The 1,153,433-nt window shown below is 44.2% G+C and overlaps 13 protein-coding genes across 21 annotated transcripts; 4 read left to right on the forward strand and 9 right to left on the reverse strand.

Annotated features, from left to right (window-relative positions):
• The first annotated feature begins 1,112 nt into the window (after positions 1 to 1,112).
• On the forward strand, positions 1,113 to 236,593 carry LOC119945126 (ABI family member 3 binding protein). Its single transcript, XM_038766152.1, has 55 exons — positions 1,113 to 1,165; positions 1,619 to 1,737; positions 88,270 to 88,449; positions 110,232 to 110,300; positions 114,052 to 114,184; positions 119,580 to 119,761; positions 121,127 to 121,182; positions 126,484 to 126,532; positions 128,682 to 128,753; positions 130,063 to 130,155; positions 131,662 to 131,730; positions 137,139 to 137,213; positions 137,925 to 137,999; positions 138,932 to 139,003; positions 139,383 to 139,457; positions 144,209 to 144,283; positions 147,838 to 147,912; positions 148,418 to 148,492; positions 149,666 to 149,743; positions 150,533 to 150,604; positions 151,449 to 151,523; positions 154,522 to 154,593; positions 154,887 to 154,961; positions 158,354 to 158,428; positions 162,277 to 162,321; positions 163,001 to 163,102; positions 164,206 to 164,253; positions 165,692 to 165,772; positions 168,162 to 168,245; positions 173,031 to 173,114; positions 173,703 to 173,777; positions 175,201 to 175,251; positions 176,509 to 176,592; positions 177,303 to 177,362; positions 179,020 to 179,067; positions 181,675 to 181,749; positions 185,525 to 185,599; positions 185,817 to 185,861; positions 186,280 to 186,351; positions 188,440 to 188,499; positions 189,363 to 189,410; positions 189,913 to 189,984; positions 191,370 to 191,447; positions 195,769 to 195,834; positions 207,369 to 207,461; positions 211,851 to 211,958; positions 217,130 to 217,261; positions 218,368 to 218,436; positions 219,618 to 219,827; positions 223,682 to 223,790; positions 229,038 to 229,117; positions 230,688 to 230,717; positions 231,535 to 231,696; positions 233,551 to 233,673; positions 235,039 to 236,593. The coding sequence occupies exons 1-55, from the start codon at positions 1,113 to 1,115 to the stop codon at positions 235,152 to 235,154; spliced, it is 4,629 nt and encodes a 1,542-aa protein (XP_038622080.1). The 3' UTR covers positions 235,155 to 236,593.
• A 41-nt stretch (positions 236,594 to 236,634) lies between these two features.
• TFG (trafficking from ER to golgi regulator) lies at positions 236,635 to 267,235 on the reverse strand. Of its 3 annotated transcripts, none has more exons than XM_038766069.1 (8): positions 267,144 to 267,235; positions 253,206 to 253,415; positions 249,488 to 249,571; positions 244,975 to 245,121; positions 242,922 to 242,999; positions 240,972 to 241,112; positions 238,870 to 238,965; positions 236,635 to 237,479 (listed from the first exon to the last, which is right to left on the reverse strand). In XM_038766069.1, the coding sequence occupies exons 2-8, from the start codon at positions 253,387 to 253,389 to the stop codon at positions 237,106 to 237,108; spliced, it is 1,104 nt and encodes a 367-aa protein (XP_038621997.1). In that variant the 5' UTR covers positions 253,390 to 253,415; positions 267,144 to 267,235; the 3' UTR covers positions 236,635 to 237,105. The 3 variants fall into 3 exon arrangements, with proteins under 3 accessions (XP_038621997.1, XP_038621995.1, XP_038621996.1); XM_038766067.1 differs by having other exon boundaries at positions 242,835 to 242,999; XM_038766068.1 differs by having other exon boundaries at positions 237,106 to 237,479; positions 240,984 to 241,112; positions 242,835 to 242,999.
• Positions 267,236 to 282,336: 15,101 nt separating this feature from the next.
• TMEM45A (transmembrane protein 45A) lies at positions 282,337 to 318,527 on the reverse strand. The gene is made up of 6 exons (XM_038766256.1): positions 318,407 to 318,527; positions 305,605 to 305,800; positions 304,606 to 304,818; positions 302,479 to 302,663; positions 294,755 to 294,900; positions 282,337 to 284,596 (listed from the first exon to the last, which is right to left on the reverse strand). Exons 2-6 carry the CDS (start codon positions 305,792 to 305,794, stop codon positions 284,503 to 284,505), a joined length of 828 nt encoding a protein of 275 aa, XP_038622184.1. The 5' UTR covers positions 305,795 to 305,800; positions 318,407 to 318,527; the 3' UTR covers positions 282,337 to 284,502.
• Positions 318,528 to 329,269: 10,742 nt separating this feature from the next.
• Positions 329,270 to 344,679, reverse strand: LNP1 (leukemia NUP98 fusion partner 1). The gene is made up of 4 exons (XM_038766101.1): positions 344,586 to 344,679; positions 337,701 to 337,972; positions 332,418 to 332,672; positions 329,270 to 329,685 (listed from the first exon to the last, which is right to left on the reverse strand). The coding sequence occupies exons 2-4, from the start codon at positions 337,854 to 337,856 to the stop codon at positions 329,506 to 329,508; spliced, it is 591 nt and encodes a 196-aa protein (XP_038622029.1). The 5' UTR covers positions 337,857 to 337,972; positions 344,586 to 344,679; the 3' UTR covers positions 329,270 to 329,505.
• TOMM70 (translocase of outer mitochondrial membrane 70) lies at positions 344,459 to 378,635 on the forward strand. 2 transcript variants are annotated; one of them, XR_005456146.1, is made up of 13 exons: positions 344,459 to 344,741; positions 363,046 to 363,219; positions 363,400 to 363,526; positions 365,149 to 365,258; positions 366,342 to 366,490; positions 367,616 to 367,823; positions 368,712 to 368,846; positions 370,081 to 370,188; positions 370,693 to 370,809; positions 372,425 to 372,522; positions 373,588 to 373,710; positions 375,848 to 376,759; positions 377,859 to 378,635. XR_005456146.1 is itself a non-coding variant. In XM_038766100.1 (12 exons), the coding sequence occupies exons 1-12, from the start codon at positions 344,478 to 344,480 to the stop codon at positions 375,999 to 376,001; spliced, it is 1,767 nt and encodes a 588-aa protein (XP_038622028.1). In that variant the 5' UTR covers positions 344,459 to 344,477; the 3' UTR covers positions 376,002 to 378,635. The 2 variants fall into 2 exon arrangements, 1 of the variants encoding a protein (XP_038622028.1); XM_038766100.1 differs by having other exon boundaries at positions 375,848 to 378,635.
• Positions 378,636 to 380,204: 1,569 nt separating this feature from the next.
• Positions 380,205 to 399,114, reverse strand: NIT2 (nitrilase family member 2). 2 transcript variants are annotated; one of them, XM_038766281.1, is made up of 10 exons: positions 399,049 to 399,114; positions 394,453 to 394,571; positions 389,000 to 389,120; positions 386,311 to 386,399; positions 384,650 to 384,743; positions 384,115 to 384,189; positions 383,127 to 383,205; positions 381,838 to 381,936; positions 381,168 to 381,223; positions 380,205 to 381,030 (listed from the first exon to the last, which is right to left on the reverse strand). In XM_038766281.1, the coding sequence occupies exons 1-10, from the start codon at positions 399,053 to 399,055 to the stop codon at positions 380,939 to 380,941; spliced, it is 831 nt and encodes a 276-aa protein (XP_038622209.1). In that variant the 5' UTR covers positions 399,056 to 399,114; the 3' UTR covers positions 380,205 to 380,938. The 2 variants fall into 2 exon arrangements, with proteins under 2 accessions (XP_038622209.1, XP_038622208.1); XM_038766280.1 differs by having other exon boundaries at positions 399,004 to 399,077.
• A 312-nt stretch (positions 399,115 to 399,426) lies between these two features.
• Positions 399,427 to 447,646, reverse strand: TBC1D23 (TBC1 domain family member 23). Its single transcript, XM_038766154.1, has 21 exons — positions 447,593 to 447,646; positions 447,160 to 447,238; positions 444,917 to 445,280; positions 427,984 to 428,095; positions 427,173 to 427,278; positions 426,294 to 426,498; positions 423,236 to 423,359; positions 420,405 to 420,529; positions 420,255 to 420,301; positions 418,765 to 418,868; positions 418,365 to 418,487; positions 417,348 to 417,440; positions 415,204 to 415,374; positions 412,653 to 412,695; positions 410,674 to 410,783; positions 409,249 to 409,391; positions 408,498 to 408,542; positions 405,791 to 405,879; positions 403,096 to 403,231; positions 402,323 to 402,517; positions 399,427 to 400,984 (listed from the first exon to the last, which is right to left on the reverse strand). Exons 1-21 carry the CDS (start codon positions 447,644 to 447,646, stop codon positions 400,903 to 400,905), a joined length of 2,550 nt encoding a protein of 849 aa, XP_038622082.1. The 3' UTR covers positions 399,427 to 400,902.
• Positions 447,647 to 447,791: 145 nt separating this feature from the next.
• LOC119945243 (mitotic spindle assembly checkpoint protein MAD1-like) lies at positions 447,792 to 488,173 on the reverse strand. The gene is made up of 12 exons (XM_038766337.1): positions 488,092 to 488,173; positions 483,497 to 483,562; positions 472,638 to 472,805; positions 470,152 to 470,251; positions 462,924 to 463,216; positions 460,238 to 460,340; positions 457,782 to 457,900; positions 455,546 to 455,647; positions 454,437 to 454,678; positions 452,860 to 452,923; positions 450,903 to 450,965; positions 447,792 to 448,803 (listed from the first exon to the last, which is right to left on the reverse strand). Exons 5-12 carry the CDS (start codon positions 463,188 to 463,190, stop codon positions 448,612 to 448,614), a joined length of 1,152 nt encoding a protein of 383 aa, XP_038622265.1. The 5' UTR covers positions 463,191 to 463,216; positions 470,152 to 470,251; positions 472,638 to 472,805; positions 483,497 to 483,562; positions 488,092 to 488,173; the 3' UTR covers positions 447,792 to 448,611.
• Positions 488,174 to 488,262: 89 nt separating this feature from the next.
• LOC119945242 (cell cycle control protein 50C-like) lies at positions 488,263 to 502,146 on the reverse strand. Of its 2 annotated transcripts, XM_038766335.1 has the most exons (7): positions 501,777 to 502,132; positions 500,770 to 500,880; positions 496,858 to 496,959; positions 494,862 to 494,952; positions 494,327 to 494,467; positions 490,854 to 491,063; positions 488,263 to 489,775 (listed from the first exon to the last, which is right to left on the reverse strand). In XM_038766335.1, the coding sequence occupies exons 1-7, from the start codon at positions 501,981 to 501,983 to the stop codon at positions 489,588 to 489,590; spliced, it is 1,050 nt and encodes a 349-aa protein (XP_038622263.1). In that variant the 5' UTR covers positions 501,984 to 502,132; the 3' UTR covers positions 488,263 to 489,587. The 2 variants fall into 2 exon arrangements, with proteins under 2 accessions (XP_038622263.1, XP_038622264.1); XM_038766336.1 differs by lacking the exon at positions 494,327 to 494,467 and having other exon boundaries at positions 501,777 to 502,146.
• A 4,437-nt stretch (positions 502,147 to 506,583) lies between these two features.
• CMSS1 (cms1 ribosomal small subunit homolog) lies at positions 506,584 to 770,316 on the reverse strand. 3 transcript variants are annotated; one of them, XM_038766080.1, is made up of 11 exons: positions 770,171 to 770,316; positions 621,250 to 621,297; positions 529,333 to 529,424; positions 524,040 to 524,111; positions 521,903 to 522,032; positions 513,319 to 513,378; positions 512,353 to 512,455; positions 510,951 to 511,011; positions 510,190 to 510,277; positions 508,071 to 508,159; positions 506,584 to 506,874 (listed from the first exon to the last, which is right to left on the reverse strand). In XM_038766080.1, exons 1-11 carry the CDS (start codon positions 770,238 to 770,240, stop codon positions 506,791 to 506,793), a joined length of 897 nt encoding a protein of 298 aa, XP_038622008.1. In that variant the 5' UTR covers positions 770,241 to 770,316; the 3' UTR covers positions 506,584 to 506,790. The 3 variants fall into 3 exon arrangements, with proteins under 3 accessions (XP_038622008.1, XP_038622009.1, XP_038622010.1); XM_038766081.1 differs by lacking the exon at positions 621,250 to 621,297; XM_038766082.1 differs by lacking the exons at positions 621,250 to 621,297; positions 770,171 to 770,316 and adding an exon at positions 536,235 to 536,300.
• Positions 672,666 to 682,114, forward strand: LOC119945022 (filamin A-interacting protein 1-like). The gene is made up of 4 exons (XM_038766032.1): positions 672,666 to 672,917; positions 673,671 to 673,844; positions 678,523 to 678,701; positions 681,989 to 682,114. The coding sequence occupies exons 1-4, from the start codon at positions 672,666 to 672,668 to the stop codon at positions 682,044 to 682,046; spliced, it is 663 nt and encodes a 220-aa protein (XP_038621960.1). The 3' UTR covers positions 682,047 to 682,114.
• Positions 713,218 to 744,544, forward strand: LOC119945073 (filamin A-interacting protein 1-like). Its single transcript, XM_038766079.1, has 3 exons — positions 713,218 to 713,318; positions 741,397 to 744,184; positions 744,284 to 744,544. Exons 2-3 carry the CDS (start codon positions 741,512 to 741,514, stop codon positions 744,362 to 744,364), a joined length of 2,754 nt encoding a protein of 917 aa, XP_038622007.1. The 5' UTR covers positions 713,218 to 713,318; positions 741,397 to 741,511; the 3' UTR covers positions 744,365 to 744,544.
• Positions 770,317 to 772,256: 1,940 nt separating the features above from the next.
• On the reverse strand, positions 772,257 to 903,479 carry COL8A1 (collagen type VIII alpha 1 chain). 2 transcript variants are annotated; one of them, XM_038766373.1, is made up of 5 exons: positions 903,344 to 903,479; positions 829,111 to 829,239; positions 777,867 to 778,170; positions 773,927 to 775,814; positions 772,257 to 772,394 (listed from the first exon to the last, which is right to left on the reverse strand). In XM_038766373.1, exons 3-5 carry the CDS (start codon positions 778,165 to 778,167, stop codon positions 772,379 to 772,381), a joined length of 2,205 nt encoding a protein of 734 aa, XP_038622301.1. In that variant the 5' UTR covers positions 778,168 to 778,170; positions 829,111 to 829,239; positions 903,344 to 903,479; the 3' UTR covers positions 772,257 to 772,378. The 2 variants fall into 2 exon arrangements, with proteins under 2 accessions (XP_038622301.1, XP_038622299.1); XM_038766371.1 differs by lacking the exon at positions 772,257 to 772,394 and having other exon boundaries at positions 773,712 to 775,814.
• Positions 903,480 to 1,153,433: the final 249,954 nt, after the last annotated feature.

Below are 1,153,433 nucleotides of genomic sequence, written 5' to 3' on the forward strand. Positions count from 1 at the left end.
CGCCTAGGTTGGGAGCATCGTGTGGGACGGGGGCAGTATCCGATCTGTTACGTTTGTTTCTATCCCGTTGAGGAACCCAGTGGTTGATACATCACGATTGCTTAATAAAGGTCATAGTTAACTAGGCAGAGACTCTAGCAGGGATGATTGTAACCCTCTCTTCAGTCGTGATCCCCTCAGGCCGGGAGCTCTAAGGCAGTGGCACGGTGGTCATCTTCTTTATCCTCACTCCAGTTGTATTTCACTTTGCTTCCTGGATTATTTTTAAAAGAACACAAAAAAACCAAAGCGTTCAGTCCACGTTTCCCCTTCCACCTCTGTGTCAAACAGAAACTCTGTGCCATTGGCTTTAAAACACTCAATCACCTTGCCCCCTCCTACCTAACTTTCCTCACTGAGTTCCTTTCACAACTCACCCTGCTCACTTCGCTCCTCTAATTTCAAGCTCCTCACTGGACATAGATCTCATCTACCTCACCACCGACCCCTCGCCCGTGTCCTTCCTATAGCTTGAAACTTCCACCTCCTTTACATGTAACAGAGAGTGGTGAGTCTCCTCCTTATTAAAATCCCATTTCTTCCAAGAGGCCTTCCCTAAGACCTAATTTCCCCTACCCCCTCTCCCATCTGTGAAACAGCATTATCTAGTGGCTAGAACACGGGTCTGGGAGTAAGAAGGGCCTGGATTCTCATCCCGGCTCTGCCACTTGTCCGCTGTGACACCTTGGGCAAGTCACTTAATTTCTCTGAGCCTCGGTTACCTCATCTGTAAAATGGGGATAAAGACTGTGAGCCCCATGTGGGACAGGGACTGTGTCCAGCCTGATTAGCTTGTATCTCCCCCGGTGCTTAGAATAGCGTGTGGCATATAGTAAGCGCTTAACAAATGCCATAAAAAAGGTGTGATATCACATACGTTTCCTTCCCCAGAATTCACGAAGGCCACTGGGGGCCATCCAAGCTGCAGAATGGATTGGCATGGTGTAGCCCCGTTCTGATATCCACTCCTTACTCCTTTCCCTCTTCCTGCCTGGCTACTTGAATTTAATCCAGCAAACACAACAAGCTTCCCATTTCAGCCCTCTGAAATAGAGACCCAGGAGGATTTAAAAATGAATTCCCATGGTCACTGCCTTTATCTGACCAACCCCCGCCAAAAGAAAGGGTCTTAAACCTTCCATGTCCAGATCAAGGGCTGGCTGTGAGGTTCCGGGACAAGGATGGGGGAAAGATTCCTTCAAACGCGTCACACAGCAGACGAGTGGCAGTCGGGATTAGAATCCAGATCCTTCTGACTCCCAGGCATGTGCTCTATCCACTAGTCCACGCTGCTTCTCATTTGTTAAGTGCAAGATAACTGGGTCCCCAAAGTGGCCTTACAGTCTAAGTAGGAGGGAGGACAGGCTTTGAATCCTCATTTTGCAGATGAGGGAACACAGAAGTGACTTATCTAAGGTCATACAGCAGGCTGGTGGTAGAACTCAAGTCCTCTGATTCCCAGGTCCGTGTTCTTTCCACTAGGCCACCTTGCTTCCCATCTTTCCTCCCCTTCGCATCTTTACTTCTCCAATCTTCCAAAACCTCACCAATGATCTGAATTTTCTCTTTGCCCCTGCAGGAGCTGTAGATGGATACCCCCAAGAGAAAGTGGACAGGGATCCTCGGCTGCCAGGCTGCATCTCCCAGATCCTAGAACTCTGTACTGCCGAACCCCACCCTTCGCTGAGATTCTTTCAGGTACTGTGAACCAGTGATCTTTGAAGTAGATTATTTTTTCTTTTATGGCAGCAGTGTGGTGCAGGGCTCGTAAATCACGAATGTGGAATTCAGCCAGTCCAAAGATAGATTATAGATCAGTAGAGGACAGAGCAAAGAGCATTTACTTTAAAGTGAATTGAATTTTAACCTCTTCTTCCGATGAGATGTTTGTGAGGGTTTATACACGCACACACTCACATGCATACACAGATAGATGCCTAATATAAGTGTGTGTGTCTCTCTAGCTATATACATAGCTATACATAGATATATACATATCTACATCTATATGCATATCTATATTCATTCATTCAATCATTTATTGAGCGCTTACTGTGTGCACAGCACTGTACTAAGCACTTGGGAAGTAGAAGTTGGCAACATATAGAGACGGTCCCTACCCAGCAACGGGCTCACAGTCTAGAAGGGGGAGACAGACAACAAAACATATTAATTAAATAAATAGAATAGTAAATATGTACAAGTAAAATAGAGTAATAAATCTGTTCAAACATGTGTACAGGTGCTGTGGGGAGGGGAAGGAGGTAGGGCGGGAGGGAAGGGGAGTGGGAGAGGAAGGAGGGGGCTCAGTTTGGGAAGGCCTCTATTGATATAGATAGATCTATATCTATCTATCATCTATCTATCTATCCATCTATCTATGTGTATATAATCACTCTTGAAAACTATTAGGATTTTTTTGGTCTTATTTTCAACATGGTGTGTTGATTGTCAGGTTTTTTTTTAATGCAAGGCTTACATCTATTTTAAGAACTACTTAAAGTGTGTATTGATCTCTGAGCATTTTGCAGCCTGTTTCCATGAAAGACTGGAATTTAGAATTGTTTTTCTACAAAATTCATTTATTTTAGAAGGGAAATAATTGCTTTGGTTTCTCATCCTCTTTAAAATCAGTTCTGCCGGCGTGTTTATCTCTTCTCCCCAATTCTGACACTAACAATATGGAAATTTGGAAGCTTCAACTAGGAGGATTATTTAAGGTTTTGCAAATATTTTCACAATTTTTGTTTACTACGCTTCCTATTTTAAATTCAGGTGTGTAGATCTTTGACAGGTCCATCTGTCTTTTTATGAAGTATTCATATTGCTAATTAGAGGAAAAGTGGGAATAAAATATAATAATCTTCCCAGTTTATAGCTAAGGTGAAGTGAATATAGAGTCGTCTTTAAATTGCTAAGCAAACAAAAAGTCCTACTAAAAAAAAAATCAATTTCATTTGGATTTTTTAAAAATGATATCACTTGTATTAAAATGGTGCATTTCAGAAGCTTATCTGAATTTTAATATATGATTAAAAAATTCCTAATATACTCAGAAATTAAGTCTTTAGCAATCTGGATAATGTTTAGTCTAGGAATTCCTTTTTTCTAGGTTTTCAAAATGAGGGAAATATAGTTTTGATAGATCTTTATTCATAATTTCCCACTGCAATAGCATCCATTTCAATCAAGGGAAACATTAAGGATGGGTTAGGGGAGAGGGAGAAGAATTATTGTATTGTATTTTCCCAAATACCTAGTACAGTGCTCCGCACACAGGAAGACCTCAATAAATATGATTGACTGAATTGATGATGTATGGGCTTTTAGGCTCCTTTCCATTCTTTGGAATATCATACTAGCTTCTGTGGTTTATTATAATGAATGACTTGCTGCCCTAAAGCAAAATAAGTGAATTAATTGCTTCTACCTAATAATTGTTGCTTATCCAGAAGAGTTCATGATCTCACTTACTTTTTTATGGTATTTTTATTACGAGTTTACTATGTGCCAGGCACTGTGCTAAGCGCTGGAGTAGATGCAAACACAGTCCATGTCCCAAGTGGGGCTCATATTCTTAATCCCTGTATTACAGATGAGGTAACTGAGGCAAAGAGAAGTGACCTATCCAAGGTCACACAGCAGACATGTGGCAGAGTCGGGATTAGAATCCAGGTCTAGAATCCAGGACAGACTTCCTGTCCCATGCTGTAGCCAATTCAGCCAAGTTTTTAGTTTATTAAAAGGATAGTAATTGTTTGTAAAATTATGCCAACTTGAAAGGGATCATAACAATAAGGATACTCTCTAAAAAATATTTTCATGCATTCTATGTCCATATGTAGCTCATTTATTTTGATCTAATTCCATAACCTGTCCATCGCAAGTATTTTATTCTAATTTAATTACTCATAATGTCCAAGCAGGTCAGAACATTCATTAAGTATAAATAGGTAAGATTTTCCAAGCATACCGTGTTCTTTCAAAGGTACTGATGTAGATAATGCAGTTGAAGGCAAGCCTGTTTAGCTACCTGGGATTTTCCAAAAACAGTTTCATTAAGTTGCTACAAACCTAATGGACAAACACTAGTCTGGCTAGCTAACTCTGTGTGTGGATTTTTAAAACATTTTTTTTTGAGAAAACCTATTGCGTGGTCTGTTGCAGAGGAGATTAAATTGTTGGGAACGCTTCCCTCAAAAATACAGAAAGTGGATTTTTTAGAAGCGTAAATTGGGATTATAGTAATAATAATTGTGTTATTTAAGTGCTTACCGTGTGCCAAACTATGTAGTAAGTGCTGGGCTAAATACAAGATCATCAGGTCCCACTTGGGGCTCACAGTCGGAGGGTTTTAGGGTTTTAAATCCCCTCTTTGCACAGAAATGTGACTTGCCCAAGGTCATACAGCTGGAAAGTGGAAAACCTGGGATTAGGTCCTCTGATTCTTAGGCCCACCGTGCTCTTTCCACTAGGCCTCGGGCTTCACATAACTCTTGTGTGCACGTGTGTGTATTCCAGAGACATGGAAATATAACTTTGAAGTAAACGTTTGCATAGTTACTGAACCGTTATGTTTTCTCCTACTCCAGTCGAATATACAATGAATGTCCAGTGGGTCTTTCCAACTAATATGTCGAAATGCCACCCGTCAACTACATTTAGTATCTTACTTCCTTGCATCTTGGAGAGATGAAAAAGAGCTTCCCTCTCGACTGTAGACTCCTTGTGGTTAGGGAATGGGTCTGCTAATTCTGCTGTATTCTTCCAAGCTCTTAGTACAGTGCTCTGCACGTAGTAAGCACTCAGTAAATATCATTGAGAGTTTCTGCTCTTCTGGACATCAACTGGTTCTTCGTATATGTCTCTCAGAGCAAAATGATCTGGAGAAATGTGATTTCTTAAATTTCCAATTACCATTTTCTCCAATAAAGCCCCACGGGTTACTTATCCTTCCAATTTCTATGATTAATTGAAGGGATTACAAGGTTCTTTTGTAACCTACAAGTTCAGCAAGCTGCAACCGGCCAGGAACACGAAGTAATGGTCAGGTCTCTTTATTCTCTCCTAGAGGTAGAAAACAATTGCTCCTCACTTGAAGAATCTATAACTCCTTTAGATTGAGTGCTTCTTACATTCCCCTTCCTTCCTGGTGTTCTTTGAGGTCAAAGCTTTTGGAAGGGATCAAAAACTGGAAACCTGGGGGGAGAAAATGACAGGTCATTGTTTTATGTAGAAAATAAAACTATCACTATGGTATCACAATTTGAGCTGGATGTGTTTGCTGCTACCCTGTTTGTCTGGTTATGGAGGCCAGCAGGAAAAGAGCCAAACACAACAGCCTTACAGAATTGGCCTCTCATTTAAAGAGGGAAGCGTGGATTTGGGGAAGAAAAAATTAGCAAGCCCAAGTGCCATGGTCTTCATCAAAAGGTTTCATCCTATTCCCACCTGAAAGCAGTAAGTTCCACAAAGGCCAGTTGATGTTGGGATTTTCCCAGAATGAATTCCTTTCCCAGATAAGGTACCTGACTGGAACCAGAAAGTCATAGAAAAACGTGGCTCTCGCTTGGAAAGTTTGTCGTTAGTAAGGGTTGAAGGATACCTAGAGCGAAATGGATCCACAGAGGCAAGTTGCTTTCTGCTCCCTGGTTTGCCAAATCTGAAACCCAAAGCTTGGCAAAAATGCCCTTTGCTGTGGCGTGGTAGGAAAAGGAAAGACTAATTTTCCAAAGTATTCCTGCCTCAAATCGAGCCATGGGTAATCAAGCTCACACCCTTTTCAGTAATTTTCTCTCTGGAACAACCCAACATTGGGATTTGAAAGAAAAAGGAGGGGAAAAGAAACATAACATAAAATGTTTCTTGGAACCCTAGATAAGTCTTGCAAAATAACAGCTTGACCAGCTAACTGTGAAAACATCAAAACCACATGGATTAAATTTCCCCCAAACAAGCACTGGTTTGAAATGAAGGAACGTGTCTGGACCGGGCAGCAGGTGGTCTTTTCCCAATTCATTTGAAAAGCTGAATGGCTCTGAGCTCGTTTACTGTACCGCAATTAGTATTATTATTACTTTTAGAAAAGCAGCATGGCCACATAGAAAGAGCAGGGGCCTGGGAATCAGAGGACCTGGGTTCTAATTCCAGTTCCTCCATTTGTCTGCTGTGTGACCTAGGGCAAGTCACTTCACTTCTCTGGGCCTCAGTTGCTTCAACGGCCAAATGGGGGCCATGCTTGTTCTCCCTCCTACTTAGACCGTGAGCCCCATGAGGGGCCTGATTATCTTGTAGCTACCCCAGTGCTTAGTACAGTGCTTGGCACAAAGGAGTTTAACAAATACCATAGTTATTATTCCTACCTGCTGGGCACTTGCCAGCCAGGAGTTTGGTGGTGTGGGTTACAGTTCCAGGCAGGTGCCCCCTAAGCCAATTTCAGCATTAATGGTACCTTTAGTTAGTTAATTCATTCAATCAATCATATTTGAGCCCTTACTTTATGTAGAGCACTGTACTAAGCACTTGGACACAAATAGAGACAATCCCGACCCAACAAGGGAAGGGTTTAATGAGAAGAACAGGGTGTTTTAACTGTGTGGAGGCAAGGATTTTCGACAGGGTGTATGTTCGCCAGGGCTTTTGAGGCATCCTGGATTACGGCCGACATAGAGGGTGGTGAAATGACAGAAGTACAGTGAATCGAAGTGCTGCATCTCCACAGGCCTAGTGATCGATCCACATGAAGCCCACTGCTGGGTAGGGACTGTCTCTATATGTTGCCAACTTGTACTTCCCAAGCGCTTAGTACAGTGCTCTGCACACAGTAAGCGCTCAATAAATGCGATTGGTGATGATGAAGCCTCTGTTGATAGGGACAACGCCTTTGGATGATATTTCGCCCGTGTGGAAGGTCCTAGAGTAAGATAGACGGATTAAACAGCGGATTGAGAAGAGGATTGAGAAGCAGCGTGGGTCAGTGGTAAGAGCACGGGCTTTGGAGTCAGAGGTCACGGGTTCAAATCCCGGCCCTGCCACTTGTCAGCTGTGTGACTTTGGGCAAGTCACTTAACTTCTCTAGGCCTCGGTTACCTCATCTGTAAAATGGGGATTAAGACTGTGAGCCTCCCGTGGGACAACCTGATCACCTTGTAACCTCCCCAGCACTTAGAACAGTGCTTGGCACATAGTAAGCGCTTAACAAATGCCACCATCATCATCATCATTATTATTATTAAACAGTACGTAATAATAATGATAATAATTGGGGTATTTTTTTAAGCTCTTACTGTGTGCCAGGCACTGTACTAAACACTGGGGTAGATAAAAGATAATCAGGTTGGATACGGTCCTTGTTCCACATGGGGCCCACAGTCTAAATCTCCATTTTACAAATGAGGCCACTGAGGCACAGAGAAGTGAAGTTACTTGACTAAGGTCATACAGCAGACACACGGCAGAGCCAGAATTAGAATCCCGATCCTCCTGACCCCCCATCCCGTGCTCTTTCCACGAGGCCATGCTGCTTCTCAGCGCCTTGTTGCAGCTTTCTTGCAGCTGAAAGCTGTTCATCTATTTTCAAGTCCACCCTTCTAATTCTATTTATTTTAGGGATAGAATAATGCTAATGTTTGCAGCTTTGCTTCATGCCGATTTAATAGCAAGTTTGATAAGAGCCTGCCAACTGTTGTAAAACTCTCGCCGATCCAAATGGGAATTTTTCCACTGCCAGAACGTCCCTTGCCGAAGCAAACCATTAATTTGTTGTTGAAGATTTTTATTATTTTCATAGCTGGCAGAGCTGAGGGGAGAGGAGGAGACACCCCAGTAATGACAGTTATTTTCTAGATTTGTGGAACCTACAGGCAACTGTTCAAACCCACTAATGTTAACTGAGAAGTAGCGTGACCTAGTGGAGGGAGCACTGGCCTGGGATTCAAAAGGACCTGGGTTCTAATCTTGCCTCGGCCACTTGTGTGCCGTGACCTTCACTTCACTGTGCTTCAGTTACCTCATCTGTAAAATGGGGATTAATCAATCAATCGTATTTATTGAGCACTTACTGTGTGCAGAGCACTGTACTAAGCGCTTGGGAAGTACAAGTTGGCAACATAAGGCTGTGAGCCCCATGTGGGACATGGGCCGTGTCCAACCTGACTAGCTTGTATCTACTCCAGAATTTAAAAGTGTCTGGCACATAGTAAGCGCTTAACAAATTATTATTAAGTGCCTTCGAGTCGTTTCCGATTCATTGCGACTCCATGGATATACTTTCTCAAGAATGTCCTATCCTCTGCCATAATCCGCAACCTTTCCAATGATTCTTCCAAATGGTTTTTCCAAAGCTTAACAAATACCAAAAACAAAAAGCAACGAAAAACTGATCAGTGTCCCCTCTCTTTGTGATGGATGTGAGCAGCGTGGCTCAGTGGAAAGAGCCCGGGCTTGGGAGTCAGAGGTCATGGGTTCAAATCCCGGCTCCGTCACTTGGCAGCTGTGTGACTTTGGGCAAGTCACTTCACTTCTCTGTGCCTCAGTTCCCTCATCTGTAAAACGGGGATGAATCAATCAATCAAGCAACAGAATTTATTGATCGCTTACTGTGTGCAGAGCACTGTACTAAGCGCTTGGAAAGCACAAGTTGGCAACATATAGAGACAGTTCCTACCCAACAGTGGGCTCACAGTCTGCAGCAAACCTTGTGACTCCCAGGCCCGTGCTCTGTCCCTATGCAGCAGACAAATGGCAATCAATCAATCAATCAACAGTATTTATTAAGCGCTTACTGTGTGCAGAGCACTGTACTAAGCGCTTGGGAAGTACAAGTTGGCAACATATAGAGACAGTTCCTACCCAACAGTGGGCTCACAGTCTGCAGCAAACCTTGTGACTCCCAGGCCCGTGCCCCGTCCCTATGCAGCAGACAAATGGCAGCAAACCTTGTGACTCCCAGGCCTGTGCTCTGTCCCTATGCAGCAGACAAATGGCAATCAATCAATCAACAGTATTTATTGAGCACTTACTGTGTGCAGAGCACTGTACTAAGCACTTGGGAAGTACAAGTTGGCAACATATAGAGACAGTTCCTACCCAATAGTGGGCTCACAGTCTGCGGCAAACCTTGTGACTCCCAGGCCCGTGCCCCGTCCCTATGCAGCAGACACATGGCAGCAAACCTTGTGACTCCCAGGCCCGTGTTCTATACCTGTGCAGCAGACAAATGGAAATCAATCAATCAATCAATCAACAGTATTTATTGAGCGCTTACTGTGTGCAGAGCACTGTACTAAGCACTTGGGAAGTACAAGTTGGCAACATATAGAGACAGTTCCTACCCAATAGTGGGCTCACAGTCTGCGGCAAACCTTGTGACTCCCAGGCCCGTGCCCCGTCCTATGCAGCAGACACATGGCAGCAAACCTTGTGACTCCCAGGCCCGTGTTCTATACCTGTGCAGCAGACAAATGGAAATCAATCAATCAATCAATCAACAGTATTTATTGAGCGCTTACTGTGTGCAGAGCACTGTACTAAGCACTTGGGAAGTACAAGTTGGCAACATATAGAGACAGTTCCTACCCAACAGTGGGCTCACAGTCTGCAGCAAACCTTGTGACTCCCAGGCCCGTGCCCCATCCCTATGCAGCGGACAAATGGCAGCAAACCTTGTGACTCCCAGGCCCGTGTTCTATCCCTATGCAGCAGACAAATGGCAATCAATCAATCAATCAACCAACAGTATTTATTGAGCGCTTACTGTGTCCAGAGCACTGTACTAAGCGCTTGGGAAGCACAAGTTGGCAACATATAGAGACAGTTCCTACCCAACAGTGGGCTCACAGTCTGCAGCAAACCTTGTGACTCCAAGGCCCGTGCTCTGTCCCTATGCAGCAGACAAATGGCAATCAATCAATCAATCAGCAGTATTTATTGAGCGCTTACTGTGTGCAGAGCACTGTACTAAGCACTTGGGAAGCACAAGTTGGCAACATATAGAGACAGTTCCTACCCAACAGTGGGCTCACAGTCTGCAGCAAACCTTGTGACTCCCAGGCCCATGCCCTGTCCCTTTGCAGCAGACAAATGGCAATCAATCAATCAATCAACAGTATTTGAGCGCTTACTGTGTGCAGAGCACTGTACTAAGCGCTTAGGAAGTACAAGTTGGCAACATATAGAGACAATTCCTACCCAACAGTGGGCTCACAGTCTGCAGCAAACCTTGTGACTCCGAGGCCCGTGCTCTGTCCCTATGCAGCAGACAAATGGCAATCAATCAATCAATCAATCAGCAGTATTTATTGAGCGCTTACTGTGTGCAGAGCACTATACTAAGCACTTGGGAAGTACAAGTTGGCAACATATAGAGACAGTTCCTACCCAACAGTGGGCTCACAGTCTGCAGCAAACCTTGTGACTCCCAGGCCCGTGCCCCGTCCCTATGCAGCAGACAAATGGCAGCAAACCTTGTGACTCCCAGGCCCGTGCTCTATCCCTATGCAGCAGACAAATGGCAATCAATCAATCAGTCAATCAACCAACAGTATTTATTGAGCGCTTACTGTGTCCAGAGCACTGTACTAAGCTCTTGGGAAGTACAAGTTGGCAACATATAGAGACAGTTCCTACCCAACAGTGGGCTCACAGTCTGCGGTAAACCTTGTGACTCCCAGGCCCGTGCCCCGTCCCCATGCAGCGGACAAATGGCAGCAAACCTTGTGACTCCCAGGCCCGTGCTCTGTCCCTATGCAGCAGACAAATGGCAATCAATCAATCAATCAACAGTATTTATTGAGTGCTTACTGTGTGCAGAGCACTGTACTAAGCGCTTGGGAAGCACAAGTTGGCAACATATAGAGACAGTTCCTACCCAACAGTGGGCTCACAGTCTGCAGCAAACCTTGTGACTCCCAGGCCCGTGCTCTGTCCCTTTGCAGCAGACAAATGGCAATCAATCAATCAATCAATCAACAGTATTTATTTAGCGCTTACTGTGTGCAGAGCACTGTACTAAGCACTTGGGAAGCACAAGTTGGCAACATATAGATACAGTTCCTACCCAACAGTGGGCTCACAGTCTGCAGCAAACCTTGTGACTCCCAGGCCCGTGCTCTATCCCTATGCAGCAGACAAATGGCAATCAATCAATCAACAGTATTTATTGAGCACTTACTGTGTGCAGAGCACTGTACTAAGCACTTGGGAAGTACAAGTTGGCAACATATACAGTTCCTACCCAACAGTGGGCTCACAGTCTGCAGCAAACCTTGTGACTCCCAGGCCTGTGCTCTGTCCCTATGCAGCAGACAAATGGCAATCAATCAATCAATCAACAGTATTTATTGAGCGCTTACTGTGTGCAGAGCACTGTACTAAGCACTTGGGAAGTACAAGTTGGCAACATATAGAGACAGTTCCTACCCAACAGTGGGCTCACAGTCTGCAGCAAACCTTGTGACTCCCAGGCCCGTGCTCTGTCCCTATGCAGCAGACAAATGGCAGTATTTATTGAGCGCTTACTGTGTGCAGAGCACTGTACTAAGCGCTTGGGAAGCACAAGTTGGCAACATATAGAGACAGTTCCTACCCAACAGTGGGCTCACAGTCTGCAGCAAACCTTGTGACTCCCAGGCCCGTGCCCCGTCCCTATGCAGCGGACAAATGGCAGCAAACCTTGTGACTCCCAGGCCCGTGCTCTGTCCCTATGCAGCAGACAAATGGCAATCAATCAATCAGCAGTATTTATTGAGCGCTTACTGTGTGCAGAGCACTGTACTAAGCACTTGGGAAGTACAAGTTGGCAACATATAGAGACAGTTCCTACCCAACAGTGGGCTCACAGTCTGCAGCAAACCTTGTGACACCCAGGCCTGTGCCCCGTCCCTATGCAGCAGACACATGGCAGCAAACCTTGTGACTCCCAGGCCCGTGCTCTATCCCTATGCAGCAGACAAATGGCAATCAATCAATCAATCAACAATATTTATTGAGCGCTTACTGTGTGCAGAGCACTGTACTACGTGCTTGGGAAGTACAAGTTGGCAAGATATAGAGACAGTTCCTACCCAACAGTGGGCTCACAGTCTGCAGCAAACCTTGTGACTCCCAGGCCCGTGCCCCGTCCCTATGCAGCAGACACATGGCAGCAAACCTTGTGACTCCCAGGCCCGTGTTCTATACCTGTGCGGCAGACAAATGGCAATCAATCAATCAATCAACAGTATTTATTGAGCGCTTATTGTGTCCAGAGCACTGTACTAAGCACTTGGGAAGTCCAAGTTGGCAACATATAGAGACAGTTCCTACCCAACAGTGGGCTCACAGTCTGCAGCAAACCTTGTGACTCCCAGGTCCGTGCCCCATCCCTATGCAGCGGACAAATGGCAGCAAACCTTGTGACTCCCAGGCCCGTGCCCCGTCCCTATGCAGCGGACAAATGACAGCAAACCTTGTGACTCCCAGGCCCGTGCTCTGTCCCTATGCAGCAGACAAATCATCATCATCAATCGTATTTATTGAGCGATTACTATGTGCAGAGCACTGTACTAAGCGCTTGGGAAGTACAAATTGGCAGCATATAGAGACAGTCCCTACCCAACAGTGGGCTCACAGTCTAAAAGGGGGAGACAGAGACCAAACATACTAACAAAATAAAATAAATAGAACAGATATGTACAAATAAATTAAATAAATAAATAAATAGTGTAAAAAAATATGTACAAACATATATACATATATACAGGTGCTGTGGGGAAGGGAGGGAGGTAAGATGGGGGGATGGAGAGGGGGACGAGGGGGAGAGGAAGGAAGGGGCTCAGTCTGGGAAGGCCTCCTGTAGGAGGTGAGCTCTCAGCAGGGCCTTGAAGGGAGGAAGAGAGCTAGCTTGGCGGATGGGCAGAGGGAGGGCATTCCAGGCCCGGGGGATGACGTGGGCCGGGGCTCGATGGCGGGACAGGCGAGAGCGAGGTACGGTGAGGAGATCAGCGGCGGAGGAGCGGAGGGTGCGGACTGGGCTGTAGAAGGAGAGAAGGGAGGTGAGGTAGGAGGGGGCAAGCTGATGGCCAGCCTTGAAGCCCAGGGTGAGGAGTTTCTGCCTGATGCGCAGATTGATTGGTAGCCACTGGAGATTTTTGAGGAGGGGAGTGATATGCCCAGAGCGTTTCTGGACAAAGATAATCCGGGCAGCAGCATGAAGTATGGATTGAAGTGGAGAGAGACACGAGGATGGGAGATCAGAGAGAAGGCTGATGCAGTAGTCCAGACGGGATAGGATGAGAGCTTGAATAAGCAGGGTAGCGGTTGGGATGGAGAGGAAAGGGCGGATCTTGGCAATGTTGTGGAGCTGAGACCGGCAGGTTTTGGTGACGGCTTGGATGTGAGGGGTGAATGAGAGAGCGGAGTCGAGGATGACACCAAGTTTGCGGGCTTGTGAGATGGGAAGGATGGGAACAGAGATGGGAAAGTCAGGGAGAGGGCAAGGTTTGGGAGGGAAGACAAGGAGCTCAGTCTTCGACATGTTGAGCTTTAGGTGGTGGGCAGACATCCAAATGGAGATGTCCTGAAGGCAGGAGGAGATGCGAGACTGGAGAGAGGGGGAGAGAGCAGGGGCAGAGGTGTAGATCTGGGTGTCATCAGTGTAGAGATGATAGTTGAAGCCGTGGGAGCGAATGAGGTCACCAAGGGAGTGCGTGTAGATCGAGAACAGAAGGGGACAAATGGCAATCAATCAAATGGCAATCAATCAATCAACAGTATTTATTGAGCACTTACTGTGTGCAGAGCACTGTACTAAGTGCTTGGGAAGCACAAGTTGGCAACATATAGAAACAGTTCCTACCCAACAGTAGGCTCACAGTCTGCAACAAACCTTGTGACTCCCAGGCCCATGCTCTGTCCCTATGCAGCAGACAAATGGCAATCAATCAATCAACCAACAGTATTTATTGAGTGCTTACTGTGTGCAGAGCACTGTACTAAGGGCTTGGGAAGCACAAGTTGGCAACATATAGAGACAGTCCCTACCCAACAGTGGGCTCACAGTCTGCAGCTAACCTTGTGACTCCCAGGCCCGTGCCCCGTCCCTATGCAGCGGACAAATGGCAGAAAACCTTGCGACTCCCAGGCCCGTGTTCTATACCTATGCAGCAGACAAATGGCAATCAATCAATCAATCAACCAACAGTATTTATTGAGCGCTTACTGTGTGCAGAGCACTGTACTAAGCGCTTGGGAAGTACAAGTTGGCAACATATACAGTTCCTATCCAACAGTGGGCTCACAGTCTGCAGCAAACCTTGTGACTCCCAGGCCCGTGTTCTATCCCTATGCAGCAGACAAATGGCAATCAATCAATCAACCGTATTTATTGAGCGCTTAGTGTGTGCAGAGCACTGTACTAAGCACTTGGGAAGTACAAGTTGGTACATCCCGTGCCCCGTCCCTATGCAGCAGACACATGGCAGCAAACCTTGTGACTCCCAGGCCTATGCTCTATCCCTATGCAGCAGACAAATGGCAATCAATCAATCAATCAATCAACAGTATTTATTGAGCACTTACTGTGTGCAGAGCACTGTACTAAGCACTTGGGAAGTACAAGTTGGCAACATATTCAGACAGTTCCTACCCAACAGTGGGCTCACAGTCTGCAGCAAACCTTGTGACTCCTAGGCCCGTGCTCTATCCCTATGCAGCAGACAAATGGCAATCAATCAATCAATCAATCAACCAACAGTATTTATTGAGCACTTACTGTGTGCAGAGCACTGTACTAAGCGCTTGGGAAGCACAAGTTGGCAACATATAGAGACAGTTCCTACCCAACAGTGGGCTCACAGTCTGCAGCAAACCTTGTGACTCCCAGGCCCGTGCTCTGTCCCTATGCAGCAGACAAATGGCAATCAATCAATCAACAGTATTTATTGAGCGCTTACTGTGTGCAGAGCACTGTACTAAGCGCTTGGGAAATCCAAGTTGGCAACATATAGAGACAGTTCCTACCCAACAGTGGGCTCACAGTCTGCAGCAAACCTTGTGACTCCCAGGCCCGTGCCCCGTCCCTATGCAGCGGACACATGGCAGCAAACCTTGTGACTCCCAGGCCCGTGTTCTATCCCTATGCAGCAGACAAATGGCAATCAATCAATCAATCAACCAACAGTATTTATTGGGCGCTTACTGTGTCCAGAGCACTGTACTAAGCGCTTGGGAAGCACAAGTTGGCAACATATAGAGACAGTTCCTACCCAACAGTGGGCTCACAGTCTGCAGCAAACCTTGTGACTCCCAGGCCCGTGCCCTGTCCCTATGCAGCGGACAAATGGCAATCAATCAATCAGTCAATCAACAGTATTTATTGAGTGCTTACTGTGTGCAGAGCACTGTACTAAGCACTTGGGAAGTACAAGTTGGCAACATATAGAGACAGTTCCTACCCAACAGTGGGCTCACAGTCTGCAGCAAACCTTGTGACTCCCAGGCCCATGCTCTGTCCCTATGCAGCGGGCAAATGGCAATCAATCAATCAATCAACAGTATTTATTGAGCGCTTACTGTGTGCAGAGCACTGTACTAAGCGCTTGGGAAGCACAAGTTGGCAACATATAGAGACCGTTCCTACCCAACAGTGGGCTCACAGTCTGCAGCAAACCTTGTGACTCCCAGGCCCGTGTCCCGTCCCTATGCAGCAGACACATGGCAGCAAACCTTGTGACTCCCAGGCCCGTGCTCTGTCCCTATGCAGCAGACAAATTGCAATCAATCAATCAATCAATCAACCAAGAGTATTTATTGAGCGCTTACTGTGTGCAGAGCTCTGTACTAAGCGCTTGGGAAGCACAAGTTGGCAACATATAGAGACAGTTCCTACCCAACAGTGGGCTCACAGTCTGCGGCAAACTTTGTGACTCCCAGGCCCGTGCCCTATCCCTATGTGGCAGACAAATGGCAGCAAACCTTGTGACTCCCAGGCCCATGCTCTATCCCTATGCAGCAGACAAATGGCAATCAATCAATCAACAGTATTTATTGAGCGCTTACTGTGTGCAGAGCACTGTACTAAGCACTTGGGAAGTACAAGTTGGCAACATATAGAGACAGTTCCTACCCAACAGTGGGCTCACAGTCTGCAGCAAACCTTGTGACTCCCAGGCCCGTGCCCCGTCCCTATGCAGCAGACACATGGCAGCAAACCTTGTGACTCCCAGGCCCGTGTTCTATACCTGTGCGGCAGACAAATGGCAATCAATCAATCAATCAACAGTATTTATTGAGCGCTTATTGTGTCCAGAGCACTGTACTAAGCACTTGGGAAGTCCAAGTTGGCAACATATAGAGACAGTTCCTACCCAACAGTGGGCTCACAGTCTGCCGCAAACCTTGTGACTCCCAGGCCCGTGCCCCGTCCCTATGCAGCGGACAAATGGCAGCAAACCTTGTGACTCCCAGGCCCGTGCTCTGTCCCTATGCAGCAGACAAATGGCAATCAATCAATCAATCAATCAGCAGTATTTATTGAGTGCTTACTGTGTGCAGAGCACTGTACTAAGCGCTTGGGAAGTACAAGTTGGCAACATATAGAGACAGTTCCTACCCAACAGTGGGCTCACAGTCTGCAGCAAACCTTGTGACTCCCAGGCCCGTGCCCCATCCCTATGCCGCAGACACATGGCAGCAAACCTTGTGACTCCCAGGCCTGTGTTCTATACCTGTGCAGCAGACAAATGGCAATCAATCAATCGATCAATCAACAGTATTTATTGAGCGCTTATTGTGTCCAGAGCACTGTACTAAGCACTTGGGAAGCACAAGTTGGCAACATATAGAGACAGTTCCTACCCAACAGTGGGCTCACAGTCTGCAGCAAACCTTGTGACTCCCAGGCCCGTGCTCTGTCCCTATGCAGCAGACAAATGGCAGCAAACCTTGTGACTCCCAGGCCCGTGCCCCATCCCTATGCAGTGGAGAAATGACAGCAAACCTTGTGACTCCCAGGCCCGTGCTCTGTCCCTATGCAGCAGACAAATCATCATCATCAATCGTATTTATTGAGCGATTCTATGTGCAGAGCACTGTACTAAGCGCTTGGGAAGTACAAATTGGCAACATATAGAGACAGTCCCTACCCAACAGTGGGCTCACAGTCTAAAAGGGGGAGACAGAGACCAAACATACTAACAAAATAAAATAAATAGAATAGATATGTACAAATAAATTAAATAAATAAATAAATAGTGTAAAAAATATGTACAAACATATACATATATACAGGTGCTGTGGGGAAGGGAGGGAGGTAAGATGAGGGATGGAGAGGGGGACGAGGGGGAGAGGAAGGAAGGGGCTCAGTCTGGGAAGGCCTCCTGTAGGAGGTGAGCTCTCAGCAGGGCCTTGAAGGGAGGAAGAGAGCTAGCTTGGCGGATGGGCAGAGGGAGGGCATTCCAGGCCCGGGGGATGACGTGGGCCGGGGGTCGATGGCGGGACAGGCGAGAGCGAGGTACGGTGAGGAGATTAGTGGCGGAGGAGTGGAGGGTGCGGGCTGGGCTGTAGAAGGAGAGAAGGGAGATGAGGTAGGAGGGGGCAAGGTGATGGCCAGCCTTGAAGCCCAGGCTGAGGAGTTTCTGCCTGATGCGCAGATTGATTGGTAGCCACTGGAGATTTTTGAGGAGGGGAGTGATATGCCCAGAGCGTTTCTGGACAAAGATAATCCGGGCAGCAGCATGAAGTATGGATTGAAGTGGAGAGAGACACGAGGATGGGAGATCAGAGAGAAGGCTGATGCAGTAGTCCAGACGGGATAGGATGAGAGCTTGAATGAGCAGGGTAGCAGTTGGGATGGAGAGGAAAGGGCGGATCTTGGCAATGTTGTGGAGCTGAGACCGGCAGGTTTTGGTGATGGCTTGGATGTGAGGGGTGAATGAGAGAGCGGAGTCGAGGATGACACCAAGTTTGCGGGCTTGTGAGACGGGAAGGATGGTAGTGCCGTCAACAGAGATGGGAAAGTCAGGGAGAGGGCAAGGTTTGGGAGGGAAGACAAGGAGTTCAGTCTTCGACATGTTGAGCTTTAGGTGGCGGGCAGACATCCAAATGGAGATGTCCTGAAGGCAGGAGGAGATGCGAGCCTGGAGAGAGGGGGAGAGAGCAGGGGCAGAGTTGTAGATCTGGGTGTCATCAGCGTAGAGATGATAGTTGAAGCAGTGGGAGCGAATGAGGTCACCAAGGGAGTGCGTGTAGATCGAGAACAGAAGGGGACAAATGGCAATCAATCAAATGGCAATCAATCAATCAACAGTATTTATTGAGCGCTTACTGTGTGCAGAGCACTGTACTAAGCGCTTGGGAAGCACAAGATGGCAACATATAGAGACAGTTGCTACCCAACAATGGGCTCACAGTCTGCAGCAAACCTTGTGACTCCCAGGCCCGTGCCCCGTCCCTATGCAGCAGACACATGGCAGCAAACCTTGTGACTCCCAGGCCCGTGCCCTGTCCCTATGCAGCAGACACATGGCAGCAAACCTTGTGACTCCCAGGCCCGTGTTCTATACCTATGCTGCAGACAAATGGCAATCAATCAATCAACAGTATTTATTGAGCGCTTACTGTGTGCAGAGCACTGTACTAAGCGCTTGGGAAGTACAAGTTGGCAACATATAGAGACAGTTCCTACACAACAGTGGGCTCACAGTCTGCGGTAAACCTTGTGACTCCCAGGCCCGTGCCCCGTCCCCATGCAGCGGACAAATGGCAGCAAACCTTGTGACTCCCAGGCCCCTGCTCTGTCCCTATGCAGCAGACAAATGGCAATCAATCAATCAATCAACAGTATTTATTGAGCGCTTACTGTGTCCAGAGCACTGTACTAAGCCCTTGGGAAGCACAGGTTGGCAACATATAGAGACAGTTCCTACCCAACAGTGGGCTCACAGTCTGGAGCAAACCTTGTGACTCCCAGGCCCGTGCTCTGTCCCTATGCAGCAGACAAATGGCAATCAATCAATCAATCAATCAACAGTATTTATTGAGCACTTACTGTGTGCAGAGCACTGTACAAAGCACTTGGGAAGTACAAGTTGGCAACATATAGAGACACTTCCTACCCAACAGTGGGCTCACAGTCTGCAGCAAACCTTGTGACTCCCAGGCCCGTGCCCCATCCCTATGCAGCAGACACATTGCAGCAAACCTTGTGACTCCCAGGCCTGTGTTCTATACCTGTGCAGCAGACAAATGGCAATCAATCAATCAATCAACAGTATTTATTGAGCACTTACTGTGTGCAGAGCTCTGTACTAAGCGCTTGGGAAGCACAAGTTGGCAACATATAGAGACAGTTCCTACCCAACAGTGGGCTCACAGTCTGCGGCAAACTTTGTGACTCCCAGGCCCGTGCCCTATCCCTATGTGGCAGACAAATGGCAGCAAACCTTGTGACTCCCAGGCCCGTGTTCTATCCCTATGCAGCAGACAAATGGCAATCAATCAATCAACAGTATTTATTGAGCGCTTACTGTGTGCAGAGCACTGTACTAAGCACTTGGGAAGTACAAGTTGGCAACATATAGAGACAGTTCCTACCCAACAGTGGGCTCACAGTCTGCAGCAAACCTTGTGACTCCCAGGCCCGTGCCCTGTCCCTATGCAGCAGACAAATGGCAATCAATCAATCAATCAATCAATCAACAGTATTTATTGAGCACTTACTGTGTGCAGAACACTATACTAAGCGCTTGGGAAGCACAAGTTGGCAACATATAGAGACAGTTCCTACCCAACAGTGGGCTCATAGTCTGCAGCAAACCTTGTGACTCCCAGGCCCGTGCCCCATCCCTATGCAGCGGACACATGGCAGCAAACCTTGTGACTCCCAGGCCCGTGCTCTATCCCTATGCAGCAGACAAATGGCAATCAATCAATCAATCAATCAACCAACAGTATTTATTGAGCGCTTACTGTGTCCAGAGCACTGTACTAAGCGCTTGGGAAGCACAAGTTGGCAACATATAGAGACAGTTCCTACCCAACAGTGGGCTCACAGTCTGCAGCAAACCTTGTGACTCCCAGGCCCGTGCCCCGTCCCTATGCCGCAGACACATGGCAGCAAACCTTGTGACTCCCAGGCCCGTGTTCTATACCTATGCAGCAAACAAATGGCAATCAATCAACAGTATTTATTGAGCGCTTACTGTGTGCAGAGCACTGTACTACGCGCTTGGGAAGTACAAGTTGGCAACATATAAAGACAGTTCCACCCAACAGTGGGCTCACAGTCTGCAGCAAACCTTGTGACTCCCAGGCCCGTGCCCCGTCCCTATGCAGCAGACAAATGGCAATCAATCAATCAATCAACAGTATTTATTGAGCGCTTACTGTGTCCAGAGTATTGTACTAAGCGCTTGGGAAGCACAAGTTGGCAACATATAGAGACAGTTCCTACCCAACAGTGGGCTCACAGTCTGCAGCAATCCTTGTGACTCCCAGGCCCGTGCCCCGTCCCTATGCAGCAGACACATGGCAGCAAACCTTGTGACTCCCAGGCCCGTGCTCTGTCCCTATGCAGCAGACAAATGGCAATCAATCAATCAACCAACAGTATTTATTGAGCGCTTACTGTGTGCAGAGCTCTGTACTAAGCGCTTGGGAAGCACAAGTTGGCAACATATAGAGACAGTTCCTACCCAACAGTGGGCTCACAGTCTGCGGCACACTTTGTGACTCCCAGGCCCGTGCCCCGTCCCTATGCAGCGGACAAATGGCAGCAAACCTTGTGACTCCCAGGCCCATGCTCTATCCCTATGCAGCAGACAAATGGCAATCAATCAATCAACAGTATTTATTGAGCGCTTACTGTGTGCAGAGCACTGTACTAAGCACTTGGGAAGGACAAGTTGACAACATATAGAGACAGTTCCTACCCAACAGTGGGCTCACAGTCTGCAGCAAACCTTGTGACTCCCAGGCCCGTGCCCCGTCCCTATGCAGCAAACAAATGGCAATCAATCAATCAATCAATCAACAGTATTTATTGAGTGCTCACTGTGTGCAGAGCACTGTACTAAGCACTTGGGAAGTACAAGTTGGCAACATATAGAGACAGTTCCTACCCAACAGTGGGCTCACAGTCTGCAGCAAACCTTGTGACTCCCAGGCCCGTGCTCTGTCCCTATGCAGCGGACAAATGGCAGCAAACCTTGTGACTCCCAGGCCCGTGTTCTATACCTATGCAGCAGACAAATGGCAATCAATCAATCGATCAATAAACAGTATTTATTGAGCACTTACTGTGTGCAGAGCACTGTACTAAGCGCGTGGGAAGCACAAGTTGGCAACATATAAAGACAGTTCCTACCCAACAGTGGGCTCACAGTCTGCAGCAAACCTTCTGACTCCCAGGCCCGTGCCCCGTCCCTATGCAGCAGACAAATGGCAATCAATCAATCAATCAATCAACAGTATTTATTGAGCGATTACTGTATGCAGAGCACTGTACTAAGCGCTTGGGAAGTACAAGTTGGCAACATATAGAGACAGTTCCTACCCAACAGTGGGCTCACAGTCTGCAGCAAACCTTGTGACTCCCAGGTCCGTGCCCTGTCCCTATGCAGCAGACAAATGACAGCAAACCTTGTGACTCCCAGGCCCGTGTTCTATACCTATGCAGCAGACAAATGGCAATCAATCAATCAATCAACCAACAGTATTTATTGAGCAGTTACTGTGTCCAGAGCACTGTACTACGCGCTTGGGAAGCACAAGTTGGCAACATATAGAGACAGTTCCTACCCAACAGTGAGCTCACAGTCTGCAGCAAACCTTGTGACTCCCAGGCCCGTGCTCTGTCCCTATGCAGCGGACAAATGGCAATCAATCAATCAACAGTATTTATTGAGCGCTTACTGTGTGCAGAGCACTGTACTAAGCGCTTGGGAAGTACAAGGTGGCAACATATAGAGACAGTTCCTACCCAACAGTGGGCTCACAGTCTGCAGCAAACCTTGTGACTACCAGGCCCGTGCTCTGTCCCTATGCAGCAGACAAATGGCAATCAATCAATCAGTCAATCAACAGTATTTATTGAGCGCTTACTGTGTCCAGAGCACTGTACTAAGCGCTTGGGAAGCACAAGTTGGCAACATATAGAGACAGTTCCTACCCAACAGTGGGCTCACAGTCTGCAGCAAACCTTGTAACTCCCAGGCCCGTGCCCCGTCCCTATGCAGCGGACAAATGGCAGCAAACCTTGTGACTCCCAGGCCCGTGCTCTGTCCCTATGCAGCAGACAAATGGCAATCAATCAGTCAATCAATCAGCAGTATTTATTGAGCGCTTACTGTGTGCAGAGCACTGTACTAAGCACTTGGGAAGTACAAGTTGGCAACATATAGAGACAGTTCCTACCCAACAGTGGGCTCACAGTCTGCAGCAAACCTTGTGACTCCCAGGCCCGTGCCCCGTCCCTATGCAGCAGACACATGGCAGCAAACCTTGTGACTCCCAGGCCCGTGCTCTATCCCTATGCAGCAGACAAATGGCAATCAATCAATCAATCAATCAACAGTATTTATTGAGCGCTTACTGTGTGCAGAGCACTGTACTATGCGCTTGGGAAGTACAAGTTGGCAACATATAGAGACAGTTCCTACCCAACAGTGGGCTCACAGTCTGCAGCAAACCTTGTGACTCCCAGGCCCGTGCCCCATCCCTATGCAGCAGACACATTGCAGCAAACCTTGTGACTCCCAGGCCTGTTTTCTATACCTGTGCAGCAGACAAATGGCAATCAATCAATCAATCAACAGTATTTATTGAGCGCTTACTGTGCGCAGAGCCCTGTACTAAGCGCTTGGGAAGTACAAGTTGGCAACATATAGAGACAGTTCCTACCCAACAGTGGGCTCACAGTCTGCAGCAAACCTTGTGACTCCCAGACCCGTGCTCTATCCCTATGCAGCAGACAAATGGTAATCGATCAATCAATCAATCAACAGTATTTATTGAGCGCTTACTGTGTGCAGAGCACTGTACTAAGCGCTTGGGAAGCACAAGTTGGCAACATATAGAGACAGTTCCTACCCAACAGTGGGCTCACAGTCTGCAGCAAACCTTGTGACTCCCAGGCCCGTGCCCCGTCCCTATGCAGCAGACACATGGCAGCAAACCTTGTGACTCCCAGGCCCGTGCTCTGTCCCTATGCAGCAGACAAATGGCAATCAATCAACCAACAGTATTTATTGAGCGCTTACTGTGTGCAGAGCTCTGTACTAAGCGCTTGGGAAGCACAAGTTGGCAACATATAGAGACAGTTCCTACCCAACAGTGGGCTCACAGTCTGCGGCAAACTTTGTGACTCCCAGGCCCGTGCCCTATCCCTATGTGGCAGACAAATGGCAGCAAACCTTGTGACTCCCAGGCCCATGCTCTATCCCTATGCAGCAGACAAATGGCAATCAATCAATCAACAGTATTTATTGAGCGCTTACTGTGTGCAGAGCACTGTACTAAGCGCTTGGGTTGCACAAGTTGGCAACATATAGAGACAGTTCTTACCCAACAGTGGGCTCACAGTCTGCAGCAAACCTTGTGACTCCCAGGCCCGTGCCCCGTCCCCATGCAGCGGACAAATGGCAGCAAACCTTGTGACTCCCAGGCCCCTGCTCTGTCCCTATGCAGCAGACAAATGGCAATCAATCAATCAATCAACAGTATTTATTGAGCGCTTACTGTGTCCAGAGCACTGTACTAAGCCCTTGGGAAGCACAGGTTGGCAACATATAGAGACAGTTCCTACCCAACAGTGGGCTCACAGTCTGCAGCAAACCTTGTGACTCCCAGGCCCGTGCTCTATCCCTATGCAGCAGACAAATGGCAATCAATCAATCAATCAATCAACAGTATTTATTGAGCACTTACTGTGTGCAGAGCACTGTACAAAGCACTTGGGAAGTACAAGTTGGCAACATATAGAGACACTTCCTACCAAACAGTGGGCTCACAGTCTGCGGTAAACCTTGTGACTCCCAGGCCCGTGCCCCGTCCCTATGCAGCAGACACATGGCAGCAAACCTTGTGACTCCCAGGCCCGTGCTCTATGCCTATGCAGCAGACAAATGACAATCAATTAATCAGTCAATCAACCAACAGTATTTATTGAGCGCTTACTGTGTCCAGAGCACTGTACTACGCGCTTGGGAAGTACAAGTTGGCAACATATAGAGACAGTTCCTATCCAACACTGGGCTCACAGTCTGCAGCAAACCTTGTGACTCCCAGGCCCGTGCCCCGTCCCCATGCAGCGGACAAATGGCAGCAAACCTTGTGACTCCCAGGCCCCTGCTCTGTCCCTATGCAGCAGACAAATGGCAATCAATCAATCAATCAACAGTATTTATTGAGCGCTTACTGTGTGCAGAGCACTGTACTAAGCGCTTGGGAAGCATAGGTTGGCAACATATAGAGACAGTTCCTACCCAACAGTGGGCTCACAGTCTGCAGCAAACTTTGTGACTCCCAGGCCCGTGCTCTATCCCTGTGCAGCAGACAAATGGCAATCAATCAATCAATCAACAGTATTTATTGAGCACTTACTGTGTGCAGAGCACTGTACAAAGCACTTGGGAAGTACAAGTTGGCAACATATAGAGACACTTCCTACCCAACAGTGGGCTCACAGTCTGCAGCAAACCTTGTGACTCCCAGGCCCGTGTTCTATCCCTATGCAGCAGACAAATGACAACCAATCAATCAATCAACAGTATTTATTGAGCACTTACTGTGTGCAGAGCACTGTACTAAGCGCTTGGGAAATACAAGTTGGCAACATATAGAGACAGTTCCTACCCAACAGTGGGCTCACAGTCTGCAGCAAACCTTGTGACTCCCAGGCCCGTGCCCCGTCCCTATGCAGCAGACAAATGGCAGCAAACTTTGTGACTCCCAGGCCCGTGTTCTATACCTATGCAGCAGACAAATGGCAATCAGTCAATCAATCAATCAATCAACAGTATTTATTGAGCACTTACTGTGTGCAGAGCACTGTACTAAGCGCTTGGGAAGCACAAGTTGGCAACATATAGAGACAGTTCCTACCTAACAGTGGGCTCATAGTCTGCAGCAAACCTTGTGACTCCCAGGCCCGTGCTCTGTTCCTATGCAGCAGACAAATGGCAATCAATCAATCAATCAACAGTATTTATTGAGCGCTTACTGTGTCCAGAGCACTGTACTAAGTGCTTGGGAAGCACAGGTTGGCAACATATAGAGACAGTTCCTACCCAACAGTAGGCTCACAGTCTGCAACAACCCTTGTGACTCCCAGGCCCGTGCCCTGTCCCTATGCAGTGGACAAATGGCAGCAAACCTTGTGACTCCCAGGCCCGTGCTCTGTCCCTATGCAGCAGACAAATGGCAATCAATCAATCAATCAACCAACAGTATTTATTGAGTGCTTACTGTGTGCAGAGCACTGTACTAAGGGCTTGGGAAGCACAAGTTGGCAACATATAGAGACAGTTCCTACCCAACAGTGGGCTCACAGTCTGCAGCTAACCTTGTGACTCCCAGGCCCGTGACCCGTCCCTATGCAGCGGACAAATGGCAGAAAACCTTGCGACTCCCAGGCCCGTGTTCTATACCTATGCAGCAGACAAATGGCAATCAATCAATCAATCAACCAACAGTATTTATTGAGCGCTTACTGTGTGCAGAGCACTGTACTAAGCGCTTGGGAAGTACAAGTTGGCAACATATACAGTTCCTATCGAACAGTGGGCTCACAGTCTGCAGCAAACCTTGTGACTCCCAGGCCCATGTTCTATCCCTATGCAGCAGACAAATGGCAATCAATCAATCAATCAATCAACAGTATTTATTGAGCGCTTACTGTGTGCAGAGCACTGTACTATGCACTTGGGAAGTACAAGTTGGCAACATATTCAGACAGTTCCTACCCAACAGTGGGCTCACAGTCTGCAGCAAACCTTGTGACTCCTAGGCCCGTGCTCTATCCCTATGCAGCAGACAAATGGCAATCAATCAATCAATCAATCAACCAACAGTATTTATTGAGCGCTTACTGTGTGCAGAGCACTGTACTAAGCGCTTGGGAAGCACAAGTTGGCAACATATAGAGACAGTTCCTACCCAACAGTGGGCTCACAGTCTGCAGCAAACCTTGTGACTCCCAGGCCCGTGCTCTATCCCTATGCAGCAGACAAATGGCAATCAATCAATCAATCAATCAACAGTATTTATTGAGCGCTTACTGTGTGCAGAGCACTGTACTAAGCGCTTGGGAAGCACAAGTTGGCAACATATAGAGACAGTTCCTACCCAACAGTGGGCTCACAGTCTGCAGCAAACCTTGTGACTCCCAGGCCCGTGCCCCGTCCCTATGCCGCAGACACATGGCAGCAAACCTTGTGATCCCAGGCCCGTGTTGTATACCTATGCAGCAGACAAATGGCAATCAATCAACAGTATTTATTGAGCGCTTACTGTGTGCAGAGCACTGTACTACGTGCTTGGGAAGTACAAGTTGGCAACATATAAAGACAGTTCCACCCAACAGTGGGCTCACAGTCTGCAGCAAACCTTGTGACTCCCAGGCCGGTGCCCCATCCCTATGCAGCAGACAAATGGCAATCAATCAATCAATCAACAGTATTTATTGAGCGCTTACTGTGTCCAGAGTATTGTACTAAGCGCTTGGGAAGCACAAGTTGGCAACATATAGAGACAGTTCCTACCCAACAGTGGGCTCACAGTCTGCAGCAAACCTTGTGACTCCCAGGCCCGTGCCCCATCCCTATGCAGCGGACAAATGGCAGCAAACCTTGTGACTCCCAGGCCCGTGTTCTATCCCTATGCAGCAGACAAATGGCAATCAATCAATCAATCAATCAACCAACAGTATTTATTGAGCACTTACTGTGTCCAGAGCACTGTACTACGCGCTTGGGAAGTACAAGTTGGCAACATATAGAGACAGTTCCTACCCAACAGTGGGCTCACAGTCTGCAGCAAACCTTGTGACTCCCAGGCCCGTGCCCCGTCCCTATGCAGCGGACAAATGGCAGCAAACCTTGTGACTCCCAGGCCCGTGCTCTGTCCCTATGCAGCAGACAAATGGCAATCAATCAGTCAATCAACCAACAGTATTTATTGAGTGCTTACTGTGTCCAGAGCACTGTACTAAGCGCTTGTGAAGCACAAGTTGGCAACATATAGAGACAGTTCCTACCCAATAGTGGGCTCACAGTCTGCAGCAAACCGTGTGACTCCCAGGCCTGTGCTCTATCCCTGTGCAGCAGACAAATGGCAATCAATCAATCAATCAATCAACAGTATTTATTGAGCACTTACTGTGTGCAGAGCACTGTACTAAGCGCTTGGGAAGCACAAGTTGGCAACATATAGAGACAGTTCCTACCCAACAGGAGGTTCACAGTCTGCTGCAAACCTTGTGACTCCCAGGCCCGTGCTCTATCCCTATGCAGCAGACAAATGGCAATCGATCAATCAATCAACAGTATTTATTGGGCCCTTACTGTGTCCAGAGCACTGTACTACGCGCTTGGGAAGTACAAGTTGGCAACATATAGAGACAGTTCCTACCCAACATTGGGCTCACAGTCTGCAGCAAACCTTGTGACTCCCAGGCCCGTGCCCCGTCCCTATGCAGCGGACATATGGCAGCAAACCTTGTGACTCCCAGGCCCGTGCTCTGTCCCTATGCAGCAGACAAATGGCAATCAATCAATCAACCAACAATATTTATTGAGCGCTTACTGTGTCCAGAACACTGTACTAAGCGCTTGGGAAGCACAAGTTGGCAACATATAGAGACAGTTCCTACCCAACAGTGGGCTCACAGTCTCCAGCAAACCTTGTAACTCCCAGGCCCGTGCTCTGTCCCTATGCAGCAGACAAATGGCAATCAATCAATCAATCAATCAACAGTATTTATTGAGCACTTACTGTGTGCAGAGCACTGTACTAAGTGCTTGGGAAGCACAAGTTGGCAACATATAGAGACAGTTCCACCCAACAGTGGGCTCACAGTCTGCAGTAAACCTTGTGTCTCCCAGGCCCATGCTCTGGCCCTATGCAGCAGACAAATGGCAGTCAATCAATCAATCAATCAACAGTATTTATTGAGCGCTTACTGTGTGCAGAGCACTGTACTAAGTACTTGGGAAGTACAAGTTGGCAACATATAGAGACAGTTCCTACCCAACAGTGGGCTCACAGTCTGCTGCAAACCTTGTGACTCCCAGGCCCGTGCTCTATCCCTATGCAGCAGACAAATGGCAGCAAACCTTGTGACTCCCAGGCCCGTGCTCTATCCCCATGCAGCAGACAAATGGCAATCAATCAATCAATCAACAGTATTTATTGAGCGCTTACTGTGTGCAGAGCACTGTACTAAGCTCTTGGGAAGTACAAGTTGGCAACGTATAGAGACAGTTCCTACCCAACAGTGGGCTCACAGTCTGCAGCAAACCTTGTGACTCCCAGGCCCGTGCCCCGTCCCTATGCAGCAGACAAATGGCAGCAAACCTCCTGACTCCCCGGCCCGTGCCCTAACCCCATGCCATACTGCGTATCTGTCGATGGTTATCGATTGATATCTGCTATGTACTGAGCGCTCGCTTGCTTTGCGGAGAGCCGTGTACAAAACGCTCGGGAGGGTACACTCCAACAGAGTTGGTAGATGGGACCCTCCCTTCAAGGCCCTACTGAAAGCTCACCTCCTCCAGGAGGCCTTCCCATACTCAGCCCCTTCCTGCCTCTCCCCCTCGTCCGCCTCTCCATCCCCCCATCTTACCTCCTTCCCTTCCCCACAGCACCCGTATATATGTATACATGTTTGTACATATTTATTTCTCTATTTATTTATTTATTTTACTTGTACATATCTATTCTATTTATTTTATTTTCTTGGTATGTTTGGTTTTACTCTCTGTCTCCCCCTTTTAGACTGTGAACCCACTATTGGGTAGGGACTGTCTCCATATGTTGCCAACTTGTACTTCCCAAGCGCCCAATACAGCACTCTGCACACAGTAAGCGCTCAATAAATACGATTGATGATGATGTATATATGTTTGTACAGATTTATTACTCTATTTATTGATTTATTTATTTTACTTGTACCTATCTATTTATTTTATTTTGTTAGTATGTTTGGTTTTGTTCTCTGTCTCCCCCTTTTAGATTGTGAGCCCGCTGTTGGGTAGGGACCGTCCCCATATGTTGCCAACTTGTACTTCCCAAGTGCCTAGTACAGTGCTCTGCACACAGTAAGTGCTCAATAAATACAACTGATTGATTGATTGACCCCTGCCCACAAGGAGTTTAGAGGAGGAGTTGGGCGTTAAAAACAGATTATCTCAGTAAGCACTCAATAAATACAATTGAATAAATGACTCCCCACAGCACATATGTATCTATCTGTATGTATCTGTAATTTATTGTAATTATTATTGTAATTTATAATAAAGACTGTGAGTCCCCTGTGAGACAACCTGATCACCCTCTATCCCCCCACCCCCCGCCCAGCTCTTTGAACATAGTAAGCGCTTAACAAATACCATCATTATTATTATTTTGTCTGGTGGAATCATCTGTGGATTTTGCTATTATGTATACAGCAGGTGAATTGTGTGGCAGCCTGAATCCATAATTCTGTTGCCTTTTAATGGCTCTTGGATGCACGGTCCTACTCCTCTCCAGAAGGGCTTGGGAATTCTCATTTTGGAGTCACAGGTGAGACTGGTTTGCCCTTAGATCACTAGCACAAGACCATGAAGATGAGGCATGGCTTCTTAGTGTGGGTCTTCCTGGTTGGCCCAGGAGAATCCTTGATTGGCAGTTGTGTCCAGGGGTTGTTGGCTACCTTGTCTTTATTCCCCTCCTCACCCCCTCCCTCCATAAAGGTGATGAATTCAGGACATAGTAACCTGAGCCTGGTTGGTTCAGTCATTGCTTTTATTGGTTTTAGGCCTTTAAATGCTTTCTCTCAAATCTGGGATTTGTACAGCTGTTTCCTCAACCAGACTGAAAGGCTTGGAGTTGTTGGGGTGTTTTGTTTTTTTTCCCCCTCTCTCAAATGATCTCAGCTTTTCCCCCCAGACAGGACTTGTTATATGTTATATGTTGCCACCTTGTACTTCCCAAGCGTTTAGTACAGTGCTCTGCACACAGTAAGCGCTTAAGAAATGCGATTGATTGATTGATTGACTTGATTTTGAGGTAGAAGATAGGTGAATGGCAGGGCCCAGCCAGAGAAAGGAATTTGTCAATTCAAAGGCTTCAGCCTCTGTTCACCTAGGCATATGAAAGAGCTTCTTAGCTATAAAGACACTGTAAAGTCCTTGTGGGCAGGAAACATGCCTGCTAACTCCATTTTGTTTTACTCGCCCAAGGGCTCAGTATAGTACTCTATGTATAGTGAGGGCTCAATAAATGCCACTGATTGACTGGAGTAGCTTTCTGAGGGAAATTACAGGGTCTCTCTGGATATCTTAAAAAATCAATGGTATTTTATAGAGCACTTACTGTGTGCAGACCACAGTACTAAGCACTTGGGAAGGTGCAATGTAGAAGCGTTGTTGGAAATGTTCCCTGCACATAAAAAGCCTGATTGGGATGGTTGAGAATTAATACCTGGGGGCAAAGACTGGACCCTCCAATTCTATGAATTAGAAGGAAAATTCTTGGTGTACATTTAACAGGTTTGGCTTTATAAAGCACAGTATTTTTTTTAGGTTATTCCAATTAGTCATAAAAAGTAAAAGTGTCTATTTCCTGGGTGTGCTTTTTTGTTGGGGTTTTGGGTTTTTTTTGGAAAATAGGTCTCTCTACTGTGCTCTCCAGCCCACATTTTCCTTGCAATGGTTCGGCCTTAGAGTGATCTGAATAGTTTTTCTTTTTGCTCCCTAAGGCTAAGTAAATTTGGCAAGTCCTCGAAAGCGAATGGGAAGCCTCCAGCGGCACTTTTGAGCGTGGCTAAATCTGAAGCTGCTTGAAGACTATAGCCAAATACGATAACTTTTCTCTTAAAATAGATCTGAAGGGCTGGAGTTCTTTCTTGGACTCTCAAAAAAGCAAACTCCAAGAACCACGTGTGGTCCTATTCTCCACTGCTCTCTCTCCCTCAGCAGGTGCTCTAGGATTGACAGGAGCTGTAAGTCCTCCTGAAGAGAAGCAGCGTGGCCCAGTGGCTAGAGCCTGGGCGTCACAAGGACCTGGGTTCTAATTTCGGCTCCCCCATTGGTCTGCTGTGTGATCTTGGGCAAGTCGCTTCACTTCTCTGGCCCTCAGATCCCTCATCTATAAAATGAGGATTAAAGCTGTGAGCTCCATGTGGGACATGGACTGTGTCCAACCTGACTAGCTTGTATCTACCCCAGCGCTTAGTACAGTGACTGATACATAGTAAGCACTTAACAAATACCATAAAAAAAGGGTATCTAGACTGCAAGCCCATTCTAGACTGTAAATCCCCTGCACAGCTCCATTCATTCATTCATTCAATTGTATTTATTGAGCGCTTACTGTGTGCAGAGCACTGGACTAAGCACTTGGGAAGTCCAAGTTGGCAACATATAGAGACGGTCCCTACCCAACAACAGGTTCACAGTCTAGAAGGGGGAGACAGACAACAAAACGTGGACAGGTGTCAATACCGTCAGAATAAATAGAATTATAGCTATATACACATCATTAATAAAATAAATAGAATAGTAAATATGTACAAGTAAAATAGAGTAATAAATCTGTACAAACATATATACAGGTACTGTGGAGAGGGAAAGGAGGTAGGGTGGGGGGGATAGGGAGGGGGAGAGGAAAGAGGGGGCTCAGTCTGGCAGTGCACTTAGAACAGCGCCCGATGCATAATAGGCACTTAATAAATGCCATTATTATCATCAGTTTTGCAGGCCATTTTCCACTTGACTGTGTCCTGTAAAATTGGATCAGTCTTGCAGGCTACAGAAACTCACAGTCCAGGGGCTGAAAGAAATCCATCGGCAGAAATAATATGTTGATAAACGAAAAATGAGACCGCAACTCTAGGAGGAGGCTTATTTAGGTTCCAGCTGCCCACAGTCATCCAGCGATTCCCCATTTTTGACGCGGATAAGTAGGAGAGGCTCAGGATGACCTTCAGCCCAGTATTCAGAGATGTGTACACAGATACAGTCGCAAAGATACAGGCAATGAACTCCGAATCAGCAGAGGCAGGCATCCTCTAATTGCCGTTCAAAAGATTTAAGGCTGCAGACAGAGCCAAAGTGGAAGATAGTTTTAAACTCTTAAAATCCAAAATATGGGTTTTTCGGCCATAAGAGCGGAGCTGTTCCAATTATAAAGCGGTTGCCCGGATCTGTACTTGTCTTTCAGCCTGGGTGGCTGCAGAAACACAGAAGGGAGAGCAGAGGTCTTGCCCAGGGTGCGGAGTCAGTTTAGGTCATCCTCCACAGAGCCCAGTGGAAATGGAGGCAGCAGCTGGAACAAAAAGCCGCCTTTGCAGATTTGCAAAAAGAAAGTGTCACTTCTTGCCGGTTCTGAGAAATCCTTTTTGGCCTACAGAATTGTCCCTGGACCTGCCAAGATTTATCCAAACCACCTCCTCTGCTTTTCTCCTCTGGCCTTTCCCATCCCACCAGCCTGATTTCTTGCTTGGTCTTGGTATCCTGTCACCGGGATGGAGGATAAACCTAGAGAAGCCACCTTGAGCAGCGTGGCTTGGCGGAGGCTCTAGAACAATAATAATGATGATAATAATAATAATAATAATAATGGCATTTGTTAAGCGCTTACTATGTGCAAATCACTGTTCTAAGTGATGGGATCTGTGAATCCTCCCGAAGAGAAGCAGTATGGCCTAGTGGATAGAGTGCGGGCCTCGGGGTCAGAGGACCTTGTTCTAATCCTGGGTCTGCCATTTGTCTGATGTGTGACCTTGGGCAAGTCACTTAACTTCTCTGGCCCTCATCTGTAAAATGGGGATTAAGACCGTGAGCCCCATTTGGAACAGGGACTGTGTCCAACCTGATTAGCTTGTATCTACCCCAGTATGCAGAGAAGCAGCGTGGCTCAGTGGAAAGAGTGCGGGCTAACCACACACTTCACTTCTCTGGGCCTCAGTTACCTCATCTGTAAAATGGGGATTAAGACTGTGAGCCCCCATGTGGGACATGGACTGTGTCCAATTCGATTAGCTTGTATCTACCCAGTGCTTACTATATTGTCGGGCACATAGTAAGCACTTAACAAATATCATAAAAAAAATTCTTCACAAATTTCCAAAGGCAAATTGCTATCATTCTGAACTTCCATGTTGTCTACTTAATGAAGGAGACTGACAAGAAAAATGTCTCTGGGACCTCATCCTGTTGCCTTGATTGCAATAGGCTAAGGTAACCCGAATAAATGCGGTATCAGGACAATGGGAGAAACTTTCCGTTTTTCTTAAACGTACTTATTTGACAATCTAATTTCATTCAGATCCTAAGCTTGTAAATCCAGGTTCATTTTAATCACCATAACAAATTATTTAGCATTCTTTTGGACAAGAAGTCTGGGAAAATGTGTTCAACGACTGCAAATTAAATCATTCTGGTAGATGCTGACATTTTGTGTTCATTGTCTGAACACTTACTGACTTATTGCCCATCACGCAACAAGAAATTTGTCTTCGCAACTAGGCAATACTTGGAAAAAAGAGGATTGGAGATTCCCGTTACTGGCATTTAGTGAGTTTTCTCTTTTAATAAACAAATTAAAAATCCAACTGGAAGGCAGTGAGCAATCTAGCAGATGTTCGCCACTTTGTTTCTGGCAGTGGATTACTGTCACGTCGCTATGAATACCATGTGAGGTAAAAAAAAAAAAAGATCAAGATAATCTAGCAAATGACCCCATATCAATCAATCAATCATACTTATTGAGCGTTTACTGTGTGCAAAGCACTGCACTAAGTGCTTGGGAGAATAACATGTAGTAGAATTGGTGGACATGTTCCTTGCCCCAAATGAGCTTGCGGTCTAGAGGGAAGTATAGACCTTTATCTATGTACCATGTGCACAAACCCAAACTGAAACTTTACCTGAAAGTCTCAGTTGTTGACAGGATGAAAGTCACGTGGGAGTCACCAGAACAGGCCTTGGGCAAGTCGCTTAACTTCTCTGAGCCTCAGTTTCCTCATCTGAAAAATGGGGATTAAGTTCCCATTTTCCTTACCCCTTAGACTTAGAGTCCCATGTGGGACAGGGACTGTGTCCGACCAGATTATCTTGCATTCACTCCAATGCTTAGTATAATGTTTGGCACATAGTCATTGCTTAACAAATACCCCAATTGTCATTATTATTATTAGTAGTAGAAAATTAGTGCCAGCGCAGGCGTTTTATATGAACTATGACACGCTGAGCTTCTCCCCGTGAGCCAAGAAATGTCCCAGGGTATTTTCCGTCATCTGAGTATGAGTTTTTGGTGACAACCGCATGGTTTGCTGCACATTCAACTTGTTCCTTGTTTCACTGCAGCCGTCTCTCGCCACGCTGTTCGTATCTTGTGGGTGATGGGGCAGGATGAGGGTGAGTAGGCTACAATCCCCACACCCCGCAGGGACAGACCAGAGGGGCTGGGTGGTGACTCCACCTAATGATCCCCATAGCTTGGCCCTCCCCTCCATCACCGCTCCCCGTTTGAATCATTCTGGTTTCTTCCGTCATCCCAGTGGGGTGAGCCATCCCTGCTTAATCCAATTGACCTAGACATGTTGTTTTGAAAGGTGTCCAGTTAATTTTGGGATCATTTCTTAGAAACAGGAAACTTTTTTTCCCCCCTAAAGTAAACTCAGATGTCTGAGTTTAGTTCTAAACTAAAAATCCACAAGCTGTGAGTGTAGTAAACTTAGCAAAAATGTGTGTCCTCTTATTTCTAGCTCAAAATTTAGCATGGTTGCGAAAAGGAAGCTACTGAGTTGAGACTAATGATTTTACTATGGGATTGATTGTTCCTACTAAAGGAAAATTTGCATCTTGTTCCTACATTCTCATTGTAGGCCAAATTGTAGATTTATTTTATTTCCCTGGCGGTGTTGGCTTTGAGGAAAACATTTCTCTGTAACATGCCCTTGAGGACATTGTGTTACAAAGACAATCACGTGTACACTGCCATGGGATTTTTGTAGGTATTAAACACCAAGTAAAAATGTCAGAGAGATTTTCCTGGGAAATTCACTTATAAAGCCATCGATTTTTGAAGGAACTATACAAGAGAACATCTGCGTTGTCAGATTTTGGCAACTCAGTGCAAATATGCGGTGCCAGATGACATCCTCTGAAACAATTTACATTTATGGATTATTCAGTCTTTGGGGAGAGAACCATTAGCACGATCTGAAATCTGATTAATAAAAATACTCAAATACAAGACAGGGCAGGGGTATTACAATGTTTGAAATAATTCAAGTACAGTTGATAATGGTTTCCAAATCTGCCCTTTCAAAGACACACAAATGAACAAAGAAGAAAATTAGTCTAAAAAGGTATTAAATCAAAGTCCTTTTGAGTAGAAAAATGGAACTCTTAGAGATCTGAATCACTTGTCTGAATTTCCAGATTTACTCTTCAGGCATAATGACATTACTAGATTAGACCTTCTGAAATGTTTGTTGTTTTGTGGTATTTGTTAAGCACTTATTATGTGTCAAACCCTGTTCTAAGCCTCGAGTAGATACAAGTTAATTAAGTTGGACACGATCCCTGTCCCACATGGGACTCACAGCCTGAGCAGGAGGGAGAGCATGAGAACTGAGGCACAGAGAAGCCAAGTGACCTGCCCAAGGTCACACAGCAAGCAATTGGAAGAACCGGGATTAGAACCCTGGTCCTCCGACTCCCAGACCTGCATTCTGGGAATGTGGGAACGAAGGGCCATTTCGGTGGACTCTTTCAGTCAAATATATGATGGTCCCTCCTGGTCTGGTTTAAAAACTATCCACAGTCAGTCAATCAGTGGTATATATAAGTGCCTACTGTGCAGAGCACTGTACCAAACGCTTGGGAGAGTACAACAGAGTAGGAAGAAATGTTTCTTTCCCTCCAGGAGCTTACAGTCTATGGGTTTGGCTTGGCACTGGCCTCAGGGCTTACATCTCAGCAGCTCCGTGGAGTCTTTACCAGTGTTTGCAAGATTTGATGAAGAAGGCTTGGAGAAGCTGAAGGTTCTGTCTCTTTCCAGACAGGCTGGATCTAATTATCAGGTACAAGCCTGGCCGTAACTGAGCATAGACTGGTCTTCACTTGAAAAGAAGGTTTTCCACATGCACTCCAGGGGAAGGGATATGGAAGCTTCTTGTAACTTTTCCCCCGCACCTCCCCTGGCAAGATGACCAACTTGGGGCATTTCGCCTACTTTGGTTGAGCTTTAGATGCTTGGACTGTGAGTGACTGAACACTAGTGAACAGTGGAGTCCTATGGCCACAAGAATCCACAAAAATCTGCAAACTTTTTCACCAGAGCCAGTATTGACCGCTTGCCCCTCTAGCCTGTAAGCTCACTGTAGGCAGGGAACGGACCTACCAGCTCTGTTGTACGGTACTCTCCTGAAAAATGCCATTGATTGCCCGATCGATTAGCCCTGCTGATCTTCTAGGGATGGTGCTAATGATTTGTAAAGCAGCTGAGAGGCAGGCAAAGGGGTAGTCTGGATAATCATGATAATAATTGTGGTATTAAAGTGCTATATGCCAAGCACTCTATTAAGCACTGGGGCAGAGTCAAGATAATCAGGTTGGACAGAGTCCCCGCCCCACATGGGACTCACAGTCTAAATAGAAGGGGGAAGAAGTGTACGCTGAGAGTTTGTTGTAGTTCCATTATGGATGGAAATTGCGGTGGAAGTGTAATGGATTTGGAGGGAGCTAAGTGTTTGAAATCTGAGGCTTTGAAATGTTATTTCTCGGTCTGGGTGCACTGTAGAATGTGTATGAATGGGAGACTTCCTGGCTAGGTACTGGCCAGGACCAAAGTTGTTTATCATCATTATTATTATTAACTATAATAATAATTATTATTATAGTACTTGTTAAGCACCTGCTATATGCCAAGTATAGTTCTAACCACTGGAGTAGATACAAGGTAATCAAGTAGGACACAATCCCTGTTTCACATGGGGCTCACACTCTTAATCCCCATTTTACAGAAGAGGTAACCGAGGCCTGGGGAAGTGAAGTGACTTGCCCAAGGTCACACAGCAGACAGGTGGTGGAGCCGGAATTAGAACCCAGGTCCTTCTGACTCCCAAACCCAGGCTGTAGCCACTAGACCACACTGGAAAGTCAGCAGCATCTTTGTCATGTACCACGCAGGCAGGAAGGAATCAACTTCCCTCCAGGCTGCGTCAGCTTGCTGGCAGTTGGAAGTGAACGCTCTCCTTGGGTCTGAGCAACCTCTAGCCCCATTACAGTAAATACCTTCTCTTTTTTCCCAGACATATTTAGGGGAGGTTCCCAGCTGTTTTCTCTGAGACATCATCCCGAAGGACAGTCGGGGAAGTCCACCCTGGTTCGGGGGAAGCCAAACCCCGAATCTTTCATGATTAAAAAGTGCTGAGCTGTTTTTCGACCAAGTTCCTACCTGGCAGCATTATTTCCACTTAAGAACGGCAAACATCTGTGGAGGGGGAATAAATATAACTGATGAGTGAAAAATTCATCCGAGTTAAATTTCCATGTCTAATTTCATTTGTCAGTTCTTGCATTTTTTTAAAAAAAGCCCTCTAGTGTTTTCTTGTTTATACCAACTGTGTGGTAATGCACTCTCCCAAGGTCCTTGTACAGTGCTGTGCACACAGTAAGCTCTCAGTAAACATGATTGATATTCACATTTGGCTTGCTGAGAAATCAGCTGGTTTCTCTGCAGTTACTGTGCCTCTTCATGCACATGCTTTTAGCACAGGCTTGGTTCTTTCAGTCACTCGGGACAGCACAGAGATTTCAGACTTCTGTCTTCCCTTTCATTTGCAGGTGGGAATTTATTATTGCGGTATTTAAGTGTTTAGTAGGTGCCAAACACTGTACTAAGTGATGAAGTAGTTAGAAGATAGGGCAGGTGCAATCCTTGCCCAAAATGGGACTCCCTGTCTAAGTAAGAGGGAGACGAGGTACTGAATTCCCATTTTACCGAGGAGGAAACTGAGGCACAGAAAAGGATGTGTTTAGAAGGGCTACACTTTTTCCCCTCCACCTCAGGGCAGTCAAATTCCTGAAGTAGTTAGAAGATAGGACAGGCGCAATCCTTGCCCAAATTGGGACTCCCTGTCTAAGAGGGATAAGAGGTACTGAATTCCCATTTTACCGAGGAGGAAACTGAGGCACAGAGAAGGATGTGTTTAGAGGGGCTACACTTTTCCCCCTCCACCTCAGGGCAGTCAAATTCTTGAAGTTGACCCTGGGTGGGAGTTAAGGGAGAGGAGAGAGTTTGGGATATCTCTAGACTGAAAGCTCGTTGTGGGCAGGAAACGTGCCTACCAACTGTGTTATACTGTACTCTCCCAAGCGCTTAGTACAGTGCCCTACACGCACTCACTAAATATGATTGATGATTGTGTTGAAGGCATCGTGTTGTCACTTGCATTAAGTTGGGTATGCACCCTCTGGACTCTAAACTACCCCTAGTCTGTAAGCTCGTTTTGGGCATTCATTCATCCAATCAATCGTATTAAGCGCTTACTGTGTACAGAGCACTGTATTAAGCGCTTGGGAGAGTACAGCGATAAACAGTGACATCCCGTGCCCACAACGAGCTCACGATCTAGAGGAAAAATATTAGACTCATCTGGGAATGTGCCTGCCAGCTCTGTCATATTGTACTCTCCTAAGTGCTTAATACGGTGCTGTGCACACAGTAAATGCTCAGTAAATATGCTCAATCGATTGCCTCATTAACATTATTCCACAGTGTCAGCCTGGTGATATGTCATCAGAGGGACCAGCTAGAGACAAAAAGTGTCACACTAGTAACCTGCCTTGAGTCTGAAACTTTGCATCCCCAAGAGACCAGGGGAGCAGTGAGGGCCAAGGTGGGAGTGGGAGAAGAGGGGAGACAGCTAAGACGAGAGAGTCAGGAGGGCTCAAATGGCTAGAAATTTACTTAGGAAATTTGACAAGAACTCTGGTTTTCCGCTGCGATGTGCCGCATAATCTTGTTGAAAGGAAAGAGTGAACATTGGAGTTCAATTCCCCCTAAATTTGGGACCTCTTTATTATAGAGGCCCAGTGAAAAGAGTGCAGGCTTTGGAGTGGGAGGTCATGGGTTCAAATTCCGGCTCCACCAATTGTCAGCTGTGTGACTTTGGGCAAGTCCACTTCTCTGGGCCTCAGTCACCTCATCTGTAAAATAATAATAATAATAATGGCATTTGTTAAGCGCTTACTATGTGCAAAGCACTGTTCTAAGCACTGGGGGGGTTACAATGTGATCAAGTTGTCCCCCGTGGGGCTCTCAGTCTTCATCTCCATTTTTACAGACGAGGGAACTGTGGCTCAGAGAAGTGAAGTGACTTGCCCAAGGTCACGCAGCAGACTTGTGGCGGAGCCGGGATTCGAACCCGTGACCTCTGACTCCAAAACCCGGGCTTTCCGCTGAGCCACACTGCTTCTCATACTTCTAAAATGGGGATTTAAGACTGTGAGCCCCCCGTGGGACAACCTGATCACCTTTTTTAGACTGTGAGCCCACTGTTGGGTAGCGACTGTCTCTATATGTTGCCAACTTGTACTTCCCAAGTGCTTAGTACAGCTCTGCACACAGTAAGCGCTCAATAAATACAATTGATTGATTATAACCTCCCCAGTGCTTAGAATAGTGCTTTGCATACAGTAAGTGCTTAATGAATTCTGTCATCATTATTATTATTATTATTATACATCTGAGAACATGGTGGGAGCTACGTTAAGGGTACATTGAGCACCCTGCAGCCCAGATGTAGAAATTTGAGCACTTAGAGTGAGCAGGAGCTATTAGGGGAGGCTGGTCAGTTGAGCCAGGTCAGTCCCAATTCCAGAATACTTGGGTAAATTTTTCTAAAATTGTTCATGGCTGCTTACAGAAATCTGGAGCTACCCCAGTGAAATTGGACCGTCTGGTCACCTAGACACACATCGCAGCAGAGAGGCAGCTTCCCTGTGTCTCTAAAATGCTTAGGTTTTGTTTTTTTGTGTGTTTGTGGGGGTGTGTGGCATTTAAGCTCTTACAAGTGCCAAGAACTAAGTGCTGGGGTAGGTACAAGAAGCTCATTGTGGGCAGGGAATGTGTCTGTTTATTGTTATAGTGTACTGTCCTAAGCATGTAATAAATACAGTACTCTGCACACAGTAAGCACTCAATTAATATGATTGATTGAATGAATATGAATACAAGATAATCAGGGCAGACACGGTCCCTGTCCCAGTGGATTCAGAGTCTACACAGGTGGGAGAACAGACATTTAATTCTCATCCTACAGATGAGGGGATTGAGGTGCAGAGAAGTTAGGTGATTTGCCCAAGGTCACTCAGCAGGTAAATGGTAGAGCCTTGCTGCTGCTGCTAATAATAATAATAATAATGATGATGGTATTTGTTAAGTAAGTGCTTACTATGTGCAAAGCACTGTTCTAAGCACTGGGGGGGATACAAGGTGATCAGGTTGTCCCACGTGGAGCTCACAATCTTAATCCCCATTTTCCAGATGAGGTAACTGAGGCACAGAGAAGTTAAGTGACTTGCCCAAAGTCACACAGCTGACAATTGGCGGAGCCAGGATTTGAACCCACGACCTCTGACTCCAAAGCCTGGGCTCTTTCCACTGAGCCACGGTCTCATAAAAAAAAAAAAAAGCAAACCTTCCCTTTTACAGTTCTGTATATCATTGTGCATAAGATAGACGCAGCGTGGCTCAGTTGACTGAATGGAAAGAGCCCGGGCGTTGGAGTCAGAGTTCATGGGTTCAAATCCCGGCTCCGCCAATTGCCAGCTTTGTGACTTTGGGCAAGTCACTTAACTTCTCTGTGCCTCAGTTCCCTCATCTGTAAAATGGGGATTAAGATTGTGAGCCCCCCGTGGGACAACCTGATCACCTTGTAACCTCCTCAGAGCTTAGAACAGTTCTTTGCACGCAGTAAACGCTTAATAAATGCCATCATCATTATTATTATTATTAGAAGAAATATTTTCCAGAGTTTCTTTGCCTAAGGACAAGTTGATTTAGCTTTAGGTCAGGCTTTTGTGTTTTTCTTTGAGGATTTTTTAAAGGGCTAGTGTGTCATTTTCTTAAACAAGGGAAGGTGGATGAGGATCTTTAAGTGCCCCTACCCTGCAAACCCAAACTGAACTGGAAACTGCGAGGAGGAAGAGGGGAGGGAGGCAGGGGGAAAAACATCTTCTGGCTGGAAGTGCTGAGGACCCACTGAGCCTCCGTTTCTACTGAGGAAACGGAAGCTGAGCTCTTCAGAGAACAAGGGAAAAAACTGGGAGCAAAGAGACTTATCAAAGGCTTTTTTGAAGTAATAATAATAATGATGGCATTTATTAAGCACTTACTATGTGCAAAACACTGTTCTAAGCACTGGGGAGGTTACAAGGTGATCAGGTTGTCCCACGGGGGGCTCACAGGCTTAATCCCCATTTTACAGATGAGGTCACTGAGACCCAGAGAAGTTAAGTGACGTGCCCAAAGTCACACAGCTGACAAGTTCAATTCCTAGTTATCTCTTTTGATTCCTGAGTAAAGCTATCTGAATAATAATACTACTAATAATAATAATAATAATGACATTTATTAAGCACTTACTATGTGCTGGGGAGGTTATACTTCTAAGTGCTGGGGAGGTTAACAAGATGATCAGGTTGTCCCACGGGGGGCTCACAATCTTAATCCCCATTTTACAGATGAGGGAACTGAGGCACGGAGAAGTTAAGTGACTTGCCCAAAGTCACACAGCTGACAGTTGGCGGAGCCGGGATTTGAACCCCTGACCTCTGACTCCAAAGCCCGTGCTGTTTTCACTGAGCCACGCTGCTTCCCAATAAATAAATAAAGCTAGTCCAGCTAATTAATAAGTCAATGGTATTTGTTGAGCACTGACTGTGTGCAGAGCACTGTACTAAGTGCTTGGGAGAGTACAACAGAGCAGGTAGACCAGTTTCCTGCCCGGTAGAGGAGAGCATCAGATATCCATACCTTCAAATTCCTGTTGAGAATAAAAAGAAGAGGGTACCCAAAATGATTCAAAACTCCCCGAGGGGGTGAGGATGTTAGTGCGAGGGGGAGACATAGATTGAAGTAATAATAATATTTGTGGTATTTGTAAGCATTTACTATGTGACAAGCACTGTACTAAGCGCTGGGGTAGATACAAGATAGTCAGGTCCCACATGGAATTCACAGTCTAAGTAGGAGGGAGAACCGGTAATGAATCCCCATTTTGCAGATGAGAGAACTGAGCTTAGAGAAGTTGTGACTTACCCAAGGGCACACAGAAGGTAAGTGGCAGAGCTGGGATTAGAACCCAGGTCCTCTGACTCTCAGGCCCTTGCTGTTGTCACTAGGCCATGCTACTAGAGAAGCAGCGTGGCTCAGTGGAAAGAGCCCGGGCTTTGGAGTCAGAGGTCATGGGTTCGAATCCTGGATCCACCACATGTCTGCTGTGTGACCTTGGGCAAGTCACTTCACTTCTCTGTGCCTGTTACCTCATCTGTAAAATGGGGATGAAGACTGTGAGCCCCCGGTGGGACAACCTGATCACCTTGTATCCCCCCCCAGTGCTTAGAACAGTGCTTTGCCCATAGTGAGCACTTAAGAAATGTCATCATCATCATTATTATTATTATTACTAACTACCTGATGGTTGGAATTGGGTCCAGACAAATGAATTTTGTTCCTAGAGTGAAGGGCAGAGGGTAGGCTGAAAGCTCCTGGAGGGCAGAGATTGTGTCTCCTAATTCTTTTGAGTTTTCAGAGTAAGCCCTCAATAAATCGCATTGCTTGATTTCAGAAAGGACACTTGATTGATAGTGCATTAAAGCATTGACCTGTTTGGAGTTGAGAAAAAATTAATATGAGGCGGAAAGTTTTCAGAAGAATGGGCTGATTGTGAAAAGATAATAATAATAATAATGATAATAATAATAATGCCACATAGCGCTTACTATGGGCAAAGCACTGTTTTAAGTGCTGGGGAGGGATACAAGGTGATCAGGTTGTCCCACGTGGGGCTCACAATCTTAATCCCCATTTTACAGATGAGGTCACTGGGGCTCAGAGAAGTTAAGTGACTTGCACTTAACACAGCAGACATGTGGCAGAGCCAGGATTCGAACCCTTGTCCTCTGACTCCCAAGCCCAGGCTCTTTCCATTGAGCCATGCTGCTTCAGGGTTTCAAGAAAACCCAAAACAGCATCTTGACTTAAAAATAATCCACATAATGAAAGTTCAGCTCATGAGACTTTTTGGAAATGGGTTTCAGAAGCCAAGAGAGTGATACTAGAATGTGTTCTCTGAAGCCGAAACTTCAGAAAATCAATCATTCAGTGATTCTGAAATTGAAGGAGTTTTACAGAAACTCAGTTGCATTGATATGGGACACATACTTCATTTGATCACCCCAGGGATCAATCTAATGAATCATAAGACAAAGTTCTGCCATCTTTTTCTTTGGGAGGGATTGTGTGGTGGGGATGACAGTCCTACATGCTAAGACAGAGATTAATCGTTTCAAAAAATCGTCTTTTTTTTTTTCACCATCTGCTACATACTTTGGGGATTGCATAACTCCTTGGACAAAATTCAGTGTTTCTGGTAAAGCTGAAGGGAAATCTCTGCGTTTTTTTTTTTTTTTAACCGCTGAACTGCTCTGTGCTGGAAGAATGAATATCCTCACTCAAAACTGATTTGTGACTTTCAGAGCTATGAGAAAATTGTAGCTCTTCTGTAGGAAGAACTTCACAGTCAAGTTATCAAGAAGGTCAGGGCACATGCGATAGAGGGCATTTTGTTTATTATGGGCAGTGAGCGTTTCTGCTTATTCTTGTACTCTCCCAAGCGCTTAGAACAGTGCTCTGCACATAGTAAGCGCTCAATAAATATCTCTGGTTTTTTGTTGTCCCGGCCTTTCTCCCATAGGACGGTAAGCAGTTTGCGTATCTGCAAATGCCCGTGTTATCCGAGATTGTGTTGTCTGCAGTGGCTTCAGAGGGAAATAAAGGGTGAGGGCAGAGGTGTGTTTAAAAAAAAATTGCAATACACAGCTTCTTTCATAGGTGAAGTTGAAGAAGGTGGTGGGAGGAAAAAAGCTTTTTTCCAGAATCTGCATGGTCGAACCTAGGGCATTCTAAGAGGTGGCACAGCATGGGCATACAACATGGGCATGCAAAGCTTAGGACAGTGCTTGACATAGTAAGCGCTGAACAAATACTATTGTCATTATTGTGTGCCTGATATTCCAGATCCTGCCCGTGAAAAGCCTTTATTTGAACCGTGTGAACCACTATCATCATCATCATCATCAATCATTTTTATTGAGCGCTTACTCTGTGCAGGGCACTGTACTATGTGCTTGGGAGAGCGCAATACAGCAGAGTTGGTATCACTATCACTGCAGGTTCTCCACCGTGCAGTCTCTGGACTGAGGTTCCTGTTTTTGATGTGAGGCATCATCACCGTCATCCTCATCACTTGACACTTTTCTCTGATTCGCCATTGGATAATAACAGCAACTTTTGTATTTGAGTGCTTAATATATGTCAAACGTATACAAGATAGTCAAATAGATACAGCCTCAGTAGGAGGAAAAACAGCTCCTGAATCCCCATTTAACGGTGCCGTGCACACAGTAAGCGTTCAATAAATGCGAATGAGTGAGATGTCAGAATAGAAGCGAAAATTTGGGGCCATTTGAAATCAACAACTCTCATCTCTGTGACTCAGGAGTGACGTTATTGCTCTTGACATGCTTGGGACTCTTCAACAATTTACGATTCTGACTGACAATAGTTTTTCAGGCCTCTTCGAGAGGCTCACCTTCCTTCCATGGCACCGTCTTTAACACTGCACCTGCTACTGAACCCCGCCTCTACATCCTTCCCAAAAGACTGTCTTGTTGGCAGGGTAGGGAATCCTTCCGAGAGGATTCAGCGTGTTACGACATTTCCTGCCACATTTAGATTTTGGAGCCAAAAATCAGGCCCTATTTGATTCCAGGATAATTTATGAGTGCTACTATGTGCTCTTCGATCAGTTGGAGTCAAGACATCTCAGATAAGATGCTTTTCAGATTGAGAAGGGAAGTCTGTTCAGTCCCACTGCCTTTTAATATGTGTGCAAATCAATCAGTGATATTTACTGAGCGATTATCGCATGCAGAGCACTGTACTAAGTGCTTGGGAGAGTACAGACTGCGAGCCCCATGTGAGACAGGGATTGTGTCCGACCTCTTTTTTTAAAAAAATGATATTTGTTAAGCCCTTACTTTGTGCCAGGCACTGGAATAAACACTGGAGCCCTGGGCTACATAATGAGCTAACCAGGCTGAGCTGCCCCACATGGGGCTCACAGTCTTAATCCTTATTTTACAGATGAGGTAAGTGACTTATCCAAGGTCACACAGCAAACAAATGGCAGAGTCTAGTTTAGACACAGGTCATCTTACTCCCAGGCTTGTGCTCTTCCCATTAGGCCATGCTGTTTCTCAGTTAATTTGTATCTACCCCAATGCTTAGAACAGTGCTTGACATGTAGTAAGCACTTATCAAGTATCGTAATTATTATTATAGTACAACAGAGTTGGTAGTCACATTCCCTGCCCGCACGGAGCTTACAGTGTAGCGAGGAGTTTACAGTCTTGTCGGTCAGTCAATCGTATTTATGGAGTGTTTACTTTGTGCTGAGCACTGTACTAAGTGTGTGGGAGAGTACGCTATAACAATAAACAGACATAGTCCCTGGCCCTAACTAGCTTACAGTCTAGATAATGGTGGAGTCTCCGGCCAGGAAGGATGGAAAAATCTTGGACCCAAGACATCAGGACTGAGAATCCAAATGGAAGAGTTGACTGAAGTGCAGAAAAAAAAAATCCTCCGTTGCAAAAGTCACGTGAAGGCTTTCTGTGAGCAGGAACTGTTTTTAGCCTAATAATAATAATAATGGCATTTATTAAGCGCTTACTATGTGCAAAGCACTGTTCTAAGCACTGGGGAGGTTACAAGGTGATCAGGTTGTCCCTCGTGGGGCTCACAGTCTTAATCCCCATTTTACAGATGAGGCAACCGAGGCATAGAGAAGTGAAGTGACTTGCCCAATGTCACACAGCTGACAAGTGGTGGAGCTGGGATTTGAACCCATGACCTCTGACTCCAAAGCCCAAGTTGTTTCCACTGAGCCACGCTGCTTCACTTAATAATAGTGGTATTTGTTAAGCACTTACTACATCCCCATTTTACAGACGAGCAAACCGACAATTGAGGCGACTTGCCCAAGGTCACACAGCAGGAAGGCGACAGAGCCGGGATTAGAACCCAGGTCCTCTGACGTCCAGGACGGCCACCAAAATGACTCCACCACCAGTGTCCCAGGTCTGTGAGTGGAGGCTTGAATCAATCAGTGGTATTTTTTGGACGCTTACTAAGTGCAGAGCACTGTGATAAGCACTTGGGAAAGTACAACACAACAGAATTAGCAGATGCATTCCCTGCCCACAACAAGTTTACAGGGACAAACTTCTATGACTGCCGATCCAGTCTTCTCTGATGGAGAGGGTTTGTTTTGAAATCTGCAATTTTTAAGAATCATTTCTATTTTTCAAGTATTAGATCAAACCCCCTGGAGAGGGTGAATTCTAACGTTCAAGCCAAACCAAGTCCTACCCTTCCCAAATGCTGAAAAGCAGCATGTTCTATCAATCAATCAATCGTATTTATTGCGCGCTTACTGTGTGCAGAGCACTGTACTAAGCGCTTGGGAAGTACAAGTTGGCAACATATAGAGACAGTCCCTACCCAACAGTGGGCTCACAGTCTAAAAGGGGGAGACAGAAAACAAAACCAAACATACTAACAAAATAAAATAAATAGAATAGATATGTACAAGGAAAATAAATAGAGTAATAATAATAATTATGGCATTTTTAAGCGCTTACTATGTGCAGAGCACTGTTCTAAAGTGGAAAGAACACGGGCCTGAGGGTCAGAGGACCTGGATTCTAATCTCTGCTCAGCTAATAGTCTGCTGTGTGTCCTTGGGCAACCCACCTAACTTCTCTGGGCCTCAGCTACCTTGTCTTTAAAATGGGGGTTAAGACTGTGAGCCCTACGTGGGACAGGGACTATGTCCAACCTGGTTATATTATATCTACCCCAGAACTCAGTACGGTACCTGGCACGTAGTAAGTGCTTAAAAAATATCATTTAAAAAAATGGCCATTTGTCACCCCATGCTTAGAACAGTGCTTGGGTCAAAACAATTATTATTAAGTAAACTTGCTCAGAAGTGAAACACATTTATCAGTCAGACACTGCACAGGGGTTTCATTTAATGCGATCCCCTTTGGACTGAGTGGGAAAGGGAACCAACCCCCCACTTTTTGAAGAACTAAGGTTGAAGTTCTGAAGCTCATTTTACCTGCACCCCTTCTCAACCATGAACTGACCACAGTGAACAATACCAACCTGTGGAGTGATTTAGCAGTATTGGGGCCATCAGCCGTTCCCTTCCCTAGATCTGCCCAGATCTGGCCACTGGTTTGGAAACTGGACCTCATTTCAGCAGCACGGCTGGACTCCTGTACTTACAGAAAGTCGGGAATGCCCAGCTGACACGGAGGCTGAAATTCTCAAGCCCGAGGGCATTTAGTCTGACCAGCCATTGGGTCAGCTGGAAGGATGACCAAACATTCATCCAACTTGTTGGTCATCTTTCCCACAAGAAATCTGAGGTGAGAAAGACCTAGTAAATACTTGCGGCCGCCTCTCAGTCTTTGCCAAAATAATCTCGCTTGTGAACTTGAACCAACGTGCTTTGAAATGACTCGAGAGAAGTCTCCCGACACTTTTTGGTTGGAAAAACCGACACAGTGGTCTGTGCCAGAGTCTTAACAGAAATACATTTTTGATATTCTGACCAAGCTGACTTTTGAACAATCTTGTACTTCTGTAGATGGGAATTCAGTACCTCTTCTCCCTATTGTGATTCTACCCCAGCACTTACTACTGGGCTTGGCCCATAGTAAGCGCTGAACAACTACCACAATTATGACTATTTTCAGAGTATCCACCCCCATCTTCAAACATATAGGTTTTACATCTTGGAATTATCCAGAAATCCTAAATGCGTGGGAGAAAGAATCAAATAATGGATCACTGCGCTAGGTACTTGCGAAAAGTACAATAGAGGCAAAAGACAACCAATACCTTAAGAAGCATATTTTAAGGGGGTCAAAATGCAAACTCTGGAACTCAAGACTTGTTTTATTCTTTTAAATATTTTTTTTTTCTGTGCAAGCCTTCCCTTGATAGCACTGGCTCTGGAGACCAGTCAGTAATGATGTCAGTGCTGGGCACGAATGCTATTTGCTGTTGGAACTTTGGCAATAACATTCTTAAAGCATTTGCCTGCCATTAAGTGGTCTGCTCCCCTCTCAGGGTGGCACCTGGAGAGTTTCCAGTCCTCTATCAGTCTTGACTACGGGAGGGAGAGTCAAGCAGAGGCCTACCCATTCCATTCCAATTTGTACTTCCCAAGTGCTTAGTACGGTGCTCTGCACACAGTAAGCGCTCAATAAATACGATTGATGATGATGATGATTCCTAGCTTGGGCAGAGGCTAGCGAGTGGAAGGCCATCTGCTACAAGTCAAAACTCACCTGTGCTGGGCAGCAGCAGCATGGTAGAGAGTCGAGGGTGGAGAGTTTACTGCACGGAAGGCGACAATGGTAAACCTCTTCTGTATTTTTACCAAGACAACTCTATGGATACTCTACGAGAACGATTGCAGATGGAGGTGAGGTGTTCTGGGAGAGATGTGTCCATGGCATTGCTACCGGTCGGACGCGACTCGACGGCATAAGACAGGCGATCTGCGTACATGGGCTTTCAGGGTTCCCTCCTACTGTCACCAAAATCAATGGTCAGATCGATCAATAATTCAATGGTATTTGTTGAGCACTTGTGCAGAGCACCAAGCACTTGGGGAGATATCTAAACTCACTGTGGGCAGCGACCGTGTCCACATACTCAGTTCCATTGCAGTCTCCCAAGCACTTAGTACAGTGCTCTGCACCCAGTAAGTGCTCAATAAATTGATTAATCGATTGGAAATATCCCTCTCTGTGCTGTAATTTCCCGATGACATTTTTTAAAAACTTTGCTGATAGTCAGCCCATTTGAATTAATAAAGCAGAGGGCTTTTGAAAGTTGGCTGAGGATTTGTATGTTTGTGTTTTCCCTCAGACTAAGTGATCGCCAGTTAAACTCCGGTGTCCCTGGGAGACATCAAAGAACAGTCAGCCAGTAACAGAAACCAGGAAGCTATGGAGCAGAGGGGAATTGGAGGAAGATTTTCTGCATGTTCTAGTGACTCTCTCTTTTTTAAAATATATATCTTGGGGGGGAGGAGGTGGAAGGGTGTGATGTCATCCTGTCTCCTCCCCTAGTGAGTGAGTGAACCTCCAGTGCAAGTTTAGCAGCCTGTCACCCATGAGAGGAGAGTCCTACTTAAATGCAGCTGCAGCAGTGTGAAGGGATACCCATCTGCTTCACTCACGGTGTGAGTTTGTGCTGGTAACCATGCTATCCAGCCTGGCCTTCCTTCTTTTCTGTGGAAATATTGCACTAACCCGGGGAAATGCACAGACATTGCCAAAAGGCAAGTAGCTCTGACCGTTTTATGCTTTGAAAATAACTTGCTTTAGTTAAGAACACTCGCTACCAAATGTGCCTAGAGTAAGAAGGATCTGCTTGTGGGGTCAGCTGGCGGCAGGGGCAGAATTCACGCATGGGAGAAAGTTCTTTTAAGTGTTGAAAGTCTCGGAAAACCTCTGCAAATCTCCGTCAAAGCGACAGAGTTTACGTCAAACTTGGTGCTTCAGCTGAAATGCAGAAAGGGAAGGAAAATGGCATGCTTTGTCTTTTAAAGTGAAAAAGGTGTTTTTTGCATTTGAAAAGTTGCATTTTAAACGATAGTGCAGAATGGATGTGTTTGTGTTGATTAGCAGACTTGCTTTTTTTTTTTTCTTTTTGGGACAGAATTACCACCCTGCTAGTTAGGGAATAAAGGCAGGTTTCAAGCCTATATTTTCCTGAGTGAAAACTGGGGGCCAGGGACTTAAGGAGATTTTGCATATACCTGTAAAGGGAGGGTTAAGAAAAGCCTAGGCACAAAGATACCAAAAAAGGATTACATGCATGCTAGTTTAGCTATTTCCCTCTGCTGGAGTTTGGGGAAAAAGAGTTTTCAGTTCTTAACTGGACACTCCCTCTTCCCCATGTTAAGTTTCTCTCTGCTTAGTGCTGGAATTTTGTTTGTTGCAAAGCTGTCAGCTGGAGGAGAACATTCAAATACCACGTTTCTGAATTTCCATCCTTATGGCAGTCCCACAGCACGAAAGCAGGACTGGTCTGGTTTTAGGCATAAACGCTGCTTGCACTGCCGTTCGTCTGCTGCCCGAGTCCCAAGTCAGACCCGTGAACTGGAAAGGCGAAGTTTTCCATTGGCAGCCCATTCCAATGAGAGAAACGTTAGGAAAAGCCATTACCTGGGAAGTCCACAGTGAGGAGAAACGGGACCCTGCTCCCTGGCTTACGGCATAGGTGCTGGAGGGAAGGAAGGGAGGGGGGCCAGGAAGCAGGACCAGGTGCTTTCCCGTGGCAGAATTGGCTGGGGATTTCTGCTCCTAAAGTAATGAGTTGGGTCGTCGGCCCACAGCCTGTTTCCTGAGTCTAAAGCAATAATCCCAAGAGGCTTCGGTGGGGGGGAGGATGTATTTGACTGCGCTGGATGGTGAAAACCAACATTGGAGAAAATGCTCTTTCGGTGTTCGCAATGAACCACTTGAAACAATAAATCAGTGGTATTTATTGAGTGCTTATGGTGTATAGCACACTATACTAAGCACTTGGGAGAATAATGTATCACAGTTAGTGGGCACATTCCCTGCCCACAAAGAGCTTCCACTCCAAGAGCTTTTTTTTTTCCCACGCCATAGGCAAGCACATCTAATTCCTAGGGCTCCCCCGGCTCATAAGAGCCCAGGCGTAACCTGTATGGGTGTACCATCTGCTTTCTGGAAGGCTGAGCTTTTCCAATGCCCTAGTCCTGCAGAAGACTTTGTTTTACTTCTATCCTTGACGATGGGATGGTGGCCATAGCTACCAGTTTGCTGGGTTTTTATGGTATTTGTTAAGCACTTACTATGTGTCCAGCACTGTTCTAAGCGTGAGGTACATGCAAGATCATCTGGTTGGACACAGTCCCTCGCCTTCATAGGGCTCATCCTCTGGACTGTAAGCTCCTTGTGGGCAGGGAATGTGTCTGTTGATTGTTATAGTGTAGTCTCCCAAGTGCTTAGTACAGTGCTCTGCACACAGTGAGCATTCAAGAAATACCACTGAATTCACTCATTCATTCAATCATTTATTAAGCGCTTACTGTGCGCACAGAGCACTGTACTAAGCACTTTGGAAGTACAAGTTGGCAACATATAGGGACGGTCCCTACCCAACAGCGGGCTCACAGTCTAGAAATGAAGGGCTTACAGTCTTAAATCAGAGGCAGGAGGATTTATTCCCAGTTTCTAAAGATGGGGAAGTTGAGGCACAGAGAAGCCCAAGATCATGCAGCAGATGAGTTTCAGGGCCAGGATTAAAACTCAGGTCCTCTGGTTCCCAGGCCCATGCTCTGTCCACTAGGCCACACTGCTGGTTCTGCGAACTTTGGGCAAAACCAAAGGCTAAAGTGATCATGCTACAAAAGCTGGTGGTTATTACCTCTTGACACATTTTTCCTCTGCTAGGAATGGTAAGAATCACAGTGGTTAAACTAGAAAGGTACAGGTAAACGTTTCGTGTGACGTCTGTGGCTTGCGTATGGGTTTTAGCTAGGTTTCTTTTGCCATATGCCCAACAAGAATAACTAACTGAGAAGTTCTAATGCCCTTGTTTGCTCTTTGAAACTCAAAATTGCTGAAGCTGCCTTTTGTGACATCCCTGTTCTCTTTTCCTCCCGGCCTTTTGGGGGCTGTTGCAGAGTCAGGTTTGAGGAAATGCACTTCGGAGGTTGAATGTCACCTTCCTGCTGCCTTTTCTCAAAAGAAAGCCTTTCACCTAAGGATCTCCAAAACACATAGTTTCTTTAATCAATCGGTGGTATTTGTTAATAATAATAATAATGATGGCATTTGTTAAGCGCTACTATGTGCAAAGCACTGTTCTAAGTGCTGCACTGTTGAATGCAGAGCACTGTACTAAGTGCTTGGGAAAGTAAAAATACAGCAAAGGTGGTTGACCCGTTCCCTGCCCACAATGGGCTTACAGTCTAGAAGGGAAGGATAGTTTTGATCTGATGTGTAGCTGGAAAAACTGAGGTGGGAATATCATGAATCCCGTTGTTGGGTAGGGACCGTCTTCTAGATGTTCCCAACTTGTACTTACCAAGCGCTTAGCACGGTGCTCTGCACACCATAAGCGCTCAATAAATACGGTTGAATGAATGAATTTAGCAGCAAACTAATTGAGAAGCTGTGTGTCTGTCTCCAAAGTTGCTTGTCCACTGAAGCCTAGTATCACAGAGATGCTGCCACAGTCATTCTCCCATAGCAGGAGAGACTGTACCTGGCTCTCAGTAAGATTTGCCTCAAAAATTTCAGTTGCGAACACTTACCACCCAACCGTCTCTGTGCCTGCCATGAGGAAAAAATAAAAAGCCACAGGGTAGGGTTCAGAGAAGAGGCACCTGAGGTGGAGGTTCATCCTTAGCCAACAGCACGGCTCTGCAGCTGTCCTTGTGTGGGTGTGTTAATATCCTTCTGAAGGCCAAAGGGATTACAGGGATTCATTAGAACCACTTTCTAAAATTTTGCATGACTGAGAAGAGAGAAAAGGTGTTTTGTTTATGCTTTCTTAAAAAAACGGCATTTGTCAAAGTGCTTACTCTGTGCCAGGCACTGAACTAGGCTCTGGGGTAGACACAGGCTAATCAGGTTGTACGCAGTCCATGTCCCACATGGGGCTCACAGTCTTAATCCCCATTTTACAGATGAGGTAATGGAGACACAGAGAAGGTAATCGACAATGGACAAATAGTGGAGTTGGGATTAGAACCCAGTCCTAAACCCCAGGCGCTATCCTCTAGGCCATACTGCTTCTCAAAAGTGAGAAAAATGAAAGTCAACTGGCATGGAAGTTTCATTGGGCAGTTCGGAGTGCAGAAATACGGTGGCAGTTTCTCACTGTCCTGAGCAGTCACTTTGAACAAATCATTTAACCTCTCCGAATGTCTGTTCCTTCCCTGTGCAATTGTGATTCCTGTTCCCCAGCCTCTCTGCATTCGATAACAGGGGGATGTTTCTACCAACTCTGTGTACCGATGCTCTCCCAAGCAACTGGCATCACAGTAAGCGCTAGATAAAAACACACTGATTGATCAGTGAGTCAAAGATCTCCAGACCGAATGCTCCATCTTGTAGATTTTCAACCCAGGGTGTTTTCAACAGACTGGGGTGGCTACTGAGTAGTGAAGGGGCACTTAATAATGTGGTATTTAAGCGCTTACTATGTGCCAGGCACTGTACTAAGCACTGAACTTGTGGGTTGCTTCTGCTGCTGTGGTTTTCTGAGCCCCCCTGATGAGCTGGGAGCTCTAGGACCCCAGCAAGAAATGGAACAGCAGCAGCAAGAGCAAGGGAGTAAAGAAATCCTCTTCATCCTGCCTTCCACCACCAACACCATCAGTGTGGAGGGCATGTCTTTCCCCAGAACCCAGCAAGAAATCATCCAACAACCCCAGATGCCTCAGACAATGGTATTTTTTTTAAAAAAAGTGGTATATGTTAAGCGCTTACTAAGTGCCAGGCACTGTACTAGGCACTGGGGTAGATACAAGGCAATCAGGTTGGACTATACAGTCCGTGTCCCACATGAAGGTGATGATGATGGTATTTGTTAAGCGCTTACCATGTACCAAGCACTGTTGTAAGTACTGGGGTAGATATAATCAATCAATCAATTGTATTTATTGAGCGCTTACTGTGTGCAGAGCACTGTACTAAGCGCTTGGGAAGTACAAGTTGGCAACATCTAGAGATGGTCCCTACCCAACAGTGGGCTCACAGTCTAGAAGGGGGAGACAGAGAACAAAATAAAACATATTAACAAAATAAAATAAATAGAATATGTATGTACAAGTAAAATAAATGAATAGTCAAACATAAGTTCCCCCCAGATTTAGCAAAATAAAATCAGAGACTTACTGGTTATAAGGTTATCAGGTTGTCCCACATGGGGCTCGCAGTCTTAATCCCCATTTTACAGATGAGGTAACGGAAGCACAGAGCAGTGAAGTGACTTCCGCAAGGTCACACAGAAGACAAGTGGCAGAGGCAGGATTAGAACTCAGGTCCTCTGTCTCCCAGGCCTGTGCTTTTCCACTAGGTCTCACTGCTTCTCTCCTGTTCTTATTGAGTGCTTATATGATAAGTGCTTAACAAATACCATTATGATGATGATGATTATCATCATCATAAGCAGCGTGGCTCAGTGGAAAGAGCCCGGGCTTTGGAGCCAGAAGTCACAGGTTCAAATCCCAGCTCCGCCAATTGCCAGCTGGGTGACTTTGGGCAAGTCACTTCACTTCTCTGTGCCTCAGTTACCTCATCTATAAAATGGGGATTAAGACTGTGAGCCCCACGTGGGACAGCCTGATCACCTTGTATCCCCCCAGGGCTTAGAACAGTGCTTTGCACATAGGAAGCGCTTAACCAATGTCATCATCATTATTATTATTATTATGGAGCTAACAGTCAAGAGTGGAAAATAGATGGGGAAATAAATTACAGACAGAGGAAGGAGCAGAGTAAAAGGATATGGACATAAGTGCTGTGGGGTTGGAGATGAGATGAGCATCAGTGTGCTCTGGGGAGTGAGTGTTGCCAGCAGGAGCCAAAGCAACTTCTCCCCAGCTGTTTCTCAGATTCCCTCTCTCATCATCACCACCACTACTATCCTGAATTAAAGGAGTCATCACATTCCAGCTGGATTAATGTAAGAGCCCTCTTACTGGTCTTGCATCCAACCTCTCCCTTCTTCCGTTTTATCCAACATACAGCTGCTCAGATCATCTTAAAGTGCTCTTTAGACAGTCAGTCAGTGCTTACTGTGTGCCGAGCACTGTCTTAAGCGCTTGGGAGAGTACAAAGAACAATATAACGGATATATTCCCTGCCCACAATGAGCTTACAGTCTGGAGGGGGAGACAGACATTAATATAAATAAAATGATTTTTTTATGTACATAAGTGTTGTGGGCCTGGAAGAGGGGAATGAAGAAATGGAGCGAGTCAGGGTGGCACAGAAGAGAGTAGGGGACGAGGAAAGGAGGGCTTAGGGGAAACACCGTGTCCCCCTCAAAGCCTCAAGGGGATGCCCATGTATCTCCACAGTTGAGCAGAAACTTTCCAACTATTGGAGCCAAAGTTTTCTCTGGCAGTCTCCCGATTGCCAGTCTACTCTGTTCCCCATCACACTGCCTCCAGCTTTCGCTCTTTGTTCCTTCTGGGCAAAACCTCTTCCGACTCTGAGCCTGTCTCTCCATTCTCCCATCTCCGACCCCTAGCCCCCATCTCTCCGGGTGGTATTTATTGAGCACTTACCAGTTGAGCTGATGTGAGAGAGTAAATAGACAGGATCCTGCTCTCAAGGAACTTACAGTCTAGCCAAGTTCCCCTAGGAATGGACTCCCTCCCTCATTACATTTTCCAAAGCATGGCTTTCCCCTCTGAGAGAAGACGATTCCTCCAGGAGGCATTTTCTTTTGGGTGATTAATTCCTGGTGGTCTTCTCTTCAGCACTTTAAGTATTTAAGCGTGTAAGTGTTTAAGCGCTTACCATGTATCAAGCACTGTTCTAAGCGCTGGAATAGATACAAGTTATTCAGGTTGGGGACAGTCCCTGTCCCATATGGGGCTCACAATCTAAATAGGAGGTAGAACAATTTTTGAATCCCCATTTAACAGTTTAGGAAACTGAGGTAGAGAGAAGTTGAATGACTTGTCTCAGGTCGAACAGCAAGCGAGTGGCGGAGGGGAATTAGAATCCAGATCCTCTGACTTTCCCCTAAGCCATGCTGTTTCTCTATATGTACATCTCTTTATGATTCATTATTCATTCAATTGCCTGCTTTTTTTAAAAAAAATTCACTTGTACATTTTCACTCTTTTATCTAGTGCATGTTTGGCAGTGTGTCTGCTTGTCTTCCCCTCTAGAACGTAAGCACCTTCGGGGCAGGAACTGGGCCTTTATCTCCCCCAACAAGAATGGGCTTGTGGAAGAATTTGGGGAAGCGGTTGGATCAGAGAGAGATAGGAGGAGAAGGAGGTAATTTAGTTGAGCAAATTCTGTCATTCTCTAAAGGGTATGCTAATGAGTTTATAAATAATTTATCTAGTATTTCCATGTCCCAGGCGCTTCTTGCAATGTGCTGAACTTGAAAACGAGTTATCTTTGAGCACTCAAGAGAGCACTCCCAGTCTCTGGGATGCTGGGCCTCCCTCCACCCTTCCTTTGCCCTCGAAACTTTCTGGATGAAGAAAGAGAAATGGCATTATTGTTTTTGGAGGTTACGGGTCATCCCATCTTGCTGTGTAAATATTCTCCAACCACTCATCCCACTGTGGTCTGGCTCCCACCCGACCGTGGAAGGCTCCCAAACCTCAGCTCAAAACAGGATTTGGAGGCTGAGCAGAAGAAGAGACAATCCATTTGTTCTAAGGCCCATATGGGAAACTGGCTTGATGTTCACCGTTAATGTTTATTGAATGCCTGCAGGGCCCACCTTCTGTCTGAAGAGGATCCTAAGAATCTTCTTAATGGTCTCAGGGTAGTGTTTTACTCCCCACCTGTTCTAGCTTTAGATATTGCCCCTCTCCAGGCCCCAACTCCCTGATCTTTTGGTTAATACCGCCAGAAGCAGCATGGCGTAGTGGCTAGAGCCCGGCCCTGGGAATCAGAAGATCATGGGTTTTAATCCCATCTCTGCCACTTGTCTGCTGCGTGACCTTGGGCAAAGTCACTTAACATCTCTGGGTCTCAGTTACCTCATCTGTAAAATAGGGATCGAGAGTGTGAGCCCCACATGGAATGGGGACTATGTCCATCCCGATTTGCTTTTGTCCACCCCAGTGCTTAGTACAGTGCCTGGCACATAGTAAGCACTTAGCAAGTACCATAATTGTTATTATCCCCACCATCTCATTCAATCTTGATTAGATGCCCAGAACACACACTAGGCCCTTGGGCAATGCGGAAACCACCGGATTAAGTATCCATTGTGGCTCGAGGAGCTTCTCCTTCAGCCTGGCCTAGAGGAATGAGCACCACAGACTGAGAAGTCCGAGGACCTGGCTTTTAATCCTGGCTCTGCCACTTATTTGCAACTCACTTAGCTTCTAAATACCTAGTCCACTCATCTGCAGAATGGGGATTCGATACTGTCCTCCCTCCTATTCAGTTTGTAAACTCCATGTGGGATCTGATTATCGTGTATCTACTCCAGTGCTTACTACACTACTTGGCACATGGCACTCAACAGATTCCACAACTATTATTATTATCATTATTACAGAGCATGCGCCTGAGAGTCAGAAGGACCTGGGTTCTAATCACTGTTCTGACACTTGTCTGTTGTGTGGCCCAGGCCAAGTCAATTAAGTCCTCTGTGCCTGTTCCCACTGTGACCCCTATGAGGGACAGGGACTGTGTCCAACCCTATTATCTTGTATCTACCCCAGCGTTTAAGCACATAGTAAGTGCTTAACAAATATCACTACCGCTATTATTGTCATTAGTATGCTCACGGTTTGAGTTCGGAACAATCGAGGGCTCAGGGCAGTCCAGGGCAGCAAGCCAGCCATTAACAAAAGGAACAAGGGCTGGCTGGTCACACAGAGAGCTCTCTCCCCTCCTCTTCCTCCTCATCCTATATAAATAGTGACCAGAAAGCTAATGAAAGGCTTCCAGTGACGCTAAGCTGAATGGAAGTTGGAGGATAGACTGATTTTGGGGGCTCAGGGCCCTGACCACCCCCCTGCAATCCCTTCCCTACAGAAGCCCACCCTGGGGATTGCCCAATTTCCAACCCTAGTCTGAATCCCAGGGGGCCTGCCCAGAGGATGCCCCATGGCCGGCCTGAAGGTCATCGTCTCACTGTGGCTCAGTGGAAAGAGCCCGGGCTTGGGAATCAGAGGTCGTGGGTTCTAATCCCGGCTCCGCCGCACATCTGCTGAGTGACCTTGGGCAAGTCGCTTCACTTCTCCGAGCCTCAGTTCCCTCATCTGTAAAATGGGGATTAAAGACTGTGAGCCCCATGTGGGACAACCTGATCTTCTAGACTGTGAGCCCACTGTTGGCTAGGGACCGTCTCTATATGTTGCCAACTTGTACTTCCCAAGCGCTTAGTACAGTGCTCTGCACACAGTAAGCGTTCAATGAATACGATTGAATGAATGAATAAATGAATGAATCACATTGTATCCCTCCCCAGCGCTTAGAACAGTGGTTTGCACACAGTCAGCACGTAACAAATTCCATTATTATTATTATTATTCTCTTCCTCCTTTCATCCTGTCCCTTTCCCTCTCCCTCGGCCCCTACTGTCTACCCTTCCTTCCACCTCCCCTCCTTCCCCCTTTCCCTAAGGAGGAAAGTACAAACCAATCGATCAGTGGTATTTAACCAATCAATGGTATTTATTGCATGCTTACAATGTGTAGAGCACTGTACTAAGTGTTTTGGAGTATAGAATGCAAGATAATTAGCAGACACACTCCCTGCCCAAAATGAACTTGTGGTCTAGAGACAAGTTTAGAAAAGTGATGATTGATCTTTTTTTGTTTTGGTATTTGTTAAGTGCTTATTATGTTCCAGGCACTTTTCTAAGTGCTGAGGTAGATACAAGCTAATCAGGTTAGACAGAGTCCAAGTCCCACATGGGGCTCACAGTCTTAATTCCCAAGCAATGTTTAGAAAAAAATAATAAAAAAAACTGTCATTTCATACATTTGTCCCATATCCCTGATATAGATGTTTAAGTGAAGGATTCAGAGGTGACCCTGACAAGCTTGTGACCTCCCCTTTCTGCACTGCTGTGCTAAACTCCATGAGTAGCCTCTCTTTTGTGACCATTTTATGATCGTGTTTTTCTTACGTGCTCCAAAAATCCTTTTAAGAGCTTCGTACCAAGGCAAAGCACTCAAATTTTCCCAGCTACATTTCTAATTATATATTTTTCCAAAATCTTCTCAACAGTTTGATTGCTAGGCTATCGTCTCTCGGATATTTGACTTCCCTCATTTTTATGTATCAGTGTGTGTGAGAGAGACCGTTTTCTTGCTAAGAATTGGTGTGATGAATTAAGGCAAAACATGGTAAAAAGGATTAGGAGAATGAATGACTGTAGGGTCAATGCTGGGTCAGGCCAGTGTCATCAGCGTCTCAGTGGCCTTTGGAATATTTGGAAAGATGTAAGAATGCTGGAAAAGGTGTGGCGATGACCATTGGGAGGGGAATGGGGCACCACAGCTCTGAGAATGTCAGTGGTATTTATTTATTTATTCATTCATTCATTCCATCATATTTATTGAGCGCTTACTGTGTGCAGAGCACTGTACCAAGCGCTTGGGAAGTACAAGTTGGCAACATATAGAGACGGTCCCTACCCAACAACAGGCTCACAGTCTAGAAGGGAGAGACAGACAACAGAACAAAACATGTGGACAGATGTCAAGTCATCAGAATAAATGGAAGTAAAGCTAGATGCACATCATTGACAAAATAAATAATAATAATAGTAATAGTGGTATTTATTTATTGAGTGCTCACTGTGTGCAGAACACAGTACTCTGCGATTACACTAAGGATTGACTGAAAGAGTTTGGGCCCTACAGTCTAGAAAGTCGCATGATTTGGGGCAGGATTTCATTTATTCATTCAATCGTATTTATTGAGTGCTTACTGTGTGCAGAGCATTGTACTAAGCGCTTGGGAAGTACAAGTTGGCAACATATAGAGACGGTCCCTACCCAACAACGGGCTCACAGTCTAGAAGGGGGAGATGTAATTGAAACCTGCCGAATCCTGAAGAATGTGGATAGGGAGAGCACAGGATTGTGATCCGCCAGTTTCCACAACAGCAGGATCAGGTGGCCAGGTTTCAGTTGGAAGGGGTAATAATAATAATAATAATAATAATGGTGGTGGTATTTGTTAAGAGCTTACTATGTGCAAAGCACTGTTCTAAGCGCTGGGTCGATACAAGGTGATCAGGTTGTCCCGCGTGGGGCTCACAGTCATCATCCCCATTTTACAGATGAGGGAACTGAGGCTCCGAGAAGTGAAGTGACTTGCCCAGGGTCACACAGCAGACATGTGGTGGAGCCGGGATTAAAGGTTTAAAATCAACTGAAGCAACACTCCGTTTTGTGGACAGGAATCATAGAAGTGGTGCAGGCTGACCTATCGATATGTTGGATGAATTCATGGATGGAAAATTCAGATTTGGTTACCCTTAGGGAAAGTTAGAGATGACTAATGGTTCATCCCTAACCGTCAGGCAATCTGTTGTATTAACTCATTCATTCATTCAATCGTATTTATTGAGCACTGACTGTGTGCGGAACACTGTACTAAGCGCTTGGAAAGTACAATTCACATGGAGCACTTTGCGGCTAAGTGGCAAGAGCCCAGGCTTGAGTGTCAGAGGACGCAGGTTCTAATCCTGCCTCCGCCACTTGTCAGCTGTGTGACTTTGGGCAAGTCACTTCACTTCCCCCTTCTAGATGGTGAGCCTGCTGTTGGGTAGGGACCGTCTCTGTATGTTGCCAACTTGTACTTCCCAAGCCCTTAGTACAGTGCTCTGCACATAGTAAGCGCTCAATACATACGATTGATTGATTCTCTGTGCCTCAGTTACCTCATCTGTAAAATAGGGATTAAGACTGTGAGCCCCCCCGTGGGACAACCTGGTTACCTTGTATCTACCCCAGCACTTAGTGCTTGGCGCGTAGTAGGCGCTTAACAAATATCGTTATTATTATTATTACCAAGTGCTTGGTAGAGTACAATATAACAGAATTGGTGGATGCGTTCCCTGCCCACAACGAGTTTTCAGTGTACAGGGGGAGATAGAAATTAATATAAATAAATTACAGAAATATACGTACATGCTATGGGAGTGAGGGAGGGGTGAATAAAAGGTGTAAATCCAGGGGCAAGGGTGATGCCGAGAAGATGAAATGAATGCTCACTCAGGGAAGGCAGTTTTAATAACTGCCTTTTAGTCCAGAAGTGCAACAATCACTTTATTTACCCCATTTACTCCTTGGGACCACCCTTAAGAGACATAATACTGGGTTGTTTGGACCACTCTCTGACTCAAGTCAAACTTCATCTTGTGTATAACAGTTCAAGTATGTGCTTTTATTTTTCTTTCTTTCAAGCGTAAATTTATAATGAAAGCTCCCTGGCAAATGGAAGGAGAAAACATACAGGAAAAGTTTGGCATTTGCCAAAAATGGAACTTGACTGTGTCATACTAAACTGGAAAAAAAGTGCTTTAGGTCTTGGAGTTGACTAAGATGAATAAGGAACGGCAATTTAAAAAAGAACTAATTTTCTTATTTCATAAATCACAGAACGCTAGAAAGTGGGCTTTGGAAGCTGAGTCACCATCTTGGAAGCTGAGTCATTAGAGACCTGATGGGTTGCGAATCTCCTTGCTCGCATTTTTCTGGGTTTTGTCTTTCCCATTACTCCTTCCCCATGGAAGGCATTTCTAGAATGATGATTGTGCTGAGGGACCTTGACTGCCAGTAAACCAAACCCTGAGTGATTTAGTCTATCATCACGGGCTTATCGTTGTAGTAATTATCATGTAAGGCACTGCACCTAGGGGAACCCAACATTGCCTAGTGGATAGAGCACGGGCCTGGAATTCAGAAGGACCTAATCCCGTCTCTGCCGTTTGTCTGCTGAGTGACATTGGGCAAGCCACTTCACTTCTCTGGGACTCAGTTCCCTCGTCTGTGTAAGGGGGAGAGGAGGACAGAGACCAGAAACGGGAGTGTCTAGGATTGTAGGAATCCTTTTTTCTCTGAGTGCAACAGATTGTGCCTTTGGAGACGGAACTCCAGAGAAGTTGCCAAAATGTTGCCGGCAGAGAGCACTGGAACACAGTCGTATTAGAAGTCTGCAGGCAAGGGAGTTCGGGTCAAATTTTCCTTATCCTTTCACTTTCCCAGATGGAGCTAGAATGTCCCCAGCCAATAAATTTCAGAACCTGGCATCAAATGACCGGAGGAACGCTCCCTCTTTTCCTCCCTCCACCCTTCGAACTTTCTCCCTTTTTTTCACCCTCTGTCTCAAATCTTTCCCATAATCTCATTTTTCCTGGCTTTTCCTGGTTGTTTTGTTGGATTAGCACTACAAGGAATATCATTTTCTTTCCCAACTTTCCTGTCCTTAAAGCACCTAGCTAAATAGCTCAGATTTGTTTGAGTACATGGAAATTACCATCTAATTAGGCAAGGCATCAGGATCTTGAAAAGGAAGTACTTGACGGGGGCATTTGAATTCCCTTTAGACTTCCTCCTGTGAGGTGGGGAATTCTAGTGGCTTCAGTTGGGCAGTCTGAGATCTAGCCTTGGCCCTGACACTGTTTGCTTCCCCCAGAAGCCTAGGTGGTTTACTTCACCTGACCAGACTCTCAGACCCTGGGGTAAGTTGCAGGACAAGCAGAATAATTATTGTTGGGACGTTAGTGGCTAGAACACGGGCGTAGGAGTCAAAAGAATCTGGGTTCTAATTCTGGCTCTGCCACATGTTTGCTTTGTGACTGTGGGCAAGTCGCTTAACTTCCCTGTGCCTCAGTGACCTCAGCTGTAAAATGGGGATTAAGAGTGTGAGCCCCATGTGGGACAGGGACTCTGTCCAACCTGATTAACTTGTATCTACCCCAGCACTTAGAACAGGGCTTGGCACATAGAGTCTAACAAGTAAGCTGAGCGTAGGCAGGGAGTGTGTCTGCTTATTGTTAGAGCGGGCTCTCCGAAGCGCTCAGTACAGTGCTCTGCATGCAGGAAGCACTCAATAGGATTGAATTAATGAATGTGTCTAGGTTCAGCTTCAAGAGAATTAGTATTTGTTTCTGGTTATTCCTGGGGGGTGTGGAGGGGGGTGTGCCTGTTTACTTGTTTTGATGTCTGTCCCCACCCCCCAAGACTGTAACCCCAGTGTGGGCAGGGATTGTGTCTCTTTATTGCTGAATTGTACTTCCCAAGCGCTTAGTACAGTGCTCTGCACACAGTAAGCGCTCAATAAATAAGGTTGAATGAATGAATGAAAGTACCATAGTTATTACTATTATTGCCACAGCCAAGCCAGGTACAGAAGTGTGCTATAACCCATCCTGAGCACCCTCACTGCCCCCTTGGTTGTGGCGAGGGGCATATAGACAGCTGCCCTTCCTCCCCTCCACTTGATGGTAAATTCCTTGAGAGCAGGGAATGTGTCTCTTCATTGCAGGCTTTTATCCAAAATACACTCTCAATGAATGCTATAATTAGTGTTAATTTTTGACAGTATTTAAGTGCTTACTATGTGCCAGACACTTTACTAAGCGCTGGGGCTAATCAAGTTGGACGCGGTCCCTATCCCACATAGGGTTCACAGTCTTAATCCCCATTTTACAGATGAGGTAACTGAGGCACAGAGAAGTCACATTACTTGCCTAAGGTCGCACAGCAGACAAGTGGACCAGAGGGAGAACTTGGGCAAGGGCCCAAAAGCGAGGATGGAGAGTCTGAAGTATAGTAGGAAGATCGGTGGTAGAGGCGTCAAGGTTGAGTTGTAGTTAGAAAATTAGCAGGGTAAGGAACAAGAGGAAAAGCTGATTGCCTTCAAGTTAGTGGCAAGAAGTTCTTTTTTGATGCAGGATGGATGGGCAACCATTGGAGGTTTTTGAGGAGTGGGCTGAATGTTTAAGAAAAACGATCTGGGTAGCAAAGTGAAATACAGACTGGAGAGGGGAGAGACAGGAGACAGGGAGATCAGCAAGAAGGCTGATGCAGGAGTCAAGGTGGGATATAATAATAATGATGGCATTTGTTAAGCGCTTACTATGTGCAAAGCACTGTTCTAAGCGCTGGGGGGGATACAGTGTGATCAAGTTGTCCCATGTGGGGCTCACAGTCTTAATCCCCATTTTTACAGATGAGGTAACAGGCTCAGAGAAGTTAAGTGACTTGCCCAAGGTCACACAGCAGACTTGGGGTGGGATATGACAAGTATTTGGATCAGCGTGGAAGCGGTTTAGATTGCGAGGAAGGGGCGGGTTCTAGAGACATTGTGAAGGTAGGACTGACAGGATTTGGTGACACATGGAATATGCAGGTCGAATGAAAGAGATGAGACACAGATGATACCAAAGTTACAGGCCTGTGAGATGGGATGGTAGTGTTGTCTTTACTGATGAGAAAGTTGGTGGGAAGACAGGGATTGAGTGGGCGGATGAGTTAAATTTGAGGTGAGACAACCAAGTAGAGATCGCCTAAAGGCAGGAGGAAATGTGAAGCTGAAGGGAAGGAGAGAGGTCAAGAGTTGCAGATTTGGGAGTCATCTATTTAGAGATGGTGTTTGAAGCCATGGAAGCGAATGAGTTCTCCAAGGGAGTGAGTGTGGATGGAGAGTAGAAGAGGAATCAGAACTGAGCTTTGAGGAATCCCACAGTTGGGGGCGGGAGGCAGAGGAGGGGCCCGCAAAAGAAGAGAAGTGAATTGCCCAAGGAACCACTGTGACAGCTCGCTGGCTTGAAGGTAGATTTGAGGAGTAGGTTGAAAGAGTGATGAGGTGGGATGAAATCACGAGGGATTTTTATTATTTTGAGACTATAGAAATTGTTATGATGCTTTGCTCTTCTGCTTGGTAATATAACAGGAGGCCAAGTAACTTGAGAAGAAAAACTAAATATGATATTGACCAGAAACAGTCCTGCTAACCTGAGAATAATGCACCATTAATGTGCCAATTAATTTGACAGTTCACTCTAATCATCATAAACATTTATTGAGTGCTTACATGGTGCGAAGGCCTGTCATCGCAGGGGAAAGAGACAGAGACGAATAAAAGCACAGGCCTAGTCAGCAAGAGGCTCAGGCTCTAAATAATTTCTGCTTGGATGGAGGAGGGTGGGAAAAGGGGAACTACAGATCTTGATGCTTCTCTAGGCTGAACCATCACTGGTCCCAACTGAATCAGCTTTTGTAGCACTGTTAATGTGGAGGCAGCAGTACTTTCTCTTTGTAAATTCCCTCTAGATTGTAAGCTCGTTGTGGGCAGGGAACCTGTCTACCAACTGTGTTAGATTGTACTCTCCCACGCACTTAGGACAGTACTCTGTACACCATAAGCACTCAATAAATGCGGTTGATCAATTGAAGCAGGCAGAGCAGGGGTCATACCAGCCTTCAGACTGCAGACCCCGGAATCCCAAGGGACTAGAAACTCAGTGCCGCTTGGATAACGTCTCCCATTTATTTTTTTTGTTGTATTTGCAAGCTGCCTTCCATCAAACTTGACCCTTTTATCAAAGAGGAAACCAAGGCAGAGAGTGATTGATCTGCGTGAGGCTTATAGGATGGTTCCCGATGGCCCTGGTAGAAAATGTAGGTGACATCACCGGCATTACATCAGATGTGTAGGGTAACCTAATAGTGTCATTGTAGTACTAATGGTATTTGTCAAGCGCTTAGATGTACAGAGCGCTGTCCTAAGCCCCGGGATATTATAAGTGTCGTTTCCCAGAAGTGATTCCTGGAGAGCTTGTGCATGGGGAGCTTTGAATCCCTCGCTTGCCCCAGAAGAATTGTATTTCCTTCCTGGGCCCTGTTGAACATGGATGCCACTTCCAAGCCACAGAAATCAGGGGCAGAGAGAAACTGAGCACTAAAATATTTTTAAAATTGGACATAAAGGTGCCTGGTGCCCTTTGTGTAGCACACAGGATCAGAAAACCCGAAACCAGACCATTAGCCAACCGAGAGATCCATGTTGGAATGGAGCCTGTTCAGATTTTGCCTGAAGTCGCACACTGACAGCGTGTTTAATGCCACACTCCACCCTACTGATATTAACCGAGCAAATTTGCAAATAGCGTACCCAATAGGTAAAGGAGAATTCTTTTCCCAAAGGACTGACACTCTTGGCCTGAAATAAACGTGAACTTTCTCCCTTACAAGGGCATCTCTTTGGAGCTGAAGATGGAGGGTAGTTCTCCCGCTAGGCTTCCCGACTCATCATGTTTCAGAATAACAGGCACTCTCTTTTATAGTCCCCCAGATTTGTCAGCTGAGTTACATTATGTAACACTTGCTCTTAACCAGGGATTAAACTTCAGCATCTGTTTTCACTTATGTCAGAAGATGAAGACAAAAACTGGTGTTTTCCACAGTCATCATAAGCCATGCTCAGATGCCAACTCCAAGGTCTTTGTGGTCGCCCAGAAACAGCCATCTCCAACTTTCCTTGTGAGAAGATGACAGCTGGCAAAGAGGTCATTAGAGTAAAATGTTGAGTAAATGTCCTGGATGTTCGATTAGCCCATAATTAAAAGAGATCAGCACCAGTAAGCAAAATGTGCTGGAAGCATTTTCTGGGGACTTTCCTTTGACTGCAAAAGGGTTCGTAGGTTCCTATGTCTTTTTTTTTAAAAAAAAAAAAACCCTAAGGCAAGCATTTTCCAAAACACATTTGTCATGTTGATTTATTGGAACCGATTTTGAGCAAGTGAGTGGGCAGCTTCCTCTCTCAGCAGAATGATGCTATCCCCTTGAGACTTGGATTAGACTGTAATCCACAGAGGAAATGAAACTTTATCCGTTGTCAGCTGCGTTGGACAAAGGACAGGTTGATCAGTGCCTGTTAGGATGGTAGGATACGCCTTTAGGTGCTGGGGGACGGCCAGTAAAAATCAGGAAACACTGCAGCACAGGGCAAGAGGGCAGAGACCAGCGGCTCAAGATGAAAAGAGATACAGGTCTGTATGAAAGAGGTTCCCTGGTAGATCATTAAGGCCTATAAAGAAGTCATCTGTGGCTCAATAAAACATGCGGTTTGTCATTTGTAGCCCAGGGAAGGCACACAGTAAGACTCAGGGCAAATGCACCCTGTTTCCACAGTCCTTCGGATATACCGAGGTTGAAGGTGTAGAATGCCTTGAGAGGTCAGTGGAATTTTCAAGTAATAATAATGATGATGGTATTTGTTAAGCGATTGCTACGTGCCAAGCACTAAGCGCTAGGCTGATTAGTTGGACACGGTCCGTGTCCCATGTGGGGCTTGCAGTAACAATCCCCATTTTACAGATGAGGGAACAGGCACAGAAAAGTTGAGACCTGCTTAGGGTCACACGGCAGAGCCGTGGCGGAGCCGGCATTAGAACCCAGGTCTTCTGATTCCCAGGCCCGTGATCTATCCACAAGGCCACACTGTTTCTCTTCCTGAGCCTTGACTCCGCAGCCCGAGTCCAGGAGCAGCAATCAGTCGATCAATGGTATTTACTGAGCACTTCCAACAGACTGCCGCAGATGGCACGAGCAGCAGGGCCATCTTTTAAATAGGGATGACAACTTGTTTTGTAGAGTTTTTCTACTTGTTTGCAGTTCATGGTTGATTATCTGCGTTTTGGCATGATCTGTGCATGGATCTGTCTAATAATAATAGTGGTATTTAAGTGCTTACTGCATGCTAGGTACTGTAGTAAGTACTGGGGTAGATACAAACAAATCGGGTTGGACACAGTCCCTGTCCCACGTGGGGATCACAATCTTAACCGCCGCCCCCCCGCCCCCCGCCCTTTTTACATATTAGGTAATTGAGGCGCAGGGAACTTAAGTGATTTGCAGAGCAAATGAGTGGCACAGAGCAGATTAGTGGCAGAGCTGCATTTAGAATAATACTAATAATAATAATGTTGGTATTTAAGTGCTTACTATGTGCGAAGCACTGTTCTAAGCGCTGGGGTAGATACAAGGTAATCAGGTTGTCCCACGAGGGGCTCACAGTCTTTATCCCCATTTTATAGATGAGGGAACTGAGGCCCAGAGAAGTGAAGTGACTTGCCCAAAGTCACACAGCTACGTGGGGGAGCCGGGATTTGAACCCACAACCTCTGACTCCAAATCCCGGGCTCTTTCCACTGAGCCACGCTGCCCAAGTCCTTCTGACTTTCAAGCTAGTGCTCTATCCACTAGGCCATGCTGCTTCTCTAACTTAGCCCCGATAGCTGCATGTTGACCATTTTTGATTCACCGCCTGGGTTTTGTATTGGATGTCTGATTTCAAACTGTGCCTAAGAATTTCACAGGGTGCCTGTTTTGAAATGATTGAGTACGTTTACATAAGGATCCCTCCGCTAAGTTTTAAATAACACTTCTTCGATGTTTTGTTGGACCCTGGGTGCTCTTTCAGCCACAGTTTACATTTCCAAACTTTAATTGTTAGAAATCTCACTTCTCTGTCGGTATCTCTCCTTCCTTTCTCTCCTCCTTCTCTTCCTTTCATTCTCGTGGTTCCACACTCATTTGAAGAGAATCAACACCTTGACCACTTCCCTGGAGGACAGGAGTCTTAAGCTGATTTTGAAGCTGAGGAGGAATTTCTCAGGTGTGTGGACAGAGCGTAGCATTCATTCATTCAGTCGTATTTATTGAGTGCTTACTGTGTGCAGAGCACTGTACTAAGCGCTTGGGAAGTAGCATTGCAAGGAAGGGAAAATCAGTCCATCACTGGTGTTGATTGGACACTTCCTAAAGGCAGGGCACTGTACTAAGCACTTGGGAAAGTACAATACAGTTTGTCGACATGATCTCTATCCTCAAGCAGTTTACAGTGGGAGCTGGGATGTTAACCTCACTGGATCGAAAGAGTCAATCAGGTCAGCAACAGATTTTTCATTCTGATGTAGAAATCTTGCATTAACTAAGGCTGATTAAAAGCTTATTGTAAATACGGAGTGGAATGTATTGGTGTTAACTTGAAGCAGGGACTCAGAGAGCTGGGAGCGACCTTAAGAAGTCAACTGGTCCATCCCCCGGCTTCGAAACAAGTGCATGGCCAACCCACACAGGGCAGGGCGCCTGTCTTTGGGCAGAAACTTGGAGGATTAAGTACTGGAGGGAGGGAGCCAGTATGTTGTAGCAGAACTGGCGAAAGACAAGTGAGTACAAATCAAGGGAAGGAGGAGGGAGAAGAAAGGGCACCAAGGTGATGTGCAGGAAGAAGCAGTGTGACCTAATAGAGCACCAACCTAGAAGTCAGAAGGATCCGGCTTCTAATTCCAGCTCCACCACTTGTCTGCTGTATGACCTTGGGCAAGTCACTTCTCTGTGCCTCAGTCACCTCATCAGTGAAATGGGGATGAAGACTGTGAGCCCCACGTGGGACATGGACTGTGTCCAACCTGATTAGCTCGTATCTACCCCAGCACTTAGAACAGGGCCTGGCACAAACATAAACACTCAACAAATATCAATAAAATACCAAATATCATTTACCGATTAATGTTCCCAAGGTTCCAAACAAGGGTTTCATAAATACATAAACCGTTATAGGGTGCTCGTTTCCCACTGTGCCCCAGGAATTGGGTACAGGAAAGAGGCAAATCATTAGCATTATGGGATAAAAGATTGGAGATAAAGGGGAGAAAATATGCCACAGCTCACCGCTGGCCTATTTTCACCTGAAAATCGGGACTGCTTCAAGTATTCTGTATTTCCATGCAGAAAGTGGGAGTTTCCGGGCATGGAACTATCATCCAGTGGCCTGCCAAGATGGTAGCACTTTCTTTTTGGGGTTTCCCAAGGGCCTGAGGCTGGGGAGCACTTTGAGATGTGGAGGGGAGAGAGACTCGCTCACTTCATGGCTCTTGCTCGGACGGGCACTGAGTTGGCAGAGCAGATGTTGCCGGCTTGGGCATTTGCTCTGATTCAAATGTGGAAAAATCAATGCAGGATGCACCTTTCCTTCCTGTTTTTGAGCTGATAAATCTTTTGACAATGGGTCAGAGATGAAAGTGTGGTTCTGAGGTGCCAGAGACTATCGTGAGCCATTATTCATCATCTTTAGAGATTGGCTCTCTAATCATAAGTGAATCAGGCTAACCAGCCTATCTCTGCAGTTAAATATTTTTATTTATATTAATGTCCATCTCCCCCTGTAGACTGTAAAGCTCCTTGTGAGCAGGGAGCAGGTCTACCAACTTTGTTGTATTGTACTATCCCAAGCGCTTAGTACAGTGCTCAGCACATGGGCACTCAGTCAATTACCAGTAACTGATTAAAAAAGATGGTATTTTTCTGTTAGGAAAAGACTCAGGTTCCCGTCTCACATTCAGTAGTTTGACCAGATGCAAAGCGGAGGCCTCTAGGTTAAATCAAAAGAGTTAAAATAATTGTGCTATTTTTTATAACATTTGTTAAGCACTCATTCTGTGCCAAGCACTGTTCTAAGCGCTGGGTAGATACAAGGTGATCAGGTTAGACACAGTCCCTGTCTCACAGGGAACTCACAGTCTTAATCCCCATTTTACAGAGAGTGAATAGAAGCTTTATAGAGAGTGAATTGGACTTTTTTTCTCATAACAAAACAACAAAACATGTGGACAGGTGTCAAGTCGTCAGAACAAATGGAATTAAAGCTAAATGCACATCATTAACAAAATAAATAGAATAGTAAATATGTACAAGTAGAATAGAGTAATAAATCTGTACAAACATATATACAGGTGCTGTGGGGAGGGGAGGGAGGTAGGGTGGGGGGGATGGGGAGGAGGAGACGAAAAAGGAGAGGTTAAAAAGAAAAAGGGGGAAAAGGGTGTGTGTATGTGTGTATGGGGGGGGACGGGGAGCAAAGCATTTTTATGACTTGAATATGAGTGTGTTCCAGAATAGGTAGAGCGACCACAAGCTGGTTTGCAGATTGGTTGACTAGCTGTAGCCAAGTGAAACAGGAAAGTTGACGTTTCACACTGAATCCTGTTGGTATGAAGAGCGTCTGATTCGTGGCTTCACAGTTGCCAGGTGTCGGTCCAGAAGGCCGTCCGGCGATGCCATCATCCTAAAGAAATGCAGCTTCTCAGGCCAAGCCAAAGAGAGGCTGGTATAGTAGGAAGATCTTCTGATGAAATATATGTCCAGATGGGTAGTCACCGGATTGGCCTCCCAACCTAATTCCATGAGGAACGGGAAAGGAGGTCCCTGTCTGGGGCTTTGAAAATGGAAAAAAGCAGTGAGGCCCCTAGGTTAAATCAAAATAGTTAAAATAATTGTGCTATTTTGTTATAATATTTGTTAAGCACTCATTCTATGCCAGGCACTGTTCTAAGAGCTGGGTAGATACAAGGTAATCAGGTTGGACACAGTCCCTGTGTCACAGGGAACTCACAGTCTTAGTCCCCATTTTACAGATGAGGTTACTGAGGTTACAGATGAGGTTACCAGCTTTCTCTCACTTTAGGCTAATGTGCTGAAAGAGTGGGACACCTCTCTAACTCTTAACAAACAACCCATACAGGTATGATAAACCTCAAATCTGGGGGACGTTTTTGGTAGTTTTGTGTTTTCCCTAGACCACCTTGGTTCCACTCCAGCAAACCTAGCCTTCCTTTTTGAAAAGGCCAGAGATGGAAAATGTGATCAAAAAAACCTTGTGAACGAGGACTCCTGTAAACTGTAATGCACCTGAATTTTCAGTTTGCGGTGAGGTAAATCTGACACACCTCCCGTGACCACAATAAGGAGTGATCAGCCGTCTTTTCAGATTTCGAAATGAGGAAATAGGGTTCCTCTGGTAGCTTTGTCACATTTCAGAAAGGCTCCTCTGGACTAATGAGTAAATGACTTAGGCCTTAATCATCTTTTAAGTTGATTGAATGTTGGCCATTTAATGTGTTAAGTTTCATACAGGTTGTCCTGGTGGGAGGTCACGGATCTCTATGTGGGACTCTGTGTTTTGCGGAGGCAATTTGTGGTGCAAGCCAGATAATCTAACTGCTTCTAGGTAAAGAGAGAGGGCAAGATCGGAGGCAGCAGTCCTAGGGTTTAGAAAGCGATCTACTTTGAAGCCTCCGTCCCAGCGTGAATTAATGAGCAGGGAAGTGGAACAGGGAAAATGGAACTGGAAATGGTTTGGCAAGCCATTAGCTCTTTCGATTACAATAGTATCCATGGAGATGGTTATTTTTCCTGTTCAAAGAGGACAGTGCTAGTGGTCTTATTTTCTGGGCGTGAGAGCTTTGTTAATTGGCCACAGCCTATCTTGCTGTGGTTCTTACCAAGGTTAATGATCTGAGGATTTCCTTGTTGGACTGTATAACACTCAAGCTTCCAAGTTCCGCTTTTTCTGTGTTCGGAGGTTATCGCTAGAGTACCTTTAATGAGCCGTGACTCAATTCAGAGGTGGGAAGCTTTTCCTGAACACACTGAGCTATGGAGGATACAGAGGTTACCAAGCCTTCCTACTAACCAATATGCTGGGGTAGTGATGCAGTCCGACAGCTTGGAGCTGCCTTGTATAGTCTGACCCAGGTGCCGAAAAGAGGAGCAGGGAAGTGATGATCAAGGACTTCCAGGAATTCCATAGAACCTTGGGCCCATCCCAACATTGAGTAGCACATGTTGGGCCATTCGTTTTCCACTTTGAGAACTCAGACACGTACTATTTGATCTCTGACAACCTCCTCCTTCAGTGTGGTGGCAGCTAAGGCAGGTGGGCATGACTTCTATTAGTGGGGAGGACAAGATGAATAATATCTTGAGAAGCACAGGCCTGGGATTCAGAGGACCAGGGTTCTGAGATGTGACTCAATTCAGAGTTGGGAGGCTTTTCCTGAACACATTATGCTATGGAGATTTAGATTTTGAAATTTGAAGCTTCTCAGCCACGAACTTGCTGTGTGATCTTGGGCAATTCTTAGTGCCTCAGTTCCTTCATCTGCAAAATGGAGACTCAGTACTTATTCCCCCTCCTACTTAGACTGTCAGCCCCCTGAGGGGACATGATTATATTAATAATAATAGTAATGGCATTCATTAAGCACTTACTATGTGTAAAGCGCTGTTCTAAGCATTGGGGAGGTTACAAGGTGATCAGGTTGTCCCACGGTGGGGGGCTCCCAGTCTTCATCCCCATTTTACAGTTGAGGTAACTGAGGCCCAGAGAAGTGAAGTGACTTGCCCGAAGTCACACAGCTGACAAGTGGCAGAGCTGGGGTTTGAACCCATGACCTCTGACTCCAAAGCCCGGGCTCTTTCCACTGAGCCACGCTGCTTCTCTGTATGTGATGCTGTCTTGAAGAGCTCTTGTTGGCACAGGTATGACTTAGGCACAGAGAATCAGCTTGTCCTAGCCCTGCTCATAAGGTTTCAGATTTTCTATCTCTATGCATAGTGAGGATATCAAAATATATTTTTTCCCCTGAATTCTATCACCACTTAGCAAAGTAATATGAGCCTGCAACAAATATAAATATGACTAAAAGTCAGATCAGAAATCACTGAGGCTTTGTGTGGTTTTTTTTTCTATCAAATGTAGCCTGAGTATAGGAGGTGGCCAATGCATGAATGATAGAGTAGCTGCGATTTCTCACCCAACATTGCAACAACAGTTACTGTATCCATTGCCAAGACAGCATGTCTTTGCATTTTTCTCCTCAGGACATTCAGAAAGCAGTAGATCTCCCCAGGGAGGAAGAAGCAGAAAGAATAAGGGTGGGGTAGATTGAAACTGCCTGTCAGAGGAGAACCAGGTCCCAAAATAAATGTATGGAGGCGAAGAGATTGGATGAAACAATTTTTGCTAAAATATCATATGATCATTCCACTGAAACAGATCCAAAATTACTCATTGTAAGTCTTGATCTGATGGTGTTTGGTGGGGCCCTAACCAAAGGAAAATGACAGCATTTTATCATTCTCCTCCTTCATTTGCCAAAAGCTTAGAGATATCACTTTTGTTTCGGCCTGAAATTAACCTTTTTCATTATTCTACGTTTTGCATTTTCTTATATCCGAACGGGGAACTCCTTGTTGCTAAAAGCGCTGGACTTTGTTGACCTGGAACTTGACAACTCCAAGTGATTGCTAGACCTTTGGGACTGGAGTTTTCCACTTAAATTGGGGGCGTGAATGTTTGTCAGAAGGAGCACGTCGTAGTGAAGCTGATTTGGCAGTGTTCACTCACTGACTGGATTTAAACATTGCATAAGGAGGACGCTGAGGCAGTCAGCCACATCATTTCCTTCTTTACCTAGCTTTGGCTCTAGAACCCCTGACCCGCCTGCAGAGTGTAGACTTCCCTTGTGGGCAGAAACCATGTCTATCTACTCTTTTGTAGTTTCTCAAGGGTTTAGTACAACACACTGTGCACACTAAGAGAGCTCAATAAATACCCTTGTTTGCTTGATTGCTGGTGAAGCCTCTCGTTTCTTGTCCAGGTGACTTTTCTCCACAAATGCATAGGAACACGGCTCGGTGGTCATCAATCATCATCAATCGTATTTATTGAGCGCTTACTGTGTGCAGAGCACTGTACTAAGCACTTGGGAAGTACAAATTGGCAACATATAGAGACAGTCCCTACCCAACAGTGGGCTCACAGTCTAAAAGGTCAAGTTGTTACTTGGCATTTATTAATCAGAATATTGTGGTTCCACTTATAGAGGAGTTTAGACATGATTGTCTTTTTGTGTGCACCTACCTCAATATTGTCTATAATCCCTGTAGACTAAGCTCGTTATGGGCAGGTGTGCTAGTTCTATAGTATTGTACTTTCCCAAGCACACAGTGCAGTGCTCTGCACATAGTAAGTGCTCAATAGGTACCACTGATTAAGAGTGGTGCTGGGAGATTTAGAGGAAGTGTATGAGAGTCGTCCTTACTTAGTCTAAGATTTAGGGTTGGACTTGCTAAGATTCCTTACTTTTCCTCTGGGAACCCATTCTGGACCACTTTTCCTTGAGTGTATCTAAATCACTCTTTCACCTTCAGGTGTTTTCAGTCTGCACAACTTTCTGTGGGAACAGGTTTTGTACTCTTACCACTTGCAGATTGAACAAGTGTTTCTTTCTGTTTGCTTTCAACCCTCCACCTTTGAGTTTTCATGGGTGTCCTTGCATCCTGATAGTGAGGGATGAGGTGAACCACGGTTCTGTGTATGCCTTGTTCAGACTCTGATAAATGAGAGGGGCAAGTTAAAAAAAAAATCGATTTTAGTCTTTCCAAACTGAAGAGTCCCAATATTTTCCTAACAGCATTTCAATGTGTGAAAAAATGCCCCTGCTTTTCATGGATTTTTTTGGTGAAAAATTCAGGCTATTATAACCTGTCTATTAATTTTTGCTGGGGTCTTTTATTGGTGGCTATACAGATCAGAGTTTTGAAAGCTTGAAGCTGATCATTTTCCCCTTTTGGGCAGATTCCAGTGTTTATAACTACCATTGATTTGTCTAGAATCTCCTTTCCAGCTTTCATTACTATAATGGGGATTATTGTCCATCTGAAATCATTTGGGGAAAACTGCTGTATTTTTCTTTTGAAATTGCCAGGGGTGGAAATGTAAGACATGGTAGTAGTTTAGTTGGAAATCATTTTATATGAGACAAGAGGAGATGAAAAGTTAGTATTTGTTCTTACCATAAGTCACTCATAATTTCTGGAAAAACTTGAGAGAAAAGCCCCAAGTTGGATTTGAATTCATGGACAATGTTTGGGAAAGTTTGTCGAGTAATTTTGAAATGACAGGATGAGAAAACGATATTGCTCATTTTTTAATCATCACTCCACATTTCTGGACAAACTTAAGGAAACAGTTAACCAATGATATTTATTGAGCACTTACTATGTGCAGAGCAAAAACTGCAGAAAAAAAGCAAGTAGGCTTTCAACTCAAGGACAATTTTGGGGGCAGTTTTAATAACAATTTTGAAAAGTGAAGCCATTTTGAGACTATCTAAAGTGAGCTAACCATCCACTCCACATTTCTGTCTCTGTAGCGGCCTCAGTTGCCATTACAAGGAAGAAGAACATATTCTGCACATAAAAAGAAATGTGATATTTTTCTTTTTAATTCATTTAATTGACGGTGACCGACTTGGGTTTAATCAGAGAATATGCCTAAGTAAATACGTCCACGGGAGTAGAAGATGCCATTTTGAGGTGGGGCAAATCTCGCTACCTGGAACAAGATGTGGATTTGGGGCTGTTATGAGTCAGTGGCATTTATTGAACACCTACCTGTGCAGAACACTGTACTAAGTGCTTGGGAGAGCATAATACAGCAAAGTTGGTAGACACATTCCCTCCTTTTAAGGTGCTAGGGCATCTAACGCTTTGTTCCCTTGAGAGCTAAATTAAAAGAGTAGCTAAGGGGATTTTAGTGCTCAGGTATCACCGTGAAGGTAAGGAATTCAAAGAGGCACCTGAAACCTAATTCTAGTGGAAAATGCATGAAATTGGGATCCATGGTTCTGGTCTACCTTGGCCACTGGTCTGCTGTGTGATTTTGAGCAAGTTGCCTACCCTCTCTGAGCTTTAGGTTAAATGTAGATGAATTCTCTCCTTAGACTGTGAATGGAGGGCACGGACTGTGTCTGATCTGATTATCTTATATTTACCCTATTGTTTTGTGCCCCACTTGGCATGTAATAAGTGTTTAATTATTATTACCATCATGACTGTTACTACTACTAATAAATGCAAATGAGCTTGACATCGAGGACCTTGAATCTTGTATTTCCTCATTCTTAGGTAGCTTCAGTTTCCCCAGAAGTGTAAAAATACTGAGTCGTACTCTTCATTTTTGCATGTAGCACCCTTGAAAATGATTCTGTGTTTGATGCCTTTTGGAAGCTCCAAAAGGCTGCTCTGTTGTAAATAGACCATCTGCTCCTTGTCAGCAGAGATTGTGTCTTACCAACTCTATTGTATGGAATTTTATCAATAAATGAATGGCATTTATTGATCTCTTTCTCTGTCCAGGGCACTGTACTAAGCACTTGGGAGCATACAATACAACAGAATTAGAAGGCACATTCCTTGCCCATAACGAGCAAGAGCTGAGTATAGTGCATTATATACACTAAGCACTCAATAAATGCCATTAATTTAGTGACTGTTTTGAGGGGGGAAATCCCTAGGGAAAAAGTTATCCATTACCTGTGGTGGCTTCCTCTCTACTGTTTCCACCCCAACCCCCAGCCTCCCTGGTGGTTGGGGAGAACAGAAAACTTGGGGGAAAAAAGTATACTTTAATTGTCATGGCTTTCAAGTTCCATCAATACTATTACGCCATGGCTGCTGCTGATTATCTGGAGTGGTAAGTTGTGGGGGAGAAGGAAAGATGGATGTAGAAGACATCAGCCCCGTTTAGAACCTCAAAGTGTGTTTATAGAATAATAATAATAATGGCATTTGTTAAGCGCTTACTTTGTGCTGAGCACTGTCTATTTAGAAGAGATGAAAAGAGACAGTTGAAGTATTTCCTTTCAATTGTAGGAATGGCCACCAGTTTGAGGCTCAAAACTGAAAGGAAGAAAATATCCCCACCTTAAACCGTTGGCAAAATCATACTCCTTTGAGATAACAATCAACATTAAACCGCTGTGAGAAGCTATTTATTTCCAGCAAGGGAATTTTGTTTTCAAGTTAATGTCCAAATTAGTGTCCAACATCCCATTAAGTACTATATATGAGTGGGGTTTTTTTTTTTAGTAGACTCAACTCTTATCTCTAGGTTAGGTGGTTGTCATTCATTGTTAATTATCAGCTCCCAAGTACCACTGTTTAAACAAACACTTAAAAAGTGCTTTATTGTATCTTTGAAAATAGATGTATGAATGAAAGATATATCTTCATCCTTCTAGAGAACTTCACTTTTATTGCAGGCTAAATATTCAGGGAAAAGAAAACCTTCAGCAGCTTTTGGGTGTGTATGAAATTAAGTTGGCAAGAGTAAGACAATGAAATCAATTGTGTGGCTGAGCACCGACAGTGTGCTGAATGCTGTACTAAGTGATTGGGACAGGACAGTTGAGCTAGAGGTCATAATCCCTGTCCTCAGGGAGCATCACAATCTAAGGATCAGCAGAATTCCCCTCGCTGTGGGTACTCTGAGCTGATCACTTAAACCCTTTCGATGATTTTCATGATCAGTGACAAGCAAAAAAATGTTAGTATGAAATGGAATCCTGTTTTTTAGAACTCTTAAAGAGCATTTTTTATGACGTGATTTTTCCCAAGATAAACTACATCTGTAATATCCAGTTGCAACTTAAAAAAAAAGTTTTATAACTGAGACTTAACAAGTACCTAAGCAATGCTATTCCTGGGTCAGGTCCCATGGTCCACCTAACCAGTCATCTGTTTCTGATATTGGCCACAGGATGCATGGCAGAAAAAAGCTCTAGTGTTTAGGGTGGGCCATCCAACATCCATAAGTTGTTCTTCTACATCTTAAATTCGCCCACTTTGAAAAAGGAGCCTATAATTGGTCCCCAGTCTTCTTGACCTAAGTGATACTCTGCACTATTCAGAACTGATGTTCTGAAATTCTATCTGTGGTAAATATTGATGCACACTGGGTGAAGTTTCGTTTTATTTGTTTTCACTCCACCATCTACAGGCTTCTGTTCTGGGGGGTATCTTTTTTCCTGGAGTGAAAAAATATGATGGATAGCAATTTTGGATTTGCTCTGTCCTCTCTCATCATGATTTTTTAGACTTCACTTCAATCCAGGTCTTTCTGTGTGACCATGGGTAAGTCACTTGCCTTCATGCCTCAGTTTCCTCATCCGTAAAATGGGGGTTAAATACTTGTTCTCTCCCCCCACCCCGGCCCTTAGACTGTGAGCCCCAAGTGGGTCAGGGCCTGTGTCTCATCTGATTACCTTGTATTTATCCCAGTGCTTACCACACTGCTTGGTGCGAGGTAAACACATAACAAATTAATTCCACAGTTATTACTGATAACTGATTTCCTGGACACCTTTTACCTGTTTCCTGTTTGATCTGATTCCTTTAAGTCCCAAGTATTTTAGCCAGTGCAGATTTTCATGGTTTCTGTATGCCTACTAAACGTGCAAAATGTCGCGGTCTCAGGTCTGAGATCATTTGTGTAGGAAGCTAGAATAAGGGGCAGTTATGCCAATGGGTGTGCCTGGAATTACCCCCCAAGAATGGGAAAAGGAGAAACCTATTTAAAGGGCATTTCTGGACAGTCCTTCTCCTTTTGGGGGCCGTTAGAAGGGAATGGAGTTAATGCCTCATTAGTAAAACTAAAAATACTGCCAAGCCATGCTTAAATGTCATTCCTGGCATGGCAAACCTGTCTCATTCAATCATCTGTAATTACCAGACAGGGAGGGACTGGTGTTAGGGAGAGCCTTACTTTTGATAGACTCAGAGTACCGTTGGCTGAAATGGAGCTGAACTGTAAAAACAAGGATGGGCAAATACGTATCCAGTGTCCCATTAGGAAAAAAGGTTCATTATTTTGCAGTCTTGCATTGTGTGTTTTATAGTCAATCCATCAGTGGTATTCACTGAGCATTCTCTGGGTACAGAGCACTGTACTCAGTGTGTGGGACTGTATGACAGAATTGTTGTAGAAGGGAAGTTTAGAGGGGGAGACGGATGGGAATATAAATAAATTGTGGGTATGGACATAGGTGCTGTGAGGGTGAAGGTAGGGTGAATATGAAGAGCTTCACAGATCCAAGTGTATAGATGATGCTGAAAGGAGAGAGAACAAGGGAAATGAAAGTTTAGTCAAGGAAGGCCTCAGAGGGGATGTGAAGGCTTTGAAAGTGGAGAGAGTGGTGGTCTGTCATATATGGAGGAGGAGGGAGGATTCTAGACTGGGCAGCCCGTTGTTGGGTAGGAACCCCCTCTATCTGTTGCGGACTTGTACTTCCCAGGTGCTTAGTACAGTGCTCTGCACACAGTAAGCGCTTAATAAATATGATTGAATGGATGAATGTGGGCAGGGGTTGGCGATGAGATGGATGAGATCTGGGGCTGGAGGGAGGGGGAGGAAAGAGAGAGAGAGAGAGAGAGACTGGGTAAGTGCAGGCTTTCTGGTAAGTGGAAGACACTTTCTTTGGCCTTTAAGCTTTTAAAAGAGGTAACTCCTGGTCCACTTAAATATTCTCCCCCAAAGAAACAAAGCCGATCTTTGACTTTTTAGTCCACCATTTGCTGCTGCCTCTCTGCCCCACGAAATCCAATGAGCCAATTTTCCAAATGGATTCTTGACTTTAAAAGAAAGTTCGCTGCCTCTGTGAATGTGCATTCTAAGAGCCAGTTCTGCTGAAGTGTTGAAGGCAAGGCAGGAACCTCCCGTGAGGTGCTCGGTGATTTCTGGTCAGGCAGAGGCATGGGGCTGGATTAGTCTCGGGGTCAGGGAGCAGCGACTCTAGTCTTGTGCTTCAGGGTCCCAAGGGGCAGCTGCTCGATCGGTCGTCCTACTGAGGGTGCGGCTTTGTGGCTGACGTGACTGCCTTTACTTGACTCAAAGCCCAGTAGGAGAGCGATGGCAGAAAATCAATTTCCCCTCTTCAAACCACTCTCTCATCTAGTTTTAAAGCTTCCCCAGCACCCCCCAGTCTAGCCTTGCTTCAGCCTTCAGACCTGAAAAAGTCTCCAGTGCTTAAAAGGTGGCAGGAAGGAATGGCAACAGGAGGTGGAATTAGAGAGAATTTTTTCATGATATTTAAGCACTTACTACGTGCCAAGCACTGTTCTAAGTACTGGGGTAGGTACTAGCTAATCAGGTTGGGGCAGCCCATGAACCTGGGGTTCATAGTCTTAATTCCTATTTTACAGATGAGGTAATTAAGGCCCAGAGAAGCAAAGTGAGTTGCCCAAGGTCACACAGCAGAGAAGTGGCTGAGCTCAGTGCTTTGCACATAATAAGCGCTTAATAAATGCCACCATTATTATTATTATTATTATTAAAGTCCAGGTCCTTCTGCACTGGGTCACAATTGACAGGTGTCTCTACGTTGCTGCCAACTGAACCCGTTTAAGATTTCTGGACACAGTCATCAGAGGATGAATAGCTTGTTTCTGGAGGAGTTCAAAAGTAGGCAGGTCTTTGGGCGAGTGAGGCCCTGGGTTTACTGGGGTGTTTTGTGTTGGGCAGATTTTTGGTCCCTTTACTCAGGGGGATGATGTGGAGGTACCCAGCTCTGTTGCATTCTGGGTTTCACCCTGCCCTGTCGCAGTGTTAAAAGCATGACTCTGAGCGGCTACATCCAAAGAGCCTCAGATACGTTGGGAAGCTTTTCTATCTCAGAAGCGTGCAAACTATCTTAAAAAAAAAAATTTAAATAAAATCATGAAGGTGTTTCTGTAAATTGAGCCACAGATTCACAGCCGAAGTTTATAGTCACTTGGAAGAAATTTGGTCACAATTCAGCCCGCATCAGCAAAACCCTTCCGAGTGCCCCACATCACCCGGTGGTATTGGCTTTGACAGTGGGTTATAGAAGTTGTTTCCCTGTAGACTTAATTATAACCCCGGTCCTTATGGTCTCATTGGCAGGATTGCGGTTCAGCCTGAAGGTCTACGATTATGTGTGGTAAGGCATGTCTGTAGACCAGAATTAATTTGAGCGACTATTAAGTGCAACGGACAGTACTAGGCACAAAGTGATTTATGGGTTTCAATTCTCTACCCAAACCCTAAATTAGTTGACACTCCTCTTCTAATTGCAGCCTTTTAAATCTCCCTTAATTCCTTGATCTTTCCCAACATAGACTTCGTAATATTCTCAGCAGCGAGATTGTCTGCCCGAATAACCCAACCCTCTAAAACCCATCCTTTCACCAAAAAGCTTATCAAGAAGAGTACTGTTATTTTTGAGAATTCCTCCTTTGGGGATCAGATACAGATCTCCAGCAATGCCGCATATTTGGTAGTGATGTTTATACAGCTTCGTGCATTCATGTTGTATTTATAAAGAGCAAGTGTGTTCTAAAATGCCCCGTTCAAAATACCACACTTTGAACTCAAGCCACACGGCCTATTATTTTATCGGTGGTAGTTTCCAGAGAGCTGTTGCTGTTGGAATCAGGCTGGCCTTCTCCCAGGAAAACTAGTTTGTTTTTTTTCTCCTAGGACAAACAGTGCATGTTAGAATAAGTCAATTTGGCTTATGGGGCTAAATGAAGTATCTTACATGATGCCATCGGAGCCTTTTTTTACCCTGAGAAGCCACATGGGGAATGAATGGATTGGTTTGTTGTGGAATTCCAGCAGATTCGCTGAGAAAATTTGGGGTTAACTTCCAGGATTTAAAAAGAAGGATGTTTCCTCCTAATAGTGTTGCTCTCCCACCATTGACAAGTTTCTTACACCCTTACTCTGACTTTGTCCTCACTTTACTGTAACGGTAGACTGTAAGCTCCTTGTGGGTAGGAATCATGTCAACCCACTCTGTCGTATTGTACTTTCCCAAGTGCTTAGTACAGTGCTCTGAACATGATGAGCAGTCGCCTTGTGGGCAAAAGATGGTGTCTACCAACTCCATTGTATTGAACTCTCTCCAGTGATTAGGATAGTGCTTTGCACCCAATAAATACTATTGATTAACTAAGTTTGTCTGCAAAGAGGTGGTAGAGAGTGACGATGGATCTGGCCAGAAAGCTTCATAGAAGATCACCCATAAATTTCCAGAGGAAAAAAAATCCTATTCCATTAAGCTTGTCAGTAGTCAGAGAGATCATGCACATTTAGATGGACTTCTACTTCGAAAGTGTGATTAAATTGAATCTTTTCATCAGCCTCAACCTTATTATTTGGTTGTGTTTCTGATATACGCTTGAAGTTGACTGCTAAATTTGCAGATGGTTTAGGGAAAACAACGCCGAGCGCTTCAATCATCAAACCAGACAATACAACGAGGAATAGTCTTTTTGTGCATACGTTGGAGTTGGGTCTGTGGGCCCCATATTAGTCTTTTCAGTCTCACGCACACTCATGGGTGAATTTCACCGTCTGCAGCACTGTCTTTGACCACAAAGGCCAGCTCTGATTATACAAGTGTTTTTCTTCAGAGGAAAGTGTTTAGTTAACGTGTCCTGGCAGTGCTTTCCATTTCTAAACCATCCATCCATCAGGAAATCTCTGCTGCTTCAATCTCTGATCTACTCCCTGGACTCCACCTAGTTTTGGCACCTGAAAATATTTGATTTTGACTGAACCCTCCTTTTCAAGGCCAGATATCTTGCCGATGGGAATTGTCTTCCCAAATCTCTCGTAGGCAGGGTGGCTTTTCCCGCTGAGTCTCAGGACAACCCAGCACAGATCTTCCCACAGCCTTTCATCTCCCCTCACACCTCATCTTCTCAGGAAAATGGCTTCAGCAGTGTCAGAGAAGGAAGATGTGTAGATAGAGGGGAGGAATAGTGGTGGAGGACTCGCTCTAGAGAAGGGGAAGATTTTACCCATGCCAAATCTTGGGGTTCCAGTTCAACAATCCCCCAAGAACCTAGATCTGACCCTGCTCATGAGGTAATTTCCTCAGACAGCGACACTGTTTCTGCCGGGCCATTTTTGTTCAAGAGCACCAACTTTCTAACCGAGGCTTGAAAATACCAGGTGTTTTGCACTGCAATAGGGGCATGGTTCTTGGAGTGGAGTTAGGGGAGAGAACTGAAAAGATTTTGTTTCAAAAGTAGCAAGAGTGTCTTCCGCCTCACCCTTAGGCATTTAGAGGCAGGTTAAAAGCATTTTATTGTGAGTACTAGTGGCACAGGATTAAGTTGGCAGCTGAGCTCTGATCATAATCGCCTCCTTTCCTATGACCAACAAAACTGCAGGACTTTGGTTCCGGGAAGAGATTTTTTTAATGGTGTTATTCAAGCACTCACTACGTTTGAAGTACTGTTCTAAGCGCTGGAGTGGATCCAGTATTATCAGATAGGGGGTAGTCCCTGTCCCACATGGGGCTCACAGTTTAGGGAGGGAGATCTGATCCCCATTTTGCAGATAAGGAAAATCAATCAATCAATCAATCAATCGTATTTATTGAGCGCTTACTATGTGCAGAGCACTGTACTAAGCGCTTGGGAAGTACAAATTGGCATCACATAGAGACAGTCCCTACCCAACAGTGGGCTCACAGTCTAAAAGGGGGAGACAGAGAACAGAACCAAACATACCAACAAAATAAAATAAGTAGGATAGAAATGTACAAGTAAAATAAATAAATAAATAAATAAATAGAGTAATAAATATGTACAACCATATATACATATATACAGGTGCTGTGGGGAAGGGAAGGAGGTAAGACGGGGGGATGGAGAGGGGGACGAGGGGGAGAGGAAAGAAGGGGCTCAGTCTGGGAAGGCCTCCTGGAGGAGGTGAGCTCTCAGCAGGGAAAATGAGGCACAGAGAAGGCAAGCAACGTGCCCAAGGTCACCCAGCAGATAAACTGGGGCTGGGGTTAGAACCCAGGTTGTCCGGCTCTCAGGCCGTGCTCTTCCCATTAGGCCACACTGCTTCTCGTTGCATCTTGCCATTGTACCTTGGCCAAGTCACCTCCAGCAGCAAAGATGAAGCGGTCAATTTGTTTGATATGCTGGTGTCTAGGACACACAACCATATATCACAGTGCAGCCTGACAGACATGCCCCGTCTTCAGGTTAACTCCTCTTCCCTTCCAGATTCAATGTTCTGCTTCCAAAGGCTGCTCTGGCCGGGCTGATACATCTTTTGAGGACAGGAGGGATAAACAGCAGGAGCGTGCTACCCAAATAGCTGGATTTGGGGGCAGCTTTAAGTGGCAAAACATTGGTGGATGCCATCGGAGAAGGTGCTGGGATGTTGGGCTTTGGCAGAAGCACGATGTTAGTCTATTTTCGACTGCCAGCCTCAACTGATGAGCTACCCACGCAAACCGTTCAGTAAACAATTTGTGTCTTCAAGGGTGTTCACCCACGTTGTGTAATTATCCACAAATAGTGTGTTGTGGATGAGCTAATGATACAGTGCGATCTGAGTCCTGGAGGACGCAAGTGAGTAGGCGGCTGGCTGGAAATGACAGGTGGTGTTATCCGTGCTCACGGAAAACTGCGGTTACTCAAAATTGAAGCTGTGATAGGCAAAATGGGGCAGAAAATTGAGCCTGGATACTCAAATTGCACTTGACGAGGAAAACCTGCGTTTTATTGTAGCACTTGGAACTCCAGTTTAGAATAAATATGTGATTGTGTGGTCCATAATAGGCTATTAAAGTGGAAGGTAGTCACTAGGTTAGGGCTATGCTGAGTCACATTGTAATGATAATAATCATAACTGTAATCATAACCATAATTGAATATCTTTAAATATTAAATTATAAATATCTTTAAATTAATGATCTGTATTACTGCCCATCTCCCTCTCCATAGTGTAAGCTTGTTCATTCATTCATTCAGTTGTATTTATTGAGAGCTTACTGTGTGCAGAGCACTGGACTAAGTGCTTGGGAAGTACAAGTTGGCTTGTTATAGGCAGGGAGCGTATCCACTAAATTTGTTGTATTGTACTCTCCCAAGCCCTTAATACTGTGCTCTGCACATAGTAAGTGCTCAGGAAATACCGTTGATTGACTGAATTGTGCTATTTAAGCACTTACTCTATGCCAAGCACTGTGTGAAGCCCTGGAAAGATACAAGATTGATAGATAAGCATGTCAGATACAGTCTCTGTGCCACGTGGGGCTCACAGTCTAAGAGGGAGGTTAGGAGAGCTGGGATTTTGTCCCCATCTAAAAGGTGGGGAAACTGAGGCACAGAGGAGTTAAGTGAGTTGCCCATAGTCATCAACCAAGCAAGTGGCAGAGCCAAGATTTCAGAGGTCCTCGTCCCATGTGATGACCGTGTTCATGTTTCCTTTGCTGCTACGACCTACTGGACAGAGAGGACGATGATGAGTTATGACCGGGGTGCTTTCAGCCCTCTCCTCCTGCCACAGTAATAAGGATGGCATCCGTGGCTCAGTGGAAAGAGCCCGGGCTTTGGAGTCAGAGGTCATGGGTTCAAATCCCAGCTCCGCCAGTTGTCAGCTGTGTGACTTTGGGCAAGTCATTTAACTTCTCTGTGCCTCAGTGACCTCATCTGTAAAATGGGGATTAAGACTGTGAGCCCCCCCATGGGACAATCTGATCACCTTGTAACCTCCCCAGTGCTTAGAACAGTGTGTTGCACTTAGTGCTTAATAAATGCCATTATTATTATTATTTAAACTCCACCCCTCTCTGCACTGTGTCTACAGAAGTGGTCATGCCCACCAAGCCTATAACAGGGCCCCAGTGGACTTAAGGCAAGGTCAGTTTTCCTCCTTTGAATAAGGGGGATTGGAACAGTAACCCATTTCAATCAATCAATCAATCGTATTTATTGAGCGCTTACTATGTGCAGAGCACTGTACTAAGCGCTTGGGAAGTACAAGTCGGCAACATATAGAGACGGTCCCTACCCAGCAGTGGGCTCGCAGTCTAGAAGGGGGAGACAGACAATAAAACAAAACATGGAGACAGGTGTCCAGTCATCAGAACAAATAGAATTAAAGCTAAATGCACATCATTAACAAAATAAATAGAATAGTAAATATGTACAAGTAAAATAGAGTAATAAATCTGTACAAACATATATAAAGGTGCTGTGGGGAGGGGAAGGAGGTAGGGCCCGGGGGATGGGGAGGAGGAGAGGAAAATGGGAGCTCAGTCTGGGAAGGCCTCCTGGAGGAGGTGAGCTCTCAGTAGGGCTTTGAAAGGAGGAAGAGAGCTGACTTGGCAGATGTGCGGAGGGAGGGCATTCCAGGCTGGGTGGGGGACGTGGGCCGGGGGTCGATGGTGGGACAGGCAATAACGAGGTACAGTGAGGAGAACGCCCGGGTTCTTGCTCCTGAAGTTTCGGGTCCGAGTTTCATCCATCATTTCCGATGGGAGGGTCCATCATCATCACCACAAACACTGCTGTTGCATCTCATCAATTACAAGTGGGTTAATAAATTACACTTCTCCCAAAGTCACCCCCGCTTCCTTTGGGTGATCCAGCCCAGAAAGGGGAGTATTCTCTGTGAGGGTTTGCTACCATGATAGCTCTCTTGGGACAGAGGAATAGAGTCGTGTATGGGCTTTTCTGTGGCCCTGACTACCAGATAGTATCTCATTATGGTTTCTATTTTGTGTGTTCAGTGGGATTCAAGCAATTCTTGAGTGTGGGATTTCAAGTTCACCAGTCCCTTTAGACTGGAAGCTCCCTGAGGGCAGAGATAACACCTACCAACTGCACTGTACTCTCCCAAGTGCTTAGTACAGTGTTCTGTAAAAAGAAAGAGCTCAATAAACACCACTGATTGTGAAATTGAGTTGCTTAAAGTTATTTAGTTGAACATTGCCATTTTGGAGGTGTCATGGCCCTAGGGAAAAAGAGTATGAGTCAGGGAGAAGGGAGACATAAATCCTAGACTTAGTCCTTTTCAGCCTCCCCCCCTCACCACCCCCGGCCCCCAGACTGTAAACTCCTTGTGGGCAGGGAATATGTCAATAAACTCTGTCACACTGAACTCTGTTATATTGTATGTTGATAGTGCTCTGCACACAGTAAGCAGTCAATGAATATGATTGATTGGCAACCTCAAACAAGCCTCTTAACCTCTGTGGGCCTTTATTTCTTCACCAGTAAAATGGGAATGATAATACTACCTGACTTTCCCTAAGAATGAGGATGAAATAAACTGGTAAGAAAGACTTTTGGAAAAATAAAAGTGGTATACAAATTCAAGGCAATGAATATGATTCTGTAGATCATAGCGGCCAACTTCCAATCCTCAGAATGGAATTATCCTGAGCCACGGAGAGTGACACATCTGTTTTTTCCTGCCCGAACAGGTAAAACGCAAACTCTCCGAGTCCACATCAATACTACGAGTGACTCCATTCTGATGAAGTTTCTTCGACCAAGTCCGAATACAAAACTGGAAGGCTTCGTCTTGGGTTACGGCAGCAGCTCTTATCCCAATCAGTACATTCCACTGCCGGCAGAAGGCAAATCCTCCGAGGCTGTAGTCGGTAAGACGTTTTGGCTGTCCTTGGGGGTCAGGGGAATAAGTGGCAAGAAAAATGAAGAATGGCATTCTCTTCTGGCTTCTCCTTATGCACATACAAATAACATCAAAGACTGCCATTACCAATGGTTATCCAAGGCTGCATTCAGCTCCTTTGGTTGAGGGGATTGGAGATGTTTTAGTGTTGGACCAAAGGAGTGAATACCGTAGTTTAACAGCCTTAAGCACCGCTATACTTCATTTTGAACTGGTTCACTCTCTTGGGGAGTTTTGTGACGCTGTGCCAAAATGAAAGGTGCCAGCTGTCATCTGCTGCACTGTGGTGATCATGATGGTATTTATTAAGTGCGTACACTGTGGTACACTCTGGAGTCGATCAGCTTCCCAATCCCGCCTGTAGCAAACTGGCTTAACTTTATGGTTGTACATATTTATTACTCTGTTTATTTATTTATTTATTTATTTTACTTGTACATTTCTATCCTACTTATTTTATTTTGTTGGTATGTTTGGTTCTGTTCTCTGTCTCCCCCTTTTAGACTGTGAGCCCACTATCGGGTAGGGACTGTCTCTATGTGATGCCAATTTGTACTTCCCAAGCGCTTAGTACAGTGCTCTGCACATAGTAAGCGCTCAATAAATACGATTGATTGATTGATTGATTGATTTAGAGGGCATCAACCTGACAGTTGCAAGCCAGGTCACTTCATCCGTAGTGGAGAAATCTTAGTCTCTGAGTGGGAGGGTGTGTTTGTAAGAGAAAGCCACTAGTATTATTATTATTATTATTACCTGGGTATGTGAAATGGGCCTGGAACCCCAGTACCTGGACTCCTGGATCCTACCCCTGAACTCAGTTTCCCCAACCTCCCCGCTATTGCTATGGTCTCGTAGCTCACCTGAAGTCTCCCTTCCATTCAGGTCAGTGTGCCTGTCTCTGGCAGTGTGACATAGTGGATAGAGCACAAGCCTGGGAATCAGAAGGTCTTGGGTTCTAATCCCAGCTCTGTATTTGTGTGCTGTGTGACCTTAGGCAAGTAACTTCACTTCTCTGCACCTCAGATACCTCATCTGTAACATAAGGATTGAGATTGTAAGCCCCACGTGGGACAGGGTCTGTGTCCAACCTGATTTGCTTGTTTCCACCCTAATAATAATAATGGTATTTGTTAAGTGCTTATTATGTGTAAAGCGCTGTTCTAAGCTCTGGGGAGGTTACAAGGTGATCAGGTTGTCCCACGTGGGGCTCACAGTTTTAATCCCCATTTTAGAGATGAGGGAACTGAGGCACCAAGAAGTTAAGTGACTTGCCCAAAGTCACACAGCTGACAGGTGGCGGAGCTGGTATTTGAACCCATGACCTCTGACTCCAAAGCCCAGGCTCTTTCCACTGAGCCATGGTGCCTGGCACATAGTAAGCGCTTAACAAATGCCACAATTATGTTATTATTCCAACAGACAGACTGAGTTGTTAATTGCCACCTACCCCTGCTCCCCATACCACTAGGGAGTCAGGTGTTTTCAATCCTTTTTATTATTATTAATTTGAGGATCAAGCCTTCCTCTGCAGTCGCTCCCACTGTCAAGCTCCACGGCTCAAAACCTGCACCAAGCTTCCTTGTGGCCTGTTAACAGAACAGAAAGGGTCCAGACTAAGTAGGGTGTATGGAGTTCCTCTAAAAAAACAGTTTGAGATTGTGCAAAATCTGCACGGTTCCACCAGACGACACCTGTGACACCACACCGCTCTGTTGTGTGCCCAGCCGTGAGCTTGCTCTGAAACTGAGAAGGAAGGGCTGTCAGTGACCATCCTACCTCTAATCTTAAAACCTCCCTCCAAACTCATCACCCTGGCTCTGTTTTAATCCCCCTCTCCTTAGGCCCAAGTTGAGTTTCGCTTCTCCGCTTCCAGAGTGCTGAGGTACATTGTGAGGCTGGTCAGTCACACAACTGATCTCCACAGGCTCCCTTTTCAGGTGGGCCTTGCCAGGGCCGGGATCAGACTTCGAGCATCATCCAATTTTAATATCTGTCTCCCCCACTGGACTGTAAGCTCCCTGTGGGCAGGGACCATGTCTTCCAATTCTGTTGTACTCTCCCAAGTGCTTAGTACAGTGATCCGCACGCAGTAAGCACCCAATAAGCACCATGGATTAATTGATCCGAAGTCCTAGAGGCAGCCATTCAAAAATTGTCTGCAGACAACTGCTCACTCGAGAAAGCAAATGATTACAAATCGCTTAACCAAATCAGCTGTAAAGGTAAATTAACGGGGTTATATTATTTGCCTTTGAGTCTGCAATCCTTTAAAACTTACGTACACACAGGGTATCTGATGTAGATTCAGGAATGCTTTGCACATAGTAAGCGCTTAATAAATGCCATCATTATTATTATTATTATTGATCCCATATACATAGCATTCTTCCCGTGAGAAAATGGGCTCCATTTAGGGAACACATTTACCAACTCTGTTGTAGTGTACCCCCCTGAGTACTTAGAACAGTGTTCTGCATGCTATAAGTGCTCAATAGATGCCCTAGAAAAAGACTAGCAGCTTTTGGATTTGGCACACACTTTTTAGGAACCAATTCTGTTGTACGTTTGAGGGCTGCTTAGGCTAATATTTCATTCAAGGTCACTAAGGAGTCATCACGTGCTGGGTGTTTTACAGAACAGAAAGATACTGTCCCTGTTATCCCGGAGCTTATGTCCTGAGGAAGACCCAAGAGAGGTTGGCTAATGTGGCTTTTGGCACTATGAGAGTGGGATTTAGAGGGTTGTGTTAGCCATTAACACTTTCACTCGGAAGCGTTCTCCCTCCTCTTCAGACTGCGAGCCCCAGTTGGACAAAGACTGCCCGATCTGATTATCTCGTATCGACCCTAGCACTAAAACAGAGTCCTTGGCTAGTAGAAAGTGCATAACAATAATAGTAATTTAACAATGTAGGTGTTTAAGCACTTACTCCTGGCAAGCCCTGTGCTCACCAGATGCATTACAATCAGATCAGAAACAGTCACTGTCCCACTCAGGGCTAGTAGTGTAGGAGTGAGGGAAAGCTGGTATCTTATCCCCATTTTACAGATGAGCAAGCTGAGGCCTAGAGAAATGAAGTTACTTGCCCAAGGTCTCACAGCAGGCACGTGATAGAGCTGGAATTAGAAGCCAGGTCTCTTGACTCCAGGCCTGCTCTCTTACCACTAGGCCACACTGCTCATTAGCAGAGTGTTTTCCAGGCTCTTAAGTCCATCAAAATGAAGGAGGAAAACGAGTTCGTCCTTAAGAATGGAAGTTAAAAATCTGAGACTCCCAGAAACGCGAGACCATAGGTGGAAATGGTTAAGAATCTAGAGACATCTTTTCCCTTGACCCAATTTCCCATCTAATATTAAGAGAAATGCAAGCTTTGATGGCATGGACCAATTTGTGACCAGGATTAAGCCCTGGGAGTTTGACAGTGGCGTGGTTGATAACTGTTATCATCATGGAAATCAGACATTCCTAAAATAATAAAATAACAATAATAATTGTGGTATTTGTTAAATACTTACCATGTCCCACGCACCACACTTGAGCACCGGAGTTGACACAATTTAAGTAGACACGGTCCCTGACCTGCAAAAGCAGCCAGCAAATCTCTCTCTTCTCTGACAGTAGAGATTTCTGCATTTTCCTAGAGCAGAGCAATTTACTGCCCTCTTTATGGAAGACAGCTGCGGATTTCCCAATGACTCTCTGGTCAAAAATCCACTTTTATTTCATTAAAGGAAGTTTTGTAACCGCTGCTAAGTAGAAAAAATGTCCTGTAATAGTGCTAATCCTGGGGCATTTCAGGAGGAAATTAAAAGCATTGATATGTACCGGGGAATTGTTTATTTCAACAACAACAACAAACAATCCTCTGTAGCACATTAAAGTATAATTCCAGGATGTGACTCAGCTTTCTAGTCTTCAGAGTGCTGTACATGAAATAATGATCTTCAGATAAAAATGTTTGACAATTAATCCTTTTCCACAGAAAGAATGGTTGCTGAAGGGTTCTCTATTTTCTTCCAGGGACTGAGTAAATTTCAATTGAGTCTAGTGCTTTATGCCTGTTGCTAAATAGCATTTTCTTTGAACTTTAATAGTTTAAAGCCCTATTACTAATAGAGTATGGGTAAACCCATTTCCGTGAAAGGTGTCTCCAACTGCAAAGCATGAGAAGCAGCAAGACTTAGTGGGAAATGTGTGGGTTTGGAAATCAGAGTACACGGGTCCTAATCCCGGCTCTGCCACTTGCTTGCTGTGGGATCTTGGACAAGGCACTTGACTTCTCTGTGCCTCCGTTTTCTCAGCTGCAAAATGGGGATTCAATACCTGTTCTCCCCCCTACCTAGATTGTCAGCCCCGTGTGGGACAGAGACTATCTCATTAGCTAGCCCCACACTTGACTTAGAAGAGTGCTTGACTTATGGTAAACATTTAATAACTACCACATTTATTTATTTAAAATCTGCTTTGCATCACAAGATGCTATTAAAAAGATATGACTATCTTGCTCTGCGGCCTGATTAGTAATGTGTGGCTATTCCTGAGCTTTAGAAATAAAGCCAGCCAGCCTTGTGGGGTAACAGACATTTGAACTTTTGGACATTTGATATTCACCCCAACCCCACGGCACTTACTATACATATCTTTAAATTATATGTTTTAAATTACTTGTGTATTCACGTTAATGTCCATCTCCCCCTCTAGACTTTAGGCTCGTTATGGGCAGGGAACGTGTTGGATAATTCTGTTGTACTCTCCCAAGCACTAAATACATTGTTCTGCACATAGTAAGTATTCAATAAATGCCATCGATTGATTGGGGCTGGAGGGACCAAGAGAGGCAGTCAGTCATATTTATTGAGCACTTAGTGAGTGCAGAGCACTGTACTAGGCTCTTGGGAAAGTATAACAGACACATTTCCTACCACAACGAGCTTACAGCCTGAATAATAATAAAAACGATGATGATGGTATTTGTTAAGCGCTTGCTATTTGCCAAGCACTGTTCTAAGCGCTGGGGGGATACAAGGTCATCAGGTTGTCCCGCGTGGGGCTCACACTTTTAACCCCATTTTACAGATGAGGTCACTGAGGCACAGAGAAGTTAAGTGACTTGCCCAAAGTCACACAGTTGGCAAGTGGCAGAGCCGGGATTCGAACCCATGACCTCTGACTCCCAAGCCCGGGCTCTTTCCACTGAGCCACACTGCTTCCCAGCTCCTATCGCTGGGCAGGTGAGTGACCACACTCTCCCAGACAGATGTCTTGGTTTTCCTTAATATTCTCCAGAGATGGGGCCTCTGTTAATTTACTTCAGTGTTTTCCCATATTAAAAGTCAAGAGGTTCTGTTCTAATTTAAGCCCATTTCCTTTTGTCGTCTTCTCTGTGGACCTAGAGAAGCGGTCAGTACCCTGCCCAAACAATCCTTTCCTATTCTTGAAGGACTGTCTCTCGATGTTGTCACCTTGTACTTCCCAAGCGCTTAGTACAGTGCTCTGCACACAGTAAGCGCTCAATAAATACGATTGATTGATTGATTGATTGATTGAAGTTAGCCCATGTGTGCAGGTGTGGCTGAGAGGGTCACTGTGAGAGCCACAGTGCTGGCCACATTAGACAGAAAAGCCAACTTTTGTGTTGATGTGGTAAATGTTTGCAGTTCCTGGGGCTGTTTTCTCTTTTGCCTCCTCGTCTCTCTTGGAAATGAGTGGTGGTGTTCACTCAGACAACTGGCTGTTAACTCCATTTAGGTATTTAATGAATCCTTAGGCACAATCACATATGCCCTTATAATTGTGGTATTTAAGTGCTTACTACGTGCCAGGCACTATACCAAATGGTGGGGGTAGATACAAGCTGATCAGATTAGACAGAGTCCCTGTCCCACTTGGGACTCACAGTCTTACTCCCCTCTTTCCATATGAGGTAACTGAGACACAGAGACTCGTAACCTCACTGCTTGTTGAATGTCCCAAGGATGAGCCCAGGATCTTTTAGACTGTGAGCCCACTGTTGGGTAGGGACTGTCTCTATATGTTGCCAATTTGTACTTCCCAAGCGCTTAGTACAGTGCTCTGCACATAGTAAGCGCTCAATAAATACGATTGATGATGATGATTGCAAGTGTGGCTTTAGCCGGGGTAGGGAAGCTAGATCTCCGTGACTGGAGAGGTTTTGTGAAGAACCACAGATAAATGTCCTGCTTCTTTTTCTGCCCTTACATTCCTGCTAGTTGAGAAGTAACCCCTATGCTCACGGCATGGTTCTACACACACAAATTGTCCAACTAACTGAAGCGTGGTATTAAGTCTGAGCCTGGATTTTCCAGATTTCAGGCCCAATAAACCTGGACCTGATACGTTCCTATGAATAAGCCAAAGTGTTTATTTGGAAGTGCTAATGAACAGAAAACTAAGTGCAAACCAATACACACTCACACTCATTCTCGGCCACAGCTGCAACACGAGGAGCCAGGCTTAGCAACTCCAGGAGAAAATTGGAACCACAAGCTAGAGATGAATTTTGGAAAGGTTTCTGAGTGAAAAATGTCTCCTTCTGCCCTATATCTGGTCTAAATCCGAGCTGGTTTTAGCAAATTTAGAGTGGTCCCTTGCAGATTCAGGCTTGAAAATGACATTTTTCAATCAATCAGTGGTATTTTTGAGTGCTTACTGTGTGCAGAGCTTGGAAGAGTACAGTGCAACACAGTGAGTAGATGCCTTCCCTGCACACAGTAAGCTTACAATCTAGAGGGGGAGACAAACATTAATACAAATAATTTTTAATACATAATTTATAGCCTTGTACATAAGTCGAGTGGGGTGAATACCAAATGTCTAAAGGTCGCAGATCCAATAATAGTAATGGTGGTATTCATTAAGCGCTTACTGTGTGCCAGGAACTGTACTAAGGCGCTGGGATGGATACAAGCAAGTTGGGTTGGACACAGTCCCTGGTCCCATGTCTCCCAGGCCTGTGTTCTTTCCACTAGGTTAAACTGTTTTCCTGACAAGCCCTCTTAGAATTCCAGGGAATGGCTGTGGGAATTAGCACAAGACGGGAACCTTGATTCTGAAAACGAGAAAAACTCAGTCAAGTAAAAAAAAATTTTTTTTTTAAAGTGGCGTGATGTTTTTTAATATAAAATCTTCCATTGCTAGGTTAGATTAATGGTCAATTCAACCATAATCGGCTTCCAGAAGTGGAAATTGGGGTGTTTGGAAGAGCTGTGTGGGAAATTCATGCTCACGAATAGGGATTGACCACCTAATGTCACTAATTTTCCTCCTCTCCATCCCTAACATTCCTTAGAGTGTAGCCCGCACCAAATGTCATCCGCTTGTCCAGAGCCCAACCAAATTGCGGCTCTGCAAGCAGAACTCCAAAATGGGCACCCCATCATGCCCTCCCCTGGTACTCTCTCCCTGCTGCTGCTTCTGCCTTCTTTTCCAATGGAAAACCTGATAAAAGAAGGGCCTTTTGGGGCCTGTGTGAGGCTATTAAAGAAGTGCGGAGAGGCAAAGTGGAGTCGGAAGAGGCGATGAGGTTGGGGAAGCAGGAAGATGGTGAGACTCTCCATTGCCACCCTGACTTCTGTCACTGTGGTCAAGGGGATAGTTTCCCCCTAGGTTTTGAAGAAGCAGCATGGCCCAGTGGAAAGAATGAGGGCCTGAGAGTCACAGGACCTGGGTTCTAATCCTGGATCATTCACTTGTCCGCTGTGTGACCTTGGGTAAATCTCTTAAATTTTCTGCGCCTCGGTTCCCTTATCTGTAAAAATGGGGATTAAGACTGTGGCCCCGACATGGGGTATGGACCATGTGTAACCTGTCTAGTCTGTATCCACCCCGGTGCTTAGTACAGTATCTGGCACGTAGTAAGCGCATAACAAGTACCAATATAAGTTGCAAATGCTTTGAGTTTCCAGCTCCAATGGTTTTGGGACAGTCACTCCTTAACCCATGGTGGCTACAAATACTGTAGCTGCTAAAAGAAGCAGCATGGTGTAGTGGTTAGAGCATGGGACTGGGTTGTAATCCTGGATCGCCACTTGTCTGCCTTGTGACCTTGGGCAAGTCACTTCACTTCTCTTTGCCTCAATTACCTCATCTGTAAAATGGGGATTGAGACTGTGAGCCCTGAATGGGACAGGGACTGGGCCAAAGACTGTGAGCCCACTGTTGGGTAGGGACTGTTTCTATATGTTGCCAACTTGTACTTCCCAAGCGCTTAGTACAGTGCTCTACACACTCTAAGTGCTCAATAAATACGATTGAATGAATGAAATGAATGAATTTCCTTATACCCACCTCAGTGCTTAGTACAGTGCCTGGCACACAGTAAGTGCTTAACAAATGCCATAATTATCGTTATTATTACATCCCTGGAAAATCCCATTGTGGAAGAGGAGGGGGGATCATGTGGGTGCGTGAGCAAAGTGGAAAGGAAATAAATGACCAAATAATTTTTTGGACTCTAGTCTCCTTTAGCCCTGTGTAGAAAGCCACTTGAAAACATTGGGTAACCAGAAAAAGTTAAGCATTTTCTAGGAATTGAGAGAGATTACAAAACATATCTAATCCATTTCCTAAAAGAAAAATGGATCTCGTCACAGAGACGAGGCTAGGGGCAACCATGAAAACAGTGACTTCAGTCTCACAGATGGAAGCCGGCAGTAGAATGGATGTCATCGACCCTTTTCAATTGCCATCCACCTACATCTGTAATAAGTCGGTTGTATTTACTGGGCACTTACCATGTGCAGAGCACTGTACCAAGCACTTGGGAGAGTACAGTATAACAGAGCTGGTAGACCTATTCACTGCCCACAGTACTATATCCACTTTATGCAGAAAGCTTTAAGGTGTATAACATTATCCTGAGAATGTAGCATATTAAGTCTCTTCTCTATGTCTCAGGTTTCTCACCAATATCCAATGGGGATTAAATACCTCTTTTCCCTCCTAAGTGGACTTTGAGCCCAATGCGGAGCAGGATAATCTGGCCCGATTATCTTCTATCTATGCCAATGCTCAAAATATTGCTTGGCAAGTAGTAAGCACTTAAATATCATGGTAACTATTATTAGTCGTAATGTTGTTGAGAGAATTTGACTTTAGTGCCTTAAAAATGAAATGAGCCCTCCAATTTCACAAGACATCTTAAGAGGCCCAGATCATTTCATTTTTTTCCATAACTGTGGATTTCTTGGAATGTTTTGAAATGCGACCCACTGAGGTCTGAATTTCATCTTGACTTTGAACCAGGTCTTCCTTTTCTAGCAACTGAAAATTCCTCATGAATTTATAAAACAAAGTGTGTTAGCTTAACAGAAAGGAGGTCACGCATTCTTAAACACTTTATCCTGAATTGAGGTCAACCATAAAATTGTTCCTCTTCAAAGAGATCTCCTTGCTGTACTGATTTTTTTTCCTGTTTTCAGTGCTACCTTTCAGAGTCCCAGTCGTCACACAGCCTCGACTCAGTGAAAGCAATGCTTTCCCTGATGGCTTCTTGTCCACTGCATTAGTCTCCCAATAGTCTATTCATTGAGTCTTTCAACCATTAACCAACCAAAGGTATTTATTGAGCATATTCAGTGTGCCACACTAAGCGCTTGGGAGAGTACAGTATAATACACGTGATTCCTTCCCACAAGGACTGTGAATTATAGTGATTCTGCTCTTCCTATTTGGTCTAGGAAAGTCACGATTCTTATGCTTTTGAGGCAAACTCCTAAAAAAACATCAGTGAAAGAAAACAGCATGGTTTATTCATTGTCACATTTATTGAGCACTCACTGTGTTCAAAGCACTGTACTAAGCACTTGGAAAGTACAATTCAGCAACAAATAGAGACAAACCCTGTCCATAACGGGCTCACAGTCTAGAAGGGAGGAGACAGGCATCAAAACAAATAAACAGGCATTACTATAAATAAATAGAATTATAGATATATGCACATCATTAAAACAAATAGAATTATAAATATGTACATGTACGCAAGTGCTGTGTGGGCGCGGGTAGAGCAAAGAGAGCGATTGGGGGCGATGGGGAAGGGATTGGGAGAAGAGGAAAAGATGGGGCTTAGTGGGAAGAACACAGGCCTGGGAGTTAGAGAACCTGGATTCTAATCTCGGCTCTGCTGGGTGACCTTGAAAAAGTCAGTTAACTTCTCCGGGCCTCAGTTCCTTCATCTGCAAAATGGGGAGTCAAAACCTGTCCTCCCTCCTACTTAGGTTATGAGTCCCGTGTGGGACCTGATGATATTGTATCTACCCCAGAGATGAGATAGTTATAAATAAATTATTTATTCATGTTAATGTCTCTCCCTCTAGACTGTAAACTCATTATGGGGAGGAAATGTGTCTGCTAATTTTTTTTAATGGTATTTGGCAAGCGCTTACTATGTGCCAGGCACTGTTCTAAGTACTGGGGGAGATACAAGCTAATCAAGTTGAACAGAATCCCCGTCCCACTATGGGGCTCACAGTCTTAATCCCCATTTTACAGATGTGGTAACTGAGACACAGAGAAGTCAAGTGATTTGCCCAAGGTCACACAGCAGACAAGTGGATTAGAACCTAGAACCAGGCCCATGTTCTATCCATTGTCATACTGCTTCATTTATTTGTACTGTCCTCTCCCAAGTGCTTAGAACAGTGCTCTTTACATAGTAAGCGCTCAATAAGCACCATTGGTTAATATGGTGCTTGGCACATAATGTTTAATAAATACCGCATTATTATTATTATTATCATCATTATAAGTGAAATCGCTTCTTAGACTGCTTTCCTTCAGATACTCCTTTGAAGCTGCTGCTGTAGCCCTAAAATGCTGTAGGGATCTGGGGCAAAGAGGGAAAGGGCATGGATTCTAAAACTTAGAAGAAAGTGAGAACCATTCAGGAACAAAATCTTTTCAAACTCTTGTTGGGTTTTCAAATTTCCTTTACTTTGAGGGATTTGTCCCCAAATCCAGCTCTCCCCCTGAAAGACTGCCTGGTATTCTCTGTCACCCATTTTGACAAACAGTGAGTTGTATGGCAAGAGGGCAGCTCTGAATCCCGAGATTTTAAGACAGTAATGTTAATTTTGCTTGGAATCCCTGCCCAGGCACATCTGACTGAAACGAACTCATCACTAACGCCTTGACCCTGATGCCAACGGCAGCATTTCTTCAAAGTTGACATCGCTCCCTCAGTATTAACATTTGACAACTGATTTCCTAATCCCCAATATTAAAGAAAACATAGCCGAACCCGGCTCTTCCTTTGTAGATAACGTCAGGCTAAGCGATGAGTTCACTGGAAAACGGGCGTTTGTGTACACAGGCTGCACTTCAAAAGCAAACCTTTGCCAACCTTTATAAGATGATTATTAGGCAACACCCAACACTGAACATCTCTGCAGGGAACATATTTCAAAATGCAGAACAGAAGAAAACCACACACTATAAAATCAACACCCGCAAATTTAGTACAGGACTGCCAGACTGGAAGAGGGTGGGTATTGGGGGATGGTGAAGGAAAATGTTGTACTAACTTTGGCCCCTATTTGTATATGAAGTCAGGGAGATGTCAGGGTACACCTCTTTACAACTAGTCTGGGTTAATTTGTTTTTTTGGTTTTTTTTGTTGGGTTTTTAAAAATGGTATTATTTCTACTCTTGCAGTCTTACTACAGTTTTGCAAATACAATCAGTGGTAAGGACTAAATAATGTCTTCTCATGGGAAATTATGGTATTTCAAAGTTTTATTCATATATTTACAAAATATATGATATAAAATCACAAGTATTACTGTAGAAGAGGCAGCTGGTTTTCTTGAAGGGTAATTCAGCCTAATAATGTAAAGCACTGCTCTGTCTGATTTTTTATTACTGTTTTTAAAAAAAGAAATAGTAGTACAGTTAATAAAAATAGGTTTGGGTAGAATTGATCAGTAACATCAATCAATTCATGCATGCTGTGACTAAGTCTAAGGGTTTATTCTAAAAGTGGTTAGTCACCATGCCTTTCTGTATTTTTTTTAAATATATGGAACGTCTATACAAGGTGCGAAATATGTGATCAGAATGGATTGATATTATATTATCTTTTAGACTGTGAGCCCACTATTGGGTAGGGACTGTATATGTTGCCAACTTGTACTTCCCAAGCGCTTAGTACAGTGCTCTGCACACAGTAAGTGCTCAATAAATATGATTGATGATGAAATGCTGTTCTAAAGTGCTGGGGTAGATGCAAGTTAATCAGGTTGGATACAGTCCCTGTCTCACATGGGGCTCACAATCTAAGTAGCGGGGGGGGAATTGTCCACATTTTACCGCTAAGGAACCTGAGTCACAGATAAATTAAATGACTTGCCCAGGGCCACACTGCAAAAAATTGGCAGGGCTGGGACTAGAGCCCAGATCTTCTGATTCCCTGTGTTTTTTCCACTAAGCCATGATGCTTCTCACATGGAAATTAGGCCCGCCCCTAATTTCCAGGAAAAATTACCATTTGCTTCTCCCAACCCTGCCTCAGCCCTAGAATAGTAATAATAATAATTCAGCACTTATTATTATGGTATTAATTGCCTAGCACTTTACTAAGCCCTAGGGTAGAAACAAGATAATCAGGCCCTATTCTCTCTCCTAATTACTCTGCGAGCCCCATGTGGAACCTAATTATTCTGTATCTACCTCAGCCCTTAGTACAGCGCTTGACATACAGTAAGCACTAAACAAATACCACAGTTACTATTATTATTCTTATTACTTGTCCAAGGTCACCCAGAGCAGCAAGTGGTGGAAGAGGTGACATTTGAACCCAGGTCTTCTGACTCTCAGTCCTATGATCTTTCCACCAGGCCACAGTGCTCCATTCCTGATCCGTTTGCGGGAAGGAATGGGAGTGGGAAGAGGGGGCGAGGGCAGAGCACTGAGGGTACTGGGGGAGGGTGAAGGGTGGAGGAAGCGAATGTGAGCCAAGTAGAAAGCTTCATTCCATAATAATAATAATGGCATTTATTAAGCACTTACTATGTGCAAAGCACTGTTGTAAGCACTGGGGAGGTTACAAGGTGATCGGGTTGTCCCACGTGGGGCTCACATTTTACAGATGAGGTGACTGAGGCCCAGAGAAGTGAAGTGACTGCCCCAAAGTCACACAGCGAGCAGGGATTTGAACCTATGACCTCTGCCTCCAAAGCCCGGGCTCTTTCCACTGAGCCATGCTGCTTCCCAGAGTGATTAATTCCTTTGGTTGAAGGGATGGGAGAAGGCCCAAGGGAAGACAGGGACCCTGACTCCTCTCACCCAGCGCTCACTCCCATTCCCTCGCTCTCAAAGCCACCCTCCCCTTCCCGCTCACAGGAGCTAATGAGTGAGCGGTTTTAGTGGGATGGTGTGACTTCCTCAACTCTCACCCAAATTTCCACTCACTAGTCTGCGCTGTCTAACTTGAAGTAAAATCCCAAGCCTCGGGTTTATGAAGTGACCTTAAAATAAATGCATTTCCAGTTCCATAGGTCAGAAAAGCAGCAGTGTGGCCTAGTGGGGAGAGCCTTCCCACTCTAGTGTCTTCTGGGAGTCAGAAGACTTGGGTTTTAATCCCAGCTCAGGCGCATGCCTGCTGTGTGACCCCGGCAAGTCACTTCACTTCTCTGTGCCTCAGTTTCCTCCACTGTAAAATTAGGGATTCAATATTTGCTCTCTCAGCCTGTGAGTCCCAGGAGGGACAAGGACTAGATCTGACTCGATTAACATGAATGTACCACAGTGCCTGATGCATGGCAAGTGCATAATAAATGCTATCATCATTATTATTATTATTAATAATAATGGTAAAACACACAGAGGGTGTGTCCCATGTGTTCCCAACTCCAGAACTATGAGTAAATTTGACATAGGCTCGCAAATGTCAGATTACGGATGTGTGACGCCAGTTGACATCACACAGATCGTGGATCAGTTGTACGTCATCTCTGTGGGGGTCTATTGGATAAAAGTATACCCTGTCGACTCATTTCAGGTAAATATGTTGAAACCTCACTAGATATTCTGGCTTCAAGTTCTAAACCACATTTTCCAAAACAATGCTTGTGCAATGATTTAAACGTAGTATTCCTTATGGAATGGCCTACCATTAATCTAATTCAAGAGGTTCCACTAAAGTGGACAAAACCAGACTTGCAAATAGTTTCCTTCCTTGGCTAGGCCCGTAAAAATTCAATCTGGTCTGAAAAACTTACCTAGCCCACCATATCATATTTCCCAAACCCACCCTCTCTTCTAGCTCTCCCCATCCCTTTCTACATTATTTTTAATGGCATTTGTTTAACGCTTACTATGTGCCAGGTTCTGTAATAAATATTACAGTAGATTTGAGATAATCAGGTTGGATGCCGTCCCTGTCCCATATAAGGCTCACGGCCTTTATCCCAATGAGGTAACTGAGGCACAGAGAAGTTGTGACTCGCCACAACGGACAAGTGGTGGAGTGGGAATTAGAACTCAGATCCTCTGACTCCCAAGCCTGTGCATTTTCCACTAGGCCACCGGAATGGAGAAGCTCAGGTTTGATAAAGTGCTGCTTACCTTCAAGGGAGATGGGAAGTCAGTAGACCTGGGCTCATAACCCAGCTCTCCCACTTGACTGCTGTGTGACCTTAGCAAGTGACTTAGCTTCTCTGTACCTCAGTTTCCTCGCCTGTTAAAAATGGAGATGGAATCCTTCTCCCTCCTACATCCCATGCGGAACAGGGACTGTGTCCAACCTGATTAGCTTGTATCTACCGCAGAGCTTAGTATAGTGCTTGGCACACAGTAAGTGCTTAATCAATCGCATTTATTGAGCACTTTTTTTGCACAGAGCACTGTACTAAGTGCTTGGGAGAGTACACTGTAATAGAGCTGGTAGGCAAGTTCCTTACAATCTAGAGGGAGAATAAAATACCATTTTAAAAAAAGGCTGGATAAAATGTATCATTAAAAATGAAGCTAATTATTTTTGCATGTCAGAAAATCTCCTCATAAGTTATCACAGACAGCATCCCATCTGCTTGCTCTTCTGCTTGTCCTGGACAGCCACCAGAAATAGTTGTTTCCCTTCCATTTCTAGGAACTTGCTAAACCCACTTCATTTTGGTCTCCTAGAGCTCAGTTTGGTTGTGGGACTTTCACCTTCCTTAACTGTTCCAAGATGCGTCTTTACCTCCCGGGATATTAAGCCACTGATCTGCAGGTGGAAACTAGCCTGGCTTATCGATCCTGGATTTCTCTGACGATCAATCAGTGGCATTTATGAAATGCTTGCTCTGTGCAAAACACTGTTCTAAGTGCTTGTGGGAGTGGAGCCAAGGAAGTTCTCCAGTAGTTTTGAAGTCATGTTTCCCCTCTCCTGTTGAAGAAACTTCACATGTGACGTTGGCTGAAGCAGCCCGCTTAGAGACCTTGTTTCGGTTTGATTAGGAGAGAAGATGTTTGGACTTGATGCAAGCTATGATCCCTTAAGGTACTTGGGGGATGGGGGCGGACAGTAGCCCCTGAAATGATGTAGTCTATACCCAAACTTTAATCCCGCTTAGAACATGGAATATGTTAGAATACGGAAGCCATTTTAGAATTAACAATGTTCATGCTGATGATGAACAATCAATAGTATTTACTGAGCATTTACTCTGTGCAGAGCACTGTACTAAATGCCTGGGAGAGTACAGCCCAACAGAGTTTGTAGAAGATGATGGTGCCCAGATTCTATTTAAAGTAGAGCACTGCTTTGTCCAGGGAATGAGGACAGACTATGCCAGCCTCATTCACGAGAGTTGAAAACACTGGGGAACCAGAAAAAGTTAAGCATTTTCTAGGAATTGAGTGAGATTACAAAACATATCTAATCCATTTCCTAAAAGAAAAACGCATCGTCTTCTAGTGCTAAACACTCTCCTCTCCGAGTATTTTTTGCAGATAAGTCTGTCATGTAGGCCGAGGGGTTGCAAATCTTGGATCTGTTGCCAGAAATGTAATGTGAAGTCGTGACCCCTCTTCTCTAGCGCAAGTACTTCCAGGCTCCCTGCTCGATTCTACAAGAGTTTCATGGCATGGAATGAAAACAATTTAGTGCTTTTGCTTGAATCACCTCACTTCATTGTTTTCAGGAGAGAGCAAAGATTACCAAAGCATTTGTACACTGGAGGTTTTGACTTGGGGACAACAGCCAAGCACCGCTGGCGGTGCTTGAAGACTGTTGGACTTGTAGAAACTAGTGAGCTTGCCTTTTGTACTATACAAAGTGAAGACCACACAATAGGATTGAATAAGAAAATAATCCCATCGGTTCAAAAGTCTTAGCTGTTGCCCCCTGCTTCTCCGTGTATTTACGTTTTCATTTAAAATAAGCTTTATTATGGTCTGCTGGTGAGGCACAAATGAATTGATTCATGCAAAGGAGCAAGAAAAAGTTTTGAATAAGCAACATATCTGATTCTAAGAGATCTGGTGTATGATGCTTGAAGACTATTTGGGTGGGAGGTGGGTACAGAATGACTTCTCTTTGTAAATTGACTCTATTCAATTTTGCCTACTTAGGATCCCAGACATGTAATGCTATTTTGGGGGTCAGATGATTGGTCCATTCAGTCCAAGATTCTAGCTCTGACAGGCTTTAAAGAATGCTGCGAAAAACCTGTAATAATTGACTTCCTTAACATCCAACTTCACGAGTAGAGATGGACCACTGAAATTCTAAGCCATTTCCTCTACATCCCCAACTTTCCCCCTAGTGAACCGTTACGGACTATTCATCCTTAACCTCAATCAATCAACCAATCCAATGGTAGTTTTTATTGAACGCATACTAAGTGCAGAGCACTCTACTAAGCACTGGGGAGAGTTTGGCAGGGTAAATAGACGTGACCCGTATCCTAAAGGAGCTAACACTATATAGGGGACAGAGATTCCAAAATAATTTCCAGAGAGATGGAAAAGGGAGTCTGCTCACAAATTCATGCTTGAATCATGGGATGTGAAAGATATGTACATCTGTGCAGTGAAAGGTGGTGCAGTGTGGCTCAGTGGAAAGAGCCCGGGCTTTGGAGTCAGAGGTCATGGGTTTGAATCCCGGCTCTGCCACTTGTCAGCTGTGTGACTTTGAGCAAGTCACTTCATTCATTCATTCATTCAGTTGTATTTATTGAGCACTTACTGTGTGCAGCGCACTGTACTAAGCGCTTGGGAAGTACAAGTTGGCAACATATACAGGCGATCCCTACCCAGCAGCGGGCTCACAGTCTAGAAGTTCTTCACTTCTCTGTACCTTAGTTTCCTCATCTGTAAAATGGGGATTAAGTCTGTGAGCCCCATGTGGGACAACCTGATTACCTTGTATCCCTCCCAGTGCTTAGAACAGTGCTTGGCACATAGTAAGCGCTTAACAAATGCCATCATTATTATTATTATTAGTGAAGAGACCCAGAACTACTAAAATGGGCACCGTGGGGAAATAACCATGGAGATTGGAGACGAATCAGGGAAGGCTTCTTGGAAGAGATGGGATTTCAGAAGGGCTTTGTCAGATTTGAAATGGAAGGGCATTCCAGGTGGGGGAAGGACATGAGCAGGAGTCGGATGGCAGGAGAGATGAGAATGAAGCCCAGTGAGTAGGTCAGTATGAGCTGGGGAACTGTGGGAGAAGAGAGCGGATTGAGTGCCTTAAAGCCCATGGTCAGTAGGTTTTACTTGATGCAGAGAGGAATGGACAACCATTCCTTGAGAAGCAGTGTGGGTCAGTGGAAAGATCACAGGCTTTGGAGTCAGAGGTCATGGGTTCAAATTCCGGCTCCACCAATTGTCAGCTGTGTGACTGGGCAAGTCACTTCACTTCTCTGTGCCTCACTTTCCTCATCTGTAAAATGGGGATTAAGACTGTGAACCCCAGTGGGTCAACCTAATCACCTTGTAACCTCCTCGGTGTTTAGAACGGTGCTTTGCACATAGTAAGCGCTTAATAAATGCTATTATTATTATTAGAGGGTTTTTTTGGGGGGGGAGGGGGAAGTATACATAATTTCTTTTCCAAAAAGTCCTAGCAGAAAAATGAAATGTGGACTGCAGGCAGGGAGATAGTGAAAGAGGCTCTTGCAGTAATCAGGCTGAAATTTCGCTCCCTTGATCTCTCGCTCACGCACACACACACACACACACACACACACACACACACACACACACACACACACACACACAGAAAGGCTGTTTGGATGGAAAGGAGAGGGAGGATTGTGGAAATGTTGGGGAGGAAGACCCAATGTAATTTGGCTGAATATGGGAGTAGGAAGAGAGGGAGGAATCTGAAAAAAAATGCTAGTTTTATAGGTGTGAAAGATGAAGAGGGTGGTGTTGTCAAGTGTAATTCTGGAGAGGAGGGAAGATGGATAATTCAATTTTGGATGTTGAAACTATTGATATTTTTGACTTTACAGAATCCCAAAGTAATGAATTTTGTAAAATTCTCCCCTCTCCCTCTTTCCTGCTCCCTCACCCTGCCGTATAATGGATAGGTGTGACACCTGGGATAGGAAGCAAAACACCAGATGCCTTCTCAATAGCTCTGTGATCCTGGGAGAATATTCTACTCGCCCTTATATCAAGGAGTTGGTCTTGCTAATGTCTTGTCAAAATAAATTAATTCATTCATTCGATCGTATTTATTGAGCGCTGCCTGTGTGCAGAGCACTGTACTAAGTGCTTGGGAAGTATAAGTTGACAACATATAGAAATGGTCCCTACCCAACAGCGGGCTCACAGTCTAGAAGGGGGAGACAGACAACAAAACATGTTAACAAAATAAAATAAATAGAACAGTAAATATGTACAAGTAAAATAGAGTGATAAATCTGTACAAACATATATACAGGTGCTGTGGGGAGGGGAAGGAGGGAGGGAGTTGTACTAAGTTCTCCAGGATTTGTAGAATTGGAGTAGGGAAGAAGGGGAAAGAATTGGCCGTCACATGCTGAACCCCCAAATTCCTAGGGGTGCTAATGGGACCCGTGAAGGTTTGAGTAAAGGATGGATGTCATGCTAATTTGTCACCTCAGGGATGGAAAAAAAATGGCATTGCCTTTCCTAAGAGTATGAAAAGGTCATTAATAATAATAATTATTATTATTTTTTTAAGCACTTACTATGTGCAAAGCACTGTTCTAAGCACTGGGATAGATACAAGGTAATCCGGTTGTCCCACGTGGGGCTCACATTCTTAATCCCCATTTTACAGATGAGGGAACTGAGGCTCAGAGAAGTGAAATGACTTGCCCAAGGTCAAACAGCAGACAAGTGGCGGAGCAGGATTAGAACCCACGATCTCTGACTCTCAAGCCCGGGCTCTCGCCACTAAGCTACGGGAGATAACCTCCATTAAAAGTGCTTAGCAAGTGCTTACTATGCGCCGAGCAATATACTAAGGATTGGGAGCATTTAATAGGATTAATAGACTTGATGCCCGTCCATGGTCAATCAACCAGTGGTATCATTCAGTGCTTACTGTGTGCAGAGCACTATACCAAGTGCTTGGGTGAGTACAATATATAATAAAATTGGTAGATGTGATCCCTGCCCATGAGGAGCTCTCATACTAGTGATCTGTGTGTTTCCTTTCCTTGGAAAAATGCCATTTTGTTTAAAGCAGTTATTTTATTTCCAGGTTCATATTATTTGCATTTGGGTCTGTACCCTTTAAGCGCTTGATATTTACCCCACTCTCAGCCCCATAGTACATATCTCTTATTTATTTTGTCTATCTCCCTCTCTAGACTGTAAACTCCTTGTGGGCAGAGTACGGGTCTACCAACTCTGCTGTATCCTCCCCGTCACTTAGTACAGTTCTGTTCACACAGTAAGCGCTCAATGAATACCATTAAATGATTGATCGGAAGTTACGGCCCAGGTATTTGAAGAGAAACATCCACCTTTCTGTTCTACGCATTGACTGTTTTATGCATTAACTTTCTTCCCATTCTCTTTTCTCCTTTCCCTCCTTTCTCCCCACTCATCTACACTACGGTATCTTCACCCGAGAATTCATAATCTTCTGAAATTCATTCATTCAGTCATTCAGTCACATTTATTAAGCACTTACTGTGTGCAGAGCACTGTACTAGGCGCTTGGGAAGTACAAGTCGGCAACATCTAGAGACGGTCCCTACCCAACAACGGGCTTACAGTCTAGAAGGGGGAGAAATGGGAAACGCCTTCATAGAGTCATGAAATGTTTCCAGGAAAAATGACTGGTATAGTTAGGCAGCGTGGCTCAGTGGAAAGAGCATGGGCTTTGGAGTCAGAGGTCATGGGTTCAAATCCTGGCCCTGCCACCTGTCAGCTGTGTAACTTTGGGCAAGTCACTTGACTTCTCTGTGCCTGTTACCTCATCTGGAAAATGGGGATTAAAACTGTGAGCCCCCAGTGGGACAACCTGATCACCTTGCATCCTCCCCAGTGCTTAGAACAGTGCTTTGCACATAGTAAGTACTGAACAAATACCATCATTATTATTATTAAGGCAGCCATAATGCCACTGACCAATTCAAAAGCTATGTGCAATGCAAACAGTACCTTACAGAGAGATATGGATCACGACTTGCTTGACATTGTTTAAAAGAGCAATGGGTTTATGAAAAAAACAGTTGTAATTTCCTCCTGGAACCCACCTCCTAGCTGCACATTTGAATCTTATAACCGCTAAAAAATAGGGAATTAGGAATACTCACGGCCTCTAGGAAGACAGTGAGGCTTTCCAGACAGGGCTACATAGGAGATCCATGTGTTTTCTGTGAATTCTTTTTCCCCCTCTTCCCCTTCGGAAGTTCCAGACCCTGGCCACGAGGTAACATGTGGTTCCTCAAGGTTTGATGACCGGTTGACTGATGGGGCTCGGCAGGTCCAGGAAACTGATTTGTTAAAGCTGCCCTTCCCTTTCGTGGAAAGGAAAAAGTCACAAGAAAATGCTTCCTTCATCCCATCCTATTCGCTTTGTTTGGATTGAAATTTTTTTCAAGTGTATGTATGGACAGAAAGGAGGGCTGGGGAACTTCCATAATGTGGCATTTTATGCCCTAAAACAGCGGTGGGCAAGTTGCCAGCCATGAGAAGCAGCGTGGCTCAGTGGAAAGAGCCCGAGCTTGGGAGTCAGAGGTCGTGGGTTCGAATCCCGGCTCTGCCACGTCTGCTGTATGACCTCGGGCAAGTCACTTAACTTCTCTAAGCCTCAGTTCCCTCATCTGTAAAATGGGAATTAAGACTGTGAGCCCCACGTGGGACAACCTAATCACTTTGTATCTCCCCCAGTGCTTAGAACAGTGCTTTGCACATAGTAAGTGCTTAACAAATGCCATTATTATTATTGTTATTAGCCCGATCCAGGGAACGCTTGACTTGCCAAAATGTCCTGCACTCCCATTTGGGTCAGGATCTTGTGGCGTAGTGGATAGAGCGTAGGCCCGCGAGTCAGAAAGTCATGAGTTCTAATCCCAACTCCGCCACTTGTCTGCTTTGTGACCCTGGGCAAGTCACTTCACTTCCCAGGGCCTCAGTTCCCTCATCTGTAAAATGGGGATTGAAAATGTGAGCACCACGTGGGACAGGGACTGTGACAACCCAATTTGCTTGCATCCACCCCTGTGTTTAATACAGGGCCTGACACATAATAAGCACTTTAAAAATGCCACAATTATTATTATTACTACTAACGAATAATGCTGTTCTCGTTTCCAGAAGCGGAACCTAAATATCTGATAGTGGTGCGGCCAGCCCCGACTTCCAGCCGGAGGAAGACGTGCTCAGGTAACGTCCCTTATCCTGACTTTGATTTCCCTGCCTTTTTAAAATTCTTGCTGAAGGTAGTTCTTCCTTTAAAGCTGGAATTAATTGCCTCTGAAATGTGGGTGTGAGGTGGGATATCCCAAGCTGTTCTGCTTGGTGCTCGGAGATGGGAGGAAGTCACTTCCCAAGGTCTGGGGCTCCTGGAGACCTCATCAACTACCCAGCCTTTAGGGATGCTCCCTATTCTGATCCCGGCCCCAGAGCGGTGGCCCTAATAATTATGCTGTTTGTCGAGCACTTAATATGTGCCAAGCCCTGTTCTAAATGCTGGGGTAGATATGAGAAGGAGCATGGCCTAGTGAATAGAGCACGAACCTGGGAGACAGAAGGACCTGGATTCTAATCACAGCTCCGCCACTTGCCTGCTGTGTGACCTTGGGCAAGTCGCTTCACTTCTCTGGGCCTCAGTTCCCTCATCTGTAAAATGGGGATTAAGACTGTGAGATCCTCCGCTGCTAACCTCCTCACTGTACCTCGTTCTCGCCTGTCCCACCGTCGACCCCTGGCCCATGTCCTCCCTCCCAACATCCACCAAGCTAGCTCTCTTCCTCCCTTCAAAGCCCTACTGAGAGCTCACCTCCTCCAGGAGGCCTTCCCACACTGAGCCCCCATTTTCCTCTCCTCCTCCCCATAATAATAATAATAATAGTAATGGCATTTATTAAGTGCTTACTATGTGCAAAGCACTGTTCTAAGCACTGAGGAATAATAACAATAATAATAATAATAATAATAATGGCATTTGTTAAGCACTTACTATGTGCCAAGCACTGTTCTAAGTGCTGGGGTAGATACAAGGTCATCAGGTTGTCCCACGTGGGGCTCACAGTCTTAATCCCCATTTTACAGAGGAGGTAACTGAGGCACAGAGAAGTTAAGTAACTTGCCCAAAGTCACACACTGGCAATTGGCGGAGCTGGGATCCCCATCCCCCCCGCCCTACCTCCTTCCCCTCCCCACAGCACCTGTATACATGTTTGTACAGATTTATTACTCTATTTTAGTTGTACGTATTTACTATTCTATTTATTTTGTTAATGTTGTACATTTAGCTTTAATTCTATCTGCTGTGACGACTTGACACCTGTCCACGTGTTTTGTTTTGTTGTCTGTCTCCCCCTTCAAGACTGTGAGCCCGTTGTTGGGGAGGGACCGTCTCTATATGTTGCCAACTTGTACTTCCCAAGCGCTTAGTCCAGTGCTCTGCACACAGTAAGCGCTCCATAAATACGATTGAATGAATGAATGAATACAGAGACTGTGCTGAACCTGATTTGCTTGTATTCACCCCAGCGCTGCCTTGCACGTAGTAAGCGCTTAAGAAATGCCATCATTATTATTATTATTATTATTATTAGTGGAGAGGTTTTTAAAGGGCCACACTGCCCAGGCCATCAAGAAACAGTAATGAACGGACTCTGTTCTAACCTCTAGAACCAACAGTTGTGAGGAATCTCTTCCCTGCCTTTGCCCTCCCTGTCAGTTTCAGACTCCAAAGGCTTGAGACTGTTATTTTGTAGGAAAAATGTGCTGCTAGGATCCATCCATCTCCCCACGGCCAGGGGATGGTAGAGCCGACCAGTCTGGCCTGAAAGGCGACAGGCGTGGAAGACTTAACCTGGGCCTCAAAGAAATCAGATGTAGAGAATGGTATGACTTAAGGAACATGAACAGTCCTTCCCTGACCCGTCTCTGTTAAAACACTCCCACGAGGTTTAGTAGTAAGTGTTTGTGCTGGGGTTCTAACCTCACGACAGCTGGGCTGAGATCCTCTGACCAAGTACTCGGAGAGTGTCCAAGAGACACAATGCGCGCTCCAAACCATCACAGGGGGTGAAGAATTCCTGACGCTAGACCCCAGGGGTTCAAAATTTGAAGGCAATTGTCTTGTCCCATTGGTACACGTGTCCCTCAGCTTTTAGCGTCCTAGACGATGGAAGAAAGGAATTTTTATTTTTCAGGAAGAGGTCAAAAAGCTTATTTAACATAAAAAAAATCCAAACAAAACTATTCATACAACTTGGCAAGGGTCCTGTGAGGAAAGCTCATTTTGACCTTTAGACTGAAGTCCGAGGCTAGTATCCTGTTTCCGTGAGCCCACTGTTGGGTAGGGACTGTCTCTATATGTTGCCAACTTGTATTTCCCAAGCGCTTAGTCCAGTGCTCTGCACACAGTAAGCGCTCAATAAATACGATTGATGATGATGATGAAGCTTCTTGATGGACTTCTTTTTTTTGTTAGAAATTGTTCAATATTTCCAAGCCTTAAATTCAAACCCAGGGGAAATCTAATAGAATGTTGACTCCTTTAGCACATTACATCTCCACAATCTTTCAGGACTGCTTTAATGTCAATTTTAGCTCAATTTCAATATCAATTTTAATGTCAACTTTAATACCCAACTCAGTTAATTGTTTTGCCTTGCATCGAGTGCTTTCATTCCAGTGGCCCAGAGTTCCCTAAGGGAAATGCTTTTTATTTTCTTAATCTGCACTAGAAGGGGATGTGATAAATGAGGAATAATTGAAACTCACAGCCGACCCCTCACCCACTTCCTGCCTCTGGGATGGATCTCCCTCCCCCTTCAATCAATCATATTTATTGAGCGCTTACTGTGTGCAGAGCACTGTACTAAGTGCTTATATCTGACAGACATCACTCTCTCCACCTCCAAAACCTTATTAAAATCACCTCTTCTAAGAGGCCTTCCCCAACCAAGCCCTCATTTTCTCTTCCCCCTCTCCCTTCTGCGTTGGCCTTGCATTTGGATTTATACCCTTTAATCAACCCACCCTCACCCCCACAAGCACTTATGTACATACCAGTAATTTATTTTATTATCTGTCATCCCCTCTAAACTGTGAGCTTATCATGGGCTGGGAATATATGTTGCCAACTTGTACTTCCCAAGTGCTTAGTACAGTGCTCTGCACACAGTAAGCGCTCAGTAAATACGATTGAAGAAGAAGTAATATGTTAAATTGTATTCTCCCAAGTGCTTAGTGCAGTGTTCTGCACATAGTAAGTGCTCCGTAAATACAACTGATTGCCGTTCAAGGGTATAATTCAAATGATAATCATTCCCATAATGCTCATGTACTGCTAGAAGGTGTATTCACGGTGGAGTGCTCCTGTGATTGAGGTCCTGGATTGAGCATCACACAGTGAAAATCCCCATTTTATGTCTTGTTAATTTGGTCAGTGGGCAAGAGGAAAAATGTCTCCTCACTGAGCTTTCTCTGGACTCCAAATTCGTTTGGAAAGAGAATCGTTTTTCTCCCTCTGAGACCCACCTGTGTTCAGCTTGAATGGAAAAGACATTCTGGGGTTGTTTGCAATTCCTCCATTGCTTTGGCAAGCTGCTTCCCCCACCCCCTCCACCCGAATAATGGAAGTATTTTAAGAGAAGCAGCATGGCCTAATGGATAGAGCACAGGCCTGGGAGTTAGAAAGGACCTGGGTTTTAATCCGGGCTCCACCACTTGTCTGCTGCGTGACCCCGGGCAAGTCACTTAATGTCTCTGTGCCTCTTTGCTCATCTGCAAAATGGGCATTAAGACTATGAGCCTCACGTGGGGCGGGAACTGTATTCAACGTGATTAGCTTGTATCTATCTCAGTGCTTAGTTCAGTGCCCGACGCATAGTAAGTACTTAACAAATACTAGAAAAAAAAAGTGTCCCTGAAATAACCGAATACGTCGCTTCCACAGGTAAATCCCGTCAACGGAAACCTCTTCATTTGGTAGTGGGCACTCTGTCGCCCAGCTCAGTGTTCCTGTCCTGGGGTTTCCTCATCAACCCACAACATGACTGGACTCTGACCAATCACTGCCCTAATGACAGGTAACTCACCTGAACTCAAACTGGACTCGGTTTCTTCATCCTCAAATGAGTGCGGGATGTTAACCAGAGTTTTAGAAAGCAGGAGATTAGAAGAATCCCTAATGAACAATGAAGAGTTAAATTGGAAGTACAGCCGTTGACACAACGATGAAAAAAGAAAAAAGAATCTAAATAGGGCTATAAAGTAATTTCCAGGCTTACCATGGGGGAGGTCTGAGTTAGTAGAGCCAACATTGCGAGGGTTTGGATCAGGTTATGATGATATGACTTTACCATGGTGGTAAAGTCAAAGTTTTCTTCACACACACAAAAAAAATTGATTGGGGGTTTAAAATTTTAAACTGCCAGGGAAACTCAGAGTTTTATGTTCAACAGTCTGTCTTTCTGGTTCAAAAACAAAGGCTGATGGAAATCTCAACTGCCAACTCTTAGTGAAACATTTTGAAGAATGAATGTAGATGAATCAGAAAAATGAAGATTATATTGCCCTTAAAATATCTTCGGTTCTGAAAAGAAGTGCCTGGGGAAATGTGGATGGGTTTTTGCCAAACCCACATGGTTGGAAAAAAAAAAATAGGAGGTGTTTAAAGAATCCTAAATACCTCGGTTTTCACCCATCAATAATCCTGTAATTTGTTTAGTTTGGGAAATAGATGTAATCCTTGCAAGTGTGTGCTCTCTTGTGAGATGGCTCATATGGAATGGTTGGGCCAAAGTGCCAATGATGTGAAAGGAAACGTGCTTCATCTTTTCCTTCATTCTCTTCTAAGTTCTTTTTTTTAAATTTCTCATTTTCCAGCTTTACTCCTCCGCTTTGGACTCTAGAAGCCAGGAGGGTTTTAAACTTTAAAATGCTCTGGGGCAGTTTAATCAAATTCGTCTATTTGATCTGTTATCAACTATTTACATTAATGCCTGTCTCCCCCCTCTAGACTGTAAACTCATTGTGCGCATAGTAAAAATTACTCATCTCCATGAGTTCCTCAAACTTCGAACCAATCCATATAGTAAAGTTGGCTTCATTCCACTCACTGATACGTTCAGTTTGTTATAGCGATAATCCTACTGGTAGAATTGTCAAATTTTTCGAACGCCTGAGAGCCCGTGGAAATAGTAGATTTGGACAGGTGGTCTTTCTGGCTTGATGTGTGTGAGATGACGTGTAAGATAATAATAATAATGATGGTATTTGTTAAGCGCTGGGGAGGTTACAAGGTGATCAGGTTGTCCCAGGTAGGGCTCACAGTTTTAATCCCCATTTTACAGATGAGGCCACTGAGGCCCAGAGAAGTTAAGTGACTTGCCCAAAGTCACACAGCTGACAACTGGCGGAGTGGGGATGAAGAGGGATGGTGGAGGGAAATTAAGCTAATTGCGAGGAGTCTTTGATGTGGAAGGAAATGGGAAGTCAAGGGAGATTTTTGAGGTGTGGGAATATGTGCTCAATTACCTTTCAGGTACAGCAGTGAGTAGTAAATATTTGAGGAAGAAGAGAACTGGAGATGGGAAAACCAAGGAGGAAGTCAATACAGCAGAGTGGCTTAGTGAAAAGAATGCAAGCCCGAGCGTCACTGCTCATCTTTAAAATGGGGATAAAAAGCTTGTTCTACCTCTTATGAAACCGGGACTTTGTCTATCCTTATTATTTTGTGCCAAACTCAGCACTTAGTAGGGTGTTTGATGCGTAATAAGTGCTTAACAAATGCTATTATGATTGTTATTATTACTACAGTAGTCAAGGCATGATGTGATAAGCACGTGGAAAATCCGACAGGATTTAGGACAAGATGGATATGAGAAGTTGCAGGTTTCTGAGTTAGGGAAGATGGTGGTATTATTAGCCAAGATGGGAAAGTTAGGTGGTGGAGAGGATTTAAGGGAGAAAGCAGCACAAAGAGAGTAGCAGCGTGGCCCAGTGGAAAGAGCCTGGGATTTGGAGTCAAAGGTCATGAGTTCAAATTTCGGCTCCGCCAATTGTCAGCTGTGTGACTTTGGGCAAGTCACTTATCTTCTCTGTGCCTCAGTTACCTCATCTGTAAAATGGGATTAAGACTCTGAGCCGCCCATGGGACAACTTGATCACCTTGTTACCTCCCCAGCGCTTAGAACAGTGCTTTGCAAATAGTAAGCGCTTAATAAATGCCATCATTATTAATACCTTCCCAAGGTGCTTTGAAAATTGTACTGCTACTTGTAGGGGAAAGACATAGAGCATTCTCAATCATCTATGTTATGCTTTATCCAGGTCTCTTCCTGCATTTCTGAGATTTGGGGATTATCCCTGGATTTCAATTATCCTCATGATCCAACTAGTTATTGGGTGATTGAGTTAATTGGGTAAATGGATTATGCAGACCCAAAGACAATCTCTCTTCCCATTTCAGGCAGTGATACTGGTTCCAGAAAAAAAAGCTGAGAGTATTAACATGTCAGAAATTCGATAAATTCCATGCCCCCGACTTAAACCCCCAGAATCTTAAATTAGTCTAATTAGAAGCAGGTTCAGAAAGTCTATTGATTTTGAGCCAGATTCTCTTCTGAGCTATGCGTGCAGCTGCTATTTAGAATTTGGCCCAACACTGCAAGTTTCAATAAGCACATGGTAGCTGGAGGGGAATTGCGATTTCTTAAGAACTGGTACAGTCGAAGTTCTCCTTTGGGAATATGATCTTGTGCAACTCTTGAAACCTGACTGCCTTTGGCATCTCCCCGGAACAGCAAATTGTGTAGTTTTAATCCCTTGAACTTTAGAGTTTTGGCACCCCACGTAAACTGACTGCGGAAAGAAATTCTTCGCGGTTTTCACAGCCCGTAATTTATCCTACACAAATGCAAGTCGCATTTTGTTGAATGTTTCCGTTTACATTTCTGAACTGGGATGGTGAAAAATGGTTTCCCGTTTCAAGGCTAACCTTTCTTCAGCACCTCCTTGGCTAAGTTGCTGATGACAACTACTGTTTTTTTCTAAATCTTGGAGGTCTCAAGGGGAGTCTCATTTTCTCCCATATTGTGTGTGTCTGAATTCCTTCTTTTCATAGGTCTGGCACACCACTACCTCATCCTCAGTGTTTTAGAACCACATCGGAGTCCACATCGGAGAGTGAAAATAGCTTAACTTTAGAAATTTCTGTGTTTCTCTGCCCTTCTTCTGCTGTTTTCTGTCTAACCAGAAGAGAAGACTTTTTCCCCGTGCCAATCTTTATCCCTTTCATACTTCTGATCATTTAAACTTTGAGCCCCACATAGGACAGGGACATTTTGTCTGCCTGATTATCTCGTATCCATCCCAATGCTTAATGTATTGCTTGGCACATAGCCCACACTTAAATATCATAACAAATACCGTAATAATAATGTTTCCTGAAAGAATTGGGGAGGGGTTGGGCAGAGTGAGAGGGGGTAGGTATAGGGAAAGTATGAGGTAGGAAAGGGGCACAGACAGTTTTCATTGTTGCTCAAAACGTGCACCTGAGAGACCCATCATATGATGCCACTGGGCTCCACTGATGCTGCCTTGGGACTATAAACCATAAGCTCCTTGTGGGCAGGCATCACATCTACCAACTCTGTAGCATGGTACTTTCCCAATTTCTTAGTACCATGCCCTGCACATGGTAAAAACTCAGTAAATACCATTCAGTGAATTATTGAGGGAAACAGTTTTGCCTAGTTGAAAGCTCGTAAGTCTGGGAGTCAGAGAGTTCCTGCTGTGTGACGTTGGGAAAGCCACTCAACTTCCCTGTGCCTCGGTTCCCTCATCCGAAAAATGGAGATTCTATACCTGTTCTCCCTAACACTAAAACTGTGAGTCCCGTGTGGGACCTGATTATCTTGCGTCTACCCCAGCACTTGGAACAGTGCTTGGCATACAGTAACAAATACCATCAGTACTATGAAGCAGCGTGGCTCAGTGGAAAGAGCCCGGGCTTGGGAGTCAGAGGTCATGGGTTCAAATCCCGGCTCTGCCACTTGCCAGCTGTGACTCTGGGCAAGTCACTTCACTGTGCCTCAGTGACCTCATCTGTAAAATGGGGATTAAGACTGTGTGCCCCAAGTGGGACAACCTGATCACCTTGTATCCTCTCCAGTGCTTAGAACAGTGCTTTGCACGTAGTAAGCGCTTAACAAATGCCATAATTGGAGAAGCAGCGTGGCTCAGAGGAAGGAGCACGGGCTTGGGAGTCAGAAGTCATGGGTTCGAATTCCGGCTCTTCCACATGTCTGCTGTGTGACCTTGGGCAAGTCACTTAACTTCTCTGAGCCTTGGTTACCTCATCTGTAAAATAGGGATTAAGATTGTGAGCCCCATGTGGGACAACCTGATCACCTTGTATCCCCCCAGCACTTAGAACAGTGTTTTCCACATAGTAAGCACTTAACAAGTGCCATCATCATAATAGTAAAATACTGTTATTACAATTATTATTATTAATAAGAGGATCTCCTTCTGCCTGCGCCCAGACCAACCTTTCTTCCTTGAAGAGCACAACTCAGACTTTAATGAATAATAAGACCATAGTATAACTCTCTTGTGTCTTACACCTTTGTAATGTCAACTCATTTTGGAATTAGCTCTCTTGGAGCCTTTATTTTTACTGTACCAGTCAATATTCTGAGGCCAGTGCCAAATGTCCCATCATTTTTCTGCTAAACCCATTGCAGCCCAACCACCTATCTTACTTTTTTTAGTAGTGCTTAAGCTAAACTACATAACCCATCTTTTATTCATTCTGTAGTAATATGTGACATTTTACTTTGTTTAAATAATAAAAATAGAGAAGCAGCGTGGCTCAGTGGAAAAGGGCACAGGCTTTGGAGTCAGCCGTGTGACTTAAGTCACTTCACTTCTCTGTGCCTCAGTTACCTCATCTGTAAAATGGGGGTTAAAACTATGGGCCCCCGGTGGGACAGCTTGATCACCTTGTAACCTCCCCAGTGCTTAGAACAGTGCTTTGCACTTAGTAAGCGCTTAATAAATGCCATCAAAACAAAAAATTGTGGTATTTGATAAGCACTTAGTATAGGCAAAACACTAAGTGCTAGAATAGATTCAATCTAAGGAGATCAACAATTATGAGAGTTCACAGTTTCATTAAAGACGAGGTAACTGAGGCACAGAGAAGTTACGTGAGTTGCCCAAAGTCACGCAGGAGACAAGTGGTGGGGCCAAGATTAGAACACAGATGCCACTATTTGTTAATTTCAGCTTCATGGTGGAAAAAATAGTGAGTTTTCTTAGGGAGTTGGTGGTAAATTCTGATACTTTTCAAAGCTCAAAGAGTTCGGTAGTGATTTGAAGTTTTAGGCTTCTTTGGGATTCTTTTTATGAGCCGTATATCTGCCCTGTGGAGTAGTGATGTGAGTTAACACTCAGTTTAATTGCTGCCCTCAACAGATTTTATACAGTCCGCTACAGAGAAAAGGATAAAGAGAAGAAATGGATCTTCCAGCTCTGCCCAGCCACGGAGACAGTCGTTGAAAATCTGAAGCCCAACACGATTTATGAGTTTGGAGTGAAAGACAACATGGAAGGGGGAATCTGGAGCAAGATTTTCAATCACAAGACTGTTTTAGGAAGTAAGTCCTGATGAGCAGTAAGTAGGCTTCTCATCATTTCCATTCCGGTTCTGCCTGTAGCTGGCTGGTGTAAGAGTAGATTGCACACACATTGTTACTGTGTCTCCAAAACCTTTCTGTAAATTCCAGTCTACTGGGACACAGGGCAGGGCAGTAACTGATGTGTTTCCATGCCCCGTTGAATAGTGGGTTAGTTTGTTTTCTAGCACTTGGTTGGTGGATCAAAAGGATTAGAACTGAAAACTTCCAAGTTTTCAGTTGGGATTATGCCCAGTTTATCTTTGTACAGAAACACTCTGGGTATGTCACTCCCTTCCTCAAAAATCCCAAGTGGTTGCCTGTCAACCTCCGAATCAAGCAAAAACTCCTCACTCTTGGCTTCAAGGCTGTCCATCCCCTCGCCCCCTCCTTCCTCACCTCCCTTCTCTCCTTCTCCAGCCCAGCCCGCACCCTCCGCTCCTCTGCCGCCGCTAACCTCCTCACTAGGCATCGTTCTCACCTGTCCCGCCATCGACCCCCGGCCCACATCCTTCCCCTGGCCTGGAATGCCCTCCCTCTGCACATCCACCAAGCTAGCTCTCTTCCTCCCTTCAAAGCCCTACTGAGAGCTCACCTCCTCCAGGAGGCCTTCCCACACTCAGCCCCCTTTTTCCTCTCCATCAGCACCTGTATATATTTGTACATATTTATTTCTCTATTTTACTTTACAAATTTATTACTGTATTTTATTAATGATGTGCATATAGCTATAATTCTATTTATTCTGATGGTTTTGACACCTGTCTACATGCTTTGTTGTCTGTCTCCCCCTTCTAGACCGTGAGCCCATTGTTGGGTAGGGACTGTCTCTATACGTTGCCGACTTGTACTTCCCAAGCACTTAGTACAGCGCTCTGCACACAGTGAGCGCTCAATAAATACGATTGAATGAATTTGAAGAAATATAGCAGCACCTCAGTTGTGTTTTAAGAGTCTCTATATCAGCGTATAATGGTATTTACTGAGCACGTTCTGTGTATGCAGAGCATAGTACTAAGCACCTGGGAGAGTAAAATATAACAGAGTTGGTAGATACAATCCCTGTTTACATTTATCTATTTTGAAGCAGAGCCAGGCTGATCCTACAAGAACTCTTGAAATCAATAGATGTTTTGAGCTTCCAGAGGACAGGGAATTGTGTTCAGTTAACTTATTATCACACTGCCAGGTAGGCTTCTAATGTTGAGTCTCTCTCCTTAAGAGGAAGAGTTAAAAATTATTTCAGAGAGGAAATCATTCAGGTTGGCTATGCAAATGATCATTTGGCCTTGAGTTTGGACAAGATGAAAAGGAAATAATGCTTGTTTTTTTTTCCTGTTCTATCAGCAAAAGGCAAAGGAAATGGGAAAATCCAAAGCACCATCAGCCAGATCCATACTGCAGTAAGTACCATATGTTGGCTAATCAAAAGCTATATAATCAGAATATTACTTACTGTTACATTAAGTGTATTTGTAAAGGTCTGTCGAAAGTGGAGAGGTGACTAGAACAGCCAGTTGATAGCCTTGGGCAGTTATCAAAACTGCAAACCAGATCCTATATCTCTGTAGTTTTATGCAGGGGGGTTATTGTCTGTTTTTTTTTTTGTGGTGGTTGTTTCAATTTCAGCTGAGAAACACCAGGTTCTGGGAGAGAAAAAATGTGTTATGTGGGACAGCCAGATCGAGAAGACCTTAATGAGGCACTAAACCAACCCACATTATGCTCTTTGCCCTAACCTGGTTTAATAAGCTGTTCAATTTTTGTGTGAATATCGAAATCTGTGGATCGTGCGTTAGGTGGTGTAGTGGAGGCTATCAGGTGACGGGCGTTCCTGGGATAAATAGGAAAAGCATGTTTAAGTCTCAGATAAAAGCAACTTCAGTGAGGGTCAAACGTGAGGAGAGAGGTGATGCTGAAGATACAGGAAAACCTCTGGAGAATCTGGTTAAGGGAAGGCTCGGTGCCTTGATCTGGGAACTGAAGGAATTGAACTGTCCTTGAAATCCATCAACTCGAGTTTCTCAGGAGAAGTTGTCATTCACAAGTCATCACCTACATTGCCGAGACCTTCCAGAAGCTAGGAGAGCTCTACCTGGGCAGTTGCTGAACTTAAATCCTGAAGAACGGCTGATGGGATAGCTCTTCTCAATGTCTCCTGAAGCCTTAAATCCTGAGGAATGGCTGATGGAAGCTCTTCTTAATGTCTCCTGAAGCCTTAGGAAGATAGAGAAAGATTCCCTGGTATGGCTTGAGGGACTCCAAGGGGATTCAGAGACAGGAGGCAAGTTTAGAATCTCCCTGCAAGCTCCTTTACTGAATCAGAGTAGGTGACTCCAGAAAAACTGGTTGCCGAGGAGATTTTCATATAATTGATTGATCGCTTCCCATCATTGGTAGGGTATTTCAAATTCTGAAGCAGTACTGCTTAGTGAAAGGAGCATGGCCTTGGGAGTCCGAAGACACGGCTTCTAATCCCAGCTCTGCCATTGCCCTGCTTTGTAATTTAGCTTCTCTGTGCCTCAGTTTCCTCATCTGTTAAAAGAGGATTAAATAATACCTGTTCTCCTTCTTTCATATCGTACTCCTTTTGTAATTCTCCTTGGCACTCACGGTGGGCTTTTTTTTAATTATTTTTTTTACAAAAAGGTCATTCAGTAGATACTGTTGATGTTGATGATGGTGGGGGGTTTTTTAATGGTATCTGGGATTCCATTAAGTGTATTTAATGTAGTGTATTATGTAGAGTATTTAAGTGTATTTAAAGTGTATTTAATACCACTTATTATATTCCATTCATTCAATCATATTTATTGAGCGCTTACTGTGTGCAGAGCAATTCCAGGTACTGTGCTATGCACTGGGGTAGATTATAATCAATAATAGTATTTATTGAATGGTTACTGGGTGCACAGCCCTGTCTAAATGCTTGGAAGAGTACAATGTGACAGAGTTGGTAGACACAGATAGTGCTCACGGTCTTAATCCCCATTTTACAGATGAGGTAACTGAAGCACAGAGAAGTTCAGTGACTTGTCCAAAGTCACACAGCAGACAAGTGGTTGAGCCAGAATTAGAACCCAGGTCCTCTGGCTCCCAGGCCTCTGCTCTCCCCACTTGGCTTCACTGGTAGAAGTGGAAGGAATATATATACACAGGAAAGAAAAAAAACAGAACAAAACTATTTCAGGCAAGACCAGAATAGCAGTGTGTAATAGTGAGGCCATGCTCTTGAAAGAGGTCAGAGTGTTCTTTATTTTTTCCTAAGTGAACTAATTGTTGTTTGATGGGCGTGACTTCATAGAAACATGCTTGTCCCCCGATCCACTTATATTTAATCTCACGTCTCATGTCAAAAGAGATACATTTTATCCTTCCCCCATTTTGACTGATGCATCTAAAGAAAGGACATTTCTGGTGTCAGGGGAACAGGTATGAGATGGATTCCTCAGCAGGATTGAGAGGCAGAACAAATATTTGTCCCGGTGATTTTTATTCCCCTTACCCACCATAAACAATGGGAGGGAAGCAATCAGTGTAGGAAATGACTTCCTGCCTCTGTGATTCGGAGCCCAAAAGTTTATCACTTCAAGCTGCAAGGTGGAGTCCCCTTTGACTCTGGCCAGCAATGCTGGGGTTGGAGCCTGAATCTCGTGTTTATTTACAAAGCGAAACACAACCTTCACTCAAAGTTACAATCGGATTCATCCACTAGTCGTGGTTCAGGATTTCCATCTGATCAGGAGAGGCAGGCCCCTGGCAGGGACATCTGTGTTTCTGGGTGTCTCTGGTTTGGCAAAAATCACAGTTTAGGGAAGCCTCCCTTCCGGGTACCCACCTATGTTGCCCTTTACATTTGAAACTTGATTTGGCACGAAGAGGTACCTTTTTTAGCCAGAACTAAAAGTCAGTTGTGGAGTCTGCATGGGGTCTGACTCAGTTCTTGGGATCAACTTCCAATTACGAAATTCTTCTTTTAACCCAAACCTGCGTAAGGCAAAGCTAACTTCAGGCCAACATTAGTGGGAATCCTGTGGTGAAGCCCGAGGGCAATGCCATGGGAGCCATTACCTCTTACTTCAGAGCTTGCCCTTGGAGTTGTGATATGTTTAGCCTTTTCCGTACCCCCCAGCTCCATTCCCCAACCTCAATGAAGCATTCCCCAGTGGAAGGAGCCCGGGCTTGGGAGTCAGAGGTCATGGGTTCAAATCCCGGCTCCGCAACTTGTCAGCTGTGTGACTTTGGGCATATCACTTAACTTCTCTGTACCTCAGTTACCTCGTCTATAAAATGGGGATTAAGACTGCGAGCCCCACGTGAGACAACCTGATAACCTTGTATCCTCCCTAGTGCTTAGAGCAGTGCTTTGCACATAGTAAGTGCTTAACAAATACCGTCATCATCATTGTTATTATTTAGTCTCTCTGTTCCTATTCCATTGCCAGACATTGCCCCTCTAGGCCATCCACACTGGATGAGGAAGGGAGAAATGCTGGATAGGCCCCAGCAAAGAGGAAAGGAATGGTACTTCTCTCTCTGCCCGTATCATAATCACATTGCCATGACGCTGTGTAATCCCCTACCCATCCTCTCTTCCCCTCACGTGAGGGAAAATTAGCCTAAATATGCAGCAGAAATTCCTTATTAATACTTTCCAAAGGCCAGGAGAAGAACTTAATGATAATGGCATTTGTTAAGCTCTTACTGTGGGCCAGACACTGTTCTAAGTACAAGATAATCAGGTTTTCAAGGGGTCGGGAGAGGAACCTTAAAAGAAGAAAATAATTTTATATGCTGTAGATCAAGAATATTTAAGAGTACTGAGAGTAATAAGCCTTCAAAGCGCTTAGCACCCGGTAAATACCATTGATTAATTAGTTGATGTACGGAAACCTCAGGAAGATTGGGAGACCATAAAACAGGGCAAACAGTAGCAGATGACCAAAGGACAACCTTTATGGGGACACTTAGGGCAAGGAGTGTGGGCCATGCAGAAATTCATTTCCTCAACCCCACAAACATGGAGTGAAGGAACAAACTCACTTCCTTTCACACTTCCATCTAAACAGTTTTTGTGAGTTCCCATTAAAGCCCACTAAGAATTGGAAAAATATTTATCAGCTGGCATTCTAAACATTGGAATTATCCCTCCTCCCTAATGTCCTTTGTGTGGCATGAGTCTAATAATAATAATAATTATAATGGCATTTATTAAGTGCTTATATATGCAAAGCACTATTCTAAGCACTGGGGAGGTCACAAGGTGATCAGGTTGTCCCACGGGGGGCTCACCGTCTTAATCCCCATTTTACAGATGAGGTAACTGAGGCCCAGAGAAGTTAAGTGACTTTCCCGAAGTCACACAGCTGACAATTGGTGGAGCCGGGATTTGAACCCATGACCTCTGACTCCAAAGCCCGTGCTCTTTTCCACTGACCCACACTGCTTCTCTAATTTCATTCTGATTTGATCTTCTCTGTTTTGTCAAATTTTTCTTCCATCTTCTCAAGGAGTATCCTCAATTTTGGTGAAAGGAAAAGTGGTGTCAGTCTATACAGACAATATTTATCCAGTGTCTTTCATTTTACCAGCCCCTAGTTGTCCCTCAAGACAGTGGGTGCTTAGGTGATTAGAAACCCTGTTGAAGCTGTTCAAATTAGAGCCTCTGCTTACTAAGGTAAATTCCCGAAACATATTTGGGCCAAATCTGCCCTGTGGAGGTGTTCTAATCAAGTTTTCCTCTGCTCACCAGAAATCTAAAAATCTTTCACAACAGACATGGTGTCATCTTCAGTTATACCCAATGGAAGTTCAAAGCCAGGTGTCATATTTATCTCTTTTGTTTAAAATAAACCGTGAAGATATTTAGACTGTATAAAGACCATAAGATAGCATGCCGTTGTGTTTTTCTTTTGCAAATGGATCAAGCTTTCAGAATTGTGGGATTTAGGGGGGAGAGAGGGGACCTTAGCCAGCATTTAACTGAACAGGACTATTGGTTTGGAACCTGAGATGAAAGAGAGGCCATGAGGAATTATTAAAGGCTGTCAGAGCGATGACAAGCAGACAAAGCTGGAAAAGAAGAAAAAACACCACATTTTGCCATTTCTGGTTCCTTGAATATCAAGGAGGTTTTGGTAGGATATAAATTCTTCTGCCAGTCCCATTCCCTACCCCAGTCCAATCTAGGAGCCATTCTCATCCCCAGTTTGCATTCCATACCTACAAACCAACCTAACCTTGGCCTGGCTTCTCTTCTCCGTCTACCTCTGGTCTAGCTCAACCACCTTGAGCCAGAAGCAAGGTGACTCTCCAAAAAACAAGTGTCTTGAAGGAACTCTTAGCCATTTTATCACTGAGGAGAAAAAAGAACTGTGAATGAAATGAAAAGCCATCCCTACCTACTGTGGACGGCCAACAGAGGTTGGAGGGGAAAAGTAATGTTTTGTGATTTTGTGAGTCTTTTAGACTGTGAGCCCACTGTTGGGTAGGGACTGTCTCTAAGTGTTGCCAACTTGTACTTCCCAAGCACTTAGTACAGTGCTCTGCACACAGTAAGCGCTCAATAAATGCGATTGATGATGATGATGATGATTGAGACTGCAGAACACACTGTGGCTGTAGAAAGGACTCCGTCTAGTCCAAGACTATGAAATGATCATCGTTCTGATTCAGGAACTAACATCATTTTCCTTTCTTTTCAGCCACCCTATATTGCAAAGAAGCTAATTCCCATTACAGTAATCAAACAAGGTAATTTGTATTGCTTTCTGCACTAGATGTTTATGGGAGGACTAGAAAAAGACCATTCTGTTGTGAAGCTAACAAAAATTGGAACGTGTGTTCTCTGATTAATGCGCTCTGTTTGGCTGAAGGCAGTATGGTCTGGAGGCGGGAGATTGGGGTTCTGGTCCTGGCTCTGTGACCCACCCATTTATTCTTACATGAAACATAAGTTTCTTCCCGCACATTGATTTCCAGGCATTCCATCAGCTTTTCTCCCTCTTACCTCCCCAATTTCTTCTCCTACTTCATCCAGCACAGTCTCATAACTCCTTCATCCCTAATCCTCCTAACAGTTTTTGCTCTGGATCTCCTGTCTCTGACTCATTGCCCACATCTTTTCCTCAGCATGGTTCTTCCTCCTCCCTCAACTCTATTAGACCACACGCCCTCTTACTCTCAAAGCTTTCTTGGAAAGTCGCTTCCAAGAAGCATTCTCTAACTGACCTCCCCCCCTTTCCCAGTCATGTGTCTTTCAATTTTTTTTAATGGTATTTGTTTGTTAAGCAACCCCTGGAAAAAGCATGGTCTGGGGAGTCAGAGGACCTGGGTTCTAATCCCGCATCTGCCAATTACTCGCTGCATGACCTTGGGCAAGTCACTTAACTTCTCCGTGCCTCAGTTTTCCCGCTCTCCTTCCTACTTAGATTGGGAGCCCCATAATAATAATGATGGCATTTGGTAAGCACTTAGTATGTGCCAACCACTGTTCTAAGCGCTGGGGGGATACAAAGTAATCAGATTGTCCCATGTGGGGCTCACAGTCTTAATCCCCATTTTACAGATGAGGTAACTGAGACACAGAGAAGTTAGTGCTTGGCACATAGTAAGCGCCTAACAAATGCCATCATTATTATTATTACTAAGCGCTTGGAAGAGCACAATGCAACAGAAGTGGTAGACCCATTCCCTGCCCATCAGGGGCTTACAGTCTAGAGGGGGAGACAGACATTATGATAAATTATGAATACGTACTAAAGTGCTGTGGGACTGAGGGGGTGGTGAATAACAAGTGTTTGTGATATCAAATACTGTGATATCAATATCATCTGTATATATGTATATATGTCTGTACTCTATTTTACTTGTACATATCTATTCTATTTATTTTATTTTATTAATATGTTTTGTTTTGTTCTCTGTCTCCCCCTTCTAGACTGTGAGCCCACTGTTGGGTAGGGACCGTCTCTCTATGTTGCCGACTTGAACTTCCCAAGCGCTTAGTACAGTGCTCTGCACACAGTAAGCACTCAATAAATACGATTGATTGATTGATTGATTGATTGTGACTTGTCCAAAGTCACACAGCGTGACTTGCCACAGTCACACATTGAGCCGGGATCAGAACTCATGACTTCTGACTCCCAAACCTCTGTCCACTGAGCTACACTGCTTCCCCATGCGGGACAGGGACTGTGTACAACCGAATTGACTTGTATCTTCCCCACCATTTAGGATAGTCTTTGAGACATTGTAAACACTTAACAAATACCATAAAACAAATTATGTGCCAAGCAATGTACTAAGCACTTGGGTAGATACAAGATAATCAGGTTGGACACACTTCATGTTCCACATGGGGCTCCCAGTCTTAATCCCCATTTTACAGATGAGGGAACTGAGGCACAGAGAAGTTAAGTGACTTGCCCAAGGTCACACAGCAGACAAGTGGCAGAGCTGGGATTAGAACCCAGGTACTTGGAATTTCAGGCTCATGTTCTACCCACTAGGCCACACTTCTCTCTCACAATTGATGATGATGGCATTTGTTAAGTGCTTATTATGTGCAAAGCACTGTTGTAAGTGCTGGGGAGGTCACAAGGTGATCAGATTGTCCCATGTGGGGCTCACAGTCTTAATCCCCATTTTACAGATGAGGTAACTGAGGCTTAGAGAAATTAAGTGACTTTTCCGAGGTCACACAGCAGACATGTGGCAGAGTCAGGATTAGAACCCAGGACCTATGACTCCCAAGCCCGTGCTCTTTCCACTGAGCCACACTGTGATCCATTTAGGTCAAAGAGTCCCAAAAAGCACACATTCAGCCTTTGTTTTCATTACCTCCTGGTTTGGGATCTTTTACTGCTTTCTAATTCCTGCACAAATTGTGTTTCCTCAGTGATACAGAATGTCACACACCGAGCCTCTTCAAAATCTCCGGACCGGACTTCCCTAAGAGGAGCCATTCTAGGTGATTGCTTCCCGAACTGTAACCTAATCATTTGTATTTATGGAGTGCTCACTGTGCGCAGAGAACTGTACTAAGCGCATGGGAGAGTGCAATGGAACAGATCTGGTAGACACATTCCCTGCCCAAAACGAGCTTTCAGCCTAGCTAGAGGTCCCTTTAGTACCTGGATCTCTGGGTGTTAGTGATTTTCATTCGTTCAGTTTGCTTTTCCTGGTATTGTCTAAAGGAAGAAAAGAATCTTGACAGTTTGCCCACGGGCTTGTGTGGGTTGGAAGGCAGTAGGAGATCAGAGACTTGCTTTGGGCTGATGGACTTGACTGTTCTGTTCTTTATAAAATGGACAATATGTCGGTCCTTTTTGGGGAGGACTCTTTTGCTGTTTGAAGTATCTGGCACTGTTTTTGCTCCTGCCTCCTTGCCTCATTATGTGTGTGTGTTTTCATGAAAGAGAAAGCTGGCCTTAAAATTACAAGATGAGGCTACTAATCCATGCATGAGGGTGCTTAAAGGACAGTCTCTTCCACTCTGTAGAGCTAAATATGTAGCAAGGCACTTTTTCGAGCCTGCCGCTCAATGAATCAGTCAATGGCATTTATCGAGCGTTCACTGTGTGCAAAGAACTGTACTAAGCACTTGGGAGAGTACAATATAACAGAGTTGGTTGACATGTTCCCTGACCACAGCGAACCTCAGTTTGGATGAACGGAGCATTCCAAAGGAACTCGATTTAACAAATTGCCTCCTTAGCAACCAAGAATCCCACACTGGGCTGCTTCTTACGTAGGACTTGAGTTTGGGCTCAGAGGGGAGGGGAAAGTGATTCTAACCATCAGCTGGGTACGGGTTTGATTCAGACCTCCAGTCACTTTGATAGATTTCACTGAGCCATTCACACGCTCATCCTCCCCTTTTTCAAGAAATCATCATCATCTAGGGTGCACAGGATGTGAAAAATGAAAGTCATTGCAGATCTAGTCTTAGCATGTTGACCACTACCGTGGTTGGAAGCTATTAGTCTGGTTTCTCAAATCCCTCAGGTCAATTTTGATCTCAGAAAGCTTGGAATCATTTTAAGAAGTCATGCCGGGGAAATTTTACTAGAGAAGCAACAAGCACTCTAGCATAACAGTACATAACTGTGAGACTCAATTAAATGCTATTTGGTGGTAAAGGACTCTAATTTACGGTATCCACTATTTAAAGTGGATTTAAAATAAAGAAAAGATTTAAAGCTTTATCCTGCTCCAAACTTTATCCACAGTCCTTCCCATTAATGTAATTTAACATTGTCTTGTGTTTTTCTGTGCAGTTCACCTGATTGTTCCAGGTCTTAATGAAACAAGTCTGAAACTCCCTTCATCCATAATGTTGGACATTTCACAGGCAGTCAAGACACAGCTTGGTAAGTAGATCGGTTCTAAATTAGCTTTTGGTTAAGTTCAAAGTATTTTATGCTGGGGATTCTGAAGTTACACTTACCTTGCCCTCAACATGTCTGTCTTCCTCTAACAACAACAACCACAACAACAAGAATCATAATCATAGTATTTGTAAAGTGCTTACTATGTGCCAAGCACTGTAGCAAATGCAGGGATAGGTACAAGATAATTGGAACAGATACAGTCCCTGTCCCACATAAGACTCACAGCCTAATGGGGAAGGAGAACATGCATTTTATTTCCATTTTACAGATGAGAACACTCGGGCACAGAGAAGTCAAATGACTTTCCCAACGTCAGGCAGGTGGCAGAGCCAGGATTAGGACCCAGGTCCTCTGATTCCCAGGCCCATTCTGTTGCCACTAGGCCATGCTGCTTCCCAAATTATTTTTTGTATTGTTATTTCTTGATGAGTTTAGGTGGGAGGAATAAAGCTGTGAGGAGTAAAAGAATACTTCATTCTTGCTCAGGGGTGTTTGCTCAGAGGCAGACCTTCCAGAAAATCCCAAAGAAGATTTCTCCTCTTTCCCTCTTGTACTCTGAGTTGGGTGGGAAAGGGATGTTGATGAAATAAGCTCAGATGGGCAGTGGGAGGATAAAAATATTGTCAGGAGAAGAGGGCTCAGAGGGCATCACTGAGCCCCGTGTGTGCTCAAACAGAACCAAATGATTCAGCAAGGCCTAGTGGAAAGACAGTGCTAAGTGCTTAGTATAGTGCTCTGCATACAGTAAGGGCTCAATAAATTATGATTGACTGATGGAAAGAGCACAGACTGAAAATTAGGGGTCCCAGAGAAAACACCGTGACAGAAATGCTGACTTGTTTGAAACTACTTGTTGGCACCTGAAATCCACTAAAGTGGATTTAAAATAAAGAAAAGATTTAGAACTTTATCCTGCTCCAAACTTTGTCCACAGTCCTTCCCATTAAGTCTTGAAAGTCTGTTGACCCATAATCTGGTTTGATAATGAAGTTGCCCCTTCCTCCTTAAACAATAGTTTTGTGGTCACTGTTTGCTAACTCGCAGACACTAGCCGTGCAATATTATATCTGAATAGCATTTTAAAGTCAAAAAATAATAGTGAAGTTCATTCTCTTGAAAAATATCCCTGAGAAACGTCCGTGTCTGTAATTGAAAGGCCGTGAAAAAGGATGTTGAAAGGCCAGAAAATCATGACTAGCACCAAATCTAATTCTTCTTTGGAAAAAACTGAGGTGCCTTTGCCCAAGTATTTTAGCTGTGAATTTTCTTCCTCCTATACCACTAAACTCCTGAAAAGACTAGAGTAGTGAGTTAATGAAGGAATGTTTGGGGCAGATCAGTTTGCTAAACTGTGACTCCTTTGGGCATGGTGTAGGTGGGTATCAACATTGAGGGAGTTTGTCTAGTGTGTTGGTTGGTCCTGGAAATCTGAATTGGGAGAATGATCATCTCCTTGGAGCTAATTATTTCTCCTCTTATGTGTAGGTAACGAGAGCCTGGCTTTACCTGCTGAATCTAAAACACCAGAGGTAGAAAAGATCACAGCCCAGACAGGTAATATGAACCCTTCGCTTCTTTTGTAGGGAAATAATACTGTTCTTTTCAAAAAGGCAAATGGCTTGACTGAAATGGCCTGCCCAAAAGCTCTATTTCCCTTGGGCTGAGGGATCTCTGGTCTGTTTTAAGGTAGAGTTCTGGTTTGTTTGCCCCTAGGTTTGGGCTAAATTGAAAGAAGGTGTGCATTTGGGTTCTAGTTCCTCTGTGGAGGAACACGATCCTTGTGTACAGAGGCAAACAATGATGTTTAACGGAGGTATTGGTGGGAAGCAACAGGGCTGCCTGAGGGAACTTGGCTTGATGAGCAATGGCAGACACTAAGGAGCCTTCACAGCTGTCTTTCCAAGGTGCTTATGGATTGTATCACTGAGGGGCTTCAGGGGATGGTGGTTGGCCAGAAGTTGGTCTGGGCAGAGAATACAGGAGGGAAGGGTAGTTGGACTGCTGCTCTGAGACTCAAAGGGTCATTGTGGTGCTCCTACCTCCAGAAGGAGAGAGATCCTCAGAAGATTTGCAATGTCCTTCCAAGTTTAATTACCAGTCTATTTATTCCAGGGCTCTGTCTCCATCAATGGAGGAAATGTCATTTAATTGCTCTCCTGGACACCCATCCTGAGTTACACAGACCACCTAACACCTCTCATTTCCCCCATCTATCCACGTCCCTAACTTTCACTTTAGTGATCTGTTAGGGACCTCTTGTCCATGAATCCATTCAAAGCCTTCTTACACATCTAGACTGTAAGCTCATTGTGGGCAGGGAATGTGTCTGTTTGTTGTCGTACTCTCCCAAGCACTTAGTACAGTGCTCTGCATTCAGTAAGCACTCAATAAATACTGACTGACCTGTTGATATTTTGGGACAGCACAATTTCCAATGGGAACAAATTCCATACGCTTGATTCCTCCTGAGTGAAGGTTTCCATTGATTGTTTTTTGAACCTATCACCTCAAGGTCCAGTGCCCCTCATATTAGAGGGGATTTTTGTTTAAGTGGGATTCTTAAGTGCCTACTGTGTGTCAGGCACTGTATTAAGCGCTGGGGTAGATACAAGCTAATCAAGACAGACAAAGTCCCTGTCTCACACAGGGCTCCTATTCTTAATCCCCGTTTTACAGATGAAGTAACTGAGGCACAGAGAAGTCAAATGACTTGTCCAAGTTCACACAGTAGACAGGTGGCAAAGCCAGGATTAGAACTCAGGTCCTTCTGATTCCCAGGCTCATGTTCTGTCTACTAGAACCCACTGTTTGCTCTAGAGTTGCAGGGAGGTGAAGTTATGAACAGGAAAGTGGAGCTTGTGTGTTAGATATAAGCCTAATTTTTAAAAAAATTACTGACAATTCAGAATCAGAAGGTATTCGCCTTTTTACTAGCTCACGGGTTCACCAGTCTTCAGACCACTGTGTGGGATTTAGAGATGACACTCTTTCCCATGTAGCGACTGCCAGCTGCCTTCTAGTTGGAATGGCTATCTTCTTTGGGAATTTTTTTAAAATTTTAAAGACCAGATGGAGCTAAAAAAACCCTTAATTGACAAATTTGAGAGAGGTCCACTGAGAAATCTTTCTGCTGTCCCCAAATGACAGCAATGAAAATGACAATTTCTCACAGCAAGAAATGAGAGTGATATCAATCTGGGCAGTAAGCTTGATTCTCATGGATAAGGATCCCCCAGCAAATATTTATGAGTGTTTGAGTTATATGGCTGTGGGGCTTTCTTATGACTTTTCAAATCTGCATATTCCTTTGCTGTTTATCAGTGGATATCCTGTTCACTCTATCCTTTTTCTCGGAGCTCAGAGCAAGCAAGGATCCATTCTTAGCCGTCGGAAGCAAAGAGGTGGAAGTAGATATATTTCCACATCTCAAAACACTGCCTGGTCTCTTCCCACACCATTCTAAAGAGGGGAAACTAGGATTTCCTGGGAATGAATTGGGAACCATTCCAGTTTGATAAAGTTCGACATGACTAGAAGTTTGAGGGGAGAATTTGTTCTGCTTTAGAAGTCGAGGGCAACTTGAGAAGCAGCGAGGCTTTGAAGGTAGTGCACCTGGGGTCTAATCCCACCTCTGCCTCTTGTCTGCTGTGTGACCTTGGGCAAGTCACTTCACTTTTCTGTGCCTCAATGACCTCTTCCGTAAAATGAGGTTTAAGACTGTGAGCTCTATGAGGGACAGTGACCATGTCCATTCCGATTTGCTGGTCTCCACCTCAGTGCTTAGAATAGTGCTTGGGCACGGTTATTGTTATTATTATTATCTTTGGGGGTCCATGGAGCCTCAGAGAACCTCTTTCATTATCTATCCTCCCTTGGCACAGTAGGGGATGGGAGTTTTCCACAGCTTGGGCTCTCACTCGCCTTGTTCTCCGCCAAGCTTTTCTCAGAATTTTCCCCTTCAGAACCTCTTCTGCTCACATCACCACTCAGATTTCTCAATGTTTGCATGATTACTTCACGTCCTCACCCTGTAACTCTGCCTGGCCTCATCCCTCACACCACTGTTCCAGATTTCACTGCTGCGATTCGCTTCCTTTCATTTGTGGTTTCCTCCAAGCCTTTGGTTTGGGGCAGGAGGCAACTCATTTGATATAGTGTTGGGATCCATCACTGGAGTGTTATGACCAAAGCAGTGATATTCTGATCCACTTAAGACACAGGCCAGTTGTATTAACTGGGTGATACAAACAAGTGCCACTGAGTAAACCTCTCTCCCCAGGTTGAAAGCACTTTTTTAATAATGGCATTTATTAAGCACTTACTATGTGCAAAGCACTGTTCTAAGTGCTGGGGAGGTTACAAGGTGATCAGGTTGTCCCATGGGGGGCTCACAGTCTTAATCCCCGTTTTACAGATGAGGTAACTGAGGCACAGAGAAGTGAAGTGACTTGCCCAAAGTCACACAGCTGACAATTGGAGGAGCTGGGATTTGAACCCATGACCTCTGACTCCAAAGCCCATGTTCTTTCCACTGAGCCACACTGCTTCTCTATTAAATGACCCCAGAGGATATTGGGACATTTTCCTGGTGGCCTGTGGAATAAACTAGATTTTTTGATCTTTCTCATGAAGGTGATGTCACCATTTTTCTTAAGCCTCACTTCCAGAGGCTAGACATGCTGGGAATTTTCCTGGCCTAATGGGTGGAGATAGTTGGAGCAGATCAGGAGTGCTTCTTTTTCTGCCAACAATTTCTACCTCAAAGAACAACGTATTCTAAATCAGAACTACTGAAAATGAGCCACATGCACACCTATATACAACAGGGGTGAGCCCTGCTAACCCCTCAACATATGGATATCTGAACATAAAGCAGCATGGCTCGGTGGAAAGAGCATGGGCTTGGGAATCAGAGGTCATGGGTTCAAATCCTGGCCCTGCCGCTTGCCATCTGTGTGACTTTGGGCAAGTCACTTAACTTCCCTGTGCCTCAGTTACCTCATCTGTAAAATGGGGATTAAGACTGTGGGCCCCACGTGGGACAATCTGATCACCTTGTATCCTCCCGAGTGCTTAGAACTGTGCTTTGCACACAGTAAGCACTTAGCAAGTACCAAAATTATTATTATTATAAAACTGGATTCATTTCATGCTATGGAAGAAAGGTCACCATTACAGTTAATTTCAGTACATTTCAATCCTGAAGTGAATCTAGACTTGAAAGCTATGAGGAATAACAGGCTTATTTCTCCCCTGAACCCATGTACTGGTCAGGGGTACACACTCAAAAGTCCTTCTATTCCAGCACACAAGCATTAATAGCCCATTCTTTTTTTTTTCCTTTTTAATGGCATTTGTTGAGCACTTACTTTGTGCCAGGCACTGTACTAAGCACTGGAATAGATATAAGTTAATCAGGTTGGATACAGTCCATGTCACACGTCGCACACGGGGTTCGCAGTCCTAATCCCAGTTTTACAGATGAGGGACCTGAGGCCCAGAGAAGTTAAGTGACCTGCCCAAAGTCACACAGCAGACAAGTGGCAGGGCTGAGATTAGAACCCAGATTCTCTGACTCTTTGTCCTGTGCTCTTTCTACTAGGTCACTCTGCTTTTTACATTATCTAAAATGCCCCAAGGTATACTTAAAATTTTCCCCTTCTTTCCCAGTTCCTTTCCACTTTCCACTCTAAGAAACAACCCACCCATGAGTACTTTTATTGTCAAAAACATTCTCAACCCCTCCTTCCTATGCAGCTGCTTTCTGTTTTGTTCTCCCCGGTCAGTCAGTGGTATTTATTGAACACTTTCTTTGTGCAGAACACTATTCTAAGTCCTTGGGAGAGTTAGAAGACCCAATCCCTGCCTTCAAGGAACTTACAGTCTAATAATTGGAGTCTTAGATGATGACTTAGAAATACAGCAGGTTCCCCAAGGTCAGGTTCTTTTAGGGTTCAAGCTTCATCCGGTTTTTTCCATCATTTTTGTATGATCATAAACGTCATCATTCAGTGTGTGTTGTCTCTCGGAAACCAGGCAGAGGCCTGGGTTTGGACTGGTTTGGTTTGACCCCTACTATTCCTGTTACCCGCCTCCAAACACCATTTTCTAGATGATACAAAGTTTTGGGCCTCTTGGATTCAGAATGGAGATAAGTAGAATCCCTCTGCCCCCCATCCAGTGAGCTGGGGGATCTGGGGATTTGCAGTGAAACTCTGGGAGAATTCCTCAAACTATGCCTTTTGTGGAAAAAGAGAGATCGACACATTCTAAGAAATCATTTGAATTGTACATAGGTTTTAACCCATCAACTGTGCGGACAGCTGAGTTGATCCCAGGCTGATCTTTCTCGGGATTGGGAAGGGGCTCTTTGAGGTTTCACAGGGCAGATACATAAGTGTGGTATTTGTTGAGGGACAAATGATACTATGTATTAAGCACTGAACTAAGCACTGGGCTAGATACAAGATAATCAGGTCCCACATGGGGCTCACAGTCTAAGTAGGAAGGAGAAGCAGGTATTAAATCCCCATTTTGCAGATGAGGGAACTGAAGCATAGAGAAATTAAGAGACTTGCTCAAGGTCACACAAGTAAGTGGCAGACCTGGGATTAGAACTGAGATCCTCTGACTCCCAATAACTGTAATAGTGCTCTTTCCATTAGGCCACACTGTTTCTCCTGGGGAAGCAGCTGAGTGTGGGTGGGAGCCAGGATGTTGGTTTTATTCCTGAGGGTCTGGGGCAAATAGCTTGACCACTTCTTTGCTTAAGGTGCCTGAGAGATCAATAAGTCCCTATTTTCCAAGAGTTCTGGGCGGGTGAGAGAAACCTCACCCCTGAGATGAAATGACTTTCTGCTTACTGCTGTTAGTGTGATTTGTGAATATTCCATGCTCTTCCTGGCTTTGGGGAGGATTTAACATTTTACCTCTCTTGGTAAAGGTAACTTTTCATGTTGCAGTGACCATGGAAACGATCCCAGGACCCGCTAGCCCTGCAGGGTCTGATGTCCCAGAAACAAGAGAAGCACCTCCAAGTAACGCACCCTGCCTTTCTTTCTTCAAAATATGCCATCATACAAAGCCCTTCTAAGCCTCCTGCATTCTAATCTTTCCTCTTTACAAGCGCAGTTACTTCTCTGCTTCTTGGTCCATGCAAGACTAGCAACATCTCTAGGCCGTTTGCACCTATAACTCTGCTTCCTACGAGGCTTGTTCAGTTTCTTTTGCTGCCAGCTCGAACGTGGAACGAAAGGCCGAACAGCTGCCCTCTGAAAACTAACAGCTAGAGTGGGGAGAAAGCTTGAAGTCATGTGAGTGTGTTCACGTGCCTTAGAATGGCTTTTGGGAGCATTGTGTCATTTTAACCTTGGAACATACCCTAAAAATATGAGACTCTTGGATTTGTTCCCCAACTTCCTCCGGGCCTCTTGTCAGATGCTTCTTGGCTAGGCTTTCAGATGGAACCCGTTCTGATGTCTTCCTTTGCTTGAAGGAATGAGAGAAGCAAGGTATCCAGAACTGCTCTTGAGGGGTTGGTTCTTTCACCCCACCCACTGGCATCTTGTTTCTTGCTTCTAATTTTAATGGCCGGATGAATGCCTCAGAAGAAAGCATAGCTTTCCCCATGGAATGACATTCAGGGGTTCTCAGAGATTCTCATCCAGTTTGGGTTTGCAGCACTCCCCACGATCGCTGTATCCGACCGCCAAACCTGAAAATATTAACGACTCTCTTCTCCGATGTAGCTCCCAGCGAAAGCAGCCTGGAGATTTCCCAGCCTCTACTGACCCCTAAGTCTGAATTTCCACTGAGCACGCTAGGTAAATACTGGAAATGGGTTTGGGGATTAACTCCATAGCAGGCTCAAACATTCCCAGCCAAGTTTCCTCGGATCCAGTTTGGCCACAGCCAGCCTTATCTCAGGGGAGCAGAAGGCGAGATAAACTGATTGAGGTGTTCTGGAAATTAATTTATTTTAATAGCTATGTAGGGTATTTCTTAAGCACTTACTATGTGCCAGGGACTGTATTACGCTATGGGGTAGATACAGGATAATCAGATTGGGACACAGTACATGTCCCATGAAGAGCTCACAATCTCGATCCCCATTTTACAGATGAGGTAACTGAGGCCTAGAGAAGTGAAATGACTTGCCCAAGGACACACACCAGACCAGTGGGGGAGCTGGGATTAGAACCCAGATCGTTCTGATGCCTCGATCCGGTCTCTATCCTCTAGGCCACTCTCCTTCTCACTTCCAAACCTCTGTTAGTTTCTTAAATTGAGGGGAGAGAGCTGAATTATCTCTCTTCTCCTAGAAGTTCAGTATTGATGGGACATAGTCTGTGGTCAAATAACATTGCACAACTTGAAAGCCAGTGGGGCCTTTCCCATATTGTCTTTTAAATATCACTCAATCCATTTTTCTCTTGAATAAAGGGTAGCAATTGCAATGTATCTGCAAGTCACCTTCAGCCTTGAAGATAGCTCTTGTTCAGTGAAAAAACATTTCCATTTTTGTCACAACGATGTATCCCAGAGGCTGGACTGGAGATCCCATCCCAACTAAATTTGTCTGTTGTCTTGGCATCTCTGAGGTCACAACTGAGAATCAGTGGGAGTAAACGAGAAAGAAATACACTTTTTTTCGCCTGTTAAAGAGCAATTTTTTTTTCAGGCCCAAGTTGGTGTTTATTTTCTCTTTCAACTCAAACCTCGGGTCATATAACTCTGTGTGTGCATCTAATTCCAGATCCCAACAGTATTCCAGAATTTCCTCAAGTGAAAACATCCCCCCCTCCTGAAAAACCCAAGGGAACACTTGGTAATGCCAATGTTTTCAGCTCCATGGGTAAACATGTGGGTGGCCCTTCTGACTCCTTGAAGAAGGTTAATTTTCTTGGATTATCTTTCTTAAATTGGCAGGGCTGATCAAAGACAGACACTAGGACTCAAACGAGTTTTGTGGACATGGTTTGTTTGCTCAGGGGCCATTCACTGTGAGATTTACTGGGCTAACTGGGGCGACTTTCCGCGGTTCCAGCTCTTAACTTTATCTCGTCACGTTTCACAAAACCACATCCGAGACTGACTTGTAGGTTTTCTTGCATCCTAAAATGGGCACGCACCACAAAGAGACATCTCTGACTCATTTATGTAGACCCTACCATAGCCATCAACAAATGCTCTTTCTCTTTCCTTAGCTTCAGACGAAATGCCGTGGATTACCTCGACCCCCAAAATGTCTGAGCCTCCAAAATATCTCCATCCTGAATCTGGTAATTGCCGCCTTATTAAAAGTTTTTTTTTAATTTCAAGGACAATGTTCAAAGCTGCTGTCAGATGGAAATCCTTAAGTGAATTCAAAACACTGAAACCTCCTGGATTGGTGCAGAAATTCCAAGAGCCTTTTCAGTTTGTTTTAGAGAAACCAGCATTAAGAGGTTGAAAACTCATCTAGATCATGAACCGTAAAGAATCTCCATGTTTTTCTCTTTCCAGAGTTCTCTGCCACTTCAAATAAGCAGCAGCACTAGTGACTGTGGAGCCAATTTGACAGCAGAGCAATCTTATCAGCTTGATTGTCCCATATTTTGAAGGGTAGATAGCACCATATTGTCCCATATTTTGAAGATCGTATTAAAAGGACCCGGTTGAGAGCTGATATTTCTGTGGTCATAGATATTTCTGTGATCTGTTCCGTATAACTCCGTAGGCTGAATTTCCTTACTCTCCAAAATATGGAAGAGTTTTGTTCGGTGCTTCCTTCGCTGGAAAATTTAAACTTTTCGTTGCTACCTCAAGCACAGAAAACTATAAACATTGTCTCAGGATTGGCTCTTTTAGTCGTGAAAACTTTCAACAAGTGTTTTAGACTAACTCTCCATCAGAATAGACATAGAACCCTAGAACAGATATTGCCCAAAAACTAAATTCATTCATTAAATACAAAGAAGTTGCTCACTCTGGCTTTCATCTGGGGTCAGGGGGATTCAAATTAATTACCTAATAGATGAAGAAAGGCAGGCAAGCAGTTCTTAGTGCAAAAACCTCAGACTTAGCATTCAATTTTTGTGCCATCTTAATAATTTTATTATACTTTTAAAGGTAAGAAGAATTAGGTGTAGTTTGATAACCAGATGGAAAGCCTGAAATGGAAATGGGAGCAATAACTCAAATTAATTTACCCAAGCCTGCTTCTGTACTGCAGCTGGCTTCCTGGTAATAAGCTTCAATTTTATTCTGATGAAGGATGGGTTAAGGAATTAAAATAGAATGCACCATTTGAATTTCATTCATTGAATTGGATGTATTGAGCGCTTACTGTGTGCAGAGCACTGTACTAAGCGCTTGGGAATTTTCTAGGCTTTTTTCACATTTATTTACTCACTGCTTAATTTGTGGTGAGAACTAAGACTGCCTCTGATTCTTTGCTAAAATAAAATCTGATTAATCTCTGTTTCCAAAGACTTCCCAAAGTTTCAGAATCCAGCTGTCCTTAGAGGTCAGGGAAGAAGCCAAAAGCTCCTTATTCTTGGATCCCATTCTGCAATGAATTCTGTTTGACTGCCTCATTTGTCAAAATTTTTATCCCCTAGGAAATTATATTGTACTCTCCCAAGCACTTAGTACAGCAAATGCTCAATAAATACCATTGATTGATTGATTGAAACTCGGGAGGAGGAGTTGACTTTGGGGTGTGGAGGAAGAAAGGCTACTAAGAAAAGAGAAGAAGTAAAGATTAAGGAATAGAAGGTCAGAGAGTTACCTACAGCATGTTTTACTTACCTGTAACCACCCTGTTGGGTTTGGGTCTGGAATGGAAGATAATTAAGTGCATACAGGTGCTTCATGAAGCAGCCACTCACAAAACAATCACATTTTCAAAGGCTCATAAGCTGGATTCACTGAGAGGTTTGCCGGTACTGACTCTCATCAGTTGACACACACAGGCTCATTGGCTCAGGAATTTAAATCCGGATTACTTTGTCCCCATTTTTGAGGTAGTACAGTTGCTTTTTCAAGACTTGACTTCTAAGACATGTGCGTTTGTGTACCTGGTTCACTCCAACAAACGCATTCATTCACTCAATTCACTCAATCGTATTTACTGAGTACTTACTGTTTGCAGAGCACTGTACTAAGGGCTTGGGAGAGTACATTACAACAATAAACAGTCGCATTCCCTGCCCACCATGGGCTTACATATTTTCTGTAAAGCCTTCATTATTATTGCTCATGGCACTTAAGTGCTTTTTTACTAATGAAACAATCAGTCGTATTTGTTGAGCACTTGTGTTGCAGAGCCCTGGAGAGTACATTACAATAATAAACAGTCGCATTCCCTGCCAACAACCATCTTACAGTCTGAATGCTGAAGAAAGCTTTTTAAGTAGTTCAAACTAATTATCTTCAGAAGATGATCCTAGCATAGATTGATAACTTTTCACAGTTCAGTGATTTATGCTGGGGAATTAGCATTGATTTAAGTTTCTCAATAAAAGCTCAAGGAGCATATTTTCCTATTTGCTGACCACTAGCTAGTACTAGCACAAACGTAGCCCCTTTTTCTGTGAATATCTCAAATTGTCAGAGGTCAGTACCCTTCTGTTCTACTCTAGCTCTGAAAACGAATGTGATCCTTCCAACTTAGAGATCAATCAACCGGTGGTATTTATTGAGTGCTTCCTGTTTGCAGTGCACTGTACTGAAATCTTGGGACATTATGCTACAGCGGTGTTGGCTGACATAATCCCTGTCCAAAAGGAGTTTATAGTCTACAGGGGGCAACAGACATTAAAATAGATTAGGGTTGGAGGAAATAGTAGAGTATAAGAATATTGACGTGAGGAGCGTAGGGCTGGAGTATCAAAGTGATTAAGGGGTAGGGTTGATTGGACCTAGCAAAAATGTCAAACAAGCCCAGTTGTTTGCAAGATGCCAACTGATCTAAGGCCCGCAAAGAGAGGGGTGAGTGAGAAAGCACTGTTACAGGACCACTAATTAGAAATCAAGAGCGGCAAATAATTTCGGCAAATAATAGAGGCCCCTTTGTTGACCTCATGTTTGGTTTCCTTATCACTTTCTTGTAAATAACTGTTTTCAGCATTCATTCATTCAAGCATATTGATTGAGCGCTTACTGAGTGCAGAGCACTGTACTAAGCACTTGGGAAGTACAAGTTGGCAACAGAGATGGTCCCTACCCAACAATGGGCTCACAGTCTAGGAGCGGGGTGACGGACAACAAGACAAAACATGGACAGGTGTCAAGTCATCAGAATAAATAGAAATAAAGCTAGATGCACATCATTAACACCATAAATAGAATAGTAAATACAGTAAATATGTCAGCACATTCAAGACCAGCCAATTCAGCATTTTACACATCTATGACAAAGATATCCTTCAATCGTTGAAAAAGAACTGAACTTGTGTGTATAAGTGTGACTGTGTGTACACAAAAGAATTTATTCCAGATATCAGGATTCAGCATTCCAAACCAGCAGCCAGACTGAATTTGTTACCCTTCCCCTTAAAGTCTAGCCTTCCTTCCTTCTTTGTACGTTTCCCTCTCCATCTTCCCCGGTGCATTTTTATTTTCACTTTTTCCCCAACAATCCCCTAGCCCCCAATAGACAGCTGTCTCAAGCCCCTAATATCATTCTGGCCCCATTCTCAGCCCCACCTCCAATTCTTCAAAACTACTGGGATGATATCAAATTGGGGTTTATTTGTCAACCATCCAATGGCCAAAGTACATATCAATAATAATAATAATAATGATGGGTTTTTTTAAGCACTTACTATGTGCTAAGCACTGTTCTAAGTGCTGGGGAGGTTACAAGGAGATCAGGTTGTCCCACGGGGGGCTCACAGTCTTAATCCCCATTTTACAGATGAGGGAACTGAGGCACAGAGAAGTTAAGTGACTTGTCCAAAGTCACACAGCTGACAATTGGCAGAGGTGGGATTCGAACCCATGACCCCTGACTCCAAAGCCCGTGCTCTTTCCACTGAGCCACGCTGCTTCTCAATAGTACAGTATTAGAACAGAAGATCCACCTGTTAACATTTAAAAAGGAGAACCTTCTTACAAAGTTGTTAATAGTCAGGAAATCTAAATTAGGTGTCTAGTTTAATCCTCGATAATTTAAAACTGCTTTTGTGAATCTTCATTTTTTTCCCCCTGAACATTTATGGGCACATTCATGCGCACACATTGCAAACATATGTAGCCATTTGCATCGAATCACTCTGAAGAAATTTCCAACATCCTTTCGGTTCAAGCAACCTATGGGAGTCAAAGTTGTGCCATTTTACCATATAGATTAAAAGATGAACAATACTTTCTCAATTTCCAAAAAGACAACGAAACAAGCTGTGTTTTTTTTCCCATTCAAGCTACAGTTTGACAGTTGTTGCCATAGCTATAAGTTCAACGTTGTCCCTTTAATTCACTGTTTCGTGCTTTCTTAAATGCAGCCGGCATTGAAGTTTTGCATCCATCGCTGGGCTACGCTTCCTGCTCCTCCTTGCTCCGTCTCCTTTCTTCCCTTTTGTTTTTATCCCTTTAGCCTCTACAGACACAAGGGCCAGCTTGGCTGCTATCACACCAAGATCACTGGCATGTTGGATCATTAAAGAATTTTGGTGAATGACCCCTGGCCCCAGAAGACAGTGAATAAGAGTACACATTTAATCAACTTATTGAGGGTTGTTGTTCACGGGGTACCTCTTTAAATCACTACAGTTTGTCAAATTGATATTTGTATGTGTTATCTGAAAATGGGTTTCATAACAGTCCTAGCCACGGCTAACCATTTTACTCAGCTGTCAAGGAATTAGTGAACATGACCCTTTGTTCTTTGAGAGCCTTTGAAATAGCTCTGTTTCAGACACAGGACCTTCCTGGATGGCTGGTACGTCAGTTGAGAAGAGAAGTATACTGCAACTGTTGACTGAGGTTTTCGGGCCTCTGGGAAATGATGTCCATCTTTTTCCCGATCTGTTTCTGTTTTTCTCTTCAGCCTTGCCTGACTTGACGTATGTCACGTCCTCTCCTCCACCATCCGAAATTGCAGAAGCCACTGAGGCAGAGCCTGGTAAATGTGCTACTTTATTTTGAATCTACACAGGGTTTGGTGATGATCCTGTATCATGTTGCCTGGAATAAAAAGTGGCTAAGCTGCGTTTTGGGGTTCAGTGGATGAAGAAGAGTGGATCGGGGAGGAATGGAATTGAAAACAGCAGTGTGTGTTAGAAGTGGCGATGGTCACTGTATTGATCAGTTGAAGAAGGGCGGGAGCAAAACTGGAAAGTAGAAAAGGAGTGAGTGGAGAGTAGTTCTGGGGAATCAAAGTTCAGAGAGGAATTAGTCTAATGCCATTGTTGGAATGGAGTTAGAGTGAACAAAATTGGGATTGAATGGACTAGAGATCATGTTGGCAGAGAGAAAGCCTGTCAAAAATATGGTTCATAAATATCTAGAATCTCACTCAATGTTACTGCTATTGCAGAGGATGCAAGAACATAGCTTAGTGATGTTAACATATTTACTACTAATAATAATGGTATTTGTTTAGCATTTACTGTACACCAAGAAGTGTACCAAGTGCAGTGCTTTGCACATAGTGAGCGTTAATGTCATTATTATTATTATTATTATAAGTGCTAGGGTAGATACGATGAAATCAGATCAGTCATAGTCGTTTCCACATGGGTCTCGTGGTCTAAGGCAAGGAGAATAGGGTGTTTAAACCCCATTTCACAGATCGGAGAACTGAGACCTGGAGAAGTTTTGTGACTCACCCAAGGTCACAGATAGCAGGCCAGTGGCAGAGCTGGAATTAGAACCCAGAATTCCTGACTTCCAGGATTGGGCTCTGTCCATTGATTGAGACAAATATGGGTCACTGACTAAACTGAGATCTCTGCAGCCCACAAATGGTTCAAATAGGCCTGAGGGCAGGTGCTCATCAACTTTTCTCAGTATTTCTCCTATCTCTGTTGTAAGAATTGTATATGGACAAGAGGACTTTTTAGTTCCAAAATAGTTAAGAAACTCTTCTCTGGGTACTCATAAGGACCTTTGGTCCACTTTCACATTGTCCACATTATCTCTTGAGGGTTTGCAAAATGCTTGAATTTTTTTTAATAGTATTAAGTGCTCACCATGTGCTGGGCACCGTATTAAGCGCTGAGGTGGATACAAGATAATCGGTTTGGACACACCCCTGTCCCACAGAAGGCTCACAGTCTTAATCTCCACTTTACAGATGAGGGAACTGAGGCACAGAGAAGTTAAATGACTTGCCTAAGGTTACACAATGGACAAGTGTTGAGGCCGGGATTAGAACCCATGTCACTGGACTCCCACACCTGGGCTCTTTCCACTAGACTGTGTTGCCTTGCCCTTAATTCTGAAATCAGCTCCTGCACTGTCATATCATTAACTCATCTTCATTGCTTATCTCTTTGGTGCCCGAGTACATCGTGGCTTTGCAGTCTCAAGTTTTTTACGCATTTCCTAATGCTACAGAGAGCACCAGTATCGGGCTTCTGATTCTCGGCGTAATTTTATTGAGAACTCATCTGGGTGTCTGAATGTGCACATCCGTACTTATTTAATTCTCTCTACTGCAGTCACTTTCCCAGGAAAAGAGGAAGCATTCCTTCCTCTCTCAAGCTCTTCAGCACAATGCATATGCTGACATGTCCTTTCCCCCCCGCCCTCATTTGGCTGTTGTTGCTCCCTGAAGCCCCAGTTTCCTGCTGTGTTTCCTTTGATGTGTTTGTATATAATCATGTCTGTGTGTCAGAAGCACTTTTCTGTCATTTCTCTTTTTGGAGCTCGCTCTGCTTCCTTCCAAAAGAAGCATGAAACTAAGTGTAAGATTGAATGGCTCAGTGAAGGCCAGATAATCTTTCTCCTGGGCCTCTCAGTGTAGAATGCCTTGCTTTCAAGGGGCAGCACTTTTAAAGTGTTAGAGGGAATTGTCTGCTTGTATCTGACTGCCAGGACCCCATGTGCTTTCTGTCAGTCAGTCAGTCGTATTTATTGAGCGCTTACTGTGTGTAGAGCACAGTACTAAGCCCTAGGGAGAGTACAGTGTAACAATATGACAGGCATATTCCCTGTCTACAATGAGTTTGCAGTCTTGCAGACTGTTATCTAAACACTACTGCTCTTGGTTCTTAAAGAAAGTGGACCTTGACTGTGTGTGTTCCTGGTTTTTCCTATCCGTTGCAGTTGCCCAAGGCTTAGAGAAAGTTGCACGGCCTAGTGGTTAGAGTTTGGGCCTCGGAGTCAGAAGGACCCGGGTTCTAATCCCACCCTGCCACTTGTCTGCTGTGTGACCTTAGGCAAGTCACTTAGCTTCTCTGTGCTTCAGTTATCTGTAAAATGGGGATTGAGGCTGTGAGCCCCATGTGGGACATGGGCTGTGTCCAATCTAGTTAGTTTGTATCTATTCCAGCTCTCGGTACAGGTCTTAGCACACAGTAAGCACTTACCACATACCTTTTTTTAAAAAAAACAAAAACAAGAAGGAATTTTTCAAGCCATAAATGAACAGCATGCTATTGGCACCATCCTTGACACCAGCTTCAGGGCTGGCTGTTATACTGTCTTCTCCCAAATGCTTAATAATAGTGCTCTGCACAAAGTGCTCAATATATACCCCTGATTGATTGATTTTGAAAGTGGATTTCTGGTTGAAATTTATCTGCCTGGTATTAATCAGCTGAACATTCACAGCACAGTCTTTGAAAATTCTCATTTTTTTTTCTTTTAAGCAGTGTTTGTTTTCTCAAGTCTGATAGCCCTCCCGAGCCAGCAATATCAGTTCTATCATGTACAACTCTATTGTTAGATGCAGCGTGGCTCATGGAAAGAGCACAGGCTTTGGAGTCAGAGGTCATGGGTTCAAACCCCGGCTCCGCCAATTTTCAGCTGTGTGACTTTGGGCAAGTCACTTCACTTCTCTGTGCCTCAGTTACCTCATCTGTAAAATGGGGATTAAGACTGTGAGCCCCCCATGGGACAACCTGATCACTTTGTAACCTCCCCAGTGCTTAGAACAGTGCTTTGCACATAGTAAGCGCTTAATAAATGCCATCATCATTATTATTATTATTGCTAAGCCTGAAACACTCCACCAACCTCAGTTGGGTGACTTTTAGACATTGGATGAAGTAACTTTGCATTGCTATTATCTGACCGTATAAAAATATTCTGTGGTTGTAAGGGTTTTTGGTCTAGAGCACAGTCTTTCAGGTGCTTAGAACCATTGGATCTCCACAAAATGTCATCTGCTTAGATTGGAAATACATTTTCTGACATAGCAGAGGTGTTTCCATTATCCGGCCTGCTCACTGATTTTACTGGAGAGGGGAGAATCCAGTAGAAACAAATGGAAAACTAATAAGCGGCATTTTGACGAGGCTGACAGAACTGGGTCGCTGCAAATTTTGGAAATTTGAGATCATCCTTAAAGACCTAATGAATCACTAGATTTGAAAAGGGATGGTCAGCAAGTGTGAAGAGCCCATTTATATGTATTTTCCGTGCCCATAGACATCATTTATTCACGAAGAATTAGACGTTTATTCCTGGGGCCCTCAACTGTCATGTAACTGCTGACGTTTATTCCAACAGCAACAAGTGAATCCGTTCTGAAATCTGCCCCGCCTTATGCTTCTGGTGTTCTTGAATGGCCAACGGCAACACTAGGTAATGTTTTCGCTTCAGGGTTGCACTTTGTTTTTCAGTGAAGGAAAGTCCATGTGAATGCCTGTCTTCCAAGAACTCGTTTCATTCCATCATTGGTCATTGCGGACCTTTCTGCTTCATTTTTCCTTATGGCACCTGATGAGACCTTCACTCCCTCTTCTGAACTTTTCCTTTAGGGCTCTCATAACTTAAAGAAGTGAAACAACCGGCCATCTCCTGTGCATGGACCTTTTCCACCATCCTATGGTCATTTCCATTTAACTGCCCTCCTGGGCATCCCAGACGTCTTTGATGCACTTTATTTTTGATCGTTGAATAAGCATTGCTGCTATTTTATCTTCTTTCCTTTCTGAACAACCATCTCATCCGTTAGTTTTTGAGACTCCATAATGGGTTTTGTTTTCACCACAGGCTCTTGGCATGTGCTTTTTCATCAAACAGCAGCATGTTAAATCTTTCGAAGGACCTCATGCTAACTGGTGTGGGTGGGGATTCTTTATTTCAGCTTCAAAAGCAACCCCCTTTGTGCTTCATGAACTGAGAACCTCTGCCAGCCCTGAAATGCAGCAAACGACGTCTGGTAAATGAGCTGACAATTATGGAATTTTTCATTTCAAACACTGAGAATTTCCCAAGAAAATCTAATCCAGTTCCTTCATAAAAAGAATCGACCTGTAGCCTTTTCTTCCCAGTAGGCTGGATTCTAGGGCATGCTGTAAGGCCACGGAGGTACTTTAGGGTTCTCAGGAGGGAATGAATGAATAATTGTGTTTGAGTAAGGAGAGGGTTCAACTGGGGTCACCATGGTATGTATAACAACTTTCATCACAATCTGTCAGTGGTTTTGGCCCAGCACCATAGTGGTCAACCCTGCTCAGGGCACAATCAGGGCTCACCTGAAAAAAAAATCCTCAACACCTTGGTTTCTTAACCTTCAGAGCCTTATTTACAGTTCAACAAAGTTGGGATTGCTGCAAGCCACACGTTTGTGGTTGTACAGAGAGGGATTTGGGAATTCGGAGCTTATATCCTTCTCAGTATCTCTGAGTTGGCCAGTTAACCCACTTGATTAACACAGTGGTTCTGTGTTCCCACTTTATTCCCCTTCACAGCATACCTGGTGTCTGGGGATTGCTCATGACAGTAATAATAATTGTGATATTTAATTGTTGACTATGTGCCAAGCACTATACTAAGTGATGGGATAAATATAACAGAATCAGGTCAGATACAGTGCCTGTCCCACGTGGGGCTCCCATTCTAAAGGGGAAGAGAACAAGTATTGAATCCCTATTTTACAGATGAGGAAACTGAAGCACTTAGAAGTTGCCCAAGGTCTCATAGTGGGCAAGAGGCAGAGCTGGGATTTGAATCCAGGTCCCTCGATTCCCAGGCCCGTACTTCTTCCATGAGGCCACACTGCTTCCCAGTAGCATAGAAGGCAAGGCGAGAAGCTAAAAGAAATCAGAAATGGTGCCTGGGATGTGGGAAAGTTAGTTGTGTGTGACCTTACAATGTCTTTCCCTGAAAATGCCCATTTAACCATCCTGGAAGTCTGTCCACACACTTCCCTTTCAGCCCCTATTTGACTCATTCCTTAGTTTCTGAATCTTAGTCCGGCTGAATTACTCCTGCCCAACCACTAGATTTAAGTGCAGTCAGGGCCCATTTCACTCTTTCGCCCAAGATGAGCAGGAGTCCTGAGGAAAACTCACTTAAAGAGGAATTGCATAACCGAGTCTACTTCTTTCAGCTCCCAGGCCAACCAAATCGATCCCTACGACACGTAAACCAAAACGCACCAAGCCCAAACTACCGCAACGCAAACCTGGTAAATTGTTTCTTTTAAGTGTTTTGAGGTTCAAACGTAGCTCGTACTTTCTATTTCAGAGGCAAGAATAGGGTTTCTCTGCAACCCGCTGTTTTGAACTTACATAATGCGGTAAAATAACAATTGTGCAATTCAGGACTACCTGAAGTTATTCTAACAAAGGCAATAATAAATTCAATTAAAAAGAAAGTTAAGCTCCCAGTGACAGTGACAGTTCAAGCTGGCATTCTTGAATATGAAAAGTATCAAAATTGTCTCAGTCAATCAGTCAATAGTATTTACTGTGCACTTGTGTGCAGAGCTTGGAAGTACAATACAGCAGAGTCGGTGGCTTCGTTCCCTGCCCATGATGAGCTTACAGTCTAGAGGGGGAATGCTCTATGATGGCATAATGAGGAATTATACTGTATTTAGAGCCCGTGATGAGATCAGATTTTTCCTTCATTTTGCTGAAACTCTAGTGACTCAAGAATAATATGAAACTTGTATATCCTACCTCAGGAATTATTTATTTTCCATAATTTTTATGCTCAGCATTGTGCAGAACATAGCCACAGCCTTCGATTCTTGCCAGTCTGTAGTCTAAATATATTTTGGAATGACATCTGTTGTTGTGACCAAGTGCACAGGAAGAATTTTTTTCCCCTGTTCTCCACTGAAAACTGTTTCTACATTGTCTGCATGTTCGACATTTGTAAGGGTTTAGAAATAAGCCAACAGATTTCTTTTTGATAGAAATGTTCTTTCTGCCACTTATATTTCTGAATCATTTTTCTCTTCATTAAGCAGAAAAACCCAGAGTTTTGGAAACCACTCCATCTAAAGTTTCTCAAAGCCCTCAGCTACCAGGGACAACACTGGGTAAAAACAGTATTTCTTTGTGGATTTCTAGTTCCATGTTTCCTTTTCATCAGGGAAAATCTTGTGTGCTTGGAGAATTTTTGGCATATTTAGGTCAGGGAGTTGGAAAGTTCAGCAGCCTATGAAACCGCTATCAACATGGAATCGGTCCAAATGGCCCAATTGGTTTACATTGATCATTTGTGGATTTAGCCACATCTTTAGGTAGCTGGCAGTGCTTGCTCTTTAGCAACGTCGAAATGCTCAAAAAATCCAAGGTTATGTCCTTTCTACCCGATAAATGAAGTACTCTGGTTATTTGTATATGCTTGGACTCCAACTCCACATTAGATCTTGTTTCTGAAAATCATTCTGTTGTTCTCAAGACATTGTGCTTCCAGTCACAATATGATGGTATAGAGTTTGTCTTTGGGTAACTGGAGCTTTATGATGTAGTTGGTTTTGTTTTTGTTTTCTCTTTTTGGAAATGTAACATTGTTTTCCTGGAGCTCAGAATGGCTGCTTACAAAATATACACAAGAATTGTGCCGTAGTTAAATATTAGCACTCTTTTTCTCATTTCAGGCTCCAAGTAGTCTTCAGTTTTTGAAGTTGTAATAACAGCTGGGATTGACTTTGGGATCCAACTGTACTGACATGATCAATTTTTTTCCCTATGGAAAATCATTTTATGGTGGATTTCCAACAAAACGATTAATTCATTCTTTCAAAAATCCCCCTGAAGAGCATTTGTATGTTTGCCCTTGTTCTCACTCTCTCCCTGTTTCCTGTCCCTTCTTTCTCTATTTCCTAGTAGATCATTATGAAAACTGTAAGAATTTATAATCTTGCTTCTTTTTTCCAGCTCCCAGTACAACACAATTTATCTCTTCAAAACCTAAAATCTCCTCCAGCCCCGAAGTTTCGCAGCCCAGCACTGGTAATGACAACTAACTGTTCTTTATTTTCTAACAATAGGGCCCAAAAATGGGTTTTTTTGTGCCCATTTTGAGAAAAAGCATTTGGGAATTGGGGTTTTTTTTTGTTGTTTTTTGTTAGTCATCCCCATGGAAACTGCAGAGATGCGATAATATGATCCCATTCTAGCCAGCCTTTACTGATATAACCAGCAATACTGGTATTTCTCTGAACAGAGAAACACGTCCATCACAAAAGAGCAAAAGAAAACAAAAAACAAAAAAAAACCCTGGCAATTTCATGAGCCGGATACTTGGGGAGTTCACTGCCTGGGACTGAGATATGAAATCATTATCTAAATTACTCAGCCAATCAATAAGTATGACCTTGTGGCTAGAGCACAGGCCTGGGAATCAGAAGGACCTGGTTTCTAACCCTGGCTCTGCCACTTGTCTGCTTTGTGGCCTTGGGCAAGTCACTGAACTTCTCTGTGCCTCAGTTACCTCATCTGTACAATGGGGAGTAAGACTGTGAGCCCCATGTAGAGTATGGACTGTGTCTAGCCTGATTACTTTGTATTTACCCCAGAGCTTAGTACGGTGTCTGGCACAGAGTAACTGGTTACAAAAAAAAAATAAAAAAATTAAAATAGACTAGGTACTGGAGATAGAAATTGCATTTTGAAAGGGAGAATATTTATTTACAATTCCCTGGAAGAATGCCCCATTTCTGTTGCTTTTTGGTTCAGTCAATCCCACAAAGGTTAGAAAGAGTAGGATTTTCCTATCATTCTACTGAAACTCTTTTAGTTGTAGGAGTAGTAATAGTATTTAAGTGATTACTAGGTGCAGAGCATTGTACTAAGCACTGGGAGAGAATAGACAGGTGGGAATTAGACACAGTCCCTGCCCCTTGGAAATCTATTTTCCTAGAGTCTAGATCAGAGTAGTGTTGCAGAGGAAGTTCAGGAATTAAAACACAATCTTTTCAGTAGATGGAGATATTTAAATTATGTGGTAGGGTTGAATTACTGGTCATTTGATTTCAGCCCCTAGAAAATGACCTACAATATAGTTTATAAATTCTAATACCTTGAGAAGCGGCATGGTTTAGTGGAAAGAGCATGGCCTTGGGAGTCAGAGGTCATGGGTTCTAATCCCGGCTCTGCCACTTGTCAGTTGTGTGACTTTGGGCAAGTCACTTAACATCTCTGTGCCTGTTACCTCATCTGTAAAGTGGGGATTAAGACTATGAGCCCCACTTGGGACAATCTGATAACCTTGTATCTAACCCAGCGCTTAGAACAGTGCTTGGCATATAGTAAGCGCTTAACAAATACCATCATTACTATTACTATTATAAGCTGTATTGTTGAATCAGTCTCTAGGAAACTCTTAAGATAGGTTTAGATTTTGGAATGTGCTTCTGGTGACTCCTTTTCCTTTTTCATTCAGTCAGTGGTATTGAGCTCTTGCTTTGTTGCAAAGCACTGTACTAAGCACATGAGAGAGCATTTGACTCGTCTTTTGAGTCAGAGGTCATGGGTTCAAATCCCGGCTCTGCCAATTGTCAGCTATGTGACTTTGGGCAAGTCACTTAGCTTCTCTGTGCTTCAGTTACCTCATCTGGAAAATGGGGATTAAGACTGTGAGCCCCTGTGGGACAACCTGATCACCTTGTAACCTCCCCAGTGCTTAGAACAGTGCTTTGCACATAGTAAGTGCTTAATAAATGCCATTATTATTATTATTATTATTATTATTATTATTATTCCCCACCCATAACAAGCTTATAGTTTAGAGGGTAAAGCAGGGTAAATTGTAGTTAACACCTTAAATCTCACAAATTTTAAATCCCTGTGAATTTTTTTAAAATCCTGGATTAATTAGCACTTCATTATTAGAAGTTTTAATTAATGAACATGTAGAATGATTGAAATGCTTTGATGTTATTCTCGGTTTAATTAGTAAGTCTTTTGAAGTAGTGTTTCCCATGGAAATGGGCCCAAGGAGATAGTTGCAGTCAAATAATAAAGAATGAATAAGAAAGCATATTTTAAATAAATAATAAAGAATAATTCACCTCTGATGAATGAGAAGTGGAAATGAGATGTTTTAGGTGGAGGAGGTGAGCAGGAATTGAGAAAGGAGTTAAGTGGCAGAAATTGGGTAGTCAGGCACATTTCTTGGTTGTCCTTAGAGAAACTGTTGTAGAACTGATGTAGAAAGTGGAGTCCAGTGCTCTGCACATAGTAAGCGCTCAATAAATACAATTGAATGAATGAGCAATCTCAGAAAGAGGGAAACATCATAAGATACCAACCCAACAATGTGGCTTGGACTAGCATAGCTGTGAAAAAAAATCCCTAACCATGTAAGCCCCATGTAGGACAGGAACTATGCCCAACCTAATTAACTTTTATCTACCCCAGTGCTTAGAACAGTGCTTGACATGTAGTAAGTGCCTAACAAATACCAAAAGAAAACCCTAGAAAAATTATCTGTGTAAAAATGTGCTTGTAAAGATAGTCAGTGCATTGAATGTAATGCATTAATCACATATTTGACTCTGGTATGAAAGGGAACTCGATAGATAAGAGAAGAAATGGCGATGCATGTTAGTTATTAACTTGTATTCAGAGTTGTTGCTGAAGTCCTTATTTCTGCTTACTGCAAGATGAAAATGTGAAAACATGACAGGTTTTTTTCCTAAGTTTTGGATATCATAGATATGTTATATCAGCATCTATGTTTTCTTTGCAGTCATTTCCCCAAAACAAGAAATGTCTTTGAAGAAATTCACATTCATGCACATAAATCAGGGAGGGTCATACTTATTGCAACATGACTTTGCAGTTCCTGGTCTTTTGGAAAGCCTTTTCATCTGAGATTTTTTTAGATGTAGCTTGGTCTAAAGAAAAATGATAAAGCTGGTTTCTTTTGTTGTTTTTGTTTTGTTTTGTTTTTTAGATTTCTGGTTTCTAAACATTTCTGGGTTTTCCCCCTTTTTTCTCTCAACAGTGTTAAGCTCAGAAGCAACACCTAAGCCTAAATCTACCTCTATTGACTTTGAAGGTCCCCAGGCAACAACCGGTAACAATGATCTCTCCCCCAGATCACTGCTTTTGCTTTTGCTGTATTAGTTCGTGATTTAAAAGAGGGCTATCCTCTTCTATAAGATCATCAGCCATTCTTTGACTGACTCCTCCAGGTCAAGGCCAAAGAGAGCAGTTAAGCCAGTAAACCCCAGTTGCCCAAATGAAGCTATATTCCCACTCTCTAACTCTTCTGTTTCTCCATTTCAGGCTTCCCCTATGTGCTGATTTGAGTTCCACCACTCTGATCCCTGGAAGGCAACAGTTCTAATCCAGGTTTTTTTATTGCAGGGCCCAGGGAAACAGAGTACTTTACTCCAAAGCCAAAACCACCGACCACACCCAAAATGCCTCTAACCAAAACCGGTAATTACATTATTTTTGAAATCCCTTATTTAAATTGAGGTTTAATAAATCAGTGCTGGAGATGTTCTTTTGCACTTGAAGCCTTCTGCTCCACCTCAAGAAAATGAAATCTCAATTAATTTAATGTAAGGAGCATAGTTATTTAACGTATTTACTCAATCACACACCTTACAGTGAGGAGATGTATGAACTGCAAAAATATTTCAGGTTAGCCTCAAACCCACAGTGTGTTTCTCTGCCAATGGTTTGGTGATGAGGAAAGGAGAAGCTGTAAGTTCTTTTTAAATGTTCTCATCGGGGAGCCTGCAATTTCTCGCAGGCTGGGTACATCACGCTCACTTGCATTTCATGAAGTCAGAATTCCGTCGTGAAATTTAGTATTTTTTTTTCCAACTGGTTCTCCTCTCCCCTCCTCAAGCCCTGCCCTCCTCCTCTTCTCTCCATTCTTCCCCTCACCTCTCGCTCCTATCTGTAAAACCTGATTTGAGAAGTGTGGACGCGTAGTAAGAAGGGAACATGAAAGGTCAATGAAAAGAATGAAGAATGGAGTTTCTCTTAGTGAGTGGAAAGTAAGGGTTTCTTTCTCTTTCCTAATCTGAGGTGGTTGAATTTTACGTGTTTATGTGGACGAAATTGCCTTTCGTCAACTCCATGTTAGCTAAAATTGATTTCTCCTTTTACAATTCCTCTTTGGTATTTTTCTCAATTCTTCTGAAGTCTAGTTCCCGGCAGTAACTCTTCAGTTTATTTAAATAATCTTGCATCAAATCAAATGTTTTTTCTGCCTTTTTATAATTTTCAGTGTCAGGTTTTTCTAGGCTACCTATTTGAGACAGTGGAAGCCTTGAATATCCCTGTGAAGTTGAATTTTACAGTCCTGCCAAATTCATATAGTGACCCCGCCGCCCCCCAACCCTCCACCGCCAAGTACACTAAAATGTGGGTGTATATTTACCCAGAAAGGAGACCCTGTTTAGGCAAAACAGAAACTCGATTCACACTGGGGATTCTGGGCTGCCTCCTGATTTGTTTTTCCCTGACACGTTTCTTCTGCTTTAAGCAAAACACAATTTGTTTCTTCCTAGCCTAAATGCGCCCAGACACTTAAGGAAGTAATTACACATTGGTTGGCTCCAGGAGACCTTTGAAAGTTTCTGATCCTTAGCCATTACGTGAGTGAATTAGGCTACCTCACAGTCTGGCCCTTTTAATGTCCTTTTTCTCCTCTGGCATTAATTGCACCAATTTGTCCTTCATTTTGGGAAGAAAAAAGCACTGATAGTTTGCTCAGAATAAAGGAGCCAAAGCCTATCTGTTAAGTGAAAAGCTTGAACCAAATATTGTGTTTGAATATTTAAGTTTAAATGTTTCTATTCCCAGGTGATGGTCACTCCTAAATTGTCTAAGTTGAGGTAAAAATACATATGAATAAGGGCATGTGTACTATAATGAAATCATTAGAGGTGGTTACTGGAAAGGCATTTAACTTGGGTTATAATAGCAAAACATTTTGACCTGCCATTGTTCTTGGGGAGCATTAGATGGGAACAACTGAGAATAATTTGCTGAAAATATCCATTCTATCTGTCAAAAACAAATACACAATTTACTCGACACCTGGTATTAATATCCTACCAATCAATCCACAATATTTACTGAGTTTCTATGTGTACAGAGAACTGGGAATCAATCAATCAGTGGTATTTATTGAGCACTAACTGTGAAAGACCACTGTACTAAGTGCTTGGGAAGGTACAGTACAGACTTGATAGATATGTTCCCCTGTCCACAATAAGCTTGGAAGAGTATAACAGAGTAAATATGTGTGTGTGTGTGTATATATATGTATATGTAGATATATATATATATATATAATTCTATTTATTCTGATGGTATTGACACCTACTTGTTTTGTTTTGTTGTCTGTCCCCCCCCTTCTAGACTGTGCGCCTGTTGTTGGGTAGGGACCGTCTCTGTTGATGAATTGTATTTTCCAAGCGCTTAATATAGTGCTCTGCACACAGTAAGCGCTCAATAAATATGATTGAATGAATGATTTGAATGAACTAGACCTGATCCCTGCCCTCATGAAGTTTAAAGAGGCAAACACTTAAAAAAAATTACAGACAGGAAGAAAAAGGGCCTATGCTTATAAGCTGGAACTTAAAGAGTAGGATGTGTAAGCTATGTACATTAAATGTCCCCAGGGGTTGTGTGTACACCAGCGATTAGGTGGGGGAGCAGTGCTAAAGTCAACTTGATTTAGTCTGATATAGCCTGGGGAGATTATTCATTCATTCAATCATATTTATTGAGCACTTACTGTGTGCAGAACACTGTACTAAGCGCTTGGGAAGTACAAGTTGGCAACATATAGAGACGGTCCCTACCCAACAGCGGGCTCACAGTCTGGAAGATTAGCCATGAATAGGGAAAGGCTTCTTAGAGAAATTGTGATTTCAGAAAGATATTTGAATTTGTTTTTGAAGCTGGAATATTTGGGAACTTTTTCATCAGTACTTTACATGAATATTTATACTGGCATCATGATCTATTGGAAATAATACATTCCAGATATCTTTAGCTGTTACTTTTGTGTCACCTACACTGTTCTGGAGACCTCCTCCCTCATTTTGCCTGAGGCTTTTCTACATAGAGTTACAGGGATAGAGAACTGATCTACTGTGTTTTCACGTTGTAAAGAGCAATGTAGGGAGGCAGCAACTTTGACACCAATCATTTTTCTAATGTATAATGAGCAGCACCAACAAATGAAGTAAATTTTAGCAAGGAAGTATCGTTTCTCCAGTTTACTGTCATATTTTCATGGAATTTTTCTGGCTTTTTGTATTTGGATGAAGCCCTGAAACCTGGTAGATTCTTTAATTCAGCAATTAAAAGCAGCAGTAAGCGATGATATTTCCTTGGCTTGGACTGTGGACTTCTCATCCGAATGGTCCTCTCACTGCCTAAGACTTTTCAGTAGTTTAGCCTTATTCTCCCACTTGGAAGACACAGGGTTTTCCCATCAGCACTTCCAGTGTCATTATTATCCTTCCAGGAATGTGCACCCATTTCACTTAAATCTCTGTTCTTTAGCCCAGTTTGAAGGGGTTTAGTCTGACCTTTCCTCTTCTCTCACTGCTTCTCATCTCCTCTTTTTTTTGACAAGTTTTAAAGATGCCAGAGTGCCATAATTTGTTTGATCTGAATTCACAGCTGACATTTTGAGAATAAAAACCCCTTAACTAAGCTCCTTCACATTCACTCTTTGGTCCCGTGCAAAAATTTCTTGCCTCTCTGCAGCCGTGGGCATGTTCTGTCTTTATTTTGCACATTTGGGGTTTACTCTGATTTAAGCAGTAAACACTTTATCCCTTTTTTTCTTTCAGTTCCTAAAGAGACACCTCCTGTTCTCCCAAAGCCAGAACCATCCCCAAGCTCAGAAGTGCCACAGATTACACCTGGTAAATGCATCATTAGAAGTTAACCAAGAGGGGTCAGGGATGACCATAACACACCATTGTGGTTATGCAGATTTAGACTCTGGAATATGGAAGGGTAGGAGTAAAGAAATCACTGTTGGGGAGGGCATTGACAAGAGGAGGGAGCTAAGCTTGGAGAGGACTTCCCAGGTTGTCAGAGGGACTTCAGGGAGACATCACTGTTTAAGAATTTGGTCGTTTTCCAGGAATTATGCTCCATGTGAGAATCAATTAATGGACGTTATTGAGTGCTTACTGTGTGCAGAGCATGGTACTGACTGCTTGGGAGAATACAGTGGAATTGGTAGACACGTTTGCTGCCCACATCTAGCTTACACGCTAGAATCCCCATAGTCCTGGGCAGGGGTGGCCCTGCCTAATGCAGGGATGAGGTTGAGGGAATGAGTTCATTCAATTGTATTTATTGAGCACTTACTGTGTGCATAGCACTGTACTAAATGCCTGGAAAGCACAATTTAGCAATAAAGAGAGACAATCCCTGCCCACAAAAGTCCATAGTTCCACTGAATTCCAGGGACTTGCCACAGCCCTCTTCCTTGACCTGTTTCCCCTACGAAATGAACAACAGTCATCCGGACCCTTTCCTTCCCATCCCTCTAGTCTTCTCCATTTTTTCTGCTTGAATTTTTAAATTAGAAGGCACACAATGTCATCCTCATTATCACTGTCATCACCTTTAACCCACCATCACCAACTGCAACTTATTCAGTGCCTATTATATGCATGAGGCTGTATTAAGGAGTCATTAATTGGCCAGACAGTTTAAAAAGTGATACATGAGTGCTTGTTTGGGAGAGGATCACTTCACTGCAGTGTCATACACTGATATCACTTTTCAGTCTGTTTTATTTAGTGCTGGACAGTCGAGGGTGACTCGGTAATGATATTTCCTTAGAGAATGGTGATTTGATGGCGGAGTTTACTCTTGTATCATTATGAGCTTTTCTCACATTCCAAAAAGTCATCTTTCTTCATCACTTCTCATTGCCACCAAAAAGCATGATCTCCACCAGGTACACCAAAATCTTCCCTTCTCCTCTCCAAGCTTTTAGGAATCTGGATTTGCCCTACCTTTATAGTGATGGATGGTAACATGGGGTCTCTTCCCAGCCTGTAGAGTTGGCGGGGGAAGGAAAGGGGGAGGTGGGAGACTGCCTGACAGGAACTGGATTTTCTCCATTTCCATCAGCATAGCTTCCAGACAGAGCTGAGAGGGCTGCATGAGATGTCTCAAAGAACAAGCCTCTCTGCCTGTCACTCTCTACTTGGCTCCACTACATCTTCTTTCTCCTGCCACCTTGGCCATTCGAATGAAGGAGGGGAGGTCGCTGTGGGTGCATGTTGAATACTATGTTGACCCAAGACCATTTCCCCACTAAGAGGAAACATTTGCTTTGTCCTGGGAAGTTCCTGCCCTGAAATGTCTGCTCTATCTCACCCTTCCTCCTAGCCCTTTCCCTCAAGGCCTGCTGACCATAAATCTCCCCAACAATGAGCCCCTCTCCCCTACCACAGACAGGGGTGGTGGCAGACCAGTTAAAAAAGTTTTTTTTTTTACTTGCACTCTTGATTTCAACCTAGTCTTAATTCTGGGCAGATCGTTCTTAGCCCTTGATAGACTCCTGGCAGAATGATCCGACCTTTCCAGAGCAATTGTTGATGAGCTGATTTCAGGATTGATTGGCAAGATGACAGCATGCCCTCTCTCTGCTGGACACAGACATCCACCCACTTTGATTTATTTCCCATGTCTCAGTTGGGAAGCTTCTACCCACTTTCTCTCACTTTCCACCTCACCAAGAACACGTAGCCCAGCTCGTTACCGTTCAGGGACACACTTGACTGGTAGTTTGTTTGGAATCTTGCTTTGCTTTTCTGGATGAAATTCTACTTTGCTTCTTTGCCCCCCACTCCCATTAAGGGTCTTTCAAATGGGCACAAGTGAGGCAAAATAATTCTTGTGTGGCAGCAATATTGTTAAAGTCATGAAAAAGAGAACACTGGAGAGTCCATTTATCTTCATCAGGAATCAGGGAGACTAATGCTTGGTGGATTGTGTCTTAAGATGCACCAACATAGTTTTAGGACGGAGCAAGAAGTTTAGCATCCCTGGAACAGTGCCGGGCTCACTCCAGTTCAGGAATGAGTGCTCACCTTCTGATTCTTCATCAGAGAGAGCCAACTGAGGAGGTTATCCCAGTTCCTGTCCCAGGCAAAAAGTTTTCATTGCTTCTCTGGGATCCTAAATTGGCACTGAATAGACTGTTACTTGTGAGTGAGAAGCCCAAATGAAAATGGAGGTCATTGTCCATTCTCAATATTTTCAGGCATTTCTCTTGGATAGTGCAGTGTGGACCTTCATTTCCATCTCAGTTTGCTCCTTTTGTCAGCATGACCATTGTGCTCAATAATGATCTGAGATCACAAAGCAGCACTGGGTCACTGACTCTTCAGGTTCTCCAAGCAAAGGTATTTGTTTTTTGGCGGCATTTTAGAAGTGCTTACTATATGTTAAGCAGTGTATTGAGTGCTGGGGTAACTGATTTTACAGATGAGATAACTGAGGCACAGAGGAGTTAAGTGATTAGCCCGAGATCACACAGCAGTCAAGTAGCTGAGCTGGGATTAGCACCCTGGTCCTCTGACAAGCAAGCCCATGCTCTTTCCTTGAGGCCATGTTGCTTCTCTTGTATTTAAAGATAGATTTGTTCCAATTTTCCAAATGAAATAGACTTGAGAAGGGTGGTAAGCACAAGAATCTTCAGTCTAGGAGAAAAATGAAACTCTTCTGAGGTCAAAATTTTGGGATCCAAAGTGGGCTTCGGTTGGGATCATGCTTTTAATCCATATCAACTCCGTTCATGCTTCATTTCATCTCTCTCACTGACCTGGCTTCTTCCCACTTTGGCTGCAACCCAGGCCACCTCCTCCCAGGCGTGGCTAAGCATGTGAGGCCGCCACACTATACTGTAATTTAGGGTCAGAGTGGGGAGCACTTGGGCATATTGTCCCTCTAAAGATTACAGTCCCCTGATCATATCATGACCGTCCCGTAAGGAATCAATCAATTGCATTTATTGAGAATTTTCTGTGTGCAGAGCACTGTACTAAGCACTTGGGAGAGTACAGTGTAGCAGAGGTGGTAGATATTTTCCCTGCCGACAACAAATTTACAGTCTAAAGGGGGATTCTGAAAGTTACCACACTGAGGTGGGCCTTTTTTATGGTATTTGTTAAGCACTTACTATGTGCCAAGATCTGTCCTTAGCACTGGGGTAGATACAAGGTTATCAGGTTGGATACAGTCCCTGTCCCACATGGAGTTCACGATCTACGTAGCAGGGAGTAGGATTTAACCACCAATGTACCGATGAGGAAACTGAGGCACAGAGAAGTGAAGTGACTTGCCCAAGGGTACACAGCAGATAGGTGGCAGAGCCAGAATTAGAACCCAGGTCCTCTGTCTCCCAGACTAGGCCACACTGCTTCTCTATGCCTAACCCCACTCTCAGAGGCAGTATAGTGTCTCATTAGATGGGTTTCTTCTATTGTTAAAAATATTCTATCTTCCTGATCATTGGAAATTCAATCTTCCCCAGGTAAACATGAGTATCCTCAATTTGGGATTTTGTTTTCTGGTTTTGCCTTGCAATTGGTTGTAGCGTCTCATTTCGATGGGTTTCTTCTATTGCTAAAAATACTGTGTCATCTTAATGATTAGAAATTCATTCATTCCCAGGTAAATGTAAGTATCCTCAATTTTGGATTTTTGTCTGTTTCTGGTTTTGCCTTGCGGTTTCCTAATGGAGGCTTGGGACCTGAAAGAGAGGGAACAACCACCTCGGTGACAATAGGTAACATTTCTGACCAAAGAGGTGGATTTTGTTTCTGTTTTCCTTCTCTGTCTTCTCAGTCGTTGTCGCTTTCAAATTTCCTGATTGGCTCACATTGACGCCCTGACCATTTTCTTTGGCACTCATCATCCTCCGTGTGTGTTTCTCTTTGGAACAAAAACTCATAAATACTTGAATTTCTCTTTAGCGCATTCATGGTCTGTGACTCTGTAAAGTTATATGCCATGGAAGGAAGTTGTCTGCTCTGAATTTAGCTTGATACTAGACCTACTCTCAAGTCCTTTGTGTCTTGGCATAGTCTTTTCCTTCCAAAGCTGCGTTCTTAACTTCACTTGGCTGTTCATTCCGCTCAACATCCCGCCAGTCTTTTCAAAAAAAATCTATTAATCTATTGTTTTCTTGTCTAGCTGCATGAAGTTTTATGTTTCAAGTTTGAAAAACAGAAGGGTCTATATTTTTCCACTCTGGCAAGGATTGACTAAATAATAAGCAAATACTCAGCCCAAAACTTGGTGTGGGTTGAAGGGATTAACCACAGCAATCTGCAACTCAGGAGGCTCTATTTTCACATCACATAAGAGGAAGGGCTTGCTGGCCCTTGAGGTTTGTATGGAGCCCTCACCCCCCACAACTCTCAAGGTTGTGACTCCTACAATAACTGGCTACTTTCTTCCTGTAGCATCCAAAACGACCAAACGGCCACGACGTCCTCGCCCTCAAACTCGTCCTCGTCCTAAACTTAAAACCACACCGAGCCCTGAAGCAACTCAGACCAAACCTGGTAAATCTGCCTTGCGTGCTTTAGCAGAGCGAGTTGGCTAGCATGGAAATCTGTTTTTGGCGGGCTCGGCATTTCTGATCAACAGAGTTGATGGACGGTTCTGGAAGCTGTCGCTTGTTTTCCGAAAGATGATGTTATTTATGCCGAGTATTCTCTCCCGAAGGCTGCCGAACAATGGCTTGAACTGCCTCTCCCCAAGAAAGGGTGTGGTAGAAATGAGATTTGGTTAGGGTTCAAAGTCAGATGCAGGCCCATTCCCAAAAAAAGAAAGGATAGGGAAACTGAGAAAAGTCAAAACTGCAAGACAGAATGGCAAAAGGCTACTGACGGTTTATCCTGCGGCCTTTACTCCTCTCCTAGTTGGTGATATTGGCCTAAGAATTGAGAGATTAATAAATCAGTCATTGGTATTTGCACTATAATGTTAGAATTTAATAGTATTTAAGCATGCTAGCTGGAGTGAGGTGGTGAAGGCCTGAAGATAAGTAGTAATAATAATAATAATATGGCATTTATTAAGCGCTTACTATGTGCAAAGCACAGTTCTAAGCGCTGTGGAGGTTACAAGGTGATCGGGTTGTCCCACGGGGGGCTCACTGTCTTAATCCCCATTTTACAGATGAGGTAACTGAGGCCCAGAGAAGTTAAGTGACTTGCCCAAAGTCACACAGCTGACAAGTGGCAGAGCTGGGATTTGAACCCATGACTTCTGACTCTTTCCACTGAGCCACGCTGCTTCTCTAGTAGGGGGCAGAGTACTGACCTTGTACCTTAATCAATCAACAGACATATTTTGATTGATTTAGCACTTACTGTGTACAGAGCATTGTACTAAGCACTTGGGAAAGTACAATTCAAGAGCCGGGTGAGGTTATCCCTGCCCATCGGTAACTTAAAGTCTAAAGGGGTAGAGAGAGAGAGAGACATTGAAGCCAATGTAAAGGAGTGTCTGCATGAGAGTTGGGGAAACTGCTTGGGAATTCAACTATGCCAGATGATCAAAGGAGTACCTTAATTACCCGATGACCTTCTTATATCCAGTGTTTAAGGGAAGTATCTTCATTATCAGTGGTATATCTGTGCTTTGTTTGCTTTTGATATAGGCTTGGAACCTATTACATATAAAGCTGAATCCTCAAAGGCAACAATAGGTAATGAATGCTCTGTGCTCTGCCTTAGTGGTTGGCGATCCCCTTCCCAGAATGTTCATGGTCTTGGGTCCCTCCCTCCAAGACCATGGCCACAGAAGAAGCTCGAGGAGTTGGGGGGAGGAAGGAATGGGGGGGGGGGTCCCCCAGCTTCTACAGGACCCGTCCTGTAGCAGGAAGCAGTTTTCCCTAGAGATGCCACCACTCCACAGGCCTTCCTTCCTTCCTCCCTATCACCTTCATTCCCTCCTGTTCTCCTTCTGAAATTGGCCAAACCAGGGCCAGCTGGGATGCCCGCCCTGTCTTCTCTGGCTCGGGTGACATCAGCAGTTGGTCATGGATCCTTCAAAACTCTCTAATGTGGTCCTCTATTGCTCTCTTAAGCACTGATTTTTTAAGTTTTTTCTTATTTTTCTGACCGATCCTGAAGTAGCTTCAGCCTCTCGTCATCAGCAGGGCATGTTCTTATGGTAAACAGCTGTCTGTTCTGTAACATGACAGACATGTCATTCTCCCATTTCCTGGTCTTGGTCACGAGTCTCCTCTCCCTCTTTCTGAAGCCAGCTTCCAAAAGAGTCTGGTATTTCTGGCCTCTCCCAAGATGTGATCAAATGCAGGTGTTTCACACCCCAGCATCCAAATTCCAGTCAGTTCATTTAACTTCGGACCTTCCCTTTAGCAGCAGGACATTTTATGTTTGGGAATTGAAGGTTTTTTCACAGTTAAATCCAAGTGCCCCAGTGTTGTTCTTAGTGCTGAGAACAGTGCTTGAAACGTTAGTAAGCACTTGCCAAATACCACATAAAAAAAAATAGCCACATAATTTGTAGTTTGGACATCAAAGACTCATAAACTGGCTCACGGTCTTGAATGTTATATAACTATCGTGGCTATACCATTATCATTTACTAAAATGAAAAAGAAATTGGATGCCATCCTATTGTGATTACCGTAATTATGTAACTCATCTAATAGGTCCTGAGAGTATCGAACTGCAACTCCACAAATTTGTTAGCTCTTCTAGACTACGTAAAAAGTGAAGCAAATCTAAAATGCTCTGACTGTGCAGTCTTCTCTCCTGGGTAATAAAGCCATGCTGAGAAATAATGGCACAGAGAAAGCTTGTTTTTACTTTGAGGCTGTAGGCACACAAAAGCAGTGAACTCTCTTTCATCGCTAATGACCTGAGAGAAGTATTAGAGGATTCTTGAGTGAGTGACTTCGAGGGGAAAATCAAGTGTGGAACGATGCACCCTAATTGGGGAATTATTTAGAAATTTTTATGAATGAAAAATTTGGTTAGCTTTTCCATTTCCTGGATTTCAGTGACATCTTTTCTTTCAGTATGCTTGTGCCTCTCTGTATGTGTTCATCTGTATGAAGGAATCACAATATTTACAGTTGGAGTTATTACACTAACCCTAGACTCTTTTTCCTGCAGCTCCAAAGCCAACAAAACGACCACGTTTGCGTCCCAAACCTCAAACCACAGCAACCCCAGAAGTGTCCCAGATCAAACCTGGTAAAAAAGAAAACAACATTTTTCAGAGTTCTGACCATTCCATAACCAACAGCAAACACTTTAGAGTGACTTATCATCATGTCTCTATTAGTCATGAAATGGAAAATAGGGCTCGTGGAGAAGAGATTAGAGCAAGTGGAATGGCTTAATTTGGAGAAGCATAGGCCATGAAGTGCGGTGACTTTATAACAGTCCACAGGCAGGTGAAGAGTTTTTATGAGGAAGATGCTGTCCGTGTCTTTTACGCAGCAAACAAGGAAACTGATTTCAATTAAAGCAGGGGCAATTTGTGCTGGACCTATGGAACAGGTCACCAAGGGAGGTGACAGTGTCTTTATCCCTGAATATTTTTTAGGGAAAAAAATCAGATAACTAGTTGTTACAGTAGTGAAGATAATAGCTAAGTTATTGACCCACCTGGAGGCAGAGGGCTGGAGTGGATGACCTCCCAAAAACCATTCCAGCTCCAGGATGATGTCAGTTTTTATTAGACATGTCTTTCAGGTCAGCTGATGAGGGCAAAAAGAGTGATTTCGGTCATACAGTCTTCCCAATTCTGTCCTTCCAGCTTAAGAGGAGTAAGAATGAGGAGGGAAGGCCACTCTTCCCCACCTCAATCCTCCTCCTTTATTCTCCTCCTGGACTTCGTATATGCCCGGTTTATCGGGTTAGCGATCTCCCTGCCCAAATGTCCCCTCATGTTTCAGAAATAATGGCAGAGTGAGATCTGCCACTCACGTGAAGCAGGCAGATCAGGGAATGAGGACCTAGTTGAAATGAATTCAAACCTTGATATTTCAGATGATTTTGAATAAATAGAGTCACTTTTACCTAGCACCATGGTAATGAGGGAGATATGACCGACAAACTAATTCTAGTACTTCTGGGCTAAAATATGATGCCCTTTCCAGGGAGTGGTCTTCATTTCCTTTGAGGGTTCATCAGTTTACTTTTTAATCTTTCTATTTCTAATGCAGTCCACAGGCCAGTTCCACTTAGGACTGAGACCCCGACGGTAACCATAAGTAATAATGGATCCTAGCCTCTCCGCAGTGGTTAGCTATGCTTTTCCCTCTCTTCCCCACAGTTTCACCTTCTTCTTCTGTGAAATATTGTCTTGCCATCGCCATTCACTCCTCTCCCTGAGTTGTTCTCTGTCTGTGACTCTGACTCTTGGGGCAGTGGGAAAATATTCCCTCTGCAGTGGGGCAGTTTACCATTGCGATCAATCATCCTACCACTGCGTGTGTCGGAAAACCATTTTGAGTGTTTGTAAAACCTAGCTAACATTTCCACCACATTTTCTGGGAGCTCTTTGTTATTGTTATGGAGAGAGGACAGGCGGGTGGAGTACAACGGCTGTTTCCTAGTGGCCTATGAACCATATTAAATACAGCCCAAGGGATTTTCAGAAAATTGGGAATGTAAGTGCTAGAAGACACTTACATTTTCCAGGCTTGGGATCTCCTCTGGACTACATTTGGCCTCCTTTTCCCTTGAGCAGGGCTCAAAGCAGCCTCCCTTCCTGTTCCCTCTCATTTCTACTGCCATTTCCATCCTGCCCCTGAATTGTTCATGTGTCTTTTTGTTGTCAAAATCTTTATCTATAACTGGTTTCCAAACAAGCCTGGGATTTCCCACCCTTGTTAGAACCATATGAGTTGGGAATCCTTTTCATCACAGCCCCAAATTCTGTGCACACTAAACTTTCCACCTTACCAACAGCTGCAGAAGATAATCTGCTACCCTAAATCAGGCTAGTGAAACTGTTATGACTCAGTGCCCTCTTGCTCCTAGTGAATAGCGACACTGTGGTAATATTAAAGCATTGGCAATGGCGCGATTATGTACTGAGGATAGAACTAACAGCAACTTTCAGCTAAGAAAGCAAATGAGTGATTGGCCTGCTCCTTAGGAAAAAAGAATTGGAAATCCCAGCTTTCAGGCTTGCAATTGGTATGATTTCATTATGCAACTGAATCATTCTGGAGCATAAGACATGGTTTGGTAATGTTCAAGATAATTGACTTCATTCCCCACAGGATGAAAAACAAATGATCAGTTAGAGTTCTATATCTCCAAATCACCTGAAACACAGGTTTTCCCCATTAAAAATACAACTGGTAAATGTTTATGGTTCTGCTGCTTTAGAATTATTCCCATTCCTTGCCCGTGCACTTTTAATTAGAGGAGAATATTCTCCAAAATTTGAACATCAGCCATATTTGGGTGGAAAAATAAGCACACAGCACTTTGGCCAAACAGGATCATTTTTTTAAATTTCCCAAGCAACGAAAAAGATGGCTAAAATCGAGTGGAGGTTTGAATGCAACCTTAACCCTGATGTTCTACCCAAGCATAGTATTAACCCCAGCATGTCTTTCCGTAGCTCCAAAGCCACCAAAGCCGTCGCCGCATCCCCGCCCCAAACCTACATCAGCATCGAGTCCAGAAGCTTTGGAGACCAGGCCTGGTAAATGTTTTTTGGAAGTTTGACTAAATGAGAATGGAGACTGACACCCAGATTAAGTCGTCAGGAAACTAAATATTCGAGCTCCAGACCAGTTCTTTCTCCCCAGTCGTGGGTACCTCGAATCCAACATCAGACCCTGGGTCAGGATATTTAAAGTGACCCCCTCACCCCTCTCCTGACTCCAACTCATGATGGTTGTTGCCAGGTGAGGGGAAAGGTCACTTTCAGGATCATTTTTCTAACCTTTGCGATGTTGAGCTAATGTGTTCTATTTGCTTTTCTTTTGCATCTTTTGGTTGGTTTTTGATGAAGTCTCAAAGTCTGCTACCATTCAGACTGAAGCGGCAGTAACAGCAATAGGTAAAAAGGGTATTGCTAACTTCAAGATAGGATACGTTGGTCTTTCCTTCTCATCTTTGCAAATATTTTTCTGTCTGATGGTCTTGAATCATCATGTCCATGTTTGTTGCTCTCCAAAGACTTAAATCAAGGTGGCTCTCTCCTGAGTAGAGTCGTTCACTAGCCGTTCGGGATAGCCATATGTGTGCGCTACCGCCCAGCCAGAAAGTTCTCTGCCCAAGCCTTTGCTCTTGTCTAAGTCTTCTCCTTCTTTGTTTGAGCCGGCTGAATGCCAGATTAATCTTGGGACATTCATGCATTGCTTGGACTGATCTAACGAGAAATTCTGCTCAGCTTAGCATCATTATTTCCTCAGAGCTCCTTTGGACATCCTGGCCCATCAAGATGGATGTGTGAAGCGGGCAAAGCGACTGCTATCTAGCTCTAGAAAGTTCTTTTGCATTTTAATATGTGTGTCCTTCCCTCCTTTGTTCTGAATTCAACACTGCTGGCTGACTCTTCAGCCACCTTGACATTGTTTCCCCCTTTTCATTGAATTCATCTGTACTTATTTGTATTTCTTCCTGTTTCAGTCACAGAACTGGTTACAGTTAGAACTGAGCCTCCAGCAACAACAATAGGTAATTCCATATTAATTTCTCAGAGAGTTTGGCCTCATATGCTTCTGTTCAGCGATGAGTTACTTTTCAGAAGGTTGCCGTCCATCATCCCCTATTGCCATTCGACTCTTTTTGTGCGGCATTTGAACTGCTGCAGGAGCTTCCAAATCCAATCACCTGTTTAGCAGGATCATGCTTGCCACCACAAAAAAGTTATCTTCACTGCTACAGAGCTAGAGGCAGTGGAATTTCCACGCCAATCAGAAAACCAATCATCTCCCGTTCAACTAATAAACAGCAAATTATTTTCCTCACAATATTATTTTCATTCAAACACTTCACTAGCTTCATCTTCAGTGCTGTGTTTTGCTTATTCTTTTCTTCTGCAGCCTTTAAAATGTGATTCTTTTTGGTTTTAGGTTCTGCCTATGGTCAAATTTAAAATTAGCTCAGAACTTAATGATGAAACCATGTAAAGCTCTCCAGTGCCATTTTCTCATATAAAATATTTTCTGTTTAATCATTTAATTTTGAGGGGTTTTTTTGTCTTATTTTTAAGCAAAATCCAGGTCTTCATGCTGAACAATGGAAAAATCATGTTTTTTATTCCCTTGAAAACTTTTTTGAAAATTTTGTAGAAACTCAAAGACTCAAAAATAGTTATATAACTCAAAGTTTGACATATTAGTTCAGTCATTTATAGCTGTTGTGTTCCTTTTCTCCATGAGAAGATTTTATTCAAAAAAATTTAGGTTTCAGAATTTTTTGTTGCTGGAAGTTTTGCTGCTAGCCTAAAGAGGGGGGGGAAAAAAGGACGAGAAACCTTCACTTTTTCCTCCTTTCTTCCTCAGAAGCAGCCTCAGATGATCTCCCAAACATTTTTGAATTAAACTACCTTTTAGGAAAAACTAACTTTGAATCCAGAAAAATTGAATCAAGGAGAATAGTTTTTCCCAAAGATACCAACTTAAAATTTCTAGAATGAATGGACTCTGTAATGCTCAACCAAGGCATTCGTGACTATGACCCTTCTTATAACCCAGACACTTTTCTTTCTTCAGCTCTCAAAACCACAAAGCCGCGGCGCAAACGGCCCAAACTTACAAAGACGACACCAATCCCAGGGGTAGCACTGACCAAACCTGGTAAATAATTTCTTCAGGGTTTCAGGAAAGTATGCTGGTTAAAGCCCTATGTCTTAGAAGAATGAATGTTTGAAAGCCTGAAACAAAGGAGTGAACATAGATAACTGGTACAGTTCCATTTCTGGATATGCTGACTTATTTTTCTGGTTTCCTGCTAACTATAATTATGGTGATTATTATTTTATTATTAGCTGTCTCCAGTGTTTCATGCACCATTGGTGCAGCCTTTCAGTATGAAGAAGGCATATGCATATGCATGAAAAGGGAATAAAAGCCAGAAGAGAAGGACATATTCTGTATGGAAAAAAGACAGGAATTTTATTTTCTATTGTTAGACCTTCTGTTCTTCAAGATGTTACTCACACATATTAGGATTAGAGTTTAGGCTTCTCCCCCTTCTCAATTGTCCAGCTCACCACTCCAATTAATTGGAGATAACCTCCTCTTAGTTTGGAAATACCAGCCATAATCTGATAATGGAAACCTTTTTTTTTTCTGGAACAGTTAGTAATTGAATATCAGTTTGGAGCCCAGCAGGGCTGTAGGCTGGAATTAGGTAATTAGTCTGAGGGAGGTAATTGTTGTGGCTGGCTGATGTAGCTAAGCGGTGAGGTTGATAGCCATTCTGGCAAAGCAGGCAATCTAACAGCTTCAGAAAAGAATATGGAACCTGTCCAGCTAAACCAGATCTTTGATGTTGTGTGGGGCAGGGATTTGTTTTCTTTCCCTTGCAGAATTAAAATCCAGGTAATATGTGGAAGGCTCACAGTTACCCCTGTCAAGTAAAATTCATTCCAAGGGAATTTTCCAATCTCTCATAACGTATTTTTGTCCACTTTTCCTTAGTTTCTGCTGTTGTCTTTGAACCCAGTACACTTAGACCGGAAACTCCAGTGACGACTCTAGGTAATGAGGAAAATGGTGACCTTCAGGGAATGGCTACCAGAACATTTTCCCTCTCATCACTCCATCACTCTATCCCTCATCATCTTTCTTTGCAAAGACCTTTCTTTGCAAGCTAGCATCGTGTCATCATCCATCTAGGTCAGGCCTGGGCAGTTATTGGCCTTGTGGGTCAATTACTCCTTTCTGAAAGTGTTTGCGGGACAACTGTGATGAGTGGATGGTATTGGAGTCAGTGGTGCCCAACTCTTGGTATGTCTCAGCATGCTACTGTTCTCGGAGTCGTGCCATTCTGGAAGGTGGCCTAGTGTATCCGCCGCTGGCCAGGTAGGATTCACGATGCGTAAAAGTCGCAAAGCCATGTCAGCCCAACCCCAGGGGTTGCATTTTTGCCCACCCCAATCTCCATTATTCTCCAAGTAAATGGTGGGGTTATGTTCTGACAATTCAGTGAATCTATCTGCTCTTGACCTAACTTGAAGATGCCTCATCATCCTGTTCTCATCATGTGTGTTGTGTGTTTTTCATTGAAGCTTAGTCTTCCTTCTGGAAACAGAGCTTTAAAAAAAAAAAAAAACCCAGGCCATCCACCTATCCTACATTCCCATTTCATTCCAGCACCCCGTTTTGTTTGTGTACTTGAAAATCTAACTCTCATTTCCTCTGCACACTTTTGTATGTCTTTTGTAATCTAACTCGCTAAATTACAAAAGACATATTGTAAAAGACAGATCTAAATTTTTGTAATCTAAAAATCTAAAGAGTTAGATTTTGAAAATCTAACTCTCATTTCCTTTGGACACTTTTGTGTGTCTAGCTTTTGGTACTTTGAACAGCTGTGTTGAATTTTATGTTTCTCTATTATTCTGAAGAATGATGTGTCCTTAAATTACCCTGGCAAATGGTCGAATGAAAAATAAGTCAAAATTTAATACTTTTTGAATGTGAGGGTCTACCACTTAATGTACTTTGTCAGTGTTTCATTATTTCAGTTTTTGCCATTTCATTTCAAGACTCTGAAAAGAAAAATGAATCGTAAGAATGACCAAAAATTACAGTTTTAAGCTGAGGGGTTGGTCTCTGAACACACAAAGTGGTCTATACTCAAACTAAACCTTATCTAATTCAAAATTAAAGATCTGATAGAATTTTCATCCATATGAAGCTTACTTGCTTTTATTACAATTAGAGTACTTTGGCTATGAGCTCTGAGCAGGACAGGGACTGTGTCCGACCTAATTAACTTGTACCTACCCCAGTGTTTAGAACAGTGTTTAACTCATAGTAAGCGCTTAACAAATACCAAAAAAAAGAGTAATAGGATGTATTAAGTGAAATGGCATTTAACAGTCATTATTTTCCATTTAAAGTTATTTGATCTGTTCATAGTAAATATTAAAAGTTATTATTTGTAATAGCATCTATTAACAGAAATAGCATAACACAGCTCTCCCAAAAGTGTAGAAATATTTAAAGATGTAAAATCCACTCTTCCTCTGTTCTTGAATTAACAGATACAATGTTTGAGTTATATGCTGCTGTCTGAAAATAGCCTCAATGATTTCCCCCAAATTTTTTTATATGCAACATTTTAGGAGCAAAAAGATTGATTAAAATGAAATTTTAGTCAAATTCAAATTGAAATTCAAATTTTCAGCCAAATTGAAAATTCCAAATTTCAGCCAAAGGCCAGGAGGCAGTTCTGAATATCAGAAAATGGAGGTCTCCGCTGTTTCTGGGCATTTCTCCTAAGGTAACCAGGCATTTTCTTTCTTCAGCTCCCAAAGCAACAAAGCGAACACGTCTTCCACGACCCAAACGTAAAACCACCCCAAGTCCAGAAGCTCCTCACACCAAACCTGGTAAATGTGTTCTCTGTTTTAGCAGATACCTAACCTGAAAAAAATCTGATACTGATCTTTGTTATATTTTCAGGAATATTTATTTGTTTTTTGAGACTTAGGTGAAAGGTGTTGGCCCATACTGAATATTTATTATGCCTTTGTACACCAGTGCACCTTTGGGCCATGAATGCAACCAACAGATTTCGGTAAATCACTGCCTCTCCTATGTGAGAATCTTGGCTTCCATCCATTATTTCTTTACATTCTAATGTATTCTGCTCCCAAAGTTTGTTTTTTATTTGGTTTTTGGTTTGGGTTTTTTTTTTGGTATGGGACAAGACTATGTATATTGAGATATTGGAATCATGTAGCCAGATTTTCCCTTTTTTTTTTTTTTTACAGAGATGTGCTTTCTAGCAGTCTATAACACAGAAACTGACCTTGGAATAACTTGGAAGCACTCTTGCTTTCTGCCATTTTGTTTTGATTGGGTTACTCGTCTTCCTATTCTGAGTCCTAAACAAGTCTGGTAATCCAGCTGCTTCCTACATCAGCAAGGAATAGGATGTCCCATAACCATCTAACAATTTAGGTGCTTTTTTTCAGCTTTGGTAGAAGAAACTAGTATCCTCCCCAGGTCTACGACACCACCAAGCCCAGAAATGCCAAAGACAGAACCTGGTAAATGAACTGGTATCACTGTCATTACCATCATAAATCATCATCTTCATCAGTCATGAAGACCCTACTAGGCCTCACATATGAGTTAAAGCACAGCCAGTAAATTCTTGATTAAATTACAAGGCTTATTTGTGATCTCATGTTGGTATTCTGTACCAAAGTGGACCGGTTAAGTACCGATTTTCTAGCCCCGGAGGCACAAAACCTCTGTTCAGTTGTCCTGTGTCCAATTATGATGGCAATGTAACCCCCAAAATAATATATTTAGGGATGGGAAAAAGGGGTTCCTGCAACTGTGTTGGTATCTAAGCATAAACCCGGCTGCATCATAAAGTTGGAAAGGGGATGATAGGGGCCTTTCTGTCTTCTATATCCATTGCTGCCTCCCCATGCTTAGTTCGAAGTGAAGAATCAAGCTAGCAGAGTCATCATTTCATTCACATAAAAAATATATTTGACCAAAGCATTATCATCCCCCCCACCACCACCACACACACGCACAGAGACTGGGCTTCGGAGTCTAAGGTTGTGGGTTCTAATCCCTGCTCCGCCACTTGTCTGATGTGACCTTGGGCAAGCCACTTCTCTGTGCATCAGTTACCTCATCTGTAAAATGAGGATGTAGATTGTGAGCCCCATGTGGGACAACCTGATTACCTTGTATCTACCCCAGTGCCTAGAACCGTGCTTGGCACATAGTAAGCATTTAACAAATACCATAATTATTGTTATTATTATACACACACAGCAAGAGAGAGTTTGACATCAATGGGATAATCTGTTTCCTGTAGGGGCACCTTTGCATCCAATCAGATATAAAAGGTCTAGATTTCCATTAGTATGATGGAGCTCCCCATATTTCCCTATAGAAATTCAATACTAAACTAAGAAAAACTGTATTCTATATAGAGTTCAGCCTATAGCAAATGTATAATCCTTGCCCTGTCAATTTTAAAATAGAATGGAGAAGGCAGGAAGGCCTGCAGAAAGCAAGAATATTTATATTTACCGTTATTCATCAGCTAACTGAATCAGGGGAGAATTTGAGCATATCAAAGCATAGGGGGAAATGAGTTCTAAGAGAATTTTGACTAGAAGAGAGATGGCTGAGTAACTCTTCTGACTATGAGAGTTTAATTCAGAAAAACAAAGCATAAAATGGAAGACTGTCTAACGAGTAACTTTTACCTACCCTAGTGCTTAGTAAAGTGTCTGGCACATAGTAAGAGCTTAACAAATACCATTTTTTTAAAAAAAGAAGGGTTAGCTGATTGTTTTTGATATCTAACTATTCTGTACTCAGCTTTCCAAGAACTGACAGTAAACACTGAGCAAATTACATACCCTGGGTATGCCTGTTTCTCTATCATCAGTACTTAATTTTGAGGTTATTTAATTGACTTTATATTGCTTATTTTTGAAGTAATCCTGCAGCACATACCAACCGAAGTCCAACTACCGAAGACAGAAATAGGTAATGCAATTTCTCTAGAGTGTGATCGCATCATGAGTTGTTTCTCATCACTTGGCTTTGGACATCACATTTCACCCTCCTTAGCTTAAGAATGTTTACTGTACGGACTGTGGAAGTTTCCACCATCCAATATTAAGCATAATTGTGCTGTTGCCTACAGCAGCTGAGCTCATCTGTTCTAAGCTATAGCTTGGACATTCTTCAACATCCCACGAATTTCTTCCTTTGTTTCATCTACGACTTCCACTTCTTCTAAAGCTTTGTACCACCAAAGCACTCTTTCCTCCACTTGGCCTTTCTAGCATTCCACCAAAGTTGCTTTTTAACCTTGTAAACCTGATTTTTGTCATCTCCATTAACTGCCTAGCTTAATTTTACCTCTCTCCTGAAGGCTTGAATATAGCATATTATATATTCTACTGAGCATAGGACTCTATTAGCAGAGTGATTTATTGATGAAACACATCTCTGTTGTAGTCACTTTTAGCTTGCAGTTAAAGCTTCCTAATTAATAACAATAATAATAACAACAATAATAATACCCAGCGAAAGTACAATCTAAAATTCATGATCTTTAAAGTGGGTGACATCATTCTCATGACTGATTTAACTGGTCGAACTTGCTATAAAGCTGCATCAATTGTGGGATTTTTAAGTTCAATTTCTGGGCATTCTGAAACCAAGGGGAAAACAGGAAACTCAGAATTCAGCCAGAGAAAAGGAATCAGAGGTTTCCAGTTGGATATTGAAGCGGTGTTGCCTAGTGGAAAGAGCATGACACTGGGAGTCAGAGGACTTGGGTTTTAGTGTGTGTCTCTATTCTGTATTTTGCAAGAAATTGCGGCAACTATAGAAATTTCTGCAGCACCAAAGGAACCCATCCTCGAAAAGGATGGAGCTGGTATTTTCAATCCCTTTACAAAAGAAAATTTAAAAAGACAGAATTCATCAGCAGATGTTTCCCTTGTGACAATTAGGCCCTGCAAGCATCAGACGTTCAGTTTCATTGCTTTTGAGTTTCCGGGCAAGAAGTAATTTAGTATTTCCAGGGTGGTGCAAAATTGTTGATTTGGTTCTGCTTTAGTATTTGGTGGAAACCATCGGAGTGGCAGTGCTTCACCCCAAACAGTTGACAATCAGAAAGGTTTGGCTAACCAGAGAAGAGGTGCTTGTGTAGCAGACTGACATGTAATCTGGCCCTCTGACCATGTTTTCATCCACAATCTCAAAACTAACCTTGCACTTTCTTCTACCCAGCTCCCAAACCACTCAAACCAACGCGGCCTTTTCATCCCAAACGTAAAACAACTCCAAGTCCAGAGGCATCTCTTTCCAGACCCGGTAAATAAGGCCACAGGATGGCTTTTCAGCTTACTACTACTCTCCACTTCAGCTCTCTTTTTGACATATGGGAATGCGAGAACTGACTCCCTGTCCGCTTCACAGGGGCTGTGAGAAGATAGATGAGGCGTTGCTTGTAAATTACCTCACGGTTATCGAAAGAAGGGTGTTCAAGAGGTCATTAATCAGGGCACTTCGGGTCCAATTACTCAAAATATATCTGCTGTGGCATTCGCATCCTTAACAGAGAGCTAAAGTCATTCCCTAACAGTGTTTTCAGATTCATTCACTAATTCAATAGTATTTATTAAGCGCTTACTGTGTGCAGAGCACTGTACTAAACACTTGGGAAGTACAAGTTGGCGACATATAGAGCCCCCAACAGCGGGCTCACAGTCTAGAAGATCTGGCACTTGTTGAAACGGTGATGCATTTGACTAGGATTTGGCTGTGTTTTCTTCATCATTGACAGTGGTTGTTATTGAACACTTTCTATGTGCAGAGCACTGTACTAAGCACTTGGGAGAGCACAATATAACGGATTGGCAGACATAGTCCCTGCCCACAGCGAGTTTATGGTGTAGAGCTTTCAGCTTAAAGTTTCAGCTCTTGAGATCCATTCATCCCGAGGCATTTGTTTGGATGTACTTGTTGGGATAATATTTATTTCTACCTTTGATTATCTTTACTGTTTTTGTGTTTTTTGCTAGTTTCTGGTGTAACCCTGGAACCTATTTCATTTAGCCCCGAATCGCCCAAGACAACGCTAGGTAATGGTATTCACTCGGTGGGACTGTAACTTGGCAACTGCTTTCCTCTTATTCACCGCCGCCGTCATCCCAGATCCTTGTGCTTTGTTCATTTGTCCTGCTATGTAGTCTCTGGTCATTGAGATTCTGTCTCACTCTAACTCATTTGCAGGAGTTCAAGCCTGGTGCTTTACTATAGTCAAGGCTAGAGAAGCGGCGTGGCTTAGTGGAAAGAGCCCGGGCTTGGGAGTCAGAGGTCGTGACTGCTAATCCCGGCTCTGCCACTTATCAGCTGTGTGACTTGGGCAAGTCGCTTCACTTCTCTGTGCCTCAGTTCCCTCATCTGTAAAATGGGGATTAAGACTGTGAGCCCCATGTGGGACAACCCGATTACCTTGTATCGACCCCAGCGCTTAGAACAGTGCTTGGCACATAGTAACAAATACCATCATCATCAAGACTCCTCTATTATTGTGCAAAGTCTCTGCTATTCTTCTCCACTCCATGCCGGAGGTTGGAAGGCGATTTCAATACTGCAGCGATAAACGGTTATGTTGTTGTCTTAATATACGTCGGCAGATGTGTTCTACTTTCTCTTGCTACTTCGGATCTCCCTTCTGATATCAGAAACTCTCATTCATTTGTTCAATAGACATGTTACAGCTCAAAACTGCTCCTCTTCTGTCCTAGCATCATGTGTTTTTGTGCTACCCAACATAGTTTCATCGTTTTCTGCGCACGTCTTTGCACACTTCTCCACACACTCCATAAGGGGTTTTTACGTTGCTAATTGTAGAACTATTTGTAATGACTAATTGGGGTTTTACCTTAAATAGACTATACGTGACTTTTGTTCATTTTTTTCAGTTATGATAGTTTTTCTGTGGGCAGCTAGAAAAATACAGTTTGTAGTGTGTGTCATATTTGGAGATGCCTTGAGAGAGCAAAAACTTGTGTGTTCCCTTTCTTCTAACCTCCATATAAGTATTTAATTTAATTCTTCTTCTAAATCAAAACAATGAAGGAAAAAGCCATCTTCCTGGAAATTCTAAATGTGGAAAATGAAGGTTTACTAGTTTTATTTTTCACGGAATGATCAGCAACTGAAAATGCAGCGACAAACAGGCTACAGATTTTTCGCCACTGCCACTGTGCCTGCAATAGGACTGTTGCAAATTCTTTGGAATTGCAAGTGGTTTTTGTAGCACAAAACCAGGGCCCACACCTAAACAATGCTAAACTTAGCAGTGCCACAGTTTGAAACTGATAATTGTCTTCTCTGTTCCTCACCTCAAGATTCCTAATATTGCACAAATCCACTGTAACTGTGTCTGGATTTTGTTTCTTGCAACAGCAAATGTTTGCTCATAATTACTCCAGATGTTCAAGTGAAAGATGGATGAATCTCCAAATAAGAGCAGAAGGTTAAATACAGTCTTGTTCCACAGAATGATAATTCTCCATGAAAATCAAACTCTAAATATCTTCCCTTTATTCCCCCTCTTTGGAAAAAAAACAACAACCAAATCCTGTGTCTGAGTAATAGACTTTCTTGCTCATCAGACTGCAGTTCTGTGTCTTCAAGAAATAGCTGGTTGTGATCTTCAAGAGTGCGTTTCTTGGCCCTGGGTCTCCCTATATTTTTTTTTTAATTGATCATCTTTCTGTTTTACTACAGTCCTGGAATCTACTGGCTCTGTAACTGAACCAACCACTGCCACAATAGGTAATAATGGAAATTCAGGAGATGAACCCTGTTTGCTTTTTACCCTTGTTGTCACCACAGTTGTCACAGCTTTCCTCTGACTGAATTCATCCCGTGGCCTAGCCCCTTTCCATGAAACTTCAAACTCTTTCTGGATCTCCTGCCTTTGACTAATGAACCATCAAGTCTCTTGTCCTCTTAATGTTTAAGTGGGAACCACATCTCCCTATGTTTACAGGAGAAAAGTAATCTTATCTGAAGCATAGCTTCAAGTTCTTGAAGTTCCTGCTCTCATGTCCCTCTGTTTTCATTGTCTTGTCTTCGGCTGAGTTTTAAATGAAGCTAAGACTCTTGTTCACACTGACTTCCATTACATTCATTGTCATCGTCTCCATTTCACCTACTTGCAAAGCCGTCTGTCTCCATTAGCCGCATGCGATGGGGTGATTAGTTTGTGAGCTTGAGCGATAGCATGGTTGCCACCTGGAGTGGCACTCTTTTCGTCGATTAAGAATACATTTGTAAATCTCAAAATGGATGACTGAAGAGACTTTTATGGTGAACCCAAAATTCAAAGTAATGTTGAATGCTGATTTAGAGTCTATACTGCATTACTAATACAGTTCATTTTTAAAGGAAACATACCAGTGATGTGGCCATTTGATATGATTTCCAGAATCTCAGCTTTTCATTTTGAAACTTCCAAGAGGATTCATTCTGAACCTATAGATGTTCTGAGCCTCTAGATTTTGGCATATGCTTTCCAAAAACTGTTTTTTAGCTGATGGCCGCGCTCACAATGCCAAGCCTGACGATAATCCGTGGCATTTTCTCTCTATACAAAAGAAATATCTTTCCCATCTGTCTTTCAAACCTATAATATGGCTCATCCCAGCTGTGACTAAGCCCAAAGGTGGTGAATCCATTACTGTGACTCACAGGGCTGAGTCTTAGAGTAAATCTTTAAGATTTGAGAGAATGGTTTAGTGAGCTTCAACTGGGGTATGACTCCAGGAAATCTGACTTCTAAATCCTATCCTGATATTTGGTGTCTGTATTATCTTTAATTTGATTTCTCTATCTAGGCAGTGGTATTCTGTCAACCACTGAACACAAAGGAATTAAATGAATAAGGAAATGGAGGTTGTTTTCTTATTGATCGTTGGAGAAACATTGTAACTGATTTATCATTGTAACTAATCCATGATGGAAATAACCAAATGTCTCGGTCTGTAGAGAATTAATTGGTTTTATTATGGTACCTGGAGATAGCTACGGTTTGGAGTGACACAAACGTTCATCCATTCATCCGATAGTATTTATCGGTTGCCTGTGAGGTATAAAGCATATGCCTTGAGGGGAGGCTACCATCAAGGAGCTCATGATCTTTAAAGGAGGCCAGGGGTTTGGAAATGGCCACACAAGGAAAGATTGTGTACATACAAATACAGAAATGCAACTCAAGGACAATGATCAATGATACCTATATCTACTAGACAGCTAGTAGACACGCTTTACCTAATTTTTGTCATCATCGAGCTGATGTCAAAAAGCACATTTCTCTACAACTCAGGTTGGGAGGAGGAGAGGACAATCTTAACTTGACTTCAATCAATCGGTAGCATTGATTCGTTGAGCCTTACTTTGTGCAGAACTCTGAGCTAAGCTCTTGGGAAAGTACAGTACAACGGAGTTGGGAGATGCAACCCCTACCCACAAGGAGTAACACACAGTAAGCCCACAGTAAGCACTCAGTAAATACCATTGATTGAACAGTGCTTTGCACATAGTAAGAGCTGAACAAATACCATCATTATTATATTATTATTCTTAAAAGGTTTCCAAGGAAATACTTCCCAGAGGTCTTTCAGTAACCCATTCCATGTTTAATGAGTCTTACTTCCAGGAATGTTTAAAATGTGTTCTTTTTTTCAAGTCTCCAAATTGTTATAGGTATTTGTTATTCCCCATAATAACAATCACGCCAGTCTGGTAAATATTGAGTTTCTTCCACTATGACCTATTGTTCCTTTTACTTTTTGAGATTGGGTTTGGGCTTTTGATAAATGCAACTGTTGGAATTTCTTTTTGCTAAAAACAATCCAAGTGACTTTCACAACACTACTTCCTCTGTAGTAGACTGATTTTCATTTGACCTCTCTACCTCCTACAAAACACACACACACCCCACACACCCCCAGCAGAGGGGATCTCAATAAGATTACAGGGTCTCCTGGCCATTTATCAGTCCATTTATTCATTTTTAAGGTACATTTGGAAATTGTCGTTGTTTTTGTATCTAATTTTTCCAACAGGAGAGCCGAATCTTCTAAGGCATGTCACGCTACTGACCAGCTTCACTGCTTCTCTCTTTTTACCAATTTTCTCCTACTTCTTCTTTAAGCCAGCCATGAAATGGACCCAGAAATCTCACCTATAGCCTCTCTTGTCTAACCTGAAATTGTTTGATACCCATCTTCTTTATGAATCTCATTCTCTTCACATTTCTAGCAGAGAATTTGTTGGGGCTGAGGATTTGCACCATGTAGAGTTGCAGTGTCCTGATCTTTTGTGGTCTGTGAAACCCTGAATCCTGGAAGATTCAACAACTCGTGTCCTTTCTTTCAGTTCCCAAACAGACACCGCGCGTTCCGCCCAAACCCAAAACACCGCCAAGTTCAGTCACGCCACAGACCAAGCCTGGTAAATAAATACATAATTTCATACTTCAGAGCATGGGTCGTTGAAACTGTTGAACGTTTTGCTGCTTTTAGCTTGGGATTCTTTAAATGGTTTAAATATGTCTGAACAAGAAATGTTTCTTTGACTTCTCCATTAATCTCTAGAGAAATGACCAAAGACTGCTTTATTAGCATTGCCCGTGTGTCCTTGAGCTAGGGTTTTCTCCTATTATCTCATTTGGGATGAGGTGGGGGTGGAACAGAATGCGATATGGCCAGAATTCCCACTTCTGGCCCAGGGATTAGCTAGAGATCTTGGGCATCCGCATCCCTGGCCCAAACCTCCTCCTAGACGAGACTTGCCCTGTTAGGAATGCTTTGACTTTGTAAAATAGAATTCCTTTGTAGACTTGGTTTATTTTTATTTTTTAATATGTGAAGGCAAAGGGGATAAATAATGCAAGCATTGGCAGAAAATTGGTTGAATTAATCTGGGTTTAAGAAGTGTATGTGTAGCCTGAGCGGAGGGAAGCAGAACTAGAGAAGGATTGAAGTGGAAATGAGGGAGGGGGAAAGAAGGAAATAATGCCAATTGGTTGGAAAATGTGGATTAAGGAGGCCTCCACCCAAAAGAAGTAGAGTGAGAAATCAATCAAATCTGTGGTATTTATTGAGCACTTATGTGCAGAGCACTGTATTAAGCACTTGGGAGCAATACAGCAGAATTAGCAGGCATGTTCCCTGCCCATAAGGAGCTTACAGTCTAGAGGGGAAAACTCAACATGTCTAGTGGGCAGAGCACGGGCCTGGGAATTGGAATGACTAATCCAGCTCTGCCTGATGTCTGCTGTGTGACTTTGGGCAAGTCACTTAACCTCTCTGTGCCTCAATTACCTCATCTGTAAAATGGGGATGAGAGTGTGAGCCCCCAAGTGGAACAGAGACTGTGTCCAACCTGATTATCTCACATCTACCCCAAGCTTAGAAAAGTGCTTGGCACATAGTAAGTGCTTAACAAGTACCATTGTTATTATCACTATTATTATTATTATTACTATAGCATTAGTGAGCAAAATGCCATCTTCGATATACTGAAAATAGATGATCTAGGCAGCAGCAGGGAAGATTTATTGGCACACAGCTCCTCCTTCTCTGTTTTCCTTTCTTGAAAAATGAGAGCACTGAATCAGGGACCTGCCTTTTATTTTCCATCATTAAATTGCCTCCGAAAAACTCATTCAGTACTAAATTGACATTATTCTCCTAATGAGATTCACGGCTGCCAATAAATTACCGTTCAAACTTCCAAAAATCCATCTTGAGTTGATTCACTGGGCTAAATGAAGCCAGGTTAATGGAGGGGCCGCAATTTCTGGCTTTAAAATACAGCAGTGACTGCCAAACTGAACAATAGAGCTTCTGATAATGGGCTCCACTCCCCTGAGCTTCAACCTCCCATGGGGAGCCTCTCCTGTGGAAAACTTTTGTCTTCCCAAAAGATTTCCAAGCTTGGGAGCCCCACCTGATGCCACTGAATGATTTATGGAGACCCAGTTGTCGCAGATCCAAAAGGGGATCTCCTCCTTTGTCATTTGTTGCAGCAAATCTACATTCAACTAATTTTTTTATTGTATTTCCTAAGTGCGCCAGGCACTGTTCTAAGCACTGGAGTAGACATAAGTCCATCAGGAACCCAGTCTATGTCCATGTCCCACATGGGGATCACACTCTTAAAATCACACTCTTACTCCCCATTTTCCATTTGGGGGAGGGACTGAAGCACAGACAAGTTAAGTGACTTGCCCAAGGTGACATAACAGCCAAGTGGCAGAGCCAGGATTAGAACCCATGTCTTTCTGATTCCTAGACCTCTGTCCATAAGGCCTCGCTGCTTTGCTTTAAGAAATGGGGCAAAGTGTTAGTACCTCTCTCCCCTATCCCATTTTTCCAAAGAAAGGTTTGGCTACTTCTACACTGCACAGAACAGAAGGGGAAATTTTTTTTGGATTCCACGTGGACACCTAATCCAGAGAAAATAGGTGTCAAAGAGGATTTGGGGTTGTCCACGTAAATCAACGAGACTAGATACATGTTAGACTTCCAATTCACTTTGCATGTGCACATCTGGCCTGTGATTGTTCTCATCCCAGTTTTCTCTTTCAAAATGTAAACTTTGAAAGGTATCCACAGCCCTGAAGGTGTATTTGCAGGTACCCATAATGCGAAATGCAAGTGTTTATGTAACCGTGGCAAACTTCAGCCTTTAATGTTAATACTCTCCATCAAAACTGAATGAGCCGCTCATTTACCCAAAGGTCATTGTCAACAACTGTGTAAATCTCACAATTGGAATTAAGGCTGTCCACTTCGAAGAGGTAAAAGTTCTCCAGTTCAGAAAGTCATTCAAAAGGAGGATTCAAAGAAGACTTCCTTCCTCATTTGTTTAGAAGGAAGAAAACAGTTCTGGGCAGATTAAAACAAATCTATTTCACAGTTCACGTTGAATAGCTAGAAATTGAGAAACTTAGAAGAGAGCAAAATTAGGTCACTCCTTCAGAATTCTTATTCTTTTGTGATTTGGGCATGATTTTACCTGCTTAGCTTTGGTTTTCATTTCTCCCTGTGGTAATAATGGGATGTGTCAAGTTTTTATTATGTGTCAAGCCCTATTCTAAGCACTGGGGTAGACACAGAGAGATGCAGTCCCTGTCCCACAAGGGGCTCACGGTCTATTTGGGATCGTGTTCCCCCCATCATCTACAACCGATAGGTCTTAGTCTCTGGGAATCTCAACCCTTTGGTGTTACCCCTCTCTCTAGTCTGGAGACAACAAAGGAAGAGTGAGGGCAGATGGCTTTGGAAGTTAAACTTGCCTGGCTTAAATGAAGGAACCTCCTTGTTGAAACACAACTGATCTATCTGCCAATAACTCCACTCTGAAGGTCCGGCAGGGTAGACATCCTCTCAGCTGGGAGATTCCATGTGATCGACTTCCAGCCCAGATCGTGGCCTTCATTGAGTAGCAATAGTAGTGGCAGCGAGAATAGTAGTAATTGTTAATAATAGTGCAAGTAGTATAGTGTACTATATTGGGTGCAATGTACTGTTCTGAGCACTCCTTGTCAGCTGATGGGGGAGACAGACTTAAAAAAATTGAACAAAAAACATGGTCCAAATAAACAGAATAAACAGTGGAATCTTAAATTGAATGCAATTAGATATGAAAGGGCTGAGATGTATATAAATGTTTGTGTAGTAAGAAGCAACATTATCTAATGGAAAGAGCACAGGCCTGGGCGTCAGAAGGAGCTGGTTTCTAATTCTGGCTCCGCCACTCATCTGCTGTGTGACCTTGGGCAAGTCATTTAACTTCTCTGTGTCTCTTACCTCTCTGTGAGCCCCACAAGGGAGATGGACTGTAATCAACCTGACTGGCTTATATCTACACCAGCACTTAGTACAATATCCAGCACAGAGTAAGCACTTAATAAATACCAGTAAAAAATGCATAAGCGTTAGACATGGTTAATGGGTTTATACAATCTAGTGCTCTGCACACAGTAAGTGCTCAGTAAATACGACTGAATGGATGAATTTAGAGTACTGGGAATGAATCAAGGAATGCTTTTGGGTGAGGAGGGATTTTAGAAAAGCTTTTCTACATAAGTAGATTATCTATCTAAAGCCCATGCCAACAGATCCAAATATTTTCTTCTGCCCATTTCGGGCTGGGATATTGGGGCATCAGATCAAATACAGACTCCCAAACACCTTATAACCCTGGGTCTTTCTTTTAGTTTCCAAAGAATCGCGATGGGTCTCTTCCAAACCAAAGTTGTCACCGCGCTCAGAAGTGTCACAGACCACACCTGGTAAATGCATCATTTTCTCTTTCACACCAAGAACATCTATCTGCCCAACTCTCCTGGGTAGCAGAGGCCTGTAGCTAGCAACTATTAACAATGTCTTTCAAGAGGTAGCGTTTCACGCTTAGCTTCCTGAACTTGAACTAACCATGGGGAAAGAGACAGCAGACAACCAATTCGCTACAGGGCCTGCTGCATTTTTTTAAATTGGTTTTTTTTGCAGCCCAGAAAGTCGTCAAAACTGAACCCTCAAGGACCACGACAATGGGTAACAATGCTTTCCATTTTCATTTCAGAAATCCAGGTTAAATACACCTCTGCCTCAGCCTGATCATTTGCATCATCACATCTTACCCTCTGATTTCATGTTTATTGGCACTGACAATTCCCAGCTTTTTTCTTCGCAGGCACTTTTATCACTCGCTCTTGCAATGGGAATCAAGCATGAATAACAGAACCAGTGAAGGAGGTTCAGGCTGTATCTTTAAACTTCTTTGTGGCCTTCCTAGCTTTATCACCATTATGTTCATTAACAGTTCTGGGCTGTGGTATTCCTCTGCATGAATAGTAGCCATTAGAAAGGTAACAAAGGTTTGTCTTCTTTTAGGCCTCAGGCTGCTGTGGCTGTGTAGTACACTGTGTTGGGTTTGCACTCCACGGAACATAACCGAGGTCTTGTTTTCCAGCTCCTGAAGAGAAAAGTGTTCCTTCTCAACCTAAGTCAGACCTGAGTCCTGATGTACCTCACATTACTAATGGCAAGTATACTATTGCATTTCTCCAGTCTGGAAAACAGATCCCTTAGGCCAAGTTTATGCTTTGGGGGATTTGTGTGACTTCTTTAAGTGCCTTCCATCCTCCCAGGAGTTGTATTTCCATCGGGAAAATCCGGCTCAGTGTTCAGCTTTCCGGATCAAGCCCTGTTCAAAATTTAGGGCCCGTTTCTTCTTCGAGAGGAAAGAAAAACTGTGCCCCCAAAAGCTCTCACCATGGAGATGATTCGTTTTCACTGAATGGCAAAACTTGGACTCCTGTTCTGCAAGACTCTTGAACTTTGTTTCTCTCAGGAATAGGAATGAAGATTTCAGGCCAGTTTGTGTTTACTGCATTTCTTTATAAGGGATATGCATGCTATTCACCTGGTGAATGTTTTGGACAATTGTTAGGAAGCAAAGGTTAGAGACTGAGAGAGAATAATAATTGTGTTATTTGTTAAGTGCTGACTATGTGCCCAGCAATGTACCAAGCGCTGGGCAGATAAAAGATAATCAGGGGCTCACAGTCTAAGTAGGAGGGAGAACAGGTATTGAATCCTCATTTTGCTGATGAGGGAACTGAGGCCCAGAAAAGTGAAATGACTTCCCCAAGGTCATACAGCAGACATGTGGCAGAGCTGGGTTTTCCTGGGGGAGAGAGAATATGAACTGGTGCTGCACAGACCAGCTCCAGAACATATAATTGTGCACAGGTCCTTGGACCCGATGTCTTTAGTCTAAAATGAATCTCATCCATCATGTAAGGTGGCGATTCAGGTACTAAACGTTCCACAACTATTCTCTAAACTCAGAGGATACTGGCTCAGATAAAAGTCAGTTGTAATTTGTAAATCATCCACCAGCTGGTGATTGATAAAAATATGGGCTACCCATAGCTCATTTCTCCATTGAAAAGCCACACTGGAGTCAGACCATTTCCTTCGTCGTCATCATCACTAGTAATTATTGGACAACTACTGTGTAAGGAGCACTATGCGGAATATGAACTGTGGGCAGAGCACTGTTTTAAGTCCTTGGGAGCAAGTGATAGAAATAGGAGACATGATTCCCTGCCCTTCAGGAGTTTTTAATCTCCGAGGACCATTTTCATTGTTTCGTGTGATTCTAGGGGATCACACTACCTCCAGCAGCCTGGCTTTCTCTTTCTCTCTCTTGGAGAGGAGGACTGGGAAGGAAGGAGAAAGAGCAGGCTGTATATGAAAACTGCCATATATGATATATGATATCATATTTATATATATGATATATATATAAATCCAGTTTTTCTTTTTTTCTATGGCATAAAGTGCTTACTATATGCTCAGGCACTGTACTAAGCGCTGGGGTAGAAAGAAGGTAATCAGGTTGGACGCAGTCCATGTCTTAAATGGGGTCTCACATTCTTAATCCCCATTTTACAGATGAGGTAACTGAGGCCCAGAGAGGTTAAGTGACTTGCCCAAGGTCACACAGCGGGCAAATGGAAGACCTGGGATCAGAATTCAGATCCTTCTGACTCTCAGGCCCGTGGTCTATCCACTAGACCTCACTACTTTCCTATGCACAGTGCATAAGCTTTTTTCCCCATCAAGCCTCTTTTTTAAATCTTTCTCATTTTGGCACTGAAGATGTTCGCCTGCTGGATCCATTTCCTTCGCAGATCGTTGTCTTTACTCTGTAGTTTCTCCTTCTCCTGAATCCTGTAGATCAGTGTCAGTGGGCCCCAGAGCATAATGAAAAGTAGATAAACACTTCAGTTGAACACAAAAGATCAGTCTTCACAGAAAGCACTGGATGTCAAACCATCCTCTTAAAAATCACATTTGCCATAACTCCTTCTTTGTCTCGAGTGAGTTTTAAAATGAACTTGAGCCCCTGCCACTGTGCTTGCAACCAAAGACTTCCTAAAGCCATGTTCTTTCCGTTAAAGAACATCCCAGCCTTCATGCCGCGGAGCTTGGCTGAACCGTGACAAAAGTGAAAATCTCCTTCTTCTCCATTTCCCAGTTGAGAACCGTTATGTCTGCTGGTTGTCGGGAGTCAGGTGTGAAGCAGAACACAAGGTTTTATAATCTGGGCTTTTTCTTTCAGTTCCTAAAGATGGCCACATTCCACATAAACCAAGCCCAGCTGTTTCTCAGACTAAACCTGGTAAATACATTATTATTGTTTTGCAAGGTAGTGAGAAGGGTTCTTTCAGAGTCATTATTGGATAAGATCTGGATGTTTTTGTTGGAGAAAGGCTTGTATTTCAAAAGTTTGCATATATAAAATATCAGTGGCTACATTTCCTTTTTATCAATCAATCAATCAGTCGTATTTATTGAGCGCTTACTGTGTGCAGAGCACTGTACTATGCACTATGGATTGTATTCCCCGGATGTCTTTCTGGGATCCTTCCCTCTTTCACCTGAGAGCTTGTGAATAGTAAATGTGACATTTGCTCAGCATTTACTATGTGCCAAGCACTGCACCGAGCACTGGAGTAGATACAAGATAATCAGTAGGACATAGTCCCTGCCCCACATAGGGCTCACAGTCCAAGTAGGAGAGAGAACAGATCTTTCACCCCGTTTTACAGATGAGGAAACTGAGGCACAGAGAATTTACATGACTTGCCCAAGATCATACAGCAGGCAAGTGACAGAACTGGGCTAGAACCCAGGTCCATTGAATCCCAGGCCTGTGCTCTTTCCATTAGGCCACTGCTTCTGGGTAGTTACAGAGTTTCAGAGTTTCATTGTTCCAGAGATTGGGAATGCCGGCATCATTTTTCATTAGCATTACGTGTCCTCGGAAATGAACTTTAAAAAAAAAAAAACGAAAAACCCCTCTCTTTGGCTTAGCAAAACAACCCTTCTGTGATATTTAAATATTTTCTGGTAATAAAGCATAAACTAATATCTAGAAAGAAAGGTATGCTCTTGAGTTGCCCATCAATATTTTCACCAGCTGGTTTGTTGTTTTTCTTCGTTTTGTTGTGTTTTTGTTGTTTTGGTTCATTTTTGGCGTAGTCCTGGAACCTGTCACGTTTAGAATGGAGCGTCCAAAGTCAACCACGGGTAATGGTTTTCCCTTATTGGGAAGTTCTCTTCTGTGGGATTTCTTTGTAGGTACTTTAGTTCCATGCAATCATCCTGTATTGTCATTTCTTCCCATTACATTGCGCTCCTCCTAGTGTGTGTTTCCTAGTGTCCTAGCTGGCTTTCACCATTGAAGACTTTGATCCACTTATTTGCTTTTTTTCCCAAAGAGAAGGATCGGTGTGAGTGAACAGCAAAGCTGGCTTAGGTCGAAGCATGTCCATACTGGATCCATCACCATTTTCAACTGTCATTAAATTTTGAGGATTCCACTTCCTGCTTTGTGTCATCCAGATTCGTTGGGTTTGGCACCACATTTTGCTTGAAAATCTCATGCATGCTTCACCTTAGTCTCCATGATTCTTCTAAAGATTTTCCTTTCCATCGCAGGCCCATGACCATTTTTCGTGCAATTAGCCTAGGGCTGGATTCAAAATTCTGGAACAGGAACCAATTTGTAAGCCCCAATTCTTTCTTTTAGCTCCTGTCGGGACCCAAGTTATTCCCCGTAGACCTAAAACTTCAAGCCAAGACGTGTCTTCAACTACTCAAGGTAAAAGTCTTCTTTTCAACAGGTCAGTCTGGACAGGAGGTGTAGGGTGATGAAGAACAGAAAGAATCTCTTCACTCAGTGAGAACCATCATAACTCACCCTCCAGGACTCTGTCAGAACCAGGACTGAATAATGATTTTTTTAAAAAATGGTATTTCTGAAGCCCTTTCTATGTTCCAGGCACTGCACTAAGTGCTAGAGTAGATACAAGCCAAGTTTGTTAGACATGGTCCCTGTCCCACATGGAGCTCACAGTCTTTATCCCCATTTTACAGATGTGGTAACTAAGGCACAGAGAAGTAAAAGTGACTTGCCCAAGGTCATACAGCAGACTTGTAGAATTACGCCTTGTAGAATGACAGTTGCCATTTTGTTCGTGATGTAAAAGAGCTACTTCACACTTCTTTCATGTCTGCTTTATAACTAATGTAAGAAAACTAGGCAGTAAACTTCCTCAAAGGGGGATCGTGTCTACTAGCTCTATTGTTCTCTGCCAAGTGCTTAGTACAGTGCTCTGCACTCCTTAAGCACTCAGTAAATACTGACTGATTGCCACCAGGCAAAAAGATCTACAAGGAAGGCAGAGGTGGGAAAACAGACTGAAGTTTGATATGTATTTTATGAACAAGAAATAAGAATAACGTTAAAAACATTACGAGCAAGAGGATAGAATATGATTTTTGAGGGAAAAATTCCTAATTTACAAAAAAAGTATCATAGTACGACTATTCTAGAGGCCACCTGATCACGAAAGTTGGGAATTAATAAAGGATTGAGAAATTAATAAAGCTGAGGTCAGTAAAACTAGTGGGAGATTTGAATTATCCTCACGGAGATTGAAAACTTAAGCAGCTATTGAAGCAGAGGTAAGATTCATGGCTAAGATAGGTGACTATTTCCTGGAACAATGGAACTCCTAGAAGCCACAGGAAATGACGATATACAGGATGTACTTCATTCATTCAATCGTATTTATTGAGCGCTTACTGTGTGCAGAGCAATATACTAAGCGCTTGGGAAGTATAAGTCGGCAACATAACTTCTGAGTCGTAGCCAGATCTGATGCAGGCAGGACAGTGACAGGGACATTACAGTGTCAATAATGAATCCAACTCTTCCCCCAAGGTAGCAGCAAGCCGGAAAAGGAGTTTTTTTTTCCTCTGGGGAAAGGATCATCTTCCCTTCTGTGCCCTGATAGTTTGGGGAGCAGCAGGACGGGACACATGCTAGCCACTGACGGATTCTGACCACACCTGTGCTCTCCTCAGCCACACATTTGAGAAACATCACGCAAAACTTAGAATGAAAATTCCTTTGACAGCTCTAGTGTAAGGAAACATTAAAAAATCGATTTAGCGCTCTCAGAACATGTGTTTTTTCTCCAGCAGAAACCACCCAAACCACCCGAGAGCCAGTAACTACTAAGACACCTCGCACTCTTTATCGGACAAAGTCTACTCAAGGTAATATGAATTTTTCACACCAGAGAGTCTCTTCTTTAATATTTTTGGCCGGAAACAGTTTTCTTCTCCAGAAGACCATCTTACTAATCAAGAGTTCATTCTTTTCCAGTGGCAGATGATTCTGGCCACTGAATTCACTAACTGAATCCACTCCAAATCTAACCATTCAAATCAGTTGCAGATCAAATCAAATTGCAATTCCCCACGATGCTGAGGAGATTAATCTTCCATTAATTCAGTTCAGTCTCTGGGTTATGATCTATTTGGAGCGAGTGAAGATGCTAAACTTGCACATATGCACATTTCTTTATAAGGAATTTCAAGAGAGTGGATTGAAAGGATGAACTTTTATCCAAAGGATATTTTCTTTGTTTCAGTCCACTGTCCTTTAACCTTCTAGTTACATTCTTCTAGTTGGCCTAAGGCGTTTTTTAAAAAACAAAAACAGTTCTTCTGTGTCCTTCGTTAAATTGTGGGCTCCTTAAGGGCAGGAAACATGTTTATGGCTCTGCTGCTGCTCTCTGACCCAGGTACAATCAATCAATCAATCAATCGTATTTATTGAGCGCTTACTGTGTGCAGAGCACTGTACTAAGCGCTTGGGAAATACAAGTTGGCAACATATAGAGACAGGCCCTACCCAACAGTGGGCTCACAGTCTAAAAGGTACAATGTTGTAACTTCTCCAGTTCCACATCTCCAGATGCACTTGGGTATGTCAGGTCAACTGCTTTGGCCTGCGTGGCCTGTCCTTTCTTTTCCATCCTGTCTGGTTTTCAAGGAAATCTATATTGGTGGAACAAAATTAAACTCCAGACATTCGCCTCATGTGAGGTGAAAATGTTTCCACATCAATTGTGTTTTGTTATAATAATAATAATAATAATGGTATCTAAGTGCTTACTATGTGTCAAGCACTATTCTAAACGCTGGGGTAGCTCAAGTTGTCCCAAATGGGGCTCACAGTCTTAATCCTCATTTTACAGATGAGGTCACTGAGGCACAGAGAAGCGAAGTGGCTTGCCCAAGGTCACACAGCAGAGAAGTAGAGGAGCCAGGATTAGAACCCACCTCCTCTGACTCCTAAACTCTTGCCACTGTGCTACGCTGCTTCTCCCCTTTAAATCTAGGTGGGATTAAGAGCATCTTGAGAGAGTCATAGCGTTGAGGACCTCCATAATCATTATCATCCTCATCATCAGTGGTGTTAATTGAGTACTTCCTGTGTGCAGAGCACTGCACTAAGCGCTTGGGAGGGTAGAATTCAACAGAGTTGGTAGACATGTTCCCTGCTCACAACAAGCATACAGTCTTGAAGGGAACGAGCTTATGGTCTAGCAGCAGGCAATGAGATACCTTGGCTTGAACTGAATTGATACATTGGGACTGTGAGATGAGATGGTGGAAATATGACTCAGTTTTGTCGAGCAACACACCCGTGCTTGATCTATTCAGGTTGCTCCCTGTGATTCTCTGGCCCCAGTAGAATAAAGAGTGATTGAAAATGCAAACAAAGGGCTGAAAATGTTCAAGAATTCCACAGAAACACGGTTCCCTTTTAAATCTTTTCTCACCTTCATTTCGATAGCAAAGTAAGTTTCTCTGCCCCACAGGCTACTGATTTCCAGGTATCCATTGTTGCCATGGAGAATGAGGGCTTATTTTCCCAAAAACCCTTAACTAACACACACACACACACACACACACGCACATATATATTCTGGCACAGACCTCTGGTCAAGACAGTACTCCTCGCTGATTTTATTTTCAAGACTCCGTCATGGGTGCCTCTGAATCCATGAACTCTGAACCACGGGAGGTCCAACGAAGGCTCGAGAACTCATTTGCTGATTCCCCTGAGCCTCGGTTTCCACGAGGGCATGCTGCATTTTTCAGCTCATAGCTGAGAAAAGCCCAGTGGTGATGCCATGAGTCAGGCACTGTTGTCCTCCCCCAATGCTCCTTGCCAAGAGGCTGCATGGAGGTGAAGGAGCAGAACTTTGACCGAGGTCAGTGGAAAACTTTATAGGAGGAAAATCTGTTCAATTTAAAGGAATTCCACCACATTTTAAGGGAAAACAGAGGAACTGGATTGCACATCAATGGAGGGACATTTCCATCCTCTGAGAATTAATTTTCCACAAAATTGGTACACGGTGTCTTTGATTTACCACATTAAGGAAGGTTGAGACCTTAGCTCTGCAGAGAATTTCAATAAACCCGGGCTGATGTTTTCGGACTGTAGTCTGGCAAAACGCTGCGAAACCTAATCTTTATATTGGAAATGTCAAGGCATGGTTCACATTTTAACTCATTTTGCAGGTACATTTTTTAGTAGTAGACGATATGCATTGCTGATTTTATGGGTGTGTATATAGATAGCTACACTCTAAAGTGAACAAAGTCATTCAAATGATGCGGTCTAGTTCTCAGGTGGCAAGAAACATTATTTCCAGGCTTCGCCAGGCCATTCTCAAAATTGATGGCAGGTAACTTTAAGAAAATATAGCAAGAAATAGTTTTCCACACAGTATAAATTCAGCTCGAGGCATTCGCTGTTTTGGAAAGTACATGCACAAAATGGACAAACAGCATTTACTGAGGATTAACTATTTTAAACTCAGGTTTGGTCGTTTAGGTGCATTATGCCGATGAGGTTGTCTGCCAAAGAACCAGGCGAGACAATGGATTTTAACAAGAATTTGAGCTCATTAGAGCTTTAAGAGCCTTGGATTTTCCCTGAAATTTGGACTTTTCCAACCCTAAGTGCAATTAACTGTGGCCAGAATGCAATTTCTTAATACAAAGGAAAAGACTTGCTTATAAAGAGGGCTTCTGGCCTAATGATTTTGGAACAAAACAGAGACCAGAGCTGTAAATTCTAGTTTTGCTGCTCACTTGGTTAAATCCCACATGAGCAGGGAGCTATTTTTCCATTTACCCTGTGGGGTGCAGAGGGGATTAAGGATTAATCCTGTAAACCACATTGGTGCTTGGCAAATGCAGGCACTCTTTCCTTTTTTTTTTCCCTCTTTTTTTTTTTCCTTTCTTAGTAAATCCTTGAAGGTTTTCTGATTGTCAAATCACGTTAACCCCAAGAAATCTGATGTGGGTAATAACACTGATTTAATGGTGTCAAAATTTTAGAAAAGTGTTTAGATTTTTGTAATAATAATAATGATAATGATTGTGGTTTTTGTTAAGCACTTACTAAGTGCCAGTCACTGTAGTAAGCGCTGGGGTAGATACAGAGTAATCAGGTCAGACACAGTCCCTGTCCCACACAGGGCTAACAGTCTCCATCCCTATTTTGCAGATGAGGTAACTCAGACACAGAGAAGTTAAGCCATTTACCTAAAATCACACAGCAGACAAGGGGCAGACTTGGGATTAGAACCCAGATCCACTAGGGTAGAGCAAAATCCTGGGGATGAGATTTTCTCCATTTTCATTTCTACTGTCTTTATTGGATTTCTTTATTATCATCTGACCTTAATCCTGATTGCTTTTTTTTTTAATGGCAGTGGAGGAGGGTTATGCTCTAACTTAGTCACAGAAAGGCAGAAACTGTTACACCTGAATGCCTAAAACATTTAGAGGCCAAAAACTCTCATTTTTGAACAACTCAAAATTGTGATCCAAATTTCTGCCTTTTCATTTTTGACCTTCTATTTTCTACAGCTGGAATTTAGTCCTCCCCTTTAAATGATACCAACAAAAATTGGAATCTTTTTCTCACTATTGCTATTAAACTTCACAAGACAGTCTTTCTGGCCAAGCTGAAGTGCACTTGTGTCTTTTGAGAGTTAATCTGTTGTACTGTGTAAAGCATGTCTGAACATGTTTAAGCATGTGTGCTCTAGGGCTGATTTGATTCACCACCCTAAAGCAAGGTACAGCTTCAGTCTGGGTCTCTATTGCCTACATTGGAAACTTCAGAAACTGGAGTTCCACTTCCATGTGGGATCAATGCATCCATTTAGAGAAGCAGCGTGGCTTAGTGGATAGAGCACAGGCCGAGAAATCAGAAGGCCCTGAATTCTAATCCCTGTTCTGCCACTTGTCTGCTGTGTGACCTTGGAGAAGTCATTTAACTTCTCTGAGCCTCAATTTCCTTATCTGTAAAATAGGGATGAAGACTGAGAGCGCCATGTGGGACATGGACTGTGTCCAACCTGATTAGCTTGTATCTACCCCAGAACTTAGCACAGTGTCTGACACAAACTAAGCACTTAAAAAGTACCATTGAAAACAAGACAGGGTCCTATTAATTGGTTACCAGAAATATCAGCTAGTAAATCTGAAATTTTCTTTGTTTCAGCACCACGTAAAACACTTTCACCCCCAGGGAGACCCAGGCTACCAGATAAGCCACAGGTCAGACCTGGTAAGTGATTTCCTTGTTCTAATTGCATTGGTATTTTAAACGGTGGTTGTGGGTTTCTATATCCTGGGATTGGCGTCCACAAAGAATCTAAAACAGCCTTCCCCCTTGGCTGCAAAGCTAGTTGGTTGTTGCCTTTTTGAGGTATTGTGCTTTCCCGTTTATATCAGGTCTAGCCTTTAAAATAGCAAGTTTCTAACTGGTCCTTGATTTAAATGTATAGGATTCATTATTGGCCCCCTGCACAGTGATCATAAATATAGTCACATAATCAAAACCATTTAGAATTCGAATACCAGTAATAGCAGTGTCTAGTTTTAGCTACCCCAAATTGATTAAACATTTTTTTCAAGGGGCAGCAAGGCTTGGCACTTGAAGCAGTTCCCTGGCCTGCTCTGTGCCTTCTGAGAGTAGATTTCCCTTCAGTCCCCTTGCATGAGTTGAGGAATCTGCAATCTCGTGATATTCTGCCCAGTTTGTCTCATTTTGAACCTGAAAAGGACTCGATGCTCCAAATAAGTGGAATAGATGTGACTGTAAATTGGCACTGTGCAGTCTGAATTCAGTGACTTTCTCTGTGCATCATGCTAGTTGCATGAAAGATTTCATTAAGCCGTCTAGATGGTCACCCCGTGCTATGATTCTATAAGGGCTTTTTGCTTTGCTTCTGTTGCGTGATCGTAAGGGGTCATGGATGGTTTCAGAGTAGCAGCAGATAAAGGGTATTCTCAATGGTGTGTTGCAAGAGGCACATCAAACAAGTGATTCAGCTCTTCGTGGGTATAATGCTTTTTCTGGTCACAGATTTTCAGCCAGTGTGTGACTCCTAATACGTCATATTTCAATGAACTCGTTGACAATCTCGTGCCTGATAGGGACTGTACTGACCTAGGTGCCATGAGCAATAACAAGAGATACCAAATAACTCCTACTTTCAAGGAACTTACAATCTAATGGAAGAAACAGGACAAATAAAAATGCACAAATCTAAAAAGAAACAATAAACACAAGCAGTGGAAGGTCCAAACTATCTCAGATGCATAAAAAATGCAAATGACCAAAAAATTTGAACTTAATTTACCAAAGGAAGTGCAAGAGTCTGTGGAGGGGTTAGAATCTCAGGAGCTAAATGATTAAATGCCATTAAGTCACGTCACCTGTTATCCTCTAAAAATTAATATTTCTTTTTTGTCCCTTGTCAAATTGCCCCAAAGTCTGTCTTTCAGTAACAAGTGACTCATTATTTCAAAATACTGCGCTGTTTCAGAGCCTCTAATTCTCTGTTTTAACTGTCAAGACTGAAGATTTTTACAATCAGTTTTGAGGTTTTCACGTTTGGCTCTGGTCTTATGTTCCTTAAATTGGCTTCCAATTTTCCAGGGAGCTTGGTTTTTCTTGTCCAACCATTTATACCAAAAAAACACCTGAACTGCTTTTCCCCTTCCTTTCTGAAGCTGCAACTGGACAATTTTAAGATCTGGCAGGACTAAATCATACGGGAGTCCCCACAGAAACAGGCTGACTGCTGCAGACAGTAGTAAGAAGCCATTTCTGGGCCTGTTCCCACTGTCTGGGCTGAGCCCAGGGGAATTAATGTGTCTGTCCTTGGGTCTTTAAATTGTCACTGCCCAGATATGGCATGTCAGGGAGGGAGAGGCCAGATTACTGTGGGCCGAGGTACGGCCACAGCTGAAGATTGTCACGCTCATCGGAGATCAGCAAATGAAAGTATCCATCATCGATCATATTTAGCGAGCGTTTACTGTGTTCAGAACACTGTACTAAGCGCTTGGGAGAGTACAACATAACAGAGTTGGTAGAAATGTCCCCTGCCCACATTGAGCTTACAGTCTAGATGACTGAAATGCTCAAAGTGCATTGAAAATCATCAGACTCTGAACCCAACATCTTTATGATCCTGTCATTGGAAAAGCCTGGAGTGGATGAGTGAAATACCGAAAACTTAAAATAACCTTTTATTATTATTATTAGCAATAATAATAATAATTGTGTTCTAGATGTTCCAGGAACTGAACTAAGTGCTGGGGTGGATGCGAGCAAATTGGGTAGCACTGAGTCCCTGTCCCACATGGGGCTCAGTCTTAATCTCCATTTTACGGTTGAGGTAATTGAGGCCCAGAGAAGTGCCCAGAGTCACCCAGCAGTCCAGTGGCGGAGTCAGGATTAGAACCCATGTTCTTCCGATTCCTTGGCCCATGCTGTATCCATGAGGAAACACTGCTTCTACTTGTATTACTCAAATTTCCTGCCAATGGTTATGGACAAATGATGTTGGAGAAAAACCTCTGCAGGCCTTTCTTAAAGGCTTCCTTAAAGTAGACACTCTGACTAGGCCATTCAGAAGAAACAGAGTTCCAGGCAAGGGGGTCATCCCTAATATAATGACCCTTCAGTGATTTCCAACACTTTCAGCAGCAGCACTAAATATTGAGAATTACAGCAGAAGTACAAGTTAAAGTGCCTGCCTCCAAAGAGCTCACTCTCTAATGGGAGGAACTATAAGTGAATCAATCAGTAGTATTTATTGAGTGCTTACTATGGGCAGAGCGCTGTACGAAGCACTTGGGAGAGTACAGTAGAGTTAGTAGACTCATTACTTGCCCTCTAGGAGCTTCCAATCTAACAGGGGAGACGGGCACTAAAACAAATTGCAGGTAGGAGTAAGCAGTAAAGGTGTGTAGACTAGGGCAAATAGCTGGTTGGGGAAGTGTGGGTTGCCCAAATACTTGGGTGATGTAGTAGTGTTGGTTAAAGGGAGGTGAGAGATTTATCAGGGAAGGCCTCCAGGAGGAGATGAGATTTCCAAAGGGCCCTGAAGAGAAAGAGAACAGTAGCCTACCCTAAGCCATCAGGCAAAATGAATACTAACACAAATAATTTGGTCTACAGGGTTTAGCTGCAGAAGCCCTGCTCTTTGTCAGTTACTTCCCCTTTCCCCATTAAAAGCAATTCTGCAGAGGAAAGTGAAATGGAGAATTGAGACGATTATTCTGGTAACTCGAGCCCCCACAAACGAACATTTTTACCTTAACTTCAGTTGACTTTGAAATTAAAATGAACCCAATGTCTGCCTCAACTTTGCAGATTACTTGTGTAGCAATAATAACTGTAGTACTTGTTAAGCACTTACTCTGTGCCAAGCCCTGGATTACTTCCCAAGCGCTTAGGACAGGGCTCTGCACACAGTAAGCACTCAATAAATACGATTGAATGAATGAATGAGTAGATACAGAATAACCAGGGAGGACACAATCTCTATGCCACTTGGGATTCTCAGTCTAAGGAGGAGGGAGAATAGTTATTGAATCCCAGTTTTACAGGTGAAGAAACTGAGGCACAGAGATTTAACCAAGGTCACACAGCAGTCAAGTGGCAGAGCTGGGATTAGAACCCAGGTCCTCTGATTCCCAGGCGTGGGCTCTTGCCATTAAGCCAGGGAAGTACCCAGATTATCAAGTGGATCATTAGGCCAATTTGATGGGAACTTGAAGAAAAGCCAACCTAAAGGCATTTCTAATGCTCTTTCATGAGCTCCAAAACATTCCCCGAGTTCATTAAAGTTTACCAGTCTGCTCAATTCTTCAGCCTCACGAAAGGGCACAGGATTCATTTCCAGCTTTGCGGGATTGCCAGGATTTTAAAGGGGTTTGAAACAAAATTGACTGGATCCTGAGACATCCAGATTGCCAGGAACCACTGAAGAATGATACCCCCTCCCTCCACTTTGCCTTGACATTTATGCAGGCCCATGTTCAGTGACTGGGGTGGGATTGGGGTGAGGGCGTCCACGTGCCAGTGTGGTCTCTGTGGCCTGCTGGATCGGTGTGTTTGTTCAAGCTAGAGAAAATTCAAGAGGGACTTCTTCCCCAGGGTATTTTCAAATCCAGGCCCCAAGACAGTGTTCCCTTCGAGAGAGTAAGGAATGTAAACACACTTGGAAAATTAATGAATTTCTGAAAGGTTTTTGGATCGGAGTTCATTTGGGTCAGGGGGACTACAAAATCAGCGCAAAATTCAGACCTCAGCTTTTCTGCCGCTGCAGTGGTCTTTGGCCATCTTTTCTGATTTCAGTTTGCCTAGATGCTCTGGTGTAAAAGTAACCCGAGAGCCAAGACAATGAAGGGTTGTTAAAACACCTTACTGTCAGATTATGAGATTCAATCAGTTTTGTTTAGTAATCATCATCATCATCATCATCATCAATCGTATTTATTGAGTGCTTACTGTGTGCAGAGCACTGTACTAAGCGCTTGGGAAGTACAAGTTGGCAACATATAGAGACAGTCCCTACCCAACAGCGGGCTCACAGTCTAGAAGGGGGAGACAGAGAACAAAACCAAACATATTAACAAAATAAAATAAATAGAATAGATATGTACAAGTAAAATAAATAAAGTAGAGTAATAAATATGTACAAACATATATACATATATACAGTACTTGTACTTTAGTACTTGTAATTAGGCCTATAACCACAGCCTCAAGCAGCGTGGCTCAGCAGAAACAGCCTGGGCTTTGGAGTCAGAGGTCATGGGTTCAAATCCGGCTCCGCCAATTGCCAGCTGTGTGACTTTGGGCAAGTCACTTCACTTCTCTGTGCCTCAGTTACCTCATCTGTAAAATGGGGATTAAGACTATGAGCCCCACGTGGGACAACCTGATCACCTTATATCCCCCTAGCACTTAGAACAGGGCTTTGCACATGGTAAGCGCTTAACAAATACCATCATCATTATTATTATTATTATACAACAGATGTGGTTATAAATCAGGGTCTTCTTCTAGGGGGTCTTCAGCAGCATTTGACTGGGTGGGCTGTTTCCCCCTGAAGCTGGTTATAGTTCATTCACCATTCAGTTGTATTTTTTGAGCACCTACTCTGTGCAGAGCACTGTACTAAACACTTGGAAAGTACAATACAGCAATAAAGACAGACAATCCCTGCCCACAAATGGGCTTACAGTCTAGAGGGTGGAAGACAGACAACAAAACAAGCAAACAGGCACCAATATACGTAAACAGAATTATAGATATATGCATATATGTATAAGTGCTGTGGGGCGAAGGGGGGTAGCGGTGAGTGAAGGGAGTGAGTCAAGGTGACACAGAAGGGAGGGAAAATGATTCTGATCACTGTCGGTATGATTTTTAGAAAAATAAGGCACATAACAGGAATGCTAAAATGATCATCCTCTTTCAGGACTTTGAGGAGTAAAAGAAAGGCAATAAGGAAACCTGACTTATTAAATTTTTCCCTGTATAGAGGAATCCAAACCAAGTTTAAGAAGGTTGAATTCCTGTCTCTCCTCAGTCCAGTGCTTACTTCACTCTGCTGCCCAGATCATGCTTCTAAAAAAAGTTCAGTCCCGGTCTCCTCACTTCTTGAAAATCTCCGGCGGTTGCTCATCGAACAGAAACTCTTTACCATGAGCTTAAAAGCACTCAATCAGCTCGCCCCACCCCGCTGACTCCTACCTTACTAATTTCCTGCTACAATCCAGCTCATACTCTTCGCTCCTTAAATGCCAACTTACTCACTGGACCTCAGTCTCATCTATCTCACCAAGGACCCCTTGTCCTCATCCTCCCTCCGGCCTGAAACTCCTTCGCTTTTCATATAATAATGATGGCATTTATTAAGCGCTCACTATGTGCAAAGCACTGTTCTAAGAGCTGGATATCCAGCAGACCACTACTCTCCCCGCTTTCAAAGGCTTTTTGAAATCATTTCACCCCCAAGAGGCCTTTCCCAACTAAGCCCTCATTTCCCCTATCATTCATTCAGTCGTATTTATTGAGCGCTTACTGTGTGCAGAGCACTGTACTAAGCACTTGGGAAGTACAAGTTGGCAACATATGGAGACGGTCCCGACCCAAAAATGGGCTCACAGTCTAGACTTTGCCTATGTACTTGTACTGTATCCTTTAATCACTTGATATTTACCCCACCCTCAGTCCCACAGCACTTTTTGTACATATCCGTAACTTAAATATCTACCTCCCCCTCTAGACCATAAATTTCTGCTGGGCAGAGAACGTGTTTACCAACTCTGTTGAACTGCACTCTCCCAAGTGCTTAGTATAATGCTCTGCACACAATAAGTGCCCATAAATACCACTGATTAATTGGATTAAAGTGATTCCATATCATTAAAAACTTAGGTGAAATTTGGAAATAAAGGTCTTTGGGACAGAGGATGCAATTATCCTGTCCCAAAAAGGATAATGATTCAGTGACAATCCCATCTGGCACTGAGCTTTGAGCACTATGCTAAGTGGGAGAGTAGCAGCGTGGTTTAGTGGAAAGAGCACGGGCTTGGGAGCCAGAGGTCGTGGGTTCTAATCCTGGCTCTGCCACTTGTCTGCTGTGTGACCTTAGGCAAGCCACTTAACTTCTCTGTGCCTCAGTTACCTCATCTGTAAAATGGGGACTAAAAATGTGACAGCCTGATCACCTTGTACCCCCCCACAGCGCTTAGAACAGTGCCTCACATATAGTAAGGGCTTAACAAATATCATCATTATTGTTATTATCCAGCACTTAGAACAGTGCTTTGCACATAGTAAGTGCTTAATAAATGCTGTTATTATAATAAATACTATTGAATGAATGAATGGTGCATTTTACCACCAACCACTGGATTTCTGTAAGTGATAACCATGCTAGGCTAAGAAGCCATCAATCAATCAATGGTACTTACTGAGTGCTTACTTCATGCAGAGCCATTGTCTAAGAGTTTGGGAGAGTCCAGTACAACAGAGTTGGTAGACACATTCCCTCCCCAAAATGAGCCGTCATCTTGCCGTTGCAAGATCCCATCTTTCCGCAGCCACCCTGTTTCTTGGCCAGGATTTGCAGCAGGAACTTTCCCATTGCTCTTATTTCTCAGGGTCATTTGGGAAGATCACCAGATGTTGCATCCTCCCTAGCCCCTTCCTGTTCGACTCTTACGGGAGAGAAACAGTTCCTTTCTATTTCCCCAGCATGTGTCATGTAAAGTAGATAGTCCTTGGCAGATGGGGAAAATTCATATGGTTCTAAAGCTTAGAATCCCCTAGCTGATATTAGAACCATAAGAAATATACCATGTACAGAATAGGAACCTCCTGGGCATTAAACAATCTCTCAGATATTCTCAAATGTTTGTACATATTTATTACTCTATTTTATTTGTACATATTCTATTTATTTTATTTTGTTAATATGTTTTGTTTTGTTGTCTGTCTCCCCCTTCTAGACTGTAAGCCCGCTGTTGGGTAGGGACCGTCTCTATATGTTGCTGACCTGTACTTCCCAAGCGCTTAGTACAGTACTCTGCACACAGTAAGCGCTCAATAAATACGATTGAATGAATGAATGAATAATATTCTCATTCCGGCTCTTCCAGTCTCCCTCTCCCCATCTCCTCCTTTCTCCCTATCTCACTCCCTTTCTTTGTCTCCCTCTCCATTTCCCTCATCCTGAATCTGTGTGTGTGTGTGTGTGTGTGTGTGTGTGTATCCACCCTCCCTCTTTCCCTTTTGGTCCTTTAAAGAGGGAGTTGCTTAGTTTGGCTGTCGAGAGGCATTTCTATCATATGCTGACATGGAGACTGCCCACGCTGCGGCCTTCCTTCCTTGCTAGACTCCGATAGGAGGGAGCCAAGATTCACTAACACACACCTCCCGCCCCCGCTGAGGACTTTGGCAGGACCGCAGCCCAGATGCTGAAGTGCGGAATGTGTTTTTCGAGGATCAGCGGCGGATTCGGTGGTGGCGGGACATACAGTCTCCTGGCTGCTTTCACTGCTGATTCTTGTGCCAAGGGTTAAAGTGCTGGTGGTAGCGGGCAGTCAGGGGCCCCTGCTGAATACCACTGCTTCTTGATCCCGAGATGCCTTTGAAGACGTGTCCCCTTCTAGACGTGTTCATATGTTGCCAACTTGTACTTCCCAAGCACTCTGCACACAGTAAGCGCTCAATAAATACAATTGAATGAATGAATGAACCTGTGACGCTTCTGTCGTCCGACACTTTGCTTTAGGCACGAAATTGAAGAATGGAGATAGATGTACAACTGACCCCTCATGGAGAAGCCAACTCCTGGTTTCTCCCTGGCCTCTAAAAACCTCCCCCCATTTGGAGGTTTTCTTCCGTTGAGCTCTGCCCAGCCATCTGTGAGCCCATTGTCGGGTAGGGACCAAACTTCTCGGGGTCTCAGTTCCCTCATCTGTGGAATGGGGATTAAGGCTGTGAGCCTCATCTGGGAGATGGACTGTGTCCAACCAGAATAACTTGTATCTACCCCAGGGTTTAGTACAGTGTCTGGCACATAGTAAGTGCTTGACAAATACCATAAAGAATGAGGTTTTAAAGCCTGGAATTTTGTCTGAATAAGATCAGCATCAATACCTGCACGAATATGTGTGTATTCTGTTACCTGGTTTAGATTTGTTTTTTGGTGCTTGAGAGCAGAGATGACATCCCCTTCCTAGAGTGGCCCAGTGGATATAGCACAGGCTTGGGAGCCAGAAGACTTGGGTTCTAATCCCTGCTCTGCCACACGTCTGCTGGGTGACCTTGGGCAAGTCACTTAACTTCTCTGGGCCTCAGTTACTTCATCTGTAAAACGAGGATGAAGACTGTGAGCCCCATATGGGACACGGACTGTGTCCAATCTGATTAGCTTGTAGCTACTCCAGTGCTTAAACAATACTAAACAAAGTAAGCACTTAACAAATACCACAATTATTATTGTTAATATTATTATTATTATTTCCTTTGTAAGTCCCCAGCTTGTTTTGCCTGATCGATTGCCATCTTCAGCTTGGGAGAGGTCAAGATCCAAGGAGTTGCAATCCATTGGAGGGTCACACTTGGGTTATTCCAGAGGCAAGAGATGCTTGGAGACTTTAAGCTCGTCTCTAGACTTTAAATTCATTGTGGGCAGGGAACGTGCCTATCAACTCTGTTGTACTCTCCCAAGTGCTCAGTACAGTGCTCTGCACGCAGTAAATCTCAATAAATACCATTGATTGAAGCAAGGGAAGGGACCGGATAACCTCTGAGGCCCCTTCCAGTCCCACAGTTAATCAATCAATCGTACTTATTGAGTGCTTACTGTGTGCAGAGCACTGTACTAAGCACTTGGGAAGTACAAGTTGGCAACATATAGAGACAGTCCCTACCCAACAGTGGGCTCACAGTCTAAAAGTTCTGTAATTTGACAGAGCACCTGTGAATTCAAGCAATAGAGAAACAATCCAGTTAGCATTTGAGCTGTGAGACTGATAGCTGCAGCCAAGGCACTGCACTGACCTGTGCTTTCCCTTGGCTAAATAAATGAAAATGGAAAGGCTTTTCTTTCAAGATTGTTGGCAGACAGAACTTTCGGTGGTGTGATTCTTCAGCAACCAGCCAGTGGACAAAAGAACCATTAACTTCTGGATTTATTGAAGATTATGATCTTATTAACCGGTAGGCGGGTCATAATGACCTTTCCCTATTTAGTTTTGTTGCATAAAGTTCTTTTTTTGTGTGCAAATGAATTTCACTAGACACCTCTGCCAGGGACTCTCCACTCAATCAACGGTACTTTTTGAGAGCTTACTGCGTGCGAAGCAATGTACAAAATGCTTAAGAGGGGACAAATGAGGCTTAAAGCACAGGGTCCCTCATTTTCCAGTCTTAGCCTTCTCTTCAGCGGGTTCTCTGAACTTCAGTCCACTCCCTTAAGCACTTATTCACCCCAGGACTTGCATACAGCTCAGTCTGTAATTTATTTTAATGTCTGTCTGTACTTCTAGTCTGTAACCTCCTTGTGGGCTCTAAGGTACTGTGCTCTCCCAAATGCTTAGTCCAGTGCTCTGCACACGGGAAGCGCTCGGTCGATTGATTGAGAACGAAGTTGTCAGCGTGAAAACCTGCTGTAGCCTCTTCTGCTACGATGGTACCTTTTTCTTTAATTTCATCTAGCGACGAAATGATTGTCTAGGCTTCAGAATAGGTTGGCTGTCGGGAGTCATTTCATTCACTCTCTGTGAGGTTTTTGCCCCTAAACATTTTTCAACAGAGTTTCTTGCCTGTAGGATGCCAAGGATTCTTCACTATGCATCCAATATATGCTGTTCAGCGCTTAGTCCAGAGCTCTGCACACAGTAAGCGCTCAGTAAATACGATTGAATGAATTATAGGTGTTTAAGAGTGCTTACTATGTGTCTAGCACTGTACTGAGCGCTGGAGAGCAGTTGTGGGCTGGAAAGGGGTGCAGGCGTTACAAGTGAAAGGCTTGTGGGAAATTTAAATGAAAGAAGGAAATGTCCAGGGAAGGGCCATTTAGTAAATTACGGCAGTGAACACCCAGGTCATGTTCGTCCAAGCATGGGGTTTGGGGAGGGTGGGAGGGAGAGTGGGTTCTGGGTTTTTTTTTTCTTTAAAAAGATGAAGCAGGACGGTGCAATGGAAAGAACGTGGGCCTTGGTGTCACAGGACCTGGGTTCTAATCCCGGCTCTGATACCTGCTGGCTGTGTGGCCTTGGGCAAGTCTCTATGCCTCAATTTCCTCATCCAAAAAATGGGGAGTCAATATCCATTCTCCCGCCTTACACTGGTGCAAATATCTTTAAATTGTTTGTGCATATTTATTACTCTATTTATTTATTTTACTTGTACATATCTATTCTATTTATTTTATTTTGTTAGTATGTTTGGTTTTGTTCTCTGTCTCCCCCTTTTAGACTGTGAGCCCACTGTTGGGTAGGGACTGTCTCTGTTGCCGACTTGTACTTCCCAAGCGCTTAGTACAGTGCTCTGCACACAGTAAGCGCTCAATAAATATGATTGATTAATTAAATTATATATTCTAAATTATGTATTTATATCAATCTCTGTCTCCCTCGCTAGACTATTAGCTTGTTATGGGCAGGGAACCTGCCTGCTAATTTTGTTGTATTCTAATTATGTATTTATATCAATGTCTGTCTCCCTCGCTAGACCATTAGCTTGTTATGGGCAGGGAACCTGCCTGCTAATTTTGTTGTATTCTACTCTCCCAAGTGCTTAGTACAGTGCTCTGCACCCAGCAAGTGCTCAATAAATACCATTGATTGATTTTACCCAGTTTCTTTTCAGGTCAAGAGAGTCAGGAGGCACCAAGCCACTTACGGGACAGGGAATGTGTCTGACCTGATTGACTCCCTGACTAAGCCCTCTTTTCCTTAACTTCAAATCCCTTCTGCGTCACCCTGACTTTCTCCCTTTATTCACCCCCCTCCCGGCCCCAAATCACTCATGCACACATCTGTAATTTATAGTAATGTCCGTCTCCCCCTCTAGACTGTAAGCTCACTGTGAGCAAGGAATGTGTCTGTTATATTATTAACATTGTGCTCTCCCAAGCACTTAGTACAGGGCTCTGCACACAGCAAGAACTCTGCAGTTAATGTACTTACTCCAACATTTAGCACAGTGCTTTGCAGACAGTAATCTCTTAACTCATTTCATTTGATTTGATTTCATCCCGCTCTCTTCATTTGTAGGTGACAAACAACCAGTGCCCGTTGACTTCGGCAAACCATCTAGTGGCAGCAAAAACACTACTTTGGACTCTCCTGACCCTGAAAAGAAACTGGGTAAGATCAATCAGTGGTATTTATTGAGCACTGTACTAAGCACTTGGGAGAGTAGAATACAACAAAATTAGCAGGCAGGTTCCCTGCCTGTAACGAGCTAACAGTCTAGCGAGGGAGACAGACATTAATGTAAATAAATAATTTAGAATATAAAATTTAAAGATATTTGCACCAAGTGCTGTGGGGCCGGGCGTGGGGTGAATATCAAATACCCAATGGTCACGGATCCAAGTGCATGGAAGACGCAGCTGGGGAAGAGAGGGCTTAATCAGAGGAGATGTGACCTTAATAATGCTTTAAAGGTGGGGACAGTAGTTGTCTGGGGTGTATTGAGGGGAAAGGATGCAACATTTCTTCTGAAATTGTGTGATTACACAAGGAAAATATGGTTTTTTTTGCCCTGGGGGTGGGGGAGATAGCGGTATCCCAAGCACTGAAAGTCGCTCAGCTGTTTGACAGCGAATGTACCAGGCCACTGGGGACCTTCTACGGAGAGATGGTTTAGCAATTCTTTTCAGATCAGTGTGTGAGGAATCAACTAGCTAGGCATGGCTGTTTTTTCCACTGTGGGATGATTTTAGTATCAAATGAGGGGGTATCTAGAACATAGCATGGAAAGGACACTGCCTGGCCTAGAGGAAAGAGCACAGGCCTGGGGGTCAGAGGACAGGGGTTCTACACCTGGCTCTGCTAATTTCTTGCTGGGTGACCTTGAGCGAGTCACTTAACTTCTCTGTGCCTCAGTTTCCTCAACTGTAAATTAGGGATTAAATACCCGTTCCCCTTCCTACTTAGACCGGAGCCCTATGCGGAACAGGAATCGCATCCAACCTGATTGTCTTTTATCTACCCCAGTGCTTAGGACAGGACGTGGCACATAACAAACACCACAGGAATAATAATAATAAAAGCGTGTAGTCCCTGGTCTGTCTCCTGGAACCTTAAAGCAGAATACCACTCTGCTTAGCATATGTGCAGCTGAAAGCGAACATTTAGTCTGGGATACCTTGCCATGCTGCTTCCTCACTGCCTTACTCACATGAATCTGCGAAATACCTACTTTTTCTGGATATTAACTGGTTTTCCCAGGTTCTGAATTTATGAGGTTGTCCAATACATCACAGTGTACCTTTGACTATTGCTGCCCCGCCCAGAAATTAGAAAGGTTGCTATAAGATGTGTTTATTTGAGCCTGGAGACATGGTTAGCCCCCTTGTGATTCTTGGCGCTCCCAGGATTTTTCATTTATACCCCATTTTTCAAACTCTGCCAACCGAGTGCTCACTGTGGAAGCTAGTTTTAAGAGTCCCGTAATCCAACAGTGATAAAGGCCTGAATCAATCAATCAATCATATTTATTGAGCGCTTACTGTGTGCAGAGCACTGTACTAAGCGCTTGGGAAGTACAAGTTGGCAACATATAGAGACACTGTAATTGGCTGTGTTTTTGTCGACTGCACCGCACGACTGGTTTGTGAATGGATCCGCTTTTACCGAGCTGGGAGGCCAAAAGGAGGTTGGCATCCCTTGACTTCCACTAAATGGATATTTACTCTTCTCTGCCCTGGGAGAAGGGGGAATTATCAGGGAACCCGGCAGCCTGGAGGGTCTTAACCAGTCCTGTGGCTGGCTTTGAGGCTGAAGATGTGATATCCTAATAATAATAATGATAATAATAATAATAATAATAATGGTATTTATTAAGTGCTTACTATGTGCAAAGCACTGTTCTAAGCACTGGGGAGGTTACAGGGTGATCAGGTTGTCCCCCTGGGGGCTCACAGTCTTAATCCCCATTTTACAGATGAGGTAACTGAGGCACAGAGAATAATAATCATCATGGTAGTTGTAAAGCGTTTATTATGTGTCAAGCTCTGTACTGAGCGCGGAGGTATCTAGAACACAGATACTCGCATGGGGCTCAAAGTCTCGGTAGTATTGAATTGAATTATATTCAATTGAATTGAATTGAATTGACTTCAATAGTATTGAATCTCCATTTTGCAGATAAGGGAACTGAGGTCCAGAGAAGCCGAGTGATTTGTTTAAGGTTGCACAGCAGCTGCGTGGCGGAGCCACGATTAGAACCCAGGTCCTCGGGCTCCCAGGCCTTGGCTCTTTCCACTGGACCACATTGCTTCTGCCAAAAAATATAACATTTTGCAGCCCCTCTGCCCTGAAATAGAAACACTGTGTGTGTCGGTGATTCGAGTTGCCCTAACTTACATCTGTGTGTTTTCACGCACTAATTTTTTTTTACTCAAATCAATCAGTAGTATTAACGGAGCGCTGTTGGTGTGCAGAGCACTGTACTAAGATTTGGGGAGCGTGCAGTAGATTTAGTAAACGTGATCCTTCCCTCCAAGACCTTACCATCCAGTGGCAGGGGCCGGCCACTAAAAATGGCCCGACAATTCATTCATTCATTCCATCGTATTTATTGAGCACTTACTGTGTGCAGAGCACTGCACCTCCTTCCCCTTCCCACAGCACCTGTATATATGTATATATATTTATTACTCTATTTTATTTGTACATACTTATTCTATTTATTTTATTTTGTTAATATGTTGTGTTTTGTTGTCTGTCTTCCCCTTCTAGACTGTGAGCCCGCTGTTGGGTAGGGGCCGTCTCTAGATGTTGCCAACTCGGACTTCCCAAGCGCTTAGTCCAGTGCTCTGCACACAGTAAGCGCTCAATAAATGTGATTGAATGAATGAATGGGAAGTACAAGTTGGCAACATCTAGAGACGGTCCCTACCCAACAACGGGCTCACAGTCTAGAAGGGGGAGACAACAAAACCAAACATGTAGACAGGTGTCAAGTCGTCAGAACAAAGAGAATTAAAGCTAAACGCAGTTCATTAACAAAATAACTAAAAAGCATTTACAGAGAGAAGGATGAAGGAAAAGTGGATGTGGAGATGAGTTAGTGCCCGAGTAGATTATTGTAAGTTATGTGCACAAGTAGCGTGGCTCAGTGGAAAGAGCCCAGGCTTTGGAGTCAGAGGTCGTGGGTTCAAATCCTGGCTCTGCCACTTTTCATTCATTCATTCAATTCATTCAGTCGTATTTATTGAGCGCTTACTGTGTGCAGAGCACTGGACTAAGCGCTTGGGAAGGACAAATCGGCAACATATAGAGACGGTCCCTACCCAACAGCAGGCTCACAGTCTAGAAGGGGGAGACGGACAACAAAACAAAACATATTAACAAAATAAAATAAATAGAATAAATATGTACAAATAAAATAGAGTAATAAATACATACAAACATTTATACATATATGCAGGTGCTGTGGGGAGGGGAAGGAGGTAAGGCAGGGGGGATGGGGAGGGGGAGGAGGGGGCTCAGTCTGGGAAGGTCTCCTGGAGGAGGTAAGCTCTCAGTAGGGCTTTGAAGGGCGGAAGAGAGCTATTTATTAAGCGCTATCTATGTGCAAAGCACCTTTCTAAGCGCTGGGGAGGTTACAAGGTGATCAGGTTGTCCCACGGGGGGCTCACAGTCTTCATCCCCATTTTACAGATGAGGTAACTGAGGCCCAGAGAAGTGAAGTGACTTGCCCAAAGTCACACAGCTGACAATTGGCGGAGCCGGGATTTGAACCCGTGACTTCTGACTCCAAAGCCCGGACTCTTTCCATTCATTCATTCAATCGTATTTATTGAGCGCTTACTGTGTGCAGAGCACTGTACTAAGCGCTTGGGAAGTACAAGATGGCAACACATAGAGACGGTCCCTACCCAACAGCGGGCTCACAGTCTAGAAGGGGGAGACGGACGACAAAGCAAAACGTGTGGAGAGGTGTCAAGTCGTCAGAACAAAAATAATATAATAATAATGATGGCATTTATTAAGCGCTTACTTTGTGCAAAACACTGTTATAAGCACAGAATTAAAAAAATTAAAGCAAAATGCACATCATTAACAAAATAAATAGAATATTCCACTGAGCCACACTAGGACTGTGAGCCCCACGTGGGACAACCTGATCACCTTGTATCCACTGAAAGAAGTGCTTGGCACATAGTACGCGCTTAAGGAATGTCATTATTACTATTATTATGTGTGACTTTGGGCAAGTCACTTAACTTCTCTGTGCCTCAGTTCCCTCATCTGTAAAATGGGGATTAAGACTGTGAGCCCCCCGTGGGCCAACCTGATCACCCTGTAAACTCCCCAGCGCTTAGAGCAGCGCTTTTGCATGTAGTAAGCGCTTAATAAATGCCATCATCATCATCCGGTGCCGCAGATTGTGTGAGTGTAGGTGGTCAGATGGCACGCGATTCTTTCCGCCCCCTTTAAATGGCGTTTCTGAAACGTGGGCTTGGTTGGGACTGAGTCGCCGGGTGATGGATTGTCATGAGTGTCTGTTTCGTTGCCTGCCAGCCTCGCCCCCAGGCATCCACCGCCCTCCCGTGCCACCCGCCAAACCCACGCCCGCGCGGAGAAGGCCCCTACCGCCAAACAACGTGACTGGGAAGCCAGGAAGCACAGGTAGGGATCCGCCCGTCCCAGTTTTCTCCTCCATTTTCCTCCTCGTTCAACTGGGGATGGCGCAGTGGGGTTAGATCTTCATTCATCTGGATGTGAGTCGATCAATCAGAGGCATTTATTGAGGGCTGACTCTGTGCGGAGCGCTTGAGAGAGAGAGAGAGATCGGCACTAGGGTGAGCTAAGACCCCCCTCATACAGCAAGAGTGAAAAGATGTCTCCCGCCGAGACCGTACCCTGGGTTTGGGCCTCTGCCCGTTCATCATCGTCATCGATGGTATCTCTGGTGCGCAGAGCGCTGTGCTAAGCATTTGGGAAAGTACAATACAATGAGCTTACAGTCTAGAGGGCACCGTACTAAGCACTGGGATGGATTCAAGGTCATCAGACTCACGTGGGGCTCACAGTTTTAATCCCCGTTTTACAGATGAGGTAACTGAGGCCAGAGACGCTGCGTGACTTGCCCAAAGTCCCATAGCAGACAGGTGGCGGAGCTGGAATCGGAACCCAGGTCCTCTGGCTCCCAAGTTCATGCTCTTTCCCCTAGGCCACATTGCTTCTCCCCCTACCTCATCCAGGGAGTAGCATCCCATGGAAGATTTTTTATTTTCTCCCCCTTTTAGACTGTGAGCCCACTGTTGGGTAGGGACTGTCTCTATATGTTGCCATCTTGTACTTCCCAAGCACTTAATACAGTGCTCTGCACAGAGTAAGCGCTCAATAAATACGACTGATTGATTCAGCTCCCTGAGCTTTCCCTGTTAAATCATGGTAGATTAGACTGGGAGCCCGCTGTTGGGTAGGGACCGTCTCTAGATGTCGCCAAGCGCTTAATACAGTGCTCTGCACACAGGAAGCGCTCAATAAATACGACTGAATGAATGAATGAAATGTTGTCTGGGTATTCTCTCCATCCAATGGATCAGTCAATCAATCGTATCTATTGAGCGCTTACTGTGTGCAGAGCACTGTACTAAGCGCTTGGGAAGTACAAGTTGGCATCCAGCTCTCATCCTAGCTCTCTTCCTCCCTTCAAGGCCCTACTGAGAGCTCACCTCCTCCAGGAGGCCTTCCCAGACTGAGCCCCTTCCTTCCTCTCCCCCTCGTCTCCCTCTCCATCCCCCGCATCTTACCTCCTTCCCTTCCCCACAGCACCTGTATATATGTATCTATGTTTGTACATATTTATTACTCTATTTATTTATTTGACTTGTACCTATCTATTCTATTTATTTTGTTTTGTTAGTATGTTTGGTTTTGTTCTCTGTCTCCCCCTTCTAGACTGTGAGCCCACTGTTGGGTAGGGACTGTCTCTCTATGTTGCCAGCTTGTACTTCCCAAGTGCTTAGTACAGTGCTCTGCACACAGTAAGCGCTCAATAAATATGATTGATTGATTGATTGATCCAGGGGGTCAGGCAGTTAATACTAAGCAAAGGGGCAACAAGCATCTGTAGGGAGATGGGGGCTGGGCTGAGTGAGCCCACTGTTGGGTAGGGACTGTCTCGATATGTTGCCAACTTGTACTTCCCAAGCGCTTAGTACAGTGCTCTGCACACAGTAAGTGCTCAGTAAATACGATTGATTGATCAAAAGAGAGGGGAAAATTGTACGATCCACAGCTGGCTTTCAGCTGGTTAAGGTGGGTCTCCAGTTGCCTGAATTTCCAGACCTGTTTTGTTGCCACGAGTGTCCGGTGAGGTTTCCAGGGGGTGTATGGCTCGCATAGACGACAAGAAGTAGATGTGATTAAATGCCAAGCTACATGGAATCTGCCCTAGAAATAGAACAAAAACAGCACCGTACTAAGCACTGGGGTGGATTCAAGGTCATCAGTCTCACGTGGGGCTCACAGTTTTAATCCCCGTTTTACAGATGAGGTAACTGAGGCCAGAGACGCTGAGTGACTTGCCCAAAGTCCCATAGCAGACAGGTGGCGGAGCTGGAATCGGAACCCAGGTCCTCTGGCTCCCAGGTTCATTCTCTTTCCCCTAGGCCACATTTATTTTATTTTGTTAGTATGTTTGGTTTTGTTCTCTGTCTCCCCCTTTTAGACTGTGAGCCCACTGTTGGGTAGGGACTGTCTCTAGATGTTGCCAATTTGTACTTCCCAAGCACTTAGTACAGTGCTCTGCACATAGTAAGCGCTGAATAAATACGATTGATGATGATGATGATGATGCTTCTCCCCCTACCTCAACCAGGGAGTAGCATCCCACGGAAGATTTTTTAAATTTTCTTTTATTTCATATTACAAAAGTTGACTCTACAACCAGCTCACGAGAAAATCTTTACGTTACAAATGTTATTCTGCAATTCCATCCCCTCCCATCTGCCTCCCCGCCCAGATCATTACTTTTTTTCAGGATCTTTGCACCCCCTCTCATACTTTCCCCCATCTCATTGTAACTCCCCCACCAGCAAAAACCAATTCCCGTCGCAGTCCTCCGCTTGCAGGCTTTGGTTTTGAAATTGTCGGATGGTTTTTGCTTCCAACTGGGGCCGGACGGTTCCTCTGGATCTCTAGCGGAGTCCCGGGCTGAGTGAATGAGTCATCCACATTTCTAAACATCTGTACCGCGGCTGTCCCACGGAGAGCCCCCGTTTGACTTCCAGCACACAGTTTCATTGTGCGGCAGTGTATTCTCAGCTGTAAATCGGACAGCTGGGATGACCTGCCCCTTGTTTGGTCACACACAACCCTTGTCGGGGCCTCCTCCTCCTCCTCCATTAATCCAGTCGACGATGGTTTCATCCCCAGCCCACCTGTGACCGGAGGTTCGAAGGGGAACCGGGAATCAATCTGTGGCAGATAAACCCATTTTTGAGCTTGTCTGGTCAATCAATCAGTTGTAATTATTGAGCACTTAGGGCACTGTAGCGGACCACAACACAATAGGGTTAGAAGACGCAATCCAAAGTGGTATTTTTTGAGTGCTCACTTCGTGCAGAGCTCAATAAATACGATTGAATGAATGCCGAGCATTGTACTAAGGGTTTGGAAGAGTACAATAGAATAAGGTTGGTAGGCATGATCAATCCGTGATAGTTATTGAGCTCTTACTGTGTGCAGAGCACAGTGCTAAGCGCTTTGTATGATTCATTCACTCATTGTCGTATTTAAGTGCTTACTGTGTGCAGAGCATTGTGCTAAGCACTTTGTGTGATCCATTCATTGTCGTATTTAAGTGCTTACTATGTGCAGAGCATTGTGCTAAGCACTTTGTGTGATCCATTCATTGTCGTATTTAAGTGCTTACTATGTGCAGAGCACTTTGCCAAGTGCTTTGTGTGATTCATTCATGGTCGTATTTATTTAAGTGCTTATTGTGTGCAGAGCATTGTGCTAAGCACTTTGTGTGATTCATTCATTGTCGTATTTATTTAAGTGCTTACTATGTGCAGAGCACTGTGCTAAGTGTTTTGTGTGATTCATTCATTCAGTCATATTTAAGTGCTTACTGTGTGCAGAGCATTGTGCTAAGTGCTTTGTGTGATTCATTCATTGTCATATTTATTTAAGTGCTTACTATGTGCAGAGCACTTTGCTAAGTGCTTTGTGTGATTCATTCATTCGGTCGTATTTATTTTAGTGCTTACTGTGTGCAGAGCATTGTGCTAAGCGCTTTGTGTGATTCATTCATTGTCATATTTAAGTGCTTACTGTGTGCAGAGCATTGTGCTAAGCACTTTGTGTGATTCATTCATTGTCATATTTAAGTGCTTACTATGTGTAGAGCACTTTGCTAAGTGCTTTGTGTGATTCATTCATTCAGTCATATTTATTTAAGTGCTTACTCTGTGCAGAGCATTGTGCTAAGCGCTTTGTGTGATTCATTCATTGTCGTATTTATTTAAGTGCTTACTATGTGCAGAGCACTTTGCTAAGTGCTTTGTGTGATTCGTTCTTTGTCATATTTAAGTGCTTACTGTGTGCAGAGCATTGTGCTAACTGCTTTGTGTGATTCATTCATTGTCATATTCATTTAAGTGCTTTGTGTGATTCATTCATTCAGTCATATTTATTTAAGTGCTTACTGTGTGCAGAGCATTGTGCTAAGCTTTGTGTGAGTCACTCACTGTCGTATTTAAGTGCTTACTATGTGCAGAGCACTTTGCTAAGTGGTTTGTGTGATTCATTCATTCAGTCATATTTAACTGCTTACTGTGTGCAGAGCACTGTGCTAAGCGCTTTGTGTGATCCATTCATTGTCGTATTTAAGTGCTTACTATGTGCAGAGCACTTTGCTAAGTGCTTTGTGTGATTCATTCATTCAGTCATATTTATTTAAGGGCTTACTGTGTGCAAGAGCACTGTACTAAGCGATTGGGAAAGTACAACCCAACAATAAACCGTGACATTCCCTGCCCACAACGATTGCTCACAATCTAGAGGGAGGGCCTAGAGGGGAGGAGACTGACGTCAATATAAATAAATTAAATGACGTATATATACATAAGTGCTGTGGGGAATAAAGGGAGCAAGTCAGGGTGATGCAGAAGAGAGCGAGCGGGAGACGAGGAAAAGTGGGGCTCAGTCTGGGAAGGCCTCTTGGAGGAGATACAGCCTCAACGAGTATGATCTCTTCAGACCCGCAAGGACCTTTCAATTTAGTGGGGCCCTGATCACTCAGTCCTCTACCCCATCACCTTTGTAAGTTAAAAACAAATCACTGTACAAGTTAGAACCAGAAAAGGCTGCATGGAACCATAATCCAGCCTCCTGTGCCCTGCCAAATGGTCTAATAAAAATATGATCCCTCAGAAATGAAAACACAGCTCCTCTATCTATAACAAAGGGACCCGGCATAGTTGAAACTGGTCAGATTCATTCATTCATTCGTATTTATTGAGCGCTTACTGTGTGCAGAGCACTGTACTAAGCGCTTGGAAAGTACAAGTTGGCAACGTATAGAGACGGTCCCTACCCAACAACGGGCTCACAGTCTAGCAGATATGTGTCTCTCACCTAATTGCCCAGCTGAACTGGGACGGGTGAGATGTGTGCGTCGCTCAAAATACTCTGAACCGGGAGGTGGGAAAGCTATTCCTGAAATCAGAGAGCTTCTCCGCCCTTCCCAGTGCGCCCGCCCGCCAAGCTTCCCCGACTCACCAGCGTATGAGAAACGTGGCTGGAGGGAAACAAACCCACGGTTCTCTGTCTTTCTCAACTAGGGGTCATGTTGCCATCACGAGTTACTTCCCCTCCTTGGAGGATGGACGTCAAATCCACTGGAGCAGCTGCCCCTGAGGAGATTGAGACTCAGAAAAGACAACCGACAGCCTCGGCTTCCAACGCAGAATTTGGTCAGTAGGTCGGCTCGTCTCCCAGGATTTGGCTGGATATGGTGAATCAGTGCCTTTCTGTGTTAGAAGCAGCAGCGTGGCCCAGTAGATACAGCACAGGCCTGGGTGTCGGAAGGACCTGGGTTCTAATCCTCGCTCTACCAATTGTCTGCTGTGTGGCTTTGGGGAAGTCACTTCACTTCTCTGTGCCTCGTTTCCCTCATCTGTAAAATGGGGATTAAGAACGTGAGCCCGATGGGGGACAGGGACTGTGTCCAACCTGATTATGTTATATCTACCCCAGCACTTAGAACAGTGCCTGGCACATATAAGTGCTTAGCAAATATCACAATTATATAATTATATTGTATAATTATTATATAAATATTATTATTATTAGGTGCCTTCTCACAATTGCTATTCATTTTGCTTCCTTTTGGGGAAAAACTAAACTTGTGCTTCCAAGGGAGCTTAGAGAACTGGGTATGAGGGTCTTCACACTGGCACAAGCAAAGCTTGCTTGGCAATACTATTCCCTTGGATCTGTTCTAGGCTTTCGCTGCTCCCAAAGCGCTTTCATGTCAATTACCACGCTTCGTCATCATCGATCGTATTTATTGAGCACTTACTGTGTGCAGAGCACTGTACTGAGTGCTTGGGAAGTACAAGTTGGCAACATATAGAGACAGTCCCTACCCAACTTCCTCCTCACAATGTCCCTGTGAGCGGGGAGACAGGCAGGGATCCTTTTCTGAGGCACAGACAAGTCAAGTGACAGCACTGGCAGAATTAGAATTTGAACCCAGGATTCTTGTGGGTTTTAGGAGACAAAGGAGCGATTCTGTAGTCTGGAAATCCTCTTGGAGTACTTGAGTCAGAGGTAGCTACAGCCATAAAGAGACAGTCAATGGTCTCTTTCTACTTGGTCTCTTTGGGGGCTTAGAGGAAGCGTTTCGACATTGCCGTGTTGGTTAGACTGTCATTTTAATAACAGGAGAGATCAGAAATGGCCACCTGAGGGTGATTCAGTGTGGGTGGGGCTCCCCTCCTTCCCCTTAACCCCCAGGCTCAGAGCGTCAAGAGACTATCTATGTTTCCACCACAATACTTGCATTTGTCTCTCTCAGGCAACTCAACTGACTCCAGCTCTAGCCCTACGTCACAGACTGACTTTCAGGGAAAACAGAGGTTCACTGGTAAGTCAAACCGATCCCCAGGCCCTGCCCTGGATTTGAATCAGTCACACTTATAGAGTGCTTAACGTGTGCAGAGCACACATTACCTAAAGCTTACTGAGCCTGGTTTGAAACGAGCCCGCCGCTGTCATTAAATGGGTTCAGCCTTTCCCTTGGGGGAGTCTTTTTCCGTTAGAATTGGGAAACGTCTTGTAGGATAGTAGCCTGGGAGAAGGGAAGCGGCCTCTGCAGGAACTGAACGAGACCCAAATCCAGGGCGGAAGGATGAAAATAGTTTGGCTCCAGAGGATGTATTTTTTTTTTCCCCATCTCCCTCAGAGGCGGAGGAGCAAGTAAAGAACACAAAACAACTCGGGGCGATTCCCTAAAAGCCTATACGCTATAGAGGAAGAGCCAGCCGATTCCTCCAGGTAGTTTCTCTGCTCAGCCAACAGAAGGGCACATAAAATCAGTCAGTCAAGGGTATTTACTGAGTGCCTATTCTGGGCAGAGTGCAAAAGAGGTAACAGACATGATCCCTGTCCTCAAGGATTTAAAATTCCAGCAGGGAGACGGACACCAAAATAAATTACAGATAACAGGGTGCGGGAGAGTTTCAAGATGTGTCCTTAAGACCTGGGGGTGGGCTGAAGGGAGAAATTGAGGTCCAAGACCTTAGGTGACATGGAAGAACGCAAAGAAATGCTTTGCATTTCACGTGAAGAAATCTATTTTGGAAAATTGTGGCAGAGGGGCACCGCCATCAGCAGTGAACCCTTCTAAGTGTCGCTGCCCTTCAGGTTGGAGGTGATTGTTCGGTAAAAGTTAACTGTTGATCGCGGTTATCCATTTGCAGATCTCTGTGCCCCGTCTTCTGCAGTCTGCATCCATCTGGAGGGCAGGCACCCGGGCTTGTTTTTTTCTTTTTTTGGTTTCAGTTCCCCCGTTTCCTAGCACAGTGGCCCATGAACTGAAGGCACGAGCAGATATTTGCAGAATTAATACAGTAGTATAGTCATAGCAGCGTGTACTGAGTGCCTGACAGTGTGCTTGGGAAGTTCAGAATAACAGAGAGCCGTTCCCTGGGCACACAGTGCTCTGCTAGAAGAGCAGTTTGGACTGCAGCCAGCCCTGGTGGAGTTGGGCCTGCAAGCTCTATGAAAGTCCCGGTAATTGAACGAAGATGATGCTTGCTTCCCCAGCTCCTCACGTGCGCTACATACCGAAGCCCGAGGACGTGCCCTGCTCCATCACCGATACCCTGCACCGGTTCCCCAAAGAGGAGGGATCGAAGGAGAATGCCACAAGCCCCCCGCAGAGCCCTCCGACCAACCTCACGGTGTTCACGGTAGAGGGATGCTCGTCGTTCGTCATCCTGGATTGGGAAAAAGCGCAAAACGACACGGTCACGGGTGAGTTCTCCGTCCGAGGGGTTTGCGTGGGCCTCGTAGCGGGACTGAATGGGTCAGATGGTCGTGATATCAATCAATCGATCGATCAGTCGTATTTATTGAGCGCTTACTGTGTGCAGAGCACTGTACTCGGCGCTTGGGAAGTACAAGTTGGCAGCATCTAGAGACGGTCCCTACCCAGCAGTGGGCTCACAGTCTAGAAGGGGGAGACAGACAACAAAACAAAACATATTAACAAAATAAAATAAATAGAATAGATATGTACAAGTAAAATGAATAGAGTAATAAATACGTACAAACATATATACATATAGACAGATATCCGTCCGGTTGGTTCGTCACTCGGAGATGCTGAGAGATTAGCTGGAGTGGCCACCCAGCAGTCAATCAATCAATCCATCAATTGTATTTATTGAGCGCTTACTGTGTGCAGAGCACCGTACTAAGCGCTTGGGAAGTACAGGTTGGCAACATATAGTCAGGGGAAAATGGGTGTATGGGAAAGACTGGGAGGGCTGCAGCTTTCTGGGTGTTTTGGGTTGTTGTTTTTTTTTAATGGTATTTGTTAAGCAATTACTATGTGCCAGGCACAGTACTAAGCACTGGGGTAGCTACAAGCTAATCAGATTGGACTTTCATTCATTCAGTCGTATTTATTGAGCGCTTACTGTGTGCAGAGCACTGTGCTAAGCGCTTGGAAAGTACAACTTGGCAACAAATGGAGACGGTCCCTACCCAACAATGGGCTCACAGTCTAGAAGGGGGAGACAGACAACAAAACAAAACATGGAGACAGGGGTCAAATCAGACAAAATTAAATAGAATTAGAGCTAGATGCACATCATCAATCAATCAATTGTATTTATTGAGCGCTTACTGTGTGCAGAGCACTGTACTAATCATTACATCATTAATAAAATAGAGTAGTAAATATGTACAAGTAAAATAGAGTGATAAATCTGTACATAAATAGATATGCAGGGGCTGTGGGGAGGGGAAGGAGGTAGATGGAGAGGAAAAGGGGGGCTGAGTGTGGGAAGGCCTCCTGGAGGAGGTGAGCTCTCAGGAGGGCTTCCCATCACCTCTCCTCACCGGGCTGGGCCTTAATCCATATCTCTCTTGGGGCTCCCAATCTTAATCCCCATTTTGCAGATGAGATAACTGAGGCACAGAGAAGTGAAGTGACTTGCCCAAGGTAGCACAGCAGGCATGTGGCGGAGCCAGGATTAAAACCCAGGACTTCCTGACTCTCAGGCTCGTTCTGCATACAGTAGGCCGTGCTGCTTCCCAATTTAAATTTCACTTTCTGTGGAGAACCACAGTGCCGTCTTCACCTAGGTTTTATTGTGAAAAGCCGCGTGGCTTTTCACAATAGAAAATAGAAAATAGAAGCAGCGTGGCTCAGTGGGAAAGAGCCCGGGCTTTGGAGTCAGAGGTCATGGGTTCAAATCCCGGCTCCGCCACTTGTCAGCTGGGTGACTTTGGGCAAGTCACTTCTCTGGGCCTCAGTTCCCTCATCTGTAAAATGGGGATGAAGACTGTGAGCCCCACGTGGGACAACCTCATCACCTTGTATCCCCCCAGCGCTTAGAACAGTGCTTTGCACATAGTAAGCGCTTAATAAATGCCATCATTATTAAAAGCCGCACCTGTGGTGGTTTTCAGTGTCCAGCACTGACAGCCAGTGGATAGAGAAGCAGCGTGGCTTGGTGGGAAGAGCCCGGGTTTGGGAGTCAGAGGTCGTGGGTTCTAATCCCAGCTCTGCCCCTTGTCAGCTGTGTGACTTTGGGCAAGTCGCTTAACCTCTCTGTGCCTCATTTGTAAAATGGGGATTAAGACCGCGAGCCCCACGTGGGACAACCTGATTGCCTCTTATCTACCCCAGCGCTTAGAACAGTGCTTGGCACGTAGTAAGCGCTTAACAAATACCACCACTATTATTATTATTCTCCCACAGTTTTCCACTGCACCTTTAGGCTAGAATTCTCTTGTGGGGAACTAGGGTGCTCCCTTCCAACGATGAATCTATCTGCATAGAACACGATAGGATTTTGGAAGAATCAGGGTGTGCCCTCGTGTCATCATTCAAAGATTGAATATTGTTATTTAACTTAAGATTTGTCACCAACACAAGCCCCGTGTTTTTGAGGGACTGCATTTATTAGTTATTTGCTAAGTGCCGAGCACTAAGGTGAATATTAGATAACCGATTCGGACACTGTCCCTGTTCCCACACGGGGCTCACGGTCTAGGGATGAGCAAGAAGAGATATCTTACCCCCGTTTGCCAGATGGGGAAACTGAGGTACAGAAAGGTTGAGTGACCTTGTAGGAGGTGGGGTGGACCTAGCATTAGAATGGGGTTCCCCAGCAATCAATGGTATTTATTGAGTGCTTACTGTGTGCAGAGCACTGTACCAAGTACTTGGGAGAGTGCAGTCTGAGTTGGTAGACGTGTTCCCTGCCCACAGTGAGCTTACAGTCCAGTAACTTTCCACTGATAATAATAATAATAATAATAATAATAATATTCTAAGCGCTGGGGAGGTTACAAGGTGATCAGGTTGTCCCACAGGGGGCTCACAGTCTTCATCCCCATTTTACAGATGAGGTAACTGAGGCCCAGAGAAGTGAAGTGACTTGCCCAAAGTCACACAGCTGACAATTGGCAGAGCAGGGATTTGAACCCACGACCTCTGACTCCAAAGCCCATGCTAGGCCACTCTATCTTTCATTTTACCCCTTTAAGTCCCTAAAGGAGAATGTTACCCCTGCATTTGGGACATCTCTGTCCCGAATCAAAGAAAATGGCCCATTTGTGACATCCAATAGGTTGTTTTTCTCCCCAGCCCTTGGCTCTCTCTTTTAAGAAATGAAACCCACCATTTAAGCCCCCTGGGCAACAGCAAAATTACCTGCTATCGTTGGCTCAGTGGCAGCTAATTTATAACTTGGAGAAATCTGGGGTGGGCTTACATGGTTTTATGGGTTTTCGTCTTGGGAGGGGATTTCCAGATGGCATTTGAAAAAATTTCCCCCAAACGTGGGGTCTGAGAGCATTGAAGAGGAGACGTATAGTTTGTTAATCCTTCTAGTGATTCCCTTAGCAGCCTTGTCATTGCCCAGTATCTTCCACGGGAGAGATTTATAGCAACAGAAATGGTTCGTTCACGGAAAATCTGAAAAACCTCAGCAGCGAGAGCAAATCTAAAAGCTTTTCCGAGGTGGCTGCTCGCTAACAGCGGCCGATACCCTATGACAAGCTACATTTTTACATCTGTAAAATGGAGGTTCAATTCCTGTTCTCCCTGCCCCTCGATCTGTGAGCCCCTTGTGGAACCCCCCTGTGCCTGATCTGATTGTATTTTAGCTACTTCTGCGTTTAGCACAGTGCTTGGCACAAAGTAAGAATTTGACAAATACCACGCATCATTCTTATCATTAGTTCAAAGATGCTTCTTTCGAAACTACCCTGCTTGCTGATTCCATTAGCCGAAGGGCGGATATTAACCTGGAGGCCTTGGTTGTGAGCCAATTAGTAAAGATTAGGAGAGTTTATAGCCGTGCTCCCGAGGGAACTGGTTACCAGAAGAAGATCCCAGTATCATATAATCAATCAATCGTATTTATTGAGCGCTTACTGTGTGCAGAGCACTGTACTAAGCGCACTGTACTATGATATGTACTAATCATATACACTGTGAGCCCACTGTTGGGTAGGGACTGTCTCTATATTTTGCCAACTTGGACTTCCCAAGCGCTTGGTACAGTGCTCTGCACACAGTAAGCGCTCAATAAATACGATTGATGATGATGATATAAAGATAAGAAGCCCGTGTGTCTTTCCCTTTTCAGAATATGAAGTGATCTCCAAGGAAAATGGATCCGTGGCTGGGAAGGGCAAGACCATTCAAATGACGGATCAGACCCACTCCACGGTGGAGAATCTCAAACCAAACACCAGGTAAGACTCGAGGCGGCTTCCCCGTTGTTCTGGATTTGGGTCGACAGACCCCCAGTTCAATGAAAACCAGGTTTTCCTAAGTCAGCTTTGAGAGGCGCGGCGAGGGACAGGCAAATCCAAGGGGCTGGAGTTGATCCCGAGGGTGGGATCGTAGGGGATGTCCGTGCCTCACGTCGTGATGAGCGAAAAGCTTAAGCTACGGAGAAGAGGGAATGTTGGATGCTAAATTGGGTTGGTATCAACTTTGTAATATCAAACAGCAGTCACGCACTGACTCTCTACCTTCTTTTGAATCAGCGATTGAGGCTGATTTATATTTTCAACCAATCAATCCAGTTTCCCTGCAGTGGATCATCGTAGGGGTTCCAGGACATTGCAGTTACGTATCCCACGGCTCCATTGCAGCCACAGCTCAGTTTCTGGGTCTCTGCAACTGTACTGTCGGCAATATCTTCTACTTTATGTCTAAACGCTAAAAACCCACGTAGAGGCCCCTTGAAAACATAGTAATGTGGAGCTGTGGGACAGTGGTAAATTGGAATGAACTGCAGATGAAATAGTAACTCCCAACTGGTGGCTCAACACAGTCCTGGCAACAGGGAATTGTTTTCTGGATATTTAACTTTGCGAGGGTGAATAGAGTGAACAGCAGGCTCAAGTGGCTGCATTTTTTTATGGTATTTGTTAAGCGTATACTGTGTGTCAAGCATTTTTTTAGGAGCTGAGGCAGGTACAAGTCAATCAGATCAGACATAAGCCCTGTCCCACATTGGGCTTATAGTCTAAGTAATGCCGGGAGTCCAATATTGCCGCAAAAAGGATGGCTTTGCCACCTTTTCTTCAGTCATCTGGGCTAACTTGGGCTTGAAACTGAAACTTGGAAAAATCTGCCAGGGACAGTGTTCCTAGTGGGAGTGAGAGAGCCAAAGAAAGCACATCATTCAGTAAAGGCCTGATTGATGATCTCCTCTCTCTTCCCTGGCAAAGCGGAGAGTAGATGTTGGCTTGCCTTTGTCTAGGTCATTGATGGGGAAAATGCAGTACAGAAAACACTGTACTAAATGCTTGATAGAGGAATAATAATTGTGGTATTTATTATGCACTTACTTTGTGCACTGTTCTAAGTGCTGGGGTAGATACAAGGCAATTGGGTTCATTCATTCAGCCGTATTTATTGAGCCCGTACTGTGTGCAGAGCACCATACTAAGCACTGGGGAGAGTACAATATAACATTAAACAGACACATTCCCAAAGTTCCTGTCCCACATAGGGCTCACAGTCTTAATCCCCAGTTTACAGATGAGGAAACAGGCACAGAAGTTAAGTGACTTGCCCAAGATCACGCAGCAGACAAGGGGCACAGCTGGGATTATTCATTCATTCATTCAATCGTATTTATTGAGCGCTTACTGTGTGCAGAGCACTGGACTCAGAGCTTGGGAAGTACAAGTTGGCAACATCTAGAGACGGTCCCTACCCAACAGTGGGTGCCCAGTCTAGAAAGGGGAGACAGACAACGAAACAAAACATATTAACAAAATAAAATAAATAGAATAAATATGTACAAGTAAAATAAATTCATTCATTCAGTCGTATTTATTGAGCGCTTACTGTGTGCAGAGCACTGTATTAAGCACTTGGAAAGTCCAAGTTGGCAACATCTAGAGACGGTCCCTACCCAACAGCGGGCTCCCAGTCTAGAAGGGGGAGACAGACAATGAAACAAAACATATTAACAAAATAAAATAAATAGAATAAATATGTACAAGTAAAATAAATTCATTCATTCAATCGTATTTATTGAGCGCTTACTGTGTGCAGAGCACCATACTAAGCACTTGGGAAGTACAAATTGGCAACATAGAGGGACGGTCCCTACCCAACAGCGGGCTCCCAGTCTAGAAGGGGGAGGCAGACAACAAAACAAAACATATTAACAAAATAAAATAAATTAGAATAAATATGTACAAGTAAAATAAATTCATTCAATCGTATTTATTGAGCACTTACTGTGTGCAAAGCACCGTACTAAGCGCTTGGGAAGTACAAGTTGGCAACATATAGGGACGGTCCCTACCCAACAGCGGGCTCCCAGTCTAGAAGGGGGAGACAGACAATGAAACAAAACATATTAATAAAATAAAATAAATAGAATAAATATGTACAAGTAAAATAAATTCATTAATTCATTCATTCAATCGTATTCATTGAGCGCTTACTGTGTGCAGAGCACCGGACTAAGCGCTTGCGAAGTACAAGTTGGCAACGTATAGAGACGATCCCTACCCAACAGTGGGCTCCCAGTCTAGAGGGGGGAGACAGACAACAAAACAAAACATATTAACAAAATAAAATAAATAGAATATGTACAAGTAAAATAAATTCATTCATTCATTCAATCGTATTTATTGAGGGCTTATTGTGTGCAGAGCACCGGACTAAGCGCTTGGGAAGTACAAGTTGGCAACGTATAGAGACAGTCCCTACCCAACAGCGGGCTCCCAGTCTAGAGGGGGGAGACAGACAGCAAAACAAAACATATTAACAAAATAAAATAAATAGAATAAATATGTACAAGTAAAATAAATTCATTCATTCAATCGTATTTATTGAGGGCTTCCTTCTGACTGTTAGGACCATGCTTTAACCACTAGCCCACCCTGCTTCTTAGGGTGCAAGCTTGGTAGATGTGTTCCCTGCCCGCAGTAAGCTTACAGTCTAGAGGGGAATGGTGATGGAAGGCTGGAGCAGTCAGCCACTCCTGCGACCATGTTTTCTCAGCATGAACAAGCCCACGCTCAGGGATACAAGGAGGGAACCCTTGTATCCATGCCCAGTTGTGCGTCCTGGATGAGGGTCCCAGGCACCAGAGGCAGAGCTGTGGGGGGCGGAGGGGGTCATCCAGCTGAGGAAAGAGGTGGGCGTCCTCCAAAGAGCCGGCCCTCCCCATAGTCCCCAATATCCCCCACTGCCCCAGATGAGAGCTGCTTACACAAAGGAAATTTTAAAAAGCCTATAATAATAATAATGATGGCATTTATTAAGCGCTTCCTATGTGCAAAGCACTGTTCTCAGCGCTGGGGAGGTTACAAGGTGATCGGGTTGTCCCACGGGGGGCTCACAGTCTTCATCCCCATTTTATTTTATTTGTACATATCTATTCTATTTATTTTATTTTGTTAATATGTTATGTTGTCTGTCTCCCCTTTCTAAACTGTGAGCCCACTGTTGGGTCTCTATATGTTGCCAACTTGTACTTCCCCAGCACTTAGTACAGTGCTCTGCACACAGTAAGCGCTCAATAAATACGATTGATTGATTGATTGATTTACAGATGAGGTAGCTGAGGCCCAGAGAATAATAATAATAATAATAATAATGATGATGGCATTTGTTAAGCGCTTTGTTAAGTCCCCACCTGGACTCCATACGGCCCCAGAAAGGTCGGCGGTGGTCATCGTCCATCCCGGATGATGCAAATGGGCAGAGGAAAAAAAAAAACAGGGGCTTGCATCTCTGGAACATTTTCAGCCCGAGTGTCCGCACTTTTCCTGCAGAGTTGGGAAAACACTAAATATTCCGCCAGATAGAGAAGCTAGACAAAGGAAGAATTCACTGGGCAGACCAGAAGTCCGTATGGTACAGCAATTTCCTGTGGAAAAAAAATACTCCGTAGGATCATTAAGATCAATCTAGCTTATCTAATCCACCCAAGTCCTTTTATTGTCCTTGTGATTTGGGGGGGTCTCTGTGAGGCGGATTCTTCCCGTATGGAGGTGCGAGACCTTCCAACTCTGTTGTAGTGCACTCCCCCAAGCGCTTAGTACAGTGCTCTGCATGTGATAAGCACTCAAAAATATACCATGGATCGACTGGGACATTTTAGCTGCTGTTTACCCTGGTTGATTGTTGCCAGCTTGTACTTCCCAAGCGCTTAGTATAGTGCTCTGCACCCAGTAAGCGCTCAATAAATATGATTGATTGATTGATTGATTAAAATTTTGGCTAATCTATCTGAGATGGAATGTAGACTGCCCCTTCTTGAGAGCCACGGACGATTCTGGCTGGAAGAGGCAGACACGTGTGATGTCTTTTGCTGTTTTATTTGTGAAGGTTTGGCCTTCGTTGGTTCCGAGTTTGCCACCTTGACTATCTATTTCCTCATGCTCCTCTGATTTGGATAAAATAAGAGGCAAAAGTGCCAGGTAATTTACCTTGCTTTCACTGGATGCGTGCACAGTAGAAGAGCAGTTCCTTAATCCTGAAAGCAACTGAGTGGATTATTCACTCTAGCAACCTATCAGGAAATGAACTGTTCTCTCAAAGTATTAGGCTTCACGAGTCCATAAAATAAATAGTTCTTCCTTTCACACTACCACATATTTTTTATTAGTTTTTATTAAAACTCTCTGGCATTTAGGGAGAAGGAAAGGTGCAAAAGACTGCAGTTCAACTAAATTACAATACAGTCTGAGAGATTCCTCTTTTTCCGCATCAAGGACCCAACTGGCTGCAGACTAAACTTCACGGACTTCATGTACAAAGTTTCCCCTCTTTTCCCCCGCCTCACATCTGCCCTCCTTTTCCCTCCAAGTATCCTCCCAGCTCTGCTTTCAGTCAATCAATCGTATTTATTGAGCGCTTACTGTGTGCAGAGCACTGTACTAAGCGCTTGGGAGCTACAAGTTGGCAACATCTAGAGACAGTCCCTACCCAACAGTGGGCTCACAGTCTAAAAGGGGGAGACAGAGAACAAAACCAAACATACTAACACAATAAAATAAATAGAATAGATATGTACAAGTTAGAGTAATAAATATGTACATAAAGATGTAAATATGTTCTCCTCACCTGTCCTCCCCTTCATCTCTTATGCCTGCCTTTCCCTCTTCCTTTCCCCTTCTCTTTCCCCCTTCCTCTTTCCCCCTTCACTGTCAGAGTAACAATTTCTGGATTTCCTAACAGCTTTCTGTACCAAACATGTAGTAAAAATATATATTATGGGAAAAACAGACCGTGCGAGAATGTACCTTGCTCCTAAGAGTCAGTGCGAATTTAATGCGGAGCACTGTGATTAGTTTTGCTGATGGATAAGGGATGTTCAGGTCATCGGCTGCCCTCAAGGAGCTTACAATCTTCAGGCAAAACTTCCACATAAAGGGCCAAGCCGGGGGAAAGAATGTCATCTCCCAACAGTCAAAGACGTGGGGCGAGCTCACCCGCTTTCCTTTTTCTTTCTTCCCCAGCTACGAATTCCAGGTGAAACCTAAAAACCCTCTCGGCGAAGGGCCAGCCAGCAACACGGTGGCATTCAGTACCGAGTCAGGTAAGAGCCAAGATGTTGATGCAGAGTAACTAGTCAAGGAAGGCGAATTCACCCGTTTCCAAATCTGGCGCGATGAGAAACCGTGCGGGGAAATTAGGGTGCACCACTCCTCTAGCCCGCCAAAGAGCAGAAGCCAACTGGGGAAAGACTGTGAGCCCACTGTTGGGTAGGGACTGCCTCTATATGTTGCCAACTTGTACTTCCCAAGCGCTTAGTACAGTGCTCTGCACACAGTAAGCACTCAATAAGTATGATTGATTGGCAAGGATGGACACACGAGCTCTGCTGGGCTTGGCTTTATTACCGTTGTTTGCTTAGGAGGAGAATCCAGCTGTCCCTTTGCAAACGGCTCATATTCTGAGTCAGGGACTGTGTGAGCTCAGAAAGCCTTGGGCCCCCAGGTATATATGTATATATGTTTGTACATATTTATTACTCTGTTTATTTTACTTGTACATATCAATTCTATTTATTTTGTTAGTATGTTTGGTTTTGTTCTGTCTCCCCCTTTTAGACTGTGAGCCCACTGTTGGGTAGGGACTGTCTGTATATGTTGCCAACTTGTACTTCCCAAGCGCTTGGTACAGTGCTCTGCACACAGTAAGTGCTCAATAAATACGATTGATTGATTGATTGGAACAAGCCTGCAGAGGCATTCTGATAGCCCACCTTATTGGACATCTTTTTCCAACCGCTGAGTTGTGCAGATTTTCAGTGTGGCTCACGGGACTCACGCTTCCTTAACGGACAGGGTGGAACCGAAAGGTAGGTCTGTTTGGCAGCAGCGGTCTGGCTGTTTCTTCAAATTTCCACCTTGAGAAAACTGTTTGTCCTTCCCAAGCGCTTAGTACAGTGCTCTGCACACAGTAAGCGCTCAATAAATACGATTGATTGATTGTAAACGAACCTCTTTTCAATAGTGTGGGTGGAGGTGATTGCCCTTTTGCAGGTCTGTGGGAAGCAGCACAGGCCTGGGAATCAGAAGGACCTGAAGGAGAACGTGGCTCAGTGGAAAGAGCACGGGCTTTGGAGTCAGGGGTCATGGGTTCGAATCCCGGCTCTGCCAATTGTCAGCTGTGTGACTTTGGGCAAGTCACTTAACTTCTCTGTGCCTCAGTTCCCTCATCTGTAAAATGGGGATTAAGACTGTGAGCCCCCTGTGGGACAACCTGATCTCCTTGTAACCTCCCCAGCGCTTAGAACAGTGCTTTGCACATAGTAAGTGCTTAATAAATGCCATTATTATTATTATTATTAAGGACCTGGGTTCTAATCCCAGCTCTGCCCGTCTGCTGTGTGACCTTGGGCAAGTCATTTCACTTCCCTGGTCTTCAGTTACCTCATTTGTAAAATGGGGTTAAGACAGTGAGTCCCATGGGGGACAGGGACTGTGTCCAACCTGATTAGCTTGCATCTACGCCAGTGCTTGACACATAGTAAGCGCTTAACGAATACCATCACCATCTTTACTATTATTATTGTCTGTGGTGAGAATAGTTTACTGTTTGTTCTGCACTGCTGCACGTTAGCGACCGCTGCTTGACCTGATGTCTGTTGTCTCTCTTCGCAGCGGACCCAAGAGTGAGCGAGCCGATTTCAGGTGAGCATGTGGTATCCACTGGGTAGAAATCCATATGTTGCCAACTTGTACTTCCCAAGCACTTAGTACAGTGCTCTGCACACAGTAAGCGCTCAATAAATACGATCGATTGATTGATTTCCCCACCGGTACCAGCTAAACCTAGCGTGAACCTGCTAGGGGTCAGCTCAGTCCACCGGCAGCCCTCGTGTCTTACGTCTGGAGCTCCTGAACCCACTGTTGGGTAGGGACCGTCTCTATATGTTGCCAGCTTGTACTTCCCAAGCGCTTAGTACAGTGCTCTGCACACAGTAAGCGCTCAATAAACACGATTGATTGAAATCTTTGCTTGAAATAAACAACGGGCCCGTCTGCCCTGTCCCCAGCAGCAATGGGATCGGGGGTTGGGACCTAATCTGCCTTCCCGTTCGCCAGGGCTGCTCCTGTTTTCCCAACCAAGTTAAATCAAATTGATATTAAAAGATGTCAGGCACCATGCTGACTTTACTATCTCCCTTCGTGTTACGAGAGATTAAAAATAAAAAGATCCGGATGAGCTTAAAACCACTTCCTCCACCTACTGCAGAAACCTCTCGCATAACGAAAAACTACCTTTTTCACGACTTTACTGCTCCCATTATTATCTAGAATGTGATATCTTAAACCCCCTAAAAAATGAAAGCAAGTCAGACACCATTGAGTTAATTTAAACTTGTACATCCTGTGGCTTCGTGTGCTTGTAAGTAGCGTTTCAAAACCCCAGTTTTAGCTAGGTTGGGCCACGTGCTGGAATCAGTGGATCTACAAGTCCAATCAACAACTGTGTTTTCTTCCGCAGTGGGAAAAGACGCCATCTGGACTGAGGTCCCGTTTAATTCGGACTCATATTCGGAGTGCAAAGGCAAGCAGTACGTCAAGAGGACTTGGTATAAGAAGTTTGTGGGCGTCCAGCTCTGCAATTCCCTGAGATATATGATTTACCTCAGTGACTCACTCACAGGTAAGAGAAACCTACTGAATGCACAAACCTGATCCTTGGGAGGAACCCATCAGTCACTCTCTGGCATGTTTCCCCAAATTTACAATGCTCAGCTGAATTAGTTTTGTAGCACTTTTCCTCTGGAAAACTCAGTGTGTTGACAGTTATGCAAATATGGACACTTCAGGCTTTAATTCCCACCTTCATTCTGCCATGGACCTATCACAATAGAAAAGGGATGGGTTTTTGGTTTTCTTCCTAAGACAAGAAGCCCAAAGATCTCAGTCATAAGTGCAAGGCGACCAATTTTCAAGAGTGCGGCTCGTTATGATTTTCACTCCCCATTTCCCATCCAAATTTCAGAAGAAATCTCTGTCAGTCGAGTAAAACCGTGAATGCCAAAGGCATTCAAGTACTTAAATTGGTAATCCTGGAGCTAGGATGGTTACTCCTCCTCCTCCTCCTTTGCCCTTAGTTCCCTTCTGCCCCTGGGCGAGAGAAATCTGTCTGGTCCCCAGGCAAGAAAGAGCAAAAAGGCCAGCTCAAGATGGGTGACTCTCACAATTACCTCACAAGCCCTGACCTCTCTCTTAACTTTCTCATCACTGTAGACGACACCACTATCCTCCCAACCTCACAAGTCTGTAGCCTTGTCATTGTCCTCAACTCATCTCTCTCATTCCACCCACATATTCAGCGTCACCCAATCCTGCCGGCTCCACCTTCCCAACTTCGCTAAAACCCACCCTTTCCCTTCCTTCCAAACTGCTACCGTGCTGATAGAGGCACTTTATCCTATCCCACCTTGACTACTGCGCCCATTTCCTTGCTGACCTCCCAGCCTCCTGTCTCTCCCCAATCCAATCCACGCTTCACTCTGCTGCACGAATCATTTATCAACAAAAAACCTTTAGTTGACATCTCCCCACTCCTCGAGAACCTCCAATGGCTGCCCATTCACCTCCCCATCAAACAGAAAACTCCTTACCGTTGGCTTTGAAAACTTTCCAGCTCGCCCCCTCCTACTTTACCTCACTAATTCTACTACAGTCCAGCCCGCACACTCCACTCCTCTAGTGCCAGCTTATTCACTGTGCCCCGATCTCATCCATCTCACTGCTGATCCCTTTCCCACATCCTCCCCCTAGCCTGGAATTCCCTCCCGCTCCATCTACGCCAGACCACCACTCTCTCCAACTAAGGTCACATCTCCTCCGAGAGGCCTTCCCCGATTAAACCCTCTTTTCTCCAGTTTGCTCTCCCTTCTGTGTCATCTAAGGCACTTCAGTCTGTGACCTTGGACACTTGATAGTCACCACATGCCCAACTCCATAGCAGTTATGTACGTATCTTTAAATTATAGGCTATCCATGTTATTGTCATTCTCCCCACTCTAGACCGTGAGCTCACTGTGGGCAGGGAATGTGTCTGCTAATTCTGTTGTACTGTACTGTCCCAAGCACTTACAATTGATTGATTAACCTACATCTCCTCCTGCCTCCACCTAAAACTTAGTATGTCCAAAGCTGAACTCTTAATCTTCCCTCCCAAATCCTCTCTCCTTTCCCACCCCTCACTCCCAAGCTCCTGCTTTATCCATTCGGCCGTGCTCCTTCCCAGAACCTCTACATAACCTCCAGTAGCACTCAGGTACGTATTCCTTTTTTCTCTCTGCTTCTCTGTAAATTAATCTGATCTCTGACTCCTCACTTGCAACTAAGCTCCTTGAGGCGGGGGACCACATCTAATTCCACTGTATTCCGTGAAGTACTTAGTACCACGAGCACCATGGTAGGTGCTCAGTAAATATTACCGATTGATTAGTTTGGCTGACCTGTGCCACGCTGGCTCATCGCTGCCTCTCTTTCTGTGCAGGGAAATTTTACAACATAGGAGATCAGAGGGGACAGGGAGAGGATCACTGTCAGTTTGTGGACTCCTTTTTAGACGGGCGGACGGGACAGCAACTAACTCCTGATCAGCTGCCCACCAAAGAAGGTAAGTCGTCAAATCAATATGCACCATGGATTGACTGTAGCCACACTCACGGAGAGCCCTGTTTCAAGGGTGGGGACTGACTACGAGGGGAGAGAGTTGGCTTAAGGTTTGGCTGTCCCTTCCTGGTGCAGGAAAGTGTTCTTTTCAAACTTCTACCTGCCGCCATAAACATGCAGAACTCTTTAAAAAAAACACGGCCTGGAGCCTAAATGAACTGCATGAAGGCCTCCTGTCTCCTTTTTGAGACGGTTTTCCCGGGAAGGTTCAAACATGGCACTGGGCCCTAACTTGTAGGTTCTTGTCTGCTCGGTGAGAAAAGAGAGGCTGGAGTTTATGGAGATTCTCCATTCATCTCCTACGGACTGAAGGCTGCAGCTCAATGAGAATAATTATAATTGTGGTACTTGCTTGTACTTCCCAAGCGCTTGGTACAGTGCTCTGCACACAGTAAGTGCTCAATAAATACGATTGATTGATTCTCTGGGCTTCAGTTACCTCATCTGGAAAATGGGGATTAAATCTGCGAGCCCCACATGGGACAACTTGATTACCCTGTATCTACCCCAGCGCTTAGAACAGTGCTTTGCCCTTAGAACAGTGCTTGACATATAGCAATAATAATAATAATAACGATGGCATTTATTAAGCGCTTCCTAAGCGCAGGGTGGACACAATCCCTGTCCCACATGGAGCTCACAAGTGTAAGTAGGAAGGAGGATTTAATCCCCATTTTACAGATGAGGCACTTGAGCAGAAGTGACTTACCCGAGGTCACACAGCAGACCGGTGGTGGAGCTGGAATTAGAACCCGGATCCTCTCCCCCCCAGGCCCGCGCTCTTTCCACTAGGTCACACTGCAGTGATTTCACTCAACACTCTGCCTCTAGCCCCATCATCCTGCCTCAAAGGGGAAATTTCAGACCAGTTTTCGTCTGAGAGCAAAGAGGCTCCAAAAGCAAGGATACCCTTCGCCCCCTCCTCGAAGCCATCCACCGGCTTCACCCGTCCCTCTGCGTCCCGCAAAAATGCCTCACGGCTCTCCGCCAACTCGCCCCATCTTCCTCCCCTGATCTTTTTGCGGTCAGCCTGGCCCCTCGCTCCCCAAATCCCCGCCCCTTAGGCATGTATGTTACTCAGTTTCCATTCCATCACTCTAACGACTCAATTGTAAGTATTTTTCTATCTGTCCCTTTAGGGTGCACACTCCTTGTGGGCAGAGAACGTGTCGCTTCCCAAGTGTTTAGCACAGGGCATCACGTCATTACCAGGTGGTAGGTGAGGGGCAGGGGGACCGACCCACTGCCGTCACTGGAACGGGAGATGACATAATCACGGTCTGTATCCTAAACCAAACTTTCTGTTTAGGCTACTTCCGGGCAGTTCGCCAGGAACCCGTCCAGTTTGGAGAAATAGGAGGTCCGACCCATATCAACTACGTCCAGTGGTACGAGTGTGGCACGACGATTCCCGGAAAATGGTAGCTGCCGGAGCGGGGACGGCGCCTCCCGTTCGGCCGTGAAGGTGTACGGTATTGGCCGTCTGGGCCTGCCTGTTTACTCTCTCTGAAAGTTTAAAAATCTAATTAAGGGCAATATTCATAGTATAGATTGCTTACTATATCGGGTTTTACAGAGTCATTTAAAGAAAGCGAACTATAGACATTAACAGGATAAAGTCTTGGGAAGCTGGCTCCCTGATCGTGGCATTTTAAGAGATGCGGTTTGTATATTATTTATCACAGTGTTGTAATAAATGTTTCGAGGCACATTTATGGCAAAGTTAATGTCTAAAGCTGCAGTATAGGTTAATTTTAAATACAATGTTCACTTTAATCATTGTATAGGAAAATCAGGTAATTTTGTGAAACTCCATTCTCCTGCTACCATTTAAATTTAACTTATTGGCCCAATCTAGCTTCCATTGTGACTAAAAGTAATTATTCCGTATTTACCTTAAGCCAGACTTAACCCTCCATGTGATAACTTTACATACACGTCAGTTTCTAGAAAACATGGAGATTGAAGCTTTTCTGGAAAAGCTTACACTTATTCTCAACCACATGCTAAACTAACGTAGAGATGCTTGTGAAATGAAAGTTTATCTAAGTTAAATTTCAGCCTGTCCTGCATACTTTGTACTCAAAAATTCAGTGTCCCGGCTATTTTCACTATGCCGTAGAGTGAGAAAGAGCCTCTTCTTCAGGCATTGCTCAGACTGCGACAGTTGAGTTCCAAGCTCGGATTCTGAAGTATGAGCACAAAGATGAAATGAGATCTACAATGTACAGGTTGTTTACTATATTCATTTTGTATAGTTACCTGAGAATGAATGAATGCAAAGGAGGATGAGCAGAGTCTGTTTTCCTCAGTGGGGAGAGGGGAGGCCCAGATCCGCTCTGCTTAACGTTCCTAGTTCATCCCCAAACTCTTCCTGAGCTTTATTACAAGGACTCCTCAAGTTCTTCCCCTCCAAGGCTATATTTTGTATTGTCAAGCACTCATGTACTCTGCAATAAAGAGATGTAGTTTTTTTAAAGAATTGCATTTTTCATCACTAAGCTGCCACGGACAGTCGACCACTGAACCGACTTCTGACTCGTACAATTTCACCAGACAGCCGAATGGACACTAGCGCTTCCCTTCCATATCCGATCGAGATGGTAGACTTCCGGACAGAACCACAGGTAAACCTACGTGTCAGTTATTCCAGTCGCCGCTTTAAGCACCCGTCTAGTTTTAGCCAACGCTCGTGTTTAAAGCAGACCTCACAGAAAGATTTTTCTCTCCACTGATTGCTTTTTCCTGGCTCCGAGTGAAACTTCTCTAACAGCTCTGTTTCTCCGGAGACTTGTGGTTTTAAAACGTCTGCGCCTCGTTTTGAGACTTTAACAAACTCACCGACAAGCGCTTCCCCGCAAACATCCTGGACGTCTCGATCAATCACGCTACAAGTGACAAGGAATGGATTCGATCGTTTTATTAGCCTTTCGATGTAAATGTTACAAGTTTGTACATAATACCTAGTCCCCCGCCCCCACCCCCAAATGGATCTAATTTAGTACATCACGTTAATAGTAAAAACAAATCTGGTCAATTGGCTAAGTCCCAAACTAGCATTTTAAGATCCTTCTGACGAGGCAAGCTAGAAATGCCAATCACTTTACACACATTTAGGATAGTGTTCCAAAATAAACTAGGAAGCTGACGTGATTGAAAGCTGGGGCTGGGTGGGGGGGGGAGGGGGTGGTTGGGGAGATTCATTTTGGTCTTTTGTTCCAGCAAATTATAGTTAATTTAACGACAACAGTGATACCGTAAAGAATGCGCTGCTCATTTTTGCTTTTCCGTCTTTCGGAACAAATTAGAAGGTGATATCGGAGTCTGGCGGTGGAGGGGAGGGAGAAGAGAGAGCGGCGACGCTTTCAAGCCCAGATTATCGATAGCCGGGCCCGGGCTGGGTGTAGCCCTGGCCGAAGGGCGGCCGGTTACGGGCGTAGGGGTTCGGGCCGCTCGGCGGAGGGGTCATGGTAGTGCCAGGAGGCGGGGTGAAACCGGGCCGGGGTTGGTAGGCCCCCGGTTGGCTCGGGGCCATGCCCGGCTGGGAGGCGGGGGCCACGGTGTAGGTAGCCTGGGATGGCTGGGTGGCGTAGCTCTGAGGGGGATAGGTGCTCGCCTGGTATTGCTGGGCAGGTTGGGCGGGCAGCTGCTGGGGCTGGCCTGAAAAGCCCGGAGGAGCGGGGGCCTGGGACGCCGGGGCCTGGCTGTAGCTCTGGAACTGCTGCGGGCCGGCTGGCTGACCGTAGCTGGCTGAAAAAGGCAACGGGAAGAACATTAGCGCGTTCTGGGCGAGGGGAACGGGCCGGCCTCTCGGGGAAATTCTGTTCCTTTCGAAAATAATAACCACAATCAGGACTCTCAACTGACCAGAAGCTTAATTTTAAAAGACACAGTGGATGACACTAGCAAGATAAGAAATTCCTTGCTTGTATTATTTTGCAAATATCAAGAGACGTCTGATGGCAAAAAGAGCAAGGCAAGGGGAGGGGGGGGGGGGCACGTCTCAAATTCCACAGCAGAACAAAAACGTGTTCCGTCACAATAACCGAGTGCCTACGTCATGAAGGACAGAAGAGGTAAAGTAGAATTCATTAATCCACTAAGTAAGGCAGTTCAGATAAAAGCAGCCTCACCTACGCCCTGCAAAGCACGGGGTTTTGTGTTTGTATATGGTGCTACTCGCTGCAAAAAAGCAGATATTCCAAATGCTGAAAAGACATTCTATGGTGCTGAGAGGTATTTTATAGCTTGTTCTTACGAATAACCCACTGCCTTAACAGTTCCTACAATTCTTTAGCTCCTTCTGGGAGTCGTCATTTTTTTTTTGCCTCTTTTCAACGTTGACATCTTTAAAATAACAACTATTTTCCCAGTCAAAACACATACTCTAGTCACACCCCCACCCGATCATCACACGATTCAATAATTTCCTGAGACCTGTGCCCCGGGGGATTGTTTTCTTTGCTTCATACGCAATTTATTTTAATCTGCTTCATTTGAAAAGTTGTAGCTCTACCATGAAACACACCTGCAGCTACTTGCAATGAAACCTCTCCATTGACTGGAATCCTGTCAGCATTAAACACCAGATACATAAGAGAATTATTAAGATATGCACATCTTTGAACGAAGGACGCATCGGGGTATATTCTGAACTCGCCTTGGCTCTTGAACGATTTCAAAAGGTTTCTTTAACGAAAGAAACTTGAACCTCAGTCTAAAAACGGGTAAGGGGAACTGGGGTTCCGCGGTTGGATTGCGGAATTCACACTGCGGCTTCAGAGAAACTAAAGATCACAACCCCAACTTTTAAAACCATTCTGAGTTTCTGATTTCTGCAACAATTATACCGTGGCACTACACTCACAGGTATTCTGTTTGGGAGCGGAGGAAATTGCTTTCCTCCTAAGAAGGTTCTAAAATACGCTCTTAACACTTGACAAGTTATTTAGGAAAAATACCTTAAATTTCACTTATCTGATGGGTCGCTTTGCCCGGGCTTTCTGGGTTCCAATCCCGGCTCCACCTCCTACTTACAATAGTGAGCTCCAAGATGGACGGCGACTAACCTGATTATCTTGTGTCCCCAGGGCTTGGCAAGCACTTACATACATATACAGCACCAACCCACGCTGCTTACCTCCTGCATACTGCATACCATACTGTTGTTGAGGCTGAGCCTGGGGCTGCTGAGTACCATAGCCGGCCTGGGGTTGGTACTGTTGGTACATCTGTCCTGCAAGTTAAAACCACAGGACAACGTTAATACCAAAAGCTGAAATAACCGCAACCTCAGGGTGACAATTCCTTAGGCCATGCCTTTCATGGAACCAATCTTCAAAAGGGACAGGGTGGCCACACAGCTGTTGACCCTTCTTCTATTACCTCTATTAAACGGACAAAAGGAAGAGGATGGGGCTTGATTGTGAATCCCTTTCACCTGTGTTTTATGGAGGACAAAAGAAACCTCACTTTGCTGAGGTGCTGTGCAGAATGTTCAGGGGCACAAAATTTCCTCACTGATGCACTTGTTTCATGGCCGAATAACCTGGAGCCCCTCTGTGCTATTAAAGATGAAAAAAAGTGCACTGAGTCGCTTCCATTAAGGACACAGCTAGAGCTATTCATAAACTTATTTTCAATAGCAGCAAAAGGATAGCATTTGGTTTTCCCAAACACTCATTCATTCATTCAATCGTATTTAGTGAGCGCTTACTGTGTGCAGAGCACTGTACTAAGCGCTTGAGAAGTACAAGTCAGCAACTCGATGTGAGCCCACTCTTCTATAGAGACTGTGAGCCCACAGTTGGGTAGGAACTGTCCCTATACATTGCCAACTTGTACTTCCCAAGCGCTTGGTACAGTGCTCTGCACACAGAAAGTGCTCAATAAATACGACTGAATGAATGAATGAATTAGCCAGAGTAGCCACATCCTATCAATCAATCAATCATATTTATTGAGCGCTTACTGTGTGCAGAGCACTGTACTAAGTGCTTGGGAAGTACAAGTTGGCAACATATAGAGACAGTCCCTACCCAACAGTGGGCTCACAGTCTAGAAGGGGGAGACAGAGAACAAAACCAAACATATTAACAAATTAAAATAAATAGAATAGATACGTACAAGTAAAATAAATAAATGAAGAAAGAAAGAAAGAAAGAAAGAAAGAAAGAAAGAAAGAGAAAGAAAGGAAGGAAGGAAGGAAGGAGAGAAAGGAGAAAGAAGTGAAGAGAGAGAGAGAGAGAGAGAAAGAAAGAGAAGAAAAAAGAAGAAAGAAAGAAAGAAAGAAGGAAAGAAAGAAAGAAAGAAAGAGAGAGAGAAAGGAAGGAAGGAAGGAAGGAAGGAAGGGAAGGAAGGGAAGAAAGGAAGGAAAGAAAGGAAGGAAGGAAGGAAGGAAGGAAGGAAGGAAGGAAAGAAGAGAAAGAAGAGAAAGGGGGGAGGGTGAGAGAGAGAGAGAAAGAAGAAAAAAGAAAGAAAGAAGAAAAAGAAAGAAAGAAAGAAAGAAAGAAAAAGAAAGAAAGAAAGAAAAAGAAAGAAAGAAAAAAAAGAAGAAAGAAAGAAAGAAGAAAGAGAAAGAGAGAGGAAGGAAGGAAGGAAGGAGGGAAGGAGGGAAGGAAGGAGGGAAGGAAGGGAAGGGTAGGAAGGAAAGAAAGAGGAAGGAAGGAAGGAAGGAAGGAAGGAAGGAAGGAAGGAAGGAAGGAAGGAAGGAAGGAAGGAAGGAAGGAAGGAAGGAAGGGAAAGGAAAGGAAAGGAAAGGAAAGGAAAGGAAAGGAAAGGAAAGGAAAGGTAATATGTACTAACAAATATACATATATACAGGTGCTATGGGGAAGGGAAGGAGGTAAGACCGGGGGATGGAGAGGGGGACGAGGGGGAGAGGATGGAGGGGGCTCAGTCTGGGAAGGCCTCCTAGTTTGGACTGGATTTCAGCTGAGTTTTACACCAAGTGTGATCTAACTGAAACTGTATTAAAAGTGCTGCAGCAGTGATTTTCCTATTGCCACAGGTACAGAAACCTGCTACCAGCCGGCATGTTATTCAAAACCAGAGCACCATCTGCTGTTTTCTGAGGGAAATTTGATTCTTACAAACTTCCCACTGCCCCCCAAACATTGGTGGGCGGCACAATGAAAGCCTTCCGTTTGTTCACTCAACATGCAAGGTTCTGACCCAGTCCTAGTCATCTGTCACGAAAGAGACCGCTGAGAGGATGTCCCCCAAGAGGTGTGTTCTCTGTACCTTCCATCTGACCTGCTTGTGCCTGGGTTCCCGAATAGGGAGGCTGCTGGGGCTGGACGCCGGGTGGGTGGGCTGCCGAAGAGGAGGAAGCGATGCTGTCCGGTGTTCCTGACCGTTCCTCTGCGGGAGCGCTGGGCGGTCCTGAGGAGAAACAGACACACCTTTCTCAGAACGGGTCCCGGCTTCTGGTTGCAAACCCTGCTTCACCCCCCACCGTCTCCCGCTAGTTCCTTCCTTGCTCCCCTCCTACAGCTATCCACAGCTGCAGCCTTCACATCCACCCCACTGGAAGGGGCAACTGTTTAGCCCCTGGGTTGGGGCGCTCACACCACGGCCCGCGCTTCTCCTGTCCAACTAGACCGGGCTGACTCCTACCAACGGGCGCAGACCTCTGTTCCAACAGGCAGACATTATCTACAATCGAGTCAGCAGAGCCAGGGATCCCGCCACTTGTCTGCTGTGTGACCTTAGGCAGTCACTTAACATCTCGGTGCCTCGCTTACCTCATCTGTAAAATGGGGATTAAAACTGTGAGCCCCACGTGGGACAACCTGATTACTCTGTATCTACCCCAGTGCTTAGAACAGCGCTTGGCACATAGTAAGCGCTTAACAAATATCATCATTATTATTCCCAACTGCTATGGGGTTTAGAGTGAAAAACACAGCAGATGTACCATTTCACAGCCTCACACCTCACCTAAACACCTCCAGTGACGGGTGTAGCAGATTGGAGTCAAAAGCGTGAGTGCCCCTATCCTGGTACCCTAGCCAACCATCTTTTAATGCCTCCTGGCAGCTAGCTATGGGGAGATAGGACAGTACCCTGGGTGAGAGTAAAGGTAGCACAGTGCAATCTACGAGCAATAATGAAGAATTACTCAGGCGCAAGGCCCTTAAGAGTTTTATGTGAGGAGGCAGTAGCATCCTGGATGTCTGGCCAGCCCGATGAAGGAGTGTGCTACTCACCCTTAAGGGGGAGATGAGACTGAAAAAAAGGCACCTCTAAACACTGCCTCCTTCACCCAAACTTAACTGGGCTGGCCAGGACCTCACAACTGGATAGCTGTACATGTGTAGCATGAAAAACAACAGAAACAACTTCTAATTAAGAAAATAACCAAAACATCCTGGAATTGGTGGGCTCTAAATGATGATGAGAAGTGGAAAGGGGGTGCTAGAACGGTGGTAAATGAGAATAAACAAGGGGACCAAAGGGAATTTAGAGATAAGTGCTGAATTCACCTTATTCTGGGGAGGCCTCCCCTCTTCAGAAGAATGGCTATCAGGTGGCTCCATTTGCCATTTATTTATAAATAAATAAAAGCAAGAATCACAGCTTACTTCATTCAAAAAGCTAAGGAAATATTGTATGGCAAAATCGATTACCATCCCTGGTTGGACAGATGATTTCTCAAGGGTTCTTACACTTCTGTGATGCTTTGTCTTAACAGCACTTGCCCAAGGAGGTTCTACATAGACGAGTGACAGATCCATGATGAGGCATTTCAGTCAAATGCCTAAATCACTGTCAGACAAGCTACTGGGTTGGATGGAGCATTGAGCTGACTCAATATGGCACAGCTTTCCTTATTTTTTCTAAAAAAGGCAAACTGTACACTGCCCACATTGTTTGTGTAGACATCTGAAAAAGGTGAATAGCTCTGAAAAGGAGGTAACCAAGGAAGAGTATTTTTCAGCCGGAAAACCATTTACACACTTCACAAAGAGCACTTTAACTACCGGAGCCTCGCCCTCAGAAACTAAAATGTTCATACCAAATATCACTATAATTCTGAGCCAAGATCCTAGGACATCTCCGATTTCAATTTTTTTCTGTTTTTAATAAAATCTATTTTCTCACCCGTTTGGTCATCTGCAAGGCCAAATGCTGACATAACATTTTTGTTGATTTCATCTTGATTTTTTAATGGATCAAAAGCAGACATACTTGCTGCCATCACTTGGGTCGACTGCTTCCCAGAAGCATCAGAAGCAGCAGGTTTTTCTTCCCTGCCATCCACAGTGTCTAAAAGAACGGGAGGGGGTGCGGGGGAGGAAAAACAACACATCACTACATCACACAAGAAAAGAAATGCCTTACTGCTGAGTTTGTGAATACTTCCCATTTCCACCCTTGAAGGAAATACACCCAGAGATTATGCCCACTAAAATACCTTTTAAAAAAACTGAGGGGAAAAAAAAAATCTTAACTACAACTGAAAGGAAGACTACTTCCCTATTTGAGCACAGACTTCTTCCAAACACAAACAACTGAATAATGTTATACGATTAACAGGCCACATCTCAGGGACCCATTTTCTGAAACATCATCTGGGCCGGGCCCCCTCCCAGGAGCGCTGCCCAAGCGGACAGCGGGAGCAACAGGGAGCACGTTTTTCATCCTATCAATCATATTTATTGAGCGCTTACTGTGTGCAGAACACTGTACTAAGCGCCTGGGAAGTACAAGTTGGCAACATATAGAGACAGTCAGTCCCTACCCAACAGTGGGCTCACAGTCTAAAAGTCTAATCCTATCTACATCAATGAGGACCACAGACAAGACAAAGAAATCCCAGCCCGCTTTTCTTCTTCCTGCTAATTGGAAGTCCCAGTACAAAGGCAGGCCTTTCCCTCTCGGTGGTCCTCCTGCATGGGGCCGACTTTTCACATTGAGAGGTGGTCCTCCTGCATGGGGCCGATTTTTCACGCTGAGAGACGGGACAGATGTGGGCCACAACTTTGAAGGGGAGAAACTTTGAAGGGGAAAACGCCTCTGGGGCGTTCAAGGGGCCTGGTTAGCCCAGGTGGAGACACAAAAAGCTCCCCAGCAACACTGGAGTCCAGTAAGACATAAAGAGCTGAGCTCTGGAGCCAGTGAAGGCAAGCGGAGCCACTGCTTCACCTGCGGAGTCCCTACTAGGCTTCGGGGCAGGGTTGAGGGGAGAGAAGCCTCCAGCCCAGATAATTCCAGCCCCATAGTCAGCAGAGGGGCAAGAAGCCCTGACTCAGATCCAGAGGCCCTTGCTCAGATCCAGAGGCCCTTGCTCAATTCCAGGGCCGAGGGAGCCATGCAGTCCCTTATTCATCCCCCCTCCCAGCCCCAGAGCACTTATGTGCATATCTGAAATTTACTTATAGTAATGTCTGCCTCCTCCTCTACAATTCTGTGGGCAGGGAATATGCCATTCATTGTGCCACTGTACTCTTCCAAGGGCTCTGCACACAGTATGCGCTCAAAAAATACGACAGACTGACTGGCATGCAGTTTGCAAGGAGAAGAAGGAAAAGCCTGGAAAAAGGGTCTCTTTCCCTCCCATCCTGGTCAGTGTCTAAGTAAAAGGACAAAAGTTGACATATGAAAAGTACAAGGAGTTTTTAAAACACCCAGTTCGGCTGCAATACATTTTGTTACAAGATTCAGCTGGAACGCTACTGAAATATTAGAGAACTTTCTTGCCCCAAGTCAAGGAATGTCTGTAGGCATGACTTGACGAGCACCGCTTGCCTGGGTAACGTGACTCAACTTTTCCTATGACACGCAATACTCCGAGAGGAGGCAGAGTGGCCTGGTGGAAAGAACCTGGGGCTGGGTGTCCCAGCTCTGACACTTCAGCAAGTCAAAACCTCTCTTCACGTCTCAGTTTCCCCATCTACAGAATGGTGATAAAATAGACTGTGAGCCCCACGTGGGATAGGGACTGCATCATACCTCATAACCTGGCACCTACCCCAGTGCAAGCAATTAATAAATATCACTATTAAAAAAAAAAGAAAAAAATAACACTATCAATGATATTTATCAAGCGCTCACTATATGCAGAGCACTGTACTAAGGGCTTGGGAGAGTACAATACACCAGAATTGGTGGACACATTCCCTGCCCCTAGCGAGGTTACAGTCTAATACTACCACATTATAGGAGGGCTGAGTGCATTTAGCTTTACCAGAAAGTTGGCTAATCCCAAGCAACAAAACAAGAGCGTAAGATCACAGCCTACCATTTTCAGGGAGACTGGTGGAAAGTCCTGGTTCAACAGGTGGTTCTAGGCTGTCCAACAAGCGGTTCACTTTGTTGCGAAGTTCTATCAGTTCTTGACGGAGGTATTTCACCTGACTCGATTCCAGAGGTCTCGGCTGTCCGTTAACTAAAAACCCAAAAAGCGTATTAGTATTCTTCAAAACAAAAGCACCATACTGAAGCACATACGCATTATACGTACACTGATTTTCAAAGCTTTACAATACACGCGCCTTAGCTGAAAGGCTAATGCTCGCCCAACGTTGCTCTTCAGAAGGAATTTGACATCCACAGTGTTCGTAATGAGAAGCACGTGGCAATTGTCCAAAAGGGTCAGGAAAAAGTGATCACAGCTGCTTCCCAACTGAATTGGTATTTCGCATTTTCAGTAGAGTGCACTGATACTTAACACTGCAATCTTTTTCAGTCGCCCCCCTCCAAGTTCCAGTCACCAGAAGATATCCCAAGTTGAATGTTATGTACCTCAGCAATTAGTTAGTGTTTAGCAAAACACTCTTGGGGATCACTTTCCCAAGAAAAGGCCCTAGAAGAATATAATCTATCTTTTTAAATAGTAAAATGTATCAGGTTACTATCAAGATCGTGATTTCCATTGAAAACAATGAGAATTTTTTTCAAAGAATCAAATCAAACGTCCTCAACGTCCTACTCCTATTGCATTTTTGCACTCTGCAACTTCCTGTCATCCCCCATGTGATGGCAAACCCCTCTTGGGCAGGAACTGCATCTTTCCTGTCTAGTGTACTCTCCCAAGCACCTAAGCAATTACTCAATAAATACTATGGACGCAAGATACTTTCACACCATAACACTTAAAGACATTGCTTATGCATATCTACAGGTGGAGGAGGAGACCCTCAATTTCTTTCCATCATCATAAATGGTATTCATTGCGTGCTTTTTTTCATCCATTTACCTCCATTTAGGGGGAAGGGTATGTTTTAATCTATAGTCGATAAGTCCCCACAGAGGTCAGAACCGCCGAGAGCCAATGGATGTTCAAAAAACTGCTGAATGGTAGTTAAAGCAGCAGCATTGTAAAAGCACCTAAATATCTGCCGGCCATTTGGAGGAGGCTAGGCAGAGGATCACAACGCTTGGCCCTGAATCCCTGTGTCACGGGGACTCTGGGGTCCGCAGGACAGTCTGGCCGGTGTCTCAGGCGGCTTTCCAGTTGCCATCAACCATCGAAGGACAAAAGTCCCCACCCCAAAGAGGACATGCCCTCCCCGCGTTTGAGACGGTGCAAAGGTTTGCTAACTTTTGCCTTGAGCAGTGAGGTGCCCGGGCACTGCCCCAACTAGCAACTGTTTTGCTACTTCATATATCCCCGTTGACTTGGCCCACTGAATTTATAATTTACTGTTGCTACCACTTTGTTCTTTTTCTTCTTACAGGCTTTTCTCTGCTTTGAGTGTGAGCTTCACGCTGTCTTTACCTCAGAGGGTGCTTTGCACATTATGCTTAATACGTACAAACGGCTAACTTGTTTCTCATAGTTATGAAGGAATGTTTTTTCACAATCAAGAGGCATCCGCTGTAGTCAGGCTGCCACGGATCATTTCTAAATTTCTAGTGCCCCTTATTAATTCGGTGCTAATATGACAGACGCTGACTCGATGTTCACTGCTGATGAAATGACTTGACTCCTGGGGAAGAGAAGACAAAGGTACATCCTTCACTTTGTCTCCAACTCCATTTCCTAACAGGGCCAAGGAGCCCATTCCAGCTCCACGACATCTGCACTCATGTCGGCTTTGAAGTGGGAGAAACTAGGCGCGCGACAGGGTGGAAAGGAAAGTGGGAAGGGGAAGGGTCCCTCAAGAAACGACCTACTTTTGCTGGATAGATATCCAGCAAAGCAGATATCCAGACAGATATCCAGTGAAGCAGTGTGGCTTCGTGGGAAGAGCACAGGCTTGGGAGTCAGGGGTTGTGGGTTCTAATCCTGGCTCCGCCACTTGCCAGCTGTGTGACTTTGGGGAAGTCACTTCACTTCTCTGTGTCTCAGTTACTGCATCTGGAAAATGGGGATTAAGACCGTGAGCCCCATGTGGGACAACCTGATTACCCTGTATCCACCCCAGCGCTTAGGAAAGCGCTTGGCACGTAGTAAGCGCTTAAATACCATCATTATTATTATCCTACAGGATAAGGTATAATACAGATTAATATCTCCCAATTTTCCAAGCATATGTAAGAAGAAAAAACTGCAGTTCTCTAAGTAAATTTTAGAGCCATCCCAACTTAATGCTTTCCTTTTTGTGATCCTCTTTAATTTTAATGTGGGTAATGCAGCACTCCCTCACTTGAATACAGCTTGCCCACAGTTTGCTGCTGCTTAAACAACTTCCTTCCTCTCCTCAACCTGAGAAAGAACTGTATAGATAATAATAATAATAATAATGATAATAAATGGCATTTATTAAGCACTAAGTGAAAAGCACTGTTCTAAGCGCTGGGAAGGTTACAAGGTGATCAGGTTGTCCCACGTGGGGCTCACAGTCTTAATCCCCATTTTACATATGAGGTCACTGAGGCACAGAGAAGTTAACTGACTTGCCCAAAGTCGCACAGCTCACAATTGGCGGGGCTGGGATTTGAACCCATGACCTCTGACTCCAAAGCCCGGGCTCCTTCCACTGATCCACACTGCTTCTCTACTATAAGGTCAAGGCCCAGAAACAGTCAGGTCAAAAACTTTAAACTATGTTATACTCGTACAGTCTTTTTTAATCAAATGTCAGCAGCTCCAGGGTCCATGTCGCGTGAAGTGGGGACTCACATGAAGAAGCCACAAACAACTTCCTCAGGTCAGGGCACTGACCCTATGTTCACCCCAGTTCCCCAGTGCAATCACCAAATGCATAGGAATTTTGGTCCTCTAGGACTGTAAAATCCCCATGGGCAGGGATCATGCCTAGAACTCTATCGGATTGTACTCTCCCACACATTTAACACACAGTTTTGCCCACAGTAAGCACTGAACTAAAACCACTGATGGACAGATTCAGGAAATGTCTCCCCTGAACCTTGTAATCTTCCCCTGTATCTGGACAGACACAGGCTGATACTAAATCAGCCAGTCAATCGTATTTACTGAGTGCTTACTGTGTGCAGAGCACTATACACTAAGTGCTTGGAAGAATACAATATAACAGTAAACAGACAATCCCTGCCCACAGCCTAGCTTACAGTCTAGAGGAGGAGACAAACATTAATATAAGTTATAGATAGGTACATAAGTGGTGCGGGGCTGGGCAACACAGAAGGGAGTGGAAGAAGAGGAAAGGAGGGCTAAGTTAGGGAAGGCCTCTTGGAGAAAATGTGGCTTCAATAAGGCTTTGAAGCCATGGGTGGGGAGGCGGCAGGGGAGAGTAACTGTCTGTCAGATAACTGATAGAAGAAGTTTCCCTAATCTTGCCGTCACCTTATATCCAGGACACTGAGTGAGTACATGGGTTCTGAGAACTAAGTATCATGATATCAATCAGTAGTATTTATGAAGCACCTAGGCGAAAAGTGCTTGGAAGTGTACAAGAGGGGTATAAGAGATGCAATCCTCCACCAATGTAAACAGTTAAATGCTTTTTTTCAACCCTTTGGATTTATGAGTTTCTATTCTACGAAGATACTTAAAATCTTCCTGATTATTCCCAGGTATTATGAAAAACATCAGCTCTTTCAAGAAAATTAAAACAGAGATCAAAATGTATCTGTTATATTGTTCATTCATTCATTCATTCAATCGTATTTATTGAGCGCTTACTGGGTGCAGAGCACTGTGCTAAGTGCTTGGGAAGTACAAGTTGGCAACATATAGAGATGGTCCCTACCCAACAGCGGGCTCACAGTCTGTACTCTCCCAAGCTCCTAGTACAGTGCTCTGCACATAGTAAGAGCTGAATAAATGTGACTGACTGACTGAAAGGCAGTAGATGCAGTGAGTCTCCATCTTGGTCCACAGACGGCTTCCACAGAGCAAAAGTTTGAACCCTGCCTGTGAACGAACATTTTCCCATCTACTCTGCTTGTCAAGATAAGAAAATAAAAACTCTCTCCTACCTCTCAACCTGGTTCTTCCATTATTATCCCTTGGGCCCCTCAAGCTCACTACCAATTTGTCCCACCTGCCTCATCATGAGTTTAATTTTCCCCTCTTCATCCAGGCCTTTGCCTCCCTGCCCCTCGATTTGCAGAACAGCAGCGTCCTGTTAAATGAGATTGTCTGTGCCATGTTAGGCAAGGCCATCGGTTTGCATTGTGACCAGTAGCTATTTCAGCACCTGGATTACTTTACTGAGATGTAAATGCATTTGAGCAACACAATCTTGTCCCATGAACCACTGGGCAGATCCTTGCCCATCACAGTGAGAATAGCCACACTAAGGAATGAATCACACACACACACACACAACAACAAAATAGGATAAATAACTTGGTTAACTGCAGATGAGTTTTTCCACACTTACCGAACAGTGTCAGTTTCAGGATCCTACTGCATTGAATCGCAAAGGAAAGATCTGAGCTGTCGAAAATAGTGATAAGATCGCCATCTGCAAATATTTAAAAACTATCCGTTATATATTAACCAGCAGTAAAATAGAACTAATCCTTAAAATTCAAGTTGACAGAGTAAGAGCATGGATTCTACTTTAAGAGCTTTTCCTTAGCTCCATTTAACAGGAAACCAAAATAAAAATTTTATACAGTTGAAACCTCTTTAATTCAGATCCAGAGAATACAGAGTAGTGTGGCCTAGTGGATCAAGCATGTGCCTGGGAATCAGAAGGACCAGGCTTGTCTGCTGTGTGACCTTGGGCAAGTCACTTCGCTTCTCTGAACTCAGTTATCTCAGCTGTAAAATGGGGATTAAGACTGTGAGCCCCAGGTGGGACAGAGACTGTGCCCAACCTGATTAGCTTGTATCTACTCCAGTGCTTAGAACAGTGCTTGACACACAATGAGCACTTAAATACCATCAGAATCATAGCTGTCAGAAAATCTCTAGACTGTACGCTTGTTATGGGCAGGGATATCTATCTATTTGCTTGCCTGTAGTTTTTATATGTGTATCTTTGTAGATATTTGTATTTGAATACCTAATCTTGTGGGAGGGAGAGAAAGGAAAGACCTAGATTTTTCTCAATCCAAATTAAACTGCTTCCTTACTACTTTTTATGCCCCTCTACCTGCCCCCAAAATCAACAGTGTTGAAATAACCCAAGACTAAGGTCATACTGGTTATTTTGTTAATATGTTTTGTTTTGTTGTCTGTCTCCCCCTTCCAGGCTGTGAGCCCGCTGTTGGGTACGGACCGTCTCTATATGTTGCCAACTTGTACTTCCCAAGCGCTTAGTACAGTGCTCTGCACACAGTAAGCGCTCAATAAATACGATTGAATGAATGAATGAATGTGCTTGCTAACTCTGGTGTATTGTACTCTCCCGAGTGCTTAATGCAGAGCTTGGCACATAGTAAGCACTCAATATAGTCCACTGATTGATAATCTCAGCTCCACCACTTGTCTGCTGTGTGACCCTGAGCAAGTTACTTAAGTTCTCTGGGCCTCAATTCCCTCATCTGCAAGGTGGGGATTCCACACCTGTTCTCCCTTCTATTTAGACTGTGAACCCTACCTGATCATCTTTCATCTACCCCAGTGCTTAGTACAGGGCACAGCACAAAGCAAGTACTTAAATACCACAATTATGACTATTATTATTACAGCACTACAGTTCACTGCGCTGTAGTCACTTTGGGGACAAATAGGTGTGCATTGAAAATTCTTGCCTCACACAAGAATGCCTGCCCCTGCCCGCCTACTTACTGCACCAGTGGGAACATGCCTGGCAACAATGAGCAGAGGGCAAATGGCAAATTGCAACCCACTAGTATTACAATTAATTCCTGGGCACAAATCCTCAGTCCTCAGATCCTGGTCACTAGACTGAGGCTCATCCATCACTTAAAGGTGGAAGATTCCATCCAGGGAAGTTTTACTGGAACTGCAAATTAGGGATCTGGCCTATTCATTCAATCGTATTTATTGAGTGCTTACTGTGTGCAGAGCACTGTACTAAGCACTTGAGAAGTACAAGTCAGCAACTCGATGTGAGCCTATGTTCACTGATCCAAAATAAAGCCAGTTTGATTTTGCCCACTACTACCCGCTGGAATGCATGTCCCTTTACTACAAACTGGAAAATCCCAGAAGCACATGAACTAAAATGGCACTTCACTAAACTGTCAAAACAATGCATATGATAAAGAGAGGGATTAAGCTTGTGTCTTCACAGCAACAAAAAAAAAAATTGGCAGAAATAAACAGGCGAATAATGTCCAAATCATTTCTGCCTTTATTCACTCTTTGGCTTTCATCACAAGTAATGCTTCTGCTGTGCTGAGAAGTTTCCATTCTGGGCAACTATCTTATTAGGCAATGAATCAGATTAAATGTAAAAAAGTATTATGTACTTGCTATGCGTTACACACTAAGTGCTAAGGTTCACACTCCTTTTAATGCCTTCCTAGAACTGGCGAACAATATGGGGAGGGGAGTGGAAAACCTCAAATCAAAAGTAGTTTGGAAGAAGGAACTTCAATCAGAGCCTCCCCCTGGCAATAAGACTACATCCTACGGCACCCTGCTTCAAGGCAATGTAACCCAAATAGGGATTCAGGGAAGAAAGGACATTTCCAGCAACTCATGGGATTGAAAGAAAATCTTTGGTCCCATACAAGGCTGAAGGAAAGGAAATCTCCTCTCCACCCTCCCAAGGGCATCCAGTGAGGGGATTTCCCAGTTTTTTCAGGGAACTCCTAGGGCCATGCAAGGGGATTCCAGCCCTCAAATCCCAAATAGTAATTCCAAGTAAATACTTGGACTCCTTTGAGGCCTGCACTCAAGTGAAAAAAGATACTGTGGAGTCTTGCTGATATACTAAATTCTCGCAGGTATTTGCCATGATAAATTACAGCATGGCCTAGTGGAAAGAGTATGGGCTGGGAGTCTGGAGGCCTGGGTTCTGCTCTGCTCTGCTTGCCAACTGCTTGCTATGTTACCTTGGGCAAAACCCTTAACTTCTCTGTGCCTCCATTTCCCTCATCTGTAAAATGGGAATAAAATACCTGTGTTCCCACCTACTTAGACTGAGAGCCCCAAGTGGGACAGGGACTATGTCCAACCCGATTAGCTTCTATCCAGCACAGCGTTTAGAATAGTGCTCGACACATAATAAGCACTGAATACAATAATACAAGTAAACTGGAAAGACCAATTCCTTATCCAGCCTCCTCCCATCCAATCCTGTAAAACTGGATTTGACATGAGACTTAAAAGCTTGGACAGCCTGTGGATTTTGAAGCTTTCAAACCCAAATCATTTGTAAAACGACATTCTGCTGAGATCATCTTCCGACCCAACCAGTACTGCAGTACTCAACTGATATGGTGTTTCAGAAATCCAGTTCACAAATCGAGTAGGTAATATGTCTGTTTATTGAATGTGTCTGTTTATTGATGTATTGTACTCTCCCAAGCACTTAGTACAGTGCTCTGCACAGAGTAAAGCACTCAATAGATATGACTGAATGAATGAATGAGGAGCACTTGAGACTGATTTAAAGGCAGAGGTTTCACCCAAGTTTCATGGCCCTTAACCCTTAAAATCAGTTTGGATTCAACCCAGAGAAAAGAAAGCGCACATCTGGGGCCTACCATTAAATATCCAAACAAAACAAGAAAAAAAGTCGTGATGTTTCTGATCCAGAGGCTTTTTGAAACATTTTCCCAAAACCGAAAATTCTAACTGGCCAGATTGTACTTGGCAGCAATCTTGACTTGTCCAAGGGAGAAAGAAGGACTTTATTTCTCTTAGATCCAGACTCACCGCTTCAGCATCTGGCCCCATTGAGGCTAGGCTGCATGCCTGGTTTTACATTGATTCATTTAAGTCCTTTAATGATGCCAAACAGTGACACTTTTCTCATTTGTAAATAACAGTAAATTAACAAAACTGGAGTTACTAGAAGAATGCACATACACTAGCAGTTGTTCTAGAGTGGCACAGTACATGAAAGCTGATTGGAAAATACTGCATGTTAAAGACAAATTGTAGACCTTTGCTTACTGCCAATTTAAAGGATTAGTATTTCTGTCTTCTCCAGTACCATTAAAAAGAATCCTTACCTTCATCTTTATACTTTATTGTAACTTCATCGTTGCTCAAAAGTTTTCCTCGAAAAACTCTCTGCATCATCAGCACAAGCTCATCATAGGTGATATCCTCATTATGAATGGGAATTCTCCGAATATCCTCCCCAAGTTGAGCTTTAATAATTAGCTTTCCGCTTAGGTCTAACTGTCCGTTCATGGTGGACTCCAGGTTGTTCTACCGTACTGCCAAAACACAAAGAGAAAATCATTTTACAATGCGTTTCCGGGCACATAAAATTACTAAATATTGAGAGAAGCAGGCCTAGAGGAAAGAGCACAAGCCTGGGAGTCCGAGGACCTGTGTTCTAATCCTGCCCGACACCTGCCTGCGGCGTAACCTTGCAAAAACTCAGGAAAATCACTACACTTCTGTGCCTCTGTTACTTCATCTATAAAACTGGGGATTAAGACTGTGAGCCTTATGAAGGACATTGCCTGGCACAAAGTAAGTGCTTAACAAATACCAACAAAAGCAAAACAAAACAAAAAACTGTGGGCATAAAAGAGAAACCAGCAATTATAAAGATCAGTCCTACATTTTGAGTGTGCAATGGTTTCTAACCAATGAACCATAATTGAACCACTGAACCTTTCAACAGATCCAGAGAATTTTAGGGAGCCACTACCTTTAATTTCATTACTCACTCCCCAGGTTCTGAGTAGACCCATGAAATAAAGTAAACCAGGCACTTTCCAACTCCCTTAGGCCTCCTGTGGGCAGGAGAGAAGGGGAAGGGGATGCTGACAAATGAGCATTTTCCTTTGTTCTTTCTACCCGTGACAGCAGTAACCAGCCCAACAACTGGAAAAAACTCTGTCTGGGAGAAAACAAAGTTTGAATATTAGGCCAGAAAGGTAAATATCTCATTTTAATTATTCGCCAGAGTTTAACAATTTTAAGAACACAGATTAGAGACACACACATCAAACTGCTAATGTCTTCTTCAGAGGAATACTTAAATGACAAGAGAAAGAGTGTGATTGATGATATCAAGAATACCATGCCATATTTAATTCTCTTCTGACTTGCCATTCTTATAAATGTGAACAGTCCTAAAATTAATTTTTAAATTTGGCTTCTGTTAGGATCAGGATTTCTAACTAAAAACAGACAGTGGACTTTTTTAAAAAGTATTTTAAGTTGATATGGATGGTATCTTCCTTTCAGAATCAGAAATTAACTCGGCAGTCAATCCTTAGTCCCTACAATATTCTTGTTAAGACTGAAAGCAAACATTACTAATCCATTTTATAAAAGGACAATTAGGGTTGACAGAAGTAGCTTTTTTTTTAATGGTGTTTGTTAAGCACTTACTATGTGCCAGGGACTGTTCTAAACACTAGAGTAGATACAGGTTAGACACAGTCCATGTCCCACATAGGGCTCACAGTCTTATTCCCCACTTTACAGATGAGGTTACAGGCACAGAGAAGTTAAGCGACCTGCCTAAGGTCACAAAGCAGTCAAGTGGCAGAGCCAGGATTAGAGCCTAGGTCCCTCTTACTCCCAGGCCCAATCTTTAACCACTAAGCCACGCTTCTTCCCGACTTGTCCAGTGTCAAGTCAAAGATCAAACTTGCTCAAATTTAGGATCCAGACCAAGATTATTATTATTATTATTATTACATTTGTTAAGTGCTTACTATGTATCAAGAACTGTTCTAAGCGCTGGAATAGATACAAGATAATTAGGTCAAACAGTCCCTGTCCCACATGGGGAGCAAGCAGTGTGACTTAGTGGGAAGTGCACAGGCTTGGGAGTCATTCATTCATATATTTATTGAGTGCTTACTGTGTGCAGAGCACTGTACTAAGAACTTGGAAAATACAATACAGCAATAAAGACAAACAATCTCTGCCCAAAACGAGCTCACAGTCTAGAGTCAGAGGTTGCGGGTTCTAATCCCCGCCCTGCCACTTGTCAGGTGTGTGACTTTGGGCAACTCACTTAACTGCTCTGTGCCTCAGTTTCCTCAACTGCAAAATGGGGATTAAGACTGTGAGCCCCACCTGGGACAACCTGATAACCTTGTATCTCCTCCATTGTTTAGAACAGTGCTTAGCATGTAGTAAGCGCTTAACAAATACCATCATCATTATTATTATTGTGGGGCAGTTTAAGTAGGAGGGAGTAGGATTTAATCCCTATTTTACAGATGATGGAACTGAGACACAGAGAAGTTTAAGTGACTTACCCAAGGACACAAAATAGAGAAGTGGCAAACCCGGGATTATAACCCAGGTCTTCCGACTCTCAGGCCGTGCAATTTTCATTAGGCCATAAGTGGCAAAGCAACTCTGCTAAGTGCTGGGGCAGACATGAGATAATGAGACTGGACAAAGTCCCTGTCTCACAATCTAAAGAATCAAGACCACTTCTTTATATGCTAAATCTGCCACCAACATCCAGTTTCCACGCCCCATGCTCACCAGCCCTGCCAAAATTCTCTGTCAGCACTTCTTTTGTGATCAGAAGGGGAACAGGACCAGGCTGGAAAACTGTAGGGAAGGAGGAAAGGTAAATATGATCCCCTCCCTCAGGCTGAAGGAAGTGAATTACGGTAAACTGGCTCTACTTGCTGTCAACTATGCTTTCCTGGTCCCGCTTCCCCATCTGTTTCTGGTTTTGGTGCTGTTCTCTCACCTTCGTGCTCTCATCCTAGTCCCTGGGGACTTCAATCTCCACATTAACAATCTCACCGACTCCCTAGCCACTTGCTGCTTCTCCTCCGCTGACCTCTTATTACACCCACTTTGACCACTCACCAGCATGGGTACCCGATTGAGCGAATCATCTCTCTCGTCTATGTCTCAGTTCCATCATCGGAAGTACCCCACCCTTTAAGTCCACCCTCATCAATTCCCTCGACCTCCTATACACCATCGCTCTCGTACTTGAGACCCACAGACCTAAATCACTACCATGGTCCATTTTATGCATTCACACAGCTGAATGTGGATGGTGGAAATGTAGGCTCCGGGTGGACTTCACCACTACATATTCACACTCCTACTTAAACTCTTCTCTTCCTCCCTCTGATTCACATACCAACAACCCGCAATAACTCCTCCGATCTTTCACCTCTGCTACGTCGAAAGATCCTTAGGGCAGGAGTCGTATCTACTTTACGATTCGTTCCCAAGTGCTCAGAACAGTGCTCTGCACACAGAAAGTGCTCAATAAAGCTCCCATAATTGATCACCACTACCTGCACCTCTGACCCTATCCCCCCACCTCCTACTCTCCTCCCACCTCTCACTGTCACCTTCCTCTACCTTCAAGCACACACAAATCCCCATTTAAAGAAGTCCTCTATTGAGCCTATAGCGCTACAGCTAATGCCCCATCTCCCTCCTCCCACTCCTATCCATACACAGCCACGGCCTTCAATTTCTTTTCACCAACTCTCCCCAACCCTATCTCGTCCATGACCTCTCGCCCATGTCCAGCCTCTGGCCTGGAATGCCCTCCCTCTTCATATCCAACAGAAAATGACTCTCCCCTCCTTCAAAGCCTTATCCAAGGCACATCACCAAGAGCCTTCCCTGACTAAGCCCTCCTTTCCTTTTCTCCCACTACCTTCTGTATCGCTTTGACTTGCTCCCTTTATTCATCCCCCCTTCCCTGCCCTACAGCACTTATGTACATATCGGTAATTTTATTTATATTAACATCTGCCTCCCCCACTGTAGATCGTTGTACGCAGGGAATGTGCCTGTTATACTGTTATATTGTACTCTTCCCAAGCACTTAGTACAGTGCTCTACACACAGTAAGCGCTCAGTAAATATGACTGACTGATCCCCCCGCTTCACCAAAACTGCTCTCTCCGAGGTCATCATTACAGCCAAGTCCAAAGGACTATACTCCATCCTGATCTTTCTTGGTCTCTCCACTGCTCTGGATGCCAGCAATCCCTTCCTCCTCCAGGAAACATTATCGGACTTCAGTTCTGCTGACACAGCATTAGCCTGATTTTCCTCCTGACTCTTGTATCACTCCTGTTTTGTTTGCTGGCTCCTCCTCCTCTGTCTCTCAGCCTCTTCCCTAGGCTATGGCCATGGCACTCTCCCAGATCCTCTGCTCTTACACCCACTTTTCTCAAGGAGCTCATTCCCTCACATGGCTTCGACTACCATCCCTATGTGGATGACTACCAAATGTATCTCTCTAGCCCTCCCTGCTACTCCGAACTCCAGTCCCACATCTCCTGTGCCGCCAGAGCACCTTCACTTGACTGTCCTGCTGACACCTCAAACTCAGTATGTCAAGAGATAAACTCCTCAATGGTTCCCACTAAACCCGTTCCCTACCCGTCTTTGCCAACTCAGACGACACCATCCTCTCGGTCCCTGAAGCCCAAAACCTCAATATCCTTCTTGACTCTTAGCTGTCGCTCAACTCCCATATCTGGTGCAGTGTCAAAGTCTACTGGTTTTTCCTGACCAACATTTCTCCAATCCATCCCTTCCTCTCTACCATCCTAATACATGCTCTGGTCTTGCAAAACTAGGCCACTGCACTGGCTCCCCTTGCTGGTCTTCCAGCCTCTCCCCACTCCAATCTACTACACTTCATGCTCCTGCACAGATCATCTTCCTGAAGCATCACTCAGTCCACATCTCTCCGAAGAACCCTACACTCTCTGCTTGAGTTTCCTCACATAAAACAAAAACTGTTCACAGTTGGCTTCAAGATTCCCCACCACTTGGCCCCAACATACCTAACTTCTCCCTTCCCTTTCTAATCCCCAATTTGCTGCCTTCGTTCCTTCCAAGTCAGGCTTCTAATAAAATCTGGCCCTCAACTTTCCTGCCTCCATACCCTCTTTCACTCTGTTTCTCCGGCTTGGTTGTCCCTTCCTTCCAGCATCGGGTAAACCATAGTTCTTCCCAGATTCAAATCCTTTCAAAATCCCACCCTCCTAATCGATTAATTGCCCAGCTCCCTAAGCCTTAGTATGCCTACTGTGGCGATTCTGAATTTATTTATGCCTTCCTTAAGCACTCATTATCTATGTCCACTTTATCTTTGACTTCTCTAGTAAATACTTTTGTCTCCCCGATGAGAGTGTTATTCTGTACTTTCCAAGCTCCTGGTATGATGCACTGCACCAAATGGGCACTTAAAAAATGCTACTACTACTAAAGGCCAGCAAATGCTATTTACAGAGTAAGTACTCGATAAATATTATTGAGAGGCAGCCTTCCTGGACCTCCTGTCTTGCTGGTCCCTTAACCAGAAAAGCCCTAACAGAAGGCTGGTCTGGAGATGATCCCATGCTAACCACATCAGAATCAATCAATGGCATTTATTGAGTGCTTACTATGTGCACAGCACTGTACTGAGCGTTTGGAAGAGTATAATAAGACAGGTAGCAAACTTGATCTCTGGCCACTCTGAGCTTATAGTCTAGAAGGGGAGATGGGCATAGAAGTAACACAATTGTTCACTAAAGTTGCCACATGCCAAACTGCCATATCTAAAAGGCACACTTGCCATACTTTGCCTTGCAGTGGTTTGCCCGGATCAAATCCCTAAAAATAAATAAGCTCACCTACAGCCTCACTCTGAGCCTCTATTATGAATGCAAAGCAGACGCAATCAAACACAAGTTCAGTTAAAGTATAAGCAATCCTGAGATGACACAAATTTCAAAGCTGAACTTGCCTATGCTTTTAAAGTAACTTTTCTTCCATTCTGAGGAAATGAATGTTTTAATTTTAGCAAAGCCATTTGATAATCGACGGCAACACCTTCAGCCAAACGTGCAGGCACCCCGACAAGAAAGGTTTCTCCATAAACACTGTAACAAGTTTTACGATCAAAGTCTTCCAACTTAAATGTTTAAATTTTTGCTGAAGTATAGATTGAGACTGCCTATCCCACATAAAAAGGATTCCATTTATGAACGGGGGATGTGTGCTTGGATTTTGCATTTACAATCTGCCCTCCAACGAACTCAGTACCCATGACAAAATACAATCACCCTCATTGTCAGCATGCAGTTGTAGAGAACTTTGTAAACACCTAGATCAATTATGCTGGGGGCAAAGGCAGGACTGGCGATAGGAGGCAAAGGGGAGATTCTCCTACTGGTCCAGACAGGGTACAGAGTCCTGACTGGGTCATAAAAAGGGGGGCTGGGATTAGGCCGGGACTGGAACTTCAAGTCCCAGCAGTCCACAGGGCCCAACAGGAATGCACCAACATGACAAGCACAGTCAGTCCTGAGGACTCATCCTCCTCCACCCTTCCAGGCAGGGCACCAAGCCAGATCAGTCCTTCTCCTCCCCAATGACAACCACGGCAACTCTATGCCAATGAATCCCAAATCCACCTCTCCGGTCCTGACCTCTCTCCTCTCTGCAGTCTTGCAGCTCCTCCGGCAGATGCCCTGCAGTTCCGCAGACATCTCTAACTAAACAGGTCCAAACCAGAACTCTTTATCTTCCCACCCAAACGTTGTCCATCCCGTCTTTCCCATTTCTGTACACAACACCACTATCCTCCCCACTTCACGAACCCACAACCTTGGCATTATCCTTGGATTCATTGCACATCATCAAATCCTGTGGGTGTGTAGTTCAGAACTGTCAGGAACCTACTCCAAAGAGGGTAATGGGAGGTCAATGTGATATTCTCCCATCTTCCTGAATTGTTTTTTAACCCTGGTCTAATTTAATCTTACTCCATGGTCTTTCACGGCCAAGATGACTTTACAAATACCATCCACAATTTCATTTGTCATATTAAACACAAAACCTTCCCACCAGCCCAAGAGAATCTAATTCAGAGTTGCTACAAACAACAGATTACATGGTGCCGAATTTCTCCAAACAATTTCATTTTCCCAAGGGAACCATCTTGGGACAGCACCAACATGGCTGTCAATGATTTCAAAACCCTGCACCCCGTTCAGGGGCAAGAAACCTCGTCCAATCTCCCCATGACTCAGAAGCAAGAGATAAGCATGAACACCACTCACTTGGCTGCTCAGTGAATGGCCGGCATTGCTTTAGAGCTCTTCATTACCAGAGTTAGCACTTCTGCATCCCTTTATCCCCTCCCCAGGTCTCCTCAGCCATACCTGGAGTAATCAGGGCCCTGGAGCTAGGGACCGGATTAGGGCACAACATCTCATAAGCACCGTTTATAAAGCGCTTACCATGCACACAGCCCCGTACTAAATGCTTGGAGAGAGTATAATATGTCACCATTATCATCATGAATAGTATTTACTGAGCTATGTGCACAGCACCATTCTAAGCATTTGGGAGAGTATAGCACAATGGATGTGGCAGACTCATAATGAGCTCATCTCGGAGGACTGAAGACAAGTTCCAAGACCACCATCCAGCAGCCATGGCCTCTCCCTCTGGCCCCGATCCCAGGGCCAGCGAAGGAGGAAAGGCACAGGAGGGACTATCTTTGGGGTCCCTGGGGCTTCTCCCCACCTTCACAATCTTATTAAAAGCCCATCTCCTCCAAGAAGCTTCCCCCGACTAAGTCCTCATTCTTCTCCCTCTCCCTTCTCCGTCCCCCTTGAACTTGGATTTGCTCCCTTTATTCACCCCTCCCTCAGCCCCACAGCCTTTACATCCATCTCTGTAATTATTTATATTAATGTCTGTCTCCCCTCCAAGACTGTAAGCTTGGGCAGGAACTCTGCACAGAGTAAGCGCTCAATAAATACCACTGATTGATTTTCATGCACTTATTTCCCGGAACAGGCCTACTCTACTGCATTGTACTATCCCAAGAGTTAGGAACAGTGCTCTGCACGCAGTACGTGCTCAATAAATACCACTGATTGAGAAGCAGCATGGCACAGTGGACAGAGCATGGGCTTTGGAATCAGACGGTCATGGGTTCTAATCCCCGCTCTGCCACTTCTCTGCTGTGTGACCCTGGGCAAGTCATTTCACTGCCTCAGTCCCCTCCTCTAGAAAATGGGCTTCAGAGCCTTACTGAAGGCATATCTCCTCCAAGAGGCCTTCCCAGACTAACCCCTACTTTTCCTCATCTCCCACACCCTTCTGCGTCACCCTGACTTGCTTCCTTTGTTCTTCCCCTCCTCCCCCATAGGACTACATATATGTCCTTTTATTTATTTATATTGGTGTCTGCACATTTGTTTTGATGTCTGCTTCACCCCCGTCTCCCCCTCCCCGCAGACTGTAAGCTCTTTGTGGGCACGGGTTGTCACTCTTTATTGATGTATGGTCCTTTCTCAAGCATTTAGTGCAGTGCTCTGCACACAGTAAGCGCTTAATAAATACGACTGAATGAATGAATGAGACTGTGAGCCGTGAGCCCCTCATAGGACATGGACCACGTCCAACCCGATTTGCTTGGATCCATCCCAGCGCTTAGTACAGTACCTGACACATAGTGAGCACTTAATACCATCCTTTTCATTATTTTCGCTCACTCATTTCCACAAAGAGCCCCTCCAGGAGCGTAAGCACTTAACAAACAATAATAATAATAATGATGGTCTTTGTTAAGCACTTACTAGATGCCAAGCACTGCTCTAAGCATTGATTGTTAATGATACTATTATTACTATTTTCGCTCACTCATTTCCTAAGGCCCTCCCACAGCATGAGCACTTAACAAATAGTAACTGTATTTACGCACTTACTATGTGCCAAACACTGTTCTAAGCACTGACTTTTAATAGATACCATTATTATTATTATTTGCACTCATTTCCCCAGAGAGGCCCCCCCAAGAGCGTGAATGCTTAATAATAATAATGGTATATGATAAGTGCTTACTATGTGCCAGGCACTGTTCTAAGCGCTGATTGTTAATGAGATACCATTATTATTATTTTCGCTCACTCATTTCCCCGAGGAGCCCCCGCAAAGCATGAGCGCTTAACAGTAATAATATAACACGATGGTATTTGTTAAGCGCTTCCTATGTGCCAAGCACTGTTCTAAGCACTGACTGCTGAGATACCATTATTATGATTATTAAAGCTCTTTGTGCAGTGCTCTGCACACAGTAAACACTCAATAAATACGATTGAATAAATGAATGAACATTATTTTCGCTCACTCATTTCCCTGAGGAGCCCCCCACAAAGCGTGAGCGTTTAACAATAAAGTGATAATGGTACTTCTTAAGTGCTATGTGCCAAGCACTGTTCTAAGCACTGATTGTTAATGATATAATTATTATGACTATTATTTTCCCTCACTCATTTCCCAAGGAGCGTCCTTCCGGCAGAGCGTGAGCGCTTAACAAACAGTAATAATAATATAATGGCATTTGTTAAGCGCTTCCTATGTGTCAGGCACTGCTCTAAGCACTGATTGTTAATGATACCATTATTATTATTTTTGCTCACTCATTTCCCCAGAGAGCCCCCGCTGAGAGTGAGCGCTTAACCATAATAATAATAATATAATGGTATTTGTTAAGCGCATCTTATGTGCCAAGCACTGCTCTAAGCGCTGACTGCTGGGGTACCATTATTATTATTTTCCCTCACTCATTTCCCCAAAGAGCCCCACGGAGAGTGAGCGCTTAACAGACAATAATAATGATATAATGGTATTTGTTAAGCACTTCCTATGTGCCAAGCACTGTTCTAAGCGCTAACCGCTAATGAGATACTATTATTATGACGATTTCCCCAAGGTGCCTCCCCAGAGCATGAACGTTTAACAATAATACAACAGTATTTGTTAAGTGCTTCCTATGTGCCAAGCACTGTTCTAAGCACTGACGGCTAATGAGATACCATTACTATTATTACTATTTTCGCTCACTCATTTCCCCAAAGAGGCCTTCCCAGAGCGTGAGCACTTAAACAATAGTAATAATGGTATTTAAGCGCTTCTATGTGCCAAGCACTGTTCTAAGCACTGATTGTTAATGAGATACCATTATTATTATTGTTTGCACTCACTCATTTCCCTAAAGAGGCCACCCCAGAGTGTGAGTGCTTAACAAACAATAACGATAATAATAATGGTATTTGTTAAGCACTTCCTATGTGCCAAGCACTGTTCTAAGCGCTGATTGTTAATGAGATACCATTATTATGATTATGAGGCTGATAATCCCAAGAGAAGCAGCGTGGCTCAGCAGAAAGAGCCCGGGCTTGGGAGTCCGAGGTCATGGGTTCAAATCCCAACCCCACCAACTGTCAGCTATGTGACTATGGGCAAGTCACTTCACTTCTCTGGGCCTCAGTTCCCTCCTCCGTAAAATGGGGATTACGTCTGTGAGCCCCATGTGGGACAACCTGATCACCTTGTATCTCTCCCGGGGCTTAGAACAGTGCTTGGTACATAGGAAGCGCTTAATAAATAATAATGTTGGCATTTACTAAGCGCTTACTACATGCAAAGCACTGTTCTAAGCGCTGGGGAGGTGACAGGGTGATCAGGTTGTCCCACAGGGGGCTCAATCCCCATTTTACAGATGAGGTAACAGGCACACAGAAGCTAAGTGACTTGCCCAACGTCACACGGCTGACAATTGGCAGAGCCGGGATTTGAACCCAAGACTGCCATTATTATTCACTCAATCGTATTTATTGAGCACTTACTGTGTGCAGAGCACTGTACTAGGCGCTTGGGAAGTACAAGTTGGCAACATATATAGACAGTCCCTACCCAACACTCATTCATTCAATCGTATTTAGTGAGCGCTTACTGTGTGCAGAGCACTGTACTAAGCACTTGGGAAGTACAAGTTGGCAACATCTAGAGATGGTCCCTACCCAACAGCGCGCTCACAGTCTAGAAGGGGGAGACAGAGAACAAAACAAAACATATTAACAAAATAAAATAAATAGAATAGTAAATATGTACAAGCAAAATAAACAGAGTAATAAATCTTAGTTGTCTGTCTCCCCCTTCTAGAATGTGAGCCCGCTATTGGGTAGGGACTGTCCCTATGTTTCCAACTTGTACTTCCCAAGCGCTTAGTCCAGTGCTCTGCACACAGTAAGCACTCAATAAATACGATTGAATGAATGAATGAATGAATGAAATCTGTACAAACATATATACAGGTGCTGCGGGGAGGGGAAGGAGGTAAGGCAGGGAGGATGGAGTGGGAGAGGAAGGAGGGGGTTCAGTCTGAGTTTATTTTTAATGGTACTAATTATGGTACTAATAATAGTAATAAAAATAATAATAATGGTATTTGTTAAGCACTGCCTCTGTGCCAAGCACTGTTCTAAGAGCTCTTAACGAAGTACTATTATTATGATGATGATTATTGTCACCAGTCCAGTGCTCTGTACACAGCAGGCGCTCAATAAATACGATTGAATGAATGAAATCTGTACAAACATATACAGGTGCTGTGGGGCGGGGAAGGAGGTAAGGCGGGGGGGCTCAGTCTGGGTTAATTATTATTAATACCATCAATAATATCGGACATCCGCCAAGCTAGCTCTCTTCCTCCCTTCAAAGCCCTACTGAGAGCTCGCCTCCTCCAGGAGGCCTTCCCACACTGAGCCCCCTCCTTCCCCTCCCCATCCGCCCACCTTACCTCCTTCCCCTCCCCACAGCACCTTCATATATATATATATATATATATATATATACATACATATACATATACATATATCTGTTTGTACATATTTATTACTCTACTTATTTTACTTGTACATATTTATTCTATTTATTTTATTCACATGTTTTGTTTCGTTGTCTTGTCTCCCCCTTCTAGACTGCGAGCCCGCTGTTGGGTAGGGACCATCTCTAGACGTTGCCAACTTGTCCTTCCCAAGCGCTTAGTCCAGTGCTCTGCACACAGTAAGCCCTCAATAAATACGACAATGAATGAATGGAAAGTTGGCGACACGTAGAGACGGTCCCTACCCAATAGCGGGCTCACAGTCTAGAAGGGGGAGATGGACAACTAAACAAAGCATATTAACAAAATAAAATAGATTAAATATGTGCAAGTAAAATAAATAGAGTAATAAATCTGTACAAACATATATACAGGTGCGGTGGGGAGGGGAAGGAGGTAGGGAGGGGGAATGGGGGGGAGAGGAAGGAGGGGGAAACGCTTAACAAATACCATCATTATTATTACTATCATTTATTATCTTATTATTATGATTATAATTATTACTGATTATTGCCTTAATAATTATTAATAATACTGACATTTATTAAGGGCTTCCTATGTGCAAAACACCGTTCTAAGGGCTGGGGAGGTTACAAGGTGATGAGGTTGCCCCACGGGGGGTTCACAGCCTTAATCCCCATTTTCCAGATGAGGGAACTGAGGCCCAGAGAAGTGAAGTGACTTGCCCAAAGTCACCCAGCCGACAAGCGGCGGAGGCGGCATTTGGACCCATGACCTTCCCAGCCTGAGCCCCTTCCTTCCTCTCCCCCTCGTCCCCCCTCCATCCCCCCCATCTTACCTCCTTCCCTTCCCCACAGCACCTGTATATATGCTTGTACATATTTATTACTCTATTCATTTATTTATTTTACATGTACATATCTATTCTATTTATTTTATTTTGTGAGTATGTTTGGTTTTGTTCTCTGTCTCCCCCTTTCAGACTGTGAGCCCACTGTTGGGTAGGGACTGTCTCTAGATGTTGCCAATTTGTACTTCCCAAGCGCTTAGTACAGTGCTCTGCACATAGTAAGCGCTCAATAAATACGATTGATGATGATGATGATTGACGTGATTTTTGGTAGGGTCTAATGATACTCTACTGAGCCCCTTCCTTCCTCTCCCCCTCGTCCCCCCTCCATCCCCCCATCTTACCTCCTTCCGTTCCCCACAGCACCTGCATATACCTGTATATATGTTTGTACATATGTATTACCCTATTTATTTATTTATTTTACTTGTACGTATCTATTCTATTTATTTTATTTTGCTAGTATGTTTGGTTTTGTTCTCTGTCTCCCCCTTTTAGCCTGTGAGCCCACTGTTGGGTAGGGACTGTCTCTACATGTTGCCAACTTGGACTTCCCAAGCACTTAATACAGTGCTCTGCACACAGTAAGCGCTCAATAAATACGAATGATAATGATGATGATGGTGATAGGGACTGTCTCTATATGTTGCCAGCTTGTACTTCCCAAGTGCTTAGTCCAGTGCTCTGCACACAGTAAGCGCTCAATACGATTGATTGATTGATTGATTGACTCCAAAGCCCGGGCTCTGTCCACTGAGCTGGTACTTCCCAAGCGCTTAGTCCAGTGCTCTGCACACAGTAAGCGCTCGATAAATACGATTGATGGATTGATTCACGCTGCTTCTCTATTAGTAGAGGCCTTCCCAGACTGAGCCCCTTCCTTCCTCTCCCCCTCGTCCCCCTCTCCATCCCCCCATCTTACCTCCCTCCCTTCCCCACAGCACCTGTATATATGTATATATGTTTGTACATTTTTTTACTCTATTTATTTACTTTATTTGTACATATCTATTCTATTTATTTTATTAGTATGTTTGGTTCTGTTCTGCCCTTTTAGACTGTGAGCCCACTGTTGGGTAGGGACCGTCTCTAGATGTTGCCAATTTGTACTTCCCAAGCGCTTAGTACAGTGCTCTGCACAGAGTAAGCGCTCAATAAATACGATTGATGACGATTGATGAGTAGAGGGAACTGAGGCCCGGGGAAGGGAAGTGACTTGCCCAAGGTCGCACGGCTGACGAGCGGCAGCAGTAGTAGGCGCTCAATAAATACGACTGAATGAATGAGTTTCCCCAATGGCGGGAGGGGGGGGCCTTGAAACAGCCGCGGCCCCCTCCGCCCCCCGCGGGGCCGCGCGTCGCGCGCACCCGGGCCCGAGCTCGCGCCGCCGACCCCTCCCCCGCCACAAGGGCGAAGGGGGAATGGGACCGGGCGGGGGGTGGGGGGGGGTCCCCGGTTCCTCGGGACCGTGAGGGGCGACATCTTTACCTCCTCGCCACCACCGGGCCTTCGTGGCCGAGGCGCTCACGGCGGGCGACGTCCCTCCTCACAGCCGCCGACCGCCCTCCTCACGACGACGACGTCCCTCCTCACGGCCGGCGACGACCCTCACGCACGCCCTCGTGCCCGCCCCAGCCAATCAAACCGCCCAGCGCGCGCATGCGCGAGCGCGCCCACCCCCGTACGTGGCAGGCTGCGCCTCTCCCGACCACGCATGACGCATGCGCGGTAGGGGGGGGGGCGGCAGCCCCGCCTATGTTCATTCATTCATTCGGCGTTCCGAAATCCGAGGCAGGTCGATAGGGCGCATGCGCGAGAGGCCGGCCGAGGCGGGGCTGGAGTTCGCGCCTGCGCAGTGGGGGGATAGCAATAATAATAATAATAATAATAATAATAATAATGGTATTTGTCAAGCGCTTAGTATGTGCCAAGCACTGTTCTACGCACTAGGGTAGATGTAATGCAGTGGAGGGATAGCAATAATAATAAGAATGATAATAATAATAATGGTATTTGTCAAGCGCTTACTATGTGCCAAGCACTGTTCTAAGCACTAGGGTAGATATAATGCAGTGGAGGGATAGCAATAATAATAATAATGATAATAATAATAATGGTATTTGTCAAGCGCTTACTATGTGCCAAGCACTGTTCTAAGCACTAGGATAGATATAATGCAGTGGAGGGATAGCAATAATAATAATAATAATGATAATAATAATAATAATAATGGTATTTGTGAAGCGCTTACTATGTGCCAAGCACTGCTCTAAGCACTAGGGTAGATATAATGCAGTGGGGGGATAGCAATAATAATAATAATGATAATAATAATAATGGTATTTGTCAAGCGCTTACTATGTGCCAAGCACTGTTCTAAGCACTAGGATAGATATAATGCAGTGGAGGGATAGCAATAATAATAATAATGATAATAATAATAATAATAACAATGGTATTTGTCAAGCGCTTACTATGTGCCAAGCACTGTTCTAAGCACTAGGGTAGATATAATGTAATGAGGGATACAGGGTCTTAATAATAATAATAATAATAATAATAACGATAGTATTTGTCAAGCGCTTACTATGTGCCAAGCACTGTTCTAAGCGCTGGGGTAGATATAATGTAATAAGGGATACAGGGTCTTAATAATAATAATAATAATAATAACGATAGTATTTGTCAAGCGCTTACTATGTGCCAAGCACTGTTCTAAGCGCTGGGGTAGATATAATGTAATAAGGGATACAGGGTCTCAATAATAATAATAATAATAATAATAATAATAATAATAACGATAGTATTTGTTAAGCACTTACTATGTGCCAAGCACTGTTCTAAGCGCTGGGGGAGTTGTAATAAGGGATACAGGGTCTTATGATTAATAATAATAATAATAACGATGGTATTTGTCAAGCGATTATTATGTGCCGAGCACTGTTCTAAGCGCTGGGGTAGATACAAGGTAATAAGGAATACAGGGTCTTAATAATAATAATAATGGTATTAGATAAGCACTTACTATGTGTCAAGCACTGTTCTAAGTGCTGGGGGAGATATAAGGTAATAAGGGATATCAGAGACTTAATAATAATAATAAATAATGATGGTATTTGTCAAGTGCTTAGTATGTGCCAAGCACTGTTCTAAGAACTGGTGTAGATATAAGGTAATAAGGGATACAGGGTCTCAATAATAATAATAATACTTATGTTATTTGTTAAGCGTTTACTACATGCCAAACACTGTTCTAAGTGCTGGGGTAGATACAAGGTAATAAGGGATACAGGGTCTTATTAATAACAATAATAATAATAATGGCATTTGTTAAGCGCTTACTGTGTGCCAAGCACTGTTCTAAGCGCTGAGGTAGATATAAGGTAATAAGGGATATCAGGGTCTCAATAATAATAATGATGATGATGGTATTTGTTAAGCGCTTACTATGTGCCAAGCACTGTTCTAAGCGCTGGGGTAGAGACAAGGTAATAAGGGATACAGGGTCTTATTAATAATAATAACAATAACCATGGTATTTGTCAAGCGCTTACTATGTGCCGAGCACTGTTCTAAGCGCTGGGGTGGATACAAGGTAATAAGGGATACAGGGTCTTATTATTAATAATAATAACAATGGTATCTGTTAAGCGCTTACTATGCGCCAAGCACTGTTCTAAGCTTTGGGGTAGATAGAAGGTAATAAGGGGTACAGGGTCTTAATAATAATAATGATAATGGTATTTTTTCAGCATTTACTATGTGCCAAGAACTGTTCTAAGCACTGGGGTAGATACAAGGTAATAAAGGATACAGGGTCTTAATAATAATAATAATAATATTGGTATTTGTTAAGCGCTTACTATGTGCCAAGCTCTGTTCTAAGCGCTGGTTTGGAGTCATGATAAGGTCCCACCTGGGGCTCGCAGTCTAAGGAGGAGAGAGAACAGGTATTGAGTCCCCAGTTGGCAGATGAGGGAACTGAGGCACAGAGAAGTTAAGTGATTGCCCAAGGTCACACGGCAGGTAAGTGGCGGAGTCAGAATTAGAACCCTGGTCCTCTGACTTCAAGGCCCCTGCTGCTTCCCAAAGACGAGGTCAAAGATGAGGCAGTCCTCTGCCCACTGTTTGGTGAGTTCCCGAAGCATCTCGGACAAAAGGGTCCATCACTTGTCTCAAAGAAATGACCCTCCAGTGCAACGGATTTTCCATTCATTCTTATTTATTGAGCGCTTACTGTGTGCAGAGCACTGCACTAAGTACTTGGGAGAGTACGTTATAATAATAAACAAGACACATTCCCTACCCACAACGAGTTTACAGTCTAGAGGGGGAGACAGACACTAATGTAAATGCATAAATTACAGATACGTACTAAGTGCTGTGGGCCTGGGAGGGGAGATGAAGCCAGCGCTAGCCACACTGAAGCAGGCCCCTTCACCCCCCTTTCCCGAGGGGAGCAGGTGCCGGCACCTCCCCTCACCAGGGTCCGGGCCTTGCTCGGGCCCACCGCTCCCTCCACTTCTGCTCACCTCATTTCGCTTTAGTTAAAATAATAATACTAATGATGGGATTTATTAAACGCCTACTATGTGCTTCAAGGCCCTACTGAGAGCTCACCTCCTCCAGGAGGCCTTCCCAGACTGAGCCCCTTCCTTCCTGTCCCCCTCTCCATCCCCCCATCTTACCTCCTTCCCTTCCCCACAGCACCTGTATATATGTATATATGTTTGTACATATTTATTACTCTATTTTACTTATACATATCTATTCTATTTATTTTATTTTGTTAGTATGTTTGGTCTTGTTCTCTGTCTCCCCCTTTTAGACAGTGAGCCCACTGTTGGGTAGGGACTGTCTCTATATGTTGCCAATTTGTACTTCCCAAGTGTTTAGTACAGTGCTCTGCACATAGTAAGCGCTCAATAAATATGATTGATGATGATGATGATGAAAGCTGCATTACTTGCAGCTTTCCTTGGACATTCTAACTGTTCATTTGGCATTGGATGTTTTGGACTCTCCGGGACGTACATTTTCTGCAATAAGGTCTGCGCGCTAATCTTCATCCCATCTCCCACCCGGTAATCTGTAAAACCCTTCAAGGTACAGGGAGCCTGGGCCAATCCTTCCAAAGTCAATCCCCACCAACACTAAGAATCAGAGCTCTGCAAGAAGCGGTGAGAGCTCAGTTGATTCAGAACCAGAGACTGATAAAAGCATCGAGGAGACACTCCTGTAGTGCTGGAGAGTATGCCAACCTTCACCTTTGACCCGAAATCTCCGATTCTTCCCAATATCCATACATCCCAAAGGTTGTTGCTTCTCTGGGCCCTTCTTTTACCCCAGTTCAGCAACAACTCTCTCCTCCCAGTGAATCATTTTTATTGAGTGCTTACTTTGTGCAAACCTCTGCGCTAAGCACCTGGGAGAGTGCATTATAACAGAGTTGGTAGACACGTTCCCTGCCCAAAACAAGCTTACAGCCTAGCTGGGGAGACAGACGTTAAAATAAATAATTACGGATTCATTTATGGCTGAGGGTGGGGTGACCAGAGGGTGCGAATCCAAGTCCATGGGTGAGGTGGAAGGGAGTGGGAGAGGAAACCACTTCTGAGAAAAGATTGTCAAGCGACGGTCACTGTCATCAAAAAGCATTCACTAAGTAGCCATGTGTTCACAGTGTGAACTGGGCAGTGGTACAAATCAGGCTAAAATAGGGGTGTTGGCAATGTCATTAGTACACCAAAACATAGTGTGGACATGTTTATTCCAATGAGCAACTGCTTAGTACAGCTCTCTGCACACAGTAAACACTCAATAAATACGATTGAATGAATTTACCATTCATTGAATGGTAATTTAATTTACCATTTAATTCAATGTAAATGTAAATGTAAAATTTACGGTTTTACAGTTCAGTGGTAATTTAATTTACCATTGAACCAATGGTGCCCTCCCCTCTTTCAGCGGGTTCCCCAATTTTGAGGTGGGGAACACTGAAAGTGAGCCCCAGTGATGCAGACAGGAATCCAAAATAGTGGACCACTGGTGACTCCTGAATGCCACAGGTTTTTGGAAGCAGCAAGTAGTTATCTCTGGGATCTTCTTGCCAGCCAAGTGTTCTCTCTCTTCCTTCTCCCAGTCATTTTGAATGGGCAAAGACTCTCTTCCCTGTCCTCTCCTGATGGGAGGTGGATGAGCAACCAGTAGAGATTTTGGGGGAGTGGGGAGATGTGCACTGAAGATTTTTTTTGGAAAGTGATCCGGAAAGCAGAGTGAAGTATGGAATTAAGTGGAGAGAGACGGGAGGCAGGGAGGTCAGTAGTCAAGGCGGGATAGGAGATGTACTAGGATCAAGGTAGTGGCAATTTGGATGGAAAGGAAAGGGCGGGTTTTAGCAATGTTGTGAAGGTAAAACCGACAAGATTTCGTGACACTGAATACGTGGGTTGAATGAAAGAGGTGAATTGAGGATATCTATTATTACTGTCGTACTTGTTACGTGCTTGCTGTATGCCAATTACTGTACTAAGCGCTGAGGAAGATACAAGTTAATCAGGATGATGCCTAGGTTACGGGCGACAATCATAGCTGTGGTTTACATGGCCGAGAATATCAAAGTTCAGAAAAGGATTATCTTCCTTCCACGTGTACCAAATTCTCCATTAAATAAGGTAGATAAGGATTGGACTTAGAGAAGCACAGATGATAAGCGATTTCACATGTGGAAGTCTTTTAAGGCTAGATTCGTGTTTTGGCAGTGTAGTTTTCCAAATGTGCCCAGCAAATAGGAAACAAAAATTTAAAAAATCTGCAAAGCTAAGGTCTGATCTGGTGCTAGCTCAGCTTCTCTGTTCATTCTGCCATTTGCTGCACTCCATTTCTTGTTAAGAAGCAAATTCTCCAAGGGAGAATCTAGCTCTATCATAATGAGTTTTAAAATGCTGTCAGAGGCTAATTTGGACGCAGCTATCCTGCTTTTCCAACTGAAACTAAATATATTGCTATTCACGATGAGTGGGGACTCATCAGAAACCAATGTCTGTAATGGAGGTTTAGGAATACTCCAAAATTTCCAGAGATATATGGGCTTAATTACATAGCTTGGCATTGTGGTTCGCTTTTCCCTTCATCCAAGTGTGGGGTGGAGAGGAAAAGAAGGAAAGACACAAGACAGAAAATAACTCTCTTCACAACCCCACCCAATTTCTTGTCTGATGCAATGAAGGGTTCCATATGCCATGTGGCATGCAGTGTATTGCCGTGTCATACTTGACGTAGCTCATCAATTTAGGGATTTCTGTATGTCAACGCACTGCCTAACTAAAATATGGATAGTGAATTCTTTAGAGAAGCAGCGTGGCTTAGTGGAATGACCACGGGTTTGGGATTCAGAGGTCGGGAATTCTAATCCCGGCTCTGCTGGGATTTCTATGTGCTTGTAATATTGTAATATTAACATGTACTATGTTACTATATGCCAGGCACTGTTCTAAGCGCTGGGGTGGATACAAACTAATCAGGTTGGACACAGTCCCTGGCCCACATGGGGTTCCCAATCTTAATCCCCAATTAACAGATGAGGTAACTGAGGCATAGAGAAGTGAAGTGAGAGAAGCAGCGTGGCTCAGTGGAAAGAGCCCGGGCTTTGGAGTCAGAGGTCATGGGTTCAAATCCCGCCTCTGCCAATTGTCAGCTGTGTGACTTTGGGCAAGTCCCTTCACTTCTCTGGGCCTCAGTTCCCTCATCAGTAAAATGGGGATTAAAAACTGCGAGGCCCCCCGTGGGACAGCTTGATCACCTTGTAACCTCCCCAGCGCTTAGAACAGTGCTTTGCACATAGTAAGCGCTTAAGAAATACCATCCTTATTACAGGGAAGCAGCGTGGCTCAATGGAAAGAGCACGGACTTTGGAGTCAGAGGTCATGGGTTCAAATCCCGGCTCCGCCACTTGTCAGCCGTGTGACTTTGGGCAAGTCACTTCACTTCTCTGGGCCTCAATTCCCTCATCTGTAAAATGGGGATTAAGATTGTGAGCCCCCTTGGGACCACTTGATCACCTTGTAACCTCCCCAGCGCTTAGAACAGTGCCTTGTACATAGTAAGCGCTTAATAAATGCCATTATTATTATTATTATTATTATTATTATTATTTACCCAAAGTCACACAGCCGATAAGTGGTGGAGCTGGGATTAGAACCCAGGCCCATGCTCTACCCACTAAGCCACACTGCTTTGTGGGTGAGTTGCGGCTGCTACTGCTCCTGTATCAGGGAGGGGGATTGGAGACAGGGACGGAAATCATGAGTTCATATTTCCACTTCCATATTTCACCATATTTCTGCTTCCTATTTGGAATTTTCCTCAAAGCGCTAGCTGTGTTCAAGCACTTGGAATGATGAACATTAACTACATTGAAGATGTGGACAAATATTTTCACACATTTGATAAGTGGTAAAACAGACCCAGAGGGAAGCAAACACAGCTCATTAGATGAGGCAGGAAATATGCTTGGATGCGAACCCACGATTTTTGGCTTAATAGCTTAGCACACCATCTGCTAACCCACAGCTTCGTTCTCCTTGTAACTTCTGGTTTTCTGCCCTCTTTCTTTTTGGTTTGTGATGTTTGCCTTTGGAAGATGCTGGACATATTTTAGGAGCTGTGAGTTCTCAGGCGAATTGAGTATAAGGAGGATGTCCAAGTCTGGTTCCCCTTCTCTCCCCTCCCTCACCATCGCACTTCACCTGCGTAGAGGAGGTGGAAAGTGTGGGGTGGCTGAGACACATGCGGGAGGTGATGTGGTGAGAAGGGAGTAAGGCCAGGGTGTGGAGGGAGTGGGATAAAATGGTAAAGTGGGAGGAATGAGACTGATGAGAGAGAATTGGAAAGAGAGTGAAGCAGAGGGGCTCTGTCTCTCTCTTGGGAGAAGGCTTTATTTTGGTCTCTTTCGCTTTACCTCTGTTTCTATCTCTCTCTCCCACCTTTCTTTCCCTCCATCCTCCAGTGGACACCGAAAACATCAGGCAGGCATGGTGCAAGTGTCAGCAAGCAGCTGGAGTGGGCATGAAGAGGGATAATAATATGGACAGAGGTCACTGGGACCAGAGGAGGGGAGGGGAGAAAGCAAGCCAGAACAGGGTGGCCTGGGAAAAATTGGGAGGGAAAAATACAGAGAGAAGCAGAATCAGGAGGGCAGGCAGAGAGGGCGGGCAGTGGTGGGGAGGATCAAGGGAACCAGACTGGGGGCTTTGGAGTAGAAGGGGATATAACTTCAAATTTTCTATGAAAATCACAAGCTGCTTGGGGTAAGAAACAACAAGGGCCTTGGAAAGTAGAATCTAATTGGTTAATGGTAAAATGATCAAACATTATCCAGAATAAGGAATAAATGAGTGGCAAGTTCTAATTGCTTGCTTTCGGAAGGCTTACTCGTCCCGTTGGGCTGTGGCTACTATTAATCAATCGATCTCTCAATCTGCAGTATTTACTGAGCACTTTATTTTGTGCAAAGAACCGAACTAAGGGCTTGGGAGGTTACAGTAGAGCTAGGAGACACGATCCCAGCTCTCAAGGAATTTACAGTCTAATGGGGGAGACAGACATTAAAATAAATTACAGTGTTATCTGTTGTGGGGACTGGAGTCCAAGTTCCATTTTGTTTCACATAGCTTAAGGTTAGAAAAAACTCACCTCATAATTCCCCAAAATGCTTGATCCCTGCAAATCTGGCTGTACTTACACTCACATTCAGGCCTCGATACCCAACTCATGCTGACTTTTTCTGACCCACAGACAGGATGTCCAAACTGTAGATTTTTCCCCCAAGACATTTAAAGAGGAAGCTGAACCAGTAATCTAAGCCAAGGCTGCCCAGTTTCCTCATATGCTTGACACCTTTATTTTAAAAAGCATATGAATAAGGCAAGATTCTGAAATCATCAAAAAAATCACAAAAATAACAAGAGAAGCAAATGACTATTACACTGCAGAAGTCTGACAGAATTAGCAGAGTACACAACTTTAAACTTCCCTATTTTAACAAAAACCTTCAATCAAGACACATCTCTTCACAGGTCATTCATAAGCCATTTATCTAGCCAGAAGCCACCGCTACAGGCCCTGATCTATCAGATTCCTGACTTAAGATTTGGCCTTCAAGAAGTCATTCTCATATGTATCCCAAAGCTATGTTGGATAAGTAATTGGGTGAGATGCTATTGTCACCCCTGTTTTAAAATGGAGAAACAGAGGCCCAGAGTAACAAAATGGTTTGTTTGTGATTTGTAATTTTTTCCCCCCAGATTACACAAGCCAAGGCCAGGACCTCCCTCCTAAGTACTCAAACAGTGACCCCTAGACTATGAAACGCCTCCAAGAACCAAGGTTCTTGGTTCTGCACTGCACTAAGCGCTTGAGAGGCTGGCTGATGAGGTGAACTAAAAGAGGGGAGGGAAGGAGAAAGAATAGGAAAAAAGGAGAGAAATTTGAAGGATAGAAGAGTATTGCCAAGGAAGGAGAGAATAGAAAGGGTGAGAAAGAAGTGTGTGATAGGGAAGAAACATAAATTCTACCTCCTCCAGAAGGTTCTCTCTGGTTAAACCGATCAAGTTTTCAACCCTCAAGCATCATCATGAACCTATCTCGCCCACTCCAAGCATTCTTATAATAGCTGTGAAATCAGTGGTCTCTCCTTGTACATTTCTTTTAATGGTATTTGTTAAGCGCTTACTACGTACCAGTCACTGTGATAAGCGCTGGGATAAATACAAGATAATTAGGTCCCACATATGACTCACGGTTTTAATCCCCAGTTTACAGATGAGGTAACTGAGGCACAGAGAAGTCAAGTGATTTGTCCCAGGTCACACAGTAGACTAGCGGCAGAGTCAGCATTAGAACTCAGGTCCTTCTGACTCCCAAGTCTGTGCTCTTCTATTAGGCCAGATTGTAAATTACTTGAGGGTGGGGAGAATGGGTGTAATTGAACATGTATCTTAAGCCATTCATTCATTCAATCAGTCGTACTGATTGAGCGCTTACTGTGTGCAGAGCACTGTACTAAGTGCTTGGGAAGTACAAGTTGGCAACATCTAGAGATGGTCCCTACCCAACAGTGGGCTCACAGTCTAGAAGGGGGAGACAGAGAACAAAACATATTAACAAAATAAAATAAATAGAATAAGTATGTACAAATAAAATAGAGTAATAAATATATGTACATATATACAGGTGCTGTGGGAAGGGGCAGTTGGCTTGAAGAATCCCTTTGCTCCCATGCTTCTGCGAAATGGAAAACTTGGACCCAGAGGAATAATAACGCTATTTGTTATGCAATTATCATGTGCAGAGTAATGTACTATGTGCTTATATCGGGGCACACACAGGATAATCAGATCCTTGCCCCACAATCAATCAATCATATTTATTGAGTGCTTACTGTGTGCAGAGCACTGTACTAAGCGCTTGGGAAGTACAAGTTGGCAACATATAGAGACAGTCCCTACCCAACAGCGGGCTCACAGTCACATGAGGTGCACAATTTAAAGAGGAAGAAGAATGGGTATTTCACCCCATTTTACAGGTAGTAACCAATAATAATATTTGTTAAGCACTTACTTTGTGCCGATCACGGTTCTAAACGCTGGGGTAGATGCAAGATAAACAGGACTCATGGTCTAAATAGAAGGCAGAACAGATATTGAATCCCCTTTTTGCGGGTGAGGGAACTGAGGTGCAGAGACGTTAAGTGATTGGCCCAAAGTCACACAGTAGACAAGTGATGGAGTCGGGATTAGAACCCAGGTCCCCTCATCCCCTGCTGTTTCCACTGGGCCACGCTGCTTCTCAGATGAGGGAACTGTGGCCCAGAGAAGTTCAGTGACTTGCCCAAGGTCACGCAGCAGCAAGAAGTGGGTCTCTACCACCCAGCTCCTTCATTCATTCATTCATTCAATCATTTATTGAGTGCTTACTATGTGCAGAGCACTGTACTAAGGGCTTGGGAAGTACAAGTTGGCAACATAGAGAGACGGTCCCTACCCAACAACTGGGATCACAGTCTAGAAGGGGGAGACAGACAACAAAACAAAACATGTGGACAGGTGTCAGGTCATCAGAAAAAATAAATAAAGCTCGATGCACATCATTAACAAAATAAATAGAATAGTAAATATGTACAAGTAAAATAGAGTAATAATAAATCTGTACAAACATATATACAGGTGCTGCGGGGAGGGGAAGGAGGTAGGGCAGAGGGGGATGGGGAGGAGGAGAGGAAAAAGGGGGCTCAGTCTGGGAAGGCCTCCTGGAGGAGGTGAGCTCTCAGTAGGGGAGGTGAGCTCTCACTTCCCTTTCTCAACGGAAGACAAACCAAATTTGGAGGCCCAGATGATTCCGTCCAGGGAAAAGAGAGGAACCCATAGGGTCTGACTGATGTTCCCTGGTATTTTCTTACCCGCCTCCAGTTAGCAAAGCAGGGAGAGGCTGGCCTTTTAATTTCATGTGCAACAGGATATTTATTTCTTAATGTCTAAGGCACGAACCTCTCTCGCAAGAGGTCATTCATTTGTTAATGTCTAAGACAACATCCTTGCCTTTAAGGCCATCATAAGCACTGCCAAATAATTAACAGGTTTATTGAGAAATGCAGGGGTTTACAGTCTTGCAATCTTGAGTTCCTCTCTTTCTGAACCGGAGATAAAGCTATTTTATTACTCTTAATTTGTGTCTGAAACACTTTTTAGTCTCTGGTCACTAGATTGGTGCCCTCCAGAAATCAATACTACATGCAGAAAGCTGCTTTATCTTACCCTGGCAGCAGCAGTTCAGCTCCTCTGCCTTGTCCCTACAATTAAACTGTGGCAACTCATTACACCATTAATGGCCCCCTAATTTGCTTTGTATGGAGAAACCTTCTCCTCCTCCTTCCTCCTGCCCTGCCCTTCTCTCCCCTCCATCTCCATCTCCACTCCATCTCCCCTCTTATTGGGAGGAGTGGAGTGCAAAGAGCAGGATAACTCTTTAAAAGAAAGACACCATATAAAGGTGGGGACCTTCTAACATTTGGAACAAACTTCTTGACAGCTTTTCCCTTGCAAGACAAGCCTGGAAGTAACAAAGAGGAAAGTCATAGATTTTTTTTTCAAATGTATTGCCTTTAAGTTTTTGGGTGGGGTTTTTTTGAGTAAAATGAATTGTATATAATAATAATGATGATGATGGCATTTGTTAAGTGCTATGTGCAAAGCACTGTTCTAAGCGCGGCGGGGGGGGGTGATACAAGGTAATTGGGTTGTCCTAGTGGGGCTCACAATCTTAATCCCCATTTTACAGATGAGGTAACTAAGGCTCCAAGAAGTTAAGTGACTTGCCCAAGGTCACACAGCAGACATGTGGTGGAGTCAGGATTCGAACCCATGACCTCTGACTCCAAAGCCCCTGCTGTTTCCACTAAGCCACGCTGCTTCTCATAATAATAATAATAATAATAATAATAATGTCATTTGTTAAGCACTTACTATGTGCAAAGCACTGTTCTAAGCGCTGGGGAGGTTACAAGGTGATCAGGCTGTCCCACGGGGGGGCTCACCGTCTTCATCCCCATTTTACAGATGAGGGAACTGAGGCCCAGAGAAATTAAGTGACTTGCCCAAAGTCACACAGCTGACAATTGACGGAGCCGGGATTTGAACCCATGACCTCTGACTCCAAAGCCCGTGCTCTTTCCACTGAGCCACGCTGCTTCCTGTAAATTCAGAGTAGAGTAACATTGCCAAAACATCCACTTTTATTCATTACTGAGAGTCTCTGCTGTTGTCTTCCCTGACCTACACATTCCTTATTGCCTAATGCCCACTAAAACTCAGGGACAGCAATAAGTTAGGTGGTGGTAATAATTATGTGGGAAGCACTCAGATATACTGCAATCAGATCAGACATAGTTCTTGTCATACGAAGTCATAATAATTATGTGGGAAGCACTCAGATATAATGCAATCAGATCAGACATAGTTCTTGTCATAGTCTAGACGGCTTCTAGACTGTGAGCCCACTGTTGGGTAGGGGCCGTCTCTATATGTTGCCAACTTGTACTTCCCAAGCGCTTAGTGCAGTGCTCTGCACACAGTAAGCGCTCAATAAATACGATTGAATACGAAGTGGTTATAATTATGTGGGAAGCACTCAGATATAATGCAATCAGATCAGACATAGTTCTTGTCATAGTCTAGACAGCTTCTAGACTGTGAGCCCACTGTTGGGTAGGGACCGTCTCTATATGTTGCCAACTTGTACTTCCCAAGCGCTTAGTGCAGTGCTCTGCACACAGTAAGCACTCAAATACGACTGAATACGAAGTGGTAATAATTATGTGGGAAGCACTCAGATATAATGCAATCAGATCAGACATAGTTCTTGTCGTACGAAGTGGTAATAATTATGTGGGAAGCATTCAGATATAATGCAATCAGATCAGACATAGGTCTTGTCATATGAAGTGCTCACAGTCTAGACTGTGATCCCACTGTTGGGTAGGGACCGTCTCTATATGTTGCCAACTTGTACTTCCCAAGCGCTTAGTGCAGTGCTCTGCATACAGTAAGCGCTCAACAAATACGATTGAATATGAAGTGGTAATAATTACGTGGGAAGCACTCAGATACAATGCAATCAGATCAGACATAGTTCTTGTCATACGAAGTGGTAATAATTATGTGGGAAGCACTCAGATATAATGCAATCAGATCAGACATAGTTCTTGTCATACGAAGTGGTAATAATTATGTGGGAAGCACTCAGATATAATGCAATCAGATCAGACATTAGTTCTCATCATCCAAAGTGCTCACAGTCTAAAGGGGAGGGAGAACAGATGAGGAAATTGAGGCGTATTGACTTCCTCAAGGTTAGTGAGCAGGCAAGTGGCTGATTTGGGATTTAGACCCTAGATTCTTGACTCCTATACCCAAGCTATAGCCATTAGAGCACACTGCTTCACATGGGGCAGCTGAGACAGTTTTCGGCAGCCAAGGCCCACGTGAAGCCTGCCAGCCTTTCTACAGCCACAGCAGATTAGCCGTCTTCTCCAGATGGGCCTTTTTCTCTCTTAGCTGGGGAAAATGAAATTAGTTGATTTAAGGATCTCACATCCTTTCAGGAGACCTACCTCGGCTCCGTGGAAAGAACCCAGGCTTGGGAGTCAGAGGTCTGCTCCGCCGCTTGTCAGCTCTGTGACTTTGGGCGAGTCGCTTAACTTCTCTGGGCCTCGGTGACCTCATCTGTCAAATGGGGATTAAGATTGTGAGCCCCACACGGGTCAACCTGATCACAGGCTGTGATCAGCCCCATGTGGGGCTCACAGTTTAAGTAGGAGGGAAGACAAGGAAAACTTGTACTTCCTAAGCGCTTACTACAGTGCTCTGCACACAGTAAGCGCTCAATAAATATGGTTGAATGAATGAATGAAGAATTGAATTTCCATTTTTCAGATGAGGGAACTGAGGCACAGAGAAGTTAAGTGACTTGCCTGGGTCACACAGCAGACTAGTGGCAGAGCCAGATTTGGAACCCAGGTCCTCTGACTCCCAAGCATATGCTCTTTCCACTAGGCCATGCTGCTAGTAGAAAAAAATATGCAGGGGTCCTCCTTAAAGGGTATATAAATGAATGTATCACATGTATATTGACACATGGATATAAACCATTCAAGATACTACCTTCTCATTGTACTAAGAGCTTGGGAAAGTACAATATACTAGAGTTGGTAGGTAAGATGCCTGCCCTCAAGAATCTTACAAATTCTACAGGGTACTAATAACAAATATCATCATTGTTGTTGTTATTATTAAATGCTTATGGGTCAGCACTGTTCTAAACACTGAGGTAGATACAAGCTGTCCAGGTTGAACACAGTCCCTGTCCCACAGGGGGCTTACAGACTTAATCCCCATTTTACTGAAGTGGTAAAAAGGGGGACTGGAGTTTGGAGTCTACTTACACCAATTGACACCAAAGCATCTTCAGAATAGGTAGTTCCCAAAAAGAAAACATCCAAACTTAAAGCTTGATTTCCTAACAACTTCTCCCAGGGAAGAAATAAACAGTTCAGGATATACACTTGAGGAAATTGTAGAAAGCAGCCTGTATTTGCAGGAACTTTCCAAGAAAAACCCAGCTAATTAAAGCACGGGGCACAGGATGTCCAGGATTATTTTATCAGATCTCTTTTCATAAGAAGTTTGCCCCAAACCAGTGATACAAACTCTCCTTCCAACCCCCATCCTCAACCTACCTTTCATTTTCAAGACTGTAAGTTTGTTGTGGGCAGGGAAGGTGTCTACCAACTCAGTTGAATTGTACTCTCCCAAGTGCTTAGTTTGGTGCTCTGCTCACAGTAAACAATAAATACCATTGATTAAAGAACTTCCATTTTCTGTTGTAAGGTACCTTTCATGCTCTACTATTTCTTTAAAAACTATTTCCTTATAAATATTTTTAAAACCTCTTAATAAGACACCTCCCAAGGTCATGGAAGGAAACAGTCTCAAGAGCAGTGCAGAAAGCAGAACTCCAACAGAATATGTTTTCAGCATTTCAGCTAAGAAAACACCAATTTGTCATTCCAACTCATGTTTGCAATACATTTATTAACCATGTTACTTCATAACATGATGTCCTTGTTTACAAAAAAAAGTCCAATGCAGTGATAAAATCATGACAGTAATGACAGTACCTGCTCATTTGAAAGACACTGTTTGAAAGACAGTATTCAGATAGCACCAAGGTCTTTACCTGCCCAGCTGTGCTAGAAATCCATTATGGGCCATCTCCTTCAGAGATCATTTCTGTGGCGGGGGAAACTTCCGACCGCTCCCAAAGGCTCCCTGTTGGAATAGCTGGCCATCTCCACATGAGATTCCACCACTGATAAAGCCGATAATAAGAATTCTTACAGACATGGACATCATCTGTCTGTCTGTCTGTGCCTCCGACTGAGACCTGTTTAACCAAGTCACCCCCTCCGGGCTTGTGAAAATTCACTGCAAAAGAGAACAGTGTGGAGACACGGGGCAAAACTGGGGTGGAAATGTGACATGAGCTGAGCGTCCTAAGTGATAGACGACAGGGGGTTTTATCATTGCCTGGAACCTGCTGAGCAATTCGTTTTTGGAAATGCATCGATCCCATGTAATGGAATGAAATACCCCCTCGACTGAGGTGCCTGTTTCTTTCTGAACCATAAGCACGTTTGAAAATGTGTCTTGCCTGTGTGAAGTTTCGAAGCGTCCTTTCACCAACCCTCCTGACTGTTCAATCTGGTATTCACCGTCGGATTTGTCAATGGTTCTGGATGCTGGGGGGTGGTTGAAAGGCTCAGACTGCTTCAAACTCTCTAGAAGCCTCTCTCTCCTTCCCCCCAGGGTGAAGTCTGTCTTCACGGGTTTCTCCCACCCAGCACCCTCGTTTTACAGAATCCTGTTCTCTGGGAACGACAAGATAGCTAGACACAAAGCAAAGGAGAGCAGCTTCCTTGCCAGGTAAGACTGTCCACCATTCCATACCCTTGAGCTCAACATTAGGCCGAAGTCAAGGCTAAGCCTCTCATCTTCAAGGCCTGCCTCTCGCCTTCTCTGTGATGTTAGCTCTGCATCTCCCAGGATGTAACAAAACCAGAACGGCAGCAGACTCACCCTGTGGTCCTTTCAATCTGTCGGCTCAGTGTCAAAACGTGCAGGGGATGATGCAACAACATCTCTTTTCCCTATCTCACCTTAAACGCGAGCCACGATCCCAGAAGTCCTGTCATTCCCATTCCCCCTGCCCCATCAGGGGCCCCAAATGTAGCCTTGTTTTTGCTCCCGGGCTCTCAGTTTGGACCGAAGGAATACGCACTCATCTCGCCAGAACAGGGCCGGGGCTAAGCGTCTGGAAACCACAGAAAAGCCTCCAATGGGCAGCCCCGGGCCTGGTCTGGAGGAGAAGGGGTGGCGGGAATGGAGGGCAGGGATGAGAGAAGGATTTCGAGAGTGAAACTAGTTGCTGCTGCAGTAGTTCCCCTCCTTGAATTTTCCTCTCCCAAGACTGAACGGAGAAGACACTGGCTCCACCTGCCCTGCGATGTCCCGCACACTGTCAGTCGATCATATTTATTGAGCGCTTACTGTGTGCAGAGCACTGTACTAAGCACTTGGGAGAGTATAACAATAAACAGACACACATTCCCTGCCCACAACGAGGAGCTGCAATCAGGACGGGCAGGTAGGGAGACAAGAAAGAGGCAGGGAAGAACTCAGATTTCCAGTGTCTGGGGGCTACTGGCTTTCACCCATGGGGGCCCTGTCCCGTGCACAGAAACCCACTAAAAATAACGTCCCAAGCACTCGCTACGTTTACCTGTTCCTCCGACTGCCCTCCTACCCCTAATAAAACCTCTTCCAAACTCTACTGAGGTTGGGGTTTGAGGTAACGGTCCAAGATGCGGACAGACAGCGTTGGGATGAGAATGTGGAACTCCAGGTTCAAGGTGGAATCCATTTTCACAAGGATAGTTTGGATAACCTGAGCCCTACTCGGGAAAAGCGAGACATGACACTTCCCGTGCCATACCGAACCTCAGGGGACTGGGCTTGAAGCCTGCTGGATGTCATGCGAGAAACCAGGCCTAAACCAACATATCTAAAGACTGATCAGTCGACAGGTTGGGAGGCTACAGCTGATGGAATCACATAAAGACACGAATAAAACCACAGATCAAGACAAAGCAGGCCCCCTCAGCAAAATCGAAGCAATGGTTAACCTAACCACAGACAAGGATTGACTGGTGAAGCCGGAGTCCTTAATAAAGTTACATTTCTTCTTCAGATTCTTGGTCACGTTCGGCTGTTTTCAATAAACCCATCTCGGCAGGATAGATCTGCTTGACTCTCGACCTAATCAACCTTTGGAGAAGGGCACAAAAACACACCGTGTGATTAGATGAATGTGTTTATAATTCATTCTGGGATGATAGCCATAGTAATCCTCCTTAATAAGGCCTGAAATGGATATTATCAATTCGGTTCTAGTTTTAGAAACGGAGAACACTGAGTTGTAAAGCAACTTAGGAAGCTGAACTTTTAAAGCTCACCACCTCCTGACCTATCGCCTAAGTCTTCAACATTTGGCACTATCAAACCTGCATCTCGCTGACTAAAGATGGACAATAACCCCTTAGAAAAGATTCTACATCACCCTCATTTTGCTGCCAACCTCTCTTGTGGGCAGGGATCACCTCTACTTTCTCTATCAAATTATATTCTCCCAAGTGCTTAGTACAGTGCTCTGCACCCAGTAAGGGCTCAGACACAACCGGTTGGTTACTGCAACTCCACAGTGCCCTTTCTGAATGATTTCACGATTGATTTAAGGTGAAAATTCCCTGACAAACCCACTGCCAGTCGTGATTACAGCTGCTCAACTGGAAAGTTTCCCCGGGTGGAGGAAACCTTAAGTGGGCAGGGAATGTGTCAGTTTGTTGTTGTACTCTCCCAAGTGCTTAGTACAGTTCTTTGCATGCAATAAGTGTTCAATAAATATGACTGAATGAATGAAAGCGGAAAGGGGAACAGGAGATCCTTAGTCTGTTACAGCACTGGCTGGCACAAAAGCTAAAGGGGATGTTTTTCCCTCCAAGTTTCCTGGGGCTAAAAGACAGAGAAGGGAGAAAGAGGTGAGAATCTATGGGGAAAATAGCTAATTAATTTTGGCTTTGGACACTTCTTCATGCCCCAGCCTGACTTCCCTCCCTCTCCCAGGCAAAAAAAACAAAAACAAAACACACACATAAACACACACACCCCATCCCCACCCACCCCCGAACAGGAAAAAGCAAGGAAGGACTATGGATTTGCCCCACTGCCTCATCTTTAGTTTCATCATGCAACATTGGGACGGTTACACCATCCTGCCATCCACCTTCCCTCCTCCCAAACCTCAAAAGAGGATGGTGTAATCGTTCCTATGTCGGGCAAAAACACCCAACAAAGATGAAAACAGATTTCTGTCCAGTCTGCAGTCTTGCTGGGTATCTCAGGCCCCAGGAGTACTGACGGCTGTGAGGCTCTCTTGAGTCCAGTGTTAAGTGTGGGGCAGAGTATAGCAGTCAACCTGTCGGGTTTTTATACACCCATTCTTACTGGAGAAGCCATTGTTGGGGAGTTTGGGGGGGAAACTGTGAGGAAAGGAGAAGCTGCGCTGTCTGCAAATTCCTTCTTCTCCTTCCTTCTTTCTTTCTCCTCTGCTTGAAATAGGTTGAAGGAAGCCTTCCCGTGAGAGGGCTGCCGAAGCCTAGAGGAAAAGTAACAGCCCCGAGAGGCTGGAGGCCTGGGTTCTACTCCTGGCTCTGGAGTTGGGATCTTAAAAAGATCCTAATTCCACAAGTGTGATTAGAACTCACAACTTTGTTATGCTGAGGTAACCTTCTCTCTGATCTCCCATCCTCCTGTCTCTCCCCGCTTCAGTCTATACTTCACTCTGCCGCCCGGATAATCCTTGTATGGAAATGCTCTGGGCATGTCACTCCCGTCCTCAGAAATCTCCAGTGGTTGCCTGTCAACCTACGACTCAAGCAAAAACTCCTCACTCTTGGCTTCAAGGCTGTCCATCCCCTCGCCCCCTCCTACTTCACCTCCCTTCTCTCCTTCTCCAGCCCAGCCCGCACCCTTCGCTCCTCTGCCGCTAACCTCCTCACTGTGACTTGTTGTCACCTGTCCCGCCGTCAACCTCTGGCCCACGTCCTTCCCCTGGCCTGGAATGCCCTCCCTCCACACATCCGCCAAACTAGCTCTCTTCCTCCCTTCAAAGCCCTACTGAGAGCTCACCTCCTCCAGGAAGCCTTCCCAGATTGAGCCCCCTTTTCCCTCTCTTCCTCCCCATCCCCCCCAGCCCTACCTCCTTCCCCTCCCCACAGCACTTGTATATATTTGAACAGATGTACTCTATTTTAATTGTACATATTTACTACTCTGTTTTGTTAATGATTACATATAGCTTTAATTCTATTTGTTCTGATGATTTTGACACCCGTCTACCTGTTAAGTTTTGTTGTCTGTCTCCCCCTTCTAGACTGTGAGCCCGTTGTTGGGAGGGGACCGTCTCTATATGCTGCCTACCTGTACTTCCAAAGTGCTTAGTCCAGTGCTCTGCACACAGTAAGCGCTCAATAAATACGACTGCATGAATGAATGAATGAATGTAATTTATATTCACGTTTGTCTCCCCAGCTAGATTGTGAATTCCTTTAGGTCAGAGATCATATCTACTAACTCTGTTGTACTCTCCCAGACACCTCGTAGGGTATTCTGCACAGAGGAAGCACTCAACAAATTACTACTGATGCCTGGAGAAAAATGGGGATAAATGGGTCATTTTGGAGACGTGCACATGCTCCTTCACGCCACAAGGGGGAGACCTGGAGCTAGGGATGAGATTTCTTACAATACAAAGCTTCCCAGGAAGAAGGAAAGAAAGAAAAAGAAAGAAGAAAGAAAGAAAGAAGAAGAAAGAAAGAAAGAAAGAAAGAAAGAGAGAGAGAGAGAGAGAGAAAGAGAGAGAGAGAGACATATATACATATATACAGGTGCTGTGGGGAAGGGAAGGAGGTAATATGGGGGGGATGGAGAGGGGAACGAGGGGGAGAGGGGACGAGGGGGAGAGGCAATTGATCGATTGATTGCCATTTGTCTGCTGCATAGGGATAGAGCACGGGCCTGGGAGTCACAAGGTGTGCTGCCATTTGTCTGCTGCATAGGGTTAGGGCAGGGGCCTGGGAGTCAGAAGGTTTGCCGCAGACTGTGAGCCCACTGTTGGGTAGGAACTGTCTCTATATGTTGCCAACTTGTACTTCCCAAGCGCTTAGTACAGTGTTCTGCACACAGTAAGCGCTCAATGAATACTGTTGATTGATTGATTGATTGATTGATTGCCATATGTCTGCTGCATAGGGATAGAGCACGGGTCTGGGAGTCACAAGGTTTGCTGCCATGTGTCTGCGGCATAGGGATGGGGCACGGGCCTGGGAGTCACAAGGTTTGCTGCAGACTGTGAGCCCACTGTTGGGTAGGAACTGTTTCTATATGTTGCCAACTTGTACTTCCCAGGCGCTTAGTACAGTGCTCTGCACACAGTAAGCACTCAATAAATACTGTTGATTGATTGATTGATTGCCATTTGGCTGCTGCATAGGGATAGAACACGGGCCTGGGAGTCACAAGGTTTGCTGCCATTTGTCCGCTGCATGGGGACGGGGCATGGGCCTGGGAGTCACAAGGTTTGCCGCAGACTGTGAGCCCACTGTTGGGTGGGAACTGTCTCTATATGTTGCCAACTTGTACTTCCCAAGCGCTTAGTACAGTACTCTGCACACAGTAAGCGCTCAATAAATATTGTTGATTGATTGATTGATTGATTGATTGCCATTTGTCTGCTGCATAGGGATAGAGCACGGGCCTGGGAGTCGCAAGGTTTTCTGCCATTTGTCCGCTGCATAGGGACGGGGCACGGGCCTGGGAGTCACAAGGTTTGCTGCAGACTGTGAGCCCACTGTTGGGTAGGAACTGTCTCTATATGTTGCCAACTTGTACTTCCCAAGCGCTTAGTACAGTGCTCTGCACACAGTAAGCGCTCAATAAATACTGTTGATTGATTGATTGATTGATTGCCATTTGTCTGCTGCATAGGGATAGAGCACGGGCCTGGGAGTCACAAGGTTTGCTGCCATGTGTCTGCGGCATAGGGACGGGGCAGGGGCCTGGGAGTCACAAGGTTTGCTGCAGACTGTGAGCCCACTGTTGGGTAGGAACTGTTTCTATATGTTGCCAACTTGTACTTCCCAAGTGCTTAGTACAGTGCTCTGCACACAGTAAGCGCTCAATAAATACCGTTGATTGATTGATTGCCATTTGTCTGCTTCATAGGGATAGAGCACGGGCCTGGGAGTCACAAGCTTTACTGCCATTTGTCTGCTGCATGGGGACAGGGCACGGGCCTGGGAGTCACAAGGTTTGCTGCAGACTGTGAGCCCACTGTTGGGTAGGAACTGTCTCTATATGTTGCCAACTTGTACTTCCCAAGCGCTTAGTACAGTGCTCTGCACACAGTAAGCACTCAATAAATACTATTGATTGATTGATTGATTGCCATTTGGCTGCTGCATAGGGACAGGGCACGGGCCTGGGAGTCACAAAGTTTGCTGCCATTTGTCTGCTGCATAGGGACGGGGCACGGGCCTGGGAGTCACAAGGTTTGCCGCAGACTGTGAGCCCACTATTGGGTAGGAACTGTCTCTATATGTTGCCAACTTGTACTTCCCAAGCGCTTAGTACAGTGCTCTGCACACAGTAAGCGCTCAATGAATACTGTTGATTGATTGATTGATTGATTGCCATTTGTCTGCTGCATAGGGACAGAGCGCGGGCCTGGGAGTCACAAGGTTTGCTGCCATTTGTCTGCTGCATAGGGTTAGAGCACGGGCCTGGGAGTCATCATCATCATCATCAATCGTATTTATTGAGCGCTTACTGTGTGCAGAGCACTGTACTAAGCGCTTGGGATGTACAAGTTGGAAACATGTAGAGACAGTCCCTACCCAACAGTGTGCTCACAGTCTAAAAGGGGGAGACAGAGAACAAAACAAAACATACTAACAAAATAAAATAAATAGAATAGATATATACAAGTAAAATAAATAAATAAATAGAGTAATAAATATGTACAAACATATATACATATATACAGGTGCTGTGGGGAAGGGAAGGAGCTAAGATGGGGGGTGATAGAGAGGGGGACAAGGAGGAGAGGAAGGAAGGGGCTCAGTCTGGGAAGGCCTCCTGGAGGAGGTGAGCTCTCAGTAGGGCCTTGAAGGGAGGGTCATCATCATCATCATCAATCGTATTTATTGAGCGCTTACTGTGTGCAGAGCACTGTACTAAGCACTTGGGAAGTCCAAGTTGGCAACATATAGAGACAGTCCCTACCCAACAGCGGGCTCACAGTCTAAAAGGGGGAGACAGAGAACAAAACCAAACATACTAACAAAATAAAATAAATAAAATAGATATGTACAAGTAAAATGCATAGAGTAATAAATACGTACAAACATCTATACATATATACAGGTGCCGTGGGGAAGGGAAGGAGATAAGATAAGGGGGATGGAGACTGGGACAGGACGGAAGGGGCTCAGTCTGGGAAGGCCTCCTGGAGGAAGTGAGCTCTCAGTAGGGCCTTGAAGGGAGGGTCCCATCTACCAACTCTGTTGGAGTGGACCCTCCCAAGCGTTTTGTACAGGGCTCTCCCCAAAGCAAGCGAGCGCTCAGTACATAACAGAGATCAATCGATAACCATCGCTAGATAAGCAGCATGGCATAGGGATAGAGCACGGGCCTGGGAGTCACAAGGTTTGCTGCCATTTGTCTGCTGCATAGGGACGGGGCACGGGCCTGGGAGTCAGAAGGTTTGCTGCGGACTGTGAGCCCACTGTTGGGTAGGAACTGTCTCTATTTGTTGCCAACTTGTACTTCCCAAGCGCTTAGTACAGTGCTCTGCACACAGTAAGCGCTCGATGAATTCTGTTGATTGACTGATTCATTGATTGCCATTTGTCTGCTGCATAGAGATAGAGCACGGACCTGGGAGTCACGGGGTTTGCTGCCATTTGTCCGCTGCATAGGGACGGGGCACGGGCCTGGGAGTCACAAGGTTTGCTGCAGACTGTGAGCCCACTGTTTGGTAGTTACTGTCTCTATATGTTGCCAACTTGTACTTCCCAAGCACTTAGTACAGTGCTCTGCACACAGTAAGCACTCAATAAATATGATTGATTGATTGAATGATTGCCATTTGTCTGCTGCATAGGGTTAGGGCAGGGGCCTGGGAGTCAGAAGGTTTGCTGCAGACTGTGAGCCCACTGTTGGGTAGGAACTGTCTCTAAATGTTGCCAACTTGTACTTCCCAAGAGCTTAGTACAGTGCTCTGCACACAGTAAGCGCTCAATAAATACTGTTGATTGATTTATTGATTGATTGATTGATTGCCATTTGTCTGCTGCATAGGGATAGAGCACGGGCCTGGGAGTCACAAGGTTTGCTGCCATTTGTCCGCTGCATGGGGACAGGGCACGGGCCTGGGAGTCACAAGGTTTGCTGCAGACTGTGAGCCCACTGTTGGGTAGGAACTGTCTCTATATGTTGCCAACGTATACTTCCCAAGCGCTTAGTACAGTGCTCTGCACACAGTAAGTGTTCAATAAATACTGTTGATTGATTGATTGATTGATTGATTGCCATTTGTCTGTTGCATAGGGATAGAGCACGGGCCTGGGAGTCACAAGGTTTGCTGCCATTTGTCTGCTGCATAGGGTTAGGGCAGGGGCCTGGGAGTCAGAAGGTTTGCTGCAGACTGTGAGCCCACTGTTGAGTAGGAACTGTCTCTATATGTTGCCAACTTGTACTTCCCAAGAGCTTAGTACAGTGCTCTGCACACAGTAAGCGCTCAATAAATACTGTTGATTGATTGATTGATTGATTGCCATTTGTCTGCTGCATAGGGATAGAGCACGGGCCTGGGAGTCACAAGGTTTGCTGCCATTTGTCCGCTGCATGGGGACGGGGCACGGGCCTGGGAGTCACAAGGTTTGCTGCAGACTGTGAGCCCACTGTTGGGTAGGAACTGTCTCTATATGTTGCCAAAGTATACTTCCCAAGCGCTTAGTACAGTGCTCTGCACACAGTCAGCACTCAATAAATACTGTTGGTTGATTGATTGATTGATTGCCATTTGTCTGCTGCATAGGGATAGAGCGCGGGCCTGGGAGTCACAAGGTTTGTTGCAGACTGTGAGCCCACTGTTGGGTAGGAACTGTCTCTATATGTTGCCAACTTGTACTTCTCAAGCGCTTAGTATAGTGCTCTGCACACAGTAAGCACTCAATAAATACTATTGACTGATTGATTGATTGATTGCCATTTGTCTGCTGCATAGGGACAGAGCACGGGCCTGGGAGTCACAAGGTTTGCTGCCATTTGTCCGCTGCATAGGGACGGGGCATGGGCCTGGGAGTCAGAAGGTTTGCTGCAGACTGTGAGCCCACTGTTCGGTAGGAATTGTCTCTATATGTTGCCAACTTTTACTTCCCAAGCACTTAGTACAGTGCTCTGCACACAGTAAGTGCTCAATAAATGCTGTTGATTGATTGATTGATTGATTGATTGATTGCCATTTGTCTGCTGCCTAGGGATAGAGCACGGGCCTGGGAGTCACAAGGTTTGCTGCCATTTGTCTGCTGCATAGGGTTAGGGCAGGGGCCTGGGAGTCAGAAGGTTTGCTGCAGACTGTGAGCCCACTGTTGGGTAGGAACTGTCTCTATATGTTGCCAACTTGTACTTCCCAAGCGCTTAGTACAGTGCTCTGCACACAGTAAGCGCTCAATAAATACTGTTGATTGATTGATTGCCATTTGTCTGCTGCATAGGGACAGGGCACGGGCCTGGGAGTCACAAGGTTTGCTGCCATTTGTATGCTGCATAGGGACGGGGCACGGGCCTGGGAGTCACAAGGTTTGCTGCAGACTGTGAGCCCACTGTTGGGTAGGAACTGTCTCTATATGTTGCCAACTTTTACTTCCCAAGCACTTAGTAGAGTGCTCTGCACACAGTAAGTGCTCAATAAATACTGTTGATTGATTGATTGATTGATTGCCATTTGTCTGTTGCATAGGGACGGAGCACGGGCCTGGGAGTCAGAAGGTTTGCTGCCATTTGTCCGCTGCATAGGGACAGGGCACGGGCCTGGGAGTCAGAAGGTTTGCTGCCATTTGTATGCTGCATAGGGACGGGGCACGGGCCTGGGAGTCACAAGGTTTGCTGCAGACTGTGAGCCCACTGTTGGGTAGGAACTGTCTCTATATGTTGCCAACTTTTACTTCCCAAGCACTTAGTAGAGTGCTCTGCACACAGTAAGCGCTCAATAAATACTGTTGATTGATTGATTGATTGATTGCCATTTGTCTGTTGCATAGGGACGGAGCACGGGCCTGGGAGTCAGAAGGTTTGCTGCCATTTGTCCGCTGCATAGGGACAGGGCACGGGCCTGGGAGTCAGAAGGTTTGCTGCAGACTGTGAGCCCACTGTTGGGTAGGAACTGTCTCTATATGTTGCCAACTTGTATTTCCCAAGCGCTTAGTACAGTGCTCTGCACACAGTCAGCACTCAATAAATACTGTTGGTTGATTGACTGATTGATTGCCATTTGTCTGCTGCATAGGGATAGAGCGCGGGCCTGGGAATCACAAGGTTTGCTGCAGACTGTGAGCCCACTGTTGGGTAGGAACTGTCTCTATATGTTGCCAACTTGTACTTCTCAAGCGCTTAGTATAGTGCTCTGCACACAGTAAGCGCTCAATAAATACTATTGATTGATTGATTGATTGCCATTTGTCTGCTGCATAGGGACAGAGCACGGGCCTGGGAGTCACAAGGTTTGCTGCCATTTGTCCGCTGCATAGGGACGGGGCACGGGCCTGGGAGTCAGAAGGTCAGAAAGAAAGAAAGAGAGAAAGAGAGAAAGAGAGAAAGAAAGAAAGAAAGAAAGAAAGAAAGAAAGAAAGAAAGAGAGAGAGAGAGAGAGAGAGAGAAAGAGAGAAATAGAGAAAGAAAGAAAGAGAGAGAGAAAGAGAGAAATAGAGAAAGAAAGAAAGAAAGAAAGAAAGAAAGAAAGAAAGAAAGAAGAAAAAAGAAAGAAAGAAAGAAAACCAACAAAGTGGTTGATTTTCCTGTACAATCACGGCAGTTTGCAAGAGAGTTGGACCAGCAGAAATGGGTGTAAGGGAACACTTTTTTAAAAAAAATTAAGCTAAGGCGCAGGTTTGTGGGTGGCACATATCTAACAAGGGGTGAGGACAGGGCTGTACATTATCAACAGGAAGAATTGGATGGGGGGGATGTTCAGAAATGCTAATAGACAAACATATAATGGCAGGCGGTGAGGGAAACCCCATTGTCATGTGGCTGTAAATGGAGCAAAGAACCACCACACTGACTATATTACCCTTCAGAATGATGTCAGTTGTCCCAGAATGTGAATCATCGCTTTGTGTTGAGGTTAGAGTGCTGTTGGGAATTAGGGGAAATTCTTCTGACAACAGAAGAAGCAGCATGGCCTACTGGAAAGAGTCCAGGCCTGGGATTCGGAGAACCTCGGTTCTAATCCTGGCTTTGCCACTTGTTTGCTGTGTGACCCTCGGCAAGTCACTTAACTTTTCTGTGCCTCAGTTACCTCATCTGTAAAATGGGGATTAAGACTGTGAGCCTCCCATGAGACAGGGACTGTGTCCAGCCTGATTTCCTTGTGTGTACCCCAGTGCTTAGTACAGTGCCTGGTACATAGTAAGCACTTAATACCATAAAAAAAGGTAAGTGAGAACCACAGTCATCCAGCAGACAAGAGGCGGAAGCAGGATTAGAACCCGGTTCCTCTTACTCTCAGGCCCCGTGATGTTTCCACTGCTGCTCGTCTTCTCTTACTAGCATGGGGAGGCAAAATGGCTTAAGGGAAGGAGCACAGAATTGGAAGTCAGGAGACCTTGGCTCAGGCCCCAGCCCTGCCTGGCCCTCTCTGGGCCTCGGTTTCTTCATCTATAAAAGGGAGGTGAGATTTTGAGAGCCTAGTATGGGCCAGGGATTACAGCCAGTCTGATAATCTTTATATCTAGCCCAGTGCCTAGCTCATAATAAACTCTAAATAAATACCACAATGACCATGTAAATGCACAAGAAGATGCTATCTTTCCAGGGATGTGCAGGGCCCTTCATTTAAGCCAGTAGATTTAAGAATCTCATTTCCCTACGGGTGATTCATGGTTATAATCCCAAGCAGAGAGGGTTTAAAGAAAACCAAAGGAACGCTCATTAAAACCCTGGGTAGGGTCTGTGTCTAAGAGAACTTCAAAACCAACTACCCTTTTCCTCGGAAGATGCTGTCAGGGAAAACTCAGAGCCAAGAGCTCCTATGGACACCCTGCTTCAAGGAACGGACGCCTCGCGACCAACCCGAAGGAAACTTACCAGGTGATAAGAGCAAAATTCACGCCCAAGATTAGGAACGTGAAAGCGTAGTGCCAGCAGAAGCATATAGTCAGGAACAGCATGTTTCCGTGGTCCGACTGGTTCCACTCCGGACCGTCGTTGGGGGGATAGAGGACAAAGCCGATCTGAAAGAGGAAGTCAAAAATCACAAGAAGTACCCCTGAGTGATTTACGGATCCATTACGGAGGCAGTACTGAACGCTGGTGAGCCAGACTTAAATTATCTGTACCCTCTTAGCCACATCAACTGTAGACTGACTGTTTCAGACTTATACGATACGAGTCCGCGGCCAAATCAATCAATCAATCGTATTTATTGAGCGCTTACTATGTGCAGAGCACTGTACTAAGCGCTTGGGAAGTACAAATTGGCAACATATAGAGACAGTCCCTACCCAACAGTGGGCTCACAGTCTAAAAGGGGGAGACAGAGAAAAAGAACCAAACATACTAACAAAGTAAAATAAATAGAATAGATATGTACAAGCAAAATAAATAAATAAATAGAGTAATTAAAGAGAATTAAAGAGTAATCAAAGAGAAATTAAAGACCTAAATTGAAAGAGCACTGGCCTGCGATGGACTGACTGATTGATTGCTTCGAGTCGGCAGATCTCACTTCTAATTCTGGCTCCGCCGCTTGCCTGTAGTGTGACCCTGGGCAGGTCACTTAACTTCTCCGTGCCTGTTTCCTCACTTGTAAAATGGGGATTAAATACCTGTTCTTCCTCCCCCTCCAAATGGGAGCACTGTTTGACGCAGGGACTCCGTCCAATATGTTTAGCTTGTATCTACCCCAGCGCTTTAGCGCACAGTGAGTGTTTAAACAAATTCCATAATTATAATGACCATCATCAACAACGATAATAGTACCTTGTTACGTTGTCCGAACAACTGGTAAAGAAACCCTAAAAAAACCTGTTTTCATTCATTCATTCAATCGTATTTATTGAGCACTTACTGTGTGCAGAGCACTGTACTAAGTGCTTGGGAAGTACAAGTTGGCAACATAGAGAGACAGTCCCTACCCAACAGCGGGCTCACAGCCTAGAAGGGGGAGACAGACAACAAAACAAAACATATTAGCAAAAGAAAATAAATAGAATATGTACAAATAAAATAGAGTAATAAATACGTACAAACACACACATACACACATATATATATATATATACACATATATATATATATATATATATACAGGTGGTGTGGGGAGGGGAAGGAGGTAAGGTGGGGGAATGGGGAGCTAACATGAACTGTTTTCATGTTAGCTGAAGAGATCTAGACTGTGAGTCCACTGTTGGGTAGGGACCGCCTCTATATGTTGCCAACTTGTACTTCCCAAGCGCTTAGTACAGTGCTCTGCACATAGTAAGCGCTCAATAAATACCAACGAATGAATGAATGATACAGGTCAATAATTCAATCTGTCCAATAGTCTATTCGCTCTGAAGAATTAGAGCTAATCTGGGTAATCCAGGGAAAAATCATTTTTGCCTAAAGTACAACTTAGAAAATTGTCTAAATTTTCTGCCTTTTGGCTGGAGAGAATTGGTAGATGGGTCAATTACCCTTAGGCCCACTTCAACTATATATACCAAATATATGCATCCCTTATCTCCTTCTCCAGCCCACCCCGCACCCTCCGCTCCTCCGCCGCTAATCTCCTCACTGGGCCTCGTTGGAATGCCCTCCCTCCGCACATCCGCCAAGCTAGCTCTCTTCCTCCCTTCAAAGCCCTACTGAGAGCTCACCTCCTCCAAGAGGCCTTCCCAGACTGAGCCTCCTTTTTCCTCTCCTCTTCCCCATCTCCCCACAGCACCTGTATATATGTTTGTACAGATTTATTACTCTATTTCACTTGTACAGATTTACTATTCTATTTCGTTAATGATGTGCATTTAGCTTTAATTCTATTTGTTCTGACGACTTGACACCTGTCCACATGTTTTGTTTTCTTGTCTGTCTCCCCCTTCTACACTGTGAGCCCATTGTTGGGTAGCGCTTAGAACAGTGCTTTGCACACAGTAAGCACTTAATAAATGCTATCATTATTATTATTATTATTAGGGACTGTCTCTGTATGTTGCCAACTTGCACTTCCCAAATGCTTAATACAGTGCTCTGCACACAGTAAGCACTCAATAAATACGATTGAATTAATGAATGAATATATAATGATAATAATAATGATGGCATTTGTTAAGCACTTACTATATGCAGAGCACTGTTCTAAGCGCTGGGGGGGATACAGGGTGATCAAGTTGTCCCATGTGGGGCTCACAGTCTTAATCCCCATTTTACAGATGAGGTAACTGAGGCTCAGAGAAGTTAAGTGACTTGCCCAAGGTCACACAGCAGACATGTGGCGGAGTCGGGATTCAAACCCATGAACTCTGACTCCAAAGCCCGTGCTCTTTCCACTGAGTCACACTGCTTCTCTATCACATATGTTATATGCATATTAACAACTATATATATATATATATATGTATATATATATACACATGAGAGGAGAAGCATGGCTTAGTGGAAAGAGCACGGGCTTTGGAGTCAGAGGTCATGGGTTCAAATTCCGACTGCCAATTGTCGACAGCTGTGTGACTTTGGGCAAGTCACTTAACTTCTCTGTGCCTCAGTTTCCCTCATCTGTAAAATGGGGATTAGGACTGTGAGCCCCCCGTGGGACAGCTTGATCACCTTGTAACCTCCCCAGCGCTTAGAACAGTGCCTTGCACATAGTAAGCGCTTAATAAATGCCATCATCATCATCATCATGAGAAGCAGTGGGGCATAATGGATGGAGAACAGGCCTGGGAATCAGAAAAACCCGAGTTCTAATCCCTGCACTGCCACCTGTCTGCTGTGTGACCTCTGGCAAGTCACTTCACTTATCTGGGCCTCAGTTTCCTCATCTGTAAAATGGGGATTAAATCCTACTCCCTCCTACTTAAACTGTGAGCCCCATGTGGGACAGGGACAATGCCCAACCTGATTGACTTATATCTACCCCAGTGCTTAGAAAAGTGTTTGACACATAGTAAGCGCTTAACAAATGCCATAAAAAATACCATCGGCATTAATTTGGGCCATTTTGCAAAAGTTAACCAATTTTTCATGATCCTAGAGGATTTTTCCAGGGCGATGCCTGAATCTTCCCCCAAACTTGCTCCAAAGCTTTTGCATTTCCCTCCCTGGCCCAAAAGAACTCTGGACAGAACTTGCACCACAGCTATAATAATAATAATAATAATAATAATAATAATAATAATATTTGTTAAGCCCTTACTATATGCAAAGCACTGTTCTAAGCGCTGGAACTCAGCAGCAGCAAGTCCGGGGGGGGATCACTCCTGAAAATAAAAAAAGCTGGACCCCAGAGCATCCAGCTCTGTATCAGTACCCGTCAGTGGACAGATCAGCCGAAAACCAGACTGCTCGGTATAAAATTAGTCATGTGGCCACCCTATAAAAAGGAGAATGATGAGGGTATGTATTAAGCACTCGGGTGCCGAGCACTGTGTTAAACGCTGGAGTCAATCCAAAATAATCAGATTGGACAGAGTCCCTGCCTATATAGCACTCTCAGTGTTAAAGGGAGGGGGATCAGGTGTCTTATCCCCTTTTGACAGGAAACTGAGGCCCAGTAAAATTAAGTGATTGGCCCAAGGTCACACAGCAGACAAATAGCAGAGCTGGAATTTAGAACCCAAGTCTCCTAATCCTGGGCTCTTTCCATTAGGCTACGCTGCCTAGTTTGTTTGGTTTTTTTAGTACTTGCTAAGCACTTAATGTTCCAACCACTGTACTAAGCACTGGAGTATACACAAGGTAATCGGGTTGGACACTGTCCCTGTCCCACAGGGAGCTCACAGTCTAAATACAAGGGAGTAAGATTTAATCCCCATTTTACCAATGAGGTGACCGAGGCACAGAGAAGTTAAGTGATTTAACCAAGGTCACACAGCAGACGAATTGCAGAGTCAGGATTAGAACCCAGGTCCTCTGATTCTCAGGCCCGTGCTCTTTCCACCCAGTTTATACACATGGACATTTTTTTTTATAGTTTATATATAAGCAAGGCTATCCAATTAACTACCAAGAGTAGTAGGAATAATATACCAAGAACATATCTTAAGATACATTCTCAGCATAAATCAGAGAACACAGGACAGCCCTTTCATTGGTTCTATAAGCGTTCTGCTGTAAAACATTCATAAGCATCAGGTGGAAAATGTACCAAGAAAAACAGCAATAAATACTTCTGAGGCAGTGAACATTTTTCCCAAGGCAAATATTGGAAAATATCACTGTAGAAGGTTTCATTTCTCTATCTTTCTCTCTCTGTCTCTGTGTGTTTGTGTGTGTTTGCTTGCTTTGGGACTGAATGTTCAGGGCTTTTTATAAAATTCCAGACATTTTTAAAGCATTTGGTCTGGCCAGCAGGTAAAAAGGGAAACCAGTCTAGACATAGTAGTGAAAGAAAAGAAATATTAACATCAGCTCCAAGTTAGGACTTAAGTACTGTTGCCCTAGAATTCCTGTTCCCTCACAACCAGGAGGCAGTGGTTAAGGAAATGGAAGTGTCAGCTTGGATCAAATTGGAATCTATTAAGTGCAGAGCACTGTACTAAGCTCTTGGGACAGGACAATATAACAGAGTTGTTAGACATGTTCCCTGCCCTCAAGCAGCTTACAGACTAAAAGCCTTTTATCCTCTGCCTACAAAACAAGTGACAAACAACTCGAGCGAGATTTTTAGTAGCTATGTTACTCCATTCAAAATGAATGACCAACTACAATAAAAGATAATCATTATTTCCTTAAAGAAAAGGAGCAAAAATGTACGTTCCCTCTGAGCCTGGTTCCATTTTAGATTCCACTCCGATCTATGATATCCCTGTGTGGCGGGAATTGTGGCTGGGAATTTCAGAGCCAGGCCTGCCCAGCTTGGTTTTACAGAAGACAGACACCCACAGCGACATGTGACAGTTCTGAAGAACCTACCAAAGAGTACATAATAATGTTGGTATTTGTGAAGCGCTTACTATGTGCAAAGCACTGTTCTAAGCACTGGTACATGAACCTCAGGAAGGGGAAGGAGTCGCGGAGACAGGGGAAGAGTCCCTGCAAGTGTGGCCTGGTGGCAGGAGCGCAGACCTGGGTTCTAATCCTGAATCTGCCCCTCCTCTGCTGTGTGACTTGGGACGAGTCCCTCAGCTTCTCTGGGCCTCAGTTTCCTTGTTTGTAAAATGGGGGTTCAATATCTAGTCTCTCTTCTACCAGCTGTGTGAGCCCTGTGTAAGAAGGGGGTTGTGTTTGACCTGATTATGTTGCAACAACCCAGCGCTTAGAACATAGTAAGCGCCTAACATAAATCACTTCTATCAATACCACAAGCTCCAGATCCACGGCATATGGCCTGTCCTGGATTATAATTTTGCTAGACATTAGCAGCAAAGGAGACAGGGACAAAGGAAGCATGGGAGAGCTACTCAGACCTCTCTCCCTTTCCCCTGTCTCCTCTCTCTCCTCTGTTTCTCTTCCCTCTCCTAATTCCTCTAATTCCATGCCCTTCCCAGGCACCTAATTGCCACTGGAACAGGAAATGGGCCAAACCGGACAGGTGTCACATGTGTGACACTCAGAAGGACCTGGGCTCTAATCCTGGCTCCGTCGCTTGCCTGCTGTGCGACCCTGAGCAAGTCGCTTCACTTCTCTGGGCGTCAGTTCCCTCCTTGGTAAAATGGGTATTAAGATCGTAAGCTCCTTGTGGGACGGCAACTGTTTCCAACTCGATTTGCTTGTACCCACCCCAGGGCTTAGTAATAATAATGATAATAATGATGGTATTTGTTAAGCGCTGAGGAAGTTACAAGAGGATCAGGTTGTCCCACGGGGGGGGCTCACAGTTTCACAGTTTTCACCCCCATTTTCCAGATGAGGTAACTGAAGCCCAGAGAAGTTAAATGCCTTGCCCAAAGTCACCCAGCTGACAGTTGGTGGAGCCGGGATTTGAACCCGTGACCTCTCACTCCAAAGCCACTGACTCTCATCTCTACACCTCCTCGTTCTCCTAAACCTGCATTCAGTGACTCAGTGACTCTTTCCCCGGAGCCCCGCTGCTTCTCAGTGCCTGGCTCACTGTAAGCACTTACAAATATCATCATCATGCGGGTAGTGCCGCCATCCCGTGAGATGTTTTTGGCACCTGTTTAAGGGTCTCAAAAGACCACCGAGAAGCAGCATGGCCTAGTGGAGAGAGCCCGGGCCCGGGAATCAGAGGTTCTGCTGTGTGACCTTGGGCAAGTCACTTTACTTCTCTGTGCCTCAGTGCCTTCATCGACAAAATGGGGATTCAATCCCTGGTTCTCCCTCCTACTTAGAATGTGAGCCTCAGGTGGGACCAGATGACTTTGCATTTTCTCCACCGCTTAGAACAGTGCTTGGCATATAGTAAGCACTTAACAGGAACCACAGTTATCATCATCATCAATGGGACTTAAAGTCTTAGGTGCCCATCGGTACAGCTGCCCAGATGCGACAAATATACAGATATATTTGTTTATATTAATGTCTGTCTCCCCTCGTAGATTGTAAGCTCATTGCATGCAGGGAATGTGTCTGTTTATTGTTATATAGTTATATATATATAACTATATATATATGTTATATATTGTTATATTTTATGTTATATGTTATATATTGTTATACTCTCCCCCAAGCACTTAGTAGAGCCCTCTGCACATCATAAGCACTCAATAAATATGATCGACTGACTAGATGCCTGCTGCCACCCTGCACCCCAAAATGACCTAATGAGGAGGGAAGGGATCCAGTCCCAGCTGGCTTCGCCCCGACCTATGGAAATGGGGTCGATGGTAACTTGCACTTCCCAAGCGCTTAGTACAGTGCTCTGCACACAGTAAGTGCTCAATAACTACGATTGAATGAATGAACGATGGTAGCCAGGAATTGATATTGGGTCATGCAGGGGTCAAACTCCTCCCCAGGCCCCACCAAGGCGAAGCTTTTCATTCATTCATTCATTCAATCGTATTTATTGAGCGCTGACTGTGTGCAGGGCACTGTACTAAGCGCTTGGGAAGTCCAAGTTGGCAACATCTAGAGGCGGTCCCTACCCAACAGCGGGCTCACAGTCTAGAAGGGGGGGAGACAGACAACAAAACAAAACAGGTGGACAGGTGTCAAGTCGTCAGAACGAACAGAATTAAAGCTAAGTGCACATTGTTAACAAAATAAATAGGATAGTAAATATGTACAAGTAAAATAAATAGAGTCATAAATCTGTACAAATATATATATACAGGTGCTGTGGGGAGGGGAAGGAGGTAGGGCGGGGGGGGGGATGGGGAGGAGGAGAGGAAAAAGGGGGAAGGCCTCCCGGAGGAGGTGAGCTCTCAGTAGGGCTTTGAAGGGAGGAAGAGAGCGAGTTACCTGCCTCTAGTTGATCTGACAAAGCCCCACTAGACTGTAAGCTCGTTGTGGGCAGGGAACGTGTCTGCCAACTCTGTGGTACTGTACTCTCCCAAGCGCTCAGTCCAGTGCTCTGCACACAGTAAGCGCTCCATCAGTAACCCGATCCACAGCCAAATCCCTGTGTCCCAGAACGGGACAGGAAACAGGGGGGAATGAATGCAGGTTTAGGAGAACGAGGAGGCGCAGAGATGAGGTCGACTCACCTGCCAGAACCAGCTACCTTGCAGCAGACAGAAGCTGACCCGGAGGAGCTCCAGACCGATATTGCTCCGGAAGAAGAACTCCAGGAACGTAATGAACGCCGCGCCCACGACAGACAGCACCAGCAGCTGATGGATGTAAACGTCCAGCATAGCTCGCCCGTGTGTGTGGAAGAAAAAGATGAAACCTGGGGACGGAAAAGGAACTTGGTCTTTCTAAATGCAACTCAAGCCGAGTGTGCTCTTAAGGGTTTCCAGCCACGCATAAAATTCACGTACTCATTATAATAATAATATTAATGGTATTTGTTAAGCCCTTACTATGTGTGAAGCACTGTTCTAAGCGCTGGGGGGTGATACAAGGTGATTAGGTTGTCCCACGTGGGGCTCACAGTCTTAATCCCCATTTTACAGATGAGGGAACTGAGGCACAGAGAGGTTAAGAGACTTGCCCAAAGTCACACAGCAGACAAGTGGCGGAGCTGGATTAGAACCCATGACCTCTGACTCCCAAGCCCGGGCCCTTTCCACTGACCCACGCTGCTTCTCGGCCGAAACCTCTCACAAGAAACTTGGTCTTACCCCTGCATGAAACGGATTAAACCTTCTCAAACTTCTGTGACTGACGGTCTGAACAGTACCGTGATCTAGTGGATTGAGCGCAAGCCTAGGGGGACAGAAGGGCCTGGGTTCTAATCCTGGCTCTGTCACTTGTCCACGGTGTGACTTTGGGAAAGTCGCTTGACTTCTCTGAGCCTCGGTTACCTCATGCGGATTAATACTGTGAGCCCCATGTGGGACAGGGACCGTGTCCAACCTGATGAGCTTGCACCTGCCCCAGTGCTTAGTACAGTGCCTGGCACATAGTAAGCACTTAAATACCACAAAAAACCATAAATTCCATACTGTGAAAAGTCTGAAACCCTACTGCTCCTTTCATGCTAATCAACATCATCTTTGTCGTCTTTATTTTCCTTTACCTTTCCTTACGTGTCTGCTCTGCACACAGTAAGCGCTCAATAAATACGATTGATTGATTGTTGCTCTATTCCTCACCTTGTATTTCTTACCTAGCTAGTACTACAGTGCTTTGCACATAGTAAGTGCTTAACACACACTCCTCCTCCTCCTCACCACGCTTTCTACCTATTTTCCAAGCCCTGGAGGGTCTCATTCATTCCACCGATCCACCCAACTAAGAGAAAGCTTCCATATCTTTGAAATTCAATGCTACCCCTCCTCTCTCCTCCGCTAATCAGTAAAATGTCAGCTATTTTTCTGTTTTATTTAACCAAACACCAACAGAAATAGCCCATGGCCAAAGAGTGCAGTGCTTTTTTCCTCCCATCAGCAGGCAAGATGCCATGTTTCACTTCAAACAACTGGAATAAAAGAGAGTTAGCACAGCCTGTGGGTTAGGATTCTGGGAGCTTTCTAGCTGAATCTATTTGCTGAACTGAGACAAGTGGTTAACTGTGCTTCCATTTTATCGGCTGAAAAAAGGGATAAGTAACAGTCTCACAGCCAAACCCACTTCATAAAGTGACATAAAGCGCTTAGTACAGTGCTCTGCACATAGTAAGCGCTCAATACGATTGATGATGATGATGACATAAAGGTGAGAGGGTCAAGTATTTCAATCCAAAAAATAAGTAAGCATAATGAAGAGTTGATCCAATCTGCTCAAAGGTAGAAGGCTGATTTCACACCCTCTTCTCTCCCCATTCTAAACCTCTAGCCAAACCAAAAAGGGAGACATCTCCCAGTGTGAATGCAGGCAAGCTAGCATAACAAACTGGTTTAGGCAGGGCTACTATAAGAGGCAACCAGAAAAGGATCAGTTGGACAGGCACTATACCCGCAAATTTCGAACCCATTTCACTACAGCTCTAAAACCATGACCCTACTGCTCGGTCATGTGAGAAACGAGTGGCTCATAAGTAAAAAACAACAATAGGAATTATTAATCATAATAATAACAAAAAGGTGAAGGGGACAAAACAGCCACCCTTTTGACTTCTAAGCTGTGAGCTCCTTGTGGACGGAGAACGTGTCAGCCAACTCTATTGTACTGTCCTCTCCCCAGCACCCAGTAAGCACTCAATAAATACTGCTGATTGACAGACTTACTTTCCACAAAGAAGGCATTTGACAGCATCAGCTTGTTCAAGGAAAGAGGCAGCATGTTGGTCGTGAGGCACAGGATGTCTACCAGGCCGGAGATGCCGAAGAAGAAATACATCGTGGCGTGCTGCCAGCTCATTAGGTGATCCCAGTGTTTCTCCTCATAGTTATACAGGTTCATGTGGGGTCCATCTGGAACAAACTGCTCTGCCGTCATGCCTGCAAGGGATCGATGAAAATGACGAGACACCCTCTCTAGAACCCCATTTTCCAAAGGGGATCGCTGAAAACAGCAGTCCTTTCTAGACCCTCATCTACAAGGGGATCCGTGAAAGCGATTAGCTGTCCTTTCTAGAACCCCATCTGCCAAAGGGGAAGTGGAGAGCCACAATCCTCACTCCACACTTCGCTCCTCTAATGCCAATCTTCTCACTGGACCTCCACCGTTTTTACGTATTAATTATTATCCTTTTTATTTTATTAATGATGTATATATAGCCATAATTCTCTTTGTCTATTTTGATGCTATTGATGCCTACTTGTTTTGTTGTCTGTCTCCCCCTTCTAGACTGTGAGCCCGGTGTTGGGTAGGGATTGTCTCTATCTGTTGCCGAATTGTACTTTCCAAGCACTTAGTACAGTGCTCTGCGCACAGTTAAACGCTCAATAGATACGACTGAATGATTGAAGAGTACGACTGAACAGATTACACCACGATTTTACCATTTCGAGGGGAAGGCTGATTAAGCTCCCATAGAAAAGCTAGGGAATTAGAAACTAGAGATGGTTTGTGTCTTTCTGATTTAAGAGCTATAAAACGTTTTGGGTTTTGTTTTTAATCCACCTTCCAGAGTGGAGTCACCTCTCAGTTTGGAGCCTTTAAAACGAACAGAATCTGTAGTTATGAATTTTGGGGGCGGGGGGGCAGGGAGGGAGGGGTAAAGATGAAAGTGAGGGAAGAGAGGAAGGAAAGGGGAAGAATAAGGTGGACAACAGATCGCTCACCAATTAGCGCCATGGAGACTTTCACTGCTCCCTCAATAATTTCCACTCGTCGAAATCCCGCTTTGGATCCAAGATAACACGCCCGCTTGTTCTTCTTGCAGACGTATTTCAGGGTGAACTTTATATTCCACCAAAAGCCCATCAAAAGGAAAAAGCTCCCAGGGAGGGCATGGCCTCTGAAACTCCCCATCGCGCCCTATCACAAAGAAAGAGAAGGAATTTAAGTCTGGAAGCATAACCGACCAGGGGCGGCCAATAGCTGGAATCATCCTTTAGCAGTGGGGGGATTTCCGATGGCATGAGGGTTGACTGTTGCCAGTGGGAAATTCATTCATTCACTAAGCACTGGGATTGTGGGAAACCTCAGCAGAGTGAATCATGTGTTGGCCCTGAGCCTTGAACCCAGGACAGATGCTCGGTGTACTAAAATCTTAACTGAAATGCTTCCCGACCCCACACCGCCTCTTTGAAAACTTGGCCATTTTACAGAGTCCTGAAGAAGGGACACAGCAAGGGCTTTGAAGCAGTGCAGCTTAGTGGAAAGAGCACAAGCCTGGGAGTCTAGAAGACCTGGGTTCGAATTCTGGCTCCGCCACTTGCCTTCTGTGTTACCTTGGGCGAGTCGCTTCAGTTCTCTGTGGTTCCGTTCTCTTATCTACAAAACGGGGATTTGACACCTGTTCTCCTACCTACTTAGAATGTAAGCCCCGTGTGGAACCCGATGATCTTGTACCTACCTCAGAGTTTCGGACACTGCTTGGCACATAGTAGGCGCTTAATAAATACCACAATTATTATCACCTCTCTAACTGTGGGCTTTAACCCAGTTCTCCCTCAACGTCGGGGAACTGGAGCCAGGCCAATCTCCTCTGCCAGCGTTAAAGCCACACCAAACCTAAATTCTTGTCCTGGGTTCTGGTCCCTCTTCTCCCTTCTTACCAATCAAGGAGGATACCTCCTTCCCTTCCCCACAGCACCTGTATATATGTATATATGTTTGTACATATTTATTACTCTATTTATTTATTTATTTATTTTGCTTGTACATATCTATTCTATTTATTTTATTTTGTTAGTATGTTTGTTTTTGTTCTCTGTCTCCCTCTTTTTGACTGTGAGCCCACTGTTGGGCAGGGACTGTCTCTATATGTTGCCAACTTGTACTTCCCAAGCGCTTAATACAGTGCTCTGCACACAGTAAGCGCTCAATAAATATGATTGATGATGATGATGATGATGATGGTGATGCCTCCCCCCCAGATACACTTGCTGAAGGTTCTAAAACCAATAATACCAAACTACTCAAACTGCCATCAAATGCATAGGATGTGATTCCCCTCTTGGAAAAGCTCTCTGCTCCAATCAATCAATCAACGACATTGATTGGGCGCTTATTGTGTGCACAGCACTGTACTAAGTGCTTGGGAGAGTATAATATAAAAATAAACAGACACACTCCCTGCCCACAAGGAGCTTTCATTCTAATCGTCCTCCCTCAACGCATCCGCCAAGCTAGCCAAGCACTGTTCTAAGCACTGGAGTAGATACAAGGTAATCAGGTTGTCCCATGTGGGGCTCACAATCTTAATCCCCATTTTGCAGATGAGGTAACTGAGGCGCAGAGACGTTAAGTGACTTGCCCAAAGTCACTCAGCCGATAAGTGGCGGAGCCGGGATTAGAACCCATGACCTCTGACTCCCAAGCCCGGCCTCTTTCCACTGAGCCACGCTGCTTCTCACACCTGTCCTCCCATTCCCCTCTGTGTCTATCTGATTTGCTCACTTGATTCATCCACCCTCCCAGCCCCACAGCACTTACATTCATATCTGTAATTAATTTATGAATATTGAATGTCTGTCTCCCCCTCTAGTCTGTAAGCTTGCTGTGGGCAGGGAATGTATTTATTGTTTTATTGTGCTTCCCCAAGCACTTACTACGGTGCTCTGCACACAGTAAGCACTCAAAAATGATTGAATGGATGAATAATGAATGCCCTCTACCCCTTCCTTCTGCATTAGAAGCACTTACTACAGTGCTCTGCACACAGTAAGCACTCAAAAATGATTGAATGGATGAATAATGAATGCCCTCTACCCCTTTCTTCTGCATTACAGTATCACAAATTCCCATGGAGTGTGTTCTCATCATCCTCCCTAGGTTCATACCTGCCTTAAATATAGGGGTGCGGGGGTTTCTAGCCTCCGCAACATGTTTTCTCTAAGTTTACCCTTGTATGTTTATTCTTTTTCCCCCAATACAAATACAGGCACATACCTCTGCTCTCAAGTATATGCAAAGAAAACATACAAAAAAAAAATAAAGCCTGTTTTAAGAGTAAGGAAGAGAGAAAAGGCAACTTGAATAAGTCTATTCCACCTTCAGTCCATGTGTTCTTCCCAAACTCAAATCAATCAATTCAATCAATCAATTCAAATCAATCCCAAATTCAAGTGAAGGATAGAGAGCTGACTTTTACTTCCATGTAGATACACTCCAGAAGAGAACCTGCAGCCAGAACTCCACATTGCTGGACAACTAGAGTTCTGTGCTCCACGCCACCTTTGGCAAACAGCGCCCAAATTGCCTCCTTCCATTCCTTTTCCTAATCCTCTAGTTCCCTGAGAGACAACAGGCAACCTCCGGAGAGGGCAAACTCCTCATTTTACAAAGCTAAACCCTATTCCTCAGGGAAGAACGGGAAGAATGTTGTTGCTCCCCTTAACCACCGTGCAGAAACAAACTGAAAAATTCCGGTCATCATTTTTCATTAACAGGCACCAGCATGTTAAATAATAATAATAATAGCTCTATTTGCTAAGCACTTACAGTCCTCTAGACTCTAAGTGCATTGTGGGCAGGGAATGTGTCTGTTTATTGTTGCATTATACTCTTCCAAGTGCATCCCCTCCCCTCTCCATCCCCCCATCTTACCTCCTTCCCTTCCCCACAGCACCTGTATATATGTATATATGTTTGTACATATTTATTACTCTATTTATTTATTTTACTTGTACATATCTATTCTATTTTATTTTGTTAGTATGCTTGGTTTTGTTCTCTGTCTCCCCCTTTTAGACTGTGAGCCCACTGTTGGGTAGGGACTGTCTCTATATGTTGCAAACTTGTACTTCCCAAGCACTTAGTACAGTGCTCTGCACACAGTAAGCACTCAATAAATACGATTGACTGATTGACAATGAATGACTGTCATCACCAGAAAGTCACCAAAGATGGGTATACGTGATAGTAGTACTGCATACTCAATACTAGGGTTGATACCAGATAATCAGGTCAGATACAGTCCCTGGCCCAATTGGGGCTCATATACTGTATGTCTGACATGTAGCAAGTACTTAACAAAAACCACACACTTCTCCCAAGCCTGGCCTCAATACCAGAGAGAAGCTCGCGGGACTGAGAATCCAGAATTCCAAATCCAGAATTGCTAAATCCCATTTTTGGAAGGATCTGGCATCTAGGGATGGCCACTGAGAGAAAAGGCTCCCTTCGCTTTTAACTGGGGGAGGAGGGATCCTGTCGTTTCTAAAATGTCCGGCTCTATTTTCACTGAGGTTGCAATCACCTCTAATTCCCACCTGGGTATTTCCTCCCAGCGCTTAGTACAGTGCTCTGCACACAGTAAGCAGTCAATAAATGCGATTACTATCACTAGCTTGCGCTGGGCTGTCTCCGTTGGCCACAGGCAGGAAGAAAAAGAAAGGAGAGAGTCTGTTTCAGTGTCCTGACAGACATGGGTAGGAGCAGCAACGTTTCCACGTTAACATGGATTTCCCAACACCAACCGAAGGCTGTCCTTAGTGCTGCAGAAACCCACATCTGCCCATTCCTTCTTCGACCACCCAACTCCATTTCCTATCAATTCCCCCACAAGTCAACAGGAGCAAGGGAGACAGCAGAAACCACCCCTGAGAAACATGAATGAATTAACCCCAGAACCTGAGGTCTCGTTCTCCCCTTGACTTCAATACGAGCAAAAAGTAAGCCGCGTGGAGACAGGAACCGGAGTGAGAGGGTGAAGGCGGGAACCCTCGACGTCCACCTCTTCCAAAACTAAAACCTTCTAACACGGTAGAGTCAACCGGCTGCCCCTAAGACATCGGGGCCTCTCAATCTGGCCGGAGAGCGAGCCAACGCGAGATGGAGACTCACCTGCCCCACTGGCCTCCCAACTTCCCCCGGGAGCCTGGTCACTCAATTGAAAGTTCACTCAAGTCGCCGGCCACAGGATGTGCATTGAAGCAGGTGCTAGATCTTCTGGAACAATGGGGAAATTGCCAAAGCATCACCCTTGCAACAGCGTGGAGGAAACGTCTTGCCCGCCTCCCACTCACATCGTTCTCTCTGGGTGTAGTACTCCACTCCAATGGCCAACACCTACTACCTGGCCTTATTCAAATGACATCACCTGGCTAGTGATGTCAATGATTATAGTCCCGAGACGTGCAAACCCTGGCATTTGACTAGCTTGGCTCCTGGAGGACAAGAAAGCACCGCCCCTGCCAGGGGGAGAAGATCTAGTTGAGTCCACCCAAGGACCATGACTCAGAACTCAGTTGTCCCCTCAAGCCCACACGTGACGACTTGGTTTTTCCTTGCGAGAAGAGAGGTGACTCAACTAGTTACGGGTGGAAGGGGCCCTCGGCAACTGTGCATTTAGCCAGCCTCCCCCGGCCCAAACTGCCTTTTTGCACAAGAAATAAGACCTGACAGATCAGAGGCTTGCTGGGAGAATTTCAGGTTGGGCCACGCCACCCTACTGTAGACTTTACGAAATTATTTTTCAATGACATCAGAAAGAACCAAAGAAATCTTAAGCAGCTGATTCATCCAAACACCCAGAAGTTATCAGCAGGTTTGGAGCACGCCTCGAAGGTGAGAGGGGAGTCAAGGAAAACGAAGCATCATGAAAATTAAATGTTAACTCTACTTGACGAATTAGGATGGTACCTTTTCAGAATGGGGGCAGTCATTTCTTTACCCACCTCTGAATGCTCTCCCAAGGGGAGAACTCAAATCTGAGTATTTCTAGGTCTCTTATTAGCACTGCTTTCCCAGCTCTCCCTGGCCCTGCTTAAAAAAAATAGTCCTAAATGGACTTTAGGTTCTTCTTGGGGGAGGAGGAAGAAGAAAGTTGGGAGAAAAATAAGATTCCTTAAGATATCTCAATCATGTTGATCTAGAAAACTGGAGCTGGTTGGGGACAGGGGCTAGTGGGGAACACAGTTTGGAGGAGGCCAGAAAATAGCAGGACTTTAAAAACTTCCTCCAACCGCCTTTTTTCCCAGATACTTGTCTCCTTGAAACAACCTTTTTCAAGCACTAATGTACAGTTGGGGCTTCCCCTATTGACAGAAGTGTCATTGTTATTTTCTTAAAACTACTGAATGGCCTACAAGCAGAGAATGGACTACAAGTAGAGAAGCAGCGTGGCTCCGTGGAAAGAGTCCGGGCTTGGGAGCCAGAGGTCATGGGTTCTAATTCCGGCTCTGCCACTTATCAGCTGTGTGACTTTGGGCAAGTCACTTAACTTCTCTGGGCCTCAGTTACCTCATCTGTAAAATGGGGATTAAGACTGTGAGGAGCCCCTCGTGGGACAATCTGATCACCTTGTATCCCCCCCAGAGCTTAGAACAGTGCTTTGCACAGAGTAAGTGCTTAACAAATGCCATTATAATTATTACAAAGAAGTGACAGAAGAATCAGATCCAGCTTGCAGTGGAAAGTTCCAAGTTCAATTCAGGGATTGAGACAGTGGACTGGGTTTTTCAATCAGTGGTATTTATTGAGCCCTACCGTGTGCAAAGCATTGTCCTTAGCACTCGAGGGAGTACAAGACAGTAGAGTTGGTAGACATGTTCCTTTTCCAGAGGACAGGAACCCCTTTTGAGCAAGAGAAAGAGGGGTTTTTACACCCTGAAAAGGTTTCCTTGCTCCCCAAAGGAATAGACAGGGAAACACATTTCCTCCCTCATTCACCCCCCCAGACTCAGCATTACCTTAGATATATTGTCTCCCCTTCAAACTCCCCCCTAATAAATCAGTACACTTGGTTGCTATTGGCCTTAGGGAAATAATAATGATAATGATAATGGTGGTATTTATTAGGTGTTTACTATGAGCCAAGCACTGAACTAAACAGTGGGGTAGATACAAGATAATCAGGTCTCACTTGGGGTTCAAAAGTCAAAGTAAGAGGGAGAAGAGGTATTGAGTCCCCATTTTGCAGATGAGGAAACCGACTTACGTGATTCTCAAGAGAAAACAAGCAGGGTAGTTTCTCATTCTTTCACAGACATAGCATCCTCCTCGTATTCCTGTGTACCAGGAGAGCAATGTACTTGGAAAAATCAAAATACAAAGGGGAATGACAGCTCAGGGAAATCAGAGAAGTAGCCAAAGCCTGAGGCAACCTGGGAACTCAAGGAACGGGTTCCAACTCTTAATTCTTTCCTAGGGCTTAGTATAGAGAAGGAGCGTGGCTCAGTGGAAAGAGCCCGGGCTTTGGAGTCAGAGTTCATGGGTTCAAATCCCGGCTCTGCCAATTGTCAGCTGGGTGACTTTGGGCAAGTCACTTAACTTTTCTGTGCCTCAGTTCCCTCATCTGTAAGATGGGGATTAAGACTGTGAGCCCCTGCCCCCCCCCCCCGCCCCGGAGAACCTGATCACCTTGTAACCTCCCCAGAGCTTAGAACAGTGCATTGCACATAGTAAGTGCTTAATAAATGCCATCATCATCATTATTATTATAGGGCTCTGCACAAAGTATGCACATAAAAAATGCTATTCCTACTATCCCAGGTTGGCTGCTAGGAAATGGCTAGCCTTCTCCTGAGACACAGAGAGACAACTACAAGGCTCAGGCCACTATTGCTTATTAGCTAATTGTGGAAATGAGGGAATTAAAGTCATTACTAGACTCCACTAGTTAACCTCCGTGTCAGTAAAGAAAAAAGGACTCGTTTGCTCCACGTACACATATATAATGAAAAATTGTCTCCGTGTGTGTTACTCCTGCGAGCTTTGTTTGGTTCAGGAACAACTCCTGGTGGTGACTGGCTGGGACGGCTGAGCCCGGGAGAAAGGCAGGAGCAAGAACCACAGGAAGGCAAGCAAGAGGAAGAGTAGAGGGGAGGAAGAAGGAGAAAGGAAGGAGCTAAGAAAGCAGGAAGGTTCCGCCCAGAGACTCTGGAGCTTTTAGGAAAATTGGAGAATAACTGAACTGGTTCTTGTAGGAAAATTGGAGAATAACTGAACTGGTTCTTGTAGGAAAACTGGAGAATAACAACTGGTTATTGGGAGAAAAGGCCGGCTGAGAAGGGAACAGAGGCATAGGCAGAGCTAGGTCAGTTAGAAAAGTCACAAGTGGTCACTAGACTGGCACAATCCTATCTTGCCCCCTTCCAGGGTGTTAGGAATCATCTGCGGAGGGGGTGGTTCTTGGGCCAGTAAGTTAAGAAGCTCTGTTAGGGGAGAAGGTTCTTTCACTGGGACCTGGGAATGAGATTGAGTCCTGTTTGGAGAGACTTGAGTCCTGGTTGGAGAGACTTAAAGCTTGCTCCTTTGCGAGTGGTAAGTTATTTCTCTATCTGAGCTACAGTTGAGATAAAAAGAGAAGGCTAGTGGGGGTTAACTAAGGCAGAGGTGTTTCTGATGGGCCACCAAGTTAAACCCAGGTTTTCAAGGATTTCTCGAGCAGCTTGGGCCCGAGTTTACGTAATTAGGACAAGGTTGTACTGGGATGGTATCAATTTAAATGGAGAGAAAGCCTTCTAGTCCCGCTTGAACTCTGAGCAAGGTCTGCAGACCTTGGGCAAGTCACTTAACTTCTCTGTGTGGCCTTGGACAAGTCACTTCACTTCTCTGCGCCTCGGTCACCTATCTGTAAATGGACGTTAAGACTGTGAGCCTATGTGGGATGGGGACTGTGCCCAACCTGATTAGCTTGTGTCTACCTCAGCACTTAGTACAAAGCCCTACTGAGAGCTCACCTCCTCCAAGAGGCCTTCCCAGGCTGAGCCCCCTTTTTCCTCTCCTCTTCCCCATCCCCCTGGCCCTACCTCCTTCCCCTCCCCACAGCACCTGTATCTATGTTTGTACAGATTTATTACTCTATTTATTTTACTTGTACATATTTACTATTCTATTTGTTTTGTTAATGATGTGCATTTAGCTTTAGTTCTATTTGTTCTGATGTCTTGACACCTGTCCACTTGTTTTGGTTTGTTGTCTGTCTCCCCCTTCCAGACTGTGAGCCCACTGTTGGGTAGGGACCGTCTGTATATGTTGCCAACTTGCACTTCCCAAGCACTTAGTACAGTGCTCTGCACACAGTAAGCACTCAATAAATACAATTGATTGATTAATACCACTATTATTATTATCTTAATATTAATATTATTATTATTATCTTCTAGACTGTGAGCCCACCGTTGGGTAGGGACCGTCTCTATATGTTGCCAACTTGTACTTCTCAAGTGCTTAGTACAGTGCTCTGCACACAGTAAGCGCTCAATAAATATGATTGATTAATTAATACCACTATTATTATATATTATTATTATTATCTTCTAGACTGTGAGCCCACTGTTGGGTAGGGACCACCTCTATATGTTGCCAACTTGTACTTCCCAAGCACTTAGTACAGCGCTCTGCACACAGTAAGCACTCAATAAATATGATTGAATGAATCTTCTCTCTCGCTCGCTCTCTCGCCTATTCCTCAGAAAAACTACTATATTTAACAAATACCAGGATTATTATTATTTATCAAGGCGGATAGTCACTGCTGGATATTTTCTTTGCGGGTGTCTTTACTGTAGGGGATAAATTGCCAGAGTTCAGTTCGAGGATTGGGTCTTCATAGAGCCTAATGTCATTTTACAAGCAACAACTGAATTTGTTGTAATTTTATTTTCGAATGCTTACTGTGTGCAGAACACAGTACTACGCACTTCGGAGAGAACAATTTGTAATAATTTAACAATCAGAGGGGCCCCCCCCAACACAAAGAGAAGGGTAAAATTGGCGAATTTTGCAGTCATGTACAGATCACTTGCATAACTGTAAAACTGGCCAATTTTTCCCAACATAGCAATCCAGATCCTTCAAAGAAATCCACATTATTTGGACAAAGTGTAAAAAGTTAAACATTTCAAAGGAGGAGTTTATCTTTGAGTCATTGCTCTCCATTTTCTTTTCTGTGTGGTATGAAGTGCTTACTATGTGCTAAGCAATGGGGTAGACACGAGGTAATCAGACACAGTCCTTGTCTCACATGGTGTTCATCTTAAAAATGAAAGAGAACAGGGATTTCATCCCCATTTTACAGATGAGCAAACTGAGGTACACTGAAGTTAAATTACTTGTCCAAGGTCACAGAGCAGACAAGTAGTGGAGGCAGGATTAGAACCCAAGTCCTCTGACTCCCAGGACCACTAGGCTGCTTCATCTTAGTCCCATTACTCTTAAAATTAAAAACCAAAGAAGAGAACAAAGTTCCCATTACTTCTTTATCAATCAATCAATAGTATTTATTGAGCGCTTACTGTGTGTAGAGCACTGTACTAAGCGCTTGGGAAGTACAAGTTGGCAACATATAGAGACAGTCCCTACCCAACAGTGGGCTCACAGTCTAGAAGCAGCGTGGTTCAGTGGAAAAGAGCCCGGGCTTTGGAGTCAGAGGTCATGGGTTCGAATCCCGGCTCCGCCACATGTCTGCTGTGTGACCTTAGGCAAGTCACTTCACTTCTCTGAGCCTCAGTTACCTCATCTGGAAAATGGGGATAAGACTGTGAGCCCTACGTGGGACGATTTAATCACCTTGTATCCCCCCCAGTGCTTAGAACAGTGCTCTGCACATAGTAAGCGCTTAACAAATGCCATTATCATTATTATTATTATATTATAGAAGGGGGAGACAGAGAACAAAACCAAACATATTAACAAAACAAAATAAATAGAATAGATATGTACAAGTAAAATAAATAGAGGAATAAATATGTACAAACATATATAAACACTGAAATCAAAGATTGAATGGGGATAGATGCCCTAGCCTAGTAAAGGTTTAGGAAACTAAGGTTTGTCTGAAAAAAGGGACAATCTTGCATGCTTTGGGCTCATTTCAATGGGAGTGTTATCTTCCACTGCTTTTTCCAAACTTGGGATTTAAGGTCTTTGAGCCCCAACTGATGTTCCCCACATCAATTGCTATGACCGACTATTATTCAGCGAATCCAAGATTATATTTTTAACACTAATCACTCTTATGTGGCATCAACACGTCGTTGTAAATAAAACAAATAAAAAACCCCCTACAAAGCGGGAAAGGCCTTGGGCATCTGTGAAAGAATGGGTAGGGAAATGAAAATCAATCAATTGTATCTGAGTGCTTTACTGTAGGGACTTGGAAGAGTATAGAGAAGCAGCGTGGCTCAGTGGAAAGAACCCGGGCTTGGGAGTCAGAGGTCATGGGTTCGAATTCCGGCTCCACCACTTGTCAGCTGTGTGACCTTGGGCAAGTCACTTCACTTCTCTGGGCCTCAGTTCCCTCATCTGGAAAATGGGGATGAAGACTGTGAGCCCCACGTGGGACAACCTCATCACCTTGTTTCCTCCCCAGCGCTTAGAACAGTGCTTTGCACATAGTAAGCGCTTAACAAATGCCATCATTATTATTATTATTATTATAATAGACACATTCTCTGTTCACAACGAGCTTATAGTGTAGCGGATGACACCCTGAGTCCAAAAATGAACCCCTCTTCTCTCAGTGAGAGAAAACAAGGGAGAAGTGGGACAACTTCCAGTTAGATTATTGTCATGGGGATGCTAATACAATTCTTGCCCCTTGCCACCAAACATTTAGAAAAAGGCAGTTAATTGTATTTATTAAGCACTTGCTGTGTGCAGAGCGCTGTACTGAGCGCCTGGGAGTGGACAATATAGCAGCATAACAGTCACATTTCCTGCCCACCACGAGCTTATAGTCTAGAGGGGGAGAGGCGGTATAAATAAATAAAATTACAGATGTGAACACAAGTGCTGTGGGTCAGGGAGGGGTGAAAAGACGAAAGGCCTAAATGGGTTTTTGCCAAGCAGACTGAACTAGGACGGTATGGAGGTTGCAGATAAAGAGTTGCTACTTGCAGAAGTTTTATTTTTGTTTTTTTCCGCCACCCATAATAATGATGGCATTTATTAAGCGCTTACTATGCGCAAAGCACTGTTCTAAGCACTGGGGAGGTTACAAGGTGATCAGGTTGTCCCACGGAGGGCTCGCAGTCTTCATCCCCATTTTACAGATGAGGTCACGGAGGCCCAGAGAAGTGAAGTGACTTGTCCAAAGTCCCACAGCTGACAATTGGCAGAGGCGGCATTTGAACCCGTGACCTCTGACTCCAAAGCCCAGGCTCTTTCCATTGGGCCACGCTGCTTCTCCACAGATAGGAACATAAGTTCTGGGGGCAGGGAGGGGTGAAATGAAGGGCCTAAATGGGTTTTTGCCAAGCAGACGGAGCTAGGACCGTATGCAGGTTGCAGATAAAAAGTTGCTACTTGCAGAAATTTTGTTTTTGTTTTTTTCAGCCACTCAGCCCTCAGGGCTTTGACGGACAGAGGGTTGAACTAAGGTAGATCAATACAGGGAACGATTCCATCAATAAATGGTATTTATTGAGCGCTTGCTGTGTGCAGGGCACTGTACTAATTGTTTGGGAGTGTACAAAACAGCAAAATTCATTCATTCAATCGTATTTATGGAGCACTTACTTTGTGCAGAGCACTGTATTAAGCGCTTGGGAAGTACAAGAGAAGCAGAGAAGCAGCGTGGTTCAGTGGAAAAGAGCCCGGGCATTGGAGTCGGAGGTCATGGGTTCAAATCCTGGCTTCGCCAATTAGCTGTGTGACTTTGGGCAAATCACTTGACTTCTCTGTGCCTCAGTTCCCTCATCTGTAAAATGCGGATGAAGACTGTGAGCCCCCTGTGGGACAACCTGATCACCTTGTAACCTCCCCAGCACTTAGAACAGTGCTTTGCACCTACTAAGCGCTCAATAAATGCCATTATTATTATTATTATTATTATTGTTCTCTGGGCCTCAGTTACCTCATCTGTCAAATGGGGATGAAGATTGCGAGCCCCCTGTGGGACAACCTGATCACCTTGTAACCTCCCCAGTGCTTACAACAGTGCTTTGCACCTAGTAAGCGCTTAAGAAATGCCATCATTATGATTATTATTACAAGTTGGCAACATATAGAGACTGTCCTTACCCAACAACGGGCTCACAGTCTATTCATTCATTCATTCAATCATATTTATTGAGCACTTACTGTGTGCAGAGCACTGGACTAAGCGCTTGGGAAGTCCAAGTTGGCAACATCTAGAGACTGTCCCTACCCAACATTCATGAATTCATTCAATCGTAGTTATTGAGCGCTTACTGTGTGCAGAGCACTGGACTAAGCGTTTGGGAAGTACAGGTTGGCAACATCTAGAGACGGTCCCTACCCAACAGCGGGCTCACAGTCTAGAAGGGGGAGACAGACAACAAAACAAAACATATTAACAAAATAAAATAAATAGAATAAATATTCATTCATTCCATCGTATTTATTGAGCGCTTACTGTGTGCAGAGCACTGGACTAAGCGCTGGGGAAGTACAAGTTGGCAACATATAGAGATGGTCCCTACCCAACAGTGGGCTCACAGTCTAAAAATGGGTTTGATGCTGAGAACAAATGCCATTATTATTATTAATAATAAACACTTTACCCACCTCTGCTCCTAGGCACCGCTGTCTTTGGGGCACTTTGGCACATTCAAAGCAGAAGTCTGGAGTTGCAACTTGGTTGCCACTCTGGTTGTTACTTGTTGCTCCGGGAGCCCATGGGAGTCAAATGGGTTTGATGCTGAGAACAAATGCCATTATTATTACTATTATTATCATTATTATGAAACACTTTTCCCACCTCTGCCCCTAGTCACCGCTGTCTTTGGGGCACTTTGGCACATTCAAAGCAGAAGTCTGGAGCTGCAATTTGGTTGCCACTCTGGTTATTACTTGTTGCTCCGGGAGCCCCTGGGAGTCAAATGGGTTTGATGCTGAGAACAAACGCCATTATTATTATTATTAGCATTATTATTAAACACTTTTCCCACCTCTGCCCCGAGTCACCGCTGTCTTTGGGGCACTTTGGCACATTCAAAGCAGACGTCTGGAGTTGCAACTTGGTTGCCACTCTGGTTGTTACTTGTTGCTCCGGGAGCCCCTGGGAGTCAAATGAGTTTGATGCTGAGAACAAATGCCATTATTATTATTATTATTAATAATAATAATAAACACTTTACCCCCCTCTGCTCCTAGTCACCACTGTCTTTGGGGCACTTTGGTACATTCAAAGCAGAAGTCTGGAGTTGCAACTTGGTTGCCACTCTGGTTGTTACTTGTTGCTCTGGGAGCCCCTGGGAGTCAAATGGGTTTGATGCTGAGAACAAATGCCATTATTATTATTATTATTATTTTTATTACCCACCTCTGATCCTAGGCACCGTTGTCTTTGGGGCACTTTGGCACATTCAAAGCAGAAGTCTGGAGTTGCAACTTGGTTGCCACTCTGGTTGTTACTTGTTGCTCTGCGGTCGAGTGGGTTTGATGCCGAGGCCAAGTTTGCCGCCTGGAGTCTCGGGGACTTGAAGGAGGAAAAGAAAAGGATCAAAAGGAGAGAAATGCAATGGATTTCCTTGGGATGCAGCTGCAGCTGCAGCAGCAGCAGCAGCAACAGCAGCAGGGCGGAGCAGGCCCACAGCTGGTCCAGCTGGGGCTCCGCGGGGCCTGGCAGCGGCCCAATCTCATTGGCGGACGCCGCTGCGCTCTGCGCGCTGATTGGTCCGCCTCCCTGTCCGTCATCCCTCCCGGCCCCGCCCCCCGCCGCCCCCTAGCGGGGGCGCGGGGGCGCTGCAGCGCGGGCCGTGATGTGGCACTGAGGGGAAGGCGAGGCCCGGGCGCGATGGCGGCCCGTGGGGACGCCTTCTATCCCTGCCCACTTATTAATAATAATTACAATAATAATGCCATTTATTAATTGCTTACTATGTGCCAAGCAACGTTCTAAGCGCTGGGCGGGTGGGGATCCAAGGTTGTCCCACAGGGGGCTCACAGTCTTCATCCCCATTTGACAGCTGAGGGAACTGAGGCACAGAGAATAAGGAGGGAACTGAGGCACAGAGAATAATAATAATGATGATGATGACATTTATTAAGCGCTTACTATGTGCCAAGCACCGTTCTAAGCGCTGGGCGGGTGGGGATCCAAGGTTGTCCCACAGGGGGCTCGCAGTCTTCATCCCCATTTGACAGCTGAGGGAACTGAGGCACAGAGAATAATAATAATAATGATGATGGCATTTATGAAGTGCTTACTATGTGCCAAGCACCATTCTAAGCGGTGGGGGGGGGACCCAAGGTTGTCCCTCAGGGGGCTCACAGTCTTCATCCCCATTTGACAGCTGAGGGAACTGAGGCACAGAGAATAATAATAACAATAATGACATTTGTTAAGCACTTACTATGTGCCAAGCACCATTCTAAGCGCTGGGGGCGATCCAAGCTTGTCCCACAGGGGGCTCACAGTCTTCATCCCCATTTGACAGCTGAGGGAACTGAGGCACAGAGAATAATAATAGTGATGATGGCATTTATTAAGCGCTTACTATGTGCAAAGCACTGTTCTAAGCCCTGGGGAGGTTACAAGGTGATCAGGTTGTCCCACAGGGGGCTCACAGTCTTCATCCCCATTTGACAGAAGAGGTCACTGAGGGTCAGAGAAGTGAAGTGACATGCCCAAAGTCACACACAGCTGACAAGTGGCAGAGCCGGGATTTGAACCCGTGACCTCTGACTCCCAAGCCCGGGCTCTTTCCACTGAACCACGCTACCACCGTGTTCTTTGTTGGGCACTCACCTGGGTCAGAGGGTGCTGGACCTCTTCCTTCCCTCTTGCGAGGACGTCACATAACTCGCACCCTGTCCCCAAAGTGGCCTAGAGGGCCTTTCCTCAGCAACTTGGAATCTGGGCACCTTTAACATGATAACTGTGATATTTATGGGGTTTTGTAATGGTATTAAGCTTTTACTATGTGCCAAGCACTGTACAAAGGGCCGGGGTGGGCGCGAGCTAATCAGTTTGGCCCAGTCCTTGCCCGCGTGGGGCTCGCGGTTTTCATCATCGTTTTACAGATGAGGAAACTGAGGTCCTGGGAGGTGGCTGGATTTGTTCAGCTCATACCATGTACCAGACATTCATTCACTCAATCGTCTTTATTGAGCACTGTACAAAGGGCTTGGGAAGTACAAGTTGGCAACATATAGAGACGGTCCCTACCCAACAAGGGGCTCACAGTCTAGAAGAGGAAGACAGACAACAAAACAAAACATGTAGACAGGTGTCAAAGACACTCTACAATGCGCCAGGGTAGGCGCAAGCTAATCAGTTTGGCCCAGTCCCTGCCCGCGTGGGGCTCACGGTTTCCATCCTCGTTTTACAGATGAGGAAACTGAGGCCTGGGGAAGTGACTTGATAATTGTTGGATTTGTTAAGCTCCTACCATGTGCCAGACACTGTCCAAAGCGCCGGGGTGGACGCAAGCTAATCAGTTTGGCCCAGTCTGTGCCCGCGTGGGGCTCATGGTTTTCATCCTCATTTTACAGATGAGGAAACTGAGGCCCAGTGAAGTGACTATAATTACGTTATTTGTGTAATCAGGTTGGACACAGTCCTTGTCCCACATGAGGCTCAGAGTTTTCATCCCCTTTTTACAGATGAGGTAATGGCCAGAGAAGTGAAGGGACTTGATAATTGTGGTATTTGTTAAGCTCATACCATGTGCTGGACACTGTACAAAGCGCCAGGGTAGGCGCAGGCTAATAATTTTGGCCCAGTCCTTGCCCGCGTGGGGCTCACGGTTTTCATCCTCGTTTTACAGATGAGGAAACTGAGGCCCGGGGAAGTGACTTGATAATTGTTGGATTTGTTAAGCTCATAGCATGTGCCAGACAAAGCGTCGGGGTGGAGGCGGGCTAATCAGTTTGGCCCAGTCCGTGCCCATGTGGGGCTCACGGTTTTCATCCTCGTTTTACAGATGAGGAAACTGAGGCCCAGTGAGGTGACTTGATAATTGTTGGCTTTGTTAAGCTCATGCCATGTGCCAGACACTGTACGGAGCGTCGGGGTGGGCGCAAGCTAATCGGTTTGGCCCAGTCCGTGCCCGCGTGGGGCTCACGGTTTTCATCCTCATTTTGCAGAGGAGGAAACTGAGGCACAGAGAAGTGAAGTAATTTATAATTACGGTATTTGTTAAGCGCTTACCATGTGCCAAGCACTGTTTTAAGCACTGGGGTAGGTATAAAGTCATCAGGTTGGACACAGTTCATGTCCCACATGGGGCTCACGATTTTCATCCCCTTTTTCCAGATGAGGTAACAGGCCCAGAGAAGTGAAGTGACTTGCCCAGAGTCACACAGCAGGCAAGTGGCGGAGCCTGGGTTAGGAACCAGGCCTTTCTAACTCCCAGGCCCGGGCTCTATCCACTAGACCACTCTTCTTCTCTTCTCTGCTTCTCTTTAAGCGCTCACTAGATACCAAGTACCGTGCTCAGTGCTGTACAAAGAAGGTCATCAGGTCCTGGATGGGGCTCACGGTCCAAGTCAGAAAGAGGAGGATTGAATCCCCCTTCTACAGATGGGGAAACCAAGGCTCAGAAAAGTTAAGTCACTTGCCCAAGGTCACACAGCAGGTAAGTGGCGGAGTCCAGATTCGAACCCCCTTCACTTATTTTTTTCCTATCGTCATATACCGCCTCTGGCCTATCCCTTGAAACGCTGCCTGTGTTGAACATTGAGGAAAATGCCAAAATGATGATGACGATGGTGGCATTTGTCAAGCGCTTACTATGTGTAAAGCACTGTTCTAAGCGCTGGGGGGATATGAGGTGATCAGGTTGTCCCACGGGGGGCTCGCGGTCTTCATCCCCATTTTACAGATGAGGTCACAGAGAATAACAATAATAATAATAATAATGGTGGTATTTGTCAAGCGCTTACTATGTGCAAAGCACTGCAAAGGTGATCAGGTTGTCCCACGTGGGGTTTACAATCTTAATCCCAATTTTACAGATGAGGTCACGGAGAATAATAATAATGATGGTATTTGTCAAGTGCTTACTATGTGCAAAGCACTATAAAGGTGACGTGGGGTTTATAATCTTAATCCCTATTTTACAGATGAGGTCACAGAGAATAACAATAATGATGGTATTTGTCAAGCGCTTACTATGTGCAAAGCACTGCAAAGGTGATCAGGTTGTCCCACATGGGTTTTACAATCTTAATCCCTATTTTACAGATGAGGTCACGGAGAATAATAATAATGATGGTATTTGTCAAGCGCTTACTATGTGCAAAGCACTGCAAAGGTGACGTGGGGTTTACAATCTTAATCACTATTTTACAGATGAGGTCACGGAGAATAATAATAATGATGGTATTTGTCAAGAACTTACTATGTGCAAAGCACTGCAAAGGTGATCAGGTTGTCCCACGTGGGGCTTACAATTTTAATCCCTATTTTACAGATGAGGTCACAGAGAATAATAATAATAATAATGATGATGGTATATGTCAAGGGCTTACAATGTGAAAGGTGATCAGGTTGTCCCACATGGGGTTTACAATCTTAATCCTTATTTTACAGATGAGGTCACGGAGAATAATAATAATAATGATGATGGTATTTGTCAAGCGCTTACTATGTGCAAAGCACTGCAAAGGTGATCAGGTTGTCCCACGTGGGGTTTACAATCTTAATCCCAATTTTACTGATGAGGTCACGGAGAATAATAATAATGATGGTATTTATCAAGCGCTTACTATGTGCAAAATACTGCAAAGGTGATCAGGTTGTCCCACGTGGGGTTTACAATCTTAATCCCTATTTTACAGATGAGGTCACGGAGAATAATAATAATGATGGTATTTGTCAAGCACTTACTATGTGCAAAGCACTGCAAAGGTGACGTGGGGTTTACAATCTTAATCCCTATTTTACAGATGAGGTCACGGAAAATAATAATAATGATGGTATTCGTCAAGTGCTTACTATGTGCAAAGCACTGCAAAGGTGATCAGGTTGTCCCACGTGGGGCTTACAATCATAATCCCTATTTTACAGATGAGGTCACGGAGAATAATAATAATAATAATAATGATGGTATTTGTCAAGCGCTTACTATGTTCTTGGAAGCAGCGTGGCTCAGTGGAAGGAACCCGGGCTTTGGAGTCAGAGGTTCAAATCCCGGCTCTGTCAATTGTCAGCTGGGTGACTTTGGGCAAGTCACTTAACTTCTCTGTGCCTCAGTTACCTCATCTGTAAAATGGGGATTAAGACTGTGAGCCCCCCCTGCCCCCGTGGGACAACCTGATCACCTTGTAACCTCCCCATCATCATCATCATCAATCGTATTTATTGAGAGCTTACTATGTGCAGAGCACTGTACTAAGCGCTTGGGAAGTACAAATTGGCAACATCTAGAGACAGTCCCTACCCAACAGTGGGCTCACAGTCTAAAAGGGGGAGACAGAGAACAAAACCAAACATAAAACATAAAACCCAACAGTGCTGGGCACGTAGTAAGCGCTAAACAAATCCCATCATCATTATAATTATTATTATTATTATTCTCTGTGCCTCAGTTCCCTCATCTGTCAAAGGGGGATGCAGACTTTGAGCCCCACTGTGGGACAACCTCATCACCTTGTAACCTCCCCAGCGCTTAGAAGAGTGCTTTGCACATAGTAAGTGCTTAATAAATGCCGTCATCATCATCACCACCTTCCAACTCTTGCCTGAGGAAGATATGGCATCACAGAAGACTAATTAACAACCAATTCTGGTGGTTTTTCATTCTCCCCCTCCTTACTCCACACCCTCCTTGGGTTCTCTGCTCCTCCCTTCTATGAATCCATTCTTTTGTCTTCATCTCATTGAGGGGTAGATTGCAGAACCGCGAGGGCCGAGGCCGTGAGCTCTGGGCGCAGCGGTAATTAAACATTAAGGAATCATAACTTGATAATCATTCAGGAATCGTTGAGAAGCAGCGTGGCTCAGTGGCTCAGAGGTCATGGGTTCAAATCCTGGCTCCTCCAATTGTCAGCCGTGTGATGTGGGGCACTGGCTACCCAATTGTACCATGCCTCTCTCCCACATAATAACAATAATTATTCAATTATTAAGCGCTTACTATGTGCTAATTACCAGGGTAGGTTAGAGAAGCAGCGTGGCTCAGTGGAAAGAGCACGGGCTTGGGGGTCAGAGTTCACGGGTTCAAATCCCGGCTCTGCCACTAGTCAGCTGTGTTACTTTGAGCAAGTCACTTCACTTCTCGGTGCCTCAGTTACCTCACCTGTAAAATGGGGATTAAGACGGTGATCCTTACATGGAACAACCTGATCACCCCAGCACTTAGAACAGTGCTTTGCACATAGTAAGTGCTTAACAAATACCAAGATTATTATTACTATTCAAGGTAAGCAGATCAGATGTCGACTCTGTCCTACAGCAGGCTCAAAAATCTATCTCATCCCCATTTTGCAAATGTGAATCCTGAGGCTGAGAGAGGTTTAAGTGACTCACCCAAGGTCACACAGCAAGGACCGTGGCGGAGCTGGGACCCAAACTGAGGTCTTCTGACGTCCAATTATGATCCCTTCCCCAGCCCTTAGTGCTTCCCGCGTTAGAGTTTGAGCTTCTGCACAGCAGAGACTCTGTGCTTATTCACGTATCACGGTCCTCTAGACTCTAAATTCCTTGTGGGCAGAAATCGTGGCTACCAACTCTTGTATTGTCCGTTCCCTAGCGCCTTAGTAGAGTGTTCTGCACACGGTAAACACTCAATAAATATCATTCAGAAGCAGCCTGGCTCAGTGGAAAGAGCCCGGGCTTAGGAGTCAGAGGTCATGGGTTCAAATCTCGGCTCCGCCACTTGTCAGTTGTGTGACTTTGGACAAGTCACTTCACTTCTCTGGGCCTCAGTCACCTCATCTGTAAAATGGGGATTGGCTGCGAGCCCCACGTGGGACAACCCTGATTACCTTGTATCCCCTCCAGCGCTTACAGCCGTGCTTGGCACATAGTAAGCGCTTAACAAATACCAACATTATTATTAATAAAATAAAAAACTAAAAAAAAAAAATGAATAAAAAACACAACTCTTCCAGGGTTAAGTATGTAACCCTTCGCTATTCGGTGACTTGATCTTACTTAAATCGCTGAGAAGCAGCGTGGCTCAGTGGAAAGAGCCCGGGCTTTGGAGTCAGAGGTCATGGGTTCGAATCCCAGCTCCACCACATGTCTGCCGTGTGACCTTAGGCACGTCACTTAACTTCTCTGAGCCTCAGTTACCTCATCTGTAAAATGGGGATTAAGACTGTGAGCCCCACGTGGGACAACCTGATCACCTTGTATTTCCCCAGCGCTTAGAATAGTGCTTCGCACATAGGAAGCGCTTAACAAATGCCATTATTATTATTAGTAGTAGTAGTAGTAGTAGTAGTAGTATTGATTGGTCATGCTGGTGAATGAATGAATGACTTCCAGGTTCACATCTGCTCTCTGGTGAATCGTACTGATAAAGCCAAAAAACCCGGCCACACAGAAAAATGCCGTGGAAAACCAAGTGGATTACCAGTCGATTGTGTTTATTGAGCACTTACTGTGTGCAAAGCTCTCTACTACTCTGTGCTATATTGGACTCTCCCATTTGGTTCTGCACTCTGCTAGAAGTGTACAATATAACAGAGCTGGTAGCTATGTTCCCTGCCCCTTCCTGTATTAAACACAAAATCCTCTATTTCCCAGCTTCACTGTGCCCCTAGAACTGGCTCTTATTTGGGGGAATCGGCCCCTATCCAAGTACTAACTAACTGTCCCACATCTTCCAGTAAGTTCTGGGCCGGTTTGTTACATACATTTACATACTTCGAGTTGGGGCTTTTTGAACATGATAACGAAGATTTATTATGGAAGTAAACCTAGTTAACCTAAATGATATGCAAATATGTGCCCCACGTCTTTACTGGAAATGATCTAGTAGTCCTACGTGACAGAGAGCTCAGAGGAGAGGGATTGTTTATACAGAAATTGCATGCCCACACTAGGGTGTGGCTAGCTTTAGAAGGCAAGTGGTTAATGGGTAAATCATTCATTCATTCATTCACTCATATTTATTGAGCGCTCACTGTATGCAGAGCACTGTACTAAGCGCTTGGGAAGTAGAAGTTGGCAACATGTAGAGACGGTCCCTACCCAACAGCGGGCTCACAGTCTGGAAGGGGGACAACAAAACAAAACATGTGGACAGGGGGCAAGTCATCAGAATAAATAGAAATAAAGCCAGATGCACCTCATTAACAAAATAAATGGAAGAGTAAAGATGTACAAGTAAAATAAATAATCATCCCTGGCTCAGTTTCAAATTGGGAAGAGATAAGGGCCAATTGGGGAGTCCCTATGGAAGGGCCCAGGGAGGTAGTGGGAAGCAGTGTGACAGTGGAAAGACCATCAACCTGGGAGGACGTGGGTTCTAATCCCTCCTCCTAGACTTGCCTGCTGTGTGACCCTGACCAAGTTACTTAACTTCTCTGAGCCTTAGTTCCCTCATCTGCAAAGCGGTGATTCAAAACCTGTTCTCCCACCTACTTAGACCGTGGGACCTGATTCTGTGTCTAACCCCAGTGTTTAGTACAGTGCTTGGCACGTAGTTAGCACCTAACAAATACCACAATTATTACTATTATCATTATTATTAAGCCTGCGTGACTGCATGTTCTTCCCTTAGCTTTTCTAAAGGCTCAGCCCTGCTTCCCCCTCTGCCACCAAAGAACTCCCATAGTCTCTGCCACAGAAGGGAGAGACTGGGCTCCTTTCATTTATTCATTCAATCAACTTGTACTTCCCAAGCGCTTAGTACAGTGTTCTGCACACAGTAAGCACTCAATAAGATTGATGATGATGATGATTCAATTGTATTTATTGAGCACTTACTGTGTGCAGAGCACTGTCCTAAGAGCTTGGGAAGTTGTGCTCCTGACTGCATATTTTTTTTTTTAAAATGTATTATTGCTAGACTGGGTGGCTGGCATGTCTTAATAATAATGATGGCATTTATTAAGCGCTTACTATGTGCAAAGCACTGTTCTAAGCGCTGGGGAGGTCACAGGGTGATCAGGTTGTCCCACGGGGGGCTCACAGCCTTAATCTCCATTTTACAGATGAGGTAACTGAGGCCCAGGGAAGTTAAGTGAACTTGCCCAAAGCCCCACAGCTGACAAGTGGCTGTCGGGATTTGAACCCATGACCTCTGACTCCAAAGCCCGAGTTCTTTCCACTGAGCCACGCTGTCTTCTAATTATTTTTCAGTTTTCACTCTCCTTCTCCCTTTCTCTTCACTCGTGAGTCTTATTTCTGCTGTGTTTGGCAGTGGGGATGTTCCAGGATGCATAATATGGTTCTAGTGCACTTGGATTTGCTCCCTTTATTCACCCTTCGGTCAGCTCCAATTTATTTACATAACTATAATTTATTTGTATTAACGTCTGTCTCCCCCTCTAGACTGCAAGCTCGTTTTGGGCAGGGAATGTTCTACCAACTCTGTTATATGGTACTCTCCCAATACTTGGAACAGTTCTCTGCACAGATAAGCATTCAATAAATTTTTTTAAGCACATTTATGTGCTTGCTTTATGCCAGACACTGTACTAAGCGCTAGGGTAGTTACAAGCTAATCAGGTTGGACACAGCCCCCGTCCCACATGGGGCTCACAGTCTTAATCCCTGTTTAAAGAAGCAGCATGGCTCAGTGGAAAGAGGGCGGGCTTGGGAGTCAGAAGTCATGGGTTCGAATTCTGCCTCAGCCACCTGTCAGCTGTGTGACCTAGGGCATATCACTTAACTTCTCTGGGCCTCAGTTCCCTCATCTGTAAAATGGGGATGAAGCCTGCGAGCCCCACGTGGGACAACCTGATCACCTTGTATCCCCCCCTGCGCTTAGAACAGTGCTTTGCACATAGTAAGCGCTTAATAAATGCCATCATTATTATTATTATTGTATCCCCCCCCAGTGCCTAGAACAGTGCTTTACACATAGTAAGTGCTTAACAAATACCATCGTTATTATTAATCCCCATTTAACAGAGGAGGTAACTGAAGCATAGAGAAGTGAAGCGTTTTGCCCAAGGTCACACAGCAGACAAGTGACAGAGCCGCGATTAGAACTCAAGTCCTTCATACTGCCAGGCCTTTGCTCTATCCATTAGGCCGTGCTGCTTCTCTGAATACAACTAATTGATTCATAGTGATAAGCAAGTGGCATGCCTCTCTAGCATCATAAGACACTCAGAGCCCAGGTTCCACGCACAGACACTAGTCATCGCCATCTAATTAACACTTTTAATAATAGCTCCACCCAGTTTCATGCACACAATCACCCCTCTGCTGTCCTCACGTTATCGCACCCACTGCAACGTCCATAAAACATTCCTCTGGGGGGGAATGAAATCAAATCAGAAGATAACCCACAGCCCGAGAGGTATCATACAAATGAGTTTTATTCGGGATTAAAGGAGAGGGCGGAGGTATTTGTAAGTCCTTTATGTGTCTAGTTTGCTTTTCCAGGATTGTTCTACCCTGTCTTCCACTAAAAGAACCATGAAGGAAATGACATTTGTTCGACTAAGATGTTAAGGGGAGTGCAAGAATGCTGGTTTTAGGGGAGAGGGGCCGGGGACCCCTTCATCCTGCTTCCCACATTGAACTTGACCTAATTTCACTCCGCACTAACCCGGACCGTACGGCTGCCGAGCTCTTCATCGCTCTTTTCGGCTGGGAAGGCCACGCTCGCCTCTCCCTCTTTCTCGAATCCCTTCCTCTCCCCGACTCTCTTGTGGGATCTCGGCTTGGTCCTCAGCCCTTCTCTCTCCTTCCTCGCCTTCCCGCCTTCGGGTTCCTGAAAGAGAAGGAGCCGAAAGGAATTCCAAGAACTGGCAACGCTTGGGGTTTTATGGCAATAAAACAGCGTGGAGTGTTGCTGGACTTTGCTTCCTGTCGAGTCAGCCTGGCGTTATCTTACGTTTAGTTAATAATAACTTTGGTATTTATTAAGCGCTTACTAGGTGCCAGGCATTGCGTACCAAGTGCTGGGGTGAATGCAAGTAAATTGGGTTGGACACAGACCCTGCCCCTCCTGGTGCTCACAGTCTTCATCCCCATTTTGCAGATGAGGTAACTAAAGCACAGAGAAGTGAAGTGACTTCTCCAAGGCCGCACAGCAGACAAGCAGTGGAGCCGGGATTAGGGTAGCTCTGTTCCATTATTGGTTCCCCATCCATCTCCCCTCCATCTGATGTCTGAAGTTCCTCTTATCCTCAACAGGAGTCTATGACTCCTTTTTTGCCAGACAGGCGGTTCCCTACCCACAGTATCTGCGGGGAGAATCAATCAATCAATCAATCGTATTTATTGAGCGCTTACTGTGTGCAGAGCACTGTACTAAGCGCTTGGGAAGTACAAGGTGGCAACATATAGAGACAGTCCCTACCGAACAGTGGGCTCACAGTCTAAAAGGGGGAGACAGAGAACAAAACCAAACATCCTAACAAAATAAAATAAATAGAATAGATATGTACAAGTAAAATAAATAAATAAATAAATAGAGCAATAAATATGTACAAACATATATACATATATACAAGCATGACTTGTTCTATAGGTAGAAATGGAGGTGCCGTGAGATGAGAAGCACTGTGGGCTAATGAAGAGAGCAGGGCCTGGGACCTAAATTCTAATCCCTGCTCTGCCACCTGTTTGCTGTGTGACCCTGGGCAAGTCACTTCACTTCTCTGGGCCTCAGTTCCCTCATCTGTAAAATGGGGACTCAAGCCCACTCTTCTAGACTGTGAGCCCACTGTTGGGTCGGGACCGTCTCTGTATGTTGCCAGCTTGTACTTCCCAAGCGCTCAGTACAGTGCTCTGCACACAGTGAGCGCTCAATAAATACGATTGAATTATTGAATGAATGTGAGCCCCATGTGGGGACCTGGACTGCTTCCAAACCGATTACTTTGTAGCTACCCTAGCGCTTAGAACAGTGCGCAACACATAGTAAGAGCTTAAGAAATATCATTTAAAAAAAAAATAGGCCATTGGCCTAGGTACCCTCACTGTTTCCGTAGCAGAGCTAGGAAAGGAACCCCAGTTTCTTTTAATAATAATAATAATAATGGCATTTATTAAGCACTTACTATGTGCAAAGCACTGTTCTAAACGCTGGGGAGGTTACAAGGTGATCAGGTTGTCCCACATGGGGCTCACAATCTTTTTCTCCATTTTCCAGATGAGGTCACTGAGGCCCAGAGTAGTGAAGTGACTTGCCCAAAGTCACACAGCTGACAAGTGGCGGAGCTGGGATTTGAACCCATGACCTCTGACTCCAAAGCCCGGGCTCTTTCCACTGAGCCACGCTGCTTTTCACCTAAGCATTGGGCATCTGGTCCCCTCCTTTCCTTTCTGCAAGTGCAGTGTGGCGTAGTGGATGGAGCCCGGGCCTGGGAATCAGACGGACTTGGGTTCTAATTCCAGCTCCACCACTTGTCAGCTGTGTGACCTTGAGCAGATCATTTCACTTCTCCGGGCCTGTGAAATGGAGATTAAGATTGTGAGCTCCATTGGGACGGTGGCTGCGTCTAACCTGATCACCTTGCATCTACCTCAGCGCTTAGAACAGGGCTTGGTAATAATAATAATAATAATAATGGCATTTGTTAAGCGCTTACTATGTGCAAAGCACTGTTCTAAGCGCTGGCACATCGTAAGTACATAAATACCATAATTATTATTATTATTGTTAGAGCATTTAGAGTGATCATCATTCATTCTTTCAATCATATTTATTGAGCGCTTACTGTGTGCAGAGCACTGTACTAAGCGCTTGGGAAGTAGTAAGTTCCCTCTAGAAAATGAAACACCCACCATATCCCCGGGCTTTTTCTAACCTTACCGTTTCCCCAGAACCACCCCGGGACAAGACTGCGTCAGGCAGTGGGATTTATTGAGTGCTTACTGCGTGCACAGCACTCGCGCTAAGCGAGCGTGTACAGTGATTGTAAGCTCACTGCGGGCAGGGAACGTCACTACCAACAGCGTGGCTCAGCGGGAAGAGCCCGGGCTTGGGAGTCAGAGGTCATGGGTTCTAATCCAGGCTCCGCCAATTGTCAGCTGCGTGACCTTGGGCAAGTCACTTCACTTCTCTGTGCCTCAGTTACCTCATCTTCTGTAAAATGGGGATTAAAACCGTAAGCCCCCTGTGGGACAACCTGATCACCTTGTAACCTCTCCAGCGCTTAGAACAGTGCTTTGCACATAGTAAGCGCTTAATAAATGCTATCATTATCAATATTATTATTATTATTACAAATCGGCAACATATAGGGACGGTCCCTACCCAACAACGGGCTCACAGTCTAGAAGGGGGAGATGGACAACAAAATCGAGGCAGTTCCTTAAAAAGAATAGTTCAGGCTTTGGGGGGAGGAAAGGACCTTTTTCCGGAATCCTAAGGGATCCTAAGTGACTCTGCGAAAGGCCCTTGGAGGTTGTCAGCAACGGGCCGGCTCTGGGTGAAAAGAAGCAGCATTTCTTAGGTGGTTACACAGAAACGGCCCATGCCGCTTTGTTACCTACCAGAGAGACAGAGCGCTTGGCTCTAACGCAGAGCTGCCGCTCAGAGGACTCTGAAAATTCCTGGATGGAATAGGATCGCCCACCGTATCCTCGTGGCTCCTGGAACGAACCAGTCGGTGGACACGTTCTGCAGGCTTTTCCGGGACGGCGGCTCCGAAATTCCTGATCCTCCTGAGAGTGCCGTCGGAGCTGGCCAGAAGATGGGGTTCTGGAGGACCCCGGGAGCCTGGGTGTATGGAGGATGGAAAGCTGGGCCTGCCCCAAAATAAACACGTGGGTTCTGCGTCAGTACGAAAAGGGAACGATGCTAGCGGAGCTGAGCTAAACGACTTTTCCATCAGATGGCCAGGCCAACCCCAGGTCTGGGTTCCACTGCCAAGCTTGCCCAGCGGTGCGTGAACCGAGCTGGACAGTTAAAAACTGCCACTGCCCACTTCTCGGCCACTGGGTTGTGGACGTGTTCCGTAACCCTTACGTTGGGTGGTATTTCACTGCAAGAGTCTAGCTAATAAATTTTTGCCTTCCTGGGCAGCAACCAAGTTGCCAAGTCCTGAAGAGGACTCTGGGAGAACCGGATCGAATACCTTGTTTGGGCAGACATACGGCCAAGAGGCTGGGAATTGTTGCCTCAATTGGTTAGGGAGAGCCTCTTTTTTGATCATTGAAACCCGACTTTTAAATCCGGCAACCCTTGAGAAACAGCTTGGCCTAGTGGAAAGAGCATGGTCCTCCTTGCTCTGTCATTTGTCTGCTGTGTGACTTTGGGCAAATCATCATCATCATCAATCGTATTTATTGAGCGCTTACTGTGTGCAGAGCACTGTACTAAGCGCTTGGGAAGTACAAGTTGGCAACATATAGACAGTCCCTACCCAACAGTGGGCTCACAGTCTAAAAGGGGGAGACAGAGAACAAAACCAAACATACTAACAAAATAAAATAAATAGAATAGATATGTAGAAGTAAAATAAATAAATAAATAAATAGAGTAACAAATATGTACAAACATATATACATATATACAGGTGCTGTGGGGAAGGGAAGGAGGTAAGATGGGGGGGATGGAGAGGGGGACGAGAGGGAGAGGAAGGAAGGGGCTCAGTTTGGGAAGGCCTCCTGGAGGAGGTGAGCTCTCAGTAGGGCAAATCACTTCACTTCTCTAGGCCTCAGTTACCTCATCCATAAAATGGGGAATCAAGCTGAGCGCCTATGGGGGATAAGGAATGCTGCTTGGATATCCTGTTAACAACCATTCTTCTCTCATTTTCCACCCAGAAGAGTTCTGCGGTGAAAAGCAGCGCTTTGAAGTTGAAAGACCAACTGGGTTCTAGTACTTCAATGCAGGTGATCTTGCATTTGATTTTTGAATGTGTCCGGTTGGCAATGCTGATGAAATTGTCCCAGAAGCAGTTTCTGGTAGGTCAATCAATCAATCAATCATATTTATTGAGCGCTTACTGTGTGCAGAGCACTGTACTAAGCGCTGGGGAAGTACAAGTTGGCAACATATAGAGACGGTCCCGCTTTCCTAGCCATATCCTACCTGCAGTTTCTTTTGATGCGTGTCTCCTGGCTAGATTGCAAGTGCCTTGAGAGCAAGATTGCAATGACTTTATTGTACTCTTCCAAGCACTTAGCAGAGTGCTCTGCACCCAGTAAGTACTCAATAAATACCACCTATGGACGGGTAGATGACTGTCGAAGCTATTTCAAAACCTCAATACTGCCTTACTCTCTCTCTCTCTCTGCTTCTGTGGCAGCCCAAGAAGAGGTGGGAGGCCCAGAGGGAGGAAAAAGAAGGATCTTGATCCAAAGCCCAACAGAGGTGGTGGAAGAAGGGTTGAATCAGGCCTCAATCTGATCTTCTTCCTCCTCTGCACCTAGTGCAACTCACCACTTTCTCCTCCCCACCTCCCCCGTCCCAGTTCTGCTACTGTAAGTGAGAAACGGTACTGCTTAACTGGCCAAATGGTAGAGGATAAGGAGTTCAGTGTTTCCACCACCAACAGAAATTTCCCACTGGCTTAATGTACCACCTTTCTAGAGCCAAGAACCACAGTCGATGCGGAGCGGATTCCGGGCTTGTAATGTACCTTTAAGGGGTGGAGGCTAGAGAGCCTAGTAATGGATGATTGAGCCGGAGGGAAGAAGGCAAATGGACATTTCTTTTTCTTTTTTGGATCCTCTAAATTCATCAGTCCGGTGGTGAGCAAAGAAGGCAGTCTGAGGGGGTTTTATTTGACGACGCCTGATTCTCTTAACCTTTTACACCCTACTGTTCTCCATAAAGTTCACCTGGGCATTGAAGCCATATTTCTTTGTTTGCATCAAGATTACACATTTCAAGAACCCAGCCTGAGAATAGTTTTCCTTTGGGCTGGCCGATCCCTATCCCTTGAACTTTGTAACCGCCCCTTGTTCTTTTAGGCTTAATCCATTTCACTGATTTAACCTTGGGTCCCTAGGCTCATACAGCCTGGTAAATGTAGGTGTGGTTGTTAAACTGCCATGGACCATCTAACTACAGCATTCTTTCTTCTCTCTCCATAAGGGGCATACCATTTAAATCAATCAATAGAGTTTACTGAATGCCCACTGTGTGCAGAGCATTTATCAAGTGCTTGGAAGAATGTGTCTCTGTTGGTAGAAGTCATAATCCCTGCCCCTATGGAGTTTATAATCTAATGGCTTCAAATTGAGGTAGGGAAGGAAAAAATTGAAAATGACACTGAAAATTTGAGGGTCTTTTAGTTTCTTCTTCCAAGGAGTCGGCACATTTGATCCGATTTGTTCTCGCATTGTTGGAAGGCAAGAATTATCACCTCTGTTTTGAAGGTGGGGAATTGAGAAACCAACTGGCTGAGTTGCCCAAATTGAGGAACTTCGTGGTAGATGCAGGACTGGAATCCAAACTTTCTGACAGCCATTCCATACCCTTTTTATTAATTAATGAACCTTCTTTATGGTATTCTGATCCGTCTCTAAACAGATGATGACAACGGTAAGCGTAAAATGTATGGGTTTTTTTTTTAACGGTACTTTGAGCAGCAAAACCTCATTAATTAATTTAGAACAAAAAGGGAGGGAGAATCGTCTGAATGACTGAAATGTCTGAATTGTATATTTTTAAAGTGCAGTTTTACTTTTTTATGGTATTTGTTAAGCACTGAACTATGTGCCAGGCACTGTATTTAGCACTGGGGTATTCATTCAGTTGTATTTATTGAGCGCTTCCTGTGTGCACAGCACTGTACTAAGCGCTTGGGAAGTACAAGTTGGCAACATATAGAGACGGTCCCTACCCAACAGTGGCCTCACAGTCTAGAAGGGGGAGACAGAGAACCAAAGAAAACATATTAACAGAATAAAATAAATAGAATAAAAATGTACAAGTAAAATAAATAAATGAATAGAGTAATAAATACGTACAAACATATATACATATATATACATATATGCTGTGGGAAAGGGAAGGAGGTAAGGCGGGGGGCATGGAGAGGGGGAGGAGGGGGAGAGGAAGGAGGGGGCTCAGAAGCGGCTCCATCCATTTGGCAAAGCAAACATCATCATCATCATCATCCTCATCTTCCAGGCACAGCCAGTTTTAAAAAAAAGAGCTGGGGGAGATGTCTTGCCACAGAAAGCTCATGGTCTTAATCCCCATTTTACAGATGTGGTAAAATAAGGCACACACAGAGAAGTGATTTGCCCAAGGTCACCCAGCATATAAGTGGTGGAGCTGGTTTTAGGACACAGGTCTTTTTGATTCCCAGTTCTGTGCTCTATCCACTAGACAACACTGCTTCTCACTGTCTACTTCAGGACTGTGTCTCTGTTTTTCTGTGACGTGCCTGGAAGGTTTAGTTTCCAGGTGTCTTTACTGGCCTGCCTTTCTCTGGCTGTCTCAACTCAATTTACGGCAGCTTCTGGAGATTCACGGAATGCTCTTCTCTTTGCTGACTGCTCCAGGCTCCCGCGTATCTCTTGCTGGCTTGCAGATTTTCCGAGGCTTTGTAAACCACCTGCTACGATACAAACACTACTTTCTCTAATAGTGGAAAACAGAATTCCTTTTGGCAGCAAGGAAAGGGGTAAAAAAAAGGAAGCAAAGGCCCAAATGATCATGAATTCTATATTGATAAAGTATGTGGTAACGAGAGCTCACTGTGCATTGTATTCCATGGTTTTCCTTGGTTAACTTTTTAAAAACAAAGGCTCTCTGTGTTTTACATCCCCTCAGAAAATCCCAGACAATAAATACTTTAGTTAGCAAATGGCTAAAGTGGGATCTTCATTTGTGTCTGGTATTGCAGGGAGAGAATTCTGTGTATAGTCAAGACAGCCCAGGAATGTGTCGAACAGGACACCTATTATTGAGCATACAAGAATTTCATTTATCAATGGTCATATGCTTTAAGAAAAGCTGCAGCTGCTATGCCTGTGACCTGAACAGGATAAAATTATGTCTATTTAAAGTTTGCAAGGGGTACCAAAATTTGTTTGTTTTTTGGGGGGTGTTTTTTTGTTGTCAGAATCACTGGTCTTGGTTGTTAATTTCCATAGGCTCTGCCAACTTGTCTGCTGTGTGACCTTGGACAAGTCACGTCACTTCTCTGTGCTTCAGTTGCCTCATCAGTAAAATGGGGATTAAGACAGTGAGCCCCATTGGACTGTGTCCAACCTGATTAGCTGGTATCTAGTCCAGGGTTTAATACAGTGCCTGGCACAAAGAAAGAGCTTAACAAACACCATTGTAAAAAAATCCAGTCATTTATTGAGCACTTACTATGTGCGGAACACTTGGAAGAGTACAATGTAACCAAGTTGGTAGGCGTATTCCCTACCCACAATGAGCAATGCAGGGTGTGTGTGTGTGTTTGTGTGTTTTTGACGGACAGGGACAAGGGGATGGAAGGGATGACTAGGAGACTGCTGAGCTTCCTTTCAAATCTAGGAGTCTCTCCTTTTCCCTCCAGGAATATTTTTCCGTCCTCATGCTCAGCTCAGGATCGGACTCCACGAGCTAAATCCTGCATCGCTTGAACCTGCCAATCTGGGGGGGCGAAGGCCTATCAAGGAATGGAGTCCCATAATGAAAATGAGGAAGAACATGCCTTCAGCCTATCTTTCCTCCGCGAGAACTCAGAAGTGCTGAAGGATTGCAGGTAGATTAAATCCATTCCCGCTCTGGAAAACTGGACCAGGCCACCAGCATTAAAAACCACCAGAGGCAGAGGGTCTTCCTAACGTTTCCCCAGGGTCCTCTCTCAGGTGAGAACTTACCGGGGAGGGCAGAGAGGCCCTTCTGTCACTGAGGCTTTGGGAGCGGCATCTCCGATGGGCTCGCCCTTCTCGCTCATCCATCCAGCTGTGGCCCCAGAAGCTGCTCATCCATTTGGCGAAGCAAACATCATCGTCGTCCTCATGGTCCATGCTCATTCAGTTAAAAAAGGGGGGAGCCTTCTCACGAACCGACGAGAGCAATGGTCGCCCACGGGCCACCCTCACCCAACTAAAGGGCAAAGCGGTGTCCTGGCCAAACGGAGCCTGTTAATCTGATCAGAGAGAGAGAGAGAGAGAGCGCGCAATATTGATAAAATAACCATATGCTCCATCAGACAGCTTCAGGAAATGTCTATTTATATGCCAGTCCTCTACAGCTATCCATCCCAGGATAGCTCATGCCACGCTGTTAGAGGGCGGCTACCCTGAGTTGCCTAGTTTAGCATGAACTTTGCAGATCTGTGCATCTCTAGCTGTCGATAACGGTGGAGGGCTGCCCTCCGTGACATGCCTGCAAGGCCCAGGGAACATTTTGAAACGGGGCCACTTTGGAAAGACAGCGGTGGACATATTCACGGTGGTCTGAGAGACCCAGCCGTAAAAGGCGGTCACCAGGCACCAGGAAAAGATACCCAATGCTGCTCTCCCTCCTGAGAGTGAAAGGGAAAGGATGCTGTCTAATGCAAAACTGAATTCTGATAAACAGCAGTCAGGTTTAAAGGTTAAAGGAGAATCTGACCTGGGGCCCAGGGGTGGAAGGCAGAGTTCCTCTTTTTGAAAATTGTAGCGAGGTTGACACAAAGGAGTTGACAGAGGGTCTGAAGGCTTAAAGCACGAAACTGCGGAAGAATTAGCAGGATAACAGATGTAGTGAAGGGTGATCTGCCGTTCTCTTTCTCTACCAAGGGCGGCTCAAGAAGAAATGAGCTTAAATTGCAGTGTGAGGAATTTAGATGAAGCATAAGGAAGGAGGTCGTGGTAGTGAGGCTGGTTAAGCCTCAGAGTGGATTATTAAGAAAAATGCTTTTTGGGAGAGCTTTAAAAAGCAAGACATTGTAGATTCTTATGTCAGAGCTAGATTAGGTGTAGAGGTGGGTGTGGAAATGGTTGATTTTGTTTGTTTGTTTTTTAAGGTCCTTTCCAGCCTGGTGAATCTATCTGAAGATCGACCTTATTCATCCATTTAAAGAGTTTGGCACCCTGCAAACCCAAACAATCACTAACACTGGTCAAGGTCAAATCTAGGATGAATCTAATGACAGCGCAAAACTGGGGGGTGGGATGGGGTCATGTTTCAAATTCTTATTCTATTTCTTGCTTGCTCTCAACCCAATTTCTTTTTCACAGGATCTAACTCCCTTAGGGTCTGTGGGCTTGTATGGATTTGTGAGAGAGCAGTAATCTTTCCTGTACCACAATAGTGAATCTGGAACTGCTGAACTGTTCTGAATTCTGAGTGAATATTTCCATGCGTTTTTTTTTCTACCCATCACTGTTGAGAGAGTCAGGGTTTGTATCAAAGCTCGGAAAAACGCTAGGTTCAATCACGACGTCAAGAAGAATTTTGTCTCCTGTGGTAAAGAATCTTGTTATTTAGGGAAGGTAGCTTTGTTTTTGAAAACCGGTCTTTGACCTCTTTTTGTTCTGTTTCTTTTCAAAATGGTTCAAAGAAATTAGGAACTTGTGATGAAACTACAGCTGGCGGTTCATGTAAATTTATGATGTAAATTCATCAGACACACTGAGGGCAGATGGGAGAACATTCAGGAATGGGTCAGCTTGGCCCAGGGACAGGAATAGACCATCCCACTGGATTACATTTCAACTCAATTTCATGTTTAGCTCCATGGAAGAGGTACATATTGCACTTTAAAGCATTTAGATCTGCTTTAATCCACTGTCATCGGAGGTCGGCTCTCTCTTTTAAGTACCGCAAAGAGCCAAGGGTTTGCAATTGAAGCCCGAGATGAAGGGCTCCAACGGCATTGATCAATTAAACTGGAATCACATTGAAATAGATTCAGTGAATGTTCCTTTCTGCTGTCTCATTATCCTATTATGGGAAATGGGAAAATGGACTACTCCAGGGGCAAATCACCTCCCGCCCCCCGCAAAAAAGGAGATGATAAAAAAGAAAGAGTAAAGAACGAGCTAACTGTCCCAGGGAGGCTAAAAAATAAAAATTAGCCAGCCAGTAAGGACCGGATCATCATCATCATCATCAATCGTATTTATTGAGCGCTTACTGTGTGCAGAGCACTGAACTAAGCGCTTGGGAAGTACAAATTGGCAACATATAGAGACAGTCCCTACCCAACAGTGGGCTCACAGTCTAAAAGGGGGAAAAGGGGGAAAGGGATCCAGTCCCTGTCCTCAAAGAGTTTGAAGCCAAATGGGGAAGACAAAATCAAAATCGAAATCAATGCAAACCTACAGACATGAATAAAGATGCCTAAAACATAAAGCTATATTTCAATCCATCAGTGATATTTATTGAGCGCTCTGTGCAGAGCAGTGAACTGAGCACTTGGGAGAGTACACAGGGTTGGCAGACACGGTCCCTGCCCACAAGGAGCTTTCAGTCTACAGCTGATATAGATAGTTGTCCTTTGTATTTGAAAAAGAAGGCTCTGAGGTGAGGGGTTAGACCCAATCAATCAATCAATCCTATTTATTGAGCGCTTACTGTGTGCAGAGCACTGTACCCAAGCGGGAATTTCCGTCCCGAGCACACCTTGCAGACACCGAGACAGTCTCCTGTGTTGTCATGATCACCGTTTTCCGCCCCTGGTGCTGTTTTCTGCTCAAAAAAGTGGGTCGGTCTGGGAAAATGAACTCCCAGTTAATTAATTCGCTGGGATGCGGCACCGATTGAAGCATTTTTCCTGTTCTACTTGCTTTCAGCTCCCTATTTTTCAGAAGTTTGGGTAGCCTGCTGTCATCTGGAGGAGCAGCGTGGCTCAGTGTCAAGAGCCCGGGCTTTGGAGTCAGAGGTCATGGGTTCAAATCCCGGCTCCGCCAACTGTCAGCTGTGTGACTTTGGGCAAGTCACCTCACTTCTCTGTGCCTCAGTGACCTCATCTGGAAAATGGGGATGAAGGCTGTGAGCCCCGCGTGGGACAACCTGATCACCTTGTCACCTCCCCAGCGCTTAGAACAGTGCCGTGCACATAGTAAGCGCTTAATAAATGCCATTATTATTATTATTATTATTCAAATCCCGGCTCTGCCAACTGTCAGCTATGTGACTTTGGACAAGTCACCTCACTTCTCTGTGCCTCAGTGACCTCATCTGGAAAATGGGGATTAAGACTGTGAGCCCCGCGTGGGACAACCTGATCACCTTGTCACCTCCCCAGCGCTTAGAACAGTGCCTTGCGCATCAATCAATCAATCAACCGTATTTATTGAGCGCTTACAGTGTGCAGAGCACTGTACTAAGCGCTTGGGAAGTACAGGTTGGCAACATCTAGAGACAGTCCCTACCCAACAGTGGGCTCACAGTCTAGAAGGGGGAGACAGACAGACAACAAAACCAAACATATTAACAAAATAAAATAAATAAATAAATAAAATAAATAGTAGTAAGCGCTTAATAAATGCCATCATTATTATTATTATCCGTTCTCCTCACGCGTCCTACCCAGTGCAGCGGTGTTGAGGAGAGCGTAGCTTCAATGCCGGGAGATTGACTTGGCTTCGGGATTTGGTCGTTGGTGACCCCTGATGTTACCACCTGCATATATGTATATGTGTTTGTACATATTTATTACTCTATTTATTTATTTTACTTGTACATATCTATTCTATTTATTTTATTTTGTTAGTATGTTTGGTTTTGTTGTCTGTCTCCCCCTTCTAGACTGGGAGCCCACTGTTGGGTAGGGACCGTCTCTCTATGTTGCCAACTTGTACTTCCCAAGCGCTTAGTCCAGTGCTCTGCACACAGTAAGCCCTCAATAAATACTATTGAATGAATGAATGTTTATTCTATTTATTTTATTTTGTTAATATGTTTTGTTTTGTTGTCTGTCTCCCCCTTCTAGACTGGGAGCCCGCTGTTGGGTCGGGACCGTCTCTAGATGTTGCCAACTTGGACTTCCCAAGTGCTTAGTATAGTGCTCTGCCCACAGTAAGCGCTCAATAAATATGATTGAGTGAATGAATGAATATTTATTCTATTTATTTTATTAATATGCTTTGTTTTGTTGTCTGTCTCCCCCTTCTAGACTGGGAGCCCGTTGTTGAGTAGGGACCGTCTCTTTATGTTGCCGACTTGTACTTCCCAAGTGCTTAGTACAGTGCTCTGCCCACAGTAAGCGCTCAATAAATACGATTGAATGAATGAATATTTATTCTATTTATTTTATTTTGTTAATATGTTTTGTTTTGTTGTCTGTCTCCCCCTTCTAGACTGGGAGCCCGCTGTTGGGTAGGGACCGTCTCTCTATGTTGCCGACTTGTACTTCCCAAGCGCTTAGTATAGTGCTGTGCACACAGTAAGCGCTCAATAAATACAATTGAATGAATGAATGAATGAACTTGTACTTCCCAAGCGCTTAGTACAGTGCTCCGCCCACAGTAGCGCTCACTAAATACGACTGAATGAATGAATAAATGAACTTGTACTTCCCAAGCTCTTAGTACAGTGCCCCGCCCAGTCAGCGCTCACTAAATACGATTGAATGAATGAACTTGTCCTTCCCAAGCGCTTAGTACAGTGCTCTGCCCACAGTCAGCGCTTAATACGATTGAATGAATGAACTTGTCCTTCCCAAGCGCTTAGTATAGTGCCCTGCCCACAGTCAGCGCTCACTAAATACGATTGAATGAATGCCCTTGTACTTCCCAAGTGCTTAGTACAGTGCTCCGCCCACAGTCAGCGCTTAATAAATACGATTGAATGAATGAATGAACTTGTACTTCTCAAGCGCTTAGTACAGTGCCCTGCCCACAGTCAGCGCTCACTAAATACGATTGAATGAATGAATGAACTTGTACTTCCCAAGCGCTTAGTACAGTGCCCTGCCCACAGTCAGTGCTCACTAAATACGATTGAATGAATGAACTTGTACTTCCCAAGCGCTTAGTACAGTGCTCCACCCACAGTCAGCGCTTAATAAACACGAATGAATGAACTTGTCCTTCCCAAGCGCTTACTACAGTGCTCCGCCCACAGTCAGCGCTTAATACGATTGAATGAACTTGTACTTTCCAAGCGCTTAGTACAGTGCTCCGCCCACAGTCAGCGCTTAATAAATACGAATGAATGAATGAACTTGTACTTCCCAAGCGCTTAGTACAGTGCTCTGCTCAGTCAGCGCTTAATACGATTGAATGAGATGAACTTGTCCTTCCCAAGCGATTAGCACAGTGCCCTGCCCACAGTTAGCGCTCACTAAATACGATTGAATGAATGCCCTTATACTTCCCAAGTGCTTAGTACAGTGCTCCGCCCACAGTCAGCGCTTAATAAATACGATTGAATGAATGAATGAACTTGTACTTCTCAAGCGCTTAGTACAGTGTTCTGCCCACAGTCAGCGCTTAATAAATACGATTGAATGAATGAATGAACTTGTACTTCCCAAGCGCTTAGTACAGTGCTCCGCCCACAGTCATTGCTTAATAAATACGAATGAATGAATGAATGAACGAACTTGTCCTTCCCAAGCGCTTAGTACAGTGCTCTGCTCAGTCAGCGCTTAATACGATTGAATGAATGAACTTGTACTTCCCAAGCGCTTAGTACAGTGCTCCGCCCACAGTCAGCGCTCAATAAATACGATTGAATGAATGAATGAACTTGTGCTTCCCAAGCGCTCAGTACAGTGCCCTGCCCAGTCAGCGCTTAATACGATTGAATGAATGAATGAATGAACTTGTACTTCCCAAGCGCTTAGTACAGTGTTTTGCCCAGTCAGCGCTTAATACGATTGAATGAATGAATGAACTTGTACTTCCCAAGCGCTCAGTACAGTGCGCCGCGCACAGTCAGCACTCAATAAATACGATTGGATGAATGAATGAATGAACTTGTCCTTCCCAAGCGCTTAGTACAGTGCCCTGCCCACAGTCAGCGCTCACTAAATACGATTGAATGAATGAACTTGTCCTTCCCAAGCGCTTAGTACAGTGCCCTGCCCAGTCAGCGCTCACTAAATACGATTGAATGAATGAATGAACTTGTCCTTCCCAAGCGCTTAGTACAGTGCTCTGCTCAGTCAGCGCTTAATACGATTGAATGAATGAACTTGTACTTCCCAAGCGCTCAGTACAGTGCACCGCCCACAGTCAGCACTCAATAAATACGATTGGATGAATGAATGAATGAACTTGTCCTTCCCAAGCGCTTAGTACAGTGCCCTGCCCACAGTCAGCGCTCACTAAATACGATTGAATGAATGAACTTGTCCTTCCCAAGCGCTTAGTACAGTGCCCCGCCCACAGTCAGCGCTTAATAAATGCGATTAATGAATGAATGAATGAACGGTCGTCCGCCCTCATAAGCGAGGCCCCGCCCACCGCTCTGCGCACGCGCCGGGGGAGGGCGTGACGTCACCCAGCGGGCCGGCCGCGGCCGTCCAATCGGGAGCCGGCCTTCTCCTCCGGCAGCCAATGACGTTGCTTGGCGCGCGCGCGCGCCCCCCCCTCCCCGCGCGGGGCGGGTGACCGCGCTCCCTCCCCCGGAAGGGGCCCGCGCGCGCCCGGGGACCGGAAGCGCCCCCTCCCGTCGTGCCCCGCGCTTCCGGCGGCGTCGGTCCTGAGGCGGGCGGCATGGCGGCGTCGAAGGCGGCGGAGGCGGGCGCGCCGGGCGGGCTGCCCCGCTGGCAGCTGGCCGTGGCGGTGGGGGCCCCGCTGCTGCTGGGCGCGGGCGCCGTGTACCTGTGGAGCCGCAGCCGGCGGCGGCCAAGGCGGCCAACGCGGCGGGGGGCGGACGGCGCCCAGCGGCCCGGAGAGCGGAAGACCCCCGAGGGCCGGGACAGCCCCGCCGCCCCCAACGCCCGAGGACAAGACCCCGAGGAGCGCCCCGACGACACGGTCTGCGGGGGCGCATGCGCGGGGGCGCGCGCCCTGGCCGGGGGCGTGGGGGGGGGGGGAGAGGCTCGTGCGCAGGCGCACACGCGCGCGCCCCCCAGGGCGGTCGTCTCGTGCGCGTCTCCTGCGCATGCGCGCGCCGCGAGGCTCGACGGCAGCCGTTCAACTTTTTTTTTTTTTTAACGGCATTTGTTAAGCGCCTACTACGCGCCCCGCGCTGTTGTAAGCGCCTCAGAGGTGTCAAGGCGACCAGGCGGTCCCACGGGGGGCTCTCAGGCGTCATCCCCATTTTGCAGATGAGGGAACTGAGGCACAGGTTAATAATAATAATATTTATTAAGCGTTTATTACGCGCCACGCGCTGTTGTGAGCGCCTCGGAGGTGTCAAGGCGACCAGGCGGTCCCACGGGGGGCTCACAGGCTTCATCCCCATTTTGCAGGTGAGGGAACTGAGGCACAGAATAATAATAATAATAGTTATTAAGCGTTTATTACGCGCCACGCACTGTTGTAAGCGCCTCGGAGGTGTCAAGGCGACCAGGCGGTCCCACGGGGGGCTCACAGGCTTCATCCCCATTTTGCGGATGAGGGAACTGAGGCCCAATCATAATAATAATGTTTATTAAGCGCTTACTATGTTCCACGTACTGTTGTAAGCGCCTCGGAGGTGTCAAGGCGACCAGGTGGTCCCACGGGGGGCTCCCAGGCTTCATCCCCATTTTGCGGATGAGGGAACTGAGGCACAGAATAATAATAATAATATTTATTAAGCGTTTATTATGTGCCACGCACTGTTGTAAGCGCCTCGGGGGTGTCAAGGCGATCAGGTGGTTTCACGGGGGGCTCACAGGCTTCATCCCCATTTTGTGGATGAAGGAACTGAGGCACAGAATAATAATAATAATAATACGTATTAAGCGTTTATTATGTGCCACGCGCTGTTGTAAGCGCCTCGGAGGTGTCAAGGTGACCAGGCGGTCCCACGGGGGGCTCTCAGGCGTCATCCCCATTTTGCGGATGAGGGAACTGAGGCACAGAATAATAATAATAATATTTTTAAGCGTTTATTACATGCCACACGCTGTTGTAAGCGCCTCGGAGGTGTCAAGGCGATCAGGTGGCTTCACGGGGGGCTCACAGGCTTCATCCCCATTTTGCAGGTGAGGGAACTGAGGCACAGGTTAATAATAATAATATTTATTAATAGTTTATTACGCGCCACGCGCTGTTGTAAGCGCCTCGGAGGTGTCAAGGCGATCAGGTGGTCTCACGGGGGGCTCACAGGCTTCATCCCCATTTTGCAGGTGAGGGAACTGAGGCACAGAGAATAATAATAATGTTTACTAAGCGCTTAGTATACGAGTAATGGCATTTATTAAGCGCTTACTATGTGCCACGCGCTGTTGTAAGCGCCTCGGAGGCGTCAAGGCGACATCCCCATTTTGCGGATGAGGGAACTGAGGCACAGAACAATAATAATAATATTTGTTAAGCGTTTATTATGCGCCACGCGCTGTTGTAAGCGCCTCGGAGGCGTCAAGGCGACCAGGTGGTCTCACGGGGGGCTCACAGGCTTCATCCCCATTTTGCAGGTGAGGGAACTGAGGCACAGAGAATAGTAATAATAATAATGCTTATTAAGCGCTTAGTATACTAATAATGGCATTTATTAAGCGCTTACTACGTGCCACGCGCTGTTGTAAGCGCCTCGGAGGTGTCAAGGCGACCAGGTGGTCCCACGGGGGGCTCACAGGCTTCATCCCCATTTTGCGGATGAGGGAACTGAGGCACAGAGTAATAATAATAATATTTATTAAGCGTTTATTATGTGCCACGCGCTGTTGTAAGCGCCTCGGGGGTGTCAGGGCGATCAGGTGGTTTCACGGGGGGCTCTCAGGAGTCACCCCATTTTGCGGATGAGGGAACTGAGGCCCAATCATAATAATAATAATGTTTATTAAGCGCTTACTATGTTCCACGTACTGTTGTAAGCGCCTCGGAGGTGTCAAGGCGACCAGGTGGTCCCACGGGGGGCTCTCAGGCGTCATCCCCATTTTGCAGATGAGGGAACTGAGGCACAGGTTAATAATAATAATATTTATTAATAGTTTATTACGCGCCACGCGCTGTTGTAAGCGCCTCGGAGGTGTCAAGGCGATCAGGTGGTCTCACGGGGGGCTCACAGGCTTCATCCCCATTTTGCAGGTGAGGGAACTGAGGCACAGAGAATAATAATAATGTTTACTAAGCGCTTAGTATACGAGTAATGGCATTTATTAAGCGCTTACTATGTGCCACGCGCTGTTGTAAGCGCCTCGGAGGCGTCAAGGCGACATCCCCATTTTGCGGATGAGGGAACTGAGGCACAGAACAATAATAATAATATTTGTTAAGCGTTTATTATGCGCCACGCGCTGTTGTAAGCGCCTCGGAAGCGTCAAGGCGACCAGGTGGTCTCACGGGGGGCTCACAGGCTTCATCCCCATTTTGCAGGTGAGGGAACTGAGGCACAGAGAATAATAATAATAATAATAATGCTTATTAAGCGCTTAGTATACTAATAATGGCATTTATTAAGCGCTTACTACGTGCCACGCACTGTTGTAAGCGCCTCAGAGGTGTCAAGGCGACCAGGTGGTCCCACGGGGGGCTCACAGGCTTCATCCCCATTTTGCGGATGAGGGAACTGAGGCACAGAGTAATAATAATAATATTTATTAAGCGTTTATTATGTGCCACGCGCTGTTGTAAGCGCCTCGGGGGTGCCAGGGCGATCAGGTGGTTTCACGGGGGGCTCTCAGGAGTCACCCCATTTTGCGGATGAGGGAACTGAGGCCCAATCATAATAATAATAATGTTTATTAAGCGCTTACTATGTGCCACGCGCTGTTGTAAGCGCCTTGGAGGTGTCAAGGCGACCAGGCGGTCCCACGGGGGGCTCTCAGGCGTCATCCCCATTTTGCGGATGAGGGAACTGAGGCACAGAATAATAATAATAATAATTTTTATTAACGGTTTATTACGTGCCACGCACTGTTGTCAGCGCCTCGGGGGTGTCAAGGCGATCAGGTGGTTTCACGGGGGGCTCACAGGCTTCATCCCCATTTTGCAGGTGAGGGAACTGAGGCACAGGGAATAATAATGTTAAGCGCTTAGTATAGTAATAATGGCATTTATTAAGAGCTTACTATGTGCCACGCACTGTTGTAAGCGCCTCAGAGGTGTCAAGGCGACATCCCCATTTTGCGGATGAGGGAACTGAGGCACAGAATAATTAATAATATTTAGTAAGCGTTTATTACGCGCCACGCACTGTTGTAAGCGCCTCGGAGGTGTCAAGGTGACTAGGTGGTTTCACGGGGGGCTCACAGGCTTCATCCCCATTTTGCAGATGAGGGAACTGAGGCACAGAGAATAATAATAATAATAGTTATTAAGCGCTTAGCATACTAATAATGGCATTTATTAAGTGCTTAGTATGTGCCACGCGCTGTTGTAAGTGCCTCGGAGGTTTCAAGGCGACCAGGCGGTCCCACGGGGGGCTCTCAGGCTTCATCCCCATTTTGTGGATGAGGGAACTGAGGCACAGGATAATAATAATAATATTTATTAAGCGTTTATTATGTGCCACTCGCTGTTGTAAGCGCCTCGGAGGTGTCAAGGCGATCAGGTGGTTTCACGGAGGGCTCACAGGCTTCATCCCCATTTTGTGGATGAGGGAACTGAGGCACAGGATAATAATAATAATATTTATTAAGCGTTTATTACGCGCCACGCACTGTTGTAAGCGCCTCGGAGGTGTCAAGGCGACCAGGTGATCCCACGGGGGGCTCTCAGGCTTCATCCCCATTTTGCGGATGAGGGAACTGAGGCACAGGGTAATAATAATAATATTTATTAAGCGTTTATTACGCGCCACACTGTTGTAAGCGCCTCGGAGGTGTCAAGGCGATCAGGTGGTTTCACGGGGGGCTCACAGGCTTCATCCCCATTTTGTGGATGAGGGAACTGAGGCACAGAGAATAATAACAATAATGATGTTTATTAAGCGCTTAGTATACTAATAATGACATTTATTAAGCGCTTCCTATGTGCCACGTGCTGTTGTAAGCGCCTCGGAGGTGTCAAGGCGACATCCCCATTTTGTGGATGAGGGAACTGAGGCACAGAATAATAATAATAATATTTATTTAGTGTTTATTATGTGCCATGCACTGTTGTAAGTGCCTCGGAGGTGTCAAGGCGATCAGGTGGTCCCACGGGGGGCTCTCAGTCTTCATCCCCATTTTGCGGATGAGGGAACTGAGGCACAGAATAATAATAGTAATATTTATTAAGCGTTTATTACGTGCCACGCACTGCTGTAAGCACCTCGGGGGTGTCAAGGCGACCAGGTGGTTTCACGGGGGGCTCTCAGGCTTCATCCCCATTTTGCGAATGAGGGAACTGAGGCACAGAGAATAATAATAACGTTTATTAAGCGTTTAGTATACTAATAATGGCATTTATTAAGCGCTTACTGTGTGCCACGTGCTGTTGTAAGCGCCTCGGAGGCGTCAAGGCGACATCCCCATTTTGCGGATGAGGGAACTGAGGCACAGGTTAATAATAATAATATTTATTAAGCGTTTATTATGCGCCAAGCGCTGTTGTGATGCCAATTTGTACTTCCCAAGCGCTTAGTACAGTGCTCTGCACATAGTAAGCGCTCAATAAATACGATTGATTGATTGATTCATTGTTGTAAGCGCCTCGGAGGTGTCAAGGCGACCAGGTGGTTTCACGGGGGCTCTCAGGCTTCATCCCCATTTTGCAGGTGAGAGAACTGAGGCGCAGAGAATAATAATGATAATAATGCTTATTAAGCGCTTAGTATACTAATAATGGCATTTATTAAGCGCTTACTATGTGCCACGCGCTGTTGTAAGCGCCTCGGAGGTGTCAAGGCGACATCCCCATTTTGCGGATGAGGGAACTGAGGCACAGAATAATAATAATAATATTAAGCGTTTATTACGCGCCACGCGCTGTTGTAAGCGCCTCGGAGGTGTCAAGGCGATCAGGTGGTCCCACGGGGGGCTCACAGGCTTCATCCCCATTTTGCGGATGAGGGAACTGAGGCACAGAGAATAATAATAATGTTTATTAAGCGTTTATTACGCGCCACACGCTGTTGTAAGCGCCTCGGAGGTGTCATGGCGATCAGGTGGTTCCACGGGGGGCTCTCAGGCTTCAACCCCATTTTGCGGATGAGGGAACTGAGGCACAGGATAATAATAATATTTATTAAGCGTTTAGTATGTGCCACACGCTGTTGTAAGCGCCTGGGAGGTGTCAAGGCGATCAGGTGGTTTCACGTGGGGCTCACAGGCTTCATCCCCATTTTGCGGATGAGGGAACTGAGGCCCAGAAAATCATAATAATAGTAATGTTTATTAAGTGCTTACTATGTTCCACGTACTGTTGTAAGCGCCTTGGAGGTGTCAAGGCGATCAGGTGGTCCCACGGGGGGCTCACAGGTTTCATCCCCATTTTGCAGATGAGGGAACTGAGGCACAGAGAATAATAATAATGTTTATTAAGCGTTTATTACATGCCACGCGCTGTTTTAAGCGCCTGGGAGGTGTCATGGCGATCAGGTGGTTCCACGGGGGGCTCACAGGTGTCATCCCATTTTGCAGATGAGGGAACTGAGGCACAGAATAATAATAATAATATTTATTAAGCGTTTATTACGCGCCACGTGCTGTTGTAAGTGCCTCGGAGGTGTCAAGGCGACCAGGTGGTCCCACGGGGGGCTCTCAGGCTTCATCCCCATTTTGCAGATGAGGGAACTGACGCACAGAATAGTAATAATAATATTTATTAAGCGTTTATTATGTGCCACGCACTCTTGTAAACGCCTCGGAGGTGTCAAGGCGATCAGGTGGTCCCACGGCGCGCTTACGGTCTTCATCCCCCTTTTGCAGATGAGGGAACTGAGGCACAGGATAATAATAATGTTTCTTAAGCGTTTATTACGCGCCACGTGCTGTTGTAAGCGCCTCGGAGGTGTCAGGGCGACCAGGTGGTCTCATGGGGGGCTCCCAGGCTTCATCCCCATTTTGCGGATGAGGGAACTGAGGCACAGAACAATAATAATAATAATAATATTTATTAAGTGTTTATTACGCGCCACGCACTGTTGTAAGCGCCTCGGAGGTGTCAAGGCGACCAGGTGGTCCCACGGGGGGGTCTCAGGCTTCATCCCCGTTTTGCGGATGAGGGAACTGAGGCACAGAGAATAATAATAATAATATTTATTAAGCGTTTATTACTTGCCACGCACTGTTGTAAGCGCCTCGGGGGTGTCAAGGCAATCAGGTGGTCCCATGGGGGGCTCTCAGGCTTCATCCCCATTTTGCGGATGAGGGAACTGAGGCCCAGAAATTCATAATAGTAATAATGTTTATTAAGCGCTTAGTATGTGCCACGCACTGTTGTAAGCGCCTCGGAGGTGTCAAGGCGATCAGGTGGTCTCACGGGGGGCCCACAGGCTTCATCCCCATTTTTCAGATGAGGTCACTGAGGCACAGAGAATAATAATAATAATATTTAGTAAGTGTTTATTATGTGCCACGCACTGTTGTAAGCACTAAGGAGGTTATAATAATAACAATCATAGTGATGGTATTAAGCGCTTACTATGTGCCACGCACTGTTGTAAGCGCCTGGGAGGTGTCAAGGCGGTCAGTTGGTCCCACCGGGGGCTCACAGGCTTCATCCCCATTTTGCGGATGAGGGAACTGAGGCACAGAGAATAATAATTATTATTATTATTAAGCGCTTACTATGTGCCACGGCACTGTTCTAAGCGCTGGGGAGGTTGCAGTAATAATAAATGATAGGAAGCACTCAATAAATATGATTGATTCTCATTCTTTGGGAAGTTCATCTGCTACCACTTCTATGCAGCCGACTTCCAAATCTACTTGGCTAGCCCCAATCCCTGTCCTCTGCAATGTTACATTTTTCCATCCCATGGAGCTTCTCCGAAGAGATGCTCCGCGTGTGCCTCAACCTCGAGTTTTCTGTCCAGAAGTGAATTCCTCATCTTCCCTTCCCTCTCCTCCACCAACCTTCCCATTTTCCGTGTGTCTCAACTCCATAATCAGGACATTCTCTTCGACTTCTCACTCAGCGCTCGCACTCAGTCCGTCATCCCCGTACCCTCCATCCAGACGGCCATCACCGTGGTCTTGGAGCTTGTCATATCGTGGCTCGACTGCAACCAGCCAATTTTTTTATGGTATTTGTTAAGCATTTACTACGTGCGATGCACTTTATTAAGCGCCGGGACCGGTGCAAGCTTATCGGGTTGGACACAGCCCATGTCCCACAATAGTCTAAATCCCCATTTTACAGATGAGATAACTGAGGCACAGAAAAGTTAAGTGACTTGTCCAGGGTCCCACAGCAGACAAGTGGCAGAGCCAGAATGAGAACCTAGGCCCTTTGCCTCTCGTGCTCTATTCACTAGGCCATACCGCTTCTGTATTTATTGAGTGCTTACTTTGCAGACCACTGTATTAAGTGCTTAAGACACGTTCTTGTTGATGTTTGTCTCGCCCCCCACTCCCAGGCTGTAAGGTCCTTGTGGACCACAAACAGTAAGTGCTCCAGAAATATGATTGAATTAATGAATGAATGGGGTTAATAAAAGTTGCGAGTGCAAGAGTGAAGCAGAAAGGAGAGGGAGTAGGGGAGATGAGGGCTTTTGGAGGAGACGTGGTTTTTAATAGGCTGTTGGATACGAAGGCGTAGGGAGTTCCAGACCAGAGGAAGGATACGAACAAGGGGTTAGGGGCGAGAGAGGAGAAATCAAGGCACAGCGGGTAGGTTGGTGTTAGAGGAGCAAAGTGCATGTGCTCCATCGTAGCAGGAAATCAGTGAGGTCAGCTCGGAGAGGACAAGGTGATTGAGTGCTTTAAAGCCGATGGTGAGAAATTTCTGTTTGATGCAGAGGTGGATGGACAACCACTGGAGGTTCTCGGGGAGTGGGGTGACACGGACAGGTCCCTTTTTTAGAGAAACGATGTGGGCAGCCGTCTCCAGTCGCTCTCCTCTCTAGTCCCTCCTTCACTCTGCTGCTCAGGATATCTTTCTTATCTGTCCTAACTGCAAGCCTCCTCCTCCTCCTCCTTAAAACCCTTCCCCTCCGTGTCAAGCAGAAGCTCCTGTCCGTTGTCTTTAAAGTTCGTAAGCAGCTCTCTCCCTCCCATGCATTCTTTCTTGTCTCACCGAGCCCCAGCTCACAAGGTTTGTTCCTGTCAAGTTAAACCTGCTCTGCTGTGCCCCTCCACTCTGGCTCTCCCGCCTTCGACATCTCACGCACAGCCTGTTCCGTGCTGGGTCTGCCTCTGCCCTGTCCTTTCTCATTGACCCACCACCTCGTAGGCAGACCACGGCTCTCCCCGTCTTCAAAGCCCACAGCTCCTTCAGGAGGTCTTCCTAGATTACCTTGTAATCTCACCCCTTCAGCCCTTCCGCACCGCCTAATCATTTGGTGATTCCCAGCCCCCAAACCCATAGGTGTTAATGTAATATTCATCCTGGGTCTCCAAAGGCGGGGAGTCACCAGACCAGAATTTTAATGAATTCCGCTTCATTCCTGATTTTTCTGACTCTCTCCAGTTTACACTCTTTGCCCATCCTTTGACTATCTCACCGTAAGAGCCTCCCGGCCCCAACTCCCATCCATTCTGACCTCAGCTTCCCGCACCTCATTCCTTCTCCCTGGGATCTGCCAGACCACAGCTCTCCCTCTCTTCCAAGCCATCAAAAATCCCACCTCCCCCAGGAAGCCTTCCCCGAGTCATTCACAGCACCTCCATCATGTCAACCCCAACCTCCACCCTTATCCCTTAGGTGTTTTTATTCCTGTCCTCAGCCCTAATAATCAAAATAATATTTATGGTATGAAGTGTGTGCTGTGTGCCAGGCACTGTACTAAGCGCTAGGGTGGATGCCATCAAATCGAGTTGGACACGGTCCCTGTGTCACTTGGGGCTCACAGTCTTGATCCCCCTTTTACAGATGAGAGAACTGAGGCACAGAGAAGTGAAATGACTTGACTAAAGTCACGCAGCAGACAAGTGGCGGAACAGGGATTAGAACCCATGGCCTTTTGACGCCCAGGCCCCTGCTCTATCAACTACGCATATATGCTTATAGACAACCATATTTTGTTTTGTAGGTTCAATTATTTATTGAGCTATTTCATCTGGATATATTTGCACTGCAAGGATTATTCTTCCTGCCCCTGACATTTTAAATGCTCTGGTGTGTCTGCACTTGTGTATGAACTCCTGGTGGGCACAGATTGTGAGTTTTATTTGTGTTTATTCTTTCAGGTGCTTAGTGTAAGAGCATGGCACTCAGTGAATATCACCGATTATATCAGTGCACGTTGTACCACTAAGCAGAAGGGATTGCCCTGGGTCGCCTAACTTGCCGAAAGTTATAGTTACCTCCTTGTGCCTTTGGGACTTAAGTGAAGTGAGTAAAAATGATCCAGTTAGCTAATCAAAGTGATCCAAAACTAGACCTTACGGAATTTTGTAGTTGGGTCAAGCTCAATTTGATGCTTGCTTCATGTTAGATTTACTCTCAGAGTGTGGCAAATTCTTTGAGAAATCATTTCATTTTTTCTTTTTTACTTAATTGTTCTCCAAAGAAGTTGCCATCGGATCAAACTTTGGGATGACTGCCATCTCAGTCCTGATTTTCAGATCATTTTCAGCCCCCGTTCTCTGGGGCCATAAGAAGACAGAATTTTCTTGTCGAGGTAGGTGGCCCCAACTCCTTCGGCCAGAACGGGTGTAATATTTCCTTTAAATAGCGGGCAGTGGGGAGTGCGGGAAAGTAGGTGGGATTTTGTTTTGTTTTAAGTTCTCCTAAAATATGGATTTTACAGGAGTCAGCAGAAGCCAGTTGAAAGGCTAGGTTTCACCATCAAAATGGGGGGGAGGGAAGAGGAGAGTCGAAGGGACTGCCAGGTAAGGACAGAATCGCTCCCTAGATTGCGAGCTCCAGGGCAGGGACCTTGCCTCTTAGCATTCTCCTGAGGGCCAGCAACAGTGCCAAACTCAGGCACCATCGAAAGGTGTGGCAAATTCGTCTGCTCCCCTGGGTTTCCGTGGGCAGTTGGAACTGAGTTCATAGTAGCCGCTGTGCTTGGAAGTGTTCCCCTGCACCCCCGTTCCTTCTCCCGGGAGCCGTTGTTCCCAGGCTCTCCTAGATGGGCCCGGCACAGACCAGGCAGTGGGCAGTGGATCTCGGGCCCAGGGTCTAAAAGACCACCCGCTTGCCTCTGAGATGAGAGACTCTAAGCTCACAGTGGGCGGGGAATGTGTCTACCCACTCTGTTTAATTATACTCTCCCAACCGCTTAGTACAGTGCTGTGCACACAGTAAGAGCTCAATAAATCCTCCTGATTGATGGTCAGGGTTGGCTGTTCTCTTCCACTGTGCTGGGCCTCCTCAGCGCCCTTGCTCCTCAGGTGCCCACTGGTGACTTGGATCCCATCTTCCTCTTCCTCCCTACCTGGGTTCCTCTCTCTGGTGACCGGGGCTCCAGATGCAGGACATGAGATGCCGCTGTTTGAGATCTGGTGTGTGTATTTAGCCCCTTTGACGTGCTCAGAAATGTCGCAGTGAAAGAAGAAAGCATACTCGTGACAAAGCTTTTTTAGTTAAACTGTATAAAATATCAGTAAGATTTAGCCGCTGTGTAGGACCTTCCACGTCGGCGTCATCATTGTACGTGTTCATTTTTTATGAAAGTGTTGTTTTCCGTAAATACTGTGTGTTCCGCTTTTTCCCCCCCAAGTTCATCATGACACCCGGGAACACTCACAAAGGAGGGGTGGCTGGGGAAAAAGTGAAACAGAGCAGGGCAGCTGACTCCCAAGATTTAGAAGCAGCACGGGCCTAGGAGTTAGAGCACCTGAGTTCTAATCCTGTCTCCTCCCTTTGTCTGCCTTGCGACCTTGGGCTAGTCACTTAACTTTTCTGTGCCTCGGTTCCCTCATCTGCAAAATGGGGATTCCGTTACCTGTGCTCTCTCCTGAGGCTGTGAGCCCATGTAGGGCCTTGCGTCTACCCCAGTGTTTAGTACAGTGCTTGGCAAATGCCGCCATTATTATTATCATTATCGTTGTTAGGCACTTAATACAGTACTCTGATCGATAGAAGCCAAAACTGGATCCATGCAGAGATCCGATATAGGCAGATGCTTCCACCTTCCCTTTAGTTTTTCCTAATTCTCAAAATGAACTGATACCAAGGTGGAGGTGGGCAGAGCGAGCCTACCTGATTCTCGGCTACTTTCCCAGGGAAAAAGTCATTCACAGAGATTGGGGGAGTCTACCATACTCCCCCCACCCACCCGGGGGGCTCAGCCCATGGACCAAATGAATTGCCACTTCACTGGTGTCCAAGAAGGTGTTGAATTGCTTCTAGTCAGCCATTGGCTTTCAGGAGAGCACTAACTGCTCAATTCTGCAGCTGTTGTTGGACCATCTGCCCTACCAATATGCAAGTCATCTAGGGCTTTGGAAATGATATTGTGGAGCGCAGTTGGGCTTCTGAGAATAGATAATCTCTCCATTTCTATCCCTGCGGCCAGTACATTTGCACCCTTCCTTGCCAGAAACACTGGCAACTCATCTGTAGCGCTCTCAAAGCGTGTAATTTTGTTCTTTTATCTCCTTGGCCCTTGTCGACTTGAGGAGGAGGAGAATGGTTGCAGTTAGGTTACCATCACAGAAATGATGGTTGCCACTGCACGGCGTGACTGGACGCCCGTACGGAGAATGGACGGGTCCTCGGCCACAGCTTGTGCATAGTTATCTGAAGTGAGGCAGCTGCCAGCTGGGGGGGTGCCGCAGAAATGCCCCGAGTCCAGCTTGGAGTGGGCGGGGATAGGGATGTCAGAGGTAGGGTTCAAAAATGGTTTGGAAGAGCAGGAGTCCGAGGACGTAGCCGCTGCGGCCACAGACCGAACGGTGGTCTTTGTGGAGATGCTGCGGAGGGGTGAGTTGACTCAGAGTTGATCCTCTCAGCCCTCCTGGCACCCACACCGACGTGACTGTCAGTTGCTCAGTCATAAAACCCAGGCATCGCTGTGCGCGCATATCGACTTGAGTCATGCTGTAGCTTTGTATCTGTCAATTATGTATGTTGGAAATGCGGTAAACATTTCAAAATAATGGAAGCCTTTAAAAACACAGAGTCTTTCCTTGGTTGGAAGCACTTAAGCTTTAGAGTGGTCAATTATGATAAAACAGATTTCATCCCACGAAGCAGTTCAGAGCGCTAGCTAGCACTTCCATGGCAACAGAATACAATTTTAGTAAATTATTTCAACTCATGACCAGGAGGAGGAAATTCACCTCCAAAAGGTGAGCGCTTTTCTTGGCCCTGAACCAAGTCCTTATTTTTAGTGCCCAAAGTCTCCAACAAATTACATCTAGGATTCAGCATGGCTTAGTGGAAGGAGCACGGACCTGGGAATCAGAGGACTTGGGTTCTAAACGTGGCTCCACCATTTAACTGCCATGGGACCATGGCCAGGTAACTCTTCTGTGCCTCAGTTTCCTCACCCATCAAATGGGAATTCTATTTCTGTTCTCCCTTCACATTGTGAGCTCCAATCAGTGGATTGTATTTGTTGAGTGCTTACTGAGTGCAGAGCACCGCATGGTATAATAGAGTCGATAGAACAATACATGCCCAAATCGAGCTTATGGTCTAGAGGGGGAGGCAGACAGTAATAGAAATAAATAAGTTATGGATATACACGTAAGTGCTTTGGGGCTGAGGGAGGAGTGAATAAAGGATGCAAATCCAGATACAAGTAGAAGGGAGTGGGAAAATAGGCAATGAGGGCTTAGTCGGGGAAGGCCTCTTGGAGGAGATGTGCTTTTAATAGGGCTGTGAAAGCGGGGAGAGAGATCGTTTGTGGGATGTGAAGGGGGAGGAAGTTCCAGATCAGAGGTCATGAAGTGGGCGAAAGGTTGGTGATGGGATAGTTGATATTGAGGTCCAGTGAGTAGGGTGGCATCAGAGGAGTAAAGTGGATGGGCTGATATGTAGTAAGGTAGGAGAGGGGCAAGGTGATTAAGTGGTTTAAAGCCTGTGTTAGGGAGTTTCTGCTTTATGTGGCGGTGGATGCGCAACCTCTGGAGGTTCTTGAGTGGAGAAACATGGACTAAACTGTTTTTTAGAAAAATGATCCGGGCAGCAGACTGAAGTGGGGAGAGACAGGAGGCAAGGAGGTCAGCAAGGAGGCTGATGGAGTAATCAAGGCAGAGTAAGTGGTCAGAATAACATGGTAGAAGTTTGGATGGAGAGGAAAGGGCCCCAGACTTCAGCGATGTTTTGAAGGTTGAGCCGACAGGATTAGGTGACATTGAATACGTGGGTCGAATGAGAGATGAGTCAAGAATAACACCGAGGTTACGGGCTTGTGAGACAGGGAGGTTAGTGGTGCCTTCGACAGTGGTGGGAAAGTCACAGGAAGGACAGGGTTTGGGTGGGAATATGAGGAACTCTGTGTGGTTCAGGGTCTGATCTGATTTTCTTGTATTTAAACACCTAATACGGTGATTGGTGCTTAACAAATACCGTGACAATTCCATATCTTCCCACCTTAATTTAAACCTGGTTAAGCAGTTCAAGGGTGCATTTGAAGCTCACTTGTGTGGAAATTAATCATCCTACCTAATTGAAACACTCCAAGCATCAATCCTGGAGTCATTGAGTAAACTCTTGGAATTATTATGATTTAATAATGAAGTGCTGATTCAGCTTTTACTCCGGTGGCTATTTCAAATATTGCTTCTAGGAGTAAGTTGTCTGCAGGCAGAGTCATAGGGCTCTCAGCCAATTAAAACATCACAAACTCAAGGAATTGGCTCTCCCCTTCACCTTCCCTGATCATGCCTCTGAGGGGCCTGGCTCAGCCGATGGTTGTTTTCAAGGTTCTTTTGTTGTTTTTGTGTTCTTTTTTTAAAGTGTGGCCAGGCAGGGAGGCTTTAAAGTCTTTCAAACTGTAAATGGTTTTCCAGTCGAATAAATATTTTGTATTGGCTGTCCATACACCTGTGGAGAGTCTTTAGGCCCCCACACCTCTCCCCAGCTCATCTTCCAGACTGGGAAGAGGTGATCTTCTTCATCCCCCTCCCTCATTGAAAACCCAGAGGCTCTGCTCTAGATTTTAGGTTTCCATTTTTTTGGAGGGTGGAAGGGGAGGTGTATTTGCTTACAGCGTGTCAGGCACTGTATTAAGTGCTGGGGGTCAAGCTAACCAGGTTAGAGACAGTCCATATCCCACAAGGGGCTCAGTCTTAATCCCCATTTTACAAATGAGGGAGCCAAGGCAGAGAGAATTGAAGTGTGACTGACTTTCCCAAGGTCACACAGCAGGCAAGCGGCAGAGCTGGGATTAGAACCCGGGTGCTTTGGACTCTCAGGCCTGGGATCTATCTGCTAAGTCACTCCGCTTCTCAAGTTACTGCTGCTTCTTACTTTTGAGGACGTTACCATGGCAGTTTGATCAATGGTGATACCTGCCCAGACCCAAGCAAGGAGGGGAATGTACCCCTCAGACCGACACCTGTACAGATATTTCCTCAACATCCAGAAACTCAAGTTAACCCCACGGTTCCGCGTTCTAGATTGCGAGCCCATTGTTGGGTAGGGGCTGTCTCTGTCTGTTGCCAACTTGTACTTCCCAAGCTCTTAGTACAGTGCTCTGCACACAGTAAGTGCTCAATAAATACAGTTGAATGAATGAATGGATTAATCCCCACCTTCTAGAATATGTGTAGAAACAGCAGAAACTAGTGGGATTTCACTGTTTTCCTTTTCCGGCAAGTAGCTAGAGTCTCTCTGGACCGACTCCTGAAAAATATCGCTAATCAGGTACTCACTGCCAGAGAATTACATTGTCACTTTAGACTGTGTCTTGGTTTGGCAAACGTGATCGTTTTTGCACTCCAGATGAACGTTAAGAGCAATATCCAGGTTGTTCTGCAGCATTTGTAGATAATTAGTAAATCATTGTAGATCGTTACTGGCCGTTGGTAGGGACTAAACAAGTGTGGATAGGCAGTGTTTATCAGCATTCCGATGCTCTTCCACAGTACCCTGGCCAGATGTGCTCATTTGGATCATTTCCTTATTGGAGAGTTTCTCTTTCACCCAATGAAGTAAAACGAGCTTTTGTGCAAGCATAGCAAATCTATTGTTCAAGCTCATGGGGCCTGGGCCGCCCAGGAACTCGTGCATGAAGAGTCCCTAAATCGGTCATTCAGCCTGGAAGCACACCACCAGAGCTTTCCTTCAGTTGAAAGAGGATGCCGCCAGCAGGGAGCTGAGGGGGTCTGAGAGCGAATCTCTTGTGCTGTGTCCCCCAAAATAAGCGTAGTGCCCATCTTCTGGTCCCTTGTCATTTGGGTGAGCTCAGCTAAGACTTCAGTGGTTAAGAGGGGAACGGGATGGTCTCATGCGGGAGGCTTTTCCAGTCATGGTGAGAGTTTGTGCTGAGCCAGTCACACCGTCCTGCCCACCCGGCTTTCCCCCCGCGACACGTGTTGTGAGACGGCTGGAAAGGAAAATAAATGTGGCGTGGAGCCGCCGAACAGGCTACCGTCGCCTAGACCTCAGCAACAGCCAGCAGCAGCGGTAGGAGAGCCCATGCGCCCCAACCCATTTGGGTTAGCCAGCTTACGATACTCGTGATGGCACTTCCCCCCACATTTTCTTGGAAAAACAAAAGGAAAAGCAAAAAGGCCCAAACCCCCACAGCCGACAGCCACAAAGATAATAGTCGTACAGAAGGCAACCGGACAGAGCAGAACAGGCAAACGTGGCCAACCCGAGCATCCCGGCAGGGCTCAGGCAGGCAGCGGTGCCAGTTTTGACGGACAGTGGCGGCATCAACAGAGTTCTCTCCGATCCCAGCAACTCTGGGTAGCAGCAGGGCTTAACGGGAAGAGCCCGGGCTTAGGTGTCCGCCACTTGTCTGCTGCACTCTGTGCGTCAGTTACCGCATCTGTAAAATGGGACTTTGAGCCCCATGAGGGATATGGACTGAGTCCAATAATAATAATAATAATAATGGTATTTGTTAAGCGCTTACTATGCAAAGTGCTGTTCTGAGCGCTGGGGAGGTTACAAGGTGATCAGGTTGTCCCACGGGGGGCTCACAGTTTTAATCCCCATTTTACAGATGAGGTAACTGAGGCACAGAGAAGTTAAGTGACTTGCCCAAGTCACACAGCTGACAGTTGGCGGAGCTGGGATTTGAACCCAAGACCTCTGACCTCCAAAGACCGTGCTCTTTCCACTAAGCCACACTGCTTCTCGCCTCTAATCTGATTAACATGTATATATCCAAGCGCTCAATACAGTCCCTGGCACGTAGTAAGCACTTAGCAAGTACCATCAAAGTAAAAAAAAAACCCACCATCAGCTACCACCTCGACCAGAAAAGATGTCTTCGAAAGAAGGTGCATCCAGATTCTGTCCCCGTGTGCCATCCTTCTTTAGGCCATACAGCCTTGCCCAGGGCTGTGATGTCAACTCCATAGCCGTCCAACCCATGTACCGGGCTTTATGGGAGACAAATTCCCATCCTTACCTGGTCCCCTTGGCCACTTCCTCACAAGCTCCCGTTTCTGGGTTAGGCCAGTGGAAGGACCCAAAAAGAGAAATGGTTCACTGCCCTCCTGTTGCCGGAAAAGGAAAACAGTGAAATCCCACTAGTTTCTGCGGTTTCCACACATCTTCTAGAAGATGGGGATTAATTAATTCATTCATTCCTTCAATTGTATTTATTGAGCACTTACTGTGTGCAGAGCACTGTACCAAGTGCTTGGGAAGTACAAGTTGGCAACGTATAGAGATGGTCCCTACCCAAAAAGGGAATGTGTCTGTTTATTGTTGTATCGTACTCTCCCAAGCGTGCTCTGCACACATTAAGTCCACGTGTGTGAGGCTCACTTCCAGTAATGCAGTATATTGGCATGATTCTGAATTACCGTCGCAGAATCGGCAAAGAACCAGGAAATTACAAGGGCTCTGAAAAAGATAGCTTACGAACCTGCCTCCGGAGCCCCTCACACAAAAAATTAGATAAAGGTGAACACTGTCAGTGAATTTCACTGCCTTGGCAGGCACTCTGTGATCATGTCCAATAAACTCAGAATCGGAAATTTAAATTTGGCTTTAGGATCCAGATTGAAGATGTAAAAAGCAGTCATTTCATTACTAATAATGGTAATTGTGGTATTTGTTAATAATAATGATGGCATTTATTAAGCGCTTACTGTGTGCCAAGCACTGTTAAGCACTTACTGTACGTCAAACCCTGTTCTAAGCACTGGGGTGGCTACGCGGTAATCAGGTTGGACACAGCCACCGTCCCACATGGGGCTTACAGTCTTGATCCCTATTTTGCAGATGAGGTGACTGAGGCACAGAGAAGTTAAGCGACTTGCCCAAGGTCACGCAGCGGATATGTGGCAGAGTCGGGATTAGAAACCCACATCTTTTGACTCCCGGGCCTGTGCTCCAGTTTGCTAGACTTTGCTGGCTGCTGGCCTCTCTCTGATAGCACAGTGATGTAGCCAACGTGGATCCAGGTTATTTAATGTATACTTAGAATAAGAAACAAGGTCCTCCCGAGGAACAGAACCACTACCAATCATGTTGCCCGAACCTCAGCTTACACGTGCACTCATCTTATTCTGGGCTATTTTTCAGCCTTTGGGTGTTGGGTGATGTAGTAATTAGGTGCTAGAGGCAAGTATTTTTGTAAGGGCCTACATCCTATAACAGAAACCATCTTCAAATTAGCTGGTAATGCGGCATTTCAGACCACCATTTTTACGTTGGTCATACTCCTTGCATCTTATATTGCTCTTTTAATATTTAATAAACCAGCCGTTATCCAAAATTCCCATTTTAATACATCGACTTCGATTGGGAGAATAGCTTCCTTTCTTTGGCCGGTGTATTAAAAACTGGGAAATATGTAAGGGCCTGTTGTGCAATCTCTTGATTTAGGAATGCATTTTGGTTTTCTAGAAGGTTAAGGAAACTCATTTCTTAGAGCCGTTAAAAAGGAATCAGCTGCCAAACCGTCTTTTCAAGGTTTGCATGTGCTGTCATTTGAAAACCATGCGTCCTCATTGCTCACCATGAATTGTTTACTGTATCTGTCCTCCAAAAAAATCAGCAATCTTTCTCTCCTTCTCAGAGCCCTCTGGATAGAGCTCAGGCAGCGAAGAACAAAGGCAACAAATACTTCAAAGCAGGAAAGTATGAGCAGGCCATTCAGTGCTACACAGAGGCTATCAGTTTGTGCCCTATGGAGAAAAAAGTGGACCTTTCTACATTCTACCAAAACAGAGCTGCTGCCTTTGAACAGTTGGTAAGAGCCCTGAATCCACATTTGTGTTTCTTTAGTGCACACTGTGTTTTCTGAAATCAAGATATGTTTTAATACGATTAAAGCTAACAACCGACTTGGCCGTAGTTATTGTGAAACTGTGGGGTGGGTAGATTAAGTCTTGCACTTTTTGGGCTCATCAGAAGTGCTTTTCATTTTCAGCAAAAATGGAAGGAGGTGGCTCAAGACTGCACTAAGGCCGTTGAGCTTAATCCCAGATATGTGAAAGCGCTCTTTAGGCGTGCAAAAGCCCATGAGAAACTAGACAATAAGAAGGAATGTTTAGAAGGTGAGTAGCCTGTTTTTTATGTAGCAGATTTCAAGGTCAAAACTTATTTTTTCCTCCTTGAGTTCATGATAACTGCTTTAGGCTTTTGATTAAAACTAGGCATCGTAAACTGGCCAGAAGGCTTCTAACGCAGTATTCCCATTCGTGGACCCCAAAACTGAAGCGCTGGGCTTTTGGGTGTGAAAGAGGGGTGGAGGTCAGCAACTTGGTCACATACTAAAGGGATTTTGAAGAAATTGGGGGACTACTGCCTCTCTGGCAGTAATGGAGCGTTTTCTTTTCAGTGAAACTGTGACATCGCGTTACGGCCCAATTTTAGCCAAATCACGTACGTGGAATCAGAGAAGTCTTGGAGGGGCTTTTTGCTAAACTGGAAACTGACGTAGTTTTAGACCTTGAATCATTGTGCAGCACTTTCGAGCCAGTGACCTTGGTGACCTTGTCCCTTGTTAGGTTCCAGTGAACTTCCTCTTCCATTCACTCTTGTTTTTTATATCAAAGAAATGGCTCTAGGTGGCCGAGGTGGTAAAATGCTACAAGCAGGAGGAATGAGCTGGTGCGGTGCCTAAAACAGTTTTTTGTTTGTTTGTATTTTAAACAGACCATGGCTTGGGAGAACAAAGTGGAAGTTGTTAGGAAGGTAAATTGCTAGTCAGACGTAGGACCCAGAGAATTGCTTTCCTTAAAATGGGTGCTGCAGCATCTGAAAATTTGGAGATCCAATACTGAAGCAGCACTAGTTAAATCAGGTTTGAATTTCCAGGCTGGGTTTCCTGACTGAGTTCAGCTTCAGAACACTCAGAGCAGTAGAAAAAAGTTATAAAAAGCCCACCTGCTTCCTGCTCAATGAGAAAACTGTTCTCCAGTCTCAGAAAATGTCATGAATCGTAACAGTGAAATAGCAATCCTTTTTTATCTTGAACCCTGAGCAGAGCATTTTCGTGAGCCCTTGAGAGAGTACAACAGACGTCAGTCAGTCGATTTTATTTATTGTGCCCTTAATGTGTGCAGAGCACGCTTGGGAGAGTACGATACAACAATAAACAGACACATTCCCTGCCCACAATGAGTTTACAGTTTAGAGTCTGCAGACGTGATCACTGCCCCCGAGGAGCTTAGTGGGATCTGTAGACTAAAACCAAACCCATGTTGCCCACTTTGAAAGGAGAGAGCATTTCCCAAGCTCATATTTAACATTCTCCCAGAGCGGAAAGACCTCGGGATCAGCTCTACCTTAGGCCTCATCCCTGAATCATCCTCTGGCTCCTCCGCTTGAGCTAATGACCCAGGATTTTTCCAACCAGATTGGACCCTGTTTTCTTCACCAGGACCCTAGTTAGTAGACCCCGTCTCAGTTTGCCGCTGGAAGTTTATTTCCCGTGTCCCCCGCTGCCCTGTCTGTCAAACCAAGGGGCAGAAATTGTGGGGAAGGCCGTTTTAAACATCCAGCTAAGCTTGTGGCTTCTTAAAGCATTAGATTGCAACCGAGTGTGTGTGAATAGTATGCACAGGAGTGTTCACATCTCCTGTAAGTATTTCATTTGGGTTTCTGTGGGTAGGAGGATTCCTTCTGATGATCGTTGGCACAGTTAATATCACTTTGGTTTTTCCTCTGTTCCTAGATGTCACAGCAGTCTGCATATTAGAAGGTTTCCAGAATCAGCAAAGTATGTTGTTAGCTGATAAAGTTCTTAAACTCCTCGGAAAAGAAAAGGCCAAAGATAAATACAAGGTAGGGCTGCATAATGACCCGGGAAGGTTCAGGTTTCAGTTTTCGAGGCTAGGCGGTCCGATAACTGGACCTCACTCCTCCTGGATTTTACCCCTCCAATTCGTTTCACGACCGAGAGTTTTTCTACCCTTCTCGTCTCGTGCTCTTCTGTGTAAGTGGTGGTGGAAAAGAGCTTTTTGGCCTCTTCCCATGTGGCACCAAACTCTTGCAGTTTGGCCCCCCACACACACACATACACACACACACCCTGAGGTGTGTGTGTGTAGTTACAGGGTTACTATTCGTCCTTTTAAAAAAAAATAAAATCTTTCCCTTGAGTGCTTACAGGTGGTAGAATTTTTCCCTTCAAGTAAATGTGGTCCTCAACATTTGAGCAGCTGCTGAGTTTGTGCCCCCCACCCCCATCCCTGATTTCTGTGATGTGGAAAAGATGCAGACCCAACTTTCAAATTTAGCCATGTTCGTCTGGGTTTTTCTGGATCCTTACTGAAGACCTTTAGTGAGAATAAGCTCTAGCAGTTCCCAGGGTGGTGGTGATGATGATGATTATTAGTGCTATTGATTGCCTCTATTAAATGCCAAGATGATTATATGACAGTTGATTCAGCCTTGATTCCTGGCCTAGGAAGAGCTCTTGGTCTAAATTGGGAGGACACGTGGTAGAACAAATGAGAGGTAGGGGTTTTTGCTCACCCTCGCTCCTGTGTGAGCCATGATGTTATCCAGGAAGCCCCAGCCCTTGGAGCCTCTGGGAGGAAAACCGGATTGCGTGACCAGGGCCATCTCCCTGCCCTCCATCCACTCCTGCGGTGTCCGGGGTTCATTGTCCACAGTGCCCGGCAGGATCAGGGGGGCACTCCTTTTAAATCCATCCTTCCTTCCTCTCCATTCACACTTTCCATCCGGAGCGCCCGAACCTTGAACTGTTCTGACCAATCTGAAAATGAAACGCTTTAGATTTGGTCTGGCCTTTGTCACTCTCACACTAGCTTTTAAATATGCTTCCTTGTTCTCATATTTGGCATCAGAGTCATGTTGGTGAGCCGTGGGATTGACTGATGAATGCCGTTTGGTCTCTTCCAGAACCGGGAGCCTCTGATGCCATCACCGCAGTTTATCAAATCGTACTTCAGTTCCTTCACCGATGACATTATATCCCAGCCACTCCTCAAAGGGGAGAAGTCTGATGAAGATAAAGACAAAGAGGGAGAAGCTTTAGAAGTAAAAGAAAAGTGAGTCAGCCCACTCACCCCGGCTTTCCTTTCTGGTAGAGAGACTGGATAGAGTACTGGCATTACGAGGACATAAAGACTATTATTGGGCCCGATCAGTGGACTGGGTGTCCCATCTCCAATGGCAACAGGCCACTCTGAAGAGCTGTGTGGGCTGTCTTCCTTGACTTCCATTACTTAGGGTAGGGATGGACCACTTACTGCTCATAACTTTTCCCTGAGTGGCAGGAATCTGACCGTAGGGGTCCCAACTTACCATTTTGAGGTTGGGGGCGAAGGGGCCCAGGGATTTTATGAGGGGAGGGATGAGGACAGGAAAGACACAGGATAACTCTCCCCACTTTCAAAGCCTTATTGAAGGTACATCTCCTCCAAGAGGCCTTCTCTGACTAAGCCCTCTTTTCCTCTTCTCCCACTCCCTTCTGTGTCGCCCTGACTTGCTCCCTTTATTCGCCCCCAGCCCCACAGCACTTGTGTACATACCTGTAATTTATATATATTAATGTCTGTCTCCCCCTCTAGCTCATTATGGGCAGGGAATGTGTCTGTGTGTTGTATCGTATTCTCCCAATCGCTTAGTACAGTGCTCTGCACACAGTGAGTGCTCAAAAAATACGATTGACTGCAACAAGCTAATAGGCCAGAAAGCCACCATTTTTGGTCTTTTCAGCCACGATTGGAAACTCTCAGGTCTTGTCATCTCAGAAAGCTGTGGGAGGCCTTCCCCCACCCCGCTGGAGTGGGCAGACACCTGTTCTCACTGAGCCAAGCGGGCTGTGCTGCTACTTTGTATGGCAGTTGGTCCTGTGGAGAAGCGGGTTGGCCATGCTGTTTCCTCCTAGACCCCCCAGCACTACCATCAGACATCTTTTACTAGGCAACACTCTGTGCCTGGAAAGCCCCACAGTGGAACAGTCACTTAACCAATGTTGGAAAGCAAGTCTGGTTAGAGTGTGGTATGAGCTAGGTTTGCTGCTCTAGGAACCTCAGAGACGGTCAATGGAATTTATAGAGCACTTACAGAGTAGAAATTGGCCCCCGCCCAAGTTTTCATTTTGAGGCGCGACGCACGTTACCAGCCTTTTCCCTCAATAAACACCTCCTTTTGCTCTGATTTATTTCTAGCTCTGGGTATTTAAAGGCTAAGCAATACATGGAAGAAGAAAATTACGACAAAATCATAAGCGAGTGCACAAAAGAGATCGACACGCACGGTAAATATATGGCAGAAGCACTGCTTTTGCGAGCAACATTCTACCTGCTCATCGGCAACGCCAACGCTGCCAAGCCAGATCTGGATCACGTCATCAGTTTGCAAGATGCTAGTGTCAAGGTAAAAACATTTTTCTAAATTTTTGCTCCGGTTGCCTTAGGTAAAAGGTAGTGCTTTGGTTTGATGGCCTTAGGTGGTTTAAAAGAAACCCCCAAAATGGATGAATGTGATGAAGCCAGGTTCAGTCGTATTTGGCTTTACACTGGCTCTTCTTAGGCTTGTGACTTACTCCTGCCGCCCGCTACTTATTAGTTTGAGCGAGATCCACACGGTCCCTCCGGTCACACCAAGTCTGCCCCAACGCCAGAATGCTCTGATGTCTGCGCATGGAAGCAGGTTGTCTATTACCAAGTGGACAATCCAAATCTCACGTCAGGGTATTGAAGAGAAGGGTAGGAGTGAATATAAGAAATAGAAGATTGCAGTACAAACCATAAAACAAAAAGAGAATTAACCAGAAAGGGGTGGGGCCGGGGGGGATCACGACGACTCAGTGCAAAACAGCAGGTTAACTGCCCACAATAAACAAGAGGTAAGACCACAATCAGTCAGTCGTATTTATTGAACGTTTACTGTGTGCAGAGCACTATACCGAGCGCTTGGGAGAGTATAATGGAGTTGGAAGATGTGTTCACTGCCCTCAATGAGTTTATAGTCTAGAGGGAATTATGGGTATGTTGTGCCACACACCTATGTATCATGGGTGTATTATGCCAAACATAATACACCCAGTGAACAACGAGCAGCTAGACCAAAATGGAGGGGGATCAAATACAGATGGCTGGGGGACAACTAGGTGCAGAACACGCACGGTTGCCCCGGCGTCGAATAGCTTCCAGAAACCCCTAATCAAAGCATCTGCGCTTGTCTAGAATAAGGGGAACCGATGAGAACCAGCAGTCCAGCAAGTCGTTAACAGTCACATTTGCTTTTTCTTGGGGGAAACAGCTTCGTGCAAATGCCCTGATCAAACGAGGCAGTATGTATATGCAACAGCAGCAGCCTCTGCTGTCCACCCAGGACTTCAACATGGCTGCTGACACCGACCCCCAGAATGCCGATGTCTACCACCACCGAGGACAGGTGAGGACTACAGTTGCTAGCCAGTGTCTCCTAGGCTACGGACCATAACAGCTTAAAGGGCTTCCAAATCCATAGGTCCACGCACACCTCATTATTAGATACTGTCATTTGCCACTGGAAGACCAAACCAGTCTCCGGTTTCCCCGGCCAACCACCGACTATAATTTTCAGTGGCCACTCTGTTTGACTGGCCCTTGTTATTCATAGCCAACATCTGTCATCTCAAGCCGGCTGAACCTGGCAGCCTGGCGTATTTCCTGCCTTTGTATCAGCAGTTCATTAGCATTAATTGTAACTGCCCGAAGCTCACTGTTGTTGCTGTTTCCAAGGTAATGCTAATGAACTACTGAGGCTGGAGAATCTGAAGCCACAGCCCAACCTGCTTGGCAGTGGCTAAGGATTTTGTTTGCTTGTTTTCCACACACCTTGAATTTCACCCCTGTGAAGTGGAACACTTCCCGTCTCTATTTCATAATAATCTTTTGGTCTTGCCGACCACAGGAACTTGGACGAACCCAGCCTCTCCCGTTGGTCCGGAAAATCTGTAGTATAGATTGGGACGTACAGGAAGCGTTTGAAAACAGGGCTTTCTTTGGTAGCATACTTTTAGGTTTGAGCAACTTCCCCACTGTGTTTCCTGCATGGGTACACTCCAAGGCTTATTGTGCACACCGAGGGCACACTCCTGGCCTTATTGTCCGTGCAGAGGGTGAGCTCAGGGGACTGAGCATTTCAGGAGCGGTTAGAGCACTTCCCCACACCTTAAATTCAAGGAAGGGGAAGGAATTAGGGACGAGAGGAGGGCAGGGGAAACGTGTGCGTTCGGCACATCTCCTGCAAAAGTGAGCGGCAGTCATGATTGTCTCAAAGCAATCACAACTATAGGAAGAGAACTCAGGTAAATCCATTTGAACATGAGGGTACATGTGAATTTAAGAGGTGATTTGGGGTGAGAATCCATAACTGATCGTAAGAGTACCTGATTTCAGCAGTGATGCAAACCAGATTGAATTTTTACACGTTCCTAATTTGAACGATGACATTACATTTCCAGAGTTTTTTTTTCTTGGCATAATACTCAGTAGTGACTGCAGCCTAGTCAATCAGAACCTCCCAGTTTTCCACTTTTAAAATATAATGGCATGTTTGGTTTTCATTAGAGCCTGGTGGATATTTAACACACAGTAAATGTTTAATGAGGAGTCAGCCTGTGGTTTCTCTGTTCTCTCTTTAGCTGAAAATCCTGCTTGATCAAGTGGAAGAAGCCGTGGCAGATTTTGACGAATGTATTCGGTTACGTCCTGATTCTGCCCTGGCACAAGCTCAGAAGTGTTTTGCCTTGGTAGGTTTTGAGACCAGATTTCACTGTTAATGGATCATCCTTGTAGAAAACTGAATCCATCTTATTCACAGACGCTTTAAAGTGGGGAAAAGTGAGGGGGCTTTCTGTATGTTCAGTGCCATCAGATGCAGTGTGGTTATGGCACTGGTAAGGGCCGTGGAAAATCTTTGCCAATCCCTCCAATTCCAAAAGAAGTCTTGTGTGTTGATTGGAATGTGCCCTCGTCAGATTGTCAGGGCGATTTCATGGTAATGGCACTAAACGCTCTTTGGAGCAAAGTCACCAAGTGGCTGGGAATAAGTACCTTTTGATAGAACTGACCAAATCAAGCTTCTGGAATTCCCTCCCCAGAAAATCATTCTTCAGCAGGGCCTTTCAAGATAACTTGTCCTCTCCAAGTTCATTGTGAACTTGTCCCCCAGCTTCATTGAGTTTGAGCGGCGGGTTATAACTGAGCGTGGAGTGATTGGTGTTTTGATTTTTTCGTTTTCGTTTTTTGGACAGTATCGCCAGGCTTACACAGGGAACAATTCTTCACAAGTCCAGGCAGCTATGCAAGGCTTTGAAGAGGTCATTAACAGATTTCCAAGATGTGCGGAAGGCTATGCTTTGTTCGCCCAGGTGAGTGAAAATGCCATTTTAGGCCCTGTGCAAAGAAGCAAAGGTTAAAAATTGGGGAGGAGGACTAGAATTCCACTATGGGGGGCAACCCGGGTTGTTTAAATGACCGACTTGGTTGCAGCTTGTGACGCCAAACGTATATCGAGGTTCATTTCTGGTTTAATTTGGGTGACTTCTGTGGGAACTCAAATCCCTTTCAATGTGAGGAAGACCCCCAACTCTCCTGGCTACCAGCTTCTGTCTGGGCCTTGAGCTTGGTGGAACCCTTGGCAAATTCATCTCCATTTAACTACTGATGGGTAAGGAAACACATCCCACCTAAGTTCCTTGGCCTTACTCACGGAAGCAGTGTGGTCTAGTGGAAGGAGCACAGGCTTGGGAGTGAGACGACCTGGGTTCTTACCCTGGCTGTGCCACTTGCCTGCTGTGCGGGCAAGTGCCCAAGTGGTTTGGGCAAGTCACTTCACTTTTCTGCTTCATTTCCTCATCTGTAAAGAGAGGGCTCAAGACCTATTTAAATTGTGATTCCCATATGGGACGGGGGCTGGTTTCAGGCCCAATTATCTTGTATCTACTCCAGTGCTTAGTGTGGTGCTTGATATATGTAGTCAGCGCTTAACAAATACCACTATTATCATTATTTTTACTATTATTAAATCCCCCCCCTCACCTTTGAGAGGCTGTAAATGTAACCTGAGGTAAAACTAGCAATGAGTGCACCTCTAAGGGGGTTTGGAAGGATGGTAAAGTTGAGCCATCTCTGCCTCCCCAAGTAGTGTTAGCAGACACTAGGTATTCTGATTTATTCAACCAGCTAAGAGTTCCCTCTGAAGTCCGCTGAAGCTGTGTGACTTGAGGACTCTAAAACCAGAAAGCGAAAATGTTAAGTGAAAGATTGGGAACTTGGGTGTTATGTTCCTGAAGCCACATTAAAAGTCTTTTAGGTCCTTGTTTTCTGGGTTGGTTTTTTCCCCTTAGCTTGGGATGCTAAGTCTCTGGCCCTGCTGCATCATGTAACTTGCACTGTGTCTGGCTTTTCATTTTTCCTCCTTTAGTGCCTTCATTTATTCATTGAATCGTATTTATTGAGCACTTACTGTGTGCAGAGCACTGTACTAAGCTCTTGGGAAGTACAAGTTGGCAACATATAGTGACGGTCCCTACCCATCAAGGGGCTCACAGTCTAGAAGGGGGAGACAGACAACAAAACATGTAGACAGGTGAAACATCCTTGCAACCTTTATTCCGGGAAGCCCATCATCTTGGGTTTTTTGCATCGTCCCAGCGGGTGCCTGCCAATTTCTGTATGATTGTCATTACTCCACTTACATTGTTGCTCGGGGCCGGGTGTGGGGGGTCCTTAGGCAAAATGTTGGTGAGCCTATGGCCTAAAAGGAAGGGGGAGGATTTCAGCATGTAAACCACCCTGAGTGTGGAGAGTTAGAAGCCTGATCTGACATTTCCTCCCAAGTCCTTTATACAGTGCTTTACGCACAGTAAGCACTTTTAAATACCAGTGATTGATATGAAAATTGTACCCGTCACAGGAAAGCTTAGGGGTAATGGCCTTGATGGTCTGCCAAATTTAATTCAACCGAAATATCTCTTCCCTCAGGCATTAACAGATCAGCAACAGTTTGGAAAGGCAGATGAAATGTATGATAAATGTATTGTCTTGGAACCTGACAACGCCACTACTTATGTTCATAAAGGGTAAGTGCAGGGTATGTCATCGTCCTCATCCTTGCATTCAAAGAGTGAAATTCCTGCATGCGACTTGGTTGTACAGCTCTCTTTCCTGATGACCGTACCGTAGCAGTTTGGCCAATCTTTGAGTTGCCCTTTCAAGTTAGGGCAAAACTTTTCAACCCTTGTAAATTTACTCTCAGCTGTACAACGACACCGGTTTCAATCTTGCATTTAGTTGCATTTTCGGCCTAGTTCCCAGGGCGGGGTTAACGGGACAATGAAGGGCCTGCGGGTACAGGGACTGCAGGGGAGTGGGTGCCTTTAGCACTGTTTTAAATGTAGCCAAAGTGGAGGGAAGAGGGAAAGATTAAAGAAGGGTGGGAGGGTGTGGTTGGGGAGGCTGAAGGGCAGAGAGGATCAGCACATCCACTTTCCTCTTTAATTTCAGATAAAATGCATTAATGTCATTTTATTGCTCATATATAACTCCTTGTGAGCAGAGAATACATCTATCAACTCTGTTGTATGCTCAGTAGAGTGCTCTGCACACAGCAAGTGCTCAAAATACGATTGATCGATAACTGAGTATATAATTTTGGTTCCAGAGCCGTTTTTCCCACAAGGGGTTGGTTTGTATTGTTGTATGTTTCTCTCCCTAAGGTGAAAAGGGCATTTGAAACCCAAAGAGCTAATCATTTGTACAGTTAAAAAAAAAAAAAATCAATCAATTACCGGTCCCCAACCAGTAGAGAATAATTTTTATAAATGTGATACTTTTAGTCATTAATGACCCATGCATGTAGCATAGCACTGTAGATGCTCCCATTGAAGAGGAATTGGGAGTTAGGGAATCTTCATTTTATCACTTCCTGTAATTACAGACACTGAGAATTCTTTTTTTTTAATGTTAAACTCCTTGCCCATTTGGGCACTTAAATGCTACCTGACAAGACCAATTCAACTTCTGAAACTGTCATAGTGCCAGTTTAAAACACTCAGTTCTTATTAGTCCATTTTTCTTCAGGTGGGCTAGAATGTTCTGTAAAGTTGCCAGAAGGAACCACAGTTAATCTGAATGTTATTTTGCAGTTTACTTCAACTTCAGTGGAAGCAAGACCTAGATAAAGGATTGGAGCTTATCAGTAAAGCCATTGAAATTGATAACAAATGCGACTTTGCGTATGAAACAATGGGAACTATTGAAGTGCAAAGGTAAAAATGAGATCTTCACTCTGTTCCGTAGAAGCTTTATCATTAGTTTTCCCCTTCAAACTGCTACAGTTCAGGAATCCCCTGTTGTTAATAATAATAATAATAATAATAATAATAATAATAATAATAATTTGTCTTCTATGCGCTGGGGTAGAGATTTGTATCTCACATTGTAACTAGGAGGGACAACAGGTATTAAATCTCCATTTTACAATGAGGGAACTGAGGCCCATAAAAGTGAAGTGACTTGGCCAAGGTCATGCAGCAGGCAAGTGGCAGAGGCAGGATTAGAACTCAGGTCTTCTGACTCTATGCTCTTTCCAGTAGGCCATGCTGCTTATCACCATCAATCGTATTTATTGAGCGCTTACTATGTGCAGAGCACTGTACTAAGCGCTTGGGAAGTACAAATTGGCAACATATAGAGACAGTCCTTACCCAGCAGTGGGCTCACAGTCTAAAAGTGGTCTCACAGTCTAAAATGTTGCACTGCTGTTTGTTTTTAGAGTTCTTTCAACATTGTCTTGAATCTTAAGGGCCTGAAGTGACTCAGACACATCCCTCCTCTTAACTGTCTTCCCTCTTCAGCATTTGAAATTTTTTAACCGACTTGAAGAGCGAGATTAATCGATCAGTGGTATTTGAGTGCTTATTGTTTGCAGAGCACTGCACTAAACCCTTGTGAGAGGAGTGTGTCTGTTTATTGTTGTACCCTCCCAACCGCTTAGTACAGTGCTTTGCCCACAGTAAGCAGTCAGTAAATACCATTGAATGAATGAGGACAGCAGAGTTGGTTCCTGCCCACAAGGAGCTAACAGCCTAGAGGCAGAGACAGACTTTAAAATAAATTACAGATCTGTACAAAAGTGCTGTGGCGTAAAGATCAATTGCCCCCCATTGCGATGGCTGACATCTCTATTTGGCATCAGAAGTGCTCTCCACATAGTAAGCACTCAGTAAATGCTATTGATTGATTGATTAGATTATGATCTTTAGTTAATAAAAGATGACTTTGCTGGATATGATACGAAAGGTACTTTTAAAATCAATGCACCCAGCATTGTTTACATTTCTATTTCTATTCTTTCTATTCTTCCTTTCTATTTGATCATTAAACATAACTTTATGGCAAAGCTTTACCTGATTTAAATTCCACCCAGGGCTCCACTGAGACTCACAACCCACACATGTGCAAGTTTATGTTTACCCCTGGGGGATAATGAAGTTTCACACTGCGATTTAGCGGAACTTGAAATTTTCAAAACTCAGGCTTAGCAGCTTTTAATATTACAGTCACTTCAGATAAAGGATCCAGAAGTGAGTCGAGGTTTTTATGAGATGTCAGTGGAACTTGCCAATGGCTTATCCTGCCAATCCCAGTTTTGCCACTTATAGGTTTTGTGACCTTACGCTTTAAGCGGTTAGTACAGTGTTCTGCACACAGTAAGCGCTCAATAAATACGATTGATTGATAAGCGCTTAGTACAGTGCTCTGCACACAGTAAACGCTCAATAAATGCGATTGATTTAACTTGTGTGTTTCATCTGTAAAATGGGAATTAACCTGTTCTCCCTCTACGCACAATAATAATTAGTGCCAAGTAAATACCATTGATGTTAATTGCTTATTTAAATACTTATTCACTCTTCTGTTCTGATGGAGGTAGAGATTATTAAATTACTGTCTTGTGAAATTTGTTCTATTTACTGCCATTCACTTGATGAGTAAAATAGTAGTGTGAGCCACTTAATAGTATAAAAGCTTGGGCTTGTCTCGATTTTTCCATATTTTATTTACTTCAGGGAGCACTTTAATGGGTCAGTATGTTTACTCCTATTTTTCCAAATAATACTGTTAAGAAATGACTTGGATTATCTTCAAAACTACCCTCCCAGCAACTCTCCTTGATGATCCTCTGGCTTCTTCACTAAAAGGAAGAAACTGACCCAAAAGTATGATGTTGTGTTGTGTGGATGCAGTGTTAGAATCTGTGAAAAGTTAGAAACTTTAGTTAGTAGGTCCAATTCAGCGGGTTCCAGCCGCGCCAGTCACTTGGTACTCCAAAGCGTAGTTAGGAAATGGTCGTTTAGAGAGTGACCCATCTGTTCCCTTTTCTTTTTTTTTTCCTCCTTTCAGGGGAAACATGGATAAGGCCATCGACATGTTCAACAAAGCGATTAACCTGGCCAAGTCCGAAATGGAGATGGCCCACCTGTATTCCCTTTGTGATGCTGCTTATGCCCAGACGGAAGTTGCTAAGAAATATGGATTGAAACCACCGACGTTGTAAAAATCATTGGAAAGAAATACGACCCTCTTGTAGTTTACCTCCTCGTCGTCCGAGCCCTAAAGACCCGTATCGCAAACTCTGTTGAATGGTGGAACTTCAGTTTTTCCGTTTGTGGTGTTGTCATTTGTTACATCTGTTCAGTGTTTAGGTGTTGTGGGAGTGGCTGTCAAGGAAGTTTGCGGTGTTGCAGTTTTCCCTCCCATGCGGCTGGGTGCCTGTGGAGGTTAGCGAATCTATTTGCACAGGGAGCAAAGGATCTCTTTTGGCCATGCAAATAAAACCAGATTTCTCTTGGTGGGCTTTTTTTTTTGTGTGGGGCAGGGGGGAGGAGGCAGGGTGTGAGATGGGGCTTGTTTTTCTTTTTGTATATACGTAATATATGAAAATTTTACAGCATGCTGGTTTTAAAATATAGTGAGTGCTGTAAGAGATTTCTTTGGTACGTAATTGATGCTTATGGGTGTGGTTTGTTTTTTGTTTCTTAAAAAAAGTCCAGTTGGGAGAGAACCAATTTAGTGGGCATGCATAACCCGCTGCTTAGCTGGTCTGGGAAGGCGGGGAGGCAGCCACGCATCCATTTTTTTACCATGGCTCCAAGGGAGGATACTAACTATCTTGTCCTCAAGTCCAAAGCAACCGTTTCTCCGCAGTACCTTAAGCAGAAGGGGGAAAACTGTCCTGAGCATGTTTGCACGTTGGAGAGATTTAGGAAAAGAACTCAGTAGTATCCCAACCTATGGGAGAGTGGCCCAGACAAGGTAAGATGAAGTGTGTGTTTGCATTGTGTGCGTTATGAACTTAAGGCCGTTCAAGCCTGAGACATTTTCTGCATTCGGTAGTCCTTCTTATTTCACAGGGCATGTTTTTGAAAGCAAATTTCCAAAACGTTGGCCACGGGGGCGGCCGAAGTAAAGACGAAGGTGAGGGTGATTACTGAATTAGCTCCTTAGAGCTGGCTAGGGCTTGTTGCCGTAAACCTAGCTTGTCAGATGTGTGTTGCTGAAGACTCTTACGGTTGTGCATGCTAATGAAAGCTAGTGGAAGTGACTCCAGGATTACTTACAGGGGATACTGTTGTTTAAAATCCTCTATTATGTGACCTTGCCCCTCAATCTACAGGTATTTCTAATTAAGGAGATGTCCCTCTCTTCTCAGTGGGAACTTTGCAGCTTATTGTCTCTCCGCACCGCACCCCAGCCCATTTCTTCGGGTTGCCATTTTGGGTAGACGAACCTGTGTCTTAAAGAGGAGATTTCTATCTTTTAGAACCTCTAAGAAGGAAAAATGAAGAGTTGCCGAGTGCAATTGGCTTTTGTTGGACCCGAAATCCTCTCCATTTATGGAGGCAGCCCTCTCTAGAAGGGGCAGTGTTCTTTGGATGCTTTGCTGCAAAAATTACATGGGATAATTAACATGGCCTTAATGCCAGCGGGAGGGTTTTGAGTTTACCAGGGAGGAAGGTGACACGAAATAGTTGGGAGTGTTAAAATGTAAAGGCTGTCGCTATTCCACGTGACAAGCCGTTTGTCAGAGTTCAGGAACGGTCCACTCATCTCAATCTTCCTGAAACCCCTGATTCTCTAAAGGGTGCTTTTGTTTTGTTTTTGCATGGCCTTATTTCCATTGACACTGACATTATAATTTTCTTACCCTCAACCCCCTTCCTCTCCCCTGGGTGGATGGGGGAAGGAAAAGAAGCATGTGCCATTCAATTATGACCATTCCAAACCATCACAAACCAGTTCTTAAAATATTTGAAACTGCACCGAAAGCTAATCTGTTTTCTTTTGCAAATGACCTCACCTGTAAATTCACCAAATAAATATTACAGTCAAGTATATTTCTACTTATTTTCAGCTGGTCAGCCCCGGAGAGAGAAACACACATACCAACTGATTCGGCCAGTGCTTGGAGGAGAAAAGGGGCCCAACAGACTTTTAAGAGGTCTGGGCAGACAGAGCCTGGAGTTTTTCCCCTCCAAAAATTGATCACCTGTTGTATCCTCCAAGCATCCTTTGGTGACTCTGTTGGAAATTTAGCATTGAGCTAGGTATGTTCATTTTTCTTTTTTAATGTAAGTTAGGTATGGGCATCCGTGCAGAAGTTAACAGAAAAATGGTCTGGACAAGGGGCCATAGTGGCACCTCACTGGATGATTGGCATAGGTGTGACAGGAAAGTGAGTTTTACTTGGTAAACTCGAATGCTTTATGTGTTGGGGGTTTGATTTATCTTTAAAACCCCTCTGGACTAGTAAATTAGGGTGTTAAGGATGGGAAATTGGTTTTGTGGATATTTCTTTCTCCTGTGGATTCAGCGCACAAGGTTTTGAGAGGGACCTAATGTTGCTACTTTAGAATGCTAATAATGGAGGCCTGGTGTGGGAATTTGAGAGTCAGGAGTCCTGGGTTTCAGGCTGAGCACTGCCTCTGGCCTTCTGTGACCTCAGGCATGTTGCTTCACCTTTCTTATCTGAAAACAAGGGATAACAACACCTAACTCATAAGGAGTTGGAGAATAAAATGAAATATTGGGAAAGGAGTGGAATGTAAACAAAACATACTCAGAACCGTGCCCTTTGGGGAATTTAATCTGTGTAAAACTGAATAGGAATAAAGGACGTTCTACTAACCAACTCTGTATCTGCTCCCAGGTAGCCCCAGGATCTTTCTCCTAAAAAGCCCAAGTTGGGGGGGCGGTGGGGAGGGTCACTGTTACACCTCTTCTTGGGACGGGGAAAGAAGAGGTGGGGATAGGCCCCAAGCAGGATCACCTCGGCCCTTTCCAGTTCCCCCCAGCCTCTTGCAGGGCTTAGAAAGAGGGGCCTCTATTTGCCACCTTTCTGTCTTGGATAGTCCAGGCCACGTCAGACCTACGTCACGTCACGTCAGAGAGTGCAGAAGGGGTAAGTGACGCTTGTTTTTCTTCTTGCACGGTGTAAGCTGTTGGTCCCCGTGGGCCATAGAGCTATTTTCACGAGACTGGGTCACTGTTGTCCTCCAGGGCCAAACCTTGGGTGTCGAGGGAAGGAGAGAGGGTAGCAGTAGAGGAGAGAGATGTTAGGCCACCCCAGTGGGCACCTGGCTTTTCTCAGTCCCTCAACAAAGTCAGGAGCGTGGAAACCTGGGCACGACTTGCCTTGGGAAGAATGAGATTGAAAGGAGACGGGTCCTCAGTGCTCAGAGCAAAAAAAACACCCAAGTGTGGAATCCTGTTCTAAAAGCATGGGTATTCAGCTGAATGAGACAAAAAGGCAAAATGATCAGACGTCAGCATTTATTGAGGGAACATGGTGATTGGAAGCAGACTAAAAGTAGAGGGTGCAACCCTCTGCCCTCCTGTAGCTTAATAACCTACCCCCTCTTCCTAATATTACCCCCATTAATGTAAGGAAAAAACAAGCAATGCAGGCATCTTAACCTAACCACCCTGCTGTCCACTACTCCTCCTTGCTGAATTTGTTACCAGAGGAGAAAGTAGACTTGGGGTTGTTAGCCAAAGGTGCTCTGCAAAAAACTAGGAAGGAGGGAAGTAACTTTGCTTTGCAGTAACCCTTCAATTTTACATTTGTATGGCCTGTCACCTTTGCAGTTCCTATACACACTTAGCTTTTCACATCAAGGTCTTTCAATTGTTGTGATGAGAGAGCCAGAAGTGTAGCAGCCTCCTTACCCTTAATATCAGAACTGTCCCCATTTGCCCCCAACTTCCTTCTGCTTCTGGCATCAGGTGTTGGAGAATGATCTATCTGGGTGATTGCACAGCCCAAGACTGACCCTTGGCACTTTTCCCAAACACAGACTAAATCCTCTGCTGAAAGTAGATACTTTTAAACACTTACTTAGCAGAGAACGGGGACAGAACATCCACCACAAATTGATTTTTTACATCTCTCCTTCCCTAAGGACTGTTTAGTGATGGCACCTGAATGTTTGGGGAAGACATCACAGACATTATTTGGTTGTTCCGTCCTCTCCCGACCACTTCGTCCGGGGCTCTGCGAACAGTAAGTGCTCAGTGACTGATTACCACAATTTTAAATTGAGAAGCTGATGATCAGTCCACTGTAGCATTGCTTCGTGTGCTGAACCAACCAGCTGGGCTCCGGGGATACGTCCAGAACGGACCCTGGGCCCACAGCGTAGGCTGTTGGAGAAATCAGGACCTGGTAACAATTTTGTTAAAGAAAATTGCTCTTGCTCTTGCTCTTGTGACTCGTGACAAAGAGTTAACAGTAATCCCGCACAGGAAAGGAAAAGGGTTTAGGTAGCCTTAATAACTTTGCATCTTTCTTTTCTCCCTTCACCTTGGCCTTGAATCCAAGTGGGAGGTTGATTTGTGAGGAAGCGGATTGCTTGCCTCAGTGGAAGCGATCGGCTCATTTCCCTAGTCTGTGGCTCCCTGTACCTAACCCAGCTTCCCCTCACAAGGCTCCAAGCTCAAGGGCAGCAGACCCTGTGGCTAATAGAAGGTCTGGAATCAAGTCTCAGGAAAGGGAAGACAGGTGGAACCGCTTTCTTCTTCCACCACCTGCTTTCCTTGAGAAAGACACGGTGGGGAACTGGTGACAGAGTCAGGAGAAGAGCCGAAGTCTCTCGCTCACACTTGGACCAGAGGAACTTTCCCATGTACAAGGCATCCTTACCCTAAACTGCAGGCTGAAGTGGTGGAGTCTAGCTCACTGGCCTTGTTAGGATCCAGTTGGCCGTACCACGAGGCTCATTTAGCTTAAGGCACTTGAAAATAATCATTCCGGTTTTTGGATCACGCGACACCTCCGGGGTGAGGAAGGAAGCATGGTGCTGAGTTGGGAGTAAATACCGTCTGCTGCTCTGGCTCAGGGGCTTCGTTAAAGGTGGGAGGAGAAAACAAAGGTATACCAGCAGACCCGAACAATTCCCCAGCATCACACCTCCCTTGTGACTGGGAGACACCAGCTCAAAACTTCTTTGCTTCTTTGGCGTAGACATCAGGGCGCCGCTGGCTAAGAATGGGTATCTGCTGGCGGACTTCAGCCACCTTTTTGAGATCTGTAAAGCAGCAAGGAAGACCAAATTACGCTAAATGGTAGTGGGGGTGGGGTGGGGGAGGAAGAAAGCCCGCCGCATCCACAGCAGTGCGGAGGGAGTCCCAAAGAGACAGCTGAGCTAGTAAAGGCAAGTCTTACCTATGTCTGTGTGAAGAACCGTTTCCTCCGGGCCAGCTTTGGCTAGGACATCTCCCCTGCAAAGAAATCCCAAGTGTGAGCCTTGCGGAAATCCGGGAGTGGGGTAGCAGCAGGTAGCGGTGGCGGTGTGGCCTCTGGAAAATGATGCTGGTCGAGGCCAGGTTCATCAGCTGGGGGAAGGAAGAGCTTGGCTCTTTCAGCTTGGCTGAAAGAGAAATCTCCCCTGCCTTCCTGGGGCTCAGAAGAAGGTTCAAAACTAGACCGCACCTGCCCTACGTAGTGATCCCATCAGAGGAAAAAATAGTATGGGTTTAGGGGCTTTGGGGTGGCGACAAAAGCCCAGCAGGACTCTGAAATAGTCCAGTGCTCTGCACACAGTAAGCGCTCAATAAATACGATTGAATGAATGAATGAATGAATGAATGAAATCACCCTCTTAGGGGGGCATGGGCTCAGTCACCAGCCAGCCAGCGGGGCCAAGACGGGGAGGGAAACTGCTGCTGCTCCCCTGGCCCGCCCTTCTGACCCCTCCGGTCCAGTCCGGTCCCGGTATGGCACTAAAAGGGCGGTGAAGCTTGCCCCCTCTACCCTCCTCCCTCCCCGCTGGCCTCGGGGCTAACATACACACTGTACCAGACGCCCCCCTTTCCCCCGGCTTGTCTCTACTCACCAGGGGCCTACCACGGTGCTGTGTCCCCACGCCACGTAAGAAGCCTTTTCATCTCGAGCAGGAGAGGTTGTGGCCACGTACAGCTGGTTGTCAACGGCCCTGCATGTGGGGATGGCGGGGAGGGGGAGAGGAGGACAAGCGTGACAGAGAAAGTCAATATCTCATTGCAACTCTCCCCTTCAGCACAAAACTCACCCATCTAAGCTCTGAGAGGAGTCTCTCTGGAGGTCAATCAATCAATCGTATTTATTGAGCGCTTACTAAGCAGAGCACTGTACTAAGCGCTTGGGAAGTACAAGCTGGCAACATATAGAGACAGTCCCTACCCAATAGTGGGCTCACAGTCTAAAAGGGGGAGACAGAGAACAAAACCAAACATACTAACAAAATAAAATAAATAGGATAGGTACAAGTAAAATAGAGTAATAAATATGTACAAACATATATACATATATACAGGTGCTGTGGGGAAGAGATGGAAACAAGGCAAAGTTGACACTGCCTTAAAAATCCCAAATGTCTTCGTAGTAATAGCACTGTCCTTTCTAGGTGGGAAAGAATATACCCCAGGACACCCAGCAACCAAATCACACTCAGTCAATCATTTACGGAGTGCTTACTGTGCAAAACACTGTACTGAGCAGTTTGGGAGAGTACAATAAAACAATTACAGGCACATTCCCTGCCCACAACAAGCTTACTGTTCCCCAATTGGCTAAAAGAAGCAGCGTGGCTCAGTGGAAAGAGCACAGGCTTTGGAGTCAGAGGTCATGGGTTCGCATCCCGCCTCCGACTTCTCTGAGCCTCAGTTACCTCACCTGTAAGCTTACAACTGTGAGCCTGATCACCTTGTATTCCCTCAGCGCTTAGAACAGTGCTTTGCACACAGTAAGCGCTTAACAAATGCCATTATCATTATTATTATTATTAATAATAAAAGGACTTTATGGGTGACTATCAACTCCCTAGCCACCTTCTGCCTGTGTCAGAGAATAGGAAGCGGGTGGAAACAAGACTTGTCGTGTGAGTCTGGGCCTGCCCTAGGGCGGAAGAGGGGCAGAAAGACACATCCCAACAGCATAGTCCAAAAAGAGAATATTTAGGTTTTGCGCTTAGTGCTCTGAACTTAGAAAGCGCTCAAGAAATACTATTCACTGATTGACCACCACTGCATGAGCACTCTAATTCTGTAGTTCTGTCCTCTCCCATGCATTTAGTACAGCACTCTGCACGCAGTAAGCCCCCTTAAATGCCACTGATTGCCCACCCGCAAATGGCCCAGTTCTTACCGGCCCCGCTGCAGCAGCTCCCAGTGGGCCGGTCCCGTCGTCATGTTAAAAGCACCCGGGTATACCAACAGCTGGCATCCTGAGCCAAAGAGGAAGAAGAAGAATTAATAATGATGGTATTGGCTAAGCGCCTACTATGTGCCAGGCACTTTACTAAGCGCCGGGGTGGATACAAGCAAATCGGGTTGGACGCAGTCTCCGTCCAAGCCAACCGGCCCCCCTCCATCCTCTGTCCCTTTGCGCTGCTTTCCCGCCCCGATCCTTACGGGTGCCATTCGGGGGCGGCCCCGGGCAGGGAGTCCCCAACAAGAGAAGCAGCGTGGCTCAGTGGAATGAGCACGGGATGTGGAGTCACAGGTCATGGGTTCAAATCCCGGCTCCGCCACTTGTCAGCTGGGTGACTTTGGGCAAGTCACTTAACTTCTCTGGGCCTCAGTGACCTCATCTGTAAATCAATCGATCGTATTTATTGAGCGCTTACTGTGTGCAGAGCACTGTACTAAGCGCTTGGGAAGTACAAGCTGGCAACATATAGAGACAGTCCCTACCCAACAGCGGGCTCACAGTCTAAAAGAGTGGGCTCACAGTCTAAAAATGGGGATGAAGACTGTGAGCCCTACGTGACAGCCTGATCACCTTGAAACCTCTCCAGCGCTTAGAACAGTGCTTTGCACAATAGTAAGCACCTAATAAATGCCATTATTAAGTTGAATTGATTGGGGGCAAAAGGAAAATCATGTCATTTGAGAGAGTCCTTTGGGCTCTGTTTATTCTCACTCTTCTCCAACACCATCCTGGACATGTTTGTCCTCTGCTGGACAGAGAGAGGAGGGAGCCCACATCAAGTCTGTAGCCTTTCCCTGGCTAGAACTCACCAAGAGGGATGTCCTCAGCTCTTTTCAAGTCAAAATCACAAGGGGACCGGAGACTGGGGGTGGGGGGAGCTGCGACAGTCACTCAAGCGAGCCTCGGAGTCACATCCACTCACCTCTCTGGGTGTAGATCTGAGCGAGCTCAGCAAAGCGGATGTCATAGCAGATCCCCAGTCCCACTTTGCAGTAAGCTGTTGCACGGAGAGAAAATGCACAAACTCTTAGGCCCCAAGACCCGGCAGGAGAAACCGAGATCAGCCCTGCGGATTCCCTGGCTAGCCGCTTCCCGACGTTTCCAAGCGGGCCGCCTCAACCCCGGGCTACACGGGAAGTTAAAAGGAGGCCAATGTCGTTCAAAGCTTTCAGGGTGGAATACTTCCCTCCGGCATCAGACTGCCAGGATGGACTACGGAAGAAGTCACACCGTGTGATCCACAGTTCCCTGCCCCCCGATCACCTTGTAACCTCCCCAGTGCTTAGAACAGCGCTTAGTAAGCGCTTAATAAATGCCATTATAAAAAAAGCAGATAGAGGGATGGAGAAGGCATGCAGAAACATGAGCAGCACTGCGAGGGGGCGTGGGGATGTTGAAGGGGATGCTAATAATGAAAGGGCAAGCAAGGAAGAGCTCCAGGAGGCCCCTGTACCTACGTGTATCAAACGTAGACAGACTGTCTCCGGGGCTCAGCGTTTCCGATTCTTGGAAGCGAATCTTTCCAGGAACATCAATGTCAAACAAGTGAATCTGTTTCCAAAATAATTAACACGGTTTACGCTTTCGGAGGAAGCCTCCCAGGAATTACAACCGCACTCCGCCGGCCTGGAAGCTTATGGGCAGGGGGTCATGAAGGCGCTCAATAAATCTCCCTGCCTGGAATGGGAGGAGTGGCCTATCCGGAACCCCTGCCCCATCTCATCAATTCCTCTTTCTACAGCTCCCTGCCACAGAAAACAGCTACTGCGTGAAACATAAAACATTCCTCAATTGATTTGGATTTTGTTTTTTGGCTAGAAAATCTGCCAATGCTTTCTAAGACTTTTAAAGACCATTCTAAAGGTGTCTCCACTGGCCTACACCAATGATTTTTTCTGGGAAAGGTCTTTTTAAGAAGGCAAAAAAACTACCATTCTCTTCCAGGGTTTTGGCTTTCAGGGAAGTTACTGACAGGGTGAAAGGGGAATTCCCTCTGAGAGCCTCCAGGCAGCCGCTTAGTAGTCACTTTTGTTCAACCTGTCCCTCCGGGGTGGGAAAGGAAGACGGGGTTCCCACTTTGGCGAGCAGCCCCCCGACGCTGTCCCAAAGATACCTTTTCCCAACGGGGACAAAATGCAACCAAGGTGCCAATACCTACCCTAACTGCTCCACATCCTAGGAACATTCAGAAGAGTCACAAACCCCGACAGTTTCCTTAATGCTCACTGTCTCCCCGGACCGGTGCATAGCACAGCCAAGGCGGAGCAGAGAGCTCCAGTCCCAGGGACCTCGTGAACGCCCCGGCAGAGCTCAGGCATAATGGGGCTTCTCAGCGCTTACTATGTGTCAAGCATTGTGTTAAAGTGCTGGGGCAGGCAGGGTAATCGGGTATCAGGATAACATAATCCGACAGATTCGTGGCAGAGAAGGGAATTTCTTCCTCCCTTCAAGGCCCTATTGAGAGCTCACCTCCTCCAGGAGGCCTTCCCAGACTGAGCCCCTTCCTTCCTCTCCCCCTCTCCATCCCCACCCCCCATCTTACCTCCTTCCCTTCCCCACAGCACCTGTATATATGTATGGACATATTTATTACTCTATTTTACTTGTACATATCTATTCTACTTATTTTATTTTGTTAGCATGTTTGGTTTTGTTCTCTGTCTCCCCCTTCTAGACTGCGAGCCCACGGTTGGGTAGGGACTGTCTTGGGAACTTGTACTTCCCAAGCGCTTAGTGCAGTGCTCTGCACACAGTAAGCGCTCAATAAATACGGTTGATTGATGCTGGGTGGGCTGGCACCAGTCAACACCTCTGGGGCTTTTCATGCCTGTTTCTGAGCTAAAACTCAATACTCGAGCGGCAGCGAATGAGCCTACCAACCGTGCCGTATTGTGCTCTCCCATGCGCTCAGTACACAGCGCTCTGCACACAGTAAGTGCTCGATAAAGATGATTGATTGATTGTTGCTGCCCTGCGGGATAATGCCCCCAAATTACGTTTGAGTTGAACAAGAAAGCCCAGGGGCCGCCACGTTTCTTCTGCCACCCGTAAGCTGGGACAGCGGAGGGAGGTGGGGTGGGCGGGCAGCCCCCTTCGCTGGGCTCGCTACTTTCCTCACCTTCCTGTGCTTCACCAGAAGAGACCCGTCGGGACCAAACACGGTGCACGTGTTGTACAGTTTCCCGGCATCCTCTTCAGGAATCGAACCTTTCATTGCGGGTGGGGAGGGGGGAGAAGAAAATACGTATTTGAACACGGAAGTTAAAAAAAAAAACGACTTGATAAAGCTTCACCACACAGTAACCTCCCCAGCGCTTAGGACCGTGCTTTGCACATAGTAAGCGCTTGATAAATGCCATCGTTATTATTATTATTACGATGACAGTAAATAATTCACTCATCAGGATTCATTCATTCATTCAATTGTACTTATTGAGTGCTTACTGTGGGCACAGCCCTAAACTTTTGGGAGAGTACAACAGAACAATAAACAGACACATTCCCTACCCACAACAAGCTTAGAGTCTAAAGGACAGGTGAACATGTTATCAATCAATCAATCGTATTTATTGGGCGCTTACTGTGCGCAGAACACTGTACTAAGCGCTTGGGAAGTACAAGTTGGCAACATATAGAGACAGTCCCTACCCAGCAGTGGGCTCACAGTCTAAAAGGGGGAGAGCTCTAGATTTCATCTGCCAGCAATCTCCTCAGGGTATGTGAAACAACTAGCTAAAACAGCCAATTTCTCCAAAATCTGAACTCTACACGAAAGCATGGAATTAGGGCATCAATTAAGCACTTGCTGTGTACTAGACCCTGGAACAGATACAAGATTATCCGATCAGATACGGGCCTGCCCCACGTGAGGCTTACACTCGCTCGCCCCTCCTTTACAGTTGAAACCGAAGCCCGGAGAGGTTACGTGACTTTGCGGGACTCGGTCTAGTTTGGCAGCCTGTACTGATTGCATTGTCATTTGTTCGAAAATACTTCACCTCTGGAATGGAAATAAAGTCTTCTACACAGAGCTTGGGGAGAGACAAGCTTAGCCGGCCCAGCTGGGAGACCAACTTTGACTCACACGAGCTCGATCCGGACAAGGAATGCGTCTGTTATATCGTTCTCCCAAGCACTTAGTCCAGTGCTCTGCACATGGTAAGCGCTCAAAAAATACGACTGACTGACTTCCGAATCTCAGCCCGGGAGAGCTGACAGACTTCTCCAGCCATCGGGGAAGAAGCGTCAAGGATAATTCGGGGTCCATCTCCCCCACCAGATCATAAAACTTGAGGGCGGGGATCATGTCTACCACTCCTACTGTATTCCCGAGAGCACAGTACAGTGCTCTGTCCCCAATGGGCGCTCCACTGGAGCAGGATGATGCCCGAATCCACTCCCGCAGAAATCTGGGTCTACACTGGAAGAGGGATGAGAATGAAGCTTGCTTTATGGCTGATATTTTAAGGTAGCCGAATCACTGGTACAATGGGGGAAACCGCCTCACAATATCACATTTTAAGAGGTTTTTTTTTTCTTAAGCAGGATAAACAGTTGCCCTCCTCCAAAATACCCTATATCAGAAAATAAACCTTCAAAAAGAAGAAAACTACAGCTTCCCGACTGGCACTGTCTTCCTCCCAAACTAAAGGAAGGTCTCTCGGTAGGTGTGTTTCAGCTCCCTCTGTTAGAAGGCAGGGCGGCATAGCCATTTCTGACAGGCACAAAAGTACTTGGCTTTTACCCACAGGGTGCTTGGCCTAGGGGAAAGGAGCTGAGAGAAAGAAGAGACCCGAGTTTTAATCCCAGTTCTGCCCCTGGCCTTGTGTGACCTTAAAGCAAGTAAACTTGGCCTCTCACTGCCCTTGTTTTTTCCTGGAGATCCCCTGTTCTCCCTACCTCTTGGACTGTAAACCCTACATGGGTCAGCGACTAGGTCTGATCCGATTAGCTTGTCTCTACCCAAATGCAGTGTTTGAGACAGAGGAAGCACCGAATGAACAACAGAACTAAAATACCATTCTTGCTGTTTGCAAACGTTCTCCCAGAAAAATCGGCCTCGACCAGGGAAACTGGGTACGATCTCTAAGAGTTTACAGTTGCCAACAGTTTCTACTCTGAGTTCGCAGTGATGGAATTTATATGCCCTGCTTCACTGAGGGACTTGGGTTTTAATCCCAGCTCTGAAGCATTGAATGAACAACAGAACTAAAATACCATTCTTTGCTGTTTGCAAACGTTCTCCCAGAAAAATCAGCCTCGACCAGGGAAACTGGGTACGATCTCTAAGAGTTTACAGCTGCCAACAGTTTCTACTCTGAGTTCACAGTGATGGAATTGATATGCCCTGCTTCATTGAGGGACTTGGGTTTTAATCCCAGCTCTGACGCTTTCTGTGTGTGACCTCGGGCAAGTCACTTCGTTTGGCCTCAGTTCCCTCATCTGTAAAACACCGGATTAAGACTGTGGGACTACGTCCCACCCCATTTGCTTGTATCTATCCATCTCGGTGCTTAGTGCGGTGCCTGGCACATAGCGCTTAACCAATACCCCAACTACTGGGTGGGAGAGCCGTAAACAGGATGATGGGTTATTAAACTTTTACGTACACACACTTTTTTACACAAACACACATATGGGCAGGGAATGTATCTATCAATTGTGTTGTACTGTTCTCTCCCAAGTGCTCCGCATACAGTAAGCACTCAAATACTGGCCTATATACATATCTCCTCTCTATGATTTTAAAAATATAAACGTATACATTTACCCACTCAAACCCAGAAACACAGATCTCAGACAGCTACCTCCAATGAGATAAATGCCGCACTCCTTTGCTACTTCAGAAAGCTTTTGTGTGGATTCCCCGGGAATTTTCTCTGCATATTGCTGAAAGTACTTAGTGCCATAGGGAGAATTGAAGCACTCCTAGAATTGAGAAGAAAAAATAAAGAGCCACAGAAAAAACACAACAGTTTTACATAACCTTCCGTTAAGGGCAAGATCAAGTTTTTCTTGCAAACTTTTTCACTGAAGACCCTCTTCAATTCAGGAATAAACCCCGAGAATCACTACAAATTTTGAAGTTTGAAATGTCCACAGTCCCTTGCTAAGGCCGTGAGCGTCTGGTACAGTTTCCGTCACACAATCAATGCTTAGAAAATAGAGTATTTGTAGGAAGCTGTTCTTTAGAGCAGTACTCATTTGCCATATATGTTGTGTGCACAGACTTTCTAGTTTTAACAAAACACGTCAACCTGGATTCTGCCTAAAGATAATGTTAGGCCTCACTTACGAATCCCCAACTGAATTTATCTTTATTTTAAGGCTTCAACCAGGGACGCGGTGTCAAATTGGGCACTGTAGTTCTATTACCTAGAAGAGCCAAAGCCATAGGACGGTCTTGCAGACTGTGAGCCCATTGTCGGGAAGGGGCCGTCGCTACATGTGGCCGACTGTGCTTTCCAAGCGCTCAGTACGGTGCTCTGCACACAGTAAGCGCTCAGTAAATCCGACAATGAATGATGAAGCACTGGGGCACATGTGACACAACCTCTGTTTTTGTAACTGGGGGCCTGAAATCGCCGTGTAACCAACATGTAGTCAACACGAGCATTTGTGTGGTGATGCAGTTATTCCGAGGACACCTACAGCCTTACAAAATGACAACGTCCCGGGCGGGCACCGCTACGACGACATCGTTGCATCCCACCCTACCCGAAATCCCAGCTTTTTTAGAGCAATAGCTGGGATTGCCAGTTTGCCGGCTACTTCTGTCGTGTTGTCCCAGCCCGAGCAGGGAAGGGGAAGAGGGAAAGGGAAGGGGGGAGAGGACGAGGGAAGGGCGGAGGGAAAAGGAAGGGCAGAGGGAAAGGGAGCAGCGGCCCCCCGGCCCTGGTTGTTCCCGTTTCCCCGTGGGAGAAAACACCAGCCGTGATCACGCAGTGAAGCAGCAAGGACCTGGGTTCTAATCCTGGTTCTGCCACTTTAATAATAATAATGATAACGGCATTTATTAAGCGCTTACTGTGTGCAAAAGCGCCGTTCTAAGTGCTGGGGTAGACACAAGGTAATCAAGTTGTCCCAGGTGGGGCTCACAGACTTAATCCCCATTTCACAGATGAGGTCACTCAGGCACAGAGAAGTTAAGTGACTTGCCCCAAGTCACCCAGCTGCCAAGTGCGGAGCCGGGATTCGAATCCGTGACCTCTGACTCCGAAGCCCGGGCTCTGCCACTTGTCTGCTGGGTGCCCTGGGGCAAGTCACGTCACCTCTCCGTGCCTCAATTACCTCATCTGTAAAGTGGGGATTAAAGCTATGAGCCCCATTGTTAATATGTTTGGTCGTCTGTCTCCCCCTTCTAGACTGTGAGCCCGCTGTTGGGTAGGGACCGTCTCTAGATGTTGCCAACTTGTACCGTCCCAAGCGCTTAGTCCAGTGCTCTGCACACAGTAAGCGCTCAATAAATACGATTGAATGAATGAATGAACGTGGGACATGGACCAGGTCCAACCTGATTAGCTTGCATCTACCCCAGCGGTTAGTACAGTGCCTGGCACAGAGTAAACGCTTAACAAATACCATAAAATAACATGAATAAAATAAAACAACTTCTCTGTGGCTAAGTTCCCTCATCCGCAAAATGAGGACTCAATACCTGTTGGAGAAGCAGCGTGACTTTAGTGGAAAGAGCACAGGCCCGGGGTTAAGAGGATTCTGGATCCTAATCCTGCCTCTGCCACATGTTGGCTGAGTAACTCTGGGCAAGTCGCTTAACTTCTCTGTGCCTCAAGCTCCTCATTTGTAAAATGGGGATTAGATCTAACTCCTTCCTATCTACACTGTGAGCCCCACGCGGGACAGGGACTACGTCCAGCCCGATAACCTTCTATCTACCTCAGTGTTTAGAACAGTGCTTGGCACATAGTAAGCACTTAATGCCCTAACAACAATCATAAAATTACTGTTATTATTACTACCGCTTAGGCCGTGAGCCTCACATGGGATCTGCCTTTTACCGACCTGAGCGTTTTGTTCGTTGCTTGGCACATATTAAGCGCTTAGCAAATACCACAATTATTATTATTATACGGTCCGGAGTGCTAGTTGAATTTTAAAACATCACCTCCCCTGCTGCAGCTTCAGAGAACCACTGGAAGGGTCAGAGTAACGCAGTCCCTCTGTGGCCCTCGCTGCCTCCCAGACGGTAAGTCGGGCGGGCAGAACGGGGTTTCCTCAATGAGGTCGGGGAGCGCTTGACGGCAAGGATCAGGACGACCAACTGTAGTGGACTTGCCTCTCCCAAGCGCTCAGTACGGTGCCCTGCGTGCAGTAAGCGTTCAATAAATACCGCTGCTTAAGCGAAAAAGGAAAGGGAAAGAGGGGAGGAGAGCGGCAGGGCTGCAGCGTCCACCCTGGCCACAGCCCGAGGGACGGATGGACGGGCGAGTGGCAGCTCGCCCGTCGGGACCGTCACCGACTCGGGGTGACTTGCCTAGAATCAATCAATCGATCGTATTTATTGAGCACTTACTGTGTGCAGAGCACTGGACTAAGCGCTTGGGAAGTCCAAGTTGGCAACATCTAGAGACAGTCCCTACCCAACAGTGGGCTCACAGTCTAAAAGGGGGAGACAGGGAACAAAACATGGGGACACACCTACCAAATGCGTGATGGCCCATGACCATTCTCCCCCCACCGCAGGCAGCTCCACCATCCTTCCCTGTCTCCCAAGCTAACCACGCCACACAATCAACCTGTCACCAAAACCCGTTGAATCTCCCTCCGTGTCGCCGCTAAAAATCCCTCTCTCCCTCCCTCCCTCCCTCTCCATCCAAACTGCTACTCTGCCCATCTAAGCGCTCAGCCCATCGCGCCCCGAGTCCCGCATCAGCCGCCTCCCTAACCTCCCTGCCTCTGGCTTCTCCCTACTCCGGCCCTCTTTTCTAAGAACGGCTTCAGTCCACGTCTTCCTTCTCCACAAAAACCCCCACCTCCGCATCACACAGAAAATCCTTACCGTCGGCTTCGAAGCACCTTGCCCCCTCCTACCTCATCTCGCTGCTCTCCTACTCCAACCGGGCCCCCACGCTTCGCTCCTCTAACCCCAACCTACTTCTTAGCAGCGCTTAGAACAGTGCTTTGCACACAGTAAGCGCTTAATAAATGCCATTATTATTATTATACCTCCATCTCGTCTGTCTCCCCAGCAGCCCCTCGCCCACATCCTGCTTCTGGCCCTTCAATCCCTCCCGCTTCCCGTCTGACAGCCCACCACAGTCCAAAGCCTCATTAAAATCCCACCTCCTCCAAGAGCTCTTCCTTAAGCCCTCATTTCCCCTCTTCCCGCTCTCTTTGGCGTTGCCCTTTCCCTTGGATGTGTATCTTTCATTCACGTTGTTTAAATGTCCCTCTCCCCTTCTCCTTGTGGGCAGAGATGATGATGATGGTATCTGTTAAGCGCTTACTATGTGCAAAGCACCGTTCTAAGCGCTGGGGGGGATACAATAATAATAATAATAACGATGGTATTTGTTAAGCGCTTCCTATGTGCAAAGCACCGTTCTAAGCGCTGGGGGGATACAATAATAATAACAACGATGGTATTTGTTAAGCGCTTACTATGTGCAAAGCACCGTTCTAAGCGCTGGGGGGGATACAATAATAATAATAATAACGATGGTATTTATTAAGCGCTTACTATGTGCAAAGCACCGTTCTAAGCGCTGGGGAGGTTACAAGGTGATCAGGTTGCCATCTCCCCCTTTTAGACTGTGAGCCCACTGTTGGGTAGGGACCGTCTCTATATGTTGCCAACTTGTACTTCCCAAGCGCTTAGTCCAGTGCTCTGCACACAGTAAGCGCTCAATAAATACGATTGATTGATTGATTCCCAAACGCTTAGTACAGTGCTCTGCACACAGTAAGCACTCAATTAATACGACTGAATTTTTGTGCAGATTTATTACTCTATTGTACTCATACATATTTACATATTTACTATTTAATTTATATTTACTATTTACTTTTATATTTTCTATTTACTTTGTTACTGATGTGCATCTAGCTTTACTTCTGCTTGTTCTGATGACCTGACACCCGTCCACATGTTTTGTTTTATCGTCTGTCTCCCCCTTCCAGACTGTGAGCCCGTCGTGGGGTAGGGACCGTCTCTCTCTGTTGCCGACTTGTACCTCCCAAGCGCTTACTGCACACAGTGAGCGCTCAATTAATACGACTGCATGAATGAACAAATTAGGTTGTCGCACGGGGGGCTCACGGTCTTCACCCCCATTTTACAGATTGAGGGAACTGAGGCCCAATCAATGAATCAATCAATCGTATTTATTGAGCGCTTACTGTGTGCAGAGCACTGTACTAAGCGTTTGGGAAGTACAAGATAGCAATATATATTATATACAATATATATTATATATGTATATATATTATGTATTATTGTCTCTATATAGAGACAGTGACTTGCCCAAAGTCACCCAGCTGACAACTGGTGGAGCCGGGATTTGAACCCATGACCTCGGACTCCAAAGCCCGGGCTCTTTCCGCTGAGCCACGCTGCTTCTCTTCTGCCACCTCCGAAGGGACGGGCTCTCTCGCTCGCCAAAGTAATGATAATAATAATAATAATAATGATAATCATAATAATTGTCATTTGTTAAGCACTTACTATGTGCAAAGCACTGTTCTAAGCGCTGGGGAGGATATCGGGTGATCAGGTTGTCCCACGTGGGGCTCACAGTCTTAATCCCCATTTTACAGAGGAGGTGACTGAGGCCCAGAGTAGTTAAGTGACTTGCCCAAGATCACACAGCAGACATGTGGCCGAGTCGGGATTCGAACCCACGACCTCTGACTCCAAAGCCCGGGCTCTTTCCGCTGAGCCACGCCGCTTCTCTAGTACACGGTGCTTTGAGCGCATCAAGAGCTCAATGTGTGGAAACGTGCGCACGCGCGGTGGGGAGCGCGTGTGCTGTGTGGAGAAGCAGCGTGGCTCAGTGGACTTTGGAGTCCGAGGTCACGGGTTCAAATCCCGGCTCCGCCACTTGTCAGCTGGGCGACTTTGGGCAAGTCACTTCTCCGGGCCTCAGTTCCCTCATCTGTCAAATGGGAACAACCTGAGCACCTTATAACCTCCCTGGCGCTTAGAACAGGGCTCGGCTTCATAAGCGCCATCGTTATTATTACATCTGATGGACGGACGGACGGACGGACAGACGGGCGGACAAGGGTCCTCCCCACTTACCGGCAGAGACACAACCTGGGCTCCTTGGGCTGCCGCCTCCCTTATCAACCCAGTGGCTCGGGCCAGGTTTTCCGCCTTGACTGACGAAACTCGCAGCTGGATGAGCGCCAGGCGGAAGGCTACGGGCAGAGAGGAGAAGGAAAGGAGCCGGGAGTGGACGCCTCCGACCCCCAGCTTCTTCAACCCGCCCGGCTCCTCGCCCGCCAGCTTTCACCGTCCTGGCCTTGCGCGAAGGGCAGGTTTGGATCGTGGGCAAAAAGCAGCACGGGCGAGTACGGAGCCGCTGCTCCGGCAAACGCGTTTGGGCAAGAGGTAGCGGATCTAAACTGATCTGAGCGTGTCTGGAACTCCTCCCCCTGGGCTTCAAGTCTCTCCATCCCCTCGCCCCCTCCTACCTCACCTCCCTTCTGTCCTTCTCCCTCCCAGCCTGCACCCTCCGCTCCTCCGCCGCTCATCTCCTCACCGTTAGGCCTCATTCTCGCCCGTCCCGCCATCGACCCCCGGCCCACGTCCTCCCCCGGGCCTGGAATGCCCCCAGTCCCTCCGCCCACCCGCCAAGCTCACTCTCTTCCTCCCTTCAAGGCCCTGCTGAGAGCTCACCTCCTCCAGGAGGCCTTCCCAGACTGAGCCCCTTCCTTCCTCTCCCCCTCGTCCCCCTCTCCATCCCCCCCATCTTACCTCCTTCCCTTCCCCACAGCACCTGTATATATGGATATATGTTTGTACAGATTTATTACTCTATTTATTTATTTATTTTACTTGTACATATCTATTCTATTTATTTTATTTTGTTAGTATGTTTGGTTTTGTTCTCTGTCTCCCCCTTCTAGACTGTGAGCCCACTGTTGGGTAGGGACTGTCTCTATATGTTGCCAATTTGTACTTCCCAAGCGCTTAGTACAGTGCTCTGCGCATAGTAAGCGCTCAATAAATACGATTGATTGATGATTGATGACGGAAGATGGAGACGCGGCGGACGCTTAAAATGACGGAAAGTATTCGTTTTATCTTGTTAATATGTTCTGTTGTCCGTCTCCCCCTTCTAGACCTCTGTTGGGTTGGGACCGTCTCTATACGTTGCCAACTTGGACTTCCCAAGCGCTCAGTCCAGTGCTCTGCACACAGTAAGCGCTCAATAAATACGACTGAATGAATGAATTAATACTACAGGTGGATTTAACTTTTTTTTTTTTTGGCCAAGGAACCCGGCTGAGAAGCCCCTTGACTTGGGCTGGAAGTGATGCCCGCTTTGGAAGACACCCTACACCCTCCTCCTCGGGGGCCCAGTCTTCTAGACTTCACGTGAGCCCATTATCGGGTAGGGACCATCTCTATATGTTGCCAACTTGTACTTTCCAAGCGCTTAGTACAGTGCTCTGCACACTGTAAGCGCTCAATAAATACGATTGATGATGATGATGAAGACTGTCTCTAGATGTTGCCAACTTGAACTTCCCAAGCGCTTAGTACAGTGCTCTGCACACAGTAAGCGCTCAATAAATACGATTGATGATGATGATGACCATCTCTAGATGTTGCCGACTTGGACTTCCCAAGCGCTTAGTACAGTGCTCTGCACACCGTAAGCGCTCAATAAATACGATTGACGATGATGATGACCATCTCTAGATGTTGCCGACTTGGACTTCCCAAGCGCTTAGTCCAGTGCTCTGCACACTGTAAGCGCTCAATAAATACAATTGAAATGAACGAATGGGGCTCTGAGAGGCGAGGGGTAGTTTAGGGGAGACAACCGGGAGAGATTCTGATTCTAGGAGCTATGAGGGGGAGGCTGCCAAGCAATCAATCAATCAATCGTATTTATTGAGCACTTACTGTGTGCAGAGCACTGTACTAAGCGCTTAATCTCTCTTGGTTTAGGATCGATTAAATGTTCTTAAAGTCTCTCTCACCTCCACGGTTTCGGGAAGTCCCGCGAAAACTTAACAGGGAGTATTTAAAGACGATTCTTCCGGAAAAGGGGTCAGGAATGATTTACGCTGCTCCTTTCACAACGGGGCAGGAGGCTGATTTAAAGGGCTGGCTTGATGAGGTCAAAGCGCTCAATAAATACGATTGAATGATTGAATGAATGAGTGGGATACTGAGAATCAAGTGGTACGAACAGGATCCTGCCTACTCACTGTACTGTACTCTCCCCAAGCGTGTAGCACAGTGCTTGGCACGCCACAAGCCGTCTCCTCCTTCTAATCAATCAATCAATTGTATGTAGTGAGTGCTTACTGTGTGCAGAGCACTGTACTAAGCGCTTGGGAAGTACAAGTCGGCAACACATAGTGACAGTCCCTACCCAACAGTGGGCTCACAGTCTAGAAGGGGGAGACGGAGAACAAAACCAAACATACTAACAAAATAAAATAAGTAGAATAGATATGTACAAGTAAAATAGAGTAATAAATATGTACAAACATATATACAGGTGCTGTGGGGAAGGGGAGGTAAGATGTGGGGGGAGACTGTGAGCCTGCTGTTGGGCACGGACTGTCTCTATATGTTGCCAACTTGGACTTCCCAAGCGCTTAGCCCAGTGCTCTGCACACAGTAAGCGCTCAATGAATAGGACTGAATGAATGAACAAGCGGTCAATAGGTGCCACTGATTGATCGGGTGAAGCTATTCCTCGTCCACGGGCTGGGCCTTTCCTCCGAATATGTTCGGCAGCTTTGAAAACACCTTCTCTACTAAGGGTCTTTGGAGGGGTGGGAGGGGAAAATAAATAAGGAGCTCTTCTGAAAGGCGGCCAGGGGTCAGGGCAGCGTCCTGATTTGTCCCCGAACCCGGACTTTGGGCCTCCCGGCACCGGCCGAGGTTAAAAGTTAACCGGCAGCTCGGAAAACACCTTCTCTACTAAAATTCCTGGTAGGCTGGGAGGGGGAAATTAATAAGGGGTGTTTTCTGAAAGGCGGGTGGGGGTGAGGGCAGTGTGTTGATTTGTCCGGGGCCCCTGGACTTTGGGCCTCCCGCCGCCGGCCGGGGTGAGAAGTTGGTGGCCCAGAGGCTCTGCCCCCTGAAATTCTCCCCCTACCACCCTGTGAGCCCACCGTTGGGGAGGGACTGTCTCTAGGTGTTGCCGACTTGTCCTTCCCAAGCGCTTAGTCCAGTGTTCTGCACACAGTAAGCGCTCAATAAGTACGACTGAATGAATGAATGAATGAACTTTGACTGGGCCGGGGGCGTCGCAGAGGGTTGGCAGAGACCGGGGCGGGCGAGGGCGAGCGGTGGCTTGGCTGGAATCAGCCCCCCGAGCAACGCGGTGCTTGGCGCGTAGTAAGCGCTTAATACCGCCTTTATCACTATTACCGTTATCTTGCCAACTTGTCCTTCCCAAGCGCTTAGTCCAGTGCTCTGCACACACACACAGAGTAAGTGCTCAATAAATACGACTGAATGAACGACTATCCATCACCGCTCTTTTTGAAGTGCTAAGAGGCCGGCCGGCCGGCCGGCCAGCGGCCCGTCCCCCGCTACACTACGTTCCCCCCGACCGCCTCCCCGCCTACACCGCGCTCCCCCAACCCCTCCCCCCCCCCCCCAACCCCTTCCCCGCTATACCGCCCTCCCTCAATCCCCTCCCCGGTTACACCGCGCTCCCCCAATCCCCTCCCCGTCTACACCGCGCTCCCCTAACCCCGTCCCCCGCTACACCGCCCTCCCTCAATCCCCTCCCCGGTTACACCGCGCTCCCCTAACCCCGTCCCCCGCTATACCGCGCTCCCCTATCCCCAGTTACACCGCGCTCCCCTAACAACCCCGTCCCCCGCTATACCGCGCTCCCCAACAACCCCGTCCCCCGCTATACCGCGCTCCCCTAACAACCCCGTCCCCCGCTATACCGCGCTCCCCTAACAACCCCGTCCCCCGTTACACCGCGCTCCCCTAACAACCCCGTCCCCCGCTATACCGCGCTCCCCTAACAACCCCGTCCCCCGCTATACCGCGCTCCCCCAACAACCCCGTCCCCCGCTATACCGCGCTCCCGTCCCCCACTATACCGCGCTCCCCTAACAAATACCGTCCCCCACTATACCGCGCTCCCCTAACAAATACCGTCCCCCGCTATACCGCGCTCCCCTAACAAACACCCGTCCCCCGCTATACCGCGCTCCCCTAACAACCCCGTCCCCCACTATACCGCGCTCCCCTAACAAATACCGTCCCCCACTATACCGCGCTCCCCTAACAAATACCGTCCCCCGCTATACCGCGCTCCCCTAACAAACACCCGTCCCCCGCTATACCGCGCTCCCCTAACAACCCCGTCCCCCGCTATACCGCGCTCCCCTAACAAATACCGTCCCCCACTATACCGCGCTCCCCTAACAACCCCGTCCCCCGCTATACCGCGCTCCCCTAACAAACACCGTTCCCCGCTATACCGCGCTCCCCTAACAACCCCGTCCCCCGCTATACCGCGCTCCCCTCCCCGGTTACACCGCGCTCCCCTACCACCACCGTCCCCCGCTATACCGCGCTCTCCTAATCAATCCGCTCCCCCCCCCCCGCTCCCCCCAACCCTTTCCCCGGCCATACCGCGGGTCCCCGGTCCCGTCCCGGGGGGGACGAGGTGAGACTCACTGGCCATGGCGTTGCCGTACGCTGAGCCGGGCGCACGGGGACCGGAAGTGCCGCCGCCGCCTTCGCCACGAGGAGCCGGAAGCGCCGCGCGGGGCGCGCCGGGAAATGTAGTCCTCAGCCCCCCCAAACACACACACACACACACACACACACACACACACACACACACACACACACACACACACACACACACACACACACACACACACACACACACACACACACACACACACACACACACACACACACACACACACACACACACACACACACACACACACACACACACACACACACACACACACACACACACACACACACACACACACACACACACACACACACACACACCGGCCCCCGGGGAATAAAGTCCACGTCTTTCTTTACACGGTCCTTTATAAACGGGGACACGGACGGATTTACAGCAGCGGTCGGAAAAAGAAAACGAAAAAGCCCCCGGCGGGGCCGGGCCCCGGCTCGCGGACCAATGTCCTCTACCTTCCCAGTCCGTCGGTTTTGAGTTACCTAGGAAAAGGAAATCGTTCCCGGGATTAAGGTGCTTCGTCATCACTCGATTCCTACCAAAATAACTTAGGAGCTAACCGGTATAAAGATCACTGTAGCTATTTCCACCCCATCCCGTAAAGTACATCGGTTTCAGGCCGCGGCCTCCGGAACTACAGCCTGGCTTCGACCCAGAGAAGCCGAGGCCTAAACCGTAATTTCGGGCTCCCTCTTCTCCAGCGGGGCTAAAACCAAGAGCTGTGAGACGCGGCCGGTCTCTTTTCGATTTTGTGGCGACATGGGGGACGATGGCTTTTCTACAGAAAAACAAAAAACAACAACCCAAAACCGCTTGAGCTTTCAAAAGGAACAAGCACGCGACACACAGAACTCATAAAAGGGCCGGCAAGGTCACGGTGCAGCACTCACATTCCTCGACTTTCACTTAAAAAAAGGTACCATCAGTCTCGTCGCAGAACCGCGGCCTCGAATGACATGATCTCTACATATTGCGTTTCAGCACATCCCATATAAATGGTAAGCGAAGACTCCCACGCGCCGCCGTCGCCCCTCGAGGCCTCGACTGAGCGTCCCATATGCTCACCTACTCGTTACAGGCTTTCAAGCTACTAAACATGTATAACATGTAATTGCCCCGCAGGAACTCGGTATTGAGTATTTCAAAAGCCTCCATCTGTCCCCGCTCCTGTACGGGGAAGCACTCAGGTGGCACAGAAAAGACAAACGGCTTGTGGTTTCTCACTGTGGCTGCATTAATGACAGCTGGAGTCTCCACGATCAGTTGTTGGCCACTTGGACTCCAACCCTTTTAAGAACAAAGTACGGTAAGTCTTTTACTCAGCCGAGTCATGTTTTCAATCTGATACTTCTCAATGGGTAAAACCAGATGTCCTGGCAATAAAGACTCTGAAAACGTTTCTTCCGATGGCTCACAGTTGAACTATGAGCTCAGATGGTGTGCCCGCGCACACACGCACACACATATATCTGAAAGTGCCGCACGATCACTTAACCACTCAAACTGAACTTGTATTCTGCCTTCCAGTTCCCGCTAGGGTACAGGTTGGTTACCCTAAAGCCACTTAAAACTGATCTTTATAACACCAGTATGTCACTTGTACACGACTGAAAACGCAAAGGAAATACAAAATTTAAAAAGAACGATCCAGAAATGGACTTGAATCATTTAACCTCTCAAAAAAGCCTGTTGTTCAAGCACAGTCACGATGGGTTAGTATTGTCAAGACAGGTGTGTCCACATCTCCCTCGGGGGGAGAGGAGGGGAAGGGGGTCATCTCAACCTTCTCCAGTTGTTCCAGTCTTTAGTTATTAACTCTCCAAGGCATCCAGCACCTTCATGATCTGTTGCTTTATGGCTTTGGTAGCATCCCCGGCATCTGGGATCAAATACCTGCAAGAAAAGAAGTTTGTATCAATACAGGGACACACCACAACTAGGCTTACTCCTCGCCTGCCCCCTTCGGGATAAAACTCAGAGAACTCACACCTTTTCAAACGAGAAAACAGAGGGAAGAGAAAGGGATTCCTCTGTTCTAGTCATTGGGGTATCACTTTCAAATTTTTCTGTTTTAATCCAGGGCCTGATGCTCGGGAGATAAACACTAAGGACATTATCCCAGCTGGGACTCTTCACTGCTCTCCGGCAAACCTACTCACTGGTTAGGTCGGTACCACTGTCAATTCACGGGGTCGCGTTAGTTTGGGAGCAATCCGATAGTCTGAAAACCATCAGGATCAATGAGATGGAGAGGTGAATGTGGAACAGCGCAACAGAAAACCAGGCAGAACGGCACAACGAAGGACGGTACCACTGTCAATTCACGGGGTCGCGTTAGTTTGGGAGCAATCCGATAGTCTGAAAACCATCAGGATCAATGAGATGGAGAGGTGAAAGTGGAACAGCACAACAGAAAACCAGGCAGAACATCACAATGAAGGACGGTACCACTGTCAATTCATGGGGTCGCGTTAGTTTGGGAGCAATCCGATAGTCTGAAAACCATCAGGATCAATGAGATGGAGAGGTGAAAGTGGAACAGCGCAACAGAAAACCAGGCAGAACGGCACAACGGAGGACGGTGACCGTTTGTGCCCCCCGGGTGAACTGGACTACCGACAATCCTCGCTGAGCACACACCACTTGTAAGCTCGCTGTGGGCAGGGAATGTGTCTGTTTACTGGTACACTGTGCTCTCCCAAGCGCTTAGAACAGTGCTTTGCTCATAAGCGCTCAATACTACTGACTCAAATCCACTGGTCTTTGAAAAGACAAAGCACAGCCTGAATGAAATGTCAGTATAAACGCACAACGCAACCTAACAAAGGATTTCACTGTGTACATCTTTTTTTTGGAAATGCTGCATACCCAGAGAGCTGAACTAAACGGGAGCTTAAAGCATCTCGCTACTCTTCTTGCTGGATGCAGGTGAATACCGAAGAGACACCCTGACCTGGAAGCTGACAGAGTGGAATCCGATACCGCTGACCGGTTTTAAATAATCATCAGCACTTCGGTGCACATTAGCGATACCGGGGTTTGCTGGAGAGAAATGAATTGACCAGTACACCACTGCTTCCCGACTCAGTTTTCAATAGTCGCCGAGAGACGATATGACGTAGCATTCCATTAGAGTTAATTAATAATAATCCCCGTTATTAGTTAAGGGCTCATTGCGCGCCCAGCACTGGGATGGACAGGTACAAGATAAGCCAGAAAAGATCGACTCACCTTTCAACTGCCAGGATTTCTATGCCGGCAGCACTGCTGTTTCCGTACTTGAAAGTGATGAGCTCGGGGTGCTTCTTCTTCGATGTGATTTTTACTACGGAGTTCAGTGCCTGACGAGACTGAATGTAGGCCAACCCCTTCCGCGACGGGATCTCCCGCAAACAGTACATGTGGGTGGCGGTTACCAAAAGGTGACTTGAAGGCAAAGAATATTACAATAGTCAGCGGGACAGTATTCAATGCCGGAAATGAAGCGCCCGTACAAACCGCCCAAATCACACACCACTGGAAATTTGTACGTGGTTAACGGCAGTTTGCCCGAGGCATTTGCACGAGGTGAATGTGTTGAATTCTTAAGACTACGGAGGGGACTTTCTGTGGTGAATGATTCTTGGTAAAAACCAAGAGACCCTTTGAGAGGCCCCATACATTCAGATGGCTTAAAGTAACCGCTTCTAGGTAACCGGAGGAACTCGCACCTTGCTTGTATGAGTCGGTGAGGACCCTGAAAAGCGCTCGGAGCCCACCACTGAACGCCCCCCAGCCCCTATCCCCGCCCTCTCCAATTAGACACCTGCGGGACTATTTCCCAGTAATAACCCTGACGGTCCCTTACTGACACCAGAAGGAACAGGGGGTAAAATGAGTCACCCACAGCTGACTCCGCTGCCCGCCTACGGAACTCCCAGAAAACCAGGTAAGTTTAGCTGCACGACAGTCACTTGGGCAAATCTACGTTTCGTTTCAGGACGAGGGGAGGCGACGAACCGTACCTCGGAAACATGTGCCCATTTTCTTTCACTTCATTGCAAGGAAAATGATGCTTGACGTCTGGCTTGTTGATCCAAGTCTGAATGTTCACAACTTCTTTTCGGTCGTCATCTGATATTGAGGAGCTGTCGATTTCATCTATACGGGCGTAAAGCAGATTGTTGTAGTGGTAAGAACATTGATTGAGCACTCACTGGATACCCAGACTGAGCCCCCTCCTTCCTCTCCCCCTACTCCCCCTCCCCATTCCCCCCCGCCTTACCTCCTTCCCCTCCTCACAGAACCTGTATATATCTTTGTACAGATTTATTACTCTATTTATTTTACTTGTACATATTTATTCTATTTATTTTATTTGGTTTATATGTTTTGTTTTGTTGTCTGTCTCCCTCTTCTAGACTGTGAGCCCACTGTTGGGTAGGGACCATCTCTATATGTTGCAAACTTGCACCTCCCAGAGCTTAGTACAGTGCTTTGCACACCGTAAGCGCTCAATACGATTGAATGAATGAATGAATACCCACTCAGCCCTGTACAAAGCAGTTAGTACAAAAGAAGCAACAATAGCCCCTGACCATGAGGAGCTTATTCTCTAATGCAGGGGGTGGAGGGAGCAGAAAAAACATATTTCCAGTGTAATCAAAATAAAGAATTGAATGTCCAGTTGAATGAAAGCAAACATGAGTATAGCTACATCCACAGATAAGTGCTAGAGATGACTGATGGACTTATAGGACTTGGGATCCTGGGAATAAAGTCAGCAGAAAGGTTAGTATGTTTGGTTTTGTTCTCTGTCTCCCCCTTTTAGACTGTGAGCCCGCTGTTGGGTAGGGACTGTCTCTAGATGTTGCCAACTTGTACTTCCCAAGCGCTTAGTACAGTGCTCTGCACATAGTAAGCGCTCAATAAATACGATTGATGATGAATATCGGAAAGGGCTGCAGTCTGTTGGATTTGGGAAGGAAGGGAGTTCCAAGCTGAGCAGAGGCGGGGCAACGGGAGTGAGGGGACGGAGGTGGGAGACTTAAGTCTGAGGTAATAGTAGGAAGGTTAGCTTGGGAGTAGTAGCAGCAGCAACAGTATTTATGAAGTGCTGACTATGTGCAGAGCACTGTATTCGGTGCTGGGAAAGAGGGCACCGCTGGGAATTATGCACAGATCCTGTGCCTATGGAAGGAATGAAGTCAGTTGGTTGAGCAGGAGTGGGGGGAGAGAGAGCGGCTACGTAAAGCAGAGTGAATTGTGGCAAACAGTCTCTTTGCTTGATGTGGAGAAACACGGGCAGCTAGTGGAGGGCTCTGAGGAGCGGAGATGTGTGCAGATGGATGCTTCAGCGAGGACGATCCGGGAAGGAGCAGGCAGTAGAGAAGGGAGGCGGCGAAACTAGAGGTGGGGAGACCACTGGAGAGGTTCACAGACCATTCTAGCCACAATATAACCACAGCTATTTGTATGGAGAAGAAGGGGAGGGTGCAGGAGATATTCTGTGGGAAACAGTAGGTTTGGCAGTAAGCTGAGCGTGAGAGTTGAAAGAGAGTGAGAGGAGTCCAGGAAGACCCTGTGGTTGCTGGCTTCTGGGCTTGGGAAGATGTTACTGGCTGAGGTGGGAAAGTCTCGAGGAAAAGATGAGTAAAGCCATCTCTCCTATCTCAACCACCTCTTTAAAAAAGGATCCTTGTGGGCTTTAAAGCTTGCTCTCGTTGCCACGTTTCCCCATTAGCGGCCTGAGGAGGGTCAGGAGGATCCTGAGTGAATCAAAGAATCTCAGGGCGAGAGGCCGAGTTGGACGTGGGCATCCATGCGCCGACGGCAGGGTCCCCGCTACTTGAGGGGGTACGGGGGAATCGGGCCGTGGAGAAACAGCAACTTGCAGTCCCAATCCCAAAGAGGACCTCCACCCTACGACCTGGATCTCGCTAGAACGGACCCGTATGAATCAACTCACCTAACAGACCTCGACTTGCAGGCGGGGATCGTCTCTCTCATCTCTGTTGTACTTTCCCCGACCACTAAGTTCAGTGCTCTGCATACAGCAAGGGCTCGATAAATACCATTGATTATTAGCACTGCTATCATTATTATTATTATTATTGTCATTATATGTTGAGAGATCCAGTCAACATTTCTCCGGCCAGTAAGTGACCCTCAAATTTAAGGCGCTATTGAAATTCCCTGTTTTGGGTCTACTTTTTTGCTTCAGAAATTAATAATAATAATAATAATCTTGGTATTTGTTAAGCACTTACTATGTGCAAAGCACTGTTCTAAGCTCTGGGCAGGATACAAGGTGATCAGGTTGTCCCATGGGGGGGTTCACAGTCTTAATCCCCATTTTCCAGATGAGGTAACTGAGGCACAGAGAAGTGAAGTGACTTGCCCAAAGTCACACAGCTGACAAGCGGCGGAGCCGGAATTTGAACCCATGACCTCTGACTCCCAAGCTTGTGCTCTTTCCACTGAGCTACGCTGCTTCTAGAAATCTTATCACATCATTCGGATGAACAAGCGTAGATGAGAGGACTGGACGAATGATTAGCACAGTGTGAGTCCCTTTCCTCCCCTGGTTCATTTTGCTCCATCCCATGAAGCAGACACACAAGGAGCTCACGCCAACACGATGGCTGTGGACCACAATGACTACACAGAGAGCAGACAAAAGTCAGGCCCACCGACACCCCAAATATACAGAATTCAAACCTGTGTCGTATTCCTCTTCGTCCCCAATACTAAACACAGGTTTCACCCCCCGGTAGGGCTTGCCCACGCGATCGCTGCTGCTCACGTGCCTGTAGCGGTTGGAATTCAAGGGTGATGAACAGAGTCAGCAATAAGATATCGAGAGGCTTCTCTCGAGCACCATTTTAGCAACCCCCATGCAAACCAATGTGAATGTTGGGGCCCACCCAAGAGAAACATGAATTCGTACAAGAGCTTGGTCAAGGAAATTGAAAACAGCTAAGCAAACCATCAAGTTAGTGAAAGGGGAGCATGGGGTTATTTGCTAGGCAGAATGCTCTCAAACCTGTAAGAATGAAACCTGAAGGCATTATTCACTCTAAAGCCAACTCCCGGCCATACACGAGGGGCCCAAGAGATTAAATCCCGGGGGCGATGGGGTCAGTTCATCGGTCTTAAATCAGTAACCTGGAACATGCGCACTTGAGCCACGAGTGGTGATGGCCCTCTCTGAAATGGATTCATGGGCTGGGATCCCACCCACCGTGCACAAACATACCAAATACTAACCACCAAGGCTATTTTGCCATCTCTTGGGCCTACTACGAGATGGGAAAGGCTCAAAATAGGTTTTTTCCCCCACAAAGTTCTCATGAGAGCCTAAGGGAACAGCTAAGGGGAATCTATTCAAGATACATTACGTATCCCTATTGAAGGCCTGGTTTTGCAGTCATAAACCACAGATCAACTGTATGTAGAGTCCATTTAAGAATCGGTTGACAGAGCCTCAGTGAACTATATAAATTGTGGATGCATCACAGATTCCTTAAAGACCATCAAGCATTAAAAAAAGTCAAATCAAATCCCTCCTTTAATTTCCCAGTGCATTTATAAAGTTTTATCAGCACCAGGAAGCCAATAGGAAAACATTACACATTCCAGAGTTTTTGCTGCTGGACGAATGATGGGCACACCTTTGAAAATCTAGATTCAAAGGGTTCAGTTTTTTTACAGAACAAAAACGTAGTGCTAATGCCAGAAACAGACTTCTAAGCAAGGCTAATACAAGTTTTCTGTGATCACAAAACACTACAGGAAAGTGACACAGATCTCTTAAATGTTGTTAAATAAAAAACTACCACGGCCAGAAAAAGCTAGAAAAAGAATGCTTGAATGAATGACCTAACAGGAAAACAAGCATGAATAACAATGACAATCCAAAGATAGCTAATCTTCATTGAGGGATCTGAACTGTCGGGAGTCATAGTTTCGCAGATAAAAATGAAGAGTAGAACTCTGTGGGTATCTGATAGAGTGGTGCTAAGCTAATGATCTCTTGTGCACAAATTATTTCTAATTTCCAAAATCCCATAGCAAGCGTTTTAAAAAACCCAGCCTTATTTACCATTCGTTGGGCCAAAACTGCCCCCTACTTTTATGGAGCAGTTTGCAGATGGAATTCCTACCTGGGTACTTAACACTTATTTAAAGCTAGCAGCTCATGCCATGGGTCCTATGACATATTCCCCCCTAAATTACATGGAGCAAAGTGGGACGAGGAGAATGGTCATATGAACAATAACCTTAGAACTGGAGTACAATAAAAAAAACAACCCACTACATTAAGTGTGGGATTTGACAAAAGTAATGATCCTACCATAGATAGGATATATATATATATATGCATACATATATAATTAGATCTTAATTGAATCCCTGATAATCCCTGATAATAGGATGTTCTAAATGAAAGAACATCCAACTATGTACTGTTTCCCACTGGAAGGGATTTAATGCACTCAAGATCCAAATAATTGACCTAGACTACATATTTTAAAGTGATAGAACACATAATAGTTACATGATCAAAAAGCAACAGAAGTATTTTTTGTTGTGTTTACTTAAATACATATTTTCAAAGTGTTCTTCCACATCCTATTTAGCCAGAGAATGCTTTGTCCTAATGGACAAGAGCTGCACCATCATCTAACTCTAAATTGAAATGGGTTTTAATCACTCTAATGCAGTCAAAACCCTTCAATGAAAGGAGAGGAGAGGAAGGGAAATGTTTAAACCAAAGTAAACTTTACCACACGATCTCAAAGTGAGGGAGTGTGTTAAGAAATACAATAGTGCTCTCACAAAACAGCATTAAAAATGTCACGCGGGAGGGCTGTACTCATGTTCGGCTGGACTCTACGGATACACAGAGATCAATAAATGACATCATGATTAAAAATTCAAGTTAGGAAAGTTTCTATGAAAAATTGACACCATCTTCTACAGCACAATCTTGTTTATAAAGCACGGACAATTTTGATATGTTAAGGACACTATAAGCTTCGGGAAATCTCATGAGATGAGTGCTTTTTGCTTTATGGAATTCCTTTTCATTCTAAATCAGAAAACAAATGCAACCCCCCCCCCCCCAAAAAAAAAGAAAAGGATCGGCAGAGATGGAAAATTGAGAGAATCAAATCCAAGAGACAAAGGCACATGAGAAATGAAAGACACCAAGGCAAAAATATGAGCACAGCCCAACAAGCAGCACTGCAAATAGAAATGGTTAAAAACGGCCGAAGGAAACAAAGGCCAATGCAAAGCTTAGCCCTTTAACCGCAATATGGAATCTCAGGTTATGTCAGTGTAGGTAATGCTTACAAACAGTAGGAAGTCATGCTAAAAAGAGACATGTGGTTTAGTCGGACTGCTCTACTCATTCGCTTACCGCTCTGTGCTTGTTCTGTCTGGCCAAGGAAGATTGAAAGACATTCTATATCAAGTTGGGGGCAGAGGACAGGACAAGATGATTATAAAAAATTAAAATCCTAGCTACAAAATAAGTTTTTGGTACAATCAATCTATTCAACGTTTGAAAGAAAACATTCAAGTAGGAAACACACGAAAATGTTCTCTAAAAAGGAATTATTTAAAAAAGTGTGATGTGCTATTTAGAGAAGAAGAATTTCTGTGTTAGGCAAATGCAGTACGTCCCCCGATTTTCAATGCCACTGACTTCCGAAAACTGCATCTTGAGTCAAAGCCCTGTAAATCAAAGCCAGTTCTCTCATAGAAAGCAGGTTATAGATGGGAGCTCGGTACCTGAATCAAGATCCGATCCCAATTTTTTTTTCCAAGATTACCTATAGGAATTGTGCACCAAACGAATGGATTCCGACTGAGTCAGAGAGGGTCTATGAAAGGGTAGCCGGCTTACTTCATCGGAAGTTGCCCTCCTCCTCTTGCTCTGCACCCCACTCCCCATTTCAAGCTTCCCCCCTTACCCCACCACCCAATGCTGCTTTAAAACTGTTTCCCCAATTCCCCGCGGCTCCTGACAATTGGCTCCCTGAAAGAGAAGTTTCCATCCCCGGGGAAACTAATGCACAACCTAAAACAAAGAGGATACGCCTCACAAATCTTCACGTTGACACTAGAAACCATCCACCGTTAATCTCGGTGCTCTGAAGATGACCCACCTGTCCACGGGAGTAGATGTATTTTCAATGAAGCTGATAACCTTCTCTTTCACATTGACGGATTTTGTCTTCAAAGCCACGGTCATTTTGTTGACCAGAGACTTCATTCCTTTCCCTTCGGCAGAGCCGTTAGGAGAATCGCCCTGAAAGAGAAATACTGGAGCTAAGGATTAATTGCTCCCAATTCCGCTGTTGTTCCAGAGGAAAGAGAATCGGGGAGCCCTGGGTTCTAGCCCCAGTTCTGTCCGTAGCTGGCTAACCAGGGTGAAGACCACACATGAGCTTCGTGACGTGCTGCACCCCTGCTCGCCGGTTGCGCTCCGAGAGCCAGCGGCAACGTGAGTGACAGACGGGTACGGGGAGCACCCCAACAATTGCTAGCACTAGAATCAACTCCTCTGCCATAGTTTTCAATCCTCGAGTCTCAGGACCAAGACCCAGCCGTCGCTACCGGTGTGGGGGCTGACCAATTACTCCAAAAATACACGCGGAGGGGGCTCCAAGTGAAGCTGGCGGAGGCAGAACTGAGGAATATGAGACGGGTCAGAATGCTATAGCATATTCTTCATTGGGAGCTAGGGATTGATTTCTTTCCTTGATAAGACATAATTCCAGTCTGCTAGTGGGCTGTTTTTTGTTTTTTTCCCCCAAAACCTGCCTCTCAACCAGGTGAAGGGTTTCCTGACGCTGGGCAGCCCTCTCACAGAAGCTGGTGTGATCGGAGGCTCAGACCACGCTTAGGAGCTATTGTGGTCCTTACCAATAGGGAACTGGCTGAGTTAAACTTCGAAAGATTTGAGAGCAGTTAAAAATAAACTCTCAACAACAACATATTTCAACCTTTAAATTAGGTGTAAGGGAGCAGGAGCAAGCACCAGTCCCCCGCAACCCTTCTTGCTGTTGAAGATAGAAAGGATCTTCCTCCAATTCCAGTAGAGAGAGCTGATTTGGTTTCCAACCATAGTAAATCAGATATTCTAGGGATTCTGAATTCACAGAATCCCACTCGCTACCTGACTGCTTAAAAAGCCTACACTTGTGAAAGAAAGCATAATTGAACACTATGGCAGGTGGAAAGATTTTAAACCTAAGACAACACAGCTTTTTACCTCTCCTTACACTTTCTCTGAAGCTTCTTACAGACAGCAAGCGAGAAAAACACCTGCAAAACCAGTACAGTTTAAAGGGTACTTATAATTTGGAAGGTTTTCATTTAGGCTATGGAAATAAGAAGTGAGAAAGATTTTTTTTAAAAAAATCAATGATCCAATTTGCCGCTTTTGTCTGTGGGGAACTGGATGAGAAAAATTCTAGCTTCCTAGAACCAAATTAAGACAATTCCTTTAGCTCCCTGTCCCCTGCCACAAATCCCCCAGCTTCTGGAACATATCAAGCCAGATTTTACATGTACAAATCTACACTTACATCAAAAGATGAGTTTATGCTGCTCCTTGACCCTGAGGTACTAGCAATCCAGTGGCCATATCCATTTTCCGGTCCATCCACATTGATGTCTGCTAAATGCTGCTGAAGTGCTAGGGAGAAAAAGCAGAAACAGAGATTAACTTTCCCTCGGGGACTGCAGCAGTTTTTCCTGCTCTGTTACCTAGCCCTGGTCTCTACAGAACTTTCTTCTGTCTCACCCCTTCTCCAGTGTACCCCATTCCTTCTGAAGCCTTATCCTGCTTTGCAACATGCTGTCCATCCCTCCCATTTCAAGCTTGGCAATATTTAGAAATTCTATTCCCCACACAGACCGACAATAATAACATAACCACCTTGGGACTTGAAATGGCCCCTGTCGAACTCCACTTACGACCCACAGGTTGGCATGAGCTGCTTCTCATAACCCTTTACTGGGCGCAACCTTTTAGCTGTTTAAAACCTACTAAACGGCTGTACGACCTATATCGGGGGTCGGCAAAGTATGGCACACAGAGTGACTCTCTCCAGCCTGTGGCGAGTGGCAGAAGCAGGTCTTACGCAGCTCTGAGTCCCGTCCATCCAGATAATAATAATAATTATGGTCTTTATTAAGCGCTTACTATGTGCCAAGCACTGTATTAAGCACTGGGATGAACACTAGCAAATTAGGTTGCACACAGTCCCTGTCCCATGCGGGGATCACAATCTCAATCCTCATTTTACAGTTGAGGTAACTGAGGCCCAGAGAAGCAACGTGACTTGCCCAAGGTCACAAAGCAGACAAGTGACAGAGTCAGGATTAGAACCCATGACCTTCCGACTCCCAGAACCGTGCTCTAGCCACTACTCCATGCTGCTTCCCAAGCGCTTAGTACAGTGCCCTACACAAAGTGAGCGCTCAATAAATACCACTGATTGAGTGACTGACTGATTGACCAGAAGCTCTTCGGGCAGAACTTGTTCTTCACCAATTCCTTACTTGTCATCTAGTACCCTTGTTCTTTTTCTCGAGTGTTTCTGGGAGGAAATCATATTATTAACCTATATTTTACAAGGCCACTCCTTTTCCATTTCCTTTTTTATGGTACTGGTTAAGCGCTTACTATGTGTCAAACACTGTTCTAGGAGCTGGGGGAGATATATGTTAATTAGGTTGGACACAGTCCCTGTCCTGCTTGGGATGCAGTCTAAATAGGAGGGAGAACAGGAGAAATAAGGCACAGAGAGGTTAAGTGATCTGCCCAAAGTCGCACACCGAGCAATTGGCAGAGCCGGGATTAGAACCCAGGTCCTCTGCCTCCCCAGGTCCATGCTCTTTCCACTGAGCCATGCTGCTTCTCATTTTCCTAAAATGTAAGCATGATATTGGCCCTTTTCCAGGCTTGAGGCATCTCCCTAAACTTCCACGGTGTCTCAGAGGTGATCTTCACCATCATACCTTAGAGTGGACTGCGTGGTGTTGAGCCTAGAGACCTTGACCTGCTCATTTCTTTCTGTATCACAGAACACAATTTATTCAGGGCCCCAGTAGTTTGGTGCCCCTCTAGCTTTTCAACAAATCTATTATTCCAACTTGTTTTCCAATCAGTACTGTAACTGCACAGTTCACTTTCTTAAGGAATGAAGACAAACTCCATCCACTTGTAAGACTGTAAGCTCACTGTGGGTACTGAAGATGCCTACCAACTCTATTGTATTGTACTCTCCCAAGCACTTAGTACAGTACTCTTCACACAGTAAGCACTCAATAAATGGAGCCCGTTGTTGGGTAGGAACCGTCTCTATATGTTGCCGACTTGTACTTCCCAAGCGCTTAGTACAGTGCTCTGCACACAGGAAGCGCTCAATACGATTGAATGAATGAATAAATGCCACTGATGATAATACGCTCACCCCAGATCCAGAATTAATGGTCAAAACATCAAGGTTCTTTTACTTGATGGGATAACAGTAAAAGGGGTTACTGACTACAGCCTTACCCATAAATCCTCCACTGGCAATGCTGACGTATTCTTTGTTTTTCTGAAATTAGAAATAAAGTTGCAATTACTCTCAAAACTCACTGATTTTAAAAATAAGGCCATGGGGCACTTACTTTAGGATTTGACATTTCTATACTTTTTAAGGGAACAACTTCTTTTGGCCCGAAAGTGAGACTAGCACGGAAATATACAAAATTCTCAGAGAGATAGAGAGAGAGAGAGAGAGAGAGAAGCTTGTGGTGTGACTGCCTCTTTCCCACTGTGCACTCAACTACCAGGCTTGCACGCTCTAAACATTTGTTTGGACTAGAGTAAAACATAAATGAGGAGCAGTGTGGCCTAGTGGACAGAGCTATGAGCCCACTGTTGGGTAGGGCCGTTTCTATATGTTGCCAACTTGTACTTCCCAAACGCTTAGTACAGTGCTCTGCACACAGTAAGCGCTCAATAAATATGAATGAATGAATGAATGAATAGAGCATGGGCCTGGCACTCAGAAGGACCTGAGTTCCAATCCCAGCTCTGCCACTTGTCTGCTGGGCGACTATGGGCAAGTTACTTAACTTCTCTGGGCCTCCGTTACCTCATCAGTAAAATGGGGATTAATACTGTGAGCCCCACATGGGACAACGTGATCAACTTGTATCCCCCCCAGCACTTAGAACAGTGCTTGGCACATATAAGTGCTTAAATACCATCATCATGATTATTATTATTATTAGCTTGAATCTACCCCAGTGCTTCTGTGCCTGGCACATAGTAAATTTATAACAAAAAACCATTACAATAAATAAATAAATATTTTTGAATACTTGGAATTTACTTTGCACAGGGAGAGTTCTGAGCTATTCACTCAGTTCCTTCATAATGCATGTTTTTACTTTGCATTTTGGAAAAAATGTTGTCATGGAATTACAGAAAGACTGGTCAACAAAGCATGTCTATCTGATAGTAGCAACAGTAAAAGAATTTACTACTTAAATTACTAAATATCTACTAGGCACAAGACACTGTACTAAGTGCTGCAAAAAAAAAAACTTGGTTGAGGATTAATCAAGTTCTCTCATTCTCAAGCGGATCTGGATAGAAGGATGAGGGTGGAGGTGATACATGAAACAATAAAAACAAAACATAAAAGTCAAGGACAGTCATATATACAGAAATAATAATAATTATGGTATTTGTTAAGCGCTTACTATGTGCCAGACACTGTACTAAACGCTCGAGGCTATGGCGAAACAGAGCCCACGTGACTCAGAATCTAAAGGGTCTGATGGCAAAGGTGATGTGGTGTGGAAGAAATGGTTGTTTGTATGCTCACAGCGTGGACTAAGGTACATGCTCTACAGTAACAATAACGTTGGTATCTGTTAAGCACTTACTGTGTGCCAGGCACTGTACTAAGGGCCGGGGTAGATGCGAGATAATTTGTTCTGAACTGATTCACTCCACACTGCTGTTTGCAAACTACAACTTTAGGTAAAACTGCCCTTTCATTTGCAACGGCAAGGGCCTCTTTCGGCACAGGGCATTTTACTCGGCTCTGTCTCCTCGACAAAAGCTACGGCATTCCTGACGGCTGCACTTCGGACTCTGCTGTGCCTTCCAAGATATTAGCACCTACATCTTATTAAGGCTGGGCTTGCCATATTTACTTGGCTGCCCTTATGCAGGAAAAATTTCCTGTTGGCCCCACAAGGGCCCGGGGCCCTAGAGCGTATCTACATTTTTCCGGGGGACCATGAGCTAGCTTGTCTTGCTACAGAACCACTGTGTTCCCCTATTTGATTTCCAGTTAAAAAGGTGCTCCTTTCCATTCTGAGTCTGCCCCACCACCCTCGGTGAAGCAACTGCCCTTCTTGCTTATTGCTGTCCCAGCATCTACCGTTTAAGATACTACAAAACTTGCCTAGCCAATTTGCCTTATGATGTCGAGTCGTTTCTGACCCAAAGCGGCTCCATTACCTGTCAAGTTATATCTGACGACACTAGATTGTTATCACTAAGAATTTAGGGGGCCATAAAAGATGGTAACAGCTTGAGTGATGTCCTTTATATCAGGGAGGGTGGGGTATGCGTAGCAATAGTATTCAATTAGAATTTTAAGTCCAACCCTAACACAGCCAATTTAATAATAATATCAATAGTGCAACTTCTTTCTTAGAAAATCATACATTCTGAACAGCCCGTTTGGGAACCTTCCTCCACTTGCTCACCTATGTGGATTATTCTTTCTGTAAGGGAAACCTGTTGGGGAATGTTATTTTTCAAGCAGAACGGACATTAAGCACTTGCCTGTTAAAACCCCACTCTAATGCAATAGAGGATAAAAGTATTTTCTGAAGAAAAGGGTGCAGAGTTAAATTTCTTCCCAAGTGGCAGGAAGACCACAAACTACCATAGGTCAAGCCCACCTGAGCCACCCAATCACCTGGGGTGCAGTTCCTTTGGCGTTAGACTTGGGGAGAAATCACCAGGAGCCAGAAAAGGGGAACCGCTAGAAAAGCTACACTTGTCCCCAAAAGGGGGATGGCCTGCATAATCATACCTGCAAAAAGTGTGCGAGGACCATGTTCATATACATGTCTTCTTCTTCCCTGCCACTTCCCATGAAGCACAGGTGTTCCCCACCAGCAACAGAACCCGATTCAATAGACTGTTTCTGAGCCTCTAACAGGGATTTTACAGACTGGGCAAACTCTGATGGATTCTGAAGCATCTAAAGAAAAAAGACAAACGATTACACTGCCGTATATTTTCGGGTATCTGATAGGCATCTTACCAGAAGGAGCTCCAAAGGTAAAATAGCCAAAATAACTGAGAAGGCGAATCACTACTTTCCTGTGAAAATACATCTGCTTCATCAGTTCTAATATAGGCCGTTAATAAGAGAAATGAAAAAAGAACATGGTGGAAGCAGAGAAGTTATTAATATGGGATAAAAGTGAGGCTATAGGCTATACTGCTATAAAAGGTCAAATATTAAAGATTTGAAGCATGCTGAAAGATACTGATTTATTACTTTGTTAAGATCGAACTTTAAAAGGACAGAGATTTGAATAATATAATTTGTTTCCAAGATCTAACATTTAATTATATTTATACCTGCAAAAATGTTGACTTCTCTAAGATCCATATAAATGGAAAAATACATTGTCCTTTGCCTCTAAATATCATGAGGTTCCAATCTCCTTTTTGAAATTTAACCTGGGAAACTGCAGTACTTATAAACAGCTTATAACAGCTATTAGAGGGTGCCTTTGTGGCAATTTAGCAATGGAGAGGTAGGTGCACCCCAAGTTCGGGGTACTAGAAAAAAGGACGATTGCAGATTTGATTCATCTTTTGTGCCTTTATATTTTTATGCTACATACGCATTCATTTATAGTTGAGTCTGAAGGTTTTATGTATTTTACTTGATTTGAGTTCAGTGATATTTACATGTACTTCTGTACTTCCCAATTTGTCTTATTTCTTTTTTCCCTCAGTCACTATATTTGTTATTTCATTTGCTGTTTTTACTGGGGGGTTATCAACTTGTTAATAATGCTGTACTTCTATGACCATTTTATACCACTGGCTTTGGCAATTCAAAACTACTTTAGAATTGTTTCAGTATGTTGTGGGGCACACTGTAAGGGTAAAAGAAAAAAGTATCAAAATATTTTTGAAGCAGAACTATATCTGATTGACAGAAGTCTTGTAATAACAAAGACAGATAAATTGTTAAAATATCTTAAAGTGTTAAACAAACATTCAAATGCATAAAAATCCAAGGAATGAGCAACCAAAAAAGCTAGTGCATGAATCTAACAACACAGCAAATATTGGAAAAAAACAGGCCAGTAACAAATGGTAGTTTGTAAAATACACTCAATATACTTCATAGTAAACAGAATACATAAAAAGTATACTTTCAAAAGTTGAAAGAATAACATCTATATCACAGTACACATATAAATTGCAAATGAAACTTAAAATTGAAATGGGTTTGGTGGGACACCGGATAACCAAGGCACCTAACTTTGGCTGGATCAACCTTGCTAAGAAGCACATCTTTGAGCCCCTGCTGGTATAGGTTGGGTTTTGGGAATCCAGACCACTTCAGAGAATTAATTTTCTAATAACTTTGACAGAAAGAGCTAGTGATCAATACCAAATTCCTAAAGTACACTGAATTTTCCTGGGTTTTCCAATTGTGCATGTTTCAGACCTATTCAAAATATCTCTTTGGCCTCGCCAAATCTCTTGGAAGATTAAACTGTGTCTTAGGATATTTGATCAGCTCATAGTTAGAGATATTCTCACTCCCAAGATACTACATTTTTGCTTTTAAAGAGTCGGAGAACACCACAATCACCTTAGAAATGTAGCCAAATATTTAATTCTCAGCTACCATTTTTCTTTTATTTGTGCTGAGAAACAGCTCTTGACAATTACAAATTTTCAGGCTATTGAACTGTGCTCTTTACATCCCGTAAAGGCTGGGTGAATCATTTTGAGAAGAATTACATGGGAAGAGAGTTCTTCAAGAACCTGCTTCGCATATATCAATACACTTTAAAAAGAAATCAATAACTGTGAGAGTGCAGTCACAACTGGGATCATATTTTTTTCTTTGGGGCTGCAAGAAATAAGAAAAAAAATGCTCTGCCTCTTCCTTTGCCAGTTTCACTCAAGATTTATACTAACCAGGTCTGAGTCCAAGTGAAAAGCTGTTGATAAATGTCCAGCGTTATACTGTTCTGCGGGACGACAATCCACCACAAAGAACCGCACTCCTAGCTGGGAGGGAAGATTAAAAGCGTCAGGGGTTTGCCAATTGAAAATGTTCACTGTTGGTTTCAAATTGTACAACTCATTCTGGCAAAGAAACTATTGTTCTAACACAATCAATCAATCAATGGTATTTATGGAGCACTTACTATGGGCAAGGCACTGTAATAAACACTTGGGAGAGTACAACAGAGTTGCTAGGCAAGGCCCTTGCCAACAAAGAGCTTAGTCTAGAGGAGGAGTTTATAGTCTGGAGTCTAATACAATGCTTGAAGACAAATTTGAGATGACACATTAAATAAAAATGACAGCCTCTAAGCTGGGAATTGTTTCAAATATAAAAAATGATACGGAAACAAGTATGTCCCTTGGCATCCCAAAGCACCCCCTCTGGCACTAGGAATTGGAAATCTAAGCTACTGGAGGGGTGTCAATTTCTCATTTTGAGCCTGGAGGTCAACTGGGGTCAGAGAACTGAGGGGGCAAAGAACATGGGTGGAAGAGATGGAGGTCAGAAGAGAAAAGAGGGCAAAGGAAAGAGGATAAGAGGGCTGGTGTACCATCTCCTACACTGTTAAACTCCTTCATTTTGTTGTCCATTGGAGCCAAGGCCCACTAAAGGGGAAAACAATTTAACTTCAGTCTTCCTTAGATTTTTCACCATTCTACATGAGTCCATGTACACGTACTCACTGATGTACCATTATTCATTTGACAATACTTAAAAAAAATGTTCACCTTGATATGACCCCTCCAAGCTTTAGCAGCAGGACAATTCACAATAAGTATTCAACTACCAGCAGATTTAAACATTTGAATGAACCTCTAATCAATGAGGAATATCTTGGGCTATCAGGCTTTGGAAGAATGCCTGGAAATTTCGCTCCTTGCATTCTGAAAGAGAAAAATCACTTCTTTCTTTCAAGTACTGACCCCCTGCTGCTGATTTGCTTGAAGAATCTCAGCTACTGAAATGGCCAGACAAAGGGCCTGACTGACATCTGAATCTTCATCCTTGATTCCCAACAAGCTGCTGCCAAAGAGACTGAGGTTATCCTGTTGGGAAGAAGGTGAGAAGAAACACAAGTTATGCACAACCAATTTCACCACAATCCTGGTTGCAGATATTACCTTCTTTACTTGGAACGGCACCTCAACCCCTCTGCACCAATAAAACACATTTCATTCACATCTTAGCTCAAAGGGGGCAAAAAACAAAACAAAAACCTCCAAAGGAGACTCCCAATAAATTTACAAAATGCTGACAAATGCCTAACACGGCTGCAGACTTGGAAAATGTACTGAAGTGCTGAGTTAGGTTTGCAACCAATACCTTTCTAAAAGAAGCTGGAGTTTTGCTGTAATAATACTGTGCCAGAGAGAAAAGATCCTCTATGTCTTCTAGATCCAAACTGGATGGGGTATTTTCCAAGAACTCTGGAACACAAGTAAATTAAGAACATAACTTTTAAAAGAAAGGGGGGGGTACTCAACTCCCGTTTCAAATTACACCTAGTACTTATAAATTGTGCACTGAGGAATTAACTTTTTGTCTGCACTTTTTTCAAACGGTACTTGTTAAGTGCTTACGATGTACGCCAGACACTAGAGTAAGCACAGGGGAAGAATCAAGTTAATCAGGTTGGACATAGTCTACGTCCCACATGGGGCACTCAGTCTTAATCCTCATTTTACCGATGAGGGAACTGAGGCCCAGGGAAGTGAAGTGACTTGCCCAGAGTCCTACAGCAGACTGGAGAAGGCCTCCAAGGACTTCCAGATTAAGTCCCCCCTTTTCCTCAGCTCCCCCTCCCCTTCGTCACCCCAATTCGCTCTCTTTGCTCCACCCCTCCTCCCCGCCCAACGGCACTAGGGTAATATATGTACATATCTATAATTCTATTTATTTACATTACTGCCTGTTTAATTGTTTTGCTGTGTATAGAGCTATAATTCTATTTATTTATATTGATGCCTGTTTACTTGTTTTGATGTCCGCCTCCCCTCTTCTAGACTGTGAGTCCGGTGTGGGAGGGATTGTTTCTCTTCATTGCTGAATTATACTTTCCAAGCGCTTAGTACAGTGCTCTGCACACAGTAAGCGCTCAATAAATACGATCGAATGAATGAATGAACAAACCCAGGTCCTCCAACTCCCTGGCCCGAGCTCTTTCCACTAGGCCATGCTGCTTCCTGTACATACGCTCCATCTCTCTTAACTACACCTAAACTTTGGACAGTGAAAGAGTTTCAACATTTGTGATTAACATTTGACAAGTGGCAAATGGATTTCTACCACAATATGGATTTTCACTACTCATCAAGGATGGAACATGAAATTCATGCTCGTGACTTTGGACATGAGGACTACAGCATGTGTTTTTCTAATGTGAGGTTCATGAATATAGAACCCACATTGTAGAATTCACTATACCTCCCTCATGTGTATTTTTGGGAGCTGAAGAGAAGGAAGAAGGCGAGAGGGTGATAATCAGAATACACAAATAATATATGTTTTGCTCATTTGGAGCCACTAATTTTGACCCGACACCCTGAGAGAAGGATGGGGTGGGGAGAGAGGGAAAGAAGGAGAGAGAAAGCATGCACACACATACATTTTTCTGAACATTTAATGTTGTACTTTAAACTGGCAATTAAAGGCTGTTAATCCCCCTTGGGCAGGGAACATGTCAACCTATTCTATTCTATTGTACTCTCCCAAGCGCTTAATGCTGTATGCTCTGCAGACAATATGCGCTCACTAAATTCCACCACTTTACTGGGAATTATGTTCAATGTTTCTATATACTGAATGGTACTTACCAATGACTTCTTCTTTGCTGTCTGACTCTTGGGCTAAAATAACTTCTCTGGGAAAAGAATACAAATTAGCCAAGTTAACAAGCAGAAGCGATTGGCATTTTGGAGGGGAGGAACGGAAAACACTAAAATATGAAACCAATTGCTACTCACTTTGCATTTACAAGGATGATTAACATGAGAAAATAAATAAAGAATGGATCTGCTTGCTGTAGGTATCCATCCCATATTGCCTGAGTGACTTCAACTGAGCAGTAACATGCAAAAAGGCTTCCAAGCTGCAGTCAGGAAATGTGATGAGAGAAAGCAAACAGTTAGGAAATATTTTAACAGGGCCTCAGAATTTCTAACAGACAAATAAACTAAAGTAAAAGGATAAAAACCTATGTCACCAAGCTAAGAAGCATCGATAAGTACTTAGTGCCTACTGATGTGAGACAGAATCACGCAGTGTTGGGGGGTGATCATACAGAATTGAGTTTTAGTGACCAAATACAAGAGAACTTTACCCAACATTGATCAATATTCAACATGGATTATCTTATAAGCTGCAGGACAGAAGTGCCAGTACAAAGTGGATGGATGTGCATGCACTCTTACTCACGTGACCTTCCTACTCTGTGCAGGCCACAAAGGTGAACTGGTTTTAACTGCAATCCTCCAAAACACACACATTAGCTAATACTTGAAGCCCTTTCACAGTCTCGCTATATATGTTGCAGGTAGCATCTTCTCAGTCATAATTTAAAAGTATTTAACTTTCACTGAAATACCACATTACAGGTCGGACTACTCTTTCCATATTGTTTTCTTTTTACATTGGAAATGGCGTTTAAAGAGCTCTTCAGGAGAGTGGGATGCTACTGAAAGCTCTCTTCTTGGAAAATACTACTGCAAAGGTGAGTGCTGCCAAGCTATTCAACGTCACTCCTCGCCACCTCCCGCCAACCCTCTAAAACGAAAGAAAATAAAAACCTATTAAACTTCTAAGATCAGCCCAGCCTCGGCCTTAAGCAATATGGGAAGTGGCAACAATTACTTTTAAAAAGGTTTAATGAGGGAAATAAAATAAGGGAAATAAAAACAAACAGCATACGTCCCTGCTACCGTCTTTTTGAACCGTAAGTAGATCACTGATAGAAAACAGGGCTTCGTTAAATTTAAGAGAACTCATTAAAGAGATTTCAACCCCTATTCATCTGCAGGACCCAGACTACTCTTCCTGTCATCAGCAGTCTCCTGGTAGCCAGAAATGTAGGACTGGTATTCACAACTAATGTGATATAGCCCTGCATGCCACAAGAACAATTCCCAAGCATTTGGAGTTTCCAAGGGCAGCAGCAAGAGCTACAGGAGAAAAGTGAGCCCAGAGATCCAATTGATATGTTTTAACTGGTGGTGCTTTTGATAGCCAAGCAATGAAAACTTGAGAAAAGTTGCTACATTTTAGGAGCGCTAGCCTAGTTTCCCTCCCTGGGCGCTCCCTCACCCCATCTCCACCCCTGTTCCGGCTCTCCCTGCGGCTAGATAAGCATTCAATAAATATGACTGACTGACTGGAACCAACTTCTACAATGGCTTCAGACTAGGTTAAACTCAAAGAGGCAAGAGAGGAAAGCCAAGTCACCAAAGATACCTCCATCCAAGAACTGAAAGCGCTCCTACACTGAACACCTGGGAGGCAGTGTGGTTTGGTGGAAAGAGCAGGGCCCTGGGAGTCAAAGGACCTGGATTCTAATCCTGACTCTACATCCTCCCTGAGGGGTGACTTTTGGCAAGTCACTTTAGTTGTCTGGACCTCAGTTTCCTCATCTATAAAATGAGGATTTAAATACCTGCTCTCTCATATTTAGACTGTGGGCCCCATGTGGGAGGGATTGGGTTCCATCTGCACATACTGTACCTACCCCAGTGCTTACCACAGTGCTTGGCACTTAGTAAGCACTTAACAAATACCACCATTATTATTTATCTGACCTGAGCTAGAGAAACATTGAGAAGATTTTTTTTAAAAAAGAGGTCAGATTGATAAATTATTTCTCCCCACACCCAAGAATGATGTGAAACAAGTATTTCAAAAGCTGAATAAGTGATTCCTTTGGTCTTTACGTATACTGAAATCCCCACAACTTTAATATACTATGCAAACACATCATGACAGCATGTGTGTGTCCTAAGATAAGGAAAGATGCATAATTTCTAGGAGCTATGTGACTGTCAGTTCACATATTCAGTTCTAAGCTTAGAACCATATGTACATATTAGTAAAAGACGTGACGTCTGATGTGTAGATAGAAAAATTCTCAAAATGGAGCTGAGGGATTACAATACTTCCATTCTAAAAGAAAAGCTCTTTCTAAGGTATCATTTCCCTTTTAGGAGAAAAATGAAGGGAAAAATTTAGTCAATATGATTGTCTTTATATATATGTATATGGTATATATATACTTCCAATACCGATCATTTTCACAAGTTTTCAGACTTTGGTCAAAAGATACAAAGTTCTGTATAAATAAATTTTACCTCTTGGAATGACCCTGCTTTAATTAAATTTCTATTCACAAATCCCTGAAAAGATGGCCAGCTATGTATTTTGGCAATGCACTTAGTAACCATTTCTAACTTTTAGTACTAGGCACATTTGACACTACTTTGTGATGAAATATCAACAGTTTTACTGGGTACATTCAACGGTTAAATCAACCATTCCTAAATCTTACTGTTGATCTGGCATATGTAGAACTTCAAAAAATTCTACTACCGCCCACCCCCTACCCACTCCCCCCAAAAAAATTTCTTCTGAGTTTACTGATTCAGGGTATGAGCACGAAAAGGTACTTAAAATGCCCATTGCCATTTCTAAATCCCTTCAGTTTTGGTAGGCCCACAGTGGACAGAATTTTTTTTCTTCCCCTTTCCACACTACTACTCTAGCTTTACAGATATCTTTATTTCATTAAGTATCCCTACTTTCACTTAATTACCCAGTTGAGTGCATAGGAGTCTGGAGTCATCTTCTTTGTATCAAGAAAGGAGCATAGTTCAGGCTCATGGTACTGGATGAGCAATCGAAAGAGATGAAATGGTCTCCCTTTCAGGAAACAATCCCTAGAAAAGCAAGTGGGACAAGGTTTCCACCAGAATAATACACTGAGTCAGTCTCTCTTTCTCTCTCTGTAACACACACACACACACAAACAATTTCAACAGACACTTGAGAGTAACACTATGTAAATCAACAGTTACCTGATGGAAAAGAAAAAAAAATCCCAAATACCCGATTAGCTAAGAAATACTGGTATACATCTTTATCAAGTGGAAACCAATACAGATGCAATGGAGTTAACAATCACTTGAACCAATGCTTAAAAAAAAAACCCACTGTGAATGGAGTTTATTTTAACATTTAGTGGCACTTCATTAAGAGTGCTTTCCTCTTTAGCGATTATAATGAAGGCTACAGTGAAGGGGGGAAAGTTTCCATGTGAAAATGTAATGAAGTGCAAATCTCATGACTTTTTAACTTGAAAGAGATGTTGATATTATTTTCAAAGGGCTTGTTTTCTATTAAGTAGAACTAATATTTGGAAAACCATTTCTAAGGATTCATCCTCAACGAAAAGGCCAGAGCCATCCAGGAACACATGGGGATGGCCACCGTTACTGCTTCCACAGTACCTGGCAGGGAGAGAATATACCTGTTGCTGGGAGGGGAAAGCAATGCAAAGTAGGAGACTCCAACTCCTGGACAACGAGAACATAGGAAGTGCGGGAGAGAGACTGGTTTCTCAAGAAGGCAGGGATCGTGTTTACCAACTCTGTGGCATGCACTCTCCCAAGTGCTTAGTACAGTGCTCTGCACAAAGTTGGCGCTTGGTGGAAACCATTGATTGATTCTGGTCTACCACCCAGGACACAGATACCTTTGCTGTGCTGAGCTAAGTGGGGAGGACTGAATTCTACATTATGTGCTATCCACAGACTGGAGTAGTCCAGATTCAGCTTCACTATTTTTGTACCCAACATCTGAACCTCAATAAACACCTAATTGTGAACATGTTTCAGTGCCTTGGCTTATTCTTTGAGTTTAGTTGGGACACAGAGACTTCTACTTTGTGAAGTTCAAATATTTCACTGTTGCTCATCTGTTTTCACTTCCTCTTCATTAGGAGGGAACAGAAACCGGCTGTAGAAAGAGCTTCACAAAGGCGCAAGGCAGATGCTTGAATATTAGCGGTCTGATAGAAAAGGCTAAGTCTGAATCCCATTCACTAGAAGAAAATGTTTTTACTGTTCTATGGCAGTTCTAAAAAACAAACCTGTAGTTTTAAGACTTTTTTAAATAAGTTATTAAGCTGAAGAAATAAAGCATTTCTTTATTGGCAAAACTTTTAAACTGTTCCAAGATCAGTCCCACTTAATTCATTAAGGATATTTTTCTTAAGGGTGGCCTTTTATTTCTCCTGCAGAAAATTCTCAACAGCTGAGAAACAATAATCAGCAAATAATAGAAGGAGGACCCGAAAGATTTTCTTTACAAAAGACTATACTTGGTTAAAAACACAACTGAGGGAGAGCTGAGAAATGGAGGGCATAATAATAATAATAATAATAATAATAATTGTGGTATTTGTTAAGCACTATATGCCAAACACTGTTGAGTGCTGGGATCGATTCAAGATAATCAGGTTGGACCCAGTCTCTGTTCCATATGGGGCTCACAGCGTTAATCCCCAATTTACAGATGAGGTAACTGAGGCACAGAGAAGTTAAGAGACAGATATGAGGCGGAGCCAGGATTAGAATCCACGTCCTTGGACTCCCGGACCCGTGCTTTTTCCATTTAAGCCCTTCTGCTTCTCAAAAGAGATGAAAGCAGAAATTGATAAAACCATTATCACCACTGAATGATGGTTCCTATAATCACTAAATTTCCAAATCTTTTTTAAAGAAGTTAGGGAGTCTACTTTTTGTAAATACCCACACCACAGTCCTTTCTGAAAGATAACTATCATAACTGTCTCCCTCATCATCATCAATCGTATTTATTGAGCGCTTACTGTGTGCAGAGCACTGTACTAAGCGCTTGGGAAGTACAAATTGGCAACATATAGAGACAGTCCCTACCCAACAGTGGGCTCTTCCTTACACGCAGGATGATTCTTTAATTTAACAATGGTAGGTGGCCACAGTGCTATCACTCCATTTACATTAAGATGTCAAGAACGTAAACTAGATTGTAAGCTCCTCTCTACGGTGCAAGCTCCTTGAGGCCAGGGATAATGTCTTCCACTCCCAAATGCTCACTTAGTACAGAGCTAAGTAAGCACAGTAAGCACTCAATAAATACCACTGATTTTTAAACAAAAATATAGAAAGTAGCACTAATCAATATATGAAAACATTAAACTCCTTATGAAATTTTCTTTGAAGTGCTTCACCATAACTTTACTATAAAGATATTTTTTCTCCAGGAATATATTGTCTATTCCCTTTAGACTGTAAGCTCCTTGTGGGTAAGAAACATGTCTATCAACTCTGTTATTCATTCATTCAATTCAGTCGTATTTATTGAGCGCTTACTGTGTGCAGAGCACTGTACTAAGCGCTTGGGAAGTACAAGTCGGCAACATATACAGTTATATTGTACTCTCCTAAGAACTTAGTACAGCGCTCTGCACACAATAAGCTCTCAAGAAACACGGCTGAGTCTGGAATAAGAGACGCATAAGTTGAAGAATACTAATTTTGATTTTAAAAAGGTCAATCCCTCTGACTTCATTAAAAAAATCTCATTCTAACTAAAGAGATTTTTAATCTTCAATAATGGCCAGTGGGTTTAGAAACATCTATATTGTACCTCCCATTTTGCACTGATTTAAGGAAATATGTGTAAAAACACACAACTCTGTAATTTTTTAAAAGACTGGATGCTAAAGTAAAAAATAAAGGCAAGGTTCCTTGAAAAAGGCATTTTTAGGCAAACATATATTCATTGAAGGCTTTCAAGATTGTACTTAGCATGCAAACTATTTTTTTTACCTGGGAATGTACTTATTCATGATGGCATAAAAGCAGTTGTATAAATCACAGCGAGGAAGATGAAGATTCACCAGTGGCTTGAGCAGATGTATCCAGCCAAGGCAGGTACTATATTTAACATTACGCGATTTACAATAAAAAGTAATAACGGATTCAATATCTAAAAGTAATACTGATGTCTTCTCCTCTGGCACTGAAAGCTGGTCTGAAAAATGATACATATCAAGATAATGTGAGTTACTTTCAGAGGAAGAGAGTTGGCTAATAACTGTCTACGCAATATTCGAGAAACCTAGTGCCACTCTTTGCTACTGTAAAGGGTGACATAAAGAGCCTAAAGACTATTTTTAAAGATAGGTGAGTACATTTTCCTTAAAAGTTGGCCAACTTTGGCAAGAGTTGCTCTTAGGTTAAAGGTCTGAAAACCAAGACTGGAAATTTAACACTAACTTCAATTATTGGTCTCCACTTTAAGCGAGATATGGGTTGAAAGAGAAAAAGAAAACACAATGGCTGTCAACTTAAGAAGCACTAATGTGTGTCAAGGATTCAGTAGCAACAGAAACACAAACATAATTAATGGTGGCAAAATTGGGTATGCATTAAACAGGAATAACTCACTATAATCTTCAAGGAGTGTCTAAAACATGAATCACTCACCCTTCCTGGAAATCCCTAAAAGATTTTCCATTTTCATGCAAACACTTCTTTAAAGAATTCTAAAATGTATCTTCATTCAAAAATGCCCACTATCAACTTGGAACTATTAAAATAAAACCAAACTGTTGAGACAATTCTACAGAAAACGAGGCCTCTAACGATAAATTCAATCATCACAAAACTTAAGAAAGGAATACTGAAAACAATCTGCAAACCTACCAATGAGTTCTTGACAATCCTTGTGAATTGTGATCTGTTCAGGTAAATCTAAATTACCATCCCAAGAGGCTAAACTGTCACCTTTCCCCGCAACATTTAGAGCAATCTGGAAGAAAAAAAAAAAAGACACCCAGAAAGTTTGTTTGAAAACGTCTCCCAAAGGTAATTCCTTATACTTAGAAAACATTCTATCACTTAACTTGGGAGAGGTACACAATATTTCAGAAATCAGAAGACAGATGGATTTATTTTATGTGCTTTTGCTGACATCATGTTTCTACAAGTCATTCTTGGTGTGAAACTTTGGCTTTACTACTTCCTATAATTATTTTTCCTATTGCAACTTGAGTGGCTTACACATGGCGTAGTATCTGAAGTTTTGTCTCAGAACTCAACTCTGTGCCCTAAGGTTTGGTTATTTCCACAAAAAATACCAAGAATACCACCTTGAATTTGTATTGCGTTTTTGTTTTTTTTGAAGTGCTTTAACATCAATTACCTCATTTTATCCTCAAAACACCCCTCTGGGGTCAAGGGAGGCAAGCAGTATTAGCCTCACTTTCCAGTGAGGTTCAAGGAGGTCAGAGCTGCGACTAGAACCCAGGCTTCCTGATTTCCAGCTCCATTCACTACCAACTGGCCAAAGAGGAAGGAATTCAATATCCACCTTCTTGGATTCATGAACTGCTTGCAAATATGTTCAGAAAACCCATGAGGACAGACCAGTAAAATCAGACAAACATAAAACTTAATTTAGTATTATCCTGAAATTGCTTTAAAACTACATACTGTTTTTTTCTTGCAAGCCCACCTTCCAAACCTTTGCCCTGAGGTCAGCAGGTACTGGTCGCCCTTGAATTATGCTTCTCAGAGTTTCAAGGTCACATCCTCCTGCTTCTAGAGCTTCTCCCAGATCTTTTTCCCTACCAAAAAAAAAAGTCCTGTCAACAAGATACATTTTTATTGTAGATCATTTTCATACAGTCTTACAGTCTACCGAGAGAGACAGACAATTAAAACAAGTTACGGACAGAGGAAATAATAGGATACTTACCTAAGTGCTGTGGGGCTGGGCCTGTACTCCCCCAAGTGCTTAGTACAGTACTCTGCACACAGTAGGTGCTCAATAAATAATCAATCGTATTTGTTGAGCACCTACTGTGTGCAAAGCACTGTACCAAGTGCTTGGGAGGGTACAATATAACAGAGTTGACAGACACAGTCCTTGCCCACATATTACTGATTCATTGATCTAATCAGGAAAGCACTGTACTGCGCTCATCCTATGATGTGATGACGGCAATGTTCTTTTGGAGAAAAATAATTTAGTATAGTGCCTGGCACGTAGTAAGCACTTAATACCATAGTTACTATTATTATTTCCTTGGTGTTCAGTGTCTTATTAGCACACCTGATATTTTCCAAAGGTCCAGAAAAAGATCAAAAGGGCAAGCAGTTTCCAAATTAATTTAAAACTAGATTAAATGTACTTTAAAAATAAAGAACACTTTCCAGGCCAGCTAACTAATGAACTGTAGTGAAGTATGCCTCGTATTGGAAAAGTTAAGTTCCTGATGGCCCACGTCCTCCCCCTGGCCTGGAATGTGCTCTGCACATAGTAAGCGCTCAATAAATACGATTGATTGAATGCCCTCCCTCCACACATCCGCACAACTTCCTCCCTTCAAAGCCCTACTGAGAGCTCACCTCCTCCAGGAGGCCTTCCCAGACTGAGCCTCCTTTTTCCTCTCCTCCTCCCAATCCTCCCGCCCTACCTCCTTCCCCTCCCCACAGCACCTGTATATATGTTTGTACAGATTTATCACTCTATTTATTTTACTTGTACATATTTACTATTCTATTTATTTTGTTAATGATGTGCATCTAGCTTTATTTCTATTTATTCTGATGGCTTGACACCTGCCAACATGTTTTGTTGTCTGTCTCCCCCTTCTAAACTGTGAGCCTGTTCTTGGGTACGGACCGTCTCTATCTGTTGCTGATTTGTACGTCCCAATCGCTTAGTACAGTGCTCTGCACACAGTAAGTGCTCAATAAATACGATTGAATGAATGGTGGACAGTGAATGCGTCTTTTGCTCCTGTTATCCTTTCCCAAGTCCTTAGTTCAGTGCATTATACTTTAAGCGCTTAGTACAGTGCTCTGCACATAGTAAGCGCTCAATAAATACGATTGATTGATTATACTTAGTAGGCACTCATAAATACTGTCACTACTACTACTTTCAAACAAAAAGTCTGAAAAGTCTGCATCTGAGGGAGGGGTGAATAAAGGGTGCAAGCCAAGTGCGACGCAGATGCAGAAGGGAGTAGAAGAGGAGGAAATGAGGGTTGGCATTATAGTGCGTAGGTTAGCATTAAGCTGGTCCGGTGAATGACCTTGGTCACTTAACTTCTCCATGTCTCGGTTACCTCATCTGTAAATGGAGATCAAGACTTTGAGTCCCATGTGGAACATGGACTGTGTCCAAACTGATTAGCGTGTATCTACCCCAGCACTCTGTACAGTGCCTGACACATAGTAAACGTTTAGTGCCATAAAAAAGTGCCTTGTTCCCACAGCAGACATGCTGTACCGAAGCTGCCGTTTTTAAAGAGAGATTCTTAAAGTTTTTCAATAAAATGAAAAACAAGAGGAATTTCATTTTTCAGTTTTACAGTGAATTCCTTGTTCTCTTGACCTCTTTCTCTGTAGCGCTTGTACCCAATGACTTCCCATCCAGGCACCAAAGCCAGCGTTTAGGGGCAAGCTGCCAAAGAACTACGTGGAACTGAGAACCCAGGATGGCCTCACCTCTGTTGTTACAGCTGCTGCCTGTGCCTTTCATGTTACCCCTGTGAACCGCAGGTGCAACAGTGACTTTGTTAGATGTAGGAAGTGAAGATACCATATTTAATTACCATTAAATACCATACTTAAGAAGCGTAGCCACTTCTTTTACTTAAGGACTCCTTTTAACCTGCAGTTTCAAATAGCATCAACCTACTGGACACTTTAAAAGATAGGGAGGGATTTAGCCACCAGCCTTATGGCATGAAAAAACACGGTTTTCAAAAAGCACTCAAGCTCTCCTGCTGACTCTGCAGGGAAACTAGACAGCAACCCAAGTGAGAAAGAGAAGGTGAGAGAGAGAGATGAGAAAGATGGTGCGCTGACCGATTCTGGTGGCAATCTGGGCCCAAAGGTTTCAAAACCATTTGCTCCTTTCACACCATTTCAGTCCCCAGTGGCATCTTGGTTGGGTAATCTGACATTACACAAGGGAACTGCAGCTTCCGGCCCTGCCCCATGCTATCACCAGGAGATAGATACAAAAAAGATGGAATGAATTCAGTGTACAAGTTTCAGAGGCGGTCGTTAAACATGAAAGAATTCTGACACTGGCTAAAGGGGGATGTGAATTTCAGGATGACACCCACAAAGGCACCTCCTCCCCGTCACCCCCCGACACCACCCAGGAGAAAAATGCTGACTCTCCATGGAACAAAAAAGCCTAGCACTGTTTCAGGCTTCCTACTCTGAGGCTTATTCTGGAAATGTAAAGGTCTCAAGTTCCTATTGTTGATTGGACCTTGTGCAAATCACTGAACGGATCATTTAGAAAAGGAAGCTGCATTCCACCCAATCTTTCCCCCGACTGATGGTGGGGGAAGATGAGAGGGAAGCAAAGCTGAACTTGTGCCAGGGTTTGCCATCACTCCATTCCAGGACCCTCAGGGCAAAGCTCTGGTATTTTTCCAGTGCTCCAGGACCTTTCCGTCAATCATATTTACTGAGCGCTTACCGTGTGCAGAGCATTGTATTAAGCACTTGGGGGAGTACGATATAACAATTAATGGACACATTTCCTTCCCACGACAAGTTTATAATCTAGAGGGGGTGGTACTGGCCTGGTCTGTGACCGTAGGAAGCTGAATAGGAACGGAATATCCTTAAGAGGCACAGTACTTCTGCTTTTCATTCTCCCATCTTCCATTTCCCCACTACCACTCTCAAACTTCCTGGGGGGAAGATTGCTCTATCATTGGGGTAAGTGCCACCATGCTAGCTTGCCAAGCTTTATTACCTCTCCCGATGCAAATTAAGCACAGGATGGACCATGAGGAGGGAATGACAAAACACAGGGGTGGAACCGAGGAAAAAGGAAGGTGGGTTTAAATGGGGTGAATTATAAAAGTGACATATAGTTCCCTACAGATGACACCCTACCCAGTTAAGGATACTATGGCGAGGCACACCCAGTGTAGGCTAAAGACACGAGGACACACCTATAATGCAACTCACCCTTTGTTCATGTTTCTCTCTCAGCCGGGGACACCTCAAAAGCCCTCCCCAGATCCCATCTCGGCCAAGGGGGCTTCCTGATGAAATTACAGCCCCAGTAGGTGCATCACTTCCTCCGCCTCATTTGGCACTAGGTACTTGTCCCTTAGGGTGTTTTAATTGTTCAATGCTCCAGATGAGTCTGTCTCCAGTCCTGGCCTCCTCCACCACCTACATTCATACACTGTGAGTCCCTCAAAGGGTCAGGGTCCATCTTTAATTCCCACTGGCATACACTTCTCAGCACTTAATACAGTGCTCACACAAAATAAGCGCTTAATACTGTTACCCCTGCTATTTCATTCATTCATTCAATCGTATTTATTGAGAGCTGTGTGCAGAGCACTGTACTAAGCGTTTGGGAAGTACAAGTCAGCAACATATAGAGATGGTCTCTACCCAACAACGGGCTCATAGTCTAGAGGGGGGAGACAGACAACAAAACAGGACATGTAGACAGGTGTCCCTTACACAGAATTTATATACAAATGTATATAAAATCATTTAATCAGCTATTTCATCAGGACTACTTCCTGTTATGCCTTTTTCTTCCTCTTTCTCCCCTGGTTATTTGTAAGTACATTTTTCTTGTCACTTCCCATTAGGTTGCAAGTTCCTTAAGGGCAGGAATCATGTGCCTTGTTGCTGCTCAATTCTCCCAGACGTTTAGATGGAGTCTTATCCCATCTATTCCAATAAATACCACAGACTGATTATAAACCCTAATTGACTGCTCTTATCTTGGTAATCACTTTTACTCCAGGGCTAAGATGAGAGTTCAAAACACAGCCCTAAATTTGAAGGTGACTAATCTTTAACTTAAAGTCACTGGACTTTAATTCTCCTAGAGGCTTTTAGGTTTCTTCTCTTTGTGTGGAAACACATTTTTTAGTCACTGCTTGCTTGAAGCCCCCCAGAGTCTGACTCACACCTCAGGGCTGTGGGGGCAAGGGGTGGGAAATCACCAGAAAGAGGGAAATGCCAGGCTGGGGCTATGCCATGAGGAGTGAAGGTTTCTAACGTAGGATGTCTGGTGGGATGGACTGTCTCAGCAGGAATCCTGAAAATAATCAGCTCACAGGAATAGCAAAAACCAGAGGAGCCTCTTCTCCCCTCCTTTCTGTGTCACCCTCGCAGCTGGATTTGCTCTCTTTATTCACCCTTCCCTCAGCCCCACAGCACTTATGCACATATCCATAATTTATATTAATATCTGTCTCCCCCTCTAGACTGCAAATGCATTGTGGACAGGGAACGTGTCTACCAACACTGGTAAATTGTACTCTCCCAAGTGTTTAGCAGACTGCTCAGCACACAGTAAGCGCTCAATAAATACCACTAATTGATTGAACACCTAATGCACTAAGGCATTAGTGCTCTGCAGTAGACACCTTGGCCATAAATGGGCTTTGTACATACAATTATTGTGTATTTCTCCTTGTGCTGCAGCCATGCCTGCCCATTTCCTTGTTGCACCTGCTGTCACCAGAGGAACATGACTGACCGGGCTGATGGAAAAGAAGTTACCGGACAAACTCCTTGCTCCATAGTCAATCCTTTCGAACAGCTTTTGTGATTGAACTGAAGCTCGTCCATTATTTAATGACATCATCATCATCTGCAAGTGATACGGCTGATTCTGGAGCTACAAAGTAAACCGTACTTTGAAGACAGGGGGTGGAATATAAATGTCCATCAGAATTGCATTACTATTTGTGGGGGCGGTGGCAGGGGGAAGGTTAAAAAATAAAGCAGTAAAAAACACTTCAAGCCTTAGCATCACGCAGGCCAGAAATGGAAAGTGATCCAAGTCACTGGGCCATCTTGCCTAGCTCTGAACTCTTGGGCTTGAAAAGATGCAATGCCCTAGAGGGAGAGGGATGAAGGAGATTCAGGGCAAAGTCACTGAACCAGTGCAATCCGCCACCTCCCACTAACTTTGCCAATGGACAGACTTCAGCGTCCACCGTCATCTTAGGTATTTAGCAGAGCTCAATGGAATTTAGAGGAGAAGGTAGAAATTTCATCCCGCCCTTTCCCCCCCCATCAGACCTACAGAGCACCGATGCATCTTTAGCCACTTTACAAATGGAACAATCCTCTCAATTTTATCATATAAGTCAGGGAATAGGAGGAGGCGGGTGACAAACTCAATCATACCCAAACTTGTGGTAGAACTGGGTCTAGATCTCCTGATTAATCTAATTTCTCTTCAAGTGAGTATGTAACTCAGCCTGCTGGAGCTTGCCAGGGCAGGGTAGGGGAAGACTCAGGGTCGCACTGTGACACCACAGTAACAAACTATGGTGATGAACCTGTGCGTTCTAGAGTGTACTGCATCTGGCCCGCTGGTCCACGCCGCCATCACGTTTTTCCTCCCATCTTCCAGACTGTTCCAGTCTAGGCTAAGTGATCCTGCTGGGAGGCAGAATTCCCTGGAGCTGGAGGCGCTGGGTTGAAGCCGCCCGCTGGGGCGTAGGAGGTGTCTCCCTCCCTCTCCCCACCTCTCAGAGAGCAGATCGACTCCCTGGCAGGATCCTGGCCCAGGCTGGCCAAGGATATGGCTGGCAGCAACACAAAACATCAGTGGTATTTACTGAACACTTCCTAAATGCAGAGCACTGTGCTAGGCGCTTTGGAGAGGCGCTGCTATCTACTGGGCCACTCTAAGTAAGAGGTCTGGGGTAGTTATCCAAACCACCCACTCCAGCCCTGGGTTACTGATGGAGATCAATGAAGTGCACAAGCCTTTCTGGCTACTAAGTAAGAACTTCCATATAATTAAGCAGCATGGCCTAGTGGCTAGAACACGAGCCTGGGAGTAAGAAGGATCTGGGTTCTACTCCCGGCTCTGCTACTTGTCTGCTGTGTGACCTTGGGCAAGTCACTTAACAACTCTGGGCCTTGGTTACCTCATCTGTAAAATGGGGATTAAGACTGTGAGCCTCATGTGGGACATGGACTGTGTCCAACCTGACTAGCTTGTAACTACCTCAGAGGTTAGTACAGTGCCTGGCACAGATTATTATTATGGCACTGTTAATAAATACCATAATAATAGTGGTAACACTGATAATAACACCCCAGCACTTAGTACACGGCCTGGCACATACTGAGTAAGTAAAGAATGTCTTCAAAAATAAGGTTTCACCCACAAAGATGTCAAATATTTGTTTGCTTAACTAGACACAGAAACCATTCATTAGGTCTTATTATCTAACTGAGGTATGAGGCTTAAAAGCAATGCAGCATGTTGGTCTGCTTTATTTATTCATCCCGGTATTCACTTTGGAGTACTCCTTAGTACCCCAAGCTCAAGACACACAGATGGCAGGAGAACCACTCCTCTGAATGCCCACCTTTTGGAACACAAAACACCCTGAGAGGTAGTTAAAAAGGGCAGGATTCTTTGGCTTTTCTGAGAGGATGTAAAAAGGGCAATCTTCATTGGGGACTATGAAAGGCAATTTTCTAAGAAGAATTTAAAGAGGAAATGGGAGTGATTTGGCTTAGAAGGGAGATACCATCCCTGCCTATGAAATGTGGAAAGGATAAAAGTAAAAGCGGAGAAAAAATGGTCGGTTGGCCTAGAGAGAGCAAGAGGCTGGAAAAAAAATAAAAGAGGGAGGAGGAGATACAAAGCCATGGAGCTCTGCCCCGGCCAGATTTTGGGGTCTTAGCGCAAATGTCTGGGCTCCTCAAAATCTGCCTGTGGCAGGGCTGATACATAAAGACATATAAAGGCCCACCACTTTTCCTCCCTAATCTGGGGCGCTGCTTTAGGAATTTTTTTTTTTTGGAAACGTACCTCTTCCCTGGGCAGGTTGGCCCTTTCCCCATTCACAGACACCCTCCCACCCCGGGACCGCAAAAGCCGTGGGAACCAAGCAGGGTCCAGACGGGGAGGAGGGGAGGCAGCCTAGCCCCAACCTGGTCCTAGTGGCTACTGGCCTCTCCGGCCACCCCTTAACCCCAGCTGGCCCAATCTCCATGGTGGTCCCAGCCAGTGGGTTACGAGGAGAAAGGGGGCTGACCCGTCCACGAAGCCAAGAGGAGACTCCAGAAGTGGCACTAAGGGGTGGGAGGGAGGTGGGTGTAAATAGGGAGTCGACCTGATGGCCGGGCTGGCTGTCGCCCCACCAACTACCGTATTATAGCAACCTCCCGTATACGAGTTAGTGGCTTAGAGAAGGCTAGTGTTGTGACACAGATAATCATGTCAGAAAATCAGAATCGGGTATTAATTCACAAAAATGGGTATGCACTTTGTCTTAGTGTCAAGAAGGCACCGATTTCAGTGCTCTCCACTCCTTTCATTTTAGGGAACTGTGCACCTCGTGTCCTTTCCTCTCCTACCCTGACTGCCCAGTGCCAGTGGGACTTGAGCATCGGGAGCAAGAGGGCTGTGGTGAGCCTCTGGAGTTTGGGCGGGTGCTTACCCAGCCCGGCCCCAAGGGCTTGAAACCTACTAGACTCGAGGTCTGGCTCCAAGCAGAGCGAAGTTCAACAAATCCATTCTTCATTTGGTCTAGGACGGCTACTGAAGGTATAATCTTTCTTCACGGGTGCAACTACTTCAGCGACTCAATCGATTTTCTCTTACAGCATTAGGCTCACGATCTTACTCTTACAGCTCAAATGCACTTCAATTATCAAGCTCGAATTCAAGGTGTCCAGAGCATGCTAGAAAAACACAGAGCTCCTTGGAATGACTTCTCTTGCTCCTTTCCAAATACATCACTTTTTACGAATAATTCACTGAACTTTCCACTTTGTCACAAAATTGCAAACAAAAAAGCCCCTGCAAAAACTAGCCCTTTTGTTGATTCCAACAAGTATTTGAAAGACATGCTTACTAGAGTTCAATACATTCAGAAAAATCCCTTCAGACAGTCACCCAGAAGAACAATATTCAATTAAACATTTACTTTCATAACTGTCTCCATCGCAGAAATTCCCCACCGGTTTTTGAGAAGAAAATAAAATAATTTCCGTACTGGAGATCTATAAGCCACTGGGGAAGGGAGCAGACTACTACTGCAATGACTGATTAAGCATGAAACATTATATCTGATTTGGGGCTAGGAGGGATAAGGCTTTTTCCAATCCCTGCAAAAGAACAGCTGAAGCTTTAAAGCAAATGATTTGTTTAGCAGTCACTATCTTAGCGTGGATTACTGGGTCACCCCCTCCACCCCCTCCCCTCTTCTAAATCCAGCTAGTTGGAACTCAGCCTCAATGGATACTAAATTCACTGAGGTGAGTACAGGCTCTCTGAAACTCTATATCCTTTAATTGACGGTTAACTTACTGTCCTTGCACTGATGCCCAGACATTAAAAACACAATCCCTGCATTCATTCACTGAATTATTGCTCTGGCACTGACTAAAACTGTGAAAGAAAGCAGAGGCAGCAAACTAATCAAAGACTAGAACACACTGAGTCCTTACTTGTGTAGATCACTGTGCTTAGAGCTGGAGAGAATGTAACTGAATTTTCAAGAGCAATCACTTGGTCTTATAACCCCACAAGGCAGAAATTTGTTCTGGTTCTCTTTTCAGTTTGAATGGATAAACTCATCCCTAATACTTTTATTCTGGAGACCGTCTCTCCCATTAAGATAGGTTCCAGAGCTCTTATTACCATTTTCAGTGATATACGTTACTGGAGGAAGATAATGAAAAATATAAAATATTATACTCCATAGAAAGGGAAAGCACTGTTCTTTGTAATACCAGGACCCATCAATTTTGCAACCTAAACAACTCTGCTTTTCTGCTTGTGACTGGGCATCTTTCTCAGAACATACTTAGCAATTTGTATTTTGTCTCTATAGGATATTCTATATTTCCAGGGAGCATCAGCATGCAAAAGATGCTTATGCAACAGGAAAATAAATGCCTACAAGTCTATATGCTCTAAGAAGGAAGAGAATTGGAGTAATATGAACTGACCTGGTGATTGGGACCTAAATAAGGCAAAGAGCTAAATTAACTCAGAAAATTCAGAAGACTTTTTTTAATCTATTAGTACTGCTCAATATAGCCCAGGGAAGAGGCTGACTGACTTAGAAAGAAAACACACTCATCTATAATGGGGAACAAGAAATGAGAAGTTAACTAAGCTACTTGCTAAATCAAAAAACAAAGATCCACCCCAAAAGTCTACCATCACTTGGAGATATTTAACTCCAGGAAAGCTTTCTCTCCAAACCCAAGAGTCCAAAATACTTGAGACACTGTGGGAAAAAATTTCTTGAAAAATGTATCAATAGTATCTGAGAACTACATCTTAGAACTGGACAAATTCCAACTGGGATAAATATACCAGCCTAGGGGCCCTGTCAAATAAGGAGGATGGAAAGGGGATGGAGTGGGAAGAGAAGGACCTGGAGAATGTGCTGGTCATTTCAGGGTGGCCAATAAAGGGTCCAGATAGGACTCTTCCCAGATCCCAACCACTTCCCCAAGATCCTGTAGGTCAACATTTCCCCCAGCCCTTAAATGGACCACAACTACCTGCAGGTTGATGTATTTGCTACATTAATATGGTAGAGGTTTATGTAAATATCACAGATTTAAAAATCTTCTTCAGTTTCTGACCTACGTAACTTTTCACACTATGCTACTTGAGAGATTGCCCGTGGCTGTCAAATCTGCAAAGCCAACAAACCACCCAGCCATGGTTTCTTTCGGCAGCGAATGCTTTCACTACTAAAAACACGGGAGCCAGTGGAGTGCTGGCAGTGCAAATTGTCTGCCCCGCCTCCAGGATTCCCAGGAGGGTTTAGGGGATTTTTTTTTTTTTGGTGGGAGGTGATGGGGGAGAGGGAGGGAGATGTCAAGGTTACAACTACCCTGGAGCCATGAGCTCTCCAAGGTCACCTCTATTGGGATGGGCGAATCCCAGAGTTCCTCCAAGCATCCTGATCTGTTCAGTGGGGGCCACCACCGCCCTTCCCCATCCCCCCTGATGCCACACTGGCCAATAGATGGTCCTTTGGACTGTGGCCTGCTGGAAACTCTGATGCTAGCACACCACAAAAAACTTCTGGTGGCAGGAGGGGTTTGGCACATCAACTGTCAAGGGCTGCCACGTTCCTACTTCAAATGGTTGATCGATCCAGTGCAGGATGAGGTGATCCTAAAATATGGCGATAAACTGACTGCAGACTGTTGCAAAGTGACTAAGCTCTGGAATGCAATCAGTAAAACTGGGATAGGGATAAAACGGCTGCCGGTGAAGCCGAGGGAAGTTCTAGGAAATGACTTCACTTCGTTCAAATTCAAGAAGTTCCATGAGGAACCACATTGTAGACTTGAAAATAATAGATCAAAGTAGTTTGGGAGACTTAAGGGAAGAGGAAGACAAAACACACCCACATATACACACAAACACACCCTACAAGGTTCCAATCATTCCCTCACAACATGACATGGGTTTCATTCAACTGTGCCAGGCCAGAAAATTGCACCCTACTCTCCTCCTTTAAGACAAAGGACAGCTTATTTGCATTTGAATCACCCAGTGGACAGAAGTACTTTCATACACAGTTCTGGAAGTGACAAGATGTGGGAGTTGCTGCCTGGCATGGAATGCAACAACCCCCCAAGGTTGACCACTTCACTGGGTAGTCAGGAAGCCAGACAGACCCCCCCAGTGACCCCAAGCAGTGGGAAGGGTCGCTACTGTTGGGGACAGTGGGGTCCGGCTCTGCCTTTCATCTGGGGATGATTACCACAGAGAGAAATGGGCCCCTGAATTCACTTCCTGGCAGCCTTATGCAGCTGAATTCTGTGCATATTCTGAGATCGACCTCAGGATCCCGTTATTTCCTTTTTGGTTCTCACTGCTGCCATTACCTTACACCATCTCTACCAAACACATATTCCCCCCAGAATAAACTCCACATACTCTCTACAAATGAAGGACTGGCTCCTTGTATTTGTTCACTCATTAGCATTTATTTAGTGCTTACTGATATGTAAAGCACTGTACTAAGAGATACCTCCCTCAGCCCCTTTCTTTGCCTCTTGGTTCTCACTACTGTCATTACCTTCCACCATCTCTACCAAACACACATTCCTCCCAAAATAAACTCCACACACTCCCGCTACAAATGAAGGATTTGTTCCTTTTATTCACCCCTTCCTCAGCCCCACGGCACTTATATACATATCCGTAATTTATTTAATGTCTATCTCCCCTTCTAGACTGTAAGCTCACTGTGGGCAGGTAATGTTTTTACCAACTCTATTGTACTGTACTCTCCCAAGAGCTGAGTACAGTGTTCTGAAAACATATGCTCACTAAATACCTGCCTACCTCTTCTAAAACAGCCCTAAGATGCTGACCCCTATTCCTGGGGCCAGCAGGAGCAGAAGTATGCTTTCCTTCATCCCCAGGATTTTGAGGGGGGTTGGGGGGACCGCATACTCATGGAAATGAGAGTGTTCATATAAAGACATCAGAGAAGTAAAACCTTACTGCTAATTTACAAGGAACTATTACCTTACTAAAATACAAAACTAGGGTCCATTTGTAACCTGACAAGCAGAAAAGGGATTTATGCCATGCCAACTAGGTTTAGTATAAAACGCAAATATCTGAATAAAATGGGCACCCAGGTCTTCATAAATCACTCTGGAAACATTGTCAGACGTCTGGGATTGGAAGATAAAAAGCTTGCTCTAGAGCAGATTTAAACGTTTAGCCACAAAATAAGTCATTTCTATTCTGTAACCCATTGGACTGGAATTAGAAAGCTTTGTCAAATTCAAACCCTCTCTGAGTTTCATCCACACCCAAAAGCAAAGTCTCAATCTAAAACTTAATGTCCCAGTTAATGAGGTTGATAAACACATTCCAACATTACTTTCGAAGAGACGAAGATCCTCTGGATTGTAAAATCCCCGTGGCCAGGGAATTTGTCTACCAACTCTGTTGTATTTCACTCTTCCAAGCGCTTAGGTTAGTGTTCCACGTACTGTAAGCATTCAATAAATACCACTGATGGATTGCTCGGATAGGGTGGAAAAACAATTCTCCTGGGCATTTAAAATCAGGACTATATTTCTGAGGACATAAACACCAATCAATGGTATTTATTGAGCGTTTACTATGTGCTCTGCACATACTAAGTGCTTGGGAGAGTACAATACCATTATTTAAGATTCTAGCAGTGAAAGCTTCAATTCAATTCAGTGTTTAAGGAGTAGCTGGACATTTCTCTATACCTCTCAAAAGCTTTTTTTTAAAATGATCAGCTTAATAGGTGAATGGCTATTATGCAGAAAGTTGTACATCAGACTCAAGATATCATTTTGATAGTCTGGGTCTACAAATGTAAAACTCCAAAATACTCTGGTAAGATAAGATTCCCTTGAATTAAATTACATGGTGGGCAGGAAGCTGTTACATTTACGAGAAGCAGCGTGGCTTAGTGGAAAGAGCCCAGGCTTGGGAGTTGGAGGTCATGGGTTCTAATCCTGGCTCCGCCACTTGTCAGCTGTGTGACTTTGGGCAAGTCACTTCACTTCTCTGTGCCTCAGTTACCTCATCTGTAAAATGGAGATTAAGACTGTGCGCCCCACATGGGACAACCTGATTATCTTGTATTTACCCCAGTGCTTAGAACAGTGTTTTGGCACATAGTAAGTGCTTAAATACCAACATTATTATTAACAAAATTATTCCAGTGATTATAGATTGTTAAAAATGAGACCCACCAGGCCAATGTTTCAGCTACACTCCAGGAGAAAAACAAACAGAACCCTAACTTCCTTCAGTGGAACACAATTTTCACCCTTTCTGCCTATGAATGGTCATTACTTCACCAAGTTTTCGGGTGTCATTTCTTCCCCCAGTTTTCTAGATTTGCTTTGAGTTCCCCTCCCGCCACTCCCTTTTCACAGTAAATATCTTGAGAAGTTCACAGTCATAATTACAATTAGAGTTTCTTCAAATGACATTTTGAATCCTGCCTCCTACATAATCCAAAGATTCTGAAATGTGAATTAAATCCCCTGTGCTGCATTTGCCAAATGCTTCAGCAATTTTTTTGGGGGGATGGCTTATTGTTCTCAAGACCGTAAATCTACTCAACTCTCATTAGCCCTAATAGGAGCTTCTCTAAATCACAGGAGATTTCTCACAATTTTCTGAAAGCTCGTTTAGATTTTTCACTTCCTGCAAAGTGAAACACTGGAAAACAAATCAAAATGAATCCGCCACACTGAATCGTTACAAAATAGCTGTCCGGGGTTTAAAACGGAACGGGTCGCAACGTATCAACCGCAACGGACAATTATACTCAGTTCTGCTGCAACTGACTGTTTCGTTAAAAGTTTCAGGATGCAGGTTGGACAGCATGTGATGGCACGATCGGAAGCCGTTCTGATAATGCTCATCTGAAAACAGCGTGCAAGACGCATTCATTCGTTCAGTCGTATTTATTGAGCGCTTACTGTGTGCAGATCACTGGACTAAGCGCTTGGGAAGTGCAAGTCGGCAACGTATAGAGGCGGTCCCTACCCAACAACGGGCTCCCACTCTAGAAGGGGGAGACAGACAACAAAATAAAACATGTAGACAGGGGTCAAAATCTTCAGAACAAATAGAATTAAAGCTATAATTGCGCAGAGAGTCGGAACAAATGGTTCGCGAGCACGCGTGCGGAAGGCACAGGAAGAGTATCAGCCCCTACATAAGACAACTGGGTGAATATCTTAAAATCCTCACGCTGAAAAGGTGTCCCCAAAGCTCCTGGACACCTGTGGGTCAGAACCCCTTATCTACAGCCTATAGCTGAATGCACACACATTCTCAGAGAAGCAGCGCGGCTCAGTGGAAAGAGCCCGGGCTATGGAGTCGGAGGTCATGGGTTCAAATCCCGGCTCCGCCACTTGTCAGCTGGGTGACTCTGGGCAAGTCACTTCACTTCTCTGGGCCTCAGTGACCTCATCTGTAAAATGGGGGGGAAGTCTGTGAGCCCCCTGTGGGACAACCTGATCACCTTGTAACCTCCCCAGCGCTTAGAACAGTGCTTGGCACATAGTAAGCACTTAACAAATACCATCATCGTTATTATCATTATTATAATTCTCTGGGCCTCAGTTCCCTCTCTGTAAAATGGGGATGAAGCCTGTAAGCCCCCCGTGGGACAACCTGATCACCTTGGAACCTCTCCAACGCTTACAACAGTGCTTGGCACATGGTAAGCGCTTAACAAATACCATCACCGTTATTTTTATTATTCTCGGGGACTCAGTTCCCTCATCTGTAAAACGAGGATGAAGCCTGTGGCCCCGTGGGACAACCTGATCACCTTGTAACCTCCCCAGTGCTTAGAACAGTGCTTGGCATATAGTAAGCGCTTAACCAATACCCTCACCGTTATTATTATTATTCTCTGGGCCTTCAGTTCCCTCATCCGTAAAATGGGGATGAAGACTGCGAACCCCCTGTGGGACAACCTGATCACCTTGTAACCTCCCCAGTGCTTAGCACACAGTAAGCACTTAACAAATACCATCATCATTATTCTTCTTCTTCTCTGGGCCTCAGTTCCCTCATCTGTAAAATGGGGATGAAGACTGTGAGCCCCCCGCGGGACCACCTGCTCACCTCGTAACCTCCCCAGCGCTTAGCACATAGTAAGCGCTTAACCAATACCATCATCATTATTATTATTCTCTAGGCCTCAGTTCTCTCATCTGTAAAATAGGGATGAAGCCTGTGAGCCCCCCGTGGGACAACCTGATCACCTTGTAACCTCCCCAACGCTTGGCACGTAGTAAGCACTTAAATACCATCATCGTTATTATTATTATTCTCTGGGCCTCAGTTCCCTCATCTGTAAAATGGGGATGAAGACTGTGAGCCCCCCGTGGGACAACCTGATCACCTTGTAACCTCCCCAGCGCTTGGCACGTAGTAAGCACTTAAATACCACCATCGTTATTATTATTATTCTCTAGGCCTCAGTTCCCTCATCTGTAAAATGGGGATGAAGACTGTGAGCCCCCCGCGGGGCCACCTGATCACCTTGTAACCTCCCCAGCGCTTAGCACATAGTAAGCACTTAACCAATACCCTCATTGTCATTATTATTAGTCTCTGGGCCTCAGTTCCCTCATCTGTAAAATGGGGATGAAGCCTGTGAGCCCCCCGCGGGACCACCTGATCACCTTGTCACCTCCCCAGCGCTTAGCACATAGTAAGCACTTAACCAATACCCTCATTGTTATTATTATTAGTCTCTGGGCCTCAGTTCCCTCATCTGTAAAATGGGGATGAAGCCTGTGAGCCCCCCGCGGGACCACCTGATCCCCTTGTCACCTCCCCAGCGCTTAGCACATAGTAAACGCTTAACCAATACCCTAGCCTCTGGGCCTCAGTTCTCTCATCTGTAAAATGGGGATGAAGACTGTGAGCCCCCAGTGGGACCACTTGATCACCTTGTCACCTCCCCAGCGCTTAGCACATAGTAAGCGCTTAACCAATACCCTCATCGTTGTTATTATTAGTCTCTGGGTCTCAGTTCCCTCATCTGTAAAATGGGGACGAAGCCTGTGAGCCCCCCATGGGCCAACCTGATCACCTTGTAACCTCCCCAGTGCTTAGCACACAGTAAGCGCTTAACAAATACCATCATCGTTACTATTCTTCTTCTCTGGGCCTCAGTTCCCTCATCTGTAAAATGGGGATGAAGACTGCGAACCCCCTGTGGGACAACCTGATCACCTTGTAACCTCCCCAGTGCTTAGCACACCAGTAAGCACTTAACCAATACCCTCATCGTTATTATTATTAGTCTCTGGGCCTCAGTTCCCTCATCTGTAAAATGGGGATGAAGCCTGAGAGCCCCCCGTGGGACCACCTGATCACCTTGTCACCTCCCCGGCGCTTAGCACATAGTAAGCGCTTAACCAATACCCTCACTGTTACTATTATTAGTCTCTGGGCCTCAGTTGCCTCATCTGTAAAATGGGGATGAAGACTGTGAGCCCCCCGCGGGACCACCTGATCACCTTGTCACCTCCCCAGCGCTTACCACATAGTAAGCACTCAACCAATACCCTCATCGTTATTATTATTAGTCTCTGGGCCTCAGTTCCCTCATCTGTAAAGTGGGGACGAAGCCTGTGAGCCCAGCTGATCCCCTCGTGCTTAAAGCAGTGCTTGGCACGTAGTAAGCGCTTAATAAATGTTGCCAACTCGTCCTTCCCCAGCGCTTAGTCCAGTGCTCTGCACACAGTAGGCGCCCGATAAATACGATTGAATGAATGAATGAATAATCAATGCCATGACGACGATGATGATGCTGACGATGAGGCTGATGAATGGTGGCTTTCCCGGGGGGCCGAGGGAGGCTCGGGCCGCTCCCCCTCACACTCACCAGCTGTCGCCGCTCGGACCCTCCGCCGGCGGCGGCGACAACGACGACAGCAGCGATGGCGGCGGCGGCGCTGAGGAGGAGGACGACGACAACGACAGCGGCGACGACGACGATGGCGCCGCTCCTTCCCCCTCAGCCATCGCTGGGGCCGTCCACGTCACGGGGCCGGAAAGCGCGCCCGCGACGTCGTAAAAAGAGCGCGTGACGTCACGACGCCCGACTACATTTCCCAGCGGGCAGCGCGCGCGCGCGGCGTCGCCACCCCCACCGCCCGCCCGACTACATTTCCCAGCGGGCACCGCGGCGGCCCGCCAAACTACACTTCCCAGCGAGCAACGCGGCGGGCGCCTCGCGTCCGGCCCAGCTGGCGAAGGGGGGCGGGGCCAACGACTCATTCATTCATTCACTCATTCATCATCAATCGTATTTATTGAGCGCTTACTGTGTGCAGAGCACTGTACTAAGCGCTTGGGAAGTACAAATTGGCAACATATAGAGACGGTCCCTACCCAACAGTGGGCTCACAGTCTAAAAGGGGGAGACAGAGAACAAAACCAAACATACTAACAAAACAAATAGAATAGATATATACAAGTAAAATAAATAAATAAATAGAGTAATAAATATCATCATCATCATCAATCGTATTTATTGAGCGCTTACTGTGTGCAGAGCACTGTACTAAGCGCTTGGGAAGTACAAATTGGCAACATATAGAGACGGTCCCTACCCAACAGTGGGCTCACAGTCTAAAAGGGGGAGACAGAGAACAAAACCAAACATACTAACAAAACAAAATAAATAGAATAGATATATACAAGTAAAATAAATAAATAAATAGAGTAATAAATATCATCATCATCATCAATCGTATTTATTGAGCGCTTACTGTGTGCAGAGCACTGTACTAAGCGCTTGGGAAGTACAAATTGGCAACATATAGAGACGGTCCCTACCCAACGGTGGGCTCACAGTCTAAAAGGGGGAGACAGAGAACAAAACCAAACATACTAACAAAACAAAATAAATAGAATAGATATATACAAGTAAAATAAATAAATAAATAGAGTAATAAATATGTACAAACATATATACATATATACAATACATTGATAATCAATCAATCGTATTTATTGAGCGCTTACTGTGTGCAGAGCACTGTACTAAGCGCTCGGGACGTAAAAGTTGGCAACGTATAGAGACAGTCCCTACCCAACAATGGGTTCACAGTCCAAAAGATCAATCAATCGTATTTATTGAGCGCTTACTGTGTGCAGAGCACTGTACTAAGCGCTTGGGAAGTACAAGTTGGCAACATATAGAGACAGTCCCTACCCAACAGTGGGTTCACAGTCTAAAAGATCAATCAATCAATCATATTTATTGAGTGCTTACTGTGTGCAGAGCACTGTACTAAGCGTTTGGGAAGTCCAAGTTGGCAACATATAGAGACGGTCCCTACGCAACAGTGGGCTCACAGTCTAGAAGGGGGAGACAAAGAACAAAACCAAACATACTAACAAAATAAAATAAATAGAATAGATAGGTACAAATTCAATCGGGTTGATTGAGCACTTAGTGCAGTGCAGAGCACTGCACTAAGTGCTTGGGAAGGTGCAAAGGAACTTGGGAGCATTAACACCTTCAAATGGAAGATGATCTAGATTGGGAATTATTTTTCAATCAGAAGAACATCGACAGTATAAAGAGCAAATTCTAGGCCCCTTCTCATACTTTGCCCCCAGTCAAAAGTCCACGGGGGAGTAGGGGTGAACTCTCCACATGGCTTCAGGGGGCTTCTTCCAAATTCATTCATTCAATCGTATTTATTGAGCGCTTACTATGTGCAGAGCACTGTACTAAGCGCTTATGAAAAAGACCCAGCATGCAGCATCCAGTAGCCAGGCCACATATGCTCAGCAATTTTTTTTTTAAATGTCGATACCCAGGATCACTGGGCGCACCTGAAATGATGTCAAACCAAACCGGGAGTTAAAAGAGTAAAGCAGCAAGTATTTAGGCTTACACTGATAGCTTTTGCTTCAACAAGTATGAAAAATGGGCAGCTGAGTAACTCATTCGGAGGTATACACTCTGTAATACATTAGGCCCGACTCGTCTAGTCTATTCAAAATGTCCTTGGATGAGTCCAAGAATCTAAGCCTTTCTAGATATTCGTCCTGCTTTTTGAAAATAAAATTTGTTTATTACCCCCCCGAAAAATTTCTTCTAAGAAAACCTACCGAGACCTACATTTTCATACATGGTCAGCCCCAAAATTAGTTTAGTGATGAGCACAGCCAATTCTATCCTCTCCCATATCTGGCAAGCGAACGGTTGGCTGAGACTTTCACATCTGTTTTCCATTCATTTAAAAATGATAAAGCAGCTTGCCGAGAAGAGCGAGCAACTTCATTTCTCCATTAAGTTACTATTAGTTGTCCTTCCTAAGTGAAGATGGCACTACGGATGGTGCCATCCTCCATGCCAAATCACCCAAACACCTAATCTTTGATGCGTGAAAAATGACTTGAGGAGAGACTTGTACAGTCCGGTCCACACAATCCCTTTCTCGCGGTGCAGAATGCCCCACAGTTTGCTAGGATATAATTAATGCTAAATAAAGGAAGTCATAAAATAGTGCTGGGCCACTCATGATTACTAATATATTTTTACCAAAAGGCTAATTTCTTTACGGCCTATAGCGTTCTGCACAGCTGCTTTAGGCATGCCGCAAATTTATATTAAAGGCATGCAAAATGAAGTGATACAAACTCTAAGCATGGACCAAAAATGAAGCCAAAAAAGCTCTATTCCCCAAATTCCTTCAATGGACAGGGGTTTGAAGATAATTTTCTACAACAAAAATGCTAATCGTGAACGGTAGAACGGTTAAAGTGACAGAGGCAGCAGCCCCTTATACTCTGCAGAATATTAAAACGTTTATTCAGAATACCTCTTCTGAGGCGGGAAGCACTGACTGTCACATTACAAGTCATTAAATACGAGGAATAAATACAAACAAAAATCTGAAGTTCTAGAGCTGAGGAGGTGGGATGAAGGGTGAGACTGGACCCTTCATTACAATGTAACTGTACACCCAATACTTAATTTGGATATTTCATCCTAGCAGATCTGACCTCTACTCTCCCACCTGCTCCTGCTATTTATATTCTTTTGATCTCACCTTCCCCTTTTAGCTCCTTATGGGCAAGGAACACGTTTTGCCTCCATTGTGCTTGCCAGAGCGCTTCAAAAAGTGAGCTGCATTCAGTAGACCCTCATTAAATACCACTTCTCTCATAACACAGGAGCTGTGTTCTTGTAGAATCCCTTGCAGGGGAAAATGTGTGTCGCACAACTGATGTTGATGTTCAACATCAAGCGCGTGTCACGACTGTTTCTTCTGACACTGCGCTGCACGGAACTCAAATAGGCTTGTGTTGTTCTAAGAACGCCGCCGGCGCCTTCTAGCTAGAACATGGAAGTTAAAACTCATATTCTAGCAGAAAAGAATATCTTCTCCTAGTTCTTTCCATTTCTACATGGTTTCGAAAAAGGATATCCAAACCCTGGATCCACCAGACGTGAGCGTATCTTTCAGCTGTCTCTGCTTTCCTTGAATCACTTGAGGTATTCTTGAAATGGTTTCAAAACCACTGATATTCTGAAGTCCTGCAGGGGGGAAAAAACCTTCACTTCTCTAGTTTTTGTATTATTCTTTCCCTTGCTAAAAAGACTTCTTTCCGATGTAAAATGCGCTTTAGTCTTCTCTGTAGACGGTCTTCATCGACCTCTTGTTCATTATCGGCTGACAGAGAAGCTTCTGCCCTCTCCTTTAGGGCCAACAAATGGCTTATTTGAGCTTTCGTATTATTCAAGCATACCTAGGGAAGAAAAACACACCGCGGCATTAAGGCAGGTAACAGAGAAGGATGGATTAAAGTTTGGCTTACCCTGTCTTCTGAGATGCAAGAATCTGATCAAAACATCTGGAGCCACCCCTGCTGAAGTGCTCATTTCTTGAGCTCTTACTGTGTTCAGGGCACACACTAGGGAGAGTGCCCCAGAATTAACAGACAAAATCCCTGACCTCAAGGGGCTCACCGACTAAAATGAATTACGGGTAGGGTAAGCAAGAGACAGTAAGGATATGTACATTAGTGGCGTGGGGAGTAGGGAGAGCAGGGCTCCCCTAGGGAAGGAAAATAAGGCGGGGGAGATGAGAGATCAGTTAGGGAAGGCTTCCTGGAGGAGCAGGCTGTGAGCCCGCTGTTGGGTAGGGACCATCTCTATATGTTGCCAACTTGTAATAATAATAATAATGATAGCATTTATTAAGCACTTACTGTGTGCAAAGCACTGTTCTAAGCGCTGGGGAGGTAACAAGGTTATCAGGTTGTCCCACGGGGGACTCACAATCTTAATCCCATTTTACAGATGAGGGAACTGGGGCACAGAGAAGTGAAGTGACTTGCCCAAAGTCACACAGCTGACAATTGGCGGAGCGGGATTCGAACCCACGACCTCTGACTCCAAAGCCCGGGCTCTTTCCACTGAGCCACGCTGCTTCTCCTAGCCTCGCTGCTTATTATTATATTATTAGAGGAATCAAGCGCAGCTGGATTGTTGTGGGAGATGAGTGAAATAGGAAGTGGGGAGAGAGTGCTCCTGAATTCTAACAGGAATTACAGCCCTTTCATTGCAAAGTTTCCTCTGGCTTAAGCCTCTCCCGTCAATCAATCAATCAATCAACCGTATTTATTGAGCACTTACTGTGTGCAGAGCACTGTACTAAGCGCTTGGGAAGTACAAGTTGGAAACATATAGAGACAGTCCCTACCACCCTCTGGGAAGTACTTGATAGAGGGATTAAATCCACTAGAATTTAGCATTAAATGATTATGTCTAATTAGCCTAGATAATGCAGACATATTAACAGTGTGCTTTTCTGCAGACTAGATAACTAAGTACAGTATTTACTTATAGTAGGTACGCACGAAAAACATCAAATTTCAAAATACTACTTTAATGGGGAAGCAGCATGGCTCTGTGGAAAGAGCCCGGGCTTGGGAGTCAGAGGCCATGGGTTCTAATCCCGACTCCGCCACTTGTCAGCTGTGTGACTTTGGGCAAGTCACTTCGCTTCTCTGTGCCTCAGTTCCCTCATCTGTAAAATGGGGATTAAGACGGTGAGCCCCACGGGGACAACCTGATCACCTTGTATCCTCCCCAGCGCTTAGAACAGCGCCTTGCACATAGTAAGTGCTTAACAAATGCCATTATTAATTAATTTAATGGTACATGCTTGCATTTCTATTTGCTCAAGTAACATATTTGTTGTGCTTTTCAATATAATTATCTCATCTTAGTCAATTTTTTTGGAGCCGGGCTGTACAGAGTAATGCATTTTATATCATTTCCTAGGGGAAAATATACCTTGTTTCAGTGCTTTAGCCTAACACCCTATTTCCATGGAATCAACTAGGAGAGCAAACTGGGGTTCAGCAGTGTTGATGTCCTTCTTCTCAAATGGGCTCATATAGGCCTTCTCATACCGCTCAGCGGAAAGAATTCCACGATGGGCTTGAAAAGGATTCAGCTAAACTTCGCGGGAGCTGGAGTCCAGCAAGGGAAACTTAATGGAGACCTACGTCAATTCCAGTATCCAGCCTTTGCCCACCACTGAACTAATGTAGAGCTCAGTTCTGAGTGATGACCTATATATACTGTGCACACAAATAGCAGTTTCATCACCCTGCACTTTTAAAATTATCAACCTGAAAAATCTGATTGGGACAAAAAAGACAAAACAAAAACCTTAGCTTTTTTGATTAAGTATCCTGCTTACCTGGCGGCAGGCACGAATGGGTTTAAAAGCCTGCTCTGTCATTAGTTGTTCTTGAAATAAGCACGAATCAGAGCTGTGCTCCTCTACTTCACCAAAATGGAAAAAGAAACAGAGTACACGACAATCTTGACAAACCTGTACTGTCTTTACTTGGCTTTGAACTTCTTCTACTTTACGTTTAAGATCATCCACCTCTTCCTAAAAAGAAAAACAAAAGTTCTGTAGACCGACCAAGATTCTAAATATCGCCAACCTGAAGTTTAGAAACCACTACTTTCTGACATTTGGTAAAATCAGACATCACTTTAAGTACTCCTCCTTGATTAGAATAGGGCCTGGTCTTTTATGAAAAGCAGTTGCCGAGGAAAGAAGTTCAGAGTCCAGGGGAACTGCCCACCCTGTTTTTGCATTTTGTAATAGATAGCAATTTGGAGCTAGCTGTCCCCTAAGAGGATTTATTTTTCCATGACTGTATTTCTCACAATGAGGCCCTGGATCCCCAGTGATACTGAAGTTGGGTCGTTACTAAGGACACTAATTGGGACCAAACAGTGTTATTTGGAAAGGTTTCCTCACTTGTAAATGAAAATTCACTTTGACTTTAGAGGCATTAGGACCAAAAAGTGCCTTCAGAAGCCCAAGACAAGCACATCCAAGTGGAATGATTTGAAGGAAAGCATAGGGACCATTAAGATTTTGGTTTTTAATGGTATTTGTTAGTGCTTACTCAGAACCAGGCAATGTATTAAGCACTGGGGTAGATACAAATCTAGATTTCAAATCCCCGCTCGCATTCGCTTGGGGCTCGCATTCTTCAACCCCATTTTACAGACGAGGGAACTGAGGCACAGAGAAGTGAAGTGACTTGCCCAAGGTCACACAACAGACAAGCGGTGGAGCTTCCAGGTCCAAATCCTTCTGATTCCCAGGCCCGTGCTGACCGTGATCTGCTCGAGAGGGTGGCTTGGGCTGCAAGAGGGCCCAAATCCAAATAATTTTGCATTTTGGATAGAGTGCGTGACCTTGGACAAGCCATTTCCCTTCTCCAAGCCTCAGTTACCTCATCTGTAAAACGGGGAGTAAGACTGTGAACCCCATATGGGACATGGTCTGTCCAATCTTGTATCTATTCCAGCACTTAGTAACGTGTCTAGGATATAGTAAGCAAGACTGTGAGCCCGTTGTTGGGTAGGGGCTGTCTCTATATGTTGCTGACTTGTACTTTCCAAGCACTTAGTATGGTGCTCTGCACACAGTAAGCGCTCAATAAATACGATTGAATGAATAAATATACCATAAAAAGGAGCGAGATGACAGAATTTGGGAAGGTTCTTCTGGACAAAAAGTGAGGTGGTGTTGAAAGGAACTGGAGTTCCTTTAGACTGTTCCTTTAGACTTTTAGACTGTGAGCCCACTGTTGGGTAGGGACTGTCTCTATATGTTGCCAACTTGTACTTCCCAAGCGCTTAGTACAGTGCTCTGCACACAGTAAGTGCTCAATAAATACAACTGATTGATTGATTGTGCACAACAGACGTGGTAGCTCTTTGAGGGCTAAAAAATCAATCCATTAGCATCATTCCTTGAGCACCCACTGTGTGCGGAGCACCGTACTCGGCCCTTGGGAAAGGACAATACAACCAAGTTGGTAGACGTGATCCCTACTCACAAGGAGCTTACGGTCTAGAGGAATGCCAGTTTCCCTTAATGTGGGATTGTTCAAGAATGAAAATGCACATTACATGCCTACTGTGTACGCTATGGAAGCAAAGGAGGAAATGGTCTCCTTAGGGGATCGGGGAAATGTTCTACAGTTTTTTGAGCTGGATTCTCAGTTTACTCATCCCTGTGTTTGGATGAGACTTGAGAGCTTCCGACAAGGCTGGAAAGGGTGAAGAGATTTCCAAGAAGAGCTGAAATGACTTAAAATTGAATCTGACCTATTAGCTCTTTATAAATCTGCTCCTCCCCAGCCGCGGCCCAAGCCAACTCAAACTGAAAATCAGTCAACTGTATTTATTGAGTGCTTACTGTGTGCAGAGCACTGTACTAAGCACTTGAAACTCATCGATATGCACCCAAATGAACTTACTTGTGCTTGCTGTAACTGGATTTCGGCCTTCTCAATCTGCTGTTGGCAAATTTCTCTTTCCAACCTAAGGGGGAAAGAAAATAACTCTCTCACACATCGTTCGGGTGGATTTTACAAGCATATCTTTGGGACTTGTCTATAAAATTTCTTAGCTCTGCAGGCTAATTAACTATTTAAACATTACTAGAGATATACCTACAAAAATGCTTAATGATGTACTGTAATTTTCTTATCGAAACCAACACAGGTTGTCAAGGAGCTAGGAGAGTAATCATTATTATTATTACTTTGGTGTTTGGAGAACATTATTTGCAAAGGTTTTAATGGGTCCATCAAAACCTAAGAATCATATAATCTGGGACTACTCTGAACCCTCCCTCTACAAAATATTACACACCCTACAAGAAGATAGTTATAATTCTATTTCACACAGCCATAATTCTATTTCACATAGCTATGATTCTATTTATTCATATAGCTATAATTCTATTTATTCTAATGGTTTTGACAACTGTCTACATGTTTTGTTTTGTTGTCTGTCTCCCCCTTCTAGACTGTGAGCCCGTTGTTGGGTAGGGACCGTCTCTATATGTTGCCGACTTGTACATCCCAAGGGATTATTACAGTGCTCTGCACACAATAAGTGCTCAATAAATATGATCAAATGAACGAATGAAAATATAGACAGCACACCATTATTGCTATTTGTGGAGAGTCCAAGAAACCCTCCTTCAACAAAATATTACATACCCTATGAGAAGATAGACAGCACATCACCATTATTGCTACTTACAGAGAGTCCAAGAAACCCTCCCTCAACAAAATATTACACACCTTACAAGAAGAGAGACAGCACATCACCATTATTACTACTTGTGGAGAGCCCAAGAATTTTCCCCATTCATAATAAAATAGACTAGAGTTTATGTTTATTAAATTGAACTGATATTTATAGTGCCCAGCCAGTAGGTTTCCTGATTCATCTCTATGAATTCTATATTTTAAGAATATTATAAAGACTTCTAGAGAACCAGCTTGGCCTGGTGGATAAAGCACAGGCCTGAGAGCCAGAGAACCTGAGTTTTAATCCCAGCTCCACCCCTAGCCTGCTGTGTGACCTTGGATATGTCCCTTAACTTCTCTGTGCCTCAGTTTCCTCAACTGCAAAAATGGAGACTCAATAGCTGTTCTCCTTCCTACTTGAGTTTTAGCCCCACGTGGGACAGGAACTGTTTCCGGCCTGATTAACTTGTATCTACCCCAGTGCTTGACACATAGTAAGCATTTAACAAATACCGTTTTTTATTAAAAAAAGGATTGCAAGGAACCAACCTGCCTGTACTGGACTAGGCTCTAATAAAACCTCCTTCATGTTAAGTTCTTTGGTGTCTGTTTCCAGCACAGTAACATTGCTCGTGAGACCCTAGATCCTTAGAGGTAGAAGAACCTCGTTGTGGGTAGGGAATGTGTGTGTTCATTGTTCTGTTGTACTCTCCCAAGTGCTTAGTACAGTCCTCTGCACCCAGTAAGTGCTCAATAAATACAACTGAATGAATGAATAGGCAAGATTTTCCCACCTGATTTTCTCCCGGTGCGGCTGAGAGCGGCCCAGCGAGGAGGACGGTTTTCTCCTCAGTTGGTTCCGGGCCTGACGCTGATCTTGGAGTTGAGCCGTTGGCTCCTCCTGGAAGTGCTGTAGGACCACTGGATCCAGCTGCTCCAGGACGGCCCGTGCTGCTAACTTGTCTACCGAGGCAGGGTTCGTTTTCTTGGCCAGGAAAGCTCTTCCGAGCTGGACTGCCCTCTCGTAAGGTATTTTCTGAAATTCACCACTGTCAGGGCCAGAGCAGCCTCCACTTTGGCACTAGATAGGACCTCGGCCACCCCTGGCTCACTCGTCTGAGATGGCGGCCCTGAGCTCTGCCCTGGCAGGTAGCGGGCCCTAAACTTCACCCTGAAAGACTCAACTCCTCCCATCCCTTCCCCTGCCCCTCTAAGTATGTGAGCAAGAGGAAAGGGGCAGAGGCTTCAACTAGCTCCCCTCAACCCCCACGCACCGAACGATCCAGCACGTGAATGGGGATGTTGCACATATCTCAGGTGGGCTCAAAGGGACCGGAGCTGAATTGCCTTTCAGAAGGAAGGTCGGTGCAAAAGAAATCATGGGGTTGTGAATGGGGGAAGACTAATTTGGAAGTTACGTGTTATAAAATTTTATGAGAGAATACTCCAAAACAGAGAGGGCCAGAGGGAGGGGAAAAAACAGTGAGTAAGATGGGAATATCCTCCTGTAACTCTGAAAAAAATGGGCATTTCTGTTTCTTTAGAAACAGAAAAGAGTTTCAGAATGTTGACTACCAGTGCTTAAATGCACCTTTTCAGAGATCTCAACACCTATTTTTCCCTAAGCAACAAACAAAAACTCCTCTCCCAACTATGAGTCAAACAGAAAACTCATCACAGTCTTGAACTATTAACGCACTTGATCATGGAGTTCAACATTTTGCTAATGCTTTGTCCATGACAAAATGAAGATTTTTTTTTTGCCAAAAGAGGGCGAGGGGATGGGGGACAGAAACATAGAGAATGGAGAAGGATAAAGTGCATTAAAACTGCAATGGTCCAAAATGGAAAGAAACTAACCATTTGCAGAAATCACGTCAGACCAGCAAAATTAATTAGTTACCATGTTTTGAATTTCCCGTTGAATTTTCTCCTTTTGCTCAACAAGAAGATCTTTTCTTTGACTCATTGCATTCGCCTTCTTTTGTAATTGTAAATATTTGGCCTATAAAAGAAGAGGGCTTAATTTAGTCCAACCTAAAATATTCCTTATCTTGAAGGACTACGCTCAGCATAAAGTTCTTCATATCTAGAAAATGAGATAGAAAAGACAAGGACGTCTCCCCAAATGGTGATTTGAAAATCACTATCATCAGCATCGTCAACCTGTACCTGTGGCTACAACAAAGCAAAACAGATCAATCCTCCTAGCAACTAGCAATTGATAGCATTTGTCCGCTGAAGTTCTAGATCTGCAGGGTCACACGCTGAAAGCAGAAAGGGAAAAGGGGAAAGAGGTAATATGGAGTGAAGACATGAAAGACAAGAGAAAGGGTGATGCCCTTGGCCTATAAACGTCTCAGAGGCAGGGATTGCATCTTTGATTTCTTTCATATGTTCCCCCAAAAGCAGCCTGGACCAGTAGAAAGAACACGGGCCTAGAAGTCCGAGAACCTGGGTTGTAATCACGGCTCTGTCACTTGTCTGCAGTGTGACCTAGGGCAAGTCACTTCTCTGTACCTCAGTCTCTTCACCTCTAAAATGGGGATTCAATACTAGTTCTCCCTCCTACTTAGACTGGAAGCCCTATGTGGGAAAGGCACTGCCCAATCTGATTTACTTGTATCTACCCAGTGCTTAGAACAGTGCTTGTAACATAGTAAGTACTTAACAAATACCATAATTATTATTAATCTAGTTCAATAATGCTGCTAATGATGATCACTAGGGAGACACCAGCAGGGCCACGTGCGAGAGAAAACAGGATGGGGTTGAGAGGGAGAGAAGAGAAGGAAGTTGAGGGAATCATCATGGAAATGAAGGACAACCCAAAGGGGACACCAGGGCACAGTGACCTGGAGGGGTGAAAGAACCACCACCTTGGGGTGACAGGTAACGCTTAGTACAGTGTTTGGCACATAGGAAGCGCTTACCAAAAAGCATAATTCTAATTATTTGACTTAGGAGACGGCTGGGAGGCAGGGATTTTCCCCCTCCCATCACAAATGTCACAAGCAGTTTAACGTTAAATAATGAGTTCCTAAGCACAGTACAGTGCCCATCCTGACATGCGATATGTTAGCCAACACCTAGGTTCTTGACTATCCAGTAGTTCATTCAATCGTAATTATTGAGCGCTTAATGTGTGCAGAGCACTGTACTAAGTGGTTGGGAGAATACAGAACAACATTACAGCTCCTTAAATCTTGAGGATAATGTTCACACCCCAAAGAGAGGCAGCGTGGCCTAATGGATAATGCACAGGCCTGAGAGTCAGAAGGACCTGGGTTCTCATCCTGGCACCGCCACTTAATAATAATAATAATGATGGCATTTATTAAGTGCTTACGATGTGCAAAGCACTGTTCTAAGCGCTGGGGAGGTTACAAGGTGATCAAGTTGTCCCATGCGGGGCTCACAGTCTTAATCCCCATTTTACAGATGAGGGAACTAAAACCCAGAGAAGTCAAGTGACTTGCCCAAAGTCACACAGCTGACAATTGGCGGAGCCGGGATTTGAACCCATGACCTCTGACTCCAAAGCCCGTGCTCTTTCTACTGAGCCACGCACTTGTTTGCTGTGTGACCTTGGGCAAGTCACTTGACTTCTCTAGGCCTCAGTCCCCTCATCTGTAAAATGGGGATTAAGACTGTGAGCCCCTTGTGGGACAGGGACTGTGTCCAACCTGATTAGCCCGTATCTAATAATAATGTTGGCATTTGTTAAGCGCTTACTATGTGCAAAGCACGGTTCTAAGCGCTGGGGGGGATACAAGGTGATTAAGTTGTCCCACGTGGGGATCACAGTCTTAATCCCCGTTTTACAGATGAGGTAACTGAGGCTCAGAGAAGTTAAGTGACTTGCCCACGGTCACACAGCAGACATGTGGCGGAGCCGGAATTCGAACCCATGACCTCTAACTTCAAAGCCCGTGCTCTTTCTTCCGAGGCATGCTGCTTCTCGGTGCTTAGTATGTGCCTGGCACATAGTAAGCGCTTAACAAATACTATTAAAAACGCCCCAAAACCAGTCCTACCACTTCCAGGTTACCGAACTCTGGTTGTTCTTGGGTGTGAGGGAGAGGTAAAGAGGAAAGAGCAAGGGGCTTTACAGAGAGTGAAGAATGGATTTACCTTACCTTTAATGTCTCAGCCTCTTTCTGATTTTTCAGTCGTTTAAGAAACGTCACATCTTCGACATGTGGCTGGTAATCTTGCATCTTGCCAAGAATCCCAGAGACATTCACGTCACCCAATCCTGGAGATAAAAGGTAGCTTTTGAAAAGTAGCAACATTAAAATAATGATAATGTTGGTATTTGTTAAGCGCTTACTACGTGCCAAGCACTGTTCTAAGCGCTGGGGAGGATACAAGGTAATCAAGGTTGTCCCAGGCGGGGCTCACAGTCTTAATCCCCATTTTACAGATGAGGAAACAGAGGCACAGAGAAGTCAAGTGACTTGTCCAAAGTCACACAGCTGACAGACGCCAAATGTCTTTCTACGTCAAGTTGGCCATCAACTGATTGGAGGTGGCATCCTTTAAGGCAAACGGGTGGGCCTCGGGCCTGAGTCCCGGAGTGTAAGGGGAGAGTGGGAGGGCGGTCAGGGGTGCAGAGCACATTGCGCAGTGAATGTGCAGCCTTTGCCTACATTAGTTAGCTAACAGGTAGAACCAGAACTAGAATGATGGGGTAGAACAGTGGGGATGGGACTAAAATACACACGGCCGCCTTGAAGGAGGAAGGTATGCTGAGGGGAGGGGAGAAGGGAAGGAAAAATCAGAAGTGAAGGAAGATTAATCAACCACTGGTATTTACGGAGTGCTGTGTGCAGAACGCAATATTAAGCACTTGGGCGATGTGAATCATCCCTCAGATACAACGGGGGTTGTTTATACAGTGGGAGCTCACCTCCTCCAAGAGGCCTTCCCAGACTGAGCCCCCTTTTCCCTCTCCTCCTCCCCATCCCCACCGCCCTACCTCCTTCCCCTCCCCACAGCACCTGTATATATGTTTGTACAGATTTATTACTCTATTTATTTTACTTGTACATATTTACTATTCTATTCATTTTGTTAATGATGTGCATCTAGCTTTACTATATTACTATTTACTATTTATTTACTATTCTATTGATTTTGTTAATGATGTGCATCTAGCTTTATTTTTATTTATTCTGGTGACTTGACACCTGTCCACATGTTTTGTTTTGTTGTCTGTCTCCCCCTTTTAGACTGTGAGCCCACTGTTGGGTAGGGACTGTCTCTATGTGTTGCCAACTTGTACTTCCCAAGCGCTTAGTACAGTGCTCTGCACACAGTAAGCGTTCAATAAATACGATTGATGATGATGATCTAGCTTTACTATATTACTATTTACTATTTTTACTATTTACTGTTTATTTACTATTCTATTTATTTTGTTAATGATGTGCATCTAGCTTTATTTTTACTTATTCTGGTGACTTGACACCTGTCCACATGTTTTGTTTTGTTGTCTGTCTCCCCCCTCTAGATTGTGAGCCGGTTGTTGGGTAGGGACCGTCTCTATATGTTGCCAACCTGTGCTTCCCAAGCGCTTAGTACAGTGCTCTGCACAAAGTGCTCAATAAATACGACTGAATAAATGAATGAAAGGGAGATGCAGTAGTATCAGTCATTTACCCCCTTTTAGACTGTGAGCCCACTGTTGGGTAGGGACTGTCTCTATATGTTGCCAACTTGTACTTCCCAAGCGCTTAGTACAGTGCTCTGCACACAGTAAGCGCTCAATAAATACGATTGATTGATTTACCCACTGCGTCTCTTCCCCTAAATCCAGTTGGGCTCACTGCTGCCTGCTGCTTCTCTTGGGGGTAATACAAAGGTACAGCAAATATGGCCCAGGCACAGGGACAGAGACTGAGGTAGACTCCGTTCGAACTTCCTGCAGAGGCTGTTGGGACTGCCATGAGCTGCTCTGGAAATCAGCCTCAGCTTTTTTTTATGGCATTTATTAATAATAATAATAGTGATAGCATTTATTAAGTGCTTACTATGTGCAAAGCACTGTTCTAAGCGCTGGGGAGGTTACAAGGTGATCAGGTTGTCCCACGGGAGGCTCACAGTCTTCATCCCCATTTTCCAGGTGAGGTCACTGAGGCCCAGAGAAGTTAAGTGACTTGCCCGAAGTCACACAGCAGGCAATTGGCAGAGGCTGGATTTGAACCCGTGACCTCTGACTCCAAAGCCCGTGCTCTTCCAATGAGCCATGGATTTATTAGGCACTTACTATGTGCCAGGCACTGTATTACACGCTGGAGTAAATACAAGCTAACCAAGTTGGACAAAGTCCCTGTCCCACATAGTGCTCACAGTCTTCATCTCCATTTTACAGATGTAGTCACTGTGGCCCAGAGAAGTTAAGTGACTTGCCCAAGGTTACACAGAAAACAAGTGGCAGAGTCAGGATTTGAACCCAAGCCCATGGGAGTCTGTACAAAAGGCCACACTTTTTTTCAGCTTTAGTGGAAAGCTTATCATCTTAAACTACAACTGGGTAGCACTGTTTTCCAACTTGGCTGGAGTTGACCAGTCTAGGTACCGAAATACTTGCCATGGAAAGTCATCTCGCTTAATCTTTTCTTTGTAGAGGAAGCGGTGCTATGTTCAAGTTTCAGGAGGCGACTCGGACATTCACGTCCCTCTTTTCGTCTTTCCTGAGAAGATAGAAGGTAATTTCATATTGGGAATGGGCTCTTCCACAATTTCTGCGGGGCAGGAAGGGATCGATAGGAACACGTAACCACTGATGTGGGAATTCACTTCCCTCTTTTCGTCTTTCCTGAGAAGATAGAAGGTAATTTCATATTGGGACTGGACTCTTCCATGATTTCTGCGGGGTAGGAAGGGATCGATAAGAACACGTAACCACTGATGCGGACATTCATTTCCCTCTTTTCGTCCTTCCTGAGAAGATCGAAGGTAATTTCATATTGGGACTGGACTCTTCCATGATTTCTGTGGGGTAGGAATGGATCGATAGGAAAACGTAACTACTGATGTGGACATTCGCTTCCCTCTTTTTGTCTTTCCTGAGAAAATAGAAGGTAATTTCATATTGGGACTGGACTCTTCCGTGATTTCTGCGGGGTAGGAAGGGATCGATAGGAAAACCTAACTACTAATGTGGACATTCACTTCCCTCTTTTCGTCTTTCCTAAGAAGATAGAAGGTAATTTCATACTGGGACTGGACTCTTCCATGATTTCTGCGGGGTAGAAGGGGATCAATAGGAAAACATAACTACTGATGTGGACATTCACTTCCCTCTTCTCATCCTTCCTGAGAAGATAGAAGGTAATTTCATACTGGGATTGGACTCTTCCATGATTTCTGTGGGGTAGGAAGGGATCGATAGGAACACGTAACCACTGATGCGGACATTCATTTCCCTCTTATCGTCTTTCCTGAGAAGATAGAAGGTAATTTCATATTGGGACTGGACTCTTCCATGATTTCTGCGGGGTAGGAAGGGATCGATAGGAACACGTAACCACCGATGGATCCACTCCATAGCGAGGGCAGACTCCTCTCCCGCAAAGCGACTTCACTCCCCTGTGCCCCTTTCTCCTCCCTCCCTTCTCTGTCGTCTCAACCCCAGCCCTGGAGACAAGGGCAGACCAGGGTTGGGGGTGGGGAGACACGACAGAGGTAGCCCATTCGGTAGCCACAGCTGTTGCTATGAAGCAGCTGTGGCTTAGGGGCACAGTGTAAAGATGTCATCACGTTACACCCCAGTTCCGCTTGGTTCTTCTGTACCAAAAAGTAGCCAGCCGCTAAACTGGGATCTCAAGTCGGCGTGGTTAATGTGGGAAGGAAGAGGAGCCTGGTGGAGAGCCTCTTGAAGCTCCTGTTTGGGTCTTTCTAGTAGGTCAAATCTAGTAGGGCAGCAGCATGGTGTAGTGGATAATAATAATAACAGCATTTAATAATAATGGCATTTAATAAGCGCTTACTATGTGCAAAGCACTGTTCTAAGTGCCGGATAGAGCATGGACCTGGGAATCAGATGGTCAGGGTTCATACATTCATTCATTCAATCGAGCGCTTACTGTGTGTAGAGCACTGTACTAAGCGCTTGGGAAGTACAAGTTGGCAACAGATCCCAGCTCTGCCACTAGTCTGCTGGGTGACCTTGGGCAAACCACATCACTTCTCTGTGCCTCAGTTACCTCGTCTGTAAAATGGGGCTTGAGACTGTGAGCCCCACATGGGACAGGGACGGTGTCCACCCTGATTTGCTCACATCCACCCCAGCGCTTAGTACAGTGCCCGGTATTTTAAAAATGCCGCAATTATTATTATTCAAATAAAATTAAGGATGAGCTATATAAGAAACCAATCCTGGATGAGAAGGTCCCAATATCAAGAATGTGGGATCAATGTAAGTGAGAGAGGGGGAAAAAAAAAATCAGTCTTCCCAGTCTGATGAGAGGAAACACAACTCTTCAGGGTCATGATATTCAAGAGAAATGAGCCCAAGAGAACAAGCCAGAAAGGGCTAGAGCCATGTGGGGCCTATGAATGTGTTTTGTCTCTATCTCTCAATGGGTACTTTGCTTTAAGCATGCAAATCATTTAGGTCTGCCCCATATTCAAGCGCCTAATCAATCAATCAATTAATCGTATTTATTGAGCGCTTACTATGTGCAGAGCACTGTACTAAGCGCTTGGGAAGTACAAATTGGCAACACATAGAGACAGTCCCTACCCAACAGTGGGCTCACAGTCTAAAAGGGGGAGACAGAGAACAGAACCAAACATACCAACAAAATAAAATAGGATAGAAATGTACAAGTAAAATAAATAAATAAATAAATAGATAAATAGAGTAATAAATATGTACAACCATATATACATATATACAGGTGCTATGGGGAAGGGAAGGAGGTAAGATGGGGGGATGGAGAGGGGGACGAGGGGGAGAGGAAGGAAGGGGCTCAGTCTGGGAAGGCCTCCTGGAGGAGGTGAGCTCTCAGCAGGGCCTTGAAGGGAGGAAGAGAGCTAGCTTGGCGGAGGGGCAGAGGGAGGGCATTCCAGGCCCGGGGGATGACGTGGGCCGGGGGTCGACGGCGGGACAGGCGAGAACGAGGTACAGTGAGGAGATTAGCGGTGGAGGAGCGGAGGTTGCGGGCTGGGCAGTAGAAGGAGAGAAGCCTAAGAAACAGCTGGATGCTGGTTGGCCATGAATGACCTCCTGCCAGGGCCGGTGGGAGAAATTTTGATGGCGGTGACAATACCTTGTCTCTAGTCCCAGGAGACAGAAGTAACGGAGAGGCAGGCCCTTGAGGCTCTTCTCTGCTTCCATTCTGTGACACCCGTCCTCTTCTCCTTCCCCGATGTTCTGCATGCCGGTCCCCTCCATCACATGCTGTGCTGGCGGTCTCTGCGTCCTCTGGCGATGCCGGCTTGGCTTGTTGGGGTGCCGCCCCCGGACACTTGGGCGCCGTCTGCAGTGGCAACTGGGACGGCGTCCAGTCCAGATGTGGTCCTCTGACAGATGCCATGGTGGCTTTCCTTGGACCTTAGGTTCCTAAAATGAAAGAAAATTGAGTCTCAGTGCTGACACCAAAGGGCAACGGGGTCCCTCTTTAAAGAGCTCCACACACACACAAATTACTACTTACTCCAAATGGAGAGAAATCAGGCCTAAATGTATTGCTAGTACTTTACAGACGAGATCTCAAAAAATGGGAAACTGAATTAACGCCACCAACTGAACTTCCCACCTCCCAGTGTAGTGCCTGTCAACCTACGGATCAAGCAAAAACTCCTCACTCTCGGCTTCAATCGTATTTATTGAGCGCTTACTGTGTGCAGAGCACTGTACTAAGCGCTTGGGAAGTACAAGTTGGCAACAAATAGAGACAGTCCCTACCCAACAGCGGGCTCACAGTCTAGAAGGGCTCTCCATCCCTTCGCCCCCTCCTCCCTTCTCTTCTTCTCCAGCCCAGCCCACATATTTCCTGGCTCCTATGCCACTGCTAACCTCCTCACTGTACCTCATTCTCACCTTTGGAAGCTTTGTGCTTAAAACAGTGCTTGGCACATAGTAAGCGCTTAACAAATGCCATCATTATTTTATTATTCTACATGTGGTTACATGGGTTACATGGGCGGGACATGGAAGCTTAATGCCATCATTATTTTATTATTTTTTTGTTCTCTGTCTCCCCCTTTTAGATTGTGAGCCCACTGTTGGGTAGGGACTGTCTCTATATGTTGCCAACTTGTACTTCCCAAGCGCTTAGTACAGTGCTCTGCACACAGAAAGCGCTCAATAGATATGATTGATTGATTATTCTCCATGTGGATACATGAGTTACATGGGTTACATGTGCGGGATACGGAAGCTTTGAGCTTAGAACAGGGCTTGGCACATGGTGAGCGCTGAACAAATGCCATCATTATTTTATTATTCTACATGTGGTTACATGAGAAGCAGCCCGGGCTTTGGAGTCAGAGGTCATGGGTTCAAATCCCGGCTCTACCAATTGTCAGCTGGGTGACTTTAGGCAAGTCACTTAACTTCTCTGTGCCTCAGTACATCTGTAAAATGGGGATTAAGACTGTGAGCCCCCCGTGGGACAACATGATCACCTTGTAACCTCCCCAGTGCTTCGAACAGTGCTTTGCACATAGTAAGCGCTTAATAAAATGTCACTATTATTATTACTATTAGTGAGCGCTGAACAAATGCCATCTTTATTTTATTATTCTACATGTGGTTACATGTGCGGGACATGGAATCTTTGCGCTTGTAACAGTGCTTGGCACATAGCACTGAACAAATGCCATCATTTTTTTTTTATTCTATATGTGGTTAAATGTGCTGGGCATGGCAGCTTTGCACTTAGAGCAGGGCTTGGCACATATTGAGCGCTGAACAAATGCCATCATTATTTTATTATTCTACATGTGGTTACATGCATTACATGGAAGCTTAGCACTTAGAACAGGGCTTGGCACATAGTGAGTGCTGAACAAATGCCATCATTATTTTATTACTCTATATGTGGTTAAATGTGCTGGACATGGCAGCTTTGCACTTAGAGCAGGGCTTGGCACATAGTGAGCGCTGAACAAATGCCATCATTATTTTATTATTCTACATGTGGTTACATGCGTTATATGGGTTACATGTGTGGGACATGGAAGCTTAATGCCATCATTATTTTATTATTCTCCATGTGGTTACAGAATAATAATATTGGTGTTTGTTAAGCGCTTACTATGTGCAAAGCACTGTTCTAAGCACTGGGGTAGATACAAGGTAATCAGTTTGTCCCACGAGGGGCTCACAGTCGTCATCCCCATTTTACAGATGAGGGAACTGAGGTCCAGAGAAGTGAAGTGACTTGCCCAAAGTCACACAGCTGACAAATGGCGGAGCCGGGATTTGAACCCATGGCTTCTGACTCCAAAGCCCGGGCTCTTTCCACTGAGCCACGCTGGTTACATGAGTTACATGGGTTATATGTGTGGGACATGGAAGCTTTAGAACAGGGCTTGGCACATAGTGAGCACTGAACAAGCCATCATTATTTTATTGTTCTACATGTGGTTACATGAGAGGGACATGGAAGCTTTGCGCTTAGAACAGGGCTTGGCACATAGTGGGCGCTTAACAAATACCACTATCATTATTGTTATTATTTGTGGGGAGACTACTCCGGATGATGATGATGGTATTTGTTAAGTGCTTACTATGTGCAAAGCACTGTTCTAAGCGCTGGATCAGCAAGGCTCAGTGGAAAGAGCCCGGGCTTTGGAGTCAGAGGTCATAGGTTCAAATCCCGGCTCCGCCAATTGTCAGCTGGGTGACTTTGGGCAAATTCATTCATTCATTCATTCACTCAATCGTATTTATTGAGCGCTTACTGTGTGCAGAGCACTGTACTAAGCGCTTGGGAAGTACAACTATTAATAATAACTATGGTATTTGTTATTTTATAGGTATTTTAATCCTGGGAGCCTGGTGTTGGGGAGGGATCGTTTCTATCTGGAGAAGCAGCGTGGCTCAGTGGAAAGAGCCCGGGCTTTGGAGTCAGAGGTTGTTCATTCATTCAGCTGTATTTATTGAGCGCTTACTGTGTGCAGAGCACTGTACTAAGGTCATGGGTTTGAATCCCAGCTCCCCAACATGTCTGCTGTATGACCTCAGGCGCGCTTAGAACAGTGCTTTGCATGTAGTAAGCACTTAACAAATACCATCATCATCATCCAGAGTAGTCACTTCACTTCTCTGGGCCTCATCTGGAAAATGGGGATGAAGACTGTGAGCCCCCCAAGGGACAACCTGATCAGCTTTTATCCTCCCCAGCGCTTAGAACAATGCTTTGCACGTAGTAAGTGCTTTATAAATGCCATCATTACGATTATTATTATTATCGGCACCCCCCCTCCACACACACACAGTCACACACTTACTTACTCCCAGACTGAGCCCCCTCCTTCCTCTCCTCCCTCCCCATCCCCCCGCCTTACCTCCTTCCCCTCCCCAAAGCACCTGTATATATGTATATATGTACGTATTTCTAATTCTATTTATTTATTTGTACATATTTATTCTATCTATTTTATTTTGTTAATATGTTTTGTTTTGAAGAGCAGCGTGGCTCAGTGGAAAGAGCCCGGGCTTTGGAGTCAGAGGTCATGGGTTCAAATCCCGGCTCCACCACTCATCAGCTGCGTGACTTTGGGCAAGTCACTTAACTTCTCTGGCCCTCAGTTACCTCGTCTGTAAAATGGGGATTAACACTGTGGGCCCCACGGGGGACAACCTGATCGCCTTGTAAACTCCCCAGCGCTTAGAACAGTGCTCTGCACATAGTAAGCGCTTAATGAAAAAAAATGCCATTATTGTTCTTTGTCTCCCCCTTCTAGACTGTGAGCCCGCTGTTGGGTAGGGACCGTCTCTAGATGTTGCCAACTTGGACTTCCCAAGCGCTTAGTCCAGTGCTCTGCACACAGTAAGCGCTCAATAAATACGACTGATTGATTGGCTGAATGAATGAATGAATGAACTTACCCACCCGCCCGCCTCCGCCGCTCTCCCGTTCCGCTCATTCAAACCCGGGCCGCTCCTCCTCCTATTGGCCGCCGCGCCGAGGCCGGGAGGCGCTGATTGGCCAGCTGCCTCCCCCTTCCCACGCCCTGATTGGCGGAGAAGGGGGACGGCCACGCCCACCCCGTTCTCGAGGCCTGGCGCTCTCCCCTGCCCCCTGCTGTCCCGCTGGAGACATTGCGCCTGGACCGCTGAGGAGAATACTCATCATTCATTCATTCAATCATATTTATTGAGCGCTTACTGTGTGCACAGCACTGGACTAAGCGCTGGGGAAGGACAAGTTGGCAACATCTAGAGAAGGTCCCTACCCAACAGCGGGCTCACAGTCTAGAAGATTCAATCCTATTTATTGAGCACTTACTACTACTAATAATGTCTCTAGACTGTGAGCCCGTTGTCTAGAAGAGTCAATCCTATTTATTGAGCACTTACTACTAATAATAATGTCTCCATTCATTCATTCATTCAATAGTATTTGTTGAGCGCTTACTATGTGCAGGGCACTTTACTAAGCGCTTGGGATGTCCAAGTTGGCAACATCTAGAGACGGTCCCTACCCAACAACGGGCTCACAGTCTAGAAGATTCAAACCTATTTATTGAGCACTTACTACTAATAACAATGTCTCCATTCATTCATTCAGTCGTGTTTATTGAGCACTTACTGTGTGCAGAGCACTGGACTGAGCGCTTGGGAAGTCCAAGTTGGCAACATACAGAGACAGTCCCTACCCAACAGTGGGCTCACAGTCTAGAAGATTCAATCCTATTTATTGAGCACTTACTACTACTAATAATGTCTCTAGACTGTAAGCCCGTTGTCTAGAAGATTCAATCCTATTTATTGAGCACTTACTACTAATAATAATGTCTATTCATTCATTCAATCGTATTTATTGAGTGCTGTGTGCAGAGCACTGTACTAAGCACTTGGGAAGTACAAGGTGGTAACTTCTACAGATGGTCCCTACCCAACAGCAGGCTCACAGTCTAGAAGATTCAATTCTATCTATGGAGCACTTACTACTAATAATAATGTCTCTAGCCTGTGAGCCCGTGGTTGGGTAGGGACCGTCTCTATATGTTGCCAACTTGTACTTCCCAAGCACTTAGTACAGTGCTCTGCACACAGGAAGTGCTCAATCAATACGATTGAATGAATGAATAATAATAATGATGGCATTTGTTAAGCGCTTACTGTGTACAAAGCACTGTTCTAAGCGCTGGAGTAGATACAAGGTGATCAGGTTGTCCCACGTGGGGCACACAGTCTCAATCCCCATTTTACAGATGAGGGAACTGAGGCCCAGAGAAGGTAAGTGACTTGCCCAAAGTCACACAGCTGACAAGTGGCAGAGCCGGGATTTGAACCCATGACCTCCGACTCCAAAGGCCGGGCTCTTTCCACTGAGCCACGCTGCTTCTGTGTGCAGAGCCCTGGACTAAGCGCTGGACTAAGCAACATATCCCCAGATCCCCAGATCCCAATGCTTTCTCCAGTCCGCTGCCAGGATGGGAGGGGAAGGAGGGATTTGGAATATCACTCACCAGTCCCTCCTCTAGCCACCAAAACCATGGTAACCACCCATTCAAGATCTTGGTTGGAAAGGGCCTGGTTTCCTTCTCTGTAATTTCTGTCCTCGGTTTTCTCCTTATCCATACCAGCATCTGGGCAAGAAATCTCTGATGAGACCAAATAGCCAAAAAAGAAAACTTCAAGCCTGCACCGTATGGGTATCTGGGCAAAAAATCTCTGAAGAGACCAAACAGCCAAAAAAAAAACTTCAAGCCTGCACCGTATGGGTATCTGGGCAAAAAATCTCTGAAGAGACCAAACAGCCAAAAAAAAACTTCAAGCCTGCACCATATGGGTGCCCAGACAGACACAAACTCTGCAAAAAATATGCGGAAATATACACATGGCCCTTCTGGGTCATTTGGCTGGGGGTTGCTCTGGAGACCGTCTGACGGGGTCTCTGGAAAAGATCTGGGGTTTCTCATGTTCAAAAGCAGCGGTTTATGCAGCCACCGGCTTTTTGACGGGCTTGTCTCTATTTCAAATTGGGCAAATTATGAAAAATATTCTAAGCCGAAGGACCTTGGGGAAATAATCATATTTTATATTATGTACATTATTATTATTAGTGTGTGCTGCCCAATCTCCTAATGGTTGGAGTGTCCGGTCCCCTTTTCCTCCTTCCCACACAATTCCCTCACTCCACTCCTTTGAGTGGCAATGGTGGAAGTAGAGGCCAGCCTGGTGCCTTTCCCCTGTCTTCAACCTGATTCCCCGGCAAAAGATGGGAAAAGTTGAGGCAGGGGAAGAGAGGTACAAAGGCTTACCTCTGGTATTTCATTCATTCATTCATTCAATCATATTTATTGAGTGCTTACTGTGTGCAGAGCACTGGACTAAGCGCTTGGGAAGTACAAGTTGGCAACATATAGAGATAGTCCCTACCCAACAGTGGACTCACAGTCTAGAAGACTGCCAGAGACCCCACACTACCCTTTGTGGAACCTCCTTCCATTTGTTTCCAACCACTTTTTCCAAGCTACTGTGCCAGAGTTTTTTGGAATTCTGAGCTGCTCTCCCAGGTGAAAAGTAAACATTAGCCAAATCCCTCCCACCCCAGAGCTTACCTCAGTGCTCTGCACACAGTGCACACTCAATAAATACTGCTGATTGATTCAGGAGGTGTCAAAAACCAATCCCCCTTCCCTCAAATCCTTTGCTGGGGGTGGGGGAGGAGAAGGGAGGCACCTGTGTTGGCATGACATCATGACTGCCCGTGATTCCTGAGGCTTTTTATACATATTTGGGTCACAGTCTCCAAAGTGCTTGCCAAGACCACATTCTCTACTTCTTCCCTGACCTCACATCTGCAGGTTTAATGAGCCTCCTCTCTAATTTCATCCTCCGGGTCATAGTTCAGGGCTTTGCCTCAGCGCACGGCGCCCATGCCTCCGTCAGCTGGTGAGATCACCGGTTTGGCCGATCCCCAGGCTTTCGGAATGGCCCCTTTACAAATTCTCGGGAACGCCAGCTAATGTGGAGTCTGGAGGGGAGAGGAGAGGAAGAAAGAACCTGGACTCCATTAACCTTCTGGATTCTTTTCCAGTGTCTTCCCAGTGGCTTAAGCAGGATTTGTCCAACTGAGAAGCAGCATGGCCTAGCGGAGACAGCAAGGCCCGGGAGTCAAGAAGGAACTGGGTTCTAATCCTCCTCACAAGTCATTTCACTTCCCTGGTTCTTGGTTCCCTCATTAGTAAAATGGGGATTGAGACTGTGAGTCCCACGTGCGGCGACTATATTCAACCTGATTACACCGTATATACCCCAGCACTTAGTACAGCGCCCGGCACACATTAAATGCTTTACGAATACCATGAACAAACCTGCTTTCCTGACAACTGCAGGTGGTTGCTCGAGTCTCAAATCCAGGCAGGCTGTCAGTCAGACGTGCTGAAAAGCTATGAGCTGCGTGTGCCCCAAAACCTGTGAGAGTGACAAAAATCAGATGCTTTTAGTCATAATTATCCATTTCCCTTCAACAGCAAAGTAGCAACTGAGTTTTGTGGCTATGAATTGGGCCGCATTAGTGGGTGGAAGAAAATGGAATGGGGAAGGAGGATGTGTTATTTATTAGCAATAATAATAACAGTGATGATAGTAACCATGTTACAGTAATATCTGTTGCCAACTTGTACTTCCCAAGCGCTTAGTACAGTGCTCTGCACACAGTAAGCGCTCAATAAATACGATTGATGAGGATGACTACCAGGCCCGTGCCCTAACCCCACGCAGCAGACAAATGGCAGCAAACCTTGTGACTCCCAGGCCCGTGCCCCGTCCATATGCAGCAGAAACCTTGTGACTACCTTTTAGACTGTGAGCCCACTGTTGGGTAGGGACTGTCTCTATATGTTGCCAACTTGTACTTCCCAAGTGCTTAGTACAGTGCTCTGCACATAGTAAGCGCTCACTAAATACGATTGATGATGATGACTACCAGGCTTGTGCCCTAACCCCATGCAGCAGACAAATGGCAGCAAACCTTGTGACTCCCAGGCCCATGCCCCGTCCCTATGCAGCAGAAACCTTGTGACTACCTTTTAGACTGTGAGCCCACTGTTGGGTAGGGACTGTCTCAATATGTTGCCAACTTGGACTTCCCAAGCGCTTAGTACAGTGCTCTGCACACGGTAAGCGCTCAATAAATACGATTGATGAGGATGACTACCAGGCCCGTGCCCTAACCCCATGCAGCAGACAAATCGCAGCAAACCTTGTGACTCCCAGGCCCGTGCCCCGTCCCTATGCAGCAGAAACCTTGTGACTACCTTTTAGACTGTGAGCCCACTGTTGGGTAGGGACTGTCTCGATATGTTGCCACCTTGTACTTCTCAAGTGCTTAGTACAGTGCTCTGCACACAGTAAGCGCTCAATAAATACGATTGATGATGATGACTACCAGGCCCGTGCCCCAACCCCATGAAGCAGACAAATGGCAGCAAACCTTGTGACTCCCAGGCCCATGCCCCATCCCTATGCAGCAGAAACCTTGTGACTACCTTTTAGACTGTGAGCCCACTGTTGGGTAGGGACTGTCTCTATATGTTGCCAACTTGTACTTCCCAAGTGCTTAGTACAGTGCTCTGCACATAGTAAGCGCTCACTAAATACGATTGATGATGATGACTACCAGGCTCGTGCCCTAACCCCATGCAGCAGACAAATGGCAGCAAACCTTGTGACTCCCAGGCCCATGCCCCGTCCCTATGCAGCAGAAACCTTGTGACTACCTTTTAGATTGTGAGCCCACTGTTGGGTAGGGACTGTCTCAATATGTTGCCAACTTGGACTTCCCAAGCGCTTAGTACAGTGCTCTGCACACAGTAAGCGCTCAATAAATACGATTGATGAGGATGACTACCAGGCCCGTGCCCTAACCCCATGCAGCAGACAAATGGCAGCAAACCTTGTGACTCCCAGGCCCGTGCCCCGTCCCTATGCAGCAGAAACCTTGTGACTACCTTTTAGACTGTGATCCCACTGTTGGGTAGGGACTGTCTCAATATGTTGCCAACTTGGACTTCCCAAGCGCTTAGTACAGTGCTCTGCACACAGTAAGCGCTCAATAAATACGATTGATGAGGATGACTACCAGGCCCGTGCCCTAACCCCATGCAGCAGACAAATGGCAGCAAACCTTGTGACTCCCAGGCCCGTGCCCCGTCCCTATGCAGCAGAAACCTTGTGACTACCTTTTAGAGTGTGAGCCCACTGTTGGGTAGGGACTGTCTCGATATGTTGCCACCTTGTACTTCTCAAGTGCTTAGTACAGTGCTCTGCACACAGTAAGCGCTCAATAAATACAATTGATGATGATGACTACCAGGCCCGTGCCCCAACCCCATGAAGCAGACAAATGGCAGCAAACCTTGTGACTCCCAGGCCCATGCCCTGTCCCTATGCAGCAGAAACCTTGTGACTACCTTTTAGACTGTGAGCCCACTGTTGGGTAGGGACTGTCTCTATATGTTGCCAACTTGTACTTCCCAAGTGCTTAGTACAGTGCTCTGCACACAGTAAGCGCTCAATAAATACGATTGATGATGATGACTCCCAGGCCCGTGCCCTAACCCCATGCAGCAGACAAATGGCAGCAAACCTTGTGACTCCCAGGCCCATGTTCTATACCTATGGAGCAGAAACCTTGTGACTACCTTTTAGACTGTGAGCCCACTGTTGGGTAGGGACTGTCTCTATGTCGCCGATTTGTACTTCCCAAGCGCTTAGTACAGTGCTCTGCACACAGTAAGCGCTCAATAAATACGATTGATGATGATGATGACTCCACCTCCCAGGCCTCTGAACTTACGTCTAGTTAGTAGGAATCCCATTCCTGGTGGACTGGAGGCCACCGGCGAACAGGACAACACTAGATGGTGCTGCGGCGGCTCTAATGGAGAGGTGGAAGCTTCACTGCTGGGCACAGAACTCCAGGGTTCTTGCAGGACAGAAAAATCTCCAGTGGCTGCCTGTCAACCTATGAATCAAGCAAAAACTCCTCACCCTCGGCTTCAAGGCTGTCCATCCCTCGCCCCCTCCTACCTCACCTCCCTTCTCTCCTTCTACAGCCCAGCCCGCACCCTCCGCTCCTCAGCCGCTAACCTCCTCACTGGGCCTCGTTCTCGCCTGTCCCACCGTTCGACCCCTGGCCCACGTCCTCCCCCTGGCCTGGAATGCCCTCCCTCCGCACATCTGCCAAGCTAGCCTCTTCCTCCCTTCAAAGCCCTACTGAGAGCTCACCTCCTCCAGAAGGCCTTCCCAGACTGAGCCCCCTTTTTCCTCCCCCCCTCCCCATCCCCCCACCCTACCCCCTTCCCCTCCCCACAGCACTTGTATATATGTTTGTACAGATTTATTACTCTATTTATTTATTCTTATTCTTTTAGACTGTGAGCCCACTGTTGGGTAGGGACTGTCTCTATATGTTGCCAACTTGTACTTCCCAAGCGCTTAGTACAGTGCTCTGCACACAGTAAGCGCTCAATAAATACGATTGATTGATGATTTATTTTACTTGTACATATTTGCTACTCTATTTTGTTAATGATATGCATATGGCTGTAATTCTATTTATTCTGACGGTTTTGACACCTGTCTACATGTTTTGTTTTGTTCTCTGTCTCCCCCTTCTAGACCGTGAGCCCGTTGTTGGGTAGGGGCTGTCTCTATATGTTGCCGACCTGTACTTCCCAAGTGCTTAGTACAGTGCTCTGCACACAGCAAGCGCTCAATAAATACGATTGAATGAATGAATGAAAGAATTTTGTTTCACAGAAGAGAAGCAGAGTTCCTCTTTTGATCATGGCGTTTCTGGGCCTAGGAGCACTTCAGTACCAGACCAGTTGATGTCACTCCCCAATATTCGATTCCCTCAAGTTTGCAACCACAAAAAAGGAGTAGAAACGAACCAAGGGCAATGAGGATGACAGGTTAAATCTCTCCTGGCCCAGTGCTACCTACGGCCTGCTCGCCACTTCCAGGAGTGGGAGGAAAATGGACAAGCAACAGGCTTCTGCTGCTCCAGTTACCAAAAAGGGATCCGGTTCCTGGTTCCGGTCTAGGACGGGAGGGACCGGAAAGGACCTCGTCTTCTTGTGGCCATTCACCTGGCTTTAGGCTAAACAGTCCGGTTTTCCGCCATTCTCGTCTGGCACTGGACTCCTTTGTGTTTGGTGGTTTTATTTTAGGCCCTCAGCTTCCCTCCGGCTTGGCTCCTGCCACCGAGTTCCTCGGTTTGGGCAGGGTGTCTGTGTTTTTGGGGCCTGGGAACTGAATGCACAAGAGGTGGGGGGTGGTCAGTACAGTGCTCAGCACACATTAAAGCGTGAAATAAATACCGTCGTTCGATTGACTGAATGTCCTGTCTCCTTCAGCTTCACCCCAGTTTTGTTCCGGCTCTTAATTCATGCTTTCATTCAGAAAATGAAGAACCTAAAATTCCGACACCTTCCCTTCAAAATCTTCTTAAGCAAGTCCTTAAAGAGGATTAGGGAGAAATGAGGAGGTCAACCCTCAAAGGAGTTCATGAAAAATGGTCAATGGGATCACACAAAGAAACCTAATTACTCTGAGAATCTCCTTATTCGTAATCAAATGTCTATGGTCATTTCAGAAGGGGATTATCTACCCTAAGAATTTCTCTTGGGCCCAGAAATTACTTGAATGAGTGAGGATAGGCTGATGGAGCAAAGGGAAGAAAACATGAAAGAGCCTTATTAACATGAATCAAATCTGCTCTGAATACACACAAAGGAAAAAACCCTGGACATAAGTAACAGCATTTAATGTGTGATGTGAAAGCTTCCCCTCCTTTAAGCAAAATGGAATCGTCCCCCTACACTTTTTTTTAACAGCATTTATTAAGCGCTTACTATGTGCAGAGCACTGTTCTAAGCGCTGCGGAGGTTACAAGGTGATCAGGTTGTCCCACAGGGGGCTCACAGTCTTAATCCCCATTTTACAGATGAGGGAACTGAGGCACAGAGAAGTTAAGTGACTTGCCCAAAGTCACACAGCTGACAATTGGCAGAGCCAGGATTTGAACTCATGACCTGTGACTCCAAAATCTGTGCTCTTTCCACTGAGCCATGCTGCTTCAACCAAGCTCTAGTTTCAAACCACTTTTGAGATTCCAAGAGGTTCAGGTAATTTTGGAATATGCATTTCTGTTGGGATCTTTTGAGTTGAGAGGCAGCCCTATAGAGCTGGCGAAGCTAAGACCGTGATTGGGGTGAGATCAATGGGCCAATCAGCCCCAGATCCAACAGCGGTTAAGAGGAATGACTGCAGGTCCACTTTAATGTTTAGGGCTGGACCATTTAGCCACTTTAATTTTTCCTTTGACATCCAACTTTTCCTCCAGAGTCAGAGTTCATCAGAAACTCTTGTCCATGAATCTATCCAAAACCATCTTGATAAGCGCATAAGTGCCTTTTTTGAGAAATTACCTTTATCATTAGGCTCCTCATTACATCCTGAACCACGACTGGGATAAGCGCTTAGTACAGTGCTCTGCACACATTAAGCACTCAATAAATGCGACTGAATGAGTAATCATTGTAAATCCCACTATATAAACTGGAAAATCCATCCCTCGTGAGTTACCTAACGGTTCATCGTAAATAATAATAATGACGGTACTTGTTGAGCGCTTACTACGTGCAACGCACTGTTCTAAGCTCTGGATGAAAGGTTAAGCCAGGCAGTCAAAGTAGGCAGTGTGGTCTAATGGAAAGAGCACAAGTTTGGACTCAGGAATTCAGCATTGTAGTTCCAATTCTGCTGTTGGCCTACTGGTCACCTTTCTGTGCCTCTGTTTCCTCACCTGTGATATTCTGAAGACAAAGGAAGAGAGCTGAGTTGAAAACCCTTCGGAAAAAAAAAATTAAGTGCTAAACAAATTTAAGGAATTATGATTAGATTTGGGAATTCCTTCTTTTCAGTCCCATACTCAGTTCAGGCACACAAAGGAGGCGTTGGTGGCTAGCTTCTATTGGACATAAGAAGACCTTGTTTAAACTATAACTCCTAGACTTGGGAGTTGGACCTATTTAAAGTATTCTGTCAATAATCTGCTTCAATGTTTACTGAAATTTTATAACCCATTAAACACTAAAAAGGGAGAAAAGGCTGTTCTCTTTTAGATCATATTGTCCCAATAAATAAATAAGAATGATTGACTGATTGAGATTCTATTTGGACCCGTGCCCTTGGCTACCAGCCGGACTTGAAACCACGACCTGCAATGGAAATATAAAGCAACTCACCTTCTGGACAACCTCTTGTCCAGGGAATCAACTTACTGTATTGGCTACCAATCAATTAATCATTCATATTTATTGATTACTGTGTGCAGAGCACTGCACTATGCACTTGGGAAAGTCCCTGCCCACAACGAGCTTACAGTCTAGAGGGGGATTCAGAGATGAATATAAACAAGTAAATTATGGCTCTTTGCTATAGGGCTGAGGGAGGGGTGAATAAAGGGTGCAAAATCCAAGTGCAAGGGCGACAGAAGGAAGTGCAAGAGGAAATGAGGGCTTAGTCGGGTAAGGCCTCTTGGAGGAGATGTGCTTTGAATAAGGTTTCGCAGGTGGGGAGAGTGATCGTCTGTGGGTGGAACGATAACTCAGTTGGGGTCCCTAACTTCAAGAATTTTCACTTCCACTACCACTCTCGGTGATGTCAAGTAACCATTCATGTTCTGTAGGGAAGAATGGGATGATCAGTTGTAGAGCATTTTCAGACTTTTAGGGCACAAATGCCAAGTGGTATTGGATCTCTAGGGTACTCGACGACACTGTTAGCATACACTACTTCCACTGATGCAGAATTATCCCAATGTGTTTCCACTTTATACAAGTTCTCCCATTAATGTAACTCAAACCTGATGGGGGCTGGCCACAACATGTAAATGCATCAGTTTTTGTCATTAAAGTATCATCTCTTGCATGTGTTTAAAAGTGATGTCTAAGGTCAAGAAAAAATTCCTACTCCTAAGAAGATCCTTTTACAAAAAACATTCCCCCCTCCCGTACTTATGTTAAAGGTGAATGCCAAAAAAGGCCCAGTCTCAGACTTCAATTAGTAATACAGCTTGCTGGGCTGGTTCTACCCTACCAAACTGATCTGAATATCAATGATCCTATCTATTAATTCTATTGTAGTGTTCTTTCCCAAGCACTTAGTAGAGTGCTCTTTGTACAGTAAACACTCAGTAAATACCATTGATTAACGGATTGATTATCTTCCCAACCCTCCACATTATTCAGTTCACAACTAGATCATTTGTTCATGAATCGGGGCGAAAGATACCCTGAAAGATATCTGGACTTTTCACAGGATCTGGAAAAAAAAAAAGGAACTAGTGCTGCCAGAGGATTTTCATTCCTTGCAAGTATTCCAATTGTTTCCTATCAGATTGAAAGGCCAGGCTGCTCTGAAGCATACGCATGACCCAGATGGACGTGGCTACTTGGATCTGTTATCTTGAGCAAAACATTTGGATAGACTTCATCATCACATATTTCATACCCCTAGTCACTCCACCTTTCTATAACCAAACTGAATCAAAACCCATCCTTTGTGGATGAAACTCCAGTGCTTTTCACTCTAGAGACTCCTTTTGACTTCATAGATTTTAGGTTGTGAGACCCTGGAGGGTTAGGGACCTGTGTATTATTCCTCAGAGCTCAGCTCAGTGCTCTGCAAATAGTAAACGCTCAATAAATACTGTTATTACTAGTATCGTAGATAGCTGAGCAAAACACGTAACTTCAAGGTCCCCGTGTAGACTCACTCCACAGTTGCCAGCTAGGAGAAGATAAGCAATTTTTATAGCCAAGACTTCCCAGAGTTCAAATACAATCCCTTGCTCCTAGGAGAAGCCAACATATGAGCACACTTCCTTTAAGCATGTGGTAATTTCCACGATTTTATTATCAGGCTAACACAGACCCTAAAATCACATTCCCCAGACACCTAATGGATTGCTATCAACCGCTTTCCTCCTAGTGAAGAAAGAACACACTAAATCCTAGAACAAGGATCAAGTGGGGAAAAACCAAGACGGACTTATAAAGCAGAAAAAAAAATATTCGCTTATGGCAAAAGGGACGTTCGTCACTTTCCAACCTCCTTCTGAGCCTTCTTTTGGGTGTTGTGAGCTTTCAATGCTAAAGCCAGAAGTTCACCTTTGAATGCTGGAAATTTAAGTGGGAAGATTCCAAAGCATATTCGGGGGAGAGAGACAGAGACAGAGACAGATAGCAGGGAAGGAGGGAAATGAGAGGAGGTTGATTTGTTTAAAATGAACGTAGGAGAAAAGAGTTGCCAGTGGGCCTTTTTCCCCACAGGGGCAATCTCTACTTCACTGCGGCTCCGGATCGAGGACTTTTTGCAGAGTAAATGTCCGCTGTGGCTTTGTGAGTCCAGCTCGGGCTGCTGACTAGCAAAGCTTGTCAAGTCCTGGAAAATGATACTGTCCAAGAGACACACAAGGGAAGGTGGGCGTAGGGAAGTGGAGGATGTGCTATTGTGAAAAGGCCCCTGGGCATAGCCTCAAGCATAAACTCCTTTCCTCAAGCCAGCCAATCTGTTCTCTCTTTTATTTTTTCAGTTTAATGGAAGATATTTAACCCAGCAGAACTGGAATTCCTGTCCTCTTGGCCAAAGTGCCTGACGCCAATGCATTCCCATACAGCCCTGTCCCAAATCAGGCCTTCACTGACTGGTGAAGAGAGGCATTCTCAGAGGGCCTTTTTCTGCCTGAGTTATTGCTTCCAAAGCCTCCTCCAATGGTCTCCGGAGAGGTTGAAGTAGTAGCCAAACTGCTCAGATGGGCTGTGGCCAACCTTCATAGGATGGGCTCAGCACGAGGAGATTCATGGCAAACGTCTATGAGGCTAAATAGGGAGCAGCTGTCCAAAGGACCCTAGGACTAAGTTCAATCCTCACAGAGAATCCCCTGCCACTCTGCACTATTATTGGAGATATCCACTCAGGCCATATATAATTATTCCACTATCAGCCCATGATTTCACATAAAGAGGATGCATGATCCAGGGGGACAAAGGCCAGATTCCTTAGACAGTGGAAACTCTGTCTCTACTTTTGTCTGAGGGGTTGGAACAGTCCAAGAGGGTATAAGGCCCAGAGGTAGACTATTTTCCGCTTCCTTTTCTGCTGTGGGCACTGAGTTGACTAATTGATTCTTTGCCCCAAATAGCCTAATAGGCACATGGTGAATTATTTTATTGTTCCGAGGGTCCCTCGAGGCTGTGGAAACGGATACATCATGTTGAAGAGAGCCCGAGATTATCTGTCTTCCTTTCTTAAAACCTCAGCCCGATCACACATTATCTAGCGTGCATGGTATGTGGATGATTCTATTTTGGGACTTTGGATGATTTTTTTTTTTCCCCTTGAGTTTTTCTGAGAACCAGAGTTCCAAAGAATCAGTGCAGCTGAGAGTTATCCCCTTCTGAGCTTGGGTAGTGTGGCACCAGTTTCAAAGAGGTCACAGGCGAGTTGACTGCATGAGACCACCAATGTGTGGACCAAAGAATCGGTTCTTTGTGGTAATGAAATGCTCACAATTGTGTAGATTGTGTAGGATGATGCAAGGGCGGGCAGATTCTTCAATGGGGTCACCCTGCTGATTTAGGGGATGGTGGTTAGTACTGGTACTGGGTTTAGGGCATTTGGGACTTGTTCAAATTGGGCCAGCCTTCTGCCCCAACTCTCTTTTTGGACAAAAAGGCATCGGAGTTGAACATCACTGTCTGCATGGTATTCCTGCATGGCTCTGGATAGAGAACGGGCCCAGGAGTTGGAAGGACGTGGGTTCTAATCCCGGTTACACCGCATGTCTGCTGTGTGACCTCTGGCAAGTCATTTAACTTCTCTGTGCCTTGGCTCCCTCATCTATAAAATGGGGATAAGAGTGTGAGCCCCCATGTGGGACAGGGACTGCATGGGAACCTAATTTCTGAGGCTCTTTGTGAGTTTGTGCAATCTGCATGGCTGCACCAATTTCAACTTTAAAACTGTATGTTTCAGAGGACTAAGATCAGAGAAGAATTCCAATTCATAAAATAATTTTACTGCAACATTTGTCCTCTGAACTTGCATTCAAGGTGAATGCCAAAATGTTAAATTTTAACATTTAAAATGTTAAATGTTAACATTTGGCTAGTCTGAAGATACCTCTTCCCTGGGACATAAACCGATTTTTCTTCGGCTACAGCCAAAGTTTTCTGGGTGGCAATCACACATTTTCCTAAAGAGGGAACTGGGCCAATCCCTCCAGGGGTGGTTCCTTTGACTAGGTCTTCAGGGACTCCCAACAAAGTAGCTTTACAGTATTATCCTCAGGTCTTGGGTGGCAGTGGACTTGAGGGATATTAAACTGAAAGCTGCAGAGTACCGCAACCGATTTATCACGGCAGGTCCTGAAATCAGCATGTGCTCTAAAGCTTTCCTGGTTGTCACTGGCAGCGTTCATTCGTTTTCATGTCTGCTAAAGATGAATCACATTGCAGCTCAAGGAGAAAGCCAAAAGGAATAGGCATGGGGGGAATGCTTTTTTTTTTAACAAAATACTGACCACTGAAATGAATGAATTCTAATCACTTTACAAGAAGAAGATGATCAACGGCAATCTGATTCCACCAAGCTAATATTTGATTTGTCAGATTTACTTTCTGCTGCACGTGTGCCTGGTTGGTTTGGCTCTTCACTATTCGTTTTCAGCCTCTTAGTTTCTTTCTTCTCCCCAAATTCCTTACAGCTTGTTATTTTCCTGGTATTTAAATGTTTGCTAAGTGGGAGCAAGTTCAGCTACGGGATAGAGCAGGGCCAATGGGAGCCTAGATTGGGAACAGAGGAGGAAAGGGGGTACCTCCTATCGTTTTGGGGGTGTTTTGTGGGCCTGGAGCCACATATTTACTATTCTATTTATTTTGTTAATGATGTGCATTTAGCTTTAATTCTATTTGTTCTGACGACTTGACACCTGTCCACATGTTTTGTTTTGTTGTCTGTCTCCCCCTTCCAGACTGTGAGCCCATTGTTGGGTAGGGACCATCTCCATATACTGTCAACTTGCTCTTCCCAAGCACTTAGTACAGTGCTCTGCACACAGTAAGCGCTCAATAAACACGACTGAATGAATGAATGAATCCTACAGAAGCCCAAAATAACCCTCCACTGATTTGCTGTTCCAGACCCAACATTTTAAAAGAAACAGGCAGTCCTCACAGCTGGTACCTAAAAACCGCATCTTAAATCTAGGCATTGTGTGAGCCCCTGTGGGACAACCTGATCACCTTGTAACCTCCCCAGCACTTAGAACAGTGTTTTGCACATAGTAAGCGCTTAACAAATACCATGATTATTATTATTGGAACCAATTTTCTCATTGGAACAATGCCACAAATGGGGGATTGGCTCCTGAATCAAGGTCCACTACTCTTTTTTAATTGTAAGTACCCATAATTTGTGCCCTCAATTATAAATCGGTAGAATAGGCACAACACCGTATTTATATTGAGTCAAAGAGCTTCCCCAACAGGGAAGCCAACTTGTATTTCATCAGAAGTAAAATGGACTTGTCAACTGTACCCAAAGACTCTGTCTGGTAAGCAAATCATTTTCCCCAATCGCCCCTCTCAGGTCTCTTCTGGTGTATACCCTCACCCTTTCTAAATTTTCCCCTCAGTTTATTACCCCGCCACTCCCACTAAGGCTTTAAAAAAATATTTTCTCATTACCCCACGGCTTCCATTCACCCCCTGTCCCATGTTCCCGGAGTCTGTGCCATAAAATCAATCAATGGCATTTACTGAGCTGTTGGTGTGTGCAGGGCATGAACTAAGCACTTAAGAGAGTACAAGAATCTAGTGTTGTGAAGTTAAAATCTATGGGTTGTAAACCTGAAAGAGGGTATACCTATATAGAGAAGCAGCATGGCTTAGTGGATAGAGTATGAGCCTGAGTGTCAAAAGGACCTGGGTTCTAATCCCAGGCTCCACCACTTGTCTGCTGTGTGACCTTGGGCAAGTCGCTTCACTTCTCGTTTCCTTGGTGACCTCATCTGTAAAATGGTTATTAAGACTGTGAGTCCCATGTGCGACATGGACTTGTCCAACCTGATTAGCTAGTATCTATCCCGACGCCTATTACATAGTAAGCTTAACAAATACCATAAAAATCTAGAAATCCAGTAAGTGCCACATTATTAAACCTTTAGTTGAGGATTTCCAGGTCAGAGTGAAACCTTGGAAATGGTCTCTTATCTACTTACCGAGGGTGAAGAGCAATCATTTCTGGATGTGCAGGAAGAAATGATGATTTCGCTCATTTTTCTGCTTCTGAACTTTCACAGGGGAGAGAAGATTGGTTTAAAAATGCTGGCTAGGGCTCATGTGCTTTTTACACTTTTATATAAGTGAAGAGCTCCCCAACCAGTGGTGATCCCCCAAGACTCAAATAATAATAGTAGTAATAATGGTATTTGTTAAGTGCTTACTATGTGCTAAGAACTGTTCCAAGCGCTGGGGTAGATACAAGGTAACCAGGTTAACCCACGTGGGGCTCACAGTCTTAATCCCCATTTTACAGATCACTGAGGCACGGAGAAGTTAAGTGACTGGCCCAAAGTCACACAGCTGATAAGTGGCAGAGACGGGATTAGAACCCATGAATTTGGACTCCCAAGAGTCTGCTCTTGCCACTAAGCCACACTGCTTCTCCAATCCGATAGACAGTTGCCACAGATGGGGTTCAGTAATTGCCACCTAGTGAAACTTTATCATGAGGAAAATACAGGCTTACCCTAGTGTCCCCTATATTGACCATCCCAAGGAGTCAGGAAGGCCACGTTCTGAACCCAGCTCCACCATTTGACTGCTGCCTGACTTTGGATGAGTCTCCTAACTTCTCTATGACTCATATTCCTCAGGAGTGAAATGGGGATAAGACGCCGTGGCCCTCCCTCTACTACCGTGAGCTGCATGTATGACAGGGACTGTGTCCTTGTTTCTGGTGTTTGGCACATAGTAAGTGCTTCATAAGCACCTTTGTTATTGTCATTCTCCCTCCTCAAGTTAATTCATGGGGCCTGGAGCGGGTGGGCTTTCTCTCGGGAAAGCCTGAATGAAATTCCTCGAAACTCAACTCATCTCCAGCCCGAAGAAGGGTTTGCATTGCGGAGGCCACAGGCAGTCCGCCAGCCCAATCCACAGCCTTTAAGCCATGCAGTTCCCCGAGAGGGTCATTTTAAAACTTTCCCAAAATTTACAGGAAAAAGCAGAAACCCAGGCTGGGCACCTGCTGAAGAGCCATGCTGACAGCTGGCTCTAGAGGAAAGCCACATGAAGCTTCTTGCCAGCAAGGCAATGGCTTCAGTACTTCCTTCCCAAATGCCGTAAAAATGAGACAGCAAACCGACTCCCACTTTCTCTGGAAGCAGCAGGCATGGGGTGGCGGGGACAAATCGAAAGAAGAAAAATCATCATCTGACTTGCTCCTGAGCCTCCGTACATTTTCTGCAACGTCTCAATCCGTCCCTTGGACAGCCAAAGGATTAGAATCGGGATGTTTACAGGGTCTTTCTGGAGAGGGAGGGATGTGTTCTAAACAGGTCAGTTTTGCTGCACCTTGACTCACCAAATCACAAGTCTTGCTAGTTCACCTCTCTCTTCTTCCCCCTTCATGGAACATTTCCACTGATTCCTGTTTGGAAGAAATAAAACAGGCCGTATTCTTACCTTAAATGGCGCGTTGCTACACGGTAGAAAGCGCATACTTGGCTCAGATAAAGAAAGTGACCAGGACGTTAGGAGCCAAGAACGATCGGGTGTCCACCCCACCAAGCACATCAGATGGTATGCCGAGGACCTTCCAGACAGAATCCCCTGCCTTGGGTGCATTTTCTGGCTACAGGAGTGGAGAGTGGGTGGACAGATGCCCCTCTTCTCTGTGCTCAGCAGTGTAAGGAAGAATAAGACTGCTTTATAACAAAAGCACGAAACAGGAATCCCTACCTGTCCCCACCATTTTGGTAAAATTTCAGACACCTCCAGGTTGGAGCATTGAGGGATTCTGTAGTTCTACTCCAAGAAAATGAATTGCCCCTACCTGCTACTGGATTTCCTCAACTAACACCCAATCCTCTAGACTGAAAGCTCGTTATGAGAAGGGAATGTATCTCCTAATTCTGTTGCACTGGATGCTCCCAAGTGCTTAGTAGAGAGCTCTACTAAGTGCTCAATAAATACCAATGATTGCTTAACGAAGCCTTTCCTATAAACTTCTAGATTGTTACCAACTCAGAATGCACTTTCCCGACCACTTAGTGCAGTGCTCTGCCCATGGTAAGCACTCAATAAGTATTACTGATCAATCGCTGTAAATAAGCCACAAGGTCAATTAACAATCTTGAATAAAAGATACTGATGATGATGATGACGGCATTTATTAAGCACTTACTATGTGCAAAGCACTGTTCTAAGCGCTGGGGAGGTTACAAGGTGATCAAGTTGTCCCATGGGGGGCTCACAGTCTTCATCCCCATTTTACAGATGAGGGAACTGAGGTCCAGAGAATTGAAGTGACTTGCCCAAAGTCACACAGCTAAGTGGTGGAGTCGGGATTTGAACACATGACCTCTGACTCCAAAGTCTGTGCTCTTTCCACTGAGCCACGCTGCTTCTCCAATAATAATGGTATTTGTTAAGCACTTACTATGTGCAAGGCGCTGTACTAAGCGCTGGGGTACATACAAGCTCACTGTGCCTCGTCCTTGCGTGTCTCGCCATCGACCCCCGTCCTTTACCTGGCCTGGAATGCCCTCCCTTTGCACATTCATTCATTCATTCAATCGTATTTATTGAGCGCTTACTGTGTGCAGAGCACTGTACTAAGCACATCCGCCAAGGTAGCTCTCTTCCTCCCTTCAAAGCCCTACTGAGAGCTCACCTCCTCCAGGAGGCCTTCCCAGACTCAGCCCCCTCCTTCCTCTCCCCTTCCTTCCCCTCTTCATCCTCCCCACCCTACCTCCTTCCCCTCCCCACAGCACCTGTATATATGTTTGTACAGATTTATTAGTCTATTTATTTTACTTGTACATATTTACTATTCTATTTATTTTATTTTGTTAATATGTTTTATTTTGTTGTCTGTCTCCCCCTTCTAGACTGTGAGCCTGCTGTTGGGTAGGGACCGTCTCTAGATGTTGCCAACTTGTCCTTCCCAAGCGCTTAGTCCAGTGCTCTGCACACAGTCAGTGCTCAATAAATATGATTGAATGAATACAAGCAAATCAGGTTGGACACAGTCCCTGTTCCACGTAGGGCTCTCAGTCTCAATCCCCATTTTACAGATGAGGTAACTGAGGCACAGAGAAGAAAAGTGACTTGTCCAAGGTCACACAGAAGATTAGTGGAGGAGCCGGGATTAGAACCCATGACCTTCTGTCTCCCAAGCCCGTGCTCTATCCATTATGCCACGGTTGGTGCTTGGAAATAGGTTCAAGAAGTTCATTCACCCAGTAAAGCTTTGTCGCCGTAATTTTCACTTGCCCTCCACGGCAATTGACATGTTCCAAAACCCTCAGTACATCTCCTCTTTCCAAATTGCCCTCCCTGGGGTTGGGGGGAGATAGGAGACAGAAACCATTCCCCAGCCTGCCCGACAGCTCCTACCGAAAGCAAATGGGATCAGCCTTTCCCTTTTATGCATGATGTTCATTCATTCAATCGTATTTACTGAGCGCTTATTATGAGTAGAGCACTGTACTAAGCGCTCAACTAAGGTCCATTGAGTGGTCACCCCATCTCTAAGGCTCCTGGCGGGCAATCCCTATCGAGGCCGAGAAGCAGTGTGGCTCACTGGAAGGAGCCCGGGCTTTGGAGGCAGAGGTCATGGGTTCAAATCCCGACTCCGCCACTTGTCAGCTGTGTGACTTTGGGCAAGTCACTGAACTTCTCTGTGCCTCAGTTCCCTCATCTGTAAAATGGGGATGAAGACTGTGAGCCTCACATGGGACAACCTGATCACCTTGTAACCTCCCCAGTGCTTAGAACAGTGCTTTGCATATAGTAAGCGCTTAATAAATGCCAAAAAAAAGGCCAGCCTCCTTTCATGATCAGTGCCCCAGGGATCCAACAAAGGACTTCTTGCCTTCATTCCACCTTTTCTGCAACAAGGCAGTTTTTTGTTGTTGTTTTTTAAATACGGTATTGGTTAAGTACTGACCATGTGCCAGGCACTGTACTAAGCACTGGGGAAGATAGAAGCTGGGGAAGGTAATCAGGTTGTCCCACATGGGGCTCCCCATCTTCACTCCCATTTTACGGATGAGGGAACGGGGGCACAGAGAAGTGAGATGATTTGCCCCGGGTCTCAGAGCAGACAACTGGCAGAGCCAGGATGAGAACCCAGGTCCTTCTGACACCCACACCCGTGTTTTATCTAGTGGGCCTCGCTTTTTCACAGTTAATATGGCAAGCCTCCTGTCCTGGGGCCACAACAGCATCGAGGTTTTACCTGGCATCACGGGCACTGAGGATGTTAAAAGAATCAAGACAGTGATGGTATTAATGCCGCTGTCAACCCCCGGCCCACGTCCTTCCGGCCCGGAATGCCCTCCCTCCACACATCCGCCAAGTTGGCTCTCTTCCTCCCTTCAAAGCCCTACTGAGAGCTCACCTCCTCCAGGAGGCCTTCCCAGACTCAGCCCCCTTTTTCCTCTCCTCCTCCCCTTCCCCCACCCTACCTCCTTCCCCTTCCCACACCACCTGTATATATGTTTGTACAGATTTATTACTCTATTTCTTTTACTTGTACATATTTACTATTTTTCTAGACTGTGAGCCTGTTGTTGGGTAAGGACCGCCTCTCTATGCTGCCGACTTGTACTTCCCAAGCACTTAGTACAGTGCTCTGCACACAGTAAGTGCTCAATAAATACAATTGAATGAAATTCTATTAATTTTGTTAATGATGTGCATATGGCTAGAATTCTATTTGTTCTGACGATTTTGACAACTGCTTACATGTTTTGTTTTGTTGTCTGTCTCCCCCCTCTAGACTGTGAGCCCATTGTTGGGTAGGGACCGTTACTATATGTTGCCAACTTGTACTTCCCAAGCGCTTAGTACAGAGCTCTGCACACAGTAAGTGCTCAATAAATACGATTGAATGAATTAATTAATTAATGACAATAAAGAGGTAAGAAGGATCAGACCACCTTTGAGGGGAGAGAGGGAGTTCTGACAGCAAAATGTGCCCCAGGCTGGGGAAACATCTGACTGCCTGAGGGTTTGGCTGGTCCCTCCCCGCTTTTCTCTTCTTCCAAACTGAGCCTCCCTTTCAGGAGGATTTCTCCTTGGCCATCTAGAGAAGCAGCTTGGCTTAGTGGAAAGAGCCTGGGCTTGGGAGTCCAGAGGTTGTGGGTTCTAATCCTGCCTCCGCCACTTGTCAGCTGCGTGACTTTGGGCAAGTCACTTAACTTCTCTGTGCCTCAGCTACCTCATCTGTAAAATGGGGATGAAGACTGTGAGCCCCATGTGGAACAACCTGATTACCTTCTATCTCCCCCAGTGTTTAGAACAGTGCCTGGCACATAGTAAGTGCTTAACAAATACTATTATTATTATTATTATTATTATTGTCTAAGTCATCGGTAGCAGAAGAGACAGGAATACGAGAAAAATGTTGGAAAAAGGGCAGTAGAGGAGTGAGAGGAAAATTACAAAGGAATCAAATGAGGATGAGATGGGTGAAGGGTGCTTTGTAACCTTTAGAAGGGAAGGTTTTTTATAATAATAATAATATTTGTTAAACACTTACACTTACTACATCAAGTAGTTTCCTAAACACTGGGGAATAGAGGCAAAATAATCAGATCGGACATATTCCCTGTTCCACGTGGGGCTCACAGTGTAAGGGGGAGGGATGACAGGTATCCCCATTTTACAGATGAGGAAATTGAGGCACAGAGAATTAAGTGACTGTTCCAAAGGCAAAAAGAAAGGAAAGTGGCAGAGTACAGATTAGAACTCATGTCTCCTTACTCCCAGGCCTCTGCTTTTTCCACTAGGCCATGCTGCTTCTCTTCATGGGAGTTTACAGTGTGTATGTGCGAGTGTGAGACACAGAGAAAGGAAGATAGAGAGAAAGGGGGAGAGAAAGAGAGGGAAAGTGGAGTAAGGGGGGAAGAGGGAGAGAGAGAGAGTGAGAGAAAGAGAGAGAATTCTTACCAGATGAATAGATTTCTCTTGCTGACTTGGAGCTAGCAATCCCACAGCAGCCCTCAAGAAGTACTCTATTATATAGCCTCATTTTCTTGAACTCTTCAGTTTAAAGCAGATTCATTTCTTGTTTGCCTGATGATCTCAGAAGAACATTCTCCAAATACTCAGACTCCAGAATAAGGCCTTCCCAAGAGTTTAATTTAGGAGAGAATCCCAAAGGGCATGGATGGGTAGGGATGCTGCTTTAGATAAGTGACCAGACAACAGTGAGGGAGTTAGGCAATCATCGCTCCTCAAAAGCCTGGTCTTTGCTTGGCCATTTCTGGAAATTTACAGGTACCCAGGGATAGAATATCAAAGGATTCACTTTTACGTATGGCAGGGAAGCTTTTCTGATTCCAGTTCAGACTGGCAAACAGGCCAGTCTGGAGAACTGATAATAGGCAGACACACTTAAAGTCATGTGAAATGGGAGATAGAAGGTGAGCTATGCAGGAGGGGAGGAATCTCACAAGATCTAAGATGGGGTGCTCTCTTTTTAGATGGAAATAGAAAGGTGGAAAAGAGATTCAATGATAAATATCAGAAGGTTAGAGGGACTTGAGGACCTTATTGTCATTTAATCCCGAAGCGGGGCAATCCAACTTTGTGGAGAAAAATACCCAGCACCTCCATAATTTTCTTTCTCTTGTCAAGTTTTAGGGTGGAGGGCACCCACAAACATTCACTTCCCGAACTCACAATTGCTGGGTCAGTTCAGGGTCAGAAATTGGAATAAATGTTCTCCAGCCAGGCTAGACTGGTGCCCCCCTGGGGCTTTTATGAGTTGAATTGATGAACTTTGATTCACGATGACTGGTTAGGGGTTATTCAGTTCCACAGGAGAGAGGATGCCCTGGTGGGGGGCTCCCAGGATTTTAAGGGGGGTCCTAGCTCCTCTGGAAACATGGGTTGGCACTCCCCATGATCAGATCGGCCCCAGCTATTGCACGCATTATTCTGAATACACCAAGTCACCTCTGTGCGTTAGAAGCTATTCACATCTGAGAACAATTTTGGCTCCACCTTAAAGGCACTTATTATGGGCCAGGTCCTCTGGTGAAGAAGGACGCGGAGGAAACTGAAATTTTCGGGGAGCCAGAAAAGGCATCTTTCCAGGTCAGGCGCTGACTCTTGTGAAGTGAATAAACTCTTCTGGGTTCTTCTGTGCATATCTTCCCTTGAGAGTTGATGCAACTCACTCTTTTCTCCCCAGAGCAGTTCATTCCCCTGGGCCTGTGCCATCATCACTAGACTCAAGTAATCAAGCTGCTCAGTGTTGGTTTATACCCGCCCCCCGCTTCCCGATCCCGCTAGCACTGTCCTTTGTTGCTGAGACTCCAGGTCACTTTGGTCAGGGCACCCAGCCAGAGGTCTGCCCTCAAAGGCCCGGGGCTCTGACAGGTTGCTGCAGGCATCTCTGTCCTGCCTTTCTTAGGAGTTGAAAGAGCTCCTCGGTCCCCTTAGCGCTGATAGTGGGTTTTTCTCTTTTTCAGCTTCAAGTGGATGGCCAGCATGGTCGAGCCTGCCAACAGAGTCGCCGCTCCTGTCGTGATGTAGGCCACGCCTAAGAAGATGTTGCTTCCGCCGCTCCAGGTTACCGTGGACAGGAGCACCCCTTTCTCCCCCTTGAACCTGGTGACGGGGAAATCTGAGCCACTGTTTAAGGGAAATATGGTATTGAGGACCCCCGATACCCATGCTCCCATCCCCATCGTGCTTCGCTCTCTCTTGGGTGCCAAAGGCTGAGGGCACCAACCCTGGGACACCCACTCGGGAGCACCTGGGCATGCTGGGCTCCCCTCCCAAGGAGACCCTCTTCCCCTGAGACGGCTTTGGGGTGCTTTACTACAACCAATGAGCCTGGAAAACTCGATAAAGCGATGAACTTTTTTTTTTTTTTTTTTGTGGTGGGAACCCCAGAAGAGAGTGCAATCAGTACAGCTCTTCAAAAGGCAAGCAGCCGCCCTGGGGGGAGTGTTTGAAGTGGGGTCTTCTATCATTAGCATTTTAATGATGTCATGTTAATTGTACATAAGGCCTGGGGATTTTCAACATCTGGTGGTTTTTGTAAACCAAAATAATAAACAAACAAAGGCGTCACATAGCAACGGCATGGGAGAAAGCAGCATTTCCCAGCAAAACTCTTGAAAGGCTTCAAGTCCCTTGGCAACATAGTATTCAAAGACTCCAGGGGACTTTACTGGAAATCAGCCTTGATTTTTCTTTAGACCCACTGGCCCTCAGGCCTTCTCTCTGTTTACCTGCCTGTGAGGGTTTTTCTTTCTCTCAGGCGTTATACACTGATGTCACCATCACTGATGCCCCGCTCATAGGAGGGATATCAGGCCTCTTCATGAATGAGAGGTTTTCTGTAATGCTTACTCAAGCACAAACACATTGGCCACAGCCCTGATCAAATGAGGTTGCCCTCAAAGTCCTCCTGGTTTTAGCGGTGTCCATGAAAGCAGTATGGCCTAGAGGACAGAGCACAGGACTAGGCGTCAGGAGACCTGGGTTCTAATCTTGTTCATAGTTCTCTGTGCAAAATGGGGAAAAAAATAACTGTTCTCTCCCCCGATTAGACCACAAGCCCTAAGTAGGGTGGAGACTGGGTCCCATCTGCTTACCTCTTGTTCACCCCGGCGCCTAGTACTGTGCTTGCCCATAGTAAGCGCTTGACAAAATGTCACAACTATAAGGAAGGCCAAGGCAAGGCAAAAGGATACTGTAGGATATGGTGAAGCTGTAATTCCCAGCAGGAAGGCCCTCAGCAAACTGTTGGATTCGGCTGAGGCGGCGGTAGAGGTTTTTGAAGGTGGGGAAGGCCGCCACTCGCATCCAGACAATGAAGTCGTCGTTGGTGAAGCCGTTGTTTTTCCAGTCCTTCTCATCCAGCTCGTAGATGGGCTTGTTCCAGTAAGGAGGCCTAGCCGTCCCTGTAGGGGGACGGAAGTGAGGAGGGAGGAGAAGAGCGGTCAAGTCATCAGTCAAGTTGTGCCTAGCCCCGTGACGGGCTGAACACGAGTGGCAGCTTTCCTGTGTTCTTAAAGGAATACAAGAAGAAAGAACACAAAGATCAAAAGTATTTATTGAGCACTTACTGTGTGCAGAGCCCCGTACCAAGTGCGTTGGGAGAGCCCAATACAGTATAGTAGGGTAGAAACCGATGCTACTGGAATATGGAGGCCCAGAGTCTACAGGGTGAACAGCACAAACGCACACGCACGGCTAGTCTCCGTTCCCAGTAAAAACAACCGCAAGTTACCCTTACCCTTCTAACCTGATCATCTTGTATCTATGCCGGTGCTTAGCTCTGTGGTTTGGCACCTGGTAAATACTCAATAAATACCATAATTATTTTTATTATTATAGTTGGCATAAGATACAAGTAGTCATGTTACCAAATCTGTTCTACGCAGAGCACATTTGTCCAAGAAGCTAAAAAACACTGTAAAGACATCATCTTACATCACTTTCCAACACCCTTAGGGGACAGGTAAATAATGAATATTACCTGTTCATTCTGCAGCTAGGGAAAGTGAAATAGAAAGGAGTCAAAGGGATTGTGTCCAACCTGATTTGCTTGTTTCCACCCCAGCGTTTAGAACAGTACCTGGCACATAGTAAGTGCTTAACAAATACCACAATTCTTTTAATGAATTTTAATGAAGAAGAGATCTCAAAGGACTCAGGTTGATAACTGCATTATTACTTGTTCACAATTGTAGCAATAGTAGCATGTACTGAGTGCCCTCTTGGTGCAAGATGCCATTCTAGGGAAGTACAGAACAAATAAGCAACACATTCCCTGCCCACAAGAAGCTTACACTCTAACAGGGAAGCTGAACGTCAAACCCGATCAAATGAAAAAGGTCATCCTGGGGAGCTTGGAGGAGAAACCAGTCTCTTCCCAGCTCCCCACAGCTCCTGACTCGTCTGTTGCTTCCTTTGGGGAGCAGCCAGTCAGCTGTGGAATGGTCACGAACTCCCGAAGTACGGACGGAGATTCCTTTAAGCCACCAACATCTTTGCTGCTTAAAGTGAAAGGCAGGGGGCTTTATGCTAAGAGTTTCTGGAGTCTAGTTCATTCATTCATTCATTCAATCAATCAATCGTATTTATTGAGCGCTTACTGTGTGCCGAGCACTGTACTAAGCGCTTGGGAAGTACAGGCTGGCAACATATAGAGACAGTCCCTATCCAACAATGGGTTCACAATTAGGTCATCCCCACAGTCCCTGTCCTGTATGGGGCTCACAGTATAAAAAAGAGGGAGAACAGGTGTCCCCATTTTACAGTTGAGGAAAATGAGGCACTGAGTTCCACTGCCTCTCGCACTGGCTGCGGGTTCCCAATTCATCTCTGTACAGAACACATGGTTTCACTAAGGGACCCTCTCATCATCTAAAAGAGAAAGACCATTAGGACTTCTCCTTGGAGGAATTACTAAAATAATTACAACTCTGCTTGTGCTCTCAAAATTGCAATAATGATCCAGCCTCATCTCCCAAGATGGGGGTCTTTTGGAAAAGGGGCCAGATTTCTCTGTGACTAAATCTGTTTCACATGCCAAAATTCTAGCGAACAGCTGAAGGGATGTTTAGGTAACAGCATGCCGTTTTGTAGAACACTGTTGCCGTTTTTAGCAAGATACAACTTTCCCCAGGCCCACAACACCTCCTCCAAAATAATAATAATAATAATAATAATAATAATAATAATAATAATGGTATTTGTTAAGCGCTTACTATGTGTGAAGCACTGTTCTAAGCACTGGCGTGGATACAAGGTAATCAGGTTGTCTTACGTGGGGCTCACAGTCTTAATTTCCACTTTACAGATGAAGTAACAGGCACAGAGAAGTTCAGTGCCAAAGTCACACACCTGACAAGTGGCAGAGTCAGAATTAGAACCCACGACCTCTGACTCCCAAGCCCGGGCTCTTTCCATTAAGCCACACTACTTCTCTAAAAGAGGGGGCCTGGTCCCCTTGAACATTCTCAATAGAAAACCCATTTGTGGGATTGAAAAATCCTCAAAGACAGTGTACCCCTACTTTTCGTCCTCAGAAAAGAGACTTTAGCTTAGGGAACCTTCTAGGGTTTTTAGTCTAAAATCTGTCTGAGAATATTTTATATTTTAGGCAGCTGCCTCTATGAAGCAGGCCACCTTTTAGATAGGTTTTACACTGAGAGCTTGCTGGATGTGTGACCTTTGGCAAGTCACCTAACACCTCTGGGCCTCAGTTTCCTCACTTGAAAAATGGCAATTAAATATCTGCTCTCCCTCCTAGACTGTGAGCTTCGGCTGGGACTGTCTCCGATCTGATCTGGAAGAAATTCAAACCTCAGGAAATTCCCTATTCAAAAATGAGCCCAAAATTTCCCAAACAGACAGGATCCCCATTCCCAGCCATTGCCAGTATTCTTGCTCCCACTGTTCAAGTTGAGCAGACAAAAGGCAGGCTTCACTGTTGTGTCATCTTGAATCCAGAAGGTTGAGAGCTGTATTGTATTGCTGTATTGTACTTTCTCAAGCGCTTAGTACAGTGCTCTGCACACAATAAGTGCTCAATAAATACGACGGCATCATCCTGTATTTACTAGAGTGCTTACTGCAGAACTTGGCACAAAGTAAGCACTTAGACACTATCATCATCATCATTATTAGAGCCATTCTACCGAAAAGGAATACTCAGTTCTCACTACATATTTTGGATAAAATGGGGTTAGGAAATCAGAGAATGTTTTCTGATAACACACATCTTTCAGGCAAGGCTGTAACACGATGTTGGCCATGATACACCGACACTACAATGCACGCTCTTCTTAACGAGAATGCAACCTTGTGTTTAGGAAGACTGAATGCTCACTACTAAGTGTGGGCTCTGTGGGATATTCACTTTCCTAAAGTTATGTGAGGGGAGGAAAAGAAGACTGGAATTTCCTTTCCCCCTGACTGAGCCTGGCCCCAGAGTGGACTCTTCTAGCATGCTGACAGCTCCAGATGGACTCATCCTTCGCCCAGCATCCTAAATCTCCCATAAGTTAAAGGGCCAACGGGAAGAAGATGGAGATGCTCCTCCCCTAAATGATAACCTGGAAGAACCTGAGAACCAAATTGGGTGATGGAGATGCCTCCCCCCACCCATCCTCTCGAAAACAGATCCAAACCATTCTGTCAGGGTAAAGAGTGTTACCTGCAAAGGCAGCGGACAGGTTTCTGGACTTGGGGTTTTGGAACTTCACGTGCTTATCGGTCCACCATGTAATTCCACTCTTCAGCAATGGGACTGTGATACGGGTGGAGTCGTTGGGGTGGTAGAAGAGTAGGATGGTGTCTGTAAGCAAATCACCTTTAGGGGCAGGTTACCTTGTGACCCCTGGGAAACTGAAACAGCCACCCAAACCTCTGAGCTAAAGAAATAATGGGAGGAGATTTCGGACAATGGCAATACATCATAAACGTTAGGAGAAAAAGGCCATTCACGTAGAAACAGGTGAATTCTGCTCTATTCCCATCCTGGTGAGTACTGTTTGACTGGGTGGAGTCTTCCACCTTGGACTTTTAAGGACCCTGGTATTGGTCTTCATGTTTAATTTCCAAACCCTGTGGCCAGGTGTATTCTGGAAAAGGGAATAAACCCAGGCTACAGCTGGGCTGCTCGGGTGGCCATCTGCACAGTTAAACAGCTGACGCTCCAGGAAAAGGCTTGGGCTTTAAAAGAAACTTACCGTTGAACATGCTGTTGGCGATGGCACCACAAGGAGAGATGGGGGTCCCATTGGCATACGCTGTGAAGGGGGCACAGGTGCTCTCGACCTTCTGGATTCAAGATGACACAAAGGTGAAGCCTGCCTTTCGTCTGCTCAATCTGAACGATGGGGGCGAGAATACTGGCAATGACTGAGACTGGGGAATGCTGTCTGTTTTTGAAATTTGGGGCTTATTTTTGAATAGGGAATTTCCTGAGGTTTGGATTGCTTCGTGTGAGCACAATGGAGCGTGCCAATTGTCTCTGAATAGGGAAGACTTCAAGACAGGACCGATGGGGTTAAATATCACACCCAGAGGGCCGTCCCCAGGGAAGTGCTCTTCCAGAACGGGTGAAGAAGGCCACGCGGTCATCATTTTCACATGACTACAGCCTATGGCTCACGTCCAGGAAGAGCTGCCACAAGGCTTTCCTTGGCAGGGAGTCCAATTTTCTCAAGAGCAAAATGGCTTAACCCCGAAACGGCTCAAAGCTTCCAGTGAGAATGGGCCTCAGATTGAGCAATGCACACTTGTCCAGTGAGGTATCACTAGCAACGAGCTTAAGTTCTGTGTCCCGTGCATAAATGCAGACGGTCGGTCCTTGGCTGTATGCTATCGTGTTTGCAAAAAAGGCCAGGAACTGTTTTCACTTTTGCCTCCTTGTCTCTATTTGTTCTCACCCACAAGGGTGAGCTCTCCAGGCACAGTCGACTGGTTAGTTGAGTTTAATTTTGGTGAGGCAGATCATTTTGGGGGACAACTTTTCTAGTCCTCTCCCATATGTGGGGCAGATGGGTATTTCTAAAAAAGAGATAGTGGGGCTGCAAGCTAGGGTGAGGTGGGGAGCAGCAGTGGTGGCTCAGAGTTAAAGCAGGGAAATTAAGGGGGTGCTGAAGTACAGAGAGGATAGGGCAGAGGAGACACCTGTGGGGGTGACGAGTTTGGGGTGCGGGGAGAAGGGGAGTACTGCTGAGCAAAAGAAAGGGAAGTAAAAGAAGGGCAGGGTGGGATTTGTGGCATAACTGCCTGGACAGTTGGATAGGTATAGGTGGATTCATGGCATGACCGCTTTTCCTCGGTGAGATGCCCATTTCACAGAATATCAAAGCCACGGTCCAAACAGCATGCTGTTCACCCCATGCCTATTGGTGGGGAAAGATCCCATTCATTCATTCAATCGTATTTATTGAGCGCTTACTGTGTGCAGAGCACTGTACTAAGCGCTTGGGAAGTACAAGCTGGCAACATATAGAGACGGTCCCTACCCAACAACGGGCTCACAGTCTAGAAGGGGGAGAGAGACAACAAAACAAAACATGTGGACAGGTGTCAAGTCATCAGAATAAATAGAAAGAAAACTAGATGCACATCATTAACAAAATAAATAGAAGAGTAAATATATACAAGTAAAATAAATACAGTAATAAATCTGTACAAACATATATACAGGTATATTCCCAATTCTTCCATAATCCCAGCCCTGAGTGCTCTCCCTGGCCAGTCAAGTACAGGACAAGGACACCGTCCTGGGAGAAACAACATGACCTATGGAAAGAGCAAGGACTCAGGAGTCAGAGGACCTGGGTTCTAATACTGGCTTTACCATTTCCCTGCTGTGTCACCAAGGGCAAGTCATTTAACTTCACTGGAGCTCAGTTTCCTCATCTGTAAAATGGGCAGGCCATACCTGTTCTCCGTCCCACTTAGAACATGAGTTCCACTTGGGAAAGGGACTGTTGCTGAGCTAATTATCTTGTACCTATGCCTCTGTTTAGTAGCTTAGTACAGTGCTGGGCACATAGTAAGTGCTTAACGAGTATCATAATTATGACTTATTATTAGCATTGTCTATCTTGTATCTACCCTCAGTGCTTGGCAGAGTACTTGGCACATAGTGCTTAATACCTCGATAATCATATGTACATATACACACAAATGCCCACCAACAATCCAGTGGAAACAATGCAGGCTTACCTTCACGTTTTCTCCCAATAGCTGGGCGTCGCTTCTGGATATGACATATCGACGATGGTTCTGATAGAAGTTGTGCAGTTTGTAGTACAAGAAAACGTTACCCTGGAGGGAAGAAAGACACACGGAACAGGGAATAAGAAGATAAAAGTGAGGCATTAGTGAGTATGAACAAGAATGATATGATGGCAAGGAACTAACTGAGGAAATAAAAGACCCTTTCCATCCAATGGATCTCCCAATAACCGGCCAGGGTGAGTTGTCAAATCCCAGGGTAGCCAGCAGGTCTTAAACTGCTAAATTACCCTCCTTGTGCTAGTGTGAGGACTGCCCCGCTACTTTCGGCTTTCTCTCTTATCCTGTGCATTTTTCACATCCAGATTTCATTTTCCCCATTTCCAAACACCAACAGCAAGCTTCTGTCTAAAGCCATGGATTTTTCTAAACAAATCAGAAAACAGCCCTTAGGATGCCAGTGCAGGTACATGAGAAGTAGCGTGGCTCAGTGGAAAAGAGCCCGGGCTTTGGAGCCAGAGGTCATGGGTTCAAATCCTGGCTCTGCCAATTGTCAGCTGCGTGACTTTGGGCAAGTCACTTAACTTCTCTGTGCTTCAGTTACCTCATCTGTGAAATGAGGATTAAGACTGTGAGCCCCCCGTGGGACAACCTGATCACCTTGTAACCTCCCCAGTGCTTAGAACAGTGCCTTGCACATAGTAAGTGCTTAATAAATGCCTTCATTATTATTATTATTATTTAGGGTGCAAGAGTGTAGGATGGTCATTATTCCTGGGGGTGAAAGCCTCTGATTCAGCACCCCAACAGAAAAGAGAAAGCTGACCCCCTAATTGTCTCAATGTGTCCAAACTGGAGGCTGGAAGGACCATAACGACCCATGGCCTGCTTTCCCAAGCAGTGTGATTTGGCCTTGGATCAAAAGGACTCCATTACCTGGATGCAGCCAGGTGATGGCTTTGAGCAGGGGCGGGCTGCATACTTATTCTCTGGACTATAAGCTCCTTGCTATGGGAAGCAGCGTGGCTCAGTGGAAAGAGCCCGGGCTTTGGAGTCGGAGTTCATGGGTTCAAGTCCCGGCTCCGCCAATTGTCAGCTGTGTGACTTTGGGCAAGTCACTTCACTTCTCCGGACCTCAGTTACCTCATCTGTAAAAATGGGGATTAAGACTGTGAGCCCCCCATGGGACAACCCGATCACCTTGTAACCTCCCCAGGGCTTAAAACAGTGCTTTGCACATAGTAAGCGCTTAATAAATGCCATTATTATTATTATTATTATTGTGGTCTGGGGTCATGCCTACCAACTCTATTGCACTGTACTTGCCCAAGTAAGTACTCCATAAATCCATAAAAATTGACCGACTGATTGATTCCCCAGTAGCCTGAAGAGCTGGAACCAACTGGGCTGAAGGAGTGTCCAGACCCTGAGTGTTCATCTCCCTTTCCTAATTCCCACTCCCTCCCCATCCCCTGTCCCAGAAGAGCAGCACCACTTCCTCCCCTTGCCTTGAGAGACATTCCACCTCCGTATCCTGAACCTCCTGGGATTCTGGGGTCAGTAAACGGGAGTAGTATCCAGTCCCGGGCTCACCTGACCCACAGCAAATAGAAATTGCTGAGTGGGAAGGTTAGGAAGCCAAGGTCAGAGGGTAGAACCTTCCTGCTTCCCACCTAAACTGCTGACTCCTCTCATCAGCTCACCCGAAAAACGTCATACGCTCTTTTGAATATATAAACAGGGGGGTCGTTTACTGCTGGCCCAACATCCAGATGATGGGACAGACTTTACGTTTTCTTTGGAAGCTGGACTAGGGGTGCTCTTTAATCCAAGTTTGGGGGCCGTATAAATGGGAAAATAAAGAGGCAGAGGACACGCCATACTAGGGACGGAGGTGCTGTAATAGCATGTCTCCGCTGATCCCTTTTCCCCAAGATTAAGGTCAGAAAAGGCCTTCACAACAATCACTTCTCTAACTATCGCTGGTGGCAGGTGAGCTTTATGGAGCTTCCCCTCTTTAAATCCACTGGCGCTCAAGGCAGTTTTTCCTGGTTTAAATACAGGGAGGCTTGCATGGGTTTGCTCCCTTGCTGGTTTTTCCACCACGAGAACTATACTCTAATTAGCTCACTGAATGCCCTGTGATTCCCCTAAATAGCTGGTTGGGTTTTATGGGGAAGTTTTTCCTTGCAAGAAATGGTTAGCAGCTGGTAACACTTCATCTGATTCTGGATCTACAAAAGCACAGAACTTTCAGATGGTGACTGCAGCCAATTTCCCTTAGGATTTTTCTTCAAGTAGAACTAATTTTGACTTTTGGGGGCAATTTGGGAGGAACAGAAAGCCCTCTGTGTTAAAAGCAAAGATTTTTTTCATCAGGGGACTTTTGTTGGGCATCACCTGGCTTGAATGCCTGAGATTTCAGTGTCTTAGGAAGTAGCAGGCTCAGTCGGAATAATTTGCTGTTAACTCAGAAATGTGACTTTCTGCCGTCCTCCCCCTGCACCCCTGGGACTGTTACAAGGCAAAGGGGATAAAAGACAAGAGATGCTCCTGAGGAAAGAGCTCCTGCAAGTTCTGGTTGGGGTGTTACAAATCTCCAGAAGGGTAACTAGGGTCACTAGCTGGGAAAATCGGGGGTGAGATGGTACGTGCCCAATCACAAAGTGGCTGTCAAGGAAGACAACTAATATATGGCTTTTCCATGGATCCTTGGTTGCCACGGTCCAAGTCTGAACATTGTGTTGGATAGACCACTGGTCAGAACTAGAGGATTGCATTACCACTTGGTCTGACAGTCTTATCACTGTGGTATCTGCTAAGTGCTTACTATTTGCCAAGCAACGTACTAAGCGCTGGGACGGATGCAAGATATTCAGGTCCCACATGGGGCTCGTAGTCTGAATAGGAGGGAGAACAGCTATTGTAACCCCATTTTGTAGATGAGCGAAATGAGGCACAGGGAAGTTAAGGGACTTGCCCAAAATCACACAGCAGGTAAATGGCGGAGCCAGGGTTAGAACCCAGGTCCTCTGCCCCCCAGGCCTGTTTTCTTTCCTCTAGGCCACGCTGCTTCTTCTGACCTTGAAGGTATCCCAGGAGCTCCTGCTGAAGAGGTCTGTGGGATAGTGAATGCCAGCTGAACCAGGAAGGAAGAATATGTGCTCTCTCAACTGATACTGGCTTCAGCTTGGAGTTGGATTTGTGGGAAGGAATGGAGAACTAGTTATTGGACAGGATGGGCCATACGGTGGGGAAAATGGGTGCCAAGGCTCTCGCGGGTCATGAGACACATCCTGTGCAGGCAGCCTCTGTTTGGGAGGCAGAGCTCTCGCCGTGGGAAGGTCACTTCTCTGCCGCGGATGGACAGCCCTCTCCTCCCACTGGTCCCCGGCCGTAGTTCTCCAGAATCGATCCTCTCCCCATCTGCCCTTCTCCCAGATCTGACTGAGATGGGAAATATTGCTTGTGGAAGAGGGAAGAAAGCATCCAGTGCTACCAAATTTGACCATTACCATTGGTCAAGAGGCACTTGACTCACTAGGGGCAATTCGCCACAGGGAGAGCTCAGGCCCACTCCTGCCAGAGCCTGATGGAGAGACTCCACAGCTGGAGTCTACCAGGGACCACTCAACCTGTGAGGCCTGGGATGGATTTAAATGAGACACTTGAAACTTAGGAGACCTAGGAATGATGGTCAGTCAGTCATATTGGCTGGGTGTTTACTGTGAATGATAGGGTAGAAATGTCATCAGAAAGTACATTAACTAAGGGCCAAGGCTAGTTTTCTTCAGGGTATATACCTATGGATGCAGTCAGGCTGTGAAGGAGTTAGGGAGGGGAAGCTCTGTCTTCCTGGAAGTTCTCAAATAAGGTTTGGGATTCTTGATTTCCATTTACCTTCATTTTCTTTGAAATGGAGAAGGGGATGGAGCAGTCGCACTCTTTCTCAAAGTTAGAAGAATTTTCCCGCAACTTGGAGCAATTTGAGCATATTTCCGTGTAATTTATCTGTTGGGCAGAAAAACAAAGCAAGGATGACTTGTTATTTAACGGGTGAGCACACTGGATTGCCTAAGATGCAACTCCTATGCCCCCTGGGCCTGGTGCAATTCCCATTCAGTATTTGCTCAGCCTATTATTAACAGTGCTCTCCCCACATCCTGAGACATAGCGTGCCAATAAGATGTCTGAACTCAAGTGCTGCTTCTGCTATTAACCCTAAACAAGCCACTCACTTTCTCCTCCTGTTCCCCAATTTCCTCATCTATATAATATCTAGATCTAGCTGCGGTTTTCTTGCTCAGTTGTCAGCTTCCTAATGAAACAGTGACCCTGACTACAGTACGCTCACAACACGAATGCTAAGGCATCAGGTAAACAAACTGCCTGCACTTCATCAAGTTATCCCTGTGTCTAAATAACAACAGTAACAATTAGAATTGAGGTATTTGTTAAGTGCCATGGTAGTCAGTGGGCAGGCAATTAAATGGCTCCCGCTCAGCTCGACACCCTCAGCCATTTAATTAAAAGAATTGTGGTATTTGTCAAGCACTTACTATGTGCCAGGTACTGTTCTAAACCCTGGGGTGGAAACAAGCAAATCAGGTTGGACACAATCCCTATACCACGTAGGGTTCACAGTCTTAATCCCCATTTTAATCCCCAATTTACAAATGAGGTAACTGAGGCTCACAGAAGGGAAGCGACTTGCCTAAGGTCAAGTGGCAGGGCTGGGATTAGAACCCAGGTCCTTCTGATTCCCAGGCCCATTCTCTATCCATGCCACTTCTAAGCCATTTCTTCCAGTTCCTTGCCCATCTCATCTAATTCCCCCCTGCAGGGCTGCGGGCTCACTCCCACCCCGACTTCTTGATCCCCTTTACCCACCACCGAGCGGATCACACCTCAATTTCCTGGACACTCTTCGCGGAGAGGATGAGGAGGATGCCCATGCCCAGACAGAACCCGCCGATGGTGAAAAAGCCCGAGAGGACGGTCGAGGCTGTGAGCACAGGTTTCCAGGCTGGCAACTGCTGCTGCTTCAGGGCGGTGTTTTCGGGACACTTGGAGGTAGGGGTCCCGGCACCGGGTCCGCTTGCCTTGTCCTTCATCCTGGCCTCCCGATTCACGAGGAAGCTCCGCTCCCTAAAAGCTCCTGTATCGCAGGAACCTGCCTGGCCCAAGAAACCTTTTCGTTGGTGCTTCCTGACCCCTGGCTACTTCCTGGTGTTATTCATTAACCGGGGACGCACTGGGGCCCGGGCTCAGCTTGGCACACCTCAGGAAGGGCGTGCCGGCCCACTCCAGCTCCGCCGGCCTCTCTGGGTGACCTTTAGTCGGGCTCAGGGGGTCGGACCTGCTGGTGCTTTGTCTGCCGGCCTCAGACTCCGCTGGTCAGCAAGCAGCCTGTGAGAACTGCACTCTGGTAATGGAGCATAGCTGCAGGCACCGGCTGAAACTGCATTCATGAAGCCTGATTTCCCACCATCTTCCCGGACAGTCCGCCCCCTGAACACCGGCTCGAGAGTGAGCGAGAAAGACCACTCCAGCCCCCAAGGCCGTGTTTCTGTCCCGGTGGCTGAAGCCGACATAGAGGAAGACGGGTCCTGGCAACTTCCTTCCTAACAGGATTCAAACCGGTGGGGGAGAGCAGGGATGGACAGGCTGTCCAGTGACATCAATTCCCAACTCCATCAGCCTTGGCCATGGGGTCAGGAACAGAAGGACGGGTTGTTCTGTTCATGCATAATCCCCACCCTCAAAGTGAGGCCAGTTTCCTTCTCCTCCTCCCCTAGTCAATCAACTAATCAATCAATAGTATTCAATGAGTGCACCCTGGATGCAGAGCACTGCTAAGCATTTGGGAAAGTACAGTACAACAGAGTTGGTAGACACAATCCCTGCCCTTAAGGAGGTTATAATCTTAGCCAGACAACCCTGTAGTCAGAGCACCGAACAAGTACTGGCACTGGCAGATTAGCCTTCCCAGCATCCTTCACTTCCTGCAGCGGAACTGCTCGTGAGCTCATCGGCTATCAGACAATAAGGGGAAAGAGGAGGATGTGAAAAAGGCGCAAAGTCACTGTTGAGATTATCGACCCTGTAATAATGGCAAGTGGTCTGCATGGGGTGGTTTCCATTTTTACAAAGGGCGTATTAGTCCACTGAGCATCGCTCCTAGCAGATGAAAACTATCTCACAGGAAGCGGAAAGAACACTAGACTGGGAGGCAGGAGACCTGGGGTCTAGACCCAGCTTCCGCCACTTGCCTGCTGTGTGATCTTGAGCAAGCCACTAAACTTCTCTGGGCCTCAGTTTCTCCATATGTGCAATGGGGATAAAATACCTGCTCTCCCTCCCCCTTAGACTGTGAGCTGCATGTGCTCCGGGGAGCCGATCATTTTGCATCCACCCCAGTGCCTAAAACAGTGCTTGGCTCACAGTAAGCACTTAACAAATAATATTATACATTCTCTGTACCATATGTTAAACATCACTACCCGACTCTTTAATCTTTGCTAGAGACTGTGACTTTGTCTGACCCGATTATCTGGTATCTACCCCAACAGTTAGTACAGTGCCTGGCCCAAAGCAGGCACTTAAATACCGTGACTATTACTAGAGTAATTCAAACTATAACCTCACAATATTAACCTTAAATTTTGGTACCCTACACTATAGAAGGAAGTCCACTGGAAAACATTAAAAACCAAAATCGATAACAAAATAAAAAATTCAAAAAGCCTGCTTCAAGTTATTTCTCCACCCTAGCTGGGCACACAGAGGCAGAGGCAGTGACAGAGAAGCAGCGTAGCCTAGTGGATACAGCACAGGCCTGGGAGTGAGAAGGACCTGGGTTCTAATCCCGGCTCCATCACTTGTCTGCTATGTGACCTTGGGCAAGTCACTTCACTTCTCTGGGCCTCAGTTACCTCATCTGGAAAATGGGGATTAAGACTGTGAGCCCCATGTACAACAGGGACTGCGTCCAACTCAATTTGCTTGTACCTTGTTCAGCTCTTAGTACAGTTGCTGGCACATAGCGCTTAAAATAGTACAATGATTCTTATTAGATCGGGGCTAGATAGAGATGAGGAGACAGTGGACCCCGCTCCAGCCACCATTCTCCCTCCCATCCCATCCAGACCCATGGCTGCCACTATTCTCGTGGCCCCAAGTTCGGCAGGAAAATGGGATTGCAAGGCAATGGATGGGAAAAAGGAGTTGGAGAAGGGCAGCTGCTGCAGCAGCAAATACAGCTAAAAAAAATGAAATATGATTGATTCTAATTAAAGGTATCACAGAGTGTGGTTAAGGGAGGGCCAAGAGGGGTCCCGAAAAGCCTCCAGGAATAGGAGAGGGTGGACCCGGAGTGAATTCATTTACCAACGGCGGCTGGGCATAATGTTAGAGTGCACGGAATGGTCGGCTAAACGTGGCCGCCAATTAGATAGGGCAGGGCAGGAAGGGAATTGATTTAAGCAATTCAACATAACATCAGAGGTGGAGTTTAGGAATCCTAGGGCATGACAACAAGCCGTATTACATTATTATATTGTGGGGCTGACTGGACTGTGGAGTGCTTGGAAACTGGGGTGCAGCAGTATTGCTTTCTGTTTCTAATCCAGAACCGCCTGGTCTGGAACCCCAGCATTAAAGGCGGCCTCTCTCCCTCTCAGACTTTGAGTCCTCTGTAGGTCAGGCACTGTGCCTTATCTAATTGAACAGTAATTAGGCCCATAAAGGGCACTTAACAAATACCATAATTATTAGTATTGTTATTAGAGGGCAGAGTCAAACTGGAAACCAGCTTGGTGCTGCTGGGGCTCCAGGGAACCCCTCGTTCTAGCTGAAGCTGAGGGGGCAGGCAGTCCTGGGCTGGGGTCTCAGGTTTGGCCTCCCCAGTATGTGAGGAATGCAGCGGACGTTTCCAATTGATTTGCAGTGTTTGCTCAAGCCCTTCTGGACGAGAGGTTGGGTGAAGGCAGGACAAACTGTGACAAAAATTCATGGGACCCACTCACTATAGAGAACCCCCACCCGCTCTGTCTACGACTAAAATTTCCCCCAGAGGAGTTCTACCCTCACCCCCGTTTCCTCACCCTGGTGTTTCTCTGCTCTCCCCTGTAAACAAGCCTTTCTCTCTGCAGAACCACCCTCTTCGAAAAACAACACACACATACACGCACAGAGAATCTCCTTCCCGCTTCCATCCCCCTCTCACCCTTTCACATTCCAGCTCGGGAACATTCAGGGAACGGCATCTGAAGAGCGGGGAGGTATGAGCAGTATTGTGTAACGCTTCCCTTGGGAAAACTCTGCTCAGAAGAATGCTCACTTAAGTGGTCACTGCAATCATGAAAGAACACTGAGCTAGAGGAGGAAACCTGCTAGGTATAGATAGGCAGTCGTGAAATGGGGGTGGGGGTTAGGTGTTACAACCTAACGGGGGGCATTGAGGATACCTCTAGGGAAAATCACGGGGTACAAGCAGGAGTTGAAGTGGTCTACGACGAAGAGTGCAGTAGGGACGGCTGGCCTGAAGTCTTTACAGGGTAATATGAGAAGAATAGTTTTCTCCTTGAGAAGGGAAAAAGACTGGTCAGGGATGTCCAAGCCCAGAGTTGACAGAGTCAACTGGCAGGGTAGAGAGCCGCCTGACAGAACCTGGCTGTTCGTCCCCATGGCTCAGCCCTTTCAACTTGCATCCGTCTTCAGCTATGTATAGGCAGCGTACAAAATGCTCTGAGTTGGAAAAACCCCAGAATATGATGATACAAAATGTTGCTGGGGAGACTCCCTTCAAGCCAGAGAAAGGGCAAGGAGCCTCATGCATAGGATTACTCTGCTGAGAAGATCTGTACCCCTGGCTGGGTCCCCAGCCATGGGGCTGACACCATCCTTGGCTGATTCAGGCACACTTGGATGTAACAGGCTGCCGGCAGCAGCAGTACAGTGATTTAGGGCACCCTAAGAGGCTCTCTGGCAATTCAGAAAGAAACATTTTTGAAGTTCTGTGGGCTCTTTTTCATCTTCTATCCTCCTTGCCTTCACTTTCAAAACACCTCTCATATTCCCTCTCATGAACATTTTCAAGTGCCTTCCTAGCTCTAGCCCCACTCTGAAGTGGCGAATTCAGCTAGCATCGGTCGTCTAGTTGACCTCTCTGGCCAATCCCTCCTGCTGACAAACATAGTCACTCTCATTACCTCAGAGGGAAAAATCAGAAGTAAAATTATAGTACCTCAGCAGTTCCTTGAATGGACTTTCAATCCAGAATGGAGTGGGGTTTCTGCCTGGGCAGCCGAGTTGTCTATTCAGCTCAATTACTTGATAGAACAGAAATGATTTTCCTTTGCCAGCCTTCTTTTGAGCCCTCAGCCCTGGTCCAGCAGTAAGAACTGAGCTGTTATGTGGGTCTCCAGCCACTGCAGCCCTAAAATAGAGGTTTTAAAATCAAGATTTGGTCAAGGATCTTACAGGCTGCTGGCAGTAATGATTGCTTTGCTATTCCCCTCAAATTCACAGCTGGATCCATCCTCTCAGGACAGAGATGGTGACTTTTTGAGTCTAAGTGCAGTGTTCCCATGCCTCTCTGCAAGTTATACTAGGAATGGCAGCATCAGGCTGTTTGGCAACTAAAAGTTCTCAGACACGCAATAAAAACCATTTTTGCCTGGCGCATAGTAAGCGCTTAACAAATTCCCTTAATTATTATTATTATTATTGTTACATTTTATTAGAAAAAAAAAGAGATGGAACAAAGCTAATGTCTCCTTTCTGTTAAGCATCCTATAAAGCAAAAACAGAATTAGCCCTGACTGGTGGTGATTCAATGCTGGAGATTAGAGACTTGATGGAATCCGTGGCCCCAGTGTCCCATGTGTGATGAGCTTGAATCTTCATTTGGACAGGACTTCAAAAAAGACCCAGCTTCAAAGATTCTGTCCTGCACAGCTTTATCACTCTCATTTCCAGAAGTTCAATGGTGTCTTTCCTTATCTGAACAAGAGCAAAGCAAATGGACACACACCAGGTTAAGTTGAGCGGTGCTTCAATGCATTCATTAAAAGCAACTCTCTGCCTTGCTGCTATTTCCCCGGCTGTTATTCCAAGCAGTGTCACGGTGGGAGATTCTCCAAATACACATCTGATCTGGAGGTGAGGTGGTGACTTGAGGAACGGAGAGGGAGCCCCAGAAAACTTTCTGGGTTTCTGAGTTTCATTAAAACCATGCTTACAGTCACAGTTTTCAAAATCTTTTGGCAACGTAGTTTAGAAGGCTGCTTTCTGTGCTCTTTTATGCCTTGAGTCACAGTGTTGAGGCTAACGACATGTTTACATATAATATTACTTTTATCACTACTACTAAATAGCCATAAAATATGTATAGCCTACAATAAAAATATATGGTCACCATATATTATTGTACAATTGGGATAATACTGACTGTCCAGGTGCTCAGTTAGATTTGATGTCCATACAGAATTAGGAACAAAAATATTCTTCTAGGATTCTTCCAGAACGACTGTTCCCCAACTAGGGCCACTGCTGTTGGCCCTGATGACCTGAAATTACTGGCAAACACATCTGATACTACAACAATCCACTTCTTACCCATCAGCCCCTGAAAAGCATTCAGTAAGTATGAAATATAATCATTATATATTTGGCACAAGGAGTCAGAAGAAATTTTCATTGAATCTCCCTTGGACATTGGATTTCTTTGAGATACACGACGATCCGCAACATTAGTCAGTGTCTCCCCCAGAGATTGTGAGCAGTGTGAGAGACCCGAAACAATATATGGAAACCCAATGAGCTATCAAAAGACCCTATACCCACACAAAATTCCAGCTTTAAGTATCTGTGACAGACTTAAGGTCTTCTGCTTCAGCTGACTCTTACAGCTGGGGCATAGGTGCCTGGATCTCACTGAAAAGTAAACACTTCAGCCCATCTAACCACCAAAAGTCAACATCAAGGAGAAAGAGAAGTGTAAAAGCTTGTAGGATTATGGGTAAAGGGTTAACTTCCTCCCTCTACATTCACAGTTACCTCAGAAACAAATGCCAGAAACCAATTAGAAGGCCAGAATATGCTGGCTCTTGGTGTCGGGGACTTTATTACCACGCATATACTCAAAAGTTCAAATTTAAAGCCAACGTGATTAAAAACAATCGTGGGTTACACTGTACCTCGGGAATATCCATCAGTCTCCTCAACTTCTGATCCCTCCAGTTCCAATCAAAAACCAGATATTTTAAGGAGTTCAAATTCAGGCCATCTGAAAAGACAGGGAGGGTTTTTCACATGACATAGGCTTATCAAAATTATTATTATTATTTTTTCTTTTAGTTGCTTTGGCCTACTTGGCTGTCCTCTCTCCAGGCAACTAATCTCTGAACATTAAGTGCTCTCCTTACTTGACAGAAAACAAACTCGACATGCTTTCAAACTTCCTCACCACGTAATTCCACTGTGGGATTTGAAGATAAATACAAAGGCAGAGACACTACCATTAAGCCCGCCAAATGCTCCTAACCTTGCCAGACAGTCATCCCGGAGCCTCTGTGACCCCAAACCACAGGGGTTGAATTTTCCCTGCTAGCCACGACTGGTAAGCTACAGTCTCTGTAGGTTTTGGTGAATTACACCTCGGCAGAGATGAGCCAGACTCCATGAGAATGGATCTGGACTGGGAGATGACTGGGAAATCTCCCGTAGGCTAAATCCATTTAGGACCATGGTAATCATCTGTCCCCTTTGGCAATTCAACTTAAATGTAAGGGATCCCCATTGACATACAGGCTCTTGTCCTGGAATCGGAGAGAGGGGAGTGAGGGTGGAGGGGTTGGTCTCCTTATTCCTCTGCCAGAGTCTTTTTCGGCCACATATGTCTCCTCTCTGCCCATGTTCCCTCCACTGTATTCACTTCTACCATCAGTTGACTCTCCACTATCATTTACTAATTCATCCTCAAATCCTACCTCCCCCAGAGCCTACCACAGTTATAAAGAATGAACAATGAATCCCAGCTCTCATGAGAACTGACAACATTCTTTCAAAGGAACATCAACAATATGTACAATAAAAACTGATTTTTCCGAACTGCAGCTGGCCAAACTGACTCAACGAACACCCAAACCAAAGGTAACCTAGATAAACTGGAAAAAAAGCAAGCTTATATAGCTGAACTAAACTGGTGTCTCTTTTTCTGAGGTATGATTACAAAATGGAGATTGGTTAGCATAACGGTTGGATTGCTCCTATTAAGTTCCACCACAGTATCGGATAATCAACTTCCTACTGTTTGTAAGCGATCCCCAAGGCCCTGAAATATTGTAAAGAATGAGTGATACATGCTCATGTTTTGCTTCATTAAATTCACGTCCCTATAGGAGGTACAGTGCCTTTCATCTGCTTCATACAGCACATGTACTGTAGTGAAAAGCAACATTGCCCCACAAAATACAAACTATTTGCACAATTACTACAAAAACAGTCATCGTCTGCTGAAATGCTTCCTATAGGGAGAAGGTCACTACAAATTTTTTCCATAATACATGAGTTCAATTTCAGTAGATTTAAAAAACAGAACAAATCAAAAAAACTGGATGTGGAACTGGGAAGAGAGAAGTCCTGATAATGCAGCAGGAAGACTAACCCTGAAGGTATCCTGGAGGATAACTACTTTCCAGGGAGGGGAATAAATGATTTCCAAGGTTACTTCGAGCAATGTTCTATCTTTAGCTCTGCTGTACTTGAGAACGATGAGCTCAGCACAGGCGACTCTTCTGGGTACAATCCCATCTTGTTCCCCCTCGACACCTCTACTTTCTGCTCCTGAGAAGCAGCATGGCCTAGTGGGAAGAGCGTGGGCCTCAGGGTCAGATGACCTGGGTTCTAATCCCAACTCCACTACATACCTGCTGTGTGACTTGGGCAAATCACTTAGCTTCTTAGTACCCCATTCCTTCATCTGCAACATGGGGATTCAATACCTACCTATTCTCCCTTCAACTTAAACTGCGAGCCCCATGTGGGATCTGATTATCGTGTTTCCATCCCAGCACTTAGCATACAGTGCTTGGCACCTAGTAAGGGCTTAACAAATATCACAATTATTATTATTTTTATTATTTTGCTTGAGAGTTTCTCATTCCCCACTCGCTCAAAAGAGTTGTATCACTTTCAGGGTGATACTGAAAGTCTCTATTACCTGACCCTCACTCTCCCTCCTATACTCTCCTTTTCTTGTAGTGTGTTCAGTCCAACTCCCTGGCCCTGAGAAAGGTTGACCCTCTCCTTTCCTACCTTGCTGAACCAGTGCTTTGATTCTGCCAGGAGTTCCCACTGCTAGATGGATGACACTTTTCTCCAGCAACCTCACCTGCTCCTGAATCTGATCCACGATGCACGCATGAGGGAAGAAAGAAAAGAGAGGGTCAGCGTGTTGAAACCAGCTAGTCCAAAACATAATCCAAATCAAAGTATTGAGGAAAGGGTCTCGGGTGTAGCATATGTAGGCTCAAACTCTGGTCAGGTTGAGAACCCCGGACATCCTCTTGGTCGCTAGTGCCCTGTGGAGGGAATGGAACTAGACCGTGAGGGAATCTGAACACCCAAGTAACAGGGGCATGGGAACCGAAAGAAAATGCTCTGTGCTCCAGTTTTCCTATCTGTAAAACAGGGATTCAATTCACCCCTGTTCTTCCTCCTACTTAGATTGTGAGGCCCACCTGGGACTGGAGGGTTCGAAACTGATTATCTTGTATCTACTACAAAACTTAGTATAGTGCTCGGCACATAGAAAGTGTTTAACAAATGTTATTATTATTATTTTTGTTACAACTACTGACAGTATTACTACCACTACTATTACTATTAATAATAATAGTGATAAAACTCCAGGTGATGGTTAAATACAGCTTCAGCAGGCTATGGGCCGATGAGAAGGCCTTGGTGAAATGGAGCTGAGGAGCAGTGGATGTGCTCTAAGGTTGACCCCAGTGGTTTTCCCTGCCTCTAAACAACAGCCCTCTGGTCCAGACAGGGCACCATAGATCTTTGCTCACCTTTATGTGCTTTGCAAACAACTTTAGAACCTTGCAGTCTCCTTTGAATGGAGCCATTGACCTAGTGAGAAAAATAGAAGGGGTCAGGCAAACACTTTTCAACATGCAGGTTCCCAGTTGCATTGCTTTTCAAGCACAAATGCCTGGAAGAAGCATAGTATTTGACTTGTAAACCCAAAGAACCTCCTACTAAATGACAAAAAAAATCACCTGTCAGATCCTAACCTTGTAAAAAGTAACACTGGAATTTTGGTCAGTTTGGAGCAATAGGGATATTTATTTTTCTCCCTCAAAACATCTTAAGAAGTGTTGCTGGCTCAAATCAGTTAGAAATGTAGTTTTAAGAGGCCCTCTTTCAGACCCACCTCTTTTCAAGCACATATTGAGTGTGTAATGGCATTTTCTAGGAATAGAAAAAAAGAGTTGAAAACATGAAAACATGCTCTTTTCAAAGCAATGAAATGTCAAGATGAACCCTGGCGTAGCCAGACCAGCAAGGGTGAGTGGATGGCAGTGCTGTGGTGCAGTTTTGATACCACAAACAATTTTTAGAGCAAAGCTCTTGCTGTTTTAAGACTAGGAGAACTCTAGAGTTGTTTTACACGAGCATTTCCAAGGGCACAGCTAGAACATCCACTCCGCTCACTGGCAGAAGCCTTTTCGGACTGAGTTTAAAAGGACCGAGTTGCTAAGCCACAGGTTTTGGATGTTTCAGTCCACTGGGCTACACTGCCTCATATTCAAGTTCTGTATTCATGGGTCTGTTTCATGGTCTGCATGCCTATTAACCGCTGGCAGTCCCGAAACGCTGTGGCTTCTTTTGACCTTCTGACCTTCCAAGAAACAGAACTTATTCATTCATTCATTCAATCGTACTTATTGAGCGCTTACAGTGTGCAGAGCACTGTGCTAAGTGGTTGGGAAGTACAAGTTGACAACACCTAGAGACGGTCCCTACCCAACAACGGGCTCACAGTCTAGAAGGGGGAGACAGACAACAAAACAAAACATGTGGACAGGTGTCAAGTCATCAGAACAAATAGAATTAAAGCTAATTCTATTAAAGCTTATCAAGTGGCAGTGAATGAACCACGAAGGCGCCACTGTTTAGGGGCTTGTAATGGAGTCGGTGGATAATCCAGGCTCATTCATTCATTCAATCGTATTTATTGAGTGCTTCCTGTGTGCAGAGCACTGTACTAAGCGCTTGGGAAGTACAAGTCAGCAACACAGATGCCCCAGCTGCTTGAGAGTCCCTCCAAAAGGATGGGGCCAGAAGGTTGAAACTCTAATGGGTTAAAGTCAAGTTTGGGGGCCGTTATCTGTAGATTGCATTTATCCATGTTCCTCATTCGCATGGCTGAGCCACCTTTTATTGGAAAAGATGGATAAAACTGCTCACCGCATGACTTCCAAAGCACGGCGAGCAGAACTGCAGATGATCAGCATCAGCACCGATTTCTTCTCCTTGTGGTTTTTGCGGAGCTTTGCCCACTTGGGACAGACTGCAAAAAAGAGCCCAGAAAATCATCCTCGAAAGGCATCAGGAGCAGACCAGTGGGTCCCCTGTTTGGAGGGATATTTATTTTTCTACCTCTACCTCTAAACATCTTAAGAAGTGTTACTGGCTCAAATCAATTAGAAATGTAGTTTTAAGAGGCCCTCTTCCAGACCCACCTCTTTTCAAGCACATATTGAGTGTGTAATGGAATTTTCTAGGACTAGAAAAAAGAGTTGAAAAGGAGATGAAAATCATCCTCAAAAGGCATCATGAGCTGACCAGTGGGTCCCCTAGTTAGAGCCCAAATTGTTGCAGGGACAGAGGATACCACAAAACTAATTATAATGTTAGGAGTATTTACATATTCTGAAGCTTTAATCTAGGCTGAGGATGGAAAACACAGACTCAGGAAAACCAACTTAACAATACCCAAAACATGAGGTATCAAAGGACTGGGCAGATATAAAATCATACATAACAAGCCGTTCAAAAAGGATGTTCTTTTGGGTGAGGAGGTGGCCCATTTGAAAATCCTTCACAAACAGGAGGGTGGAACGGCTTTAAAAATTAAATATGAGCCAAGGACGAGAAAAGAATCATCGGCTTAGTAGTGTGACTCGAAGGAAATTGGCATCTATGTCATCATGATCAAGCAGTGAGCCAGTCAAAAGCCAATGTCAAAATGTCATTTCTCAAAACTTTTATTTCAAAATGTAAGGAAATTAATTTCGCATTTGCATAGCATAGGTTTTTAGCTCACTGAGAAAATACATCAAATCAGGCGGGATTCCAATGATCCCCAAACGTTACTTCTGGAATGAGCTGAGAAGGCCGAAGAAAAAACGCGAAGCAAAAGCATTTACTCACTTTCCTTTAAGTACGAAGAAAAACTGTGAGACAGGTCGTTGGCTGGGAGAAAACACGAATCTGCAAACATAGAAAGAACCCAATCAACCAAACAGTGGAGTGGATTAGATGTTGATGGACGGGTCTCCATGGAGATCTTTAAAAACTTAAAAGAAGTCAAGTGAAAAGCCTGGTTTACAGCATGATTTCATGGCTCACCAGCATCCAGCTTTTTTTTTTTTAAGTTCTGTTTGAATTATAAAAAGAAACCAGCTTTGTCTTGACTCTCCCAAGGGACTGCTCCAAACTGCTTCTAACTGGCGGTGAAGAAAGCTAATGTACCTGGAAAGCATTAATGAAAACACCTCTTCACCAAAGAGCCGGCCCAGGCTGCTCAACACAATTGTTTCCACCCACCTCCCTCGCCTCCACAAAGACCTGAAATCACTTATTCTCCCATCAACCCAAGCATACGGGTGACTCCCACTCTGAGAAGAACTGTGAGAAATCTGGATCGACTTTCACGGGATAAACCACTGGAAGGAAAAACAAAACAAGACAAAACACACCCACCAAACAAACCAAGACCAAAATGTGCACAAGGCAAATCCTAAACCAGATTTGGTGACAGTGACTTCCGTTGTGTTTTCTCTGAATTTGCCAGTGGTGGTCATGTTGAATCGATTACGTCAGTGAACAGAGTTGTCCACACACTTCATTGCATTTGGTTCCCTGCTGCCCTAGCTATAAGGTTCTGTAAGGGACACGGGCTTGGTGGGGAAAGATGATCTTACCCCACCATCTATGCAAACCTGGGAGAATGTCTTCTTCATGATGGCTGTGGGGATTAGATCTTGCAGTGCTTAAATCTGTAATGAAAGGAACGCCAGGACACTCTTCTTCCATTTGAGATTCGTAACGATTTTGGGGTAGACAGTGGGATGATTGCCATTCTAATAAAACTGCTTTGCACATACCCAAAACAATTTATTCAAAAGAGCAGCCTTCTAAAGGGCTCGGTCGATGTTTACAAAATCTAAAATATGGATTTTATATTTACTTTCAAAATGAACTACCAAGCCCAAGGGTGCCAGGGCAATGAAGTGCCAAGGCCAGAGGTCCAGGATTAAGCCCTGGAGCCAAGCTCAAAGGCCTCTGTTCTGTTTTAATTTCCGAGTTTCACCCCTCATGACTGTATTGTTTAATTCCCCAAAGCATTTTGGACTGCTTTATTAAAATGACACACAGGGGCTCATCACGGACCTCAAACAATGCTACAGACATTCTGTTTCATTTTTACCTTCAATGACCATGGGAGAGCATGACGTGTTTTCATCTTCCAAAAGGCTGCAGAAAGTAAGAAACTACCCCTATTATCTCATAAATCCTTCCCATGTGGTAGGTAGAGTCTTAAGCAGGACTTCAAAAGAGGGGGAAAAAAAATGGAGTCACCGCCAAAAAAAGGCCTTAGCTGAAGCCCAGGAGGAGCATTTATTACTTCTGCTCAATGTGATGAAGCAACCCGGTCAGAGCTGCTCTTTGCAGGGTCCAGAGGGCCGATGGGAATGACTTCTGACAGCTGTTGGAGCTACTTGGACGTCTACACGTTAAACACAAGATCCGATCCATATGGAAATAGGCTGCCCCTCTGGCCTAAAGCTCTTTCTTATTGGGCTGGAGACAGGTCGGAAAAGAGGGGTGGGGGGACTACACACACACACACACACACACACTTATTTCTCCAAATCTAATGCATGTTTTTCGAAGAACCATACATCATAGGGGAATCCGAAAAATTCTGAGGCCAGGCCACTTACACTAATCAAGCTTGAAGACAGAACCATTTCCTGACGGAGGGAGGCAAGCAAATAAAACTTGATCGAGAATAGGGCAGAATTCCACTAAACAGCCCTATTTTGGCTGTAAACAAACTCAAAAGACCATCATTAAAGATGAAATATGCGTATTAAAACTGAGCCGTAAATAGGCTGAGACATATGGAGGTGGCTAGGAAAGATGCCTTTTCTCAACTCTAAGGGAGCTCAGTGCAAAGTCAAGCTTCAAAACACTGAATTCAACACAACTAGAAGTCTTTAGAACTGATGGGATCTCAAAATAGAAAGCTGGGTTCTAATCTGTTAGACTGTAAGTTCCTTGAGGGCAGGGACCATGTCTATCAACTGTACTGTACTTTCACAAGCACTTAATACAGTACTACTACTAATAATAATGATGGCATTTGTTAAGCGCTTACTATGTGCAAAGCACTGTTCTAAGCGCTGGGGGTATACAAGGTGATCAGATTGTCCCACGTGGGGCTCACAGTCTTCATCCCCATTTTACAGATGAGGTAACTGAGGCACAGAGAAGTTAAATGGCTTGCCCAAAGTCACACAGCACACAAGTGGAAGAGCTGGGATTCGAACCCTTGACCTTTGACTCCCAAGCCCATGCTCTTTCCACTGAGCCATGCTGCTTCAAGTAAATAATAATAATAATAATGGTATTTGTTAAGTGCTTAGTGTGTGCCAAGCACTGTGCTAAGCACTGTGGTAACCAGATTGTCTCATGAGGGGCTCACAGTCTTAATCCCCATTTTACAGATGAGGTAACGGAGGCACAAATAAGTCAAGTGACTTGCCCGAAGTCACACAGCTGACAAGTGGCGGATCCGGAATTAGAACCCAAGACTTCTGACTCCCAAGCCCGGGCTTTTTCCACTAAAGCCTCACTGCTTCCACTGATTGATTACTCCTGGCTCCATCACTTACCTGCTACGTGACCTTGGGCATGTCACTTAATTTCCCTGTGCCTCAGTTTTATCATCTATCAAATGGGGGTTAAATACCTGTTCTCCCTCCCCTCCTCGCCCCCGAGTCCTGAGACTGAGCCCCACGTGGGACAGAGACTGGGTCTCATCTGATTATATAGTATAAGCCGAGCACAGTGCCTGGCCCAAAGTTAACACTTATTGTTACTGGGAAAGAACACTGAGCAGCAAGTGAATAATTTAAATGTCGTTTATGGTTTCGTGTATTTGAGAGTGAGAGGTGATGATGAAAGCTGGGACCATAGTTCCTGCCTGGGATCATCATCATCAATAGTATTTATTGAGCGCTTACTGTGTGCAGAGCACTGTACTAAGCACTGGGGATGCACAAGTTGGCAACATATAGAGACAGTCCCTACCCAACAGTGGGCTCACAGTCTAAGAGGTAGTCAAAAGGTTTCTGCTGCATAGGGACGGGGCATGGGCCTGGTAGTCACAAGGTTTGCTGCCATTTGCTGCATGGGGTTAGGGCACGGGCCTGGTAGTCATCATCATCAATCGTTTATTGAGCGCTTACTGTGTGCAGAGCACTGTACTAAGCGCTGGGGAAGTACAAGTTGGCAACATATCGAGACAGTCCCTACCCAACAGTGGGCTCACAGTCTAAGAGGTAGTCACAAGGTTTCTGCTGCATAGGGACGGGGCATGGGCCTGGCAGTCACAAGGTTTGCTGCCATTTGTCTGCTGCATGGGGTTTGGGCACGGGCCTGGGAGTCATCATCATCAATCGTATTTATGGAGCACTTACTGTGTGCAGAGCACTGTACCAAGCGCTTGGGAAGTCCAAGTTGGCAACATACAGAGACAGTCCCTACCCAACAGTGGGCTCACAGTCTAAGAGGTAGTCACAAGGTTTCTGCTGCATAGGGACGGGGCATGGGCCTGGGAGTCACAAGGTTTGCTGCCATTTGTCTGCTGCATGGGGTTGGGGCACGGGCCTGGTAGTCATCATCATCAATCGTATTTATTGAGTGCTTACTGTGTGCAGAGCACTGTACTAAGCGCTTCGGAAGTACAAGTTCGCAACATATAGAGACAGTCCCTACCCAACAGTGGGCTCACAGTCTAAAATGTAGTCACAAGGTTTCTGCTGCATAGGGACGGGGCATGGGCCTGGGAGTCACAAGGTTTGCTGCCATTTGTCTGCTGCATAGGGTTGGGGCACGGGCCTGGTAGTCATCATCATCAATCGTATTTATTGAGCGCTTACTGTGTGCAGAGCACTGTACTAAGCGCTGGGGATGTACAAGTTGGCAACATGTAGAGACAGTCCTTACCCAACAGTGGGCTCACAGTCTAAAAGGTAGTCACAAGGTTTCTGCTGCATAGGGACGGGGCATGGGCCTGGGAGTCACAAGGTTTGCTGCCATTTGTCTGCTGCATAGGGTTGGGGCACGGGCCTGGTAGTCATCATCATCAATCGTATCTATTGAGCGCTTACTGTGTGCAGAGCACTGTACTAAGCACTTGGGAAGTACAAGTTGGCAACATATAGAGACAGTCACTACCCAACAGTGGGCTCACAGTCTAAAAGGTATTCAAAAGGTTTCTGCTGCATAGGGATAGGGCATAGGCCTGGTAGTCACAAGGTTTGCTGCCATTTGTCTGCTGCATAGGGTTGGGGCACGGGCCTGGTAGTCATCATTATCAATCGTATTTATTGAGCGCTTACTGTGTGCAGACCACTCTACTAAGCACTTCGGAAGTACAAGTTGGCAACATATTGAGACAGTCCCTACCCAACAGTGGGCTCACAGTCTAAAATGTAGTCACAAGGTTTTGCTGCATAGGGACGGAGCATGGGCCTGGGAGTCACAAGGTTTGCTGCCATTTGTCTGCTGCATGGGGTTAGGGCACGGGCCTGGGAGTCATCATCATCAATCGTATTTATTGAGCGCTTACTGTGTGCAGAGCACTGTACTAAGCGCTTGGGAAGTACAAGTTGGCAACATATAGAGACAGTCCCTACCCAACAGTGGGCTCACAGTCTAAGACGTAGTCACAAGGTTTCTGCTGCATAGGGACAGGGCATGGGCCTGGGAGTCACAAGGTTTGCTGCCATTTGTCTGCTGCATGGGGTTTGGGCACGGGCCTGGTAGACATCATCATCAATCGTATTTATTGAGCGCTTACTGTGTGCAGAACATTGTACCAAGCGCTTGGGAAGTACAAGTTGGCAACATATAGAGACAGTCCCTACCCAACAGTGGGCTCACAGTCTAAAAGGTAGTCACAAGGTTTCTGCTGCATAGGGACGGGGCATGGGCCTGGGAGTCACAAGGTTTGCTGCCATTTGTCTGCTGCATAGGGTTGGGGCACAGGCCTGGGAGTCATCATCATCAATCGTATTTATTGAGTGCTTACTGTGTGCAGAGCACTGTACTAAGCGCTTGGGAAGTCCAAGTTGGCAACATATAGAGACAGTCCTTACCCAACAGTGGGCTCACATTCTAAAATGTAGTCACAAGGTTTCTGCTGCATAGGGACGGGGCATGGGCCTGGCAGTCACAAGGTTTGCTGCCATTTGTCTGCTGCATAGGGTTAGGGCACGGGCCTGGTAGTCATCATCATCAATCATATTTATTGAGCGCTTACTGTGTGCAGAGCACTGTACTAAGCACTTGGGGAGTACAAGTTGGCAACATATAGAGACAGTCCTTACTCAACAGTGGGCTCACAGTCTAAAAGGTAGTCACAAGGTTTCTGCTGCATAGGGATGGGGCATGGGCCTGGGAGTCACAAGGTTTGCTGCCATTTGCTGCATGGGGTTGGGGCACGGGCCTGGTAGTCATCATCATCAATCATATTTAGTGAGCGCTTACTGTGTGCACAGAACTGTACTAAGCGCTTGGGAAGTACAAGTTGGCAACATATAGAGACAGTCCCTACCCAACAGTGGGCTCACAGTCTAAAAGGCAGTCACAAGGTTTCTGCTGCATAGGGATGGGGCATGGGCCTGGGAGTCACAAGGTTTGCTGCCATTTGTCTGCTGCATGGGGTTAGGGCACGGGCCTGGTAGTCACCATCATCAATCGTATTTATTGAGCGCTTACTGTGTGCAGAGCACTGTACTAAGTGCTGGGGATGTACAATTTGGCAACATATAGAGACAGTCCCTACCCAACAGTGGGCTCACAGTCTAAAAGGTAGTCACAAGGTTTCTGCTGCATAGGGACGAGGCATGGGCCTGGGAGTCACAAGGTTTGCTGCCATTTGTCTGCTGCATAGGGTTGGGGTATGGGCCTGGGAGTCACAAGGTTTGCTGCCATTTGTCTACTGCATGGGGTTAGGGCACAGGCCTGGGAGTCATCATCATCAATCGTATTTATTGAGCACTTACTGTTTGCACAGCACTGTACTAAGCGCTTGGGAAGTCCAAGTTGGCAACATATAGAGACAGTCCCTACCCAACAGTGGGCTCACAGTCTAAAAGGTAGTCACAAGGTTTCTGCTGCATAGGGATGGGGCATGGGCCTGGGATTCACAAGGTTTGCTGCCATTTGTCTGCTGCATGGGGTTGGGGCACGGGCCTGGGAGTCATAATTATCAATCGTATTTATTGAGCGCTTACTGTGTGCAGAGCACTGTACCAAGCGCTTCGGAAGTACAAGTTGGCAACACACAGCAACGCACAGAGACGGTCCCTACCCAACAGTGGGCTCACAGTCTAGAAGGGGGAGACAGATGACAAAACATATTAACAAAATCAAATAAATCGAATAAATTTGTACAAGTAAAATAGAGTAATAAATATTCATTCATTCATTCGCATTTGAGTGCTTACTGTGTGTAGAGCACTGTACCAAGCGCTTGGGAAGTACAAGTTGGCAACACACAGAGATGGTCCCTACCCAACAGCGGGCTCACAGTCTAGAAGGGGGAGACAGACGACCAAACAAAACATATTAACAAAATAAAATAAATAGAATAAATTTGTACAAGTAAAATAAATAGAGTAATAAATATTCATTCATTCATTCGTATTTATTGAGCGCTTACTGTGTGCAGAGCACTGTACCAAGCGCTTGGGAAGTACAAGTTGGCAACATCTAGAGACGGTCCCTACCCACCAGTGGGCTCACAGTCTAGAAGGGGGAGACAGACGACAGAACAAAACATATTAACAAAATAAAATAAATAGAATAAAGTTGTACAAGTAAATTAGAGTAATAAATATTCATTCATTCATTCATATTTATTGAGCACTAACTCTCAACACCAAGAGAGACCTCGCTAGATCTTAAGCACCGTAACATCACACTTACCAACCTGGACAGGATTTAGGGCAAAACATTTTTCCAAGCCCAATTTCCAGCTCCTGAAAGCTCAAAGCACCCCACTGCCTTTGATGTTACAATTGCAGTATTCCAGACAAGGTTTCTGAATTACACTCTGCACCCATATTGCTTGACCTCTCTGTATAAGGCCCTGTACTAAGTGTTGAGAGGGAACAAGACAAAAGTTGAAAAAGATATGGTCTTTGCCTTCCTAAGATCTTATAATTCAATGGGGGAGACCAACAAATGTACAAATAATGGGCCAAATCATCAGTAATCCAAGTGTATACGGAGAAGCAGATGGAGCATGGGCCTGGGAATCAGAAGGTCATGGGTTCTAATCCTGGCTCTGCCACTTGTTGGCTGTGTGACCTTGGGTCAGTCACTTCCTGGGCCTTGGTTACCTCATCTGTAAAATGGGGACTGAGATTGTGAGCCCTACATGGGACAGGGACAGTGTTCAACCAAATTTGCTTGTATCCACTCCAGAGCTTAGTACAATGCCTGGCACTATTAACTGCTTAACAAATACCATTATTATTATTATTATCATAACAAGGTGACAAAACAATCCAGAGAGAGAGAAAGCTGGCCCATCATGGTTCCCGTAAAGATTTTCAAACTGGGAGCAACAATCTCCAATGAAAAAAGTGGATCATTTAATCATCAAGACTTGCTAAATGGGTCATTTTTCCTCAGATACTTCAGAGACAAAGGAATTGAAGACGCGTCTGAGAAAAAAGATGGGACTAAACTTGTCCAATCAATAAATTGCACAATCTCCGTAGCCTTTGGGGCCACCCTTACTTAGTATGCAGCAGAACGACACTTGGGTATCTGCTCTGCATAATGCGAAAAGGAAAGCTAGGGATGTAGAGGGAAAAGTTCAGCTTGGGAGCTGATATTTTCCTGTACATTGGCTGAATGCCATAGTGGGAAGCCAATATGTTTCCCAAAGCTTCTTGTTGCCAATGCTGGAGACATAAAACTGGGCTTGGGTGGACCATTCATCTGAACCAGAAATGGCATTGTTTGTGGTCTTGCAAATGCTCCTATAAATACCTCTGTTGGGCCAATCATGAGACCTCTTGCCAAAAGTCTGCCCCAGATTCAAGTTACAATTGGGATGAGGTTCAATTTGGTTAGTTCTTTGATGTCTAAGGTCAAAAACTCAGGAAGCAATGCAAAAAACCTACTGTCTCTAGGGGAAAAAACAATTCTACATTTCAATCATGCCATCAGTGGTATTTACTGAATGCTGTGTGTAGGGCACGGTACTAAGCACTTAGCACTGTACCCTTGATAGTTTGAAAATCAGATAATCCCTTTTTCCTACCAACCTCTCCTCTGTATGCATGAAGGTGTTGGGTTCCTTCTCAGTCCCCAACATCTTCATCATTTCAAAGCTGAGTCCTTGAGCAAGAAACAAACCTTGCTCCGATAAATCAGAACCGAGAACATCGGTTGCCAGGGTCTCATCCTTGTGGCTTCAACCTACCTGGAAGTATCAGTTCTTCTAGTTCAATCACAGAGCGCTTGGTGCCGAAGTGTTCTCTGATCAGCTTCTGCAAGTCCTCTGGGGCACCTGGCTTGGGCTCAGATTTTGCAAGGACATCAGAAATCTTCTTCTAAAAATTTGGGTGGGAGGTTGAGGGAGACAAAAACAGAGCAATAGGAACTTTAGAATGGAATCTGAGCTCTCCACGTCATCAGAAAGGAGCGACTTCTAAGTCATGCCCAACTCACGGAGTTTAGCAGGGAAGGAGGGGGTGGAATTTGTAATTCAGTGAGAGAGGCTCATGCCTTCAGTTATTTTCCAGGGGTTAATGAGGACAAATAAATGAACTATCCAAGAAAAATAACTTGATAGAAGTTTGTCATAATGACATTCCACAGTGTGACTTGCAGACTCTCATCTAACAGGAAGGAGGAAAGGGAACCTTGATCCTTGAGAGGCAGCATGAAGATTTTCCTTTAACAACAGGATATTTTCAGGACAAGAATCTGCCTTGCTCCCAAGGAAACTCCTCCAAAGGTCCTGAGGCCTGAAGGCCAGCCATAGGCAGCATACAGCCTCATTAGTTGATTCCCTCTAGCCCACTACCCAGTCCAGTAAAAGCAAAACATTCCAGAAGAATATCTGTATCAGGCATATCAACAGGTCCAGAGGTATAAATTAAAAGCTCTTTATTCAGTGAAGGCCACTACATTTATTGATAGAAATTGTGAACACCAGATAGCTCCCCGAGACCCTCAACAGTTTGTCAAAACAGGATGAGTCACCTTTCAGTCGAATTAATTACCCATCCTTGCTTTAGGCCTAGCCCACTTTCTAAGGCAGGAAAACACACGATCCTTTAGAGGAGAACCTGTGGGCCAAGACGACCCTGTGACCTAGGCTGGGATCCTGAGTTTGGGGAGGGGACTCCCTGCACTCTGCAGACGGGAACATGGAGGAATGAGTCCTAAGGCTCTCCAGCTGCTCCTAGACCCCACTTGTCTCCACTCCTGCTCCTTTCCAACTGTTACCATCCCATCATCGTCTCTCACCCAGCCAAGAATAAGGCAGCAGCCAAAAGGACTGAATATTGAAGATGTATCTTCTGGGGACCCAGTTTACACTGACCGTGTGGGGCTTTGGTTCTGGCCTTGATGACTATACACTCCAGCACTTCTTTGAAGGCCATTAAGGTGTATGAACTGCCATGCAGAGTGTGAATTCTTGCTTTTTTCCTAAACTGTGCCAAATCTCAACAATCCTGGGATCTCCCATTTTTCTTCTTGGCAATTTCTTCTCTCTCACCCCTCTGTGTTTTGCTATGTTTGAGTCCACTTTTTCTCCAACTTCCAATCCCATTTCTGCGGGCTCCCTCTATTAGTTCCTGCAGCAGTCAAGACTCCTTTGAGGGGTAGAGAACACTCCTCCCACTTTTCCTCAGTTCAGAAGTCCAGAGAGTCAATGATGACTCTTGTTTCTCTGGGGCCAGGAGGCTTTTGCCAGAGTCGCATGAAGCTTCAGTGGGTCCAAAGAGACAATTGTGTTACTTGAAGAGTAACTGCCTGAAGCCATATCATCCCTAACCCTTTTGCCAAGATAATGGCTGGGGTTTTTTTAGGCAGACTATACATCTCTCACACAGCTGCTTCTAGAAAGAGGTGATGATCTTTGAACCCAGGATTTCCACTGGTCTGGGATGGGGTTACTACACTCTCACCTAGATGCACGGAGATGAGTTAGATCAGGGCTGCTTAACTGGAGGGGGCGGGGGTCCTAGGACTCAATGTAACTTGGGAAGGGGCCGAGGGGCCAGTAAACAGATGCTCATTTAACCCTACGGCAGCTCTGACCTCAGTCCCCTTAATAAGCAACCTTAAAAATCACTTTAAAAATCCTTGTTTTTCCTTGGTCGCGTTAATGCACTCATTTTACTCCATGAGGCTAATTGCATTTTTTGTTATTTTTCAGACACCTTCAACTAAACATGTCACTTCCCATGGTCTCCACAGGCATGTGGCCCACATTGGGTGAGACGTGGATTTTCCCAACCCCATGACCTGTGGCGCAATCCTAATCTCAGAGAGGGAGGCTGCACCTAAAGAAAACCCAGCAGAGATTCAAATCCAAGAGTACCTACCTTTCGCCTCCTTTTGGCTTGAGGGGTACTCACTGCCTTCTCCTCTGGCTGAATCAGAAAGCATTCTTTAGGCTGGAAACACAAAGGGACAAAAAGTCAGGTGAGGAGGGGCAGGCATAAAAACCTGATTTCTGCTCAGAGAGTTTTTCCACTGTACATCTTCCAAGGTGCCTTTCTAGCACTGTAGTTCAGTCCATGGGGGAATGGGCTATTTGGAGAACAACAGCACATGGAGGACACATGCATGGGTGGGAAGTGAAAGTGACCAAGGAGAAAAGGATCATATCTCATAGGGAGGAGACCATCTTTGCTGGCAAGCCAGCATGGAGAATTTTACACTAGGTTTATGGGGTTGGCCAAAAAAGTCTTCCTGCCAGTAATCTGCAGCAAGGCTGGAAAACTAGGGGAGGTTTGGGAAATGTGGGTTTTTTTTCTTAAAATGGTATTTGTTAAGCACTTACTATGTGCCAAGCACTATACTAAGTGCTAGGGTAGATACAAGCTAATCAGGTTGGACACAGTCCCTGTCCCACATAGGGCTCACAGTCTTAATCCCCATTTTACAGATGAGTAACTGAGGCACAGGGAAGTTAAGTGACTAGCCCAGGTCACAGAGTTGACAGGTGGTGGAGCTGGGATTAAAACCCAGGTCCTCTGACCCTCAGGCCTGTGCTCTTTCCACTAGGCTATGCTGCTTCTAAATTCCAAGAGAGTTCCAAGAGAGGACAGAGAGATTGGAGAGGAGAAATCTTGTGACTACCCGAGGGCCTAAAAGAATGGGAAATTTTGGTCCATGGCTTCAAGCAGATCCAAGCCCAGCTGGTAACCTGGATGACTTCAGGCCTCCGAGTTATTACCTCGGACCCCTTAGCTACAGGCCTTAGACAATGGATTATGGTGCAGCTGAACATGGTGAAGAAAATCTCTGGATCAAAGGGATTAAAAATTCAAGGCATATTTTGGGCCGGGGGACTGGTGGCAAAGGGAGGAAAGTGGGTGAGTTCAGACCAAATAACAAGGAGGAGGTGGGCTGGGCCCTTTTGATTAAAAAGGCAGTGCTGGAGGCTGTGGTATAAGTGGTGGGAGAGCCACTGGGCCACCCGCTCCCTTCTGGGTTTAGGAATCTTAAACGCACAGGAGAACTGGTTTTCCACTGAGAATTCCTAGGTGGGGAAGATAGAGCTTTCTCTGTGTTGCAGGGTGTTGATGGAGTTTAGAGAATAGTGTCACATACTGGTTGGAGAATAGTGTCACATACTGGATGGGATTCCCGATAAACAGAAAGTTGAAGCTTTGAGTGATATACAGCACATTTAATTTAAATTTGTTATGAAGATGGTAATGGTTTCTAGAACACCCAACTACAAAACTATTCCCCTCAACCAGAAGCTAGGCTGAATAATAATAATAATAATAATGATAATAATGATGATATCTAAGAATGACTATAACTGAAAGGACAGGCCTGGGCATTGTGTTGGGCCTGCAGGTAACTCCAGACTCAATTATAACCGATGGAAAAACACTAAATCTCAAGAGCACATGAAATGAAAGGCCACTCACCGTTAACATGTCTATTCTAAATGATGTTGACTGTTCCATGCATTCTTTCAAACAGGAATAGAAAAAAACACCACCAAAAATGCTTACTTGTGCCTGCATTAAACCTTACCTATAATTTCTGAAAAGCTTACTGTTTTGCCTCAAGATGTGATGAAAGTTCTTCTCACCAATAGCTCCCAAAATAGCTTGCTTGTTACCTGACCTTTAAGTGCCCTACCCCATTCTGTGCTATTTTTATACCGCATTTTCAAAAACTTCAGAAAAACAGGAAATTTGTGCTAAGACCTTGATTTATAAACTAGAATGCCTCGAATTCCATGTTTATTAATCATAAGCAGAACACAAAATGTTTCCTGTGCTGCTTTTTTTTATGCAACATTTCAAAACAACTTACCAAGAAAGCTCTAAAACATAAAATGAAAACAGGCTTAATTTTTATTTGATTCAACTCCCACTCCACTAGGTGTGAATTCAGTATGAGTACTGATAACTCAGGAGGAGTAATCTGATTGATTTTACGAACCAAACTAGCCTCATCATTACTGATGAACTCGCTGCTAACTAAATGAGCTCCTTAGGGAAGATGATGGATCAAAATTAGAGATGGTCATAAATCCATTCAGAGCTTTCCTGTCTGGTCACCACACACATGGTTAAAGAGTTTCTGGATTTTGGATCCGCCAAGAGAGAGGCGGTTTTGCTTAGTGGATAGAGCACGGGGCTGGGAGTCAGAAGGACCTGGGTTCTAATTCTGGTTCCACCACACGTCTACTGTGTGACCTTGGGCAAGTCACTTCACTTCTCTGGGCCTCAGTTACCTCATCTTTAAAATGGGGATTGAGAGTGTGAGCACCTTGTGGGACAGGGACTGTGTCCAATCTGATTTGCTGGTATCTATCCCAGTGCCTGGTACAGTGCTTTTCACAAAGTAAGCACTTAACAAATACCACAATTAAAACGATAATAATAATGATGATAATAATAATATTGGTTTGAAAATGACCAGGAATCAAGGGAAATGGAAATCAAATTTCAGATTATACTTGGTAAAAATATGCATGCTATCAAAACTAAAGGCATTCTAAGCTTTCTTTTCCTTTTCCTAACATTAACGTAGAATCTCAGATTGAATATTGCCAGTTGTGATTCAGTAGCTGTCTCCAGGTGCTGATATGACCCACCTTAAAGCTGGGCTGAAGCCACTGTCAGTCGTACGAGGGTGGGGCTTTTGATAGGACTAACATAGGCCAGGCCTCAACCTGTGACCTTAAGCTAAAAAGCCTGATTCCAATCAACAGATGGCTTAAGACCTATTTTACTATCTTGGAGTATCGGGTCCAGGGAGATCAGGCCTTGGAAAAGCCAATTCCATTTTCTTGCTTAATGAATGGGGTCTCTCTACATGACTGGGCTCAGTGTGGTGTGAGATAATTGATGCTTTTCAGGCTAGAAGACAGAGCGCTCAGACAATCCCATGTAATTCAAATATCTGGAAATGACATCAGTTACGAGAACACAAAGTCGCTGAGAAAGAACAGCAAAATGGGCACACCAAATCCTCTGAAGAAACAGGGAAGCCGTATTTTTGAACTGTTGGTTTAAGCTCTGAAGGGAGGTTAGACTGTGAGCCCCATGTGGGACAGGGACCGTGACCAACCGGATTATCTTGTATCTACCCTCAGATAATAGTAATAATAATAATAATGGCATTTGTTAAGTCCTTACTCTGAGCAAAGCACTGTTCTAAACACTGGGGAGGATCAAGGTGATCAGGTTGTCCCACGGGGTGTTCAAAGTCTTAATCCCCGTTTTACAGATGAGGTAACTGAGGCCCAGAGAAGTGAAGTGACTTGCTCAAAGTCACACGGCTGACAATTGGCGGAGCCAGGATTTGAACCCATGACCTCTGACTCCCAAGCCCGTGCTCCTTCCACTGAGCCACGCTGCTTCTCCCAATGCATCCCAAGGTCCTTCTGTGGGTGACTTACAGCTTCTATCTGACTTAACCCCTGGCAGACTATAAAACAACCAGGCCCACAAGACCTTGAAATGACCCCGAATGTCCAAAGGGCTAGATCCTATTCAAATTATCCAATGCCCCTTCTGCTACTTTCATAATAAAATCCACTACTATGGAGCCAGACAATTAAGGAGAAAGAAGGGTGGCAGAGTGACCTTAAGGAATAATAATGGGTGTCAAAGTCGAGTTGGGTGTCAGAGTTTACTCTGGTTTAAGAGCAGATTTATTGTTCAATTAAGCAACGTCATGGGTTTGCTCTTCTTTCAAAACAGGGATGACGAAATTTGTTATGACAACCATCTCTTCAGAAAGATACCACGCTACACAACAGTGCTTCCCAACATTTCCACTGAGGAACGCTTCTAACACCGGGCCCCTGGCCTAAGCACTGCACTGGAGATGGTGGAGATCCCCGATTTCAATTCCACTATTCCAAATGGCTCCAGCTCTCCAAATGGAGAGGAGTTGGGGGCTGGGAGGGGGGAGGGAGAAAATTCCTGCGGCCATTACAGGAAGCAACTCAGGGGAAGCATGGAAGGGAGAGGCTGGATGGAGTGTAGAAAGGAGATTGAGACTTAAGTGGTCAGGACAGAGAAAAGAGAACAGCAGCAGTGAGGAGCAGAGGGAAGCCAGAGTGGGAGTTGACTGCATTCCCAGACTGGAACCTGGGGAGGAGGATATGGAAAAACCCAAGGGTGGAAGAATCAGTGTTTGAGGAAGGAGGAGTGAGAAGACAATTATGGCAAATATCTCTGGCACTGATTTGGGGTCCGCTGATCTCGTGAGGAGCAGAGGCTGGCCAGCAGAGGATCGGGTAGTGGAGCCATTTGAAGGATAAGGTTGCATCTAGGATAAGAGTCAAAAGAAGGCACAGCCAGTGCCTTTCTGAGTAGCATTTTTGGAAAGCCTTGATACTACAGACATTTGCACACAGCAAGTGCTCAATAAATACCAGTGATTGGGGTTAGGGAGCTTGAAGAAACTGTGACACATGCCAGAGGTGAAAGATTGGGCTGAAAGTTTGAGGAAAAGGGCAATTTGCCATATATTTTGAAAGGAATATTTGAAGGACGAAAAGCCAAGACCAGCTGGAGGAAGATTTCAGGAAGAAGGCCAAGTCTTCGGAGAAACAAAATAGATGCTAATTTGGTCCTAATTGAATGGTGATGTACTTTAACTCAGCTGAATCAGTAGCTTGACGGCAGAGAGGCATGCATTGAGGAATGACAATGGGACTTAGAGCTGGGCCCCAAGAGAGCTGGACTAGAGGAGCAGGGTGGACCAGTGAAAACAGCATGGGCCTGGGAATCAGAAGTCCTGGGTTCTAATCCTGGCTCTGCTAGATGCCTGCTGTGCGACTTTGAGCAAGTTATATAACTTCTCTGAGCTTCAGTTTCCTCATCTGTAAAAGACGGACTCAATATCTGTTCTCCCTTCTACTTAGACTGTGAGCCTCATGTGGGACAGGGACTGTGTCTAACCTGATTAACTTATATCCCAGCGCTTAGAACTGTGCTCGACACATAGTGAGGACTTATCAAATGTAATAATAATAGTAATCGTCATCATAATAATGATCATGACAGATTCTCCACGAGGATTCCTGGATCTGGGAAAGTCTAGAGAGTATTGACATCCATCTAAGGGGAAGAGATCAACTCCTTTCAGTTAATCGTAAAACTTCTCTAGCTCCTGGACAGTTACTGTTACCTGCTCAGGCCTGACAGATGCCTCTTCGGGTTCCTGCTGCATCATTTCTGCTTCACTTGTAGCTTCTTCCTTTCCCTCTCCATCTGACTGTCCTATGGGAAAAAAAAAACCACGTTGGAAAAGAAAAGAAATCTGTTCTGTTCTCATTATATTAAAAACCGGTGGGCCAAAGGGGTCATCTACCTTGCACATTAATAACGGGGTTCAGTTGACAACACTGGGGACCGTGGCATTCCTGAAACCTGGTAGGGCTGCTCTACCTGCGAGCCTGCTCAAACTTAGCACCATCAGCCTCAGAGACAGCAAGCCGGTAGGGGCCACAGAGAATATGGAAAGTCGATGGGTTGCCTTGTCCCGAGGGTGGGGCCTTCAGCTGGCAGGCGCAAGGATCTTTCTCTTTCTGCCCCATACACGCACAGAACACCCCGATTCATCTCGGGAGAGGTGCTGAGGGGAGGACTAAAAGCGATGGGGTTTTGCACCCAAAGAAATATGACATAAGCTTGCCTGTGGGCTTATCCCTTTCACAGAGTGCCCAAACCTGAGTCTTTCAATCTCCGTTCTAAAGACTTTCCTTCTGGCTCTGCCGATTGTCAGCTGTGTGACTTTGGGCAAGTCACTTAACTTCTCTGTGCCTCAGTTCCCTCATTTGTAAAATGGGGATTAAGACTGTGAGCCCCCCGTGGGACAACCTGATCTCCTTGTAACCTCCCCAGTGCTTGGAACAGTGCTTTGCACATAGTAAGTGCTTAATAAATGTCACTAGTATTATTATTATTATTAAAAACTCTTTACCAGGGCAGGCCATCCACCTAGAAGGATGGCTGATCATCCCATTTCCTGTCTTCCCTTTAGAGACACCCAGGCGCTAGATTTTGCATGCCCTCTACTAACTTCTGGGGCACGGGATTTCTCAGACTGTTACCATTAGTTTCAGTCCTCAGCCTTATAGGTCTGATGTCCTCTAGCCTGGCCACTCTAAACCACATTTGGAGGCTTGTTTATCCTAATTTGATGTTTAATTACTGAGATGAAAAGGAAGGAAGGTCTTCAAAGAAAGTGATGTCAAAACAGATCTCCGGAAATATTTTTAAACGATCAATGCTTTCTCTTTTTAATCTCAAGTCTACACAACTCATCAAAATCTGGCATGTGAAAGTGTAATCTGCATTCAAGCAATCTGGTTTAAATAAAACAACAACATGTTCTTAAAGGTCAACCGTTTTTATACCTTTAGGAATGTGGCTATACCGATTTCCCAACCACTTCATTTAAATGTTTGTGGTCCCTTCTTTATGCTAAAAGACATTCTACCTGAAATGTACAAACACCTGAAGCAGGCCCATTACTGTTTACTGATTACCATTTACTGTCACCCTCCATAAATCTGTGGGGGACCTGAGCTAGGGTATTGTCCCTTATGTTCCCACAGGGAAATCTGCTCTTCTGAAGACAAGATGCTCTCTCTGTGATTTCCATTAAGGGAGTCCTGAAAGGAAACTCTTTTTCCTGAGCTGCCGTCTAGCCCCCACAGGAAGGTGCACGATCTGGCAGGAGCCTTCCCTCACCCTTAACCCTCTGCGTCGGCTCTGTATTGAGGAGATTCACCGAACCGCCTACGGCAGCAACAGATTTGGTGGAGATCTGGCTAGGCCTTCCTGCACCTTCTCAATGCCTCAACCCCCTCCTGAAAATTCCACTAGTGGGGGAAAAAAAAACCCAAAACCAAGATTTTTCTTCGCAGGAGTTGGTGTGAGTTCAGTTATCCTGGAAATGAGGGGTAAAGTCAAATACTGTCCCTCTTCTTCCTCCCCAGTTCCTATCCACCGACACACCAACCAAGAACAAAAAATGTTACTTGTAGGGTGTGGCCCTAGGGAAAAGGTCTCCTCAAATGGAGCTCTTATTCCAGTTTCTTAACAATTTGCCACTACCCTATGCCTCCTGCTGTGCTGTGAACAAATGACGTGGGCCTCTTGCTGCCCAACTGTTTGACAAGAGGCAGAAGAGAAGATGTTGAGAAGTGTAACTTTTCACCTAGAGATGGGAATCCCCTGTCTCAGGAGCCAGGAAACAAAAGGGATTGGGGCCTGGGGGAGGATGTGCCTTCCACCGGCTCTGAAGAGAAAGAAAACGTGTACGAAAATGGGGGATGGATAAAATGGCCCCTTTGAGGTTCCCAACTAATCGAACGGCTTCATGGCTCAATGCCGTTTTCCTCCTGTTTTGTGGCCTTGACTCGTACCCTTGGAGGAGAAGGCTGGCTGTTCTCTGGGGAAGAGAACATACATGGAGAAACAAAGCTGAAGGCAGAGGAGTTTCGTGCTGAAAATCCAAAGCCCTCTGCAGACATAAATCATCCCAAGGAGCTGGAATGTCAAACTTGGCCGGGAAGAAGTCGGTGAGGCTTGTGGCCCTGGATCAACGTGAGAGGCCCTGGCCTTGTAGCTCTCACCAGGGATAATTAGGAGACGACTGACACAATCCCCCCAAGCCCAATATGTGACCCCAAGGCTGAACAACAGCTGAGCCTCAGGGCCACGTGGACACTCTCCCTTTCATTTCTTTCAAAAGAGCAGAGAGGCCAGTGGAGCACGCAGAAACTGCTGGGGGGAAGCAAGTCACCAAATTACAGGTCTTCCTTGAGAATGCAGGTTGTACAGAGAAGCAGCGTGGCTCAAGGGAAAGAGCACGGGCTGGGAAGCCAGAGGTCATGGGTTCTAATCCCGGCTCCGCCACTTGTCAGCTGTGTGACCTTGGGCAAGTCACTTCACTTCTCAGTTCTCTCATCTGTAAAATGGGGAGGAAGACTGTGAGCCCCACGTGGGACAACCTGTTTACCTTGTATCTACTCCAGCGCTTAGAACAGTGATTGGCACATAGTAAGTGCTTAACAAATACCAACATTATTATTATTATTACAGCAAATGGCCCCTTACATTTCCCCTCTGAGCCCTGGCCCATGAAAGCTCAAAATTTAGTCACAGCAGACCAGTGGGCCTAAAATACATTTGGCTGTAGGTGAGGATGAGCTTTAATGAAATTGGAAATAAATGAAATAAAATTTAATGCTTCTGGAGACTGCTGCCTGCTGCTCCCAGATATTTCCTAACTGAAGTGGTTGGAACTATGAAAGGGAGGATAAGAGCCTCCAGACTGGAAAGTACTGTACCTTACCCACAAGCTCAACTAAAGCTGAGAATGCCTCCAAACCAACAAAGACGCAGTTCAGACAGACTGACCACAGCCAGAAATGAGAGTGTCAAGTGGGAGTGAAGGTATGGCAGTGGGTATTAGATGACAAAATGTCTCCCCGCGGACATCAGAAAATTCAGCCTCTACTGATGGTTTCTAGGCTATGAAATGCTTGACTTCCAGCTCAACAACCCATGACCACACCAGGTAGGGGGTCACAAAAGACATTTTCTCTACTTCCGCTCACTTTATGGACTAGGCCATTAACACTTGCCAGGTCTGATCCGCACCACAAGATGATGTAAATATTTTTAGGGCCCCCAAGATATTGGTTTCCCCCACAATCTGCTTTGGGAACTCTGATGGTGATAACCATGCTTGATTTAGTGCCAAACACCATTTGGGACTTTGCCACTTCCCACCTACTCTGGCCTCTGAGCACCCGCAAGGAAATCCCCCTGAGAGCACAAAGAAGATAATCCAGCTGAGCTGAGAGTAAAGCCACTAGCATCCCCGGGCAGCAGATGTCAATCAGAAACCTCCACCCAATCAAGAAACCAAAGGGTGCACTCTCACAGCAAAATTACCCCCCTTTCACAAGCTCAACAATCAATCAATCAATCAATCATATTTATTGAGCGCTTACTGTGTGCAGAGCACTGTAGTAAGAGCTTGGGAAGTACAAGTTGGCAACATATAGAGACGGTCCCTACCCAACAGTGGGCTCACAGTCTAGAAGACTGTGCTAATAATGGATAGCTGGCCGAGTGTGCTGAAATAGGAGGAAAAAAAGTTTCTAAATCAATCAGACACCTGGCTCAGATGGTGTTCAGATCTAGAATACTAATAATAATAATGATGGCATTTATTAAGTGCTTACTATGTGCAAGGCATTGTTCTAAGCGCTGGGGAGTTTACAAGGTGATCAGGCTGTCCCACGGGGGGCTCACAGTCTTCATCCCCATTTTACAGATGAGGGAACTGAGGCCCAGAGAAGTGAAGTGACTTGCCCAAAGTCACACAGCTGACAACTGGCAGAGCCAGGATTTGAACCCATGACCTCTGACTCTAAAGCCCGGGCTCTTTCCACTGAGCCACGCTGCTTCTCTGCATCAAGAAGCAGCAAGAAGCAGGAAGGGAATGTACTGCTCAGATACCTGAAGACTCTAACATAGGCATTACTAAGGAAATTCACGAGAACCCTGTGACCTTGTAGATAGAGCACGGGCCTGGGAGCCGGAAGGACCTGGGTTCGAATCCTGACTCTGCCACGTGTTTGTTGTGTGGCCTTGGGCAAGTCACCTAACTTTTCTGTGTCTCAATTACCTCATCTGTAAATTGGGAATTAATATTGTGAACCCCATGTGGGACATAGGCTGTGTCCAACCTGATTAGCTTGTATACTATCCCAGAGCTTAGTACAGAGCCTGGCACATAATAGATGCTTAACAAATACAATAAAAATAAAAAAACCCACCATTATCACTTTCTTCAGGAAGACAGGATAGTGGTGACATACAATAATAACAAGCAGCAGCGTGGCTCAAAGGAATGAGCACGGGCTTTGGAGTCAGAGGTCACGGGTTCAAATCCCGGCTCTGCCAATTGTCAGCTGTGTGAACTTGGGCAAGTCACTTAACTTCTCTGGGCCTCAGTTACCTCACCTGTAAAATGGGGATGAAGACGTGAGCCCCACGTGGGACAACCTGATCACCCTGTATCCCCCCAGTGCTTAGAACAGTGCTTTGCACATAGCAAGTGCTTAACAAAAGCCATTATTATTATTAATAATAATAACAACTATATTGGTTAGGTGCTTACTTTGTGCCAAGCACTGTGCAAAGGAATGCAATGAAAGGACAGGAAGAAATCCTCTAGAAACCTTTCCTTTGTTAGGAGCTAGACCCCAGTCCAAGATTCTTGACAGTCACTTAAACATTCTTTGTAGATCCTCCTTTGTGCAAGGAATGGCATTCATTCATTCAATCATATTTATTGAGTGCTTACTGTATACAAAGCACTGTACTAAGCAGTTGGGAGAGTACAATACAACAATAAAGCGACACATTCCCTGCCCACAATGAGCTGACAGTCCACAGGGGGAGACAGACATTAGTATAAATATCAGCACAGTTTGGGGAGAACCATAACTTTCCTTTGGTGTTCCAGTTCTTCAGAGTTTTCACGAAAGAGTTTTTTCTATAATCATTACAGCATTTACTTAACCATATCACTTAGCCATTAGAGAAGCAGTGTGGCCTGGTGGAAAGACAACAGGTTTGGGAGTCAGAGGACCTGGATTCTAATCCTGCCTCCGCCACTTGTCTGCTGTGGACCTTGGGCAAGTCATTTAACTCATCTGTGCCTCAGTGACCTCATCTGTAAAAATGGGGATTAAGACTGTGAGCCCTATATGGGACAGGGACTGTGTCTAAGGCAACCATATTCTCTCTACCCCAGAGCTTAGTACAGTGCCTGGCACAAAGAAAATGCTTAAATGCCATAAAAAAATGCTCTGTACCAGGCACCGTGCTAAATGCTGGGTTAAAATCAAGATAATCAGATGAGTCACAGATCCTGTCTCACTCAGAACTAACAATCTATGAGCAGTTCAATCAATCAGTGGTGTTTATTGAGCACTTACTGTGTGAAGAGCACTACACTAAGTGGTTGAGAGAGTAAAATAAACTAGGTAGACCCATCTCTACTCTCAGGGATCTTACAATCTGGAAATTCCTGTTAGCTCTATGAATTCTCATGCTTGAAGAGCCTTGTGGGCATTATCATCAATACCATAATTTATTAAGTGCCTAATCTGAGCACAGCACCATACTAAGTGCTGGGGTAGGTACAATTTAATCACGTCGGACACAATCCCTGTCCCACACAGGACTCATAGTCCAGCTAGAAGGGAAGAAGAGGAACTGAATCCCCATTTTACACAGATGAGGAAACCGAAGCACAGAGAAGTTAAGAAGAGAAGTTAGAGAAATAGCAAGGCACGGAGAAGTTAAGAAGTTAGAGAAGCAGTGTGGCTTAGTGGAAAGAGTCAGAGGTCATGGGTTCAAATCCTGGCTCCACCACCTGTCAGCTGTGTGACTTTGGGCAAGTCACTTCACTTCTCTGGGCCTCAGTTACTTCATCTGTAAAATGGGGATGAAGACTGTGAGCCCCACGTGGGACAACCTGAGCACTTTGTATCTACCTCAGCACTTAGAACAGTGCTTGGCACATAATAAGAGCTTAACAAATGCCATTATTATTATTATTAATTACTACGTGGCTTGTCCAGGGTCACACAGCAGACAAAGTGGTAGAGTCGGCATTAGAACCCAGGTCTTCTGACCTCCGGGACTGTGCTCTTTTCACGAGGCCACGCTGCTCTTTTAGTGCTATGTGCCTGACACAAAGTACTGGGCACATGACAACCTAAAATACAAATAAAAGACATGGTCCATCTCCTTCAAATTTGCAATCTAATGGGAGACACAGGCATCCGCAAAGTGCAACCGTACAACAGGTAAAAGAGTAAGAGCAGAGGCATGAATGTTAAAAAACACATGGAGGCCATTAAATACATGAATAAATGACAGATACATCCAAGTGCAAAAATTCCGCTCCTTGAAGCATCTTAATCTGAGCCATAACTATAGTTTTGACATTTAGATTTCGACAAGTAAGATTTCTACTCAACATAAATTAAGAACCTTTTCGTAAAAGTCCATTTCAATAACTCTTCACTCCTTCAATATTCCTTCCAGGTGCACAGAAATTCCTGTGGTTTCAGAGAGGTCTATGAATGGAAAGAAAATGAGTGTGTCTAGGTGAATGGGGTGGGTTCCAAGACGTTCTGCGCTGTTGATTATATCTTTTGTATGGAGGCATTAGCTAACTGTCAAATAGCCATGATGCTCTATTGCTTAGATACAACATTAGCACTTTGCATTCTAGACTAACCCGCTGGATGCAAAGATGTGCGGATGGGATTCCAATTCCTTCTCTGCCAGGGTCAAAATATCTTATCATCCCCTTTTCTCCCCTGCCTGAGCTATGGGGAGCTGTAATTGGGAAACCCAGAACCCCAAGGACGGAGACGTTTTAAGGGTTCAGACAGGCTGCAATCCAACAGAAAGCCTATTTTTACTCTGCCATTTCCCCTAACTGCAATTTCTTTTAATGGTGTCTCCTAGACTATGAGCTCCTTGTGAGCAAGAAACATATCTATCAACTCTACTAGCTGTTGAAAAAGGCTGGATTTGGCTCCGGATATAGATACAGTCTTCTGGGTAATTTGAGGGTAACTCGCAGAGCTGCTGATTTTACAGTTAAAACTATTTATTGAGAAGGTCCATTGCTTTGTACTTCTATTAGCAATAACAAGATCCAGGAGGGGTTGTTTCAGAGGGTTGCTGGGACTTCAGTCCCCACGTGTGCATAGGAACTCCTGCACATATGCAATTTCTGCCGCCTCCTCTGTGGTCAAAGAAGAAGGGATCGATTCAGATCTCTCTGCACTCTGAAGATACTAAATTGTCTTATAACTGATCAAATGAAGACAGAGTCTAATCAGAGAAGATCTTGATTTCAAGGTCTGAGCAGTGTCACAGTAATTGATATGCGACTGTCCAGATTGAGGTAGACAACAGCATTTCAGTTTACAAAATTTGAGAAACAGTTGTTTACCCATTCCTGCATTTAGAAAATAGGTAACCCATTTGTCTAAGGAGTTTGTGTAAGCATTTGTACGAAGTTTATTTACTTGAAGAAATATGAGACACGGCGAGTTAAGCGTTTAGTTTTATAAGAGATACTGGACTGGTGTGAGAAAAATAAAGACAGAATTGCACACAGTCATGGCTCCAGGTTTCCATTTGAAAGGTAAAAAGAAAACAGGGAAAACAATCAGCACAGGAAAAGGAAGATGAAATGAGAAATGGTGGAGAAAAAGACTGTCGCGCAAACTGCAGACTGATCCAAAGAATTCAGTTCGGATCCCTGGAAAAGTGACTTTTATAAATCCAAGACACTAAAGAGAGACAACATTATTCTATGGAGGAATAATGAAAACATGGAAAAGTCAGTTGCCTGTAACAGTCTGTGAGTATTAAGTTTCCCTAAATACAGTGAAGTGGCTCCCTTGAGAGATGAAACTACCTGGTAAAGCTATTACAGACTCCGAAGGAGAATTCTAGTCTTAAAGACAGAGCTTATAAACAGGTAATAGACAGAAGCCTAGATTTTACATTTCCCCTGGAATGTTTCCATGTTCCTTTTGATATAATTAGACATCCCCCACACTTCATGCACATAGTCAAGACACCAGTCTTTCTATTGATCCTGAGGGGACAGTACAGCTCTGAGAATCAGGAGATATATTGGTCAATCAATCGATAGTATTCATTGAGCGCTTACTGTGTGCGGCTCAGTCAGTCAGTCAATCGTATTTATGGAGCGCTTACTGTATGAAGAGCATGGTACTAAGCGCTTGGGAAAGTACAATACAACAATAAACAGACACATTCCCTGCCCATAAGGAGTTTGCAGTCTAGAGTGCGTGGACATTAGTGTAAATAAATTAGCTACGTGCATTAGTGATGTGGGGCTGGGAGCGGGATGAATAAAGGCTGCAAGTCAGGGTAACTCAGAAGGAAGTGGGAGAAGGGGAAAGGAGTTGTACTAAGCACTTGGGAGAGTGCAGAGTGGGTAGAGTATGTGCCCGGGACTCAAAAGGTCATCTTTGTTCTGATTTGTAGAAAGAAATCAAGGCGGGTGACACTCATTAGCTCATTAATCAGCTGAGAATATCTCCAGGAATCAGAAGGGAAGAAAGAGCTGTACTCCAGCAGATGGAAAGACAGGAGGGACAACAGGACAGGTTGTAAAGAAGGAAAGATCAGAGGAAGAGAAAAGCGGTGGGGGGGGGGGGGGGGGGGAGGAATGGGAGAGAGGTCAGGAGAAGAAAGAAAAAAAAAATGGATACATTTCAGATTATGTTCCCCTCACCTTAACTTTAAAGTTGCCCCAAGTGCCCCAGTTACATAACTCTCTTCCGAAGTCCTTGGGGGCAGTGCTAAGAGTTAGGCAATGATACCATTTTCTCCTCCAGGAAAGCTTCCCTAAGAGTGATTGGGGCAGGGGGAAAATATGAGGGACGACTCTAGTTAGCACATAATAAACCGAGTTTACAATTGGCTGACTTCCCTAGTTAGTGGTGATTATCCACAGACCTTTCTTCTTCACCATCACCACCTTTGAGTCATTTCACTGTAGGTCAGAGGTCCACCAGACAATGGGCAGGGTCAAAGAGATTAAATTCAAATCGATCCATCTTCTAATAACAATTGTGAAATTATTAATTGAACTAAGCGCTGGGGTAGATGCACAAGAATCAGGTCAGACATAGGCTCTGTTCCACTTATTACAGACTCCGAAAATGGAATGATGGGGACAAAGGTTGGAGTTAGTACTTAAAAATACAAATTTTTTGATTACCTGTGGGTTTCCCTTATCCACATTTCCTCTTTCACCCCTAACCACAGACGTGGGAGAGTTCGCTAAATGGCCTCTCATGAGAGCTCACGGGCAAGAACAGAAGACATAAATAGAAAAGCAAGCTGGCATAAAGTGATAGATGAACGGAAACTTCTGACCTTGTCCTCTGAAGTCATACATTCTAGACCGCTCTGTCATATGAGCTACAACCTACAGAGGGGCAGATTAGATTCAGGTTGCAGTTTAAGGACAGTTCAGCCTGACAATCACCTGACCCATCACAATGACTGCATCACAAAAGGAATTATTGCTTTTAGGGCCTGGCCTAGCCTAAAATTTTAGGGGGGAGAAGGGAAGTACACCCACCTTGGAATCGTAGGTCACTCCCCTATCTGAAAAGTAACTTGAGTGGAATGAGGAATCAGATATGGGAAGCACCTCCCTGCCACCAAAAGCCAATTGGAATTGCAAAGCTATTTATGCGGTGAAAAGACAAATATTTCAAGAAATTAATCTATTTATGTACTTTTCCAAACCTACAGATGGAAATGTTCAGACCAATATCTGTTTAATCAACTCCTTCCACAGAAAAGTATGGAGGACAACAGATATGGCTTCCCGCTTGGCTCCCTTCACACTGAGAGGGAGCGTGGCCTAATAGAAAGATGGTGGGCCTGTGACTTGGCATTATGAACCAGAGGCCATTGCAGTCTTCGGCACTCACATAAGAATAAGATAAGAATGTGAAACCATCAACATTATCATTATTATGTTAAACCAATGGCCCATCCACCCTTAGGGTTAGAGAATGGACCTTCTAACAAATTTGTCCTTCAGCTGAGAAAAAGCTTTCTAATCCAACACTCAATTTTTAGGCAAGCCAATTTCCAGAAAGTTGTTCTGTGGGCTGGAATTTCTCATGCTTTTTCTTTCCCTCAGAGCTTTCAGTTTGGGAAAGTCTCCAAGATGTGCTTTCAATTTGAGCAACTTGAACAACAAACTCTTTTCTAACCTGATGCTCTTAAATAACACTTTGCAGATCTGCCTTTTTTTCAAGCGGGGATTCATTTTACCCAACAGTGCACTCCAGCCACCTTAAGTGAAAATCAATGGGGACTGCTTGAAAGTTAACCTAATGCTATAAGACAGCTTGGGGAGGGAAGCAGAATGGGGGTATCCACTACTTCCTCTCTCTCTGGATTTGCCACAGCTTGAGCCCTGTAGTAGTTAGTCTCTTCAAAGCTATTCACACACTGGAAAGAACTTGGGAAATTGGCAGGAATTCAGGCAACCTTCCACTTGGATATGATGTTGGGCTAATCTTTCTACAAAGGGGGTCAGGTCAGGATCAGGGGTGATTCAGTGGGCCTGAGGCTTGATTCAGTATCCTATTAATGCTAAGTTGGGGCAAAGCTTTGAGGGGAAAAGGAGAGAGGGGGGAGAAAGAGAGACAATTAGTTAATGGGATTAGGAGCCATTCTGCAAATACAGAGTCCGTGCTCCAGAGTGTAAGGTCTTCATAGGCAGGCATTGGGTCTATCAGCTCTACTGTGCTTGCTCAAGCGTTTAGTACAGTACTCTGCTCACAGTAAGCACTCAGTAAACACCATTGATTGCCTGTTGAATTCATTCAATCGTATTTACTGAGTGCTGTGTGAAGAGCACTGTACTAAGCGCTTGGGAAGTACAATAAAAGCAACAAGGGTGATGCCTCTCATCCCTAGCTCTAGAGTGGAAACATGTCTAATTCCTACCTCTGTTTTCTCTCTTAACTGCACAGTACAGTGCTCTGCACACAATAAGCACTTAATAAATAGTCATTCCATCATATTTACTGAATGCTTAATGTGTGCACAGCATCATACTAAATGCTTGGGAGTGTACGATATCACCATAAACAGACACGTTCCCTGTCCACAATGAGTTTACAATCTTCAGGGGGAGACAGACATTAATATAAATAAATAAATTACAGATATATACAAAAGTGCCGTGGGGCTGGGAAGAGGGATAAATAAAGGATGCAAGGAAAGGGCCACGCAAAAAAGGAGTGGGAGAAGAGGAAAGGGGGGCTTAGGTAGGGAAGGCCTCTTGGAGGAGATGTGCCTTCAACGGGGCTCTGAAGTAGGGGAGAATAATTGTCTGTTGGATATGAGAAGGGAGGATGTTCCAGGCCAGAGGCAGAATGTGGGCGAGAGGTCGGCGGTGAGACTGACAATAGTATTATTACTACTATTAGTTTGGAGGTCCCTGAAGTTCTCTCAGTGGGTTTGCATTTATGCAGCTTACTAAAGCCACTAGAGCTGGACGGTTAGTAAAGTAAGCTAATAACTGAGAACACCCCATGGAGAGGCAGTAGTCCCAAAATTTCCAAAGATGGTGATGTTGCTCTCTTCTCAAAGACGATGATGGAACAGATGTGAGCCGCTGGAGGGGTAAAAGTAACAGTCTTGGAGCCAAGCTCCCTGGGGTGCTTGTTTGAGGGTCAGAGGCACAGAAACGCTCTTCTGCAAATCAATCAATCCATGGTATTTATTGAGCGTTTAGTCTGCAGAGCACGATAATAGTCACTTTTTTAAATGGTATGGGGTTAAGCGCTTACTCTATGCCAGCCACTGTACTAAGGGCCAGGGTAGAATCAAGCTAATCAGGTTGGACACAGACCGTGTCCCACATGGGACTCACAGTCTTAATCCCCATTTTACAGATGACTTAACCGAGGCACAGAGAAGTGAAGTGACTTTCCCAAGGTTGACGCTGCTTCTCCACCCAGCAGACACATGGCAGAGCCGGGATGAGAACCCAGGTCCTTATGACTCCGAGGCCTGGGCGCTATCTGCTAGGCCGCACCGATTTCTAGGAGAGGACGATAAGCTAGAGTGGGTAGGCACGATTCCTATCCTTGAGGATGACATTATCAAATTCCACTGGGTTCTCAGCATGATACAATGATGTCAGCATGCAGAGCTCTGTGAGCACTGCAACAAGATGGTGTCATGTGGAACTAGGGAGTTGGCTGTTTTGGCCCCATGTCAGCAAGGCTGAGTGTCTGAAGTTGGCCCTGTTCACAACAGCTGATGTTGCAGGGTGAAAAGTTCCAAAATCGTACGCTTGGGCTCGGAATAATCCCCGAATGACGAAGGAAAGAGAAATTTCATTTAAAGATGCTTTGGGTTGAAATCAAGGATTTCTAATGGTTTAAACCTTGCACATTCACCTCATGGGGCATTGCTCTCACCCACTTCTGAAAAAAAAATGGGAAAAGATATTTACACAAGACTGAACCAGCATCACTCTGGTTCCACCACGCTGAAATCCAACAACACTCTGGTTAGGGTCGTGGTCAAGCTGAGATGATCTGAACCAATATCAACCATGATCTAGTTCTGTTAACTCCAGAAGCGGCCCTTAAACAATCTGCTCAGATGATCAGAGATGGTGCAAAGCTTAATGTTTAGTCAGTCGTATTTATTGAGCACTTACTGTGTGCAGATCACTCTACTAAGCGCTTGGGAGAGTACGATGCCACAGAATTAGTGGACAAATTCACTGCCCATAACGAGCTCACAAGCACAGAGAGAAAACAAGCCTTTAGTCAGTAAGGTTCATCGGCAGAAAATTGTGCCCTTTGCAGTTTCTTCTAAACTAATGCTTGTATTCTTCTGCTGGCCAGTTTTGACCCCATTCAATCAATCAATCAATCGTATTTACTGAGCGCTTACTGTGTGCAGAGCACTGTACTAAGCGCTTGGGAAGTACAAGTTGGCAACATTCAGGAGTTAAGGTGCCAGCCAGCCCTACTGGGGACCACCATTCCTGGATCATCTCTATCCCTTCAACCCATTCACCTCGCAGTTTATTGCTGAAGCGTCGCAGACGCACAGAGGGAAGAGCGCTCAGCAGAGAAACCGAGGCACAAGGTTGCTGGGTTTGAACACTTATTTCAGTGGCACTTGAGCCAGTGAAGTGGGAATTACATAATGGTGCCAAAATAGACACCCTCAGGAATGTGCTGTAGCCGGGACAGCTGATACCGTGACCATTCGGTCACATTGCGACGGATGAAATGGACCCTGCTTTAAGCAACTCAAAAAAATGGGTTGTTGCTTTCTCACATTCAACAAACAAATCAAAGCACAATCCACCTCATCCAGCATCTAGAAAAAGGACCAGAAAGGAGGAGACTGAAATTTTAATTTTCACTGTTCTAACATCACCCATGAACAAATGAGACTATTTACTCTGCGATGTTTTTTGGACATTTGTTACGATACATATAAACACACTGATTTACTCAGATCTTCTGGGGGCCGTGGTAACATGGAAAATTCATTTATTTACTTGAAAAAAGCATGGGGTTTCACTTCCTGCCCCTTAGGGAAATTAGGATGATAGGTCTAAAGGGACAATGAGAACAAGCATCTAGGAAGCCACAGCTCCATAGTAATAATAATCATGGCATTTATTAAGCGCTTACTATGTGCAAAGCACTGTTCTAAGTGCTGGGGAGGTTACAAGGTAATCAGGTTGTCCCACGTGGGGCTCACAGTCTTCATCCCCATTTTACAGATGAGGTCACTGAGGCACTGAGAAGTGAAGTGACTTGTCCAAAGTCACACAACTGACAAGTGGCAGAGCTGGCATTTGAACCCATGACCTCTGACGCCAAAGCCTGTGCTCTTTCAACTGGGCGACGCTGCTTCTCCATCCATTCTGGTTTAGAGTCATTATGTGTTCGGTGCACCGGAGAGCTCATTAGAGGCTTTATAAATCATGGGGAATGCACTGCTTGTTGCCAGCAAATGAGACCAGGGATTAGTATTGTTCAACTATTCTCCTGCTGTAATGGCTACTACTGGATGCCAAGGAAGGCACAGGCTAGCCCTCTTTCTCTCAGTAAGAGTTCAGCAGGAACTCCCTTGTTAAGCCTTTATATTATAAACTGCCAGTGGTCTTCAAAAAAAAGGCCAAGATCCTTGGATGCAATGTGCTCTATAACTTATTATCCTTAAACCTTCAAATTTCAACCCGCCACCACTCCAAACGTGTTCTAAAATAGATTTGGGGCAGAAGGCCCTCCCCCAGCTATCTACCTGCTGCAGTGCACTCGATCTTTTTACCACTCAAGTTGTAAATATTTTATAGTTTTCTCCCCAATTTTCCGGATAAATTCTAGAAGCAGCATGGCCTAGGGAAAAAAGCACAGGATGGGAGCCAAAGACCCTGAATTTTACTTCCAGCTGTGCCACCTGCTGGCTCTGTTGCTTTGGGCAAGTCAACTTCTCTGTGCCTCAGTTTCTTCACCTGTAAAACCAGTATTAAAAGCCTATGCTCTCTTCTGTTCTTGTCTATGAGCTCAGTGGAGACAGAGAATACTCTCTTTCTACCCCAGGGCTTAGCACAGAACTTGGCACAGAAAGTGCTTTAAAAATTCTACAATTATTTTATTTTTTAAGCTTCTTGTGGGCTGGGAACACATCATTTCTTTATTCTGCACTTCCCAAGCACCAGGGCACCACACCAAGTCGGCACTCAATAAATGTTTCTACTACTAGGCCCGGGACCAGCAGGGAAGCAGATTCAGAACCTTTTCTGAAAGTATGGGAAAGCTCCCAGTGATGGAAGAGGGGGATGAGAATCTTTCACATTTCATCTAGATATCCCATTGGGTTCACCCCCTATGTCTAATGAAATCTTAACTCTCTTCAGGATAATAATGAGGATATGTTAATAATAATAATTGTGGTATTTGTTAAGTGCTTACTATGTGTCAGGCACTGTACTAAGCGCTGGATGGATAAAAGCAAACTGGGTTGGACACAGCCCATGTCCCTCATGGGGCTCACAGTTGTAATCCCCATTCCACAGATGAGGTAACTGAGGCACAGAGAAGTTAAGTGACTTGTCCAAGGTCACACAGCAAACGAGTAGTGGAACCGGGATTAGAATCCAATTCCTTCCAACTCCCAGGCCTGTGATCTAGCCACTAGGCCACTCTGCTTCTACTAGGCCATGCTGCTTCATGGATTATTGAAGACTGGGCTCTCCAAAAGGGCTATCCCTTGTTTTCCCTCACATACATACACAGTTATCAGTCAGATCAAGCATCACCACTAAGTTGCTGAAAGGAACGAAGTCTGAAATGAAGACTGAGGACTGTGAATGGGGAGAACAGGCATTTGAGTCACCACCTCCTACTCCATCCTCAAAAGAAGCAGCACACACTGCCCCAGGTTACAACGTTTCCAAACCTTCCTTATTCAAGCCACCTCTCCATCAGGCCAGAAGAAGCGTCATCTAGTGGAAAGAGCACGGGTCAAGGAGATCCTAGATCCACCCTTGCCTGCTTTGTGTCCTTAGGCAAGTCACTTGACTCCTCTGTGCCTCTGTTCCCTCATGTGCAAACTGGGGATTCAATACCTGTTCTACTTTCTATTTAGAATGTGAACCGATGTGGGACCTGATAATCTTGTATCTATCCCTGAGCTCAGTACAGTGCTTCGCACATGGTAAGCACTCAACAAATACCACAATCATTATTATTATTATTATTAATACTACAAGAGCAGATAGCTCAAAGGAACAATATAATAGTCTGCATAATCTCCATCTGGAAATCCATCACAGAGAAGTCATGCTCTCATTTATTCTTCGTGGACAGAGCAGTTGAAGCTCACAAGCCGGCATGAAGAGAAGCAGCATGGTCTAGTGGGAAAAGCCCAGACTCTGCCACTTACCTGCTGAGTGATCTTTGGATAAACCACCTAACTTCTCGGGGCCTCAGTTACCTAATCTGTAAAATGGGGACTAAGAGTTTGAGCCCCACGTGCATGGACTGTGCCCAACCTGACTAGCTGCATCTATCCCCGTGCTTTGTACAGTTCCTGGCACTTAGTAGGAGTTTAACAAAGCAGTTAAAGCTCACAAACCATCATGAAGAGAAGCAGCATGGCCTAGTGGATAAAGTGTGGTCCTGGGAGACAGAAGGACTGGCTCTGCAACTTGTCTGAAGGGTCACCTAAGGCAAGTCACTTAACTTCTCTGGACCTCAGTTACAGCATCTGTAAAATGGGGATTGAGACTGGGTCCAACCAGTCTGATTACCTTATATCTATTCTAGTGCTTAGTAAAGTGCCCAGCACATAGTCAGCGCTCAACAAATACCATAAAAAACAAAACAAAAATACTACAGAAGCCACAAGAGGGGACTCGGCTTACGATTTTGGCTGAACCGTCCAAAGGAACCTTGCTACGGCCCTCGCTTCCTGGCTGGGTGCTTCCAAATATAAAGTGGTATCTCTTAATCTGAGCTGAAGATGACATACCTGCTTCTACTTGCCTGCTCCTGATAGATGGCCCGTTGCTTCCTGGCCCCCTCCAACTGCAGCCCAATTTACTACGAGCGGACGCTGTGCTGACAAGGTCATCTCCCGTGAAGGTATGAAGAGTGTGTGCCGGCTATATTTAGTCCTGGGGGCCTGTCCCTATCAGGGTCTCTGCTGTCACTATTTTCTGGCATCGACTGAGGCTTCAGCTGCAGAAGCTCCTCCATTCTCCAAAGCGAAGCAGAGAAGGGGTGAGCAGAGGGAAAAGAAGGGAGTAGAGCTGGTGGTTCCAGATCCTACAGATCCTCCACCTGAAAAGGCCACTGGATTGGGAGTTCTGGGAAGATTTCACAGGGTGTCCGAATGGTGGGTTCGAGAACCTGGATTTGTCCACTTGGGAATCAATACGGAGGAGGAGGAGCTGCCCAAGATAAATCCAGGGATAGCAGTCAGAAGGAAGGTAAGAAAATTGTATTCCAACTTCCTGGTTGTGGCAGAGAAGGAGAAGGGGATTTGTGCCCTTGTAGTCCAACAGATGGGATTCTTAAATATCACATTGTACACATGGGTTCTACTCGATTTCCATCTGTTTCAGAGCAGATGTGCTTGACTCAGATACAAGATTCGGCTAAAGATGGACCCTATTGTGTAGGCTTCTAAGAGATGCTGGGAAAATCTTGTAATAATTTACTTCACTGCAAGGCATGATACTAAATTGACACTGCTAAATTATAACTGGGTCGATCAGTAAAGAAATCAAAGCAGCACTTTACATCTCTATAAATGTGGCAACTTAATCAGTTTTGTGATAGCCACATGGGTTGCAATGAGGGAAAAATGTGGTAGGTTTAACTTGATCAAATGATAACGGGGGGAAAAAAGTTGTTCCTGATGGAAATTGATAAACTCTGTAGAATATGGTTCTGGTGAATGTTGAGGGTGATTTTTTTTTTAGAACTTTACCTAAAGGCTCTGCTACTGTGTGGGAAAGTTGGGTAGGTTTGTCTGAGGTGCAAGCAAGATGTAGTGGTTGCGAATTCATATTGGATGGAGTCCTCAAGAGAATGCCGGAGTTGAACATAACCTCTGGGACCTAGTGGATAAAGTTTGGGTTTGGGAGCCAGAGGACCTGGATTCTAATTCTGACTCTGTCACTTGCCTACACTTGCCTAGAGAAGGAGCGTGGCTCAGTGTAAAGAGCATGGGCTTTGGAGTCTGAGGTCATGGGTTCAAATCCCAAGCTCTGCCAATTGCCAGCGTGTGACTTTGGGCAAGTCACTTCACTTCTCTGGGCCTCAGTTCCCTCATCTGTAAAATGGGGATGAAGACTGTGAGCCCCCCACGGGACAACCTGATCACCCTGTAACCTCCCCAGACTTAGAATGGTGCTTTGCACACAGTAAGCGCTTAATAAATGTTATCATTATTATTATTATACTGTCTGACCTTGGGCAAGTCACTCAACTTCTCTGTGCCTCAGTTTCCTCAACAGCAAAATGGGAATTCAAAACCTGTTGTCCCTCCTATTTGACTGTGAACCCCATGTGGGACAGGGAATGTATCTGGCCTGATTTTCTTGTATCTACCCCAGCATTTATTGACACATAATAAGCACTTAACAAATACTATTAAAAAACCCCACAAGAATAGGCCAGCCTAGGAACGGTAAAGCTTTCCTTACATTGGGAAGATTAAAGTAAAGCCAAAAAAAAAAAAGGGAGGGGAGGGAATATACAATAGAGGTCTGAATAAGAGACTCAAGGAGAAATATACCCCCAATCTGAGAGGTGAAAACTACTGGATTAACAGACCAGTGAGACATCACCCAACAGCTTGCATGCTGAGAAAAACATAACCTATCCCGATGTAATAGGGTGAAATGATGCCAAAACAGAACAGCACAAGAGCAGCGCAATTCCATTTTATATGGCCGGAACCCCACAAAATGATACCACTAAGTACCTCCTACTGGTTTGCAGGAGAGAAGAATTTAGCATCAGTTAAATGTGGTTCAAACACCTGTGGCTTTGAGCAACGTGAAGGCATTTTAACAGCTATACCGCAGGACTGCGGAGCTTGAGATGCACTATTTTCAAGTTTTCCTTTCCCTTCCTGTAAATAATAGGGAGGAACCAATAACCAAATGCTTAAAAAAATGTGGTTACTTAACCATAAAAGACAATACTTCAAAAACGTGGGATGTACTGAGAGTGAAAACCCAAGTATCTCTTATACTATCCCCGTTTTGATAAATGAAATATCAATGTGTCCTCTTTTCCATCAAAACGTTTTAATGACCCAGAAATGAATCCATAGGTTGCTAGAACTGCCATGGGAGCAAATGTTTTATTTTGGGCTGTTAAGTTAAACAAAGGGTCCCAAAATACTTCCACCTATTACTCTTAATGGGGAGAGAAACCTTTCTGGTGCAATTTTTTGTAAAGGAAGGGGTTTTTACATTGAGTGCCAAACTTTTTCAAAGATCCTCTAAACTGCAGTGGGTGGGGCAATGGTGATTTTCTGTGAGTCTGCTCCAGAACTGAATTTCTCCCGGGGAACTGTCTCCTCCAAAGATGCCTCTACACTTCAAAATTAGTAGCCATCCCAGAAAACTGAAGTTCCTCCTTTTCCCCCCAGTATAAATGCCATGAGGAATGATAGCATTTAGGCTGTTGCTCCTGGGGAGAAGGTCTGTTTATATGGCCAGAGAACTGCCTCACTGCAACATCATCCATTCCTAAAGCAACACTTCAGCCTGAGGATGCTGAACAGCATCTTTGGACTCCACGACAGCAGACTGTGACTCATCTCTTCTACCCTGGCTGGTCCAAAATATGAAGAAGAAAAAAAAAAGGGAGGTGAGGAATTTCTGTGACTATAGTGTTTGAATAAAAACTGCATATATTTCACCATCCAAAGCAGAAATTTCCACCCCTTATTGTTGCTAAAAAAAACCCTTCAAACACTTCAACTGGAGAAATTCTACACATTTCTCAGAGGAGAGGAGAAAAAAATCCACTCAGTTATTTAATATTTCTGTCTTAGTTGCTGCTCAAGTCCCCATGGTTCAGTGTTACTATTACTCTTGAAGACGCTGGTTGAAACAGAAGCAGGCTGCCGAGAGAGACGTTCAATATTACTGAAGAAAACCAGGGTTCCTTGTGGGTTGTCTCCCACCAGGAGGCTTTGCTTGTTTCCCTCATTGTTCTCCAATGGAAGGAACTCCTACAGCCAAAGGTGTTTTACCTACTTGAAACAGAGCTTTTCAGCAACTACCACCTCTGGGCAAAGGTCGAGAAATCAACCCCTGTTCTGAAGCTGGATATGTGCAGGTTTGGGGGAAGCTGACATTTCTTTCCATGATTGGAAATGTTAGACAAACAAATTACATGCTGACACTACTTAATCCTCCAGAAGATTGATTCAGACAGTGAGTCTCAAAGGGGGACATTAGGAAGAGAATTACAATTATGTTTCCAGAGGAGGCCTGGGATTGAAATTTGTGCCTCTGAGTTTCAATTGGACAAGAGTTCAAGATGTCCCTGTCTAATCAGTCAAAGTGAGACATTAAATCACCAGAACCCACAGAGCAACTGAAACACCTGGAAAAGCAGCCGTGACCATCCATCATCTTGGGTGAAGAGGCTTCCTAAGAATAACGTGTTACTAGGGCTTGCGAATGCAGGCACTGTTGATGCTCTGAGGCTGTACTACTGGCTGGGGAGTGGGAAGGAATTGGGGGGAATGGTGAGGAGGAAGACAGGGTGAGCAGATTGAGGTGAGCTGACAGCAGGGCCCAGAATTATCGAGCTGGTCTACACAGAGGTGGCAGCTGCATAGCCTAGTGGACAGAGCCCAGGCATGGGAATCAGAAGGACCTGGGTTCTAATTCTGGCTCCACCACTTGTTTGCTGTGTGACCCTGGGCAAGTCACTCAACTTCTATGTGCCTCAGTTACCTCATCTGGAAAATGTGGATTCAGGCTGTGAGCCCCATGTGTGACAGGGACTGTGTCCAACCTGATTTGCTTGTATCTACTCCAGCGCTTAGGACAGTGTTTGACACATAGTAAGCACTCAATAAACACCATTGTTATTATTATTATTGTTACTATTACTATTATTATTATTGTGACTATTGAGAAGCAGCGTGGCTCAGTGGAAAGAGCATGGGCTTGGGAGCCAGAGGTCATGCGTTCTAATTCTGGCTCCACCACTTGTTTGCTGTGTGACTTTGGGCAAGTCACTTTGCTTCTCTGTGCCTCAGTTACCTCATCTGTAAAAGGGGGATTAAGACTGTGAGCTCCTCGTAGGACAACCTAATCACCCTGTAACCACCCCCCCAAGCACTTACAGCAGTGCTTCACACATCATAAGCGCTTAACAAATACCATTATTATTATATTATTATTATTATTATTATTATTATTATGATGTCCAGGAGAGGCTCTTAGGATTCTCCCAGATTGCTAATGAAAGTGGAGTTTTTTGCTGGTGGAAACCACCAACTTTTCTAAAGCAGTTCATTATAAGTAACAGAAACTGGTTTCCCTCGTTGGTAAATTGTAGCCTTCCCCTGGTTTGTGAAACACCCCCTTTTATGTTAGAACATAAGTGAGTCCCAAATGTGAGAGCCATATCCCAGTCAGGCAGATCCAACCTCACTTTTGGGGAAAGGGAAACACACACATAGGATGCATTCATTATATACGTCTGATGTCTCCTTGGCCTGCAGGACTCTGAAGTCCCAAGTATACATCTCATGTGTCAGTTTTGCTGAAGATTCTGCCTGAAACAATGTGGGTATTAGGAGGGAAACTATAGAAAAAGTAAAAGATAATGGGTCAAACTGACCTGGGTCCAGACAGGTCCCCTTTTTCTGAGGTCTGGTGGAGGAGGGTGAGAACTATGGGCCAAGTCCAAAAGGAGATAGTGAGGGGGGGCGGGGGGAGAGAGAAAACAAGAACAGGGAGAGATGGAGGAAAGAGTAAGTTAGAATCAAGAGCTGTGAGAGAGAGAACAAAGTGAGCCCTTTGTAACCCACAAGTTTCTGCAGCATGCCAAAAGTGATAACTGTTTTTCAAGAGACAGTTACACGAATGCCAAAGATAAAGTACAAGGGTTCAAAGCCCTCCAAGTCCTACTGGCCAACACTGGCGGGGCCAACTCAGCTATGGCCAATGACTGGTAACCGGGCTGTCAAAGGTGGCAAGATGAAAGAGTTGGTCTAAAATTCCACGCTCCGTCAAAGACTCAGGTCCAGTGGAGCCAGGCCTGATCTGACACTGGAGTCAATCAATGGCATTTATTGAGCGCTTACTTGTGCAGAGCACTGTACCAAGCACTGGAGCTGCAGGTTTGCCGAGCAGGGGGAATGCCCGGAGATGGTAATCTTCCCAGGGCGTCACACCAGATATCACACTGACCTTGGAGAGGAGTGCATGTGTCTGGAGCAAATGATGGGTCCAGAGGTCCCCCTATTTGGGATACTGAAAAATTGCCATCCTTCCGTAAAATGGTGCTGGATGACTGGTGGGATGCCATTGCCCTCACAAGTTTGTCCTTGTCCAGTACACAGGAGGGCCTGAGGTGTCAACCCGACTTTGACTTAGGGAAGAAGCATGGCCTAATGGTTAGAGCACGGTCCTGGGAGTCATGAGGACTTGGGTTCTAGTTCCGGCTCAGCCACTTGTCCGCTGTGTGACCTTGGGCAAGTCACTTCACTTCTCTGGGCCTCAGTTACCTCATCTGGAAAATGGGGATGAAGAGTGTGAGCCCCATGTGGGACAGGAACTGTGTCCAACCTGATTAGCTTGTACCTACCTACCCCAGAGTTTTGTATAATGCTAGGCACAAAGTAAGAGCTTAATAAATACCATAAAAATACCATCATCATCATTATTATTATTTGACTCCAGGTAGTGAACTTAGGATTCAGTAATTTCAGACCCCAGATGTGAATGAACAATTTTCCTTACCGGAGAGGCAAGCAAATGGGGTAGGCATCAAATGTAGGAAGTGCTGAACGTTTTCTCCTTTTTTCAGGAACTACCTCTAAATCGCAACTGCACCACAGTGTTTAGGCTCAGGGAGCTGGTTATAGGTATTCTATCTGCTACTGAACATCTCCTAGAGAAAGAAGGAATTTCACATGACTGTGGTGGGAACAAGAGGATTGGATTTGAGAAATAAGTGGAAGTTCAGGGAACCATAGTCAGGTGTTTTTCCAATACTGCTAAAGGGGAAAAAGGTTTGTAAAAGATGCCACTGAACATTGCAGCAATCCCCAGAGTATCCACGGCAATACTGTATCTGCTGTTAAAATAGAACACTATTCCACGTGATGTAAGTCTAGAAGGGCCAACGCATAGCTGACCTGCTTTGGGAGCAGAACCCGATCTGCCCTGATGTCCCCAGCCCTGAGGGTGGCTGCATAAAGTGTGCTCTGTCCTGGGCACGGACAAGCTAGACAGTATGCAGTGGATCCAGAGTCTCTGCAGAGTTGGGAAAATGGAGTGTGGAAAGTGCTTGCCAACATCCGGGCCCATTTGGGCCGAAATAAGATGGTACTGGAGACCACGGTTGTTTAAACGTCGGCTTCTGGGATCGCCGTTCCTACAGATCTCTTCTCCTAGTGGACAGAGACCATATCCACAAATCCTAACATACTGTATTTTTCCAAGCACTTAGTACAGTGCTCTGTACACAACATTTGATAAATCCCTTTGATAGTGGTGCTGTATACGTCCTGGCTCTACTACAAGCTACATGCATGAAATCTCCCATGGGGAACGAAAGTCGAGGAGCAGGAGAACCAGAGCGAAGTAAATTGATTATAGCGGTTATGGCTTTTACTCCCTCACCCTCTAGACTGCAATCTCATTGTGGGCAAGAAACCTCTGTTATACTGCAGTCTCCCAAGTGCTTAGTACAGTGCTCTGCACACAGTAAGCACTTAATAAATATGATTAATTGATTGATCCCTGCAGTTACGTTCCCCCTGGAGCATGACAGTGGGGTTAGAGGGAGACCCAGAGCTGCTTAAGTATCAAAATGACCAACAACCCATGTCTTTTGTATTTTGGGAATCAGCCATGCGCAAATTATCAATGCCCTAGGTTACTGCTCATTAAACCTGAAGGCTGAGAATGGCTAATACTTTTTTGTTTGCTTGTTTATGGTATCTGTTAAATGCTTACTCTGTGTGCCAGGCACTGTACAAAGGGCTGGGGTAGATACAAGCTAATCAGGTTGGACACAATCCATGGCCCACACGAGGCTCACCGTATTAATCCCAATTTTACAGATGAGGCAACTGAGGTAAGACTACAATTTAAAAGCACCCACTAGCAACCATATTTAAATAGTCTGGATCAATACGACGGACACGATGCCTTTTTTTTCCCAAATGTTCCAAGGAAGATCTCTTCAGAAAACAACCAAGAGGGGGACTGTGGCAGAGGGCAACGGGAGAGCAACAGCGTCATTACTGCAGTGCCACTTTTCTCCCCCTGCCTCCCCGCCACCATGTTCTCTGGCTACTAGTCCGGTGCAGACGGAGAATTCCTGGCAACTCTGGCTAACGGGACCCCGGGACACCAGGCAAATGAGGAGAGGCAAGCAGAGTTTTCCTCTGGGCTATGTGCCACTGCATTTGTGCAGCTGATAAAACAAGATAACATGAGCCTTGGCAGAACTGTGTGGGTAGTCGTTATTTATGGGGAGCCATCATTACATAAAGTTCAACCATCGCTGGACAAGGGTCCCAGTGCCCAAGCCACAAAGATGCTTTTCTTCTGCACGGGGAAATACAGTCTTCCTCATCCAGCTACTTGTTTTCGGAACAAACACGTCCATTGTTATTGGTCCAGTCTGAGGCCATTCTGTCTGTAAGTCTGAGTTGCTGTTTGTAATGCAGCAGGGAAGTGACAGTCGGGACCAGAAGTGCCAAGCAGTTGTTTCTAATTGCGGTCAGGCTCCCATGGCAGAAACATTAAGTTTCTCCCACTGACCACAAGACGACCCAGATAATCCAGAATGCTTATGCCCTCCCCAGACAACAAAAGTCAAAGTGATCTGCAAATGGGGCTGCAGGAAGGCAGGCCTGGAGGCATTGGAGTGGGCAGAAATGGCTTTCCTCTCAGCCGGCTTGCTGGTGGCCTCTTGACCCTTGGCCTCTCTACAACTCACTTCTATCCAGTCCCAAGGCGGGGCCTCAGCCAGGAAGGAAAAGGCTGCTCTGGAAACCCAACTGCTGGGTTGGATTGGGAGAAGCTGGATTGGGAGAAGCTCATACAATTACAACCCTAGGCACAATACATTCTAAGATTGTTTTCAGCTTCTGGACTTAAACTAAAGACGACAAAAAAAAAAACAACACAAAACAAAACAAAGCAAAAACCACTCCAAACTTGTTAAAAACATTTTCAAGTGAAGAATCTGGACGTGGATTGCTGACTGTGATTTTCCATAGGAAATGTTATAAATGGTCACAGTGCACAGTTTAAAAGTTATGGAAACAAATGTGTTTAGAAATTCCATTCATCATCTTCAGGGCTCATCATCCTCAGTGAACCTAATTCTCTCCCTTGGCACCTCCCCGCTTAGTGTGCAACTCTTCATTCCCCCAAATTCCCCTTTTTAGCCGCGTCAGTTTACGAGAAAATAGGTTCATTTACAAAGCCGCATTGTTCACTGAAAGAGGAGTCTCTAAAAACACGCCAGAATCTCCCAAAAAGGATAACTCACTTTTCAAAATGCCTTTCCTTTGCCCATGTAAACTAGTGCTGCTCCAGGGATAAATGATACATCAGATAACGGCCATCCTTGCAAGAAAGTTTTGAAAAACTTGGTGTGGATAAAATATTTTGGCTACTTCAAAGCTATCACTGGCCCCACATAAGCCCCCTCAGTGTCTTTCCCTGCCTCTTCAACGGCCGTACTGATCGCGTGCCTACCGGATGCTACGCTGATTTATGTGCTTGAGGAAACGAACGCCAATGATGGCTGAGCCTTGACCTAGTCACTTAGACTTCAGGTTTGAGGACCCATGCAAAGGAATTGGTTCTAGTGCTAGTGGTTTGTGCAGTGCCACTCACATGCTGTAGTCCCTGCTAGTCAAATCCCAGCCGGGACAATGGGCGCAGCCAGCGAGTAAGCTGGAAAGGTTGCGGCATGCTGTGAAGTGCAGGGAATGCTGGGCCCTAGTGCTATGGGCCTCAGTCACCTTGCCCCCTCCAACCTTACTTCGCTGCTCTCCCACGACAACCCAGCCCGCAAACTCGGCTCATCTAATGGCAACCGGCTCACTGTATCCCGATCTTGTCTATCTTACTGCCGACCTCTCACCCACATTCTGCCGCTGGCCTGGAATGCCTTCCCTCTTTATATCCAACTGAAAATAATCTTTCCCACCTTCAGAGCCTTACTAAAGGCACATCCAATGGGTCTTCCCTTCCTCATTTCCTCTTCCACTCCCTTCGGCATCGGCCTTGCACGGGATTTGCTTCCTTTCTTCTTCTTCTTCTAATAATAATAATAATAATAATTATACTTGTTAAATTGACTGATTGATTGACTGTTTGCCTGGTAGGTAAGTGCCAGAGTGGCTGCCACTATGGTCTTCATTGCTCATGTTAGCTCTCCCCATTTTGGGGATTCCTGCTGAAGCGGCTGACTATTCGAGGTGCTCTAGGTTTTTTTTTAACGACACTTCTTAAGCACCTACTGTGTGCCAGGCACTGTACTAAGCGCTGGAGAAAACACAAGATAATTAGCTTGGACACAGTCACTGTCCCACCTAGGGCTCCCACTTTAAGGGGGAGGGAGCAGAGAGAGTGAATCCCCATTTTATAGATGAGGTAACTGACACCCAGGGAAGTCACATGACTTACCCAAGGTCCCACAACAGGCAAGTGGTAGAGCTAGGATTAGAACCCAAGTCCTCGACTCCCAAGCCCAGACTCTTTCCTCTTGGCCAGAAAACATCACCAATGGTGATTTAGCCCCAGTAAATATTAATACATAGTGTGAACAACTCAATCAATGCCATATAGAAGCCCATACCCATTTCTTCTGACCCTGTGCTGCGTTCCATCCAGGTATATGTGCTTTGCTGGAAGACTGTTGCCTAAAACCCTAACAGCATTTTATCCCGAGCCTGAAGCAAAAACTCATGTTATAGAAGAAGAACTGAATGTAAAAGCCATAATCCTGCTCCCTAAACTAATCTAGAGTTTGCCCACCTGCTGAATCACTGCATTCCATGTCCCAGCGGGAACACAACTGGCGTGAGGGAGCAGCGTGGCTCAGTGGAAAGAGCCCGGGCTTTGGAATCAGAGGTCACGGGTTCAAATCCCGGCTCTGCCAATTGCCCGCTGTGTGACTTTGGGCAAGTCACTTAACTTCTCTGTGCCTCAGTTGCCTCATCTGTAAAATGGGGATTAAGACTGTGAACTCCCCATGGGACAACCTGATCACCTTGTAATCTCCCCAGCGCTTAGAACAGTGCTTTGCACATAGTAAGCGCTTAATAAATGCCATCATTATTATTATTAGGGAGGATGAGGGAGTGCATCTCATGCTGCACAAATCATTAGCGCTATAATCAACTCCACTGTGCAGGGTCTAGAGTCCAAAGTCTCAGGTTTGAGGCTTGTCCATCATTTCTGATTGGAGATTCCCCAGGAATTTCCAGAGCCATCTTTCTTCTCACCCGACTACTAGGGAACCAACAACAAAAGTCCTTGTTAGACTCCTTTAGGTGAATGCTAATTAAATAGTTACATTTTTCTGTCCCTGCACCAAAATATACTCACACTACATACATATTTTCTGAAATTGCCAAACATGTACAAACCCACTGAACAATCAGTTCAATCACTGAGTTAAGGAAAGACAGCCCAGAATGTCTTCAACGAACCAAAGAAGAACAGCCCCTGCTAGAAATTCCAAATACATAGAGATGATAAACTCAAACTTCTAGTACAAATGTTTGAGTGGAAATTGCTCCATTAGAACACACACACTTGGACTGAGCCATCCATTTTTTTTGAGTTGAAATTTAATTTGCAGTGCCAAATGTCAAGGAAACCAGCTAGTGATTTTCATATCTGTGCAAAGTGAGTATATGGAAGAACTATTTCCTATGAAAATGCAGGAATAGTGTAAAAACAGGAATAGTGTTCTTCTATAGCCTGTAGTTTCCACCGGACGTTTCCACCTTTGTTTATGAAGTCAGATCATGTCGATTACCGTCCTTTCAATAATAATTGGAGATCCTTTGGCAGGAGTAGAGTGTGTAACTCCTGCCAAGGAGTTAATTTAACAATATCAACTCAGTACAACTATACCAACGCCAACCGCAGACACACACACACACACACAACGCTCATGATTATTAATATGATTATTCACCATAATGAACCTGAGTACTTATTGATTGACCTGTTTCAGTTTTCCCTCTGGTCTCCAGGAGATAACCTGGTATCCCTTCCTCCTGCTGTTGGGTAACCTGTGCAAGAAAGGTCAACAACTTGGCAATAACATTCTATCTGGGAGCCAGGAGACAATGTAGTCACAGACTCGGGGTTATTTTGCCATACCCTTTCCCTAGGTCCACTTAAGTCCAGCCACTGTGGGGATCTGAAAAATACCTCAAGTTGAAATCTTGCAATTCCTACTGTCCTGGTTAAGTGACTAATGACCTTTGACCACCTTTCAACCTTCTACATGGTGCGTGAACAAGAGAAATGTTTTCCTTTGCCCACTTCCGAGATTCTCTCCTACAGGAGGTGGTCTCTATGGGCTGCATGGGGCCTAGTGGAAAGAGCATGGCCCTGGCTGGTAGTCAGGGGACCTGAGTTCTAATCCTGCCCTCACCACTTTGTCCACTGTGTGAACTCGGACAGCGCCCTTCACTTCTCAGTGTCCCAGTTCCCTTCTTCTACAAAATGGGTATTCAATTTCTCTTCTCCCTTCTACTTAGACTGTAAGTCTCACGTGGGGACCTCGTATTTACCCCAGCACTTAGTATAGTGCTCAGCATTTACTAAAAACTTAATACCATTATTGTTGCTATTATTAGTATTACTCTACTCCAAGATCATCAGTCCCTGAAAGTCAGTGGGGCATTCAATCAATCAGTAGTGCTTACTGAGTGCTTCAGCCTCTGACCTGGAATGCCCTCCCTCTTCACATTTTACAGACGATTACTCTCCCCTCCTTCAAAACCTTACTGACGGCACGTCTGCCCCAAGAGGCTTTCCCTAAGCCCTCTTTTCCTTTTCTTCTGCTCCCCTCTGTGTCACCCTGACGTAGTCTCTTTTATTCACCCCCTCTTCCAGCCCCACAGCACTTACATACATATCAGTAATTTATTTATTTATATTACTTATATATATTATTTATTATATTTATATTATATTGCCATTTTAAGCGCTTAGTACAGTGCTCTGCATACAGTAAGCACTCAATAAATATGATTGATTGATTGATTACTGTCTGTCTCCCCCTCTAGATTGTAAATTCACTGTGGGCAGGGAATGTGTCTCTTATAATGTACTCTCCCAAGTGCTTAGAACAGTGCTCTGCACACAGTAATCACTGAAAAAATGACTGAGGTAATCCAGGCTTACCACCTGGATTTTCTGAAGAATGGAAAATGCAGCTGTGTAACTGTCTTCTCAACTTGCTGTTTCAAAGTGAGGATTCACACTCACAGGCATCAGAAAATTCCGGTTCTTCTTTATCTGCCGTTTCAAGGAGTTTCCATTCACACTAAATGAATCCACATTCCCGTTTCCCCACTAAATAACCGTGTCTACTCGCCACTCTCCCGGCTGGAATAACAAATCTCGGGAGATTACTGTTTGCTTTGTGGCTCTGCCCAACTACCTCATGCTGAAGGCTCCTCAAAACTTTGGAAGCATGGCTTCCACCGCTCAGTGGTTTGGGTTTGTACTGAGGCACCTGGTGCAGAGCCAAGGGCCATTCAACAAATAGTTGACAGTGATGATGTCAGTGACTGGAAGAATCTTAAAGTCAATCTTGCACGACGTTGAAGGCCTAGGTCAGTGCCTTTCAGAGAAGGGCCGACAAGATCCTATAGCTTCTCTGTAGTTCACAGAGGGAGGCTGAAGGCTAGAAGATATGAGGAGTGAGAGGAAAGGTGAGACAGAAGGGCTATTCTGAAGAGACAGGTGAGACCCAATTGATAGATGGGGAAACTGAGGCTCAGAGAAATCAAGTGACTTGCCCAAGGATACACAGCAGGCAAGTGGTGGAGCTGGGATCAGAACCCAGGTCGCTGGGCTCCCAATCCTGTGCACTTTCCAAGTGCTCAATAAATAGAACTGAATGAATGAATGCTTCCCTGGGGACCTAGAAAATGGGGTCCCAGAAAGTTTATCAGACACAACTCTAGGTGGTAAAATCGAAGAGCTGCTTGTTTAGGTGAAGAGCAGGTATGCCAATGTCACGGTTCCACGAAGCACTGTTGAACATGGGAACTGAGAGAGAGAGAGAGAGAGAGAGATGCAGTGTAGCCTAGTGGAAAGAGCACAGGCCTAGGAGTAAGAGGACCTGGGTTCTAGGCCTGGCTCGATCTTTTGACTGCTGGGTGACCTTGGGCAAGTCACTTAACTGCTCTAGGCCTCAGTTCCCTCATCGGTACAATGGAGATTGAATACTTAAATAATAAATAAATAAATATGGTACTTGTTAAATGTTCACTATGTGCCAAGCACCGCTCTAATCTGTCTTGGGGTAGATACAAGTCAATCAAGTTGGTCAGTCCCAGTCCCACATGGGACTAACACCCTTTTTACAGAGGAGGTAACTGATTTGCCCAGGCGGAGTCCTTCTAATTCCCGGGTCCATGTTCTACCCACTAAGCCACACTTGATCTCTCTCCTAATTATAACTGTGCGCCTCATGTGGGACAGAGACTGTCCGACCTCATTATCTTGTATCTACCAAGGCACTTAGTACACTGCTCGACACTTAGTAAGCACTTACCTAATACCACAGTTATTATTATTATTATTAGGGGGTGGCCAGCTGCTCTTTGCTTAGAAACTTCCCTCCAACGCTTTACAGGATGCTCAGGTGTCTGGCTCTGAGCAAGTCTTGGTTCGGATGCCCAAGCGGGGAATGGGGGAAGCCAGCCAGCTGTTCACGGTCCCAAACCCCTCCTTGGAGTATACACCTTCTGCCTCTCCTTGGCTTGGCCTCAAAACCACGCTGAGCACCTGGGAACCAAACCCTCCTCCCAGTGCCAGGGATGTACCCCCTCGTTCCCACAACAATGCGGCACTCCAGTGGTTGGCTGGGAGAAGACGGCGGCAGGCAGATCAGCCTGGCAAGTAGCAATCGGGGAGGGACTGATTTCCACCCGCCCAGATTTCCAAATAGACCAAGAGGTGGAATTGAAAAGCAGCTCCTGGCACTACAGCAAAGGAGAAACTCCAACCGGCGCCCGCTATGGAATAGACTGTCGACGGCACAGAGGTCCATTAAGTTGCCCCCACTTGCATGGGTAGGATCACCCTGTCACCAGCCCTTCGTATATACAAAATCAAAGGAAAAAAAGTGGCGATGCGGGGAGACGGATCACGAGTCTCCTGGGCAGAGCAGGGACCTCCTCAGAGAAGGTGAAGGGCAGGTGCTGAATGGAGACCTGCAGGACTGCACTTCGCACTATACCCGTTCGGCAGGAGAAGACCTACACCCACACCCACAAAATAATTCCATTTCCCTGACTGGCCCTATGGGTACCGACAGTTGGGTCAATTCCACTCAGGGTATCGCAGGTCTCTAGGAAAGTTGGCAAAGTGGCCACCTGTTTGCTTCCTAACACTGCTGGCCGGAGAGGGAGGGAGAAGGAAAAAGAAAAGATGGAGGGGGTGGATGGCAAATGGTCTCAGGGTGGGATGGGCATAGTCCCGAGCCAACCCAGTTCCTTGCCCACATCTGTCCAGCGCAGGGAGCCTCACATGCACTTGCCTGGGTCCTAATCCTTATGCTCTGACGGGGGTACCTGTGGGTCAAATCGGGTAACTTGTGGGACCTGAAGATCTCCAGGGTTGGGAAAGGCAGGAACTACAGAGGGAAGATGAGCACATTAAACCTGAACCTGGATGGAAGATGGCTACGGAATTTTGCCTTTCATAGGCTGAATCTACAAGAGAGAGATCAGAGTATGTTTGTCTCTGGATAGCGGGAAGGGGAGGTGGGGCCAAGGGAGAACACACATTTCTGGAGAGGCCTGAAACCCGAAATGCCCTATGGCCTCCGGGAACTCCGTTAGACCGAGCCCAGCTCCTGCCCAGCACGACTGGTGGAAGTCGACTCAGCTCTTCTCCATTCCATCTCCTCTCTGTCAGCGATGGCAAAGACAGAAACCCGGGGGACCTGAGTGAGTTGAAATGCGAGGATTAGTTGGAAAATTAGATAGCCAGTAAATTTTGTAAAGTTGGAACTGAAGTTAGACCATGTTTATTCTTCCAGTGACAGAATAATTTATGAAGCCTATTATTCTGTAATATGGTAGGAATCAATGTTCTGCTACACACTAGCTTTCAACTTGGATCCCCTTGCCTTCCTTATAAAACCCCAGGTCTTTCCAAGCAAACACTATATAATCCTGGAGTTTATAAAGCAGACCATCCTGATAGTTCAGGGTGGCTTTTTTTTGGTACCTTCCTCTAAGGGATGGTGCGGCTCACATCTGAAATCTCCAAAGAACCTCTTGCTGGGAGAGTGTTTAATGGTGATGTCCTTAGGGAGCAATTTTTCAAATGACCTCGGGTTTAAAGTTACCTGAAAATCAAAGCTCCTTTGCAAACATGTAGCTCCTGGCACAGGTTCAACATTTCTTAAAATGCAATTTCGACTCTCCAGCGTGGAGGCCGCACAGTTGGCTCGGGGAAGGCTTGCTTAGAAAGAGACATCCAACTGCCCAAGGCAGGCAGGTTTATTATAAGATCATTAGTAAACCTGAGAGAGAGTTCACACGAGAATAGCCGCTGAGCGATGCACAGAGGTCTCCTAAGAAGGATGTTTATTAGAGCTCTAGAAGGGTAACTACCAGGCTCCAACTCTTCCCTCGGCCCTCACTTGGAGTTCTGTCTCAAGGAAGGAGAGGTACGCAATCAATGTAGTAGTAATGGCACTTACTATGTGCACAGTGCTCTATTAAGCCCTGGGAGATAATACATAGTTAGGAATTAGACTTTGTCCCAGTCCCTCTGGGGTTCACAACCAAAGGTGAAAGCCTTTGCCAAAGGGAACCTGAACTGTATTTCATGGAAAAGGAAACAGTGAGGCCCATTATTCTTCAGCGTGAAGAGAGAACGTGCCTGGAAGTTAGAAGGACCTGGATTCTAATCCTGGCTCTGCCAATTGCTTGTTGTGTGACCTTGGCTAAGTCATTTAATATCTCCATGCCTCAGTTTCCTGAACTATAAAATGGGGATACCTGTCCTCCCTCCTACTTAGGCTGTGAGCCTCAGGTGGGATAGGGACTGTGCCTGACCTAATTAACTTGGACTTACCCCAGCGCTTAGAACAGTAAGTGCTTCACAAATACCATTAAAAAAGGGGAAAGTGTGGCTTGGCAGTGGCTTTCCCAAGTGTGGTCCAATCTAGTGAGTGGGGGGCTGAGGAGGGTCTTCCCCTCCACAAACCATTATGAGAAGCAGAAAGAAGAATGCCCTGGATCTACTATGAGGTGACAAATACCAGTAAACCCATCCAGAGATTGGCCACCATAAACCCAACTACCAAAAACAGAGGAAGAACACCAGCTTTTGGGGACATTTCAGAAACTGGTGACTGAAGAGCTACCCAGAAGAAGCCACTAAAAGACAGAGCGTTAACCTTCCACCTTACAATCCAAGGCCAGCCTGATAGAGGCCCAGACCCATGGAATTCATATGTGCATTATTATAAAAGACGGTTTCAATTACTTTTTACAGTGAGCTAATGTTTCCCTATCTTAAAGTCCTTGTAGTGCAGGACAATTAAATTTGACTCTTGAAAAGACAATACCAAACATCTGCCATCATGCACCCATGCAAACAAAGACCTTCCTGTCATCGGCTGCATGAGAACGGATGAGATCACGGGCGTGTTTCTACGGTGAAGCGAAGCTACCGTCCCTCCGCAAATCACTCCAGTGGGTAACCGCAGACATGGAAGACTTGAGCAATATTACGTGTGGCCAGCATGGTCCGGCCTCACAGTTTCTATTGAGCAAGGCTCTCCTGGTGATTCCCAGGAATCACATCCAAAAATCTCCCTCCTTGCCTACTCCCAAGGGAACGGGGGCTTGGGTTTCCTACAGCACTACGAAGCCACAACGATAAGCATTCCTCCTGGAAAAAAGGAGAAAGTCTAGTTGGGAGAATCTGCCTTGGCTTTGGTAAACTATAGAGTCAAGGTGTGGTTTTCTAAAAACAAGGAGATAAAGTTAACTGGCTTCATCACAGAAGGTCTGTCGAAACCTGGGTTTCTCAAGGTGAGGACCACAAGGCAACTCCAGTTGGTCTGGCCTTCTCTGCCAGGAGGAAAATGCCTCTTCGCTCCCAGTCATGCAATAGGAGGCACATGCCCGGTGTGATTTTAACTGCTTCACAAACCTGTTCTAAACTTGGGGCATGAGACACCATCTCCTTTCTTCCTTTGCTGGAGAGCAGGGGGTTGGAGGGCTCTTGAGGATCTGAGGAGACCCTAGGGGACCTCAGGCTGAAAAGCCTGAGGGCCACTGTCTTAAACATCATTTGGGGGAGGTTCTAAAACCTTTGCTGCTAAACTGGAGTGTCCCTAATTTTTATTCATTCATTCATTCATTCAATCATATTTATTGAGCGCTTACTGTGTGCAGAACACTGTACTAAGCACTTGGGAAGTACAAGTTGGCAACGTATAGAGACGGTCCCTATCCAACAACAGGCTCACAGTCTAGAAGGGGGAGACAGACAACAAAACAAAACATATTAACAAAATAAAATAAGTAGAATAGTAAATATGTACAAGTAAATATGTACAAGGAGGGCATTCCAGGCCAGGGGGAGAACGTGGCCCGGGGGTTGACCGCGGGACAGGCGAGAACGAGGCACACTGAGGAGAACGAGGCACTTACTTAAACTGCGACTTAAGCTTTCAAACGCAAAGTGCCCTGTATCAGAATTCACATTGTACGTCACTTTTATCGGAAGATTCTGTGGAATTTGGAATCAATTCACAATTCCTATGATTGAGTCGAGCTGATGCCACAACAAAGTCAAAACCTAAGGAGAGGTTCAGTTTAGGTTAAAGGGGCCAATTTAATCAACAGGAAAGAACTGTTAAACTAAGAAAATTTCCTGGATGGTTAGGCATGTGGGTGAACATATAATAGCATTAGGAAAATGTAACCGAACCTTAAATAAATTAAATAATCTTCTTCTGAACCCTGCTTATGATCACATATATGGTCAGGCATTTGGAAAGAAAAACAGTGAGAGGCACAGACTTCTCCCTTAGCCACTGAAAACACAGACTGTATTTTCAAAGTAGGTTGTGGACTTTATACAATAAGGTCTGCTGGTATCTATTTATTGATCTGGCGCGGCGGACAGGGGATGGACGAAATGGACCTCAAGGTTCCTTCCTACACTCTGAATTTGAAGATGCCTAAAGGGAGTTCCTAGAGCAGCTTAGGTGAAGAAAAGAGCACATTCTTTTTCCGCCGGGGTGGGGGGAGATCAAAAGGCAAATCTGGATTTATCTTCAAAAAAAAAAAATGCCAGGGATTTAGGAATAACTCACTGGGAGTTATAACCATAACCTCACAGTCTCGCCCTCGGCTAGTATATTTTGCTCCCTGAAAACAAGCAGTTTCCAGATTCCCACCAGATGGCTCCAGAGTGGGAGAGCAAGGGCATGCAAAGCCTTGTGCAATCCGTCTTGTTTGTCTATTTAGGAGAGAGCTCCTCTCGGCATCCAAGGGGCTCTCCATGTTAAATAATTGCTCTGCATGCACTTTAATGGCTGAAGGCTTGTTTTGGCCACAGGAGAGGGCCACACAAAGTTCTCCACTGATCAGGCAAACACTCTCGCCTCTCTTGCTGCTTCTTGCGGGCTCCCAGGAGTTCCCAAGGTAGATCTCAATGGCTGTGCACCGCTGTGGAGCTCTGAAGACCCCTCGGGGTACAGTGCCAGGAGTCAAACACGGCTCAACTATGGCCAAGGGTGACTTGAAGCTATTCAGGCTGAAGCAGCACAACACTGGGACAGACACAAATAGGAAGACGGGTTGGGTAGGGGCCGTCTCTATATGTTGCCAACTTGTACTTTCCAAGCGCTTAGTACAGTGCTCTGCACACAGTAAGTGCTCAATAAATACGATTGATAATTGACTGATTGATGAAAATCAACGCCTTCAGACATACATAGTCATTAAAAAGAAAAGAGTACACAGAGGAATAACAAAAAAAGTGATACTGAGAGTTAAATGTAAGCTGATACAACTTTCTCTACAGCAGCAATCCTTTAAAATGTTTCCCATAGGCCCAAGAATACCGTGACAGTTTAAATGTTAAAAAGAAAGGAAATGAGGCATTTCAATTGTGTGTGGCAAACAATTAAGCATAGCAGACCCATTAAGTGCAATAATGTGGGTTTAGAGCTTTGGTTCATGAGAAATGATTTCGGTCATTGTGTAACTCCACATTAAACTATTGTACGCCCATCCAAAGGCCCGGATGAGCCTTGGACCTGACTCCAAAACCACCAGATCAAGGAATTGTTTCTAGTGCTAGTGTTCTGCACAGATTCATTTGAAAAAGTTGTATTTTTAATGTGCACGGCCAATTTTCATCAATAGTTGATGGTATTTGTTAAGAGCCATCTGTCAGGCACTGCTCTAAGCGCTGTGGTAGATGCAAGCTAATCAGGTCGGACACGGTCCTTGTTCCATATGGAGCTCACAGTCTTAATTTTAATTAATCTTAATTTTACAGATGAGGTAACTGAGGACCAGAGAAGTGAAGCAACTTGCCCAAGGTCACACAGCAGACAACTGGCAGACCTGGGATTAGAACCCAGGTCCTTCTGACTCCCAGGATGTGTTCTATTAACTAGGCCATGCTGCTTCTACAGTGTTACATCAATGACAAGTGTTATTGGAATGAGAGCTGTAAATTACCCTTTCAAAACACCAACCTATATTTTTTCCAATTTCAGTCCAGACACTTTTGGTGTTTCTCTTTCTTTTTCTCAAAGAAACGTTTGCTAGCATATGTTTTTGGAGAAGGGAGGCAAAAATGTGTTTCATTGAAGTTCTGGAAAGGGATAGAGACATGGTCAAGAATCACCACCATCAATGGAATCAGAGCGCAGGCTGGATGCAAAATCCAAATAAAGTACTTAATTCTTGACCCAATTAAATTAGCCACAAAGGAACAACAATACCTCAGCCATAAATCATCACCATTTCCTTTGCCTGAAAAGTAAAATACAGGGTAACCTTTGGACAGAATCAAATAGGCGTCTCGATTGAACATTCTGAATTTCTGGCATTCTGGGTGACCTGTCAGGGAGATGCTGCCCAGACAGACAAAGGCAGGTTGTCCTAATTATCCTCATGTGCAACTAGAGAGGCTGCACATCAGAAGTTAGTTAAAATTGGTTTGATTAGTCAATTTCAGGAGAAGCTAAGTTTCTGCCAAAGTCTTGCCCGGGCCACTGTCCAAAATGTGGCTCCAAAATGCTGAAGCACAAAGTTCTGAGCTCAAGTCTGAGCCCTGCTCCACTCTACATCCCGTGGGTGTCTGTGCCCCAAAGCTGATCTTCTTTTGGGCGTGAGGGACGGGGGAGATGGGGTTGGGAGGTCTCCTGCAAAGACCATTTTACAGGCTTGCTCCCTTGAACAATGAACCCGTCAGGAGGTAGGGAGTGGCTAGTTGGCAACTCCAGAAAGCCCAGCTGGTGTTTCATTTTCCTACAGTCTAGTGACCAAATGTTAGCAGAAGTTTTCTTTTTTCCCCTCCTGCTCCCTGACAGCCAGAAAAATTGCCAGCACCAAAGGAGAAAAGTTTATAATCCACAATTCCTTTTATGGTTACTTCTTTCCTGGACAGCAGGTCTGCATTTTCTCTCCCTTTTGTATTAGGTTTGAGTTTCTTTGAAAAATCAAGACTTAACTCTTCTTTGGTCCTCATCACCCTTGTCCTATTTAGTTGGGCCTGTCACCCACATCACGATCATCAGGCTGGGCAAATGGTATCAGCACTGCTTTAGTTGAGAAGCCAGGCAGCATGATGAGGGATATTTATTGATCACCCCTTGGGGGCCTGGCCTCAAGTTGTCTCATCCTGTCCCAACCCACAGCTTCTAGGTGAGTGTGTTCATTCTGGCAGCACCCAGAACGCTAGGCAACACAGATGACATCAAGGCCCTGGGCTGACAACACCGTGGCTCATCCTTATCTCTAGCTGAAACATGTAACTTCTTGGACTCTGGACCCTCCCAGCCTTCCTCCTTAATTATATCAAGTCAGTGTCCCACAGTATTTTACTCTCCAGATATCCAGGCCTCAGAACCAGCCTGCTCAGCACTGCTTTTCTGTGTGAATACAGGCCGATCCCAGCATCACTGCTGACCCAATCCATCTCTGCCAGGTAACAAGCCGGGGAAGCCAGCAATCTGGTTAACTCTCTTGGTGGGCCTCTCCAGCCAGAGCCAACAATCCACAAGGAAAGAACTCTTGGCACCCAAAGGCAAATGGACAGAATTTGAAGAGAAAAATCTCAACAAAAAAACCCATCTTTCAAGAAAAAGTGAGTCACTGCAGATGATGAGGGATCAATTTTTTTTTCTCTGTGAAGCATGGAACTCAACATTTGTTCATTGTGCTTTACCTATTTGGAAGATTCAGAAGGCTGAAAGGTACAGTTATCTTGGTGTTGAGCTGACCCAGCTGCTGCTATTTAGAAATCATAAGGAGCAAGGGAGTTAGGTAGGCAACACTATAAAAGTGCCCTTAACATTGCCTAGCTAATTCCAGGGCTTAAATTCCTGTGTGGTGCCAAGAAAAATGCCACTTAATTGCCAAAGTGAATGTAGACTCTAACAGGTATCATTTGCCACACGTTTGACATTAATAAATGCACAAACAGCATCTTGAAAGGCTGAAATTGTTCCTACACCTCGGTAAAGCACTCCACTGTAATTTCACGAGCACAAACATCCATATACGATAAATCAAACCTCAGAGCTATAACAGAGGTAATTTGGCTGCCAATGAAGTACTTGGAACAACAGGTTTGGGCTGTCTCTACAGAAAACCTCCATCTAATCAAACCAGGCAGACTAAGGCCCACAGGGTAAATCCTACAAAGAAGGAAAACTTGGGAAATTTATGAACCTCTGCTGAAATATGCAACATTAAGTCAGGGTACAGCACACACACCCGTCCACAATTTGATACACATACTATATTTTTTCCCCAAAGAAAATTTGTTGGCACTTGACAAGAGCTGAGAAAGGGTGCTTTGTGAAAAGTTCCGGAGGAAGTGAAAAGGCAACACATCTGTTATCTCTGCCTGAACTTAGATGAGAAAGACCCCTGTAGACCATCTGCTTCGCTTATTTTATACAGGCGACTGTAGCCCCTGAAAGCACTAGAAACATTCTGGACTCCGAGAACCATGAGCGTGCATCCAAGATTCAAACAATCCTCTCCAGGAGGACATTTTTCCAAGTGAAAGAACAGCACTGGTTAAGCACACAATAATTTACTGGCGAAGGAAATGGATGAATTATTCAAGCACTGTTAAAGGGCTACTTCAACTGTTAGCATATCACACATGCAAATGCTAGGCTAAACAGTGAAACACAATTGCCAGCCAAGGAAAAGAGCCTAAAAGTATCCTGACTTCCACTTGACCTGAAAACCTCATGTGAAGAATGCACTTCAGAGGGAGTCAATACAAGGCTTTTGGGTATTTCTGATGAGGGCGAAATTGAGAGCTTTGTAAATGTACAGAAACACTCCTAGTTGAGATAAACAGTATTGTGTCTGCTGTCCTCTAAAATGGAGATAATTGAAATTACTCAGCTTTAGAAGATGTTTACATTTTCCTCTGCAAATACACAATTCTCTCCTCTCAGCAGGGATTAAGACACCCTCCTAGCTCTTCCTGACTTCTTGCCCTCCTCACCTAACAAAGAGCAGAGCGTGGCCCAGGCCTCAGTGAAAATCATATGCCGGGAGGATTTAAAAAAAAAGCCAAAATGTTCTGTTGGAGAAAGTTGGAAAGAGGCATACACTGGTGTATGCAAATGAACTTTAGTGGGAATCCTGCTGCATATCTCCTCATTCTTCTGGGCTCTGGGCACCTCTCTCAAAGGAGGGGAAGGGAAAAAATGATATGTACAACCTGGATAATAATAATGATGATAGTAATAACAGTAATGAACGGCATTTGTTAAGCGCTTATTATGTGTCAAGCACTGTCAAGTCCTGGGATAAGTACAAGCTAACCAGGTTGGACACAGTCCCTGTCCCACATGGGGCTCACAGTCTTAATCCCCATTTTACAGATGAGGTAACTGAGACCCAGAAGTGAAGTGACCTGTGCAAGGTCACACAGCAAACAAGCGGAGAAGTCAGGATTAGAACCCAGGTCCTTCTGGCTCCCAGGCCCGTGCTTTATCTGCTAGGCAATGCTATTTACTATTATTAGTAATAATAACGGCATTTGTAAAGTGCCTCCTATGTGCCAAGCATTGTGCTAAGCAGGACGGCAGAGACATGGTAATCAGGATGTACACAGTCCCTGTTCCGCCTGGCGCTCACAGTCTAAGGAATGGGAAAGGAATGGATTTCGAGAAGCTGGATTACAGGAAAAAGAAAAATTCAGAACCTTGATAGGACAGGGTAATTCCAATGAAATAATTCAGTCTCACAAACATCACTATATGAAGAGTCAACCCAAGGCCAATTCGGCTACCCCGGACACTCTATTTCCCAGGAGCCCCAGCACTTCTGCTATAACCACCCCAGGGGCAAGGGGTAGGTAGGAATGGGACAATGAAAGTCTGGATTTTCATGGAATGAAAGCGGCAGGCACACTTGTCTCGTCCTGGACCTGGCCGAAGTGGCCTGTAGGGAAATCTCGGGGGAAAGTCTAACCTTAGGTCATCCTTAATGCAGTCTGGAGCATAGCCTCTTAACTTTGCTCCCGTGTCTAGTGGACTCCAGCCTGGTCACTGTACCTTGATCTCATCTAAACTGTCACCGACTCCATGCCCATGTCCTTTTTCTGGCCTGGAGCTCCCTTCCACTTCACCCACCAGATGATAACTTTCCCCACCTTTAAAGCCCTCTTAGAATCACATCTCATTCAAGGAGCCTTTCCACTCTTCGCCCTTCCTTCTGTGTTTTCTATGCACTTGAAACTGGACCCCTTAAACACTTGATATTCACCTCACCCTCAGGCCCACAGCACTTATGTACTTATCTCTATATTCTGCCATTTCCCCAATCTGTAATTTATTTGAATGTCTGCATCCCTGACTTGTCTGTAAGCTCCTAATGGGCAGGAATCATGCTTACCAACTCTATCAGAGTGTACTTTCCCAAGTGCTTAGGATGGTTCTCTGCACAGAGTAAGCACTCAATAAATACACCACTGACTGACAGGAGATAAGAGGCACTGTTACACAGGTTACTTTCAATATAAGGACAAAGGCAAAAGACACCATATTTACAAACAGTTTTCATTTATTTGTGAAACTTACTGTTTATTACGTGCTAAGCACTGAGTTATGTGTTGGGATAGATTCAAGATGATCAGATCATCATCAGTATCATCATCAATGATGGTATTTACTGAGTGCTTATTGTGTGCAGAGCACTGTACTAAGTGTTTGAGAGGGAACAATATAACAGAGTTGGTAGGCAGGTTCCCTGACAACAAACAGCTTACAGGCTAGAGGGAATAATTATTGGAATTTTTTAAGCACTTACTATGTGCCAGGTACTATACTGAGTGCTGGGGTAGATACAAGATAATCAGTTTCCACCTGGGGCTCACAGCCTAAACAGGAAGGGGAGCAGATACTGAATACCCATTTTGCAGATGAGGGAACCGAGGAATAAAGGAGTTAAGTGACTTGCCCAAGGTCACACAGCAAGTGACAGCAGGTAGAGCCAGGATTAGAACCCATGTCCTTTAACTCCCAAAGCTGTGCTCAGGATTCACAATCTGAGAGATAAAGGTGAGCTGATATCTTCTCCCCAGTTAACAGATGAGGAAGCTGAGGTGCAGAATTACTTGCACAAGTTCACGCAACAAGCCAGTGACAGAACAGAACTAGGATTAAGACTCGGGTCACCTGATTTCCAGTCCCATGCTCGTTCCACTAGTACATCCTACTTCCCATTACTCGACTCCAGGTCTCCTAGAGAATTATATCTTAAATTTTATCTGGAGGAAAAAATCTGAATAAAAATGCCTCCAATATGCTTGGCATTGATTTTTTGTCACTACAAAAATAAAGGAATTTTAAAGAGTAGTAGCAGCAACAGTCAGAAACTACAATCACAAGTTGACTCGGAAGGCCATTCCAACACCACAGTTGGAGTTGCTTTCTCTCCAACAATAGTTTGGAAAGACTCTTCCCCCATCATTTTCAATCCCACTCCCAACACTTTCACTCATTTATTGAGTGCTTACTGTGTGCACAGCACTGTACTAAGCGTTTGGAAGAGTACTCTATAACAATAAAAGGACATGTTCCCTGAACACAACCACCAAAACAGAGTGTGTGTCTGTGTGGCTCATGCGCCCACATCCTGGCAATTGATTTTGCTGAATTTCTGAAACTGCATCGCCACCATCTTCTCAGAGCCTCTGAGACAAGAAACCAAGTGTGCAAATGGTGAGCAGCTTGAAATAGTCACATACCAAAAGGCCATATTTCTTGTTATTTAGCACATGAGTGGAGCAAAGAAACAGCTGAAGGAAGGAGGAAAGTAAACAGAGACCAGCAGATGCACTTAAACAGTACGGATGAAATTAAAACAGGGCCACTAGAGATCCACCAGGCCAAACTGGAGGAGGATCAGAAAGGTTGCTGGGTCCAGCTGCAGGAAAACCTATCCAAATTCCTTAGAAACTGGAGGACCTCATGGGCAGATGTTCCTTCCGTTTTTCAGAGGGAAAACCTCTCCAAAGCATTCAGAAAGACCTGGAGAGGATTGCATGTTCGAAAACTGAGGAGAACCCTCGAAAGCTCAGCGCCCACACCCTTCCGGCCTTAGGGGCCATTTTGTTTCTTGGCTGCCACAGAAGTTAGATTCTAGACAGGGTGGGCCGGGCCAGGGATAACCAATTCAGCTCAGACCCGCAGTTGACCCAGATTCTCCGAAGTGAGGGTAGGGGAAATGTCTGTCTCAGTGACGATAGCAATCTCTCAATCAACAGTATTTACTGTGTGCTTACTGTAAGGCGCCATACTAAGCGCTTGGGAGAGCACAACAGAATTAGTAGGCATTGCCTGGCCTCAAAAAGTTTACATTTGATCAACTAAGCAGTGTTGCCAGTAGGCCTTTCAAAACCAAGTCTTTTAGATATGGATTTTGGTTCTATACAAATCATTTCATCATTTTCAGTGCCTTGGATGGATATCTATATCTCTCCAGGCACACTAAGCCCTCTGCTGTTAGTCAATGGACCCTGACTTTAAAAGCTCCCGAGTTAAAAGAAATTTCACCATCCTTACAGTTATTAAATCATAATTCCTAAAGCGGTGACTCTTGGTTAAACCCCTGATGCTGCTAAAAGCAATCAGATCCACTCTGATTTTCCCCTCTACACTGCGAGCTCGTTGTGGACAGGAATGTGCCTGTTTGTTGTTATACTGTACTCTCCCAGGTGCTTAGTACAGTGCTTTGCGCACTGTAAGTGCTCAATAAATGTGACTGAATGAATGTATGAGTCTGGCTCAGCACGCAGAGAGTGGAATTACAAAAATGGTAGTCACATCATTTCCCAACCAAGCCTCCATCGGTCTGCCTTGCTCCCTTCTCCAGTGACTGGATCATTAGAGACCTAGACCCTCCACTCTCGTTTGCCCTTGTCCCATCCAAATTCCCAATTCACGACTCAAAGGAGGCTATCAAACAAAGATGGAACCAGTCTGGGAGGATAGGGAATAGGTTGAATTGGGAAAGGACTGTGGGGAAAAGTAGAATCAGCTTCCCTGACGAAAACCGAAACTGCACCCCACCCTGAGAGACCTTTTGTGGCATTTGTTAAGGGAGAAGGGTCTTGGTTAGAGCAGTGAATACAGATCGAACAGGATAACTGAATTTCCTGTTAGCCCAGGACCACTCTACACAGAAGGAGCAAAATTCTCATAAGGATTGAGACTCTGTCAATATTAATAACAATAATAATGATGGCACTTGTTTAGCACTTACTATGTGACAAACACTGTTGTAAGTGCCCGGGTAGATATACGCTAAGTAGGATTAGCCAAGAGAACCACTTCACGCCGGCAACGCGAAAGAGGACTTATTACAAAGTTAAACTCTTGAATGTCTGTTATAAAGCCAATAAAAATTGCCTTCTGTTCCTAATAGCCTACAGTTGGGACCCATAAGGGCTCATTTCGACACTGACGCTCTCGACTGATTGGGACCAGAATAATAAAATACTAAAATAATTTTATTCTGCAATTCCATTCCAAAGATTCAGCAAATCCTAAAAGGCTAAGACAGATTCTAATTCATACAATACTTCTTCATCAACAGCCTGTAGCTTGTTAAAAACAAAACGGGAATCGGAAGTTGGCACAGTGTGCTTTCAGATGGCTGGGCTGGGTCGTGCAATTTCCATGTAAAAGAGATACAATACTAATGATAATAGAGAATTTGGTTACTAAGTAACATAATATGAAGTAATGAGTCTGAACCTGTCTAATAACATAGCCAATTTCTTAATTTCATTAGAAAGCTTCTTTCATCCTCCTCCTCAGCATTTATTGAGCACAGATGGAGAACTGAGTTCTGTACCTAATAGAAGAGAAGATATGATCCTAAGAAGGGGTACAGTCTTTAATTAAACTGAACATGCTTACACATCAGGATACACGTTCTCGCTTCAACCCCCAAACTTAACCAAGCCACATTTTTTACTATTGTCTGGTCCATAACTAGTGCTTAGACCACCATCTTCAACCTCCCCTGATGGCTTCTTCCCTTCTGCCTTTAATAATAATGACAATGGTATTTATTAAGCGCTTACTATGTGCAAAGCACTGTTCTAAGCGCTGGGGAGGTTACAAGGTGATCAGGTTGTCCCACGGGGGGCTCACAATCTTAATCCCCATTTTACAGATGAGGTAACTGAGGCCCAGAGAAGTTAAGCGACTTGCCCAAAGTCACACAGCTGACAATTGGTGGAGCCGGGATTTGAACCCATGAACTCTGACTCCAAAGCCCGTGCTCTTTCCACTGAGCCACGCTGCTTCTCCAACTAGTTCCAGCCTTTATATAAATGGCCTCAGGTACGCTATTTTAAAAAACTTTCTCTGTCTCCCAAGGCACCATCCAGCTATTACTCTTTCTCCCTCTTTCTCTTTTTTAAATGGTATTTGTTAAGTGCTTACTAGGGGCCAAGCGCTTTACTAAAGCCTGGGATAGATATAAGTTGGTCGGGTTAGACACAGTCCATGTCCCACGCGGGGTTCATAGCATTAATCCCCATTTTACAGATGAGGTAACTGTGGCACAGAGAGGTTAAGTGACCTGCCCAAGGTCACACAGCAGACAAGTGGCAGAACTAGGATTAGAACCCAGCTCCTTCTGACTTCCAGGGCTTTGCTGTATCCACTATGCCTTGTTGCTTCTCGTGGCCTCTTCCCATTCCTGTCCAAACTCCTCAAAAGTGTCGTGTACTAGAAGCAGCGTGGCTTGGTGGAGAGAGCTGGAGTCTGGGAGTCGAAGGACAGAGGTTCCAATTCTGGCTCTGCCAATTGCCTGCTGTGTGACCTTGGGCAAGTCACTGTGAGAGTGACACTGTCAAATCTCCCCCTCTAGAAATCTTTAGGAACAGAGTCGTGCCTGGAAGGAGGGGGCGGATGAGCGAGAGGGTGATCTAGGATCCAATGCTTCTGATCCCCTGTGAAGGGGCTCCAGGGACACTGTGTTAAGAGACCAGCAAGTCTAACACAAATGAAGGTCACTTTGGCTGCTGACAGACAAATAACCTTGGCTCCCCTTATTCTTGCAAAAACAGAGTGAAATGTCAGGTTGCATTACAGTCGCATGCCTCATTATAGTTCACCCAAATCAACATTATGCATCTGCTTCGGGGGTTGCTTTGGCAACTGTGACACACACACACACACACACACACACACACACACACACACACACACACCCCCTGAAACAGGAGCAACCTTGATCCTTACCTTATTAGGGGAATATTCGAGTGGTAAGACCCCCTGCAAGCTAGGATATCTTGTACTTTACCTCTATTCCAAAATTGCTGGCTCCACTGTAGAGGAAGTTGAACTAATATGGCCCAAGCAATTACACACTTTCCTAATTACTAACAGATCCAAAGCACTGCCTCCTCCACACTTGTGCTCCATGCCAATGACAAAGGAAGGGCAGGGCACCAACTTTCCTTTCCTAACTTAGTGCTCCGCCAGCTGTCAAGCTCCCCCAGAAGGGTTCCCCAGAGGCCCCGCCAGTCGGTAGGGGGGCAAAGTGAGTGAAGGGGAGGGGAGGGGATGCGAGGGTGCAAACGGCAGCCAGATTTTCCTCAGGCAGCTGGGGAGGCCAGAAGCAGCTTGCTGGCTGCCTGCCACAATCCGTTTGGGGATTCTGGGACACAAGACTCTTCCTTTGGCCTTATAGGAAACGCCACAGCAATTTTTCAGGGAGACAAAGATTGGGCCTGCTTTAGTTCCAGGGCGAGGCCACGGGGAGTGGCAGAAGGCCGATGTGACCGTTGGATAGATGGGGATGCTTTGAGCTCATCATGACTGCATTCTCAACCCTAGTCATATTCATGAGCCTTTTGAAAGGGTTGTAACCAACTTCTCCTAGATTCTGCTTATTTTTTCCCAAAACCCAAAGTAGAGCTACCGGGCCATTCCATTTGCAAATGGTCATCTCCCGTTTTAGGAAAATGTTTACTAAAAATGAGGTGGGCCACAGTGTGCTCTTTTAATGCTGGCACCCAGGATGCCCACACCTCAGCTAAGAGACATTTAGGATGACGATCACAACAAGGAGTTCACAGTGAAGCACTGCGCCTGGGGAGGTGGAGGGGTTTGCAGTACCTTTCATTTGGGCTAAAGCACAAGAATTCCCACTTCCTCATCCCAGCTAATGTGCTCAGTGACTCTGGAAAGTTACTGTATTTCCCTTTGCCTCAATCTTCCCTTCCTCACACTGGGGATAAATTATGACTCTCATGAGATTGTGATTTTAAAGTTTCCCAGGATTCCCCATTGAAAGTCACTCTGAAAAATTCAAGGTGGATTATTTAAAATGGGCTTTGCTTAGGGCACTAAGACATGGAAAGGCGTCAGGCTGAAATGGATTCTTGTCACCACCATAGTTACTGCAACTTCAATACGGTTTACAGTGATTATTCAATAAGTTGTGCAATAGCTGACATTACACTGGAGAGCACGAATGAGCCGAAATATAAACTGCTACATTCAATTGTATCTCCCATTCTCTTCTTAAATCTGACCTTCTTTCTTTTTGGTTTTCCCCAAGTCTGCTCACTGGTAGCACGGCTACAAACCTCAATTCGCTCTCACCCACTAAGTTTTGGGAAATGCTCCATGTTTCAGGGCCAGAATTGCTGGATGGGAAAGTTTTCTCCCACTTTTCTTGGCTGTTAAGCAATAAACAATTTTTGGGAAACATATAAAGATAGGATGATGGTGGATGCCAACCATTTCTATCAATTAATACTATTTTTATTGAGTACCTATCACCATAATAAGAGCTTGGGAGAGAAAACAAGTGGTAAAAGGAGCACTCCCTGCCTTCAAAAACTTTCAATCAGACATGGCAAAAAGACACATAACCTACAGATAGCGGGAAACAGAGACCAGAAAGAAGGAAGCTTATGTGGAAAAATGTATTTAAATAGTAGAGAAGGTAAAGCACTAAGTACAAAAGTATGATGGGCAGTTGGGAATGCAAAAGTGCTGAGATGAGAAGAAATATTACTTTCCATCTAGAGGACATAGTCTTTCTGCTAACATTTACCTGCAAACAATGGGTCACAGCTCTGTTTAACACATTTCTTCGCAATTCCAGAAAACAAATAATAAAACATTACAAGAAAGTCCAAGAGCCCATGCGAGGATGTAATTTTAAAATATGTAGCTGGTCTCCAAAAAAGTCTTTGTTTGGGGAATATACTCTTCAGATAACCTCATCCAAATGGCCTTGCTCCTTTCATCCAAGAACCTCCCTGGTGAAACAAAGCTAAAGTCATTCTGATTTCTCAAAGGCAAGGCAGGAAATGATTTTATGAGATTTCTTCCTCTCTGATCAATAGTTTGAATATTAACCCCCATCAGAGTCTATCCGCCCAGGATACATCCCTAGGCAATAAACTAGAGCAGAGTAATAAAACGTTGACTAAGCTTGGATATTATCCAATGTGAATAAATGATCTTATTAAACATCATTACCGATGATCTGGAAAAGAACAGGGAGCGCATTAAAATTGGTACAAAGTGGCGAGAGGAGAGTAGGGGCCGTGGCAACAGTAAGGAAGGATGGAGAGAGCTTATGAGAACATTACACCCAAACTGACGAGAAATAAATTTGTGTGTTGAAGGAGGAGGGGGACAGAGAATATAGGTTGGCTCGATAGACTATGAAAACTCTGATACTCATTGGGAGGGTAGAACCTAGAAAAGAATGTTCAAGGAAATCTCGAGGACAGTAAATTGTCAAAATTGATAAGTGCTTCAATTAGCGTGATATGACGGCCAAGTGCAGAGGTAATGGCAAGCTGTCTGCGAGAGGAAGATGCAGGAACTGTCACAGCATTCAAGGGCAGGATAGCAACTCTCGATTCCAACAAACAGAGGCAGCATTGGTACTGCTACCTTGGGTTTTTTGACCCCTTCTTCCCAAAATGGAAGAGCACTAGGGGGATTTCCAAAGGAGAAGTGAAAGAGCTTTAGGGGAGGACGGAACCGCTCTCCCCTCTGTGTTCACTGTGCACTTGTCTGTGTAGCCCCTTAAGCACCTTCGTGGTTCAGTGGAAAGAGCGTGGGGTTGGGAGTCAGAGGTCATGGGTTCTAATCCCAGCTCTGCCACCTGTCTGTTGTGTGACCTTAGGCAAGCCACTTAACTTCTCTGTGCCTCAGTTCCTTCATCTGTAAAATGGGGATTAAGACTGTGAGCTCCAAATGGGACAACCTGATTACCTTGTATCTCCTCCTGTGCTCAGAACAGTGCTTGGCACAGGAAGTGCTTAATAAATACTTACCGTTATTATTATTACTATTCAGTCTAGCCCCACAGTACTTACACAAATATTCTTATACTCTACTATTCCTGCTATTTCTTTTCTATTTCAATGGCTGTCTCCCTAGTAGACTCGCAGCTCTTTGTGGGTAGGGATTGCGCCTACCAACTCTGTTATACTGTACTTTCCCAACTGGTGCCCTGCACCCAATAAACCCTCAATAAATACCACTAACTGATTAAGAGAGGGTAATAGGCCCAGTGTCACTAAGCGCCAATCGAAGGGGACAGTCCATGATCAGTGGATCAGCTCATTCACAGTCCAGGGAGGGGCACCGACGTGTGGATTTCAGTGGGGGGTGGAGTGGGTGGGGGTGCAGACTGTAGTCTCTCTTGCATGGGGGTGGGCCCTGAACCACTCACAGTGGCTCAGCCATCATTAGCATCAACCTCCCTTCGGCTTAAGAGCCCTAATGGGAACGATAATAATAATAGTATTCATTAAGGCTTACTCTGTGCCAGGCACTGTACTAAGCGCTGCAGTGGATACAAGCAAATTGGGTTGGACAGAGTTCCTGTCCCATGTGGGGCTCACAGTCTCAATCCCCATTTTACAGATGAGGTAACTGAAGCACAGAGAAGTGAAGTGACTTGCCCAAAGTCACCCAGCTGACAATTGGCAGAGCGGGATTCGAACCCATGAACTCTGACTCCAAAGCCCGGGCTCTTTCCACTGAGCCACGCTGCTTTGATTGACTGGTTGAACCTCATTCATTCATTCATTCAATCGTATTTATTGAGAGCTTACTGTGAGTAGAGCACTGTACTAAGTGCTTATCCCAAGCCCCAACTCACTCTCCCTCCCTCCAAAAGGCCAGCTCAGGGTAGCTCTGGTCTTTTGCCACCAATTAAGTTTCCTGGATACTCCTGAGCTCCTCTAACCTCTGTCCTCTCTTGTTTCTGATTACCAGGAAATAGTTTTTATAACTTCTCCGAGGATAGAAGCTTATACACTGAAAAGTGGGTTATGGAAGGGAAGGTCTTTCACACTGAAGCCTTCCACCTGAAGTTCTAACTCATTATCCTTGGACTCTCCTCCAGTGGGCTAACAGTTTACCATTAGCTCTGCTATCAGTATCACTCCGGCAGTGACTCCACTTGGTGAATATCCTGTTTTACTCTCTATGGATTTATGATTTTTCAAAGAACAGACCATCTTAGTAAAGAGCGAGCCAGTGGTTGATGTACGTTAATTACTGCCAGAGTCATTTTCGGGCTTTGACACTCCTGCTACTCCTCGAAGCCAAACTTGGAAAAAGTTGGCTTTGCTATAAATCACCACGCCAGAAATTAATTCCTAACGTAGACCAATAAAATAAAAAGCCATAAAACCGGAGGAGTTCAAACTTCCTAATGTAGACTTCATGCGTTGCTGTTCAGGGAGGGTAAGAAGGACAATTGAGGAAAGGAACAAAACCTGAAAAGGACAAGAGGGAGTGTGTCCTTCCTTACTGTTGAACAGTCTTTAACTTCTCTTCAGGAGTCAGGAAAACAGATTTCTTTTCAATTTGCAGAATTCACAACTTGATTCTATACTGAGCAACGGGGCTGTTGAAACAGGATTAACTGCCCACAGAACAGGCAACGGAAGGGGAGATGTTTAAGCCATATTATAGAGGGGAGGAGAGAAAACACAGATATCCGGCTTGAGTGAAATCAAGGCCACTGCTGGTTTTTATGAAACAGTAACATTGGTTTCTCCTCTTTTTCCCCAAAGTGCAGCAACTGTATTCAGTAGCAGTTGTTGCTTTGGGCTACAGAATCAGCTCCTGAGAACAGCAAAGCATTCTCCTTCTCAATCTACCCAGAGTTCTGGCCAAGAGTAGATGGGGGTCCTTGATTTAGAGCTCTGGTACTAAATCTGAGGTAAACAAATCCTGGATTCTTTGCTAATGACAACAGCCTATCAACTCCTTTTGAGGTTACAGCATAAGTAAACAGGATCTGCATCACTTTTTCCAGTTGTGGAAAGGGGGACAAAAAAAGATTAGGAAAAAAAAAAAATCTCCCACCACAGTTGAACGGGGTAGTTAGTAGTTTTCTGTTCCCTGCTTGGACAATTTAACGAGACACAATAAAGATAAAGGCGGGTGCTGGGTTAAGTTAAAATTCATCTGAATGCTGACTAATAACCGTTCAGACAATCAGGCTGAAAGTGAAAATGTGCTTTACTGCACAGCCATCTTTAAGGGAGGGCAGCCAGCTCAGCTGCTATGTTCTGTGTTCGGGTGACATAGAGAGCAGGGTCCCTGAAGAATCATTGAAAATATAGTAGCAGTAGTGTTTATTGAATGCAGTGCACTGCACTAGGAGCTCGTGAAGGCGCTTAGCTTGCAATAGTGGTGGTGGTGGTGGGGTGGCTTGGATATATATACTGTGCTATTTGTTAGGTGCTTATTTTGTGCCAGGCACTGTACTAAGCACTGGGTGGATACCAGCAAATCAGGTTGGACACAGGCCCTGACCCATGTGGGGCTCACAGTCACAATCCCCATTTTACAGATCAATCAATCAATTGTATTTATTGAGCGCTTACTGTGTGCAGAGCACTGCACTAAGCGCTTGGGAAGTTGGCAACATATAGAGACGGTCCCTACCCAACAGTGGGATCACAGTCTAGAAGGGGGAGACAGAGAACAAAACTAAACATATTAACAAAATAAAATCAATAGAATAGATATGTACAAGTAAATAAATAAAAAAATAGAGTAATAAATACGTATAAACATATATACAGGTAAGGTACAGATGAGGTAACTGAAGCACAGAGAAGTGAAGTGACTTGCCCAGGGTCACCCAGCAGACAAGTGACAGAGCTGGGATTAGAACCCAGGTCCTTCTGATTCCCAGCCTTGTGCTCAATTCACTAAGCCAGGTTGATATGGGGGGGGTGGGGGGTCAGAGAGTCTTCAGGTGGTCTTCGAGGGCTCAGGGAGCCACAACTGATAAGTGATGGCCACGAAAGTCTTTCCTCTATCCTCAGTCTATCCGTCCAGCATTGGACAGTAGCAGGAACCACCATGGATAGCTGTCAACAAGCTGGAGGCCACTGCCCAACACGCATTTAGGGGCTTCTAGTCAGCTTTATGTCCCAACGTATTCTTTCCAAAATGGCAAATTATTTCAAACGTATAAGGGAAAAAGGACTTTCCTTCTTTGGCATGCTATTTACGTCTTAATTTAAGATGATGTTCTATTGCGCCTTCAGTTACTCATTCACAACACTGATTTCTAATTTGGCTCTGATTAAAGTTTAAGACATCCGGTATTGCATTTGGTAAGAATGACCTAATCTACTGCCATTTTTCTGCATGACCGTTCCCTAATGACAACGTTCTACAGCACGCACCCAGGGAGCGTGCTCTACTAGGGGTAAACACAAGCCTGGAACCAAAAGAATTCTTGTTTGTAACTGTTCTTTTGATAGTTGAAAAATTAACAAAAAATCGAAAACTCACCCAGTGCGCTAGAAATAATACAATTATAAAGGCCTGCCCAGATAGGCTGTTTAAGCTGCTTTACAAATTAAGTTTGCCCAAACTTGCTTGAGTTATTGTGAGATCTTTGGAACCCCCAATTTCTCATGTTCAGAGCAGAATTCAGTGCTTCATTCTACCACAAATCTTACTTTGCCGCTTACACCCACGCTAATGGACTACTTTTCCCTCAGTTCTCAAATCTCTTGGCATGAAAGTGGTCTGTCCAAACAGGTTCCTTGTGTTTTTATTGGTTCCTCCAGACCATGACGACATTTCCCGATAGGCTATGCCAGGAAACTATTAACGTCTGTGAAAAAGAAGCAAAAGTCTTCAGAGCATAAACCACGTTCGGTGCTTCATAAGACTGGCCCGTGGTTCGGCCACTGGTCCTTAAAACATCCTAAGGCAGTTTCCAGGAGAATGTCCAATGCGGACTAGCCCACTGATCCATCACCCTCTGCTGGGAAAGCAGTGATGGAGAGAACTGGTATTTCTTCCTCACCTTTCCCTGGCCTGTTTGAAAGATTTTGCTTCACTGGTGTGGGGCCAAGAGATTTTTCTGATCAATAAACAAGTAATGAATTCACGGAAAGAAGAAATTAGTGTTTACAGGGCCCATTGTGAACGAGACAGCTGTGAAACGTTCTTCTCAACAGCGGCACAGCTCACTGAACCGTAACCTGACCAACTCGGCTGCTTAGCCGGACTGGTTAATCACAGTCTGCTGCTGATTGGTGCTTCCTTTTTAAATACTCAAACAGGAAATAGGAAGTACAGAAACTGGGAACACAATAAATGGTGGCAGGTTAACTAGCTGCTCGGCCTTTTCAATAGCACTGGTCTTTGATGCCTCTAGAAATAGGAAATTTTTTTCAACAGCTTCAAGCAAAGACAGTTTGGGCCCTGGGATAAGTTCCTTTCCTCATTAAAAGTACCACGTAGAATACTTCCAAGCAGCAAACAGACTCATTATGCCGGAATTTCGAGGACCGCTAGAGGACAAGCTGCTGCTATGGAGATGACTGATGTGATGTGAGACATTGACCTGAGGAAGGTTAAACGAACCCATCATTTATCACTGTGGGCAGGGAATACGTCAGTTTATTGTTGTACCGTATTCTCCCAGGAATTTAGTACAGTACTCTGCACACAGTAAGTGCTCAGTAAATACGATCAACTGACTAAAAAGACTAGAGTTTCTCATCTTCCCCAATCCCCTGCCTATACTCAGTGGGAAGGGCAGTAAGCAACGGCCATACGTGCAAGAGCAGGAGGGAGAAGTACAAAGCAACTGGAGAACGTACAAGGGACATCGTGAACCCCTCAAATAATCAAGCAGAAGCTGACACTATGAACAGAACAGACTTCATTGCTCATAGCAGTTCCCTGTTTCAAAAGTGATTTTCAAAATGTAATCTGCCACGATTTATTCTTGAAGACTGAGGCCATTCCTTGAGAGATCACACTGCTCCTTACCCAGACATTTATATAAACTGGAAATACCAGGGCATCCATCTGTTTTCAGGCTTCTAGTATGGGGAGAAGCAAAATACTTTGCCCAATATCATGAAACTGTGAGCTATGGAGCAGGGGCTAGAGTTGCTCTATGCTATGTTTGGGGAACACACCCTTCACATTTATCCTTGTTTTAATCAACATTAAGCATGACATCATTATTCAAGCCATTTATTTAGTCTATTTCCAAACATACCACATGACAAATGACTGGATTTATAAACAAAACATTTCAGTCCCATAAAGAATTTTTGCAATTGTGGACAGTACGGAAAAATGGATTCAAGCGACTCCCATCAAAAACTGAGATACGTTTTTCGATAAATTATTTTTCATACTGACCTAAAAGCAGTGAAAGAAAAAGCCCATTTTGGGAGCTGTAGTGTACACTCCTGAATGTTTCTACTCACCACACTGGAAGGGATATTAGAACAGCAGTAAAACCAATGTCTCCAAGACAAAAATCTGAGGGAGTTACAAAATCACGAAGGGTGTAGACAGTACAAACACAGAGCTGTCATTTACCAGGCTCCACGATGCCAGGACAAAGAGACATGCACTGGAGCTTGAAGGTGATGGATTTAAAACAGAAGCAAAGAATATTTCTTCATGTTGGTGGTAAGCATGTGGATTTAGTTACCATAGGAAGCTTCATGATAGATTTACCATAAATTCGCTGGTGAGCAGTCAATGATGGGTTATTAAGGGGAAAGGTTAGTGGCTCAGATTAGAGTTATAAAGCTTGAGAAAAGTTGAACAGATACCTAGAGGTAGGCGCATGATTGTTTTTTAACTTGGTATTTGATCAGCGCTTAATATGGGTCAGGTGCTGTACTAAGCACTGGGGTAATAATAATAATAATAATAATAATAATAATGATGGCATTTAATAAGCGCTTACTATGTGCAAAGCACTGTTCTAAGCACTGGGGAGGTTACGAGGTGATCAGGTTGTTCCACAGGGGGCTCGCAGTCTTAATCCCCATTTTACAGATGAGGGAACTGAGGCACAGAGAAGTGAACTGACTTGCCCAAAGTCACATGGCTGACAATTGGCGGAGCTGGGATTTGAACCCATGACCTCTGACTCCAGAACCCGTGCGCTTTCCACTGAGCCACGCTGCTTCATTTGAGGTGCTCAAATGATTAACTTTGAGACTGCAGGCACACAGTTTGTAAAAAAGAAAGAAAAGCCTTGCATTGTTATAAATCAGGCCTTAGTTCAAAGCCTTTCTAACTAGAAATTACTATAAGTGCACAATAAAAGCTATTGATTTATTCACTAATTACTCAGAGTCCACTTACATGTAGTACTAACCCAGGAGCCTTAAGAAGCAAGCATAAGAGTCAATAATGCCATGTTTCTTGTTCTCCGGGGCCACACAAGACAGACAACAGAGCATGCCATGATTGCAAGACCAAAGACTTTACCAAAACCCAGTGATGTATTTCGTTCAAATGGAGAAACACAAGCCATGTAAAGTTAAAAGAAAAAAACAATCAAAAAAACCCCAACTCAAAAAGCTTGAGTTACAGTTACTGCATTCAGTATACTTTTACAAGCGTGATGCAAGCGGGGACCTCCCTTTAGAGATGGAGTTTGGTTTCCTTCCCTAGTGATGCAATGACAAGCTGAAATGTGGGATGTTGACTCCAGAAGGGCTGGCCTTAACACGGAGTCATCCACCTGTCATCCGTTCCTGCCCGAGATATAGCTGAGCCACAGATATATCTGCTTCCCAGCTCTCAGCTCTGATTCAAGGCTGAGGAACAAATTACCCTCTCTCAGGAGAGACCTACTGTTCAGCTTACACCCTTGAAAAAGAAGGACAATTGCTACTAGTCAGATCTCTCCTACTGTGAATGCATTTGAGCCAAGCTCACCAAATGCCTAGAGTCATGGAGTGCAAAGAACATTGAGTTCACTTACCCTGGAGCACAGCTTGATGTATATGTGAGATGGCCGAGTCACAATCCATCAGTGGTATTTACAGAGTGCTTACTATGTCCAGAGCTCTGTACTAATTGCTTGGGAGAGCACAAGAAGACAAAATTAGCTGATACGTTCCTTTCCCATAATGAGCTAAGAGCTCTGTACTAAGTGCTTGGGAGCCTACAAGAAGACAAAATGTAGCTGATACGTTCCTTTCCCATAATGAGCTAAGAGTCTCAAAATTTATAGCTACACAAATAAAGATCTAAATCGATTATGATGTTTAGTGTGTGTATACAGAACTTTCTCCCCCTGGGTTTCCACTTTCAAATTCACTGATAGGATCGAGATGACACCCTGGCGGCAACAAGGGCAGAGAGAGAGAGAGAGAGAAAATGAATGATTTTAAAAAGTGAGTGCATACTTGGTTAAAGAGATGATGCTACTGCTGAGAGGCTATCCATGAGTCCATATGTAGCTGAAAAGGTCTTTTGCCTGCCTGACACTCTATTCCACCTACTCCGTAAGTAAAGACTGCCCCTTGTCAATCTGATGCTGCAGAATTAATCAGAATTTTAGCCCTGAAATAGCACTTCATATTAATTGGGGCATATTCTGTGTCTTTAGAGTTCTAAAACTTGTGTTAGTTTCACATAATTTGAGAAAGAAAAATCTGCCAAATAAAATAAACGTTTCACACCAATCCCTGGAAATTATCTGGATACTGAAACGGAGGCATGGCTTTGTCTGGAAGAGCTCTGTCCATTTTACTTGTGGGTTAGTGTTTTTGGAGCACACAGAAAGTGCTTAATACTATTATTAGAACTAATGCTTCAGCAATTCCTTAAGATACAAAGGGGTAGGATAAAGGGTCTTTTAGCTTTAAGGTTGTTACCACTTGGGTTTGTCCCAAACAGTCAGGAAAATCGTGTGGTTTTCTCTGATTAACTCTTGCCTCCCTGAGCTTAAGTTTCCTCATCTGTAAAACTGGTAAAAGGTATCTGTTTTCCCTATCTCTCTGATTGCGAACCCTGTGGGAGGCAAGGACTGTGTCTGATCACGTATATTCCAAAGTGATTGGCACAGTGATTGCCTAATGAGTACTCTCCCAAGCTCTTAGTACAGTGCTCTGCACACAGTAAGTGTACAATACCATTGATTGATTGATTAATAATAAATAATAATAATGATAGCATTTATTAAGCACTTACTACGTGCAAAGCACTGTTCTAAGCGCTGGGGAGGTTACAAGGTGATCAGGTTGTCCCACGGGGGGCTCACAGTCTTCATCCCCATTTTACAGATGAGGGAACTGAGACCCAAGGAAGTTAAGTGACTTGCCCAAAGTCACACAGCTGATAAGTGGCGGAGCCGGCATTTGAACCCATGACCTCTGACTCCAAAGCCCGGGCTCTTTCTACTGAGCCACGCTGCTTCTCTACTAACATTATGTTCCCAAAAGTTTAGTGAGTAGGTGCTTCATAAATGCTGCTGTCCCAATAGCCCCAAATGCAGCCTTCTGAAGCAGGGTCTAGAAATACGGCCAAAGACGCCGCAGAGAACTTTACGGAGACTCTGTCCCAACCTGCCTTAATAACCTCCAGAGACACTTGTTGAAGTTTACAATCTCAGATTAAAATTCCTCCAGGGAGAAGAGTAGCAGTTAATATAATTAACCTTTCTCAGAGGGATAAACACGGCTGAGTAAGTCCTTTGGGGGGGTAAACCCCCCCCATCAAAATGAGAACCTATGGGAGCTGACGTTCACCCTCAGGAATCCGTTCAGCGTGCATGTGTGTGTGTGTGTGTGTGTGTGTGTGTGTGCGCGTATTTGGGAGGGGTGGGGGGCGAGGGGGGTGGAGGGAGAGAAGGCCAGCCAGGACCCTGTCCCCAGGACTGGGACTGAACTAACCTCCTCCTGAATGGTAGCGGGGAAGGCAGAGGGAACTTAGGAAATGCATAATATATACCACTCTGATTATCATTACCTCCCTGGGCCGCAGTTTCTTCATCTGTAAAATGGGGACAAGATTTCTGCTTTCCTTATCTCTTAGAATGTGAGTCCTGTGGGAGATGGGACTGTTTCTGATCTTTTAATTTCACCGTATCCTCTCAGGTACCTAATAAAGTGCTAAACACCCAGAAGATGCTCAATAAATGGTAATGTCTGAGTGGCCTGGATTCAATGTGTTGTGCAGATCCTTCCATTCTAGGGCATCTTACTTTAGACGGGGGAGTAGGGGAAATATTTAAGGGAAGGAGGGAGGGAGGGAGGGAGAGAGAGACACACACATGCTCTCCAGGATACTTCAAGACCACCCAGGAAGTGCTCTGACCCAAAAAAGAGTCCTACTAGGGTAGCCTAAGTGTGCGATGGTCAGCCCGGACATGCTGTTGGAGCGTTCATAAGCTGGAATGGTGTGTGTGTGGGACCCGCTGTTCCAAAACACACTGGTGTGAGGTGACATCTGTGGGCACACACCCTCCATCTGCCTCCCAGCTCTTTTAAGTTTAGGATTGAGACGGCTTTGCCTTGAGGCCTGTTTTCTTATACCCAGTGGGCTCTGGAACCATCGAACGGCGGGAAGCACAGGTCAAGCTCAAGGATCTTCAATCGGACTCCTCTTTGCCCCATTCGCCTCTCTCTGTGGGTGGCAGGGGTATGGCCAGTGGACTTATCTGGGGAGTCCAGTGAAGGGGCACAAGTCTCCAAAGAAATGATTTCAGACATAAAGACACAGGGCCGAAAAAGAGATGAAAAGAACAAGAGGGTTGATGACCAGTGTGGAGGCTGAATTCTGCAGTTCCATCCAACTGAACTCGGGCATTAAACTCATTATTTTTAAAGCAAATGCAAGCCAGCTCAATCAACGGTATGGAATTGGGCTCCTTCTCACACTTCTTTTGTGCCCTTTAAACAGCATGTCACTGAAGTTCGAAAATAGACTATTGTGTGCCTATGGTAACTTTCATTCTATGACACAAAAGAACATGCATTTCAACAATTGTCTAAGGCCATATTTAAACAATTAGACCAGTAGAACGTGCCGAGCCACATGCACTCCGGTGAAAGAGACTTTAAAACCAATGAAAAAAGAAGACGGGAAGAGAAAACGATGGAAAAGATGGAAAGAAAATGTTATTAAGCCCCCCACCCGCAAGAGCATCCCTAGGATAAAGGAAGAATGGCATTGCAGCGTAGTTGGAAGGCCCACCCTGCCCTGGCATGGTAGCCTGGGGGCACCCTGCTCTGGTTAAGGAGTCAAACCCAGATGCCCCGAATCACAACCATGGAAGCATAGGGTAGTGGCTCTCTGATGCTTTGGCACCTCTCTTGGCATGACAGAGGCGAGCAATCTCTCCAAGGAGTTTGTGGGGGGCTGCGGTCATGGGGGTCTTTGAAGAAACAGGCTGTCTGCATTAATGGCTTGCTTTCAGTAAGTTCAGCTGCTGGACCCCTGCCCACTCCCTTCTGCTCGCTGCCAGTATTCCGGGAGGCTGTAATGGCTACTACTGTCCCGGTGGGGAAAAGGGAAAAATCCAGGGTGCTGTTGTCCTCTAGGTGAACTCCAAAAAAGCCATGCAATTAGTCTGTAAGCTTCTTCAGGGCAAAGACCAAGTCTTCTACTTTCACCGCATGCTCTCAGGTGCCAAATAGAGCATGCTGCACACAAAAAGCGCTTAGACTTAGTGCCCTTGATGCCTTGGATTCAATCAATCAATCAATCAATCGTATTTATTGAGCACTTACTGTGTGCAGAGCACTGTACTAAGCGCTTGGGAAGTACAAGTCGGCAACACATAGAGACAGTCCCTACCCAACAGTGGGCTCACAGTCTAGAAGGGGGAGACAGAGAACAAAACCAAACATACTAACAAAATAAAATAAATAGAATAGATATGTACATGTAAGATAAATAAAGTAATAAATATGTACAAACATATATACATATATACAGGTGCTGTGGGGAAGGGAAGGAGCTAAGATGGGGGATGGAGAGGGGGACGAGGGGGAGAGGAAGGAAGGAAGGAATGTGCTCTGCAGAACATTTCATCTTAAGGCATTCTCAGTCAGCCAGTCAATTGCACTTATTGAGCACATACTGTGTGCAGAACACTGCACTAAACGCTTGGGAGAGTACAATACAACAATAAAAAAAACACATTCCCTGCCCACAACGAGCTTATGCAATAATAATACACAATTTTTGTTTACTAGGTGCCAACGACTGTGTTAAGGGCTGGGGAAGATTAAAGATGATGAGACACAAACCCTGTCCCATATAGCGCTCACAGTCCAAAAGGGAAGGAGAAGATGTATTTAACCCCATTTGACCAATGAGGAAATTTAAGTGGCTTCCCCAAGGTCATACAACAAGCAAACGGCAGAGCGGAATTAGAACTCAGGTCCCCTGACTCCCAGGTTGGTGTTCTTTCCAAAAGACCATGTTGTTCGTAAGAGCTAGTTAAAGGGAGCGTGTGGGGAGGGAGAGCACAACCTCATCTGGGGGAGGAGTGTGTGTGTATTGGGGGGCAGGGACACTGTAAACTGCTGCTTTCCTGGAGTGGTCTGGGGGTCGCTCCTTGACTTTCAAGAACTACAGATGGCAAATACATTTCCACTGGTGGCAAAAACCTCAAAAGGCAAAACGGATGCCTCTTCCCAATATTACCCTTACTCTCAGAGTTGAGAGACCCAGTTTCATGTCAAACCATTTCACACCAGAACCATGTAAGTGCCTGAGGAGAGCTGTTTCCTCTCCAGGCTGCACTGAGCCCCTAGTCTTTCGACAGGAGGCCCATTTATTTCTACGAGTGACTGTCAGTTTGATTTGGCAGAGGCGCAATTGGCCCTGGCTGGCCTGTGGTGAGCTTGGGTCTGGTGTTACTTTCCAGGGATGTGTCCTTCAGATGATTAGCCATCATCCTCAAAGCCCAGAACGCTTCAACTGGACTGAACAAATGTACCATCTCCCAGAGGCCGCTTCCTCGTGGGTTCTAATCCCGGCTCCACCACTTGTCAGCGGTGTGACTTTGGGCAAGTCACTTAACTTCTCCGTGCCTCAGTTACCTCTTCTGTAAAATGGGGATTAAGACTGTGAGCCCCACGTGGGACAACCTGATAACACTGCATCTATCCCAGTGCTTGGCACAAAGTAAGTGCTTAACAAATACCATTATTATTATTAGCTCCTTACTGAAGACTTAGGACAATTTCCTTCCCCTCATTAAGTTATAAAATTAAATTTAGAAGACCTTGTCAAAGTTGACCAGTCATCTTACAAATTATGACATTCAGTTCAGAAAAAAAACATGAACCCAGTTGGCCTATTGAGCTGATTAGGGAACAGGGAAAAAATGCCACATTTTTTTTTTGATGAGTTATCGTAAGACCAGAAACCAATGATAACAATGATAATAACAATACTTCTAAAGTTCTTACTATATACCAAGCACTGTACTAAGTACTGGGGTAGATACAAGATAATCATATCAGACACTGTACCTGTCTCAAATAGGACTAACAGTTTAAGGAGGGAGGAAGAACAGGCATTTATCCTCCACTGGCCTTCTCGCATCTTTTCACATCTTGTCTTTTCCTCCCTCCACTCATTATGTCACTGCTGCCCGGATTATTTTTGTCAAAATGAATACATAACTTTGGGTTCACGTCACCCCACTCCTTAAAAACCTCCAAAGATGGCCCATCCACCTTGCAACACACAGAAACTCCTTATGATCAAATATAAAGGACTCGATCAGCTCACCCGCTCCTATCTTACCTGCTGATTTCCTAACCCACACACTTTGCTCCTCCAGAGCCAATTTACTCACTGTACCTCGCTCTCGTCTATCTTGCCGCCGACTCCTTGCCCACGTCTTCCTTCTGGCCTGCAACTTCCACAGACTACCACTCTCCCTACCTTCAAAGTCTTATTAAAATCACTCTCCTCCAAGAGGCCTTCCCTAAGCCCTCATTTTCCGAACTCCCTTCTCCGTCGCGTATGCACTTGACATTTACCACTTTGCTCTGAATTCAATATGCACTGGATAACCACACTCGGTACTTACGCACATAACTGTAATTTATTTTAATGTCTGTCTCCCCCTCTAGACTGTAAGCTCTAGCAACTCTGTTGTATCGTACTCTCTCAAGTGCTTGGTACAATGCTCTGCACACACTGATTAACTGATTGTGAGTGGGCAGGATGGGTCAGTGGACGTTCGGTCGGGGTGGGTGTTGAGAATGGGAACCGCGTTTCAGCCGTACCATAAAAAGGGAGCAGACCTGCGAGTGTCTCGTGTCTCGGTTTTTTCACCCAAAGAATGGAAGTAGTACTGGCCGCTTTAGCGAGAACTTGACACTTTTTAAAATTGCCCACCATGTCAGGCAAGTGACAGGGCCAGGATTAGAACTCAGGTCCCCGGGCCAGGGTTCTTTCCACTGGGCCATTCTACTTCTCATCAGCATCAACTTCATCAAGAAAACTAGTCCCAACAGCCAATCATCCGATGCTTTGACATCTCGGAAACAGGGATAAAACCTGCTGTGTAGGCTTCTCAAAACCTCATTGCCTTCTGCAGTCACAGGCTGGGATAAGAGGAGAGGGAAGAGGCTTGGGAGAGACCTGAAAGGCTTTTCACAAGAACCCAGCTGGGCAAAGGAAAGCAAATCTTGAACTTCAGCTACACAGGGAGGGGAGAAGCAGAAAGAAAATTTGAGAGAAAAAACGCTTAAAAGGGAAAAGGGTGCGAACCAAGAAATACATCGTAAAAACAAACCCTTTAATAGCAAAGTTTTGAGTTAAGTCCCTTTAGAAATCCTTAAGAACAAAAATACATATGCAAACAATGTTCCTACAGCTTTTATGAGCCAATTAATCACTTGACTCCAGCCACAAAGACATTTCTTTACCTCTTGAGGATCCCCCATGATTTTCAAATAGCGATTTATTTAAGGGCTAACCGTCAAAAGTCAACTTTTATGATGGAAACTGCAGGGGGCTGCCAGTCCCTGATTCTGGAAAGCAGTCTGTGAGTCGGGGGATGCTTCAGCATGGTGGGAGTGGGGAAGCAAAGAGGATGATTTTGTTCCACACTCCACAGTAACTGGAAGATGATTCCACTTCCAGAGAGATTGCTGCATAAGACAGTGATGTCTCCTGATGCACACAGTAAGCGCTCCATAAATACGATTGATTGATTGATGCTTTGTGGGAGTTTTTTAGATGTAAAAAGGAACACCACCAATGTCTGAACTGGAGCTAAACTGTAATGACATGCTGTGTGGGAAAACCTTCTGGTTGCTAGATAATCGTTCACAACAGCAGTGAGACAAACAGCACAAAAGCACACACACACACACACACACACACACACACAGAGTCAGGATGATGCAAAATGTATATGTGCCTGAAATAAGCAGCGTGGCTCAGTGGAAAGAGCCCGGGCTTTGGAATCAGAGGTCATGGGTTCGAATCCCGGCTCCGCCACATGTCTGCTGTGTGACCTTGGGCAAGTCACTTAACTTCTCTGAGCCTCAGTTACCTCATCTGCAAAATGGGGATTAAGAATGTGAGCCCCACGTGGGACAACCTGATCACTTTGTACCCCCCCAGTGCTTAGAACAGTGCTTTGCACATAGTAAGCGCTTAACAAATGCCAACATTATTATTATTATTATTATTATTATTAATAAATGCAACTGTACACATGAAAAGTGGTTTGAAACAATCAATTTCCTAAGGGGTGACTCTGAAAGTTTAGCAAAAAAAACCCCAGAAGCCAACAACAGCAACAACAACCAAAACCAAAACCCCCAACAAAACTCTTGACTCCTATACAAGAGTCTAACTGGGTCATTCTTTTCCATGAACCATTCACTGACAGGTTTCCTTCTGCTCCCTGGAATCATAAAATATGCAGTAAGGAATAAGGTTGTGGTTGCACTGCAACAGAGAAGCAGTGTGGCCCAATGGAAAGAGCAGGAGCCTGGGAGTCAGAGGAAATGGGTTCTAATTCTGGCTCCACCACTTGTCTGTTGTGTGACTTTGGGTGAATCACTTAACTTCTCTGTGCCTTAGTTTCCTCATCTGAAAAATGGGGATTAAGATTGTGAGCCCCATTTGGGATTATTTTGTACCTTCCCCGGGATTTAGTTCAGGGCCTGGCACATACTGCTAAACGAATACCATTAAAAAAAAATTATCCATCCCACACAGCGAGTCTGTGAGCATTTCTCCTTCAAGACAGGGCCCTTGGCAAAACTCCATAAATCAGGGGAATATTTAAAAATAAAAAACCCCCACTAATTCCTATAGGCGATGGCCTTATAAAGAAATCATGACAAAGAGGAGTGGGAAGGCAGGCAGATGAAGGGAAAACTTCTTATACCAAATAAAGGAGAAGTTCCCATCTTTGGCAATAGCAGTGTTGGATAATAAACCAAGCGACCCTCCTTCCAGCCTAATCAGACCATCGTTCTACATCTCAGGAATTCACTCACCCTGGGGCCAATATCCTGGTTTTTCTTTTTTTTTCTTTTCAGGCAACCACACAGTGCATGTACGGGTAACTGAAAAAGGGACAAGTGGGGAGGGGAAGGAAGAGATAACTGAGGGAGAAGAAAGAATTACAGAACGTGAATCGGCTCCTGCCCTTGGAGTTATTACACTCTAATGAGGGAAAATTAGACAGACACAAAGCCTTGAATAAATTTATGTTTCTCTCTTTTATATCTCATCCTGGGGTGATAAGCTTCCCAGGGCTGAACATCAAGGGGATCTTGGCCTGAGAGTGCCATCAAAAGGAGGAATTTTCCATTTCTGTTGTTGTTAACTGGGAATTATGGCTTCTGACTGTTTGGCTGCAGTGTGGGGGGGGAAGGTGTATTCACTCTCTTTTCCATTCAGATAGTGGGCCTGGTTCATTACAGTCTGCAGCAGGATCACCAAAAAGACTAATCAGCACTTAGAACAGTGCTTGGCCCATAGTAAGCGCTTAACAAATACCATCATTATTTATAATCTTGCTGGGCAGAGAAGGGCGATGAGATGGTGGCTAGGATCTAATCCTTCGCCTTTCTTCTTGAAGATGGTGATTAAGGACCCATGACAGTTCTTTGGTGTTCCCCGTGGAGAGAAATTCCGTGAAGGCATTTGAACAATATAGCTCGGCCATGCCTGTAAATCTCCTTAGGGACATCAACGGGTCCCAGGTCATTCAAGGCACTCCATCAGCGCTATCCCTTCTACTTACGCCCCAGCTTACCCACTTCACCCTCCAAAGCCAACCTACTCACTTTGTCTCATTCTTTCCTCTCTCCATTGAACTCTTGATCACATCCTTGCTCCTGCCTCGAAATCCCTTTCCCTTCCCATCTGACAAACTACTACTCTCTTTGAAGCTCTCTTCGTGTTAGTGTCTGCCTCCCTGGCTAGACTGTAACACCCCCTGAGGGCAGTGATTGTGTCTAACTCTAACCTCCCAACTGCTCAACACAGAGCAACAGCTCAAAATATACTATTGATTACACCTTAAATGGGGGTTACATTTTAATGGAGGGTACTAAGCCAGGAAGAAAAGAAGTCCTTGACTAGGGTTCTCTCTCCTGTTTCATAAGAACATATGACCATTTAGCAGTGCCTTATGAAGACGATGATGGCTTTATTAAGCCCTTACTATGTGTCAAACGCTGTTCTAAGCGCGGCAGTAGATACAAGCTAATAGGGTTAGACACAGTCCCTGTCCCACATGGGGCTCAGTCTTAATCCCCATTTTACAGATACAGTAAAAGGCACAGAGAAGTTAAGTGACTTGCCCAAGGTCACACAGCGGACAAGTAGCAGAGCTGGGATTAGAACGCCCATCCTCTGATTCCCAGGCCCATACTCTATCCACTAAGCCATGGGAACAGCAGTGGTCCATCTAACTTAGTCAGTAGTCTATCTGCAGCACTGGCCCCGGGATGCTTGGGGGTGGTTGTCTTTTTTTTCTTTGTTTTGTTTTGTTTTTTTAATGGTATTTCTTAAGTGCTTACTATGTTCCAGGCTCTGCATGAGGTGCTGGGGTAGATTCAAGGTAATCAGTTTGGGCAAAGTCCATGTTCCATATGGGGCTCACAGTCTTAATCCCCATTTTATAGATGAGGTAACTGAGGCAAAGAGAAGTGAAGTGACTTAACCAAGGTCACACAGCAGACAAGTGGCAGAGCCAGGATTAGAACCCAGGTCCTTCAGAATCCCAGGCCTGTACCCTATCCTCTAGGCCACATTGCTTCTCTGAAACAAAGAACAGATAGCTAAACTAACACTTAACCTCACGATAGAAATGGGTTGTCTAACATTCCTAACTTTTCTCTCTCAAAGAGGGAATGAGAGGGATTTAGGATGACACAGACTCCACATTCCTGGAACCCCGGCACAACTTGGCTGTCCGGTTCCTTATCCCCATTTTAACCCTTCGCTTCAAAATGTTGCCTGACCCACTACAGTAGACACTTGTAATTTTAGGGAAGGGAGAGTTCCGGGAAATCTAGACAGTCACTCATACGTCCTAGGAATTTCAGGGGTCTAAACTGTGCTGGTTAGGCATACAACCTTCACCCCATTTCACCCCTGCTCAATGGTCCATCCGTGCCCCCCCCCCACCCTTGAAGCCCAAATGTATACAACACATTCTATTTTCTAGTAAAGTAATTGTTGATTAATGAATCATCTTTCCTGTAATTTTTTGTAGCCTTAGCTGGCTGGGTTCCTTGGCATTCCTGAAGGGGTATGTAATGGAAAATTTGACCTCACACTTTTTTTGCTTTTTCTAACATCATACAATGCTGATATATATCCATGCTGCAAAGAAGAATCTGGGGATGGGGTGCTGCATGCAGAGAAAAGCGCAGCGAGGAAGAGAACAAAGATGCATTAAATCAACTGGAAAGTAAATATTTAGTTCTTTGGACGTGATGTTACATTCATCTTCTATTGCAACTCATTTGTTACAACATGGGATGTCACAGGGTTTCCATCATCATCCTGTTTTTTTCAGGTGATTGTAAACGGGCCTTAACATGCCATGCTCAAATAAAACTCAGCATCTAGGCAATTTATTACTCATCTATCCGGTACAGAACCTGGTGATTTCAGGTGGGCCAAATGGAAGAGGTGTGTTGCTAGATTTTCTTTCCTTTTCTTACACCTGAGCGGGGAGGTGGAACAACAACAAAACCAAACCAAACCCAACGACAAAAATGAAAGGGGCAAGCCAACCAGCCCTCACACTGTAGCATTTGGAGAAAGCCGGAGTGTATCACGGCAGAACCGGTTATTTTCATTATTTTTGCAAAAGACTATCTTGAGTGGAGCTGTATGAAATGGACCTCCTCTACCCCAATGTGACCTTGGACAGTTTACTGGCTGAAAACAGAAACCGTGTGGCATTTTCCCGGGTAACTAGAATGCACCCAGCACAAAAGCAAATGGATGGCTTCCCCAAAATACCTAATCCAGATTGCAGGGAAAGGTGATACCCAGCCAGGCCCTGACTCAAATTTTCTATCCCTGAGACATACTGCAACTGGGGAAAACATCAAACGCTTGGGCTGCGGCCTCTAATGGTGCCGAGAGATCTCAGCCCTGCCTCTCCCAGAATCGCCAAGGCCCACTGCTCTAAGGTTTCCTGATCATTCCCTATGGGAGACTCACACTGCTCAAAGCTCAGGGCCCCGTGAAAAGAGGAAAAGGCCCCACTGGTTTCAGGACTGCACGAGCTAACCAGACTCTCCTTTTTTGGCTAATTGTGTGTGACTGTAGGTGTGGGGAAGGGTTTGGAGAGAAAAGGAGGTGGGAAGAGAAGGGCACACAAATCACTGCCTATTTGTTACTCAGGTCGATGGAGAAACTTGCCCAGATGTTTCTTGACGTTACCTAAGTTGCTTCACAAACCACTGTCAAGCCTAGGCTCTTCCTTATTAAAATACCAGTGTTATTAACTGGGACCATACATATGCTTCTCTAGGGGGAGCGCTTTAATATATCATTTATGAGTCTTCTGAGAAGCAGATTTTATTAGACTAAAGAGAGAAAGGGGGCCCAGCAGAGACCTGTGATAGGGAGCAGACTGCATGAGGATTGATCTTAAAACCACAGAACATACCAATTAGCGAATGATCTTCACTCTCTTGAGGGTGATGTAATACACTGAGTAACTCACGGCACTAGGATTCCTGCCTTATGGATGCTTTACTACCCAGCTCAGTGCTTGTAGAAACACCAAATCATAAGGTCTCCCATCGTAGAGTAAACAGAAAGAGGAAGAGGGGAAAAGGGTGGAGGAGACTGTCACTTGACGGGGGGCCGAGGGGGAGAGTTCCACTGCAGGTCTGTAAAATGTGGGTGGCAATATTTCACATGCTACCTTCAAAAAGAATCACTGGAAAGTAAGGATGGACACTTAATATCCTGTTTAATGGCAAGTACTATAATTAATTCTGTGATATCTTAAAATGGCTTATATCCAGCAAGAAAAGCTTTCTATTTAGAGACCTCAATCCCCCAAAACATCTATTTGAATTAAGCTGCTTACTCTGCCTTGCTCCTACCATTCCTGCATCCAACGCCTTGTTCACAGCCTTCCTGTTGCTTGGAACTCTCTCTCCCCGCTTCATATGTGCCAGACCACAACTCTGCCCAACTCCATAGCCCTTCTGGAATCATCCCTCCCTCCAGGAGGACTTCCTCAATTAATTTCTCTGCTCCTCAAGTCTGATCCCCCACCCCATCAGTTCTCCTTCAGGACATCTGTGCCAACTACACATTTACTCATTCATTCATCCAACCGTATTTACTGAGCGCTTACTGTGTGCAGAGCACTGTACTAAGCGCTTGGGAAGTACAAGTCGGCAACTTATAGAGACGGTCCCTACCCAACAACGGGCTCATGGTCTAGAAGGGGGAGACAGACAACAAAACATGTATTAAGTGGTTACAATGTGCCAGATACTGTCCTAAGCGCTGGGGTAGATACAAGCTAATCAGGTTGGAGACAGTCCATTCCCAAGTGGGGCTCACAGTCCAAACCCCCATTTTGCAGATGAGGGAACTGAAGCACAAAAAGTAACTTGCCGAAGTTTGCACAGCAGGCAGGTGGTGGATCCAGGATTAGAACCCAAGTCCTCTGACCCTCAGGCCCATATTCCTCCTACTAGGCCATGCTGCTTCTCTGGAGCACTTTTTTACATATCCTATTACTTAAACACTCACTCACCTACATCTCCAACTTCCTTCTTTCTCCTATCTGTAATTATTTTGTGTCTGTCTTCCCCAATAGATTGACACTTCTTGAAGCAACAGTCTCACCTATGACTTCTATTGTATTCTACTAAGCACTTAGTATGGAGCTCTTCATGACATAGGTGCTCAGTATACACTGACTGATGGAAATACAACACACTGTGCAGCTAACCTTGAGATTTTTTACTTGGTAGAGATGCTTTGGCAGGACCAACAAAACCCTATGCTGTATGCCCAATGGCCCCTGCAGCCTGATCCCCTTGTACTAATGGTGATGGAATATTGAGAAATGGTACCTCAGAAGTTTGGAATGAGGGGGTGAGGGAAGAGACATGATAGTGAGGAGAGAGGAGGCAGAGGGTAAAAGGGTTGGGATGGAGGGAGGGAAGTTTCCAGAAGATAGGTGAACTTTCAAAGTAGAGAGACTATCTCTAAGTGACAACCAGTTCCCAGCAAAGAAATATAAATCTGCCATCAAGAATGAAGAAGAGGTAACAGTCTGAGTGCTAATATCCTTCATTCCATTCCCAAATCGTCTTGTGTGACTTTCCACACAGGAAAAAAAAAATACCCTTTCAAGAGGAAAAAAAAGGAGCCACGTTTCAGCAAATGTGCTGAAAGAACTCTAGAGACAAGCTAAAAGAAGGCATGTTAATGTGATTCATACATAGTGATAGATACTACTGGTGGAGACCATTAAAATAATTAGAGGAATAAATAAGAATACTATACTTCTGTCAGTTTCTCTTTTCAGTGGAAGCCTTCCAAGGATAAAACTTTGCAGCATGGAGATAGTCAGGGAGGGATCATATAGATAAATGTCATTACCAAAAACTCCATTTTGGCTGGTAATCTGAGCCTCTTTCCCCTCCAAAGGTTCCCCCACTTCCCCCCAGCCACATTATGAATGAACCCTTGCCTGCACCTTCTGGTAGGAGCACTGAGGAGTAGAATAAGGGCCAAAGGGAGAAGGCCTGTCTACCTAATGAAGTCAGGCCTAGAACGACGAAGAATGAACTAGTGTTCATTCACATAGTCAGCACTGTCCCTCTGACAAGCTCAATTTTTTTGGTTTTTATATGGCACTTGTTAATCGCTTAGTATGTGCCAGGCACTGTACTAAGCACTGGGAATGCAATCAGGTAGTTCCTGTTCCACATGGGGATCACAAAGTCCCAAAGAGATTAATTCGGGAGACGGCAGTCACCTGACTTCAAGTCCTATCTGGCCCAGAAGTCCCAGTCTCAGAAATCTGGGTTCGGGAGTCCGAAGTCTATCCCAAGCACCACCACTGTTTCCCGTGTGATTGTGGACAAGTCCTTTCCCTCTTTGTGTCTCCATTTCCTCATTGGTACAATGAGATTAAAAATGTATAAGACAAGGGGGTGGCTTTTAGCCAGAGGGTAAGGGTGACTTTTGCAGAATGTTCATGGCTGGAGGCAAGCTGTAAATCTGGCAGCGTTCTCCCATCTGAGTCCCGATTCCTCCCCTCTCTGAAACCCACCAGTCATTTTATTTTTATGGTATTTGTTAAGCATTTACTATGTGCCAGACACTGTACTGAGCGCTGGGGTACACACAATACAATCAGATAGTCCCCTTTCCACATGGGGATCACAATCTCAAGTAACTGAGGCCCAGAGAAGTAAAGTGACTTGCCCAAGGTCACACAGCGGACAGGTGGCAGAGCTGGGATTAGAACCCAGGTCCTCTGACTCCCAGACTCGTACTTTATTCACTAAGCCATGCTGCTTCTCTATCTTCGTTTCTGAATGAAGATACAAAATCACTTCCATCTCTGGCATGAGGAATTTCCCAAGGTTTACTGGGTAAAATGAGGTCCTCGCTCCCTGGCAAACACAACCTTGCCTAAATTAAGGGATTTTCATTTGAAAACAGTTGAAGTATTAAAAATCAGCCGTTTTCAAAGAATCCACCTCAAACCCTGACAAAAAGATTGAAAAATAAGAAAGCAAGAAAATTGGGCATCTTGGCCTCTGGAATAATACGACTCAGTGACTCCTTCTTGTTTTCAGTTTGAGGTCTTTTCAGTTCATCGTAAACTGAGGCATCGGCAGTAGAGTCACGGGGAAAGGAAAGAGCCCAAGAGAAATCTCTGAGACAGCCTCTGTTGCAAAAAATATTTATGCAGCTCATTGACTTCAGAATGTAAATTCTCCTGAGATTCTTCCATTTAGGCCGCCTCCTTACTGGAAAAGCTTGGTCTGGAGGCATTTTTTCCCCTTTCAAAAACACTGCACATTGAATTATTTTATCAAAATTCTTCCGAGAATGTCTATTTTGGATTATGAGGCTTTACCACCATAAATCTAAGTTCCCTGCCTTACCTAAATAGTAGACATTTTCTGTCAAGGCCTTTAAAAATATGTGTCTGCTAAAGTTTTCACTGATAAAGAACTCTGCTCATGGGACTGTTTCCAGCCTATTGAGGCAGGGCACCAGCACTCTCAGAACAGTTTTCTCTAGGATCTAGGCAAGGGAGGCCCCATTTCAAGGCTCGGGAGAAATTCCTCATTTTGTGCTCATCAATGGCTCAACTGGAGTTTTCCTACTGCTAGTCTTAAATTGCTAAAGAACCCTCTCCGTGCCTGGTTGTGTACAACATGCTGATATTATGCGGCACACATCGTAAAGGGAACAGACCAAACAACTTCCCGATCACCGCCATGAATGTATATTTCACAAGACCAAAAGAAGTCCATTAGCACGTATTTGTCTCCTGACTATAGCTCTTTTGTATTCCACGACTTCCAAAAGAGACTTGGGAGAGGGGATAGAAAAATAAATGGAAATGAGGCAGATCACTGAGTTATCTCACCCCACGGTCTCCATAACGGCCATCATCCAAACTTGTAAATTTCACTCTAGGACGATGGAAATTTAGTTTTGCTCCTGCATATGTGTGTTAATGGATTATTAATGTGGGCAAGAGACAATGTGGGGAACAGAATAAGAGCAAAGAAGGTTTCTTGAAACGTTTAGCCATACTGAATGTCTGCCTGTGGTTTCAAAGGAATCTGGATCAAGTAACATGATTCGTATGTGAAAAGGCTACACAGAGTTTGAGTACCGTATACCCATGAAACAGCCAATTCTTTGCACTTTGAATCCACCTTTAGAAAAAGGGGAATGATTTCTTTGAGACTCACATTTGGGGTATTTCACCCCAGGGTCCTAAAATAAAACTCTGGGCAAAATACGGTTTTGTTGGGGGATTACTCTAACACCATCTGAATACTAGCAGCTGCAGTAAAACCTGGTGTCCTAAAGGTCACATTAAGAACCTGCTGCATGAGATTGATGAGTTTTTCCATTTTTAAATCAACTAATGCAAACCCCTACTTCCCAACATCAACTTTTCAACTGTTTTTTTTAATGGTGGAAGAGAGTAGAGGCCAAGGAATACATAGGCTTTCGAGGTGATGAAGTGCAGAAGAGAAGCTGATTTGCTGCAGGAGACAGTCACGGTGAAAGTGTTTCCCTGTCATGAACATTAGTCTTGGCCTTCGGCGAGACAACAGAGGCCACCATGAGCCACCAATTGCAAAGGGGACGTGAGAATAGGGGCTGGAAACCCTCCTCAGCTGCTGCCGCTGTAGTCTCTGTGGGGTTTTCACTGGCTGTCAGATGAGGAGTGGGGCTGAGGGGAAGCATTCTTTGAGGGCAAGTTCAGACAGTGTGATTAGTTCAAGGATGCAGCCTGCCTGAAACAGGGCATGGATGTGAAAGGACGCACAGACTAAGCCTGTTAAAAGATGGAATTGAGTCTATCGGTTTGCCAAAGCAGGGCACGTTCCCCAGATTGAGAACATAACACAGCTTCTCTTCCCCTATTATGGTGCGAATAAGCATTTTATTGTCCTATGAAAGACACAGAGGTAGGACTCTCAGGCTGAAAATGGCAAAAACTTTCCTGTTATTGCATAGCGGCAAAATCTACTGATGCTCTCATGGGAATATGACCAAGTCCCATAATTGAGGGTTTTTTCCCTCATTATTGTCCCAATAAGATTGTATTGCAGGGTTTATTTTTTTAAAAGTAATTGTATTACCTGACAGGATGACTAGAGTTAAAATGAAGTTTTCTTACAAAGCACACAGGGGTTGCTGTAACATGCAAACAAATTTACATTTCTTTCCCACCTGACAGTTCCTATGTTCATTTGCACACAAATGAGGAATGTGTGTGACCTTTTAGGAGTAATGGAATGGGACAAAAATATTTTTTCAGGCACTGGTCAGACAACACACCCTCAAACTTCTGAATGGGGTGCCAAGGTGCTGGTCTGCGGATGGTATCAAATGCCTTCGTGAGTTCTAAGAATACAGTGAGGAGGTCGTTATTATTCCCCACAATTCTCCTACATCTGACAGACAGCAAAGACTATGTCAGTTACACCACACCGCAATCTAGAACCATATCATCGTTCTGGGAGACGGTATTCTTTAGAAACTGATCCAGTACTCTGGCTAGGATCTTGCCAGGAGCAGTGAGAAGCCATGGTCATTTTTCTAGTCAGTTTTCTTGTAAGATAGTGATGACTGTAGAGTGTCTGAAATACTGTGGCATTTCTTTACCGCTGGGGAAAATGGATGCAATAGCATAAGCAAACATAACCAAGTCGCATAACCACGGCACAGTTCAGTGAAGAGGGGCTACTAAACACAGGAAAGCCTGAAGCCCAACATCAAACCAGGATGCCTACTGACTGCTGACAGACAACAGTGACTTTTCGGAGCCCAGACCTCAAGGAGATCGTGGGAGCAAAGAGTAGGATCAGAAAGAGCAGCAGGTGCTACAAAATGAGAGCTACAACCACCGAGCGAAGGATGATTATGTGGGTGCTCAGTGGAAGGAACTGTGCAAAGCCAAAAGCTCTCTTTGGCTACATTTGCACACAGATGAATAGCTCTCCATCAGTATGGCTTCTTCACGCTAGGAGAGTTTGCGAGCAAACTTTCTGTGGGAGCAATGAGTGAGAGTCAGGCTAGGAAAATCCCCATATACATCAATTTCCATTAGGCCCTTTGAGATACAGGATCATAAGCTCACAGAGGAGTAAAAGAAACAGAAAACAGTTTTTCTGCCTTCCTTCCTTCCTCCCTCTTTCCCAGTAGCTTACTCACCTCCTGAAGGTAGAGCAACTTTGGTAGGAATCCAAGGCCATGTTGGAGATTGGGGTCTCCTTTTTTGTGGAATAAAGGGCTGGGGAGGGTGGATGGGAGAGAAGGGCAGCAGAGAGAGAGGGAGGTTTCTGAAGTCTCAAGAATGCATCAGATGTAGAGTCCGGAGCTGAGAGCAACCTCAAAATGCCCACGCTCTCCTTGGACTTCCCATAGGTAGCACTAGGTTGAGTTTTTTAACAAAGTCTTGGGGACATTAAACCCTAAACCCATGGAATCCCCTTGCTGACCCCTGCAATGTATTGGACCTGATTCTTGTAATCCAACAGTTTCCGAAGTCTCCCTGGTCTTGCCTTCAAAAATACCATACACCTCTGGTTCTCCTCATATTCTTCTGGACCTATCCATGCTCTCTAACTGTGGGCCTTCTGCTCTTCTTTCTCAATATTCGCTCACTTGGGGTCTTCAGCCACTTTCATAGTTTCAATACCTACTTATATGTGATTGTGTTTTTCCACCTGTGACCTTTTGTTTCTAATTATGTATTTCTTTGTATACATGGGATGTTTCTATACCTGGAAGTCTAGCCATCATCAAGTTTAATCTGTCCATAAAATAATAATAATAATGATGATAATAACGGTACCTGCTAGGTGCTTATTATGTACCAGGTACTGTATTAACTGGATACAAGCAAATGGAGATTGGTTGGATATAGTCCATGTCTTAATCCCCATTTTACAGATGAGGTACCTGAGGCACAGAGAAGTGAAGTGACTTGTTCAAGGTCACACAGCAGACAAGTGGCAGAGCCAGAATTAGAACCCAGGTCTTTCTGACTTCCAGGCTCTTGCTCTATCCACTAGGCCACGGTGTTTCTCTATCTGAGCTCAATGTTGCCCTTCCAAGTCCTCAGCTCCTCTAATTTCCATATCATTATCCTCTTGTCCCTCCAGGACAAATCTTGATGGAATCATGAACTCCTTTCACTGTTCCTTGCCAATTAATCATGAAGTCCCGTGGATTCTGAGTTGTTGAGCAGTTCTCAAACCAGATCACTGGCTGCCTGCAATGAGACTGCTATGCCTGGCCTCCTTCGGGAATCATATGCCTTTTTGTGCCCACGACCCCTAGCAGCTTACTAGTTTCAAAGGCTGGGAGTATTGGTCTCTACGGTATATATTTTTAAAAGTCTATCCATGGGAAAATAACTGAAAAAATTTAGAAAGTTCACAAGGGAAGGCTCTTAAATTCCAAACTGCTATTAAAATATGGAGAGCGTATCTAGGCTTCTCAACCTGCTCCTTGGGATACCATGGGGCCCAAAAATAACAGAAAAGTGCTCTTCCACGGATAAGTATTATTTGGGTGCAACACATTTATGAAGAAATCTCAAGTGGCTGATACATAGTAAGTGCTTAAAAATACTGAGAAGCAGCGTGGCTCAATGGAAAGAGCCCGGGCTTTGGAGTCAGAGGTCATGGGTTCAAATCCCGGCTCCGCCAATTGCCAGCTGTGTGACTTTGGGCAAGTCACTTCACTTCTCGGTGCCTCAGTTCCCTCATCTGTAAAATGGGGATTAAGACTGTGAGCCCCCCTGGGACAACCTGATCACCTTGTAACCTCCCTAGCGCTTAGAACAGTGCTTGGCACAGTAAGCGCTTAATAAATGCCATCATTATTATTATTATTATTACTACTACCAACAACAGCAATAATAATGTTAATAAAAATATATCCTAACATATAAGACAATGGAAGATGGAAATAAAAGTAAAACTGCCAGCTAGGCTTCCCCAATAAATTCCTAAAACCATCAGTGACATTAACTCACAGCCACCCTTAAGGATAGGAAAAACAGCCACTTTTTTTTTTACCTATCCTTAGCATCTTTATCTATCTATATATGTATATATATTTATATTCAATAATACTGAACATTGTGGCATTTGTTAAGCGCTTACCATGTGCCAACCACTGTAGCAGATACAATGTAAGCAGATCAGACACAGTCCCTGTCCCCCATAATGCTCATGGGCTAAGCGCGATGGAGAATGGGTATTTAGATCCCTACTTTAAGATAGGGAAACTGAAGTACAGAGAAGTTAAGTGACTCGCCCAAGATCACAAAGCAGGCAAGTGGCAGAGCCAGAATTAGAACCCAGGTCTCCTGTCTCCCTGGTACGTGCCCTTTCCAGTAGACCACGCTAATTCTCAGAACAGGGCTTTTGAAGTACACCCACAAGGAGTGGGAGGCAGAAGAAGAGCTCGCAAAAGAGACTGAAAAGGAATGGCCAGAGATGTAGGAGGAGAACCAGGAGAGGACTGTGTCAGAGAACCCAAGGTTAGATAGTGCTTCCCGGAGAAGGGAGTGGCCCGCAATGTCAGTGGCAGCTGAGATGTCGAAGACAATTAGCATGGAGGAGGGGAATTTGTTAGATTTGGTAAGAGGAGGTCAGAGTGGAGTCAAGAAAGGATTTAGAACAGTGCTTTGCACATAGTAAGCACTTAACAAATGCCATCATTATTATTATTATTATTATTTGGAGGAGAGGAAGTGAAGGCAGGGGGTGGTTCAAGTGCTTAGTACAGTGCTCTGCACATAGTAAGCGCTCAATAAATACAACTGAATGAATGAATGACTCTGAAGATGGTCCTGCAGCTGTGCAAGCTGGTAGTGAGGTGGGGAGACAGCATCTCGAGGAGGCAGGGTGATGAACGCTAAGATGCTCTGTGCCCAAGCAGGTTGACATGGTGATGTCAGAGTTCTGGGACTGTGGCTGGAGGCAGAACTAGTACCGTCTCCCACATGTGAGTTTCCCATACTCAGCTAACCAACTGGGCGAGGCAGCAGGCTTGACCGGTCAGAAGTTTTTGGACAAAATTGTCTTTTCTCGAAAATCTCAACGAGGAAAGCACATTTACTTGCTATTAACAGGGTAAGAGATGAATAATGGACTAGAATGTGCTGACATTCAGGATAGAATGGCAGAACACCTTTTAGCCATCTTGCAAATATGGCTAGGATAGAGAATGACCTCTCCACCACCCTTCCGCCCCGGACCAGACCCTTTTTATACTTCCCTTATCCAATTATTTGTATTCCTGGACAGAGTTATCAATCTCATGCCTTGCACTAAACCTTAGCCGTAAAATAGGATCAGTGTTCACATTAGGAGGACCTGAAGGAGCAAAACTAAGGGGGGGGGGGGGATGTGTGTTAATTAGTAACACTAAAACTATAGGCTAAGTCAACATCAAGACAGATACCTTATAGTTATAAATCAGAAAACACCCTATTAAAATCTGCTTAGGGTACATATACACTTTCGACCAGGACACCCAGACACAAGTACCACGCAAAATGACAGACTTCATTTCCATTCCTCTCCACACCCGCTGGCCAGCAATGTGATGAGGGAGCAGATAAATGTTCCGGCATTGCAATTCAAACCCCCTGGATACAGTGACCATGTCTAACTCCCATCTGGGTGTCACCTCCCAGCTCTAAATACAGTGCTCTGCCCAGAGTAATCACTTACCCAACACTACTATTACTAGTATTAATACAATTGATTGATTGATACCACAGAGAAAGTAGCCCCTTTGCCTTGCAATGGCTTGGGAAGAAACTCTTGCCTCAGAGAATATGGCCTTTGGGAAACAGAAGGGCTTCTGGTGGCCCCGGGACTCAAGAGCAATGAGCCCCAGCATCCCATCTGACTCTTTCGGTTGCCAATCGACTGGATGGGAAGGTTCTATTTCAGGCTCCAGAGTTTCCAAGCAACAGGAAGCTTTTTTAAACAAGACTTGGGGCTATTTGAGTCCCCACCAGTTCTTTTCTGGGGAGTAAATCATTCAATCAGCAGTAACATAAATACATTTTACCAGGATGAGGGGTGGGTGGGAAGGAGGGGAGTGGAGGACACTCCAAAGAGGGACTTAGGGTCACAAAACCAAACTAAGATATGCCGAGTTGAGGCATTCCAAGTTAAAAGTAATAGTTTCAGCGGCGAGACCAGACCTGTAATTTTCTGCAGCATGCCATGACATCATAGTTTACGTGGGGCCAACTCAATAAATCAAACTTTACCTAATTAGAGATTCTTCTGCAAATCTACATTATTAGAGCAAATAATTAAAACAGATCGGCCATAATGCAAGCCAGACGTATTTACAAAAATGTTCTCTTTTTCAAACCCCTCTAGCCTCACTACTGCTTACGGATCTTTCACATTCAGTAAATTATAGACTGAGCTTTCCTTTTAGTCTGACTTCACTTTCAAGGAATTCTTCAATTAACTTTACGTTGCTTTAAGCTGTTCATCCAACGAGAAAACAATCTGTGGTTTCTGACTCCTTTGCAGGCCAATGGCTGCCATCCATGTTTGACTTTTCAGACATGCTGTCTTTTCAGAGCCAGGCTCTGTTTGCAGAAAACCAGCTAGTTGTCATAGCATTTTGACAAGCATTGTAGCAAAACAAGGAACAATACTTTGTGGCGGGTAAACTGGTAGAAATAATTAACTACTGCAAGGTTGGCTGTTGCTTGGAGGGGCAAACAGCCTACATCCGAGAGGGCAGCGCTATGGGCAAAGTGAGAAACCCCAGAGGCCCATCGGCATGGAAGGTTTCACCGCTGAACAACGCTCTAGTCCTACACTCCATCCATCACTCATCTCTTTTCCTCATAACTGGGGAGGGGGACCAGCGTGAGAGGCCAAAACAACTAAAATTCATTGAAGACCCCCAAGAGGCTAGACTACCTCAGAAGCCAGTTATCCTGATGTTGAAGCAGATCTCAGTTTTTATGTCCCTAATGGTGAGTTGCAGGAAATAAAAAGCATGGAAAGACAAAGATTTCTGTTCAACAATTGGAATTTTCTCAGGTCTTACCAGTTCCGCCATCCTGCTTTTTCCACCTTTACCTTTCCTCATCGGTGATTTCAAAGAGGAGCAATGACAGTTGGACGTAGGATGGCGACTGGTGACGAGCTCCTGTGGAAAGCCAACCCCTGCCAGTTTAACTCTTCAAGTTAGCACCACACAGCTGGGTCAGGCACAGTGGAAACATCTATCCATCCTCAGACGCCTGCCGACTGTGGATCTCCCGATCCCTTCCCCCACGGACACAGCTGTAGAGGCCGACGCCGGGCCAAAGGAACATTCACTTCATCTGCGGCCAACGGCGAGATAAATGGAAAGTACGGTCACGGCTAACAGGAGACAAAGTAATCTCCCCTAATGTCCACTCTAAAGAACAGGTCAACACTGTCCAAGAGTCATGCTCGCTGATGGTCCGTGACTGCTTGTGGAAACCAGAAATCTTTCTGAAATGTGGAAAGCAAAGTTTGTCTCGAAGGGGTCAGATTGTATCAAGAGGGCAGCTGGAAAGCAGAGGCATGGAAGGTGAAGTTAGAGAGGGGTGGTGGCGGCAATGGCCCGCGCACTGCTCCATGGCATGCTAGCAACAGCTACTGGATCACAGTGAAGCTCTCCTATTGCAACCTGGACAGTGCCAGATCCACCACTACTGAATGGCAGGCTGGCTGCGGGAGGCCTAATAATCAAAATAATGATAATTGCGGTATGTGGTAAGTGCTTACCTATGTGCAAAGCACTGGTCTAAGCTCTGGGTAGAGACAAGATAATCAGGTCCCACATGCAGCTCACAGTCTAACTAGGATGGAGAACAGGTATTGAATCCCCATTTTGCTGATGAGAACTGAGGCCCAGGTCACTTGCCCAAGGTCACACACCAGACAGGTGGGGGATTCAGGATTAGAACCCAGGTCCTCTGATTACCAGGCCAGTGATCTTTTCACTAGGCCAAGCTGTTTCCTAGAACCTCTAGAGTTGGTGTAATTCTACCCTTTCCCATTATGGCAACCATACCACTAGTAAGAGGCTGTGCTTTGGTGGCCTACATTTCTAGAAGGGTCACAAGGAGAATAAGCATCGCCTGTGATCAGGATGGACTCCAAAAGCATGCCGTCTCTCCTGACCAGACGCTCACTGTCCTCGCCTGAAAATTCTGAGCATCTAAAGGGTGCTAAACCACCACGTCGCAGTTTCGTTGATGTTGAGAGACAGAACAAAACTGAATTGCTACAAACACTCAACTTGAGGGCCTGTGTTTTCCAAAAGCCGAGCTGGAGGTACATCCTGGCTCTGAAATGTGGCCCCCCATGCTGACAATTCTCCCACAAATCCCAGTGCTCATTACTAAAAACAAACTCCCCTCCTGGCTGTAGTCTTTCTGGCACCTCTCCCCTTTGGCTAAGATAAAACATCTAGGAATTCTCTCTCCAATGTGCCTCCTTGGTGATTCTGAGAATCTGGGATGAGATTCTTGGCTTGGGATCTGAGGCTTCGAAATGTAATGCTTTGGGCCACAAGCTTGCTCTTCAAGTAACTCACTGAGAAGTAGTGGCCTAGAGGAAAGAGCATTGGCCTGAGAGTCAGATGACCTGGGTTTTAATCCCGGATCCACCACTTGTCTGTGTACTTCCCAAGTGCTTAGTACAGTGCTCTGCACACAGTAAGTGCTCAATAAATATGACTGAATGATTGAATGAATGACCTTCAGCAAGTCACTTCATTCCTCTGTGCCTCAGTTACTTCATCTCAAAAATGGGGATTAAGGCTATGAGCCCTAAGTGGGACACAGACTGTGTTCAACACAATTATCTTGCACCTACCCCTGCGCTTAGTACAGTGATTGGCACACCGTAAGTGCTTAACAAATACAACAGTTATTATTATTATTGCTATAATAGTTTAAGATCCTAGTCTTGGAAGGCCAAAACAACAAACTGAGGTGGGGAGGAAAGACCATGGATAACACCTAAAATCACATCTCCTCCAAGAGTCCTTCCCCTATTAAGCCCACTCATTTCCCCTACTCCCCTACTCTCTTTCCTATGCACTTAGAACTGTGCAGAGAAGCAGTGTGGCTCAGTGGAAAGAGCATGGGCTTGGGAGACAGAGGTCATGGGTTCAAATCCCGGCTCTCCCACAAGTCTGCTGTGTGACCCTGGGCAAGTCACTTCACTTCTTTGGGCCGCAGTGAACTCATCTATAAAATGGGGATTGAGACTGTGAGCCCCACGAGGGACAACGTGATCACCTTGTACCCTCCCCAGTGCTTAGTACAGTGCTTCACACATAGTAGGTGCTTAACAAATGCCATCATTAATTAATTAATTAATTATCCTTTAGGCACCTGATATACATCCCACCCTAAGCCCCACAGTACTTCCGTACATACCCGTAATTTATTTTAATATCTGTCTCTTCGCCTGGACTGTAAAGTCCTTGTGGGCAAGGAACAAACGTGTCTACCAACTCTGTTGTATCGTACCTGACCAAGTGCTGAATATAACATCCTGCACATGGTAACCTCTTGATAAATACCATTGAGTTGATTGATTGATCGGGGAGGCCTCTTAAATCAGTGGCAATCAATGGTATTCAGTGAACACTTATTGTGTGCAGAGCAGTATATCTAACCACATGATCATTGCTCACAAGGAGGAGAAGCGAAGGCAACCAAGCCCACAAAAGGCAGGAATGTCCTGTCTTGGGAGCACTGGGGTGGGAAGCAGGAAAACAGACTTTCTAACAACTGTTCATGGAGTTCCTGTATGGCCCAGGTTCTCTGATTTTCCGTGCTTCAGCTATCCATTTTCCTAGCTGAGGCAGATGGCATACACTGCCCTGGGATGGTCTTTGAACATTTAAGCTGGGAATGCCACATTAATGCATATAGCATTACTACTCCAATCTTGCAGTGCCAAGACAGTTTTTACTGAAAAATCAACATGGGAGGATGTTCCGATTCCACAGTGGTTCACATGGGTGGAGGGGCCCTCACCACCAGTAGTGTTATCACCTATTAGACTGGATGGCACCAATACTTCTACTATATCACTATAATCAATAAAGGCATGTATTACCATGATTAAGCTTCCCTCCTACTGCTATGAGCTCAAGGTAGCTTGGGGCAGCTAAAATGACTTGCTTTCTGCAAGCGGTGACAAGTACAGGATTGCCAGCTTTTTTTACAAATTGACTGAAGTTTTCCACTTCTCCATTAAAAACTGGCCACCCAGGTGATTACATTAGTACCACTGGCCTCTCTATAACCCAAACTCCTACTGACTGGCCCAGAGATTGTGGCTTGTTGTTCATTTGTATGTGAGCCACCAGAACTTGCAAAAGATACTCTGTATAAACTGGGAGTAACCAGGGACCAAGGCCACACTGAACCTAGTGTTTCCTGCCCCTAGATCTTCAGCCTTCTCAGTCTCGGGAAAAATAGCAATTACCTTGAAAGAACCTTATCTTGACAGAGGACTGATGAGCCTGGTACATGATGTGCTCTGTTACTAAGAATGTTTCTACTCAGAAGGCCACAGCTCTATTGTGTAATGATTCTTTTTGAAGCTCTGTGATTATATGGGAGAAATACTACAACTCTCCAGTATAAACCTGCGCAGATTTTGCTATTGAACTTGGGAGCCACGCTTCCGGCTGTAAACACAATTCCTGCTAGAAAACCACAGAACCAGAAAATGAATAAGCTACCTTCAAAAATCTACATGTGCTATCCCTTCTGCTTCAGGCACTAAGCCGAGAGATGTAAAAAAAAATCCAATTAATAAAAGGGTGGGGGGAGCAATATAGTGAGTGAGGGCAGAAGGTGGAATAGACATTTGAAATGAAAAAGGTCACAAGGTGGTATGATAAACAAATCCCATGCTTAAAAAAATCTAATTCCAAGTTACATGAAAATTTATGATTACGATAAGGTGTCTGAAGGGGGAAAAAAAGCTGAACTACTGATGTTCTAATGCTTAGTGCAATTACAGGCAGAGGATAAGGCATTGCCCAGAAAATCAAATCACATGGAATGGAAAAAAATCACACTGGGCTTTGGATTTCAAACCATTACTTTTCTCTGGACTCTAACCACTGCGTTCAAATGAGAAAAGGATGAAATAAATAGGTTACTGGGAGAAGGGTCTTTTCCCTGTACAGCCCAATAAACCAGGAAGATAGATGGTGATGACGTAACATTAGTTTTTCATTAACTCCTGAATTTCTACTTCAAGAATGGAAACAAAAGCAGTCCCACAAAATCCTCAACACAATGGTAAACATGAATCGTTCACACAAACATGAATTCCATGTTACATTTAAACAGATCAGGTTGCTTCTCAGAACCTGGGTTCTAATTCCAGCTCTGCGACCTTGGGCAAGTCAATTAACTTCCCTGTGCCTGTTTCTTCATCTACAAAATGGATATTCGATCTCTATTCTCTCTGTTCCTTAGACAGGGTGCTCCATGTGGGACAGAAACTGTATCTGACCAGATTAGCTTGAATCTATCCCAGTGCTTAGTTCAGTGCCTGGCACACGGTAAGGATGCAACAAAAGCCAATATTATTATTCAATTCATTTTTTCTCTAACCTATTTAAACACACAAAAGGAGAAAGAAGGTACAGTAAACAATAAGGGTTTCCTTTTCCTCTTGCACCTCAAAAAACAAACCATTTACATTGTCCCCAAATGACACATAATTTTGACTGAGAAGATACGAAAATCAGCAATTCTCTAACTCCGAAGGACTATAGTGGGTACATATGCCCTACTCCAGAATTACCCCGTGCCTGGGTCTCAAACCGCTGACCTTTAAAAACCCACAGCAGCCCGATTAAAGGCCTCTGCTGCACTGTGCCCAAGCCTGGCCATGTTTGGCAAGAAGCAGGATGATGTACTTCTTAGTTGACAGACTTTTCTTCTGAATTAATTGTAAAGTGTAACATATGATGCCTCTATTACATGGCAATAATTGCATGCACTACCATTAAGCAGGGAAGGAAACTTTCGGCTGCATATGGGGCCCTGGGTTTCAATGACCTGGGAAGAGGAGTTGGATCCCCGCCCCGCCCCAAATCTATCTGCTGAATCATGCTGAGTCAGTTGCTTTGGTTCTAAGGGCTCCAGTTTTCCCATTCGTAAAATAGGATAATCATGCCCTGCTTAATGGATGTGGTGAGCAAAGGATGGTTTCCGGGCGGACAAAATGCTTTCGATTCCCAATATTAAGTTTTCACATGGACTACTTTGGGTTGTGCTTGACAGAATGGGGGAAATGGAAGGGACCCTGCCCCTGGGGAATTTACCACCAAATTCAGACTGAGTAGACCAACAGCCAAGATGAGTTAGATGTATAATGATTACTGTTAATGTTGCTATTATTATGACACTACTAATATTACTATTCAATCAATCAATCAGTGGTATTCACTGAGCATTTACAGCGTGCTCAGCACTGCAGGTGGGAAAATACAACAGAGTTGGCAGGTGCAAATCCCTGCCTAAAAGGAGCTTACAGTCCTCAGGGGAAGACAGAGTGTCTAAGAATATTTACATAAGTATTGTGAAGCTGGGGTGAGTATCAAAGTGCTTAAGGGGAACAGATCTGATTGCATAGGCAACACAGAGGGGAGAGTGGGTAGAGGAAATGAGGACTTAGGCTAGGCCTTAAGGAAGAGATGTGATTTTAATAAGGCTTTGAAAGTGATGAGAGTGGTGGTTTAACTTCCTCCTCAAACCACCTGTTCTCCTGGTTCTCCTCCTATCTCTCTGACAGCTTATTTTCAGGCTCTTTGGTGGGCTTCTCCTCTGCCTCCAACCCCTAAATGTAGGTGTCCCTCCAGGCTCAGTTCTGGGTCCCTTTTTATTTTCCATCTACACTCACTCCCTTGGAGAACTCATTCGTTCCCCAAATCTATATCTCCAGTCTGAAATCTCTCCCACTGTGCAGTCTCACATTTCCTCCTGCCTTCAAGACATCTCTACACGGATGTCCTGGCATCACTTCAAACTTAAATGTCTAAAACATAACTCCCTATCTCCCCACCCAAACCCTGTCCTCCCCCTGACTTTCCCATCACTGTAGACAGCACCAACATCCTTCCTGTCTCACAGGCTCATAACCTTGGCATTATCCTTGACTTGTCTCTCTCATTCAACCCAAATATTCAAGCCATCACTAAATCCTGTTGGTTTGACCTTCACGACATCATTAAAATCCGCCCTTTCCTCTCCATCCAAACTGCTACCACGTTAATCCAAGCACTTATCCTATCCTGCCTTTATTATTGTATTGAACTCCTCCCTGACCTCCCAGATGATGGTGTATACAGAGGAAAAATAATAATGAGGTATATTCAGCCAAAATCGCAGTAACATAAAGACCTCAAAGCATCAGCAAATTATATTCCTATGGCTCCTCACCATGAGAAGCAGACCTATCCTTGATCCAGTTCCAACCCTTCCAACAAGGAGCCGGACTCACTAAATAGCTAAACTAAGGCCAGTAGGGAGAGTCCAAAACAGAGTCAGTCCCTCCTCACACCCTGCCACCCCAACTCCAAATCACTAAACTCATTTAAGTTTCAATTCCAAATGCTTAAAAGAAAAATTAACATTCTACTCTAAAATACATACATTTAGAATAAGTGAGAATTATAGTGTGACCTTTCCCTAACATGGAGTTTTAAAAATGTAAACCCTCATTACAGGAGAACTGACTGTACCTATATTTGCCTATATAATATGGTGGAGAGAGCACTTTAAAGACACAATGAAACAAAACCTGGCAGAGCAGAGGACCGAGCAGCCTGTCACACGGCAATGAGAATTTGAGTGAATGCCTAATAATGGAGGTTTCTGGAAGATAGTAACACCAAGGGAAACTCTCAAGGCAAAGGGGGTGACAAATTAAAGAGCACAGCAAGATGCAATCTTTATAAACGCATGATTCACCACCAGTTAGGTATTGGTCTTATTGGCCATATGCACAGCACATGGATAAAAAAAATTCCAACTGTTAATGAGTGCCATCTTCCAAGTGTCATCTCCCACTCCCTTCTGAATCACTCTGACTTGTTCCCTTTGCTCTTCCCCACTCCCAGCCCCACAGCACTCTGTACATATCTGTAATTTTATTTATTTGTATTGATGTCTGTCCCCCCCAAACCCCACACCTCTGGACTGTAAGCTTGTTATGGGTAGGGAATGTGACTATTTGTTGCACTGCACTGGCCCTAGGGCTTAGTACAGTGCTCTGCACACAGTAAGCACTCAATAAATAGGTTGAATGAATGAATTAACCCAAGGACAGCTTTATAAATGGTTGATATAGATGTATGTACACAGCTATTAAATGAGGAAGAGTCTAGCCTTAGGAGGAGTGTAAAATGTCCTGAATAAAAAAAAAAATGTGAATTCTGAGTTTCTAAATCCAGTGTCACTGTGCCCTATGACTTGAATTTCAAAAACCAGATCTCTAATAATAATAAAAAGTATGGCATTTATTAAGCATCTACTATGTCCTGAGCAGATACGAGGAAATCAAACTGGACACAGTCTCTGTTCCACAAACTATCTTATCCCAGTTTTACAGAAGAGGAAACTGAGGCCAAAGAGATTAAGCAAATTTCCCAAGGTTACACAGCAGGCCACTGACAGAGCTGGGACTGGAACATAGATCTTCTGACACCTAGCTCCTTGATCTTTCCTTGAGGCCATGCCACTTCCCACATTCCTCATTCTTCTCTTCCCTGGAAATGATTTCCAGAACATGGGGAGAATTGGAAATCCTGATACTAGCTATTAAGAATTTTGAGAAAGTAGATACAGTATATACTTAACTTCTAGAGAAACAATGTAGCCTAGTGGGAATAATAATACTAATAATGGCGTTTATTAAGTGCGTACTATGTGCAAAGCACTGCTCTAAGCACTGGGGAGGTTACAAGGTGATCAGGTTGTCCCACGGGGGGCTCACAGTCTTAATCCCCATTTTACAGATGCGGTCACTGGGGCACAAAGAAGTTAAGTGACTTGCCCAAAGTCACACAGCTGACAACTGGCGGCGCCGGAATTTGAACCCATGACCTCTGACCACAGATCTGGGAGTCAGAGGACCTGGGTTCTAACCCTGGCTCTGCCATGTGCCTGCTGTGTGACCTTGGGCGAGTCACTTAACTTCTCTGTGCCTCAGTTACCTCATCTGTACAATGAGGAGTCCATCCTTCTCTGACAGGGAGCCTCATGTGGAAAAGGGGGCTGTGTCCAACCTGATTAACTTGTATCTACGTTTAGGACAGTGATTGGTACATAGTAAATGCTTAACAAGTACCTTAATGATTATGAGTGTATTGGCTATCATGTGTTTCCTCGGACAAATGCTTTTCAATGACAGTAGGTGACCTGGCCACCCTGCCGTTACTGAATTGGCAGGCAAGGATACCCTCTCTCTGGACTCTCTTCTAGTCGACACCAGGCCAGAAGAGGGTCGTGACTAGCTATGAGACACGATCCTTTAAAGAGCATTTCAGGTCGGTTGTTAAAATGGAGGGGATAGGTCTGACTATGAGACCCCCCTGGGATTAAATACCAAGTGAACAGATAAATCAGGGGTATTCGAAGAAGACCCCAGCTCCCCTCACCCTGCATCTGATCCTACAGCCGGGGCTTGGTCCAGGGCAGAGAAGGAGAGCTTCCATCTTGGCAAGCCTTTCTGCTTTCCGCCCCTTCCCTCGCCCCTAGATTGATGGGGCCGCTGTGTTCTCTATATAAGGGGTAGCATGGTCTGCTATTGTATGTCACTCCCTTAGTCTAGAAAGACTCCACTTGTCCGCTTTGTGACCTCGGGGAAGTCACTTAACTACCCCGTGCCTCAGTTCCCTCATTTGTAAAATGGGGATGAGGCCTGTGACCCCTACGTGGGACAGGGAGATTGTGACCAACCTGATTATCCTGTAACTAGTGCTTAGTACCGAACCTGGCACATAGTACGCATTTTACAAGCACTACAGTTGTTATTATTATTATTAGTCTGACCACCAAAGAAGAAAGTCCAGACCTTAGTTAGGGAAAAGACAATTGCTGAGTCGGCTGCTGGCCCGGTACATTTGGGAAGGTGGGAGAATCAATCAGGGAAACCGCCGGGGTGAAGGCATTCCATCTGCTTGTGGATCCAACTGGTGAGAGCATTCTGCTCTCTTTGCCTTCTCTAACAGAGCCCAGTGTTTTACAAGGATACTTGTTGGATCAAAAAATCAAGACCTCAGCTTGCTGTTAACACGCTCTCTGGTGTTTTCGTTTGGCAATCTTCACAATAACTTGTTTTGCAACTGGGCGAAGTGGTGAGGGGGCCACATTTCCGATGGAAACCCTCCATGTTGAAACTAAACCGCGTATCTAAAACATCGTATTTGGCTTCCTATGAGCACATGAATTCTGCCTCCAGAGTCAGAACATATAATGAGCCTCCACAGTTTTGGAGGGCATACTCATTCCCAGATGTCCTTCTCTTTACAACAAGGTTGTTGATTCCTTTAAAGTCACACATGGACCCAGAAGGCCCCTAATTTTCCCCTAAAGTTAGAAAGGCCTGTAATATGATTCTTGCTTTTTCTTTAGAAGAATTGGTCTTCTGGAGCAGACAAAGGACATTCTGTTCGGTTTGGGCTTTTTCATTTTAGTGATGGGCACATTGGAGAGATTCCCAGGAAAAAATAATACAAAATTAATTTCTTCTCGTGCGAGTCACTGTGAGTAGTTGGCGGGCGTTCTGAGTGGTTGGTAAACTATGAATTCTACCAACTTTCTCCTTTTTGGAAAAATCTGAGCGGGCAAGAGTGGAATCTGAAAGATCATTTATGGAAGAACAAATGAAACACGTGGTTTTAATGTGCATATACAAACGGGCTGTACTCGAGGAACAAATTTGGGTTCTGAAACCACTAGGCCACCCAGAAAATCTTTTCCAAACGTTTGGGGTTTAATCAAACTCATCCTAGATCCCCAAAACACATTTCTATCAATCATTCCTTCCCTTTTAAAGAAACATCTTTTAAACATAAATGTAATCCCCAGAGCAGATTCACTTACACTGAAAAAAATAATGTGTCATGAAATAGAAAGTTCTCTTTCTCTAAGAGATTTAATTGGGAATGATCCTAAGCCCCAAGCCCTTAATTCTTGATAAGGGTTCATATAATAATGATAGTACTAATCATAATAATAATGATAATAATGACATTTATGTACTTGCTATGTGCCAAGCACTGTACTCAGCACTGGGGTAGATACAAGATAATCAGGTCAGTCACAATCCCCGCCCTATATGGGGGCTCACGGTCTAAGAAGGAGGGTTCAGGATTTAATCCTCATTTTGCAGATGAGGAATCTGAGTCACAGAGAAGTTATTTGTTCAAGATCACAGAGCAGACAAGCGGCAGAGTCAGAATTAGAACCCAGGCCCATGAGTCTGATTTCCAGGCCATGTTCTTTCCACTAGACACCACTGCTTCCCCAGTAAAACTTATTCTGTTCCTGGTAAAGAACCAAATCAATCTCTGTTGACCAATGACACATACCTGCCCAATGAAAGCCCTCTTAGTTGGGATAAAGCAATTTAAGATGCTAATAATAATAATAATGATGAAAATAATAATAATAATAATAGTGGTATTTGTTAAGGGCTTACTATGTGCCAGGCACCATATTAAGTGCAGGAGTAGATACCAGATAATCATTGCCCCAATGTACAAAGGAAACCAATTAGTTTTTCACAGGGAGATAGAGTCAAATACAAGACAGATACCTACACTTAACAGGGTAGGTGATTTAACACTGTACTGATTTCAACATGGAAACACTTTTCTGCACCCTCTTATAGTTTCTTCTTATTGAGAAGTACGGGAGAGTTTTATAAAGGCAAGTTTGGTTTTCTATGATGTTTGAATTACACCTTTGATAGCATTAAACTCAGCATGGCGGATGGGAGGAGCTGAAAATGACATTCTTTAGGGCAAGATAAGGGGGCAGAAATCCTGCCCTTAACACGGTCACCAGGATGCAACAAAGAAGACCTCAATCAACCTTCTTGTTCTGGTTAAGTACTTAGATCCCCCACAATCTTATCTTCTTAACTAAACAAAAAAGGCAGCTGGGAAGGAGCCAGGAGCCCATAATATTGTCAATAAACTTGGCTATAAAGGAGCAGCCCAATCTTTCACTCACCCCAGCTAGTCTGACACTGAAAATGTATTTGTGCTTTCTTCTCAAAAATATTTTCAGTGGCACTAGTAAGCCCTAGTCGTGTTTACCGACTCTGTTGTGTCGTACTCTCCCAAGGGCTTAGTACAGTGTTCTGCGCACAGTAAGTGCTCAATAAATACCACTGACAATGATCATGGGGACTTGCCAAAAGTTAATTTTATTTCATAAAGTAATCTACTCCCGTTCAGAAAAAAATCCAAAAGAATGTGCTCTACCCTCTCTTTTTAAATTTGAGTTTGTTCCAGAGGCTTTGACAACATTGAGAATCTCAATACCCTCCCCCAAATATAGAGCATGATATAAGCATATAAAAATTTGATATCTCTGGGGTGTGGCCTCAGAATCAAAAAGATTACCATCCATTCCATGGGAGTCTTTTAATTCTTTGAAGAATGAACTATGCCTCCCCAAACTTATTAGAAATTGCTTTACTGAATCATATTCAAGGAGGACACAGTATGAAGAATTATGTGGCTCGAAGTAAGACAACCACCCACGTCACACCATTTCCACAAAACTGGCAATTTCTTGAGAAACAGCATATTTTCATGGAATATAGCTGGAAAAGTACCTTTCTAACTTTCTGAGATTATTTTAAACTATGCTTTATAACCTTTCAACATAACCATAAATACTTGACTTTAACCTGGCCTTGAATTTTTTTTTTTTGGAGGGGGGGAAGGGGGTGGCGGCGAAGCAAGGAGAGGGTGGGCTTTATGAATGAGTGCAATGGTGTGAGGACTACTGGGCGTCAGTGCTGTGGGAAAATCCTGTCGGAGAAACTGCAAAAACAAAGAGTTTACCATATTTAGAAAAAACAGCGAAACATTACCGAAAGGAAAATTCCGTCCAAAGCAGAGCACAGCAATATGGGCCTTACCTATAAAAAAGGAGAGAGAAAAGGAGAAAAAAAATGAGAACCAATTCCAGGGCTCTACCTCCAAAATACTCAAGATTCCAAAACATTCCCAGGTATCCTGACAACCCATAGACAATCCAAAACAAACAGTAACTGCACCAGGAGAGGAAGTGGTCATTTCTTTAGAAACGGTAATTAATGTTAAAGAGGAAACCACAAACCATTCCACACAGGCAGTCGAGAAAGGAAGCTGAATTTGATTTCAAATAATTTGGATCAGAGGCCCATTTAGGAGGCAAATGAGTAAGACACCTAGTAGTGCGGACGAAATGCACCTTGCTAATGAAAGGCCAGAGTGCCCGGACCACTGCCCTAATGAGGAGGGGAAGCTGGGTCCAGCTCACCTAAAGGAAGGATCTGTGTTGGCCTACTGTATTTTCGCAAGCTGAATTTTTCTCCCCTTCCTCACTGTTTGAACTGTTTGTTGTTGTTTTTTCCCCAGTGTGAATATTGATGGTCATGACAGGTGCCAGATTAACAGCCTTGGGAAATTAAGTGCTTCATTCATCCAGGGAAAAGGCACAACCTGGGCAGAAGAAATGAAATTTCCCTTTCATGACTACTGCAGCTGGGTTTCAATTCCGACCCTCAGAGCCCCCTTTAATCTGACATCGCCCTCCCTCTCCTCACCCTCCACAGTTTTGGTGGCCCACTGGCCTCCAGGGCCCGCTGGCTCAGCAGCGAGGCCACCCAGCACCTGACTGCGGCTGGCTCTAGCCTGGTTGTGAGTTGTGTATTCAGGGGCCTGGCTTTGCTTCTTTCTGGCTGCCAGCCATTTCACTGCTCATCGGTGCCTCCGTCTACATTGGGCAGGGGAAATGAAGAGATGAAACTCAACCCAGTCAATCTTACTTCTTGTTAGCAGTTCTGGAAATGTGTTGGCAGAAGAGCAGGTTTAAGCCCCTGGATAAACTGAGGATTTCTTTGTTATCTGTGGGTTTCAGTTATCCACTTCATCCTCGCTCCTCATCACATAACCACTCTCACCTTCATTCTCTTGGATTCGCAAACTTGGAACTTTGCCGTCACCCTTGACTCCTTGTTTCCTTCTAAACTTCCTATTCACTCTGTTGCTAAATTCTGCCTGTCCTTTCTCCCCTATATTTCTTGGAAACATCCCTTTTTGGCCAGATGGCCACCTCCCTGGCTCACCTCCTCAACTGCCTGACTCCAACCTCTTCAGTCTACACCACACTGAATCACCTCCCTGAATTCAGCACAGGTTTCTCCCATTCTCAAAAAACTGCAATGATTTCTCTTTTCCTTTCCCATCAAGCAAAAAAATCCCTGACCACCGGCTTCAAGGCTTTCCACCAGCTCTCTTTTACCCAACTGCTCTCGTCACCTGTTACACCCCAGCTCACTCTCTCTTTAGTCCTCTCAAGTTCATCATCTCACTGCCCTGAGCATCTTTCCCATTTCCAGACCTGTGCTCATGGCTCCTACCCTCCCTAAACCCACCGGACCATACCTCTCTCCAAAATCAAATCCCTCCTGCAATCTGGCCATCTCCAGGAAGCAGTCCCCAATTAATTTCCAACTCTCCCAAGTTGTGTCATACCAAAAGTCTCTTCCCCTCTTATGTATCTTTAGCACTTATGCCTACAACAGTGCTCCACCTTTCCCCCCAAACCTTCTCTTCCTCCTAGCTTTTCCTAACTCAGCAGAACACACCACCATCCTCTCTGCTCCAGAAGCTCACATCCTTGGTGATATCTAGACTCCACAATACCCTTCAACTCTTGTGGGTAGGAATCTTGTCTACCAAATCCAGTATATTGCACTCTCCCAAGTGCTTAATACAGTGCTCTGCACATAATAAGCACTGATCGACTGATTAAATTTTCAGATAAATCCCATCAGCTTTTCCTAGACAACAACTACTGGATCCGCCTTTTCCTCTCCACCCAAGTACAAGCTCTGGGCACATGATGGCTAGACTACTGAATCAGTCCCTTCATGGTCTCCCTGCCATCAGCTTATGTGTATTCAACTGTACATTCAGTTATTTATTTTGATGGCTCTATTTCTAAATTGGCTTATGTTCATCATCTCTGTTAGAGTATAAGTTCCTTATAGGGAGGGAACAAGCCATTTCTTTATTTTGAACTTCCAAAGTGCCTAATCAGTTGGTCAGTCAATCGTATTTACTAAGTGCTTACTGTGTGCAGAGCACTTACTAAGTGCTTGGGAGAGTACAATATAACTATATCACAGACACATTCCTGTCTACAACGAGCTTACATCCTAACTCAATGCATCACATTCAGACGGTGCTCAATACAGGCTATGGTTACCTTCTATTATGCATACACCTATTTACATATTCTACTGCTTATTCATTTATCTACCTTTTGCTTCCAATTTATAGGTAAAATGATGCCTGCCTGTTTCCGCTGCTAAACTGTATGCTCCTTGAAGGGAGTGATGGGGCCATTTATCTCCACTATATGGTGCTCTGGGACATAACCAGCATTCAATAGATGCTGTTGATCTGACCTTCCGCATTCATGCACATTCGAAAAGAGTCAGTGCCCAGGGATCCCTCAAAATTATACTAGGCCTACAAGAACTGTGGTCTAGGGTAGGTAAGGCCTTTTCCAAAGTGTGAAAAGCACTTGGAGCATTTCTTCAGGGACCAGCTGCTCTCTGCCATGCATAGCACTGACAGCATGATCCTGGAGAAGTGTGGCATATTTTTCACACTGGTATGTTTTTTTTTTTTAATTCAACTGGAAAGGAGGCAGAATTGTTTCCTGTCTGTGCTGCTAGTGGAGCCTGTGCCTCGCTGTCAGGGAGATAACAACTGTGGTTTGTTAATCATCAACTGCTCCTGGAAAATATTCAACAAGCAATTAATAACCTGCAAAGACTTGATGGATGATTTCCTGATGGAATTTTATCTAGCATGATAAAGGTGCCAGGCTGAAAACCTCATTTGAAGCAAGTGCCAAACTTGTTGTTATTTTCTTTAGGCTGCCAGCCCTCTCCCGGGCCTCTAGTGCGAAGGAGGCCTCAAGGAGCCGGGGTTACAGAGAGCCATGGCAACCAGCTGGAGAGCGATGCTCTCGGGGCAATTCACAAGGAAATCTTGGGAAGAGACGGTTGGTGAGCTGCAGGCTCCTGTTTCCTCTTTCGCCTTTTCTGTCAGGCGAGTCTGTGCAACAGTAATATGGGTGTCAGCGGGCTGAGGCCAAACGCTGCTGTTGCTTTCAGTCGCGCCTTCTGACAAGAACGAGGGATGAAACTCAGGTCTGAGACCTCAGGACAGTGAACCTGCATGGGGAAAGTGAGGGTGGTGACAGGGGTTTGTGCAGCACCATTTCCACTCTCTCTTCGCTGCCGGTCCTGCTCCCGCTGGGCCATGGATCGCAGCCAATGAGGAGGGCAGCTCCCGGAGAAGGGCATTAGCTTGTATCCACCCCAGCACTTAGAAAGGTACGTAAGCCAGAGTAATCACTTAATAAATACCATTAAAAAACTGAAAGGGCACGTAAGGCTTTTGCGTGTGTTGGATCCACTGATAGCTGAGGTGACCACGCTCAGCATGTCCAGGCTATGCCAAGGCACTGGGCCTAAAGGGAGCTGTTTTGGTTGCCATTATTTATATCAGTGTCCGTCTCCCCCTCTAGACTGTAATGCTGTTGTGGGCAGGGAGCATGCCTACCAATTCTGTTACACTCTACTCTCCCAAGCGTTTAGTACAGTGTTCTGCACAGAGTAAGTGCTCAATAAATTCCATTGATTGATTGCCACCCATGCGAGCTGCATATTTTTCAGGGTTCCTGTTGGACATGAGCAGTGTGGTCTACTGGATAGAGCACAGGATGCGGAGTCAGGAGACCTGGGTTCAAATCCCAGATCCACCATTTGCCTGCTCTGGAACCTTGGCTAAGTCATTTACGTTTTCTGTGTCTCAGTTCCCCATCTGTAAAATGAGGATCAAATACCTGTTCTCTCACCTCCTTGGACCGTGAGCCCAGTGTGGGACAGGGACAGTGTCTGATTAGGTTCTTTTGTACCTATGCCAGTGTTTAACACACAGGAAGTGTTCTTGGCTCTTTAGTCAGGGACCTTTGCCACTGATGGGATGGCCCCAGCGGGCATTCCTCTATTGCTGTAGCCGCACTAGAACCCAAGTCTCCCGATTCCCAGAGCTGGACTTTTCCACTGGACCAACAGCAAGGCTTGGCAATAGATCCAATGGGGAAGAGGAAACGGGACTCCTGCTTTTACAGCTGAAGCTTTGGGAAAGCCCTTTCCTCAGTGGCTCTTGGAAAGCAGCTGAGTTGAAATGTCTGACAGAACAGCATTTCCTGCTGTCTGGGTTAGGAAATAGCTTGCCACCATACCCCACTAGAACAACAAATTACAATCACCTGTCACCTCCATGGTTCTAAAGAGGAGTTCAAACTTCAAAGGAGGAGGGAAGAGTCCTCACGGACTCCCCTAAGCCCCCTGCTCTCGTCCCAAGACCCTTTAACCTCACTGGAAATGAAAAGAAGGCAGAGTCAGGCACATCCTCCCAAAGCAGCTCCTGGTGGGCACAATAAAAACCAAAGACCCAACTGAAATTTTCTGTGACATCTTCGTATCAAGTCTTTCGCTAGACCACCTTAAGGCTTGTAGGTTAAAGGGATGGCCGGTTCACGAAAGGTGCCTGATGCCACCTGCTTGGGCTAGCAGTCACACTCTCTCTCATTAAACATGTTTTTGCAAGCCGGTGCCTCGACTCTGCTCGGACTCTGGGACAAACTTGTGTTCCAGGGCTCTGTGCGCGTGACTGAGGGCAGAGTCTGGCTCACAGTTCGGTGCTTTATTGCCGGCTGCATCTGCTAGTTGGTTTCTCCTGGCAGGGCTTGTGCTTGCTTCCAGCACCACTATTTCTCTCTCTCTCTCTCCCTCTCTCACGCTGCCTTCTGCAGCCTGGTGACAGCGATGCGATCGCGGTTTCCACTGTTCTCTATTTCACATGCACCGCAGAGCAGAAAGTGGGAAAAGGGAGGCAACAAGCCATATTCTCTGGGGACACATCACAGAGGCTCGGTCCTCTAAGTTGTCCGATAATGCATCCTCCCCTCAGGACATGGTCACTGTCCTGCCTGATGGGCCAAAACTTCTGGCTGCATGCTTAGGACCACCACAGAGGGTCACAGAAGTCATACAGGAAATTGCAGGAACTCAGGTGGAGGCTCTCGTTGTTTCATTGAAGAGGAGCCACAAAACCTCTTCACTCAGGTCTCTGCTGGATGCAGGTGTCTACAGGTGATACAGGAAGTTCTTTTTCTTCTTATTTCCAACACCAAGGAGCCCAAAGAAGGATCACCAAGGGACCACCAAGCACGGGCATTCAGACAGTCATCACCAGCTAGCTGGGGGGCTAAAAAGAGCCCCTGGAATGTGGAACACTGCCCTTCAGATTTTGGGTAAATTGCACGTGAAAGTAAATCCCTGGGCAGAGTCTTAACAAAGAAAGCTATTTTTATTCTTCATGATGCCTCCTGCATGGTGAATATAAACACGCTCAGAAATTAAGCATTAGGTAATCAAATAACTCAAAACAATGCACTATAGTTCTAGCCTTTAAAATGGCTTGGTTACTTTGGCTCCCTTGCTACAATTGTTAATTTGATTACCTGATCTAAGACAGTGTCATGAACATCTGTTCTTAGCTTTACTTTCTTAATTGAAGTAGCAAACTGCAACAAACACCAAACTAAAAGCAGAGCGCCCCGGCGCTTTGAGAACAACATTTTTGAGGTTGGGGAGGGAGGGTGGGGGGAGGTAAAACCACAAACTTTGTCTTCCAACTTCTCTACCAAGAAAGGCTCGAATCTCAAATTTCCCCAGGGATGAGAACAGAGATCAAAATCAGGGTTGGAAAAACACGCTCCATATTCGTCTTGCAGTTGCCAGGACATAATTGTGATATTCCCACCCAGTCCACTGCCCACTGCTTTGTTTGGATCCATCTTTACTGATGCAAAGTTCTTCCATTCCCAAAATTCCACGGCTTCTCTATTCTTCTGAACTTTTCCATCTCTCCAATGGCGGTTCCAATTTTGGTCCAACTGTTCATTACTTTTCTCTGTCTCCTAATAATTTTACTGTTCTCATCTTCATCATCAATCAAGAACCTATTGTGGACAAAAGACTTCCCTGAGCTCTCGGGGTGGCTAGCACACTAGGGTGAGCATTGAATGAGGGGAAGAGCCCTGTACTGTAGCACTAGTAATTATGGTACTTGTTAAGCACGCACAATCTAAGTAAAAGGGAGTAGGACTTTTAATCCCCAGTTAAGTGACTTGCCCAAGGTCACAGAGCAGACAAGTTGTGGAACTGGAATCGGAACCCAGGTGTTCTGACTTCCAGATTATGCTCTTTCCACTACAGCAGAAGGTGCTAGTAAATTCTCACTGAGCATCTACTGAGTATAATGCACCATACTAAGTGCTTGGCAAAGCTTGCCCGTCTACTTGCCTTGCTTTGTTATCTGTCTCCCCCTTTCAGACTGTGAGCCCGTTATTGGGTAGGGACCGTCTCTATATGTTGCTAATTTGTACTTCCCAAGTGCTTAGTATAGTGCTCTGCACACAATAAGCGCTCAATAAATATGACTGACTGAATGAATAACCTTTCCTGCCCTTAAAGAAGCGCCGACATGAATGAAGAAGGCAGCCGTAACAATATGCAGTGGAAACTGAATACATTTTTTGGTTAAACTGATAAATATACTGAGCTCCAACTGTGGTCAGAGCACTGCAAAATCTGGTACTAAATGCCAGGGAAGCAGCTTGGCCTAGTGGATAAAGTACAGACCTGGGAACCAGAGGACCTGGGTTCTAATCCTGGCTGTGCCAACTGCCTGCTGTGTGAGACCTGTTCTCAATACCTGTTCTCCCTCCTACTTAGACAGTGAGCCCCAGGTGTACGCCCAACCTTATTAATCTGTACCTACCCCAGCACCTAGAACAGTGCTTGATACAGAGTAAATGCTTAACAAATACCATTCATTCTGTCACTCTTCACCCCAGCAAAAAACCCTCAAAAACTTGCAATGGAAGTACAAGACATAGGCTGCCGTTGTCCTTGGAGGCACCTCCAATTTCTCTCACTGCCTTACAATCCCTAAGTCTTACATTCATTCAATCGTATTTATTGAGCGCTTACTGTGTGCAGAGCACTGTACTAAGTGCTTGGGAAGTACAAGTTGGCAACATATAGAGACGGTCCCTACCCAACAACGGGCTCAAAGCCTACTTAAGTCTTACTTGAGAGAGAGAAAAGGTAAAACGAATCATCACCAGTTAGTGTGAAATATTTAAGCCCAATCACATTTCTCTCTTACTGAATACCTTACTACTGATTTTCAATAATAGTTGAACTGCTTCAGTCTAATGCTACATTTTGTCAGAAGCAGCATATTCTATTGGAAAGCGCAGGGGCCTCAGAGTTGAGGACCTGGGTTTTAATCTCGTCTCTGTTACTTGCTTATGTGATCCTGAACTAGTCACTTGGTTTCCCTGCATCAATTTTTTCATCTATAAAATGGGATTAATTCGTATTCTCCTTCCCCCCTGTCTGTGAGTGCCATTTGGGACAGGGTCTATGTTCGATTTGACTGTAATGTATCTATGCTAGCACCATGCATAGTGCTTGGCAGATAGTAAGTGTTTTTAAAAATACCATTATTATATAACAAGAATAATATTGATGATGATGGCAAGTTTGGATCTCTTCTGGTGTAATCTGTCCCAGGAGGGAAAGACCAGCAGTAGACACAAGAGTCAATCAAATCCAAACGGAATACACATTCTTTTGCGGGGGAGAAACCTGCAGGCAACGAACACACTCAAAACCAAGGAAACTAAGACCCGCTGAAGAACAGAACCAAATCCCCTTCACGAGGTAGTCTGTGGCTACTTGCGTCCAGCTCATAAACCCAAAGCCCTGCTCTTCCCCCCAGTTTGTTCTTTCTTTACCACGGTCCCCTGTCCAAAGCACATTTACTGTTTTCAAAAATATGAGGCTTAAAACAAAAGTGCCTCTAATCAGATTTGGCCCAAAGGGGAGAGAAACACAGGGTGAGGTAAGTGTGATCCTGCCCTGCGGAATTACAGGGGATGGCAGGGCTTCAGCACATGAGTCACGCAGACACTAAGCAGTATACAGCGAGAGATAATTCTCAGGTAAACTTTGCCTGAGCCGCTACGTCATCCCGCTCTAACCTTTCTGCATCAATCATGTCACCCAGATCCTGATGCAACCCAACAAGAATGTCTGATTTGCAAGCAGCGAAGAAATGCTCCCAGAACACACACACACACACTCACATATAGAGGCACACACGCACGCACACACTCACTGGAGAAGGTGAAATGAACATGAACTTCAATTTTTTTAAAAAAATTTGCTTCACTCTTAAAAAATTCCTGCTAGAAATGTGGCCTCTATAAAATTCACTGTTCACAAACCAGGGACTTATGTTTAAATAGGTGATGAATATGTTCCAGAGAACTGGAAATCAATCAATCAATCATATTTATTGAGCGCTTACTATGTGCAGAGCACTGTACTAAGTGCTTGGGAAGTACAAATTGGCAACATATAGAGACAGTCCCTACCCAATATTGGGCTCACAGTCTAAAAGGGGGACTGGAAAGAGAATGAATTTCCCCACAAAGAGTCCGGAGGGATGAGATGGGTGACACCAATGCTAAAGGGAGTTTGGCCATTCTTACTGTGTGGAAAAAAGGCCCTGTGGGCTGGCTAGTTTCCTAAGGCCACTGTTCTTAATTCCCTATCTGATAGACACAGGAAGGCCAACAGCACCGAGAAAACCGTAATAAACACTGAGTAATCATTTTAGAAGACTCAGGTTTGTGCAGGTCAGGGAGTTTTTTTGCCCTCAATTATCCAGGAAATTATAGCTGCATATCTCCAGCTCAAACAACCGGGGCTCATTTTCCTTACCTAAAAAGGAACAGAAACTAAATTCTTCCTGAAATGAGAAATTGGAATATCCCACATCTGAGATGGAATGGACCATCTTAAATCATCTTCGTTTAAAGCCCAAATCAGCCCAAGTCTGGGAACCTGAATCTCAACTGTGTTTTTAGACTTCGGGATGCCGTGATTGCCTCCCCCCAGCATTACTGCTTTCTGTCTTCCACGCTCACTCCTGCACCTCCCGGATGGGGCCAGCAAACTCCCACGCTCATTACCAATAATTTACAAAGGAATCTCCAAATCCAAGTGTTTCAGGCGAGTTGGGAAATGAGGCAATGTTGCTGAAGGAAGTGATGGTAAACGAAACCAAACCCACCAAGCTTCACCCAAAGGAGGTATGAGTTGGAACAGGTGGGAGGAGGAGAGGGTATGCACGAGACCTCCTTCCTCTCCTCCCTCAAAACAGGAAAGCAGGCCAAAGGGTCTGTAAAGCACCTGGAGAGAGTGAAGCACAGCTTCCAGCTCTGCAGTTGCTCAGATGAATGATTTATGGAGTCTGGCAGCAGGCTCAGGCCAAACTGGTTTAGATTCAAAGGTTCCAACTTACAGGTATTCTGAGAACTCACCTCACACCTGCCGTGAGCTCTGAGCCACCTGGGAGACAATACAAATGACTGGGTGGTGCCTTACTCCAACGGGAGAAATGGGAAACCATCTCAGCACACCTCCTCCTTCACCTCAAATCTCCCTTCCTTCCTTCTCTATTATTTTTCCAGAATACACATCACCACCAAGGGGTCGTGGCTTCTTGATTTTTTTTTCATACGGAGCGGCTTAAGCACTCATAAAACCAAGTTCTCACATGTCTAGGCTAACTGGACTGGTAATAATTTTGGGTTTTGATTATGGTACTAAACTGAATCAAAGCGATGGAGCATATAAAAATCTACAGTAAGATGCCCTTGCTACTTTAAAGCCCCAATCCTGCCACAGTGACAGGCCTACTACCTACAGAAGCAGGCCACTTCTTCCAGTGAACACTAATTTGTGATAACGTATGTCAACCCACTCATTTCCCTGACACCCCTGAATCACCTTGGCCAGTTCTGGTACCTGTTACCTAATCATGGCTCTTGCTCATTGCTCTTAAGAACCAACTGCCAGTGACCAGGTTGTTGTAAGCTCGCTAAGGGCAGGGAATGTGTCTGCTAATTCTGTACTTTCCCAAGTGCTTAGTACAGTACTCTGCGCATAGTAACTGTTCAATAAATATGATCGATTGATGGTTAACAATGCGACTGGGAACAATCATTAAGAAAACTGACCAGCTTCAAGTTGGGAAGGTATATTCCACCTTATTAGTCACAGTATGTGACAAGGGAACAGCTGTACGCTATGATGGGAAAAAAATGGGAACTGAATTGCACTTTCTAAATCCTTTGCAACTCATTTTGTTATCAGTTCTGCTAACATCCCCCATTTACCTGCTTAACGTTGGACCCCAAAGTGTGAAGATCTAACCCGAAAAGCAGCAGCCGTTAATGGATATTTAAAAATGCTGACACTAATGGTGGGTGGGAGGGGATGCCAAATGCAATCTGGGGAAGATGGAGGGATAGAGAAGATGGAGTTAAAGGAAACTTAGATGTGCAGAGAAACAGGGAACTCCAGGGTCTAAACAACTGTCTGCTGTTGATGCGGTGGAGAACAGAAATGGAGTTGTAGCCCAGCAGGGTTCTTCAGGCTAATCAGTCCCTTAGCCTCGCTGCCCATCGGGAAATCTTTCAACCGTCCCACAGAGCTGTTGGACAGTTGTGACAACCTACTTCAAAGGCTCACATTACCTATCTATTTTTTTAAATTAATTTTTTTTTTTTATTGAGACCTTGCTGAGCCTCTGGCAATCCGGAATGCAAACGAATAACCAACTGGCAGAACTACTCTGACATGTTTGGGCGTATATCTGACTCAGAAGGGTGGGCTCGTGCGCTCTACCCTGAAGGCTAACAGATTCAAGAGCTGTTGGACCACAAGGTGCAAAAACTCTCAAGACAAATGTTTACACAATAAGGGCTTATGCACACACACACACACACACTCGTGTGAATGTGTGGTAGGTAGGTGCAAACTCTCTATTACTTGGGATCAGCAGACTGGAGTTGGCTCAGATAACTAAAAACTACAGAGAGGAATTGTCTTTGACGTAATGGACATTTTAGGCACTCTTCAGCCTCGCCCACCTTGGGTGCTACTCTCCACTGGCCACACGTGATAGTGGATGGAGTTGGAGGAAAATCAAGGGAGGAGACTGCAATGTGAGACATTAATATACAACTCAGTATTCACCACTTTAGCCCAAGAAGGGTTCTAGTTTTCTATCTTTATGGTCAGAGAATGAGCAAGGCAAAAGCGGTGGAGAAAATGGCAAAGACTTGCTATTGCTCCACCTCAATCAGGCTTCCTCTTCTGGCCAAAGGCCAATATCCCAGCCCACTGGGATCACCCGCTACAAGGACTACACAGCCACAGGAAAAATTTACATCCTATAACTTCTTCCAAAACCACACCGGAGCTTCCAATAATGTTTAATTGCAAATTCAATAATAATAGCACTAATGATTGTGGCATTTTTAAATGCCTACTGTGTGCCGGGCACTTTACTAAGTGCTGGGGTAGTTGTTAGTTAATGCAAGTCAGACACTGTCTCTATCCCACAGCCTAGGTGGAAGGGAGAATAGGTATTTAATCAGGATTTTACCAATGAGGAAACTGAAGCACAGAGAAATTAAGGGACCTGCCCAAGATCACACAGAGCAGGCAAGTGGCAGAACTGGACTTAGAATCTAGGCTGCCTGCTTCCCAGGCTGTGCTCTTTCCACTAGGTCATGCTTCTTGGTGAACTATGGAAGAAGAGAATCAATCATATTTAGTGAGCACTTACTATATGCAGAGCACTATGCTAAGTGCTTGGGAGAGTACAAAACAACACAATTAGCACATACGTTCCCTGCCCACTACGACCTTACAATCTAGAGGGGGAGACAGACAACATCATGAATAAGTAAATTATAATACATAATTTTAAAACCAATCAACCAATGGTAATTATTATTATTTTTATTTTATTAATGATAAAAATAATAATGGTACTTGTTAAGCGCTTACTATGTGCCAGGCACTGTACTAAGCACTGCCATAGATATAAGCAAATCTGAGGATGGGTATGAATAAGTTTTTAAATGTCAAAGTTAGTCAATGGAATTAAGGGATCAAGCTCTCAATCAATTGTATTTAGATTGCCTCTTTGATCTCTGATCCATCACCTAGTGAAGATACCAATGGACCATGAAATGTCCAAGGGGCAAGCAGGAGATAAGAGGAAGAGAAACAAATATGCCTGGGTTCCAGAGTAATCCAGAACTTTAACTTTTATGATAAATTAAAATATTTAAAGATGCATAAAATTTTCCCCAGTCTGAGAATACTCTTTCTAATGTGACTATAGTGATATCTTAGGAGACTACAATACGCAATAAATGAATCAGAATTATTCTATGGAGAGAAGTTATTTTTCAGATGGTAATAACTCTTGGCTAGATAAACTCTCATTACAAGAGTGGAATGCTAGAATGTTTTCTTCCATAAGATTAATTGTATGTTCTCAAAGGCAGTGGATTATACTGAAGAATTTCAAATAACTCTTGAAGCCAGAACTGGTATTTTGATTGTATAATAGATTATATTTAAAGTATTAAATTTTGATTTTTCATTTTAATGCCATTTTCACAATAATTGAGTGATTGCCAAGTGCTTACTATTACAGGACACAGCTCTTCCCATATGTTAAGCCCTTCCCAACTCCTTGAGAAGGCTTCACTTCCTCATTTTCTCCCAATTACCACCGCAGCACCTTTGCACTACTGAGCAATTAGGCACTCAAATCCCCTCCACTGCACTTCTGGACATGTTGATTTACATACTCAGCAATTTGAAAACCTGCTTTGCCACTTATTCTTCTTTTTAGTCCCTTCTTTCCCTTCGTTTCTGTAAACTATCTGTGTGTCTCTTAGTTCTATTGTACAGTCTTTAAGGGCAGGGATCCTTTTCTCTGACAAGTGCAGTACTCCTCACCCTGCAGGTGCTCAATAAATAGCAGAGACTGGTGACTAATCTAAGTGGTTTTTGGCAATAATGGCTGTGCTGTCCATACACTTTTATTACAGCTGACTTTATTTGAAGCACTTTTTGATGCACCCGGTACTTTTCCTGCTACCTTACGAAATATTTACTAGAATATTTTCTAGGTCTAAATGTTCTCATTTGTAAGCCCTTAAACTGTTTATGACCTCTGGGGTGCCTGAAATCACAATCTGCTTTCCTTCAGTCCTCTCCAGGGGCCATATGTTCACTCTGGCTTGTTGATTATGGGCTAAGTAATGGGCTTCCAGCCCTATCTTTTTATAGTGTTTTGTTTGTTTTGAGAGAATTCAGTGAACAGAGCTGCCAGATTGACAGATGCCGACAGCGCAATCTACTTTTCCACAGTAAGTGACTTAATCAGAAAGTAACCTTTCTGACTTACTCCTCATGTGAGTGATAAACTAACACTTTGCATTGACCAGTCAATTAGGAACTCATTCCAGACCTTCAAAAATCAAAATCAACTGATGGACACTTAAATGTTAAAAAAACAAACAAAACCTACAAACAAAAATCCCCACCAAACCCCAAACTCCCAGGTATATAGCAACAGCCCCAAATGTGACAGTCGTCATTCTCACGGAAGCTACCAGAGGTCCGCAATACACTCACCTCTCTTATAACGTGCAGGTTAAATTCTTGAAACCTTGTTCTAAAGTTTTAATTATTATTATTAAGGCATTTGTTAAGTGCTTACTATGTGCCAAGCACTGTTCTAAGCAATGGAGTAGATATAAGCTAATCAGATTGTCCCATGTGGGGCTCACAGTCTTAATCCCCATTTTACAGAAGAGGTAACTGAGGCACAAAGAAGTTAAGTGACATGCCCAAGTTCACACAACAGACAAGTGGCTGAGCCAGGATTAGAACCCATGAGCCATGACCCAGTTCCTTCCAAAATCACATTACATTTTATCCAGTCAATCCATTTATTTAGTGAGCCCCAAGCAGCGTGGCTCAGTGGAAAGAGCATGGGCTTTGGAGTCAGAGGTCATGGGTTCAAATCCCAGCTCCGCCAATTAGCTGTGTGACTTTGGGCAAGTCACTTAACTTCTCTGTGCCTCAGTTACCTCATTGGGGATTAAGACTGTGAGCCCCCTGTAGGACCTGATCACCTTGTAACCTCCCCAGTGCTTAGAACAGTGTTTTGCACATAGTAAGCGCCTAATAAATGCCATTATTATTATTATTATTACTATGTGCAGCAGACTAGTGCTTAGTATACTAAGCACTCAGAAAAGTACAATACAACAGAGTTGGTAGACACATTCTCTGCCCACAAGGAGCATATTCTACAGAGGGACAGATAGAAATTAAAATAAACTACAGATAGGGGAAGTGGCAAACTGTAAGGATATCCACCTACATAAATGTTGTGCTGAGACTGGGGTGAGTATCAAATGCTTAAGAGTTACAGATCTGAGTGCATAAGCAACACAGAGGGGAGGGATTTCAGGGCATGGTAAGGGAAGGTTTCTTGTAAGAGATGTGATTTTAGGCGGGCTCTGAAGGTGGGGAGAGTGGTGATCGATCGGATATGAAGAGGGAGGTAGTTCCTGGCCAGAGGGAGGACGTGGACAAAGCGTTGGCAGTCAGAAAGACATCAAGGTTGGTGTTAAGGGAATGCAGTGTGTGGGTTACGTTGTAGTATGAGATCAACAGGGTAAGGTAGAAAGGGAACAGATGATTGAGTGCCTTAAAGCAGATGGTACGGAGTCTGTTGGTTGAAACAGAAGTGTACGTAAAAAGAGGTCTTCTGCACTCTTAACTTTCTCTATGCATCAGTGAGGACTTCCTGGACCCTTTCTGAAGAGGAGAGAGGTAGCAATGGTGTCATTGAGCACCTCTTGTTTATGGGCAATACTTAGGTGTAAGAGGCAGTTGAGAATGAATTCCAATCCCACTAGCAACTTTAATTTACAGAAGAAAAAGTTCTAGACTGTAAGCTCGTTGTAGGTAGGGAACATGCCTTCCAAATCTGTTGCATTGTACTCTCCCAAGTGCTTAGTACAGTGCTTTGCAAATAGTACACACTCAATATATACAACTGATTGTTCCAAAATATTGCTAATTCAGTGACAATGTCTAAAACTTTATCTGAGCCCTAACCTTTATTGCTGGACATTTTATAGAGTTAGGTCAACAAGAAAACTATCTCTTCTTCATCTCTGTCTCAGTTTGGAATCCAGGATGCCCCAAAAATGGAAGTCCAGGGGTCATCAGGGACCCAAGTAAAGAGACACAGGGAAGGCTAGGGAATGAAAGAGCCAGAGGGGCAAGTCACAGATGCAAGAGGCAAAGGTTCAGTGCAGAGAAATTCTCTGGCTACCAAGCTGTTCCTGGTCAAAACATCACCACTCCCTGAGGGCCTACAGCAGTAAATCTTCACTAGTAGAGTTGGAAGTAGGGAGGAAGGGCAGTAGAAGGGAGTTGGTGACTGAAAAGACAGATGGTCTCTCTTCCTGTGGCCACCTTCTTTCCTTTTCTCATCCATACCTCTCTCTCTCCTTCCCTTCCTCTCTTTCTCTAAATGCACACACTCTCAAAATGCCAGAGTGAGCCAAATTCCCTCCATTATACAATTATTCTTTGGTAGCAAGTTGGGCAGATGGAGTCCTGGAGTAGTAAACTAATGATCAAGGCTCCACGTTTTGTTGTCTGTCTCCCCCTTCTCGACTGTGAGCCCATTGTTGGGTAGGAACCATCTCTATATGTTGGTGACTTGTACTTCCCAAGCACTTAGTACAGTGCTCTGCACACAGTCAGCGCTCAATACGATTGAGTGAATGAATGAAATGAATGACTCCAGCAAAACTCAGTTTGTGCACCTGACTGTATCACTGAACTAGTTGGTTCAAGCAAGCTCCCCCCCTACTCTTCACTAGCATCTAGTCATAGAGAAGTTGATGGGTGACAGCAATGCTTCCAGGGCTGTGCTGTCAGCTCTAGTTTGGGGTGGCTCCTTTGGAGATACATGCTGCCATTTTAGGGTGGCCACTGAGTCTGGACTTGGGCAATCCTAAAGGCTTGGGAGAGGCTTGAGAGGCCCTTCCGAACACATTCTATAAGAACAGATAGTAATTTACAATGGGGCGTGAGGGGGTATCTGATACAAGTTAGCTGCCAGTTTGAGTTTTTTTTAACAGTGAGATGCTACTCTAAATTTAAAAGATAAACTCTGCACAGCTATAGTATCTAAGAATCTGTGGCACTGCCTTCAAAGCAGTTTTCAAAGCAAATGATATTCAAGACTTAGCAATCTTTTTTTATGGAAGGGGGGTCCTACTCAGCATTTTAGGAATCAACTCTTTTCAAGAATTTTTTAACCAATTAATACTACTTATTGCATGTTTACTAGGCGTAAAGCACTGTAATAAGCACTTGGGAAAGTACAATACAATAGAGTTCATAGAAATGTTAGAGAGGAGCTAACAGTCTAGAGACAGAGTAGAAATATCCTCGGTAAAATGAGATCATGGTAATAATAATGATATTTACTAACCATTTATGTACCAAGCATTGTGGTAAATGCTGGAGTGAATATAACATAATCAGATCTTCAGCAGAATCTGTAAGGATGAGTCATGGTGGTGATTTTTTTGTATGTATCTTCTATCCTCCTCACAGAATTAAATAAACAAAATGCCAGTTGCTTTAGCGTTACTATTTAGGAAATTATTTTTGCTCCTAGCTCACCACACAGGCATGAATTCTAAATGGAATTGCAAGAGATGTTCAAAATTATTTCTATGTCAATTATGCATACTCACAGATTGACTAAGCTTTCAGAAATTCAGAACTTTCAGAACTAGTAATTGAGGCACATGTTTATATACTAAACCTCTGAGATTTATATTTTAAAGTTCTGGTAAATACATGTGTATTTATGTGTACACATGTGTATATTTATACACATAGCTTCATTAAAAAGTACACATTATATGTGAGCCCACTGTTGGGTAGGGACTGTCTCTATATGTTGCCAACTTGTACTTCCCAAGCACTTAGTACAGTGCTCTGCACACAGTAAGCGCTCAATACGATTGATTGATTGATTATACACATAAATACACATAGCTTCATTAAAAAGTATCTTGTCAGATGTCCAATCATGTAGGTCAAAATGATGGACTTTGCAGATTCATTCATTCAATAATATCTCGAGTGCTGACTAGGTATATACATTGAATAGCAATCAATTAATGGTATTTATTGCACACGTGTGCATAACACTGTACTAAGCTCTTGGGAAAGTACAGTCTTCTTAAGGCACCACATAGACTAAGTTATTCTGAATACTTCTGAATGCCTTTGAATTGTCTCTTCAATCATATTTACTTTCTTGAAAAGTGATGCAAGATTTTTCTACCCAAGATTTTAGGTTGATGATGAAGAAACCATAATTTATTTTTCACCTGTTGGGCATCTAGCAATACTACATTGGACTGTCAAAGTTCACTGGGACCCTCGATGGACAATGACTTCTCTGAATGAGATGCAATTAACTTATTTCCATCTGCATTATCCATTTCAAAATTAGGCTAGCTCTCCTAGTTCAAACACTTCAGGGGGTCTCTTCAATACCTGATGCAAACTCTGAGCAGAGTTTCTTCCCGGATTCATTTATTGTTGAGAGGGAAGAGTGTCATTTATATACCAGTACTGCTCTCTCAAAAGTCAGGCCCGATCGGGTATAAGAGAGGGGAAGGTATCAAACAGGTTGCATCCTCAGAGTGGTTGTGGTAATACAGGGAATACCTGAACCCTACTTTCCCGCCACAAAATAAATGTACTATCAGCTACTGGAGGACTGGTTACATGTGTAGATTATGCACGCCCATCGCTCTCTCCCTTCAACTTTTGCCTGCATTTTGGACTCTTCACTAGCACTTTTACCACAAGCACCAGCAGGGAAAATAAAGTGAGAAGAAACTCAACTCCACCCTTTTTTGCTATTCGCTAGCACTTCCAACTGAAGTGTGTTGGGGGGAGGTTGTTTGAAAGTGTGGTTCAAGAATCTGGGATAAATCTGAGGATTTCAATTATTACGTTATCTATTGATTGTATTTAGTGAGTGCTTAGTAGGTGCAGAGCACTATACTAAGCACTTGGGAGAGCGTGATTACACAATAGCGTTGACAGACACGATCCCAGCCCTCGAGGAGTTTATAATCTGCGCGGAAGTCGGGTGTTCAAGTAAATTACAGATAGGGGAAGGACAAGGGTGGGGAAATGAGAGACTGGTCAGGGAAGGCTTTTTGGAGAAGACATGATCTTATCAGGGCTTTGAAGATGGGGTTGGTTGCAGTCTGTCAGATGTAAAGGAGCAGAGAGTTCCAGGCAGGAGGGAGGACATGAGCAAGGGGGACAAGTTGCAATAAATTGGTTGGTGATAAAGGAGCTAAGTGTGTTGTAGTGGGAGGGGAGCGAGGGTAGGTGGGAAGGTGAGAGGTGATGGAGTGGCTTAAAGCCCACAGTAAGGAGTTTCTTAGATGCGGAGATGGATGGGCAACCACTGGACATTTATGAGGAGCGGGGATCATCATCATCATCATCATCATGTAACCACAGCATTCTCCATCCTTGATGAAGTGCTATCTTTTTCCGGTGTGGTTGTTGCCTGGGGGCAGTAGCCAGGTGCATTTACTACAAGCAAATATTTGACTGGAATACATGGCCTCTGTGAAACAAAGTAAAATATTCTTCAATCAAACTTCCCACATAGAATCCCAAGTGTTTCATTCCAAAGGAAAGACATTCTGGTGAATAAAGCATTCATTCTTCCCCAAAGAAGACCCCACGGCAAGCCTCCTCAAAGGGCTCTAGGAGGAAGTATATTAGCAGGATACAGAATGATCTGTCAGTGACTGAGGAAAGAGGACAATTCTTCATGTCAGAAATGTAGCAAAAAATCAGCAAACGGTGGTTGAATTTCACAAATCTTTCGAGTTCACAAAGGAGTTATCCAGAATACATGAGCTAATGCAGACTAACTGGTGCCTTCTGCTTGTACTCTGTCATTATCTATCAGTAATAGATGGTTTAATCCTAAAAATATATTACGTGGTTTCCACTCTTGGCTCCAAGCTTACAGATGGAGAAGGTGAAATACAAATTTTGATTCAATTTGACAAGACTCCCTATATAATAAATAAATGAGTCGCTACTGGTAAAATTATACCCAACGTATGCGTTTTTGGCCTCCCCCAAGGAATTACATTCCACTTCCTGTTTTCATCTGTTTTAGGTCGCTGAACCTTTTCCAAACATCCAGAATTTTATTACTTAACCTTCAGTAGGATAGGATTTGATTTTTCCCATCGCTTCTTGATTCCTATCAATTCAGTTGTTGAATAGGAAAAACGCCTCCATAAAGCAAAGAAATTAGCAAGCTAGTTCCATTGCCTAATGCAAGCACCTCGCCTTTCCCCACCCCACCTTTCTGCCTTTGTCCACACCCACCCTCTTTTAATAGGATTTAGCAGTGGTGTTTCCAGTTTAGCTGTCAAAATACCCCCAATTCTGAAATAATTTCTTTTTTTTAATTCCCCAGGTGTAAATTTTGCTGACGCCATTACGGAGCACAGGGCCGAGTCAGGGCACTGGGTTTTACTCTAGGCTTAGATGAACTACTTAACTTTCCAGTTCCTCAGTTTTCCTACCTGAAAAATGGGGAATGTGATAAGTAGAAGGTGAGGATGAGTGGGAGTCAAAGCGATGGATGCATTTGGAACTCTTGGGAAACGGGCCAAGTATATCGTTCTATTTTTCCTTCTTCTAATTAGACTTCAGAGAAACAGAATAGTGAACTTCCCTCCTTTTTAGCACGTGGACTGCAAAAGCAGCAGAGGCCCTTAACCGGAGCGCTCTTCAAAGGCATTTTTGATGGTTGGTTGCCCTTCTTGACAACCGACTGCTTGAACATCTAAAATTCCCAACTTTCCAGCTACTAACTCATTAAGTTTTAATTGGCGGACATTTTCGGCCTGTACTACTTCCGACGGTAAAAAGTCCCACATGTCAACCATTTCTGTGGAAAAAAAAAATTCCTTTTGTTTGTTTGGAAATCTTCCAGCTTCAAATGGATGCCCCTTTTGTCTTACTATTGGATATTAGGCAAATAGCAATTGTGTATTTGCCCTTTTCACAGCCTTAATGATTCTGTAAACTTCAGTCATGCCTTTGCCTTCCAAACTGAAGAGCCTTAATCTTTTCAGCCTACCCTTACACAGAAGCTGTATCACCCCCTGATCATTCTGGTTGTCCTTCTCTGTACTTTTGAGAGAATTCCCTCCTGCTTCCACATTTTCTCTGGAGCAAGGCATGCATCACGATGCAGTAGAGTAAAAAACATGCTGTCTTCAGCTGCATAGCCAAATTACATGGATTTATTTGTTTTTTATTGAGGAAAAAATGAGTGTTTCATAAGGGCCGGGCTGCTCTATTGTCACCATGAATAAAAAAACACACATGCATTTTTGAAGAATTAGGAATGATCCTACTATAAGAATAACATATGACATAAAAGAGGCCACGCAGATGATGGGTGGTCTGTTCTTTCTTGCTTAAACAGTTCATTGATTTCAATACTAGGCGGGGCAAATTTTCTCTTTCCACCCGACTGCACACCTTCCACTGAAGAAGGGGGTGGGAAGGGTAAGCAAGACTGATATCGGGTTGAAAAATAAAAACTAGGAAAGTCGTGAAGAAATGCCGTTGTGAACAAATAGAGAAAAATTACATTGTGATTATATGAAAGAATGGATCCTCATAAACTGCCACGGAAGCAAAACTCATTCCGAAGGGATGAATGAAAGGGCAGCTAATGTGCTATTAGGGCAAACAGGGGGATAAAAGTGGTTGGAAAGGGCACCACTGGATTGGGATATGAAAGGGCTGTATTCGAGAAACAACCGATCTTGGACAAAACCCAAAACTCTCCCAACGTGAGGAAAGTGAATTCTCTCTCAGCACAGTGTTTCCCTACAAAAGTGAATTTCAAATTCACACATTACCTCACAATCTTCCAGCCAGCAGCCTCCTCTGAACGGAGCTCTCTCTAACACCCCTCCTGGAGCACCACGGTCTGTTGTCTTGTCACTATAAATGCAGAACATTTATAGTACAGCTACAAGCTAAGTCAACTAAGCTGCTAGGAATGTATTAGTTCATAAAAATTGACCAATTAAGGGATTGTTAGGTCTTTGATTAGCATTATAATGAAACTGCCTTCTGAACTCTTTGTTTTAAATTACAGGACAACTGAAGGAGTGGGTTTTCGGACAAGACTAAGGTAAGGAAATCCACCCTTGTGGAAACAGTATCACGGTCTGTTCGTTGTGTCTGCAAACCTGTTGCGCCGTTTTGTGTTTACTCCAAACTACATCTGCTGCTGTCTCTCTATGATGTCGAGACCTGGCTGAGTCTTGGCAACCATAAAAAAACAGTCTGGTCTAGTGGAAAGCTCATGGGCCTAGGAGCCAGAGAACCTTAATTCTAATCCCGACTCCGCCACTGGTCTGCTTTGTGTCCTTGTCACCTTACTGAACATCTCTGCACCTCAGTTTCCTCATCTGTAAAATGGGGATCAAATCATTCTCCCTTCTTCCTAGATTGTGAGCCCCTTGAGAGACAGGAACCGTGTCCAACATGATAACCTCGTGCCTACCCAAGGGCTTAAAACAGTGCTCGGCACAAATAAAATGCTTAACAATGGGATTAATGAATTAATCCCAATCATGAACCCCAAGAACCAGTATTCACACCCTTGTGCTTGCAGGCCGCCTGGGTTGGTAAGAGAAAGATTCAGTAAAATTGTCCTTCTAGCCAATATGAATCTTACTGCCAATAAAAAGGTAGATTCAAGAGAAATCACAAGTGAATGGCAGTTCTTCTAATGTACATGGTTCAGCAAAATGGCATTCAGTTTGAGATTCAAACACAAAGATAATGAGAAACAGTTTCTTGGACAGACACATTACTTTCCTATATACATTCTAGTGTATATTTAATTTTACCACCTAATTTCAATTAACTCTAATTTTGTAAAACCAGCCCCGGGAGAGGCAGCATTTTTCTGATTTATGTGACTGACTGAGAAGTGGACTTTTCAAAAAAGCATTTTTTATCCCCCATTTTCATTTGCTGAGGGCACATTACCATTACGTTCTCATTCATGTGAGAATGAGGGCATCTGGAACTGCAGAGCGGTTTATGTCAGCTGTTAGACAGGACTCTGAAGCAACAAGAATCGCCCTTTTAACTCTGTAAGGTCTTGCAAAAATAAATCAAGCATAGATGTTGCAGGACTGGAACTCAAACGCCCCATTCAGCACCAGCCTTCCTGGAAGTGATTTGACGAGATGCCCACTGGCATAACTGTTCGGCAGGGCTCGCCATCTCCAGGGAAAAAACTGTAAATTCTACTTTGCCTCCTGTTGTACAGCTTGTGGACAAATCCCAGGATGTCTATTTTTTTTAGGAAAATGAAAACAACCTGCAAAATCTATCAAAATTCTTAAGTGCACTTCGGATTCCTTTGGGGCGCCCTGTTTATTGGGATTTACAGCACATCCCTAAATCAGCCCTTGTACTTCTCCGAGGGGACGGGGGCACCTTTGTAGCCAAAGACAGACAGTTCCTCTAAAGAACTGATGGAGTGTGATGATCGGGAGACTTCTGCTCATGGGGTCTCAAAATCATGCAGAAAAGAAGACAAATGGCTCTAGACAGTTTCTGATAAAACACTCTCAGGACATTTACACTGACCCTGCAGAAACACACACCAAACCCAGTGGAATTTGTCAGGATACAGCTTCCACCGGACCATCGATGGCACAGAAAAGATGAACCGGGTTGGCTTATGTCTCTGGTTTGTTACGTGAAAACAAAGGAGCCCTTCTGAACTAAAAGATCTTGAAATATGGATCACCTGGCGGGTCGGACCACCTCTGCAGCACCGGAAACTTCGCAATTAATAGAGTTCAGTTCAGTCTGGGATAGTCTGACCCATCAACTGTAAATAGAAGAAGCAGCGTGGCCCAGTGGAAAGAGCACAGGCCCAGGAGTCAGAGGATTTGGGTTCTAATCCTGGGTCTACCATTTGCCTGCTATGTGACCTTGGGCAAGTCACTTACCTTCTCTGGGCCTCAGTTCCTTTCTAAGTAAAATGGGAATGTCCTACACAGGCCTTAGACCACAAGGGCTGCGTAGGACATTCTGTACTCTACCGAGCACTTATTACAGTGCTCTGCACACAGTAAGTGCTCAATATGATTGCCTGACTACCTGGCACAGGGCCTCTGTCCATCTACTGTAATGTACTTGTATCTATTCCAGTGCTTAGTATAGGGTTTGGCATGTAGTTAGTGCTTAACAAATACCACAATTAATAATATTATTGATATTATACCACTTATACTTGTAGCTTCTTCCTCATTGCGTTGTGCTTTTCCTAATTTTCCAAGCTGCACTGCCTGAGAGTGAGAGCCTTGAAGACCTTATGATAGGCAACTGGCCCGACCAAACCTCAAAGAAACAGCTTGTTTTACACAAATTTGGAAACGGTTAATTCAAACCAAAAGAAATTAGACCTAGCTTGAAAGTGTACCCTGAATATTCTGGCACCCAGCTCAGCTAGGATAAGTGACAAGTCCTTTAGTTACAAATTATCCTCCTTATACTAACCAATGGGAAATATAAATGAAATAATCCCCTAGTCTGTCTCTGAAATCCCCACCTTGTAGATGATGACAGTGTTTATTAAGTGCTTACTATGTGTCAAGCACTATGGTATAAGGACTGGTGAAGAGTGACCTGATTTTATCCCCCAAGATGCACCCACCCTCTTGCCAAACCTACCCTCCTCTATAAATTAGAGGGTAATCAATCAATCACGTGGCTTAGCGGAAAGAACACGGGCTTGGGAGCCAGAGGTCGTGGGTTCTAATCCTGGCTCCACCACTTGTCAGCTGTGTGACTTTGGGCAAGTCACTTCACTTCGTTGGGCCTCAGTTTCCTCATCTGGAAAATGGGGATTAAGACTGTGAGCCCCACATGGGACAACCTGATCACCTTGTCTCTACCCCAGTGCTTAGAACAGTGCTTGGCACATAGTAAGCACTTAATACCAACATTAATTAATTAATTAATCAGTGGTATTTATTGAGTGCTTACCACTCACTCAATTGTACTCATTGAGCACTATGTGTAGAGCCCTGTACTAAGAACATGGAAAAGTACAATATAACGGAGGCAGCAGACACGTTCTCTGCCCATAACGAGCTTATGGTCCAGAGAGAATGTGGCTTAAGATAATGCATGACAAAAATCTTATATTTACGAAGCACCTTTCATCCGGAAAATCCCCTAGTATTTCACTGAATGAAACAGCTTTACTTGAAAGCTCCCTTTTCACGTCCTTTAGCATCAGGCTTGCACCTGTGCACCATGCTGGCCTAAGTTGAAAAGACAGTTATGATTGACATCTGACAGAATAATGGCCCCTTAACCCCCTCTGAACTGGAAAAAAGGAGGCAGCCATGCAGGGCGCATCCTGGCACATTTCTCACTTCACATCACAGTTTAAGAATGGGTTTTCTTTTTTTGTCAACCAAATTCTTGCAGTATTAAGAGCAACTACCAAGGTGTGCGTCAGGTGAACAAATGCACTTATTCTCCCCTTGGGTTCTATTTAGCAACTTTAATGTAGCAGCAATTTTACCACATAGTGACCCAAAACATCCATAAAATGAGTAAAGAAAGTTTTCACAGCAATTACGACTTGCTCATTTGCTCCTGCATATTTAAACAACCAAATGAGACAAAACACCAACCTTTTGCAACATTACGGATTTACTGCTCCCGGGGAACTGAGCTTCTAGTAACCCTGATTTAGCCTGAGTTTTCCCACTTGGAGCTTTAAACCTGTTTCGTACCTGGGAGGGAGAGGAAGACGATGAGTTTACCTAGGCCTGTTTTGAACTGGCTGCCTTACGGAGCCCTTCCGTTTCAACTTGTTCACAACTTGCTAAGAAACATCTTTTGGGATTGAAATTGATATGCCTCATCTAGGCCCCTAAATGGCATTTTTCTATTGAGAACGTGTCTGCTAACAATTCTGAAGTTCATTTCAAACTCCCACCTTGCACAGCAGGCAAAGGGAGGGAAGAGGAAATCAATTTCTTTCTCCTTTCTTGTCTTCCCTTACGATTCAGAAATGACTGAATTTTCAATCTCCAACCTCGTATGGGGCTACCCCGCCAAAAGGTGGGACCCTCGTGCAGATCATTTCATGAAGTATGAAACAGGCAATAGCCCCTAGAAGATGCCTTGGCTACTCGCTGAGTTCACAGGAGGCAGGACTCCATCTGCCCAGCTATCACATGATGCCATCTGAGGGCACCCAGCTGAATAGATCACCAACTCAAAACTCCAAGGCCAAGGTACCAGGCAGAATTCCCCAGGTCGGAATCTGTGCAGGAGGGCAACAGACAGAACCTGGCCCTCCGCTTACAATGGTGGGTTCCAGGGCGGGCACGTTTGAATCCTTGGTTTACTTGTTGCAATTAAAAAAAGAAAATAAAAATAATGAAACCCCAAACAAGTAATTGCATCTCTCGTGGGGACCTCAGTTGGGCAGAATTCCCTAGTGAATGCCAGTAACTCCCCTTTCTTTCATGCAAGAGATTCCATCCTAGTGTGCTCTCTGGTCCTAGGCTGCTTGGCTTGGGGGAAAGAAAGAACTTAAAGTGATATGCCTTGGTCAGATAGGCTATCCAAAAGTAGAAACAAGCAACCCCTTCATAACCGGGAAAGCCTCGGGACACAAGCACTAGGGCTGGAGGGAAAACTGCCCAGGATGGCATAACAAGAGAGCTACCCTAAAACATCCATCACGCCGACAACCTGCACCTTCTGCTTTCTATAGAAATCGACCCAAACACACACACACTCAATCAGAAGCCCTCCCTACAAAATTGCCTGAGCACTTGGGTCTGTTTCTTTAAGCACTCTGATACTCACCCTACCCCCAGCCCCATAGCATTTATGTACATATCCCTCTACTTTGCCTCTTTCCCTAGCTATAATTTATTTTAATGTCTGTCTCCCTGACTAGACTGTAAACTCCTTGAACGTACAGATGTCTACTGACTCCACTGTACTGTACATTCCCAAGGGCTTAGTACAGAGCTCTGCACAAAGCGCTCCATAAATACTGGTGATTGACTGCTCTGGACCCACCACGCACAAGAGGTTCCCTCTCCCCATCACCTCAGCACGCCCTCCTCGCATCTTTCAAGGTAGTCTGGGCTGTACTCGGTTGGGAGTTTGGGGGGTGAGGAGTGGGTGTCCTGAGGCCGTGGGGCTCCCCATCAATATGGACAGTGTTCTTTGAAGCAGCAGAAGCAGTTAGGGAAGCAGCATGGCATAATGGATAGAGCACGCTTCTGGAAGTCAGGTGGTCATGGGTTCTAATCCTGGCTCTGGCCGCTTTGTTTGCTGTGTGACCTTAGGCAAGTCATTTCATTTCTCTGGGTCATCTGCAAAATGGTGAATTTTGAGCCCTATATGGGACAGGGACTGTGTCCAACCCGATTTGCTTTTATCCACCCCAGCGCTTAGAATAGTGCCTGGCACAAAGTAAGCATTTAACACATACAATAATTACTGTTATTAATATTGAATACCAGTTGAACATTCTCTCAGGCTCTCAGTTTCCTCCACTCCCGAGGGCCCACCAGAGCCACACTCTAGCCTTGTTCTATGACTCTTCCCTCATTTATTCTTTCCACATGGGATCAGGGAGGGTTTCAGGGACAGAGGAAAAGAATGGGAATGTGATCAATGGTTTTCCTTCCCTCCACTTTCCTCAGAAGTCTTCTCCACAAGCTTTCCTAACCTCTATGGCAAAGAACACCAGATCAATAGATCACTCAATCAAATGGTATTTACTGAGTGCTTAGGAGGGGCTGGGAGTCAGAAGGACCTGGATTCTAATAGCTCTGCCACTCGTCTGCTGTGTGGCCTTGGGCAACTCAATTAATGTCTCTGCGCCTCAGTTATCACATCTGAAAATGGGGATTAAGACTGTGAGCCCCATATGGGACAGGAACTGTGTCCAACCCAATTAGCTTGTATCTACCCCAGTGCTTAGTACAGTGGCTGGCACATAGTAAGTGCTTGACAAATATCACAATTATTATCATTACTATACACAGAGCACTGTAACAATTTCTTAGGAGAGTGCAAAATGAAAGATTTAGTGGACATGTTCCCTGCCCATAACAAGCATACACCTGGGCTAAACAGAGGAATGGGAATAATCTCCAATGGGTCACAGTATTTGAACACCTGTGTTCAGAGCACTGAACTAAAACAGTTGGAAGAGTTAGTACAGTGCTCTGCACTCAGTAAACACTCAATAAATACGATCGAATTGAATGAATGAAGAGCACGCTACAAGCCAGAGGAGTTTACCGACTTAATGTGGAGACACAAATCATACCAAGGATCTAAATAACAATATAGAGGTACTGAGGATGGCAGCAGGTAATTGATTGCTAAGGGGTGGCTGTTCGCTGCAGTACCATGAGACTTTGGAACTTAATTGAGGAAGTCTTCCGTGAGAGATAGTCTTTTAGGAGGGCTATGAAGATAGGGGAGCTTGAGTCCGGTAGAACTAGAGGGGAGGTTCCAGGGCAGGGGTGGAAATTGTAAGAGCCGGGGGCCAGGGAAGGACAGCCACGTGCAGGCTACATTTTGAAAGTGGACTTCTTTTCAATGAACTACAATTCAGAACCTTTTACTTCTATGGGAGTAAAATTTACATTAGGGCCCTTACCGGCAAGTTTTGTGGGGACTTGGAGTTCCTCGAAAGAAAAGGCTAAATGCAGTCAACGCCTTATAATTAACTAAGTTCACATTCACATGACAGACTTAGCCTTCCCTTGGCCAACCTACAGGCCCCATTTTCACAAGTTCTGAGAGTCTGATTCTAAGAGGCTTTCACCTTGGCTACTTTTTTTTTTGTATGGCATTTGTTAAGCACTTTCTATGTGTCAAACACTGCTCTAAACGCTGGGCTAGGTTCAAGTTAATTAGGTCAGATGCAGTGCCTATCCCACATGGGACTCACACACAGTTTAAGCTGGAGGAAGGACAAGTATTTACTCCCCATTTTTCAGTTACGGAAACTGAGGCACAGAAGTAAAGTGACTTGTCCAAGGCTATAAAGCAAGCCAGGCCTGTGCTCTTTCCACTAGGTCACGTTGCTTCCCTTTCATAAAGGACTTCCAGAGCTCGTTGTGAGCAAGGAATGTGTGTTTATTGTTGTATTGTACTCTCCCAAGCGCTTAGTACAGTGCTCTGCACACAGTAAGGGCTTAATAAATATGATTGAATAAATGAATGAATGAATGACCTCTTCAGAGCTGCCTCTGGAGGTGGGGAGGGAAGAGGAATGAGTGAAGTGAAGGCAAAGTAAAAGCTGCAGATGGGGGAAGGGATTGAATCTCTTTGTCTCCATCCCACTTGCCCTACTTAATGCTGTTTGCACTCTTGGCTCTCAGAAGTTAGGGATCAAAAGACACTGTTTGTTGAAGCGGGCTGTGGCCTGGAGCTTACAGTCTCACAATAAAGATATTCAAAGAGAAACAGCCTGCACTTTATTGCTCCAGCCCTGACAGTCACTGAGGTTGAAATCCTCATCTCCCAGCCCAACGAAATAGTCCACGAGAAGGGAACAGGGAGAAAAGATGTGGCTTCCTGTAGGCTCACTACAGGCAGAGAACATGTCTGTTAATTCTCTTGTATTGGACTCTCCCAAGTGCTCAGAACAGCGCTCTGCATCTAGTAAACACTCAAAAAATACCACTGATTGATTTTTCCTGTGTTATTCCCTGGCCTCACCTACTATAATATTCAGTATCCATGAACTAGGCTGGTGACGGCGGTTCAGTTCACAAGTCCACGGAAACCTGAACGGTTATCTACCCTGGAAAGAATGACTCGGGCAGCTGTGCCCAGAGGTCCGCCACACCGGCCGAATGAAACCAGGTTGTCACCGCCATGTTATTACTGTAATAACTAATGCCCAGGAGGAGAGTGGATTAACCAGTTCTAAATCAAACTGGGGGGAAGCGGTGAGGAGGAGGGGGTGCACTGAAGCTGCAGTACGACATTCACTCCTAAGGTTTTATGACATCATCAAAACCCCTCGATGAATTTACAATCTGGAAATCCCTCCATGGCCTTCATTTTCCACATGTAAATCCCTGGAACCTAAGTAAACTCTCTAATGCCTCAGTGAATGAACAGGCTTAGTGTGCCCCCTGGAACCAAGGCTGGGTTTACCCACAAAGGGGCAAAGATAGATGTCTTCCCCATCTCACCTATGGCAGGACCCAATCTCTTTCCTAGAGCAGGTTTTTCAAATTTTACAACTAATTGTCAGCTTCCAGTTCCCGAGAAAGGACATCTTTTTCTACTCAGTTTATTATTTGGAAGTTTCTCTGTTTCCACAAGAAAACTACCGAGACTTCAAAATGAGTTCAGTATTGCCTGCTCCTGGCTCCCACCCCTTTAGATGCTTCCTCCTAAATACTCTCAGTCTCCCTGAAGCCGTCAGGAAATAAGAGATGGGGGCTATTACTACAGTGCTCCGCGCTCAGTAAGCACTGATTGATTGATATTTTGTGATGCACTAACTCTTTGCAATCAATCGATGTATTGTGTGACCACTTACAGTGACACTTACAGTGTCAAGCACTGTATTACATGCTGAGAGTAAATACAATATAAGCAAATTGGACACAGTCCCTGTCTCTCATGGGACTCACAGTCTAGTAGGAAAGGTAGAATAGGTAATTAAGTAACCTGCCAAAGTCATACAGCAGGTAAGTGGCAGAGCCAGGATTAGAAACCAGGTCTCTTGACTGCCAGGAGTACAGTGCTCTGCACACAGTAAGCGCTCAAAAAATATGACTGACAATGAATGAATGTCCTGCTCTGCACACAGTAAGCACTCAATAAATACAGTTGAATGAATGAATTGGGCCATGCTGCTTCTCCACGGTCTTACATTTAAAAGAAAGTCATCCACACATCCATATTTTTCTATCTGTAAATTATTTTGTGACCTTTTTCCGAGTTATAGAGAAGCAGCATGGCTTAATGGATAAATCATGGCCCTGGGAGTCAGAAGAACCTGGGTTTTAATCCCAGCTCTGCTGCATGTCTGCTGTGGGCCCTTGGGCAAGTCACTTAACTACTATGGGCCTCAGTTACCTCGTCTTTAAAATGGGAATTAGAGTGTGAGCCCCATATGGGACAAGGACTGTGTCCAACCTCATTAATTTGTATCTACCTCAGTGCTTAGAACAGTGCCTGGCACACAGTAAGTGCTTAACAAGTACCGCAATTATTACTGTTATTGTTATTATTATTATTAAAGTGTAATCTCCTGGAGAACAGGGATCATGTCTCTACCTTTACCATGCTCTTCGAAATACCAGTGCAGTGCTCCAGACCCAATAGGAAACCCATTGATTATCATTTCATATCTCTGTCATATCCTCACAGCTGACAGGGAATAAACTCAAGAAGCCAGCTGTGTTAGTTCAGATTGCTCTTGCTGACCCCTCAAGAACTGTAGGAGCCTGAAAAACAAAACAATACTGTACGTATCCCAGCACTACTTTACTCTGATGGTGACCCGGAAAAGTTGGTTGGGGAAATTTCTTCCCCGAATAGATCTGCCAATTGTCAGCTGTGCAACTTTGGGCAAGTCACTTAACTTCTCTGTGCCTCAGTTACCTCATCTGTAATACAGAGATTAAGATTGTGAGCCCCCCTGGGACAACCTGATCACCTTGTAACCTCCCCAGTGCTTAGAACAGTGCTTTGCACATAGTCAGTGCTTAATAAATGCCGTTATTATTATTATTATTATTAATCATAACATCGACAATAGGAGAGAACATTAAGTTAAATGGGATTAGACGTCATCAAAGCCTAAGAGTGCTGATGGTGTCAAATACTTCTGTAACAACGGCTGCTAAAACCTGTGCTTCGGTCTGAATCTGCACTGTGAATCGGGGCATGCCTTCCGCATCAAGTCCCAAAAGACTTTGGCTAAGATGTTCCAGTGGAGAAAAGAATTGAGATATCTGGGTAGTTTCTGTAGGCAACCCTCTCAACTTTGTTCTTGAAGATGGTGATTAGGGTGGCGTCTGAAGTCTGGCCCTTCCTCAGTGCCTGGACACCCAGATGGGCCTTTCCTCAGCATATGAAACACTACAGCTCAGGCAGGAATGCCATCAGGTCCAGGTGCTTTCTCATTTTAATGGCTTTGACTGTAGTGGTGGCTTCCTCCAAAGTTACAGCTAATTTCAGGTTTCTCGGTTTTGGCATCTCTGCAGACCCCTCTTTGTCTGTGGTATGAAGAAACGGGATTCTTTCCTTGGACGCGGTGCTCCCTTTAGCGCTGAGTAAATGCTCTTGATTTGGTGTTAATCGGCATATCCCTGGATATTTTCGGTTTAGGCCCCAACCACGTACTTTCCATGTCTCTAGGTTGGGGCTGGGTCTCACAATGCAATCTGCCACCGGCCTCCCTTTTATTATCAATCAATCGATGGTATTTACTGGATGCTTATTGTGTGCAGAGCATTGTACTTGGGAAAGTGCAGTACAACACAGTTGGTAGACGCAATCCTTGACCACAAGGAACGTACAGTCTACGCTCATGAGAAACCGCACGTGGTTGATGTACTTCTCGATGAGCTGACCAAGGGGAAGGTTCCATATTTTGGTAAGTGACAACAGCTAAATGGGGAACAGAAGTCAGGAGATTGCCTGGGCTGTGCTGGAAAACTGAAGAGTAATGCTTTGCTTCTAATCAGGGTGTATTTGAGCTGGACAGCCCGAGGCCCAGTCTCTTTCGGATATCATATTTTGAGCAATCAATCATCAGTGGTAATTACTGGGTGCTAACTTTGTGCACAGCACTGTACTAAGCACTTGGGGGAGTACAATACGATAGATCTGGCAGACACGATTACTGCCCTCAAGTAGCTTAAATCTTATGGGGGAGGCAGACATTAAGTAAATGTAAAGGAAGCAACTGAGTAGTCCTCCCAGCCAGTTCCCAACAAAGGCTATTTCTGCTCCTGGCCCTCATCCACATAGTCCTCCAAGCACACCTATGCTATCAGAGTCAGAGTACATCCAGCATCAATCATAGGTAAAGAACTCACCAAGAGAGAGCCTAGCTGAAGCCCATGGTCTTTCCTTTCCGTGCCATTGCAGCCTGGCTCTCCAAAGGACATATAGAAAGACTTTGTGTTTAAAAAACAAAAAACGTGCCACGACCCCACATGACTTGACATTCCAACTAAGTGAATCGGACACACGAGAAGCGAGCACAGTGTGTCCGCAGGCTGGTCTCTACGCCGCTTCCTTCTTTCTGGACTGGCCAATTTAACTTTACGGCTTTCAAGAAACTTCCCATTAGAAGAAATGGTTTCAACTCTAGATTTACTGCATTTTCCAAAGTTACGTCACCTGGACTTCTTATATTCCCAAGGGACTTGGGGGTCCACATTGTAAACTGCTAAAATATATATTAGTGAACATCAAGGCTGATAAAATCTGCAATCTGCGTGTGCGCGCACACACATACATACACACACACACACACACACACTGTTCACCTTAGATGGTTATTTAGAAAAGTCTGCCCTTTTTACACTCTACTTTGTTGGCTTGCCAAACACGCAAAGTACATCTATTTAAAAAACACCAATTAAAAATATTAACATCACAGAAACATATAAATGATGGTTCCAGAGCCAAGGGTACATACATTTATTTGGACTCACATGGTAAGTAAACAGAAAATGAATAACAGAAACCGCTACATCATGCAAAAGTAAGTACAAACAGTCCTGAAAGTGAAAGTGAACTCCTAATTTGGTATGCCCCCCTTATCCTTCCTCAAAAAAGAGTCCATCCTTTAATCACAGGGTGGCTGACAAAAAGAAGTAAGGGGAGGGAGAGCCTGGGCTTTCCATAAAACATTTCTTTGGGTAGTTGACTTCAAATTGTAATGCGGGGCTTGGCTTGCAGTATCTTTCAACTCTCCATCTGGAACAAATTCTCTATAAAGCCTCCTTATCTTATTTAGCATTTAAGTGACATTTTCTATTTGCAAATTTCCCTTCATTTCAATTGCTTATCAGTTCATCTCTCAGCCCCCGGTAAAATTGGTAGGATTCCCATTTTACCGATTAAGAACAGAGGGGCAGGAGAGCAAATGGACTTGATTGAGGTCTGTCAGGGAATCACATCCAGGAACTAAATTCTTGGAGTAGTGATGGTCTCCGCTAGCTTCAAGAAAGGTTTAAGGTGTATCGTATGTGTGAGGTGGTGGGGATGTCTTGGAGGAAAGTGGAGGAATGCTTGAAACATACTAATGGGCCCATCTATCCCTAGGGTGGATCAATAGGGTCAATTACCACAGGTCCCTTCCCTTGAGCTTCCCTTTCCTTCCCAGAGCTCCAATTACGAAGCCCTTCCTATTAGGAAGTGGAACTCTTCCATGTGGGACCAAATCAGTCTGGAACTACTGACTCGATGGACTCAACATGCATGGCTTAAAGGGCAGAATTACTGCAACGGGACAGCGATGTGATGAGAAAGCCCAAATTCGAGACATGACTGGCCCTGCTCTATATACGTCTACAAGGCCACGGAATGCCCCACTATTTTAGATCAACAGCCTGGCTCCCCACTTGTCCAAGCAAGCACAGAGCTCCAAATGTTCACATCTGAGCTACGAACGGCAAAGGGAACTGCCCGGAATATCTATTAACGGAATCTTCAGTTGTTGTCACAGGCCTAGACTCCAGAGCCCTATTCTCCAATGATGGGGTATCACATCACAACTCCAGAGGTACCCTCAACAGGCAGGATCTCTAGGGAAGTCTGTGCTGGACATAGAGCTGGTCTGAACTCCACTGGGCTTCAGGCTGCTCTCCTGGACCCCAGAGGATTTTGAGATGCGGGGATTTTTGGCCTGCGCATCCTGTGGCAACCCTGGGTCAGCCTGACATCATGATAGTCTCGCCCCTTTTCCCCACCCAGACTGGTCAACTTCTTCTCTCCTCACCACCTGGCCGGAAAGAATAATTCAATCCCTAAAGCCAAAAAAACTACTTAAAATAGTCATAGACTCATATCACAATATGAGAAAATAAAATTAATTAAAAATTAGGAAAAGCACTGATCTACCCTATAGTTCTGATGCAAAGAAGAATTCAAGTGACAAGTGAATATGTTAAAATAATCATGCTTTAAGGATTAGAAATACATGGATAGAATGCATGGGAATCTGGCAAGGCAATCTCACTGAGCACCATAATGGCAAAGGTGTCAAAACAGATTTCTGCTCAATCTGGGAAATTTGACTTGTTAACACAAAGGGATTCAATCTATCAATATTCCAGTGTGTGATACTCATTACCTTTAATGCCTTACCCAGACAAGGTTCACACAGCTCCACAGGCATTTTTTTTGTTGTCTGTCTCCCCCTTCTAGACTGTGAGCCCGTTGTTGGGTAGGGACCATCTCTATATGTTGCCGACTTGTACTTCCCAAGCGCTTAGTACAGTGCTCTGCACACAGTAAGCACTCAATAAATATGACAATGAATGAATATGCAAGAGAGAAATCTGCCCAGAGCATTCAATACACAGGATGAGAATCTGGTCCCCACAGCACCTGTATATATGTATATATGTTTGTACATATTTATTACTCTATTTTACTTGTACATATCTATTCTATTTATTTTATTTTGTTATAATGTTTGGTTTTGTTCTCTGTCTCCCCCTTCTAGACTGTGAGCCCACTGTTGGGTAGGGACTGTCTCTACATGTTGCCAACTCGTACTTCCCAAGCGCTTAGTACAGTGCTGTGCACACAGTAAGCGATCAATAAATACGATTGATCGATTGATTGATTGATTGGTCCAGCCTTTTTATCACCTTGAAATTGATGTGGCTCGCCCACTGGTAGTGTGATGGGCTATAACCTCAGAAATCGGGAAACTCCATATTCCTAAATTTAATACATCCCTCTTAGGTCTTCTATCTGATCAATATTCACTCTAGTTTTATTACTCCACAAAGTCCAACACTTAAGACAATTATTTTCTCTGGGTCCCTTGTTAAAAATCAAATAATACAGCAGGGTTTATCTGCTACTAGTGATTGGTATCTTTGATTTGAAAACAAATTTTACTGTCCCTCTCCCCACCCCTCCCATCCAACTGGAAGTCTGGATTCTTGATGGCAACACTTCTAGGCCAAACACCCACTTATGCTTGCACAACCACCTGTAACACTTACATACACATCTTACATACCCTATTACTTGGGCACTTATTCACTACACGTCCACTTCTCCTTCCTCCTTTTTGTAAATGATTTCAGTGCCTGCCTCCCCAGATAGACTGTTAACTCCTTGAGGTCAGATGCTCAGTCTATGAACTCCCAAGCCCTTTATTCAGTGTTTTGCACACAGTAGGTGATCAATAACTACTATTAATCAATCACATACTTTCTTGGAAGACTGTTATTGGACTGTCTCCTTGGTAGGTTGGGCACATTATCAACACAGGCACTTAATGTACAGATTTTATACTGGGTTTCTTCCCCCTACCTGTAGTTTATTCTTGTACTGCACTCTCCCAAGGCCTTAAAGCAGTGCTCTGCACAAAGCAAACACTCGATAAATACCATTACTTGATTGACTGATTTTAACATCTGTTTTCTCTGCTAGATTGTTTGCTCCTTGAGGGAAGGGGTCAAGTCTACCAACTCTACTGTATCTTCAAGCACTTAGGGCAGTATTTTGCACACAGTAAGCACTCGATAAATACCACTGATTAATTGATAGGCTGAACTGGGCACTAATATTCACACTCGCTTACAACATCAAAACATCACTGTTTGCGGGATCTGACCAAAGTTCACATCAGTCAATGGCACTGAGTGCTTATTGTGTTCAGAGTACTGTACTAAGCACTGGGGAAAATACAATACAAAAGAGTTGGTAGACAATATCCCTGACCACAACGATGATGATGACGATGATGATGGTATTTGCTAAGCACTTACTATGTGCTAGGCACTGTACTAAGCGCTGGGATGGACACGAGCAAATCAAGTTGGACACGGTCCCTCTCCCATGTAGGGCTCCCAGTCTCAATCCCCATTTTACAGATGAGGTAATTGAGGCACAGAGAAGTGAACTGACTTGCCCAGGGTCACACAGCAGATCAATGGCAGAGATGGGACTAGAACCCGTGATCTTCTGACTCGTAGGCCCGTGCTGTTTTCTCGGAGTGGATTGCAGCCTATAGAACTAAACATAATTTTTGAAGTGAAGGATGGTAGGGAACCTGACAAGACCCTCTCCCAGTCACTCCCAAAGTAGAAGAGGCTGCCCCCTCCAGCTAAACCACTGTTTGGGGCACAAGGCAACTGACATCATGCCCTGTGTAAAGCCTGTGTGGTGAATGTGAACTGGGGCGTCTTCCTTCCTACCAAGGCATGGTGTTTTATAAAACCTGTGTGGCTATTTCTGCCTCAATAAAATTAGCGAACATGCTAAGTTTCTTGCACAAAAGAGGTGATCTCCAAACAGCTGTTCGGCAACACGAACTGGGGAAGAGCAGCCACATGGATTTTCCCAGAATTCCTGGGCAAGCTGGAGCTGCCTAAAGGGGGCGGGGGTGGAAATTGGTTCCATTTCCAAGATATTCGAGGAGTCTGTGGTGTGGTTTTCCCTGTGCTGTCAAAAGACGCTGCTGGGAATAGCCTGAACTAGACCAGGCACAAAAAAAAAAATCACCTCCCTCCTCCAATTTATCTATGTCAGAGGACTTCTTATCATTATCCCCACCACATTCATTTCTTTCCCATGGAGGAGCAGAGACCATCAAGATCGGAAGCTTTATATGTGTTTTAAATGTGAAATCCAAAAAATTCCATGGAGAAAGACAGCAATGTTAGTTTTTTGTTGTTGTTGCTGCTGCTGTTTGATTTCTTTTTTTTTATGGTACTTGTTAAGCACTCACTTTGTGCCAGGCACTGTATTAAGTGCTGGGGCAGATACAAGATAATCAGGTTGGACACAGTCCCTGTTCCACTTGAGGCTCACAGTGTAAACCAGAGGAAGGAGGATTAAATTCTCATTTGACAGATGAGGTAACTGACGCACCGAGAAGCCGTCCAAGGCCAAGCAACGGGGCCAGAATTTGAACCCAGGCCCTCTGCTTCCCAGGCCAGTGAGTGCCATGCTGCCCCCTCCTTCATCCTGAGCATTAACACTACAGCCCAATGACAGACTTGGTTTTAATGGGTATTTGTTAAGCACTACTGTGTGTCCAGCACTATTTTCCGTGCTGAAGTAGATACTAGGGTAATCAGGTCAGACACGGTCCCTCTCTCACATGGGGCTCACAGTCTAAGTAGGAGGGAGAACTGGTATTGAATGGCCAACTTCACCCAGAGAGCAAAAGGATCGATTTTGGGAAAATTAAGCCCCACACATGACTTCTCTAACTCCCACTGGACACCATGACACATTTAAGGGAGCTTGTCTTTTCTAGGACCCGGCCTCGCGTGCAATGAAATAAAATGGCTCTTTGGGAATACGGTAGCTTCTGCTATGCAATATTAAAGCCATTTGACTACATTTATTCACGGTTGGGATCCCGAATGCCTCAGAGATGAGTCCCAACGCCAGGGAATGTCGAGTGGGGGTCAGGCTGGCTGGAGAGTTTCTTTGTCTCCTGCAGCTGGACAGATAGAATATGACTGCAAAATGAACAGCTGAGACAAATGTTGCTTGCGGTCTGCAGCACAAAGCCCTGATTTGGTCATTACCAAAATAATTGGACATGGCGCTCTCGCTAAAAATAACTCCCTTGAAATCTGTCCCAGATTGATTTAGGACATGGAGGAACCGAGTCCGGGTTCGAATGGACAATGTGGTTCCCCTTGTTAAAGTGAGGCAATTAGTTCACGCATACAGTAAAACTTTGTTACCAAGTCACTGGCTTACAACATCAGTACTGTTTCAGCATCCCACGACCCTGGGGCCCTGCCGCCGTTCCACTGAATTGCTCCAAACCCCATCCTCCGACACAGGCTCCCAGACACCCGCTGGAGTCAACGAGACTTCGATGCACGTACTGAACCCCAAGGCAGAAATCTGTCTTCCTGGGTCTGGTTCTGAGTCTGTTAAACACCTGTGGTCCCACCCTTTCTCCTTACAACTCTCCACTGGCCAGCCTAGTCACCAAGCCTCCTGGAGATCGGCTTCAACTATTGTCTTCAATTAAGAAACTCAACGTGGTTCCAAAACAAAGGCTTCCTCGCTGCTAGATTCGGATTGCCAGCCGCAGATCAGGCCACATGTGGCATAGGGCAAATGCACAGGTGTCTGCTAGCTTCGGTAAATTCCTTTGGCACTTAGCTCTGGGAGTCAGAGGACCTGGGTTCTAATCCTGGCTCTGCCTCAGTTTCCTCATCTGCAAAATGAGGATTCAATACCTGGTCTCCCTCCTACTGTGATCCCCATGTGGGGCAGGGACTAAGTCCAGTCGGATTCATTTATAGTTACCCCAGCATTTAGTATGATGCTTGGTACATAGTAAGCTTTTAACAAATATCACCATTATTATTATTGCAGAAGTAGGCACCTTAGGGTACAGACAGAAAGATGCGTCTCTGACCTTCTGATCCCTGTCAAAATCCTCTTTGGATCCACCTCCAATACACCCTAAATTTAGTCAGCCCCCATATGAATCACTGATTTTCACACTTGAAAATGTGAGAATTGGCATGTCCTAGTGGGTAGGAACACAGAACTGGATGGCAAGTGACCTGACGTGGCTTAGTGGGTAGAGCATGGGCCTTGGAGTCAGAGGGGCCGGGTTTCTAATCCTGGCTCCACCACTTGTCTGCTGTGTGACCTTGGACAAGTCACTTAACTTCTCTGGGCCCCAGATGCCTCATCTGTAAAAGGAGGATTAAGAGTGTGAGCCCCATGTGAGCCCACTGTTGGGCAGGGACCGTCTCTATGTGTTGCCAACTTGTGCTTCCCAAGCACTTAGTACAGTGCTCTGCACACAATAAGCGCTCAATAAATAAGTGCTCAATAAATACGATTGATTGATTGATTGATGTGGGGACTGTGTCCAACCTGATTAACTTGTATCTACCCCAGTGTTTAGAACAGTGCTTGGCATATAGAAAGCACTTAACGAGTACCATAATTATTATTATTATTATCCTAGTTCCACCACTGCTTGCCAGGTGACCTTGGGCAAGTTATTTAACTTACCTGTGCTTCACTTTCCTCATCTGTAAAATGGGGATTAAATACCTGTTCTCTTTCTCTTTTTGATTGTGAGCCCTTATGTGTGTCAGAGAATAACCGAGCCGATTGTCTAGTAGCTACCCCAGCCCCTTCTGCAGGGCTTGGCCCATAGCGAACACTTATGCATAGGACAATTATTATTATTACTACTGTCATTATTATTAGCAAGGCCATTCCTGGGTCAAATCCAGCTAAGCATCTCATCTCCAATTATGGCTCCAAATGGCACTTCGGGAAAGCTCCCTCATACCAGTTCGTGCTTAAGAAAGAACCAATTAATACTTAAACCTTTCCTATAGTGCCCATTATAGGCCTCTCTCATCCAAATGTTTCCAAATCTTCTTTAACTCTGTCGATATTGTCTGCTGGCACAGTTTCCCGTCACAACTCCCCCTCTATACTGTAACCTCGTTGTGGGCAGGAATATGTCTGTTTATTGTTCTACTGTACTCACCCTGACTTGCTCCCTTGACACCTGTCCACACATTTTGTTTTGTTGTCCATCTCTCCCTTCTAGACTGTAAGCCCGCTGTTAGGTAGGGACCGTCTCTATATGTTGCCGACTCGGACTTCCTAAGCGCTTAGTACAGTGCACTGCACACAGTAAGCGCTCAATAAATATGATCGAATGAATGAACAACTAAAGCCTTGTTCTTTTTCCTTTTCTGGCTTTGGAAGCTGCACTGTCAGTGTACTACCTACATTGCAAATTGTACTACCTACCTCGGCAGGTGGAGAAATGACAAGTTTATAAAACTGAACTGGAAAAATCTCTATTTCCAGCATCTGGATGATAGCTATTATTCATTCAATCGTATTTATTGAGCGCTTACTGTCTGCAGAGCACTGTACTAAGCGCTTAGCACTGTACTAATGTTTTACCTTGAGCCTTATGGAGGAGCTAACAGAAGTGTAATCATCATTTTAATGTCTGATAACATCACTTAGGCAATGTTATTTGTATTAAAAAAAAAAGCCTCATAGCCTCTAGTTACACTGTGTCATATTAGAAGCAGTGCGGCTTACTGGAAAGAGCATGGGCTTGGCAGTCGGAGGACTTGGGTTCTAATCCTGGTTCCGCCACTAGTCTGCTGTGGGACCTTGGGCAAGCCACTTAACTTCTCTGTGCTTCAGTTACCTCATCTGTAAAATGAGGATTAAGACTAGAAGCCCCATGTGGGACAACCTGGTTACCTTGTATCTACCCCAGAGCTCAGAACAGTGCTTGACACATAGTAAGCACTTAAACACCATAATTATTCATTATTATTATTATATTAGTTGGCACAGCAAGCCAACTGGGATGCTCTATATACATACACATATATAAATATATAGGTCACTACATACATACATGTAGAGATCTACATATAAAGGTATATATATATAAAGATATAATTATCCTGTGTATTCAAAAATGACAATACTCTTGGTGAAATTCACCTTTGAACACATGTATAGTTATAAAGGCCAGTGTGAGACAGAGTCCGGGCCACATAATGCACACAAAAAAATATGTCCCTTGAAGTGTTAATGTTTTCAGGGTCTGGTTTTGTGTTTTCTTTCTTCATATATGTGGTATTTGTTCAGTCCCAACTCTGTTGTATTATACTCTCCCAAGTGCTTAGTACAAGAGCTCTGCTCATAGTAAAGGCTCAATAAATACCATTGATTGACTGACTGATTGATGTGCACTGTTCTAAGAGCTGGGGTAGAGACAAGATCATCAAGTCGGACACAGTCCTTATTCCACATGGGGCTCAGAGTGTTTTGCCTCCTTGTTTCTCACTCATGAAGCTTTTACTCAGAAAGGACCACTCCTTTCTTGAGAGTAGTATGACATGTTGGTCTCTCCACAACAACTGACTTCCAGTTTTCGTGAGCAGTGGTGGCACGGTCTGAGCATTTGTTTTACCATGTCCTTCGCATGTTTCCTCTTGTTTTCAGTTCCCTGATTTCAGCTCTCCCTACAACAGTTGTTTAAACATCCTGCTGAAGTCCATTCCCCTCACACATCCCACTCAGGGGAGCTCTACTGAGGTGAAGCATAGCCTCAAACCTTCTAGGGAACACGACAACATAAGGCAGTCGGGCAAATAACAGAGCAGAAAGGAAGGAGTGTGGCCTGGAACTGTTCTCCTTGCTTCCCACTGGCTGTCTCTGCTGTGTCTCCTTATATAAACTCGGTTAAGTTTTGTTCTCCTCTCCTTCAGTCCAACAGGTGATTAATGTATTGAGGATGGCTTTATCCCAAATTCCAACATTTAAGAAGCCAAAACAAATGAAGCAAGGGGCAGAGGCTCACCTTAGGTCAACAAGCTAAAGATAACTTTAGGAAACTTTCCCCAGAAGGTTAAAGAGTAATTCTTACAATGACTACAGTATGAAGAATGGCCATTAACTCTGCTGACCAAGCTAGCTGAGGGAAAAACCAGCAGAGAAAACAGGAGAACCTCCTTACCTGGAGAAATAAACACCCGGAGCTTCACTGCCACAACCTGAGCAAGGCGGACATCAAAATGCGTAACTGGTGGGCAGGGTAAAAGGTTCCAGAGGGTCAGGGCTGGACGAACTGAAACGGCTGCTCATAGATGACTCAAGAGGCAGCACCTGAGAGCTTTTGGACGGACAATTCCAACTGCTGTTTCCCTTGTGCCTCGCACTCTCTTCTCAGCCAAGCCCACGCTCCCTGCTGCCTCCTCCCTTCAATTCCACCTCCTCCCCTCCTCAGCCCAACTCAGCAAGGACAAGGCTGAAAACCCGCCTTGGCCAGTTGCTCAGGACCTGTATTTGGCTGGAAATTATAATCACTTCCTGATTGAGATACAGATTCAATTTGAGGCTGCCAACCTCTGTGGCATGGGTCACACTTGTCTTTATGACAACATAAAAGTGGCTTCATGTTTACTCAGGGCCACTGGATCTTTCTTTTCCAAGGATGTTACCATTTGAGTGAATAATGAAGCAGGGCTCTGCTGCAGCTGATAATACCCCCAAAGCAAATTTACCTCCGTTCTGGACAAATATCTTTAGCTTAGGCTGTGAAGTACGAGAAACGTCGCAGTAAATCAGTATTCAACCAAGTGAGCTTAGAATCCTCTTGTTTGGAGAATCCCATGAGAGTGATGGAGTCTCCATGCAAGAGTGAGACCAGGATTTTCGGTGCCTATAAGGTTACTTTAGCCATTGGGCAAATCGAGCGTTGTCTCGGGGCCACCGCCTTCCGGGATTTGGCTGCTCTGCGGCATTTTCCTATCACCCCTTTCTCCATCTTGCTCCTAGACACACACCATACACTATTTACTATTCTATTTATTTTGTTCATGATGTGCACTTAGCTTTAATTCTATTTGTTCTGACGACTTGACGCCTGTCCACAGGTTTTGTTTTGTTGTCTGTCTCCCCCTTCTAGACTGAAAGCCCGTTACTGGGTAGGGACCGTCTCTATTTGTTGCCAACTTGTACTTCCCGAGCACTTAGTACAGTGCTCTGCACACAGTAAGTGCTCAATAAATACGATTCAATGAATAGTGCTACCAGAAGAAGCGCTGGCTAACATAGGGACTTGCAGGGCTTGAAGCCCACATGCATGGAGTGGTGGGAGTGTCTGGTCTGAACCCTGCCTGCAGGAATCGGTTAAAGATCAGTGGATCGTCAGGGATGGTGTGTCAGCAGGCCAAAACAATTACTTGAGAGATTCTTTAATACCGTTACTTTACTTTAAAACAGAACTGACATCTCTATCAAAAATGGCCAAGTGCAATTTTAGAATGTGGAGGCGCGGAGCTAATCAAGACCGACAAAGGTCGTTCAGACAATTCACATCCAGATAATTCAATAAAATCTGGTTTGGCTGTGGGACAGATCCAATTTTCTTGATGGTCCAAATTTTCATCTGAACTGACTACGGTTTGGATTTCAGGCTGATCAGATGACTGCCATTCAATAATTGGCTTTCTACTGTATTCTAAAGCCAAAAGGTCATTTCCACTTCATTTGCCTGTTACACATGCCTGCCAGCTTCCTTTGTAAGAGCACACAATTCCTAGTTCAAGGTTCTACACCAAACGGGAGTGCAAAACATGTCCTTGGGGATGAATGGAGAGGGAGAAAGAGAAAGGAGCTGGGGCAGTGGATGGGAAGGGAGAGGAAGAGGAATAGGGCTGGGGCGAGGAGAAAGTTGGATCTGGAACTGGTGCCTTAAACTATGATGATGCACAGTCAGCTGTGAAAATGACCTTAGCCATTGGTCAATGATCTGTCCAGAGAATGTGATCAAAGAAGGATGTCTTCTTTCCTAATTCATGGCTGTACTACCAGGAATCCTGACACCACGGGGCATTGGCCGGTATGTTGGGAAATAGGAACGTCATTCTGAATGTTCTCTGGGCCAGATTACTGATGTCACCGATAATTGTACTCTTTTTCCTGTGTTCTAAGAAATTCATTGTTGCGTAACTGGTATATATTTAGGGATCACCTAGGGCTCTGTACATTGTGATGATCACCCCAAAGAGCACAGATGAATCATAAAACGATACCCAGAAGCATACAAGGCTTGAAAAGGCCTGCTGCAGATATTTCCAAAATCTGTTTTTCGAAACTTCTGTGGCCTCTGAAATTGTTTATTTGAAACAACAAATAAAAAGTGAACTATCACCTTCCAGTCCATGTTCTGGGAAGTAAAAGCTAGAGTGCATTTCTTCTAAATGAAGTCATCTGAAAATACAGCAGCAGCCCTCACTCAGGGCCAAACCGGGAACGGTCTCTAGTCGTGGTATTTACAGGTCCGTTTCCATTCTGCTTTCATTTCTAGGTTCCTCACAAAAAAAGGCCTTCACCCCAGTCAGGAAGTTTGGAGGGGATGAAAGAAGAGAAGGAGGGAGGGAGAGAAGGACGAAGGGAAGAGGAGGAGAGACAAGGGGTGAGGGAGAAGGAGAAACAAAGGAGAACAGGACACCCCGTAAGTTGAAAGTTGACATTAAGCCCTAATGAAAGGACCCACAAATGCCTTTGATAAAAACAGAAATGTGTTTTTTTTCTGGGACAAAAATCAGATTCCAAAGAAACCCTGCTAACAGCATACACTCTAAAGTGTGTCCGAGGGTTAAGCCAACTACATGTCACACACTCTACAGCTGGCAAACCACAACTCCAGGAATGACACCCAGCTTTCTGGGAGCAGCATGCCTTATTAAAGGCTAAAAGTAATAATGTGAAACCAGCTGCAGCCACGAGGGGCTAAACAATAATAATCTCACGTAATGCTAACACAGCTAGGGTACATGGTTCACATTAATGCTGCTTACCCGTGAGGTAGGTAAGTAACATTAAGCGAATCTCTTCTTCAGTGTATTTAAAAAAGCTTTGAAGTAAGAATCCCTGTCATGAATCCCTGGTTCCACAGTCAGTATCTGAGGGCAGGACAGAATTCAAAGCCCAGGCCTGAAAGCTCTGAATACTGGACTAGTAAAATAAGCAAAAATGAGAGCCCAGAGTTTAGCTGTGGAATACAGTGGCCATTTGATTCCATATATGAAATGCGCAGAATAATAATAATAATAATAATAATGGCATTTATTAAGTGCTTACTATGAGCAAAGCACTGTTCTAAGGCAGAAATACGCCACCCTCTTGATACAGCCCTCAGCAAGAAATAGGTGCTCAATAAGTATTATTGACCAATCCACTGATTGCAGTGGGGACTAATTGCAGAGGGGAGAGGGAAGTTCAATGGTCAGGTTTCAAGGAAATGGCCTTTACAAGCTTGTCCAGAAATTTCAGACGCTGAACCCGGGAACTGAGAAGAGAGAAGCCATTACAGAAGGTATATAGCCATCAAAAGGACCGTGCAATGTAATGGATGAGGGGCAGTGTAGTCTAGTGGAAAGAGCCCACGTCTGGGAGTCGGGTAAACTAGGTTCTGGCCTCAGCTCCACCACTAACAGGCTGTGTGACTGTGGACATGTCACTTAACCACTCTGTGCCTTCGTTTCCTAGGGGTGAGTTACCTGGTCATCCTTCCTCTTTGACTGTGAATCCCGTGTGAAGCAGGGACTGCGTCTGATCTGATTAATCTGAATCTACCCCACAGTTTGGCACTGAGCCCGTCACACAGAGATAAAATGTCAAAGGAGTTCTAACCACGGGAAGGTAGAGCTGCTTTTTTGAACTCCAAATGACTTTGGCTGACTTGAAGGGATTCTTTTCTCATTTAAGGAGATGTTGCCCAACATCTTCAAGAAGCACTGAACACGTAATGGAAAATTTGGACACATCGTCTATTTCTATCCCGAGATTTCTATATTTTCCTTCTCCTTCCGCCCCTGCCCTCCACCGTCCTCACAATGTGCCCTACTAAGAAATGCCATGATGTCACTCTGTTCCACAGAAACCACAGTCCTGGTTACATGCTCCCAATCATCAGCCCAAGTTTTTCTAGTCTTATCTTCTTTACTAGCAGACACTGGGGAAGTCAAAGATGAGGTCAGTCCCTGCTTCACGTGGGATTCACATGAGGTCGAGAAATAGGGAAGAGACAACCTAATAGCAATAGAAACGTTAAGTGACAGGTTCCCTGCCTACAAGAAGCTTACACGCTAACGGGGGAGGCAAACATAATTATACTTACAACTAAAGGGGGCAAAATAAATGTTGAGCAGACATGTGTACACAAGTGCTGAGGCGAGTGTAAATAACTTCATAAGTGCTAGAGTTGGTCGAAGGGATGATATGGCTCAGGGTGCTGAGAAATTAACTGGGGAAAGGTTATTGGAAGTATTGGGGATTTTAGAAGGAATCAGCCCAGGGGACAGCTGGGGTATGTCTGACATGGGCAGGGAGGATGTTCCAAGCTGGACCGGAGGTAGAAGAATCACCCTGACGGTAGAGGACTGCAAGCTGGGAAACAGCAGGTGATGAGATAAGATAGGTAAGGATTGAAGCCAATGCCGGGAGTTTTTATTTGATGCAGAGTGACAGTGAGACAGTGGAGGGTTCTGAGGTGAGATGCATGGTGAACGATGCTTCAGGAAGATCAGCGCCATAGCAAGTAGTATACAAAAGGACAGAAATGCACAGTGCATAGGAACCATACAGCAAGGGATAAAGTACTTGCAATGCTCATCATCATTTTCAGATCAGGTAGTAGGTACTCATTATTATCATTATTATTTGCATTTTTATGATAGTTATCAAGTCCTTTCCATGTGTGAAGCACCCACTTAAGCACTGGGGTTAGGAAGACTGGCAGAAAGGCAACTTTGAGCATGATGTGGCTCATCTAGGTCTGTAACTTTTCAAAACCAAAAGCTCTGGACAGGAGAACTTCCTTTGGGCCACTGGCCTTACTTAATTACATCCCCGGATCCTCTATTTCTGCAGCACTTTGCCAGTGAGAAGTTTCAAAATTAGGAACAGCATTTTTTTAAGTTCACAGAAGTCCTGAGGCAACCCTGTACCTTTAGACCTACTCCACTGCTTAGGCCAAGACCTCGATGAAGAAACAGCCAGCCCTGCAAAGAGAATGCTCGTATGACTTTATTTAGCAACATGTGTATCTTGATTTCTACCATATTCAGTAATAAGGCAGTCAATGCCTTTTTTAGTCACTGAGGTTGACTGCACCTGGCTTGTCTTAGTCTCTGAGTATAAGAGATGGGGCAAAACCACATCAAAGCCGAGAAAACTTTACTTTGTATTTTGGAGTTGACAAAAGCAAACACCCAACAAGTCCTTCTCCAAAGGAACATGCTTCTTTTTTCCTAATGTGGCCACGCAGTCCACAACCTGGCTGTTTAACAACTGAGCCTGATTCAAATTCTATTTATAGTCATTTTTTTTTCCTGTTGGATCACGTTTACCATGAGACAATGAATACTCAGGGCCCTGACATGCTCTGCTAAGATTTATGCTAAAAACTGTCTTCTCAATCCCTTCCTAGAGCTGAACTTCACCTACAATGCTCAGGGCAGAGGGTGAAACTCAAATGAACAGCTTCCAAGCTGTGAGAAAAGAGGGGCAACACACTGAACAAAATCGTATGCCACCAGACTTCTCCACGGTTGGGATATTTGGATTCACTGAGCAATGGATCATTTGCCACCAGCCCCAAACTCCCATCTACGAGCACATCATTATTCTATCACGAGGCAACAGCCACCAGAAAAGATGCTAGTGTCACTCTGGCCTAGAGAGAGAACAGAACCCGTGTAAATACTTCTAAAAGGGAACATCATTTTCAAGACCTAAACCAGAATTGTCATGTGTGTGGGGGTGTGTGTGGGGGGCGGGTGTCGTCTGATCACTGACAATTTGGTGGCACCCCAGCCCTTCTTCTCTCAGCTGCAATCGTGCCAAAAAGCCACTTGTACAAGTCTGGCCACAGGGAAGTACCCTGAGAATTTAAAATCTTTGGATTTTCCCTTCCAAGAAATGTGACTTTTTAGGACCCACTCTAAAAAATCAGCCCTAGAGTTGCCGCCACCACCCCTTCACTCTCGAGATTAGCACTCCATGTGGCAAGAGAATGATCCAGAATCCAGCTAGTCAGTCTTGCTTCAAGAAGGCCTGGTTCTGGGAGTTCAGGAGTTTGCCTCCTAGCCTCTTCATTCTGTCTTAGAGTAGGGCATTTTCTGGCAACAATGAGGTCGTCTATAAACTATCTGCTTAACACACTTTCTGGGTTAGTGATCTAAACTGGATTTTGATAGATAACAAATTTAACAATAACAATGTTATGTAACAGATCTCTAACTAAAATCTGATTTTCAAGCCACTTTGCCCTTGACTACCATTTTCAACTACTCAAAGACAACCTCCCTCCTCTCCCAGGGGCCCCTTGCTTCCCTTCCCTGGTTCAGTTTTCTCTGCTACGCAAAGCCCTTTTTGGAGAACCCCAAGCCAACTCCAGGAAGGAAGCGTCTTTCCCAAGGGTCCTAATCTCTGACCCTCCAACATGGAGAAAGTCTTCAGCATTCCAACTTGAGGCCCACTCAGCCCTTTCTAAATTAAAGTGGCTGTACTTCTCCACTAGCCAGCCAACTAACCCCTAATCCCCTCTGAATAGCCATGTTACAAGGGGAGTCACCAATTACATCATTGGTTCCTATGGAGATTAGCGTTCTATTGCTGGGAGGGAGGAATTATCTGTTCTGGAAGCTTCTAAATGTTTACCATTCAGTGGGACCTAAAGCAATTCTATTCTGTTTCCTAGGCTTTGGTTTCTCTTCAGTAAAATGGGTAAAGCAAGACATACCCTCTTCCTAGCTCAGAGTTGTGGTGAACATTAATGAGGGAGTGGAAACGTGGCACTAGAAGGCAGACCCTGGGTTCTAGTACTGACTCCACCATTTACCTGCTGTATGACCTTGGGGGAGTCATTTAACTTTAGTGCTTCAGTTCCCTCATCTGCAAAATGGGAATTCAATACCTGTTCTTTATTACCTCCTACTTAGACTGTGAGGCCCGTATGGGACCTGATTCTGGTGTCTACCCCAGTGCTTTAGTATAGTGCCTGGCATGTAGTAAATGCTTAAAAACCACAATTTTTTTTGTCTGCCAACTCTCTTGTACTGTACTCTCCCAATAAATACCACTGATGGACTGATGTAGGAAACATGTATTAATGAGGCAATACGTAGAAGCAGCTTGGCCTAAAGGAAAGAGCATGAGCACTAATCCCAGCTCCACCACATGTCTGCTGAGCAACTTTGGGCAAGTCATTTAACTGCTCTGTGCCTCAGTTTCCTCATCTGCAAAATGGGAATTCAATATGATCTTCTTCCTCAGACTGTGAGTCTCATGAGGGACGGCGACTGTGTCTGACATGATTATCTTGGATCTACCCATGCATTTAATACAGTGCTTGGCGCATAGTTAGCACTTAACAAATACCACAAGTATGCATTTGTCATTTTATGTTTTTTGGAAGAAATAAAAATTGGGATAAAGTTTTATTGGCAGGTATGGTAATATGAAAACAGTAAGAAAAAGTTACCGAGTGGGGCTTTTATCTTACTTATTCGACATACTTAGACCATGCTCATGTGACAGAGAATTGGGCGAGTACAAATAAAGATGTACTAAATGTCACTGAATGTATTCTCCCAAACACATAGTACGTGCGCAATAAATAACACTACTTGATTGACTGATTGAAAAGCAATTTAGGAGGCTTCTCTCTTTGTCAACAGTCTGACCCATGTGGTAGTTTGACAGAGCTCAACACTCTTGAAACCAAGCTGTGCTATTATTTCTCCTAGGCCACATTTGGTGTCCTTAGAAACATAGTCATCTTTGCTTGATGACAACATGCCCACAGTGCATTCATGGTAATATCTTTATTTGGTCATACTAGACTTAAGATTAAGATGATTTCTTCCCCCCTTCCTCAAAACTGCCAGGCCCTATTCTGCCTCATTGATAAAAACAGGAATTGAAATCAGGAATAAGGTTTGTCCCACTACTGCATGTAAAGAACGGCAACTCTCTCTCACTTCCTGTTCCCAGAAACTCGCAAACCAATACTGGTACCTCAATACTTTCTCTTCTTGAATTCATCCATTTCAACAACTGAAGACACATTAAATGTTAGGCAAAAGAAACCAAGTACCGCATGACAATGCTCTCCAAAAGCATCACTCAATTCACTTCTTGGTTTTTTTGTCAATACTTCATTGCTTCTCATTCGTGACCATCTGTTATAGTTGGCAGTTAGACAAAGAAACCAAAGTATTCTAAATATGCAATACATCCATCAGATCTATAGCCACTATGGCTACAAAAACACTGGTCAGGGTAAAACAAAATAAATGTCAGCGTTAGCTTGCATTATTCGACAGATACGTTAATAGTCAAAGAGATTATTTTTTCAGCTCGTTGTGGGAGGCAATGTAACTGTTATATTGTACTCTCCCAAGTGCTTAGTACAGTGATCTGCACACAGTAAGCTCTCAATAAATTCGACTGATTGACGGATTGATTCAGAAACACTCAAATGGCTTTTTAATAATGCTGGAGGAACACATCCCTTTTCAAATACTTCTCCTCACTGCTTTCAGATCTCAATATATGCACACTTAGGTGTTTCCATCAGCTACGGAGGATTTACCAGAAAGAGCATATTACTGTACGTCACCATTTCCTGATTATCCCCATGAAAAATTTAAAAAAGGACAATTGAGGGCCCTAATTAAAATATACGGCAACGGCTGTAACATAAATTTCTTATTCTCCACTTTTCGGCTTGTTATTTCTGGATATTAAAAAAAAAGATGTTTATTAAGCACTGACTATGTGCTGTAGTAGATACAAAATAATCAGATGGTTCCTCCCCGACAGTGTCTTATCCCCAATTTTCAGATGCGGAATCTGTGCCACAGAGAGATAAGTGATTTGCCCAAGATCGTATGGTAGTGTCTGACGGTGGCCTCCCTATCCTGTACTCTTTCCAGGAGGCCAGCCTGGCTTTATTCACCTGAGGAAAGGCTCAGAGCCCATCAACCTATCTACAAACATGTGTCTTCTTCCCATGGGATGTGGGAAACAGAATGGCATTAGGAAATATGCAAATCTTTCAAATAAAACAGAAATGGGGAGCAGGGGAGATAACTCTCCCCAACAGTGACAGAAAATTCATGTTCCAACACTAAGCACACACAAGAATGCGTGTACCTGGTGAAACAGAGGTGTAGTCCAATATCTCTCTGCTCCTTTCAGCAGGCTAAAAAATGCGTTCCAGAAGCAGTTACCCTGAAGATCCAACCCGGACGATGCTGAGGACATCCACGGCTAAGACACCATGCCCTGCGGCTGGAAAACTGGGACGGAGTCAACGGGGGAAGGTCTATGCTGCTGAAACCAACACCATTCTCAGAAGTCCCAGGACTGAAAACCCACGGAGGGACTCCTCCCCGCAAAGAGACAATCTCTCCCGAGATGATCTGCTATTTCTTCTCAGCATCCTGGAAGGGGAATTACAGGTCAGCTGGGCTTTGGGAGGTTGTTCTCAAGATTTCAATTTGGAAGCTGGGAATTTGGTGCAGGTCCAGTGGAAAACCATGAGAAGTGTGCACTTGTGTGCACACAGCAATGTATGTACACACACACACACACACACACACACACACACACACACACACGCCTTTTCTTCCAGCCAATTCATCATGTTTAAGAGAGCTGTCATTATGACATGCCATTGGAATGCTTGTTGTGAAAGGTCAAATCCTCTGCATCACGCTGCTCAGGAGCTTCAGTGCACAAACACGTATCAAACAATATTAGGTAGCTTCAGGGTTGACAAAAACGGCAATAGCTGCTTTTGTACCTTGTGTGAACTTGCTTCTAGAATTGCCACACTGCATTAACCTGGACAAAAATCCCCTAAAAACAGCTGTCTTGGAGAAGGGTTTTTTTTTTTTCCTAGTTCAGAAAACTCAGTGGAAGAAATTTTCTGCCATGCTTCAGTAAAGAGTATCACATTACCCTCCAACAAAATATGGTACCCCAGAGTCTCTTGCTGATCCCTGTGGGTTTTTTAAAATTCCGAAGTGAGCCTAGTTTGCTACCCTTTTGAATAGTGAATTAGGCCCAATATTATTTAAATATTTAGGAGAATGGAGAAAAAGAAAAATCAAGGCCCAAGAAAAAAAATTGTCGGCTACTGTTAGAAAGCCCTTTGCTAAGCATGCTGCTTCCTAAAGCCAGTTTTCTGAAATACCTTATCTGTTCTACAGGCTCGAGATGAAGTCATAGGGGTTTTAAAGGCTGAAAAAATGGACTTGGCTTTGTTGGAAGCTCAATACGGCTTTGTCACTCCCAAAAAGGTGCTAGAAGCTCTACAGCGAGATGCTATTCAAGCAAAGGCAGCTCAGTGGCAGGAGGATATCTATGAGAAACCGATGAATGAGGTATGTACCACATAAAGGCTCTGAATAGGTGACCAAAGAGGTGATTTCCGACTGGAGAAACAGCAGCCCAGTGGCGTAGCGGCTTTATGGTTCAAACCCTCCTTCTGTCATTTTTTATTTTATGCCATTTTTGCTCTCAAATACGTTTAGCAGAAGCCCTTAAAGTGGAAAACCAACGAAGGCAGGATGCAACGTGCAGAAATGAAATACCTCATGTTCTAATGGGAAGCGAAGGTGAACTCACACATGCTCTCGCAAATCATGAATAGAAAATTCTCTACGCTTTTTCCAGGCTGCAGACTGAAACCTACAGAACGATATACAGTTCATTTCATACTAATACACACACGCACACACACACACACACACACACACACAGTCAGGAAAAGGGAAGGAGCAGAGCTTGTTTCTGGGATTGTAGGATAAAATCTCAGGCTATAATCTAAAACAGAGAAAGTTCAATTGCAGAGGTTAATTTCTTTGAAAACACTGAGGTATTATGTCATAGAAAGTTTGAGCTTGAATGGAAAGGATCTGAACAGCAGTCCAAGTAATAAGACTTCTAATAAACATATAGCTCTGCCTACTATTTTGCATACGTTCAAACCCCCTTTTTCCTTCAAAAACGTAATGGCAGCAAAAAAAACTTTTAACGCCCACTTCTTTGGCAATTACAAAGGCAAAGGAAAACATTACTCTAAACATGGCTGCCGTGGCACAGATGCATGGCACTCTGTCAGCCCTGTAGTTTGCTGACCTTTTCTTAACTAACAGGGCTGTTCTCTCTAGGGCTTGCCCCGAGCCATCGGTAACTGACTGGTTTTTAAAGCAAGGAAGGGATATGTTCCAGACCAAAGTGAAGAGAGGAAAGGCAAGTGCTGGATCACTCTCCCCAGAAATGATCTCTAATGTGCCGGCTACTCTAGCCCCGGATGTCTCCTGAGGACACGCTGCCCGTCTTGCCAAACCGTGAAGCGATTTGGTCATGTGGATCGGCATCTCGGGCGGGTTAGCATGAGACCACCCAAACTCTGTTGACTTGTAACTTAATCCAAACTTAAACATGAGGCGCCAAAGCTGCAAGTCAAGTGTATTAAACAACAATCTGGTTCCCAATAGATTAAAGGATAATTTGGCAATCCAGAATCACTGACTCTTCATGGACAAACCCTTCTGTATTGCTTCAATTACCAATGAGCTGAGACACAAAACTAGACCATCGCTTGTGCATAATTATTTAAAACACAAAATAATCTGATGGACATCGCGTCCGTATGGCCAAACACGAAAGAAACCAACTGATCAACAACACAACATGTGCCTGTGAACCCAATCAGAAAATTTAAAAATTGAATCAAAATCAGCCTAGACAGAATATTTTAAACCTATCAACTCTGAAGATGCTTTTAAGCACCAGGAAAAATTTAGGACTTTCCTCAGCAAGGCACAGACTAATCAGAGTTGAGCCAAATGGTCATCCTAGATAGTAACTTTCTGTCCCAAAATCCCTCTCCTGCATTTCACGAGAATGGACTCCAGTGAGATTTTTCTGCCCTCCTTTCTATGATCGGGGGTCTTTTGACATCTGGCTCTAAGACAAGCTATCATATTGTCACCTCTGTTCCACGTACACCTGGCCTAATGCAGCTGGAAGGAAGTGGGCAGTATTTCAATGCTAGGAGACCAACTTTATTCTAAGACTTGCTGCTTGTGATCCTGTCCAGTCATATGAATGATGCTCAAGAACACAGATGAGGTGTCTGTGGGGAGGTCAGGTTCCCACACCACAGTGGCTGGACAGTCCTACAACTCTGAAGGCCTTTAATTTGGCCTGAAACAAAATATCACACTGCTATCACCACAGACTCTTTGACAATATTCAAAGGATAGCCTGGCCTTCTAGATTTTACTTCCTTGTCTAGTGTTGCTTCATTTGGTCCAGGCGCTACCTAGTTAACAGGAGTCTGGGACGAGTCTTAACTCTGCGTTGCAAATATAGGTTTTTGGTTTTGTGTACGGAGGTCCAGGCACAGAATGCTACATCGTTTCGGTACTCTTTCAACATCACAAGCCCATAACGCCCGCTTGATTTGGCAAAGCCATCTTCGATCATGTGTATGTCTTCTTGTAGAAGGGTCTCTAGGGCACAGTTGCTTATGAACATACAGAGTTACTTCCTGGCCCGAGGTTATCAGTTAACGAGAAGTCTTCCGGGATAGGCAGACTCAGACAGTGAGTGGGTCATGTCTGTGCAAAACAATTGCAGGCCAAATGCACTCAAAATTCCTACCTACCCTGCCAGGCCAAAGTGGAACTAACCTCAGGAGTCCTCGATTCTCATTCATGTAGCCTCAAATTTTCTGAGGGGGATGCACAGTTCCAAAGACAGGCAAGTCCATCTATTTTGAATTGTTTCCCCTGCCATGAATCAGAGAAAGCCAAGGGTAAGAACCATGGAGAGTCTAACTAAAGTACAGCAGATGTGAAACACGCTTTCTTATGTTTCCCTTTTAGATAGGCATGGGTGGAAAAATCTTATTTTTTTAAAAATTAAATCACTCCAAATTTGTTAGCAACACTGACCAACCTTCCTTTAGATCCAGCCTGAGCCTCCACTGGACTGCATGAGGATGTTCACAAAGGGAGCGAGACCCTTTACGCCTTAGTTGGTAAAGCTTATTGCCATGAATAAACATGAAACATGCTTCCCAGCACAACACCCCTGGATTACAACCGAGGTGTTCCACTCAAGACTCATTTAGAGAAACAGTGGGCTGAATTTCACTTGAAGTCTAGTCTGAAGACCAACATCAACATCCAACACTTGTCTGCTAAGTGACCTTGGGCAAATCACTTAGCTTCTCTGTGCCTCAGTTACCTCATCTGTAAAATGGGGACTAAGACTGTGAGCCCCATTTGGGACACGGACTGTGTCCAACTTGAAGACCTTCTCTCTACCTCGGCGCATAGAACAATGCCTGGCACATAGTGCTTAAAAAGTACCATTTTTAAAAAAAGTATTTTAGAGGTGGAAAGTTTAGGCTTTTCTTTTCCCCATCACAAACAAAGGAAACATTCTATACAATTATGTCTGAGGATATAGGAAAGAACTTGGTGTTTGAATAGGGTTCTGAGCTTCTGGGCAACTCACAACTCAGCAAGCTGCGATCATCAGAATACACTGAGTCAATTTTACAGGAGCTCCTCCCTCCAGGCTGACCACTGAGGCCCAGAAGCTCAAGATAGCTTGCATGTGATTATAATGACTTAACCTGATCACTCATAACCTAATTAAAATACGCCACGATCTATTAACAAAATTCTAAAGCTGCTATTTCAGCTTTAACTATCAGCCTAAAGCCTGGAAAAATGTTTTTTTTTCTTTCAAAACTAAATGAGAATTCCTCCAAAACTATGTGTTTTGTTTGTTCTTTTGTCATTTCTCAAACTACCATCATAGACGCATCTTTTACATGCTTTCTCTGGTATTCGACAGCACTTACCCGTAACTTTGTTTTTCTTCAATACTAGCTTTGGCTTGCAGGCTATGACCACAATCGATTCTGCTCTGGGAAAAGTATTCACTAGTGAATAGTGACTAATCGGATAGGAGAACAAAACTTGGCAGTCAGGAAGTTGTGGCTAGGCTTATTATTTCTTTTTTGTTTCCAAAGCTAAATTATACAATATGTTCAAAAGCTGCCAACACTCAAAACGCACACCTAATTTTTTTTTTAAAAAAAAACAACACAACTTGTTTTCAGCATTTAGGATTTGCAAATGGCTTATGGAAAGGTGTCTAGTTGGGGGGGAGTAAGACAGTTATGAGATTTAGATTGCCTCTTAATTGTGCTGTATGTTCTGTACCAGCTTTCAATCTATAAAATGGGGGATAATACCTATTGATCCCACTTTATTATACGCTTAGCATTTTGTAGGGGGAGCACCATTGAATTTTAATGCCAGTGTGTTTTATGGTGCTTTCTGACATGGAAATAATGTTCTGGTTTTGCTGCTGAGCAAAATTTGCCTAGCCTCAATGACCTCACTCTCATTCTCTCTCCCCTCTGCCTCAATGTCTGAAGTGATTCTGACTTGAATAGAGAGATTAAACAACTCTTTGATCTGTCTGGCATTAAATAATAGGAGCTCTCTAATGTGGGAGCACAAAGTGTCCTCTTGCAGAACAGGAAGTGAATGAACAATAACACTAAAATTCAAATATTTACACCATCTAAAATCTAATCGATAGTATTTACTGATATACACTTATATTATTTGATCTTATACCTATCTTTACCGTGTATTTATCTATCTCCCCTGTTAGAGAAAAGCCATACATATGGTTGGTTCTCTTTTTTGGATATTGGGACTGCATTAATGAGCTCTAATATGCTTTACATGATTTTACTCAGGAAACCTATAGTTTGGGTAACTCTTCCACTTACCTCTATTTATATAGAACCAATTAATAACACTAACAGGAATGCATTAGCACTTGTCATTTACCTTAGACAGATGCCGTGAAGAATAATTAAGAATTTCATGCACTACTGATATGAACAATAAACTATGAATGACATGAATGGAACCAAAGTAAAATCTCTTTAGAAGCAAGTCCTTTCAGGCTGAGATCAATCTGCTGAAACTAACACCAAGGTACTTGTTTCTTTTGTAGCTGGACAGAGTTGCTGAGAAACAGAAAGAATCCTACAGACGGATGCTGGAACAGCTTCTGATGGTGGAGAAAGCTCACAGGCAATCGGTACGAGAGCTGGAGGAAGAAAAGCGGAAACACAAAGAGTACACGGAGAGGAGTGATGAATTTATCAGTTTACTGGAACAAGAATGTGAAAGGTAAGGCTTCCTTAGAAGCACAAGTTGGCACTATTCTAAAATGGTATTTAACTCCGTTAACCAGATTTCTATTCAACCATGACATGCTATTGCAAGTCTGTGGGAAGGAACACCTCAAGGAATCGTCAGTCAACATGATAATCAGTCCTGTTAGAGTGTAAACTAAAGGCCAAGTCTTGTGCTTTGTATAGTGCGCTGCCCTTAACAGGTGATCAGTAAAGAGCATTTCCACTGTTATTTCCCCCTTGTACTGGAACCTTCAATGAGGATGGAGACCAACTAGTTAACCATAAGAAACACTTGTTATTGCTGGGTACCTGTGCCACTTGTATTTACACTTTATGGATGTCTAAGAGGGCTATTACAACACTGTTCCTCCAAGCAAAGAGAGATCATGTGCTGGATGAACTAGGAATCTTATCCAGGAAGCCCCCTCTTATATTCGTAGGGAGTCCTTTAGGAGCTATGGCAGGGCTAGCACTGGAATCTCTGGGACCAGAAACTGACTAAAAATGAAATTCTGTAGATTATTTGTCTTTCGATGGGCTTTCTCCTTTTCTAAATAGTTACAGAGTTCAAGCAGTGTTGGGCATGTCCACCTCTACTCGTCTCCTCCCACAGAAACATTAAGATTTGTTGTGCTAATCTGTCTGGAATTATTATTTTGGACAGATTTGGTTGTAGACATAAACATGACTTTTCTGGGGCACTCCACGGTTGACGCAAGCCAAGACACCCCTGGAATCCCTAACTGCTGGGGCTCAGCAGGCCCGAATATCGATTGCTTCCAAGCCCGGCACCCCTTCCAAAAATCAAAAAGATGCTTGTATCAGCTCTGAGCCCCAAAGGACCTCACTGAATTGGCCCTAAATACACTTTCAAATATCCATAAGAGCAGATGAGGGCTTTGAGGGAAATCTGGCATAGAGGCAATTGTTTAAGTCATAGCCATTCTAATATAACATTTGTTATTTGATTAGACAATGTTTTAAGAAAATATTGTTTTGGACCCCTGTGGTTTGGCACCACTAGTCTTATTGCTAGATTGGCACTAACTTGAACACAGACACATCCTTTCATCTCTCATTATTAACATTTATTCAACTCTGCCAGAGAGCTCTTGCTTTATTTAATAAAGGTACAGGCTGTCCTTGCCCAGGATGACTGCACTGACTTAGACGGACAAGACAATAAAGACATGGGTGCGGAGGGTGGGAGTGAGTACGGCAGTTGCAGTATGCTTTTAATATCTTCTGTTACATCACCACTATCATCTGGAATAAGACAATAGAGATAGAGGGGGCTGGCCAGTAGGAGAAGTGTGTTTGAAGAGGATTTTATAAGCAGAAGGGCATGAAAGCTTAGAGAACAGATGGAGTAGATTAGGCAGAGGGAGCAGTATGGAGAACAGATACTGGGAAATGGGAGAAAGAACCGGGAGACAAACGAGAGACCGGGGCTTGTGGGGAATGGGCAATGGTGATGCAACTCAAATTCACACAAAGGGAATCGAGGTTTTGCTACCAAAGACTTCGAAAGCAAGAGCTTCAAATGTCAGAGGGCCTGGATTGCCAGCCTCTCAAAGGGAAAAAATAGTTAATGTGAAGAAAGCTTCCTCAGATTTGAGAGAGTGATTAAACTAAACGTGTTGCTCAGAAGGAATCGGAAAAAATGAGTAGAATGCCTCTCATTCCCTGGATAGCAACTGGAGGAGATATGAGAATACAGTATCTATTTCCATTTGCTCAGGCAAAGCTTCCAGATGGAAATGTTTGGGTGTGAGAATGGTAAGACTATTCTACACTCACATGATGCATAGATAATTCTTCCTCTGCTCCATCTGAATAACATCATGTTTCCCCATTAGCTGCTTTCACCCTTCCTGCCACCCCTCCCTTCTAGAGGTTGTCTATGGACACTGAGGTGCATGAGAAGCAGCGTGGCTCAGTGGAAAGAGCATGGGCTTTGGAGTCAGGGATCATGGGTTCAAATCCCAGCTCTGCCAATTGTCAGCTGTGTGACTTTGGGCAAGTCACTTAAGTTCTCTGTGCCTCAGTTCCTTCATCTGTAAAATGGGGATTAAGATTGTGAGCCCTCCGTGGGACAACCTGATCTCCTTGTAACCTCCCCGGTGCTTAGAACGGTGTTTTGCACATAGTAAGCGCTTAATAAATGCCACCATTATTATTATTATTATGAGAATTTTGCTTAATGCAATAGGGCCTATAACATGAAACTTAAATATAAATCATACATAGCTTGATGGGAAATGAAAGGTGGGGGAAATGACAGGAAAGGACCCAAGGAAGCATCTTAATTCTCTCCCACAGATGTAGGCATTCAGGCACAGGCAAGCTCGGCCAGGGCAAAAGGAGATTAGGCTTGTCCTAATGGTAACCCATACTTAAGCAAGGAAGCCAAACACCAAATACCTTCAGACTGTGGTACATTTCCTCCAAAGCCAACAAGCCCTCTCTGCGGAAGCAAAGCTCACTGGCCTTAAGGAGCCAGATCCCAATGTTATTTCCCAAATGAAGCGTCAAACCCTCCTAACACAGAGAGGTGTTCCATGTCCATAATGAGCCATCCCAACCTCCACCTCCCAGCCCAAGAAAAAAGAAAAAAGGAGTCATAAATGTCTAACTGAAACCCTCAAAATGATGGCAAGAAGCTTAGCTCTGCTCTCTGAAACATTTTGTAATATACACCTGGAAATAAAATAGAAATTTAAAAAACGCTTCATTGAGGCGGCTAATGAAGCCTTAGAGGATGTAATAATGGATTTCAGATTAAGACTCAATTTCTAGGTTTTCTTTGGAGAATTCATTTTATGTGGAAAAACCTAAAGGAGCCTGATGTCAAAAGTTGATGCTGGTCCAAAATGCTTGCCAAACGATGTCGCTGTCATAATCGCTAAGCAACTGCTTACCCTGCTGAAAACCTGGTGTGGGAGGGAGGGAAGAAGGGAGGGCTAACTTTCATTCTCTCTCAGAAGCTAAGGCAAAATTCCCCCTCATTCGTGACAATTTTCAGGCTGTTCCTTAGCTCCAATATGAAGACAAATGTGTCATTCCATGACCCAAATTTTGTATTTGGCTGGGGGACAAGTGAAGTCTGTGTGAAAAACTTTCATACACAAAGCCATGCCAGCAATTTTTGGCCTTTTTGATGGCTTCACAGAAAACCCAACGCAAAAATCAATTCTAGTCAATGTGATTTCGCAAAATTTTCCCATAAGCAAAATACCAATCTTGCCTGGCCTTTTTTAGAAACTTTTTTTTTTACAGTTTCACCCGCAAAGAGAAGTTACGTGACAGAACTGGAAAAGTTGGCCTGATGAAATGATGCAATTAGAGAAAATGCTAAAAGCATAAGAAGAAATGAAAGCAAGTCTTTTAAACATTCTGGTGGATCGCAACATATATTAGGGCTTTTCTCAGAAGTAGCCTTTGAAGAACACTGACTCAAAACAGGGATGGTAAACCCATGTGAAGGAGCCACAGAGTAGTAGTGTGTGAGGGGGCAAATGTGTATGTGCTTTTCACAGTGTCCCTCAAAAAGGGGCCGGAATGCTTAAATAAAAAGTACCCCAGAAATCCACAGCATGAAGGATTACTTATGAAATAAAAGAAGTAGATGCAGGGTGTGGGGTTGCTTAAGGAACAGAAGATTTTCTTCTTCAGCTGTCACTTCCATCCTTTAGACAGTAAGCTAGTTGTGGGCAGGGAACTTGTCTACCAACTCTGATGTACTGTACTCTCCCAAGCACTTACTACAGTGCTCTGTACACAAGTGCTCAATAAATACTACGACTATCACTACATGGTTCCTTAGAGACTGCAAAATGCTCATGCAGCCGGCAGCTTATTGATAGATTCACTCCTGGGGCTCAAATTGGCCATTTGGGTTTTCCCAAAACTCCGTTAATCAATCAATCCATCGGGGCCGGTTTGGTTCTGCCTCCCAAATACCATTGCTATTTTACAGACACCAGGAAACTGAGGGGCTCTTCTAAGGTCCATAAACTACAAAGCTTCAACCTCATTCACTCAGGCTAACCCAGGTGCTTCTCCAAGAACAGCCATCTCCCAATATCCCTTAAAAGAAAGCATCCATTTCCGTGCAGTAATCCCTAAACGAAGATAGAATGGACCGTGCCAGACACTTTGGTGATAACTGGAATTGCCAGATGTGCTACAATATGGATTTCCCAACAATCACAGCAAGAAAACAGCTGTACCCAGGATCCACCTGTAACAATTACGGGGCCTGACGTTTCAAAGTGCATTTTGATTTGGAGTAGTTAGCACAATTGCAATACATTACTCCTAAAGGACTCGCTAATTACAGTGGAAGCAAAGGACAGTTCTCTCCCTGCCTATTCACTTTATGAAGCCATGCTGGGTTTTATTTTCACATTGGACCAACCAGGTTCTCCCCTCATCATCAGGAAAGTGTGGGATGGAGAATAAATGAAGGATACAGGATGTGCTTGTCTTTTGGCTGGACCATATATGTGACCTTTGCACTTATGTTGTCACTGAATGAAAAGGTAGGGCTGGGTCTGAGCAATGCCTCCAAAATCTTCTACATGCTCACGAAAGAGTTCCATCTTGGTTCTCTTGATGATCTTTTAAGTTCTTTGATAGTCCTTTGTTAGTTGAAGTTTTCATTAGAACAGTGCTTTGCACATAGTAAGTGCTTTATAAATGCCATTATTATTATTATAATAGAGAAACTAGAACCATCCTTAAACAAAATCCATCCCCTTATCAATCAATTCTGAATGTCTACTATGTGCTGAATATGGTATTAGGTATTGGGAGAGTGCAGTAGAGTTACAAGACACAAATCCTGCCCTCAAGTAGACTACAATCTAGCAGGGAAGCACAATGTTTCAGGCATACTGTTCACTCCAAAAATGTTTTTACATGAATATAAATATATGTGTGCAGGTACGCATGCATATGTGTGTGTTGCACATATACATATTTGTCTTTTGTACTCTAAGACGACTATTGAGATAAGATCGTATATATGAACATGGATGATGCTAGAAAGATCTACGAGTCACCCAAACCACTTTTAGACTGTGAGCCCACTATTGGGTAGGGACTGTCTCTATATGTTGCCAACTTGTACTTCCCAAGTGCTTAGTACAGTGCTCTGCACACAGTAAGCACTCAATAAATATGATTGATGATATGATATGAAGTCCTTCAACTTGCTCCTGTTCCACAGGTGTTTACAAATAACTTTCGGTCAAGAAAACGGGTAAAATCTGTCCCTGTGCAGTCATCCAATTTCTGCGAAACCAAGACAGGCCATATGGGCAGAGAACTCATGTTCCAAATGCTACAGTGTACTCTCCCATGTGTTTAGTGTAGTGCTCTGCATGCAGTTAGCATTCAATAAATACGACTGATTGATTGATAAGGCACAGAAGCCATGGTGGTAGAACACTGTGTTTCCATGGAATGAGACTGAAGGTACTGTAGGAGAGCAAGGAACTGTATATTCCAATAGAGAATCTAATTTTCTCCAAAAGCTGCTATAAGGTTTGCCATTTGTTATCGTTCTTAAAAGCCTCAGCTTTTAAGATATTCCACAAAGCATGTCTGGGTTGGTAGGACACTTTAAGAAAACATAAACACTGTCTACTTATTTATCCTATGCGGATAACCAGCAGTTTTTAATTTCATGCACACTAAACCATTGTTGCAGAATGCATTGTACTCAAATGCAATCATTTCCTTTTGGTTTTCTGGCAGTGAGCTATACATATTACATACACCCCAGACTATGTCTTGCAAGTTGTGAAATGTATGCCAGATCCCTGTACATTTGACCTTTTTCCCGGGTATTCAGTGTTTCGTTGCTGCAAAAAGGGGACCCACCACAAACATGACTTCAGCCCTGTAACTCTATCCAACAAACCAATGGGATCAGCCCAGTGCTCGTATCCTGAGATATAACGACAGGCTCTGGGAAGTGATGCACAGAGATGAATTACCTCATGCTGGTGGGTGAAAAACGGTCTTCTATTATATAGTACAATTTAACTTTCAACAGATGTCACGAAACCAAAAGCTTGTCAAACTGCACAAATCGAAAGGTTTCCACACAGCTCTTGGCTTAATTATGGGGTCAAAAATGATATAGTGATGCACCCCTTCTTGGTTTTCCTCGTGTGGACGATGAACCTCGGTTAAAGAAGAAAATCTTCTTTAATGACGGAATGACGGAGGGAGATTAACCCTAGTCTGTAGGATCACTGAATTAGACATCTAGAAAACATGATCATCCATTTCCTCCCAAGGCAGCCTAAAGGGAATGAACGCTTCCCAAATGCCTTTTAGTGAAGGGCTCCTCTTCTAAAATGCCCAATCCTCAGTGTGCTGAGAGAGCCCCAGATAGGCACCCAAATCTCCAGGCTTGTTATCAGTTTGGGACTTAACCTGCTTTGCTTTGGATCGATGAGAATTTATGCTCTGGCTACTCTCTGGAGAATGGTGTTTGTTCAGTGCACTCCTTCAGAGGTTGGTAGGAGTGAATACTGAGGAAGCCAAAGGAGAGGAGCATGAAGGCAGCTTCATAGGGAAGAAAGGAAAAAGGTGCCACACACAACTGTACTAAGAACCCAAATGAGGCTCTGATGCGTTTTGGTTTTGGTTTGGTAAATTGAGGAAGCTCAATTTACTACGTACATCCTCTCTTCTTAGAGGGTAAGTGAGGTTTTTGTCAAGTGCTGACAGTGCCATAGGATATCTCTTCTTAGAGAACAACTGGGCTACGGTTTAGGATTAATATATCCATTTATATCACAGAATGCCCAAAACACAATTTATTTCCCAAACTGTCACCCCCACACACCCAACTCTGTGTGGGAAATGTACATATGCATGCACACACACTCACTCTTTTTAGAGTTTTTTCTTTTCTTTTTCCTAGCACTGATTTGAATACTTGAGATTTCTGACGATGTTTTAATCCCAAGAGATAAATTATCCTTCTGAAATAGCATCATACCTGGTCAAGGTTTTTCTACTCTACTCCCTAGTTCCTTTAACTCACTGAAGGGAGGACAAACACAAGAAACGTAGACACCCAACCAGCTCCTGATGTGCAGCTTGTGTTTGCTTTAATTTTCTTAACCCGAGTTACTTCTAGCTCAGTTTTTCCGGTCTAGGTCCTGCATTATTTGATCTGAATGAGCACAACTATATATTCATCGTATTTCATGTCATAACAAACTACTTCAACATACTTTAAACCTTGGAAAGTATCCATCAAATGTGGCTACAAAGATGCCATAATAGAAAACATTCCTTCATCAGCAGAAATATCACATGTTTGAAAATTTGGGAGGCAAAATAGCCATTTGTAGAATACTACAAATGTAATAATTATTACTGAATTATTTCCCTTCCAGATTACGCACCACACAGTTAAACTGTTTTTCAGTTGTTATTTTGTACTACAGCTAGAGATCGTTTTACCAATCAAAACTCTGCTACTGATCCAGTTATTTCCTAAAGCTCTGGCTTCTCTGCAAATTATATGTTCAAATACAATAACATCAATTAGCCAGATAGCATTCCCACGAAGGAGTTAAAGGTATTTTTCTAGGGAGGTGGGGAAAATCGTTACTATGCTGAGGACCAATCTTACCATTCTTCTTCAACTGCAACCTTATGGCTAAAGAAAGCCCACAACGGATAAGGGAGGATGGAAATCTCGATGGAAGAAAAACTCATTCCTTAACTCCACTCACACAGGGTTCTAATTAAAGTCGGACTAACAGCGACAGCAAAGAGAAAGGTAAATCAAGTGAAGCTATGCCTTGGATCTCCCCAGCACCCATGTACAAAAAGGAAGCATCACATTTTCTCCTGTTGCTGTCATTTCCTCAGACTGAACTGTACCACAATTTTAGGTTCAAGCCCTGTACCCGGCCATGTCAAAGCTGAGCTAAGCTCACTGGGCAGGAAACTGTCCACCAAAGCTGTTGTATTGTACCCTCCCAAGTGCTTAGTACAGTGCTCTGTACACACTAAGCACTCAATCAATAACAGCCTGATTTTGGAATTTCCACTAAACTATTCTACCTACCTCGGGAATCACTTTTCTTTCCCTGTGGAAGACAGAATGGCTTCATTTGTTTTAAAGAAACTCATGGAGCACATGGTCCCAACTTCCAGTTGGAAACCCCAGGAATCTGTTGAAATCGGTGCTTTCCTAATGCCATTTTTGTAACATCACCGTGAACCTTCACAGCCCCAAAGGCAGTTCAGTAGAGCCCAAAGAAAACTGGCCTGTTTAGAGCATTGGCCTTGCTATATAGGGCTTGAATCCATTCAAAACTCAAAGCGCAAAGTTGAGAAGAACCGAAAGGGCCAAACTGTTTCAAAAGTATGTTTCAACAGGAAACAGTAGTTGACTAAACACATCAAATCGGAGGTCGAGGCTCTATTCCGAACCTTTAAACAATATTCTCCTATACCTCAAGTTCTTTCTTTTTAAAATGATGGTAATGCTAGGTGTAATGCCTGGAGGAGAAGTGTGGCCTAGTGGAAACAAGAACAGGCCTGGGAGTCGGAGGATCTCAGTTCTAATCCCGGCTTCGCCACGTGCACGCCGTGCGCCCTTAGGCAAGTAGCTTAACCTCTCTGTGTCTTAGTTATCACATCTGTAAAATGAGGACTGAACACCTTTTCTCCTTCCTATTTAGATTGTGAACACTGGGTGGTACCGGGACTGTGTCTGTCCTGATTATCTTGTACCTTCCCTAGCGCTTAGAACAGGGCTCGACACATAATAAGCATTTAATATATACACTTATTGTTAAGTGTTACTCACTCTGACTGCTGGCCTGCTTGACCCAACCTCTCGACCCACCTTTCTTGATGATTCAGTATGCTGCGAAAGTATCCCTGTGGACATAATACATCATCCCATAGTTTCCACTGTGTAGCACCAGAAACTCTTTAGCGATAGTAACAAGAAGCTATGGTGGCCATCTAGTTCACTGAAAAATTCATGAAAGCTGGATAGGTGAGGCCAGAAGTCACTAGGCCATACAGTATTGTTCCTGGTGAAAGGTGGAAGACAAAGAACCACATGGTATCCTTGGACAGTGCCAATGTCTGCTCTTTCAAAAGCAGTCATCTACAGAAAGACAGTGGCACAACAGCTTTGGGAAGCTATGACAAAAATCTGGCATGACTTTCCAACAAGTGGAAAGGATAGAATGTGGTACGTGCATCCCCGAGCGAAAAGAAAAGGAATTAGGATTAATTTGCCCGCCACTAGACTCCAGTGATGTCAGACAGTACAACTGAACTTGGATGTCATGTAAAGTCCAAGACTGTCACTGAATCACGTGAACAAGTACAACCTGGTGATGTCAACGGCAACTTTGTTCTCCTTCTTAATGGTGTGGATGGAAGATTTTTTTCTAAGGGTATTGAGTTGGCCTCTGTTGGTCCATGGTCAGTAAGGTTGTTTTCTGGAGAAAAGAAATATCTCCCTCAGACAGTTATCATAGTCTTTCCTTTATTTCAGTGCCACAGGACTTATGTAGAAGCCAAGAGATACGCCGTTCTTTTCTGCTGAACACTTACTGCCAACCCACATCTCTTCTATCCTGGTCTTGTGGCAGGCAATTGGCACAGGCAGGCACAGAAGTTTGACATTTCTCAGTTATCCAGCATAAGACGATTGCGTTCAAAGGCAGGCATCTTCGACTCATGCCAAAACTCATCAGACCCTCTTTCCCAGTTCTAAACAATGAACTCCTGTTGCTACCAATATTGAGTGAATGAGGAACTAACCACAAGAAAAAAAACACTGGCACTTCCAGGAGTCTCAATGCATTAATCAAGATGACTGCACACACAGTGAGACACTAATACGGTTAAAATTTGCAGGAGCAGGCTCTTTGATCTTGGCTGGAAACTAATGTTGGGCCTTTCCTCTGAATTCAAGCCTCGCTGCTATTCAAGTTGAATTTAGATGTCTGATCCGGTGAGCAACAAAAAGAAATGTATTAGCAGCAGAAACTCTTATTAGACAGCTGGAGCAAAATCTTCATAAGTGCTCATGCATATTTGGTAGGGAGCCCATTTACCTGATGGTAAATTGTAACCGAAGAGGGTGAGGGTGGTGATGATGAGCTAGTCCATTCTATACAGTGTGTGACCCCGTCACACTGTTACTTGGTCAAATGGGAACTAAATTTTATTCTGGAAGGACAAAAATTCTCTCCATATCTATTTCTGGGAAGGAAGGAAATGGAAAGAAGCATTACTCTGATTTTCCAGAGGAAGATGCTATTCAAGGAAAGGTTGTGGGCCTTTTCACTGTCATGGGTTGAGGCCAGCTTTTTTTTTCTTCTTCTTCTTCTTCTTCTTCTTTCTGGGAGAAACTGACCAAGATCATTTTTCATGTGACAGTAAAAAGTAAACTATTTTCAAGGTTGAAATTATGCTCACGGATCTCACAAAAACAGACCACTGTAAAGGTAGGCATGAGAACAAGTAGCACAGGCCAACAATTAGCTACTACTACTTGGAGTAAATGGTGAAATTTCTTTTAATAAAGGAAAACTTCCATTTCCCACGACATATTACATGAATGAAACCTTATGGTTTAAAGTTTAAGATTTCAAAATCACCTTGTTGACAGATGCAGCAACCCAGCTGGAAGGACCTGGAAATTAAAAATTACATTTATTTGAATTCTGCCTTCTGTAGAAGACCAACACTTTGGAGGGAGTGACAACTCTAGGCACAGAACAAGGTGGTTCAGATAAGCAAGCAAGGAAACAGAATGTAGAGGAGTGGAGCAATCAAACCCATAGGACTTGAAGGGTTCTTATTCAATCCTGCTACATTAGAGGAGACTAAATTAAATGTCTCCTCTCTGAATTACATGAGGCCTATGTGAAATAAATTTCCATTCCCAGTCAGTCTCTGAGGGTTGAGGAGCCCAAAATGGGTCCCTTGTCGGCAGTCCCAGGAGAGAGATATAGAATAAATAAATCTGTAGAGTAAGAATTCTCCTTCTGTCCCAAGAGGCTCTTCCTCTGGATCAACAGCGAGGTGCTCTGGGGAAGTGGCAAGGGATCAGCTTTTGGCATGGCTACTATTTACTATGTTTCGATGTGCCTGCTGTCAATACTTAACTTCCACAAGCTTCAAAGCTTTCATCTTCAAAGTCAAAAGAAAGTAGCCTCTCCCACGGGCCACTTAATAAGAAGAATTTATAAGCTATTTACTTTCATCACGGGGCACACAATCTCAGATGTAAGGAAGCCAGGCATCTCATCCCCGTTTTATAAGAGGAAAACATGGCTCAGAGAAAGGTTAAGTGACTTGCGCCAGGACACACAATGGCTGGCAGTGGCAGAGCTGGAAATAAAACTTGGGTATCCTGAGTTTCCGTTCTATGCTCTTTCCACTATCCTACACTGCCACCTGAATAGAAGGTGCTGATGAATATGTAAGAGGGAACACAATCCCTCATCCCCAGTCTGAGGTGACCATGAGTTATACCTAAAACAGGTCAAACCCAAACGTCCAACCTTTCTTCAACTGGACTGCAAAGGGAGTGCAGTGTAAGTGCTGTGGATCTCAGAAATCCAATCAGCTCCGAGGAAGCCGGAAAAGTTTCAAGTGAGTGAGCATCCTGATTTGTGCAGGCTTACCAAAATGAAGACTGCAGATAAACAATAAAAAAGCTCCAAACTCAGATTGACAACTGAAAGCTCCCACCTTTCAGTGCAGCTTTAAAACCATCATGGTAATGCATCATTTACTCACTAAAAGCCAATTGCAACTTGCTAGTCAGAGTTTCTACTTAGGTAACATGATCACTACTCAGGCTTTTCAGCCTCACTCCCTCAGTCCCAGCTAGGCCAAGGTACACAGGTTTAAATCCCAAAATGCCATTGTCCAGGCTCCATCTCTCCCGTGTTTGCACACAGTGGTAACTGGCTGTACCCAGAAGAGTACTGACAAGTGTGATAGTGTGATCTACTATCAGACTGAGCCAAGTGGCTCAGAAATAGCGTGGCATAGCAGAAAGAGCACGGGCCTGAGAGTCAGAAGGACTTCTCTTTGCCTCAATTACCTCATTGGTAAAATGGGGATTAAGACCGTGAGCCCTATGTAGTATGCAAACTGTGTCAACTGGATTATCTTGAATCTACCCCAGCACTTAATACAGTGCTTGGCACTTCACAAACACCATACAAAAAAAAAGTGACTGAAATAAGGACCTTAGCAAGCTTTCTCTTGCATTCAGTAAAGCTGTGAGTTTTGTTGTCAAGACAAACTCGAACCTACTTCCATTGGGGAACATTAGGAATTTCAGGGGAGGAGCAATTAATTACTCCACAATGTACTATTTTGCATCCAACTAAGAAAATAGTTTAGATTTTACCCAGAGCCTTACTGGAGTTGTCTCTGTGGATCAATAATGCCCTGGCTAACCCTAATTACATTATGGAGTAATGCAAAATAGTTGGATGCAAAATAGTTCAAGAAAAATATGCAGGGTCAGAGGATTGGAAAAGAAAGCTGACAATGTGCTCCTAAGCTTATTACACGATTAATTATTTCAGAGCAGATGCCACATTAGCCTCTTAGTGAGGTGGCTGCCTTATTCATGACAGGCCAGCCTGGGGACATGAGAAATTGGGAACATTCCTTCTCAAGCACAGAGCCAAGGACAGGGGATGAAGGAAAAGTGCTTGCCTCCCCATTTTCCTAAGTGAGACTCAAAAGGCCCTCATTTTCTCCAGAGACCTGGGAAGGGTCTGCTAGGGTCCAGAAGATACCACCAAGGCATCACTAAGGGAGCTCTGCTCAGTGGTGATAAGTAAAAGGGCCTTTCTGGAGGGAAAGGGCCAAAAGCTGGGGTGGTGGGGGGAGAAGGAAAGAGAGCATATGGCTGGAGATGCTGTGAGACATAAAGGAAAAAAAGACTGGGTTGAAGAAAGGAAACGCAGCCTGTAAACAGTGGCCTGATCCAGAAAGGGAACTTGGGAGACAATAAATAACAAGGGAACATTCAAGGGGAGGAAAACACCACATAGAGTCAAGATCTTGATGAACTCCTCTTCCCAGATGGGACATTAACTGGAAGTGTTGCATTCTGCAGAACAACAACAACAACAAAAAAGGATGGGATAGGATGGGGCTTGTGAAATTAGACGAAAAATATGAAACCTTGCTCCATCTCAAATCCAAGGTCAGGCACTGTGTAAATGAATCATTTTCACCTTAACCTTAAATGGCTATTTAGGCAAGAAAAGATCACAAAGTGAGAGAGAGCCAGGCTCTCCCAATAATAATAATGAAAAAACAAAACCAAAATAGGAGCGTCGACTTACTGATTTAAAATAAACTATCAGGTTGGCTGTCTGTCCTCCCTCCCCATCCCCATCAGTTTGTGTCTACCAGTTGATTTTTTTAAGGGAAAACGCCCGTTCTCCCTCACACTTTATTTTTATGGTATTTGTTAAGTGTTTACTATGTGCCAGGAACTGTACTAAGAGCAGGGGTAGATACAGGGAAATGAGGTTGGACAAATTCCCTGTCCCACATGGGAATCAGAGTTTTAATCCCCGCTTTACAGATGAGGTAACTGAGGCATAGAGAAGTTAAATTTCTTGCCCAGTGTCACACAGCAGACAAGTGGCAGAGCCGGAACTAGAACCCAGATTCTTCTGAGTTTCACACCCGTGCTCTACCCACTGAGCCATGCTGCTGCTGCTTCTAAGTCCCATATGAATCAGACACTTTGTCCCACCTGATTAACTTGTATCTGCCTCAGCACTTAGAACAGCGCTGGACACATAACGGTAAGTGTATAGTAGTGACTACAATTCCTAGTCTCAAATATGCAAGTGGCCTGAAGTGGGTCACTGGATTCTTTAGAATGCTCCATCAGCAAAATTGGTAGAACATTTCCACTACTAGAGTATTATGACTAATAACATAGGAAATAGTACTTAGCAACTGCCCACTAGGTGCCATGCACTGTAGTAAGCACTTTGGGGGTACCAAATCCTGCCCACAAGGAGCTTACATTTCAAATGAGGAGCAAAGAAAAAGGTCACCAATAAAGTAGTCAAAAAGAATTCAATGTACAATGGGAAAGCATACTTTGCCGAAGTGCTGCGGATAGGTTTGGAAAGGTTCACAGACGAGAGAGATGGCTCATGGGTTTAACTGAGGGTCTGGGAACTATATTAGGAAAGTCTTCTTTGGAAGGGTTGGGATTTCAGGAAGGCTGTGAATGTGGGGAAACACTGGAGTCTGTAAGATTGAAGCGGGAGGGGAATTCCAAGCCATGAGAACAGTGGGAGCAAGGGCACAAAATGGGTGATTCAGGGGTGAGGGAACAGTAATAGGTTAGCTTGGGGAAGAACAAGGAGAGTGAGTTGGGAAATAAGGAGTGAAGAGAATACAGCGGTAAGGTTGGGTGAACTGTCAGAGAGCCCTGAAGCCTACCGTGAGTTTTTTTGGTTTGTCTGATGCGGAGGGCCACATATTGCTTAGGTCACATTTGGAGTTCACATTAGGATGAAAGGTGTAATAGAAAGAAAATAATTCTTTTTTTTATTTGGACATTGAGAAAGAGTTTTCCTTATCCACGCAAAGGGCATGAGTTTATAAGACTGAGCTTTCTTCTGGGAATGGCACAAGCTTTCCAAGCTGTTGTTATTTTAAGTTATTTCTCTTAAAACATTTTTGAAGGTGAACCAAATACAGTAGTCAGAGTCTGCCATCTAACCAGCACGTGACAACTGCGGATGTGTATTATATTTGTTTACTTTGAAAACCTCTAGCGATATGAAGATTTATTAGCGAACTAAGGCCCATTTCACTGTTGAAATCCTGAAGGAGTGTTTTTGTTACGTTTGGGCTCGCCAACAGAATTCTGAATCTGTTTGGATTCTATCAATCTGCACCCTGAGTCAGTCTGTCCCAGTTCAGTGCTACAACAAGAAAACTGAGTAGTTTGATGACACTTTCAGGTAAACACGCTCACTGGATGAAGTTATTTCAGTTTGTACGTCCCTTTAGTTTTCCACAAACCTTTGAAATCCATACTTATTTTCGGGCCGGATTTAACTCAGTTTTCGCCAAATTAAGTAGAGATTATAAATAAACTTAATGAAAACCACTACACTAAAAACGCCCAGGGCTCTATAAATCTGACCATTCAGTGTTCATTATAGGATTGTGGGGACTCAAGCTATAAATTTTTAACCAATTCCAGTGCTTCCTGATTAACACTTTACACACTCGTCCTGAGGACTGAAGTTTTTAATTGCAGTAGGCAGATGACGACAGCTCTTGCCGACGGTGATTAACGGGTTTTGGGCCTGACAGACTCATGGTTTGGAAAAGAAAGGAAAGGAGGCCACTATCTTCATCAGCTGAAGTCAGAGAGACTCAGAAATAGTTTAGCCTGGCCTATAGACCGAGGCGGACTTCAGTTCCACAACAAAAGTTTTTGTTGAATACTTACCGAGTACAGAACACAGGTCTAGGAGCTCGGGGATCTACAGAAGTACAACACGTTCCCTGGCCTTGAGGAGCTGACAAGTGATCTAAATTGAAAATATGCCACTTAAATCACCAAAACTGAGAAATATTCAGAAGTTAATAAAGTTTCCTAGGTCTGAGTAAAAGAGGGGTGGAAACCATCAAAGAAAACACACTTGGTTGTCAATCATGCCGGAAGAAACCAAAACATCGGTAGAAACAGCGGCATTCCATCAAGCATCTTGGTAGATCACAATATTTTTTGGCTTTATCAGTGTCCTTTTTGACCACCAATCTACCTCAGGAGGACGAGGAAAGCTGATGAAACATAGGATGTTTAGGAATACAAAGTAGGCTGAAACAGGCTCTCCTTCCTTGTCCCCACTGCCTCTGAAGGAGGTGTGACTGAACAACAAAATGGCCAAAGAAATACATAGAAGCTTAGGTCTAACCCTGCTATTCTAGCTCTACTATCTGCAAAGCTGAAATAATGGCCCCTTGACCCTTCTGCTCCCTTCCGAAATAACGAGGGAATCGATAAACTAGGTACAAAATACCTAGAGCTCCTTGGAGAAAGCGGTTATGCCCATCCCAGGAATCATTATCAAACATCTTTACCATTCTGGGAAATGAGCTCTCAAGAGAACAAATGGCACGGTCAGATGGAGTGTCCCATGGAAACGGATACCCATCTCCTAATATATTTCAAATTGGGGCACTACATGTTTTTATTTTATCTCTGGTAACTACTTCCTCAGATGAATTTGGCAAGCGCTTTAGTTTTGTTACGAAAATTAGTGTCTTGTGAGAAAAATTTGTGCCACAATTGAGAACTACAGCCAAAGAAACTAGGATAAATCTTGTTACTATTGTAACTGCAAAACAATCGGGTATAATTGTGGCATTCAAAAATGTTTTCTTTGGTGCTAAAATACTCCCTCCTCACAACATTGTCCTACATCTGCACAGCACAGTAGTCCTCTTCAAAACTGGACATTCCAAACACGGCAGTACCAATACAGATGCTAATACAGGAGCATCTGTTAGTCAAAACAAGATACTTATCGTAATATGCACAATTTCCTGATGAGTTAAAACATCTCGCCTAAGTCAGTCAGCTTGGGTTTATCGTCATTCCTTGCAGGTACACTTCTCCCTCACATTTGGGAAGCAGGAGTGTAGTAAAATAACAGTAATAATACTAACAATGATTATAATAGTAGTAGCATTTCCTAAGCACTTACTATGTGCCAAGTACCATACAAAGTGTTGCAGTTGATACAAGATAATCGGGTCAGGCACAGTCCCTGTCCCTTTAGGGGCTCCCAGTCTAAGTGGGTAGGAGAATGAGCACTGAATCCCCGTTTTACAGATAAGGAAATCAAGGCACAGAGAAGTTAAGTGACCCACCCAAGATCATAGCAAGAAAGTGGCAGAGCTTTGATTATGGTATCAACCTCCTCGCTAACCTCCCAGTTTCCTGTCCCTCCCCACTCCAGCTCACACATCACTCTGCTGCCTGGATCTGTTTCCTACAGAAGTGTTCAGGATGTTTCCCCACTCCTCAAGGTGGTTGCCCATCCACTTCTGCATCAAACAAAAACCCCTCACTATTGGCTTCAAAGCACTTAACCATCTTGCACCCCCCACCTCACCTCTCTCCTCTCTCACTACCACACAGCCCACACACTTAGCGCCTCTAATGTCTCACTGTACCTCGATCTTGCTGCCAACCCCCTGCTTCTGGCCTGGAACACTCTCCTTCCTCAAATCTGACAGGCCATTACTCTCACCCACTTCAAAGCCCTACTGAAGGCACATCTCCTCCAAGACGTCTTCCCCTAAGCCCTCTTCTCCCACTCCCTCTGTGTCACCCTGACTTGCTCTCGATTCATCCTCCTCTCCCAGCCCCACAGCACTTATGTTCAAATCTGTAATTTATTTGTTTACATGAATGGCTGTCTCCCCCTCTAGACTGTAAGCTCATTGTAGGCAGGGAATATGTCTGTTTATGGTTATTCTGTACCCTTCCAAGCGCTTAGTATAGTGCTCTGCACACAGTAAATATGACTGAATGAATGAAGAGCCGGGATTTAACCGAGTTCCTCTGATTCCCAGGCCCAGGCTCTGTCCACTGAGCTATGCTGCTTCCTATCCACAAGGGATTACCAAGTGTGAGTGTGCGTGTGTGTTTTATGGTATTTTTTTTAATTGGCATTTATTAAGTGCTTACTATGTGCAAAGCACTGTTCTAAGCGCTGGGGAGGTTACAAGGTGATCAGGTTGTCCCACATGGGGCTCACAGTGTTGATCCCCATTTTACAGATGAGGTAACTGAGGCACAGATAATTTAAGTGACTTGCCCAAAGTCACACAGCTGACAATTGGCAGAGCTGGGATTTGAACCCCTGACCTCTGACTCCAAAGCCTGGGCTCTTTATGTGACAGGCACTATACTAAGTGATGGGGTAGATACAAGATTATCAGGTTGGACACAGTCCAAGTCCCACATAGGGCTCATAGTCTTAATCCCCATTTTACAGGTGAGGTAACTGAGTCCCAGAGGTCACACATCAGACAATAGACGGAGCCAGGATTAGAACCAAAGTCCTTCTGATTCCCAGGCCTGTGGTCTATCTCTAGGCCATGCTGTTTCTCATGGCGGCTACTTCATTATTTCTGCCTTGACAAGAAAGAAAGAGGAAGCTAGTTTTTACCAGAGGGAAATGTGTTTCTGTTCAGAGATGTTATCTTTGTGCCAAGCATTCTATCAAAGACCGTGCCCACTAAAATCATCTCACGGTTCTCCTGTCTCCTTAGACCCCTTTGAACTCACACCATCCAAGAAGGCCAGGGAACATCAGATTCTGGGACTTCCCTCTCTCCCCTGTGGCCTCAGGGCTCTGTGGAAGCATGTGTGGGCTGGGCTGATTTGGCATCCATTAGCACATTGCTGCCCAACTGGCTATTGGTAGACAATCTGGCACGGTGGTGAGATGCTGCACATGCTCAGAGCTACTTTAGGCTTCACCACAATTCTAAATTTAAGCATCAGAATTTAGAAATGACTCACTCGACCTCTTTGAAACTTAGCTTACGGGGAACAACTCCCATTCCCGGAGGGTATCCTGGGTGAATGGAAGTGCGCTGGTCACTAGGAATGAGTAGGTCTTCAGTCACTCCCTACTTGCAGCTCATGGCTCTGAATCAGTTGATCTAAGAAGCCAGGAATACAGAAAACACCATCTTTCAAATGACGGACTGTGTTCCAGTACTACTAACTGAAGAAACTTTCCCTCAGAACTGGGGGGAGGCAGCACCATGGCCACTGATCCTCATGAGATGTGCTACTTGGGAGCAACAGCAGAAGTTAGAAATAATATGATTCTAATGCCAGCTGACTCAAATAGGAGAAAAAAACCCCAGAAGGATGAAAGACGCCATCTTTGTAAAATGACGCCTATCTGAGGCTCTTTATTCAGCATCCGAATCTCAATCTATCCGAGAGGCAAATCAGAAAAAACATACCTCAACCATTAGGCATACCCAGCCTAAAGTTTAACAAAGGAAAAATCACTTGGCCAAGGGTAGAGTTACACAAATTGTTTATGTTAAGAGTCTGAGTTTTGTTTGACTATTGAACTTAAAAACACATACAGCCAAGATGTGAGCAATGTAAACTGTGCATTATCACTGTCAGTGTAAATTACAGGTCTTGATTTGCAGTAATCCTTCCAAATGAAGACCTGGCAAATAGCCACATAAAAGTACCTAATTTAAAACACTCAATCAGTTTCACTCCGAGGCATTTTGTTTAGTGTTTAATAGCTTCTCAAGGGACAGGAAAATTACCAAAGCGCATTGTTTTGACATGAGCTAAAATGAGTCATCTCTCGTCACTACATTTTTGGGGATTTGACATTTATCTCCAAAGACAATAAACTATAAACATTTGAAATAAAATATCAATTTTCCTAAACAGTTTTAGGGAAACCGGGTTACTCTTTTCTTGGACATCGAGCTACAATCTCCAAATTGAGGAGACATTCAGTTCCAATATTACATTCATTTTTGTTTTCCCCTAGACAGTATCTACTGATGTTGTTTTTCCATCATTCCCTGCCAGTGTATATCACTGATACAACCATCTATGACACCATCTCTTGGGAGGTGCTGAATTCAACTCCTAATTATCTGTGAAAATGGAAGCCGGCACTAGTCCAGAAAATGGAAATCCACAAACAATCCAACTTTATAAACCACAAGTATCTCCATGAACCGTCCCTTAAAAGGCTATCAAGTATCTTTAACACTGACCACTTAACATTTTCCCCCCTCTCTTCTGGGTTCCTCCTCCAGAGAGCAGAGAGGAAACAGTGAAATATCAAAAGTATTAAGAAGAGAGGAAGAAGAGGAGGATTTTTCAACCAGGGAGGATAAACTGGTAATTGACTATATATTCCAAAGAAGGTTACTAATCTAGCCAACCCTCAATTTTGGGGGGAATGATCACTCATCCTGTGGATTTCCCAGGCCCCTGGCTCCTGAGTCCTTCCTTTCAATGCAGGTCTTTTAGTCATTTCACTGCAGTTTGGCAATTTCAGCAATCATTAGCAGTGTTCACAATAGGAGTATTGGCTATCAACCTAGATTGTAAACCGGACATGGGGCAGGGACTGTCTGAATCCATTATGACTATATCTACCCAGCCCTGAGCACAGTGCTTGGCACAAAATCCTGAATCTTTAATTACTTTCTTTTACTGTCATCGGTATTATTACTTCCTCAGTTTACAGCCAAATAGCTTTAAATGACTTGTCCAAGGTGAAAACAAGCCAGGATGCTATCAATTAATCGTTCACATTTATTGAGCGCTTACTGAGCGCAGAGTGCTTGGGAGAGCAATAATAACAATTATGGTATTTACAATATACAGTACAATACAATACAACAGAGTTGGTAGACACGCTCCTTGCCCACAACAATCAGTCTGAAAACCCCTCACAATTGATATCAGCAGTAGGGAGTAGATGCTCACAGAGCATATCTGGATTTCTAAAAATTGTTTTTCCACTATTTTGTACTGATGTGGTGCACTGATTAGGACAACATCAGCTGGGGGCCTGTGATGGGGCATTCTTTTCCCACTGCGAGTCAAACCAAAGATCCAGGATTAGGGTTATTTGCTGAAACTTTTAACGAAGGCAATTCATGCGGTGTGGAGAGCTGTTCAGAAGAGAGTCACAGCTCCCCTCATCTTTACACTTGCCAGTTTCTTTTTCACGCTGTTGCATTACTAATGCCCAAAAAAGGCCATAATTACCAGAAATGACTACAAATAAATGACTGAACTGAATATGTTTGGTTTTGGAAATCTGCTTTCATAAACTATGTCCAAATGTTCTGTTGCAAGTAAAAGTTAACTGGACTCTTTCTGAACTATACAAAGTACAGACCAAACATCACTAAGGTTACTTTTTCCCCTTAAATACTGTATGATGTTTATCTTTAGAAGAGAAGAAACATGCAATCCTAGTTTAAAGCCCCAAAAGAATCCACACACAAAAATCTCACTTTGATGTGATCAGAGTAGCCTGCAACATTTGGAGTTAGCTGTATCATACATAACTGCCCCTCAGGATCAAAGATGATGCTACCGATGGTGAGATTTTATCCATGTGTGTGGATGTGGCTGAAAAGTCCGCTGAGTGAACTACAGGCCCTTCTATGTCACAGACTGTCTCCGGCTATGCCAATGTATTTGCAATTTTCAATGCCTGGCGCTGCTTTTAATTTTCCCTCTTGGTTCGACAACCTTCCTGCAGATTCTGGTTTAAGACGACTGCCTGATTTCTGATTACCACACTCCAGGCTGGTCTGCCTGTTCCTTTTGTCTCCAAGCAGTCTCCAGTTAATCCATCTGGTTTATGACTGCCTTCCTTGCATTTCTGAAACATTTCTTCTATTTCCCTTGCTTATGCCCCTCCCATTTTAATTCACAATTCCACAATATTCTGGCATCAATCCTGGTCAACGTATTTGCTCCAGAATCTCAATGCTGATAATAATAATAATAATGGCATTTATTAAGCACTTACTATGTGCAAAGCACTGTTCTAAGTGCTGGGGAGGTTACAAGGTGATCAGGTTGTCCCACGGGGGGCTCACGGTCTTAATCCCCATTTTACACATGAGGTCACTGAGGACCAGAGAAGTTAAGTGACTTGCCCAAAGTCACACAGCTGACAATTGGCAGAGCCAGAATTTGAACCCACGACCTCTGACTCCAAAGCCCGGGCTCTTATGACCCCGTTTTACTAAAGAAGCAGTGTGGCCTAGTGGAAAGAGCATGGACATGGGTTCTAACCCATATTTAGCTGCTGTGTAACCTTGGGCAAATCACTTAACTTTTCTGTGCCTCAATTTTCTCATCTGTAAAATGGGGGTGAAATACCCATTTCCCCTAGACTGTGAGCCCCATTTGGGACAGAGAGTGAACCTTATTGGACTGTATCTACTCCAGCACTTAGCACAGTTGAAACCATACTAAGAGCTTAATAAATCCCAATTATTACTATTGCTGATTTAAGTGGGATAATAATGATAATAATTATGGCATTTGTTAAGTGCTTACTATGTGCCAGGCTCTGTACTAAGCACTGGGTGCATATAAGCAAATAGGGTTTGGACACATTCCCTGACCCATGGGGGGCTCAGAGTCTCAATCCCCATTTTACAGATAAGGTAATCGGGATACAGTCCCTGGCACATAGTAAGCGCTTAACTGAATGCCATTAAAATACAACAAAACTTCCAGGATCCCTTACAGTACCCCAAAGTATGACTGCACAGCATGAACCTATTTCTCCATTAGTGACGGGGAAAGGGACAGAAATGGCCCCTCCAATTCAGATTTACCCAGCAACAATGTGGAGTAAAGTTAATCTCACGATGCCTCTGAATTCTATTGGTAATTAACCCATTTGACTAATTTGTAAAGTCTTCCACACTCTAAATTGTGCTTCAGATCCAGCTTCATTGTGTAGGTTCCGTTCACAGTTAATTCTAACTCACACTAGCAAGCTTTTTTACCAACTAAAGAATGACTGAGGAAACCCACCAAAAAGCGTTTGCAAAATCAATATGTACATGTGCATGTGTGTGTATTTACAAGTTAAGAGTCCATCTGTTAGGAATCTGTGGTTACAGGAGAAAAGTTTTGTTTAGAATGACTTTTTAAGCCTCCATTGTGTAAAGGTGTATTTGGACCAAGAGCATTCTGTTAACTCCAGTGCTCTGCACACAGTAAGCGCTCAATAAATACGACTGAATGAATGAACTCCAACATAATGCGGCTCCACTGGTTAAAAACAACCAAAATATTCTTAGTATTTTTCTCATTCCACACCGACACCACACACCTTGCAAACACTGTCTATAGCAGACAGTCAACTCTTGTGCAGCCAATAAGCACTTTACACACTCACGGCACCATGAGATTTTGGAAATCTGAAGCTTTAAAAGATTATATTTTAAATATCACACATACCTCTGGACAGTCAAATCTATCAGTAGGATTTCTTGAGTGCTTACTGTGCACAATGCACTGTACTCCAAGGGCTTGGGAAAGTACAATCAATCGTATTTACTGAGCGCTTATTTTGTTCAGAGCACTGTACTAAGTGCGTGGGAGAGTACAGAGCAAGTAAACACATTCTCTGCCCAAAATGAGCTCATGGTCTAGAGGGGAGAGACAGACATTAATGCAAATTATGGATAAATTACAGAAATGGACACAAGTGCTGTGGGCTGAGGGAAGGGTGAATAAAGGGAGCAAATCAGAGTGATGCAGAAGGGAGTAGGAGACACAATACAGGACATACAATATGCAATACAATCAAATTGATGGATATGATCACTGCCCACAAAGAGCTTACAGTCTACAGGGGAGATCAAGGGTGTGGAAGGGCTGGGCTCTCCCTGCACCAATCCCCCAAACCCACAAAAACCACATTTATTTTAACAACCAGAGCTATACAGTTGCAGCTGGCCCACTGTCCTTACACAGGGTGGAGGAAAGCTGCCCCTGCTTCTGTCCTTCCCTCTGTATTGGTGCAAAGCGGGCTGGGTGTGAGGTCCCAGAATGATGCCAGAGGGGACAGCACATGGTACCCAGGAGACAAAGAAGAGCTTAGATAGATCATTTTAGCCAACTTTTCCTGCCCAACAACAACAATACTAATGATAATAAAATTTATAAACTGTGGTATTTGTTAAGTGTTTGCTATGTGCCAGGTCCTTTGGGCTGGGAATGTGCCTGTTATACTGTTATACTGTAGTCTCCCAAGGGCTTAGTACAGTGCTCTGCACACGGTAAGTGCTCAATAAATATGACTGACTGACTGAATACTAAGCACCGGGCTAGATAAAAGCTAATCCAGTTGAACACATTCATCTCCCACATGGGGCTCACAGTCTTAACCCTCACTTTACAGACGATGTAACTGAGGCTCAGAGAAGTTATGAGAAGCAGTAGAGGACAGGCCTGGGACACGGAAGGACCTAGGCTCTAGTCCCAGCTCTGCCATTTGTCTGCGGTGTGACCTTGGGCAAGTCACTTAACTTTTCTGTGCCTCAGTTACATCATCTGTAAAATAGGCATTATGACTGCAAGCCCCACGTGGGGCATAGACTCTGTCCAACCCGATTACGTTGTAACTAACCCAGCACTTAGAACACTGCTTGGCATACTGTAAGTACTTTACAAATAACATCATTACTATTCACATGTCTAGCAACTCTGTTGTATTATACTCTCCCAAGCACTTAGTACCCGATACATGTTCAATAAATACCATTAATTGAAATGTGTGACTGCTTAGGGAGCCTCAGCCCGTCTGATTTACTAACCTGAGACTAGACACAACCATGTTCTTCCTCCGCTGATGATGGGGGGGGAAAAGTTGGACAAAGCTCATCAATTCTGCCAGGTCCTGCCACACCATCATGGAGAAGCCAATTCCTTCAGGCTCTGAATTCTAAATTGACTCTAGCAACAGAATAAAGCAGAATTGCACCCACTCTCACCCCTAAATTATTACCCCGCCTAAGAAGTCACCTCTTCAGCCAGGGTAGGGTTTTTTTAATCCTCGATGGATGCGGCCCAAATTCTATACCTGCCGGGGAGAGGGATCAGGCCCAGGAACACAGGTTTCCCCTGACTTTGTGGTTAAAATTCTGGTGCACGAGCGGCAAGCTGCTCGCACTTTAGTTGCAGAACTGAGAACAGAGAAACAGAAGACAAGCAAATTAAGTGATGTGCTCAGGGTCAAATAAAATGCCGGTCCCTGAATTTGACAGTTTTAGGCATTGATTCTTTCTACTGCTAGTTCTATGAATCAACAGCCAGAAAACCTCTTTGCTACAATCTCAATCGTTGCTCTGGTTGCAGCAGTTGATCGATTCATCCATCAATTAATGGTATTTACTGAGCACTTACTATGTGCAGAGCACTGTACTGAGCACTTGGGAGAGTTACTCTCCAACAAAATTAGTTTCCTGCCCACTTCTCACACCGTAATTCATTATAATAAGTTACTAATCCCTTCTCCCCCAACCCAATGAAATTTCTACCAATACAATAACTCATTACACACTCACCAAATCTTGCAAAGACAGTATGGGTCACCATATAGGCAAACAGACATGTTAAATAGGGAACTTTAGTACCAAATCTGTTATAGTGCACTCTTCCAAGTGCTTAGTACAGTGCCCTACAGACAGTAAGCACCCAAAAACCATTTATTGATGTAACCTCTTGGCAATTTGTAGATTTAAAAGTTTCTTATTTTTATGGTTTCTTTAAAAGTCTTTATTCTAATTACTCTGGAGATGTGCTAAGAAATATCTGGAAATACGTGTTATCTTTGTCCCAGATATTTAACCTGCTCTCCTTTCTTAACTGAGACATTAGGTCACAATTCCATCTTGGAGACCTAAAAATAATTTTCCTAATTAATAGTGGTATGAATAAGACAGACAGAAAGGACTTTATCTGCAAGAAACTTTCCATTCAATAATAATGGCAGAAAAATAGAAGGAAGTGAAAATTTTGCAGTGGGCTGGTAAAGCGTTCTGTTTTTTGTTTGCTGGAATGGGGCATTAAAAAAAAAAAGAAGAAAAAACTCCCTAATGTTAAAATACAATATCAATGTGTTTTCCTTTAAGATATTTTCTGGCACCTCACAGCTATTGTGCAATACGACAGTTGCTATGGCAGCTATTGAATAATAAACTTATCACTGTGTAAAGCTACTCATATTTGTGTAAATGAAGCACTCTCCCAAGGACAGTAATTATGGCCCTCCCCTCGTCATCCCTCAACTTCTGAAACCCTCAATTTCACTTTTTTAAGTGTACACTTTGTTTTTTTTTTTTTACATTTCTTACATTGCTCTTCTCTTCTCAATTCAAGCCCCTCCATTCCCCTCTTCCCTACATCTCTAGTGAAACGTCCATTCAAAGAAAGATGCAAAAGGGGCAGGTAGGTTTCTTTCAATCAAACAATACTTGTGTAGTTTTAAGAGTAATAATTATGTGGCTAACATTAAGGGCAACAAATTTTCCCTTGCCTTCCCACTGCCATATGCCTGTCATTTTTTTCTGTAGTTTCCATTCACTGTTTCAAACATATGTTGCCACTTACTTGCCAAGAAAGGAATCTCTGAACTACCCACTTTATGCATGATGAAATGGCACACTAAAAGGGGCCAGAGAGAGCGCCATTAACAGTTATTCACACGTCTGTTTTCTCTTAACTTCTCCCTCTCTCTCTCTCTCTCAAGTTTATTTCTCATGTGCAAGGGAGGATGTGTAACCATAAAGACATCCATGACTCATGCTTTGGAGTATCTAACTCTAGCAACACAGGGCAGAAGCAAACAGTTTTCATGGATTCGTTTCCCCTTCCCTCCCCACAAGAGCATCTTTCAAGAAACTTTTCTTTAAGAAGTTTCTATTTCCAGGTAGGTGATTTCTGGGGTAAATCTCTACCCAAGTACTGTTCCTGGAGTCTCCACACACTTTTTCCCTTAAACTCACAGGTAGACATGCCCAGCACTTAATAGGTTGTCTTTTTATAGAGCATTTGTTCTTTGGGATCAGACTGGGTTGTAGAATTCTGCTCCTGCAGTTTGTTAGAGCAGAATAGATGCAGGGCAGGTGGGAGAAAAGAAGTGTTTTCTTCAATCCAAGAAGAAGTAGGAGAAATATGAATCTATTTGTTCACATGAATTTTATGAAGGTGATTATGTGGAGAAATAGGTCAGTGAACTTCTGAACACACTGCACTTAATACATGTTGAAGTACATCTTTGTGGTTCCTATCTGAAGTCATTAATGTACAAGACTGCTATTTCAGAATATCTGACTGATATTGAGAAGACAGAAAGGCTGATACTGGAACAGAACTCTGCATTCTAGTAAAATCACTGACGATTAAATCAGGTAGGAGCTGGAATCTTGTTTCGGAGGGAGAAGGAGCACAAGAAATATGTTCTCAGTTCATAGGCAGAGGATCCAGGAACTTTATCTAAGCCAGCCCATTAAGCTTTGTACGACTGGACAAGGCACACTCCCCCTCTAGACTGTAAGCTTGTTGTGGGCAGGGAATGTGTCTACCAACCCGCTGTACTGTACTCTCCCAAGTGCTTAGTACAGTTGTCTGCAAACAGTAAGCACTCAATAAATATGATTGATAAAATCTACCCAAACTGTGGGCAGGGAATGTGTCGGTTAAACTGTACTCTCCCCAACATTTGGTATAGTGCTCTGCAAACACTAAGTGCTCAATAAACACTACTGATTGATTGAGAGTGTGCTGACCAGTTAGGGTCACGAAGCCAACTGTGCTGCCAGCTGAGAGCAAAACTGGTTAGTGAACAGGATTTCACTCCAGATCCACTCGCCGGTCTTTTCCAACGTAACAAGCCATCGGGCTTTATAATACTATCATCTCCAAAGAAAAGAAATTGCCACTGAACTGTGTCAATGGCTATCTACATATACCCCATCCTCTGAATTAAGACAGTTAAAGGGACCTGGCCCCTGTGATAGTCTTCTAGATGAAATTATTCTCCAAAAAAAGCAAATGCTCTAAATCAACCTCTAGCATAGTGAGTAATTCTGAGAACTCCAAACACCCCACATTGCACAGTAACTGGAATGGTAATTTCAGGATGGTCTAAAAAGATTCCAGGTGCTATTTAAAAGAATTCAGGAGTCTCCTGGAGAGTTTCTTGGGGAAAACTTCTCGGACACAGCTGAAAAAACTCTAGGCTGCCAGTGCCAAATACATCTCTTCAGAGATCAATGCTTCACCTGCTCCATTCAAGTCACATTACGTGAAACACAATAAGAAGTGACAACGAATTGCAATGCTGACTATAAATTAACTGTGGGCGGTCTTACGTTCTGAATCTTGATCTAAACTTGTAAATTAGTTTGCTGCCCAATCCAGACTGAGAGGGATCAAGCCAGCTGCTTGAAATAACGTTTAAGGGCTAACCATCTTTCTGTGTCCGACTCACAAATCTGTCACAGATTAGCCGGGAAACGTTTGGAAAGCAGAATAAAAATATCTTCAGTAAGATCCGTCATTTTACCAATAATGGTGTACTTGGGCTAGTGGGGAAGAACTATAGAAATATTTGCAGAGTTAATGAGAATTGAGTGGATGGTTTGGACCCAATCTTCTAATTTCTGTGCCCAAGAAACACTCCCCTCCTGAAACAATCAATCAATGGTATTTATTGAGCACTTACTGTGTGCAGATCATTGTACTAACCTTTTTGGAAAGTATAACAGAACAGAGTGGGAGACATGATCCCTGCCGACAGGGAGAGACAGACATTAAAAAGGATTAGGGATAGGGGAAATCGTAGGGTATAAGAATATTTGCGCAAGTACTAAGAGGCTAGGGGCTGAATGGTGAAGAGACATAAGCTTAGCTGTTTCTAGGGGGTTTAGTGTGCTCTGGGGTGACTCCGTTCTCATCACAGTCTATGTCTACACAGGACAGGCGGGATGTGGGAGAGGACTTTCCTGGAGAAAATTGTAACGTTTGTCTGATCAAGCAAATACTAACATTGGGCATCAAGCCGATTTAGAACTAATACGATGGACATTTTCCCAGTCACACACCTGTCATCCCAGGTCATTAAAAGTCAGGCATCAACTTGTTTTGACAGCATCTTGGGGCTTTTTCGAGTCCCCAGGCTTGCTTCGCTCCTGTGCCTAGCCGAGTGAGAGGGGAGTGAAGTAAAGTCCACCTTCAAGGAACATGGGTAGTACAGTGAGAAGGACAGGGCAGAGACTCACACGGCTGAGCAAACGCTATCAAGCCTATCATCATCATCAATGGTTTTATTGCATGCTTGGGAGGGTACAATACAACAGAGTTGGCAGGCCAATAATCAAAATACCGTGAACACATCGCTTAGTCCAGCAGTTCTGAGTCCTACTGTGCTGCATCACAACCAAGTCTAAATATGAAATACGACTGGCTGGTGCAGAAGACCATTTGAGACGTAACAAACAAAGGCTCTGCCAAGTTTCTCAACTTCCCATTAGGGCTGGCAGAGTTTCTCTCGGATCAATTAATCAAAGCAATAATATTTATTGAACGTTTACTGTGTGCAGAGCACTGTACTGAGATCTTAGGAAAGTACGACAGGATAGAGTAGGCAGATGCAATCCCATTCCTTTGTGTCACTCTCAGAGACAAAATAACAGGCTAAATGGACCGTTAATCTAATTATCTCAGGGCACCACTGCTTATGTTCTTGCCACTTTGGTTTGTACCGGCATCAAGGTAGGGTTTTTTTCTGCAAAGGCCTCGATGTGAGGGCAGACCTCACCTCTTTCACGGGGCAGTTTCACGCCACAGGATGAGTTTCATTGAGGCTGGGTGTTTTACAAGGCACTGGGTAAGAAAAACAGTCACCTAGCTTAGTATTATTTCACTGATAATGGCACCAAAGGATGCTTATTTGAGGAACATATGTGAATTCCTGGGGAGACAAGTTCATCAACACAATGCATCAGGGTTGTATGGTGATGGATGACAATGTCTACATTCAATCTCCTCTCCTTTTACCCACATAATTATTCCAATGACACCCTAAAATGAACCCACCGCTTTTGTAAAACGTCTGTGGGAATATTTCTGCTGCGATCTGTCCGACACGATCTCCATTCACGATGCTTTCTCTGAAGTCAAAGGGAGCTCCACGGGCAGAGAAAGGAGAGTCTGTCCCACTTGCTTCTACTAATGCCCATTTCAGGGGAAAAAAAATGAACTTGAAAAGGTCCCTTAAAAATAGACTGGACAAAACCCTGGGAACAATCTGTACTGGCAAGGGGCAGCCAAGATGACCTAATAGGTCTTTTCCATTTCTAATTTCTGTGATTCTAGGGGTTTTTCGCTCCTGCAGTATTGCTTGCAAGTAAAGCAATTTCTCAAAACTATTATTAGTTACTAAGGAAACGATACATATTTGCAGGAAGAAATACACAAACTGACAGGACCTAAATAGCAGGTCTTTCCTCTTTACCATTTAACTCTCTCCCAGCGGGGTCATGCTGTCCACCCATAATGTTCTTCGACTCATCCTGCTGACCCGCGGACGTCCGCTGGAGACCTGCATTGCAGTCAGACCTTCGAGTGCCAACTAAGCCCACGGGGCTTCTCTTTGGGACTAGGTTCATTGTTGATCCTGCTAACATTCTAGACTGGCACCAGCGGTGAAATACCCAAGGAGGATGGGATTCATAACTAGAAAATACAAGGCAGCTAGGCCAGGTCCCTATCAAAGGAGGAACAACCGAAATCTGGCTTACACTAGAGGTTTAGCAGGGAGAAAGTAGGCTTCGGGCAAAAATTGATTCATGCAGATTCTGGGATACAAAGTCACAGGGCTGCACTCACCCGCTGACTCACGGCACTGCCACAGCTCATGGCTTCTGAAAACTGTTTGTGTCCATACATGCCAGGAAATAGGGAAGGGGTGGACTGGAGAAGAGGGTAACTGGAAAGGTGGCTGTCAGCACCATCATCCAGTTGGACTTTCTTTTCCAGTTCTCCACTCCGTTTGCAAGGTCTGCAGCTATTTGCATGCATTTGGATGCATGTATGGGCCATGCAAAAGGGAAAGGGAGTAAGGGAAATGAGGGTTTAGTCAGGGATAGCCTCGTTTAGGGTATTCGTTAAGTGCTTACTATGTGCCAAGCGCTCAATTGAGCAATGGGGTAGCTACAAGCTTATCATGTTGGAGGAGAGGTGAATTTAATAAGGCTTTGAAGGTGGAGAGAGTTGTGGCCTGTCCTCTCCAGTCCTTCTCCAGCACCCGAGCAGTAACACACATATGTTACTGCTAGTAACAGTTACTGCTAGTAATAGTAAACACACATATATCGAGAAACAGCGTGGCTCAGTGGAAAGAGCATGGGCTTTGGAGTCAGAGGTCATGGGTTCAAATTCCGGCTCCGCCAGCTGTGTGACTGTGGGCAAGTCAGTTAACTTCTCTGTGCCTCAGTTACCTCATCTGTAAAGTGGGGATTAAAATTGTGAGCTCCCCGTGGGACAACCTGATCACCTTGTAACCTCCCCAGCGCTTAGAACAGTGCGTGGCACATAGTAAGCGCTTAACAAATACCATCATCATTATTATTATTATATGTAGAATAAGGTTTCTTTGGTGCTGCCCAGGGAATCAGAATTCTCCCCTAACCCTTTCCCACCAATTTCATCCTCCAATTTCATCTTTGTCTGCCCCCGGGGGACAGGTAACCAATAACGGAGGCTCTCAAAAACCTCAGGAACAGTGCAAGAGAGACCTGGAGCTGAGGGACTTGATACAATCAAATGCATCCCTCAGAGGCGACTGAAGAAACCCACTCCGTGTGGTACAGCCAGAGAGAAAGAGAAAGCAGGAGGTGAAGCCAAGAAAGATATGCAAGAGAACAGGTTATTGTGAGCAGTCATTTCCCAAATAATTTAGAGGAACTGTGTCAGCAGATGTGGAACCACTTCAAGTCAAGGCCCTGGTACACTGAGGGCTTTGGTCAAATGTTTATTAGCAACAACAACCACGTCTGCTGACACTTCAGGATTGCCTTCTACCGCATTCCATCTCTCCCTCCTGAAGGTTGGTCAGTCAGTAGCATTTATCGAGCGCTTACTGTGTGCACTGTACTAAGCGCTTGGGAGAGTATGTTTATAACAGTATAACAGACACGTTCCTTGCCCACAATGAGCTTACAGTCTAGAGGGAAACTATTCAGCAGGCAAGAAATCTGGGGGAACAAATTTGGGGAATGAATTTATGCTGGATCTTGCAGGAGCCTGGGCAGCTGGACAAAACAGGACCTCAAACTGAGGGACGTATTTTCTCACCCAAGACCAACAGACTACTGGCAGGGACCTTCACTCAACCCATTTCTGACACGAGGGAAGACAAATCCAGGGAGAAGCAGTGTGGCCTAGTGAATACAGCATGGGCCAGGGAATCAGAGGACCTGGGTTCTAATCCTGGCTCTGCCACTAGTCTGCCTTGTGACCTTGAGCAAGCCACTTGACTTCTCTGTGCTTCAGTTACCTCATATGCAAAATGGGGAATAAGACTGTGAGCCCCATATGGGACAGGGACTGTGTCCAACCAGATTAACTTGTATCTATCTCAGCACTTAGTACGGTTCCCGGAATATCGTAAGCACTCAACAAATACCATAAAAAAAGAGATAACAGTGTCTTGAAGAGTGTGGTCGGACTTGTTTTGGGACAGTACCACCACAGTCCGGAATTGCAGAAGAAATGACTTCAGGCCGTAGTGGTGCAGTTGGGGGTTTGGATCAGCTCAGAGCTCCCAGGAACTGCCTAGGAAAATGTTCTGATCCCATTTCTGCTCAAGTTGGGCTTCTGGGTGACCCTGGGTAAATCATTCATCCAGCTGGGCCTCAGTGAACCTCTCTGGACATCTGCAACCTCCTTTGCAAAAAAAAAAAGGGAAAATGCAGGAAAGCCACAAGAAAGAGCAGGGAGAAATAACCGCCCAGCACTCAGACAAAACTAAAACACCATAAAAATGTCCATCATGGAATTAGGGACTGCTTTGCAACAGGGCATGTGAGGGCACAGAATCACAACTGGCAGAACAATGCTCTTTGTCTCTGGCTAATGTTCAAGGTTTGGGGTTTAAAGCTTAGTTCGATGCTGTTTATGCCTCCTATGATGCTTTTCACAGTCTCATCTATCCGGTAGCAACCTGGTGTAAAAGTCTGTTGGAGATGGGACATCACATGATACACAAATGAAAACTGACCTATAAAAACGAATGTGCAGCGTTTCCCAAGGGTAGGTGATAGAAAATGTTCTGCAGCTAATGCAACCACAACCGACCCTAGAAAATGATGGGGTGACATATGAATATAAAGGAGGATGTTAAAGTTTATGTCTGGCAGCTGGGTGTACCCAACCAGGGGATTCAAAGACACAGAACTTCAAAGGGAGCAGAATTCAGTGCCCGGTTTTTATCTTTCATCTTTAGCCTTCACCTCTCCCACTTGCTTCCCACCTCTGTTCTCTCCACTCCTCTCCCCACTCCCACCAAACGTACAATATTTTCATTATTTCAATTTGGCTGAACATATGGAAACAATAATCCCACAGACATATGTATATCATATTAGGAAGGAATCCTGTTTGAATTTTGCAGTTTTTAAGAGTTTTCAAATAGATTCCAGCTCCTAGGACTACTACTCCATTCTTCTGAAGCCTGCAAATAGAGCAGACAGATCTCTAATCCTTGAAGCAGAACAAGGCAGTTCAGCTGTGACTCGGAGCAGGAATTCTCCCATTGATGAGGCAGTGTCACGAATTATCAACATCATTAAGGGTCTGGGGCAGGTAGCTGCTATTAACCCTAAATCCGACTGCCCTCATCCTCGGAGTTTTCAGATAGACACTCCTCTCCCCCCATCCACAATCTGTATTTGTTTTGGGGGTGTAGAGGGGGAAGCCATGAGGAAAAGAAGATTATTTTCAAGTCAAGCATTCCCATTATACTTTCCCGTAAGAACATGAAAACAGAACACTTGCTTTCTTCAAAAACACACTTTCACTACCAAATAAACTGCTCAGCATCCCAACTGCATTAGCTAAAATGAAAATATTCCAAAACTGTTGCGGGGGTGGATGGGAAGAGGGGTAGGGGAAAAGAGCCGGGAAGAAGGAGAGGGAAGCGTCTTTCAGAAAAACATTAGCAAAAAAAGCAGATTTCATCTGGCCTTCCCATCATCACTTGAAGAATTGTTTTGTAGTTACATCATCAGGAAATAAAATACTATCCTCTGAGGACCCCCACTCTACACAAAGAGAACCGAGGAGGAGGTTTGAAGTACGAATCACCTTCAGGGGAGTTCTCGTAATGCGTTTTGTTCCCTCCTCATCTTTTTTCCTTTTAAAAGAAAAGCACAAACTCATTCATTATGCCTTATTTAAGGCCACTATCTAGGGGCTTTTTCCTCTCTCTCTCTCTCTAGTTCTCTCTCTCCCTCAGCTTGTGACCGGGGCACCAACTGAGAAAAGTTCCAGTTAATCAGCTAATGACCCTCAGTGACTTTATTATCAAGAGCAAGAAGGAACTGGTGCAGCCCTAACCTTCCGCACATTCTTTTCGGCCACGAACCGGGGCGACAAATGAAATATTTCACAGAGTCTTGAACGTCAGCTGGAGCCAGAATGCATTAATAAGTTTTCCAAGTTCTGGCTATCACCGAGGTACGCTAGTCAGACACAGGGAGGCTGCACAACACACAGGGTGCCTTATATGGCAACGCAATGACGTAATGCTCCATAGGCTTGGGGCACGCAAAGAGCCTATCTCTCATTGTTTGATACAACTGCTGGAATGCTCACATCTCTGATGCCTAAGAGGAACGCAATCTGCAGCGCCAGGGAGCAATAGCTAAATCATGGGATTCCACCGTGCCCGCAACTAAGGTAAGAAAGAGGAAACAGCCTTTTTAAAAATCTCTTTCGGCAGTCAGGGGGCATTTCTGCAGGAAAAGGGATGCGGCTATGGACGTGTGCAGTTTTTCTTTTCAAATTTGCTCCGCATCACTGACTGCAAACGGGACTCGCAAAGTGCGTCCAGTTAACCCTAAGTGGGAAAAAAAAAACCTTCTCAACTAACACTAAACTTTTAAAAGTAAAGGGTCTGGAAGGGGAAACAGATGAGGCATTTAATTTTTTAGCTTTAAGAAGGGAAAGACGCTATTACACACACTTTCCAAATTGCCTGCACACTGAGTCCTGCCTAAATTAACACCGTGGAAAAAGAATTCACACAGACTGTGGTACATCCACTGTACCTTCTGCTTCATTTTTCCCTGCAGTTAATCCCACAAACCCAATTTCACTTCAGAGCTACCGTATATACGCACGATCTTACCACATGCTAAATGTGTTGCTTGATAAATGTAATCTCCAATTCATATTCGAAGTGATAGAAAAAACTTTTCGGAGTACTCAGAAGAGTCGATTTAAAAATAAAAGCTGTTAGTTTAACTACAGAGAAGAACTACAGAATCCTCACACTTTTCATTTCTGTGTCTTGAACACAAATGTCAAATTTGAAGAGGGAGTGGCTGCCAGTTTGGCATCCTAGTGTTTTTACTCTGTGTCCACTTCCTTGGCAATACCTGAATGTGATAATGAGAAATAATCCCATTCCCTGTAATGTAGCAGTGTGTTTGGAATCAGAAAGTCTTTTGCCCAAAATCCCTGATATGACAAGAAAAGTTTATAGACGCCTTCTGTTATTCAGTCCCTTATAAGTAATATCCAAATGCTTTATTAGGTCTTATATTTTAACCCACTCAATGAAGTAAAGCACACATCTTCCACAGGGTCAATAAAAATATGCAAAAGCCTCTCTCCTTCCATTATCTCCCCACCATATAAAATCTGCAGACCTTTTAGAAACAAAGGGTGGTGACTTCTGCAAAACATTTCAAAACTAAGTTGGATGTTGAAACTGCATTACCGCATCAATTATTTTGTTCTTGACCTCATATGTTTGGGGAGACTTAAGCATTAAAACTCTACTATATTTGAGTGAAAGAATTCTTACCTTTTAAAAGTAACTTTGCTTTTTGATGTTTCCAGGGTAGGCTACCAATTTCAAAAACATCACTGGCTGACAATTTCAGAGACACAAACGGGGGGTTATGGAGTGGTTGTTTAATTCTGATGACATTTAAATAACTGCATCAGGGCTTTACAAAGTAACTCTCTATGACGATAAGTAGGTAAAAGTCATAAATCTCTTGTGCAGGTAGATTAACAGAGAGGTACGGGGACAGTTTGGGTATGGTAAAGGTGAATTTTTATAGTCGGAAGCAATTGAGTAATTCCTTTTTAAAAGAAAAAGATAAAACATCCTAAGGAAAGAGCAAAATCTGTGACAAAGATGCTTTATTATGATCTTCATTACTTTGGCCAAGCCTATAGTTTGCTTCACTTCCTGTTATCAATGAAAAGTTCTTCTTCCAATTATGATTTCAGAATGTATTTTTGGTAATACATAATTTTGGAATATTGGTCCACTTTAGTTCCCCAGTATAATAAATGAGAGGTCTGCATTTCCGTATGTCTACAAAGAGGCTAATGTATTTGGAGGTCTGCATTTCCATGTGTCTACAAAGAGGCTAATGTATTTGGCTAGTATTCAGGATTGGATGCTTTAAAACTATTCTTTTAAACTTAAAGAAGCCCAGGCTTATCTAAAAGGGGCATAAGAGAGGTGAACACCCAGTTCATTGGGTGGAAATACTGAAATGCAGTGGAAAAGTTGTTTATTCAGTAAAGGCTACAGTAGGAAATGGAAAAATGCTTGCCTTAGGCAAGAGGTTATTCAGTTCTCTTGAATCTAATAGAGAAAGAGGGAAATAGAAACCATTAATTGCTGTTTTAACTCTACCCAAAGTACCATCTGCATCATAAACTCTAGCTAGTCTGTTGCAAATCATAACATCTATCAAAGGCTTAACAGCTGTATTTCCCATAGGGTAGCACTTTTTGCTTTGCACTTACTGCTTTTTTCCCCCCACAAAATACACCTCAGCCTTCTGCACCTTTTTTCAGTTTAGCATTTAAGAGCGCATTTAAAGGGAGGAGGTAGGAAGACTGCTAGTCTCGTGAACCAATTTCCTCTTCTCCCCCCATCAAATGTCCCTACAGCGGCTGCAAACTGCGTTCTCTGGATAATTAAGTCAGGAGTTTCAAACAAACTCATTTCTTGGTGTTGAAGGATATCTGCTGGACAGTCACAGGGCTTCCAAGGCAAACTGGCCCTGTTAAAAAGAAAAATCCCCCCAACACTTCCTAAAGTTCCTGCCTGCCCTTTTTCCCCTTAATTCTCTTTTAGTGCCGATGAGAACGAGACAGGACTTGACTGTTGAGCACTGGCGTTCTTGTGTTATTTTCCTAATGTTGTGATTGATTCTATAGTAACAGCCAATATGAAAACACAAACCAGCCCTTCTTCATTTTCACTCTGACTGTAATTCCCATTACATGTGACTTCACCAAAGCCTCTGGGGTTTGTGTTCAGTGATCCTTTTGCTCCCTGTTTCCCCCCACCGCAAAACACACACACACACACACACACACACACACACACACACACACACACACTCTCTCTCCTTCTGAGCCAAATGTATTTTGATATAAAATGAAAGCTAGGAAAGGGTGGAGGATGCCCCAGCTACTGGTAACATTCTCAGGCAGCCGCCAGCAATATCCGGAGGGGGCAGAAGCCTGATCTTATAATGCCGATATCAACACCTAAAGAGGCGATCTAAAGGAAAAACTCCTAACCTCTTCCCCACCCTCTTAGTTCTTGAAGAAAAGGAAAGCTTGACAATGCACAGTAATAATTAGAAACAGCAAAACACCGGCCGAGTGTTAAGATCCCAACTGATCACAGATGCGGAGTCGAGTTCCCTGGTCACCCCAACAGGTTAATTCATTCATTCAATCATATTTATTGAGCATTTACTGCGTGTAGAGCACTGTACTAAGCACTGGAAAGTACAGTTCGGCAACAGATAGAGACACTCACTACCCAACAATGGGCTCACAGTCTAGAAGGAGGAGAGACAACAAAAAAAGCAGACAGGCATCAACAGGTTGTTACCATTAAAAAAAAAAGACGACCAATACCCACTCCTGGCTTCAACCACAGGTTGGGATTTATTTTTAGGGGCTTAGGGCGGGGGGCTGAGGGTGGTGAGGAGAAGGGCTTCAAGATGAAAGGGTCCTAAATGGTCAGCAATAGAAGCATTGCAACAAATATTCTGTGGCAGCCGGGCTCTCTGTCGCCACTGGCATTTTGCTGAGCTGGTTTGATGTGGCTCAGAGGCCAGTCATTTGAATGGTTCTTTCCACCCCTGATGAACTGGCCTGGAACATGTTAGGCTCTAGGCATTGCCAAGAAGGGCGGGGGGAGGAAGACAGCTTTGGTCAGCCTGGAATTGCTAGGATGGACTGCTTGTGGGGGAGAAAGGGACAGTACAGGAAATCATGGATGTGGATTCCCCCTCCCTGACCCCCGAAGCACAGACCCAGCCTGAACCCATCACCTATGTGCATTCTGGACAGCCAATCTGACCCAGCAAACAGTCCTTCCTGTCCAGAGTAGCTTCGGATAGCTCACCGGGGGCCCGGTGACCCAACGCTGCTGAACTTTGGCTGTACTTTGCCACTGAATGGAGGAGTTTGGAGCGGAATGGGAGGAGAATGATTTTCCATGACTGTCTGGGTGAAGGGCTGTTAACTGCAAACGCTTGGTTAAAAGGTCAGGGACCCGGGACCCTCTCCCCTTGTCCCAGTCTGCAGCAATCGTCAGTATCTGTAAGAGCTCTAACGGCAACCCACCCTGATCCCTGGAGGCAGAAGTTGACACTAACTTTCCTCTCCAGGGGACAAAATCAGGAGAACTACTTCACTCAATCAATGGTATTTATTGAGCGCTTATTGTACGCAGAGCACTGTACTGTGCGCCAAGAAGACTACAGGTGGGGGGGGAGGGAGCAGGATACAGATAGTTTACTGACAGATGTCAGATCCATCGGAACCACTTCAGCCTGTGAGCCAAACTGGTTTCTGAAGAAAGCTGGGCAGAGATGTCAGTCCTCCGGCATGATCGAGGTATTGTACACTGCTCTGTACACAGTAAGCGCTCAATAAATATGACTGAATGGATGAGTGAATCATGCTGAACGCACGCTCAGCCGCCTGCATGACTGGCAGGGCTTTCCAACGTTCCTAATATGTTGGGTGGCACTAAGCACCACTGGAGGGGAAAACAAACCAAATGCTTCTGAAACGACTGCAGGACGTTCCATGATTAGGACCCCAAAATAAGATGTGAGACACCCTATTCCATTTCCGCCGATAGCAATGCTCAAGGGACATAAGAGCAGGTTAAGACACACCCTTGAACACATCCTAATAATAACTGTGGTATTTGTTAAGTGCTTACTAGGTGCCAAGGACTGTGCTAGGCATTGGGGTAGATATAATACCATCAGGTCGGACACAGTTCCTGTCCCACACACAGCACACAGTGTAAGTCAACTTAGACTGAGAACAGGTATCGAATTCTCATTTTACATATGAGGAAACTGAGGTACGGGGAAGTTAAGTGACTTATCCAAGGTCACATAACAGGCAACAGATGGTGCTGCGATTAGGATCCAGGTCCCCTGATTTCCAAGCCTGCGCTCTTTCCACTAGGCCACTTTGCTTCTCACACTCATCCATCAACGTCGGAAGAAATCTCCTAACTTGTGTACTGCACTATGCCAGAGGCACTCGGGGGAAATGAAAGAGCAAAGCAGTCACTCTGCCGGACAGTTCTGCTGCCAATGATGCCCAGGAACAAGAGCTGAAGCCTGAAAGCAGACCATTCTTCTCAGGTTATCAGCATATCTCCTGTTGAGTCCTTAAAGTGTGTCCTTAAAGCACTCAACTGAACTGATCTTGGAGCCTTCGGTCCCAATATCTTAGATAAGGAAAGCCAATGCAATTTAGGCCAAATACGCCAAAGGGAAAAGTAGCTAAGATGCAGAGTCTTGAAGTATTGTGCGGTGAATCCAGAGAGAAGTATTTCTCTGAAGAGACTGTAGGATGCAATCAAAGGCAAGTTTGGGAGAATGCAAAAGAGGCTTCACTGAGCAGAGGAAAAGAGGCCAAAAAAGGAGACAGACGGGACAAAAGAAAGAAAGAGGCGGGGCAGGCTATACTAGACCAGGACTTTCCTCTAGAACCCTAAAAATCTTTCATTCCCGTCAACCCCATTCTCTTCTTCAAAGACTTTCTAACCAAAGGGACTGGCTTCCTTAGCTACTTCCAGCTCGCTCCCCTTCCAAAGCCCTAAAGAAGGCCCACTGGGCTGCCTGTGCCAGAGTTTCCTCTTAGCATTCATTCAATCATATTTATTGAGCACTTACTGTGTGCAGGGCACTGTACTAAGCGCTTGGGAAGTACAAGTTGGCAACATATAGAGACGGTCCCTACCCAACAGCGGGCTCTGCACACAGTAAGCGCTCAATAAATATGATTGATTGTCTGTGCCAGAGTTTCGTCTTAGCAGAGGCAAAGGGGACTCCATTTCCCCTTAAGGGACTGTATTGAACCTACTTCAAAAGCAGGCTGATCTGGTAAACAAACAAGCCAGGAAGGCAGGTGTGTTCTGCTTTGTGCCAACAGATGTTGTCATCCAAATCTTGGGTGGGCAACAGGTCACATTCCTCCTTAAACCAGCAACAATCCCCAGGGCCGGCAAATCCAGGGGGATAGCCCGGGGAGAAGGGGATACCCAACTGCAAAAAGCTTGCAGCAAGGAGAACGTTGCGATTGTTGCTGCTTAATGTTTGCGGAGGGCCCGCAAGGCTGGATGCTTCTCACTGCCTCAACCCTGAGGAAGAAGACTCCACCCCTCGGGGGAGAAAAAAGCAGCTTAACCCGGTGATTAGAAATGTGACTGTTGCATGCTCATACAGCCACACACCCACATGCGCGGCTCGCGATGGCAACGTGGTCTAGCAGAAACAGCACAGTCTGGGAGTCAGAAGGTCGGGGTTCTAGTCCCAACTCTGCCTCTGGCCTGATGTGGGACCTTGGGCAAGTCACTTAACCTCTCTGGGCCTCAGTTTACTATCTGTAAAATGGGAGAGTGATAATATTCCCTTCCTCACCGGGACGTTGAATGGATAAAATGGGACAAATGACGGGGAAAGCACTTTGAAAAACTGAAAGTGCTCAAGAATTTCAAAAATATGGTGTTCTACCCGCAAAAAGTTACACATAAGAAACCATATGCATCTTCTCCTAGCATGCTGAAGACCCACCAGCTGCCTTCTGCAACCTCACAATGGCAGGTATCCCCATCATCTAACCCCATCATCCCCAAAGGTACAAACAGGGATGTTAGTCTTTGCCAGAGCTAGCGGGAAACCAGGGATCCCATTCCGCCCATTGGATCATGCCCCTTCCCTGTGGCCTACCTTGCTGGGCCCAGTAATAAATGACTAAGACAGTAAACTGTTCTTTCACAACTGCTTCCACCCCACCCTCCCCCGCTTTTCTTTTAAATACCCATTCTTTCCTCATGTTCTGAAAGAGCAAAGCAGATAAGACAGCCTAGATGTGTACACTGCAAAGACAAAGAAAAACAGTGTGGGAGTGTTCAAACCTAGAGCTTGCTTAAGAGTGGCCTGAATTTAACCTCACTTGCTACTCAGCCCACTAAGAGAAGGCCTGGGTTCTCCTGGCTAGGGGTCTGCCATCAATTCATTGGGGAAACTGGAAAAAGTCCCTTAGCCTTAAGTCAGGTTGTAATCCCGGCTCCACCACTTGTCTGCTGTGTTACCTTACGCAAGTCGTTTCACTTTTCTGTGCCTCAGTTACCTCATCTGTCAAATGGGTGAGACTGTGAGCCCGATGTGGGAGTGCGACTGCATCCGACTGGATTTGCCTGTATCCACCCCAGTGCTTAGTACAGTGCCAGGCACAATTAAGTCCTTCTAGACTGTGAGCCCCTTGTTGGGGAGGGACCATCTCTGTATGTTGCCAACTTGTATTTCCCAAGCGCTTAGTATAGTGCTCTGCACACAGTCAATAAATGCCTCAATAAATACGACTAAATGAATGAAAATACCAAAATTATTATTCTCCAGGTGTAAAACAGGATTACTATTACCACTGGTCTTATGCTCCTTCCCAAGAAAGAGTTTCTTTAAGGAAATACAGGCTACTTGGATGTTGGCCCTATAAAATTACAGGATGCAAGAAGATAAAAAGGTTGGGGGGAGGAGAGGCAGGAGAGTTGCATTTTAAAGCCTCAAAATGGAGAAATGATGAACATCCAGCAACGGTGTTTACTGAGTGCTTACTGTATGCAGAGTACTGTACTAAGCGCTTGGGAGAGTAAAACAGAGTTGGTAGACGCGGTCCCATCTGTTATAGCTCAAAATCGTTATGCTAACAGCAGCCTTCGGGATGATGTCAGTGCATTGAGGCAGGCCATTTTGACGGGGGAAAAGCTGCCAAATTTCATGGATCCCACGGCCTTCTAGTTCCCGTCCCAGAACAAAAGTTTAAAGGTGAACAACTCTTTCCCTTTTTTTCATTCCTTTTGTAAAACCCCAAGATCCCTGCTCAGAGAGCAGAACTGGAATGGAAAGCATTCAGCGCATTTGGGGGTATAAGTAGAGCCAATAATAATAATGATGATGATGATGATAATTTTGGTACTTGCTAAGCACTTACTATGTGTCAAGCACTGTTCTCTTCTAAGCGCAGGGTTAGATACAAGTTAATCAGGTTGGACACAGTTCCTGTCCCACATGAGGCTCATAGTCTCAACCCCCATTTGACAGATGAGGTAACTGCAGCCCAGAGAAGAGAAGTAACAGGCCCAAGGTCACACAGCAGACAAGTGGAGGAGCCAGGATTAGAACCCATGATCTTCTGACGCCCAAACTCAAGCTCTATCCACTATACCATATTGCTTCTCTCTGTGAAGGATGAGGAAGAGGAGGAGGAAGGCAAAATTCAAGGGCATTGTTTTCATGGCCCAGTAGTTGGCATTCTCCAGGAAATTCAAGGTGCCAGATTTCGAAACCCCGCTCTGCCCACAGTGGACTGGGCAATCTTGGGCCAGCCGCTGAACTGATTTAGGTTTCAGTTTCCACGGGAGTTGAATTGGGACTGACAGAATTGCCCATGACAGATGTCCTGGGAATATCCCACCTGTAAAGAGTCCTGTTTCACAAGAGGCCAAGTCCTATTACTTTTTAATGGCCATTCCCGAAAAATCCGTCCAGACAAACTTTAGGGAAAAGTCAGGAAGTTCCAGGGAAGGGAGCTAGAAGCAACAGTGAAGGGAGGTGGTGCAGGAGAGCTTGGCTTCTCCATTTGTCCCGTTACAAGTTTCCACAGACAGCTCACAGAGACCAAAGACTACTAGTATCCCTCGGTGTCTTACAGCAAACTCAGAACATCCATTTGATCAGAGAGAGACAGAGGGAGAGATAGAGAGAGAGAGCAAGCAGCCCAGCAGGGATTTGGAGGCTACTGTGTAGCTGTTTCTTCCCAAGAAACTCTGGGCTTAAGATCACTGAAAGAAGCAATGAACCAATCAGCTCATAAAAAGGGAAGCACATGGCATGGGAGAGGCACAGGGAAGATGCCTTCTGGGCTGTAGGGGTGGATAGGAAGCCAGCAGCTTAGCGGGGATGTACCCATCAGTCTAGTAGAGTGCATGCTCTGGAAAAAAAGCAAAAAGGGGATTGGTTCACCTTAGAGAAGTGCTATGCACTTGGAGGGCTCATGGCTAGCTTTTCTGAGAGGTGAGGGATGGTCCCTCTGTCTGCCCAAGGCAGAACTCTGAACTTGGCCTCTGGACTGATGGTTGCAATGATCCTGGAGGGAGGAGCGAAACAGGGAGGAACATAAAACAGGGCAACAAGGAGACACTGGAATTATCAAGAGGTCATACGTGAGGCCACCTGCTCGCCTTCTCAGAAGCCCAAACAGTGAGTCCGGTCTTTCTTCATCTTCAAAAAATCTAGGATTGCCCCATGATCCAAAGTGAAAAACTATGCCCACTAAATGGCTGAGTGCTGACTCCAGCCATAGAGCAGACAGATTTCCTCATGAAAGCTAACAGTCTTTGTAAACCCTGGTTTCATATCTAAATTATTTCTCCGATGGTATTCATTTTTGAATTGAGATTTCAACAAAGAGGAACAGTTTAAAGTATCAGGCCTCTGAAAGTATTTAATGCTTTACTTTCCTGACAAAGCTAGCATGGAGCTGCTGTGGGCAAGGACTGTCACACTTTATTGCTATACTGTACTTTCAAACCAAGCACTTAGTACAATGCTCTGCACTTAGTAAGAGTTTAATATATATGACTGAATTAATGAAAGAATGTGTCAGAACCATAAACAACAGGAGGATCCAGTGACACCCGAACTGAGGACTTTCTAGATCATTGGGAACGAATGTGACCGCCACGTTCAGAAAATGGCCTCAAATGGGCTAAAAGGCATGTATTTTTAGCAGTGTTTATATTTATCCTTCAGTGTTCTAATTAAAAACTTTCAATCGCCATTTTCCAGTGCTGACAGCTTCCTAAGAATACGCCTTTCCCAAGAGGACATTAGTATTTTGTGCCTTTCATATGAGGTTCTTAGAATACTGCAAACTTTAACGGCTAGTTTTCATCTCCTCACCTCCCAGACAGGGAGATGAGTCTGAAAGATTTGAGGCCACACAGCAAGTAAGTAGTCAGTCGGAAGCCAGTCTATACCTACCAGACACATTGTCTAGTTTCTAAGTGGGATGGGGAGTTGAAAAAAGGGCTTGCAATGCTCCTTTCTCAAAATCCCCAGCCCCTGCTCAATAGGGAACCTATTTGAAACCAGGGAGGTGGGCCACCACTCTGGTACCCAATGCAGCCTCTTCTTCACCTCTACTGTGGGAAGGGGAATTTGGGCAGCATCTGAAAGTCACGCCACCTGGGCTCTACGGCCATCCTGGCAGATAATAATAATAATAATGATGATGGCATTTATTAAGCGCTTACTATGTGCAAAGCACTGTCCTAAGCACTGGCAGATGCTTTCGACTGTTCTGGATGCTATGTCAGAGTGGCCCCCCACCCATCAATCAGTGGTATTTATTGAGTACAAAGTGTCCAGAGCACTGTACTAAGCACTTGGGAGAGTACAGTATTAACGGAGTTGGGAGGCATGATCTCTGCCCTCAAAGAGTATATAATTCAGAGCCTTGACACTTTCTGATTAAGATCACCTTGAGGACAGGGATCATGCAGTCTTGCTTCCACTAAACCTCCACAGATGCTCGGCAGAGGGATTCACTCTCAGCAGAAACTCAATTAATAGCGCTGATTGACTGATTTCTTCTTCGGATTTCGGGCTAGGTGAGGTTGGGAGAAGAAAAGGTCAAATTCTGGGCCCAAGAAAGCAAAATTTCTATTTAGACTCAGCGCTCGGACACATGGTTCATCATAGGGCAAAAACTTACTTTTATACCAAAAAAAGAACGTTATGTGTCAGCACATTAAATTTTCTTCATGCTTGCAGCAGCTGAGAATTGAAAAATGCAACCCAAATGCTCTGGACTGTTCGCCAAAGTAAAGCAAAACTAAACAAAACAAAAATCAAACCAAGTCAAAAATGAGGCTCACACTACCAAAAACAATTTTACAGTTTCGGCGTTGCACGAAAGGAAGCAATTGAAACACAGGCGGAGGGGAAAAAAGTGGCTTGTTCTCACTGACATCGGAGAATACAACTTTCCACCTGTCTGGGATTAAACTGTGCACACGACCAAAATTTGTCAGGTCCCCTAAATCACAGGATACATAAACCAATTCCCCTCAGTTACAGTGAGAAAAGTGGGTTTGGGGAGGGATGCTCTATCGTAAAACAAGACCAATGGTTTGCCCAGCAGACAATCCCTGCAAAATAGATGATACAAATCTACCATGTGAAAGTTTCCCTGCTCTTAAATTGCAGTTGTGTTTCTGCTTTTTGTAGAAAAAAAAGGCATAGGGGTGGAAAGGAATCGGATTTTATGTAGCTAGCAGTGTCCACCTGAAGGATCCAGTCATGGTCATCCCAAATGAATTATATCTCTGTTGTGGTGATCCTTTAACTCTTGTGATCTGAGTTTCCCCTTACAAGTCAGGAATCGTTTTGCCTCCTAAGCCAGCCGTGTTAGACCTGCCTCTGTGCAGGCAGCCGGACTACAAAGACGCAAACGTGGTGGCATTCATTCATTTGGGCACATGATTTAACTGATCTCCAACTGGGTCTTTCATGTTAAATCTGACAAATTGAACATCAATGGGTTTAAGTATGAAAGCCAGGGAAAAGTGGAAAGCCTCTTAAGATTTATAGGAACCGTGTTTTTTTTAGACTTGGCTCAGTTTAAAAGGTAGAAAATCCCAAATGCTGTGAAGCAGAAATGCAAAGAGGACAGTGTTTCAGGAACCCCAAAACACATAATTATAAATGAAAAACTCTAATGGGGAAATAGAGAGACAGATGAGGGGCAAATGGAGAGACACAGAGAATGAGAGAACGCTAAAAATGTAAACAGCATTTAGACATGTCACTGGATTTACTAACGTATCATTCATTTGTGACATCCTTCCACTACTAAGACAGACTTGGCAATCCTAATGGATCTAGGTGTGGACCCTGGCGACTGAAGAAGGAGAGGAGAAACATACAACTTTTCAGGGGGAATTTACTGATAAAAACAAAACATATTCCTAAGTGGCAAGCTGTCTGGCTTCCAAGGCTCACTTCTTTTTTTAAGGCTGCCTGTTAAAATAGTTTCCGAGAACTCAAGGTTCCTTGAAATGTTCTGTGAAAATGGTATTTATGACAAACTCATCTCCCCTGAGGAACATGAGATGTTATTGTTGGCAATGCCCCAGTTTTTCAAAGAGAACTTAAAATAAGCATCAATTTATATCAAGCGATAACATTAACTGCGGCATTTATTTAGCACTTTCAGGGTGCCAAAACGCCCTGCGCTAAACGCTGGGGGAGATTCAAGATAACCAGATTGAACACAGTCCCCGTCACACTTGGGGCCCACTCTCTAAAAGGTTTGGACTTGTGGCCTAATTGCACTGACCGCATTAGTCTTCAGCATGTACTCCAAAATCCAAAAGCTACAGAAAGTCAAATCTATTTCTGCCTATTTGGGAAGTTTACGGGTTTTCTGGGTTTTCTTAATTTGTGAAACATTATTAACAGTCAGGGATTGAGAGATGTATTTCGTAGTCCAAAACGAGAAAAAGCAAATTAAAACCTACCCTTTCCTTGCTCTATACAAACATGATAGTGCGGCTTAGTGGAAAGAGCATGGGCTTGGGAGTCAGAGGACGTGGGTTCTAATCACAGCTCCACCACTTGTCCGCTGTGTGACCTTGGACAAGCCACTTAACTTCTCTGTGTCTCAGTTCCTTCATCTGTAAAATGCGGATTAAGACTGTGAGCCCCACATGGGATAAACTGATTACCTTGTATCTACCCCAGTGCTTAGAACAGTGCTTGGCACATAGTAAGCAGTTAACAAATACCATAAATATATACAAGTAGAGAGAGCACCATGCAAGAAGAGCCTTGAGTTCTTTTTCCAACTCTGCTGCTGTGGCTCTAGCCAGGTCACTGAACCCAATTGGGCCTCAGTATTTTCACCTCTATAAAATGGAAAAATAATCCCTGCAAATGACATCCCAGAGACAATGTGAAGCCAATGTGCATGAAGTTCCTTTAATTCTTAGGAAAAAAGATGTCCTGTCAATTCAAGATAATTATTACTTCCTATGAGGCAACCAGTTTAATTTTCAAGCTTTAAAATACAGCAAATTGCTACATTTCAAATGGTAACTCCATATAGGAATCAGCACTGGAAACCCCAGCTTTTCAAAAGAAAGTTTTAAAGATTTCTCTTGTATCCCAGGGGATTTCCATTCTCTCTCTAGTTGAGAACAGGAATACAGGCAAGTCAAAAAGGCAGAAAGGGTCGACTGGTCAGTGCGATCAAGCAGCGCAGAGAAGCTTTTCCATGCTACTCAATGATACTTTCACAAACAGTTTTACAGTCATAAAAATCAAGACCCAAATGATGTGCTTGGTTTCTCTGACTGTGAGTCTGGGCATGAAACTTCTTGTTAAATAATGACCTCACCATCGCTGCCACCACCAATACTTTGTATTTACCTAACATCATTTTTCAGAAGCGCTCAAAGGACTTTATAAAGATACTCACTTATCCTCCCAACATTCCTGACCAAGGTCATACTGCCTGGCGGTGGCAGAGGCAGGGGAGAAAAAAAGAAAAAAGGAAACCATTTAAGTCAATGTTCATTCACCAGAGCTGCTGCCTTTCTGCCCATAAAAGGATAAAGTCCATGAATAGTGCCAGGACCTACCAGCAGACCATAGGTTCACAACATCTAGAGAACGATGAGAACCTGGGGAAGAAGATTCAGGAATACCAGGGCCGTAAGAGTCCTGAATGTGTACGGTTTCACATAACAGGCCCCTAGGGTTCTCCTCCCTGAAAGGAAGTAATTACCATTTGCACATGAGGGGGACAAAGTCTGCCGGTAATAATAACAATTATGGTGGTAGTTTTGAAGCGCTTAACTCTGTGCCACGCATTGCGCTGAGCCTTGGGGTAGAAATTATACAGTCAACTCACAGACACAGTCCATACCCCACATGTGGCTCACAAATCTTCTAAGGGGGAAGAAGGACGGGCACTGAATCCCCATTTTACAGATAAGGAGACTGAGGCACCGAGAATGAAGTGACTTGCCTGAGGTCACATGACAGGAAAGTGGTGGAGCTGGGATTTGAACCTTGGTCTCCCGGCTCCCAGTCTTGTGGTCTTCCCACTAGGCCACCCTGCTTCCCAGTTGTAGTTTGAGCTACGTAGGCTAGATCTGAGGCCAGTGAGGAAATGGAAAAGAACTGTGGGCATCAAACTTCAGCTATGGCTACAAAGCAGAAGACACGATAAAGGGTCTATAAAAAGAGATCCGTGCCCTCAAGAAGGTTACTGGAAGAGACTCTGCAAGCATGACTAGATGTGGAAATTAATTGATACATCATATAAAGAGAATGCAGCGACTGCATCGCTCGGTGGAAGTGGGGCTGAAAATTCCTAGATGTGTTCTGCAGCCAGCCCCACGCGGGGTCCCTGTGAAGCCTGATTTGGGGTGATAGCATGGCCAGCCACCCTAATTTCAGGGTGCTATTAGCGGCTCTGTCTTTTCAGGTTGCAAGCTGGACCAGGTCCTCAGCCTCTCCGGCTCTAATATCTCGTTGGCCCGTCGGCTGGGGATGATCCTCCAGCAGCCCATGACTATGCCGGTCACAAGAGTGGCCAATCATCTGCTTGTGAATGCTCTTAGAGTAGTTTTTCTGCCCAGCAAATCAGTGGCAGTTTTAGCTCTGCAATGCCAACCCTCCTCGGTCCTTTCCCCACCCAGTGGAGCAGTCACTGTTTCAATGCCAAGGGTCTGCATTCCCAGAGAGACCCTGCCAGTTCGCTACATTCAGAGTTTGCGGGTGAAGGCTGAAACTGCCCAGTCAATAATCAGCATTGAGCACTTCCTGTGTGCAGACCATTGTCAAGGTGGTTGGGAGAGTACGACAGATGTAAAAGTCAGGATCCCTCTCCACAAAATACATCGAAGCTAACGGAAGAGAAAGACACAGAAAAATTGACAATTGAAAAATTTCTTCCACTCCCTTCTGCATCGCCCTGACTTGCTCCCTTTATTCAATCCCCTCCCACCCCCAAAGCACTTATGTACACATCTGCAATTTATTTATTTTGATTTCCGTCTCCCCCTCTAGACTGTAAGCTCACTGTAGGCTGGGAATGTGTCTGTTAAACTGTACTCTCCCAGGTGCTTAGTACAGTGCTCTCAACATAGTAAGCATTCAATAAACACTATTATTATCATTGTTGTTATTACCAATAACAACAATGATAATAATACTTATGGTATTTGTTAAGCACTTACTGTGTGCCAGGCACTGTACTAAGCACTAGGGTAGAATAAAATAATAACAATAATAATAATTTTGGTATTTGTTAAGTGCTTACTATGTGCCAAGCACTGGGTGAGATGCAAGGTAATCAGGTTGTCAAACATGGGGCTCACAGTCTTAATCCCCATTTTACAGATGAGGTAACTGAGGCCCAGAGAAGTTAAGTGATTTGCCCAAAGTCACACAGCTGATTAGTGGCGGAGCTGGAATTAGAACCCCCCCCCCACCTCTGACTCCCAAGCCCGGGCTCTTTCCACTGAGCCATGCTGCTTCTCTGATATAAGATAATCAGGTCAGACCAGAGTCCCTGTCCCACAGAGCTCACAGTCTTCATTCCCATTTTAATAATAATAATTATGGCACTTGTTAAGCACTTACTAAGTACCAAGCACCAGTGTAGGCACTGGGTTAGATACAAATTAAGCAGGTTGGACACAGTCCCCATCCCACATGGAGCTCACACTCTTAATCACAGATGAGGTAACTGAGGCACAGAGAAGTTAAGTGACTTGCCCAAGGTCATACAGGCAGATAAATGGCAGAGCTGGGATTAGAACCCAGGCCCATGCTCTTTCCACTTGCACGAGTAGCATTACCAATGAGTTCTTATGCTCCGAACTCTGTCTCCATCAGGAGCAGAACAAGATGCTGGTGGGCCTGGGTGCCCAGCTTTTTAGCACAGAGTACCCCTAGTCTCAAAGCACTAGTTAAAGCCCGCAGGAACTACAGGAGGGTTCCTTTATGCTGCAGCACCTCCTTAACTGGGCTCCTTCACTTCTGCTTTTAGTTCAAGGGTTGTAAACTGGTCCAATACAGCTCAGCTAGGAGCTCTTCCCAGCAGAACTCCAAGTATGACTGGCTAATGGTGCTCTGAGGAGCCCTGCATTTCCGTTTTGCTTTCTAAAACGTTTGCTTGTTTTATACCTTGACAGTCAATGACCTTCCTTTGCAAGAATCAGGTGGCGAAATGACCTTTCTTGGAAAGAATCAGGTGGCGAATGAATGCACCCGGATTAAGCAGCCAGAAGCAGCGTGGTTCAGTGGAAAGAGCACGGGCTTTGGAGTCAGAGGTCATGGGTTCAAATCCCGGCTCCACCACTAGTCAGCTGTGTGACTTTGGGCAAGTCATTTAAATTCTCTGGGCCTCAGTTACCTCATCTGTAAAATGGGGATGAAGACTGTGAGTCCCCCGTGGGACAACCTGATCACCTTGTAAGCTCCACAGCGCTTAGTACAGTGCTTTGCACATAGTAAGCGCTTAATAAATGCTATTATTATTATTAAGACTAGCCAAAACAGTCCCAACCCGGAAAAACATGAGACTTTCTCCTGCTGAGGCCTACTTAACTGCTAAATGAGTCCTTGCAAGTCTGATAATACCTAGTTCTGAACATAAGAAACATTCCATTTTCTTGTCCCAAAACCCACTGCAACTACATGCAAACCCAATACTTATGCCACCGCGGTTTTGTGTTCTGATCTAGTCCCACGGCAAAGGGGTCAATCAATAAATGGTATTTACTCAACACTTACTGTGTGCAGAGCACTGGGCTAAGCACTTAGGAGAGTACAATACAAGAGGGTAGGTCAACATGATCCCTGCCCACAAAGGTCACGGTATGGGACATTGTAAAAGTGCAGTAAGAGGCGGAAGAAAGCAAGAAAAATGTCAGCGTTATTAGAGGTGAAAGTTTACCCAAGATAACAGCTGGCCATTGAACTGTTTTATGACTGAGCAAAACTGGGAACGGATTTTCAAGGACCAAAGTCAAGTCAATGAAAATGTGTTTGCCAGTAGGGTGTGTTGCTTTGGTCTAGTCACTAGACACCGCTAGGTACTGAGGACAGTACAGCCTCGTCCCCCCGGCTTCTACCATACGAAGGTCTCCGGTTTAATCAATTAATCAGTCAATGGTATTCATCGAGTGCTTACTGTGTGCAGAGCAATGGGCGAGTATAACACAGCAGAGTTGGGAGACACGATCCCTGTGCGCAACAAACAGACTTTTGGTGGCTCATCGTATGGGTGTGCCGGTGGGATAACTGTATGCAGTACGGGCGGTAATACTGCACTGGGAGGCAGGCAGGAAAAAAGGGAAAGAGGTGGGAACTGCTGGCCAAACCAAACTGAGCAGAGGAGTGAGAGCAAGCACCACTCTAGACTACCCTGATTTTCAGGTGTCCAGGTCAGGCAGGTCAGGTCTCGATCAACTACGATAACATGAGATTGTGCTGGAACCAGCCATTTTTTCCATGCAAGATAAGAACATATGGAACTTTCATTTGAAAAAAGTGAATTAAATGAATGAGAGTCACAAATATTTGGGGAAGAAAAGACCTCTGGGGGTGTTTTTTTCAGATGTAAAAATGAACTTTTCCTTTTCCCCACCCAGGACTCTCTAATTTCTCCCCAAGGATTTCAAAGCCAGGCACCACTGATCCTCTTCCCCTCACCTTCCCTACTTGTCATCTCCTTGTGACCAAATGGAAGGATCCCGAGCTTCCGCAAATCGCAACTGTGGGCTCCTCAAGGGCAGGGATCGTGTCTACTAACTCACCCAAGCATGCAGCACAGTGCTCTGCACGGAATAAGTGCTCAGTAAATATTTCTGAGTGGCTCATCCTGCAACCTTGAACCACACAGCAAATCGGGGGCAGGAGAACAGGCGGGATCCATGGGTCCTGTCCCAAGTGCCCTGCTTCAGCCTCAAAACCACGCCCTTCTTCCCTCCACCACTGCAATTCTGCTTTCTCCCAAGACCAGTTGAGTAACTCATCTCCCGATCATCTGTGTCCCGTGGCTCTCCGTGAGCTCAGTGGTGAGATGATCTGAAATAATGAGGATGTTCAGCAGACACAGACACACATTCACACTCCACTGCTGTAAACCAAAAATAAGTGTTGCCCTTCTGGTAGAGCATGCTAAGTCAAATGGATCCGACATATTACTTTATGGCTGTGGTATGCCACTGCTCCTGGAACTGAAAAAGTCTTAGACTTTTCTTATGACAGGACTAAAAGGAAGCAGCAAACCAGAGAATGAAGAGGGACAACTGGAGCATTTTTAAACAGTCTCATAAAATGGCACTAAAAATCAGTATGACCTATTGAAGCACAGCAGAATGGAAAGATATATCAATTCTCTGCCTGGTAACAAGAATAAAAAATCCTAGACTAAAACTTATGGGACTCAGCAGGTCCTAGCTAGGGATTGCAAAATGGGGAGACACAAAGAGAAGACCCAGCATTCCTTTTTCAACTTATGGGATCTACATGGGATGAGGGTGGGAGCAAGTGGGAAGGATACAATTAATTGCTCGACTAAGCTTTCCCTGTTGGGCACTGGCTAATTCCCTCCCATACCTCTTTCCACAGTCTGCAGGTTGACTAGCTTTGTGTTGACAGCAACACTTTACCAATGACAAAACTGCTGCTCAACAGATTTATCAGAAGGAGAAGCATGTTTGTTCTTTTAGTTAATGACCTCCTAGAGTTCACACTGCTGACGAGGTATACCAGTGGGTTCTAGAGACAGCATTCACTAATTGGCATTTTGAGGTTTCCTCAAGACAACCCAACAAGAGGATCTGTAGACCTTAAAAACAAGATAATCTGAATGCTTGAATCTGAGATACAGACACCGGGAGAATATTTGCATCCTGAAACTTAAAGAACTGAGTCCTAAGAGTACAAATAATGCTAAAACTATTTTCTAGGCTTCTAATGGCCAGAGGGTCAGTCTAGGGGTCATGAATGTTGGGCCTGTTCCCCATCAATGCACAATGACCCTTACAAATCTGCCTCAACACCTAGAGAAATAAATCCCTCCAGCCTTTTGCCTCCCTCAGTATTGCTGTGAATACAATTACTAGGAGAATGGTAATAGTTGGTGATCAACCTGAAATACCCTCTATTCCCAGCAGAGGAAGACCCAGAAAGTCACTTTCCTGAAAATGGGTAGGCTAGCAAGGGATCATGAGAGTGACGCCATTTAGAGCACAAAAATAAGAGAATTTCAATCCTGAGAGATAGCTCCGCTTCAAGGCTTCTCATGATGCACCGTATGTATGACCTGATTCTGTACTGTTGTACTTCTTGGCACCCTTTTCTATCATCAGGCAGAACGATGACCATTGCACATGTCTTTCCATGACTCAAGTCGCCTTCTCTGCCAAAAATCCACACACACCCCTTTCAGCTCCACTTGATCCCGCCTCGAATATTACCAGGGAGATGATGCAGCCTCTCTGTTCAAATAACGCTTTAACAACTTTCAAGAACCGTTTCCCAGGCCTGCGCCAGCCCACATCCAGCCACCGCCACAATCCATTGCTTACCTTTTCCAGGAGCCCTGTCAGCCACAAGCCTTCCAGTTCCCCCAGTCACCAAAGCCGCAGACACACTGTCTTTCTCTCCTCCCAGTGACCCTGGGGCTCCGGACCTTGTTATTCCGGCATTTAACTATCCAACTTAAGGTTTGTAGCTCACATCTTCACCCCCACTTGGCATCATGTCCCTTCTCTTCTTCAAAGTCATTTAAAAAGACTCCTCCCCCAGGAGGCGTTCTCTGATTATTCCCAATTTTTTTAATGGTATTTGTTAAGCGCTGACTATGTGTCAAATACTGTTCTAAGCGCTGGGATAGGTACAAGTGAATCAGGTCAGACACAGTCCCTGTCCCACATGGGGCTCACAGTCTAAGTAGGAGGGAAAACAGGTACTTAATCCCCATTTTACAGTTGAGGGAACTGAGGCAAAGAGAAGTTAAGTGACTTGCTCAAGATCACACAGCAAGCAATTGGCAGAGCAGGGATTAGAACTCAGGTCCTTTGACTCCGAGGCCCATGCTCTTTCCTCTAGGCCATCAGCCACCTCAACACTGATTTTTTTTTTAAAGTCTGTGTATTCACTTGTGTCACATTTCTACCTGTTCTTACTTTTAGCCATGGCATAGCCATCGACTCGACTCTACTCCTTTGCCCATTAGATTGTACACTCCTTGAAGGTAAGGACCACATCTTAAACTCCTGCAGTATGTTCCCAAGCACCTAGTACAGTGCTCTTCACCCAACAGGCACGCGATAAAACACTGGGTTGTCTCTGGGCACCTGAAGCGTCAACCCCTAGACTGTAAGATCCTTGAGTGGAGGGATCACATCTACTCACTCTACAGTCCCAAGCTTTTAGTCCAACCCTCTGCACAGAGTAGTGTTCAATGTGTAATACTGCTTGCTTGACTAGATTGTGAATCTTCCCCTCCAATTCAAGGACCTTGAAACAAGACAGCCCCAGTCATGTAATTCTTTATTTTCAAGCTCTTGACCGGAGCTGGGCAAAACGAGGCACAGGGGTCAGATCCAGTCTGCCTCCACGCTAGCAGCTTCCCCCCCCGCCATATCGGCTCTTACTTCACTCCTAGCCAGTGGCTGAGGTCAGCAAACTCTTGGCAGGCTGCAAACCCAAGAGCAGCAGCTCACTGGATCCCGCACTAGGCTCAGAGCCAGGAAGGAGTCGCCAATGGTGGAAGTGGGTACTCTTCCAGTGTTCAACTCCCCATTGATTTTTCCAGGAGGGTGGCCTTAGCAACCTGGCAAGTGGCCCACAGGCCAAAATGATAGCTCACTGCTCCTCTAGACAGTAATCCATTAAAGTTCTCACAGTTTACCTGGTTTTAGAGGAGTTAGTATCTACTGACACTCTGAGTAAGGTCAGGAGTCACTCTGCTAAGCCTTCCACAGCTGGGAATGGACAAGGAAGACCCCTCCATTGCTGCTGGGGACCTTGAGGAAAAAAGAAACTACCCTAAGTAGATGAACAGCAAATAACCATTCCCTTAAACTAGCCAGCCAGGCAGCAGTCCTGATGCCCAGGAGGAAAGATGCACAGAGTGAGCAAGGTGGCAGAACATCAAGATCACTGGAGAGCTTCTCTAATACAAGACTGTGGGTAACAATCAAGGTTATTTCTGGCCTTCTTGCTAGGTCATTACCAGGTGCCCCTTTGTGAATTGCCCCATCTGCTCCCCAGATTCATCCCAAAAGTTCCCAGTGGTCCCCAAGACAAGCACCGTAAGCGGGGTGGGTGGAAGAGAAGAGTTGGGTGTCAATGAAGCTCAGTCAATCCATCAGTCACATTTATTGAGCACTTTTGGTGTGCAGAACACTGTATTCAATGCCTGGGAGCATACGACAGGGTAAACAGACTGGATTCCTGTCCTCAAGGAGCTTACCAAAGAGTGGGGTGACAGACCCTAAAATAATTTACACCCTAACAAGGTTCTCCTCTGTAGACGCTGGTGTTGGAGTGCCCCCCGCCCACCCCCATCCCCTGGTCAAGCATGGGAATGTGGTAATGGGAAGCCACCCGGATTTCATGGCATAGGTGGGCAGGGTGGCCTTATAAAATGATCTGGGCTGGGAATCTTGAGGATCTGGAATCTCCATCTTATACTGTGGGATTATGGGCAATTCATGTAGCCCCCTCTGCCTTACTTTCCCATTTACAAAATGGGGAGAAATTGACCTGCTATCCGCTATCCACTAGTGAGGTTATGAGGATAAAATTACCTAATAAGCCAGCTCATTTTGTGAAATTATATTGTGCTTACTCAAGTGTTTACTACAGTCTCTGCACACAATAAGCACTCAATAAATACCATTGATTGATTCCAATTTCCTAAGGAAAAAAGTGATCACTAAGCCTAACATATTGATTATTATTAATATGACTTCTGGAGACCTTTCTGCTCCCTGGAATTCCAGAGACGGTCCGCAGTTGCTCAGTTTGGCCCTCCAGTGCCTCCTAATTCCTCCTCCCCTAAGTCACTCTCCACATCCCCACACTCCTGGGGCAGATATTCACCCATTCCTGGGAAGAGCTAATCTACATCGCCATTCATCTGCCCCCTCACAATTCTACTGTTCTCGCTAAAGCACGTAGTATAACACTCTGCACACAGTAAAGGCTCAATAAATACCACTGACTGATAGTTGTATATGATGCCTGGCGCTTCTGGGGCTAACCAAGTTATTTACAGAAAGGAGCATGCACACACAACACACATATCTGAAATGCTCATAATACCAATTTGGACAGGGAGAGCATTATGAGGAACAAAGAATTCTTAGGATGGCAGATCTGATTTTTTTTTTTTTTAGCAGAGCAACTAACTGGCACCGCATATGAAAACAATGATAAACCACAGTAACTCATATAAGTTCCGAACCATAATAGAAACCTCTAAAGTCACGCTGAAATAAGATACTGCTTGGACTCAGTTAGGATCTAACTACCTCACATTCATGTCTATAAAGCCAGCTTCCAGGACTTGTTTTCATTGGATAGGATTCAGTGAGTGTTCTTAGAGTCCTTCCTACGGGGTCAGTATTTGGACGTGTCTGTGAATACTTTGTCTAAATGATGTAACTACCTTTGTCTGAAATGTAACCACATTCTTACAAGTTTTAGGTAGAATTAAAAACAGAATCGTTCATTTCATCTGATGGAGCTTGCCACTCTAGGCATATTGCTTCCCTGCAAACTGGATGTCTTACTTTCGAGCTCCAAGCCTGTGTGGCCTTAAATGTAATTAAAAACAGTAACAAACTTGTGTTTGTTCCTTAATGTCTGTGCCACAAGTACGGCTTTTGAAAACCCATAGACAAACTAAACCCGCTTCTTGGTGTTATTTGAAATCAAATTTGAGGAAGAGCAAAGGTAATTCAACTGTGCCTTTCTGACCGAGGGGTGTAATGGCAGGAAGTTTCTGCACCTTAGATTCAGCTGGACTGACATACATCGCTTGTCAATCTGACTGACCCCACTAATTGAAAAAGACAGCCCAAACCTGTCTCTCTTGCCTAAATAACTTCAGAAAGTCAAGGAGAAAAAGTTAGCCTAATGCCTGTAGGTATTTAGTCCTAAATCCTGTCTTTTATCCAAGGGGGGGGGGGGGGGGGGGGGGGGGGAATCTTAAAGACTGAAAATTACATTGCTGGTAAGTCCAGGACGGACTCTAAACAAGTCCCCCTCCCGTCCCCATTTTTTCTGCACCTGCTGCCTTATCACAGGGACTGATTTTGCATGCTTGCTTCAACCCTACAGAAGCCACAGGAAGCAAGAGAGACAGAAGCATTCAAGTGTGCTCTGCTCCCATTGCCTCCAGGCCCGGGTCAGGCAGTTATAGGACCACTGAGAGTCCCACATAATTCCAGCACTGATTTCTCTATGGAAATAACCTCAAGGGCTCTTTAGGTGACCTGGGGTCACTCAGAGTCCCAGGAGGGTGAGGGGGCATTAGCACATTCTTGAGAGTCCAGTTTTCTCAAATATGCTAATTTCTACTTCTGGTCAGTCAGGGAGTTGGAAATGATGTTGGACTGGGGGAGGTATTCATGAACTCCCTTCAAAGCCCTACTGAGAGCTCACCTCCTCCAGGAGGCCTTCCCACACTCAGCCCCCCTTTCCTCTCCAACTACCTCCTTCCCCTCCCCACAGCATCTGTATATGTTTGTACAGATTGATTACTCTATTTTCCTTGTACATATTTACTCTTCTATTTATTTTATTTTGTTATTATGTTTTATTTTGTTGTCTGTCTCACCCTTCTAGATTGTGAGCCCGCTGTTGGGTAGGGACTGTCTCTAGATGTTGCCAACTTGTACTTCCCAAGCGCTTAGTACAGCGCTCTGCACACAGTAAGTGCTCAATAAATACGACTGAATGATTGAATGAATGAATGAACTGGTGGGAAAGAGGCAAAAAGATTGTGATAAAATGCTTGCAAATCACATGCAAATACTGTGCTTCACGCGAATACTCTCTGGACTGTATACAACTCAGGATCTGCAAGTGCCCAGTGAGATTCATGGACTTGAGTCTGCAGCTTAGGACAGTGCAACTTGGGACAACAGCTTATTTGGTGCAAACGCACAAGAAAGGTGAAACTAGCATCGTATTCACATTATGGCACCTACAATGCAACTCTCTCAATTACAGCATCACCCTGACACCTTACACTGTGAGCTCCTTGCAGACTGGGAACAGGATTTAATTTTCATTTTTTTTTGTTTTTCCCCAGCATTCAGCACCATCTAAATACTGCTACTGATAATAGTAACTGTTAAGTGCTTACGACATAGTACAGGCACCGTCCTAAGCACTGAAGTGGGTACAAGCCACTTGGGTTTGACACAGTCCCTGTCCCACATGGGGCTTTCAGTCTTAATCCCCATTTTACAGTTGAGGTAACTGAGGCACAGAGCAATTAAGTGACATACAGCAGACAGTGGCGGACCCAGGATTTAGAACCCAGGTCCCCCTGACTCTCAGAGATGTGCTCTAGCCACTAGACCATGCTGCTTCCCTATTACCCTCAGGCCCAGGAAAACAAAGAACTTCCCCACTCATTAAGAGCAGACACTTACAATGTAAATGAGAAGCAAAGTAGATTAACGATTATTTATATACCATTTTAGGATTTAGGCCCCTACACTTTGTTTCTAGGGCACAGATCAAAAAAATTGACTTGCTCCCATCAAAAAAAATTATATTGCAATTAGAGAGACTAGAAAATTTTATAATCAATATGCATGTGAGTTTGGACTATGCAACCACTGTATAAGTGTGAAATTTTGTGTATGTACTTAATATACAGCAATTATAAGAATGTAAAGATGACTGTTGTGGTAGTGATTGTACTTGTGAACTGAAATGGAACTGGGGTGGGGGAAGAGAGGGAGAGAGTGTGTGTGTGTATATATGTGCGGAGATGGAGAGGGAGACCAGAAGGGAAAGAGTGAAGAACCAAGGAAAGTTTTCCGGGAGAGGGCCTTTAGGCACTCTGCAAAAAAAAAAGGGGAGAGATGTAGAAGGTGTACCTTAGGCTGCTTCACGCACACAGAGCAGCTTGAGAAAAGGTTGGAGGAGTGAGAGAAGGCGAACTCAATGCAACACATCGCTAACTGTTCTTATTTTCTGATGTAATGAAAGCTGAGAGAATATCTTCTTCACTACTTTAACATCTTACGCACAGTCAAAAATGCAGGTTTTGTTTCTGGGTGGGCCGGCCTCCTTAAAGTCTTCTGAAGCCGACTGCGATTTAATGCTTTCTATACTGCCCCTAATAATACCTAATGAGGGGGAATTGACAGGGAGAATTTCAAAAATAAGGCAAGCCATGACCTTTTCACAAGAGACTCCTCTGCACTGAAAGTCACACTCCATAACTTTAATGATAATAATAATAATACCAACTTCGCTAATTGTCAGCTGTGTGACTTTGGGCAAGTCACTTAACTTCTCTGGGCTTCAGTTACCTCATCTGTAAAATGGGGATTAAGACTGTGAGCCCCACGTGGGACAACCTGATTACCTTGTAACCTCCCCAGCGCTTAAAACAGTGCTTTGCGCACAGTAAGTGCTTAATAAATGCCATCATTATTATTATTATTAATGATGCTGTGTAGTATTTGTTCAGTGCTTACTATGTGCCAAGCACTGTTTTATGCACTGGGGTAGGGATAAGCAATCAGGACAGACTTGAGAGAAATGGGTTTTACGCAGACAGCATGGGAAGGAATAGAGATCTGCCCATGTAGGTTTACTGCCCTGGATATTTGAAGTGGCATAATGAGATCTTTTCCTTCAATCGTATTTACTGAGCACTTACTGTGTGCACAGCACTGTACTAAGCGCTTGGGAAGTACAAGTTGGCAACATATAGGGACGGTCCCTACCCAACAGCGGGCTCACAGTCTAGAATCTTTTCTACCTCCTCCTTCAAATCAAGCCTTCCCATGAAGTCTTCACCTTTGACGGTACAAACCCCATTCTTAAAATTTGGTGAGAATAACCATTCAGGGACTGTTTCCTCACTCTCACAGGCTGACATCAGCTTCCCCGATCCAGAATCTTCAAGCATCTTCATTTAATGGGCTAACACATACCTGTGAGCTAACCGTCTGGCAATGGGCACATTACCGATTAGCTTGGAAACCGATGGTGGGCAATATTAAGTGAGATCATTTATAAGCCACCTCCCTTTGAAAGCATTCATGAGATGCCGAAGAGGAACTTCCTTGTGGCTTTTTTTAAAGAGGCTTGCTTTAAAAGGTAAATCATTAATTTTTAGATCTCTGCAAACAACAAAAAAAGGAAAGGTCAATTCTGGCTGGGGGAAAAGACATTCCTGGGACCAACCATGCTCGGAAAAATTCACGTCTACAACACCAGCCTTATCCTGCCTTGCTTTCAGCATGATAGATCACACAGCAAAACCATCATCAGGGCTTACATGAGTTCAGATCGAAGGAAATTAACTGTCACATCATAAATGTACAATTTTCTCACTACAGAAAAGCATCGTTGATTTACTTTTATATTGCCTGCCACAAAGTCCTCTCGTTCCAGCTAAGATATCTTCTGAAAAAACAACAGGAGTGACCAAACAGAAATACACAGAGATTTGACATTTGTGATTGGAGAGCTTTCTCCTCCACATTCCTTTCACTCTACTGTCTCAATACCTGCTTCTGGTTCCCTCTTATCCCCCGCAAGAACACACACCCTTCTAATTCTAGCTGAAACTCTTCCCTCAAGTGTTTAGTATACTGTTCTGTGCACAGTAAGCACTGGCAAATACCACTGACTGATTCCCCCACCAAGAGTGATGTGTCCTGGGATCACGCCAAGCCCCAGCGGGTAGAGGTATGCTGTGCCACGGCGGGCAAGGAATGGGTCTGCCGACTCTGTTCTATTATATTCCTCCAAGCATGAGAAGCAGCATGGCCCTGTGGAAAGAGCACAGGCCTGGCTGGGAGTCAAAGAACCTGCGCTCTAATCCCGGCTCTGCCACCCTTCTGCTGTGTGACTTTGGGCAAGTCACAACTTCTCTGTGCTTCAGTTTCATCATCTGCAAAATGGGGATTAAGACTGGGAGCCCCATGTGGGATAGGGACTGGGTCCAACCCAATTATCTTATACCTACTCCAGTGCTTAGTACAGTGTCTGGCACATAGTAAGCGCTTAACAGATACCATTATTGCTATTATTAGGCACTTAGTACAGTGCTCCGGATTTAGTCAGCGCTCAATAAACACTGTTGATGATGATCTGGGATTTTTTTTCCACAAACAAAAATGGCTTATTTAAAAGAAAGCGTTGTGTCCATTTTCGTTGTAACTTTGTCAAAAAGGACCATCCCACTGAAGCACCAGAGCACAGTAAACAGAACATACAGAATCGGGTGGTTGCAATTTTAATCTAAGCTACCGGGCTCTCTTCCAAGACATACTGGGCACATGGCGCAGCCTAGCCTGATCTACAGTGCAAGCCTAAGTGCTGCCAGTATCAGCAGGGGGAAGAAGTAGAAGAGAAGCCGTAGGACAGAGGAGTGGAGCACGTACATCTGAGGTCACATAATAGCCCGTGCGGCTCCCCTGGTCCACCTTGCTCCTCCTGCCACTCAGATGGAGGCAGGGCTGACCGAGGAGATGGAGACTATCTAGAAAGGGGAAGGCAGAATGTGAAGGTCGGGTGAAATCCAAAGTCAATCCACAGAGGCACGCCAGGTTGGACGCCCCAGTTTGCTCACCTCTACTGGGCATGTTGGGAGTTGTTGGTGCCTTTCCTATTGGCTGCGGAGGGATAAATGTTCTCTTTCTTAATCCCGGAAGGCCTCGGAGGAAGAACAGCAATGCTGACTCAATCCTTCTCAACTGGTGTTCCACCAGAAGGCAAGCTCAGGGAGTTTCCCCTCAATTTTAGGCCCTTCCCTCTGAGCAGGCCCTGTTATAGATGACCGGGCGACTTTCCTAATAAGTGAAACACGCAGCCACTCCCAGGGTGCACTAAATAAAGCATCATTGGCAAAACAAAATGCCCTTTGTGTTTTTCAGGCTGAAAAGGCTGACTGACCAAGAGAGAGAATACCAGGAGAGAAAAGAGAAAGAAAACAATAAGAAAGTTGCCACGCTAAAGGAGGAGCTGACCAAATTGAAGTCGTTTGCTTTGATGGTTGTGGATGAACAGCAAAGACTCACGGAACAGCTCACGCTCCAAAGCCAGAAGATCCAAGAGCTAACTGCCACCGCTCAGGAGACCCAAACAAAACTGGTCGTCGCTGAAGCCACAGCTCGAGAGGAGAAGCAGAAGGCCGTCGGACTGGAGCGGGAACTCCAGACGCAGACCCACAAGCTTACGCAGCAGCAAGAGGCTATCATGGCCAAACTGACCAACGAGGACAGCCAGAACCGCCAACTCCGCTTAAAGCTGGCGGCCCTCAGCCGGCAAGTTGACGAGTTGGAGGAGACCAACAGATCTCTGCGAAAAGCAGAGGAAGAGTTGCAGGACATAAGAGAAAAAATTACCAAGGGAGAAGGAGGCAACTCCGGCATCATGGCGGAAGTGGAAGAGCTCAGGAAGCGAATCCTGGACATGGAAGGCAAAGACGAGGAGCTCATAAAAATGGAGGAGCAGTGCCGCGATCTCAATAAAAGGCTGGAGAAAGAAACGTCGCAGAGCAAGAGCTTCAAGGTGGAGGTGGACAAGCTGAACAAACGGATTACGGAGTTGGAAAAACTCGAGGAGTCATTCAGCAAAAGCAAACAGGAGTGTTACTCTCTGAAATCCCACCTCGACAAAGAAAGGACGGCAACAAAGCAGCTGTTTCAAGAGCTAGATAGCTTAAGAGTCAGAATTGGAGAGCTAGAGAGCACTGAAAGCAAGCTGGAGAAGACAGAAGGCACTCTCAAGGAGGATTTAACGAAACTGAAAACGTTAACCGTGATGCTTGTGGACGAAAGGAAAACAATGAATGAAAAAATAAAGCAGACCGAAGAGAAGCTACAAGTGGCAACTTCTCAGCTGCAGGTGGAGCAAAACAAAGTGACATCAGTTACCGAAAAGTTAATCGAAGAGAGCAAAAAGGCCCTGAAAACTAAAACAGACGTGGAGGAAAAGATGTACCACGTGACCAAAGAGAGAGACGAGCTCAAAAAGAAGCTCAAAGCCGAAGAAGAAAAGGGCAGCGACCTTCTGTCCAAAGTTAACATTCTGAAGAAAAGACTCCAATCCCTCGAAGGCACCGAGAAAGATCTCCTCAAAAACAAATTTAAACAAGAACCCAGTAAGGGCACAGGCAGCTTACACCAAGAAAACAATAAGATCAAAGAGCTATCACAAGAAGTTGAAAGGCTGAAACATAAGTTAAAAGACATGAAAGCTATCGAAGACGATCTCATGAAAACCGAAGACGAATTCGAGACCCTAGAGAGACGCTACGCCACTGAGCGCGACAAAGCGAAGTTTTTATCCGAGGAACTCGAGGATGTCAAAATGGAGCTTGCCAGGTACAAGTTGGCAGAGAAGACGGAGGCCAGCCACGACCAGTGGCTTTTCAAAAGACTCCAAGAAGAAGAAGCCAAGTCCGGGCATCTATCTAGAGAGGTGGACGCGCTAAAAGAGAAAATTCACAAATACATGGCCACTGAGGACTTAATAGGCCACTTACAGGGTGATCACACCGTTCTGCAAAAGAAACTCAACCAACAAGAAAACCGAAACAGGGATTTAGGAAGAGAAATTGAAAGTCTCACCAGAGAACTGGATAGGTACCGGCACTTCAGTAAGAGTCTGCGACCTAGCCTCAACGGTAGGAGAATTTCTGACCCGCAGGTGTTCTCTAAGGAAGTCCAGACGGAACCAGCGGACAACGATCCCCCGGATTACAAGAGCCTGGTTCCTATGGAGCGAGCCGTCATCAACGGGCAGCTATACGAGGACAGCGACAACGAGGACGAAGAGCTGAACGACGATGAGCCCCGGGTGTCCTTCAAGTGCAACTCCTCCACTGTCCACCCTGTCAATCGGAAATTGTGGATCCCGTGGATGAAATCCAAGGAGAACCAATCTCAGAACGGAAAAGTACAAGCCAAACAGAACGGAAACTACGTCCAGCCTGGAGACTTGGTTTTGAGCCACACGCCAGGGCAGCCTCTTCACATCAAGGTGACGCCGGACCACGGGCAGAACACGGCCACTCTTGAAATCACCAGCCCCACCACCGAGTCTCCCCACTCTTACACCAGCACCGCAGTCATTCCCAACTGTGGCACCCCGAAGCAAAGGATAACCATCATTCAAAATGCCTCCATAACGCCCGTGAAGTCAAAATCGAGCCCGGACGGCCTCACGAGCCCTGAGCAAGCCGCCGTGTCCCCAGTGGCCGTGGCAACGTTCGCCAGAGCTTCGACTCCAGAGTCCTGTGGCTCCATCACTCCGGAAAGGACAATGTCTCCCATCCAGCTTGTGGCTGTGACTGGCCCGGCCAGCTCCCCAGAACAGAGCCGGTCACCGGAGCCCCTGGAGATTGGGGCCAAGCACACCATCTTCAGGGTCTCTCCGGACCGACAGTCGTCGTGGCAGTTTCAACGGTCGAACAGCACTGGTTCCAGTGTGATAACTACTGAGGATAACAAAATCCACATCCACTTAGGAAGCCCTTACATGCAAGCCGTGGCGAGCGTGGCTAGTCCGGGGAGGCCCGCCAGTCCTTCTGTTCCACCCCAGGATACCCGAACTCCAGCCCTAACGAATGGGACACCCGGCAAATCCACAAATAAGGTCACCAGCAGTATCACTATCACACCAACAGCCACTCCTCTCCCTCGACAATCACAAATTACAGTAAGTAATATATATAACTGACCCCTCCACCCCCGGCCCCCGTCCATATGGATATTCTTACAAGACACCAATCCTTTCTCTTCCCCACTCCCACCCCAGATCCCAGCAGGACTGACTGAACAACCCTTTTCACTGTGGGAGAGGTTTGTGCATGAACTGTACAACAATATATGGAACTAACTTTTAGTTTTGCCTGCATAGTCATACCAAGTGTGCACTTACTGTATATCGTTCATTTACATACCTGTATGGAAAATATTTAGTCTGCACTTGTATAAATGCATCTTTGTGTATTTCATTTTCCATAACTCACATTAATTTTTGACTGCAACCTGTCTCAGTGAAATACTTTTAACATTACAAAACAGTAAATAATTGGTTATTTTTACCATTGCTTGCTGGATTTTCTTTGGGTCATTTGTGTTTTTATATTTTTGCATGTACAATGGAATTTGGTTTTGGTTTCTACAATGCCTATTAATTCTGCCTTAAAACAAACCCTGCTCCCCATTTGTTCCTACCTTCTTAGAGTATTGATTCTAGACAAAAAGTAATACATTCAGCGCCTACCATCTGCTAAAATGTTATAACGGGTTTTCGGCTACAGGAGTCACTCAACTAGCTCTAAATCAGAAATTTCATCTTACTGAAATTTAGTGCTCCAAAAGTGTAGGTTTCCTAACCTCAGGACCTCAGTCCCTGGTAACTGGGTTCAATTCTCATTTCAAATTGTAACAGTGGCTTAAATAAAACCCTTAGCAATAAAATTAAAGCCCAAGGGGGCCTGGACTCTGATTTTTAAAGACATTAAGGTGGATGCGGCACTGTTAACATACTTTTTTAGACTTTTTGGCTGTACAGATTACTTGACTCCAAGTCTCCTTCTTCACTGACAGCTTAGGTCATTCACTGTTAACGAGAAACTGACAGTCAAAAACTCTAAAAAGCATGTGCATCTGTTTTGTGCTATTTATTGAGGCTGTGTAGCCGGGTACAGAATCTATTCGCCATTCTACTAATGGGCCCAGACATGATTCCTGTCCTTACTTTCCCAACTGCCATTACCTCAACCTCCCATTCAGCCAATCAATTTCATGAGCATTCCAGGGTGCAATTGAAAAAATCATTTCACCACCATAATCAACCAGAGACCTCAGAAATTAAACAGTATCTTTTCTCCCTTCCTAATCATACTTTTTTTTTCCCTGTAATCTTTTAAGTGATAGCACAAACCCAGGATTTGTTGACAGAAACACTTCCATGGCAATGGACAGTAATATCACTACACTTGATTGCATCACCATTCAATGAATGCGGCAGAAAGCAGAGGTCGATGATGAAGACTTTTAGACTTTTAGACTGTGAGCCCACTGTTGGGTAGGGACTGTCTCTATATGTTGCCAACTTGTACTTCCCAAGCGCTTAGTACAGTGCTCTGCACACAGTAAGCGCTCAATAAATACGATTGATTGATTGAACGAAAAAGCTTCTGTTTAAACACACTTTTCTTGGGAATCAGCAATAGGCAACTGGAAGGAAAGGACACTATAAAAGACAGAGTGCCATACTGGGTTTCTCTGGGGAAAAAAAAGTCATCCCCAAGTGGCAAAAGCCTTTTAAGGGATCATCCAAGGTCCTTATTGCCTCGAAGAGAATTCTCCAAGGTGTTTTGGGGAGTTTTCGAGAGACACCTGAAGAGACACAGCATAGCCTGATAGATAGAGCACAGGCCTAAGAGTCAGAGGGTCCTGGGTTTGAAACCTGGCTCTGCCACTTGTCTGCTGGGTGGCCTTGGGTAAGTCACTGCACTTCTCTGTGCCTCAATTACCTCATCTGTAAAATGGGGATTAAGACTGTGAGCCCCATTGGGGACAGGGAGTTTGTCCAACCTGATTATTTTTCAACTACCCCTGTGCTTAGTAGAGCTCCTGGCACATAGTAAGGGCTTAACAAATACCATAAATACATACCATAAATATAAATACCATACCTTAAACAGCCAAATTCCTCAAATGCCTGAAATGGCATACCTGCTGGAAGAATATCATCACCCCAACTTCTCTAAGACCCTATAGAGTCCCGGACCAAAGAAGGATAACAATGGGGCAAAAAGCCAGAGTGATCAAAGCTCGGTTCTGTGCTCCCTCCTTGTTGCCCTGAGCAATCCATTTGCTTCCAAATATACCTCTCCACAGAAGCACTGCAAACCCTCATCGCAATTCCTTTCTTTTTGCCTAACGTGTTTTGGGGAAAATAATTTGAATTCATCATTTTAGACTTTTGCCTGGCTCCCAAATCCAAGATTAGTTCTTCCACGGACAGACATCCCACAGGTATGTTTAAAGGCGCTGGAACCTCAGCACTAGCAAGTTGTCTCTTCTCCAGAGACATACTGAGGCTAATTTAATCTCTGACCTCTCCATTCACACGAAAGGCTCTGTCCTTCAATAGTCACCATAAGGTTGGTTTCACCCAAGCACTACATCCCACTTGGGGAACCCTTGGGGGCGTTCTTAACAGAACAAGTGGAACTGTTACCTTCCCCCAAATTAAAACACGTGGAAAGAGCCACATTTAGTCATTTCTCAGAGGCATCTTCTGTCCTTTGGACAACTGCCCAGTTCTACACAGAACAAAGATGTTTACAGTTGAGTGTCAAGGCAACGGGAAAACCTAAACCAAAGACCAGACATTTAGAAACATGAATGGTTTGCCCTTTGCTCATTTCTCAATTGGGGTGATTTTCCAGGTTCACCACACACAGGCAAGCGGCCAGGCGATGCTGACCAGGAAAGGGCCCAGGTAGGGCTGTGGTCAGAAAAGGGCTCTCTTAATGTCCTCCTTTCCCTTGGCCACTAGCCAGGTAGAGTTCCCTGGCATCTACAAGGCAGGCTGAGGTGGCGTGGTCGGGACTGTTTCCCGTGACTCTCGACACGCGTGCATGGGTCTGTGGCATGGGTGCATATATGGAAGACATAGGGGGCTTGCAGGTTCCATTTTTCATATGCCCAATTGCTTTGGGAGTTCCGGTGAATCTTCCTCAAACCAAGTAAGTTTGTTTAAGTTTGGGTTGCATCATGAAGCCTGAAGGGTGTTCTGTTCTTATGGACAGTGAGGGCCAACTGAAAGGAGAAACATTTTACAGTGCTCCTTTCCCCTCTCCTCGTCCTGCTAAAAAAACAAAAACCAAACCAAAGAAAAAAAAACCACCCCCCAAAAATCCCAACCAAGAAATTGACTTGATTACAAGATATCAAGAAAAGATGTGGCAAGGCACTGTTATAGATCATGGAGGGGATATGACATTTCTATAGTCAAGAAACCAGCACAACCACATACTTCAGAAGTACATACTCATGGCTTAGTTTGGAAAAAAAAATCCAAATGCATGAAGTGCAATCATTTTCTTCATGTAACATGTGCATTTCTGGTCCTAACTTCCCCTTTCCAAGAAATCCCAGGAGAGATTGAGGAATCAGGAGAAGAAGGGGAAGAAGTCCGGGGTTCTTGAAGAAATATTCCCTTAAGATCAAAACACCAGACAATAAGGGAAGGGGATTTTAGTTCATGGGTTTTTTTTCCCCTTTTTTATGCTGTTTGCTTGTAACGATTATTGGATTTGGAGGAAAAGGAGAAGAGGAAGTTCACAAGAGGCACTTTCTTTAAACTAAAAATCAAAACAGAGCTTCCACCATTACCTACAGAAACCACAGCCCCAGGTTCTTAAACAATGCAGCCACTGACCCACCCAGTCCCAATACTTTTTAACATCTGCTCTCAAGGTATATTTTAATCTGCCCTCAAACTTTGCCCTTAGACTTGGGGCAAGCAGCAGTTGCAGCCAATTCTGCACTATCATTTTGGCTTTTTAATTATTATCATATTTAAAATGGACTTGCCTATAGATTTCAATGTGGCTTTTCCACAATCCGGTCAATGTTTAACTTTCTGAATTCCAGCCTTATGTGACCTGTACAAAAGGGCAGGGCAGTCTCCTTTTATCCTCTAATGAATGTTTAGAGGTACCCACATCACAAAGCCATTGTGCATTTTGGCATAGCTTGTGGCTAGGCTCCCATGAGGTCTTGGACTAGAGGAGTCAGAGCAGTTTAGTGGGGAGGTTGGCCTGCAGGCAGAGCACTGAGGCAATGGTTTGTGACACCCAGTGCTTAGAACAGTGCTTTGCACATAGTAAGCGCTTAACAAATGCCATCATCAGCATTATTATTATCCGAACACAGAATGGTGCTGCCTCTCAGCAAATCTTGTGGCTCCAGGAATGGAGTCACTTGGGTCAGGCTGACCTAGGGTTACTCCTAACAGTCCCAACATGAGGTGGAAGCTGAAACGGGGAAGCAATGTGGCCTAGTGGGAAAATCACATGCGTGGGAGTCAGAGGACCTGGATTCTAATCCTGACACTGCCTTTTGTCTGCTATGTGACCATGGGCACATCTTTTAAAGTATTTGTGCCTCAGCTTCCTCAACTGTAAAATGGAGATTAACTCTTATTCCCTCCTATTTAGACTCTGAGCCACATATGGGACAGGAACTAACTGCAGCCCAATTATCTTGCATCTACCCCAGTGCATGGCACATAATAAATACTTAACAAGTACAGCTATTATTATGATCATTAATAATAGTTTAGCTAACCCAGTCATACAAGAACTTCACCCTACTCTCAAGAAAAGGGGGCTTTAAAATGAATCAACAATGGATCGGAACTTGGCCGGGTCAGGGTGGGAAATCTATGTTCAAATGTTTGTGATTGTCAGAAGGCTATTTTTTGAGCCATCCTACTGTGAGCCCATTGTTGGGTAGGGTCCGTCTCTATATGTTGCCGATTTGTACTTCCCAAACCCTTAGTACAGTGCTCTGCACACAGTAAGCGCTCAATAAATACGATTGACTGAATTTAGGGGAATGAAAGGTGATAACATTATATAACAATTGCAATAGAATTTGTTAAGCACTTACTACAGACTAGGGTGGATACAGGCAAATTGGGTTGGACACAGTCCCTGCACCACATGGGGCTCACAGTCTTCATCTGTACTTTACAGATGGGGGGACTGAAGCCCATAAATTAAGCGACTCGCTCAAGGTCACCGGGCAGACAAGCGGTAGAGCTGGGATTAGAACCCAGGTCCTGCCGACTCCAAGGCTCACGTTCTATCCGCTAGGCCATGTTGCTTGTCTTCCACACTCCATGGTCAAGAGAACCCCTGAATCAGAGGTGCCCCTCAAAGGACTCCTCACCTGCTTCGTGAGAATTACACTGCTTGAACTGAATAAACCAATCTCAAACCACCCCACCTGATGCCCCAGTGAAAATATTTACGATGACCTAAGCCAATCTGGGGAGTTAGGCACGAAATGAAAAAAGCCAAACTGGTCACACTGCCTTTGAGGGCTACATGTCCAAGGAGCAATGTGGCTATTGGTGCAGTAAACAAGTGGCCTAGCACCAGATCAAGGAAGTGCCCCTATTTGGCAATAAGCCCAGTGGCCCAATAAAAGTGAATCATGCGACAGACGAGTTATCGAAGGGCTGTGCTTCTTTTTAAAGATGGAAAGAGAAAGTCCTCTTTTCTTCCACCTTGGGAACAACCACCACACTGCTGAAGTAGGACACGGCCTCTTCAGCTCAGGAGGCTGTACTGATGCTCCCAGAACTAAGGCAAGAAACAAAGCTTTATGCATTTACCAAAATTTAAAATAAGCAACTGGATACGCTGAAGGTGACTACTCGTTATGAGGGGTTGTTTCATTCACCGTAAGAGAGAAGAGTGCTAAAGTTTGTGCATTTTCCCCACACTGGGGCTCTCTCCTCCTAAGGCTACAGAGGCAAACTAAAATACCTATCATTTTGCAGTACATGACAGCAATTAAGTGAACTCATCAAGTGAAAATCCAAGATGACAGAATAAGTAGTAATAGATCTCTGCACCTTGCCTGAGGCAGAGCAGAATATACCTTCTGATACAGTTGAAAACCCAAAAGAAATCCCAAGACTCCCCTGCTAGCCTGTAAGGCCCTTGAGGGCAGGGATTATGCCTACTAATTCTGTTGACTGCTCCCAAGCATTCAGTACAATGCTCTGCACAGAGTAGGTGCTCAAATACTATTGATCTTGATCGAAGATTGTAAGCAGACCAATTGGGTGGCAAGATTCAACATGAAAATATACATGAGGGGTTGGAGGAAAACATGGTCTGAAGGGAAAACAGGAAAGCAGCTTCTCCATTAAGGGAAATAAGAATGTTATCTAAAACGCTTAAGAGTGGGTTACAGAGGGAGCCTATTGGCATTCCTTACCTGGAGATCTTAAAACTGAGTAAAACCTCTCTGGCATTATTTTGGCAGGGTCTAAAAACTCTGTTACACTGTATTCTCCCACGTGTTTAATACGGTGTGCTCTGAACACAGTAAGTGATCAAAAAATATGATTGATTGATTGAAGGTCGCACCCAAATCTTGACTTAGTTGGGTGAAGCGATCCCTCAAGGGTCTCTGTAAGACCACAATAGCAGGGTCCTCTTGAATAAGTGAGGCACAAGACTTCATAAGGATGGATAGACATTTTAGAGGCCATTTAAAAAATGGCCTCATGCCCTCAAAAAGGATTCTTCTAGCCACATGACAGAGTTCACTCCTTTGGGTAATGTACATGGCACTAAATGAGCACTCAACTCAATAAATACCATAACTACTTTTAGTTGAAGACTGAGAAAGATGTCTTCTGAACCAATCAATCGTATTTATTGAGTGCTTACTGCATGCAGAGCACTGTACTAGCTGCTTGGTAGAATAAAATATAACAGAGTCGGTAGACACGTTCCCTGACCACAACAAATTTACGGTCTGGCTCACATGGACGCCACCTTCCCCACCTTCGACTTCCTTGACCCCAGGAGCCTCGTGCCAGAACCCTTCTGCAAGTAACTGCAAAAAAGAAAACAACTAGGCAAGCACATTCTTTCAGCCTCGTGTATGACCTCAGGCCTTAACAAGTTTTAAGAGTTGCAACCTGGGCTGGGCCCAACGGATAAGGCATCTAAATTGCCCCAGGAAGTGGGGGCTCTTACACTGTGACAAAAAGGACAAAAGGGAATGAAGTCTAGCCATCCCAGACTGCCACCCTTTAATTCAACTAAGAGGTCCAGGGAGGAATAGAGGTCTCGTCATTGGAAACTTCCCATTTTGATCCCTCAGAGCAGGGTGTAGAATTGCTCCTTAGATGGGTTCGTGGCCCCTTGTTTCCAGGAATGGTAAGAGATACCTACTATAGTAGTAATAGCATTTATTACTTACTGGATGCAGAGCACTGCACTAAACCCTGGGAGATAATTAGGCACGGTCCCTGTCCCTCCTGGGGTTCACAACCTAAAAACTGTAAAGCTTTCCAGGCGGAAATGCTTGCAAAGCTAAGGATCCCAGCTATCGACTGTATTGTACTCCCCCAAGTGTGTTTAGTGCTGTGCTCTGCACCCAGTTACTGCTCAATAAGTACCACTGACTGATTAGCTAAAGGTCCACTCACACTTCTCCTTCAGCCATGTCGGAGTCAGAAGCTTCTTCAACCATGGTAGAGTTGGAAGTTATAGGGGACATTAAATAAGACACTAAAGGTGAGTTACTCGAGAAATCCCAAGACTTTTTCCTTCCAATGGACTCTTTCCAGTTTGGGTCCCATTAACTGTCAAAAGTGGAAAAAAACAAAAAACCAAGATTCTTAGCTGTCCAGTGTAATACATCCTCTGAAGACAAAATTACAGGGTTAGGAATGATCAGGGAGTCCAACGAGCCAATTGGTTAAACCGCCCTAAGTGCTTTATAATTTGATAATATAACAGTGCGCCATTCACACGACTGCACTCGGGGATCTGTCAGCGTTTCCATCAGGATACGGGCTTTTGCATTTACAACTGTGCCGTAAAAATCTGCTCCAGTCTAAACCTTGGCACAGGGGCCTCCCACTCCAGGAACGACCCGCCTTTCTCCTAGGTACGTTTTACACTTGACAAACTGACAGTCTAGGTTGCCTGTCAGGACATTAAAACTCACTTCACCAGTTCCCCGGCCAACTTCTTTAGCACTCCAACCTGAAGCTGGCTTCTCGGTGAAAGTGAAATCTCCCCCTCTTTAATCCCCACTTTGTTTTTTTCACCGTTCCTTGTGACATCCTCCCCCTCCAGCCGCTGTATAAGTGGAAAAAGTTCCCATGTTTATGTGCTTTAATCACTTACAATGTCAGCAAATCCTCGAAGTTGCTCTGGTGGCTGATAAAACTGTGCATTCTACCTGTCTCTCCTCTTCCACCTCCTTCATTACCTCATACACGGTTTTGCAAGACTTTGTGCCATGTTAAATACGGAGCATTACAACCCGAAGGGACAGTTCTTCAAGTAATAGAGGGGAATCAGATCATTGAATGACTGTGATAAGTAGAAGTGCCCTGTTAAGGGCTAATCCACAGGGAAATCTTAAGCAGAACATAACCACCCAACACACTGCTACTAGAACCTACAGGTGCTCACCAATTTTCTTTTTCTTTTCTGAAAATTATGTATTTTGTCTGTTGCAAGAAACTCTTCTCCCATACCCCAAACAGAGTGGGTTTTCGAGTAAGCTTTCCGTTTCACATGTGCATCTGAGAAGAGATGTCAGAGGACTTCAAAAGGGAAGTTGGCAGAAGTGGGTTGGGATAGACCCTAAAGCGATGCCTCCATCTGCTGTAGAAACTTGGTAAGGCAAAGCTTCCAAACATTTTTTTTCCAACCACATCTTCTCCCAAAACTCAGAGCTTTCAAGGTGAAAAGGAGATGGTGTGCTTTTTTGCTCCTCAGTAATAATAATAATAATAATACTAATGGCATTTATTACACACTTACTGTGTGCACAGCACTATAATAAGCACTTGGGAAGTACAAGTTTGCAACATATAGAGACGGTCCCTACCCAACAGCGGGCTCACAGTCTAGAAGGGGGAGACAGACAACAAAACATATAAACCAAATAAAAGCTAGCTCTCTTCCTCCCTTCAAAGCCCTACTGAGAGCTCACCTCCTCCAGGAGGCCTTCCCACACTGAGCCCCCTCCTTCCTTTCCCCCTCCTCCCCCTCTCCATCCCTCCTTCCCCTCCTCACAGCACCTGTATATATGTATATATGTTTGTACATATTTATTACTCTATTTTATTTGTACATATTTATTCTATTGATTTTATTTTGTTAATATGTTTTGTTTTGTTCTCTGTCTCCCCCTTCTAGACTGTGAGCCCACTGTTGGGTAGGGACCGTCTCTATATGTTGCCAACCTGTACTTCCCAAGCGCTTAGTACAGTGCTCTGCACACAGTAAGCGCTCAATGAATACGATTGAATGAATGAATGAATGAATGAATGCTGGGGAGGTTACAAGGTGATCAGGTTGTCCCACGGGGGGGCTCACAGTTTTAATCACCATTTTACAGATGATGGAACTGAGGCACAGAGAAGTTAAGTGACTTGCCCAAAGTCACGCAGCTGACAATTGGCAGAGGCAGAATTTGAACCCATGACCCCTGACTCCAAAGCCCGTGCTCTTTCCACTGAGCCACGCTGCTCTCAATAGTGTTTCTTGGGTATTTACTCTGTGCAGAGCATTTACTTTGATCACTTCAAAGATATCAATAGAGTTAACAGGCCTGACCCCGGCCCTCAAGAAGCTTACAATCTAGTCACGGTGACAAGACACTAAAATAAACTATGGTTAGAAGCACTTACTGTGTGAAAGTTACCTCCCCCTTCCCCCAACACACACACAGGCCAACCCCATTCCCTTAAACCTACCACCCTCAAGCTTCACTGAGTTTCCTGGCATTGTGGAATATGGTGAACAATTCCAGGCTTGCCCGTCCATACGTCTCATAATTTTGTAAACATCAATTATTTCTCTCCCACTCTCTGTATCTTCCGGAGATTGAAACTTTTCAGTCTCTCTTCCCCAGAAGCTGCCTGATCCACGTCCACCTGTTCATCTTAGTAGCTCCACCGGGCTAGTGAGGTATCTCCAGGCCTGAGACCAGAGCCACAGTATCTGGAATTCCGTCTGGAGTAGAAGAGAGGCTCCAGCTTGGAATGGGGGCGGACACCACGACAACAGCAAGGATTGGGGAAAGTTGCAGCACTCAAGCTTATCCTAAACAGCCCCACGAGGGGGTTTTACATTTGGCAAATCGATTCTGTCTCACGACTTCTCTCCTTCTACAGCAGGGCTTCTCTGCTTGGGATGTCAGTACCATTAGTGGAACTGCATGGGCCACAGAGTGGAACTCGGGCCACGGTGCCAAGCGGTGATAGCGCTCGCTTTCCTAGACAGGATGAGGGTACTCTGCTTTTACAGAAACACTACATCGCTTAACTAGAAAGGGGCTTTTCACCTCACCCTTGTTTCAGCTCACAATTTGAAGATCTTAAGAGTGGTCTTAGATGACACCCCTCTAATTCCCTTCCTCCAGCACCTTCCAGTTGAAGGCCTCTCCTAAGCTTCTAAACTTACTGTTTTAAGGGCCTTGCATTGCAGCTAGCCACAAAAGCCCCCCAGCCTGCCTCAGTTATTCTCCTTGCCCCATCAGGCTGAGCTCAGGTCAGTGGTACCTTTCTCCTTCACTAGCTCAACCCAGAGACCACATCATCGGGGAGAAGGATGGAGGACAGCCAACAGGAAGCAGAGGGAGAACCGATCAAGGAGAGGGTAGGTGAGAATGGAGCAGGGGACCACTGAGGAAAAAGCGAGAAAGGAGTGGAGAGATCAGTGGTATTTATTGAGCCTTACTATGTTTAGAGCACTGTACTAAGCACTTGGGAGAGCATGATACAACAGAAATGGGGAGGGAAGAGACTGGGTTGGGGACGAGAAACCCAGAAAGGAAGACAGTGAACAGTTAAAAGAAGAAAGGGGAAAAAAAGGGGGGAGGGGGAGTTGGAGAGGAGAAGAGCGTAAGAGGAAATAGAAGAAAAGACGCAAGAAAAACCTGGGAGCTAGATATGTTGAAAGGGGACACAAGAAAACAAGCAAAAATTAAGTAGGAATCCTTGCGAGGGGACAAGGTAATTTGACTCTGGTCCTCCATGTCTTCCTGCCCCTCTTCGCATTATAGTCCACGGTGGAAAGAGAAACGGGGTAGGGAGGAAAGGGAAAGAGGGTATTGGGATTGAACAGGGACAGACCAATATCTTTCCCCATCCACAGCTGGAGCCCCAACCACTAAGCCACATTACATCATGTTATAAAAGGACCAAATAAATCTTGGCCAGACTAGGAAGTCGGGCAGTTCTGAAGCACAAATCATAACATTCAGAACAGCGGGAATCTATTTAAAACCAAATGTTCCTTTGCAGAAGTTTAATGGCGATGATCTAACCACCTCATGGGCCTTTCAACTAGTTGGCGTGAAATAATTTACCTAGACTGGAGAACTCCTTTAAAGGGCCCCTTTGCCCTGGCAAAATGGCTGTCTCCTCTCTCCCCCCAGTGATATGCACTTGTTTTAAATGGGTGTGGAGTTATGACAAAAAAAGTAAAGCGGGCAAGTTGTGCTCATTATCTGTGCAGTCTGGATGACTATATTATCTTGAGTCCAAGATGAGACTCTTTCAATATTTTTAGCTCTAGGACAAACAGGGTCACCTTAAAAATGTCCAGCTACTAAGTAATTTCAGTAACTTGCAATCATGCAAGGGCCTTAAAATCTAGTGTCAAACACTTCTCTCACAGGAAAAGAATCTGCTCTTTAAGCGCTGAGCTGTGCTCTGGAATGATTTTAGCCTCGCTCTCGCACTGGCCGAAGGCCACACGGACTGTCCCTGAATCTGAACTCAAACCTTTCCTCCTAGCCATCTTGGTTAGGTGAGAGCAAGGAAGAGGATGGGAAGAGAGGGTGCAGTCTGACTGCTGAAATTCATGCCACTTTTTACAGGAGCCCGGGAAATGAAAATGTTAGTGTGTGACAGCATGATTTGATTTATATTCACTTATAAAAACATCAAGCCTGGACACATTATTGGGCATGAAAACTTACCTTCCCCTTTTGGACCTTCAGATTCTAGGGGTCCTTGAGTCACTTTAAAATTCACCGCTTTGGCGGCAGAGTTCTACAATAGCTCCTTTCTTCTTGTTATTTAACAACAACAGTTCTAAAAAAGGGCATTTTGGAATCAGAAGAGTTTTTTTTTTCTCCACCATCTCAGCCTTTCTTCTTTAAGTCACTGTGAAAAATAATGCACACACAGCAGCTACCCTACAGTCAGTGATATCTGGTCTCAAAAACAAAAATGTGCGATCTGGAGACCTGGATCTTCGATTCTGCCAAGGGGAAGAAGGGTTGCATCTTCTTACATGCTGGAACCAAACCTGACTCTTTCTTGGATTCGCCTTAAATGCCATTTCTGAGCCAGCCAACCGACGGGGCCGGAAACCCAAAGGGCAGAACTTCTCTGTAATGAGACCAATCATTACCTGATCAATCAAATCGAGAAGCAGCGTGGTATAGTGGAAAGAGCCCGGGCTTGGGAGTGAGAGGTTGCGGGTTTTAATCCCGGCTCTGCCTCTGGCCAGCTGTATGACTTTGGGCAAGTCACTTGACTTCTCTGTGCCTCAGTTACCTCATCTGTAAAATGGGGATGAAGACTCTGGGCCCCATGAGGGACAATCTGATTACCTTGTATCTACCCCAGCGCTTAGAATAGTGCTTGGCACATAGTAAGCACTTAACAAATGCCATAATAATAATAATAATAATTATTATTATTATTATTAAATCACATTATTTCCAAGAAGCTCAAAACACTTCACGGACTTTTATTTTGCTTCCCCTCACAATACTCTTGTAACGTAGATGGGAGCAAGGACCCTAGGAGAAAATGAGGCACAAAGAGGTATACAAGGAGGCAATAACAGACCTGGGGAAAGCAGAGTCTCCAGGCTCTGTGTGATACTCATTCACTGGGCTACACTACTTGAAAGCTCACCATCTCTACATCCAAGGTAAAAAGTTTTCCTATTAGGAATTTAGTAAATGGTTTTAACCTCCTATCGAGTAGTAAAGGGCCAGCAAAAAATAAAGCCAGTGGTAAGGAAGGAGATTAATACATCACAAACCCAGGCCCACTCTTCTGTATTATCATTCTCCCAGCTACAAACCTCCACTGCTGTCAGAGACAACGGGCAGTGATGTGTTTGAGGGATCAAAGGATTTTATGGAATCTGCTGCATGGTTGTACATCCTTAACTGACCGACTTTTATTTGTCTGAAGGTCAACCACCAAATCCATCCCTGTGAGGACTCTATAATACAAGGCTCTCAGATCTTGCAAAAATCGTCCCCTTTCACTGCTTCACCCTCAGTCTGCCTGCCCGGTACTTGCTTCTTTCACTACAGTCTCATCAGTTAACCATCTCCCAGTACTGTTCAGCTGAGCCAAGCACATTGAATTCCTTCGGCATTTCTATTCTTTATCCTTGTTGTTTTCTCAATTCCCCTCCAAGCCATCTAAATCCTGACCGAACACTGAACCTTCCAACTCTGTGTCACCGTTCGCTGTGTGGTCTCCTCGGAGCAAGAGGGAAAAAGCATTCCCTTTCTCCGAAGCCCTGATTCCTCTGCCAAGTCTACATAAATGGCAGTGCTGCCGTTTCACAGGGAGGTCTTCATAAAGTTGTCCCAAGAGGTAATTTTTCAGACCCATACCCCTCGAATCAGCTTGTCGCTGGGCTCCCAAAACTCAGCCGGGGACAAAATATTGGTATGGCATCCAAATCTACTTTCATGCATGTGACTAGTCTTTGCTGTCACCCAGAGACAAACACCTCAAATCACTCGAGGTAATTAACACCCCAAAACTCCTCAATCCCAGCATACATACATTTAAAAACTGACCATACCTCTTGTACCTTATAGCCAACTCTTAAAAGGAAATTCAACAGTAATAATAATGTGTCAAGCACTGCAGTAACCGTTGGAGTATCCTCCCCAGCGTTTAGAACAGTGCTTGGCCCATAGTAAGCGCTTAACAAGTGCCATCATTATTATTATTATTATTATTCCCTTCTCTGAGCCTCAGTTACCTCATCTGTAAAATGGGGATGAGGACTGTGAGTCCGACGTGGGACAACGGGATCACCGTGTATCCTCCTCAGCGCTTAGAACAGTGCTTTGCACATAGTAAGCACTTAACAAGTGTCATTATTATTACTAAGATAATATCAGTAAGATAATAATACTAATGAAAGCATTTGTTAAGCGCTTACTATGTGCAAAGCACTGTTCTAAGCGCTGAGGAGGATACAAGGTGATCCCGTTGTCCCACATCGGACTCACAGTCTTCATCCCCACTTTACAGATGAGGTCACTGAGGCACAGAGAAGTTAAGTGACTTGCCCAAAGTCACCCAGCTGACAGTTGGCAGAGCCGAGATTCGAACCCATGACCCTGGACTCCAAAGCCCGTGCTCTTTCCACTGAGCCATGCTGCTTCTCTATGACATCACGAGTATGCCAGTACAGTACTGAATGCATCAGATCATGGAGAAGAGAGAAAAAGCATGGTTCTGGGAGACAGAGGGTCTGGGTTCTAATTCCCAGCTCCGCCATTCATTCATTCAATTGTATTTATTGAGCGCTTACTATGTGCACAGCACTGTACTAAGCGCTTGGGAACTACAAGTTGGCAACATATAGAGACGGTCCCTACCCAACAGCGGGCTCACAGTCTAGAAGCACTTGCCTGCTGTCTGATCTTGGGCAAGCCGCTTGAGCTGCCTCAGTTTCTTCACCTGGCAAAAGGAACTCAGGCAGAACTGGCTTCGTTGAGGCCCCCCAGGATCCCCTGAAAGGCAATGAACACAGTGCAAGTGCGACCTCCGTGAAGCCTCTCCACCGCCTTAGTCTCCAGCTCAGGAGCACTGGCCGTCATCGTTTAAGGGAGCCATCGGGCACACTCACGGTTGGCCAGCGGCCGGGACAAGAGGAAAGGCTCGGCTCCACCTACTTCTAAAGCCCGCTCAGGGAAACTAGACCAGCCACATGCCCTTGAGTGGAGCTGCTTCCCTAAGCCTCTCAGAGTGGTGGCCCACCCCTGAGCACCGTTAACTTCTCAGTGCTCTGCACACAGTAAGCGCTCAATAAATACGATTGATTGATTCTCAGATTTAAGAAGAAAAGTTTAAAGCAGACTCGTCGCAGAAACAACCCAGATCTGTGGTCTCAATAGCCAATATCTATTTATAACTTGAAAAATAGCACTACAAATAAAGCTATGTCTATGGCAGAATGATATACACATATATACAGTACCAAGGATTTCAGATGGACATTATTATGGTATCATGACCCATAAAGTCATTGCCCCAAAGCTGGGGGAAAGGGGAGGTAGATTTTGCTGGACTCAAGTCAGGCCTAGGCCCATTGTTGGGTAGGGACTGTCCCTATGTTGCCAACGTGTACTTCCCAAGTGCTTAGTACAGTGCTCTGCACACAGTAAGCGCTCAATAAATATGATTGAATGAATGAATGAATGAACAGATGATTGGAATTTGGTACTCTGAGCTTCTTTCACCTGCATTATATTCTTCTCAGTGGCTTATGAGAGGAATTATTTTTGACTGAATAGGCAGAACAATATGCACAATGCTATGGCTCAGGGAAGCACAATTAAAAAAAAAAAGAAGAAGGTTTTGCTAAACCACAGAGTATAGTCTTGTTTAAAACATCACACACATTTTTCTAAGGAACTTGTAACATTTTATCCACATTACCCAATCGTACCTTAACCCAAAACCATCATGCCCAGTAAGGCCTTGTTTACTGTCCACTTAGCCCTGCTTTGGAGAGAGGGGAACTGCAGCACAGAGAAATTGATTAGTGACTTAGCCCAAGTTCACATCACAATGTGCTGGCAAATAATAAGAATAATAAGAACTGTGATATTTGTTAAGCACTGACTATGTGTCAGGCACTGTTCTAAGTGCTGAGGTGGATACAAGGTAATCATGTCGGTCACGATCCCTGCCCACATGGGGCTCACAGTCTAAATAGGAGGGAGAACAGGTATTGACTTGCCCAGGGTTACACAACAGAAAAGTGGCAGACCACACTGCTTCGTGGGTGGGTGCGGTAGTGTGTGTCAACCACGGCTTGGTTCCTAGGCCTGAACTCTGTACTACCTGCCTCCCAGATGGAACTGTCAAAAATTTGATGTCAGGGATCGTGTCTTCTATGTCTTTCGCACATTCCCTAGTATCTAGTCCAGTGTTCTGCACACAGTAGGCTCTCGAGGAGGAGGAGGACTTCAGCTACCTCACTCACCTCTCTCCCATTTTTCTAATATGGTATTTGTTAAGTGCTTACTACGTGTCAAACACTGTTCTAAGCGCTGGGGTAGCTACAAGTTAATTAGGTGAGACCCAATCCCTGTCCCCACATGGGGCTCACAGTCTAAGGAAGGAGAACAGGTATTCCCATTTTACAGTTGAGGAAACTGAGGCATAGAAAAGTCACCAACCCAAGGACTCCCGGCAAACAGCTGGTGAGCGAGGATTAGAACTCAGGTCCTTATGATTCCCAGGCCCATGCTCTCTGCACCAGGCCACGCTGCTTCTCATTTCTAACATTCTGTTTGTGCCATTCCCCCTGCATGGTACTTCTTTCCCTCTCGAGTGCTCCCCAAAGGCCACCCCCTTCAAGAAGCTCTCCCAGATTAAAGCCCACCTTTCTGGTCACATCAGTATCACCTTGGTATTCACTGCCATCTGTTTACTCATTTCACTTAATTGTTTCCTTTCATATTCTATTATTTGTATTGATGCCCCTTTCCTTTTACCCTGAGGGTACTTATTAATTTCTAACCGAATCAGATGGCTAGCTCCTTGACAGCAAGGGCCACGTAATTTACTTCTATCGTACGTTCCCAGTGCCTGGCACAGAGCTCTGCCCAGGGTACTCGATCGATGCCGTCGCAGATGATGCCTTTCCCTTTGTTTGCTTCGAGATCGCAGATCTGTACCAGGTCCCCAGTCCAGCCCGAATCCCGAAGCAGAAGCCTGCGGGTTCTGTTAAATGCCCTCTTAGGACTGTTCCTGGGCCTCTCGACAAATCAGTTCACCGGGCCAGTTTGGGGAGACGGCATGTCATTCGGACTGTTACCTCCAACACTTCCCTCCACCCTGGGGGGAAGAGGTAGAGCCCGCCACGGCCTCCGTGACCAACGCGCAACTCCTGCCGAGCGGCTCAAAGACACGGGAAGCTGTCCTAACCGGTAACTATGGCCACTCCCGGGCAAGAGCCGGGTCCTTGGGGAAATGGGATGGCCCACCACCAGTGATCCCCTGGGTGGTGGAAGAGGTGACGTTCAACCCGAAGCTGCAAAAGGTGGACGTCCCACGATGCTGTTCCTAGCACCATGCTTTAAGAGCCATAAAACACAACCCAAAATATTACCGGATCCACCTCACCCTTCCAAGAGTGCTCAGGGCAAGCCCAATGTGCCCAACCTGGTCCTCTGCCAGACCTAAAGATGGAAGCCTTATCCAAGCCCTATATTTGATGAAGCATCCTTCAAAGCACGCACAGTGGATCTTTCTAAGTTTTCTGGTGGAATACCCAGCTGGAGGAATGCTTTCTTTCCAGTGACTTTACTCTGCAACAGGACAGCAACTTGACTTGAGAAGAAAATTCTGGCACCGGACTACTACGAGGTGGTCAAAGCTGTTTGGATCAAGACCAACTCCAAGGTGAACAAGCAACATAAAAACTTGAAAGAGTTGACCCCCGAGCATCATTACAGCATTCTGCCAGGACCAGCTTCAGTTATCTCCCGGGCCCTGGGAGGTGCGACTACATCAAATAAATAAACTGGCTTTTTATTTTCAGGATGGCTTCAGTATCAGAAGCCATTACCAGAGGGGGCTCTAACTGCTACAACAGAGCCCCAGGTGAGACGAGCACTACAACTGCCCTCGTGAGCAGAAGCCGCAGACAGTTTCACAGCAGAATTCCTGTTTGGTCATAGCATCCAGCTTACCAGAGGATCAGCTGAGTCCACCCACTGAGTGGGGAAAGGGAGAAGTGGAAAACAGGACACTTCAGACTTTTTATGGTATTTATTAAGCACTTACTATGTATCAGGCACTGTATTAAGCATCGGGGTGGATACAAGCTCATCAGGTTGGACACAGTTACTGTCCCACATGGGGCTCACAGTCTTAATCCCCATTTTATAGATAAAGGAACTGAGGCACAGAGAAGTAAAGTGACTTGCCCAAGGTCACACAGCAGACAAGTGGCTGAGCCGGTATGAGAACCTAGCTACTTCTGACTCTAAAGCTTGTGCTCTAACCACTAGGCCATGCTGCTTCCAAATCAGCATAAAAATCTTCATATCTACAAAGTCTCTTCCCAGTTCCCTTCAGCATCCAGACAATTCACCAGAGGTAAAAATCAAGCAAAGCGGCACTTCTGGCCCAGCAAAGCTGTGGCTAGCAAGCAGCAATCTGCAAGGCTGACAATCTCAAAGAACAGCTAAATTGTTCTTTCTAACTCTTAATTTTCTTTTCACCTCCCAAAGCGATAGTGGAGGTTGGGGAACAGGGAGGTCGGGGCAGGAGGAGTGATGTGCAACTGTACAGGAACATGGTTACGTAAAACAGAAACACAGTGAGGAGTTTTTTTTTTATGGTAGTTGTTAAGTGCTTAATATGTGTCAGGCACTGTACTAAGCGCTGGGGTAGATAGAAGATACTCAAGTTGGACACAGTCCCTGTTCCACAAAGGGCTGACGGTCTAAATACCCATTTTACAGATGAGGTAAATGAAGCACAGAGAAGATAAGTGACTTGTCCGAGGTCACATAGCAAACAAGTGGCGGAGCTGGGATTAGTACCCAGGTCCTCTGACCCCCGGGCCTGCGCTCTTTCCACCAGGCAACACTGCTTCTCCTAGGGCAGGGGTCATGATTCATTCATTCATTCAATCACATTTATTGAGCATTTACTGTGTACAAAGCACTGTACTAAGTGCTTGAGAGAGTACAATATAAATGAATTATATGAATCACAACCTGAGAAATGCCATAGGACGAAGTGCATTGCCTGGAATGGAAAAATCCAACCCTTTCTTCTCTTGCTCCAAAAACCCAGTGTTAAAAGTTGGGTAGGATAAACCCACAGAGACACCAGGAGGAATGTGGGATTCCCCAAGGCTGGTAGCACATACTGCTCCACTTTGCTATAGCAGGTCCAGCCCGAGGGTCTGAGCTAGGTAAGCAGAAGCTGTTTCTGCCACCCGCCCACTTCTATTTCTACCTTCAGTACCAGTCAGATGTCTGTTGGCCTCCGATTAAAGCTGGGACTAAGGAGCCAGGCAGAGCAATGCAGACGGCAGAAGTGCGGAAGAACTGGGATCGGGGATGGCAGGAGTGCGGTGCGAGATGGCCGGGGGACGAGAGAGGCTGGCAGGGGGAATGGATGTCCAGGAAGCCAGGAACAAGAAGGAAAAAGTTAAACAGTGAGCTTTGCTCAATACGACAGGTGGAAAAGAATAGCTCTTCGGAAGAAATAGCCCAGTGGCCATTATGGCTGATTCTCAAGGGCCCAGAGATTTCCCGAATGCCAAGGAATTGGGAGAATTAAGAAACTGGAGAGAGGTTATTCTGTCAAACCACAGGGAAGAACCGACTAGGAGTTAGTGGTCAGATAGTAAAAAAAAAAAAACAAAAACATTTCAAAGGACACGGATTGGAGCTGGTGTTTGTCGTGATAAGTCCACGTGCTTGATTATGCTTAAGATGAAAAGCGATGGACAAAGGGACTGGAAGTACAACAAAAAAATTATGAGTGCAAAAAACGCTAAAATCTATAAAAATTAACCCCTGGGAGATTTTTTTTTTACTGATGGGGAGGACTTGGGGTCAGAAAGCTTTAGGGAACTCTGTCCTGACATAATGAATTACAGGCAAGGCAGAAATCAGAGTTTAAACAGATAATGCAGTTTGTCCTCAAACCTTGGGTCCAGCATGACAGGCTAGCCCGGGACGATCCATACTGTTCTCTTGGAATCAGGATGGCAGAGTCAGAAACCCTGCTCGGCTGTGCACAGAGGAACGCAAACACAACTGGGGAACGTCCTGCTAGGGAAGGTTTTCTGGGCAACATCAGGGCTCAGCCAATGCTGGCTAAACTCACTAGGAGAAGCAGAGTTCTTCACACAGATGCTCTCTTCTCTCGGGTGGGCCCTGCCTTTGGAGAAGCTGTGTTGTATTATGCTTTCCCAAGTGCCTAGTACAGTTCTCTGCCTACAGGAAGTGCTTAATAAATACCACTGATTGATTGATGCTTTAGCTCAATTCCCTTCTGCCACTGTGTTTGCTAAATACAACCTCAATCTTTCTGTTAATAATGATGCGTAGACTTGGGCACTGGAGAGAGCGCCAGCATAAACTTCAAATATGAAGAGTGTATACATATATATATGACATACAAAACCATTCTTATTTAAGAGTGGGGAGGAGGACGAGGATGGGTGATATTCCTCCATGGCAGCATCAGCCTGCTAACTTGCTACAGAATGTTGGTCCCATCATGCCAACCATGCTTTACAAGCAATCAAAGCTAGGGCCATAAGAGCTGGAAAAGAGAGCCAAGCCAGGCCTCTCCTCTTGGGAAATCCTCCAAGACAACCTTTAGCTCCATCCTCCCCATTTACTCACCTAATTCCTCCTTCTTGCCTTGATATTTTCCTTTCCTTCGGTACATACCCATTCAAAGTAAGGAAAAAAATAGAAAACCATTTTTTCAGATATTAATTGCCCTTTTTTGCATCTGACAAGAACGCCATCCTGCTTGTGCTAGTGTTTTACTGCTCAATTTTTTCTTGTGCATCTGTTCTGAGTGTGGTAGCCTGGATGGTGGTAGAATGTAAACTCAATGAGGACAAGGAGACGTGCCTTTTCACTACTGTCCAGCCTGTATCTAGGCACCCAATAGGAGTGCCATGTAACCAGTGGTTGCTCAATAAATTTTCAGTGATGAAGACATTCATTTTCATTTTATGCTCTTCTATTTGCCATAAAAGAGGACGGTATACTGCCTCCAATAATAAAACACTTTTCAAATACACTCAGTTTTCCACAACGCATGCTTTAGTGCATGTTTTGGATAGATTGTGGTTAGGGACTGAGGGAACATTATTCCGACAACATGTATGAACTAGGCATGCCACATATCAAAGAAACCACTCGTATGCATGTGCACCGCGTCAAAAGGAAGAACACCTAAAGGCACGGTTTTGCAAAAATGCTACCTTTGTGTTACAGCTCTACGAGAAACCTTCATGGTGCTCAGCAGTGATGTTTTCACTGAACTCAGAACGGCCCCCTCCAAGCGAAGGAATCTGAGAACGTAAATTCTCTTGAATGGTCTCAATTCTTGGAGGAAAATAGGGTAAATGCTTAAAAAGAGGATCGAGTTGGTAAGGATGTCATATCAATACTAAGTGAAATCAACTGATCAATTAATGGTATCTACTGAGCACTTACTGTGTGCCAGGCACTGTACCAGGTGCCTGGAAGAGAACACTATAGTAGCATTGGCTGACACGTTCCCTGCCCACAAGGAGCTCACCTTAACAGTGAAGTTTTAACTCCAACAGGAAGAACTTGCCAGAATCGAGTCAATAAAAATAGGCTAAATCCTAATTCCACTGAAACAATGCACTGAGTTCAAACACAGCACATGTAACACTTCTGGACATATATTATTTGGCAACAGAGCCCTCTGATGAATTAGTACCAACAGAAGTAACGGCTCCCTAATCACCTGAGCTATTATCTGTCCAAACCATGGAATTTTCTCAGCCAAGAGTTGCTAATCCTTCAACAAAGAAATAGAAAAGCTTGAGAGACAATGATGGGATTTACCAATCTCTTGCAATAACAAGAAAAACCAGAAGAGAATGGAAAACATGATCAGAGCGCGGTTCTTCTCCTCGCTTTACATAATCTTGTGGAAACAGCTGTACTGAAAAAAATCAGAGGCAGGTGAGGATGAACAACCATTACTGAGGAGGTACAAGCAAACCGTCTGGGAACAAAATAGCAGGGCTGGGAGAATAAAGTTTCATTTTCTCACTTGCAAGATCAGTGGCTGGAGACCAACTTCTGGGGCAAAGAGCTTGACGATGATCAGTTTCCCAAATGGTTCCCTGGCTTCTCTCTCAAACCCACTGATCATTCCAAACGCAACGTTCAAGGCGGTTAAGACAATCACTCGTTCAGAAGGTGCCAGATCTAACCTCGAGCTATTTCTGTTTTCCTAGCTGTGCGAGGAGTGAACACTGAGGGAATCCTGAAAGGGCTGAGGCCTTCTTGACTACGTGAACTAGAAAGCCTTGGGCCTAGGACTCGTGCTCCTGAGGTCACATTTCTGTCCACGCTTTCCTCGTAAAACCCCAACGCAAACTAGGAAAAAGCGATAAGTGACCAAACTGTAGTGTCCATGTCCACCCCCGCCAAGACAGATTTCAGCAGGGCAGAGTACTAAGCCACTGAATGTGGCAGAAAATGCTCATCATGAAATAGCCACCCAGAAGCTAAGACATGTACAGTAAACTTCATTTTTACCCATATGTCTGGCCACACTTATCTGCATAGCCAAGTTTTCAATAACATCTTTTAATTGAAGCAGTGTGCCCTAGTGGACACAGTACAGTCCCTGGATCACAGTAAGCACTTAAAAATGCCATTAAAAATACCTCTGCCCCTCCTAATCCTGGTTCTACCTTAAACTGCTTACCCCACTATGAACTTCCATCAACTTCCTGATTCTCATTCACAGCAGTTATTCCTTAAGTGAAAAAGCTTCTAGTAAGCTCAAAGGGGACACGGGTTCCATTTGCTTGAGTAGGATGAATGCATACAGGTTTCCGGATCTCGGCATGAACTGGCATTATTTCATACATCTCTTCCTAAAACTATGCAAAGCCCTGCAATAAATCACAAATTCATTCATTCAATCGCATTTATTGAGCGCTTACTGTGTGCACAGCACTGTACTAAGCGCTTGGAATGTACAAATCGGCAACAGATGGGGACAATCCCTACCCAACAACGGGCTAGCACAAATGCAATTTAAAGACGTGCTCAAAAGTGGAGAAAAGGGGACGTGATGGGGAGGGAAGCAATTTGAGATGGTTGGTTATGTAAGTGACGACTGCAAATGATTGACACTGCTATTCCTAAAACAGCCCACTTGAACGAAATATTAAGAGGTCCTGACTGCTGACCGGACACTGCAGATGTATTAGTATCTTGAGGGATCATATGGTCACTCATCTTCAGGTACAAAGTCCCAGCTTTTTCTTCAACCCCTACTGTCAGGACCAGCCAAATATATATTCTTTGGGCGATACCTGCAGGGCAGTTCTTCCACTTGTCTGCTGGGTGACCTTGGACAAGTCACTTCACTTCTCTGGGCCTCAGGTCCCTCATCCGTAAAATGGGGATTAAGACTGTGAGCCCCATGTGGGACGGGGACTGTGTCCAACCTGATTAGCTTTAAATAATAATAATGGTATTTGTTAAGCCCTTACTATGTGCCAAGCCTCGTTCTAAGCGCTGGAGTAGCTACAAGGTAATCTGGTTGTCCCACGTGGGGCTCACACCCTTAATCCCCGTTTTCCAGATGAGGTAACGGAGGCACAGAGAAGTTAAGTGACTTGCCCAAAGTCACAGAGCAGACAAGTGGTGGAACCGGGATTAGAACCCACATCCTCTGACTCCCAAGCCTGTGCTGCTTCCCCTAGTAATACTAATGATGGTATGTGTTAAGTGTCTACTATGTGCCAAGCACACATAAGCACTGGGAGAGACACGAGGTCATCAGGTTGTCCCACGTGGGGTTCACAGTCTTAATCCACATTTTGTTCATTCACTCATTCAATCGTAGTTACTGAGCGCTTACTGTGTGGAGAGCACTGTGCTAAGCGCTTGGAAAGTACAGTTTGGCAACAAATAGAGACAATCCCTGCCCACGACAGGTTTACAGTCTAGAAGGGGGGAGACAGACAAAAAAACCAAAAGTTTTGTTCTGTTTGTTTACAAAACGTAACAAAAAAAACCCTGTAGTGATGGTATTTGTTAAGCTCTTATAATAATAATAATGGTATTTGTTAAGCGCTTACTAAGTGCCAAGCACAGTTCTAAGGACTGCGGGAGATACAGCATAATGAGGTTGTCCCACAAGGGGCTCCCAATCTTAATCCCCATTTTCCAGATTAGGGAACTGAGGCCCAGAGAAGTGAAGCAACTTGCCCAAGAACACACAGCAGACAAGTGGCAAAGTCGGGATTAGAACTCACAGCCTTTGAAGCCCAAGCCTGGGCTCTTGCCACTGAGCCACGCTTCTGCTCTACCCCAGAGTTTATAACAGTGCCTGGCACATAACAGGTGATTAAGCAGCGTGGCTCAGTGGAAAGAGCCCGGGCTTGGGAGTCGGAGGCCGTGGGTTCAAATCCGAGCTCCGTAATTTGTCAACTGTGTGATTTTGGGCAAGTCACTTCACTCCTCTGGGCCTCAGTGACCACATCTGTCAAATGGGGACTAAGACTGTGAGCCCCACATGGGACAACCTTCTACCTACCCCAGGGTTTAAAACAGTGCTTGGCACATAGTAAACGCTTAAGAAATCCCATCATCATTATTATTTTTTTATTATTAATCCCAGCTCCGCCACTTGTCAGCTGTGTGACCTTGGGCAAATCACTTCACTTCTCTGGTCCTCTATGACCTCATCTGGAAAATGGGGACTAAGACTGTGAGCTCCACGTGGGACAACCTGATCACCTTGTATCTCCCCCAGCACTTAGAACAGTGCTTCTCACATAGTAGAGAAGCAGCGTGGCTCAGTGGAAAGAGCACGGGCTTGGGAGTCAGAGGTCATGGATTCAAATCCCGACTCTGCCAATTGTCAGCTATGTGATTTTGGACAAATCACTTAACTTCTCTGGGCCTCAGTTCCCTCATCTGTAAAATGGGGACTAAGACTGTGAGCTCCACGTGGGACAACCTGATCACCTTGTATCCCCGCCCCCGGCGCTAAGAACAGTGCTTTTCACATAGTAAGCCCTTAACAAATGCCATTATTATAGTAAGCGCTTAACAAATACCATCATTATTATTATTGACAACATCTATAAGCCTCAGTTCCCTCCTCTGTAAAATGGGGATGAAGCTTGTGAGCCCCACGTGGGACAACCTGATCACCTTGTATCCCTCCCAGCGCTTAGAACAGTGCTTGGCACATAATAAGCGCTTAACAAACACCATTATTATTATTATTATAGCAAGCACTTAACAAATACCATCGTTATTATTATTCACTTGACATCTCTGGCCCTCAGTTCCCTCCTCTGTAAAATTGGGATGAAGCTTGTGAGCCCCACGTGGGTCAACCTGATCACCTCGTATCCCTCCCAGCGCTTAGAACAGTGCTTTACATATAGTAAGCGCTTAACAAATGCCATTTTTATGGTAAACGCTTAACAAATACCATCATTATTATTATTCACTTAACATCTCTGGCCCTCAGTTCCCTCCTCTGTAAAATGGGGATAAAGCTTGTGAGCCCCACGTGGGACAACCTGATCACCTTGTATCCCTCCCAGCGCTTAGAACAGTGCTTGGCACATAGTAAGCGCTTAACACATACCATTATTATTATTATTATAGCAAGCACTTAACAAATACCATCGTTATTATTATTCACTTGACATCTCTGGCCCTCAGTTCCCTCCTCTGTAAGATGGGGAGGAAGCTTGTGAGCTCCACGTGGGACAACCTTGCATCCCTCCCAGCGCTTAGAACAGTGCTTGGCACATAGTAGGCGCTTAATAAATACCATTATTATTATTATTATTATTATTATTATTATTATAAATAAGGAGGAGACTGCTACCTGGGCTGCTGGTGTCGGCCGGTCCTGCAGGTTGGATCTCCCACCACCGATCTCCGAGTTCGTCTGCCATCTCTGAACCGGTTTTCTTCTTCTTCTTCTTCTTCTTCTTCTTCTTCTTCTTCCTCCTCCTCCTCCTCCTCTTCTTCTTCTTGCTCTCCGGTCCCGAACCGCGCATGCGCACTCCACGGCGGCCTCCCCAGCGGCGTCTGATTCTTCAGCGTCCGCCTCCCCCCGATGACGCCCAGGCAACCGCCGTCCAATCAGAGGGCGCCTTTCCCACCCCGCCCTCTTTCCTCCCGCCCCTCCCTCTCGCTGTGTTCCGCCGTCCGCACTTTCGGCGCTAGAAACACCGGGGAACGCATCCGTAGAAACCGAAATCACCCGGGAAACCCACCGAAACGAGGGATCTCTCCCTTATTATCGTTGTCCTGGGAGGGGAAGAATTTAAGGGGAGGCCCAGGGTCCCGCAGGGGTGAAGCGGCGGTGTCGAAAGTGCCGGAGAGGAGGGAAAGGGAGGTTATGCTCAGGTTGGCCCCGCCCCCCTCGCCTTTCAGTTTCAAACCGCCGCGGGAGGCGCCGTTGTCAGGGAAACCGCAGGCGGGGCGGGTGCGGCCACGTGGAGAAGCAGCGTGGCCAGCTGTCATTCATTCATCCATCCATCCATCCATTCATTCATTTGTGTCATGACCACTAGTGTGCATATGTTTACAACTGGGTTTTTTTTTTTCCTACATTGCATCACCTTTTATCCAGACTGACATAACTTTTGGAAACACATTCCCTGTTCATGAACTATGAGCCCCTCGAGATATTGGGTCCAAGCCTAATTTCCACCTGTATACTCTTTTCCAGCACTTAATACAGTGTTCTGCACACAATAAGCACTTGGTAAATTACTTACTGCTACAGCTATTTTTCCAAGAGTGTTTTGTCCCAAACATGTAGTGAAAACATGCATTGCTGGGGAAATTACTGTATGTACATAAATACTTGTGTACATATATATTTGCAACCTCCCCAGTGCTTAGAACAGTGCTTTGCACATAGTAAGCGCTTAATAAATGCCATTATTATTATTATTACATCTAAACTGACACAAAATGAATTGTCAATTTTGCATTGTTCTTAGCAATCTCACATACTGATAAAATATTGTCAGCAGCAGCATATTTGAAGCCAAAGAACAAATCTATATTGTACTTCTACAGATATTTCTATAGTATGAGTTTAGGTCTATTACTTTTTTTAATGTTTTGTCAGTAGCAGCATATTTGAAGCCAAAGAACAAATCTATATTGTACTTAGATATTTTTATAGTGTGAGTTTAGGTCTGTTACATTTTTTTAATGTTTTGTCAGTAGCAGCATATTTGAAGCCAAAGAACAAATCTATATTGTACTTCTACAGATATTTTTATAGTGTGAGTTTAGGTCTATTACATTTTTTTAATGTTTTGTGATGTCCATCTCTAGATTTTGAATGGAACCTCATGGCAAATTGGGTGCCAAATCCTTGTAGCAATTTTGCTCTATGTGCCCCTCAAATTCTATGAGAACATTTAAAGTGATCCATTCTTCATTATTACATATGCTTGCACATCCTGTTTTCGTGAATTTAGAGCAATGCACAAAGTGATCCATTCTTCATTATTATGTATACTTGCACATTCTATTATTGAGTTACAGTTGAGATTTTCTTGTCACAACCTTGAGCCCAAGCAGTGGTCAACAGAACAGTGTGTGGCAGTAGGCACTTAACAAATATTATTAGTAGTATTATTACTACTATTATTATTAAGAAGGAGGCTGCGTTTGGCTTTGTGATAGGTAAGGAGGTGAAGACAGCTACCTGGGCTGCTGCTGCTATTTCTACCACCCAGTCCCACAGCCAGAGAGGTCATGCTAAAATCTGGATTTTACCTATTTGGGGGATGCCCTTGATTGATCGATCGATTGACTGATAAAAGCATACAGTAGATAAATTTTCAAATACCCATTAATTCAACGACTGTCGCATAATTCATCGCATAGGACACGGAATTCTCGGAAGTGTTGCTTGCATGGGGTGAAAAAAGAGAAGAGCAATACTTTTAAAGATATTTAATAAGGTATTTTTTCTCCAATCAGTACAAAGATTTAAATACAAAAATGATTTGCTATTGATGAGTCTCAAATCCATCATGGAAACTCGATGAAGTTACCAGTCTGTTCACGCCCACCACGCTCTGTAAATGATTTGAGATTAGATGCTACTATAAATTGATGCAGCCCACTAGGGGACAAAGAACTGCATTAAAATCTGTACTTAAATAATGGTAATGCCAGTTTAGTCCACTTTCATAAGAATGATTCTAGTTTGGAATTAAATAAGGAGTTTCACAAGACTTAGACATGAGAACAGACGAGCTTTTCTTTTTACATTCTTGGGATACTGTGACAGTCAAAAAGAGGAATAGACATAAAAATAACTGACTTAAGACTCCTGTTAAAGTGAAGTGGAGTAATTCATTTAGCTCTGAGATTAGCACCATAGTTGAACACACAGTATCTTGCATAGACTTTGCTTCCCCCGGCCGACCCTCCGCCAGTTATAAGTCTGCTGTTACATTCGTTGAGGCAAATTGGTAATGCGCCTAATGTTTGGAGTTGGATTCTTTGGCCAATCGGAATCTTTTTGGCAGCCAGAGATGAGATTTCTGCTCCCTCCGTGGTGAATGTAAAAGAGATAGGTGCCATTTCATAAGTGAGCGGACACTTGACACCCAGCTCTCTCCCTTGGTTCTAAGATAAATGACACACCCCTGTTTAAAAACACGGATCATCATTCTCCATTCCACCAGAATCCATCAGATGATCAGGCAACATCCCCACCAGATTCATTATTTGGCAGGTTAGACACAAGGATATTAGGCCAGAGGTCTGTCCGACCTGCAAATCAAAGTTTGGGCTTTGACATTTAGCTGGGAGTGGGAGAGTTAGCCTGGGGTAATTGATTCGTGTCTGTTCAGTCCTTTTCAAATGACAGCATGAATAAAATGGCACTGCTATAGTAACGGGCCTGGACCCTTTCAGCCAGGGTGATGCTCTTTTTGTTCCTGGTACAGATTAGCTCAAAAAAGCCACCCACGTTGGACATAGGCCATTACTCTAGATTGTAAGATCCCTGTGGACAGGGAATGTGCCTATGAATTCTGCGGCATTTTCATCTCCCAAGCACTTAGTACAGTGCCCTGCACACAGTAAGTGCTTAAGAAATACCACTGATTGACTGATCGATTGCACTCTGAATTCCCAAGTAGTTTTCTTTCCCACTTTGGAAGTTCATTTTGGGGCCATTTGGTTAAGAAAACAGTAGCGAGTGACATGCGTTTGAGCTGAGCTCTCAGGCTGAAATATTCGGACCGGCTCATAAGGAGGAGTGGTATCGTGGAAACATATGTCCAACATCTGTTAAGATGATACTCTGGGGGAAAAGACTGCGGCAAACTTGATCCAAATTTGGTCAGTTCCACCATTTTCAATGATAAGTGGGGCAGAACATCAAAACTTGCCTTTTCTTTTATTATTTTTGTACACCACGGTCCAAACCGTCACCCGATACAACTTTTCAACGGCATAAACTCTTAGAAGCGGCTACTTGTTTGGCTCCTTTCATAGTGATGTTTAACTTGTTCTTTTATCTACTCCTAGGGGTCAGGGGCGGGGGGGGAGAGAGGCCGGAGGGTGTATTCATCTCTACATGGGATACAATAAATACCCTGAAAAAGAGGAATGGACGTATTGGCCCGCGTAGAGTCCGGCGGCCTGTTCTGAAGGCATCTGGATATAGACCTGGTCTCCGGGCCTGAGCTGCAGCACGGCGCTCCCTGATGCCTGATCCAGGAAGCCCTTCTTGTATTCGTCGTAGGTGTACATCATAGGCTCGTTGTTCTTGAATAAGGCGACCCACACGCTGCCCCCTTTGCAGTGGACATGGTAGGCGAAATAGTAGACCCCCGGCACCTCGCAGGTGAAGATGCCCGTCTGGGGGTTGTAGTTCTGCCTGCCGTTGTAGAGCAGTTTGTCAAACTTGACGGGGGCGCCGACGGGCGGGAAGGGCGTGGTCAGCTCGGCCGTGAAGGCGGGCACTTGGTAGGCCTGGCCTCCGTTCTTCCCCTTCTTGCCCCCATAGGCGTAAGGGGGCTTCGCCCCTTCGAGGCCCGGCTGCACCTCTGGCAAATACTGGCCGACGGCCGGCGGGGTGGGAGGCCCCTCCAAGGCCGGCGGGCCCGGGGGTCCAGGCGGGCCGGGCGGGCCCGGGAGACCGGGCTGACCTTGGGGCCCGAGAGCACCCGGCTTGCCCGGAGGGCCGTGCAGTCCCGCCAGGCCGGGCTTCCCCATCCCGGGAAACCCTGGGGCCCCGGGCCTGCCCGGTTCGCCCTTAGGCCCCGGTAGGCCGGGAGGTCCGATGGGGCCGCTGGCTCCCCCGATCCCGGGGATGCCGATGGGTCCCTGCAGTCCCTGGTCCCCCGGGGGTCCCGGCTGCCCCTTGGGGCCGATCACACCGGGGACCCCCGGCAGGCCTGGCAGCCCCTTGTATCCGGCTTCCCCTTTGGGCCCGGTGGGGCCCGGCAGGCCTCTCATGCCCGGGGGTCCTACCTCTCCCAAGAAGCCCGGTTTCCCTGGAAAGCCCTGCAGGCCCGGCTCCCCCTTGGGGCCCATCGGCCCCGGCAGCCCAACAGCACCACCCTCTCCCTTGGGGCCCGGGAAACCAGTGACCCCCGGAGGCCCCATGGGACCGGGAATCCCCGGCGGGCCCGGTTCACCCGGAGGCCCGCCCAGGCCTGGAGCGCCCACGGGGCCCTTCTCTCCCCTGGGCCCCAGGGCCCCAGGAACTCCCCCCATGCCCCGGTCACCTTTCAGCCCAGGGAAACCTGGCTTGCCCATCCCCGGCATGCCGGGGGGCCCAGGCAGGCCGGGCAGGCCCTGCTCCCCCTTCCCACCGGGGAATCCCGGTTGGCCGGGGATTCCATCTTGGCCCGGCTTCCCCAGCCCAGGCACGCCGGGCGGACCCTGGATCCCAGGGACCCCAACGGGGCCCTGTGGGCCGGGCTCGCCCTGAATCCCAGGTTTCCCCAGAGGCCCCTGGGGCCCCGGGAAGCCGGTAATTCCCGGTTTGCCCATCCCCGGGAGGCCCACTGGCCCAGGCTGTCCCGGTAACCCGGGAGGGCCCTTGAGTCCCGGTAAGCCCGGCATGCCAATCCCTTTCTCCCCTTTCAGGCCTTGGAGGCCCGGGAGGCCTGGCTGCCCTTTTGGGCCCGGTTCCCCCTTGGGCCCCGGTTGCCCCGGCAACCCCTGACCGCCCGGCTTTCCTATGCCAGGGAGGCCGTGAGGCCCCGGGGGGCCCTGAGGGCCCGGGATCCCCATGGGCCCTACCTCGCCCTTCGGCCCGAGGTCACCCTTGATCCCCGGCAGTCCCATGCCGCCAGGCTTCCCGGGCATCCCGGGCATACCTGGCTTGCCAATCCCGGGGTAGCCTTGCAGTCCAGGCTTTCCTTTGATCCCAGGCATCCCATGGCCTGGTAACCCCGGGGGCCCCGGGGGCCCTCTCGGCCCAGGCTCGCCCCGCGGGCCTTGTTCCCCTCTCAGGCTGGCCAGCGGGATTTCTATTTGAAAGAAAAAGATGAACACAAAGACAGCCGTCAACCGAGATGTCGCCAAGGTGGCCGGGTCACTTCCTTCAGCTCCCCTCCCGTGGACATAGCTGCGATGGGTAGGTCTGCTGGCCACCGAAGGCCCCCATTGATCCCCGAGCCAGGAGATGTCACTCAAGGTGGTGTCAGATCCGCTACGGGGGGGCATGCCCACAACATAATATCAAAATTATGTGGTTAAATGACCTTTCTTCTATTTCTCCTCTCCTCACAACGCCATTCCCACCCTCCCTAGTTCCGTTTTCTCCGAGGATGCTGAACTGTACTTCCCAAGTGCTTAGTACAGTGCTCTGCACACAGTAACCACTCAATAAATACGATTGAATGAATGAACGAATAATGCCATTTTGTGCCCATTGGGTATTTCTCCAGGGGAATCCTTGTTCCTTCCGGGACTTCCTTCAGAGCTGCGGCATTTCCCTCGGGGCCCCATTCAACTTGGTCTCCCCCATCTGAGCCTCCAAAGTTTTTTTTTTTGTAATCGTATTTGGTAAGCGCTAATTATGTGTCAGGTACTGTACTGAGTGCTGGATACAAGCTTATCAGATTGGACGCAGTCCCTGTCCCACATGGGGCTCACAGTGTCCAATTCAGAAGGAGAGCAGAATCCCCATTTTACATATGAGGAAATTGAGGCACAGTGAAGTTAAGTGACTTGCCCAAGGTCACAAAACAGACCGGAATTAGAATCCAGGTTCTCTGACTCCCAACCCCACGCTTTTTCCACCAGGCCACGCTGCCAACTCAGTGGCAGCAGCCGAGAGCGACGGGAAGCTGGACATTGAATAAAAAATAAAAAAATATCGGTCATAAAGGCACCAGTGCCACATGTGACCTGGTCAGGGGATAGACCAGTTGAAAATTGGATTGTCTGGTATAAAAGCTGATAAATGGCCACCCTACCAAGAGGATACATATGCTGCCTTGTCTTGTCTTATGCCGTCGAGTCGTTTCCGACCCGTAGCGACATGCTGCTAGCAGGGCTACATTACACAGTGATCTAATGCCGGGGCTCTTACCTAACTTATCAGGGTGAAACTTTTCCAGCTTATCTGATACATTTTCTTATCTGCCCTTTTCAATCTCGGCTATTGGAAAGGCCCTAAAATAGTGATAAACACGGGGGCCAATTTTTCATTTTGCGTGCAGGGCTGATAGGAAGATAGGGGTCAGAAGGGGCAGAGAGGCTTCATCGAAGAGCCAGAGCAACTTTAGGGCCTTGCAGCCCAATTCAGAGGCTCTCTGGTCTAGTCAGAGTCCTGGGATGTGCGAGGCTGCGAGTCTAGTCAAATAAGCAATCGATACTATTTACTGAGCGCCTACTGTGTGCAGTTCACTGTCCTAAGTACTTGGAGAGCCCAATAGAATTATTGTACATGATCCCTGCCCTCAAGGAGTTTACGATCTTAGCCCAACCTACCCACATGTGGGTGAAAACAATAGCTTCAGCCCATAGCTGGAACCCCACAGCGGACAATGGCCTTCAGGGCCTGGGGTTACCGCCTTCCGAGGCATATTTTTTAGGGGGGTGGGTGGGGGCTAACTCTGGGGTGGAGATAGAACGGTAGAAGTTCGATGGCCACCTTCATCACATGGATTAAGGGCAAAAGATGCACATGCAGCGTTAGAGGCTTTGCTCTGTTCCCGTTCCTAGAGATGAACTTACGTGCACGGCCATAATCTCTCTTGTGAGCCCAATAGGTCAGGGGTAATGTCAACAGGCTAAGAAGAGCTCCCTTCCACTCCTCTGGAATGTCTACTTCCAACAGCCGGTGCAGTAAGAATCAGTCCCAACCAGGAAGAGTAGAAGGGAGCCGGGGCAGGGGGATGGTCCGGAGTCAATGGCTACAAGGGTGCACTCCCTAAATCCACCTTCCTTCTCCCCTCTGCCCCCGGGTTGGCATCCCAATTCCCGTCGATACCCGAGCCTGGCAGCTCCACCCAGTGCAGGGCCAGAGGTGGAGGCGGGGACGGGGACAGGAGGCGGGGTTGTGTTGGATTTACCTTTATTTTTCTTGGCAGCAGAGTCCTTGCCCATCCTCGGCACGGGCGGCATCTCCTTCATATACTGGGGGATGTGCGGGTACTCTTTGCCATATTGCATAGGGGGCACCTCTTTGCCCAGGGGAAGACCATCTTTGCCCAAAGGCATGTGAGGTACTTGTCCCAAGGGCTGGTACGGTGGCATCTGCGGGGGCAGCTGCTTGATCCCATAGTAGGCCCCACCTTGGACGCCTCTGATGGAGCCCAGGTAAATGGTGACCGCCACTCCCAGCAGCCAAAGAGGGGCAAGCGGCCCAGCCATCACCTGGAAGGGAAAAAGGAAAATGCAAATGTCACAAACACCCGAAGGGTCAAAGATTTGAGGAGCCTATGGGCGAGAAGTCAGGGTTGATCCATCAACTGTGTGCTAAGTGCTTGGGAGATCTCCATATAACTGAGTTCATAGACCTGTTTCCTGCCCTCAAGGAAATAGAGTCTAGAGGACTGTAGATTATGGACTGTTCAGTCTAGAGTTGAGGGAGACTTTACAGATGGAGACTGATGCCAAGGGGGAAATTTAGGTTCCTCAGCTGCTAAGGCCTCAGGGGTAAAGGGAGAGCATACAGGCTTCGGGAAGGATGGTAGAGAAGAAACATCTGTAAAATGGGGATTAAGACTGTGAGCCCCACGTAGGACAACCTGATCACCCTGTATCCCCCCCAGAGCTTAGAACAGTGCTTTGCACATAGTAAGCACTTAACAAATACCACCATTATTATCAGGGCAAGGACCGGTAGAAGAGGAATCCATCAGGATCCTGTGGTAAACTATAGTCTCTTCATTGTTTTATATCATTCATAACAAGAAGTATTGGCCTTAAATTATTATTATTATAGTTGTTAAGCGCTTACTATGTGCCAAGTACTGTTCTAAGTTGTTAAGCGCTTACTATGTGCCAAGTACTGTTCTAAGTACCGGTGCAGATATAAGGTTATCGGCTTAGACAAAGTCCCTGTTCTGCATGGGGCTCATAGTCTAGGTAGGAAGGAGTAGGATTCAATCCCCATGTGACAGATGAGGAAACTGAGGCACAGAGAGGTTAGTAACTTGCCCAAGGTCACACAGCAGACAAGTGGCAGAGCTGGGATTAATAATAATAATAGAATAATAATCAGGCCTATGCTCTATCCACTAGGCCACACTGCTTCTCTTAAATGTGAACCAAATGTTAGAATCCTATCACAAACTGGCTGGGGAATTGTCATCATGCTACATCTTTTCCTTCACAGAAAGCAGGAAAGATTAGTACAGTGCTCTGCACACAGTAAGCGCTCAATAAATACGATTGATGATGATGATGATGATGATGATTAACGGGCTACAGAGCGCTCAGCATTAACTGCAGAAGAAGCGTCCAATTAAAACTTCTTTAAAATAAACCTGGAGGGACATTTGGATCGGGGGGAGGTTCCTTGGTTCCTGGGACTGGTCATCTGTTATTTGCGTTAAGGTCGTTTCCCCAGATCTAACTGTGACTAACAAATCAAGGTCAGTCCTACAGTGCTTTTGTTGGGAAAGAATTCGAGAGGGAGGGATTTACTCTTTTCTGTCTGCAAAGTGCTATGGCAATGCTGAGAATTATGGTGTGCCAATTTTTGCTGTGACTCCTTCTAGACTGTGAGCCCACTGTTGGGTAGGGACCGTCTCTCTATGTTCCCAACTTGTAATTCCCAAGCGCTTAGTACAGTGCTCTGCACACGGTAAGCGCTCACTAAATACGATTGAATGAATGATGTTGGGTGAAAGCTAGAGCAAAATATTCATTTCAATGCAACTCCCCTGAGTGCCCACTAGATGGCAAATAAGGTACACAATTGTTCAATCCTTTTAGGAAGGCTGACAATCTCACATTTAAAATGTGCTTTCTAAACTTCTTCTGATGGAACTGAAGCACATTAAAAGGAAACCATGATCGTGTATTGAGTTTTCTGTGAACAAGTGTGGACTCATAAGGTACACAATTGTTCAATCCTTTTAGGAAGGCTGACAATCTCACATTTAAAATGTGCTTTCTAAAAGTCGTCTGATGGAACTGAAGCACATTAAAAGGAAAACATGATCGTGTATTGAGTTTTCTGCGAACAAGTGTGGACTCATAGGGAACACAATTGTTCAATCCTTTTAGGAAGGCTGTCTCAATCACATTTAAATCAATCAATCAATCATATTTATTGAGTGCTTACTGTGTGCAGAGCACTGTACTAAGCGCTTGGGAAGTACAACTTGGCAACACATAGAGACGGTCCCTACCCAACAGTGGGCTCACAGTCTAGAAGGGGGTGACAGAGAACAAAACAAAACGTTTCAACAAAATAAAATAAAGAGAATAGATATGTACAAGTAAAATAAATAAACAGAGCAATAAATATGTACAAACATATATACATACATACAGGCACTGTGGGGAAGGGAAGGAGGCAAGGCAGGAGGGATGGAGAGGGGGAGGAGGGGGAGAGGAAGGAGGGGGCTCAGTCTGGGAAGGCCTCCTGGAGGAGGTGAGCTCTCAGTAGGGCCTTGAAGGGAGGAAGAGAGCTAGCTTGGCGGATGTGGGGAGGGGGGGCATTCCAGGCCAGGGGGTGTATGGCAGATGTGTAGCGGGTCAAAAGCGAGTAAAATGGAGGAGCTGGATGTTCCCCAATACTGCAGGTGCGAGATCCAATTTTTCTTCATAAAACCGAGTAACTAAGCAGAAGCCATCATGAGGCCAAAATGAAAGGGTTCTGCTGAAGTGGTAGCCAGCCGAGACTACATGGCTCCATCTTCACGGCTCCTAAAGACGATTTCTTACTTTGTCATTGGCAGGCACTGACTTCAAACATTTGTCTGTGGGGTGTGACGAAACCAATCCAATAATCTGTTTTGAACGCCCAACTCCTCCTCTAAACTCCTTTTGGGCAGGGGTCCCATCTACCAACTCTGCTGGAGTGTACCCTCCCGAGCGTTCTGTATGGGGCTCTCCACAAAGCAAGCGAGCGCTCAGTACATAGCAGAGATCAATCGATAACCATTGTCAGATAAGCAGTATGGCATGGGGTTAGGGCACGGGCCGGGGAGTCAGGAGGTTTGCTCCCATTTGTCTGCTGCATAGGGTTAGGGCATGGACCTGGGAGTCACAAGCTTTGCTGCCATTTGTCTGCTGCATGGGGACAGAGTACGGGCCTGGGAGTCACAAGCAACTGGAACTGAAGCACATTAAAAGGAAAACATGATCGTGTATTGAGTTTTCTGCGAACAAGTGTGGACTCATAGGGTACACAATTGTTCAATCCTTTTAGGAAGGCTGTATCAATCATGTTTAAAATATGCTTTCTAAATGTCGTCTGATGGAACTGAAGCACCTTAAAGGAAAACATGATCGTGTATTGAGTTTTCTGCAAACAAGTGTGGACTCACAGGGTACACAATTGTTCAATCCTTTTAGGAAGGCTGTCTCAATCACATTTAAATCAATCAATCAATCAATCAATCATATTTATTGAGTGCTTACTGTGTGCAGAGCACAGTACTAAGCGCTTGGGAAGTACAATTTGGCAACACATAGGGACGGTCCCTACTCAACAGTGGGCTCACAGTCAAGAAGGGGGTGACAGAGAACAAAACAAAACATATCAACAAAATAAAATAGACTAGATATGTACAATTAAAATGAATAGAGTAATAAATACATACAAACATATACATACATACAGGCGCCGTGGGGAAGGGAAGGAGGCAAGGTGGGAGGGATGGAGAGGGGGAGGAGGGGGAGAGGAAGGAGAGGGCTCAGTCTGGGAAGGTCTCCTGGAGGAGGTGAGCTCTCAGTAGGGCCTTGAAGGGAGGAAGAGAGCTAGCTTGGCGGATGTGGGCGGGGGGGGGGGGCATTCCAGGCCAGGGGGTGTATGGCGGATGTGTAGCGGGTCAAAAGCGAGTAAAATTGGGGAGCTGGATGTTCCCCAATACTGCAGGTGCGAGATCCAATTTTTCTTCATAAAACCGAGTAACTAAGCAGAAGCCATCGTGAGGCCAAAATGAAAGGGTTCTGCTGAAGCGGTAGCCAGCCGAAACTAGATGGCTCCATCTTCATGCCTCCTAAAGATGATTTCTGACTTTGTCATTGTCAGGCATTGACTGAAAACGTTTGTCTGTGGGGTGTGACGAAACCAATCCAATAATCTGTTTTGAACGCCCAACTCCTCCTCTAAAGTCCTTGTGGGCAGGGGTCCCATCTCCCATCTACCAACTCTGTTGGAGTGTACCCTCCTGAGCGTTTTGTGCAGGGCTCTCCACAAAGCAAGCGAGCGCTCAGTACATAGCAGAGATCAATCGATAACCATCGAAAGATAAGCAGTATGGCATGGGGTTAGGGCACGGGCTGGGGAGTCAGGAGGTTTGCTGCCATTTGTCTGCTGCATAGGGTTAGGGCACGGACCTGGGAGTCACAAGGTTTGCTGCCATTTGTCTGCTGCATGGGGATACAGCACGGGCCTGGGAGTCACAAGCAAATGGAACTGAAGCATATTAAAAGGAAAACATGATCGTGTATTGAGTTTCCTGCAAACAAGTGTGGACTCATAGGGTACACAATTGTTCAATCAATCCTTTTAGGAAGGCTGTCTCAATCACATTTAAATCAATCAATCAATCTATTTTTATTGAGTGCTTACTGTGTGCAGAGCACAGTACTAAGGGCTTGGGAAGTACAATTTGGCAACACATAGAGACGGTCCCTACTCAACATTGGGCTCACAGTCTAGAAGGGGGTGACAGAGAACAAAACAAAACAAATCAACAAAATAAAATGAAGATAATAGATATGTACAAGTAAAATAAATAGAGTAATAAATATATACAAACATATACATACATACAGGCGCTGTGGGGAAGGGCAGGAGGCAAGGTGGGAGGGACGGAGAGGGGGAGGAGGGGGAGAGGAAGGAGGGGGCTTAGTCTGGGAAGGCCTCCTGGAAGAGGTGAGCTCTCAGTAGGGAATTGAAGGGAGGAAGAGAACTAGCTTGGCGGATGTGGGGAGGGGGGGCATGCCAGGCCAGGGGGTATATGGCGGATGTGTAGTGGGTCAAAAGCGAGTAAAATGGAGGAGGAGCTGGATGTTCCCCAATACTGCAGGTGCGAGATCCAATTTTTCTTCATAAAACCGAGTAACTAAGCAGAAGCCATCATGAGGCCAAAATGAAAGGGTTCTGCTGAAGTGGTAGCCAGCCGAGACTAGATGGCTCCATCTTCACAGCTCCTAAAGATAATTTCTTACTTTATCATTGGCAGGCACTGACTAAAAACGTTTGTCTGTGGGGTGTGACGAAACCAATCCAATAATCTGTTTTTAACGCCCAACTCCTCCTCTAAACTCCTTGTGGGCAGGGGTCCCATCTACCAACTCTGTTGGAGTGTACCCTCCCGAGCGTTTTGTGCGGGGCTCTCCACAAAGTAAGCGAGCACTCAGTACATAGCAGAGATCAGTTGATAACCATCGACAGATAAGCAGTATGGCATGGGGTTAGGGCACAGGCCTGGGAGTCAGGAGGTTTGCTGCCATTTGTCTGCTGCATAGGGTTAGGGTACGGACCTGGGAGTCACAAGGTTTGCTGCCATTTGTCTGCTGCATGGGGATAGAGCACGGGCCTGGGAGTCACAAGGAACTGGAACTGAAGCACATTAAAAGGAAACCATGATCGTGTACTGAGTTTTCTGCGAACAAGTATGGACTCATAAGGTACACAATTGTTCAATCCTTTTAGGAAGGCTGTCTCAATCACATTTAAAATGTGCTTTCTAAACGTCGTCTGATGGAACTGAAGCACATTAAAACGAAACCATGATCGTGTATTGAGTTTTCTGCAAACAAGTGTGGACTCATAAGGTACACAATTGTTCAATCCTTTTAGGAAGGGTGTCTCAATCACATTTAAATCAATCAATCATTCAATCAATCGCATTTATTGAGCGCTTACTGTGTGCAGAGCACAGTACTAAGCGCTTGGGAAGTACAAGTTGGCAACACATAGAGATGGTCCCTACCCAACAGTGGGCTCACAGTCTAGAAGGGGGTGACAGAGAACAAAATGAAACATATCAACAAAATAAAATAAAGATAATAGATATGTACAAGTAAAATAAATAGAGTAATAAATATGTACAAACATATATACATACGTACAGGCGCTGTGGGGAATGGAAGGAGGCAAGGCGGGAGGGATGGGGGGGAGGAGGGGGAGAGGAAGGAGGGGGCTCAGTCTGGGAAGGCCTCCTGGAGGAGGTGAGCTCTCAGTAGGGCCTTGAAGGGAGGAAGAGAGCTAGCTTGGCGGATGTGGGTAGGGGGGCATTCCAGGCCAGGGGGTGTATGGTGGATGTGTAGCGGGTCAAAAGCGAGTAAAATGGAGGAGCTGGATGTTCCCCAATACTGCAGGTGTGAGATCCAATTTTTCTTCATAAAACCGAGTAACTAAGCAGAAGCCATCATAAGGCCAAAATTAAAGGGTTCTGCTGAAGCGGTAGCCAGCCGAGACTAGATGGCTCCATCTTCACGGAGATTAATCGATAACCATCGACAGATAAGCAGCATGGCATGGGGTTAGGGCATGGGCCTGGGAGTCAGGAGGTTTGCTGACATTTGTCTGCTTCATGGGAACAGGACACGGGCCTGGGAGTCACAAGGTTGGAGCCACGGGATTCGGGGGCGGGAGCCGAGGCAGAGGAGGCTGGGAGTTCTTCCTCCTACTTGGACCGTGGGACCTGATTATCTGCTATCTACCCCGGTGCTTAGGACCGTGCTTGGCACATAGTAAGTGCGTAAAAAGCACCACAGTGAACGTTTAAAATTAAATACGCCAACCACAAAAGCAGCCGCAGCAGCACTCACGTCCCAGAATGGAGACAGTCTAGCCGTCGACTGGTCAAGGGGCCACCTCATATGTTTGTACGTATCTATTACCCTATTTTACTTGTACGTATTTATTGTATTTGTTTTCTTTTGTTAATATGTTTTGTTTTGTTGTCTGTCTCCCCCTTCTAGCCTGTGAGCACGCTGTTGAGTAGGGACCGTCTCTATATGTTGCCAACTTGTACTTTCCAAGCGCTTAGTACAGTGCTCTGCACACAGTAAGCGCTCAATTAATACGATTGAATGAATGAATAAGACGTCCCTATCAGCAGAATTTTCAAGTACCGTATTGAGAAGCAGCGTGGCTCAGTGGAACGAGCCCAGGCTTTGGAGCTGGTGGTCATGGGTTAGAATCCCAGCCCCGCCGCTTGTCAGCTGTGTGGCTTTGGGCAAGTCACTTCACTTCTTCGGGCCTCAGTTCCCTCATCTGGAAAAAGGGGCTTAAGTCTGTGAGCCCCACGTGGGACAACTTGATTACCTTGTATCTCCCCCAGCGCTTAGAGCAATGCTTCGCACATACTGAGTACTTAATAAATGCCATCATCATTATTATTGTTATTATTCCAGTAATAGATGCCTCTGAAGTATTCCGATTTTTGTCCCTCTCTAGTTTCAGCTACATCTCTCTTTCATCATAGGTTGCCAACTTGTACTACCCAACCGCTTAGTACAGTGCTCTGCACACAGTAAGTACTCAATAAATACAATTGAATGAATGAATGAATGCCATTTGTCTGCTGCATGGGGATAGGGCACGGGCCTGGGAGTCACAAGGTTTTCTGCCATTTGTCTGCTGCATGGGGATAGAGCACGGGCCTGGGAGTCACAAGCAACTGGAACTGAAGCACATTAAAAGGAAAACATTATCGTGTATTGAGTTTTCTGCGAACAAGTGTGGACTCATAGGGTCCACAATTGTTCAATCCTTTTAGGAAGGCTGTATCAATCACGTTTAAAATATGCTTTCTAAACGTCGTCTGATGGAACTGAAGCACATTAAAAGGAAAACATGATCGTGTATTGAGTTTTCTGCAAACAAGTGTGGACTCATAGGGTACACAATTGTTCAATCCTTTTAGGAAGGCTGTCTCAATCACATTTAAATCAATCAATCAATCAATCGTATTTATTGAGCGCTTACTGTGTGCAGAGCACAGTACTAAGCGCTTGGGAAGTACAATTTGGCAACACATACAGACGGTCCCTACCTAACAGTGGGCTCACAGTCTAGAAGGGGGTGACAGAGAACAAAACAAAACATATCAACAAAATAAAATAAAGAGAATAGATATGTACAAGTAAAATAAATAAATAGAGTAATAAATACATACAAACATATACATACATACAGGCGCTGTGGGGAAGGGAAGGAGGCAAGGCGGGAGGGTTGGAGAGTGGGAGGAGGGGGAGAGGAAGGAGGGGGCTCAGTCTGGGAAGGCCTCCTGGAGGAGGTGAGCTCTCAGTAGGGCCTTGAAGGGAGGAAGAGAGCTAGCTTGGCGGATGTGGGGAGGGGGGGCATTCCAGGCCAGGGGGTGTATGGTGGATGTCTAGCGGGTCAAAAGCGAGTAAAATGGAGGAGCTGGATGTTCCCCAATACTGCAGGTGCGAGATCCAATTTTTCTTCATAAAACCGAGTAACTAAGCAGAAGCCATCATGAGGCTAAAATTAAAGGGTTCTGCTGAAGCGGTAGCAAGCCGAGACTAGATGGCTCCATCTTCACGCCTCCTAAAGATGATTTCTGACTTTGTCATTGGCAGGCATTGACTGAAAACGTTTGTCTGTGGGGTGTGATGAAACCAATCCAATAATCTGTTTTCAACGCCCAACTCCTCCTCTAAACTCCTTGTGGGCAGGGGTCCCATCTACCAACTCTGTTGGAGTGTACCCTCCCGAGCGTTTTGTACACGGCTCTCCACAAATCAATCAATCAATCAATCGTATTTATTGAGCGCTTACTATGTGCAGAGCACTGTACTAAGCGCTTGAGCGCTCAGTACATAGCAGAGATCAATCGATAACCGTCGACAGATAAGCAGTATGGCATGGGGTTAGGGCACGGGCCTGGGAGTCACAAGGTTTGCTGCCATTTGTCTGCTGCATAGGGTTAGGGCACGGACCTGGGAGTCACAAGGTTTGCTGCCATTTGTCTGCTGTATGGGGACAGGGCACGGGCCTGGGAGTCACAAGGTTTGCTGCCATTTGTCTGCTACATGACCTTGGGTGAGTCACTTAACTCCTCTGTGCCTCAGTCTCCTCATCTGCAAAATGGGGATGGGGACCGTGAGCCCCCCGTGGGACAGGGAGAGGGTCCAACCCAATTTGCTGGTTTCCACCCCAGCCCTTAGAATGGTGCCTGGCACGTGTAAGTGCCTAGCAAACAAATAATAAAAATAATAAGGAGGCCTTCCCAGACTGAGCCCCCTCCTTCCTCTCCCCCTCGTCCCCCTCTCCATCCCCACCGTCTTGCCTCCTTCCCTTCCCCACAGCACCTGTATGCATGTATATATGTTTATACATATTTATTACTCTATTGATTTTACTTGTACATATCTATTCTATTCATTTTATTTCGTTGGTATGTTTAGTTTTGTTCTCTGTCTCCCCCTTTTAGACTGTGAGCCCGCTGTTGGGTAGGGACTGTCTCTATATGTTGCCAACTTGTACTTCCCAAGCACTTAGTACAGTGCTCTGCACACAGTAAGCACTCAATAAATATGATTGATTGATTGACTGATTGATTGATTGTTATAGGCCATTGCCCTCCTTCCAATCCTGCTTTTGGTGGGAAGGATTTAGCTCCCACAGTCAATCAATCAATAGATCAAACACTGGTATTTACTTAGTGCTCAGTGCAGGGCACTGATCAATCGATAACCATCGACAGATAAGCAGTATGGCATGGGGTCAGGGCATGGGCCTGGGAGTCAGGAGGTTTGCTGCCATTTGTCTGCTGCATAGGGTTAGGGCACGGACCTGGGAGTCACAAGGTTTGCTGCCATTTGTCTGCTGCATGGGGATAGAGCACGGGCCTGGGAGTCACAAGCAACTGGAACTGAAGCACATTAAAAGGAAAACATTATCATGTATTGAGTTTTCTGAGAACAAGTGTGGACTCATAGGGTACACAATTGTTCAGTCCTTTTTGGAAGGCTGTCTTAACCACATTTAAATCAATCAATCAATCAATCAATCAATTGTATTTATTGAGTGCTTACTGTGTGCAGAGCACAGTACTAAGCGCTTGGGAAGTACAATTTGGTAACACATAGAGACGGTCCCTACCCAACAGTGGGCTCACAGTCTAGAAGGGGGTGACAGAGAACAAAACAAAACGTTTCAACAAAATAAAATAAAGAGAATAGATATGTACAAGTAAAATAAATAGAGTAATAAATTCATACAAACATATACATACATACAGGTGCCGTGGGGAAGGGAAGGAGGTAAGGCTGGAGGGATGGAGAGCGGGAGGAGGGGGAGAGGAAGGAGGGGGCTCAGTCTGGGAAGGCCTCCTGGAGGAGGTGAGCTCTCAGTAGGGCCTTGAAGGGAGGAAGAGAGCTAGCTTGGCAGATGTGGGGAGGGGGGGCATTCCAGGCCAGGGGGTGTATGGCGGATGTGTAGCAGGTCAAAAGCGAGTAAAATGGAGCAGCTGGATGTTCCCCAATACTGCAGGTGCGAGATCCAATTTTTCTTCATAAAACCGAGTAACTAAGCAGAAGCCATCATGAGGCCAAAATGAAAGGGTTCTGCTGAAGCAGTAGCCAGCCGAGACTAGATGGATCCATCTTAATTCCTCCTAAAGATGAGTTCTTACTTTGTCATTGGCAGGCACTGACTAAAAACGTTTGTCTGGGGGGTGTAATGAAACCAATCCAATAATCTGTTTTTAACACCCAACTCCTCCTCTAAACTCCTTGTGGGCAGGGGTCCCATCTACCAACTCTGTTGGAGTGTACCCTCCCGAGCGTTTTGTGCGGGGCTCTCCACAAAGTCAGCGAGCGCTCAGTACATAGCAGAGATCAATCGATAACCATCGACAGATAAGCAGTATGGCATGGGGTCAGGGCACGGGCCTGGGAATCAGGAGGTTTGCTGCCATTTGTCTGCTGCATAGGGTTACGGTACGGACCTGGGAGTCACAAGGTTTGCTGCCATTTGTCTGCTGCATGGGGATAGAGCATGGGCCTGGGAGTCACAAGGAACTGGAACTGAAGCACATTAAAAGGAAAACATGATCGTGTATTGAGTTTTCTGCAAACAAGTTTGGACTCATAGGGTACACAATTGTTCAATCCTTTTAGGAAGGCTGTCTCAATCACATTTAAATCAATCAATCAATCAATCAATCATATTTATTGAGTGCTTACTGTGTGCAGAGCACAGTACTAAGCGCTTGGGAAGTACAATTTGGCAACACATAGAGATGGTCCCTACCAACAGTGGGCTCACAGTCTAGGAGGGGGTGACAGAGAACAAAACAAAACATATCAACAAAATAAAATAAAGAGAATAGATATGTACTAGTAAAATAAATAGAGTAATAAATACATAAAAACATATACATACATACAGGCGCCGTGGGGAAGGGAAGGAGGCAAGGGGAGAGGGATGGAGAGGGGGAAGAGGGGGAGAGGAAGGAGGGGGCTCAGTCTGGGAAGGCCTCCTGGATGAGGTGAGCTCTCAGTAGGGCCTTGAAGGGAGGAAGAGAGCTAGCTTGGCAGATGTGGGGAGGGGGGGGAATTCCAGGCCAGGGGGTGTATGGCGGATGTGTAGCAGGTCAAAAGCGAGTAAAATGGAGGAGCTGGATGTACCCCAATACTGCAGGTGCAAGATCCAATTTTTCTTCATAAAACCGAGTAACTAAGCAGAAGCCATCATGAGGCCAAAATGAAAGGGTTCTGCTGAAGCGGTAGCCAGCCGAGACTAGATGGCTCCATCTTCACGGCTCCTAAAGATGATTTCTGACTTTGTCATTGGCAGGCATTGACTAAAAATGTTTGTCTGGGGGGTGTGACGAAACCAATCCAATAATCTGTTTTTAACGCCCAACTCCTCCTCTAAACTCCTTGTGGGCAGGGGTCCCATCTACCAACTCTGTTGGAGTGTACCCTCCCGAGCGTTTTGTGCGGGGCTCTCCACAAAGCGAGCGTTCAGTACATAGCAGAGATCAATCGATAACCATCGACAGATAAGCAGTGTGGCATGGGGTCAGGGCATGGGCCTGGGAGTCAAGAGGTTTGCTGCCATTTGTCTGCTGCATAGGGTTACGGTACGGACCTGGGAGTCACAAGGTTTGCTGCCATTTGTCTGCTGCATAGGGTTAGGGTACGGACCTGGGAGTCACAAGGTTTGATGCCATTTGTCTGCTGCATGGGGATAGAGCACGGGCCTGGGAGTCACAAGGAACTGGAACTGAAGCACATTAAAAGGAAAACATGATCGTGTATTGAGTTTTCTGCGAACAAGTGTGGACTCATAGGGTACACAATTGTTCAATCCTTTCAGGAAGGCTGTATCAATCACATTTAAAATATGCTTTCTAAACGTCATCTGATGGAACTGAAGCACATTAAAAGGAAAACATGATCGTGTATTGAGTTTTCTGCAAACAAGTGTGGACTCATAAGGTACACAATTGTTCAATCCTTTTAGGAAGGCCGTCTCAATCACATTTAAATCAATCAATCAATCAATCGTATTTATTGAGCGCTTACAGTGTGCAGAGCACTGTACTATGCACTTGGGAAGTACAAGTTGGCAACACATAGAGACGGTCCCTACCCAACAGGGGGCTCACATTCTAGAAGGGGGTGACAGAGAACAAAACAAAACATATCAACAAAATAAAATAAATGGAATAGATATGTACAAGTAAAATAAACAGAGTAATAAATACGTACAAACATATACATACATACAGGCGCTGTGGGGAAGGGAAGGAGGCAAGGCAGGAGGGATGGAGAGGGGGAGGAGGGGGAGAGGAAGGAGGGGGCTCAGTCTGGGAAGTCCTCCTAGAGGAGGTGAGCTCTCAGTAGGGCCTTGAAGGAGAAAGCGAGCTAGCTTGGCAGATGTGGGGAGGGGGGGCATTCCAGGCCAGGGCGGGTATGGCGGATGTGTAGTGGGTTAAAAGCGAGTAAAATGGAGGAGCTGGATGTTCCCCAATACTGCAGGTGCGAGATCCAATTTTTCTTTATAAAACCGAGTAACTAAACAGAAGCCATCATGAGGCCAAAATGAAAGGGTTCTGCTGAAGCGGTAGCCAGCCGAGACTAGATGGCTCCATCTTCACGGCTCCTAAAGATGATTTCTGACTTTGTCATTGGCAGGCATTGACTAAAAACGTTTGTCTGGGGGGTGTAATGGAACCAATCCAATAATCTGTTTTTAACGCCCAACTCCTCCTCTAAACTCCTTGTGGGCAGGGGTCGCATCTACCAACTCTGTTGGAGTGTACCCTCCCGAGCGTTTTGTGCGGGGCTTTCCACAAAGCAAGCGAGCGCTCAGTACAAAGCAGAGATCAATCGATAACCATCGACAGATAAGCAGTATGGCATGGGGTTAGGGCACGGGCCTGGGAGTCAGGAGGTTTGCTGCCATTTGTCTGCTGCATAGGGTTAGGGCACGGACTTGGGAGTCACAAGGTTTGCTGCCATTTGTCTGCTGTATGGGGACAGGGCACGGGCCTGGGAGTCACGAGGTTTGCTGCCATTTGTCTACTGCATGGGGACAGGGCACGGGCCTGGGAGTCACAAGGTTTGCTGCCATTTGTCTGCTACATGACCTTGGGTGAGTCACTTAACTCCTCTGTGCCTCAGTCCCCTCATCTGCAAAATGGGGATGGGGACCGTGAGCCCCCCGTGGGACAGGGAGAGGGTCCAACCCAATTTGCTGGTTTCCACCCCAGCCCTTAGAATGGTGCCTGGCACGTGGTAAGTGCCTAGCATACAAATAATAAAAATAATAAGGAGGCCTTCCCAGACTGAGCCCCCTCCTTCCTCTCCACCTCGTCCCCCTTTCCATCCCCACCGTCTTGCCTCCTTCCCTTCCCCACAGCACCTGTATGCATGTATATATGTTTATACATATTTATTACTCTATTGATTTTACTTGTACATATCTATTCTATTCATTTTATTTCGTTGGTATGTTTAGCTTTGTTCTCTGTCTCCCCCTTTTAGACTCTGAGCCCGCTGTTGGGGAGGGACTGTCTCTATATTTTGCCAACTTGTACTTCCCAAGCGCTTAGTACAGTGCCCTGCACACAGTAAGCGCTCAATAAATACGATTGATTGATTGATATAGGCCATTGCCCTCCTTCCAATCCTGCTTTTGGTGGGAAGGATTTAGCTCCCACAGTCAATCAATCAATAGATCAAACAATGGTATTTGCTTAGTGCTCAGTGCAGGGCACTGATCAATCGATAACCATCGACAGATAAGCAGTATGGCATGGGGTCAGGGCACGGGCCTGGGAGTCAGGAGGTTTGCTGCCATTTGTCTGCTGCATAGGGTTAGGGCACGGACCTGGGAGTCACAAGCTTTGCTGCCATTTGTCTGCTGCATGGGGATAGAGCATGGGCCTGGGAGTCACAGGCAACTGGAACTGAAGCACATTAAAAGGAAAACATTATCATGTATTGAGTTTTCTGCGAACAAGTGTGGACTCATAGAGTACACAATTGTTCAGTCCTTTTAGGAAGGCTGTCTCAATCACATTTAAATCAATCAATCAATCAATCGTATTCATTGAGCGCTTACTGTGTGCAGAGCACAGTACTAAGTGCTTGGGAAGTACAATTTGGCAACACATAGAGACGGTCCCTACTCATCATTGGGCTCACAGTCTAGAAGGGGGTGACAGAGAACAAAACAAAACATATCAACAAAATAAAATAAAGAGAATAGATATGTACTAGTAAAATAAATAGAGTAATAAATACATACAAACATATACATACATACAAGCGCCATGGGGAAGGGAAGGAGGCAAGGCGGGAGGGATGGAGAGGGGGAGGAGGGGGAGAGGAAGGAGGGGGCTCAGTCTGGGAAGGCCTCCTGGAGGAGGTGAGCTCTCAGTAGGGCCTTGACGGGAGGAAGAGAGCTAGCTTGGCAGATGTGGGGAGGGGGGGAATTCCAGGCCAGGGGGTGTATGGTGGGTGTGTAGCGGGTCAAAAGCGAGTAAAATGGAGGAGCTGGATGTTCCCCAATACTGCAGGTGCGAGATCCAATTTTTCTTCATAAAACCGAGTAACTAAGCAGAAGCCATCATGAGGCCAAAATTAAAGGGTTCTGCTGAAGCGGTAGCCAGCCGAGACTAGATGGCTCCATCTTCATTCCTCCTAAAGATGATTTCTTACTTTGTCATTGGCAGGCATTGACTAAAAACGTTTGTCTGTGGGGTGTGACAAAACCAATCCAATAATCCGTTTCTAATGCCCAACTCCTCCTCTAAACTCCTTGTGGGCAGGGGTCCCATCTACCAACTCTGTTGGAGTGTACCCTCCAGAGCGTTTTGTGCGGGGCTCTCCACAAAGTGAGCGCTCAGTACATAGCAGAAATCAATCGATAACCATCGACAGATAAGCAGTATGGCATGGGGTCAGGGCATGGGCCTGGGAGTCAGGAGGTTTGCTGCCATTTGTCTGCTGCATAGGGTTACGGTACGGACCTGGGAGTCACAAGGTTTGATGCCATTTTTCTGCTGCATGGGGATAGAGCACGGGCCTGGGAGTCACAAGGAACTGGAACTGAAGCACATTAAAAGGAAAACATGATCGTGTATTGAGTTTTCTGCGAACAAGTGTGGACTCATAGGGTACACAATTGTTCAATCCTTTTAGGAAGGCTGTATCAATCACATTTAAAATATGCTTTCTAAACGTCATCTGATGGAACTGAAGCACATTAAAAGGAAAACATGATCGTGTATTGAGTTTTCTGCAAACAAGTGTGGACTCATAAGGTACACAATTGTTCAATCCTTTTAGGAAGGCTGTCAATCACATTTGAATCAATCAATCAATCAATCGTATTTATTGAGCGCTTACTGTGTGCAGAGCACTGTACTAAGCACTTGGGAAGTACAAGTTGGCAACACATAGAGACGGTCCCTACCCAACACTGGGCTCACAGTCTAGAAGGGGGTGACAGAGAACAAAACAAAACATATCAACAAAATAAAATAAATAGAATAGATATGTACAAGTAAAACAAATAAATAGAGTAATAAATATGTACAGACATATATACATACATACAGGTGCTGTGGGGAAGGGAAGGAGGCAAGGCAGGAGGGATGGAGAGGGCGAAGAGGGGGAGAGGAAGGGGGGCATCAGTCTGGGAAGGCCTCCTGGAGGAGGTGAGCTCTCACTAGGGCCTTGAAGGGAGGAAGCGAGCTAGCTTGGCGGATGGGGGGGCGGGGGGGGGGGGGGGAATTCCAGGCCAGGTGGGGTATGGCGGATGTGTAGCGGGTTAAAAGCGAGTAAAATGGAGGAGCTGGATGTTCCCCAATACTGCAGGTGCGAGATCCAATTTTTCTTCATAAAACCGAGTAACTAAGCAGAAGCCATCATGAGGCCAAAATTAAAGGGTTCTGCTGAAGCGGTAGCCAGCCGAGACTAGATGGCTCCATCTTCATGCCTCCTAAAGATGATTTCTGACTTTGTCATTGTCAGGCATTGACTGAAAACGTTTGTCTGTGGGGTGCGACGAAACCAATCCAATAATCTGTTTTTAACGCCCAACTCCTCCTCTAAACTCCTTGTGGGCAGGGGTCCCATCTACCAACTCTGTTGGAGTGTACCCTTCCGAGCGTTTTGTGCGGGGCTCTCCACAAAGCAAGCGAGCGCTCAGAACATAGCAGAGATCAATCGATAACCATCGACAGATAAGCAGTATGGCATGGGGTTAGGACACGGGCCTGGGAGTCACAAGGTTTGCTGCCATTTGTCTGCTGCATAGGGTTAGGGCACGGACCTGGGAGTCACAAAGTTTGCTGCCATTTGTCTGCTGCATGGGGATAGAGCATGGGCCTGGGAGTCACAAGGAACTGGAACTGAAGCACATTAAAAGGAAAACATTATCGTGTATTGAGTTTTCTGCGAACAAGTGTGGACTCATAGGGTACACAATTTGTTCAATCCTTTTAGGAAGGCTGTATCAATCACATTTAAAATATGCTTTCTAAACGTCGTCTGATGGAACTGAAGCACATTAAAAGGAAAACATGATTGTGTATTGAGTTTTCTGCAAACAAGTGTGGACTCATAAGGTACACAATTGTTCAATCCTTTCAGGAAGGCTGTCTCAATCACATTTAAATCAATCAATCAATCGTATTTATTGAGTGCTTACTGTGTGCAGAGCACTGTACTAAGCGCTTGGGAATTACAAGTTGGGAACACATAGAGACAATCCCTACCCAACAGTGGGCTCACAGTCTAGAAGGGGGTGACAGAGAACAAAACAAAACATATCAACAAAATAAAATAGAATAGATATGTACAAGTAAAATAAATAAATAGAGTAATAAATACATACAGACATATATACATACATACAGGCGCTGTGGGGAAGGGCAGGAGGCAAGGCGGGAGGGACGGAGAGGGGGAGGAGGGGGAGAGGAAGGAGGGGGCTTAGTCTGGGAAGGCCTCCTGGAGGAGGTGAGCTCTCAGTATGGAATTGAAGGAAGGAAGAGAGCTAGCTTGGCAGATGTGGGGAGGGGGGGCATGCCAGGCCAGGGGATGTATGGCGGATGTGTAGCGGGTCAAAAGTGAGTAAAATTGAGGAGCTGGATGTTCCCCAATACTGCAGGTGCAAGATCCAATTTTTCTTCATAAAACCGAGTAACTAAGCAGAAGCCATCGTGAGGCCAAGATGAAAGGGTTCTGCTGAAGCGGTAGCAAGCCGAGACTAGATGGCGCCATCTTCATGCCTCCTAAAGATGATTTCTTACTTTGTCATTGGCAGGCACTGACTTCAGACGTTTGTCTGTGGGGTGTGACGAAACCAGTCCAATAATCTGTTTTTAACGCCCAACTCCTTCTCTAAACTCTTTGTGGGCAAGGGTCCCATCTACCAACTCTGCTGTAGTGTACCCTCCCGAGCGTTTTGTACAGGGCTCTCCACAAAGCAAGCGAGCGCTCAGTACATAGCAGAGATCAATCGATAACCATCGACAGATAAGCAGTATGGCATGGGGTTAGGGCACGGGCCTGGGAGTCAGAAGGTTTGCTACCATTTGTCTGCTGCATAGGGTTAGGGCACGGACCTGGGAGTCACAAGGTTTGCTGCCATTTGTCTGCTGCATGGGGATAGAGCACGGGCCTGGGAGTCAGGAGGTTTGCTGCCATTTGTCTGCTGCACGGGGACAGGGCATAGGCCTGGGAGTCAGAAGGTTTGCTGCCATTTGTCTGCTGCATGACCTTGGGCGAGTCACTTAAACTCCTCTGTGCCTCAGTCCCCTCATCTGCAAAATGGGGACGGAGACCGTGAGCCCCACGTGGGATAGAAGAGGGTCCAACCCAATTTGCTGGTTTCCACCCCAGCTCTTAGAATGGTGCCTGGCACGTGGTAAGTGCTTAGCAAACAAATAATAATACTAATAAGGAGGCCTTCCCAGACTGAACCCCCTCCTTCCTCTCCCCCTCGTCCCTCTCTCCATCCCCCTCATCTTGCCTCCTTCCCTTCCCCACAGCACCTGTATGCATGTATATATGTTTATACATATTTATTACTCTATTTATTTATTTTACTTGTACACATCTATTCTATTCATTTTGTTTTGTTGGTATGTTTGGTTTTGTTCTCTGTCCCCCCCTTTTAGACTGTGAGCCTTCTGTTGGGTAGGGACCGTCTGTATATGTCGCCAACTTGTACTTCCCAAGCGCTTAGTACAGTGCTCTGCACACAGTAAGCGCTCAATAAATTCAATTGATTGATTGATTGATATAGGCTATTGCCCTCCTTCCAATCCTGCTTTTGGTGGGAAGGATTTAGCTCCCACAGTCAATCAATCAATAGATCAAACACTGGTATTTACTTAGTGCTCAGTGCAGGGCACTGTATTAAGCATTTGGAAAGTACAGTTTGATAGAGTTGGTAGCGTTGTTCCCTGCTCTGAAGAAACTTACTGTCTATGGGGAGAAAGACATTAAAATAAATTACAGTTGGTGATATTAGTAAGGTACAAGGATATGCACATAAGTGCTGTGGGCTGGGGTTCATTCATTTGTTCAATCATACCTCCTTCCCCTCCCCACAGCACCTGTGTATATGTTTCTACAGATTTATTACTCCATTTATTTCACTTGTACAGATTTACTATTCTATTTATTTTGTTAATGTTGTGCATTTAGCTTTCATTCTATTTGTTCTGATGACTTGACACCTGTGCACATGTTTTGTTTTGTTGTCTGTCTGTCTCCCCCTTCTAGACTGTGAGCCCGTTGTTGGGTAGGGGCCGCCTCTATATGTTGCCAACTTGCACCTCCCAAACGCCCAGCACAGCGCTCTGCACACAGTAAGCACTCAATAAATACGATTGAATGAATGAATGAATGAATGAATTGAGCGTTTACTGTGTGCAGAGCACCGCACCAAGCACTCGGAAAGCACAATTCAGCAATCAATAGAGACAATCCCTACCCATCAATGGGGTGAGTATTGAAGTGCTTAAGGGGTAAACGACCAAATGGACAGGACATTTAAAATGTGCTTTCTAAGCTTCGTCTGATGGAACTGAAGCACATTAAAAGGAAAATATGATCGCGTATTGAGTTTTCTGCAAACAAGTTTGGACTCATAAGGTACACAATTGTTCAATCCTTTTAGGAAGGCTGTCTCAATCGCATCTAAAATGTGCTTTCTAAACCTCGTCTGATGGAACAGAAGCACATTAAAAGGAAAATATGATCGTTTATTGAATTTTCTGCAAACAAGTGTGGACTCATAAGGTACACATTTGTTCAATCCTTTTCGGAAGGCTGTCAATCACATTTAAAATGTGCTTTCTAAACTTTGATGGAACAGAAGCACATTAAAAGGAGAATATAATCGTGTACTGAATTTTCTGTGAACAAGTGTGTATTCATAAGGTACACGTTTGTTCAATCTTTTTAGGAAGGCTGTCTCAAACATTTAAAATTTGCTTTCTAAACTGATCTGATGGAACAGAAGCACATTAATAGGAAAATATGGTTGTGTATTGAGTTTTCTGCGACAAGTGTGGATTCTTTGGTGATCAAAATGTTCTGGCAAAAAATTATATTTATATTGATGCCTGTTTTACTTCATTCATTAATTCATTCAGTTGTATTTATTAAGTGCTCACTGTGTACAGAGCACTGTACTAAGCGCTTGGGAAGTACAAATTGGTAACATATAGAGACGGCCCTACCCAACAACAGGCTCATAGTCTAGAAGGGGGAGACAGACAACAAAACAAAACGTGTAGACAGGTGTCAAAATCATCAGAACAAAGAGAATTATAGCTATATCCACATCATTAACAAAATAGATAGAATAGTAAATGTGTACTGATGTGCATATATATCCATAATTCTATTTCTTTATATTGATGCTGTTGATGCCTGTTTACTTGTTTTGATGTCTGTCTCCTCCTTTCTAGACTGCGAACCCACTGTGGGCAGGGATTGTCTCTCTTTGTTGCTGAATTGTACCTTCCAAGCGCTTAGCATGGTGCTCTGCACACAGTAAGCGCTCAATAAATACATTTGAATGAATGAATGAATAAAAAGAAGAATATCTCATATAAAAATTCAACTAGGCTAAATTAGGATCTTATGGAAAATTTTGAAAAACCTCTTTATTCACAATGTGAATTCCACTCCTAAGAGGACTCATGAGTTCTTGACCTGTCTTTTACCATTTTCCATAATGCCTCTAAAATTCCTCATTTTAGAGATTGTTTATCTGTTTCTGTTTCTGATTCCTACACTACTATCCAGCAGAGTTAACTTCAGAACACTAAGATTTTTAAAGCAAAAGTAATTTTTCCAATCCATGACAAAACTGTGCCTGTCAATTGCTTGGTCTCTGACTTTAGTATCTTCTTTCTCCCAGTGGATCATTTTCAATATCTTTAGAATATTATTGAGCTGAATTTTTGTTTGCACCTAGAAGTATGCAATCAATGCACAAATGACAAATAGAGAATGACAATAACTGTGGTAACTGTTAAGCACTTCCTATATTCATTTAGCTGTATTTATTGAGCACTTACAGTGCACAGTACTGTACTAAGCGCTTGGAAAGTACAATTCAGCAATAGAGACAATCCCTGTCCACACTGGGCCTGCAGTCTAGAAGGGAGGAGACAGACATGAAAACAAGTTAACAGGCATCAATGTAAATAAACAGAATTATACACATCAAATCAAGTAAATAGGCATCAATATACATAGTTATTGAGTGCTTGCTGTGTGCAGGGCACTGTACTAAGCACTTGAGAGTACAATACAACAATAAACCGACACATTCCCTGCTCACAACGAGCTCGCTGCCTACGGTTTCTCCATTCTGAGCTTTTCCCGGTAGCCAAGGCTTCATTGCTCTCCATCCTAACATTCATTCATTCAATCATATTTATTGAGCGCTTACAGAGCACTGTACTAAGCACTTGGGAAGTCCAAGTTGGCAACATATAGAGACGGTCCCTACCCAACAGCGGGCTCACAGTCTAGAAGGGGGAGAGAGACAACAAAACCAAACATGTAGACTGGTGTCAAAATCGTCGGAACATTGGCTGTTGTGTGTGTTTGATTCATCACAGGCTGTGTACACTGGCCGGCTGTTTGCTTTCCTGCCAACTGTGGAAGAGGTGGCAGGACCACCACGGACCAAGGTACTTGGTAGGCCTGAGGCAGTACTGTGGAGAGCAAAGAACTAGAGGAAAACATGCCCCTTATGATGCTTAATTCAAGTTGCCTGTATCTGCTTTGCCCACTGGCATATCCCCAGGGCCCTGGCAGCCCCCACTGGAAACAGCCAGGATCAGGCCAGACATCTGATTGCAATCTGTGTGCTCTATGAGGGAAAGAGGCTGAAGATGGTAAAGAGCCCATAAGCCAGTAATGACACACACAGATCCCCTGACAGCTCCGATTCAAACAACTCCAACTGAATTACTTTCTTTAGCCTTTCTGTGAACACTTCAGATGTGAACGACAACAATGCACTTAGTAGTCCCTGGTCATGCAGTCTCTGCAATCATTGTTTGTCTCTTTTGTCTCTCTCCTTATTAACTGTGGCCACGCACAGGGAAAAAGGTCGCTGGTAACTCATGTTAGTGACACGTAGGGGGAAAATGAAGGACTCTATGTACCCATTTCACCTAGAAAAGAAATCCTCTCTCAGTGTTGTTGTGGACGGTGAACTGGACATAGCCACCTTTCTTCATCTTTGGAACTCAGAAGCATGGAACCAATTTATTCATTCATTCATTCATTCAATCGTATTTATTGAGTGCTTACTGTGTGCAGAGCATTGTATTAAGCACTTGGGAAGTACAAGTTGGCAACATATAGAGACGGTCCCTACCCAACAGTGGGCTCACAGTCTAGAAGGGGGAGACACAGAACAAAACAAAACATATTAACAGAATAAAATAAATAGAATAAATATGTACAAGTAAAATAAATAAATAGAGTAATAAATATGTGCAAACATATATACATATATACAGGTGCTGTGGGGAAGGGAAGGAGGTAAGGCAGGGGGGATGGAGAGGGGGAGGAGGGGGAGAGGAAGACAGAATCCTGGAATGGGAAAGGACCTCAGATGGCATTTGCTCCACTCTCCTGATTTGAGGCAATTCTGCCCTCAACCTTCCAAGGATGGTGGCAACTGATCCTAGTTTTGAAGCTCCCTAGGGATGGAGTTCTGTCAATCTCCCTTGTTAACTTGTGTCAGCATTGGGTTTTCTCTCACAAGAAGGGAGCTAAGTCAGTGACAAAATGATTTCACTGGAAAGCATTTACAGAGAGTTGACTTTCTGTTCCATGACGACACTGCTGATGTGGAGAATGTAGCCATGCATGCGAATCATGTTAAGAGAGAATTTCTTGCACACTAAGCCTATAAAAATATAATCAGGTACCTTTTCTGGCCCCTTATCATTCAGGGTGAGTGGTCCACCAGATTAATGATTGGTGCTGTTACTTGTTACGAAGAAAACCCAAGCGCCAAACCTTTAGCTTCCTAGCTTGCATTACCCCAACCTGCCAAGGCAGGAGGAGGGGAGGCCCCTGGGTTTGGATGGAAGAAGGAAAAAAAGGAACGGAGGCTGAAGGGATTTCGGGGCATTTTGACATTAGTTGAAAAGTGCGCAGATTTCATAGGGAATAACGTGCGGATTAGCGCTGTAATTTTTGAGTCACCAGGTCAGGCACTTTTCGGAACAGGAGAATCGCACTGTAGATGATCCCAGTTCTCAATCTGCTTCCATTCTATTGATGTTTATTATCAGTGTTTGTTTTTGCTTGTAGTCTGGACCATTCGCTCCTTCCTTTTAGGGAGGATCCCGAAATGAGCACTGTTTACCCTTCATTCGGTTAACCAAACGGTTGGACTTTGACAACTTCCATTACCCAGGCCAGTGGATTCCCATATTCAGGGCCGGATGATCTCATTCAATGCTTTTCCAATTTGGGTGATTTCCCCTTTGATTATTTCCGTCTCAATGCTAACAAGACCCTATGTCCTTAAAAGAAGTACCTGTGATGACAAACAGATGCCAAATAGGCTAGATAATAATAATGATGGCATTTATTAAGCGCTTACTATGTGCAAAGCACTGTTCTAAGTGCTGGGGAGGTTACAAGGTGATCAGGTTGTCCCAAGGGGCTCACAATCTTAATCTCCATTTTACAGATGAGATAACAGAGGCACAGAGAAGTTAAGTGATTTGCCCAAAGTCACACAGCTGACAATTGGCAGCAGCATGGCTCAGTGGAAAGAGCATGGGCTTTGGAGTCAGAGGTCATGGGTTAAAATCTTGGATCCGCCAACTGTCAGCTGTGTGACTTTGGGCAAGTCACTTAACTTCTCTGGGCCTCAGTTACCTCATCTGTAAAATGGGGATGAAGACTGTGAGCCCCCGTGGGACAACCTGATCACCTTGTAACCTCCTCAGCGCTTAGAACAGTGCTTAGAACAGTACCATCATTATTATTATTATTATTAATAATAATTGGCAGAGTGGGGATTTGAACCCATGACTTCTGACTCCAAAGCCCATGCTCTTTCCACTGAGCCACGCTGCTTGAGAAGACGGAAGGACAGCCGGGAAAGGTCGGAGGGCCTGAGACACTGACATCCTGGGCCCTGTCATAAGGTTTTTAACTCTTTTGTTTGAATTGCCTGTTTCAGGTAGAATGGTTGTTCCCTCTGAAAAATAGAATTGGAAGGAATCCGTATTTTATGAAAAACAACCACTGTCCCACATTAGAAATTTGTGGGTGAGTGGGGCTAGTTTAATCATCGATCAGCTGGAAGCTTGAAAGACCATCTGCAGTCATGCTTCTATTTGATTGTCTTAGGCTTAGGTCATTCTAGGCCGTCAGACAACCGCCCTACTCCTTGCAGCACAAAAAGAGGAGTTTCGTAGCACCGCTTGGTAACTTGTTCTAGTTTCATACTATCTTCACCACTGTTTTCATTTTTTTAAGGTACTGGTTAAGCTCTCACTACATCCTAGGCACTGTACTAAATACTGGGGTAGATACGAGCAAATCAGGTTGGATTCAGTCCACGTCCCACATGGGGCACAGTCCTAATCCCCATTTTACAGATGAAGTCATTGAAGCACAGAGAGGTTAAGTGACTTGCCCAAGGTTGCACAGAAGAGAAGTGGCAGAGCTGGGATTAGAACCTAAATCATTCTGACCCCCAGACTCACGCACTAGCCACTAGGCCATGCTGCTTCTTTATCTAACAGAAATCCTTCCCACTTAATTCAAGTCCAGAGCTTTTTATTCTCCCGCCCCCTTGATAGAGAGAGAGAACAGCTGGAGAACATTCTCTGGCAAATAACCACTGTGATACAGGAAAATCCCATCTGAAGAAGTTGCACATATATGCATGTGTATATAAAGCCGCTACATTGAATCACTCAAGAGAATAAGATTGTTTTCCAAGGTCCTGGCTGGATGCCACTCACTTCAGTACCCTTATGATCCCATTACAACACAGCGGAAGACTCTGCGCTGTCAAGTCAGGTGATCCACAATTCCATGTGATTCTTTTTCTTATCTTGGGCCACCACTACTCTCTCCTGAGGTAGCCTAGGGATGTCTCCAGCACAGGGAGAAAGCTCCAGGATGGACACAGAACTTTCCCTCTCCAAAAGTTCAATCAACTGATTGCATTTATTGAATGCTTACTGTGGGCAGAGCACTGTACCAAGCGCTTGGGAGAGTATAATAAAACAGAGTTGGTAGACACATTCCCTGCCCACAGTGAGCTTACAGTCTAGAAGGGGAGAAAGGCATGAATACAAATAAAGTACAGATCTATAAGTGAACTAAAGATATATAAAGAAACAGAGCAGCAGCGTGGCCTAGTGGATTAATTCATTCATTTATTCAATTGTATTTATTGAGCACTTACTGTGTGCAGGGCACTGTACTAAGCACTTGGGAAGTACAAGTTGGCAACGTTTAGAGACAGTCCCTACCCAACAACGGGCTCACAGGATAAAGTACAAGCCTAGAAGTCATAAGGACCTGGGTTCCAATCCTGGCTTCACCACTTGTCTGCTGTGCGACCTTAGGAAGTCATTTCACTTCCCTGTATCCCTACTAATACTACTAATAATAACAATAAATTATGGATATATACACCTAGTTTATTCAGGGTTTTGTTCCTTTGGATCATGACAGTGTCTTTCACCTGGCCCAGATCCTCTCTGTAGGCGCATGAAGCACAAGAGATTGGACCCCGTTGTGGGCAGGGATGTTCTCTCTTTGTTGCCTGAATTGTACTTTCCAAGCACTTAGTACAGTGCACTGCACACAGTAAGTGCTCAATAAATACGATTGAATGACTGACTGAATGAACCCAGTGTCACACCTCCTCTCACTCAATGGAGCCTTGCAAGAGCCAAAATTACTTTGACCAGTCTGGTCTATCCCAATGTTAATCGTTTCCTTTGCCACGAAATCCAACCTGGACCTGTGTTTAACTAGTAATGGCCGAACCAAGGCCATCTGTGGGGGTGCTGCTGTGACTGTAAAGCATGGATCACTGTTGCTGGACAGGAATAAGGGTTCTGCCCGTAGAAATAAAGGCCCCACCCTCTGTGAAGATTCTCGGGCTTGAAGTCTCAGGAGGAGGCTCTTTTGTTGTCTTGGAGTCTCCGTGAACAGCAGGAGAGTTCGGGGAAACTGCTAGTCTGTCTTTTGGGGACATTTGGAAAGTCAGATCTTCCCTTCTAATCATTTTTCGGTCATTAGCTCTTGCTTTCTATGGCCAGAGATGGAAAGGGAAGGACCAGAAGACCATAAGGAAACTTGCCTGGTGGCAGTTCTGGCCCCAGTAAGGTACCGCGATCCTAATGAGGAGAAAAACTTTCCTGAGCAGGAGTCATTTCCACCCTCATCAAAAGCCGATCCAGAATGGGAGATTTACTACTAACCCATGAATAAAATAATATTCAATCTGAGACTACATTCCTGGAACCCGAAGAGTCCAACACTCCGGCCAAAGCCGTCCGGCGAACCCTGAAGTTATGACTCCTATAGCAACGATCACTTGGCCAAATCATACACGATGAGCATTTCATAAACAGGGAGATTTTCAAAGGTTATCCTTCCCAAGAAAAATAAGAAATCCTGTGTGATATGGCCAGGTTTCTATTGCTTTAAGAGTTCTCCCTTCGAGAAAAAAGGCAAAGGCTCCAGCCCTGGCCTCATTATTGTATTAGCCAAGTTTATATAACCGGCTATCAGATCCGGCGGGCCGGACGTGCAATGTGTGGCTTAGTCCAGCCTCTTGCACCTCTTTTCCCAATGTCAGCTGGAGCCTGTCCGGGGTTCGTCAGTGCTTGCAGGCCTGAGTCTGTGGGGCCTGGTCGGGCGGGAAAGCTTGAAATGGTCCACCTGAAGACTTCCATTGGCTCAAATCTAAAGTTAGGGTGGTTGTGGCGGGACTACTGAGGCGTTCTGGGGACAAAAATCCAAGTGTCCAGGCCTCACTCTGGGGGTGCCGCTGCACTGGGGTGGGGTGGGGGATTTTTAACCCATATGTGTCTAATAATAATAATAATACTGTGGTATTTGTGGTACCAGCACTGTACTAAGTGCTGGGGTTGATACAAGAAATCGGAGGCCCCCACCATTCATTCATTCATTCAATCATATTTATTGAGCACTTTCTGTGTGCAGAGCACTGTATTAAGCGCTTGGGAAGTACAGGTTGGCAACATATAGAGATGGTCCCTACCCAACAACTGGCTCACAGTCTAGAAGCGGGGGACAGACAACAAAATAAAACACGTAGACAGGTGTCGAGTCGTCAGAACAAATAGAATTAAAGCTAAATGCACATCATTAACAAAATAAATAGAATAGTAAACAGGGGCTCGCAGTCTCAATCTCCATTTTCCAGGTGAGGTAACTGAGGCCCAGAGAAGTGAAGTGACTTGCCCAAGTTCACACAGCAGACAAGTGGCAGAGCCAGGATTAGAACCCATGACTTTTGGATTCCCAGGCCCACACTCTATCCACTATGCCCTGCTGTCTGCCCCCGGCCCTCTATGCTGTCCCCCTCTCAGGCCTGGCAGCCTCACTGGCTGAGGGGTTCTGGCCATTTTCCCTGGCCCTGGCTGATGCTGGTCCAGCTTGGGCCTGGAGATGCCAGGAAAGCTGTGGCTGGATATTTCACTCAGGCCAGGGCTGGGCTGGGCTGGACCAGGCTGGGGCAGGGTATCTGGGCCCAGACAGGACCTTTCTCCTGCTCCAATCACAGTAATAATTACTGTAGTATTTGTTAAAAGCTTACTAGGTGCCATACACTGGGCTAAGCACCAGGGTCTAGATTAAATACGATCAGATCGGACACAGTTCCTGTCCCACGTGTAACTTATAGTCACAGGGGGAGGGAGAACAGAAATTTTAACTCCACTGTACAGATGAGGAACCTGAGGCACAGAGAAGTGATGGGCCTTGCCCGAGATCACACAGCAAGAAAGTGATGGAGATGGAATTCGAACCCAGGTCTTCTAACTCCCAGACCTTTGCTCTTTCCCCTAGGCCATGCTGACCATCCTGTTCCATTTAGCTCCTGCCTGACCATCTTGGTCTGTCCTGGCCTTAATTTGAGTCTTTACTCTAGTTGGTCCTACTCTTTGCTCCTGGACTCCACCAAAACCTCACTACCTTACCTTTGTAGCCAAGAGTTGGAAGGCCCCTTATTTCTATATTTGTTTAATAAACAGAAAAGCATGTAAAGAAGAAAAGTTCTAGAGCTGAGGACCGAGTAAAGCAATCATTTCAACTGTTTGGTTTTTTTTGAGTCTAGTAACCTTAAATGACTCCACGCTGCAAATCAAGTAGTGAAGTGCCTACTTCACAGGAACAAAACTTGTTAATTCAAGCCATCGTAGCTCTGGGAAATGATTAACTGTCTGTCCTCCAAGTTGGCCCCCCTTCATTTCTCCCTCACTTAGGGCCAGTGACCTGCCAACTCCAGGGTATTTAACTTAAGCAATTTTGGAGTTACACAAAAGCAGAAAAACATCTTGACCATATTTTTGATCAGTGAAAACAGGTAGTTTTTTTTTTTTCCACCGGTACCGCACATGGCTTCGGCTCAGCGGAATCTATTTGGGTGAACCTTTCCACAAATACAATAATAGGAAATGAAAAAAGCTTTAGAGTTAGACCCGAGCATGGAAATTTTCATTCCTGAAATGATTGTTGGTGTGTTATTAGCAAGAGGACTGGGGCGTCTACAAAGCATGCTACTCTTTGAATCTCAGCTGCAGCTAGATTATTACCTTGCACTGTAATTGCATTGCATTCTGCCCATACAAACACAAATAAATCTGAAAAAGGAGTGAAACCACAGATGGAGGGCCTGTCAGTGAAAAAATGCTAAGGTTTTACATTTGGTCCATTGAATGTTTTTCAAACAGGTTGGAGAAGGGTGTGCTGGAAGCAAAGAGCATAAAGGCCAAATAATTAGGCCTGAAGCACCAGTTCATGGGGACTTAACCAACCGAGGAAGTTGGGAATGTGAGACGTCCTACAAAGTCCATGCATTAAGAAAAACTCCTCTAATGCCATGACAAAAACACATTAAAAAATGAAAGACCATTTAAGATTCTGCAACAATTATTAACCCTCTTTTCTGGAGTGCTCTCCAACTCATGGTAGCACTTCCAGCATTTAGCACAGTGTTTGGTGCATAGGGCTGAACAACCCCCCAATTTTTAATTAATTAGCCCTAGTCTTTGAAATAACCCCCAAGAGAGTAACAGCTCTAATAATGAAAAGACTTGTCGAAGATTCTGGAGGGGTCTTGTTCTACAAAAGTTGTTTTTTGGGGAAGAGGTCAAGAACTTGAGAGAGGATGAGGATTTCTTCCCCTTCTGCCCCACCTCTATTTGGACGAGTCTGACGCATAAGACTCTGCCCTCCCCATGAATCCGGAGCTCAGGGGAGGCAGCACAAGTTCCAGGTGTTGGTTCTTATTCTCCAGTTCTGCTCTGAAGATGTTGTCCTGCTGGCGTTGCCATCATCATCATCAATGGCATTTACTGAGTGACTGGGTGGAGAGCACTTTCATAAGTGCTTGGAAGAGGACAAGCTACAGTCTTCCTTCCCTTCCTTCCGTCCATGAGGATAGTGCCATACCTCTTTGGGGATTGATTCCTAGTGAGATTTGGCATGACTGTTTCAAGAACAAATAACTATACTTTGAAATGACAGAAGTGGGTTGGATCGGGGTAAATGGCAGTGAGGCTAATTGTGTCTAACTCGATGGAACGGATTATGTCACAGTAATTAGGAAGTAAGAGGATTACGGTTATTAGGGGAAGAAAAATTGTTTGACAGGAGGCTGAACCACCCATAGTCATTATTGTTACAAGATACAGAAGGAACCAAAAAGAAAAATCTGGTCCTTGACCTACTTCTCAACGAAAATGATTCAGTATAGCTTATCTTGGTCTTGGTTGTATCCCCTGAGTCTCCTGGGTTTGGGTCACATGTGTTGGTCAAAGCAAAACAAATTCACATCCAAAGCAGGGCCTCTCTGAAAGGAATGGCCAAACTGCAAGGTGTTTGTCTATACAGTGAATTTTACATGTGCAAATGAGCTACAGCAAATCTGGGCACATCTTGGATGTGATTTCTCCATCCTAAACAGGGTGATGCTAAGTGCAGTGACCACTGGGACAACTGGGCCAGTGGTATTACCCGGGCTAGCTTTGCTCCCAATCCATTTCTATAGAACCTGCTTCTCTCCATTTACAGGCTAAAGGAGAGTTGGGACCTGCTGATAGTTGGTGCCCAGAAGGTGTGTGCCTGTGTCTCCCATCATTGACAACAGCCCGGATTTAGCTTAATCAGTTGGGTTTGGGGTAAGCCCAGTGTTGGATGGGCCTCATGGAGAGGCCTGGACAGTAAAGGAGGGATGGAAATTTCATGCCTATTTATAAAACTGGGGTTCAATTTTTTTAAAAGCTGCTGACAGTTGATTTAAGGGTCAACAAACATACTCAAGTCTGGATAACCTGTCTGTCAGGCAAGCCACGATCCTAGCAGTGTCCTTCCTCCCTCCCTTTCCTTCCCACCATTTAAGGGATCCAACACTGACCTCCATGGTGTTAGGCTCCCATGGAGACCGCAGACTAGTGGGACCTCAAGGCAGAGTACCCATAGTAAGTGGCTGGTGGGACATCCCACAAGTCTTTGCCACCATCACCCTTCCACTCCTTTCCTCCAGTCCTGGCTACAGTATCTAACGCTTCGACTTCATCTCCCCACAGGACACCTGAGAGAGAGCGATTCTGGAAGAGGGAAATGAGTAAGTACAAAGTGACAAAATTCAAAAGAAAGGCAAGTGAATCACAGAAGTGATTTTGAGCCACCAAATGATCGTGTGGAGCTTCATAATGGGCTTTGAAATGTTCTTTTTTCCTCTATGTTAGGGTCTCAGTTGGACCAATGACTTACTGGACTCCTTCCTCTATGACTAACTCGAGGCCGTTTGGCTAGCCTGTATTCTGGTACCCTCACCCTCTGCCCCCAACTCCTTTATTCAGAAATCCAAGTGCCATGAGCCCAGAAGAAATGGATGGCTCCAAAGCTGGCCCAAATGCTGTCTCTCCTCCCGTACAATGGGGTGAGTTCAGGCCACAGGGGTGGGGGCACGATTCCAAAGCTCAGGAATATGAAGTTGGAAAGTAGGATGGACCACATTCCTATTTCACGGGCTGCAGCCTCATTTTGACATTCTCTCCAGCAACTTTGCTGGAAAATGACCAATGATATGCCAGCGACAGATTACTCTTCTCCTGTTGTGAAATGGTCACTGAAACTTTTTTCCTTAGACCTCACCACCCCCAACCCCTTCCTGGTGCTTCATGGCCTCCTTTGATCTTGGAGGGATTTTTGTTTGATTTTTAACTTGTCTATCATTACCGCTATTCAGAAACTCAAAGCTCCAACCCAAAAGAGCTTTGCTAATGATAAAAAATGTCTGGGAAATATTGTTAGAAGACAAACTTGCAGCCTTAGACAAGTTGCTATTGGAAGGGCATTTCTATTATAAATAGGAGTAAGGGAGCCTGTGGGTGCTTCAAATTCCAGAAAGGGGTATGACTTCCAAGAGACAGATCGGGATCTGATTCCACGCAAACAGATTAGGAACTGGTTATTATGATAGAATTCCTGCTCGGTGTGGATCACACTTGGTTTTTGGCTTCCTCCTTCTGTTTTACTTTATTCCCATTTTAACTCTCTATGTCATGGCTCTTTTCCCCCCTCACGTAACCTAATGTTTCTTTCAAGGCTGAATCACTTCATGTGAGAGGCAAAGAGTTGAAAAATGTGAGATCCAGGCTCAAGATTCTTCCTGTGCTGCTTGTGGAACCCTGGCAGGGAGGGGCTTACCCCCTTGGGACAGTTATAAAATGGGATTGGGCACTGGCACTTTGCTCTGATCACTTAAAACAGGCATCCTGAAGGTTATGGAAATGTGACAAGATGAGATTTTTGGGGGGGGGGGTTTTGGTGGGATTCATCAAGCACTCTACTAAGCATTGAGATAAATACAAGATAATCAGATCAGACATAGTCCCTGATCTGCATGGGGTTCACAGTCTTAGTGGGAAGGAGAACAGGTATTTAAAACCTCTAGATTGTAAGCTTGTTACGTACAGGGAATGTGACTGCCAATTCTTTTTTATTATTCACTCCTGAGTGCTTAGTACAGTGCTCTGCACAGAGTCAGTGCTCAATTAATACCACTGATTGATTAAGCCCTATTTTACGAATGAGGAACTTGAGGCACAGAGAAATAAAGTGACTTGCCTAAGGTCACACAGCAGGCAAACGAAGGAGCCGGGAATCGAATCTGGGTCTCCTGATTCTCAGGCTTGTGGTCTTTCTATGCTGCTTCTCAATTAACTGGGGTTATTTTGTTTTCTACTGGGATGGGGATGGGACCACTGCCCCGCCTCTGCTCTGTCCCAGGCCTTACCCCCTTTCACCAGAGCTAACCAAGGGGATATGAGGCTGCAGCGCCTGTGTGAAGCCTTGAGTGTGCTTGGGGAGGAATGTTTCTTCCTCACTGGTTGTAGCTGACCTTTGTGCAGATGGGGAGAGCCAGGCTGAATGCAAATGAGAACTCAAACCCTGTCAGTTTTCTCAACAATCTCAAGGCCCATCCATGAGTCAACAGGAGATCCTGTTCCTGAGAAACTTAGATCTTACCAGGCAAAAGAAGAAATGTGCTTAGTATAGAGCCTAGCACATAGTAAGTGCTTCACAAATACCATAAAAAAAGAAATGAAGGATTTCTAAAAGCTGGATGCTCACAGCCCTGTTCCTCTCATTTAGTGTTGAAATCCACAGGGAAAATGGGATATCAGGAAACAGAACAGACATGGGTGTCTTGCCCAGTACAGCACTCAAGTTTGCTTCAAAGAGTGAACGAAGTTCAAGACTGCCTTTCGTCTATCAATAGCTATGGAAAGGTGAACTTATCATGGCTGAGCTGAATACCCTGGGCAGGAGTCAATTTATGAACTTGGTAAAGGGACTGGTGAAGAACATTCAATCCTGAACAATAAGAGTTTTCCTTTAGAATGTCCCATACAGAGGGTTAGTGGCTTTTAAAGAGCCACCATTTCAACTGGGCATAGGAGAGAAACAGGAAGGTAGACATATTGATAGATCTCTTGGTACTTTATCTCGTGAAACATTTCAATGGAGTATCCAATGGCAGTAATTCCTAATGAGGGACAATGTGGGACTTGAGAAGAGGTGAGGTCTGGTGGACAGAACACGGGCCTGGAAAACCAGGGGACTGGGATCTAAGCCTGGCTCTGTCACTTGTATGCTGTGTGATCTACGGAAAGTCACTGAACATCTCTGTGCCTCAGTTACCTCATCCGTAAGATGGAGATTCAGACTGTGAGCTCCACACAGGACATGGACTGTGTCCAACCTGATTAGCTTGTAGCTACCCCAGCACTAAGTAATAATAATAATAATAACATTTATTAAGCGCTTACTATGTGCAAAGCACTGTTCTAAGTGCTGGGGAGGTTACAAGGTGATCAGGTTGTCCCACCGGGGGCTCACAGCCTTAATCCCCATTTTCCAGATGAGGTAACTGAGGCCCAGAGAAGTTAAGTGACTTGCCCAAAGTCACACAGTTGACAATTGGCGGAGCCGGGATTGGAACCCATGACCTCTGACTCCAAAGCCCGTGTTCTTTCCACTTAGCCACACTGCTTCTCTGCTTCTTAGTACAGCAGCCTGGCACTTAGTGCCTAGAAGCAGCGTGGCTCAGTGGAAAAGAGCCCAGGCTTTGGAGTCAGAGGTCATGGGTTCAAATCCTGGCTCCATCAACTGTCAGCTGTGTGACTTTGGGCAAGACACTCAACTTCTCTGTGCCTCATCTGCAAAATGGGGATTAAAAACTGTGAGCCCCCCGTGGGACAACCTGATCACCTTGTAACCTCCCCAGTGCTTAGAACAGTGCTTTGCACATAGTGAACGCTTAACAAATACCATCATTATTATTATTTTTATTAACAATACCACTAAAAAAAAATCAAGAAGTGTGAGGAAATCAGGCTCCCACTTGCTGCAGAGATTCGGTACTTTCTATTCTTTCTTTCCATGAACTTTGTAATCTTCAGAAATAAATTACCTCCTGAACTCGTTTTAGCCATGAGAATGAATCCCAGAAACAAAAGAGGCACACGGCGCCCAGAATGTAGCTTAATTTCGTAAAAAGAAAACATCAAAAACCTCATTGACAGTCTGTTATTCTCATTGCGAAAGCTGCTCCAGAACCTCTAGGAGACAAAGAAATAATCATTCCTTTCCCTCCTAAATATTCATCGACTGGAGTAAGTAAACAAAATAAAAATCTGCCAGAACAAAAGGGGTACCTGTAGGCTGGGCCATGTAGCCAACCATCTCAGCCTTTTCCTCAGTGGGATCAGGAATTAACCTGGTGTTAACATATCAGGCACCATAAGGGCTTTGTTTTTAAACAAGGGTCCTGGGACCCTCCAGGCCTGGATCCAAGATTAACTGGGAAACTGCAGTGGGCTTGGGTGGAAAGTGAAAGGAATAATAATAATAATAATGATAATTGTGATATTTGTTAAGTGCTTACAATGTTTCAAGCACTGTACTAAGCACTGGGGGGTGGGGGGATGCAACCAAATAAGGTTGGACAGAGTCCCTGTCCCACATCGGGCTCACGGTGTTAATCCCCAGTGCCAAGCACTGTCCTAAGTGCTGGGGCAGATGCAAGGCAACCAGGTCCCATGTGTGGCTCACAGTCTAAGTAGGAGGGAGAACAGGTATTAAATCCCCATTTTACAGTTGAGGGAACTGAGGCACAGAGAAGTTAAGTGACTTTCCCAAGATTGCACAGCAGACACATGGCAGAGCCAGGATTAGAACCCAGGACCTCTGACTCCTAGGCCTGTGTTCTTTCTTCACCATGGATTAACCAATCAATCACAGATACTGAGTGCTTACTGTGTGCAGAGCCTTGTACTATGCACTTGGGAGAGTACAATATAGGGCTTAGAACAGTGCTTGGCACATAGTAAGCACTTAACAAATACCATCATTATTATTATAGCAAAGTTTGTTGACACATTCTCTGCCTCCAATGAGCTGTCGTGTTGGGTGGGACCAGGTTTGCCAATTGCTGAGCAAACTTTACAAACAAAATTTACTGAATAAAATTTAGTGAATAAAATTTACTGGTGTTGAAACATTTTTTAAAACAGAAGAAACACAAGCAGTGGGGCAGAGGCGTTCCCTGGGCTTAGAACAGGGTAGCAGCTGTTCATGAAGGAGCAGCCAGCCAGAGTCACGAAAAACTCCACATCCAAGGTACTCACCAGTGATCTTTGAGGGTTTTATGGATGTGACCACTTTTAGTGCGACTTGATGGGCAGTTGGCTACTCTGGGTGGGGTGAATGGCCTGTCCATCTCAAGATTCTGTGCCTGACAATGATGTCAATCAATATTTGGAGAAACAGATGGTCCTCCTTGATATCCAACATATCGAATACATTACAGGCCACTCATCTCTGAATTCATCCCCAAACCACCTCAGATCTACTGATTTTTCCTACCTGCACAACTTCCTCTGTAGCAATTCTATAAAAACACTGCAGTTCTTTTAGAGTCCCCTTGTTTGTTGTGATTTAAATTGATCAAATCTCATAAAACCTCACTTCCAGTCCCTTTTTCAGACAAGTAGAGGAGAAGCAAGTGTCCTTGGCTTGTAAAGTGGAGAACTGCCAGATGAAAATATTTTATTTCACCCTTCAAGTCATCATATAAACTTCTATCAGTGACATCAGCTAAGTGGTCCTGTATTGTAATTATGACCAGTGGACTTTGTTTTGGCCTCAATCAAGTTTCACTTGAGAGCACATGCATTTCCAGTGACGAGTATGTCAGCCGGCGGCAATCTCCTTGTATAATAAAAGAGGGTGAAAGGTCATTCCTTTCATATTATTTACCAGACTGCCTAAGTGCCACTTTGTGAGTGGTTTTGCATGCTAATATAATCTCTGCTTTCCTTCTATGGCTTCATATCCTTGTTTGAAAGATGTCTAATTTTTCTCTTTTTCAACCCTCTTTCCTTAAATATTTGTCAGCTCATTTAAAACCTTCCCTCCTTTGTCTTTTCCCTGAAAGGGGCTACAGAGACTCTTAGGAAGTATTTATTTTATTCAGACTTACTTTTTGAATTGAATTGAAGCAGTGATGATGTGTTGCAACGTATTTAGGTTGGAACAAAACTTCACCATAATGAAATGAGACTACATGAAAGAATTTCTTTTAATCTTTGCAAGATCTGAGCCAGGTCAGCAAGGGCAAATTGGAGGTATAAAAAGGTTGGTTGCTTTTTTTTTTCCCAGAAAAACACATTGGGTCCACCAGCTGTTACTGGGAGTATTAATGAAAAATATTGTCAGGTTAGAGTTATTGCTGTTCCTGAAGAAAAGACAAATGCATATATGTTCTAATCTGGACACTCGAGGGTTTACACAAATATTGCTGTAGAGTTTTCCTGGCTACTTTTCCTCAGTACTTTCCAACTTTTGAACTGAAGCAACGTGGAAATGTCTCTGTGCCAAAGTGAAGTATTAAATGAACTCCTTGTGTCCACTGTGCTTGAAACATTCTAGGACTGAGTGTGGAGAAGCAGGTAAGTTCCTAAATTGATAGAGAGAGGGGTACGAGGGAAATGAGCCTCTATTGTAAAGTCTGTGGCTCTCTGATATATGCACCAAATGTGGAGATAAAGCAACAACAGATTTTCCATTTAGTTAATAAGACCCTAAGCAAGGCCACACTGGACCCAGCCACCGTCCATCTAGCCTAGTGATCCATTTTTGACAATGACAGTAAAGAGGGAGTGTGTGATGGTTATCCTCCCTGGCATCTATCTTCAAAGTTGGGAATGGGCCACCCAACATCCCCAGTGTTCCCTCTAACAGTCATTCATAGACTTATTTAACTGCTCTGGGGTCTTCAGGCATCCCTGACTTTTCCCTCTAATAATTATGGATCTCTGGTCCCTCAGTGACTCCTAATTAATTCATCACATCTGCTGTCTGCACAACTTCCAGTAGTATTGAATTCCATGTGTTCACCATCCCCTGGATGATACCGATTTTCCTTTTGTTTGTTCTGAACTCGTCATTTTCAGGCTTCAGTGGTGGTGTGGAATTTAGTGAAGAACTAATACTGTGTTGACCCCCATTCACATTCTCCAAGATTTTGTAAACTATAATCACATCCTCCCTCAGTCTTTGCCTTTCCAGTCCAAGGTGTCTTAATCTTTTCAGTCCACACTTCACATAAAACTTATTCCACCCACTTCTCTGCATCTTATCCAACTCCGTTAGGGCCTTCCTTATCATCCTCTGTCTCAAAACCATCCAAGGAGACAATATGCTCCTGAAAGATTAGTACCATGAACTTCTGCACACAGTAAGCACTCAATAAATATGATTGATTAGAGGCCAAAGATTTGATTTTTCAGTCCCCTTCCCTATGCAGGGTACTCCATTACATAAAACAGGTTGACTGGTTGACATGAGACCGATGTTAAATGCAAGTTATCAGAGAAGCAGCAAGGCCTAGTGGAAAGAGTGTGAACCTGGGACTCAGGAGAGCTGGGCTTTAATTCTGGCTCTGCCTCTTGCCCGCTGTGTGACCTTGGACAAATCACTTAACCTCTCTGTGCCTCAATTTTCTCATTTGTAAAAATGTTCTGCCTTCCCTTTAGGTGGTGAGCGCCAAGTGGGACAGGGACTGTGGCTGATCTGCATATACTGCATCTGCCTTGGCACTTAGCACACTGCTTTATATATAGTAAGAGGCTGGTGGGACATCCCACAAGTCTTTGTCATCATCATCCTTCTACTCCTTTCCTCCAGTCCTGGCTACAGTATCTAACACTTCTTCTTTATATCCCCATAGGACACCTGAGAGAGGGAGATCCTGGGGGAGGGAAATGAGGGAAAAGCAAGTGAGCTGAAGAAGTGATTTTGAGCCACAAAATGGCCTGTGGAGCTTCCTTTGCCCTGTGGGCTTTATAACGGGCTTTGAAATGTTCTTTTTTCCTCTACGTTAGGGAATCGACTGGACCAGTGTCTGACGATCTACTAATTGTTTTGGGAGATGGGAAAGGGAGAAAGCACGTTTTTTCTTCAGTGGCAAATACTGACCTGTCAGAAAACATGAGCAGAGTAGACTGGGTTGTCAGGTAAAGTAGGAACAAAATAGATTTTTAAAAAAGTTGAGTCGTCTCAGCCAGAGTGGTCAGGTGGTGGGGAGATGGGATGCCTACATTTTTGCTGCTCTTAATATGCCTGTTCTAAAGAAAAATCTGCAGCTCTGCCATTGACTTGTTGTGAGACCTCTCTGGGTCTTAGGCAATCATCTTCAAGTAGGGAGGAGGACTTTACCTATATCAAGTACTTCCAGGAATTATGAGGGGATCAAAGTGTGGAGCACTTTCAGTGTTGTGGAGAAAAACTCACTGTTACTCAGCTGACTCAATCTTCCATGCTGTTAACCCTGTATCCTTTAAAAATGAGGTTTCAATTAAATTCAAAGTAGATTTCCCATCACACCGCTTCTCCCACCACTCTCCCCTGTTTTGTACATGAATTCAAAAATTCTACCAGCTTTTCTTACCAGATTTATCTGAACCCTGTCTACATCTCTATACAGGGGCATCGAACACTACGCCTACTTTGAACAATAAGTCTTGGACGTAAAGTCTATCAGGAAGGCCAAACTCTGGAAAGGATGTTGTCTGACTATTTTTCAGCTCCTTTCTAAGGAACTCCTGAGAAAACATGCATCTGGGTCCCATTTCCTGCAGAAGTTTGCTTATGTGAAACGTTCAAAGAAATCAACTGATCAGACTTCAAAAGACTTGAGTGTTGCTGGAAGAGGAAATGCAAAACTCTCAGTTCAAATCACTCACTTGCTTGGATATGACCCTCTGCCAACCCAGTTCATACCTGAGGAGAAGCTTCCTTGCCGCCCGCACTCCCCGTCTGTCAGCCAAGTGTCAGGCCGGGACTTGAGGCAATAAATCTTTGGGATTTTACATATTTGGAATTTCTCTTGTTGCTTTGGAGAAGCAAACGATAGAGCTGCTGAGCTCTCCATGTGAATCGCATTGAATTTGATCCTCTAAATCAAGATTAGTTCCCAAGTAGAGAAGAAAGTCTTTCTGTAAGCTAGGTCAGATGGCTTTGACAGTCTGGGTAGTCGGATGATTGTAGAATTACTTTGGCCCAACAGCCTGACATCCTTTTTGTAATTTCTGAAGTTATTAGGTCCATTCTCTGGCTGTTTTAGCAGTGAATTTTTTCCAACAATATATCCAAATCAGCCCTCTATGTAAAGTCTTCTGAACTAGATAGTAATATAATAATAATAATGATAATAATAATCATGGCATTTTTAAGCCTTTACTTTATAATAATAATAATGGCATTTATTAAGTGCTTGCTATGTGCAAAGCACTGTTCTAAACACTGGGGAGGTTACATGGTGATCAGGTTGTCCCATGGGGGGCTCACAGTCTTAATCCCCTTTTTACAGAAGAGGTAACTGAGGCCCAGAGAAGTTAAGTGACTTGCCTAAAGTCACACAGCTGACAAGTGGTGGAGCCGGATTTGAACCCACGACCTCTGACTCAAAAGCCTGGGCTCTTTCCACTGAGCCATGCTGCTTCTCTATGTCAAGCATAGCACTAAGCACTGGAATAGAAGCACGATAATCACTTTGGACACAGTCCCTGTCCCACATTGGGCTCACAGCCTAAGGTAGTGAATGCCCATTTTGCAAATGAAGAATCTGAGGCCCGGAGAAGTGAAGTGACTTGTCTAAGGTCACAAAGCAGGCACATGGCAGAGCCAGAATTGCACCCAGGTCCCCGGAATTCCAAGTCTCTGCTTTTTCCATTAGCCCAAACTACTTCCCGTCTAAACCTTGATGAGGATAGATTTAAATTTTTGCTTAGAAGGATGTCTTCAGCTCACTGGTAAACTGCACAAAGGATCTAGTCTTCACTGACAAAACAATCAATCAATACTATTGGGCCCAAACAATCAATCAATAATATTTACTGAACACCTACTGTGTGCAGAGCCTTGTACTTAGGAGAGGTCAGTTGAGTTAGTAAACACACTCTGTGCCATTAAGGACCTTACAAGTCTGGCTGGGTTTACAATCTAGATTCAAGAAAAATTGCTTTCCCATCTGGGGATCTGAATTTGATTCTGATGAATCACCTAATCTCAATTTCTCCAGTGATTTGAGGGAGGCGACTCCAGATTGGTCCATACTGGCATCCGTGGGTGGTGACTAGGCCAGCCCCAACCTCCCCTGCCCCAATCATGCCCCTGTCTTCTCATCCGTTATTTAAAACTTTCCCACCGCCCCACCTCCTTGCCCCCCAGCTCCACCCAGCACAAACTCCCAGTGTGCTCTTTCTCCATTCCCAAACCTTTCCCCCAGCAACTGAGGACCCACAAACTTCACTCCACCCTCATGCCGGCTTTTTTGGGGATACCTTATTCCACAGCTGCCGGTCCATTCCCAGGCCTGCATCTTCCACTTCCGGGACCAACCAAGCTGGGAGAAATTCAGCCAGATCGAGGTTAGCTAAGAGGGGACAGCCGCCACTCTTTGCTTCATCCTGCTGTGTTCCAGCTCAATCCCTGTGGCTTTGATGGTCCCGGAAGCAGGATCTGCGAGCTGGAGGAGGGAATGGCACTGGCCAAACAGAAAAAAAATTGAATATAAAAAAGGCACACTGGATGAGTTTGGTCTGCCAGCTGGTAGAGGGGATGTGGGGGATCGTATCATTTGGTAGGAAACTTTGCTAGGAAATAAGGAATGATTTTTAAAATCCTTGCCTTAGTCCTTCTGGGAACTTTGGCCAATTGCAGCAATTAAGCCATTTCAGTGAGCCACTATGAATATGGAGAACTTCAGAAAAACACAAATCACTCAGGGAATACTTGGCTAGAGAGCAGAAACTCCAAAGGAGGCTGGGAAGATGAACATAAGGAATGATGGTTATGGGAATAAAAAAGACCCTTGAAAAATTCAGCACCCTCATCTGATCCCCTCCTACTCCTTTCCCCAAGCCCACTGGGAAGGAAATCAAAGGGACCATGGACTGTAATGACAGGACCGTAGAGATTCATAATCTTAGCTTTATTTCTGAAAATGATGGCTGGTAAAAATCTATTGTTTTCTTGGTGATCATTCTGGTTCCTCTTACAGCAACTCTCTGCCCTAAAGCTTTTAGACTGTGAGCCCACTGTTGGGTAGGGACTGTCTCTATATGTTGCCAACTTGTACTTCCCAAGCGCTTAGTACAGTGCTCTGCACACAGTAAGCACTCAATAAATACGATTGATGATGATGATGTTCGGAGCCCTTGGCGACTGTCACCATTTATTGGGAGATCAGCCACTGGCACATTAAAATGATGGGATGGTGTTTTAAGTTGCCCCACTGGATTGCTCCATCCTTACTCTGGGTGTTCAGGATCTCTACGCTGCTGACTCAGGTTTGGAGAATTTGCTCTGTTCCTTTAAATCTGCAAGATTGCCTTCCAAAAGGTCTTTGTCAGAGGCTCTTGTGTTCTGCGGGGAACTGGATTCTAGTCCCAACCTGTTTTTGTGACTCCGTGTGTGAGTTGTGTGACTCTTAACCTCTCTGTGCCCAGTGTCTTCATTTGCAAAATGGAGATACTAATACCTGCTGTGCCTTAGCTCATAGAGATCCTGTGAGGACAAACATGAGCTAAGGAATATGAAAGCACTTTGGGAATAAAAGAGCTATATGAAGTCAGAGTATTATTATTAGTCCTATTGAAATTCTACCCGCTGAACCTTTCCCACTAAATCGTAATATCATAAATATGAGAGATGGAAAAGGTTATCTCTTTAGGAAGGGATGAAGTGCCCTTCTGAAATGCCCTGTAGCCAAGCATGTCAAAGTGCATAGGAAACCTAGTAATTCATAAAACACTCCTGGCTCTTACCAAAATTACGGTCTTGAGTAAGGTAATAAAATGTGCTTTGAGGCTCAGAGAGGTTAAGCATCTTGCCCAGTGTCACACAGTGCCACACAGACAACCCCCAAAGTAACACGCTACCACCCTCACATCAAATGTTAATAGCTGCTGGATTCTGCACCTACCCAAAACTTCTCCACAGGAGTGGTGATACCAGAGGGAGTAGGTGAGGCAGAAAGAAGCTCTTGCTTTAATTGCTGCTGCAGATGAACTTTCTACTGTTTGGGTTTAGCTTCAAATAACTCTACGAAGAAACATCAAGGGACAGTGGTGGGATCATCAATCAATCAATTATACTTACTGAGTGCTCACTGTGTGCAGAGCTCTGTACTAAGTGCATGGGAAAGAGAGTACAATATAACAGCGCTGGTAAACATGATCCCTGCCCACATCTAGAGGAGGAGACAGACATTAATATAAATAAATAAATTACGGATATGGACATAAGTGGTGTGGGGCTGAGGGAGGGGTGAATAAAGGGAGCAGCATGGCATTGTGGATAGAGAGTCAAAAGGTTCTAATCCCGGTTCCACCACTTGTCTGCTGTGTGACCTTGGGCTAGTCACTTCACTTCTCTGTGCCTCAGTTACCTCACCTGTAAAATGGGGATTGAGACTGTGAGCCCCACGTGGGACAGGGCCTGTATCCAACCCAATTTGCTTGTAACTACTCCAGTGCTTAGTACGGTGCTCGGCACATAGTAAGCGCTTAACAAATACAACAGCAAGCACAAGGATAGGAGCCCTGGACTGTGAGCCAGAGGGCCTGTGAGCTAATCTCTGCTCTGCCTCCATTTTTCTGGTTGACTTTGGACAAGTCACTGGCCTCTCAGTGACTCACTCTGAATATCATTCCATTACCTTCCTCTCAGAGATGCTCTGACCATTCCACCCCCAAATCTTCAAGGAAACTCACTGCCCAACAGCAGCCTGACTCATGTAAAAAAATCTTTGGCTCATCTAGACTCATTTTTTTTTCCATTTCCATAGAAACATGCTTTTACTTGGGAGCAGAAATCTCAAGCCTCTACTTAACATTCCTTTGGACTTGAACCATAGATTTTCACCTTGTAATTCTTTAAAGGGTAGAGAGAATAAACTTCTAGGTCCCTTATTGGAATCTCATTTTAGAGAGGGGAATGGCTTTCTTGGTCTCCAACCCCAGGATGCTGAAATTCCTCTCACCCTCATGGATACATCCTGAAACAAGATCATCTTGCTCTCCCACTTGATCGGTTCCAAGAGCCAGTCTCTGTTCTCGGTTTCGGAAAACTGCTCTTATGATTCTGAAAGTCCAATCCAACTGGAATACAAGATCTTAATAAGTATTCTCCTTCAGGAGCCTAAGGACTAATTGCGCAGCCAGCATGCTGAGTCACACCTCCTCAAGGACAGATGCCAAAGCCACAGAGAGGGAGCAGTCAGGGCCATCTGAGGGTAGGGTGACCATTGAGGGAGCTCATGTGATATCATTTTGCTGGGCACCCAGTGCAAGGTGATGACGTCACAGGCACCATTTTGCAGAAGCGAGCCTGAGTTTGGCCGATTCTAGAGTGCTTCTCCAGGGATCCCTGAACCTCCTACTTCCTCTGGAACCACTGCATTCCCCTGCCAGGTCTCTATGTACTCTAGTGCTGCGTCAGAGCCACATAACTCGAAGGCAGGAGCTGCTGCGGAGAGAGGCTCAGTTCTCAAAATTTAAAAAAAGGACATAGAGCATCCAGTTCTGTAGTGGTCCCGGGCAGAGGACGGGCCAGCTGAAAACCAGGGAACCCTGTAAAAAACCAGATGAAGAGCCACTCTGTCTCAGGCTGGTGGGGAGACTGTCTGCAGTGGGCTAATGATCCCAACCTTAGTTCCTTCAGAAAGGAGTGAAGCTGGACAGCTGGAAAACTACCAAAGGGACTGTCTGGGTTGTACCTGTTCTGTGCCTCACAAACCCATCTGTGGTCTGGAAGAACGGGTCACTCTTGGAATGTGAATGGGCATTAGTGCCTTTAGGAAGAATGAGTAATACGGTAAAATTAATGCTTGCATCTTAAATTATATTTAGCAAACATGCACCTTAACTATTTAAATATTTGTTAGTTAACTATTTTATGTATCTCTTCGAAAAGATGACTTCTTTTTAAAACTTTACATGTTTGTAGAGGAAAAGAATCATTCTTGCAGAACTAGAAGCTCCTTGGAGAAGAGGCATGGCTCAGTGGAAAGAGCACAGGCTTGGGAGTCAGAGGACGTGGGTTCTAATCCAGGCTCTGCCACTTGACTGCTGTGTGACCTTGGGCAAGATGCTTAATTTCTCTGTGCCTCAGTTACCTCACCTGCAAAATGGGGATTAAGACTGTGGGCCCCATTAGGGACAACCTGCTTACCAGCGCTTAGAACAGTGCTCGGCACACAGTAGGTGCTTAACGAATACCACAATTATAATTATTATCATTATTAACTAGTAACAATGAATGCATATTCCAAATATGATGAATTTTTCTGAAACACCATTTTCAGGTGGGGAAGTGGTAACACCGGCAGGTGAGGATAGGGAGCATCATAGATACTTAGCTCTGAGATTGCTCTACTTAAACTCGTTTATGCAGGGAGCTCAATGGCCCAGTTTAAAGTTGAGTATGACCCCTTCAAAGCCAGGATTCCCATCAATTCTGGGATTCAGAAATACACAACTGTGAGGGTTCTGTCCGTCACTAGATGGCAACTGTGACTCATTCAACTGCAGTAGGTCCTGAATTCTTTGAGATGCAACCACTTTCTGTAGTTAGGTCTGCAATGAAAAGTACAATTTTTGAAGACAAATTTCAGATAGGAAGAAAAATTGGGGCTTTGATTCGGCAAAATCCCCTTTCACACCAACTTTAATGCCAGCAAGGGTTGCACTTTGCAGATAAGAACTGTACTCTAAAGCAACGAACCACTAATCCAATCTCTCCATCTGTTCCAGGAATCTTTGAAGGACTGAGTAAATGGATAAATAAACTGCATTTCAGGGTTCTGAACTCCTTTTCTTGACCCTCGACTCTCAACCATGATGCCACCTAAGATAGACGCAGGTCAGTGCTTTGCGCAAAGTAAGCGCTTAACAAATGCCATCATTATTACGGTCTTGCAGAATGGCAGAAGAGAGGGATGGGAAGTTTAACACTGTGCTGTTAATCTAAGGAAGAATTAAAGAAAGGGAATAATAATAATAATGGAATTAATTAAGTGCTTACTATGTGCAAAGCACTGTTCTAAGCACTGGGGAGGTTACAAGGTAATCAGGTTGTCCCACGGGGGGCTCACAGTGTTAATCCCCACTTTACAGATGAGGTAACTGAGGCACAGAGAAGTGAAGTGACTTGCCCAAAGTCACACAGCTGACAATTGGTGGTGCGGGGATTTGAACCCATGACCTGTGACTCCAAAGCCCAGGCTCTTTCCACTGAGCCACGCTGCTTCTCTAATTCTCAAATTGTAACCCACTACCTATAGAGAAGATCCTCACTGTACATTCTTGCCAACAAGCATTTTCTTTTTCCTGCTGTATTTCTGTAATTCTTGTCAAATGCCTAGATGGGTATGTATTAGAGGTAGATGAAGATCTTGTCTTTAGATGGAAGTAGATAGATTAAAGGAAGAGGGAGGACTCAACGGGAGAGTTCTTTAACAATGTACCTTAGATGGTTTTATGTTTCTTAAGCTAAGTTTCACAAAAAGAAACCACATTAAGCCACAATGACCAGAGAGTCTGTAAAATCCTTTCAAAGATGTTCTGGCATTTATTAGACATGGATATTCTCTTGGGAACAGTCTCATTCCCTGGGGGAAGGAAAAGTGCTACTGAGAAGAAAAGGATTCAGATTTCAATTCTTTTCTTACCAGTAGACCTCTCCAAGGCAAGGTAGGCTAGGTTTTTATGTAAAAGTGTTATTTTTCACATTGAAAAAGTTTTCTGAAATAATCAACTTCCAAGTTTGAGCCTGGCTGTAAGAAGGCACAAGAGGAAAGGAGAAGGAAGGGACTGTTTAAATGCTGGCTTCACGGACTGCCACTTCGAAGTATCCGAAGAGGTGTTTGGCGGCTGGCAGGTAGCCTTTTAAAAATCCCCCTTCCTCTACTTGGTTTTTTCAGGCCTAGGTGTTTTGCTCTCCCGTTTGTCTCCTCTCTTTGTTGCAGCTGATTTACTGATTCTAGCAGCTACTAAACAATTTGGTTGCCTTGAGGACTTCACCAAAGCCCTCAGTACCTCACAACAGTAGAGTCGGTTAAGTCAGAATTGTTCTGGTCTGACCCATTGTCTAGGACTCTCTCACTAAAGCAGGTGTAGTTCTATTCTATTCTGCTTTGCTTGAAGGAGCTGGAAGATTGTATCGGAAGATGCTTTTTTATGGTATTTGTTAGGCTCTAACTATGTACCAGGCACTGTTCTAAGTGCTGCGGTAGATACAAGTTTATCAGGTTGGACACAGTCCATCTTCCCCATGGGCTCACAGTTTTGGTCCCCATTTTACAGATGAAGTAACTGAGGCACAGAGAAGTTAAGTGACTAGCCCAAGGTCACACAGCAGGCAAATGGAGGAACCGGGATTACACTCCCAGGTCTGTGCTCTACCCACTAGTCCATGCTGCTTCCAACCCTCTGAGGAACTCTTCTAGCTCATGAGACTATTAGTGACAGCAAAAGCCAGCCAATCATCCAGGAGCTACTGACTGGGCTTTGGAGGCAAATATGCAAGTACGGGGAGATCAAGACTTGTTTTTACAAAATCCATACAGCGCGATGGGTGGACAATAAACGTGAAGATGATTACAGTTATGAACCAGTCTACACAAGGGAAGCCACACACCCAATCGAAGATTTTCTTTGGTAACTCAGATCTTAATGCTACCACATAATTCTGCTACCTATGGGGTATACTATGTAGTGAAGCACAAACAGTGAATTATAATAATAATAATGATGATGGCATTTGTTAAGTGCTTACTATGCGCAAAGCACTGTTCTAAGCACTGGGGGGGATACAAGGTGATCAACTTGTCCCACATGGGGCTCACAGTCAATCCCCATTTCACAAATGAGGTAACTGAGGCTCAGAGAAGTTAAGTGACTTGCCCAAGGTCACACAGCAGACATGTGGCAGAGCTGGGATTCAAACCCATGACTTCTGACTCCAAAGCCTGGGCTCTTTCCACTGAGTCACAGTGAACACCATTGTGTTTCTTGGGAGACTGACAGAGTGGTGAAAATGAGACATGAAATTAAAGGTTTATAAAGCTGAGTGAGCCCTCTGAGGGAAAGAGACGGTGTCTATTTCCTTCCTGTGTATTCTTTCCCAGAGCTTGATATAGTGCTCTAAGAACCACACTTAATAAATACTCTTGCAACTACCAACAATATTCTTGTCAACTCCAAGCCACTTTTAAAATAAAATATCAAGACACACTCACCAATAATAAGCACTCAGTCATCACTGACCTCACTGCAACACAACCTTTCTGGGTATATTGACCAGATTGTCACTGCTTATTGTTGTACTGTTCTTTCCCAAGCACTTAGTACAGTGCTCTGCACACAATAATCGCGTAATAAATATGATCGAATGAATGAACTACGAGAGTCGCAATTCTGGGACTTATGTCTATTTTTCTAAAATTGCCTGGACCACCCCACAGAAATCCAGGATTGCCCCAGCCAAATCAGAAAATATGGTCAGCCTATCTATAACTCTTGTCATCCAAGTTCTGAAAGGACTCTAAAACTAACACTCATCTCATTTTAATGATGGACATAGCAAGGCGCAAAGAGATTAAGTGGTTTGCCCAGAAAATTGCTAGCAACATTAGGCAAACTTCAGGTCCAAGATGGTGCTAGAGTGCATATCTTGGGCTGGCTACTGTTACGTAAAAAATCCTTTGATTCAGCCTCATAAAGTGGATTTGAGGGGGGCACTGTAACAAGAAGTAGCCATCTACATTAGCCAGTTTGATGGGGGAGAATAAAGGGGATGGGTTGTACTCAGACCTAAAGCTGAAAATAGTGTGTGTCTCAGAATCACAGCCATCAATTATTCTTCTCTATTACCAGAATTTAATATTAGAAAAATCCACATTCTTCAATATTTCAAACAGCTTCCACACTGAACTGCGGTTTCCCTCATTTGTTTATCTCCAACATACAGCACAACCACAAAAAAGTCCATTACGGAATGTGCCTGATTAATAAAACAGATACACCTTAGTTCGGCATATTTTCTGTGGATACTGTGGGTTACAGATGTAACTCATTAATCCCAATGTGTGAGGCGCCATCTCTCCAGCACATTTCCAAGAGACACGTTCCCCTCCACAAAGGGAGAATTACTATTATTATTATTACTACGTCTAATGATGCCAACAATAGTAAAGGTATTTGTTAAATGCTTACCTGATGTCAAGCACTGTTCTAAGCACTGGGGTAGATAAAAGCTTTACATGGGGCTCACAGTCTTAATCTCCATTTTACAGATGAGGTAACTGAGGCACAGAGAGGTGACTTGCCCAAGTTCATCCAGCAGAAAAGTGGAAGAGTTGGGATTAGAACTCAGGTCCTTCTGACTCCCAAGCCCATGCTTTATCCATTAGGCTATGATGCTTCCCTGACCGAGGACTGAGAAAAGAGGATCTCTGATCCTATCTAGCTAGCATTTAGGAACTTATGTATACCCCCTTGGCATTCCTATTTCTCTCTCTATCTGCTCAATTTATTTTGACTACTCTAGCTGTATTTTTATATTTGACTCCCCAGTTAAAGCATAAGTTATTTGTGAGCAGGGAATATGTCTCTTTTTTTCTTTATTTCCCAAGCCACTAGCACAATACACTCTACTACATGGCCTCTCAATAAATACTAATATTACTGGAGTTTTGGTAAATCCCAATAATTTGAAAGGGCCAAAGTATATATATGACCATGAAAATTATTGGTTGCTTTTCTGATGACTTTTCCAGTCTACGAGTAAGAAAACCACTTGCCACTATGGAAGAAGGAAGTAGGAATGACAATTCTACAGTTATAAAAGGGAAAATATGCTCTATATAATAGTTTAGTTTAGCATTACTGTACATTTATAGCTGCCAATTCTTGTTGATTATGAGGCTTTCATATTACAATATTGTGGGTTTTTTTGGCCAGATCATTCCCCCCCCCCCCACTTTTTAGATGGTATTATAATATTCACTTAAGGCCCTCGTTTATAAGTCAAGTGAAGTTTAAACCATATGGAAATGCCTGTAACAAGTCAAGCCCACTGCAACTGAGCAACATATACAAGTATGTTAAAATATTTATTTCTCCCTTTTTATCATTCAAATTCTTATGTCTAAAATGACTGTCAGTGCCTGTTTTAATTTCAAAAATGGTCAAGACGAAAGCTTATTCTAAACTGACTGTATTTTGAACACCAAGAGTTCAAGGCTGTTGGGGTTTTTTTTAGCTTTTTTAGCAAGTTTTCCTTGTTAATGCCCACTGATAGTATTTTAGGAAATCGTTTCAGGATCTGATTGTCCCTGTGACCTGAGGCTTTACTGAAAAGTGCAGTGTTGTTGTTTTTTTAAATTTAAGAAAGGATAGATTTGCTATCCTTTCAGTGACTTTGCTAGCAATCTCCTGCTCCTCAGTACAAAGGGGTTTGTGGTTGGTGGATTTTGTTTGATGTAATATTAATGTAATTTTTATTACATGGGCTCCTCCCAAGCCTTTGGTGCTGAGATTTTGTTCCAGGAAAACAGACAGTGAGTCTGTCTCTATCTGCAGCAATTAGGATGTATCTTTGGATTCAATTCCGAGCCTTGTATTGCTTTTATAAGCACAAGTCCCTACTGTCTGCTCGCAATTGGCTCTCAGACTTGTCCTCAGTTCAAAGCCCGCAGTCTTATAGTTCTCAGTTGCCAGTGTGCTGGGGGATGGAGGTTGGGGGAGAGGAGCTTGGAATCCAGTTCTAAACTCTTTCTTCTGCCCTGTTAGTAAAATCCAAACGGAAATAACTAATGTCGACTCCGCTGGTCTCATGTAAACTGAGATGCTCTTAAGGAAGCTATTAGATGTATTTGTGGGGAGGTTCCACATTAGACAACTCTTCTAAAAAACAGATGCTCTGCTTTTCAGGTTACAAAGGAAGGTTCCTCCTCAAGGGCTCAAAAATCTCAAGAATTTTAATTATTCATTCTTCATAAGTGCTGTATGCTTTCAAATTACAAAACAAATTAAACCGATGTAAGAAAACCATTGTATTACAGCATATGAAGCAACACTGTAATGAATTATTCTTCCAAAGCTCACACTTTAGATCAGACAGTAGCTAAAAGTTTAAGATAACTATAAATGCTATGAGAGAATGTCTACTTGTCAGAAATGGACCTGTACAATCTGGATTTTCATCAAGGTTCCACATTTATGGATGTATTTGATATGTTTTAATACTTCCTCTGAGAGGTATCATGGAATGGAAAGGATTCTGCTATGTGGTGTTTTAAAAATAAAAGATATATTGGATTTAATTTACTAATAATATGAATTTCATTAATCGCTGCTGAATGTCAAATTCTCTAGCTCTGTCCCCCTGCTAATTCACTCAGTCAAAAGGAATTCTTCCCTCAGTGAAGTCCCATAATATTTATTTAGAAAATATTAACTTCAGAAAAAATTGGCCCAGCAATAATATATCAAAGGGAGAACAAGTCTAGAAATTACTGAGAGCTACGAGGTTCCATTAGCTATTTCTCTGCACTGGAATAGTTCATTTTCTAACTCTGTACTTTTAATATTCAGATGCCCAGTGCCAAAAAGGAAGGGTGGCCTCAGGAACTCTATCTGCCCTTGGTTTCTTAACCAGCCCTTCATGACTGATTCTTCATAAAACTCTGTTGGTACACAGGGGTTTATAAGTCCGCATGGCTCAGATTTAGTCTGTATATCAGCACTCAGATTTGAGGAATACACTTACATTTAGACTTCGGGAAAGGGCAGCACGATGGATTGACACGCTGACTTTGTGCCTTTGGGAAGTGGGTCCCAAGCTGGTGTCTGACTTGTTTCAACAGCAGGAACAGCTTTGTTGGTTCCCAGCTGGCCTCTGTGGAAGGAGACAAGTTAAAAATTCAGTGTCACATTGGGCTACTGAACCAAGCTGCTTGCAAGGGCTTAATGTGCTTCCTTCTATCTTTTGAAGATATGTACATTCAAGCATACAGTTTTGGAGATCAACATAATGGTGATTTGAGTGTTTTAATTGAGCCTTTCTTCCATATCACCCCACACATCTGGACTGGAACACCCATGAATAATGAACTCAATTTAACATTAGGCCATGGATGAAATCAATAACTAAAGTAGGGATGCTTGGAAACTCTTCAATTTGAAACCAGTCTTCTTGCTATTAGAAACTCCTGCTTATATTCAGGAGAATGACACCAGTAATCCCTGGACCCCTTCAATCAGATTGAACAGTGCTTTATCCGATGTTTTAATCAACTGAGAGCTTAACTGTGTGAAAGGCACTGTATTAAGCACTTGGGAGAGCTTGGAGTCCAGTTCTAAACTCTTTCTTCTGCCCTGTTAGTAAAATCCAAATGGAAATAACTAATGTTGACTCCCCTGGTCTCATGTAAACTTGGTAGACATGATCCTTGCCTACAAGTTACTAACAGGGGGAGACAGACATTAAAATAAGTTACAGATAGAGAAAAGATAGGGTATAAGGATGTATACATAAGTGCTGTGGGGCTGGGGTTAGTATTAAAATTATTGATGAGTACACAGGTGATGAAGATAAGATGGTGAACAGAGAGGAGAATGTGGGCTTTGGTCTAGTGAGGCAGTCTCCAACACTGGCCTGGCTCTGCTGCCTCCCACGAACTTTTATCAGTAAGACAGTTATCTTTCTAGACTGTGAGCCCACTGTTGTGTAGGGACCGTCTTTATATGTTGCCAACTTGTACTTCCCAAGCGTTAGTACAGTGCTCTGCACACAGTAAGCGCTCAATAAATATGATTGACTGATTGATTGATTGATTGATTCAGGAGCTCTCATGTGATGCTAAGGAAAGTGAATGTGAACAGAAGTCTAGAATGTAAGCTTGTTGTAGGAAGGGACCACGTCCAACAACTCAGTTTATAGTTGTACTGTACTCTCCCAAAACCTTAGTACCGTGCTCTGCACACAGTAAGTGCTCAATGAATCTGACTGATTGACTGATCTGAAAAAAAAACCTTGAAACACTGGCTGAGTGGTGATCACTTATACATTACGCTTGGTGCACTAACTACACTGAGAAGACACCAAACACTGAGTTCCCACAGACCATAATTTTCATTCAAGCTGTGGTCCAGGCCGATCCAGAATGTTTGGGTTGGGACTCAGTCTGAGAGATAGAAATGGGAATAGAGTTGCAAGGATAAATCAGATAGCTCTTGTTGGTAGGTGTGTCTAGAGAGTGAGGGTGAGACAAGAACTCTGAGCAAGCATGAGGTAAGGGAACTCAGTACTTGGGAGGGGGTTTATGTACTAAGCTCTTGGAAAACACAATTTGGCAACAAATAATAATAATAAGAAGAATGGCATTTGTTAAGTGCTTACTATGTGCCAAGCACTGTTCTAAGCACTGGGGTAGATACAAGGTCAATGTGTTGTCCCACATGGAGCTCACAGTCTCAATCTCTATTTTACAGATGAGGTAACTGAGGCCCAGAGAATTGAAGTGACTTGCCCAAAGTCACACAGCTGACAAGTCGTGGAGCCGGGATTAGAACCCATGACCTCTGACTCCCAAGCCCGGGCTCTTTCCATTGAGCCACGCTGCTCTCTAATGGAGACAATCCCTACCCAACAACGGGCTCACAGTCTAGAAAGGGGAGACAGACAACAAAACTAAACAAGTAGACAGGCATCAATAGCATCAAAATAGATAAATAGAATTACAGATATATACACAAGTTAGTTTGCTTGCTCAGCCTTAAAACCTTGGAGATCGGGTGATTGTGATTGCGTTCTATTTTATGAGAAAACAACAGCAGTAAACCTCAGAGCTAGTGTCATAAAGAGCTCTGATAGTGAAAACACATTATTTATGAAGGTTTTTAGTCTTATGAGAAGTGAGAAAATGCTTATGTGCACTTTTCGGAGTGCACCCTCGGTTGCTTTTATAATCACACTTCCCACCCTAATACAGACGTCTGGAGTCCTCCAGACGTGGTCCAGAATCAATCAAGCATTGTGTAATTCACATGCCCTTAGGAATCAAATTGTCCCTTAGGAATAACATTATCCTATTATGCTTTTTAAACCTCAGGAAGAGTTGGGAATCAGGGCACGCAAATCCATAGGGCCCTGAAGTCCCCATTATTCCCCCGCCGAACCCACCAAAAGATGAGGGTCGTTTGAGGTGCATTTTTCCTCAAAGTTACCATGTTTTGGCTGCACTTTGAGAGGCTGGCAAAGTATCAAGGAGCAATTTGGGTTAAGATTTTGCATTCTTGTATTTGAACCAGTACCAGGAACTAGTCGGCCAGAGGGAGTAGCATTTTGTATGTTTTTCTTCTATAAAAGAATATGTTGATTGTGTTGGCCACCAAGGCCTCCTTAATGGTCATAAAGATTCTGATACATCTCAGAGGTTTCCTTTGCTTTTCAAGTTCCCTCCAAAGATGAAACAGTAACCACAGCCCAGGCAATTCTATCCATTAAGTTTGATAGTTTTCAAAAGACAGCCCCTCAACAAGGCTCTCTGCTCGGAGTCAAAGGATGCTCGCTTTTCCCACTACTGAACTAATAGTTTACACATTGCTCATAGGTAAGGGACAAGGGAAAAGCATTAGTAACAGGCACATCATAATGAAACAGTGTTGACAAGAAGGTGCTATGTTCTGGGGCGGTACTAACATTCACTGCTGGAACAAGACATTTGTTAATGGTGCCATGTGGAATGGCTAATGGAACAAAACTGTCGGAAAGCTGCCCCCCATTATATGAATTCTGTGTTCTGTTGCCAGGTTTTCTACTCTGACTTTTTAGCTGTGTAAATGTCAAATAGGGTAAAATTCTGATTTTTTGAGAGTCTTTTCAAAGCATATATTGCAACCTTGACTGGACATAGCAATTTGCCTTCACATCTCCTCCCCATCATGACATTTAGAACATATCCTCAATGAAGAAGCAGAATATGGCAAAAAGTGGCCCTCAGCAGTAAAAGTCAAAATATTTTCTAACCAGGATGTTAGAATATTTCCCCCCTCCACCCCAGCAGGGCGAAGGGGGACATGCAAGGAGGCAGGTGGGAATGATACACCACCTGTATATATGTATATATGTTTGTACATATTTATTATTGTATTGATTTATTTTATTTGTACATATTTATTCTATTTATTTTATTTTGTGAATATGTTTTGTTTTGTTCTCTGTCTCCCCCTTCTAGACTGTGAGCCCACTGTTGGGTAGGGACCGTCTCTATATGTTGCCAACTTGGACTTCCCAAGCGCTTAGTCCAGTGCTCTGCACACAGTAAGCGCTCAATAAATACGATTGAATGAATGAAGGAATGAATGGCCCAGAGAGAGGCAACTGGGGCATCTCGAGGAACTGCACTGGGACACACAAACCCATTTGTTTCCTGGAGAGGAAGAGAAGCTCTGAAAGGTCAGATGGGACATGGCCAGAATTGGTGGTGGAGAAAAAGGAGAAAGGGGGGACATCTAGAATTCCCAGTCGTGACCCTGGGGTCCTCATTCATTTAAATCATTCAATCGTATTTACTGAATGCTTACTGTGTGCAGAGCACTGTACCAGGTGCTTGGGAAAGTAGAATTGAACAATAAACAGACCCATTCCTTGCCCACATGGGGCCGGCCCCAGGGGACTGACTTAGCCAGGGGCCCAAATTGCTCCTCTGGGGCCCTGCACAGGGAGGGGGAGCCTCAGGGTCAGCCCTCCCACCAGGGCAACGGCCCAGATAGCCTGTACCACAAATAATCCCCCAACTGGCCTGGGACTATGTGGCCTGAGGTGTCGTTTTCATGCTGGAATGACCTTTTAAGGACTTTTTCTTTTACCAGAACTATATTGCAACCTGTTCCCCTTCACGTCAAGAGAAGCAGCATGGCTCAGTGGAAAGAGCGTGGGCTTGGGAGTCAGAGGTCATAGGTTTGAACCCCAGTTCCACCTCTTGTCAGCTGTGTGACCTAGGGCAAGCCACTTAACTTCTCTGTGCCTCAGTTACCTCATCTGTAAAATGGGGATTAAGACTGTGAGCCCCACGTGGGACAACCTGATCACCTTGTATCCCCCCAGCGCTTAGAACAGTGCTTTACACATAGTAAATGCTTAACAAATACCATCATTATTATTATTATGTCCACCTCTGAGGACACTTTCCATTTGATATTTGGGGCCCCCATACTTATTCCCACTGTATAGTTACAGCATTTAAAGATTAGGGTCTCCGGGTTTCCTGCCTCCTGTCTCTCCTCACTTCAGCCCATACTTCACTCTGCTTCCCAAATCATTTTTCTACAAAACCATTCAGTCCATGTTTCCCCAGTCCTCAAGAACCTCCACTGGTTGCCCATCTATTCCACATCAAGAAGAAACTCCTTACCATTAGCTTCAAAACACTCAATCACACTGCTCTCTCCTTTCTTGTCTCTCTGATTTCTTACTACAACCCAGTCTGCACCCTTCATTCCTTTATTGCCAGACTGTTCCTTATAATTTGACCTCATCTATCCCATTAAAAGCACATCTCTTCTAAGAGGCCTTCCCTGATTAAGCCTTCATTTCCTCTTCTCCCACTCCCTTCTGCATCACTCTTGCACATGGACTTGTGCCCTTCACTCACCCCACTCTCAGCCCCACAGCACTTGTGTACACATCTATAATTTATCTATTTTCATGTCTGTCTCCCCCTCTAGATGGTAAGCTCCTTGTGGGCAGGGAACATGGAGTAGTGACAGGCATGATCTGAAGGGGAATAATAATTATTATTATGGTATTTGTTAAGTGCTTACTATGTGCCAAGCACTGTTCTAAGCACTGGAGGAATTCATGAACAAGGCCAAGACTGCGGGATCAATCTCAACTAATTTAAACCAATAAATACAAAGGGGTTTTATTAGGTGGATCTTGGAAATTCACTGACTTTATCCTGGGTAACACACCCCTACTTTTGATGCAATTTAGTAATAATAATAATAATAATAATGACATTTATTAAGCGCTTACTATGTGCAAAGCACTGTTCTAAGTGCTGGGGAAGTTACAAGGTGATCAGGTTGTCCCAAAGGGGGCTCACAGTCTTAATCCCCACTTTCCAGATGAGGTAACTGAGGCACAGAGAAGTTAAGTGGCTTGCCCAAAGTCACACAGCTGACAATAGGCAGAGCCGGGATTTGAACCCATGACCTCTGACTCCAAAGCCCAGGCTCTTTCCACTGAGCCATGCTGCTTCTCTTAGTCATGCTGCTTCTCTGTTTTCAAAATGTTTAGGATTCACCCCAAATCCAAATCCATGCAAAAGTTTCCTTAATGAGATTTTTATATGGAATGTCTATCTTACTGAAACTGTAATCCATGTCCCTGATTCAATGTGCCAAGCCCATTAAGATGTGCTTTTTAAGAACCATTTAAAGTACCTTAATCAAGTTTTCAGAATCAAGTTTTCCTGAATGGCCTCTACAGCCATTTTCCCTTTGGAATCGGAAATCCCATCTTGCCAACAGTGACCGAAAACTCCAAACTCTTACCAGCTAATAGTCACTGTAATAACACTCAGCGACAGGAACATACAATGGCACCATTGCTCCTTAGCGGGGAAGGCAATTGAGGGCAGAAAGTAGGAAAAAAAAGGGTTGTGGGAGTGTTGAATTTGTCAGTTAGTCCCTGGAGACTCCAGAAGAAGCCTTGCTGAGGGAACAAGGGTCAGAAAGAGGATCCTCACTCTGCTAGGGCAGCCAGAGAGCATTCCTTCCCAGGGAAGCAGCATGGCTCAGTGGAAAGAGCCCGGGCTTTGGAGTCAGAGGTCATGGGTTCAAATTCCGGCTCCACTGATTGTCAGCTGTGTGACTTCGGGCAAGTCACTTAACTTCTCTGTGCCTCAGTTACCTCATCTGTAAAATGGGGACTAAGACTGTGAGCCCCCCGAGGGACAACCTGATCACCTTGTAACCTCCCCAGTGCTTAGAACAGTGCTTTGCACATTGTAAGTGCTTAATAAATGCTATTATTATTATTATTATTATAAGGAAATTGGACTCCAATTGGTTCTGTAGCCCCATCAAACCCAAATGACAGGCATCTGTGGTTGCAACCCCTGCGAGGTTCAGAATATTGTCCCCAAGGCACATGAGGGAGCTTTTGTTGACATTATTCCTTCACCCTGGCAATCGCTTGATTGGTGCTAAATGTGATGGCAAAGCAGAAAAGAAGCCGGGATTCAGCTCGCTGATCCCATCGGCATAAGTGTCACTATCACGGGCTGGACAGCTACAGTGATAAGTGAGAAGACCAGTCTAGTGTGGGGGAAAATAAATCCAGAGGGAATGAAATGGACCCCCGTGCACAGGCAAACACAACTCCATCAGCCCTTGAAATCCAAAGCTTGGGATCATTTCTCCAAACACTGGATGGACAAAGAATTTGGAAAATGAATTTTAGGTGAAAAATGTTTTCATTCTTTATTTACTCCCGTGAAACTTGACTCTGATAAAGCCAAGAGGAAGCCTCTGGAAAGATTAAACCACAATCGAGAATGTGGGTGGCTACTTTTTAGGAGATTAATTTTATTGAAATCCTTTTTTTTTGTTTTGTTTTGGACAAGACTTAAGATGCCATGAACTCTACAGCCATCGGTATTTAGGTCTGGTGCTTCCGATCTCTGGGAGGCCCAAATTGCTTCTGACTGCTGACAGGACATTTTTGCTGAGATTCCAAACAACTATAGCCTATTAGCCATAGAAAAGAGGGGAATAAGGCAAACCCCTGAACGAATATGGCCTTGTTCCCATGGATTTGAGGCTCCTAGTTGATTGGATTATACAGACTTGTTGACGGGATTTTACAAAGATTTTTCTCATTCCACCAATTAAAAGGAAAAAAATCCTGCCTCCAGATGGTTTTCTCGGTTCCTGCTGCTGCCAGAGAATTGAGGGATAAATGGGCTGCGTTCGCTGCTTCCTGGTAAACCAATAAGATTCTTTGGGGTGAAAAGATGCCAGATCTCAGCATCACTACGCTCATTATCATGAAAAGCATTTCCTAAGTGTCAACTTGGACAAGCTGGACAGACACAGCAAATCGAGCTGACGCAGTCCCTGGCCCATTCATTCATTCATTCAATCGTATTTATTGAGTGCTTACTGTGTGCAGATCACTGTACTAAGCGCTTAGTACTGAACTATGAGCTTGTGATCTAAAACAGACAATGATGATATGGAAAGAGTATTAAAGCACCTTAATTCTGTGCTTGTTCAGAAAAGTCATTGAGCACAAATCTCTCAGTGACCAAGTTTACCCCCTGTTGGTAAATTAGACCCCCTCTAGACTGTGAGCTTGTTGTGGGCAGGGAATGCATCTGTTTGTTGTTGCATTGTAGTCTTCCATGCACTTAGTACAGTGCTTTGCTCCCAGTAAGCACTAAATAAATATGATTGAATGAATGGATCCCTGGTTTTGGGCGGGCAGGGGAGGGAGTATTCACCTTTCCAACTACTAGGAGACTTTAGTCGTTGCTGGGACACCCTAATGACCTGAAAGAGTTCCTGCCTCTCCCAGAGGTCCTAATTTACTGTCATCTGGTAACTTTAGAAACTGGGGCACTGGATGCTTTCTGCTTAAATTATTGGCTAGGCTGAAATCCAGAAGGGAAGGCTGGGCGTTGGAGGTGAGGTTGGGGGTTAAATAGGAGGTGGTGACCCCATCTGTGGTTAGAAGATGAGAGAGCTTTGTGAGGGAGGAGAGATTTGTGGTCCACCTGTCCCTACTGGTTAAAATGGGAGGGCCTTGGCTGGCCTCTAGGATATTGTTTGAAACTAATCAGCAGAAGCAACAAACATTATATAGGGAAAACTTTTCCAGGCTGTGTTCCCAAGGCTTCATTCCCCTAGGCAACCAGAAATCGAGACAGAGTAGCATGAAGCATACAGTGTGGCCTAGTGGAAAAAGCACAGTCCTGGGAGTCTGAATTCCTGCGTTCTAATCCCTACTCTGCCAATTGCTTGCTGTGCAACCGTGGGTAGGTCACTTTTCCTTTCTACACTGGCCTACTGGCTGCCACCGAAACTGTTCAACTTATTCACTAACCACATCACCCTACAGTGTTTTGAGCACTTCCAGCCACTTCCTGCAGGAACACCAAGCCCTTCCTCTTTCTTTAAGGACCTCCTCCTATTCCTACCTTCTCTTTCTGTTCCATCCATGTTTAGACACATCACCGCCTCTTGTGAATATATCTCCCGTTCAACACCCATTTCAATATCATGAAAAGCATTTCCTAAGTGTCAACTTGGACAAGATTCCATTCCAAGCTTCCATTTCACACCAGCCACATTCTCCCCACTCAAATCTCTGTACACTTCCTTCCTGACTTCAAAAACACCTGGAAGACCCACTTTGGTCCCATAGCCTTTCTTACTCGACTCCTTGTACTCTCTCCAGCACTGCCCTTCAAAGTCTAGGACTAATTTTGCAATTTATATTAATTTCCCAGTTGCTATCTAGTCTCTGTGTTCTGAACATGGTAATTACCGTTTGCTTGAGATTCTTGGCTTTGGATCATAAAACTCTGAAGGACAGGTGCTGTGTCTGCTTGGAGAACTTGTTGGCAAACTCCAGCCACGTGACAAACAATTGGAAACACAGTCGGGTCTGGGACACCTAGGGACCCTGTAGCATTGGCAAGCCCAAGGGATAGGGGCAGTACCATCTGTTTAACTTGTTGTGCATAACAGTCAGAGTAACACTGGGCACGTGTCAACCCTTTTTGAACCCAATTTCTTCCTGTACACCATGCGTGGATGAATGCCCTAAGAGGGTAGAAACTCTCACTCTTTAAAATGGCCAGTACACAGTGAAGACACAATGCCCATTAACTAATAATAATAATAATTATGGTATTTGTTAAGCGCTTGCTATGTGCCAGACACCGTACTCAGCGCTGGGGTGGATACAAGCAAATTGAGTTGTGAACTGTAAAAAAAAAAAAATTCCTGAAAGCATTTCATAAGAAGCCAGGAAAAGAAGTTTGAGTAACTTTGGAACAAATAAGCTTTGCCCAGTGGCAGGCTGGATGGTTAGTTAATTTGGTTTCCCCCCCAAATTAAATGAACATGGCAATTACACTGCATCAACTAATTATTTGATGGAAATAAAGTAACTTAGAGAAAGGTATAAGGGAAAGAGAAAAAAGTGCTTTAAACTTATTTACCTTGAGGAAATGCCAACTCAAACTCATTATACTAATTAGTTTCTGCAGGGGAAAAGAGTCAGCTCTGTATAAATTGTGTTCATTTACAACGCCCCCTGCCCCGCCCCCACACAAAAACTTAGAATCATTATTAGCATCACTCAAAGCTTCCCCAAAATACTGTATTAAACACCTCAAGATCCTGGAAATAAGATCAAGTGTTGTTAAAGACACTTGGTAAAATTGGGATCTAAAAGGAAATTTGAAATGTAAAGCCCGTAAGAACCTATAAGGGAAAAAATCTTCTTTCATTCTGGGGACTAAAAACAGATTGATTGGACTGGATCAGATCCATGGAAGCAGTATGGAACCTGTGCAGCCATATCCAGAGTGATCATGCACCTCTTTTGCAATAACTTTTGCAGAGAGAAATTACTGGAGAAATCAGAGTCCTGGCACTGAAGACATTCAATGGCAAAAATAAGAAGTCTGAAATTAGCAGCACTTGCGGGAGAGTCATTCGCTAGAAATCCCTCTGCATCTCTTACCAAGTGTAAACTGGTTTAGTCCAGGAATCCATTTTCCCCAATACCATGAAAATTAGGGTTGCCACAGACCTCAACTCCCCCCTAATAAAAATGATTATCAGGCTTTCACACTGAGGCAAATGGAAAAACTCAATACTACAGTCATGCTGAAGTTGGTCCAACTTCAAATAAATGTCAGGACGGTAGAGGCGAGTGGATTTGGGGGATCTGGGAAATAACTTTGAAGATGGGGCAGTGCAGCATGTTGAGGCTTGGTAGGGACCGTCTCCATATGTTGCCAACTTATACTTCCCAAGCGCTTAGTACAGTGCTCTGCACACAGTAAGTGCTCAATAAATATGATTGAATGAATGAATATCATGAAAATGTGGCATTCTGCGAAATTATCATGAGACTCAGTTGTATTCTTGGTGCCATTTACTCCTGGAGAACCATAGTCATTCATCCATAGTCATGTGGATTCAATAAACATTTTTTCATCTTTGGAAAATGCTTGCTTCTGAGGGCAGTTCTGATTGCCAGAAACCAGTGCTGCAGAAGTGGAAATCTCATTTAGTAATGAATACGTCACGTGTGGAGTGAGTGGCTTGTGTGATCTTCACATATGACAGAGAAGATTCCATTTTAAAACAGGATTGAGCATTTTCCCCACCTCCAAACTCATTTCCTCTCACACTTCCTCCTCTTCTCTCTCCTTAAGTTGACCCCAGACTAAATCTTTCCCTTTTTGAAAACTCTATTTACATCCATTGTGGTTGAGTTTAAAATGAGGAGCAGGATAAAGATACCATAAAGAAGGTCACATGGAAAGGTCTTTCGTCCTGACTCAAAATAAGTAACACTGACTGTAGTTCAACAATAAAGGCTTAGATATGTTGGGGTTAATTCTGGGATACCTGGAGCAAAGCTTCATAACTTGAGGATCTGGCAACCATCAAGCCTCGAGGGTAGTGTATTACTGATCACATCTTTGAGAGTCGTGATGGTTTGCCACAAAGGCAGCAAAATTTTCAAAGATTAAAAAGGATGATCCTGACTGTTCTCCCTCTAAGAGATAAGGGATGTCAAGATGGGCCACTGCTTTCCAAGGGACTCTCAAGAGACAAATCAAAGACCTCTCTAAATTCTTGGTTAAACCATCTTGGAGGCTGCAGATGAACCTCTGCCAAAAGGGAACTTCAAGCCTTGAGCAGACATATGATTTCCACATGATAAAACATGCTCAGAACAATGGTTCATTCAGGCCAGAAATATGTCTCTGATGGTGACAACCCAGGATGCTACCTTGGAATTGAAATGCATGTAGTCATGCAAATGTTCTTCCAGGAACTTAAGCTGTGAAACAGAAATAGCTTTTCACTCAGGACCCAATTTCATAGTCGCTTATTGAGCAAGAAAGGATAAAGAAGTGAGCGTTTTCTTCAGCCTAAATTCAGTACTCTACTTGCAGTATAGAGTCAAAAGGTGTGGCTGGAATTTAAAAGAGACTGGACAATTTAATGACTCATAATAAAATGTGCCATTATGAAGGCAAAGATAAAGGGAGAGCAAATGTCAAGCTGAAGAGGCAAATGTTAATTGCTACACTGGGGACAGGAAAGTATTTTTCTCTCTCTGGCTCCACCTCCTACAAGAACATTATGAGGCTTGGCTGCCTCTCACGCCTACTTTCTGGCTGAAACTGTAATAACGGGACTTGAAAAAATTTTGACAGCCATGACTGATGAGGCAAAAAAATGACAACAACAACAGAAAAAAATCCAACAAAAAAAAAACCTTGAAGCCCTCCTTCCTTTATTCCCATTTTTCATTTTACTCTTTCTCTGTTATTATCATTTGTTGAGGGGGGTTATCTAAAATGACTTTAGACAATACAAATTTAGAATGCAAAGAGGTATTCCTAGTAGATCTAGATGTATTACCTTTAGGGAGTCAGTGAATTTGCATTTTGGTGTGGAGCAGAAATGTTTGTCTCTAAAGTAATTTTTCCCAACTCCATGCCAGGATGGGTTGTTCAAAGCAGGCCCCATGGATGAACTTTCATGGGTCATGGGAATCTTGATCAGCTCTATGCTCCTCATTTACAAATGTGATCAATAATGAGGCTTTTATGAAACACCTGGGACAAGCCTGGCCCACAGATTGAGGCCCAGGGAATAGTAATCTCATCTGCTGACAGAACTACTGCTTCAAAGCCCTTGATGGGTGGAGAAGCCCTAAGAAATGTTGCATCAGATTATAATTGTGGCCTTGTTTGTATAGGTTCACATAAGGTGGTTTCCAAGAGTTTAATTTCACACTCAACTGAGCAACCTAGATCATTCTCCACCCAGATGAAAGGTGCCCATTCTCTACATGCAAACTGAAATTAATAGAATCAACCAAAAAGGACCTCCACACACACAATGCCCTCAGTGCAAAAAAGGTCACTAACGCTCACACACACAACTTCAATAAAAATATCTAAAAACAATGGGCTCTGTAGTGACAGAAGAGAACACAAGCCTGAAGGTATTGCTAGCTAAGTTTGCTGCTCTCTAGATAAGGACAATAAACTTTTCCATTGTCTAGTTCATCTGCTGAATTAACAGATTAAATAATGGTTAATAAACTCACATCCCTGTGACCTGTTGTTTTTGGAACCGCCCCCTGTGGAACTCAGCAAATAGTTCTTTCCCTCAAGGAGATAATCTAAATAAGATTATATATACAAGAGAAATATACAGTTGGTGTTTCCACAACTCATGGAGTTAAGGGAAGAGTATTAATGGCATTTGTTAAATGCTTACTATGTGCCAAGCACTGTACTAAGCACTGGGGTAGATGCAAACTAATGAAATTGGACACCGTCCCTGTCCCACATGTGGTTTACAGTCTTAATCCTCATTGTACAAATGAGGAAACTGAGGCACAGAGAAGTTAAGTGACTTGCCCAGGGTCACATAGCACACAAGCAAGGGAAGGACACAAGTAAATGCCTTATTTTATTTCTCACTATCATTCCAATGGAATTAAAAATGACATGGAATTTGCATACACACTTGGCAAATGTGAAGGCATTTTTCCACAGTTTCCACCAACATCAATGAATGTTTGACAATGTTGAGTCAGACTCCGTAAACCAGCACTGTAAAAGTTTGGGTAACCGGTCACGAACCTCCTTCTCCATTACGTTGTCATTCTTAAAATGCTGCACACATAATCCAGCCTTTAGTATGCCAAAGAGGTGCTTTGGAGGGTGCAAAATCTGGGCTAGGAATAGGATGCTCTGTTCCAAGGCTCCATCCCCACGCAGGACAGGGACTGTGTCCACCCTGATGGTCTTGAATCTGTCCAAGTTCTTAGTATAGCACTTGGCACCTAGTAAGCACTTAGTATATACCACAATCATTACTATTATTATTACTATTTTTAATATTCCAATTATGGGTGTGACCCAAGAGAGGCCAGGAAATGCCATGCAGGAGTTCTTCTTATTTCAGTTAGGATGCAAGTCAGAAAAGCAGTGTGGTCTAGTGAACAGATCACAGGCCTTGGAGTCGGAAGAAACTGGGCTCTGATCTTGACTGCTGCTTGTATGCTCTGTGATGCTGGGCAAGTCACTTAACTTCTCTGTGCCTCAGTTACCTCATTTGTAAAATGGGGATTAAGACTGTAAATCACATGTGGGACAGGGACTGAGTCCAATTTCATTAGTTTGCATCTATCCCAGTGCTTAAGTACAGTACCTGGCACACAGTAAGCATTTAACAAATTCATTCATTCAATCATATTTACTGAGCGCTTACTGAGTGCAGACCACTGTACTAAGCACTTGGGAAGTACAAGTCAGCAACATATAGAGACGGTCCCTACCCAACAACGGGCTCACAGTCTAGAAGGGGAAGACAGACAACAAAACAAAACAAGTAGACCAAATGTCATTAAAAAAAAGAGATCAGCATAAACAGGCTACAGGTTTCCTGAATGTTTCAATGTAATCTGGGCACCTTTTTGTGAAGAGCCCCAAAGCAGGACTTCCTTTCTGCCCCAAACACAGAAACTGTGTCTTTACCATTAGAGAACCATCTTCTGAATGTCTTCTCTGGCGATGTCTAATGGTGACCCTCCGCTGTCTCCCAAAATGGTGAACCTGTGTTTTGTCACCTGTGATGATGCCCAATAGAAATGTCACCTTTAGCTTTCTAATGTTCTAAATATTCCATTAGGCTGGTACACTGCTTTTCTTTGTGCTGATTCATTCACATTCTTGGACACCACCACACAAGGCTAGGGATATTGGAGTTCCTGCTTGCTGCTTTCAATTTCTGGTTTTCCAGTAACTATGGCCTCACACAATTCCAGCTTGCTTAAGAAGCATCACTTTGACTCTGCTTTCACGTCCATTTTATTTACCACAAATGCACATGCCTGAAATATTTAAATCATCCTCCAAAGAAAAAGGAATTTTCGGGTCATTCTTGTTGCATTACCCTTTCTTTATAGAGTGGCAGTAACAGCTACCACAGTGCTTAGAACAGTGCTTTGCACACAGTAAGCACTTAATAAATGCCGTTATTATTATTATTATTATTAATCCCCAAAGTTGAAGTCTTTGACCTCACCTTTGTTTTCATTCTGGGAAACTTTTACAGGCTGGCTGGCTGTTTTTGACTCCTAATTGCAGCAGATGTGCTGTGACCAGTAGTAGCATCACATGCTGTGGGGTGTTCAGTGGGGGGCTTCTCCCATAGCCAGGCAGCAGTTTCAATTGCCTATCCCACCCTCTCAATCCCCTTACCCGCTCCCAGCCTGACAGTCATATTTGGTTCCAAGAAGAACCAGATATGGTTTCCAAACCACAGGTTGCCAATCTCCTGTATAGAGGAAGGACTACTTCCTTTTCTTGTTCATTATCATTAGCATATGCTTTTCTCTATGTGACAAGGCTAAAGGCAAAAATGGATCACAATTATATGGGGCCTCACAGGTAGCTTTGGCAGACCTGTATTTGAAGTGGGACTGACAGAGAAGCAGTGTGGCATTAAGGGATAGGGCACAGTCCTGGGATTCAAGGACCTGGGTTCTAATCCTAGCTTTGCCACTTGTCTGCTGTGTGACCTTCATTTCACTTCTCTGTGCCCTTCACTTCACTTCTCTGTGCCTCAGTTATCTCAGCTGTGAAATGGGGATTAAGACAAGAGCCCCACAGACTGTGTCCAAGTTGATTAGTTTGTATTTACCCTAGGAGAGTGCCTGGCATAAGAGTAAGCCTGCTAGACTGTGAGCCCGCTGTTGGGTAGGGACCGTCTCTGTATGTTGCCAACTTGCACTTCCCATGCGCTTAGTACAGTGCTCTGCACACAGTAAGCGCTCAATAAATACGATTGAATGAATGAATGAATAAGCCCTAAATGAACACCATAAAAACAAAACAAAAAGTCTCAATTTCAGAACCAGTCTCCCATTTTCAAGGGAGGTTAAGGGCCTCCCTTAACCACTTTTTTCCCTCTAGTCCCTGACTATCAGAAGCTTCAGAAGCTATGGGAGAAAGAGCCAGGGCCTTTACCAGGCACCAGGTTCTAAAACTTTTTGTTGCTTGTGCCGCAGGACTCCCATGGGAGAAATGAAACTTAATACCCCGGCACTTAGTTGGGTTTGGTCAATGCTTTGAAGGGGCTGCTTGGGTCTAATGCGAAACCAGACACAAGAGAGAGAAGCTACTTTCCTTTAGGCTACAGGGGTGTGGTGATGGTCCCTATGGATCATAAGCTATCCTAAGGATTCCATCAAATGATGGGAAGGTGGAGACAGTGGAAGAGAGAGCTATGGTGGCACTCGGGGGGAGCCGCTCTGCTGGTCTCCCAACTGACTTCCTACATCCAGGTCTCTTCCCGACCCTGCTGAATGCTCCCCAATCTAGCTCTCAGCTGAGCCCTTTGATGGAACAGTTATGCTGACACATCCTCAGGAGTTTCTGCTAACACCTCGGATCCATGCTGCAACATGTGCTCCTTCAGACATTTTAAGGACAGCTTTAAAATGAAAATCACTTGCAAAGGTGAAATTCCTATTTCCCCCGGCATGCTGGTGCACCTATAGGTCTTTTAGAGAAGCAGCGTGGTTTTAGTGGCAAGAGCCTGGGCTTGGGATTCAGAGATCATGGGTTCTAATCCCAGCCCTGCCACTTGTCAGCTGGGTGACTTTGAGCAAGTCACTTCACTTCTCTGTGCCTCAGTTACCACATCTGGAAAATGGGGATTAAGACTGTGAGCCCCATGTGGGACAGGGACTGTGTCCAAGACAATTAGCTTGTATCCACCACAGCGCTTAGTACAGTGCCTGGCTCATAGTAAGCACTTAACAAATACCACAATTATTATTATTATTCTCACAGTTGCATGCCTTTAATGCCTTTTATCTTAATTTAAGTAACAAGCCAAAGTCACGTACATTCTTCCCTCTATTCCCCCATAGTGAATACCCTCCCATCCCCTTGGCTCTTTGTTGGCTCTTTCCATTTCGATACAGGAAACCTAATGAAAACTGCCCCATTCCCATCCCAAAGATAATTCTACCACCACACATTGGAGACAGTGGTGCCCTGCCATCACGTGTAACCATGTCTTCTGAGTTTCAATAGCACATTGTTCCATTTTTAAATTCTGGATTTCCTTCCCAGATCTACTCTTAGAGCCTAACACTCTTAAAATGTAAGCCAAGCCATTACAGTGGTGACTTTACACACCACCATCACCACTTCTTTAAACCGGGCTCTGGGACTGCTGTCTGGTAGGGTACTTAAATCAGGAAAGATTGTGCCACACCCAGGATAAACAACTGAAAGAATGCTTTAGAAAGCAGGACTGAAGGGTTGAACTGCTGCAGGGTTTCCTTGTGTTAGGAGTTTTGGGCAGCTTGGCTTTTGTTTCTTTAGAAACAAGAGGATGCTTTTTTAGGAGGTGCTAAACCAATTGTCACTTAACAACCACTGACTGACTTTATTGGTTTCTGTCTTTCTGGCTTCTAACAAGTAACTGGCTTGTTGAAAGGAAGAAATGTGTATTGTTTTGATTCTGACCGTGACACTCAACAGAGTCAATGGAGAGGCATGATGAGGCTTTGGATTTATGAAAGAACCGCCCTCGCATCACTCCACCAAAACTCTCTTGTTGATCTTCACATCATCCAGGTGAGGTGCCTTCATTTCCAGTATTATTATTTCCAGTCTATCAAAGAGGAACCCAAGAAGGGATAAAGAAGTCAGGGGAGATCAGGCGGTTGCTTAGCCATGACCACTCGTGCGCCTCATTGGGATTGCACCTTAGATAGAAGGTGTCCTTGGGGAAGCAGACTTAATCCTCTCACCCTCAAGAAAATCTACTTGCCCCTATAGAGCCAAGACACAATGCAGGCACTGTTACCAGCCTTCCCTAAGCCACACAGCATTGTTGTGTGCAATTCAGGGATCATAAACCAATGAGTTTGGGAAGTGGAGTTTGGAAAGAGAACCGCATAAGCTGAAATGACTTCTACCATCAGCTTGGCCGACGCACCATGACAAGAAATAGCTCCTTTTATTTTTAACCCTATTGCTAGTCTAAGGAGAAATGCACATCATAAGTTCCTGGTGCTTTTGTTCTTCATTTCCTCAAATTTTTTAAAAAGTGTTTTTTGTTGCTCTGTGCCAAGCGCTGTACTAAGCATTGCGGTGGATACAAGATAGTTGGGTCAGGAACAGTCCCAGCGTGGCTCACTGGAAAGAGCCCGGGTTTTGGAGTCAGAGGTCATGGGTTCAAATCCCAGCTCCCCCAGTTGTCAGCTTTGTGACTTTGGGCAAGTCACTTAACTTCTCTGTGCCTCAGTTACCTCATCTGCAAAATGGGGATTTAGACTGTGAGCCCCCCGTGGGACAACCTGATCACCTTGTAACCTTCCTAGAACTTAGAACAGTGCTTTGCACATAGTAAGTGCTTAATAAATGTCATTATTATTATTATTATTATTGCATCTAGATCCAGCTCTACCTCTTGCCTGCTGTGTGACCTTGGAGAAGTCACTTAACTTCTGTGCCTCAGTCTCCTCAACTGTAAAATTGGGGTAGGACTCAATGCCTGTTCTCCCTCCTACTTAGACTGTGAGCCCCAAGTGGGACAGGGAATGTGTCTGACCTGATTAACCTGTATCTATACCAGTGCTTAATACAACTAGTGGCATATAGTAAGGTCTTAGAAAACTCCATAATTATATTATTGTTACTTCAGGGAAACTGCCCCACAAGAAAAGACTTGCAATTCCTATGGGTCATATAGAGGGGTAACCAAAGTACCAGACAATACCTCTTGTTGGTCTTAGGATAGCTCTCTGAGGCAGTCAGGTGGGAAATTTTCTCCCCATTTTCCAGATTTTTGTAAGAAAATATCCCAGAACATGCACTTTCCTTTCCTTCCTCTCCCGCACCTCCCATCCCCCTTGCCTCATTCCCTCAACTGCAATTGTAAAATTAACCACTTTTCCCTGTCATGATCAGTTTGTGCTCAACCCCAGGGGCTGCCTTATTAACTAAGATCTAATGGAAACAGGCAGAGCCTCTGCAAATTGCTTTCACCATTTATCAGCTGATGAAACCCCCCAGGTATTAGATCACCTCAAATTGTTTGTCTGGAGAGAACTGGCCTCAATTTGGGAGGGTCAAGCCAGATTGGTTCACCACCAGAATGTGAACCTGGAACTGATGTTGCTTTTGCAGATGTGCGAAAGAATCCCTGGAGTTTTGTGTGTTTGCATGAGTTTGTATTTTAAGAAACAGGAAACAAAGTGTTTTGAGAAGAAAACATGACAGAAAATAAAGAAATTAAAGAACGTCTAAGTCACCTGAACTATTGCATTCACTCTCACACCCTTTAAAGACCCTATTTCAAGTTTTTGTTTCTTTGACATGACTGTTTTCTTTTTGCCTTCACTAACTCGGAACATTTCTAAAACTGTTTTTTCTTTTTATAAATTCAAGCCTAGGATTGGGAGTAGAGTGTTGGGTGTCTGTGTGGTAAGGTAGACTCTGAATGGCTACCACTAAATTATTTGCAAAATCCAAAACCCCTGAAGAAATATGATCCATAAGCAGCTGATGGGTGGCGGCAGCGACCAGTAGCTCCAGTTCTTTTACTGAAATGCAGCATCAAAGAAACAAAAGCACTTGAAGTCATGTTGAGGGAGCTCTTCCTTGGCCATCCATTGTCCAAAAGAAAGAGCATGGGCCTAAGAGCACGGGTCTGGGAATTAGAGGCCCCGAGTTCTAATCCTGCCTATGCCAATTACTTTGTGTGAGCCGGGCAAGTCACCTAACGTCTCTGTGCCTCAGTTTCCTCAACTCTAAAATGAAGATTCTCCCTCCTATTCTCCTATTCTCCCTCCTTTTTTAGACTATAAACGCCATGTGGCGAAAGGACTCTGTCCAACCCGATCTCAGCACTTAGAACAGTGCTTGACACATAGTAAGTACTACACAAATAGAAAAATAATGATAATAAGAATAAGGCAACCAGACTGGTCAGAAATTTGCCTGATCGGCTGCTGACGCTGAGAAGTGCTAATGGTTCCGTGCTGCGGAGCTCAGTGAGTGCACTGAGCTAGTGCCTGGGTCCGGGAGACTTCTCAGACGTCGCTCCTGATGGGCAGCAAAGTGGACAAGAAAGGGCTAGGAGCTGGGAAAATCCCAAACACAGCCTTTGAATCAAGTGAATGCACTAGTGGCAGGTTCTCAGTGTGGACTAGAAGGAAGACTTGGTTCATGGCTCCAAATCAATCAATTAATGGTATTTATTGAGTGCTTACTGTGTGCCGAGCGCTGTACTAAGCATTTGGAAGAGTGCAATTCAATACAGTGAGTAGACATGATCCTGATCCCCAAGGAGCTTATAGCCTAGTAGATAATAGTATAACTGTGAGCCCGTCTTCTAGACTGTGAGCCCATTGTTGGGTAGGGACCATCTCTATATGTTGCCAACTTGTACTTTCCAATCGCTTAGTACAGTGCTCTGCACACAGTAGGCGCTCAATAAATACAATTGAATAAATGAATGGAGATGTTTGTTAAGTACACTTCCAAGTGCTTAGTACAGTGCTCTGCACATAGTAAGCACTCACTAAATACCACTGATTAAGTACTGATAAAGTACTTATTATGTGTCAAGCACTGTACTAAGATTGATCAAGGTCAGAGCTATGGTGGCACAATAACCTTATGAGCTCAATAATGCCTAGGTCTCGCTCCATCCTCAATGCTTTTTTCCTCATAGCTGTAGGGAACCCATCCCTTGTTTGGGAGACACAGTCAGATTGCCTCAGGAGAGCTACTGAATTTGTATTTAATTATTTCTCCATGTTCACGCAGGCTGACTGCCCCCATTTCTCTGCTGACTGAATGGTATTCTTGAGACCAAGGCCATTTTAATACCTGCCTTCCCTTTCCTGATTCTCCCACCAAATCCTTGTAGGAAACACTGAAATATATTCTATTCAATCCATCAATGGTATTTATTTAGCACTTTGTGCAGAGCACTGTACTAAGTGCTTGAGATATTTATAGATAGTTAAGCTTGCTGAGCAGATATTTGTCACAGTTCTCACTCTCAAATTTTCTTTTCTTTTTCTTCCCCATTCTCATAGTATGCCAAGTTTTTCTTCATTGACTGAATCCTTTCTGTATGCACAGTGCTATATTAGGGACTAAGGAGAGTAGAGGAATTTTCCTCTTTAATCCATATGGGGCCTAGAATATCTACTGGCTACTTTTAATGCATTTTTTTTTTCTCTCTGAGGATCTCAAAATATTTTCTAAGCATCATCTCAGTATCTTGCTCCTCCTTTTAGAAATTGGGAAAATTCAGCATCACAGCTATGGTTACTCCTCTGGGCTAAAACTAGCCTCAGCCAGGTTGGGAACGGGGAGTGCTGTGAAGACGCAGGCACAGGTGCACTCCATAGAGGGTGAGAGGAAAGGGTGGCCACAGAGCGTTGAGGAATACCTGATGATTTTGTTCACCTGAAAGCCAGAGATGCATGCTACATTATTTACATTCCATAGGTCAGGTGACATGATGTAATAGCATCACAAGAAGACATGACAAGGTTCACTGCGGAATTCCGCAGACCTTAGATTCTGTTACTGGGGTGGACATTCTTGACCCTCTTTTCATAGTTCCAGATCCACTGCTTTCCCCCTTCCATCACCCTGCAAGCGCAGGTACCATCTGATGAGACAGGAGCTGAGATGATAATAATAATAATAACAATAATAATAATAATAATAATAATGGCATTTATTAAGCACTTACTATGTGCTTACTATTACTACTTGAGAAGCAGTGTGGCTTAGTGGAAAGAGCACGGGCTTGGGAGTCAGAGGTCATGGGTTCAAATCCTGGCTCCACCACATGTCTGCTGTGTGACATTGGGCAAGTCACTTAACTTCTCTGAGCCTCAGTTACCTCATCTGGAAAATGGGGATTAAGACTGTGAGCCCCACATGGGACAACCTGATCACCTTGTATCCCCCCAGTGCTTAGAACAGTGCTTTGCACATAGTAAGTTCTTAACAAATGCCATCATTATTATTATTATTATGTGCAAAGCACTGTTCTAAGCACTGGGGAGGTTACAAGGTGATCAGATTGTCCCACGGGGCTCACAGTCTTTATCCCCATTTTACAGATGAGGTCACTGGGGCACCAAGAAGTTAAGTGACTTGCCCAAAGTCACACAGCTGACAACTGTCAGAGCTGGGATTTGAACCCATGACCTCTGACTCCAAAGCCCGGGCTCTTTCCACTGAGCCATGCTGCTTCTCGTGATAATAATGATCACAAGATAATGTCTCTTGTGAGATAATAATGTTGGTATTAGTTAAGTTTTTACTATGTGCCAGGCACTGAACTAAGCACTGGGGTGAATACAAGCAAATCAAGTTGGACACAGTCCTCTTCCCATGTGGGGCTCACAGTCTCAACCCCCATTTTACAGAAGAGGTAACTGAGGCATAGAGAAGTGAAATGACTTGTCCAAGGTCACACAGCAAACAAGTGGCTGATCCAGGATTAGAATCAGGCCCGTGTTCTATCCACTATGCCATGCTGAAATTGAGAGAGACTAGAAATGTCCAATGAAAATACTAGAAGAAAAGGCATTTGGTGACATATTTGATCAGCACGGGGCAGGCCAGCTGAAAAGCAGTGTAAAACTGGATGAATGGACACAACTTAAGGGGGCAAGGACTTGAGTCCAGGTTTGGCAGGGAGGAAAGTGGTCACTACTCAGGTCCACCTGGTCTTAAAATCGTCCTGGGGAAATAGAGGGCCAACAGTCAAGTTGTCTCACCCCCAAAAGCAACTAGAACCACCTCCCTGGCTTCCCTTTCGCCAGGGCCCTCCCTGTGGCTTCAGGAATGGGTGAGCTCTGGAATTCTCAGGTCTGGTTTTTATTCAGCAGCCCTAAATATTATAAAATATTGGGCATGGGAAGACCAGAGAGGGAAATATGCATCGTGGGTTGAATTCCATCCTCAGACGCTCACCCACAAATCAAACCGGAGTCGGTGAAAAATGCACTCGAGAGCACACTTCAGTGGCGCAAATTACAAAATTATCTCTTCCTAGAACATTTTGTTAAATGTTGCTTGGAGATGGCAGAGGGTCTTTACATTTTAGGGCTATCATCAACAGCAATCAAATGACATGTGAAACACAGTGAGGGTCCAAAGCGGCCCCTTAGAAATTTCAAATATGTGAAAGGAGTTTTGTGTGCTTGCCAGATGGGTTCTTTTAAACTATGAAATTGCCTGGAGTTTAAAGCAAGGGGAGGAAGTGGGCTCAAACTGGAGTGGAACATGTTTTACAATCCGAATGATTCAAATTGGTGGTGTTTTTAGTGGGGAGCCGACTCACTCCACAGGGAGGGTTAAGCAACCCACAACTCAAGAGAAATCAGGACGAAGGCACAATAGAGACCCCCAACACACTCACCAACACCGTACTCGCATATTTTGCATAGGTTCATCTCTTCCTGGGCATACCTAGGCAGAACAAGGCTGCTTACTGAAACAGCATTGCCTAGTAGAAGGAGCACAGGCAGAGTTGGAGGATGTGGGTTCTAATCCAGACTCCACCACTTGACTGCCATGTGACCTTGGAAAAGTCACAACTCCTCTGTGCCTCACTTTCCTCACTTGTAAAATGGGGATTCAATATCTGTTCTCCTTCCTACTTAGACTCTGAGCCCCATGTGGGACAGGGACGATCTGCACTGCATCTATCTCAGCTCTGAGTATAGTGCTTGGCATATAGTAAACACTTAAATTCCAAAATTATTCATTATTGTATTCTCTCCCCAGCAATCCCCATTCTTCTCTGAATTGGTATTGCCCAGTCATTCTGGAACCCAAACAAGAGAGATGAAGGATTTGGGCTGCCCGACTCTAATCATCTAGGCAAAGTAAGGGTATCAGAAAGTGGCAAACACCAACTATATCATACCTTTTCCTGTCCCCACCCCAGCCAGTTGCATGAAAAACAGAAAATGATCACAGGCAAGAAGTGTTGTGACTATGGACTGAAAGTAATGATGAGCAAACAGAAAACCTCAACTGAGTCTTACTGGCCAATTGGTTTTCCTACTGATATAAAGCAGAAGGTTCTGCCCCCAGTAATGTATCATATCAGGCTGGAGAGACTGTGGCTTAGCATTTCAAACTTTTTATCCTGGGAAAACATAAAATATATTCAGTGGGAGTGTGAGATCCTTGGGCTGCAGACATAATTAATGTTTGTGGCTTCTTTGGAAAGTTCAGGCCTTTTAAAAACATTTCTTCTTTTGAGTTACATATTGAGTGGGTGAGGTGATCAGAGTTAGAACCTTTCATTTCCGAAAACCGCTATTCATACGCCTGCGTGGGCTGTTTTGAGAGCAATTCCAAACGGCTTTTGGAAACAAGATTGATCAGTAGCCATTGTGACAAATGTCTCCAAAATTAGAACAAATTGGAGAAAAAAATCCATTTCCTTCTGTACATTTACATAGCTCTCCCTTCAGAGCTAAAATTTGCCCTCAAAGTCTTTCCCTCAGGACATTCCCTCTTCTTTCCCATAAATATTGATGTTTGAGGATTTCCATTCCCTTGTTCATTTATTCATTCAATCGTATTTCTTAAGCGCTTACTGCATGCAGAGCACTGTACTAAGTGCTTGGAAAGTACAATTTAGCTACAGATAGAGACAATCCCTACCCTTCATGCCTTATGAAGGGTTCAGGAGGCTGTAACAATTAGTCACGGAGAAAGAAATCGTTAAGCATTTGGGATATCAACAGAAAGAGAACATCACACATCTGGTCTAGACTGAATTAGACCAAGGCATATAGTGCCAAATTATTTGGCCCGAAACATTTTTCATCATTTTTTAATATCTGTCTGCAGATATATTAAAATGAGGGAATTGAAGACAGACAGGGGTGGATGGAGCCCAAGTGTGGTGGATTTTCCCCTTTATATCCTATTCCCAATACAGATGGCAGCACAAAAAAAGCTCAGACAGCATCTAGAAACAAGGTTTGATTGAACCATTCTTGCTGGTTGCTGTGGCAGGACATACCTGCTTAACATTAATTTTTTGATGAAATGTCGTGGTGAAAAAACTACAGGGTAGTTAGTCTCTTGTTCCTTGGCAAAGGGCTTGCCACCATGCAGACCCAGTTGAAAGATTATTAGTGTTTAGTGGGAATGAAAATACATTTTGTCCTTCACCTAAGCAGTGTGGGAATAATTTCAAAATCCCTTCCAATTTACCTATTCCTGCTTCCCACTAAATTATCAGACAATATTACAGAGGGACAGGGGTAATTCTATGTTAAAGACTCTCAAATATACCCTCAAATTTAACTTCTACCTTATAATTGGTCTTAGAACAGATGTTTCAAGTGCTTAGGGAAAGCAATTTCCTCTAATCATTCATTACCTTTATTATCTTGCTTAATGAAGTTTCATCTGTTGGGGGATTGATTTCCTTCAAAGCTGGAATCTGGGTTAATTTTCTTGGTTAAAAACCACACTTTTGACCCCTTCCTATTCAGAAACAAACACTGTGACTTACCATACTGATCTGTTGTTTAACACAAAAAGAATGTCTCATGGGTTTTAATGTGTTTGCTCAACTTAACACTGGATAACTGAGGAGCCTGAAAATGAGATACGTGTCTTATGGCCAGGTTGCAAGGAACAAATATTTAAAAAGAATAACAGAGGGAAATAAAATTAAATGGCCTTCGGACACCTTTTGGTAAGCATTCCTTCGACATCAGATCAGCCTTTGAATCATATAAACATAAACAGCCTTTGAATCATATAAACAATCATATAAAAATGTACTGACAAGCCGACAAATTAAGTAGGTTGACTCATATGTGTAGGGGGAAATACTATTTTACCATGTCTTAGGGATGTAGTGAGGTTCATGCATTCCCGACCCAGGGCAAAACCAATAAATACCTGAGGAAATAAAGACAGAGCCCACATTTTTCAAACGTTTGTAGGCTGTATTTCTAACTAGTTCTGTTCATTGCATGTTAGTCAGAACTGGATGAAATCTGTTTGGCTGGACCTTCAGAGAGTGGTGGTGTTTTTTCTGAAAGAGGGGGACTTAGGACAAGACTCCTGATTGGCTCAGGGGGTTGTGTGATTAATACCTGCTGCCCAAGGATGCTGATTCTTTCATTACATCTGCTAAGAATTTGTAATTTAGATTTGGGATTTCTGGATCAGTTTCTTCAGGAAACAGGAGAATCCCTTGGGGATGTTTCAATTTGTTAAATAAAACATTTCTCCTTCTAACTTTGCTGTTCCCATCAGGGAAAAAGGTAGAAATCCCCAAAGCAGCTGCAACAGTCTGCCATGGGGCCTGCTCTCTCCCCATTTGGGAGATTGGGGACCATTCTGTTGGTTGCCAGCTTGCTCACATTCTGGAGACTAGCCTGAGACCATCATATAGGACCTAAACTAACAGGGAAGGTACATGGGCGGGGTGAAAGGGAAAGAGAGACAGGGAGAAAGGGACTGAGAGAGGGAAACTGTATCTCCCCCCAGAGCTTATTTCAATTTGGCACAGAATAAACACTTAGCAAATACCAAAATAATAATAGAAAGAGAGGAAAGAGAATGAGATAGGAAAGGAAGGGAGAGGGGGGAGAGGAAAGGAGAAAGGGAGGGAAAGAAGGAGGAAAAGGGAGTGGGAGCAAGAGAGAAGAAGGGAGAGAAAGAAAATGAGAATTGAAAAATCATGAAACAGTCCTTCAGTTCAATGGATTGTGCTTACATCTGGGTTTTTTTAGGTGGTAATGACTGTAAGGACATTAGTCTTTGGCCAGGAGTCCCTGCTCCATGAAGATTTGTGTTTAAAAACTAACCTCTAAACTGTAGCTTGTTGTGGGCAGGGAATGTGTCTGGTTTTTGTTATGCTCTTTCAAGCACTTAGTACAGTGTTCTGCAGACAGTAAGTGCTCAGTAAATATGACTGACAAGTTTTCCACTAGAAAAATAACTTAAAACACATGCCTGCCACCTGCTGAATCACCTCAGTGAGGTACACCTGACAATTGCAGATGAAATATACAGTACAAAAGCACTACATGACCAATGCCTTTGTCATCAATGGAGCTGTTTATGCTCTTTTGGATGGATAAAAACATTGCTTGCCCCTCCAATAAAAAAGACAGACAAATATATAAATGTGTGGTTGAAAAAACCCTTCATGCTTTTATTACTCCGTAACAGCTTAGGCTTATTCATTCCTGTTTGCCTGCTCCGGAATGAGTCCAAAAGCTAGAATTACAACAAACCCCTCCATGATCTTTGTAGTAATGGAAGCCATTAAATGATATTCTATTTATCTCCCACAGTCTTTGACTTACAATTTTAGGTCTCATCTGCTCTCACAGAATTGTGCTTCTACTCTGTCATTAGATGTTTTAAAGCTCTTTTAAACCCAATGTAAATGTCACGGTGTTTATTTTAGATCAAGATGTTATTCCAGGAGGATGCAATTAATTTTTACCAATGTCCAAATAAATTTACTTATTTTTTAACAAATAGAGTCATATCAGCTAGGTTTGAATCTTTAGTAAGTATTATTATTATGGTACTTAAGCACCTCACTTTATGTCAAGCACCGTTCTAAGCGCTGGGGTAGATACAAGTTAGATCAGAAACTGTCCCTGTCCCACATGAGGCTCACACTCTTACGGAGGGTAAGGAGAAAGGACAGGTAACAAAGACTGGAGACACCTAGGAACCCTGGTCTCAGATCTCCTTAAACCTAGAAGGCATATTGCATGTCTAGGTGCATTTTCCATCACCCCACCCTCAACTCCACAGCACTTGCATATTAATGTAGGCCTCCCCCTCTGGACTGTAGACTAATACCTGCTGCCCAAGGGTACTAACTTTTTCATCACATCTCTTTCCTGCCAATGAAATACCTATTGCACAGGTATTGTCCGGTGGCATTTTCATCTAGAAAAGCCAAATCTCTCCCTTGAAGGGGATTCTGAACTTAGTCTAGAAAAATAGAGTGGTCAAGATGGGAAATTGCAGTAAATGAAAAAAGGAGCTTACAGTTTAGTTTACGAATCCTTAACAGAAATGACACCAATCACACAGTGTGTTTAGAGGGATGGTATGAAATATTTACATTTTTAATACCAGTGCTACTCAGCTGCTGTTCACAGCAAAATTATTAAGGCAAAGCCAGGCTTTGGGCCTTAGCCGATTTGTACTTCCCAAGCACGTAGTACAGTACTCTGCACACAGTAAGCACTCAATAAATATGATTGAATGAATGAATGAATTTATGATGAAAATAGAGGGAGAAAAATATAAGGGTAGAGGAGGAGAGGGTCAATCAATGGTATTTATTGAGTGCTCACTGTGTGCAGAGCACTACACCAGCTGTACAATACAACAGAGTTGGTAGACACATGAGCTTACAGCCTAGACAGAATATAACAGAATGACCTTCTCCACCACCCAAATCCATCAGGTAACTTTCAATGCCTCTTTTGCATGGTAGAAACCTATTATTAAATAATCACTTTTGTTTTCAAACCAATGTAAATTCAGGAATTGTGAAAAAGTCATTATTTTCAATGAAAAAAAAAAACTAGAAAGAGCAAACAGACATTTTAATGTCCAACATCCTAGACCATACAAATGGCCATTTGAGATATAGCAGATATGTAATGAGCTAAAATGCCATTTCTCTTAAGTCGGAAAATTATATTTTCTACGAGAAGCAGCATGGCTCAGTGGAAAGAGCATGGGCTTTGGAGTCAGAGGTCATGGGGTCAAATACCGACTTTGCTAATTGTCTGCTGTGTGACTTCGGGCAAGTCACTTAATTACTCTGTGCCTCAGTTACCTCATCTGTAAAATGGGGATTAAGACTGTGAACACCCCGTGGGACAACCTGATCACCTTGTAACCTCTCCAGCACTTAGAACAGTGCTTTTCATATAGTAAGCACTTAATAAATGCCATTATTATTATTATTAATTATTGCACAGTCCTAGTGGCACCCAATCATTGGTGCTTCACTCTGGCTTTACTGACCTGGTAATGCAATCTTTGGGTGCACTTTTCTGAAGCATTGACCCCAAACACACAGAGAGCTATTTTGTAGACAAACAAGCTTCCACAGGTGTCACAGGCAACTGGAGTGTAACAAATAATTCTATACATTTTACCTGCAGGTAGCAAACAGTGCATTGAGATTGCTCCCAGCTGCAGAATTTCTAGGTTTTTGGAATTGTTTATTGATTTTGCACTGGCTTCTCTGCAGCATCTCAAGGCAGAGATTTCAGGTTATTCGCAGCTTTATTTCCTTCCTTCAGCCCCGATGTACAGAACCTGACACTATGCCACTTCCCCTATCTGTAATTGATTTTATTGTCTGTCTTCCCCTCTGGACTATAAGCTCCATGTTGGCAGGGACCATAGTTCCCAACTTTACTGGATTATACTTTCCCAAGAGCTAAGTACAGTGCTCTGCACATAGTAAGTGTTCAATAAGTACCACTGATTGATAGATTGATTAATCAATGGATCAACCTTTGTTCCTGGTGGGTTCCAGCATCCAGTCCTTTAGTTGAGACTCTTTGCCTTTAGTCTTGGGAAATAGCCCCTATCTATAACATATGTGACCAAGTAAAGAGAGAGCACAGAAAAAGGAGCTGTAGAAATATCAATAAAGAAATACCTGTGATATAGCGGCATTCAAGTACAGACCAGGCAGGATTTACTGACTGAAAAGATAAGGTTCCAGGTTGGAAGAGAAAGGGATCAGGAAACTGGTCAGTGGTTAAACTGCAACTTGGCTCAACTTGGCAACCAGTCCTAGTATTGAAAACTTCTTGGAGCCTCTACCAGTTCTCCCTCTCCTTCAGCTGAGCCTTGGCTCAAGTTGTAGCCTCCCTCCACCTGTCTGCTCTATCACTTCCTTCCCAAGCGGGGCACCTCCTCCAAAACTCTTTAACCCACCAGTGCTTGTTGTATATGCTATTCCAGGACGCCATCAAATGAAGAAGGCGAGCTGTGGAACGGTAAGGGGGAGCAGGGAGCCACAGAAGGAGCAGTGGTGGATATGATCTCACTGTGGCGGGCACAGTGGGAGGTGGCAGCTGGAAGATGGAAACTCAGCAGTAGAGATGGTGAGAGATCCAGCCATTGGGGAGTTTAGCTCTGTTGATCTCTTCCCAGTCTTGTCCAGCCTCTCTGAACTTCAGGAGGAGCAGATGAACGGATGTGGAGAGGATACAAATGCTTGACACAGTTGCAAGAGTTCCTGAGAGACAACCAAGATGCTTGCTTCTAGATTGTGAGCCCACTGTTGGGTAGGGACTGTCTCTATATGTTGCCAACTTGTACTTCCCAAGCGCTTAGTACAGTGCTCTGCACACAGTAAGCGCTCAATAAATACGATTGATTGATTGATTGATTGCTAATATTGGGGAAAAGGTACACATTTATGCGAGTTAAATGATTTTACCAGTGACACTAACCGGAAAGGTGGTCGTTTCCTCTCAATTTCCACTTCTAAAAATTGCACTTCTGGCTCTTTTCTCTCTGCTGTGCCCTACACTAAGCACTTGAAGAAGGAAGTAGGATGTGGTGATTTTGGTGCAGAGGCAAAGATGCACATTTTTAATAAAAATACCCTTCCAGTGAAAGGAAAACAGGCATGCACAATCACGCACCACACAATGGTGAAACGACACAACCCAGCTAGAGCAGTTGTACTTAGACTTTGCCAGCCTCCGTGTGGCCACATGAGTCAGTGAGAACTTGTATGTCTTGAATTATTATTACTATTTTATTATTATCATCAACTGCTGGACCTCAAACTGCAGTACAACCTAGGTGCAGAAAGATTCCCAATGTCCTCCTGCCCTGCCAAAGCTTGTATTGACTTGGAAGCAGCTTTTCTGCATTAACTCCCTAAAACAAGCTTTTATCTTACACTGGTCGGGGGGCTGCCAGCATATTCAAACAAGTTGCTGCTTTCCTCCCCATTTCCTAATCAGGTTAGATTCGACCCCCAGCCCATGTCATCCCCCTGGCCTGGAATGCCCTCCCTCCTCACACCTGCCAAGCTAGCTCTCTTCCTCCCTTCAAAGCCCTACTGACAGCTCACCTCCTCCAGGAGGCCTTCCCAGACTCAGCCCCCTCCTTCCTCTCCCCTCCCATCCCTCCCGCCTTGCCTCCTTCCCCTCCCCACAGCACCTGTATATATCTTTGTACATATTTATTACTCTTATTTGTACATATTTATTCTATTTATTTTATTTTGTTAATATGTTTTGTTTTGTTCTCTGTCTCCCCCTTCTAGACTGTGAGCCCGCTGTTGGGTAGGGACCGTCTCCATATGTTGCCAACTTGTACTTCCCAAGTGCTTAGTACAGTGCTCTGCACTCAGTAAGCTCTCAATAAATACAATTGAATGAATGAATGAATGAATGAATTTGGCCTGGCTCCTAAACTGTTTGATTAACAGATGTATTCACATTAAAGGTTTCTTTATGGCATCTCCTCCTTTGATGTCTTTTATAGTCAACAGGAAACATTTCCTACCTAAGCCAAGGCACCCATTTTGGAATGTCCTATTTCGATGCACATGGGCTGAACTGCTGGATGTTTTCCCTTTAAACTTCCTTGTTAAAACCCAAGAACTGCTGGTGAGTATAAATTTCAGCAAATAATAACAACAACAACAGTATTAAGTACTTCTTATATGCCAAGCACTGTACTAAGCCCAGCAGAACACACAAAATAATCAGGTCCCACATGGGACTCGCAGTCTAATTGGGAGAGAGGACAGGTATTGAATCCCCATTTTGCAGAAGAGGGAACTGAGGCACAGAGAAGTTAAATGACTTGTCCAAGGTCAAACAACTATAAGTGGCAGAGTCAGGATTAGAACCCAGGTCCTCTGATCCCAAGCCCATGCCCTCCTTGGGCATGCAGCACTTCAAACTTTAAAGCTGAGCTAACATGGCAATTGTGTTGGCTCTAAATTCCCATCACAAAGCATGGCTTCAGAGCCAAAGGAAGATGCAAATTAAGGGAACTAGCTAGAATATCATGTATCCCCGGAGCACCTCTTCCACTCCAATGTTCAATGAAGCCCTGGAGAGAGGTCCGTTATAAAGCTCTGCATAAGCCCAGCCCAGTCCAACGTGATCCGATCCAAAGAGTTTCACTCCCTCTTTTCCAATGGGATGTGACTGGATCTATTTTGGCTTCAGTTTTTTCCATTGGTAAAAATTGCTAACAAATTCCCCCTTGTGTTTTGAGTGCTTCTTTTGGGGAAATTGCTATATTGGGTTCCAAACATGTTCTATTGAGTGGTAAAATTAGTAGTATTTGTAATCTACTGATTACAGCCATGCTGCACACATTCAAATCTTTCTCATTTTCTCCCTGAACGCTGTGCAAAAATGATGTGGTATGATGAACACTTTACATTTCTACCTGCTTTCCGAGAAAGAACTTAAGTCTCGTCTCATTGAGGCTCACAAAATCAGGAACTTTGTATCTTGCCCTGACATGGGAGAGCTGCCTCACCTGCATTAAATCATAGCAATGAACTAAAAAATTTCAGGATGTTCCCTTGTGAGTTCATCCATTGTGAAGTAGGTCAATTGTATCAGAGGAGATAAATACCTATACAGGACTTTCAGCTCACAGGGAGGAAGCAAAGGAGCTTTCCTCCCTTCCCTCTTCTCACCCCACAAGGACACCACCTCTTGAAAAGCTGGGGTAGGAAATCACTTTTCTGCTCTACTATTGCCAAATGGCAACAAAATGGGTGGTAGCTCTTTTCCCTTGCTCTTCTAGTATTTGCTGAATTAACATTACGCACCAGAGAGGCAGTTCTGAAATGGCATGAGAGGATATGACTCTCACAATAAGAGAGTCCAGGAGAAATAACCTATAGCAGCCTATAAGGAAAAGGAAGTAACCTGCATAGGTGAAGTAGCAAGGATCTCTCTCGCTCTCCTCTCCTTTGTTCTCTCTTTCTTGCTCTCTTTTCTCTCTTTCCTCACTCTCTTTTGCTCTCTTTCATTCTCTTTAATAATAATAATAATGATGGCATTTATTAAGTGCTTACTATGTGCAAAGCACTGTTCTAAGCACTGGGGAGGTTACAAGTTATTCAAGTTGTCCCACGGGGGGCTCACAGTCTTAACCCCCATTTTACAGATGAGGTAACTGAGGCCCAGAGAAGTGAAGTGACTTGCCCAAAGTCACACAGCTGACAATTGGAAGAGCCGGGATTAGAACCCATGGCCTTCTGACTCTATCTTCTGACTCTATCTTTGCAGAGATAGTCAGGAGTGAGACAGGAAACATTTTCTCTCGACCCAGGAAATGAGGTGCCTTTTCATCCTTAATAATAATTATTATTATTATGGTATTTGTTAAGCACTTACTATGTGCCAGGCACTGTACTAAGCCCTGGGGTGGATACAAGAAAATTGGGTTGGACACAGTCCCTGTCCCACTTGGGGCTCACAGTCTCAATCCCCATTTTACAGATGAAGTAGCTGAGGCACAGAAAAGTAAAGTGGCTTGCCCAAGGCCACACAGAAGATAAGTGGCAGAGCCAGGATTAGAACCCATGGCCTTCTAACTCCCAGGCCCCTGCTCTACCCACTAGGCAACACTGCTTCTTTGTCCTTGTCCAGTTTCTGCAATTCCAACCCTCCTGTCTCTCCTCACCTCCTAGTCTGGGGGTGAAGATCCTGAAAAGAGCTTTGGAGCACTTGTTTTGGATTCTCAAATGTGGAAATGTCCTATTCAAAGTGGGGTGGATGCTTCTTCCAGATTGCATTTCCGACTGGGCGGCGGTTTAACCTTTGGCAACTCACCTACCCTCTTCCTGCTTCCCATTACTCAACTGTCCCAGACGCCCACCTTGGAAGGGTATTTTATAGATGGAAGGAAGAAATAACAAGATCATCTCCACACAGGGAGGAAACCCCAGTGAAAGTAGAAAAAAACATTTTAAAAGGGAGGAGATATAGGAAAGCATGAATTCCTTCAGGGGAATAAATTGTTCCTGAAATTAATCCAAATTTCTTTGACAAGGTCTCAGAAGGCAACGGCCTGTCTCCTGTGAGGGGAGGAGGCAAAAAAAAAAAAAAAAAAAAGAAAATCGTCGGGCTTTCCAAGTGGTGTTCCCACAATGTCATGTTGTCATCTTCCCAGTGTTTCATCTGCCTGGGAGTTTCATTCATCACCCAAACTAAAATAGCTAGGGGATACAACTGAAAAATGCATCAAGGTTCATGGAGTTCCTTTTGAATTGGAAAACTCGCTGTTACCACACATAGCGTGACTTGAGAGCCCAGCGGGTTTGAAACTGGGCCGTCTCATTCGTGCCTGCGGTAAGTTATATAATGCATTAACAGAAGTATTATTCTCTTTTCTCGGTATCTTCCCTCCTATTCTTGCGGGCAAATCTGTCAGAACAATACTACTGGAGGAATAAATGCTGCAGAATCCAAAATCAGTCTCTTAAAGCTGAGCCAAAGTCAGACATACAAACATACAAATTATGGACTGTTTTCTGACTCCTACTGACTTACCCTTAGCTTGAAAAGCTACATTGGGCTTTTAATTAGCTTGAAAAGTTATAGAAGTTTGCAATTCTGCTGGTAAATATACCAGTCCTGAAAGAGTGTGATTTTTCTAGTATGGGTTTGTGGACAGCCTGGAATATATAATCATGTGGATTCTGGGCTTATTCCTAATTAAATTAGAAGTGATGTAGTGGTGAGGGTGGGAGGAAGTAGGTGGAGGAAGGAACTCGGGCGAGGGGAGAGGCAGGGAAAAGTGAGTATACTGGCAAGGGAGCAGAGGATCTCGCTCCCTGGAAGAGGAATGAGGTGCCAAAGAAGCTGCATTCTTCTCTTAGAACCTCCAGGAACAACATCACTTAATTTAGAACAGTCGTTCTCACCAACGAAAGGAATACATTTTTCCACACAAATAAAGAAAAGATTGCCATTTGTTCATTTCTACCTTAACATGAGACCGCTCCCTTTCAGTTGGGTAAAGTTGCTTTGGCACAGTCTAATGAAGTGGTTGGGAGAAATGAATATCGCAACCTTGCACTTGGGTGGTGTTTTTCCTTCTTGGAGGCACACAGAGAAACTTCTTGCATGAAGGGTAATAAATAATGGGCCAGCCTGGGGGTGTAAGGGGAGGAGGAATGTGGAATATTCATCTTGGGAAACATATACAAAATGGGGTCTGTCGTCATATAATAATAATAATTATGGTATTTGTTAAGTGCTTAATATGTGCCAAGCACTGTTCTAAGTGCTGGGGTAGATACAAGGCAATCAGGTTGTCCCATGTGGGGCTCACAGTCTTCATCCACATTTTACAGAAGAGGTAACTGAGGCACAGAGAAGTTAAGTGGCTTGCCCAAGATCAAGCAGCAGACTAAGTGGTGGAGCTGGGATTAGAACCCACGTCCTCTGACTCCCAAACCTGTGCTCTTTCCACTAAGCCACGCTGCCAAATGACCTGAGCAGTTTAACGATTTACTTGCTTGGAACCAGGGTCCAGATCAGCGGGTGGGATGAGTTCCCTCTCAGCTCTAGAATTCAAAAAGCACAAAGAGGCACAGAGAAGTTAAGTGACTTGCCCAAAGTCACACAGCAGACAAGTGCTGAAGCAGGGATTAGAACCCAAGTCCTCTGTCTCCCATGTTCTTCCCATTGGGCCCCACTGCTTCTCTATAGACCACACTGCTTTTTCTCAAGGAAGGTAGAGAACAGCATGGCTTAATGAAGAGACTACCAGCCTGGGAGTAAAAAAATCCTGGGTTCTAATCCCTGTTCCACCACATTTTTTTTTGTTTACAGTTTACAGTAGCACCAGTTACTGCTGCTACTCCCGCCAGCAATTAACCAATCACTGGTTTCCTCCAGTTTCAATGTGAAAGGATTTCTAACTGATTTGCAATTGTGTACATAGATGCTGAAATTATTTCACATCCTTGAACGTTAGAAGCATTCAGTTTACAGTTTGTTACAGTTTGCAGAGGGGCTGCAAATAGCAAGTCACTTAACCTTCTCTCTGCCTCAGTTACCTGTTTTAATGTGAAATTATTTGTACTATTTCTAACTGATTTTTAATTGTAGAAGAAGATGCAGAAATTTTTTTTGATGGGCTTAGAGGCTTTTAAAATTTCTTCCCTCAAGTTTCAAGCTGTAAACATAACATTACTTATCCAAAAGTCATTTCCTTTTAAATCACAATTCTAAAAATCTAGATTGGACAAATGGCCTTGGCCCCTCAGGGAAAACCATTATCACCATCAACAGTGATATTTACTGAATGCTTACTAGGTGCAGAGCACTGGACTAAGCAGTTGAAAGAGTGAGAAGCACTGCGGCTCAGTGGAAAGAGCATGGGCTTTTTGAGTCAGAGGTCATGGGTTCAAATCCCAACTCCACCAATGGTCAGCTGTGTGACTTTGGGCAAGTCACTTAACTTCTCTGTGCCTCAGTTTCCTCATCTGTAAAATCGGGATTAAGACTGTGAGCCCCCCGTGGAACAACCTGATCACCTTGTAACCTCCCCAGCACTTAGTGCTTAATAAATGCCATTATTATTATTATTATTATTATTACACTATAACAGTTGGAGGAGACATTCCCTTCCCACAACAAGCTTACAGCCTAGATGGGAAAACAGACATTAGTATAATATTATTATTATTATTGCAGAGAAAAAGAGAATTCTAAGAAAAAAAGGGGGGAAATAAGGAAACTGCAGAAGACACTCTTCAAGTACAGTTCAAATCAAGGAAAGGTCACAGGTTTTTGCTTCCTGGAGTAAGAGTGTAATCTGGGCAGAGGATGATGTTGTCAGGAGGACTGAATTTCTTTTCTCCATTTTGACCTTGGGTCTCCTAGCCATATTGTTTAATCTTGGGTAGAAGCTCTAAAGGAAAAGAGAATGAGGATGATAAAGTGGTACTGAATCAGCCACCCGGGACCATCTAACTTTATTGGTCTTTTTTCTTGACTTGTGTCCATCACTCAAATTCCTAGAGCTCTGTAGGAGTTGCCTTTGGAGTATTTCTGGATCTGCATCACCATGGAAATATCACAGTCTAATAGAATTTGAAGTTCATGCTTGAATGAAGCTGATAGCACAGGGCTTCCCAGCCCCGCCCCTCTGCTTCCACTGTGAATATAATCCATAGCACATTTAACCAATTACTGGTTTCCTCCAGTTTCAATGTGAAATGATTTCTAACTCATTTGCAATGTTGTACATAGATGCCGAAAGTATTTCACATCTTTGAACATTAGAAGCCTTCAGAATTTTAACCCCTGGAATTGACTACTTTTCAAAAGGAGGAACTGAAAAGTAAACAGCATGACCTAATAGAAATCAATCAATCAATCAATCGTATTTATTGAGCGCTTACTGTGTACACAGCTCTGGGGGTCAGAGGACCTGAGTTCTAATCTCAGCTCGTCATTCATTCAATCGTATTTATTGAGTACTTACTGTGTGCAGAGCACTGTACTTAGCGCTTGGGAAGTACAAGTTGGCAACATATAGAGACGGTCCCTACACAACAGCGGGCTCACAGTCTAGGAGGGGGAGACTGACAACAAAACAAAACATATTAACAAAATAAAATAAATAGAATAGTAAATATGTACAAGGAAAACAGAGTAATAAATACATACAAACATATATACAGGTGCTGTGGGGAGGGGAAGGAGGTAAAGCGTGGGGGGGGGGGGATGAGGAGGGGGAGGAGGGGGAGAGGAAGCAGGGGGCTCAGCTCTGCCATTTGCCTGCTGTGTGACCCTGGGCAAGTCACCTAACTTCTGTCAGCCTCAGTCCCCTCATCTGTAAAATGGAGAGTCTCTCCTCTACTTACAATGTGAGTCCCATGTGGTACCTGACGATCTTGTATCTAATCCAGTGCTTAGTACAGTACTTGGCAAAAGTAAATGCTTAACAAATCCCACAATTATTAATATTATTATTGCTAGGCTCACTGAAATTTTCCAGAACAGGCTGGAAGCATTGGAAGTGCTGCGGTCAGCCTGTGGAGCACTGTTTTGAGAGAAAGCACAACAGTGGCAAAACTTTAGTTCTAGCCTTCCAGCTACGATCGCACCAGCAAACAGAATGCTAAATCCGCGTCCAAGACATTTCCATCTCTTTAAAGAGAGACACTAAGGACCACATAAATTCTTGCACTTTTTCCCTTTTTTTTTTTTGGTGTCTTGGCAACTCTGTGCTATTAGGTAATGGAAGCATAACCTATAGTGAAATGTGAATCGGCAAAGCTCCCAAATCATAAAGTGAACACATGCGTTTGTGCGCGCGCACATACACACAGAAACACACACCCCTTAGAATATTAGCCCCTTCTAGACTGTGAGCCCACTGTTGGGTAGGGACCGTCTCTATATGTTGCCAACTTGTACTTCCCAAGCACTTAGTACAGTGCTCTGCACACAGTAAGCGCTCAATAAATACGATTGAATGAATTAATTAATTAATTAACCTCCTTCGGTATTTGGACAATACATAACAAAAATTAATGCAAATATATTTTGCAAACGTCAATGGGAAATGATCGAATGATCTTTCATTCTTTCATGAATCAATCTTTCATTTCACCACAGAGACAGTGGTTGGATTGATACTTTCTAAAAGTGAAAAATACCCTAAGCATCACAGTCCTGACCAAATGAGCCAGAGATGGTAAAGTGTTAGAACAAATGTTCTAAAACTTAGCTAAGAAAAATTGGAAAGAGCACGAGGGGCTGCAAATAGCAAATAGACAAACCCCCAAAAGGAGAGTCTTTATGGCTGCTGTAGAAAGGAGTACTGAGGGAGCATCTATCTTTTCAGTTATATATATCCACATAGATAAAGCTCAAAAATAGACACGTGTACTATGAACATGAAGGAAAAATATATGCACTCAATTATCCTGTAGCATGGGATTTACAGTTCCAATTCAGCTGCATTAAGGAAATGTGATTTATAGTAATCAAGCCTGTCTAAATTGGCACCTGCACAGCCACACAACCATTTCCTCCTTCACGGCATGCTACACTTAAAACCCTATATTTTATGGTGCTGCTTTGAGTGTAGGAATGATCTAATCAAACATCCAATCTAACTTTTACTTCAAAATGATCAGGTTTTTTCTCCTGCCGGTTATAGATTGAAGGTGTTGGTTTCAAAACAAGCAAAAAAAAAACCCCATTAACTACTAACCGTATGAAATTCCTACATAGGAAATTGTTTAGGTACAAAATATCAGTGCCCTTTTGTGGTCCAGAGGGAAAGTTAGGGATACAGAGAGAAATGTTGGGGGTGTTTTTTGGGATTTTTCTTTAATGTTATTTAAGCACTTACTATGTGCCAGGCATCATTCCAAGTAGATACAAAGTATTCGGATTAGACATAGTCCATGTCCCACATGAGGCTCAGAGTCTTAATCCCCATTTTACAGATGAGGTAACTGAGACCCAGAGAACTTAAGTAACTTCCCCAAGGTCATATAATAGACAAGTGGATGAGCCAGGATTAGAACCCAGGTCCTTCTGACTTCCATGGTCATTTTCCAAACACTAGGCCATGCTGCTTTTTAGTGTGAGATGATCCATCCAAAACCATTAGCATGGATATCCAGGAAGGCAACTGTCATTGTACTTCCCAAGTGCTTAGTACAGTGCTCTGCACACAGTAAGCTCTCAATAAATACGATTGAATGAATGAATGAACGTGGGCCTTCCAAGTATCCTTTGGATGATGTCAGAGATGGAACATTGGGTCTGACGGACCATGTGTGTCACCCAGAAATGGCGTGGTCATGATTCTATAATCTTATGTTCTCTGCTGCCTGCCTGCTGTTGCATGAATAATATACACTGCAGTGTGGCTGGCTACCTGAATGGATAGCCCCTGCTAATGTATTTCAAACTTCTCACTTGTAAATTCTTGTTTATCTCATCTAATTGTTGCTCCGTGGTTGGTGAAGATAGCCACCCTCTATTGTGATCAAACTTCATATGCTCGAAGTCTGTTTCTCTCTAATAATAACAACAATAATAATGGCATTTATTAAGTGCTTACTATGTGCAAAGCACTGTTCTAAGCACTGGGGAGGTTACAAGGTGATCAGGTTGTCCCACAGTGGGCTCACAATCCTAATCCCCATTTTACAGATGAGGTAACGGAGGCACAGAGAAGTAAAGTGATTTGCCCAAAGTCACACAGCTGACAATTGGCGGAGCTGGGATTTGAACCCATGACCTCTGATTCCAAAGCCCGTGCTCTTTCCACTGAACCACACTGCTTCTCTAGACTGCAAGCTTGTTGCAGGCAGGGAATGTGTCTGTTTATTGTTGTATTGTGCTCTCCCAAGTGTTTAGCACAGTGCTCTGCACCCAGTAAGCACTCAATAAATATGACAAAGAATAAATTAATGTTTCTATGATACTGTTCTAAGCCAAACCAAGCACATGCAGATCTATTCTAGTTTTTTTCTCAGAGGCTCATTTCAAAGTCCCACAGCTCCTATAAATCAATCATTGGTATTTATTGAGCACTTACTGTGTTCAGAGCACTGTACTAAGCTCTTAGAAGAGTACAATACCACAGAGGTGGTCGACCCGTTCCCTGCTCACAGTGAATTTACATTCTAGAGGGAGGAATAGATTGTAATACAATCTATTACAATAGATTATATTCTATTGTATTATATATATAATATATATAATGACATATATTTGTCATTAATATACATAAAGATCTGTACAGAAGTATTGTGGGGTTGAGGTGAATTCAAGGTGCCCAAAGCATTCAGATCCAAAAGCATAGACAACGCAGAAAATTCATTCTCTATCTCAAACCCAAACTTATCCTGTCATAGTTAATTCAAGCCCTTTCCTTTTGGTTCTGATTGACAAGGAAAAGCAGCTGATAAATGTTGGCAATTTATACTTCCCAAGCGCTTAGTACAGTGCTCTGCATACAGTAAGCGCTCAATAAATATGATTGAATGAATGGCTGAATAAAGAGCTCCCATGCACATCCAGAAAACTTATAGGAGTTACTGTTCAAAGGTCTCTTCTCTATATTCACCCACCTTTTTCCCTAATTATTTCTGTTCTCCCTTTCAGTACACTCAGGGAACAAGTAGATGGCCTGAGACATATGTGTAGACTTGATATGCTCAAGAGAAAAACATAAGAATATTTCCTATGAAATAACTTGCCGCAGGGGTTGTTGACCGAAGCTTTGAAGCTGTCAAACAGGAAAGAAGAAATTAGGCTGGTAGATGAAGAGCCCTGTGATCTAGATTGCTTTGGGCATGAAGTAAACCCTACCCCTTGATGCCTTCATTTGAGCCTTCATTTGTGTTTGTCCCCAGGGAATTGATCTTGAAGAGCTACCAGGACTGCATTCCCAGTGACCATGAACAGCATTTCCAACTTTGGGCAGTGCAAAGCTAGGAATGGGGTGAGGGAGGGAGGGAAGCCTGGGCCCAATCGACATGGAAAGCTCTTTCAACACAGGACTAGAAGGCAGCCTCAAACAGGAACTGACCTTCAAAGTCACTGCCATTTTCCACATGATTGGCAATGGGCAGGAGGAACTCTATTCTCCCCCCACAATCTTGAAGGAAGAGGAAGGAGTAGGCCTCTCAGACACTCATCAGGGACTGAGGGCTCAAGGGAAATAGCAGGAACAAGGTGTTGGACAGGGAAAGGATGAATGGTTTTTTTGGCATTTGTGATTGGATAATATTTACCTTCTTGAAGGAACTATAGGAGCAAACAACTTGCATTATGCAAGTGCAGGGACAGAGACCTATGCCTTTTGGTATTTATTAACTATGTGCCAGGCACTGTACTAAGCACTGGGGTAGATACAAGATATCAGGTTGGACACAGCATATGTCTCACACAGGCTCACAGTCTAAGAAAGTGGGATGAGAGGTACTGATTAAATCCCCATTTGACAGATGAGGTAACTGAGGCACAAAGAGGTTAAGTGACTTGCCTAAGGTCACACAACAGACAAGTGGAAGAGCCAGGGTTAGAACCCAAGTACTCTGACTCTCAGGCCTGTGCTCTTTCCACTGGGACACAATTCTTCCCCAATTTTTCCCTCAATTTACAGTGATATCCCAATCTTAGCAGTCATTATCGCTAATCCTCTCGTTCTGTTAGGACAAGGGAAAGTGGAAGCAGGAGGTAGTGCTGTTCTTCCTTGGGCTGATCTCCTCTGGCTTGTAAAATGACCTAATGACAATATGCAAGCATCTTTGGATTTAGTGGATTGTAACCTTGGCTAAGGAAGGAAGAATTTTCCTCCTCCGGCAATGGTCTCCAACTCTGAAAACCTCATAGAAATTATGTATTATTATGCCACATGTGGTGTTCACATCAGATAACTGCTCGAAGCTGTTCCTCCTGATATCCATAAAACATTTTTATGTGTATGGAGGAGTGTATGTACTTTTTAGGGAATATGTGCAAGGTGCTATTCAGTGTAGTTGATCCAAAATGTCTAAGGTGCTTGGCCATTTTAGTGTCCATGTAGGAGAAGATGCCCTCATTTACAGGCTATTATGTATGAACTTTGGATGAATGTTAAAGATTCTCATTAAATGAGGAAAAATTAACCTGCCAGCCTCCTCCCTGCATCCTCAGAGAAACTGATGGAGGTATAGACAGGAAAAAAAAAAATCTGTCATAATACCTCCCATGGTTTCAGAGGCAATATAGTCTGAAATAGGGGGTTTCCTGAAGAATGCTAGGAGAATTGCATTCTGGCTCTTGATGGATTGACCTTGAGCCAGAGCATATCTGAGGTTCAAATCACCACTGTGAATCATGGGTGCAGAGGAGAAGCAGCATGGCTCAGTGGAAAAAGCAAGGGCTTTGGAGTCAGAGGTCATGGGTTCGAATCCTAGCTCTGCCAACTGTCAGCTGTGTGACTTTGGGCAAGTGACTTAACTTCTCTGGGCCTCAGTTACCTCATTTGTAGAATGGGGATTAAAACTGTGAGCCCCCCGTGGAACAACCTGATCACCTTATAACCTCCCCAGTGCTTAGAACAGTGCTTTGCACATAGTAAGCGCTTAATGCCATCATCATCATCATCACCTCCAACCGTTGTCCCCAACTTCTCCAGTCAGGGGCTGCAGATCCAGCCACTAGCTGGAATTAGTGTCGGAGTAAAAAAGTTCCAAATGGACGTTGCACCAACAGATGCTTCATTAATGGATGAAACTTTCCAATTGCAGCTGCCGGCTCTGCTCCTAACCCACTTTGAGGCTGGGTGTGTAGTAGAGAAGCAGCGTGGCTCAGTGGAAAGAGCCCGGGCTTTGGAGTCAGAGGTCATGGGTTCAAATCCCGGCTCTGCCACTTGTCAGCTGTGTGACTTTGGGCAAGTCACTTAACTTCTCTGTGTCTCAGTTACCTCATCTGTAAAATGGGAATTAAGACTGTGAGCCCCCCGTGAGACAACCTGATCACACTGTAACCTCCCCAGTGCTTAGAACATAGTAAGTGATTAATAAATGCCATTATTATTATTATTATTATTTACACATGCGTGTGTGACTCTGTATATGTGGTGCAGGTGGAAAATTGGTGGTTGGCTTTACACAAGCAAACCCAATTCACCCCACTGTAGGGGTAGCTGAGAAAACCAGGTTTTCTGTAAAATGGGCATCATAGCTCTACCTTTCCCTCCCTCCTCCATAATGATGATGGGAAGACCAATGAGATAATGTCTGTGAAGTGCTGGGGATGGACTGTGCCAGGCTCCTATGAGGTATTGTTATTCAAATTCCAGAATGAATGATGTTAACAAGAAAATGATTTTTTTTTTCAAACTTCCCTTTCTTTTCCACAATTTTCACAAAGCCATTGGCAACCTTGCGGTATAGCTACACACATTTTCCCATGTCTGTGAGTTTAACTCAGCCCAGCCAGCACACTGTGGACCATTCATCTGTGTTCTGGGAGTAGACGGCCAAGTCCCTGCCTCACCCCCGATCCCGGGGAGCTCTATCGTACACAGCTGGAGTAGCTCAGAGTGAGGCGTGGGGTGATCACTAGGGAAGAGTCCTGAGGGTGGGAGTAGGAAGATATGGACCTGGCCTGAGGGTTGTCCCAAGGAAGGAAAGAGAGAGCAACTGCAATGAGTGGGAGCTCGGTTGTGAGCCAGAAGCTCATAATGGCTTCCCTACAGGACTCAGTGACTTGTTCCTGTGAGCTGGCTTGCTAGAGGGGGATGACAAGCCTCTTCCAATATTAGAATCTTGCATTGAGCTCTGGCTGCCTCCTGGGTTCCTGAAAAGAGTGTAGTGCTTTGTACCAAAGATCTTTCCTTCCAGATTTCCACCAGCCACATCCAATTGTGAAAAGCTTATGAGATCCATCAATACAGCTGTATATTTTGGGCAAAATCTAGAGCTGGAGGGGAGCTAGAGAAGTCCTCTGGTCTATCTCTCTGCCTCCAGAAGACAGTTGTGTGTCTGGTTTTTCTTACAGGCTTCTAGGAATAGAAACTCCACAAGTTCCTTTGGTAGTACATCCCAGGATTTTATGAAACCTGAGAGTCAAGCAGTTCAATTTTTGGCATCATCTTTAGGGGAAATGGAGAACCACTCTCTTCATGTTATGGGTGGATGGATGTTATCCATTCACACATTTATTCTATTAAATTCTTACTCTGTACTAAGCCCTATACTAAGCACTGAGGTAGAATCAAGATAATCATATTGGATGCATGGACACAGTCCTTGACCTGAAAAGGTAAGGAGAGCAGGCATCTTATTCCCATTCTACAGATGCAGAATTGGAGGTACAGAGTGGTCATGTGATTTGCCCACAGCAGAGCTGGGTTGAGAACACAGGTGTCTTACTTCCCAGTCTCATGCAGTTTCTTCTAGGCCTCACAACCTTACTTCAGCACAGCAAAGTAACCTGCTACCCCTCTGGTCTCCAGGCTAAATATACTGAAATATTCCTCATCATAGAGACTAATTTTCCAACCCTTTAATTGTTCTTTATCATTCTTTTCTGGACTTACTCCAATTTCTCTGTATTCCTTTTAAAGTGAGCCATCCAAAATTAGACAGAGTATTTTATATGGGCCTGACCCTTAACTCTAGCATGTCATATCCTTGCTGTTTCCTCCTAATAACAGCAAGGCTTTCAGAATAATTGGATCATATTCAACTTCTGGTCAACTATGACTACAAGGTCTTTTCCTCCGGAGCAGTTTTTGATCCTCTCTGTGGGTCATTTGTGTGTTCTGTGTTCTCTTCTGTTAATTATTTCATATTCATCTCCTTCATTAAATTGTACACTACTGGAGCCCAGGGAAAGCATCATCTACATCTACTGTAATCTCCCAAATGCTTAGTATAGTACAATGCACATAGTAAGCTCTTAACGGATATGACTGACTAATTGGTTAAGGGCATTATCTTGCCTGGATTGAAGCCAGTAATGATTCCATAAGTCTCACAAAGGGCCATACCCTCCTTGCCTCAGTTCCAAGTCAGGCCTCTCAGCTACTGCAGGAACCATAATTTGGGCTGTATTTGTGTTTGGAGGCTTGTGGTTTTCGAGTGCCGAGGCAGTCCGCCAGCATCTCATCTATGGCTGAAATATCACTTTCCAACTGCCTCCGTTTCTCGGGGCTACTCCAAGAGTGAGCACATGGGTCTGAGGGTCTATAACTGACAGCCGTGAAGGACAGAGGAGAATCAGTGGCAGCTAATGGAGTCCCGGTCCTGGTGTTGGCTCCCAGTTGCATAGACAAATTGCAAGCATCTAACCATGGGGAACAGCTGAAGTCTCAGCGCTATGACTAAGTCCCCGGCTGGCTGTGGACAAGTATCTACCTTTTGGAGTGCCACTTCCTGTTATGTGAAATGAAGGTGTCAATTCAATCCAATCCCTTTGACTCCCTGGCAGGGCTGACAAAGGTTACTGAAAATCATATCTATAAGGGATTTGTGCTCCAGGGAAGGTAGAGATCTGTGGGAAGATTTACTTTTTTTCTCCCTCTCTCAGTGAATGGTTTACTGCTCATTTCTCACAGAAGAGAACAGTGAGGGTGACCAGGGAACATAGCATTGGGGAAGCCTTGTTGAGCACTTTTTCCCAATCTTGGTTTCTCATGGACACCGATACTTCCACCTCCTTCTCAAAGGGGAGCATCACTGCATATGGAGAACTGGAGGGTACACTCTGAGAAGTCTCACCTGGGCCCTGAGTGGAGTTGAGGGAAGGTGTGGTGGATAAATCCCTGGTCCTTCAGGGTCAGGGAAAAACACTATGGAAAGAGCATGGGGCCGGGAGTCAGAAGAGCCAGAGTCTAGTCCCAGGTCTGGCACTTGCCTGCAGTGTGACCTTGGGCAATTCATTTAACTCCTCTCTGCTTCAGTTTTCTCATCTCTAAAATGGGGATAAAATTCCCTCAAACCATGAACTTCATGTGAGACAGGGGCTATGTCTAGCCTATCTTACATCCACCCCAGTGCTTGGTACATGGTAAGCGATTAAAACCATTATTATTACTATTCATTTGTTCAATCGTATTTATTGAGCACTTACTGTGTGCAGAGCACTGTAGTAAGCACTTGGGAAGTACAAGTTGGCAACATAATTATCATCAACATCATCATCATCATCACCAAGGCCAGGTTTGTTAAATCACCCAAAGAAAGGAAATAGCCCTCCTTCTGGGGTTCCTTATTTCTGCCTTAAAGAGAACATTCCTTTTCTCCACTGCCAAAAGACAAGTTTAACTGTCCCAGGGGGCTCATTTTTCTGCCTCTATTGGATTTTGCCAGCATGCCTGTGTCCATGAACAGTTGGAGGTTGGTTAGCATGTACTACAGTGAAGGAACTATGAAGCCAGACCTTTCAGTCGCAGCTCAGGTAAGGGAAATGGTAGCTTGGAACATCTGAAACAAGGCAGTCAGAATATATTCTTTTTTCCATTTTGTAACATCATCATAATAATGGCAGCTAACTAATGTGCAAGCACTGTACTAAGCGCTGGGCTAGATAAAAGAAATTTAACTATAATGCACTTTATCAACCAAAAATTTTAAACATATAACAGAGTCTGGAGGAAATGGGGATACCATGAAAAAGAATTTACAAACCCTCAAGTGATCCAGGGAAGGGGCGAAAGTTAGTCCCACCTCACTCTCACTGGTTTGGATTGGCCCTTATGACAATGAGACAGTGGGTCCCTCGACAGACTCCTGCATTCTAGGGATCCTCTCAGTCCAGTTTAAGAAAGGCCATGTTTCTCCTCCACACTGGGCTCCTGAATCCACTCCAATACCATGGATTGATAGACAAGATTCCTTTGGCAAAAGGAAAATCTCTTGGAATGCATGGACTTTGCAAAGAGGCAGAAAAAGTTAAAAAGTGAGAAGGAAAGAAAGCCACCTAAGGAATAAAAGGGCATTGAATCTTTTTGTAATAACCTTGGGACTTTGCACCTTGAATAATGGGCTTCAACCGGAGAGACTGCTCCCAAAAATCTGTAATTAATTTGCTTTTCAGAAAACTTGTCTGTAGTCCAAGATAACCTCTTACTGTCTCTTCACAAAGATGGAGGGAAAATAAGGACAAAATTTAAAATAAATCCCTGAAAATTACAAGCTGTCTCAGAGCTGCTTTGGATAGTAGCAAAGGGAACAGAGAAGGGGCTTGGGGGTGGGTGCGGGAGGGAAAGGGGGGGGGGGGTAGCTCAGGGTCACAGAGAAGCAGTTTGGCCAAGCAAAAAGAGCACGGCCCTAAATGGGGGGCCTGGGTTCTAATCCCACCTCTGTTATTTGCCTGCTGTGTGACCTTGGGCAAGTTACTTAATGTCTCTGGGCTTCAATTTCCTCATCTTTAAAATGGTGGTTCAATACCTTTTTTCTCTCCTCTTTTTAGACTGTGAGCCCCATGTGGGACAAGCATGATTATTTGCAACTACCCCAGTGCTTGGAATATAGTAAGCATTTAATCAATCAAAGGTATTTATGGTGTGCTTATTTGAGAAGCAGCGTGGCTCAGTAGAAAGAGCACGGGCTTTGGAGTCAGAGGTCATGGGTTCAAATCCCGACTGTCAGTTGTCAGCAGTGTGACTTTGGGCAAGTCACTTAACTTCTCTGTGCCTCAGTTACCTCATCTGTAAAATGGGGATTAAGACTGTGAGCCCGCCCGAGGGACAACCTGATCAACCTGTAACCTCCCTAGTGTTTAGAACAGTGTTTTGCACATAGTAAGCACTTAATAAATGTCATTATTATTATTATTATTATTATTATTACGTGCAGAGCACCATACTAAGCACTTGGAAGCGTACAAAACAACAGAGCAGGCAGGCTCTCTGCCCAAAGTGAGCTTACACCACAGTTACTGTTTGGAAAAGCAGGATAAAAAGTTAAAATCACTAGTGTTAAAAAGTAATTGACCAACTACTACCAAAGTGAAATGACTAATATCTCTGAGATTTGGAAATATTTCTGTTGGACAGTACAGTTTTCGTGAATTATTGCCTTTTAGTAGCTGACTGAGTCACTTGGGAGTTAGGAAAAACAAGGTATATTCACATCTCAGAAACAATAATTGCTTGAAGAAAATAGTCTTCATGGTTTTCATAGACAGAGCATGAAAAACTGAAATTTTTAAAAAGGCATTTGATGACATGTTGCAGGACATTTAACAGCTTCCTTAATTTAGTAGGCAAAGAACCAAAGAGCACAACTCGAATAGACTGTGAAGTTTTTTTCCATCTGACAGAAGACATTCGTTTTTCTTTAGCCCATCAGTTGTTTTGTTTTCTTTAAAACCACCCCTATTTGTTCTGTTTTGCCAAAATGAAAAAGACCCAAAAAACTTTCATTCAGTTTGGGGTTTTTTTTTATTTGCTATCGTCTTTGAAAAATATTTCTTTCCTTTCACTGCTGTTTGGCTATTGTAATCTGAGTGATTCAATCTTTCCATATGCAGGACACTATTCATCTACTGGACAGAGCATGTGGGGGAGAGAGAGGTCTCATTGGAACCCATTATAATGATAATTCTACTCAAAATATATTAGGCCCATCAGCTGACCCACCAGTCTTTTTCTTCCCCCCTCTTTCCCATGCGTAATTCTTAAGGGAAAATAATTCCAGACACAGATGTTGTCAAATTATTCTTGCTTAAAAAAATAGGTAGATGATAAAATACAACTTTTATGAAAGCTGTAGATCCCTCATCTGTCCATCTGTGGACATTCTGCTCTTTTTGCATTCTGTCCGGGCAAACATCATTGCTACCTCATCACTTAGAACAGTGTTTGACACACAGCAAGTGCTTAATAAATACCACCCCCACCTCCCCAAAAGGGGAAGAATGGGGCAATTGAGCCACAGAGAAGTTAAGTGACTTTCCCAAAGTCACACAGCAGGTAAGTAGGGGAATTAGGATTAGACCCAGTTCCCTGGCCCATGCTGTTTCTCATGCTATAGGACAGGAGAAGGGATTTTGAGAAGCAGCGTGGTTCAGTGGAAAGAGCATGGGCTTTGGAGTCAGTGGTCATGGGTTCAAATCCCAGCTCCACCAATTGTCAGCTGTGTGACTTTTGGCAAGTCACTTAACTTCTCTGTGCCTCAGTTACCTCATCTGTAAAATGGGGATTGTTTGTGAGCCCCCGTAGGACAACCTAATCACCTTGTAACCTCCCCAGCACTTAGAACAGTGCTTTGCACATAGCAAGCGCTTAATAAATGCCATTATTATTATTATTACCCTAGTATAATGGTCAAAGAGGTACAAGTGACCTTATAGGCTCACACCAGGCACCCAGTGTGACGTGATGACATCACAGCTGAACTTTTGTGGCAGGATGTGAATTTGTGGCAATCCTAGACCGTTTTTCCAGGGGGACCTCAAAACCCTCTAGAGCTTGTGCCTTCTGCTCCCAGGTCAATGGGGAGTCTACCTTGGCAACCTAATTGCAGAAACTGGCAGCAGGAGCCACAAGGGAGGGAGGCTGAATACAAAACAATAACCAAAAAAACCTGACACGGTACAATATACTGGCTCTGGACAAAAGACACGCCAACTGAAAATCGGAGTGCCCAGTGTATTATTGGATGACTAGCCACTGTATTTAAGGGTGGGCCTTCATCATGCCTCAAAGATCCTGAGAAATATTTTAAAAGTCTATAATGAAGTGTTATAAATGCCTTCCCAAAAAGGCCCGGTATTCTCTATTGAATGTTATTGGCAAGGCACAGTGTTGGGTGCTGAACAGGATTTTATTCTGATGACTTGACACCTGTCCACATGTTTTGTTTTGTTGTCTGTCTCCCCCCTCTAGACTGCGAGCCTGTTGTTGGGTAGGGACCGTCTCTATATGTTGCCACCTTGTACTTCCCAAGCGCTTAGTACAGTGCTCTGCACACAGTAAGCGCTCAGTAAATATGATTGAATGAATGAATGATTAAAGAAGGAAAAGATGCAGTTCTAGTCTTTGTGGAACATAATTAAATCAGAGAGAACATGGATGCAAACCCAGGAAAAAAGGGGTGTAGGGTTTTTTTTGCCAGGCATGAAAGACCAACACATATTTATAGGTTTTCCAAAGTCCTTGAAAGGTAGTGGCCTGAAGGGCAGGAACTGCAACCAACCTAATTAATTTGTATCTACCCCAGGGTTTAGAACAGTGTTTGACACAGAGTAGGTGTTCAAATACCATAAAGAAAAGCAGCCAGGATTATCCCCCAGTAGGAAACAACAGAGAAATGTCCCACCTGCTTCTACACAGTCACTGAATGACTTTCCTCCGATGTGGCATTTTCATGAGTGCGTAGATGAAATTAAGTAAAAAAATGTCAGTGGGTGTTTGAAGAAATCAGAATCCTGGTTTGAATTATTGTCCTGAATCACCACCCCACCAGACTGCTAGTTTGTTCGTTTAAAGAGTTAGCTATGCGGAGGGAGAAACAGGGAGAAACTTCCAAAAAACACCTACACACAAGAAAAACTATTGTCGGGATTCACTTTCTACCGTTTCTTTGTTTGCGGTTCGTGACCTTGCATTTAAAACATTAAAATTGGGGCTGGAATTTCTAAAAAGCACAGCAGTGGGAAGCCAGCCGTGTCAGCAGGACTGGAGCTGGGCTTTAAAGACAATAGTTGCACATACCAGGAAATATTACGGGAAACTGCTAACCCTTGTTGCGTTCCTCGAGCTCCATGTGCTTTAGGGCCAAATAAATGCAAGCTGCGATTTTCCTTCCCTTTGCAGGGGGGCAAACATTCCTAAGGCTTTTAAAGGCTTTCAGTTGGTCTTATCTGGGGAGACCAAAAAAAACCCAACTATGTTGGTCCCCCCCTTCCACCACCCCAGTATTGCCCTGTAAGGCTCTGTGCAAAGGAGAGCCTCCCGGGTTCCAAAGGCCCTAGTGTGGCTTGTAGGGCCAATAATAATAATAATGATGATGGCATTTATTAAGCGCTTACTCTGTGCAAAGCATGGTTCTAAGTCCTGGGGAGTTTACAAGGTGACCAGGCTGTCCCAGGTGGGGCTCACAGTCTTCATCCCCATTTTACAGATGAGGGAACTGAGGCACAGAGAAGTTAAGTGACTTGCCCAAAGTCACACAGCTGACAAGTGGCCGAGCCGGGATTTGAACCATTGACTTCTGACTCCAAAGTCTGTGCTCTTTACACCGAGCCACGCTGCTTCCCCAATAAAGTGATGATCTCCATGCCTGGTTTCTGAGCCTCAAAAACAAAAGAAAAAACAAACAGAAAACATACACACACAGACACACACATAAAAATAAAACCAAAAACCCAAGTCTACTTTTCAGTAGCACAGGTATAGCAGTCACTAGTTGTCAAAAACGGCACACCTGTAATCCACTTACACTGGGTTTTTTTTATGGTATTTATTAAGTATTGTTCCAGGCACTGTACTAAGTCCTGGGGTAAATACAAGTTAATCAGGTTGGACTTATCTAAAGAGAAGTATCCAAATAATAACTCTTATAATTTATCATTATTGAGCCATTTCTTGGGGCTGTTAACCATTATCATCCTTCAAAGTGATTGGAGTCCAGAGTCCACAGGACTGAACTGCCTCTCAAACCACAAATTAAATTTGCCTGATTCCCAGCTTAAGAATAAGTGGGTACGAGAGGGTTCACAAGAACTCCCTCTTCATGAGCCAACATTTGGATAGAGCATTTCTATTATAATTATTTAATGATAATAAACATTTTATCCATTTGACGTGTGCTGCCAACGTAATACTGACAGGACCTAATTCTCTCCACTGCCCTTAAAAGGTAGGTAGCATCGACCTTCAGGGTCAAGGATGCTCTTTTAGAGTTGATGCTCTAATATATGCTAGAAATTGCTACTGTTCTGTATAGTTTCATTACATCCCAAGGCAATTGTATCAAGAAAGGCACAGTTTTATGTCAGTAAAAAAAACCACTTTCCCTTCGTAACTAGGGAAGTCAAAGGAGCAGAAACTCAACTCCCCATCAAGTCTGGGGACCACCCAAGGTGGGACCGTGGCCCATGTCTTCCCAGCCCCTGGAGCCAGGATTTGGGTTCTGGGCAGATCCAGAACTCTAAGACACAGGGCAGCTGGTATGCAGCACTCAACCAAGTCAGTGGGAGTTGTGTGCGTGTATCGCAGAGAATTTGGCCTGATTACCCATTTGGTTTGTGGTTGTGTTTAAAAAAGGAGTAATTATGGAAAAGGCCGTCAAGTTTTTAAAAAACCTGGACCCTGGAAAAAGAAAAAAAGCAGTAAGCCTCTATCTTTTAAGCCATTCCACCTGCACAGAGGCGACCGAGGTCTCACTACTGCCACAAGGAAGGTTAGAAACCGTTATGGCATAGTGGCCCAAGTCCTCGCCGTCTTCTGCCGGGGCCATGGGTCCAGAGGTCTCCCGGCGCCTTTCCCTCTGTCACTACACCAGGCAGTCAGTGCTGAATTCTGACCCAATGTTTTAGTGCTTCAATATGGCACTTCGTGGAAAAAAAAATAAAGCTGCTCTTGGGTGCGTTCATACAGCTTCTCTCGTTTATTGGCTCCGCTTGCTTGTAAAAATATGTCTTCAATTACATTTAAAATATTTGATTCAACCGACTTCGGGAAAGTCGAGATATATTGTTTTTACTGCCCGCAGAACATACGTTCCAGTTTATCTGAGACCCGAGGAACGGCAGGCTTACGTCAAAGGGGCCACTCTGACACGGGGGCAAGGTGAGGAGTAATTTGGGAGATATTAATAGCTAGGAGATAACAAAAAAATCAAGTGTTGGTTTTGGACTGGTTACGATCCTGACTACAGACGATCAGACTATATACATACACACGCAACTGAATGGAAAAAATGGGATCATTAAGAAAGTACGGAAAAAGCCACCAATGTTGGCTTGTAATGATCATTTCGGCCTCAGATGCAGATATTTGGATGGATTTGTCAATCAACCATATCTAAGTATTTTTCCCTGACAATAAGGCAGAACCTAAAACCACAGTTTTGATGAGGTTTAAATGGGAGTTTTTTGTATTCTTCAAAAGGACTATGGTAATATCAGCAAACGGATTCATAGGGTTATCCATGAAGCTACATACTACAGGGTGAGAGAGAAATCTTTTAAGCAGAATGTGAACTCTGCAAAGGATTAGGGAGAAGGAATGCCAAGGCACTGTGCTAGGCTCTATACAAGGCAGATTAAACAGGCATGGTCCCTGCTCTTGAGGAGTCTGCATTTGAAGCAGAGATCTTCAAGGTAAGGAATGCTCGTTAGTACAACATTTAAGGAAACTTCTCAGCAGAGAGATAAGCTGATGAATATATTTTGGTATCAGGCGAAAGTGGGATTCATTGACATGTACCAAAGAAATAACTACAAACGTTGGTCTTCGCGTTGTACCAAGGCCAGCTAGAACGTCGAGATCCTTTCTGTGATTTACCAGGATGGAATTTTTCCTTGTGATGTTTCAATGTAAAGTCCCATTTGTGGGAAGAAAATTCCAGAGCAACTTTTGAGCACTGTTGCCCACCAGGTTTCAGTATTTAAATAACTACATAGGCCCTGATGCTCAAATTGTAACACTTCATAATGAAACCATCCTACTTGTGAGTTGCTCGTTTAGAAATGCATGTAAACAGCCTTTTCACTGTTGCCCAAGCTTAAGAAACTCTGGGGAAAGGAAAGAGGTATCCTTCTGGTTGAGCCTATTTTGCCCTGACTGTGCACTGCTGAGGAAAATGGTCACTAGATCGTAATCAGAACACTGAATTAAGCGCTTGTGAGTACAGTATAACAGGGCTGGTAGACATCCTCTGATCCTCGGGACTGTACCCACCCAGTACAGTGTGGACAATGAGCCCTTTCACAACCTAGTAGCTCTTTCTACCTCATTTGCTGAAGATGTCAACTCCCTTTATCAAGCGGCTGTCCTTCGTGAAAAGCTGCACCAGTTCTCTCTCTGTCCTGAAAGCAAGATCATGCAGAGAATCTTTCCAAATACCTGAATGAGTGAAACCCAGAAAAAGAAAAGACTCAGGCTGAAACATAAACACTTTCTTGGAATGCACCTTAAGACAGTTCTGTTTATCACAAAGGTCAGATGACAACACACTGCATCGGCAGGGACTGAATGTCCGAGTAGGTTTTTCTCACAAAACAATAATAGCAAACAGCTCCGAAATATGCAGCTCCCTCTGTTGAGATTTTTTTTTCCACTCTTGCTTTTCCAAAACCTGAAGTTCAAAGCTTCACTACTACTTTCTATGCAAGAGCAAATTGACCACAGCACTATGTAAAACAAAATAATAAAAAAGATGTGAGTCAATGCACTTGGCTCATAGTTCTTTGGTTATATTCCTTGGAAAGTCAAGATATCAAGCTGAGGAAAGTGTAGAAAGATTTATTTTTTGTATACTCTTCTCTAGGGGTGACTCCTGCATGACTTTTGGAGCAGCAGAGATGAAGATGGGCATTTTAACAGTGTTTTGTTTCTTTTAAAATATGAATTCAGCACATAAAATGTCTGAGAGGGAGGTTTTTGAGCTCCCCAGTGTACAAATGGGTAATTCAAGTCACTGAGGAGTGAGGTGATTTTCCTCCTTTCAATAACCCAGCAAGCATTTGCTTGAAAAGCAGTGTGGCCTACTGGAAGGAGCATTGGCCTGGGAGTAAAAAGTCCTGGGTTCTAATCCCAGATTCACCACTTGTCTTCTGTGTGACCTTGGGCAAGTAGTTAACTTCTCTGTGCCTCAATTACCTCTTCTGCAAACTGGGGATTGAAACTGTGAGCCCCATGGAGGACATGGACAGTGACAATCTGATTAACTTGTATCTACACAGTACAGTGGCTGACACAGAGTAAGCACTTACATGCCATGAAAAGAAAAAAAAGGATTCTAAAATTGAATTTGAAACTGTTCCCAGCACTCAGTATCTGAAAGGCAAGACACTCAGAATACTTTAGGTGGACTGTGTCTTTGGCCCTTAGAACAGCTCTGATACTGGAAGGAGCAAGTCCGAAGAACTATTTTGACAATCAATCCCTTCCCCGAAAGTGCTTATATATAGAGACTTATAAGCTTTCTCTTAATTGTAATTCATTTTAATATAGTCTCTCCCATACATTGTAAGTTCCTTCAAGGCAGAGATTGGTTCTATCAACTCTACTTTGCTCTCCCACCAAGTGCTTAGTGCAGTGCTCTGTACACAGAGCTCAATAAATGACATCAATTGATCTGTTTGATTGAGAAGCCACTTGGATACAGAATAGTGAAGTGATTTGATGGCTGATCCAAGACTTGAACGCAGATCTCCTAACTCAAGACTTGGTTTTCCTAAGCTCCAGGAGCTGAGGCAATGGCATCATTTCCAGTGGGGCAGGGGAGATGTGGATGACAAACAAGTCTTCACTTTTGGGACTTTCAGTTTGGGATTCTGCACCCCACTGCCTCCCACTGTCCAGAACTGAAGACAGGATGGTGGAAACAAGAGACACATGATGGAGGTCTGCCATCAGTGATATTTATTGAGCACTTATTGTGTCCAGACCACTGTAGGAAATCCCCTACCAAAAGACAGAGAGAGAGAGAGAGAGACAACCTCAGAATACCCCTCTCTTCCACCATAGAAAGTGTGAGTGGCTTTGTTGCATAGCGTATTGAACACAGGCCTGGAAGTCAAAAGGTCATGGGTTCTAATCCCAGCTCGACCACCAATACGCTGTGTGACCTTGGGCAAGTCACTTCACTTCTCTGTGCCTCAGTTACCTCATCTGTAAAATGGGGATTGAGACTGTGAGCCTCACATAGGACAGGGACTGTGTCCAACTCGATTTGCTTGTATCCACCCCAGTGCTTAGGACAGTGCTTGGCACATAGTAAGTGCTTAACAAATACCATCATTATCATCAAGCTCATTATGGACAGGGAATGTGTTTGCTAATTTTATGTATTGTACTCTCCCCAGAGCTCAGTACAGCATTCTACACATAGTAAGTGCTCAGCCTAATTCCCAAAGAGCCACCAGTTAAAGAGCAGAACACAACAGTTTCCTAAAAGCAGGACCACGGACCTGATAAAATATGTCCTATAATGACACTCCAAATCAGTGGCCTTGGTTGATGATAACAAGAACTTGGGCTCTGGTTGTCCTAGAAATAAACGAGGCATTTTCTTTAAATGATTTGGAAAAATGAAAGTTATTGGCAATGCGGATGCATTCAGATTCCTGGATATTCTTTCAGAGGAGGAGCCTGATGGCTCACCTAGAGGAACAGGAGCCTGAAATTCTTGTTCTTTGGCCACAAATCTGCCTGTGACTGTGGCAAGGCATTTGTCTTCTCTCTGCCTCAGTTTCCTCAAAGGTAAAATTAGAGTCACACTGAGCTTCTCAAGCACGTGACATGGTTGGATCACTATCTGGAGAAAATTTCCCTGATGGAAAGTCATCAAATTAAAGTTAAAAAGCATCTCCCCCTCCCTGCCCTTTCTTATTTGTTTGGTCTTTTGAGAAGTTGCCATGGGTTCTTACTTCAGCCAAGCAGCTACAAGGTTGAAAATTTTATTCATATGTATTTCAGCAATCTAAACTCGACAATTTTTATGGCTTAAAATAAAAATTCACAAGTTAAAAGTTGTCATCTTTGTAATTTACTTTAGAGTTTGCTTATGCTCCAATGTGTAAATATTTTACAACTCAGGGAGAAAAAACACACACCCATAATTATTTCTTGATGCAGGCTGGCTCAAGATGGTGAAAAAAAAATAAGCTTTCATTGAAAGTTTTTCCAGTTCCTTCAAATAAACTGAGCTGTCCAGAGCTGTGAATGGAAAAGACCCAGTGATCATGCTGGCTTTTTACCACTGAATCTCCAACTCCCGTCTACTGTGCTCAACTCCTAGCTGAATCAGAAGAAAGGTATGCAGGCTGACTGCTTTCTGAAATTATAAAACATCTCGTGTAAATGATTGCTTTTAGATGCCCTCCATGGTTCGCTTTCCAAACACTTACTATACAGCTGAAATCAACTTAGCCGTCTGTCAAATGGTGTTTGCTCATATTGCTTTTGGGCTAGCTAGATCCTGCTGATAAGACGGCTGCCCTGCTCAGGATTAGGAATCTCAGGCAAGACTAGCGAGGAGCAGAAGTTTAAGAGTTACAACATTGCCAAACCCCAAAGCCATAGCACCTGCTTTGACCCATTCAAGGGGATAACAGACTCCATTTGAGAGAACGCTTGCCTTCACCCCAGGTCAGTTGGGTTAAGCATGATATCATTGGCTCTGCTGGGACAACACATTGGTAAAAGCCAAGGCTTTGCTTTTGAAAGGTGCTGATAGACAGATGTCTGCTCTGGAGAATTTGGGTAATTTTGGCTCAAAAAATCCAGCAATCTCTGCTGTCGACAAGAAAGAGGTTTTCCATGTCTCATACATCCAGATTAGCTGTCTCTAACCTCAAATTCACAGGACTATTAATTGCTCAACCCCGGATGATATCTCCAATTTGTAAAACACCACTCTCCAAGACTGCAAGACATTCCAAACTTCACCTTCTTCATTTTCCTGTGTGTGTTAGCTGGAGTTATTGCCATGGTTATAGATGCTGATGCAGAGAAATCAGAATAACCAAAAGGGGCCTGACAAATCTCTAAGATTAGAAACCAGGGATGTTTATTAGTCCACCAATATTTGGGTGACCAGCAAGGGGCCTGGAGTTACACTAGCAACTGCAATTCTTGAAAAATGGTCAAACCAAAGACAGCAAAAAGGCATACCAGGATGAGGAAGAGGCATGGCGTCAGTCAGTCCAATGTATTTATTGAGCGCTTACTGTGTGCACAGCACTGTACTAAGAGCTTGGGAGAGTACAATGTAACAATAAACAGACACAGTTGCTGCCCACAATGAGCTCTTATAAGAACTTGTACTTCCCAAGCGCTTAGTACAGTGCTCTACACACAGTAAGCGCTCAAAAAATCCCAGCTCTGCCAATTGTCAGCTGTGTGACTTTAGGCAAGTCACTTAACTTCTCTGTGCCTCAGTTCCCTCATCTGTAAAATGGGGATTAAGACTGTGAGCCCCATGTGGGACAACCTGATCACCTCGTATCCCCCCCAGTGCTTAGAACAGTGCTTTGCACATAGTAAGCGCTTAACAAGTACCATCATTATTATTATTATTAATAAATCATCATCATCATCAATCGTATTTATTGAGCGCTTAGTATGTGCAGAGCACTGTACTAAGTGCTTGGGAAGTACAAATTGGCAACATATTTAATAAATACGGTTGAATGAATGAATGAATGAATGAACTAAATAGGTTTTTTGGAGTTTTGGTCACAGGACCTCTGGAGAGGATAACACAATCCAAAAGGAGCACCTGCTTCAAATTCAATCACATTTATTGAGCACTTACTGTGTTTAGGGAACTGTACTACGTGCTTGGGAAGTACAAGTCGGCAACATATAGAGACGTTCCCTACCCAGCAATGGCTAATGACTCATCTTCAAGTGGCAAACACAGGTAAATTAGTCCCATAGGTCCCTTAAAGTCAGTTCCCCAGACAAGGTACCTCCCAAACTACCCTCTGTGGAAAGCATTAAAAAGGACATTAACTGGAAGAAAGACCCTAACCAGCTTTCTCACTCAGAGTCCAGAAGGCATGCAGGAGAAGAAGCTGGGTTGCCATTTGTCTGCTATGTGATCTTGGGCTTGTCACAATTTCTCTGCCTCGGTCTCTTCATCGGTAAAATACCTTTTCTTCCTCTGATTGAAAGTCCCATGTGAGATTAGGACTGTTGCTAATCTGATTATCCTACAACTAGAATAGTATTAACATATAAGAGGTTCTTAACAAATACTACCATCATTACAATTATATTCTGAGGTGGAGCAGAAAAAATTGGCATATAAAATATATCCTTCTGATTACCTCTCCCTCTCTCTCTCTCTCTCTCTCTCTCTCTCTCTCATGTATAATCACCAGAATATTTGTTGCTGGTATAATTATCCACAGAGCTGTCACATTCTACACTGGAAAGTGCCAAACAACCAGGTCACTAGGTAAGGCTTTTTGGTTGAAACTTGAGGTGCTCACAAACTCTCGCAAATAACCCTAGGGAGGAATGATATTTTTTTCCTTTTAGTGTCTACATAGCTTTTACTTTTTGGCAGTCACATAACTACCCACTCTTATGCTTATTAAAAAAATTTAAGTGAAAATCATCTTAGAACCAGTCAGCAGTTTCTGCAGACAGTCATTGTAAACCACTTGCTTCTCTGTGAGTCAGGACTGTCAGTTAAAGTACCTAGTCTTTGCCTAGTTTTTAGCAATAATCCTGTAAAGAATCCTCAGCGACTGAAATTACCCACTGGTTCAGAACCTCACTCAGCACAACTTCAGGAAAACCAGGGTCTCTATGATGGTTTTATTTTTAAATGGTATTTGCTAAGCACTTATTATGTGCCAGGCACTGCATTAAATGCTGGGGTAGATACAAGGTAATCAGATTGAACACAGTCCATGTCCCACATGGGGTTCACAATCTTAATCACCATTTTACAGATGAGGTAATGGAGGCCCAGAAAAGTTAAGTGACTTGCCCAAGGACACACAGTAGACAAGTGGGAGAGCTGGAATTAGAACCCAGATCCTTCTAACTGCCAGGTCCGTGCTCTATGCATTAGACCAAGCTGCTTCAGTGGTTTGCACATACCTTCCAAATCTCAAGAGACACACCAACTCACTCCGGTAAAACAACTGAATTTAAAATAAAACTGGGGGAAGCTTAATTTGGAGAAAGCACAGAAAAGAAAAATGAAGAGCCATCGTTTTGGGAAGGGCTTTAAAACCAGTAGACTCCAGTGATAAGAAAATAGTGAAACTTGATAAAGAGGCGGAAGAGTATTTGCACTGAAGAAGAATGCTAAAGGACAACCTTAGTACAGCCTCTACAAAGAGTAAGAGCTCAGTAAATACCATTGATTGATTAAGAGAGTGCTACTTTGTCCCAAGGTTTAGTGGGTGGTTCCAAGTAATTGGCCCATTTTGCACAGGTAAAAATCTCTGAAGATGGTCAGATAAACATGCTGCTTATATTGGCTCTCCTTATCAATTTTCTTCACATTTGATGTTACAAAGTTACCCAATCCTATGACCAGGGAGTGACCTGAGGGAAGAGGGAGGTGGAACTTTCCTCTGGAGTGACCAGGGGTGGGACGGACAGAGATGCCACTCTGGCAGAGACAGAGTGCTTGGCTCGGCTGGAGAGCAAACTGCCCTCAAGGGTTGGAGATGGGTGGTGGGAGCCAGATTACATCACACGTCTGGCAGATGTCAGTCATAGGAGACACAGCACTATGTTCAATCCCTTCTATTAGGGATTGGTAGACTTAATAGGCCACCCAGACAGATTCGGAATCCAGTCAAATGTTTCTTATGCAAGTCGCACCTCCACCATGGGCCCTAGTGGACTGACTCCCTGATGCCTTTGCTCTGAATGGACTCTACATTAGGAATGTGGGGAGAGGAGCTGGATACTCTCGCTAACCCTCTTCAGTCAGCACACACTGACTCTGGCTGGGCTGGCATGAAGCTGAACCTGGCCAGGTTAGGCCATGTTTGGACATCCCCCCCCAGTGGCTCTATAACCCCCTTTTGAGGGAGTATTTTAGGCTGATGGGGTGGGGAGAATTCTAGATTTTGGTGGCTGAAGGGCACCGGATTTGAATCAAATCTGGGCCGAGGTACCTCAACCTGGAAGTGATTAACTAAGCCACTTGGATTCAGTCTGTCTATGCTTCCTGCCTAGGGAAGCAGCGTGGCTCAGTGGAAATAGCACGGGCTTGGGAGTCAGAAGTCATGGTTTCTGGCTCTGCCACTTGTCAGCTGTGTGACTTTGGGCAAGTCACTTAACTTCTCTGTGCCTCAGTTACCTCATCTGTAAAATGGGGATGAAAACTGTGAGCCCCATGTGGGACAACCTGATTACCTTGTATCCGCCCCCCCTCAGCGCTTAGAACAGTGCTTGGCACATAGTAAGCGCTTAACAAATGCCATCATTTTATTATTATAGAACCTTGAAATCTGAGGTATGGGTTTTTTGGGGTTTTTTACTGGGCTGGAGTTCCCATTTCAACTGGTAGCGCAACTGCACCGAAGTCACCTATGTGAAATAGTTAACGTCAAGTGGCAAGTCAGGATCATGAAAAACAAGGTCCTGGGACACAGTGACCATGAATATTTAAGTAATGTTTATGATCAGTCAGTGATATTCCTTGAGTACCTAAACAGCATAAAGTAGTGGATAGAGCATGGGCCTGGGAATCTGAAGGTCACGGGTTCTAATCCTGGCTCTGCCACTTGTCTGCTGTGAGGCAGCGTGCGTCTGCTGTGTGGCTTGGGCAAGTCACTTCACTTCTCTGGGACTGGATCATTGAGATGGTGATCCCCAAATGGGACAGGAACTGTATCTAATCCAATTTGCCTGTATTCACCCCAGCTCTTAGTACAGTGCCTGGCATATGGTAAGCACTTAAATATTACAATTATTATTATTGTTGAAGATCACTTGGGAGAGAACAATAGAGTAAGTAGATATAATCCCTGCCTTCAAGGAGTTTACAGTCTAGCAGGGGAGACAATCAATACAATGCAGATAGGGGAAGCAACCACACGTGTAAATGTGCTGTGTGGGTGGAGAGAGTGACATATTCCCTGCCCGAAACAAGCGTACATTACAGACTGTCAAGGACAATTCTAAGCACTGGAGTACATGCAAGATAAATCATATTGGATACACTTCCTGTCCCACAGGGGGCTCAGGATCTAAGTAGGAGGGAGAACAGGTTTTGAATCCCCATTTTATAATTGAGGAACCAAGGCACAGAGAAATCTTTTGCCCAAGGTCACAAAGCAGTCAAGTGGCAGAGCTGATATTAGAACCCAGGTCCCCCGTGTCCCAGGCTTGTGCTTTGTCCACTAGGCCATGCTACAATGCAAGCACTAAATGTCCCCTGATTGTTTCAGACAAAATTATTATTGGCAGTTTAGTTCCAAAGCAAGGGACTCCTTAAGCCCACAACTATCTACTGTAACTGACTCCATTTATAGGCAAGCAAAAAGGACATAGATGTCATCGGAGAAATGCTCCAGATCTCACAGAAAATCAAAGACAGAACTGCGTAGACCAGTGGACTCCCAATCTCCAGCACTAACCACCACACCACCCTGCTTCCTGACACCGGAATAACCTTGGCCATCAATAGCAGCAAGAGGACTGATCCATCTCAGTTATACATGGCAACTAGACTGTGAGCCCACTCTTCTAGACTGTGAGCCCACTGTTGGGTAGGGACCGTCTCTATATGTTACCAACTTGGACTTCCCAAGCACTTAGTACAGTGCTCTGCACACAGTAAGCGCTCAATAAATACGATTGAATGAATGAATGGCAACGAGCTCCTCCCATCTGGGCCAGCCAAACCACCGAGCTTACCTGCTTGATCTCTGCACCAATTGTCAGGTGTGTGACTTTGGGCAAGTCACTTCACTGGGCCTCAGTTCCCTCATCTGTAAAATGGGGATTAAGACTGTGAGTTGCCCGTGGGACAACCGGATCACTTTGTAACCTCCCCAGTGCTTAGAACAGTGCTTTGCACTTGGTAAGCACTTAATAAATTCCATTATTATTATTATTCTTTTGGGAACATGTCTACCTACTCTGTTGTGTTGTACTCTCCCAAGTGCTCAGTACAGTGCTCTGCACACAATAAATACAATTGATAGTTCGCTCAAGGGGTTCTGATCGATGCCAACTTCTCAAGTTCTAACAAGTCAAGCTCCACATGGCTGCACACAGGAAACACTCATCCCAAGGGCTGCAGGCTCCAGCCTGAAGCTAGGCGACTGCTAACTCCCCAGAGTGAGCAAAAATGCAGGGGAACACATTTGGCAGCCCATTTCTTGAAGGATTCTTTTTCGGGCGGGGCTCAATTCCCACCTCCTGTCCTGGCTATGGGGGAGTTGGTTAGTCTCATCACTCGTCAGGAGAGGGTATGGAGCCTTTCATTTTGGTAGCTGGATCCCTGGCCTCCTTTATCACGCTCCCCTAGCTGACCTGGCTGCCAGAGCGTGTTTATTACTGAAATGAACCTTTAGACTCTGTCTTGGCTGGCCCTGGCCTTGGAAAGAACATTCGCTAAGATTGCTTTAGTTTTCTTTCAAAAATACATCGACAAGCCTTGACATTTTTGGAACCATTAATGCTCAGGAGATTTATTCCTAGAGGCCTAAATTAGGAATTTTTTTTTTACTTTAAAAACGCAACAATGTGAAGTGCTACTATGATGCATTTCTGCCACTGGTTAAGAGGAAGCTTTGGCTGACAGTTTTAACCTTTTCCAGGCATATTCTTGGTAAAGGTCTACCCAGGACCCCAAATGACCAGTGTCTAGTGGTTTTACTCTTTGCCTCCTTATTAGGAACTCCCCCTGTGGGGTGAGCAAACAGGGTCCCCTGCCCTGCCAGAACAAGAGTGGTTGGGATCCCCTGCCTTGCCGGAACAAGAGTGGTTGGGGTGTTGTGGGGCATGGGAAGAGCTGGAGACAGAGTCAAAATCTGCATGATTTGTCCATCAGCAAGGCAGTAACATGCACCGCACAAACAATCTACTGTGTGGAGAACGCTGCATTAAGCGCTTGGGAAAGGACACTACAATGTCTGAAGTTTGTTTTTTGCAGTTTTCTAGTACTCTCATGACTGCATAAAGCCTCAGTCCTGATTATCTCTACTCAGGAAAACAAATATCATAAACAGAGGTCTGGCCCTCTCATGCTTTGACCTCCACACTTTGCAGTAGGGTTACAGTGTCACCTCCCAGCTCAGGTCAGAAGGAGTTGACATGCAGATTTTGACTCTCTCCCCAGCTCCCCCCATGCCCCGCAACACCCCATCCATGCTTGTTCTGGCAGGACGGGGGACACTGTATGCTCACCCCACAGGGGGAGTTCCTAATAAGGAGGAAAAGCGTAAAACCACTAGACAGGTCATTTGGGGTCCTGGGTAAACCTTTACCAAGAATTTGCTTGGAAAAGGTTAAAGCTTTCAGCCAAAGCTTCCTCTTAACCAGTGGCAGAAATGCACCATAGTAGTACGTCACATTGTTGCGTTTTTAAGTAAAAAAAAAAAGGAATTCCTAATTTAGGCCTCTAGGAATAAAACTTAGTGTAAAAACACTCTGGGCATGTTACTCCCCTCCTCAAAAATCTCCAATGGCTGCCAGTCAACCTATGCATCAAGCAAAAACTCCTCACTCTCGGCTTCAAGGCTCTCCATTAATCACCTCGCCCCCTCCTACCTCACCTCCCTTTTCTCCTTCTCCAGCCCAGCCCGCACCCTCCGCTCATCTGACGCTAACCTCCTCACTGTACCTCCTTCTCACCTGTCCCACCATCGACCCCCGGCCCATGTCCTCCCCCTGGCCTGGAATGCCCTCCCTCCACACATCAGCCACGCTAGCTCTCTTCCTCCCTTCAAAGCCCTACTGAGAGCTCACCCCCTCCAGGAGGCCTTCCCAGACTCAGCCCCCTTTTCCTCTCCTCCTCCCCATCCTCCCGCCCTACCTCCTTCCCCTCCCCACAGCACCTGTATATATGTTTGTACAGATTTATTACCCTATTTTACTGTGCATATTTACTATTCTATTTATTTTGTTAATGAAGTGCATATAGCTTAATTTCTATTTATTCTGATGACTTGGCACCTGTCCACATGTTTTGTTTTGTTGTCTGTCTCTCCCTTCTAGACTATGAGCCCATTGTTGGGTAGGGTCCATCTCTATATGTTGCTAACTTGTACTCCCCAAGCGCTTAGTACAGTGCTCTGCACACAGTAAGCACTTAGTAAATACGACTGAATGAATGAATGAATCCAGCTGCTACCAAACGCTTCTGAAATTGAAAACGATGGTCTGCAGAGAATAGGCTGCATGACAGAGGGATGAGCAAATGTAATGTCATCCCCTGAACATCCTGAAGGTGCGGAAGCCCTCGCCAGCTGCTTGGGTGGGTGTTTCTCCACTTTGTCAGAGACACAGTGTCCTCCTGTTGAACTCTGTATGGTTGGGGGTCAGTTCCCTTGAAGCTCGGTGGCAACGCAGACTACACACAAGTCTGCAGGCACTTTCCGGCAGCACAAGGAGTACGTGAGGCTCTGGCGATGGGGCTCGTCGACCTCGGCTTCCAAGAGCACAGCTGCTGGGATGAGCCGGCGGGGGGACCTGACAGACGCCCGCCTGGCCAGACGGTCATTTCTCCGGGAGCTGCCGGGAACACTTCCCCTCCCTTGGGCCTGCATGCTTCTGCCCCAACCCTCCGGCCTGACGGATGGGGTGGGGGGCTAGGAGCCCCATAGGTTCCTGGTTTCCTTTTGATTAATAACAAATTTGCATCTCTTCTCAGCCCCCTGGCTAATACGGACATTTAAAACCCAAATCCATACACATAGCCGACCGCTGTACACAAGAGGCCATTTCAAAAGGAATGCCTGCGTAGACTTGCTCATTTCAAAACAAAGTGATGCTCCTTCTTAGCAAATGTGATACGAGTGACATAAAAAACTGAATGGACACTAGCGTGATTTCAGATATCCGAATGTTCCATTTCAGACAAAAGGAAACAATGACTGGGCTTCCTTTGGTGGGAGGTTAAAAAGTACCTTTTTCTTTATTTACTCAGTAAGCTTTTAAGAAAGCTGAAGAGAGCCAGGCCTATTTTTCCTGTAGGGATGGCAGGAACCCATATGTCTTTGACTGGGGAGTGATAAGACAACGGTCAGAGCTCAACCAGCAGTAAACCGCGGCAGGAGGGTGGGGGTGAGAGAGGATAGGCCAAGGCTGTTAAAAGCCAAAGAGAGAGGGAGGAAGTTTTTGATGGAGACACCAAACAGCAGTACAGAGTTTCCTCAATTCAATCTCTGAAATAAAGGAGGGGCTTTCATCGTTTTTTTGTTTTGTTTTTTTTTAATCAGGCAGTCCAGTTTCCAGCTGGTCTGTTCCCTGAATGATCCTAGACAACTTTATGCCCAGTATTTTAATCTTGAACACCCAGCCTCAAAGAATCCCTACCAAACATTGCATGTTCTCGATTCACAGGACTCTTCTGTGGAGGGGAGAGTGTGTGTATGTGTGTATGACTGGCGGTAGCGGGTTGCACACAAAATGGCTTCAGGAGGCTGGAGATGTCAGAGCACCGCTCTCCCAGATTCCCCTTCCCAAATGGTGCATAGGAGGTAGGGATCAGGGAATTTCAAGCAAAATCAGTTCAGTTGCCGACTCCTCTCCAGAGGCCAGGGTAAGATCATACACCAAAGAAACTTAGATCATGAGGCTAGTGGTGAAACTGTGCCCAGGGCCCTGTGTACAGAGCACTGCATTAAGCACTTAATATATGTCATTACTTGTTAAACTTTAAAATAAGACATTTGCAAGGATTGAACATTTAAATAAAAATACGAGGGAGTTGCAGGGAGGAATCAATTAAGGAGTGCCTTGAATTCTGAAGGCTCATCAGAGGCTACTCTATTCTCAGACCAATGTTTCTGGGGAATCAAACTACCTCTCTTAGCCTGCTGATCTCCCATCCTGGTTCACAACCAGAAAAGGGCAATTGCAGCAACCAGTAACACTTTCTACATACATGCCTGACTCTACGCAAGTAGTTAACAGGGTTATACTGGAAATGAGATCATTGCCTCAGGTGAACATGTTTTCACAGCCCAACAGCCTTCAAGCCCGAACAAAACTAGGCCAGGCCCAAAAAAGCTGGCTGTGGACAGCTTTTAATAAAAATTGAAAATATGTCCCTCAGCGATGGTTTTACATTATTTACAATAAATAAAAGCTACATATAAAATGCATATAAACTTATAGTTATAAAATTATGTACTCATTTATACACCACACACAGCAGCACTGCCCAGAAGCCATTCTGAAGCTTTCTAGGGAAAACTGGGCAAGACATCTGCCCCAGGGTGCACAATCTGAAAATAAGGAGAACATCTAAACACCATGAACACCATGAACACATAAGCAGCAGTGAAGTTTTGAGTTACAATGAAAGGTATTTACAATGTTTTAAAATTTACAGCCTGTTCCAGCTTTACAACACATCAGTTTTGACTTTACAATGCCAGCCTCCTTTATGACACTGGTTATGGGGGTAGGGGTGAAATGGGGAAACAATTTCAAAAGCCATGACAGAGGGAGAACAGGAGGAACGTTTAGGGAGGACAGAGTGGGAAAGGTTTGGGGAAGGAAAGTAGGTTAGCTGATCAACAGGCAAGGTAACCAGGGAGAATTGACATGCTCATCTTACCCGTAAGGAAGTAAAAGAGTCTGCTATCCTATTGTGGAACTGCTCTGACTCAATACAAGTACATTAGCATAGCCACTTTACTCATCTCTATTTGAGTAAACAATCCTGGGTAATTTGGGATCATTTTGGATTGTAAGCTTGTTGTGGGCAGGGAATGTGACTACCGACTCTGTTGTATTGTACCTTCCCAAGTGCTTAGTACAGTGCTCTGCACACAGTAAGCATTCAATAAACCAATTATATTTATTGAACACCTACTGTGTGCAGATCACAGTACTAATAATAATAACACTTAATAAATGCCATTACTATTATAATGATGGTATTTGTTAAGCGCTTACTATGTACCAAGCACTGTTCTAAGTGCTGAGGTAGATACAAGGTAATCAGGTTGTCCAACGGGGAGCTCACAGTCTTTATCCCCATTTTCCAGATGAGGAAACTGAGGCACAGAGAAGTGAAGTGACTTGCCCAAAGTCACACAGCTGATAAGTGGTGGAGCCGGGATAAGAACCCACAACCTCTGGCTCCCAAGCCCGGGCTCTTTCCACTAAGCCATGCTGCTTCTCCAAGGGCTATTACTAAGGGCTGGGGAGATTACAGTACCATTGACTGACAATTTATAACACTGTTCATATGAGAAAAATTGGTCCTGTACTGACCTAAGACCCAGTGCCCCATTGAGCCATATTCTGAGCACTTCTTATATCAATCAATCGTATTTATTGAGCGCTTACTGTATGCAGAGCACTGTATTAAGTGCTGTCCTACCTTCATGGTTGAAGACCAGACCCCTGAGACCCACTGGCCTTTTATAGGGATTTGTCACAAAGATGCCAATCAGCTGGGGCAGATTACAGAAGATGGTACAAGTAGATGATCATTTCTGGAGGCAAATAGCATTTATCAAAAAGTTTTTTTTGTTGCTGATGTAGTCCTGAAACAATGGGGAGGTTTTTTGTTAATGGTATTTATTAAATTCATTCATTCAATCGTATTTATTGAGTGCTTACTGTGTGCAGAGCACTGTACTAAGCGCTTGGGAAGTACAAGTTGGCATTCTTACTATGTGCCAAGTACTATACTAAGAGCTGGCACAGGGACAGTCTAATCAGGTTGGACCTGGTCCATACCCATGTGGGGCTCATAGTCTTAATCCCCATTTTACAGAGGAGGTAACTGAGGTCCAGAAAAGTGAAGTAGCTTGTCCAAGCTCACACAGCAGTAAGGGGTGGATCTGGGATTAGAACCCAGGTCCTCGAACTCCCAGGCGCAGACTCTTTTCAATGATTGAAATGATATTTATTTCAATGATAATGACAGGCCAATCAATGATATTTATTGAGTGCTTACTATGTGCAGAGCACCGTACTAAGCTCTTGGGAGAGAATGATACAACAGAATTAGCAGAAGTTCCCTGCCCACAAAGAGTTTACAGTCTAGAGGGAGACTGACATTAATATGAATAATTTATAATATATAAAGTAAAGATATGTATATAAGTGCTGTGGAGTTGGGGTGAATAGCAAATGTCCAAAGATTACAGATCCAAGTGCATCCAAATTTCAAATTTAGTAAGTCTTTGGTGTAGAAGGAACAAGGACATGCATGGCATAGTGGATAGAGCACAGGCCTAAGAGTCAGAAAGTCACGGATTCTAAACCCAGCTCTGCCAGGTGTCTGCTGTGTGGCCTTGAGCAAGTCGCTTAACTTCTTTGTACCTCAGTTACCTCATCTGCAAAATGGGGATTAAGACTGTGAGCCCCTTGAGGGACAAGGACTGTGTCAAACCCAATGTTTAATGTCATTATTATTATTTCATTCCCACGGTGGGCCTTCTGTTTTCCGAAGCCTTAGTCTTAGAGCTCGTCCTAGAGGTTTCAGAGCCGAGTGCCCTCACCTTCCTTGTCTTTCTATGACCGAAGAGGTCAAACCAGACTTTCAGAAATCTCCTTTATCATCACTTATTGACACTCAAGGGGTGTGTGATCAGGATGGGCATAGTCTTCAACCAGCTTTCTAGACTCCTGAATTAGTAAAGAACTGTCTGAATCCAGGAGCTCGGAAAGCTTTTGTTGGAAAAGAAAAAAAAAACAACAAAAACTATCAAAACAGGAAGAAAAGGACACCTGGACATTTTAAATTCTGCTTTCCTTTAAACCACCCAAAAAAAATGTTTATAAAAATGCAAAGCAAAATAGAGTCAATTTTGATTTACTAGAGGGAGAATCTGCAGTCCACAGAGAGCAGCAAGGATCACTACTTTTACTGTTGTAATAGTCTCTCAATCAATGGTATTTATTGAGTTTTTACTATGTGCAGAACACTATACTAAGCTCTCCTAAACACCGTAAGCACTCAATAAAAATCACTGATCGATCTTCAAAACACACTCTGTGAGAAGAATTGAAAGAGTTGGGATGTCCCAGGTTAATGGAGAGAAAACTTGGAGGGGAGGCAGTGAAAGCTCTCAGCTCTGACTGGTTTGTGGTTAAGGGGTGGTTTGGATGGCCATGTTATTCCAGGGAAGACAAAGAGTGATAGTCCCAAATGTTGAAGCGGGTATAATAAGTTAAACAGACAAATCCCTAGGAATGGCTAGTCTTTTCCTCCCTGGAGGTCTGGAAGTCCAAGTTAGAAAACCCTGGCTGCTTTAGAGAATTTCCTTCAATCTGGCACTGATGCAGGTGGCTGGATTAGATGACCCTGAGGTCCTTTCCAGACCTATTCATCTCTGATTCCCTTTCTTGTTTCCTTCACTTAAGACTCTGCATTTTCAAGCTACTTTACAGCTTTGTGGCTCAGGGGGCCCCACAATTAGACATTCCAACCTTGGTTGGCTCCATTTTCTCCAGTACCCTCTGCTTGCGGGCTGGGCAATACTACCTGGCACAAAGAGCTCCCTGGAATTGCTCAGCCAGCTCTCCGGGCACTGGAGAGCAGCACTGTCCCCTGATACTGAACCCTATTTCATTCCTTCCCACTTTTCACCTTAGATGTCTCCAGAAAAGTGACATTATTCCTGGAAGTGGCATTGGTAACTGCAGGATTCTCCTAGCTTGCTCTTCTAGTTTGTCTAGCATTTTGGAATGAGCAAGTGAGTGGCTGTTTATTTCCCCTGGGAAGCTTGCGGTGAAGAGGGCTCCAGTTCACACACCAGAGAAGAGGCTCAAAATTCCAGAGGGAAATGATTTTTTCACTACGCTTCTCTGCTCTTCCTTCCTCCACTCTCTCTTCCCTAGTTGTGAGGGAAGACCAGAAGGATGAAGACAGGCACAGATCATGGGCCTGGGGGTCAGAAGGTCTTGGGTTCTAATCCCGGCTCCGCCACTTGTCTCCTGTGAGACTTTGGGCAAGTCACTTCTCTGTGCCTCTGTTACCTCATCTGTAAAATGGGGACTGAGACGGTGAGCCCCATGTGGGACAGGGACTGTGTCCAACCCAATTTCCTTGTATCCACCCCAGCGTTTAGTACAGTGCCTGGTGCATAGTAAGTGCTTAACAAATACCATAATTATTCATTATTAGTATTACTTTCAAGTGTGTCCTGGTACTGCAGGCAGGAGGGAAATATTTGGGCAAAACCTAAAGATCTGGAAAGTTATCCCCAGGTGGCACCGGGGATAAAAAGTTGGTGCAAACTTTTTGCTACAAAAAGGTTTGAAACCTGCTAGACCTAAGAATAATGAAAATAATAATAATAGTGACATTTGTTAAGCACTTACTATATGCCACTTGGGTAGAAACTAATTAGGTTGGACATAGTCCCTGTCCTACAGGGGGCTCAGGCTAAATAGGAGGGAGAACAGGTATTTCTACCTCATTTTACAGATGAGGAAACTGAGGCACAGAGAAGTTAAGTGACAAGCCCAAGATCATCCAGCACACAAGTGGAAGAGCCAGGATTAGAACCCATGCCTTCATGGGTAGCATGGCCTAGTGGATAGAGCATGGACCTGGGAGGAATAAGGACCTGGGTTCTAGTCCTGACTCCTCCACTTGTCTGTGTGACCTTGGGCAAGTCACTTAACCTCTCTGTGCCTCGGTTACCTCAGCTGAAAATGGGGATTAAGACTGTGAGCCCTGTGTGGGACACAGGCTGTGTCCAACCCGACTAGAACGGTGCTTGACACATAGTAAGTACTTAACAAATACCATCATTATTATATTATTAGTATAGGAGGCTTAGTGCTCATTCATGCTTATTTAAGATTTTTATTTTTCAGCAAAGGTTTCAGCTCACTGTGGGGTGAATGATTCACACCGTCATGAAAAACAATTTATGGGATACACATGTTGGCAGGAAGGCTGAACTGTGTGTTATTCAGATGAAATGGAAGGCAATTTGCAAGGTGATTGGGTTTATTATTAAGGACAAAAAAAAATGCCAACTTTGCCTGAAAGGAACAGTTTATCCAGGGTGGCCCAGCACAACATAGATCATTTTGTGTGCTGTAAAAAAATTGTTGTGAAACTTTAAATTTACCAGAAGTGGAGATGAGCTATTTTACCTGTCTGGCCCAGAAAAAAAGCCTTGTTTAAATCACTAACCTGATAAAATAGTGGCCAAAGAGTACATGTGAATCCCTTAAACACATTCTTTAGCTGAGAATATTTATCGGATTCTGGTTCAAATTTGGGGTTGCCTTTTCTTCTAGAAAAGCTCATTACTCAGGAGTCCAGAGCAATATATCATTACCTCAGTGATGCAAACCTGTCTTAACAACTAGCATTTTGAAATATTTACCTGGGACATATTGTTACTTTCATCCTATTCACTGGCACTATTCCCTTTGTTAGGTACTTGCAAATGTAAAGAAAGTAGCCTTCCCTGTACAATTTGTTTAAAGGTATTTCAACATGTTGAGAACACAGATTTTCTTGGCAAATTTGAATTTTACATCATATTCTTCCTGGAAACCCCTCCCTCTGCAACAATTTTCCCAAGAAGATTTTTTTTTTTTTCAAAAAAGGAGAACTTTGCATGTGTGACATTGGATTTTCTGAAACGGAATTTCTTAAAGGACTCTTCCTTATGCCTCTATTCACATTTTATTTTAAGTGGGCAGTAACATCTAAAATTAGTTTACATTTGAGTTCATAATATAATGATTGACACCTGTCCTTTTAAGGTCACTGACCATCATACTGGAAGAAGGAAGAATTTTACACAGCACATTTCTTTTAAAAATGGATTGTGCCCTTTCCCTTTTTTAAGTGCTTTGCCTGAACTAATGCTTTAGTTTTCTTAACAGCAACAATACTTGATCTCCTCAATGGGCCTTAGTACAATCAACCGAGCAAGCATTTAAAGAGATTTCCTTCCCCTCATGAGATGCTATCAAAGCACATGGCACAGACTGGGGTGCAGGTTACAAAAACCAGCAAAAAAACAACACAGAGTGTACATAGGTGGTAGGTTCAGTAAAGTCTTGAAAAAATATATGGCTTTTGGACACAAGGAACACCATTTCCCAGCATATTTCTTTGGCTGGATCTGGTGGGTAGGGGAGACATCCACTTTTTCCTGATGAACTAATTTTAGATTGTGTTTTTACCAGAATGGGAGCACAGGTAAACTTCATTTCCGCTTTTCAGACATTAGATAGGTTTTTCAGATTTCAGGATGGTATGACAGTATCTCTCTAAATCGGTATCCTTGTGCTAGAACACCTGACTCATGGTATGAGAAGCAGAAGCCAGAAAGAAGGATCTCAGTAAAGATGGTCCACTCAGTAAGGGAAAGTGAGGATGGATAGGTAGGAGTGTGGGGAAAGGGGAGAAGTGGGAGTGTGGGGAAAGGGGAGAACAAGGACAGAACTCTCAAATCCCTAATATTTGATCTTTTCCAATTTCATCTTGCAAATACAGGCTATATCATATCTCAAACAGCAGGAAAAAAATCCCTAAAGACTACATAAAGTTGCCTTGAGAGGTATTAAAAAGTATATGATGTACATACACGTAAACAAACACAGACTCACATATATAGATTAAAGTACTTCTTCTTATGGCAACTTTATTTCAGTGGGATTTTCATTTTGGAATGAAATTCTCAAGATATTCCTAAAAAAACACTCCTGTCCCAGCTTGGGAAATTAGATTTGTTTTTCCTACCAGCCACCTGATTATTATCACTCTGTAAAGGGCAGCAATTCACATCACTTTTTCCAAGCTCTGAAACCAGGAAAGATGCTTTTTTTTTTTTTCAGAGAGGGCTAATAGAAATTGTCTTGGGAGTTTGGAAAAACATCACAGAATTGTTACCAGGACTTTTGGAGTGTGCTATTTTAGGAAAGCATGTGGGTTCTTTTAAAATACGTATTCAAGAATGCAACAGGGGTTCTACCCACTTCCATTGACATCACCAATTTTTACAATGAAAAGTAAAATTCCTTAACAATGCACATTTTCATATGAGTAACACTATTAAGAAGGAAGAGGTAGTTTGCGGGGGGGCTGACTAAAACTCTTATCTCACAGCTCTGTGGCTGCTGTTGTGCCATGGTCAGATTAGTTTTAGTAGTTTTATTTCACTGTTCCCACATAAGTTTGTTTTTAAACTACATGACCAGGCTTCTGTAACTTCCCCACCAAAAGCAGCTGCAAGGCAGCAAAAAGGTGGCATAGAGCTTCTGTATTTCCCCCAGCAAAAGCCTGGATAGTCAAATGACTGAAGAAGTTTTTCTTACCTTGAGCATGTGTGATTCTAGGAGAGAAGATCAGTGGCTCCCAACAGTAGAGAGAGGGCTGAGAAAGGGCTCTGATCAGCTGCTAGTAACATGCACTTGGCTTTTATGGGCAGGTGGGAGGAGCTACTCTTCATAGTAGGTGGGCAGGAAAGGAGACAGGCAATCCGTTCTCAAGGAACTGTACACTTTATTCTCCGGGGATGGAAAACTAGAGAAGGAGGGGAGAGAGATAAAGAGAAAGAGAGGGAGTCCCTTAACTATGAGAGGAAAAAGGGGATTGAATTGATTTCATTTTAGTCCTAAATCCATTCTTTGCTATGGAAGCACACTACTATTAGAACTATTAAGACCCGTTGGAGGACTTTCAAGCCTCTTGTAAACAACATGCAGGGAAACAAATAAATCTGGTAGAAAAGGGAAGGGACAGAGAGCAGCTGCACGACAGAAGTGCACACACACCACACCCTATTAAGCCTCGGTTTAGGAATCCTGAAGTTTTCTGATACCCTCCAACCAGCCTCCAGTTTCCCCCACCAAAAGTTTCCACTCATTAAAATATCCAAGTCTCCTAATGTTTATTCAACGAGACGTACTTCTTAACCTTGCCATTACTGTACGTGTTCTTCCACGTACCCCGGTGGCTGGCCTTCGGGTCTCTGAAGCATTAGGGTAATCCAGGGAAGTTTGTGGGAGGATCGGAAGAGATTTGCTCACAAAGAAGGGACCTCAAAAGCAGCTGAGATCCTGTAACATCTGTTCTTACCGCACTGGGTTTCTTTTACTGCCGGCCTTTCGGTTACTTTCAAAATTTAACCCCTTTGGGAACCTTGGTTCTCTATGTCTGCCTAGCCAGTGGGACAGTTGGAAAATGTCTAAACATATAATAAGCTGAGAAATTTAGGGGTCCAATCCAGCTACCTTCACCATTGTCTCAAGGATCTAATAATAACTGTAAAAACAGCTTCAGCCCCTCCCCACCCTGCTTCCCCTAAACTCCTCACTGGCCAAGGTCTCACTCCCGGAAACAAGGGGTGTTCTTGGCTTTAAAGGAATTTCCAGATTTGAGATCCTACAAATCCTGATTTCCGGACCCCTATTTGAACAGAACATTTTAGGGTTTCATTCAGAGATAGTCTGATAGCAGAATGGGGAAAAAGGTGAGCCTAAGAATGGTTCCCTCCACTAACAACCCCAGCGGAAGACACATCCATGTCCTATGTATGCACTAATTTAGATAATCTAACACACTGTTTCTAACTGTTCAAGATTCACACATGGAACCAGCCCCGACTGAGGGTTTAAAAAAATTAGCTAACCCATCATATTTTGGGTTAAGTTTGGCTGGGGTTGTAACAGTCAAGACAAGGTGTTTGAAAGTCCCAGTACCATACGGATTGTTATATATGGTGCATTGCTTTTCCTTGTTTATCACTAAATATTCACTTGTGACACATCTACCCCACTCGGTGCATTTGTGCTAACTCTCAGGTTTACTTCACTCTCGGGTCTTTTCTCTTTCTTCTCCTGCAGTATGTTAGGGATTTCAGAGGCACAGAGAAGTTAAGTGACTTACCCAAGCAGAAAAGTGACAGAGCTGGGATTAGACCCCTAGGCTCTATCCCCTAGGCCACGCTGCTTCTCCAATATGTTCTTAAATACTAGAGTTAGCTGAGGGGAAATTAATCTGGGAAAGCCACAGGGAAGAATGAGTTCTTAAGTCTTAAGAGATGGGTAGAGCTGTGGTCTGTTGAATTTGGAAAAGAAGGGCAGACTCCTTTAAAGCCCTACTAAAATGTGATAAAATATCCCTTCTGAGAAGCCTTTCCTGACTAAACTCTCTTCTCCCTATCCTTTCTCCCTCCCTACTATATCAACTATGCACTTGAGTCCTTATCCCCTAGTATTTAATTACTCACCCTAACCTCTCCCTCCACAGTGTTTATGTACATATCTTTACATTCAGTTGCTTCCCCTACCTGTAATATATTTTCATATGTCTTCCCTGCTAAACTGTAAACTCCTAGAGGGCAGGGACCGTGTCCAACAATTCCTTCCACTCCTGACACCACACCTTATTAAAAGCACATCTCCTCCAAGAGGCCTTCCCCAACTAAGCCCTCAATTCCTCCTCTCCTACTCCCTTTTGTGTCACCTTTGCACTTGAATAATTTAATTTATTTATATTAATATCTGTGTCCCCCTCTGTAAATTCAATGTGGGAAGGGAACAAGTGTACCGATGCTGTCATGTTGTACTCTCCCAAGGGCTCAGTACAGTGCTCTGCACACAGTGAGTGCTCAATAGATATGATTGACTGATTACAAACTCTGTTGTGCCGGTGATAAAATTTTTTAGCCAATGATGGTCTCTGAAGAAAATCTTTGTTTCTTTGAATATCTATTTGTAATTTTTGTCATTTGTTTCCCTTTAATTTCACCAGTTCTCCATCTTTAAAAATTCTCACATGTTTAAAAATGGATCTGTTTGGCACTCAGCATTAGTGATTAATGCTGCTGAAGAGCTTAATTATGGTCAAGCTCAAGGTGAAAGAGAACTCTGGCTAAAATCTTGCTGGAGAGCCCCTCTTCTGGCAAAGAAAGATGCCTGGCACACTTGGTACTCCCTGAGTATGATGGGAGGAGGGCAAATTAAGTCTTCCTAGATCCTCCTCATGAAATTTGCTATTTACACATTTCTATTTACACACCCACTCTAATCCTGTGCTGTTAGTGGCAATGGCCCAGTTTTAAAATCTTCTTCTCTAGATTGCATTTTCCACAAATTAGGCAGTTTTCCCAATCCATTCAGGTGGATGGAACACATCTTAGATGGTCAGAAAAAATGAATTAGTTTTTCTGAGTTAAGAATGAACAGACCACAGGTTGGTATGGGGCTAATTGCCCAGACTGAGCCCGCTCTGCTGACTGTGCTATTGGCTTTGGGAAGGTGATTTCCAAAACGTCTGCAGTTTTCCCTTGTTTCTGAACTCAGGCACGTGTCCTGGAAATGGGAAGCACATGGTGGGTTACGCTGCCTTCGTGCTGCCACTTGTTCTTGGCACTATAAAGAAATTGCTGAAATGGCCTTAGACAAGGAGTTCTTGGGGTGGGAGTGGGGGGCAGGGGGAGAGGGGAGTGAGATGTAAGTGCTATGTGCCTTCATGTGATTTTTTGTTTATACCTTGGCTAACTGCCACTGGTACCACTTTTCTGGAGCCAGAAACAAATTTAATCTGGCAGGATGCATATGAATTGGAATTCATGGACATCAGTTTTTATTGCAGCCTGCCCTATCAGTGGGCCCAGATTCTTTACAGTCACAACGTGAAGATCTTGTCCTACAATAAAGCCTCCCTAGAGAAATCCTTTTTAGAGGATTATCTATCTTGCCAGCAGCAACCCGAATGTCATTTTTATCTTAATTGAATCCCTGAAAATACCAGACCAAAACTATGCCCTAAAGGGGCTGTTGGAGACATATTGCTAATTTTGTGATTGCCCCGATTCTAATTTCTTCATCACTATATACTCCTATTTCTGTAAGTTACATGACACATTGATTTATTGGAGAGATAGACAAGCAATGATTGCTTGCTGTCATTGGCACTAGAGGAGATTTGGTGGAGAATTCTGGGAGATTTTCAAAATAAATATAATTCAATGGACACAGACCAGACTGCAACAAAATATTATAGGATAGGAACATAGCTAAGTTAGTGCTTAAAGTTAGAGCCTGGACTTGTCTCTCTCATTCATATTCAGTCTACCAGCAAATTCTGTCAATTCTTCCCTAACATCATCTCTAGAATATGCCTCTTCCTCTCCATCCAAACTGCTACCATGCTGATCTTTCATTCATTCATTCAATCGTAGTTATTGAGCGCTTACTTGTGCGCAGAGCACTGTACTAAGCACTTGGGAAGTACAAGTTGGCAACATGTAGAGACGGTCCCTCCCCAAAAATGGGCTCACAGTCTTAATCTTGATATAATATATAATAGTATTATAATATATAATAATAATGATAGTATATATCATTATTATCATTATTATCATTATTATCATTATCAGAGAAGCAGCGTGGCTCAGTGGCAAGAGCACAGGCTTTGGAGTCAGACATCATGGGTTCAAATTCCAGCTCTGCCAACTGTCAGCTGTGTGACTTCGGGCAAGTCACTTAACTTCTCTGTGCCTCAGTTACTTCATCTGTAAAATGGGGATTAAAACTGTGAGCCCCTCGTGGGACAATCTGATAACCTTATAACCTCCCCAGTGCTTAGAACAGTGCTTTGCACATAGTAAGTGCTTAACAAATACCATCATCATCATTATTATTATTATATATAATAGGTATAATCAAGATCCACACTGTTCTCGTATCCCAGCTTGATAGGATACTGCATCAGCCTCCTTGTTGACTTCCATGGTTCCTAACTCTCCCCTTGCTAATCCTTATTTCACTCTGTTGCCCAGATTATGTTTTCTTAAAAAACACTCAGGACACTTCTCAAAAGTCTCCAACAGTTGCCCATCCATTCCTACCCTGAAAGAAACATCTTCTTTTTGGCCTTAAAGCACTCAATCAGCTCTCCCTCTCTTACCGTACCTTTCATCTACTACAACCCAACACGCACACTTGACTCTTCTAATGCCAACATACATACTCCCTGTGCCTTGAACTCATCTATCCTGCTACTGACCCCTTACCCACATCTCCCTCTGGCCTAGAAATCCTTCCTCATATCTGGCAAACCACCACTCTCTCCATCTTCCAAACCCTCCTAAAATCACATCTTCTCCAAGAGGTCATCCCTAAGTCCTCACCTTCCCTGTTCACCCTCCCTTCTGTGTCACCCATGAATTTGGGTCAGTACCCGTTAAGCACTTTGATTTTCACCTCCTCTTCACAGAACTTTTAAAAATAGTATTTGTTAAGTGCTTACTATGTACCAGGCGCTGTACTAAGTGCTGGGGTAGATACAAGCTAATCAGGTAGGGACACAGTCCCTGCCCCACATGAGGCTCACAGTCTTACTCCCCATTTTTCACGTGATGAGGAACAGAGAAATTAAGTGACTTGCCCAAGGTCACACAGCAGACAAGTGTTGGAGCTAGGATTAGAATCCAGGTCCACTGACTCTCAGACCCATGAGCTTTCCACTAGGCCACAGTGTTTCTCACTTATGCAAATAGCCATCTTTAATTTATTTTAATTTCTGTCTCCCCCTCTAGTTTATACACTCCTCGTAGGCAAGGATCATTTTTACAAAGGAGTCTATATACTCCTCATGGGCAGGGATGATATTTTACTCTCCCAAGTGCTTACTACAGTGTTCTGCACATAGTAAGTGTAATAAATTCAATTGATTGACTAAATGATTGATCTACTGTGAGAAGCAGCGTGGCTCAGTGGCAAGAACATGGGCTTGAACCCCGGCTCCGCCAATTGTCAGCTGTGTGACTTTGGGCAAGTCACTTAACTTCTCTATGCCTCAGTTACCGCATCTGTAAAATGGGGATTAAGACTGTGAGCCCCCCGTGGGACAACCTGATCACCTTGTAACCTCCCCAGTGCTGAGAAAAGTGCTTTGTACATAGTAAGCACTTAATAAATACCATCATTATTATTATTATAGTCCTTTGCATGCAGTAAGCCCTCAATAAATTCTAGTGATAAACTGATTTATAGGTGACAAAAAGTCTCAGCATGGACTAATGGAAAGAGCACAGGACTGAGTGTCAGGACTCTAATCTTGACTGTGGTACTTGCACTTGGGTATCTTTATACTCTATTTCTTCTTTGGTATCTGTAATGGATTTTAGATCTGTCACCCCCTCTAGAATGGAATCTTCTAGACAGCAGGAAGCATGTCCATGAACTCTATTATTCTCTCAAGCACTTAATACAGTGCTCTGCACAGATTAAGTGATTAATAAATACTTTTGATTGATTGAGTTTAGTTTGCTAATCCTCTAGTAAGGACTGTCAGAGCTTCTCTCCATTTCCTAAATAAGGATAATTTACCTACAGGGGAGCAAGGAATGGGAAACATCCATCCCTAATTCTGGGCAAATTTTCTCCTCTAGGGACTCAAATGAGGCAGCTTTTACCCTGCTGTAAGATTCACTTTATAACTGAGCCTCCTAAAGGGGCTGGTAAGGAAGGGCTTCCTCTTCATATAAGGAAAAGAGTGGCAAATGGTATTGAGATGTAAGGTATATCTTAGTTTTGAATTATTCAGGGGGATTAGGTTTGTAAAAGTGAACAGGACATTCAGAAATTCCTTCTAACAGCTCGATGGCAATATTATTCACCGCTTGTTATTTTAAACAAATGAGTTCTCGGATATTTATTCAATAAAGTAAAATCCTTCATATTTTGGTCATCCAATTATTTTCTAGTCTCCCTGGGATAATGCTTTTTCTATTTTAAAATGTCTTCTGGTCCATTTAAAATTCCAACTGAAATACCAGCAGGAAGGAAGGACTGGATTTCACTCCTGCTAAAACCTTAATTACTTCCACAGTGGTATTTCTACCAGCCAGCTTCATAATTGTGTTTTCTTGTCATAGTTCAATCACTGAAGGAATATTTCATTTACTCAAAGCCTTTGTTGTGTACTGTTAGATGGCATTGAGTAGAGTTACTCAGCACTGTACTAAGTGCTGGAGTAGATACAAGCTAATTAGATTGGACACAGTCCATGTCCCATGTCCCACATGGGGCTCACAGTCTCAGTCGCCATTTTACAGATGAAGTATCTGAGGTGCAGAGAGGTTAAGTGACTTGCTCAAGATCACACAGCAGACAAATGATGGAGCTGGGATTAGAACCCAACGCCATCCTTCTGGGAGTACTTCTGACTCCCAGTCCTGTGCTCTTTCCAGTAGGCCACGCTGGTTGTCTTTTCTCTGCTGCTCTTGCAAATGTGATTAATATAATAACTTTGAAATCAGAAATGGCCTCTGGGGAACAACCCCTGACCAATAATCACCCATAAGATTGTAGACTGTGACCCTCACATGAACAGGAACTGTGTCCAACCTGTTTATCTTGTATCTACCCCAGCGCTTAGTACAGTGCTTCCCACAGAGTAGGCCCTTAGCAAATACCACAACTCTTATTATAATAACAATGATATTATATTATAATTATAACAATAATAATAATGATGATAATAATCAAAACCTTCTGAGGGCAGAGACTTGTCTTCTGTTGTACGTTCCCAAAGCACATAGTACAATGCTCCGCAGCCCTGTTCTCGGCTCACTGCTTTGGGAATCGGAAAACCTGGTTCTAGTTATGTTCTGCCCATAGCTGGCAAATATGGATGAAGACCCCCACCCTCCACATTACTTTGTTCAGTACCCATGCTTGCCTATCTTCTTGTTGCACTCCTTGACCCAGAGGGAACATGACTGACAGGGATGAGAGACTATGGGTGGCACTAGATAAAGCCTTTCTGACTATAGTCAATCCCTCTGGACAGGTTGTAGGTTGAAGGTTAAAATCCAGCTAATTTTCTAAGACAGACCCAGTTTCAGTGGCTTCCTGTTAGTCCAGCATACAGAGTGTAATATCTAAGTTAGTGCTTAAAAAGTTAGAGCCTGGACTTGTCTCTCTCATTCATATTCAGTCTACCAGCAAATTCTGTCAATTCTTCCCTAACAACATCTCTAGAATCTGCCTCTTCCTCTCCATCCAAACTGCTACCATGCTGATCATTCATTCATTCATTCAATCACATTTATTGAGCGCTTACTGTATGCAGAGCACTGTACTAAGCGCTTGGGAAGTACAACTTGGCAGAGTGTAATACAGAGTGATGTGATGAAAGAAATGGAACAGAAGAGACAGAAGGAGACTAAGATCTTAGGTTTCCTTCTCCTCCCTTTCCCCGCCTTGGTCTCTCAGGCTCTTTTGAAATACTCATGGTTTATGAGATGCGACCTTGATGCATCCATGAAATCATCTGTCTGGATATTAAAGTTGAGAGCTCATCATTTCTCAGAAGCCCCTGAGAACTTCTAAAAACATGGCTTCTAGGGACTTGGGGAGTGGCCGGTTTCTTTGATTTTCCAAGGAGAGCCACCACAACAAAATGCTAAAGGTCAAAGCTCAGTTTCACACTAAAAATGTCCAAATTTTATTTTTCCCTGAGTTCATGGAGAGGTCACCAGTACTGGTTCCTACCCCAGTTGCCAGTAACAATAGTTACAAAAAAAAAATCCTGGGATATTTTGCAAAACCTTCTATGGATGAATGTGAAACTTGATGAAATGATTGATAAACTGGCTGCAGAAATCGATTAAATGGATGGAAGAGGTCCTTGGCATGATGACGAGCTAGCACAGTTTGATGGACTAGGGCAAGATTTCACATTCCAATGATTTTAGAAATATTACCATTTTTTTTCAAGTCAAAACAGAGAACATTTGCATAGCCCTTAGCTAGTTCCTGCTTTTTGCTTCTTCTTCGCCTGCCCTTGCTTGTCTTGCCTCCATGTACGATCATCATTCTAGACCACACGGAAAGTTGGAATTCAGGGTTGGAAGACTGAATACAGATTCAGTTGAAAGAGTAAGCATTTTACCAAAACACTGGAGGAAAAGGCAGGTTAGTTGGACGCGAAATATACTTGTGATGTGATGGAGCACAAAAGCCCTCTGAATGTGATTCCTCTTATTTGGAAAACCTCGAGGAAGTCTGAAAAGGAGCATTGTTCATTTTAAGCACTTTGGCCAAAACATTCCACTTGAGAAGAAGGTGTCAGAGGTCACTTCATCTTTTCCAACTCCAACAACTCTTGAGGAAGAAGGAAGGAAAGAGGTAGGTAAAAAAGCTAAGGTTTCATCAGAAAATAAGTAGTTCTCCCAGTACTGCGCATATAGTACAAAACAGACCCCACCTTCACGGTTATACAACTGTTCCAGTGAGGAACACGATTGGCTTGCCCAGTGGTTGGGAATGGCAAGTGAGCAAAGGTTTTTCTTGGATCTCACTGGCTGAAACCAGTGCAAAACCAAATATTCCCTTCCGTTTAGACAGACAGCAACCCAGTTAATGGAAAGCAGATCTTGTGCCCTGCCCTCCCCCCAACCCCCCACAATGCTAATGGGGCTCCGGTGGTGGGAAGGCATGAACCACCTTCCTTCCAATTGGCTAGCAAGTAGGTGGGGTGTAGTTCTCGTCTATTGCTTTTGGGTTTTGATGTGAATATGTTTTGTATTGGTGTTTTCAGTGCAAACAATTCAGTAACATTGAAACCTCACTTGGAGCTGCAAATTCATTTCACATTCATTAAGGGCCACAGAAAATGATTCCTCAACTTTGTTGTCTTTCTCCCCTGTTCCCCTCCTCATAAGAACAGCTGTAATGAACCATTTTCCCCAGCTTTTGGCTTTGGGAAGAAGCCACCTGAGCTCAGCTGCTGTTAGTCCCCGGCTTTGCAATACGAACGTTGGATATTGCTAACGTGGAGTACTCTGGCCTGCTCTGAACTCGAGCTATTTAATGAGAGGGCTTGTTAAAGTGGTCCTGAGGGCCAGCTTGGAGGAAGATTCAGGAGAGAGTTTGAGGGTTCTCCTCAAATGGAAACTTCAGAAGATTTTGCACTATTCACAAGAGTACTAATAGAAAAAGGTTTAGCCAAGAATTATGCAATTTCTCCACTGAACTATATCTCTCCCTTCAACAACTCCTCATTATTATTAAAGAGCATTTATGGAGGGCCCACACACGCACACCTACAAACACACACACAGTACTCACAGTGCTCCCCGAGTCCTGAATAAAGCCAATTTAGAAGACATAGGCCCTGCCATCTCAAGATTCTCATTTTAAAATTTCTAAGTAATCTTATGCACTTATAAAATTGATGATGATTGTGTGTGTGACTTTTCGTCTCCTCTATTGAACACTAAATTCCTTCAAAGCCAGACTAACTCATTCGTCAGAATACCTTAGCTCCCTGTTGGAATGGAGAAAATCCTTCCTGATCCTGGAATAGTGTAAATCCAAGACTGTAACATTTCCAAGCAATCAGTCAATTCAATGGTATTTATTGAGTGCTAACTGTGTGCAGAACACTACTCTAAGCACTTGGAAGAATACAACAGAGTTGGTAAACACTTCCCTGCCCACAACAAGCTTACAGTCTAGCAGGAGAAGAGGAAGTGGAGCATCTATTTGTTGTATTTGTCCAGACAGCTAATTTAGACAGAAAATGTTGCCTGATATTCAGACTTCCTAACTAGCCTCCCATGAATTCACAGGATAAGTTAACTGATCAATCAGTCCATCAAGCAGAATAATAATAATAATAATAATAATAATGGTATTTGTTAGGCATTTACAATGTCAAGCACTGTTCTAAGCATTGAAGCAGAGTAGCCTAATGGAAAAATGGGCCTAGGAGTCAGAGGGCCTGGGTTCTAGTTCTGGCTCCACCAAAATCTGCTGTGTGAACTTGGGCAAGTAACTGAACTTCTCTGTGCTTCAGTTCCCTCATCTGAAAAATGGGGATTAATGGGGACTGTGTCCATCTGATTTTCTTGTATCTTACTCCAATGCTTAGTACAGTGCCTGGTACATAGTAAGCCCTTAACAAATACCACAAAAAAGTCAATAGTAGGTTTTGAGCACTTTGTGCAAAGCACTGTACTGACCATTTGGGAGAGTATGATAGAGTTAGTGACATGATCTCTGCCTTCAAGAAGCTTACAATTTAGCAGGAGAGACAGACATTAAAATTATAGATAGAGGAAACAACCAATTTTAAAGATATGTACATAAGTGCTGTTTAGGGGGTGAAACCTGAATATTTAGGGGGTAAGAGTGCCACTTTCACTCAATCAAATTTATTGAGCACTTACTGTGTGCAGAGCACTGTACTAAATGCATATCACTTCCTGAGCATGAAGTAGATCTGTACTGGAGTGCTGAAGATGGAATTGGAAAGGGAAAAAAACAGCTTCTTATGAAAGTCGAAATATAGAGAACTGGCATTATTTTTATGGTATTTGGTTATGCTTAATATGTGTTATGCACTGGGGTACATACAAGTTAATCAAGCCAGATACAGTTCCTGTCCCTCATGGGGCACAGTAGGAGGGAGAACAGGTATTATAATAATGATAATAATAATAATAATAGTATTTGTTAAGCGCTTACTATGTGCAAAGCACTGTTCGAAGTGCTGGGGAGGTTACAAAGGTGATCAGGTTGTCCCACAGGGGATTCACAGTTTTAATCCTCATTTTACAGATGAGGTAACTGAGGCACAGAGAAGTGAAGTGACTTGCCCAAAGTCACACAGCTGACAATTGGCAGAGCCGGAATTTGAACCCATGACCATTGACTCCCAAACCCATGCTCTTTCCACTGAGCCACGCTGATTCTCCATGGACTCCCCATTTTACATTTGAGGAAACTGAGGCACAGAGAAGTCAAGTGACTTGCCCAAGGTCACAAAAAAGGCCAGTGGCAGAGCTGGGATTAGAATCCAGGTCCTTTGGCTCCCGGGCCCCTGCTTTATCCAGTAGGCCACGCTGCTTCCCAACTGTTTGCTTGTTATTGACTGAAAGTCATGGACTGAAAGTGCTAGCAGACACTTTGAAGTGATCTGGTCCTTTTCCTTCCTTCAGTACAAGTTTCACTGGAACTAACCCAGCACATTTCTCTTGGTTAGAAAGGCTCCAGATATAATAATAATAGCATTTTGCAGTTCCAATCTGCTCACCATCACAGTGGGTGTATCTGTCCTACATCTAGTCACCTCAAAGAGCTACTGACCCAACACAGACGCTCATTAGGTAATAATTGTGGTATTGGTTAAGCACTTACTCTATGCCCAGCACTCAACTAAGCTGTGGGGCAGAGACAAGATAATCAGGTCCCACATGGGGCTCACAGTCTAAGAGGGAGAATCCCCATTTTGCAGATAAGGGAACTGAGGCACAGAGAAGTAAAGTGACTTGCCCAAGGTCATACTTCTAAGTGGCAATGCTGGGACTAGAACCCAGAGCCTCTGAGTCCCAGGCTTGTGATAACCCAAGACAGACAGGAACCCAATCGACATCCTAATAGATTGGCATCATCCCTTGAATTCTTCACATTTTCTTCCTAGGGTGAGGCATTACCAATTTTCTGCTTTTTTGGAAACAGTTATAACCAGGGCTTTTGAGGTCTTATTTTGTTGAATTTCATGCACATTCTTTTTGGAAATTTCAGCAATAAAAATTCTCCTGCCTTTCCCATTGAATTCATCAAATGCTGTGGAAACAAAATTTATTCAATCAGAAATGCTGCTACACTGTGTTATTAAAATAGTCACAAAACCAGCACCTTCTAAGATTTCCTCCGTGTTCACAAAAATGGGCTTAACTTAATAGGGAAATGGTTACCTTGTTAACAAGAAACTTTTCACAAGGAAGTATTCATTGGGAAACTTTTAATACATCAGACAGAGAAATGCATGAACAAGACATTTTCTGTAGGAGTACGTGTACTCATTCATTAATTGCTATCATTTATTAACCAACTACAGTGCATGTAGTGCTGTACTGGACACCTGGGAATATCCAAAAAAGCTATGTTGAAGGCAGTTCCTGCCCTCTTATCCTCATTTTCAGATGAGGAAACTCAGGCCCAGAGAGGTTAACTGACTTGCCTAAGGTCACACAGCAGACCAGATGCAGACTGGGATTAGAACTTCCACTAGGCCATATTGCTGCTAGCATTTTTCTTTTTAAAGTATTATAACTTTTTTGACAATGAAAGCTAATAACCAAACTCTCACTCCACGATCCCTCCTGCGATAAAAAGGGAATGTATCTTCTTTAGAACAAGTTTACTTTTCACAAATGTGCCATGATTATCCCATGGGGACCATCATTATTATAATATTTAATAGGTGCTTATTATGTGTCAAGGACTGTTCTAAGCATGGGGATAGATTCAAGTCAATCAGGTCAGAAACAGTCCCTGACCCAAATAGGGTTCACACTCTAAATAGGAGGGAGAACATTGAATTGTTCTCCCTCCCCATTTGGGCATTGAATCCCCATTTTACAGTTGAGGAAACTGAGGCAAAGAGAAGTTAAGTAACTGGCCCTAGGTCACAGAGCAGACAACTAGCTGAGCCAGGATTAGAAACCAGGATCCCTGATTCAGCTAGTTGTCTGCTCTGTGACCTAGGGCCAGTTACTTCTCTTTGCCTCAGTTTCCTCAACTGTAAAATGGGGATTTAATGCCTGTTCTCCCTCCTATTTAGAGTGTGAACCCTATTTGGGTCAGGGACTGTTTCTGACCTGATTGACTTGAATCTATCCCCATGCTTAGAACAGTCCTTGACACATAATAAGCACCTATTAAATATTATAATAATGATGGCCCCCATAGGATAATCATGGCACATTCGTGAAAAGTAAACTGGTTCTAAAGAAGATACATTCCCTTTTAATCGCAGGAGGGATCGTGGAGTGAGAGTTCGGTTATTAGCTCCCATTGTCAAAAAAGTTATAATACTTTAGAAAGAAAAACGCTAGCAGCAATATGGCCTAGTGGAAGTTCTAATCCCAGTCTGCATCTGGTCTGCTGTGTGACCTTAGGCAAGTCAGTTAACCTCTCTGGGCCTGAGTTTCCTCATCTGAAAATGAGGATAAGAGGGCAGGAACTGCCTTCAACATAGCTTTTTGGATATTCCCAGGTGTCCAGTACAGCACTACATGCATTGTAGATGGATTTCGTATGTCATTGGTGCTCTTAATTTATATGGATACACTTGATGTATAATGGCTCACACTTTTTATGAAATTAATCAATGATATATTTTGAGCACTGATGTGTGCAGAGCACTCTACTAAGTGCTTGCAAGAGTATGTTACAGTTAAATTGGTAAACACATTCCCTTTCCCACAAGGAGCTTATTTCCCCTCCTCACTAGTATAATGCTTGCATAAGGTAGACACTCAATAAACAGTGTTGCTAATGGTAATGGTATTGGGGATGTTGGTTTCCACTTCTAATAGAGAAAGTCTAGTTTTATTCCTGGATTGCCCAAGATTCCCCTCTTCCCTGGAAGCATCAGTATTGCCTATTGCTTTCCTTAGCAAAATTTAAATTCTCCCTTGGCTAGCTCTGGGAGCTTTGTAGACCCAAGCTCCTTGAGGTCAGGGATGGAGTCTACTTATGTTATTGTAGTCTCCCAAGCATTTAGTACACAGCTCTACACAGAGTAAATGCACAAAAATGAACATTGAATGAATGATTTAAAGAAAGTAAGGATATCGGGCTGAAAACTTTGCTCGGGTTAATAAATGAACATTACTCTTTTTTTTGACAGCTCCTCTATCTTCTATTCCCTCTGCATTATCATCTGTGGAGCCTCAAAGAAGTACCAGATTCCCAGTTGGTGCATTAGTATTGCTGTTTCTTTTATTATTTTGATTAATTTAACAATTTCTGCTGTTGTTACCTAATTCACTACCCTCATTTTATAATCAATAATAACAGTATTTGTTGAGTGCCTACTATGCTGCAGCGCACTAAATTAAGGGACTTGGGGGACATATAGAAAAGTGGAAGATATAATCTCAGCCCTCAAGGAATTTAATGGGGAAGACAACCACCCGAAATGGACAAATTAAAAGAATGTGAGATTAGATGTGAATACGTGCAAGTGGAGAAATCAATCGATACCAAATGAATATTCAGAAGATTACGTAGTGGCAGGGGAAATGACATGACTCAGAAGGGGTAAGTTTAGACAGATAACATTAGAGGATAATTTAGAGACTGGAGTATTCTTTCCTCCTCAGAAAAAAACAGAATTAACTCCCACCAAGAGACTGCTCTGATGCTTGGGGACATTGTTGGATATTGTCATCAGAAATGGCAAGATGTCACGTGAATCAGAAACACAAGGATGCCTAGAATTTTGGCAGGAAGATTCAACATTTTGGATGAAGTGTTCCCGCTGCACCCTCTCATTCAGAGCACATGCTTGAAACCCCGGGCAAAACAAGATATTGTTTTCTGCTGATCTCATTAACTGGGTTTAATCCCCCAAAATGCAGAAACTCTTCATCAAAAACATGTTTTCGGTTTCCCACTTGAGTTGAGTGGAGGCAGTCGGCCGTGGCATCTCATCTGACTGACACGTGTTACACAGTAGAAGCTGGGATCTGCTCAGGCGGGATTGACTCCAATACGCTGTTCTCCCAGGGGGAACTCGGCACATGAAGGGAAATATTAAGGCTGGGATTCTCTGGGCCAGACGGAGAGACAGACTTCTCCTCAGTCACTGGATCCTGTGTCTGGGTGATGCGCTCCACCCAGCCCAGGGTGGAAACATCTCATGCCTCTTTTATCGTTCATTTTGATTTATGTTGGATTGAAAGAAGCAAACAAACTTTTGTTTTTCTGAACAGTTGAATGTTTATATTTCAAAATTTTACCGTCAAAATTGTCATGGAGGCAAAGCCAAGACCATTTGGTCCCAGTGGCTCTAGACTACAGTCATGCCAATTAGGGGAAGTTCCAGCAGTCGTTTTCTTTTGTTTTTGAAAACAGTGAGCCATAAGTAGGAGTTTTGATCCCTGTTGGAGCAAGGTCCTCCCAGGCAGCTCAGGAAAAACACTGGAGTAAGGAGAGAAAGGACCGGTGTTGGCTTGATAGAAGGAATTCTCATCTTCATTTTTGACTCAGTGGCCGAGAGACATGGATCAAATCAGTTTCCTCTCTGCCTCGGTCACCCCAAATGGAAAACCAGCCTAATCCTGGTCTTTCCTCTCAGTTGAGTTCTGGTCAGTTGAACATCTAGGGAGGGAACAGGGAACACTCACCGTCCTTTGCAATCCTTACTTCACAGAGAATAGAAACTACTGAAACAAGGATTGACTGGACCTTTGCAAATAACGAGAGGCCACTCAGCCATTCCTCAATTAAAGGCCGCTGGAAGTCTTCCCTCACTTGGAATGGAAACTTCAGAGCCTGGACTCTGTGAAGGAAAATCATTTCTAGACCTCGTAGGAAACATTCACAAGTAGCACTCCCAGAAAATTCTCATTAAAACTATCATATAAAATGACAGCAGTAGTCCCAAAAAATTTAGGGATTGTTATGGTATGAGAATTTCCAGTCTTGGCATTTCAGAGTTTTCCTGGGTTCAAACGAGCTTTCTTCAAGGATTTGGATTCCATAGATACAAATTCAAGGCCACGCTTGAGTAGGTATTCCTAACCTCCAGGGACAGAAATGGAACCACAGGTGTGATTGAGTCAGCTAGCCTGGGTCTGGAGTAGCAGAGATGGTATTTGGGACTCTGGGAGCCATGCTGATGCCCTTGCCACTTCTTTAGAACACGCTTCTGTTTCACAAGCTCTGCCGCATCTTGATCTGACCTTTTCTGTGCCACATTAAACTGTCAGTCTCTAGTTCATTCTGGAAACCATCCAGGCTGTGCATATGGATTTTATACTAGACCCGTACACCAACATTTGGGCTCCTTCCTGACATTTTTTTCATCATAATATTATCTGTAGCACATCAGAGAATTCATTCTTTGCCACCACAAGATGAGATTGGGGAGAACAAAGAGTATGTTGCTTTTAAGCAATTTATGAAAAATCCTAAACTTGAACAAATGCCTTTGTAAGCACAAACAAAGATTATTTTCCATCTTATGGGGCATATGGCAATTTGAAGAAATTTAGTAGGTAGAATAAAGCTTGAAATGAAAATTGCAATGAGAAGGCAAGGCAAGCTTTCGTCCCTGAAACTGGAGTCCTAGAAGGTTTCCACTATTGTGGATAATGAGTGATCCGGCCTCTCTAGGGGACCTCAGAAATTCTTTTAATCACTCACTATGGAATCCTTAAGAAGTTTCCCATTTTACTAGGTTTGTTTGAAAATTATAAAGAGTGTCAGTCTACACAACTTAGGGTCTTTGACTAAAAGGATTCCTTGCCTCTCTGCTGAGTTCTGGTCAAGTGGTCATCTAGGGAGTGAGCAGAGAATCACCCATGGAGTTCAGAGGCTTTCCCTTCCTAAACTATTCACAAGATCTAGGAAAAGGAAATTCCCCCTTTGGTGGGTTTGGCCATAGCCAGACATTTTCCAAGGTTGGAATTACCTACATACTGACTGCACTTGGTAAACCGTATCTTGGGATATCCACAAAGCAACACTGCTTTGTTCTGGGATCTGTATTTCATTATGCTCTAGCCATAATCTTAGTTAGAATGCTGCCAAGTGTCTAGATGCCATAGGCAAACTACTTTGCCTTCTTTTCTGCTCAGATGGTTTACAGCAATGGTCCTCCAAGGTTTCAGTATGGAGAACCATACCGATGGGGCAAGAGTCTCCAGAGAGAGGGAGTTTGAGGCAGCTGTCCCATGTAAAGCTCTCTGAAGGGCTTGTTAGGAAAGAGAAAGGGAGACCCCATTCTGAAAGGGAAGTTCCAGGAGCAGCAGTCTTGGTAATATGGGAGGAGGTCCAGGAAGACACTTTCAGACCCACTTGGAGCAAAACATATCCAGTGGCCCCTGTGCTTACGAAGACATCTTCCACGTCTTGATCTTTAACTAAAGACCTTCTGCAGAGAAGTTAGCCTCTTTGCTAAGCTTGAATCTTCACTTACCTTTGAATGTTCATCATTGTTTAGGGAAGCAGCACGATCTCTTGGAAAGAGCACAACCCTGGGTTTTCAATCTAGCTCTGTGTGCCTGTTGTGTTACCTTGAGCAAGGCGCTTAATCTCTCTATGTCAATTTCCTCAACTGTAAAACGGGGATTCAATACGTACATTCCTTCCTACCTAAACTATAAGCCCTGTTTGGGACAGGAACCGTATCCAACCTGATTAATCTGTATCGACTCTGGCACTTAGAACAGGGCTTAACTCGTAGTAAGTGCTAACCACTACCTTTATTATCATTATTATTATTATTACCTTCTCCAAAGGAGTGCAGCTTCTTGAACTACTCTTTCAAGTGACTCTGTGAGCAGTCAAGTGCTGCTGTTAGAAGCTCCTTTATGACTCTCCATGAGGCTTGACACATGGAGAAGCAGCGTGGCTCAGTGGAAAGAGCATGGGCTTTGGAGTCAGAGGTCATGGGTTCAAATCCCAGCTCCACCACTTGTCAGCTGTGTGACTTTGGGCAAGTCACTTCACTTCTCTGGGCCTCAGTTACCTCATCTGTAAAATGGGGATTAAGATTGTGAGCCCCCCATGGGACAACCTGATCACCTTGTAACCTCCCCAGCGCTTAGAACAGTGCTTTGCACAGAGTAAGTGCTTAATAAATGCCATCATTATTATTATTATTGTTCTCTTCTCCTTCCTATACATGCCTCATAATGTATAACTACACAAGCCCTAGAAATAATCAGACTTTCACTTCCTAATCCTGTGGCTTGCCAGAGATATTTCTCATGCCTGGGGACCCAGCAACTTGAATGTAATTGTCCACCACAATTCCTTCCTAGAAAAGGTGAGCAAGGGAATTCCACTCAGTAAGAGCTATAAATATGACCACCTCAGAAGATGGTTTCTTGGAATTGATGGCATTGTGTTGACCCTAACGTCTCCAAAGGAATGTGAACGTTTAGACCAATGACAAGGTCACCTTATTCATTAGCTTAAGCAGAGACTAAGGCATCTTTTTTAATGGTATTTGTTAAGTGCTTACTGTGTGCCAAGCACAGTACTAAGGTCTGGAGAAGATACAAGTTAATCAGGGTGGACACAGTCCATGTCCCAAATGGGATTCAAAGTTTTAATCCCCATTTTACAGATGAGATAACTGAGGCACAGAGAAGCTAAATGACTTGTCCAAGATCACACAGCAGATAGGTAGCAGAGCCGGGACTAGAACTCAGGTCCTCCTGACACCCTAGCCCATGCTCTATCCACTAGGCCACATACTTCTCAAGTGCAAGTATTTTTTTTACAGAAAGGAAAGAGATCTCCATTAGAAAAACATTCTGGAGAAAATGGGATGTTTGGAAAATTCGTATTTTAAACACTTGGGCATAGGTGGTGGCTATTTTTCCCTTCATGCCAAATCATTTCCACTTCAGATTAAAAAATACAATAGCAGTTTTAAAAGTGATTCTTAAAGAAACTCCTTGAAACACATTGCCCATGTCAGGGTCCAGTCTCCATCTCCATCACAGGCTAGAAGGGAATTCGGTGGGGATGTCAGGAACAGCAGTAATCTGAATAAGTGGGCACCATCAAAACTAAGGACCCAAGAAGACTGAGTATTGTTCAAAATGATCCAACTTTTGAGGCTATCGTTCCTGCTTCCAAAGCCATTGGAAAATGATAGAGCCCTGGACCGGATGGCATCCCTGCAGAAATCTACACACAAGGAGAGAATCGAAAGCTTTAATACCTGCCAGGCTATTTTGAGATTTCACTAAGGAGAGATTTCCCACCAAGGTTGGACTCTATGCCAAGCACACCGAGAATAATTACTCCTGAGTTATCATGAATCCTTACACCCAAGGGATTGTGTTTTCAAAGTTCTAGCTGGTGTGTGGTTGTACTTCACTGAAGGGAAGAGCTTTATATCCAATAGTACCAGGTAGGAGAAGAAAAAAAGAAATGATGGAAAATCAGATACCATCAGTGCAATGTGGGAGCTTCAGTCAATAACTGATTTCAAACAGATTTTCAGAAAAGTTTTGAAGAATAACTCAGACAATATCCTGTGTCTTCTTGGACATGAAAGAAGAGAGCTGCATTGCCCCACTTGACACCTAAAGATGAGAGACAGATGACCTATTCTCACTCCCTGCTCTTGGCTGCAGGAATGAGCCAGGAAGTCTCCCGACTCTGGGGGGGAGATGCTTTCCTGGTACTTGGAGACACAGATTTGGTTTCTGCCTCTGAAGCGGCTGTCTATCCTCCTGATTAATTAGGATCCAAATGATGCAGAGTGAAACTTTGTGTAACTGAGTTGGGACGGTTCTGGCTTTCGCTCATGTCCTGGGAAAGTAGTTAGCCACACATGGGAGCTGGAACCACGGATGCCAAAAATTAGAATAAACTAGGAAAGTTGAAGAGTTACAGAGCTCTGTAGGCAAGTTGCTTCTTCCTCACTTAAACCCCTTTCACTTCCTGGCCGGTTTACTCATTCAATGACCTGATCATATCATTCACAGTCCATTCGAGAGGCACCTTCTGGGATTTCCCTTCTATACTGCATTTAACCTTCTCCCTGACAAGAGACCTGGCAGCCTGAATGTGCATTTATCAACCATCGTCTGCCAGAGGCTCTCATGAAACAGAAGTTTATGCTAGAAGCCTGTAGTCCTTCATTGCTGGCTAAGATGAACCACCCCAGAGAATGCTGGAACATTTTCCCGGGGCCTCCTGGAGGAATAAACACTGTTCCAGGAGAGAGAGGTTGGAGAACAGAGTGGCAGATGCCAGGTGATCTTCCCTTTCACCTCACCCACAGGGTCCCTATAAATCCTCAGGCCAAAAGTCTAAGGCGCCTGGCATGATGGAAATTTGCACCTGTCAGAGGTGCCCTGAGCCTCAGTGCTAAGTATCAATCAATCAGTGCATTTATTAAGGAGCAGCGTGGCCAAGTGAGGAGCAGCATGGTCTAGTGGAAAGAGCACAGGCCTTGGAGTCGGAGGACCTGGGTTCTAATCCTGGTTCCACCAGGTACCTGCTGTGTGACCTTGGACAGGTCACTTAACTTCTCTGGGCCTCAATTACATCATCTCTAAAATGGGGATTCAATACTTGTTCTCCCTCCTACTTAGATTGTGAGCCCTGTGTGGGACAGGGTTGTGTCTGACCTTATCATTCCGCATCTTCCCCAGAGCTTAGAACAACAAGCACTTTACAAATATCACAATTATTATTAAAGGCTTATTGTGTGCAGAGTACTATACTAAGCACTTGGGAGAACACAACAGTGCAATACAACATTCCCTGCCTACATTGAGAGAAGAGAAACAGTGTGGCTCAATGGAAAGAGCCCGGGCTTTGGAGTCAGAGGTCATGGGTTCAAATTCTGGCTCCATCACTTGTCAGCTGTGTGACGTTGGGCAAGTCACTTCACTTCTCTGGGCCTCAGTTACCTCACCTGCAAAATGGGGATTAAGACTGTGAGCCCCCCGTGAGACAACCTGATCACCTTGTAATCTCCCCAGCATTTAGAACAGTGCTTTGCACATAGTAAGTGCTTAATAAATGCCATTATTATTATTATTATTATTATTAAAGGGGGCTTATAATCTAGAGGGATCTAGAAGTATCTGAGGACTAAAAGTGAGAGAGACCAAGCTTAAGAACAATAAGGCTCCATACCCAAAGAGGAAACATTATTTACTCATTTTGTCTTTGCTATCTTTACTGGATTGTCAGTTCCTGATGGAAAAACCCTGGATCTTTGTGGAGTTAGCATCTATTACAGCCCTATGTACCTACCAGTGCCTAATGAAAATAATGGCATTGTCTAAAACACTATATCCCTCTTAGGAGAGCACCCGTTGAGTTTCCAGGACTCTACCAGCCTCAGCTATGAGAGGGAGAGTCAAGCAGAGGCATACCCATTCCATTCCTGACTTGGGCAGCAGTGGTATGGGAGAGAGTCGAGGGTGGAGACTCAGGTTTACTGTGTGGAAGAAGGCAATGGTAAACCATTTCCATATTTTGACCAAGAAAACTCTAGGGATACACTACCAGAATGATTGTAAATGGAGGTGAGGCGTTCTGGGAGAGATGTGTCTATGGAGTCGCTATGGGTCAGAGATGACTCTTCCACATAAGACAAGAAAAGACAAAAAACTATAAGGGCAGCCACATGGTGAATACCAGGGCATTGGGAAGCTGCCGCTTTGCGTTAAAAAGCAGAAGAAATTAGAAGCAAGAATGAGATGTTGGAGTTAGAGGAAGTATCCCACTCCTGCTCTCCAACCAGGTCACCCCTCATTGTATGAATGTGTTAGACACTTTCCTACATCTACATGAAAAAAAAACTCACATTCTGAACCTCACTTTTCCATTGGCTCTTCATTGCTCTGTGCCTCAGTTTCCCCACCTGAAGAGGGAATTATTTTATATAATTGGGTGTAGAGGCCTTGGGGAATCTCTATATGAGATGTATTAAATGATGCTATTTGCAACACAGGTCAAAAGTTCCTCGTATTGTCCAGTTTTACCAGTGAGTTCAATGTGTAAAATAGCAGAGTTGGCAGGATACACTAGAGAGAAACTGACTTGTAGACATTTTCACATTGATGTTTCAGATTTAGGGTCATGAAGCTTTCATGGCCTATGTCCCTATAACAACCCTTAGGGCTGTTTCTGTCTAGATGATCTGCCATTTCAGTGGCTTCTGCCTCCTATAGCCCTAAAATAGGAGACTAAGATGGATGTCTGGACTCAATCAATACATCAGTAGCATTCATTGAACACCTCCTGTGTACCAAGCACTGTGCTGAGTATTTGGGAAAGTTAAATAGGGAAAATAGGTATGATCCCTGCCTTCAAGACACTTGGAATCAAGTTAGGGAAGTCGTATTCTAAAATTATCTACAGGAGAGGGGATACGTGTATGAATAAGGGATAAAGTAATAGGATATGAAGGATACATACATAAGTGCTACAGAAAGTTGTTAGTGGTGCAGAAGTGCTGATGTAGTAATTGAGGGAGATATAACCTGAAGATATAAGAGAATATCAGGGAAGCCTTCTTGGGGGAGATGTGATTTCGGGGGAGCTGTGATCCATTGGAGTTGAAACGTGAAGCAATTTTGAGGAGGGAGAAAGGCAAGACCAAGAACTAGATATGATTCCTAAATTTTAAAAAAAGAGAGAGATCCATATTTGGAACCTAAATTCCCATTTGGAGCACTTGCACACAGACAGGTACAAATACATTTCTGCTTAAAGCAGAGAACTTTGAGAATCTGTTTTCCCTATCAACTCAACTTATCTGCCTTTCCGGAACTGTGAATAGTTTTCCATCCAGAAATGCATGCAAAGTTCCCCAAATTCAATCATCTGTGTTCAGCGGCCTTGGGATATGCTGCTTTGTAGATGTAGGGAAAACGTTCTTTCTATCGAAAGCAACAGTTACTTGAGAATCCTTTCACACACAGTTCAAGCAAACACCGATAGTTGAGTTTTAGCATGAAAACTGGGCTGATCTAACCTTCAGATACTAGATGAGAACAGCTGGGGAGTCATACTTGGTTTAACATTCCTAGACAACAGTACTTGTTTTGGCAAGTTACCTAGCGGGATGGGGGGAAAGTAAGCAGATGTTGATCAGTTTTGGCTGCTTTTATGACAATCCTGAAGGTATGAATCAAAAAATCAAAGAAATGGGAAAAATCATCCTAAATCTTCCAAGGTACCCAACATATTTGCATGCGTTCTGAGTTTATCACCACAGTGGTTCAGGGGCTGACAATCCAGAAATGACATGAAACTCAAAGAAAAATTTAGACCTCAAGGATCCATGGTGTTCCACTGAGTTTCACACTTCTTGTCAACCAGTATGGATTTGACTCAGAAGCAAAGTAACAGCAGCAGATAGGTGATTTCTGTAGTTTTTCCAAGAAAATAGGAAACATGACTCAAGGGCAGTCTCCTAAGGGAGAGTCTGAGTCACATGATAGCCAAGCTCAGATCGCCAGACCATTACATTTTGGCAGAGTTATGAAAAGCTACTTTCATTCACTCATTCAATCGTACTTATTGAGCACTTACTGTGTGCAGAGAGCACTGTACTAAGCACTTGGGAAGTACAAGTTGGCAACATATAGAGACAGTCCCTACCCAACAGTGGGCTCACAGTCTAGAAGGGGGAGACTTATTATCATTATTGGTTTACAAAAACAAAGAAGCAAAACTAAGTAGTAGTAGTAAATGTATTGAGAGTCCACTTGGTGCAATGCACTGCCCTAAGTGTTTGAGAAATTCAAAACAAAGAACTGGCATGTTCTCTGTCCACAAGGAGCTTTTACTCCAACAAAGGGGGTAAATATATTTACATATGGAGTAGTCAGTTGCACATGACCCCGAAGCATCTTAAGATTGGGGAGAAAGTGTATTATTCCACGGAAAAGTCATCAATTCCAAAAAGCACTCCATTCACCCTGAAATGCTAGAAGAGAAAGCCGGATTTGCAATCTTTTGGTTCGTGCTGAGTAAAAATCCTATTGGAAAGGAGAAGGAACATGTGTGCACGTCTACATCTGGATGGACTCCTGCCAAAAAAATTTATGAATCACTCAGCTTCTGATAGACAGCCTGCCATACTATTTTGCAGTCATATTTCCCACAGACGCTGCCTCTGAATTAGCAATGGCCTAATTTGGTCACAGACATTTTTCTCTTTTTGGAGAAGGAACGCCCTGGACCAATCAAACCCACAGTAAAGTTTGGCAGCAACCACAGAGCTGAGCAGGAAGGAGGCATTCTGGGGAAGCTGAGGAAACTGCTGAACATTATGGATCATTAACACCGTTGGGTAAGGAACAATCCTCAGAAGGTTTGGAGTCAGTGCAAGTCACAATTTAGGGATGCTTATCTGACCCTTATGCAATCTGTCTGGTCCCCTACGGTCCTGGCAAAAGTCTCAGAGGAATTTGTTCTCTGGCAAAAAGTGTGCAGCTTCCTGCTCCTTGTCAGATCAGAATTGCTATTGATTGTTGTTGTTGGGAGAACCCCACTGTGTGCTCTGAGCTGTACAACACATTCACTGGACATTATCAGTTAGGGCAGGAACATAGAGCATTTGCTTTTAGTTTGAGAGTAATAAAACTTTCTCAGACTTCCCCTGACCATAACCAACACCAGTTCTTCAAACCTTTCCTCACAACTTATAGTTCTTTGACCCAGCCTGAAAAAGTCATCCCTTGAGACCTCAAGCCAGTGGGCTTTCTGGGACTCTAGTTTTCTCCCTCTGTCTTAGCTACCCATATAAAGTTGAATATATCAGTCATACATGGCTATGAGCTCTTTCAAATGCTGAGGAGAGGCAGCAGCGTTGAGGGACACTGTGGCAGTAAAAGGCAGTGATGAAAGAAAGAACTCGAGGGAAGATAAAGCTGTATTAGTGGAGGGTGAAGGTTGAGGGAGGTAGGTGAAGTTTGAGTCGAAATAGCTTTGATGGCATGAGCTGATGCTGAGATGGTATTTACTGAGTGCTTATTATGTGCAGAGCACTGTATTAAGTGCTTGGGGGAGTATAACACAATATAATACAATAGAGCTGGTAGAAGCAATCCCTGCTCTTAAGGAACTTAAAATCTAGTGGGGCTAAATTGTAATTACAGATAAGAGAAGCAGCAAAGGGTAAGATTAAGGATGTAAGTGATGTGGGTCTGGGGTTTGGTTGAGTAACAAAGTGATTATGGGGAAAAGACCTTAGTGCATAAGCTATGATAGGAGGTATTCTACCTTATATAGTAAGTTTATAACAAATGCCATAAAAAACCCAACAAAACAGCAAGAGGTAGAACAGGAATTGAATCCCCATTTTGCAGATGAGGGAACTGAGGTACAGAGAAATGAAGTGATTCGCCTAAAATCACAGATGAGACAAGTGGCAGAGCCGGGATTAGAACCTAGGTCCTCTGACTCCCAAGCCTGGGCTTGAAGAGAAGATGATGTGTTCTGCCAGAGGCTCTGGAGTCAACTCAGAGGTGACCTGGTTCTATCAGAGTAGAAAATCATACCTGTTGGAATATTTTATCTTCTTGAGTCATAATGTGTTGTGTTCCCTGTAGATTCCTAACTCTTTTTCATTTCCTGCTTTGCCTTCTTTTCTCATCCAGAAATGAAAAAATCAGTATATAGGAAACAACTCCTAAACCCAACTCGTCTTTCTTTATTGATTTAGAGTCTGAATTCATCAGCAGTTCGTCCAATTTTGGAGACCCAGCTCTCAGTTAAATGTGAATTTTGGTTTCCTTCGTAGAGGGGCAGATTAAAGTCCATTGTGAAAAGGTTATGAGAAAAGGCTTATCTAATAATTGCAGCCAAAATTTAAGCCATTATTTAAGACACGAAGCATTTGGCAACAAAAGATTGTTGTCATGAAAAAGGAAGCTCATGCATATTACTCTTGGGCTGAGAAAAAATAATTTAGCTGTCATTGTTACTCAATAAGTCATACAGGAAGGCGACAGAAATTAACCTCAGGGGATTTATAGTGCACAGCGTGACTAAATTTTATTTCCCTCCAAGTGTATTCATTTAATATAGAATTTGTCATGTCCTATCTTTCCTGCTTACATTTGGTGCCTGTGTAGCATATGAAGAAGCATAGACTCGTTATACTGATAGTAATGAAAACAAAGTTTGCATTTGGAAAGAAGTCTGGCTTTCTTCTTCCTGTGCAGTTGACAAGAGGATTCTCTACAAGTTATTAAATTCATTTCCAGATTGCAAGATGTTATGTATGTCTGGAGTTAGTCACCCTCAGGACCAAGGGCAAGTGAAAGGCTGTAGGGTTATCACTGTTGTGTTGATCTGAGGATGGGCTAAGAGAAAAAAAGCAGCTACAGAAAATTTTAGTCTCAATTCCAGTCCGCTTGAGGCAAGCCACTATTTCAAACTCCAACCACAGACAAACACTCTTAATTAACTAGGATGCTGTACGTTCCTTATGGGCAGGGAAGGTGTCTGCCAATTCTGGTGTATAGTGCTCTCCCAAGTGCTTAGCATGATGCTCTGCACACAGTAAGCACTCAAACACAACTGATTGATTGATGGGTTGATGCAGTGAAACAGTGGAAAAAACATTAGGCTTCCAGTGAGAAGACCTGTTTTCTAGTCCCAGCTCTATAAACACTCCTAATACCTCCAATTTCCTCTTCCCACCCAACCCAGAAAAATATAAAGCTAGGATATGCACATTCTTCTCCTGTACAGTGAATAGGTCCCTTTGATCATTACCCCACAGATGTCTTACAGTTACTCAGAAATGTCATCACACTTGCATTTACCCTGGCATCTGGAGCTGTGAAGTTGCTAAGGGGCAGACACAACCTTAGCAAAACCAAAAGCCATTTATCTGCATTACTATCAGGTTCAAGGGCTGTGTCTTTCCCCAGTGGAAAAAAAAAATGTGAGCACTAAAGGCCTCTCACTGCTCCTGCACAGAATGGGAAGCAGAGGATTGACTATGGAAGTTCTTAGTAGAGTCTCAGGACCTCAAACTGTGAAAAAAGATTCCTCTAGTAACCTGCTCTGAGGGATTACCAACCCAGGGAAGACTCCTCCAAATGTATACAACCTTTTTTTTTTTAATTATTGCTGTAGCTTTGGGATCATTGATATCCCCAGTATTTTTCCCCACATGGGTCTGTCTTTCTGCCTTTAGATTGTGGGACGCTTGTGAGCTAGAGTCTGTGTCTGAAACAATGACCATATATTTTTTCCCAGCATTTAGTTTGATGTTTTGCATATTGTAAGCACTTGGTAAATGATATTACCACTCTCCACTTTTTTATGCTATTTGTTAAGTGCTTACTAGATGCCAGACACTGTTCTAAGTACCGGGATAGATACAAGGCAATCAGGTTGGACACAGTCCATATCTCACGTGGGGCTTGGAGTCTTCATCCCCATTTTACAGATAAAGTAACTGAGGCACAGAAAAGTTAAGTGATTTGCCCAAGGTCACACCACAGACAAGTGGTGGAGCCAGGATAAAAGTCCAGGTCCTAAGGACTCCCAGGACCATGTTCCATCTACGAGGCCATGCCACTTCTCTACTTATAGCCAGGGCAACATTATTCTCCCTTACATCCAACCATACTGTTTTACTGACCTCTCAGATGGATCTAGTGCCTTCAAAAACCTGCCGAGAGGCACAGCACTCAGCAGGGATCTGTTCTAAGCAGTAGGGTGTTTATCAGACCACATCTGCAATAGGTGGCAGGGGCAATTTGGAGTCTCCTTCAGGTGGATGGCAGAGTTTGGGGGAATATTCAGCTTCACTGTGCTTACATGGATAATAATAATAATAATGATGGTATTTGTTAAGCACTTACTATGTGCAAAGCACTGTTCGAAGCACTGTGGGAATACAAGGTGATCAAGTTGTCCCACGTGGGGCTCACAGTCTAAATCCCGTTTTACAGATGAGGTAACTGAGGCACAGAGAAGTGAAGTGACTTGCCCAAAGTCACACAGCTGACAAGTAGAGGAGCCGGGATTTGAACCCATGACCTCTGACTCCTTTGGCCTGGGAGAGGCTGAAATACAAATCTTCACATCTGAAGTCCCTTCTTGATGATTTTTGGAATAGATGATGTGGAAGTTTGACCCTCATTCCAAACTGACCATTGGCTCTACTCCCGAAGCCTGAAAATTCTTCCTCCTTTCTGCCGCCCCTCCTGTATTTTGATGAGCATGGAGCCTTTCCTTTGAGGAGTTCTGAGATTAAATTGGGAGGTTGAGAGAGTAAGTGGGAGGGATCTCTCTTTATTGCTTTCATTTCCTCTCTTTTGGGGATCAGTTTCAGAGACTATTTAAGTCAGTTAAACTCCTCACAGTGTTTATGGTAAGGGCACTCACCTCAAGAATGGCATGAAACATGTCAACAGAATTGTTGATTTAGCTTTGCTTGAAATTTACTTTTTGGCAAACTTTATACCCCAAATTGAAGAAGGTAAATTTATGATAAACTAAAACCCGGTCAGTGCCTGGAGCAGGAAGTAATTATCTGGCTCCACCTGGGTGAATGGAGCCACTAGATGCTTTTGAACATGTAATTGCTCATGCCACACTAAGGGATCAGTGTTGAATTCTTGATCTCGGTGTTCTTGCATCCTCCCAATCATACATGATGATAACCCAGCATCTGCTGAACACTGCATGGTTCTGGAGTGTTGTATAAGACCAGTAAATGAACCCAGTCCTCTTCTTCTAAGAGCTTACTTTCTTGATGGGAATACAGATGGATGGCTATATCATAAATAGAAAAGGGACGATAGTTGTCAGTCAATATCTGAGCACTTACTGTGTACTAAGCACTTTGGAGATATATACAATAGAGTTAGTAGACACAGTCCCTGCCCACAGGATTTTTCTTGCTCCCAATTTCTTTTGCTCAAGTATGTTAAGTGAGGACAATTAGTCAATATAGCTAAAGTAGATTATTATTTGCCAAGCACTGGAGTGGATATAAGAAAATCAGATCAGACAGTCCTGACAGACACAGGCTTCACAGGCTTCATGATAAACTGCTTTCATATTTTTACCAAGAAAACGCTATAGATACACCATCGGAATCATGGCAGATGGAGTTGGGGTATTCTGGGAGAAATGTGGCCACGGAGTCGCTATGGGTCAGAAACAACTCGACAACATAAGACAAGACAATTTGTTAAGCACAAACTTTGTGTCAAGCACTGTCCTAAGCACTGAGGTAGGCACAAGTTCATCAGGTCGGATGTAGTCCCCAGCCCCACAGGGGCCACACAGCTTAAGTAGGAGGCAGAATGGAATTGGATCCCCATTTTACAAATGAAGAAACTGAGGCACAGAGCGATTAAGTGACTTGCCCGAGGTCAAACAGCAGATAAGGGGCAGGGCCGAAATTAGAACCCAGGTCTTCTGGCTGCAGGAATTAGAATCTCTCTTTCCACTAGGTACCCTGCTTCTCTAGATATATGATAAAGTTCTCAACCTCAAGGAGTTTACAGTCTAAAGAAAGGGAATGCAAACCACAGAAAATTTAACAATATAATAAATAACAAGCCACCTTTAAACCAGCAAGTGAAATAAAAGAAGTACTGAAACTATTTTCATTGTATGTGTGTGTATGTGGAGCCCTATGCTTAGGCAAACCTCTGCCCAGACAGCTGGTTAGCACTGTAAAGCCACGCAGGATAAACACAGCAAATGACGTGTGCTAGACTCAGGTAGAGGTTAAGGTTGACACGGTGAATGAAATATTTGCAAGGAAGCAAAGGACCCCCCCACACCTCATCAAGCTCGAAAGCAGGTGGTGCCAGAATGGATTGTAAACATACCCTGTGGCAGCTTGCGCCAGATTTTACAGAGCTGTATTGTTCCTTCACAACAATGTTCCTTCTGCAACACACCCAGATAAAGAGCCACTCAAAAGCTTATAATAATAATAATGGCATTTATTAAGTGCTTACTATGTGCAAAGCACTGTTCTAAGCGCTGAGCACTGTTCTAAGCGCAGTGACTTGAGCTGTGCCTAGTTTCCTTGCAGCGGCTGAGTTGACCAACCAGTAAGACCATTCATTCATTCATTCAATCGTATTTATTGAGCGCTTACTATGTGCAGAGCACTGTACTAAGCGCTTGGGAAGTACAAGTTGGCAACATATAGAGACGGTCCGTATCAGAAATCTCAGTTCTGCCTGCAGTCAGTTTGGCTTCAATACTCTCTATCTAAAGATAACATATGTTAGGAAGAAACAGGATACCCAAGAAAGAGTCTTTTCAAGACAGAAAGCACAATATTAAGACGAGGTGTTGCTTTTAGACTGCTCCCGAGATCTAGTCTTAACTTTACATGAGTAGAGTGCTCTAGGCGCTTAGTACAGTGCTCTAAGTGCTTAGTACAGTGCTCTGCACACAGTAAGCACTCAATAAATACGATTGAATGAATGAGGCAGGCTTCCTTTGCTGATATGCACTGTGAGATATCTGTCTCATATGATGAGCCCAATTTAGATTTTAATGAATTGGGGGATATAATTGACAACTAAATCAAGTTCCTTCGTGGGTACAGGGTGATTTTGCCATAGACATTGCTCTATGAGGAGAATCTAGTTCTCTGTTATCAGGGAGGTTTCCAGAATACCAGAGAAATTTGTCAAAAAAAGTATCTGACTGAATTGCCAGAGGATTGGCTTTCATTAAATCCATAAATTTTCTGGCGCTTTTGATCGAAATCTCCACCCTCCTGCAGTAGGGAAATCCAAGCCAAACACCACAACCAGAGATGAGTTAATTTGATCTCTTCTGTCCTGGAGGAAAAGCAATGAATGTACCCTTTTTTCCATTTTGGGGAATTCTCCAAGATGAAACATTATCAGATTTAATATTCTATATTCTCAGAATAGCATTGATATAAAGCTTTGTACCATGAAAACAGGCTTTCAGTTAAGTATGTCTTCTGAACAAATAATTGGCAGGACACACTTAAATTATAATGGTAATTTCCTCCTCATTAAAAATGATTTACCTTACTTTTTCCTGATCAACGGATAATCCACACCGGCCTTAATTCAAGCAGGTTTAAGTCCTCATTCTGATTTCCATTTAAAATAAAACGTCCTGATTTTCCTGGAACATCAAAACACAAGTGTCAGTGGAATATTTTGATAAGAAGCAGGTAAGTACAATAAAGATGGAGTATTTTTACTAGGTTTTTTTCCCGTGAATTCAGAATCTTGTCACAACAATCGTAGGAAATTGGCATTTAGTGCTATCTCTTAAAGCATCTTATTTGCCATAGAAGAAAAAGATACGGTCAAATTCAGTGAGAGATACAGTAAATTAATAAAAAAGCATATTTCCTTAAAATTGCCAGGAGTTGTTCTTTGCATGGTGACTAGACTGGTCTAAGGTCCCAGATGATGCAAATTATTTGGTGAATCTTGAAGGAGTCATGTTTGTCACATAAATCCTTGAAATGAAGACTACTCTATGGCAATGCCATTTCAGTTAAAGGAATGCAGACCCAACTGAATAAATAGTCAATAGATTTTTAAAAATACAATGCTCTAAGAGGTTCTATTCTGCCATTAAAACTCAAGGGCATCCTTGCTATGGTGGGGATGACTGTCTTCATCTGCTCCATGGTATTCTCTTTCATGCTTAAGTTCTCATTTGGCTAACAACTACTGGCTGAGGAGGAATCCCATTACTTTTTTCAAAAGAAGCATATATTATTCCCTTTCCAGCCCTTTGGCGGAATTGCCATAGATATTCGGACACATTCTCCTCCTAGGCATAGCCCAGCGAAACCCAAGTCCCGCTCCCTTTAAGAACCTAGAGGGTATACTCCTTATAATAATAATAATGATGATGATGGCATTTATTAAGTGCTTACTATGTACAAAGCACTGTTCTAAGCACTGGAGAGGTTACAAGGTGATCAGGTTGTCCCACGGGGGGCTCACAGTCTTCATCCCCATTTTACAAATGAGGTAACTGAGGCACAGAGAAGTTAAGTGACTTGCCCAAAGTCACACAGCTGACAATTGGCAGAGCCGGGATTTGGACCCACGACCTCTGACTCCAAAACCTGGGCTCTTTCCATTGAGCCATGCTGCTTCTGAGCAGGGGACACATCTTGTGCTCCTATTGTACTTCCCAGGTGCTTAATTCATTCATTCAATCATATTTATTGAGCACTTACTGTGCCTTACACTCAGTAGATGCTCAATTAATACCGTTACATATTACAGCTGGGCTGCAGCATTCACCTAACATGGAGGGCAACAAGGGGACATATGCCTAAACAATGATTCCCCCTAATGATCACCCTGACCTCTGAGTAAACAGGGTCCTGAGACAAGATAATAATGATAATAATAATGTTATTTATTAAGAGGTGGGGGAGATATAAGATAATCAGGTCCACATGAAGTTCGCAGTCTGAGTAGGAGGGAGAAGCAGGTATTGAATCCCCATTTTGTAGAAGAGGAAACTGAGGCACAGAAAGGTTACATGATTTTCCCAAGATCGTATAGCAGATAAGTGGCAAAGCTGGGATTAGAACTCTGATATTCTGACTCCCAAACTGTGCTCCCTCCACTAGACCATCCTGCTTCTCATCCATGCCCTATGTGAGTTTAAATTCAGTTACTCACTGGATTCCCACTTTGGGTAAACTGAAAGTACTCTGTGAATGCATTATTGGGCCTCTCAGCTAACAGTGCTCTCTCACTCCCTTACACCTCAATATAGTTCTATTTTGGATGTACTCTCCCAAATGCTTAACACAGTTCTGTGCACACAGTAGAAAAATCAATAAATATCACTGATGGAATGATTGAAGAAAAGTGACCAATCACCCAGTGGAAAAGCACAGCAGGGGGGATCCAGGGCACCTGGTTTCTGTTCCTAGTTTCACTCCTGCTGATTTTGGGACAGCCACTTCTGTTCCGGGTATCTCCAGCTCACTGTGGAATGGGTGGGAGAAGGCAGACTTTGAGATCCTCAAATGGTTGGGTGCCGCGTAAATGCGATGCGACCTCCTCCAGCAGTGAAAGGGTGCCAAGAAAGACAAACCCAAGAAAGCATGTTATGTCTCTTGACAAAACCCAAAAGAAGTAGTTCCCAGTCCTGCAGCTGACAAGTCTGAGGGCTGCGATTAGTTTTTGTGGTTCAAAGGCTCCTCAATGCGCTGGGTTCCCAGGGAAGATAACCAATAACAACAGACTCAGAAACTATTACTATTTTCCAAATGGCCGCTTCACAAGTGGGTTCCTGGGGAATCAGGCAATTTTCCTATAGGGGCAGCCTAAACTGCTATGCATCAGTGTCACCTGATTTAATTCACTGGGATGTGATTTAAAAAAAAAACAATCGCATTTATTGAGTGCTTACTGTGTGCAGAGCAGTGTACTAAGGGCTTGGGAAGTACAAGTTGGCAACATATAGAGACGGTCCCTACCCAACAGTGGGCTCACAGTCTAGAAGAGATAAAAAAGCCTTCCTCCCAACCACCTCCGGACTCCATTTTAGGATGAACTTAGGACCAAAAACTCTGCTTTTTTTGCCTTTCAAGAGTTTCAAAGGTCAAATAGTCTTCCCCTCTTCCACTTCCCATCATCACCACAATCAATTTAAAGTCTAGTTCCAACTTCTGAATTCCACCTGCTTTGGGGTTTGGGGAGATAAGTGTCTGAAGGTCTGGTGTCCCGGGCTGTGAGGGCAGACAGACCTAAACGAAAAAAGAATGGGAGTCCTGGGAATGGCAGATGAAGTGATGAAAGAAGCATAAAGAGCCGTGTGTCTCCAGAACCACTCAACAGTCTAGCATGGCTCCCCTTGAATGTTCTCAGAAGAGCCATTTGTTATCTGATTTTATTACTTGCAAAAAATGTGTTTTTGCAAAAACTGCTTTTACTTTAGCTGTTCCAAAACAACTCCCAGAATCCAACAATTCAATAGAGAAGGATGTTTGTGTTTGGCAAGATTTTTTGATGACAACTCTTTGAAACCTGTTCTGTCTGATATAGAGTACTGAATGCTCAGACAGCCCAATTCACCATTTCCTGAAGTTTAACATAACAAAAGTTTGAACCAAAAATGCAGAAATCTATTTTTTCCAACATGCCTTTGAATTGAATATCTGCTGCATTTCTGAGCCACTTCTCTCTCTCTCTCATACCTCTCTCACTCTCTCATACCTCTCTCACTCTCTTCCTCTTTCATTCTCTCTTGCTTGCTGTCTTTCTCAAGTGTTTGCATTATTCTCAGGTCTTAATAATCATAGTGATTGTGGTATTTGTTAAGTGCTTCATATGTTCCAAGTCTGTACTAAGTTCTGGTGTTGATACAAAAATAATCAAGTCCCACCTGGGGTTAACATTCTAAGTAGAAGAGAGAATAGGTATTGAATCCCCATTTTGCAGATGACGTAACTGAGGCACAGAGAAATTGTTGTTCATTCATTCATTCATTCAATTGTATTTATTGAGTGCTTACTGTGTGCAGAGCACTGTATTAAGCGCTTGGTAAATACAAGTTGGCAACATATGGAGACGGTCCCTACCCAACAACGGGCTCACAGTCTAGAAGGGGGAGACGGACAACATAACAAAACATATTAACAAATTAAAATAAACAGAATAGTAAAATAGAATAGTAAATATGTACAAGTATGTTGTTGTTAATGGTATTTGTTAAGGGCTTACTATGTGCCAGGCACTGTACTAAATGCTGGGGTAGACACAAGTTAATCAGGAGTCAGACATGGCCCATATCTCACAAGGGGCTCACTGTCTTAATCTCCATTTTACAGATGAGTTAAGTGAGACAAAGAGAAGTTAAGTGGCTTGCCCAAAGTCACACAGCAGACAACTGGCAGAGCCAGAATTAGAACCCAGGTTCTCTAGTTCCCAGGCCCATGCTCTTTCCACTAGGCTATGCTGCTTCTTAATATCATGATTTAGGTTTTCTCACCTTTTGGGTCACTCAATAGTATGGACAACCTTGAACCTTCAGCAATTTCACCTTGTTGAGTTGAGCAATGCCATAAGTCCACAGTGGGATGGAATAGGTAGGCTATCATTCATTCAATCATATTTATTGAGTGCTTACTGTGTGCAGAGCACTGTACTAAGCGCTTGGGAAGTACAAGTTGGCAACATATAGGACGGTCCCTACCCAACAAGGGGCTCAAAGTCTAGAAGGGGGAGACAGACAACAAAACAAAACATGTAGACAGGTGTAGTCGTCAGAACAAATAGAATTAAAGCTAAATACACAAAACAACATCTTCCTTCCCGTTGAACAAATGAGGAAGGCTTTGAAGCATCTCTTTGGGCATAATTCACAGTTTTGTACCACAGTTTCCTCCATTAAGCTGGACATATGATGGAGGACGGTTAGCCTGCAAATTCCAGGGCCTAAATGAGCCTTCTTTTTTTTTCCAGAACAACTAAGACAAGATGCAGTTAGAATGTGGGAAACACGTTCATCAGGTGACCACCTTAGCAGGAAATGCTCATGAAACACAAAGTGACTGGTGGTCTGAAAACACCCTCGCTCTCACTTTGCTTAGTGCCAAAATTCTTGTTAACACTAAGGACCTATCACCCCTGTTATTTAATGATACTAGGGAAGCCACTGATGGCTCTGCCCAATTCTGGATAAGAAGACACATGTGATATCACATTCATTCATTCAATCATACTTATCGAGCACTTACTGTGCTTGGGAGAGTACAATCCAACAACAGATACAGTCCCCTGTCCCTAATGAGCCTGCATGCATTGTGCTGAGTCTGCGCCATAATGTAAAGGCATCATGTAAGCCGTTTTGCTGAAATATGCAGATTTTATGTAATCCTAGATCGTTTTCATAGTATTTATTAAGCACTTTCTATATGCCAGGCACTGGTAAGCTCCGGGGTAGGTACAAGCTAATCAAGTTGGACACAGTCCCTGTCCCACGTGGGGCTCAGAGTCTAAATCCCCATTTTACAGTTGAGAATACTGAGGCAAAGAGAAGTTAAATGATTCATTCAAGGTCACCCAGCAGGCAAGTAGCAGACCTGGGTGTAGAACCCAGGTCCTCTGACTCCAGGACTGTGCTATTTCTAAAGTATCTGGTTCTGTATCTAGAGAATCACCATGGCCTAGTGGATACAGCATGGGACTAGGAATCAGAAGAACCAGGATTCTAGTCCCCGCTCTGCCACTTGTCAGCTATGTGACTTTAGGCAAGTCACTTAACTTCTCTGTGCCACAGATACCTCATCTGTAAAATTGGGATTAAGACTGTGAGCCCCATGTGGGACAGGGACTGCGTCCAACCTGATTACCTTGCATCTACTCTAGGGCTTAGAACTGTGCCTGGCACTCAGTAAGTGCTCAACAAATACCATAAAAAAAGGGGCAGCTGTGTTCACATTCCTTGTGGCCAGGGGGACTCGGTCTCCCCCTGCTAGATGCCCAGGTAAAGAGACGCAGGCAAGTGGCCTTTTCTAGGCCTTGTTAAGCACTGACTCTGTGCCAAGCACAGTTCTAAGCACTGGGATAGATACAAAGTATACAAAGTAATCCATTCCTTTGCCTCCGCTTATCCCCTCCCCATCTCTCCTCCTGATCCTCGGACTCCTGTGGTAGGGGACAGGTATCTCCCTGGGGTTGATGTTTTCTTGTTCCCCTTTGTCTGCGAGTAACAGGATGCTTTGTCTGGAAATGAACAGGTCACCAACCCTAGGGCCTTTTTGAACTATATGGGGCCATGGTAAGCATCTGGCCACCACCATAGCCCCCTTCACCATCCCTGCCGTCATCCCAGTGACTGGCTCATGGCCTCAAGCTCCTGCATTGCACAGGGACTCCATTCAGCTGTTCTCCTGAGCAGAGGCCGAGGTCAGAGTACTGGCAGCAGCGGCTACAAAGGTGCCAAGTCCATGGGTGCCAATTTCGTACGTTTATAAAAAATAAATAGGAAAATCACCCCTTGGGTTGAGGGGGGTCCTGCTCACTCCTCTGTAAACAGCAGCAGCGACTTGAGATTCTCTAAGAAGACACTGAGGGCTTGCTGTGAGATTAAGTGCCTTTTAACTAGATGCAGCTGTGAAAACCCACTCTGCATACACGCTGGATGGCCACGGTGTACCAGGGCCATTTCTCCGCGTGGTCAGACAGTCAAGAATGCTCCTACCGCAGACTGGCCGGGCCTCTCTTCCACGTTCCTGGAAGGACATTGCTTCGGAGCACCCTCAGAGAGCTGACCTAGAAAATGCAGGAAGAGGGATGGTCTGGAGTCACTGGCAACTTGGCAAATGTGCCGCCTACCAAAGGTGCCAGGAATCTGGCCACCTTTACATTTCCGGCCTCAATGGACTAAATCTGACTTTCTCCTTCTCTGCAGGACCTCAGGTTTTACTATGGTGAGTGCCAACCCGCTTGATTTCATGCCAGGGCCACTATTCTTCATGCCCTGACAGCTGGGCTGCTTTTCTTTCTGGACATGTTGCAAGAAAATTTTTTTTTTCTGGGTGTCATCCATTTACTGGTGGCTCTCAGGGCAGGCATGGATCATGAAGAAGCTTAATGTGAAGCTACAGCTGGTGGTTATTTTGTCATGCCTTCCTGTTTTAATTCTACTAATTAGTTTTCACGGAGGAGCAGTGATGAATCATATTGCTGCATAGATACAACATAATCTCTGGTTATTAAAAGGGCCTTAAGGAGTTGCACCAATTAAGAGACGCATCATGGCCTGTTGGAAAAAGCATGGGCCTGGGAATCAGGGGACCTGGGTTTTGAATCCGGCTCTGCCGTGTGACCTTAGGCAAGTCATTTGAATTCTCTGTGCCCTAGTTTCCTTGCCTGTAAAATGGGAGCGAATTATCTGTTTTCCCTCTCCCTTAATTTGTGAGCTCCATGTGGGCTCCTACCTAATTATCTTGTATCTACCATAGTGCTTGGCACATAGTAATAATAATAATAATGATAGCATTTATTAAGTGCTTACTATATCGCTGTTCTAAGAGCTGGGGAGGATACTATTGTTATAAACATCATAAGTAATGAAACCACAGCATTCTCACCATTCCCTGCTCCTCCTCCTCCTACAATCAGCACTTTCCCAGAACTAAACAAACCCTTTAACTAATTTTGTTCATTTCAATATTTTTTAAGTTTTAAAAATTCTTTATTCTTTCCTAGCCCTCCTCATCTAAGTCTTTGGATGGCTGATGACAGCACTTAAAGAATCCCAGTCACCCCTTTGCTTAACTATTAAAATAAAAAAAACAAAAATTTCAAAATAAAAAGCGAGTTTGTACTTATCTGTTGAAATGGACTAGTGTTTGTACAACTGTCCATTCCTGAAGACACTCATTAATTTTTTGTTGAGAAACTAAGAAGACAAATGCTTTCATTAACTTGGGCACAAACTACAAACCTAACATGCCTTGGGCTGCATTACAGAAGTGTCATAAGGACACATCCAAAGAGGTATTTTACAAACATTCACAGAACCTATGTAATTACTGGGTGTTTAGAAAGAAAAATACTGGGAATAAATACTGTACCACAGCAGAACTGGATAGGGGACAGAATCAATCATTCATATTTATTGAGGGCTTACTATGTGCAGAGCACTGTAATAAGTGTTTGGGAGAACACAATGCAACAGAATTAGCTAACACATTCCCTGCCCATAATGAGTTTACAGTCTAGATACAGGGCAGAAGCAAATAGTCTAGGAAAAAAACGGGAAAATGGCCACTCTATTAAATCCCCCTAATTCTGTTCCTGATCACCCTTTTAACCCCCATGAGAAGTGCACTTTCTGGATGCTTCTGAGAACTGTATTACTCGCAGACAACAGGAAGAGTATCTCAGGCGAAGGCCCAGGTTAAGATAGAGGTGTTTATAGCCAATTTCACTCAGGAGGGACTTTCCATTCCCTTCATCTCATGTCAGTCAGCTTAAAAAATGTGTTTGCACAGTTTCTCTCTCTTCTCACTCCTCATTTTAATCCCCTCCTGCACTCTCTCCCTCCATCCTCCTCACACATATGCTGTTCAGTTGGATCATTCACAGGAGCTGAGCCAAAATGAAGAAGCTCTGGGAATACACTCCATTTCAACTGCTGCAGGAAAAGAACAGTTTTAATGGTCATCGGTCATGGAATCCTTTATAAACTAACAGGTTCCCCTAAACAAATTGTGGCGGTCATTGGTTATGGAATCCTTTATAAACTAACAGGTTCCACTAAACTCAAATTGTGGTGGTCGCTGGTCATAGAATCCTTTATAAACAGGTTCCCCTAAACTCAAATTGTGGGGACACTCGAAGATAGATCTTCAAAAACACTGATAGTTTCCGGAGAAATTAGGCCGTAGAGAGTAGATAGCACTAGAAAATCATGACCTCATCTTTCAGAACTATTTATTTCTAATAATAACAAATAGTGGCATTTGTTAAGTGCTTACTGTGTGCCAAGCACTGTACTAAGCACTGGGGTAGTTGCAAGATAATCAGGTTAATCAGGTCCTAAATGGGGCTTACAGTCTAAGGAAAAGGGAGTACGGATACGAATCCCCATTTTGCAGATGAGGTAACTGAGGTACAGAGAAGTTAAAAGATAGTATAAGGTCACAGACCAGGTAAGTGGCAGAGCTGGGATTAGAACGCAATGTCTTCTGACCTCCAGGCCCATGCTTTTTCCACTAGGCAACACTGCTTTCCAAAATTGTAAAGCCAAAGGAATGAACTTCTTTGGAGTGGAAGAATAGCTCATGTGATCCATTTGGGGCAGAAGCAAATAACTGAGGATTTGTGCTGTTATTATTTTAGGGGGTAAGTGTTCTAGAGTGCTGACTCCTATGATTTCAGTTCTTAAATGTGGCTGCTATAAAAAAGCAACAGCTCTGAGCAATAGTTGCCAGCCTTGGGTGTCTCTCTTATTTCAAACACTTCCAAACCACGTATGTCTGATACCATACTGGGCACCAATAAAGTTACATGTGATACTGTACTCCACTGCTTCTTCCTACCTGTAATTTAGTATGTCTTCCACACTAGATTGTAGCTCCTTAAGGGCAGGGATCGTGTCTACTATCTCTACTGTACTCTCTCAAGGGCTTAGTACAGTGCTTTGCACAGAGTAAGATCTCAATAAATACTACTGAAGGACTGGGATTGCTTTTACTTTATGTTCCAGTAGATGACGGGTTGTCATCTCTCAATTTTTCTTTTACTTCTCTATTTTTCCCCCTCAGGAAAAAGAAAATATGTAGCTCCACAGATTCAGAAAGCAGGCATGTAAAAGCAATTGAAACTTTCTGGATTGTGCACTCACCTCCCTTCATGTTATGAAACCCCACAGTTCCCTGGATCAATGCCCTCAATTCACTTGGAGACTTTGTAAGCAGGGGCTTTAAAGATGCTGACTCTCTACTTGCCCAGCAAGAGACAGATTGGAGTCTTAAAGAACGAAAGAGTCCTCATTAGGATTGCCCAGAGCTGTTTGTGTCAAACGGGAGACCAACTTATGTTTGTTGATTCTGCCGATGTAGAGAGGCACTCTCCCAAAGCAGTGCCAAAGTGTTCACTGTTCTTGACTTCATGGAAACAATTTTGTTGACTTTGATCTTTCTTCCTCAAATAACCAGCTTCAGGGATTCTACACTTTTTTCACCTTTGAGCCCAGGCCTCTAAATTTAGTCCCTGTCCGGAATTTGGACATTTTGCTCATCATTGTATGGAAATTAAGGACATTCTTCTTCTGAGCCCCTTCCCATTTGTCAGGCCACTGATCTTAATCCCCAGAATATTTACCTTTAAGTTCAGAATGTCTTCTTGAAAGACTGAACTCCTCTAGTCAATATATTATCAATGGTATTTTTTAAGTGCTTACTCTGTGCAGGGCACTGTATTAAGCGCTTGGGAAGGTACAATACAACAGAGTTGCCAGACACATTCCTTGCCCATAACGAACCTACAAACAAGTGGGGAAGATAGACTAATGTATGGTACTATTATACACTTCTCCCCTAAAATTTATCTAAACCCTTCTTAAATGCTATTGGTAGACTGTGAGAGATGCCATCTTGGATCATAACATCATATTAATGAGCACAATCAGGCAAAGGTAAAAAAGGAATGCTTTTTATCTCAAACTGTCCAATATCTTTCCAGACAGACTAAAAAGAGGGGAGAGCAGGTATTGAATTCTCATTTTATGGATGAGGAAACTGAGGCACAGAGAGGCTACTTGGACTGTGTGCCTCATGTGGGGCAGGGATGTACCTGACTTGATTATTTTGTATCTACTGTAATGCTTAGTAATAATAATAATAATAAGGACGGCATTTATTAAGTGCTTACTATGTGCAAAGCACTGTTCTAAGCGCTGGGGGGATACAAGGTGATGATGTTGTCCTACGTGGTGCTCACATTCTTCATCCCCATTTTACAGATGAGGGAACTGAGGCCCAGAGAAGTGAAGTGACTTGCCCAAAGTCACACAGCTGACAAGTGGCAGAGCCGGGATTTGAACCCCTGACCTCTGACTCCAAAGCCCAGGCTCTTTTCCACTGAGCCACACTAGTACAAAGCTTGGCACACTGTAGGCACTTAACAAATACCACAATTATTGAGTAAATGGGCCAAGGTCACAAAGCAGGTTAATGGCAAAGCCAGGAGTAGAACCCAGGTCTCCTGACTCCTAGCACATGCTCTTTCCACCAAACCACGCTGACAAAGTACTGTCCTCTACCCCCAAGGTTAGGTTGCTTTCCAAAAGATGGCTGGGTGATTATTTTATACCCAAATATCAGTGATTAATTTGCCCTGGGGGAAAAGCTGGAGTACAGAAAAACAGCCCCTCTTCCAGAGCAGGCTCATTCTTCTGCTATTTGGAATGCTCACCACTGTGGGAGCAGGGATTTGAGGGGCAAAAGCTTAATCCTACCCAGCCTCATCTCCCAACCAGCTCCTTGCTGGCTCTGGATTCAGGGTGAAACACTAAGTCCTTGACTCATCTCTCACAGCCACGGACCATTCCTACCTCCTGCCTCAGGGCTCTTCCCAAAGAGGTGCTGGGGCTCTCCCTAAAGGTTCTGGGGTTCCATTCCAGCACAGATTCCGATGCTGGCAGTCTAATCCCTGGGATATACTCCAACAAGCCCTGACACAAAGGCAAGGGCTGCCAAAAATGTGGGTTTTTTTCCTTCAGATGAAGTTCAGTGCTAAAAACTAAACCTATACAGGGGACGGAAGTAGAGTTTAAAAAATCTCTTAATCTGAGCCAGGAATGCTGATCTGTAATAACTAAATCTTTGATGCTTGAAAATCTCCATAATCCTCAGTTCCTCATCAATACAGTGACATGCAGAAAAAGAATTCTGGGGCCTTTAACACTGACAACTGATTTTGCTAGCTGTAAAATCCCCATAGGATTCATGAAAGAAATGGTGGTTCAATGGACTATTCAACATCCACATTTATAGAGTTCATTTTGGAGTCTCTAGCCAATCTAGGATTCCTTTGTTCTGTGGAAACTGGTCCTTCACAAATGCCAAGTGGGATGTGATGTCTGTAGAAGAGTGGGCTGACTCTCCTAGACCTGTAGGGAATCATAAATCACACACTGCCGGGGGGGTCATTAAAAATTAGGAAACAAGCAACTGCAAACCAGGGGTGTTTCTTGTTAAACACACTCAGGTTTACGGAGAAATCCATGCTGCAGGGATGTGACGATGTACCATTTTGGTCCACTCCCTGTCTGCTTTGATCTCCTCACATTTCTCACCAGTCCAGTCAGACATCTTGTGAGCGGAGAAGCCCTGTCTTCCCACCCTGAGAGACACTTCATCTCAGAGTTGAGCGATGAAGGACCATGCTTCCAGGCAAACTCTGGCCTCAGATGGCCCTTGACCATGGGGCAAACAGAAGAGAAAGGGAGAGAAAGAGAGTGGGAAGTAGGGAGAAAGGAAAGAGAATGGGAGAGGAATAAAACAGGAAGGAGGGGAAACAGTGAAGAAGAGTCACAGATGCTTCCTCTTCCTCCTTCACTGATACTGCCATCCTCCACTGTCTCTTGGTGGTGATGGTAGGCAGTGGCAGGTGACTGGCCGCATCTACTATTGACTCCCCTGAAGAGGAGGAAGAGGATAAACAGGCCTGATAACCTTTTCCTCAATAGTTTTCCTCCTCTTTGTTGCCCTGCTGTTGCCATTGTCACTCTGAGTAGGTACAGGTTATGCAGCTCATACTTAGGCCCGCAAGGAATCCACAGAAGCCGAGATCCAAATCAAAGCTATCCACAGCCAAATGACCTTGGTTACATAAGTGATCTAGTCTGAGGTTCAGAAAGGGGATGCCTGATTCCATAGAGAGTCACTGGTCAACTAAGTGCTTTGCCCTTGTAAATCTTTGATTTGATGAAGGAAGGAGAAAGCAGATTTACTTTGGCATGTTTGAAAACATTTCAAGTATGCAACCTAGGCTTTTATTTCTCAAAATAGGACTAATATGGAAATGCTAGGCTCTGAGAGACCCCTACGGAAGTTCCGAACATTACTCTCAGTATCATTCTTCTTCACAGGCTAAAGTTATTCACAGCTAAGGAATAAAACATTCTAGCAATGTATTTGTTAAGGGTTACGCCAGCCCGGGAATTTTGGAGCTTCAATGGGAACAGAAAGTTCAATGATGGGGCCACTGGGCCTGGCTGGTGTGCAAGATGTAATTCCTATGTTTAATTGGCTAGTCATAACAAATGACTCATTTCCAGGTCCAGACTACCCTAGAGTGTAGCTAGGCATTTGCCCAGAGGCCTGTGGGCTAAGCTGCCTGTTTCACACTTTTCCAGGAGGGGACTGATGGAGGAGCCACGGCACCTTTCTGCCTGCTCTTGAACCCACTCCTCTGTCCTGGAAACCCTGCCCATTCCAGGAATTTTCCTGGTTTGCTGGGTGGAGGTTGTCTGACCCTGATTTTCACTCCTGCCATATCTGAATGATGGCATTCCCGCACAACTCTGTAGCCTCAGTCACCGGGGCTGGGAGACAAACAAACAGAAAGAAACAGTTAAAAAAAATTGACGGGGTTTAAAATTAGTCATAGGACTGATTCAAAGGAATCAGTAGGCAAACCAACACTTCATTTGGTTTGCATAACCAAAGTGAGCAGATTATCAAGCAGTTGCCCAGTGAATGTGGCTAGACTAGAAACTGAATAAACTGAGTAGAAAAAGAGTACCCTCACTTTAGTTGGAATGATCCAGGATGGTTGAATTCCCTTGTTTTTGGCCCTCTACATAGCCAGTGTAGACATATCTGGCACCTGAACTTTTATCTCAGTTGTAAATTTTCCTTCTTCATTCACCTTCCTTCTGCTTTACACTCCGATTCATCCAATACTCTAGCCTGACTAGGAGGAAGATGCTTATTCTTTCATTTCAGCCTCAGAATCCTCTGGTCCTCCTTACTGTAGTTGCTAGTACTGTTGATGGAAGGGGAGACTAGGTGAAGTAAGTCTCCCTGCTAAACCACAGATACGAGGTATTATGACATCAAAGATTGCACTTCCTTATCTGCCACCTTATTTCCTGTGCTTCCTTAATTCCTGGAAGTTTTCTCTTCCATCTATTTCTGCACTTGATGTGGAGAAACTGTGTGTCTGTTGTTTTTCTTCTCCTTTCACTCTTCATATTTTTCTCTTCCCTTTCCCAGCCCACCAGTCATTTTCTACACAGCTTTCCATATAACTCTGATCTCACTATTCCCAGTATCCCATTTTAATTTGATGAGTTTATGGAGCAAGAGGCTCCATGTTCAGTTTCAGATTAATTGGAGAAACAAAGGAGACAGGTCACAATGTGAATTTGTTTCCCAGACTGAACACAAAGTCTTCTCCCAATTGATTATGGGTTGTTGTTTATTTCTAAAATAGTTGCATCTGACTGAATTTTAGACTGAAGTTTGGATAGAAACTAACTATAAAACACAACAATTACCCCATCCAAGCACTGCACTGAAATGTTAATACTCAGTCCCTGTGCTAGTTACCACAGATTTAGAGGAAGCAGATGTGTTTATTTTCGCTATATTGATTATTGTCACTAGATGGGAACATTGGTTTGGATACAACAAGAACTGAACTCATCCCTTATTTAAAAATGATCTCTTTGAGGGTTGAAACAATTTAATTAACTTTTTTCCTTTCATTTTTGTGTGTCTTTGGCATTTTCTGGTTTTAGCCAAGAGAGACAGTACTGAAATGTCATTAAAAAAAGTTGATTTTGCAGTATTCTCTGCCCTTGGGACAGGAAATTCCAAAAATTCTGCAAGCAAGATGGTTCTTATGAAATTTTTAGTGTAATTTTTATATTGAAAGAGACTGAATATGTTCATATCAGTATCCAAGCTCTGGACATCTCTCTGCCTGGCCCTCCAATCCTTTTGACTTTCTCTCATACTATACCCTCCTTTTCATTTTGAAGAATTACTTCAAGATCAAATAATGACAGTAATTGAGTCTGTGCTGATTTTGCATTAGAAACTCAATATGAATGTGAAAGATTAAATCGAGGACACTTGAGAAGTAACTGATTCCAATAATAATACCACTGTTACGATGAAGATGCTGAGCAAGTGATTTTTCAGTGACATTAAAGAGGCTGTGATTGTTTCTCATCTCAGAAAAGTTAGGCCCTAGTTGTCAGATCCCAAAAAGCTACCTTAAGATTTCAGAACTTTCTGGTTTACATCTTGAATCCATTACTGTTTCAACTCTGAAATGGATAGTACTTAACAAGGAGCACATATAACAGGTGCTGTACTTAGATAAATACAGAATTCATGCTCCCTTTAGACCATTGCAAAGGAGCATGATCTACTGGAGAGAACATAAGCCTGGGAGCCAGCAGACCTGGGTTCTAATCTCAGCTCTGCTACTCTCTTGCAGTATAACCTTGGATAAGTCATTTAACATTTCTGTGCCTCAGTTTCCATCTCGGTAAAATAGGGATTCAATACCTGTTTTCCCTTCCCCTTAGGCCCTGTGTGGGACAGGGGCTGTGTCCAAACTGCTTATATTGTTTCCAGTGGTTTGTGCTATGCTTAGCACAGAATAAATGCTTAACCAATACTATTATCACTATAATTGTTGTTGTTGTTATTATTATTGTTGTTATACCACTTTGTACTGCTAAATAATTAGTCGACTGCTTTGGCTCCTTCAAGTATATGCCTCTCTCTCGGTGATATATCGCTTATATTATCACATATGTATTTATATATATATATATATATATATATATATATATATATATATATATATATTATATAGCTTAGTACAGTGCCTGGCACATAGTAAGCTCTTAAATACCATAATTTTGTATATATATATACATACACATACATATATATACTATACTATATATATATATATATATATATACTAGTGCTTAGAACAGTGCTTGGCACATAGTAAGTGCTTAATAAATGCCGTTATTATTATTATACTATATATATAGTCTACAACAAATTTTGCGGGCAGGGAATGTGACATAGTTATATTGTATTTTCCTAAGTGCTTAGGACAGTGCTCTGCACACAGTAAGTGCTCAATATATACAATTGATTGATTGATATAACCACCTATTTAGGCAACAGAGTGGTAACAAGTCATTACCACCCTGTTGCTCAAATAGGTGACAGTGTTTGACACTGTGTTACAGGAACTGGTGACTCCAGAATTTCCACCTGCATTCTTTGTAACCCTAAAAAAGCACATTTGGGAGACGGTAGGGAGGAGATTGCTGCTTTCTGGTTGTCTTTTTATAATATAATTTAAGATTCATTCTTAGTGACTTTTCTCCCAGAGCCGCCACCCTGTGGGGAAAATCTCTGAGTGGAACCTTATTCCATTAGAGTAATTAACTTAGAACTAATTTTTTTTTTAAAGTGAGGAAAGTCATTTCCTGATATTCCTTCATCTCCCTGCCTGATTTTCCCTCCACCAAGGTTGAAAGGGTGAGGAAGGGGCTCAGGTTACTGCTTCTCTAGAGATGGATTGTGCCAGACCTATTGAGGCTAGGATTGTGACTTGGATGTTATAGCGCTGTCACTGTGTGTTGAGAGTGCTATGGAAACCAGAGGGGAACAATGAAGGCATGAGTAAAACATTTATTCAAGAGGGTGTGTGGGTTGTTGGAAAGGTCAAGAAATACAAGTTGGCAATATTTGGACATACCGTCTACTCAAAAGAGGATGAGATTGCCTACAGAAAAAGATGAGGTAAGGGTGTGCTCCAGGGGAAGGGTCAAATGGAAGGCAAAAGTGGAGTTGGCCAGACAAAGTTGAGATGTGGCCTGGAACACAGCCAAGTGGGCAATGTGAAGAGTAAGCCATCATAAAAGCCAATGGGACAGAAAGGACCACCCGTGCTGATCCTAGATGGCCAAAGCATCACTAGAGGGGGAAAAGCATCTCCCTGAAAGAAAAGGGTATATTACACCTGCAACTTGTTGCTGAATATATTGCTGTTCAACAGAATTGTTTTATGCTGCACTTCTTAATTAAGAAAAAGAACCAACTCAGGAACAGAAATGGGTCTTTGTGGACTCACTCAACTCTTTTGGAGCCTTCTGAAGTATGTTTAAATAACATTTTTTTGTGTTTATCTATATATCTGTAAGAAAAGCTTTTGCATCTATTTCCTGGCTGAATTACAGACCACTGGCATCAACTTACGCCTTCCCAGACTGAGCCCCCTCCTTTCTCTCCCCCTCATCCCCCTGCCTTACCTCTTTCCCCTCCCCACAGCACCTGTATGTATGTATTACTCTATTTATTTATTCTATTTGTACATATTTATTCTATTTATTTTATTTTGTTAATATGTTTTGTTTTGTTCTCTGTCTCCCCCTTCTAGACTGTGAGCCCACTGTTGGGTAAGGACTGTCTCTATTTGTAGCAGGGTTTTTTTAAAGTGGTATTTGTTAAGCACTTCCTATGCGAGAGGCACTGTACTAAGCACTGGGGTAGATAAAAGTTAATCAGGTTGGACACAGTCCAAAATGGTCTTAATCCCCATTTTACAGATGAGGTAATTGAGGCACAGAGAAGTTAAGTGACTTGCCCAAGGTCACACAGTAGATAAGTGGTAGAGCCAAGATTATTCATTCATTCAATCATATTTATTGAGCTGCAGAGCACTGTACTTAGCGCTTACAGAAGCAGCCTGGCTCAGTGGAAAGAGCCCAGACTTTGGAGTCAGAGGTCATGGGTTCAAATCCCGGGTCTGCCAATTGTCAGCTGTGTGACTTTGGGCAAGTCACTTAACTTCTCTGTGCCTCAGTTACCTCAACTGTAAAATGGGGATTAATACTGCGAGCCCCCTGTGGGACAACCTGATCACCTTGTAACCTCCCCAGTGCTTAGAACAGTGCTTTGCACATAGTAAACGCTTAATAAATGCCATCATTATTATTATGATTATTATTGGAAAGTACAATTCGGCAACAATCTCTGTCCCCCAGGTCCTTCTGACACCCAGAACTGTGCTCTTTCCACTAGGCCATGCTGCTTCTCAATCATGAGTCTACACACCCAATTTATACAAACTCCTGAAGCCCAAGAAGCTATACATTTCAGGTCAAAGTCAGTGGAAATCATATATTCCAGTTCAAAGCCTCTATCCTCTTGAAATATTCACTTAATTCGAATCAAAGTATATTTTGGGTATTGAATTACCCAGGTGACCCCCTCTAGACTGTGAGTTGCTTGTGAGCAGGGAATGTGTATGTTTGATGTTGTATTGTACTCTCCCAAGCACTTAGTACAGTGCTCTGCACACAGTAAGCACTCAATAAACACGATTGAATGAACTTGCTTGTGCAGGTTAAGTCCAGACAACACACACACACACACACACACACACACACACACACACACACACACACGATCAATAAATTAGGCTTAAATGAGATCCTTTTAAATACAAAAATGAAATACCACATTCAATTTTAGAAAGGGACAGGTCTTAGCTTTTCCATTCAAATTCCTATTGAAGTATATACTGCTAAGCAGCTGATGAAGCTGCTATTCCAGGCTTTTTCATATCCTCAGAAGAATCTCAGAGATACTGAGGGATGCTACTATCCCCAAGTGGCAGATCTTGGAGCTGAAGCCAAAAATGATTTTGATTCCTAAATCTCCCAGTGCTAACCATGACGGTGAGAGCCCTGTAGACTAGCCACGCAGTTGAACTCTGAGGGCTAATTAGCAGGATTTTCCCCAGTGAGTCAGAAAAAGTCATTTCCACTAACCTCCAGGATTCTTCCCTGAGGGCCCCTTTCCTGGTTGTGAGGGACAACAATGAATGAATTTGCCCTTTCACTGTTGTGTGGAGAATCGTTGCCTGCTCTATGGTTGAAAGCTTGGACTGGTCACATTTCCAATGCACCAACTAATGGAAGCACCACCATGAAACCAACGAAAAAAACCGTCGGGAAGGTGCTGTTCTTTCTCTCCAGTTGTTCTCTTTCTTAACTGCATTCCAGAGCACCAATTTAGAGAGTCCTTGGAACCTGGCTAAATAATTCCTCTCTCCCGAAGTGCCACACATATCAAAGATTTATTTACCTGGTTGTAAGCCTCCTTGTGTCTCACATGAAGATCACACCCACTTTTTCCTGGCAAAGCAGGGACATTGACTATTGAAAACAACAAATAGTGACCTGGGGAGTGGTAACCTGAACTCTGTTTTAGTGGGCAGATTTTGGGTGAGGTAAGGGAAGAAGGAGGAATCCCACATCTTTCAGTGTATTTTTAATTTCAAGCTACTTCTAGTGGAATTTTCTTTAGGAACCTTCTCTGAGCAGTGATTCCATGGGACAATTCCCAAGAAGCAAATTTGAATTTGCAAAAGCACGCAGAAAGCCACCTCCAACCTTTCCTCTCACCTTGTCCTGAGAAGCAGTGCAGCCTAGTGGAAAGAGCACAGGCCCGAGAGTCGGAGGACCTGGGAGTCTAATCCCTGCTCCACCATGTGACCTTGAGCAAGTCACAACTTCTTGGTGCCTCAGTTTCCTCATTTGTAGAATGGGGATTCAATAACTGTACTCCCTCCTATTTAGACTGTGAGCCCCACGTGGGACCTGATTATCTTTTGACTACCCCAGTGCTTAGTACAGTGCTTAGCACAGAGTAAGTGCTTAACAACTGTTATTATTGTTGCTGTCCCTTTGCCACCAGGATAAAAAATCTCCAGGGACTTCCTTTGGAGACTTCAAGTAATTTCAGAACAAGAGGGTAAGCATTTTCTGAAAACTAACATTTTCTAAAGCTAACCAAAAGATGTTGAAAGGGGGACGGATTTTAAAAAATTCACTATTCAATTGGCACAAGGAGTACAAACCATCTGCTCCAGGTGATGAATTTCAGGGATTTTTTCTCAGGGATGATCCTTTTCTGTCTAATAGTACTTCACAATCCATGAAATCTCCCTGCAGAAGAGCTACTTGCCCATGAAGTTTATCCCTTTTTCTCCTTTTCTTTTTTTAATGACATTTGTTAAGCACTTACTATGTGCCAGGCACTGTACTAAGTGCTGGAGTGCATACAAGCAAATCGGGTTGGACACAGTACCTGTCCCATGTGGGGCTCACAGTCTTAATCCCCATTTTGCAGATGAGGTGACTGAGGCACAGAGAAGTTAAGTGACTTGCCCAAGGTCACATAGCAAACAAGTGGTGGAGCTAGGATTAGAACACAGGTCCTTTTGGTATTTGCTACCTGTTGGACTTTTCTAAATTCCTCCCCCTCTCAACTTCTTTTGTTTCATCTTTAGCAAACATTAGCTTTAGAAAATGACCACCTTCTTGCTCTGAAATCACTCAAAATCTCCAGAGGATTTCACTGGAGATTTCTTATCCATCCTGCTCCATTACTGATTTTATTTTTAAATGGCATTTTTAAAATTAACTTACTATGTGCCAGGCACTGTACTAAGCACTGGGGTAGAGACAAGCTTCTCAGATTGGACACAGTCTAAGGACTCACAGTCTTAATCCCCATTTTACATATGAGGTAATGGAGGCACAGAGAAGTGAAGAGAGCTGGCCAAGGTCACACAGCAGATAAATGGCAGAGCCAGAAATAGCACCCAGGTCCTTTGACTTCCAGACCAGCAATCTTTCCACTTGAGCAGGCTGCTTCTCACCCTCCCCAACTCACGGACTATTTCCCATCTGCTTTGCGATGCCAAACTCTCGGCTCGAATTCACTTTGGCTTCTTTTTTGACTTCTAGGACAGATGATTCCACGTGACTGCCAAGTGGGAGTAATAGGAAAAATGTAAATGCAAGTCATCCTGCTGTCTTTGTAGCATTTAGTCATAAAGCTAAGCTCTCCATATAGATCCTCCAATTCCCAAACAACCTGTACAGTCTGATTTTAACTCTGCTGGCACACTCTCAGAACTGGTTCCAACACTTCTACTGTTGCACAGATGTCTGTTTTTATTGCTTCTTTGTAAATTTCCACAGCTCTATGTCAGAGAAATGTTAGCCAAAAGAATATGTAAAGGGTATCGGAGGAAGAGTCAGAGGCTCTATGTTTTTAGAGAAGTCCCTTCCCAGCTCTGGTTTCCCTTCGTACAAAATGAGGTAAACTTGGCACCGGGTAGCATGCTGCAGGAATGAAATAATAATAATAATTGTAGTATTTGTTAAACACTTGCTATGTGGAAGCACTTAGTACAGTGCTCTGCACACAGTAAGTGCTCAATAAATGATTGAATGAATGGATGCAAGCACTGTACTAAGCACTGGGGTAGGTACAAGATAATCAAGTCCCACATGGGGCTCACTCTAAGTAGGAGGGAGAACAGGTTTTGATTCCCCATTTTGCAGATGAGGGAACTGAGGTAACAGAAGTTCCAGGATTAGAACCCACAGCCTTTGACTTCGAGACCCATGTTTTCGGTTAGACGTAGTTACCCTTTAAATGGAATTTTGCTTACCTGATAGAATCTTTCTTTTTTTCCTCCAGAAAATCAAAACCCTTATGGGGTGAGTCCTATTGTTGCTCATCTGTTGGGGAGATTAGAACCCTTGACCCCCAGGTTACGTAGCTTTGGCTGGCTGGGCTGGTCTCCTGGTGTTACTCATCTCAAATATCTAACAAGACCTAAGAGATTCCCCTCATGTTTTTAAACCCGAATCATGTTTTTAGACCCATCTGCTCTTCAAAGCTTCCCTGCCACTCCCAAGTCCCATCCTCCTTCCTACCCCTCCCATCAATAGAAAAGCAGTGTGGCTCAATGGAAAGAGCATGAGCTTGGGAGTCAGAAGTCATGGGGTCTAATCCCAGCTTCGCCACTTAGCTGTGCAACTTTGGGCAAGTCACTTCACTTCTCTGTGCCTCAGTTACCTCATCTGTAAAATGGGGATTAAGACGGTGAGCCCCACATGGGACAACCTGATTACCTTGTATTCATTCATTCAATCGTATTTATTGAGCACTTACTGTGTGCAGAGCACTGTACTAAGAACTTGAGAAGTACAAGTTGGCAACTGGTATCTACCCCAGTGCTTAGAACAGTGCTTGGCACATAGTAAGCACTTAACAAATACTATTATTATTATTATTATTATTATTATTATTATTATTATTATTATTATCATTATCAATAGCCTACCTTCCATTTTGCCTCCAGCTCTAAATGAAAAGGAGAACAACACATCAACAGCTGATCTAGAAGAGAATGCCAAAGGTGTGGGGGGTGCTCCATTAATTCAATCGTATTTATTGAGCACTTACTGTGTGGAGAGCACTGTACTAAGCGCTCCATTCTCAGTGGCATCAGTGAGAACTGAAAAATATGTGCATTCCTCCCTTGCTTCCTCTTCTTTTTTTCCCCACCCTATCAGTGTCCCATAGACTATAAGCTCTTTGTGGGCAGGGAATATGTCTGTTCATTGCTATATTGTACTCTCCCAAGAGCTTAAAAACAGTGCTCTGTACACAGTAAGCGCTCAATAAACATGATTGAATTAATTCAGCCTTCAAAGATGAGCTTGGCCAGACCTAGATAAGAAAATTTTCCAGGTCTCTCTGCTGACCAGATCCCTAAAGCACCTGGAAATAGTAACTGACCCTTTCTTGGCAGCATCACAATTTAATAAGAAGCTTTATTACACATGTCAATGATCAGGGAATTGTGTCTATAAATATGCCGGTTCACCCTACTCCCTCTCCTAACTAGAAATGAGCTGTACTTATAATCCTAGCTGGACCCACTAGGATACCATAAACATCATCTAATTAAAGTCCGATGTTAGTGGAATTGCTAATGGGAGCATCTTGGATGATTATGCTGAACTGCAGGGGACAGACGCAGTGCAAACCTGGGGTTCAAATGGAATATTTATAAAAGATTGGTAACTTTCCTATTACTGTAGGTTAATGAGTCCCAGTCTGGGCAGTTCTCATTGAAGGACATACACATATTCAGCAGACTATCAGATTGCCTCTCACCAAGGACAACGATGAGCTCACCAGATTTGTGCTAGCTAATTTTCCTTTTGATTAATCCTGAAAGTCAATCAATACCCTTTGTAAGACTGATACTTTCTAACTAAAGTGGCGAGTGTGTTTTGGTCTTCTTTTTAAGAGCTACGTTGAGGGGCTGATTGAAAGGGCCCCTTGCCATGTGTTTATCAATTTACAGACTCATAAAAGGGATGGAAAGGCTGAATGTGGAAATTCTGTTTACTAAATCCCTTTACTTCTGTTACTTCATCCCTTTATGATGAAGGGGTACATATTGCAGATTGAAAGCAGCATTTTTAAAACAAGCTAGAGCAAAAACTGTTAAGTGGATAGTAAATATATGGAATTCATGGCCCCTGGAAAAATATTAGCTGAATGTATCAGTGGGTTTAAATGGGCTTGAGATTCATAGCTGAATAGTTGGTAATAGATTACTGGAAAGACAGTTACATATTTAGAGGAAAAAGATTGGGACAATTGCCAAGGAGGATGACTCTCACACTCTTCCATTTATGCACTAGACTGTAAATTTCACTAAATTGCAAACTCCTTGAGGGCAGGGCTCATGTTTACCAGTTCTACCGTATTATCCTCTCCTAAGTTCTTAGTACAGTTCTTTGCCCAAAGCAAGCGCTCAATTCATTCATTTATATTTATTGAGCACTTACTGTGCGCAGAGCACTGTACTAAGTGCTTGGGAAGTACAAGTTGGCAACATATAGAGACGGTCCCTACCCAAAAACGGGCTCACAGTCTAGAAGACAGGCTCCACTGATTGATTATCTGATCACCACTATTAAAGGCATAAACACTGGGTTGGAAAGACATTTGTCTGATTCAGAAATGACATTTCTAATATTCTTTCAAAGTTTCTTGGAAAAACATGACTGTTGATCTCTGGGATTTGTTGGCCTACATTGCAGTCAGACTATAATGTTTTAAAATCTAAGAATTTCCAAGAGATGGGAACATCTTTTGACCTGGGACATTGATGGTTTAAACTGTTCCTTTCACATAATTGATTGACTCTAGCTCTGCTTGTACCTAATATCTCCGATTGTCTTCACCTGCCCTTCATATTTTTATGGTATTTGTAAAGGGCTTACTATGTGCCAGACACTGTGCTAAGCATTGGGGTAGATTCAAGCTAATCAGGTTGGACCTAGTCCAGGTCCCACATGGGGTTCACAGTTTCAATCTCCATTTTACGGATGAGGTAACAGTCACAGAGAACTGATGTGACTTTCCAAAGTCACACAGCAGACAAGTGGCTGAGGTGGGATTAGAACCCACATCCTTCTGACTCCCAAACCTGTCCTCAATCCACTAGGTCACACTGCATCTCAGCCTCTGATATCCTGAAACTGTTAAAGTGAAGAACTCTTGGTCTTTGTGGTCCCCAAACTTCTTTTTCATTTTCCTCGGTGGGGAAAATCCACAGGGAAAGTCTCCAAGAATCAGAATTTCACAAAAAAAACAACTAAAAGCAAAAAAGCTGCTCTCCACTCTTCAGAATTCATCTGGAAGGTGTAGGCAGATATTGTCGTGGCCCCAAACAACCCATGTTGCCCAACAATCCAACTTCTTTTCTAAGTGAATACTGGAAGAGGTAAAAGCCCTTCATTGCTTTTGTATAACATGTACCAATCACCCCTGAAAAATTAGGGATAGGGGCCCAGATTTCAGTCAATCAGTCATTGATTTATTGAGCGCTTATTGTGTGCAGAGCACACTACTAAGTGTTGGAGAGTACAATATAACAATAAACATACAAATGTCCTGCCCACAATGAGCTTACAGTCTAGAGGGGGAGACAGACATTAATATAAATTAATTACAGATAAATAAATACTAAATACATTTCATTCATACATTTGTCTATTTAGATTGTGAATGAACAATAGAGGAGAAATGTACTTGTTCTGCACTTCGTTGGGGGAACACTGAATAGAAATATTCACCCAACACTTTAAGGAGTAGCCTCTTAAAGCCGCTTAAATTCTAGGTGCTTCGATGTCCTCATCTGTAAAGTGGGGATAAAATACCTGTTTTCCTTCCCCGTTAGATTGTGAGCCCCCATGTGGGACAGGGACTGTGTCCATTTGGCTTATCAAATATCTAACCAGTGCTGAGGCCACTGCTTGGCATTAAGTGCTTATTTAAATACCACAGATCTTATTATTATTAATTCAACTTGGGAATCCTGCTTAATGGCTCCTGCACACGCCTCTCCCATTAACTCTACAAGGAGAAGTGGATGACAAAAGGCCACCTGACCCTGATCCCCACTAAACTGCTGCTTCCTCTCTACCAGGGCAGTTCATTTCTTGAAATACTGGGGTTAGTAGCCTGGGGAATTTCCCATCCCCTGCTAGAAGTCCTGCCTGAGGCTGGCAGATGAAGAGATGATTCCAGAAGAGAGCTGTCAATCAATCAATAAATCAGTGGTAGTTATTGAGCCCTAACTGAATGCAGAGAACTGTACTAAGCACTTGGGGAAGTACAATCCAACAGAGTTGGTACATACGTTCCCTGCCCACAACAAGCTTACAGTCTAAAGGGGGAGACAGACACTAATATAAATGAATGAATTATGTATCTGTACATAAGTGCTGGGATAATAATAATAATAATGATGATGACATTTATTAAGCGCTTACTATGTGCAAAGCACTGTTCTAAGCGCTGGGGAGGTTACAAGGTGATCAGGTTGTCCCACGGGGGGCTCACAGTCTTAATCTCCATTTTACAGATGAGATAACTGAGGCACAGACAAGTGACTTGCCCAAAGTCACACAGCTGACGATTGGTGGAGCCAGGATTTGAACCCCGGACCTCTGACTCCAAAGCCCATGCTCTTTCCACTGAACCACGCTGCTTCTCAAATGGAAACATGTGTACATAAGTGCTGTCTCTTGCTTTTCCCCCCCGATGTGTATTGATTGCTTATCAATAGAGACCCAGCCCTGCTCATAAGTATGGGTTAAACTCTGACCGTGTTTTCCAAGAGCACAGCTATGGAAACCCTGACCTCGGCCAGATTCCCCTTCCCAATGCTGCCAAGACAAACAGAGCAGTAGACAGTCTCTTGCTGCCCCTGCAGCTCCCAGAAAGATACCTGCTTTTTCCAGTTACTCACTTTTTTCTGCTCCCAGACAAAGGTTAGAGTTAAGGCCCGCACCTGGTTTTGGAGAAAACACGCTCCCCTTGCAACGGGCCATTTGGACGCTGAAATGGTTGCTCTCTCTCCTCCTCTGTTCGTTTACTGGATGCCCCCAGACTTTCCAGCAGTGCTGCTGGCAGTCAGGACTGCAAACGTTTACATTCCTCCAACTAGCTTGGCACAATGATCCCCTTCCTCTCGGTTCTGAGGCCTTCTCATTGAATTGCCAGGCCGCGGGGAGCAATTCCACTTTATGCTGACAAATAAACAGACTTCTGCAAGTCTTCTCCACTCCCAACCGCTCCTACCTGCAGCCCCTGAGGCGAGGCTAAGAAGAAGCATGGACCTTCCTGGGCCCCTGGTCTGGACTGTGGCAGGGGTCTCTGGGACAGGGTTTGAGGAGGGGGGTCAGAGGTGGAAGTCTGGGAAGCAGTGTGGCAAAGTGGAAAGAACAAGCCTTTCAGAGAGGAGACTTGGGTTCTAATCCCAAATCTGCCACTTACCTGCTGTGTGACCTTGGGCTAGTCACTTAACTTCTCTGTGCCTCAGTTCCCTCACCTACAAAATGGGGATTCGATACCTAGTCTCCCTCTTACTCTGGGACTCTGAGCCCCATATAGGACCTGATGATCTTGTATGTGCCCCACTGCTTAGTACCGTACATTGGCATAAACTAAGGGCTTAACAAATACCACAATTAATATGAAGTCCCAAAGAAGGGAATTGACACAGACGTGATGAGCTTTCTAGACTGTGAGCCCACTGTTGGGTAGGGACCGTCTCTATATGCTGCCAACTTGTACTTCCCAAGCGCTTAGTACAGTGCTCTGCACACAGTAAGCGCTCAATACAATTGATTGGTTGATTGATTGACTGATTTGGAGGTACCTACGCTATTTTTCTGCCAGACTGTTAGATGCAATTTTTGATAGCGCAGGACTGAGCAAATGGTTGTCATAATTTCAGTGAACTGGATGTCTGTCTCCCCCTCTAGACTGTAAACTAAACATATCTCCCAACTCTCCTGTACTGTACCCTCCCAAGCACTCTGTGCAGTTCTCTGTACATAGTAAGTGCTTGATAAGCACCACTAATGATGACGATGATAGCTTTCTCAAAGGGAGCTGAGCCTGACCCTAAGCCTCACAGGGAAGCCAGGTTCCAATGTTAGCCATGAGACTGTACAGCGTTGTCCTTCATAATTTTTTTTTGTTGTCTGCCTCCCCCTTCTACACTGTGAGCCCGCTGTTGGGTAGGGACCGTCTCTATATGTTGCCAACTTGTACTTCCCAGGCGCTTAGTACAGTGCTCTGCACACAGTAAGCGCTCAATAAATATGATTGAATGAATGAATGAATGTTGCCAACTTGTACTTTCCAAGAGCTTAGTACAGTTATCTGCACACAGTAAGCGCTCAATATGATTGAATGAATATCACCTCTGATGGTGAAGTTCACCTCTGAAAACTTTATTGTCATGAAATGTTAAAATGATATTACTTCAGATGATAGTACACTGGTGTGGAATTAGTGGCAACCTCTTTATTCAGATATTTCCTCTCCTAGTTTTCCTTCACCAAGGCCTCTAATTCCTGCCTTAGGAATGGGGTGAGGAGACTCTCATAGTCAACATAGGAATGAATTGAATTACTGTCCAATTAACTTTTTATTAATGACATTTGTTAGGCATATATTGGGTGTCAGGCACCGTGGTAAGCACTGGCATAGATCCAGCGTAACCGGATTGGACACAGTCCCTGCCCCTCTTGAGGCTCACAGTCTTAATCCCCATTTTCCAGATGGGGTAAATGAGACACAGAGAAGTTAAATAACTTGCCCAAGGTCCCACAGCAGACAAGTGGTGGAACCAGGATTAAAACCCAGTTCCTTCTGATCCCTGGGTGGTGCTCTTTATCACTAGGCCATGCTGTTTCTCCTATTTTCATGCTATTATTTCATATTATCATTGTCATATTCAAGTTTGGCTCACTAATGATCTTGGGAGGTTGCTAGTTTGCATTTACAGGCATTTCTCTTGAGCTTTGCCCCCATTTCCACCACTGCTATGGGCAAAGAAGCAACATGGATAAAGCACAGGCCTGAGAGATAGTGGAACTAGGTTCTAATCCTGGCTCTGCCACTTTCCTGCTGTGAGAAGCCCCTTGACTTCTCTGGGCCTCAGTTACCTCCTCTGCAAAATGGGGATTCAAGACCTATTCTCCCCTCCTTCCTAGACTGTAAGCCCCATGTGGGGCAGGGATTGTGTCTGATCTGATTATCTTGTATCAATCCCAATGCTTAATACAGTGCTTGGCACACATTTGCACTTAAATACCAAAATGGTTATTATCGAAAGGACCCTGGAGAATGTGAGTGGAGAGGAAGTGGTATGGTAGCTCATCTGGAAGCAGCGTGGCTCAGTGGAAAGAGCCAGGGCTTTGGAGTCAGAGGTGAGGGGTTCAAATCCCGGCTCCGCCAATTAGCTGTGTGACTTTGGGCAAGTCACTTAACTTCTCCGTACCTCAGTTCCCTCATCTGTAAAATGGGGATTAAGATTGTGAGCCCGCCGTGGGACAGCCTGATCACCTTGTAACCTCCCCAGCGCTTAGAACAGTGCTTTGCACATAGTAAGCGCTTAATAAATGCCATTATTATTATTATTATCTGAACGGGAAGAGTGGGAGAGGCTCTCGTATAAACAACTTTCACTAAAGAGGCATGGTGTCACTTTGGGATCAAAAACAACCATTGTCCCCACCCACACTCCTGCTGTTGTGGGATGAGGTGAAACACTGGAAGGGAACTGTAAAGAGTTATTTCCTGGCAAAGACAGGCAGGTTTGGTGTGGGTGTTTTTCTCTTTTAAGTGGATGGAAGTAGTATATTCTGAGAGCCTTGGGTATCTGGTAGATTGAGCAGGCTGGGGGGTGGGGTGGGTTGTGTGTGTGTGTGTCTGCCAGCGATGTGTACATTCCAAAATTTCCTCGAGTACAGTTTGCGCTGACATGAAAGTCCCTTGTGGCTCCTTTCATTTCATAAATCTAAAGAAACCCTGTGGATTTACCTCATCTGCTCAACACCAGTGTGATTCTGGGACCATTTGGGGAGAAAGAGTTTGCTTTAATTGGGATTCAGACAAAGCCATACAGTGCTTCTCGGTGACAGACAAAAATCTGCCACAGTGTCAATTTATTCCTGTAGAAAAAATTCCACTTATAAAGCACAAGTATAATTATTATCCCACACACAAAAAATTTAGAGGTATCAATGTATCTTTAATTTGTCAAACTGCCTTAACTCAAAAGCAAGACTGGTGATATTACCTCAACATATACTTTGTCATGAAAACTTCTGGCCCTTTTTCTATCTAAAAAAGTATTAAATTTACAGCGGGGCTGTACCTACCGCGAGAAATGCTGTGGTGTTCCAGTATTTCCGGGCCCAGCTGAATTAGGGTGTGTGGAGGCCTATAAAAATGATCAAGAACAAACAGAGAACTCATCTTAATTTACTGAAACCTCCCAAAAGTTTCAATCACATCCAGTGCAGAGATGGGAAAAGTTCTCAGACACATTTTTTCTTAATTAAGTTTGAGCTGGTTCTCCCATTCCCTCCATTTCATAAAGACTTTAAATTTTTCTTCTTCCCTCCCCTCTCCTCCAGATGACCTTTCAAAATTTGTGGAGTAAAATCTTGGCTCCCCACAGTTAAGAAGAGCAGTCTGTTTTAGAAGCAGCATGGCCTAGTGGAAAGAGCATGGGCCTGGGAAGTCAGAGGACCTGGTTTCTAATCCCTGCTCTGCCACTTGTCTGCTGTGTGACCTTGGGGAATTCACTTAACTTCTCCATGCCTCAGTTCCCAATCTGCAAAATGGGAATTCAATACCTGTTCTCCCTCTTACTTAGACTGCGAGCCCCATCTGAGACCTGATTATCTTGTATCTACCCCAGTGCTTAACACAGTACTTAGCACTCAGTAAGTGCTTAACAAAGACCATTAATAATAATAATGATAATGATAATAATAATATTATAGTGGAAGAGGCACAGGAGTGGGGATCAGAAGGACCTGTGTTCTAATCACAGCTCTGCTGCCTGCCTGCTGTGTGACATTGGGAGAGTCACAATTTCTCTGAGCCTCGGTATTCTAGTCTGCAAAATGGAGATTAAAACACCTGTTTTCCTTCCTTCAGGGTGTGTTCCAGGGTCTGGGTGCGATTTGATTAATTAGTGATTTGATTAGCACACAGTGAACAATTAATGACTCCCATTGATTTTATCTGATCCGGAAAGAAACAGAAACCAGAGGAAAGAGAATGTCTGGACTCAAGCAACTTCTCAAATTCTTTTAATTACTTTAAGCTTTCTATTAAGGGTATTGACCCAATATTGATCGTGATGATGTGCAGAATCACTGCATCACCATTTGGGTCAGGAACAAGATCCTCTTGTACTTAGAACTAACTGGGTGAGCAAAGCACACATCTCTCTGTGTTCAGCCCAAGTTTATTTACATGTCTATCCCAGGTCCCAGGATAAACTCCAGATGAAAACTGCAATACAGTTATTAGATTAAAACACAAATTTGTACTAGATTGTGCCCTTGGCTCTGCTCCAGCAGTCCCCATTGGCTTCTGGGGAAATACTGAATGGATGTGAGAAGTAGCGTGGCGTAGTGGAAAGAGACCGAGCTTGGAAGTCAGAGGTCATGGGTTCTAATCCCGGCTCCGCCGCTTGTCAGCTGTGTGACTTTGGGCAAGGCACTTAACTTCTCTGTGCCTCAGTTACCTCATCTGTAAAATGGGGATGAAGACTGTGAGCCCCCCGTGGGACAACCTAATTACCTTGTATTCCCCCCCCACAGTGCTTAGAACAGTGCTTAGCACATAGTAAGTGCTTAACAAAAGCCATTATTATTATTATCAGAGAAGCAGCGTGGTTTAGTGACAAGAGCACAGGCTTGGGAGTCAGAGGACATGGGTTCTAATCCCTTCTCCACCACTTGTCTGCTGTGTGACCTTGGGCAAGCGACTTAACTTCTCTGTGCTTGTTATCTCATCTGTAAAATGGGGATTAAGACCATAAATCAATCAATCGTATTTATTGAGTCCTTACTGTGTGCAGAGCACTGTACTAAGCGCTTGGGAAGTACAAGTTGGCAACATATAGAGACGGTCCCTACCCAACAGTGGGCTCACAGTCTAGAAGGGAGAGACAGAGAACAAAACAAAACATATTAACAAAATAAAATAAATAGAATAGATATGTACACGTAAAATAGAGTAATAAATATGTACAAACATATATACATATATACAGATGCTGTGGGGAAGGGAGGGAGGTAAGGTGGGGGGGGGGGGATGGAGAGAGGGAGGAGGGGGCTCAGTCTGGGATGGCCTCCCACGTGGGACAACCTGATTACCTTGTATCTACCCCAGTGCTTAGAACAGTGCTTGGCACATAGTAAGCGTTTAACAAATACCATCATATTATTATTATTATAATCATCATCATGGCTGTCACCTGTCACCTGGGGACGTGTTCTTTCCAGAATCGGCGGGGAGAGGGAGAGGGAGAAGAGGAGGGAGAGGAAGGAGAGGAAGGAGGGAGAGGGAGGAGAGGGAGGGAGAAACCGGGGACAGAAGGCCCGAGTTTTACACAAAATTTACTCCGCGAGGCGAACTGAATTATTTGATTATTTTGGACGCGGCGAATTGAACCTCCCTTTCGAAAGGCATTTGATTATTTAAAGATATTAGTTATCTCTATGGGGAGGGATCTACTTACGTGTTACTCGGGCGGGGCAAAAACAGGCAGGGCCCCGGCGGGAGGAGGTCACTTAGGGTTTATTCACCCCCATCCACGTGCACTTCCCACACGGGAGGAATCCACTTAGTAAATAATGGCGTAGCTCAGTGGAAAGAGCCCGGGCTTGGGAGTCAGAGGTCATGGGTTCTAATCCCGAATCCACCGCTTGTCAGCTGTGTGACCTTGGGCAAGTCACTTCACTGAGCCTCAGTCCCCTCATCTGTAAAACGGGGATCAAGACTGCGAGCCCCACGTGGGACAACCTGATCACCTTGTAATAATAATAATAATGGTATTTGTTAAGCGCTTACTATGTGCGAAGCATTCATTCGATCGTATTTATTGAGCGCTTACTGTGTGCAGAGCACTGTACTAACCGCTCGGGAAGTACAAATTGGCAATATATATAGACGGCCCCTACCTAACAGCAGGCTCACAGTCTAGAAGCACTGTTCTAAACGCTGGGTGGGGGGGGATACAAGGTGATTAAGTTGTCCCACGTGGGGCTCACAGTCTTCATCCCCATTTTACAGATGAGGTCACTGAGGCACAGAGACGTGAAGTGACTTGCCCAAAGTCACACAGCTGACAAGTGGCAGAGTAGGGATTAGAACCCATGACCCGGGCTCTTTCCACGGAGCCGCGCTGCTTCTCTATCCTGCCCAGCGCTTAGAATAGTGCTTTGCAGATAGTAGGCGCCTCACAAATGCCATCATTATTATTAGGGGGATTTGTGAAGCGCTTACTGTGTGCTGAGCACTGCTCTAAGCGCTGCGTTACACACGTGTGGTGAAGTGGCTGAGTCCCCCATCCCAGGGCTCCTCCCTCGGTGCAGGCCAGGCTGGCATCCCACCCCTGGCAGAGATGCCACGCTACCCACGAGGTCAGAGGCCTTAGGGATTTATCACGTGGGCTCCTAGGCCATTCCAGCTTCTGGCTTCAGTTTATCCAATCTCCGCCCTCCTCCTTACCTAATTTGATTGGCACAGGGGCGAGGGACGCCTTCTGTATTCCCTGCTTGGGCTGTCAATCTAGCAGTTTGGGTTGTGGGGGCGGTATCCCACCCGTCCTTCCCATTTCCGAGTTAAGAGAAGCATCGTAGTTTATTGGAAAGAGCCCGGGCTTGTGAGTCGGAGGATGTGAGTTCTAATCCCTCCTCTGCCACTTGTCTGTTGTGTGACTGTGGGCAAGTTACTTAACTTCTCTGTGCTGCAGTTACTTCATCTGGAAAATGGGGATTAAGACTGGGAGCTCCGCGTGGCACAACTTGATTGCTTCGTATCTAATTTAGCACTTAGAACAGTGTTTGGCACAAAGTAAGTGCTTAACAAATACCATCATTATTGATTTATTCCTCCTGCTGGCTCGGGTCGTCATGAGCTAGAATTTGACTTTGAGATGGGCTAATCCCGGTTCTGCCACTTGTCTGCTGTGTGACCTTGGGCAAGTCACTTCTCTGTGCCTCAGTTACTTCATCTGTAAAAGGGGATCGAGATTATGAGCTCAACGTGGGTCAAGGACTGTGTCCAACCCAATTTGCTTGTATCCACCCCAGCGCTTAGCACATAGTGCCAGGGTACATAGTAAGTGCTTAACAAATACCATAATTATTATTATTATTACTAAGTCCTGAAATAGAGACAAGCTTCTCAGGTTGAACACAGGCCATGTTCCACATGGGGCTCACAGTCTTAATCCCCTTTTTAAAGATGAGGTAAGTGAAGCAGAGAGAAGTTAAGTGACTTATCCAAGGTCACACAACAGAGAAGTGGCAGAGGCAGGATTAGAACCCAGGTCCTCTTACTACCAGCTTCAAGCTCTTTGCATGAGGCCACACTGCTTCCCAAATTTCCACAGATCTAGGCCCAAGAGCTCACTAAAAGCCACTGGAGATGATGATAACAGAATTGGACCTGGTAGTTTCTTTGAGTTGTGGGTATTTCAAAGTTTTTGTTCTTTCTTTAGAATCTTCTCTTTGAATGCATGTTGGTTCACTAAAGTACATTTCATCTGGTTATCTAAGTGCACCATTAGGTTATCATCATAATCCAGATTAGAATAGTTGTGTAAATAGTGGATTTGGAAATGAAGTCAGCAGGCTAGTCCAAAGAATAAGGAAAGTTGGAGAACAAGTGTATCACTTTCAAAAAAGCATGACATTTTTGAGGAGATCAGCTAGTTAGTGCAAGTTGACAGAACGCCAAAAGGTCAAAAGGATCCAGAGCCCAGACAAAATCCTAGATACTCCCATTTGAAATGTAGTGGTGGGTGGTTACACAGTATGCCAAACTTTCCTCCCATTTTCATGCCAGCGCTTCATGACTATTTTTAGGAAACAAAGCAACAAGTTCCCTATATGTAAATTATCTGATTTTGGCAGGATTGAAGTATACATCATGAATCCTGTACTTTCCGGTTTTCAAGAAAGGGATTTCTTAGTGAAATGTTAAGGAGTTATGGCTGAGAGATTTCCCCAGCTGTTGGCAAACAACAAGAGAAGCATCACCAGAACTACAAAAAGTCTGGAGAAGGAGGATAGACCCCAGGCGTGGGAGTTCTAATCCCCACTCTGCCACTTGTTTGCTTTGTGACCTTGGATGAATCAATTAAGCTTCTCTGTGCCTCAGTTAACACATCTGTAAAATGGGGAACTATACCTAAGAGAAGCAGCGTGGAATAATGGAAAGAGCACAGGCATAGGAATCAGAGGACATGGATTCTAATTCTGACTCTGCCACTTGTCTGCTATGTGACCTTGGGCAAGCCACTTAACTTCTCTATGCTTCAATTACTTCATCTCTAAAATGGGGATTAAGACTGTAAGTCCCACGTGGGACAACCTCATTACCTTCTAAGTCCCCCAGTGCTTTGAACAGTGCTTGGCACATAGTAAGCGCTTAACAAATACCACAATTATTATTATTAATACCTGTGAGCCCCATGTGGGACATGGACCGCGTCCAACCTGATTAGCTTGTATCTACCCCAGCACTTAGTACGTGCTTAAACAAATACCACTATAAAAAAGAAAAAAAGGACATGGGCCCCACGTGGGACTTGGACTGGGTCCAACCTGATTAGCCTGTATCTACCCCAGCGTTTAGTACAGTGCCTGGCACAAAGTAAGCCCTTAATAAACACTACTAAAAACAAAGCCTCTCTCTTCCTTTTCCTCTTTCTTCCTCTCCCTCTTTCTCCTTTCCTCTTTCTTCCTCATCCCCCTTGCTATCTTTCATCACCCCCATCCTCTCCTATTCTCTTCCTTCCCCCTCTTTCCCCCACCCAAGAAGCCCTGAAGAGTGAGAAGCTTCTGGCCTATCAGCTAATCAGTGGTGGTCTCCCACCTGCTGTGGCGAAAGCCCCAGGCACGTGGATCTTTGGAAGAGGACTAAGAACAGGACAGGATGCTGAAACTGAGGTAAAGAACACTTCTTATTTTCTGGGGAAAACTCTGGCCATGTGTAATATTAGGTGAGCTCATTAAAATTGGGTTCTACCCTGTTATAATGCTTGAGATTTTTTAAGGACGCTAAGATGTCAGAACAGAAAAAAAACAGCAAAGTCCTAACCCACAAACTGTCACCTTATGTGACCTCAAAGAAACTTGGGTTTTTGTTGATGATTTGGAGAAAGAACTCCAACAAAACATTTTCTTATGCACTGTAAAAAAAACACCATTTGAAAAGAGGAAATCTATTTTTATGAAAAATATGAGGGAAAGAATTTTAAAAAACCTAATGTCAGGCCTTCAGAGCAATTCAATAGGTCTCCTCTACTGCCCACGTGCTGATTTGTCCACACAAGTCTTAGCAGCAAATGTTTAAACCTAAAGGCATTTCTATAATGTTTGGGGAATTTACATGTTCAACCCTGGAATTATTCTTGAATTGTGCTTGCATGTTGTGTACTTGTTACAGTCTCATGGACAAGGAGTCAGGGGACTTTTAATTGTGTAACTGAGGGTGGAAAGTTTTAAGATTATTGGAACAGTCATGGAGTTTCATTCCCTCTCTAATGCCATCCGTGGACTGCCAACAGCCCAAAATGCTGAAAGAGCTAATTTTCTGTAGCTTGAGTTAACTTTAATACTCCGTAGTCTTGCTGTGAGCCTGATTCTTTGTAAACTATGCCAACAAAAGCCCCAGGAAAAATAAAGCACACACTAATGCCCATCATTCAGAAGGCATTAGAAAGCTTGGAAACACTTTGGGCTTTGAGAATGAATGCTGTAAAAATGAATATAGAAAATACATGCATTGTTTATGTTTATTCATAAAGCCTACATTTTCTACAATACTTGCATTGTACTCTCCCAAGCACTTAGTACAGCACTGTGCACATAGGAAGTACTCGACATATCATTAATTAATGAAATAACATTGATTCTTCTGTAAATTACAGACATAATTTTCAACTAGCCCGTCTTTAAGGAGCATTTAAATAGAATAAACACTGTGACAAAAGGTGGAGGCATTTTGTATAGGTGTATATAAATATATATGTTGAACATATATGTTCAAGAAGTATACATTCGAGAAGCGGTGTGGCTCAGTGGAAAGAGCCCGGGCTTTGGAGTCAGAGGTCATGGGTTCAAATCCCGGCCCTGCCAACTGTCAGCTCTGTGACTTTGGGCAAGTCACTTAACTTCTCTGTGCCTCAATTACCTCATCTGTAAAATGGGGATTAAAACTGTGAGCCCCCGGTGGGACAACCTGATCACCTTGTAACCTCCCCAACGCTTGGAACAGTGCTTTGCACATAGTAAGCGCTTCACAAATACCATCATTATTAACATGTCTGATGCTTGTGATATATGCACATTTTATGTTTAACAAATGATGTGTCCATCAGGTAAAGTTCCAAGTGTTTGGAACATACATATGTTGTGAGAGCGCTTCTGAATTTTGATTTTGAGGATTGCAACCAGCATTTTAGAAATAATTATGGCATTAAAATAACTGTAATTTTGTTACGTGCTGTGTGCCAAGCACTGGGCTGAGTTTTAGAGTAGATACAAATTAATCAGATTCGAGTCTCACAACATTCACAGTACCCTAGTGAAACAATAAAAACAAAGAATACTTTACACCCTCAGCTATCTTGAAACCCCAGAATTTTATTATCATGAATTTCCCTTTCTAGTTTTTCATGTCACCTTTACCTCTGGCCTATACTACTTCTTGGGCTTCCCTGTAATGGTCACAAAACTAACAAGCTATACCTCTCTTAGCCTTAGGAATGAGAGAGTCAGAGAGAGTTGTCAATAAATTAGTAGTATTTGAGTGCTCACAGTATGCTCAACACTGTACTAAGCGCTTGGTAAAGTACAACACAACAGAGTTAGTAAACATGCACCCTGCCTTCAAAGAGCTTACAGTATACGGGGGAGACACTGTGTCTTTCGTGACTTTGGGCAAGTCACTTAACTTCTCTGTGCCTAGTTACCTCATCTGTAAAATAGGGATTATGACTGTGAGCCCCACGTGGGACAAACTGATTACCCTTTATCTACCCCAGTGCTTAGAACACTGATTTGCACATAGTAAGCACTTCACAAATGCCATCATCATCATTATCATTATCTGTCCTAGTTGGCTGTTGTGCTACATAGGAAAATCAAGAGTTGCTAGTGAACACCCTAACACCACACCTGCTGGTTCTTTAGCGAGCATGTAATCAGCGTGTTAGAAAATCCCAAAGTAAAGATAATCTAAGAGTTACATCTGGAGGTGTGGAAGAGGTCAGGCAGAGAGAGCATGCTCAGAGCATGGTTATACTCTTAAGATTACCATTATTCAACCAGGTGTGTGTTTATACATGTATCCCAGACAACATTTTCTTTGTTTATCTGAGTGATGTTAATAAACTTTGTATGAGAAAAATCAAGTCTTTTCTTTAAAGAAAATACAATTCACTAATTCTGCCGCTCATTTAATTTGTCAAGATGGTGCCAAGAGTTTTTTAATACTCAAACATGCTATAGGTATCTAATTTTGTATATGCAAAACATATTTTTTATACAGTATTTAGGTGCTCACTGTGTGTCCAGCACTGTTCTAAGCGCTGGGGTAGATGCAAGTTTTGCGCTTTTGGCAAGATGCTGTCTGAGGAAACAAATGGTTGAAATTTGATGAGAATGCTAATGTAACAAATCCCAAGAGGCTTTAAATTTACTAGTCCACAGTCTTCCACTTTTGTGAGGCACATGTGGAACAGTAATTTCCTTCGGAGGTGAAATTTATTTCCACTAGTCGCTGCATCTAAAACAGCTTGCTCTAACGTGGTGTCCATTGTAAGTAACTTCCTGAAACACCCTGCTGCTATTTGTTTGAAAAAGATGAATGGTCACCATGGTGTTTCTGTCCCTAAGCACAAAAGCATACATTACTTAATTATGTGTGTGCTTGTAGTCTACAGGATTCCCCTGGGCAGGGTGGTACCTAGTCCTGACTATTCAGGTCCTGGTGAGTTACTGGGAGATATTAGGACAGTCTCCCAGTGGCTTAATTACTCCCTGATTTTGAATTATAGGGATCTGTGTTTGCTGAGAGAGGGAGAGAGAAAGAGAATTTGCAAAAGGAGAGGAAGAGAAAAACATAGATAGACTATAGGCTGGTCATCTATCCTGGTTTAGCTGGGAGACTCCTGGATATTTTTTATCAATCAATTGCATTATTGAGCACTTACTGTATGCAGAGCAATTTACTAAGTGCTTGGCAGAGTACAATACATCAGAGTTGGTAGACACATTTCCCTAAGCTCCTCTTCTAGTCTATAAGCTTCTCCTCCAGACTGTAAACTCCTTGTTGTCAGAGAACGTGCCTATCAAATCTATTATTCTCTCCCAAGCACTTAGCACAGTGTTCTGCACTCAGTAAGTGCCCGGTAAATGTGATTGATTGATTTTCCACAAGGAGTTTATGGCCCTTTTAAGTTGCCTTTGGCAATTTTAGGAAAATATATGATAGTGCCAGAATTGGGACCGTCCTGGATAAATCTGTCAGCCTGCCTTGCCCATTCAACTACTGTGGCTCACAGTAAATTTTGAATTTCTGTACCCAAGCTGGAGCACATTCAGTACTTGCTTATCATTCTGGGGGAACATTAATTCCACATTATTTCCACTAAATTGGAAGCTCCTGGAGACCACCAACTCTATTTCATTGCACTTTCCCAAGTGTTTAGTACAGTGCTCTACCCATAGTAAATGCTCAATAAATACCACTGTTTGATTGAATCCCGTATCTCTTTCTTGCTCTCATAATTGCCAAGAGGGAGGGAGGCGCGAGGAGTTGGGGTAATATCCCAACGTCAGCCTGTTTCTTCAGACAAAGCCAATCTATTGATCATAAAGAAAGGGCTAAAGAGATATTTGTGCTATCAGCACCAATTTTGGTTTTTCTTCCACAATATTTCCAGGATCCACTTCTTCAGCATCATCCAAATATCCACCGTGCTGGTCCAGGCACTAATCATATCCTGACTTGACTAGGGCATCAGTCTCCTCACTGCTCTCCCTGCCCTCTATGCTCATAAGTTCATACTTCACACTTCCAAAGAGTTCATTTTTCTAAAATATCCTTTTGCACACATTCCTAGACTATAAGCTCTTTGTGGGTAGGGAACATGTCTACCAACTCTGTTATATTACAGTCTACCAAGCGCTTAGTACACTGCTCTCCATACATTAAGCACTCAATAAATATGTTTGATTTCTCCTCAAAATCCTTCTGTGGCTATCCATTCCCCTCCACTCAAGCAAAAACTCCCGACAGCTTCAGGGTGGTCAAGCAGTTCTCTCCCTACTACTTATTCACTCTATATCCTTTCACTAGGTCCCAGCTCACTCTTCTTTCCTCTCAAGCAACCTATTCACTGTCTTCCCCAGCCTTCTGCTCATGCTCTTCCCACAGCCTGGAATGCTCTTTCCCTTCCAACCCACCAGACCACTGCTGTCTCCATCTTTAAAGACTTTTGAAATCAAATCTCCTGCAGGAATCCTTCTGCAATTAATTTCTCTGTAGGAATTGACCCTGCTATGTAAAAACTAGCTCATATTCATATCTACTTTTCCTTCTTCTATCTGTAAATTATTTCAGTGTTTGTTTTCACCACTAGATTATAAACTCCCTGAAGGCAGGTATTGTGTCTAATAATTCCATTTTACTATCCCAAGTGCTTATAGTACAGTGCTCTGCATGCTAGTAGGAGCTCAGTAAATATTATTGATTGTTCGATTAATTGATAGCCTCAAATTTGTTGGGGTTTGTTACGTGTCTTCCTTGAGAAGTATCTTATAATTATGGTATTTGTTAAGTGCTTATTATGTGACAGACACTGTACTAAGAGCTGGGGTGGATACAAGCAAATAGGGTTGGACACAGTCCCTGTCCCACATAGGGCTCAGAGTCTCAATCCCCTTTTTTCAGTTGAGATAACTGAGGCACAGAGAAGTGAAGTGACTTGCCCGTGGCCACACAGCAGACCAGTGGAGGAGACAGGATTAAAACCCATGACCTTCTGATTTCCAGTCTCGTACTCTATCAACTTATTTCTGCTTTTACAGAACTCAAATAATTTAAGCGCTTTGTTTGCCACGTACCGTACTAAATTCTAGAGTAGATACAAGATGATTAGATTGGACACAGCCCGTGTCCCCCATAGGGCTCACTGTCAAACTCCTCATTTTGCAGATGAGGTGATTGAGGCACAGAGAAGTGAAGTAACTTGCCCAACGTCACATAGCAGACAGATGGTTGAGCAGTCATTAGAATCCAGGTCCTCTGATTTCCAGGCCCATGCTCCTTCCTCTAGGCCACATTGCTTTTGTTTCTGATTGGCAAACATTAATTTATATAATTTAACTGTTTTCAAGTTAGCCTGTTTCAAGCTTATAATTGTTGATAATGATAATGATTATGGCATTTGTTAAGTGCTTAGCATGTGTCAAGCACTGTGCTGAGCACTGGAGTAGATAAAAAATAACAAGGTTGGGCAAGATTCCTGCCCTACATGGGGCTCACAGTCTAAAGGGGAGGGAGAATAGGTACTGTACTTCTATTACTGGTACCTTCAGGCATACTTCCTATGTTCCCCAAGAAATTTCTCCCTCCTGAAGGAGTATTATTCCAAAAGACTCAGCTGTTTTGTGTTGAGCATATTCTGATATCTTTTTTTATTTTTTGACCATTAAAACTACTCTTGAGTGCTAGAGACAATTTGGCATTTCCCGTGACGAACTTACTTTTGGGGTGTCTGATGCAATGTCTAATAGGTTAACGACAAAGTATGTGCTGGAATGATCCTGTCTGTGGCTGCAGACTTGGATATCCAAAATTACTAAATATGTAGTTACGCTCTCTTATTAGTGCTTTTTTAAGAGTCAGGCAATTCTACTACCAAATAAAATATTTTTCTTTTATTCATGTTGCCTTTCAACTGACAAGTCTTCACCTCAGAACTCATCATTCAGAAATGTGCAGATATTTCCATAAAATGTCTAATACTGTTGGAAAACTAGATGGAAGGAATCAGAGGCCCAGCCTGTGTTTCTCCATAGGGAGTTTCTAGGAGAGCTCTGGAGCAGAGCAGGTTGTTATTATTATTATTATTATTAATATTATTAGATTCACGGCATTCTAGTCCCTTGGTATCGGTGTGTGAATCGTCATGCTTCCCAGTGTCTAAATCTGAACTACCCAACTCCCTATACATGTCAATCAATGGTATTTGAATGCTTACCACGTGTAGAGCACTGTACCAAGTGCTTGGAAGAGTACAGTACAACAGAATTAGCAAACACGTTCCCTGTTCACACCGAGTTTACAGTCTTGAGGATTTATATAATCTCTCCAACTCCCTTAGTAGGTCTCCTATAATCTCTCCCTGCCATGACAGTTGAAACCTCACCCCCTAAGCAGATAAGTAGTTAGCCCTCCTTCTCTCCACCCCTGCACTTATGTACTTTTATACTCAGTAGCTCCCCCCTAATTTATTTTATTATCTCAATCCCCTGCTGGATTGTACACTTTTGAAGGCAGGGATTATGTCTGCTAACTCAAATAATGCTGTTATTCTCCCAAATGCTAAGTACAATGCCCTGTGCACAGTAAGTGCACTGCAAATATGATCAATAGATTGATTTATAACTTCTGCACCAGGGTACCCTTTTATGTAGGACATTAATTTCAACCACTGACCCTAATATTTTAATGGCAGACAAAAATGAACATATCTTGAAACACATCAGTCCTTCTGATCCTCTATTATCATTGCATTGTACACAGTATTATCACAGTCTTGGTCTGGAATGTGAATCAGTCAGTCAGTGGTATTTATTGAGTGATTATTGTGTGTGGAGTACTGTACTAAGCCCTTGGGAGAGTACAACAGAGTTGGTAGACATGTCCCATGCCAAAGGAGTTTACAGCCTAGAGGGGGGAGACAGACATTAAAATAAATTGCATATATGTAAGTGCTGAGGCACTGAGGGTTGGGTGAACATAAGGCACTTAAAGGATTCAAATTCAAGTGCATAGGTGATGCAAAAGGGAGGGGGAGTAGGAGAAATGAGGGCTTAATCAGCAAAGGTGTCTTGCAGGAAATTTGATTTTAGGGCTTAGAAGGTGGGGAGAGTAGTAGGAGAGCAAGGTAGACTAATAAGTTGTCCTTACAGGAATGAAATGTGCTGACTGCATTATAGTAGGATATCTGCAAGATAAGAAAGGAGGGGTCGAACTGATTAAGTGCTCTAAAGCCAGTGGTAAAACTGATGCCACTACTGTACCCTGGCCATCATACAGTTGATGTTTAGGGTGAAGTTGGGAGAAGAGCAGTATTAGTGGTGAGTCGCTAGAATTCAGAGCTCAGAGTCACATTTTTGTATTTCAGCTTGCTAAAGCTCTTCCTTCTTCCCCCATGGATGCAGTGAGGCCTCCGAATCTCAGGTGTTCGACAGTGGGACGTGAGAAGGTGAGTCCAGTGTTTCAAGTCCAAAGCAGGAGATCACTGTGTGCTGTTCACTTAAATCCTCAAAACACCAAGCACCTGATAACATAAAAGCAATAGGACTAAGCATTAGTCCGTATCTGCTATGGTCCTCTAGGCTGTAAGCTTGTGGTGGCGGGGAATGTGTCTACCAACTCTGTTTTATTGTACTCTCCCAAGCATTTAGACCAGTGCTCTGCATGCAGTTGGCACTCAAGAAATGTCACTGATGATAATCTGCCAACCATTCTAGCCCCAGCTATCCGCAGGCCATCAGAGCTGAAATCAGCCTTTGTTGGTCCATTTGAGGCTCAGTCTTTGGGGACTAAGAGCCCTAAAAGCACTCTGTTGCCCCCACCTCCCATGCTCTCCACTTGTATTTTTCCTGGAGAGAAGGTGGCAAAATGCTTTGTGACTGGGCTGGGACAATCGGATGCCTCCCTGAATGAATGAGGTTTGATTTTTCCAGGCAAGCCTTCAGAACAGTGTAGGGAAATGGAGCCCCCAAAGAACCCAGCCCCAAGGACTTGAAAAGGTTAAAGAAAAATCATGGGTTTCTCAAAATCTACTGCCTGCCCTCAAAGTGACAGGAATTATATAACATTGAGTAACCTCTTTTTCCACACTTATTTGTTAAGTCCAGGGATTATTTCCCATTTCCTTTTGGCAACAGCAAATCCATCATTTTCTAGTTTCCCTAGCTTGGAAATGAAGTCTCAGACCAACTCTCTCCCTCTCTCCCTTTTCCCTTCTCCCCCTTTCTCCTTCTCTCTTCTTCCTCCATCTCCTTCTCTCTATTCTGCCTGGCAGCATCCTCAATCAAAAACAAACAAGCTGCTAATTGGCAAAATGAATAAAAACCCCTTCAAAATTGTGTTTAGCCTCATCTGGCCCTAGAAAAACATGGAAATGGGTGATCAAGTATATTTTGCAGGATGGCTGCTTTTCAAGGGAAACATTATCTGGATATTTCTATGTCTAGACCACAGAGGAAAAATGCTTCTTTGGTAATTAACCCATTGAAAGCAGAAAAGAGCTGTGTGGCTCTCCTAAATATATTCGGAAAGAAGCGAGAGGGTCTTTGCCATAAAAGGCTCAGACCTCAGAAGGCATTCTTTATGAGCTTTCTAAACACTGGTTAGCTGGGAACTGTGTTCTTTATGGTGAACGTCAGCTGGATGCCAGCTTCTCGGTAGCATGGTAGAATGAGTAATAGGGCTTCCAGTTAGGGAAAAAAATGTCTCTGGTTCCTCCCACCCTCCATGCAAAGGGCACCATTCTGAGCTCCTCTTTGCTTAACAATCCATAACAGGCTCTGGATCCAAGCTCCAGCCCCAGCTGCTACAACCAAAGCTTCCAAGGCTACCTACTCTGTAACATGGTACTCTCCTAAATGCTTAGAACAGTGCTCTGCACACAGTAAGCACTCAATAAATATGATTGATTGATTGATACAGGAGTGCAGTAGAAAGGTTAGGCTCAGAAGAGCTGGATCTATAATCAATCTATCAATGGTATTTACTGACTGCTTACCGTGTGCAGAGCACTGTATTTAATTCCAGAAGAATTATTTGTCGGGATTTAAGAAAACTGTGTTTTTCTTGTTGGCAATGAAAGAAGCATGAGTGGGTATTTAAGGGTAGGTTAATCTCTTTTTAAAGCATTACTGGTTGTGTATAAGAGTTGGCAATGCATTGATATGCATCGTTCATGACTGATTACAGAATGGAAGAGATTTCTGACTGAAAATTGAGTTTTTCCATCCATTCATTCATTCAATCATATTTATTGAGCACTTACTGTGTGCAGAGCACTGTACTAAGTGCTTGGGAAGTACAAGTTGGCAACATGTAGAGACGGTCCCTACCCAACAGTGGGCTCACAGTCTAGAAGGGAGAGACAGACAACAAAACGAAACATATTAACAAAATAAAATAAATAGAATAATATGCACGTGTGCACTCCCTCTCTCCCCCCAAGATGCAGAGAGAGACATACACACATGGGGGCGCACACACACACACACACACACACACACACACACACACACACACAATAATGGGTAATAATGGAATCACTTTTGAAAACTCAGGACAACTCTACTTTGTTATCTCACAGGTATATGGTATAGAGAGTGTGAAAGGTTTTGGCCCTCTCTGTTAATTAATTTCAATCTGGCTCATAACTGAAAAAAAGCCTTTGCCAAGGTCGACAGCTGAGGTAAAGAAACAAAGGGGACAGTTTTAAAAGGAAAAATCCATTAAAATGTAAATTCATTAGAAAAAAATGTCTTATGAACTTGGAATTACTAGACTTAACAACACTTTCAAGACAAAGATTGGAGACTTCAGGAGGCTGGGATACAGAGGTCAGCAGCTACACTCCAAAAAACTAGACCCCTAAGATGCATGTGATGTCACACATATTATGATGGCATGGATCACAATGTGATGATGTCATGTGGATGCCACTTTTAGAAATATTCCAAATTTGCCAGAAGTTAGAATATTTCCTGAGGATACACAGATCCCCTCCCTTTCTCCAAAGCTGTTGCATTGCCTTCCCAGGTCCCTGTGAACTCAGTCTCTGCGTTTGAGCTATGGAACATTGTACTAGAGGAAGGCTTAGTGCTGGAAGTGAAAATACTGAACATGAAGAAATCCCAGTTCCAGGACCACACTTGACAAGGGACAGATCAGCAAAACACCAGACTGAGGTAAAACTAAATGACTGATTTTTCTAGCCTGCTACCAGGTTAGAATGCTATACACTCTACCTCGTTTTTCCACTTATTTCTATTTGAAAAGAGCCAGTGTGATCTCATTGCAGGAGCCAGGAATTGGAATTCTTTGTGCTGTTTTGCCTCTATCTCCCCGGGTAATGGGAAGTCACCCATTTGCCTGGGTGGAAAGGTTAGAGTTGTTAGTTGGTGCATCCAAAAACCACAAGGATGGGTGTTAGGATGACAACCATCACACTGGTTCTCCACTAATGATAACAGTAGTGGCGACTGTTGCTGAGCAGGCTGGATCATGCATGGATTGGACCCAATGTGGCATTTTAAATGCTTTCTTGTCTGTGAAAACAGGGATTTTAAAGTTTGGCCCTTAAAACAAAGGGTTGTTAAAAATCCACCTAAAGAATGCCGAGGGTTTCTAAAGAAGTGAATATTTATTCACACATGAATAAATATTCATGAATACATGAAAAATGGATTAATGAAATATTGATTATTTTATCACATGGTTAGGGCAGGTCAGATTTTCTCACTGGTACTCTCCTGTGAAGGTTTAAAACTAAGAAATGGAAATGATTTGCCTTTCATTAAAAAAAAGATTTGAAGACAGATTAATATAATTTCTTTCCTTTATATTTATGCCATTAATCTGGGCAAAACATGTCCTATAGGAAACAATAGCTCATGAAATCAGGTCAACTAATCCTTCAAAGCCCCAAGACCATATTCAAATCCAGAATGTTGGTGGTTTTTTTTTTTACTTTGAGACACCTTTTCTGAATCCCAGCTTGGACTATAATTTCTTTTAACTCTTAGTCAGAACCAACATGCCAAAACCCTCAAATGGAGCAAAGCAAAACCAAACTGTCAAAGTAGGATGATTTATTTTGGGCCTTCCAAATACTCAAATTAAGAACAAAAACCTTTGAAAATTCTGGTTATCTTTCCTATTCAAGAGGGTATGTATCCTTCCAAACACAATAGTTGTTTCCTTAGGGAAAAAAACACCATTTTACCTCTGGGGTCAGGATTCTGTATGTCTGGGTATCACTTCAGTGTGGCATTTTCTGGAAAAACTGAAGTTCTTTTTATATCCCTAACCCTGCTTCACTTGGATACTAATGAGAACAAGTCCAAGAAAGTGTATGACTAAAACATTCCTTGATTTATTTGGCTTTAGTAATGCCAGTGAGGAGGAAAAAAGGGCATTAGATCACTGAAAATGCCTTTTGGTCTCAAACATCTGAAGAAAGCAACAAGGAAGAGGAATAGACTCCTAAAAGTCACCAGGTGTCACCACCAGGCAGGGAACATTCACAATATCTAGACCCTTTCTTGTTTTTATCTGTCCCTCCCAGAGAAACTGTTATCTTCCATCTTTCTTCCCTCCTATCACCCCAGAATTCCCTCCATGTGGTTAGGCTATCTTCCTGCAGATTGGACTCACCTTGAATGTGTGGGTGTGCCTTCCTCCTCAGTGGGGTGATTACCACTCTTCCACCACCCCTGCAGGTATTTTTTTTTCCTCCTGGCCTTTCCCTTGCAGCCATCTAAACTGTCTGGGTTTTCTCTCCTCCAGCTCCTTCAGGAGCTTATTGTAAAGTGACCCTCTTTCATAACATACTTCTTCACTGTTTCCTTTCCTTGGAAGAAATGGCTACCAGAATGCCGTACGGTCACACAGCAGACAAGTGGCATAGCCAGGATTAGAACCCAGGTCTTTCTGGCTCGCAGGCTCATGCTTTATCCACTCCACGACGCTGCTTCTTTGCTTCTCCCTTCTTTGCTATATGCTCCCCATGGAGGATATTCTCCTCGAGGGACTTTGGCCCAATGGTACCAACCTTTACCGCTCTTTGGATCTCTGTCTCCATTGCATAAGTCTCCTCAAAGCTACTTATTCCTCAATAGTGAGAGAGTCTCCCTGAGAAGAGACTCCCCTAGAGTCAAAACAAATTGAGTATTCCAGAGTTGCCAGAGAATTTCCAGAAAATGCTCTGTTATTTAGAAAACTTTGAATATGTCTTTGGTGATTGTAATTGCAGTTTTTCTAAATGTGAAGAAAAGGTGGGGGTCGAAATTTCAGCAACTGGTCATTGCAAGTACGCTGTAATGAGGTGGGAAATATAGGGGTTGGGTCTTGCAACTGAAATGAGATTCTGGAGAGGCTGGTTACTATTTTTTATGGTATTTGTTAAGTGCTTATTATATGCCGAGCACTGTACTTAGTACTGGGGTAGATACAAGCTAATCAGGTTTGACACAGTCCCTGTTCCACAAGGGGCTCACAGTCTTAATCCCCATTTCACAGATGAGGGAACTGAGGCACAGAGAAGTTGATTGCCTTGCCCACAGAAGATAAATGGTGGAGTCAGGATTAGCACTCAGGTCCTTTTGATTTCCAGGCCCACGCTGTATCCACTAGACCATGCTGCTTTTCATATCAGAAAGTGGACCCTGTTAAAACCTAAGCGTTTGTGATGATTTTCTGGGACCAAATCCAGAAAATCAGGAGTGTTTATATTTAACAGTGGATACCTATAAGGAGAATATTTTGTTTAAATCAAGATTCATTGAAAATGTAAATACAGATACTAGTTTAAATGCCTACGAAGACAAGAACATGGCAGACTACTGAAGCTTTCCTTTGAGCTAATTCAGCACATTGGACAGGGAGACCAACCAACATGGGCTCTGAAGGCTCCATCTAAGCAAAGCTTTAATTACCTACCGAGATGTTGCAGTACTAAGCACTGGGGTGGGTACAAGCAAATTGGGTTGGACACAGTTCCTATAAGGGGCTCACAGTCTCAGTCCCCATTTCACAGATGAGGTAGCTGAGGCACAGAAAAGTGAAATGACTTGCCCAAGGTCACACAGCAGACAAGTGGTACACCTGGGATTAGAACTCATGACCTTCTAACTCCCAGGCCCATGTTCTATTCAATGTACCAGGCTGCTTTTCTTGCATTCCTTGAGGAAAAAAAAGGGAAGTTCACAGACCAGTTATTACCATTCACTAAGAGCTCTTAAGTCACTTCATGAGGTTGGACCTCAGTTTTCTCCCTTGGAAAAGGAGAACGTGGCTCTGTCCCCTTGTCACTTAGGGAGGATTTAGGATTACTGTGACCATTGCAGATCAGAAGAGTGATCCCATCTCAATCAGTTTCTGCATCCAGTTTTTTTTTTTAATGAAATCAAAAATATTCCAGGGCACAGACAGCAAATCAAAAAACTTGGGTTCTAATCCCCTCTCTCCACTTGCCTGCTGTGAGACCTTGGTTAAGTCACTTGATTTCTCTGTGCCTCAATTTCCTCATCTGTATAATGGAAATTGAATCCTGATTTCCCAAGATTTGAACCCCAGTTGGGACAGGAGATGTGTCTGTTCTGATTGTGTTGGCTCTGTCCCAATGCTCATCACAGTGCATGGCCCACAAAGTAAACAGGTAAAAAATACCACATTTATTATTAGTAGTATTGTTAGTGTTATTTCATTTATTATTTATTTTTTTCTTAGAATCATTTAAATTTTTTAATTGTTCTAAAAGACAAGCTGGGGTAGAAAGAAGGTCAAGAGCAGTGTGGCCTAGTGGATAGAATATGGGCCTGAGATTCAGAAGCTCCTAGGTTCTAATCCTGGCTCCACCACTTGTTTGCAGTGTGATTTTGTACAAGTCACTTCGCTTCTCTGTGCCCGAGTTACCTAATCTGTAAAATGGGGATTAAGATTATGAGCCCCGTGTGGGACATGGACTGTGTCCAAACTGATTACCTTGTATCTACCCTAGCACTTAGAAGTGCCTGGCACATAGTAGGCACTTAACAAATACCATCAAAAAATATAGGAAGATAGCAGCTCTGAGTAGACAGTACCTTTAAAATCAAACTGTAAAAGTTTTAGAAGTGGAAAAACCAATCCTGAGAAGTCCCCAGCCCAGCCAACATCTGTTCAGCCTATACCGTTCTTTCCCACTGAGTCAGATACCAGCAGGAGGAGAATAAATGCAGAAGCAGCAATAGTCATGATATTGGTAATAGGAGACTTGTGAATTGAAATAGAGATCACCAAGGAGACTTTGACTTTTTGGGAGGGCTGGAAAGAGCACTGAGAATGATGAGATGTCAGAGAAGCCATTCAATATGCAGGTGAAACACTCAGTGTAGGCGGTCTGCATCTGTTCTGGTTGGAGTGATCTTACTGTGATTAATACACACCTCTGATTCAAGTAAAAACTACCTTTTAGACAGTGGTTAATTCCAATTCTGGTGAAAATTACCAATCATTATCCTCATGTGTACTTGGATATCGTTTGATCCGGTGTCCATTGCCCCATTTTAAATTACAGAATTTCAGAGGTTTAGCATGTGTCTCTTGAATTTAAGGGAACCCAAATTGACTTTCAGGACAAACCATAATTAGATTTCATCACAGGAATGAGACCCTATTGCCTTCCAAAACGCGTGCCCTGATAAGCAGCTTCAATGGAGAAGCAGTGTGGCTCAATGGAAAGAGCACGGGCTTTGGAGTCAGAGGTCAGAGGTTCAAATCCTGGCTCCACCAATTGTCAGCTGTGTGACTTTGGGCAAGTCACTTAACTTCTCTGGGCCTCAGTTACCTCATCTGTAAAATGGGGATTAAGACCGTGAGCCTCCCGTGGGACAACCTGATCACCTTGTAACCTCCCTAGTGCTTAGAACAGTGCTTTGCAAATAGTAAGTGCTTAATAAATGCCATTATTATTATTATTATTAGAATGACCCCTCTGAAGTGGTCTAATTTTCTCTCAGAGCCTCCTGGGAAGAAATCCACACAAAGAATAATTCACTCTATCCAGAAGGTCCATGAATTTGGCTGAGTTAATAAACATTAATAACTGTGGGATTTTTTTAAGCTTTCACTCTGTGACAGGCCCGGTACTAAGTGCTGAGGTAGATTCGTAATCAGCTTGGGCCTGGGAGTCAGAAGGATCTGGGTTCTAATCCCGGCTCTGCCATTTGTCTGCAGTGTGACCTTGGGCAAGTTGCTTCACTTTCTGTGCCCCCAGTGCCCTCATTTGTAAAATGGGGATTAAGACTGTGAGCCATCTGTGGGACAGGGACTACATCCAACTAGGTTATTTTCTATCTATCCCAGCACTTAGAACAATGCCTGGCACATAGTGCTTAACAAATACCACAGTTATTATTATTATTATTATTGTTATTGTTATTGTTATTATTATTACTAGGTTGGTCAAAGTCCCTGTTCCCCTTAGGGCTCACAGTCTAAGGGAGAGGGAGAACAGGAATTTAATTCCCATTTTACAGATGAGGAAGACTGAGAGTTCTAAAACTGACACCAGCCCTTAGCATAGGACCCTTATTCCGGATCCCCCTCTGTAACTTGCCATTTCAAAGATTTTTAAGGGGACCAGATTAAGATGATGAGCACCTCACAAGCTCCACTAACTATCCTTCTCACTTGCCTCTGGCATTTTGTGAAAGTGCAAAGTCACAGTCTCCTCCTGAGTTCTGAACCTTTGAAAGCTGGAGTAGAAAATTGTCCATATAAGGGAAGGGAGAACTGTTTGAATGGCCAAACTAAACATGACAAACTTAGCATTATTGGTTTCCCCTGCTTATATAGATTCCCATGCATGAGTGTTTAGATGACCCAAGGGGACCTAGACATTCTGGATGTCATCTTGCTGAACTTGGAACATGTTAACATCATTCTCTTTCCCAGATGGTTGCTTTGGAGAGATGGTCTCTGAGGGGCTCAGCTATATGATCAGAGTGTTCAGTTCTTAATTGGGTTCATTTTGTACTTGTGTGGTATTTCAGGGATTTATGTGCTCTACTTAGAATGTGATAGAAAAAATTTGATTTATTTTTAGCATGATAGATAGATTTAAGTTTGATGTAGTAAAAGAACGTTAACTGAACTTTGTAGGGTAGTTGCATTGTGAATAGGACTCCTAGAACGGACCAATAACTGTCTTTTAATAGAATCTTTAGTGTGTTCCGCATGTAGGAAGCACTCAGTAAATACTATTGAATGGTTGATTTTAGTGAAAAACGTGAAATGTAGTCAGTCATCACAGTAAACTAAATCAGACCTCACAGAATTTTCATAAAATGAATGCTCTTAAAAGTGGAGTTTCATGGTATTGATCAATATGTCCATCAACAGCAGTGTTAATAATCAGCCCAGTTCATCCAATTGAGATTCATCCGGTAGTGTGGTTGTTCTTGCTTCTTCACTCAGAGGAAGCTACAGAGACTTTAAATTTTCCGGTGTTGCAGCTCAACATTTCTCAACAAGGTGGAGTCTTATTAAATACAATTTTGGTATGTGATCGTGGAATTCTGTATCTTAAAGTTTGCTATTGTCAGGGAAAATACCCAGCCCTCTCTTTCAAATTCATCATGTACAGCTCCTATTTGTCCAAGGAGCACCAGAGGATAAAAATCTAGCCAAGTCAAAATAGTGTTCTGACTGAACTCTATGTAGTGCTTATAGTAGCTTGGCATTACCTAACTTAGTTTCTTATTTGATTTGTAGTTTAATGTGAATAAGGTGTTGGACTTGGAGTGTGAATGAGGCCTTGGAGTCTGATGGACAAATGACAGCCCTGGCATCTGATTATAATAGTAATGATAATCATTACTTATTGTGGAATTTAAGTGCTTACTATGTGCGTAGCACTGTACCAAGAGCTGGACAAATACTAGATAATTAGGTCAAACACGGTGCCCATCCCAAACAGTGCAAATAGTTGAAGTACGAGGGAGAACAGGTATTGAATCACATTTCACATATGAGAAAACGGAGACACAGAGAAGTCGTGACTTGCCCAAGTTTATAAAGCAGTCAAGTGGCAGATCCAGGACTGACTCCCAGCCCTGTGCTTTTTCTACAAGGGCATGCAACTTTCTGTTTTTGGCAGGTTTTTTGTCAAAAGTCTTCTGCCTCTGACCCACTGGCCATTCATTTCCTGCTACCTGGAGTCTCCCCACTACCTGTTTTGCCAAACCTTGTCCCTTCTATTCTTCAAAGTCCTTGAAACGTACTGAAACCAAGAGTAGAATTGGTTCCCATATTATCATACAGCCACCCACAACTGCAAGCCCAAATGTTTTCCATTCCTAAATGCTGGCCTGTTGATGGGTAAACCCGGCCACAGAAAATTAAACCACCCACACTTTTTAAAAACTATCAACTGGTAACTGCGTTTAATGCATGTAACATTGCATGTATTAAAGTCATAATTCTGTTGTGTTAAAATTACATTAGCCTCTCAAAATTCAGAGGGAGGTTTTAAGCATTTGATGTTTTTAAAATGAGAACAGAGGTTTGAATTCAGCAGTACAAGCAGCAAATTGTTTCAGTTTATCATTCTTCTTGCTGTTACATTTTAGTAGGAAAACTGAAATATATCTGTTATTTGATGGGGTTAGCAAATTGAACAAATTACAGATGAAAATAATTGTAACAGTAGCTGGCTTTCTATTGAAGGATAGAGTAACCGATTCCAAAACCGAAAAAAGAAACAGATTCAAGGTTTTGGTTTTAATTTTCATATTTGAAACCAGATCCAACTACCTCATGAATCATCTTGACACCTCATTCCCACCTTCAGCGACCTGGCTCAGTTCACCATCTCCAGACTTCAGCTGGCCAGACCTTGAGGAAGAGTCCCTTTTATGGATTCCAGGTTATGGAATTCTCTCCCTGCCGAGTTCTTCTTGAATTGCAGTTCCACAAGACTCAGGATTCAATACACAATCACATCTCCAAAAATATTTTCCACCCGGTTTCAAGCTATTGGAATACTCCTATTATTCAGTCGTCCATAGGTCTTAGGAAATAATGCCAAGTGGAAAGTGAGAAGCATTTTGTTCCCTCCTTTTGTTTCTTATTTGAAAGTTTGTTATGAGCAGAGAACATATCTGCTAATTCTGTTGTATCGTACTCTCCTAGGCACTTAGTACAGTGCTCTGCACATAGTAAGGTCTCAAAAAATACCATTATTTGATTGATTAACATCTCTTCCCAGGCTCCCACTTACTTTATTTATGTAGTAGGTGCCATAGAAAGGGAGACAAAATGCAAAAGATCTTCAGACCAAACCCCATGGCTACCTGAATTGTCCACAGGATTTTAAAAAGTTGATATTTGAGATTTGTACTTCCCCAGCACTTAGTACAGTGCTCTGCACACAGTAAGCACTCAATAAATACTATTGAATGAATAAATGAAAAAGAATGACACTGGGATGGAATAAATGGCAGGCCAGGGGAAATCCAGTAACCATATTCTTCAGTCTCCTCCAACAACTGCACCACATTCACTCAAGAGTTGTGTGTTTTTAAAAAAAAATCACATGTGACCTTGTTTAAAAATAGATGACCAAAAGCTTTGGTCATGCTTTTCTCATGAATAAAAAGATCCTCATTGTCTAAGAATGTGATAAGGTACTGAAAATGTGGTTTCTGCAATGGAATTAACTTGGATTGCTAAAGGTGTTTGTTAGAGCTTTTGCCTCTAATGAACTAAACAAGAGGAAACCCGATTTGAACTTTCCACATTTGTGTGCTCAGGTTTGTATGCCCGGAACAGATGTTCATAAAGCCGTTGCAGGAAATGTAATCCATTGACATCCAGTAGTCCTTTCACCTGTTTAATGTAGCACTTTAAATCTAAGGTTCACCAGATTGAGTGGCACAGATGGCCTTAGAGAATACTAGACACCCTTTGCTAACCTGGAAGCAGAGGCATATTGTTATCATACTTAAGCTAGGTAGATTGCATTACACAATGTAATGATGTCATAGAGATATACATAAGGAATTATGCAGAACCTAGGGTGTTGTCAAGGCTATCTTTAACTCCTCTCCACCTGCCTCCAAAGCCATTTCACTCCTTTCACAGTCCCTGTAAGTACAGACAACACTTCTGAGACATGAGACTCAGTGACAGGAGCTTAGAGTGCTTGAACTAAAAATACCAATCATTAGGGCATCTGTTGCAGAATCAGTCCCAGATGGGGAGCAGACCAATTAAAAATTGGAAAAAAGGCCACACTCTCTCCAGATCAATGCTAGTGGCAACTTCCATGGCTCATTTTGGTCCTCAGAGAAAGAGAGACCAGGAGGTAAAGGAGGGTGGCATGCAGACACTGAGTCAGTAAATATTATGGAAAAAGAATTCAACTTTTTTCTGTGCCCTATCTAGAAGGCAGAAAGAGCACAGGCATGGTAATCAGAAGTACCAGGTTCTTTTCTGCCGTGTGACCTCGGGCAAGTCACTTTACTTCTCTGGGCCTCATTACCTCATCTGTAAAATATTGATTAAGACTGTGAACCCCATGTGGGACATGGACTTTGTCCAACCTTATTAACTTGTATCCACCCCAGCACTTAGTAGAGTATCTGGCACATACTAAGCACTTAGCAAGTAAGCTGGCAGCAGCGTGGCTTAGTAGATAGAGCACGAGCCTGGAATTCAGAAGGACCTGGGTTCTAATCCTGGCTCTGCACCTGTCTGCTATGTGTCTTTGAGCAAGTCACTCAACTTCACTATGCCTCAGTTACCTCATCTGTAAAATGGGGATTAAGACTGTGAGCTCCAAATGGGACATGGACTGTGTGCAAACTGATTAACGTGTCTCTACCCTAAAGCCTAGTACAGTATCTGGCATGTAGTAAGCATTTAATAAATACCGTAAAAAAATTGGAAAAAGGTAGTGCAGCTCTCCATCATGATTCTTCTATCCTCTCATTTGTATTGGTATTTTGACCGCAAGTTTGGAAAACTTTCAAAACCTTCTGAGCATTTGCAAAGAAAAAGGAAGCAGCATGGCCTAATGAAAAGACCATGCATGTGCCTTGGAATCAGAGGACCTAGGCTGTAATTGTGGCTCCACTACTTGCCTGCTGAGTGACCTTGGGCAAGTCACTTAACCTCTCTGTGCCTCAGGTACCTCATCTGTTAAATAGGGATTGAACCCTCCTTCCTCTGACTTAGACTGTGAGCTCAAAATGGGAAAGGGACTTTCCAACCTTGTCCAACCTGATTATCTTGAATCTAGCCCCATCACTTAATACAAGGCCTGTCACATAGTAAATGTTGAATAAATAGCATAAAAAAAGAAAAAGCCATTTTGTTTGTTACTGTTGACCAGGGCGGACAGAAGAAACATTTTAAAGAGTTGTTAAAATAACAACACAAATAATATGACATAGCTGAAGAAAAGTGGGAAACAATAATAATAATAATGATAATTGTGGTATTTGTGAAGTGTCTACTGTGTGCCAAGCACTGTACTACCCCCTGTGTAATTACAAGACAAACAGACATAGTCCTTGTCCCACATGGGGCTCACAGTCTAAGGGGTAGTGAGATCATAAACATAAAGTAAATCCCTACTTTACATATGAGGAAACTAAAGCACAGAAAAGTTAAGTAACTTGCCCATGATCACCCAGCAGGCATGTGGTAGAGCCAGGCTTAGAACCCATGCTCTTTGATTCCCAGAGACTGGCACTTTCCACTAGGCCATGGTGCTTCATCAAAACTGTGGGTATCCTAATAAGATATATATCCCCCAAGACTGGTTTGGCAAAAAAAGACTCAAGGGATTAAAGAACTACTTGCAACAAAGCAGGGAATGCATCAATAACAACTTTCATTTCCTCAGGATCATAAACAAAATAGGGGCTTCATCTAACTGACATTCCTACAGTTCTTCTGCAGTGTCTCTGAACAATTCCCCTGGAATATCTCACCAGCACTTCAACTCAACATGTCTAAAATTGAACTTCTTATCTTTCTTCCTAAACTCACTCCTCCTCCTAACTCTCCCATTTCTGATGATAAACCAATCTGAGGAGCCCATAATCTTGGTGTCAGTCTCGACTCTTCACAGTCTCTCTTCTCTCACTTTAAATCTACTGCTAAATCACACTAGTTCTTCCTCCCCAATATTTTCTGGTTCTGCTCTTTCCTCTCCAATCAAACATCTGCCACCCTGGTTCTAACTCTTTACTATCGGACTATTTGTCATGGTCAGACTATTGTAGTGGCCTCCTTGCTGGTCTCCCTGACTCCAACCTCTCCCTGGCTCCAGTCTATAGCAAGTTGAATGGATCAACTTTTTGAAGCATCGCTTGGCAGACATCTCTCCACTCCTCAAAAACCTCAGTGTTTTCTCATTTCCCTCCCATTAAGCAAAAATGTCTCACAATTGGAATCAAGGCTCTCTGCCAATTCTTCCCAGACAAGTGTGACATCAAGTTCCATAACAAGTTGAAAGTCTTAAGGCTGCTTTGAAGCCCAGTGTCCTATGTGTCTGGGAGATCTAGACCTACTACAGAAAACACATCCAGCCTCTAGAGCAATACATCATTGCCACCAGGAGCAGTACCCAACATTGAATGGCAGGACATGATTACTAACAACAAGGTCCTGGAGTGCGATCAGTTCACCAGCACTAAAGCAATGTAACTCTGGATGAGGTGGGTCATGTGAGGAGAATTAAAAACTGCAGAATAGCCTAGGAACCAAAAAAGGCACCTGCAAGTATATTTAGGAAATAGCAAAGCCTCACACAATACAGCATAGCGGTGCACTGTTGAAAAACCAGACAGGCAGACCATCCTGTATGTTGCCTTCATAGCAAAATTCACTGTAACGAAATGGGGGAATGTGGCTAGTTACCACATTGGCGTGGTTTCTCCAAACTAAGAGGAGGTGTAGTTACCAACAGGAAACAAGTATGGATCTTATCTGGTGGGGACTGTTGATGAGTTTAATAGCAGTAGTGGTGGACCAGGAAAGGTTACTCTGTTAGCCAAGGCACATGAATATGGACTGTTAGTATGCCTTCCCACTCATGGATCAGCTATTAAGCATTAAATGTGGCAATCTGACAGAGTGGCATTCTGCCCCATCTCAATGGTTTGCCCCAGCCTTGCACCTCTTATCGAGCCAGGAAGTTATAACTACTTTCTGCAAACAGCCGTCCCATTGGAAATCTTATTTTCACAACTGTTATTGGCAGGACAAGCAAATACTGTCTTGGTTAGAGATGGAGAGCTCAGGAATCATTTTCCCAAGATTCCATTAGACCTGTACTGTCCCTCCTGTGGTTTTCTGCAATAGCTACAAATCAGCTCAAAACCTAAGAAAAGCTGGGATCGTATGACTGGATAAGAAATATCCAACAACTACTAATATTCCTAGACCAAATTTGACTCAGTTGTCTGCCCAAGCCACTCCTGCTCCATCCAGTACATGGGACTGGAAGAGAAGGATAAGGAATTGGAGTTGGGAGAGGAAGGGGAGTGTACAGGAATTTGGTACAATGTGCAAACTCATCAACTATTTCTTAAAAGTGGGAATTTAGAGATTATATTTTGAACCCTGGGAGACGGTCATTATTTGGATTGTCTAGGCATTCTGGGGCCCTTCAGACTCAGAGCTTTGAATCAAGGAGAAATCAATTCCAGATCAAGTCCTTGAATGGGATGAGAAGAAGATTAGAGTGGGGAAATGAACAGTCTGTGGTGTCAGTTTAGATTTTCGGGAAGAGGTGAACCTGGGAAAGAACTTAAAAAAATGACAAGGGCCTGCTAGATCATCAGGGGAAAGTGGTGCCGGATACTTTGTGGGCTGCCTACAAAGTTAGAGGAAGAGGAGCTGGAGTAGCAAACAATATGTGAGGTGGGAAGAGGAGCAGGTATTTGTTTTGGGGCAGCATGGAATTGTCATGGACTGAGAGATTGTAAATCCCTCAAGTAAATTCAACACATTTCTTATTCCAGACTTCTGGACTGAGTTAATACCTGATCTGTCTAAAATTGTTTGTGAGCCCTTTGGGCAGGGTCTAATTCTATGATCTGCATGTTGTCTAGCCTACTGCTGGCACTCACTCAATGCCTAATAGCAGTCTGCTCTAATCATAGGATCAACTGACTCAACAGGATGAGGTGTTGTCACGCTTGATGCCACCAGGGCCCTTTCTGAATTACACTTAGTAATGAGTTGCCAGGCTGCAGGCTCCAGACATCAAGCAGCCAAATCTTTTCAGGGTTGAAAGATCTTCCTTTCAGGAAATGTAGGCACACGCTTGAATGTGATACAATTATGAGTTTAGAGAACACAGACTTCTGAAGCATGCTGGGCTACATCAAGGGAAAATGTTCTTAGAGCATCACATTGTGTTTTTCTGCAGTCATTGGGAGGTCTCTGAGCCAAACATACAGAGTGGTTAACAGATGTGCACTGCAAAACCAATCAGTCTCTTAAAGGGTCATTTTGATTTTAGGCTCTCGGTTGCTTTTCTTCAGGAGGGAAATGCAAGTATTTTGCTTTTTTTTGACCTACACTAAAATCGGATAGACATTTCTATTCAGAAAGGTCCCTCTCCATTGTGCTTGCCATGTGCTGTAGTAGCCGTACATCTTTCTGACTTCTTGTGCATTCTAAATATATCTCTTGTGGGCTTTAGCATTTATTTCTATGAGGAAAGAGATACTGGAATATGCTACCAAGATACTGTGATACTAAGCTATTTTCTCTGTAAATCCTCCTGACTTCTGATGAGGTTCATCAGAAATATCTGAAATATCTGTTCATAAGGAGAGGGATGTTTCAGAGGATGAGTTATATTGAGGCAAAATAAGTATGCTCTGGAGTTTGACTGCTTGTTTGTTGCTCTAAAGAGTTTAATAGGATCCTAAACTAACTGCACAACAGCCTATAGTAATAGAGTCAAAGGTGCCTTGTCTGATTGATTCCCCATCAAAAAGTAAAGCAGGATTGAGGGAGAGGGCCACTTTAGGAAGCTATGTTTGAGAGCAAAACCATCTTTTCTTCTTGCTTGCTGTGTAACCTGGGGCAAGTCCCTTGACTTCTCTGTCTATCAGGTTCCTCATCTGTAAGGTGTGGATTAAGTACCTGTTTTATTTTGTGTGCTTTCTGGAATGGCATTTGTGAAGCACTTAGTAAGTATCAAACACTGTTCTAAGTGCTGGCGTAGGTCAAATTTAACTAGTTGGATACAGTCTCTGTCCCACAGGAGGCTCACAGTCTAAGTAGGAGGGAGAACAGATAAGGCATCCACATTTGACAGATGAGGAAACAGGCACAGAGAAATTAAGTGGCTTATCCAAGGTCAAATAGCCAAAAAGTTGCAGAACTGGTATTAGAAACTAGGTCCTCTGGCTCCCAGGCTCCTAAGCCTTCCCTCCCACTTACACTGTGAACTTCATTTGGACAGGGACTGTGACTGAACTGATTATCTTGTATCTATCCCAGTGCTTAGTACAGTGCTTGGAACATAGTAAGCACTTAACAAATACCACCGTTATAATTTTCATTAGATGGTCTTTCTGAGGGCTTACTTCCTGTTCAGGTCATTGTTTGTATTTGTGTTCCTTGTTCCAATAGCGCTTCTGTGATGCTGTCACAAAGCACCTTGCAGTCTTCTTTAGTTCCCAGAAGCTTGGTATTTAGTCTTCTTGAATTAAATAACATTGATCATCAATAGCTCCACCACTTGTCTGCTGTGTGACCTTGGGCAAGTCACTTAAGTTCTCCGTGCCTTGGTTCCCTCATCTGCAAAATGGGAATTCAATACCCATTTTCCCTCCTACTTAGCCTGTGGAACCTGATTATTTTGTAACTACCCCAGCACCTAGTTCAGAGCTTGGCACATGGTAAGTGCTTAACAGATAACACGGTTTTTATTAACAACAACAATAATAATGATAATAATAAAAATGATAGTCTCTGAGCTATGGTGTTCATAAGGCACAGCAGATTAGTGTCAAGCAAAGAGAAATAGTTTCACATCTGATTTTCTTGCCATCCATCAATGTTTGACAGACAGCAAGACGCGCAAACAGCAGGCCCAACATGACTTGTAACTTTTGGTCCTAAAACTAACCCAAACACAATATTGTTATAGCTAAAAATGCATTCAAGAGCTTCCATACATGCAAAGGGCTTTATCCCTTTCCAGGAACAGGGAACAGGGAATAGTGTAGCTGCGTGAAAGTATCCAAAATAGTCAGAGGGAAATTTTCCCTTGGTCTACAGGATGACTGTGAGATGGGGATACATCAAGTTTAATCTTGGCCAGTGCTTCAACTGTAACTGGTTGGGAAATTGCTATGGGATGTTGGTAAGAAAGCAACAGAAAGTGGTACCTGGGCAGCTGAACTGGGTTATGGTCCTTGAACTTTGTGGCTGTGGACACTCTTATCAGAGAGGGAACTTTTCTTCCAGTGTGACCTTCACACAGTCTTGCTTGCAAACACAGAGTACCCTGATAGACTCCATCTTGGCAGTCCTGTGCACTTTCCGAGCCGATGTCTACCCTGAAGGTTCAGGCTGGTGAATCATGGCTATTAAATCCAGTGCCCCGTGAATGCAACGGCTTTGCCTCAAAGAGCCCACTGTCTTACTTTAAAAAGGATTTCCCACCAGAACATCGCAGCTATCAAGTGTTCTGTAAAAGATAATGAGCCCAAGCCGTATGAGGGCTCCCAGAGAGCAGCAGGAGGAGAATAATAATAATAATAATGGTATTTGTTAAGTGCTTACTATGTGCAAAGCACTGTTCTAAGCGCTGGGAAGGTTATAAGGTGATCAGGTTGTCTCGGGGGGGCTCGTTTCTCCTCCTGCATGTTCTGTGGGAACATGCACCAGGGAAGACTCATTGTTTCTAATGCTACATCCTCTCTCCCGGGCAGTAGGCTTCTGTATAAATCAAAATTGGTCAGCAAATGGCTTAGTCTGGTTAACACTCTTTCCATCAATGGAAAGCTTAGTTTGGTGATTTAGTGAATGAGTTGGACAGCATTATGGTCCCAAAACATTTCTCTTTGGACAGTCTCAAAAGTTTCTTAAAATTCTTATCTTTGGTCGTCTCTGGGCAGCTATGTTCATTCCTCTGTAGCTCTGCTGTTTGTTTTGAATTTACTTGAAAAGCAAATAGGTCTTCTCCAGGAAATGACTGGTCCATTTTGAAGCACATTCTAAAAGTATACCCATTCCCCCTCAAACAGTGACAATAGCGAAATCAACAGCTTCCGAAGAAGCTGAACTGGGGGAGAACATTACCCTTCTGAACACCTAGAGTGCTGATGATGAGTACACAAACTCGTTCTTCTCTTCACTCCCAGTCCAGCAGAAACCCCAGATAAAGTTTTTTAAAAGCTCTTTTTTTCCTGTGTTGTTTGATTCACCCATTGAAATACTTTGTGAGAATTTGAGTGATGTCCTTCCATAGCACTGTGAGTTTAGATGGGGAACTTATGTGGGGTGGAAAGCAAAATATACAGCATCTGGGGGAAGAATGTCTGCTGGTCCTGAGGCACTCTAAAGATAGACAGAGTTTGACAGGATGAGGCCCGACAGGCCAGCATCCTGCAAGCTCCCTACATGGTATCTGCTTTCCTGAAGTTCCCAAACTTCCACACTCTTGCTTTTGGACTTGGCATCTCTGAAAAGTTAATGGCTTTCCATAACTTTGACAAAGGGCTTCGTGGCACTGTGAATATGACAGGTAATTAAAAATCATCAAAACAACACACTAGTCATATTTATTTCACATTTTCAACTTCCTGTGTCTCTGGGCCAGCGGGAACTTTCACAAACGCTAAAGCAAAATGAAACTGGAGAAGGAGGGTGAAAAACCCTTCAAGTCTAAATAAACTATATGCTGACAGCTCATAGAAATAGTGTGAGGTAAATCAGGCAGCACATATTTGAGTAGGACATACATTTCAGCAGGAGGAGATTATCCTTGGCTTAGGAAAAAGTAGTGATCTGAGCTGAGTCTTCCCTTGGCATCTCTGAAAAGCAGTTCCCATGAATGTGAATCAATCAGACACCAAATGGTACCTCTTGTTCCCTGAGAGAATTTAAATCTAAGAGAAGCAGCATGACCTAGTGGAAAGAGCACAGCCCTCGGAGTCAGAGGACCTGGGTTCTAAACTCAGCTCTGCCATTTGCCCACGGGTGACTTGGGCAAGTCACTTAACTTCTCTGTGCCTCAGTTTCCTCATCTGTAAAATGGGGGTTAAATTCTACTCCCTCTACTTAGACTGTGAGCCCCATGTGGGACAGGGACTGTGTCCAACCTGAAAATCCTGGATATCCTTGGAACAGAGATGGCAGCGAATGGGGGAACAAGGCTGAGGGCTGTGCTGTGGTCCACCTGTCCTATGTGTACAGTGTCCACCCATCCTGTGTGTGCTGTGTTCATCCATTCTGCCTGTGCTGTTTTCATCCATTTTGTGTCCATCTGCCCTCTGAATGCTGTGGAAATCAGGGTTCCTAGAGTGGGCAGTATCATCCAGGGTGCCAAAGATTTTGTGTTCTAGGAAAAAAAATAATTGTGGTATTTGTACTGTGTACCAATCAATTAGTCAATCAGTGGTATTTGTTGAGTGGTTATTGTGTGCAGAGTACTGTACTGCACACGAGAATAGATTCAAGTTAATCAGGCATGGAACACAATCCCTATCTGACACAGGACTCACAGAGGTAGGAGGGAGAGCAGGTATTGAGTGCCCAGGAAACTGAGTAGTTGGGCAGAAAATGGGTGTAGTTATAGTTACTGAGTTACAGGTACCTCAGGCAACCTTACCCTTGATGCTGTGAGAATACAATCCCATTATTAGGTAACCCTGTAGTGTTCAGACTCCAGCATCCAGGCCAGTGCTTCATGGTTTTTAAGAAAAGCATTAAGCTGCATACCAGATGGCTGCAATAACGTCTGTAATGCATCACAGCTTCTTCTAATAAATGTAAACACTGTGGGAAGAGCATGTCTCATGAAGTTTATACTGCCACATCTCATGTTAAATTCATCTTCTTCTCCCATTCATTGTTTATAAGTAACATACAGGCACATGTTCATACACTTTTCATTTCATTATAATGATGATAAATTGAGTTTTTGAATGCCTGGTTAAAACTTGCACTCAAACCATTCCTTTCCCTTATCTCTTGCATCAAATTCAGTTTTGGTTATCGCAGTCTATGCAGCCATGCTTAAGCTCACTACACAGAATCTGGAAGCTAGTGTTAGAGTATGACTCCAGTCCCCTGGGAAATTCTTCCAACTCAACAAGCTAAGGGAAGCATCAAAAGTCCGAAAATCTGTTCCTCATTGTCTGAAACTTTGAAATGGGGCACACACAAGTGGGTAGGAGAGCAACACCAACATTTTAAAATCAATGAATCACCATCTAAGCCCAAAAGCCTCTCTCGAAGAAACATGCCACCTTTTTAGAAAGAAATTGTTCATGGCACGTGCCCTTAGATCTCTAAAGTCATTCCATTTGCCCAGTACCCAGAAAAAAGCCCTGGGGAAATTACAGTGTATGCCAGAAACTGAACATAAATCAATTAGCGGGGCTAGTTGAAGATTTCAAAAGGGTAAAAATGTGTTTCAGGAAGGCATACCTACAGCCCTAGTCTGCTGGGCAAAAAGCACCATGCCACTGCAGCCTTTTCAGTAAAGGTGTGGCTGAGGAAGTGTTGAGTTCCGGTTGACACTTCCAAGGAGTCTCTGCCAAATTGAATTCTGGACCTTGATAAAAGCTGCAGACAAGCCAGAGCATAGAAAGCAGCAGTCAAAAAGTGGCATGAAATGAGCATTCCATAGGGAATTCATTGTTTTCTCACATTTGCATGGAAATTTTATTTCCTACATTTGTACTGTGTACTATTACTCAAGTCTGTATAGATTCATTACTCTGGTACTGGTGATTTATTCCAAATATGTTGTTCTTCACTTCATCTCCCAGACTGTAGTTGTATAGTTCGGGGATCTGGAATTTGGAATGTGGCTTGGTCAAGGTCAGCTTGCCTTTAATAATAATAATAATAATAATGGCATTATTACAAGGTGATCAGGTTGTCCCACGGGGGGCTCACAGTCTTAATCCCCATTTTACAGATGAGGTAACTGAGGCACGGACAAGTTAAGTGACTTGCCCAAAGTCACACAGCTGACAGTTGGCAGAGCTGGGATTTGAACCCATGACCTCTGACTCCAAAGCCCGTGCTCTTTCCACTGAGCCACGCTGCTTCTCTTTGCCTTCTCTATGCCTCTTTGGGCATATCACTCTGCAATACTGAGCCCATCACTGCATGTAGTCCTTCCTTCCTTCCTTCCTTTTCCTTCCTTTTCCTTCCTTCTCCTTCCTTCCTTCCTTCCGTCCTTCCGTCCTTCCATCCTTCCTTCCTTCCTTTTCCTTCCTTTTCCTTCCTTCCTTCCTTCCTTCCTTCCTTCCTTCCTTCCTTCCTTCCTCCCTTCCTCCCTCCCTTCCTCCCTTTCCTTCCTCCCTCCCCTTCCTTCCTCCCTCCCCTTCCTTCCTTCCCTCCCTCCCTCCCCCACCACCCAGAGTGAAGAACTGAGCAGTGTTCATTGAGGCTGTACCTAACATTCGGAGAATAATGGAGTCCGCGCAATACCTCTATATCTGTTCTGATAATTTTCCCAGCTCTTTTGAAATGATTTTGAGAGATGGGATTTTGCACCAGATAGTCTGACTCAGAAGCTTCCATGGTTGGTTTCACAGGAAAATTCTTCCACCCTTGCCTTGATGATGATGATGATGGTATTTGTTAAGTGCTTACTATGTGCAAAGCACTGTTCTAAGCGCTGGGGGGATACAAGGTGATCAGGTTGTCCCACATGGGGCTCACAATCTTAATCCCCATTTTACAGATGAGGTAACAGAGGCACAGAGAAGTGAAGTGATTTGCCCAAAGTCACGCAGCTGAAAAGCCAGGATTAGAACCCACAACCTCTGACTCCCAAGCCCAGGCTCTTTCCACTGAGCCATGCTGCTTCTCAATATCCCAATCATATTCTTAGTGGTACACCCCTCTAGACTATGAGCTGGTTGTGGACAGGGAACATCACTGTTTATTGTTGTTGCACTGTACTTTCCCAAGTACTTAGTACAGTGCTCTGCACCCAGTAAGCACTTAATAAATACGATTGCATGAATGAATGAATGAACAAAGAAAGGTTGAGAGATAGGGCAGGCCACTTAACCTGAGTTTTTGATAGACATTAACTATTTTTTTTCTACAATGACCTACTTCACAGCATAACGCTATCCTCTCTTTCCCTGTCTTGATCGCCAACATGAAAAATCCAGTCCATGGTTATTATGCTGCCAGGACTTCCATGATTCTAGTGATGGAGCAGCTATAAAAGTCACAGCACCTTGTGAAAGTGGGTGGTCTGGAAGAGGGTGGGTGGGGACTGGCTGAGGAAAAAACAAAATAGGGGGTAGAGCAAGCTACACTGCACATAAGATGAAAATGTGTAGCTAGTTATTGGTTAATTTGGGGCCATGTATATATTTATGTTGGCTGATTGAGGCAAAAAAAAATAAATCCAGTTTTGACCACTGCTTTCCCTTTTCCCTTCCTCTTAACTGCTTTCACCATCCTCATTGATTCAATTAACCAGATAGTTAATAATTCATAGCCAACTTAACCCTTCATCCTGGTCTTGAAGAATTTGACATTTCTAGGTGATGTGCGAAGACAGAGAAGAGGATATGTAATGTTCCCAATGTTCGACAGTGGTATATGCCCAAGAATGAGTGATATATTGGGAAGCAATGACAGAAACAGAATGAGAGCTAGGCAGGGAACCTGACTCCAGTCCTGAAGCCTCCCAAAATAGAGCTGTTTGAAGAGGTGGGAGATAGTATGGGAGGTGGGAAAGCATAATATGTTTTAGTAATATGTGCTTTTATTGGCTTTTGTGATAGACATAATTCAAGTATGAGTAAAATGAGTGCCGCAGCAAGCACCAGCTTCATACCATGTTAAGTTGGCTATGAGACCGTATGTACTGGCTTCTGTACAACATTTGCCTAAGTCCAAGGCACAGGCTGGCACATCTCCTTGGAAATGTCAACCAGAACTCAATGTTTTCTTCTCCACACCTCTGCTAAAAGTTTAAACCTTGATGTGCTGTCTTACCCAATAGCCCAGAATGGGCAATGTCAGCTGCTGAAATGCATCTTTCATTTCTGACAGCTTCAGACAGCCCCACCCAAAAATTTCCTTTTAGCCCAAATTATCCAGACGGGCTGCTGTGGACAATTACTCCACTCTCCCGCTTCATCCTGGCTAGCTAGGCTAGGACTGCCAAGGAAGTAATCTTATAAGTGTGCTGAGTCCAGGTTTGCTCACCATGTATTTCAAAGGGCATGGAGAAATCAGAGGAGTCTTTAGAAATGTACTGTAAAAACTGGAAATTAGGTCCTAAAGAAAACAGTAAAGGAATTGGTTTATTTGGGGTATAGAAGGCTAACTGGCTTATCTGGCTTCAGGTAAATGAATGTTTTCTTTGCTGACTGCTTGTTCTTCATGTCCACTCAGAAGCAGAGAAGAGGAATGCAACTGAAGCAGGAGGGATTTGGGTTGGACAGCATAGGGAGCATCTTGTCTTTCAGAATGACATAATATTGGAGTTGTCTACCAAGGATGGTCACGGCATCTCTATCTCTGGAGATGCTTTTAAAAGGTCAGGCCTCTATCCTGGATAGTTTAGCTATTTGCCTGAGAGCAGGAGGTTAGATATCTACAGGCTCCTTGATTTTTTGATTCTTTAGGGAATAATAGCACAGAACAGTATCAGAAGGTGATCAAGACTAAAAAGAGTTTTTGAGTTGTTTGTCTCTGCTGTTCCATTGCTCCGAGTTGCCTTAGTTTTCTCAAATGTCTCAGCAGGTTTCTGTGCCGCTGTCCCCTTTTTATTATTTCTTCCCTTCCTTTCATTTATCCATTATCATTATTTTCCTTCCTAGGGCTTGTTTTTCACCTCTCAATATTCCATTAATTTGCTGCCTTATCCCCCTCTAATTCCCCTCCAGAACCATAGAAATTAAAGATGGAAAAGATCCATTTCCTCATCATCGAGTTCACTTTGTGCCAGTGTCAGAGTGTGCTCTATAATATATTCTCCAGCATTTTTCCAGTTCAGTTGAAAATGAGTCAAGTGATGGGGTTTCTACCACTTTCTGGGAATGACTGTTCTACAGTCTGACAGATTCCATTACTTGGTCATTTTCCTCCCAATTTGCCGTCTACATTTTTCTTTGCTCAATTTCATCTTATTGTTCCTAGTTATACCCCTTTGGATAACTCTAGGAAATTCCTCTCCTTTAGTTCTTACCCTTTTCCAATACTTGCATATGGATATTGTTTCTCCTGAGTCACTGTTTGGCTAAACCACACATAACAACGTCTTTTTTGGATTTTCCCATAACCCTTTGCTGTGGTGGTTGATCACTGTGGTGGTTGATTTCTAAACTCACTGGTATTTTCCCACTTCAATGTGTGGGGAGGTGTCCAAATCACAGCACGTTATTCTTTACAAGCTTGCCCTGGTAAAAAAAGAAGAAACGGTGCCCACTCTCTCCTCAGTGGTCAGGAACCTCAGAAATGCAGAAGTTCATTTCAGAAACCTTTCTACATTGTTTCATAAGGCAAATTTTCCATCCATGATTGTTCCCATTCTTTAGGTCTGCTTTGGCATAGGACTGTATTTCAAATATCATTTGAAAAATATGTTCTCAACGAGACAAGCCATCATTTCTTTAAAGCTACTGAAGCTCTCAGCCAGTTTGTACAGCAATAAAATTCAAGAAGGTGGTGAAAATAGCATAAAACAAAAACAAAAGCAAAAACTCTCATACCAGCTCTAGCATAACCTGATTCTGAAAAGACGCAAAATCCACTGTCTATATCGGGAGACCAAGAACCTGTTTCTTTTGTATCTAACTCATCTTTTTACTTTAAAAAGTACACCCAGTTCTCCTAAAATCTGAGGATGGCAATCTTGCAAAACCCTGTGTTAAGGAAAACTCACTTGGTAATACTAACCCTGGGTGAGATCTCATCCAGTCCTCATTACCAAAAACCAGCTTGATTCAAGGAACCAGATTAGCCCACTGTAAAGAATTGGCAGCTAACACTTCTATTTGTCCTTAACAGATCTACCCCTATATCCTTCTCCTGAATATCTCTAGTCCATCCCCTTAAATAATGTGGTTTTCCCCAGAAAAGGTATTGGGCTGCAGGGCTCTGTCCCTGAGATGTTTAATAAATAGTTGATGACTGACCACCTCAAAGTGATTTGTGAAAAACCAATAAAACTGTAAATAAGGGCACTACCTTGCATTGCTCTCTCTGTTTTAATCTGAGTGACTCACCTCATTAATTGGGGTCTCCTTTCCTCCATTTATTTTCCTTCCATATGGAATTAATATTGGTAGAGTGCTTTGAGCTCTTTGGATCAAATGTTCTATAACAATAGGGAATAGTTCTATATAAACCATATATTCTTGTGTAGTTTTTCCAATTCTCTTTGCGTACCTTTTTAAGTCTCATGGTTTTATTCCAACAATCTATAATACCCAAGTTTCAAGGCTCCCAGATGTAGTATTTCTTGACTTTTTTTTCCCAATGGAAGAAAAGTAAGGGGAGGGAAGGAGCAATAAAACCTAACAAGGAGAAGACCTAAATTAAAAATGGATATTCAGACAAATTGTAATGATTTTAATCAATGGCCAGTACAACTCCAATGGTTAGTGCTCTTTATTTATTCCAAGAAAAATGAATTTTAAGTGATAAACAAAATATAGTTTCCATATGAAATAATTTCCAAAATCCAAAAAGTTGACCAAAGCAATATAAATATACTTTAAATCTATTAAAACACAATAAATGCAGATCCATGATCAATTAACCATTAAAATATTCACCAATAATAAAGTTCTACTTAAACATGTGTTATTTATTACTTAATCTGAATAAAACACAGTGGAAGAAATAGGGAATATTGTTCCCCAAACCTGAATAATTTGGTATAATATGATTCAAACATTGGGACATTTTTATAAATGGTTATGCAAGTGTACCTGGTCAAAATGGGATGCTACTGTGCTTATAGAGGAAGCATGGCAGAGTAGAAAGACGACAGGCCTGAGAATCAGAGGACCTGGGTTCTAATCCCAACTCAGCCGCATTCCTGCTGTGTGACTTCAGGCAAATCACTTAACTTTTCAGTGCCTCAGTTTCCTCATCTGTAAAGTGAGGATTCAACACCTGTTCTCCCTCGCACTTAGACTCTGAGCTCCATGTGGGACAGGATCTGTGTCCAACCTGATTGACTTGTATCTACCCCAGTGTTAAGTGCTTGGCACATAGTAAGCGCTTAACAAATACCACAGTTATTATTATTAATTATTCCTAGCTTCTGCTTCAACCTTAATGTAATGAACCAGTTAGTAATTTGTGTTTCTCTACTTTTTTGCATCTTTAAAGTATTAAGTTCAGTAAAATAGCAAAATGTGGCAAAGGTGAACATAACAGCATTATAGGAGTTCATATTGAGGGTAACAACAGATGGTAAGGAGTAGAGCCTCCATCTTGGCTCCACCTCAAGCTTCTTTCTGGCTCCAAGGGGCAGACAGACTAGCTTTGGCTACCCTTTCTACCCATACAGCTGTGGGGAAAAGCTAATTATGTCGCCCTATTTTGCCCCCAAGAATGGGGCATCTGTACTTTCAATACGCCCTGGAAGAGTGTTGAATTTTGTAGGATTACTGGAGTCACCTATATGGATGTGACTGTGTCTCTATCATTTAGGTAGATGCTACTGCCTCGCTCTTCAAATAATCCTCCATTGCACAATTTTGACTCCACAGCTGTGTTTGTGAGGTGAAATAGTTCAAAAGAAAACATACACATCCCATGAGTTTTCCAAGTACTGTTCTAGAAGACTGCTACTTTCTTGCTTGTGATCTCACCACCAGTAAGAGGTAGAGGAGTGAATGTGATTGTCTTGACTTTTGCCAATCAGTCACAAACCAGATGATCTGGGAAAGCTTTAGGCCCCATGTACCGGATGCCATAACTGTGGAAGGAACATTATGGTATTGACTGTTCCTGAGCAATATGACTAACTGGCGATAATTTGCAGTATTCATTTCCAGCGAGACTGGCAACTGTACTTGTTACCTGAATCCCTGAGTGACTTTCAAGAAAACATGTCTTATATGGTTTGTGTCAGAAGAAGTTCTGGAAGCTGGGCAGGGTAGCTGCAAACTGGAATCTGTGGCTGGCAAGGGGAATAAATATTTCCTTATTGCATTTACCAATTGTCATGTATTAAGGTAATTTTGTTTAAAAATATTAAGGGATTTGTATGGAGTCACTGGTCAATTTCACAGACAGGATTAAATTTAGAGGGTGTGGTGGGGTGGAGGGTTATTGGAGACTCTAGCACAGATGGTCTTCATAGACTTGTTAACCTCCAAGCCAGACTGGAAATATATGTTTAGTATGGTTATGTACCCCGTAAAGAACATTGCCCCTGGTTCTTTTTAGAAAGAAACAGAGAGGAGAAAGAAAGTGGGCATGGTTTATGGCAAAAAGGTGAAACAGATCCAATAGGAGCACAAGAAGCAGATGTCTGGCATCGGGGGAGAAGGGTGGGAAAAGAGGGGAACTGGATTCTTCTAGCCCCAGGCATCGAACAGGCGGGGTGGAGAATGATGGATCATGTCTAGGCCAAGTTTCAGGCTGCAGGGCAGATATCAAGGGTGGATACCCCTCCATTTTTGGGAGTCTGTATCTACAATTACCCTCAAAATCCATGTGTAGCTATCAGAATCCACAGCCACAAGGCTTACCTTCTGTGAGATTTAGTTTCAAGGTTGACCTTCTGAAGGTCTGGGAGAAACATGCTGCTCTTAACCCTCCAGGGTCATTTCTTTCTGACTCAGCACGGACTCCATCCTTGTCAACCAAAGAACCATTTCCCAGCCCTTCTCACCTCACCCACTGAAAGGACAAGAAGCCTAATCCAAGATCCTGTGAGATGCCCCTCCACCCACATCACCAAAGAGAGCCAGAAAGACTGGAGTATGAGACAGTGGATCTCTCTGGAGGATCCTTCAGGCCCTGTAGACACCGAGGAGCTGAGAATCTTGTTCTGTATCACTCTCAAAGGCAAAGATAATTCCCATTGATGGTGAGATAGGAGTGGGCTTGTGCCCCTCTTTAAAAGTCTCAAGTCTTTGTATCACCTCTCCCCCCACCCCACCCCATCTTAAGTATGGGTCAGGACAAACCAGCCCACTTAGAGGACTTTGGATGCTCGGGTGATCTGGACAAAAAGGAAAGGAGGGGTTTTACTGATTGGCAAAAGTCACTACAATCACAATATCCCAGACTAAATTAGCCTGAGGGCCAATGAACAGCAGCAATCTGAATCATTGGAGAGGCTCAGGATGGCCCTAAGGTGGCTTCGGACTCATAGAGTCCATTGACCATAATCATGGAACTCCCTATCCTCCGTAGTCGTCCTGACACCAGTCAGGTGACCAAGACAGGCAGACTCTGCCCTCAACACAAAGGATTTGGGCTTTTCTAGACCAGCTTTGAGGCTTCATTCAGGAAAACTTGCAAGCCAACTGCAAATTCATCTCTTCCAGTTAATCAGTTAATCAGTGGTATATTTTGAATGCTTACTGAGAAACACTGCACTCCAGCAGCATGAGGCAATCCACTCCATCTAATAATAATAATCATTATTATGGCATTTGCTAAGCGCTTACTATGTGCCAAGCACTGTTCTAAGCACTGGGGTAATCAGTTTGTCTCACGTGGGACTTACAGTCTTAATCCCCATTTTACAGATGAGGGAACTGAGGCACAGAGAAATGAAGTGGCTTGCCCAAGGTCACACAGCAGACAAGTGGCAGAGTTGGGATTAGAACCCACATCCTCCGACTCCCAAGCCCATGCTCTTTCCACTAAGCCACGCTGCTTTTCATTCGGAAACTCCTTCCTCTTTCCATCACGATTATGACGCTCAGGGAGGGTTGTAATCATGTCCTTTGTGGTAAATTCAGAATAGTCACAAATTATTATTTGCTCCAGAACTAGCAAATGGAGAGTCAGGTCTCCCTTTACCCTGACAGACTATGTAAGCAAGTGGAATGTCACCTGAAGAAAGGCTAAGGAGAAACATGAAGGTCATGGAAACCATGGTCCCCTCTCCAAATGAATTAAGCAGGATGGTCACAGCGGGGTCAGGCGTCCATAGAGGAGGTTCTACCTAGTCCAACCACAATAGGCATCCGTTTTGCCTTTGACCTGTGGAGAAGTCCAGATTCCTAGTCCCGGCTATCCATTTCAAATGCTTCTCAATCTTACTGGAGGAAGGTTCTCTCTATGTTCTCCCTTTTTTGTGTGTGTGCTCAATCCTCATTGGAAACTCATTTTGAAAATCAGATCATTTTATTTCTGGAAAATTGCTCAAATGGGCGCTGAGGTGAGGGGTGGTTACTCTCTCTTTGGAGATTTTTGAGACTTGATCATCAGATCATTGGAAGGGATTGGTCTCAAATCATTAAACGAGCCTGCAGGAGGAGACCAGATGAGTTTATGATGGGGATTGGTCTTCGTTTCTAGGTTGCTGAGGCAGACAATAGTGATACCATATGGGCTGTAGTGTTCAAAATTCCTTTCCTTATTAATCACTTTTCTATTGAAGAGCTCCGAATCTTTTGAAAACATGATGTCATTAGTTCCTGTGTCACCCTGGAAGATTAGCAGGGAATTGGGTGACTGAGGCTTAGAGTGCAGAAGTGGCTTGTGCAGAAATCTCTGTTAACCTGTGGAAAAAAGAGAATGGAATTTTAGGGAATGGTAACTAGATCCATGGGAACTATACAGTCCAATCTCAATCCTCTGTGAGTAGTTTGTCCATGGCAGATATTTAAATTTCAATGTAAATTTAAACCTGCCTCCCTTCCAGCCATATTCCATACTAAAATGTCTTTCCCTTGCCTGACTGACTTTTCTCACAAGACGTACTGATCCTGGGCTGCCTTGTCTTTCCAGGATCAAGCTTGCTTCTCCACACTATTTCTTCCCTCCATTTGCCAGTGTGCCTAGGCATCAGAGTGTGTGTGTGTGTGTGTGTGTGTGTGTGTGTGTGTGTGTGTGTGTGTGAGAGAGAGAGAGAGAGAGAGAGAGAGAGAGCAAGAGAGAATGTGTATAAATTTGTCTCTTTGTCCTCACATATAGGTGTATAGAAATGGGCATTAGCTGTACTTTGTACTCTCCCAAGAGCTTAGTACAGTGCTCTGCACACAGTAAGTGCTCAATAAATGATTGAATGAATTTATGAGGATGTGGTTTAGAACATAAGATAAGAGCACGTGCGGTTTTCCCATAGCGCAGGAGTTACATTCTCGTATGCTTTACATGAAGAAAATGTCATGCTATACTACTCCTGCCTTAACCAATAATTAACTAATAATAATTTTGGTATTTGTTAAGCACTTACTATGTTCCAAGCACTGTTCTAAGCGCTGGGGGGATACAAGGTAAACCAGGTTGTCCCGCATGGGACTCACAGTCTTAATCCTCATTTTACAGAAGGGGGAACTGAGGCCCAGAGAAGTGAAGTGACTTGCCCAAAGTCACACAGCTGACAAGTGGCGGAGCCAGGATTTGAACCCATGACCTCTGACTCGGACTTGTTCTTCCCAAATGCTTAGTACAGTGCTCTTCACACAGTAAGCACTCAATAAATACGATTGAATGAATGAATGACTCCCAAGCCCGGGCTCTTTCCACTCAGCCACGCTGCATGTGACATTTTTTAATGATATTTTCTAGGCACTTACTATGTATCAGGCACTATACTAAGCACTGGGGTAGATAAAAGTTAATCAGGTTGCACTCAGTCCCTTTCCCACATGGGGCTCACAGTCTTAATCCCCATTTTACGGGTGAGGTAACAGGCACAGAGCAGTTAAGTGACTTGCCTAAGGTCACCCAGCAGACAACTGGTAGAGCTGGGATTAGAACCCAGGTTCTTCTGATTCCCAGGCTTGGGCTCTATCCATTAAGACATGCTGCCTCTCATTCTGACATCAAATTAGGCTCTCTCCACAGAGCAGGGCTTCAGAAGAACATTCCCTAATTCCCTAGCAGTGTTCCTTCTAAACCTTGTAATGCAAGTCTACTGTCTTTAGTGTTGTACTTCCCCAAGCACTTAGTACAGTGCTCTACACACAGCAAGCACTTAATAACTGCACTTGAAGGAATAAATGAAAGGGGAGTTGATTGCATTGACTTGGATCACCGAATCAGTCCATGATCCATTCAGCCCAGTGTTTCAAGTTGCTCTTGCTGCATTATCCTTTCAGAACCTGCTTTCCATGCTATCTGCATTGAATTATGCTATTCCTCAGATAAAACAGTAAGACCATAATAGGAGCTGAAGTTGTACATACATGCACACTACTACTGCTACCCTACTGTGGATCCTACTGTCAATCATTTTCATGCAGTTAGAATTTAAAAGTCACAGGTTGTTCTCACCCCCAGGCCTGTTTGAATTATTCATATTATTGGAGGACCTGGAGGAGCCAGGTCACTGCAAGGCAGAGGGGATGGGGAGGGTGTGAATAAATCAGAATGATTTTTATTATTGTCATTATTCAATAGTGATAAAGAATAATTTTGGTATTGGATAGCGCTTACCATGCCAAGCACTCTACTGAGCAGTGGCGTAGATACAAAATAGTCAAATTTGTTCATTCATTTAGTGGTATTTATTGAGCATTTACTGTGTGCAGAGCACTGTACTAAGCGCTTGACACATATAACAATAAGCAGACACATTCCCTGCCCACAATGAGCTTATAGTCCAGAGGGGAGACAGACATTAATATAAATAAATAAATTACAGATATGTACATAAGGGCTGTGGGGTGAAATTGAAATAGTCTGTGTCCTGCAAGGGGCTCACAGTCTCAGGGAGAGAGCGAACAACCTCGTTTTACAGATGAGGAAAATGAGGTACAGAGACGTTAAATGATTTAGCACTTAGAACAGTGCTTTGCACATAGTAAACACTAACAAATGCCATCATCATTATTACTATTAACTGCCAACCCCTTACTGTTGTTTTAGGCTTGGCCTGAAAATCTGAGCCCTGCAGCATGTTCAAAGTAGGGCAGTTGAGCTGGTTTTACTGGGATGAAATGTGCAGAGCTCTGCTGCACAATTTTTCAGAACTCATCCCTGTAACCAGCGCTTAGAACAGTGTTTTGCACATAGTAAGTGCTTAATAAATGCCATCATTATTATTAACCAGCCATCTTAACTGCAGGGCAGCAGTGAGCACCAAGTGGAAAGGATAAGACTGTCTGTATATACCCCTGTGACTAGGGTTTACCCAGAATATGTGAAAAATCACGGCTCTAATGATAAACATTGTACTCAGTCCTGGCACAACATTAATCAGGCTTTTGTAAGGAGTTTACAAAGTACAGAAACAGTTACAAAGAGCATTCTTTTTTGTCACAATCTTAAATTTGTAATCCCGTGTTCCCTCTCAGAATGCCATATGGAAAAGAAGCAACAATTTAAACTGTTTTCTGAAGAAATGTAGTTGACATGAATACCAAACAACATCACAAAACCACTAAATATTTGGCTAGCATTTAGGTAGTCTTTTGGAGGTTCAAAAACGGCTCAAGACAAATTGTTCTGTTCAGAGAAAATGTCCTCAGGCTGAGGCTGATCTGTCACCTGACCAATAATTTTCACATGTCTCCATTCAAGATTTTAACTTGCCCAGACTTCAGACCTGGTGGGGCTGACTTAATTCACTCCCACCACCCAAGTCCCTGGATTCTGAATATGACTCTCTTCAGCTCTGTTGGCATGTAACATGCAGAATGTCTGGCCAGGAAAACAGAACTCTTTCCCATCCATCACTGATCCAAAATAATTTCACCAGACACTCAAAAGTGGAATCACAATTTGCCAAATTCCATCTCAAGTATCTCCCTAGAAAATTGGGGGTTACAGCCTATAATAGTCTTGCTGAAACATGGAGCTTGGCAGACAAGGTCAGTACCCAGAATGACCTGAAAAAGTTTAGAGTCAGAAGAGTGTTTACCATGATAGAAAATCAGAAGGGGAAGGACCAGCCTATTTGCTCTGTGGCTAAAATTTCAGAAGTTTAGAAGAGGTGCAGACAGTAAGGGGGGAGTATTTAGTGGTAAGAGCACTAATAACAGACAACCAGCACTGTCATTAGTGGCTACAAAGCCCAATCCATTCGGGAAACAGAATGGTGTACAGGGGTCTCCGTGAATGGGAGAAGAGTCAAGCATCCAGTAAGCATCAGGAAACATCGACAGTCAACCACAGATGAGCAAATGCTTAAATAAGTAGAGAGAGGAGTCTTCTATGTTGCCAATTTGTACTTCCCGAGCACTTAGTACAGTGCTCTGCACACAGTAAGCGCTCAATAAATATGATTGATTAATTGATTAATTCTTAGAGTTACCCTAATTCTACTACTGAGCTATCAACAGTTCATCAAGTTTGACACCAGTCTTGGGGCCCAACATTATCAATCAAACAATAAAGTAATGTTGCTAGTGGACAGAGCACAGGCCCAAGAATCAGAAGGACTTGGTTTCTAATTCTGACTCTTCCACTCTTCTGCCGTGTGACTTTGGGCAAGCCGCTTAGCTTCTCTGTGCCTCAGTTACCTCATCTATAAAGTGGGGATTAACACTGTGAGCCCCAGGTGGGACATGGATTATGTCCAGCCTGATTAGCTTGTTTCTACCCAGCACTTAGTACAGTGCCTGGCACATAGTAAGAGTTTAACAAGTACCATGATAAAAAACAATTAGTGGTATTTATGGAACTACTTAGTGGGTTCGGAGCACTGTAATAAGCACGCGTGAGAGTAAAATAAGTTGGTAGACACAATTTCTGCCCTTGAGGAGTTTATAACGTATCAGAGGAGACAGGCATTAAAAGAAATACCGGTAGGGGAAGCAGCAGAGTAGAAGGGCATATACCAAATTGTTGTGGAGATGAGGTGAGTATCAAAGTTTTTATGAGGTACGAGCATAAGTGTATAGGTGATGCAGAAGGGAGGCGGAATAGTTGGGGAGATGAGAGGTTATTCAGGGAGTCTTTGGATGTGAAGGGAGAGGGAATTCCAAGCAGGAGGGGTCAGTGGTGAGGACAGCAGCATTATAGAGGAATCACTTTCCCTACTCCTCTTGTCTTTCCCTGGATTCGGATGTGACCAATTTTAATCATCAGAATTAGGCACTGGGTTCAGTATCGTTGCCCTTCACTGAGGTGATAGTATTTTCTTGTAGTTGCAAAAAAATAGCAATTAGGACTTTCAGATTGAGGATCTTTGTGTTTTTAAGTTCCAAGTCAGCAATTTCATGGAAATGTGTATGTCAAAAGAAAAATGATCAACTGAGGTTTTATATTCTGGTTTCCTTGGACCTTGCAATGGCTGGACTTCTGCTTCTCCTTAAAATACTGGTCCACTTGCCAAAGTAGGAAAATGTTTGTTATAGAACTTCAGATGATAACGAGGTCCTTCTGGTGTATTCCAAACACTGAGTGGGGAATCTAGTGGAACCTTCATGAAAGTTGACAGAAAAGGGTATGAGAGTAGCAGATGCACCCCTCTTGCTTGAAAAATGCTTAATCACAATACCTTCTAATATTTAAGGTTAAGTTGTAACGTTTTTGGTGCCACCAAGAGTTCCTTTCCCCCAAGGATCCCAAGTCAATCGATCAGTCGCATTCACTGACAGCTTACTCGGTATAGAGCAGTGAACAAACTGCTTGGGAGTGTACAATAAAGTAAGTAGACACAATCCCTGCTCTGAAGGAACGTAACAGTCAAGAGAGGCATAAAACAAATTGCAGGTCAGAGAAGCAAGCAAGTATGTAGATGCATACAAACATGTAGCGCATCAGAGCAATTTACTGACATGCTTGTACCTCAGCATCTCACAATGGTGGATCAGTGTTGTTCTTCTAGCCTTAGAGTGGCAGTCAATGCCCTCCACGACCAGGCCAGAGTGAGAAGCCCCAAGTTTTGGAAACTCTTCCTAACCTTCAGGCACGATGGCTCTCACTTTGAAAGCCCAAACTTTTTTTTAATGGCTTTCTTTAAATTTTCAAGGCCCAGTCCCTTGAGGGCTTGCTCAATTTTCCATGTGTGGTTCACGATCTGTATAGAAAGTGCTTAGGCACTTTGGATATTCCTTTGAGAGGAACAAAACATGTCCAGAAAGACTGACAATTTGTCATTTGTATAGGCTGACTCAGTTTAAGAAAAATGCACAGATGTCCTAGAATTGGATTCTTCTTGACTAACTGGTTAGCCTACCTTAATAACATCCCTTATTTATGCTTGTTCACTTCAAAAGCTTGGATTTTCATGCTCAAGAAGTATGGGAAGAAGCAATGTGGCCTAAAGGAAAGAGCATGGTCTTGGGAATCAGAAGACTTGGGTTCTAATCCCAACCCTTCTGTTGACTGCTATGTGACCTTGGGCAAGTAATTTACCTTCTCTGTGCCTCAGTTTCCTCCACTGTAAAATGGGGATTAAATACCTGCTCTCCCTCCTATTTAGACTGGGAGCCCCATGTAGAACAAGGACCCTCTCCAACCTGCTTATCATGTATCTACCCCAGCACAAAGACGGTACTTGATACACAGTGGCTCTCAATAAATACCATAATTATTATTAATCATTAAGCTGGAGCATGCTTAGTGTAAATATTTAATCCCCAAAGCATTCTGGGACTTGTCTTAGAAGAGTCCCAGAATGCGGGGCCCTTAAGATGGAGGTAGTGCACTGATGACCCAGTTTTCAGCAAACATTATCAAGGTAAGTAGTGTACCAGTTTACCGTGGAAGAAAGGACATCTTCTACCTTTGTAAAATTGATTGTCTTAAGTCTACCTTCTTCAGGAAAACTCAGATAGCCCACTTTATGGAAACCCCCACCATTTGCTGGCATTTACAAATATAAGCATTACCAAGCAGTAATGACTTAACTTCTCTTTTCACCTCCCTGCCACCTTAAGACCACTTCACTTTATGTCTGTTCCTCCGCCTGAAGGTGAACAGGGGCAAACTGGGAAGGAGAGGAGAAGAAGGGCCTAATTTGGTCATTGTTCATCTCCTCAGCAGATCTGACAATGTCTCTGGTGAAAGAGGTTTGGTATCTACGTCAGGCAGTGACTGAAAGCTCTTTTGGCTATTTCTGGCTGTTCCTCCTAATCACCTACTCACCCCCACCTACCAAGCCCTGACACCTTCAGAGAGCATTTCAGGTGTTCCCTGGATATCAATAGAAAGGCAGCTCACATGGAATTGCTGGCACATTTATCACCCAGACTGAGTTCTGTCCACGGGAGGATGCCGAGCCTAGGCCCAAGCTGTGCTTGAAGCATTTCCCATCATTTTCACATTGAGAACACATTGTTCTGATGAATGGTAATTGGAAATTAGTGTTCCTCACATGCAGTGTTCCGAAGGGCAGATAGCTGACCCAGTCTTCCCCTGGTTACTGCCATGGGTATTTTCTTTTCCCATTTTGGGCAGGCAAATGTCAACAGGAAAAGAATACTAAGGAAAATCTATTCCATATTGTAACTTCAGACCATCTCAGTGAACACCATACTTCCTTAGGGACTACTGATTTAGCCTTGCCTCCTGGAATCCTTGGGCCTAAGAGGGCTTATGCCACAGAAATGTTCTCAGTAGAGTAATCAAAATTCTTTGGACTGAAAGATGTTAGGGAAACACTAAATGATAGACATTTCTTTTTCCTTCTGGAATTATAAATACACACTACCGTTTCATACACTTTCATGATGGATACATGACAGGTGGTTGAGGAAAGGCTGAGACGGGAGAGTTCAATTCAGAAATAACCAAGATATGTTTTTAAAGGGGAAAGAATTTGCTGCCCAAAGGTTGATGGAGACACTTTCACCCAAAATCTTTAGTTTGCTACAACTTCATTTGTCCTGCACTGCTGCGATCTCTCTCCTCTCTCTCTCCCTCTCTCCCTCTCTCCCTCTCTCCCTCTCTCTCTCCTTCTCTCCTTCTCTCTCATTATACTCTGGGTGGGTAGAGGACCAAAATGCAATGAATGAAATTATTACAGAGTACTATCTACTGTAGAGAGCAACTGGCCTGTCCTTGATTTTATGTGGAGAGGAGGTAGCCTTGTGTTTGCCAGGGGGATGTAATATGAAAAGATGAGCTTACAGAGGTCCCAGAGAAACAGTGCACTACTGGGGTGAACGGACAATGGACAGAGGCCTGTGACTACCTACTATGAGTTCAGGAGAAACAAAATGTGTTTATGCATTTATCACTACCTTATCAATTAATCACTAGTATATACTGAGTTACTACTCCTGAATGCAGGATAAAGTACTAAGTGCTCAGAAGAGTATAATAGTGGTAAAAGGCGCAGTCTCCTCCTTTGAGAAGTTTACAACCAAATGGTCCTGAAGAAATCATGAACAGTTAATGTTGTAGTTTAAATGGACCCTTTTAAGGTACCAATAACCAGATGTTTGGCCTTTCCAATTCCATTATTGGCTATGGCCCATTATAGGCCAAGGAGCTGGTCCAGTTGACAGTTGTGCCTGAGGTTAGTGGTGACATCCAAGAATCATTCAGAAAGCTATTCTCTGGGATTTTAGAGGCTTACTAACAAGTTGCTTGTCATCTACTAAGTACACATGTAAGGGTTAGCCAGTAAGAGGTCAAGATCAGATATCTTAGGGGAGGGCAGAGTTTCCCTTTAAAAATGAGCAGTGAGTCTCCATCATTTCACTTCCAGTGTTTTATGAGCTTCTCCTAGAGGTCAGAGGGCTAGGTAAAAAGCCAACCACAGACCATGCGAATGAAAGTAACACTGGTTGTTCTGCAGCGCTTAAAGGTGCCTTTTACCTAGCATGTTTCTCCTTTGCTATGGCAGAGATTTTGTCACCCAAACACTAGATAATTGGAAGTCAGAGCTGATGCCAGAGCTCCTATCTCATGCTGCAAATTCCCAAGCATAAATGGCAGTGGCAAACATTTTGGGATTGGCCTTCAATATGCCTTCATATCTTTTCTTCTGGACACTCTGGCGTCTGGCATTGCTATGTTCTCCATAAAAAAAAGTCTTGGATATCCTTTCACTGTCCACTAGTACCGGATGGCTGCCTCAACATAGTTGAGCTCTGATTGTCACTATCTCAGTATGTTACTGAACCTCAGTGTTCCATGTAAGATCATGTCATTTCATTCAGAGAAGCAGTGTGAGAAGCAGCATGGCTTAGTGGAAAGAGCATGGGCTTGGGAGTCAGATGTTGTGTGCTCTAATCCTGGCCCAGCCACTTGTCAGTTGTGTGACTTTGGGCAAGTCACTTAACTTCTCTGTGCCTCAGTTACCTCATCTGTAAATTGGGGATTAAGAATGTGAAGCCCTTGTGGGGCAACCTGATCACCTTGTATCTACCCCAGTGCTTAGAACAGCACTTGGCACATAGTAAGCACTTAACAAATACCATCGTTATTATTAAGATGGTTCAGATGGATTTGGTCAAGTTTGGTGTGTTGTCAGTATGGTGTCTATTCCTCACAGTTGTGTAGCGATGTTGTGATAACCACAGTTCAGTAGGAGTTGATCTTTGCCTTCAGATTGGCCCCTACTGAGGGTAGGTGGAAAAATTTGAACTGAAAGTCTGTTAGGCCGCCAGCTGATGTCAGAGTTTCCCCAAGAGACTCTGAGTTGGGAACACTGGCACTTAACTGTCCTTGTTTGGACAGAGTCTCTATTGTTTCATGTAGTTTGGGGTGAAGACCTGTGCAGACGTCGCCATAATTGGATCAGCCAAGTGAGGTTGAAATTTGAGCAATTATCTGATTGACTTGTTCCAGGTGGACAGCCTACGCAGCTGATTCAGACCCAAAGTCCCAAGTTAGGTCCCAAATTATCTGGGAGACTATCGATACAGAGCATATAAATCCCTTTTCTCTATGCATCAAGCAGAAATTCCTGACCATTGGTTCTGAGGCACTCAATCAGCTTTCTCCCCATTATCCACTCCTCTCCCTCTATAATCCTTTTCATATTTCACTCAAGCTAATCTACTTACTGTACCTCATTCTCATCTCTTCTCCCATCAACCTCTTCCTCACGCCCTCTCCTCTGCCTTGAGCGCCTTAATAATAATAATAATTTTGGTATTTATTAAGCAATTACTATGTGCAAAGCAGTTCTAAGCACTGGGGAGGTTACAAGGTGATCAGGTTGTCCCTCGGGGGGGCTCACAGTCTAAATCCCCATTTTACAGATGAGTTAACCGAGGCACAGAGAAGTTAAGTGATTTGCCCAAAGTCACACAACTGACAATTGGCAGAGCCGGGATTTGAACCCATGACCTCTGACTCCGCAGCCCATGCTCTTTCCATTGAGCCACATTGCTTCTCCTTCCCATTTCAGATCCAACAGACCACAGCTCTGTGGTCTGTCTCTATATGTTGCCAACTTGTACTTCCCAAGCGCTTAGTACAGTGCTCTGCACACAGTAAGCACTCAATAAATACGATTGATTGATTGGTCTACCCTCACAAAGTCCTACTGAAATTCATAGTCCTTCTGAAATTCTAACTCATCCAGGTGCTTTTCCCTGATTTGATTCTAATCTCTCCAATTTATATCCCCAACTGCCACTTCAACACCTAAGCATGGAATGCTCACAGCCTCCTGCAGCCCTTACGTATATATCCTATCAATCAGTCGTATTTATTGAGCAGTTACTGTGTGCAGAACTCTGTACTAAGTGCTTGCAAGAGTACAATATAACAGAGTTGGTAGACACATCCCCTGCCCCAAACCAGCAAACCTCACTTGAGGTGGGCACATGGTGTTAAACAGTTTAGCTGGAACAGTACTAGCTCTGGGATACTGATGATTGTTCCAAAATCACTCGAGAGCATACATGAAACACCAGACTCTCCTGGCTACACCAGGATGTATGATCCGTAAAAATACAGATTAAATGGGTGGAGAAGTTTCCCAGTGGTGCAGAACGTTATCATTGGCCAAAGTTCAAAGCTGTGCTTCAGATTTGACTCCCCTTCGCTTCCCTTGTTCTGAGGAATTATTCCTGTGTTGCAGTGCGACCATTCTCAGTGAAGCAGGCTCAGGTAAGAGACCTGTGTGAGAAAAGGGACCTGGGGCAGACTGACCCAAGAAAATGCAGAAACATATGTTTAGCAATCGATGCCTGAGATGATCCCTACAGTGGAAGGGCCGAAGGGCTTGGGAGGCAGACAGAGCAAATAATTCTTTTCGTGCCTCAAAGACAACGTGTAAATCAGTGCGGCCAGCCTGCTCCACCCAGAACATTCTCAGAATATATTTCGGGTTAACAATTTTTCCTGAAATCTCTCCAACTGTTACTCTTTTCCCCAGCTTACCCACTGACACTTTAGGCTCCAGTTCTGGAAGACGCAATATTATAGGCTATGACGGGCATAATCATTACATTCTAGGTTAGATAATTATTTCCCCAAAGCTAAAGAATGCACCTAAAGGAATTTTGCAAAAGGAATAATACAAGTGAATGGCTGGCTAATGGAGAAGCAGTATGGCCTGGGAATCAGAGGACCTGGGTTCTAAACCTGGTTCTGCCAGTTGTCTGCTGTGTGATCTCTGCCCCTCTGCCCCTCTGCCAAGCTAGCTCTCTTCCTCCCTTCAAGGCCCTGCTGAGAGCTCACCTCCTCCAGGAGGCCTTCCCAGACTGAGCCCCTTCCTTCCTCTCCCCCTCGTCCCCCTCTCCATCCCCCCATCTTACCTCCTTCCCTTCCCCACAGCACCTGTATATATGTATATATGGTTGTACATATTTATTACTCTATTTATTTATTTATTTATTTATTTTACTTGTACATTTCTATCCTATTTATTTTATTTTGTTGGTATGTTTGGTTCTGTTCTCTGTCTCCCCCTTTTAGACTGTGAGCCCACTGTTGGGTAGGGACTGTGTCTATGTGTTGCCAATTTGTACTTCCCAAGCGCTTAGTACAGTGCTCTGCACATAGTAAGCGCTCAATAAATATGATTGATTGATTGATTGATCTTGGAAGTCATTTAACTTCTCTGTGTCTCAATTTCCTCATCTGTAAAATTGAGTTTCAGTACCTGTTCTCCCTCCAACTTAGATTGCAAGCCTCATGTGGGACGGGTACTGTGTCCAACTTGATTAACTTGTATCTAACCCAGTGCTTACAAGAGGGCTTGACTCATTGTTAGCACTTAACAAATACCATTAAAAAAGTGTTTCCTCTGGGTAGAAATCACAACTACTGCTGAGCAGTCCAGTAGGAAAAGATTGAAATAGAACCCTTTTTCCTTGGTTATTCTGACAGAGTGGAAGTACAGATAGTGAGTAGTCCCTCAGAAAAAAAGTCATTCTCTGTATCAGATCTCAAACAAGGGAGCATAAATATGGCAGGTAAGCATCCCTCTTACCCCCACCAGTCCCACCCATGTATGAAGTTTCCACTCCCTCAGCTCTGAATCCCCTCAATTATTTCATTCATTCATTCAATCGTATTTATTGAGCGCTTACTGTGTGCAGAGCAGTAGAAGAGGGAGACTGACCAGTTGTCTTACAGCCGTTTGTAATAGAAAGCTTCTATGTGCTACTAGCCACCCAGCTGTTCAGAAAAGGGACTGATAGCCAACATTGGTCAAACAAATGTGAGTTTACAATGAAGTTCTAGAATTTAGAGTTTTGTCATTATTCTCTTAATAAGAAAATGGGTGCAAGGTGGTACCTCAGAGAATGTGAGTTTCTTGGCCTTGATTTCAAATTGCAAATGAAAAATTGACCTTAAAAAATCCTCAAACGAAATTCAAGTTAGGCTTTATTGGACCCCCAACCTCATCACTGTGAAGTAAATTGTAGAGAAGCAGCATAGCTCAGTGGGAAGAGCACAGGCTTTGGAGTCAGAGGTCATGGGTTCAAATCCCAGCTCTGCCAATTAGCTGTGTCACTTTGGGCAAGTCACTTAACTTCTCTGTGCCTTTACATCTGTAAAATGGGGATTAAGACTGTGAGCCCCCCGTGGGACAACCTGATCACCTTGTAACCTCCCCAGTGCTTAGAACACTGCTCTGCACATAGTAAGCACTTAATAAGTGCCATTATTATTATTATTATTATTATTACCAGCATTTTGGTCAGTGGAATTGCAGAAAACACAGGTGGAATCAGGATGTCTCAATACTGGTGTCTTTGCTCAATTCTGGACTGTTTTATTATAGGAATTTCTGTGGCCAGTTCTGCCCAGGATGAAAGAATTGGTCAGGGGCAGAAAGCCTCGAATCTGTTTCTCAGGTCATAAAAGAATTTTTTGGCCTCGTTTCAATGAACTGGAATGAGGAACAAAAAGGTTTGAGGGGCAGTTTATACAAAGCAGCTAAACTCCATTTGTTTGACGTCCCAACAGCCATCTTGTCCTTCTTTAGAGTCGGTGCTTCTGGGTGTATTTCTCGATTGGTCCTGGAGTCCACTTAATTGACAGGTGCTGCCTAGGATTTCCAGTCACACATTAATTTACCCAATCTTGAAAACTTCACTGTGAGGATTTACAAATTAGAGATTTCAGTCAAGTAGCTGAGGGAGCCCTTGTTGGGAAATAGCAAGGAAGTAGGAAGTCAGGGGTACAGGCAATCCTATGTGCACATGTGCATTACAGATCCCTGGGTGGGCCCTGAAGCAGGTTTGTATTTAGCTCCAAATCATTCAGTGTGTCTGTGTGTGCCTGCAGATGATTGAGAGCCAGAGGTTTGTAATGTTTCCTCCAGATTTGGGTCCAAAAGTACACTAACCTTGTGCAGATTCTGTTAGTGTGTAAAATGTAAAATCGTAGGACGGGGGCAATTCCATAATGGCATGCAAGATTATCGGTTATCGGAAATAAAATTGACATATGCCCTTTAGATATTGTGAAACTCCAGTTGTCTCTTTTGCAGCTGTTCTATTCCAGGAAAAGATAGTCATGATTTATGGATTTTGGATTCTGGGAAAAGTACTAGCTTTTCATTGTGCTTATGAATTTCTTTAATTAAAAGGCTGGTGGAGCAGCTGTTTGTGCTTTCATGTGAACCTGGAGGGTTTTGTGTCCTGCAGGATGTTTGAACAGCAACTCCAAAAGTTCAGTGCTTTGCATTTCTCCTTTTCAGAAGTAGCACCAAATCCTCTAAGCATTTTCCTAGGAATAATAAACAAAAGAATAGCATTCATTAAGTACTTACTGGGTGCCAAAACACTGTGCAAATCTCTGGGGTAGAATAAAGATAATCAGATCAGAAAATTCACTTCTCTGCCCATCAAAAACTGGGCCGAGATGCACTGCCCATCACATATTTACAGGGTTAGAGGATCATTTGGGGGGGGGGGGGGGGAAATTCTGAAGGCAAAAAAATTTATTCTTGACCCCCCACCCCCCACAGGCTTTACCAGATGTCCCAAGCTTTTCTGCACAACTACATCATTTAGATAATATTAAAATCATTTATCAAAGCCATGCTGACTTGTTTTAAATATGTTACAATTGGAGGGGTTTTCTTTTTAAGTTTTCAATCAAAAGCCATGAATACGGATGGTATTCTCAGAGGTCTTTCTTCTTAAAGTAAGTAATTCTCCTTCCCTTCTATCCCTCCCTTCCCTGCAAAAAAAGAAAATGAAATGAACTAACAAAATGTTGACTACTTTAGAGAAGTTCTATTATAGTAGGCCAGACTATCCAATATAAGCTGAGGTCTTCTGATTGATCAACTGAGGATTGATTTTTTTAAGGAAAAGGATCAGGTGTTTTCATGGATGCAATGTTACCCTGGGTATTAAGAAGATTTTCAAAAAGTCTCAAAATTCTTACGGAAGGATATATGATTTCAGTTTGGAGCAAAATTAAATAGTGTTCCTAACAGCTTGGGAGGGGGATGATGGGTGCCCACTGTTGGGTAGGGACCGTCTCTATATGTTGCCAACTTGTACTTTCCAAGAGCTTAGTACAGTGCTCTGCACACAGTAAGTGCTCAATAAATACGATTGAATGAATGAATGGGAGGAGAAGGGGGAGTGGAGGGAGAAGGACTTTTGACTTCTAGGTTATAAAACCATCTCAGTGGCTCTGTGTGTCAAACAATGGTCAGTGTTACCATTAGTGGCAACAAAGCTCGGAGGAGTGATGCAGTGATTGGCCTCTTGACATCCCTCCAGGAAGTCCTCGACTTAGGACTGTCCATGTTATGAAAAATGGCACTTAATACATCTCTGAATTGGTCCCCCTTTTAATGTTCATGATATAGACCCGACTTCATTACCCCCGACTTATAAAGTATATAGTATGTAACCTCACCAGCTCCGTCCCCATGCCTTCCAGCCACCCCCCTGCATCCTCCTTCTGTCTCATGACCAGATCCATTATCTCCTCTTCTTCCACCTCAACCCCGTGGGTCCGCTGAGCCAGAAGCTGCAGGGAACAGGGGGCTGGCCACAGTGTTGGAGGCCGCGGTAGTGCAGAGTGGAGTCTCTTTCTGCCATATCTTCAGTGGTGGTTTCTCTTCAGAAAGGAAGCATGAGTTTCAAACGGTTTGCGCACAGCCTCCCTCCCTCTCCCACCCATTTAAGGGCAGATTCTTTGGCATGTTTTAGATCCACACATTCCTCCAGACTGTAAGCTCATTGTGGGCAGGGAATGTGGCAACCAAATCTGTTGTATTGTACTCTTAATAATAATAATGATGATGATGGTATTTGTTCAGTGCTTACTATGTGCCAAGCACTGTTCTAAGTGCTGGGGTAGATCCGAGGTAATCAGGTTGTCCCACATGGGGCTCACAGTCAATCCCCATTTTACAGATGAGGTAACTGAGGCACAGAGAAGTTAAGTGACTTGCACAAAGTCTCACAGCTGACAAGTGGCAGAGCCGGGATTAGAACCCATGATCTCTGACTCCCAAGCCCGGGCTCTTTCCACTAAGCCACGCTGCTTCCAAACGTTTAGTACAGTGCTCTGTACACAGTAAAGACTCAATAAATACAATTGATTGATTCCTTCCCTCCCCAGTCACACCCCAAGGTTTTCTCTGCCACATCTGTAGTCCTCCATATTTCTCCAAATGTAAGATAATAATTGCAGTCTTTTTCCCATCAGTGTGTTTGGGGCCATAACCCCAGTAGGCCTTGGTGGTCCCATTATGAATCTCTCAACAGTGAATTGTTTCAAACCCCTTCTTGAACTTGTTATTAATATTTTCTGCCTCCATAACTTCTTAGAAGAAGCATGGCCTAGTGGAAAGAGTACAGACCTGAGAGTCAGAGGACCTGAGTTCTAATCCTGATTCCATCACTTGTCTGTTTTGTGACCTTGGGTATGTCATTTAGCTTTTCTGCACCTGTTTTCACTTCTGTAAAATAGGGATTAAATATGTGTTCTCTCACTTACTTAGACTATGAGCCCCTTGCGGGACAGGGACTATGTCCAATCTGATTATGTTGTATCTTTCCAAATGCTTAGTACAGAGTTTGGCCCAGAGTAATCGATTAACAAAATCACTATTATTATTACTATTATCGTCATCATCATCACCACAAGTATGGTACTTGTTAAACACTTGCTACATGCCAAACACTGTTTCAAGCACTGAGGTAGATACAAGTTAATCAGGTTGGACACAGCCCGTGTCCCACATGGGGTTCACACTCTTAATCCTCATTTTACAGATGAGATAACTGGGGCCCAGAGAAGTTAAGTGACTTGCCCAGGGTGATGCAGCAGACATGTGGTGGAGCCGGGATTAGAACCCAGGTCCTTCTAGCTCCCAGTCCTGTGCTCTATCCACTAAGCCATGCTCCAGACACAGACAAACCATTACTTTATACACTGGCAAAACTGTTCTTTTTGTTTGTCATCTCGCTTCCAGAGGATGCCAAGCATCTGGGTGGTCATTTTGGCTGCTGGGACTCAGTGAGCCAGTGTTTTAAGAGAATTACTGACAATGATTCTAAAACTTTTTTCCTGAGTCATGATTGATAGCTCAGAACTCATAGACATGTAGATTGGAATTATTTTTCTGTATTGGTACTTATATATAGTAAATTATATATACTACATATGGTGTATATATATAGTATATATAGTAAATTATATTTACTATAATCGGCCTCCTGATCATATAATATCAGGTAAATGTTCATGGAACATCTTGTAAACATACACTATATAATTGGTGAATAATGAGAGCTATTGATATAGTGCCAATTTTTAAGGATTGTAGGGTTTCTTTCATAAACTATGCCTAAATTATATTGAACTTTATAGCTAATTTATCAGTTGCAAAATTCTTTAAAAGAAGTTTATAAATATCAAGTGATTATAGAAAATAAAGTAGTAAAAACAAAACGATTCTGATTACAAGGAATAATTTGTTTTTGCAGTTGGCTATGGCAAAACATGAAGAGCAATAATAATAATATTTTAAAAAGGAACATGTTGTAGTGGAGATGTTTTGTTTCCTCAAATCTTCAGTGTTTTTTAATGAGGCTATTTAATATACTCCATGGTTGTTAACTCTGATATAATGTTTTCTTTGGAGAGGTATTGTCAAGGTTGGAAGTCAAGTAGAGCAACTAAAACTTGAAGTAGTTTGTTTTTTGGTTCTGTCAGAGACAAAATATTGGACTTGTTAGCCTTTAGTCTGATTCAGGGGCTGACTTGCTCATTCTACTGTGAGATTTGATGGAGGTTAGAGGAGTTAGGTAGGGTCATCCAGAGGAAAACTCTCATAAATCTAGTGCAGGGTGATGCAACCAAACTGATAAAAAAAAAAATTCTAGATCTCTGTATGGTTTAATGTCAGTTATGACTTTCTAAGTTGACCAATTTTTTTCATCATTAAGATACTGATTGTTAAGCAATCCATAATGAGAACCTATCTCAATAGAAGTAGATGGAAGGGAGTTTTTCATGGAAAATATTAGTATTTTTTTCCCAAAAAATAACTCATTTTGGATCCAGTCACACAGTCCTTTGGGTGATTTAGTCACGTGGCATCCCCTCTCCGAGCTCTGAAAAGCAGGAATGAATGGATAACCAGTTGTTTTATTCTAATTCCTTTAGCCGCACATGCAAAGAGGGTCAGGGTCTGTTCTTGTCACTGAGCCCAGAGATTACTGAGCCTGTACGATTACCAAAATGGGCTTATAATCAAGGGTGACTGCTGATTTTTCCCAACAGCTGTCTTCACAGAACAAAAACTACTAGCAGGAAATCATTCATCTTTAAAAAATGTAATTGAAAATCCCATTTAATCATTTGCGTTTAGGGATTTGTGTAAATGAGGTTGCAATAGAGGTGGTCTATCAAATTATCTGAGTGAGCAGGAAAGCTACCAGACCAATAGTCACCACAGGTTCAATATGACCTAGTGGAAAGGGCAAAGGCTGGGGAAGTCAGAGGACTTGGGTTCTAATAATGATAATAATAATAATAATAGTATTTGTTAAGTGCTTACTATGTGCAAAGCACTGTTCTAAGTGTTGAGAGGGATACAAGGTAATCAGGCTGTCCCACGTGGGGCTCACAATCTCAATCCCCACTTTACAGATGAGGTAACTGAGGCCCAGAGAAGCTAAGTGACTTGCCCAAAGTCTCACAGCTGATTAGTGGTGGAGCCGGGATTTGTACCCATGACCTCTGACTCCCAATCCCGGGCTCTTTCCACTGAAACATGCTGCTTCTCTCTCTGATTCTGTAATCCCGGCTCTGCCACTAACCTGGTGTGTGACCTTTGCCAAGCCACTTAACTTCTCTGAATCTCAGTTTCCTGAATGGTAAAATGTGGATTCAACACCTGTCTTCCTCCTACTTAGACTTACGTCCCGTGTGGGACAAGGGGTGTGACTCTAATTTGTATTTATCTTGTATTTACTCCAGTGTTTAATATAGTGCTTGGCACATAGTAAGCCCTTAACAAATATCACAAGTATTAAGATCAGTACCAGCTAGAGCATCACCCAGCAGTGCGGGCAGTGCCTCATCTTCACAGGGGGAAGAGAGACTGGCAGAGAGGGTGAGAAAAGGCAGGCAGGGCAGGGGTACAACAGAGGAACCATATTACCGCACCCTCAAGGAAAAGTACAAGCTGGTCATGCTGCCAACATGCAGTCACTCCAGCAGAACAACTCTACAGTGGCCACGGTGACTACTGGTAGCCTCAGCCTTCAGAAATGTTTCTTATTGAAGCCTAGCGCATTCTCTGGGCCTCAGTTACCTCATCTTTAGAATGGCGATTGAGAGTGAGAGCCCATGTAGGATAGGGATTGTATCCAACCTGATTAAGTGGTATCTACCCCAGCACTTGGAACAGTGCTTCATACATAGTAAGCACTCAACAAGTATAATAATAATAATAATTATTTTTATTCCAGTGAAAGGATCTAGGGGTACTTTATATATGAGGAGGCTGGGCCAGATTCAGAGTGGAGAAGAGCGTGGCTCAGTGGAAAGAGCCCGGGCTTGGGAATCAGGGGTCATGGATTCTAATCCTGGCTCTGCCACATGTCTGCTGTGTGACCTTGGGCAAGTCACTTCACTTCTCTGAGCCTCAGTTCCCTCATCTGTAAAATGGGGATTAAGACTGTGAGCCCCACGTGGGACAACCTGATCACCTTGTATCCCCCCAGCACTTAGAACAGTACTTTGAATATAGGAAGCACTTAACAACTGCCATTATTATTATTATTGTGATGTGGGACAAGAGGCTGTGTCCAACCCAATTTGCTTGTATTCACCTCAGTGTTTAGTACAGCCTGGCATTTAACAAGTACCACAAAAAAGTGGGGTCAGTCGGTACTAGAACGTAGGTTTGTCTGCTCAGTACAGCAGAGACAGTCCCATTCAGGGCTATTGTTCTATATCAGTACATCTGAACAAAGTCCTACATTTCTGATCAGAAGAAGAGGTGAAAACGCAGAGTGAATGTTTGCATAGTAATAATAATAATAGTACTTGTTAAATCCTTACTATGTGTTATGCACTGCACTAAGTACCGGGGTAATTAAAAGCTAATCAGATCAGACATAGTTCCTGTCCCATATGGGGCTCACAGTCTAAATAGGAAGGTGTAGGATTTAATCCTCATTTTGCAGATGAGGAAACTGAAGCACAGAGAAGTGAAGTAACTTGCCCTAGGTCACACAGCAGACAAGTGGTGAAGCTGGGATTAGAACCCAGATCCTCTGACTCCCAGGCTCGTGTTCCTTCCAATAGGCCACACTATGCTTTGAAATGATTTTCCCAATCTGGTCCTATATTTGCCCAGGACAAACGGAACCTCTGCCGAAGCAACCAGGCTAAAAGCAGGGGTGCTTTTACTGCAAACAGTGAGATCAGAAACTTCCTTCCTAAATCAAGGACTGTGGGATTTCCCTCCAGCTAAGAAGGGTCTACAGTGAGATCCGCTGCAATAGGTGGGGATTGCACTAAATGGGACTGACTCGCTGTAAGGGGCTCCTTATGGCTCTCTCCACGTTATTGGAATGGGTTAAAACCAGATGTTGGAAGGGTTTGAAGGGAAAGCGTCGGGAGGAGGGGAAGGGTGTCTGTGTTGTTCCGCACCGTTCAAGCACAAGGCTGCCGGGCCAGCAAAGAATATAGAGGAAGAGTGGCATGCTGTTTACCTCCTGGCCGCCAACTTTACCACCTGTTCTCTTCAGGCAACATGCTGCGTTATTGGCATGGATGCCCTAAATGAGGAAACTGGCAAGGGAAGAATAACCATTTCCTGCACACAATCACCCCTTCCTGCTCCCCCCATCCCGAGAACAGGCAGGGAGCTGATAAGAGATTGGAACAGGAGAAAATATTAGCTAAGGAAATAGACCAGAGAGTCAGAGCTTGTAGATCAGTGATCAAGCTTGTTCTAGTCCCAAAATCAGTGCTTTGATTTTTTGCTGCTTGGATCCCATCCTTATTGGTCCCAAACTAAGCCAAGGACCCTTCAGGCGCTTAAACAGACCATGTGGTGCTATAAGCGGGGCCATAGTGATTCATCCCACTGGGGCCAGAGCTTCTCCACGCAATCCCTTCTACTGAGCCAAGACACGCATGCGTAGGCCCAGTTTAATTGCCAAACAGGCTCCCTACAGATTTACCAGATGTGCGGCTCGACGTACATGTTCAACACAATGCCTGGAAGTAGGAACCTCGCCATTCTCCTGTTATGAATGGAAATCAAGTTTCTCGCCTCCCAGCTGGCTGAAATAGAAACATCCCCTCTTGAAGGCTCTGTCTGGTTTAGTTTATAGGCTGGACTGAAGATTGGTCTTATTATAAACTAATTATTTATTCATATTAATGTCTGTTTCCCCCTCTGGACTGTAAGCTTGTTATGCACAGGGAACATGTCTGCTAATTCTGTTGTATTGTACTCTCCCATGCGCTTAGTGCAGTGCTCTGTGCATAGTAAGTGCTCAATAAATACATTTGATAGATTGATCCATAGCAAAGGGAGAAAAGTAGAGTGTGACTCTATGTTGGGAGAGTTCCCAAATGACAGGACCTGAGGGGTGGGAGAGTGTGGCGATGAAGAGAAATGGGTCACCCAGGAAGGTGGAGAAAACTTATTCCTTTGAGAGGCTTAAAAATAATTCAGTTAGCCTTCCATCCAGAAAAACATGTAGGTGAATCCCTCCCTAAAAGCAGGGGGCTCCACAAAATCACCTCTCAAGTTTCCTTCCATTCCTGAGATTCTTTGCTCTTTCTAACTCTGAAGAGCTGGGTATAGAAAATGACATTATCTGATACCATTTCTGTTTCCTCATTGTGGATCGAAAGATTGGATTTGATGGCTTTGGGAATGTCTCCCTTCTACAAAAGTTCACGGTTTTTCTCTCATCCTTTGAATGAAATAGCCTAATTCACGAAGAGAATTGGCAGGAGGGAAAGATGGAGGAAGAAATCTGATCAGTGGAAATCACTTTTGTTACCTTGGCTATCTGTGACCTAGAAATGGTTTCCAGTGGGGGATTTATGCTCCGTTACTTTCTTTCAGTAATGCCTTGGAGATGATCTTTTGATCAGCACTAAATATAGCCTTCTTAACTGTAAATTCCAAGTTTTTCCAAGGGGGTATTTTGAATTGAAGAATTAAATCAGCCTTCTTCTTAAGACAAAGAACCTGTGTGTGTGGCTGGCATGTTGCCATATGGGGAAAGGTCAGGAACAGGGGTCTTCATTACAGCCTTGTCCCTGATGAGAAGTCCAGAAGTTTCACGGGTCATTGTTTCATTTGGTTATTTTACTGCTGATTGGGGACAATTCATTAAATTAACTATTCAATTTATGGATTCAAAGTCACCTAAAAACTGAATTCATACAGCAAATCACACCCAATCCCAGTTTGGACTAACTGGATAATTTCAACAAATTACTATTGATTGCCCGTTTTGCATAGGGCATACATAAAATAGTTGGTTAATTGAAAGCGGGTGTACCAGATAAGTTACAAATTGTTTTGTCCTCAAGAAGTATGAAGTTAAATTTCCTAAACAGAAAATACCTATCTAGCCTCCTGTGAAATAGCACTTGTTTTAAATTAAATAACGAACTGGAGTGATGGCACAGAGTGGGAGCTTGGGCCCCAGGTTTGAGTCCCAGCTCTACCCCTGGCCTACTGTGTGATTTTGGGCAGGTCACTTAACCTCTCTGGGCCTCAGTTTCCTACTCTGTAAAACAGGGATAAGGTTGTCCCTTTGTGGGACAGGGTCTGTGTCCAATCTCATAAATCTTACATCTAGGCTTAATTTAGACTTAATAAATGTCATTATTATTATTACTATTATATTATTTCAGTGCTAAATGATCAACAGCAGTCAGCAACCTAGAAGTCTGCCTGTGGTTGAATTTTGATCCCAAATATTATCAGGTGCTAAGATAAATCTCCAGGAATGAAATTTATCCAACCTCCTCCATCCTTCATCTTCGTGCTAAATGTGTTCTCATGCTATAATTCAATGCATAAATCAATCATATTTATTGATCACCCACTGTGTACAGAGCACCATTTTAGGAGCATGGGAGAGTGCACACATTTCAAGGAGCTTATGGTCTAGCAGGTAAGACCTACACTAAAATTTAAGCGGAACTAATAGAGTTCCAAGACAAGTCCCAAGTCATGGGGAAATGATGAAATGGCAGGTGGAGCGATAAGAGGTTAATTAGGGCTATGTGTGCCCAGGGTTGGAGGGGGGAAGCCTTCCATGGAATCCAATTGGAAATGGACACTGATCCAATTCTGAATGGATTAGTGTCCCTCAAATGCGTGCACTAGAGCTCTATGCCACAGGAGGGGGAGGAGGATCAGTCTTAGTAGTCAATCATATCAGAATCCACATTTTAAATTGATGGCTGCTAGATTTCTGTGGTGTCCACTCCTGGTAGGTTGATATTGCAATGTCAGGATTTTTTCTTAATTACCTGACAGAGTAAATTGATACTTTAAAGTCTCTACTCTAAAGACCCCAATTACGAAAATGCCCATCCGTGTTTATGTTTGACTTTTAGCTATAGGAATTTGAGCAATTTGTGTCTGCTTGTCTCCCCCCACTGGCATCGAAAAAGACGTCACTAAGAGTGAAATTAACTTGTGGGTACATGTGTGAGGCTGAAAAGACCAATGTGGCACTCGCAGCGCCCACCACGCTGTCCATACACCGCAACGGTTTCTTAATGTGCTGTCATGATTTTTGTTTTCAGAACCTCGAGCTGTTTTCACTTTGCCTCCTTGTTTCACAATATTCATGAAGTGTCTGCTCCAAAAGAGTTGCTTCTTTCTGGACTATGTTGTGGCCTGTTAGAGAAGCACCATGGCTCAATGGAAAGAGCCCGGGCTTTGGAGTCAGAGGTCATGGGTTCAAATCCCAGCTCCGCCAGTTGTCAGGTGTGTGACTTTGGGCAAGTCACTTAACTTCTCTGTGCCTCAGTTACCTCATCTGTAAAACGGGGATGAAGACTGTGAGCCCCCCATGGGACAACCTGATCACCTTGTAACCTCCCCAGCACTTAGAACAGTGCTTTGCACATAGTATGCACTTAATAAATGCCATCATCGTTATTATTATTTATTATTATCTGCAGTAGTCTTCAGCTAGGATGCACCACTGTCTGAAGTATTGCTGTACTGTCTCCTTTATAGTATTTGTTAAGTACTTACTATGTGCCAGGCACTGTACTAAGCACTGGGGTAGATAAACGCTAATCGGGTTGGATACAATCCATGTTCCATATGGGGCCCTCTGTCTTAATTCCCATTTTATAGGTGAAGAAACCAAGGTACGTAGAAGTGAAATGACTTGCCTAAGGTCAAACAGCAGACAAGTAGTGGAGTCAGGACTAGAACCCAGGTCCTTCCGACTCCTGGGCCCGTGCTTCCGACTCCATTGGGCAAGCCACTTCTCTTCTACTGTATCCTTAAAATGTTTTCTCTTTCCGCTTTGCTATTTGCTTTCTTATTTTAGCTTATTATGCAGAATCTTTGGGGTAACACTTCTCTTCCCATGTCCCACGGAGCATAGTTTTGTTGAGGCAAGTATAACTTCAATGCTGATTGACTTCATTCTAGGACTTCTTTGTCTTGCCATTTGCCATTGGGCTACCAATAGCTGATCCTGTCTTGGAATTTGCCTTTGATTATAGCCTGAAAGTGATGCTTATAGAATAGCTCAAGGAGCAGGATGTGGTGTTTGTGGGGAGATATGCCATCAGTGATATTGGAGGTTTAGACCAATAAAGGTCTGCTCTGTAGACCTTTAGTTCAGTCTGGAACCTAATACCCTAATGCTCCCACCCCATTTGATAGTCATCCAAAGGATGTGCTTGCCAATGAGATTTGGTTTCCTAATTGGTGGTCTATGGTGTGTCATTGATCAAAAGTGCTTTTCAGGACAAACTTACTAAGAAATTGAAAGCTTTCAAAACTTCTATGAAAACCATATAGTGAAGCAGCCTGGCTCAGTGGAAAGAGCCTGGGCTTTGGAGTCAGAGATCATGGGTTTGAATCCCTGCTTTGCCACATGTCTGCTGTGTGCCCTTGGGCAAGTCACTTAACTTCTCTGAGCCTGTTACCTCATCTGTAAAATGGGGATTAAGACTGTGAGCCCCGACGTGGGACAACCTGATCACCTTGTATCCCCCCCCCAGAGCTTAGAACAGTGCTTGGCACATAGTAAGCGCTTAACAAATGCCATTATTATTATATAGAGATCTTAATGCTACACCCAGCTCTGTTCCTGTATTTGACATACTCCAAAGGCCATGGATAGTGTATCCAGCTGTGCTCTATACCACAGTGTGATTCCAGAAGCATTCAGTTGATAATAATAATAATAATGATGGTATTTAAGTGCTTGCTATGGGCCAGGCACTGTCCTAAGCACTGGGGTGGGTACAGGCAAATCGAGATGGCCACAGCCCCTATCCCATGCGGGGCCTTTTGGAGGTGCTGTGATGATATATATAAGTCCAACACATGTCTATAACAATATGTAGAGGTTTTTGGTTTTGTGGCAGTGTGTGTTTAGCCTGGATCTCTTCTGTTTTGGCATTTCATTACCTGTCACTCTCAGCCTTTAACTTGATTTGCATGTTACCTCACAGGTTTCCATAAGCCTCATTTTTGTTTGAGTCACAAGGTGCTGTAAGGAGTTCTTGGTGCAATAATCATTTTTCTGTAAGTATATTTTTTATCTCCAGGTTATTTCCATCAAAACAATCTTGATGACTTTGCTTAGCCATGCCAAATGTCTTGACAAATGCTTGTTAGACAGTATTGTGGGGAAATGTCCTTTTGTTGCCTGTCTTGGGGGTTGTAGTTTGAGTTTCTAGTTCCAACAGCTACCCTACTGTTGCAGAGCTTCTCGTGGATATCACAATTCTCCAGAACCTTAACATTTAGCAGTTTTGGCCATTTGGCGACCACTTTTCTATGCAATAGTTATACAGTCAGAGTGGGCTTTGACTCTTTTCAGTAGATTGGGAAGCAGCGTGGCTCAGTGGAAAGAGCCCGGGCTTTGGAGTCAGTGGTTATGGGTTCAAATCCCGGCTCCACCAATTGTCAGCTGTGTGACTTTGGGCCAGTCACTTCACTTCTCTGGGCCTCAGTTACCTCATCTGTAAAATGGGGATTAAGACTGTGAGCCCCACGTGGGACAACCTAATCACCTTGTATCCTCCCCAGCGCTTAGAACAGTGCATTGCACATAGTAAGTGCTTAATAAATGCCATTATTATTCTTATTAGATTATAACTGCCTTGAGGGCAGGGCATGCCTTCCAAGGTGGTTTTAGTCATGGAGGAACTGATGGAGTTTTAAATAAGGATCTTTGTTTCTGTTCCTAGGCAACGACTGCTCTGATTCAACAAGCTACCCTGGTCTGTTTTACTGATTGGAATTTCACAGTTACACTGAGGAGAGATGAAAGCTTTCTTGGCCATCCTCAAAGCCATCTTAAAAAAAAAAAGCTGTAAAGCCTTCCATTTGTTTGAAAAAGGCTCTCATGATCCATTCATCCCAAAGACATGTCAATACAAAAACTTAATGGCACTGTATATCACCTCACACATTTTATTCGCCCATAGAGAAATACAGATTGTAAACTCTTAGGGCAGGGTCCGAATCTTCTGTTTTGTATCAACCTGATGACATAATTGGAGTTCAACAAATAATTGGAACAAAAGTCAAGAATTCTCTAAAGCTATTTCTTTCTAGATGTATGTTTTACTCATTAACTTGCTCTAACACTTCAAAGGGTGTGCTGAGAGCAAAGCACACACACACACACACACACAATACTATATCACATTTGGTCAAATATTTTCCAGAATGTGAGAAGATTAAGACATATTCCTGGACAGCTTATTCAATGGCCATAAGATATTCCTTATTTCTGCTCTTCTACCTTGATTTTACTAATACTTGGTAATATACTGAGATGTGGGAGTGTAGAAAGAGGGGAGATAAAGGAAAGAGGAGCTAGGAGCAGGGGAATGGGGAGAAAGGAGGACTATGATAAGAGGAGCCGGGGAGAGAAGACTACAGCAATGTCACATAGTAAGTGCTTAACAAATACCATAAAAAGGGTGAGAAGAAAAACAGAGGGGAGAAGAGAATAGGAAGAGATAGAGAGAGCAAAAAGAAGGAATGTGGCCTAGTGGAAAGAACACAGCAGAAGACCTGGGTTCTCATCCCAGCTCTACCGCTTGCCTGCTGTGTGACTTTGGACAAGTCGCTTAACTTCTCTGTGCTTCAATTCCTTATGGAGATTCAGTACTTGTTCTCCCTCCTATTTAGACTATGAGGCCCATCAGGGATTTGGACTGTTTCCGACCTGAGTATCTTGTAGTGTCCAACCTGAGTACCTTGTATTCACCCTATTGCTTAGTATAGTACTTGGCACTTAGAAGTGACTAACAAATACCATTATTATAATTATTATTGTTATTCTCATTATAATTAAGGGGAGGTGCAAAAAGCACCTGCCTTCACTAACTCCTAGCTACTGGCTGACCATACTGAATCTTATTGAGGCTGAGAATGAATGGTAATTTCTACTTGGCCAGAAGCAAATTATTCTGGCTGTGCCTGAAACTTCTATTCTTACCTCTGAGGAAAAGAGGGAAGAGGTTGACTCTTCCTCTTCCCCCTCTTCCTTCTTCCCTGCAGCAGCCAATGATACCATTATCACCATTATCACTATCCCCAGTGTATTCCCCTGACCCACCCAAACTGAAAACAAGAACATTAATGGATCCTGCCTGAGACAACTGAGTGGTGGAACAGAACCCATGAAATCAGGACTGTCCCACTTAGGCACTTGTGATCACTAGTCCAAAATTCGAAGGTGAAATTGTCAGGTTTTGCCTCACCACTGGTGCTTGATGTCGCCATCCCACCCAATCCTCCTGTGTTATATATAGATGGCACTGTCCAAGCACACCTCTCAGAGTACCTATTTGTTCCAAAGTGAACTGGGGTAAAAAGTATTTTCCACAGTATGCTCGATGAGCAGGTGTGTGAGCCCATTGTTGGGTAGGGACCGTCTCTACATGTTGCCAACTTGTACTTCCCAAGCGCTTAGTACAGTGCTCTGCACACAGTAAGTGCTCAATAAATATGATTGAATGAATTAATGAAAAGGGCACGCTTTGAATTTAATTCATTTTTAGAAGTGATGTGCTCGGAGTAGGAGTCAGCTTGAACCCAGTCACAGTTTGTCCCTGGATCATATCACCTGTTTCCAAACCCTCTTCTTCACACAAAGTGGGAAGTTCAGGCTTTCTTCCCAAACTTACAGCTTCCAGGCGTACTTGAAGTTGTTAAAGCGTGCATCCTTTGGGTGTAGCACTTGTATCTCTTTCCCTGAGGTGCTTTTCTTTTTTCTGGAGCTAGCTGGAATGCTCCAGGATTCAAAACCAGATGTTGTATACTTGAAAAATACCATAGCATAGTCATTCTTTTCTCGTGTCATTTTTCTTTGCCTAAAAAAGTACACACGCACAATTTAAAGGGGGATAATTTGCAGTAAGTTTCCGCATGGTAAATATTTGGGGACAGATTCACTGAGGATGTAAAATCTGGCATTATATCAGAAAAGAAATATTATTGTTCAAAGGCTGTCACTTGGAATGCAATAAAAATTGATTTTCAACAGCTAAATAAATTATCCCCCAATCTGTGACAAAGAAACATGAAATGGAGCCACTAATATCCACTCCATCCCCATCTAGAGCACAGTGGTTTCTTAGTAGTTGGTTCCAATGGCAAAGAATGTGTAACTGGGGGGATTCCTCTCTAAGCACAACTCACTCTCTTTCTGTGGCTCCATTTCATCCTTCTGTGGAGACACAGCATTCATTGTTTTTACTTTAAATCTTTCCACTCATTTTTCCTCTTCAAATGAGTAGCCCTGACAAATGGCAAGGATGGAGTGAAGCAGAGAATAGTGAGCAAGGTGGCTGGAGAGTGGGAAGATGGGGGAGCAGATGTGGGAGAAACTGGGAGAGAATTGGGAAGGCGAGTTGATAGTGGCAGCCAGAAAAGCCTCGGGAGGTCAACGAGGAAGACGGTCAATGTTCAGGGAGTGAGAAGCTGTGGTAGTGGAGCTCTAACAAATGAGAGAGGGTGGGTGGGGGTATTTGCAGGAGGAGCGGCAGGAAACTCAGTAGGAGAATGTACCCAGGGTGCAGTTGTTTGATTGATTGATTGATTGATTGATCGATCAATTTGCACTGGGGGCCTCTGTCCCAATTCTGACCAGAGGCTGAAATGACGGATCTGTACATCTGGACTATCCCATTCATTCATTCATTCATTCAATCGTATTTATTGAGCGCTTACTGTGTGCAGAGCACTGTACTAAGCGCTTGGAAAGTACAAGTTGGCAACATATAGAGACGGGCCCTACCTAACAGCAGGCTCACAGTCTAGAAGGGGGAGACAGACAACAAAACAAAACATATTAACAAGACAAAACATATTAACAAAATAAAATAAATAGAATAAATATGTATGAGCCACCACTGCTAGCAGGGAATTTGGATGGGAGTGAGGAATTCACGGGATGGCAATTACAAAATGAGGGAAAAGAGGAATGATGCTTGTCCGCCTTCGGCATTCAGGGTCTGAGCACCATCCAGTTCAGTCAGGTGCCAAGCACTGTGATAAGAATAATTGCCCAATTCAGCCAGACGGAGAATTCAGCAGTTCACCACTCTAGTTTACCATTTTTATGGTTCACCGGGGCTGGACTATGTTATTAAGCACCATCAGTTTTTTTGGATGCCTGCAGGCCCAGACATTAAGAAAAACTTCCTGAAACCAAGGGCTGGGGAAGACCTGGAATGGTTGGAAGACCTGGAATGGTCTTTGAAGATGACTGCAGAATCTCTCTATTTGGAGGTCTCTAAGAATGGGACGTTCATCTGCCTGAAGCAGGTTGGGGTTGCCTTTCCCAGACTCAAAGGCAGGGATTAAAAGGCTTCCCATGTATCTTCATCCCTCTCAATCAAGGTTGTTATGATTCTAACATGCAACAGAAGTGTCCAAACTCTCTTAATATTGATCTTCAGAAAATGGGAAATTCTGTGGCATGAGAAGAGTCATATGGGCTTTTTGAGTGTCCCTCCCTAGTGAAAAAAGAGAGCAATAAGGAAAGGACGCAAGCTAGAAAGAAAGCTTTCTCGGTTCATAACTGGGAGAAAGAAGAAAGGGCTGTTTTTTCCCATCACTCTGGAATCCTGTGTGCCGAATCAATAAAAGGCTGTTGCGCTTGTAAATCCTTTGCATATAACACATCCTTTCTTGATCGTGTGAGTTTTTCCATAGTCAGCAGCTCCCAAATCATGCTGGACCATTTTCTTGTGGTTGGGTTCAGCCTTTTAGCTGCAGCAGGTCTTCTTGCTGCCATTAAAAATAAACACATTAAAGAGGGAATTCTTTTTTTTTCTCTTTGAGATTTTTCTTCATTCAGTCTAAACAGTTGTGGTTAGAGTGAGTGTTCCACAATGTCAAATCCAATTCTCCTGGTGATGTGGTGGGGGGGAATTAGGCTGTTAGAGCGATGAATAAGGATAGTCAAGGCTTCCATGCATGCACTTATTTAATGAGGAGAATCGCCTGTCCCTTCTCCCCCACAGTCATGAGGGATGGATAACCCATGAAAAGAGGGTGGCTTGAAGTAAGGAGAGGGAAGGACTCTGTCCTACCAGCCTCTTGAAGTTACATTCCCAACAGCCCCCTCTCTAGGTGTGGGTCTGGCTGGAGAGGAGAATTTTTGTATAGGAACTAAAGGAGAATGCTTGGCTTATATCTTCCCTGGACCAGAGATGAGAATATAACCATAAAATCATTTTGTCTGTTAAGAAAACTGCTCCCAACTCACCTGACCCCTGGGTTGGCAGTCCCGGCTTCTGTCTTTGGCAGGGATGAGCAGGGATGTTAACTCAGTCCAGGTTTAGGAGAGGCATAAGATCACTCCCAGGAACTTTAGGTGGAAGAGATCATTCAACATAGTTTTCTTTCCTAATTGACATTTCCACTGTGGCCCAACTAAAGAAGGGGAAATCTTTAGGGTAGTCAGAAGACCCTTTAAGGAAAGCCCGTGCTGTTAAAGTATCAACAATTTTTCACCTTTGGTTTGTATGTGTATGGGGACTTGAATCCAAGATCAATCAGTCAATCATATCAAGATGGAAGGACAGGAAAGAGATGCTGAAGGGAGAAATATTCCATTGCCTTTATCCATCACCATTAAAAGTATGGACAGAGCTCCTACTTTTGCAGAGTTCTGAACTGGGTTTTAGCAGACCTAGAAGGCTTGGTCCCTGGACTCAAGGAACTTCAGCCTAGGGTGGAAGACAAGTCAACACAAGTTGATGAAACAATGATTAAAAGAAAATGAGTCCTGGAATCAGTACTCAACCCAAGTGGGTAAGGCAACAATTATAAATGAAACATATTCATTCAATTGTATTTATTGAGTGCTTACTGTGTGCAGAGCACTGTACTAAGCACTTAGGAAGTACAAGTTGGCAACATGTAGAGACAGTCCCTACCCAATAATGGACTCACAGCCATATGTGCATGTGAGAGTTGCGATGGCTCAGGAATAGTAGGGCCAGGGGGTTGAGGGAGGAAGAAGTAGTTTATGAACATTAACTTAAATTTAGAAACGAATTGTGGAAGGCCGTGGCCCCTCCCCCCAAATTAAGCGGCAGCTGGGGAGGAACAACCAGAGCATGCTGCTCCTAGGGGAGATGATTAGTTAGAGATCCACTAATAATAATCATCACATTTGTTAAATGCTTACTATGTGCCAAGCAGTGTCCTAAACACCGAGATAGATACAAGATAATCATACCAGACATGGTCCCTTTCTCACATGGGGCTCACAGTCATGGAAGGAGGGAGAACAGGTATTGAATGCCCATTTTGCAGAGGAGGAAACTAAGGCACAGAGAAGTCAAGGGACTTGTCTAAGGACACAGAGCATGCAAGGGGCAAACCTGGGATACACTCGAATCCAAAAATGCAGGAACAGTAGCCCCATCTGAGGAGAGGCAGGAATTCTAGGTCAGAATTGATTCCCTCCATCTGCCATCCTCACTTCACTCCTAAGCTCTCTGCTTTATAAAATGGGCCCTGCTACCTCCTTTCCTGGATTTGAGTTTTTGGCTGGCTCTTCATGGTTTTGAACCTCTCACTCCTCCTTTGGGGCGTGGCCTGATGTTTGGCATCAAAGTGATTTAGAGCAGAGTAGCATCAACACCATCCAGGATCAGGAAAGCTTTAGTGGGTTCTGCCTTGTTTTCCCTCTTTGCATCCACTATTTGGGAGCTACTGCCTGGGATAACCAGAAATCAAAAGGAGCAGCCTTAAGCATCAGAATCAATATTTTGAGGTCTGAATTTAATGTTTATCCTTTCCATGGAAATTCTTAGTGTAACTTTAGGAAAATAGGCCAAAAACCAAATGGAAATTGGGACACTCTGATTCCTGATAATTTTGCAAGGCTGTTCAGCACCCCATCTTCCTATTCTCCCTCCACCCATATCTTCCACCTTCCCTTTTCCTCTTTGCTCATTCCTCCTCATTCTCCTTCCTGCCTCGGCTGACCCTGGGCTTTTTTCTACTGCTTTTTACTAATGTTCCGAGGCAGTAATAATTCCAGATGTATGTAACTACTTTCTAAAGCCAAATACGTATTCAGATAAAGGCTTGGATAAAGGGTTCTGGCCCAGGCCTGCCAAAACTCGACAATGATGCATGGATTCAGGATAAGAAACAATGATTTTCTTTTGTCTATATTTAGAAAATAAGTTCAAAGTCTTTGCTGGAAATAGAATAATAGCATTTGGGAGCCACATGGAGCTTTGCGTTTGAAATACGCTTTACATACATTTAGGGCTCTATTTCCCAATTCTGTGTTTTGCAAGTTTCGGCTGAGCCAGTGGGTTGGGACAATGGGTGCCTATTTGGGGTTTTGGAAATAGCAGTGCAGGGCCCGTTGCCAACGAAACCCATCTCCACGGCCCCAGCCAGAAATCCGCTTATATTGTGAGTGGATGGGAACAGAGGGGGCCCTCTAGACTGTATGCTCCTTGAGGGCAGGGATCATGTCTACCAAATGTATTGTACTCTCAAGCACTTAATACAATGCTCTGCACAGAGTAATCATTCAGTAAATATCATTAATTGATTGCTTGGGCTTTGGGGTGCAGCTGGGCTGCAACTCTTGACAGGAGTGGGGGATGGTGCCTGTGGCCTGAACCAGAATTGTTCTGGAATTTAGGGGGCCCTGAAAGGAGAAGGGGCCTAAGGTGGTTCTCTGGCACTGTTCTATCACCCAGATTGGCTTGTTTACAGTGAGCAGTAACCATTCTGCATGTAGACAGTGCTGGGTAGACCCCATAGAGCAGGAGCTGGCCAGCCAAAGGTCCTACCCCTAAAGATGCTTTTTTTTTGTAACTAATCGCTTATTATTTTCCAGGCACTGTACTAAGCGCTGGAGTTAGGTACAAGATAAGTGGATTGGATGCAGTCCCTGTCCCATATAGAGCTCACAGTCTTCCTCCCCATTTTACAGATGAAGTAACCAAGGCCCAGAGAAGGTAAGTAACTTGCTCAGGGTCACACAGCATACAAGCTGAGAAGTTGAGATTAGAACTCAGGTCCTTTTGACTCCCATGGTCTCTCTATCCATGAGACCATGAAGCTTTTCATCAGCTGCAAGATGCTGCGAACCATCCAGAACAGGGACTTCTGTGTGCCTAGGCACCCGGGAATTGAGTCCTCTCTCCCATCTCCATGGAAACACATTTAAGCATTTTACTTTGCTTAAAATGGTTACCTGGAACTTAATACCAGAGAGTGAAACTAAACAGTCAGCCCCACTGCCTCCAGAAAGTCAGTGCTTCAGAGGGAAACATATTGGGTTCAACTTGAGTCTTACAAACCAATTCCCTCCTGAAAATCCTCTTGGATTTCTTAACAGCTTCCTGAAAGGAGTTAAACTAGTAGCCACTAAGTCTGATAGGTCAGTATTGTTGCCCCTTTAGGCAGGAGTGAAAACTCGGGCAGTGGCTGAGAAGTTCACTTAAGGATAGTCACCAACAAAGCTCTCAGTAGCCATTCTACTGCTTAGATCCCACTCAAATGAAATGAAGAGTGACAGCTCTAATACAGAACTCTGACACGATCCCTAGACCTTATTCTAATAAATCCCACTAGCTACCACCAGCACTAAATTATCTCTTCAAAACCACTAAGCCATTCTACAGGTTAAGAATCCAAGCTCCCAATCTCCACTACGCAGTAGGAGCAGGACAAGTACTGCTTTGAGAAGCTTTGAGAAAAATGGTCACAGAGTGATTAAAGTATATGGTTAGCAGAGCATGCCATTTGTACCATCTAAAAAAGGTCCAATTAATTTACAGCCTTGTCTCCCAGCCATGGTCTTGCTTTGAGCCATGCTTTCACCCACTGAGGATTGCACTGGCCACTGCACGGAGGCTGTATAGACGGCTTGCAGAATGCAGTCTTCCTGCCTACCGGGGCAGGGAGGAGATGGAGGCCATTAGATGGGCCCCCACTCCTGCCTTTGAGATCAACCTCTGACTTCTGGAAAAGCCCCAGCTTCTAGCTAAAGGGGGGGAGACGTCAGGCCTCAGATGTGGCCAGAGTGACTGAAATACCATACAGTAAGTTCCCAGCAGCTTTGGTGGGAGAGGAGAAGTATAGAAGTTGGCTTCTGGACTGTCCACTTATCTTCAAACTACACAGATGTGGGATCTCTGCCTCCTTCTCATGCCCACCCAAAATGGCACCATATTAAAAACCTACCAAAAAAACACTTCCCTTGCTGATTCTTCCCCAAATACCCTTCTCTCCTTCCCTTTCCTCTCCTTCTCCCTAACACCCAAGGCCTTACCTAACCACTGACCTTTCTACATAATAATTAATAGTAATAATTGTGGTATTTGTTAAATGCTTACTATGTGCCAGGCACTGTTCTAAGCGCTGGGGTAGATACAAAGTAATCAGGTTGTAAACAGTCCCTGTACCACATGAGGCTCACAGTCGTAATCCTCATTTAACAGATGGGGTAACTGAGGTCCAGAGAAGTTAAGTGATTTGTCCAAAGACTCACAGCAGACAAGTGGCAGAGCTGGGACTAGAACCCAGGACCTCCCAGGCCCACGTTCCACTATGCTTTACTGCTTCTGTACACATTCAACAAGTGGACTTGATTACAAAAGGAGTCCGAACAGTAACTTTTTGCTGGATGTTCTTGAGGGAGCATCCTGTATAAAATGGATCACTTTCAAGTGCATTCCCCAAAACACATTCACATTTTGTCTGGGAATTCATGTTTGGAAATGGATTTTTTTGGAAGTGCCCAATACAGTGATACCATTTGATCACTTTAATCATCATTCATAAATCTCTCGCCGCTTTGCCAAAGAAAATATCTTAGCTGCAGTCTAAAATGTACCCATTTTTGTACTTTGAACTCTTTTCCTTTATAAAAAGCCAGATAATCAACACACAAGAATTTGAGCACAACACAGTGTCCCGTAGCTGTACGGTATAAAAATATTTTATGTTTTAAATGATGGGTTTAGCTTTGAAAAATAAAGGGGGGAAAAGCCAACCTGATGAGTGTGGACCATGTGATTCTACCGCCCCCTACTGTAGTCATGATGAGGGAATATACAAAATATGGCAACAAACAGCCCAGGAGCTTTAGAAAAATAACTTGGGTTTGGGCTTTCTTTTGCTAAAATAATAACCTTTGCTTCTGTTCAGTGTTAACTCGTGTATATCTGCAAATGTTTTTTAGATAAGGCTCTCATATTTTTTGCCAAAAAAAAAAAAAGGATTAAAAAGAACCCGCCTGGCTCTTGGCCAGATAAACCACACCTGTGAATGGTACCCGACTCACCATTCCAGATCCCTACAGGCTTGAAACCTCTGACGCGGCCCATCCTAGTTCTGACCCATGCCGAGCCCCAAACCCTGGTGTCCAAGACTGGCCCAGATGCAGACTGGACCAGGAGTGAACCAGGACAAACCACAAGAGGTCTGGACCTCCCTTTCAGAAGATGTTGCCATACACGCAATTTAGTTTAGTAGCTCTCAGGCACATCTCTTTATTCCTGCCTATGAGCAGCAGTGTGAGTGGCCCAGTGGATAAGGCGCAAGCCTGGGAGTTGGAAAGATCTGGGTTCTAACCTGAGCTCTGCATGTGTCCGCTGTGTGACCTTGGACAAGCCACAACTTCCCTGTGCCTCCGTTACCTCGTCTGTAAAATGGGGGTTAAGAATGTGAACCCCATGTGGGACATGGACTGTGTCCAACCTGACTACCTTGTATCTACCCCAACACTTAGACCAGTGTCTGGTACATAGTAAAAGCTTAACAAATACCACAATTATTATGATTCCATTGATTTAACTGACTTTTCCAGGAAGTCGATGCCCCCATTTCCCCATTTTCTGTCATTGCCAGGTGGTGTGGGGGCAAGGTGAGTATTTGAGATAAAACTCTGAATTGCATCAAAAGGTGCTACTAGCCAATCTCCTGAATGCTCACTAGCTAACAGGGCAGATTCTTTAGGTTCTTTAAAAAAAATAAAGATCTGTGGATTCTGCATCATTTTTTTCTGACATAATAATAATAATAATAGTGTTTGTTAAGTGCTTACTATGTGCAAAGCACTGTTCTAACCTCTGGGGAGATTACAAGGTGATCAGGTTGTCCTACCGGGGGCTCACAGTTTTAATCCCCATTTTACAGATGAGGTAACTGAGGCACAGAGAAGTGAAGTGACTTGCCCAAAGTCACACAGCTGACAGTTGGCGGAGCTGGGATTTGAACCCATGACCTTTGACTCCAAAGCCCGGGCTCTTTCCACTGAGCCACGCTGTTTACCTCTATAATTTGCAGCCCCAGAGGCCCTTAGCTGGAAGCTCTCATGTTTATTGAATAGAGAGCCCGGGCCTGGGAGTCGCAGGTCATGGGTTCTAATCCAGGCTCTGCCACTTTTCTGCTGTGTGACTTCGGTTAAGCCACTTCACTTCTCTGTGCCTCAGTTACCTCATCTGTAAAATGAGGATTGAGACGGTGAGCCCTACGAGTGACAGTGACTGTGCCCAACCCCATTTGCTTGTCTCCACCCCAGAGCTTAGCACAGTGCTTAATAAATACCATAATATTAATAATTATTATGTTACTATTTAATAGATTCACCCCAGGAATGATTGTCATAGGGTGTTCCATGCAGTGCAGCAAGTTCTTGGTCCTTTTGATTTGTGAAAAACAGCTATGGAGATCCCAAGAAATAGGACAACTGAAAGATTTTGGCATAAATCAGAGGAGAGTTATTTATACTGCGGGGCTCCTTGAGGCCTGCTCTCTGAACTGCTATTTTTCCATCTAGAAAAAAGTAAACCCAGAAGTCGTTCCACCTCAATTAAAATTCATAAAAGAGAAACAGCTGAGAGAGGTGCTTTTCACTTCAGTTTCCTGCCTGTTTCCTGTTTCGTGTCTGTCTCCGAGCCGTCTGGTGATGTTTTTCATTACGTCATGCTGACTTTAAAGCAGACCTTTTCGGCTTTGTTTTTGGGCTAGGGAGAACCAGACAGAGCATTACCTCAGTCCGACTTGATCTCCACTAAATGAGTCGAAGATAACAGTTCCCAATGGACAACTGTTTGTGGCTACTTAGTTCTTTAGTTCATGTGATACAGCAAACTTTATTCCCTTGGATGGTTGTCCCCAACTGTTCCAAAGAACAGTTGGTTCACTGGCACCAGCAACTGCATTGCTCATGAATCCTTCACCTCCAACCCTTCACTCCTACATTTTCCTCAGCCTGGAATTCCCTCCCTACTCCCTCAAATCCACCAAACTTCTCCAGAAATTTCTCCAGAAATTAAAAACCCACAGAACTGTATGGGCTAGGACAGTTAAGGAATGGTGAAATGAGCTTGGCCACAGATCTGAACTAAGTGAGAAACAGTGCCACTCTGCCTTAAAGAACACTGACTTTGGATGATCTGAACTCCAACTTCTAGTGCCATCAAAGAATCAAACTTGTTTTGCCTTATCTCTCATCCCATTAATCAGTCAATCAATGGTATTTATTGAGTGCTTACTGTGTACAGAGCACTATACTAAGCATTTGGGAGAGTACAGTGCTACAGAGCTGGTAGACACGTTCCTTACCCACAACACACATACAGTCTAGGGGACTTTAAAAGCCCTTAATCTTAGTTGCATTAGTTGGCTGAGTATTTTTGACAGAGGTCTCTGATTATGGTGACTGTTCTTATTTGTTACAGGTATTCCTCCTATAACCTGATGGTTGCTTTCCTGTGACAGCACTCTTATCCTAAAATTGTGGTGAGTTAACTATTGTTTCAATGGGAAATAAGGTGGGAAGGGGATGATGGCCCCAAAACAACTGAGTAGAGATGGCTAGCAGCTGATAGCCACTTCCTCTCCAATTCTATAACATCAGCGATCCCTTTGAATTCCCCTCACCCCTAGAGAATCAATCAGTCAATCAAATTTATTGAACACGTATTGTGTGCAGAGCACTGAACTACACACTTGGAAGAGTACAATATAGAAGAGTTGGTAGGCTCCCATAGACTCTCCCCCTCTAGACTGTAAGCTCATTGGCAGGTAATTTGTCCATTTATTGTTATATTATACTCTCCCAGGTGTTTAGTACAGTGCTCTGCATACAGTAAGCACTCAATAAATATGATTGACTGACATGTTCCCTGCCCACAACAAGCTTACAGTCTAGAGAAGTTTCCACCATTGGGGTTTCTCTGGCTACATGACACTTTAAACTTGCTTCTGTCTTCCACATTCTTCTCACTGGGGACTATGGCATTCAGATGCTCCCTCTTGGGAAAAGCATCAATACCTCAAAAGAACTTTAGCTCCTTCAAGATAGTGCCTGGGCAAGGGTCTTAGTACTTTGTTGAAGCAAAGGCAGTAGGCCTCTCCCTAAACAATCACACCATGAAATAAGGGTAAAAGAAATAACTGAACATTCCAGAGAATTTTCACTCTCCCAAGGCTCCCCTTTGCACACATTTCCAAATCAGATAAGTATCAATGACTCTCTTTTCTCCAGTCTCATTCCTCTATCCCTCCTTCTACCCAGAAGAGAAATGGAAGGGTAGAGCCAAACTGAATTCTTTCTAGGCTCTCATTTCTGAAGATAACTAGAAAGATTCCGGTTTCTTCTACCATCTTAACACATATGCTAGGAGAGGATGACAAGGGAAAGGATAGGCAGATCCTAGTGAGCAGCTCTCTGAGATAGAAAACCTACCCGATTTCTCCTTTCGCTGAAGAGTAGAGCCAGGCTAAGTGAGCCAATCTCATGCGTCTCTCACCCTCTCAGTCTGTGTTCCTAGAGGAAAGTCCAAGGGATCCATCTGAAGTCAGACCAAGAAACCTTATAAAACATTACATGTTAATAAGGAAAGGAGACAGGGAAATGGGTTTGTGTGGTTTGGGTCTATTTTAGTCCAGGTTTACCACTCTCTCTGCACAGCCAACTGCCCAGCTTCATGTGGAAGTAATAGATCTGGCAGAGGGCACTGAGAGCCCAGGCAGAACTAAGTCTGCCTCTGCTCCCTTGGAGCCAGAGCCGCAATGGGCCAAAGCAGGAAAACACCCAGTTGGGTTGACAAAGAGCTGATTTAAGCAGTGAGATACCAGCATGCTTTGCCTGGCTCTGCCAGCCACCGCAGACATCGGTTCTCTAAATGGATGCCTACTGCTGTTTCAAGCATCACACAGCTTCCAAAGATCCTGCTTTCCAGGAGCAAGAACAGACTTTGCTCAGTCAGATGCCACTCGGGGTAGCAAGTTCCAGAGCAGAACACTGGTCTCTCCTTGGGAAACAGGATCGAGGAGAAGAGTTTTCCCAGAGGAGGCTATAGATAGTCAACAACATCACCATAGCCCACTACTATGGCTTTGTCCCTAATAATAGCAATGAGTTGGCCGATGGATCCATTGTCTTACCATTCAGAATTAACTTGGGCTTCCTGGTTTTTCCTTTGCTTTCCCACATATGAGTTAACTACATGACCAGTCCTTTACCTGTTTTACAGGGTTCAGGGAGGCTAAGTGATTGAGCCAAAGTCACACAGCAAATGAGTCATACAGCAAATAGTCTCTTGTATTGTACTCACCCAAGTGCTTAGTACAGTGCTCTGCTCACAGTAAGCACTCAGTAAATACCATTGGTTAATTGATACCTGAAAGCATGAGCCTCTACCTTGTGGTAGCCTTCCAGTGACTTTTAGGAGAGGACAACCGGTGGAAGGGAACAATTGCATGCCTCAGAAAATCTGGGATAAAAGAAAACTACAATGCAGTCATAAAAGCAACACCCTTGTCTGGGTTAAAGACACTGGTGACAGAAGAGAAAAAAGTAGGGGAGAATGGAAAGTAAAAGCCAGCACCTCATCAAAATGAAGGCTATCACAGGAGAGGGAAAGAGGGAAACCCATGGATGCATGTTAATGGAATCTCTCTGGCTGGTACTTGACATTGGTTGATCTTTGGTCTTGCACTGTTAATGGCAAAAACAACTAAAGAAACCAGGCCCAAAGCAGAGTATTCCAGTGGGTCCTGAGCAAAAGGAAACTGGAAGGACCTCAGCCCAAAGGCAGCTCTTGCTGGCAAAACTCAAAACAGCCTTTGAAAGCCTGGAACTGGCTGAAACAGGCTGGGCTTTCGTCCAGAAAGGGTTCCAACCCAAACAAACCCAGCATTGCTGGCCGGAATTCCAGCCTGTTTTCTCAATGAGAGAAGTTCAGGTGTGTTCTCCAGTGACTTACCTGAGTTGAACTTCCAAGCTTTCAGTTCACAGCTGGGGCCAGTTTCCATCCCCAAAGCAGGGTGCATCCCTGCACAGAGGCCATTGACACCTCTAGGAGGTAGAGAGAAGATTCCTGCCTGCCATTGTTTTGAAGAATTTGAAAAATAGGGCCTGTGAAAACTAAACTTAAAAAGAATGAGTGTCCATGGTTTTCTACGTGTCTCCTATAGGGAACATGTCTGTTCACTGTAGTAGCGTACTCTCCCAAGTGCTTAGCACGGAGCCCCACACACAGTAAGTGCTCAATAAATACAATCGGCTAAATGAAGTCAACAAGCACGGTTCCCACATTCACAGGATAGTTCTTCTTTGCTAACTCGATAGTTCATCGAATTGCTGAAGTACAACCTGTGGAAGAGAAAGCTATACATTAAGTAGGCTTTGAACCCACATCAATCAATCAATCGTATTTATTGAGCGCTTACTATGTGCAGAGCACTGTACTAAGCGCTTGGGAAGTACAAATTGGCATCACATAGAGACAGTCCCTACCCAACAGTGGGCTCACAGTCTAAAAGGGGGAGACAGAGAACTGAACCAAACATACCAACAAAATAAAATAAGTAGGATAGAAATGTACAAGTAAAATAAATAAATAAATAGAGTAATAAATATGTACAACCATATATACATATATACAGGTGCTGTGGGGAAGGGAAGGAGGTAAGACGGGGGGATGGAGAGGGGGACGAGGGGGAGAGGAAAGAAGGGGCTCAGTCTGGGAAGGCCTCCTGGAGGAGGTGAGCTCTCAGCAGGGCCTTGAAGGGAGGAAGAGAGCTAGCTTGGCGGATGGGCAGAGGGAGGGCATTCCAGGCCCGGGGGATGACGTGGGCCGGGGGTCGATGGCGGGACAGGCGAGAGCGAGGTACAGTGAGGAGATTAGTGGTGGAGGAGCGGAGGGTGCGGGCTGGGCAGTAGAAGGAGAGAAGGGAGGTGAGGTAGGAGGGGGCGAGGTGATGGACAGCCTTGAAGCCCAGGGTGAGGAGTTTCTGCTTGATGCGCAGATTGATCGGTAGCCATTGGAGGTTTTTGAGGAGGGGAGTAATATGTCCAGAGCGTTTCTGGACAAAGATAATCCGGGCAGCAGCATGAAGTATGGATTGAAGTGGAGAGAGACACGAGGATGGGAGATCAGAGAGAAGGCTAGTGCAGTAGTCCAGACGGGATAGGATGAGAGCTTGAATTAGCAGGGTAGCGGTATGGATGGAGAGGAAAGGGCGGATCTTGGCAATGTTGCGGAGCTGAGACCGGCAGGTTTTGGTGACGGCTTGGATGTGAGGGGTGAATGAGAGAGCGGAGTCGAGGATGACACCAAGGTTGCGGGCTTGTGAGACGGGAAGGATGGTAGTACATCCCCTCCTCTGCCTCAATTTACAGCTGGAAACTTTCCTCTGGATTATTTCACATTATTTTTCTTGTTTCGGGGCTTAGGAGAAAGAGTGCGAGTGAGGTGTCAAGGGGACCAGAGGAGTTCACACTTCAGGAATTTCTTCATCACAACCTATTTCTCTTACTACCTGTAATTTCTCAACTCTCAATCTCCCACCTGGGAGAACGTAATCATTCACAGGTTTACAGGCACTGTAGTTCACTCCGAGGCAGTTTTACTAAAAAGTTGTTTTGCAGAGGTTATTTCAAAATTCATGGCAACTTTATTCACAACTAATAAATTCCTCCAAGAGAACCCGACGCCAGTGAAATTTCAAGTCATCAACTCAGGTCCCAAACAATGCCCAAAAAGGGTCTGAAATTCCTTTCACAATGGTACAGAAAACTTCTTCACCTGCTTCTAACTCTAACTGAGCTTAATAGATTTTGTACAAGCTTTCCAAAAGAAATACATTTTTGGATATGACCCAGAGGTGGAAAATGACTCTCAAAAGGGTAAGATTACATTTTAGTAAAAGAGAGGGCCTGATGGAAGTCTGAATTTTATTCCCTTCACAAGAGAAGTGCAGGGTTCTACAGACAGAGAGTTTTCCCTGTCCAACTCTCTGTCTCCAGACCGAATTGAACCTAAACCACCTCAGTCAGATGGTTGTCAACTCTTAAAGGAGATTTCTTAAAGCATTCCTTGGAAGAAGTAATTGATTCCACTCTTTAAAACGTTTTCCAGCAATCTCTCTTACTTTCATCTGTTTGGCTGTAATGAAATTCCATTTACTCTTGCTTTGCCTTGAGCAGAGAAACGGATCACCTCCTCTTTAAAAATGGACATCCTTCTCAGCTTGAGGAGTAATTGATGCCAAAAATTTGCATTGCCCTTTTAATCTTCAAATTTAGAAAGACTATTGGAACTGAATCTAAAGGGTTTTTTTAATCATTAAAAAAGATGGGAAGTGAAGGATTAAGAACCAAGCTTTGCATCTTGTCAGTAGTATCATACCAGAGCATCATCTATCAACAAAGTCATGGGAAATTGCCTTTGCCATACGTTTTGGAGTGTAGTTGGATTTACTAGGAAGAGAATACATAAGATTGGGCTGCCTAAGATTTTCTGTGTGGGTCAAAGGAAGAGTAACAGATTGACAACCACGCTGAGCACAAATTGCAAACCCAATCACTGTCTTTTTCTCTGCCTGTCATCTTGCCGGGCAGGCTTCAGTTTGTAGTCTCTTAAATGGGAGAGAAAGCCGCATATGCTTCAATCTTTGAAACCTCACCCCACCTTTACCTCTCTATTTAAAGCTGGAAACCCTCCACTAGATTATTTCAGGTTTACCTCGGGGAAGAGGTGGTGGAGTGGCAGGCCATGGGGCAGTGGCAGGGGAGATTTAAAAGTTCCTACCTGGTGGAAGTAGTGTCCAGATGAACAGGGATCTAGGAGGGAACCACAGTGGCACTGGAACAGGGCAGAGGGGCTGGGGATTCCCCAGAGAAACACTCTAGATTTGGGATTTCAAATGGACCTCTGTAGGATGTCATTCAGAACCTCTGGGTGTGCATGGGAGGGGGAAGAAAAATTTTCCTGCCTCAGTGGGGTCAAATACCTTACGGTTTCTCTGGATCTGGGCTCTATAATTGATCAGGATTGGGAAAAATGTGACATACTACAGTGCTTGGCACATAGTAAGTCCTTAACAAATCCCACTATTATTATAGTTATTTTTTCAAGTTTGTTCTCTGTAAAGGAGATGACCAAAAGGGGACACAATTCTCTTGCTTTCTGACTGAGAGTAAAATATCCCGGTTCCCCTATTTTTTCTCTACACATTTGTATGTATCAGGGAACCTTTGGAAAGTCAGCTTAATCTTTCAAAAAAATCATCAGGCTGCCTGTCTAAACCAGCACTGAGGAATGAAAAAAAAAAAAGAAAACTTTGAGTCTATGAATCTAAAGAAATTTCATTACCTTCCCATTTCTGAAATTTATTTTTCTCTTCCTCTCAAAGTTCCTTCTTATACTTCAAATACCAGCCTTTTGGGAAAAGTCAGTTTAAAAAGTTGGGCCTACTCTGTGCTTGAGTCACATTACCAAAGGCATTAGTCTTGCCGATAGTTTTTCAAGACCCTGAGACTTGTATATTCCTACATTTCCTCTGCCCTTCCAATCAATGGTATTTATTGTGTGCTTACTGTGTGCAGAGCACTGTACTAAATTCTTAGGAGAGTCCAATACCACAGAGCTGGTGACACATACGCTGCCCACAAGGAGTTTACAGGCTAAAGGGAGCGATAGACATTAATACAAGTAAATTATAAATTTGTACATAAGTGCTGTGGGGCTGCAGGAGGAGTGAATATTTAGTACTTGATAATAATGGTGTTTGTTAAGCACTTTACTATGTGCCAGGGACTGTGCTAAATGCTGGGGTGAATGCAGCAAATTGGGTTGGACACAGTCCCTGCCCTACATAGAGCTCACAGTCTCCATCTGCATTATATATATATTTATAAACAATATATATTTATATTTATATATACATACACACACACACACACACACACACACACACCACCAACCTTCCCCCCCCCCACCACCACCCTTCATGTTGCATTAAACTGATCAAAGGTGTGGGAGACATTTTGAAAAATAATCAAGGGAAGGATGTTCTCACTTGCTAAATGTACCCATGAGTCGTTCATTCCCAAGCTTTAAAATATGACTTGAAAAAGTGGTAAGCGTTATAAAGATAAATAAACAAAGGACTGTGTTCTCCTTTCTGAGAGCAGTTATATACATGTTGGCCCAAACTTAAGGATAGGGCCACAAAAATCCTCTCACCCCATTGGTGGTCACTAAGGGGATTGTTGGGTAGGGCCATTGGAGGAAGCAGCTCTGAGCCAGGACTTCCTCTCCTCCAAGTCTAAACCTGTTCCTCCTCCCTTCCTTCCTGCCCCACTCAGGTTACGTCCAGTGAAGGAAGTCTAATCAGTCAAGCTTGCATCTGATCCAGAACTGCCTGCTAATTTCAGAGTTATAGCCCACTGTCTTCCAGAAGGCATCTGTTCTCAGCTATTCATAAAAGCAACAGAAAAAGAATGCCTCAGAGAAAAGGGAGAGCCTAATAGGTTTATAATGTACCCATCAGTTTGGAAATGGTACAATCCATTTTCCATATCTCATCCAAATAGCCATTAAGAGGAATTTGTTGTTTCCCCATCGGTTCAGATGTGGGTGGTTTGCTCGAATCTAATGAGCTTTGGACATTCGATTAAAACTGTTGGTTTTGTTAGTTGTATTTTTGACAGGGAATTTGATCATCATCAATCAGTGAAAATCCTGGATTGAATCTAAGAGTATTAGAACATTTTTAATACAGGGATTGAATTAGAGTCTGCCGCCTCAGATGCTTTCCTCAAAGGAGAACCCGCAACATATTCAATTCAGAAATATATGGGATTTGGGTGAGATTGCATTTTCCCTGCCATTGTTGGGCAGTTTAGTATGACATTGGAGTCTTAATGATATTAGTATTCTTTTGCTGCTTTTTAAAAATAGAGACTTGGCCATGACTAAAAACCGATCTGCCAGCTAGTGTGCCTCTGGTGATTCTCCCAACTTCTCACCAACGCAGCCTTTCTAGAAGCCTTTGATTCCACCTTTCCTGACTGAACCTAGGCCAGACTCATTATTGAGTGCAGTTGCTTTCCAGTCTCTCTAGTTCTCCTCTGTAGCTGCAACAGCCAGTACCCTGGAGCAGGGAAGGGAATACATTCTCTCCAACCCCTACCAGTTTTCTCCACTGTCACAAGGCTTTCCCCAGGCTCCTAGAGAGAACTGTATCCAAGACTCAATTGCAGCTTCCCACAACCCAATTCCTATATGACCTTCTGAGGTGCCATAGAGGGAAAATTAGATTGCCACAATATCCTGCCGAACCATCCAGCAATCCCCCTCTTTTTTAATGGTATTTGTTAAGCATTTACTATGTGTCAAACACTGTTCTGTGGTGGTAGGTTGAAGTTAATTAGGTTGGACACAGCCCCGTCCCACATGGGGCTCAAACATCCCCAAATTGTGGGTAACCAGGGTGCACTCCATCATCGTTACTGGGGACACCAGGACAAGACATGCAATACTCTGTGCCTGAGGGGATAGGAGAGGGTGATGTCCTCCCTCCTTTGAAAGCTCAGGAGGGATGCTCAGAAGCAGCAAGGTCAAGTGGATAGAGCATAGGCCTAGGAGTTAGGAGGATCTGGGTTTTAATCCCTGCTCTGCCACTTGCCTGCTGTGTGACCTTGGGCAAGTGACTTAACTTCTCTGTGCCTCAGTTACCTCCTCTGTAAAATGGGGATTAAAACTGTGAGCCCCACATGGGACAGGGACTGTGTCCAACCTGCTTTGTTTGTAGCCACCCCAGCACTTAGCACAGTGCCTGGCACATAGTAAGTGCTTAAAAAATACTACAGTTACAATTATTATTGTTATTTTAGCCAATGGATTGTGTCCAGACTGATTAACTTTTATCTACCCCAGTGCTTAGTACAGTGCCTGATACATAGTAAGCTCTTAACTAATGCCATATAAAAAAATAGCCTCATTCTTGGGTGTTCAGTAGCTAAGCAGCGTGGCTCAGTGGAAAAAGCACGGGCTTTGGAGTCAGAGGTCAGGGGTTCAAATCCCAGATTCGCCAATTGTCAGCTGTGTGACTTTGGACAAGTCACTTCACTTCTCTGGCCCTCAGTTACCTCATCTGTAAAATGGGGATTAAGACTGTGAGCCCCCCATGGGACAACCTGATCACCTTGTAACCTCCCCAGCGCTTAGAACAGTGCTTTGCACATAGTAAGCACTTAATAAATGCCATCATCATTATTAGAAGACAATAAGAGCAATTAATTGGATTGCTCAGAAGGCACCAGGTCTTGAAATGAATGCAGTCTACATCCTTTCTGCTAGTTTGGCATGCGTTGCTACTCTCCTGGCATGATTTGGCAAATGATTCCCTTCAAAACTGAGTTGGACATTGAAAATCCTTCATGAACAGAGACCCACTAGCCAGTCTAGTCAGCAAGCTCCAGTTGAGAAGGAAAGTGAGGTTCGGGGACAGCCTTCACAGAAAACATCAGGGCTGCAGCTTTCCTCCCTCAATCTGGAAGTGCTCTGCCTCTTCGTACCAACTTTGACATTATAGAAGGGGAAAGAGAAGTCCGTAGAGTCAACGCAGCCCCAATCCAAGTTAAAGTAGGAAACTCATTAAATAGAGCCTTGTTTCCACTTTTCTAAATGGGTCCAGCTCATCAGCATCCTGCCTTATCCAGGAGAGCCCTTGAGGGAGCAGAACATGTTTATCTTCTTGTAGGCTCAGCAAGCTCCCTTCTTGATTAAGCCAGGAGCAGCTGGGAATAGTGGAGCAAATCAGCTGTAAAAGCACTTTCAAAAGTCAATCGGCTCCTCCATCCTGCCCCCGGCTGGGCTTTATACCGCATATCAGATTTTTGTCACGGAGGAGCCACTGCTAGCTCCAACATGTTCTTTCTCCCATTTTAACCCTTGGAATGTTTTCCTCAGACTGAAATGAGCACACAGTGGTAATGTGGGGTTCTTTCCAAGGTTTTGCTCTCACCTGCTCTCAGGCCCTGGGTTGAGAGAATATCTTTTGTCAGCGGGGTAAAGACAAAAACAAGGCTTGTAAATAGAATCCATGAGAAAAGAGATGTACAAGGTTTGGCCAAGCCTCGAGACTGTGCGGTGGAGAAAGGGACGAACGGCAGAAAAAAAAAGTCAGCTTTTAACCCTGTAGGTAAACAGAGGAATAGGCCTGAGAACTCTAATAACAATAATGGTATTTGTTTTGCGCTTACTATGCATCAGCACAGTGCTAAGCGGGTTGGACACAGTCCCTGTACCACATGGGGCTCACAGTCTTAATCCTCATTTTACAGATGTGGTAACTGAGGCCCAGAGAAGTGAAGTGACTTGCCCAAGGTCACACAGCAGACAAGTGGCAGAACCAGGATGACAACCCAGGACTTCTGACTCCCAAGCCCATGCTTTCTCCACTAAGCTATGCTTCTTGATACCAGCTCTGAAGAAAAGAAGAAGCCAGTAAGGTAAAGAACAGGCTTTCACTAGAAATGAGTTTTCATTTTGTTCCTCTTTCTCCAAATCTATCTGAATTTGAAATGGAGGGGATTTATGTGGAAAGGAACAACAGGATTGGGTAACAAGGTTTGTTTGGAGACTTTATGGGGTTGCAGGAAGAGTATGAGGAGTGTTTAAAATGATAATAGAGTACCATCTTCCTTGATAGGATATCCTGCAATTTCATATTAGTGATGTGGTTTTACCAAACAATGCCAGTGTATCAGAGTGGAATTCCACAATGAAAATCACAGGACATAGATATTCAACAATGTTCTTTGCAGTGGGATTGGGGACATCTGGGAGTGGAAGGCTGTGCAGAAGGCTCAAGGAGGGGAAGCAAGACCCCTCCCCTTCCCTAGATCAAACTCAGTGTCCCTGCCCCCTTCTCCTGGCTATCCTTCTCTAACACAATGAAACCACATTGTCTCTGTCGCCTTAGTCACCATGTTAAAAGTGCTGGATCTCTTGAAACAGAGGAGGCAACAGAAGAGATCATCACCGATATTTGGTCAGCTACTTAAGGTTAACTGTTAAAATGATCTGGAATGAATAATGGAAAAGATCCAAGGTTGGACAACTGCATAGTAAACCTTGGAGAGGGCTCTCCCAATCACGTGATCTTTATGCTATTGTATGTTCCAGATCTTTTTAAGAGTTAACCTTAAGTAGCTGAGCAAAATATCAGTGATCGTCTGTTCTGTTGCCTCCTGTGTTTAGCTTTCACTGCCTGGGGCAGGGAAAAGAATGGAGATTGGCTGTCCACCTCTCTTAACATGAAAAAGTGGTGGTCGAATGCACTGAATGTTCCAAACCTTTGGCCAGGAAAAATATCCCAACCTGGGAAGTGAAGCTGTAATCAGAAGTACAAGATTCAGATAACAGCAACTGTATTAATCTACGTGTCTGAGATTACCGTTGATTAGACCCCACTTAGTGATGTGTCCACGGCACATGGTGCAGTGCAACAGGACACTGAGTGTGTGCTTTTTATTTGAATTGGAGTATGAATACCATCTGGTGCCGTTGGCCCTTCGGTTAGACTGCTCTGGTGGCCCCAGTCCATTTCAAACAGGGTAGGACTCAGGCTGTGAATGGGTGTTTTTTGGAAGATTGTCAGATAGTAAGATTTAATCCCAATTGTCTGTAGCTTCTTCCTAGGCTTGGAGCCCCCATGAACGGTTCCTACAGTTTGGTGATTCTGCTTCCCAGTACATTTTGTTCCTGAGGCTTTGGGTCTCCCTTACCATTCACTGTCAACATCCTCAGCTGGAGAGCTGGGAGTGGATCAAGGGAGGGGGATACTTTGTCAAGTGCTGTGATTTTTAGGACCCAGAGAAGACACCCTCTGACAAGAAAGCAGTCTGCCTGTGCTGGAAAGAATAGGTCTACTGTTTTTACATCCCCTGCCAGGGACCTGTTTGGACCTCCCTTCCTCCCCACCTTTCGAATGGGTGATAAACAGGGCCAGGTTCCTTCCAATTGGATCCGGGCACTGGACTTGAAGGTGGACAATGAGAAGAAGGCAAGAGATAGAGACCCAGTGATTGGGACTGACTTGTAGCTCACCATAACCTCTGTTCTGGCCTGCCCCTTTTCCTGGTGGCCTAGAAATCAGGGCTTGCTTGGCTGTCATCATAGGGTCACTGGTGTTCTGGCATCAATCCCACCCCAACCGCTGCTGCAGCTGGGAGTTTTCCAGTCCATCTTGGTCAACACGCAGTGGGGGTTATAGGCCCAAGCTAAGTTAGCCCCTAGTATCGACAGATGGAAGTTGCAAGACATTTCTGGGAAGCTCTATTTTGGCAAACTGCACGTTCTTCAAGTCCCTCCCAGAGGGAAAGCTGTTGGATATAGCAGGTTAATCACTTACCAGTGACATCACGCTGAGTAGAAAGCCCAACAGAAGCAAGAGACATAGTCTGCTCCACAAGGAGCTTACAATCCAATGGGGCAGAATGACAAGCAAAATAGTGATAGCTGTAAAAATACCCAGAACAAGATAGGGAATGGAACAAATGAACCAGGATGAGACATCAAAGAAGACTATAGCAAGTAATGGGGTGTACAATGTATTATACCTAAGTGTGGCCTAGAAAGAGTTGTTTCATAATTACTCGGGAGGGTCATGGCACAAGGTCATCCTCTTTGGTCTTGAATTGTGTGGAATTTGACAGAAAGTAGGTCTGATGAGACTCATGGTAGGGCTGGTAGATAGTATCACGGCTGCTCACCTAACTGTACCTCATGAACCCCACCCTATTTCACAGAAATGGACTTTGTCAGCAACAAAATTGTAGCAGCCACCAAAAAGTGAAGCCTGTATGAACACCCTTTAACTGTCACCATAATTCAAAAGGAACAGATGTACTTGACAGGAACTTATTACTAATTAAAGTGTATTTTAAGTAGTAGTATTAAGCACTTACTTTGGTCAGAGCACTTCTGTGTTGTGGTGAGATTGAGTTGAGCCATTACCCATTGAAGGTTTGACCCATGGAAAAATCACAACATTCTGGTAACATCTACCAACATCTGGTAAACTGTGATCTGACTGTGGTTTGGTTTTGCTTTCATCTGTCCTTACTCACTTCTGATCCCCAATACTCCTGTTTTTCCAGTCTGATCTTCCTCTCTGCCGCCCCCCCCAACCTTATTTTCAGTTTCATATTAGAATTACTCTGGTCAGTGTTCCAAGTTTAAAGTTCCCTGAGCAGGGCCTGAAGTTCTTCAGAGAGAAGTGATACAAAAATCCAATACATAAATAGACCACCAACACTCCTGGGGAAATGCATGTGCCAGTTGCTAAGAGAACATCTGTAAACAAAAATTACTTTTCATTTTATTTGTTTTCAGACTATTGTGGCATTGTGCGGTTTGAAATGTTAGGGATTAAAGAGCTCTGACATACTCTAGGAATTTCTATAAAGTTCTAGACATAAATATAGCATGCCATTGAAAAAAAATAAGGTTAGCATCCAGATTAGTCATGAGTAAACATAATAAATACCATTCTGCAAACGAACAGTGTCTAATCCCTCCCAGTACTCTGACTCGAATAGAGGTACCAAAGGGTACTTAGTGTAGCCATTTGATTAATGTCATTTTGGCCTTCCAGTCTTATGGCTAGGAATGTGCTATATTGCATGCCTCATGATAACTAATAAACCACCATGGAACTATCATCAATGGCCCAATTTTCTTTCTAAAACCACACCCAACGTTTCCGTCCAACATCCAAAGCATTCCAAATAATCCACTGTGAACCTTCCTTCTATAATTCATCCAAACCCTTCATGAATCTTCTAACATTTTCTGCCTGTAAAACTTCCTGAGGTAGCACATTTAATGTGCTTACCACCAGCTGAGTGAAAAGGTGTTTCTTTTTGTTTATCACTTACCACCTTCAAACTACAGTGGCTGCCCTATTGTCCTATTTATTGTGGGATTGGACAAGTAGCAATTCTCTGTTCACCCTGTCTGCACCCTTTGTGATTTAGTAAACCTCAATTTTATCCCTTCTTAGCCTTTGTCTTTCAGACCAGAGCACTCCATTATCCTCATATGATCCCCTCGATTACACTGCTCTTCTCTATATTTTCACCAGCCCTATTATGTCCTCTGTAAAGTGCATTTGAGAGAGAGCCATTCATTCTGAAGAGGATGCTAAGGACGGTGCCTGTGGTGAGCCTGAAAAGACTGGCTCAATATGTACAAAACTGAATTCCTCATCTTCCTTCCCAAATCCTCTTTTCCATTTAATGTTCCCCTGACAGTTGATAAAATTACCATCCTCTCTGCCCAAACCCTTAGTACTATCCTTGACTCCTCGCTCGCTTTCATGTCTCACATTCAGTCTGTGGCTAAGTTTTGTTGATTCTTCCTCCAGTGCATTTCCTGGTTCAGACCAAAGAGCCGTACGTCTAGTCAAGGCATTTGTCAAATCTGGCTCCCAACCACATTGGTCTCCTCAGTGGTTTCCCTACTGCTGGCTCTCCCCTCCAGTCTCTCCCCTCTCCAGTCTGTATTTCATTCAGCTGTACAGATCATTTTTCTAAAATGTCATTCTGTACACATCCTTCCCACTCATCAGGAAAGTTATTACCCATTCCTTGACACATCAAGGAGAAACTTCTGACCTTTGGCTTTCAAGCACTCTATCAGTTCTGTCCATCTTATTTACTCTCTTCTCCCACTATGTCCGTCTGGCCCTTTTCTTTCCTCTCAAACTATCCTACTCACCATGCCTTTGTTCTCTTCATGCCATTGGTGACCTTTCCCATTGAGAACAGGAAAGAAAGTGAGAGTTATAGGGGACATTTTATTCATTTTTTCTATTTTAGAAGGCAGGAAATCCTTTTTTAATCAGACTAGTGAATGACTCAATTTCTCATGAGAGAATTGGACTCCAGGCAAGTGGCATTTGTGTTTTATAAGAAACTAAAAATGCCAAAGTCCCTGACACACACAGCCTTTCCTCCATCCCAATGAGAATTCCAGATAAGTTCCTAGCATGGTTCTGACAGGAAAAGTCTGGATCCCTGACACTTCGTCTGCTGGGGGATGAGGCCTGGAGTCCATTGGCTCCAGATGGTGGGGAACTTGGGGTGGTGAGAAGTAGGGAGAACCACTTTGGTGGGGTGGGGGGTGGGGGTGTTTTTTTATCAATTTTAAACGCTTCTTTTGATTTTCCCAAAGGAATTGCCATGCCAGGGAAATTTTGGCTTTATGTCCACATGCAGAAAAAGTTGTTTGCTGCAGGGAACAAAATCCCTCTCTTCAGGCAATCAATCAACTGGTGGTATTTATTGAGCACTTGCTCTGTGCAGAACATTGCACTAAGATTAGTAGACATACTCCGTCCTCAAAGAGTTTACAATAAAGTGGGGGAGGTAGACACAAACTAGAGGGAAGCAACAGAGTTTAAATATATGAACATAAGAGTTATGAGGTGGGGAGTGCTTAGGGTTTGAAGACTCAAAAGCATAAGTGATGTGGAAGTGGCTGTCGGAGGGGAAATAAGTTGGAAAGAAGAAAAATTAGTCAGGGAGGCTTCCTGGAGATGTGATTTTAGTAGGGCTTTGAAGATGGAGCTATAAAAGGGGAAGGACTTCCAGGCTAAAGGGAGGACGTGAGCAAAGCGTTGGTGATGAGAGAGGTGAGCTTGAGGCACAGCGAGTAGTTTGACATTAGAGGAGCAGAATGTTTGGGCCAGATTGTTTTGGGAGATGAATGAGGTTAGGTTGGCAAGGCAGAGAGTCCATTCATTGCCCCAATGCCAATAGACAGGAGAAGATCTTCTGGGGTCCTGAGGGCCATTATTATTATTATCATCATTATTATTATTATACTTAAGTGCTCACCATGTGCCAAGCATGGGGGTAGTTATGAGATAATCAGATTGGATATACAGTCTAAGTAGGAGGGAGTAGGATTTAGTCCTGATTTTACAGATGAGAGATCTGAGGCACAAAAATTAATTGACTTGCCCAAGGTCTCAGAACAGACAAGTGGTAGAGCTGGGATTAGAACCCAGGTCCTCTGACTCCTCAGCTTGTGCTCTGTCATGCTGCTTCCCTTTGATCTTTCCAGTCAGGGGGTCAGAAGGGGTTATCTATCCTGGCCTCCTATAAAGCTTTCCCTCACATAATCGCTCTGATTCCGACCACCCTTTCAGTTACAGTTCTTTGTTAATTTTAGTCTAAAGCTCCTTAGACCTGAATGGGGATGGAGAACCTCCAGCCCCCCGCCCCCCTCCGCACCATGCAATAATTATTCACACTGAAGGACCAAAGTTTTACTTACTCAGTGATCAACCTTCCCTTCTCCAAACCATGCACTGTCATTCCTGCTACAGTGCACTAGTAAATGCTGAGGTAAGAGGAGGATGGTTCAACAACAATTTAAGTAGACCATGAATAGGTCCCTGCTCTCCTCCCTACATGGATCTTTTAATTTTCAGGTGGCCTACTGGTTTCTGCAACACAGAGTGAAGTTCAAGAAACAAAAAAGCTTTCTCATGCTGTGAAGGGACAGGTCCCTAAATACTCAGGGGTTGGAGGATTCAAGTGTGAAAGTGACCCAGTGGAGTAGGGGAGACTAGGGTGGGGAAATGAGAGTCTCTAGTTAACACATGATAATAGTGAATTTTTAAAAGATACATTTAGTCCATTATACAATGCTATTGAACCATAGGTTCAGTGTTTCTGATGCAGTAACATAACACAGTATTGCTTGAAGCAATGCGGCACTGTGTAGCCCAATCGCATCCTAACTTTAACGCCAATTCCCTTAACCTTTCATCCAGTCAGGAGCTGCCAAACATCACCTGATTGCACATTAAGGTCTGGAAAGATAATTTTCTCTGCAAGAGGTGATACAATTTGGGTTTGGGTTTGTGCTTCACCTTTGCTGCATAAAGACTGCATGCATAAGCAGCCCAAAGCTGAGGATTCACTCTCTTGGGAACAGCTGGAAGCTAAAACTGTTGAATTCCCTAGCTGGAAGGAAATTCAAGATATTACCTGGCCCAGTCCTCTCTCCTTGGGCAGGTGGACAATTAAATCAGTTAAGATTGAATAGGGTGGAAAATCCTATTTGTCACAAACCCAGCACCAGGCCCCTAGGGAAAAAGCATTCAGATAGCAAAATAAATGAAATAAGCTTTCTGTCCTACTATTTATTCACCACAAGGTAAGGGGAGGATGGTTCAACAACAATTTAAATAAACTATGAATAGGTCCCCGCTCTCCTCCCTACGTGGATCTTTTAATTTTTCAGGTGGCCTATTGGTTTCTGCAACACAGAGTGAAATTCAAGAAAGTTGTTGAAAACAAAAAAAAGCTTTTTCATGCTGGCCTTTCTTATTAATAATAAGTAGTGTCTGTTAAGTTCTTACTATGTGTCAAGTGCTGCGGTAAATAGAAGATAATCAGGTCAGACTTCACACAAAGTCCCTGTCCCACTAGGCCTCATAGTCTAAGGCAGCAGGAGGATAGTTATTTAATCTCCATTTCACAATGAGGAAATGTACTTACAAAAAAGTCAAGTGAGTTGTCCAAAGTCACACAGCAGGTAAGTGGCAGAGCTGGGATTAAAACCTACGTCTTGTATATCTCAGCGACAATGACAACTCTCTTGTGTCCTCCCTCTGGCCTGGAATGCCCTCCCTCCTTGAATCTGACAGAAAATTATTCTCCCTCTCCTTTAAAGTCTTACTTGAAAGCATGTCTCCTTCAAGAGGCCTCCCCTGACTAAGTCCCTCTTTCCTCTTCTCCCACTCTCTTCTCCATCGCCCTGACTTGTTCCCTTTATACATCTCCCTCTCCCAGCCCTTATGTACAGCACTTATGTACATATCTGTAATTTATTTATTTATATTATGTTTGTCTTCCCTCTAGACTGTAAGCTTGTTGTTGACAGGGAATGTGTCTGTTTATTGTTATACTATACTCTCCCAAGCACTTAGTACAATGCCCTGCACACAGTAAGTTCCCAATAAATACAATTGAATGAATGAATTAAATCTCTGTACCCCCAGGCCCAGGCTCTTCATCTAGCTCAGTTTCTAGTAATTAATGATGGTGTCCTCACTCAGGAATGACAAATGAGCCATGGTTCTGAGACCTCAAGACTGAGAACCAGGGAAAAGGGAATTGATTATAAGCTCTGACAACTTCTGACCCAGTCCCCTTGTTCCTAGTTCCTGGAATGGCTAAGAGGCAGCTGATTCCTAAGGGAATTATGAGAGCCTCTGAGGTGATTTCAGATTTGGAATACAAGATCCACCCAAAAATGTTAAACTAGTATTGGTAGCCTGGAAAATAAAAGATCCTTATTGGGAGGAAAGTGAGGAAATCTTTCCTGTCTCCAGTGAGATGAGCTCAAGGGGAAAATAAGTTCATAATTCAGGTTAGGTAAAAGAGAGAAATTTCTCACAGTGAGAATTATTAAATGAGGGAATCATTCAGGAAATTATTATTATATTAAGTGATTTCTTTTCTATTTGTCAAGCACTATTCTAAGCATATCTATTCATATCTAAGGGTTAGATATGGGGTAATTAGTTTAGACCCAGTTCCTGCCCCATTTGGACCTCACAAAGGGAAAATAAGTATTAGGTCCCCATTTTATAGATGGGGAAACTGAGGCAAAGAGAATAACAATAATGATGATGATAATAATAATGGTACTTGTTTAGTGCTAAGCACTGTTCTAAACACTGAAGTAGACACAAGATTATCAGTTTGGACACAGTCCCGGGCCCACATGGGGCTCACAGTCTAGGCAAGAAGGAATAAGATTTAATTCCTAGGTTTGTAGATGAGGAAACTGAGGCATAGAGTAGTTAAGTGTCTTGCCCAAGGTCACTCAGTGATCTCTTCTCCACTAATTTGTCCAAGCCCTCTTAACCCTATTTATATTTGCAGCCTACACAACTTCCTTGGGAATCCAATTCCACATGCTTTATCACTGGCTGTGTGATCTTCACCTGTCTACAATAATTTTAATATTGAATTTCCTGAAAGCAAGGCAATTACTCTGCCAGTCCTAAGACTAAATAATGTTGTGATCCCTGGGTATTAGGTGGTCATTTTCCTCCAACAAAATTTTGTTTCCCTTAGGAACTGCCCCACTTACCACATCCCCATACAGCCAGGGATTTCCGGATAAATGGGAGATTTGTAACCACAATTATGTGACCTAGTTACTGTTTAAGAAGAGTTCTACACATGACTTGATAAAAAATTGGCCATGAGGCGGCAAGACTTCTTTCAATAAGGCCACATATCTCTTGATTGTTAGACTAGATGGCTGGCATCTTTTTCCATTTTACTTCACAACAGTTTGGGATTTATTTCTAAGGTTGTTTTTCCTATAAACATATGGAGTTTCGGTACTGACCTTCCAACGATTTTTTGAAATGTGAAGTTGAATTTCTGAACAACCCACCCAGTATGTTCTGCGTGTGTGTCTGTGTCATACTGGAATCACAGAATGACCCCAGATGATCCAAGCCACTGGCAGAGTCTGTGCATCTTTATCTGGAGCTAAAGGGTGGGGCTGGTTTAGCATCTTAGCGGCCTAAATACTAGCTGTAAAACCCATAAACTGAGAGGTTCCGGCCTTGGCTGCCATCTCTGAGGTCCTTATCTTTCTGAGATAAAGTAAATCCAGGAAGCTATTTAGACAAGTTATTCAGGAAGAAGTGGGGATACATACAAATAGCAATTAAACCTTGTCACAGTTCTCACAAAATTGGCTTAAGCCTATCTGAATGGATTTCCTAGACAAATAAAATGGAAAGGCTTCACACCACCAGTGCCTATTTTATTTTTTTATTGTATCTTTATCTCTCTGCATTAAATTCTTGCCACTGTCCTCCACACCAGGCAAACTATATCAAACCACGCTATCGATGAAGAAGCCACTGACTACGGGGCTAATGTGAGACAAGTGGGACCACCCAAGTGGACGCTTTATACTGGATGCTTAGTACAGTGCTCTGCACACAGTAAGCACTCAATAAATACGATTGATTGATTGATTGATTGGACACACCTCTGACCCCTGGAGTCTCCATTCAGGTGGTTGAATCACTTGCCTAGGCAGTAGTTCTGCCTCTTAAACCTCTCCAGAAGGGACTCTTACTTCTGGAGTTCTGTAAGAGATTTTCCCCCAATCTGTGGTAGATTCATTATCAGAGCCCCAGGCAATCAACTTGCTTGCCCAATTCCTAGCCCAATCCCTAGCCCTGCTGGTTTAGGACATATTCAAAATCTTTAGGAAGCAGCATGGACTAACGGAAAAAGCACAGGCCGGGAGTCAGAGGACCTTGTTCTTATTCCTGGGTCTGCCACTTCCCTGCTGTGTGGCCTTGGTCAAGTCACTTAACATCTCTGTGCTTCAGTTTCCTCAACTGTAAAGTGGGGGTGCAATACCTGTTCTCCCTCCAAATTAGACTATCAGCTCCTTGTGGGACAGAGTCTGTTTCCAACCTGATTTCAACTGTACCCTAGTACTTAGAAAAGTGTCTGACACATCGTAAGCACTTAAAAAATACCACAATAACAGTAATGATAATGATGATGATAATAAAAATAATAATGATAAGCAGCAATAATCCTCATCTATGCTGGATTTCCAATACCGCTATGTTGGGAAAAATCTTTCTTATTAACTTTTGGCTCCTCTGAAATATCGAATTATGAATCATAAATCTCAATACCATTGGGCCAGTGCATCATTGTCAAAGGTGATTTTCTCAGGAAACACAGTTCACCATTTTCTCAAGAGTTACCTGAGGTACTGCACACCTGGACCATTGACTTCCACCTCTAATCCACGTTCTAGGAGACCAATGAGAAGCAGCATTGCCTAGAGGAAAGAACACAGACCTGGATGTCAGAGAACTGGGTTCTAACGCTGCTCCACCATGCACCTGCTGTGGGACCGTGGACAAATCACTTAACTTCTTTGTGCCTCAGTTTCCTCATCCACAAAATGGAGAGTCCATCCCTGTTCTCCCTCCTACTTAGACTGTGAGCCCCATATGGGACCCAATTATCTTGCATTAATCTCAGCACTGAGTACAGTGCTTGGCGCATAGCAAGTGCTTACTATAGAAGCAGCATGGCTCAGTGGAAAAGAGCATGGGCTTTGGAGTCAGAGGTCATGGGTTCAAATCCCGGCTCTGCCCATTGTCAGCTGTGTGACTTTGGGCAAGTCACTTCACTTCTCTGTGCCTCAATTACCTCATCTGTAAAATGGGGATTAAGGCTGTGAGCCCCCCATGGGACAACCTGATCACCTTGTAACCTCCCCAGTGCTTAGAACAGTGCTCTGCACATAGTAAGTGCTTAATAAATGCCATTATTATTATTATTATTATTAATATTGCCTCTTCTTTTTCCTCCTCTTCTTTCTCCTTCTCCTCCCTCTCTTCCTCCTCCACTATATTAAGCACTGGGTGGTTACAAGCAAATCAGATCCCATATGGGGCTCACAGTCTTAATCCCCATTTTACAGATGAGGGCACAGAGAAGTGAAGTGACCAGCCCAAGGTCACACTGCAGACAAGTGCAGAGGTGGGTATTAGAATCCACGACCTCCTAACTCCCAGGCCCCTACTCTTTCTGCTATACTTTACCACATTTGGGGCTTTCTTATAAAGTGGGCACTCTTCTAGTTTTGCTCTTCTAGTGACGATCTCAAGATCTTTCATAAAACCTCATCCATAGAGTATAATAATAGCGTAGCAGGCAAAAATGTCTATTTCTTAGGAATTGTGCAGGATCACTGAGTTTTTAGGGACTCTGTCTCAATCTTTCTCTTTCTAACTCTCTAGCTCTTTCCTCTTTTTCAGTATGTAAATATTTTATGCTGTTCTTCTCTAGCTGTGTCAACCAATTTCTCCATTACTCATTCAGTAAAATGAACTAAATCTCTTCTCTTCTCAATACCTTCTCAAAATTCACTACTTCTGCACTGGCTTTCCTCTATCATCTGAATATAAATCAGAAGGTAGTGATCTTGATGCTTCTGGAAACTTGTGGCCAGAACACAGGTAACCCTGGCTTCAAGTCTAGTCCCAGCTCTGCCACTGACCTGACGTGTACCCATGGGCAAGTCACTTAACTACTCTGGGCCTTAGTTTCCTCACTGAAAGCCCTCTCTACCTCTTAGATTTGGAGCCCTGTGTGGAACAGGGATTGTGCCAGATCTGATTATCATGCATTCTACCCCAGCATTTAGCACAGTGCTTGGCCTATAGTAAATTATCATTATTTTTACAAGTACATCTTCCATCATCCTGTGATTGTTCAAATTAGACAGGTTAACCCCTTAACTTGAAAGAACGGGACTCCTTTTCTCATTGCAGTGAAATGAAAAGGAGCTGAATTTGAAGAGTTCAGTCTTGAAAATCATGTTGATTTGGGCTCCACCATCAAGCTTAAATCGAACAATATGAACATCTGGGCCTAATGAGGTATCAGAATGCACTTGGCTCCGTGTCAGAAGTCTGTTACTCCAACCTGGTCGGGGTTGACAGTCTCAGTAAGAAGCTTGTCGTGATTAGGAATACTGTTGTCTGTCACCTATTGGCCAACCCTTTGTCCAAGTCAGATCTAATTGTTCTGGAAAATGATTCTGCTCATGGGATGTAGCACCGACTAAATGGAACACAAATTTTGTTTGGCTGTCTTGTTGTAGCATGGCCACCTCTCAAGTGCTGGGGCATTCAGGTATGCACTAATCAAGGTACCGTCAAAGTGTTTTGTGCTTTGCACATAGTAAGTGCTTAAAAGATGCCATCATCATTATTATTATTATTATTTGAAACTTAAATAGCTATTTGGAACTGGCCAGCGGGTATTTTAAGTGGCCTCTGCCAAGATCTTAGCTGCCAGTGTGTGTCTCCAAATCAGCTACCCGGTGACAATAACTAGCACATGCAGGAAGCCTCCACTTTCAAAAATGGAACCACATCAGCACAAAAGTTCGGCCCTCGCAAGCAGTTCATGGAAAGAAATAGAAAGAAATAGAACTTCTCCCTTTCAACAAGGGGAAATGGCACAGAAACTCAGGCTGGCTCAATCAGTTGGTCATTGGGGAGAGTACAATATATCAACTCTGTTATATTGTTATATTGTACTCTCTCAAGTGAGTGATTGAATGGTATTTGTTGAGTGCCTACTCTTTGTAAAACACCATATTAAACACTTAGGAGTGAACAATCGGATAAGTTGACACAATTCCTGCCCTTTGAAGAGCTGACAATTGTAGCAGAATTCCCACTTTATTTAAACCACATTCTAGCAGCCCCTGGAGATTTTCACCAGATCCAGGCAGCAAAATGGTAATTCTTCAGGAGAACAGAATATCTCTCTGGAAGGAGCAGTGTATTTTCATACTGTGTCATTCACCCGCTCCAACTCTGGAGCTTGTGAACTCAGCACACTCTAGTTCTCAGACTCAACCACATCTACCTGGGTCAGGATTGAGTTGAGAGCAAGATACTGTCCCCTAAAAGTAAAATTTAGATTATTTCGAGTCTGGCTTGAGCCTTGCCAAATGTATGTCACTAATGATAATAACTATGGTATTTGTTAAGTGTTTACTATGTTCCAGGCATTGTAATATGTGGTGGGGTAGATACAAGTTTGTCAGGATGGATACAGTCCTGCATGGGGCTCACAGTCTTAATGTTCATTTTACAGACGAGGTGCCTGAGGCAAAGAGAAGTTAAGAGACTTGCCCAAAAGTCACACAGCAGACAAGTGATGGAGCCAGGATTAGAACCCCTACCCTTCTGACTCCCAGTGCGATGCTCTATCCACTAGACCATGCTGCTTCTCTTGCTCAGAATAAGAAGCCAAATTCACATCCAAAGGAAGGCACTGCCAAAGCTGCATAGCACTTTTGTATCTATCTATACATTCTATATTATAAATTATTTATTTATAGCAATGTCTGTCTCCCCTCTAGGCTGTAACTCTGTTGTGTGCAAGGGAACATGTCTACCAACTCTGTTATATTGTACTTAGGATAGTGCTGTGCACATGGTGAGCACTCAATGAATACCATTGATGATGATGATGAACCTGGACCATACGCATTGCTGAGGAGTCCATCTTCCATAGGACTCCCATGACTCCTTAAGAAGTTATGAGTAAATCATCAAGTATTCCTGACTCTGGGATTCATTCTTAAGGAGAATAGGGGTTCTACATTTACAGATCATTGTGCAATTGACCAGTCTATTTAGGACTACCTAAAGGGCTATCCCTTACAATTCGGGCAAAGGAGGGAGTTTAGTGGTCCTTTTCATAACCACTTCACCTTGCCACCCAGATAAAGCTTGACAGACAGCCAAATTGCAAACCCTTTATTCCACCCAAGGCACAATCTCTCCATCTCACCAGGAAGCACTGCAGCCAGAGATCCTATGGGGAGGAGAAACATTCTTGTGATATGTCCGGGGTTTCCCCGAACAGAGAGATTTGGCAGAATGCTAGCGTTTTCCCGTCTCCCCCAATATGCCAAAAGAGAAAGCACCAATTTTTATTTTTTAAATTGAAATATCAAAATCACTTGGAGGTTAGGGTCTTATTTTATCAGCCCTAAGCCATGCAGGGATTGTGTGTGTGTGTGTGTGTGTGTGTGTGTGTGTGGAATTTTGTTCAAAGGTATCTTTAATCTAGAAAGGTAGAAAAGCCAAAGTAAACGTAGTTGCCATCCAAAAGGTCTGTTGTGCTCTGATTTCAAATATTGACCTCGGTCTGGGCAAACCAGTTGTTTAGGTTGTCCTCAGACCAATTGAACTAGCTGTGGTTGCCAAGAAACAGGACTTGTTCTCAGCTGGAGCATTGGAGTTAGGGACACGATTCTGTACATAGTTTGAGGCTCATTCACTTTATCTCTGGCCATTGTAATAAATCAACTTAAGCCCCCTTTCAAGTTTACATGCCTTTATGAATTTTGTTTGGTGAATGTAACCCAAAAGGACATAACTTAACCTTCATTCAGCAGGTCTCTGTTCTGGTGCTGTTTCAAGATTTTAATCTACTTTCCCAAGTTATTTAATTTGAGATCTTTGGCCGAATCTACGTTTCAACCGAATGGAGGGTGGTGCCATTATTCAATAAATTCAGGGCAGAGGAAGCCAATCCAGATAACTCAGGCAAAACCCTCTTAGCCTGGATTGTCTGTATTGACTCTCTGGTACTAATGATGGTGTATGAGCCTAACTCTCCCCTCAAGTCTGGGAGAATGAGCCAACACCAATAGTCACCTTCTTCATGAGTTTGCTCCTAATGCACATGCTGTGTCCATGTGCAAGACAAACATGCCACCCCAGAAGAGGATACCGTTCAAGGGTGGGATAGAAAGTAGAGTTGCACTGGCCCACCTTTATACGAGGGGGGCAGGGGGCATTGCCTATGTGGACTCTGCCAGTAAAGTCTGACTGAGCCTGACTCTTGCAGCTCGCTGGCAGCTACTCGGAGCCCAGAAGAGCAGAGCAGAGGAAAGAGGTGGTGGATCCCCATCCATTTTATTTCCTGGTCTTCCTGATGAGAAACTTAGCACAAGCCTTTTTTTTAATGGTATTTGTTAAGCGCTTACTATGTGCCAGGCATTGTACTAAGCACTGGGGTAGATACAAGCAAATCAGGCTGGATTTAATGAGTGCTTTCTGTGTGCAGAGCATGGTACTAAGCACTTAGGAGAGCACAATGCAACAATAAACAGACACTTTCCCTGCCCACAACGAGGTTACAGTTTAGAAGGGAAGGCAGACATTAATACAAATAAATAGATCACAGATATGTGCATAAGTGATATGGGGATGGGAGAGGGGGTGAATAAAGGAAACAACTCAGGGTGAAGCATAAAGGAGTGGGAGAAGAGGAAAGGAGGGCTTAATTAGGGAAGGCTACTTGGCTCAGTGTTAATCCTCATTTTACAAATGAGGTACCTGATGCACAGTGAAGTTAAGGGACTTGCCCAAGGTCACACCTCAAACAGGTGGCAGAACTGGGACTAGAACTCGGGTCCTTCTGATTCCCAGGCCTGTGCTCTATCCACTAGGCCAGGTGGGAAGGGCAAAACCACTTGTATGTGGCTACAGAAATTCTGCTCCCTGCACTCTCCACGCTCAATCCCCCAGGGCAGCTTTGCTACCCATGGAATAAATGCTATGGAGCCAAAAACGTGACTAGTCAGTGTCTAGTGTGAAGTCCAGACAATTGAGTACTGAGAATTAGGCCTTTCTGCCCTCCAGGCCAAAAAAGGCAAGCTAAGAAGACGCTGCCATATATCAAATGGGGAAAGTGGGTATCTAGTTTCTTATTACTCAGAAAAGCTAAACACTTGAAGTGGCTCCACCTCCTCACACTTCTCTCTCATTCTCTAGCTCCCTGATTATTGAGGGTGCTAGGTGAACACGTTTGCTGAACTATCTCAGACCTCTGTCCGAGGTTCCTCTTTCAGGAATTTCTGCCCTGTGAATGAATGAATCCCAAAAGGATCCAGACAAGAGTTTCATCTCCCAGCTTCCATGGAATAGTATTAATGGTGAAACTCAAGAGGTAGTGTGGTGTGACTGAATTTGCTGAAAGAATGAAGGGAAGTGCAATGTGCTGGGGAAAACTGAGATGGTGGGCGTTCTCCAGGCACGGTTGGAAAAACAATTGGAGGGATAGAGGACTGAGGAGACAAGCTTGAGAAACAAATACAGTGCAAAACAACGGACATTCCTAAATCTAGCAAGGAGAGCCAGGGAAGCGGGAGAGAAAGCGATACACCCAAATGAGGAGATATCCAGATTGGTCTGTGATGGGTGGGGTTTCCCAGCCAATCTCCAGCCTGCTCCTTTCCGGTAATCCGGGTGTTAATCACATAGAGCTTGATTTACCCTGGTTGGTATAACAATCAGTGAGTTACATGTACTAACTACATGATTGTTCACTCCGTGGCTGACTAATCTAGAGGGTAAAATTCCAGAGTGCCATGACCACAACTGTTCTCTGAGCATTCATCTACAACCCCTTCAGAGTCCTGGGGAAAAAGGGGTTTAATAGAGTTAATAGTGGAGGTCCTATTTGAAACTGCTGGATGACTAGCTTCAGGAGTAAATCAGGAATAACTGCCGTAATAATTTGGTGATATTTTGTTTTAGAACAGTGTATATTGCTGCCCTTCAGAGTTGGAGATGTGGACGCTGATGTTTTGGAATCTGTGTTTAAGTAGCCAGGGGTTCACAGCAAAGATTGCAAGAAGCAAACAGAGTAGGTCACTGAAGATAGTCTTTTCCTGTGCACAGTAGGGGATGAAACAGTGATTGTGCAAAGGTCTTTTCAGACCCACCCAATAGCACAGAGGGGATCTCCCAGTGAGAAGTTTCTTCTGTTAAATGGACAGAACCAGTGCCCTCTCTCTCTCTCTGTCATTATTTATATTAGAGAGAGGCACATAATTAAGAATAGGATTGTGATGTAATTGTTCCACTTTTGTTGCTTTTTTCATAAGCAAACTTGTCATTAATATTTTATACAAGAAACTGTTTTAGAGATTTGTTTAAAATTACAGCATTTACAGATCTGTTTCTGCTGCTCTTTCCCCTCTCTGTCAGGAGAGGAAGGACTGCATTGGGTGTTTTTTTAAAAATGGGTTGGAGAGGTTTTTTTGATTTTTTCTATAGTGTTTGAACTCTGCATTGAAACAGCTAAACAGGGCTTTGTCACCCTGTGTCTGCTGACTTTTGAACATATGTTAAGGATCAAAAATAATCCTCCAAACTTTGGCATCTCTGTCATCCCCCAGACACCAGACCCTCACCACATCACAAGCTGGTGAGACCTGCTACAGAAAATTCACAGATTTTGGTGTTCATCAGAAGCAATGTTTGCTTCCCAGACCTTATTTGAGGTAGTTTTCAGGTCCTGAAATACAGTCAAGAAGACCTTCCAGCCATCTGGAAATGATTATTCGCCCCTACAAAATAGCAGAGATGGTAATGGCCTGGTTCTTCCCCGATGGCTGTCTTTTCCATTTCAAAGGCTGAAGCAACCCCATTTGGTAGTAGTTTAGACCCTCCACTGGACAACTCCTAAACTGACTCCTTGAAGTACTAGAGACTGTAACTGTAAATTCCTCCAGAAAGGAAAAGTATAATCAAGCCTTAGCTTTCTTGAACTTCATCACCACAGGAGAGCAGAGCAAGGAATGTATGAGAAAATAATCAATAAGGTGAGAATTTGCCAATTTTTTTTTGAGTTTTCTTGTTTTTTAAATAGTATTTAAGCACTTACTATGTACCAGGTACTGTACTAAGTGCTGGGGTAGATACAAGCTAATCAGGTTGTACACAGTCCATCTCCCGCATAGGGCTCACAGTCTTAATCCTATTTTACAGATGAGGTAACTGAGGTACAGAGAAGTGAAGTGCCCAAGATCACAAAGCAGGCAAGTGGCATAGGCAGAATTAGAACCCAGGTCCTTCTGACATCTAGACCTGTGCTTCGTCCACTTGGCTACTCTGCTTGACTTAGCAACAGCCCTCCTCTGAAGGCCTGGAGAAACAGGATAGGTGATTTAGGGGTCTCATCTCTCCAGATGCAGGGGAATATATGAGGAGCTTCTTGAGACTCTAGCCAGCTCTTTAACTTGGTGACTTTCACAACTAACATCAGGAATCCGCAGCCCAAAGTACTTTCACTTGGTTTTGCCTGGCTGACAACCCAGAAGCCAGCCTGAATCAGACATTGTTTTGCTTAACCTGGGCTGGGGACTGGAGCCTGGTCTGCTCTTATCAGATGCACCTTCCCTTCCTTCTCCCAGGAACCTTGGTAGATTGTCAGGGTTAGCTATGGCCTGGAAAGACCTTGGACTTTGCTGAAAGATGGGAATCGAGATCTTGGGAAACAATCTTTTGCTTTCAGATTGTGAGAATTCTGGGCATGAAGGGCAATTTGTTCTGCCAGAAACTCCTGATTATGTTTGGGGATGGAATTGGGATTTCTTTGCCTGAAAAGTTGGAGCTAAACAGGGAACAATTCACAAGGTTCACTGAGCCAACTGTGAGGAGACCAAGAGCTGCTGGTTTTAAAATAGCACTTATGAACTTATTTACATCCTCCTTAGCACTCCTAAATATGTGTGTGTGTGTGTGTGTGTGTGTGTATCTGTAAATATTTTTACAGATTTTTACAGATTTTTACAGATTGTGATCTCTCTGTAAATATTTTTGTTTATCTTCCCTGTTAGGGGGTAAGCACCTTGTGTGCTGAGAATGTGTCATCTCTGTATTTTGTACAGCACCTATTATGATGTACTGCACCAAGTGGGTGCTTAGTAATTATCAAGGATGCTACTGTTACTACCACTACTACTAGTACTAGTATTACTGCTACCACTACTATTACTACTACTATTCCCTCCAAGGGAGAAAAATCCCTATCTAGCGGATCACTCATTCTCGTGTTCATGCCCACACATTTGGAAAGGGAATGTAAGTGACTGAAATATCCAATGTCCTTGGCTGATTTAAGGTAGTCCCTCCCCGGCACAATAACAAATTAATTGGTATTGGGGGTGGAGAAATTTCAACCAAAATGGAAAACATAACAGTCCTCTCATTCCAAGTCATCAAAAATACAATCAGATTATAAAATACAATTGTTGATCCGATGAAGTGTCCTACACTAGAATCGTGGGGGTTGGGTGGTCACCATTAACCTAACTTCCATCTCTACTGGTCTACTTTGCATCAGGAGACATTTAGTTTGGGCAAAAGGAAGGCTTTCCTTATTGCAGTCTTTAGTGGGGATTGAGAGAGGCTGTTGGTTTGTTTTCCCTGACTCTCTAGGAGAAGGTCCATTCAGAGGGCAGGTCAGTAGGAAGAACAGTGCCCAGAACTTAGAACAGTGCTTGTCACATAGTAAGTGCTTAACAAATACCAACATTATTATTATTAAGAACAGCTAGAAACCTTCCTGGTTCATGGGACTGTGTGCTGCTAGCTTGATTCCTGTGGGTTTCTTATTATTGTTCTTATTTTTTTTTTCCAAAATCCATTTGATTCTGATGTGCTTTTAAATCTGAATCCATCTAATTGGTGACTAACTTAGATGAGATAATCCATCCCTACCCTCTAGGGAAGAGTTGTAATTGATCTGAACAGGAGACCTTTTCACTGTAAGCTTGATTAATGTAGCTTCCTCTCCTTTTCCACTTCCTCTCTGAGGACTGATGTGGAAGGCAAGACTATTTCGGTGCCTAAGAAAACAGGAGGTCTTTCTTTTCTCCTTCCAGTTTCATACATCATCTTTGTATGAAGAATTGATTAAAAACATGCTTTAATTTTTAAATTTTTGAAACCACCCTGAATAAAAATGAAGTCACCAAATGGCTGATTGGACTGTGGTGACCCTGAAAGAATGAACACAAAAGCTACTGGAAGCTCCTTGAAGCACGAGTGGAGCCGAAGTCTTTACAGACTACTCTAAACAGAAATCAACCTTCAAACCAAATTAAAGGTGGATAAGGGCCCAGGTAGTGCCAAGCCTTCAGAATGGCTGGGATAAATGGGGCTGGCACAGAAGCAAATCCAGCTACTGGAGTAGTTTCATCAGTGTCATGAGAAGCAGCATGGCCTAGTGGATAGAGCATGGTTCCAAGAGTCAGAAGTACCTGGGTTCTAATCCCAGCTCTGCCACTTGTCTGCCTAATTAATGCGGGACATTTGGTCACCCTACACATCAGTTTTTTAATCCTCGCCTGGCCACATGGGGAGGATGTCCTCACAGGTTGGGTCATCTGCAAAAACTGCTGGATGAATATAAACACATATCTGAAAGAAAGGCTGGCTCAGGCACGCTGACTCGGAAATTTGCATTTAGCCATGAATCTGCTCTCCGCAGAAGTCACCCCAGTCTGGTTTTGTTTACGGTAATATATGCTTGTAGTTTCTGCAGATAAAATGGGCCTTTTGCAAAACCTGTAAATCACAACATCTGTGCTCCTGTGTGGATTGGCTGAGTCTGTCTTGAGCTCAGGAAAATCATTAGTCTATTAGCAAATATCAAATTAGATTTTTTTCTCCTCAAAATCATACCCAAACCAAACTGTAAATATTTTACCTAGTGGCAGTTTATCTGGAGATGAATTTTTCAGAGCAAATTTCCTCAGCTCTTCATTTCACTCTTCAAGTCAATCTTGACCAAAGGTGTGTTTAAAGAGCTATTTTGTTAAAGTGTCCGAATGACTAATGCAAGTCATCCTGCACCTCCCACCCTCTCTCCCTCCCTCTCTCTCTCTCTCTCTCTCTCTCTCTCTCTCTCTAGATATATATGTATCGCTCTCTTTCATAATTGAAGGGTATTATGTTGTTCACAGTACTGTTCAGAAAAACATACCTCTCATGTTGGAATCCAGGGAAGTATTTCTGAAGTATCGATCGCTTTGGGATTTGGTTGCTCCATCAGAGAGGGGAATAAAAATAAGCTGAGAAATAGATACCCTCTGTCTGGCTTTTACTAGAGCAATCTTGTGTTGGGGGTATTTATGGCAGCAACTGCTGTGTCCCCTCTTCATGACATATGTGGCTCAGCTTGAACAAAATTAGACTGGGCCTAAAGAAATACTGCTGTAGGAAATTGAGAATTTATTGAAATTTTCACCCACTGCCTTAGTACTGAATTTATTTGGGCTACAAAATGATACCTTGAATTTACTTGACGTTTTTTATTTTTTCTTGAGCATTTTCACATCCCTGAACTCATTTTATCCCCACACTGTCCTTTGAAGGTAGAGTCAGGTGTTATTATTCTCCCCATTTTACAAATGAGGAAACCGAGGCCCAGAAAGATTCAGTGACTTTTTCGCAACAGGGGAGTCACAGAATGAAGACTAAAACTAGGTCTCCTGACTCCCAGAACTATGCTGTTTTCCAGTGATCACACTGCCTCCTTCCATTTTAGCGATGTGGGAAAAGTAGAGAAAATGAAGCTGACTGGTAAAACTCTGGGTGGGCTCAAATCTATTTGCAAGACTGTCTTAGGTAGGAAACCTTTGGCTATGTAGACAAATTTTCATTCAGTCCTATTTGGGTCCTCACCAGTTCATGGAAACTCAAGACAGAAACTCTTTCTCGCTCTCCACTGGCACTCATTTTACAAGAATTGAGTTTCACTCTTTCAAAACAAAATGTATGTGCCAGTTGGTCCCCATGGTGGGAATAAAAGCAAATGAAAGCCACAAAAACTTGCCAGCTTTGATCTGAGTCCCGGCTCTGTTACCCAAGTCTGGTATGAAAATGAAACTCAAAACCCAACTCCTCAGCATGTTTCCCCACCAAAATCTCCAGGTATGCATCCAAACCTAAATAGGTGTGTTTTGTGTGCTCCTTTAGATGAGGAGGATTAACTAGCCACTTCTAGATAAACACTACTATTGGACTGCGTAGCTGGGGAAACATCCTGAGTCTCATCCTCATATGGGCTTTGGCTTGGAGTACCCCACTGAAGGAAGAGCCAAAGTCTTGCAGTTAATTGAAACTGACAACTCTAGCAGGGGATTTGGGGTAGAAAGTTGGGAGCTTTGTTCAGGGTTGCCATAATTGATTGAGCCTGTTCTGCAGCAGAAGTTAGAAGGCATGAATCTGGGACAGTTGGTCAGCCAAAAGAGAAACACTATGGTAGGAAACAAAACACTTGAAAGCAGCTAGGAAACTTCATCAGTATTTGACAAAGGGTTTTAATCAATGATTTATACCCATTTTTAGAGGGCAATAAATAGGTACTGACTTATTAAGAGTTTCATTCAAATTTCTAGGCAAATGTCAGATTTTGTTTTTCTAGTCTCAGAGACTTGCCCTAAAATGACTTCTTCTTTGTAAGTGGTTTTAGTCTGTACAAGTGGACCAACCTCCTAATGTGGAAAATGAATGTAGGCCAAGCCCAAGGTTTTTGATTGATCAATTAAAATTTTCATTAAAAAGAGATGTGATTCCCCCTTTCAAAGAATGGCAATGCCCTGGGCTCACAGAGAATGTCCAGGAAATTCAAAATTCTGCCCCATACTTTCTTTTCCAATTTGGAATCATTTACATAGCCTACTCTGTTTTAGGGGGTCCTTATGAGCCAACAAGTGGCACTGGGGGACTCCTCTGGGGACAGGATCTGTTCCTAGCCATGACTGAGTTATACCACTCAGACACAATGGCACTGATTGATAATTTGAGAAGAGTTGGAATTTCCAATTATCAACACTGATGCTGATGGGAATGTGCTTTCTTTGTCATTTCTGTTATATTTATAAGTCTGGAACTTTTTCATCATTCCACCCATTGTGTGAAAGTCAGTTACAGTAATTGGCCATCCCTTGAATTGTAACTGCTAAGCCTGTCTGGTTTGAAAGGACTACAGTTTTTTTTACATGACAAGCACCTCCTATTTGTGTGAATGCCAGCGTTAACCTGTAGGGACAGCCATTCTCAATTATTTTCAGGAAAATTCCAATTAATGGACTGAGTATGCACACAACAGATTTACCGTATCTGTTTAGAAGATCAGGTGAGAAAGATACCAAGGCTCTTCCTTAAAATTTTGCCCTGGAACTTTCAAAGATGATGAAGGATTTATGAAAACACACTCAAAGCTGAACAAATAGGCTGAAATTCCTTTCTTATCTTTATTTCATTCCATCACAATGCACTTTCCCATTAACCACTTGGGGATTTTCACTTGGATCTGGTAGCTATTTAACTCTTCAACCCCTCTGACTTGATCTGTGGGTAAGGGAAATCACTGAAGGATTTTGTCAAAGGAAGGAGAAAAGGAGATCAGTTTGAAATATAATTTAAGAAGAGAGGTAGGAGTTCTGAACTCTAACCCCAGTTTAAAGTTTGACTTTTCTGTGGTACCCTTGGATATGCCTGACAACCTTTCTGTTGACCTCTCTTTCTCCCCCTCGATTTGAATACAACTAGTTAGGGTATTTGTGGGCTAATCCTTTTTGAAAAGGCATTACAAAGTTGCAATAAAATGTGCCCTTTAGAGCAGTGCCTGGGTTTCCTGTTGACATTTTAAGCAGTTTTTAAAGGGTATATACTACTCACTGAATCAAGTGAACGTCAAAATCTTCATGGATTCTAATATTGAGTACATCACTGATTGATTATGGACCTCCTGTCATTTATCAGTTTGGTGTGAAAATAAGAAAACCTATCTTTGAGAGGTTAGACTTGAAGGGAAGCAAGTTTTCAAACAATCGGTCAATCAATTATATTTGTTATAAAGTTGCAGAGTACTAAACACCACACTAACTGCTTAGGAGAGTACAAAAGGAACAAGAAGCTTGCAATCTAATGTGGGGAAATATATTGACAAATATTATTTTTAATTAAGCAGCATGGCCTAGTGGAAAAAGCACAGACCTGGGAATTAGAGGTCCTGGTTCTAATTATGTTCCAGTGCTTAGAACAGTGCTTTGCACATAGTAAGCGCTTAAGAAATACCATTATTATTATTATTATTATTATTATTATTAATTCTGGCTCTGCCATTTACTTGCTGCGTGATCTTGGCCAATTAATTTTTCTGGGCCTCAGTTTCCTCATCTAGAGAATGGAGATTCAATTGATTCAATACCTGCTCTCCCTCCTACTTAGACTGTGAGCTCCACGTGGGATATTCCTTAGAGGAATATCCCCTACTTCCACATTCACCTAAGAAGAAATAATTTTAGGAACACCAAATGTAAAGTGCAAAATAGAATGAAACAATCTGTAACTTGATATCTCAATGCACCCACTGGTCCGATCTAAAATGAAGTTAAAAGAAAAATGTAAGTGATAAGAGCCCCTTTGTAAACTTGAGGGGTAGAAACTACAGTTCAGACAAATGGAAACACTTCTTTTTACAGTGAGTTGTAAGTGCCTGGGATTGTTATCTCAGGAAGTAGAACAAGCAGAAAATGTCAGTCGGTTTAAGAAGGATTTAGATAAATTGTGGATGATAAATCCACTGTGGGTTATTAGAGAAAAGAGATAGAAATGATAGACGGTCCATCCCGATATCTGTTTATGGATGTCAAGGATGAAACTGTCTCACATCTTTGGATGCCACTGTCTCCAGCAGAATGCTGGGCTGGATGGGCTGTTGGGCTTGCTCAGATTGCAATTGTTTACATCTTACATTCTTCAAACATTGTGGATGCCAGGACAAAAGTAATTAATTTTCCTTATTTTAATGGGGGCAATTTACCTTAATCATCAAGTCTGTTCTAGCTCGAAGCAAAATCAGACGTAGAAGGGGATCAGTCTTTCCCTACCTTCCCCCCAGGTGTTGTAACCAAGACTAGATGAGGGGCAAAAGGGAACGGTGTCTTCATCTATCACCAAGTTAGACCAGAGGAACAGCAGAGGAGAGGGAGCTAAAGCTTCCTCCTTCCAGGCCTCACTGAACAGAGTAGGAATCATCTGTAGGGCCATTTCTCAGAATTGAATGTGTTCATCGCTTTAACCTTTGCATGGCCACAGCAGCACACTCTGAAATCACCTGCAATTCTATAGCACAATCGTTTGGCTATGGGTGTCACTGGTGATCTTGAAGGCTCCCTGTTGGAGGCAGTACCCAAACCCCAATTTGAAATTTGGGTTTCATGAACACTGGGCAAGTCCTGCCCAGTGATGTCACTTGCCCCTTCTGCCACCCCTAGTTAGTCAGTCAGTCAATAATAATAATAATAATGGTATTTGTTAAGCACTTACTATGTGCAAAGCACTATTCTAAGCACTGGGGAGGTTACAAGGTGATCAGGTTGTCCCTCAGGGGGCTCACAGTTTTAATCCCCATTTTACAGATGAGGTAATTAAGGCACAGAGAAGTTAAGTGACTTGCCCAAAGTCACACAGCTGACAGTTGGCAGAGCCGAAATTTGAACCCATGACCTCTGATTCCAAAGCCCATGCTCTTTCCACTGAACCACGCTGCTTCTCCATCTTATTTATTGAGCACATACTGTGTGCAGACCACTGTACTAGTGCTCAAGAGAGTACAGTACAACAATAAACAGACAAATTCCCTGCCCTCAACAAGTTTACAGTCTAGAGGGGTAGACAAGCAGTAATATAAATTATGGATATGCACATAAGCGATGTGGGGCTGGGGGGGGGGATGAATAAAGGGAGCAAATCAGAGCGACGCTGAAGAAAGTGGAAAAAGAGGAAAGGAGGGCTTAATCAGGGAAGGCCTCTTGGAGGAGGCGTGCCTTTAATGAGGCTTTGAAGCAGTGGGAGAGTCATTATCTGTCCCTAGACCCTTCACTAGATTCTGATGACCTTCTGTTGCTTTCTCTGCTCAGGGGCTTTGCTGAACAAACCAGACTACTGTTTCCAGATCCTAGAGCCATTTTACTCTCATCTTGGGTATGTTGCCTCTTATGAGGGCCTGGGAGGGGAATACAGTCGCTCTGGGGAAGGACCCTGCTGGCACTCTCTGGGTTCGGTAAAGAACCTTTCATATGTCCTTACGATGCCATTAGCTTATAACACCTAGATAACACAGGTAACAGCGTCTTACATATGTTTTGCCTCCAGGTCAGCCAAGGCCTGTATGTTGCTCTCCAGGGCCAACATTAGTTACCCCAAGTTTACCAATCTCCTCTTCAGGAATTACTCAGCAGAGACCAGACACTTCTGGTGCAAGAGGCACCTGAGGAAATTTTCTCTGCTCTCTGGTTTCCTAAAATAGCTCATGATCTCCTATCCATCTGACTAACTTACTCCAGGTTTAAAAAGGAAGATACAAACCTTCACCGGGATAACCCATCTTCCAAACCACCAGTTGAGAGAGAAGAGGCGCTTTCCTGTGGCTAGCAGTTCCCTGCACAAAATAGTGAAGTCCAGCCTAGGGCAAATCAGGACATGAACTATTTTTCATTCAATTTACATACCTAAGTAATTCAGGCCCAAATGTGGTTTTTTGGCCTTAAATAGCTGTGTAATTTTGGTTCTGAAGACCTGGTCTGGGAATATGATCATTTTCTACACCCAAAGGTAAAATCACTGTAAAGAAGGATGGAAAGAAAGGGAGATGTCTGTGACTAACATCATGCAACCTAAATAAAATTAGAAGAGGACAGATTCTGCAGACAAAACATTTAGGCTTAACGCCCTCCTCAGTTCTCTGAAATCCAGCTGTTTTTGGATACCTGACCCAGGACTTCACATAATTTTTTCCAATGGAATAATTCCATCAGCACAAAATTAGAAGCATATTTATTATTTTCCTTGGAAGATTGTTTTTTATATATAAGAAAACTAAGCCAATTTTTCAGCTGAGAGTGTGCCACAAGCAAAAACTCAGAACCCAAAGTAGTTTTGAAATATAAATACCTCAAATGAATGGAGCCCCTACCTTTTTAATGTCTGATTTCTGCCAGATTTCTAGGGATATTTAGAAATTAAAAGTTTTCTACCATGAAGCAGAATACATCTCATTGGAAAGCCACCAAAGAGGCCCGGCTGTGGTTCATTTCTATATGAGCAAGGTCAGATTAGCCTACTGAAGAGGGGAAAAGAAGGCCTAATTGGGAAAGGGCTCCCAGAGATGTGGTTGTAATAATACTTTGAAGGTGGGGAGAGTGGTGATCTATCGTATAAGAAGGGAGAGGGGTTCCAGGCCAGAGGGAGAATGTAGCCAAGGGATTGGCAGTAAGGTAGACAAGATTGAGGTACTGTGAGTAGGTTAGTGCTAGAGGAGCAAAGAATGTGGATTGGATTGTAGTAGTAAAGTGGCAAGGTAAGATAGAGAAGCAGCTTGGCTCAATGGAAAGAGCAGGGACTTGGGAGTCAGTGGTCATGGGTTCTAATCCCGGCTCCTCTTTTAGACTGTAAGCCCACTGTTGGGTAGGGACTGTCTCTATACGTTGCCAACTTGTACTTCCCAAGTGCTTAGTGCAGTGCTCTGCACACAGTAAATGCTCAATAAATACGATTGATTGATTGATTGATTGTCCAAGGTCACACAGCAGACAAGAGGCAGAGCTGGAATTTGAACCCAGGACCTGTAACTCTTAAGCCTGTACTCTTTCCACTAGGCCATGCTTCGCGCATTCTGTCTTATTTCCCTGTCTGAAAAAAGGGAAGAATGCTGCCAAGCTCTCTCAGCAGGACTGTTGTGGGAGTCAGCAGGAAAAAGTCTACGTAACACTATATGCTCCATACAAGATGTCCTTGGGATCCAGTGCAAATCTAAGATGCTCATAATGAACCAAGAAAAGGAAGAAAGTTTGATATGTGTTCATTCGTTACAGTCTCACGACATTTACATTTGTCACTACAGGTTGTGAAATGCTGACCATTCATTTAATCATATTTATTGAGTGATTATTGTGTGCAAAGCACTGTACTACTACTACTAATAATAATGGCATTTATTAAGCGCTTACTATGTTCAAAGCACTGTTCTAAGCGCTGGGGAGGTTACAAGGTGATCAGATTTTCCTATGTGGGGCTCACAGTCTTCATCCCCATTTTACAGATGAGGTAACTGAGGCCCAGTGAAGTGACTTGCCCAAAGTCACACAGCTGACAGTTGGCAGAGCTGGGATTTGAACCCATGACCCCTGACTCCAAAGCCCAGGCTCTTTCCACTGAGCCACGCTGCTTCTCAAGCACTACTAAGTGCTTGGGAGAGTCCAATACAACAACAGACACATTCCCTGCCCACAAAGAGCTCACACTACTGCCAAAATTTGTGTTTTCCCCCACCCAAAAGTAATTCTAGCTTCTTTTTCCATTACTACATTTGGTATTTCAAATCCTTAAAGATACACATAAATAAATATTTTTACTATTCAACTAATTTATTTTTATGGCTAAGTAATTTCCATATACCGTGCTGTCATTATAAGGATATTTATTTCACGAAAACCAAAGTCCACCCCAACAAATATATATCTGTATATATATGGATGTACCTATATTTTTATCTATATAAATATAGATATATTGTTACATCTATGTGAGAAGACCAGGAGGTGACTGAAAGCCCATTAAAAATGTGGAAAGTGAGCATATTTATTACTTTTAAAGTGTACTTAAAATGCAGTTTCCTAATAAAAGTTTCCTTACTTTTCTCAGCAGTCCAACAACTGGGCAGGACCAACTTTGGGGCATGAGCCAAATGTACAACTCTGACTTTTACCTTTAAGTGCAGGAGCTGGAGACAGTAAAATTCAATATATTTACTTAAGAATATGCAAAGCTGAAGCCATGATTTGGCCCCCTTCCAAATTGATAGTTGTGGCTGCCTGTCAGGTTAGCAGAAAACGATTCGAGCGGTGGCATGGTCAACCAGAAATGCCTGACTTTTCCACGTGCCTCTGTTCTGCTCTGGAACAGGCCCCCGGGCAATAATGTTGTTATTGCAAACGCCTAGAAAAGATCAGCTAAATCATATGGGAAAAAAATTGGTGTATCAGCAGTGAGCCTTGCAGTGGTCTACCACTTAGTACTTTGCGTAGTGCCACATGTGAAAGGGTGACAGTTAGTATTGGGTGATGGCTAATTTCCCCAAAATCTGTAATCTCCTCTTTGGTCCACCCCTGCTTCCATAATTTTTTGAACTAATCATTTGGCAGGGGACGAGGATCCACTTGGAACCATGGACACACTCTTGAGACTCTCTTACAACTCAGAGAGTGTCAGTGAACATCAAATGTAAGACACCAGGTTTCATCTGCAATTCTTGCAGTTCAGAGACACGGTATAGTTAATTCTCAAAAACCAGAATTGAGGAGGAAAAATAGGATGTTTAGAATTCTTTACCCAGGAGAACAAAATTAAGTTATTCTACTAAAGTTCAAAACCTGGATGGTGCAGTGGAATATTTGAGTAAATCTGGGGCAGAGGACAGTTTTACTGATATTTTATTTGTTCTATGATACTGCCCATCTGGAGCTAATGCATCAGCTAAATAAATTTGGTTTCTCTTAAAGGTTTGTTTTCCTTGCTTTTTATTCAATCAGCCAACGAGGGAAAGGATATGAACTCACTCCACTCTATGTAGGATGAGTCCCAATTACGGAAGAGCATTAATCCATCTCTTTGAGTTTTGTGATGAGTAGCTAATAACTGTTTTAAAAAGCAATGTAGGACAGAAAGCGACAGTTAATATGTAGCTCCCCTCCATGCTGTTTGCCACTTGGCAGAACTTTTTATTGTCTTCAATTTCACCTTATGATTGTACGCTCCCAAGCACTTAGTACAGTCTTCTATCTGGGGTAAATACTCAATATTCAGTCAGTCAGTCATATTTATTGAGCACTTATTGAGCAAAGCACTGTACTAAGTGCTTGGGAGACTACAATATAACAATAAACAGACACATACATACCATAGATTGATTTGATTGATCCCCAATCTTCCAGAAACTTTTGCTCAAGGTAAGCATTTTCTCTCCCGATTGATACATGCTACTACTCTGTTTTCTGTCTGTTATAGGAGAGTCCAATAGAGGTAAAAGACATAATAATAATAATAATAATAATGGCATTTGTTAAGCGCTTACTATGTGTAAAGCACTGTTCTAAGTGCTGGGGAGGATACAAGGTGATTAAGTTGTCCCACGTGGGGCTCAGTCTTCATCCCCATTTTACAGATGAGGGAACTGAGGACCAGAGAAGTGAAGTGATTTGCCCAAAGTCACACAGCTGACAAGTGGCAGAGCCAGGATTTGAACCCATGACCTCTGACTCCCAAGCCCAGGCTCTTTCCACTGAGCCATGCTGCTTCTCTAATGATCCCTGGCCTGAAGGAGCTTGCAATCAATAAAACTGATTAAATCATCAATTGGATAAAAAGAAGTGGTTAGATGAAGGGATTTTGGAAGTTATGTGCAAAATTGCTGCAGACGTTTTTGAGGGCCTATGTACCAAGATGGTATTTGGAATGATCTAACTTGAGGAAGAGGAAATGAATTGGGAATGTAGCCTTGTGGAGGAAATGGAGCATCAAGAGGGCTTTGAATACTGGGAAATTGGAAGTGTGACAGATTTGTAGGAGTGAGTTCTAGGCAGGAAAGAAGTGTTTGAGCAAGAGATCAAAGGTGGGGGGAGTAAGGGAAGAGGCCTGGTAGAAACCAGGCCTCCCAGGTCTCCCAAGAGACTTGGGAGAAACCAAGAGTCCAATTTGGGATGGAGAGCTAGAATAGAGCTGAGGAGAGGGAGAGTTAATGGAGAGTACCTTAAACCAACGGTGAAGAATTTCTGCCTGATGCAGAGAGGAATGGATAACCATTGAGATATTTTTGAGGAGGGGCTAGTCATGTGCCAAATGACATTTTAAAATCCGACACAGGCAGGAAAACATAGTATAGACTGAAGAGGGGAGAAATTGGAGGTATGGAGGCCAGGAAGGAGGCTAGTACAATAATCTAGCCATGCTATAAAAATGCTTGGCCAAGGGTGATGGATTTTCAGATAGAAGGGAAGGGGCAGATTTTGGAAATATCATGGAGGAAAAAACAACAGCTATTTAGTGTGAACAGCTGACTGAATGTGAGACTTGAAAAGGATTGATAAGACAAGGACAGATTGATTAATTGGTGTCAACTGGATTGAGAAAGAGAGCTGGAAGAGGAAATAGGAAAAAAAGATGATGAGATAATGAGGCTAGGATACCGCAGGACTTACATGTGGAGATGAACTGGAACCAAGAAGAAATAAATGCTAGATGGCAGACCTAGAGTGAAGTTGGACATCTTGACACAAGCTGTTAAAACACAGTGTGAAAATGGAAGCAACCTTCTGCTTTTCTTAATTCTTAAATGAGTAGCCCAACCTTTACAGACTGCAATTCATTTTTCACCATAATCATGAATGTAGACCCATGGTGCTATCCATTGAGGAAGTCCTTGTTTCAGGCTTAAATGCAGAACCATATACCATACTCTAAAGCCCTAACTGCTTTATGGAAAAAAGCAAAATGGTCTAGAGAGAGTTTTGAAAAAAGAAACTTCATGAGTAAGGTATAGTGAGGAGATTGTCAGATGAGAGTTCCAGGAAGCAGTTTTTTGAAAATAAGGTAGTCTTCTTTTATTGGCTAAGGCAGTCAGTGAGGACTCATGCCAGTGAGAAAAGATGCCTCTAGCTAGGTATTTCAGTAGTTGAAAATATTGACGCTGGTCAGTCTACTGGATAAATAGGGTAAGGAAATCCCTGGAGAATCCAAGAAATTCCCTTCCACCATTTGTGTTGCTCTAATCAGCGAGTGTCATATTATACTCAGATGTTACTTTTCTAAACAGTCTTTGTTTTTTTATTGTTTTTCCTCCAAACACTGCATTTATTAGCTCAGTACAAATGATAATAAAATGGAATATAAGGGAAGTGTTCATTAGGAAACTGGGGGTACTAAAGTCAGTTTTCCCAGGACATCTCTCCCCTATTGACTTTGCCACCGACAGTGTCTTAATAATGAAGTGTTCGGTGATAAGTCAAAATATAAATGACCTATATTTATTGTCTGGCAGATGGAGCAAAGACAACATCCCATTTGAAGTTCATTATTGTCTTGAGATTCTATCTAACCTTCCATAGTTTGAAATGAGATTTATGTGGGTCAGCCAGCCTTCCAAAATCAGCTCTGACCATTTATGATACTGTTGTTTGAAGTTAGAGACATGATTTATCTAAACATTTCATTCTAATCCTCAGGTTGGATTCATTTGTTGTATGCACTAATTGTCCTTCAATGGACTGCAAAAACATTGACATACGAGGATGATGCAGTGGGATAAAAGTTCACAATAGGTTGTGAAACATCTGCCAGCCATACCAAGCTGTGCTGTGCTCCCCTGTGGCATTTTCAGTGGTGATTCCTTGACTTCGGGGAAGGTCTGGAGATCCTATTTCTTTATGGAGTGGAAACTGTAAAGCCCAGAATGTTCAGCCTCTTGCCCCTTTCCCGGGCTTTGGTTCCATCCCAAACCCTTGAGCTTGGGTTGCAATAATAATAATAGTGGTATTTGTTAAGCACTATACTAAGTGCTGGGGTAGATACAAGCAAATTGGGTTGGACGCGGTCCCTGTCCCACATGGGGCACACAGTCTCACTCCCTGTTTTACAGATGATGTAACTGAGGCCCAGAAAAGTGTCCCAAGGTCTCAGATCTGGGAATCAGAAGGATCTGGGTTCTAATCCCAGTTCTGCCACTTGCCTGCTGTATTACCTTGGGGACTCTGTTATATTGTATATTGTTATATTTTTACCCTCCCAGGAGCATAATACAGTACTCTACACACAGTAAGCACTCAATATGTACGACTGACTGACTAACTCAGTTACCTCCTTTGTAAAATGGGAATTAACTCTGTGAGCCCTATATGGGACAGGGAGTGTGTCCGCTTAGTACAGTGTCTGGCACATTCATTCAATCATTTTTATTGAATGCTTACTGTGTGCAGAGCACTGTACTAAGCACTTGAGTGAATACACTATAACAATAAAGAGACACATTCTCCGCCCACAACAAGCTTGCATAGTAAGTGCTTAAATACCACAATTAGTATTATTTTTATTGTTATTATTAGGAAGGGGCCCACACTTGTCAGCTAAGTCCTGGTTCAACTCTTGTCTAAGAACCACAAAGAGGCCCAGTCCCCACTGTAGAATCTCTTCCCTTAGGGGTTTGGGTTGACACTTCAAAGCTTAAGATGGCCCAGAAAATGTGTAGGCATGCCCGGGCAGAACTAAGAAACAATGTGGTCTGCTGGATAGAGTGTGGGCTTGGGAGTCAGAAGGACCTGGGTTCCAATTCCAGCTCTGCCTGCTGTGTGACCTTAAGCAAGTCACTTCACTTTTCTGTGCCTCAGTTATTTCATCTGTAAAATGGGGATGAAAACTGTGAGCCCCATGTGGGACATGGATTGTGTCCAATCTGACTATCGTGTATCTATCCCAGCGCTTAGTACAGTGCCTGCCACATAGTAAGTGCTTAACAAACACCATTAAAAAAACTGCACTTCCCCCACCCACAGCCTATAAGCACCAACCCCCAGTTGCAGCATCTGATTACTCTGGGATTCTCAATGTTAGGGCCTAGACCATCAATAGTGCTGGGGAATGCTAATGTAGACCAGCCTTGGGATTGCAGGCAGGGAAGTAGTAAGGGGACACTCCATTCTGTTTTCTGCTCCCACATCCATGTGATGGACTCCTGAGGGAGTTGGGTGGACTTGAGGGGACAGGCAGGGGTTCTGGGAGTGGGGAGGTGCTAAACCATCCATCAGAGTAGGGTGGATGATCAGGGCATCAAAGATGTAAGATCTACAAGGCTAGGGCCAAACAGAGACTTTAAAAACTTTAAATACTGCATCACCACAACACCCCACAGGGTCTCTTATTAGCCTTGCTTCCTGTCTAAATTCTCCATGGCTGGCTCTCTTTAGTCACACCTCCCACCATCCCCTCCACTTCTGTCTCCACCAAACCTCATCACTGCTTAGGTTAATGTGATGTGTTACTTATGCCAAGCGCTTAGTACAGTGCTCTGCACACAGTAAGCGCTCAATAAATACGGTTGAATGAATGAATGAGTGAATATTTGTTCTATTTATTTTATTTTGTTAATATGTTTTCTTTTGTTGTCTGTCTCCCCCTTCTAGACTGTGAGCCTGCTATTGTGTAGGGACCGTCTCTATATGTTGCCAACTTGTTCTTCCCAAGCGCTTAGTCCAGTGCTCTGCACACAGTAAGCGCTCAATAAATACGAATGAATGAATGAATTTATTTTACTTGTACATATTTATTGTATTTATTTTATTTTGTTAATATGTTTTGTTGTCTATCTCCTCCTTCTAGACTGTAAGCCCGCTGTTGGGTAGGGACCGTCTCTTGATGTTGCCAACTTGTACTTCCCGAGCACTTAGTCCAGTGTTCTGCACAGAGTAAGCGCTCAATAAATACGATTGAATGAATGAATGAATGAATCTACTGCAAATATGCTCTCTCTCTCTCTCTACCCCCGGCTTCCCCTCTTCACCTCTTTCTCTCCCTCTCTCCTAGCTAAGTGAGCATTTCCCTAATCGATAAAAGAAGTCCAGGAAACTTCTATGCCTTCCTAAGGGAGACAATCCAGTGTTTTAAAACACCAGTATACTTAGTTCAGGGTTGATATTGGTCCAGGAACAGTCCGTGCCAGGAGATTTAGTCCAATATTGTATTACAAGCAGTTTAGATAGCCTATTACATCTCCGAATTAGCCTTTCAGGATCCAGCTCATGCATTTCCCACCATATTATGGAGGAGCATTTCAGAGAGATGCGGCCATAAAATATACTTATGGGAAAGACTCAGAAAATTGGACCTGTTCCCTCCCCATAAAATACAATAGCATTGCCCTGCGAGAGGGGGATGGAAGACTTGCCTTGTTTTCTCCAGGAGTCCAAAGTTGCCAGTTTCCCCACAAGGAAGAGACTCAGGATTAGAGTCAGCTTGACCCAGGTACTGAGCCGCCAGGAAGGACTGGTGAGGGACAATTCTTTTTCCTTTTTTTTAATGGTATTTGTTAAGTGTTTACTATGTGTCAAGCACTGTTCTAAACACTGGGGTAGATATAAGATAATCAGGTTGGACACAGTCCCTGCCCACATATGGCTCCCAGACTAAGTCAGAGGGAGGAGAATTTAATCACTATTTTACAGGTGAGGTAACTGAGGCACAGAGAAATTAAATGATTTGGCCAAGGTTCCACAGCAGTCAAGTGGTGGAACCGGGTTTAGAACCCAACTCCCCTGACTCCTAGGCCGGTCTTTCCACTAAGCTGCACTGCTTCTCTCTGCAAGCAGCTGCTTCCTCCCCGGACCCTCACTGCTGCCTGTTCTGTGACTCTGTTTAGGACTTTTGAGGGTTTGAGGGATTGCTCTCCTACCCCAGCAATGCCAGATAGACTTGCGATGGTCAGGCCTAATAGAAGGAGGTGAATTACACACCACCCGTGGAATCCAGTTCCACTCCAAAATAGTTTTAACACAGAATCTCAACACCACACCCGATATTTCCTCCGGGTTTATCATCCAACTGACTTCAATCCCAACCATGTGGGCCTAATCTCTTTGCTGACATTGATTTAGCTCCTGCCCACAGAGGGCTGCTTATTACAGCCTTCTAGTCCATTCGGAATGCTGAAGAGTCGAATGGGGTTACAGGGTAGATGCCAAAACTTGAAGCAACTGGATCAGATATTATAATCCCCATAAATCAGTCATCAGGAGCAGGTTAAGTAGGTGGAGGGCCATTCTTTTGATGAAATGGCTCCTGTATGGGATGCCAAGCTTAGTCCGATGTCTTAGCCCAGGGACTGTGATCATCTGGAGAAGAGGATAAAGCAGCCAGCAGTAGACCAGGGTCCTCTCTGAGCCTCCAAGAGATGCCATTAAAAAAATAATAATAATCACCAAAATAACACCAATCTCCAGGGAGGCCCGGCAGGAAAAGTGCAAAAATGGGGAGGCTTTGGCCTGCACCTGAAAAGGTTACAGTTCTTCAGACAAATGCTGTTTAGGCAGGGAACAAAAATTTCAAAGCAGATTAAGAAAATTTGTCAAACATAAAGCTGGATAAAGAATGAGCACCATCTATTTTAACCTAAGACTTGCTTCAATTTCTGCTTGAAATGGACAGAGGTTACCACAAAATGAAGTCTGAGGGTGTTTTTTCCTGATACTTTTCCTAGAATATCTTTGTTCTGTGGTTGCCCATCCAGTTCTGCATCAAACTCCTTACCATTGTTCTCAAAGCACTCAAACACCTTGCCCCTTCCTTTCTTGCCTTTCTAACTTCCTACTGCAAGTCAGTGCACTTACTTCTCTCCTCTAATGCCAAAGTACGTACTAAACCTCAGTCTTATCTATCTCTGCCAACCCCTCAGTCACAGCCTGCCTCTGGCCCTCTCCCTTCATATCCAATAGACCATCACTCTCACAATCTTCAAAGCCTTATTAAAATCACATAACCTCCAAAAGGCCTGCCCCAAGTGCTCATTTCCCCTAAACCCTCTCCCTTCTTGGATTTGTACCCTTTATTCACCCTACCCTCGGTCCCACGCTAATTATGTACATAGCCATAATTTATTTTCATGTCTATCGCCCCTTCTAGCCTATAAGCTCCTTGTGGGCAAAGCACATGTCTACCAGCTCTGTTATATTATACTCTTCTAAGTGCTTAGTACAGTGTTCCACACACAGTAATCACTCAATAAATGATTGATTACAATCAATTAAATCGATTGATTGCAAAATATATGTGTCTATATGTGTAAAAAACAGGAAATGTAATTCAGCCTTTGTAAATCACTAAAAGGAAAAGTACTGTGGCAGAGTGGGCAAAAAGCAGGACTGGCTAAGAGAAGTTTTGAGGTGATGATGTGAAGTGTTTAGACCGAAGGAGGTGTTTGACCTGACTGGGTGACAGCCTTTTTCTCGCTGAGCAGAAACCGAGAGTCTGTACCTTCCTCTTGGGCAGATGAAGTGCAATCACTGTCTAAAGACAGGTTGTGTGAGAGGTCTGCATCTCCACTCCAAGAATCTCCATGAATGCTGTGAGAGAGAAACACATAAAGTTAATTTATTCCCCGGCCCAACCGGCCCAAGTTGTTGCCAACTTGTACTTCCCAAGCACTTAGTACAGTGCTCTGCACACAGTAAGCGCTCAATAAATATGATTGATTGATTGATTGACACAAATCATAATGTTATGAAGATTTTGACACCTGTCTACGGGTTTCGTTTTGTAAAGTCTGTCTCCCCCTTCTAGACTGTGAGCGTGTTGTTGGGTAGGGACTGTCTCTATATGTTGCCGACTTGTACTTCCCAAGCGCTTAGTACAGTGCTCTGCACACAGTAAGCGCTCAATACGATTGAATGAATGAATGAATATTTTCAAAGTTTATTTCAAAATGGTGGTTCAAAGTCAAAATTCGATAGGACTATGTGTTACAAAACCAAAACTTCCAGAAGGGCCACTTGCCAGGAATAAAAGAAAGTGCCCTTTCATGCTTCATCTGGATGTAGTTCATTGAGCCTTATTCCTCTCTCCACCAAGTTTTGTGTCCTGGAGTGGAGTTGGGCAGAACTTCCTCCGACTCCCTCCTGGATTCTCCCCTTCATCCGGCAACCGGGGGAGGTGTCGGCAGTTGGCAGCCTAGTTTTCTTACCCAGCTTCGGCAGTCACACAGTCAGTCTTCCCAGAAATAAGTGTGTACAACTGGGAGGACTCCCAGCTGTGAGCACAGCCAGCCCCACATCTGGCCTGGCTCTGGCCTTGGGCCCAAACAGGACTTGCAGATAGATCCTTGCTAAGGTTTGCCACTGCTATGTCTCATTCCTGAGCCCAAACTCATGCCAGGGAGGAGGGAAAGGGGGTAAACACTCTTCCCCTTGAGGAAGCCCTCTCTTCCCCAATCACTCCCCCCACACCATGGGGTGCTGCATCAGATAACAAAAGGAAAAAAATATTTTCTTAGTAGTTTAAGATGATTTATCAGCCGAACTCGTCCAAGAGTTCACACGCACACAACACCGACCGACCAGATAAGAGAAGTGGATGCCACATTTGTGGCGTTCTGTAGGAGGAGGAACATGTAGACTCTCTTTCTTCACTTCAGCGTGTTCCTCTGTTCTTCCATTTCTCTGTCTGTTCCTCTGTCCCTCCATTTCTCCGTCCGTTCCTCTGTCCCTCCATTTCTCCGTCCTTTCCTCTGTCCCTCCACTCTTCCATCGTCTGAGCCCCCTCCTTCCTCTCCCCCTTCTTCCCCTCCCCACAGCACCTGTATATATGTATATATGTTTGTACGTGTTTATTACTTTAGTTTACTTGCACGTGTTTATTCTACTTACTTTAATACGTTTTGTTTTGTTGTCTGTGTCCCCTTTCTAGACTGTGAGCCCGCTGTTGGGTAGGTACCGTCTCTATATGTTGCCACCTTGTACTTCCCAAGCGCTTAGTACAGTGCTCTGCACACAGTAAGTGCTCAATAAATACGATTGAATGAATGAATGAATGGTACTCATTTACACCCAAGTGACTCTGTACCTCGATGATCCTGGGAGAAGCCCCTGGCCTGAGAGGCCATCTTTTGCACTTTACTGTAATAATTGGTCTCTTCCTCCCTTGGCTCCACAGAATCATTTGTGATAGCAGCAGCCTGCCAGGTTGGGTTTTTTTTTTTGTTTTTTGGGGGTTTTTTAATGGTATCTGCTAAGTGCTTATTATGTGCCAGGCACTGTACTGAGTGCTGGGGTAGATTCAAGGTAATTGGGTTGGACACAGTCCCCGTCCTACAAGTAGCTCACAATCTTAATCCTCATTTTACAGGTGAGGTAACTGAGACCCATCTCTTATCTCTGAATAGACAATCTCTGCCAGGCCTCTAGAACAGGATGCCCCACTGGGACCTCACGCAGTTCATAGACCATTGGTGAACTGGCTTATGGTTGCCTCCCCTGGTTTAGTCTTCTTCCTGCACCATCTGGTCCATCGTGGACTTGTCCATCTGGATTTCATCGTGGTTCTTGCACGATGTTGGCAGTACAATCACTGGTGTATCTAGAACTCTGACAACTTAGTACTCAGCTGCATGCCATTTTTCCTTTCTTCTGTCTGTAAATGATGTTGTATCTGCCGCAGCCCCCAGACTGCAAAGTTCCTTTAAGGGCAGGAACTGTGTTTAACTCTATGATATTCTTCCAATCATTCATTACGGTACTTTGCATGCAATAGGAGCTAAGTTGATGGATTGATCACAGAATTCAAGCATCCTGAGTTCTAGTCCTGCCGTTTTACTGAAGGTTTTTTCTTGGTATTTGCTAAGCACTTACCATGTGCCAGGCACTGTACGAAGCACTGGGGTAGATCCATGTCTCATGTGGGGCCCTATTTTAAAGATGAGGTAACAGTTGCAGAGAAATGAAGTGACTTGCCCAAGGTCATATAGCAGGCAAGTGGCAAAGCCAGATTTAGAACCCAGATCCTCCAACTCCCAGGCCCAAGCTCTTTCCACTAGGTCACACTGCTTCTCACTGACTTGCCACATGACCTCAGGCATTTCTTCCTTTTTTCTTCCTCCGTGGTCATGTAGCCATAAAAATCTCTGTGACCTAACATATGGTGTTGTTAGGGAGATACATGAGATAATGTCTCCTGGCTAGTGCGTATCTTGGCCAAGGCTCTGTGTATCTTTCTAGTGTCCATATAGATGTATCCAGGTTTGTGACCTAGTAGAAATGGCCTGGGATTTCTGCTTACGAGAAATATGAGCAATATTGTACTATGTCTATCCCTTCCCAGACTTTGTTTAAGGACATGATGTTTGGCCTGGGGCTTTCCCTTTTTCAGAAGAGATCTGGGAAATGGTGAATCATTGCTATTGTGACACAACCCAGAGAAGATGGAATATTCAGATGGAAACTACTATTTCACTGGACAGTTGTCTGTGATTTCAACATTTAGAAGAATTTGGGCTACAAATAAAAGCAGGTCAGCACTCCAGCTCTAGAGCCGAAACGACCAGTGAACAGTTCCGTAACTGTTCCTCAAGGGTTGTGTGGTTCTTCCTAGATCAGTCCCAAGAATATCCTTGTTATGCCCATCTTATTAACTAACTAGGTTATAGCAGCTGGAGTACCCATCAGTATTTTCTGATTTAATTCAGCCTCACAGATAATTAAGAAGGCCCCCTCATTTTTACCAACTCTGCTCCCGTGAACTTCTCAATGCCATGCCTTCCTAAACATTCCCCTCTCCTTGACAGGCTTCATGGCCTCATTGAAAGAGCGCAGGATTAGGGAGTCAGAGGACCTGGGTTCTAATCCTGGCTCTGGCTGGTGGGTGACTTTGAGCAAATCCCTTAACTCCTCTGTGCCTCAGTTTCTTCATCTGTTAATTGGGGATTAGATACTTGTTTTCCCTTCCCATTAGATGGTGAGCTTCATTTGGGATAGAGGCTGTGTCTGATCTGATTGCATTTGCCCTAGGGCTTAGCCCAGTATTTGGCATATATTGCTTAACAAACACTACAATTATTATTGTTATTATTATAAGTAGCCAGTGTATATTATTATTATGCCCTCATGTTCATGCTCCACTCCTCCTTCAGCTCCTCAGGTTATATGATTCATTAAGTGTGCTAATTACATGGCAGTTTGAAAAAAAGGAGCAGCAGCTTTCCAGCTTAGTAATGGTTACGAGTGCTTTGGGCCAACAAGAAAGAGATATCACTATTCAACATCAGTGTGGAACTTGGGCAGACCCGTGATATCATGACACTCACACTGGCCCAGGCTAGTGTTTAGTTGTCAATGACCCCTGACCCCAGGTAGCCCTCGGATCCAGGCTGGACGGATTTCTGTGTAGGATGGTGAAACGGAGCCTGGAACTCTATTGCTCTGAGGCTCTGAGAGCCTATGGCCACTTTAGTCTCCTCAGCCGGCTCAGGGCTCTGCCATTCTTCCTTCTTCCCCCAAGACTTGCCCCTGAAAAGAAAAGCTCTAATAATAATAATAATTGAGATATTCGTTAAGTGCTTACTATGTTCCAGGCACTGTTCTAAGCACTGGAGTACATACAAGATCATCACGTTGAACACAGTCCCTGTCCCACATAGGGCTCACAGTCTCAATCCCCATTTTACAGTTGCGGTAACAGGCACAGAAAAGTGAAGTGACTTGTCCAAGGTCACACAACAGATAAGCGACGGAGCCAGGATTAGAACCCAGGTCCTTCTGACTTTCAGGCCAGTGCTCTATCCACTAGGTCACACTCCTTCTAAAGCCCTGGGCCCTTGAGCTAATTTGAATGACTGGCTCAAGTGAATAGCACGAAATGCTATTATTAGTGGAGAAGGTTCTTTGAACTCCTTGGAAGAAGGTAACACAGGAATAAATTATGATATTTCTTAGGGACTATAGTCCTTTCCCTTCTGCATGAACCCAGCATTTGGAGAAAAACTTTTACAACGACAGTGGAGGCACTTGCCTTAAGATGCACAGAGGAGGACCTAGTGGGCCAAGTAGCTTTTTTTGTAGCTGCTCAGAGACTAGAGGGAATGGAAGTGTCACTGCACCCAACCTCTGACCAACCCCAGTGTGTTTACAATCTAGTGGAAAGATTGAGGAACCTCAGGAGAACTGGATTCTGCTCCCATCTCTGCCACTGGCCTGCTGTGCAACCACAAGCAAAACATTCCACCCCTCTGAACCTTCGTCTTTCATGTGTAAAATGGAGATTAAAAAAAAACCTTTTTCTCACTACCTCACAGGAATGTTGTAAGAATAAAAATGAATGAAAAGTTGATGTGAAAGACTTTGGAAAAATACAAAATGGGATTATTATTTTAAGGTATTTCCCCTTCCTTCCCTTTGCTGGCCTGGTCTCTGACAATCTAGAAAGCGACGAGACAGAATCTGCCACCTTTAACATTGGCTACTGTTCAAAGCCCTCAATCCTCTGTGGTGCAGTTAGTTCTGAAAGATCTGAGCCAAGGCCAGAATGTAACAGCCAAGATTCAGAAACAGTCAATCACTGGAACACCTACTCCGTGAAGACCACTCTGTTAAGCACTTTGGAGAGGTGCAGACCTTGCTGTTCAGGAGCTGACAGTCTGAAGAAGGAAGAGACTGGCAGACATTGTAGTTGGCAGAATTGTGGAAGAAATAAGTGCAAGTTAATACAAGCAGTAAGGAAGTTGGTCATGAGTGGCAAGAGAGGGGGTGGGTGGGAACATAGGAGGGAGCTCTCATTCCAGGAGATTTGCTGAGGACATGGAGTGTCAAATCTGGAGGTCTCTGGGAGAGGGGAGAACAGTTTTATGAGGTCAGGGTGTAGTTGAGGGGCTAGGATTTCAGTTCTTAAACAAAATTAAAATAATGCATAAGACTTTGGCCTTTGCTGAAATCACAGTTGGGGATTTCTTCTGTAAAAAGCAGTGGACGTGGGCATCTGTTCATGTGATTAGAAAAGTAGCATGCCAGTTAGCCCTGGTTGACCTGGACTAATGAGGAATGGAAGCAGTGATCCGGAGAAAAGCAATAAATGACCCGGAGTACTTGGAGAACCTCCCGTCTTTTCAACCCTAAATCCTAAAGTCATAAAATGAAGGGTCCTTGGAGTCACAGTGCTAAACCTTGGCGCACCCTCCCTCTGTGAACTAATGGTGCCTCGCAGTACACAGCAGGCAATCGGCACTGCCGACTGCTTTACAACTTTGAGGAACATGGCCCCGCCTTGGGCTCTGGCTAATATTGCATCGTTTCTCTCCTTTCCATGCGGAAGACATTCTTTTTTTAAGAAAAATGGGTGCTAGGCTTTGGGGTTGATTCCTTCTTTGATGGGATGGGTGACACATAGGGTAGAGAAGAGGCCATGGGCTCATAAATTGTTCTTAAAAAAGACCAGCAAATCAGAACCTTCACCCGGTACCAACCATTACAAAGACAAAATCATCACTCCATTCCCCAGTCAGATCCATAAATAAAACCTGGCAGCAGTCAGGAAAACCGTGTGATAAAATTTTGATTCTGTCTTGACTTGCAATTTTGACTTGAACCCATTCAGCCTGATCTTACTCAGAGAAAACTACTCCACCCTTCCAGGATTTAAACTAGCCCTATCTAGAAGTATTCAGAGCGCAGGCTTGGGAGTCAGAGGTCATGGGTTCAAATCCCGGCTCCACCAATTGTCAGCTGTGTGACCTTGGGGAAATCAGTTAGCTTCTCTGTGCCTCAGTTACCTCATCTGTAAAATGGGGATTAAGACTGTGAGCCCCATGTGGGACAATCTGATCACCTTGTATTCTCCCCAGCGCTTAGAACAGTGCTTTGCACATAGTAAGCGCTTAACAAATGCCATTATTATTATTATTATTCAAAAACCTATCAGCTTGCAAAACATTTGTGAAAATTCTCCTTTCCACCTTTGCACACCAACTGGGGCCAGTGAGGTGTATTTATGAAGACCACGAGCATCAAGAGCTCAGTGCCAAAATCAACGGGAGAAGCAGCAAAGCCTAGTGGAAAGAGCCCGGTCCTGGGAGTCAAAGGACCTGGGTTCCATCCCAGCTCTGCCGCTTGCCTGCTGTGTAACCTTGGGCAAGTCACTCAACGTCTCTGTGCCTCAGTTCCCTCATCTGTAAAATGGGCATACAGTATCTCTCCTACAGGTACCGTGTGGGACCTGGTCATTTTGTTTCTGCCCCAGCTTTTTAGTACAGTGCTTGGCACATAATAAGCACTTAACAAATACCACAGTTATTCTTGTTATTATCATTATTATTATTACTAATAATACTAAAGGTATTTATTGAGTTCTTAATGTGAACAGAGGCTCTAACTAGGTTCTTGGGGACCATTCAAAAGCAGTTTACAATAAAGCAGTTTCAGTCCACCCTTATAGTTTATAAATAGTTCCAGCTCTCTCCTCTTCCTCCTCTCCGTGCCTTTCATTTCACTAGAGACTAGCACTTCCTCCAGAGAGTGGGTGGAAGAAATGAAGGAAATGAAGCACAGGTCTCTTATTTTACAATCCATTAGTTCTAACAAAGAATCCTGGAGGAAGAAGAGATTGATATTATTGGTTACAATGAAATTTAGGGTGATTTGTGGGCTTGAATTATCTATAGTATCCTAATATCACCATCCATTGTCACTGTGGTTATAGGAGAACTACCTGTACTGTGCTAAAGCTGTGTTAATTCAGCTGCCCTTAAACCAGATTTCCTCTAGACCTCGAACTTGTAGTTTTTTGTTAATTTTCTTGCACTAAAGAGGATTGTGGTGCCTGGAATATTCACTTCACTTTCCCTCACTGTGAACCACATGGCCTAATGGAAAGAGCACAGGAGATTCTAATCCTGGCTTTGCCACTTACCTACTGTGTAACCTTGGGCAAGCCATTTAACTTCTCTGTAACTCAGTTTCCTCATCTGTTAAAAACCAGTTCTCTCTCTCCTTTACACTGTGAGTCTCATGCATGACAGGGACTGTGTCTGTTTTAATTATCTCATATCTATCCCAGTGTTTAGCCAGGGATAAATCAGCTATTGTTAATATTTTCTCAGGCTATGTAAAATAATCTTAGGGGCCTGGCCAGAATCTTTCTCAGAAGGCCCCCACAGTTACTTCTCATTATAAATTGGAATCGAACATCAAAGTGTCTGGGTTTGGGGTTTTCCCATCCCTTGTCCTCAAAACATTCAATCCAAGATCCCTGTTTCCTTCTAAGAAGGCAAGGCCACACATGATTATGTTTTGTTTTGTTGCCTATCTCCCCCTTCTAGACTGTGAGCCCGTTGTTGGGTAGGGACCGTCTCTAGATGTTGCTGACTTGGACTTCCCAAGCACTTAGTACAGTGCTCTGCACACAGTAAGTGCTCAATAAATACGATTGAATGAATGAATGATTGTCTCTCAAATTCCCCAACTGTTATTTTATTTCCTTTCTAAAAATGCATCTGAGGACACGAATGAGCACAGGCCTGGGAGTCAGAAGGACCTGGTTCTAATCCCAGCTCCGCCACTTGTCTGCTGTGTGACCTTGGGCAAAACACTCAACGTCTCTGAGTCTCAGTTACCTCATCCATAAAATGGTAACTAAAATCGAGTCCCATGTGGGACTATGCCCAACCTGACTAGCTTGTATCTACTCCAGTGCTTCGTACAGTGCTTGGCACAAAGTAAATGCTTAATAAATACCATTAAAAAAATCCTGTTTCTTGAAAGGTGTCACATTGCTAAGAAACAACAGAATTAGAGATTATTTTACAGGTCTACTTTGTAGTCCTTCCTACCACCTTCTTTCCTACAATCTCCAAGCATATTTTACACATTCCCTTCTTGGCCTTTAGTCAGCTGGCAGGTGGGAAGCACTGATCTCCTGGTGTTTCACTAAGGACCCCGAAGGCCCCAGCCTTGGTCTAAAATCCTGCACCACTCAGGGACCATTCTAGGAGCTGAAACCAGGACTTCTGCTGTCCAGGCATCAGTTAGTGGGGGTGTTCAGTGAGGCTTCAGAGGGAGAAACCAACCTGGGATGCTCTGGGCCAAGTGGGTCACAGTTAGGCCTGATGGGAGAATATTTGAACCTCTCCTTCTGTTCCCTCCCACCTCCCGATGCACCCCAGTTATGGAATCATCCTAGCCCTGAGGAGGCTGACTCTGCCACTGACCCGGCTGGCTTTCTGAGGGGTGTGACTCCATACAGATGGAGTGGGGGAAGGTGTTCCGCCCCGCACCCAGACTCACAGTGAATTGGGGGCTCGAGGCCATCTCGAGGGCTACAGTGTTCAGAGGGGAGACTCAAGCTGATCGTTTCCCACCAGCTCCATCCAAAACTTCCCCAGTACCCTGGGATCCTGCCCACGGCAGACTTCTCTTTTGTGTCTGGTGCTGCTGCTGTTGATTCCCTGCCTCTGTCCTGCGCTAAGGGAGAATAGAGCATTTCCCCTGAGATGGAAAGGGCTTGGACTGGCACCTATTTTCAACATACTGCCTTCTCCCCAATTCAGTTTGCCTTGGACCACAGAGGCCCCGCATGTTTCCATGATAGCTGAGAAATGACATCTAGTGGTGAGACAAGTAAATCCAAATCTACCCATCCCTCCTCCCTCATCCCTTTCTCCCGACCCCCAGGAATCACATGAATGTCTAATAGAAAACTCTGGTAGAATGGGGGTGCAAGGGACTAGAATCCTCTGGGTGATGGCCCAGCCTGGCAGAAGAAGTTGAGCTATAAAAGGCTTCCACTGCTTGAATCTGAGGACCATCCCAGCTGGTCCTTCCATCAGCTCTATTTCTACCCTGTGGGAGATGAGGAGCTTATCATATTGCCTTCTGCATCCGGGGTGAGATCCAGGAGTCCAGCAGTGGAGCCACAAATAGCCCTATGTGGCTCAGAGATCAAGACTGCAGCGACTGAGGACATTCATGGAATCCATTTCTGACCCTCCTGTTTTGATTGATTGATTGATTCATTCAATCATATGTATTGCGTGCTTACTGTGTGCAGAGCACTGTACTAAGCGCTTGGGAAGTACAAGTTGGCAACATATAGAGACGGTCCCTACCCAACAGTGGGCTCACAGTCTAGAAGTCTGGAAGTTTTGATAAAACTAGGTGTGCTGCAATCTGTTGCTGAATGGAGCCCCAAAGTTTTAATAATAATCAGGTTACTTGTTAGCTTTACTATGTGCCAAGCACTGTACTTGGGTAGACGCAAGATAATCAGGTGGCCCCAGCCCCACATGGGGCTCATGGTCTAAAGAGGAGGAGAATGAGTCTTGAGTCTCCATTTTATAGATGCGGGAACTGAGGCATAGAGAAGTTAATTGACTTACCCGAGGTACTTGGCAAGCAAGTGGCAGAAGCATTATCTGGGCCCTGGAGAGATGAAGAATTCTATCGGAAGCATGACTTACATGTCCCAAAGTGGACATGGTTCCTGCCTTCAGGAAGCTTAAAATTCAGACTCCAGGGCATGGTAATCTTCTTGTTTTTAATAATAATGATGGTGTTTGTTAAGCGCTTACTATGGGCAAAGCACTGTTCTAAGTACTGGGGGGGATACAAGGTGATCGGGTTGTCCCACGTGGGGCTCACAGTCTTAATCCCCATTTTATAGATGAGATAACTGAGTCTCAGAGAAGTTAATTGACTTGCCTACGATCACACAGCAGACATGTGGCGAAGCCGGAATTAGAACCCATAACCTCTGACTCCCAAGCCTGGGCTCTTTCCACTGAGCCATGCTACTTCTCTTATTTCATCTCTTTCTCCACATACTATCTGCCAAAATGCAGTGAAGGAATCTCCCGTGGTACATTTACTGATCCATCATCTTGAAAGAAATAGCAGTTAATCCTGAAGAGAGATGAGAAGATATCAAAACCGAAGCACGGACCCCCAGGCACCCATATGGAAATAGGGAGTTGCTGGATCCCAGTGAAAACCTCTGCTGGAGAGTTGCATGTCTTTTTCCTTTTAAACAGCAGACCCACGTCTAGCAAGCGAGTCCATCAGATGGTGAAATGTAAATTACCTGGCAGCCATATGCAGTGACTCAGTTGCTGGCAGGCATCTCTGCCTCTGAACCCAGCCCAGCAAATGCCAGGGTATGCAGCAGTCCATAACCTTCCCCTGGCTTTGACGCCGTGACCAAAAAGTCTCACAGAACAGCAGTAAACCTGTCTAGACGCCCGAAAGGACAGCCTGGTTTCCGCCCAAACAGTGGCATGCTTGGGCGGGAGGTGTTTGGAGAAAACCAATGGCGTGGAGCTGCATGCAAGTGTCTTTAATCACTCCGGCCAGGGGAGAAAAAAGATTGCTTCTCTTGCTGGAAGGCAGGGCTGGGTACCGCCACTCGTGATGCAAGACAAGCGTACAGCACAGTCCATAATGTGTGGTGTGAGCTGAGTGGATACATTTGCTGGTCTCGATGAGAGGTGTCAACAGCATAGCTCCTCAGCCTTTTGTCTGTATTTGGCCATTGATTTGTAAATCAAAATGTCAGCATCTCCAGAGGGAGGGAGAAAATCAGCTCTCTGCCTGTGCTCTATCCATTATGCCATGCAATGGCAGAGATTATGCTTTTTATAGATGGATAGAGCACAGGCCTGGGAGTTAGAAGGTCTGCTCTGCCACTTGTCTGCTGTGTGACCTTGGGCAAGTCACTTCACTTCTCTGTGCCTCATCTACCTCATCTGTAAAATGGGGATTGAAATTGCGAGCCCCACGCGGGACCAGGGTTGTATCCAACCCGATTTGCTTGTATCCACCCCAGCGCTTAGTACAGTACCTGGCACATAGTAAGCACTTAACAAATACTAGAATTATTATTATTATTATTATTATTGTTGTTGTTGTTGTTATTGTTATTATTTGGAGAGGTGTGCGAGATCAAGTATGATGATTCCCAAGTCAGGCCTCAGCCACACTAAGAGCAAAGACATCGATTTCTGGGGATCTGTACATGTCAGATCTGCTTATCTGACTGGGGCTTCTTCCCCAGTCCCTTTAATAGAGGGTGCAGAATGGGCAGGAAACTGAGGCTGAATGACTTTTGCCCAAGGGTGCATGGAGGTAAATCCAGGATGGGAATCAATCAATCTGTGATATTTGAGTGCTTACTGTGTGCTGAGTGCTGTACTAAGTTTTTGAGAGAGTACAATACATTAAAGTTGGTAGGCACGGTCCCTGTCCTTAAGGTGCTTCCAATGTAGTGAGGCACTTACAGTCTATTATTGTTATATTATACTCTCCAAAGCACCCAGTACAGTGTTCTGCACAAAGTAAGCGCTCAATAAATATGATTGAATGAAAGTCCCATCAGTCCCATGCAAGCTGTCTAGGACCTATGGAGAGTTGGCATTATTTGGATTCTTGAACTGAACCCATAACAATCATGTCAGACATGTAACACGTGCTACATGCTCCCCTCATCTTCTTGGTTATAGTATCTTATCAGCCATCTCAGAACTTATATATTTTATTCCTTTAGTCATGTGTGTCTGTTATATCTCTTTCCTCTCTCTTAACTATGACATACACTCAGCTTTGTCAGAACATGTATTTTCACTAAGCGTTTTGTATACAATGGAAAGGGAAAATTAGGGAATGTTCTTCCAGTGATATGCATCTGTGTAGGCACAGCACGACACAGTAGCCGAAGAAACAGTGTGCACTTCTGCACAGCATCAGAACTAGTCTATCTACCAAAAGATTTCCTTAATGCTAATTTCAGCAGAACATAACCCCACCTCTTAGAACTGGGTGTATTCATCAATTTGCATCTATTGTCTCCCCCATTATTATAGGAAATTCCTTTTGGGTAGGGATAGCATCTTTTATTTCTTCTGTATGCTTGTCACTGTGTGCTTCAGTGCTTCACAGGAAGTAGGCGTTCAGTTAATATTATTGATTCTGCTAATTACATATATTGACGGTAACCTGATGTCTGAGGTTGTGCCTGAACTGGAAAAACTCTACATGGACCAAAACATTTTTCATTTGAGTATTGCCACAGAATTCTACTACATCATAATAATAATAATGGTATTTTTAAGCACTTACTATGTGCCAAGCACTTATCATCATTAACACCCAACAATATGTACATTAATAGAGAATCATGGATAATAGGACCTAGAAATTCTAGAATGAAAGAGAGGTGGAGTAAGCAGAAAGGAACATGCCTCACTGTTCATGCAGGTAGCTAGTAATAATAATTGTCTAATTTGTTAAATGCTTACTATGTGCCAAGCATTGTACTAATTGCCCAGGGTGGATACAAGCAAATTGGGTTAGACACAGTCCGTGTCCCGCATGGGGCTCACAGTCTTAATCCCCATCTTACAGATGAGATAACTGAGGCACAGAAAAGTTAAGTGACTTGCCCAAGGTCACACAGCAGACAAGTGGCAGCGGTCATAACGAGTCATGAACTTCTGACTCCCAGTACACTGAATGAATGAATTAATGAATAGCTACACATCAAAGTTAGGCATTTGCCATTTTCTGAGATGGGTCTGACCAAGGACTTTATGATCTTCTGTTCTAAATAAAGTCCAGATATTTTCAAGTTCACTTTCCTCATTTCCCTCTCCGGATGATATCTCTTCCAATTAAGCCATTTCCATTCAAGTGGTTGCATAGTCTTTCAAACAAACTTGGATTCCCTTTCATTTTCCAATGATTCAGTGGACATTCTTTCCAAATAAATCCCTAATACTCATTTGAGAACTATTTGTAAGTACCCATAACCTGAATCATCCCGTCAAAACAATCGTCTGCTGCTTTCGGTGAATGCGTTCATGTTTTCCCTAATCCAGAAGATATTCCCCAGCTGCCCTGTAGTCAATGCAGTATACCTGTTGTCGATACCTATTCCATAATTGATTATGTTCTGCCTAATAGCTTCAAAGAATGGCTCTCAAAATAGGTTACATATGGGTCGACCTAGAATATTTAGCCCCCTCTAATTTGGAATTGCTCTTTTGAAATTAAAGTAGCCGACACAGGGCCCATTCGACTACATCAGTGGAAATGCTCTTTTCATTAGAAGAGTTTCTTGGCTGCTTTTAAGCCCTGCTGTTAACTGTAGAAGCTCATTTAAAGTCTGAACAAAATTTATTACCTCAACTTAATTTGTTTCACACTCCATTCCTTCTCTCAGTGCTAATGGGATAGGCTTCCAGATGGAAATTTAGGATTTACACTAGCCAGTTAGGAATTTAACCCCAAGCTGGAAAAGCTAACACCCCAACATCCAAGCCTTTTCACTTCCCCCAGGGATATCAGTGTGAGAACCGCCGAAGGAATCACGTTCATTCGAGTGATGAGCCTTGCTGTCCTGTGAGGAGTGATCTTTGTCAGAAACTCTGGGTTTCATCTACCTTATTTAGTTTCCTGCTCAAACCTCATTCCAGTTCCTGCCCCATCCCTGCCATTGAATTTACTACCGTGTCAGCTGAAGAACTAGGGCACAGAGGCTCAAGATCTAGTCGATCAATCAGTCGTATTTATTGTGCTCTAACTGTGTGCTGAGCTCTGTACTAAGTCCTTGAGAGAGTACAGTATAGCAGCGTTGGTAAACATGTACCCTGCCCTCAATGAGCTTACCATGTAGAGGGTGAAACAGACAGTAATATAAATAAATTACAGATATGTATGTAAATGCTGTGGAGGTGAGAGAGTGGTGAATAAAGGAAGCAAAGGGCAGATGTCTTCAGGATGATATCAGGTACTCCAGGCCAGGGATTCCTTTCCATTTAGTCATGAAGCTTCACCATCTAGGTCACTTTATAGAGACACTTCCAGGCAGTTAGCTTCTGCCATGACTCTGAAGCTATGCAGACGTCCAGGAACCTTTGTTCTTCATGATACGTTGATTCACTTGAAGTGACCCAAAGACTGGATTACAAGATCCTTATTGGATGGTGGTTCTATCATCTCTAAACTCCAGCCCTTTGTAAGAATAGCAATAACTATGGTATTTGTTAAGCTCTTACTATGTATCAAGCACTGTACTGAGTAGGGGGATTGATACAAGATAATCAGATCAGACACAGTCCCTGTCCTATGAGGCCCATAGTCTAAATAGGAGGGAGAACCAGTATTGAATCTGTGTTTTATAGATGAGGAAACTGAGGCACAAAGAAGTTAAGTGACTTGCCCAGGATTACACAGCAGGCAAGTGGTAGAACTGAGAATAAAAGCCTGGACCTCTGGCTCCCTAACCCACGCTCTTTCCAGTAGGCCATACTGCTTCTCTCATCTCATCTCCTCTGCTCTCACCTCATCCCCCTATTACCTGATGGGTATTAGGGACTCCTAATACACTATGCTCTCAAGCCCCAGCTCCTATTCTGATGTTTCCTCCTTGGGAGCCTCCAGACTAATCTGTGGAGCAGCAGGAGACTAAGAGGGGCTCCCACCTTGGGGGAAACAACCAGGGGCCTGAGACCAAGAAGACAGCAGGGATTCTCTCCTGTTTATTTCAGACATCTCAAGAGTGGGAGGGGGCTTCTAGTCTATCCCCTGGAGACCATTCTCAAAATACTTCCTTCTCCACTGTTCTGGTTTTCTCCTTCTAGGAGGGTGCTTCCTTTGTTCCCATGCACCTCTTCCCTGAATGAATTTGAAAACAGCCCCTCTCATGTATCCATAGCGCCATACCACTCTAATAATAATTACTCTAATATTCACTAAGTACTATTATTAAGTATACTCAAGTATAGTACTTAGTCCTGGGGATAGATCCAAAATTAGCAGATCAGACACAGTCCTTGTCCCACCTGTGGCTCACAGTCCAAGAGGTAGGGAGAGCAGGGATCTTATCCCCATTTTACTGACGAGGAAACCGAGGCCTAGAGAAGTTAAGTGACTTCTTCATGGTCAAACAGCAGACATATGACAGGACAGGAACTAGATTCTTTCCGCTAGGCTGAGTTTCCTCCCTAGAGATATATTGTCTAAGTCACAAAAGAGGAGAGGGAGGCCAGCAGGAGGCAGAAGGAGAAATAGCTACAAGGATTCTGTCATTACCTCGACCTTCTTCTATCTGCCTCCACCCCTTGGAGGCCACGAATCTTCATTCTGAATTTCAGCTCATAAAAGAGGCTTTTTCCAGTTAGACTCAAGACTGCAATTGCAGTCAAGGGATTTTCAGGGGACAAAGAGACAGACTCTGTGATCTGAACCAAACTCTGTGGGAAATATGACAGATAAAGGAATGTATACTCTCCTTTGGGGTTTGGGGCATTGTTCCTAAAAGATGAAGCATTGTATACTATGAAAAATGAAACTGAATGACCTTGGAGCAGTGGACCATTACAAAATGATCCATACAATGGGGTTTCATTGAGTCTTCTTTTCAGAGCTGTTCCGGGGACTCACGTTTACTAGGGAAATGCAACAAGTTGCTGACTTTCACCAGCAGAGGGGAGCCCTGCCTTAGGAAATGACATCCAGGAAAAATACATTTCCTGCGTTTTCTGAATGCAATATTATAATTTTGCTCATTAGTGACTCGTGAGAGGGACAAACGTCCATTACCTCAGCAGCAGAGGATTCTTCACCCTTTTTTCTGAGTATAGCATAATGCAGTTAACCCTAACCCTAAACCTTTGATTCTGAACTTGTCTCAGCAGAGGATTCTTCACCTCTGTTTTCTAAGTATAGCATAATGAGTTAACCCTAACCCTAAACCTTTGATTCTGAACTTGTCTCAGGCAGGAGCAAAGGCCTCTGGGTTGGAGGGTTCCTCACAAAATGAGGATTTAGAAGCTTCCTGCTGTTGCCAGATGTCCTCGGTCTACCTAATATTGACGTTGATAGAGCACGACCATCATGGACATTGATTTGTTAGGGATTCCATCATTTTCACTATCACAATTTTAATCCGGGTGCAGAAGGGGTAGTAAAGTTGGAAAAGAATTTGCAGGCCCAAATCACATTCCAGTCAAGTGGGATCCTAGCCCCAGGAAGCAGGAGCTTTCCTGCCCACTCTGAAATCCTCCAGGCCTGGGAGAAACCTAATCCTGGTTAGATGAGAGTGTGAACTCTTTGTGGACAGGAACTGTGTCACTTCTTCATTCTGTATTTCCCAATCACTGGTTACTACTATTTATTTCTACTACCACTATTGCCTCCTGGGCCTCTTTGGATTAGGTCCAGTTTTTGCCAAGACTTGTTCCTCCAGCCATATAAGGAACTTTTGTATAAACTACCAGCATCTTAATCTCAGTAGGGCTAAAGCAGAACTCCTTCAGAGCTTAAGGTGCTGGTTGGTTAAACATACGGAGATATCCTGGAGGCCAAAGGAAATGAGAGATTGCAGCTGGGGAGAGAGATTGAGCTAGGAAGAGAGATTTGGGAGTTGGGTGCATAGAGGTTGTAGCTGAGGCCAGGGGAGCAGATATATTTCCCAAGGAAGCGAGTGTCGATTCAGAAAAGAAGGGAACCATCTTAGAGTCTCATCTGTCTGTTCTCTTGGAAATCCTCTCACTTTAATGATCAATCATATTTATAAATCATTTGTATTTACTGAGCTGTTAATATGTGAGAAGCAGTTGTGGCTCAGAGGAAAGAGCATGGGCTTTGGAGCCAGATGTCATGGGTTTAAATCCCGGCTCTGCCAATTGTCAGCTGTGTGACTTTGGGCAAGTCACTTAACTTCAGTTACCTTATCTGTAAAATGGGGATTAAGAATGTGAGCTCCCTGTGGGACAACCTGATCACCTTGTAACCTCCCCAGCGCTTAGAACCGTGCTTTGCACATAGTAAGCGCTTAATAAATGCCATTATTATTATTATTATTATTATTTATGTGTACAGCATGTCACTAAACTCTTGGGAGAGTACACTGCAACAGAATTAGCAGACATATTCCCTGCCCATAACAAACTGACAGTCTAATGGTTCAGTTACTTCAGTTTTGAATGTTTTAGTCATTTCCCAGTTAGGTAACTTTGGTAAATTTTTACCTAATTATCTTCTAAATCCATATGGAGGCTGCAAAACAGAAGCACTTTGGGTAAAGTTGATAATGACTTCCTTTAATGTTCATAATTTTCCAAGAAGCAAATAGATTTGATTCAAGCTTCTCTGTACGGGATCTTTCCTACTACATTCAAGGAACTCGGAATGATCATACATCCCCATGGGTTTTAACCAGACAGTTACAATTTGCATTCACATTCCCCATTCTCTTTCTAACTACATTGGAATGCATGAAGCATATTCTTTCTTCCTAGGGGGGAAGGGGTGTGGGGAAGTGTGTGTGTGTGTGTGTGTGTGTGTGTGTGTGTGTGTGTGTGTGTGTGTGTGTCCGTCCATATACATGAATGTGTGTGTATTGGTGTATGCAACCAGAGTTCAAGTGATGAATATAAATCTACAATTTTAATCTATGTACATGTAGTTAACGGACCACTTTTGATAACATGGTACACATATCAGGAAGTATGTTTTTATTCACTGCACAAGTATGTTTTTTAAAGTGTAAATATAGACCACACTCATTTTGGTAAGTTCACTGACACATCCTACCAAGACAAATCTATACTGAATGTAATTGCTGGGCTTTAAATTTAATGTTGATTATTGATTGACTATTTTTTTCTATAAATTTCAAGTATTCTTTGCCCTCAAAATTGGTACTGTGATATTGATATGAAAATTGACCTTTTCTTTATCTTTCCTTCTGAAGCACTTTCATGGATATTATTTACTATTTTAATGGACAGTTCCCCCAGGACCAGAATGCTTATTGATTTTTAGGAACAACTATAGTTTTAACCTTTCGATAATGGTGTTGAATACTTCTGAGATGACTACTCTGGAAAGAATTTTCAGTAGATTGATTTAACCCACTTTCCCAGTAGACATTTAGAGTTCAATTATTTTGACTGTCAGCTTTCCGAGTCAGGCTTCTGTAATGTATTATCTGAATTATGTGTCTTGTTCTTACTGTGCCACAATGCCACCTCCTTTTCTGTTTGTCACTGGAGACCAGCACACTCCAGGGGAAAGACCATGCACAGAGCAGTCAGGAGACTGTAATAGTAATAATAATAATAGTGATATTTATTACTCATTATGTGCTAAATATTAGGGTGGATATAAGCTTTATAATAATGATGGCATTTATAAAGCACTTACTATGTGCAAAGCACTCTTCTAAGTGCTGGGGAGGTTTCAAGGTGATCAGGTTGTCCCACGGGGGGCTCACAGTCTTAATCCCCATTTTACAGATGAGGTAACTGAGGCACAAAGAAGTTAAGTGACTTGCCCAATGTCACACAGCTGACAATTGGCAGAGCCAGGATTTGAACCCCAGACCTCTGACTCCAGAGCCTTCCACTGAGCCACGCTGCTTCTCATGTCACTGAGCCACACAACTTTATGAGGTCGGACATAGTCTCTTTCCCATATGAGACTCACAATCTATTTTATCCCATATTTTACAGATTAGGAAACTGAGGCCCAGAGAGGTTAAGTGATTTGCCCAAGGGCACACAGCAGGCCGGTGTCAGAGCAGGGACTTGAACTCAGATCCCCTGAATCAGGTCCCATATTCTTTTCACTCAGCCTTACTAATTTCTCTCTCTTGGTAGGTCCTCATCTAGAAAAGGGATCTGGGTACCCTCCTTTTCTTACCTGGCATGAAGAGTGTGAGTGTAAAAGAAATAACGTGCTTTAGAAAAATAAAACTTCTGCACAAAGTCAAGGATTAATTTGTATTGTTTTCTCCTAAGCACTTAGTATGGGGCTCTGCACAGAGTAAGCACTCAATAAATGGAAAGCAGCATGGTATAGTGGATAAAGCATGGGCCTGGGAACCAGAGGACCTGGGTTCTATTCCCAGATCCACCACTTTCCTGCTGTGAGTCCTTGGACAAGTTGCTTAACTTCTTTGTACCTCAGTTACCTCATGTGTAAAATGGGGATTCAGATTTAAATGGGGATTAAGATTGTGAGTCCCATGTGGGATAAGGACTGGGTCTAACCCAATTAGCTTGTATCCACCCCAGCGCTTAGAACGGTGTTTGACACATAGTAAGCGCTTAACAAATTCTGTAAAAAATAAATGCCATTGATTTATTGATTGATTCTTCCTCTTATTATTACTCTTCCTTTCTTCCTTTCCCTGCTCCAGTCTCTCCCTTCTCCTTTCTCCTTCAGCAAATTTGTAGGGGATCACCAAATGGAAGCAGTTTTGTGTGACAATATTTCATCAGGCTTCAGGGGGAGCACTGGCTGTTACACTGATAGTGGGCCTGGAATTTTGAAACACTGTTCTACCAAATTCCAGTGGGGGTATGGTGGAAGACAGACAGGGCAGGTCCAGGAGCTCCCAAGGATGGGAAATTATTTTGGAAATATATTTTGGCCATAAATCTTGTCCAAGTGACAGGAGGTGAATCTCTTTGGGGTTAGGCGATCCCTCTTGGTTTTGCAGCTGTGACATGTTACACACCAAACTGTTAAAATGACAAGTCCAGGGGATTCAGTGGGAACAACATTCTATCCCTGTGGAGTCATCAAATCTCAGACAGGGAATCTGGAGCCAAGGAGTCCAGATCCAAGAGAAACTGTCATTAATTTTGTTGTTGTTGTTGTTGTTGTTCTGCTTTCATGCCGATAACTTGAAACAGGAGTGATCAAACGTAGTGGATCCGGATGCAAAAGATCACTTCCCAATCAAAGGGGCTCAACAAAACAAATGGTTTTGGGTACATATGATTTTCATATAATTCTCACCTGCCCTAGATCGGACTTTGTGAATGGGAGCTTCAGTAAGGCAGTAAAAATCCTGGCTTCTGTTGCTAGGAAAAAGAGTTAATAAGATTCCCATTTCCATGATATTCTTGATGATGAATCTCTCACGATACGTGTGGGTGGTTGTAGTAGTAGTAGTAGTAGCAGTGGCAGCAGCAATAGTAGTAATATTTGACAAGCTCCCGCAGAGCATAGCACTCCATGCTTGGGAGGAACAGAATACTGAAGTGACATATTCCCTGCCCACAAGGAGCTTAAACTCTAATGGGAAAGGCAGGTACAAAAATATTTACAACTAGAGTAGTGAAAATAGTTGAATGCATAATTGATTAACATATGTAAAATAGTGCTAAGGATGGGTATAAATGGTTCATAAGTGGTAGAGTTTGTTGATGGGTTTATAATAATGTTAATAATAATAATAATAATTGTGGTATTTGTTAAGCACCTACTATGTGCCAGGCACTGTATTAAGCACTGGGGTGGATACGAGCAAATCAGGCTAGACACAGTCCCTGTCCCCCATGGGGCTCCAAGTCTCAATCCCCATTTCACAGATCAGGTTACTGAGGCCTAGACAAGTGAAGTGACTTGCCCAAGGTCACACAGCAGACGAATATGGCTTAGGTGCTGGGAAATTAATCAGGGAAGACTGTTCGGAGGAGGTGGGATTTTTTTAAGGGACCTCTGAATGTGGGGCGTGCCGGTGGTCTGTTGGATTTGGGGACTGATGGAGTTCCAAGCCAGTGGAACAGCAAGAGTGAGGGGACAGAGCTGGGAAAGATGAGACTGATTTACAGCTAATGGGTCGACTTGGCAGAAATGAGGAGAACAAGATGGAGAATAGTGGGTGAAGGGAACAGATAGGTAAGATGGGGCAAGTTGGTAGAGAGCCCTGAAGCATTGTGAGGAGTTTGGGTTTTGATGCAGAGACACGGGGAGCTAGTGAATGTGACTCACTGGTCAAGATGTGAACAACTGAGGAATAACCTTCAAATGTGTGATTGGGTCAGAGTTGAATTAGCAGGTGACTGACTGAGCTTCTGATCGTGGAAACATCTAGGGGTCGGATATATGGAATTGTCTGGGCTTTGCCCAGGAAAGTGATTAAGGAGTCAAATTATTGACCTAGGAAGTAATTCCATTTCTTAACCAACCCCCATACCAGGGAGAAGTGGGATCTTTGGGCCAGTTAATCTGGCTTGAGCCACCACTCATCAAGCGCTGGGTGATGGTGATGAGTGTATACTTCCTCCTCTATATGGCTAACCCCAGGGTGGCCATTTTGCTTGACTCAAGGAAGCCATCTGTCAAATGAGAGGTGATACTTGCCACAGAGAGGGGCTTTGAAGCCCTTTGAGATTCCTGGAAGAAAGGGTTTCTATCAGTAGTGTATGTGGATTATTCTCATAGTCATCAGTTGACAACATAGCAGCCATCTCTGTTTCCAACTCTAATGTTAGATTTTGGTAGATTCCTGTAACTTTTGACATTGGCCAATCATCTGCTCCTTCTGCTAAAATAAATTAAAGGTAGAAAGGAAACGAAAGGAGAAATATTTGTAGTTTAATAAAAGTTTCATGGCAAACTCTGTCCCTCCAGAGATGATATCACTGCTCCTAATTGGCAAGGACCGGTCACATGGGAAGGCATGTTTTTATTGTGATCAGCTGCAGGCAATCAGCAAGGATGATCTCATCCACAGCTGAGTATGTTTGACCTTCGCCCCCTTCGGCATGCGAAGTAGAAAAACGCTTCAGAGGCGGGGGAATGTCAAACAGTCAAGCATCCTTCAGTCATGGAGAGTTCAGGGAGCATGCATAAGTGCTAGTTAACTATTCCAGCCTTGACGGGAGGTAAAAGCCATTAGATGGAAGTGCCCTGTCTGATCCTCGGCCCCTGGACTCTTGCGGGTATTTCTGGATGTTTGTAGGTCGTGCTTCTAAAATGCTTTTCTTAGTATTCAGGAATTAAAAATAAGAGACTCAAACCTCTTAAAAAATCAAATGTCTTTTAAGCCTCCACAGGGATATGGTACAAACCCCAAGCTCTTTTCACTCAAAAGTATTTATTGGGAATCCACTGTATGCAGAGCACTCAACCCAGAGCTGGAGAAGAATACAACAAAGGGACACTGATAGCACTTTGGAATACTGGCTATTAAAGTACACGGGTTGTGATTCGACAAGGACACACTGTGAGGTGATGATGTAGCATGCACCATTTTCATAAGGAGTCAAAAGAGAAAACAGTGCCAGCCACCACAGACATTAAACATTCATTCATTCAGCTGTATTGATTGAGCATTTACTGTGTGCACAGCAATGTACTAAGTACTTGGGAGAGTAAAATAGCAATAAACTGATACATTCCCTGCCCATAATGAGAACATAAAAACACAAAAAGGAACAGTCTTTTTGTATGCATGATGTGGCCAGGACTGTGAGTCCCTCGTTGCCTTTTTCAACTTCACCATCAGTGGTGTCTTCTTCAAGTATGAAGGGCAACTTCAAAACTGTGCCAAGTTCACCCAGACGTAGAGCATTTCTTTGTGGGCATTCCCCAGCATCCTATTTACTCTGGGGTTGCTGTATTCCCCTCCGAGTTCCCTCTGAACACAGCCACAGACTTCTGTGGCAGAAGCCATCGCAGAAGGAGCCATGGCAGAGCCATGACACTGAAAAGTAAAAATATTGGACATCAAGGCAGAGTAGCAGGAAATCATACTGTCCAAACCAAGCTAGTTATCATATATCCTCCCGGAGGTCTTCCCCAATTAATTTCTCACTTCCTCATCCTATATTCTCACTGTCACTTAAGCATTTCCACAAAACGTAACACTTGGATTCTTAGAACTACCTCCCACTATAATTTATTTTAGTGTCTGTCTCCCCCTCTAGATTGTAAGCTCCTTGAGGGCAGGCTTCTTGTCTACTCTGTTGTAATTCTGTTGTAGTCTCCCAAGTGCTTAGCACAGTGCTCTGCAGATGGTAGGTGTTCAATAAATATTATCATTTGAATGATACGGATTGGGAATTGATTAATCTCCTGTAAAAAATCAAAAGGTGCTATTAAAATGAATTTATAGGCTGCTGCAAAGCTTTTTGTCATGAGATGACAGGAACACAGTTAGAGGTGAGAATCTGGAGGTGTTTCAGCCAAGGGGATGATTCAGTGCAGTGTGGTGCAAACTCCAGCATTACTGCTCTGACTAAATGGCAGATCTGGGGTTCCAAGTAAGAAACTGGCAGAAACTGGAATAATCTCCCCTGTGGCATCCCAAGGTCCTTCTGAACCATCTCCATTCAGCACCAGCTGACCCTGCCTCAGGCCTTGGATGACTGAACTGGAGATCCTTTGCATTCCAAGAATAATATCTCAAAATAGTATTGCAAAGGTGAATCACCTTGTTCACTGGATAGCAATTTATTTGTGGACTATGTTTGCCCCCATTTTTGAGTTACAGGGGCCCGGCATTTGTTCTCCTTCTTCAAGGGGTAGGCGGCAGGATAAGCAAGATCAAGATTAAACTTTTTTCTCCAACGATTTTCATTTCCTTTTAGCACTCCTTTTGCCCAAGGATAACTCCAGCCCCAAACCTGCCTAATATGGGCAGGTAAGTTTCCCAGAACTCTCCTTGGCTTTTTAAAAACACTCTTTAGCAAAATCTGTGGAAATTAACAAGCACATCTGACTTCATTATTCAGGAATGTTTTCTGGACAGCCCCAGATAGATGTCCAACATGGGCCTAGGGTATTCTTGTATAGTCCAGATCCCGAGGCCTGGCTTTCCTGGGACTTACCCTCTAGAAAGAAGGCAACAAACAGTGATGCATGATGGTAAAGGGAATCAGTGTGGTCTACTTGAAGAAGCATGGGCCTGGGAATCAAGACCTGGGTTTTAATCCCACCTCTGCTACCTGCCTGCTGTGTGGTCTTGGGAAAGTCAGATAGTTTCTCTGTGCCTGAGTTTCCTCATCTGTAAAATAAGGATGAAATTCCTGTTCTCCCTCTAATTTAGACTAGGAGCCCAATGGGGACTATTGCCAACTGATTATCTTGTATCTATCCTAACACTTAGCACTTGGCACATAGTAAGCACACTTGTCTGCTGTGTGACCTTGGGCAAGTCACTTAACTTCTCTGTGCCTCAGTTACCTCATCTGTAAAATTGGGATTAAGACTATGAACCCCAGGTGGGACAAGAACGGTGTCTACCCTGATTATGCTATATCTACCACAGTGCTTAAGTATAGTACCTGACACAGAGTAAGTACTTAATACATGCCATAATATTATTTTAAAATATATTAGTAGTAGTAGTAGTAAAGGGAATAATTGGAATAATCTCCTGTAAAAAATCAAAAGGTGGCACTAAAATGAGTTTATACACTGCTGCAAAGGTATTTTATAATCCATTATGCACTCTGTCAGTTCTATAAGAGGAAGGAACAATCCCCAACCTGGTTTCCCTATTCCCACTTCAACTAATCCATCAGTGGTATCTAATGTGTGCAGAGCACTTTATGCAGTGTTTGGGACAGTACAATAAATAGCCACAGTTGTTTTTTCATTCCCTCTTTCTCTTCTCCCCACCTTCTGTAACTCTTGCTAGTGAAGGAGAGTAAAGGGTGAGGCAGAGTGGGAAAGAAGGCTGAAGGTAAAAGTGAGAAAGAGGGGGAAGAGAGAGAGAAGCAGAACAAGATGAAGAGGGGAGACAACGGGAGAGCAGAAGGATGATTGCAATCAGTTTTCCTACAGCTGCCAGGCATCCATCATCCTTTCCTCCCAGGAACACACAGCAAGTTGCCTATGTCAGCTTTTCCACTATCACTGACAGGCAAACGAACCAGAGATCCATCCCATTTGAAATGAGGAAGGTTTTGATTGTCCCATCTCCATCCACCTCTGTAAGTATCATTTGGTTCCCTGAGTTAATATCTCCCTGCATCATCTTCCTCAGTCTATTTAGAAAAAAATTGTATTTTTTAAGGGCGAGTCCCCCTCGACTTCAACACTTAAGTCTTTGTTCGATTTTGCCATCTGATTTGGGGAATGCTATCTCCTTTGAGTTCCAATTGAAGTACCTCAGAGCGAAACTCCCTGCAGCCTCTGATTGTCAGATATTGAGAGGGGAAGGGGCTAAATAGTGCTTCACCTGGTTTCTACCCGGGCATGATTCTGGGTTTTGTGAAGTCTCCAGGGGCAGAAGCCTTAGCAGCCTCCAGAAGCAGGGCAAAAACACTGGTGGCTCAGTCCACAAAACTGCACCTAGCAATCTGTGGACGAGTCATCAAATCACTACTGGACACTCGAGAACCCAACAGTAGCCCTACACTGGAGCCTCAATCTGTTCTGTCTATCCCTACCAGAGCTTCATTGTCATCAAGCTCACCAACAGCATTAGTGGGAAACACCTGGGAGCTAGGCACTAGACAAGTTCTCAGAAACATTTAACAGACGTAAAAGGCCCTGTCTCTGCCGTTTGGGGGCTTAGAAGTTAATGGGAAGATGTACGTATGGGAGTTTTGTGAGCTACATAATCCAAGCTTTCATTCGAAAACATTCTACCAGGCTCCAGTTACAATGAGCTTTCAATTGTGCTACTGTTCTAAATTACGTGAAAGATTTAACTCAAACAATGCATCCAATCTCGCCTTCCTGAATTCTCCAGAGGGTTTCAGCCTTCTTCAAAATGAAGAAATTCATGAAGATGCTTTAATTATGATAATTTAGAAATGTATTTAATGAAAGTATTATTTGGGCCTCATGTAAGATTGCTCCCACCTGGTGGGGTATTTATAGCATGAATATCGGGAAATTTTGAAATAGTCTTCCTAAACCTACATCTGGACACTTAGGATCTTTGCTCATAATCTAGTGGTTCACCTATAAAAATGCTGAAATTGTAGGTAGCATTGTCTAGTGTGAAAGAAGCCTTCATTGTAATAACTCTAGTCTCTTTCCTTGTGATTTTCACGACCTTTCAGTTCCTGAAACAAGAAGCTGGGAAAAAGATAAAGAAAAATTTAAAAAGTATCATGTGGCAGTTATCTGTCCTGGTGGGGAAACTTGGTGCTTTTTCCACAAAAGAGAACGTATAGTCTATGAAATGTGACAGAGAGCATGAAAAATATCAAGTATCGGCAAGCTGGGTAGCCTAGAGTACACAACTAGATGAATTGCCCAGAAGAAAGGGACACAAACAGCATGAATTGTTTGACTTTTATCTCTGTGTTCACAGGCCACCCACAGAATGTCCACAGCATTCCCATCCCTCAGCTATACAGAGTTGAGGGTGGGGGTTGGGGAGGGGGATGGAAGAACTTATTCCATTTCCCAGAGGAAAACTGTAGCCATTTCACTCCCCAGGGCCTTGGAAGGGTGCTGTCCGCTGGATCCCAGAAATTTGGGTCAGCCCAATGCAGCCTGGGGATGCCTCAGGGATATGAGATGTTGAGCAATGAACTTGGTGAGGGGGTAGGTGGGGGTCTTGCAATGTCTGACCCCTAAACCCGGAGCAACCGGATTAGGAACCTTGGCTGGACTCCCGAACACATGAAATTTAACTAACAGGGAAGAACCAGAAGTAAAAGGTTTCCCCAAAGACCCCAAAGGACACCTGGAAACATCAGGGACTCAGGAATACTGAGCTGTAATCCTGCTGTTTCCTGGACTCGAAGGCTGTTTCTGCCAGTGACAAAGCTCTAAATCTTGAAACACTTGCTTATAATCCTCCTGCCAGTCAGTGGCATGAACACTAACTGACTCATCAGCCAGTTAATGTTAGGGAGATTTGATACTAGTACTTTTGATCTCAATTCAACCTGGAAGTCCTGAAAAGTATTGGGATCATCTGGTGCCGACGTGGTATTTTGGCTATAAGCGGGTATCCTTTCAAGTGACCAGTGGTATGTAGCTCCAAAAAAAGCCCCGTTGGGGGTGGAGAGAACCTGTTTTGCCCATGTAGGTTCAGGCAAGTTCATAAGTATGTTAATTGATCAACCTATTTGCAAGTGACGCTTATCAGTAGACTGTGAGCCCATTGTTGGGGAGGGACCGTCTCTATATGTTGCCGACTTGTACTTCCCAAGCACTTAGTACAGTGCTCTGCACACAATAAGCACTCAATAAATACGACTGATTGAATAAATGAATGAAGAATGAACTGCCACCTTGAACGGTGCTGTAGTTGCATGCATTAGCCAGTGGGAATGGTCCCACCCATACATTTTTGTGAGAATTTTAAAAATGAGTTGAGAATGATGAGTAAAAACAGTGGTCCATCCTACCGAAGTGGCTGACTCTGACAGTGGCAACAGGATACTTTCCCTTCTTATTATTTTCTCTCTAATAATAATTATAACAATATGACTGCCCTAGCAACTATGTATTTAGCCATCTCAGGTTTTGTAATATCCTAAATTTCAACATCACCAACTTATCCTTCATACATCAATTCAGGGAGCTCTTTTCCATTAATTTATCCAAATCCATCTTGAACCTAGTGACATTAGTGATTTATTTTCTGCTCTGTGATATCCTGTAGTAACCCAAACAGGAAATCAAATGAGAACACGGTTTGTCTACCGGGCCTCATTCTAATAGGGACAATCAAACAATGGTATTTATTGAGGGCTTACTGTGTGCAGATCCCTGTACTAAGTGCTTGGGAGAATATAATACAAAAGAGTGGGTGGACACATTCCCTTCCTTAAGAGAAGCAGCATGGCTTAGTGAAAAGAGTACGGGCTTTGGAGTCAGAGGTCATGGGTTCAAATCCTGACTCCACCAATTGTCAGCTGTGTGACTTTGGGCAAGTCACTTCACTTCTCTGGGCCTCAGTCCCCTCATCTGTAAAATGGGGATTAAGACTGTGAGCCCCACATGGGACAACCTGATCACCTTGTATCCCCCCAGCACTTAGTAAGCACTTAACAAATACGGTCATTATTATTATAATGACCCTTATTATATGACCCTTATAATGACCCTTATTATACTTATTATATGGTCATTATTATAATGACCCTTCCCGTACGGTCTAAATTGCATCTTGCTGATGTAATCTTCTTGATTATTCATTATTATCATTTATTATTGATTTATTGTTATTTAACGAATGGAGCATTAGAGGATCAGGTTTATACTTTCGGATCATAGAAGCTTAAGCAACACTAACGCAAAAGTATTTAATGACTGTCTACTGTGAGCAGAGCACTGAACTCAGCACTTGGGACAGTTCAACAAGAATTGGTAGACACATTCCCTGTCCATAAGGAGTTTACAATCTAGATTACATTTTAGTGATATAATGTTCTCAATCCCTTTTATATATATATTACTTGTTAAACACTTACTGTGTGCCAAGTAAATGCTTGGGTAGATATAAGCTAATCAAGTTGAACACAAGCATGTCCCACATGGGGCTCTAAGTCTTAATCCCCATTTTACAGATGTGGTAACAGGCACAGAGAAGTTAAGTGTCTTGCCCAAGGTCACCCAGCAGATGAGTGGGGAAAAAACAGTCTTATTCAGTGATCAGAGTATTAGAGGGCTAGGATTCCACTTTTGAATCATAGAAGCATAATCATGAGCAATGCCTTAGCAAAAGTATGTATTGAGTACCTACTGTGAGCAGAACACTGAACTAATCGCTTGGGAGAAGCCCTTTGGGAAGGAATGGGAAGGGGTATGACCCTGGCTTTCCACAACACACAAAACTACAAAACTCCCAAAGCTTTCTTCCCCCAGTTCGCAACAGTGCACCCTGTCTGAGCGAATCACCTGACAATTAATGAATCCTGATGCTTGTGCTGATAATGAAAAAATCCACACCCAGTGAACTTTGAGGGTAGAGTGTCTGGGATGTGGGCAGAGCAGACTGAATGAGGGCTTGAGAAGGACTTTGTAAGAAGACACTTCAAAACACGATTAGTATTCAGAGCTAATCGCGACATAAATTTTATATATATTAATTCAGATCCTCCTGCCCTGCAGAGAAAGAGGATTTATTTCTGTGTTAATAGATGCCAGTGAATAAATAACTCCTCTGCTCTCCAGGTTGGTTCTAATCAGAATGCTTAGAGTCAATGTCAAACAGAGCTGAGCAAGCCACAACTTCTCCCTGCAGCCTGCAGGCAGAAGACCAGATTTCTGCTAGCTCTGCTGCTCTTTCTCTGCTGACAAACCCCTAAGCCTCCAGGCCCTCAACTTCCTCACTTCCAAAAGAGAGGTGTTCAGTCTACCTGGCCTCTTTTCCCCTCCAATTTGCAAAGAATCTCAATTTTCAAGTATGTCCGTAAACCTCAGTTCTCCAACACTTGGGACTGAGATTAAAACTCCAGCCTCAAGTAGTAACAGGAATCCAGGGCTTTAAGTGCCCTGGCATTTTTTCACTTGGCACTAAGTCTAGTAGCATTCCATCTAACACAAAAGGGGGAAATGTTTAATAGGCAAAATAACTTTCCTGCTACAAAGCATAAATAGACTGCATATGTCTCACCTCCCCAACAACTGATGGCAGTGACCTGTCAAAGTGTTCCTTTAGAACAGGGTAGCATCTGACTCCGTAATTGGAAACAAAGCTGAAAGGGGAGATGAACAGGAAAGATACAGATTAAGGCTTTTTCTGCTGCTTCATCTTTTAGGATGTATTTGTAAAAAGTGATAATTCCAGTGATAATCAAGTATCAGGCACTGGTATTGACCACAGGCAAGGCCAGGCCAGATCATCAAAAGGAAAAGCTTGGATCTCCATTCAAATCTGAGGAAGTGTCTATCAGAGAGAACCAATGTCTATTTGCTTTGCTTTTCTGGACTTTTGCTTATCAGAACTAATCTTGTTTTCAGATAGGAAAATTTAGTCTCCTCTTGTATTGTGAGTATGTATACAGTATTGGATACTATTGTATGCAACCCTTCAGCGCTCCCAGGGTTTCTGGGATTTCTTAAATTTATTCTTTCCTTAATCTAAGGCTCTCCCTCAGTTCTCATTTAGGAGTTTAGGAGGAACACAAAGGTTTTCAGACCAATCTCTGATAGGGTAAAGTCAATTATATGTTTGTAAAGCACATCCCTCCTCCAGAGTGGACCCCCCAATTTTTTCTCATCTTGCTTAATGTGGGATTCTAGTCACTTTAATGAATACTAGCTCGTGGTTCTCAGATTTTCTTCTCTCTATCTGAATCTCTCAATCTCTGTCTCTCCCTATCTCAACCTCTGGCTTCCTGCCTGTGACTGCCATCCGGCGACCCCATCAATTTGTCAATCAATCAATGGTATTTACCGAGCATTTACTATGTGCAGAGTACTGTACTAAGAACTTGGGGGGAGTATGACAGAATTAGTGGATACATTCCCGGCCCATAACAAGCTTAGCCCTTGAGGCCAGAGAGGCTGTATTTGGGGAAAACTGCTTTAGACTTTGCTATTTCTTGTAAATTTATCACAAAAGAATTACTCTAAGTGAAGCCACCTTTCCTGTTGGTAAAAACTGCTCCCTTCAAAGTCTCCAAAACTGATCTGGATAAACTGCCTGTCATCCGCTTCTCTACACTAGCATATCCCTGGAGTTAGCTAATTAATTTGAAATAGAGCCAAATGGATAATTACACCCTAGATTGAGCACATATATAAACTCAATCCAGGGTTCATATATATATACAGTATTGTACCATATACAGTAGGACTGGATTCTCATTTTCTTAAACAGAAATTAATCCTAATGAGAATAAAGGATTTGGAGTGGATGCCTACCTGTTGCTGCATTCTGAGCCTCCCTGTGGCCTTTAATCTGAAAACAGGGGGTAGACATGCTCTCTAATGTTCTTTATTCATTTATAATGAAGATTCAAAGGAAAAATTCCTTCCTTTGCTCTAATCTCTCCTCCCCCACATCAAAAGCCACACAAGTTGACACAGAAGATTAGCCTTTATCCTCAAGCATGCAATTTAATCACATTAAGCTGGTTTTCTCATCCTATCTGTCTCTTTGAGAATTTCTCAAAGGCTGCATGATGGTTGGACTGGGAAATCAGCAAAGTCATACTGGCCCTCCATCTTAACTTAAAGGTTAAATGGTACTGGAATGCTGAGTTCATATGCAATTACAGCCAAATAATCACACTGAGGCCTAATTAATCCCCAGGGAGGCTTTACATAGTTTCAAAGTACCAGAAATGAATATAACGTGATTATGATTCAATTGCATTTGTAACATAGCTTCCCCTGTATCGCTAATGTAAACATGACTGTCAGCCATGCCTGCGAGCAAGTTTTATTTTTAAATTTCACTCCTTGATACACCACTGGCCTTATATCTCTGAAAACACAGGCCCTACCCCTCCCTCCTTCCTTCCTTCCTTCCTTCCTTCCTTCCTTCCTTCCTTCCTTCCTTCCTTCCTTCCTTCCTTCCTTCCTCTCTCCCTCTCTCTCTCTCTCTCTCTCTCTCTCTCTCTCTCTCTCATATAAAGGGTTGAAGGATTGATGAATAGACAGTCCAAATCGCTTTCTCAGCCTTTCCAGGAAAAGGAAAGACTGCATCTCTCATCACCTCCCTAAGGCTCTATAGAGCAAAGTTGGGTCAGTTACTCCATTTGTTTGCACCCTACCCTTCCTCACTCTTCTAACATGAAAGACAGTTTGAATTAGAGGAGGGTTCAATGGTGGGAATGATATATTTGCAAAGAATAAAAGCACTAACTGTAGGATGGATAGTGGGGAATTTAGCAATCCTGACCAACCAGAAGAAATAAGAAAGAAGGAAGGAGCAATCATCAGTTGTTATTAGTTATTAATAAGGCAGAGTGGTGTACTGATACCCTTGAGAACCTCCTGTGTGCCAAGCACTGTATAAAGTGTTGGAAGCCAGACACATTTTCCCTGTCTTCAAGGAGTTTACAACAGGAGACAACAGGCAGAAACGAAAAAAAGCTTTGCAAACAGTAGAAGCAGGAAGAAGTATACTACAGATAGGAGCATGAAAATGCAAGTATAAAATATCAGACTAAATCTCTCAGGCCAGAGGGAGTCTGATAGCAAAGTATCAGGGAAAAGAGAAGACGTTTAAGGCTTTGAACTGCACCATGAATCTGGTAGAAGAATTTGCCAAAGATCCTAGAAGCTTGCTGTAAACTAAAAGGGGAGGAGGTCAATGCTTCCATTACAGATTCTCCTTCTAAGACCAAATTGCTGGGAATTTTCTGCCCAGATGCCGGTTACCTCTGGATATGACTTCTGCATCCTGAGATGTAGTGGGCATTGTTCTGTCAACTGCATCTAAAATGGGCTCCTGTGTGCTGAAAATTGAAATTGGGTGTGAACAACTTTTATTCAGCTGGGCAGGTGAAATAGAAAAGGCTACTGACAGTCTTAAACCACACCTAAAAACACAGTTAAAAGGATTTTTCCCTTTGTAAATCATTAGACGTTGATTCATTTTTGTGGTCCCCTGAGGGTATTGTGACTGGAGCTGTCCTTGTATTGTTTACATGTTTCAATTGTGGGGAAAAAAACAGACTTTTGATGCCAAACCTTTAAAATTCTGATCATCATGTTCTAAGGGCTTTTCTCCTGAGAAAAGATACTGATAAACAAGCAGAAAATTTGTGTACTGTCATTTACTGCCAAGTCTTCTTTGACTCTCCTATTCAACTGCACACCCATCACACACACACACTTATTTGAAAAGCAGAGTTAGAGACAGATAAAGACCAAAACAAAGAGTGAGAGGGAGCTAACAAAAAAAAAAAACTGGGAGGCAGAAGGAAATGAAGGCAGAAGAGAGCAGGAGGCCCCTCCCACAGCTTTCTTCCAATTCCTCTCCTTTATGCTTGAAGTTCTCCCTCCTATTTAACTGTGAGCCCCGTGTGGGACAGATATTGGTCAGATCTGATTAGCTTTGTATCTGCCCCAGTGCTTAGAACAGTGCTTGTGTAACAGTTTTACACATGGTAAAACTTAACAAATACCATAGTTATTATTAATATCATTGTCATTGTTATACCCGGGGACTAGTTTTCCTGCCATTACCAGAGGCAGGGGAATAATAATAAGAAGAAGAAAACCGGAATAGATTAAACATAATTGCCTTGACCTAGCCTTGACTTTGCTTATGTTCTTATTACTTTCCTACTGTGAGGGTGAGGACCCACAGCATTTATGTACATATCTGTAATTTTATTTATTTATATTAATGTCTGTCTCCCCCTCTAGACTGTAAACTCGTTGCGGGGAAGGAATGTGTCTGCTTCGTTGTTATATTGTACTCTCTCAAGTGCTTAGTACAGTGCTGTGCACACAGACAAGGAATGTGTCTTTTATATAATAATATTGCAGTCTCCCGAGCACTTAGTGCAGTGCCTTGCACACAGTAAATTCTCAATAAATACGATTGACTGACCGACTGACCGACCTAGAAAATTCAGGGGTGATGATAAGGTGCCTAGCCATAAGAGGAGGAAAAGAAGGGTGCGATTCTTGGTGCAGGGCTAGCAAAAGGGAGAAAAGGGCTATTTTGTGAAATGCTGTTAAGGGTTAACATTGCCACCATCCTCGCCAATACCATTACTGTTGCCATCTTCATCATCCCCAGCTCTGAACCCCAAGTATCTGTAAGCACCTGAGTGTACTGGCAGTGGATAATAATAATAATAATAATAATGATGGCATTTATTAAGCACTTACTATGTGCAAAGCACTGTTCTAAGTGCTGGGGAGGTTACAAGGTGATCAGGTTGTCCCACGGGGAGCTCACAGTCTTAATCCCCATTTTACAGATGAGGGAACTGAGGCCCAGAGAAGTGAAGTGACTTGCCCAAAGTCACACAGGTGACAAGTGGCAGAGTTGGGATTTGAACCCATGACCTCTGACTCCAAAGTCCGGGCTCCTTTCCACTGAGCCACGCTGCTTTTCAATGATGAATTCAAGGAATTAAGGAATGTGGGCAGATGCATCCAGCCATGAATATGTGTAGTCAGAAAAATCCCAAGGATGGTTGTTTCAGCAGGCAGGGTAGCGTCATCAGACAGTCACTTCTAATTCCAGACAGATTTGAAAGGACAGTCTCTGCCTTCACAGACCTCACAGTCTCAAAGGGGTTTTGGGAGGTGGGTGATGGACCCATTAGGAAAGATTAAATGCATCTGAGATTTGACTGGGGTTGAGGGAAGGCAGAAGATTTATGTAATAATTAATGCTGTCTTAGGGGATCAGAACTATTGGCTCTGGGACTGTGAAAGTTAGCAGAAGCAGGAGTGGTTCTTGGGAGGGAAAAAAACGATCATTTTCCTGAAATATCTTTTCCCTCTATTGACCTCTGCCAGTGTAGGGGTTGACTCTACCTTGTCTATTACCATTTATTGAAGAGGTACTGTGGCCCTCCTCAACCAGCAGACCTCCAAGCTATGCTATCTGGCATATGCCACCCTCCCCCAGCACCACTCTGGCATTCCCAAGCTGCCTTGTCCAAGTCAGGCTGCAAGATCAGAGCAGCAGTAGCCCTCCTTGGCAGATTTCAGTATGTCACAGAAGCTTTGGCGGTGGCTGTTGTGACTATTTGATCCTGTACTGATCTGCCTGAGCTCCTTGAACCTTGTTATGGTGCTTTGTTGAGCAGTGAGGACACAGATGAACCAGTGCGCTTTAAAAACTCTTTCCAACGGCCTGGCTTGAAGGCTAGCAAGGGAATTTCAGGGAAAGAAGAGACAAGAATGATAATATCCTGGGGACAACAGGACTGGTTTCACCTGCAACTCCCAGAAGCCACAGGGTATTCTGGGAGAAGTTTGGCTTCTCTGGCAATAGTGGAAGAACTCCCACCCATCTCTGGGAGGGACAGAGTGTCTCTGAGGTAACTCTGGTAAAAGCCTCAGTTATGTGTGCTGCTCAGTTCCTCATGCCTGGAACCTGGCTGAGCTGGGAGTAATAGTATTTATTAAGCATTTATTGTGTGCACACCACTGTACTAAGCATTGGGAAAGATTACTCAGTCCCTGGCCCTCAGGGTGTTAACAATCTAAATATATAAGCAGGAAAAGGGGACTGGTGACAGACATACAAGGAGAGGTGAAACAAAGCAGTAAGACAATTATAAAGAAATGAAAACAAAGATATGTAAGGTACTGTGGCTCGAGGAGCAGATGCAGGCCTGAAATCAACATTTCCAGAACTCTGTCTCTTATAAATAAAGTCCTGCATAGAGGTAATGCTGCACCTATGTATAGGAAATCCTGCTTTTCTCACCTTCCTGAAGTTTCTAGGTTGCCTGGGAAGAAACAGCAACAAAACTGCTAGTCAGTATCAATGGAAGAAGCCCTCAGGCTAATATCGCTCAACACTTTTTTAAAAACAGTATTTGTTAAGCACTTCTATGTGCCAGATACTGTATTAAGTGCTGGGGTGCATAGAAGGTAGTCATATTGGACACAGTCTATGTCCCATGTGGGGCTCACAGTCTTAATCCTCATTTATAGATGAGATAAATGAGGCACAGAGAAGTTAAGTGACGTCCTCAAGGTCACACAGCAGATGTGTGGAGCTGGGATTCGAACCCAGGTCATTCTGATTCCCAGGCCTGTTCTCCACTTCAGAGCAAATAGTAAAAAGCACTAAGAATCTACTGTACTATCCCACCTCACACCTCATGGGTAGTCACTGGTCTCACCATCCTAGTTATAGAGCAAAGAGCACAGTGTTTCTAATGAAAAAATGTGAGAAGGCCCTAAGCTTCTTTCTGACCTATAAATTGATACTATTCCTTCCATTGGAATCTTTAGCCACCTCAAAGCTCCCATCACCAGTACAGCGGAAGCAAGTCAGTTGAGCTAACCTAAGTTCAAGAAAAATGGATGGAAAATGAGAGGTGACTCACTTTCTCATTTTGGTTCATATAAACAGGGTTTTCCTGGCCCAGAAGAGATTCCAATTTGTCCCTCACCATCCTTGTCAAATCCAGAGCCTGATTGAGGTAGGACTTGGGATCTCTGCTCTCAAATCCATCTGAGCTAGTCCTGAGCCAGCTAGAATGGTGAATTTCCCCATCATGATCCACTCAGACCCTATAGTGTGCCAAGAATCAGCAGTTGGTGCTTCCAAGTGCATTAGGAAGGGAAAAGAGCCATCATCAATCTGTAACTAGCGGCACAAAAGTGTCCTGGGGGTAGTAGGAGAGCCACCTAAGGGAGGTGGGATTAAATATCCATTTGATTAGAAGGATAAACATTGAAATGTTTCACCTAGCTGGCTGCCTAATGAGATTGGAGAATGAAATGCTCCAGATGTGAATTGGGACTGGGGAAGAGCTAAATATAAAAGCTACATTCTTCTCTCCCCCAGCCTGGCTGCTAGGCCAATCCATTATAAGAACTTGAGCCAAACCTTTTCTTGAGTTGCAAGTGTCTAGATAAAGAGTCTTCCCAGGAAGTCAGGGAGAGAGCCTTTAATAATTCCCAAGAGACCTTTTTGGGAGGCTGAATTAACCTTCACACCAGTACACCATCCTGTAAAATCAGTTCTATACAGTTCTACTCAGTTTACAATTCTATACAGCTGTCCTTAAGGCTTGAGGATGATTATCATTGGAAGTAGTAGCAGTAGTAATATTATTTATTGCACTTATTAAGCTCTTATTTTGTACCAAACACTGTACTAAGTCCTAGGAAAGGTATAAGGACATTGATTCCTACAAGTCCCCTGGCACACAGGGGTCTTCCAGTCTTGCAGACACAAAGGAAAATAAATAATAAATAAAGGAGAAACAAAAATTACCAAATAACAGCAACAACAAGAGCTATAGTACATTTGAACACAGTCCCTGTCCCACGTGGGGCTCAGGGCTCACAGTCTAAGTAGGAAGGAGTAGGATTTAATCCCCATTTTACAGATGCAGCGACTGAAGCACAGAGAAGTGAAGTGACTTGCACAGACTCATACAGGAGACAAGTGACAGAGCCGGAATTAGAACCCAAGTCCTCTGATTCCCAGGCCTGGCTTTTTCCATTAGGCCAAGCTGCTTCAGCAGGGTATCCTGATGAAGTCGATTCTCCTCACGGTTCTCCACCAAATAAAGCTATGGTGTACTGAGGAATGCTTTGATACCACTAGATTAAACATTCAGGACCTCACTGTTCGGGTACTTGTGTTGCCTGTTTATTTGAAGTATGACATGGGGGTGACAGAATTTCTCAAGACACTGGATGTGGAAGACCCAGATCCCATTACCATAAATTAGATGCTACCCCTTCTTTGTGGACCTTCACATTGTTAGGAATTTGATGCCACTTTTGTCTGTCTTTCTCTGAAAGACCTAATGCCTTTCTTAATTCCATTTCCTACTCTGTCGATCACATTAGAGAATAAGCTTCTGCCTGGGAAGTAGAACTCAGTGAGAACATTCAGCTCTAAATTACCAATGAAAACCTTTGGTGTGAGTGGGGATCCAGAGGTGGAAGTTGGTACATAGTCTTATTGTTGAATTGTTATGTTTGGCCAATTCTGCAAAGTGATTTTCAGTTATTCATAAGTGTGCTTGTGCATATGCCTTTGGAATCAGTCATCAACGCTGGCAACTCTGTTCAATGGGTTCGGGGATTTCTGATGGGACTGTTTATAATCTTTCACAGTCATCAAAGTACTTCGCTCCTGTCCAGAAATCCTCAGTCACTGTCACTGCAGACCCCACAGTGGGGTCTGTTCCATCCCTCTTCCTCTCAGGATCATATGCCATCTACTTGCCCCTTCAGAAGAAGAATTGCAACCCTCATGGAAGTGTGTAAAAGTTATTAGAACAGTGCTTGGCACATAGAAAGTGCTTAACAAATACCATCATTATTACTTGATTATGAGGCACTTTTGTTTAATATATAGCCAGTCTGGAAGGGGTGGGTATTTTTCCTCAAGAAGTGTTTTGTTTTTTTTTCTTCAATTCTCTACATCACTGACCGAACTTCTCGGTTCCCTTGCCAGGATGGACATGGCTTCCTGGCTTCCCTGTTTGTATTTGTATTCTTGTTCCTTGGATAGTCTACTTTCCAGTCCTCCAACCTGATATTTCTTGCCTTGAGAGTTCAAAAACTGAATGCCTAGCCTCAGCAGGATTGCTGAACTATTTGACGTATTTCTACCACAGAGTTCATTTTGCTTAGGGTGCACTGCATATCCATTAGAAGATCAGTATGTCCATTACAGAATTACCTTACTCTCACATCCTGGAGACCAATTAGCTTCTCATTGATTAGTGTCCAAAGGATTTATTAAAATTCTTTCTTCCATAGAAGACTGAGCCAAATTCTCATCCTTACTAGACTCCATTTAGTTATGAATCAAAGCAAACTTATTAATGCCTTCAAAAAGAACTCAAAATGCACAGGCATAGGGAAAGAAGAAAATGTGGTATGGAATAGGGAATGTGTCTACCAACTTTGTTGTACTGTAATGTCCCAAGCACTTAGTACAGCACTCTGCACATAGTAAGTGTTCAGCGAATACCAGTGATTGATTGATTGAGCCAGCGAAAGGGAGTGAGAAGGAGCAACCAGAGAGATGAGGAGAACCAGGTGAGGTCAATGTCACTGAAGCTAAGGTTTGATAAGGTTTCAAGGAGAATGTGATGGTCCACAGTGTCAAAGGCAGCTACGAGGTCAAGGAGGATTAGGATGGAAGATTAGGATGGCTGTTGGATTTGACAAGATGACCATCATGGTTATTTATTTATTTTACTTGTACATATCTATTCTATTTATTTTATTTTGTTAGTATGTTTGGTTTTGTTCTCTGTCTCCCCCTTTTAGATTGTGAGCCCACTGTTGGGTAGGGACTATCTCTATATGTTGCCAACTTGTACTTCCCAAGCGCTTAGTACAGTGCTCTGCACACAGTAAGCGCTCAATAAATACGATTGATGATGAAGATGGTTGACTGAATGGAGAGAAAGCCAAAGTAGAGAGGGTCAAGGGGGAGAATCAGATGAGAGGAATTGAAGGCAGTGGGTGTAAGTAACTCACTTAGGAGTTTGGAGAGGATTAATGGCAGGCAGATGGGTTGATAAATGGAAGATGCCTTGGGGTCAAGGGAAACTGCTCTAGGAGTTGGGTGAATTTTAGCTATCTCTGCATATTAATAAATGGTTAGGAGGCCGCTATTTTCTGATACTTATTTCAATTCTACCCTATTATAGTGTTGGGAAATTGTTCTGCTTCTTCCTCCACCAAGAGTTCTTATGCTATGGAGCTCTGATAAGGGTGATCGATCATTCAGTAAACAAATTGTATTTATTGAGTACTGATTGTGTTCAGAGCCCTGTACTAAGCACTTGGGAGAGTACAATACAGCAGAGTTGATAGACATGTTCCCTGCACACAGTGAGCTTACAGGCTTAAGGGGGAGTAAGACGTTAATATGAATAAATGTTACGGGTATGCACGTAAGTGCTGTGGGGCTGAAGGTGGGGTGAATATCGGTGCCCAAAGGGTAAAATCCAGGCCATCAAAAGTAAGTTAAAAAGTACGGCTTTGATTCTCCTCTAAAGCAGATTGTCTGTCTGTTGCCATTGCTCCAAAATGCCTCCTTGCTAAGCAACTCACCAGCAAGTACAATGCACCTTTAGCCTACAATTTAATCTTCACCCCACCCCACCCCCTTCCCATTCAGTCCTTCTCCCCAATTACTGTACATTTCCATCTTCATGTTTCTGCCAGTTCCCTGATGGTTCCCACTCTGCAATTTCTTATTCACCAATAGATGCCCCTAGAATTTCCAGATTATCTATTACCAGTTACCTCATCTGTAAAATGGGGATGAAGACTGTGAGCCCCCTGTGGGACAACCTGATCACTTTGTAACCTCCCCAGCGCTGAGAACAGTGCTTTGCACATAGTAAGCGCTTAATAAATGCCATCATCATTATTATTATTACTATTATCTATTAAATTTCAGCACATGGAATTATTCCCAGACTCCTATTGACATTTTCTTTCATCATCCCATATTTTCTCTCATTACCTCAGTTACCTCATCTGTAAAATGGGGGTGAAGACTGTGAGCCCCCCGTGGGACAACTTGATCACTTTGTAACCTCCCCAGTGCTTAGAACAGTGCTTTGCACATAGTAAGTGCTTAATAAATGTCGTTATTATTATCTATTAAATTTCAGCACATGAAATTATTCCCAGACTCTTACTGACATTTTCTTTCATCACCCCACCCTATTTTCCTCCCTACTGCCTCTCTCATGCACTTAGTCCCACCTCCACTTAGGTACCCACTCATCCCCACAGCATTTACGTATATATCGTAGAACTTAGGTGCTTCCCTTATTTCCCTCACTAGACTGAAAGCTTCTTGAAGGCAGGGATCGTATCTATCAACTGTAGTTTACTCTCCCAAGTGCTTAGTACAGTGTTCTTCAAGAAAAAGTGCTCAATAAATACCACTGATTGACTGGTGAGCCAATGACATTTTCTACATCATTTGTCTGGATTGGGCTCTCTTGTGATCCTCAGCCTCAAAATGGGCAAGTTTGGTCCTTGGCACTGGGTAGTTAGCCTATAAATGAGAAGACTGATGAAAAAACATTACACCTGCAAAGCTTCCATGGCAACGTGAGAAGCAGTGTGGTGTAGTGAATAGAGCACTGGCCGTTGCTGGGTAGGGACCGTCTCTATATGTTGCCAACTTGTACTTCCCAGGCGCTTAGTAGAGTGCTCTGCACACAGTAAGTGCTCAATAAATATGATTGAATGAATGAATGGGAGTCGGAAGGACCTGGGTTCTAATCCTGGCTTCAACACTGGTCTGTTGTGTGACCTTAGACAAGTTTTCTTCACCTTTCTGTGCTTCAATTACTTCATCTTTAAAATGGGGATTAAGACGCTGAGCCCCATGTGGGACATGGACTGTTTCCAACCTGAATAGCTTGTATCTGTCCCAGTGCTTAGTTCAGTGCCTGGCATATAGTAAGCGCTTAGCAAATACCATTAAAAAAACCTGCAACTATATGTAGGTTCTCATATCCTATCTAATATCGAACCCCAACAAACCCCAATATATGCAGGACTGATGGAAAAGACCACATTTTCCTAGAAATGTTTCCCATGCCTCTACTTTTTTCACAAACACTACTAAATTTATGCACATTTCACATCTACCACTTATTCTTTTTCCAAAATTAGCTAATTCATCAATGAAGTCTCATCCAGATCTATGAGAACTGTTTCTTTTCCAGCCAAGGTTCTTACATCAGCTTGATATTTTATACACTTGGACAACCAGATTAATGGTGGTAGCACAATAAATTTACTTTGCTCTGCGTTACACCCCGAGCAGATGTTGATTTGGCTGGCTTCCCTACATTATATTCTCTTAAATATGTCTTCAGTCCAAAGCCAGAAAAACAGAATTGTGGCTCGGAGCCCTCTGCATAGATCAGACTTAATGTGTTGTGATTTTGCATCTAGAAGGTTATGGGTCTTTCTACACACTTTCAGTAAGTAGACATATTAACGTCACCTCTAGGCCTCCTGGGAATAGCTTCTTCTAGTCGATGTAATGCTTTTCCCATTCACTTGTATGATTAACATTTGTGTGAACGGATGTTCCATGTATGAAACGTGGGAATTAGTTCCTATAAAACAGCCTCCTGAGAGCAGTGGGAACATTTCAAGATAGGTTGTCTTAAGATCATTTGTTCATGGTCTAACAAAGCAGCCTGACCTAGTGGAAAGAGCACAGGCTTGGGAGTCAGAGGACCTGGGTTCTCATTTGGAATCTGGCACTTGTCTGCTGTGTGACCTAGGCCAAATCACTTAACTGCTCGGTGCCTCAGTTTCCTTATCTGTAAAATGGGGATTAAATATTACTCCTTAACCTGTGAGACTGTGAGCCCTATGTGGATAGGGACTATGTCCAACCTGATTATCTTGTATCTACCCCAGTTCTTAGTACAGAGTTTGGCACATAATAAGCACTTAATAATTACCACCATTACTATGACAGCATACAGACATTCTGCATACAAATAATCAATCATGGTATCTGGAGCATCCTAACCTGTGGGTTTGGGCTCCCAAAGTTGAGGCTCCCAATGCAGTAGAATAGAGGCTCCCAGTGCAGAATAATCAGTCACTAGCCCTCTGCAAATGAACATACAGAGGAACATAAAGCTATTTGGAGTGAAACAGAATTATGTGGATTAGAGAGACTGCTCTCAACTAGATCAGGCCTAAAACATAAAAGTATCTTTCCTCCTTTACTTTCTTCATTATATTTTCAAGCTCCAGCCCTCTTTCTATTATCTCTCCGTTATGTATCTGAAATAGTTTAGCCGTGCAAATTGACGTAACATTCCCAATATCCACATTGCGCATGGTCACCACCATGCAGGGGTTTGACTTCTTCTCCCATTTCAGGGTGAAACCTGGCAGAGTCATGACACAGAGAGGCTCAATGCATCCAAATAATTCACACCAGAGCCCCTGTTCTGGCACTGATTTTTTTTTTAACCAGAACTCTGTTTCCAGTGACTTAATTTTCCCCACTTTACTTTCACCCCTGCCTTGATACAAAGCTCCACTATAAAGGATTTGAGAAGCAGTGTGGCCTAGTGAAAAGGGGACAGGTCTGGGTGCCAGGGGATCTGGGTTCTAATCCTGGCACTGCCACTTAACTGCTGTGTGACCTTGGGCAAGTCACTTAACTTCTCTGTGCTTCAGTTTCATCATCTGCAAAATGGGAATACCTGTTCTCCCTCCTACGTAGACTGGGCACCCCATGTAGTACCTGATTATCCTTTATCTGCCCTACACATCCCCTCTCAGCACCTGGAGAGTTTCCAGTACTCTACCAGTCTCAGCTTTGTGGGAGGGAGTGTCGAGCCGAGGCATGGCCATTCCATTTCTAGCTTGTGCAGAGCCTAGCGAGTGGAAGGCAATCTGCTACAGGTCAAAACTCACCTGTGCTGGGCAGCAGCAGCATGGGGAAGAGTCGAGGGAGGAGTCTCAAGTTTACTGTGCGGAAGAAGGCAATGGTAAACCACTTCCATATTTTTACCTAGAATGATTGCAGATGAAGGTGGGGCATTCTGGGAGAGATTGTGTCCATGGAGTCACTATTGTTCAAAGATGACACAACAGCATAAGACAAGGTGTGGGATTTGAACCCAGAGGCCATGGGTTCAAATCCTGGCTCTGCCATTTGTCAGCTGTGTGACTCTGGGCAAGTCAATTCACTTCTCTAGGCCTCAGTTACCTTATCTGTAAAATGGGGATTAAGACTGTGAGCCCGCCCCCGTGGGACAACCTGATCACCTTGTAACCTCCCATCGCTTAGAACAGTGCTTTGCACATAGTAAGCGCTTAATAAATGCCATCATTATTACAATTTGGCTACAGATAGAGACAATCCCTAATGACAATCCCTAAGGACACATCTTAAAAGCAAAGCTTTCACCTCATTTGTTTTCCTCCAGTTCCCTTACACATTGGGTAGCTCAAATAGCAGCCATTCCTCCTCAACCCTCTTTCCTTTATCGATCATCAAACCAGCCCCTTGGAGGAAGAGTTGGTGGTAGTTTACTTACCATTAGTGACTTAACTTCACTAGTTAATAAGGGGGGAGACAGACAACAAAACAAGAAGACAGGCATCAATAGCATCAAAATAAATAAATAGAGTTATAGATATATACACATCATTATTTGTGAAACTTAAGCCATTTGCAACCCCCCCACCCCCTTCAGGGTATAACTGAATCTTTGAATTTCACATCTGCCCAGTTAGCCTGAGGGCTGGTGTGGGTATAGAAGTGCTTAAGGGATACCCATTCAATCCAGAACCTCCAGGGTAGGGGAAATGTGCCCTGCACACAGTAAGCTCTCAGTAAATACGATTGAATGAATGAATGACTGAACTCTTGTAGGTATAATTTTAGGAGGATTTTGGTGGTGGAGAGAGTTGTGATACCCTTAAAGAGGAAAACTCTGGTACCAATCGTGAAACTACCATGTTTTCAAGAACCAGAGACCATCTCTGGATGCAGGAAAGATTGATCTACTGAGTAGGTGAGGCAGATCACTATGGTCAGAGATACTGTAGGTGCAAGGACTGTTTTGAAGTCACTAGTGGTATGTAAACTACCACCATCTCTTCCTCCAAGGGGCTGGTTTGATGATCGATGAAGGAAAGAGGGTTGAGGAGGAATGGCTGCTATTTGAGCTAGCCAATGTGTAAGGGAACTGGAGGAAAACAAATGAGGTGAAAGCTCTGCCTTTAAGATGTGTCATTAGCATTGAAAACCAACAGCAACGGGTTGTAAACACTGGCTTATTTACATTTGTGCTGTTTGAAAGCTTTGTGTGCCGGTTCCAGATCCCCGAGCACATGGTTAATCAGTATAAATCAATGAATGTATTTTCGCCGGGTAGGGATTGGTCTCTTCTTTGTTGGCTGTTTATTTGTTTGATCCCCAGCCGGTTTCAAGATTGAAAGGGTTATTCACTTTGTTGGTTCCTTGGCTGTCAGCTGAGGCTGTGTGTTCAAGTAACTGTCTGGCTTGTAGTGATGTGTTGTTTACTTTCTCTGAGTCCGTCATGAATATTCAGCTCATTTTTCTTAGGCCCTAAAACCTGACTGTTAAAGGGAGTCATTAGGATTCTTTGGTGGGTAACACTTCAAAGCCATTCTACTTCTTCATTCTTCATTCTTCATTATTCTTCAGTCATTCTTAATCTCATCTGCCTTGCAATAGGCCAGCCAGACTGCAGATCTAAATTGGGCAGACCAAGATCCCTGAGGAATCTTCTGTGGATCAAAGGAAAGGGGTCCCTACCTCTTTGACAGCAGGGAATGTATTGCTTCAGTATTGTGTATTTTTCAAGTGCTTAATACAGTGCAGGGTACAAAGTGAGCACTCAGTAAATGTAGCTACTACTACTGCTACTAGGACAGACCCATTTCTGCAGCTGTAAGAAAAAAATAGAGCAACCCAGTTGCAGTCAGGCTGTTCATCATGGGCAGGGAAGGTGTCTGCTAATTTTGTTGTATTCTACTCTCCCAAGAGCTTAGAACAGTGCTTTACACGTTGTAATCATTCAATAAGTAACATTAATTGATTGATTGATTGATTGCTCTTAGTGATCTTCAGCATGATGCTTTAGCTTTCTGCCTCCCTATTTTCTATGTAAAATAAGGATCAAAATATTTCATAGTAACAATCCGAGGAACAGTTTCTAGGATTTTAGAGATGAATATTTTGCATCAGCAACAGAGTGGGAGTTAATGAACCGGAAAATCTGTACCTTTGATCAAAGACACTAAGATTTTGAAGGATCAAAGTCCTCTTAATTCACAGATCTTTGCAATACTCTGTTCCTGTCACTAAAGTTGCTGAATATTTTTCTAATTTTTCTCATATCACTATAGAATGACCTATATAGAATGAATCACTATAGAATTTTCTCGTATTAAGGAGATTGAGAATGATAATGAAGGCATAATAAAAATAATTACTGTGGTACTTACTGCGCTTACTTGGTGCCAAGCACTATACCAAGCCCTAGGGTAGATACAATATAAGCAGATTGGCTACAGTCCCACAAAGAGCTCACAGACTAAGAGGGAGGAAAACAAAAATAGGCATTTTATCTCTATTTTACAGATAAGGAAACTGAGGCAGAGAAAATTAAGTGGCTTGCTCAAAGTCCCGCAGCAGGTATATTGCAGAGCTGGGTTTAGAACCCTGGTCTCTCTAGACTGTGAGCCCATTGTTGGATAAGGACCGACTCTATATGTTGCTAACTTGTACTTCCCAAACACTTAGTACAGTGCTCTGCACACAGTAAGTGCTCAATAAATACGATTGAATGAATGAATGAATGGTCTTCTGATCCTCAGTCCTGTACTCTTCCACCAGGCCATAACACTTCTAAATCAGCATATTCCTCTAGCATTTATTGCTACATTAAAAAATGCATTGTCTCTATTCTCACCATAAAGGTGTTTCAGTGTAAAACAGACAGTTTTCGAACAATGTGTTCCGAAAGGCCTTTGCATTAGCATTATAATGGCTCGATCCACACAGTGAGTACAGGCCCCCAGAATCACACTGCATCCAGTCAGACCGTCCCCTGAGGAAAACACGTTCCCTAACTCACCAACAGTGCTCCATCCAAATCACGTACTGAAAATGTGTGGTATAGCAGACACTCCCACCGTATGCATTGTACAGACCCCACTACCCTGCCTCATGAATTGGGTTTTTTATCGGTAGAAAGCAGCCTATTGAACTGGAGACAAATAAGTCATTTCGGGCTCTTGAGGCCAGCAGGGTCTAAGTCTAAAGGTGCTCCAGGAATGTCAGCTGTAAACAAGGAATGCCATGGTAACATTTGATGTGATGTACTGCAGAGCTGTTTAATATGAGGATGTGGTACCCTGGCATGTAACCCTCCTTTCACACTTCATTATCCATCTTAAACAGTTATAGAAACAAGATGGGATATACAGCTCTTTTGCAAGCAGGAAATCAATGCTCCGAAGTAAACTAAGCTTTTGAAACATTAGAGCAGGGCATAGAGGGAGTCTTAAATTCAGAAAAAAGAATTTCTTTCTCTACTGGATCATTGTCCCCTACCTAACTGCCCAATTCCACTGCACTTAAGGTAAAGGCCTAGACGAGAGGATCTCCGCATTGGCTAGTCAGGAAATTCAGCCTCCATGGCTCTTATCTTTCTGTTTCTCTCCCCTGAGGCAAAGGGGAATAATATCACTGGGACTGTTTTAGCAAATAGAAGAGTTTGTTCTTGATGGTGAATTGAGACTACAGATTTCAGATAGTTGGATAAGCATTTGTCAGAGAATGATCCAGCTTATTTCCAGCCGCAGGAGCGGGGGAAGTTAAGTGTTTACTATGTGCAAAGCACTGTTCTAAGTGCTGGGGAGGATACAAGGGGATCAGGTTGTCCCAGGTGGGGCTCACAGTCTTCATTCCCCATTATACAGATGAGGTAACTGAGGCCCAGAGACGTTAAATGACTTGCCCAAAGTCACACAGCTGACAATTGGCGGAGCCGGTATTTGAACCCATGACCTCTGACTCCCAAGCCCGTGCTGTTTCCATTGAGCCACGTTACTTCTCTAAGGAGGGGCAGTATTGGCCTGGCACAGCCAGTCTTACCTGGCAAAACTTCTGGGGCTGAGTGGCAGAGGGCTTCAGCCACCAAGGAGGTGAGAGTTGACTGGCAGCAGTGGAGAGAGTGAGCTCCTCCATCCTTTTGTTTTCCCTCCATGATGCTTCCCTTCTCCCTTTATCCTCTTTCCTTCTTTCTCCTTTCCCATTACCCCATCCTCCTGTTCCCTTTTCTTTCCCCTCTGGCACACTTCCTCTTCCCTTTTTCTACTCTCTCTTCTGCTCTTTTCCTGCTCTACTCCCACCTCTCCCCAGGCCCCAAGTCATTTCACTTCACACCCTTCAAATTCAAGCCATTTTAAGCCACAACTGTCTCTTATGTTCTACCCCACTATTCCTTGTATATGTTTGCATATTTTTGTAGGTCCTTGCCTCTCTCATTAGACTGTAGGGTTTTCATAGGCAGGGACCATGCCTTGTATTTTGGAGATTTGGGGGGATTTCCCACCAGACCTCTAGAGTGGGACACTGCCCATGTGTGGGTACTCAGTAAATAGAAAGAATGATAAAATGAAGGAGTGAAATATTTGAAATTGCACATACAACCACAGCCACATTGCCTAAAGCTCCATGATGTCCTTTATGTAAAATCAAATTTCCTCTGAAATATATGAAGTATTTCCCAGTCATTCACTTCTCCTTTTGTAGCAGCTCTTTGTTTGGCTTGAAAGTTCCTTTGTAAGATATGGGAATGAGTTTCCATAGTAGGATGTGGTTTCTTTTTCTCTAGAGGGTGGACAGAGAAGTTGTTCTTGGGGACAAAGGGATGGGCTTTATGTCCTTCTGAGATCCCTTCTTCCCTGCAATGCTGATTTTAAGATAAAAGGCAGTCGTTTTTGGCTTGGAGATACCATATTTATAAGGGCGGATTCAAATTCCCAGATGGGCTGGTTCTGTTATACATCTGCTGTTTTTCAATCTTTGGTGAGGTGTGCCATTTTTCTGAAAAATTTGTTTTCATTTGAATGTATTTTTCTGTTCTTACTTTAAACCATTTAAACTACTGAACAGGCAAATGTGCTCCAATAGTTTTCATTATAGTAATCAAGCTTGGAAAACATTCAGGCTCTGACCAAATGCTTCATCTGAAAAGCACAAAGATGTTACTCACCAATAAATCAATCAATCATATTTATTGAGCGCTTACTGTGTGCAGAGCACTGTACTAAGCGCTTGGGAAGTACAAGTTGGCAACATATAGAGACAGTCCCTACCCAACAGTGGGCTCACAGTCCAGTGCTTTCCCTGGTCTGATTCAGAATTTTTAGAGCAGATTCAATATAATCTCAGTTCAAGTGGAGGAGATTTTGCCTTAGGGAGTCCTACTGTTCCAATTCTAGGGTTTTAACAAAAAGCAAAGAGCCCAACCAACCCTTTGCCTGGATAATAAGAGTTGCTAGCCTGAGAGCAAGGATCGTGTCTCCCAACTCTACTGTCCTCTCCTAAGCACTTAGTAGAGTGCCCTGCACATAGTAAGTGCTCAATAAATACCACTGATTGATCCAGAGTGTGTCACTCTCCACAAACACTTAAGCCGTGCGTTAGGGCATACCTGTGTATGCTGCTGGGTAGTGCTATTCTGTGCCTCCACCGCAGCCTGCATCCCATCTCCTACCCCTATCAACCCTCCCATGATTACCGTTGTTGGCTACAGGGGAACCATGTGTCAGCACAATCCACCACCTCTCCTGAAAACTCTAATCAAGAGCATCTCTAACTGACTGTAACTATTTCTCTTTCCACCTTTTCCCCAGCTTTAAAGTCCTGGGTAATGAGGTGAATTTTCAAAGACTTTGTGGAGGACACAGACAGCTTGGGTAGCCTGCTGTCATCCATGCTTCTTCCAGGCTCCACCGGGAAGAGCTGTGTAGCTCTGTGCCTTGCATTAATGCTGGTGAGCTGGCTGTACTTCAAGATCTTGGTGTTGGAAATCTTGTCCTGTCATTTGATGTTGAGGTGGGATCAGATATGACCCTGATGGGGTTTCTTCAGGAGCTGGATGGGTCTTCTGAAGCAAAGTAGTGTGGCCCCCCTTCTAGACTGTGAGCCCGTTATTGGGTAGGGACCGTCTCTATATGTTGCCGACTTGGACTTCCCAAGCGCGTAGTACAGTGCTTTGCACACAGTAAGTGCTCAATAAATATGATTGAATTAATGAATAAATGGTCTAATGGAAAAAGCATAGGCCTGGGTGTCAGAGGACCTCGGTTCTAATCCTAGCTCCATCACTTGCCTGCTGTGTGACCTTGGGCAAGTCACTTAAATTCTCTGTGCCTAAGTTACCTGTTGATCAGTCAGCAGTCATATCAAGTGTTTACTGTGTGCAGAGTATTGTACTAAGCATTTGGGAGGGTGCAGTATAACAATAAACAGATAGATTCCCTACCCACAGCGAGTTTATGGCCAGGAAGGAGAAGTATTAAGACTATGAGTCCTCTGTGGACAGGGGCTATGCCCAAATTGATTATTCTTATCTACCCCAGCACTTAGTACAGTATTTTGCACATAGTGGTTGCTTAGAAAATGCCACGATTATTATTATTATTGTTATTAGGTCCAGCCTTATAGATATTCAGAAGGTTGGATACCACACCAGTTTTATACACTTTCTCCTCCATTTGAACTTTGAGGGCCCTAGGTTTGCCACACTGTCTCACAGCCTTCTAGAGGTCATACTGGCCTTTTTATTCAGTTTTTGATCTCTCCATCCTTCCACGCATCATTGGACAGTGTACTGCGTAAGCTGCACAATTAGTAACTCCTTTATATTCTTTGTTGCATGTGAAATTGATGATTATGTGTAGGATTTCCTGGGTGTAGGCTGGTCTCTGACTTCTGTTTTCTTCAGATTTATTGCCAGAACCTTAGCTCTATGCTGCGTCTGTGAAATGCTTTCTAACTGTGTGCATGTCTTCTCGAGTAGGGTGCAGTCATCTGCATAGAACTGTTCTTGAACCACTTTCTAAAACACTTTCAATGCTATGCTATTGAGTTTCCCAGTGCAGATCTCTTGTTGTATCCTCAAGTCTGGTCATGTAGAACAGGTTGAACAGTAGTGAACCTTGCTTCCCTGCCACAGTAATGGGGAAAGGTGCATACAGGGATCTCTCATCATCCCACCATGGAGTAGCCTAAGAATCTTGGTGAATTTCTCAGGACAATCATATCTGCTTAGTGACTTACACAAATTCTTGTGGGTATGTGTGTACTAGTCTAAATTTAAGAGAATGAGATTTTTCCAAACATTACGTTCTTCTTTGAGTTAAGGATTTTAAAACCTAAAACACTTAGTCTAAAAATGATGTTGGTGATTCTGATACTGATACTAATTCAGACACAAAAAGGCTCATAAAGTCAGGTGGTAAAAACCAAGATAAATAGCTAGTCATTTTGAACTGAATATCAGCCCAAATAACCTAAATTGTAATATTGTATGGCAAATGAGCAACTAAAAATAGGTCAAAACTGTAGAGCTCAGGTCTAAAATTAGACAATTCAGCTACTTGTCTTGCAAAAAGAGCGCTCCTAATGATACCATTAATTGCACTCATTATTAATTATGATCAGTCAAAAGAACACTTCATTGTAATCAGAACTAGGTTGGCACTTTAGATGGCTTTTAAAAAAGCACCTTGCAAACATTACGGCAAGCAACAATCCTTACAATCAGAAAGTGTGGAAGGGATTGTCGACAGAGCATTAACTGACATTTTAAATCTCACCACTATTTGCAACATCATAGAATTTGAAGGAGTCTCATACACACACACACACTCACACACACACACGTGCCTACTTCATAAAGAAACTGGAAATATGGTAAAAGTATCCCCTATAAATGGATTATCCACATTGTGAATTACCCAGGCACTTCCGTTGCTCCATGTAGGTGGCTGTTGGTTCTATTTTCTTTCTGGGTTTCTGGAGTGGATCTGGTTCGGATGCAGGGGAAACCCACACTCCTTTTTGCAGAAACAGGAAGCTAGCTGGTGTTTTCAGAGAAATGAAGCAAAAAGTAGAGCTGTGAAGCAAAAGGCAAAAAAGGTATGTGTATATGGGAGGTAGGTAAGAGATAGGCAATTGTATGAGAATATTTGCAGATTTAACGCTACTTCACTGCAGTCCTTTCTTCGGTAATGTAGTATTTGTGTTCTTGAAGGACCCCATGTAATGGGAAAATTGCATTATAATAATCATTGATCCAATGGGAATTCATGGTTAAAGTTCAAAGAAACTACCAAGACTGCCATTTTCTGATACAAATTCTTCTATTACGTATTCCAGTAGCAAAAAAGATTTTACAACCCTGCCACTCATTGTTATTTTACTGTATTAAATATTTGCACCCTCAATTTCCAATGTAAGGATGACTTTTAACCTCAAAATTGTGCAGTCATTTGCCCACGGAATAAACTTACAGATGTCTTGTTTTAATATCTGGAGTTTCAGGTGACAGAGTTGTGGGGTTTGACGGAAAACCGAGCAATATTTTCTCTTAAGATATGTTTCTCCGGTTTTCAGTAAGGCCCCCAAGTATCTTGTTGGAAAGGCACCTCATTTTCATTTGAAAAGGAAAGCAGAGAAAGAAAGATGAAAGAAGAAGGCAGAGAGCATTGCAAGCACAATAAGAGAGAAAATGCAGGGCAACGGGAGGAGAAAGCAGGAGCCTTGTGCTGCCTAGTCACAATTGTTGTAAATTCCTCTCCACAGGAGAGAAACTGTGAGAGACACAGATAACCACTTCATTTGCTTCTTGAAGCCTCTGGAGTCGGTCTCTGTTACAAAAGCATCATCCAGGAGGCCCTTAGTGACTGTCTCTTTAATGGATTGACATCTCTACACCACACTTTGTGAAAATTGGTTTTGATTCCACTCCTCAAAGAGTAACCTTTTAGTTTTCTTTCTTAATATCTGTTGGCAGCTAGCACCGCATGACAGCCCTGAACCCAAATAACATTAATGGTGATGAATGGATTGGGGAATGTGGGCTGTGATGCACAGAAAAGATAAGTCATTATGTTTTTGCAATTGCTTCTTTTGCCCCCGGATGAGTAAAATCCCTCTGTAGAATGAATGAAGCACAAAGGAATGTGTATACAGATGACTCACGAGTCATGTTTCTCTTAACTCTGAATTAATTTCCATGATTATCCTAACCCTCTTCCACCTCCACGCTCACTCTTTCTCATTAATAACGCCATACTGACTACCTACCTGTAGTGTCGTGTTATTTATCTACAGGCATTAATTGAAGGCAAGAAATCACAGACAGACCACATTTGTCTGGACTTGTGGGTTCTGTTCTGACTGCTGGGTACACAGCACACTGCAATGGGAGTCAAGAGAGCTGTAGTCTAGTTCTGGCCCTGACAGAGGCTACTGCAAGGGCTCTATTCTTTTCTCCAGTCTGGCTGGGGCTATCAACTTCCTTTGCTTAAGGAGAGTAAATAACGAGTCCAAGTTGGGCAGCGAATGTCACTGTTTATTGTTGTATTGTACTTTTCAAGTGCTTAGTACAGTGCTCTGCACACAGTAAGCGCTCAATAAATACGATGAAATGAATGAATGAATGAAGTACAAACCCGATGCAGCACAGCAGCAATAAGTAGTCAATACCATTGATTTACTGAACCTGGAAGGAGGTAAAGAGAGGACCCTTGTGCCTGCAGAAAATAGACACCTGGAGGGTCCAAAAATGGGAGGGTGGAAAGTTTCCCCCTTTTCTCCATTAATCCATCACCCAGTAGAATTCATTGAGAACCTCTTGAGTACAGAGCATTGTACTTAGCACTTCGGAGGGTACAACTGAATTAGTAGACAGGATCTATGCCCTCAAGAGGTTTTCAATCTAATAGAAGAGGCAGGCACAAAATACCTTACAGATAGGAAGAAAAAGGTAATAAAAAGATGGTTGGGTGGATGAAAAAGTGCTTAAATAGTGGAATCAGTTCAAGAAGAGGCTTGATTCAGAAGTCATTCTCTTCTCTAATACCTGCACATATTTACAAATCCTGGCCCATTTGATAGCAATTCCAATTAATTATCCCTCCAAGATATTAAATGTGTACTTATTAAACTAAGTTGGTTCCCCCGGATTGCTAGGGAAAGGATCGACTTCCCGGGTCTTCAAATCATTAGCCCTTCAGTCTTTAACCATGAGTTATTGACAGGCACCTTTGCAGCCTAGAGAAAAAAGTCCTCTCTCTTCTGTCCCCACTCCTGGACTTCCCCGTGAGGCTTGCGACCTATGTGGTGATTGGCAAAGCAGCTTCCTTACACGGCTTCAGGCACAACGTAAAGCAGCCAGGGAGTGAAGGGGTGATTGCAGAGGTAACAGGGTGAAAGATAGGGAGTGAGCCTCCCTGAAGGCCCTCCTTCAACCTCACCCCCGTGAGGCACTGAGCACTGCGGGAGGGAGAATCTGTGCTCCTGTGGAAGAAGTTAGGCTAGACTAGTTCCCTTCTCTACTCTGGGAGGCGAGGCTAAGTAAGTAGCCACAGACAGAGGGCTCCAAGTGGGACCAAGCTCCGTACCATGGGCTCAGAGCTGTTTGGGTCTTAACCACAAGGCAGTTAATTTTTGATTCTGGCCAGAAACAAGCTTCCATAGAATCCCAAGTAAAGGACAAGGTTTGGAAAGGGGCATCCACAGGGACGGGGGGGTCTGCGCACTGAAGCCAGAACAGTCCCATTAATGGTCAGAGCCTCTTGACCTGTTCCTTCAGCTCAGATTCCCATCGGCTGCCCTAGCTGGATTCCTGTTACCTCCTGGGGCTAGAAGCTGGACAAAGAAAGCTCAGAGTCAATGGTATTCAGTTAATAAAGCAAAATGCTTCCCCTCTGCCCTCCCCACCTGTGAAGGATATATGCTCCACTGGCAAGTGCATTTAAATAAGGGAATCTCAGAGAACCGAAGCCTGAGGAAATCTTGTAGGCAAGCAGTATGATTTCTCAACCCTCTCAAGTCTTAGACGGCAAGAGAGAACATGTTTTCTAATGTCACTCATTTTTCCTAAGTTCATAAACAGCCATCATACAAATTAGGTTGAAAACTCTGGCTGCGGGGGTGTTCCAACCCCTTTTCTGTAACTTTTTTCAAGATGGCCTTGCACTCCCAAGACGTCCTCAGGAGCAATGGTTGTTTTCCATTCAGACACACTTCTCCCTAATCACTCATGTCCATGCAAGCGCCCTTTCCAAATGTGGTGGAGAGAAGGGCTACATAAACGTGCTCAAATTTGTGACAACCTCCCTCAGTGGATTTAAGGCCTTTTATATTTTTTGGGGGGGTGACTTTGGTGGCAGGGGCGGGCGAGGGGAAGAGGAGAAGGTAGCTGGAAGCAAATGGACTGCCAGTGCAACATCCTGTTTCACCATGTATTTAAGCAATTTTAGTCCATTCTTACTCTGGGCAGAGCACTGAACTAACCTGAACTAAGTTCAATAGAAAAAGGCCTGATCCCTGCTTTAAGGAGCTTAAAATTTAGCTGGTTTATCCCTTCCCACCATCTCATTACAACAACCTTCTAAAATGTGTTGTCCTGCTCATATGATGTGCAAAGTTACAGGCATCCCGCAGAAGTTCTGTACAGAGCCTCATACTCAGTTGCTTCTCTTATCTGTATTTTATTTAAATATCTGTCACAGACTGTAAGCTCCTTGAGAGCAAGGATTGTGTCTACCAACTACACTGTACTGTACTCCCCCAAGCAAGTGGCCCAGTGCTCTGAATAAAATAAGAGTTCAGTAAATACAATTGATTGATTGATACAAATGAGAAAACTGAGACCCAGAAGGGTGGCCACCCCCAAATCCCCACACCAGCTAGTTCTAAGGCTGAATCAAGGCAGAAGCTAAACCTGGAAAATTATCTTTGCACAGGCACTTTAGACTTTAAGCTTGTTGTGGGCAGGAAATGCATCTACCAACTCTGTGGAAATATATTCTGCCCAATATCCTCAATAGATTGAAAGCTAAACTAAAGCACTTAAGGGTGTGATTCCTAAAGGACTGGGGACATTCAAGCCACATAGCAGCCAGGCCTGTAGTGAGGAAGAGATCCCTGCTTAATCAGTAACCACTGAGGGTCAGTACCCTTTTTTTTTAATGGTATTTGTTAAGCGCTACTGTCTGCCAGGCACTGTACTAAGAGCTGGGGAAGATACCTGCTAATCTGGGTGGATAAAGTCCATGTCCCAGAAGGGGCTACAGTCTTAATCTTCATTTTACAGAGAAGTAAAGTGACTCACCCAAGGTCACACAGAAGGCAAGTGGCAGAGCTGGGATTAGGACAGCCAGGTCTTTCTGAATCCCAGGCCTGTGCCCTATCCACTAGGCCACGCTGCTTCCAGGTGAAAAGCAGCTGGACCAGGAAAATACCATTCTCTTTTGTTTCTGGTCTAGGAAGTATCTAGGTCTGCAGTCAAGCCTTCAGCACATTCATTCATTCAATCATATTTATTGAGCGCTTACTATGTGCAGAGCACTGTACTGAGCGTTTGGGAAGTACAAGTCAGCAACATATAGAGATGGTCCCTACCCAACAACGGGCTCACAATCTAGAAGGGAGAGACAGACAACAAAACAAAACATGTGGACAGGTGTCAAGTCGTCAGAACAAATAGAATTAAAGCTAAATGCACATCATTAACAAAATAAAGAGAATAGTATATACGTACAAGCAAAATAAATAGAATAAAAAATCTGTACAAACATATATACAGGTGCTATGGGGAGGGGAAGGAGGTAGGGTGGGGGGATGGGGAAGAGGAGAGGAAAAAGGGGGCTCAGTCTGGGAAGGCCTCTTGGAGAAGGTGAGCTCTCAGGAGGGCTTTGAAGGGAAAAAATATGAAATGCTTCACGAATTTGCATGTCATCTCATCTCTCACATCTTCACTTTTGTGCAGCGAGCACAAAATGAACAAATAACAGTGTGTGTCAGTCAAAAATGTAAATGCTCCTTTGTATTTATATTGAAACTTGATTATTAATTCAGAATCTCATGGACAATCAAGTAACTGTCAATCACGTATTATTTCTTATAGTCTGTCTTTTCACAAATGGTGGTTATGCAATGCCGTGGAATGAAAGGGTCTGTCCAAATGAAAATGTATAATATATTCTGCATCTCATTTGTGGCCGTTCACTTTAAAGGATGATCTCAAGAGAGCCAGTGTTTGTTGAGAAGGCATGAAATAAGCCACTTCTTTGTCTCGAAAACCACTTTCTGACAAAAATTTCTGGAAACTCAAAATGACATAAAAGATGATTTCCCTCTTTCTCTATTAAGTTATTAGCCTGCTAAACTACAGAATGCCCCTTTAAGGACCTAAAAAGGTTTTAAAAAGAAAAGGCTTTATCCAGGCAAAAGTAATAGCGGCAGTAATGGTATATTCTGAGAGCTCCCTGAGTCCAGCGCACTGTACCAAGAGCTTGACATATTCCCTGTCCACCGGAAGCTTACACGAATAGAACAATCAGAATATTGTAGAATGAAATGTGCAATTGAATAAATGTCAGTGCAGGAGTGCTGAAAATGGGTACAAGATAAATAATTGGCTTCCAAAGCTTAGAGAAGCAGCATCGCTCAGTGGAAAGAACACGGGCTTTGGAGTCAGAGGTCATGGGTTCAAATCCCAGCTCTGCCACTTGTCAGCTGTGTGACTTTGGGCAAGTCACTTAACTTCTCTGGGCCTCAGTTACCTCTTCTGTACAATGGGGATTAATCAATCAATCAATCGTATTTATTGAGCACTGACTGTGTGCAGAGCACTGTACTAAGCACTTGGGAAGTACAAGATTAAGACTGCGAGCCCCCCGTGGGACAACCTGATCACCTTGTAACTTCCCCAGAGCTTAGAACAGTGCCTTGCACGTAGTAAGCACTTAATAAATGCCATCATTACTATTATTCACCTACCACCTCCACACAGGTGATTGCCAAACCTACCTCTCCAGCCCTGACCTCTCTTCTCCTCTGCAGTCTCGCATTTCCTCCTGCCTTCAGGATAACTCTACGTGGATAGTCTACTGACACCTCAGACTTAACACGTCCTCATCTTCCCATCCAAACCCTGTCCTCCCCCTGTTTTTCCCATCACCGTAGACAATACCACTCTCCTTCCTGTCTCCCAGCCCCGTAACTTTGGCATTATCCTCGGCTCATCTGCCTCATTCAGCCCACATATTCATTCTGTCACCGAATCCTGTCAGTTCTATCTACACACCCTTTCCTTTCCATCCGAACTCTTACTATGCTGAACGAACCACTTATCATATCCCTTCTGCACCAGCCTCCTTGCTGCCCTCCCTGCCTCCTGTCTCCTTCATCTCGTCTGTAATTCACTCTCCTGCCCAGATCATTTCTCTCAAAAACTGCTGTGTCCACATCTCTCCTCTCCTTGAGGACCACCAGTGGTTGCTCATTCACCTCCACATCAAACAGGAACTCATTACCATCAGCTTCACCTTACCTTGATGATTTCCTACTATAACCCAGCCCACATTCATTCATTCAGTCTTATTTATTGAGCGCTTACTGTGTGCAGAGCACTGTACTAAGCACTCGGGAAGTACAAGTTGGCAACATATAGAGACGGTCCCTACCCAACAACGGGCTCACACACTTTGCTCCTCAACACCAACCTACTCTCTTTACTTTGATCTCATCTATCTTGCCTCTTTCCCCTAGCTCACATCCTCCCTCTGGCCTGGACTGCCCTCCCTCTTCATATCCAAAAAACCGCCACCCTTCCCACCTTCAAAGCCTTATTAAAGTCACAGCTCTTCCAAGAGGCCTTCCCACCTAAGCTCTCTTTCCTTTACTCTCCCTCTCCCCTCTGCATCACCACCACTTGTATCTGTACCCTTTAATCAGTTGATATACACCCCTCCCTCAGCCTCCAAACACTTATGGACGCATCCTGAATTTATTTCAATGTCCGTCTCTCCCTCTAGACTAAGATCCTTGTGGACAGGGATCGTGTCTACCAACTTTGTTGTATTGTACGCTCCCACAGTGCTCTGCACACAGTAAGCACTCAGTAAATACCACTAGTCAATTGACTGATAAGTGCTACAAATCTTATGGGACTGATTGGTTGACAAAACTGCAGGTTTCTGGGATTGAGAGGATGGTGGGGCTACTGACAGAGATGGGAAAGATAAGAGGAATAGGTTTAGGAGGGAAGATGAGTAGTTCCATATAGACATGTTGAGTTTGAGGTGCAGGAAGGACATGAAGTGTCGATGACCTGGAAGCAAGAGGGGATGTGTGAGTGCAAGTTGGATGAGAGGCTAAGCCTGAAGAGGTAGGAGGAGAGGCAGGGGAGAAACTCTTTACTGTTTAAATTTAGCTTCCTCATTTCTTTCTCTGACTGTAATTCTTTAATTCTCCCCAGTGTTTCTGAAGATTCAGAAAAGTTCCCTTCTACCCTGATGCTCTGTATACCTCCTGGGCTGGCAGCTGAATTGGAGTTTTCCTGGAGCCAGTGAAGAGCAAACCTTCCTCCTTCAGATCAGAGCTGTCTCCTCTTGACAGCAGAAGAGACGGCAAAAGGAGATACCGGGTAAGTGCCATGTTCAAATATTATAACAAGTCCCGTGTTAACGGAGGTCTTAGAAAATTAGGTTTCACTGTGCCAATAATCCCTCTTCTTCCATGCTTCCTTCTGTCACGTTGACGGCAGTTGGAATGTGACGAGGCGAGACCCCCAGAAAGCTGGCGTGTCAGTAAAGCACATCTAAATGAAATATTGACTTGTTAAAGCAGCTTCCCTGAGGTAGGACTGTAAGGTCCACCCCTACTCAGAGGTTGCTTAAATGTCCCAGAATAGGCAGGGAGAACCTCTCGGTGGTAAATACTATAGTCCCAGGATGCTGCACGGGTTCCTGTGCTTTGCTCAGCATCTCTGGAAAGTGGGTTCATTTTGTTCAACTGTGTGCCAGGGTCAGAATGGAGCTGTTCCTCTAGAGTTTTATTTATTTATTTATTTTATTTGTACATATTTATTCTATTTATTTTATTTTGTTAATATGTTTTGTTTTGTTCTCTGTCTCCCCCTTCTAGACTGTGAGCCCACTGTTGCGTAGGGACCGTCTCTATATGTTGCCAACTTCTACTTCCCAAGTGCTTAGTACAGTGCTCCGCACACAGTAAGCGCTCAATAAATACGATTGAGTGAATGAATGAGTGTTTTCGGAAAACATCTTATGTCGATCTGGAGTCCATCATATTTCTGAAGGCCACTCTGGCAAGGAACCACTAAGGAGATATTAAGAGGATCATTAAGAGAAGCAGCATGGCTCAGTGGAAAGAGCCCGGGCTTTGGAGTCAGAGGTCATGGGTTCCAATCCCGGCTCCCCCAACTGTCAGCTGTGTGACTTTGGGCAAGTCACTTCACTTCTCTGTGCTTCAGTTACCTCATCTGTAAAATGGGGATTAAGACTGTGAGCCCCGAGTGGGACAACCTGATCACCTTGTAACCTCCCCAGCGCTTAGAACAGTGCTTTGCACATAGTAAGCGCTTAATAAATGCCATTATTATTATTATTATTATTATTATCCTCTCCCGAGTTTTACCATTTCAAGGCCTCAAAGCACACCAATCAATCAATCAATCAATCGTATTTATTGAGCGCTTACTGTGTGCAGAGCACTGTACCAAACACCCACAATGATTTTTATAATCCCCATTCTACAGATGGGGGAAAAAGGAGGTCCAGTGAAGGTGTGACATGAGCAGTGGTTTCCTTTTATATCAGAAGGGGATCCTAGATCCCACCCGACCTCCAGGCCACTATTCCACCCCTTGAAAAAGCCTGCACCTTTTCCCTTCCGCACTTTAACCCTCGGAGAAAATGCCACTCACACACTCAAACCGAGAAGCAGCATGGCATGCTAAATAGAGCATTCTGTTGTACTGTAGTCTCCCGAGCACTTAGTACAGTGCTTCCTTCCTCTCCCCCTCGTCCCCCCTCCATCCCCCTCATCTTACCTCCTTCCTTTCCCCACGGCACCTGTATATATGTTTGTACATATTTATTACTCTATTTTACTTGTACATATCTATTCTATTTATTTTATTTTGTTAGTATGTCTGGTTTTGTTCTCCGTCTCCCCCTTTTAGACTGTGAGCCCACTGTTGGGTAGGGACCGTCTCTAGATGTTGCCAACTTGTACTTCCCAAGCGCTTAGTACAGTGCTCTGCCCACAGTAAGCACTCAGTAAATACGATTGAGTGATTGATTACAGTGAGAAGCAGCCTGGGCCTAGGCGTCGGAAGGTCACGGGTTCTAATCCCAGATCTTTCACTGGTCTGCAGTGTGACCTTGGACAAGTCATCTTACTTCTCTGTGCGCCTGTTACACGGCAACTGTAAAATGGGGATTGAGTCAGTGAGCCCCACGTGGGTCCAACCTGATTTGCTTGTACCCACCCCAGCGCTTAGTACAGTGCCTGGCACGTAGTAAGTGCTTAACAGATACTATTATTGTTATTATTCCATTGGAAAAAGGGGCATTGGTCTGACTGGAATTTCCTATTTGGGGGGAAAGCTGGGCACACCCGCAGCCAGCGGTGATGCATTCCCTGGGGTGTCGCACTGATTTGCATCGAGTTCATTCATTCGATCGTATTTATTGAGCGCTTACTGT

The sequence above is a fragment of the Tachyglossus aculeatus genome, chromosome 24 (genome assembly GCF_015852505.1).
Source record: "Tachyglossus aculeatus isolate mTacAcu1 chromosome 24, mTacAcu1.pri, whole genome shotgun sequence".
Lineage (NCBI taxonomy): Eukaryota > Metazoa > Chordata > Mammalia > Monotremata > Tachyglossidae > Tachyglossus > Tachyglossus aculeatus.

Bases quoted from the DNA above. Each gene is read 5' to 3' on its own strand.
- LOC119945126 (XM_038766152.1), top strand. From the start codon at position 1,113: ATGAATTCCCATGGTCACTGCCTTTATCTGACCAACCCCCGCCAAAAG. The intron at 177,363-179,019 runs GTAATGGTATTC...GTTTTACTACAG, and splicing joins ATCGCCCAAGACAACGCTAG to TCCTGGAATCTACTGGCTCT. The intron at 211,959-217,129 runs GTAGGGATCCGC...TTTCTCAACTAG, and splicing joins TGGGAAGCCAGGAAGCACAG to GGGTCATGTTGCCATCACGA.
- LOC119945243 (XM_038766337.1), bottom strand. From the start codon at position 463,190: ATGGCATCTGTCAGAGGACCACATCTGGACTGGACGCCGTCCCAGTTG. The intron at 460,341-462,923 runs GTATTGTCACCG...CTATCTTCTCAG, and splicing joins CTCCTGGGACTAGAGACAAG to GAAAGACGAAAAGAGGGACG. The intron at 450,966-452,859 runs GTAAGTTCATTT...TTTTCTTTTTAG, and splicing joins TCCAGTTACAGCAAGCACAA to GAAGAGGTGGATGATCTTAA.
- TMEM45A (XM_038766256.1), bottom strand. From the start codon at position 305,794: ATGGGGAGTTTCAGAGGCCATGCCCTCCCTGGGAGCTTTTTCCTTTTG. The intron at 304,819-305,604 runs GTGAGCGATCTG...GATCCCTTGCAG, and splicing joins AGTCTCCATGGCGCTAATTG to GCATGACGGCAGAGCAGTTT. The intron at 284,597-294,754 runs GTAAGTTTCCTT...CCTTCTCCAAAG, and splicing joins AATTTTGCTCTTATCACCTG to GTTGATTAGGTCGAGAGTCA.
- LOC119945073 (XM_038766079.1), top strand. From the start codon at position 741,512: ATGGTTGTGGATGAACAGCAAAGACTCACGGAACAGCTCACGCTCCAA. The intron at 744,185-744,283 runs GTAAGTAATATA...CTCCCACCCCAG, and splicing joins CTCGACAATCACAAATTACA to ATCCCAGCAGGACTGACTGA.
- TFG (XM_038766067.1), bottom strand. From the start codon at position 253,389: ATGAACGGACAGTTAGACCTAAGCGGAAAGCTAATTATTAAAGCTCAA. The intron at 245,122-249,487 runs GTAAGTGTGGAA...TTGGGTTTTTAG, and splicing joins CCTGAAACTGACACTGTTCG to TTAACGGACAGCCGAGACCT. The intron at 237,480-238,869 runs GTAAGCAGCGTG...TGCCTTTTTCAG, and splicing joins TGGTATGCAGTATGCAGGAG to CCAGCTACGGTCAGCCAGCC.
- LOC119945022 (XM_038766032.1), top strand. From the start codon at position 672,666: ATGCGTTCCAGAAGCAGTTACCCTGAAGATCCAACCCGGACGATGCTG. The intron at 672,918-673,670 runs GTCAGCTGGGCT...TCTGTTCTACAG, and splicing joins TCCTGGAAGGGGAATTACAG to GCTCGAGATGAAGTCATAGG. The intron at 673,845-678,522 runs GTATGTACCACA...TTTCTTTTGTAG, and splicing joins ATGAGAAACCGATGAATGAG to CTGGACAGAGTTGCTGAGAA.
- LOC119945242 (XM_038766335.1), bottom strand. From the start codon at position 501,983: ATGAAGGACAAGGCAAGCGGACCCGGTGCCGGGACCCCTACCTCCAAG. The intron at 494,468-494,861 runs GTAAGTTTCTTT...ATTTGCTTACAG, and splicing joins CGCCAACAGCATGTTCAACG to ACACCATCCTACTCTTCTAC. The intron at 489,776-490,853 runs GTATCCTTTTGC...ACAGTGGCTCAG, and splicing joins CAGCTTCACCATATCCTACA to ATTTCCCCGTCACCAGGTTC.
- NIT2 (XM_038766280.1), bottom strand. From the start codon at position 399,055: ATGGCCAGTGAGTCTCACCTCGTCCCCCCCGGGACGGGACCGGGGACC. The intron at 389,121-394,452 runs GTAAGTGGGGAG...TCTCAATTCTAG, and splicing joins CCCAGGTTGTGTCTCTGCCG to GAGTGCTTCAATTCTCCCTA. The intron at 386,400-388,999 runs GTAGCTGTCTGA...CCGCAATGAAAG, and splicing joins CGGCATTTATCTCATTGGAG to GTTCGATTCCTGAAGAGGAT.
- COL8A1 (XM_038766371.1), bottom strand. From the start codon at position 778,167: ATGGCTGGGCCGCTTGCCCCTCTTTGGCTGCTGGGAGTGGCGGTCACC. The intron at 775,815-777,866 runs GTAAATCCAACA...TCTTTCAAATAG, and splicing joins TGCTGCCAAGAAAAATAAAG to AAATCCCGCTGGCCAGCCTG.
- TOMM70 (XM_038766100.1), top strand. From the start codon at position 344,478: ATGGCGGCGTCGAAGGCGGCGGAGGCGGGCGCGCCGGGCGGGCTGCCC. The intron at 370,189-370,692 runs GTAGGTTTTGAG...TTTTTTGGACAG, and splicing joins CTCAGAAGTGTTTTGCCTTG to TATCGCCAGGCTTACACAGG. The intron at 370,810-372,424 runs GTGAGTGAAAAT...CTCTTCCCTCAG, and splicing joins GCTATGCTTTGTTCGCCCAG to GCATTAACAGATCAGCAACA.
- TBC1D23 (XM_038766154.1), bottom strand. From the start codon at position 447,646: ATGCCTAAAGCAGCTGTGCAGAACGCTATAGGCCGTAAAGAAATTAGC. The intron at 423,360-426,293 runs GTAAAAAAAATA...TTGCTTTTCTAG, and splicing joins ATGAATAAGTACATTCCCAG to GGATTGTTTCCTGAAAGGGA. The intron at 400,985-402,322 runs GTGAGTCGATCT...CTTTTCTTGCAG, and splicing joins GAAATCCTGGCAGTTGAAAG to GTATTTGATCCCAGATGCCG.
- CMSS1 (XM_038766080.1), bottom strand. From the start codon at position 770,240: ATGGCAGACGAACTCGGAGATCGGTGGTGGGAGATCCAACCTGCAGGA. The intron at 621,298-770,170 runs GTAGCAGTCTCC...CCTTTTTTATAG, and splicing joins GGCCGACACCAGCAGCCCAG to GTAAGGCCCATATTGCTGTG. The intron at 508,160-510,189 runs GTAGGAAAGGAG...CTGTCTTTTCAG, and splicing joins CAAAGCACTGGTTCAGCAAG to ATGGCCTGAATTTGAACTCC.
- LNP1 (XM_038766101.1), bottom strand. From the start codon at position 337,856: ATGAGCATGGACCATGAGGACGACGATGATGTTTGCTTCGCCAAATGG. The intron at 332,673-337,700 runs GTAAGTTCTCAC...ATTTTGGGGCAG, and splicing joins GGGCCTCTCTGCCCTCCCCG to GCCCAGCTTTCCATCCTCCA. The intron at 329,686-332,417 runs GTAGGTAACAAA...CTTCTCTTTCAG, and splicing joins CCAAGCGCTCTGTCTCTCTG to GAACCCGAAGGCGGGAAGGC.